Source organism: Anabrus simplex, chromosome 1 (genome assembly GCF_040414725.1).
Source record: "Anabrus simplex isolate iqAnaSimp1 chromosome 1, ASM4041472v1, whole genome shotgun sequence".
NCBI classification, from domain to species: domain Eukaryota; kingdom Metazoa; phylum Arthropoda; class Insecta; order Orthoptera; family Tettigoniidae; genus Anabrus; species Anabrus simplex.
In genome coordinates, this window is record NC_090265.1 from 546,722,209 (window position 1) to 547,853,822 (window position 1,131,614).

At 40.6% G+C, this 1,131,614-nt stretch overlaps 2 protein-coding genes across 6 annotated transcripts; both read left to right on the plus strand.

Moving 5' to 3' along the window:
* Positions 1 to 76,137: 76,137 nt before the first annotated feature.
* Chi (LIM domain-binding protein 2 Chi) lies at positions 76,138 to 767,679 on the plus strand. Of its 2 annotated transcripts, XM_067135525.2 has the most exons (10): positions 77,543 to 77,872; positions 78,639 to 79,281; positions 356,848 to 356,961; positions 663,997 to 664,072; positions 731,026 to 731,128; positions 736,233 to 736,405; positions 738,628 to 738,837; positions 745,210 to 745,333; positions 752,961 to 753,088; positions 766,082 to 767,679. In XM_067135525.2, the coding sequence occupies exons 1-10, from the start codon at positions 77,836 to 77,838 to the stop codon at positions 766,379 to 766,381; spliced, it is 1,908 nt and encodes a 635-aa protein (XP_066991626.1). In that variant the 5' UTR covers positions 77,543 to 77,835; the 3' UTR covers positions 766,382 to 767,679. The 2 variants fall into 2 exon arrangements, 1 of the variants encoding a protein (XP_066991626.1); XR_010858508.2 differs by lacking the exons at positions 77,543 to 77,872; positions 356,848 to 356,961; positions 663,997 to 664,072; ... (4 more) ...; positions 752,961 to 753,088; positions 766,082 to 767,679 and adding an exon at positions 76,138 to 77,104 and having other exon boundaries at positions 78,639 to 78,773.
* Positions 767,680 to 894,872: 127,193 nt separating this feature from the next.
* On the plus strand, positions 894,873 to 1,039,857 carry LOC136869295 (sialin). 4 transcript variants are annotated; one of them, XM_067144837.2, is made up of 7 exons: positions 894,873 to 894,997; positions 895,970 to 896,059; positions 984,304 to 984,743; positions 994,645 to 994,732; positions 1,002,272 to 1,002,492; positions 1,025,880 to 1,026,171; positions 1,039,434 to 1,039,857. In XM_067144837.2, the coding sequence occupies exons 1-7, from the start codon at positions 894,976 to 894,978 to the stop codon at positions 1,039,823 to 1,039,825; spliced, it is 1,545 nt and encodes a 514-aa protein (XP_067000938.2). In that variant the 5' UTR covers positions 894,873 to 894,975; the 3' UTR covers positions 1,039,826 to 1,039,857. The 4 variants fall into 4 exon arrangements, with proteins under 4 accessions (XP_067000938.2, XP_067000940.2, XP_067000941.2 ...); XM_067144839.2 differs by lacking the exon at positions 894,873 to 894,997 and adding an exon at positions 895,059 to 895,274; XM_067144840.2 differs by lacking the exon at positions 894,873 to 894,997 and adding an exon at positions 903,490 to 903,580 and having other exon boundaries at positions 896,045 to 896,059.
* The last annotated feature ends 91,757 nt before the right edge of the window (positions 1,039,858 to 1,131,614 follow it).

Below are 1,131,614 nucleotides of genomic sequence, written 5' to 3' on the forward strand. Positions count from 1 at the left end.
TACCGTACCGTAGGTATAAAAACTAACTAGGTTGATAACTTCATTACCTGTCTTAAAATTCCGACTAAACTCAAGTGGGTAGACAGTAGGTTAGGCTGCCAAAGGGTAAAATAAAAAGTCGAAATCAAAAATACACCAAGTATAATGACAGAAATAATGGAAACATGCTGAATGCGAAATACAGTTAAGGGGTAAGATAGATTTATTAAACTAAAAATAAAATGATCCAATGCTAAGATATCAAATCAATAAAAACCAAAACTTGGCCTCAAAACGGCCCCAAATAAATGCGTCACGCACATTGCAAAGAAAATGACATAAACAAACAAATCGATGTAAATGAATACAAATTTGGGTCACGGCCCAATACAAGACATAAAACATTAAAATATGTACATGGATATACGTCACTAAGTTTGCGAGTTCGTAAGGTATGTGTAAGTACGTCTGTTAAGTACCGATGCTGAGTGGCCTACTGACCGCGAAAAATACCGTCCAAGAATTAATTCATAATATACGAAAATACTAGTGATACACTGACTAACCTATATTTACATCCACCATACACGGGCACAATTATATAACACTCATTGGTACAGGGTTAGTCACTATTCCAAAAGGCACAGACTTTAATTGAGAGACGCGTCCTCATATTAAATGACCAGTCAAAAACTGGGAACCAAGAATCAAACAGCTGTTGAGCTATATCCCATATTAAACAACGAGACATGCATATCACAACAAACAGCAATAACACAATCCTGAAAATAAAATAAGTACATAACAAAATAATGAAGACATCGGGTAACAATCCCATATTTACACAGCTGAGTGGGATTGTGTCATAAGGCACACAAACACCTTCCACTTTCAAGCCACGTGCTTGCTTGTCGGCTGTCAACGACAAAAACGGATCGACATTCTAGATTTGGTCGGCTGTTTGGGGAAGGTCTACAGCGGGAAAAACACTTTCAATATCACAGGGCTAGCGAGACATCAGCTGACTACATTCCTCACTCGTGGAGCTATTCATTCATCAGCCTGCAGTGGGCCTCCTTTTACGCACCGGCCTGGCGCATTTCTAATGACTTAGGCCACAGTCACAATTCAATAAAATATCTTCCCCCTATCAATTCATGGCTCTCTCTGGCCTCATATATATGAGCCTGCTGTAACATAACGTGCTACGGCACGCGCCATTCAATTCACATACATTGGTTAGATTCCCTGTTTGCCTTCTCCCCAAACGAGCCTCCAATCCATTTAAATGATCCTAAAGCAACAGCGTACATGCAACACCAGACATCTCGTAAACGCTGAAAATAAGCCTAGAACATGCAGAATTGTCACCGTCACTGATTCTATTTAACCAAATAACATCAAATTTATTTAAACGCATTGGGCGTATAGCTTGTGAGTTATATGAAGAATACAAGCTCAAACTCCTGTCACTCATGACACAGAGAAATAATAATAATAATAATAATAATAATAATAATAATAATAATAATCGTATGGCCTCAGCTACCGTTTGCTGACATTTCGATTTGACGCCATCTGGCTGTCTGCTCGTCAATTTCGACGTTCCGGTTTACTCTGTCTGCCATCTAGCGGACCTAGAGTAAACCGGATCTCTCTTGGGCGTCTATGGCTGAGATTTAATTAATTTTGTCGGGTAAATACCAAATGTATCACCAGAGATCTTTTACATGCCGACATCGTACGACATGGAGTGTCGAATGGACTTTTTTCCGCCCTTCAAAAATCCGACTACCTCTGTCGGGTTTGAACCCGCTATCTTGGGATCCGGAGGCCGACACTCTACCACGGACCCACAGAGGCAGCTAGAGAAATAATATACACTTCACAATAAACCAAACAGAAAAATACACCATAACACCAATGTTCCCATCTTTCCCATCTAGCTAATTATTTGCAGAAAAGACTAAGCATGCATACAACCCTGTCCACATTTACATGTAATCAAAAATCAAATCAAGCAATTGCCGATCTGGCTGATATTTACATTGAATTAAAATATATTATCCCTCACTAGCACTTTACGTATATCAAGAATCATGCATTAATAAGACATCATGGCACTTAACATTCAGCAACTCAAACGGCACCAGCCAGCGGATTGCACATCTGGTATATCTCGAAATCTTAACCCATCATGATCACAGATATCACACGCATAGGTCCTGGTTTCAGCTCCTGGCGTAGACATCTCCTTCTTGGTCTCGTTCCTGGTGATATATGAAAGATAAGAGGTATATTGAGTTCACTCTTCACCGCTTAGCATGCTCGTTCGCACAGCATCGAACCAAATACCTACCGGCTACACTAGACTTAGCCGTCATAGGAAATATATTTCAGCAAATCGTACATACTAAGACACAAAGCATCTTAACGGTTCGACAGTAGTTTTTGACAACGGCTCGAAATCATTCGTGCCGCACTCGTACAGTTTATAGTTCAAGATCGCGTACCGACCGATAATAACAATAATAATAATAATAATAATAATAATAATAATAATAATAATAATAATAATAATAATAATAATAATAATAATAATAATAAGCGTTGGTCGCGCTTGTTACTTTCAATCAGCGAGAATTTAAATTATCAGTTGACATAGTATCTGAGCAAAATTAACGCCAACGCGCACTTGGCAAAGGAAAGTATATAGTTTAGACAAAAATCGCTGTATTAATTATTCAAAACTTCACTGTTTCGCTCATACAACTTCACACAAAGTAGAAACTCTCCTCGTGGCGACCGTACCCCGTCACGTACAACTCTGACGAAGTCTAACGGGTCGCTATAAGACATATCTGTGTCGGTGTGACGTAAAGCATATAGCAAAAAAATTCCAACGGAAAATGGGGGTGCTTTCACCTCGCAGTGAGCTTAAGAAACCAACAGCAAGTTCGTTGGCTTCGGGGGTTCCCCAACTGTTTGAAACTACAGCCAATCAGCGGTCTAGCCTAGTTCAACGGCTTTGTATTTAAATCAATATTCGTTCAAGTACTCGGGATTTCACTTAACAGTGGACAATAGCTCTGTCCCTAACTTCTGGTCCCATCAGACCTGTGGATTAGCAGCTAATAACGGAATTTACTGAATAAATATAGACGACGTCAGCAGTGTAAAATCGAAGTTGGCCCATCTGATATCCTTGTTCTGGGGTTCCCTTCATCCAAATCTGTCACGCCCCCAGCTAGTCATTGGCTATGTTTGAAATGTGGAGTGAGGCCTCCTGACTTGAATCTGTCGGCAACGGCTTTTTTTAAAAATTTGAATCGGCTTGCACCGACTTGAAAAATACCGGAGAATCTCACCCCCTCTCGGAATTCCAACAGACTATTGTCCTCGCCTTCAGCTCACTGCATTTGAAATATAAAAATACTCTTCACGTTCTACATAAATACATAATTGGCGCATCTATGGAATGTCTCGATATGTCTCTTCACCTCCTGGATGTCCGGCTTCAGTGATGTCGTGGAACTTCTCGATGATGTCCGCCATGTGCCGCGTAGGGATCACCACTACTGCAGGCGTGTCGGAGAGGTGAGATCTGTACATTAAGATTCCTCCGTCAACGCGGAAGTTCTTGTAGCACTTATTGAATTCCCTCGTGACGAGACGAATATCGGGTTCTGTCTCCTAATCCACTGCGTCGTGGTCCTACAGGACATGTCTTGTTTTTGCCATTGCTTGATTAACCCCAGATCTATTCCCTCTCGATGATCATAAGAACAGTTTCGTTGGTTTGCTCTGGTGTTTTTGTGGAAACTCTCTCTCTCTCGACAATGGTGCTCCTAGATATAGGCTCCATCGCCGGGAGCCTAGATAAACAGCCTTCTTCAATGTTCGTCGATCCCGGGACGTGTCACACATCAAAATCAAATTCTGCGATTAACAGAGCCCATCGCATCAACCATTTGAGAGCTGCGTTATGTGTGTACAGCCTCTGAATTTCCCATGGCCCACACCACGGCTAAGGCTTCCTTCTCAGCAGTGCAGTAGCGTTGTTCGGTGGGAGATAGCTTTCTGCTGGCATACTCGGTGATGTCCCCTCCGCCGTCACACCTCTCCTGGAATAACACTGCTCTTAAGCCGGAGTCGCTGACGTCGGTCTGCAGACACATCTTCGGTTGAAGTTCGGGATGGGCTAGACCGCGAGCGTTGCATATCGCAGCCTTAATGCAATGGAATGATGCCTCTTCCTTGCTGGTCTATCTGAACGGGCGGTTGTTATGTGGTAGATTAGTGAGTATTATTGCCTGATCTTCAAAATGTGGTATGAAGCTGCTATACCATCCAAACAAGCCAAGGAACTGACGTACTTGTCGCTTCGTCTGCGGCCGTTCAGCTTCTTCGATAGCCCGATTTTTCTCCGGTTGCCTTTCTAAACCTTCAAATGTTATGGCATAGCCAAAATATTCTACGCGGGGCAGGTGTAAGGCACTTCTCCAGTTGGCAGATCAGTCCATGAATTTTTAGCTGTTCCAGCACTTTCTTCAGATGTACAAGCTTTTCTTGAAAATCCTTAATGTAGATTAAGATGTCTTCGGGATACACTTCTCAGAAATCTCCAATATATCCTGACATACCCTATCCATCAGTCCCATTAAGGTTGCAGAAATATTCTTCAGTCCAAAACGCATTACTGTAAACTGGTATAATCCTCTCGGTGTCATGAATGCGGTCAGTGACCTAGAACTCTCCTCGACCTCCACTTGCCAGTATCCGGAGTTGAGATCCAGTGTGCTGAAAATCCTAGATCCACTTACTTGTACCAACGAGTCTTTTAGGGCAGGCATGGGGTAGGCGTCACTAACGGTCTTCTTGTTCAACTTTCGGAAGTTCACGCGCAGTCGATAATCACCATTCTTCTTCTTCGGCAGGACAATAGGCGAAGCCCAAGAGGATGTAGAGGGTTCGAAGAGACCTTGCCCTTCCATTTCTTGATTCTTCTGAATGAAGAAGATGCGCTTATCTGGGTTGATTGGATATGGGCGTTGCTTGATGGGTGAGGAAGTGCTGCATTCAATCGTGTGCGTTACAGTGGTAGTTCGTCCTATTTTATTGGTGATGTCTCCTGGAAAGGCTTTTAAGGCGTGTCTCAGCTCCTCTTCTTCACTTGGTTGAAGATGCTTTAGTTAAATATCTCCCATGACTACGTTGACTTCCACATTATTGCAAGTCCGAAGATTCCCATCGTGCCAGGCGACCCTCAGACGTATGTCTTTTCCCAAAAAGACTTCATGATCTGCATAGTCTAGGATCACTTTCTATTCTACCAAAGAGTCTTGACCTAATATAAGGTTCTGAATCACTTCAACGTTAACTACAATAGGCAGGTCCATGCATTTAGCGGCTAGGTTGGTCTGTCCTTCAATGGAAGAGGTTACCCCGTCCGCTGCTCCCACTACCCTTCCGATATGGTGAGACTTCATAGGCGGTAGTAATCTGGCAACAGTCTAAGTTACGACTGAGTGTCTTGCTTGGCTTTCGGGTATGGCTGAAAATTTCTCGTTGCCTATCCTCAAGATGATAGCTGGGCGAGGTTGGTCTGTTCTGCTCACAATCTTACTAATCCCTTTCCCATTTGTTCAGAGATGCTTGTCTTCAGGCGCATTTCTGTTCCCGGTCCCATCCCCCTCAATCCAGAATGGGCCGGACCTAGTTTTCCGACGCCGAAGTTGGGCATTTGTTCTTCAAGTTACCCCCATTCCTCCACACTGGTAACATTTCCAAAACGAGCTGGTCTCTTCCGTGGCTTTACTCTTGTTCTTCTTCCAACTGGGCGATGTTACTACTCAGATCATCAAAGGATCTCGGATGCGATACCTTCACTAGGGATCTATTCTTGTCGTGGAGTAGCTCTACCATAACATGAGTTCACATATTTAACTTGACTAGCAACTTCCATTAACAACTCAACTCAACTACCAAAGACTGTCCTTTTATATACCTTGCCTGGCCAGGCTTCCAGAAATGTATGATACAACATGATTTCTCGTATCTTCTCGAGTCTCCAATAATCTATATACAAATGAATAAAAGTTATTCCACCAAGTAGCGGCTTTCCCTTGCCCCCTTAACTGTGATGTGACGAGTTGAACGAAGATGTCCTCCGGTAGATTACTCCTTCCTAGTAGACTGACCGATCACTCGATAAAAATAGTCGGGTTCTCTTCCAGTCTCCCGTGGAATACTGGAAGGCTCTCCTCAGGGTCTAGGTGTCCTGTATTTCCGGTTAGGTTTGAGGGGTCTCCCTTGCTGGTCCAAATCCGGTTTTCTAAAGTTCCTTCAATGGCAGAAATGCGGATCCCAAAATTTCACTTAACGGCGGAAATACGGCTTTCAAATTTTCCCTAGACGACAGAAAGTCTCAATGTCGTTTGATGCCGGAAACATGTATCTCCACCTCTTCCTTCCAGCTGACTTACCCTACTATCGATCTGCTCAACCTGTCCCAGTTTTGACCTGATGTCCGATATCTGCTGCGTTAATAAATTGGTGACGTCGCTAATTTGGGAACCTACTATCTCGCGGAGGCGCGCGGCTGTGAGCTTGCATCCGGGAGATAGTAGGTTCGAATCCCACTATCGGCAGCCCTGAAGATGGTTTTCCGTGGTTTCCCATTTTCACACCAGGCAAATGCTGGGGCTGTACCTTAATTAAGGCCACGGCCGCTTCCTTCCAACTCCTAGGCCTTTCCTATCCCATCGTCGCCATAAGACCTATCTGTGTCGGTGCGACGTAAAGCCCCTAGCAAAAAAAAAAAATTGGGAACTGATCTGCGAAACTTTATCATCTACGATTGAAATTTTGGATTGTAGGCACTATTCTAATTTGTAAAGCTTCGTGTGCACTTGAAATATTTTTCCGGTTAAATCCGTATTATCCTTCGAAATGTGTTTGGAAATCTGTTCTTTTAAAGCAGAATTAACGTCTGAAATTTGGTCATTTACTTCCGAAATTTTGTCATAGATCTGTTCCGTTAAGGCGGAATTAACTTGTGAAATATGTTATGTTAAGGTGGAATTCGCTTCGGAGATCTTGCTCTTGAGTGTCTGTATCATGCTCATTATGTTGGAACACATTGTGGTCATATTAACCTCATCTTCCGATGACGACTCTGGTTGTTCTTCCACCTAGATGAAAAACCTTTAGGGATCTTCATCGTTGTTACTTAGGTCTTCTTGTAGCCGTGCCTTCAATGATCTCTTACTGTCCTTCGTCGGAATATTTCGTTTTGCGAGTTCGTCTTGAAGTCGTTTGCGGACATATTTTCCAGTATCACTTTCATTTTATTCTGATTCCAACTTACACCTTTATTCACTCAGTGCCAGGTCCCGTAAGTCGAATATTTATAGCGTATAAAGAAATCATCTCACACGACAAGAAATCAAACAGTAAGATACACAAACATCATTATGTTTGCGCAGAAATATACTTGCAGAACGTAATAAAATGAAATCGTGGCTAGAATATATCATCCTCCTAGACTGAACAAATAACACCCCAATATGCTGAATATCGTCATCAATAGCCACACTTTAGATGATCTGGGTACCTCATCACTACTTCTCCAGAGTATGATGAAATGACTACTCTACAATGCACTAAATTCGTACACATGTAGTAGTTCAGAAGATCTGCAGGCTCTCGAAAAACAGCAGTGGCCGTGTAAGAAAACACAACGCAGGTTACCTGGACATCCTGGGCAGAACATCAATAATAATTCTCGTAAATTCCTGTTCTATCAAAGAACCACATGGTATATATCGAAGATCGAAGATTTTACCTTATTCAAATGCAACGTATTGTTGTTATTATCTGTGCACGAAATATCTTATTTCTCAAAACATTACCTAATATGCAAAATGAAATGCAAGTATTTTGCTACTGTATTTTACTAAGAGTCTATATTATTATAATCATGTGTAACTTCATATCATTCCAAGGATATTTTAAATTATGTTCATGACCTTCATAACATGCCATATCACGAATATACATTTCTCTTCGTCACAATTGACCCAAGTTTAAAAGCATAATATCATTTACACGTAAATATCAGAATGAGAGGATGCTCTGTACACTAAGGTCGCCTTACACTGATCCCTCAACTTCAGTACATTACTCCATTTATATCATCAAGTAGTCTGATATATTCATCTTCAAAGAAATATTCAATTAGGTCATTAATGAAATAATTATCTATAATCCCAAAATAAACAATCTTCTAGAAGAAGTGGTTTCCCAAATAAGTATATATAATCTAATGTATTTATGCTGATTTATTCTCCCTTAAATTCCTGGACCATAATTCATATTCCAGAATATCCTAGGGTCTCATTCACAATCCTACATTCCATTATGTTCTGCAACTTAGTCTACATAGCAAATAAAATCAAACATCACATAATAATTATATGTGATATATCATAAGAGAAAACAAGATACGTATAGATGTAAAACATTGACCCATCATATCATATCATATCATATCATATCATATCATATCATATCATATCATATCATATCATATCATATCATATCATATCATATCATATCATATCACATCACATCACATCACATCACATCACATCACATCACATCACATCACATCACATCACATCACATCATATCATATCATATCATATCACATCATATCATATCATATCATATCATATCATATCATATCATATCATATTTTACTGTCCGCCTTGTGTACCCTTCGTAGCGTAATGGTTAGTATTATTAGCTGCCGTCCTGGGAGGCCCTGGTTCGATTCCCGGTACTGCCAAAAATTAAGAAAGGCAGAAGGGCTGGTATGAGGTTCAAATGGTACATGCAGCTCCCCTCCAATGGGGGTGTGTCTGAAAAGAGCTGCAGCACCTCGGGATGAGGACACGAGTTTATGTCCGACTCGTTTGCTGAATGGCCAGAGGGTCCCGGGATCCATTCCCGGCCGGATCGGGGATTTTAACCTTAATTGGTTAATTCCAATGGCTCGGGGGCTGGGTGTTTGTTCTATACCCAACATCCCTGCAACTCACCACCACACATAACACTATCGCCCAACACAATAACACGCAATTACCAACACATGGCAGATGCAGCCCACCCTAATCGGAGGGTCTGCTTTACAAGGGATGCACTCGGCTAGAAACATCCACACGAAATTATTATTATACCTTTACTTCCTTCTACAACACGTAGCTACGTAAAGGAAATATAAACGGAAATATGCATTCAAAAAGTTTACACCTGTCGAGTACTTGACCATTGTAAATGAGCTGAGTCAACGCGGTATTCCCACTCATGGATCGTCCTCCCCACCTCCCAACGGCTAACCTGTTGTTAGGCGAGTGGGCACTCCACCACCGATTCCCATCCTTTCCTCCGTTTCCCCTCTCCTCTCAAGGAATCCTGTAATGAGAGACGGGAACAAATTCAAGTTTCCCCGTCGGAACACTAAACGCAGGATTCTCTCATTGTAACTGCGTGTCTCCCACTCCACCATGTAAATTAAGACCCGACATACCTTAGTTGTGTTAGGCAACTGTCTCTCCAAGCATTTCGTTGACACATCTCAAAATATATTAGCTTTCGTAGCACCTTCACAACAGGTCCCTCAGTCTCTCACTAACTTCATTTTATACACTCAATCATCACAACAAGCCACCGAATGTTTACCATTACCCAACATCCAATCAAGCACCAGAACAAACGAGAACCCCTACAAAAAATAAGAAAATATTAAAAATCAGATATAAAAAGACGCCATCATTCGTTACCCCTGTTGAACACTTCACTCCTCTAAATATTCCCTACTCCTACTTTATTTGTAGGTATACAAAAGTTTCTCCCTGCACTTAAATATTTGCAAACACTACCCGCACATTTCCATTCTTTCACAAGCTACACTATAATTCTTTGTTCATTGCCAGTCTGATTCAACTTGTTTATCTAATTCTTATTCAATGACTTTTCTCCTACACCTGTTGTTTCTTTACACTCAAGTGACAGGGGTAATCCTCCATCACTTCACCACACAAAATGCATACCATTTTATCTTTATTTCTAATCCCTCTCGTTATTGTACAAACACCATAAAAAGCCACTTCTCTCCATTCTGTCTGTATTACTATTTCTTATCCTTTTAACTAGATTAATCCTATTAAATATGTCTAGTGTCGGTCTTTTTCAGCATTCCTTCCTCCAAGTTTGCAGTTGTGTATCCTTTACCCTCCTTATAAGAATCCTCAATAAGCCTCTACCACTTGTACTCCATTCTTCAAATCACATGTACCCTAATCCCAGATCTTCCATATTCCCTTTTACGTTATAAGCCCAGCATTCATTAGACCTACTTTAAGTCAGATACTGGAAAGCGGCTTGCAACAGTAAGCCACCTTAACCTCTCCTTAATCTCCAAAAATATATGAATACCCTCTTCACAATTTCTACTTCCAAATACTCCCCGGAAATTACTATCGCCCCAGAACTGGCAGTGCAAAGCGGAACACGCATCACCGTCTTAATGAATATATTAGCTACGGTATCTGATTTAGCTTATCACTACCCTTTCCCACTCCCCATACCTCAGAACCATAAAGAAATCTGCATAGGACCACCGTTTTATAAACTATCCTTTGTGTTTCAAACATTATTCCCGGGAATTTGCTTTCCAAGATTTTAATGACTGATATGGCTGGTAATCCTTTCCACTTAGCTCTTTTCATCGATCCTCCAACCCACACCTTTATTAATTAAACCCCAGATATTCAAGCTTATCCGCTTCCTCAATTATCTCGCCCTGTACTATCCACTTCCTCTTGCTCTTTTTAGTTCTATTTTTTCGGCTTCCAACACCTTAGTCTCGTTACAATGTATTTCCAACGCCCAGTTATTGGCATTTTCTGGAACAGCCTTTAAGCGTTTTTGCAACCCCTCCCTAACAATAACATTAAAATAAAAAATCGAAAAAATAGACCTGGGATTTCTAGCTTGCCTAAGACAGGGCAGGCCCATTCATCCCCTCCCGAACCGTGCAAAATATCATTCAAAATTTTAAAAATAAAATAGTGGATAATTTTCAACCCCGTTTCAGACTCATGTGACATCCAATCTGCTCACTTATCACACCTTCCTCAACCCGAATTCAGCAGTAAACAGTCCCATATATAGTCTCCATCGCACGTATCATTCAATCAATCAATCAATCAATCAGTCAATCAAACAAACAAACAAACAAACAATCAATCACTACTGATCTGAATTTAGGGCAGTCGCCCAGGTGGCAAATCCTCTACTGTTGTTTTCCTAGCCTTTTCTTAAATGATTGCAAAGAAAATGGAAATGTATTGAACATTTCCCTTGGTAAGTTATTCCAATTCCTAACTCCCCTTCCTATAAACGAATATTTGCCCCAGTTTGTCCTCTTGAATTCCAACTGTATCTTCATATTGTGATCTTTCCTACTTTTAAAGACACCAACCAAATTTATTCGTCTACTGATGTCCTCCCACGCCATCTCTCCACTGACAGCTCGGAACATACCACTTAGTCGAGCACCTCGTCTCCTTACTCCCAAGTCTTCCCAGCCCAAACTTTGCAACATTTTTGTAACGCTACTCTTTTATCCGAAATCGCCCAGAACAAATCGAGCTGCTTTTCTTTGGATTTTTTCCAGTTCTTGAATCAGGTAATCCTAGTGAGGGTCCCATACACTGGAACCATACTCTAGTTGGGGTCTTACCAGAGACTTATATGCCCTCTCCTTTACATCCTTACTACAACCCCTAAACACCCTCATGACCACGTGCAGAGATCTGTACCCTTTATTTACAATCCCATTTATGTGATTACCCCAATGAAGATCTTTCCTTATATTAACACCTAGATACTTACAGTGATCCCCAAAAGGAACTTTCACCCCATCAACGCAGTAATTAAAACTGAGAGGACTTTTCCTATTTGTGAAACTCACTACCTGACTTTTAACCCCGTTTATCAACATACCATTGCCTGCTGTCCATCTCACAACATTTTCGAGGTCACTTTGCAATTGCTCACAATCTTGTAACTTATGTATCACTCGATAGAGAATAACATCATCCGCAAAAAGCCTTACCTCCGATTCCACTTCTTTACACATATCATTTATGTATATAAGAAAACATAATGGTCCAATAATACTGCCTTGAGGAATTCCCCTCTTAATTATTACAGGGACAGGTAAAGCTTCACCTTCTCTAATTCTCAGAGTTCTATTTTTTAGAAACAGAGCCACCCATTCAGTCACTATTTTGTAAAGTCCAATTGCACTCATTTTTGCCAGTAGTCTCCCATGATCTACCCTATCAAATGCCTTAGACAGGCCAATCGCGATACAGTCAAATTGACCTCCTGAATCCAGGATATCTGCTATATCTTGCTGGAATCCTACAAGTTGGGCTTCAGTGGAATAACCTTTCCTAAACCAAAACTGCCTTCTATCAAACCAGTTATTAATTTTGCAAACATTTCTTATATAATCAGAAAGAATGCTTTCCCAAAGCTTACATACAATGCATGTCAAACCGACTGGCCTGTAATTTTCAGCTTTATGTCTATCACCCTTTCCTTTATACACAGGGGCTACTATAGCAACTCTCCATTCATTTGGTAAAGTTCCTTCATGCAAACAATAATCAAACAAGTATTTCAGATATGGTACTATATCCCAACCCATTGTCTTTAGTATATCCCCCAAAACCTTATCAATTCCATCTGCTTTTCTAGTTTTCAATGTTTGAATCTTACTGTAAATGTCATTGCTGTCATAGGTAATTTTTAATACTTCTTTAGTATTAGTCACCTCCTCTATCTGGATATTATCCTTGTAACCATCAATCTTTACATACTGCTGACTGAATACTTCTGCCTTTTGAAGATCCTCGCATACACACTCCCCTTGTTCATGAATGATTCCTGGAATGTCCTTCTTGGAACCTGTTTCTGCCTTAAAGTACCTATACATACTCTTCCATTTTTCACCAAAATTCGTACGGCCACCAATTATGCTTGCCATCATGTTATCCTTAGCTGACTTCTTTGCTAGATTCAAATTCCTAGTAAGTTTCTTCAATTTCTCCTTACTTCCACAGCCATTTCTAACTCTATTTCTTTCCAACCTGCACCTCCTTCTTAGTCTCTTTACTACCGTGTTATAATATAGTGGGTCATTACCATTCCTTACCACCTTTAAACGTACAAACCTATTTTCACGTTCCTCCACAAATGCTTTAAAGCCATCCCAGAGTCTGTTTACATTTTTATTTACCGTTTTCCATGGATCATAGCTACTTATTAAAAACTTCCTCATGCCTGTTTTATCAGCCATATGGTACTGCCTAACAGTCCTAATTTTAATCTCTTCCTTTCTTTCACATTTACTTTTAATTACCACAAAAACAGCTTCGTGATACTAATACCATCTATTACTTCGGTTTTTCTATAGAGCTTATCTGGTTTTACTAGCACCACATCCAGAATATTCTTCCCTCTAGTTGGTTCCATCACTTTCTGAATCAGGTGCCCTTCCCATATTAACTTATTTGCCATTAGTTTGTCATGCTTCCTGTCGTTCGCATTACCTTCCCAATAGACATTTGGTAAATTGAGATCATCCGCTATGATCACGTTCCTTTCCTTATCGTTTCCCATATAGTTGATTATCTTATCAAGTAATTCTGAATCAGCATCTGCGCTACCCTTTCCTGGTCTGTACACTCCAAAGACATCAAGTTGCCTATTATCTTTAGAAATGAGCCTTACCCCTAGAATTTCGTGCTTGTCATCTTTAACTTTTTCGCAGCTTACAAATTCTTCTATCACGAGAATGAATACTCCCCCTCCTACCATTCCTATCCTATCTCTACGATACACCCTCCAGTTCCGTGAGAAAATTTCTGCATCCATTATATCATTTCTCAGCCATGATTCAACTCCTGTTACAATATCTGGTGAGTATACCTACGGTATATCTATTAAATGACTTAATTCTATTCCTTTCTTTACAATACTTCTACAGTTGACACTAACATTTTTATGTCATCCCTACTTGATTTCCAGTTCCCTCTTCCCTTAACACCGCTCCTTAGGCCACCCCGTTTTCCTGAATGTACCTCCCTATAACCCTTCTCAACAAACTTCCTGACTTGTTTGTTTCATTACATCAATAAGAAACGATCAAACATTAACACATTTAGCAAATATCCTTAACCCTTTCACTCCCATGTTTTTTAAACCTTATGCATGTCCCATACCAGATTTTTCTTGATGTTACAACAATGGTTGAAATAGGCTAAAAATAACCTCTATTAGCTACTGGACAGTCATGGTACGACAACTTTAGCAATAATTTTCTCTTGGCACTTCTACCAGAACTTGAAAAATGTTTACAACTTGTTCTATTACAACGTATCTTCACTATACTCATAAAAGTCAGGCTCATCATTATTCTCTAACATTTCTAAAATATAATTTTGCTTCATGCTTTCTTTACACTTCTGCGCATTCATCTTAGAAGACAGTTGTGAAAGAAAAGCACAAGGCACATAATTATTGACAAAATACGGTAAGGCGATTTAGGAATTGTCCGTCGTCTGAGCAGAGTATGTGATAAACTACAAAATTACAGCGCCAGACTGGACTCGGAAGTGGAGAAGAGTGCAGTGCTTGAAATCCGAATAAATCGTGTTTGGGACAGCAGGAGATATGCTCACAACCGAGTTAACTCCGGCATGGGATGGGGAAGGTTAAATACCATCATTCACAACACATTCACAGAACAGGCACAAAAAAGTTAGTTACAGAGCATAAATCAATCAAAGAATACAAAATATTTAAAGAAAGAATAGAGATAATTCTGAACGCAATATCTTCCCCTCCTTTGATTTAACATCAGAACAAGTGTAAAATTAATTAAAGTTTATAAATCAAGGCAGGAGGGCAGTCGAACTATTCTTCCACTCCTAGTAACAGCACCTTTGTCGACAGGAAATGATGCCTCAGCTGGTGGATTGCTAAGGAATTTCATACCCTCACTATTCACATCTGCAGGCCTAGCATCCATGGGATATACATGTTGGGTGAGTCGGAGAAACTCGCCAATGGAAATATTCACACGCATGGCTCTGATCACGCCATCTTTGCCAGGGTATACTGCAACGACTTTTCCAAGAGGCCCATCAATTCTTCGTTTGTCGTCATTCGCAATGATGGCCAAATCACCTACCTTCGGCTCTGGATCGAACGACTTCTGACGATTAGGTCATTGCAACAGCAACACAGAACCTCTTCCATAGGTGGTATCTCAGTTATTGCTGGTACTGGGGCCTCCTAGACAGATTAGCTTTATCAATGTAGTCTATATATTCTAACTGTCCGTGGTTCGTTTCTGTTAGGGGTTCGAAGATAATGTGAATACGCCTCGGCTTGAGTCAACGGAGATACACGAGTCTCCACTCATGGCATGGACATTCAACGAGCACCGGTTAGATGTCATTTTCTACTTAGCGTTAGACTCTTATTGTCATAGCAAGAAACTGTTCAATTTATCATGTAAGGCTAAGATAATTCCTAATTTAATAAATGAAGATATCGAGAATGCTCGTTTCTTGCAAGGATTTTTCCAACTTAATTAATCGAAGTATTTAGAATTAAATAAAAATAATCTTACAACACAACATGACTGGAAAATATGAAAATAAAATCGAGATTGAATGCTTTGTTGGTTGATACTATCACATAATTAATCACATGTTGGTAAAATTTAATTTAAATTCAAAATTAACTTGTAATAAAATCAAACATGGAACTTGCTGAAGGCTTAGTGTCACAATCCATAAAATTATTCTGTTATCATTAACTGTCCGCCAATCATAGAATTAAAATGAGAAAAAGTCAATCATTTCACTCTTCTTTACCACTCACTGATCCAATATTTCATCCTTCTATATTCCATCATTATTATCGTTTCTTGCGTAAATTAACTAATTACCTATCAACTTGAGTTTCCTAATAACCTATGTCCAACGCTGCCATTCTTAAACAAGTGATCACATATCATTCAAAGACATTGCAACTGGATTTAATAATAAATTCAGTCGAACAGGAACAGCATCTCCTGGGACCACACCTAAAAAGTACAATATCTAGCTGTTAACAATCATAAATTAAAAAGATCTGGAAATTATTCAACAGCATCTGGCTTCGCAGGAATTATCCTCCTGAAAATTGTGAAGATCTACTATTACTTACGAAAAGTCCATACTATCAAGCAACTACTCAAAGTCATGCACTGCTTCAGGTGACAACAACTTTGCTTAAGTATGATGCCTCAATACATCCATATCAACGTTATTTATTGTCGAAGATCTCCTATCAGTGAATATCCGCTCAAATGTCTAATATTCGCATCGTGTCGTGCCATAAATTAATATTTTGATGACCGCATACATGTCTCAATACTTATAATCTTCGGGAAAAATTACGTGAAAACATCAATATCAAACCTTATTGCTTGTCTACCTCTGGCGTCACTTAACTTCCCATGATGAACACTTTTATCAATCATTCTCAACCTTAAATTCATTGAAAATCTCGAAGACTATATTGCACTCTCGTAATACCTATTTTCATCAAATTATATATCACAGCAAACTCATTTTACCATATAAATACTTTATCGACTATCCTATCATTTGTAGTTCAATACCTTCATGTGCACCATGCCCATTCATAATTATACATCCCAAAGAAATACACAAGCACCTTATTTGAAGAACCATTTCATCATCACAAAACATCATATAATCTGCACTACGCACGCGTATACGTAAAATTATCACATAAGAAGACCTTAAAATCGACATTAAATCACATCACCTCACAAGATCACCTACGCAGTTCTAGTATACCATTTTAATTATTAGGAAAACATTTCCCTATATTCACGACAGCTGTAAAAAATCCCTGGATAATTTACGACGAAATTTATATTCTACAAGTTGAACATTGCACGGGACAAAGAACTACAATATCTCCTTATTAAACTTAGCCGCAATTACGGATAACACTGAATGTTTGCGACGATCACATTAGGTTACTCAAGTTGTGTTATTCATGTCACCTCATGACAAATAAAAGAGAAATCTACTCTACTGCTATGCGTTCTACGTGATAGAATAAAACAATATCTTGGGTACTTATTGTGCCATGACTCTACCGGCAGGACGACCCAAAGGCGAGCGGGCCAGGGATCTGGATTAATAAACGTAAGAACCAACCCAGAGGTACAATGTCAAGACAAGTTTCAAACAGCTTGACTAGAACGTTTATTTTACACACAATTAAGATCAAACATGTTTAAAAGGGGAGTTTTGACCCGTTTCCATCATCCATCTTAAGTAAAACAGAAAAGTAATCCTCTCCTCTTACAAGAGGTCTAACATGAACATAAACTATTCGACTTGGTACCATATAAATTTCGAACATATCACTACTAGGCTGCTATGTATATACAGTTCACCAGCTACCTCGTGTTAAGAAAAATCCTCTAAAAATGAACATAAAATTAACATCCCATTCGGGTACTATTGCAAACATAAGACATCGCTTCTCGAACTAAACGCCCAGAACATTCTGGTACCTTCATCTCATTTCCGTGAGCTCATTCTCTAGCTCCCACTTTGATCAAAAACCAAAACATCGATAACGTAGGCTCCAGTGGCCACCAACAGCTTATGATACAAGAAACATAGAATTGAAGGGCTATAACACTTCCAAGTTAATTTCTCAATAATACCTCGGCACCAAGCCTTCAGTTATTAGTTTACAACCTAAAGTCGCCAGATACATGGACTTACATATCCGTATCCTAGTTCCTAGTTCCTCCCATCATCCTACCAACATTTAGAAAACTTGATGATCTTACCTCCCATGCCCCCCTCACGGTCCTTGGTTCAATGTAAGAGAAGTGCTCTGCACCAAGAGCAGCAGGCGAGTGAGTCTGTCCACCGCCCGGCGAGGCGCACAGGCTCGCTGGGAGGGGGAAGGACTCAAGACCAACGTCAGCACGCCCCTTCTCTCAGAGAATCCGGGAGGGGATAAGCGCACTCGAGGGGTATGACAGAAGATCGAGATACCAAAAGAAATGCAAGAACCGGAGAGACGCCCCAGGACGGAACGAATTCCTTGCCCATGGAGCCATAAGTGATGAACAGGGAGAGAACACATTTATTACAACATATCAGTGGCCAAGAAAGACAAAAACACGCACAATTAATTACAGTAAATTTCAATGAGCTCACTAGGAGCGCCGCACATATATCAAGTTCTTTAAGGCGGGGGGAGATAAAACTCGCTGTTCATTTATCATTGATGGCTTCATGACGTTGTTCCCTGTCACTCCATTTCGATATTCATTCCAACATCAAGCCGGGCCTGTCAGGACACTAATACTGTTTAAGCTCACATATTAGAACTGATCAGGACATCACAGAGACAATCTTCAACCAAATACAGTAGAGACAATACGCGACACTCAGCAAGATATCGAGGGACAGCTATTTGCTTCAACCATCGTGAGCATTTCGACCTGAAACTTGTATGGGCGGAATTAGTACAATGATACATGTGTCATACAATATCTCAATTTAACTTAAAACACTCGCCTTGTTTCTGATAAAGAATATTGGATCTTATTTTACTTATTTCTACTATATCTTCCTAATATTTCTTTTGAATATAACATCAAAACCACATTTCCAACTAGCTCTTTCTTAGTACGTATTAATCAGTTCTTTTTCGACCTTAAATCTCAATTTACAATAATTTTTCACGAAACAATATCTCATTAAAATTATTATATTAACAATATTGGTTCGCATTTCATAATTCCTGACAAGATCATTAGTTTATAAAATTTCCTTTCCCTATGTTTTTGACATTTGAGGAATGTTCTCTATGGTAATATCGCTTTTCTAATTAGGAAGTTATACAAAGGAACACTTCACCATTTACTCATATCTTCATGACGTATACAATCGATTATCTCATCAGCGCCTTCTTGACCACTGAACTTGCATCGTTCAAATCATAGCCTCCGCCGCATATGTTATTGCTGGACCTGAATGTCACATACTAGACCTGCTTTATCATGCCGCTGGAATGTAAACTTCATTTACTGGCTTTTGCTTATACATTAAATGATATTTTTCTGACTGTAAGTATCCGATGACCACGGGGTTCTGAGCTTATAAATCTCCGTCCTCATTCTGTACCCACCCCACTACCAGTACTTGATTTAAAGCAGATGCACAGTTACCTCGGTAGAAGTGAGTCCTTCTCCGCACATCGGGGCCAATAATAAGGAATAAAATTATATCCATTACCACACAGAACTTTACCATCACGGCCCCGATCTGACTTTAAATTCTGAAGCATTTAAATTTTAGTATACCATCTAAGGAATGCTTATAAAGTTTTAACAAATCTTTCACCAAGGAATACAAATCAAGTGTGCTTTTTTACAACAAATGATATTTTAAGATTTTATAAGCAAAACTGGTATTTTCCAAGAACATCAGCAAGAGAAATATGGACAATTTGACTGTTTTACCTGTCTTATGACTTACAATTTTAACAAAATTTGAAGATCTTATTTTAAATCGTCAAAAATTTTAATGTGTCTTTCCAATTTTAATATTTATATCTGATATATTAATGTTAATTTGTTATTAGCTGATGATGTCCCTTAGGGGACGAAACATGTCCTAGATATTAATAAATTATATATTGTATTGAATAGGTGGACCGCTCAATTATAATATTTAAGTTCATCTTGAATATTCATTGATCGTGCATGTCTTGTAAGTGGACATAATGAGGTACTACATAATCTGGAGTCTCACGGTCAAGAAAATCTGATAGCACCTGTCGGGAATTGTCATGGGAGGGGAATGCTGCGAAACTCTTGCTATCGCCCGGATAGCATTCCAGAAAGTTGTGATAGAAACTTGACGAGTAAGGGAAGAAATGAACTCTCGCCAAGCTAAACGGCGTTTTTTGTGCAAGACTTTTTCGAGTGTGTGCTATATTATATTCGAGCCTGAAATAATTGTGAGGTGTGGAGTGTTGCCTATATTGGCGGAACAAAACTTACGAGTTTGTATCAATAAATGGCATTCCTCGTCCCACCATTTGACTTTCGGAGGGCGCCTATAGGTTGGAGGGAGGGTTGCTATTATAGGATGATGCAAATTAATATATTCTTGTAAAACCTGAAGTAACGATTGGTAAGAAAAAAGGTTGTCAGGTATTCGTCGTAAACTATCCTTAAGGTATGCGGTATATAACTGAGGTTTAAATCTCCGTAACGAACGGACAACGTTTTCGGCAAGTAAGTGCGAAGGTGAAGAACTAGGTCGGCCTAAGCCATATGAAATAACAATGGGAAAATGATCACTTGAGTAAGTTTCAGCTAAGGTGTGCCATGTAGTAATAGACAACATACTTCGCTTACATAGCGTTAGATCCACTGCGCTGGGAGGAGCAGAGGGCGCAGTAAGACGTGTAGGGGAACCGTCATTTAATATTGCAAGAGAATTCTTGTTAACTGCATTGAGGAAGTATTTACCTTGAGGTGTGTCCGTACTTCCTCCCCACACCGTATGGTGAATATTATAGTCCCCAAAAATAAAAAGATATGGTTCTGCGGCAAATAGCTGAAAAAATTGATCCCATTGCCTTTCAGTGATGTAAACATCTGGTGGACAATAAATATTCACAAGCAGGATGTGTTTATAATATATTCCTATAACATACTGAACCCGAGTGACTTAGGCCCATAGTCAGTCATGATTTGATCGGTAAAATAATATATGGTACATTTATTGAAATACAGAAGTGTAGTTGAAAATATTTCGTTTATGTAATGTCGAAATCAGAGCGAAGGAAGGACGACAGACTGGAGCCTGACGGATTAGCTCGACACGACAACTTTTAGCTACTTCACAGCAGGGAATATCATTAGTTGGCGAACAAGGAAATACAGAGTCCACAAATAAGTCTTGGTCAGAAAGAGGAAGGGGGAGAGTCATACAAAGGAAACTCACCACATGAGTAATACCTTGGGATATTTTTGGCAGGACGGAAATTCCGGGAGCTCGTGGAAAATTACAGCGGCTGCGTGTACATTCGCTGGCCTAAGTTCGAGCAGGTGGAGAGTTAAATCACGTGACCGCTTGCCGGCCAATCGTAAAAATTTAATGGAAGGCTCAGGGATACCATCTTAAGGAATGATGGATGAGATATTTTCGTAACTACAAAAGTAATCAGTAATAAATTATTGTGAGTACACGGATGGATGTAATGAATTTATTAGATGTCACGCATGGAAAAATAATCAATAATTATTGGCAAATTAAATAAATTGAAGGCTGGATTTCTTGGAAACCAGACAGCTTGAATGTCATTGGCTGAAAGAAGACCACGTTGTAAGGGACGCTTACGAAGGCGCGAAATGTGAGGAGCTAAATCCACCCGTATCTCCTAAATCTGTGATCACCAGGAGTTCATATTTAATCCAGCAGATATGCTAGCGGAGTGGATTAATTTGATGTAAATTTTAACTTCCAATTCGGAGTGCAAGTACCGATATTAAAATTCCACCCCCTCCCTCAGGGGTATGACGTCAACGAATCCGCGGGAAAAGGGCTTCATCCATATATACGGGGCAAGGGATCCTCGCCAACACACTTGAAGTGAATCTCGGGAGCTGAATTGACGGTCGCGGTACACTTGAATTGAATATCGGGAGCTGAACTGTTGGTCGCAGATAACTTAGAATTCTACGGACGTACAGTCATTTAATGGCGCGAGCATCCGCCAGTGTTTGTAAAATGTGATCGCGCTCAAGCAAAATGAACTAGAAATAGTTAACGTAGGACAGTGTTTGTCATTTATGAATATCAGTGATGTAAAGTAATTACACTGCAAGAGAGTAGTATAAAGTATATCACTATAAGTACGTACATAACAGACTGTGTGACGAACAGTACTTTCAGGGAATAGTAGCCTGTACTTTGCTATATCGAACCGATATCATGAACACGTCAAGAATGCCGTATGAATCGGGCGTATCGCGACGGGCGTAAAAGTTGACACCTCGTCGTACGTGTCGAGGTCCATTGTGCGGTAGTTGGACGAAGATTAAATAGTGTAAATATTAAATTCTTGGGTCTAGGATAGTAATTTGTTGTATCCAAGTTAAAGTATTCAGTGTTAACGTTGTAAATGGTGAAGGTTTGTGGTAATCAAGATATCAGTTTAAAATGGTAATGTGCCAGGAAATCTTTTGTGGAACTACGCCATCAAAAATGGAGGAGTAAAACGCAGAGAGGGGCCGGAGGAGCCTCTCATCTGCAAAGCTGTAATGGAATACCGATAACTAAGATGAGTACTAAATTGTAAATAATATTTGGGAAATGTTATCGTGATGGGAAAATGGGAATAATTTGATTATACTTGGTTACCTTCTGTAACAAGATGGGTCGCTTAACGACCCCATCCTAAATTTGTAGCACGGACAGTAGTAAATAATAATAATAATGTAAATAATCGGGTCTTTTATGTATTCAGTTTGTTGGAGATGTAAATTTGTATATATAGTGTAGTACGTTAAGTCATGCATGCATTCATATTTCTTTGTAGTCAATAATTTTCTTTACGTTTGATTTTGGTTATGGTAGTTAAATAAGACCCGATATGTGTTTTCTGTTTTATCATTTTAACGAGCTATGTAATGACATGGAAGGAAAATCCAGCTTCGCCATACCAGTTGTGTTTTGTTGTAATTAATATGGTCATATTTTCAAAGTGAAGTTGTTAAATTTGTGAGAAGCGATTATAATAATAATTTCCAAGTAAATCATATCTGGGATTGATTAGTGCCAGAATAAATCGAGTTTGTAAAAGGGGTTATGCGTTAAACATATTACGAGTGGACTACCGTGTAACAGGCGAAAATTATTATTTTTTAATTAATAATAATAATAAATAAATAATATAACTACTTTTTTGAAGAAGATATTTTTTTATATAATTTGGATATAATAATAATTCATGTGATATTGGAATATTTAGCGAGCAGTGCGTAATAATAAATTTATGTGATCAGGTGTTGAGTTTATTGGGAATCATTTAATGATGGGAGGTCGTTTTTAATTCGGAATTAAAGTGCGTGGTAATTTAATTTGATCAATTAATAATATTGAAATGTAGATCGGTGCTAATAATCCGTACATGTTAATGAACGTGTGGTTTAAATTACGGTCCAATATTTTTTTACGTATAAATGTCGTGTCTTAAAGTTGCGATTCATTAGCCGGAACACGTAGGACTAATATTACGAAACCATGATTGTCAAATTTTGGTAAATATAATTTCAAGATGTTACGATTATTTGTGGAGAATGAACTAAGGCGTAGATCAAAATGAGATAGAAAATGTGAGAGAATCTGCAGTCAGATAATAAAAGGTCGTACGATGTCAGAAGTGAATAAATAAGTCAGTTGATAATTCTGTGAGAAATAAATGAATAAAGGAATATTGAGATAGAAAGGAAAATAAATTCCGTACGAGAGACACTTAGGATATTGAAATGAGTGTAAAATGTACGGGCAGTGTCACAGAGAAATACTGAGTTACATAGCGGGTAGAATTCGGACCCGTGACAGCATGTACGAAATAAATAGACTGCACAACTATTCGTCGAGATACTACGGATCTAAGGATAATGAGAGTTCAGAGTCCACATAAATGATCGTATGTTGTAATCATTGTAATGACGAGCGATGACAATCATGATGTCGTAGTAATAATAATAATAAATAGTGCAGATAAAGGATTGGACCGCCTTAATTAAATGAGCGTTGATAAAGATGTTAAACGGGAATCTAAATGATAATATGCAACCGATAATAATAATAATAATGTAAGGACGATGTTAAATCATCGCGGTCAGATTAATAATAATTGTCATAATAATAACAGTAATGAGGTCGTTGGTTGATCAGTGAAATATTTGTAATTGCGACCGATATCTGTATATATTTTGGCGGAAGTGACCGGTCCATTAATAATAATAACCTCTTAAGCGACGTGAATAATAAGAATAAAATCTTGAGTCACCTAGTCATTAATAATAATAATAACCACGAGAGGGATATACTAATAATAACAGTAATAACGATTTGTGTTTGCATCCCGCATAATAATGACGATATTAATCCAACGTGATAGTGCCAGGAACCGTTGATAATAATAATAATAATAATAATAATAATAATAATAATAATAATAATAATAATAATAATAATAATAATAATAATTTCAAGGATGATAATTTCATGAATATTATGACGATGGTGGGGTTAATTAGTTGGTGACAACATCCCTCTATTCGTATGTTGAATAATGAGAATGATAATATTAGAGTCATTTGGTACCTCGTTATTGTACGGTTTCCGCATGGGACGATGTTACAGTAATACTTGGCGTGTTTGTTTACTTCGCTCGCGATGCGAGGGGGGCCATTACTACGGTATTTCCCAACCGCTTCTCGTTATCTCATCTGTGTCAGTAGTCTGTTGAGGCTACTTTGCAACGTTTCAAATCACATGTAAATAAAATATAAATGCTAATTCAGTGGTATGGCATCAGCTGGATATCGTAAGATAGGAACTGTCCGTGGAATCCAGTTTTCGCATTTCACGAGAAACATTACCCAGTCCGAGCACCGGTCTCGGAAAAATGTATATAGCCGGAGTACGTCATCTTAGTTAAATCGGGAAGCCGACCGTAACATGGGTTATGCTCGGGCTCCCGATAGAAGGAAGCTATATCTTTGAACAACGGTTCGATTCAAATGGAATCGATCCGTAAATTATACCTCCAAAATGTCATTTTATTTCAGAAGCAACCCAGCAAGATATTGATACCACTTGCGGTATGGCAAGTGATTTGTGTATGTAACATGTGTGGAAATTTAAATGTCGTTGCCAAATGTATCAAAGTTTCATACGTCAGATGGCGTAATAAACCGCCCCTTCTGGCAAATTATTTCAAAGGAAACCACTCTCATAATCTTTTTATTGTAGTTAGATGATGCCCTTTTTAAAGTAACAGTCACTTCCTAGTCCTATCATGGAGTCCTTAAATTCAAGTTTACAATCGAGCCTTCCCTATTTTAATTTTAATTGCTCCGTTCATCCCCGTGTTCTATTATGCCGTTATATTTATATTTGATGACTTAAATAATGAACCGACACCCCTGAGATAAATGCTAGTCTGGGACTCGGGAGGTGGACGGGTGCAATACGTAGAGGGTATTGTCTGAATATTCGAATTAAGTCTATATGTCAGGGAAGAGTGAAACAAAAGGGCAACTCCTCCATATCCTGGTCCGTCGTGACGAACAACATTATAATTAGGATACGCTATGCGCTTAGAATGGTCACACCAGGATTCTTGTATTGCTAAAAAATGCGGTACAGTTTCCTGAATCAAATTAAAGAGCTCATGACGTTTATTCATGATACTCCTAGAGTCCCATTGTGTGATTCTGATCATAAAACTGTATAAAATTGTAAACCTTGTCACTTAACTGATAAATATTATGAGCTATTGTTGGGTTATCACCCAACAATTGCACCAATTGTTTAATGGATTGATAGATTCCACTTTGAAGGTGGTCTCTTTGCCTTTGAAGAGAAGATATCGGTTGCGTCATCGGGGCGCTACTAGTGGAGGCAGGCAAGTCTATTGAAGCCTCGATCCTCTGGCTGAAGGAATAAATTAACTGAAAATTTTGCGACTTCCTAGTCCTATCATGGAGTCCTTAAATTCAAGTTTACAATCGAGCTTTCCCTATTTTAATTTTAATTGCTCCGTTCATCCCCGTGTTCTATTATGCCGTTATATTTATATTTGATGACTTAAATAATGAACCGACACCCCTGAGATAAATGCTAGTCTGGGACTCGGGAGGTGGACGGGTGCAATACGTAGAGGGTATTGTCTGAATATTCGAATTAAGTCTATATGTCAGGGAAGAGTGAAACAAAAGGGCAACTCCTCCATATCCTGGTCCGTCGTGACGAACAACATTATAATTAGGATACGCTATGCGCTTAGAATGGTCACACCAGGATTCTTGTATTGCTAAAAAATGCGGTACAGTTTCCTGAATCAAATTAAAGAGCTCATGACGTTTATTCATGATACTCCTAGAGTCCCATTGTGTGATTCTGATCATAAAACTGTATAAAATTGTAAACCTTGTCACTTAACTGATAAATATTATGAGCTATTGTTGGGTTATCACCCAACAATTGCACCAATTGTTTAATGGATTGATAGATTCCACTTTGAAGGTGGTCTCTTTGCCTTTGAAGAGAAGATATCGGTTGCGTCATCGAGGCGCTACTAGTGGAGGCAGGCAAGTCTATTGAAGCCTCGATCCTCTGGCTGAAGGAATAAATTAACTGAAAATTTTGCGACAGATTCTCGTTCACCGAAGAGTAACCAAATCACCTCCCGGCAACTGGCGGGTACGTGATACTTAGTTTCAAAATACTTAAAACAGAGTTAGTAGTGTCTCTTCCTTTCAGAATCAACTTCTTTGTCCTGTGAACTTTTAAGCTCCACATCCACCTAGTGGAATCGAATCGAACTGAACAGTCGAAATTTCCCCTCGGCCACTCACATCTAGCAGCCAGCAGCGGAATAGAATCGAACGGGATTCTACGCGGGAAATATAAAGCACGCAATGGACGGTTTAATAGCGTTAGCACCTGTGTATGAAGAAACGGAAAATGAACAGAATGAGAGGAAAATCGATCGGAGAAGAGTCTGGGCACATGAAACTTATATAACAAGAGAGCCGAAAGGAGAGTATGCAACTTTATTTGAGTATTTATTTCACGATGAAACTAAGTGTCGGCAGTACTTCAGAATGAGTGTGTTGACATTTCAATAACTATTTCAGGTGGCAGAACCACATTTAACGAAACAGTTAACAAAATTTCGTGCACCAGTACCTCCTCTTCTGAGAATGATTCTCTGTTTGAGGTAAGTTTCAACAATCTTAAAAGCAAACCGAAAATAAATCATAGCACATGAGTAAAGTAATGACAATTATATAGGTATGTTTAAACACATCATTATCAATCCTGTTGAGTGTTTCCAGCAAGTGAGCTTGTTGTGGGCAAGTTTTATTATAAATTATTGACGACATTCTAGCGAGCTGTTACGGAGAATGTTAAGTTCTCCATAGCAGCACCGACATTAAACGTCAATTCGAACGTCGTCAGGTGACTGAGAAATTTAATAGCAATAGAAGTAAGTAAATGCAATAATTTATAATATAACTACTGCAGTAGAAATGCAAACCAGCTCCGTTACTTCACCAAGAAGTAATCATCGCAAACATCTCTACCGGTACCGTGTGGAAATTTACCGGGAAGAGCAAGTTGGCGTAATCCCGCCGTGATCTTCTTTTACTTATTTGATCCATTCCCTATCCAACAAGAGATTTGTGAAGTTAGAAAGCAACTCAGTGTGAATTTATAAGAAAAATGACCTATCCTTATTCATATATCGTTATTAATGGCTATAAATAGGCTTTTCTGGTGAATTCAAACTTCGATTTGTAGACCTACATTCTAATTAGAGCCTATATAGCAATAAAATCTTGATCATGTCATTTTATAGCATTAGGCCCTATAAAACTTTTCATTTGTTATTCTGGCTACTGACAACTTATAGATATTCCGTTTGCCTTTTGAGAGATGAATTTAAAACTTATTTTAATGCAGTAGGTTGTGTACTGTGGCAGAATGACATCATTATTCGACGTAGACTCAAAACAAATTAAAATATGTGAAGTGTTTGTTGTCCGTAGCAAAGTAACTTTGTACGCAGTAGAGTACTGTTTATTTGGAACGACTGTTACAAAAGTAGCACTTACGAAACTGTTCACTGCAAATATATACTTTATTGCACCAGAAATATATTTTACTGTAAATATTTATCATAAGTCTGTACAGAGTTCTCCTCCATTTTCACAGACACTATACATAGGTGTACATAAATGCCTGAATGAGTTTTTTTAATGAATGATTCCATGACCGAATTAAATTGTCATGCACGCATGAATAAATGAATGAACACTTCTCTCCCAGTCACGGATAGCCACCAACTGAGGAGAGAGCATTCGGTTCGCAGGATAAATGCATGGATGGGATTATGCATAACTACAGGAGCCACCTTCCCAAGGATAACACGTCCGGCCCTTTCACTTGAGGCCCAAACGGAAGACCGCACCTGATCTAATAGCTGTCAATCACTAATTTCTCACCATTCCCTAATTTCTGCGAGGCACACGTAAGCGGAAATCACGCTCCCCATGTGCCCCCACCTCCCTATTCTTCTTTGTTGCATTTAGGTCACTCTACATATTCGATCGGGATAGGCCCGTCCTACTTCGGTTATATCCTTACATAAGTGTATGAATTAATGAATGAATTAATTACCGGTAATTCATTAATTGGCTATGATTCCCTGCCTAAATTAGTGCCTCCTTGCACAGGCGGATCACCATTTCACATGCAAGGGCCACGCCTACGATTATCTACATGAATGTATGGATAAATGAATGAATTCATTAATTACTGATTCCCTAACTGTATTGAGAAAACATGTATGGATGGATTTATGAATCGGTATATGAATATTCATGCATGCATGATAGGGGAAAAAACTCATCCCTCCCAGTATGGATAATCAGTAACTGGGGAGAGAGTCCTTATTATGAATTAAATAAATGATTGAATGAATAATATATGTGGAATGAGTAGTGAATGTTATCAACCTACAGCTACGGATCGCCAGCAGCTGAGGATGAAACATTATATCCAGTGGGCCCTGTCTCATTACAAACAGTTTAACAGTTAATTACGTTATGGCTTACTAACATATCGACTTTACAGTGTTACATATACTAATATTCCTTTTACAACATATCACTATTGGCAATTTCTTAACTAACCGGTTCGTAACACAATCATCCATCCGAAATATGTCCTACCCTCCTTGTAGGCTCTTTCAACACTCTTCTACATGAATTTCTAATTACAATTAACAGTTTACTGAGATTACCAGGCTTATACCATTCTTTGCTTATCATCTTAATAATCCTATAGCCATTCTCATCCTCATTTATCATATATTGTTCCTTGTTATTCAAAAATGTCCATCTCACCGCTATGGTTTCTTTACATGATTTCAACATGTGAAATTCTTCTCTGTTTTCACCACAGAGAAGGCACCTTGTTGCATCCTTCACCCTAATCCATTCCCTGTTCTTGTAAATTCCCATTAACCACCATATCAAACCCCGGACTTCTCTTCTATTTACACTCAGAATATTTATGTTCATATCCTGCCTTATCCTATTAAACTCTGAGAGGGTCGCCTTGCTTCTACACTCGGATACCAACCACTGTCTTTGCATATCTCTGAGTCGCCTAATGATTAGTTTATTCTTTGATCTTTCCAACCTCTCCCAATAACTTCCATATCCCAACCTATCTAATATAATTCTGATTTTTGTTAACCAATACTCTCCCTGGATATTATCTCTCTGATGTTGATATGCGATCTGCAGAAGCTCGCTACCCTCTCTTCCTTTCAGTCTCAACAGATATTACAGAATTCTCTTAAGAATATCTACTTGGATATTTTCTTCACATATTAATCTTACTCCACAATTTGCTGTACAATTTGGTAACCCCATTACAATTTTACAGAACTGACCTATAACCTGATTCAGCATCTCACACTCTTTCTCTACACCCCATACCTCAGCTCCATATAGCATTCGATTTTTACTACGGCTTGCAGGACATTTCTCTGAATCTTATAGTCTATATTTGGGAATTTATTTTCAAGAATTCTAATTACTGATAATGCTGCAAGACCTTTCCATTTAGCTTGTTTTATTTGGTGGAACCACTTCCCGTTATTTGCTATATATATTCCCAGGTACTCTAATTTATTTGTGACCTCCACTTGACATCCATCTATCGTCCATTGTTCATTCTTCGCTCGTTTACAGCCTTTCTTACAGATCAGGACTTTCGTCTTGGAAATGTTAATTTTAATGACCACTTTTTAGCAAACTCTGTCACAGCATTCATGCTCTTTTGCATGCCTCCGGCCGTGAACATCATCAGCAAGACATCGCCCGCGAAAATTAGGCCTGGTATTTCTTGATTTACTAAAACTGGGCTAATCCAATTATCACCTCCATGTCCATTTAATATATCGTTTATAAATAACAAAAATAAAATAGGAGATAGCTTACATCTTCGTTTCAAACCCAATAAAGATTATATTTGACCACATGCTACCCAATCACCTACCCTTATACTGCATTGCACCCTTCGATAAACCGCCTCCGATGCTTGTGCCATCTTACTAGATACCCCTAATAGGCATAATTTCGCGAACAATGCGCCTCTGCTGACTGTGTCAAAAGCCTATTCAAAATCTATAGCCGATATATATAATTTTCCTGCTTTCGGTTTTGTATACTTATCTATTATTGTTTTAACAATCATGATGTTATCTATTGTTCTTCTGCGTTTCCTGAAACCACTTTGATATTTCGAGAGGATGGAGAATTCTTCCGCCCATTTCATCAGTCTATTTGCCAGAATTCCTGTATATAATTTACTTAGGGAGCAGTGGCGGCCGGTCAATACGTGCTACCGGGCTCCAGCACGTAGCTTGGAACTGTAAGGAATTAATTATTATCAGTACAATTATCCTGGTGCCTTTCCTTTGTTTTGAGTACGGTATGACTGTGTTTTGTGAAAATGAGGACGAGATCTGACGAACACCTAGCTCTGTTCTCCCGAGGAACTCCTCTCGTGCTCATGTGAAATGAGCTCTGGCCTGTAGCCTGGAGGAAGCAATACGCAGGCGCAGCCAAGCTTGCACACTCCCCGTAGCCGGTGGAGTATACCATCAACCGGGATCAACTTTCACTGATCCCGTCTATAGTTACTTGTCCTCCCGCAAGGAGGTAGAAGTGCTCGATGCTTCCTGCTACCCTGATGTTCAACGTGATAAGCGATCCTGCCACTAGAGAGCAGCATCGTCTAGGCTCAAATGTACAGCGAAACTGGAAGCAATCTCTCGCAAACATAACGTTGTTACTAAGGTAAGCAACCAATATCCATCTTCCTTTTGTGTCAAAAATAAGGAATTCGTACGTGAGTCATAGAATCCCGCATTAGTATGTAAATTGTAATAGAGGAGGCATCAATGATTCAGTTGGCAGCACTTTCAGTTGCTTTGTGCAGTGTTTGATCTCGCGGTTATATTGTTGGTGCGTGTTTTTCTATCACTGTGTTAGTGTTAAAGCTCATATGGAGATTTATCCACTGCAGTGTATATCAAGTGAAATTAAACTAGTGTTATTAGTGAGGATCTATATTTCCAAGATCCTATTTGCACTGCAGATTGAAAAGAGCGTATTTAGCGTTTTTTTTGTAGCACGTAGGACGATTTTTTCACGAGCCGCCGCTGTTAGGGAGTCCAATAGTGTTATACCTCTGTAGTTATTTGGATTACTTCTCTCCCCACGCTTATTGTAGATTGGACATATTATATCTGTCCGCCATGCCCTAGGAAACTCCAAAGAATCAAATATCCTATTGAACAATTTTACTAATATTTCCAGCATTTGTTGACTTTTTACTGCTTGTTTCCAAAATTCATTAGTTATACCACTGAAGCCCCCCGCTTTTCTACCTTTGACCTTTCTAATCATTTCTAAAACCTCACATTCTGATATTTCTTCATCTAAGCAGGGGATACAAATCTCTAAACTCCTCGGGATATCCATACATGTTCTATTATTTATCCAAGTATCCTGTTCTCCTAGCAGTTTATTAAAATAATCAATCCAGACTCCATTAGCAATTTTAACATTGGCATATCCTCTCTCACCTCTACTTATTTTGTTAATTCTATTCCATACCTTATCACTTTGATTATTCTTACAGTCTATGTTTATTAATTTTGCCTCCTCCTGTTGCCATATCCTCTTTTGCTCTACTAACAACACTTTATATTCTTTTCTTAGTTTACAATAATGTGCACGAACCTTAGGCTCCCACTCTTTTCTATATGCCTTTAGGGCTCTAATCACATCCATTTTCTTTGTTTTACACACATCAATGTACCATCCTTTCCTTTTATCTTTATTATTATTCTGCTTTCTTTTCACATGAGCTATAGTTTTAATGGGTTTCTCTACCAGTTCTACCGCTAAGTCCACCTTACTGCTCAATAACGCTACCTCTATTCCACTCTTAATTATCTGGAATTCTTCTCCCTTTAAATATGACTCTACTCTCTTTGGGGTATTCTCGCACCACTTGTATTTATTAATTATCCTATTATTATCTTTTTCTGTTACAGTGTTACGTTCCTCCTGTTCTTTCTCATACACTTCTAGGGTAACAGATACCGGGGAACGATGTGTTTCGGCCCATTTTAATATCTCTATTCACTTTACCATCTCTAAAATATCTCCCGTACACACAACCAAATCAATTACACTACCTCCCTGCGTTGTGTATATGTTAGCTTTCCCGTTTCATCTCCCCGCCACCATCCATTTAGAATATATAAATTCTCTGCGGCACATACTGTAGTTCTAGTAGTTTATCCCCATATGCATTACGTTCTTTATCCCGACTGTTTCTGCTACGTATTATTGGCTCTATTCCTTCTTTACTATATGCTGGAATTGACTCTCCAATTCGTGCGTTCCAATCCCCCAACATAATGATTCTTGCTTCTTCATATTTACCTCTCATTAAGTTAATCTCCTCTATTAAATCCTTAAAAAAGTTCACATTGGTATATGGTGACCCCATCGGATGGTTGTATATAAAGGCTAAGCATATGTCTCTCTGTTTACTCCCAGTTTAAGTTTGGTCCAAATTGCATCTTGCATATCGTTAGGCAATTCTTCTATCTGACTACTAAACTCTTCCTTTATCAAAAAGTGTTATTCCTCCCGGAATTCTCTTTCGAGTCCCTCGTTTTCCTTTTATTACACTTCTCGTAACATAGCCCTTCCATGTTAAAATCTTTCCTTCGGGTATCCATGTTTCTAAAAAAGCACATATCTCAACATTTTCCTCAAGCTCAGACACTCCATGATTCCTCAGTTTATTTAATAAGCCTTCTATATTAACAAAACCAATTTTCAATGCTAGTTATTTCACTTTCCTGTTATCAGAGACAGTACCTGTTTTACTACGTGTGTTTATTGTTTTATCAATTTGTACTATACTTCCATGAGGAGAACTATAAATTTCCCCTAGCTTCTTTCCTTCCCGTTTATTACCTTTTCCCTCTGAGAACACTCCCTTCTTAGCCCATGTCTTTCAAGCTCTGTCCCTGCTTCTTTTTCTTTTCGTCCTCTGTCCTGCAGCTGCTTTTTTCAGCTACCGGAGGAGTACACGAGCTATTACCCGATTTCTCATCAGGTGTTAAACATTTACTTACAGGTCGTCTCTCCGTACTAGTGGCAACGCCCTCACTTTCAGCAGGTGTCAGCAACCTTGACGACACGAGCTCTGCTCCTGTTTCCTGCACGTCATCATTCTTTCTTCCGTGTTGCGCCGGTACCGCACTTCCTCCTCGCGTCAAGGCTTCCAGCTGGGATGGCGTGTAGTTCTTTCTCCAACCATCCCCTGTGATGAATAGTCTCTTGCCTCTAATAAACGCTGTAAGGCCCTCCCTTCTTGCTCTCCCCATGTGAAATCGTAGGATTCTCATCTTCTTCCTTTCTTCAATTCCCAGGTCTCTCTGGATCCAGACTTCCGTCCCTTTTAAATTCCTCGCATTCCGAAGAATTTGTTGGGTTTTCATTCCAGATACCAATTGTACTTTAATCGGCCTGTTCCCTTGGGTCCTTCCTATTCTCTGCACGTCGTCAACATCGGATTCCGTGCAATTTACTTTCACTCCTAGCATGAGCACTAGTAATGCCAGTTTGTCCTCGCTTCTATTCTCCTTAATCCCATGTATGACCAGAGATCTGCTACGTTGGGCAAACACTGATCTCCGGACCTGCATCTCCAGCTCCCGTGTGCGCTGCTCCAACACCAGTCGGTGTTCCTTAGCAATTTTCATTTCTTCCTGGTATTTATCCAGAGATTTTTTATACCTGCCATATCACACCGAAGGCTATGTTTCATATCCTGAATGTCTTTATTCTGTGCCATAATGAGCTCCCTCCTTGTGTCTGTTTGGGTGCCCTCTTTTATCACCTCCTTGATCTTAGCTATATCTTCCCAATTCAGTGGTCCAGGGTTGCTTTCCACTCCTCCAATTACTAATAACGCAGCAATCACTAACGCTCCCAACACGATTTCAGAGTATTTTATATCACATTTTGAACCACGTACCTGATATTTTATTCGATTGTTTCATCGGCCGATGACCGCTCGGTAGAGTTCTATGCTTATTCCCATTATGCTTACGCCACAACACTCAGCACTCCACACACACGTCTGCTTCGTATGCAGGGCTCCAATCGACTGACTGTAAATATTTATTTTACTGTAAATATAACAAATATAAGTGATGTAAAACATCGTACTGGTATACTACCGGTATACGTGGACTTCAATATGATACGATTTTATAAGGTCAACAAAAATTAATGAAATAAATTGTATATAACCTATCAAAAAGCAGAATATTCTTACCTGCTTTGATTTTTCATTGCCTTGCTTATTTTTCCTCCCAGGCATTGTCTCTTTCATTCTTGTTACAGTAGTACTTATGGGACTTGTCATAGAGAAAATCATATTTCAGAACTAAACTGATCAGCTTTTCTGTGTCCATTATTATGAATAAACTAAATAAACTATCGTAAAACAACTGGAAACAACTGACTTCCAGCTGATACACATTTACCACCAAATCACCGTCCGAAAGATGCCGATCGTTTACGAAGTTACACGAATGTTGATAATTCTGTTCGATCCCACTCCACTAGTCGAAAAATATTCTTGGCGGAGAATCATGTTCCGTTCTTTTCGATTCGATTCGAGTCATGGCGATCGCCACCTGTACCTCCCGTTTAAACGCATGTTCAAAGGAAATTATGTTCGGTTCGATTCCATTCCATTCCACTAGGTGGGAGCGGGCTTTTACTCTCAAACCTTATTGTTGGATCAATAACAACGCCGATGTTTCTCTTCCTGTCAATCGCGACAATGTCTGCAGGTTTACTGGATCCATCCCTAGAGATACAGTGCACTTCTTCAAGATCTTCAAATCTGTCAGATTTTTTGAGAAGTTCTACAATACTGATCCTGACCATACGGGGCCTGTTATTTCTCAATAGTTTCCCCTTTCCATCAGAAATCAAGAACGTAAGGGAGGGTTTCTATCTAATTGCAGTGACGGCAACGGTTTCCTTGGTTTCTACCAAGAACGCTTCAGACTGCTATCACATTACAGTTCATTTTAATGGCATTAGTCCATTGGGAAGTTGAAAGACCTTTCTTCGTTTTTATCCAGCTGTTTGATTGTGTCCATTGTTAAAAATGCGAGACACTTTTTCTACGGTGTAGTAGTTTTTTCTATGTTTCGAACTGCAGATCTCTCAGTTTATCCGAGGAGTCTGTACCTTATGTTGTTCATCGGGAGCGACGTTAAGGCTTCTGTCTACCCTTTATTTCCTGTTGAGAATTTCTTGTTTGTTCCAGAAGTGGGTCAACAACAGAGTCCAGCCAGTTACAGATGGTAGTGTGTTGAAGGAATGCTTCTCACGACGCTTTCATAATTCCCAATCCACAAAATGTATTTGAGCTCTAGAGCATAAAATCTGGACAATCCGTTAGTAAACCTTCCTTCACTGCACTTCTGTAATTTAACGACATCATCTAAAATCCCGCGTCTGAGTTTCGATAAGGATGCACACTGTAAAGGATGAATCAAACTCGGCCAAATGTATTAATTTATAATATTAATTTTCTCTTCTGGTTTAAGAAAAATTGAGTTCACAAGTCTCGATAGATTATCGTTTAGTTTAGTTATAACGTTCCTTTCATCTAATATTATTTCTTGTTGTATGTAACACCCAAATATTTAAGGTTTTCCTGGTTATCAATAGATGACAACTGCAGTCTACTGATAGTCCCGATAACAACGTTCATCAATTGCTCAATCTCAATAACTATAGTTTTTATTTAGAAGTATTCAGCGTGAGCCCTACTTTGGAAAGGCATTGGCTTTCTGTGTTAATCATAAGCGCTACTGATTTTTTATATTTAGATACTAACACATTATCATCAGCAAAACCTAGCGCTGCCACGTTATCGATATCTAGCACAAGATTGTAGCCGAATTGAGAAGCATGTTCTAAGTAGTTTAACTCCCTTAATATGAAATAATTTGCCAAATTAAACAGAAGAGACGATAGAGGCGATCCGTGAGCTACTCCCCTATAAACTTGAATTTACTTAGTTCGAGTGGTCGCGTCTATTTCCACATGAATCGAATTATTCCTGAAAAGAGATATTATTAAAGACCTCAGATTCGTGGGAACAGATGTCGAATTTAGTACATATTCCTAGTGATTATGAACAATATTATCGAACGCTTTGGATTCATCTAGAAAAGTGGTGCAACAACACTTGTTTTTTAGTTTCGTGTCTTGAAGACAACTGTTGATCAAAGATGAATTTATGAACGTACCTGGTGTAGACACAAAAACCTCTTCGATGGGTTGACAAATAAATGATAAGTCTATTTTTTCTTTCCGCACTTATTTCAATGATCTTTCTTAAAATTGTTATTGGACGCCAGTAACCAATTACGTTTGGATCTCATGATTTAAATAACGGCATAGTACGACCTCTTCTAAAACTTCGCAGAACGTAGTCCCTCATTATCACTTTATTTCCTATAATACTGATGATTTTCGAAAATTTGATTTCCTTATTGACCTTAAGAAATACTTGATCAAGGCCAGGAGCAGTATCAACATTTATTCCCTTCATTGCTTTTTGAATCTCTTCATCTGTCACGGAACAGCCATATTCATTATCCTCGTCATCAGAAGAAGTATAGTTACTTAGAACAGCAGGCTTTTCTGTGCCTATGGAATTTGAAAAGTCACATACTTCCGAAGCAGGAAGTGTACATTGTTTACCTTCAATATTTGTCATAATATTGTGAACGACCTTTTTTCTTCTATGATAGTAATAATATTGAATGAGATCATATTTATACTGATTTCGTTTCTTATCCCTAAACCGTTTATCACGGCGCTGAGGATTCCTATAAGTAGAATATTTTGAAGGTTCACGTTTAATTTGCCTAGCTTTTCGAGCTCTGAACTATTGTATTGCTAGATGTTCAGGAATTTCGCATGTAGATTCTGCCCTACGCAAAATTTCTGTGAACATCTCTATTAAACTGTTAAATTTTTCTACATCTTTAACACTACCGGGCGAGTTGGCCGTGCGGTTAGAGGCACGCGGCTGTGAGCTTGCATCCAGGAGATAGTGGGTTCGAATCCCACTGTAGGCAGCCCTGAAGATGGTTTTCCGTTGTTTCCCATTTTCACACCAGGCAAATGCTGGGGCTGTACCTTAATGAAGGCCACGGCCTCTTCCTTCCTACTCCTAGGCATTTCCTATCCCATCGTCGCCATATGACCTATCTGTGTCGGTGCAACATAAAGCCAATAGCAAAAAAACAGCATCTTTAACACCATTTTAATTTCTAAGAACTGTTGTTCACAAAACATCAAATTATCATCATCGGAATTAACGTCCGAATTATAAGTTTTGACAGGACGGGATTTGAATCACATTCTCTATAATTAGGGCGATAATATCTACAGTACCCAGGTTAGAATTGTCTCCTGTGTCCAATGATGATGTCAATGATGGGTCTAACCTCAAAGATGGTAGTAATGTATCAGTGTGGCTACCATGATAAACTATATTTTCAGAGGTTAATTTGGCTCGATACGACGTTGATAAATGTATACGCAGGCCAGTAATGTTCTAAAATTTCCTTTTACACAGTGTGCAATTAGTTTGCGACAGCTCTCTTCTGTCCATCCTTGTTCCAAGGTTATGTACCAAACATTCATAATAAGCACTAACAAATAAAATCACCATAATAACTTAAAAATGCAACGAGCAGAAGACCATTCTATGAAAACATGAAAGATGTCTCTCTAGTCACAAGAAACTCAGTAGTGATGTAAAAATACCATATGAAACCACACTGTTTGTCCAACCCTTGTCCCGTTTCCCTACGGGGTCGGGTATGAGGTGAGATGAATTTGTCGTGGCGGTTTTTTATGACCGGATGCCCTTCCTGACGTCAACCTCATCAGAGGAGTTAATGAGAGATGAAATGAATGACGTGATATATGATAGTAGGGAGAGGGTGAAACCCGGTGCCGGCACATAGCCTACTCCTGTCGAATAGCACCAAGGGGTCTGCTCAAGGCTTAACGTCCCCATCCGACGGACGAATCACCATCAACAGCGTCATATGCCCTCACTCCATATGAGCACTGCGGAGAGGTTTGGAATTTAATCCAGGCTTTTGGCACGCAATCTAGTGATTAGAAATTGTATACCACCACCTCCCCTACCCTGCCGGCCAACATTCTGATGGTGAAAATTTTTTCGACCAACGGGACTCGAACCGGCTAACCTCGGTGTTAGACCGTTTTAGACTTCAGCGCCTTAACGATCATGGCCACCAGGCGGGCACCATATGAAACCACACTAATGATTATAAATAGAGCCACCATGTAAAGATATCACCAGTCAGTTCGCAGCCTTCTCAATCATAGAAAAATATTCATGTGTTCGGACACACCGCCATTTTTAATAATTAATTATATATAATAGCATAGGTTTATATGATTTCTAAATATGCAGGCATATTATTAAGGAATAATGAGTTTCGCCTTTGTAAAGTGAAAACCATCAATACGGAATGATTCTAATATCTTGTAATAATGAGTTTGTCATACTAAGTTTCCTTTTTGTATTGATTTCCGCTCCTGCGGAAAAAATTAATACACCTCATTTTTCTATGTTCAAAAGTTCAGGTCCCCCTTAAACAAGATAAAATACACGGAAACTAACGGCAGGATGTGGACAGCGGAAGGAACTCTGCGTGGTTATGGATCGAATGACTTTTATGGATGAAACTTCAACGAAGAATAATTAAATTAATACCTATTTATTATTTAAAACATCAAAGAAAAGTAAATTAGGGACACTACCGGTAGCACAAACACAAAATAGAAATACAAACCTGATGTAATTAAGTTGGAGTCTTATAATCTTGCCGGTACTAGTCTTTATGGAAAAGACCTCCAAATGCGTACACTGTGCAGAGTGGGTTAATATTCAAAGCAAATTACAAGTTGAAAACATGAAGCTACCACCATGACCACGAAATGAAATACAGGTCATAGGAAAACAATTTATAATGAACCAGGTTTTTCTGAGGTCTAGCTTAGTGAGAAGTGTAATCTAAAGGTACCAAAACTGTTAGAAAAAGCTTAACTCGTGCTAACGTGAAGATGAATGTAAAACCTCTTTACACCATCGTAAATGGCAACTCTTAATATTCGTCCCACTGTACCATATATCCCCAATCCCATAGTACTTTTATCGCCTCCGCTCCCTCATGGTGTGAGTGTATATAACGACTTCATTTTTCTAATAGTTCAGTTTTACAATAATTCTTCCAGCCTATCTTAATTTACTTAAAGAAACCCTGCCTGACACTTCAACCCTTCTCGGCTGCAAAGTTTTGCTGCCAGATTTCTAAAATATTGTCTCCTTGGGTCGAGCACACCTTCTCTGCTGTCTCCATTTTCTCTGTGATTTCCAAAGAAGCGCTCTCCATCCCGTGAAATTTTACAGCCTCATTGTCAATGGCAGACAAAGCCTCAACATTTCAATATCTGCCCTTTCTCGTCTGGCTTTCCTATGTAGCTGGGGTATCGGTATTTCAATTGCATCAAATACCCTTTGTATTTATTCCATTCAAATTACGGGCTCATCTACTGCGTAGTTTGTTTTTGTTTAAAATACCGTTACATCAAATAGAATGGTGTTTTTAAACAATGTCATCCCCTTCTTCTCCATTTCTCTCCAGTGATTATTCCTGCTTTCTCAAAAAATCCTCTGCTGACAACAGATCTCGATGTTCTTGCTTCAGCCGAGCGTTTTCCCTTAGCTCTACCACTAGTAATTCCTCCTCCTTTTCAGCAACAATCCCGTTCTTCGTAGTCTCATTGTGTGTTGGGTACCTCTTCCTTATCACGCATTTGGTGGAGCTCCTCGGTTCGTTTCTTTCCCCTAGCAATGTTCTCCTCTTCACGAACACCACACATCAGCATGTCGATCATATAGATCTCACATCCTTCATCCGTTTCACCTGCCTCCTCATTCTTTCGTCTTCCCTTCCTCCTTTTTCTGCTGGCCCTCGATCTTATGTGTAATCAACTTCAGTTTTGCGCATTTTATTTCGCTTCTGTGGTCCTGCCGATATTTCAACCTTGTATGCGTTTTTAATTTTTCAGTGATCTCATAGGGCCCCACATATAAATGACAAAACTTAGCGTATATGTTGGATGCAACGTCAGGTTTCCCTGGCCTTCTTACCAGTACCAATTCTCAAGCTCTTAAAGGACAACTAAAACTTTTATGTCGGACACGTCGTAACCTCTTATTCTAAGATGTTCCGCCAGGTGCATTAGGCACAATTCGTGCGATGGTCTGAGCTCAGTTTGACAAGGTGCTTTATTTTCCCACGTACGTAAAGGGTATCTGTTAAAATGTACGACTGAGGGGATTTGCCCTGTAGATTCGTGCACGGTATTATTTATGCACTCACGTATGGCAGGGAGAATGCTTATCGGGGTATGGTGCTTCAAACTGCATTTTATACGGCAGAATTTGCCTATTTCTGACATGAAGCGCCCACGTGTGTTGCTCTGAGGATTTCTTATGATACTGACCGTATACTTATTTTCCAGTTGCTTCATGGTTTGCCTAAATTGTGCCACCGTAAACTATGATTCGTGAACCGTGAGAATATAATCTGCTCTCCCCTCTGTAGGAAATATATGATTCTTTAAGAGGCTAATCACCTGTTTTGAATTTGCCTTTTGTTAAGAAATGAAAACTTATCGTATTCACAAAGACGCACACACGAGATCCTGTCAATTGTGTACACAATTTTATTTACAAATTATACACACCTTAATATTTGCACATCAAATGAACCACCATCTTGAACTTAATCGACTGCACATTAGCACATAAACCAACTACGGAACACTTGACAAGTCACATGTACCAACACAACATAATCACTTCAACGAATTACCACAACACGAGTTCACATATTTAACTCGTCTAGCGACGTTCACTAACAACTCAACTCTACTACCCAAGACCGTCTTTTATACACCTTGCCTGGCCGAGCTTCCAGAAAAATATGACACTACATGCTTTCTCGTAACTTCTCGAGTTTCCAATTACCTATATACAAATGAATATAACGTTCTGTAAAAATGGAGATACAAAGGTGCGTTGTTCTAGACTATTAACCTGTGTTCACGACATTACATCGGATTTATACATCATATTTACAGGTAATAGGGATGTAGGCAGAGAAAGTTCGCGCCAGATAGCGCTCGTGTACTACTGGGTAAGCGCAAGGCGATCGTCTTATGTTTCTCCCAGTCATCTGCGAGTAATGTATAGAATGTGACCGAGTTTTCTGAGCTAAAGCGGACTGTATCTTCTCTAATTTTACTCGAAGACTATATTAATTAATTGTATAGGTGTATCCCATAGTATATTACGGACGATTTTCAGCGTTTAAACGTTAAACAGCTGCAAAATGAGCTACGGACCAGAAACGCTAAAACTAGCGGGAGTAATGAAGAATTAGTACAGCGGTAATTAGAAATTTCTAACACGCTTTATTATCCAAATAATGAATAGGAGTCAATTACTTGACTGTTGTACATCGATAAATATATAAATGTACATCCACAAGAGTTAAATCATGAATAGATATTTAAACACGCACTTGCTCCCCTTGCCCATAGACTTCGATTCACGTATTTTTTTAAGGTTGATGGCTTACATGAAACTGCAGATACAGCCTTTATCCACCACCACAGGCATGTGAATATTTTTTAGTTTCCCAGTGCCGGTTCCTTTGAATATTTGACCATCAACCATAAGGTGAAGATCACTATCACAGATTTGCGTCTGATGGATGATTTCGTATTTAGAAAATCGGAAATAGATGGAGCACCTGTTTCCAACTACAAATCATTGTGTTATGCTGGATACAGACTTTTCAGAGAAAAGTTTGTTTTGTTTATAAAAGGTTAATTTCAATCGGGTGAAATTCTAAAATGCAGTGCTGTGAAATCCGAGTACACAAAACATAAGGCCTATAATGTGAAGCTTATTTTAGGAGTACCTGGTGACATAGGAAGGGAATGTGAATGTTTTGCTGGAGCAGGCCCCAAGGCATGTTGTAAGCATATTGCTGCTGTAAGCTACCCATTAGAGCACTTCCCTAAGACTGGTATTATTCAGTGTTCAGAAACATGCAGCCAAAATTTATAAACTTTTCAGTATCCCCGTACCAAACGGTTGAGGACAGTTAGCCCTATTAAAGTGGGATGTTTGCCCTTGGGACAAGTTTTGCTATTATAATCTCAGTTGCACCAGTTATAACTCTTGTCGAGGGAGATTTCTGTCTAAAAGAAAGGGGGATGTTTTCAAGGACATTTTCCCTATCAGGCCACATGTTTAACTCTTTAAATTGACAGTAGGCCTACATGAAATCAATCCAAACATTAAATATTATCCCAACAGTAGTTTCATGGATTCCGAAGTTAAGACTTAGTTCTTTGTCAGATTTGTTGGTCCTTAGATTCATAACTGTCAAGAAGAAACACAGTCTGGGTTCAAGATGGAATATCTGTAAATTGTATCTGTTTTCTCCCAGAACAGCAAACACCAAATTACAATGTTAGACGTCTACAAACCCTGTATAGCGCAATATGGCATCAGGATTACGCATTGTTTGCTCAACAACCAAATCACCTGTAGAGTTTTTTGAGTGCTGATGTCTTTGAAAATGGGAGTCACAAATGTAACATTCACTTCTTCGGGTATATTCACGATTTCTTACCGTACTTCAAAGGAGGTGATTTCTGCATATTCCGATATTGTAGGCTTATCGTGGTAATCCGGCAATTTTCTGGTGTATGGCCTCTTCCTTGCTTTTGTTGTGTTCGTGGTCCACGGAATAAGCGATGGAACAACGCCCGGTTTTAATCTTGCTCTCTCACCTTTAAATACAAACGCATAAATTCGGTGGTAGTTATCGAAATGCTTAATCAGTTTAGAGGTAGAAAATAGGAATTGTTTCCCTTCGTAAATCGTACTTACCCAACAAAGTTTTTCGCGAAGACACCGGATTGAACACACTTTAATATTTTCGGTCAGATTCTTCTCACCGAAATTTTTCTTCTAAGAGCATGTATCCATTTCTTCCTCATTTCTTTATTTTGTCTGGTGAAACGAAAATGGGCTTCCCTGATTTTTTAAAAAGAGGAACACTGTAATAGCTCGGCATAGTCACGAAAATAACAATTTAAGCAACTTAAATTCGTGGATATTTAGCGGTATGAGTACACAGGAGACAAATGAAGAGCGCATTGCGCTTACCCAGTAAAACAGCAGTGCGCTCTATCGGTGCTAGTTCTATACATCCCTATTGTTTTGCTATTTGCTTTACGTCGCACCGACATAGATACGTCTTATGGCGACGATGGGATAGGAAAGGCATAGGAATGGGAAAGAAGGGGCCGTGGCCTTAATTAAGGTACAGCCCCAGCATTTGCCTGGTGTGAAAATGGGAAAACACGGAAAACCATCTTCAGACATGCTGACAGTGGGGTTCGAACCCCATATCTCCCGATTACATTTACAGGTAATACGAAATTATATATATTACGTGTTCTTGTATTTAATAAAGTCGTATTAATAAACATACAGTAGAAGTGTAGTGACATAACTTCACATTTCTGTTAGAGAGACAGATCGTATAACACACAAATAATAAATGATAACGACCACGATTTATACCAAATAAAGTTCATACATAACTACGTAGACAATAATAATAACAATAGACGTAAACAACTTCGTAAATCGAATTACCAGCGTATATAGCCACACCTCACAAGTCATAATAATAATGAAATGTCGTATGGCTTTTAGTGCCGGGATATCCCCAAGAGGGGTTCGGCTCGCCAAGGTGCAGGTCTTTCTATTTGACTCCCGTAGGCGACCTGCGCGTCGTGATGAGGATGAAATGACGATGAAGACAGCACATACACCCAGCCCCCGTGCCGTAGGAATTAACCAGTTAAGGTTAAAATCCCCGACCCGGCCGGGAATCGAACCCGGTACCCTCTGAACCGAAGGCCAGTACGCTGACCGTTCAGCCAACGAAACACCTATTAATTGAGCACGATATTTCCACTATTTACCCATGGGTTTAGCGAGTTGTTTCCAAGTTATACTAGTCCATTGCACACTTGCATCAGTATCCTCCCTGTAACGTGAAAAGATTTCAACAGACTATCACACTCGTCGACATTGCCATGGTTGTAGATTACACCTTCTCTCCTCCCCGACGTCGATGAAAGTGTTCTCCTCCCCTTCTGACTGGATCGTGCCGTGTCGGGGGTCGGTGTTCTATCGCCACCAGCCTCCTCCTCGGTGGTTGTCGATGCGTTCTCCTCCTCACGACCAGATTGTGCCGTGTAATCAGTATCCTCTCCTACAGGTGGACCCCTGGCAGTACCGGCCTTACATTGTATTGCACCATGCCGCGTCCAGTATAGGCGCATAAAAATTTCTCCAGCAGCTCAGATGATCTCAGGGTTCGGTTGTAAAAATATCTTAGTTTAACGTGGGATCTGAAGAGAACTGGTAAGGTGCGCACGAAGGTACACTATATCGTTTCATCAGAGGGACGTATCCATCCTACGTAGCAGGTTAATCGATATATCGAGCAAGAAAATGCATCTCCCTTAGATCTACAATCTTATACTAGCATTAATGTTTACGAATAACTTCACCACCAATCTATATTATCTGTATGGTTTATTATAATCTAAATTAAAATATCGTGGGAAGAGAGAATGTAAAGAAATAATTATTTCGTTAACCTTTAAAATCAATATAACCATCATGAAAACATTCTGTTTACAATTAGGGTACCAGTCTGTTCTAAACTTAATCACAACTTCCTTGACATGAGCTAACTGGAATAAAATATTTATTTTGCTAACTGAGATTATTTATATCACAATGGTATCAACAGTCATGATAACTTCTCCTTAAAAATCTTGTTTCCAAGTGCATCTTCCAGTTCTTATGAAAATGAATTTACTTTTGACTACTAAATTTTTCACTTAATATGGTTATATATCAGGATAAACTTCGAATGATTTACTTTCTTGTTCTTTGCTAAGCTAAATCTGGCATTTATTAACCTAACTGTACTTCACTTGATATACTCCAAATATATATCATAACCTTCTAATCACATAATCTCTAACAGAACACTAGTCCTATCCATTCTTCATTGATCACAGGTCAATTATGAGAATACTATGCTTATTTATCCGTGTTGTTTAACATCCTTCAGCAATCTAAATCCTTTCAACAGCTCAACTACGACTATCCATGAAAACATTATTCATTTCATCCATATTATACCCTTTAGGGCTTCAGTAAAAGGATACGTCACAGAAAAAATGGCGGGTGTAAATAACTTACCTGCTTACCTGTCCACAGAAATAAAAATCCACCGAACTAGCAGCCGAAGAGAACTTGTGACGGGTTCTTGCGACAAGAGTGTTGATAGGACAGGTATACTACTGTATTATTATTATTATTATTATTATTATTATTATTATTATTATTATTATTATTATTATTATTATTATTATTATTATTATATATGAGGAACTGCTAAAATTCGAAATATTTAATTGACGAAAGCATAGTCAATCCTTCTTGTTGTTGTCGTTGCTTGTGCTTGTTGTTTAAAGGGGCCTAACATTGAAGGTCATCGGCCCTCAATCCTTCAATCATAATTAAAGACAATGTAATTTACAATCGGATGCGAGAAAAAGAATGCCAAAGATGGCGTACATTAGATATTTGAGTGACGCTGTCGATGTGCTGACAGATGAACCAGTGACGTGGTCCTTCAGTGTACAACACCCTTGGACCTAAAACATGAGTCATTATGCTAGGATTAGGGAAGAGCCTCAGAAATAAATTTATCACTAAATGTCCCTTTCATCCGGGGCATATTTACCACATAATCATAAAAAACACAATTAAAAACCAAACTAAAAAGACACAGAAGTTACTTGTGGCACGATTTCACTGAAATTGGATGAGCGTTAACTCACAACCCCTGCGTAATCTTCACGGTTACCAGACAATCTAACGATCAAACATAAAATCAGATAATACACAAATATATTACACGTTCTGTACAAACGAATATAGACAAGAAAAAATAAAAATCTCAATCATATAAATATGTCTCATCTGGAACGGAAAGGAACGAAATACTGCATGCGGCTTTTAAAAATGGCCGTTCACCACCTGGGGAGTGGCAATTATGTCAACGACCTAGCCGACGAGAGGGTGAGAGACTCCCAGACTCACAAAAAGTTGTAAACAAACTCCGACACTGTCCTAGTCTCAGCCGCCTTTCTGCATTGGAAACCAAACAAGGGCTTTTACTTCCGTCTTATCTTGATGAACATTTGAGCCTTCTCACAACTTAACAAGCAAGGAACCAATTCTCTTTCTAAATATGAGGCTCAGTTACCAGGCCGCTTCTTGGGTCTAATTCCTTTAATCCAAAGTACTATCACGTACTATTTTCTCGTAAAAACACAGCGCTCTATCCATATGGGGCAACCTCACGCCCTCAAGGCCCAGGTTCAAGTCTACTTTTTGGCAGTGAACAACTCGGTCAGAAACTTTGACGATATTACCTACAACGTCGTACTAGTCTCCTCAACAGACTTTAATCATAGTGAAAACATGCAGATACTTCGCTACTTTAACCTTTCCATCTTTCCCGGTGTCAGAGAATGACAAGCTTTCCTTTGATGATACCACTCACATTTACGTCTTAAACCCTACTGCTTCGTATCACTTTCGTATTTTGAAACTGATTTAGCTTTATCTAGGAATCTACTGTCATTCATTATTAGGTTATAAAACTCTTTGCAGGATATGTCAAAATTTATTACAATTTGAAGCAGAGATTTTATTAGTTCTGGTGAACACCTGTTCCTAACATCAGTTCACTTGTTCTTCATCATCGAAAACACTTGTTCCACAAAAGCATTTGAACCTGGTATGCATAGTATAAAACATATGAGCAGAGAGCTATTTGTCACTTTTTGTTGAGGCAATAGTGTGAAGAATTTCACCCACTTAGACACATCACCATCCTTAGTGATACAGTCAGTAAAGTTATCTTTCACCTCACAAAATTCTTCATATAGCGGGTCGAGGTTGACTTGATTTTGTAAACTGAGTATTTCAACTGCAAGTTCAAAGTCATAATATTGTATATCCCCATTCAAAGAAAGAGGTCCCAGACTTGCATACTTACAGTATTACTAGTTGAGAAGTCATGATGATTTTCGAGATATTTCAGCAATGTGTCATAGAAACGATCAAATTCACATGAAATATTCTTAAGGGATGTTGATGAAGTCTCTCTCATTAATTTCTAGTTTCGCTTCCATAGAATGTATCGTTCTTTCTTTGTGTGATCTTGTTATAGATCATGCACAGACTGTTATGAGATTCAATAATAGCTCCCTTTTTTCAGGTATTTTGATACTGATTGCATTTGACCTTCTATATTTGACACAAAATGCAAATATATTTCAGGAATAATTTCCTGCTCTGGGTCTTCAGCTAAAAATACTGATGCAGTTGCTTTGGACAGGCATCAATGCTCTTGAAATAGCTCTTTATAGCAAATAAAAAGACATGAAATCATTAAAAATCCTGCAAATCAGCAAAAATAAAGAATCATCTGATAAAATTCAGTCCTGCGCATGCTGTCCCAATTCCTTAACATAAAAAACTTCGACGACCAACTTGCTCGGGTGGGCTGAATTTTTGGACGACGTCCTCTGAAGGACATTCTAGAAGATCTTCTTTCTGGGGCCACTTCCACTTGTTTCCAGACTTTGCCATGGAGGAGATAATGAATCCCTTCATTGTTGTTTTTGTGATCCGTCCCGGATACAGTTCACCTTCGTACGAAAAAAGTAAATACCTCCCTTCATCCAGTTGTTCCACGTGGGGCGTGACCAAGCGGTTTAGTGAAGACTCATCAGCGCCTTCGGGACCATCTTCGTCCTCGTCGTCCAAGGTCATGCTGTCATCTGATTCTGCATATGGTACAGGTGACGAGCTCTCATCAGTGCTGCTGTAGGTGTCCTCTCTGTTCTCCGTCGTCTTCTTTCTCCGAGGAGGTGCTGGCCGTGCAGTTGTAGTTCTATCTTTTGAAGCGGATGGTTCGGCCTTCCTGGCACGAAGAACGTCGTCTACAGAAATGCTTTTACCTGCGGGAACGTTAACCTTTTTACGCCTCACCATTTGACGCTTCTGCGTTGCTTTCTCTCTCTTCTCCACGAGGTGATCCATAAAGGTGTCACCCATGACTGCACTGAATTCTGATTCGCGGGCCATTACGAATGATGGAAGCCTTTCCTGGACCATTTGGCGATTCAAGGGGTAGATGCCGGTTTTTCGGAAACCTGCTTTCAAGTTATCTCCCTTTGAGGACAGGGTTTCCAACAGTTTCTTCAGCAAGATCGGAAATCGGTCCTTGGGCACAGAGCTGCACCTGCTGCCTCTTTCTAATCCCCAAGTATCTTCCGCCACTGCACTTTTAACGGGCGAAAGTACGCGACATCGAGCGGTTGCAGAAGGTGGGTGGCGTTCGGCGGAAGAGCAATAAATTTTACATTGTTCTCTTGGCACAACCGGAGCACTTTCAGGTTGATAACTATGGCTGTAGCCTATGATGACCTTAACACCCTCTTGTCGTCGCAGGATATGCAGGAGTGATAGGATAAATCAGTCCTCAAAGCACTCGCTGTTGAACCACCCACTCTTGGTCCTGTTGTACCTGGCTCCTGGTGGTCCGTTTTCCGTTCACGTGTCCCACATTTTTTCGGCTTTGTAGTTTACGTAAAGGGGGACGAGTGTACCTACTGCATTCCCACATACCATTAGGGAAGTCCATGCTTTTGACGAGTTTCGTATTTGTTCGGGATATTTTGTACCTCTTTTAGTAATTTTCGAGGACCCAGGATCATCAACTAAATTTGTCTCATCGTAGTTCCACACGTTCTCAGGTGGAACACCCTCCAACTCTTTCTCCACATTTTCAAAGAATGCATTCACAATTTCTTCGTCATTTACCGCTCTTGCATGGGTGATGTTTTTCGCCGCCCTCTGCGTCAAAACAGCATTGTGCCTCTGCATAAAATATCTAGTCCAGTCTAATCCTGGTAAGTTGTTTTTAAATCTTGGTTCCTTCCTACCGCATCTGTCGAGGTACGCCTTCACAGTACACCGCAGATTAAATGTCCGCATAGGGAATCCAAAATGTGACAAAGCTATGGCATGGGAAACAAACCGTTCCTCTTCTGCATCTGTAAATACACACTGTCTGCCAACTGTTCCACCGTGCCTTTCCTTTTAGTAGAAGTGTTTTTTTTTTTGTTTTTTTTTCTGGGATTCCATACTTTTGATATGCCTTCCGGTACGTTAGGGTTTTCGCCTTAATCGCGTTAATAGCCTCTTCCAAACACTCCTTGGTATAATTTTTGTATGCCCTTCGACCTAGGGCTCGTTTATATTCCCGTACCATACGTTCAGGGTTTCTAAAACAAAAGAGATAATAATAATTAGTTAAAAAGATTGTATGGGGTAACTTTGGGACAGTCCCAAAGTTGCCCCACGAAAGTCTCATTATTGACAAACATAACCAAACTAATTAGTAATTTTAGATTATTTCGTTCTACATTCACAGAAATGATAGGTAAAGCATGTCAAATTTGCTGTAGTTACCTGTCTTCCGTGGTCTAAATGTACTTTCACCGTCATACATGAAAGTTTGCAGCACACTTACAACAGGACGAATAGAAGTCCTGTTTACAACTTGTCAGAACTGGCACCAAGGTAAAAATGGCTGCTGTTTAGCACAGGTTGTTCACAGAGATTCTGGATATGGCCGATAGATGGCAGCAAAGAACAGAGTTTCGAAAGACCTCAGAAGCAACACGCTGTCTCGCAAGTGGCGACCGCGGGATATTTAAAACCACATGGTAGTGTCGCTGTCCAAATTTTACCCCACCAGTCCCAAAGTAGCCCCAGTTTACGGTATAGGTCGTGTCCACGGTAACAAGAAAATACACTTTTTAATTTTCCGTAATTTCTGGCTGTCTGTCTATATGTATGTGCATATGTATACAAGCATCACGAGAAAATGGCTGAACAGAATTTATTAAAAATCGGCATTTTACGTTGGAGAATGAGCCACTGCAATCTAGGCTGTAAATAGTTTTATTCACCTTGGATGATAAGGTAGTTTAGGAGAAGGAGCCTATAACTTAATTTTTAAATATCTCTTATTTGCCCTATCAAAAAGTAGGTACTATGTACAGTAACAAAAGTTAATAGAGAATGCAATTTCCGATCATTTATGTCTTATTCAATTTTACCACACTGTGATAAGAGTGGTGGTGGTGGTGGTAATTATTGTTTTAAGAGGAAGAACAATTAGGCAACCATCCTCTACACATTAGTAATCGGAGAGAAAAAATGGAAGGGGGCCGACACTACAAGAAATTAAGGTATCGGCCTAAGAAAAAAACAGGGCCACAAATGGCATGTAAATAAGACTCCCTAGGCCTCCATATGTAATACAGTCGGGGTTAGAAAAGAACAGGAGGTGACCGAGGTAGATCGGATCAGATAGATAAAAGTGAGGAGTCTGGCACAAGTAAGTGGAAGCAATGACAGGATTCACCTAAAGGCTCCATGGTCGCCTACCCAAGCTCCCAAGTTCCGAGGCCCCCTGAGGCCCTCTTTAGTTGCCTTTTACATCAGGCAGGGGATGCCATGGGTGTTTTTCTACTGCCCCAACCCACAGGGGGACAACCATGATAAGGAAATTCATGAATTTAGACACTTGTTGCTTAGTCCATATCCACGCCAAGCATTGCCGACATGAAAATATTGTTCAATCATGTTAACTGGCCATGGTTTTTGTCATGATTGTTTTAAGGTGTAAAAACGCATGTTTATCAGTCGATATCGACAAAGAAAATGAGAAGAAATTGTAAAGGAATGATCACATGAAGAAGAAGACAAAAGGGAGTCACAAAAGTAAGGATGACTCCCTTTGATAAGGGTACAGTGATCCTGGAAGAAGTAGGGGTGACATAAAAATGTTATGATATAGATGTTGATTCCCATAGGGAACCTAAAATATTTGTCCCGAATGAGTAGATTTATAATACCAATATAAATGGTCCATTATTGGACATTATAAATTTTCCAGCTAACTTATTCCTAGCTGCCAGTGTTTCGCCCCAGTGTGCTGAGTTGGGTTTATCAGTTGGTAAATAGCACACCTACCAAGACATCAATTTTTAGTAATGAGACAAAGTCTCTCATAGTGCATTGGCACTGCCAGTGGTTCCAAGTAGCCTACGCAGTGGCCTACACGGTATGCACTAGCCATGCATCGTTGGTGCGTTCTCTTCCACAATTCCTCATTTAACACCACTTCTGGCCAGTATATGCCTAAGATGTTTCTAAGACATTTGTGAACAAATGTCTGCATCTTCCGTGTCAAAGATTTGGTCTGGTCACTTTTCAGGTTTAAACCAAAAACCAAACCAAACCCCATGGCACTACAGCCCTTGAAGGGCCTTGGCCTACCAAGCGACCGCTGCTCAGCCCGAAGGCCTGCAGATTACGAGGTGTCGTGTGGTCAGCGCGACGAATCTCTCGGTCATTATTCTTGGCTTTCTAGACCGGGGCCTCTATCTCACCATCAGATAGCTCCTCAATTCTAATCACGTAGGCTGAGTGGATCTCGAACTAGCCCTCAGGTCCAGGTAAAAATCCCTGACCTGGCCGGGAATCGAACCCGGGGCCTCCGGGTGAGAGAGCAGGCACGCTACCCCTACACCACGGGGCCGGCACTTTTCAGGTTTCACATGCATAAAGCAGCACAGACTTAACATTGCTATTGAAGATCCGCAGTTTTGTTCTCATACTGAGTTCTTTAGACCTCCATATAGGACGGAGTGTTGTGAATGCAATACTGACATGGTACTTCACTTTTTTTTTTTTTTTTTTTTTTTTTTTTTTTTTTTGTGTGAGCATTCATCTACACAAAAAGGTATTTAGAAGTTGAGCAAGGAGAACTGACAACAGAATCTATTGTTCTAGTGATGTTATGGAACCAGGAATGTTGGGATCAGGTAACTGTGTATGCAGAAAGTGTCCTACAACAGAAAAAGAGGGATCTGGATGTTCACGAACGCCAGTAAAAGAGAAATGAAGGAAGAAGAAGACTGAGAGGGTACAAGCACAATGCCGCCCTAAAGTAATGCAAGAGCGGTTCTGGGGTGGAGATGCACATTGTGGAAAAAGGGTGTGTGGTTTTTAACGAGTCAGAATCGCATATGCTTGTGGAGTTTGAACCCTTCACAAGTGTCTCATGCAAGATTTTCTATACTCCTTCATTAAAATGATGATGATGATGATGATTATTATTATTATTATTATTAATTAATTAACCACAAGTCTCTACATTTTAAGAGTCACAGCTTTTTTTTTTTTTTGTTATTAATTTTGCTTTACCCTACATGATTGCAAAACTGATCTTCAAAGAGAGCCCATTGGTGGAGTTTCTGATGAAATGTTAGTAGCTAATAACTCGATTCAACCATAGCCTACAAGGCCAGAATAATTTCTTTTATATTTTAACTTCTGTGTGTTTTTCTCCACTGTATGTTGAAGTTGTAAGCTCTTCACTATTCTGCCAACCAAACCCAATTTTAACCATCGTTCCATATTTACACTACCTTGGAAAATCACAAACACCAAAAGAAACAAGATTTAACCTCAGTTCATGATAAAAACAACTTACCACGACAAAAGGATAATGAAAACTTACATTCCAAATAATTTTCTTTAATGCTGAAAGAGAAAGTGAGGGTTTAGTGGGGAACGAAATGAAAGCATGTTTGTTTTTCGGAGAGGGATTCAGAGCATCACTGCTTTGTGCCTGTAGCTATCTGAAGGTACTTGCATATTTATGAACATTTTTGAAATACAGATATTATGATGTGTCGGCCCCGCGGTATAGGGTTAACATGCCTGCCTCTTACCTGGAGGCCCCGGGTTCAATTCCTGGCCAAGTCAGGGATTTTTACTGCATCTGAGGGATGGTTCGAGGTCAACTCAGCCTGCATGATTACAACTAAGGAGCTATCTGATGGTGAGATAGCGGCCCCGGTCTAGAAAGCCAAGAATAACGGCCGAGAGGATCCGTCGTGATGACCACACAACACCTCGTAATCTGTAAGCCTTCGGGTTGAGCAGCGGTCACTTGGTAGGTCATGGTCCTTCAGGGCTGTTGCGCCATGGGTTTTGGTTTGGTGTGGATAATATGATACCTGTAACATTCCCCCAAAGTTCTACATGCTACTTCGTTTACCTTTGTAGTCGACTTCTGCATCGCCACCATACTGAACTACGCATGCCTCTGTCTCTTTGTTCACTGCGTCATCACATCATGAATACATTATTTTCTTCCAACTTTCTCTAATATTTTCACATGTTTCCAGAAACTTCCATATGCCCTATATATACTGAGACTTTCCGTCCCTTCCTCAGTCTAATCTTATCAGAGAGAGAGAGAGAGAGAGCGTGTGTGTGTGTGCGTGTGCGTGTGCGTGTGCGTGTGCGTGTGCGTGTGGAGGGCTCAACATCTCGCCGTGCTGCATGCTGGTCATGCCTTATTATTATCCTGCACACAGGACTTTTTATTTGGAGACACTTGATGAGTAAAGACATTTTATTATTTGTTGGGACTTAGTTTCCCAGAACCTTTCTGGATCTGTCAGTTCTACTAAAATGTTTTCATTCCTCCCCTGAAGGGGGAGGTGGGCCTCTTACATGGTGACGCCGTCTCTCAGGCTGGGAGATTTGTTATGGTGAAGGAGATGCTCGAAGAAGGTGAGGGGTTCAGTGGCTGTAGCCTTTACTAGGAACTGTCCTGGCATTCGCCTTAGTGCAGAAGAATGGAAAACCACAGAAAACCATTCTCAGGACAGTCAATGGTTGAGGCCAGCTGTGAGGTCCAGCCCTGTCCCGTCTCCCGAATGCAGAGGCATATAGCCACAGTAGAGCCATGGCCAACCATTCTCTGCTCGGTTGGTCGGTCAGAGTACACAGCTGTTGGACCACGGACCAGACATGGCCACTTGAGAGGCAAGACCCAGAATTGTGTACAACCTGTTGCTAGCGGATACGTTTAGCAGTGCCGATTGTGTTCGTAGTTCAAATGGAGCAGTTTACTGCCTGACGAATATCTGGAACAGTTTTGAAGTGAATGCCATGAAGTGGTTCTTTCATCTTAGGAATCAAGTCAAAGTTACAAGTGCTTAAGTTCAGGGAGTATGTAGGATGGTACAGCAATTAACCAAACAAATCAGCCACAGCTTGTGCTGTATGCAGCCGAGCTTTGTCGTGCAAAATGATACATGGGTTCTGCAGAAAGTGTTGCCGCTTCTTTCTCAAAGCTGTTAGCAAGTTGTGTTCCAAAAATGAATAGTAATACTGTGCATTGACATTCTGCTGAGGAGGAATGTAATGCGTTAGGATAACACCATCACCACTGTACATGAGAATAACCATAACTTTCATATTGCTGGAGTTCTGACAAACGTTTGATCTTCATGGTGACCCTTAATGACACTATTCATTCAACTGGCGTTTCAGTTGTGGCTTGTATGGTTTGACGCATGTCTCATCCAGCACAATGATACAGCATAAGAAAGCCTCTCCTTTGTACTCATAGGGCTCCAAATGGTTATGAGCAGTGTCATATCATAACCATTTCTATATTTCCATCAAATCACATGGAACCCATTGTGATGCAAATTTTCTCATGCCCAGGTGTTCCTTCAGGATGTGAAGTACAGATGTATGTGCTAATCCTGTGTCTCAGGCCAGCTCACGAATCGTATGGCATCGATCAATGTCCAGTAACGCGACACTAAGACGACCTGGCCGACCCATGCCTGCCACATTTTAGGGGTCCCTTTATCCACCGTGCCACTGTTCTGTTAGACAATGCAGATTCCCCACAAGCCTCTTGAAGACCTTGATGACACTGTCATGCTGTATGACCTCTGGCACATTCAATCTTTATCCAGCTCCATTGTTCCTGTTTTAAAAACATTGTGACAGCACTACCTTTGACCGCCAGCTAACATGAGACTCTGTTCTTCTCGCCAGTTCGTATGCGCGTGGTGTGAGAAGAGAGAGTCCATGTGTTCTGAGGTAAGGTAGGTATGTAACTATATAGCTTGTTGTGTGTAGCATAGAAATACATACATATTTATTTGTAATTCTGGCTCAAGTATATCCAAATGTAGTTCAAGAACCTGATTTGAAACAGTATATTTCAATATAAATATAAAACTTTTGGATGTCTAATTTCTGTAGAATTTTAAAATTAAAATAGTGCATCAAAACTTTTATTGTTCTTTATTAGAATACAAGCCATGATTGAGAGAGAACAGTATTCTATTAATTCATTCATTAAAATATATTAATACAGTTTGAATGTGGAATGCCCCTTCTAATCATCATCACAACCATTGGAATTTTCATTATTTTTTATTTTTTTATATCTTAAATCGATATATTTTTCAGGTGTAATCTGTTATTAAATGTTTTCTTTTTTCAGGTATTTTATCATTTAATTCATCCTGAACAGTTTTGACAGACAGAGAAGCCTCACAGTTATAGATCATTCCTTATCCCAACATTTTCCTCGTTCATATTATCTCGAGAAATGCATGTCAGGTTCTGTGTTAACAACTCACGGTACTGGTGATGTGCCAATTTTTCAAGATACTGCCTAAGATTCAGCAATTCTTATTTCTTACCAGGCTGGATTCCGGGAGACATCTTGGAGAGTTTTGGCAGATCAAAGCTGCTAATGTCTCCTTGGTAAGTCTTTTTTTCCCCACAATATGGCTCTGTTGTGCGCCGCAGAACTTCTTCAGGTTGACATGTTGATTGATCATCTTTACTGAACATCATCTGTACTCGTTGCTGTCTCAAGGAAGTTTCAGATTTTTTTTTTTAGAAATAAAAATTCCACAGCAGTTGCTATGTCAAAGAAGTCCTTGTGAGCAATTTCCATTATTTGCTAACTTCACACTTTTAATAACCTTTTAACAATAACAGATACTAGCCTCATCCTCTGAATGTCACTCATCCACCGAACTGCATGTGACAAAGGTATGTCACGGTTCCCTTCAACAGAACCTTCTGGATTAAAAGAGATAGGTCCTGGAGTACTCCTCTTCTTAATGGTAAGGCACGGGACTTCTTTGTCTTTGTAGAAGCCATAAATTTTTACGGCTATATACCTCTGGACCTGTCTGCTACCTGAAGAAGCAAGAATGACCATTACATAACACTAGTTGATGAGTATGTGCAGACACACTAAATCCTTGTTAAGACGTTTCTGCAGGGAACAACAAAAAAGAATTTGTTAAGTGAGAAAACGTACTACTGAATATACAAATAAAAACTATCCAACAGGGATTTGGAAACACTAGACACTATTTCTTCTTACATGAGGAAACAGTACAGCAGATACAGTGAAAACTATATCTACAAAATTTCTAATGATGAGGGGAAAGATTTGAAAGGTGTGAAAAACACAAGAGAACAGATATGGAAACCTTTTCTACAGGGGCTTATAGAATAGCATTGCACTGAAAGGTGTGAAAAAGACCATACAACAAATATTATAACACATGCGCGGGGACCAATAAAAATATCAGAATATTATTGCAGATCACACTCTTTCTAAAAGAAATGTCAGTAGAAGCCTTTTATTTTGGAGCAGTGGGTTATTAAACATTATTTTCTGGTCACAGTCCTAGACAATGAATTGGAGGTTACACTCAACCATGTGTGAGCAAGAGGAATGTCTTTGGCCGCCATTTTGAATAAACCAACCAACTCGAGTGATCGAGTCGAAATTTGAAGGTGCGAGTTCAACATTCGCAACCTTTGCGTGCTTTAAGATGCAGACGCCAATCCACTTTCTGACAGATTTTAATTTTGTCTTCATTAGTAAGAATTTTACAACTTTTTCTATATCCACAAATAAGCTATCACAAGACAAATATGCATCACGCTAGACAATTTCACACAATTATGTTCCTAATCCAGATACAGCCTACTGTATTACACAACAAAATATTCGCTACACTTCACTGTACCACTCAGCACAAAATAAATTTCTGTCTTCTGAATGGAATGCGAAATACAAGCACAAATAGGCTCACTGTGTTATTCAGCAATCTCGCTGTTAACTGGCAAGTAAAACTGAACATTCCTGAGGCTAACGGCTTGCTTACTTAAGGTGCAACTTATCCTGTGAAGTTCAGGAAGGTAAGGCGTTTTTCCATTATCACGCAACTATGGCGACTGCTCTTACCCAAGTTGGAAATCATATTTCTTTCACAAGGGATGACAAATAACATTTTCAAGGCTAGAAAAAATGTGATCATACTAAGTGGTATATAGATTTAATACAATGAGAATCAGGACTTTGAATTTACGACGTACTAAGCAGGAAAATGTGTTAATGACGAGCGCACTAACAAGGTTTCACTGTATTAAAATAATAATTTTGGTCTTATTTGGGTTATGGAATGAACCCTTCAATTGCAGATTACATGATGTCTAACGTGTCATTTATATTTACAGTGCCCACCAAATAAAAGTTTACACAAACTCAAGTGAAACACTCTTAGCGAGCTGATGGGAAGGACAGGCTGTACTCTCCCACTCAAGGGACAAGCCAGGAGCTACATGGTGGGAGACAACAGCTTCTTTGTCCCATCATCTGTCCTGTAAGACTTGGTCATTTGTAGAGCTCTGTACATGTGCTTGTGAGGTACGTGATTTACTTGACGTGCTCAGTGATTGTGATTATAAAGTGCACAGTAACAATAATTATTATCCATCATGGTTAAGTACACCACTGAGCAATGGATGTTCACTATTGAAAAATATATTTTTTTTTTAAAAATGTATAATAAGTGTGTGTGTAGAAGTATCGTAAACAACTTCTAGGAAGTTCTACACCATCAAAACCATACGTCCATGCTTTATTTGAAAATTGTGCAACTGGATCCGTATTAAACAGAAAGAGGCATTATAAAAAAGGGAGTCTAAACTGACTAAAACCTTGAAGATACGCAAGCCAAACTTCAGGTTAGCCACGTAAAACATCTAGCCATTTAGCACAGGAGTGTGTCCCACCTCAGTGCTGAGAGGACTTATAAATACTTTTTTCCCCCTATAAGGTTTCTGTAGTGCACAAGTTAAATGTTGCAGATCCTGTCACTCGTGATAATTTCTGCTAGTGGGTGATACAATTGTGCATTGTGGAGATTTAGATCCTTCCCTTTTGATCATGTCTGATGAAGCTTGGTTTTACCTCAGTGGCAGGCCCCGATTTACAAATGGGCAGGGCGCCATTTTTTGAGGGGCGGCGGCCAGCGGATCGAGTAATTATGGCCTGCATGAGTTACGTCTTAAATTCATTACATTCAAATTATTTTTACTTTCCACAAATTATTCCCATTATTTTATTAGCCTACATAAAACACTTTAAACTATTCTAACTTTAAAACCTGAATTTAATCTATACATTTAAATTTTATGAATGAAATTAAATAACTGCAAACAACAACAAAGGTATTATTTAACTCATGCAAGTGCTGGGTGGGCAATTGTAGTTGGTGGCTTGGCAACCCTGTTAGTCTAGACAGCCACTGCCCTGTCTGTCATTGGCTCGTGATGGGTCGTGTGTCTGTTGTTGTTTACATCCACTCACCATCGACCTGATAACCTCACCTAGCCAACTCATTGTCTCGTGTAATTCTTACATGCTTTTCAGTATTTAACCATGAGTAAAAAGTTAAGTGATGCTGAATATAAAAAATGTGCCACTAAAAAGCAGAGTGACGAATTTGAACTACTTCAGAAAGTGCCTAAAATGGTAAGGTTCTTTACTTTGACTTGTTCAACTCCAACCTCGGAATCAGAATGCCTAGATGACTTAACAAAACCTTCGACTTCGTCATCAGTCCCATTTAACTTTACACAAGAAGACTTACAAGGCCTAGATATACAGACTGACCATGAACAATGATCCTGAAGTTGTCCAGCAGCCGTTTGGAACTATTTCACAATCACAACCTGAGGTAACCTTACCTAATTAATTTTATATAGATGGTCCTGCTACTTAGAATGTCAAGTTAAATCAGTAGTTGAGAATGTTATTAAACATTGTCCAAAACAAAACATAATGGTGGATTTTTCAAAATCTGTGTGAACTTACAATGATGGTAAAAGAACATTGTCTCAAAACATGTTTAAGAGTAGGGGCCTACTCTTCCTAATGGATACTTTGTTTTAAGAGATTGGTTATTGTATTCACAGTCAACTGGGAAGGTACCGTATTCTATATTCAATTCTGTTTATTTCAACCAGACAATGCAAAAACACACTTTTCTACCCGTTTTAATGACTGGAAGTACAGCTACGAACTACTGAAACATAATGAACATTATCATGACCACAGGCATAATGTTCTAACGTACATCACCAGAGAAAAACAGTTAATGCAGGTTGATAAAATTCTGTTTACACAGTATGGAGAATAGGTAAACTACTGGTGAAGTATAATCTCAAGAATAGTTTCTGTTGTACAATTTTTGGCAGTTAGGAGTTTACCTTTCCAAGGAGACAATGAGGAATTTGGATCAACTTCAAATGGCTTATATCTTTGATGCCTCGAGTTAATCAGTGAATATTATCCTTTCCTTGCCCAGCACATCGGGAAATATGGTAACAAAGATCAAGTCCACACCTTATACCTGTCTTCTCAAATATGTAATGAATTTATTGAAGTTATGGGGAGTTGTGTGCTTAAACTGTAGCTGATGAAGTAAAAGAAGCTAGATACTACTCTCTCATTGTAGATTCGATGCCTGATTGTTCTCACACTGACCAGTTGGCTGTTGTTTTACGATATGTACCTCAAACAGAGCCAAAGCCTGTAGAACGACTCATTAAGCTTCTGCCTGGAATATCACATACATCTGCCGGACTAGAAAAAGCTGTGGTTGACTGCCTTGAGAGTTTCAAAATCAACATCAAGAATTGTAGGGGCCAAAGTTATGATAAGCTTCCAATATGTCAGGAGCTTACTCAGGTCTTCAGGCCTGAATAAAGCAGCCAAGTCCCCTTGCTGAATACATACCGTGTGCAGCACATTCATTAAATCTTGTTGGTATGGCTGCCACAGAATGCTGCACTGCCACAGTAGTTTTCTTTGGCTTTGTCCAGTAGTTGTTTAATTACTTTTCTGTGACAATGTACAGGTCGAATATTTTGAAGCAATTCTTGGCAAAAAACGGTATGCTAGTGGTCAAATCTTTATCAGAAACCAGATGGTCTGCAAGAGCAGACGCTGTCAGAGCTTTGGTAAAAGGTTATGAAGAAACACGAAAATCGTTGAGGCAGCTATCTGAAGATTCCAGTGTAAAACCTGCTTGTAGACTTGAGGCACAAAACCTTGAAACTAAATTTCAGAATTTCGAGACCACTTTTCTGTTAGTTGTGTGGAATGACATTTTTGGACAAATGTTGTGAGATGGACGGTAGGCAATGGTATGTTGATAAACGGGGATAAATGTCAGGCTGTGAGTTTCACAAATATGAAAAGTCCTCTCAGTTTTAATTACTGCGTTGATGGGGTGAAAGTTCCTTTTTGGGATCATTGTAAATATCTAGGTATTAATATAAGGAAAGATCTTCATTGGGGTAATCACATAAATGGGATTGTAAATAAAGGGTACAGATCTCTGCACATGGTTGAGAGTATTTAGGGGGTGTAGTAAGGATGTAAAGGAGAGAGCTTATTTGTCTCTGGTGAGATCACAACTAGAGTAAATAAAGGGTACAGATCTCTTCACATGGTTATGAGGGTATTTAGGGGTTGTAGTAAGGATGTAAAGGAGAGAGCTTATTTTTCTCTAGTGAGACCCCAACTAGAGTATGGTTCCAGTGTATGGGACCCTTACCAGGATTACTTGATTCAGGAACTGGAAAAAATCCAAAGAAAAGCAGCTCGATTTGTTCTGGGCGATTTCCGACAAAAGAGTAGCGTTACAAAAATGTTGCAAAGTTTGGGCTGGGAAGACTTGGGAGAAAGGAGATGAGCTGCTCGACTAAGTGGTATGTGAAGTCAAATAAATATAACTTGTAAGTGGTATGTTCCGAGCTGTCAGTGGAGAGATAGCGTGGAATGACATCAGTAGACGAATAAGTTTGAATGGTGTCTTTAAAAGTAGGAAAGATCACAATATGAAGATAAAGTTGGAATTCAAGAGGACAAATTGGGACAAATATTCGTTTATAGGAAGGGGAGTTAGGGATTGGAATAACTTACCAAGGGAGATGTTCAAATTTCCAATTCCTTTGCAATCATTTAAGAAAAGGCTAGGAAAACAACAGATAGGGAGTCTGCCACCTGGGCAACTGCCCTAAATGCAGATCAGTAGTGACTGATTGAGTGATATGATGTTAAAAGGGGAAATAAGTCAGGTTGTAGATTTCACCAAGGGGAAAAGTCCACTTTTTTAATTACTGTGTTGATGGGGTGAAAGTACCTCATGGCAATAACTGTAAGTACCTAGGCGTTAATTCAAGGGGAGATCTTCACTGGGGTAATCACATTAACGAGGTTGTAAATAAAGGTTACAGATATCTTCATATGGTTATGAGGGTATTTAGGGGTTGTTTTATGATGTAAAAGAGAGGGCATATAAGTCGCTGGTAAGACCCTAATCAGAGTATGGTTTCTGTGTACCCTTACCAGAATTACTTGATTCGAGAACAGGAAAAAATCAGAAGGAAGGCCTCACATTGTGTTCCGGGTGATTCTAACAAAAGCTTTTGCCCCCCCACCCCCACCCCCCTTAGCTCTCAGTGAAAGGAAAAATTCTAATGTAGTCAGGTGTTTTTCTTTCAAGAAAATTATTAAACAGTCGGTATTACGTGTAAGTGGTAGGGTATACTGTGGGTGGTATTCTACCATGGAATACAATTCTTCACCATTCATCTTCCACCACATACCCCCCGGTCTAGCCCCCCCCCCCCCCCCCTACAAACTATCCTATGGGCACCCTTGCTTCGGAGTAAAGGGATGAGCTGCTTGACTAAGCAGTACGGTATGTGTCAAGCTGTCATCGGAGAAATGGCTTAAAAAGACATTAGTTGATGAGTTTTTAAAAGTAGGAAGGATCAAAATATGGAATTTGGAATTCAAGAGAAAATATTTGGGCAAATACTAATTTCCTTCCTGGAACTTGTTTCTGCCTTAAAGCACCTGTATATAACCATTTTTCACTAAACCATGTGACTGCCAATTACGTTTGCCATCATGTTATCTTTAGCTGATTTTTATGCTAAATTCAATTTTCAAGTATATTCTTTCATTCTCTCCTTACTTTCACAATCATTCCTATTTCTCTGTTATATTATAGTGGATCTTAACCATTCCTTACCACCTTTAAAGGTACAAACCTCCTCAACAATTCCTTTAAACCATCCCATAGGCTGTTTACATTTTTATATATCATATTCCACCGATTATAATTATTTTTCAAAAACTCCCTCATCACTCTCTTATCAACAATATGACCGGGCGAGTTGGCCGTGCGGTTAGGGGCACTGTCGGCAGCCCTGAAGATGGTTTTCCATTTTCACACCAGGAAAATGCTGGGGCTGTACCTTAATTAAGGCCACAGATGCTTCCTTCCCACTTCTAGCCCCTTCATCGCCATAAGACCTATCTGTGTCGGTGCGACGTAAAGCTAATTGTATCAACAATATGATACTGACTAATATTCTTACATTTACAACCTTATTTTCTATCACATTTATTTTTAACTACAACAGAAACAACTTTGTGATGCTCAAGTTCGTTAAATGATTTCATAGAAGTTGAAAATCTATCAAACTTTTCTATTATTCCAGTCCATTATTCCTCTTCCTATAAATTTAAGAAAAGACTAGGTAAATAATTGATAGGAAATCTGTCACTTGGGAAACAGACCTAAATGCAAATCATTGGTGATTGATTGATTGATCGATTGATTGACTGATTTATTTATTTATTTATTTATTTATTTATTTATTTATTTATTTATTTATTTATTTATTTATTTATTTAATTTATTTATTTAACTGTTCTTAAATGCATGATATATTGTTGCACGCACTGAAGGAGTGTAAGAATGCCAGTTTTCACCTACGAGTACTTCTGAGGTAAATTGAAGGAAGGTGTCGTTCACCACATAACTGATTATCTTGTCAAATAATTTTCTGTCAGTACCCCTTAGAGGTCTGTAGACCCCAAAAACATCAAGTTGCCTACTATCTTTAGAGATGAGCCTTACATCTAGAATTTTAAATTTCTCATCCTTAACTGTTTCATAGCTTACAAATTCTTCTTACACCAGTAAGAATACTCCCCATCCTTTTGATTCTGTCCTGTATCTATGATAAAAGCTAGGCTAAGTGGCTCAGACGATTGAGGCACTGTCTTTCTGATCCCAACTTGGCAGGTTCTGTCCTGACTCAGTCCAACGGTATATGACGGTGCTAAAAATGTGAGCCTCGTGTTGGTAGATTTACTGTAAGAGAACTCCAACAGGGCAAAATTCTGGCACCTCAGCATCTCCAAAAAACTGTTAAAAGTAGTTAGTGTGACATAAAAATAATAACATTATTATTATTCTATGATAAACACTCCAGTCTTGAGAAAGAAAGTCTGCATCTGTATTATCAATTTTTAGCCATGATTCAACTCCTGTTACAATATCTGATACATATAAAAGGTATTCATAAATGAACTATGGGGTTTTTAAGTTGAATAAAATTACATAAAAATGCATGGATTGAAAGGTAATTGCCCCATTTGTGACACAGCATATATTCAAACAATAATCAACCTCTTGCCACGTCCTAGCCAGCATGTCCGGGGTGATGGTTTCCACAGAAGGGTCGATCATAGCGAACATGCAACATTAGTTAACTCAGATTAGTTCATAACAATAACAATTAAATCTGCATCTCAAAAGTTTTATGCACAACGTGAGTGCTGCGGAGCGTTGACCTTGAAGTAACTGAGCAGCTGCCTGATCCTGTCAGTACGTGTAGTGCAATGGCAACACCACAACAGAAGGCTCATAGAAAATGTATCAGTTGTTACTGTACAGCGGAACTTTTGACATCACTACGGTGCTGATGCGCCAATGGACAAAACCATTTGTCACTGGCTTTGTGCTTCTAAAGAAACTGGAAGTATTTTGAAACAAAAGTCATCAGGTAGGATGGATGTATGCCATGCCACAAATGGGACATATATTGAACTGCACTAAATTGTAAACAAACTTGACAATTACCTTTCAAACCATGCATAACATATTATCCTTAATTTACAATTTCATTAAAACATTTAACATCAAAACCCCAGAGTTCTTTTATGGGTACCTTGTATGTCTGTTAAGCCAGGCTGGATATCTCGGACAGTAGAGCACTGGCCTTCTGAGCTCAAGTTGGCAGGTTTGATCCCAGCCCAGTCCAGTGGTATTTGAAGGTGCTCAAATATGTCAGCCTCATGTCGGCAGATTTACTGGTACGTTAATGAACTCCCACAGGGCAAACCTTCCACCACCTCAGTGTCTCTGAAAACCATAAAAGTAGTTAGTGGTATGTAAAACATTTCCCTATTTCCTACCCACCTATTAGGATCTACAAATCTCATTCCCAGTTCCCCACATATTCTCTGTATAGTCTCAGTTAAATCTCCAGTCACCCTCCATTTGGTATCCCTCCTACACAGTATCCCACCGATAACAATCTCTGCTCCCTTAAACTTCTCCTGTACTACCATAACCAGATCCCACACATTCAAAACTATGTTTGTACCTATTCCTGCTTGCCTTACATTGTTTGTATCAATGTCAATAACTACCATCTTCTCCTTCCCTTCTACTTTCCTCAACATCTGTGTTAAACTAATTCCTGCATAACACTCTATCCTTGTTCCATTTCTTCCATACACTCCCTCACATGCCTAACAACAGAGTCCCCCAAGATCAGAGCCCATTCCCACCTCATTACATCCCCTCCCCTCCTGGTTTCCTGTGTCTTCCCTGACAGCAGCACAACCAACCTCTCCCTCCCTTTTCTCCCTCTCATGACCCTGTTCCACCTCCCTCTTCCTATTCTCTACTATAAGTTTTCCTTTCCTCATACCTGCACCCCCTTCTCAGTAACACCTCCCTGATTGCCATCTTCCCTCTGATATCCTCCACAGTGACTCGTACCAATTCGTCACCGATATCTCTCCTGAAATCTCCCCCTCACTAGATCCCTTAGCCCTCAATTTCCTTCCTATTAAAACATCAGCTCACCTGTCTTCTTCAACTTCTTCCCTTCCTCCCCCTCCCACTTGTGCTCCTACTGTATCCTGTATATTTTTTTTAGGAAGACCTACCTTCATTCCTATTCTTTTATGGTGCTATCAAAACCAGCCATTCTTGATGATGAAGAAGAAGTAGCAGGTGTTATAATCTATATGTAAGAACCAATAATCCTCCCAGAGTGGTAATAATAGGTCTGTTCTTATTATACTACATCAACTGAATGTAGGGATTCCAAAACAAAAATATCATCATTTCCCTTATCCAGCTCCTGCCAGGTCAGGGTATTTATGGCATTTCTCCATCTTCTTCTTTCCTTCCACCATTCCTCTTCCACAATCTTGTTCCAGTCTAAATTTGTCTTCTTATGCCACTCTTCACTGATTCAATCCACCTTGTTCTAGGTCTTCCTCTTACTTTTTTGCCCTCACACTTTGCCTCCAGTATCTGTCTTAGAATTCTGTTCTCCTCCATCCTCTTTACATGTCCAAACCACCTTAGTTTATTCTTTTCAACTCTGTTGTTTAGCTTTCCTATCTCAACTTCCTTCCTAACATCTTCATTTCTCACTCGTCTTTCCTATCATACTTCTAGAAATTTCATCTCACTGGCTTGAATTCTACTTTCTTGCCTGCTAGTCAAAGTCCAAGTCTCAGCTGCATAAATCAGTATGAATACATAGTACATTTTGTATATTATCTCTTTATATTCCTTGGTACTTCTTTGCTCCAAACCAGTTTTCTTACACTTTGGTAGAATGCACTACCCTGTTGTACCTTCCTGCTAATCTCTATGTCCACCCTAACATTTTGCATTAATTCACTTCCTAGGTATTTAAAGCCGTCCACAATTTCCAAACTCCGACTTCCAATTTTCACAGTGCCCTTTCCTTGCCTTTACCCTCTCGACATCACCACAGTCTTGCTTTACTGATTTTCATGCAATATTTCTCAATTTTTTTCATTCAGTATATCTAGTTGTTGTTGCAGTTCTTTCCCCAGATCACATCATCATCTGCAAATAGCAGTATCTTCATCTTTTTATCTCCATAGGCTTCCTTTGTTTCCTTTACAATTTTGTCCATGACCATAATAAACAAAAGAGGTGACAGCACACTCCCCTTAGTCCAGTCTTATTCCTAAACCATTCTGTCTTTCCAACTGGGACTAGTGGTACTCTGTTAACACAGTTGTTGTACATTGCTTGTCCCATTTCTAACATTTCTCTACCGAGTCTCTTTTTAACCATGGTTTCCCAAACTTTCTCTCTGGGGACACTATCATATGCCTTTTCTATATCTATGAAAGTCATGACCAGATTCTTTCCATATTCCCAGTTCTTTTCCATCAGCTGTCTCATGCTAAATATTGGGTCCACTGTAGATCTTCAACACCTGAAGCCATATTGTTCCTCTTGTAACTCTCCTTCAATCTTTCTTTCTCATTCTTCTCTCTAATATCCTTTCCAGTATTTTAACTACCTGTGATATAAGTGTGATTCCTCTATAGATACCACAAACTTTCTTGACCCCTTTCTCAAACACTGGTATTATTATCCCTTTTTTTTCCAGTCTTCTGATACTGGTACACATTTGTGTTTCCATTACACTTTAGTAGTCGGTACAACCATTGCATACCAACAGATCCAGCAGACTTTATCATTTCCACACTGATTTCATCCATCCCTGTTGTTTTTCCTATCTTCATCTTTTGTACTGCTAACTCCACCTCCAGCATTGTTATATCATCCTCTGTTGTTAAGTCCTCACACTGTATTGCTTCTATCTCCCCTGTGCAGTTGTTCACATTCAATAGCTTATCAAAATACTTCTTCCATCCTTATCTCTTCTGGCTGTGTTAACAATTCCCCATCTTCCTTTTCACTAGCTTTGTGATAACTCTTTCTGTCCTCTTACTTCTTGTTAGTCCATAGAGCATCCTTTTACTGCCACTTACATCCACTTCCATTTTTTGTGTAAATTCTTCCCAAATCTTCTTCTCTTCTTCTCCTACCACCTTCTTACATTTCCATTTGCTGTTGAGATACTTCCTTTGGCTTTCTTCTGTTTGATCTCAGTTCCATTCTCGCCAGACTGTCTTCTTTTCTTTCACCACTTTCCTCACTTCCTCATTCCACCATTCCACTCATTCCACCTTTTCTTTCACTCTTGTAGATATCCTGCCACAAGCACTCTCTGCTGCACTAACAAATGTATTTTTAAAATTGGCCCACTCCTCTTCTACATTTTCCACTTCAGTAACTGGGATGGAGAGTTGCTATAGTAGCCCCTGTGTATAAAGGAAAGGGTGATAGACATAAAGCTGAAAATTACAGGCCAGTAAGTTTGACATGCATTGTATGTAAGGTTTGGGAAGGCATTGTTTCTGATTATATTAGACATGTTTGCAAAATTAATAACTGGTTCAATACAAGGCAATTCGGTTTTAGGAAAGGTTATTCCACTGAAGCTCAACTTATAGGATTCCAGCAAGATATAGCAGATATTTTGGATTCAGGAGGTCAAATGGACTGTATCGCGATTGACCTGTCTAAAGCATTTGATAGGGTGGATCATGGGAGACTACTGGCAAAAATGAGTGCAATTGGACTAGACAAAAGAGTGACTGAATGGGTTGCTATATTTCTAGAAAATAGATCTCAGAGAATTAGGGTAGGTGAAGCTTTATCTGACCCTGTAATAATTAAGAGGGGAATTCCTCAAGGCAGTATTATCGGACCTTTATGTTTTCTTATATATATAAATGATATGAGTAAAGGAGTGGAATCCGAGGTAAGGCTTTTTGCGGATGATGTTATTCTCTATAGAGTGATAAATAAGTTACAAGATTGTGAGCAACTGCAGTGTGACCTCGAAAATGTTGTGAGATGGACAGCAGGCAATGGTATGATGATAAACGGGGTTGAAAGTCAGGTTGTGAGTTTCACAAATAGGAAAAGTCCTCTCAGTTTTAATTACTGCGTTGATGGGGTGAAAGTTCCTTTTGGGGATCATTGTAAGTATCTAGGTGTTAATATAAGGAAAGATCTTCATTGGGGTAATCACATAAATGGGATTGTAAATAAAGGGTACCGATCTCTGCACATGGTTATGAGGGTGTTTAGGGGTTGTAGTAAGGATGTAAAGGAGAGGGCATATAAGTCTCTGGTAAGACCCCAACTAGAGTATGGTTCCAGTGTATGGGACCCTCACCAGAATTACCTGATTCAAGAACTGGAAAAAATCCAAAGAAAAGCAGCTCGATTTGTTCTGGGTGATTTCCGACAAAAGAGTAGCGTTACAAAAATGTTGCAATGTTTGGGTTGGGAAGAATTGAGAGAAAGAAGAAGAGCTGCTCGACTAAGTGGTATGTTACAAGTAACTATTCTCATTTTGGTTCCGTATTGAAGTTGACGTATGTCTCAAGTATTATTACAATATTATAAGTCCACCTGTTCAATACAATACAATATGATCCACTATTTCATATGGTCAAATATCTTTTATACATAATACATAAAAGTCAAAGGTACATGTTTCACCCTCCTTACGGGCATCATCAGCCTATATCAATCTTAAAAATAATACATATACTTATAAATTATAGGTTAAAATGTTGAAAAATGATTTCGTATATTTGACCATATGAAATAGTGGATCATATTGTATTGTATTGAACAGGTGGACTTATAATATTGTAATAATACTTGAGACATAAGTGGTATGTTCCGAGCTGTCAGCAGAGAGTTGGCGTGGAATGACATTAGTAGACAAATAAGTTTGAATGGCGTTTATAAAAGTAGGAAAGATCACAATATGAAGATAAAGTTGAAATTCAAGAGGACAAACTGGGGCAAATATTCATTTATAGGAAAGGGAGTTAGGGATTGGAATAACTTGCCAAGGGAGACGTTCAATAAATTTCCAATTTCTTTGAAATCATTTAGGAAAAGGCTAGGAAAGCAACAGATAGGGAATCTGCCACCTGGGCAACTGCCCTAAATGCAGATCAGTATTGATTGATCCTGAAAATTTTCCTGTACATTTCTGTCTTTCAATTTATGTACTTTTATTTTGCTTTCTATTATCTCTTTTAGCTTTTCCATTTTTCCCAACCATAATTTTGCAACCACAACTCTATAGTCCCCATCAAATGCTTCTCCTAGTAAAGCTGTTATATCCACCAACTTCTTGCGATTTGTCCTTTCCACCAAAAAGTATTCAATTACTGATTTTGCTCTTCTATCACCCCACCCATATCTCATAATTTTCGAAACCATGTATTCGCCACTATAAGTCCATTCCTTTCACAGAAGTCCACTAATTCCTCTCCTTCATGATTTTTTCCCCCATATCCATGCGGTCCAATGACGTCTTCCTTTCCTTGTCTCTTGTTTCCGACCTATGCATTCAGATCTCCCATAATAACCACTTCCACACCTGAAATTTCTCTTTCTACTTTCTCCAAGAAACCTTCAATATCTTCTTACCTGTTTCCAGTCTGTGTTGCATACACTTGTATGAAGTCCATCACTTCATTCTTCATCTTTAGTCTAATCTTCATTCTTCTGTCACTCACACATTCCACCACTTCAACATACTCTCCAATTGCTTTAAAATGATTAGTTCCACTGAGTTTATTGCCTCTTGGCCACCACTCCAGTACAATGTGTATCCTTTCCTCAATATCTTCCTTCCGTAACCTTTCCATTTCACTTCACTCAGCCCCATCATTTCCACCTTCTCTTTCTCCATGAAATCTACTACTTCCTCCACCTTTCCTGTCAGGGTAATAAGATTTACTATTCCTATCTTAATGTTGGTTACTGGTCGCCCATTTCTCACAATTCCCCCAGTACCATGAGAACTGCACATCGCCTTAAGCAGGGGACGCCCTAACCTTTTCCGATGCTGATTTGCTAGTACCATATCATGTATAGACTATTATTACGATGGGTTCGCCACTCCCAAAAGCATTTTATACCTACTGCCAGGTGTTATTCTAGGCCACTCCACTGGAGTACAGATGCCTTCTGCAGCCGCTCCTCTGGAGTACAGATGCTACAAGTTTTCCTCTTCCACCACCGATGCTGTACCAAAGTCCACCTTCTCTGCCACTGATGCTGTTGGGGTCTTCACCCATGCCCTGGGCTTGGGCCCTCCATATTTGTGACCCCTGGAGAGAGGGAGTCCCAGTATTTTATTAAAGCCCCAAGGATATGGGCTGCCTGTAGGTCCATGGGTTGTATTGGGTATTTCAACCAGCCCTACTGAATTGTAGGGTCCCCCTTTCCGCCACCTGGCGACGCTCCCTCTAGGGGTTAACAGGCTCCAAAACAAAAATAATACCGGTATATCATTTCAAATATTTAGTAATAGGGTAGTTTTCATTATAGTGCATCAGGTGAAAGTAGTGAATTTCATTTTTTACTACAAAATTATTAGGAGAGCAGGAAGTAACATACAAACATGGCTTAGTGCCTGTATTCACATTACAATGATTCCTGGATTTCTGCAGTAATTCAAACCACCCCCCATGGCGCACAAGCTTCGAAGGGCCATGGCCTACTAAGCGACCGCTGCTCATCCTGAAGGCCTGCAGATTATGAGGTGTCGTGTGGTCAGCATGACGAGTCCTCTTGGCCATTATTCCTAGCTTTCCAGACCGAAGCCACCATCTCACCGTCAGATGACTCCTCAATTGTAATCACTTACGTTGAGTGGACCTCAAACCAGCCCTCAGATCCAGGTAAAAATCCCTGATCTGGCCGGGAATCAAACTTGAGGCCTCCGGGTAAGAGGCAGGCACGCTACCCCTACACTGTGGGCTGGCTTTGCAGTAACTCAGCTTACCTCAAAACTAGAACACAAGGATGAATGAATCACAGTCCAAGCTGTATACAGGACGATAAGAACATGCAAGAGAAATACATGATAGGATAGACACAATTAACAATGTAGGTAAACCATACTTCTTTGTCGATGGTGGTTGGGGTGGTGCCTAAACTAAAAGTAAGTTAACAAAAAAACTAACATGGAAATTTTTGCCTCCTCTTCACACACTTGCACTTGTATTACAAGCCTCACTACCAATAACTTTACCATGCTTCCTTTTACTTGACTGTGGCATCATAGTCGACTCATCTCATGACAAGTGTGACTGGTTTTAAACTCTTACCACCTAGGAGAGGCCCATTCCTTTCAGATCAAAACCGTAAGAAGACACACAGTAAACATTAGATCAGGGCAATATGCAGTTGTTGCTTGGGAAAAACCCAAGTACAGCATTTATTACCTGCAAGTCTACTTAAGGACTAATTAATAACTCAGAGTGGTAGTCATTGAGTTATCACGTTTCAGACATGTCTGTCTGTCTGTCTGTCTGTCTGTCTGTCTGTCTGTCTGTCTGTCTGTCTGTCTGTCTGTTAGGTCATCAGCCCAGAGGCTGGTTGGATGCTCAAATAGCATCACCAAAGGCTATGCAGTTATAGGGAAACCACAAAAACCAATGGCAGTACCAAAATGAGGCGTACTAGGCAAGATGAGGAGTGAGGTAGTTTGCCATTGCTTTCCTCACTGGGCCAGACAGTGCTATTGTAGCACAACTAACCCTATGAGCAACACCTTTCATGACACTCAGATACACTGGTTGTGCTCTGAATGTCATTAATCAGCACGACCCATACCCCAGCAGCTTCCATATTGTCACAGCCATGGATGAGACTGGGACTTCAGTGGAAGTTACACTTTGCTCTGGCCTGTGCCAAGAGATGGATGCAAAAGTACTGTAACCATCAAGAAATGACAGCAGGCAGAAGTTATACATATAATAGTGACAAAATATGTCATAATCCAATAAACATATATACCGTTAATTAAATAGGCTACTGTATTATTATTATTATTATTATTATTATTATTATTATTATTATTATTATTATTATTATTATTAGGCTGCGTGGAAATACTTTCACATTAGTAATTTTTTGGTTATACAATTTCGGTGGGTTGGTTCCATCCCGAATATATTACCGTACGCCACTGAACACAGTGACATCAGAAGAGGAAGCAATAGAAGACGAGTCAAGGAGAAACATAGATAGGGACATGGACAATCTCCACTTCTTAATTCACAGCCGTCTTTAAAGATACCGTACCGTACTTACACCTTAAAATTAGGTTTTCTGGGAATACACTGTGATGACATTAGATGACAGAAACCAAACCAAACCAAACCCCATGGCACTACAGCCCTTGAAGGGCTTTGGCCTACCAAGCGACCGCTGCTCAGCCCGAAGGCCTGCAGATTACGAGGTGTCGTGTGGTCAGCACGACGAATCCTCTCGGCCGTTATTCTTGGCTTTCTAGACCGGAGCGACATTAGATGACAGACTAAAATCAAATCTTGACAGTTATAGTGTGCCACATCAATGGCTCTACATTCAGGTGTGTTCTACAAAAGACGGTTATGACTAAAACTAAGACTACCATTTCATCAAAAAAAGAAAAGGAAAAAAAACTGGGAGTGTCACATGACGTCTAGTCCAGTACCGGTACTGTACTACCGGTAATTAAAATGGTCTCAAAAAGTAAGGTCTCTACAACTGAACATTGATCAATAATCTTGTACCATCATACATAACTATTTCTATTCTTGGAAGTAGAGTGACACTTTTTACAACTTTATATTCATAAAAGATTTGATGATGGCTGAAAAGTTGAATTACAAGGACAAGATGCACCTAGTTCTAGGCAGCAGCATCTTTGCTGGCCAAGGCTCTTATTGGGTTTTTGTGCCATGGGTTTGCTTGTGAGATGCGATGCATTTAATCCATATTTTTATCGTTCTTTTATAAAGTTCGCGTTTTATGTCGTTGAATAACAAACCGGGGGGAAAAAAAATCAGTCATTTCCTTTAAGTACGGTACAAAGGGAGTTCAGATGACCCTATAATGAATTTTTCTACTGATGGTCATCGTCTCCCTCTTAGACCTGTGAATTAGAGCATGAAGCAGTCCATTCATTTTCTTAAATGATTTTCCTAATTTAATTTCAGGTTTTCATAACTCAGCTCCCCCTGTACACGTAACTTCGATACGCAAGTTTGCATTCGTTTCCTTTTTTTTTTTTTTTTTTTTTTTTTTAAAGATTTGAACAGTACCGGTACCAGTAGTAAAATACTGCATTTATAATCGTTGAAGAATGTATTTTGTAGGCCTACTAATTGTTCATTTTTGTTTAGCATACCGTACCGGTACCGGTAGGCTTTTAGTTCTCCGAGTGTCCAAGGATATTCATACTGCCGAACTTAATAAGGCTAAATTCATTAGCGATCATTTATACGCTAATCTTTCGGAAGAGATGCCACAGACAACAATTGGTACCAAATGAAGTTAAGTAGGCCTACTGTAGGCTATTTGGTTACCTGCTACAAAACCGTTTTCGTTGCCGTCAGTCTTGATTTTCGGCTATCGTAAGTTGCTATACAGTTCTTGAACAATATCCTGTTAACTTTGTAATGTAGTTACCGTATCATTTTATTTTACTTTTTTAAAGACGAGCTGCTGATGAGGATGAAACATATTTTATTTTCGGTACCGGTACGCATAAAATACTTTTGTGATATCTAACTTCGACGGGTAATGAAGCAGACATTCCCTTCCCCTTATTCAACTCGCCACTCAACAATAATTAAAATTCAATTATCACTAAATTCATTTATAAGTTATTCGAAAATAAGGCGAACAATGCGAAAAAACACAAGATTTCTAAATCGTTGTTCGAAAAATATTATCTCAATCGTCCCTTCATAAATTACTGACAGCTTAAAGGGGACAGATTTGTCTCCAAACTTCACTAAAACGGGAACATTTGTTACTACACGTAAAGACTTTAACCCAGTAACTTAGTAGCCTATTCTTGTTATAATAATCAGCAATAACATTAATCAGTCCGTTGCAAAATGAATCTAGTAATATGCTTGCCATAAGAACTTATATTTTTCGTTCTGTACCTTTAACAACACGGCTACACAGAAAACTGCATTGCCTTTTGCGGTTAATTTGTAAGCAATGAGTATAAAAAGGCAAAGAAAAATGCATGTGCTCATTACAGGGCCGATGCCTTTTTTCCATATGAAGTACTTTCGACCGTACCGTTCCGAGTTGACGAATCAAGCCAAGCCGTGACGATCATCGACGCCGCTACCTCCGGGCAGTCGTGATGTTTGGCAACGTCGCATGCTCGACCGGTGAGGTGACAACCTGGGAGACTGCGGTATTTACAACTCCCCCGCGGGCGAGACTAGCAGTCGAGTGCTCACCTCCAGTGAAATGAAAATAAGATGACTTCTCTAATTCTGCTTGGAGATCAGTACAAAAATATTATTTTATCAGAAAACTCTCCCAAATATTATATTAAATAATACATGTGTAACCAATTACATTATCAATATACTAATCTTGCTGCTTTCTTGAGGATGCAAACACTGAAGGTGGGCAAAAGATCTATATCGCTTCTTTACTGCAGTTTTAATGTGGATAGTCCTTTAGTGTACCGTATTTGAGAGGGGCTAATTCTGTTGTTTCAATCCTTAAGAGATCAATCATCACAAGAGTATAACAAATGTTGTATGATACTTCTTAAAGATAAATTACATTGTTTATATATTGGTTTCGGATTACCTATTGATTGAAAGCGACTACACGTTTGTCTATTGCGGAATTGCTGAGGTGATACGTCTGGCTTAGAGCGAGAGATAACTATCACTCACCAAGTCAAGTGGCAAGGTCACGTAATTATATAAAATAACTGGCTATCCCTTTAGTATGTCCTTGAACCGGTCGGTCGGTCGGCGTCGTTCAGTAGAAACTTGAACAAAACCTTTCACTTCATTCTCGGCTGGCGGGGCGCCTCTTCATCGTACTCCAAATTGTCTCCACTAGTTATACGATTACAAAGATAATGACCCCATAAGAGATCAATTTTAATCGTAGTCTGAACTATAGAAAAGACACTGGATTGTAATCAGAGAAATATTATTATATTTTATTTACCACCACGCAATTATTTCAAGACCAGAGTGAGATTCATATATTTGCGATCCATGTACAGTACCTTATATTACTGTTGTAATTATTACCAGGGATAACAGTTTTCACTCGGCCTGTACGTGTATTTCTTTTCTTGTTGTATGGACATGCACATGCGATACTCCCGTCACGCTAAGGTAGACACCGCTTGCTCTACATTAAGACGTGGCAATTGCACTCACTCGATGTCTCTGTGTGTGTGCCTCTTCAACTCGGCGAAAGTGCTCCGAGGAGAGAAAAAAAAGAGGCGGTGCTCGCTTAGGGGCCCCCGCCCAGATTTAGGGAAGCGTCGCCGTTCAATTACATTGTGCCTAGTAATGATAGTCGTGTAGTGTTGCGGAATAGGGGGAGGCGGGAAGGGCCAGGGGGGAGAACTTTATTGATTTTTAGGGTGACACTGTCAACCGCCGTTGACTGTGGAGTTCACGATGGAAGACTTGCGAACGAAAAAATTCGGCGGTCGAAACTAAAAGAGCAAAAAGTAGGGGAAAAAATAAGATATTGAGTGGGAAGTCAGGACAATTTCTCAGCTAGTTTAACTGACGGTGGTGAACGTCGTCTTCCAGCGTGGCTGACTATCGTCGAGGATGTGTGCAGCCAGGACAACATGCCTGCGACCGCCGCTGCCTCCCCCAGCCGGTCGCGACTCGCTGTAAAAATGGCAGCATTCAGTGGCTTCTCGCAGGATAATTTTTGCAGAAGGCCCAAGAAGAAAATTAGTTGACACTTCTACTATTGCAACTTCACGAACACAAACGGCCCTCGCAAGAGGCAAGAAAGGTGGGCGTTTGGTTTATGTTTGAAATGTTTCAGTATCTATTTATGTGTGAGTTCGGAAAAGAAAAATGGTGAATTATATCGGAAGTACTGCTGTGCTTTTTAGCGGAGTATTATGATCGCGGTCGCTATTTGTTAAGTTATCGACTGAAATTACTTAAATATGTTGTCGGATATAAATTGGTGTTGTATTTCTATTGATATTACGATTGGACAGTGAAGTTTGACGTGTTTATCTTGCAGTGTCTAGTTTATTAATACATACTCTAAGTTGATTTTTTAAAAGACCAAGTACGGGCACCAAGAGAACAGTTTAATGTGGAAAATATTTCTAAAAATTAAAGATATGTCAAAATAAAGTGTGGAAATATAACTTTTAAAATTTATTTTAATGAAATATGTCGTACGTAGTATATTTTGTGCGGACGAGTTTGAAGATAAACATGAGCTTGACCTTGATGGTGTTTACTTGCTGCGTTTCTTGAGAAGTTATTTAGAAAAGAGGAATATCTAACCAGTGGGACTGAAATTTTTTACAGAATGAAGGAGAAATGCTCTATAAGGACGGAAATGTTTTCTGGGAATGAATTGTTTCATTTTGTGTTGCGTTATATGTCGTATTGTGTTAAGGTGTGCGTCGGTACAGGCGAGAACTTGGTGTGCACTTGGTGTTATGCGTCTAGTAAGGCGGAACATAAAAACATTCAATTTTCGCGTATTCTGACACTGACAGAATGAGACAAGGACGTGGAGGTCAACGAAATAAGAAATGTAAATTCATATTTATTTTTTTCTCTGGGTCGTGCCCAGTATACGCATAGTTTGGTGAATGATTTAATGTAGCAAGATGTGATAAACATGGTACTGCCAACTTTCAGATATTATTGTTTAGGTCAACATAACCTATTCAGGACTGTTGTAAATATCTACGTTTTCGAGCCCAGGCGTATTTGAAGCCTTGTGTAGTTATAATACTGTGTTATTTCATGTAGTGGGTATTCTGTAAAGGTGATGAGAACTGCATTTTACATTAATTTGAAATAACTTGTATTGTGTGTGCCTCTCCCACTGCATGAGTCCATTGAAAGTGCAGCTGTCATTTTAGCTGATTACTCTTTTGCGTATTTTGGATTTATATTATCCATCTTTGATTCTTAAAATTACAAAAATCACCACCATACTCAGTTTATTGAAAGATCAGTAAATCAGTTTGTATGGTTATAAAATATTTTTAATATCAGAGAGGGTAATAGTACTAAAATTAGTCATCAGCCACTTCCTTGATATTTTATTATCAACATATTATAAACTAAATATAATTATATCTCATCAGTCTATTCAGCTCAGAAATTCAGGGTTAATCCCTAGCAAACAATCTTTCATAGGGCATTACATAAATTGAAGAACGTGTAATGGTTGGCAACTACATTTAAATAAGTTCTGTAGTATCTTTTAGTTTATATCTCTTTTTTTAGAAATAGAACAGTTTTATTATTTTTAGGTATCAAATTTTAATATTTAATTTTCATTATTTCAGGCTGTAGAGGTCGTGGTGCACCACCAATCACGCTGCCAGCAACACTGGAGGACCCTGCTGCAACCTGGAAGGGACCGCCTTCCGGTTCGGAACCCCAGAACTTTGCACCCAATTCGGGGCAGAACTTTTCGGGTCCGCCGGCGGGCTTCCAGGGGCCGTCCCCTTTCCAGGGCCCGCCGGCGGGTGCTGGGTCCCCAGCTGGAGCACCCCCGTACTCTGGACCACCTCCAGGTTCGGGCACTCCCCAATATACGGCCTCTCCTGCACCTTCAGGATCTTCAACTCCCGGTCCTGGACCACCTCAGTCGGTTGGCAATGCAGGTTTTCCACCACCCCCCAACAATGGCCCTGGACCCTACAATGGTCCTGGCCCAGGACCCTTCGGATCACCATCGGCCGGTGGTCCTCAGTTCGTCGGGCGTCCGGGATCTTCTGGCCCTCCGTTCGTTGGAGGCCCTCCAGGAGGAGGCAACCCTCATTTTGCATCCCCAGGACAGCCTTTTGGTGGGCCACAATTTGGCATTCCTCCTGGCTCACCGTTTGGTCATGGACCTGGACATCCTATTCCAGGTCCCTTACCTACTCATGGCATGATGCCTGGCCAAATACCGGGACCTAATCCAGTGGACAGGATAGACCAGGGGTAAGTGTTAACTACCAACTTCATTATGTCTCTCTTCTTTCAGTGTAATTCCTAGCAATATACAAGCACCTGTGAATGCTTATTTTAGGTTAATTTTTGTTTGGAACATTTATAGACAACAGCAAATGCTTCATGAAGTGACTATATACAATATTTTGAAGTACACGATTATACTCTGTTAATGTGTTCCTGTTCTTAAATTTGAGATGCATTTAACCTATAACTCTGATCTGGTGCGAGTTTTGGAGAATCAAGTATGTGCTACACATGTGTGTCGTATGTGTGAATTTTGTTTTTTTTGTTAAAATGATATTTGTTTGTGGCGTCGACTTCTAGAGATCTTTTGCCGCTACTTGCACCGTATGATATGAACCTGCATGTAATTGGAATTGTGGAAGTGTAGAGTGTTGAATGTGAGGAAAGGAACGTTAAGGACAACACAAACACCTAGTCCCCAGGCCAGGGATAATCATTTACAATTAAAAACCCCTGACCCGCCCGGGAATCGAACCCGAAGCTGCCAGGTGACAGGCGGACGCATTGCCTACACCGTGAGGCCAGACAATTTTATGTTTAATGCTTGTTCTATATTCTTTGCATTTTGTATTATTTAACAAAGTAATTAATGTTCAGGAAAATAATGACCTATACAGGTTAATTCAAATGTAATACAGTATTTGAAAACTTTCTCATCTCCTGTGATTTTTAAGACTTTTATTTTCACATAGTTTGTTTTCAATACCACAGTTCTTCTTCATTGCCTGTTTGTAAGCTTACTTCATTGACGACCTGCGACTATTGCTTGTCATTTTTATTAGCGTTGTGGAGTTTGCTGAATGAACATTATTTTATTTATGTCCATATTTTACACACTGTATTTTTCATTTACGGTTGTAAGCAAATATTATTCTAGAATCTTATAATTTTTGTGACTGTGATCTTACAATGAAGTTAAAAACTTAGCTGTTGAGTTGGTTTTATGTTCACGAATGTGTGTTTTGTATCCATATTTGTAGAAATATCCTTTTGTTGATTCTAGACTATTAGATGTTAGTAAATTGCGTGCATGAAAACATTGTTTAAGCTACCACAATCCTTATGAAAACTGTGTATGGCTTCAGAGTGATTTGTGTTTTACTATCTTTTTTCCTTTATTTCTTCAAAGTTGCTGTTAGTGACATTCACTTCTTTTTAGTCTTCTAGACTGAAAAACAAACATTTTTCTGTGTATAAGAGATTGATGCATGCTGATTTAATCAGGGCATCCATTATTTGAGAACTGAAAACAGAGTACAAACTAGATTTCGATTTGTTCATTTTCTGCTTCCTGGTTTTCACTTTTATTTGTTGGCCATTAGTGTATACTCTATAATCTCTAGTATTCTTTTTTTTAATACTAGGTATTAGTGGTTTTAACTTTTATCTGAAGTAGAAATAATTGGCTTGCTTAATTTAGTGTATCTGTCAGAAGGATGTGTGTGTACTGTATGATTGAACGAGATCTTGCTGTGTAGAAGAGCTTCTGGTTTTTAAATTTAAAATTCTCTAATTTTTGCTATTTTTCATGTACATAACATTCTGTCTCTCTGTACACTTTGGTGGCGCTTCTATTGATCAATCACAAGTAAAAAAAGCATAGAAAAAGAGGACTTGAAACGATACTTGACGTAGCGTAGAGGAGAGAACCTTCCTTTATGCTTGCCAGGGACCCACTGACCCACCTCTTAGAAGTATTCTTATTTATATAAGAGAATTAAAATGAAGACATATGTAAATCTGAGAAATATGATCATTTTCTGTGTTGCTATTGCCCACCTGTGATGAAGACTAAGTTTCCTATTGCCTCTGATAGAGCTCACCTCATGTTTGGCCTCAGAGCTGCCATATTCGGTAAAAATAAGAAAACTGTGTAGTCAGAATTTGTCATGGTATGTGCCTGATAACCTTACTTTTTGTCACTTTGTAATTTTTATCAAACTCCAGCTAAGGTTGCTAGAAATCTGTTGGCTGCTTAGCTGCAAAACTGGGGGGCTTCCATCTTTGCTTGCCCCCAGACCAATGGTCTTGTTCAGGCTATATCCTAACCTATCCAAACCAATATTCTACTCTCGCCTTAATTCTCCAACGTTCACAAACCTTCTTTATTACTTGTAACATCGCCTGAATCATGCCATGTTGAATCTGTAACCTATTTTTCGCGAATGGCCAACGGAAGTTTTATCTATAATTTGATTGATGTAAATTTCATTTTGTTCATATAATATTTGTACTTTCATCTTATTGTATATTTCTATTCATGAAGCAACACTTTATTTTCTTTTGTATTCTTTTGATTAAATTATTACATCTAATTATCTATTGTTGTTATTGAATGTGAGCCCTGTCAGAAATATGTTACGTCCATGAAGCATTCACAAAATAGATATGATATAGATTTCCTTTCTTTATTGAAATGTGAGGCATTCTTGAAAGGAGAATTATCAGTTCACATAATTTTAACACCATTATTTTTATTTTTGGGGATAATGTTAAGCAATATTGTGCTTTTCAAAATATGATATTCAGGAACTTTCTGTTTTTATTGATTTTTGAGAAATTTGTGTTTTTTATTCCAGTTGTGTAAACTTCCATCTGCAGTAGATTTATTTGTACAAGAATAGTAAATAACAGACCATTTTTAAAATTACAAAAAAAGAAATAACCATTAAAAAGGGTTTTAGAAACTACTTATTTCAGAAGTGTGACTTCATTTGTTTGAAAGTGTCCATAACTGCTCAACAAAAGTGTGCTTACTGTTAATCTTACACTAATGTTGGAATTGTTAATTCCATTGACATATTTATGGTGCTATTCTACATTTTCATAGATTTATAGGGAAAAGAAGGTCATTCTATTGTACTGTTGTAGCTTTGGACAGTGCATTCGTAATTGACCAAATAGAAATAGACGTGTTGTATTATTATCTCATGTAGGCTAAAGTTTATCTTGATTTATTCCTTTTATTGAAACAAGTTGTATTAGCAAAGCTACATTATATAAACACATGTAAGCCTATGAAATACAAATTTGGTATAGGCCCACCTTATCTCAGCTCACGTTTAATTTGTTGAGGAGAATATATCAAGTCATTTATTAAATAGCAAAATTATCAACAAGATTTAAATTTATACTTAATTGTTATCCTCCTGACACATTTCTGAATTGTTTGTAGAAACTCAAACCCTAGATTAATGGTTGTGCTGCCACATACTTGAACAGAATGAACATACTGAATGACCATGTCACCTCTTTGGTGTATATAGTCTACCGGTAGTTCACTAATAGGCATTAATAGTGCTTTCAAGTGAGGCACTCAGCTAAGTTTTAATTTCTTTTGATCATATTAGACCACTATTTATCATCTTTGTATGTGAAAATGTTATAGACTATGGAAATTTCTGAGAAAAGAGCTTCAACATTTCAAGTTATTCTCTCAGTCCAGGGCTTTTTTTTTCTCCTTTGGCTCTATATTCTTAAGTGGTGAAAGTTTATTGAGTAAATTTGCCAGGAGCATTGTAGGAATCTTCACTGGATGTTCTAACTCATAGTAATGATCTGAGTATTCTAAAATGATGCTCTTGATTTGGAAAATCTGTGGGTACCACTGGGTGGATTGCAGTGTTTTTGCGCCTAGCAGATAACAATAGATGTAGTATGACTAAATGTAGGTGTGTGTGTTTGGCCATGAGACATTCATGACATAAATTTTTTATTAAAGTTTTTAAAGTCTGTATTAATGTCTAACAAATATGCTGTTGAATGATAGTAGTAGTAATGATGATGATGATGATGATGATGATGATGATGATGATAATAATAATAATAATAATACCAAGTAGATTGAATATGTGGTTCGGGGTATGTAGTTGTTAACTTGCATTTGGGAGATGGTGGGCTCACAGTTCACTGTCGGTAATCCGAATGATGTTTGTGGTTTTCCATTTTCATACCATGCAAATACTGAGGCTATACCTTAATTAAGACCGTGGTCGCTTCCTTCCTAGTCGTAGCTCTGTCTTATCCCATCATATGCTTTAAGCCTGTCTTTGTTGGTGTGATGCAAAACCAATATTAAAAAAAGTGGGGTGGGGGGGGGGGGGGCGGGTGAGAGTATTGATCATCACCTCTATCTGATTCATAATATTTACTCTACTGAACGAGTTGGCTGCGCAGTTCAAGTCACATAGTTGTGAGCATGCATTCCAGAGAGGGTGACTTTGAACCTCAGTAGTCTTGAAGATGGTTTTCTATTGTATCCCATTTTCACACCAGGCAGATGTTATGGGTTGCACCTGAATTAAGTCCATGGTTGCTGCTTTCCCAAGCATTGCTCTTTCTTATCCTTGCATCGCCGAAAACTATCTTGAGTGTTGGTACAACATTAAACCAATAACAAAAAAGAAATATATATTCTGTGCTCAGTTTCATATGAATTCGTTAACAGATCATTTGAGGTCTTTAGTGTAAAATTATAGACAAATAAATTTGACATACTTTAGTATTATTGTGATTATGGCAGTGGTAATGGCAAATGTAACACTATTAGCAATTCTGAAGTGTTCCTTATTTTCAGCATCTCTTTGCAAGACTCATATTGGTAATATCACCTAACTGAATCATTGCAGCTGTGTAAGTAGCAGACCTTTCACCGAAAAGTTGTGCCCCATAAAATATGAACTTGATTATTTTCAAATGAAAATTAGATGTCTTGTCATTTTCAAATGAAAGTTGGCAATTCAACAAGGCTAAGTGACATTAATTTTACTCTTCGTGAATAAAATTCAACTAGTTATATTAGTAGATATTTCCAGTCTAAACAGTTTCTGTAAAGGTTAGAGAAGTTAGGAAATGAATGAAAATATCAGCTGGAAACCTTATTATCCAGTATTAAAATATTACAGGATTTATTATCATATCAAGTCTATGCATGTGCTGTATGTATATGTATGTTGAGTCTTCAACCCAAGGGTTGGTTGGAACCTCAACATCCACCATCAGTTATCTTTAACAGCCTAGGTGTCACTGCACAGGCATACTAGGGAAATGAGGAGTGAGGTAATTTATTACTATTGCTTCTCACAGGGCCTGAAGGTGCCGTTACATATTCTGCCAAGCCCATTGAAATGCATAACCAATCAACCTTGTGAACTGCACTTTCACACCATTCATTACAGGGACCAGTTGCATAAGAATGGCATTACTAGCATCGCTCATTACTCAGTCACTTCCATATCTCCAAAGCCAAGGATGGGACTGCAACAGAAGAGTAAAAGCATTTATGTAGTCCATACCAGCAGAGACGGTACTGTCTGCTCACTGCATCTCATCAGAGATGGATCTGGGCAGAAATAATGATTTAAGTAGGGTTTCTCTACTGATTTTTAAAAGAGAACTTGCACCTTTGGTTGTTCTGAAGTTCAGTGCTTAATCCGTTACATGGATGTTGGCATCTAGGGCTATAGTTTACTTGCAGCTGACTGTTCTGTTAACTCCACCAAACATATGGTCATCTGTTATTTAACTAATCATGCCCCATTTCATTTCAGAGAGCTCACAGGATCTTGTGTTTCAGTGGGGCTAAGACATATAACTAGACCTTGTCAGAATGCCTATGTTTTAGACTGAGTGAAATTTGTGGCGAATAGGACAGCTTTGGGAAATTTAATAGGAAGGAATGCCAGTTTCCTGCTTTCTGAACATTCCTTGAATGATCTTATTATGAGCTGAATTGTTTTATTTTCAGAGTGCTACGAACTAGAACTGTTCTTGTGGAGTCTCTTACCTGTGCTTGTAGGAATGTACGAGCTAATTTCCTAAGGATCTGAATATTATTATTAATACAAATGGAGTAGTCTATATGTGGAAGATATTTTTACATTAAATAGTGATGAGAGGAGAGTGGTACAGTTACAGTTCTTCTGCGATTGAAAAAGAAACAAGATGAACAAACAGTTTGTCAACTTGTGTTAAAGGTGTCCTACATTTCTGTCCTACATGATGCGTAAATTTTCATTATAGATTGTTGTGTCTTTCAGTGTTCAGTCAGCAAGCCTCTGTGAATTTACTAAATGTCACTACAATCCTGTATTTGTAACCAGCTCTGTGGCCTTGTTTAGTTCTATACCTTTTATCTTTAAATCTTTAGAAACTGAGTCTTGGTCTCTCTCTGCTTCTCTTACCCTCCATGGCTGACTCCATTATTCTCCTAGGTAACCTATCCACCTCCATTTGCATCACGACCCCACCACTGAAGTCAGTTAATGTGTACAGCTTCATAATGAGATATTTTAAAAAACTATGGTAGCGTTTTCATGTTTTCAAATTATTTTAAAGGGAAAAGTATAACCATATCCCCACCTTGTAACCCCTTTGTTATAATTCAAAACACATCTTTCATTCTCTTTCTAACATAGTATTTGCTCATTGTACAATATCTGGTCATGGAAATGATGGAGATACAGCCGAAAACAATGGAGATACATAGGCCTACTCCAAGCACAACATGATTTAATCTTCGTTCTCAAACAATTCTATTTTATATTGTTATTGAAATACATTGAATCGTCGCCATAAGACCTATCTGTGTCGGTGCGACGTAAAGCCCCTAGCAAAAAAAAAAAAAAAAAAAAAAAAAAAGAAATACATTGAAAGAGGTTATTTTATATTAATACATGATTAGCTCCAATGTTAATGGTAAGGAATTTATTACAAAAGGACATATAATGTAATAGTTACAGATACTGGAAGAATTTCATACTGCTGATGGATATTAAATTATGTTAAGTAGAGGTCTGCTTCCTTGACAGAATTGTCCACGTCTCAACCTTCAATTCAGTGTGTCCAGGGTTTGATTCCTGGTCGGGTTGGGGATTTTAGCTGCATCTGGTTAATTCCTCTATCTCAAGGATTGGGTGTTTGTGTTTGCGCCAATACACTCTTCTGCATTTACACCCAACACCCTACACTACCAACCACAGAAACACATCCTCCATTTGGATTGGCATCGGGAAGATCATCCAGCTGTAAAACAAAGCCAAGTCCACATGTAGGACACAAATTTGCACCAGCGACTTCACCAGAGTGTGGGAAAAGCAGCAGCAAAAGAATAACAAGTGAATGAAAGCTTAAACGAATAATGCCTAATGTGCTCACACTAATGAAATGTTGAATTTCTTATTTTTGATAGACACCCCAAATTATTATTATTATTATTATTATTATTATTATTAACAATGGCTTGTGCAATTTGTGAACATTTATTTCAAAATAAGTTACTGTGAAAACTGAAACACTGTCAGACTCTGTGGTCGAATGGCCAGTTTAGTGGCCTTCGGTTCAGAGGACTCCGGGTTCGATTCACGGCCGGGCCGGGGTTCTGACTGCGTATGGTTAGCTCCTTTGGCTTGGGGATTAGGTGTTTGCATTAGTCTTAATATACTTCTCTTAATCTACTCCATATAGTGTTGGCATCAGGAAGGGCACTCGGGCGTAACACTGGGTCGAATCCACATCAAGTGCTTACTTCAACAAATTGAGAAAAAGGCCAGGAGGATTTAACTGAAACATGGGACTGAGTCAGAATTTCAACTCTGTATCATCCGGCTTCAGTATACATTGGTGTGGCTAGTGACCAAACTGGATTTCAAAGATGTTAAAAATGTTCTTGGTTTGATTGATTATCGGGCACGTTGGCCGTGCGATTAGGGGCTTGCATCCGGGAGATAGTGGGTTCGAGCCCCATTGTTGGCAGTCCTGAAGATGGTTTTCCGTGGTTTCCTATTTTCACGCCAGGCATATGCTGGGGCTGTACCTATACTAAGGCCACGGCCGCTTCCTTCCCACTCCTAGACTTTTCCTATCCCATCGTCGCCATAAGACCTACCTATGTTGGTGCGACGTAAAACACATTCTTAGAAAAAAATAGTTTGATCGATTTGAAGTAGCCAGCGTTAAATTTCCTAGGATAGCGGCATCTCGAGTTCTCATAGTTATTGTGCGTTGGAGAGACAAGTACTGGTACTTCTTAAGATTGGAATATAAGCCAATTGAAACAAGACAATACGGGTGATGATAATAGTATGCCACTGCTGTTCCGTGAAGATATTAGTTTTACTAGTTTCGATTCGCCCGGAGAACAGGATTTCCTTATCTGGATTAAAAATCGAAATAAATGGACGACTCGGAAGTACATTTTAGGCCGAATAAAGTGAAGCAAACTCATGACCTCGTTTCGAGGCGGTGCAGCTCTTTTTAGGCTCGCGTCCTGTGGGAGTGAACTGCATGTACGATTTCAACCAAATACTAGCCGTACCGAAATGCAGACTTGGGACTGAATGATCGTTTATATTCAATCTGGAGTCAGGAAAGTTTTGCCCGACTAGTATGTTTTTGTTTTGTTTTACTTTTGTCTAGTGTATAACATTCGTTTGTTCGAATCGAACTACGTTCATCATCTATGAACGTAGTAAACACGAGTCTTGTCATCGACTTGCAGTACGTACCGGCGGAGGGGGAGTTTCATCAGTAGGGAAGGAAGGGGTGAAAGGGAGAGGGGTTGATATCGGTCAGATCAATGTAAAGCGAGCTAGCGCACCACTTGCTCAGGCTCTTCTTCTCCATCGTGATTCTGCTTAGCGCAGCGCAACTCTTTGTGTGTGGATGGATCATTGCGATTATTCTCGTTGCGTGAAATTATTTGGTCTGATGAACCTTAGGTTTAATTCAGTATGAAAGTTCGTTACTTCCCTGTCTGCTTTGCCATTTCCTAAATTTAGTTGTGCTCCTTCCACGCCGAGCGTCTGTATTATGTGGATGGGAATTATTAGTGTTAATTTTATTAATTGCTCGCATAGAGATTATTCGAATGGTGATGACACCGTCCAGTTAACGCTTTTATTTTTTACTTGGAAATGCAGACATTACTGAAGAACTAAACGTTTCTTTTGATTGTACCCTTACTATCTCTGAAGCTGTTGGTGGGAGTGTAGTGCTGTGTTGTTGTCCAGTGGCATTTGCAAAAGGGAAATTTGGGTTAATGTCCCCACAATGTTACTATCTCCCCATCTTCAGCTCCAAATTTCCCGTGGAAACTGAAGTGTATTACCTCGTAATATACCATAAATTGATAACATAATTTAGGGATAATGAGGGAACAGACCATTTTGAAGCCCTTCCCCCTTGTGCTTCTGATCTTATTTCAGAATTTCGCCGGGAGAAGGATTTTATAAACCTTTTCTGCCCTACACATTTCTTATCTATATTCCTTCAGATCGCCATATATACCTCCCCATTTAAGTTCTGTATGAGCTGGCCATTTCTACGTCGTCGAAGTTGGTATCATTTTCAAAAGGGCTTGGATTTAAAAATGAGTAAAATGTAGGCACCGTAATCCTACGACAGCGTCAATATTCTTCTTCTCCTCCTCCTGAGTGCGCATGTTACGTTTGTTTCAATATTAGTATGTCGTTGCAGAATTGGACAGTTTTAGGTTTATTGTATTGTCTCTCTTCCGGAAGGATTCGTCTCTTTTTTTATTCAGGGTCTAAAAATTTTCTTTTACCTACTTTTTAAGGGGGTAGTGGTGGTGATTATTGTTTTAATAGGAAGTACAACTAGGCAACAATCCTCTATATAACACTAATCGGATAGAAAAAATGGAGGGGTTTGACATTTCGAAAATGAAGGTACCGGCCTAAGAAACGCAAGGGCCACGAAGGGCGTGAAAATGAAAGGCTACCTAGCCCTCGGTACCTAGTGGCAGTAATGCTAGAACTTAGCTAAGGGCCCCTGGGTTACCAACCCACGCTCCCAAGTTAATAGCCCCGTGGGCCACTTTTAGTAGCTTCTTACGACAGGCATGGGATACCGTGGGTGTTATTCTACCACCTCCACCCACAGGGGATAGTTTATATAAGGCTTTGAATTTTATTTTAAGGATTAAATGAAATGTATCGTTTATTTGGTAAACACCACAGTAATAAAGCACCTGTTCAGAGTTTGATTTAATTATTCGTTTTGTTTTTTGTATTTTAGTATAGTTAGTGCTGTTCTTATTAAACATTTTCAGGCTTTGTAAATGCGGCATCTGTTTACGTTTTTATTGACTCAGTAGTATGTTCATCAATGCGGCTGCTGTATGAATTCCGATGAATGCATACGAGATTTCCATGATGGAAAACGGCCTCTCTCTGCTTCCGTTACTATCGTACGTAAAGTTTAATGTCTCATTTCCTATGCCACACGGTTTTAAAACCAAGTAAAAAGCATGCTTAATATTTATTGTTGACTCTATGTTGTATATTTTTAAAGAACATATTTTCTCCTTAAAATCTGATATTGATCTTTCATTTTCCAACCCCTAAAGGAAAGTTAAGCCATTCTCCGTGGCTCAGGCGGCAGTGCGCCGGCCTCTCACCGCTGGGTTCCGTGGTTCAAATCCTGGTCACTCCATGTGAGATTTGTGCTGAACCAAGCGGAGGCGGGTCAGGTTTTTCTCCGGGTACTTCGGTTTTCCCTGTCATCTTTCATTCCAGCGACACTCTCCACTATCATTTCATTTCATCTGTCAATCATTAATCATTGCCCCAGAGGAGTGCGTCAGGCTTCGGCAGCCGGCACAATTCCTATCTTCGCCGCTAGACGGGGGCTTCATTCATTCCATTCCTGATCCGGTCACATGACTGGAAACAGGCTGTGGATTTTCATTTTCTACTATAAGTGCACCTCACGTTAACACCGATACGTCGGCACTTATAAATGGTTATTGCTAGCGGTCACTATACAGGTTGTTTGGAAGGTAAGTACATATAACCTTACGGAAGGTAGGAATTAATGTCCGCAGTTGGTAATTATCTTTTTATTAAATTTACGGAAGGTCTTTTTCTGAGGGAGGAGCTCGAATAGCTTTGTTTGCCCCTTGGCTTATACAACCCGCCGCACTGTGTTTCTGGCAGTATGCATGCATCATGTGTAAATACAATACTGCCGTGCGGCTTCAAGTAGTATGCAGGCGCTAGTTGTATGAAAATATTCTATGTACGAGAAACGAACGTTTTCACCCTGGAAAATATTGTAATGTATATCAGCAAAGGTCTGAGTCGTTCGTTATTAAATGCTACTTAAGCTACAAACGTAAAATTTTCAGCTTCATTTTTTTACATTTGAAATATGTTATTTTGACGCCATATGTATTCAGGGTCGTACCAATAACCAGCAGAAAAAAATATTTGTACTCATCTCCCAGACATTCGGTATGTCTTCAGACACTTAGAGAGGTAAACTTGCTTTCTTCAGCTTATTCCAGTTATTTCTGGGGTCGCTAGAGCCACCCAGACTCATTTCGGTTTTGGCCGGGGGTTTGAGGCATGATGCTTTCTGACGCTATAGAATTTTTGAGATAAAAATCTCAATCGAGAGTCGACCGGGATTCGATCATTAGCCTTCCGAGTGGGAAGTTGGCAGCTAAGTCACTGAACTGATCGTGCACCCCCCCCCCCTCCGCTCTTCCAGTGGATAAGCTAGAGAGTTGGAAAATAAAGTATTGTTATCATTGAAAAGATGTCCGGCTCCATGGCTAAATGGTTAGCGTGCTGGCCGTTGGTCACGGTGGTTCCGCGTTCGATTCCCGGCAGGGTGGGGAATTTTAACCATAATTGGTTAATTCCCCTGGTGCGGGGACTGGGTGTCTTCATCATTTAATCCTCATCACGATGCACAGGTCGCCTACGGACGTCAAATCAAAAGACTTGCACCAGGCCTCTCTGGAGGCCACACGCCATTACTGTTATTATTATTATAATTATTATTATTATTATTATTATTATTATTATTATTATTATTATTGGAAAGATACAAATTAAAACCCTAAGATCGCAGAACGAATACTTGAGGACACCATCCGTATTGCACTTTACTCGCTGAATTTAAAATGATTAAAAATGATATTCAACATCCTCTAAACTATTGACTGCTATTAAGATGTTCAACAGCCTCTAAACTATTGACTGCTATTAAGAAATGATGGAAGTTGTCTTGCATTTAAACACTTTTAAATGTTATTCGTCTGATACAGGAGACGATACTCCAACCCTAAGCATTAGGCGAGTACCTGAGAAAGAGGTATCATTTTTGCCTCTCAGTGTAGTACTGTCATCATCCATTCGCCTCACAGGATCCCGCCACCAAAGGATCCGAAAACTCACTTTGAGGATCATTGAGAGACCGTCGGTGTCCAGATCCCGAGATCATGGGGATCTTAATAACCATGGTTGAAGAAAATATAGTTCACGCAACTTCTAAAAATTTTAGGTACTTGGTGACTCGCCTGACCTTTCTTTTACCGATACCTCCATTCTTCGAATTGTCGGACATCTTCCTTTTCCTCTTCTGATTAGTGTTAATAGAGGATGGATGGTTGCCCAGTTGTACTTCCTCGTGATACTACCACCGGGCCGAGTAGCTCGCGCGGTAATTGCTGGCCTTCTTAGCCTAATTTAGCAGGTTCTACCCTGGCTCAGTCCGGTGATATTTAAAACTGCTCAAATTCGTCAGCCTCGTGTCGGTAGATTTAATGACACGTAAAAAAATTGTGGGACAACATTCTGGCACCTCAGCGGCTTCGAAAAACCTTTAAAATGTACTTAGTGGGACGTGCAAACCAATAACATTATTATTACATTATGATAATTATTTGGGGATATTAGGTCGTGTAATAATAAATAAATACCAGCTGACGCGTTTCAATCCTGCGACCAGGATCGTCTTCAGAGCAACAACAAAGCAAAATGGCTACGGTCTCTCCACAGTAAACAGACTCAAGATAGAGAGACCCTGTTAGAAATGTAGTTCATTCCAGGGCCTCCAGAGTCACGGAGAAAGATGTTGACGAGTTAACTATGGAGGGTAGCCATGATCTACTTAGTATATAGCCGTCACCTTTGTTAAAATTATTCGGGCGTTTAGCAATTTCTATCGCCTCACGAATGATTCTGGGAATAAAATGTTTCTCTTTACAAATGACAGAAGTTGCATCAAAAATTATTTGATGGTCATTATGTATGGCATGTTCTGCCACAGCAGACTTCTCTGGCTGGCAAAGACGTAAGTGCCTGCGATGTTCTTTAACCCTTGTTGCTACTTTCCTACATGTTTGGCCGACATAAACCGATCCACAGGAGCAAGGAATCATATATATTCCAGCGCAGTTTAAACCAATAGGATCTTTGACAGATCGCAAACAATTGCCTATGGTGATATTAGGCTTAAAAATGGTCTTGATATTGTGCTTTCTGAGAATATTGCCAATCCTATCCGTGACAGATTGCACGTATGGCAAGAAGGCCAGACTCAAAGGACGAGAATCACGTGACAATCTGCCTTTTGGCTTAGGATGTAGCACTTCGTCAATCTGTTTCCCTGAATAGCCATTGCTCAGAAATGTTCTGGATAGGAACTCAAGTTCACCGTTTAATTTATCCTCCTCACAAACTTCCCTTGCTCGGCTGATAAGAGTGTTAAGCATAGCACGCTTTTGGCAAGGATGGTGATGAGAGGTCCCATGAAGGTATCTATTAGTATGGGTAGGTTTACGGTAAACCGCATGACCTAAAGTTCCATCTGATTTCATAGAAACCAAAACATCCAAGAACGGCAAACATCCTCCACGTTCAGTCTCCATGGTAAATTTAATGTTTGGATGTATGCTGTTCAAGTGATCCAAAAATATATATAATTCGTGATCACCGTGGGGCCAGATAACAAATGTGTCATCGACAAATCTCAACCAGATGGACGGCTTGAACGTGCAAGATTGAATTGCATATAGAAATTAGCGATGACTGGTGCCAATGGCGATCCCATGGCAACACCGTCCATTTGTTCGTATATTGTACCATGAAAACTGAAATATGTGGTAGTGAGGACAAGGCGAAACAGATTAACAATGTCACCAGGAAATATTTTATCCAACAGAGACAAGGTGTCTATGATTGGAACCCTAGTGAACAGAGACACAACATCAAAACTGACTAGAATATCACCAGGAGAAACACGCAGATTGGATACAATGCCAATAAAATGCGAGGCATCCATCAGGTTTCCAGATGATTTCAGGTTGGTGATATTCTAGTCAGTTTTGATGTTGTGTCTCTGTTCACTAGGGTTCCAATCATGACACCTTGTCTCTGTTGGATAAAATCTTTCCTGGTGACATTGTTAATCTGTTTCACCTTATCCTCACTACCACATATTTCAGTTTTCATGGTACAATATACGAACAAATGGATGGTGTTGCCATGGGATCGCCATTGGCACCAGTCATCGCTAATTTCTATATGCAAGATTTTGAAGAGCGTTGTCTTCAATCTTGCACGCTCAAGCCGTCCATCTGGTTGAGATTTGTCGATGACACATTTGTTATCTGGCCCCACGGTGATCACGAATTATATATATATTTTGGATCACTTGAACAGCATACATCCAAACATTAAATTTACCATGGAGACTGAACGTGGAGGATGTTTGCCGTTCTTGGATGTTTTGGTTTCTAAGAAATCAGATGGAACTTTAGGTCATGCGGTTTACCGTAAACCTACCCATACTAATGGATACCTTCATGGGACCTCTCATCACCATCCTTGCCAAAAGCGTGCTATGCTTAACACTCTTATCAGCCGAGCAAGGGAAGTTTGTGAGGAGGATAAATTAAACGGTGAACTTGAGTTCCTATCCAGAACATTTCTGAGCAATGGCTATTCAGGGAAACAGATTGACGAAGTGCTACATCCTAAGCCAAAAGGCAGATTGTCACGTGATTCTCGTCCTTTGAGTCTGGCCTTCTTGCCATACGTGCAATCTGTCACGGATAGGATTGGCAATATTCTCAGAAAGCACAATATCAAGACCATTTTAAAGCCTAATATCACCATAGGCAATTGTTTGCGATCTGTCAAAGATCCTATTGGTTTAAACTGCGCTGGAATATATATGATTCCTTGCTCCTGTGGATCGGTTTATGTCGGCCAAACATGTAGGAAAGTAGCAACAAGGGTTAAAGAACATCGCAGGCACTTACGTCTTTGCCAGCCAGAGAAGTCTGCTGTGGCAGAACATGCCATACATAATGACCATCAAATAATTTTTGATGCAACTTCTGTCATTTGTAAAGAGAAACATTTTATTCCCAGAATCATTCGTGAGGCGATAGAAATTGCTAAACGCCCGAATAATTTTAACAAAGGTGACGGCTATATACTGAGTAGATCATGGCTACCCTCCATAGTTAACTCGTCAACATCTTTCTCCGTGACTCTGGAGGCCCTGGAATGAACTACATTTCTAACAGGGTCTCTCTATCTTGAGTCTGTTTACTGTGGAGAGACCGTAGCCATTTTGCTTTGTTGTTGCTCTGAAGACGATCCTGGTCGCAGGATTGAAACGCGTCAGCTGGTATTTATTTATTATTACACGACCTAATATCCCCAAATAATTATCATAATGTCATTTAGTGGTCGTGAAAGTCTACGTATTAACATTATTATTGTTATTATCGCCACTATTGTATGTTTTTTCGTTAACCTTCATTGGTTCTCGTACGAATTTTATTCCGTGATAAAATGTAACTGTTCGAATACGAGTACCTTCGAGTACCGTTGGAGTGGGAGGGAGACAACGCGATTATTAGATCCGAACTACCTTATATTATTTCATTTCTACAGTGTTGTTTTTTTTTCGGTAGCTGATCGCATCCCGCTTTGGGTCAAGGCCACCCACGCTAGTCGGTCGCAGGTTCCGTCACTAGAAAGTTCTCTCATTCTTTCTCCTCGCACAACTTTGATCAATGCTATGCACTCAGTAAGATTTCATTTTCGTGGTTAGTATTAACCGTTACTATAAAACTTTTTCGAAGTGGTATCTGTCTGCAGTCGAGTTGGCTGCGTGGTTCGGGTCAGCTGTGAGTTTGCATTCAGGAGATGGTGGGTTCGAACGCGATCATCGGCTGCCTTGAAGATGGTTTCCGTGGTTTCCCATGTGCACACTTTCATTAAGGTCATTGTCGCTACCTTCCCTTTCCTATCCTTACGTCGCCGAAAACCTTTCAAGTTACAATGTGACGTTAAGCCACTAAAAAAAACAAGTCTCACATTCCTGAGATGTTTTAATAACATTTCCGTTCACTCGCAACAGCTTTGCTTCCGTAATTCTGTCAATTTCTGTAACAATAATTTTTGTTTCTTTTTTACTCTATACAGTTAATTCCTGGAGGAATATATTTTTTACGGTTTTACGGTCCCTCATAATTAAAAGTGGAAGCAGCTGAGCTTGGGGAAATGTGTATTGTCATACCATTAAAATCCTTTCTGGTTTATGTGTAAGACTAGCGCGGATTGTATGCTGCCGATTTTTTTAATATTTTTTAATTATCCTGCGAATATTGAAAAGGATGCACGAATATTTGTGAAAAATATCAAACATCATTCATCCAAACAAATAAATACACTCGTAGTGCAAACAGCAGGTTAGGGCCAAAACGACTATAGTCCAGCCAGATTGCTTGCAGATATTGGAGTACCATGTGGTTATTGTGACGACAACCTCAGCCGTATTGCACGGGCTTTCGTGCCCAGGACCGCTGCCTCTTATATCAACCAGCTCCTGAGTTGGTCTCTTGAGGATCGAGCGAGTTCGCCGTGCGTTTAGGATCGCGCAGCTATGAGCTTGCATTCGGGAGATATTGCATTCGAACCCCACTGTCGGCAGCCCTGAAGATGGATTTCTGTGGATTCCTATTTTCACAAGAGGCAAATGCTAGGGCTCTACCTTAATTACGGCCACGGCCGCTTCCTTCGCACTCGTCCTTTCCTATCCCATCGTCTCGGTAAGAACAATTAGTATTGTTGCGACGTAAAAAAAAGAGCAAATTGTAAATAAGAGTTTCAGATATCTATAAGTGGTCTCGCGAGGCTGCCGGCCCCGTGGTGTAGGGGTAGCGTGCCTGCCTCTTACCCGGAGGCTCCGGGTTCGATTCCCGTCCAGGACAGAGATTTTTACCTGGACCTGAGGGCTGGTTCGAGATCCACTCAGCCTACGTGATTGGAATTGAGGAGCTATCTGACGGTGAGATAGCGGTCCCGGTCTTTCATAGGGACTTGATCAAAGCATCGGATGACGACCTTATCCGAAGCCATGCTCGTTGAGGTGTTTCCAACGTTAAGCGTATCAAGCGGTAAGTCGGTGACACTCACTACGACGCGGGCGCTTTCATCCCAACTTTTTTTTTTTTTTTGCTAGGGGCTTTACGTGCTTTACGTCGCACCGACACAGATAGGTCTTATGGCGACGATGGGATAGGAAAGGCCTAGGAGTTGGAAGGAAGCGGCCGTGGCCTTAATTAAGGTACAGCCCCAGCATTTGCCTGGTGTGAAAATGGGAAACCACGGAAAACCATCTTCAGGGCTGCCGGTAGTGGGATTCGAACCTACTATCTCCCGGATGCAAGCTCACAGCCGCGCGCCTCTATGCGCACGGCCAACTCGCCCGGTCATCCCAACTTTTGAGACGACGACACTGACCAAACGTTTTAAGGTGTCCATGAATACTCTAACGGTGCGATGGTACCTTCCTTCTCCCATGATGTACTACAACTGCTAGCGGTTTGGCCACACCTCATCAAGTTGCAAGAGATCAGCAACATGTGGGGCATGTGGAAAAGGAGTTCATGCTGTTGTGGAATGCACACCACCACCAGCGTGTGTTAACTGCGCTTGTGAGCACGCTCGTCGCTCCAAGGAATGCCCTTCATTTAACAAGTAGAAAAAATCTAAACATCTTATCCAGAGCTACGGAGGAAGTTCTAATCAGTGGCATATCCAGAATTCTGTCTCCTTTGATGGAAAAGCAGCTACAGAACGCATATCTCCCGTAAGATTTGTACATTCCGCACCACAATATAGCCGACCAACGAAACCAACAACTATCCAGAAGGTTACCCAAAACACAACAGAACAGGTTCAACCATCAACAACCGGGCGAGTTGGCCGTGCGGTCAGGGGCGCGCCTGTGAGTTTGCACCCGGGAGATAGTGGGTTCGAATCCCACTGTCGGCAGACCTGAAGATGGTTTTCCGTGGTTTCCCATTTTCACACCATGCAAATGCTGGGGCTGTACCTTAATTAAGGCCACGGCTGCTTCCAGTTCCTAGGCCTTTCCTATCCCATCGTCGCCATAAGACCTATCTGTGTCGGTGCGACGTACAGCCACTAGCAAAAGAAATAGCAACCATCAACAAGTGAGTTATTGCCGAAATCGTCTGAGAAAGACTCTTCCCAGGCAAGTTCGGCTGGGAAGTCCTCCCCCACCAGTGTGCGGGAAAGACTTCCCCTACTAGGGCTGGAAAACTTTCTTCCAGCCCACCTTCATATGCCCCGAAAAAGGAAGAGCGTTGTTCGATCTCTTTCTGGGAACCCAGTTTCTCCAGGAAGAACTCCCACCGTTCCCGCTCAGTGAGATAACCGTCCGCGGAGTGCTCAGTTTCCTTGTCGCGCTCTTTTGAGAACATGGAGGTCGAATCATTGTCATAACGGTGATGACATTACCGACAGCGACCGTGTAAAATGGCAGGTATTCTAGTTTGAGACTTGGACACGGCTACTGGGAGCGTTTGTATCGTAGTGCGCTCCGACATCTCCAGTAGTGATGGGCAACGCTTTCGCTCGAGACTCTCGCCAGAATCTCGAGACCGATACTCCTGTAGTGCAAGCTGTGCGACGTACCAGTAACTACGAGTGTAAGCTTGATTGTGTATCGTTGGCAGTTGTTGCGCGAAATAACGTTCATAATTTGTGAATAACTGTAGATAGGATGTACACCTACTCTGGATACTAGAGGTGTGCATTATTCGAACTTGAGACGGGGAAGATGTGCTTTGCTACATATGCAACCCCCATTACACAGGAGTGGAACGTGTAATCTAAAACGCCCGACTTTGCTCCAATTCTTTCAGCAGAGATGATGGGCAACGCTCTCGAGACCGATTCTCGTGTGCTGCGAGCTGTGCGACGTCCCAGTTATTACGAGTGTAAGCTTGATAGTTATCATCAGCAGTTCTAATATAGGAACGTGTGTGACGATAAATTTTGTCAAAAGTCTAGGAAAGCACTGCATGTCCAACTATGAGCTCCTTAATAGCATTAACGAAAGTGAAGACAGAATGCCAGTATCTTAAACTGTTCACGAGTTATTTCAGGTGGACTTCTTAGCTGAATAACCCGTATAATTTGTTAATAATTGTTATTAGGATGTAAACCTACCTGGATGCCTCGCAATCATTGTCGACAGGGTAGCTTCCTGTGATGCAGGCCGGGCCGGAGGTGTTCTGTGACTATTCCTCTTCATTTATTTTATGTGTTTTTAAGTGGCAGATCATCCCAGAAGTATTTCTGCCGACGTATTTTACTTCTTTTGAACAATCAACACAGCGGGCTGTGCTATATGACATCTCTTCAAATTAACCGACATCCACGACTTACGTTCCGTTTCAGACATCGTCTTCAAGTTGTCGCGTACAACTAGACACAATTTCACGTTGCACCGTCATATAACGAAGTACCTCATTTTGACGCGAATACTATATAACATTGTAAGGAATTATTTCCTTCGTCACCAAAATATCGGTAAACACAAGCAGTGGTCATATGTTATTGAATGTGGGGTCTGATAACGATGTACACCTACCTGTCGAAAGAACTGGTGCAAACTCAAGCATTTTAGATTAAACATTTCATCCATGCGTAATGGTGGTTGCATATGCAGCAGGGCGCATCTTGCCTCGTCTCAAGTTTGAATAATGCACGCCTCTAGTATCCAGATACGTGTACCTACAGTAGCCGTCAGGTTCTGAGCTTAAACCACTCGTTCGTGTACCTACTAGTGCATACAGTGCCAGAATACTGCGTCAAAATAGACCTCGGTAGAAACGAACGCCCTAGTCGCTTCTTGACACGTATTTACGAAATGGAGAAGGTCCGTGGTTGGTTATTCACGTACTCGGCACAAACAACATTCAGCTCCGATTACCTGTAGACCTACGACACGCTGTTCGTCACAAAATGCGGGGACAACGCTCTTGAAATTTCTCGCGAGAAATAGTGCCTGCGCTAGTCTCCAGAAATCTCGAGACATCGTCTCAGACTGCCCTTAATAAGCTTTTCTCAGCCGCATTTCATTTTGGGAGAGGGTGACCTTGCGATGTTGCTATGTTTTTACACGGCTACGGTCCTTTGCCGAATTGGCAATGGTAGTGCGGCTTTTGGTTCAACATCACGAACGGAGCAATTTGGCCATGCGGTTAGTGGTGCGCAGCTGTGATATTGCATTCGGGAGATAGTTGGTTCGAACCGCACTGTTGGCAGCCCTGAAGATGGTTTTCCATGGTTTCCCATTTTCACACTAGGCAAATGCTGGGGCTATTCCTTAAGTAAGGCCACGGCCGCTTTCTTGCCACCGGGCGAGTTGGCCGTGCGGTTAGAGCCGCGCAGCTGTGAGTTTACATCCGGGAGATAGTGGGTTCGAATCCCACTATTGGCAGCCCTGAAGATGGTTTTCCGTGGTTTCCCCATTTTCACACCAGGCAAATGCTGGGACTGTACCTTAATTAAGGCCACGGCCGCTTCCTTCCCCCTCATAGCCCTTTCCTGTCCCATCGTCGCCATAAGACCTGCCTGTGTCGGTGCGACGTAAAGCCAATTGAAAAAAAATCAGGTCACGTACGCCACCAAACATCCAAGCTATCAATGAATCTTTAGTACCCGATACCACCCGAGGTATCAAACCGACCGACCGAATGCCACACGACCGGTTGTGGTTTGAATTGATAGCCTGTGTGGTGAGTCAAATGTGGCTATCGGGGATTGCCTTACGCGGACCACTAGCGAGGTAACTCAGTGGCTAATTCCGCGGCCGGATATACAGATCTACTCTGTGGATCCAAGGTGAACACGGATGCCTCCGTTCATCAGAGGTATTTCACCAGTATCCGGCCGCGGGGCATGTCTTCACGGATGGTTCCAAAATCGTAGAAAATATGGGTTGCTCTTTCGTTTCCGATAATGTTGGCACTAAGATATCGCTTCCTAGTGTTTGTAGCGAGTATGCTGCGGAGCTTTTCGCAGTTTGCACTCGGTAACGGAAAAGACTACTTTCTCGTGACGCGTTAAGTTCTGTATAGTGTATTGACACCTGTTTTCCTCCACACCCACTGGTGCAGCAGATTCATGAACTTCTGGGTAGATTGTGTTTTACTGGCACCAGAATCACATTCGTGTGACCCCCACGCCACTTTAGGATTGAGGGAAATGAACTTGCGGATGTAGCTGCAAACGAAACGGTATAGTAGGAACGGTAATTTACTAAAGGAGATTTCTGGTGTAGGAAACCTGTATACAGGCCGACGTACTTTCGCCAGGCTCAGCAAACTACAGACTACCAATATGTCAGCTATTGCCTTCATATAAATAAACGTATGCAATAGCGATGCACTTGGAACCTTGGTACCTGGTCTGGGAGTAAGCTACAAAGTTTTTTTAATTTTGCAACCAGTTTCGATTTTCAGGTCTATATTTTGAAATAAAGGTCACGTGACAGATTCATCTCAGAATGCTTGTGCGAAATTTCATGAGATTTTGCCAAGCGGTGTGCACGTGATTTTTCGGTAGACAGTGAGACGTCATTTCACCCTCATTATAGAGATAAATCCCAGCCCTCGATGAGTATGACAGGCGACTAGCATTGTCTTAGTTCAGCATAGACTTCACTTAGCTGCGGACGAAATTCAAAAGTAACTTCCCTAAAGTATTTCTTTGTTGCAGTTGTGTGTCAGTAGCAGTAAAATCCGTATCATGTCTGATATGAATTATAGTGAAACCTGAAATAAACGGTCCCCTCTGTTAAGGATAAACTTACCTTTAACAACAAATTACTCCGTCCCGTTGTTTGAACGTAAAATAAAATAAAATCCAGATCACTGTGGATTAAGAGGAAGCTGTCAAACACGGAAGCGGAAGCCAAAATATGCCCTTATACAGAAAATTATCAATCCTTTTGGTGGTTGGTTTAGCACCATTGTAACCATGCTATATGTTCTAGACGGTCTGTGATGCAAGAACGGGTACTGCATATTACGCGGTACACTCCTTCTTTCCCAGTATCTTTGTCTTATGGACTGACTGCTGGGTATTTTCTTACACCGATTGGACCTTCTGGACAAACTACTTTCCATAGGGTACTCTGCTTTACGAATAGCTACCGTCTTCGGAATTCACCGCTTGAAGTTCAGCAGAACAGGGGGGAAAAGAAGAGGAGAAACGATTGAGATCAGATTCAAAACTTATCAAGATGTCGTCAGAAGTTTAAAGGAGCTTCAGGAATTCGCCTACGGTGGAATTGTTCGGATATGTTCATTGCATTTTCTGAGGCTAAAGTATTGGTGGGAAGTCATGCAATCACGAGGAAGACTTCTTTGATTTATAAAACTCTTTTTGACTGCTGTACCAGTATGGAAAGAATGAGTACCGATCTCGATAGCTGCAGTCGCTTAAGGGCGGCCAGTATCCAGTATTCGGGAGATAGTTGGTTCGAACCCCACTGTCGGCAGCTCTGAAAATGGTTTTCCGTGGTTTCCCATTTTCACACCAGGCAAATGCTGGGGCTGTACCTTAATTAAGGCCACGGCCGCTTCCTTCCCACTCCTAGCCCTTCCCTGCCCCATCGTCGCCACAAGACCTATCTGTGTCGGTGCGACGTAAAGCAAAAAAGAAAGAGTTTTATGTATGCTGGTAATGCTTGCCATGTATTAGTGTGTCTGCTCTGCTGGTAAGAAAGGTGATCAGATCAATGACCAGTTTAATGTCTTCTGATGAAAATGTTTGAGTGTTTTAGTGTCTAGTGTGAGTAGATTGTATACTATTTTCTAATACATCTTCATTAAATGTAAACCTGGCTCAAGTGGAAAAATGCCTTGGTCCCTAGCGATTTCTTTTAAGACTGGTTCTACTGTACTGTACGTGAAGACGGGGAAAAGGAAGGAAGGAATGTATGAACCGTGCTTGAAATAAGGAGGCTCTTTATTCATATTGGTATTGGGCTGAGTGGCTCATACGATAAAGCGCTAGTTTTCAGAGCCCATGTCCGATGGTATTTGAAGGCGCCCAGATACGTCAGCCTCCTGTCGGTAGGTACACCAGTGAGTTAAAAAACTCGTGGAGGGCAGAATTCTGGCACTTCGACGTCTTCGGAAAGCATAACAGTAGTTCACCATCCTATACATTCTAGATGAAACGTAAAACCAATAAAAATATTTATATTTTAATGGCACTGAATGTGCGAATAAAATATAATCATATACGTTGTCTGCTGTAATGTTCCACCCGCGATAAGTGTGGGATTGAATTGTAACCAAAGAATTGCGTGTGTTTTCAAGAAACTCACCCGACTTTAAACCCCCGACCAAAACCTAAATGGGTTCGATTCCGGCTCGTTCTAGTGGTATTTGGGAAGGTGCTCAAAGACGCTAGTCTCGTGTGAAATGCTAAAATAATTCCTGTGGGGCAACATTTCGTCACCTCAACGTCTCCGGGAACCGTAAAGGAAAAAAAAAGATCGTTTTGGGGACGTAAACCTCATAACATAACTAGCAGATCTAAAGGTTAAGCGTCATCCATCTCAACAAAATTATAAATGTGTGAATGGCACTCTTTAATTATTTAGCAGATTTAGTGGTGACAGCTTTAGGCTTTATGGTGCACGGAACAATATTTTCCTCGGTGCTTGGGTTTAATTGGGATAAGAAAAAGTGCGACGTATATAACAAGAATGCGAATTTCCCGTACTTCATTGGAAACCGATGAGGCCAAGAATGAGAACATTTTCGTATCTGCACATTTTCACTATTTGGTAATGACTCGGCGAAGGAAAGCTACTCTTCTTGTCAGAGAAGACTTAGACATTTTGAACGACTTTATACCCTCGCGAACATCCGCAGTGACGTTTTGGACGTGCAGTCTTTCAGCAAACCACATTGTGTGTTGATCTTACACTTTACACCAGAACTGGTGTGTAGGTACAGTTTTTCTCTTTTTATTTTATAACTGTGTGTTGTTTGCTTAAATGTTGCAGTCATTGTGTCAGTTAAGAGATACATTTAATTCATTTATTTATTGTGTTTCGACAGATAGAAATCCAATAATAAAAAGTGTGGTATCTCATTCGTTACAAATACTTTTGTTAATTGGACTGTGCACCGGTCTGTTTTCAAACCAACTTTGCTTTACGGGAATGAAACCTGGGTGGACTCAGGATATCTTATTAATAATTTAGAAGTAGCGAGAATGATCGTTGGTGCAAACAGGTGGGAACAACGGGATGAAGTTACTCGGAATGAGGTGATGATGGCTAAGTCAGTAATGAACTGGATTGATGAAGCAGTACGCATAAACTGGTTTCGGTGGTGGGGTCATGTGAGGCGAATGGAGGAGGAGAGATTACCTAAGATAATAATGGACTCGATTATGGAGGGTAGGAGAAGTAGAGGGAAACCAAAACGACCATGGTTTGACTCAGTTTATAACGATTTAAAGATAAGAGGTGTAGAACTAAACGAGGCCACATAGCTAGTTACAAGTAGAGGATTGTGGCGGCGTTTAGTAAATTCACAGAGGCTTGCAGACTGAACACTGAAAGGCATATAAGTCTATATTGAAGAAGTATGTAATTGGATTAGGATTGGGAAGAAAGTAACCATGGGCCATGAAATATATACAATCCCCGTATATCCTGAAGTTATCAATAATATTTATTACTACTACTATTATTACTACTAGGAAGTGCGTTCGTTGCCCTCATACCTTGTCAGATATTTCTTCCACAGTTGTCTTTGCTGATTGTTGTCATCTCATAAGAGCAGCTAAGGTTTCGTTTTCAGTTGCTATCCGTGTTTTCCCGTAACGGTCACAAATTGAATACAGACATTTCAAGTCCTTCCTCCTCTCTTCCGCTATGCCTAAAGTCATGCACGTGCAGTTGGAACTTCTTTTGAGTTGTAGAATTGTTACATTTGTCGCGCGTTTGAACTTTACATTTCTGTGGAAAGGGGAGAAAAAGTTTGTTGCGAACTTTATCTTCTTTTAAAGCCAAGACTCAATGTCTTCCGAACTGTAAGCCCATTTATAGAGACTCTCCACTTTCAACGTTATGATTATTCTGCAAGTACTGCAATCTGTTATAGGTATTAATTATTTGCTGTTTTGTTGTGATACATTTTATTCTGAACGGGAGTTGTTTACCTACTTCTTCTTTTACCAGGAATTGGTGGCTTTAGAACAGTAAATACTTACGAAATTTTCCTCTGCCTTATTGCGGGTTTTTCTGGACCTTATGCTTTATTACGGTACAATGCTGTACGTTCCACAGATGCTTACGCGGGCTGGGGTCGTCCCTCAGTGTTCATGAAGACATGCAACCGTGTCGTCTGATTTATTTATTGCGAGCGATGCGAACATACAGCTTATTTCCTACGAATGTCACCTTTAGTGGTAGGCTGAATTTTGGTAAAGAATTGAATGTTTGAATTCTCACTTAAGTCGTATGTCGCGTACAGACTCCGAATGAGTATGAAATCCGATGAGCCTGAGGACTGAAAAAGAGTGATTCCCGAGGGGCTCCCAACTTTCCAACGGGGTTGGCGACCATGGGTCTGGAGCTGAGTCTGCTATTGCTTCCACTTTCGTGTGCTATACTTCTCACTTTCATCTTGCCTAAGTGATCTTCCTCTGTCAACTCTTCTTCTCTTCCGACTGTGTTAGGGTTGCGAGGCCTTGCGAGTCATTTTCACGCCCTTACCTTTCTTGCGCCGATATCTTTGTTCTTCGAACTGACAGATTTGAGTAAAGCCATCCACTCGATTTCCTTGGTGTTGATCCTTTCGACTATCAGTCATCATTTTATTCCTACATATACAGTATTATTTTTCAGCATTAACATTCAAAATTTCGTATAATACATGGACCAGTTGGGCTTGGAAGGTTTTCGTAATGAAGTAGAGCAGGAATTTTCAGTCCTATCATAGACTTCAATTCTTCCCCACTGTGAGTGGTATCCATCAGCCTAGGCCTACTACGTGCCACAAAGAGTTCTTAGTATAAATAATGGCGTATGGCCTCCGAAGAGCCCTGGTGCAGGTCTTTCGAATTGACGCCGTAGAGGCGACTTGCACATCTATAAGTATGGGGCCCTACCCATGATGAATTCTAATGATGAAGACCACACGCGCACACACACACACACACACACAGTCCCTGAGCCATCGGAATCAACAAGTGAAGGTTAAAATCCCAGACCCGGCTGGAAATCGAGCACAGAAACCCTGGACCAAACGCCAGCATGCTAACAATTTAGCCACGGAGTCGGGCAGTTCTTATTTATAGTGTGCCGACAGCCTGTTAGGTTAGAGCATGCGTACGGGAGAACAATTGCAGCAATGGCATTCAGTGGGGATCAATTGGAAACTTTTGATGCGGATACCCTTGCATTGAATGCGATTCGATCTTACAGATTACGCTTTTTTCAGTGGTGAGGCTTAACGGAATGTTCTGCCTCTCTCTCTCTCTCGCTCTCTCTCTGACTTCGCGAACTATCTTTAGGGTCATAATTTTATCATCTTTTTCGTCTGTGATGAGAGCTACTAATGACGGTAAACCTATCTTGAAACACACATAAACACATTCTTTTGACATTGTATTGGCAGGTTTTCTTTCGATGTGTAGCACTTGATTCTCTATATAGGTGCCATGGATTATATTTCTTCCTCGCTATCTTAATATTAAGTTTGCTTATTTTTTGCAGAGATTCGGAAGAATCTTAGTGTTAACTTGCCATTTTGTAGTATGTATTTCGCTCCTCTGTCTTGTTTATAGAAGCAACCGTGGCAAGAAATATTTATTTGCTAGTTGCTTTACGTCGCACCGACACGGATAGGTCTTATGGCGACGATGGGATCGGGAAGGCCTAGGAGTGGGAAGGAAGCGGCCGTGGCCTTAATTACGGTACAGCCCCAGCATTTGCCTGGTGTGAAAATGGGAGAGATGTTTGGAATACTTTCACTTGTCTTCAGTAGCCATTCATTTAGCTTGCATAAGATATTCTTTGTGTAACTTTAATTAATCATGTGTAAAACTATTTACTGGCGCTTTAAGATTTGTTCTGAGATAGAAGCCCGCCTGGTGGCCATGATTGTTAAGGCGTCGATTCTGCGTGGTTTAAACTATTTACTAGCGCTTTAAGATTTGTTGATTAATCAGATATCATCTGAGATAGAAGCCCGCCTGGTGGCCATTATTGTTAAGGCGTCAAGTCTGTGTGGTTTGACACCATGGTTAGCCAGTCGGAGTCCCGTTGGTCGAAAAATGTTCACCATCAGAATGTTGGCCGGCAGGGTAGGAGAGGTGGTGGTATACAATTTATATTGCGTGCGTAAAGCCTGGATTAAATTCCAAACCTGAGTGAGGGTATATGACGCTGTTGATGATGATTCGTCCGTCGCATGGGGACGTAAAGCTTTGTGCAGACCCCTTGGTGTAATTCGACAGCAGGAGGTTACGTGCCGACACCGAGTTTCACCCTCTTCCTACCTCGTTATCATAATCATACCACATCCCGACTCACACGTCGTCCATGGGAGTCAAATAGAAAGACCTGCACCGAACATGTACTCGGACACTCCCGGCACGAAATCTGGGATGGAAATCAATCTGAAGTGAATTACTGTTGAAAATTGCATTTATTAAAGATGCATTTAAACCTGTTACGAAACGTATGCATTCTAAATACCGACTTGAGGCATCCACCAGTTCGTGTTATAAGTGGAAAAGGTCCTAAATCCCATCATTTCTTTTCAGGAAGTGTTTCATGCAGTTTAGATCTCATGTACGTGAGGACGTTTCCTTTCTATCCTTGAGCTTTTAATAAATGAGCGATTATGTAATTGGTACCCATCGGGGAGCGTAGAGATTTGAAGGACGTGATCTAAAATCTGGGCTGGTGAGAGTTTCGTGCTTGAAGTTCATATTTAAAATTAAAAGATCTACTCTCTTTTCTGTCTCATTATGAAAATTATAATGCATTGAACTAGAAAGTGGTGATGGTGATTGCTGTTTTTTTAGGGGCAAAACAATGTAACTTCTAGCTCCATAACAGTTACATTTTTATTAATAATGTTTAATGTAGTGAATGCGTTGTATTGGAGTACGCCATGTAACGTACTTTCTAATTGTGGTCCAAACCTTCCATTGTGAAATACCCATGACTAAATTACGTCATATCACCAGTTGACCTCTGTATTTGCATCCAGATCATTACCAACTCAAATTTTAAGCAAGAAAACGAGATAAAGACAACTCATCGTAGTCTAGTTTCGTTTACAGTTTTGTTTTTGATGCATTTTTGTGTGGTGCAAGAGTCTTGGTTTATTGGAAACCTTCAGTTTCGTACTTTGTATGTATTCTGTATGAATATCAAGTAGGAAAACACTATGACTGTTTATGTTAGAAACAACACTTTGAGCCTAAACATTGTTAGAGGAATTAAAATAGGATAAAATCAAGTTGACGTAAAAAAACTGATCTCTTATATAAATTGCTTGGTAGAAGTGGAGCCGATATAACACCAGACTGATTTCTTTTTCTTTTTTACTTATAGTATTATTTCACGTTAGCGATGTGTGAACAATTGTTCCCTTATAGTCTATAAATATTATAATTTTATTAGCCTGGGCCTCGTATGCCAGTCGTGGCTTGGTGTATATATTGGCTTTACTTGTAGTAGACTAACATACAAATTATTTGTGTACACATACAGTTTATATTGAAGGTCAGTAAGGTGAAATAAAATGTATTTAAGTAATGGCGATAGAATACAAATAACTTGGTGAAGCAGTTCCAACGAATTCAAATTCAGTGTTTTTGGTATATTGCTTGGTTCCTCTGGGGATGTTTGTGTTCGAATCTATGGGCCTTGCACTATATGAAAATGGATCAAAATGTTGATTGATCATCTTGTGTTGCCAAGAGCTTTGCTATTCTCTCGGCAGCGCGGGTTGTCGGTTAGCGACTGACTTCAGTTATGTAGGTAGATGTTAGGAGTAATATTTGGCATTCTATGAATGAATGAACGAATGAATGAATGAATGAATGTTTGGTTTTTACTGCCAAATATTAGACCTGACTGCCCTTTAAGGATAGGTAGTATGTAAGTTTAGACTGTAAGAATGTAGAATCATCTCGGATCATTCTTAGTGCATGCATTACGAGATGATTATTTACGTTAAGTAACCTTTAAGGCATACTTGAATATTGATTGCCAGTCCAAGTTGTCTACTAGCCAAGGTGTAGGCGTTTGGCTTTGGACTTCTCGTTGACTGCTGGTTCGAGTCCAGCATAAGGCATGGGTGTCTGTATATGTTTTAAGTTTACCTATTACGGTATTTCACTTGTATAATAAGAAAATCTAAGAACAAAACTGTATCCGATCAGATTATAACTTCGAAATTAATGTGTACACATGGAAGGCCCAGTGTGATCGCGTTGGTTATATCTCACAAAGAAAGGAGGTCAGTTCATTCAATTTAGGCAACTGTTGTTCTTTGTAATTCTATTCATTTATGTTGTACTTCCTCTTAAAACGATAATCACTACCACCACTATTCATTGATGTTAAAATCAGTTACGAAGACAGGTTGAAATATTAGAATTTATACATATTTCGAACCACTATTGGTACATCTGAACGGGATAGGATGAAAGAGAGAATATTGGAAAGAATAAAAGCGTGTCACATAACTTCTCTGTTACCGGTCTTGATTATGCTTATTTGGGGAAACCATAAGCACGCCCACTCCTATCTTATCCAATGTTTAGATACAGTCTTGTTCGACATGGGACTCGACTTAAGCTGTATAAAAATACAGTCAGTATGGAAAATGAGTCGTACGTATGTAAACGTTGATATAAAGAAGTTTAAAGTGTAGGAAAACTAGCCTCCTGAGCGTTAGACTGGGCTGCCACTAATCATTCATTAACATTACGTTGAAAATAACGGAATGTGATGACTCGCTTATTCTCCGTCTTGCTTAATGTTGAAACTCTCCAGATAAACTTCGGGGCAAAACATGACGACCTCGCCTCACACCACTACGCTCCAGCGGCAGCCCGATGTCTATTAGTGTCTTACATGATTTACTACGTGTACTGTAGCCGCAGTTGTCAAATCGTCTATTGTCGCGGCCACGAAATTAGGCGGGTGAGGAAAACTGCGCTGTCGTCAGATATGGGAACGGCGAAGCGACAGATGGTCGAGAGTCGCTTACCTCTGAGCACGGATTGGCAACGCTGATCGTGCAGCGCTGTCAAACTGAAGCCCATCCGCTCCAGGCCACCTTACCCGAGTCATTCTCTGTGAAGCAGCCGTTCAGCTCGCATCGTAAGTGCAGTTAAAGATGGATAGTGTGTGTGAATTGATTTGGGCTCAAGTCAAGAGAGAAGTGGCAGAGAGGAACAAGTCAGAAGCCATCGACCGTGTGACTGCTGCAGATTGGGAAAAGTGCTTCAATCGCGCGGAAAATGTTCAAACAGACGATTGGGCCAAGGAAATAGTAAGGGACGAAAGAATGGAGCCATTCATCATCAGTATAAAAGACGAATCGACAGATAGTGAGATGAGTGATGACAGTGACTAAGGCTGCCTTGAAGCCAGAAACCGATTCTTACTTAATTATACATTAATGTAAACCTATTCTTTAAAGTAGTTCTTCTTCTATATTACTCAGTACAATATACAGTATTCAAATATTTAAAGTTATAATGTAATCAAACTGATACGGATTAATATGTAATCCGAAAGTATTTACGGGGTCCTGCAGCCTGTGTTGGTGCGCGCACCCAGAACTGCCTCACTTTGCGATATTTACATGATCGCTTTCCGGGCCATTTTCCAGGAAAGTTACAAGACACACGGAAATATGTTTCAGATAAAAAATATAAGTCAGGCGATTTTTGACATTTTTCCCGCAGACAAAATTTTATTGGCTGAAGAAATAAAAACTTGACCGCTTACTGACATTTTCAATACATGATTTTACGAATTTAAACTTACTCGTTCAAGATTTTATTTTTCATAATTATTTAAAGTAGTTTATATGGAAAATAGTTATACCACTGAAATCAGCAGTCTTTTCTGAAGCTTGTAGTATAATTTGTTTTGAAACATTGTATGAAGTAACATCAGGAGCTTGAGAGAGAACAACTTGCCTCGCGCTCCGAAATGATGTATTCAGTTAGACATTTCTTCGCCAGTTGCTACATAACCTTGGCAACAGCGTAATTTCTCTGACTCGCCTAATTTCGTGGCCGCGACAATAGTGCACTTGACACGAAGAAAGAGGTTTGGCAACCTCTCCACGCCAAACAAGGATCACTTCGAACTCGTTAACTCAGCAGGGTGTGATTGACTGCTGGCTTCCAGCTCGCTTCCAGGAAGTGAGGTCGGCATGTTTTGACCCCCAGTACACCCAGTGCATATTTATTTCGTATACTTCGGGACAAAACATGACGGCCTCAGTTTCTGGAAGCGGAGAGATTGCCAAACCGCTTTCTTGCACTCTCTTTTCAGTCTTTACCCTTTCTTCGTGTTGAGTCCAGTAGACAATTTTGGCAACTCCGGATACAGTAGACATAGTAAATCTTATAAGCCGCTAATTTAGACGCCGGGTTGCCGCTGGAGGTAGTGGTGTGAGGCGAGATCGTCATGTTATGTTCCCAAGTATGCACGGGATTGTGCGTAGTTTTCAGTAGTTTTGTCCAGTATTAGAAGTCATTTACAGAACCGAGCGAGTTGCCCGTGCGGTAAGGGTCGCATACTTGTGAGCTAGCATTCGGGAAATAGTGTGTTCTAGCATTCGGGAAATAGTGGGTTCGAATCCCTCCGTCGACAACGCTGAAGATTGTTCTCCGTGGTTCCCCATCTTCATACCAGGCAAATGCTGGCGCTATACCTTAATTAAGATCTTTCCATCCTTGCGTCTCCGAAAACCTTCGATGCGTTAGTGCGACGTTAAGCCACTAGAGAAAAAGCAGTTTAAAGATACAGTTTACTTAGGGAATATCTGTAAATTCGCAGTAAAAGTTGTTTGTTCTTATTCTTCTGATCTTGAGTTCATTACCCACCATGGACTATTTTGACGGTGGTAAGGAAATATGTTCGGACTCGATCGGAGATCATCATATTTTTATTATTATAGTCCTCACCTTGAACCCATGGTCTCAGGGCACTGGAAAGACCCCACTACGGCTAGTGACGTACGTATTCACTTTCCAGCAGTTTGAATATGTCTGTATGAATTTGCTTTTCAGGTTTTTGAATTATTAATTTAGACTGACTTAGCAAATGTCATGGGATAGTCACCTAATAGTGTGTGGGGCCTCCTCTGGCCCTGCGAACTGCAGTGAGACGCCGTGGAGGTGAGTCGACAAGTCCCTAGTAGTCCTCTTGGACGCAGCTGACACCAAATCATTTGCAGAGCGGCCGCCAATGCTAGTCTGTTCGTTGATGCAGGATCCATGGCACGGAGCCTGCGTTCCAGGACATACCAGACATGATCGATAGGGTTCATATCGGGGCTCCTGGGTGGCCATGGCAGTCGTTGGACCTCCGCTGCATGTTCCTGGAACCATTCCCGGGCGACGTGGGAGCGATGTGGCGGCGCGTTATCAGCTTGAAACACCGCAGAACCGTCTGGGCGCTGGAAGGCCAAAAATGGGTGGAGATGGTCTCCGAGCAGCTCAGCATACCGCGTACCATTCAAAGTCTCTTCCAGAACAACTAGGAGGCCCATTCCATACCAGGAAAATGCACCCCAGACCATAACAGAGACACCAGCGCCCTGGACCACACCTTCGAAGCAGGTGGGATCCATCGCTTCATGTGGTCTGCGCCATACACGGTGCCTCCCATCGGCATGGTGCAGTTGAAATCGTGATCCATCCGACCATATCACGTTACGACATTATTCCAGTGTCCATCCCTGGTGACTGGCGACAAATGCGCGTCGTTGTGCCCGATGACGTTGGGTTAACAGTGGCACCCGTGTGCGGCGCCGGCTCCCATACCCCATAGAACCCATGTTCCTACGGATTGTCCACTGGGAGATTTGTCTAGCACGGCCTGTGATGAATTGATCCATGATTTGTTGCACGGTTGCCCGTCTGTCACTACTGACAATCCGTCTCAGATGTCGCCGGTCACGGTCATCGAGGGTGGCTGGACGGTCGGTCGTTCGTCTGTTGTGGACGGTGACACCCGCATTCAACCATTCACGATACACCCTGGACACGGTTGATCGCGTGAAGCCGAATTCCCGCACCACTTCCGAAATCGCACTTTCCATCCGTCGGGCACCGACCACCATACCCCGTTCGAACGGTATCAGCTCACGGCGACGTTCCATGTTACACCTGTCACATGCACAGCGACTGCTCACAAGGTCTCCTATACAACTGCCGCTGGCACAGGGTGCGTGTAGTGCGCAGACAACACACCTGCGCATCAGTGCTCTGCTATCCCATGACGTTTGCTCAGTCAGTGTATATGGCGAATAATTGTTGGAAAATAGCTTTCAACTTTGGCTACTCTGTTTTAATCCTAGAGGAGCTAGAGTTGCTGATTTTTCTTGTTAGGACTCATTATATTTGAAATATTCTCCATTCTTGGATATTTTTTCTAATTGTTCTGTATTGTCTGGAATACCTTTTCTGGTATAAGTGACTGAATTCGCGCGAGGGCGGTTAATGACTTCGTCCTCAGTACATGTGGTTTAATGCAACTTTATAGATTCTTTCTTTCTGCTGTTCCTTTCTTCACGCATGCAAACTGGATTTGACATGTGGAGAAAATAAGACTGATTTTCTAGACTTCTCATTTCAAAATTAAGGAGCTCTTGGACACCAGGCTTTCAGAGGAGAAACTGGGGCTCTTTTTTCCCCGATTCTACTCTGATGCTTATTACGAGGAACGAACTTAATTTGTTGAAGCTCTCCCTTTACAGGTTCAGACGTTCGTAATTTTAAGAATATTAATTTTCTTATGTGCTAGAATCATACTAGTTCGTAGAAAAATACATGTGATTAAATATGTTACTCTTACCTATGATCAACCGACATTCGTTCGGCATGTTGTAGCTTTTTCTTTTGCATGATCACTGCCATTTTGTAGTAAAATATGCATGTGCACCTTTTTACAGGAAAAAGACCACAACTTGTGAATATGTCTTGGTCACAGTGTTATTCAGAATTGTTGCCTGCAATTTTTGAAGTACTATGCAATGAATTGTTTCATGAGTTATCACCCTGATGTTGAGGCATTGCATTACATTACAGCATTCTTTTGTCTGAGCTGTGAACACACGTTTTAAAAGATGGTTTTGTAATTCCTGCCATAGCTGGTTCTCTGTATTATACATATTTTACAAAATGATGAGGCTGTTGAAGATAAAACTGAACGGGAATTTATGTAGAACCGGAGACTTTAACATGCTTATTTGAAAGACATATTTCATAACGAAGAGTTGTATATGATGCTTATCCTGTCAAAACTAATACCAACGACGCTTCCATAACAAACTCGTTTTGAAGTCGCGGTACTGCGTTTGTGGTCAAATCACCTATCAACAGAAAATAAAGGAACAAGAAGAAATAACGGTCGAAAATTATTATACACAGTTCAAAAAATTAGGGGCACATGTTTTGTAACGTCTGGTATGTGAATGTTAATTTGATAGATGGGGTTCCAGTGGTCGTACAGCTTACCTTGAGACCTTAGCTACTCAGGGTATGTCAAATCGAAGTTATACTCCATCTGTAGGCGTAGCCATGCATTAATAAACTGTCAGGTGACCCCTCAAAACAAAGTGAATAGCGGTGCGTCCGTGTGTCGTTGTGAGGTACATAGATTACTGCGGTCATTTGAGCACGTTGTACGTAAACCAGTACATCCCATGAAACATCTTAACAAGGTTCAAGTCGCAAGGACCGTCACTTAGATGCAGGAATGATGGACTTTTCTTCGTGTTGCTGTGGATCTCAGTGTCTCTGTCAGTTATTCAACGCTTGTGCCACATAGGTGCCAAGCTGTGATAAATGCTCGTGGAGGACATACGCTATACTGAAGCTCTCCAACTGTGATAAAAATCCACCCTGGAGGACTGTTATCACTTTGTTTTCGCCCCTCTTTGGTCATTTCTGTTTGTGTTCTAAAATTAACGCGAATCCATCGATGTTCTTTTGTATACTTCAACGGCAAAAATAAAGGTTTAGTTGGTAATATACCTGGGTGTGAGGTATTGTTTTGTGGAGCACGGTATACGTTCAAAAACACGTTCCCCTAACTTTTTTTAACTATGTACGAATAAGGTATAAAGGAATGAAATATTAAAATTTGCATTAATGTGTTTCTTTTAAATTTATAAATCGAAACGTTTCGGCAATATACCACATGAATTGAATATTAACTTCAACCTAATGTTCGTTCACTGAAGTATCATATTTAAAATGGATAGGTTAATGCTGACCAATTTTCTTTATATTTGTATGTTGCGAAATGTATCCTCTAACTTAACCATTTTAAAACATTGAATGTCGTTTGAGTGTTTCATTCTGTCGAAAACACGAAATGTAACTCTATAACACACGTGTAAATAACGCAATTCGTATTTTCTATGAATAACACAAATCCGCCAGATTCCTGTAACACATATCAGAAAAGATACAGTAACTGCCATCTAGCGTCGAAGAAAACGTCTTCGGTGTTATTTTACAGGTATGTTACCGTGTTACATTTCGTGTTTTTGACAGACTGAGAAACTGTGTTATATTAAGTGGACACTGAAAAAGAATGACTTTCTTTTTTAACTGCTTATTTACTTAAGCCTGATAAGTAAAGTCAACTTCCTATCTAAACTAGATTTGAAAAAGTTACCATCATAGGCATCAAATTGCATGCATTAAAAAAATCTATATCTTGGAATCTCTTGGACCTAAGTACATAATTTTACTTACCAGCACTTAGTAGTACCTCGAAAATGTATGGTCCAAATTTCAGCTGTCGGACAGTTACTGAAAAACTATATCTACGTTGTCGAAAATATGGTATCGAGAAAAGATGAAAGCTCAAACTTGGTATTACAATTTAACAACGTGTAGTCCTTTTAAATACTCTTTCGTATTTTGACAACTAAATGCACATGCAACACAATAAAATACATGCCATTTTATTCAGAAAACATAGGAGAATTTATTTAAATGGAAAACAAGAATTGTATTTTTTTAAATCCTTTCACACTTCTATGTTCCCGTAAGTAACGTATAACATGGTGTAAGTAAAATTTCAACGTGTTAGGTCGTATTCAGTACATATAGTACATGTCGAAGAAAGAAATGTCCAAAAATGACCAACCGGACATCAGTAGGATCCGAACCCACATTTTGTTCACGTCGGGAGCTTTTACCCATTGAGCTATGGCGGCCTAGGTCAGATTTGTTATGTTGGAAAGGATGGAAGCTATAGTGTGGCACTGCTGCCATCACAAATGTAGATTCGTGGAAAGTAAATAATAATGTAACTTGATCTGTTTTTGGAAGGATATCCCTTGTCTTTTGTCGGCGTGAGGAGGAACTGACCATCCTAACCCGAGTAAATAATTATTTATGTTACGTATACATTGATCGCATGGCTTAGCTGTGGTGGCCTCAATTCATATTGCAGACTGAATATTGTGTTTGATGTGTCTCAGAATTGTACTACTCTTACAAAGCAGTTTTGGCCGCGAATCATTCCAAAATTACGATGTGGCTCATGATTAGGAAATAGTTGCAAATGCTCAACAATATCAATATAAAGCTTACGGCCTCTGTCGCTCGCATTATTGAATCGAGTATCCTGTGGATATTAGATGCGTGGCGCCCGTGTAGTGGATGAACGTACTTTCGGTGCGACAAACTGTGTTTCGGAGCGTATGTAGTAGTTTTTTCCACGGGGTTGGGCTAACCGTATGAGGGCATGAATCGCGTGTACTTCACATGTAATCAAAGTTCCTACTTTTACCAACTAATGCCCTTGTGTAATCTTACCTAAAATTGTAACTCACTAACTTGAACACGGTAAGGGTTACCGTACACTGTTTAGTTCGTTTATTACCAGCCGAGGTAATTTCACTCGTTCATTGGGAAAAGGCGTTTAGTAAGAAGACACGAAGTTAGTCGGTTTAGTATAATTTTTGCAACTCTAAACGTGTTAGCTTCGTGCGTCATTTTTGTTCTTTCCGTATGATGGATGATGATTGTTATCATCATCGACACAGCTTCAAATGCAATAGTTCGCCCTTCGTGTTCATTCCCGACATAGCCTGTTTATCTTCAGTACGATTACTCTTCTATCACTGTTCGCACCTTCTTGTGCCATTGCAATCGTGGGCCCCAGCTGTGTTTAACATTGCTTCCACTTTGTGGCCACTGCTGGAGCCGTGACATAGGGATAGCGATCCTGTATCGTAACCGGAGGCCGCGGGTTCGTTTCCTTGCCACTTAACTGTACACACTCACAGACGAATCGCTGCTGCGCGATGTTTTAGAAATGCGCGGCAAACGGCTAGTTACTTGGGAAAGATATCACTATACAGCGCCACATACCGGAACGCAGCATTTTCAAAATTAGCTTTTTAAATTATTTTTTTGGACAGGCCTCGCATGTGGTCACCGCAGTAGGAAATGTAAACAACTAATTGTGCACCGGTATGGCTTCTCAAGAGGCAGTTTTCAGAGTTGCTATGACAGTTTCATGTGCGCAACACGTTTCTCTAGAGTTTAGACCGTTCCAAGAATGGTTTATGGATTTCAGATCTAGCGAATTGAAGGATCATTCCATTCGTCCAATGTTCTCTCGTTCCATTACCTGAGCAATTCCGACAATTCTGTGGGGATAGGCTTTGTAGTAGCTCACGAAAAAGAACTAATTGTGGAGATGAACGTTGGTGCCCATAAAAGGACGTCAGGACCCATTGCACTGTGGAAAAGACGAACTTATCCCTGCAGAAATGTCGTGCCCGACGTTGCTGCGAAGATGTACTAGGTCACAGTTTTGTTCTCGCATTCATTATGATACCCATTTGTACAGTCATTCCGGGATCGCCGTTAATGTACATTCATGGATGTTTCATGGATAGTGCTGTGTTCCCATATCTGTCCATCCCAGCTGTTATTCAGTATCGCCTTTCACATTGTAAAAGCCTTGTTCAATATACACAAAATAAATGAAAGTACTTAATACATACAATGGCACATGTCTCAAACATTCCATGTATTCATGGAATTTCACCCCCACAGAAATAGTAATAGGGTTTCAGAATATGAGTCTAATTGTTAAGCTGAAGGTAACAGACATGGAAGTAGCGAGTGATTGCTATTTCAAGTACAAGAACAACGCCTGAGGTGGTTTTGGCATGTCGAGACAAAGGCTAGGTTTTAATGCGATTAATGCGCAGTTAGGAGGTTTCAGTGTAAAGGCCATGAAAGGCGAAAGGACGAAAGTAGGTATCTGAGGAGACCAAAGTAAATGGTTAAACTTGGTGTAGGAGATACAGAGAGATGACTACAATGCAGTCTGCAAATAGAAGAATAGAGAAACGTAGTTCATTTGCAGAAGCTTACATACTTTATACTGAAAGGCAAAACAATACGCGTATATACGAAGAGATGCCCTTATATACGTACGAATTTCTAGAACTAGCATTAGTAATATAACGAGTATACCGAGCGAGTTGGCCGTCGGGTTAGGAACGCGTAGCTGTGAGCTTGCATTCGGGAGATAGTGGGCTCGAATCCAACCGTCGGCAGCCCTGAAGATGGTTTTCCGTAGTTTCCCATTTTCCCACCAGGCAAATGCGGGCTGTACCTCAGTGAAGGCCACGGCCACTTTCTTCCCACTCTAAGTATTTTCCTATCCCATCGTCGCCATAAGACCTATCCATGTCGATGCGACGTAAATCAACTTGCAAAAAAAGAGAGAGATAGAGTATTACGGGAAACGAGGGCAGTTTGTAGGATACACATGAAAGAAGTAATGTAGCATCCAGTATTGGTTTATTCAAAATTGACTCCTTCAGCTAAACACATCTACTAGCGATTGGCAACGTATCCCAACGTATCTCCTCGGAACCAGAATGTTTTCATATTTTAATTTCCCCTTCCCTTTGTTTCCGATACCCCGTTCTTTCCTTCGCACTTGTCCAGATGCATAAACAGGTGATAATCGACGGGTGCTAGATCGAAGTCCTATAGCGAATTCAGTGTATTTAGTATCTCAGTTCATGTAAATTCTACTCTTACCATTCTTGACATGTGTCGTTTTGAGTTATGTTGAATGATCATTTTCAAGAACGACGTTACTGAACAAGAGTTAATAACAGATCATTGTTTCCTGGAACAAAAACAGTTTAAGTACATGCCCTTCAAAACCGGGTAGGTATTTTACTCAGATCAATGTCAAAGTATAATGAAATTGTCAAATCAATTAAATAGTAAGGATTACGAATTCCTGGCGTGAAACCGTTTCAGCATGGAGACGTGTGCCTTGGATTGCACACGACTGGAGAAATCCTCCAGTTTAACTGTGATGGGTCCCAAGAATTCGACGATCCTCCTGGGTTCCTACCACTTCTGACACAGTTTCCCAGTAATGTGATCCACGGCCGAGCTGACGGGGAATCTTTTTACTAGCACCAAGTCTCCGACATGGAAAGGTACAGGTATCCTCCCCTTAAAGTACCTCTTTGCCACCCTGTCTCTGGCTTTGATAAGGTGCTTGGAGGCTATCTTCCACTTTTCCAGTACATTCAGGTGACGGGAGGGCTCTGAAAGATATTCGATATTCCACCTCAAGGAGAGTGGATCGTTGAGGACTCTGCCCAGGAATAGCTCGGCAGGAGTGAACCGGCTGGATTCGTGAACTGCAGTGTTGAATCCCAGGCTGAAAAAGGAAAGGTAACAATCCCAGATGGATTGTGTGTTACAGTGAGAAGCAGACGAGCATGTTTTTAAATTACGATGGAACCTCTCAACAAGGTTCGGCTGAGAGTGATGGGGACTGTGGTGAACATGATGGACACCCCATGAAAAGCAAAGATCGCGAAAATTCGCGCTGGTGAAAGCAGAGGAGTTATAAGAGACCAATACCATAGGTGGGTCAAAGATGCCAAAAATATGTTTGGACAGCAAGTTTACAGTAACGCTGGAATTGATTTTGCGAACAGTGAACGGCCAGATAAATTTAGAGAAACCATCAATGACAGATATAATTCCAATGTTGCCATTTTGAGATTTAGTGAAAGGTCCGAAGAAGTCAATGAATAATTTCTCTCCTGGAGAATTGGCAACGTCCGCAGAAGGAAGGCCGACCTGACTATTCTGGGCATTTCTGACAGACGTCACATGATCTGACGTGTTCGAAGATATCTTTTTTCAAGTTTGGCCAGTAATAGATACGGACAATTTTGTGAAAGGTCTTTAGTTGGCCAAGATGAGCGCCTAAATAGGAATCGTGGCAATAATTTAAAATCATGGGCCTTTAATTAAGAGGGACGAAAATTTTAGAGGAATGGCTGCGAGGATTACTATGATACAGAAGCCCCTGTTTCAATTCAAAGGACTCGCAGCCCGTTTCCTTCATAGAAAGTTTGTCAATCAGACGGACACATTCATCGTCTTTCTTTTGAAACTCTGACAGATCAGTGAAACTAAAAGGGTAATTCTGAAGTTAACAGGCAGGAAGATAATTATCGGGGCTGTACCCAATCTCGCAATCAGCTGTTTCAACACCATCAAACATGCGCGACAAACAATCGGCAACAATGTTGTTCCTTCTCGTGCCGTGTATAACAGAAAAATTATATGAAGACAATCTGAGAATCCAGCGAGCCGTTCTTCCTAACTTTTTGACTTTTGCACTCATTCAAGACAACGCCTGAATGTCAGTATGGACCCAAAAATGCCGATACTCGAGGTAGGAATGGAATTTCTCGACGCCAAGGACTACGGCTAAATATTCCTTCTCATGTGGAATACCTAGTCCCAGAATCGAGTAATCTCTTGCTAAACTAGGCGGTAGGAGCCAGACTATCGTCCTGAAGCTTTTGATTCAGTAGAGCGGAGACGGCTATGTCACTAGCTTCGCACTGAAGGACAAATTCGCCATTGAAGTCGGGACTGTGTAATACGGGGGCTCGACAGAGGGCGTCTTTAAGTTGACAAAAGGCTTGTTCTGAGCATCGCTCCAGAAGAATCAAACATTTTTCTTTTTTGGAGAATTTAAAGGTGCTGAAATTTCAGAGGTGTTAGGGATGAACCTACTACAAAATCCAATTATGCCGAGAAATCTACGGACACCACGGAGATTTCTTCGCCTGGGGAAGTCACGAATACATTTCACTCTGTCGGGATTAACAGAGATGCCGGGCCCGGAAACAACATGACCCAAAAATTTAATTATTTTGGAACATAAAGATACTTGTCTTTTCAATCTGGTGAAGAATTCCCGAAGATGGCTAATATGCTCTTCAAAGGTGTTAGAATAAATCACGACGTCGTCTAAGTATGAAACCAGACAGGGAAATTTCAAATCATCGAAGACAGAATCAAGAATCCGACTCAGGCATGGCCACCTACCGAAATGCCCATAGGTACCTTATTGAATTGGTACAAGCCAAAGGGAGTGGCAAAAGCTGTAAATTCTCGGCAGCTGGGTTCAAGGGGAATTTGAAAATAGGCGGAATTAAAATCAAAAACGAATAATATTGTGCTCTTCCAAAAGATTGAAGGGCGGTTTCGATGGTCGGGAGAGGGGAAACTGTCGAATACTACATTGCGGTTCAGAGATCGATAATCGATCATGAGGCGAGGCTGGCCGTCCTTCTTGGGAACACTTACTAGAGGGGCTGATCTTTCTCCAACAATTCATTAATGCATTTCGTCATAGCAGCAAGCTTGGAAGGAGAGCAACTAAAAGGGGAGTGCCTAACGGGAGTATGATCTTTCAGTCTAATACAATACAAAAATTATTTAGTACAACCTAATTTTGCGGTAAGCACATCCGGGAAATCAATTAGGAGATAGTTAAGCACGGAGGCTTGATTGTCGGACAGATCAGACAAATCGATAAGAGGACTGTGGTTCGACACACAATATAACCGTTTATTATTTACAGGGTACTCAAATGAAAAGTTCTCGTTAGATTGGAAACGAAAGGCGAACGTTCGGCTGATGAAGTTAATGGACAACCCGGTAGCTAACATGAAATCAGCGCCCAGGATCAGGGGAACGGACAGTTCGTGGACAACGTTGAAATTCCAATCCTAAGAAAAGTTATGAATTTTGTTCTTTGGGACACATGCGACGACCGTCGGTTGACATGTAGGTTATAGAACATTCGCGATCTCGGTGATCTTTTATATTCATTCCCTCCAACACAGATTGATTTACGAATGAACTAGATGATCCAGTATCAAGCAAAGCATATACAGAACGCAAACCAGAATAAATTTTGGCCCAAGGTGACGAAAAGGAGAGTGCACAAATTTGGCGATGAGAAAAGGTTTGAGGCACCAACGGTGGGCCTTCACGTTGGTGCGGGGTTAGTTTCCCCGGTTTCCGTTCCATCGCGGGCAAATGTCGCGGAACACGTCGGCTAGACGACATTGATAGCATTTCACTGACGGTTTTGAATTACATTATTTGAAGACGTGCTCATCCTTTCCACAATTCCAACATGTAACAGAAGCTATCGTCTTGCGACGGGGAACATTATGATCAGGGAGAGCGCTGGCTACGCGACCGGACGAACGAGGGGACTCGAAACGGTCGGCAGAGCGTTCAGCAGATGACGCACGGGCGGGTGGCTTGGCAAGAGAGACTGATTTTGATGCAGAACGACAAGCGACATCAGGAAAACAGCACCTGGAGGACGGGGACGGAGGTTGATATAGGTGATTCGATTGAAAAGTGGACTCGTATTCGCGGCCTAGATTCACAACGTCGTCGACGCAGTTTACTTCCGACCTTTTGATAAACAATTTGTAATTTGGGGCTAGATTCCGATAGAATGTATCAAAAATTTCCGTCTCGTAAATTTCGACATCCAAGCGATTGAACAAGGTGAGGATACCGGTCGCATACTCACTAATAGGTTCCCCAGGACCTTGTGTCCTACGAAGAATCTCCTGTTTTAACATGCAATTCATGTCTGACAATCTAAACATAGTTTTAAGCTCTTTAGTAAAGTCGGACCAACTATAGATTTTATATTTTACCAAACGGAATCATTTGCTCGCACATCCCTCTAACATACCAGGAGCAACAAGGATAAAGAAATCTAGGGGCATCGAGGCACATGCTGCGACATCTTCGACCCTCTCCAAAAATTCATTAACTGAAAAACCCTTCTCCTCACCGGAGAACCTCAAATCCCACTTCCGGATAACATCAAGAGCAACGTTAGATAGAGGCGTACGGTTAGTAACTGGATGTGAAGTATGACATAGAGTCATGGCTGGTATCAGAGATACCCCCATGAATAAAAGAATGGATAAAAAATGGGGTTTATTATCAACACACAATACTAAAATGAAAACAAGAAAATGAGAAGCTGTTTTGAAAAATTACTTACATAACTGCAGGCAAAATGCAGATCGATTGTTTACCGTAGCATTGGCATTGTTGTTACCGTCATTTGAATGAACGGAAGTGCCATCATTTGATGTGCTCGAAACGTTTTGTTGATCAACACAAGGAGGGGTTATACTCACAGGGTCTTGTATATTCTCCATATGGTCAGGCAAAATAGGTAATATGGAGGGTAATACACAACAATGGTAAACTTAAAAACCAAAATTATACACAATATGCAAGGGGAAGTATGTCACAAAATAACATAAGATCCATCCATAGTAGTGTTGTTGTCATAAAGAAAAGGCGTCGATTTGCAAACGAATCCAGCTCTGTTTCACCGAAATTGAACTTCTCGATGAAACCTTCCAGTCACGAACAGCGTTCTGCCTACCACTTCACAACACTACCACCCGCTACAATAACATCAAGATACACGACAAAATCACAAATACCTACCTCAGTTACCTCTCTTCATAAATTGCCGTGGATGGACTGGAACGACCCGCGCGTAGACAAAAAGGGGAGAGGATAGAAAGGCAAGAACCCTTAACCCCCATGAATAAAAGAATGGATTAAAAATGGGGTTTATTATCAACACCCAATACTAAAATGAAAACAAGAAAATGAGAAGCTGTTTTGAAAAATTACTTACATAACTGCAGGCAAAATGCATGTCGAGTAGGACCATGTTCAACAACATAATAGGTTTCTGTAATTCTCGGCGAGAGTGCACATAGTCGCCCAAATTCATTCAGTACGACCACATACGAATACAGACTTGCTCCAAAAATGCATGAAAATGTGACGTGGAACACGATACCAAGGGAACCAGAAAATGGAACCGCCATGGGATAATATAATCGTATGAATACGAACCGCGCACATATCAAAAAGTATTCCCGTGCTTCAAACGAGCGTCAACTCGATGCTAGCGCGTCATAACAACAATACCAAAAGCACAGCCTTCCAAAGGAGCAAAAGCAGTATTCAAGATGATGTTGCCCCAGTTACAGAACAAAACACAAGCGCCGACAATAGAGCAGATAACGGCCCAGAAACTCAAAATAGCACATCATACAGCCCCAAACCGGCCAAGTAAAACGAAAGCAGAAAAGAAAAATTAAAACCACGAGACACGGAGAGCACCACAATCCGCACCCAGGCAGACAGCACAGGCACGCACACATACACACGGACAAGAACAGAGACCCAATACAAAAATCGACCCAGACCAGTTCGGCGTGGCAAGGCACGCGACGCATATTACGGACCCACAAGCTTGGCTCGAACACCAGACACAATGCTGGACCGCCGCAAAAATGAGCAAGGCCGATCCAAATATAATCGTAACAGCCACAACCCCCGTCGACCCGCCACCCGGGACACCCAAACCGCCTCACGTGGACAAACGTGGATCAAACCCCGCAGCGCCAAATCTTACAATACACCAATGCTCAACCATGATTCAAAACGACGAGAAAACAGAAGTGCATGTTCTCAAAACCCACAAACGCACAGGCCCAAACAAACGGACAGGCAGACACACAAAGCAAATCAACTAAGAGCCCGCAAAGACAGGTTATAAAAGACCACGGAAGTGCAGTCACGTAGAACCGTTCCTGCAACCATGGCACGTGAAACAAAATAAAATAAAATACCTGGGAGCAGCACATCCGGAATCTCAAACAATCAGAATGACTCCCAGCAGCCGAGCGCTGAAACAAGCACATCCAAGATAGAAGCAATTCATAGATCAAGGAGCACATTTTAAATCCCAGTTCGCTCATTTTCGATCCCTCCATTGTTGGTCCCGCGAGCATACCAACCCAACACTCGGGGAGCGAGAGACAGCCAGAGCGCCATCTTCAAGGAGAAACTATAAGTTTCACGTCACATTTTGGTAATGTTACGGCTAATGGCGACAACGACAGTCAAGGAGAAGTAAAAATAAAGGAAGTGCAGTAGCAGTGCAGTCCACCGCTGCGGATATATACCGGTTAGTTCACCCGCCCCTTGTGATCTAATTTTATGCAACCCGCCGCGTTAATTACAACATTCTAAAATACATCGGCCCCTCTCCCTAAACGGGGGCAGTGTAACGAAATGTGTGGTTACGGGCTAGAAAACAGTAGGAATCGTGAATGCCACTATTAATTGATTATGAATACCCGGAGTGAACCCGTAAAACTAACACAAGACACGAAGAACATGTACCTTTCAACAGAAGGTGCACACACAAGCCGTGAACAGGTATTGTATAGGTTGAGAACTGCCTGCTGTATGTCGAGCCTCGCAGTAGCTCCCTTTTTTAAAACCCTTTAAGTACACTATATAATCTCCTATCTCTTCCTCGTTATCTCCACTTACCCGAATATCATTAACTCCTAACACATCTAAATGCATCATCTTTGCTGGCTGTCAGGTCTACTTTCTTCCATAAGTCCCATTAATATTGGTAATTTACCTCGAATTCCATTTTGTTCGCCAAGTCGTTTCCAAGGAGTCCCTCGCCTGTCAAATGGGAGTGGGACTCTACTACTTAAAACGTTCAGAGCGTGCTCGGTGAAAATTCTGTGAAGCAGGATGCTGCCCTTCCACATACTTCCAGTGAGGATCTCTCCTCTAACGGGTTATGGGCCACCGGTCGATTGTATATTCCTAGCCGCCTGAGCACAAGGAGGGCCATGACTCTGAATAAGTTCGAGATGCCCACTCCCATCCCATAGCAACTGGTATCCCGACACTCAGGACCACTTACTAGGCCACTCAGCCGTTGCCCATGGTTCACAAACTAAGACGTTACTGCAGTAACCTACACCACGAACTGTCAGGGACTCATTATTCTGAAAAGTATTTCTGTGAAATGCACCACACCTTCCTTTCGTGCTCATGGTATCTACCGTATTTACTAGCAGGTAAAAATTTTACCTTATCACTTCTAATATTTAACCGGGTGTAAACTTCCTATTGTGGCTATCGGTTGGATACTGTTGTTCGACCGCTAGTTTTGAATTGTGAGGTAGTTTCTGGTTTTTTGTCTTAGATCGAGTCGGTGAATGTTACATTTATTTCATGCTCTGTCTAATCTCATATGTATATGTTATTACCAGGCAAATGCTGGGGCTGTGCCTTAATTAAGTCCACGATCGCTTCTTTCCCACTCCTCAACCTTTCCTATCCAATCGTTGTCATAAGACCTATATGTGCCAGTGTGACGTAAAACAACTCGTAAAAAAAGTTATATGTTCTTCAGAATAAGGTGGAAAATAGAACTTAACGACGCGATAGTTACTGCACTTAGCTACTACCAACACAAAAGCATACCAACAGAAACCTTTAAGTGCATGTAAATTAATTTGGTACCAGATGGCTACACTGCGCCGTTTGTGCGAGTCAATACATCTATCGACCGATTACTTCATGGATGGCGTCGACTACCGTTTGAATGTCGGTCCACCGAACGAGTTCGCCGTGCGGTTAGGGGCGCGCAGCCGTGAGCTTGAACTCGGGAGATAGCATGTTCGAACCCCATGTCGGCAGCCCTGAAGATGGCTTTTCATGGTTTCCCTTTTTCACACCAGGCAAATGCTGGGGCTGTACCTTTATTAAGGCGACGACCACTTTCCCACCCCATCGTTGTCATAAGACCTATCTGTGTCGGTGCGACATGAAGCCCATTGGAAAGTAGCCCCTGAACTGAGCATGTTCATTTTAATATTATTTAAATTAAACTCAAGGCATTTAACATAGTATGAAATCAAATATTGTACGTTACACGGGCGAAAGTGTTTTACATGTTCGTTTCGAAATTCCGTAAATATCTTAACTTACAGTATACGTAAAACTTCACTTTCGGCCATTGTTACGGAAATAACTATTACACACGAGGCTTTTATCCAAGTTATAACTATCTCTTATAGGAAGAAGTAACGTAATCTTTGAGCTCGAATTACGAGCCTGTTAGTTTCTTATCGACCTTTATTCGCAGACCAAGTTTGCTGGGTGAATGGTTATATGAAACAAGATCTCTGTTTCAAACGTTATAAATATTTTGGCGCTATAGTGTTATACCTTTTGAACAAAAGTTGTTTTGACCCTGCTACAAGTAACTATCGGGCGTTATATGAAAGGGCGTAAAGCTGCGGCTATTTCCTTGCTAACGAAGGACGGTAGATTTGGACTCCAGTATACTTAGCTGCACTTGTTTCCCTGGACATCAAACGCACGACCTGCCAATCACAGGTTTATGTTGCTGCACCGAATTAATTACGTCAACCAGGAAACTGCAAGCAGGGTAGCTAGCGAGTAAGCAGGTCGGCAGGCACAGCTACACAAGGCCGTTAGGTGATAACAGTAGATAACTGTTATATCAGTTTAACATGTACACTAAAAGAACCGCAGAAGTTTGTGGCAGTGTGACCTATTTGCGTTCCTAGTTTGAGGAATCAACTTCATCCTGCACCTCTCTTATAACATACATACATACATCATCATTATGGACCGTTATGCCTTTCAGCGTTCAGTCTGCAAGCTTCTGTGAATTTACCAAACGTCGCCACAATCCTCTATTTGCAACTAGTGCTGTGGCCTCATTTAGTTCTGTACCTCTTATATTTAAATCGTTAGAAACTGAGTCTTAACCATCGTCGTCTTGGTCTCTCTCTCCTTCTCTTACCCTCCTTAACAGAGTCCATTATTCTCCTAGGTAACCTATCTTCCTCCATTCGCCTCACATGACCCCACCACCGAAGCCGGTTTATGCGTACAGCTTCATCCATTGAGTTCATTCATAACTTCGCCTTTATCTCCTCATTCCGAATACCCTCCTGCTATTGTTCCCACCTGTTTGTACCAGCAATCATTCTCGCTACTTTCATGTCTGTTACTTCTAACTTATGATTAGGATATCCTGAATCCACCCAGCTTTCGCTCCCGTAAAGCGAAGGTGGTCTGAAAACAGACCGATGCAAAGACAGTTTCGTCCGGCAGCTGACTTCCTTCTTACAGAATACCGCTGATCGCAACAGCGAGCTCACTGCGTTAGCTTTACTACACCTTGATTCAATCACGGGAGAACACACATCCTAAATACTTGAAATGATCTACCTGTTCCAGTTTTGTATCACTAATCTGACATTCACTTATGTTGAATTTCTTTCCTACTGACATCAATTTAGTCTTCGAAGGGCTAATTTTCATACCATACTCATTGCACCTATTTTCAAGTTCCAAGATATTAGACTGCAGGCTTTCGGCACAATCTGCCATTAAGACCAAGTCGTCAGCATAGGCCAGACTGCTTACTACATTTCCACCTAACTGAATCCCTCCCTGTCACTTTATACCATTCATGTAAACTACGAACAACAAATGTGAAAGATTACAGCCTTGTCTAACCCCTGTAAGCACCCTGAACCAAGAACTCATTCTACCATCAATTCTCACTGCAGTCCAATTGTCAACGTAAATGCCTTTGATTTTAATAACCTACCCTTAATCCCATAGTCCCCCAGTATGGTGAGCATTTTTTCCCTTGGTACCCTGTCATATGCTTTCTCTAGATCTACGAAACATAAACACAACTGCCTATTCCTCTCGTAGCATTTTTCAGTTACCTGGCGCATAGTGAAAATCTGATCCTGACAGCCCCTCTGTGGTCTGAAACCACACTGGTTTTCATCCAACTTCTTCTCAACCACTGATCGCACCCTCCCTTCTAAGATGCCAGTGTATACTTTGCCTGGTATACTAATCACTGTGATACCTCGGTAGTTGTTGCAATCCTTCCTGTTCCCTTGCTTATGGATAGTTGCAATTACTGTTTTTGTCCAATCTGAAGGTACCTTACCAACATTCCATGCTAATCTTACTACTCTATGAAGCCATTTCATCCCTGCCTTTCCACTATACTTCACCATTTCAGGTCTAATTTCATCTGTTCCTGCTGCTTTATGACAATGGAGTTTATTTACCACCCTTTCCACTTCCTCGAGCGTAATTTCACCATAAATGTTCCACCTCCCCATGAGTTCAGTTGTTCGCGACACCACCATGAAGATTTCCTTTTACGTTGAGAATATGTTAAAAATATTCTCTCCACCTGTCCAGTGATTGCCTGGGATCTAATATGGGTTCACCTGAATTAGCCAAAACACTGTTCACTTCCTTTTCCCCTCCCTTCCTGATATTATTTATTACTGTCCAGAAAGGTTTTCTTGCTGCTGACCTAGCCTTTCAAGGTTATTACAAAAATCTTCCCACGACTTCTTTTTGGATTCAACAACAATGTGTTTCGCTCTGTTTCTTTCGTCTACGTCTGCATCGGCCCTCGTTTGGAGACATTTCTGATAAGCCTTCTTTTTACATTTACGCGCTGCTCTCACTTCCTCGTTCCACCAAGATGTTCGCTTTTTCCCATCTTTACACACAGTTGTTCCTAGGGATTCCATTGCTGTTTCTACTACAACATCCCTGTATGCCAGCCATTCACTTTCTATATCCTGAACCTGCTTACTGTCCACTGTTCGAAACTTCTCACTAATCATATCCATGTACTTCTGTCTAATTTCCTCGTCCTGGAGATTTTCTACCTTGATTCGTTTGAAGACAGATTTCACTTTCTCTGTCCTAGGCCTAGAGATACTTAGCTCACCACAGATTAGACAGTGGTCTGTTTCATCGAAAAATCTCCGAAAAACTCGTACATTCTTAACAGATTTCCTGAATTCGAAATCGGTTAAGATATATTCTATTATGGATCTGGAACCTCTAGCCTCCCATGTGTAGCGGTGAATAATCTTATGCTTGAAGAATGTATTCGTAACTGCTAATTCCACTAGCACAGAAGTCCAGCAAACGCTTCCCGTTCCTATTAGCTTCCATATCTTCCTCGCATTTACCAATCAGCCTGTCGTATCCTTCAGTTCTATTTCCAACTCTCGCATTGAAATCGCCCGTTAGCCCTATACTATCCGTGCTGCTGACCCTGACTACGATGCCACTTAATGCTTCATAAAACTTGGTCAACTTCATTTTCATCTGCACCCTCGTATGGGTAATACACTGAGACAATTCTCGTCCTAATTCCTCCAACTGCCAAATCTACCATCATCCGCTCATTAGTATTTCTAATGAACAGTCCTATCCCATACTCTGCCCTTCCCTTTTTAACACTCTTATTACAGAAATAAATTGTTTTAATCGACTGAGAGATGTTCATGTGAAGCTCGCTTTGTGACCATGATCGTATAGTCTGACATCGTGGTTAATTTTACCATCTGAGTAATTTTACCGTCTGGTCAGCAGGGTAGGAGAGGAGGTGGTATACCGTTTCTAATCACTAGAGTATGTGTGTCAAAAGCCTGAGTTCAGTTTCAGACCTCTCCGCAGTGCTCATGTGAAATGAAGGCATATGGTGATTTGTCCGTCGTATGGTGACGTTAAGCCTCGAGCAGACCTCTTTTGGTGTTAATCAACAGGCAGAGGCTATGCGCCGACACGCGTTTCACCCTCTCCCTACGGGAAGAAGCTCAACAGAACTAATCGGTCGCAGTGCGTGGTTACGCAGTGACCTCCCCTGCCCCCCTCCCCCCCTTGTAACCTAACCATATTCATCTAATACCGACTGCATATATAGGCAGCTTGTCCGTCCTCCATCCGAATTGTTTTCTTTCCCGGTGCTTTATCAAGTATACATGCATGTCTCTTGATGAAGAGTTGTGATCGCAGTCGATGCATAAGATCACATTTTACAATTAGATGAATAACGTTACAATTGTGATTGAGATATCCCTGGCGAGGATCAAGAGCGTCCGTTTTCCTTCTTTTTCCGTACGCATTCAGAAACAGTTCTCAAGCATGGAAGAAAAGACGTACGGATTAATACAAGAATGGAGAATAACTTCAGTCTAGTCTCTTCTATATGTACTACAGTTGTACTGTCTTTACGTCACGTGAAGTTTCTATTTCATGCTTAGCAATAACCTCCTTGCCGTAATACGGTTTAATCTGTCAGCCATTTATGATGCAACATATGAAATGTCTCAACTTATAGGCGGCTAAGCAAAGTACAGAGCTCTAATAAAAAATTTAAAAAAGCAATATCGCGAAATAAATAATTAACAAGATCTCCAGATCAATAATCGCCAGATTTTAATTCTTTCATTAAATCAGTCATTATAATGCGAATAAATTGAGTTGATGTCTACTACGCGGTTACTTAAATGCACAGAACACAAATATATTGAATGATTGCCATGTGCTAATATAATGAGAACACTGCAAAACAGGCGGCAGGACTTGCTTCAATGTGGCCGCGCACGTGCGTGTGTGCCCACTCCTTGTCCCGTTTCTCTATGTCTGTGGGGTCGAGTATGAAGTGAGGTGAATCTTCGTTGCGAGTTATTACGACCGGATGCCCTTCCTGGCGTCAACCTCATCAGAGGATTTAATGAGATGTGATATAAGATAGTAGGAAGGGAGAGGGTGAAGCTTGGTGCTGGCACGTATGCTACTTCTGTTGAATAGCACCAAAGGTTCTACTCAAGGCTTTACGTCTCCATCCGCCGGACGAATCACCACACTCCATACAAACACTTCGAAGAGGTTTGTAATTGAATCCAGGCTTTTGGCAATCAATCTAGTGATTAGAAATTGTATACAACCGTCTTTCCTACCCTGCCTGTCAATATTCTGATGGTGACTTTTTTCGACGAACGGACATCGAACCGGCTCACCACGGTGTCCGACCATGCCTTCACGCCTTAGCGATCATGGCCACCTGGCGGGCTGTTCAATCTGATGCCAGTAAATTATGTTAATGTTGCTACTTCAAACTGACAATCTTATTCACTGAATGGGGGGAATTAACGATTGTCCTTCTTCACTTACAGCTTTCAGTAAAACCAACGAAAACCTTCAAAGCAGGCAGTAGAACGTGGTTCAGCCTTATGCCAATGGAGAATTCCTTCCCACCCGAAATGTATTTCTATTATTTTAGTGTGGAATGTTGATAGACGCTGCTGTTTAAAACCATCCACTGGACGATTCTATCTCGGACTATGATCACTAGAGCCCGGAAGTTCAGGCATTTATTTGGCTAAAATAGACAGGCAAATAAGCACTTAAAATTTAGGATATAGGCGATAAAATAATTAAAATAGGCATTTTTAATGACAAATCTGGGCCCTAAAATACTACAGACGATTTAATGTAAGTCACTTAATGGACATCTGCATCCCATTTTACTACTTAATCTTACGTCCTCCGTTAGGGTGGGGGTGATTGAATAACATACTTTAAACGGTATCCCCTGCCAGTCGTAAGAGGCGACCAAGAAGAGGGTGCAGGGGCTCTCAACTTGGGGAGTGTGGGTGGGCGACCACGGTTCCCCTAGCTGAGTCTGGCGTTGCTTCCACTTATTTGTGTCAGGTTCCTCTCTCTAATCTTTCATACCCGAACTCAATTGGTCAACTCTTGTTCTTTTCCGGCCCCGACGGTAGGCCTATTAGGTTTAATAATAATAATAATGTTATTTGTTTTACGTCCCACTAACTACTTTTTAAGGTCTTCGGAGACGCCGAGGTGCCGGAATTTAGTCCCGCAGGAGTTCTTTTACGTGCCAGTAAATCTACCGACACGGGGCTGTCGTATTTGAGCACCTTCAAATACCACCGGACTGAGCCAGGATTGAACCTGCCAAGTTGGGGTTAGAAGGCCAGCGCCTTAACCGTCTGAGCCACTCAGCCCGGCCCTATTAGGTTTTCGGACCTTAGGGTGCTTATTACAAAGGGCACTAGGAAAGTTTTGCAATACGCAAAAACGGTGGGCTGGACACCGCTGTTATGGTGAGGGATGAAAGGAGGGGTGAAAACCGGTCTAGAAGACAGCAGTTGTTACCAAGCAGTGGGATTGAAAGCAAGTTAAGATGTCATTGTGGTCTAAAGGTGAATATCGCGCAATTATCCGCTATAATTTTGCTCATGGATTAACTGTTGACCAATGCCTGGAGGAAATGACTCTTGTGCTGGGGAAAGACTGTCCACATCGGACAACAATTTTCTGCTGGTACAAAGAGTTCCAGAGGAGAAAATTCGGGGTTGAAGACGATCCTCGTTCTGGGCGACCGTCTGAATCAGTGACTGAGGAAAACATTGAAGCTGTGAGGAAAATGTTGCAGCAAGAGAGGTGGTTGACATATCGGCAGGTAGAAGAGACCCTCCACATCCCTGCACCAGCTATTCATTCAATTCTATACGACCATCTCCATGTCAGAAAGGTTTGTTCCCTTTGGGTGCCCCATTCGCTTTCAGGGGAACAAAGGGCACATCGAGTGAAATGGTGCCGGAAAATGCTAAAACCGTTTGAAAATGGGACTTCGCGTAGCGTCAAAGCATCGTTACAGGTGACGAAACTTGGCTTTATTATTACGAGGTCCCAACAAAATCCCAGAACAAGGTGTGGCTGTTTGAAGATAAGGGTACTCCTGTGACTGTGCGAAAGTCAAGGTCAGTGAAGAAAAGGATGATTGCAGTATTCTTCCCTAAACGGGGAATCCTGACTCGGGTTGTGCTAGAAACACAAATGATAGTTACTGCGACGTGGTACAGTGAGACTTGTCTGCCTCAGGTCATCCAGGCTCTCAAGCAGCTCCGTCCAAGGTCACGGCTCAGCACTTGGCTCTTGCATCACGACAATGCTCCAGCACATCGTGCTAATGTAACAATGGATTTTCTTGCCAGATCAGAGTTGACTGTGCTTGATCACCCTCCATACGGTCCTGATGATCTTGCCCCGTGTGACTTCGCACTCTTCCCAGAAGTGAAGATGAAGCTGAAAGGGTGGCGTTTTGCATCCGACGAGGAGCTTCTGGCAGCATGGGATCAAGATTGTAAAAATGTAACCGAAGAAAAATGGCAGAGTTGGTTCAGTGACTGGTTCCAACATATGGAGAAGTGTATTGTGGTGGAAATTATTTTGAAAGCGTTCACTCACATTGAAAAACTTTCCTAGTGCCCTTTGTATTTTCAACGCCGTTTTTTGCCCTTTGCTTTCTTTTGCCGACACTTAATTTTTCGAAGTGCCAGACATCTTCCATTTTCCTTCTGATTAGTGTCACTAAGTTGTTCTTTCTCTTAAAACAATAATCGCCACCATCACTTAATCTTACGTAGCAGGAACGGGACCTGGCAACCCTCTCGACTGTTTGGTTTCTAGAGTGAGTTTTCAGCAGGGGTTTATATAAATGCATTTTTATCTATTAAATTAAAATGAAATTGTCTTCTTTATTATTAACATAGTGCATTGGAATCATATTTTCTTTTATTTCCTTTGTTTAATTTTAATATATAAATAACAGCAGGAAATATTCACAACAACTCAAAAGAGGCCAAAAATGCCCTAAACTATCAAATATGCATCGGAAGCTAAAATAGGCACAAAAAAGGCAAAATAAAAACTGGTCCTACCGTTCCCAAACGTACGGAAATATGTTTGCGTCTTTTTGACACTTCGGTATAAACACCCAAATAAAAAAAAAAGGCATTTTGCCCAACTTCCGGGCTCTAATGTTCACTTTCTCCTCCATTCGATGGTTTTAAACAGGTTTCTTAAACCATTATCCTGTAAAATGCAGGGCGTCTCGCAGTGCCTATCATCATTCCACACTAAAATAATTAGAGCTTTAACCAGTACAGCAAATACAACAGTACTGACTGCGAACGCGATTAGATGTTTCTCGCTTCTTAAACAAAATATGTTCAAACACATTTAACAACATCAACAACAGTAAACTTTAATGGAATACTTCACCTGTTACCACAACGGCTCGGAGAAGCATGACGATTAAAAAAAAAAAAACTGTAGTCCTATAACACTAGTTATCATTACATTCTTTAACACAGCCGGCTGAGCTGCAGCAAATGCACTGAATGGAGAAAGGCAAGTAAACAGCACTCTCCTCAGAGAGTAATGACCACCCCTTTGTGCCCTCTTATCCTCAGCTTCTCTGGAACTTGAATCACTTTCTAAACTCTTGAACCTAGGTCAGAAAAACAGAATACGCTCCAAGCACGCCAGGTTTCATCCACGAAGCACAAACTTCCTGGGTTAAGTAGATATAAACACAAATCAGGAGGAATACATCAAGCCCCGTACCGAAAAACGAATACGTCATGGTTACGCCTTCGAATCTGTAAGTGGAACACAATAGTGAAAATTCATATCTGCAGATAGTCTGTACGATGTAGTAGAGCAATAGAGAAGTCGTCAGATCGAGCGAGTTGGCTACGCGGTTTGGGTCACGTAGCTGTGGGATTTCATTCAGAAAATAGTAGGTTCGAACCCATAAATACGTTTCTTTCAGCGATATCTCATTTTCTTCATGATGATATGCACAGCTATATCTATCGGCATGAGTTCAAACTACGTACTTCCTGACTACTGTTGCCTTCCAGAGAGATATTGAGAAAACAGGAACATTTGAGAGACTGAAACTGTCACCAGATATAGGGTACCACAACAATGCGATGACACTTAGCTTTGACGTCACTCATCCGTCGTCACTGAAGTCATTCTCGAGGCCTGGAGCACAAAGACGTAAAGCAAATTGGAAACAAAAATCCCGCCGTCAGCAGCCCTGAAGACTGTTTCCTATGCGTTCCCATTTTCACTCCAGGCAAATTCTTGGGCTGTACCTTAATTAGGGCCACGGCCACTTCCTTCCCACTCTTAGCCCTTTCCTATCCTATCGTTGGCATAAAACCTATCTGTGTCGGAGCAGTAGACTTAATCTTCAGTTGCTCAATGTGGACGTTAACACAAGAAAGATCTACATCAGTACATCCTATACTGCCATAGAGGAGTTTAATGAAATAACTTTTGCAGTTTATAGACTATGTGCAAGGACCCTCCCCTCTTGTAAAATAATTAAAATAGTACTTCGACGTATTTCTCACATCAAAAGGCTAAAATGAAGAGAAATTATCCTTTGATTTAGTCAGCAGATACTTGGGAAATGAAATGAAATGTCGTATGGCTTTTAGTGCCGGGGTATTCCAGGACGGGTTCGGCTCGCCAGGTGCAGGTCTTTCTCTTTGACTCCTGTAGGCGACCTGCGCGTCGTGATGAGGATGAAATGATGATGAAGACAACACATACACCCAGCCCCCGTGCCATTGGAATTAACCAATTAAGGTTAAAATCCCCGACCCGGCCGGGAATCGAACCCGAGACCCTCTGAACCGATGGCCAGTACGCTGACCGTTCAGCCAACGAGTCGGACAGATACTTGGGGAAAACAGTAAAGATATCACAGCTATTTCCTTCAGCCGCACGACGCACAGCAAATTTACAATAAATACAGCATACAGGTAGTCGCAAAACTCCGTCCACCTGCTTGTGTGATGAACACTTTGATAAAAGGGTATCCAAGTGCCTTCACGAAGCCCCGAAGAGAGTATCTAGCAAAGTAGCATTAAGACGGAATATAATGCTATCATATATATTATGTGTACCTCAGCTTCTGTCAATAATCCATTAATGTACGAACTTTGCGTAATCAACGGTAACGCAAAAGTTTTCGTCCGCTGTGTTCTCTATGATGTGTAACATCATAACATGGGAAAATACATGAGTCAGGGTTCTTGCGAGCAGTACGTATTCTACTGATGGCGCAATACGTTACCATCACGTTCGGAGTTAGAATGGGTAAGAATGGAAAACACTCGTTGAACGGGAGCGTTGAATTCCATAAAGAACAACTTTCGCAATGACAGATTGCTCACCGGGCGAGTTGGCCGTGTGGTTATGGACGCGCGGCTGTGAGCTTGTATGCGGGAGATAGTGGGTTCGAATCCCACTGTCAGCAGCCCTGAAGATGCTTTTCCGTGATTTCCCATGTTCACACCAGGCAAATGCTGGGGCTGTACCTTAATTAAGGCCACGACCGCTTCCTTCCCACTCCTAGCCCTTTCCTATCCCTTCATCGCCATAAGACCTATCTGTGTCGGTGCGACGTAAAGCCAATTGTATCAACAATATGATACTGACTAATATTCCTACATTTACAACCTTACAGCCTTCCTATTAAAACCACTTCGACTGTGATAAATAAACACAGAACAGGACGCCCTAGAAAGCACCGCGCCTCAAAATCCGCATGTTTCTGGGCCTATACTGTGAGCATATGCAGAATCGTGAAGTGGAACGAACAATAGCACCGATACTGTAAAGCCGGGTATCGACTGCGCGCTGCTGCCGCGCGTATCTGTTCGGGCGCTGCAAACTTTCGTTTGTGTTACGCGTAACACCATGTTTGTGATGCCAGAGTCGAGCGCGGCAGGTGATCGACACTGGTTCCTCAGTTCTCGCGCGAACACTATGAGTACTGCACGTGCAGACGTATTGTAATGAAAGAGATACGTACATCACCCAAAGTATCCACAGTACCTTTGGGTGTATTTCTGTCGGCCATGAAGTAGAATTCATTGAAAGCAAACCACTTGGATATGTAAACAGTAACTGCATCTGTAAATAATGAGAGACTTCTTAATCCGGGACTTTTCTGTATGACGCCAATAACGGTGAAATTTTCTTCTTTAACTCTTGAACTGGCATTTTCTTTTCCTCACCTATGTCCTTCCATGCGTCCTCGCGCATACTTTTGTTGTGATAACTATCCCCTGTGGCTGGGGACGCAGATGAAGAATACACACACGATATCCCCTACCTGTCGCAAGAGGCGACTAAATGGGGCCCCAGGGGCTTTCAACTTGGGAGCGTGGGTTGGCGACTCGGGGCCCCCTTAGCTGAGTCCTGGCATTTCTTCCACTTAATTGTGCCAGGCTCCTCATTTTCATCTATCCTGTCCGACCTCCCTTGGTTAACTCTTGTTCTTTTCCGACCCCGACGACATTAGATCATTCGAGGCCTAGGGAGTCTTTCATTTTCACGCCCTTCGTGGCCCTTGCCTTTCTTCGTCCGTTACTTCATTTTTCGAAGTGACGGATCCCTACTTTTTTCTTTTTTCTCTCTTTGTCTCCCCCCTGTGGGTGGGGGACGCAGACGAAAAATACACCCACAGTATCCCCTGCCTGTCATAAGAGGAGACTAAAAGGGTCGACCAAGGGATGATGGCATCAGAACCATGAAACTTCTTGTGACTAGTACCATCATGCGGGGAACATCATGGGTCGCCTTTACTTGCGAGTAGTACCACTCTGTTAGGTCCTCAATAGTTTTGTGATTCGTAGCAGTAGAGCGGGGTTCACTGTGGGTTTCCAGTACCTGTGATTAGTACCCACTATGTGCGGAACACCACGGTCTTACGTTGCCCGTGATTAGTATCATTAAGTGAGAAACACCACGGGTCTGGGCGTTGCCTGTAGTTAGTAATACAATATGAGCGACACCGTGCCTATGATTAGTACCCACTATATGCGGAACACCATGGGAATGCCGGCGCCCGTGATTAGTACACCTAGGTGAGGAACACTATGGGTTTGCGTTACCTATGAGATTCGCCATTATGTGAGAAACACCTGAGGTCTGCGTTACCTGTACGACGTACAGTACTTGTGAGTAATGTTTGGAACACCTCGAGTTTACGCTACCTTTGATTAGTACCGCAACCTGAGAAATACCATGGTTCTCCTTTACTAGCGATAGGTGCCATTATGAGGCACCGTTGACTGATATTGAACTCCTTTAGACAACAAGCATCATCGATTCAGGATTGTGCTTTGGAAACAGTCCGTTGGCCCGTAATATTGTTTCTGGTCAGGTGAGGCATTGCGGGTCGGATCCACTGATTGTTTTAAATTCATATTCATTCATTCATTCATTCATTCATTAATTCATAATCACGTTTTGAATTCTGGTCAGTGGCTGAATTTTATATTTTTAAATTGTCATTGCATTTCGTACCATTAGGGGCCGATGACCTAGATGTTAGGATCCTCTAAACAACAAGCATCATCATCATCATCATCATCATCATCATCATTGTTGTGATAACCAGTACTTTTAGGATTCCACAAGATCTCTTTATATTTATACAGCTGTATCAGAGCTATACAGATTTCATTCTCCATTTCGCCGCGGTAGAACCAACCCAACACCCGTCTCAACTGAACGAACACAGCGCACGAAATCCCTTTGCCGCGGGACAAAAGACCGCTCCGATTTGGCTCGACCCGCGGCAAGTTCGAGCGCGGCAGTGTTCGTCTTGCGGCACGAGGCAACATGGTATCGACTTCGCGAGGCAAAGCAACGAACACTGCCGCGCGCGGCAGCCGCGCGCAGTCGATACCTGGCTTAAGACAAGTGTTACACAGAACTGGTAAAGTGAACTCGTGTCCACATCCCGAGGTGCTGCAGCTCTTTTCAGGCACACCCCGAATGGAGGTGAACTGCGTGTGCCATTTTAACCACATATCAGCCCTCCTGCCATTCTTAAATTTCTGGCAGTACGGAGAATCGAACCTGGGGCCCCGAGGACGGCAGCTAATAATACTGACCGTTACGCTACGGAGGCGGACCACAGAACTGGTATGAAAGGTATTGTAAGCAAAAATAAACCTTGGATAATTAAACAGACGGAAGAGGTCGGAATTTGCACAACAATGTTAGCAAGCCATTTACGTTCTGAAAACAAAATGTTATTTACGGATGAATATAAATTCAGATGTTGGATACGTCCGCAAAGCGTCTTGTGTGGAGAAGCAAGAACGAAGAAATCTACAGGAAAAGACCTTCAGCCTACAGTACGGTGTATGCATCGGAGGGTGGTGTAAGCAACTTCTACATAATACCTGCAACAATGGATAAGTGTATTTGGACATTAAAAGCAGCATGTGAATCCCAGTGTCGAAAACTTAAAACTTAGGGACTACTGGTGTCTACTACTTCCAACAAGATAATGACCTGAAACATACTGCCTGGTCGTTAAGCACACCTTATGTGCTGCAAACACCACTCCAGTCGCCAGATTTATACCCCACAGAGCATTATTTTATGAGCGGACCTAAACGAGAGACTGCCGCAAAAGAAGAACAAGTACATTTCTTGAAGAGTGGCAGAAAGGAAGCCAAGAAATCACGGCAAAACTAGTCCGGTCAATACCTAAGAGGCTTCAACCTGTCATTATTCGATTGGATACTGAAGAGATATTTGTTCTGTGATTCAAATGCGTGTGAAGTACAAGTGAACGAATACTTCTGCTACACTACTCGTCGGAACAGACAGCTACAGAAGGTAGTATTTTTAAACATATTATTATTTGATTGTTGTATATTATCACGTTCTCATTCTCAACATGAATTTCATTGCTATCTTTCCACTACTGACCGTTATTTCCGGTCACACCAGTGAATGGATGGATACTTTTGCGACTGTCTGTAGATATTGTATTTATTTACTGCAGTTAGTCTCCTATATTTTGGTACAACCAATATAGTGGCCGCCCTTGTCCGCTGGCTTCAACACTGGCAGATTATTGGTGACTATGTTATCCTTTGCTCGTTGGCTACTGGCGATGTTAAAACGTCTGGCGAAAAGCTGGGACGTATGATTTTTGGGAATGCAATGCGCACTCGTTTTCGGAATGCCGATTTCGGCTTCAAGTTGACATGGGAATTAACTCCTACAGCAGCCAGACAGTAACTTCAGCCGTTTCGTCTATGTGAGTTCCACGGCGATTGCGTGGCTGTGGGTTAAAAATGACCATTTCACAGAGGCTCATGAGACGGGAAAGCATCAATCTGAAGAGTGGGATCTAGTCAGGGTATCCATCTTTGTAGGGTTGCTCCGCCTGACTAGCATTACGCCATCTTCAACAGAATGAAAGACGAGTAAGCAAACCAAGCTATTAATAGTGGTACAAGGGGGCCCATAGGATAGTTTGTAGGGGGAGGGGGGCTAGACCTGGGGTTATGTAGTATTTTTAATATTTTGGAAGATGAATGGCGACTTGTATTCCACGGTAGAAAACCACCCACGCTATCCCCTACCACTTCTACGTAATGCAGACTTTTAAATCGTTTTCTTGGAAGAAAAACACCTGACTACGTTAGATTTTTTCCTTTCCCGCAGAGGTAGAGAGGGGGGCGTACCCCCTTTGCCCCGGCATGGGTGCCCATGTAGCGGTAATAACATAAGAGTGCGTGTGTTTCAGTAAAACTCACTTGAACGTACTACACTGTACTGTAAAATAATATGAACATATCTGCTAACTTTCATTTTCTATAGATAAGCAGCGTTTCTACGACCTCTTTGTTGGAGTACACGTCTGTTCCGACAACTCTCAACTTGCAGTGTACTGTACTGTATTTGTCTGTACACGAATGACAAAGTAGTCGTCACGTCGTAAAATTTCCCTTGTTTTCTCTAAACGCAACCTCCGTGGAATGGAGTACGCAACTCTGGGTACCTGCTATGTATCACCTCTACATCAAATGCGGAGTGTCAACGTCCTACTGTTGTACTGTACCATGCAGCGCAATCGTGCCACAAGGCATCAAATAAGGGTTGTCATGAACCATTCTGAGTCCTAATTTCTATGTCGGTTTTTAACGATCTGTTCATTAAAATGGTACATTGTGATATATTTTTGAATAGGTCTTGTCGAACTTCATTTCACTTTCTACAAGTAAATGCCTAGTGCCATTAAAACAATGTATCTCATAACAATGATATAAGGCTGACTCCCCAGGAACCGAGCGAGTTGGCCGTGCGGTTGATGTCGCGCAGCTGTGAGCTGGCATTCAGAAGATAGTGGGTTCGAATCCCACCGTCGGCAACCCTGAAGATGGTTTTCCGTGCTTTCCCATTGTCATACCAGACAAATGCTGAGGTTGTATCTGAAATAAGGCCACGGCCGCTGCCTCTCCAACTCTAGCCCTCTCCCATCGTTCCATCGCTGGAAACCTTCAGTGTGTTAGTGCAACGTTAAACAACTAGCGGAAAGTTTCCCCAGGAGTATTATTTCCTCCTTCCAGTTATACAACTTTTGTATGAAACATTTTTACATTTGGAGCTCCGATACGGAGTTATTGTGTTTGGGCAAGGTTACTGGGACATTGTATACTGTACTGTAGATTGAAATATTAAAGAGACTTTAAAAGGAAATGTCAGATGTATCCGTTAATATTAGCTGTATAGAAACTATTTTTTTTCTGGCCATTTACTTTTAACGCGCTCTCGTCTTCCGAGGAATAACGAAGACACGTGCAATTATATTTTTCACGTAGGCCTACTTCCAAACATCTCCGAAATATTTGTTCCTTCGAAACATTGTACATAACATCAGTTACAGAAACTACAATTTCTAATCGTTTATGTCTCATGTATTTTTACCTCACGGGCTATAATTACGAAGATATTCACTAATTTATATTTTTAATGCTTCCAAGCTGAACGTCGCTGACATGGAAATATTGTTCATTGTCATGGCAAGGAGTTATGTAGCGATGATAGACGTTGCTGCTTAAGGTGCAAAATCGCGTCATCATCCTGTATTGATCAGGGAGAGTATGATGATGACAATCGAAATGAGAAGGAAAACGTGAAGAACAAAATGAATCCTGCTGGATGACCTACACTGCCCTAACCCATAAAACTGATAATCAACAATGCCATTGCACTGACTGTTATTGAGTTGTGCTCTGTTTCTCCTGCTCCCACTCGTCTCTGCTAGATGGTATTACTGCAGCAATTGTATAAAAAAACTGCCATTATCCTATGGCATTACAGTATTACATTTCACTGCCCATTTTTCATGAAATTTACCTGAAAGCTTCCTTTGGCATGAAATCCCAGGCGAACAAGAAGTTGCAATGTTGGAGGAACAGGCAAGGCTCGTTGGTTTCATTTTACTGGATCTGGTTCCATTTTCGGAAGTATTATATCCAAAGCGGTGTGTTTATGAAAACGAAACCTTTTGAATTCATTTTTGTTACATAGTTCAGATGGGCTCATAATATTTCTTAAATACCTCTTCGAAGCACTAATTTCTTGCCTTTCAGTAATATCTGCCGTTTCCTTAAAATCACCATCTATTTAATAGGATTCGATGTGGTTAAAATTGGAATAAGAGTCCTCTTGTTTGAATCAAGTTCAGTAAATAGCACTAAAAATGTCTGACCTGCAATGAGGGAGATAGTGGGTTCGAACCCCACTGTCGGAAGCTCTGCAGACGGTTTGCCGTGGTGTCCCATGTTTACACCAGGCAAATGTTGGGACTGTATCTTGAGGCTACGGACGCTTCCTTCCAACTCCTAGCACCTTGTTTTCCCATTGTCGCCATAAGATCTGTGTCGGTGCGAAGTAAAGCCAATTATGAATATAAATGAACTGTAATAAGTTCAGCTTCATGAAATACATCGCTGTTAAGTACGATTTAATTGCGCCGGAATGTAAAGACGAGATTTAAGTTCAACTTTAACATAAGAATTTCATTATGCGACTGTGAATACCGGCCTCGGACGTAAGTGAAAGCCACATTTTGCTCAGGTCTGTGTCTAGAGAAAGATGCAAAACTACTGCATCCATCAAGAAATATCTACAGGTGGACCCTGACTACTGACAATATTATTTATCGTCGTCTGGAATGTGTAGGCTTCGGCAAAATCACGAGGAAACACACCTAAATAAATTTTATATTTGAACATTTATAATGAAATGGAAGTGTGATTTGAGATTGCTTACTGAAGTGTCTAGGAATCTAAAACTTGAATGGTCGGATCCCATGCCGCGGCGCCTTCTCATTGCTGATCTGTGTGGTATTATTTACGTATCTTTAACGGACTTCCTCACATACCCACACCATTGTCAAAACACTGGTAACTCATGCAATCAGATATTTTTATTGTAGGTAGACAAGATTGAAGGTTGGGATGTTTCTAGTCCTTAAGTGAAACACGAAAAATAAAACCTAATGGATCCAGTTTTGTTATTTAGACACCACTTGTAGACTGGGCGTGTTAAGTATTACCGACTAAAGAAACTAAAATCTGGGAATGTGATTGATTTATGCTCCACACAATATGAATAAAACGACTACTCGCCATTTAGGCAGTTGACTTTGCTTCTTATGAGAGCCTCCATGGCTCAGGCGGCCTCTCACTGCTGGGTTCCGTGGTTCAAATCCCGGTCATTCCATATGAGATTTGTGCTGGACAAAGCGGAGGCGGAACAGGTTTTCTCCGGGTACTCCGGGTTTCCCTGTCATCTTTAATTCCAGCAACACACTCCAGTATAATTTCATTTCAATAATCATTGACCCTGAGGAGTGCGACAGGCTTCGGCAGCCTCGCCGCTAGATGGGAGCTTCATTCATTCCATTCCTGACGCGGTCAAATGACTGGAAACAGGCTGTGGATTTTCATTTTCACTTTGCTTCTTAGGAATGTACTATATTATAACGTGCCCATCTTACGCGGTCATGTGACACTAGTTTGCCACATTAGGCTTCGTGACACATGCATAACCGTATCGGACAATTTTTGAAAGTACCATACCCATTTTAAATGCGTCTTTTCCAGGAACACATTACCATTTTCTTACCATCCGGAGTTTATAGGTCCCAAATATGTGTCTTTGTAATAAATTGGCTTTTTCTGCTTTTAATACAGTTTTCTAGGGCAGATAACGACACTAATGATTACTAGGATGTAACTGCAGGAGCACACAACCCCCTCTCTTCCGTGATTTGTAATTTATTCTGGTACTACTGCGCCATTTTAATCATCTTGATAATTGCTTTGTTTTACTATGAATATACCTTGAGACAAATTAGGAAATATTGCTCTTCACTATATGTCATTGAAGAAAAATTTGCGAAATTTTGGAATCGGAATTGGTTTACAACTGTTGATAACGCGATTGCCTCTGATATTTTCCTTTCAGCATACGTTTGCCGTTGATAATACTAATAATGAAGTGATTATGAAGATGTGATTCCTCACCTTTGCATGATGCTGTATGCGCTTGCGGCAGTTCGGAAGCCCGCTGCTGTACATGGTTCAGACCGGTTTCGTGTTCTTTGCGCGATTATTTACAACAGGATTGTGTCTTTTGTTCATGATGCTCCACAAACGCGAGAGGTCAGTACTGTTCAGTACGGTCTTCGACAACAGGAAAGGTGTTACACAAATATAAGAGTAAAGATACGGGTGGGTTGTGATAGGTGCTTCCTCGGGTGTGTGTTCAGCTACCTTTTAACTTCCCTCTAGTGAATAAGAATGGAGGAGAAATGGGCGCAGTAACCGTGAGGGTAATGGTGCGGACGTAATTCGTCATCCCATAAACTACTCGTATTTGCGCAGCACCTTCACAGTAAACATTTCGCAGAAAATTCAGCTAAGAATAATATGATGGCAAACATAATTGGCTGCCATATGAATTTTGGAGGAAACTGGGAGGATATGTATAGGTACTTTAAGGCAGAAACAACATTATTTCTAATTATATTAGACACGTTTTGAGGAATTGAGTAATTACTAACTGGTTTGATAGAAAACAGTTTGGGTTTAGGAAAGGTTATTCCAGTGAGGATCAACTTGTAGAATTTTATCAAGATACAGCAGATATTTTAGATTAGGAGGTCAGATGGACTATATCGCTATTGACCTATCTGGCAGATCATGGGAGACTGCCGACGAAAATGAGGGCTATTGGACTAGACAAAAGTGTGGTTGAGTGGGTGGCTAGATTTCTAGAAAATAGAACTCAGAGAATTGGAATACGTGAAGCATTATTTAATCCTGTAACGATTAAAAGGGCGGTCCCGCAAGGCAGACGTATTACACGTTCATTCTTTCTTATGTATATAAATGATATAAGTAAAGAACTGGAATCAGAGATACAACTTTCTGCGGATGTTATTGTATAGAGTAGTAAAATAAGTTACAGATTGGGAGGTACTACAAAAAAGACTTCGCAATGTTGAGAGATGGACAGCAGACAGCGGTATGACGTTTAATGGGATGAAAAGTCGAGTTGTAAGTTTTCATCAGGAGAAAGTCCTCTCAGTTTTATTTACTGTGTTGATGGGGTGAAAGTACCTTTGAAGGATCATTGTAAGAGCCTACGTGTTAATATAAGAAATTGTCTTGATAAGGTTATGAGGTGCCTTTGCTGGCGGGACCTAGTGTTTACAGTGCACTATGTCTTCTGGTATAGGCTAGAGCAATTTTGTTACTTTCATTGATCTGTCTCTGTCTTATACTTGGCTTTGACAATATGAAAGTGACTGAGGTATGAGCGATGCTAGTAATGCCCTTCCTCATGCAGCCAGTCCCTGCTATGCATGGTGTGAAACTATTGCTCATAGGGTCGGTTGGTGCATGCATTTCAGTGGGCTTGGCAGACTGATATGTAATAGCAACTTCTGGCTCAGTGAGGAAAGCAACGGGGAACTACCTTACTCCTCATTTCCCTAGTACGTCTCTTCAGTGATGCCTAGGCCATCTATGACAGCTGATGGCGGAGCTGTTGAGGTATGTAGCGGTTGTAGTAAGAATGTAAAGGAGAGGGCGTATAATTCTCTGGTAAGACCCCAGTGTATAGGATCTACATCAGGATTACTTGATATGAAAATTAGACAATGTTAGAAGGAAGCAGCACTATTTGCTCTGGGTGATTTCTGACAAAATAGTAGTATTACGAAAATGTTGCAAAATTTGGGCTGGGAAGACTTTGGACTAAGGAGGCGAGCTGCTCGAGTAAGCGGTATATTCCGAGCTGTCAGTGGAGAGAGCATGGAATGATGGTTGGAGATGAATAAGCTTGAGTGGAATTTTTTTAAGGGTAGGAACGATCATAATATGAAGATAAAGTTAGAATTAGTAAATACAGATTGGGCAAATATTCATTTTGGGAAGAGTTCAGGAATGGAATTATTTTGTCAAGGGAAATTTCGGTTAAATGTCCCAAATTCTTTGAAATCATTTAAGAAAAGACAGAGAATCTGCCACTTGGGCGACAGTCCTATATGTGAATTGATTGATTGATTGATTGATTGATTGATTGATTGATTGATTGATTGATTGATTGATTGATTGATTGATTGATTGATTGGTTGGTTGGTTGGTTGGTTGGTTGGTTGGTTGGTTGGTTGGTTGGTTGATACTTGTGTTTAGTGGAATCTGAAGTCGTTTTAATATTCCAGTGTGCATCAATCTTTTCCTTTGCACCCATCTGTTCAAAATACTCGAGAGATTAAATAATGAATATCATGTGTCATGTGCTTTTGAGAGTTTTACTCGCCATGGTTTGGGTTCCTCTGGTCACGAGTTCGTGAACCATGGTCACCGCCTGAGTAGCCTAGTAATTTGTCCTGAGGTTGGGTATACCAATTGCTATGAAACAGGAATAGACATCTCGGACATATTTGAGTCGTGGTTAATTTGTGCTCTGGAGATTAACCGTAGGTATGAAAATTCTCACTGGCACTATTTATGCATCACATAAATTACTGAGTACATGTTTTCAGCAACCGTAGAATCTATGGGGATGACTGAATCCCTCTTCCATTTGACAGACCAGCTCTGTGAACGAAATAGAATCAGACGGAGTGCTATCAATATCAGCGAAGTGTATGGAAGAAAGTAGAAAATAGGGTATTATAAACTGTTTTTAACAGGAGGAAGTGTAGAGTCTTGCTATTGACTTTACGTAGCCCCTGCTCAGATAGGTCGTATAGCGATGTTAGGAAGTGATCGAAGCTTTAAGTAATGTATACACTAGTGTGAAAATCGGAAACCACGGAAAACTAACTTTAGAACTGGCGACCGTGGGGTTTGAGCCTGCCATTTCTCAAATGCAAGATAATGTCTACTCTGCGTAAATCGCGCATCAAACTTACTCGGTTAGAGGGCAGTGTGTGGGATGAGATTGTTCAGTACGAAAACCATAGTACGCAACATAGTTTCTGTTGGCAACGAAAATGAACGAATTGTGGGTATAGATGTAGAGGTTGGAGGAATTATTACAAGGATCTTCTTGTGCGTTAGCCATGTAAGGGAGCAGATGAATTGAAGTAGACAAGTTTTATGAAGCTTTTAGTAACATCTTAAGTAAGGGTCAACAGAGAGGACAGAGTAGTATTACTGAGAGACTAGCTGATGTACCCGTGCTTCGCTACGGAATTCTACATTGTGTACAGAATTCTAGGTTAGGTAGTGTACACGCTGTGAGCAAGATTGTATTCAATTGCATAGCTCTTAACATTACCCTAGAAACTCGACGGTGAAGTCACCAAACGTCTCTTCACATATGAAGACTGGGTTAGGAAATTTTCATTGCAACAGTAGGCCCGCTTACCTACTATCAATCACAGTCAAGTTGGGGAGTTTTCATTATAATTTGTAGGCACTCAATCTCCACCTGCCTTTTTACATCCTCAGAAAGACTTTCTTAGTAGTTTTCCCAACTGAAATGAATATAGGTCATTACAATGACGTCAGTAGGAATGGCACGATTAAAAGCAATACTTTCATAGGAAATACTCGATCAAATGAAAAACCACACATTTTCTCACTTTTAACGAACAGTACTGCGCTGCTGATCTAACAGTCCAAAGTTCCTGAGCTGGAATGACCAAGATGCAGACAGTCGTGATCCGTGAAAACTCTTCGTCTATTTTCGGCGGCGGGGGTCGAATAGTGGGGAGTCCCAGACCAAAACGATGCTCTTTTGCTAATCGTGATTCACTACACTGGCGGCGGAAAGAACTATCTGACTTGGAGGCAAATTCTTCCTCCAAGCCAGAGGAGAATCCCCCTCTTCACTGCTAATTTGGAATAAAATGAATGTAGAATTTAATAAAAGTGAAGAGGAAGAGCTTTTCTTAAGAAACAGCTCTTTTCAGGGTTCAATTTTAAGTTATTTAGTAAATTGTGGTGCTTTAATTTGGAATAGGCCTAAATTGTAGTTCTAGACCAGGTCATACTACTACTACTACTACTACTACTACTACGTGAGCCTTTACCTCAAATGTGCACACTGCTCATTCAAAACAGCGCGTCAGAGTAGGGATCGAATAGCTCGAATACTACGATGAACCAGTTTGTTAGGTACCAGCAGTATCAGGAAATGTTTGAACCAGAGGAATGGCATGCTAAAGAAGAAAGTTTTCTAACTCCCCAGCTATTTCCTGTCAATATTCAGTCAGGCTGTTATACTCGGTACGCAGCAGTAATCCCATCTATCGGAGTTCTGTGGCAGCATAAGAGACAAAGAACATCACAACAAACAATGGTCAATATAATGTTATTGTTGATCAATTTTAAGAGCTTTCGATATTGTGGGCCTTCACATTTAGTTATTTTTCGGACTTTGAAATACCACTCTTATCATAGTCGGTACGGTAAAAGTGAATAAAACAAAATGATCGGAAATTGTATTCTCTCTAACTTTTGTTATGTAGAACTTTTCGGTAGGACCAATAACATAGGTCCTTAAAAATTAAATATTTGATGCATTCGCCTCAACTACAATTTCATCCAGGGTGAATAAAATTGTTTATAGCTTAGACTTTACTGTAGTTTCTTATTCCCCGACTCCACGTACCGATTTTCATTAAATTCTGTTCACCCATTTTCTCGTGGCTCGGCGTTGATATGGACTTAGCAACAAAAATACAAATTCACGAATATCTCTATTATCATAGCCGGTACGGTAAAAATATGACATAAATGATCGGAAATTCAATTTTATATAACTTTCAAAATAATTTATAGCCTAGATTGTAGTGGTTCATCCTCCGACCTTACATACCAGTTTTCATTAAATTCCCTTCAGCCGTTTTCTCGTGATGCGTGAACATACATACATACATACATACATACATACATACATACATACATACATACATACAGAAATTACGGAAAAGTAAAAAGTGCATTTCCTTGTTACTGGGGACGTGACCTATACAGAAATATCATTATTTTCAAATTCTGAGCAATTTACAGACAAAACTCTTATTTTATATAATATATATATATCAGTACGAGAATTGGAAATAGAATTGAAGGATTTGAGAATGTAATGGGTACGGACGCTAACAGAAACGGGAAGTGTTTACTGGGATGATAGAGGCCATGGCCTTTGTCAACATTCAGCCCCAGCATTCGCTTAATGTGACAATAGGTAACATTAGAGAGTCATCTTCCGACAGCGAAGATCGAACCCACCACTTCCCGAGTGCAAACTTACAGCTTCGTGACATACAGTCTACTGTGTAGCCAACGCTCGGAAGACAGGTGTTCATATCACCATGTCACACCGCGCTCTTCGGAAGATCAGTTCGCAATATCTCGTCGAAAGGATGGAGGTAATATCGGGAGAATATTAAAGGAGAAGGAAGTAGGTGATTAATAACATTATTTAGAAGGAACGAAGCAAAAGAAGCAATCATCTATAGAGAAAATAATCCTTCTCGCTGCTGGCAACCAGTGGATGTTCGTGATTCGCACTGTTGCATTGCTCAAAAAGTGTTCATATTCTGGTTTTGGACTTTTTATTTTTCTACGTGTTCGTACATTGTACATTACGAATGGTATTTACAAAGAAAAGCGACATGCAGTTAGGTATAGAAACCCAAGAAGACAAGAAGAGCACGAAGTTGGTCATGTGGGATTTCGAACACAACATAACCTTTCATTGTGTGGCATATCAGTGCCGTGTATAGCGACCTCGGGTCCTGTGGCATACAATAACACGGCGAGGCATACTCAACACCAAAAAATTCAACTTGTTTTGGAGTAAATTATCCCACTGTTGGATAGCAGCTTCAGTCCGTTGCCAAATGCTAACAGGAGGATTACAATGGTGGGCAATTGCTTTCTTCAGTTCACGTGTTTTTTAAGTGTAGTTCATATGCGCAGAATATGCCGACCACACCATTCACTCTATTCCATGCGTTTCAAGGAAATGATCAACTACTCTGGTTTGATGGACTTGAGCACGCTAGTGTAAACCCCTAGCCCACAGTGGCAGTACATGTAACTGCAGACTAGAGGATGTTGTCTCTCTATACTAGACCAGTCATGTTACCCTGGGTAGGAATTACAATCGACCAAACATGATCCCACCTCGAAACATGACCGAACTCCCTTGCTGCTGATGGCGCTCGAGGATGAAGGGCTCGTCTCATCTCTCACTAAATCGTCTTGAGACTCTAATGCTCTTATTGTATGGGTGCAAGCTTATGGTGCCTTCAGAAACGAGGCCACTCTTCCACTGTTCCTGATGCTATGGGCCATAAATTGTTGCCCACCTCACACGATGTGGTTTAAGGAGGGGTTTTTTGTGCATAAGCGGCCGGTTTCACCCTGTCTGATCTGACGCATTCTCTCTGGTGGCTCTCCGAAGTTCCTGGCGGAAGGAGGTGGCAGTAGCAGTGGGCCTACATCATGTTGAAAGCAACAAATACCTGTGCCTCCTGTGAGTTGTTTCGTGTAGGCGTCCGCTTCCGTTAAGGACCAGCAACCGTTTGTGTCTCCTGAACGAACACATTTGGGTGTTAGCCCGACAAAATTCATTATAACTCAGCCATGGACGCTTAAGAGAGATTCGGTTTACTCTGCCATCTAGTAGTAGGCCTAGAGTAAAACGGAACATCGAGATTGACGAGCAGACAGCCAGAAGGCGTCAAATTAATATGTCTGCACATGGTAGTTGAGGCCATATTATTATTATTATTATTATTATTATTATTATTATTATTATTATTATTATTATGGCAGAGTAAGTTGGCCGCACGGTTAGAACCCCGTAGCTGTCAGCTTGCATTCGGCAGATGGTGGGTTCGAATCCTACCGTTAGCACCCCTGAAGATTGTTTTCCGTGGTTTCCCATTTTCACGCCAGGCAAATACTGGGGCTGTACCATAATTAAGTTCACGGCCGCTGCCTTCCCAATCCTAGATCTCTCCCGTCCTTGCGTTGTCGAAAAACCTTCGATGTGTTAGTTCGACATTAAACCGCTAGCAAAAAATATATTTAAAAAATTGCGTAGGCCTATTGAAGGTTAGGCGTCATTTATTTCCCATGGCCAAAGGGACTATGGAGGTGGAAGTTGTGGATCTACTTCTTTATCATACCTCTTATTGTTGTTGAAGCAGTTGCTTCTGCTTGTAAAGGACGTTAGGCACGGCAGTGAACAGTTTAGTGTACCTAAATTTTGCGTAAAGTTTACGTAATAACCATGTTGCCGATGACCCCCAGATACTCGCTGCATGCGGTGTTCCGACCATTGGACTCCAGCTGAGGCTGATAACGCTGCGCCTAAGTGTGCCAGACTGTAGAAATAGATGGAATGATACCTTTTGTAACCATTTTAAAGAAAGTAATTTATTTCTGTCCTTCATTAACGTAACAATATTAATCCAAAACGGTGTGCTGAAGATAACTAGTCATATAATTGGAATGATCACTAGTCATATAATTGGAATGATCAGGGGATTCTGTGCCTGTTACAGGAAGGCTGGCATTCTCAAAACCGCACTAATATTAAGTTCATGAGATTCATCGCGCCGTGGTGTGCTGGATAGACTTTTACTTCATCGTGTCTTTACGGCATCCCTTGGTCAGTTTTAGCAATCTTCCGAACCCGATTGTGTTAGGTTTGCTGAGATTTGCTATTCTTTTAATTTCCCGCATTTCAAAAGTCTTTAATTTCTATGAATACGTAGTTCTTGGAAGCTACGGGCGTCTTCCTTTTTTTTCCTATTATTAGTGTGTGATAATTCATGTTTTGGAGATAACAACGACCGCAACCACTGCATTGTCTGTAACGATGTGCGTATTTCTTATCAGTTAGTAAGAAAGTGACGTTCCATTCGGAAGACATTTGCAACGCGTTGAAAAACCCTCTTCTAGTATGGCTGATAGAATTTAATCCCGATTCAGACCTTCAGATTTAGTTTTAGAAAACTGATACTTGAATCCGTGCCAGCCGACTGGGAAGCTAGATTAATCAATAGACCACAGCGCCAGATGGATCTCTTGAAAAGAGTATTAGTATGGTTATGTGAATACCAGTCTTTGTGTAAAAAAAAAAAAAAAAAAAAAAACCTGTGGGTGGGGGATGCAGATGAAGAATGCACCCGCGGAATCCCGTGTCTGTCGTAAGAGGCGACTAAAAGGGGAGACCAAGGGAGGATGGATTTTAAACCATGAAATTTCCTGTGAATAGTACCATCACGCGAGGAACACCATGGGTCGACGTTGCTTGCGATTAGTACCGCTATGTGAGGAGGAATACCATGGGTCTGTGGTTAGTATCATCGGGGGTGGATCACTATGGGTTTACAGTACCCGTGATTAGTACCACTATGCGAGGAACACCACAGATCTGGGAGAAGCCTACGATTAGTATCGCTATGTGAGGAACATCGTAGGTCTGCGTTATCTGTGAGTAGTACATTGCCTGTCATTAGTACCACTATGGTGAGGAACACCGTGAGTCCATATTACTTGTGATTAATACCGTTACATGAGGAACACCATGGTTAGTTCTATCGTACTTCACCAGCGATTAGTACCATTATGAGGGGCCGACGACCTGGATTTTGGACCCCTTTAGACAACAAGCATCATCGATTTAGGATTTTGCTTTGGAAACAGTCCCTTTTTCAGTTTATACCATTGTTTTAAGTTATTTTATGGGAAGGTGGAGCATTGGATTTTGGAATTATTTTAATTTTCAGTATTGTGAGTAGGATCCGCTGATTATTTTAAATTAATATTCATTCATTCTTCATCACGATTCTGGTCAGTGGATGAAATTTAGGCATTTTGTCAGTGCATTTCGTCTCATCTCGTACCATTAGGGGCCTAGATATTAGTACCCTTTAAAAACAAGCATCATCATCATCATCATCATCATCGTCGTCGTCGTCATAATCACTTTCTATAACAGACATCGTCCCCTGATCCTTGATGCACCTGTGCGTTGAACTAATATTTTGTCGTATGACCCTGTAGAAAAGAGTTTACAAATATAGTTTGCTCAGCCTTATGCATTCTGTCGCTAATTTAAAGGAAATTATGTATTTTAATTACACCCTATACAGGGTGTTTGGGAGAAGTACAAATAATCTTACGGAAGGTAAGGATGAATGTCCGCAGTTCATAAAATACGATTTTTTATATCGGCAAATAGTTTGTCCGAGGGAATAGCTAAGTAGAGTCCGATGTAGGTAGTTAACTTCGTTTGCCGCTCAGTTTATACCACCCGTCGTACCATGCTTCAGACTAATGCGTGCGTAATGTGTACTGTATGAAATGAATCAGTTCAGAGTTCATTACTGGACTGCAGCTGTACACGTCACGTCATGGCGGGTTCAGGATGTACCGTATGAGAGTTCGTAATGTGCAAGAAACAGTTCTAAGTACATCAGTGCACTGCAGCTTCAGGTAGAATACATTCGCAAGTGGTCAAGAAGGAACGTTTTCACACTGGAAAATATTGTAATGTATGTCAGCAAAGCCCTATGTCGTTCACCATTATATTATACAACCTGAACAAACATAAAATGTACAAGTTTGTTTCTTTTTGAAATAGGACATAATTTTGACGTCATATGTATTTAGGGCCCTATCAGTTACCATCTCCGAAACGCCCTTTATATGCCAGGTTGGAGGGTGTTAAAGCTCTATATTTTTATGAACTGAGGAGGTGAACTATGTTGCTTCTGGTATTTATACTGTATAAAGTTTAGAAACCAGTTTATGCTCTTTATGCCAGTAGACTTACCGCGGTATGATTTTTAAGACTATTTCTTCACCTTCGATATAAGAATTCAGCCCTTAAATTCTCGGTCTAATTTTTCAAACTTCTCTAATAGATATACCTGTCATATAACTATTTTTATCTACATTTTAATGAGGTTGATTTTTTGTAATAAAGCTGTAGGTTTAATTGTTTGAAACTATTCGATCCTGGCTCAGTCCGGTGTTATTTGAAGGTGCTTAAAAACGTCAGTTTCGTGTCAGTAGCTTTACTGGCGCGTAAAAACTCCTGCGGGACTAAATTCCGGCACTTCGGCGTCTCCGAAAACCGTGAAAGTAGTTAGTGGAACGCAACGCAAATAACATTATTATTATTATTATTATTATTATTATTATTATTATTATTATTATCATCATTTCAGCTACCGTATACTGTATTTCCAAATGTAAAGGGCACCTTTCATCCAGTTATTGGCTACTCAAAATCGAAATACGAAATATACTTTGTATTCGCATACAAAGTGAGCATTCTCAAATTATTTTTCTGTTGTCGGCAAATAACATATTTGTTGTTCTCAGGCACCTTTTTCAGCAAATCTAGCTTAGCAGAGACGGTTTAAAAACGTGATAGCAAACAGAAGACAAAACAGAAAACATGTTGCTGTATAGTAAAATATTTTATAGACGGAGTTGGCCACGCGGTTCGGGTCGCGTATTTTTGATCTTGCATTCTGGAGATGATGGATTCGAATTCCACCGTCGGCAGCCCTAAGGATGGTTTTGCATGGTTTCCCATTTTCACACCAGGTAAATGCTGGGGCTAAACCTTAAGACCACGTCCTCTACCTTTACTCCCGTAATTCTTTCCCGTCCCTTCATTGCCGAAAACCTTCGATGTGTTAGTGCGACCTACACACACATACACACACACATACACACCCTGTTCGTATTTTTTTTCTACATCTTTGGTTTTGGGGTGTTCCTTATAAGCGGAAGAGATTTTTTTCCACACTTACTTTCCCGTCAGAAAGTCGGAATATAAGAAATTATATTCCCACATCTGGAGCGGCACAGGTTCTCTGTCTACACCAGATTAATTTTTGATGGTTGAGGTGGCCAGGCGTACAGGTAACCACTGTATCCCAATTAGTGCGGAGGTTACGGTTACGGTTCATGGACCGATTGGAGATAGTTTTGTTTTACATCTTTGATTTTCGATCTACCTTACATTTGTATGCGCCTTATATTCGGAAAAGAAATGCCCGGTTGAGTAGTTCAGACGGTTGAGGTGCTGGCCTTCTGACTCCAACTTAGCAGGTTCGATCCTGGAGTCCGGTGGTATTTGAAGGTGCTCAAATACGTCAGCCTCGTGTCGGTAGATTCATTGGCACGTAAAATAACTCCTGTGGGACTAAATTGCGGCACCTCAGCGTCTCCGTAAACCGTAAAAGTAGTTAGTGGGACTAAAGCAAATACCATTATTATTATTATTATTATTATTATTATTATTATTATTATTATTATTATTATTATTATTATTATTATTATTATTATTATTATTATTATTATTATTATTATTTGGAAATGTGCGGTATATGAAGACGCTGTGAATCCTTTTCGTAACCCAACCTTCAGAAATATACATCCTGACTGGACAAACATGTATGTTGTACAGTTTATCCAAAATACAGTCTTACCGTTTTATTCCTGTTGCCCGCCACGTCGCCCCGTCCCACGAAAGGTTTTAATCGTAGACTGAGTGATAGAGAGAGAGGCTCTCTCAGCGTCGTGAAACTTACGAGCTGTTGATATGAATGGTAGCGGACGCGAATAAAAACTTAATCTCTGCGACCGAGGATGTCGGTACGCTGACCATATACTATAACATTCCAAAATCTGCAGACTAAATTATCAGATAACTTACTTCTAGGTCTCGTCACATAAGTGCCAGAAGTGCTATAACCTTTAGGAGTTAATTTGCCCTTTTTTTTAAACTGATACCCAACCTGAACTCTGGTACTGAAGACTTATTACTAATTCCGATAGCTCGGGGGCTGGGTGTCTCTCTCGTCTTGAACATTAGACATCACCATAAGTAGGGTCCCATCGGCACAGACGCGCAGGTTGTCTATAGGCGTCAGCTGGAAAAACCTGCACCAGGCCTCTCCGGAAGCCATGCGATAAAATAGTATTATTATTATTATTATTATTATTATTATTATTATTATTATTATTATTATTATTATTATTATTATAGGTACTTGAGGATATCGAGCGTAATCCTTGTGATGTTACTAAAGGGAGCTTGTTTTGAAATTTCGTGCAGATTTACGCCTAGCAGGATAAGAGTAAGTTCGTAACCTCATAACTTGGGGAATTTGAGGTCATTGACTGACTCGGACTAACGTCCTTCAGTTCTGGACCTTTTCCATAACCGTTTTAATTCGCCGTCCCTCGTTCTGGATAAAATGAACTTTTTTTGGTGATATTTCACGGAATGAAGTTGTAATTATGCGTGGTTAACATTGAAATAACTACCTTGCCTCTCTCCTCGCTTATAGGAATTTTAATTATATAACTCGATGCGAAGCTTACTGTTTTCTTCCTGTTTTCGCATCCCGTGTGCCTAACTGCTTCTTCCAGCCATAAATAGAGATCCTGCAAAGATCTCGAAGTCTCGCTATCATTCGAATTATAAGCCGTCACATCTGTATAAATACAGTTACTGTATTTTAAATTTTCAAACGGGTCTGCTTCTGATATACAAGATAGGGCAGTAGTTTGTCTATAAATAAATAAATAAATAAATAAACGTATCATTTTTCGTGTGTACTCTTCAAATTGTTGCATCGTGCTCCTTTTTTTTTGTCTCGGATTAAGTTTAAAAATCGAAAGTAGGTTCAATTACATTTTTGTCTTTCTGTGTATATTACGACATCGTGGGAAGATGGCTGAACAGAATTCCACGAAACTCGATAATTAAGTTCAGGGATAGGGTGTGAGACCTCGACTGACAAGCTGAGTGGCCCAGGCAGTAGACGCGCTAACCGAGTTGATGGGGTCGATACCAGTTCACTCAGATGGTACACGAGGTGCTCAAATATGCTAGCATCGTGTCGGTAGATTTACCGGCACATAAAGAACTCATGCAGGACAAAATTCCGGTACCTCGTTATCTCTGAAAAATCGTAATGGTCATTTACACCTTTGCATTTGGCATTTCTGGTGGGGGACGTATAATTCTGCAAAATAATACACCCTGCTAGTGGTTGCAGGAACAAGATATTGAGGTGGCATTGCTTCGATAATCCCTCCTAATCGTGATCCGATTGAGTAAAATGTATGAACCAAGGCAATATCCTGTGGCCGCAATGTACTGTAGTAACCTTCAGGAAGGCTTTTAAGGACTTCGGAAGCTTTACTACCCTTGTCATGAATAATTGCTGGTGGGGACCTGTAGGAACATTCTTTTTTACTTCGGTTACTCTTGTTAGGGCGAGGTTCTAAACTGCGCGATAGCACTGCTAAGATACGGTGGTGGGGGTGGGAAAAATGCGGCTTTTTTGCAAGCTCAGTTCGAGAGGGGCCACATACTGTATGCCCTGTGTGTGTATTGTAACGAATAAAACACTGCCTGTTTTATCGCTCTAATTTAATTCCAGGATGAACCAATAAGTACACACAAATTTTAATTGCTATTTACAAGTCTCTCACAGCAGAACTCTAGCTGTACAGTTTTTACCTGCACGGGCGATAATCCTTATGGACAGGATCTACCTTTCACTTTCGCTCACACGCTGTCCCTTCACACACAGCTGCTGCACGCAGATAGGGTTGAACACAAAGCTGCTGACCCTCACAACACACCATGACTGCTCCTTGGTTCGACTCCGGAGAAATTCCAGTAATTCACACAGTCAGCACAGTAGTTCACGTGGTCGTTCTACGCGGTAAACTACTTAACAATGACAACTAAACGGCGGTCACATAACAGCAGCAAATCAATAGTGCTAACCAGCACTGCAATATTCCTCACGGACGACAGTTAACACTGCTCCGAATCTACTCACGGCAGCTGTTCCACGCGCCGACTCCACGATGGTCTGAAGTCCATGGAAGTGAAAATCCACAGCCTGTTTCCAGTCATTCGACTGGGTCAGGAATGGAATGAATGAAGCCCCGATCTAGCGGCGAGGATAGGAATTGTGCCTGCTGCCGAAGCCTGTCGCCCTCCTCTGGGGCAATGATTAATGACTGACAGATGAAATGAAGTGATATTAGAGAGTGTTGCTGGAAGAAAGATGACAGGAAAAACCGGAGTACCCGGAGAAAAACCTGTCCCACCTCCGCTTTGTCCAGCACAAATCTCACATGGAGTGACCGTTATTTGAACCACGGAACCCAGCGGTGAGAGGCCGACGCGCTGCCGCCTGAGCCACGGAGGCTTCTCTGAAGTTCACGGGAGTATTCCGCTAAACACGGCGATACTCTGAAGCCGGCGGAACACAAACAACCAGCTGTACTACCGTCAAGCTCCAATCACTCGGTACATGCACAGCACTCGAGTCAGTACTCCAAGGCAGTATACACACCGTACTCCGCTCAGATACTCTGAAACCGATAGGGCACTGACGACAGCGAACACTACTGCTCGCGGCTAGCCTCTTTATTTATATCTTGTTGATGGAATACTACAAACTTCGGAGCTCGGTTAGAGACAGAACACTCCCGTTCTGTATTTTATTTTACCTTTCAGGTATTCTCGAGGATTTTAAACGGGAAATTTAAGAGTATCTTCTTACAAAACCCCTTGAACATCCACGAGGAAACTGTTCCTTAAGAAGTCCCCTTTCAACCTTCCATACTGCTTCTCATCTACAGATTTAAATCGGGTTTCCTTCACCACACATTCTGAACATCCCTTACTCCGCAAAACGATCGTATCACAATACATCTAGGTGGAAAGAGAGACTGCCAAACGAAACAGCAACACTTCACGTCAGTTGGCTGCTAACAGCTGAATGCATCTGAGAACAAGGAGAGCCTGTTTCGAAAATATGGATAACTGTCTTGAAAACTCCTGTTAGAGCATGATGTTCAGTAATCATCCCTAAAGGTAAATTGCAATTACAAATTCTAACGCTAGTATTCACCCTGAACTCGATTTAAAGACTGTATCATCGCCATGACGGAATACTTCATTCGTGAGTGATATTTCTTTCCTAGTGTCCATGTGTTAAATATGGGATAAGTGTTTATAGCAGATTTATCTGTGGATTTCAGGGTGCTCATGAACAGGCGATTCACAAGCGAATTTAATATAATAGAGTCCTAATAATGCACTCCTGGTGGTTTTGGAATGAGTACAGGGAAAGCTTAGTCAAGAATTCTGTTCGTGTCCATTACGGGTAGTGGAGGTGACTTGATATATTTTATAGTTTTATAACAATGTTATTTGCTTTACGTTCCACTGACTACTTTTATGGTTTTCGGAGACCCCGAGGTGCGGGAATTTAGTCCCGCAGGAGTTCTTTTACGTGCCAACACGAGACTAACGTACTTCCACCTCCAAATACCATCGGACTGAGCCACTCAGCCCGGCTTTTACAGTCTTACTCTGTGGCTTGTTTACTCTTTGCCTGAACCTGACTGCCTTAAACTTTTAACATACTTACATCTAACAAGCATCCCACTCCTCAAAAGGATTTGTTACAATTTTTCTGAACAGCGAATTAACAGTAGAATCCATTTCCCTGTGGAAGTAAAGGGTGTTTCTTGACTTATTCCATCTCGGCTATTTCATTTGGGGGGGGGTGGGGTAATTCTTATTCCCTAACTGCTTCTCGGGGCATGTTCGCTGGTTAAGAATACGAAAGTGAATGAATGAATGAATGAATGAATGAATGAATTTTAAGTATGTTGCGTTAGGTATATTCGAAACATACGTTGCATTCGTTACATGACAACGAAATAGATCCATCTGTAACATGGATTGTATATCGACAAGGCCTTTACAGAGACTAATTTAGAGGGACGAATTTGCAGCCCATCTTTACTCACAGTGATTCCAACAGTGAAAATGTCCGCCAAATAATCCGAGTTATACATCACATCACTTTACTCAAATCTCTGAGTAATTCATTCCCTGGTCTGTTTTTACTTTATGGTGTGATGCAGAACAATAAATTGTGTGTAGAGACAGTTAAATATTTAATTGGAACATCTGGAACTGCATAATAACTCTGTATTGGCAAAAAAAAAAAAAAATTCTGTATGAGCTTCATTTTTAGGTCCTTATTTTTCTAATAAATTTGGTACTGTATTGCGTATAGAGGTATATCATGCATTTCAGATTTTACATCCGTTCAGTTGTGTTTTGTGATTCATACTTTTTATTCCAGATTGCACGTCATTAAGGTTTTTTGGTGAAAAAGAAAATAGTTTGCGTCACAGAAAACCTATCACTGTTAGTGTGATGTTAAACGAATAGAAAAAGTCTGAGGTATTTACTGGAGAGTCCATGTGTGTGTATTGTGCTACCACTGGCAATAATATAATCGGGTCTAGGGTTTATGTCGAATAAATAATTGATTACTTGCCAAATACTCAGTATACACTTTATATATACTAGCTGTAGTATCCGGCATGCTCGGGCGCGTTCTTTGAATGTTTAAGATTTATATTAACTATTAGAAGTGGTATCTTTTGTAGATTTATTTATTGTGACGTTGACTGATAGTTTACGAACTCTTGTAAACTTAGAGTTATTGTTGTGTGTTTTAGTTTGAGACTATAATTTCGCGTTAAACTATTTCCTTGTGGCAGCCCATCCTTTCAAACAAATAAACGTAAGTTATAACTGTATCTATTTACGCCTCTTGTAATAGATATGGTGTATACGATTCCAACTGTCACTGTGACTGTCACCAGTCAGGTTAGGGACCCGGGAAACAGTGGACTCAGCACAAATATTGGTCATTTATGACATATTCTTGTTCATCCCTTCTTAACCCCCATGCCGATGGAGGCTGAACTTGGACTTAAACGGTATCCAGAGTGTCACTGTTCGTCTCAGCGACGCGTTATTCCCGGTAATGAATTCGGGTGTGTGAAATAAAAAGCGTCCTTGTGGTTCGGATTCCGCGTAAAACTGAAGATCCTGTGTAGTGATCGCGGTAGCAAGCCGTAGAAACTAGTGAACTTGTTTTTAGTAATAATATTTATTTTGATGTATTTAATTTATTTATTTATTTATTTATTTATTTATTTATTTATTTATTTTTGACTTCAGTAATGGCGAAGTTAGGGCTCGTGGCCCTCTCTTACACTTAATCATATACGCGTATAATTATGTACAATCTGCGAAATACATTCTCTTAGACGTCCATGAGATTGGAGGAGACTTACAGACTACTTGTGTTTGATACAACATATACCTTTCTTTTTTAAATGTTATATATATTTTTGTTGGTGGTTCAACGTCCCTTTAACACAGGAGATTTTCGACGATGCAAGAATGAGAAAGGGCTGGGATTGAGAAGGTAGTTGCCATGGTCTTAATTAGTGAACAGTCCCAGCATATGCCTGGTGTGAGAATGGAAAAGCACGGAAAGCCAACTTTAGGGCTTTCGACGGTGGAATTCGAACCCATCATCTCCCGAATGCAATTTCACTGCTAGTTACGCGATTCGAATCACGCAGCCAACTGGCTCGATGACATACATTTTACCTTTCGATTCAGAAGTTAGGGCTGGAAAGTAGTACGGAGTGGTCGATCAGTCTCTTATTATCATAAAATGTAAATGGAAAAGAAATAAAGAGGGTGGATTTGAATCTGACCCACCTCGGGCGTATTCCTCAGCTCTCCCCCTCAGGTAGTTGGTTGCATGGTCCGGCTCCGTCCAGCCCGAGGGTCTCTCTCCTCTACGAGAGAAGCTGAGCTCAACAAACTAGCTTGTCGGCTAAGCGAGACGCACCCAACCCAACTTAACCCATCGCAAACCTAAGGTTTTTCTAATAATTACATCCAGTTGCTATGGAAACTTGCAGTGCTGTTCTGACTCGACCGATCGGTAAGGTACACTCATCTCCTAAAGTAACTGCACGCTGCTTCCAGCACACGTGACTTTGTGTACATATTCATTTCTTAATATTTCGACATATTAGTATTCTGTATTGCGTCTAGGACGTTCTGTTGTAGTTTGTAATGCCATTGTAGATGCTGACGTATCTGCAAGAAAATGGGAATGGGAGAGAGAATAATTATCAGTATTTCAATAAGCCGAATAGTTAAATCCAGCTTTTTTGTTGCAGTTATTGATAAATGGTGTTTGGGTTCTCTGTTATACTTTTGTCGAATTTTGTTATTAATTAATGCATTTTTGTAATGGGACTGATCGAAAAAGTGGGCAGTATTATGCTTCTAATATTGATCTAAATGTATTCATATGTAATAAGCTGTTGCTCTGTGGGAAAAGGATCCATATGTCGTGTAAAAAAAAACAAAAAAAGGGTAAATTTATCGGAAAAAAGCCGCTCACGAAAGCTAAGCAGTACGGCTGAGGAATCCGTCATGCTAACCACGTTGCACTCCCAGCATCTGCTGGCTATCTGGATGGACAGCAGTTGTCTTGGCAGTTCAAAGTCGTTAGTAGTCTGTACGTGCCACAGTTTTTTAATCAGAAATACAGTCCAGTTATTTGGAGCAAGGTCAATTTGTTCAGGATATCTGCCTTTCTTGTTGAACTGTTACGGCAGTTCTGGCGCGTAATTGTGATTTGAGATAGTACTTTTCTCAGGACCACAGTCGACTTATTCCAAATTAATGACAATGAATTAACTTGTGCACTCCATAACACACATGAGAGGAACATACATTATAACATGAAGAAAAACATGCACACAGGTCATAAACGAAACATCCACTCTCGTACAAAAAATTTAGAGATTCGGAGCTAGGTGTCACTGATTTGTAGAAAGTTGATGAAAGAAATGAAGAAGGCTAAGGCAAAGCGATCTTTTAAAGGCCACGAAGGCACTTGGAGGAGTAGAATGTAAAGGCGCCTGCTGTTCGCAACACCGCCCCTCTTGCGCCCTGGGCCACATATCTCTGCAAAAGCAGTAGTCTATTATCGATGATTTTCTATACTTGTCCAGTATAAATGATCGAAAAGATGAACATTCTTGCGTAAACATTGGGCCAGGGAGGATGTTTGTTATTATTTTTAACAACCAATCAATTTAGTACGTATAAACACTTCTATGTCTGTACTTCGTTTTGCAAATGTTTTTCTTTTAATAAATCCTTCGATTGTTTACAAAGTGTGTTTAGTGGATGGTATCCAAACCAGGGTGCGTTGTTACTTCCCTTTCAGTTAGGCAAGAGAACTAATGTTGCCAACACTTGATGACAAAAAGTAGCTACAATTGATTGCAAAATGGCCAGAAATGGTTAAATACACTGCCCACAAAATTAATGGATCACCTACATGACTTTAAATTATATTCAGAAAACTTTTATATTCAGAAAACTTGAGTTGAGACTTCCGATATCAATAACTATTGCCGTTTTTAATGTTACACAGCAACTCCTAAAGGTATTCTGATAGGATGCAAAAGGAAGATCCCTAACACATTGGTTTGTTTATTGTCTCTCAGCCCCTTCCACACCCGGTGCGATTTACTCAGTTTTATGATCCATCCCCCATTAGAAACTTTTAAGGTTTATGACCCTCCATTAGAAGTTTATGACACTCGTTTTCTTTTCATTCAGTATTGGTATGATTTCTGTCGATCTTTACTCCAGTGCGTGAACCTGCAGGAGGCTGACTTGTTGTCGAGACGTCCTGCAACAGGCTCACAACACGAGCGCATCGAAGAGCGAAGACTTGTGTTTGTTTGGCAGTACTAAACCTGGACTGCCGAGCAGTGGGCCACTTTCCTGTTCAGTGATGAAAGCAGATTTTGTCTTAGATCCCCAGGTGGACGTCGACGGGTTTGGAGAAGGCTAGGAGAAAGATACGCAACTGCAACTTCGTCTTTCAGAACCCCTTACGGAGGAGGTTCCATAGTGGTATGGGCCGGCGTCAGTACAGAGGACCGTACAGATCTCATCTTCGATGGTGGAGCCCGTAATGGCGACAGGGGGTTCTGAATGTTCATGAGATGCAATTTCACGCAATTAGTCGCGGAAACTTCCGGCTCATGCTCGATTATGTTCGACCGTACCTCACAGAAAAATGGGCATACATGGCCAGCACGACACCTCAAGTAGGATACGGGAGTGAACGTGTTAAAGAACCAAAAAAAAAAAAAAAAATGATTAAAGAAAATACAGCACACATTTAATCATGCAAACTGACAGAGCTATAGTACGTTAAAACTTTCAACATCCATTCAGTGTCTTCGGCGTTAAGGCGTAGTTCTCGCTCAGTTTTCCTAAAAAGGAAACAAAAACGAATTATTAACACGCGTTTTTGGTATCTGTCGGCGTGTTATAAAGCACTGCTTAACATGAAGTTTATGGAGGTCATTATCGTACGCATCTCTTAATACTTTTATCTGCCAGCATTGCACATTACGACCTTGTGCATTCTCAGGTTGTGGAAAGAAATCTCCTTCGAAGATCACTGAGTATTTTCGTGTACTGGAAGAAACTCCTTTGCACGTCACATGACGTCACAGACTCTTCTTTAAACATAGTTCACTTCTGCTTAGTTGTGGGCCGTCTTCGTCTAAGTCAGATCCACTATCCACTAAAATGTCACTATATAATTATGCACATTGTCGCGTACCCCTCAATACCTTAACGAGTTTTATTCTTTACTGCAACGAACACGCTACCCCTTCCTTGTTCTTTGAATACCATATCATTTACTATTCCCAAACTCTTACAAAACTCTAAACCAGCAGTTTCTATGCGGGAGATTTGTTTTCGATAAATCTATAATTTAAAGTAATATATGCTAATTTTCGTGACAGATCATTGGAAAACAGTTCCTGTACAATTTTTATTGACGATGCTTCACTACCGTCAAAAGCAGAGACATTTTCTCGCACAGTTTCGTTGTCTTCATCTTCACTCCCATCGGATGAGCACTGGCTGAGGAGGAAGAGTAATCGAATGCGAATGATCGTTGAATTTTGGCGTCCTTAATGGAGCCTTCACGAATGTGTTCATAAAGTTTGATATTAACCTCAACATTAGGAAAATCCTGCCGTGTTTCCTCAGCAACCGTGTGCAACTCGTGAGCAAGAAACGTTAAATGTACCATTTTCAGGAGAGCAATGGAAGTTCCCATGCTGCTTCCATCATGTATCGGTTACTAACAACAATAATCTTGAATTCATCCCACGAATATTTTGTGGCATTGTCAAAAAGTACTGCAAATGTAGAATGGTTAGCAGCATCTACATCCTCTGAATGAAGCAAGAATACATCGCCTGGACGTCCCACGAGTAGCGTGCCAGTTACAATATTCGCAACATACCTCCCACAAACTTCCGTAATCTCGTCAACGGATACCCAGATGCAATTGTTGCGTACACTAATTCTAATTTTCCGAAGCGAGTCTTCATAACAGAACGGTGAATAACGTTTTCGTAATGTTGCCTCGTCCGGGATCGACTGCGTTGTGTATGTAGTTAAGAATTTTCGGAACTGCTCGCTGTTCACTTCATTTAGCGGAATATTGACGGATCCAAAATTTCGCACAGGTCCTTTGAGAAATGGAAAAGTTTGGTAGACGAATATTTCACTGTATCAAACAATAGAGACTGCATTCTTTGTTGAGGAAACGTTCGATGTACGCACCATTTATGCTTACTCCGTAGCGCAGTACTGTTGCACATTAAATCACTTTACCGCCGCTACCTTGACTTCACACGCTTTACAAAAATAATAGTTTCGCCAGTACAGTACTTCACCGAACTCTTTCATATAATTTCCTTTATTTACACCTTTGCAGGACTTCATTTTAGGCATGATGGGGTTCACTGCAGTACTACAAGTTTGGTGTGACCAATCGTTGAAATTCGTCGGAGAGCCCGGTACCAATCAGGGATTTTAGCCCGTTGACGTATTGAGGCCTTGAGTGCTATTTCCTTATGGTATTTCTGACTAGTACTGCATTTGTGTTGTCCCGTTAGCTAATTTCTTCTGAGCTAGAAATATCTACTAGAATGACATCCTACCGAATGAGACGTCCGTACAGCAGCTCTTTCTCGGAATCAGGTCTTCTAAACTACTTGTATGTTCCGGTGAAATAAATGAAAATGTATATAGTACAGTATGTGGAGATCTTGCGTTTGAAACTCGACGCAGATAACATGTAGGGCCTACCTTTTTAAAACGACGTATCATTTTGAGCAAAAATGCTCAAAGTACAATAAATATAACATTGTATCACGAAAATGAGCAAAACATGACCAAAACATTAAACATGGCCGAAATATGCATTAAATATCCATTTGTATGCTGTATGAAATTGCTTTAAACAGCGTCAGGGACCCATCATTCACGCTTATTTTTCAGATTGCGGGTAAAATGAGCTTAGGAAATAAATGACTTGTCCTTAACATTCGAACCTTATTAATTAGAAAAGAAGAATGAAGAAGTCCGACTCTGCGAAGAATAGAGGTACTGTATTGGCAAACGAAAGGGAAGGGAGTGAAAATGAGACACGCTATGCCTCGTCAGTCTAATACCGTCAGGGACGGAAGAGAATAACTGTTGTCCAAGGGAAGTTTAGGAAAGATAAAGGTGGGAAGAGCGGTACATGTAAGTGGGAGCAGTATCGAAGTCAGCTTGAGGTCCCGATGTCATGATCCCACGCTCCGACTTGAAGAGCCCCCGGGATCCCCTTTTAGTCGCCTCTTACGACTGGTAGTGGATATCACGGATGTATGCTGCCGCTCCCAACCACAGGGGGAGGGGGAGTTAAGCAGAAGTAGACAAAACAGTCACTGAGTGGATTATTATTATTATTATTATTATTATTATTATTATTATTATTATTATTATGTCTGACTCGTTGGCTGAATGGTCAGTGTACTGACCTTCGCTTCAGAGAGTCCCGGGTTCGATTCCCGGCCGGGTTGGGGATTTTAACCTTCATTGATTAATTCCAATGGTTCGGGGGCTGGGTGTTTGTTCTGTCCCCAACATTGCTGCAATTCACACACCACATATAACACTATCTTCCACCACAATAACACGCAGTTACCTACACATGGTAGATGCCGCATACCCTCGTCGGAGGGTCTGCCTTACAAGGGCTGCACTCGGCTAGAAATAGCCACACGAAATATTATTATTATTATTATTATTATTATTATTATTATTATTATTATTATATTCGTAAAAAAGAATATAACAAAAGTTAACGGGGTAAACAGCGCTAACTTTCTCACCCCAGGTTAGTGAGCACGATTCCAGCTCACTCCGGGGTTATACGGGACATTCGACGGCAAGACTGCAAGAAAATGAAATTGAGATTATTACAAATTTCGAAAATTTTTAAATACTGCACTGTATATGTAAAAAAGCGTCAGACCGGATACTTGGCTAAATGACCAGTGTCGAGGCCTTTGGTTCAGAGGGGCCCGAATTCTATTCCTTGTCGGGTCGGGGAATTTAATCATGTCTGTTTAATTTCTGTGACTTGGGGACTAAATGTTCGTGTTTATCCCAACACCATTCCTCGTCATATTCACACAGCACAACACATCACACCATCAACCACCACAAACACGCAGTAGTGAATACATCCCTTTACGTAGGGTTGGCATCAGATGGGGCATTTGGTCTTAAAACATGGCATTATCCAGTTCGCACCCGCGACGCCACAAGGGTGTGGGAAAAGCGGTGGAAGGAGATGTAGAAAAGCGTCAAAATCATGATAATGTAAAGAATAGTTTCGTAACTCTAATAGCACTCATCTACAGAGACATCGATAATATTGCTAGTATGTAAGCCAATCTTAGACAGCCGAATTTACTATGTCAAAAATAAAAATAAGAAATAAATATGTTTATTTTATGATGGACGTCAATCATACAGTAATTATTGCAGTACAGCATAATATGTGGCGCTCTCCAGGAAATCATACCTTAAGTCGGAAAATCTCATTTTTGGTTTTGATTTTGATAGTAGATACATTTGCGATCATTTTCGTGAAAACCAGAAGTATCTAGCTTAAAAACCGATCACTTGATGTAACATTCAAATTGTAAGACAGAATTTATTGAATTTCGAGAAAAACGATAGAAAGTGGGGTATAGTACTCCGATAATACAGAGTTTAAAGAAATAGGAGAACATGTTTTGTAACATTTGGTATGTGAACATTAATTTGGTTCCAATGGTCACACAGCATACCTTGAGACCTTAGCTACTCAGGGTATGTCAAATCGAAGTTATACTCCATCTGTAGGCGGAGCCATTAATTAAACTGTCAGGCGACCCCTCAAAACAAAGTGAATAGCGGTGCGTCCGTGTGTCGTGAGGTACACAGACTACTGCGGTCATTTGAGCACGTTGTACGTAAACCAGCACATCCCATGAGACATCTTAACGAGGTTCAAGTCACAAGGGCCGTCACGTTGATCCAGGAAGGATGGACTTTTCGTCGTGTTGCTGTGAATCTCAATGTCTCTCCGTCAGTTATTCAACGCTTGTGAAATCGCTTCATTGAGACAGGCCAGTTCACAAGGAGGGTTGGACAAGGTCATGGACGCATGCCAACCCCGCGGGATGACCGATATTTGACCATCTGTGCGTTGCGGCGTTGTTCAGCAACTGCCGGAGAACTGCAACAAAACCTCAGGAGGGTCACTGGAGTCACGGTGTCTGACCAGATAGTAAGGTACAGGTTAAGAGAAGTGTCCTTACGACCCAGGCGTCCTGTTCGAGTGCCCCGTTTAACGCAGCAACATCGCGCAGCTCGCCTTCTGTTTGCCCGTACCCACGTCAACTGGCAACTTCGCCAATGGAGACCTGTGTTGTTCACAGACGAGTCCAGATTTCCCCTAACACAGCGTGATGGACGTCAAAGTGTATGGAGACGCCGTGGAGAGCAATACATGCCAAATGTTGTCCAGGAAGGCGACCGATTCGGACAAGGTTCTGTGATGTTGTGGGGTGGCTTCAGTATTGATGGCCGTACGGATCTTGTTGTCGTCGTCTATGGTAATCTTACCGCTGCGGAGTACATCGAGCAGATACTGCTACAGCATGTTTTGGTTGCTGCATACGGCGTTGGCCTTGAATTCGTACTCATGCACGACAATGCCAGAGTTCATGTAGCGCGCATCGTCAGAGCTGTCTTGTGAGAACTGGACATTGAAGAGATGGAATGGCCAGCAGTGAGTCCCGACCTTAATTCCAACGAGCATGTGTGGGATAGGCTTGACAGAAGTGTTCGTGGGCGTCCTGTTCCACCACAGACTCTCCAAGACCTCGGACAGGCTCTCACTGAAGAATGGGACCTCATACCGCAACGTGACCTCCGCCGACTTACACGGAGCATGCCAGGTAGGTGCCAAGCTGTGATGAATGCTCGTGGAGGACATACACCATATTGAAGCTCTCCAACTGTGTTAACAGTCCACTCTGGAGGACTGTTATCACTTTGTTTTCGCCCCTATTTGGATATTTCCGTTTGTGTTCTCAAAATGAACGTGAATCCATCGATGTTCTGTTGTATACTCAACGGTAAAAAATAAAAGTTTAGTTGATAACATACCTGGGTGTAAGGTAGTGTTTTGTGGAGCATGGCATACGTTCAAAAACAGTTTCCCCTAATTTTTTTGAACTGTGTACATTAATGATGTAAGAAAATCTTATTGTTTCACTGGATAAAGGAATATCAGCTGTGCACATTAAAATAATTTTCATAATTATTCAGGAGTTTTATTCTCGGGAAATTATATACGTAAACATGTTCAAAATATGCAGAAGGTGCAAAAGGAGCTCGTATTCGCAGAACTTCTATCTTAAGATGTACAAATAATATAAGGATACAATAAGTAAAATATTAGTAGTAATGGTAATGTTAATAATAATAGTGATGATGTATATTTTAAAAGATCGTTCTGAAACTTCACACAGTCGGCGATTAATGGTTTACAATACTAATCGAACTTGTATCTTCTAATAACAAAACTGAATTGTTGCTAATTTTCTTGGAATGTTATTAATTACGTATGGTTTTTCCTTCTCGCTACCTGGCCCAGGTTCAGTGGCTTGGCCGTTGGCACATCGAATTCCCGTTTCTGCTGTGCAGTACTCGCGAATGTTGTCGAACAGATATTTGGTCCTTTCTGCAGTCGTGCCGTTTACTTCCAACGTCTTAGGTAGGTTCTGAGGAAGGTTATCTGCCTCCCAAATCTTCACAGTTCCGGTTGGAAAGTTCAGTTTTTGTTGACACGTAATGACTTCGGGTATATTATTTTTTTTACAGTAAAATGCACCTTCTGCATATTTTGAACATGTTTACGTATATAATTTCCCGAGAATAAAACTCCTGAATAATTATGAAAATTATTTTAATGTGCACAGCTGATATTCCTTTATCCAGTGAAACAATAAGATTTTCTTACATCATTAATGTACACAGTTCAAAAAAATTAGGGGAAAATTTTCATGGAACCAAAAGCCTAGTTACAAAAAGAATTCGTATGACCACTGACAGAAAATAAATAGTTATATCTTCATGTAAACCTGACATAACTCTCCACATGTTATTTTTATTTTGTGCGACGCACGTGTCAGCATGAAGAAACAAATCGCAGCATTATGACCGGGCTCCTGTGCAGGCATCCCACCTTAGTTAAAATTACCAGTTATAAAATATGCAGCCAAGTACATAAATGTCTCACCGGGCGATTTGGCCGTGCGGTTAGAGGCGCAGCTGTGAGCTTGCATCCGGGAGATAGTGGGTTCGAACCCCACTGTCGGCAGCCGTGAAGATGGTTTTCCGTGGTTTCCCATTCTCACACCAGGCTGTACATTAATTAAGCCACGGCCGCTTCCTTCCCACTCCTAGCCCATCCCTATACCATCGTCGCCAGACTTTTCCCAGTGCCTTCGTAATGTACAGGCCTTATTGCAGAAAGCGTGCCAAGCCCGTCAGCTGATCGATTAGGGCGGCTAAACGAATATTATAAGGTTTATTTGCGAATGCAGTACATAGTGATTAAGAGCATTCTTTTGATATTTGTGGCTGTTGAAAGTAATAAAAATTAAAAGGACGTAATGATTCTCGTGGAATAGAATGTATTCATTGAATTGTTACTATAGCAAGTTTTTGTGAAATATAATGTGATGTGAATTTAAATAAATTGCGACAGTGCCAAGAAGTTGTGGGCACCACGACGAAAATTCAACTATACAAGTAACTATACACCAATATTTTCATTTCCTTCCAATGAGGGCAGGAGACATTTATGGAAGAGGAAAAAAGCCAACCGAAAACGTAACTATTACGAGCTTCACTAGTTTTTCTGAGCTGATGGTGAGTTCTACTTTTGACCTTCTTCTTATAGGTATAGATTTATAGCAATGCGTCTTTGATACAGAACAAGTCTCAAAGTAACCCAGATGATCGGTAACCAAGTGAACCTACATTTGTGTTATTTCTTGGATTAGGTAATATCGAGAACGCCCGTAGTAAAAGCAAAACACAGTCTAAAATATAGAATTAAATGCAGTTTATAAAACCCAAACTTCTATTAAATGGTTTTGGCATTATTATACAGCACATACACTTTAAACAATGTAAATTAAACTATTGCTAGTGGACAATATTTAGGTGGAACAAGCAATATCATTTAATTCATTGAAGGATAGTGTCAGAAGTTCAAAGAAAAGAAACCCACGAAAGCTGCACTCCATTTATGATTATCTAGAGGTATGGTGGCAAAGCCATCTGATATGTTGAATACATGGGCGAGTAAATCAATCGTTATGCATTGACCGCTTTGATCATATTTTAAGCCTACTTTTCCTAAAATTACATAGACCTAACTTACATATGAAACGATTACAGGTGTTAATTATCTCACCTGTTATATTAATAAATTTGGGAATATGTCTTAACTATAAGACACAGTCGTATCATACGCTTGCATTGTGCGGGTCGGACGGAGGAAACTTCGCCTCGTTGCCTGACGTCATCGTAGCTGCAGTACGGCCTGTGTGTCACGAAGGCAGTGCTTTTCCGTTTGGTCACGTCACTATCACTCCTTTCATCACGGAGTTCAAGTATCGGGCTAACGGATGGCACTCGTGTCTAAAAATTGATATTTTATCGCCCTTCCCGCTTTTTCCCTTCATAGCGTAAAATTTTGTCACGCCATTTAAGGTATGGTTTCCTGGATAGTAGTGGTGGTGGTTATTGTTTTAAGAGGAAGTACAACTAGGCAACCGTCATCTATATAACACTAACCAAGAGATAAAAAATGGAAGGGATCCAACACTTCGATAAATGAAGGTATCGACCAAAGAAAGACAAGGGGCACGAAGGGCGTGAAAATGAAAGACTCCCTAGGGCTCGAATGCTCTATTACCGTTGGGATTGGAAAAGAACAAGAGTTGACCAAAGGAGGTCAGATTGGATAGATGAAAGTGAGGAACCTGGCACAAGTGAGTGGAATTAATGCCAAGACTCAACTGAGAGCCCCGTGGTCGCCAACCCACGCTCCAAAGTTCGGAGCCTCTGGGGCCTCTTCTAGTCACCTCTTACGGCAGGCAGGGAATACCGTGGGTGTTATTCTACCGCCCCACCCCACAGGGAGATTTCCTGGAGAGCGTCGCGTACGATGTTGCTACTTGTGACGATCTACCATGGAATTACGTACAATGAAACGTCCACGACCATAGTTTGTTAGATGTCGCTCCACAAACTCAGTGCCAAGATGGATGTAATGTAGTTTCATACGCTAGAATGGTGAAGATCCATTCACTAAATTCTTCACATATGGTGGTCATAACCCATAATAATTGTATAATTCGTTTAACCTGTCTGGTGCCAATTTCAGCTAAACTTTCTGGCCTTCTTAGTATTGCTGTGGAAGGCGACACGGCTCAGAACACGACTGACTTAATCACACTAGTCAGCGCAGATGTGGTTGGCCGTGCTCAGAGGTTCGTTGTTCTAACTAAACCAGTAGATAATGCTGTGTAGCGCTGTGACCGTCGACATGGCGAAGTTGATACTATCACTTCTCTGAAAGAAACTAATTTTTCTTTAAGACACCGAGCGAGTAGCTGCGTGGTTTGGGTCGAGTAGCCGTCAGCTTGCATTTGGGAGATAGTGGGTTCGAATTCCATTGACGGTAGCCCTGAAGGGGTTTTTCTGTGGTGAATTCCATTGACGGTAGCCCTGAAGGGGTTTTTCTGTGGTTTACCATTTTCACACTATGCAAATGCTGGAGGCTGTACCTTAATTAAGGCCACGTTCGTTTCCTTCCCGCTCGTGGCCCGTTCATATCCCATCGTCGCCATAAGTGCGACGTAAAGCAAAGTGTAAATAAAATAAATACATTTCTTTAAGATATTCGAAAACCGTGGCCGTGAAAGTTTCATTGTATTTTTCTTGTGAAGGGGAAATAATACTAATAATCTCTATTATGTGGCAAGTTCAGATGCTGAAAATTGTTCGATTTTGGCGCCGGGACTGGTCATCACAACGAATCCTGCAGCTTTTATTGCCTAAACATTTCCTCTATTTTTCATATCGGATAGTTTCTCAGTTATCCACGGGGAGGTGAGTGAAATCTGTTCCAGACCTCCCAGAACAGTCTTGATTTTGTGACACAACCGAAGGTCCGGCCGTGAGTCTTCTGCACAGCAAGTTGGAACGCTATACTATTCAATATTTAACACGTTATAGATGTTGAAAATGAGACGTGAAACTTGGAGGAAGCATGAGCTTTGTCCGTTTTATTTAGCACGAACTTACTTCTCGACTGATGTCTGAATCCGGAATACCATGATGAAAAGCTGATGTCTGAAAAAAATAAAAGTTCCTTAGTATTGGATTTGCAGTCTTGAACGTATTTTCCGCATTGAAATAGGGTGGCTTCGAGGCTATCGACTCTCATCCATAGTTGTACAACTAAGACACGATGCACGATAGAACTGAGAAGTCAGCATTGAATGGGGTTACCTTTTCCAATCTATATATATATATATATAAAGAATTTTGTCTGTACATTGCTCAGAATTTGAAAAGAATGGTATTTCTGTATCGGTCATGTCCACAGTAACAAGAAAATGCATTTTTTACTTTTCCGTAATTTCTGTCTGTCTGTCCGTCTGTCTGTCTGTCTGTCTGTCTGTCTGTACACGCATCACGAGAAAACGGCTGAAGAGAATTTAATGAAAATCGGAATGTAAAGACGGGTGATGAACCGCTACAATCTAGGCTATAAATTATTTTAATCACGCTGAGTGAAATGGTAGTTTAGGGGAAGGCCTGAAATTTTATTCTCAAATATTTATGTTATTAGTGACCGTGTCTTAATGAAAATCGGTAGACAAAGATGGGAAATAATTCGATACAATATAGGCTATACACGCTGAGAAAAATGGTAGTTTAGGGGAAGGCCTGAAATTTTATTATATTAGTGGTCGTATCTTTACGAAAATTGGTATGCAAAGTCGGGGAATAGGTCGCTATAATCTAGGCTATCAATAATGTTATTCGCACTGAGTGAAATGGTAGTTTAGGGGAAGGCCTGAAATGTAATCTATATATAAAATAAGTGTTTTGCCTGTGCTTTGCTCAGAATTTGAAATGAATGATATTTATCTGTCATGTCCACAGTAACAAGGAAATGCATTTTTTACTTTTCCGTAATTTCTGTCTGTCTGTCTGTCTGTCTGTCTGTCTGTCTGTCTGTCTGTCTGTCTGTATGTATGTACACGCATCAATAGAAAACGGCTGAAGAGAATTTAATGAAAATCGGTATGTAATGTCGGGTGATGAACCACTGCAATCTAGGCTACAAATTATTTTATTCACGTTGAGTGAAATGGTAGTTTAGGGGAAGGTCTGAAATGCAATTCTCAAATAAGTTATTTATGTTATTAGTGGTCGTATCGATAACTACTACATAACTAACATAACTTCAGTTATGTCGTAAGTTAGTAGTAGTTATGTAAGAAGTTATTAATTTTCCGATCACTTATGTCTTATACATTGTTACCGTACCACATATTATCAGAGGTATTCTTGAATTTGGATTTTTGTTACTAAGTCCATATCAGCGCCGAGTCACGAGAAAATGGATAAACAGAATTTAGTGAAAATCGGTATGTAAAGTCTGTGCTTAAGGACCTACGGTCTACGATATAAATAATTTTGTAAGACACCCTAATATCACAGAGTCGAAAGAAAACTAAGGTGAAGGCCTGCAATATAGAAAGCTCATAAACTTTATCAACAATAACATTGCATTGACCATTGTTTGTTATGATGTGCTTTTTGTCTTCTGTTTCCTCTCATCCCCGATAGATAGTATTACTGCAGCGTACCGAGGGTTTTTTTTTTAATTTGCTTGACGTCGCACCGACACAGGTAGGTCTTATGGCGACGATGGGATAGGAAATGAATAATGGTGTGAAGGAAGCGGCCTTGGCTTTAAGGTACAGCCTGATGTGACTGGTGTGAAAATGGGAAACCACGGAATACCATCTTCAGGGTTGCCGGCAGTGGGGTTCGAATCCACTATCTCCCGGATGCAAGCTCACAGCGGCGCGCCCTTACCACACGGCCAACACGCCTGGTCGTGCCGGCTGTAACAGCCTGCCTGTATATTGGTGGGAAGTAGATGGGGTGTAAGATAACTTTCTTCTTTAGCATGTCATTCCTCTGGTTCATACATTTTCTGATATATCTGGTACGTAACACACTGGTTCATCATAGTATTCGAGCTATTCAATCCCTACTCTGAGCCACTGATTGGAATGAGTAGTGTGCATATTTAACGGAATAATGACAGAGGAGTGTTCACGGCTGTCTGCGACCTGGTTATTCCAGCTCTGGAACTTTGGACTCTTAGATCGGCACCGTAGTACTGTTCGTTGAAAGTGAGAAAGTGTGCGGTTTTTCATTTGATCGAGTATTCTATATGATAACATTGCTTTCAATCGCTACATTCCTACTGACGTTTTTGTAATGACCTATGTGGAATTCAGTTAGGAAAACCACCAAGTCAGTCTTTCTGAGAATCCCGTAGCGAAGCACGGGTACATCAGCTAGTCTTATCATAAATTAATTACAGTACATTCGACCCGGATGTATTGTTTACACCAACAGGCATTTTCATACGTGCAAGAAGTGCAAGGGCCGGATGAGTACTACATATAGAGAATGGTTGCTTAGTTGTACTTCCTCGTAAAAGAGTAATCATCACCATCACTACCACCACCTGAGTAATATATTTTTACTACCACTTAATGAATCGACAACTAAGTACTGATACAGGGTAGTTTTTGCTTGCGTCGGCCTCTATTCAGCAGTTGTGGATATTAGAATGGTTCAGACAAACCAAAAGGGCCGAGGCGGTGAAATCATGTTCGTTTCGCCCGGAGAGATGTGGGTTCGATTCCCCGTCACAATGTCGAACAAAACGAAATTTCCTCTTTCGGAGGTGCACATTGCCCGAGATTCACTCTGCCTACACCAGAAATGAGTACGAGGTTAACTCTGGGGGCGAAGGCGGCCGGGCGTAGAGTTAACCAAGCACTCTTACCCCATCAAGTGCCGAAGTTACGGATAGTGGAAGCCTGGCCCCTATCGGGGCCTTCATGGATTGTAAGGGGATAACTTTGCTTTGCTTTAGCCAAACTAAATATGAACTAATTGATTAATTTGTATAATATAGATCGATATTTACCTTTGTTCATCAGGTTGTTTTGTGAAAACTAATGTAAGCCTACATTTAAACCGGCAAAATTTGAATTTTTTATGTGCCATGTTGAGACGTACGCATCCAAACTTCTAATGAACTGAGTGAAGCAAAAGAGCAAAGTTAGTGTAGTGTTTGTGGTTGATTTCGGTGCACATCGGTCCTTTCTCAAAGTAGTCGTGTCTCCTGTGGAAGGGTACGTTAAAATAGTTTGTTAGTTCAACCACCAGTCCGAGAAGATCTCGAATACGGTAAATAATGCTGATGCTGAACTAGTGTTAAGGACACCACGTACTCTTACACGATGAAAAAGTATATTTTTTGGCATCAATTTAATACGTATTTTCTGGGTTTTGTGGTAAAGGTATAGCTATGATTCTTGTAACATATAAAGAGCAGTATATACTGAGCTGTTGATGACCATGTAGTACTACTTTGCTTTTATAGGATGTGTGAAATAAATAAAAATTTGGACAGATACGTTTTCCAATTTTTTTTTTGTATAAGTTACTTCAGGTACACATTTCTCAGTTGTTTATGATTCAAATACTCTCAAATTTTGTTCACATACTGGGCATAGACGTTGGCAGATGAGTAACCACTTTGTTTCATTATTATTGGGACAAAATGCAAGAAACAAATTCCGAACCATTTCTTTTCAAATTTAACCAAAAACATGTATCAATTTTTCTTTTCCCAATCCAGACCTACTATTTTCCTGAAATGAAAATAGGTTAACATTCAAGTACTCCATTAGGCAAGTTAATGTACAAAAAATTAGCCCTCTATCTTCAATGGTTTCCTAGTTATTGGTACCTAAACATGAAAAATGAGTATTAACGGGAAACAGCTGGCAAAGTTAAAAGTATATTTTTCAGAGAGTTACCTGTATTTTAAAACATCCCAGGTGCACAATCATGATCTTTCTACAGTTCTGATTCTTCCCTCTTCCTATTTATATTCCTATTTCTCATCCTGGCCTCTTTGGTGATCTGTTCAGCATACTTTGCCGGCATCTCGTAATCTCCACCTTGTCAACAGTGATGACACTATTTTACATGTTAGGTCCACATTTTACCCCCCAGATTCTTCAATACATTCATTCTAGCTGTTACAACTCCATTAAAAAAGATTACTGCATCTAAAACACTCATCTTGAGAGTATTATGCCCAAAGAGAACATTTTTTGGTGCTCATTCCCAAATACAATGGTTCAAACTTGCATTAGGATTCTGAGTGCCACCATGTAAGCACTTGGCGAGGAGTTTTGTGTCACTCAGATCTCTGTGAATTGGTTTAATGGCAGCCATTACTGCTGCAGGAAAAGAATGTTTATGAGTGTAGAGCTCACCAGATACCAGTGGTCTTTGATAATCACACCAAATGTCACTACCTTTTGGATAGAGCTCGTGAATTGGGTGAACGTCTGTGGAGCACTTATGAATACATGTGGCCTACACTGCCCTTCTCATTACATGTACATCATTCGATGATGCGGTTCTCCTGATAGCTAGACCATAATAATTTTGATGACCATCTATTTCCCCATAAGTTAATCTACCTCGTCCTGACAACGTTTCGCCATCACAAAATCAAACATTTAATGATGATATCCAAGCAACACGATGTTCAACATAAACAATGTATACAAATAAATGGGGCAAGCAGAAATATTTCGAGGAGTTTAAACATAAGCCAGGATTGCCAACCAAGGAATTCGTGCATTTTTCAAGATGCTAAACAAGGGACTTTCCGTGTTATGCCTAATGATAACCAACATTACACTGATGACATTTAAAGTAGGCGTGACGGTTGGGACGCTTATTTTAAAAAACGAATTTAAGGTACTTTTAGACGTCTAAACCCAAACAAACTATATATATTTGAATTCAGAAAAGAATGAAGAATTTTATGGTGCCAAAATAAAAAATCGATTTTTTCATCATGCAAGAGTACGTGGTGTCCTTAACAAGTTGTCTAGTGTTACTACCTGCAGATTTCCATAAGAAATGCATTTCACTTCGTCCATTTGTCGCAACATTTGGTGATCATCCTTTTAACCAGCTGAACTCCTCTTATTGCAGTTTACTTGCTTCACTTGAAGCTAAAACACCTAAATATCTGCCAGAAGATCCAAAGTATGTCTACGGATAGTATAGTGATTTCTGAGTGCTCATCTCCATTCGACTCTCGGTGATGGAAGTAATTTTCTTTTCCAGAACTCCATCAGACGCGGTAGGAGGGACGGCAGTGTACAATTCCAGATCACCAGATTGGGCTACAGAGGCTTGGTTTCAGTTCGAAGTCTTTAAATTGCAAGGCTCCCGATCATCTTTCAACGGGAGTGAGAGGAAAGGATTTACACATGCCTGCATGTGGTTGCTGGTTGACTATTCTCCTTATCAAGGGTCATCTCAATCTCCGGCGGTTAATAAGGAACAATTTTCACTTAACTAATCAGCCTGAAACAAATTTACTCATGTACAGAGAAATCAATAATCGATTTGATTTTCCACGATACTGAAACGGCAGGATCGTGTCTTGAAAGAACCTACGTAAGTCTGCGACCCTTCCCTTGTTTCCATTTCATAGTTGCTGAACTTATCTTCTAGGCCTCCCGCTTATTTGTTCGATGAAAGCTATTCTTCATTTGAGTGTGATATTCATGAAGATTTCCAATGAACATCGCGAATAACCGAGCTCGATAGCTGCAGTCGCTTAAGTGCGGCCAGTAGCCAGTATTCGGGAGATAGTAGGTTCGAACCCCACTGCCGGCAGCCCTGAAAATGGTTTTCCGTGGTTTCCCATTTTCACACCAGGCAAATGCTGGGGCTGTACCTTAATTAAGGCCACGGCCGCTTCCTTCCCACTCCTAGCCCTTCCCTCTCCCATCGTCGCCATAAGACCTATCTGTGTCGGTGCGACGTAAAGCAACTAGCAAAAATAAATAAATAAATAAATAACATCGCGAATACTCAACAGACATATACTCATTAAGGCCACGGCCGCTACCTTCCCAGACCTAACCCTTCCTTTCATATCCTTGTTTCGGCGAAAACCTTCTGTGTGTTAGTGCGACGTTAAACCACTGGAAAAATGAAGACTCATGCTTTGAGTGAATATTTGTTTCACGACTGCATTGCTCTTGAAATAAACTTCCAGCTCATTAGATCGTGTTCAGTGCAAGCATTAGGCGAAGTGCACACTGGTGAGATGAAATAGACGATACAGTACAGTAAGCTATATGATGCTCGACACGAATAAGGCATGGATCGCGAGGAAGTTTATGAAGTTCCGAAAACGGGTGCACACTTGTGCGAAAGTAACTCGCTGGCGTTATCTATCGGTGGTGTATCGCGCGAAGAAACATGGACTATTGGTCTCAATTAGTGTCGCAGTCTACAGCGAGCAGTTAACATGGCAAGAACGGAAGAAGTCTTAGCATCCGTGATTTCATTAATCAAACCAACCGTTGTGTGTGGAATTACACATTAGAAAGTTACTTAAGTATTGATTCGACCGCTATCACATGTAGTAACATTGTAACCGAATCCAAAGATACAGATAGGGAAGTACAAATGTCACATGTGTGATGCATGTTTTTATAGTAATAAATATACTAAATTAAGGTATGTGTACGCAGAGTGGCGTACCTAACGATTTTTGTCCTTTCAATGTAAACTGACACATTGTTTCGAAACGTGCTCAGTTTCTGCACTTGCCGAGTATGAAACCGAGCGAGTGCATTTGACTTGGATACTATGAACATAACTATCCAGTACCTTCTTTTGTTTCACCTTCTACGATTCTTACACATATACGCCACATCATCTTCACTTGAGCTCATGATTACAACAGAGCCATAACATGATGCCTTTCTTGTACTGTGTCGCTGATCATATCGCTCCAGTGAGAACGAGACGGTTGCTCCGATAAATGTCCTGCATTGGAATAATCGTATCGCATCAGTGTATACTCTGCCTTATATGTCGAAAAGATGTTAAATACAGAACAAGACTTCACTAGAATTGGCCTACAGTGAGCGACAAGCGCGCTGACGTCAGTCCCAGCCGAACCTGTTGCTCAGATCCTTTCCAATAGAACCAATATGGCATGTGCCACCATAGCTGACACGGTAGAGCATCCGACGGAAAATCAGAAGATTGTGCGTTCGGTTCCAACTGGTTTTCGGTTGGCCATTTTTATTCTGTACTTCACATCTCTTCGGAATGTATTACATGTACTTAGCATGACGCAGTAAACTGAAGGTTTATTTCAAGACATATACATACTTTGTCATGATTGAGAAAATACAGAGCCAGGAAGAAAAGCAACGAAGTGGAAGAAACTTACTTCTGGTAAATAAATACATTTAGGCCTATTTACCCAACTCAGCTGTTCAAAATTAATTTTAGTGGTATTGGTTTCTTGAATCTTTTTTTGTCATATCTGCACATTTGAAAGTAATATTTTGTAAACACTTTGTTACGAATTGGGTGCCATGGCCGAGTTTTGTTAGTGTTTTGTCACTGTTGGGAATCATTAATAAAATAATGGCAGTTTGAAAAAGTAATGGTGAGAATTTATTTTATTGTTCATGACGTTCCCAATATATTTTTGGTGACCTCGACGTGATCTTCATGACTATACGGTAATATGAAGACATCTATAGGCAGTTATATTGAAGACCCGGACCAGTTGTCGTACCCGGTTTCGCTCGGTCTAAAGATTACAAAGGCTCCAGCTTTTCTGAAGTCCTTCGCCTTATAAAATATATTGTATATATTGTACAGACTTCAAAATATGTCACAGGGTCGTGTGGAAATAAGTAGGAATGATCTAGAAGAAGGCCAACATAGGTTGAGGCACTGAACTGCGATAACACAGAATAAAGGTCCTATTCATACATTAATGTGTATGACGAATGAAAGTTAGTTAAATGATAAAACACAAAAGCACGTCTGATCGTTTGCTGTAAATGCGACATCTGCACGCAGAAGCACGACTGATCGTATTGCTGTAAATGAGACAATTGCCGGTTTTTAAAAATTAAAGACAATGAACTGCAACAACTCACAATACAGCTCCTATGTATCCATTAATGTGTATTACTTCTACAGAAGGAATTTATAAAATCACTGAAGTTTCTTTGATTGATTGATTGATTGATTGATTGATTTGGTATTACATGAAGGCCATGACTTCGCTGTGATCAGGGGGTTTTCTTTTTGGAGGATATTCCTTCTATTTCTCGGGTTACCAAATAGCGAAAGCAGCACTTTGGTGCTATTCACAATCATTATCTTCGTCAGGTTATGGAAATGTAGTTCAAATCAGATCAAAATCTCTTTATTTGCAAATGAGGTGTCTACCTCGGTGGCAAATGGTACACTAAAATACATTATTGTCAAGCACTAAATTTTAAATTAACAAGAGACGAAGAAAATTTTCCTAGAATACAATATTATACAATTTACGCTAATAATTTTTCTATTAAACACACACATCATCCTTAATAAATTTATATTGTTTACAAAATTCTAGTTATATCTCCTGTACTTACAAACATAGTCAACTCATATACAGTATGTGAAATTACTTCTAATAATACTATACAACTGGTATAAGATTAAAATTAACATTGTATTTATTTACATATTTATATTTTATTCATTTTGGAACCTAAGTAGCATAACGACCTGCTGAGTCTTGCCTACTTCGAACACCAGGCCTGTATTTTAGAACACTTGAGCTGACGTTGCCATGATTACGGCTGGTCATTTCTTCATCAGATTCCTACAGCGGGGGTTGTGTGGTGCCAATATTTCGAAAACTTACTTTTAGGGCCATAAAACGTGGATTTGTTCTTCGCGTCTTGAGGCTTAAAATGAGCATTGTCTCGTTCTTGTACGACAAATTCTATATTTCGCCTATATTAGCCTGTGCTAAAGTGCAAAAGGGCCTACATGTAGTCCTCTTAAAACAAAACAATAATCACCACCACCACCACCTAAATCTAGGGAATGAAGAGTCTTGCTGAGAGGGTTACCCGCATGTCATAAAAGGTAAGTATACACAATTTTGTTGAGATTGTTGGAACGGTGTAGATTTGTGTAAGGAACGGACGGCCAGACTGACGGCTATTCTGCTTTATGTATAGATGTAAGATGCACTCCTCGTTGTGGAGAATTTGACGCTATATATTAGTATCGTGTGCAATTCGTATTTAGAAGAAAACAATACTAGAACTAGTGTTATTTAAATACAAATAATCTAATAAATGGAGACATTTACTAAATTTAGACTACCAGGAAAGTCAAAGAAGTAAAAGAATTGCAATAGGGGTCATGTCACTCTACAGTACCTATTGTTTGAAAGTTATCTTTAGGGAACTTGAATAAATGGGGGGGGGGGGAGGGAATGGGATGAAAAGGTCATGGACGTCCTACTAGAGCACGATAAGAATGAAGAAAAACATGAGAGTATTGAAAGATGGTGAACAGAATTTTAGAATATGAGACTTCAGGTAAATACAGCTTTTAAAAACCAGCACAGTATCCGAAGATGCCACTGTTTTTTGTTTGTTTTTATGAAGGCTTCAGAGGCTTCAGGCTGCCGATAGAAGATAAAACTATACCAAGAATCAGACTTATAACATTTAATAGGGATTTTAAAGGAGTGGCATGGTTTCTGATTTCATTTCAAGAAAATTCATGAAGATGAGACTTCACATGGAGGTAACAAGTTTCCCTATCTGCTCCAAGTAGTGGAATGTGGCACCGAGGCAAGAGAGATTGTTGTAAGCTGTTCACAAATGGCAGAGAACTAAAGCAAGACAATTGAGGCACTAACTGAACGATTTGGAATAAATGATGATGATTGTTGTTTAAAGGGGCCTGATATCTAAGTCATCGGCCCCTGGAAGAAAGGATTTACTTTTGCAAGCATATGTTAGAGAACTACTGAAGTTAACCATTTCAAATACAACGAATAAGAAAAGTCTGCCATTGTCGACTTCAATTAAGTTGGAATCTTAGCTTCGATCACTGAAGACGTTAGAGCTTGATTCTGCAGATCCAAATATGTGGTTATCCCCCACTTGTTGAATCGAGTCTTCCTGGAGAAACGTTGCTAGCTTGGCAGAGAAACTCAAGTTGCAGAATTGCAGAAACCCAAGAAAACAGTTCCCAAACTCGACGTGATTGAAGGAATTTATTAGAATGGAAGTTCGAAGTAAACAACAAGTTTATTGACCCAATCTGGATTTCAAAATTCTTCATTTAAAAAAACACAGTTTTTCAAACATCGCAAGGACAGAGGAGACAGGATCCCCTCTGTAGCTGCTCTTCATGATGACGGTTTGAAAGAGTGCACCTTCTACAAGAAAAACCGCCAGGGTAAATGTTTTACCACTTATTCTATGAAGTTGGAAGATAGAGATTGCAAGGTCAAGGTGAAAAATGTTATAACTGCCTTCGCTCGAAGTCATTTGGCGCCTAACTCCCCCCCGGAAGCATGTCACTTTGATGTGTCCCAAGCTCTCTGACGGAGGGAAGTTATCCAAAAGAGTGCTACAGAGAAGCTATTGCCGGATAAGGTTGCCAATTGTACTGTATATGTACTAGTAAGGTAGTGCTTCATATATTAATGGTCACTGTACATGGAAATATAAAATCAAGTCCATTAGAGCATTTCTGGACAATGGTTCTCAACATTCCCATTTGCTGACGAGGACAGCAGAACAACTAGAGTTAATGTCGCTGAAGAGTTATTGGCTCTTGTCGTTTTTTGGAGGCAGCCAGACCTCTTAGGTAAAACACCGGAAGTATAATCTGGAGGTACAGAAAACGAGAATCCGAGTTAGAGACACAGAAAATATTCATCAGTCCATCTTTCGGATATCAAAGAGCTCTACAGCTCTCACGGAAGACCCGAAGGAAAAGATCTGGATCGGTGACCATGGAGAGACCTGTCCTGAGATTTAGTTGCTCATTGGGACGGATATCTGTGCAGATATTCTCTCGCTATCGAATGGACTTACTGCTGTGGAGACCAAATTTCGGTGACACTGGGAGGCGAGAGACGTGACGAGGTGTCTGAAACCAATGTGGCTAACCTTTCCATAACAACGACGTGCAGCGATGGATCTATAGCACAATTATGGAGTATTTCAACTATTGATATTCAGGAACCAGTAAAAGTACGGTCGTCAACAGCTCGAGATAAAATAGCAAGAAATTATATTTTAACTACATTGAAGAGAAACGCCGATAGCCATTATGCTGTTGGACTTTCGTGGTATGATAGACATCCTGAATTTTTATAACAACCAAGGTGCCGAAAGTAGAACCAGTTTTGCCTTACAGAAGTTAGAGAAAGTAAATATTTTCTCTTCGAGTAGTCAGATCTTCAAAGATTGGGAAGAATACTTTTCAGAGGAGGCACCTTCAGAAGACAACCACCCGTTGTTCATAGAGAGTAACGTATAACCACTCATATACGCTGTGTGTTTGATGCTGTTCGGGGAAGAGCGCCAACTACATTCAAGACATTCCTGGGGGTTTGATTGGGTTTCGTGAGAAGAAAATTACAGTTATCTCGGATATCAGTAAAGCCTTTCAAATAATTAAAGCACGAGAAAGATATTTTTTGCGGTTTCTATGCTGAAGAGACTCGAGTATTGGCACACGAGTATAGTATTCGGAATCTCATGTAACCCTTTCATCCTAGGAGCTGCCGTCGACCATTATCTTTCGAATGTAAGGAAGATGATGAATCAATTGCCAGAAAAGCGAAGAGATCTTTGTATGCAGATAATTGTATTACATCAGTTCAGTCCTTTGAGGAATATCAAGAATTTTTCAACGACAGTACTATTTTGTCTGCAGCTAAAATGGATCTAAGATGTTGGGATTACACATCCGAGCACCCACCATATCGTGATGATAATTTTGGTCAATTGCCTGCTGCCATTTCTTGATGGATACAGTACTTTTGTATCCATCTCTTGGCACAGGCCAGAGTAAAGTGTAGCTTTCACCGAAGTCCCAGTCTCATCCATGGTTGTGACAATATGGAAGCTGCTGGGGTATGGGTAGTGCTGAGTAATGGCATTCAGAGCACGACTAGTGCATCTGAGTTTTATGAAAGGTGTTGCTCATAGGGTCAGTCGTGCTGCAATAGCACTTTCTGACCCAGTGAGGAAAGCAATGGCAAACTACCTCACTCCTCGTCTTGCCTAGTACGCCTCATTTTGGTGCTGCCCTTGGTTTTTGCGGTTTCCTGATAACCGCATAACCTTTGGTGGTGCTATTTGAGGATCCAACCAGCCTCTGGGCTGATGACCTAACAGACAGAATTTTGGTCAGAATTGTTAAAGTAGAAATGAACCCTAATCAAATGACTTAGGCCTCAAGTAAGTATCAGTTTGCATTCGGGTGTAAGTGGGTTCGAACCCCATTGTCGGCAGCCCTAAAGATGTGTTTCCGTGGTTTCCCGTTTTCAAACCAGGAACATGCTGGAGCTGTGCCTTGAGGCCACGGTCGCTTCCTTCCCACTCCTAGCCCTGTCTATCGTCGCTATAACACCTATCTGTGTCGGTGTGCCGTAAAGAAAATTGTAAAAAGAAAAGCTTCAAGTGGAATAAGAGACTGAATACCTCGAAAACTAAAGGACCTTCCACACGTATTGACCAAACAGTTATACTTTCATTGAATCATTTATTTGGCATTAAAGTGCAATAGCCTTTGTCATAATACATCAATATATGCCGATATTTTCCATTTAAACTAAACGAGCTTACTCCAATGATAAAACTAGATACACCTCAAAATATCTTACATGCCAATGGGTATACTTCTGTATCAATATATGCTCTGTAAAAACTACAAAATTATATTCAAGTAAATTGACAGATATACAAGTAACAACAAATTAATTATAATATTGTAAAAAAGGTCCATCGGTGGTGCAGTGATGCTGTTGTCCATCCACGCTCTCCGTCAGTCCATCTCGGCTTCGAATCCTGGTGACATTAGGCAGAGAACTTTCAATTCAAAGCTTATTGGCCATTCAAATGAAATCAGAAACACACCACCAACAACAACAAAAATGTTAAAGATATCCTCTATATCAAGATAAAGACACCTAGGAATTAGTTCCCGAAGTTAGCGTAGACCTCTCCAGTCCTCTTTAATGCACTCGGCAATGGAATACCATGGCTTTACTAACAACCATTTATAAAGACGTCGTTTGAAAATGTTTAATGTTCAGCAGTACAAAGGATTTTTTATGTGATAGGATTCCTTTGTCCTGCTGTTCTGCCATTTGAAATATTGTAGAGGTTGTGGTAAAATAATTTTGCATGTAAATGCAGTGTAGCCAAGTCACACTGGGATTTATCCATATAAGATGATCTGGTTGGAGTGTTTCGTAAAAGACACGAGGAAATCCCATTGTTGAGTAAAATAAAGATAGAGTGATTGGCTATTTGTCGAGAAATGTACTGATGACACTTGTCACTGCATACCTTCACAGATGCTGGTCAACATGCAGCTGTTATATATTTGAGAACCGAGACAGATGACGGAGTGGTGGTACAATTATTTATTGGCAAGGCACGTGTAGTTCCAGTGAATGCTGTAAACAATACTAAGGTTAGACTTGTCCGGCCCCGCGGTGTATGGGGCAACGCGTCCGCCTGTCACCCGGCGGCCCCGAGTTCGATTCCCGGCCGGGTCAGGGGTTTTTGATTGTAAATGATTAATATCCCTGACCTGGGGACTGGGTGTTTGTGTCGGCCTTAACGTTCCTTTCCTCACATTCAACAATTTACACTTCCGCCATTTACAAAATACACGCAAGTTCCTCACATACCGTGCAAGTAGGGGCAAAAGATCTTTCTAGGTCGACGCCCCGAACAAATAGCATAATTTAAAAAAGTTAAACTTTATGGATTGCCTGATAAGAGGTACACGAACAGGTTTGGTTCGGACAGCAATTCAACTAGAAGATGTAAAATAATATTGTTTGGTTCGATTCTACTAGAGCACTAACCTGGATAAGAAGAATTGAGCGACATTTTTAGGAAACCGGGTGCAAGAAATCAACAAGCTGATAAGATCTGACCGGGCGAGCTGGCCGTGTGGGTAAGGGCGCGTAGCTGTTGTGAGCTTGCATCCGGGAGATAGTGGGTTCGAACCCCACTGTCGGCAGCCCTGAAGATGGTTTTTCGTGGTTTCCCATTTTCACACCAAGCAAATGCTGGGGCTGTACCTTAATTAAGGCTACGGACGCTTCCTTCCCATTCCTAGCCCTTTCCTATCCCAACGTCGCCATAAGACCTATCTAGCAAAAATAAGATCTGAGAATTGGAGACAAGTTCCTGGTTTGTACAATCCTGCAGATATATTTTTATCCTTCTGAACCAGTATTATCAGGATGGGGGGGGGGAAGGGTGTCTGAATGGTTTGACTTGCAGAAAAAGAATGGACTCGTAATTCCGGTAGTGACGAAGTAGATGGTAATTTATTGGCAGCTAAGAAGAGAAACATTGCTGAGAAAATTTGACTATGTAGAACCCGGAAAGGTTCAAGAGCTACATATTTTCACTGATGGTGAGAATTATAGGATGGCTTAGGAGATTTGGAAATAATGCAAAAAGAAGTACCGTACTTCAAGAATCGCATGTCCTCTGGCATTTCAGGAGATAAAACAAGCTAAACTGACTTTGATTCACAGTGGACAGTTGGAATCCTTCCCTCAAAACAGCACGGCTATTGAGGGCATCAAGATGAATTGTAAAGACGAGTCATTATGCGTGAAGACTGTTTTAAGTTTCCGGTGTCTACTGTTGCTCCAAAGGAAACGTAAGGTGTTTAATGCTCTTATTAAAGAATATCATTGTCTCCATTGTCCTACAGGTACACAGTTTTTTATGGCGCAGCTCCGGATGAAGTTCTGGATAATTGAGAGTAGAAGAACGATAAGAAACATTCTATCACAATTTGTTCAGTGGAGACGATGGAACGTTAAACAAGCAGAAACTGACACAGCTCTTCTACCGGTTGACTGCATAAAAGATGCAGACCCTTTCTTAAGAATAAGATAATATTGTTATTAATATTAAGAAGTACATTGCAGTTTGGAGATATCCCGGTGGTAGTGCTTGTTTACAGTACTATGATAACGAAGTAAATTAAAACATTAATTGCATAGCCACAAAATAAAAATACAAAAAAAGATAATTACAGTAAATTGTATCGAAACAATAAATTTCAAAACGAAAAATGAATTAAAGGAAGTACATTGAAACAAGAAAGAAAAGAAACCTGACAATTAAAAATAACACACGAGTGTAATTAATACGAAATTTTGATTGATGCTTTCGCGGCCCTTGTTGTAAGACATAATCTTTTGAAATTTTGCAACGCTGAAGAAACCACAGATAAATTCTCTGTTTCGCGGAGACTTCGCACCGTGTCTTCAGAAGAGAAAACACATGTATTTCGCATCACACAGACGTATTAAATAGGAAATATCTTACTTTGAGTTCAGATGATGACGTTGCTTTCCACTCGGAAAACTAGCACTCAGTGAGCCAACTGGTGACGAACGAGAGTACCATTTGCAATATACCAGCGGTCAAGTATTTTCAAGTTCCAACCGTCGTTCTGAGAAGTCTTCCTCGTGGACATACGTATTTTCTCTCTGAAGACGCGAAGCAGAGTCTCCGCGAAACGTAAAGAATTTCTTTGTTTTCTTTGACATGGCAAAATCCCAAAATATTGTCTTATACGATATTTGCGGAAAATAACTTGAAATATCCCCTTACATGTAGCGTAACTTAATTGCAACGCAGACATTTAGAATTTCACTCAAATTGTACAAATTATTAAAAGCCACACGTATAAATTCACACAGGAATCAATCAGTCACTACTGATCTTGGAAATTTATTGAACATCACCCTTGGTAAGTTATTCCAATCCCTAACTCCCCTTCCTATAAACGAATATTTGTCCCAATTTGTCCTCTTGAATTCCAGCTTTATTTTCATATTGTGATCTTTCCTACTTTTAGACATAACTTAAGCATATTAATCTACTGAATTCATTCCACGCCATCTCTCCACTGACAGCTCGGAACATACCACTTAATCGAGCAGCTCGTCTCATTTCTCCCAAGTCTTCCCAGCTCAAACTTTGCAACATTTTTGTAACGCTACTCTTTTGTCGGAAATCACCCAGAACAAATCGAGCTGCTTTTCTTTGGAATTGTTCCAGTTCTTGAATCAAGTAATCCTAGTGAGGGTCCCATACACTGGAACCATCCTCTAGTTGGGGTCTTACCAGAGACTTATATGCTATCTCCTTTACATCCTTACTACAACCCCTAAATACCCTCATGACCATGTACAAAGATCTGTACCCTTTATTAACAGTCATATTTATATGATCACCCCAATGAAGATCTCTCCTTATATTAACATCTAGGTACTTACAATGATCACCAAAAGGAATTTTCAACCCATCAATGCAGTAATTAAAACTGAGAGGACTTTTCTTATTTGTGAAACTCACTACCTGACTTTTAACCCCGTTTATCATCATACCATTGGCTACTGTCCATCTCACAACATTATCGAGGTCATTTTGCAGTTGCTCACAATCTTGTAACTTATTTATTACTCTGTTATAGAATTACATAATGTGCAAACAGCTTTATCTCTGATTCCACTTCTTTACACGTATCGTTGTTGATATATATAAGAAAACATAAAGTTCCAATAATACTGCCCTGAGGAGTTCCCCTCTTAATTATTACCGGGTCAGATAAAGCTTCGCCTACTCTAATTCTTTGAGTTCTATTTTCTAGAAATATAGCCACCCATTCGGTCACTCTTTTGTCAAGTCCAATTGCACTTATTTTTGCCAGTAGTTTCCTATGATCTACCCTATCAGATGCCTTAGATAGGTCAATCGCGATACAGTCCATTTGCCCTCCTAAATCCAGGATATCTGCTATATCTTGCTGGAATCCTACAAGTTGAGCTTCATTGGAATAAACTTTCGTAAACCCAAACTGCCTTCTGTCAAACCACTTATTAATTTCGGAAACATGTCTAATATAACCAGAAAGAATGCTTTCCCAAAGCTTACTTACAATGCATGTTAAACTGACTGGCCTGTAATTTTCAGCTTTATGTCTTATCACCCTTTCCTTTATACACGGGGGCTACTATAGCAACTTTCCATTCATTTGGTATAACACCTTCTTGCAGACAGTAATCAAATAAGTACTTCAGATATGGTACTATATCCCAACCCATTGCCTTTAGTATATCCCCAGAAATCTTATCAATTCCAGCCGCTTTTCTAGTTTTCAGCTTTTGTGCCTTACTGTAAATATCACTGTTATCATGGGTAAATTGTAATATTTCTTTAGTATTAGTCGCCTCCTCTATCTGGACATTATCCTTGTAACCAACAATCGTTACTGTACGCTCACTTTTTAGTGATAGCTTTTTGTACTCGGTGAGGAGTAAGAAGGAAGCACTGCCGGTTCCGGTAAATACTGCCAACTGAATGGAAATGAAATCTGAATTGAATAATATGATCGATCGATATGAATTTTTTAAACCTTTATTATCTTAACGCCAACAACTGTGTCACACACACAATATATAATACTATATAATATTTCCCGATGCGAATCTTGTTCCTAGCATGGATTCTATAGTTTGGCTTTGCTGTGTAAACAACAACAGTACGAGTACTTAAAGTGTACGCCAGATGTCGCACAGCGATGATAAGTGATTCTTAGTTTGTGTTTCAAAAGTTGACAATACGAATCTCGAAGATAACCGAAGTCGATCGATTCAGCACTAGGGTGTAAATCTATCGCTAAAAAGTGCGCATATAGTACATACTGCTGACTGAATACCTCTGCCTTTTGAAAATCCTCACATACACACTCCCCTTGTTCATTAATTACCCCTTCCTGGAACCTGTTTCTGCCTTAAAGTACCTATACATACTCCACCATTTTTCACCAAAATTTCTACGACCACCAATTATGCTTGCTATCATGTTTTCTTTAGCTGACTTCTTTGCTAGATTCAGTTTCCTAGTAAGTTCCTTCAATTTCCCCGTACTTCCACAGCCATTTCTAACTCTATTACCTGCACCTCCTTCTTAGTTTCTTTACTTCTCTGTTATAATATAGCGGATCTTTACGATTCCTTTCCACCGATCATAGTTACTTTTTAAAAACTCCCTCATGCCTGTTTTATCAGCCATATGGTACTGCCTAATAGTCCTAATTTTAATACCTTCCTTTCTTTCACATTTATTTTTAACCACGACAAAAACAGCTTCGTGATCAGGCTGATCACTGATACCATCTGTTACTTCGTTTCTCTGTAGAGCTCATCTGGTTTTACCAGCACCACATCCAGAATATTCTTTCCTCTAGTTGGTTCCATCACTTTCTGAATCAGCTGACCTTCCCGTATTATCTTATTTGCCATTTTTTTGTTCATGCGTTCTGTCGTTCGCATTACCTTCCCACTTGACACATGGTAAATTGAGATCACCTGCTACTATCACATTCCTTTCCATATCGTTTCCAACATGGCTGATTATCTTATCAAATAATTCTGAATCAGCATCTGCGCTACCCTTTCCCAGTCTGTATACTCCAAAGACATCAAGTTGCCTATTATCTTTAGAGATGAGCCTTACACCTAGAATTTCATGTTTGTCATCTTTAACTTGTTCGTAGCTTATAAATTCCTCTTTCACCAGAATGAATACTTCCCCTCCTACCATTCCTATCCTATCTCCACGATACACACTCCAATTCTGTCAGAATATTGCTGCATCCATTATATCATTTCTCAGCCATGATTCAACTCCTATTACAATATCTGGTAAGTATATTAAATTACTTAATTCGATTCCTTTCTGTACAATACTTCTACAGTTGAGCACTAACATTTTTATGTCATCCCTACTTGACTTCCATATCCCTGTACCCCTATCACCGCTCCCTAGGCCACCCCGTTTCCCTGAATGTACCTGTCTATAACCCTTTTAAACAAATTTCCTAACTTATATGTACCACTGCGGCTTGAGTGAAGGCCATCTGAACGCAGATCCCTATCCCCTACCCAGTCATTAGGATCTATAAGGGGCTGTCTGGCCGAGGCGGTAAAGGCGTGCTTGGTTCGCCCGGAAGGACGTGGGTTCGAATCCCCGCCAGGAAGTCGTAAAATTTAAAAAACGAGATTTCAACTTCCGGAGGTACATATGGCCTTGAGGTTCACTCAGCCTGCACCAAAAGTGAGTACCAGGTTAATTCCTGGGGGCGGCCGGGCGTAGAGCTAACCACTCTACCCCATCACGTGCCGAGGTTACGAATGGCGAAGCCTTTACCTTCCACCCCTCCAACGGCCTATGACTTTGCTTTGCTTGGGGGACATACGTATTCATACAGCCTAATATCGACGAACGTGCTAATTGTCTTATGTACACAGTTCAGATCACTAAAACATAAACGGAGATGCTTCATCACAAAACATCGTCAACGACACAACGTAAATAAACGGAAAAAGTTTGTAAATAATAACGAAATACGTAATTAGTCTGGATTAACCCAGTGAGAAAAGTATCCATACATCTGGTTTGTACTTCAACTGCACAGGCAGTGGATACATCCTCCTCTCTATTCAGTGCCCAGCAGTTGTTAACAAGACGTCGATGGGTAGTGCACAGCACCAGTACAGAGTCAAGCTGGTATTCTTATCTGAATGATGCGCAAGACCAAGGAGACTACGGTTGCCGAGAGAGAGATTATCATAATCAAAATGAATCATATTCTGAATTCGCAGATGTAGTAATACAAGCCGTGCTACAGTCCAAAGTGTCCAACGGCGATTTGAAACAAACAGAACGCTAAAAAACAGCGAAAGATCAGGCCGACCATACAACCTGACGACTCGAGATAGTAGGATGGCAGTGAAAGCAATTATGAAGAACCTGAAGATAAGTACGACGGAAATAAAAGCACATGTAGAAGAACATTATGGTAAACAAGTTATAAGTAGGACCATCAGAAGAATCCTTCATCGCGCGGAGTATAAAGCTAGTGTCCCCAGGAAGAAAACCTACATTCGAAAGAAAATTCAAGTAGCCAGATTGCAGTTTACCAATTAGTATGTAGCAAAAGCTAATGGATTTTGGGGCTGACTTTTATTATTAACGAAAGTAATTTAATGTATTTCACAACGATGGGCGAGTATTGGTCTGGAGAAAGCCTAATACTGAGCTGGATATCAACAATATCCAGGCTACCGTGAAGCATGGAAGAGGCGTCGCAATGGTATGGGGCTCCATGACAGCTGCAGGTGTCGGAAAACTCTCGAATTATGGACAGCTTTGGTTACCTGAACATACTGTAGGAAAATTTGCAGAAGAGTGCCGACAAACTGGGAATTGGGGACAATTTCTGTTTCCGACAAGATAATGATCCCAAACATACTGCGGAAATTGTCCGTCTCTGTTCTATCATACACCACACACCCTGTAAACCCCAGCTCAGTCCCCAGGCCTCAGTTCAATCGAGCATTTGTGGAACGAGTTGGGGACAAGAGTAAGGAAGCATGAATATTACCAGCAAACAAAGGTTAAATGAACTGTTACTATAGGAATGGAACACAGTTGGTTCCGAAATAATAAGGAAATTGGAACATTCTATGCCAAAATGGCTTACGCAAGTCATCCAAAGACTGGAATGCATACCAAGTATTAAGAAACGATTTGGTGGAGGTCTTACTTATAGAAGCAACATACGTTTTTTCTTGTATGAATACTTATGTCCTACATAAATATGATATTCCAATGAGTTGTATGTTTTTATTTAGTAAGGAGTCATTTTGTGTTGATTTTCTGTATCTATTTGTTTAAATCGAGATGTAAATAAACAAATGTTAATTAATTAATTACGTTCTCTTGTATAATTAATTCTGATAAAATGTTTTTTCCATATAAACCCATCTGTATGAACACATGTCCCTCACTGTATGTACTCGTAGGAATCCGTGGAAGTTACAGTGAATCACAAAAGTAATCGAACACTAGTTTTCTGTGCTCTTTTTTGACCTTTATTAACAGAAAAATATAATATAGGAACAATCTTGGCATAAATAGAAATGGGACACACGTTATAAATAGCATAACAGCATTTTCATACTTGAAAATTTAACAAAAACAACATAACCAATAAAACAAACATGCCCATTATCGCAGCCTCAAAAAAGTTTTCGGGCGACATGTGAATCATACACATCACAGTACATTTTGCTTTATTACCTACCCCAAGCGTTTAGACATGCTTTGCGTGCGTTTTCTCGTGTAATCTGGTCTTATTTGTTTCCACCCTTTCATTATTCTCTCCTTTAAAGCTTGCCTAGATGTCATTGGCACTTGTCTTAAATTTTCTCTTCAGTTCATCCCATAGATTTTTAATAGGGTTTAAGTTCGGACTCTGAGGAAGTGTATCCAAAACTCTAGGGCAATTATATAGCGTCCATAGCCTCAAAATATCCGATTTATGTTTCGAGTCATTGTCTTGATATCATTTGAACTTGTTCGAAAGCCCTAAATTCTCAGCACTTTTCGGGAAGTTCTTCTTTAGAATATTCAGGTACTTATGCTTGTCCATTTTACATTCAATGAATACTAATTCGCCCACCCCAGTTGAAAACATGGCGCCGCAAATCATGACACCTCCACCTCCGTGTTTAACTTTGGGCTGCAGATTCTTCGTTTGAAGCTCTTCATTTGGTTTTCTCCAAACCATAGTTCTGCTTGAAGAGAACATCTGCACTTGACTTTCATCTGCAAAACGTATTTCGTCCCACCAACCGACAGATTTATTTATGTGCTGATTTCGAAGTCCAATTTACAATGGGTTTCTTCCTGCTCACTCTGCCCCTATGCCCTTCTCTTCTGATAATTCTCCGCACAGCTTCAGGGTAATCTTCCTTCCCATATTCCTGCACCACTGCGGCAGAAATTTTCGTTGCCGGTAACTTTGGATTTTTCTTAATTATTTTTATTACTCCAGTTTCCTCTCTTCTACTCAGCTTCTTTGGTCGCCCTGTCTTAGGTTTGTCTTCAATTCTATCTTCTCGGTTGAATCTTCTTATAATATCACGTACAGTAGGCCTACTTTTACTTATTTGTAACAATGCGGCAATCTCTCTTTCAGAACGCCCTTTAGCATGATGGAAATAACAAGTTATCTCTTTTCAAATGTATTTTTTTTTCCGCCCCATCGTACTGTAAAATGTTTGTGTTTACAGAACAGGAACGAAGAACATAATGAGCTTGTTCTGTCTACTACTACCCCTCACTCCTACCTGTTTCTGCCTGCGCGACAAGTGCCGAATATTTACGTGGCTGTATATTGTGGTGTCTTATAATTAAAATTGCATATAGTTAATTACATTTTATGGGTACGGGTACTTGTCTGTGCTGTATTGTACGTCAATATTCACATTACTAAATGAACTGGCAGTTGCTTCTTTTGGACTTCAAATGTTGGAAGAGTACTTCAAATTTAAAAAAACCAATACTTTTGTGATTCAGTGTAGCTCCTTCGTTGTTTGTTGTAAGACCAATTACGCACTCCACTACTTTTGAATAGGATGACGAGGCCTGGAGAATGTAGTTGGACTGATTTTTTTTTTTCTTGGAAGGCCTCATATTTCTGATGTTTTGAAACAGTACATAAATAGAACTATGCCATAGTGCCTATGGCTTCTATATTCTCCTTTCAGTTGATCTTGACGTGGCTTCTAATTATGGCGCTTGATCCAGAAGAGCAACTCTTTTCACGTTTATATAGACTTATTTGTACATTTCTGACAACAAAGAAAATGGGTTGGTTGACAAGTCTTGTTCCTGGAAGAATATTATCTTACAATGAAATAGCAACGCAGTATGAAGATGGGCGGAATGTAGAATGTAGAATGTTCTAACGAAGAAGAAGATTCATCTCCTCCCCAGAAATGCAGGTATTCACTTCCAGCATCGTGTGGACTTCTATCGTTCTCGGATCGCGCTTAGGTTTCGTACGTGTCGATATCGTTCTCGGATCGCGCTTAGGTTTCGTACGTGTCGATCCCTTAGCCTAAACTTACATTTTGACATGAACCAATCGTTTTAGCTTGCTGTTAAAGGATTTACTAGTAGTGGCTGGTGAAGTAACGTGTCTGTCCTTTGTAATTTTTTTTTTTTTTTTTTAACACCGGGCGAGTTGGCCGTGCGCGTAGAGGCGCGCGGCTGTGAGCTTGCATCCGGGAGATAGTAGGTTCGAATCCCACTATCGGCAGCCCTGAAGATGGTTTTCCGTGGTTTCCCATTTTCACACCAGGCAAATGCTGGGGCTGTACCTTAATTAAGGCCACGGCCGCTTCCTTCCAACTCCTAGGCCTTTCCTATCCTATCGTCGCCATAAGACCTATCTGTGTCGGTGCGACGTAAAGCCCCTAGCAAAAAAAAAAAAAAAAAAAAAAATTTTTAACAGAGGGCCTTGCCGTGTTTTAGAGGAAATGTTGTGGGACAATCTTACGGAGACAGTGGATATCAACAATGGATATACTTTTGATCCTACGGTTCGGTTTGAATCGCACGCTAACCAGCCCAGCGTAGTACACGAGAAGAAGAAAAAGCATTTACGAACCAGCTATGCCATTCTATACCGACGTGAGTATGGATTGGATAACATCGAGGTTATAGGCCTCATGATTGGTGCAAAGGGAACAATTCCTAAGTTCTTCGAAGAATTCCTTTCAAGATTCAAACTACCAGAGTCATTGACGAAGAATATGGCCGTCAAATCCTTGAAAGGTTCATTATTCATACTGAGAAATCATTTATATAGTCATAAATGTATTTAGTATACTTTGTCCTCATGGGCAACCTCCTTCTGGGGGAAGTGTTTATTCTCTGAATAGGCTATATAGGCAGTATATACTGTCCGCCATTTATGTTTGAAAAAACCTAATTAATAACAGGAATACTAGGAGAGAGGAAACAACCAAACATAGCCTACCGCCAAATAACTTGAACCAGCTCAGGACTTTAGTGGATTGCTGTTATGCTGAAAGCCTGCGAGTTTCACAGGTACAATTTGCGTTTTCATTTAATGGGTGGCAGTCTGCACTTGAGTCTGGAAGAGAAAATTCCTAGTTGCTGTTGGAGAACGTCCAACTTGTATTTTCTGATATAGGGAACTGATGTCCGATCAGCATTGTACTCTTCCTGACACTAAGAAGCGATTGGCTCTAATTGTCTTACATTAGTTCCACGAGTATAAGCCTGATCGAAAGGAAACAGAATATCGCAAAGTTTTCTTGGGTAGGTAATATAAGGAGGTCGCGCAGTTGTGAACATGCATTCCGGATATAGTGGATTCGAACCGAACTGTCGGTAGCCCTGAAAATGGGTTTCCGTGGCTTACTATTTTCACACCAGACTGTACCTTAATTACGGCCATGGTCGCTTCCTTCGCACTACTAGCCTTTTCATATCCCATCGTCGCCATACGACCCATCTTTGCCGGTGTGACGTAAAGCTAATAGAAAATAGGAGGTCTATCTACACATCACCAATACTTTTAGAACGAGTTTAAAGTGTATTCGTTACAACTTGCCCTAATAGCAACTTGTCATTATTAAAATATTACTCGAGTTTCTTTGCAGTGTATATTGGACAAATGCATATTAAAGAGTTGAAGTATTATTATGAATGATTATATTATAATGGAAACTATGACATGAGACGAGATTAACAAAGTTTGATATTGATTCTTCCGTACAAGTGCCCGCTCATTTTGGTGTCGGAAAGTGTATTTGCTGCGTTTTTTCACGCTAAGCTCATTCAGCGTTAGGTTTCCTGGGTCAGCGAGTTTTGATAATCCTTCGGAGATGCTTTTTCCATGGTTTCACGTTTTATACCAAGCGGATGCTTATTTAAGACCACTAGCGCTTCTTTCCCAGTCATAGTCCTTTCCTATGCTATCGTCGCCAAAAATCTGAGTTCATGCAAAGTAAACCAGTAGAAGAAAAAGACAGTTCTTCTGAGAAGAGCAAGATATATCATCGTGGACCGAGTGGGTAACAGCCTCTCTTCTTATGCCTAAGATCCCGACCCAAGGTGATGTTTGGCATGTTAGAATACGAGAAACTCAATAAATGATAATAATAATAATAATAATAATGGTGGTGGTGGTTACTGTTTTAATAGGAAGTACAACTGGGCAACCATCCTCTATTGTATATAACAATAATTGGAGAGAGAAGAATGGTACGGGTCCGGCACTTCGAAAAATAATAGGTTAGTGAAAGACAAGGTCTACGAAGGGTATGAAAATGAAAGAATCTCAAACTCTCGCGATCTAATAGCGCAGGAATCGGAAAAGAACAAGAGTTGACAAAGGGTGATCGAATAGGATAGATGAAAGTGAGGAGCGTGGCACAAGCAAGTGGAAGCAATGCCAGGACTCAGCTGAGGGCCCCGCTGTCGCCAGCCCACGATCCCAAGTTAAGAGCCCCTGGGGCCCCTTTTAGTCGCCTCTTACGACAGACAGGGGGATACCGTGGGTGTTATTCTATCGCCCACACCCACAGGGAGAAATAATATTATTATTGGTTTTTCGTCTAACTACTTTTATGGTTTTAAGGGACACTGAGGTGTCTCAACATATCCCACAGGAGTTGTTTTACGACTGTATAATTGATTACGGTAGTACGACCCAGTTGGGTAAACTGAAATGTCTTCAATTGTAAAACAAGTTGTCCACGAAATGTCAAATAAAATAATAAATGTGTAAACAGCAACCTAGATCGTACGATGTTGTTGCTGTTGTTCGATTTTAGAGGACAAATGGATCCCAACAAGATCAGATTATTTGACTAATCGTGAGTCGAAGTGCAAGAGTGCCTTCTTTGCTGTAAATGAGAATTGAATCCATGCTTACTCCTTTGCAAAAATGGGTGACGGCTTCAGGAATGCCTGTTTTGCCTTAATTGAGGATTGAATTTATTTTTACTCCTATGCGAGATTTCTGAAACTGCGTACGAAAATACTCGTGGATGTCGTTCCTTTTGGATGGTTGTTATTACATGTCTTTGTCAATAAATTAATGGGTAAAAAGATGAGCGGTGAAAACATCTACGTGTAATGAATGGATAATTCACTTATTTGATTCCCAAAGCCTCTCCGCTGATTTCAGCACAACTTAGGTCAATAACTCGTAGGATTACCGGACTTTTCTATCCTCCCTGGATACTTTCACAACAATGGATACAAATTATATTTTGAAATAAGGACGAATTTTTTGCGGATGACTATGTTAGCTTCTGTATGGTCGCCAGTAACACGCAGTATAAATTGACGCTTATAATATCTTCGAAGTTTCGAGTGATTTGTCCACTTTGGCTAAATGTTACGAGATGAAAGTGGTTTCAGTTAGCTATTTCAGCAAGTGACTGACCACCATAACCAGTTTCATTTTTTTAATGAATAGTATATTCCATACCAGAATTATTTATTGTGGAGATTCGTTATCTGATTTTATGACAATATGACTTGTTCCGTAATAGTTTTAACTGATCTATAAATTGATTTCAGTAATCGGGAGATAGTGGGTTCGAGTCCCACTGTAGGCAGCCTTGAAGATGGTTTTCCGTGGTTTCCCATTTTCACACCAGGCAAATGCCGGGGCTGTACAATAATTAAGGCCACGGTCGCTTCCTTCCATCTCCTAGGCCTTTCCTATTCCATCGTCGCCATAAGACCTATCTGTGTCAGTGCGACGTAAAGCAAAAAAAAAAAAAAAAGATTTTAAAAGGTATTTCTTAATTACACTACTACAGCGAGGGATTTAAAGTAAGTGTATCGTGTTCAATGAGAGGTATGCCTGTTCCAGATGAACAGCACAACCTGCTGTGCTTCTAGAACTCTTCTGATATTTGTCAGTAGGGCAGTTAGATTACTAAAATGACCCTCTTCCGTTTATAGAGTTTTGCAAGTTGGATCAGCATTTCAAGACTTATGGAAAACGAAAAATTGCATACCGGTAGAGTACCATTAACAGCTGGTTAGTTTGATGTGATCGAATCCAATAATGCTAGAATACGCTTATCCACAGGACCGAAAGAGGGGACCTTTGAAGGTATTAATTTATTCAATAGCTGCTCAAGAGTTGCAGTAAATTATGTTTGAAATACACTGACTGACAGAGCAAATGCAACACAAAGAAGAAGTGGTCAGAACTTTATGCCAATTGCAGGGTAGACTGACGTCACTGAGGTATGCTCATGATGTGAAATGCGCCGCTGTGCTGCGTACGTAGCGAACGATAAATGGGACACGGCGTTGGCGAATGGCCCACTTCGTACCGTGATTTCTCAGCCGACAGTCATTGTAGAACGTGTTGTCGTGTGCCACAGGACACGTGTATAGCTAAGAATGCCAGGCCGCCGTCAACGGAGGCATTTCCAGCAGACAGACGACTTTACGAGGGGTATGGTGATCGGGCTGAGAAGGGCAGGTTGGTCGCTTCGTCAAATCGCAGCCGATACCCATAGGGATGTGTCCACGGTGCAGCGCCTGTGGCGAAGATGGTTGGCGCAGGGACATGTGGCACGTGCGAGGGGTCCAGGCGCAGCCCGAGTGACGTCAGCACGCGAGGATCGGCGCATCCGCCGCCAAGCGGTAGCAGCCCCGCACACCACGTCAACCGCCATTCTTCAGCATGTGCAAGACACCCTGGCTGTTCCAATATCGACCAGAACAATTTCCCGTCGATTGGTTGAAAGAGGCCTGCACTCCCGGCGTCCGCTCAGAAGACTACCATTGACTCCACAGCATAGACGTGCACGCCTGGCATGGTGCCGGGCTACAGCGACTTGGATGAGGGAATGGCGGAACGTCGTGTTCTCCGATGAGTCACGCTTCTGTTCTGTCAGTGATAGTCACCGCAGACGAGTGTGGCGTCGGCGTGGAGAAAGGTCAAATCCGGCCGTAACTGTGGAGCGCCCTACCGCTAGACAACGCGGCATCATGGTTTGGGGCGCTATTGCGTATGATTCCACGTCACCTCTAGTGCGTATTCAAGGCACGTTAAATGCCCACCGCTACGTGCAGCGTGTGCTGCGGCCGGTGGCACTCCCGTACCTTCAGGGGCTGCCCAATGCTCTGTTTCAGCAGGATAATGCCCGCCCACACACTGCTCGCATCTCCCAACAGGCTCTACGAGGTGTACAGATGCTTCCGTGGCCAGCGTACTCTCCGGATCTCTCACCAATCGAACACGTGTGGGATCTCATTGGACGCCGTTTGCAAACTCTGCCCCAGCCTCGTACGGACGACCAACTGTGGCAAATGGTTGACAGAGAATGGAGAACCATCCCTCAGGACACCATCCGCACTCTTATTGACTCTGTACCTCGACGTGTTTCTGCGTGCATCGCCGCTCGCGGTGGTCCTACATCCTACTGAGTCGATGCCGTGCGCATTGTGTAACCTGCATATCGGTTTGAAATAAACATCAATTATTCGTCCGTGCCGTCTCTGTTTTTTCCCCAACTTTCATCCCTTTCGAACCACTCCTTCTTGGTGTTGCATTTGCTCTGTCAGTCAGTGTATGTATGATATATGGAAGTTGCAGATTGTACCGAAGAATAATATAATTTTGACATTTTTTTTTTTTTTTTTACAATCAAATAGAATGTTGATCATGTTAATTTCCATATTCTGTTCTATATTTTCTGTGAGTCTATTTCTTATTCATATTGTACTTTATCGATTCAGGTACAGCATTTGATTCTTAGGTTATCGAAGAACTACTGAAACAGTAAACGGATTTGAACTATTCGTGATTGATGTTACGTCTTTCGTGATTTTATATTTTTATAAATTATCAGCCATGCTTGTAATGGTAGAGAGCTGTATTGATTTCCGGGCTCACATGCGTAAGCTCGTTGGCCAGTCTTAGTTGCCACTATCCAAAATGCTATCTGTTGGCGGGAAGGTTCGGATTTGCATGGACTGAACCCTGTGAAAAGATCAGAATTTGGTTCAATTTATTGTAGGGTGGACAACTTTGTTTTCCAGGACGAATGTTTACACTGTAACATTGAACATTGCAGTTTATAACCTTCGCTGTTTAACTTCAAATTAAAATATCTAAACTTATAAATAAATGTTTGGTCCGTGGAAGAGTACTTCAGGAATGAAGACCTCTTCAACATGTAATGCTTTCAGATTCACAATTATTGAGAATGCCGCGTTGTAGATAGCAATGTGGGTCTGAACTGCTACAGTCGAGAGTAAACTCTCCTTAGTTTTATATTTTAAACATTTTTAAGTAAAGCTGCAGCTCACTTAACTGGAGAAGGGCAGTATCAGGTAGGAAACTGTGGGATGTTCAACTGTTTTTGAGAATCGCATCATGCGAAAAAAATGTATACTGATCATTGTATTCCAGAGGAAAATACGATCACTATCAATTCTTGCTGCTATTAAATCCTTGATTTTATTTATCATTAAACTTATAATTTAATCCAACGTCGAGGCCATAAGTTGCTACTTCTACGCTGGGCTTAGTGACTCCGTTGATCCGATATTAAAAGCGCTGGCCTTCCGAGCCCAAATTGGCGGCTTCGATCAGTCCGATGGTATTGAAGGTGTTCAAGTACGTTAGCCTTGTGTCGGCAGATTTGCTAGCACGTGAAGGAACTCCTGCAGGACAAAAATCCGACACCTTCGCATCTCCAAAGTCGTAGAAGTAGTTAATGAGACGTAAAACCAATATGTTATTACCGCTATTAGGCTAGTATTTACTTTGGGGAGATACTGAAGTAATTCTTTGTATCAAATATACGTTTATTGTTTCAAGTGAAATGACCTTGCTCAGTTCATGCTAGTTATCAGTCACGGTTTGCTAGATATTTAAAGTACATATCTGGAAGTATCATTTTCCACCCCTTATGAACGCTTTCTTACGCATATTTTAGAGGCCAGATAATTCTTTATCCTGCGATTCATGTTCAGAGGGCTGATAAAACCTTTGTTTTTGCCCCTTAAAACAGCAATAATTTGTTCAAACGTATCCTCGTTTTAAAATCTGTGTTCATTTCGTGGTTGCTGATAATAATTCTCCATCATAACAGTGCTGTCTGTTATACTGGCGTCACTCATATCACAGTCACTTTCCTGTCATGAAAGCCTAGTATAAGAATGATAGATAAAAGTAAGAAGTATATTATAATATCCCATATCAGAAGAGTTAGTTAGTTAGTTAGTTAGTTAGTTTGTTTGTTTGTTTGTTTGTTTGTTTGTTTGTTTGTTTGTTTGTTTGCGTGCAGTCCGAAGGTTGCTTTGATCCTTAACAGCTCCACCATCAACTGCCACAGCATAGGCATCACTAAATGGGGAAATGAGAGTGAGGTTGTTACCCTTTACTTTTCTCGCCCAACCAGTATATGCCATTGCGTATTAGTCCGTCAAAGCCCACTGTAATAATTCGCCAACCGACCCTATACGCGATAATTAGCCTGTACACCATTCATAACAGGGTCTGGCGCGTAAAGAATGAAGTGGGATTACTAGCATCGCTCATGTCTCGTTCACTCTGATATTTTCAAAGCTAGAGAACAGACTGATGCAGGTCATGGCCTATACTAGAAGACATGGCACACTGTAAACGTTCTGTTCCGCCAGAAATGCATCTGGGTTTATCAGAAGAAAAAACTGCAAACTCTCTCGTACCCTCACTTCTACAAACGTGGACGCCGTGTTTTTAGAACATCAGTTGCAGAAACAGATCTGGAAACATCAGTAACAGAGATGCACATGAGATAATTACGTCTGTGAAAAGTTTCCTTGTACAATTGGAAACTTAAAATAATCTTGAAACTTATGTTTATTTGTGATTTTCGTTACATATCATCAGACTGGGGAAGGAAAATCGCCGTTTCTTTGCCTTTGTGTGTGTCATTATTAAAATCAAGCAGTCTTATCAGCACACCGGTTATGAACTAAACATTTGTGTGCTGATACAACTCATTGATTTTAATAATAATAATAATAATAATAATAATAATAATACAACCATCAGCACTGTTTTATCATAATGGCCTTAATATTTCTGATGATTATAACTTTTGTGTGTCGAGGAAGAATTGTAAAACTCAGGTGGCAGTATATGATAAATTTCGGTGGGGTAACATCCCTGAGAATCGGTAAATGGGAAGACACTCATAGTGACAGGTCGATGCCGGTTTTCGAAAGTGGTAGACAGGCCGCCTGGATGGCTCTACTTCAGAAGGTGTGAGACTCTGTAGCTGAGGAATAATAATAATAAGGAAGAAAAGGAAAAGAACAAAGAAGAAGGAATTGAAATTGGCACGTGGTCCTCTGGTGGCCCATTCGAAAGAATAATAATAATAATAATAATAATAATAATAATAATAATCTTGACCTTTTGTTAAGTTACAATTTCTCATGTATTTCAAGGATATCAATTGAAGCTATTCATGGAATTAAGTTTATCCGTATTCTACTGATCAGTTATGAAATGTTTCGCTAAATTATAAACGAAGTACACTGACTGACAGAGCAAATGCAACACCAAGAAGGAGTGGTTCGAAAGGGATGAAAGTTGGGGAAAAAACAGAGACGGCACGGACGAATAATTGATGTTTATTTCAAACCGATATGCAGGTTACACAATGCGCACGGCATCGACTCAGTAGGATGTAGGACCACCGCGAGCGTCGATGCACACAGAAACACGTCGAGGTACAGAGTCAATAAGAGTGCGGATGGTGTCCTGAGGGATGGTTCTCCATTCTCTGTCAACCATTTGCCACAGTTGGTCGTCCGTACGAGGCTGGGGCAGAGTTTGCAAACGGCGTCCAATGAGATCCCACACGTGTTCGATTGGTGAGAGATCCGGAGAGTACGCTGGCCACGGAAGAATCTGTACACCTCGTAGAGCCTGTTGGGAGATGCGAGCAATGTGTGGGCGGGCATTATCCTGCTGAAACAGAGCATTGGGCAGCCCCTGAAGGTACGGGAGTGCCACCGGCCGCAGCACATGCTGCACGTAGCGGTGGGCATTTAACGTGCCTTGAATACGCACTAGAGGTGACGTGGAATCATACGCAATAGCGCCCCAAACCATGATGCCGCGTTGTCTAGCGGTAGGGCGCTCCACAGTTACTGCCGGATTTGACCTCTCTCCACGCCGACGCCACACTCGTCTGCGGTGACTATCACTGACAGAACAGAAGCGTGACTCATCGGAGAACACGACGTTCCGCCATTCCCTCATCCAAGTCGCTGTAGCCCGGCACCATGCCAGGCGTGCACGTCTATGCTGTGGAGTCAATGGTAGTCTTCTGAGCGGACGCCGGGAGTGCAGGCCTCTTTCAACCAATCGACGGGAAATTGTTCTGGTCGATATTGGAACAGCCAGGGTGTCTTGCACATGCTGAAGAATGGCGGTTGACGTGGCGTGCGGGGCTGCTACCGCTTGGCGGCGGATGCGCCGATCCTCGCGTGCTGACGTCACTCGGGCTGCGCCTGGACCCCTCGCACGTGCCACATGTCCCTGCGCCAACCATCTTCGCCACAGGCGCTGCACCGTGGACACATCCCTATGGGTATCGGCTGCGATTTGACGAAGCGACCAACCTGCCCTTCTCAGCCCGATCACCATACCCCTCGTAAAGTCGTCTGTCTGCTGGAAATGCCTCCGTTGACGGCGGCCTGGCATTCTTAGCTATACACGTGTCCTGTGGCACACGACAACACGTTCTACAATGACTGACGGCTGAGAAATCACGGTACGAAGTGGGCCATTCGCCAACGCCGTGTCCCATTTATCGTTCGCTACGTACGCAGCACAGCGGCGCATTTCACATCATGAGCATACCTCAGTGACGCCAGTCTACCCTGCAATTGGCATAAAGTTCTGACCACTCCTTCTTGGTGTTGCATTTGCTCTGTCAGTCAGTGTATATAATACCGATATCTCTCTTCGGAGACTGCCTGGGATATGATTGGGATCTCGTTGAAATACAGGATCCACCAGTTGAGAACAATAGCGTAGCAACATTTTAGAGTAGGGTTTTTAATTTTTAGAGCCAACTTTTATCTCTCAGTACCTGCTCCATGATGTCAATGTGTATCATAGTAATTACACGTGGCTTACTGCTATAAATTAAGGATTTCTTGAACTAATACCATTTTATCATTACCATATCTCTGTTCGGTTGTATATGATGCTCCAAGCCTATGCTTGATGTTCGTCATTTTTAATTAGTCAACCAAACAGATTTGATAGGTTCAGATATTAATTCCACTGATTATAAAATGTAGCCGCATTGCAACCCTATGAAATGAGAGAATATCTCAAAAGGATCCAATCTAGGAAAGAAACTGTACTGTTTCTTCGATAGATTTAGGCCAATGTTTGAAAACGTAGTAAACGTCAAATGGGTGTACCAGTATGTAGTGCCGATTACGTGATTTGCTGATTAATGCTTATAAATTAATAGTTCCTTTGAGCTTACGATAAAGCACTTGCAGCATGGATAAGTCGTTACCAAGAAAATATGAAAAACATTTCCAAGCAAAACATCAGATTCTGGTTGTATAGCGTATCCTTTACGAACATATTATTGAACTGCAGAACGCAGGTTGATAATACTGCATATTGGTCACAAGTCTCACGGCTCTTGACTTGGATTAGCAGTGAAGTTGGTAGTGGAGCGATCAAGTGGCCGTGGGTTAGGTGCGCAGCTGTGAGATTGAATTCGGGATATAGTGGGTTCGAACCCCACTGTCGGCAGCCCTGAAGATCCAGTTGAAAAGATAAAAGTGAGGAGTCTGGCACAGGTAAGTGGAAGCAGCTAGGGACCCCGTGGTCGCCATCTCACTCTCCCAAGACGAGAGCTCCCCGGGGTTCTCCTTTCATTCGCCTCTCACAACAGACGAGGTATCGTCGGATGTATTCTACCGCCCCTACCCACAGGAGGTGTAGTTGTAAGAGAAGCTCTTCGGGAACAGAGGTAAGTTTAAAAGATCGTGCTATTCATGGCACGAGGAAGAGCGAGCTTTTTAGCTAGTGTCGAGAGACTTTCTGTTGTCAGTTATTCAGTCTCTTTTAGCTAACTACTCCTCTGTTATTCTCAGGCCGTCCGAGATAGCAGCTCTCACCTTTGCGGAATCTATGGGCACCGTAATGTCAAAATACTTGGATCGTGCTACCACAGGACAACTGATAATACTATCAAAGCATTCCATGCCAAAAGGTAGATAGAATGTTTATTGGGAACAACAAGGCACCAAAGGGCGCCAGATGAAGTGTAGGCATTCCACATTAAGTAATATTGATATGGTATCCTAATCAAGTATCGTACCTTTTTAGAATCTGTTTGTTTGTAAAGATTGATAACATTGTGGTGCAACGTTAGGGCGCTTTATGAATTTGCTTTTACATTGTTCGTATATAAAGATATAGTTGTAGAATATTGTACAGGAAGGAATATAGGAGTGATTTGGACGTAGTCCAGTTTCAGCGCCGCAGACCGTAGTAGTGGTCTTATCGATCTGGTCCTCGGCCACGTCTAACACCACTTGCTAATGAATGTACAACAGATACGGACTGCAGCCCGACTAAAATACAGACATACAGGTACTCACCTCACCTTCTACTGAGTAAAGTAATGCTCGAGTGAGATGTGCGTCTAATAAAGGTTTTCTGGGACTTCGAGATTATGGAACATATGGAAACTGGGAGGATATATAAATTATTTAAAAAAATAGACTTTGCTAAAAAGCACATTATGGAATCATTTCCTTTTGCCGGCATTCGGGTCATAAAATTAGTGTGTAACCTATAGCTTTACTTAACCATCTCGTTTACAAATTAGCACAATTCATTCAAAAATTTATTAAGAATAATTACAAATTTTTATCGAATAAGTCTGTAAAAGACCATAGAACTAGTTGAGAAATTAAGTAACTTTAAAATTCAACCACACTATTCTCTACACTCTTTCGATATTGTCAATATGTACCCTAGCATTAATATCAAAAAAATATTTCCTATTATTGAGAAGAATTTAAACATACATAGTTGCTTAAGCAAACTTGAAATTAATGATTTTATGGCCATCTTAAAATTAGTAGTTAATAACAACTTCATCTTCGACAATATAATTTATCAACAAGATGGTTTGGCTATGGGTTCTCCAGCCTCAGGGATCCTAGTGGAAAGATACCTAGACTTTTTAGAACACAATTTCATTGATAACATCGACGACTTTAAACACGTATTATTTTGGGCCAGATATGTAGATGACACATTTGTGATCCTAGATGATAGAGTTATTAATGCTTAATAACCTCATAAAATTGATCCGCATATTAAATTCACTCTTGAAATAGAATCAAACAAATCAATGTATTTTCTAGATTTGACAATAAGCAGATTACCTTCCTCATTATCATATATGATTTACAGAAAACCCTAACATACTGCTAATACCATAAAACAAGGCTCTTTTCATCCACAGACACATAAACGCGCCTCGTACAACAGTATGGTTAACTGTGCCTTCAAAATTCCGCTAGGATAACTTAAATAAAGAAATAAAGAACTAAATACCATCCGCTCCATCGCCAAATTTAATGGTTATAATAGATATTTTATTGAACAAATTATTAACAAATTTAAACACCATTCTAACACAACACTCTTAAAAAATAATCCTAAACCAACTACTTACTCCACATTCACATTCAGTATGAATGCCTACAGTATTGCAGTAATTCTTCTTCTTTTTAAACTCAGCGTTATGATTTTTTCCAAATTTACACGGTTTGGGAGTTTTGCTCATCTGAAAAGTAGTCCTGTCTTCAATGCCACTTAGAGATTTCTTTGTTTATACTATACTAGCTGTTACCCGCGGCTTAGCTCGCGTGGATTTAAAGGAAACGTGCAGGAAAATGAACCGTGCGTCCTGATCTGGTGACGCTGTGATTAGTTCTATCATTGTGCAGTTCCTTTGTATGTCTGGTACGTGGGGGGTCGGTGATGATATTGATATTTCCCTCTGATAGGAAAGCTGGTTTCAACTGGTCCACTGACTTAAGCTTGGTTGATCCATCGACACTCCACATCTCCACATGGCTGTTACGGTGTTGCTTTAGAGGAAACGTTCTACAGTGTAAAGAACATTGAGGCCGCCCTTAAGAATGAGTTCAGGACGGCAGATCCATTAAGAACCAAACACCCGCCGAGTAACATCTTAGATTTTAGAAATATACGTATCAACCCATTTTTCACTCCGTTTCAACCCCATTCAGTGGATTTTCGGAAAATGGGGAACTAATTTTTCTTTATTTTTTAAAGAAATTCCAAATACCAATTTTCATGCCTCTAACATATTCGGCTTTTGTATATAAGTATTATTAAAAAAATTCAATCCCCTTTCCACTCCTTTTCACCCAATTTAAGTGCATTTTCCAAAAACAAAAGAAATAAACTTCTATATTTTAAAGGAGATTCCAAATATCGAAGTTCACGCCTGTAACATCTACAGTTTTTTTCAGATATCAGTATCCTCATAAAAAGAATCAGCGACTTTTTCCACTTTTCACCCCGTAAAGTGGATTTTCTGAACGAAACGAAAAAAAAACGTGTTTCTGTTTTAAAGCAGATTCCAAATACCAGTTTTCACGTCCGTAACCTCTTCAGTTTTTGAGATCCTTATTAAAATAAATCTTTTCACTTCCTTTCACCCATCCTCCTAAGTGGATTTTCCGAAAACAAAACAAATACGCGTTTATTTTTGAAGGAGATTTAAATTACCCATTTTCATATCTGTAACATCTTCATTTTTTAGATATAAGCATCCTCTTAAAAAGAATTCAATCTTTTTCACTTCTTTTTCACCTCCACCCACACCTTAAGTGGATTCTCCGAAAACACGTTTCTTTATTATTAAAGGAGATCCCGAATTCCAATATTCACGTCTGTAACATTTTCAGTTTTTGAGATATATCCTCATAAAAAATGATTTTTCATTTCTTTCCCCGTCTTAGTTGGATTTTCCGAAAACGAAAAAATACCGGTTCTTTATTTTTAAAGGAGATTAAGTGTCCCCATAAACGGAATTCAATCTCTTTTTCACTTCTTTTCGCCCCTCTTAAGTGGATTTTCCAGAAACAAAAATGTACGTGTTTCCTAATTTTGAAAGAAGGCTCCGAATACCAGCTTTTACACCTGTAAAACGTTAATTTTTTGAGATACAGATATACCCATTTAAACAATTCACCCCCCCCCCCCTCTTTTTACCACCTTAGCGACGGAATATCAAAAAATCCTCCTTTAGTGAACACCTACTCTGTAATACAAATGTATTCCGAAGATTCTATTTCTTTGTTTCCAGTTGTTTTGGCTCTGCGCGATGATCCGATCCGAACTCGTTTGCTACCCGCGCCAGCGGAATTGTAACCTCCGACCTGTGTGGTCCTATGTTCCTTACCTAGGGGGTGGTTTATTGCTTGGTGCAAGTTTATTGCGTTCGGCGAATCTGTCAGTCAGGACATGTTATTTTACCTCATAGATTGAGACTGGCCGAAGGCAATTTGGAGATCTTAAACTTGGGGTCATCTTCAGCAACAGTATCAAAGAAGTCTCCTTAGTTCATGACACTTACTTTAATTTGTATTATTTGTTTTATTCTAGCCGCTACTAGGGGTTACGGGCACTTGCATCGTTTTCTTGGAAACGTCCTTGGGCAGATCTACCAAGTGTCATCTAACGAACGCTTTTTGAACCACAAGTAGGAGAATGGGAGCATATATCCTTTACATCCGGTTATATCAAGGAGGGTTAAATATACTCTGACCCTGTGTTTGTTAATTTCGGGTTAATATTTTAACTCGTTCTTGCGAGTCACGCGTTTCGCGGAGCTATTTCGATAGAGGGTTAACTAACACCGCATTAACCTTCATTGGAAACGGCTACCTTACCAATCAAGTAAGATGTGGCTGTAAATTACAGGTGCGATTCTTTCGGTTCTTTTTTACTTTGCGCGGTATTTTGTTTTTCTCCACAGTTCCGTGGTAGCCAGTATTATGTTTTCGTAATAGGCCTGATAACAGTGGCAAATGAAATGGAAGAGGTTCAGAAAGAAACTGAAACACAAATAAAACATTACTCACGGAGTTAGTCTCCAAGTATCAACTCATTAGAGAATGCAAGAACATTGATAGCGTGTGATTTAAAAAATGGCACATAGAAACACATTACAAGGTAATTTAATAGCGTTGTCCACTTGACAGTGTGAACTAGCAAACAACTTAAACAGTTCTACAAAAATATTAATGCAGGCACTTTAGAAACCATTCTGCCGACGTTAGCTTTTGATTTTCCAACATTGTCTTCGACCATTACTGTGTATGAACCGACTGTAGTGGAAAATCTTAATGCAATCATTACGTGCTGTATAGAAAAGAGAGGCTTGTTTCTGTATGCTGTGTATTCTAAACGCGAATTTCATCGACGACCTTACTGACGCCGGTTTTCGACGATCTATTGCTCTTCAGAAATTGTTCATCGGATATGTTTTGAAAATACTTCCTCATAGGTCCATTTCTGTCAGGAACACAATTTAAAAATATCTAAATAAAGCAACTCTGCATCCAGCCCATGATTTGCAGCAGTCATTTTGCTGTATGCCTCGAGTTAACAGCTTAATCCATGTGAAAGGAGGGGTTAACTTCGACCTTAACCTAAAGTTAAAACTAACCCTTTTTGATGAAACAGAATGATAGTCAAATTCAGAGTTAAAACTGTATAACAAGGGGATAAGGTTTAACCCATGTTAATGAAGCCCGGCCTTACTGGAATACTGGCCACGGCACATCTACCGAACTCCATGAAAAAAAAAAAATAACAATGACAAAACAACTTTTGGCACATATATAGTTTCCCACGGACAGTTCGCACAGGTATTGTAGGCTGTAGTACGGTGTAGTAGGAATAGGAACTTACACCACTAAAGGTGGGCAGCTAATGAAACTTGTTTAGTGATAACATCTATAGTAATAGAACCATTCTGAAACATTTTTTTTTCGATCATAGTTCGGTTACTTGACATGTAAAGTTTTAAGTTCTGGCATTTTTTCAGAGACCTCTATCGTCAGTTGTTGCTTTTACAATTTTATACTACTTCGTAGGTAAACAGGTGTTATTTCTTTCTCTAATTACTGGCACTGATTATCCTAACAAACGACATGTAGTTTCGCTGCATGATATGATAAGCAAATTGCACCGTTCATAGATTTGAGTTTAGAATCCCGACACTGACAGCAAATCGTCAGTATATTATTATTAATAATAAAGCGCATCATAATGTACAGTACGTTAGTGGCATGTATTGTGTTTTAGTGCAGTATTACTTTAAACCTCCGTTCCCAGTACTGTAGTAGTATCATCGAGCGAATTGGCCGTGCGGTTAGGGTCGCGCACCTGTGAGCTTGTGTTCGGGAGATAGTGGGTTCAAATCCCTCCGTCGGAAGCTCTGAAATGGTTTTTCCGTGGTTTCTCATTTTCACACCAGGCACATGTTGGGGCTGTACCTTAAGGCAACGGACGCTACCTTCCCCATCCTAGCACTTTTCCATTCCACCGTTGCCAAAATTTTCGATGTGTTAGGGCGACGTTAAATAAGTAGCAAGTAAGATAAGTTGTAGTATTAAAATACTTATAAAACAGGGGAGTTGTGTGATTGCTCGTGGACTGTCAGCTGAATGTATTGCTACGTTACTTGCCGGAAATGATTCCGTGCATTTTTTGTAATTGAAACTAGCATATACATTGAATGTCAAGTTAGCGTGAAATGGAACGATGTATAGGTGGTGAAGTACGGTTGAATTCCCTGGTTTGTTATACATGTTTCGGAAACCACGGCTACGTTAATTAACTTGTAGACTTAGGGTTACGTTGTTTATTAATTGTCTGTGATTCTGCCGCAAATATAATTAATGTTACTGTCATAGTAGTTTCATTTCTTTGCATAATATTATTTGGATGTTCTAATTGGACTATTTTGTCTTTTAACCTATCACTTTTCATTTGATTTTAATTCGTTATATTTTTAATGTTTTAATATGAGTTTGTATGCACGGTGCTCAAAGCAACGCTTTGCATTTGCTGGTTTTGTGCACACTTTTTCTTTGTGTATGTACGTACATTATACATTGCGAAGGGTATATGCAAAGAGAAACAGCGTGCAATCATCTATTGGCCTACAGTGTATACAGTAAACATGTTCGAGGTACTGCGACATCGTTGAAAATCGTAATATGTAAAACAGTTTTGAGCACCGTGCGTATGATTTGTTTCAGTATTTCTTTGCTGGGAGTTTGTCGTCGCACACACATCGAAGGTTTTCGGCGACGTAAGGATAGGTAAGGGCTAGGATTGGGAAGGAAGCGACCGTCGCCTTAATTAAGGTACAACCCCAGCATTTGCCTGGTGTAAAAATGGGAAAGCAGGAAAAACCATCGTCAAGGCTGCCGACAGTATGGTTCGAACCAACTATCTCCCTAATGGAAGCCACGTGACCCAAAGCGGACAGCCACCTATATGTGTGTGTGTGTGGGGGGGGGGGGTTCAGGATGAAACGTCGTGGGATGCCCTACTGTTTCAGTGTCATTTGCCGTAGGTAACCCAGGGATTAGTGAAATATATTCAGGTGCGGGCTTCTTTGCATACATTTATTAAAGATAAAATTTGTCCGGTGTCGACAGACCTAGTGAAATTGAAATTGTATATGTAGATGCATTATTTTAAGGGGGCGTTATATTTTTCCATTAACTGATACTGAATTCTTTCTCTGCCACGTTTCCATTCGCTGGTGTGACCCGTGTAGATCATGTAGACTTTGGTCCAGTTTTATAGCCAGCTGCCCTTCCTGGTGCCAACTCTATGGAGATCTATGTATTCAGCTAATTCTGTGGTGATTGGTTGATATGTTGTATGTAAATAAAAAGACGTGAACTAAGACCATTACTAACTCCCAGTCCCTTAGTCAGAGGAATTAACCATATTCTCGGCCGGGTACCGAACCAGATCCTCTGAACCGAATGCCACTACGTTGATCGTTGAGCCAAAACGTCGGAAATGAATCGGTATTTAATACATACGATAATCAGATGTGTGTCTAGAATCCTTCACAGTTAATTGTCACATTTCCAACAATAGTTATATCGACAGTCGCTACGTACACTATCGAAACTGAAAATGAGAGAAATTGCATTTTATACTCAAACGGCTTCTATTCGTATATACGGTACTTTAGCCATATATGAAAGAAAATAACGTGAAAAGTACGAGTAGCCCTCGTATTAATGAACATGATGAAGCAAAGTACATAATTGAAATTATGCAGCAGCAAATCCTCTGGATATGGTACTCTCCTGCAAACCAATGAGTTCACAGTTTCAGTAGTATACTTAGGTACAAGCGATATGTTGTTGTATGGCCCTTCAAAACAGCAAACATCATCTACAGTATAATACGTGTATCTAGCCTTTAGGTAATACTGTTACAAAGTTGTTATTGAATTATAGATACATTTTTGAAGACAGAATCTTCTTCTTTTTCTTCCGCTTTTCCCACACGCCTGTGGGGTCGCGGGTGCGAACTCTGTGGCACATGTGGATTTGTCCATGTTTTACGGACGGATGCCCTTCCTGACGCCAACCCTATACGGAGGTATGTAATCACTATTGCGTGTTTCTGTGGTGGCTGGTAGTTTGGTGTGTTGTCTGAATATGAAGAGGAAAGCGTTGGGACAAACACCTAGTTCCCGAGCCAGAAGAATTAGACAAGATTAAAACCCCCGACCCTGCCGGGAATCGAACCCTGAACCGAAGGCTTCAACGCTGACCATTCAGGCAAGGAGTCGGAGATTTTTGAAGACAGAACAATATTCTTAATACACGTCTAACTTATGTCCATTTTTTTTTTTTTTTTTGCTAGTTGTTTTTACGTCGCGCCGACACAGATAGGTCTTATGGCGACGATGGGGCAGGGAAGGGCTAGGAGTGGGAAGGAAGCGGCCGTGGCCTTAATTAAGGTACAGCCCCAGCATTTGCCTGGTGTGAAAATGGGAAACCACGGAAAACCATCTTGAGGGCTGCCGACATGGGGTTCGAACCTACTATCTCCCGAATACTGGATACTGACTTATGTCCATGGCCCATATGTAGTACCTATCTTTTATCGGAATAATCGCCGTTTACCTTCACACAGTCCCTAAGCCTCTGTGGCCACTAGTTAATGACGGTACGCAGGGTCTCAACAGGAAAATTCACCACTGCCCACAATTTATAGTCCAGTTGCGTAAGGTCAGGGCGGCTGCTGCTGGGCCGATCTACTGCTATGATGATGATCGGCCCGTTGCTCTGAAGCTAGTTCTGTACCGTTCTTGCCTTGTGCGCTGGAGCTGACCGCTGCTGGAAGCTCCACTGGTGGTTTCAGAACAGATATTTTTCAGAGGCTTTACTACAGCCTCCAAACCAGTGTCCTGGTACACTTTGGCAGAGGTTTTACCTCCTTTTCACAGAAAATGGAACTGTAACACCACCATAGGTCACTCCTCACAAAACCATGACCGAAGCAGCATAATAAGCGGTCAGAACCCTAGGAGCTTTCTAGTGAGTTTCTCGTAAGTTTTAAACATGCACCCGGTCGTTCTAGAGGTTGAAGGAGACGTTTCGGTTTAAGCTTCCACTGAAGTTTCAGCTGCAGAATGAGGAAGTGACCTTTACTGCGTCAATAAGCTCTAACACCCAGGTTACCTCTGAGCACACGTGATCTCCCTCGTCTTGATTGTTTGCACGAGGACAGGATTTCTCTAAATACGAGTCGCCACTGCAATCATCAGCTTCATGATCCTTATGTGACCCAGCCTCGGGAGGTCGTGGAAGGTCCCAGTCTCACTGAATCGTTGTATGGTCCATAAAGCAAACATTCTGCTTATCTTAACCTTTTTTATGGGTTGTGAAAAGTCTGAGCTGATTTCGCAACCCTATGAAGAGCTATCACTGCCGCACGATTATTAAAATCACCCTATTTTATTGCTGATACTTCCAAAACAAACTTTATCTCCTACAGCTCAACTCAGACTGGCTCGTCTACTGTGTTGTTGCAAGGCCGGTTAAAAATCAATGTCAAAAGTTTGTAAGAGTATGTATGGTAAGACTACGTAGATTTTTGGTTGATTCCTTTAGTGGCTGGTAGCAAGAACATTGTAATCGCCGACGTTTCCTATCTGTTCATTTTTGGTGGGTTTGATTGCTAGATTTATTCTATCTCATGCTAGTATTCAGGTTGTTATAATACTGAATACCATCGGGACATTTAAAGAAAATCCGTGAGGGAAAAGTGATACGAATTAATTAATTAAGCAGTTTTTAAGAAAACGAGTTATTTTCTCCAGAACGAGTGTAATATGGATGGAATTCCGCGAAGTGTCTTCTTCAAGGTCCGTATTCTCAACGTAAAACCTACCGATTCCTTTATATGGTGGACAATGTATACCCTGACCTCTGCACCTCTCCTATCCCTTGCCACTAACAGACGAAAAGCAAGAAGGCTGGATAAGTGTTCGGAGTGACGCGCAGTTGGCTCTGCTGTGTTCTTAATTGGAATGCCTTGCGCTGCTAATGAGTGAGGTAGACGTTGCCCTCTATCTCTCTCGCGTTCTTGTGTATTACGAAGTTCAACGTACGCCGGTTAATTATGTGGTGAAACTAATTGCCCCATCCATCCAACAAACGTCCGACCGTCCGTCCGTCCGTATGGCCTTATAATAATGCTTGGCATGCTTAGCTGTGTTAATACTGGTACAGGCTGAAAGCAACGGGAAACTACAGCCGTAACTAACTCCCGAGGACATGCAGTTGTACTGATGTCAGTCCCCCATTTGGATCTCCGGGTGGGGACTACACGAGAGGGGGGCCAATCATCAGGAAGATGGATACTGACACTCTGCGAGTTGGAGCGTGGAATGTTAGAAGTTTGAATCGTTGTGGTAGGTTAGAGAATCTGAGGAGGGAAACGGATAGACTAAAATTAGATGTTGGTATAAGTGAAGTATGTTGCCAGGAAGGGCGGGATTTTTGATCAGGTGACTACAGAATTATCAACACAGAATCACACGGGAACTGCAGGAGTTCATTCACCATCCTTTCCACTTCCTCAATCGTAATTTCATAAACATCATTGTCCTGCCCCCCCCCCCCCGCATATTTTCTGTTTCTGTTGTTCGCGACGTCAGCAGAAAGATATCCTTTTACGTTAGAAGATTTTAAAAATATTCCCTCCGCCTCCCAGTGATTGCGTGGGATCTGCTATGAGTTCAGCTGTTTTATCCAAATCACTATTCATTTATTTTCCCCTCTCCTTTTACAAGAACCTTTATTACTGTCCAGAAAGGTTTCCCTGCCGCTTGACCGAACATTTCCAAGTTATTACCAAAATCTGAAAAGTTTAGAGATACAGAAAATATTACGTAGATATTTACCATTTTAAGCGTGTGTATATTTAAGTTAACTACAGGGTTTTTTTTTTTTTTTTTAGCTGGCTCCGCAGCACCACTTAGAGCAATATATCTCTCGGCAAATGAGTCACCCGGCTATCGCCTTCCGTGCATGTTTCCCTGACACACGGAGCAAGCCAGAAAAAAAGACCCTGTATTATAAGAAAAGCAAAGTTCTTGAGAAACATCAAACTTTATGCGAGGTTCGTATTGAAACAAATGAGTAACAATTTCTAATGAGCCGGTATTTGTTTTTTTTTTTTTTTTTCTTAAAGTACCACGTACACTATGTTAATGAACAGACTGTTCTTCATTTTTCAATGTAATCTTTCTTTGTATACACATTTTTTCCATCGTTCTGAAAGCTTGAAAATATCCTAGCACTAGAACTCCGCTCTAGTGGTCCGCAGACACTCACTGTTTTCTGTATGTCGTCCGTCGTCTTGTAGCGGTGGCCTTACATTTGTTGTTTCACAAAACCAAAAAGGATGGCAAAGTGGGCTATATTGGAACTTAAACAGGTTTCTGCCCCATTTTCCCAATTTCCTTCTTGGTAAACTTAGTAAGAGTGAGGGCGTACATTGTGTTGCTGGATGATCATCTTTCCAGGAATTTCATCGTGCAATGTGCGAAGGGACTTGTGAAATGTTTGGTGAATCCACAAACATTTATGTTTTCCCAGGGTTGAAAAATTCAAGCAGAACACACCCCTCTGCATCCCAGAAGATGGTTTGCCTATAACTTTCCCAGCAGAATGCCCACACTTCACTTTCATTTGTTATCGGTGAATTATGATAGTGCCGTTCCCCTTTCACCGTTTTGTTTCCGTTTCATAAATAAGGAACCATCCTTTATCACCTGCCATAATACTCAATAAAAATAAATCGTCTTTTCGAGATCTCCGAAGATCTTGAGCGATGGCTTTTGTCTGAACTTCGTAGTCTTCGTCAATAAACGGTTACAGACTTGTCGATAGCCTAAACTTGCAGTCATCCCCTCCACTGCGCTATGTCCTACTGCCACTTTTGTTGCAGTTGTTCGTACAGTTACAACTCATCTCCTTTAATATCGTCGCTTTCCACGTTGCGGTTAGTGGTGACAGTTCAACGACGACCGCTACTAGGCGGATCTTGTTTGCTCGTGTTTCCGTCTTTGAAATATTTCACCCATTTCTTACCAGTACTAGCGCCCATGCACACATCTACTTACGCACACTTAAGTCTGTAGTAGGAATTTTCTCTAACGAGGAATTCAGTGGTAGCACATTGCTGAAACGAAGCATCACTCTCAACCGTCTTATAACAGCTAATTTTGCTTATGCTATCGAAACTGAAGACGCCACAATACCTTTACGCATTGTGTAGTCTGTACATTGTGATGGTGCACTTCATTTCTTCTTCTTTTTGTTCTGCCACTTTTCCGCGCGTATGAACTGTGTCACACATGTGGACTTGATTCTGTTTTACGCCGGATGCCGTTCTTGACTGCCAGCCCTATATGGAGGGATGTATTCACTAATTATTGGGCATTCCTGTGGTGTATTTCGTATAAGTAGAGAGGTATGTATTGAGACGAATACTGAACATCTAGTCCCTAAGCCACAGAGATTAACCAGACGCAGCTAAATTCTCCGACTCGGCTGAGAATCGAACCCAGAGTCGTCTGAAACTGATCATTCAGCCAAGGAGCTGGACTTAATATGATGCACTTGATTACACGAGGATTGGGTCAAAAGTCTTGGCAACTATTTTTTTTCTTGTAGGTATGTGAACGGATCACAAACGTATATGTGTCGTGTGGAAGTTCTGCAGGCATAGTGTGTATGCAGAACAACGGATGGCTCTGTGATAGCTGGTAGTAGCGCAGCGAGGGCTGTGAAATCAGTCAGTTGGTGAGTGTCGTGCGACATGGAAGTAACCCGTGTTGAGCAGCGCGCTTACATCAAAATAGTCGTTCTCCGAAGCAGAAATGCGATGGAATGTCACAGTGAATTAGTGGAAGCCCTTGGGAATAATGCCCTACCATACCGTACAGTAGCACGGTAGGTAGGAAAGTTTCAGCAAGGACGTGTTTCAACCAGTGATGAGCAACGTTCGGAACGACCTGCCAATGTGCGGACCGACGTGGCACGTGCCGTCATCGAGCAGCTCCTGGATGAAGACAGACGATGGACGCTACTGGAGTTAGACAGGGCAAGTGGCATCGAGAAAAGCGCCGTCCACAGGATATTGCGTAATGAGCTGCAACTGCGCAAAATCGCATCGTGGTGGGTACCGCATGCACTGACGGAAGTTCAAAGGTGGGTGCGCTATGCAATATGCTCCGACCACCTTGCACGCTGGCAACAGGACGGCGATCAATTCTTGTCTCGAATAATCGCCATCGATGAATTTTGGACCAGGGCATACGAACCAGAACTGAAACGTCATTCCGCGGAGTGGCGACATGCTGGATCACCAAGGAGGCATAAGGTCCATCAGAATCCTTCCCCAGTCAAATTGATGGTGATCGTCGCGTATGACGTCAGGGGTGTCATTGTTTGCCACTTTGTACCACATGACAGAACAGTGACCGCACAGTACTACAGGGACTTCCTGGTGCGACAGGTACGACGTGGCGTTCGGGAGAAACGCCCGAACCTTGTGGACAGTGCAATAATCCTGCACGACAATGCAAAACCACATAAAGCAAAGTGTGTAGGGCAGCTACTGCGACGTGGGGATGGGAAGAATTGGAGAACCCACCGTACTCTCCCGACATTTCGCTCTGTGACTTTGATATAATTCGAAAGATTAAGGAACCACTACGTGGTAGATGGTTTGCAGCACGATAGGACATTGCTAGTGCTGTGCGCCAACAGATGACCCGATTCACACATGGTGCGGCAAATGATGAGGCAGACGGCATTCAGCGCCCCTCACATCGTTGGCAGCGTGTGGTGTCAGTAGCAGGGGACTACTTAGAGGGTCTTTTCGCCCAGGTTTGTCATGTCAACTGTATGTGTACTGTGTTGTCATTCTTTTGCACCGGGAAGGCCATATTGCTCTATATACTACCGTAATAAATTAGTGTGTTACGATATTTCAGTGCTATTCATTGTCCACACATGTAGTTAACACATTGTCCTTTCGTCTGTATGTGTCACGTTTTCCAACCGGACTGTTATCTTCAAGAAAAGAAATAGTTGCCGTGACTTTTGCCCCAATCCTCGTACTACCTATATTTATATATTTTTCTTAAAAATAACTTTTGCTCATTAATTTCATTATGCCCTTCGTAATGTTGTACAGTAATAGCCTGTTCATGGTCAGTATATTTTGAAAATATGTGTGTTATTTCACCAGTTCCATCGTCATTACCATGACTGTCCTTATGTATGATTGTACCTATTCATTCCTAGAAGTAACTGATAAGAGAAAAATTGTATTCAGTTCCGTATGTTTGCGTCCGGCTCCTTAGCTGAATGGTCAGCGTTCTGGCCTTCGATGAGGGCTCTGAGTTCGATTCCCGGCCGGGTCGAGTATTTTAACTGCGTAAGGTTAACTCCTCTTGGTTGGAGACTGGTGCTTATGTTCGTTATGTTGGCCATGATCGTTAAGGCGTTGAAGTCTAAACGGTCTGACACCGATGTTAGCCGGTTTGTGTCCCGTTGGTCGAAAAAAATTCCACCATCAGAATGTTGGCCGGTAGGGTAGGGTAGGGTAGGGCAGGTGGTGGTATACAATTTCTAATCACTGGATTGCGTGCCAAAAGTCTGGATTAAATTCCAAACGTCTCCGTAGTGCTCATATGGACTGATGGCGCATGACGCTGTTGATGGAGATTCGTCTGTCGGATGGAGACATTAAGCCTTGAGCAGACACCTTGGTGCTATTTGACAGGAGTAGGCTACGTGTCGGCACCGTCTTTCACCCTCTCCCTTCCTAGTATCATATATTACGTTATTCATGTAATCTCACTAACTCCTCTGATGAGGTTGACGTTAGAAAGGGCATCCGGTCATAAAAAACGCGCCACGACAGATACATTTCACCTCACCTCATAGGCCTATCCGACCCCGTAGAGAAACGGGACAAGAGTTGGACAGTGTTAGAAATTCTGCAGTATGCAAAACTTGTCCAAGAATTCTGCCGTCTTTTACGGACCAAAAATACTGAGACATTATAATGTTTTGGTTTCATTCCCACTAACTGCGTTTACCGTTGAGCGAGGCTTAAAGGAAAAGTTTGGCCCATATATTTTATATCACTTGGGCCGAGTTGCTCAAATGGTAGAGCGCAGGCTTTCTGAGCCTAATTTTGCGGGACCGATCACGGCCTAGTTCAGTGATATTTGAATGTGTGCGCACATACTAGCCTTATGCTGATAGATTTACCATTTACATAAATGGACACCCGCAGTACAAAGTTTCACGCACCTCGGCGGTCTTTCAGTACCGTAGGAATAGTTAGTGGTGCTTAAAACCAGTACGCTTTTTGTGTGTGCTTCACAACATGTACTGCGCAGTTTTACTCCCTTGAAGTGATGTAGTACTATACATGGAAATATGTCGCCGAGATAGTAAGTTAAGTTCAATGCTCTCTTCCAAACTCTTCTTGATGGATAATATTGTTATCGAACAAAAATATATCTTTGTGCTGTATCTGAATTCATTTTTAAGCGAGTTTCTCTCTAATGGACTTACAATTTTTGGAATGATTGTGTTCTGTTCCAGAATGTTTGTTCCTAGAATTTGAAGTGTGTGCAGTCCCGCGTGTAGATAGGACAGTCAGCGAGTGAGCCAGCCGGTTGTCCTTGGCTGGTATGAGGTCGTGGCTACTCTGATACTCTCTCTTTTATAGGCTTATGCGGGTGTTTGTCTTCAAGGAGAACTGCAGTTCGGCTACAGGCAGTGACTATTTTGTTGCTTGAATACTCTTAAAATACCACTTGCGAATACAGTACTATAACCTATGCTTCCGGCATATTTCTGTGCTATGAATACGAATTATTGAAAACAGAACTTTGGAGGAGAGTTGTATGAACCTGCCCGTCCTCCGGCAGCGTACTCTCCAACTCACAGAGCGGGTAACGTCTAGCTGCATCGGTGTGGTCAACTCTGTTTAGGATAGCATCTACATTGTCAGTTTTTCAGCCTTGTATAGGAAGATCGTTTCTATGGTTAGTCAGCTGATTTCTGTACTGAGTAATCTGACCCATAAAATTCATTTCCCTAGCATAAAATCACGTAAATTATCTTAACCGTAGATTCAATTGGTTTATTCTCAACTTTTTTCATTATTGTTATAATATACCAGCAAAGTGGAAATTGCAACGTCACGATTGTGTTTTAGATTTAGTTATATCATTGATATTTAAACATTAGGGGCCGATTACCTCGATGTTAGGCCCCTTTAAACCACAAGCGGCATCGTCATCATCGATATTTAAAGAAACCCAGCTTAGACTAATGTAGTTACTTACGAGGAAGTGTAACGTGTTCGATGGAAGATATTTTCACGCCGTTCGTCCTCCTTTGCATTTTTTTTTTTTTTTTTTTTTTTTTTTTTGCCGATACCTTTCTTGGAAGGATGAAATCTCTTCCTTTCTTCTCGTGTGATTAGTATTAACGGGCTATGGTTGCCTAGCTGTACTTCCTCTTGGTACAATAACCTCGACTGTCACTAACAACCTTCTTAATATTCAGACCGTAGTCAGGTTTAATTGGCTATGATCAAATCGAAGATGTGTGTGTAAAGGACATAATACCACTAGAACAGGATCGCAAAGATAAAACCAGTGAGGGTCGTTAGGCATTTTGGGTGGACAACATCTGATCAAATTCAAGCAAACTTAGTAACTTCCGTTTTACAGTGAATAACATTGTTGGTTATCATCATTTGAATGAATGAGTGAATCGACCTAAGACTTCTCGTAGTTTAGGGGGAAGTTTCACTTTTTTTTTTTTTTTTTGCTTTACTTCGCACCGACGGATAGGTCTTATGGCGACGATGGGACAGGAAAGGGCTAGGAGTGGAAGGGAAGCGCCCATCGCCTTAATTAAGGTACAGTCCCAACATTTGCCTGGTGTGAAAATGGGAAACCACGGAAAACCACATTCAGGGTTGTCCACAGTGGGGTTCGAACCCACTATCTCCCGAATACTGGATACTGGCCGCACTTAAGCGACTGCAGCTATTGAGTTCGGCGGAAGTCTCACTAGTAGGAAGAATGACTCAGGGCTGTCCTGTGTAACTAATCCTCAAGATTGTCTCGGCGAAATGTTCGCGAAACTTACGTCCATGGATTTACCGGGGAATGGTTGCAGTACATTCAATCTCTTTTGAAATGTTATTGGTTACAATGCTCAAAAAACGTTCTGCACATTACGATTACACACGGAGTATATCGCGGTACCTCAAACATGTTTACAGTATACCCTATAGGCCAATGTCGGAGACGCATAGCGACGCTTAACTCAGATCAGTTTTCGATATTTGTCCGATAGGAGGCACTTGTCGTGTCAGTCAGTTTTACTGTGTTAACTTACAAGGTAAGACGTATAGACAGTATGTGTAGGAATTAGGTAAACATGGCAAGAGTACCTGTTTCTGCCACTGATCGTGTTCGAATTGAGATATTGCTGCAAGAAGGATGGCGAAAAGTGGATGTTGGAGTGAATCAGAGTGGTGTCTCCAGAGTTTGGAAAAAGTACTTTTTTTTTTTTTTTTTTTTTTTTTTTTTTTTTTTTTTTTTGCTAGAGGCTATACGTCGCACCGACACAGATAGGTCTTATGGCGACGATGGGGTAGGAAAGGCCTAGGAGTTGGAAGGAAGCGGCCGTGGCCTTAATTAAGGTACAGCCCCAGCATTTGCCTGGTGTGAAAATGGGAAACCACGGAAAACCATCTTCAGGGCTGCCGATAGTTGGATTCGAACCTACTATCTCCCGGAAAAGTACTAAAAGGCACTCTTTCGAACAGCACGTCGTAGGTTCACTGCTACTGTCACCTCGATCAGCCAGAATCTTCAGAGGGCCACCTGATTGATTGTGCCAAATCAGACAGGGCGAAACTGGCTGCACGACGGAGGACTGTTATCAAGGAGACCTGAGCCAAAAGCTTCCTTTAAACCACATCATAAGACAGCTCATGGAGGTGGGCAACAACTCATAGTCCATCGCATCAGGAAAAGTGGAAGAGTACGCTCTTCTCCTTTTTGATGAGGTCACATAAGATTGCACCCATACAACAGCAGCATTAGAGTCTGGAGACGATCCAGTGAGAGATGGAACGATCTCTTCACCCTGGAATGCCGTGAGCAGCAAGGGGGCTCCGTCATGTTTAGGGGTGGAATCATGTTTGGTTGACGTACGCCTGTAATTGCTGTCCAGGGTAACATGTTGTTGTTGCTGTTGTTGTTAGTCGTTTAGTCGCTTTCGACTCTCCGTGACCCCATAGATTTGCTGCCACTGTGGGTGAAGGTTTACGCTAGTCCCCGGTAAACGAGCACTCACAAACTGATGCAAAACGTTGCTTATTTAACGTATTATATATATAACAAATTGTTTTCTGTGGCACTGACACAGATAGGTTTTATGGCAACGATGGGACAGGAAAGGCCTAGGAATGGGAAGGAAGCGGCCGTGGCCTTAATTAAGGTACATCCCAAGCATTACCTGGTGTGAAAATGGGAAACCACGGAAAACCATCTTCAGGGCTGCCGACAGTGGGGTTCGACCCCACTATCTCCCGAATACTGGATACTGGCCGCACTAAAGCGACTGCAGCTGCCGAGCTCGATAGATAATCATGCACTTCACATCATGTGATACGTATTACTCGCTACTAGACCGAGAATCAGTATCCCTTGATATAAGAACGCAATGCTATTCATGTGTTCTTTATAGTAAAAGTGTTCATATATTTATTAACAGTAGTATATAATATTCAAATTGTAGCTGAAGTAATTTTTTATAATAATAATTTTAACGTCCCACTAACGACTTTTATGGTATTCGGAGACGCCGAGGTGCTGGAATTTAGTCCCTCAAGAGTTCTTTTACGTTCCAGTAAATCTACCGACACGAGGCTGACGTATTTGAGTACCTTCAAATACCACCGGACTGAGCCAGCATCGAACCTGCCAAGTTGGGGTCAGAAGGCCAGCGCCTCAACTGTCTGAGCCACTCAGCCCGGCTGAAGTACTACGTTGTTATTATTAGACGATAGACGTGTATGACACTTTCAACTTAGGAAAGATAATTAATCGCTGCTAAAGGATTACCCTCTACTGCCTTTTTCATGGTATAATCACCATTAAAATTGGGATAAATTTGAATGGTTTTATTTTAACAATTCTTTCCTGTTTTCATAGATCAATATAGATAAAATGTTTCTTGTTTGAAACTATCTATTTATTAGCAGTAGTATATATCTATACTGATCTATTTATCTGCCCAAAATTATAAATATATAACAGAGGCTTGGCGTGAAATGAGACAAATTGGATGGTATTTGTGACCGGAAGTAAGCCTTATCTGAAAGGGTGTATAGAAGTGAAATGAGACAGTTGTGTTCTGATATTTTGTTATATTTCTGAGGCTGTGTCCAGAAACCGTTGAAACATCGAGGTTGACCAGGAATTAAACGATGTGCTCATCATGTGTACTGTAAGAAGATGAACCTATTATTGGTTGATATACACTGACTGACAGAGCAAATGCAACACCAAGAAGGAGTGGCCAGAACTTTATGCCAATTGCAGGGTAGACTGACGTCACTGAGGTATGCTCATGATGTGAAATGCGCCGCTGTGCTGCGCACGTAGCGAACGATAAATGGGACACGGCGTTGGCGAATGGCCCATTTCGTACCGTGATTTCTCAGCCGACAGTCATTGTAGAACGTGTTGTCGTGTGCCACAGGACACGTGTATAGCTAAGAATGCCAGGCCGCCGTCAACGGAGGCATTTCCAGCAGACAGATGACTTTACGAGGAGTATGGTGATCGGGCTGAGAAGGGCAGGTTGGTCGCTTCGTCAAATCGCAGCCGATACCCATAGGGATGTGTCCACGGTGCAGCGCCTGTGGCGAAGATGGTTGACGCAGGGACATGTGGCACGTGCGAGGGGTCCAGGCGCAGCCCGAGTGACGTCAGCACGCGAGGATCGGCGCATCGGCCGCCAAGCGGTGGCAGCCCCGCACGCCACGTCAACCGCCATTCTTCAGCATGTGCAAGACACCCTGGCTGTTCCAATATCGACCAGAACAATTTCCCGTCGATTGGTTGAAGGAGGCCTGCACTCCTGGCGTCCGCTCAGAAGACTACCATTGACTCCACAGCATAGACGTCCACGCCTGGCATGGTGCCGGGCTAGAGCGACTTGGATGAGGGAATGGCGGAACGTCGTGTTCTCCGATGAGTCACGCTTCTGTTCTGTCAGTGATAGTCACCGCAGACGAGTGTGGCGTCGGCGTGGAGAAAGGTCAAATCCGGCAGTAACTGTGGAGCGCCCTACCGCTAGACAGCGCGGCATCATGGTTTGGGGCGCTATTGCGTATGATTCCACGTCACCTCTAGTGCGTATTCAATGCACGTTAAATGCCCACCGCTACGTGCAGCATGTGCTGCGGCCGGTGGCACTCCCGTACCTTCAGGGGCTGCCCAATGCTCTGTTTCAGCAGGATAATGCCCGCCCACATACTGCTCGCATCTCCCAACAGGCTCTACGAGGTGTACAGATGCTTCCGTGGCCAGCGTACTCTCCGGATCTCTCACCAATCGAACACGTGTGGGATCTCATTGGACGCCGTTTGCAAACTCTGCCCCAGCCTCGTACGGACGACCAACTGTGGCAAATGGTTGACAGAGAATGGAGAACCATCCCTCAGGACACCATCCGCACTCTTATTGACTCTGTACCTCGACGTGTTTCTGCGTGCATCGCCGCTCGCGGTGGTCCTACATCCTACTGAGTCGATGCCGTGCGCATTGTGTAACCTGCATATCGGTTTGAAATAAACATCAATTATTCTTCCGTGCCGACTCTGTTTTTTCCCCAACTTTCATCCCTTTCGAACCACTCCTCCTTGGTGTTGCATTTGCTCTGTCAGTCAGTGTACATTTTCTCTAATTGATTATTAATTTTATTTATACAACTCCCGCCCCCATGAGGAGGCTGCCACAAGAACAATTATGATGTCTTCCAAGTCATTGGTGAAATGCTAGAATGTGCCAAATAGAGAAGATAGCAAAGAACACAATGCATGATAGCTCACCAAATGCTATACAAATGATTGCGGAGTACGGTTATTGAACCTCATATTGCAGCGACAGCGATGTCCTATAGTCTTGTCCGGTTGAGACCAAAAGAATCCCGTAGCTGTACAAGAAATTTAGGGATTGTGGCTCGAGCATCGATCATGAGTCCATGGACGGAGATGTTTTCTAGGTGATATTTGCTTTTATAATAGCTGACGGTTGGTTGGTAAATAGACTTCTTCTCGGTGTCCACATCTTCAGGCTGGCCAACCTGCGACTCGAACCGCTCTGTGGGATCTAAGATCAGTCCTTGCTTGCTAGCTGGTTGAAAGGCTATCATGTCAATGCGCCTGTTACTTCTATCGGTAGCCAGGCCAAAACCCTCTTCGTCCACTGTGAAACCGTTCGCTATCATGCCCGCATCGAATGATGGCGGGAATTTCTCAATACCTCTCCGTGAGGACAGGCACCCAGGACATGGGCAAGGGTTTCCCTGTGGCCGTACCGACAGAGGGTGCTATCCTGGGGCCTTCCCGGCACGGAACGAACGGCGCACACATTCGCCGTCATCTTGATGGTATCTCTCCATTCCGCACAGGATACGCCTCGGTGATCTCTTATCCATTTGTTCCCTGGTGGCGTGTATTCCTGGAAGAGCCCATCGCCCTTTCCTTTGTGCGGCAGCTTCATCCATGACAACTTATCTGTCGGACCTGCCTTAGGCCTACATTGGAAAGATGGATGCTTTTGAACATAATTCGGTCATTCTATACCTAGATCTTGCAGACAAGTTAGACGTTCTTGCTCCAAGTTCCTAGTTGAATTATCGTAGCCGTTATATGCATGTGTTAATTTATTGCATATGATGCAGTTTGGCTTCCCAAGTAGTGCGAAAAAAACCAAGGCCTTATAGTTCCTTTTGGTATAAACCATTTGATCCGGAACGTGTACTGGTAGTTGTAATGTTTCTTTAATTACATTCTTTAATATTATATCCGCGTCTGTCAGAAAAGTTTGGAGAATCTTGTTTAGGGAGTGGATAAATAAGAGTAGGTGATATTGAACTGTTTAAAATCGAACATTTCTGATCGGATTGCAGCAATGGTGAACTAACAAGAGTGTCAATCTTGTTTCGCGTCTTCTCAAGTACAGCTTGTTGATCCAGTTCAAGTTCATTAATGTAGATCACCCTAAGTAGTGAATTACACTTCCATTGCACTGTGATTTAATTTCACAGTCATCAGTTATGGTGATATTCTCTTCCGTCAGTTGACCTTTCTTGATTTTGAAGCGTTGATGTCCAGACCGATATCCTTAAGTCTTTCTAGGGCGATCCTGGCTAGTTCGGCGGTAGATTCGATATTTTACACAATTACCGTATCATCCTCGAAACACATTATAGTGGGGTTAGGTTGTTCGTCTGCAAGGGGATAACCATAACTCCCTGCTACAAAATCTTAGGTTAGTTCTTTCACATTATGATTGGTGTGTAAGTTGAGTCCTCAGCCCTAAGGCTCGCTGGATCCTCAACAGCTCCGCAATTAGCTGTCATAGATGGCCTGGTCATCACTGAAGAGGCGTATTAGGGACATGAGGAGTGAGATAGTTTCTCGTTGCTTTCCTCGCCGACCCAGAAGTTGCTATTATATATCAGTCTGCCAAGCCCACTGAAATGTATGCATCAACCAACCCTGTGAGCAATATTTTCACACCATTCATAGCAGGGACTGGCTGCATAAGGAACTGCATTACTAGCATCGCTCGTATCTCAGTCACTTTCATATTGTCAAAGCCAAGGATAAGACTGAGACAAGTCAATGCCAGTAAAAAAATTGCTCTAGTCTGTACCAGAAGACATAGTGCACTGTAAACACTAGGTCCCGCGATGTTAAGTAATGCCGGAGATAAAGGGAAGCCTTGTAGCATACCACGAATAATTTTGATAGGTTTTGTTCCCTGTTTTCGGGTCTGTATCTTTGTTACGATACCGTCTTGTAGAGCTGTTAGCAGCCTCGCCAGTTTTTCGGGCATCCAGCATGCTCCAGTGTACTCTGGAGGTGCGCATGTTCGACGTTATCAAAAGCTTTTCGAATGTCCAGAAATGTAATGCATACATCATCCTTTTCTTGCCTAGCGTGCTGTAAAACAGCTTCCAAAATCGAGGTATTTATATACTGTAAGTACCGGGTGTGTTGGTAAAACCCCTTTGATTATCATGAAACCAAACGTAGTTCCGTAGACGCAGAGCACAGTTTTCTGCGAAACGTTAAGAATTTCACCTTATTTTCTTGACACGGCACAAGCCCAAAAGCCTATACAATATCATGTCTATAAGTACGGGCCGTGAAAGCAACAGCAGTGTTTATCAAGAACTTTCTCCATGACTCGTCTAATAATTGAGTGTGTAGTAAATGGACACCAGTTACTGGGGTCATTTACATCACCACCTTTATGAACTAGAATTGTACGGGCTTTCTTAAAGGTCAGTGGTACTACCCCTGTTTTAACATTGTTGTGGCGATTATTGCGATTATCTCTGAAATCGTGCTGTTTTTAATAGTTCGGACGATTACGTGGTCAGGACCACTTACATTGGGTATCTTGATCTTCTGTGTCGCCTGAACAATGCCTTCTTTAGAAATGACCGGATTAAATAAGTCGTTGGTCTCAATGAGTTCGAAGATGTTCTATATGGATGTTGAACAGAGTTAAGCTGACCTTTCCTTCTCAGCTCATAATATTTTTGGGCGGGGTGTTTTGGCCTGGGAAGAATATGGGGCACTGATGCTAAGAAGTGGACAAAGTCATTAACAGTGTTGTCAAAGTCGTCTTTTGTTAGGTTTTCAGGAAACTTTGATTTCTACAGCTCGCGGTTCTACTAATCCATGTTCGAGACTGGAGTAGAGGTGGTGTTGGTTGTGGTACGGGCATCATTATGACATTTCTCTGGGGAATTTCGTGACATACTAATATTATTTTGCTTCTTGACCAGGTTATCTCTGTGCACTGTACGATGAGCTCTGTTGATGTGTATGCTTACACCTCTATCAGAGCTATAATACGGTATTTTCCACCGTGTGTGTATTTTACACATGTATTTTACGATTTTTTACAAAATAGTATACGCATGTAAAATTTAGATCCATTATTGAGATTCACATATAAAACGGGTATTTAGGTTGGTTAAAACATGTAAATACATTAGGAAGTTGATGAAAACGGGGTATACGTACATAAACACCATCGCTATGATCATATCAACCATGTAAACAATCCGATCAACGTACACTTCGGGGTTTATATCTATAAAAAGTTGACAAATACTAAAGAAAATGTACACTGTGGAAGTAAATATCCTAAAAATTATAATACACTACAAAATACACAATTGAATATGACAGGATCGTAAAGAAATGCAATGTTACAAAGAGCTCGGAAAATCGTGACTTCCATCGATCTCAAGAAGCTATACTGAGAATCTGCAAAGGTAAAGTAGACTGATACAAGATCGGGGGTAGGGGATGCTCTACTGACATTTTGAGGTAAGGAACGTCTGGTCCGAGTATCCAGCTTACGGAGATATGGGCTTTAAACCTGGGTCCACTGAGTTATTTCGTATAGGGTAGGTAACCCCAGAGGACACGGACATGGAATTAGTTGCCAGGATTGTTGTTTCCAAACACGCCAGGGATATTTGAAAGAATGAAGCAGAATCTCCTCGTGTTGTAGGGGTAGCGTACCTGTCTCTTACTCGGAGGCCCCGGGTTCGATTCCTGGCCAGGTCAGGGATTTTCCCTAGACCTGAGGGCAGGTTTGAGGTCTACTCAGTCTACGTGATTAGAGTGGAGGAGCTATCTGACGGTGAGATAGCGACCCCGGTTTAGAAAGCCAAGAATAACGGCCGAGAGGATTCGTCGTGCTGACCACACGACACCTCGCAATCTGCAAACCTTCGGGTGAGCAGCGGTCGCTTGGTAGGCCAAGGCCCTTCAATGGCTGTAGTGCCATGAGACGGGGGTTGAAGCAGAATCTCGTATGCAGATAACATGCTTGCATTGAGGGGCTGATGGCCGTCATTTTGAGCAACTGTTGTGAAGTACAAAATGGTACTTGAACTCAGGTTTGTCAGTGATATGCTACTATACGGTAATAACTAAAAATAATGTGAAAAGTAAATGTAAATAATTACATCTGAAAATCAACTCTAAATACTCCATAAAGCAGTAATATTGATAGACATGTTTAATAGTTGTACTTCTTAAAACAAAAATCACCACAACCGCCACCAGAGATGTTTAAGCCCATATCTCCTTAAGCTGGCTACCCAGACCCCTAGATTCTCTATCTCAAAATGTTCAGTAGAGAATCCCAAATTTCCCGTTTAATATTTTACTGAAACACCCTGTATAGATCGATCAGGTAAAATGAAGGCAACTAAAATAGTAATGGGAAAATTATCCCATGTAAATCCATCAGACTACCTGTTTTCGTAACTTGATGTTGCTGTTATCAAAGCTGCGGTGACCCACATACTGTAGTTTTGTGATAAGAAACCGAACACTGACTAGCAGAAGCAAAGTAGCAAAGCGACCGACTACAACTTGAGCCGAGCGAAGTTTGTGCCGCCGAGGGTGGGGTGAAGACCGAAGTTTACTTTCCTTGACTAAGGTCGTGCGTGATATTACTGATCCACCAACACTCCACATCGATCTTCAGGTACAACGATCGAAAATGAAGTTTCTTAAGAGCGTGTTCGTGTTCTAGTCCTAATGTAACCTCTTGACGACTTAACAGAAATGAAGACCAGATGTGTATGATTGTCGGTTTATGGCAAAGACATGGGTTCAGACCCAAACCTGTCATTAGTTCAGAGGTAGGCAACATTTTTTATATTAGTAGAGACACTTGATTAGCTTTGATGCCGGTGTTGACGGACAGGTTGCCAACGATTGATATTCAGTGAAAATTTGCAATGCAATTATGGAACGCACATTATACTACTGTATTTTTTAAATATTTCCTTCGTTAATTAGGAGATTCCTTTTTTTTCTTTTTTTTCTTTTTTTCCATTGTTTATCATGAATCTTGAAAGTTCTCACAAGTGAAATTAATTACAGACTGAACCGGGCCACTTAGTTACAGCTTCTTCTATGTATGTATGTTGGGTAATCAGCCCGAAGGCTGGTTTGATCCTCTGCAGCTTCGCCAGCAGCTGTCATAAATAGCCTAGGCGTCACTGAAGAGGCGTACTAGGGAAACGAGGAGTGAGGTAGTTTCCCGTTGCTTTCCTCACCGAGCCAGCAGTTGCTCTTACATATCAGTCTGCCAAGCCCACTAAAATGTATGCACCAACTGACCCTATGAGCGATATTTTCACACCGTAACAGGGACTGGCTGCATAAGGAATGGTATTACTAGCATCACTCATACCTCGGTCACTTTCATATTGTCAAAGCCAAGGATGAGACTGTGACAGGTCAATGAAAGTAACAAATTTGATATAGCCCATACCAGAAGACATAGTGCACTGGGCTTCTTCTATATTTTCTTGAATAAGAAATATTGTTTGATAAGCATTAAACTCTACGTCCGCCTCGTTGGCTGAATAGTCGGCATACTAGCCTTCGGTTCCGAGGACCCTGGGTTCGATTCCCGGTCGACTCGGGGTTTTAATTGTGTCTTGTAATTCCTCTGACTCCAGGACTGGGTGTTTGTGTATGTTTCAACACATTTCTCTTCGTTTTCATACCACACTGCGAACCACCCCAGAAACACAAAATAGTGAATGCATCCCTTCACATAGGATTGGAGTCAGAAAGGGCATCCACCGAGCGAGTTGGCCGTGCGGTTAGAGTCGCGAAGCTATGAGCTTGCGTTTGGTTTGAATCCCACCGTCGGCAGCCCTGAAGATGGTTTCCGTGGTTTCGAATTTTCACACCAGGCAAATACTGTACCTTAATTAGGCCACGGCCATTACCTTCCCAGACCAAGCCCTTTCCCATCCTTCCATCGCCGAATACCTTCGATGTGTTAGTGCGACGTTAAACAACTAGCAAAAAAGGAAGGGCATCCGGCCGTAAAACTGGACTAAATTAGCCGAAATTGCCAACTATAATAAATGAGGAAAAAGACGAGGAATAATAAGAATAATAATGATGATAATCGGCATTAAATTCTACGTTCTAATTTCATACTCCTCATCGCAGTCCTTCTGTATCATTTGTTGTCACAGTCCAGTGGTATCCACTTAGTTTCGTCGCAAAAATGTTTGTTTTACCACTGAGTCACATTTATCATTCCACCTAGCATGTTTCTTTGACTTCATCAGTGGGACGGTTTCCTTTGCTGTTGTAACCAAGGCATGTTGTAGCTCTTCCCTGTTCTGGGGATTCAGGGATTCTAGTTTATTAGTAAATTCACGACATGAAGAATGTTTCTGTATTGCGAGAAGGATCTTTCAGCATCACACGAAGTGATAGGACAAAACTTCAATGAAGTCATTTCATCCGCTCCACCGTCCGACTCCTTGGCTGAATGGTCAGCTAAGTCGCCTTCGGTTCAGAGGGCTCCGGGTTCTATTCCCGGCCGGGTGGGAGACTTTAACCTTAAACTATAATTTCCCCTGGCTCGGGCTCTGAGTGTTTGTACTGTCCCCACATCCCTGCAACTCGCACACCATACACAACACTATCCTCCATTACAATAACGCGCAGTTTCCATACACGGCAGACGCCGCCCTCCGTCGTCGGTGGGCTGCCTTACAAGGACTGCACCACGCTAGCTATAGCCACACGGAATTATCTGCTCCACCTACCTCATCTTGTAGCACATTGGCTACTTTAACTATATCTTTCCACCCTGGATTTCGTAGGAGGACCCTATCAGACTTTTCGCTGATAGCGGTTACCTTCTTATAACTTCTTTTACAGTTCTAATGGACTCCACAAGGGGCATGGCACTCCTCTCCAACCCTTTGATGAAGTTGCCTTGAGGAACGCCAAATCTGATCGAACAAGATTGGCAGGACAAGAAAGCCATGCCTTCTATTATACAGACAGCATTCTCGTTTTCCCTGGTCTGAAATATGTAGTAATGCAACAAAACAAGTGTAAATGCGAGTTAAAAAACGAGAAAATAATTATGTCGATCACACCAGCAAGAATACAATGCACTGAAGAAAATTGGCTTCTTTAAAAGACTATCAAAAGGGATTAAAATGGGCAATTATAGTTCAAATAGGCAGGAACCTCCGTAATAGGCAGTTATAGGCACAATAAAACCAACAAATTCTTGCTTAAATGAGCCTAAAACGGATTTATATCTTAAAAGCCTACGTTTCCGTATACAGGAATAAAATAAGTACTGTAAATGGACAAAATCTCATCTTTAGTCATCATGTTGGGAGAGCATGGGCCATCCAACATCTTAATTGGGCATTGGATGGATTGCGTAATGCCGTTTTTGCAGGTGATGATGATAATATATTTTGCAGATGAAACAGTAGTATCACTTAGGCCAGATACTTGACGACGAAGGGTGTGGAGACGGTAAAAGTCGCGGTGGAAAGTATCAGCATATTCAAGAGGTGCATGCATTTGGAAGTGGTGGTGTTAAGTTTTGAGCTGGGATTATACAGGGCCCTCGTACACCTTTGAAACCAATTCGAAGCACGTTAACTGTCCAGCGGTATACCGATGAAATTCTTCGACCATTTGTACAACCCTTTAGGAATGAATATGGTGCTGAATTCATTTTCGTCGACGACAAAGCTCGCCCTCATCGAGGTGCATCAGTGAGGAACTTCATGAATTGGCCAGCTAGTTCACCGGACATGAACTGCATTCACCATGCATAGGACAGGTTGAAAACTGCTGTTCTTTATCTCCACGCCCTCCACAGACACTCCCAGACCTCATTAGAGTTGCCGAAATGGAATGGGACATTCTTCCTCAAGATGACGTCAATTTACTGATCGCAAACATGTCACAACATATCAGAAAGCAGAACAATTGCAGAGACGGCCGTACACGGCACTAAGGCAGAGTGAAGAAGGGACAACTTTCACTGAAAGAAACCCCACACATTGTAAACTTTTTATTTGCGTTACCTATTGGAAGAAAAACAACATTTGATTGTATAAAAGTGTACTTTTTAAAACTTTTGTATTTACAATTTATGTCGCACCGACACAGATAGGTCTTATTTCGACGAGGGGAAGGAAGCGGTCGTGGCCTTAATTAAGGTAAAGCCCCAGCATTTGCCTGGTGTGAAAATGGGAAACCACGGAAAACCATCTTCAGGGCTGCCGACAGTGGGGTTCGAACCCACTATCTCGTGAATGCAAGCTCACAGCAGCGCGTCTTTAATCGCATGGCCAACTCTCTCGGTGTAAAAGTTTACATTTCCAGGTCATATGTCTGTGTGGTGCAGTAAACAACATTCTGTAACTTTTTTATTGCATTGCATCTTTGGTATTCCAAACTACTTCTTTGCGGTGTATGTATAGTGGATCAGTACTGTGTACGTAACTAAACTGGTTGTTATCTACGGAGATTTCAACCTGGAAGATGGAGAAACACAGCTGGAAGAAAATAACGACAGAAAGCTCAACTGTACCTAATGTATGCATGATGGAGAACGAGGATACTCGCAACAGTATCTGAGATACCACGAATTAAGTGAAGGGCATTCACTGTCCATACCTTCAGCAATACTTGGGACAGAGTAGTTAGCTCTGTGTCCGGCGGCCGCCTTTGCTCCCCAGCATTCGCCTGGTTGACCGATTTCTGGTGCAGGCTCCTTTTAAGGTATTCTAGGGCCATATGCCTCTCCAGAAGTGGAAATCTCGATTCTAAATATATTTTCAGACATACTAATGGGGAATCGAACCCACACCCTGCACGCTTTTACTTCGTCCTCTACTAGACATCCCCCTCCAAGCTGTACAGATTTTATTATTTGCATTGTTAAGGTGGAATGGTACCTTTTGGTAGCGACACCTAGTATTTACAGTGCATTTTGTCTTCCGGTATGAACGAACAAATATGCCACTCTCGTTGACCTGTTGACTAATCTCGTACTTGGTTTGACGACATGAGACTGACTAGGTATGAGCGATAAAGAGTGGTGTGAACATGTCTCTCATAGAGTCCATCTCGTTGGCTGAATGGTCAGCTTACTGGAGGTCAGAGGGTCCTGGGTTTGATTCCCGGCCGGGTCGGGGATTTTAACCTTCATTGGTTAATTCCATTGTCCCGGGGGCTGGGTGTTTGTGCTGTCCCCAACATCCCTGCAACTCACACACCACACATAACACTATCCTCCACCTCAGTAACACGCAGTTACCTAGACATGGCAGATGCCGCCCACCCTCATCGGAGGGTCTGTCTTACAGGGGCTGCACTCGGCTAGAAATAGCCACACGAAATTATAAATTATAGAGTCCATTGGTACGTGCATTTCAATGAGCTTGGCAGTAAAGACAGCTCGGTGAGTAAAACAGCGGTAAACTACATTACTCCTCCTTTCCCTAGGCCATCTGTGAGAGCTGATACCGGAGCTGTTGAGCATCAAACCAGCCTTCGGACTGAGTACTCAACATACAGATACATGCAAAGTGGAATGGCAAGTATAGGTGAGTGGTGCGTGACCCAACGTGGTAGGATTCATATGAAGAATTACTGTATTGTCCGCCTACAGTATAAGGAAACAAATGGATCACTTGGTTCAATTTTCGGTTGGTGAAGAAGCAAGAAACTGATCACAGTAATTGAGTAAGTAGTATTCTTGAGAATCTGTTGACAATGTGCGAGTTACTCAATTAGTAATCACGATTCTAAGGTAGCGCGTTAAAATTAGGAACAGGGAATTTGTAGTTAACACTAACCTGTGGTAATTCCGTCAGGCGGTGAAGATCCTCCTATTCTTTGCCTGCATAAAATATCCCGCACATCAATTTAAACTTGCTTTCTTAGGGATTAGGGTTCGCTAAAAATCAGTTTTAATATCTAGTGACTATTTATACCCGTCAATCAGATGTGGACAACAATCAGGAGAAGAATTCGACCCATTCGCGTGTATATTACTATTTTTACAACCAGTGAGTTATCGCCGACTAGTGCAATCGTTAGTGTAAATGAACTGCTTGTCTATTTTAAAACACACAAACGTATAAATAAATACGTAATTAATAATGCTTTAATTTATTATCAGCTACTTTGTCTCCATAGAACACTGAAATCCAGGAATTTTGCTCTAAAGTAGTGTACTTCAATGATTCACTAAACCTACTACTTTGAGTCTCTCGTAACACAACACACACAAATGCCAAGTGAGTGACCAAGATTTTGATCCTGCAACCTTGGTCACAGTTGGCTTACCGACTGTACTATGCATCCGGTATTAAAATGTGTACCATTCGTTTTGGTTAGACTTATACGATCTAATGCGATTCGTAACTGCATCACACAGCGGGTATAAAATGTGTAACATTCGTTTTGGTTTGAATTATACCATCTAATGCGATGAGTAGGACTGTACAAGCTAAATATGTCTGAAAAATATTCGTTAGTTTCACGTCTTTATCAGCAGATTTATATCTGGAATCTATTAAGAGGAGAGTTGCGACAGTACCGGGTATTTCTCCTAATGTCTTTCACTTAACCCAGTCCCGTAAAGACGTATACACCCATCAATAAAAAACGAACACATTTCTATGATGATTGTTTATTTCTTTTTATCTTCGGTTTTCTGTGATTTCCCATTTTCACACCAGGCAAATGCCGGGGGTGTACCTTAATCAAGACCATGGCCGCCCCCTTCCCATCCTAGCCCTTTCATGCCCCATTGTCGCCGCAAGATCTACCTGTGTCGGTGCGACGCAAAGCAACGCGTGTATTTTTTCAAGATTATTAATACAGCAGGTAGCATTTCTTTAATTTACGAGCTGTTATTCAGAGACATTTCTTGATTATATATGCACAGTTCAAAAAAATAACAGGGGAACATGTTTTGTAACGTCTGGCATGTGAACGTTAATTTGGTGGATGAGGTTCCAATGGTCGTACAGCATACCTTGAGACCTTTCCTACTCAGAGTATGTCAAATAGAAGTTATACTCCGTCTGTAGGCGTAGCAATGCATTAAACTTTCAGGTGACGCCTCAAAACAAACTGAATAGCGGTACGTCCGTGTGTCGTTATGAGGTACACAGACTACTGCAGTCATCTGAGCACGTTGCACGTAAACCAGCACATCCCATGAGACATCTTAACGCGGTTCAAGTCGCAAGGGCCGTCACTTTGATCCAGGAAGGATGGACATTCCGTCGTGTTGCTGTGGATCTCAATGTCTCTTCGTCAGTTATTGAACGCTTGTGGAATCGCTAAGATGAGACAGACCAGTTCACAAGGAGGGTTGGACAAGGTCGTGAACACACGACAGCCCCACAGGATGACCGGTATCTGACCATCTGTGCGTTGCGGCGTCGTTCAGCAGCTGCCAGAGAACTGCTAGAAGACGTCAGTTGAGTCACTGGAGTCACGGTGTCTGACCAAACAGTAAGCAACAGGTTAAGAGAAGTGTCCTTACGACCCAGACGCCCTGTTCGAGTGCCTCGTTTAACGCAGCAACATCCCGCAGCTCGCCTTCTGTTTACCCGTACCCACGTCAACTGGCAATTTCGCCAATGGAGACCTGTGTTGTTCACAGACGAGTCCAGATTTCCCCTGGCACAGCGTGATGGACGTCAACGTGTATGGAGACGCCGTGGAGAGCAATACATGCCAAATGTCCAGGAAGGCGACTGATATGGACAAGGTTCTGTGATGCTGTGGGGTGGTATCAGTATTTATGGCCGTACGGATCTTGTCGTCGTCCGTGGTAATCTTACCGCTGCGGTGTACATCGAGCAGATACTGCTACAGCATGTGTTGGTTGCTGCATACGGTGTTGGCCCTGATTTCGTACTCATGCACGACAGTGCCAGGGCTCATGTAGCGCACATCACTAGAGCTGTCTTGCGGGAACTGGACATTGAGGGGATGGAATGGCCAGCAGCGAGTTCCGACCATAATCCCATCGAGCATGTGACGTATAGGCTTGACAGAAGTTTTCGTGGGCGTACTGTTCCACCACAGACTCTCCAAGACCTCGAACAGGCTCTCATTGAAGAATGGGACCTGATACCGCAACATGACCTCCGTCGACTTATACGTAGCTTGCCACGCAGGTGCCAAGCTGTGATAAATGCTCCTGGAGGACATACACGATACTTAAGCTCTCCATCTGTGTTAGAAATCCACCCTGGAGGACTGTTATCACTTTGTTTTCGCCCCTATTTGGACATTTCCGTTTGTGTTCTGTAAATGAACGCGAATCCATCGATGTTATTTTGTATACTTCAACGGCAAAAAATAAAGGTTTAGTTGGTAATATACTTGGGTGTGAGGTATTGTTTTGTGGAGCATGGTATACGTTCAAAAACATGTTCCCCTAATTTTTTTAACTGTGCATATATGGTGCGTTTAATGCCGAATCATCTTTCATGGGATGAATGTTAGTAAGTTAGGCAAAATGTCATGAAAGCATCACAAGGAAATGGAAAGAGAACACCATATTATTTTTAGGATAAAAGTTGATGAGCGCCCAGGGCACCTGATTGTACTGTACAGTTGCTCTGAAAAAGAAAGAGCTCATAGTGTCGTATGTTCTTCTCATTTAATATTTCATCATAATTAAAATTAGTTTCAAAACAATTCCTTCCATGTAGTTATAAACCCTGTGAATTCCTGCAATAAACATATCTACATAGGTTCATTTGTTTCTGAGAAAAGTGTATCGGCGGGGAATTCATACAATACCATATGAGTGAACATCAGGAAGATTGTGGTGAATGCCGTACTAATAGGAAAAGGATTTGAACTCTTATCTTCAACTCCTTGCACAACCCCGTACGAAAGTCTTCGTACACCTAAATACTCCAATTAAAGTTAGGAGACTCAGATCTACTTCAAAATTTTGCTGATTTAAATTAAACAAGCTTTGAAAAATGGCTTCTAGTATTGTGAAATAATTGTATACCAGTAGGTTAATATTATGTAACGATTAGGTGCTGTTAAATTGAAGAATATTTTCAAAAACATTGTTTTATTTGGCGTCTGCATTTAGCGGAAGGAGACAGAACTCACTCGTACAGTATTTGTTCTGGGAGATGATCCAACCAGCCTGCGCGTATGTTACGGCCTAGTAGGTTGTGAATGACTGTCAGGCGGGCGGTATGAGGTGGCGTGGCGTGTAGCTCCCACCCACCTGATGTGCAACCTTGGAGAAACTGTCCTCTCCTCTCTCCCCACTCTTGTCGAGCAGCGCGGCGGGCGGACAGGCAGGTTCGCCCGCTCCCGCTCGGTCGATAGATAGTTCTGGTTCACCGACTGCACACAACTGCACGGCTCTGCTAAGCTGTGCTCCGTCCGCACGCTCATTGTAATCAGGTCATGGAGACGTTTTCCATATGGGCCTATGTCTTTTTAATTAACTTTTACATTTTCTCACCAGCTCTGTTACCCTTCAAGCTATTAAAATATTAATTAATAATGCCTTTATCCTGATGGATTAAAATAGCAATGCTATCTTTATCTACAACCTAGACAAAAATCAGTGTACAGTAAGAGGAATCGAAGACGAAAAAGAAGCAGCTATGCAGAAGAGAGTGTGCAGGGTTGCGGTTCGTCCGTACTTCTTTTCAGTGACTCTTTTTTATGGCACAGACGGTAAACAGTTCAAAAAGGAAGTTGGAAAAACATAATAAAAGGATCAGTTAAGGAGACATAATGAAAATCCTGCAGTTTATTACATGGTACAGTGTTGGAGGAGTTGTAGAGAATGAAAATAAATAAATCCAAAATAAAACTAATATAATGCAGTCAAATAACATCAGGTGGTGCAGGAAATATTAGATTAGGAAAAAGGAAGTAAATTTATATTGTTACGTGGGTAACAGATTAGCTATCGATGTCAGAAGTAAGGACATAAAATGCAGACTAGTGCAAGCGAGAGCGACTTTACTTTTTTAAAAATGCTCACATCAAATATAGATATATTAGAAATGTTTTTTGAAGATCTCTGTTGGAACGTGACTTGGCATGGAAGTGAAACAGGACAGCAATCAGTTCAGAGAGAACGAATATAGAATATTTTGAAATGTGGTATTACAGAAAAATGATAGTCATATGCGTGATACGGGTCACAAATGAATGCTGAGAGGAGAATGATTTGGCGAAATTTGACTAGAAGCATAGATATATTGATAAGACACACTTCTAGACACCCAGGATTTTTCAGTTAGTTGTTGAAGAATTGGACGGGATTAGAACAGTACGGGGTACACCAAGGCATGAAAATGGCAAACAGATTAGATTAGATTAGATTAGTAGTAGTGATATTTACATATAAATGAAAAGGTTAGAATTGGTTAAGTGACATGGTAAGACTGCATGAAACCAGTCTATGGCTGATGACCTGAACGACATCGATCTTACGTCTCACTAACTACATTCCGATTTTCGGGGATACGGAGGTCGTGGAAATTTCGTCCCACAACAGATCTTTTATCTTCTGGTAAATCCACCAACACGAGGCTGACATATTTGAGTGCCTTCAAATAACACGAGACTGAGCCGGGATCGAATCCGTCACCAAGAACTCAAAACCTGCGCTCTTATCATTCAGCGTCAGCTAGGAAGTTAAGACACAGGTGGCCTACTTTTACATCTAATCGGATTGATAGACTACATAGCGGGCGAGTTGGTCGTTTAGGGGCGCGCAGCTGTGAGCTTGCATCCGGGAGATAGTGGGTTCGTGCCTCACTGTCGGCAGCCATGAAGATGGGTCCGTGGTTTCCCATTTTCACACCAGGAAAATGCTGGGGCTGTACCTTAAGACCACGATCGCTTCGACGTAAAGCAAGTTGTAAAAAAAAATTGAGTTTAACGGTCCGTCCAGAATAGTACATTATTTGTTTCTCTTGAAAAATAACCCTTTCTATTCCAATGTAACAAAGCTTCAAGAAGTTAAACATAGGATGAAGTTATAGTCATAATACCCTGGGAGTGTGGTTTACAGCTTCCCGCTTTTAAGATTTTGTTTGAAAAGTATTATTCAAGAATATACTCTTCAAGATACTGAAAACGCGTCGGCAAATATTTTAGTTTTTTGGAATAAGTTAACTAATTTTTAATCGATTTAGTGATAAAAATTGGAATACAGGCAAATATAGATTTTTAACGTCAACTTATGCACTTTTAGGCACTAAAAGAACATCGGTTTTAACCTTATAAATACATGAAACGTGTAAATACAACTTTATAAGTTCTCTCCTCAGGAACAAGATAGGTTTCTGCCTAAAATCCGACGTCTAGTAATCGAATTGTTACAGTCCTTCTGCAGTATCGCGGAATGAACATCAACCTCCTCGTACCTCTATTTCACGGCTTCGTTCAAACTTAGTAAGTTGCTGATACCGTCTTCTTCGCCTTCTTAAATTCATGTTCGACCTTACAACGTCAACACCGGACGGTATACAGCGCGTATTTAAAGCAAACATTGTTTTGCAAGATCATACTGGCGCTGCTAGCACCACTCTTCGTCGACCAGAAAATTTGAATTGGCGCCGTCTTTCAGATGTGCAAACATGCCTACCGAATTTCGTTTATCTAGCACAGCCCCTGCTTGGTCTTCGGACTTCATATTCCGCTAGTGTATTTTATGCCTTTCAGTCAACAATCCACATAAACTTAAGAAAAGGGATATAGCAAGCAAGTTTATAGGTGTACATGATTGTCGATATCGCGGTAATAGCCACGGGACCCTCCAATTTTACATGAAATATAACCCGCGGAGACTTGACTGTTAGTTTCTAAAATCGTACATGCGATTTTGTCCGCGATTCGAACCACGACTGCCTTGGTAAGAAGACAGTGACAGTACCACTTGACTATCACGCTTCACTGGACTTAAAATTATTAATTATGTTATTGTTTTGCGTCCCACTGACCACTTTTACGGTTTTGGGGAACGCCGAGGTGCCGAAATTTTGTTCCATAGGAGATTTTTTTACCTGCTGGTAAATATAGTGACAGGAGACTGGCGTATTTGAGCACTTTCAAATACCACCGAACTAAGCTGGGATTGAACCCACCAATTTGACCCCTTAAGAACAGCGCTCTACTGTCCGAGCTACTAAGCCTAACTGGAACACTGCCTTGCTTTACTGCTTTTGTTGACCGTAATAACTTATCTTGATTCCATAATCTCTCAGCATAATCTGTTCCTGCGTTGTCGTAAGCCGCTTCTAGATTTAATTTGCTTCATTTTTTTACAATTCGCTTTACGTCAGATAGGTGTTATGGCGACAATGGGATAGGAAAGGCCTAGGAGTGGAAAGGAAGCGGCCGTGGCCTTAATTAAGGTACAGCCCCATCATTTGCCTGGTGTGAAAATGGGAAACCACGAAAAACCATCTTCAGGGCTGCTGACAGTGGGGTTCGAACCCACTATCTCTCGAATGCAAGCTCACAGCTGCGCGCCCCTAACCGCACGGCCAACTCGCCCGGTCTAGATTTAAAAATATATGGCGAGAAATTGTTATGCTTTTAAAGACACGCTGTAAATCTACTGGTCAAGAGCTTTTGTCAGAATGCTTTACGATGTCCATCGGTTCAGCCGTTCTTTCAAACTTGCAGTTACAAAAATCAGCCTAGTGTTTTTAATATACAGATATTTACGAGATTTTGTCATAGGATTTGAATCATAGCTATTAAGAGACATTGTGGATGCAAAATTTTCTCCAGGAATTGGAGTGTTTACTGTAGAGAAGAGATAGGTCCAAAAAGGCGGAAGATTCATTCTGGTTAAATAAGAATTTTATGCTGGGAAGAAGTTAACGATGAGAAACATGAGATGCTAAGTGTAAGGACCATCTCTAAGGATAACAGCGAACTTTATGTTTTAGGAGCGTATTTACCTAGAAAGGGTGACACTGACGCAGAAAGTTTTGGTAAGAGAATCAGCTATGTGGGAAACGACTCTAAAAGGAATGTCATTGTAGCGGGTGATTTAAATTGACCAAATATTAACTGGGACGGTGATGCGAACGACAGAAAGTATGACCAACAAATAAGTTGATCTGGGAAGGACAGCTGAATCAGAACGCGATAGAACGAACTAGAGGGAAGAATATTCTAGTCGTTGTGTGTACATATTGACAATCGGTATTGATATATGAGCAATGAATTTATATGGGTTCATATTTTACCAACAAGGAAATAATCAATGCTAAAACCACGTAGAAGTTCTAAGCCATCATGGTTATTAACCCTTATATCACGATTGTGAAACCTTGCCCACCGTAAGCGCAGTGCGCGTGTCAGTCAGCTTGTACTTCCGCACTTTGCTGACTCAGGGTTGTGCACGCCTACCGATGACAGGCTACAGTCGATGGTCTACAAGTAATGGTTGAGACATACCGCTACATAGACTGCGGTAGAAGGATTTGATATAGTAATTTGTTAGTATGTGTTTGTATTTGTGTACTTTTGTATAAACACGGTTGCTTGAAGAGATGCTACTTTTATCGAAGCCTATTTTTTAAAATAAAAACCTGACCTTTTTGCTACAGGCGTGATATAGTAGCAACGTAGTATTCGGCATTATTCTGCTTCATAATTGTTCATAGAAGAGTTTAGCATGTTAAGCCCCTAAAATAATAAATGGCCTTTATTTTGTAGCTCATTGCTTATGGCAACCTTCAATGTAATTATTTATTTATTTTCTTGGTGCACGGTGATTACAAAAATTGATTCGCGAATTTTATGCAGACGCCGTGCTGAATATGTTTAAATACGTGTGTCCTTATAGAAAAATATGCATGTATTGTACGGAATACCATAGTTATGAACATGTAAAGTTCTTACTAGCGCTCGCAGGAGCTGTTTCTCATGCACGCACTACTGTCAGCCAGCTCGTGACCTTTACTTGCCTGCCGTATAGTAAGCTTGTCCATTCTTCTTCCACGTTGGTATGAAAGTACTCAAGTGTCGTTTTTGTTTTCATTATGCAGACTTAATCATGTCATTTGAAAAAGCAAAAATGTTTTTCCAATAGCTGTTGTAAATTAGATTCGGTGTTCTAACTGCGATATTTGTAGTACAAAATTCTGTTATTTCTTATTCGGTGAAACGAATCTATCTCCATCCTGTTTCTCTCTAATTTAAATTTTCTATTTGTAATTAAGAATCGATTCCAAGTACCATGGCAATACGTTTCGTTTAGTTACTTTTCCGATAATGTGAAATTCTTTCGTATACTCCCCTCCTTGATCTTTCCACAGTTCCTCACCACTTGCAAAACGTGCTTGAAAAGTTTTAAACTATCTCTCTCTCTTTCTCTGTGTAAAGAAAGTTCAGTTTCTTGTGTTTTCTCAGAATGGTCATACATTTTCAGAATGCTGTATATATATAATATTTGAGTTCACGTATTAAAAATATTACATCATACTTTATCATATTCCTACCAGAAAAGTATCCGGTGGTGGTTAGCGTACTGGCTTTTGGTCCAGAGGGTCCCGGGTTCGATTCCCGGCCGAGTCGGGGATTTTAACCTTCATTGTTAATTCCTATTGTTCGGGGAATGGGTGTGTGGGCCGTCTTCATCATTAGAATTCATCAAAGGTAGGGCCCCATCGTTATAGACACGCAGGTTGCCTATACGGCGTCAACTCGAAAGACCTTCACCAGGCCTCTTCGGAGGAGATCGAACCTGCTCTTAGCAGCGCTTTACGTCGGTTTATAAACAGTAAGTTACGTATATTCTTAATACGCTTGGTGTCTTTCACCATTATTGCCGACTGACATGCAATTTGTCTGTAATCAAACCAAATAAAATCTTTAAAAATACAAATTTCCAAATTAAGAATCTTGTTTCCTTCTTCATGCAAGAGACTTCGGACACTGTCGTTACCATCCTCGTATAGGATATGTGAAGTCTGTCTGAGGCTGTCAATGCAGATAGTACACATTTGAAATTCATTGGGGCTAGAATGTGAGGATATATGTGGATATACTGAATCGTGGAAGGATGTTGCCATGTTGGGAAAATGACCAGCATAATTTATTTAATCGTATGGTGATTTTATACAATATACATACAAGGCAAAATCAAACTTTAAAGGCCATCCTTCTCAGCCATTAAGTTAAACCGGGTGTGAGAGCGAACAAATCATCAGGAGTGCCTGGGTACAAATGAAGAGGGCAGCGTTGGACCAGGTGCTCAATCGTCTTTTCTTCCAGGTTACAATCACACATTGGTGAACTGATCCAACTTCACTTGCACCTGAAATAATTGCAACAACCATGTCCAGTCCTTAACCTGTTGATACGGCACCAGAGGTTCCTCGGTAGGTTAAAACCGTTTGGTTTCTCTGTGGGATCAAGATGGTGGACACTTGTTCCCAATGACCAGGAGTGACAAAAGGATGCGTTCAGAGTGAAAATTTTAAATGGAAAATTGCTTGAACTTCGGTAGATTTTTGGAATGCGTCAATTGTGATCAAAGTACGACTTCTAAATCTTTTAAGCGCGTACATTATATGCAAGGATAGTGCTTACCCAGTGGATTATGTAAAATAATTAATATATTGCTATAGTGAATAATAGTTAATAATATAAAACATTACACAAAAGTAGAAGTTTTGCGGATGTCTCATTCGACTCCCACCTTACTATGAAAAATTCAACTACAACATAGGCCTATATCTGGTTCTTAATACTTCTTTCCATGTAAACAAGTGTTCTTTTCGGAATCTCATGTGGGAGATTGTTGCCTGTAATAGTAACCTGTAGTGCAGTAATTCCTTTTGTATTTCATTCAGTCTTGGAGATTTGGCAGCTATACTATTTTGGATTTTTTGGAACCCGTTGCTTAGTGACTGGTCACCATAAGAAGGAAACTATGAGTGTTTAGTTGACATATCATATACCGATCATCGGTTTAATACTTAATAATAATAATAATAATAATAATAATAATAATAATAATAATAATAATAATAATAATAATAATAGTTAAACGGTTTCTCTTCGATCCCAAAGTTCCTGGAGTGAAGCAGGATGAAGTGAAATAAACCCGAGAAATAAACAGTAGGGAACGAATTCGGTCATAAATAATCACCGAAAAGGCTCCAAGGTTCCTTTGTTTGTGCCTTGCTATATATAATGAATATCCTTTTTAAAGGTGCCGTGGGAACGTCGCTCGTTCAGGGTCATTTTGTTATATTTTTGCAAATATTCCGAATGCTAAAATTAAATTGTTACTAACTTCCGACGAGCCTCCGTGGCTCAGGCGGCAGCGCGCCGGCCTCTCACCGCTGGATGCCGTGGTTCAAATCCCGGTCACTTCATGTGAGATTTGTGCTGGACAAAGCGGAGGCGGGACAGGTTTTTCTCCGGGTACTCCGGTTTTTCCTGTCATCTTTCATTCCAGCAACACTCTACATTAACATTTCATTTCATCTTTCAGTCATTTATCATTGCCCCAGAGGAGTGCGACAGGCTTCGGCAACCGGCACAATTTATATCTTCGCCGCTTGATAGGGGCTTCATTCATTCCATTCCTGACCCGGTCGAATGACTGGAAACAGGCTGTGGATTTTCATTTCACTAGCGTCCCATTTTTTAAAAATTAGAGCGGTGTTCTCTTCCTATTATGACTGGAAAGTTGCCTGTAAGGAAACCCGACGATTGTTATTTCCGATGATTTTCTCAAACTCACTCCAGACAACTATCAACATTATTACGTGCCAGCCCTGTCGTAGCCTCTTCGTTATTTCCTGGGAGGAACCAATGCATCAACTGGGAGCTTTCTAGCCGAACCCCATATATTCTAGTACTCTATCAACAAGCTATCAAAAGGAGGCGTGCCGCGAACAGGCAGGCAGTGTTGGAGTTGGGTGGACTGAGGCGGAAGTTGTGTTGGCTGCCGTCAGCGTTCCACCAGTGTCAGAATATTGTCGTATTGGAGTACTGACTGTGTACGTGGAGTGAGTGAATGGAGCTTGACAGCAGTAGTGATGGTTGTCGTCAGTGTCCCGCCGGAGTCAGAATATCGTCGCGTATTGAGCTGAGTACTGTGTACTACTGTGGGGTGTAGACAGTCGTGAAACCTATGTGCGGAATGAGTAGAATGGGAGCAGTGTTAATTGTCTTTGTTGTGAGGAACGTCGTAGTGTTGGTTAGCACTGTTGCGTTATTTTTGTTTAGCTGCCATTGTTGAGTAGTTCACTGAGTTTGGACGTGACGTGGTAGACTTTCTGTGGAGTAAAACTAAGGAACAGTAGCCATGTGTTGTGGCCAGTAGCCCTGTGTTCAAACATATCTGTCTACACGCCGCTTCTGTACGGGGTGACTGGACTTGCTAGACGAAGTGAAAGCAAGGATTGCTGTCTCCCAGGTAATACCGGCGAGTCGGACCGCATATTGGGATGAAGACAGCAATTAGGAGTGTGGTCATTCATAGTTGAATAGAATATATATGTGTGTGTGTGTGTGTGTGTGTGTGTGTGTGTGTGCACTTATTGGGTCATCCTAGAATTAAACTCGATCTATAAAACAGACTTTTATTCGTAATAGTATAGTACTTTATTTCAAATGTTTTGGCACGACCCCCTAGTCCTAGGTCTCTACAAATAATTACGTGTACGTTTATAGACATTAATTCAAATCACACAGCAACATCGCTTATCAGGCAGTCTACACATACTTGCACACGGGACTGAAAACTAGAAGTTCTTGGAAGTTCTTTAAATTAAATGCCGAGCTCGATAGCTGCAGTCGCTTAAGTGCGGCCAGTATCCAGTATTCGGGAGATAGTGGGTTCGAACCCCACTGTCGTCAGCCCTGAAGATGGTTTTCCGTGGTTTCCCATTTTTACACCAGGCAAATGCTGGGCTGTACCTTAGTTAAGGCCACGACCGCTTTCTTCCCACTCCTGCCCCTTTCCTGTCCCATCGTCGCCATAGGACCTATCTGTATCGGTGCGACGCAGGGGCGGTTTCTCCATAAGGTTGCAGGTTTGCGCTACCCCCATTACATTTTTACGTTTATTTTAGGTAAAATTTTATAATTTGGATTACTCAACTACTGTATTTTCATTCAACAAGACAAACCTTTCAAGAGCTTGAAAGAGCAAATATTGACTACATGGTACTTTACCAGCCGGTACTCTTAGATGTTCACTGCAAGAGCCGAAAAGTTTGCAGCGGGAAGTCAACCTGAGGTAGGATGAAACCTGGGCTGCGCGGGGCTGCTAGAAGTGTGCTTTTGGGCTGCTATAGGGGAGCGCGGGGAGAGGAAAAGATAGGCGTGGCTTGTTACACATTGCTTAAATGGAGGTTTATCAACCTGGCTCCTCCTACCACGGCCGACTAGATCCCTCGCTGCGCTAAGGAGCTAGCTAGAGCGAAGCTTCAAATCGGCCGTGCTCCTACGTAACCAACTACTAGCAAAGTCGCTAGAGACCGTTGCTGCTCAATGTCAGATTCTGTTATAGAACAGGAGTGTCATCTAGCGACACCGGATGGAAGGTCATCTGCTGGATCACGGCCGGTTGGATCCCTCGCTGCGTAAGGTAGTAGCTAGAGCAGGATATGATCCTTGGCTAGAGCGACGCATCTAGTCGGTCGTGGCTGGATATATAACTAATGGGTCTAAATTTGAAAATAAACACCACCATTTCTTTCAGTATAGTCGTGAGCTTTGTTATGTGCGTACAAGCTAAGTAGCTTATTGATTTCATTGTGTAAACATTCGTGTCAGCATGTGTGTTTTATTATTGTGCGTTTTTATCAGTTAGTGGTATTTTGCGAGATCATGAATTCGGTGCAGTATTTAATGTCTAGGGCGTTTCCTCAACGGACCTCCGAGTAAAAATCTGAGGTGAAACGAATGGGTAGGCCCACGCGACGTTTAATTTCGAAACCGGATACGTCACAAAAGGATATTTTTTCAATACCGGAATTAGGCTACCTCAAAGTGTTTCATTTCAATATGGTAAAATAGTTTTTAAATGAAAAAATGTTAATGCGTTGTAATAATATTCCTGAAAATAGAAATGTAAAATGTTTGTTTTATTTTTAATATTAAAAAAGTATTGTTGATGTATCTAGATTTGAAAATTAGCATGTAACCATATTATATCATTGGTAAAAATTGTGCACCACTGAACTTTTAAACCACCAGCCGCCACTGGTGCGACGTAGAACAACTTAAAAAACTTTAAATTAATCGATTAACAACGTTTCACAGGACGTCCCCGTATACATCACGTTTGGGTGTAGAAGAGAACATGTTACCAGTATCCTAAACTATTCAATTCGTAAATCCGCATGACCTAAAGAGTTTTACTTGTCGGAAGAGAACTTGCAGGCTGAGAAGGGCTCGGATGTTCACATCGTAATTATGGCTGAATATTTTTTATTAAACGGTTCACCCTTTTTCTAGAATGATTGACCACAGTGAAATATTTTTTTTCAGGCGGTTTTATGAGCTTTTGCTTATTTTTCAGTGTTAATCAGTGTTTGGTCAGAAGTTCAAGTGAGTGACACTTTCCACAACGATATCACTGGTGCAGAATGCAAACCTCCCAGACTAGTTTTTGGCATTTTGAGATGAAGGCAGTAAGTATTCTGCTGCTCAAACGTACTTTGTCAATGCCTCCCAGTGCCTATTTCGTGATACAAGTGATATTTCTGACGCCTATATCATCGTAGACATATGAAAATGAATTTTTTGTCACATGTAAAGTTGGTGATTTTGATGTAGAAGGTTTGCATTCTCCACCTTCGATATAAGGTCGCAGTTGCATTAATGAAGTCCTTTGAGTCGACGGCACGTGGCTGACATTACGCTCGCTATCAATTCACGCCATTGTTGACTACAGTCAGCGAACGGGCGTTCTTCGTTGACGGATTGTAAAATTGAGGGAATTTAGCCGAATTAACATCTAATGTGTTCATTAGGGTTCTTATACATGTCAACGTGAACAGCATGGGGTGCTATGGATTTTCCCGTTTTCAGAAGCCACCGACCGCGAGCGTACTGAAAGCCGCCATGTTGGGTACAATAAGCTAGTATGGTAATCAGTGGGTTACCGACACATTAATCAGGCGCCTGTTCATTGTCGGTTCTTACTGATTCGTATGGTTGTTTTTCCAACAAATACATACATACATACATACATACATACATACATACATACATACATACATACATACATACATACATACATACATACATACATACATACATCTACATTGCCGCTTTCGTATCTATTCTGTACCGTCTCGAGATAAGCAGTGAATTGTGTCCTATCTTTAAAATTGAATTATACATATAATTGCTAGTGTGAATTCAAATATACCATGAAAATGATACAGTTGCTCTTCATCGTAATTATTTTAAATTTGGATTCTTACTGGTTGAAGTTATAACTTTCTACATATACAATGTAATATGCAAGGGTTCAGTGCAGTGGTGAATGATTGCCGAAAACATTGCTTGTTTGTCCAACCCTTGTTCCGTTTTTCTACGAGGTCGGGTATGAGGTGAGATGAAACTGTCGTGGCGGACGTTTATGACAGGATGCCCTTCCTGACGTCAACTGCATCAGAGGAGTTAATGAGATGAAATAAATGGCATGATATATGATGGTAGGAAGGGGGAGGGTGAAACCCGGTGCCGACACAGTCTACTCCTGTCGAATAGCACCAAGGGGGCTGCTCAAGGTTTAACGTCATCATCCGACGGACGAATCACCATTAACATTGTCTTATGGTCTCACGTATATGAACACTGCGGAGAGGTTTGGAACTGAATCCAGGCTTTTGGCTCGCAATGTAGTGATTATAAATTGTATGCCACCACCTCTGCTACCCTACCGGCCAACATTCTGATGTGAAAATTGTTTCGACCAACGGCACTCGGACCGGCTAACCACGGTGTCAGACCATAGAGACCCGACGCCTGAAAGATCATGGCCACCAGGCGGGCTGAGAGATTACAACTTATATATGGTGCCAATTCTAGCTGTTGAAATGGCGTCGGTTTCTCAGTATTGCTATGAATGACAGACGTTATAATACAACCTGTGACAATAAAGTTCGGTGAATAGTTCTGTACTATCAACATAGATGAACATTGCACGACAGTGACCTTACTGTCCTTCGAAATAGTCCCCTCCCATAACTATGCACTGCTGAGATCGGGGATACATGTCCTGGAAACTTTGCAAGAAGGCTTCCTTTGGGATGTGTTCGAAAGCCTCGTCACGTTTCGTTGGATGTCAGGAATATAGTCAAATCTCTTTCCTTTCAAAGCGACTTTGATACGTGAGTTTTCGGCTCTGGCCTTTTTCCGACGAGGGGATCCCGGAGAATGCCATTCCATGCTTTGCCGTTTCGTTTTAGGGTCGTACCTGAGACACCAGGCTTCATCCTCAGTGACAATACAGTTCAAGATATTTGGTGTCGCTTCCGCCGTTTCGACAAAATTCTGTGAAGCATCTAAACGTGCCTACTTCTGATCGTCAGTCAAGTGATGTGGCACAAGACGAGAACACGTTTTCCTCTTCCCTAACTTCTGGGTAACGATTTGTCGCACGGATTCACTGTTAATCTGCAGGTCATCCGCTATCTTGCGCACAGTTAAGGCCCGCTCCCACCTAGTGGAATCGAATCGAACCGAACAGCCGAAATTTCCACTCGACCGCTCACATCTAGCGGAACAGAATCGAACGGGATTCTACGGGAAACTTCACAGGCTTGCAATGGACAATCTGACAGAAGGTGTGAGAAGGTAGAAAATTGTGAGAGATCGGAGAAGTTTCTGGGTGAATGAAATTAAGAAGAGAGCCGAAAGAAGAGTACTCAAACTTATTTGAATGTTGAATGCGCGATGAAGCTAAGTTTCGACGGTAGGCCTAATTCAGAGTTACTGTATTGCAATTTCAACAACTATTTCAGATAGTAGAATTTAACAGAAAAGTTCAATTTTACAGGAGGAAATGCTACATCAGATGCAATGGGAGGCCGTGATTATTTTCAAAACCATTTCAACGCAGTAGATTGCGTCCCGTGGTAGGATGAAATCATAAATCGAGGTAGCCTCAACATTCCTTTTTATTATTATTATTATTATTATTATTATTATTATTATTATTATTATTATTATTATTGCAATTTGCTAGATCTTATGGCGACGATGGGATAGGAAAGAGCTAGGACCGTGGCCTTAATTAAGGTACAGACCCAGCATTTGCCTGGTGTGAAAATGAAACCACGGAAAACCATCTTCAGGGCTACCGACAGTCGGTTTCGAACTCACTATCTCCCGAATGAAAACTCTCACCTACGCAACCCTAACCGCACAGCACACATACGACAGTTTGAAACCTTGGGAATGCCACTTACGAAATCGTTCACTGAAAATATAATAAACACTTAAAAGATACATCCTATGTGAGATGCGATGTCAATTATCGTACTGATATACGGTATGTGGACTCCGACATAACATGATTTTGTGATGAAGTCAACAAAAATTATGAAATAAATTGTATACAGACTACAGTAACCTACCACAAAATTGAATATTCTAATAAGTTTGGTTTTCCATAGCCTTGCTTATATCCTCCCAGGCATTATTTATTACGTTGTTGCAGTAATGCTCGTGGGTCTTATAGTAGAGAAAATTATATTTTTGAACTAAACTAATACGTTTTTCCGTGTCTAGTATTAATGTTAAATAAACGATCACAAAACAGAACATTTCCGACCGTATCCAAGAAACAGCTGACTCTCCAGCTGAAGCTGATACACATTTGCCGGCTTGCCGCCAAATGGTCGTCCTAAACATCTCGACTCGACCGTCTACGAAGTTGCACGAATCTTGATAATTCTGTTCGATTCCGCTCCGCTAGTCGGAAAATATTCTTGGCAGAGAATCCTGTTCCATTCGATTCGACTCGTGGCGATCGCCATCTCTAACTCCCATTTAAACACATGTTAAAAACAAGTTCTGTTCGGTTCGATTCGATTCCGTTCCACTAGGTGGGAGCGGGCCTTTAATCGCCGATGCTTCGTGATTAACGTCCTCACCTTCTCAATGTTTTCGTCAGTGACGGCGGTCGCCGGTCTTCCGCTACGGGGTTGTCAGAAACACTTTCCCGGCCTCCTCGAAAACTGGTGAACCACTCGTACACACACTTCAAGGACAGTGCTTGATCTTCATAAACACGTACCAGCATCGCATGCGTTTCTTTCAGTGTCTTGCCAAGCTTAAAACAATACTGTACGTTGATCATTGGTCGTTCATGTTTCTATTCGCCGTTCAGAACCAACGCACTGTACACGCACTGTGTCAGACAGGTCTTACACAGCACACACACGATGTTCAACTGAGCAACGTTGGAAGCAGGTGGTCAAAACCTGCTGCTACGCAGGTGCAGCGTTGTGTGTCGCCAGTGTTGCCGGATCGACCGTTCTGACTTCATTCACCGAACTTTATTGTCGCAGGTTTATATATATATATATATATATATATTCAAAAGAATCAGTTTACAAACCGTGAATGACCACAAGGATCCTGATCTTTTACAATTTAGACGATGATAACCGAATATATAAAAAGTACTGTAAAGAAAGAAAACACCAAAACGATTATAATTTAGTAGTAAGTTATAAGTGATGATTTAAAATAGTACTGCATATTGTAGGATTTCCACTATCATGCTTTTCATTGTCATGTCCTGGATTCCAAGCTTTTTCAGGATTTCCCACATATGCTTGGGTACACTGCCTCTGCTTCCGAACAGCAAACTCATTCCTGACGAGTTTTCTTGGCTAATGTTTTGTCTCTCTTCTCTTTTTGGTCAACTTCCATGTTTTCTTATATCATTTCCAAGTGATATCAATAATAATGCACGTTGTCATATTATTTTGTTCAAGGTTTTCTGTTCTATTATTTTCATTCTCTGTAAGTAATGTAAAGGGGCTGCCTGGCCGAGGCGGTAAAGGCGTGCTCGGTTCGCCCGGAAGGACGTGGGTTCGAATTCCCGTCAGGAAGTCGTAAAATTTAAGAAATGAGATTTTCACTTCTGGAGGTGCATATGGCCCTGAGGTTCACTCAGCCTACACCAAAAATGAGTACCAGGTTAATTCCTGGGGGCAAAGGCGGCCGGGCGTAGAGCTAACCATTTTACCCCATCACGTGCCGAGGAAGGGCCTTCATGGCCTGTACGGAGGTGACTTTGCTTTGTAAGTAGTGTAATGTTAAATGTATTATTGTAATGCCAGTGTATTCTGATTTATTTTGTAATTGCCGGAAATGTGTTTGATATTCCTTCTTTATGCAAGCAAGCAAGCATAGTCATCATCGTACAGGCCGTGAAGGCCCTTGTTGGGGTGAAAGGTAAAGGCTTCCACTATCCGTAACTTCGGCACGTGATGGGCTACAGTGGTTAGTTCTACGCCCGGCCGCTTTTGCCCCCAGCTCATTTTTGATGTCGTAAACCTCAGGGCCATGTACACCTCTGGAATTGGAAATCTCGTTTCTTAAATATTTCGACTTCCTGACGAGGAATCGAACCCACGTCATTTAGGGTCAACCGACCACACCTTACCGCCTCGGCCAGGCAGTCCCCTGGAAAATATAAGTATATATATTGCATTTATTTTAATACCCTTTTAAAAAAGACATGCACCCTTGAGTGCTTGCCTAATTAAGAAAACTGTGTAACGGTTTTCATTCTTGCAGCCTGTGTATTTGCTTCTTCACCACGCCCACTTGCTTTGGTCACTTACAATATGGCTTACGCTGCGTTCAAGTGGATTCAAATATAGCGGTGCAACATCCACTCTATAGTATTCTTTCTAGCTTGTTAGTCACAGCATAATATTGATGGAATGAGATTGTTCAGAGTACACCGAATTTTTTGTAAGGCGCTCATTTCCTTCCCAATTCCCTGTTACGTTGCCATGGTTGCATTGATTGTGCTTTATCTATAAACTACCAACTGCGACCACGATCCAAGGACATTCCTGTAAATTGTGCGAGTACATATCGTTATCATTCCTGTCGTACTTGAAGATTGGTTTCTTCGTTTCTTGAACTATAGTTCCCATGGCTGTGCAAGTTATTTCATGTACAATCTGCGAATTCGAGAAGTTGAGTGTTTCGATCACATTGTAACACTGCTCCTATCTCAGTCAGTTACATTTGCACATTGGTAAAAGCGGTTTAGTAACACACAGAAGTATTAAACCCAGTTATTGTAGGAGATAATGATCACACTGTGCTTAGGCCCTGAATGAATTGGGACTTATAAACGGAAAATATCCGTGGCCTGCTGAGCCAGATGGCCTGCAGGTATTGGAGTACCACATGGTCTTTGTCATCCTCAGTCGTTTGTTGGCTATCATGAATGGGTCCGCAGGCTGTCTTATCAACAGCTCCTTAGTTGAACTCGCGAGGCTGAGTGAATCCCGTTCCAATTCTCAGTCCAGAATAAACATCTTAGGATGAAGCGGGAATCGAACGTGGGGCCTTTGGATAACAAGCAGATGCGTTACCTGTACAGATTTTTTAAACATCGTATGTTCTTTTTAAGTTTTTCATTTCTAACCGTGGGGGGTCTCGCTGACGGAACTCCTGGCAGCAAACTACAAACTACCAGCCGATGATTTTCTTTAGTCGTCTTCTCCTTCCAAGTGAGGAACTGAGTCTATGGCACATCTTTGGTATGTAAATGTAAAATGATCCGTTGATTAATATCAAAATTTCCAACAAAATTAATATTTCATAAATACTTAATGCTCAGATTACCATAAGACTCACTTTATCTCACACCGGGCTGAGTGGCTCAGACGGTTGAGGCGCTGGCCTTCTGACCCCAACTTGGCAGGTTCGACTGGCTCAGTTCGGTGGTATTTGAAGGTGCTCAAATAAGTCAGCCTCGTGTCGGTAGATTTACTGGCACGTAAAAGAACTCCTGCGGGACTAAATTCCGGCACCTCGGCGTCTCCGAAAACTGTAAAAGTAGTTAGTGGGACGTAAAGCAAATAACATTATTATTATTACTTTGTTTCACATGTAACATTTTTATCCTTTTTGCGTTTATATACTTTATATACTTTCGCAGTGAATTGTCAAGAAAATTCTTCTGTTGAGCACGCGGGATTAACTTTATTTAAATGTTTAACATACTCCCAGCCTTTTTAAGTTTACTGACACACTAGCCAGATAGCCATAATATGGCCTCGCACACTTATCACACTCTGGTCAAAATGTACTTAGCTAGGTGAGTCCTTCTGTTGATCATAGTCTCAATCCTAAACAGCACAAGCAAACCTGCGATTTCCTTGAATACTGTACATCGTCAAGGATGTGCGTTACGTCTAAGCTTGTGTGTTGCCTCTTTTGAATCCCTCCACAATAGAAGTAGGATTTATGTTCGAGTTTCGAGATCCTAACACATTCTTTTTTTTTAGAAAATTTTTCGGTTGCGTTTTCGATTGGTCCGTAGCCTTCTGATCTCAAGATAGCAGGTGACTGAGGTCGATGGTGGGATTTAAGGGTATTTAAATCAAAACCGACTCCAATCCTCGGACCTAAATGCTACTTTCGATCGTTGCAAGATGGCGAATCTAGTAACCGGGCATGTTGGAAACGTGGGCTCGTTGTTTTCTTATGGAGTCAGTGTAATTTCATTAAAGTTGACGATAATATCAGTTACTTTGTAGAATTTAATTGATTGTGTGAGTGTATTTATGTCAGTAGACGCTTAGGATCTGTAATTATATGCAGTAATGTGCGAATGTGTTTGTTTTGATCGTGTTGTGAACCAGGTTTAAGTCATCTACGACCCTGCTTCTCATACAAATATTTTGAAGTTTTCTTAGGAATAAAACATTAAGAGATAAATTGATTAGGAATATACGTCGTGACTATTTCGAAGTCGATGACAAATGAGTAGTGTGCATACATCATTTTGATCTTCTGATTCCTGCTGTGGTTAACTGCTATCAGACTACATCAAATTGAAATTCGTTCACGTAGGTTAAAGACATCGTTGCTTGGTGTTAGTATAGTTCTTTCATTCATGTACCTCAATGGGTAAAGACCTGTTTATTATATCTTCAGTGTCTGAACGTTTCATTACAAAGTGTACCATCATTGCGTGAGGTGCTGATATGCTACACGTCAACAGTTTTAAGAGTTTCCGGAAAGAAAAGATTAGCATATCCACGGTCGTTAATTGGGTTAACATCGTCATTTCGGGTGTACTTTCCTTTCATTGAGTGCTGAAAATTAGAAATTGTCCACCTCTCCGAAACTAAGGCACCGGGAGAGTTGGCCGTGCGGTTATACTCATCCCGTTTCTCTGCGGAGTCGAATGTGAAGCGAGATGAATCTTTGTCGTGAGTTTTAACGACCGGATGCCCTTACTGACGTTATCCTCATCAGAGAAGTTAATCAGAGAAATGGATATGATAGTAGGAAGGGAGAAGATGAAACCCGGTACCGGCACATAGCTTAATCCTGTCGAATAGCACCAAGGGGTCTTTAGCTCAAAGCTCAAAGTCGCCATCCTTCGGACGAATCACTATCAATAGCGTCGTATGCCCTTACTCCACTTGAACACCGCAGGGAAAGTTTGGAAGTGAATCCGAACTTTTAGCACGCAAGTTAATGATTGGAAACTGTAACGAGATTTTTTTTTTTCGGTCATGGGGACTCGAACCGGCTAACCATGGTGTCAGACCTTATAGACTTGACGCCTTAACGATTATGGCCACCAGGTGGGCTGTTACTTGACTACGTGAAATTTCTAAATAATCAGCTTGTAGTTCTCATTTACTGTGAGGCTGTCCGTCTATTCTAGTAGTATGTAGTATGTGATTCTAGTTTATTACATGTGATTGGTAGTTGATAGCGAAGCGTTTTAATACGTGAATGAAAACCTACAACCTGTTTTCCAATCAATGACCGGGTCGGGGATGGGATGAATGAAGCCCCGAATTTGCGGCGAGGATAGGAATTGTGCCGGCTTCCGAGGCCTGTCGCACTCCTCTGGGGCAATGATTAATGACTGACAGATGAAATGAAATGATAGTGGAGAGTGTTGCTGGAATGAAACCGGAGTGCCCAGAGAAAAACCTGTCCCTCCTCTGCTTTGTCCAGCACAAATCTCACATGGAGTGACCGGGATTTGAACCACGGTATCCAGCGGTGAGAGGCCGGCGCGCTGCCACCTGAGCCACGGAGGCTCCAGCGTTTTAATACGTACGACGGTGATTTTCCTTATGATGACCGGGCGAGTTGGTCGTGCGGTTAGGAGCGCGCAGCTGTGAGCTTGCATCCGAGAGATAGTGGTTCGAGCCCCACTTGTCAGCACCCCTGAAGACCGTTTTCTGTGGTTTCCTACTTTGACACCAGGCAAATGCTGGGGCTGTACTAATGCCACGGCTGCTTCCTCTTCACTACTAGGCCTTTACTATCCCAATTTCGCCATAAGACGGTGGCGGTGCGACGTAAAGCAGATTTTAAAAAATCCCTATGTTGTCACATTTGTTATTTTAAACACCGCCATTGATATAATATGTGCGTGAGATTTTCGTGTTATCCAATACCAGCAGTCCGGCTACTTCGGCCGGCATGTTTTTTTATGTTACTCTCTGAGTATTGATAGTCGGTCTTGTTTAAATGCGACAACGCTTAATCGATACTGGTGGTCAAGTTACAGCACTCCTGCGTAACAAAATTCTGACATGGCGTCTGTTAAGACCGTTAGATATTGGTTTGTCATTAACATTTTATTGTGCGTTAGTGAACGGGTAGTTAAAGAGAGAAATTATCGTTTGTATGCTATGTCGATGTGATGTTGCTGTCTACGTGTGATGTGGAAGAACAGTGCATAAAACACGGCTTGCATTTAGAAGCTATGATTTTTATTTGCAAAAACATCAATATTTCACATTTACCTTAGTCTATATCGCGGATAACTCATGATGATGGTGGTATTGATGATTGTTTTAAGAAGGTAAACAACGATATTATCGTAAACGAAGGAAGATGATCGCCGAGCATCTCGATGAATGAGGATGCGATTTTTTATTTGATATAATGGCGATAGGCCTCGGAAGACCATGCGGCCAGCATTTACAGAGTGAGCATATATTTATGGTACGTACATTTCGTGGTTGAAAAGAAAAGGTCATATCTTATTTATTAATATTACAGTCTGATAAATATTGGCAAATTACAGCGCATAATTCTGGAGGAAGGTTCAACTGAAGTTGGCAGTGGGGTATTTAACTTCACAAAAGAAGAGTACAGATGGTTCTGTTGTTGGGAGTACTTGTTACACAGTGTGATGTGGTTCAAGTCTATTTCTCCAGGGTCTTCTGGGAAGTGAGGGTTGTCGAAGACCTTGATCCTGTGTAGATGACTTGGATAGCATCCATGCCCCAGACGCATTCTAATAAAAGATGAAAGGTGTCTGCGAGTTAGTTTCAATTTCTTGAACCATATTTGCGTTAGTATGGTGGGCTGAATTTTAGCATAGTGCTTTTCTCTTGTAAGCTGTAACATTTTCCAGTACTCATACCATTCCCTGTAGACCTGTTGTTTGATTATGGGCAGGATATCAGAATATGGTAACTATTTGTAAAGACGGAGTTCGCAAATTTTGGCTTCTTTCGCTAGCTGGTCTACTATCTCGTTCATCATTATACCAGCGTGGCCTTTAATCCATAGGAGATGCTCTTCCTGAGTTGCTTTCTGTGCAGTATACTGTAGATTAAGTTCAGAATGTCTAACATATACTGATGTGTAGATAGGTCCCAACGATAATTTTGTAGCTTTTGAAGGACACCTTGTGAATCAAAAAGTATTGTAATTTTGCTGAAGTGACGAATTCCATAGCTAATGGCTGAGTGGATAGCTGAAATTTCTGCAGTAACAATAGACGTCTCTTGAGGTAAGGAGTACTTCTTTGACACCTCAGATGCAACACAGAATGCATAACCCACGCCTGTTGTGTCCTTGGATCCGTCAGTGTAAATATGAACAAAATGGGCTAGGTGGTATTGAGAAAAGCTGATAAACTTTCATTGATGGAAACACTGTTGGTAATGAAGCATGGTAAGAAGAACGTGGAAGGTGTAAATATAAGAAGTTCGTACTTTTGTTGAAATACAGGGAGGCTTCCAGACTGAAGTACGAGGGGAATTAAGTGCTGGAAATTCTTGAAGCTTTCATATAATAATGTAGTCCGGTGTTTTTGACCGATGTTATTTCTGTCGATTGCCATTTGTAGAAGTCTTAATTTGCTTATCAGTTTATTGGTTCCTGGTGTTGACCGGCGAACCAAGAAGGTATTCGCCAGATATTGTCTTCTTATCGTGAGAGGCATCTCATTTTTTCTTAGAACGTATTGTGATGCATTTCCATAAATTAAAAAAAAATGCTGCCGTAGTCTAATATGGGACGTGTTAATGCTCGATACAGTACTAATAATGTTGTTGTATCCGCACCCCACCAAATTGTAGAACCAGCTCGTAAGACATTCAAAGCTCTATCAACTTTTGTACTAGGTGCTCGAAGTGACTTCTCCAGGTAAGCTGACTATCGAGATGAAGTCCTAATAGTTTCGCTGATGATTTTAGTGGGAAGGAGAACGGACCGAGACGTATCGTGTGTGAAGTATATGTAATCCTTTTTAGACTAAAAATAACAGCAGTTGATTTCTCAGCAGATAAGGTGAGTCCTGTTTGCGCTGTCCATTGCGGTAGGTGTGAAGCTGCCGTGTCTAAGGACATACATGCCAACCGGAACCTAGTAGTGGCAATGCAAATACGTACATCATCCACATATTGAAGCACTCTTATCGTAGGACCAAATATTTTATCCAGATATGCCTTGTAGGCGGGATATAATAAAGGACTGAGAATATCACCCTGAGGAAGTTCATTCGTGACAATACGAGGGCCATAAAGGGTATTGTCAGGACTACGGAAATACACTGTTCTTGTGATCAAAAGATTATTGATCTGAGAAATGTATATATTGGGGAGGCCTAAAAGTCTGAGTTTTGATAGGCTTACTAGTACAGGGATTATCACGCTATCGTAAGCCTTAGAAATATCCAAAAATACAGCAAATAAATACTCTTTGTTCAAGAAAATCCGTTCTATATCAGTGATTAATAGGCTGAGGTTGTCAAAAGTACTTTTGGCTTTCCGGAATCCGAACTACGTCATTGAAAGAACTACATGATGTTCCATCCACCATTCAAGCCGAAGTTTCAAGATCCTTTCAAAAATATTAGCGACGCAGGATGATACTACTATAAGACGATTGGATGATGGATCGTTGGGATCCTTCCGTGGTTTCAGTATTGGAACAATTATATGAGTAGTCCAATCTGTTGAAAAGTCACTTTCCTTCCATATGTCGTTGAAGAGCTGGATAAGGATCTCTTTGGCACACCGAAGAAGGTTAGATATCATCAAGTAATGGACTTGGATCATACCCTGGAGCTAAGTTGGATGATGTCTTTAAGACCAATTCTGATTCACCGAATGTGAATAGTGATGTAATAGGGCACATATAGGACGTCCGCTGATTAGAAGATGGCGAATGTAATCTTTCGAACTATGTGGTCGGTGGAGCCATCAAATTCGCAAAGTCTTCAATCCAGTCGCGGAGAGCTGATACGTGTGGAGACTACTTCCACATTTTATTAACTGTTGACCATACCTGCGATAACGGGGTATCATCAGACAACTTTTCACATTAGGTTTTTCACGCCGATTTCTTTCAATTCTTTAGGAAATGTTTAACTTGGGCGTCTGTGTTCTTGTACATAGATAGTTGTTCCATGTTATTTCACGTTTCATTCGGCTGAAGGCTTGTTTCCTCTTAGCAATCATACGGGAGCATTCCTGCTTCACCATGGATTAGGCTGTTTCTTTGTATGATCTCTACTTTTGTCTGTGGTATCGCTGCTGAGGGTGCTTCGTTAAGAATGTTTAGACAAATCTGGTATCTCATATGAGATGTTTAGTGTTTGGGTACCGTAGGAATGAGGTAATTCTATTCTTCTTCTACACTAGTGTTCAAACGTTAAACATAAGTTACGAGTAAGCAGGGCAACAGGAAATAGACCGCAAATCGCACGACATATTCACCTACCGATCTTACGTGCTCGCTCTGTATAGGAAAGGAGTGTTCCCTCATTTGACTAGCGACGTAACCGCAAGGTTAACACGGCCACGGCCTGCGCCCCATATTCCCTCAGTCGTGTTCTCCCTGTTATAGTGTGCGGAGTGTAGCCTCGTGGTGAACGTGATAACATAATGGCACAACGACGCCATTTGAACTCCGTTTTGCAGGATAGAATACTCGGCCGCCTGGAAGCGGGCCAGACACAGACCGAAGTCGCCGTGTCTTTGAATGTGCCACAAAGTGTCGTTTCCAGGTTTTGGAGACGATTTCGAGAAACAGGAGATGTTAGTCGTAGGCCAGTACCAGGTCGACCAAGGTTAACCACCCCACAGCAGGACCGATATCTGGCCTTAACCGCCCGACGAAATCGGAGTGCACCTGCAAGACAATTGTCGGCGGAGCTTGCAGCTGTCTCAGGAGTTGTCGTTTCCCGACAAACTGTGTACCGGAGGTTCAGAACAGCAGGGCTGTTTGCCCGACGTCCAGTGGTGTGCGTCCCGCTCACTCCAGCACAAAGACGGGCCCGTTTACTGTGGAGCCGTCAACATCGAAACTGGACCATGAATGAATGGAGGCATGTGCTCTTCACAGATGAACCCAGCTTCAGTTTGCAGAACGATTCCCGTCGCACATTAATCTGGAGCGAACCGGGTAGCCGATACAACCACAGGAACATCGTGGTCCGGGACCAGTATGGTGGTGGTGGCGTCATGGTGTGGAGCGGTATCATGTTGAATGGCCGTACGTACCTGCACATCTTCATGGGTGGTCCGAGTAACACTGTTAACGCTCGGAGATACAGGATGAAGTACTAAGACCACATGTTTGAATCGTCAGAGGTGCGGTTTGTCCAGACTTCCTCTTAATGGACGATAATGCCCGATCGCAGCGCGCTGCTCTGGTGGATGAATTTCTGGCTGGGGAAGACATTCATCGCATGGACTGGCCAGCGAGGTCTGCGGATCTGAATCCTATAGAACCTGCCTGGGATGCATTGGGGAGGCGAATTGCATCCCGTCAGCCTCCAGCAAGGACCCTCCAAGACCTTCGCATTGCCCTTTCGGAGGAATGGGATCGACTGCCACAAGAACTCTTGGACCATCTGATAGAGAGCATGCCACGTCGTTGCGAAGCATGTGTGGCCGTTAGGGTAACCACACACCCTATTAACAGCATATTTTGTTGTGGAAGACATTGCCAAGTTTTGTTAATTGTTGTCAAAGGTGTACCTTAGCTATCAGAACCTTTCTGACACTGGTTTTTGGACAAGTTGTGCGAGATATGGTGTGTGAGTCAGCTTCCGTTTGTTCAGCAATCCGTCTGACTTTCCCTACCAGGCGGCATGGCCTTGTTTAGTGATTATGCTTAACTTTTGGACACTAGTGTGTATTTCAACCAGTCAGCTTTTGTAACATTCCATTTCACTGCCGTCTTGTATGTATGTTTAGTCACCAGCCCGAAGGCTAGTTGGATCCTTAACAGTACCGCCATGAGCTGTCATAGATGGCCTAGGCATCACTGAAGAGGCGTACTAGGGAAATGAGGAGTGAGGTAGTTTCCCGTTGCTTTCCTCACCGAGCCAGAAGTTGCTATTCCATATCAGTCTGCCAAGCCCACTGAAATGCATGCACCAACCGACCATATGAGCAACAGTTTCGCACCATTCATAGCGGGGACCGGCTGCGTAAGGAATTGCATTACTAGCATCGCTCATATCTCAGTCACTTTCACTTTGTCAAAGCCAAGGGTAAGACAGAGACAGATCAATGAAAGTAACAAATTTGCTCTAGGCCATACCAGAAGACTTAGTGCAGTGTAAACACTAGGTCCCGCCAGCAAAGGCATAGAGATGTGGATCATTGCAGGAAATTAGGATCCCGTAGTGGTTTGAACCTAAAGGATAAGATAACGTCTTCCATAAAAAGTCCGTAGATAGTGTCGCTGAGCAAAAAGATAAGTCGACGGTCGATGGTCTTTGTCCAGGTATAGGTAATAGTGTAGGTGAACCATCATTCAATATATACAGGTTGTATTCGTCCATAATTAGCAAAATAGCATCTCCATAAATGTCATTTATTGTACAGAGGATGGGATTTATGGAAGACGAGACTGGGACAAGTGACGATAAGCTACATTAGAGAGAACTAGAAAGACCTCACCGCGTGTTTTTTAAAAAAACTTATGACACTTTCATTTGTTTCTTGTCAGTATCGCGTTGGAGTAGTCCTTAAGAGTTGCCTAGCTCTTCCATACACGTTTTCTTTGTGGATAATTTTCATAGTGTATTCTAGTTTGCATTATCGTTGATATGAAGGCAGTATTATGGGCAAAAGTTAGCCATAACTTGCCATTACGTGAGTAACACATGTAGCTCATCTTTGCAAACGGGTGTGTTGAAGTGACGGACGGACGGACGGACGGACGGATGGATGGAACTAAGTGTCCTGGGGATTTGTTTCTTATTTTTTTGAGTCAATTGTATCGCTCCTCGTAAGCACGATAAGTAGAATAGAAATAAACGGCCTCTGCAGTGTCTTCTTATGCCTAATGCCAGAGCTTCACAAGGTTTCACTCTCACCCTATTAGTTTTAAAAACGGCTTTGTGTCCTCGTATCATTTCGGGAATAAAAAATGTTTTAATTTTTCATCTCGATATCTGGAGTATATGTCCTCGAATAAGTAACTTAAGTGCAAAAATCAACTAGACACTGGCTGTTCGTAAATTCTGAGCACTGGATTCTGTATTCACTCGGTAACACTTTATTTTTTTCCAACGAATGCTTGTATTGTTCTGATTCTTGCGTTAATGAGCAAATAATTTGCTAATAGTGGTTTTCATTCCATTATCAAAAATAAGACGAAGTGGGTCGAACTTAATCATACTTTAATGATTGTCTTTAAAGGCTATTGGCTTTACGTCGCACCGACACAGATAGGTCTTATGGCGACGATGGGACAGGAAAGGGCTAGGACTGGAAATGAATCGGCCGTGGCCTTAATTAAGGTACAACCCCAGCATTTGCCTGGTGTGAAAATGGAAAACCACGGAAAACCATCTTGAGGGCTGCCGACAGTGTGGTTCGAACCCACTATCTCCCGAATACTGGATACTGGCCGCACTTAAGCGACTACAGCTATCGAGCTCGGTGTCTTTAAACAGAAAAAATCGAGGTTAACATAGCAAGCCCGATGTGGATGAATGTATAGCTAATGTTTTTTTTTGGTGGGGTTGGGTGACGGGGCGAGTTGACTGTCCTTAAAGCAAAAGGTTATGTATCAAACTGGGATTGCCGGGTATGATCCTTTAAGCCTTCTTAGATATTGCAGCTCAAAAATATTATTTACACCGTATTTGCTAGGTTTATTTACTCATCTTTCAGCAACAGTGCGATATCCCGGTGTTACTTCTCAAGCGCGCTCTGAGCATGCCTGTTGGCTTAACTTCGTGTCACACTGATGTCTTTGAAGAATTTCAAGACTTTAGAATTGTGTTGAATTAAGGTTCATTACAAACAACGTGTATTTTAAGGACCATTTAACATTCGGAGGATGGTCATTGGAGGCCTTTAACGTTCAAATGACGAAAAATGTTTTCAAACTAGGGGGGTGGTCTTTTTGCTAGCATGTACAGTATAGATTAAGAAAAAGGAGAGTTGATTTTATTACTGTACGGAACTTCATTCATCGGTGTTAATTTAATGTAGTGTGTTCAATATTATTTGATAGGGGTGGTGACATCCATGGTTAGATTCAAACCTAACGGTACCGAGCAAATGGCTATGCGGTTTGGGTCGCGCAGCTATCAGCTTGCATTCGGGAGATAGTGTGTTCGAACCCCACGATCGGCAACCCTGAAGATGGGTTTCCCTTGTTTCCTATTTTCACACCAGACACATGCTGGGGCTGTATCTTGATTAAGGCCACGGTCGCTTCCAGACCACTCCTAGCTCTTTCCTGTACCATCGTCGCCAAATACTTATCTGTGTCCGTGCGACGTAAAAGCAAATTGTACAACAACAACAAGTACAACTAATGGTTACATTTAAGTCTGAACACCAATCATTTATAACTTTTTAGACTGCCTTAGTTTATTTAATGTGCATCAACAGTACAGGTTGTAACGTGACTTGACGATATGACGGAATTTATACATTTGTTACTTTTGTAACATGATAAAAAGACTTATAAACTTTTTTTTTTTTTTTTGTAATACATGCAATATATTTCGCAGATTGTGATTTGAATAAAACTATCCGTACCTGACACGTCATTCTAAAGGTTTACAATGTAAATGGTAATCTTCCCACCTCTGAACCAAGATTACATCGTTGCAGATCTTGAATTGCAGCTGTAGGCACTTATGAACAGTTATATATATATATATATATATATATATATATATAAGTTACATTGAAATGTAATAGTTTTCATTCTCAATCACAAGAAGTACCTCAATTATCAATATTTCTGATTTATGGTTATTTTAATGGAAATGTATGCATGCGTTGCAGTAATTAAGTTACCCAAAGAAATCAGCTTATATGGCGGTGTTCAAGAGGAAAAATACTTGTTAACAGTTATTGTATTGTACTTTTTTAAATACTTGGTAGATCCCAACCCTAATTGAGACCGTATTATTATTCTTATTATTTCTTGGTTCATTCCTCTTTTTCATTTCCAACTGTCAATTTTTGCAGTAGCAGTTTGAAGCAAGTTTTTAAAGTATAGGATGCCGTTAAACTCTCATGAAGTTCTCCCAGCTTTTTCACATCGTTTGAACATGTCACTGGAATCCTGTGTCAGATTTCGTGAAATCTGATCATATAGAATTCTAGTACATTCCACTGTTCCAGTAACGGCCAACATAGTATAGTAAAATCCTGCTTTTAACTAGAGTCGGTAAAGTTTCACTTACTCTGCGTCAACAAACATATTTTATTTATTAACCCTAGGATGGAAATCGGGATATTTTACTTTTTGACGTGATAGTGAATAAAAATATCCGCACCTGAAACGTCATTCAAAAGGTTTACAATGTGGTAATCTCTTCCCCCCCCCCCACACACACACACACCTGAACCGAGATTACATCGTTGCAGATCTTGTATTGCAGCTGTAGACCGCACTTATGAACAGTTTTTTAAAAAATAAAATGACAGTTAAATTGAAGTGTAATAGTTTTCATTCTCAATCACAAGAAGTACCTCGGTTATCAGTATTTCTGACTTATGGTCATTTTTAACATATTCGTCTTGGTCTCATCTGTCGTCCCTGGAAGTTGGAGTATTGAATTTTGTTACCCTCAGTATAATCAACTTTTCTTTGGATATCCAGGTGTAGTATCCTTGAAGACTAAAAGTTGGCTTTAATTGAACTTACTCGGTTACTCGTTCGGTATACTGTACATTGTAGCTAAGCTCGGTGGAATGATACATGGGCCAGTATAGTACGTATTCTAATTTGAGCTAATTTTGTTCGTGCGTTGATGTTGAATCACAGAATAGCATGGGCAGGATAACGTAAGTTTTTCTCCTAACAGGCCCAAAAATATGTTTCAACTTATTCATTGTGAAGGACAGAGCGCAAAAAATGCCGAGTACTGTGTCCTATTTTAGTCCAGCTGTGTAATGAAGTTGACGTACTGGGACAAGCTCGCATAATAAACATGTTCTTTTAATGCGTAGTGGATTAGTGTCAGAAGAGGAAAAGCAGGACGTTCGTGTTACTAGACCACGTTGCCGGGTAGGTTCGGTCAAATCTTATTCCACGCAACTCTGTATCACCGTACCTCTGCATCAGTGGTAATGTTCAGAGATGAGATAGGTGTCTTGCACAAATCGATGTGTGTAATGCCGGACGCGTGTAAAGCTGATCCCAAATTTATCTTTGTGATGAATGCAAGATCACTTGCCGTCATATTATGAGTAGACCGAGGGGGAAAATATTCTAACCGAGCTCGATAGCTGCAGTCGTTTAAGTGCGGCCAGTATCCAGTAATCGGGAGATAGTGGGTTTGAGTCCCACTGTCGGCAGCCCTGGAGATGGTTTCCAATTTTCACACCAGGCAAATGCCGGGGCTGTACCTTAGTTAAGGCCACGGCCGCTTCCTTCCAATTCCTAGGCCTTTCCTATCCCATCTTCGCCATAAGACCTATTTGTGTCGGTGCGACGTAAAGCAAATAGCAATATATATATTCTAAACCTTATTTATGCACCTTATATCATTGCGCTAGTGCTTATTATAAGCATGCCACAATAGTGGAATTAATTTCATATGGCTGTTGCTCCGGTGGAGGTGGGTGACATCAGCTTTGTGTAGGAAACTGCGTGTTCGTGTGGTGGAGGATAGTGTTATGTCTGGTGTGTGAATTGCAGGAATGTTAGAAACAGCACACAGACCCAGTCCCAGGGCCAAGGGAATTGGTCGTTTAAGATCAAAATCCCTCGACCCGGCTGGGAATTGAATCGAGACCCCGAGGTCTTAAAGGTCAAGACACTGACTACTCAGCCATGAACCCGGACTTCGCTACATCCCCAGCATTTGAAACCACGGAAATCATCTTAAGAGGTACCAACGGTGGGTTTAGAACTCACCACGTCCCAAATATAAGCTTACAGCTACACGGCGCGTACCACGCAGCTTTCGTGATAGATAGATCCCAGTTAGCTATATATTTTCTTTCTTTCATACAAAGGCTGTTTGTTTATGCGTTCATAAAATAGCTAACAGTTGTATTTTGTCAGTTTTGTCGGTGTTAATACACGTGGAATACAAGCGGAAAATCCGAATTGTCTTGATCGTTGCATGGAAAGTAATAATTCGTACTCTGAAATATCGTGTTTCGAGTAGCGAAAATGATGTACGTACCAAGTTATTCAATTACTTATTTCTCAGTTGACCAAAAGACGTGTTTTGGGGAAATTGGATTAGTTTCAAGGAACACGTGTTGTGCTTGCTGAGGATCTTAGCATCTCCGTATGCGCTGTGAACACCATAGTGAATAACATACACAATCCAGCGAAGTGCTTCCGAGGGCGGTACACTTGAAGATAAAATACGTCAAATATTAGGAATATGACGAGCTAGAAGAAATTGTGCATGAATAGTTTTTATCGGCACGAGCAACAAATGCCGTCAGTGGCGTAATGCTGAGAGGAAGGTTCTCAATATGGCAAACGTGCTGGAGATTGAAGACTTAACAGCCTCAAATGTCTGGATAGACTGATTTTAAAAACAGTACAATGTTATGTACAATGTTACATGTGGCGAATCGAACATAGTAAGTGAAGATGCTGTTTAGGCCCGGAAAGACTCGAGGCTTAACGAGTTGCAGGAAGCTTATAAACCACGCAACATTATCATTGTGGATGAAACGGGTCTCTTCCACAGCCTCCTGCCAAACAGCACTCTCATTTACAAAGGGAAATCCTGTCATGGTGGCATGCACAGTAAAAATGTCTCGCTATCGTACTGGGAGTGAATGCGGATAGTTCCGAGAAACTGCGCCCCTTTATGATTGAAAAAATCAAAAAAACCGCGATGCTTCTACAACATCAAGACTTTGCCAGCTATTTTTGACGCCACTCAAAAGGCATGAATGGCATCCTCACTGTTCGAGCAGCAGATATGTGCCCTCGATGCCAAATCGGGGGTACAAAATAAGAAGTTGATATTTCCACCCAGCTGCACAAACAAATCGCAGTCCCGAGATTTGGGGATCATCCATGCCGTAAAATGTCAGCCAAGAAAACTCGGAGTGCAATGGAGAGTGTAACGGAGCCAACAGTGTTAGATGCTTGGCATCTTGTTGCCAAGGCGTGGTTTGAAGTCACAAGAAAGCAGGCTTTTGCCACGAGGAAGCCTTGAAGAAGAAGAATAAGAAGATTAGCAATAGTGATGATAATAATAATAACAACAACAATAAGGAGGAGGAGAAGAATAATAAGAAGCAATGGTGCAGAATACTGAGTGGGAAAGTCTCCACCCCGAGACTTCATTTGCAGACGTCATCGGTGTTGATGAGAACTTCGTCACTGTGGGGCAGTTGCCCATTCGGGACATCGTCGAGAACCATATGTAGGAAGATCACAATAGTGATTCCGAAATGGTGACGTAAGTGACAGTATTCCCATGACAGCTGTTTCGCCATGGGATTTGGTTTGGTTTGATGTTAAAGTATACCATATGAAAGAACAAATTTTTGTTTGTGCAAAATCAGAATAATAAAAAGACACAAAATTATGTCATGTTTATGAATCAGTGACACGGTTGAAGGAAATTATAGAATTTGCTTCAACATTTTTGTTCTCTAATTCATATTCTTGTATCATCTATATAATTATATAAAATAAGAATTTTGTCTGTACATTGCTCAGAATTTGAAAATAATGGTATTTCTGTATCGGTCATGTCCACAGTAACAAGGAAATGCACTTTTTCTTTTCCGTTATTTCTGTCTGTCTGTCTGTCTGTCTGTATGTATGTATGTATGTATGTATGTATGTATGTATGTATGTATGTATGTATGTATGTACATGCATCACTAGAAAACGGCTAAAGAGAATTTAATGAAAATCGGTATGCAAAGTCGGGGAATGAGTCGCTACGATTTAAGCTATAAATAATTTTATTCACGCTGATAGAAATGGTAGTTTAGGGGAAGGCCTAAAATTTAACTTTCAAATATTTGTTATTGGTGGTTCTATCTTAATAAAAATTGGTATGCGAAGTCAGGGAATCATTCGCTACAATGTAGGCTATAAATAATTTTATTAACGCTGAGTGAAATGGTAGTTTAGAGGAAGGCCTAAAATTTAATTCTTAAATATTTACGTTATTAGTGGTCCTATCTCATTGAAAACTGGTATACGAAGTTGGTGAATGAGTCACTACAATCTAGGCTACAAATCATTTTATTCACGCTGAATTAAATGATAGTTTAGGGGAAGGCCTAAAATTTAATTCTCTAATATTTATATTATTAGTGGCCGTATCGATACATACTACATAACCAAAGTTTTATAGAATTAAATTTCCGACCATTTATGTCTTATACATTTTTACCGTACCGACTTCGATAACACAGATATTCATGAATTTGTATTTTTGTTGCTAAGTCCATATCGACGCCGAGCCACGAGAAAATGGGTTAACAGATTTTAATGAAAATCTGTATATAGAGTCGGGGAATAAGGAACTACAGTAAGATATAAACAATTTTATTCACCCTGGATGAAATTGTAGTTTAGGGGAAGGCGCCTAAAATTTAATTTTTAAATACCTGTGTATTTGGTTCTATCGAAAAGTACTACATAACAAAAGTTACAGGGAATACAATTTCCTATCTTTTGTGTCTTATTCAGTTTTATCGCACCGCCTATGGTAAGAGTGGTATTTCAGAGTCGGAAGAAAACGAAATGTGAAGGCCTACAATATCGAAAGAGCATAACATTGATCAACAATAACATTACATTGACCATTGTTTGTTGTGATGTTACTTTTCTCTTATGCTGCCTCTCAACTCCGATAGATGGGATTACTGCTGCGTACCGAGTAATATAACCTGACTGAATATTGGCGGGAAATAGCCTGGGAGTTAAAAAACTTTCTTCTTTAGCATGCCATTCCTCTGGTTCATACATTTTCTGATATAGCTGGTACGTAACACACTGGTTCTTCATAGTATTCCAGTTATTCGATCCCTATCCTGACACGCTGTTTTGATTGAGCAGTATGCATACTTAAGGCAGAGGCTGGCTTACTGTAGTAGTAGTAGTAGTGGTAGTAGTAGTAGTAGTAGTAGTATGGCCTGGTCTAGAATAACAATTTAGGCCTATTCCTAATTATAGCACCACAATTCACTAAATAACTCATAATTCAACCCTGAAAAGAGCCTTTTCTTAAGAAAAGCTTCTGCCTCTTCACTTTTATTAAATTCTACATTCATTTTATTCCATATTATCAGTGAAGAGGGGTTTTCTCATCTGGCTTGGAGGAAAAAATTGCCTCCAAGTCAGATAGATTTTTCCGACGCCAGTGTAGTAAATTGATATTTTCCGACTCGTCGGGTACTCCTAGGAAACAGATTAGTAAAAGGGCATAGTTTTTGCCCTGGGAATCCCCACTATTCGACCCTCTCCCCGCCGAAAAAAGACGAAAAGTGTTCACGAATCACGGCTGTCTGCGGCTTGGTCATTGCAGCTCTGGAACATTGGACTGTTAGATCGGCAGTGTAGTCCTGTTCCTTAAAAGTAAGAAACTATGTGGTGTGTCATTTGATCGAGTATTTCATATTAAAGCAATGCTTTTAATCGCGCCATTCCTACTGACGTCATTGTAATGTATGTTTATTTCAGTTCGGAAAACCACTATGACAGTCTTTCTGAGGATGTAAAAAAGCAAATGGAGAGTGGGTGTCTACCATTATAATGAAAACTCCCCAACCTGACTGTGACTGATGGCATGCAAGCGGGTCTACAATTACAGTGAAAATTCCCTAAGTCAGTCTTCATGAGGAAAGATGTTTGGTGACTTCCCCGTCGCGTTTCTACGGTAACGTTAAGGGCTATGCAATTTAATACAATCTTGCTCACAACGTGTACATTAGAATTTCGTATACAATGTAGGATTCCGCAGCGAAGCACGGGTACATCAGCTAGTTTACAATAAAATTGTATTTACGAAAGATCTTTCAGCACCTGCAACAATCATGGTAGGGCCCCAGATACAATACAGAGCTGCTTGAGTAGGCCTAAACTATGGGTATTTGAACATTACAGCCAACATCATTTGCAGCAGTCTAAGAGGCGGAAACTCCTCGGTTTAATTTTCCAGAAGAAGAATGTTTAAAAAGTTGTAAGTTAAGTTTTATTTGGAAAAGTCGTCGATGTCGCATTTATATAGCATTAGCGAGGATAGGAATTGTGCCGGCTGCCAAAGCCTGTCGGACTCGTCTGGGGCAATGATTAATGACTGACAGATGAAACGAAATGTTAATAGAGAGTGTTGCTGGAATTAAAGATGACAGGGAAAACATGAGTACCCGGAGAAAAACCTGTCCCGCGTCCTCTTTGTCCAGCACAAATCTCACATTGAGTGACCGGGATTTGAACTACGGTATCCAGCGGTGAGAGGCCGGTGCGTTGCCGCCTGAGCCACGGAGGCTCCCCGCCTCCCCCCCCCCCCCCCCTACCTGTTAAAACGATGTAAATAAGATGAATTTAACGTTCTGATTCTAGAACTTAGGAGTATGGATAGACAGGTATGTAGAAAATGCAAATGATCAGAGTATATAATATATACATATTGTATGTATGATATTTATGTATCGGTGGCGTCCACAGCAAGAATGAAATGCAATTTTTAATTTTCCGTCATGTGTGCGTGCATGTATGTAGGCGCATTACAAGGAAATGGCCGAACCGAATTTATTTAAAGTAGGGGAATACGCATTACGCTTTAGGTTAAAAAATAATTTTATTCGCGCTGAGTAAAATGATTTTGAGATATGCCTGCAATTTAATTCTCAAATATCTATGTTATTAGTGATCCTATCGACAAATACTACATAATAAAAAAACGAGCGAGTTGGCCGTGCGGTTAGGTGCGCGCACCTGTTTGCTTGCATCCAGGAGATAGTGGGTTCGACCCCCACTGTCGGCAGCCCTGAAAATGGATTTCCGTGGTTTCCCATTTTCACACCAGGTAAATGCTGGGGTTCTACCTAAATTAAGACCATGGCCGCTTCTTTCCCTCTCCTAGGCCTTTTCTATCCCATCATTGCCATAAGACCTATCTGTGTTGGTGCGACGTAAAGCAATTTGTAATAAATAAATACTACCTAGCAAAAGTTACAGAGAATACAATTTCCGATCATTTGTAGTTAACAGGTTTGCCGTACCGACTACGCTATGGTAACCTTCATAAATTTAGACTTTTGTTGCTTAGTCCATACCTACACCGAGCATCGATAACATGGAAATATTGTTCAGTGGTGGTCGTTTTGTCGTGATTGTCTTATGATGAAACCGGCTTGGTCATCAGACCATGACGATAAGACATTATGAAGATGATCAAAATAAGAAAAATATCGCGGAGGAGCGATCACTTGAAGAATAAGACAAGGGGGATTTAAGAAAGGAGGAGAGAAGATTCCCTTAACATAGGATGCCCTAATATCACAGAACAAAACTGAATGTTAACTCCTACAATATCGAAAGTCCATAAAATATTCAACAACGACTGTTTTTGCTTATGATGTGTTTTGTATCTTCTGCTGCCATTCATCTCCGATAGATGGGATTACTGCTGTGTCCTGAGTAGAACAGCCTACCTGAATATTAGCGGGGCTTAGCTGGTGAGTTGGATAACTTTCGTTTTTAGCATACTATTGCTCTGGTTCATGTAGGCCTATGTTCTGATAACTACTGGTACGTGAACCACTCGTTCATCATAGTAGTCCAGCCATGCGATCCCTGCTCTGAGGCGCTTATAGAAATGAATAGTGTGCGCAATTAACGGAAAACGGAAGAGCAGTTCACGGTCGGCGAATGCAGAGTGAGTCTCGACCCACACACATGCGGCCACGAATGGTCCGTTGTCCGACAGCTCTGCACTCCGACCGGCCAACCGAGCGTTGGCCATGGCTCTACCGTGGCTTTACGCCTCTGTATTCGGGAGCTGGTCCCCACCGCCGGCTGTCCTAAGAATAGTTTTCCGTGGTTTTCCATTCTCCTGCACTAAGACGAATGCCGGCACAGTTCCCAGTATAGGCCAAGGCCGCCAACCCCCTCGCCTTCTCCGCACATATCCTTCTCCGGTACAAATCTCCCAAATCTCCTGGCCTGAGAGACGGCGCCATCGTCTAGGAGGCCCGCTTTCCCGTTCAGAGGAGGAATGAAAACAATTTATTAGTACACAGTTCAAAAAATAGAGGAGCATGTTTTTGATCGTATGCCATGCTCCACAAAACAATACCTCACACCCAGGTATATTATCAACTAAACCTTTATTCTTTACCGTTCAAGTATACATACAAAAGAACATCGATGGATTCGCGTTCATTTTCAGAACACAAACGGAAATGTCCAAATAGGGTCGAAAACAAAGTGATAACAGTCCTCCAGGGTGGATTTTTATCACAGTTGGAGAGCTGCAGTATGGTGTATGTCCTCACGAGCATTTATCACAGCTTGGTACCTACGTGGCATGCTCCGTATAAGTCGACGGATGTCATGTTGCGGTATCAGGTCCCATTCTTCAATGAGAGCCTGTTCGAGGTCTTGAAGAGTCTGTGGTGGAACAGGACGCCCACGAACACTTCTGTCAAGCCTATCCCACACATGCTCGATGGAATTAAGGTCGGGACTCACTGCTGGCCATTCCATCTCTTCAATGTCCAGTTCTCGCAAGACAGCTCTGACGATGCGCGCTACATGAACTCTGGCATTGTCGTGCATGAGTACGAATTCAAGGCCAACGCCGTATGCAGCAACCAACACATGCTGTAGCAGTATCTGCTCGATGTACTCCGCAGCGGTAAGATTACCATAGACGACGACAACAAGATCCGTACGGCCATCAATACTGAAGCCACCCCACATCACAGAACCTTGTCCGAATCGGTCGCCTTCCTGGACAACATTTGGCATGTACTGCTCACCACGGCGTCTCCATACACGTTGATGTCCATCAGGCTGTGTTAGGGGAAATCTGGACTCGTCTGTGAACAACACAGGTCTCCATTGGCGAAGTTGCCAGTTGACGTGGGTACGGGCAAACTGAAGGCGAGCCACGCGATGTTGCTGCGTTAAACGGGGCACTCGAATAGAACATCTGGATCGTAAGGACACTTCTCTTAACCTGTTCCTTACTGTCTGGTCAGACACCGTGACTCCAGTGACCTTCCTGAAGTCTTGCTGCAGTTCTGTGGCAGTTGCTAAACGACGCCGCAACGCACAGATGGTCAGATATCGGTTATCCTGTGGTGTGTCATGCGTCCACGACCTTGTTCAACCCTCCTTGTGAACTGGCCTGTCTCATTTTAACGATTCCACAAGCGTTGAATAACTGACGGAGAGACATTGCGATCCACAGCAACAGGACGAAAAGTCCATCCTTCCTGGGTGTAAGTGAGGGCCCTTGTGACTTGAACCGCGTTAAGATGTCTCATGGGATGTGCTGGTTTACGTAGAACGTGCCCCAATGACCGCAGTAGTCTGTGTACCTCATAACGACACACGGACGCACCGTTATTCACTTTGTTTCGAGGGGTCACCTGACATTAATTCATGGCTGCGCCTATAGATGGAGTATAACTTTAATTTCACATACTTGGAGTAGGAAAGGTCGCAAGGTATGCTGTACGACCATTGGAACCCCTTCTGCCAAATTAACGTTCACATACCAGACGTTACAAAGCATGTTCTCCTAATATTTTTGAACTGTGTAGTCGTAGGAAAGCCAAGAATAACGGATGAGAGGATTCGTCGTGCTGACCACACGACACGTCATAATCTGCAGGCCTTCGGGCTGACCTCGGTCGCTTGGTAGGCTATGGCCCTTCGGGGCTGTTTCGCCATGGGTTTTAGTAGTAGTAGTAGTGAAATGAAATGGCGTATGGCTTTAAGTGCCGGGAGTGTCCAAGGATATGTTCGGCTCGCCACGTGCAGGCCTTTTGGTTTGACTCCCATAGGCGACCTGCACGTCATGATGAGGATGGAATGATGATGAAGAGACAACCCCCGTGCCAGCGAAATTAACTAATGACGTTTCAAATTCCCGACGCTTCCGGGACCCCTGTGACTAAAGGCCAGCACGCTAAGCACTTGGCCATGGAGCTGGACAGTAGTAGCAGTGTTCACCGCAGTCTCTGGTCGGGTCATTCTCGCTCTAGACCTGGCACTGTTAGATCGCCAGTTCAGTACTGTTCTTGAAAAAGCGTGTAGCTATGCCGTTTTTCATTTGATCGAGCATTTCATATGATGGCATTGCTTTTAACCGCAGCATTGTAGTCATTTGATATTGAATTTTGACTAGAATACTGACGTCATTGTAATGACTTCTGTTGGGTTCAGTTTAATATATGTCGTTGATCTGTTACAGTTTCACAAAAAATGGACGGGTAGATTTTAATGAAACTTGCTACGGTATTTCAGTTTAGAATAAGGTCAAGCAGGATCTTACCTTTAAATAGCCCAAATAAAATTAATCATGGGGGAGTGCTTAAGAAGGGGCCTAAAGCATAAAATTCGATATATCTCGCGGTTGGTTTTACACGAAAATAGCTCATGGAGAAATGTTGTTGTATACCTTTTGCTTATACTTTGAAAAATAAGGGGAGTACCTGTGGCTGTCATGTAAAAGTTTAACTCCCAAGACCAGGTAACTAGCGCTATAGACTGAAAAGAGAATGACTATTCAGATCGTTCCGGCAACCTTTTAAAGGTTTTGTACACCTGTCGGTATTTTTGTATACTAACCCGATACTTGGCATTCTTTTATCCCTGAAGAAAGAGATTAAATCAAGATGAGCAATAATGCAACAAATAATGAAACAGTAATAGGTCACAGAGAGCACAGAAGCGAGTACGTCACAACAAGCCGCTGACAGTGAGAAGCATGCCCACTTATGTGCCTAGAATCTGGAGAACAATATGAGGGGTGGACAGAAATGTCATCATTCACATTCTAAGTGGTTGTGCCGTACTACAGCTAGCATATTATAAATTCTTGAAGCTATAAATGAACTGACAAGAATAATTAATGCGCGTACTCTTTGTTTCCTATTATAGAGGTAACTTGAAACACGTACACAATAATAAATAGTTTTCTTTGGGGCCTTTTGTGAGAGGTTTTGTTACACGTGTTTTGACTTTGTTTATATAAAACATTGAATAGATTGCAGTGGAGATCATTAAATCTTGCGAACCGTGCCTCTTGGAGTATATGAAGTAAAGTTTTCTTCGTGTGTTGGCCAGTGGATCTATGAAGAGATTGCCTAATAGATAAGTTTTGTATATTGATTGACGTGGCTCTTGCAGCTCTTGCTCTCCCTCTGTTTTGCTGCCACTCCCACCCCATACGCAGCTCCCAGCGTTTATTTCTCTTTCCTGCTTCAACCCATCTCCTCTCTCTCTCACTCCCCCTTACAAACCCACACCCCTGCTCTCATCCCCGCCCCTACTACAGCTGTGGTGGCAGAATACAACCAGGGGTTTACAAACTGAAGCAGGTCGCTTTTGTACTAGTTCAGTGCAATCGTTGCAATCGAGACATCGAAACTGGGCAGTGAGAATCATTGAAAAATGTCTGGATGCTATGATGTGATTCAAACATCTCTCAGCACACAGAGGGCTTCCGATCGTCGTTAGACGTAGAACTAAATATGAAGTTCTGCGGTAAGGAGAGATGCTGCATACGTTACATTGGGCTTATGCATTGGAAGAGACAGGGAAAAATACGTTGTCTCATAATAATAATAATAATAATAATAATAATAATAATAATAATAATAATAATAATAATAATAATAATAATAATAAATAGTATCCAATATTTCTTCAAACCACGCCAAATTCTTGAAAACACAGAAAAACAATAGGAAAATTCCCTGCACACAAAGGGATAAAAAAAATGGACAAAGATTAGTCGATCTCTGCAGGATATTGAATCTTAAAATCATGTCAACACACCTCAAAAAGAAACCATCAAAACAAATGTCATGGAGATCACCGAACACACTCGTCGGCGAATTCCAAATTGACCATGTAACAATCTCTTATTCAAACCACAGACAAGTTATGAATGTTAAAGTCAGAAGGGGTGCAAACATAGATTCAGATCAATCGACAGTTGAAACCTCAGAGATTCACAAAGAAGAAACCATTAATCCCAAAATTTGACCCCACTAGGATCCAACCACCTCTCTCAGAAGACTTAGAGAGAAAGGGGGCAAAAAATTGGCAACAACTCGAAAGCAAACTGATAACACCAGCACAAACACTAATTCCTCTGCAGAAAAAGAAGACACATCCTTGGTGGAATGAGGAGTGTGAACAAGCAATCCAATCTCGACAGAAGGCATACAACAACTGGAGCAGCAAAAAGACGGACGATAACTAAAAGACATTCCTGACAGTGCGGAAAGAGACGGTAGACCAAAAGGAAACTTGAAAAGGACCATCTACTGGAAATCGAGAAAGTCTTTGAAAGAAACAACACACAAAATTTCTACAAGAACTTCAAAACTAAGCGTGCAGGATATCAACAACAAAATCTCTTCTTCAAGAAAGAAAATGGAAGTTGCCACTAAACAACCAAGAAAACTGTGAGGAACTCGCCAGATATTTCAAAGAATTACTGAACTGTCCAGAACCAACACGGAAGATTTTATCCACAAGAACCTGAAAATACTAACCCAAATTCATTGCCACCAGATGAAGAAGAAATCACAAGACAGATCAAAAGATTTAAAAACAACAAAGTATCGGCTGAGAATGGAATCATAGCAGAAGTCCTCAAATCAGCAAGCCCAGACAGCATAGGAGAAGTCACAAAAATTATGCAAGATATTTGGAAAACAGAACAAATCCCAGAAGACTGGAAAAATGCATTAATTCACCCGCTACACAAGAAGGAAGGCAGAACAGATGTAAACAACTACAGAGGAATCTCAGTAGTATCGGTTGCATACAAAATTCTATCCCAATGTCTTCTTGATTAAGTACAACAACAACTAGAACCACAAATCTGAGAATATCAGGCAGGATTCAGACCAGGTCGATCGTGTCCAGAGCAAATCTTGAACCTAAAGCTAATCCTAAGACATCAGAGAATTTGTAGAAAAATTTAGTCTGCACATTTGTTGATTTCAAAAGAACCTATGATTCAGTGGATCGCAAGGTTTAGACATGAAAACACTTTCAATCATAAAACAGACACTGACAGACACGAAGTCTAAAGTTATATTCATGGGGGAAACCTTAGATCTCTTTGAAATCAAAACGGGAGTAAGACAAGGAGATAGACTCTCGCCCTTACTCTTCAACTGCGTCCTGGAAAAAGTGATACAAGAGTGGCGCAAACAGAAATTGGTCCTCAAAATTCACCAACCAATCACTTTAGGCAGAGGAAAACTAGCGATAGATTGCTTAGCATTTGCGGATGGCCTAGCAATACTAACCCGAGAGATTCAACAGCCCAAAATAAGATTGAATTCCTGAAAGAAATTGCGGAAAAAGTTGGCCTTCACATGTCTTTTGAAAAGACCTGCAAAAAATATACACCAAAATTCATGGAAACAAAGTATGGCAAAATTAAACGAGTATCATAATTTAAGTACCTTGGTGAAAGAAATCAGGAAAATGGACTCAAACAAAAGCCATTGAAATTAGATGCTAAAAGATGGAAACTACACATCGACTAACCCAAATTATATATAACAAAAATGCATCTCCAAGCATACAAAACTGAGACACTACAATACAGTCATTAACCCAGAATATCTTTATGGATCAGAGACGCTAATTTTGAACAAGATAGCAGACATTGAAAACATTGAGAAAAAGGAACGCAAAATCATAAGTAAAATCTAGGTCCGAAACTCACCAGTATACAATACCAACTCACCAACTTACAATAGCAACTTAGAGGCAGACAGGAAATCAAACAATACACAAATATTCACAGTGATATTAGAAAACGCGGGCTAAGATTCTGTGGTCATAAAGGAGTGCATCCAGGCAGACTTACCAAACAAATAGTCGAATTCTATGGTAATTGGAGTAAGACTAAAACACACACAATGAAATGGATTGGTGAAATTAAAACCGATTTGAAACAGGCAGAAATTACACCAGAAGATGTCCAAAACAGGGTAATCTTCAAATCCAAAGTTCATAAATGGCAAGTTGACCAAGAGGAAAGACAAAAGAAGAAGACTGGAACAACTTGGTCTGAAGACAGAAAAGAAGCCCACAGTAAAAGAATGAAAGAAATACGGGTACAGAGGAAGACAAATGCACGCCTTTAAGAACCTTGCCTAGTCTTAATGGGTTTATTCGTATATATAAAATAATAATAATAATAATAATAATAAAATCATCTCTCACACACGTGCGTGCATTGTACCCATGTCCGATAACTCTAGAGTGTGTTTACGTTATGCCTCTTAGAAATATTATATGCTGGTGTGGTTGTTCGTTATTATAATGTTTTATACTTCGTTGTCTTTTGTCGAATTTTAATATTTTTCAACAAAAGCTACGAAGTTCCTTTTGCGGTCGTTATTTATTTCTGTATCTTGGTTACCTAGAGAATAATGGACTCGCCAGTGGAGGATAAGAGAGGCAGGCGAAGACGCTAGACTCAGTTTTTAATGATTTGAAGATAAGACGTGTAATGGCTTACAGATTGAACGCTAAAGGTATTTGATACATGTCGCAGCGACAAAGACAGATCTTTTGGTGACGATGGGATTGGGAAGGTAGCCACTGAGGTCTTAAATAAGGCACAGCCTGAGCGTTTGCCTGATATGAAAATGGGAGACGACGGAAAACCATATTCAGGGCTGTCAATAGTGGGATTGGAATCCAATATCTCCCGAATGCAAGGTCTTAGCTACATGACCCAAACTGCGTAACCAACTAGCTCGTTGAACGCTTAAAGGCTAACAGTCCAAAATTCTGTATGTACACAGTTCAAAAAAAACTAGGGGATCATGTTTTTGAACGTATGCCACGCTCCACAAAACAATACCTTACACCCAGGTATATTACCAACTAAATCTATATTCTTTACAGGTGAAGTATACAAAAGAAGATCGATTCGCGTTCATTTTCAGAACACAACCGGAAATATCCAAATAGGGGCGAAAACAAAGTTATAACAGTCCTCCAGGGTGGATTTTTATCACAGCTGGAGAGCTGCAGTATGGTGTATGTACTCCATGAGCATTTGTCACAGTTTGGCACCTACGTGGCATGCTCCGTATAAGTCGACGGAGGTCCCATTATTCATTGAGAGCCTGTTCGAGGTCTTGAAGAGTCTGTGGTGGAACAGGACGCCCACGAACACTTGTCAAGTCTATGCCACACATGCTTGATGGGATTATCATCAGGACTCACTGCTGGCCATTCCATCTCTTCAATGTCCAGTTCTCGCAAGACAGCTCTAGTGATGTGCGCTACATGAGGCCTGGCATTGTCGTGCATGAGTGCGAATTCAGGGCCAACACCGTATGCAGCAACCAACACATGCTGTAGCAGTATTTGCTCGATGTACACCGCAGCGGTAAGATTACCACAGAAGGCGACAAGATCCGTACGGCCATCAGTACTGATGCCACTCCACAGCATCACAGAACCTTGTCCGTATCGGTCGCCTTCCTGGACAACATTTGGCATGTACTGCTCACCACGGCGTCTCCATACACGTTGATGTCCATCAGGCTGTGTTAGGGGAAATCTGGACTCGTCTGTGAACAACACAGGTCTCCATTGGCGAAGTTGCCAGTTGACGTGGGTACGGGCAAACCGAAGGCGAGCTACGCGATGTTGCTGCGTTAAACGGGGCACTCGAACAGGACGTCTGGGTTGTAAGGACACTTCTATTAACCTGTTCCTTACTGTCTGGTCAGACACCGTGACTTCAGTGATCCTCCTGAGTTCTTGTTGCAGTTCTCTGGCAGTTGTTGAACGACGCCGCAACGCGCAGATGGTCAGATATCGGTCCATCCTGTGTGGTTGTCGTGTATCCACGACCTTGGCCAACCCTCCTTGTGAACTGGCCTGTCTGATTGTAGCGATTCCACAAGCATTGAATAACTGACGAAGAGACATTGAGATCCAGAGCAACAGGACGAAAAGTCCATCCTTCATGGATCAAAGTGACGGCCCTTGCGACTTGAACCTTGTTAAGATGTCTCATGGGATGTGCTGGTTTACGTACAACGTCCTCAGATGAATGCAGTAGTCTGTGAACCTCACAACGGCACACGGACGCACCGTTATTCACTTTGTTTTGAGGTGTCACCTGACAGTTTAATGCATGGCTACGCCTACATATTGAGTATAATTTCGATTTGACATACCTTGAGTAGGAAAGGTCGCAGGGTATGCTGTACGACCATTGCAACCCCTTCTGCCAAATTAACGTTCACATACCAGACGTTACAAAACATGTTCCCCTAATTTTTTTAACTGTGTATGTATGTGTGAAGTAAGATTGAAAACACCAATAATGCGGCGTTCACGTCTGTGGGAGTTATTGCAAGTGTATGATTGCTGATTTTTAGGTGGCCCTTGTTTACCGTCATTTTCATTATAGACTATTTTATGTGTCAGAACTGTATTTTAATTGAAAAATTTTTCAAATTATTTTAGAATATTTCTACAATTTAATAAACGATCTTTACCTGTCTGTGTATGGTTTAAAACCTACCATAAAGGGTGTTTAGTTCACGTATAAGTCGTGATTTGCGTAAAGAATCGTGCGACTCAGCCGTGATCGTTCGACGGAATCGATAAAATTCAGAAGTGAAGAAAAAAAAAAAACTACAGTTAGTTGTTCTAGTGGTAGCTTTTAGTCCAGGGAATTTAAGGGGGGTGTGCCTGAACTCCACTCTGTGTGCACATGTCCCACTTAACCATATATTTCAAGAAGTCTAAGAGATGAGAACAAAAACACTGGACTCGAGTTAATATAGCTTTTGCTTACGAATAGGAAAAGATTTCGACCTATGATGTGAATTCTGAAAGCTGTAGATACTTTACATAAATTGTTGAGTCACTGGGATGTGGATGAATATACAATACAATGAAAGAGTCAATTCACTGGAACACACACATGTTCCAAATTATGGAAACAATTTGCGAAAGCGCCCCCAACGGGGCGGGGAACAAAAGTGGTCCTAACCGACTGCTTAACATGGTTGATTAGACGCTCACCTCATTATGTTCCAGGAAGTCAGTTCTATGAACACATGCACAAAAATTAGTTGCTTAGGTGGTAACACTGTTATGGAAGTGTATCTGTGTGTGCCCTTCGCTGTTCCGTTCTTAAACAAAATAGCGTGTCGAATACACTGCTGGCTGGCAAGCGCCGCTATTTACGCGTTTTCTCTGTCTCATGGACTATCCGCTGGAACTCTCGCAGTCTGTTGTTGGTGGGACAGATAAGTATTGTAATAGATGTCTGTTAAAGTTCGCCATGTATATTTCCACCCTAAAACGAATTGCATAATAGTGAAATAAGCATTTAGGTCTTTGTGTGAGCCCCTAGTCTGTTCTGTGATCTTGTCGTCAAATATGTCATAAACTTGGTACATTCTCAGAGACCGATGACCTCGATGTTTGGCCCCATAATAATAATAATAATAATAATAATAATAATAATAATAGGCTGGTAGATAATATTGTTCGTTTGAAATGTGTTCGGCGTGGTTGTTTTTTTTTTTTCAGGAAGCCAAGAACAAACGCTTCGATAACTGTTATTTGTATGCATATATAGCTCGACTAATGTCTATAGCATTAATTCTTAGATATGAAACGCATTTCTTCTGAGATACATAGTTCAAAAATGAAGCAAGCAAAGCTTTTAGTTGTATGTGAGTGCTGATATCGTGATCAAAGCCATCAGATCTCCCTTTTTATTATTGTTCAGTATTGTAGTTCAGGTCTTCTTTATCTCCGATCGTATCGGTGAGTCTCCTGTTTCAGGAAGCGCTTATGGTTGTACCTAGGAAGATATACACACAGAGAGCAACCCACCCTACAATTAATTTCTGGCACTTTTATAGACGGCTCTATGGGACCGAGGATTTTGACCTGTACATACCGGCAGAAGACTTTTGCGAGAGGTGCATACTTTTGATTTGGAACAAGTATTCTGAATGACGTAAATGCCATCATTACAAGTGATGAAATTCATCTTGTTGGTACGTATTGACTGTAGTATCACAAATAAGAACAATTTCATGAGCCCTTATTTTTTAAAGCACTATACATACACTGAACCGCCTTTCTGCATGTTGATTGTGCCACAACGTATTGGATACTGTTGTTTGTATCTCCCTTAAGCGAACGGATATGTCACTTCATGGTGCGACGTTTCATTGATCAGTGACATGAAGCACTGGCACATTTCAATGATGTACCGTACTGCTATTTGGTCTGTGTTACATTATCATACATTTTTATAAAGTACAGTTTGCATTGTAAGTTACGAGGGCAGATCAGAAAATAAGTTGCGCTTCCCAGTTATGGCCATTTATTACACCACCTATACAATAGCAACACGACTATAACGACATAACTGTAACGTCACTTTTCCACATAGTTTCCAAGAGACTCCAAACATTTCTGCGAACGCACAACCAACTAGTCGATGCCGGACGCATAGAAATTTCCTCCAGCGTTCTGCAGCCACTCGGAGACAGCGGCCTTCACCTCCTCATCGGTCTGGAAACGTCGACCACCGAGCTCCTTTTTGAGCATACAGAACAGATGAAAGTCACATCGCGCTAGGTCGAGACTGTAGGGTGGATGTTGCCAGACCTCCCACTTAAAACGCTGCAGCAGTTCTCTCGTTTGGCGGGCCTTGTGAGGTGTTGCGTTATCGTGCAACAAAATCACACCGGCGCTCAATTTCCCCCGGCGCTTCTCTTTAATCGCTTTACGCAACCGGTGCAACGTTTGACAATACGACGCCGCGTTGATCGTCGTTCCTTTCGGCATGAATTCCACGTGCAGCAAACCCTCCATGTCAAAGAACACTGTCGCCATAACCTTACCGGCTGAAGGCTGAACCTTGGCCTTCTTTCGTTGTGGTGATGAGGGGTGCTGGGATTGTGCCTTATTTCAAGCCTCAGTTATCTTCCCACGCGTAGCCATCCAGGGAAAACAGTATTGATGGCGATTCATATGTTATATAAAGCGCTGACGGTATAGGTCTCTTACGGCTTCGATTTCCCCTACCTCCGATTTTCTAACATCTGTCAGTGAGCTGTTCCAGTTTAAACAGCGATTTTCTTGTAATGTCTAGATTTCTCCTCAAGACAGTACTCACCACCATCACTAATGTGCGTTATTCTTCAAGATCTCTTCCCTTTCGAAATGGCTTACTCGTACTTCTTCCAAAGTTCTGTCGTAAAAATGCGCTACACAATATAGATCTATTCATTTTTCTCTAGATGTCATTTTCTTTTCATATTTCACTCATTTATTTGCACTACTGGTGCTACAGATCAGTGGGGTCTGTCGAAAATCTTGACCCGTGCACTTACTGGGTTAAAATGGTGGCGAGGACGACGATTGTGATAGTCATGATGATGATCATGATGATATCATCTACGTCAATATAACGAGAGTGTCGAATTTGACTGACGAGAAAGAGAAGGCGCTTTAGTCTTAGTAGACTTGGAACTTTCGCAATAAGGAGAGTTGAACTGGCTTTCGGGAGATAGTGGGTCCGAATCTTACCGTCGGCATCCGTGCAGATGGTTTTCCTTGGTTTCCCATTTTCACACCAGACAAATGCTGGACCTGTGTCTTAATTAAGGCAACGTCCGCTACGTTCCCAGTCCTAGCCCTTTCCCATCTCTCTATCGCCGATAACCTTCGATGTGTTAGTGCGACATTAAACTAATAGCAAAAAAAGAAAGAGTGTGTGTTAGTCCAGGAATTTTATATAGGCGATAAAAGAAAAGAGCCTGACATAAGAAACCAAAAATGTTACCGGGTCTTGTTGGATCATCTATAATATATAAAGAAAGTTGTAGGGGGGGTCCGGTGTCTGTCACTCCGTTTATTTTCTCGCTTTTCGAGATATTTTATCTGTTTTAAGTTAATTCAACATCGTATCAGTTGTTTTTAGCTTTTGTGTCTGTCTGTCTCTCTCTTCCACCATCACGGGGAAACGGCCGGATAAATCTCGACCAAACTTCATATTTAGACATTACTCATCAAGGAGCAGGTTTTGACATGCATCGGGTTTAAAAATCACGGAATAAGTAGACCAAACGAGTTAATTGATATTTTCCCATACACTTGGTTTTCTGTAAAATCTGTAGACAACATATGAAACGACCCTTCATTTTAAATCATTGACGTTATGTGCAGAATTTCGCTTACGCTTCAAATAACGGAGAAAATTACTGATTTGGGTTTCATGCTCTGCAGCGAGTGACGGCCACCCTCGCAAATCGACAGCGAGTCTACCGGTTGCCATGGCACCATCTCATTCTGTTTGCCAGCAGGGAAGTAACATAATGCCATTTTTGTTATCATTCCTGTAAACTGGTGGTTAGTTGGGTACGAGAGTGATTCGTCAAGCTGACATTCTGAGGTATATTTGCGGAATACCGGCGGAGGTTACAGTCGTCTTCGAATAGTGCTAAGTGTGGCTGTTAATGTTTGAACAGTACCGCGGAGTGTAGCCCATTATTTCACACTGTACAGTGTTTTCTTGCATTTGCTATAATTATTACTATATTTATCCTCTACTTCCAGTTTCTTCTTTAATTTCTTACCCTTGTCTTGCCTCTATAGGCCTCAGCAGTAAAACAATAAGTCATCTACTTATCTGAATACTTAACAGGCCCTGCGCCTAAATTTTCCTTTTGTTACCGCTTTCAAAACTCCGTAACTTATATGATCAGAATTGAGTGAAGGACATTTCTTTTCTCCAATACATCCACATGGTATTTACATTCTTGTCCTTTTCGACTGTCCTCAGATACTATCCTATCTTCAGTAATTGTCAACTTTCTTAACAGTCTTAATTTATCCGTATGTATGGGGGTGCTAATCCCGGAATTTGGACTCGCCTTTCTCTGAGTGATATGCACCGTTTCTTTCGTGTAGTTTTTCCTTCGCAGTCTATGATTTCGCTGATTAAGGGCCTGTACTACGACAGTCAGATAAAAGTGCGGTATAAATTTATTTGGCAGTTTGGACATTTATCTGGAAATTCGGTTGAAAACGCGTACTACGACTTTCGTTTATGCGCAATCTGGGAAAATATTCTCGAGTATAGCTATGCCGAAGTTGGAGAGGCTGTTAACGCTCTTATCTGGGACTTCGCTCCTATCGGGGACGCTACTGTAAAGAATCAAGATGGCTACTCATCGAGATGAATCTACATCTGCATAATGCTGTGCGAAATTAAGTTGTTACAATGTAATCTATGTATATATTTATAAAGTATGTCATGCTCCCTGTCCAGCTATCACAGAATTTTTAAAGATTTTGCAAGCTAGCAAGTTGTTGTTACTGAGTATATCAGTAGCACACAAGCAATCAACCGTAAGCTTCATGGGTAGCCGTGGTCGTTAGGGCAACATAGTTTGCTGCTAAGCAGTTTTTCGTGGGTTCGAGTCCCAATAGTCTGACACATATTTTTACCTTGTAAATGGTAGTCGGTAGGGTACTAGAGGTGATAGTACACGTTTCCTAATCATTAAAATGCGTGTCAAAAGCGTGGGTTCTATTCCAAATCTATCCGCGACGCACATATGGAGTAAAGGTATACGACGTTGTTCATGACGATTCTTCCGTCGAATGAGAATGTTAAGGAGGTTATATTTCTTTTACTTCATAACAACTTGCTACAAAAGTATTTACGCTAAAGTGAGATAAATGCTTGCCAGTTAGCTAATCTCACATTGTATTGAAAAGAAAGAAACTAACTACTTATTCAATGAGCAAACAATAAATTGAATTAATAATAAAATTAATGATCCCACGCTGCATCAGTGGCATTAATTACGAATATAAACTTTACTTTAGTCGTAACGCGCAACCACGTAAATAGTACTAGACAAAAAGGATACATAACCTGAATCTTAACTTTTGCGTCCAGGTGTAAGTCTTTTTATTTTCTGTAACAGTTTCAGTATCGTTATACAGTTAATTAATTTTAACATTTCTTCGTATGTGTATATTTCAGTCCTAATTCTGTTTTTGACCTGGACTTCCACATTATAGCTTAATAAGAGTCTGATATTGGATTCTAATAATACAATTTCAAAAGGAATAGAGCTAAACAAACGAAAACACCAGGGAACACGTATACCACCGCGCTAAATTTCACTATATTTCCAGTAACCTTATTACCAACCCAGTAAAAATGTTACTGCATCTTCCGCATTACAATACCGACGTTAAAATCCGTTGGTAGTACGCAAGAAAATATTTAACTTCTAGTTTGCAAAACTGCAGCCTACGTATCTGGCTGTTTATCTGACAGTCGTAGTACAGGCCCTAAGTCGCATAACGGTACGTTAACTTGAACTTATTTAGAGAAAGTGGATAGGATGTGACACTTTTGAGAGTTTGTGCATTTTACTACAGCCACTAAAAGTGAGCTATTGAAATGAAATGGCGTATGGCTTTTAGTGCCGGGAGATCCCAGAACGGGTTCAGCTCGCCAGGTGCAGGTCTTTTGATTTGACTCCCGTAGGCGACCTGCGCGTCGTGATGAGGATGAAAATTGATGAAGAAGACAACATATACACCCAGCCCCCGTGCCGGGGAATTTAACCAATTCTGGTTAAAATTCCCGACCCTGTTGGGAATCGAAACCGGGACCCATTTAGCCATGGAGCCGGACAGAAGTGAGCTAAAAGCAAAGCAAAGCAAAGTCATCTCCGTACAGGCCATGAAGGCCCTTGGAGGGGTGGAAGGTAAAGGCTTCTACTATCCGCAACCTCGGCACTTGATGGGGTGGAGTGGTTAGCTCTACGCCCGGCCGCCTTTGCCCCCAGGAATTAACCTGGTACTCATTTTTGGTGTAGGCTGAGTGAACCTCAGGGCCATGTACACCTCCGGAAGTGGAAATCTCGTTTCTTAAATTTTACGACTTCCTGACGGGGATTCGAACCCACGTTCTTCCGGGCGAACCGAGCACGCCTTTACCGCCTCGGCCAGGCAGCTCCTACTAAAAACGAGCTACCCTTGGAAAATCATCGTTGAAAAACTAACGACACCAGCCCTCGTCTAGAGCGTCTGAGAATGCTTTTGAACGTGAGGCCGATATGAATACGGACAGATTTAGGATGACATTTGGAAAGCGATGCAGATAGCAGGCCAGATTCAACTTGCCGAGGGAACATCATTGTAAATCTAGGGCTTCTGAGGCTGCTTCTAATAATTGTTTTACGTTTCCGAAGACGTCATGGAGCCGGATATTTTGTGCCACAAGAACATTTATGTACAGGTAGATCTACCGAAACGAGCTCTGATGCTTTCCAGATTTCCACGCGCGGCACCTCTGCACATACCATCGAACTGAGGCAAGATCAGGCCCTCTACCTTGGGACTGCTAGCCAGCGCTCTACCGAGTTATCTAACGAATTTCACACAACACTGATTCAGAGCGCGAGGCCAGGCTCTCGACCGAGCGCTGCTCGACATTTAATGCGTGATGCTGATCATAAATTGGAATTCTGCTGTCAGGGAATTAGATAGTACCGTTTCTGAAATATCGTTGGATGTATCCAATAAAACTGGTAAAAATGTCATTTCATTTAGACGAGAAAACATAATCACTGAGGAATATGTTCAGGTGTTGGTAGAACGACGAATTAACTACACCTCGTCAAACGAAATACAGATAGTTCAGCAGAAATATGAAAGACGGTCAGCTTAGTAATACAGATCAGAGAACGCTGATGAAGATAAGAAACTCTTAAAACGAGATAAAGCAAGACTTGCAATTGTTAGAAAATGAAGCTAAACCTCGACTGAAACTACATATAGTATTGTTCGATGAAGTGAAAGGCAGGGAAGTGCATTAGCTTATAACCCTGTCATCGATTATATGCAACACCTCAAAGTAGATCTCAACTGGAAGCACGAATCAGAAGGAATTTCGTATTCCTATGGAAAAATTAATTGGTTCATCCATCAAAATCTTAAATTTCTGTACCAAAACGGGCACATGCCAGCTTTGAACATTTTCTTCAGTCTGCGAGATCTGACAGTTGTACTTTCCAAAACACTGGCTGCCCGCAAATGAAGTAGCTGAAGATGACTAGAAGCCATGTGGTGGATCCAAAAGATTTTCAATTGAGTTCGCTATAACCAGTCGACAACGGACAATCAAGTCTTTTTTTGCTTTACGTCGCACCGACACAGATAGGTCTTATGGCGACGATGGGATAGGAAAGGCCTAGGAAGTGGAAGGAAGCGGCCGTGACTTTAATTAAGGTACAGCCCCGGCATTTGCCTGGTATGAAAATGGGAAACCACGGAAAACCATCTTCAGCGCTGCCGACAGTGGGGCTCGAACCCACTATCTCCCGATTACTGGATACTGGCCGCACCAATCAAGTCTTGTTGCTTTCGTAGAAGAATGTGACTAGCGAGGCTTTTCATAGAGCCGAAGACTCCCGTAAAGAAAATACCTATCCCTTTCTATTCTGATCAAATTATGTTAAGGCAAGGCGCGATGTACTTCTGAAATTGATTTCGTCACCTGTGTGATCAGTTCTGGGAATACATTTTTTGCGAAGATAGAGACTCCATAAGAACCCACGAAAAAGTTTGAAAGATACCTTCGCCTTAAAGATATAAATCAGAACAAGAGAGCTTTCTTTCCCAGCAATTTCACCGGACGACCTTTATATATATAGGATTAAATGAATGAACTCTATATGATTATGTTACATGCTTAAATATTCCTGATCCGACTTTCCCATTACAAGTACAATGAACCGGAATCACAACACTATATAACGTGTATTTCACTTGAAATTGAAAGCTCTCATGAACTTACTAAACAGAGGTAAACTATTTGGACGAATTCTTCGTTTTATGTCCTATTTAATGGCAGATCGGAGGTTTGCCTGTACTATTATGGACCGAGGTTAGGATACTAATTACCGACATTGATAAGGTCATTAGCGCTGAATTGTCCGAAAAATGTAATGACACAGAGCTTTCCTGCTTTGTTAAGTCACATACTGTAGTGCATGGACTATGGGGGTCTCTGAAGTGGCGCTTGACACACATAAAGGACGAGCGATGTTCATAACGGTATTCTTGCGTTTTGATCAGCTAAACACACATGGGGTCGATGGGCAGTATTTTGATCGGGGATAGGAGTCTATCAACAGGGGGTCTTAAATGAGCCGGATGTTTCCCTACCTCAGCATATACGACATGCTTTAAATGTTACCTATTACAGCTATGTATTGTAGAAATCTGTGCTATTAATGATGGTTAGCTCGCTGCCAAATAGAGGGTAAAATGATGTGTGATTTAGCGTTTGTGCCCCAATCGGAAGTTGTCCAGTACTTTGAAAACTTTTCCCGATGTTGACCCACAGCAATTACTTCCGATTGGTGAATATTTGGAAATTACTCACATTCGAAGAACAACAACTGGCCACCAACAAGCAATCCTGCATCGATATCCAGTAGAACGATAGAATCAATTCGATTCAGTACTTAGGCGACTTTCGAGGACTAATAAACCTTTACAAACGGTAATGTAATCACCTACAAACTGTTGTGGAACGCCATCATGTAAGTCGTTATTAACTGAAGTACAAAAGGAACACGTAGACGCTGAAACAATACTAAACCAACTACAACTTCGGCAAAGAGTGAAGAAATTGCGATGCCGCCGCCAGGAAATTAAGAGATTCCCAAATTTCAACAATATAAAGTATATTTAAAGCTATTGGCCATAACATAACATTTTACTGATTTTTGGAACAAGCGTATTTGCAAATATTTTACTCGGTAATCCACATTTGTTAGGGACCAACAGTTTTAGGAACTACATGTTAGGAATAACAGATTTGGAAAAGTGTCTGTTGATCAAATATATCTTGTGCGAGAACTAAGACGACTTCCCCACCAGCCACATTAGCATTTCATCATCTAAACCTCAGGTAGAAGATCTACGTTGAATTGTAGAAGATACTGATTTTTGAAACCTACATTATTTTGCGAAAAGTGCTGAATAGGGATTTGAAGAATCCACAAAGGAAGGAAGTCGGAGGATGCATAATATTTCTCTCAGCTTGGATATTAATCCCGTCTAATATAACTGAACACCGAGAAATTGAGAATACCTTGATGATGATGATGATGATGATGATGATGTTTGTAATGATAATAATAATAATAATAATAATAATCACTTCAGATTTCAAAAAGGCAAGCGACTCCATTGAACGCGATATGTTGCTTCAAATAATTGCAGAAATGGGAGTCGACGAAAAACTGCTAGCGGCAATACGAGCAACCCGCACTAATACCATGTCCGCATTAAAATTCCGAGGATGCTACTCTGGCCCCTTTAAGATTAAAACGGGTGTTAGGCAAGGCGGTGGATTCTCACCAGTTTTGTTCAGCTGTATAGTGGAAAAAGTAATATAGGAGTGGGGTCAGATACTTCTTCCGTGAATCTGTCTTGAGACAGGTGATCAACTGGACATCCTCCATAATTCTCTGTCATAAGCATCTTGTTTCGGTTGTTCATAGCTACTCCCTTGTTTGACATCTGTTAACATTACGTGTTATGAGTCTCATTATGATAGCCGTATTGGAGTACAGAATGTAAAAGTTTCAAATTTATTAAAAAAACACCATTCCAATACTTTACAATCTTTAAGTTTAAGCTACAAATATCACATATATGTTAAAATGGGACATGTTTCGCTTAGGCTTTGTAAGCATCTTCAGCCATACTTAATCTAAAGCTAAGTCAGGGCCCTGAACTGGGTTCATCATTAAAGTATAATACATGCTTTAATACCAGATAAAACAGTCATAAAAATCTAGTCTGTGGAGAAAGCGATGCTTAAATGCAACTAAAATTCAATAATGAACTTGTCATAGTTTTATATGTACAGGGAATGAATACTAGTGTTCGTCTAAAAAAGTACAGGTTGGTTATTTGTAGAACGACCGAGCTCGATAGCTGCAGTCGCTTAAGTGCGGCCAGTATCCAGTATTCGGGAGATAGTAGGTTCGAACCCCACTGTCGGCAGCCCTGAAAATGGTTTTCCGTGGTTTCCCATTTTCACACCAGGCAAATGCTGGGGCTATACCTTAATTAAGGCCACGGCCGCTTCCTTCCCACTCCTAGCCCTTTCCTGTCCCATCGTCGCCGTAAGACCTATCTGTGTCGGTGCGACGTAAAACAACTAGCAAAAACTATTTGTAGAACGAGACATAGTCGTAATGATCTGACATACATTTGGATTGTACAGATTATTTGATATTAATGAAGCGTGGATTAATTAAAATATCGAAAAATAAATCTTCGAACGTTGTTGATTGAGAATCAGGTACGTAGAATTACAGTAGAGTTGTTAACTCTCAAACAACCAACAAGGCTAATCACCTCTCTGTCAACACTAGGGTTTTCAACACGCGCTACATTGCGAATTCTCCCACATCTAAGGCTTTATTGAACACCCCATTTGTTGAATCTACGCTAGACAGCTCACGACTACAATCTATTACAAAGATTAATCTAGAAGGAGACACAACATTTCTATACTGATGCTTCAAGCGCCTTTTGACCTTATCACGCAACCATTTGGAGTTAACTGGTGCAAAGTGGTCGGATGAACGCCGTGCTCGACACAGCGAGCTTACGAAAACCTAAGTCCGACTAGTTGGCTGAATGGTCAGCGTACTGACCTTCGGTTCAGAGGGTCCCGGGTTCGATTCCCGGCCGGGAACTGCAATGGCTCGGGGGCTGGGTGTGTGTGGCGTATTCAACATTAGAAATCATCCTAGGTAGGGCCCTCATATTCGCAGACAGGCAGGTCGTCTAATAGGCCGTCTACTAGAAAAAGATCTTCACCAGGCCTCTCCGGAGGCCATACGCCATTAAATTACGAAAACCTACTGGATCAATCGAAAATTGAGTAAACGCCAGAATGTACAATTAAACTTATTGTGGTCCCTAGTTGGCCGATTAGGGAATAATAAATAATTGAATCATCATCATCACCATAATCATCTACATATATATAATCGTATGCCTCACGTGTCAGTACATTCATTATATGAGCAACATTTCCTGATAATTATTTGTTTTGTACATGATACTGACCATCTAAAGGATTTTCCCCTTTCGTGTGAGCCTGTCTGGTTATCTATCTGTTTTTGTTCCTAAAACTGGAAACCTCTCGGACATATTTCAAACTACGTATTTGGAATCTACTCATTGTGTTGTCAGGTGCACATTACCTCGAGATCATGGAACTAGGGTTTATAGGAAGATTTTTTTTTTCTATTGGCTTTATTTCGCACCGACACAGATAGGTCTTATAGCGACGATGGGAGAGGAAAGGGCTAGGACTGGGAAGGAAGCGGCCGTGGCCTTAATTAAGGTACAACCCCAGCATTTGCCTGGTGTGAAAATGGCATACTGTGGCAAACCATTTTCAGGGCTGCCGACAGTGGGGTTCGAACCCACTATCTCCCGAATACTGGATACTGGCCGCACTTAAGCGACTGCAGCTATCGAGCTCGGTATATAGGAAGATTATTCTGAAATATCTTCGTTAATATTAGGTCTATAAAGACTGTATATAACAAACGTTTAAGAATATATTATTTCCACCCGTTTATACTATATACGTATTTATCGTTTGACAGATAATAACGGAGATACTTTTAGTCCAAATCCCGTGGTACTATGGGTAAATGTCACTTCAGAGTTGGTTAACGGGAAGAACAAACAACCATTTTACTCTTTTCGATAGGGCAGATAATGAGGGAGGTATCATCAACATAGGGATTCGTGGGTCTTCAGTCACAGGGCCACGCCAGTGGTTAGACAAACAAGAGTACGCAGTTGAGAACCAGGGAGAATTTCGCACAACTTCTGTCCCGTACAATCAATTCGAAAATCGTCCTCATTCTGTCTCGACTTTGTTCAGCTTTATCGTACTTCACGTTCCTCCACGTGCTTTTGGAGAAAAACATATCAGTTTAACATGCCATGTTAAACGTGTGGATAGAGACATGTAACTTGGGATAAATTCATGAAGGAAACGCGTAATCCATTGCAAATGCCCGTGCGAAGAACGGATAGAAATACTGGTTACGATATATTGTTTTACTGACAGATCCCTTATCCGTATCTTTCCCACCTAGAACTGAGATCGAGCACTCGAGCGCTAGCTGTAGTAGAACGTTTCTTTAGTTGATCGATCAAAATGACTATCCATGCTTTTAGAAAGGAGCCTCCGTGGCTCAGACGGCAGCGCGTCAGCCTCTCACCGCTGTATACCGTGGTTCAAATCCCGGTCACTCCATATGAGATTTGTGCTGGACAAAGCGGAGGCGGGACAGGTTTTTCTCCGGGTACTCCGGTTTTCCCTGTCATCTTTCATTCCAACAACACTCTCCATTCTCATTTCATAGCATCTATCATTCATTAATAAATCACTTTGGGAGTGGCGACAGCCTATATCTGCTTCATTCATTACATCCCTGACCCGGTCAATGACTGGAAAACAGGTTGTAGGTTTTCATTTTTCACTTTTAGAAAAAGCCCACGTCTTCTTGTGATGAATGCTATATATATTGCCGGCAGAATACGATTAAACGTATGATGCAAGGTATGTGACTCGGTTCCTTGACAAACATGTGCTAAAATTGTCTAGACGGCGTGACAGTAGTCCTTTACCTGTTGATGGTTTACTTCTCCTGAACGTATTTTATTTTCTTCCTCTTCGACTACTCCAAGGGTCCTCCCCCCCCCCCTGCCCCCCCCCCCCCCCTTGCCTTGGAGCTCAGTTCGTCTCCAATATAGTAACGATTGTAGGAAAGGAAAAGAGCAGACGAGACAAGGGAGCAGAAAATGAGGTTACGTTTGTAGAAAGTTAAGAAATGGGGAGAGACAGACGTGGGAGGTGGTATATGAGCGTCATGGCTCCAGGTCTTCTTTTATAACGTGGAACTTAAATAGGAACTACATGAACAAATTTTCCTACGCTGGCAGAGCATTGGATTCCATATATTTGAAACAATGCTTACCCATTTCTTAAGTTAATGTAAATATGGTTTTGCGTAAAATAATTCTTCGTATAGTACTTATTCATCGGCGACGGTTGGTGAATTCCGAAACGTAGAAAGGAAGTCTGTCACTATATTTGTCGCATGCCAGGCCCTATTTACTGATGTTTGGTCTTTGACAGAAATGGGATGACGTAGAAATACTATACTTATTCACAAAAGCTTCAATTCTGTGGACGTACAGTAATATATTAATAGCTAATCAGCTTTCTGAATAATGATTTTCGTCACATGGTGTTTAAAAAAAATATGTGGAATGATTCTAAAAGGGCCAGTGGCATTAGAAGAAATGAAATTGAGGCAGTAATAGACAATAAAAGCGATTTATCTTGGCCTACGACATATTAAAATGGCCAATGTCTCTGATAAAAATTGAACGAACCGTTAATGTTTAAATTTGCCAATAATGTTAGATTGCCGACAAATTTTAAAATAATACGATACAGAAAAAAATAGTATTTAATCAGTTGATTTCCAGAAAGAAAGTGTAAATTTATTTAAAGTTAGTTGTTGGGGAAAAAAGTTGGAAAATTATAAGCTAGACTTCAAATGCTTATAGCTCAAAAACACGTTTTTTTGACATTGGACCTTATAGAACCAAGCCACAGAAATCATTTCAAAAAGCAGGAGTAGGAACCCTTCTAGGCTGTAAGTTCAGTCAGAATAAATACTGACAAGTGGTCGATGCGTAAGTTCGTGCTGTTCTTATATTTTTCATTTTATTTTATTTTATTTTATTTTATTTTATTTTATTTTATTTTACTGAGTGATTGTGAGTGACAGTGAAATGTATTCACCTCCACTGTCTGTGACCTGCCAACGTTCAGGTAGCAGTTGAATGCCTCACCTGTTTCGACTGGAAGAAATCTGTTAGCCATTGGTCAAGAGAAGCTTCGCCTGGAAACACTTGCCCCTGAATATGGTTAGGATGAGAGCGGAAAAGATAGAAATCTGAGGGGGCTAGGTCAGGGTAAGACGTTATATGTAGCTATTTGTTCTTGTGGTTCGGATTCCACGTATAACTGAAGGTCCTGTAGCTATGATCACAGTATTGACAGTCACACAAAACTTCAGTTTATCGTTATCGCCATGATATTTCATCGTTTGAATAAGCGTTGTATCAAACAAAAGGTGTGTAGCCGTAAACATTCACGACGCTCGTTAAAATGCTTCGCGGATAAGAAAATTGGACTGTTGTCAGTTTTGAATTGATTCTTTTTTTTTCTTTGCATATAATTTGGTGAAAAGGGTCAGCCATATTAATGGAATCCTGGCGTGGTTTTTTTTTTTTTTCCTTTACAAGTTGCTTTTCGTCGCAACGGCACAGATAGGTCTTATGGCGACGATGGTGTGGGAAAGAGCTGGGAAACCACGGGAAACCATCTTCAGGGCTGCCGACATCGAGGTTCGAACTCTCTATCTCCCGAACGCAAGCTCACAGATGCGCGCCCCCTAACCGCACGGCCAACTCACTCGGTCCTGGCGTGTTTAATAGAGTGTGTATGTATGTATGTATGTATGTATGTATGTATGTATGTATGTATGTATGTATGTATGTATGTATGTATGTATGTTGGGTATTCAGCCCGAAGGCTGGTTTGATCCTCCACAGTTCCGCTAACAGCTGTCATAGATAGCCTAGGCGTCACTGAAGAGGTATACTAGGGAAATGAGGAGTGAGGTAGTTTCCCGTTGCTTTCCTCACCGAGCCAGAAGTTGCTATTACATATCAGTCTGCCAAGCCCACTGAAATGCATGCACCAGCTGACCCTATGAGCGATATTTTTGCACCATTCATACCAGGGACTGGCTGCATAAGGAATGGTATTACTAGCGTCGCCCATACCTCGGTCACCTTCATTTTGTCAAAGCCAAGGATGAGACTCAGACAGGTCAGTGAAAGTAACAAATTTATTCTAGCCCATACCAGAAGACATAGTGCACTGTAAACATTACATCTCGCCAGCAAAGGCATAGTAGAGTGTGTACATCGAGGATTTGCGGAGTAATACGTACACTTCACCGAGCACAGTACAGTGCAGTATAGTAGAGTAGAGTAGAGCGGCTATTTTTGCCTAGCCTTGCGGCTGTACGTTCGGGAAGCGCAGGGGCTGGTCCCAATCGTCGGCTATGCTAAGAATGGTTTTCCGTGGTTTTCCATTCCCATGCACTATGGGAATGCCTGGACAGTTCCTTTATAGGCCACGACCGCATCTACCTCACCTTCTCCGTAAATCACATCACCGATACAATCACCCTTGCCTGCGAGACGGCGTAACCGTCTAGGAGGCCCGCCGTGCCCTGTCCGTGTACGGAATTAAAACCTTTACTCAACCTCAACTAACGTACACCTCACGTCACAATATAAGTTAATCGCCCACTCCCCGCTCCCTCCCTCCTCTCCCCTAAGTGGTAGATAAGATGTTTCATAGCCTAGTATTGTCAGCGTGAATCAATAACTAGGAACATTTTCACTATTACGTTTTACATCCATGCAGTCATCCGCATAACTGCAGATTACTGCGTGGAGCTTGAGATTGGTCTGTGAAGTTGGGGAGTTCATGTTCTGCCTAATAGCTTCACTTTGATTTCTTTCTTTTGAGTTTTATTTCGTGTTTACTCATTAATTGTTAGTTACTTTGTGGCGTTAAAAAGGTCCAGTTTCTGTCAATGTATGATGTCTGAAAACTTTGAGGTAGAGATTGGATGAATTCAAAGGCATTTGTTATTTCGCCCGAGGCGTCCGGTATACACAGCGTTCTTGGTAACGGTTCACACCACTTCTTGGCATTTCCTTTTTGTCTTTGCTCAAACGTGCCCAAATCTGCTCTACAAGGCGACCAATCGAAAAGGTCCATGTGGTCGTGTCTTGTGCACCATTTTTGAACTTTTCGGTTAGTGTATGATGCTTCTACCTGGACCTCGTTTGATTCTGTAGAACAGTCCAGCAGGCATCCCGAACATACAGCGGGTAAAGATGCCATCGAAGTGACAACTCTCCTCCACATACTCTGGATTGTATCGGATACCAGAAGGCATACTATGGCAACATTTGCCGTACAAACTGTAGATTATTCGGAAATATAACATCCGACCAATCACAATAAATGCGAGTCTGTGGTCATCATTGAGTCGTTTTTCTTAACAACACACCAAAATATCAAACAAGCCTTATTTAGATGTTCAGGACAAATGTTTTAACTGCCAGGGAAAGGAGCAGCCCGCATTATCTGTACGACGTTCTTAAAAGATATCAAATGAGTTTTCGAAACCAAAAGTTCGTCTTCGAGCCGAGCCACTGCGACGCGTTTCGTCTCTCGTTTCCCTTAACTAACCCATGACGTTGCTGTACTCTTTTGAATACCATATCGTGGGCGTGCCCCTGAGGTAGATAAGCCTCCAGCCACGACGAGGCCGACAACTCTCTCCCGGGTCGCTTGTTCATGGTGAGCTATCGTAATATGAACGACTATTCCCGTAGTCAGCTGTGCGTGTACGTTGTGCGTGGAGGAAGTAAACATCTATATTCCAGCCAACCAGTAATAAAACATATCTGTATCACTTCGATTGCGAGATGTTTTCGTTGTTCATAGTGAGAACTTTGACCATATTCGTTAAGAACCTGAAGCTATGCCTCGTTTTTCTGTTTTCGAAATAAGTTGAAGTGCTTAGTTTGGATATCTAGACGGAGTAGAGCAGCTTCTAATTTGAAAAAGAGAGATTTCAAACCAAGTCGTGTTTGACTGTACGAGTTGCTCAGACGTTTAAGACTGCTGGCTTTCTGAGCCCAAGTTGACAGGTTTGATCCTCGCTCAGTTCGGTGTTATCTGAAGATGTTGAGGTACATTATCCTATTGACGGTAGATTCTGTTAAAAAAAAATCTTGCAACTCAGCAAAAGCATACATTTATTTTTCTCTCTCTTATTAACCTGTACGGAAAAACATGTTCAGACAAAATGATTAGAAATGTAATTTTCTACAGCATTTGTGGTGTCGCATTTTTTCGATAGAACAGCTACTAACGCGATTATACGAAATGTATTGTGGAACGGTGTCCTGGCAGTGTGCACATCTCCTCTTGTCCTCTTAGACAAAATTCTGACACCTTGGCGTTTCCGAAAACAGCAAAAGTTGTTAGTGGGACATGTGCCTTTAGTGCTTACATTGTTGGTATGCGTTCGGATCTAGAAAGAGTGTAGAGGTTTATACTTTGACTTGGAAATGCCGATCTCGAACCAAGTTACGTGTGTCTCTTCCCTGGATTTCAACGAAATGTTGTAATTTTGGAACTGTATCATGCAACTTGTTTTAGAAATTTTACGAAACGAGAAGAGTTTCTAACGTGTCACATATCATTTGTGAATCTACAGCAACTCCATTGCAATTATTCTGTAGTGACACTTTTCGTAAAATACTTTCAAGAACACAGTACACTTGACTACTACTCTTACTTTGCATGTAATTGGTGCAGTTTACAATGTTTTACCCTGTCAACCTAAGGGTATTGAATTACGTCAGGAAATGAGCGAGAATGTGATGAATGTCAGCAACAGATTGTGACTGTCCATGAAGATATAAGTTGTTCTCTGCTACTTAGATTCCATTTCAAGTACCGGTACCTTTAGGAGAATGCTTGATCATAGGATGAGATACCCACAGCTTTTTTTAAAAAAAAAAACTCTCTACAAACGCCAGATTTCGAGTAGAAAACTTCTGTGCTGGTTGAGCGGTCTTACATACGTTCGAAATGTGAGCGAGGACTTCCAGTATTTAGTAACGATTCTGAACATCGACGATCACTCCATAAGAGTATCTGTATTACTTTCGATCATGATCGACTGATTGGATCCTCACCAATTCCACCATGAGCTGACATAAGACGCCTGGACGTCACTCGAAGGAACACATGTTCACTCTGTTTCATGTGGCTGGTTTTTTTGGCATCACAAGTTTGGGTTGTACAGGAGGTTCTGAGTGTTTTCTTAGGTGATAATGAAACTATGTCTGTGCCTCGAATAAATTTTTCCGTCCACGTATGATACCGGAATATTAAGATTTTTTTTAGAAAAATGACATTGTAGTACTTTCAGACAGTGCTGAAATCACAAAATAATTGTTCGTTCAAACACTTTATCCGTAAATGTAAATGTTCAGTGGCTTCATCATCTCGACATTACATGCAATTTTTCATACAGTTTGGTCCAGAAAGCTGGGTGACATGTATATATAATCGATCATCACGGGCTATCCTGCTCTATGGCTAAGTGGTTAGTGTGCTGGCCTTTGGTCATAGGAGTTCCGGGTTCGATTCCCGGCATGGTCGGGAATTTTAACCATCATTGGTTAATTCCCCTGACACGAGGACTGAGTGTATGTGCCGTTTTCATCATTATTTTATCCTCATCCCGACGCGCAGATCGCCTGCGGGAGTCATATCAAAAGACCTGCACCAGGCCTCTCCGGAGGCCACACGGCATTTTCATTTATCTCGGGCTAACGTGTTGTGTGGACTCAGTAAATTGCTAGACTTGTCACTGTAGTAACATTACAATAAGTGGTCTCGAAGGGTTACATTTACCGTTGTACATGTTTATATTGATCGCACGATGGTGATTTTATGAAGAATATATTTATATCTTCGTGAAATGATAAATGTATGTATGTATGTATGTATGTATGTATGTATGTATGTATGTATGTATGTATGTATGTATGTATGTATGTAAATTGATTCATCAAACCGAAGGCTGATTGTATGCCCAACAGTTCCACCATCAGCTGACATAAAAAGCCCAAGCCTAACTGAAAAATTATACGCGCGCGCGCGCGCGTGTGTGTTTGTGTGTGATGTAGGTAGAGGGCGAAGCCGGGTGTCGGTACATAGCCTACTCCTATTGACACTAAGGGGCCTACTCAAGGCTTAACGTCACCATCTGACGGACGAATCACCATCAGCAGCGTCATATGTCCTCACACTATATGAACATTTCGCAGAGATTTGGAACTGAGCCCAGACTTTTGGCACTCTTGTGATCAGAAATTGTATACCACCACCTGTCCTACCCTTGAGGCCTTAACGATCATTGTCACGAGTTGGGCATCATGATGATGATGATTATTATTTTTTAACAATTTGCTTTACGTCGCACCGACACAGATAGGTCTTGAGGACTAGGAGTGGGAAGAAAGCGGCCGTGGCCTTAATTAAGGTACAGTCCTAGCATTTGCCTGGTTTGAAAATGGGAAACCATGGAAAGAGGGGTTTGAACCCACTATCTCCGGAATGCAAGCTCATAGCTACGCTACTCTAACCGCTCGGTCAACTCGCTCGATAGGGTTTAATTAATATAGTTTTGACACATACGTGGATAATAACTTTTGATGAAAATCAGCCTCTTGGTGTAAGATTGTTGGTTTTTTTACGGATTATTTTAAGTGAACTTTGTTTTGCACTTATTAAATGGCTGCGATTATTAGTATGTGAATTACGTAGCAGATTTAATTGAAGTGGGGGATAAAAGCAGCTGGTGTGTGCTCCAGTCCTTTTATGACTTCATGAACACTTAAAGCGTTTTATGAGCTGTTCGCGGTTTTATTCTTTTAAACCAGTGTAATAATTAACGTTTAATGCATCCAAATAATCTGTCATCGTGTTTACTCGCGCACTTCACAACTTCTAAATTCCTTACTTAAATTGAATAGATTTTAATGTGTGCTATTCCATTGTGATTTCTTTAAAAAGGAGGTGTGGAAGCGTGAGGTGGAATAACTTTCATTAATTCTATTCGAGACTTCAACAAAATTACTGCTATCCAACAGCTGTTGTGCAATAAAATAGTCATCTGGTTTTCTTAGTTTACAGAAACAAAATGTTTCGGATAACCTTGTGATTCTTGGCGTGCGGAGGCTGATGGAGATTTTGAGGTTAATTTTGATTAGGCGCTGTCTGTTCCTGTACATCGCGTATTAAAACATTCCCATGCTTTGTTGTTAAGCCACCGAGCGAGTTGGCTACGTAGTCTGGATCACATGGTTGTCAGCTTGCATTCTGGAGGTAGTGGTTTCGAATGCCACTGTCGGCAGCCCTGGAGATGGTTTTCTGTGGTTTCCCATTTTCTCACCAGGCAGGTACCTTATTTACGGTCACGGCCTAGTCCTTTCATATCCCATCGTAGCAATTAGGCATGTCTGTGTCGGTGCGACGTAAAGCAGAATTTTTAAAAAAACGTTCTTAATCTTAATGTATACTATACTGGAAAGAATACAACACCGCGAGCATGTGCTCCAGTTTATCCAAAATGGCCCTAGAAGTGGTGTGAAAATCATCCCGCGATTTACTGTTCTACGCTTTTTTGGCACCTGTTCCGTAGTTCTTGAATGTCTGACAGTATATCATGTGTGTTCAGTGAAGTTTATTGAACATTTTGTCAAGTAGAAACACCAAAGGCAGACAAAAATTATATCTTATGGCACCCATCTTTGTGATTCCAAGGTTTGGCCCTATGTTACGGTTGAACATCTTTGGACTACATCACGTTCCAGGTCTATGTAGCTCGTATAGAGCAGAATTTCTCACCCAGTTAGTACCCCCCACTCTTCGGGGAGACTTGGAGAGGACTGAAGGGGCACAGTTTTTTTTGTTGTGATATTGCTAAACATACAAGCCTATAAGACCAGCGATACATTGTCGAGAGCACACTGGAAGTCCGAAGCATGTGTCTACCTTTTGGCAACGTTGGTGTTCATTGCGCTTTTCCGTGAATGACTAAATGAAATGACATAAGTATGTTAATGATTGTATAATAGTAATTTTAATAATGGCCGTTACAGTTTAGTAGTATAAAATTGGGGGGGGGGGGGGGGTTCGGCCTCCGCCACCTCCACCTGCCCCTGAGAGAGGCCTGATACGGTGGGTGACGTCACAGCGTGGTGCGGGCTGCTAGCTAAGAGCGTGCCCTTAACCGTATTTGGCTGAGAGCATGCTCTTAACCTCACATGACATTACGCTGGCTGCTTGTGCAGATTTAATCTTACAGACCTAGGGTTCGACCCTCGGGTTAAGGGCGTTAACCTTACAAACCCAAGTTCGATGCCAAAAAGTGCAAGCTTACCCTAACAGCCGACGTGATTATGGCTAAGAGGGCAAGCTTAACCTAACAGGCATGACCTGTATAGGCTTAACCTCGCAGATCCCGGGTTCGACCCCAGGTCTGAGGGCTTACAGACCTAAGTTCGATGCCGAGGCTAACCGCATACTATGTAGGCTTAAACTTACATGATGTTAATGGCTAAGAGTGTAGGTTCAATCTTCCGCTGACAATGCGTTAACCTAACTTAACCTCCCCGGACTTAGAGCTGAACTTGGGACAAGATGGCGGCTATAAGGCTTAATACGTATGCTTTATTCATAGGGGGCGTAATGTTGAAAGGCATTCTCAGGGGCTCGAAGCTGAACCTAATCTCCCAGGCTAACCGTAAAAGAATCTAAGCTTAAATTAATTATAGTTCGATACCTGGACTAACCGCATATAAGTGCAGGCTTAACCTTATGGTGACCAGGAGTAAACCTAACCTGTTGCCCTTCCCTACTCCAGCTCGGACATAACTTTACAGCCTAGCTATCACTTTTTGACACTTTTCATGGTACCAAACATGACAAAACTGGCATTCAATTCACTTGGGCCCGGTCTTCTTCCTGACGTCATCTGCATAAAAACCTCTACAAACTCCACAGTGTTGTTAACACTTTTTCTAGGCGTGGATTTCAGTTTGGGCCCAGTGGTAGATTTCATTCCTGACGTTGATAGCCTGTTCTGGTTGGTTAGCCTGGTTAGCTGTAAGTCCCAAATCCACAGATTGCATTGTTGTAGCATAATTTACTCTTTTAATTTCTAGTTCAGACGCCATGACAAAGGGCTTGCAAATTTTAGCACTGGTAACACACTGAGGATCAGCTAAGAATTTATCACAATAATCCTTGAGCGTGCTCCATGGGTTTCCAAATGGTTTACTAGCTTTGTAAACTGTCCAGACTTCGTCCTTAACCAAACGCAACGCTTCTTTCATGTTTTCAGGCGGGTAGCAGTGAGCCGCATTACTCTTCTTGGGCTCCATCATCACATGCAAAACCTAATAAAAGCAATCGTATTGCTAAGCTCATTGACTTTTACCCTGTAGCACGATTTATTTGCAATTTTTAAATCTAAATTATTGGTATCTTACTTGTAACGCTTGTTAAAATCGAACATTCGCGTTAAAACTGCTCTTAATAATGTTTTAAAATGCACAAAACTGCTTTCTCTACAAAGAAAACGTGTGTTGACACTTCAAACTTTCACAAAGGACTCTGTAAAACCTCACACAGGCACCCACAGTGGGTGCTAGCCACCTTGTAGGAGTCCTGCATTATTTTGCCTTCTGGTGGTGGAGTTTGGAGACATTCGGATTTCAAGCTACGCCGTGTTAAAGGAAATACAAACCATCACGGCATTACTTGATATCACGTAGTGAAAATGAAATGGTGTATGGCTTTTAGTGCCGGGAGTGTCCGAGGAAAAGTTCGGCTCGCCAGATGTAGGTCTTTTGATTCGACGCCCGCAGACGACCTGCGCGTCGTGGTGACGATGAAATGATGAAAACGACACATACACCCAGCCCCTGTCAGCGAAATTAACCAATTATGGTTAAAATTCCCGACCCTACCGGGAATCGAACCCGGGACCCCTGTGACCATAGGCCAGCATGCTAACCATTTAGTCATGGAGCCGAACGATATCACGTAGTTACCTCACCCTAACGTTTAAAGCAAAATTGACTTAGGGCCTACTGCTCAGTGATACGCGGAAACTTCAGTAGAGCGCTACTGATTCGATATGAAGCAATGGGTGTCATAGGGTTTATGGTATCTGTGTGTGAATTAATAATGCACAAGTGATTTGTTTTGAGTATCACTAATCGCAGCTAATTTGATGCAATTTTTATTATCATATTGCCCATTTTTTTTGTTCTTGCGCTTAATGTTATTGCCGCTGTACAATTCCCTCCAAAGGAGGAGCCAATTAAAAAAAAACAAGTCGTATGACGTAGAAAATTGTATCATTACCTACTGAATTAGTTGGAAAGCTGTTCTTGTGAGTAGCTGCTCCGATCTGTGATAGGAGTTTGAATCCACACGCAGAGATGGCAACCGTCAAAGATGACCGTCAGTAGCGTGAATCTCAAAAGAGATGGTGGGGAACGCGATATCTCGGGCAAACTATAATATGAAATTTCAAACAATGTCAGCATATTTTCTATTCCTGCAAGATACTTTTCTTGTAGCATCTTCACAGTTGCCTCTAATGAAAGACTCGACATCTCGGGCAAATTATAATATGCAATTTCAAACAATATCAACATGCTTTTCTATTCCTACGTGTTAATACATACACTAACATATCTAAGTTACTTTTCTTGCAGTATATTCGCAGTTACTTCTTTTGTCTCACAGAGGTCCTTCTCAGAAAACTGACAGCAGATCTCACAGCATGATAACATTTTTGTTTTTTGTTTTTCTCCAGGAGAACACTAATAGTCCTTGTACTCATATTTGGTCGAAAGGCAGAGTGCTTCTTGCGAACAGTACTGAATATTCGCTCAGTTTAAGCATTGCTGTGAAGTGTCACTAAAACGGGAATTATTACTTCAGGAAGAACTGAATATTTAATGTTTCCAGAAGCATCTTTCAGCTTGGAAATTTTAATCCATGCAGCATCGATTGTTCCACCCGTTGAATTTGCCTGGTAGGAGTCAAATTTCATTTGACCAGTCTTTGCAGTTATGTTTTGAAACAATTCAGCAAAAAGAAAGCACTGATAAAAACGAAGTAGTTGCTCTCAGTGAAACACCCAGTACTTCTGCACGCTTCACCAGTCATAAATCAGGTAATTTGTCCAAAATATAGTTGCATGCTGTAGTGTAGAAATTTCGTACCAATTTAAAGAATCGTCTCATGTACGTGTGTACGTTATTTCAATTCAAGTCCCAGAGGACATCACCAGATAGTAATCTCGAATAATTACACTCTTTTCTCCCGTCCACTGTACGAAATCTAACAGATTTTTTCTTTGTACAGCGTCACGAATGATTAACGCCCTTAACCTTCACGGTTTTACAAATACGGCAAACTAAAACAGCCCGTAACATCTTACTGATGATGGTGATGTTTGTTTTAAGGGGTGTTTAACTAGCCAACCATCCCTATTAACACCAATCAGAATAGAAAAGCGTAAAGGTCCAACCGTTCGAGAATGCAAAGTATCGGCAAAAGAAAAAGAAAGACCGCGAAGGGGATGAAAATCAAAAACTCGCCTATACTTCGCGAACGTATTCCCATCGGAGTGGGAAGAGTACAAGGATGATTGGATAAGAAAGCAAATAGTCCAAACAAATGTTCTACATAAAGATCAGGCTCGTGGTTTTGGGCGGGATGCTTCAGATTGATCTGACAGTTTAAGTGATTTTCTTACTTAGTAACTTCTGTTGATTGTCTTACAAAATTAGAGTACTCAAGTAAATGTTCTAACTCAAAAAGTACATCTACTGTATATAGCACTTCTCCAAAGGACCTTATTTTAAAACCTTTTGACTCAGTTATGTGTGGAAATAACTTCTAGTTTGATGAACGCATTGAGAAAATGTTTCTCTGATTTTCCCTGTGATGAATTCTCATTTATTCCTGACATTGACTGAATTTGTGGAAATAAATGCGACTGATAAATTAAATGACTTACGCATTGTTCTGTTCCGCCAGACTGATACTAATTTCAAAATAAAATACTATGGCTTTTTTTTGCCTGGATTAGGACTTGTGCTGTCACCTTGTTCGGTTTTTATGGCGAAACATGTATTAAATTTGTCTCATTTGTAATCAACTTCTCTTCTGCTAAATTTTCTCTCTGTGTTTAGTTACATACGTAGTTGACGAAGGATCGATGAAAACTGGTGAGGATTACGAAAAAAACTGAACGTGGAAGTCTCTCTAACTATATGCGCGGCCTGCGATTCATTGATCGTCGGTGGGGAGCTCGAGAACAGGGGTGTACAGTATGTTAGCCTACCACCACATGGACAACATTGAACACGTGGAATGCACCAGTAAAATACGCAAATGCTGCACTGAAAGAAAATACAAGCTCGTGGCTGGAACTGGAATCGGTATGACTCAAAGGTGATTTATATAGGGTGTTATCACCCCTAATAGCCGCAGCAGCCATGAGTTGCGATGACATACTAGCTTGTAATCGTTCAGCGCATCTTTCGGCATGATATATTACTCTTCATGGAAAGTACTCGAGATCTGGAAAGCTATCGACTCCGTGTGCTAGACATATTTGTTACTGGAGATATTCATCCACCCCCAGCCTAGAAAGCCAAGAATAACGGCCGAGGGGATCCGTCGTGCTGACCACACGACACTTCGTAATCTGCAGGCCTTCGGGCTGAGCAGCGGTCGCTTGGTAGGCCATAGCCTTTTCGGGCTGTTGCGCCAAGGGGTTTGGTTTTATATTCATCCACCATATACGCTCACTAGGGATGTGCATTGTGCACGTTGAATGAGAGTTCAGGGTACATAGCACCTTTGAACAGTCTGAAATCACGTTCCAGGACGTTGTTTCGTACTGTGAAACATTACTTGTGCCTCAAGCGAAGATGTGCAATTCTGTACGTCGATTGAACACGATGCCTGACCACCACCACCACCACCACCACCACCACCACCACCACCAGACTTGTCCACTTGTACCACATAGTCCACGAGATCGTTCTCTCGTCAACGGCGAGAATGGATATGTAACGTGAGTCTGGATTTATATGATAATAACTCTGTTTTACTGATAACAGGATACAGTTGCAAGGATCCTGATTCCACTGCTGGGGTCTCTCCTCTTTGAAATTGTGAGTTCGATGCACACTACAGAGCATCCTGCACAGAAATCTGCTGGCGTAAATATCTGATGCTCACTTTTTTTTTTATCTGGCCCATAAGGTGGTTTCAGTCTGTGAAGACTGTTGCCTGGTTGGTATTTACCATTTTCGGCCGGTATTTATTACCCGTCTTATGCTACGGATATTGACAATAGAGGTCAATTGACCGTATCTCTGCTCATAAATCAGATATACGCAGCCACGTGTTACTTATATTTTAGGTGTATATGCTAAGATAGGATGGATGCTGTGGCACAGATTTGTCATCAAACGTGTCGAACGCATCATTGAGAATAGCTTACATGTTGTTGGACTTACAGGGCAAGCTGGTTTACATCAAGGACAGCTGCCAGCTCCTAGCCGAGTCCTTTTAGAATATGCTCAGTAGTGATCCGCTCAGTGAAGACGTTGCTTACCAGCAAACGACACCAAACCCAGGCCCATTACCTCTTTCAGTGGAAGAAGTTAGTCAACTCATCCATCTACGTAAGAACAACAAGGCAACTAGAGAGGACACTTGTGGTCGAATTCTGGAAGTGTTCTGATAGCGAGCCAGTGAGCGAGCTCACTGAGATCATTCAGAATATCTGGGAAACAGAAAAGTTACTGTCTGACTGGACCTCAGCTTCGTATATCCATATATATAGCTTAATGTTGACCGTACTGCATAACAATCGTTTTCGGCAATATCCCCAGCGTGGCGCCCTAGTAAATGTTTGGTAGCGATCGCCTCTACGAGTCCTGGCACACACTATTTGAGAACCGCTACCCTAGTGGAACATCACAACGCCATTTTCTTCTTTCGAACTGGCCTACTTGGGACCACGCTTGTTCAACTGTTGGGTTTTGATCGTTACCTAGTCTTCTCGCATCTTCTCTCGGCGTAGCTCCTTTCTATCCTCCCAGCGGAGGGGGGCATTTCTACTCTTTTCTGAAAACAGGACTTTCTTCAAGATCTGTCTCACTGCCTATCTGTTTTGTAAGCCTGTCAGCCCCTGTCCTTTTATGTCTTAACTCTTGCTTGTTCTTGATCGATGACTCTCTGTAAAGAGCTCGATCCGGGTCCAGCAAGAGAGATTTCTCGGTAATTGTTTGCGTTTTTAAGATCTCATTTCTTGTGAAGGGGATCGATCGAAGCTGTCACGAAATCTGAAGCTGAAACACTACCCTACAGTCACCCGCCCGGAAGTTCTGTATATCATGTAGTGTCTATCACTAAATAGAAAAGGCTTTATTGAAAAACGCATATTTCGTGACAGGCATCGCTTCTTGTAGATGTTTCAAGTGAGTCGATAGGTCAGTTTCAACTTGTTTATTCTCGCAGAGAAGGCTGCTTTATCTTACAAGATTGATTCAACCCAGACGCCGATGTATTTAAATTTCTCCACTCGCTTAATATTAACCTCCGTGACATCCTTCATTTAACCTCTTTCGATGTTGGTGTTCATCCAGTGACACTTGGAATCCTGCTTTGGCAGCCTGTTTTCTGAAAAAACTGACCTGGTTCTCAAAGTGTGTGCCACGACTCGTAGAGGCGATCGCTACCAAACATTTGCTAGGGCGTCATGCTGGGGATATTGCCGAAAACGATTGTTATGAAGTACAGCCAACATTAAGCTATATATCGGAACATACGTCTCTAAGGGTGTATTTATTTATCATGTCAGAAGTGCGAAGGTAAAAGAAAATAAAGAAAACGAAGGTAAAGGTAAAAAATTTGACGTTGGAAGCATTTCATTAGTTCCTTCATGGTGTTATATGGTGGATCGAGATGCAGCACACTGCAGGAAGTGATCAACGCAGCTCCGCACTCGCAGAGCACTGACTTCACAGGAAGGCACCAATTCTGCAGGTTGGTTTTGCATCTCGTGGTCTACTGAGAGCCTTCAGTGTTGTCCATGCCTCTGAATGGCCAGGAGGAGATTTTTTAAAATTTTTGATTTATTCTCTAGTAATCAGATGCAGATGCGAAACACTCTCATAGAGTAAGAAAACAAACAGTATTTAACAACAAGGGGACTTAATATTAACAGATTATTTAGAAATTAAATAACAAGTAAGGAGCAAGTGGGACACTTCAGATTATAATCATGTCCGTGTCCTGGTAACATTCTGGCCAGGTTGTCAACGGAGAATTGAGAGCTTAATTCTTTATGTACACTTCATTTTAGTTTTGAAGAGATACAGGAAATGAAGACCTCAGTTTCACGCACGGCATTTGCTGTTGTGGGAAGTTGATAGAATATGGAATGTTGCTAACGTGTTAGACGCACACGAGGAACAGGGAATAGTGGTCTGTTTCGGATCTTACGTGGATGAACATATAACGGGAAATGAGGTAAGAGATGTGTATACTGTAGGTCCAAGATGTTGAAATATGACAGAATTTGTTTGGTACTAAACTTTTTTTTAATTTGCTTTACATCGCGCCGCTACATATAGGTCGTATGGCAACGATGGGATAAGAAAGGGCTAGGGATGCGAAGGAAGCGACCGTGGCCGTAATTAAGGTACAGCCCCAGTATTTGCTTGGTGTGAAAATGGAAAACCACGGGAAACCATCTTCGGGGCTGCCGGCAATGGGATTCGAACCCACCATCTCCCGAATGCAAGTTGAAGCTACGTGACCCAATCAGCACAGCCATTTGAGAGGGAAGCATAAAGAAGGTGCAGTATTTTTGACAAAAAATGGACTAAATTCTACAGGGCCAGTGACCCTAGAAGTCGGAAGACCAAGACGAATGGTAAGAACTACTTCAAATGATGTAGAGATACTTATTAATGAGCGCGCTACTTATTCTGGAGAATTAATTTAGTAGAATCTCTAATCCAAGACGGGAAGCGTTTGACTGGGATTTTGTGAAAGGTACGTGGTCTAATTGCAGCAAGCAGGTTGTCGTAGAAAGTACTCACGGAGCAGCTGATGTCACCAGGTAATAACAAAGCGGTCCAGGTAGTGAACGAAGGTCGTCTTTAATTGCATTCCAGTTAGACTTACCCCAATGTGGAACCTGTAAGAGTGGAGGTGGATACAACCAGGGATTCATTGTCAGACGAAAATAGATGAACTCAAACCATTGCATTGGAGTGGGTTCCCTATCCTTTTCCAACGAGGAGGAAACCGAGCGGCTCATTGAAATTTGTTCTGACTCTACATTTTAAACAAAGTTCCAGTCACAGCCATGGTTTAGAGTTTCGGAGTATTGTTGAGGATAGATACACAGTGATCGTAAAGCACTCTGTGCTTTGATTCCGTTCGCTACTCTTTTGTGAATGTTGTTGGTTTCCTTGTTTGTTTTTTAATGCTTTTTTGCAGTCGCTGAAAACATCGCAGTATAGAGTTAAACTTAATTTTGAAAAGAGAAAAAGCGTATTGCAAAAACACCAAGGTCCCATGAACTAGTTTAAAAGAAACAGGCTTTTCTCATTTCGAAAGTGAAATCAAATACAAATATACCATGGGTTTGCAATAATAAAAAATGATGGATGGTATCCACTTTCTATACGATCATATCAACAATGGCGTAAAACTGTAAGCTTGTTGCTTCATTTCGAGATTGCACTATACATTAATCTGCTATCAAAGAACAGTTAACATACCACGGATGTTGGAATTAGAGAGAAACTAAAGAAAGTTTTTTTCTGTAGATGTAAAAGAAAACTTTCTTACCATACACCATTCTTACCATTAAAATGTGCTCAGCCTTTTTGCTGTTTTCTCGTCGTTGTTGCTTCTTTATATTGCCTGTCTGAGGTGCTCAGACGTCAAGAGCGTTTGGTTTTTGAGTCCAAGTTAGCGCGTTCGATCACAGCTTAGTCCGGTGGAATTGGAAGGTGCTCAAATACGCCAGCGTCGTGTCAGAAGATTTACCAGCTCGTGAAATAACTCGTGCGTAACAAACTTCCGACACATCGGCAGAAGTAAATAGTGGGACGTAAAACCAGTAACATTATTATTGCTTCTTTAGACACTCGTGAATAATTGAATTACCGATTCCTGGCAGTGTTGCGTGGCATGGACTCCACGATACACTGGAAGGGTTGGGGAGCCATACTGCTGATCCACGATCGCTGCCCAGCCTCTCATAATCCAGGAAGATTGGACGGAGCTGGGTGCAAGATCTGTACTACCTTCTCGACAGCATCTCACACATGTTCATTGGGATTGAGATCGAAACTCTTCGAGGGTTAGGAAAGCATTTTGACAACCGCGGAATGCTTATTGAACGAGTGAGCCACAATTCGAGATCGATGGGCTTCAGCATTGTCTTGCTGTAGGCACATGTCGCCTATAGGGTGTTGGAGGCGAACAAAGGGTGAAAATGATCTGCCACCAGGTTTATGTAACGTTCGCCGGTGAGGGGCGGTGTCAGATGGCCTCTTATGGGGTCTTATTTCGTGTCCCGTGAATAGTCCCTGTCCCATGCAAGGATACCACACAACCGGCCTGAACTGTATGCTGGCCTGCTGAAAAGAGGCATCCATTGCTTCATGTAGTTGACGCACTCGTACCTGACCATTGGCCTCGACTCTATCTTCCACGAGACCTTTCTCCATGCTTCGAGCGGCCAATGGCGGTGATCCTTTGCCCATGTCAGTCATCGTGCCTTGTGACGGGTGTTGGGCAGAGGAACCATCGGGGGATGCTTACACCTCTGTACTCTATGGCGAAGAGATAGTTCTGAATGGCATTGAATGCTCACACGTTGTCGTTGCCATCATTGAATTGACGAGTGATCTGCTGCACTCTGGCCCATCTATCCGCTCTTACGATCCGAGTTAGTCGACAGCGACCCATGTCATCGGCGCGTCGTGTACGACAGTTGACAGTGGCGGCGGTGGATTTGCCTGAATCCATGTACTCACGGTACAGTCTTGATACGGTGGTCCTTGGAAGACCCAGTGCCTGTATGGCTTCAGAGATGAAACGGCGCATACGTCTGGCGCCGACAATCTGACCGCGGTCAGATGCGCCGTAGTCTTACCCATCCTATAGTCAACTGTTACTCGTACAACTCGTACGAGTTCTGATGTCCTGGCTGTTAGATGCCACACCCTCCTATTATATTTGCCAGGTCTAACATAGCGCCATTTCCCCACTACGGCTTCTAATTCAATTGCTCATGAGTGTATCACCATATGTCGTACAGATAATGAAGTAGATTTGTTAGGATTATTCTGAAGTAGTATTTTTTTCTTGGTCCGGCCTGAGTAGCTCAAACGGTAGAGCACTGGCATTTGAACACATATTGGCGGGCTCGGTCCCAGCGCAGTCCGGTTGTATTTGAAGATGCTCATGTACGCCAGCCTTGTATCGGTAGATTTACCAACACGTAAAAGAACTACTGCGAGACAGAACCGTCAGTTGCGCTTAATTCAGATAATTTCTGCTGGAATGAAGTTGTACGGTGATGTTCGGATAGAGTTCGAAAATTACGTCTGTGTCTGTGCCAGAGCGCCTTCATACTTAAGGTCCCTGGTATTCATCCACAGGGTTCGAATCCTGTTCTTGATTTTCAGCTATTGGAGCACCTCGGGAGGGAGGATGCTCTTCTCTGGCTTATGAGTAGTGAGTTCCACGGAGGAAGTTTCAGCTGCATTCCTGATGGCCGTCTGGAGGTCTGTGTCCTCGGCTTCGCGAATGCTTATATTGTCAGGGATGGCTTCGCGCATGTTACTGCGATAAAATTGCTCGTCGATAGAGTAGGAGTGTAACGGGATAGTATCGGGATCCTTCTTAGGGGAGGCATCTAGAGTTAGGACAGGTCGCGGCCGCCGTCATACGTTAATATAGACCTCTTCTTCCCCCACTCCAACTCGTAGTGGCGTATTCCGCTTGTGTTGTGTCTGTCCAATCGAGAGCGATAGATTTTGCCGCGTTTATCTCCAACGTAGCCGTTCCGCTTGACACACCTTAAACTATAACTTTTGGTCAGTAGCTGCTATGATGTTTTCATTCTTTTCGCTGCTTTATTAGCAGCTTTGTAAATAGAGCTGTATTTCCCAACCACTGTATACAATAAATTGGATCCAATATGGAGACCATCCAGCTTTTATACAACTAAATTAATACACAAATAATAATATGTTGTAATAAATTCAATGCGGGGGTGTGATATGTGTACTATCACAAATTTCTGTAAAAATAGGAGAAGGAAAAGAAAATTAACTGAGTTGGGTTCCAATGAAATTATACGTAATGTAAGAAATAAACTGTGTAAAATATTATTACCAATCATACCTCAGTTCGCTGTCCGTACTGATCAGTTTAAACATAGAACGCTGCATTCTGAGTCCAAGTTGGCCGGTTCGATCTCGGCTCATTCCAGTAGTATTTTAAGATGCTGAAATATACCAACTTAGTTCCGTAAGACGAATAAACACTTCCCCCAAAAGGAGGCTGCCAGAAATGACGAAGTATACAGATTCCACCGAAGTACTTTTTGCAGGAACTTAAATAGTATAGCTCATGCGGGGCAGAACGTCCCGGGCCTGTATGACTCCGAAAACCGTAAAAGTAGTTGGTGGGTCGTATAACCAGTAACAACATTATTCTTAGGTCCCTGGGCGTGTAATTGAACATGGCATTGGAAGCATTGAGATCTTGCTTTTTCACTTCGAAAAATCTTTCTTTCATTGACCGGTGTTTAAACCACGGCCTCTTTGGTTAGAATTTAGTGACACAGTCGCTCAGCTCTCATGCTCACCATGCCATCCCATTTGTGATTTCTTCGACTGCTCCGCATTGCCGATCGTACCTCAGGCGAGACCAGAGACGCGAGAATGCCAGTTCCGGTAATAGCATTATCGAAACCACCAGTATCGATAACGGACGAAACCGATACTCGCGTTTTACAGTTTGCTTATTGCCTGGTTGAATGTCACCTTGGAAGCTCTTACTACACTGTCAAGCTTGACAATAACACCACGGTGATGTAGCAGTGGGATACGAAAAAAACAATAAATATTATACCTATCCTACTATTTCCTTTAGATTAGTGTCAGTATGGAAAAATAGCCCTGCTGATGGATATGACTTCCTTTTGCTTACTGAAACTTTACCATTTTTTTAAAATTGTTGTTTTACAATTGGCTTTACGTCGCTCCAGCACATAAAATGTCTTAGGGCGACGATGGTACAGGAAAGGGATCGGATTGGGAATGAAGTGGTCGTAGCCTTAATTAAGGTACATCCCCAGCCATTTGCCTGGAGTGAAAATGAGAAACCACGGAAAACCCTCTTCAGGGCTGCCGACATTGGTGTTCGAACCCACTATCTCCCGAATACAAGCTCACAGCTGCGCGCCTCTAACCGCACAGTGAAACCTTACAGGTCGCTGGCACAGGTGTTGTACAAGTCGCCTCACTAACACTGATAATAATAATGATATTTGTTTTACGTCCCACTAACTACTTTTACGGTCTTCGGAGACGCAGAGGTGCCGGAATTTAGTCCCGCAGGAGTTCTTTTACGTGCCAGTAAATCTGCCGATACGAGGCTGTCGTATTTGAGCACCTTCAAATACCACCGGACTGAGCCAGGATCGAACCTGCCAAGTTGGGGTTAGAAAGCCAGCGCCTTAACCGTCTGAGCCACTCAACCCGGCCACTAACACTAGAGAGATAGTTTGATAATTACTGGAGTTATTACAGAAGTAATTCAAACGTTGCATTTGTTCTAACGACCTTCTAACAGTTTGTAGTGCAAATAGAAACATGTTGCAACAAATATACCGGTACAGGAAATTAAATAATAATAACAATAATAATAATAATAATAATAATAATAATAATAATAATAATAATAATAATAATAATAATAATAATAATAATCGTATGGCCTCAGCTATCGTGTGCAGACATTTCAATTTGACGCTATCTGGCTGTCTGCTCGTCAATTTCGACGTTCCGTTTTACTCTAGGCCCACTAGATGGCAGACCGAGTAAACCGAAACTCTCTCGGGCAACTGTGGCTGAGATTGAATGAATTTTGTCGGGTAAACACCAAATGTGTCACCAGAGATCTTTTACATGCCGACATCGTACGACGTGGAGTGTCGAATGGACTTTTTCCGCCCTTCAAAAATCCGACTACCTCTGCCGGGTTTGAACCCGCTATCTTGGGATCCGAAGGCCGACATTCTACCACTGATCCACAGAGGCAGCTAATTAAATATTAATATTAGCGCAAAAAAGTTTAAATCCGTACCTGGACGTTTTCCCAAAATTTCCTTCATAATTTTGCTGACTAATTTGTTGCTTCCATCCAGTAATTTCATGTCACTGTTAGTAGGCATTGCGAATGCATGGCTTACGGTTACGTGCAACGAACTAGCGTAGTGAATGGTGTCTCACAGTTTATGAAGTGGCCACCAGTCTCAAGAATGGAGCTGTTTCGGCATTGTTGGAGTATGACCTTTTCTCGCCCGTGACGTCACTGGGCTTTGACAAGTGCGCGCGTTTCCTACGAGAATCTCTTCGGCAGACCGGCGAGAACAAGCAATAACAGGAAGCAGATTGCTCGGCTTTACTGCTCAGTGATGGTCTTCGTTCTCCGGCTCACTAATGATAGTCTTCCTTGTCGCTCAATTGAAAATTTGAATATTTACGACGACATTTAGATTTCAGACACTACTCATTACTTGTAACAGTTACCTCAAAGCCGGGAATCTAATTCTATACATCCCATATAGCGATTAATACATTCGTTTCCAAATTTCTTTGGGTCGGTATTCGGTGTGGATTTGACCCAGTTTGACGGCCGTGGGCTACAACGCTGACCATTCAACTGAGGAGCCGGGCATAGCCGTTAAGATGTTCTAAGTACTAAAGCAGGATGGTATGGTACAGCATTTGAGGGTGTTACGTTTTTTATTAAAACTCTGTACAATTAAGGGCTCATAATTAATGTACTTTAATGTTTCCATATAGCCTATTTGTGGGCACTTGCAACATCCTGAACCGTTTGGATGAGTGATCAAAGATGCCTGAAACCGTTGATACTGATCATCAGCAGCACTCAGTTGTAGAAACAATTGACAACTTGGATACTGCTGTACAAGAGTATAGCGTTTTCTACTTCTACACACACTGTATTTCATAAGGCTATGTTCTGAATATTTGTTATTCTAGATTTTAATTCTTGATAAATTATGGGCCTATGCATATCAGCTTATGAGAACTGGAAATTTGCAGTCCTATTTTTCTAAATGCAAGCTAAACAAATTCCTATTGCTTATGACAATCCTAATAAAGTCACGTAAAGTTGCAAACTTGCGTTTTCCTTAAAAGACCTACTTGATGTGGACTTGGTTTGTATTTTACTCACGCAGTTAGTATCGTCAGGAGACAACGTTTACGCTGCCTTGTATCAAGGCACGTGGGAATGGCAGGTGCAGTATTTATCACTTGATTCTGCTGTCTAATTTTGTATGCTTATATTGAAATGGTGAGGGCTGCGTAACCGAGGCGGTAAAGTTGTGCTCGGGTCACCTTAAAGTACGTGGGTTCGATTCCTCGTAGCAAGTCGAAACATTTTAAGATGCAGTGAAACATGATTTTGGGGTTCACTCACGAATAATGCGTCGAAGTGATATCCACAACTATTTCAAGATACAATTGCTCATTGTTCACATTGGACCACCCCACTTATATCGGTGGTGGTTGTGACCGACCGATTATTCCAGAATATCACGTGTTCCGTGTATGCTGTTAGTTACTTAAAGGACTATGTATTTGAGGATCTTAACCTCCTCCTACCCTCAACTTCGTACATTGGGTAATTAAAGCTGAACTTGGCGGAAGTTGAAAGTTCCACTATGGTATAAAGCGCAAACTGAGCCAAAATAATAAATTTCAGTTTTACGCTGTTTTCGAGTCTGAACTTGGCGAACAATGCCAATGGATATAAGGAGATATGTAATTGGAGAATATATATTATGTAGTAATACTAATTAAGACTCTTTAATTAATTTGTTAGGTCCAGCTGTACAGAGTGATCCACTATTATATCCCTATTTTTATTTCAATGTTATTCTGTCATTGACAATGTTACATGGTTGCTTTCAATTCTATTATGTACTATGGTCCTTGCTATTTCATATTTCAATGTAGGCACCAGCATTAGCAGCACACCGTTGCAGTCGGGGCCCAATGTTCCTGACAGACCGTTGCAAAATGCTACAAACTTTTGTTTATCCCGTTTTTTCAACATGGGACGGAGTGGGCAACGTGCACTTTATGCACGATGGGGCACCTCCCCATTTTGCATTGATTTCGCGAGAATGGCTTGACAATGTTTTTCCAGGCCGCGTTATTGGACGTCGCGGAAATGTTGAGTGGGCACCGAGAAGTCCAGACTTGACCCCATTGGATTTTTCCTGTGGGGGTATTTGAAAGAGAAGGTGTATGCCAAAAAACCGCGTGACTTGGAAACTTTGGAAGCAGTCATTAGGGAAGAGTGTGCGCGGGTACCAAACGACATGTTGCAACGGTCTGTCAGGCTGATGATGATGATGATGATGATGATGATGCTTCTTGTTTAAAGGGGCCTAACATCGAAGGTCACCAGCCCCCGGTCTGTCAGGAACATTGGGCCCCGATTACAACGGTGTGCTGCTAATACTGGTGCCTACGTTGAAATATGAAATGGCAAGGACCATAGTACGTAATAGAATTGAAAGCAGCTATGTAGCATTGTTAATGACAGAATAATAGTGAAATAAAAATGGGGATATGATAGTGGATTACCCTATAAATCAGTGGTAGTGTGTAGGCTTCCGGATCTCAGGATCGTGGGTTCAGACCAGGCAGAGGCAGTTTAATTTTTGAAGGGCGGAAAAAAACGTCAATTCATTCCATGTCGTACGATATTGGCATGTAAAAGAGTTTATCCTTCAGTATTATTTAAAACTCAGACATAGAGTGCCCAGTAGCCATCTGGTAGAGTAAACCGGCAAGCAGTATCGTCAGGAGACAACGTGTACGCTGCTTTGTATCAAGGCACGTACAGTATTTATCACCTGATCCCAATTGTGTATGCTTGTATTGAGATGGTAGAGGCTGTTTAACCGAGGCGGTAAAGATGTTGTTATTGATACGCACGCAGCCAACCTAAATAGTCCAGTTATATCTGCACACGTTAGCTGAAGCTGTACAATTATTATTATTATTATTATTATTATTATTATTATTATTATTATTATTACTATTATTATTAATATCGTTACGCCCGATTAAGGAGCGTGTTTGAACTCATTGGGTGATTTTTTGCTTTTTTCTACTTCCAGAATCTCTTCATCCTCTCACTTAAGATTTTTCCTGTTTTTTTTCTGTCCTGGTGTTAGTAGTTCTGATGTTGGTTTTGTCTGCAAATTGGTTAATGATTACTGATTAGTGTTCGGAATTTACATCTATCCCATATAATTTCCTCGGTGATGTTGATTTCCTGGAGTACTGTGTCAATTTCACTAAGCCAGTTGTTCTTGGTTCTTAATTAAAGGAGAAGGTTGAACATTATTTTAGTCATTCCTCCCTCATTCTGAGAATATGCCCATAGAATATTAGTCCCATTTTTCTGAGGGTGTGGGAGATTTTTTCGGCATGACATATTTCCTGAGATTTCCTTTTCATCCAGAACCCATCTCTTCAAACTGGGCCGAAGATTTTCCTTAAATTTTTCCTTTCACCTTTTCTATATCTTGGATTAGTGCCCATGATTAAGGTTTTCGATGCATGTAATCTTTCATGTTTGATTACTGTATTATGCCTTTGTTTTGCTTCGCTAGAAATTGTTTTTGTTACATGAATTCCAAGTGATTCGGTAGGCTTTTTGTAGTAGTATAGTATTATTATTATTATTATTATTATTATTATTATTATTATTATTATTCATTTGTTTAGAACTACTGCATGTTGATCTTACTTCTCTCTGTTGCTGTAATTCTTTAGCTGCCGGTGTGTAGTTTGCTTCCTGATGACGAGTTTATAAACCGCAGTATATGGTGATGACAGGCAGATGATTAAGGTATCCTGAATCACTAATTGGATCGACAACATCAACAACTCCTTGGTATAATTTCCATGGCGAACCGAAACGAAAACGTCGTTTGAAACATGTTTAATAAAAGCGTTATGTGCTGATTATTATACAACATAGGACGAGTACAAACTGAGGGAAGAAGAATCGTAATTTAGCACCGCATCGGCCGTTAGTGCTCTCTCTCTCTCTCTCTCTCTCTCTCTCTCTGTGTGTGTGTGTGTGTGTGTGTGTGTGTGTGTGTGTGTGTGTGTGTGTGTGTGTGTGTGTGTGTGTGTGTGTGTGTGTGTGTGTGTGTGTGTGTGTGTGTGTGTGTGTGTGTGTGTGTGTGTGTGTGTGTGTGTGTGTGTGTGTGTGTGTGTGTGTGTGTGTGTGTGTGTGTGTGTGTGTGTGTGTGTGTGTGTGTGTGTGTGTGTTGAATTACCTTCGACACCGACTGGTTTAGCCGAGTGGATAACAGTGTCAAGCTTGAGGCAAGCATGATTTATTTTTATTGGTGTATAGTTTACTCATCATGAATGATATTTGTCTGTGCGGGCCTAAAAAAAAAAAGCTGGCTTTGACTTAACGATGACGGTTCAAACAGTTATTCTCCGCCGCTGAAATCTTATGTCGGGAAGTAGTCGTGATCCGCCTAACGGGCAACAAAACTACAGTGTTAATGTAGATTGTGAAATTGTTGATTGAATCCGGACCGTTTCTGTTCCTAGCTACACCATATTTATAGCAACCGTTTCCTGTTGGGTTTCCTCTACGTTTTCATAATTGAAGTGTTCCGTGGATTTCTTTTTAAGCCTTGGGGAGCGTTTCCTAATCGCCCTGTAATTAATTGCGGTGGAATACACAATTAGTATATAGACATTATACACACCACAGTTTCTTCGATAGCTCAAACGAGGTAAGTACTCGTTTGTAGAGTTTTGACACACTTGGTATTCACTATCGGAAACGTATGTTGCTGTGTTACCTGTTCGTGTGAGCTTGGAATGAGAATAAAAAGCCTTGCAAAACTTACTATTCTTGAGTTTAAATAGAGGCACTGAGGAAAGCTACTTCTGCCAACCCATCTACCTGTCAATGTTGACGCATTCTCCCATTGGGCAGCTACTGCAACGCTTATAGCTTCCTTGGTCTTAGCTAATTAATACATTTGTAAATGAAACAACCTCTCTTTTACAAGGATTCTCTATAGGTATATTTTTATTTTCATCTCACTGGTCTTGTTTTTCTTTTTAGGTTTATTTTCTACCATAGGTAACACAGCTAAAATGTTATCTTGTTTGACTACATTTCATTTTGTGGTAGTTTTCTGAGACCATAGCTTCCTCCCGTTGCTGTTAAGACGGTTGCTACTGCAGGTTGTAGCAAATACATTGGAGATAAATATGGGACACTGCTGTTAACACATAGAAGAGGACAGGCTGCCGGTTGCGTTCCTGGTGGCAGAACCTGACAACCTGACCCCAAATTAACATTAATTCATTTCCTACGGAAAGAAAACCAAATATTCAACACCACCAGTACATTACCATATATTTATTGGAGTATATATTGACAGTGGAATATTAACAAAATCCAGCTGTTACAAATGCATTGTCTTTTAAACTTTGACTTATCTTGCTGCACGTCATTGGTCCTTCCTTTCGGTTTCATCCTTTAAACAAGACTGAATGTGCATATTTAAATATTTATTAACAGACAGCTTGGCGTATTCCTTGCAGACACAATTAATAGAATCAATATTTACATCTTGTGCTAATCTAGGTTAGACTTGGCATACAAATAATTTAAAACTTATCAAACAAAATACATTATTATACAACACATTTCCTGCTTGATACGGGCCGCTTGGCTGTAAGCTTGCATTCGAGAGATATTGCGTTCGAACCTATCCATCGACAGCCCTAAAGATGGTTTTTCGTGGTTTCCCCGTATCACACCAGGCAAGAAGTTGAAACCACGGCCGCTTCTTTCCCAGCCCTAGCTGTCTTCTATCCCATCGTCGCCGAAAACCTGAGTTAGTGCGACGGTAAACCACTAGGAAAAATGGGAGAAGAAAACCTTTTCGTGCTTTATCTGAGTGAAAACAGAAATTTGGAAATGATCGGAAAAATTTACGTCTTTCGAAAGCGCTGTGATGAGCCATCCATCTTTCAAAGCTTGTCCAGGTCACTCCTACATGTTTAACATCCACTGGCTACATCTAAAATGATTATTAGTATTCTATTAAACTCGAATATTCATAGGCTGTATGCAAAAGAAAAGTGCATTATTCAACAAACTTTGCATAACGTAGATAAATACCGAATCTTATAGCTTGGAAACATGAAGAAGGAAAGCGGCTTCTTTTTGAATTCCTTAAATATAGCAGCAGTAAATGCACACATTTTGCAAGCCGTTATTAGGCGAATTCTTCATGAAGGTGAATCTGTAAATAGTCGCCGTAAATATTTTCGCAAAACACACGAATGATTTAATTCCACAACATAAACTGAGAAGTTTGACAGGTTTCCACGCTAGATAGTGCGTATAACGTTGGGGGCCATGATGTGTCGCTAATTGTCCCATTTTTATCTCCATTGTATACGGTTGTAGTCGTGACTGCCACAGATCAAATCCCGGGCTTCTTGTGAAATAAAACTTTTCTCATCTGTCTTCCTGTGTCTTACCACTAGATAAACAGTCACGTAAAATTAAACCTTGCTTGTTTTGTCTTTCCTATTCTTTACTAATGTGGTCTTGTGTGATCCTTCCCCGCCCTTTTCCTACCCCTATCGTCGATCGTTGCCGAAAACCTATCTGAGTTAGTGCGACGTTCAAACCATTATCAAACGCTGCACATTTGGCTGTTGGTCTTAAAGTGGAGAACAAGTCAAGATGCGAAAATGAAACATGTCTCCTACTAAAAAAGCTGCATACTAGGATGTTAATATAACAGTAGTGTAAGAGAAGTCAGGTGCATCCCACCAGAGTTTTGGTATGTGTTCTGCGTTATGCATGGGTCTCTCAGATCTGTTTTTACTCGTTTGCTTCTTTTTTCTGAGACTATCTGAGAGAAAGTAATGGGAGAATGTGTTGTCATACTCTGCCCTCTTCCGACTGATGTTATGTGCGTCCTTACTTCACGTATTCCGCGTACAGATCGTAGATGGGCTTGAGAGTGACTCCATAAGGCGTTGATATGTTGTCACAGGTATCTGGGGTCAAGTTGCCTGCACTCTATCCAGCAGTTACTGGATGGTGCATAGTCGAGGATCCATACAGCGAAGACTGAGTTCCAATGTGGAGAATTATTTGTACAGGGAAGTACTTGAAAGGCTTGGTCGTATTCTTCCGACCTCTGTCTGATATTTATAACCGTACTAGCAGGTGCCCGCGGCTTCGCCCGCGTTTATTAGTTTAACCGCGTTAGATGTTTCTAAACCGTTTAATTAAATGCAAAAGAAAAACTATAATTATTAACACACATCGTTTTAATATTTATCGTTTTCTATTATTTTAATATTTGACCCCCCTTTCCAGTCCCGCCCGTAGGGTATCTTACCTTACAGTTTTCTTTCCGAGACAGTAAGTCATATGAGTATCATGTTTGGTTGAGAGCTATGCTGAAACATACACACACACATTCACCCGTAACCTCTGTCATTTTCGACACTTTCTTTCACTTCCTCCCATCCCCTGTGCCATCGGGACTGAACTTGGACTTTTCATTTTCATATACCGTTTATAGAAGCAGAAGATAAGTTTTAAGAAACACATCATAATCTTCACATACTGTTGATTAGGCAACCCACTGATCAGACTTGTCATGTGGTTTACTTTCCTTCCCCTAATTATTTTCCACCCTTCTCACCCCCTATTCGTTCAAACCACTTCCTAAACCCACCCAGGAGTAATAAGAACAAATTGTGATATTTTCAGCCAGACCGCTCCAGTGGCTTTTGAGTCCATTCGAAACATACATACAAACATTCATATATATATATATAGATGACAGATGATATGCAGCATTGCCTAGTTGGACGATTCCTTCCAACGCAGGGAAGACAGTCAGCATGCTTGAGTTTACTCCATCTGTAAGGATGGATTCATAACGAAATTAGCCGAGAATGCCCTTCACATGGGGGAGTGGTCCCAGAATTTGCCCGAAAACATTAACCAAACCATAACACTGCCACCACCAGCTTGTGTTCTTCTCCCACAATTGTTCCAATGTTTTTCTTCCCCTGTGTTCCTTTCTGGCACATCACCATTCATTCGTTCGATGAACCAGTAAACGAGTCTCATCGGAGAAAGCTGTCCCTAACAGTTTGCAAACAGTACTGCTTTAGAAATATTGCTGCCCTTGGCCGAAAAGCCAGTATTTTTTTCAACTCGTAGAAATCGTCCCTTTTATCTGTGGCAACAACGGGTTATACAGGGAGATTCGAAAATTAGCACAGAAACCGAAGTACCCATCGAGCGGTCGAAATACAACTTTCGAATAGCAACAGATAGTCTAGTTCGAATCCCTGCATCCGGGAAAGTCTGGAAACGTTAGGAACGGCATAAATGAGTATTTTATTTATTTTTCCAAAATGCTCTCCATTCCTTAAAGAAAAAGAAAAATCGGAACTGATGTCCAGTGACATGCTAGTCGTGTGTGCACACAGTGAAATTAGGCACTGGACACGAAATGTTGTTTACAAAACTTGTTCGAACGGTCGTTCCTGCTATTTCCAGGCTTGCCTTGACGCAGGCTTTCGTCCCAGACTATACGTTCCTATTCGAAAGCCCGCGATGGTCTACTTCAGTTTCTGAGCAACCTTCTAAATCACCCCATATGTGCTCCGACGGCCTATCGCACACCTGATATACTCACCACGCCAGCTCACGAGAATTCATAGGCAACGTACTGCCGATGTTAAGGAAGGATGGGAAGGAAGCGGCCGTAGCCTTAATTAGGGTACAGCCCCAGCATTTGCCTGGTGTGCAAATGGGAAACCGCGGAAAACCATCTTCAGGGCTGCCGACAGTGGTGTTCGAACCCACTATTTCCCGAATACTGGATACTGGCCGCACTTAAGCGACTGCAGCTATCGAGCTCGATACACAAATCATTAAGTCTGCTTCTCGGAGTGATCTTAAACACTGACGAACTGATGAAAGACACGAAGAACCGTGGCGTGACACACGTCTGGCGCATTACGCGCGTAGTCAACGGAACAGCAGTGCTCTAAACTATAACACATTCCTTGGTCCATAGAGAAAGAGCAAGTTAATCTTCGGTTATTCCTCACTAAGAACTTCCTTAAAGTTGCAGAGAAAATCAAAAGGAATAATTCCGAGCAAGTTGGCCATGCGGTTAGGGTCGTGCAGCTGTGAGCTTGCATTCGGAAGATGGTGGGTTCAAATCTCACCATCGGCAACCCGGAAGATGGTTTTCATGGTTTCCCTGAGGCTTTACCTTAATTAAGGCCATGGCCATTACCTTCCCTTCCCAATCCTAGCCTTTTCCCATCCTTCATTTACCAAAAATCTTTGATGTGTTGGTGCGACGTTAAACCAATGGCAAAGAATAATATGATTTCTATAAAACAATTGAGATATTGTATCTCTGCTAAATCTGATGTCTCCTTTGGTCAACTCTTGTTCTTAATGTTATTGGTTTCTACGTTCCACTAACTATTTTACGGCTTTCGGAGATGCTGAGATGCCGGAATTCTTTCACGTGGCAGTAAATCTACCGGCACGAGGCTGACATATTTGAGCACCTTCAAATACCTACCTACTACCTACTACCTACTAAGTTGGGCATAGAAGACCAGCGCTCAGTCGTCAGTAGGCGTTATTCCATTAGATAAATGTAACTTTCTAAAATAGAACACATTGTAATATTTACTAAAATTTGTGTTTGAGCTACAATTATGAGCCCTTGGTTACACTTCATTTGTGTGAAAACAACACATCAATAGCACCTTCCATTTCAGAAATAATTTGGTGTGCAAGTTTTAGTTGATTTCACTCTGTCTAGGCCTATCCTATGATCTAAGTTAATTTTTGGTTGCAGTTTAATTTTAATCTCTCTCCGGTGTTAAAACCTTCCTTCTCATTTGCAGTCATTAAAATTGCTGTTGATGTCATGTTTAGGGAAGCAGTAACCTTGTTTGCGAAAACTATTTTGTTTGTTTTTCTCCAAAGAGGTGCCAACCAGAGGAACTGGCAGCGTTACCGATAGATTTTAAGGAGATGAGTGTTCGAATAAATTATTTCAATTTTAACATAACCATATGTTTACGTAGGCATTGTCCGTGACAGTGAACTATTTCTTCATGAAATAATACGATCTCGAACTGTGCCTCCTGTTCATTAACTTACATTGCAACATCAACTTCACAATAGAACACGAAACCAACTGATCAGCTAGTTTCCTGGACCTCTGCATGACAGTAACAAATGATACACACAATTCAGCATTACAGAAAGACAACAGCAAAACAATCGTACATAATTCCTCGTGTCACCCAACCTCACAAAAAAGGCAACATCTCGAGCTATGCTTTATAGAGCATTAACTACCCTTACCTGATGACCGTAGGACTAAAGAAATTCAGTTCACGAAGCAAATGGTAATAAAACGTGGATACAATCTCACATATGTTAGATAAAATGCTTAGAAACATGAAGAAAACAGCAGAAAACCCGTCCAAGAAAGTGAATTTCACAAACAAGACATACCAGCAAATAAACAGCATACCATGCATTAGAAAAGCATAATAAGAAATGGCTGTAGCCCTCAAGAAGTTTATTAGCTTCTCGCACATAAACAAACTGGGTCAGATTCTACCACACTCGGTCAGTACACCTGATAAATTCAAACAGACTGGTGTATATAAAATCACCTTTAAAAGCTGTGAATGTTATTATGTTGGACAAAGTGGAAGAGAATTTGACATCAGATTTCAAGAACATACGACACTTCAGTTACATAAGCATAATAAATCAGCACTTGCACATCCACATGACACAGGAGGTGAAGTATCAGCTATACAGAGTTCTCTCGCAGTTTAGAAACGTTATAAATGTATAGATGTCAATTAATAGATCCACAACACATGCTAAGCGATAAAAAAATGAATATTTGAAAGCTTTAGCAGCTATTGTATATTTCTGAGGCGACGCACACCTATAGTTGACCCAATATAGATGCACTAATAAATTCATAATGCACATCGTTCCTTACTCTTGAGAGGATGGTTGCCCAGTTGTACTTCCTCTTAAAACAATAATCACCACCACCTTACTCTTGAAAGTAATACCACATTATGGTGTTCTTTGCAAACAATTGTGTATCAAGTAGAGCAACAATATTGTGACGTACCCACTTGGCCCACAGATGTATGACAAAATTATAACGTGGCGGGTCACTTTAATATTAAAATAAATAAATGATATGTCATTGTTTCTCCATAAACAGTATCCCAAGGGCGTCAGTCTTCAAGCTTATGGCTTGAAAACAAAAGTAGATAATTAATAATAATAATAATAATAATACGTAATGAGACTCAAAAACTCCCAGGGGTGAGGTGAACGGAACACAAATCATTAAGTACACTAACTTGGAATTTAAGGATCATTAATAATAATTTCAGAACATAAAAATTAAAACAGCTATTTATTAAGATGAAAAACGTGACGTAACGGCGTTTTAACGAAATCTGAACTTACGGAAGCAAAAGGAAAATTGAATGATTAATTTTAAAATGAACTGTTGCGCGAAGACTTGCAGTAACTTATGCCTTTAGCTTACCACTTGTAGACTCTGTTATCATGAAGCTGATGATGGGTGGATCTCTCGTGCCGGCTGCGTCCTCTGTTGTTGGATTCCAGTCCTACTTCCTGTCTTTAACACATCCTACTTTACTCCTTACATAAAGTCGTAATGAGTCCCAATTTTAAATGCAAAACCACCATGGGTTATGTTCACGGAGAGAATACACTCGTATTCTTCCGTATTACGGAACAGTAGCGTAGCTAAATTCATAATAAAAGCTCTCCTCCCCTAACTAGTCAAAACCGGTCTCCCGTTGACTACCTCTCGTCATTGAGATAACAAGTCCCAATGAGAGTAATTTTTGAGTAGAATATACTCAGATGCGAAGTGAACTAAGTTAAAATCTTCTCCGGCAGACGTAGAATCGTAGTAAGAGTCTCTTCCAAGAGTGAGAATCCGAATGTCCAATAAGAATGTGAATGTGAATCTGAACGTGAATAAGAATGCTAATAAGAGTGTCCTCTCCAGCTCTTGTCGGTAGTATATATCGGTTCAAAAGTCTCCTTCCATCAGCCATATCACATGGTCCAGTAAGATTCGAGGTCTCATCCCTTCTCCTATGTATTGCTGTGAATCCATCACGTTGCTTCATTACGTTCATTCGCATAGGCTGAACTTTCCCGCTGAAATAAAGCGTCCCGAAGCGGAGTTTGAAAAGTGGGTGTTAATAATGTATCAACTGTCTCTTCATGAGGTAGAGAGGGTAAGGTCTCTCGTAACCTAGATGACGTACTTTTCCTGGAATTGGGCTGAAATTAGCCTGCTGACTCTGGTCACCTCACAACGGCTATTGGAAAATTTACTGCAAGTTATAAATATGCATGATGTTGAAATACTTTACCGAATAATTTGTTCGTTCAGAATACGTTATAGCCGCGATACAAAGAAATGAAATGATGATTGAAATGGATGATAAAAACCCTATATATATATATATATATATATATATATATATATATATATATTAATTTAAACATGACCTATCAGTGATTAAATATACACATCTTATCAATTAATTACATAGTTCAATAATTAAAAACATGCAGTGATGTCCCAAACATCACAATATATGTCACCATTTCCTCACCTGACGATGGGGCAAAGTCTGAAATGCGTAAGCCTCGTGGTGTGAATAATTTATTAACACTTCTGAAGGGTACCAGTTTTTCTTATTTCATGACGTATTTCAACCTAGATAGTGTTTTTCAAGGTTGTGAGCGCTTTGTTCCTGGTGTATTATGAATACAGCATAAAAATAGAGCTTAAACAAAAAATTTAGTATCGAGTGGCAAAATGTCTACATAAATATGTAACAAAAAGCACCAAAATATGTCGTAAATGTGTAGAATGGGTAAAATATGTACTGTTCTTATGTTTTCTCTACTAATTTAGTGTATTTAATTTAGTTAAGTTTAATATTTAATATAAACTTACCATTCTGTCAATTACAACACACAAAACACGCGTTATATTAAATTTTATAACACAGTGAACAATTATGTATTTTTCAATGTACGCTGGTGTCATTAAAATATGTTTTTCACTCAGGATGTTCTTATAAACAGAGAAAGCTCTTTCACGTCACATTATGTAACAGGGGCAAATTTTAGGAGAGGAATTTTTGCAGGAGTAAAGTCCTAGGGTGGATCAGCATCATCTCCATTTTGAATTCAGCACACGCTGTGAAATGTTGAATAACCGGGATTTCTCTTCAACACTTTTTGCAATTTACTTAATACACTTGTACCAGTTTCCCCACGCACAGCACTTACTTTTTCAATAGCATCTTCGATGATGACAGTGGAATTTGCAATAGCAGTCCTGATTTTTCTAGACGTTTTATGTTTTCTGGAAGCCAGCTGAAGTTGGCGCTGATGAAGGCAATTGAGGCGACCACTTTCAAGTCACTTAAGGCAGTTTGTGATTCACAAATAGATACAGCACTTTTAGGATCAAGCGTCTCTACAACATCTAGATGTTCACTGTAGAATTAACTGCTTCTGTCCATGTTCCCCACCTCATTAACACTGGTTCCGGGGGCAGTGGTATCTCTGGCAATAAAATTGCAATTTGTAAGATAGCACTCGTTGTGGGACTGTTAGTAAAACCTTTGTTGCTGAAATTAATTTATTCATTTGTGGAAAGAGCTGTAATATCTTCGGCAACACTTTGCAGTTCATGAGCCAAGTACGTAAAATGGAGCATATTGGGATACAACACTTTCAGGCTAATTGCAGCTTTAAACATATATGCTACAGCATCGGACCACATTACTAATACGAGTACCTTTTCCTCTTGCATTTCAGTCGACCACGATCTTTTAATCCATCATTCACAAATCTCGCAATAGTTGAGTGATTTGTAAAATCCAGCTCTTTACAGTAGATCAAACACGACTTTGAAGCGCTGTCACGTTCTAGCTTCCCCACCGCAAGATTTGCAATAAATCTACCTTTAGCATCTGTTGTTTCATCCACAGCAACCCATATGGAAGCATTTCCTATGTACTGTCTTATGTTGTAGGTACATTGCTTTGTCATAACAGACTTGAAAATAATTCTTGCGTAGTATTGATTGGTGAGAAACATACTGCTTGCAGTATTTTTCCAGAAGAGATCTGAATTCAGGTACTTCACGTTAATACTAGGGAATATTGGCTCCAATCATCCCAGTACATTAAGTCTTCATAAGAAGGGGTTAAGGATGAAGGCTGCATCTATGTTCACATTCTTTGTTTATTCTGTAGACCTAATTATTATTGTTGATTTTTTCTACGCAGAGCACTTCGTGCATGATGTTCAAGCTGAAATTTCATGGAACATGTGATGTTTGTTGCAAGCTTGACAAACCACCACTTTGCCATCGGGTGTAAACAAGTCGTCACTCAACTGCAAGCCATGATTTTTAACTTTGAAGCCAGCGAGGATGCAACTTGTGCCATATTGACTCTAGAGAAAACTTATGTTCATGAACTATGTTCCTCAACTGTTTAAAGGAAACTAAAACCTAGTTGAGACGTTTCGAAAGAAGAAAACTTCAAGATAAATTTCGAAATTCCTAAGAAAGAGGTTACAAAAATGTGTTCAGAAAAAGATTTGGAAACTTCAATGTGCAAGTGGGCTAATTTAGGAACGCGGTAATTGAGTACTGAAGTATCCGGATACCCGTTGCTGGCTGATTCGTTCCTACGATGTGCTCTCGCTCAGTCAGAAGATCAGTTTGAATGTGTACTGCAGTCAGCAAAAATTCCCAAACCAGCGTACTAAAAGTGCGTTGTTCCACCTCACGCCTCAGATGTCTTCGATCAACTTGAGAACGTTCTACAATATTGCGTAAAATATCTTCTCAAAACAGCCATGTTAATCGGAAATTAGATCATAGTACCTTCACTTATTTCGGCTGGCATAAATTTCTTCGAATGGAAAATAATTGGCGACATCAGTATCAAATAGATTTTAATGAGATCTGCTCGTACCGAGCGAGTTGGCCGTGGGGTTAGGGTTGTGTAGCTTTGAACCTGAATTTGGGAGATAGTGGGTTCGAATCCCAACGTCGGCAGCCCTGAAGATGGTTTTCCGTGGTTTCCCATTTTCACACCAGGCAAATGCTTGGTCTGTACCTTAATTAAGGCCATGGTCACTTCCTTCCCAATTCTACCCTTTTCCTATCCTTGCATCACCGAAAACCTTCATTGAATTAATGCGAAATTAAACCACTACAAACAAGAGACGATCTTCACTTCCGGGCAGTCTATTTCTACCGGAACGGAATTATGAAATTTCCAGAGAGATACGCTAAAATCAATGAGAAGCGAATATACTATGGCGAGTTTTGTATCTAGAAGTCCAAAATATGTTCAATTTTCAGTAGACATATAAGGGACGGTCAAAACGTTTCCGTTCGACGGCCGTGCAGTCCTGAAGGGGGATGCCAATCAGGCAAAATCGCCGCGAGCATTGAGGCGCTCCTCCCATAGATGCACCAGGTTGAAGATAGCCGTGTGGTAAAAGACCGTGTCCTGCTGCGTGAAGAAGTCCGTAACCTCCTGCTGCACAACCCTCGTCTGACAGGAAGCGTCGACCCTTCAAGTCCTTTTTGAGGGGACCGAAAGCGTGACAATCGCACGAGTGGGTTTGCGCCGATCCGCCCTAATCGTCTCATTCACCACCCGTTTGTTGTTGTCCGTGATGGATGAGGCTGGTTCCCCCAGATCGACCGGCGTCTTGTGTCGAAGTGCGATCCGCACGGAACTAGATGCACCATTCCACAACGGTGTATTTCGCCTCCATACACGTTTTTCATTCTCCGATGGATATCCACCGGTGTTTGTCCTTCGACAGCCAAGAGCAGAATAACAGCACGCTGGTCCTGTTTGGACGCATTTGGTAATACCTTTTGCCTACATGTCCGTGCTTATATACCCGCATTAAAGTCGTGCTGCGTTGCATGTCCGCTGCAGCCACGCCCTCAAACGGAAACTCTTTGATCACGCCTTAATAATAATTATTATTAATATTCATTAATAATAGTAATAATAATGCAACAATGTTACTTGCTTTACGTTCCACTAACTACTTTTACGGTTTTCGGAGACGCTGAGGTGCCGAAATTTAGTCCCGCAGGAGTTCTTTTACTGCCAGTTAATCTACCGACATGAGGCTGACGTATTTGAGGACCTTCAAATACCACCAGACTGAGCCAGGATCGAACATGCCAAGTTGGGGCCAGAAGGCCAGCGCCTCAACCGTCTGAGCCGCTCAGCCCGGCTCATTGGGCAAAACGCCGAAAATGTGTCGTAAAACCCAATACGTAGTAAATCTGACGTAGCAACACAGGAATTGTAGGTTAACGAGAGCTATACTTATAGATTTGTGTTGATGTTTTGTTATATTTGTTTGTCGGAATTTTTAAATATTCCGTTTTTAAAGGAAATATTTTATAATCTGTCATGCGCAAGTTGTTAAATGCTCCAGGAATATGAATTTTACACGGTAAATATTGAATATGTCGTGAAACAACAGTGTATTCCGTTGAATTTCACCTCCTGTCTCTGCCAGAGAGAATGCAGATTTCATTATCGATTCTGTTCTATTTTGAACATGCTCCCCGCCCCCTCCCTTTTTTATTTTTTTGCTTCGTATGTGTGTGTATGTATGTATGTGGCGAGAGAGAGAGAGAGAGATTGTTTTATTTTAGAGCAGATATTTTAAATGTCAGAGTTCACCGTGTCCCGGCGAATGGAGGGAAAGAAGAGAATTCTCTCTCCTCGTATTCGTTGCCTAACACCGAGGCTATGCTTATGCTGTGAACGACGATACTTATAAAAGCATTTCAAATTTCTTTATCTTCCATAATTTTCCTTTAATATTTGTTTTACGCCAAAAGTGGAAATCCCGGCAATTTTTATAGATATGTTCACAAAAATGTGCAAATTCAGAACAAGGAATACCATAGTCATATTTTTATATTTCCTCCTGTATTATCCTTGGCTAACTTCCGTTCTTTTGTGACGCTGGTGTTTTCTAGAATTGAATTCCTTTCATTTTGATCGTTTTCTTTAATCCTGTCTGTTTTGGTCGTACTCCACTCTTAGTATATTCTGGTTGTTGAGGCATATATTCTAAAAATAAGCCTCTTAATCTTGAATGCCACGGCTGTTAGTGCAATATAACTGGTTATTAATCAACATTTATTGAACGAAAGGCATGCCAGTGTCACGTCCTTATTACCTCCCTATTTAGAGGGAATCAATTAATTGGGCTAAAAATGAAAAAGGAAACTTCTTCCGAATATTTAAGAGAAATGACGGAGGAAACACGCGAGGAAATTCCCAGTACTTGCACCTTACGCAACGTTGATGCTTTTTTTTTTTAAGCGGCACGGGCATGGGGTGTTAAATCAGGTATTGAGGCCACTATCCTTACAAATCAATTGATATATTCATATGTTGTAATGAGTATTTGGAAATTTTCTTCTCATATATGGCTGGAAGGCTTAGTGTTGGTTCTGTACTCAGTCCCTTCGTCCATTTATTCGTAAGGTTGCTGGAGGTTCATTGGGCTTTTGGGCAGGATATTCATGGGTGGCCATGATGGATAGAGGGGAGTTATCCTTCTGGTTTCATTTTTCTTCCAAATTTGTATATTTTTGAGTTGAAAATATCTTGGAACACACCCATGATTTACTAGACGATTTCGTCTGGAATGCTGTTAAGTATTGCGTAGTTAAAATATTATCCGATTCCATGGCTAACTGGTTATGGTACTGGCCTTTACTGGAAGTGGTCCTAGATCGATTCCCTGCCAGATCGAGGATTTTGACTTTCATTTGCTGTTTCTTCTGGCTCGTGGATCGGGGACTGGGTGTTTGTGTGGCTTCAGCATTAGATTTCATCCACGTAGGCGCCAATTCTCGCAGACGTACAAGGATGTCAGCAAGAAAGATCTTCAGCAGACCGCCTCACGCCATTATTATATTTTAAAAATTATATTTTGTATAGATTGTTAGAAGCCAAATTTGCTGAGCACTTTCTTAAAAACGTAAGTGTGGCGAAATTTTTCTGTGTTTCTGGAACTGGAAAAGCTTCGTCTGAAATGTACTAGGGAGTATAGTTTGATTAGTTTTCACTCGGGCGATTATTTGCATATTTTGAGAACGACTTGTTGTTTATTGCCAGTAGTAAACCGGTAGTATATTACATAGTTATATCCGAGTAATATTTTTCCTTCTTTACGATCGTCCTGTTCTAAACGGGAAGAATTTTTACTTACTAATCTTAGTTTGTCTCCATTCCTAATGGAAGATGCATCTTACTAAGTTACAGGACCTACGGAAGCCTGAAGTAAATTTTTTAAAGCTGTGATTTCATGGTAATTGTTCCGAGATTCTTATTGTCGAATGAAGCTTATTTTTCATTATTGAGTGGAATAATAACTTGCTGTTCATCACATTCTTGTATTTCCATTCTTGACTTTTGACGTTCATAGCAACTATGCAGTCTATTCTGCAGGCAGTAATTCACAAATATTATACCCCCTACCTCCCGTATTTATTATTAATTTTTCTTTATCAGAGTTGTTTTCCCTCATTTTACTTAGCAGTTCTTTTCTGAAAATTCAATAAAGTATAGTGTTAACGCTTATAACTGACGATTGTTAATACATTCAGATGAAAATATGTAACAAATAACTATTTTTCTCTGTAAAGAGAATCAAATACCTTTACATCAACGTTCGTTGTGACTAATGAATCTGTTCTTCAGAATACCGAGCTAGATAGCTGTAGTCTCTTAAGTGCGGCCAGTATCCAGTATTCGGGAGACAGTGGGTTCGAGCCCCACTGCCCGCAGTTCTGAACATGGTTTTCCGTGGTTTCCCATTTTCACACCAGGCAAATGTTGGGGCTGTACCATAATTAAGGCCAGGGCCTTCATACCTTCCCGATCCTAGCCCTTTCCTATCCCATCGTTGCCATAAGACCTCTTTGTGTCGGTGTGACGTAAAGCGACTTGTAAAAAAATAGTTCTTCAGAACAGTTCTTGCGCAGTATTAGAAATGGCAATTTCAATGATACTTCGACTTAATTGCTGTCAAAGCAGAGAAGCTTGTTCTTTATTAAGTAAGTTGTGGGAAAGCAATCAGTGCTTTTTGGCTCGTATTAGAATTTTTTTCCAGTGAGATCCATGAGTTTTTCTTACTGTTTACATTCAGGGATGATGGTCTGGGACCATTCACAATAGGAATTTCAATCGAATTAAATTCATGAAAATAATTTATAGTTTATATCCTGTGCGTATTTCTAATTTCATTTAGACTAGTTTTAATTTTTGTCTTTAAAAAGTATGATGCGCCCTTCTTCGGGGTCCCGACCCACTGTTTAAGAACCGCTGCTGTAGTGCATCTATAAGAAATGTGGGTGTAATTCATCAATATCATTACCATAGAATCTATCAAGGGATGGGGTTGACTAGATGGTAGACTTCGACTAGAGGATTATTTAACAACTTGTCGTTAAACACCACCGTACCAATCTATACCTATCAGATTCTTTGTTACATCCTCAAGAACTGCTTGACGCTCAGTTTTGTAACTGGGGAATGTTAAGCCAGCGAATTCAGGTAAATTTAAATAATAAATTCACGTTCCCTGGATAACCATGGGATCTTTCGAGTTATATCTATACTTGCTTTGGTAGATCTTTTGAGAACGTGTCGTCAAGAATTTATAATTATTTTTGTTATTGTGAGCCGCGCTGAGTGGCTTAGACGGTAGAGCCCTGACCTTCTGACCTAAATTGGCAGGTTCAACCCCGGTTCAGTCCAATGGTATTTGAAGGCGCTCAAATACCCGAGCATTGTAGTGGTAGATTTCTGACGGATAAAGGAACTGCAGTGGGACAAAGTTCCAGCACCCGGACGTCTTAGAAAACAGCAAGAAAATAGCTAGTGGGATGTAAAAACAATAACTTTATTTATTTATTTATTTATTTATTTATTTATTTATTTATTTATTTATTTATTTATTTATTTATTTATTGTGAAATGTATCGTATCACTGCGTGCTATGTGATGAACATTTACATTTCTAAGAGAATGGGCAAGGAAGACAATAGTTAGAAAAATTTGAGTGGAATGAAAAAAAAGGGCCAAACCGGAAGTGATTTGAAAAAGTTTGCAAGTTCAGCTTAACGCTTTATAGTTACAGTATTTTACTTTGATCCAAGTTAGACAATTGAACTTGTCAGTATCTTTTTAGTCTCCTTCACTGCAGGTCGGGCATTCGTGGTGAGCCCAGGTTGCAGATGCTGCATATACATTTGTTTATGGTATCTCGGTCGGACTATGCAAAAGAGGAAGAAAAAAAAATAGAAACTTTAGCGTGATATGCCAAGTTTATAAAAGCTCCAGCAGTGATGTAATCGTTCGATGTGGAAGGAGAGAGAGATAGAGAAGTGTGCTGGATTATACTTGAGCCAGCGTTGGTGTTGACAAGAGCTGGTGGGATTTGGCAACTCTGCATTCTGGTTACCATGACTACAGTGTGACGTAAGCAGAGCACAGCACAGCATCCATCCCGTCCCATCCCATCCCATTGCTTTGCAGTCTACCTGGCGAGCCGGCATTCTTGTGTCATTACCGTACCCTGCAACGTCTGCTTTTTAGTTCCAGTGGAAATCATGACATTTTATCCAGAGAGAAATGTTCCGCCAGGAGTTCCCCTCGAAGGAAAATTTGCTTGTATTTTTTCGGGATCTGCTCTTAATACGTACCGTGCATTGTCAATGTATTGCTTTTGGACTCCTGAAACTAAAAATATTCCTTTCATTACACCCATATATTGTTCGCGGGTGTCGTTAACATAGCAAGGTAAACAAATTAGCTCCACATGCTGGTGGTTCTTGGTTTGACTCTCGACGCTGACAGCGGTCAACCTAAACGTGTTTTTCAGTAGAGTTGCCTCTCCTGTTTCCGGCAAGTGCTAACGGTGGCACCTTATTTCAAGTCACAGGAGATCTCTAATAATAATAATAATAATAATAATAATAATAATAATAATAATAATAATAATAATAATAATAATCTTATTGACATCTTCCCCAATTTTTTGAGATCGGCACTTTGTGCCGATTTGGCCTAGTTCGACGGCCGGATGCCCTTTCAGACGCCAACCCTATGGGGAGGGTTGTACTCGCGTGTTTCTGTGGTTAGTTGATAGTGTCACATGTATGTAACTGAAGATATGTAGTAAGACCAACACAAACACACGGTCCCCGAACCAGAAGAATTAACCATACAAAGTTCAAATCCCCGGCCCGGCCAGGCCAGGAATCGATCTCAGGGCCCTTTGAACCGAAGGACATTACTCTGTCCTTTCAACACAGCAGCCGGACAAATAATAATAATAATAATAATAATAATAATAATAATAATAATAATAATAATAAAATATTGGTTGTACGTCCCACCAGCTACTTCTACGGTTGCCGGAGGCGCTGAGATGCCTGTTATCCCTCTGGAGTTCTTTCACGTGCCGGTAAATCTACCGACTCGAGGCTGGTGTATTTGAACACTTTTGAATACCACTGGGTTCAGCTGGGATTGAACCGCAGTTTGAGCTCAGAAGGCCAGCACTCTGCTGTCTGAGCCACTCAGCTCGGCGGTCCTGTCCTGATTGTAGCCTTTTGACGTTTAGTTAGAGAGATATCCCAGTAACGGAGACTGTTAGACAGTGATGTTCCTAATGTTGCAAGGCTGACTAAACTCCTACCCACTTGAAGTAAGCAATGATAGCCTTGAACGTTTTAAAATGTTACAGACAATAGAACTTTCGTATTTTTAAAGGAATGCGGAATCTTACCTGAAAAACATTGTTTGTTTTTTTGTTGTTGGAAAATTCGTCCTACGTTTGTGTATATTTCAGACAAACGGAATGTCATGTTGAGAAAAGTGAGCATTTCCGAAACATTTTACTCTTTTAGTTTAACCGAGGATCCAGTGCAGCAGGAGATGCGGGAACAATTAGTGAAGTGTACGAGAATGAAGCAGTTGCTGAGAGAACGACACACACACACACAAAAAAAAGGTGTTCCCGCTTTTGAGCAGGACGGTTTGACTTGTCTGGTGATCTACGTTCTGGAAGACCTTCAGATTTTGACGAAAATCGCTTGAATGAGTTGCTTCTTGAGAATCCTCGTCACACAACGCGGGAAATGGCGCAATTTTTAATGTGATCAGTCAACTATTGTACGCCATTTGCATTTGATGGGTAAGGTACAGAACTTGGTTATATAGGTACCACATATACTAAGTGACAGTGATAAAAATCAACGAGTAAACATCTGTTCATTATTGCTTGCCCGGCACCGGTTGGCTTGTGATAGGCACGAAGCATTCCTTTCGAACATTGTCACCTCCCCCCCATGGCACTACAGCCCTTGAAGGGCCTTGGCCTACCAAGCGACCGCTGCTCAGCCCGAAGGGCTCCAGATTACGAGGTGTCGTGTGGTCAGCACGACGAAATTCTTGGCTTTCTAGACCGGGGTCGCTATCTCACCGTCAGATAGCTCCTCAATTCTAATCACGTAGGCTGAGTGGACCTCGAACCAGCCCTCAGGTCCAGGTAAAATCCCTGACCTGGCCGGGAATGGAACCGGGGCCTCAGGGTAAGAGGCAAACACGCTGCTCCTACACCACGGGGCCGGCTCGAACATTGTCACCGGTGGCGAGAAATGGTGCCTGTATGTCAACGTGAAGAAGATGAAAGAGTGGCTCAGCCTATCAAAAAAGCAATTCCCCGTTCCAAGAATAGTGCCCATCCACAGAATGTCATGTTTTGTGTTTGATGGAACAAAGATGGCATTCTTCACCATGAACTTCTTCCGAAAAAACGTAACGATTACCTCTGCTGTGTATAGTGACCAGCTAAGACGGCTTGCCGTTGCTATTGACAACAAAAGACAAAGACAACAACCAGTCTTATTGCTCCATGATAACGCTCGTCCGCACACAGCGCAGTTGACCAAAGGTGTAATTGCTGGGAACCTCTTCCTCATCCTCCGAATTGCCCTGACTTAGCCCCCTCAGATTTCCATCTTTTCCGCTCTCTTTCTAACCACATTCAGGGGCATGTGTTTCCTGACGAAGCTTCTCTTGACCAATGGCGAACCGATTTCTTTCAGTCAAAACCAAAACAGTTCCACAGGCGAGGCATTCAACTGCCACCTGAACGTTGGCAGAAGGTCATAGAGAGTGGAGATTAATACATCACTGAGTGTGATTGTGAGTTACAGCGAGCGACAGTGACAGTAAAATAAAATAAAATTTTTAAAAAGTTGAGAACTGCTCGAACTTTCGCATCGGCACAATAAATAACTTAGGGTGCGCAATTGTAGCTTTGGTAGGTGGTTATTAGTACTGACATTTACTATTTCTTATAAAGCCCTTTGAAATAATTTTTCGACCAAGAGGACTGTCATCGTGTGATTTCCTGACATATGAGCTGAATCTAAAATTATCATTGTATATTTTTCTGACCTGAAGCGACTTCTAATACTAATTCTTTCAGATACTGTCTTTCCTCTGTTTTCCTTCCCTTTTACAGAAATTGATCAACAACATAATCATCATCATCATCATCATCAACAACAACAACAACAACAACAACAACAACAACAACAGAAAGCTGCTTAACACCTTTATTTGATTGTGAATTTCATACACCTTCTTCTAACGAACAAACCAATTAACCCTTGGTGAGAAATATGACCCACTTTCATTTCTTTAACTTTCAACACCGCCCTTTTTTCTCTTCTGTTCCCGGAATCGTCCCTTTGTCCCTAGTAACAAAAGTGGAGAATAATTTACTCTTTCATTCCCGATTTGCTTCACAAACTAATTGTTGAATATCTGAACTAAGCACACTTCTCGTTAATTTTTCAACTTCGGTATCTTGCTATTACTTCGCCAATTTTTAAGAAATATTGAAGTCTATTCTTATTCAGTACAAGTTGTAAATTCCTTATTCGTGTTCCATCGTTGTATACCAAAACTTCTTTTCCGTTTAGGCCTACGATGGACCACGTGGTTCTTAACTCTGAGCTTTTTTCTTCCTCTTAGCCCAGTATTTCTTCATTCTAGCGCTATGGATGTCTTTCCTTTCTTGAGTCATTTCACTCCTACTGCTGGACTCAGTGATTTAGCTGTTAGTGACTGGAAAGAGTCAGATGTCTTGATTAACTTTCTGAAGTTATCTCGATTGTAAATGTCAATGTGATCAATGTTTATGTATTGTCGGTCTTTCCGAACTAAATTAGTCCATTTTGGCATTTGGTGCTTTCTCTCTAGATACAGTGTTGAAGATCCTTGAAGTGAGTTTCTGGCTGTCCATCCTGACTATGTGACCATAGAACATTAGTCTTCTCTTCCTCATAGCTGTACAGTTCCTTGTTGTGCCTGATTCTGTACCCATCTCCTTCTTTAATAGGACCCATAATCCTTCTGAGGATCTTTCGCTCTTTCAGTTCCAGTTTTCTGAGTTGCCCTTTCCGGATCTTGTTTAGGCATTCTGAGGCGTACAGTATACATGGTCTTACTACGGTCTTGTAGTGTCTAAGATTAAGATTCAAGGAGAGGGATTTAGACGTGTATATGTTCTTACAAAGATGATAAGCTCTTTCTAATTTAGTGCATCTACTATTCATTGCAAGGTGTTCATTAATATTTGGGGTTATCCATTCTCCAAGATATTTGAATGAGTTGGCCTTGCGTATTATTTTGTCCCCCAAAGAAATGAAGTTGGATGCTTCTCTGACGTTGGTCAGAAATTCTGTTTTGTTGACAGCGATCTTCAGCCCTACTTTACCTGCTATGCGTTCGAGGGAGGATAGCGGGTACGTAGCTTCTTCCATACTTGAAGCTAAGAGTGTGAGATCATCTGCGAAGGCTAAGCAAGTGACGATTAACTGTCTTTTTTATAGCCGATTTTTAATCCAAAGTTGTCAGCTGTGTGTTCGTCCATTCCCGAATGACCTTCTCCGGCAGACAGTTAAACGGGATGGGGGACAAACCATCTCCTTATCTAATACCTGTTTTGATCTCGAAGCTTTTTGATAATACCCCTCTGAATTTGACTTTGGACACGGTGTTCGTTAGAGTAGCCTTCACAAGATTCAAAGTCTTCTTATCCAGTCCCATTTCAGTTAACGCCTCAAAGAGGGGCTTTCTATCTACCGAGTCGTAGGCCTTCTGGAAATCAACGAAAATTGCTACATAGGATGAGGTGCTGAGGTTTTTGTGGGTAAAGATAGTTTTGAGGTTCAGAATCTGCTCTGTGCAGACTTTCTAAATCCAGCTTGGTACTCTCCTATGCAGGAGTCTAATTGTGCCTCCACTTTTTTAAGCATTGCTTTGGAGAAGATTTTGTAAGTCACTGATAGGAGAGAAATCCCTATATAGTTGTTAGGGTCTAACCCGTCTCCTTTTTTGTGCAGCGGGTGGATGATAACTGAAGTCCAATCCCTTGGTAGTGTTTCCGTCGTCCAGATGTCAGTTATGATCCTGTGGATACTGTCAATTGACTCTTCATCTGCATGTTTCCATTATTCTGCAATGATGCCGTCTTCGCCTGCTGCTCTGTTAGATTTCAGTTCAGAGATGATGTTTGATTTCTTCTTTGGTAGGAGGGAGTCAGGGTTAATAACATCCTTGGGTTGAAATTGGAGTTTTTACTCGGGTTCTTCTGCATTGAGGTGGTCATCAAAATATTTTGCAAGGGCTGTAGTACAATCTTCATTGTTCATTTTAATTTCTCCGTCTGGTCCTCGAAGGTGAAGTGTAGGGGCTGAGTAAGCGTTTGTCGGTTACGTAACGCATACCTATCTACGAAATGTCACTGTAATATTGTCCCAAATGGAACATGATAATTGCTTTTACACAAATAAAGTCGAAAATCTGCGGTAAATTAAGAAATAGTACGAAATATTTTACTTGCAGAGAATGATATGGATACATACTTTACTACCTTACAACTTTTTTTCTGCTACGTCGCAGCGCTTCCGTATGTGTTTTGTTTGTCTAGCACTTTCGTGTGGGATGTCTTTGCTCACTGAAGTTGTTTGCATTAATTAGGTGTCGTTTTCTTCATGTTGCTGATTAGTTTTGTGCCCTAACTCATTCATTAAATTATATATTTATTGGTCCAGCGATCATGCTATTTTGCTATTTGAACTGATCGCGCTAGTCATATGGACAAAGATAATGAGAATTCACAGACATAGCACTCCCATTCGTCGATGCTAGCCCTGGACCTCAAGAAAGAAACAAAAGACGGCACGAGCAGCGGAATACAACATAAGGGAGTCCTGTCTACAGCCCGTTAGTACGTATACATATTTCTCTAGATATTTCTCTAATAACGACGGTATTTCTTAATTTACCGCAGATTTTTCACTTCATTTATGTAAAAGGAATTATCATGTTTCACTTGGGACAAATATTACAGCGACATTTCGTAGATAGTTATGCGCTACATAACCGCGTTTGTCTGAGATTTTAGAGTTTTGTGTAAGTTACTGGTGTTGTTCCTTTGAAAGTCTTTCTCTGCCTGATTTATGATGTTTTAAATTGCCTCTTAGCATTTCTGATGGTTTTGGCCGTGTTCTTTCTGATTGTTAAGAAGGCTGTATGATTTTCCGTGCTTTTGTTGCAGGTCCATTTCACCCATGCCTCTCTTCTCTCCTCTATTGCATTATCACATGTTGGGTGTCCACCATGGGTGCTTACTCCTTCTGGTTGCAAGGATGGTTTCTGTTGCTGCATCTATCAGTGCCTTCTGTAGATTAGGCCAATCCGTTTTATTCTGATTGTTGCTTAGGACCTTAGTAAAGTTGTTGTTTTCTTTCAACTGGGCTGGATTAAATTTTGGGATTCTGGACCTGGTGTAATTGTTACCTCTGCACTTCGTGAGTGGAATGTTTGCCTTGACCAAAGATAGGTAGTGGTCTGAATAGATATTGGTACCTCTCAATACCTTGACGTTCCTTGCTATTCCTTCTATTGATGGCAACGTGATCTAGCTGGTACTCTCCTAGCAAGGGATTGGGACACCTCCAGGTCCTGGCTTTTCGGGGGAGGTGTCTGAATGCTGTAGATTTAAGAACAAGGTTATGATTCTTACACAGATTGATCAGCCTCTGCCATTACAATTTGTGCTCTTGTGAGCCGGGTATTCTCCGACTATGTTCTTGAACCTGCGCTCTTTACCAATCTGGGCGTTAAAGCCTCTCAATATGATCACGTGATGTTCTGGAATCTTATCGATTGTCTCTTCCAGTTCTTCCCAAAAGTATTCAACACTTCGTCGCTGCTGGGACAAAACCTCCTATGTGAAATATTTTGGCTTAGAACTTTGGCCAGTAAGGTTCTGTCATCTAAGGTACAATTTTGTGTGAATATTGTCAAGGCATTCTCGCTCTTCATAATGTATGTGCTGCGGGTCAGTATATCTCCAAACATATTATCACATAGGAGGTTTTGTCCCGGCAACGAGGACTTTCAGTATCACTCTTATTACTATCATTGGCAGGTGCATGGAAGTTAACAGTTATGTAGGCTTTGTTGAGACTACTGAAGGCTATAGTGGACATTCTCCCATTTGGTGATGAGAAGGAGATAATGGAGTTGATCATTTTGTTGTTGGCTATGAAGCCTGTACCCAGGTGAGGCATATTCTTCATCACTCTCTGACCTGGCTGTCCCTTGGAGACCCTAAAGCATTGTGACTCAAACGGTTCTTCGTCCGTAAATCTTGTCTCCTGTAAAGCCGTTATAAGAATGTTTTGTTTTGTTAGGACGTCCAATGTATGTTTCAGCTTTCCCGTTTGTAGGAGGGAATTAATGTTTATCGTTGTCAGATAGTTGATGTGTTTCTTCCTCTTACATGAAGATGCAGGCTCCCCAGAATCCGATGGCCTGCCAGCTCCACTGTGAGTGGGGTTGGTAGATTTCCAATTAGTCGATTGCTCCATGTTTCCAGAGTTACGAAAAAGTTTAGTGGGGTTATCCGAAGGTAACGTGGTGTTTAACTATGAAGGTTGTAAGCCTTGAAGCCCCCAGTACTGATCGGTTCACTGACCCAGCTTCCCGCTGGGATTAGTTACCCAACCTTCCACTGAGTTGCTCAGCTTAACAGGGAGTTTCTCGTGTAGGTTACGCGCTGGAGTGGTAGTGAAAGAGGCTAGTTGGGTTTTCTTGCGGAACCCAATGTATTATTGCTGCAGGAGTTTGGCAACGACATATTTCACTACCATTTGCCTAGAGTCCCAAGGACTCTTCCCAGGTTGATTCCTGGGACCTGTATACCGGAACTATAATAACTATAATTCGACAAAAAATACTGAGATTGGTTTAGGGAACAACAGTTATCTTCATTGAAAGGCATACATGAGAAGAAAGGTTTTAAAAAAAGTCGTTTATCAACTTCAAATAATTCATCATGAAAGGACTTTTTTGGAAGTGATGGGAAAGTTCTGAGCAGAGAATGTGCGTCAAAACTCATCTCGATTTTTCAATCCAGCTACCGAAATTTTGAGTTACCTTGTCCTCTCATAGTGCATGTATTAAGACATACAGTTAGGTATACTATACTTTTCTGCGTACCTTAATACTTCTGTCTGTTAAAGGTAAACCTGCTTTGAATTCTGAAGGAACAGTTGGCTAATATTTAATGAGTGTTTGTTCAATTTTGTTGCACTTTGTTCCGTGCAGTTCTTTTATGAACATTTGCGGAATGTACGCTCTGTCACGCGTGTCAAAAGCATCGATTTAATAAAACAGTTTAGTTATTTGATCCAGAAATAAGAACGATACGGGTGTACTTGGAAAATATAGGCATGTGTAAAATAAAATATTATTTAATAGTTATGATCATTTTATACATATGCTGGAGAGGACGAGTGTTAACGTAGATTTTTTAAAAGTTTTCATTCCCCTCCCTAAAGGGGAGGGGCGGGCCACCTTGAAGGTTACGCCTTCACCCTGGCCAGGAGTTTCGGCTTGTTGGGAAGGAGCGAGGGAAGTTGGTAGATGGGAATTTGAAGTGAGGAAAAGTGAGGTGCGTGTGGAAGGTTTTATATATGACTTAAGAGAGACATGACGCAACTGAAGGAAGAGAAGGTTTAAGCAAGGGGGTTATGAGGGACTTGAAGAGCAAGGAGATGAAACACCGATTAGAAGGTTACAAGAGAAGTGAGTAAGAGTCGGAAAAGGTCAGCGGGGGACGGTGGTGGTGAAAGGAAGAAATTAGTTGGAGGAGGGGTGGACTAATGGGTTGAGGAGGTGGAACGGGAGGTGGGGTCGGCCGGGGGCGACGAGGGGTGGTGTAGGTTTGAGAGCGTGCTGGTGGTGAACGAAAAGGCTCCACTCTATATCGATGACCATAGATGGGGGCTCCGGTGGCAGTGAGGCGCTGGACGTCGGCGATAGTCGGAAGGAGGAGACGTACCATATATGTTGGTCCTGAACTGGTCTGAATGCGAAACGCACGGCAGGTGGGGATTCCGGCGGCTTGAAGTTATTGTAGGATATCCTGGCTGGAGATGGAAGGGTCGAGTCCACGGATCACACAGCTGGAGAGACCACGATGAGATGTGGATTGCCGCGTGGGCGATGATGACGGTGGTGCTGCTGCGACATTGTCTTGAAGCGATGATTGAGGCGACGGCGGCGTTGAGTCGGTGGATGCCAAGGGGTTGTTCGGAGGAAGGAGGGGGTTTACCGTTGTAGAAAATGTAGAAAGTGGACGGCAGGAGATCATAATGGGCGATGGGTGGCAAGTCGTGACAAATGTAGCCGGTATATGAGAAGAGGGCAAAGGCGTCGTGGTGGTGGTAGTTGTTGTAGGGGAAAGGGAAGAGGAAGTCGATGTGGATTGTTGCGATGTTATGGTCGGCGGCATATGGACGACGGGGAGGGTGGTGGAGTCGGCGGAGAGTTGGGCAAGTATGGATGGAGGAGTAGATTCCACGGGGTAGAAACGGTTATGAACGGATACGCCGGCGTCGATGAGGCGCTGCTGGTCGTCCAACGTTGGTATGTAGAGAAGAATCAGTGGAGATGGCAATGAACTGGTGCCGTCCAATAGCCGGTAGGCGTCATGTATGCGGAAGCCAGCGGAGCGGATGGCGGTGTAGATATCATCTTCGGAGATGGCTGGAGCAATGTCTAGGATGGCGCAGGTGTACATGGCGACTGCCAACGAGGCGTCAACCTTTGTTTTTGGGGAGGTGGCTGGGTAGCAACTATAAATGATGGCCGCCCGGCCGCAAAAAAAAAAAAAGACGAAGGGATGCGTGGACGTAAGTATAGTCCGATTTGGAGATGAAAAGCCTGTGCGTGTGCCCCCGCAGTGGGCTTGGAGGATCTCTCGTGAAATGCGTGCGTGTGTAGCGTAGATGTCTGTTCCATGTTGCTGTTTGTCGAGTAGTGTTGGTCGTCCTTGCAAGGTAACATGTTCGATCTCCTTTGATTCAATACCTGTTGTGGTTGAGTTGGTGCTCCTAGAGTCCTATTGGCCCTGTTTTACAAGGAGCCATGAAAATAAGTGTTACTATTTTCATAGGTTTTATTACGAATGAATACAATTGAGACGGTTCTCGTAGAGTAGATTTCTAGTATCAGAATATCAGATATAGATTTCACTAGATCTCATTGGTAGTAACGATGAAATCTGGGAAGGTGACATAGATTAATTAATTGTGATTGTCAGAACTAAATGAGTTAGTTTACATTCTTAGACTGGAGTATTTAGTTATCTGCTTGTTCTCTTGTTTTATTTCGTGTTTTTTTGGCATGTTTCTTCTTATTTGGAAAGTGATTAAATGTTAAGAAGTATTAAGGAACTCCGGATGGTTCTTCTTAGCCAAACATAAAATTCTGCATTTATTTGAAAAGTGGAAATAACGATACAAGTGCAGTGAAACAATAAAATGTAATTGTTTTACCTCAGAATAATACACTAAAATGTGAAGGTCTATACTTCGTTTCATTTTAGGTACCATTGCTTTGAGTCAACAGCTGCTTTGCAGTATGCATCTCTTTAGTCTTTAGAATAATTATATGTACTTTTACCTTGAGAAAACTGATCAAATTTTGGACAAACAATACCTGTTTTGTAATTGTAATTGTTAATGATTTGACAGCAAATAGCCGATCTAGAAAAGTCGTCCTGATTTTGCATAACCCTGTTGACCTGTCAAATCAGTATTAACGAAGTATGCTAGTGTTCACCCGTAGAACAGAACGAAATCCTTACTCTTTTACTGAAGTACTTGATAGTTTGAAGTAGTTACTTACGCAACAGCCACGGAACATACTGTTTTACGTTACGAGTGCGGCGCGGAATGAATCTCGTTACGAGTAAGATAAACTTACCACTTTAGTGGCTGTTGTGTACAATATTTTATTCCATACTTTGGCTAATTTATTTATCTTAAATGAAATGTTTTATTATGCATAACCTTGGCATGTTGCCACGCAAATCTTCCATGTTTGACTCAAGCACTGGCGTTTTTTGTTTCGTTTTGCTATGATATAAGCGATGTGTACATCGAGTTATGCGGTAATAAAACATCAAAATTAATGTTATTTGAAGCTGTGAATAGTCCGCTAAGCTACCGGAGTCGTAAACATGGTCCTCAGGTCGTGGATTAATGAAGGTAATACGAACTTTATGATGAAAATGAAAATCCACAGCCTGTTTCCAGTCATTCGTCCGGATCAGGAATGGAAGAATGAAGCCCCCATCTAGCGGCGAGGATAGGAATTGTGCCGGCTGCCGAAGCCTGTCGCACTCCTCTAGGGCAATGATTTATACATTGCAGATGAAATGAAATGATATTGGAGTGTGTTGCTGGAATGAAATATGACAGGGAAAACCGGGGTACCCGGAGAAAAACCTGTCTCGCCTCCGCTTTGTCCAGCACAAATCTCACATGGAGTGACCGGGATTTGAACCACGGAACCCAGCGGTGAGAGGCGGCGCGCTGCCGCCTGAGCCACGGAGGCTCTGAAATTTATGATATCTGCTTATATATCTGTCGGAAACGGATTAATCTTGGCAGTGAAGATGGTCATTGCGGCCACATAAGCTGGGAATACAGAGACGGCATGGGTAGGGAACCATAGTGCTGCAATCAGGCGGAGAAGCAATTCTACAAGGTTAAGTTTGGTGTTGGCCGATTCATAATCTCTCTGAATATCCGTGTTTACTTTAGTGTGAACCGGAATTCAACCAGTAACAGACTATTTCTAATAAAATTGTATGGAAAGTAGTTACAGTATCTTGAAGTGTCATTTTCCGTACATTTTTTAATGTGGAAAGAAGTCATTTTCGTCATAGTATGGAATAAAATATGTTCCTGAACATCTTTTGTTCATTTGTCTTTGAGTTGCTGGGCAACAAATTTGTGCTCGCTAAGAATAAGACTATGATAATATATTGCATGTATTCTCCAAAATATCATCGGAAATGTTCGACGACAACATCGAAATTTGTAGGTGTCTGAGTTTTTTTTTGGATGAAACATTTAATTTTCAAGTCAGCAGCCAAAGGGACATGTTGAGTAGATGGTTAGTATTCTGTCAGCATCAGATTTGTTTAAAACTCGCACAGGACTACCTTCAGTTTTAGAAAGTGAAGTTTTGTGCACTGTACTTGAAGACTAGTGGCTACTCGTCAACGGCGGCAACTCTTGCCCAACTAAGGCTTCAGATGCGATAGTTACATTCTTTATTACTGTAGGCGAGTGTGTTAGGAGATTTAAAAGAAGCTTTCGTAACGTTCTGCAGACTTTGTGGTAATGATCGAATACGATTTGACTATTGATATCGTAACTCGTCCCTAGAATTCGAAACTCCATACCTCAGGAACTAACCCCAATAAAATTTTCTTCCATTAAATTATTTCTGCAGTACGTTATGTTAGGGTAAGCAAGGTCTGTGGTTATATCCCAATATGTCATCCTTTTGTCACGATTTCCTTAGGTGTACTACACATACAATATATTGTTGGCTGCTAGTTGTATGTGATAATGAGTTGAAACCTTCCATGTGTAAATACTTGTAGACGTAGAGTGCTATATCAAGTACTTGTGTGAAAATTGCCTTTTAACGTCCTACTTGGTATCGTAATATAATGAATACTGGATCTGCCGGTCAAATATATCTTGAGTGCTGAGACACCTTTATCTCATGGGGTCTCATATTTGTTTAAGATTATGTACAGCATTGAACGTGAATTGAATATTTAATTTCCTTTCTTTTTTTTTTTCTTTCTTTTCAGTTTGTTTGTTTTCATCTTATTTCCATGTAACACCGGTGTAGGACTTCCCAACCTTCTGAACAACTGATCCGGTGTACGTACTCTTCTAAAATGTGGAAAGATGGTGTCAAAACGTCGAAAGCTTGCCTATTTTGTCAGATTTTCATCAGTCCTTTTTCATAAACAGTTTTACACTATGATCCTTTCCTTTTGTGACATTGTTGCGAACAGTATATGCATGAGCTTATCTCTCTTAGAATGGGGAATCTTGGATTATGGCTGCTTTAGCAGTATGGTGTAATTTTACATTATACTTCGTATAATTTCTGCGTGAGGAGATGTGTTGCAGAATAAGCCAGCATGTCAACGTTTCTTTCAAACATCTAGGTAACATGCTATTTCATTAGGTTTTTCTTTTTAATGAGTATTTAATGGATATTTAATTTCCACGACCGCATTGTACTCTAAACTTTTCAACGCATTAGTTCATGTTCAGTTCATATAGCGGCTTAACGCCACGCAAACGCAGATAGGTTTTCGGTGACTGTTGTATAGGAAAGGGCAAGAACTGGGAAGATGCGGCCTTAGACTTAATTAAGATACAACCCCAGGATTTGCCTGCTGTGAAAATGGGAAACCATAAAAACCATCTTCAGGGCTGCCGATGATGGAGCTTGAACCCATTATCTGCCAGATGCAAGCTATTTATTAGATGTTACAGTGTATGTAAATCGTGCGACGTAAACAGTTGAGTTTTCGAACCTTTATCTCCGTCAACATTCTGTACTAATTTTATTCACTTCGATAACGCAGTAAGATTGTTTTCCTGTAGCCAGTACCCGGTACTCCGTTTCGTACGAGCTGGTAACAAAGAAATTCCTATTTTTTTCGCACCTAAAACCAGCGCCTTTGTTAGCGGTTGGCATTTTTATTATAAAGTTGTTAATACCGCTAGTAGTGGCTACAGTCCGACATTTTGACACCAAACGCGGTACATATGAAGTATGCGAGAGTCAGGTGCTCATGAGGTTGGGAAGTCTTTGACTTACATGTCCACCGCGGCTGTTGGAACCAGCAGAGTGGTGGACTGTACAGCACCTACTCACTCTGTTTTTTGTTTTCTTTTAGTTTGGTCCCGAAGGGAGGTGTGCCCTGCCGGGACCCCCAAAACTCGTGTTCGGGTTCCCCGTGCAGTTGTACGTGGGGTCGCCAATGGATAGTTCCTTATGACTCGGCCAGCCGGTAAGCAACATTGACACACTGTAACACACTCCCCCAACTTTAATGTTGTTTTATCATTTTTCAGAAATGTTATTTTTGTTTCAAATAATTTTGTATCATTATTAATTCCACGATTTATGCCGTCTTAGTTTGTGCGTGAACTTATGCGGGTTTGCCTTATATGAAAACAGATTTATGTAGCTGGACAACTTTGTTTTAGATTTCCTTCACAATAGCACATGTTTGTATGTATGTATGTATGTATGTATGTAATACAAGTTCAAGTATGTACCCACTTTTGTGTATACGATTCGGTAACTACTACTGCAGTAGTTTAAACATCGTATTCAAAATACCCCGAGACGTTACATTATGGTTGGGTCAGTTTACAGTAGGTTAGTTTAGCGTTGACTGAAATGGTACTGGATAGTGTAAATAGAAATTAGAGGCTCTGAAATTTTCCGAATAATGTATTGAAGTAATTTTAGTTAATTCACCGTGGTATGTATATATTTGCATCTACCTCGGGTTACAGGCCAGAGCAAAATGTAGCTTCCACTGAAGTACCCGTCTTATGTATGGTTGTGACAGCATGTGAGTTGCTGAGGTATCGATGTGATGAGTAATTTCATTCAGAGCACGACTTGTGCGTCTGAGTGTTATGTTAGGTGCTATTCATAGGGTCAGTCATACTGGTCCAGTGAGGAAAGCAATGGCAAACTACCGCACTCCTCATCTTGCCTAGTACTCATCATTTTATCGCCGCCGTCGGTTTTTGCAGCTTCCCAGAACCGCAGGATCCAGCTTGCCGCTGGGCTGTTAAATAAGCAGGCAGACTATGTATTGTATGTATGTATGTATGTATGTATGTATGTATGTATGTATGTATGTAGAGACAGAAGGAAAGTTCGAATCAAAATTAATTTTGCGTAAAGTACCGTGATGGACGTTGGATTGTTAATTGGTTAGTCAGTTGTGTAATTTGGGTTTTGGCCCTAGTAGAGAGAGGAGATAAGTTCTCTTAGATTTAAAAGTAGGTACAGTGAACTATCCAATGTTCCTCAGAAGTGAATGCGGAAAAACTTTGGTCAGAACTACAAATAGCCATGAAGTTGCCGTGGCTGGAAGTGAAGACGCTTCAGCCCTGACTTTGTGTTATTGTGAACGGTGTGTTTGTTTTCGACTGTTTTTTTCACATTAATGTCTAGTTTTTCGGCTGTTGTGCCCGACGTACAAATTTACTGTATGAAGTGGAATTTGATTAGTGCTTCATGAAGTGCATCCCGTTGCCCGCGCGTGAGGAGAGAAAAGAAAGAAAGAAAGAAATGCGATAAAGACGAGGTAAAATAATTTTAAGACCTTCAAATCAATCACTCTTGGCATAGGAATTATGCATTACTGTATATGTATTTTTACACGTTCTGAAGAAAAGTGGCGTTATTGAGATTAGTATCTATTGAGAAAAGTATGTGTTCATCCCGCTATATTATCAGTTGTTTCTGGTATGTCGTGGGAATGCTGTTATCTGAAAGGGTCGCATCTACTATTGATTAACTGCCGTAACAGTGGTTGCTATCTTGTTTACCTATTATTGTAGATCACTTTAGAAAACTGTTTTATGGCCTTCTAAAGAGCTGTTTCAGTTTGAAAAATTGTTTTCATGCGATGAATTTTGATGTCACGTATTTCAATATTGCCAACGGCCGTAGCCGTGTTGAAACACCGGATCCCGTGAGATCTCCGAAGTTAAGCAACATTGGACGTGGTCAAGAAGTGGATGAGTTGCCACGCGCTGTTGGTGGGGATTAAGGGAATGGAGGAGCGGAAAGGAACTGGCCATCCTACCGTACGTAAACTCCGGCTCAGGCACACCTCTGTGGAGGTTCGGACCTACCTTCGGGCAGAATACACCCTTACCTTATTTCAATATGAATTCACTCGGAAATATTCTTCGAAAGCCACCAAAACACTGAGAATATTGAATGTACAGATGTCATTTAAGACTTTGGCAGAATTGTATTTCATATTTCTGTATTTAAGTTACTTGTAACACTTGATTTTACCAAACGTGGGAAGAGTATGTTTTAAAAAACAGCAAAAATATTACTCAGGCACTTCCCATTTTTAACACCGCGATTAATTTCACTTCAGAATGCAGTTACCATGTTCCATTTATGATACCAATGAATTATGGAAGATTGTAACGATTTTGTGTTTCGTTTATTGAAACGAACTTTGTAACCGGTGATTAATATGTCATGCCGAGCTGAATTATTTGATATAATGTGTACTAAGGTAAGTTCAGTTGAAGATGTCTTTTCCGGCGGGGAGTCATTACATTGCACCACATAAATATGGAGTTATTACATTTCAGAATCCAGTTAGCCTTTAAATTAATAAAACACGTTTAGTGTGTCTCGTAGAGACATCGTATTCGTAGTTTTCTTTCAGTATTTCACAGTTCTATGAAATCCCTCTGGTTCAACAAGCTACTGTGTCACTCTTGATAACACGTGACTAAGCCTCGTTTGCGTCATCTATATTTGAACCTTCGCCGTCGAAATGTAAGTTCATTGTCTTCATTGATTTCTCTACCATACCATACCATACCGTACCATAAGATTATAATTGTAGTTTAAAGTGATAATGAAAATGAAAATCCACAGCCTGTTTCCAGTCATTCGACCGGGTCAGGAATGGAATGAATAATAATAAGTAACTCAGCATGGAAACTGGCAAGAATTATCCAAAGAAATCAACAGTGCAGCAAAGAATGTATTTGGGACAGCAAAAACTAAAAAGAAAATTTGGTGGATTGAAACTTGTAAAGAAGCACTAACAGAAAGAGCAAAACTATGGGAAAATGGAAATGCCCTAAAAAAACCAACACTTTGAGCAATTTAAGCAGCAAGAATAATAATAAGTACTAAACGATCTTTTAAAAAATCGCAACTTGTTTACATACAGGATAACATTGCAAAAGAAACTCACGGGATTTCTATCAAACGTTTTAAAATAACCGGAAGGGATATCAAGCTCCAAGTATTTGCTTCAGAGGTGAAAATGGCAGAATGGGTCTAACTAATATTGAGAACTGCGAAATACTAGCAAAACACTTCTACCAGCTTCTGAAATGTGTAGAACCGACCCCCAAGTTAGAATTTCCAGATATTCCTGAAAACTAGAAGCAGATCCACCACTTTCTATTGAAGAATTTTAAAACATAATTAAACCCCTAAAAAAACTAGTGGAGAAGACTCCATTTCAGCTGAACATAAAATGGTCTAAACCAAAAATCGTAGATGATCTTCAAATCATATTTGAAGAAATCTGGAAAACGGAGAAGATCCCGGAAGAATGGAAAGTGGCTCTTATACATCCATCGCATGAGAAAGGTGATAAGCAAGACGTCTATAACTATAAAGGTATATTCCTTTTGCCAGTGGCTTATAAGATATTTTCAACAATGTTACTGAGCCATGTGCAACTAACTCTTGACAGTCATTTGGGTGAATATCAGAGTAGATTTATAAAGGGCAGATCTTGCTCAGAATAGATATTCAACCTGAAGTCCATAATCCATCACAGATAATGAACTCCAAAGACATAGTAGTAAAATTCATAGATTTTAAAGAGGCTTTTGACTCTGTGGATAGAGAAACTCTAGATAATATAATCGAGAATTGGAGTTAAAACCAAATTGGCAAACATAATCCGTGAAACCCTCACAGACGTCATATCAAAAGTAAACTTTATTGGTGAAATATCTGAATCATTCAGAATAAATATAGGTGTAAGGCAAGGTTATGGTTTATCTCCACTCCTATTCAACTGCATCCTAGAGAAAATAGTAAGGATTTGGAATGAAAAACTGAAAGAACACAAGTTATCACCAGTAATATTGGGAAGAAAGAAGAGAGGTGTTGAAATAAACTGTCTAGCATTTGCAGATGGTTTCGCCATACTTTCAGAAAACCTGACAAATGCGGCAATACAAGTCAATCTTTTGGAAAAAATAACCAGCAGAACAGTTTTAAGAATTTCTGTAGAAAAGCCAAATTTTTGTCAAATATAAAAAATTCTCCAGTATTTCTAATAACAGAAATTGGTCAAATAAGGAAGGTAAACAAATTTAGATATTTGAGATAAACAATTCAAGAAAATAGTTCGGAAAAATCCGCTGTAGGAGAAAAGATACACAAAATGGAAAGAGCACACGGTATAATGAGGAGTATCTACAGCATAAAGTGTTTATGAAAAAATATCAAAATACAGCACAACACCGCAGTACTCAAACAGGAATGCCTATTCGCGAGTGAATATCTAGTACTGAATTACTAGCTGAATAAGAAGTACTCGAAAGAAGAATTACACGGAAAATACTCGGCCCGGTAAGAAGTACAGAACTTTGGAAATCAAGAAGTAATGAAAAAATGTCGGAACATAGAAAATATAACAGAAACAATGAGGAAGAGGCGATTGATATTTTTGAACACTTATACAGAATGGATAACGACAGGTTAACCAAACAGATTTTCAAATATCTGTGGAACAAGAAGTGAACAACAACAACAACCTGGATTCACGATGTCAATAAAGATTTGGAAAGAAACAATATAAGAGAAGAAGAAGCAACAGACGGAGAGAGATTTTTAGAAAGAAAGTGTTAAAATTGGAAGAATTCCGAGGTCCGAAGGGAAAGAAAACAAACTCAAAATGGTCCAAGGAAAGGAAAAGGAGACATAGTGAGCAGATGAAGGAAAATTGGAGGAAGAAGAAGGAACAACAAAGGATGAACCATTCAGATTGTCACGTAGTCTGTACAAGACCCTAACGGAGAAAGGAGTAATAATATAATAATAATAATAATAATAATAATAATAATAATAATAATAATAATAATAATGTCGAAAGGAATAACAAAACCTGGTTAATGCATGCTCTAAGTTGAAAAGCGATGGCGTACACCTATCGGGGCTGCCTACCGCTTTTACTCTCTTCTCTCCTCGTCATCCCTCTCGACCAATGTATTGACATTTGGGCCAGATCGATTTTCGATATCGATTATTCCGGATGTAGAACCGTCCATGGCATTCTTACGTCATCAAACGAATGAGGTAGAAATAAAAAATTATGGGAAATTATCCCCGCTTCCGGTGGTCTAATAATGATAGCTCTTTGAAGACTAGAAAATTTAGCATATGTTTAAAAAACTTAGTGTCTAAGTTCACTATTCTGTATTTTAATCGGAAAGATAAATACCTTGATTCTAAACCCTACAGTATATTTAGAGATTTTTTTAAATTATTATGTAAAATTTGCAACTACAGTAGTTAGTATTCTGGTACTTCAGTATTGTCGATAGCTTTGAGAAAGTATTTCATCCAACTTCCCACTCTTACAAACATGAAATATAGATCGAATTTTCCTTTGTTGAATTCTTAAATCTCTTGCCTTACATGGGAAATATTTCCCTTCCGAAACACAGTTCATTTCTAAGCGTTTCCTGAAATACTTAGCCCTTTGCAACGACGTTGCTAAAGTAAAATAATCTCAATTTCATCCAAAATGAATTGTACGTGCTGAAATCAGAATTCTTCACCCCACAACGGCTGCGATGGGCACAGTACCATGTTGATCTTGAGAGACGTTTGCTATCGAATAATGATATCCCTTTTGAAGAGCTCTTCATTTCCTATCAGTATTCCAATTTTATCACACTGTTAAGAGAGAGAGTGTGATCACCATACTTGTATCAGATGATTGAGTGAAGCGGAGAAGTCTAACATGCCCAGAAGGCGAAGAATTGCTTAAAATCAACTAACGTCGCATTATGGAAGGGCTCTTATCCTCGATTTGTGTAGGACCAAAATGTGTATTTATAATATGTCTCGCTTCGTTAAAATGATTCGATTCTGTCCGCAGTTGTATGTTTTCCCTCGTCTTTTTCTAAGCCATCTTAATGCTACGCTATTTTAGTACTCTTTCAACGGTTTTCTAAATGTTGGGTTGCAATTGTTGTTGCCAACGCATCACTGTTACCAGCCTTACTACTTCTACTAACAACAGTTTCGTAACTATCTTTTCGTTGAATGCTACACTCTTATTATTTCTCTTGTCTCTCTGAATTAATATTTGGGTCGATGCATTTCAGTATTCTCAAGTTTATGCCCTTATACATTGAATAATATTTTTTCTTCGGAAATCGCAAAGATATTATTGTCCTATCAGGATGACTGTAATTCAGTAGAAGTTCGGCTACTATATTACGAATGTGTTTCTCAAAACAGTTTCATGTTTAGCGCCAAGATAGGTGTTTCAGGTGGCCAAGTTTCATTGGATGATGACAGAATGTTAGAAATGAAAGAGAATGTCTTCTTATTCTATTTTGTTTATTTCACGGGCTATTGAGATTATCGATTGAGGGATTTAGAGAAAGATGACAATGGACGAGGTATTCTATACTGGAATATTGAAATGAAGCACGTGAAGTTAATAAAACGGGCAAATTAGTTTTGCACGGTGAGAAGGCGTACTCGCACCAGTTTCGGGTTCATACCAACATTAACGTTTGTCACTTTTCAAATATGTCTTAAAATCTGTTAAGGAAACAAACGACAAGTTAATGAATGTTACTCTTGAGTCTTGTTACAGAACACCACTTAATCGTGAATTAGCGTATACATTCGGTTTTCTGCGTTCAGTTTATCAGAGTAGAGAAAGTATCGATCACTTTTAGCAGTAGTAATGTTTTCTTTGGATGGTGGGGTATAACACTATTTTTTCTTCTGTCGTCAAGGACTGTATACCTAATCGCCTGCGGTACTGTGTGTATGCTATCTGCTGAAATTGTCCATTGAGCGGGTAGTCTATTACGAAGGGGCTGTGGAAGCGGTGCCTCTGTAACGTTCGCAAGTGCTTTTATAACTTACGAGTTTCCGTACAATAAATATACCGCTAACTGAACTTCCATTGGTTATGTAAGTGAGTTTTAAAAGTATAAATGTGAAATTGCTATTATAGTTGCAATTTTATCTGAAATTAAACATTACTAGGCACATTCTCTTTTAGATCTGTCATCGGATCGTAAAATGTCCTTCCAGTTTTTGAAAACAGGACCCCATTTTGAATCGATTGCTCCATTCTGAATCATGCAATAATCCATACCAAGGCCATTATGACGCTTTTTAAAAATCACTTCGTGTTACTGTATAAACCATTGTTGCTATTTTGTTTTAGCTTTTGTGTATTCATTTGCTGTTCATAAAGCTATGGCATCTAAACATAGCAAGTAGGCTCTGTTCGATGCAGTTTGTGGCAAATTTCTTAAGAAAGTTGTATTTATGTATTTTTAGTCTATACACACCGTATTTAGGCTGGTTAAATCGGGAAAAATATTTTTATTGCTGAAGTACGTGTTCGAACAGCTCTGTATGTAATAGATGATGATGATGATGATGATGATGATGATTATTATTATTATTATTATTATTATTATTATTATTATTATTATTATTATTATTTACAAGTTGATTTACGTCGCACCGACGCAGATAGGTCTTATGGTGACGATGGAACAGGAGAAGGATAGGAATGGGAAGGAAGCGGCCGTGGCCTTTGCCCTTGATTAAGGTATAGCCCCAGCATTTGCCTGGTGTGAACAATGAAAACCACAGGAAACAATCTTCAGGGTTGTCGACAGTGGGTTTCGAACCCACTATCTCCCGAATACTAGACACTGGCCGCACTTAAGAGACTGCAGCTATCGAGCTCGGTATTATTATTATTATTATTATTATTATTATTATTATTATTATTATTATTATTATTATTTACAGCTGATCTGCGTTTAGGGCTGTCATCCAGATGGCAGATTCCCTTATATATTGTTTACCTAATCTACAGTGATTTCAAAGAAGTTGGAAATATATCGAACGTCTCCCTTGGTATATTATTCTAGTCCCTAATTCCTCTTCCTATGAACGAATACCTGCCCGAATTAGTCCTGTTGAACTCCAACTTCTTCATATTATGATCTTCCCTACTTTTAAAAACTCCACTCAAGCTTATTCGTCTACTAATGTTATTCACGCCATCTCTCCACGGACATCTTGGAACATACCGCTTACAGGTGATAAATATCATTGTTATCCGTATTGAAGATACTGAATGTAGGATGCTAACGGGTTTATTGTGTCAGCTATTCAATACATTATAAATTTTTAAACACTTGGGAATTTATTATTAAATCCATTTGAGACATGTTTCGCCCTTCATTGAGGGCATTATCAGTCATAGTACCTCCTCAAGGCATAAATCAGGTACCTGATTAGTAAATAAATTGTGAAGTTACAGTTAAACAATATCAGTTTACAGACACAGTAGTCGGCACCAATGCGTAAAATCGCTGGATATTTTAGCAGAGTCCAGCAGTGGTGGTCCAACTAAGGTTGGACCACTCTGCATATTACTGATGTGTTAATGCTGCAATCGTCAACCAACGACTAAAACAACGGGACGCTCTTGATGCCAGACATTTTATATCCTTTCTCACCAAGCTGCTCTCTTGTAAATATGTATATAAGCTTGTAATCTCTCAACTGTTCAATTGGATATTGTAAATTTACTGTATAGTTACCCTGTCAACCTGTGTCATGAACAGTGACGCAAGATACTTATACCCTTTCTCCCCTAACTGTTTAAATGTAAATATATGTATAAACTGTATAATTTTCTAATGAGTGGCGTCAATTATTCTTCGGCCCACCACTGCTGGACTCTGCTAAAATACCCAGCGATTTTACGCATTGGTGCCGACTACTGTGTCTGTAAACTGATATTGTTTAACTGTAACTTCACAATTTATTTACTAATCAGGTACCTGATTTATGCCTTGAGGAGGTACTATGACTGATGATGCCCTCAATGAAGGGCGAAACATGTCTCAAATGGATTTAATAATAAATTCGTAAGTGTTTAAAAATTTAAAATGTATTGAATAGGTAACACAATAAACCCTTTAGCATCCTACATACCGCTTAGTCGAGCAGCTCGTGTGCTTCCTCCAAAATCTTCCCATCCCATAGATTGTAATATTTACGTAATGTTATTCGTTTGTATGAAATCGCCCAGAATAGATCCCTCTTGCTTTCCTTTGGATATTTCGGACTTCTCGAATCAGATAATCCTAATTAGGGTCCCACTCACTGAACTGTACTTCAGTTGGGATCTTATCAGTGACTTAATCGCCCTCTCTTTACATCCGTACTACAACCCCTAAATACCCTCGTAATCATATGGAGAGATCTGTAACTCTTACTTACAACGTCGTTAATACGAATACCTCGATGAAGATTATTGTGTAATTCATTTTGTTAACACCTAGGTATTTACAACACTCCCCATGAGGTATAACCAGTCCATTTACAGTAATTAAATCTGAAGGGTCTTCTGCTCTTGATGAAATTTACAACGTGACTTTTCAGTCCGTTTACCATTACACCAACTTCGAGGTTTTGTTGTTGTTGTTGTTGTTGTTGCTGTTCACAATCATGTAACTTATTTATTACTCTACACGGTATAGCATCATCTGCAGAAAATCTTTACTGTGAATCCAGTTCTTAACAGAGGCCCAGTAATGTTGCCTTACGGAAATGTATACTTGCATATTACACCACATGCGATATCCAAGGATGATGACATCCTCACAACCCCGAAATATTTGAAAACATATTTTTACATTTTCTGTAACATTTGCTTTTATGACTCATGTTCCTTTTGGACTGTACGTTTGAAATAATATTGGTATATCGTAAATGAAGCAACAACAGTAGGTGGAGGCTTCATTTTACTCTGTATTCTCAAGTGCCCAACATCTTCCCTTTTCTCAAACAAGTGAGCGCAATTTGTAATGGAAATGTTGTAAATTGTCCTTCCTGAATGTTCCGACGTTCTCTGGCATTAGGGTCTATTAGTAGGCATGTGTCACATGCTTGCTCTCCAGCGTATTTTCTGTATACGTATACAGTTAACCCGTTTTGGTTAACTTTGTTTTTCTGCTCTGTTTTTTTTGTTTTGTTTGTTTTTTGCTTACAATTTGCTTTACGTTGCACCGACACAGCTAGCTTTTACTGCGACGATGGGATAGGAAAGCCCTAGGAGTGGGAAGGAAGCTGCCGTGGCCTTAATTAAGGTACAGCCCCAGCATTTGCCTGGTGTGAAAATAGGGAACCATGGAACACCATCTTCAGGGCTGCCGACAGTGTGGTTGGTAGGCCTACCCACTATCTCCCGGATGCAAGCTCACAGCTACGCGCCCCTTACCGCACGGCCAACTTGCCCGGTGTTTTGTTCTGGTAATGAGCAATGTAAATTAGCTTTTTGGTATGTTGATAGTCTGCTCATTATAGTCATGATTGTGCATATAAACTTTTCGTATGTTCTGTAACGTTAATCGCTATAGGCTATATGTGCCGGCGTCTGTGGGGTAATTGTAAGTTTTGATTTCTCAATAGCAGTTTTGTAAGGGCCTTATTTGAACAGAAAACGTGTGTATAGTGAAGGACCGCTCAGTCCCCATTGCTTTGAAATAAAAGCTTGAAGCAGACTCTCCATCTCTCAACACTTTCATACTCTGTGAGGTACGGAGAGAGTTGGCCGTGCGGTTAGGGGCGCACAGCTGTGAGCTTGCATCGGCAGATAGTGGGTTCGAGCCCCATTGTCGTCAGCTGTGAAGATGGTGTTCCGTGGTTTTCCACTTTTACACCAGGTAAATGCTAAGGCTGTACCTTAGTTAAGGCCACGACTGCTTCCTTTTCACTTCTAGCCCTTTCCTACCCTATCGTCGCCATAAGACCTATCTGTGTCGGTGCGACGTAAAGCAACTTGAAAAAGAAAACGTTCTGATGTTAGTATTAGCTAAATTGAAGGAAGTCGGGGAGCCTGAAATTGTTGGCATCGTATGTCAGAAGTTAACGTACGTCTAATAAAAAGCGTGGGAACTCGCGACAGGAAGAGGGTAGCAAGTGAGGCGGTTAATGGTCTGTTCCGTTGCACCTTATTGCCAGGTGTGTTTGAAGAACTCAAGTGAAACCTTGTCTCGACACCAGGTATCTAGTTCGGCGACTGCTTATTGCACGTTGCAGAAATAGCTAAGCCGTACACTGTACAAATATTTTGCAATATGTCTACTTCAAAGGATTTCGTATACTGGTAGTGAAAGATAATGGCAAAGTGTCTTCAGGCACCACTCACGTACCATAAATGTTGTGAGGGCTTTAATATTAAATTATAGGTGGCTATCTAAACGACTGAATCGTGATTTTCACAGTTATAGTTATTACACGGAAAACAACAGTCGTACTTTAATCGAATGAGTTGGCCGCGCGTTTAGGGCTGCGTAGGCTTGAGCTTGCATTCGGGAGATGGAGGGTTCGAATACCACCGTCGGCAGCCCTGAAGATTGTTTTCCGTGGTTTCCATTTTCACGCCAGTTAAATGCTGGTGCCGTACCATAATTAAGGCCACGGCCATTACCTTCCCGATCCTAGCCCTTCCCCCTCCTTCCTTCGTTGAAACCTTCGATGTGTTAGTGCGACGTTAAACCACCAGCAAAAAGAAAAGGTCATTATTTACGTACTCGTTTGATTATTTTTCATTGCTGATGTTTCATTTTAGGGTTGGTCACATCATGGGCATTAGTGTTGTTTGCTTACTATATGTAAATACAGTGGGGATGGTGGTGGGTCAGAGACTGTCATTGATTGAAGGGGAAAAATAAGGAATATAAGCCCTACAATATGCGATTAGTTCCAATTATCTCTGTGTGTTTTGTTTTTGCTTTACTCATATCACTCTCTGTTGTTATTCAGAACTAGTAAATGAACTCGGGATCTAATAACGAAAACTGTGATTGAAAATTACTCTCCGGATGGGCGTTGTACCTCCCCATTCTCTAGACGGATTACCTGCCCTCACCATCAGAAATAGTCCACCTCCGTAGTGTAACGGTTGGCGCCATTAGCTGTCGTCATCGGGGCCTGTGTTCGATTGCCGATACTGCCAAATATTTAAGATTGTTAGGAGTGCTGGTATGTGGAGACCTTCCTTGGAGACGTGCCTGTTAAGAGCTGCGCCACCTCGAGAATACAAGAACAAGAATTTACTTTTACTTTACCATTATATACAGCAGGGGTCCTCAACCTTTCCAAGTCGGGGAGTTCCTGTGCGACTTCGGTTTAGTTGGCGAGCGCCACGAGAACTTCGCCTCTACCCCGCCCCCTTATTCGTATTATTTTCCTTACCCAGTCCATGTCGATTTACTGGGTCGGAGGTGAGGAGTGTATCGTTTTAGCCGTAACGGCTCTCGTTGAAAGCGTACCTGAAAAATACCGAACTGTTTTAATAAATGCAGCAAAACAAGTTCACGTAAGCCAGGCGCGTTGACCTCATAGCAGCACAAATAAAACATAAAATCCTCCAAAAATTGTCCGAGTGTAGTTATTTCTCTCTCGTAAGCGATGAATCGACCTATATTTCTTCTGTAGCACAGTTAATGTGTTTTTGCGTTGCACAGATAATCAAGGAACAGTACCATATTTATTTTTGACAGTGCTAACTTCGTCAGGCACAACTACGGGAAAAGACAACTACTGCTCCGTCACAGATTTCTTATTATCAACTCGTTTGTTTCGTTACTGATGGCACACCTTCGATGGTGGACAAACACAAAGAATGCATCACTCTTTTGAAAAATGATTCCAGCGTAACTGCCAACTTTACAAAACCGAAAATCAGGAGATTTTGATATGAAAATCAGGATAAATCAGGAGATATCATTGGTCAGAACTGCTTATTCTACATGTCTTGCGAAATACATGAGTACTATAGTATACATGGTGAAGCGAAATTCGCGCACTCGGGCGTCGCAGTGCGACTCCTCACATGCCAGCAATAAAACGAAGTCTCACACAAAAGTTCGTCCTGCGAGTATATCAGGCAGAAAAAGGACGTTGAAGAGTGCCAATATGGCAACACTGTAACCACATGTACGGTAAGTACCACTGTCAGCAAATATTACCCATGCAGTACAGTTGGTGAAGTGGATAGAGTTTTGGGTTGGTATGCAGGAGGTCGATGGTTCGATCCTGGGTTGAGGCGCATTTTTTTTGCTAATTTCCATCGGAAATTACCTCCACCCTTTCTTCAATGACTGCCATGTTGTCTTGATAAAAGGACTTTTTCGTGTAATCGTTCATGTCTTCTCAGCATTTGTAAGAGAATGTTTGGACAAATAGAGGTTTTCTTCATAAATTATATGTTACTAAATGAGTTGTTACGAGCGCTCTATTGCTTGTAACCCCGGCAGCAGTTTACCTCTCCAACCTCGTCCCTAACCGCACCCTCTCATCTGCTTGTATCTAGAGTTGTTGAAGTTGTGCAACCCTCCAAGCATAAGCTAGCTTCTGTGTTCTTATTACGAAACTCACGGAGACGCTACCTACAGCAAAGAGACTGCGCTACCTTCATGGAGCGTAGTATTTCCCTGTTCACCAACTGTTCTCTTTAGATTTTGAAAACTGGGTGAAATTTGTAGATAATTCTTCTTTTGTTTGAAGAGAGGAGATATTCTCGAACGCTTTAGTATTCCAAGAAATTTGTTAGGCACCTCCGGGACTCGACTTTGAGCCTTTTGAATTATAGTAGGGCATGCTGACTACTGCATTGGGTTGCGAATCGTCCCATTTGCTGTTTAAAATGCTGTTGCCAGTTCACAGAGCAATCTGGAAATGAAAGGGTTTTCCTTGACGTACCTAGGTGGTCGGCATACCACCGTAAGCGTATACATATCCTTAGGTAAGAAGGAAGTAAATGCCGAGCACCACTCGCGCGCGAACACAGTGATTGGTGGTGGTGATTGTTTTTAGGGTCATTACTACATTTTCTAAACATTGGAAGGAAAGAAATAATAATGAAGTTCGGAGTTTTATCAAACACGAAATTTAGAGAAGACCCAAAAGATTGGATTGTTGTTGGTTATGGTTATTATACCGGTTCGGAGTATTACAGTAGGTGCTAACATGTTGAGCGTTAATGGTCTGGCTGAGCCATAAGCCCCACTACTACAATCGATAAGGGAAATAATGATTGCGCGATAAGAATATTGCTGCACCACGTGATCTATCCCCTCGTAAGTGTGGCAGAGAAATGTAATCATATCGGGTTTTTTTTCTTCAGATGACTTCAACTTGGTATATACTTTCACATTAGTATAAAATCTGTGCATGTCAACCTCCGGGTCTTATAATACATTTAATAACTTCCTGAACCTGTCAGTTGGCAAGTGCCATTCTTCGAGACCTCAGATGAAGAGCAAAACGCGTTAGAATATCTAAGGTCTCAGGAGTGGCAACCTTACCGATAATGACAATTGCGAGCATTTTCGTTCTTTCGATTAAAATTCTTCCCGAGTTCTGTTGAATAGGGGCAGATGAATACGGCCACCTTTAGAATAACCTACGAGATGATCACTACTATCTGCTCGGAACTACAGTGAATATAATATAGTACTCACCAGTCTGACTCACACATTCCTTTCAGGAGATTCCGAAGGGACTTCCAGAGGGCTGGCAGGCGCATGCGCTCGTAACACTGTATAGTAGGATTATCTACGAGTGATGCGATCTGTAAACATTGGACGCTATAATAATGAAAATTAAATTGTCCTACTGACCATACGTGTCAACATGGCATAACTTCTCGTTCTGGCTGATGAAACTGATGTGTCCTTCATCGTTGGTAGGATAGGTTTTGATGTAAGAAGCGTGTTGCTGTTCTATAAACACTTGAGATTCGATGGGAAGTTTCACTGCCGCCGTATGTCTCCCGTTTGAATGTAACTAATGACCATAATAGGATTTTGCCATATATAATAATAATTTCTTAAAAGTGATGTTAAAATTCATGCTATGGTTACCCTACCGTAGGCATGAGCGCTTATACTAATATTATAAAGATGGAAAGTTTGTAAGTTTGAAAGTGGAGGCTAATTTCGGGTACCACTCGGCCGATTTTAGATATTTTTTTCTCACCTGTAGAAAGCTTATTTCTCCCAAATTATTTATTATGGATTATATATAATTATGCTACTGCAGTTTATCATGGGAGCAGGTAGTATTAAAAGAAGTAGAGTAAGTAAAACAGTTGTGCGTCCCGGGCCCTTAAACGTGAATATACAGTATTACCTGAGCTGTTGAAATAACTGAAATGAAATGGCGTATGGTTTTTATTGCCGGGAATGTCCGGGGACAAGTTCGGCTCACCAGATGATTTAACTCCCGTAGGCGACCTGCACGTCGTGATGAGGATGCAATGATGATGATGAAGTCGACACATACAGCCAGCCTCCGTGCCAGCGAAATTAACCAATTATGGTTAAAATTCCTGGCCCTGCCGGGAATCGTACCCGGGACCCCTACGACCAAAGGCCAGCACGCTAAGGTAAACTGGTAATCATTAAAAATGTATAAATTTATGCTTGTTTCACAATGTGAGAGAAACTGTGCTAAGTTGCAAGACAATGAAAGATAACGGTGGAGCATACGAAAGGAAATGTAGTCTGGAACACTTAATCTGTTGGAACTACAAGTGATGTTCCCTGATTACGGGAATTAACAGTCTAATTGATGTAGAGACTGAGGAGGGAGATGCAACTCAACTGAAAGTTTGATCAGAGGTATGTGATGAGACTCTTTAACTATTGTTACCAACAGTGTTCAAATCCAATTTCTAATTCCAGTGCGAGGAGAGCTAGTATCAGTAAAAAATGAATTGTCACTTGAATAGAACTGTCCCGATACAAGGTTCATTCCGGTTATTTTTGTCCAGGATTGTCCAGAATGCCATTTATTCCATCAAATTCGTCACCAACAGTTGGCAATTGCAACAATAAAACTCTGTGAGGTGGTGGTGGTGGTGATTATTGTTTTAGTCGGATTATCTTAGAAATAGTGCTATGCTTCTGAGCATTATGTTTTCCTTCAGTTATGAGTAATTCAGATTTACCGGTACTTCCGTTTCATTGTGATCATTCCAGTAAAGTAACTGAATACGGTATTAGATGTGAAAGTTTGTGTGAAACATGAACGTGAAGTTCATGCTATATCAGGCGCTCTCGAAAACACGCTGGATAATGCTTCGTGTTCGAGAATGTGTATGTGTATCACAGGATAGCCACAGATATCGCTTCGTATGGAACTGTGGTAAACTTGACTCCCAACCGGTCGGGAATCAGGTGAATCAGGAAAGTTTCAAGTCTTCGGAGTAGCTATACGATTTCCACGTCCATACAAAAATTGAACAATTGAACTATTATTTGTCATTTCTTCTATATTGGACAAATTATAATTAAATATTGTACAAAAGAAACATTGTATCGAAGTGAGGTATCTGTTAAACAACATGTTCTTCAGATTGAAAGTATAGGAATTGGGTTTTCTGCTGTACGTTCAGCCGCGCTTGTAAATTATTCTTAATTTGTTGTTCTACTTTTCCAAGTCCTGATAGGTAATGGCTTTTAGTGCCGGGAGTGTTAGAGGACAAGTTCGGATCTCCAGATGTAGGTCTTTCGATTTGATGCCCGTAGGCGACCTGCGCGTCGTGATGAGGATGGAATGATGATGATGATGATGATGACGACACATACACCTAGCCCCTGTGTCAGCGAAATAAACCAATGATGGTTAAAATTCCATACCCTGCCGGGAATCGAACGCGGGACCCCTGTGACGAAAGGCCAGCACGCTGACCATTTAGTCATGGAGCCGGACAGGTAGCCTGCCTGATAGGTAGCAGTATGTTACAAAAGTACACGCGTAAGACACCCATAAACACGAACGAGCCTCTAAAAAATGTTGTAAACTGTGCTGAAATATGTATAAGTTTAAAATGGGCATAGGAGTAGAGAAACGTCGTATTCATTTTCTTAGAAATAGTACTACGGCCATCTGAGAATTCCCGAGAAATCCGTCATTATGCTTACCCGGAATAATTGTGTTGTTGGTATTCGAAAATTAATATTACGAGGTATTATTCAAACTTCATATTTCTGACTGGAATTTGAACTGCGTGCGAGTTTTGGCTTGAATGCATGATGGGTGTCTGTACACCAGGTAGACAAACTGGCATACTGGGGTCATGGTATGAACAAGTGGCTTGCTTGTCCAGCAGCAGCCAGTGTGGAAAAGGAAGATGTGAAATTCTTGCGTGCGACCTTGAACCCTCGCCTCTCCTCGTTCTCCTCGCGCATGCAATCGGCCCGCGGCCAGCCGATGCCCGCCAGGTGGACGCTACGCTTCCACCAGCATCTTTGTTCTCGTTGAGCTCATACACGTACTCGCATGTAGTGCGATGTCCACTTCATTGCTACTTCACCAATCAGAATTTTATTGTTGTTCATCAACCAAAATGATATTGTTAGCCATAGATTTCCTCCGTTTTGGCCGGGCCGAGTAGCTCGGACGGTAAAGTGCTGGTCTTCTGAGTCCAACTTAGCAGGTTCGAGCCTGACTCAGTTCGGTGGTATTTGAAGGTGCTCAGATACGTCAGTCTAGTGTCGGTAGATTTTCCGGCACGTCAAAGAACTCTTGCGGGACAAAATTCTGGCACCTCCGCTTCTCCCAAAACCGTAACAAGTAGTTAGTAGGACGTAAAATCAATAACATTATTATTACTCTCCATTTTGATTTCAGTGTCTGACTTTTGTAGTACGGTATGATTGATGATGAGACCTCTCGCACGTATTAATTTTTATTTTTTAGTTCAGTCGAGTTTCTACTCCATCGGTGTTTGTTGCATAATCTTTGGTTTACATCTACTGTAGATGTTTGAGTATGGCTAAATATTATGCGTAAAAAATTCCTAAAATATACAGAAATTCAAATAAACAAAAAACATAGCTGACTTACGTACACAAAGTTATTTTGTACAGCACCAGTGTTTATCGACGAATAATCCTGGACTGTGTAACTAAAAGGTAGAAACGATCGGTTATCCTGTTGGCGCGATAAAACTTGGTCTATGCTCTTGAAACTCAATGTATATTTCTGATACAGGGTGTGATCGAATCCAGAATAGCAAGTTACGGGGTACTGGTCTGTACTTTCTAAGTACATAATGCGTACGTTTTTAGAGTGTTTCTCCATTGGATAGATTAAAATCCATTGGGGGATAGGTTATACCCACTGTCTAGTTCAATAAAATATTTACTTGGTGATCAAAAGCTACAGCTGATCTCTCTCTCTTGAGGTAATATGCCTGCTCCTTCATTGAGATCGCAGTGAACCGCCTGGAAGTTGTGGATTCTGAAGTTACACTGGTACGGTACGTATATCAGTCACTAAATGTTCTGCACCCCTCAGCCTTGCGTAACTTACTCTCTTCGGTAATTGAATGTAGTTTATTCTACATATTTAAATTCTAATATTTTGTCTTATATCTTCCTTATCTTCCTCTTTATGACAATTTCTCCAATTTGAGAGGTCGTCACGGCCGTAGATTTGGCACAGTTTTACGGTCAACGCCCCTTCTGATGCCAACAGGATGTATTCGTTATTGTGTGTTTCTGTGCTTGTTAGTAATATGGTATTGTATGTGATGTGCAAATGAAGAGGTGTGTGTTATAACAAACACAAATGTCCAGTCCCCGAACCAGAAGAATTAAAAACTCGCGAGTAAAATTTCTGGCCCGACTGGGAATCGAACCCGGGGCTCTCTGAACCGAAAGCGGCTGCGCTGACCATTTAGCCTAGGAGTCGGATCGTGTTTATCTTAAATATTTGACAGATTTCTTCACGTTGTCTAATTTCTCACAAAGTTTGTTCATGAAACCTTCGTGGGCTACGAATAGTACAACCACGTATGGATTCTGACATCGCGTCTGCCGAATGCTCCTCTTTCGTGTTTCCTTTATTTTTACTTGTCTTTCGAGGCTCTTTTATCTAATCCTACACTGTCATCTTTGCCAGGCTCACCTCTCCTCCTTGATCTTGAATTAGTCATTTGTAGGCGCAGCGCCTTCTATTCACAATGCAATATTTGTTTCTTTTGAAGATTATATTGTTTTCATTCGACTGAATAATAACGAATGTCGCTGTTGCCCCTCTCTTATAGTGTTCTGCATGTTATAGAGCGTGTCGAGGACAGTATATTACACCAGCATAGAACGCTATACAGAGTGTAGCAAAACTCGTCGGCAAAAATTTAGGAATGGATTCCTCACATAGTGAGAAATAAAAAGTTTATGACAACATAGGTCCGGAGACGTATACTTACAGGTTTATTCAAACTTTTGTACATTTACACCGTACATCTGTAACGGCAGCTGAAACACTTTGAGCATGTATAAGAGGAAATGTTCAAAGTGACGACCTTCAGCTTAATATAAGCCTCCGCTCGTCGTCCCATGGAGTTACGCACGCGATCAAAAATGCCTGGTGTAGTGCGTACTGCCTGAGAGGATGTCACAATGCGCTCATATAAAGTTGCTTCATCAGGAACAGGAGTCGCATACACGAGAGACTTAACGTGTCCCCACAGGTAAAAGTCCAGGGGGTTCAAATCAGGAGAGCGTGGTGATGGCCAAGCATTCGGTCCTCCTCTACCTCTCCAGCGCTCAGGAAAATGGGTATTCAGGTACCTGCGGGCAGCGGACTGAAATGTGCGGGAGCACTATCTTGCATGAAAAACATTTGTCGACGGGATGCAAGTGGCATGACTTCCAAGTAATCAGGCAATGTAGTACGCAAGAAATTCTTGTAGTTCTGTCCAGTAAACCTATTCGGAAGAACGTAGGGTCCCAACAAGGAATCACCAACAATGCCTCCCAGATGTTAATGGCAAACCTCTATTGATGAGACGATTGGATTATTGCATGGGGACATGTAAAGTATTACTAAAATTAATTTGTATCACAAAGTTTGAATAAATCTGTAAGTATACGTTTCCGGACCCATGTTGTCATAACCTCTTTTTCTTCTCTCTATGTGAGGAATCCATTCCTAAATTTTTGCCGTCGAGTTTTGGTACACCCTGTACAGCATAAATCTAGTGGAGTGTAATTTATCTGCACTTTCATGAACCCTCCAGTTGTTCTCTCTTTAGTAGCTCGTAATGACTAATTAAACGATAATTATGCATTACTTGCAATGATGTGCTATTATGCTACTTGATTATACTTCATGCTGACGGAAGACTTTTACCTTCTTTTTGGATGCCGGTTCTACCGGTGCTTCGTTGTTAGTTAACGGCACTTAAAGGTAGTGATCACTGTTTTTTTTTTTTTTTCAGTGTGAAGTTTACACGAGCAGATTGCATCAGTTTGTAATGCTTTTATGTTCGTGGATCGGCGTTGGATCAGTGATAAAACAGAAAAGGTTGGCATACAGTAGTATGGATGCCGTGGAAGAATGTATGAAGAATATTTGCCAAAATGTGTTATGGGGAAACAGACAGAAATGTCATTCCTTTCTTGTGTTGTGTTTGTTTTTCTTGTTAATCATTAGATGATGATGCTTTTTTATTACAATTGGCTGTACGTTGCACCAATAGATAGGTCTTCTGGCGACGATGGGATAGGAAAGGGCTAGGGGTGAGAAGAAAGCAGCTGTGGCCTTAATTAAGGTAGGAAAATGGAAAACCATCTTAAGGCCTGCCGACAGTGGGGTTCGAAGCCGCTGTCTCTCGAATACAAGGTCACGACTGTGCTCGCCTAACTGCACGGCCAACTCGCTCGGTGATTATTATTATTATTATTATTATTATTATTATTATTATTATTATTATTATTATTATTATTATTATTATTATTTTACATATCGTTAAAGCTACTTAGAACCACGGTAACCGTCGTCAGTCTTTCTGGATTTCCAGTACTCCTTCATCTTGTTGAAGATACAGTTCTTCGCAATTCGGACCAGTTTGTGCCAGGACTTCTCACTCTTTCCGGAAGGTCCATTACCCCGTGTATCCAGGTCCTGATCTTACTCATTTCTTGAATGAGTATTATTATTATTATTATTATTATTATTATTATTATTATTATTATTATTATTATTATTATTATTTCTACTAAAGGACCCGTGCTGCTCCGCACCATTCTTTATAAATAGGTCAAGTAACATATCTTGAACTGAAATTGCTCCATGCATCGCCCGGCTATTTTCTTTTAAATGTTTAATTTCAGGATTTATATTACCCGTTGATTATTTGTCAAGTGAATATTTGTAGATTTCTTTATTGTGACGTTGATTTTTACGAACTATTTTATAGTTTTATAGTTATTGTTGTGTGTTTAATTTGAAGGTTTAGTTAATTTTGTTTCGGGAGGAAGTTTGTCCTTGTTGCAGCACATATTGTCTGAGAAATATACGATTCCCTCAGACAAATAATTTTAAAAATTGATAATTGTATGTATGTACGCGTCGCGCTGTACCTATGATGTACACGATCCCAACTGTCATTGGGACTGTCACCAGTTAGCTTAGCGAACACGAGAACTGTTGATTCAAGGCGAATATCGGTCATTTTGGGCATTTTTTCCCCACCCCTTTTCACGTCCAATGCCGATGGAGACTTAAACGGCATCCGGAATGTCACTATTCATTTCGACGACTCCTAAAACTGTGGATTTGATACTGATATTGGTCTTTTTCGATTATATTCTTCATGCCACGTTGTCCCAACTCCCAACCGTAGCGGTGTCTTGCCCACACAGTATTTCTCTCCAGATAGTACTAAGCAATGTATGTACCAAGTGTGGTTGTAATTGCAGGTTTGCCTGCAGACACTAGTCAAATGTTTTAATCGTTTTAGCTTCGCAACTGTATGCAACCCGCTAAGTACAGTCATTTAATGCTTTTGAATTAGGATTACTCCGAGTTGACTGACGTTAGAGAGACCTATCATTGTGTGATGATTCACCGACAGGTAATTCCGGAGAGAGAAAAAATTAAGCAAATCGGTGCAGTGGAACGGCCGGACGAACTGGACAAAACTATTTTAGTAAACTTTTAATATATAGATTATTATTATTATTATTATTATTATTATTATTATTATTATTATTATTATTATTATTATTATTATTATTATTATTATTATTGGTGCGGACATATTGTGGTTTACAGAGGTGAAAGAAGGTGTGGGCATGAATGGGTGGATATAGAAGAGTCAGAAGATTATTTTCAAAATTTAAAATTTGAGCTATAATTCTTCCTTATCTCCTTTCTTTTCAAATTTTGATCTTTACACTTTGCTAAGCAAGTAGTATATCAGGTACAGAATAATGTTAGGACAATCAGAATAATCAGTTAATATCCAATTAACAACCTGAGCCTGAAGCTCCTTAATTACTCAGCTTACATGAGCACTCTTGCTCCTTTTAACCAACAGCCAAGGAGACGGATCTCCGAAATTTTACATCAGTAGAGGAGCGTTTTCGCTCTATAAGTTTACACTTCAGAAGGTTATTTTCGAAATTTAGAAGTTCCAGGCCTATCAAAGGCACAACACATTTAACAAAAAAAAAACAGTATTCACTGTCTTAACTGCTCAACAGTCTAATTGCCTAAGAATGAAATAAATGATGTTAAATGTAACAGGGGTAACGAGTACCCATTCTACTTGGCCTTGGTAAAAACAAAAGGTTAAAGTTACTGGCTGAAAATCAAAATGGTGAGGAGGCGAACACTTGCGCTCCTTGAAATTTACATGAAATGCTTAAAACCCTATTTGGGCTTATGGCCCGAGGTTGCACATGCTAAGCCTATACTACGGAGGTGACTAGATGGAGAGAAATATTTAAGTTACAGAAATTACAAGACAGATTTTAATGGTTACAAAATCATAGTCACCTCAAGATCAAGTTGAGAGGGAATGCAATAGGGTACCTCACTCTCTATTCCCTGATTTCGGTTTAGTTCTTTCGAGTAGTTCGAAATTTACATTTAAAGATTGAAATTTACTTTAGAGAAAATAAAAGTTACATTACTAAGGATTTGAAACCTTCCCCTTGAGCTAGCTTTCAAAGACTATCACATAGTTAAGCCAAAACTGCCATTACCTTGAGCTGGTGGACCTCCCGAAGATGGACGAGGGAGCCTTTCCCCCTACTTCCGTTACGTACACGCTCTAGACTGGAGCGATCACTAAGACAACATGACTCACTAGCCCTCGGCTTTTACAGCGGAGAGGAAAGTTCCAGAAAACTCTGGGCCAAGGCCCTGACACATCTACTATTCTTATTGGTTACTTTAATAAATATAACAAAATTTTGATTGGTAGATAAATAAATGTACAAAATTCCCTATTGGCCAACGCCTAAAGTTGGCGGGAAAATATGTGTTGATAACTTTTGAACATAAAAAACAAACACTAAACATTCCAATTTAGGAAACCTTAACACACTAAATTTATCTTGCATTTTACTTTAATAGTTCACCTTCACCCCAGAGGGCGCGACAAAAATTGATAGTAGCGGCATCTGTTGAGAAATGTTCGCATTATTTCCAAAATGAGTTTCAGATTCCTGATCTAGATGGCTTTCCACAAGGCGCTAGTTTTAAATGCACGGGGCGGGTTTACCTCCGGTACTGTTATTATATTCATTACTAGCAAATGTACCCGTGCTTCGCTACGGTATTCTACACTGTTTACGGATATCGACGTAAATACTGTGCGTGCAGTAAATGACATTGTTTTAAAATTGCATGTCTCTTAACCTTATCCGAGAAATAGCATGGGGAGGTCCCCATACGTTGTTTCCAATGTAAAGTGAGGGTTGCGGAGTTGTGATGATAACGGCAGGCTCACTTGCCTACTGCCATTCACAATCGAGTTGGCAAGTTTACATTATAATTGCAGGCCCCATTGCCTACTGCGCGGTCACAATCGATTTGGGGAGTTTTAGTTACAATGGCAGACCCATTTCCTACTTTCAGACAGATTACAGTTGAGGAGTTTTTATTATAATAGCAGGCAACATCCCTACCACCAGTCAAAATTGAGTTGTGCAGTTATCATAAGAATGACAGGCCCTTTTTACTGCTGCCAGCCAGCTTACTGCCAGTCACACAGAATTAGTGAGTTTCCATGAAAATAGCAGGCCACTATGCTTAATGCTAGTCAAATTTTAGATTGGAACATTTGTTTATAATAGCGGGCACCCTGGCCTAGAGCCAAACACAATTGGGTAGGGGACTTTCGAACAAAACTGCATGATCCCTTGCCTTCTGCGAGACAAATCGAGGAGTGAATTATTCATTAAAATGGTAGGCCCTCCTTACTAATTCCATTTACACAGGAGTTGAAGAAGGACCCCATCCCTACTGCCAGCAGTCAAAGTCAGTGTAGGGAGTACTGTTTACAATAGCAGACACACCCTTTCTCCATCGCTACAAATCGACATCAATGAATATATGTAGATGGACATACGAAAGTATATGCATGTTTACAATATTGCAGACCTTCATTTACAGATTAACTGCCGCTAAACGGTACGTCATATTGACAAAGGATTGTACCGTAAGGCGCAGAATTTAGCGATCTAAATGGCTGGTCCTATGATATTTTCTCGTATCCTATCTATTCATGGGTCAGATTGAGTCAGAAACGTTGAATAGGTTGAAATTTGTGTAAGATTATCTTACATTGCATTACTTTTCGGATAATTATGTGACGTAGCATTTGGCTCACATATGGGTACTGGGTGGGCCAATGTTCGTGTAGAGTTTGATCATACTATCTTTCCTGTAAGTGATTGAAAGTATGAATTATACAGATAAAGAGTCCAAGTTTACTTAAAATCGAGAAATAGAGACGAATCTAACGTATCGATACAGATACGACAAAAAGTCATAAGACCAAGGTTGAAGATCACTCCTAATTCAATGAAGATTGTGCCATCCGTTATGTGATAGGACTTCCCGTTTATCCCACGAAATACCTCGAAACGAAGGTCTGCACCATCATTAAAATTGCTTCCATATTTCGATATTCTTCGGGGATAATAAATGAAAAAATTAAAGATCTGTGAAGTTTTTCGTTCGTTACAGGCTGAAACGTATAATTTTGCCAAATTTCAATTTTCTTGCTTGTCTGGCAGATTATGCTGCAATCTGAAGATTTTGGGTGAGGGGGTAAAAATTATGACTTTCAGGAAATTAAACCAAAAAATATGCGGACGATCATTATTACCCCTCAAACGGGTATCTGTACGAAAATTTCACCGAAATAGTCAATGTACAGGCACACACAGTCATTACGATTCTATTTATATAGATAGATAAGGAATCTGCTCCACGTACAACACAATTTGGCTACGTCCGCTGGACTTAACCTGCAAAACCAACCGTTCATGATATCTCACTTATTAATCCTCCTGTCGAAAAATTCACATGAGAACAAAAGTTTTAGAAATGGATTTCCATTAAGGATTGTAGATTTCGATTAATTTCGGATGTGCATATTTTGAGGAAGTGCAAAATCATGGTTCCGGTTTCGGATAAATCCCCAGTAAATTTAGGTATTCAGAAATAATATTGGCCCTAAAACCTACACAAGGACAGGTGGATTCTAAATATCAAGTTTGGTATAAATATATTCAGTAGTTTTCAAGTTATAAAAACTTATACAATCAAACCGACAAACAGACGCCAAAATTAAGAAATATGCAGATGGTCATTAATACAACTGAAACGGATAACTGTACGGAAATTCCGCCAAAATAGCCAATGTATAGACAGACGGCCGTTGCGATTATATTTATATAGATGACAGATAAGCATGGGCACGTTTGAAAGTGCAAACCTTCATTTCGAGATTTACTGCTCCTAAACGGCACATCATACCAACAAACGGTTTAAACCCTCAGACGTCCCTTTCATCGCTCTACATGTTTGGTGTTAAAACATTTTCTCGTATCTCACATATTTATGGGTTCAATTGAGTTACGGTATGTGAATGGGGTGAAATTTGGGTACATTTTTAATATTTTACACTATATTAAACATAATTATGTGGAAGCTAGAATCGTGAAATTGGGTTCGCGTATAGCCATTGGTCGTGTCAATGTGCGTGCCAAATTCTATGACTCTACCTTTCCTGTAAGTGTGTCAAACTAAGTAATACACGTGTAAAAAGCACTAAATTTACGAACCATCGAAATATACAGCCAAATCCATCCTACAAGGGAGAGAGAGAGAGATACGACAAAATATCACAGGACCAAAGTTGTAGATCACTCGAAACTGAACGGAGATCGTGCCATCCGTTTTGTCATAGGACTTACCGTTTAGCAGCGAAATACCTCGAAACGAAGGTCTGCACCGTCATTAAATTGCCTATATTTCGAAATTATTCGGCATAAAAAGTGAAATATTTAAAGATCTTGGAAGTTTTCCGGAGGTTACCGGTTAAAACGTATAAATTTGCTTAATTTCAATTTTTCAGGTCGTGTGGCAGATTGTGAGGCAATCTTGATTTTGGGCGAGGGGGGGGGGTAAAAATTTAGGACTTCCAGGAAATTATAGCTAAAAATATGTAGGTGGTCATTATTACCCCTTAAACGGGAAGCTGTACGAAAATTTGGCCAAAATAGTCAATGCACAGACACACGATCGTTACGATATGATTTATCTAGATAGATAAGGTATCTGCTCCACGTATAACACCTTTTGGGTTATGTCCGCTAGACAGCCTGAAAACCGACCTTTCATGTTATCTCCCTTATTAATCCTCCCGTTGAAAAATGCATATGAGAAAAATAAATTAGAATTGGATTTCCAAACAGTTCGATCGATTTCCAGTCAGGTTGGTCTTGTACTTTATACATTGTGGGAGAGTAAAAGTCACCATTTCGGTCCCCTATAAAACCCCAGTCCATTCCGGGAATTTGAAATGGTATAAGCCTTAAAACCTACCCTTGGAGGGGTGGATGCTAAATATAAAGTTTGGTTCAAATATCTCAGTAGTTTTCAAGTTGTAAGAAATACGCTTTACGCGCACCCGCTCTTGCGTTAAGTCCGGTGGGACTTGTATCGAAAGACGGTCCGTTAATGATATCTCCGTTATTAATCCTGGTATCGAAATGATGAACATGAATAAAAAAGGTTTAGAAATTAATTTCCATTAAGGCAGGCAGATTTCCATTAAGTTTGGATGTGTATATTTTGAGGGAGTGCAAAATCACGGTTTCGGTTTCGTATAAACCCCCAATTAGTTCAGGGATTTAGAAACAATATTTGCCCTAAAACCTACCCAAGGACAGGTGGATTCTAAATATGAAGTTTGGTGGAAATATATCCAGTAAGTTTTCAAGTTATAGAAAGGCAAACAGACCAACAGACAAACAAACAAAGAAACGAACAAACAACAAACTAACTAACTGACACCAAGGAAACCTACCCTTGGACAGATGGATGCTATATATAAAGTTTGGTTCAAATATCTTCAGTAGTTATCAAGTTGTAAGAAATACGCTTTACACGCACCCGCTCTTGCGTTAAGTCCGCTGGGATTTGTACCGAAAAACGGTCCGTTAATGATATCTCCCTTATTAAATCCTGTTATCGAAACGATGCACATGAGAAAAAAAATGTTTAGAAATTAATTTTCATTAAGGCAGGTAGATTTCCATTAAGTTCGGTTGTGTATACTTGAGGGAGTGCAAACTCACGGTTTCGGTTTCGTAAAAATCCCCACTCAGTTCAGGGATTTAGAAACGATATTTAGGCTAAAACCTACCGAAGGACAGGTGGATTCTAAATATGAAGTTTGGTGGAAATATATCCAGTAGTTTTCAAGTTATAGAAGGACAGACAAACAGACAAACAGAGAAACAAACAGACAAACAGACACCAAAGCTAAAAATGATACAGATGGTCATTATTACACCTGAAACGGATAACTGTACGAAAATTTCGCCAAAATAATCAATGTGCAGACACACGGTCGTTACGATTTTATTTATATAGATTATTATTATTATTATGTTATGGACTCGAAAAATAAAAGGTATTGAGTCTTTTTTTATCCCGCTACGTTGTGGATGAAATATAATAATACACTTTATCCCTGGAATCCTTCAGAGATTTGGGACATCCTGATCATCAGCCCCATGTACTTGGTATCTGCAAACGGATGTCTGATCATTTTCGTCGATGTGTATTTTGAAATTAACTTGAGCCAGAATTTAGAAGGAAGTGGCCGCGTCCATTTTATTAAGTACCGTTCCGCTATATGCCTGGGTTTAAAATCTGAAACTACGGAAGATCACTTCTAAGACTGCCGAAATGGGATTTTAACCCATTTTTCCACTTGATTACCAGTCGTCTACAACGGTCTTGAATTCGTCGAAAAGCCAGGAATCGTACCCAGATTTTTACGTCTTCTTTTTTTTCCCCGCCACTTTTTCACTCGCCTTGGTGGAGTCGCGGGTGCAAACTGTGTCGCACGTATAGATTTCGCCCTTTTTACGGCTAGATTCCCTTCCTGATACCAATCTTTTGGATAGTAATGTCTTCACTAATGCGTATTTCTGTGGCGGTCTATAGGTTGATGTGTTTTACGTAGGCCTAGAGGGGTACTGAGACAAACACAGAAACACCCCGTCCTCGAACCAGAGGAATTAACCAGGCTCGTCCAAAATATGGGGTTTATTAGGCCACTGAGCTAGTTGGAAATATAGGATCGTGAAATCACGTACCTAATTCAGAGAGGCTTACAGATGGCGCTGAAAGGCATACGAATCTATAATGAAGATGCGTGTATCTCAGCGATCCGGCAGGGAATCGAGCCGAGTTTCCTTCTGAACCGAAGACTGCGACGCTGACCATTTAGCCAAGGAGCCGGACAATTAATCCGGGCTTGAGAGTGGAAAGCTACCATGGTGGTAGTCCCTCTCCTATACTGCATCGTCTCAATTTTCAGGCACTAATAATCTTTTCTGATATTGTAGGCCTGTTACGTTAATATGAGCCAGCTATTTGCGTGTTTCAAAGGAAGTTCACTGTGAACATTATGAAGTCTCTCTCTGTTGACTTCATTTATAGCATTGTGTTAGGGGATCATTTGTCACCCCCGTTCTGTTGTGCGCATTGACACGCTAACCGTGATGTCCGGCTGGTATGCGACTGGGGAATGCTTGTCATGCCACGCTCCCTACTGTAGTGGCCCCTCTTAGGTCACGTGCCTTTGGCATTGAAAAGAACTAACCTCATTTGGGATCTTGTTCAGCCTAGCTATTTGTAAGAATGAATTGGTAAATTGACAGTCTTCTTCCGCAGCTTATCCCGCGCATTGCAGGATCGTGTTTCTAATGAATACCATCGTAGTCTCTCCTGGGCTACTTCAGTATTTAGGTTCTTCTCGCACCATGTCTATCCACATTTTCTTTGGTCGCCCACGCTTCCTCTTGCCCTCAACCTGCTTGCATGTAATCTTTTTTTTGTCGATGGAGTCATTGTCTCTTCTCATAAGGTGGCCAGACCACCTTAATCTTGTTTTTTGAATCTTTGTCTCAATGCTGGTAGTTTTCACTGAGACTAATACGGTAATATTCCATTGCACACCGTTGACAGTCTCTTGGTCCCTGTTGGATAATACTTGTCTGTTTTCAAGATTACCTTTTTGTATGTTAAGTTTAAGTCTTGATTAGTGTAGTGCGAATGATTATTATTATTATTATTATTATTATTATTATTATTATTATTATTATTATTATTATTATTATTATTATTATTATTATTATTATTTACCGTGCTCACACGGTAAAAGCTCGGGCTTTCTGAACCCAAGTTAACGGGTTCGAACCCAGCTTATTTCAGTGGTTTATGGAGGTGCGTAATCAGCCCCCAGGCTCACTGCCGTGATTGGTACAAATTATGTTGTACCATAGATGCTGGAGGCACTTTCGTGGGGCTATGCCCTTTCTCCATTCACCATCCCTAAATTGCACCTGCAATTAGTGGAAAATAATAATAATAATAATAATAATAATAATAATAATAATAATAGATGAATAACGATGCTCAATATTTTATATTGTATTTATTTAGTAGTTATCAGATACAGGTACGAAGAACTACGTTTTACACTGACTGTATAACATTATAACATATTAACAGTAAGAAAAACAATGTAAGGGAATAATGAGAGAACTTAATATTGTTTCGTATAAAACACTTCAATTTTATTGATCTAATGTAATCTGGGATGACCTAGTCAGAACATTACTTCAAATCGAATTACTACAGTTCACTAATTATTGGTTGTTTACAAAGTCTCTAGTCCTCACAGGAGGTCTCTAGCTTGCTGGTCTTTACCTGGAATGGGCAACCCTTGTGTAATCTTGATTGACAGCTCTCACCTTTCATTTGACACGCACCAACGCCACTGTACATAGCGGTCTATTGACTGTCATTTAGCACGACGACTGTACACTGGCTCGACTCCAGAGAAGGCTGATAACTCAAGCAATCAATTCACGTGACTGATCCACACATTGAACTACTCGACAACAACACAGCACCAATTCAGCTACTCTCCAACTCTCCTCACGACGACATTCTCTCAGCACTACTCCCCAACAGTACTACGACAGACTCAACGGCGACAACTACATCAAATGCTCCAACAATTCACCACGATGACACACACTCAACACTCACTGCTCTGTTCCAACAACACTGCTCCCGTTCGCGGAGTGTCTGCTTTTACATCCCTGGTGTGATGAAACACTAGAATGTTCGGGGTGCGGCCGGAATACGAACATTCTAGTTTCGCTTTCCAAAAAATCCACGAAGACATCAGAGGAAAAGCACAATAGAGGATAAGGCCGCCGCATGTCCTCAGACCGGCTGGGAGATTTCCGGCTTGACTCACTCATCCATTCCACGAAATACCGAAGGGCGCTTCCTGAGGTCTGAGTTCTTTGGTAATTAAATAACAAGATAGAAACAAGGAAGGAACAGATATAATTATGTCCGTGTCACTAGTAACATTCTGGTCAGTTGGTCAACAAAGAATCGAAAGCTTACTCCTTTAGTATACATTTCAGTTTGTTTTTGAAGAGGTGAAGTACGGCCTAACTTTTTGGGAACTAAACATTACCAGGGACGTACGATGTGCGAATGTATGTTGGGTATTCAGCCCGAAGGCTGGTTTGATCCTCTGCAGCTCTGCCAACAGCTGTCATAAATAGCTTAGGCGTCACTGAAGAGGCGTACTAGGGAAATGAGGAGTGAGGTAGTTTCCCGTTGCTTTCCTCACTGAGTCAGCCGTTGCTATTACATATCAGTCTGCCAAGCCCACTGAAATGCGTGCACCAACCGACCCTATGAGCGATATTTTCACACCATTCATAACAGGGACTGGCTGCACATGTGCGAATATATGTTCTGAAATAATGATGTAACACCCATCATCACCTCACATAAGTTATGAAGGAGCGAAAGACAAATAAATAAATAAATAAATAAATAAATAAATAAATAAATAAATAAATAAATAAATAAATAAATACATAAATATCAGAACAGTGAGCGAGTTGATTGCACGGTTCGTGCTGTGTAGCTATTAGCTTGCATTCGGGATGTGGTGGGTTCGAGCCCCACTGTCGGCAGCCCTGAAGACTGAAGTTGTTTGTAATTCTGTCACCACTGCCGCCTTTATTATTATTATTATTATTATTATTACTATTATTATTCAAATCCCATCCGACGGAGAACATTTTCGTACGTGGAGTATTGTGCTGGATAAGTGATAAGTGATTGTCTACCTTTGACAGGACTGAGTGCTTTAAATTCGCAGAATTAAATGAAAATATCTGAGAACTTTAAGTCTCAAACCATGTCAAATATGCTTAGAATATAAAAGACTGTGTTTGAACGTTGAATTTATGTCTAAACTTTAATGAACATTTGGTACGTAAAGTGCTTGATCTTTAAAGAACTTAACAATGGTTTAGAATTTGCTAAAATGTTTTTCAAGTTAATCAGTCAATATACAAAAATTCTTCATATGTTTACAAAAATCTATGCCTTATTTAAACACGGTATGTTATCATGACACTTCGAGATTTTTATTACTCTTATACCTACAATTTGCTGAACTGCATTGCCCTTTGCATATGCACATCGATCGCATCGATGCAATGAAAGAACCCTTTCTAGCGTTGGTTTTAATAATATGTTGAAAAATAAACTTACATTGGCTAGAAAATAACGTATAGTTGAGTTATATGTCACACCCTAACTTCCTGTCACAACCGTAATCATTGATCACTACATTATATATATATATATATATATATCAGATTTACTTATTCCTGACTGCTGTTGATATCAAAACCGGTAAGAACATACATTTATAAAAATAAAGATTTCTTTCAAAAGGAAAGAATCACAGAAATTAGGCTTTGAACTTGACAGAAACAAAAGTATTGTCCTTTTTCCTGTCACAGCCGTAACCGTATGTAATTCATTTTTTACTGTTATTAAATCTGCAGCAAGAAGCAATTTCATCAGTTAGGTTACTCAACAAGTATAGTTATGTTGTTTCCAGGTTAGTTAAAATTAAAATTTGTGATTTCTTAATAGTTATCACAAACTTTACTGATACAACGGTCACATTCATAACCATGGATTTGTCCATTATTTTTACCACCAAGAGATGACGATTATTCTTATATTCCGTAAATATGATCAAACATGATACATTTTAATAAAATTATCATATTGACTAATTTCATTTGTAATTATGAATAATATACGGCTATTGTGTATAATGCCAAGATGTATCAAATTTACCGTAACAGATGTACTATTGATTCAGTAGTGTCAAATGCTGTTTTGTAATCGTCGACAGTTGAATGCCTCTTCAACTCAAACACGTGTTAAGTTCTCTCGCTGCACTTGAGGTAGTATTGGGCATTTTTTTCTCACATTGAAAATATTACATTGGAATCCTAGCGAGATATTTTTTTCTTCGCCTAGTTCTGCCTCTGAATTCAGCCAGCCACTCCAATGTACTCGTTCTTTGCTTTGTACGCTGGTTATGAATCCAGAGGATAAAGTACTGAAATAGAGAAACTAACTATCTCTCTCTCTCTCTCTCTCTCTCTCTGAGTGGTTGGGTAGACAGGGAGTGGGTGGGTCGGGAGGGTGGGGGATCACTGCATGGGGGTTAGAGGAGAGGGAGGAGAGATGCTACACTGGTTGCCATGGCAACTGGAGAGAGATAGAACGAACTCAGCTCATGTACAGTCATAGGTCAGAAAATACAGACCTGAACAATGGTGGGATGAATGTACTTTCGTGATCCATTCTTCCCACTAACCGTGTCCGGCTCCATGGTTAAATGGTTAGCGTGCTGACCTTTGGTCACAGGGGTCCCGGGTTCGATTCCCGGCAGGGTCGGGAATGTTAACCTTAATTGGTTAATTTCGCTGGCACGGGGTCTGGGTGTATGTGCCGTCATCATCATAATCATTTCATCCACATCACGACGCGCAGGTCGCCTGCGGGTGTCAAATCAAAAGAACTGCAACTGGCGAGCCGAACTTGTCCTCGGACACTCCCGGCACTAAAAGCCATACGCCATTTTTCCACTAACAGTGTACCGACCATGTTCGGTTTGAATGTTTTAGTTGAACAAAAATTTCTTTGTTTACATCGTAATAAATCATTTCCGAGAGAAGGATTATGTTGTGATCTAGTGTTCCGTTATTTGCGTTTGATTTAGAATCAGCCGCATTCTTAACAACAAGAATATCGAATTTAAATAATAAGATATGAAAAATTGTTCACCAGTTGGAGAAATAATAATGTTTTTTCGGCACTAACTACTTTTGATCGGGCTTTTGTCCCGCAGAAGTTCTTGCACGTGCCAGTAAAAGTACCGACACGAGGCTGACGTATTTGAGCACCTTCAAATACCACCGGACTGAGCCAGGATAGAACCTGCCAAGTTGGGGTTAGAAGGCCAGCGCTTTAACCATCTGAGCCACTCAGCCTGGTCAATTGGAGAAAGTGTGTTGTTGTAGATGTATCCAGACTATTACTTAATTCTTATTGCTTGTCGACCTAATGAATTACTTCGAGCTAGGAAATCTTGAATTTTATCCGACTCGAATTCCATCTGAATTCAGATTATTGGGCTGATCAATGATCGACATTTTGCAGGTATCGTATCGTGTTCTTACGTGATGGGGAACTCGACGAATGACCTTGGAAAATGTGGCGTATTCTCTGAAGTACGTATGGGTATATTCTATACGCTACTTGCTTATTTTGTGAAATATAATTTTATGTTGCAATTTTTTAACGTTACAGGGAATTGCGTTCGTGATTGTGGCATTAATTGGGTAGAATCCAGAATGTTCAGCGAATTTTAGTCAGGTTCCCAGCAAATAGTGAATTTCGCGTACGAACAAATTTTAGGGGGGACATTAGCTCTCTCCCAAACTAGAAGTAATTTTGAGTGTTGATTTTATAATTCATTTCGCTCCAAAAGCCAACTAATGCCCAACATTTAGATTATGTCCTTCCTTCCTTCCTTCCTTCCTTCCTTCCTTCCTTCCTTCCTTCCTTCCTTCCTTCCTTCCATTAAGAGTACGAGCACGAGTCAGTTGCCCGCAACTTTTATGTATAGCTGCAACAACAGCGCCTTTATCATTGACGCCGATGACGACGACTGTTCGTGGGGTTCATTCATATCCTAAAGACCTTGTCGAAGCAACCACTCTCTTATCATTTGTTGTCCTTTTCAGTTTCATGTAATTGTCACATCCAAGTTTCTTCTTGATGTCTTCGAAGTACTTCTTCCTAGGCCTGGGATGGTGAACCTATGACGCGTACCACTAGGTGACATGCGAACACGAATTCTGTGGCACGCAGACAACGTACCACATATTTTAATGTTTTAACGCGTAATAAGTAGGTCGAAAATCTAGCAACATAGCCTTTTCTAACATTACGCTTTAATAAAGAAATATGTCTTAATTTTATGGCCATATTGTATACACATTTATTAGCTTAATACAAAAATATACCTTATCTTAAAATGTACCTGTTTTAAAAATGTAATTTTCAATTAATTTTGCAAAATAAAAACATTGAACATTCACTAGAATGGATTTGTATGTTATGCAATCTAATTCTTCCTCTCTTCCCTGTGGATGATCCCGCTTCCATATTTTTGCATGAATACAGTGATAAGTTTGACCATGCGAGTTAGTTGCTCATTACGGGTCATGTCGCTGTGAAGCTGGCATTCGAGATATGGTAGGATCGAACAGTCAGCAGCCCTGAGAAAGGTTTCCTATGGTTTCTCATTTTCATGCCGGACAAATGCTTCATTCAGGCCGTTGCCCGTAGCCCTAGCACTTGGTGCACTCTTTTTCTCGACTCATATCCAAATCTTAGTCCGCAATAATTACAGTTACGTATACTAGTAAATACTTATCTCAGCCAACGTTAAGACCGCAGTAGAAGCTGAGCATATTGTGCGTCAGCTGGACCAGACGACAAACGGGGGACATGTTAGACAAAGACACCATGAGACCGTACATACCATCAATGTGAAATCGGAAGGAGGATCCCCGAAGTGCCAAAATCAGGATACAAGTACCGAAGAGAGTAGGGGAACTTACACTGAGGATCAACGACGGAAATCCTTCGAGATGGAATGAACCAAGGGAGAGACACCGTGAAGGAGTTATGAGTATCGAAGGCGGCCTGAACGAAGGAATAGATTTACCCTTCGCCCGGCTCCTTGGCTGAATGGTCATCGTAGTAGCCTTTGGCTCATAAGGTCCCGGGGTGATTCCCGGCCGCGCAGGGAATTTTAACCTCGTTTTGTCAGTTCTCCTAGCTCGGGGACTGGATATGATAGTCTGAATACATATCTTCATGTATATTACATATCACACTACCATCCACCACCGAAACACGCATTAGTGAATATATTCCTGCACATAGGATGGCTCACATTCATCTATCCTATCCGACCTCTCTTGGTCAACTCTTGTTCATTTCCGACCCCGACGCTATTAGGTTTGCGTGGCCCTTGTCTTCCTTTGGCCGATATCTTCATTTTTCGAAGTGTCGGACCCCTTCCATTTTTCTCTCTGATTAGTGTTATATAGAGGATGGTTGCCTAGTTGTACTTCCTCTTAAAACAATAATCACCACCACCACCACCACATAGGATGGCGTCAAGAAGAGCATCCAGTCGTAAAACTGAGTCTAATCCTCGTTAGTCCCGACGCCAGATAATTAGGAGGGTGGCCAAGAAGAAGACACTATATTCCGTTCAGTAATAGTGATTATCTACACGCAAGTCCGTGGGAGGCCTTTAAAACAAATTGGCACATTCAGTCGTTCCTCATTGAGTACCAAGTTTATCTGAATATATACGGTACTGTATAATTTAGAATACGAACATTCTAGTACGACTTTATACTATTCGTACCTTATATTTGTAGCCATTACCGAATGGTGAGCGTTGAGGCCTTCGGTTCAGAGGATCCTGGGTTCGATCCCCGGCCTGGTCGGGGATTTTAATCGCCTCTGATTAATTCTTCTGGCCCAGGGACTGCGTGTTTGTGTTTGTCTCAACACTTTCCTTGTCATATTCACACAACACACGACACTACCAACCACCACATAAACACGCAACGGTGATTACATCCCCCATATAGGTTTGGCGTCAGGAAGGTTATCTGGCCGTAAAACAGGGCCAAATCCACATGTGCGACACAGTTCGCACCCGTGACCCCACAGGTGTGGGAAAAGCGGTAGAAAAGCTTGTACTTCTACATGAATGTTGATAAACTGATCATAGGCACGACCTCTAGTTTTACATTGAGTTCGAACCACAGGGACGTGACTTTTCATTTTTTTAAACCACATCTGTATTGGCTGAGATTCGAACCATGCTCGCCTTGTTACGAAGCCAGTGACGATGCCGCTCGGCCATCACGCCCCTTTTAAAGAAGGGTGCTTTACAAGTAAGTTATTTAATCAAAACTACTTGATATGGAAATATTACGTTGATTTTGAAAAACTTGCCTATTGCCCCATTTTCCTTCTGTGGGTTCTGTTACGGGCTGTTCATTAGAACTTATTTGTCTGTTAAGGGGTCGACAGCGCTAGTTTGTCATATTAAGCCGAAAGAAACGTCAAAGTGACGAAGGATCCGTAAGAAGTTCAGTGTTCTGTTTCTTCGTGACACCGCGAAGATGATGAGGATAAGTGTAGTACCGGGCGAGTTGGCCGTGCGGTTTGGGACGCGCAGCTGTGAGCTTGCATGCGGAAGATAGTGGGTTCGGACCCCACTGTAGGCAGCCCTGAAGATGGTTTTCCGTGGTTTCCCATTTTCACACCAGGCAGATGCTGGTACTGTACCTCAATTAAGGCCGTGGCCTACTCCAGGGCCTTTCCGATCCCATCGTCGCCATAAGACCTATTTGTGTCGGTGCGACGTAAAATAAACTTTAAAAAAGGTGTGTAGTTGAATCAACCATATTATTTCCAACTTCTGAATGAAACTTTCAGATGTGGGGTGAATGGGCGGTTTCTGCAGCTGATAAGCCCCTGTTGAGATAGTCTGAATGCTGCAGATCTATAATTCGCCACGAATTCTTCAGATCATTGTCGTAAGATTGAGTTGTTCGTTGAAGAAATATAAATTAATGCCAAATTGTGGGAAGATGCTAATTTCCGTAGATAACTTTAGGATTCTTGGTTTTTGGTTGCTGCTCCTCAGTTTTTTTATATTTTTATATTTACAGTATTGCTGTACGTCGTGCCTACACAGTTAGGTGTTGTGGTACGATGGGATAGGAAAGGGCTAGGAGTGAGAAGGAAGGAAGGAAAGAAGGAAGCGAAGCTTGGTGAGACGTAAAACCATCGTCTAGGCTACCGAAAATGTGGTTTGAATCCACTATCTCCCGAATTCAATTTGACAGCTACACGACTCAAAGCCCGCAGCCACTTTCTCGCTCAGAAATTAATGACTGTCCCAAGGAATATATGCAGTTTGAGATTCAGTTAATTTTTATGTAGAATTTAGTTATATTTTATTCATAGTGAAGCTTTTTTTTTTTTTTTTTTTTTTTTTTTTTTTCGCTGCGTGTCATATAATTATATACGTAACGGTGGCGCACTGCAGTGTAGTTGAGTGAAACTGTTCGCTTCTAGTGTATGAAATAATCCGTACTGCTCGACGTCTTGAGTTTACGGTGAAGTGTGTCACTCTGGTTTGGATGAAGTAACATATTGGTCTTCTTGCCCAATGGCCTGACCAAGAATGTCTCCAGCAGTGGACGACAGGACTGTATCGCCGTCCCATCTACTGATTACGTACCTCTTCTGAAGGAAACGTTGTTAACATTTTGGAACGAAGAATGGAATGTCTCATCACAAATGCGAGAGTGGTACTACTCACTAGTGTACTCCGTAATCCCCTCTGTGCACTGCTACCAGATGCATCCGTGTTCCAGGAAGTTTATTACCGTAATTGTGCGGCTTAATTTTAATCACGAAGGATTCTCACAGCATTTGCATCGAATACGGGTTGTTCAATCACCAACGTGCCCCTAATGCAAAAACGCTGAAAGGTACATGAAGCACATTTCCTTCAGTTGTAGACACTCGTTTCCCTGGATCATACGCTGCCGGCAACCATACCATCTCTACTAACCGCTCATCCTCTGTGGGTGGGGGCGGTAGAATAACACCCACGGTATCTCCTTCCTGTCGTAAGAGGCGACTAAAAGGGGCTCTAAGCGTTGGAGCGTTGGTTGCGATCACGGGACCCTTAGCTGAGTCCTGGCATTGCTTCCACTTGTGTCATGTTCCTCTCTTTCATCTATCCTATCCGATCTCCCTGGGTCAACTCTTGTTCTTTTCCGACCCCGACGGTGTTAGAGCAATCGTGGCCTAGGGAGTCTTTCATTTTCACGCTCTTCGTGGCCCTTGTCTTTCTTTGGCCGATATCTTCATTTTTCAAAGTGTCTGATCCCTTCAATTTTTTATCTCTGATTAGTGTTATATAGAGGATGGTTGCCCAGTTGTACGTCCTCTTAAAACAATCACCACTACCACCACCACTCAGCTACGCTACCTATGAAGTCTTCTGTAATAATAATAATAATAATAATAATAATAATAATTTTGTATTGTATTGCTAACCTGGTGGAACTCTTGTAAGGCAGACCCTTGGACGAGAGTGGGCGGATTCTGCCGTGTATGGGAAACTGTGTGGTTTTTTTTTTTGCTAGGGCTTTACGTCGCGCCGACACAGATAGGTCTTATGGCGACGATGGGATAGGAAAGGCCTAGGAGTTGGAAGGAAGCGGCCGTGGCCTTAATTAAGGTACAGTCCCAGCATTTTCCTGGTGTGAAAATGGGAAACCACGGAAAACCATTTTCAGGGCTGCCGATAGTGGGATTCGAACCTACTATCTCCCGGATGCAAGCTCACAGCCGCTCGCCTCTACACGCACGGCCAACTCGCCCGGTCTGTGTGTTATTGTGTGATGTGTGAGTTGTAGGGATTTTAGAGACAGCACAAACACACAGTCTCCGATCCAAGGGAAATGATCATTTAAGATTAAAATTCCCTACCCGGCCACTACGCTGACCATTCGGGCAAGGAGAGAATTTGAATGAAAGTGTGAGTGGTTTATCATATTTTGCTTCTATGTGTTTTTTCTTTCTTCTAGACCTACACAGAACTACTAAGCGTCTGTTTAGTTTGGTTATTTTACAGTAAATAATCAGTGTTCAGAGGCGTTCTTGGCTGAATGGCCCCGGGTAGCCAGTGTTTTAAAAGAGCTGTTCACACTGTAGGAGCACAAATTGCTTATTGATTTAAGCACTGCTTTCACATTAAAATACGGATGGTGCATCAACTTAACAGTACTATATTCTGGTTGAATATGTAGGTTACTCTTGTTTTAAAAATTTTGATAAAGGAAGTTAAATGAGTGTGTTTATTGATCTCTTTGGCATCATTTTATAAAGGTAAAAACAAAAGCAAAATCCAGACCGTAAAGGCTCTTCGAGGGGTGGAAGGTAACGGCTTCCACTATCCTTGACCTCGGTACTTGATTGGTTAGAGTGGATAACTCTATACGCCCGGTCCCCTTTGCTACGCAGGAATTAACCTGATACTCATTTTTTGGTGCAGGCTGAGTGAACCTCAAGGCCATGTGCACCTCCAGAACTGGAAATCTCGTTCCTTAAATTGTTCGATTTCTTGATAGGGAATCGAACCCGCGTCCTTCCGGGTGAATCGAGCACGCCTTTACCGCCTCGGACGGGCAGCTCCTACTTTATAAAGGTACATGGTATAAATTCTGACAGTGTGAGAAAACTTTTGAATTATATTTCGTATTTGCAATTTTAAAAAGAATTCATAAGATTCTGATTCCGGCTCTTTACTTATATAATATATATACGTACGTTGTCCGAAAATTAAGTTTCCCTATTTCTTTTCTTGTAAAGTAAATGTATTTAGCTGTGAAGTCGTAGTATGCGCGACAGATCTATGACGTAGTAATCATATACCGGCCGGACAAGTCCCGCCTGGTTTCAGTAGCGCAGCAGCTCTGGCTCAGTGGTTCGGAATGGCGAATTATCTTCTTTCTCCCGGCGCCTGCAAGATTCGGTCTGTGACAAAGTTTCTACTGAAATTACAATGGGCCATTCAAAACAGGAGGCGGGGAATCTCAGTGCAGGTGTTCTGCTGATCCATGGCAATGCTCGCTCACATACTGCTCGGCGCTCAGCAACTGTTCTCCAGGAGTTCGGCTGGGAGGTGTTTGGTCATCCACCGTATGGTCCTGATCTCGATCCCAGTGATTTTCATCTTTTCTTGCACCTCGAGATGTCTCTGTCATCCTGCCAGCATTTTCACACGGACGAAAATCTGAACAATATTACAGACTTCCTCTGGGTACAGCTGCATGCGCGAGGAAAGGGATCGATTGTATGTTATTTACACGTTTTTTGTGTATACTAATATCTCGATAGTCATATCATTGCTATGAATCTACTAAATTTCATTCAGTTACTCAGCTACTAAGCGTTTCGACGAAGCTAAGAGTAGAGGTAGAAAAGAGAATAACTGTTACTGCAGAATTGCTCACTTCTGTAGCGTTAATAGTTAACGATTCGTGTTCGGTTCCCGATCCAGTCAGAAGTTCAACATCACCAGAGGGTCTGGTACGGTACGTGTTTGAAAGGTACATACACCTTATGTCCTGAAAATAATAAGGTTTATTCTTTATTGTAATTATCTTGACCTTTCCTATTCCCGACACGGGACAAGGACTCAAGAGCCACAGTGTCAAAGGATTCAGGAGAACGAAAGCGCGGGGTAGAAACACATGGAAGGACGGGGGTGCAAATAGGTTAATGCACAACCACCCGTCCAATCCTCAGAATCACTGCCCTTGTTGCAACCTTCTGTACAGTACTTCTGCACTAAAAATGATGCATTAAACGAAATAATAGACAAACAATAAATAAACAATAGATAAGAATAAGGTGCCTGAAAAGAATAACAACGGCGTCACCACAGATGAGAATACGAAGCGAACTTAGGTAGATCCATTTTAAGTGAGTTGAACGAAGCTGAGCCTATGAACGTGCTTCAGTGGCGCACCATCTGCGGCGAGTCATGGAAGGTGAAAGATACAAGATGCAGAGCTAGGTCTGGAAATAATAGTTTGAATAGATACAGTAGGCTACTTTAAGGAAGAAGCATACACGCAGACGAGACTTTAGTGCTAGTTCTGAATGGAGGATTATGTAGATAATTCATTTGCATAGACATGCAGACCGATCACTAAATGACTCTACAGCTTGTAATGAAAATGTATGGTTGTACGTATGTACAGATAGCTAAGAAGTAAGCAAGCTTACAGTTTTATGTGACTGTTGATATCGTGATCATTGCTGCCGGATCTCCAGTTTTATTCAGTCCTATCCCATCCACTGGGACGAGGCTTTTCATTTCAGAAATTCCGAGTGCTTTGGCCGGGATTTGGAGCTGCGGTCGCCTTGACGAGAAGCCAGTGACAATCCCACTCGGCTATAACTTGCCCTATGAACAGATAGTTATCGCATTAACGCGATGTCTCAAAATGCAGAATTTTTATCGGATTTGTTTCTTTTTCAGTCATTTGAGAGCCTTGGAACTTTTCATAATTATGTTCCGTACAATATATGCCGGACTTTTTTGTCGTGTATTTCGTCAGACGCTCATCATGTATGAATGTGATTTCGTTAGTCGTTTGGCTGTTAAGAGTCTTTACGAGGTGGAATCAAAACATAAGTTACACTTCCAAGTTATGGCCATTTATGAAACCACCTACACATAGGCAACACGGCTATGACAACATACAATGTAAGTTCACTTTTCCACATAGTCTTCAATAGATTGTAAACATTTCTCGGAACGGTCAACCAACCTTTCTAGTTCGGATGCCTAGAAATCACCTCCAGCGCTATGTAACCACCTGGAGACAGCTGCTTTCACCTTCTCATCGTTTTGGAATCGTCGTCCATCGAGATCCTTTTCAGCTTACCGAACACTTGATGATCGCATGGCGCCAAGTCAGGACTGTATGGAGGATGTTGCCATACCTCCCACTTGAATCGCTACAGCAGTTCGGACGTTTGGCGGGCCGTGTGAGATGTTGTGTTATCGTGGAACAAAATCACACCGGCGCTCAATTTTCCCCGCCGCTTTTCTTTAATTACCTTACTCAACCGGTTCAACGTTTGACAGCACGAAGCCGAGTTGATTGTCGCACCTTTCGGCATAAATTCCATATGCACCACACCCTCCATGTCAAAGAAAACTGTCGCCATTACCTTTCCTGCTGAAGTTTGGCATTCTTTCATGGTGGTGATGTGGTGTGCACCCATTCCATCGATGTTCTCTTTGTTTCGGGGATGAACTGGTAGACCCACGTTTCATCCCCTGTGATTACCGCCGCAGAAACTCGTTACCCTCCGCAGAATACCGTTGTAAAAATGCCAGTGACGATTGGAAAAGTTGTCCGTTGTGAACATTGGTGAGCAGACGTGGGGCCCATCTTTGACACAGTCTACGAAATCCAAGGTGCTGGTGAACGATGAAGAATACACTGTCATACGAAATGTTCAGCATGCTGGCAATTTCCTGCAGTGTTATGCACCGATTCTCTCTAATGATCCCATCCCACCACAGCCAACATTTGCAACGGTACTGGACGTTGCGGGCCTGCCTTCGCGATATTCGCCCGCGAGATCCGTGCGTCTGGCGTCGAATTTCTTACACCAATTTACAATACCTGGGCGAGCAATAGCACGCTCACCAGTAATTTCAAGATGAATGTCCCTGCAATTGAGCCCTTTACCTCATAGAAATCTGATCGTTGCACGCACCTTCAGTTTGGAGTGAACTTCCAGTTGGCGCGCTATTGGGCTTAGCTCACTCTGCACACACAATACGACGGAATACCACACCAACCTTCCTATCGGACATGTCAGCAATTACCGTAGCTAGCTCCGCATTGGCCACGGCTACGACATACAGCGTGCTCTCACAGCGAGCTACTGTAACGTTTTGATTCGCCGCGGTATATGACACATTCGTGAAAGTAGATTTACTGATATCGTAATGAACCCTCTTACAGGACAATATTCCAGCACCCCGATGTCTCTTTAAAAATATGTAGCAATTAAAAAAGAAGAAACTTGCAGTTTAACATGATTTCTAATCTAGTGATCATTAGATTCGGGACTTACAATTTGACGTGAAAACAGAACCACAATGAGGTAGCTTTTCATTTCGAAACCCACGTTCATTGCCCGAAATTTGGATCATGAGCACATCGGTAAGAAACCAGTGACAATGTTCCTCAACTATCACGACCCTGCAAAATACACGTTTGATTTATGACAAAAGTGTGTGTGTGGTCTTTTTATTATTATGAAAGGGTCTTTCGGCTACATTAGCGATAAACTTTACCAGCCTTACCCTGAAGTGATTAATGGGGAACGAGAGAAAACCTTCAGGCATAACGGACGTCTTCGGTTATATATCTGAGCTTATATAGTAACATTCTCAGCTTTGTTACTCAAAGATAGTGGGACTAGAGATGAAAATGTGGAGCTTTCTTCCTTTCCATTGAAATATTGTTTCACCGAGCTCGATAGCTGCAGTCGCTTAAGTGCGGCCAGTATCCAGTATTCGGGAGATAGTAGGTTCGAACCCCACTATCGGCAGCCCTGAAAATGGTTTTCCGTGGTTTCCCATTTTCACACCAGGCAAATGCTGGGGCTGTACCTTAATTAAGGCCACGGCCGCTTCCTTCCCACTCCTAGCCCTTCCATGTACCATCGTCGCCATAAGACCTATCTGTGTCGGTGCGACGTAAAGCAACTAGAAAAAAAAATGTTCCCAGTGTTGATTCTTTCTGGGAATTCGGTTTAGGTACATGTATGTGAATAAGGCGTATTGTCTATAATACCGTCTGCTACTGTGATATGTGCCGATCCAAATTCATCGGGACTGAAATTCTAAACGTCCAGGAGCTTGAGGAAAAGCTTTATGACGCAATTTTTTTTATTGAAGTGATTAGGAAATAGTACCTGAGCAATAACATTCTGAGTTTTCTTATTGTCTGCTTTTACAGTAAATGCGAGAGATCCGTGTCAGTTGGCAGTTGGCCCTTTAAATAAACCTTTTCTAAGAAAGAAACCCATTATTGTAGCATTTTTAAGACCGTTAATAGTCGAAGGGACAGATTATTATTATTATTATTATTATTATTATTATTATTATTATTATTATTATTATTATTATTATTATTATTATTATTATTCACTGCATTTGAATTTGCACGCCCATCTCATACTGTGTTTTCTTCGTTGTGCAAAGAATACAAAGCCACCTACTTTGCATTGTAACTCTCTTAGATTTTGGTCGACTGACGGTTACTGTTCTGAGGTTTGGTCAGTCCTATTCGAAACGACCTTACTAAAGGAAAGTCCGTTGCAAGACCAAAAAATTAAAGGAAATCAAACTGCGCAGTAATCTGAACTACTAGTAATAGACAAGGGTGTCGATCAAAATTATATACTTACATATTTAAGCTTTCTCTCATCTTCCTTGAAGTGGAAGAGGGCTTGCAAAAGGTTTTTACAAGTAGCGTTCAATATAAATTATTCAGATGGAATAAATACGGATGTTTTCTTCTGGTGCCGTCTCCTCACGTCAGGTTGGCGACCGCCATGGAGTAAGTCGTACCAGAGTTGCCGTATCATGGATGTAGAACCACTTGTCTGAGATTTCGCGTCCAGAGCTCCCAACGAGCAAAAGCGAGTATAGGCGTATATATGTCATTGTATGTATGTATGTATGTATGTATGTATGTATGTATGTATGTATGTGAGTTAGTTCTACATCTCCTAAATTACTAGAGCGATTTCAACCAAACTTTGTACACTTATAACTTAGTATCAGGAGACAAACCGCGTGGGGGTAAGACATCCCAAGCACCCTTAGGGGCGGGGACGACGGGAGTGAATTATAAAAATAATCGAAAATAATGTCGAATCTATAGTTTTCGGTGACGCTGAGACAAAAAGTGACAATCCGGATTTTTAAAACCGGATTTATTTAGTCCAAGTTCAGTTCCCTGTTGGGGGGGCGAGGGGGGAGTGAAATATAAAAAATAATCGAAAGTCGTGTCGAATCCATAGTGAAATGAGAACGTCAGCGTGAGACAGACATGTTTCGCACGACTGAATTCACTGCTACAGGAACTAAACAAAAAAATCCTGTCTATTACAATAACGTTTCGAAAAGTTTGGTTCTCATATTGTTTCCCTGCTATCTTGCCTTCTATGATGAGTTGTATCAGTCTGTATTTGTCATTTCGGAAGACATGACCGAAATAGGATGCTTTCCTTGAACGTTTCCTGTAAAATTACTTGTATTGAACCATTGAATCACGGAATCTGAAAACTGTTCGATATTTTCTGGAAGATCAGTATTTGAGATTGAACACATGGTTCACAATCACAGCGTCCGTACCATTAGAATATTAGATGAACGCGTTGGGGATGATGAATAGGTCCGTGTTATGTATTGGCTATTAGTTCACTTTATTTTATTTTCGTTGCTCTTGTTTCGGTACGCAATATTATGGGATATTTTTGTTTCCACTTTTTGTTATGCATGTGTATGTAAATTATGTTTTATACGAAACTATAAAAAAAACATCTATTACAAGCATAATACATACAAGTGTGAGGGAGATGGGGAGTGAAATGAGAACGTCAGCATGAGAGGAGGAGGAGGATGGGGTGGGGGTGGGGGGTGATATTTGTTTGCTGCAAATAACCAGTTGAAGCTTCGACATGGTAAAATAAACAGACATGTTTCGCACGACTGAATTCACTGCCACAGGAACTAAAAAAATCCTGTCTATATTACAATAACGTTTCGAAAAGTTTAGTTCTCATATTGACTCAGCCCTGTGGTTCCCACTCGAAAATGATATATATTGAGCTTGAAATGCAATTTATGTATATGCAAAATCATGCATGTTAACTCACATCCTCGAGTATACTCTCAAGGAAATGCATTCGACATTTGTTTATTAGAATAAACATTAACGGTAAAGTAGATTTTTACAAGTTGTACCAAATCGATAAACTAATATCCAGGATCTCGGACGTACAATTCCTTCATTACCTTCATTACCTTGCACCTTAACAAAGTTCCTCTTACTAAGAGAAAAGGGATAACATAACGATAGTTGGAACTTGCACCACTAATGGATCCAATAACGACTTTCATTCTTAGCTACCTATGTATACTATACTCGACATGTAAGCCCTCCGAATCAGATTTAGGAAGAAAATGCAGCGAACGTTTTCCTGTAGAACAGAATTTTAAGTAGACTTGGAAGACTCCCTTTTTAATTGGACTAACAGTTCAAGCAGCGAATTCATATTTAAAAGTTCCGGACTCACCATTTTTGCTATTTGCTCTGTTTTTCTTCAAATGCCTGTTCCTCTGATAATTTACAGTGGAATAATTATATATAGCCTATAACTATTTAGAAGAAATGACCTTGCTAATGGTGAAATAGAATTTCTGAAATGATTAGCAGAAACTAAATAAACCGACACTAGGCTATGTGTTTTCCGTCTGTCGACTTCTGCAAGCTGATAATGCTGCGCCAGTGTGTTGGTAGGGTGAGGTCACCTGCTATGTTGGGGTCTTGTAAACATTTACCGCTGCTTCTGTATTGGTCGGAATGGAATTTTAAGTGTGACCTTATCAGTATGCAAGCTCCCCGGTCTGCCTGTCAAATAATGCAATTCCCTGATTTTCGTTAGTTGGTTCAGAATCGTGAAACCGACCTGTGGGAATACATAGTTGTCAATCCGAACACAGTATATGTTGGCGTGTTATTAAATTTTGTGTAAATAGGGTAATAGGATTCATACGTTAAAAAAACATGTAACAAGAATCCGGGGAAAATTTTCAGAAATAGATTACTCATATGTGCGGGAAAAAAGAGATCATAACAATATGGGTCCGAAAATACCTCATGGCTGTTCTTGATATTTGTTGTACGTAGATTTTATGGAATTAAATCCGAGACACTGATAAAATGTGTATGTCGTGGTTGAAGTTAACGACTCTACATCAGCCGTGAGCGAAGCGTTGAGTATATCAGACAATACGAACTACTGGACGTGAGGTATGTCTGAGCTTGTTCATAAGTCGATGAGGGGACGCGAACTGGGACATGTATTCAGCCAGATTGTGGACACTGTGTACGTTATATTCGGAAATGCCAATAACCTGCATTATAATTCCAGCAAATAACCATACTGGAACACATATTTTAAAGTCAGAAACTCCGGACACATATGATGTAACCTGTTTCTTTTCTTCTACATGTAAATAATCCATTGTTGATTTTTTTCCTGGTATGTTCGTTACAATCAATCAATCAATCAATCAATCAATCAATCAATCAATCAATCAATCAATCAATCAGTCAGTCAGTCACTACTGGTCTGAATTTAGGACAGTCGCCCAGGTGGCAGATTCCCTATCTGTTGATTTCCTAGCCTTTTCTTGAATTATTTTTAAAAAAATTGGAAATTTATTGAACATCTCCCTTGATAAGTTATTTCAATCCCTAACTCTCCTTCCTATAAACGAATATTTGCCCCAATGTGTCACCTTGAATTCCAACCTTATCTTCATATTGTGAACTTTCGTACTTTTAAAGACGCCACTCAGACTTATTCGTCTACTTACGTCATTCCACTACATCTCTCCATTGACAGCTAGGAATATACCACTTAGTCGAGCAGCTCGTCTTCTTTCTCCCAAGTCTTCCCAGCTCAAACTTCGCAGAAATTTTTGTAACACTGCTCTTCTGTCGAAAATCACCCAACAGTGATCCCCATAAGGAACTTTCACCCCATCAACGCAGTAATTAAAACTGAGAGGGCTTTTCCTATTTGTGAAACTCAAAACCCGACTTTTTAACCCCGTTTATCATCATACCATTGCCTGCTGTCCATCTCACAACATTATCGAGGTTACTCTATTCAGAATAACATCATCCGAAAAAAGCCTTATCTCTGATTCCACTTCTTTACTCTTATCATTTATATATATATAAGAAAAAATAAAGGGTTAATAATACTGCCTTGAAAAATTCTTCTCTTAATTATTACAGGGTCAGATAAAGCTTCGCCTACTTTAATTCTTTGAGATCTACTTTCTAGTGTGTTGTCTAGTCCAATTGCACTCATTTTTGCCAGTAGTCTCCCATGATCCACCCTATCAAATGCCTTAGACAGGTCAAATGCGATACAGTCCATTGGACCTTTTGAATCCAAAATATCTGCTGTAACTTGCTGGAATCCTACAACTTAAGCTTCAGTGGAAAAACTTATCCTAAACCCGAACTGCCTTCTATCGAACCAGTTATTAAGTTCGCAAACATGTCTATTGTATTTAGAAAGAATGCTTTCCCAAAGCTTACATGCAATACATGTCAAACTGACTGGCCTGTAATTTTCAACTTTATGTCTATCACCCCTTCCTTTGTACACAGGGGCTACTATAGCAACTCTCCATTCATTTGGTATAGCTCTTTCAAGCAAATAATAATCAAATAAGTACTTCAGATACAGTACTTTATCCCAACTCATTGTCTTTAGTATATCCCTAGAAATCGTATCAATTCCAGCCGCTTTTCTAGTTTTCAGTTTTTGTATCTTATTGTTGATGTCATTGTTATCATAGGTAAATTTTCATGGTTCTTTAGCATTAGTCACCTCCTCTCTCTGGACATTGTCCTTGTAACCAACAATCTGTACATACTGCTGACTGAATACTTCTGCCTTTTGAAGATCCTCCACACATACTCCCCTTGTTCATTGATGATTCCTGGAATGTCCTTCGTGGAACCTGCTTCTGCCTTGAAGTACCTATACATACCCTTCCACCAATTATGCTTGCCATCGTGTTACCTTAGCTGTGCGTTAGAGAGAGAAAGAGAGACTCGACAAGTTTACAAGTCAAATGCAAATCTCACTTATTTAACAGTTTTGTGTTCACTGGTCAAAACCCGGTACCCTAAGAGTAGCAGGACTTTCTACGTACAGTATTTTATTAGACGATCAACTGGTATGTTCATGATTAGGTTAGATTTCTGGCTCAGTCGTTTTGCGTTTAGGAAAGTTTTAAATACAAGAAAAGAGACGTTAAAAATTCCTTTTAGAGCTATATTCGTCATGCTGTCGTCAAAGGGGCGTTGTTATTATTATTACTCCGGCGGAATTTTGGAAGATTGAAACAGTTACCTAAAAGTCCAGAAAACTTCCATTATAGTTGTGAAATCGTCTTTAAAAGTCTAAGCGGTTATGTTACCTATGACCACTTACGTATAGATCTGTGTATGGAAGAACTTAACCCCATCAACAATGCTGATAACTGTAGTTAGAGATCCAATTCGGTATTCGTAGGTGATGGACTAGTGAACTGTTGAGTACTTTGACCTCAGCAACAGTCATTACCGTCTGTTTCCTTTCGCAGTCTCGGTTTAATTTTGGTTAGCAGATTATAACTACTCATAACGGTGCACCGTGATTGCTTTTGTGGAGCCGTACAGATGTGGGAACACGGAAACTATATAATGCCATTTTTTTGTGATACTACATTCGTTACCCTCTGCCTGTCTTCACCGTTGGTTAACAGCTAATGCGTGTCATCTCCCTTTCGTTTCACTTTACGTACGTGTGGTTATGTTGTTACTCGACTGTTCTTGTAGGGTAGCCACATCCGCGTATTTATTAAAATCAGTTAAGTTACCTAGCAAGCACGAAAAAAATAGATTTTCGAGCTTATGCTGCTCACTGAAGTTGAAATTGTTAATTATGCCGTTGTAATGGGGCAAATATATAATGCAAAAGCAGAATATATAAAATTATTCTAGCTCGTTGGGCTTTTCCAGTTGTGAAATTACCAACGTTTCGCCCCAGTGTGGCAGCAAAATCGTCATTTGGATTGCCGCACCTTTCCAAGACCTGGTGGCTAGTGATTGACTGAAGAGGAACGCTGTTCAAATTTTTAATGAATTTCGAATACAGTCGAGTCTCGCTAATCCGAACGTTCGGTTAATCCAAGCTGGATTTTGAAATCGTTATTTTATTTTTGAAAGAGAAATGAACAGATAAATTTCTGAACGAAGATTGATATTAGTCACACAGTATCTTAAAACGACCGATCGTTATGCGTCACCAATATCAGGCACCTGATTGTTTTTTCTTTAAAAAAGTCTGTGATCGGGTCCTGCTGGATGATGCAGTACTAAGCTAGCGTCTCGGGAATTGTCATCACTATTTTGTTCTTGAACAGTTCTGAGAGCAAATCCTTAAGATAATAGTGGCATATGGCCTGGTGCAGGTCTTTTTCACGGTGTATGTTAGGATGGGACCCTACCTAAAATGATTTATAATGATGATGACGGCACACATACGCAGTCCCCAAGCCAGAGAACTAATACATTTCGGTTAAAAACCCCGACTCGTTTGTGGATCGAACACGGTACCCTCTGGACCAATCGCTGACTCTTTAGCCAGTGAACCGGACGTCCTTAATATGAACTACTTTCTTGAAGTAATTGGTAATGTCGTGTAGGTAATCAATTATTTTTCCTTCATTCAGTAACGACTCATGAAACATTCCTCTGTGAAGCAAAAGAAGCTCAGAGTCTTCGTCATCTTCATGGAGTTGTAAAATTTTGTGTTTGTTTGCATCACCCCCAAGTAAAAACTGCTTGATTTCAAGTAAGAATTTGTGAGAGAATATGTCAACACAGGGAGGCAAACAATTAACATTGGTATCTACCACTGTCGGCAACCCTGAAAATGGTTTGTATGGCTTCCCATTTTCATACCAAGCAAATGCTGGCGTTGTACCTTGATTAAGGCCACGGCGGCTTCCTGCCGATCCCATCGTCGCCAAAAGACCTATACACCCGTCAACTCATCGCTGAACACAACGTTTCAAGGGACCCAACTCTCTTCCCAAACCCATTGGCGAGTATGGGTATGTGTCGGTGCGACGTAAAGCAAATTGTAAAAAACGATTGGTATCTATGATTGCAGTCCGCTAACCGCCTCTGACATGACATTTGAAAAGTGGTGCAAGGTTGAAACAGGGTTCACTCAGCCTCGGGAGGTCAACTGAGTAGAGGCGTTTCCATTCCCAGCTCAGTCATCCTCGAAGTGGTTTTCCGTGGTTTCGCACTTCTTCTCCAGACATATCCAGGTAAATGCCCGGATGGTACCTAACTAAAGGCCACGGCCGCTTCCTTCCCTCTTTCTTGCCTATCCCTTCCAATCTTCCCATCCCTCAAAAGACCCCTGTTCAGCAGATAAGGCCACCTGGGAGAGGTAATGGTCCTCCTTCCCAGTTGTATTCCAAAGCAAATGTCTCACGCTCCAGGACACTGCCCTTGAGGTGGTAGAGGTGGGATACCTCGTCGAGTCGGGGGGGGGGGGGTAAACGGATTATAAAATGAAATAAATAAATAATATATGGTTGTAAAGAATGGACACCTGTACCTTTGTTCAGCTGAATCAAACGGCTTTGCTGGTTTATCTTCAGAATCGTCATTCTATTTGGGAATCTTTGTCCTTCTAGGCAGAGTGGGCGAATGAACTTCTGCAACTTCAGTGACCGTTCACGTATCTCGTCACGCACCCTTCCTTTTTACACTGTTCGCCAATGAATTCTCGATTGATCGTACTACATAGTTTGTGATTGTGTGACCCACGTAACAGAAAGAAACTGCCATTGAGCATGCCTATGCATCCCCTTCTGACAGCATTGTGTTGACTCACAGTAACGAAACTTGTATTTTCCTATAACTCGCACTTCTTTTGATTATATATGGGTAACATGTTAATTGCACCGTTTACTTCTACGGAATCTCCAGGGAGTCCAAGTAGCTGTCGAAGCTGTCAGTCAGCTCGAGTCACTCGTCAACTCATCGCCGAACCCAACATTTCAAGGGACCCAACTCTCTTCCCAAACCCATTGGCGAGAGCTCACCGGACTCTCTGGGTATAACCCCAACAGCGCAGCTCAACCTATCATTCGGGAGACCTGAAAGAACAAGACTTGGGACTTTCTTTTTAAATATTATTGCATTGTAATCGAAACCCAGTTTCAACCTATTAGGTCGTGTTCCATACGTTTAGTACGTGCTGAAAAGATGTTAGGTTGTGGGTTCGGATCCCACTGGTGTCCGATTGGCCATTTTTGTTCTGTACTTAACATCTCTTCAGCACGTACTAAACGTACGGAACACGACCTAATAGGTTGAAAGTCGGTTTCGATTACAGTACAGTCGTGAAAATTCTATATTAATTTATTGCATTGTGATTCTCGACTCGGGACTACCGAACTCCACGTTTTTTTTTTTCGTGAGGAAGGTGGGGGGGGGGGGGAGCAAAATGGCACTTTACCCCCGTAAGATTCATAAGATTAATTTTACCGAGCTCGATAGGTGCACTCGCTTAAGTGCGGCCAGTATCCAGTATTCGGGAGATAGTGGGTTCGAACCCCACTGTCGGCAGCCTTGAAGATGGTTTTCCGTGGTTTCCCATTTTCACACCAGACAAATGCTGGGGCTGTACCTTAATTAAGGCCACGGCCGCTTCCTTCCCACTCCTAGCCTTTTCCTGTCCCATCGTCGCCATAAGACCTATCTGTGTCGGTGCGACGTAAAGCAACTAGCAAACAAAAAGAAATTAATTTTGGAGGGTAGAAAACGCGTTTGATCCCCCCCCCCCCCGAAGTCAGTGCTGCTGGTATTCTAGGAATAGTTTGGAAACCAAATCCGAACAGTTCGATCCCAATTAGTTCGGGTTAACAGGACTCTTATTGTAACATCTGTTGTGATGTTCTATTCTGCAAGTCAAACTCTTCCGAAATTTGTGAAGAAGGTCGGTACTTCACCACTGCTCCTAGCAACAGTCCGATTATTCCTATTTCTTCATATTGGTCTTATTTATTTATTTATTTATTTATTTATTTATTTATTTATTTATTTATTTATTTATTTATTTATTTATTTATTTATTTATTTATTTATTTATTTATTTATTTATTTATTTATTTATTTATTTATTTATTTATTTATTTATTTATTTATTTATTTATTTATTTATTTATTTATTTATTTATTTATTTATTTATTTATTTATTTATTTATTTATTTATTTATTTGTTCGAGAGGAACTATAACTTCGAGTTCTGGTTGAATATAGATTCACTTTCGAGATCGACTGATTCGTCGTTTCCTTTAACGTAATATTTGTAGAACATTCGTTGGATTTTGTAAGATGACTCTTTTATAATGTTGGAAATATTGGTAAAAATACAGCATTAATTCATCGAGCGTCAGTAGGTCAGTGCCAAGACATAATTAGTGTTCATCTCGTATGCTGACGTAAATATGGAACTCTTAGTAACGAGCGCATTAATCCACCCTTGTCATAACCAAGACATAAACTTGGTTAAGTTCCTCTTTAGCTGTAGTAAATATGCTGTCTTGTTTTATGGGCTAACTTCTAGTGTTTGGCGACTGTCTAATGTGCTACACAACATGTGCATTGCCCCGCTGCGTTTGCTTTTTTTAAATTTTCTTGTAATACCGTATATATTTGTATTTCCAAACATGATAGCTCAGAATTTGCAACGCTGGCCCCTATCTGTTGATTTGCGAACGAGTGAAGCCTTTAACTATGGATTGTAGAGGCAGTGGATTCGAGTCCTTCTATCATCAACCTTGCAAATGTAAGAGTTCCTTATCGGACTAGCAAGAGGAGCTTACAGTGTGGCGGGCATCGATTTTGTCGAGATTTTGGATGGTTAATCTACATTATTACAAAATCACCTCTGTGCGGAAACTATTTCGAATGGCCTTTAATTTTCTATATTTTAGGGTTTCGGTTTTCAAATACAAGTTATAAGCAGACATTCAAGATAAGTGTTCTCGTAGAATCGTAACCAAGATTCTGGCTGGCTTTGTAACGTAAGGTGCACAGCTTCGAGTCTCCATGAAGACATTCTTAATTAAATTTTAATATTAATTTTACTCCCCCCTTTTCTTTTAACTGTGTGCTTTTCATACGTCCTTGTATTTCATTCTAATATTTCATCTTAACATACCGAGCGAGTTGACCATGCGGTAAGGGTCACGCAGCTGTGAGCTTGTATTCGGAGATAGTGCGTTCGAGCCCCACTGTCGGCATCTATAAAGATGGTTTTTGGTAGTTTCCCATTATGACATCAGGCTGTTCCTTAATTAAGGCGACAGCCGCTTCCTTCGTACTCCTAGCCGTTTCCTATCTCCTCGTCGTCATAAGACTTATCTGTGTTGAAAATTTCGCGATTTTAGCATGTCCTTTCAAGAAATAACTGTAGTGGTCGTGCCGAAGTTATCGTCTAAAGGAAAGGTCATGCAGGGTATGAAAATGAAAAGCACCCTAGGGTTCATAAACCCAATACCCTTGATATTGGAATGGAAGAGAATAAGAGTTGGCGAAGGAAGGTCGGGTAGCGAGGAAAGCGAGGAGCCTCGTACGAGGAAGTGGAAGCAATGCCAGACAAAGTTAGGGCACCCCGTGGTCGCTAACCCACGCTCCCAAGTCGAGAGCCCCTGGAGTTTCCCTTTTAGTTACATTTTACGGTAGACAGGGGGTATCGAAGTACAAATAGGCACACAAGAATATCACGAATTAGAAGATGAATATTATCACAGGCATTTGTGATTTTAGTAAGCCTCCGTGGCTCAGGCGGCAGCGCTGTGGTCTCACTGCTGGATACCATGGTTCAAATCTCGGTTACTCCATGTGAGATTTGTGCTGGGCAAAGCGGAGGCAGAACAGGGTGCTCCGGTTTTCCCTGTCATATTTCATTCCAGCAACACACTCCAATATTATTTCATTTAATCTGTCATTCATTAATCATTGCCCCAGAGGAGTGCGACGGGCTTCGGCAGCCGGCGCATTTCTTGTCCTCGCCGCTAGATGGGGGCATCATTCATTCCATTCCTGACCCGGTCAGATGACTGGAAACAGTCTGTGGATTTTCATTTCATTTGCGATTTTAGTCAACACCTTCAGGAAGCCTCCGTGGCTCAGGCGGCCTCTCACCGCTGGGTTCCGTGGTTCAAATCCCGGTCAGTCCATGTGGGATTTGTGCTGGACCAAGTGGAGGCGGGGCAGACTTTTCTCCGGGTACTCCTGTTTTCCCTGTCATCTTCCATTCCAGCAACACTCCCCAATATCATTTCATTTCATCTGTCAGTCATTCATCAATCATTGCCCCCGAGGACTGCGACAAGCTGCGGCAGCCGACACAATTCCTATCCTCGCCGCTAGACGGGGCTTCATTCATTCCATTCCTGACCCGGTCGAATGACTGGAAACAGGTTGTGAAATGTTTAAGTTACTATCGTTAATCAGAAGCAAGTTTTCATTCTTCACACTTAAAATTGTCATTTCCCGCAAAGCTCTGAGAACGTCGTTTAACGTTTTCGGTAATGGCGGCCTAATTGACCTAGCGCGATAAATACATTTACTAATGCATGCCACGTCTTTATTAGAAATGTTAATCCTTTCACAGACAACTTCTTTCCGAATCAGTTTTAACTGTCATTCAGACAATTCAGTGACTGCGCTTAACACTGTTTGAGATGACTTTGACCTTGACGTCGGTGTGGGGGCTTGCGCACTCGTTGATTCCGAGGGCTGTGCCATCTCAGGGTTACCCATGCTGGATTGGCCTCGAAGTAGGGTCAGACTAACCAGGTGTCCCCCGAGTTGCCAGCGAGGTTTCTATGCTCTTTTTTTCTTCTTTTCTACCTCTTTCTTTCCTGCTCTAACCTCCTAAAATTTCACTTCTCTGACTGTCCATCCGGCCTCTCTGCCTCGGGTAGAATGTTCGTTTCATGAATGTGTGCATGCGTGTAGAGGTTTCGTCTCCCCCCAATCACAAGTTTCGGGTCGTGGCGAGGTGATGCGTGATTACTACGAGAGTAGTCTCTAGTGGCCTAACTCCAGATACCGGGTGACCTCTGGAGTACGCAGCCTTACCTCGGCATGCGTGGCTGTGTCGAAGGTTGACTATCTATTTCCCTAGCTACTCGTGGGACCAAAAACGGCACCTTCTTTACTTTCTTCTTCTAGGGGTGGCACAAAAAAAAAAAAAAAAAAAAAAACACCACAGCGTCGTCAAAAGCAAAAACTAGAAAGCGATATATTCCAGTACCTGTGGATTATGAAAGCGACGAACGTTTACCTCGTTTCCTCGTTGCTTCCACGGTCGATGGAAAGAGTTTTGTAGACTAAAGTCCTTTCTTAATTAGCAACTCAGTCGAAGAAATTATTTGTGGTGAAGGCGGCGAGATGAATAAGCTTCGTTGATGGATCCGTACTGATAAAGAGATCGACGGCTGGAACAGTCCAGACGGCTACTAAAAGCCAAATCGTTTGGGAAGATTGAACTTAACATCGAAAAGCATGAATTCCTGAACTCCTGCAAAGGAGTTATCTTACAGAGGGATTTGATTAAGGCTTCGGATGATGACATGATTAGAGGTTAAAGAGGCGTGTCGGTGATAAGCTGTCCGATACGGGCGCTTTCATCCTGACCTTCGAAGCCCAGACTCTGCCCAAACGTATAAAGTTTCAATTTACCGTCTGACTGTGCGTTCGTATATTCCAGCCCAATAAGGTGTACAACTGCCAGAAATTTGTCCACACGTCGTTGCTATGTCAGGGTCCAACGACCTGTAAGATGTGTGGTAAAGGTGAACATGCTGGTGTCGACTGCACACCACCACCTGTGTGCGTTAACTGCACAGGTATACATACTCCAATCTCCTAGGAGTGTACCACATTCAGGGAGGAGAAGAAGATCCAGGAGATCAAAACTGTGGATCTTATCCATCTATCTTATCCAGATGCCCGGAGAAAGTTCTAGTCTATGGCTGTTCCGGAGTTCTCCGTCTCCTTCGCTGAAAAGGTCACAAAATTGTGGATCACACCAGAGTGTTTTGTGTTAACACTATACCTCTAATATCTAAAGATGAATTCTGACAGGTAGGGCTGGAGGGAGGAACATTGCACGTGCCATTTCACGATGTTGCCACATTCCAGCATTCCTTTCTCTTACCCCTAGCTTCCGGCTCACTTGTTTCCTCGTTCATTCGGACCGCTGTGTTCTGTTGTAGACTACCTGGCCAGACTGTGACTGACTTGTTCCCATGTTCCGTTATCTTTAACAGGGACCGGGCTGATAAGCTCAGACAGTAGAGCCCTGGCCTTCTGATCCCAATTTAGCAGGTTCGAACCTGGCTCAGTCCGGTGGTATTTGAAAGTGCTACAGGACGTAAAAATCAATAACATTATTATTCTTTGACAGGGGTGGTACCAATAGCCTGACACATCCTTCAACATGCCCTTTGTCTCTGTACACCTTATTGGCATAAATACAGGACGTAAAACAATTTCTATCCTTGGTGATGAATTTGTCACAACATGGCCGGCGGTATTTTTTTTTTCCTGAAGCGGACGAGTTCTGGGTCTCCCTCTCCCTCGAGGGGTATTCATGGTACTCGAAATATATATTGAAATACAATGATTGTACGTAATTAGTATTTAACCCTGGACAGGTGGCGCTCGTTGTTGCAACGTGAGAGGTGGCGTGGGGTACTTTCTGACCACTATGATTGAACTTGCTCAAAAAACAAAATTACTGATTTTTATGCATCATATATTGATATATTTGGTTTATTAACTAAATAGGATTATACTTTATCGAAAATATATGTAGCCTATATATCCTATACTGATCAGCTTCACAGCATATGAAAATAACTTGTCATGGATAGGATTAATCTTTATTAATCGCCTTAAGTTGCATAATTCTACTAACTACCAGTACGTAATGCTATTCCTGCAGTATATCGGGTGGCGGGGAGCGGTTGTTCCAAAATAATTACGCTGCTGGAAATAATTATCCTCTTCATGACAATCCAAATCGTAATAAGTTATTCGTTTACGACTATAATTTTCTCTGACCCTTTCGAGTACGTGAATTTTTAGGAGGAGGAATTTTTGTCCAGTTTGTAACACCATCCTTTCCTGTTGTGTTTCAAAACCGTTGAGAAAGAAGTAAATCATTATCACTAACATTTAATATTTCGCCATTAGTGCTCTGTCACATATCACATTAGAATCTACTGCTATACTTCTAATTCATCCTCACTCTCACTAAAACTTCTTCCTCTTCCACAGACTCTAAAAGGAATAACGCCCTTGCCTAATGCTGTTCATAACTAATTTCTGTGATAAGGGATTGGCCGAATGAATTCCTAACATGATTACACAAGTAACTCCCTGGGTACACTGAACACTGCTGGCGGTACTTCCGACGAACGTGACTGATGGCGCGGGGTCTACCACGACACTTCATTGCACCGCTAGACAATAAGCCCTGTTTCTAGGAATGAACACCCTTCACGACAATGCCACTGTCCTCAAACAAATGGTAAGGAATGTGGGGAGAGGTATGTCGCTGCCAAGATCTCTAAATTTAAAAACAAGCGCACTTGAACAAAATGTATTTGCGCCAGGTCAAAAAAGACTCCGCGCCACCACTACCGGGTTAAAATACCGTTACATACTTACTAATGGCCACAAAACAGAAACAGAAATAGAATGTCACTCGCACTGAACTGTTTGCGACAAGATCTAGCTCAGAAGTGAGAAGTTTGGCAACTCCTAGCAACACGAGCTGACCAGAAGATTTATCTCCATGGCAACCGCAATCGCGCCACCCTCGTTTCATAGGCAACCATACTCCCCACTCCCTTTATCCCGCCCCGGCAGGCAGTAAACGGACATCCTTCTAAGAACTGTCAGAGTGCAACTTTATATATTAGAGGTATGGTACACAGCAAGCATCGAAAAGTCTCAGCCACAAACAAGATGAATTAACCAACGAAGTTGGAGAACCCAGGAAGGTACCCGAGCCTCATGAGAAACTAACAAGTACGTCATTGCTGATGTTGCCTGGAGAAAGCCCTTCCCAGCAACGCTCGGTTGGGAAGTCTTCCTCCACCTGAGCGGTAAGTCCAGCCTTCCTCCCAACGCCTATAAACAAACATTAGAGAAGCCATTTCCAACCCGCTCGGGGGTCATCGCATCCCCAAAGATAATTGGCAAACCATATGCAGGCTCTCCTCCAAACAATACAGAAACGGCGGCAAGAGCGAGAGGCCCCGACGCCCCTCTGACCTATCTTCTTAGAAACGTAGTTCTCCCAGGATGAAGGCCCACCGGTGCCGATCAGACGGCTGTCCATCCGTGGAGTGTTCAGTCGCCGTGTCTCACCTGAGGAGAAAATGGAGGCTGAACCACTCATCATCGTGGATAGCGACGATGGCAGTGATAGTGGAAAATATCAGATATGAGGTCGAAAGAATGAAGTTAATTGCACTGCTCATCCGCACAGTGGCACTGTTGCAATGGAACTGCAATAGTTATACATGTCACCTAGCTGAGTTACCTGACTTGATATCCGTCAATGAGGCCACCGTAGTCTGTCGACAGGAATCTCGTCTGAGGTCTGCACACGACACAACTATGAGAGTATTTCGTATCTATTCCAAGGACTGAGTAGCTGTGGATAGCTTGGCGACTGCCGGCGTCTGTGCCCTAGTCCGTTCCGATATCTTCAGTGAATATGTGCCGCTACTAACTCATATGTACGCAGTTGCAGTTGCCTGTAATGACAACGGTGTGCAGCGTGTACTTTCCACCGGACTACAATCTTAACATGCATGAACTCCAAGACTTGATCGCTCAATTACCTCCTCCCTTCCTCTTGCTTGAAGACATGAGCGCCCTTAACACCCTCTTTTCCCTGTCTTGCGCTAGGAAAAGGCTTGTTGAGCAAATGATCAACCAGTTCGATCTTTGCTTGCTCAACACAGGGGAACTACTCACTTCAGTAGTGCACATGGCATATTTTCCCATCTGGATATCACCTTGTGCAGCCGTGCGCTAGTTCCTCTGTTACGGTGGCTAGTACACGATGTAATCTGTAATAGCGAACATTTCCCTAGATTTGTCACACTCTTGAGTCAATGTGAAGTACCGAAGTGCAGGTTACTTCAACGGGCAAATTGGTCAGAGTTTACTGATCTCGCAGTGATGGTCGAAAAAGTGCTAGGGTCTGTTGACGACCACCTTTCTTCCATTTCAAATGGTATTCTGGCTGCTGCAGAGGCAATACCTTCCTCGTCTGGCATTCCTCGCCAGAAACAAATCCCGTGGTAGAATGACAAAATTGCAGCAGCCACGCGTGATCGCCGACGGGCTTTTAAGCATTGTGATCGGAATCCTACTATGACCAACCATATTACGTTCGAGCGCCTCCGCGCTAAAGCCCGTTCTTGATTCGGGAGAGTAAGAAAGCTACTTGGGAAAGGTATGTGTCGTCCATGGCATTATCGGAGTCCACAACACCCCCTCAGTCCCCGGATACGAGTCCTTCAGTCATTGCTGATCACATCGTCACATTTCGCCGATACGCCCAGCTCTGGGAGATACGACTCTGCATTTCTCCCTATCAAGTGCAAGGCAGAGGCTCATCACCTGTTTTTTGCCCCTATTGCTTCGCATTTCTAGAACGTGCCGTTTACGGAATGGGAATTGTGGAGCGCAGTCGCGATATGCAGGAACACAGTCCGTGGACCGGGCAAACTCCACAATCAAATGTTCAAGCATTAGAGTGACCGATCGCTCAAGAATATCCTCACCCTATTTAACAGAATATGAAGTGTGGGAGTTTTTCCAACTCAGTGGCGTGTGGGAATTCTAATACCAATTCCCAAGCCAAGCAAGATCCAAAGCTTTTGCTTAGTTATAGAACAATAGACTATGCCTTACGAATGGTCTTTGTAAGCTATTTGAGAGGATATTGAACCGGCGACTTATGTGGACCATGGGAGGAAAAAGTCTCTTAACTAATACCAGTGTGGTTTTCGCTCTCATCGGTCTGCCACCGATCATCTGGTCAGACTGGAGAGCGCCGTTCATGACACCTTTCTCCGGAAGGAACACCTTGTCGCCGTGCTTTTTGACCTGGAAAAAGCTTACGACACCACTAGGCGATATGGGATAATCTGTATACCACAACAGTGGGGATTTCGAGGTAATTTACGTACGTTTATTGAAAACATCATGGCCCTCCGGCTCTTTCAAATCCCAGTAGGGCCTGCCTTTTCTCAATTTTCTATTCAAGAAAATGGAGTACCACAGGATTTGTACTGAGTGTCAGACTGTTCTCAATCGCCATCACTGGCATAGTTGGCGCTGCTAGCTCTCAGTCGTTCCATCGCTGCATGTAAACGATTTAGCTCCACATTACAGCTCCAGAAGGATGGCTGTTGCTGAGACAGCTACAGCAAGCTATTAACCGAGTCGACAGATGGGCCCTACAGCATACCTCTCGATTCTCAGCGGTGAAAATTTCAGTTGTATGCTTCTGTGGACGTCACATTGTGCATCCTTAACCAGAGCTTCGCTCGCGTAACACTGTCTTACCAGTGGTTGACACGTGCAGGGTCCTGGGTCTCAATTTTGATAAGCGGCTAACGTTGCTACCCTACATTCGTCAGTTGAAGATTGCCTGCAGGAAGAAACTTAATGGACTTCAGTTTTTCAGCGCCATCTCCTGGGGAGCTGACCCTGCGGTGCAGTTACATTTTACACGGCTACGATTCTATCCCGAGTGGGCTATGGTAGTGCGGTTTAGTATCAAGATCTACGTTGAAACGTTTAGATAGTATTCCCTATAGTGGAGTTAGGCTGGCTACCACAGCTCCTTGACGAAGAAGACGGCAGCAGATACTCCTTACGTACGCTGCCAAAATTCGTGAAATGCCGCAACATCCAGGCTATCAATGCATCATTAATACACGATACCACCAGGGATACCAAAACCGACCAAATCCATACAGCTGGTTGGACTTGGAGTTGATAGCTTGCGTCATGAGTTAGATGTGGCTATCGGTGGTTGTCTTCAGAAGACCCATAGCGAAATACCTCTGTGACTAGTTCCACGACCGGATATATGTCTAGATCTACTCCGTAGATCCCAGGTGAACACGGATGCCTCTTTTTATCGGAGGTATTTCCATGTCTTTGTTGACCAGTATCCGACCGCGACATGTCTTTACGGATGGTTGTAAGATCGGGGAAAATTTAGGTTGCTCTTTCGACTCCAATGATATTAGCACGAAGATCTCTCTTCCAATGTGTATAGCGTGTACTCTATATTGCGGAGCTTTTTGCTATCTTAGAACTTTTTAAATTTGCACTGGGTGATGAAAGTGACCGCTTTCTCGTATGTACCGACTCATTAAGTTCTCTGCAGTCTATTGACATCTGTTTCCTACAACACCCACTGGTGCGGCGGCCTACAACATCCACTGATGTGGCGGATTCTTGATCTTCTAGCCAGGTAGTGTGTTGCTGGCACCAGAATCACTTTCAGGTAGCTCCCAATCCACATTGGGATTGCGGGAAATGAACTTGAGGGTGAAGCTGCAAATGAAGTGGAATTTTTACTACCTGCATCTATGAATGTGCCTGCCACGGATATTTTTCAGCTACGTCGAACCATCTTGGCGTCCTGAGAATCGGAGTGGCTAGCTATCCGAACTCCAAACAAGCTGAGAGCTGTAAAGAAGACAATTACCGTGTGGCGTTCCTCTTTCCGGCCTTCACGGAGAGAGGCCGTAGTTTTATGATGGCTGAGGATAGTCAATGGAAAATCCACGCATTCTCACCTCCTGAAGAGGGAAGCCCACCCCCACCCCCAGTGTGTTCTTGTTGTGCCGAATTCACCGTGGTCCGCATTCTCACAGTGTGTGCCAATCTCTGTGGCCAAAGACGGAACCTCTGTTTGCAAGGGACTCTCGAACTCATGCTAGCCGATGGCGAGAATACTGCCGATCTAGTCATTCATTTTATGTGTGAGAGCAGATTAATCGATGGGTTCTAAATTTCAAGTTGTCAGTATCCTTTTTGGCTTAATAAAAATATTATTATGTTAAAAGTACATTTTCAAAGTCCTCTGTTTAATACATATTTTTAAATTTATTACATTTTTGTTTGCACTTAATTTGTTCAGAGAAGATTACTTAGTTTATTTCCTCCTGAAACAACAATCACCACCAACACATGTTACTAAGTAAAATCGTAGTATCATCATTTAAATAAATATGTGAGCTAGGCTACTCGTTTTAACAGTGCGCCTCGCTGTGTCCCTTAATCTCTGCGAAATTTATATCCATCTATGATAATCAAATATTGCCCTCTTCGATTTTTCATAACTTGCAGAGAAGCATTGGGATCCATTGCTTTATAAGGACTACATCTTTGTGTACACAGCACGCCACCAGTTGCAGTTGCCAGTCGATAACAGTGCTACCATCCCTATAGTCACAACTATCCTCGAAACAAATTACTTAACATTATTTACTACTAGAGCTGACTCGCTTCCGGTATGTGAGAAGGACTCGGAAGCATCTGGCGTTTTTGTGGAACACCCTCTCGGGCGTAGTAGGACTGTTTACAGTTAGGTCGCTCGCTTGCTCGCTGTTAGGCATAAATTGACCCTTTTGCGGTCACTAGTATGCAATTTTCACACCTGACAAATGCCTGGGCTGTTGCCTTGGTTGCTACTTTTCTAATCCTACCCTTTCTTATAACAGCGTCGCCGAAAAATTGTGTGTTAATGTGACATCCAATCAACACAAAATAAAAATATCGCAGTATTTTGAAGTATAGACTGAATGTTAAATCTTTTTAGAGTGGATAAATTAATGTGTGGAAATGAATGATGTAACTTCAGTTTGTGGTATGCGTTGTATCAACAGTAGCACTTTTGGATGTGATACTGAATTACGGCATTTTTGTGAAGCATCTTGTTTTTGTACATGTATGTTGAAAAAGTGCTTGTATCGATCCTCAAAGAAGAAACTTCTCCCTGCTCAACATCGCGTTTCGCCTTTGCGAACAAATGCATAAGATTTCAGACGTTGTTATGGGCCTTGCTAGGATGGTGGTGGTGATTGTTGATTTAAGGAGCGAAACAACATTATCATCCTCCTCGGCAGTCTGAACAATAGTCAGCATTAACGAAGGTTGCTCTTATGCTGACCGGTAAGAGAGTAATTGCTCGTATTCGCTGTTGGCCCAGGGAGTATCTTGAAGCAGCCAGGTTGATTACCATTCGGATGACGAGAAGACAGTTTAGAGTCACATTTTATATTACACGAGCTAGAAACTTGAAGGGGCAACCATTGAACCCGCTCCCAGTACAGCGCTGGAGGCCAACCAGTTTGAGCTGTCGCATGTCTACCTTCACTTCGCGTCTCTGCGTTCTACTATCTAGTACGTTTTAAGTGATAGCAAGTATCTACTTCAGTGGAGGTCCGATTACCTTTCTCAACAACCTTTTGTATCTTACTCGAGTATTGATGTAGAAGGATCCATTTTCACAGTTTCTGTTCACCCCTTGTCCCGTTTCCCTGCGGGATCGGGTATGAGGTGAGATGGATCTGTCGTGGCGGGTTTTTATGACCGGATGCCCTTTCTGACGTCAACCTCATGAGATGAGTTAACGAGATGAAATGAATGACGTGATATCTGATAGTGGGAAAGGGGGTGGGGGGAGGTGAAACTCCGTGCCGGCACATAGTCTACTTCTGTCGAATAGCACCTATGGGTCTGCTCAAGGCTTGATGTCACCATCCGACGGACGAATCACCAGTAACAGCGCCATATGCCTTCATTCCATGTGAGCACTGCGGATAGGTTTGGAATTTAATCCAGGCTTTTGGCACGCAATCTAATGATTAGAGATTGTATACCTCCACCTCCCCCTACCCTGCCGGCCAACTTTCTGATGGTGAAATATTTTTCGACCAACGGGACTCAAACCGGCTAACCACGGTGTCAGAACGTTTAGACTTCAACGCCTTAAACGATCATGACCTCCAGGTGGACTAAGGATCCATTTTCTCAGTACTTGGCTTTAAATAGTTCTGAGTTTTCCAACAATATGTTTAGAAGACCGTTTTGGATGGAAATATAACATTTGGTCTCACTAACCACAATTATTATATATTTTTAGTTTTTTTTTACGTCGTAGCAATCCATTGTATTCGTGGGAAACATAGCATAATTATTGGAATTCCAATTGCCTGTTGTTTCTTCATCCTTTTTTTATATCTTGCCAGTGAATTTCCAAAACTAAGTAATATCGTCTTGTCCTGTCTGTCAGTTGTAAATGAGAACCGGAGTGTTCCCATCAACAAATGGCTCTTTAAGTTTGTTTGTTTGTTTGTTCGTTGAGTGCTACGTTTGTGTTGATAACTAGATGTTCAGTTTATCACTTTTTTGTTAGGAACTGTGAATATTATGGTGTTATACCCAGCTTACAGCACCATTTACAATTTAATTATCGAGCGAGTTGGCCGTGCGGTTAGGGATGCGCTGCTGTGAGCTTGTATTCGGGAGATAGTGGAGCGGAGTGAGTAATGCAAGGAGGTGCGGCTATGAACTGATTCTGAATTCACATTTAAGTACCAGTGAATGCAATTTACATTGTACTTGTTATTTCGTCTTTTGGCAATATTATTAACATTCATAAGTTATAAGCTTTCAAATGTGAGAAATATTCTAATCGAACTAATCAAATTAGTGAAGAACTAGTTAGTGACAACATTTCTGAAGTGAAGTGAACCAATTTGTTCATCCTTAGATTACTGTACATGCAATCATTAAAATTTCGGAGTTAGTTGTAATATTAAATCTTGATACCTTTGAGTAATACAAATACAAAATTATTTTACATAGAACTGTTGAAATTTCGTGTAATTTAAGGATATTACTTAGTTTTAGTGTAATGAAGTTCTGAATGTGCTCTGTTGATTTGACGAATGCATAACTCTTTTTCATGGTCATGCAGAAAATAAACACTCGGGTGCCCTTTCTCAACCCCGTGTCATAGGTACTTAAAAGTTCGGCCGTGCGGATGGGAAGCTAGCAACAAGGCTACTGTGTTACCATGCCTCCCATGTTATTATTCTTCTTCTCCTTCTTCTTCTTCTTCATCTTCTCCTCCTCCTTCTTCTTCTTCTTCATCATCATCATCTTCTTCTTCTTCTTCTTCTCCTCCTCCTCCCAGAACCTCTTCATCCTTTCACCTCTGATCTTCCTTTCTCAGATATGACCAGTTTGGGTCTACATTTTGGTGGTTTCTCCTGGAATGTTTTAATGCTGTCCACTCGGCTTCTAAATTCTTTTCTGTTGTGAACCATATCCATTGTAAGTCCACTTTCTACTGCATCTCTTTTTACCTCTTCTACCCATTTCGCCTTCAGTCCAGTGATGTACTTGTTGTTGTTATTATTATTATTATTATTATTATTATTATTATTATTTTGCTAGTTGTTTTACGTCGCACCGACACAGATAGGTCTTACGGCGACAATGGGAGAGGAAAGGGCTAGGAGTGGGAAGGAAGCGGCCGTGGCCTTAATTAAGGTACAGCCCCAGCATTTGCCTGGTGTGAAAATGGGAAACCACGGAAAACCATTTTCAGGGCTGCCGACAGTGGGGTTCGAACCTACTATCTCCCGAATACTGGATACTGGCCGCGCTTAAGCGACTGCAGCTATCGAGCTCGGTATTATTATTATTATTATTATTATTATTATTATTATTATTATTATTATTATTATTATTATTATTATTATGCTGACAGGCCCAAACAGAAGATTTCAAGCGCTGGATTTTTGTGCAAAATAGAGTAATGTGAAACGAGGAAGAATAAAGGGGGGGCTCAAGCTATTTTATGTTCCAAAGGGGAAGTTACATATAAAGTTTGCGGACCATTGCCTCTCTCCTTCAGCTTTTAGTGCTGTTATGATACCTTGGTACACACGGACATCGAGATGGCTGTGCAATTTTGCAGCATAACTGAGATCTTAGTCATTATTATTAAACACATGTGTATTGTATCCTGGCTTACATATTCCCCCGCCCTTTTTCCCTTTTGGATATTGGGAGATCCTGTTGTTTCCTCATGTTAAGATGAGAGTTTATGAATACATATATTCCTAAACTTCTTGTTCCATGCGTATGTTCCCTTATCCTTCTTTATTCAGATACTTGTATTTGTATATCAGTATTGTTATATAGCTTAAAGAGGTGTTTGATTCGCATGTACACATAGTGCACTGTGTAGCACTATATGGCATATGATAGATAATTTCTTTGCATTTCAGTGAACAATTCCTCTTTAATAACTCGCAACAATTGCTCTTTTGGAATTCACCGAATTGGATCTCGTGGCCGAGGAGTTGACAGTCTGCAGGTGAACACGTATGATTTAGTATACACCCGGTGTGGGTGAATCATGGTTGACCAAATCTCATAACCTCGATTATACAGAGTGAGTGAAGGCAATAACAAGTGTATCGTGTCTACTGTGTATTATTCATAACAGTAAAGGAAATGAAAATATCAGTTGAATTTTCAGTTGTGTGTGTCTCCCAGGGCTTGTAACAGTGCCGTTCCAAGTGTGGAATTAATGTGGGAGATTCATTTGTGTGTGTGTGAGAGAGAGAGACCCTTTTGAACGACCCTATCATTCGAGTTCTACTTTGTCCTTATAGTTAATGTTTCACACTACATGAGTGAACGTCGTTATGTGCCTAACTTAGGTACGAGATTGAAGTATTCTACGTTACAATAGACGTTTGATTTATATATTTATTTACTTATTTATTCAATGATTGAATTCTTAAAAAACCTCAGGTGAAATTCATACGGCAAAAGTAAATCTGTTCATAAAGTTTACAGGGTACGCAGGTGGCCCGGCCCGTTACTACCCTAAGAAAGAGTCAGCGATTCTCTGCTTATGTTTGCCAGGTGAATAGTTCTTTGTTCGTGAATTGGGACATTCTAATAAAATATAATACTGTATTGTGGATTTCACACACTGTGTACAGTACAGTAGATAGCATCTTAAAAGATGAAATATCGTAGGTCCTGTCGAAAAGATTAATTGAACCGAATGCGGGAGAGAATTGGGCACATTTAATGCGAGTAGTAAAGCAGTTCCCATATGACACAGCATAAAGCTCCAGCGCCCACTAATCTTGCCTGCTATTAAAGTCACATTAATTTGCCGAGTCTTCAGGTGCTAACAGCCTCTTTATTAACTCCACTGTACTCCAGGGTCAAACATTATAGCCTCACCACTTATCATTTCACGGTCACTCACGTAATACACACATGGGTATGTACCGTGATAAATTATACGGGGCTCTCAAGAAACCAATGCCATCCTCCCTTCAGGCCAAATCTCTGATTAATGAAACACTTGTGTAAAGAAAATAAACGAAATCTAAAGTGTAGAGGAACAATTATGATAAATATTGATGTCTTTATTCAGTATTAAGACGAATAGATGATTGATTGATTCATTCTTGAATCTATAGAGGTCAAACGCAAGGTCAAGAACACCATGAAAAGAAAAAATAGTTATATCTATGAAGAATGGAAGTTACTGCGAAAGAAAGCTACGAGGAGGATTTGTGAAGAAAGAAGCCAGTATTTTTCAGTGTTGACTTCGTTAATATAACTTGTAAGTTTTCAGTCTGTCGAAACAGGAAATTTAACACTTAGTACACGATAACGTAAATGTAATTTTTTACAGGTATGCTATAGGTTATAGTGTAGTAAGTGTTGCATGATATATTATGAGGATGAGTAACGCCTTTCGTTCTTCACGTCTCATTTCATGCAATTTACACCGAATAGTTTACTGATTGACGATATTTCGGAATTATAACCAATGACGACTTGTTTTGTAATACGTAGTTTTGTTCTAATTCAGTTCAGGATATAAATTACTGCGATTTGTGATGTATAAAGCCACTTTTATTTGCTTGACAGTTTTCTAGATGGATTATTTGACGTTATACAGTAACTAAATGTTTAGTGAATGTTGTTTTCACTCTTCACGACGAATTGTGTTTACCTTAAGTTGATACATGTTACGGAATACTGCTGATTTTCTTCGCTAATACGTTAGTATTTTGAAAACCCAATAAAAAAATACTTTGTTCTTGTGATGGAGGTCTATTACTTTATAAACTGTTGGAAGTAATGATTACTGCTTTAATAAGGTAGTCACTGGCTAGCAATTTACAGAGATACTGACCATTCGGCTAGACACCTGCAAGTATCATAATCGAAGCCTGGAACTTGATCATTGGTGATAAAATGATCGGTTCTTCCGACCATAAGGATCGATATTGACAAGTTTTGAGGTATACCCACCTTCGGAAATCTTTCAGCATGCCGATCGTTACGAAATAAGTGAGCTCTAAGTGAAAATGATCGAAGAGCTTGTTGTTGGTACAAGTAAATCTGCAATTTATATATTATTTCATTGGTCGCCATTTGAAATTTTCCTATAATACTTGCCTCATGATTGGGCATTACTTTGGATTTTACTGATTCTACTTGAACTAATAAAATAATAATATTAAAATGATCAAAATGTTCCTAAATGGGCACTAGAGTTCACCAGAGTGGAGCACTTACATTTAAATAAGTAATATGAAGCAGGATGAATTTGTCTTCTCTCAGGGCGTGTTCATGATGCTGTATTTTGGTACATGTGCTTTGGGCCTTACCCAACCCACTGGATACAGCTAGAACGGTAGAAACTGCAGGTGGATTTACTACATGAAATATCCACACTGGCTATAAAATAACTAACTTCACATAAATTGAACCCTAATATAAAACAAACTGGGGAGTTCTCCTTAATATCAACTCAATAAATATAGCCTGAAATAAAGTGTATGGGAATATCATTGGAACAACAGGGAACTTAGAAATGACTATACCGGGCGAGTTGGCCGTGCGCGTAGAGGCGCGCGGCTGTGAGCTTGCATCCGGGAGATAGTAGGTTCGAATCCCACTATCGGCAGCCCTGAAGATGGTTTTCCGTGGTTTCCCATTTTCACACCAGGCAAATGCTGGGGCTGTACCTTAATTAAGGCCACGGCCGCTTCCTTCCAAATCCTAGGACTTTCCTATCCCATCGTCGCCATAAGACCTATCTGTGTCGGTGCGACGTAAAGCCCCTAGCAAAAAAAATGACTACACCCTTCCCTCTGGTTTTGTAGATATACGCAAGTTGCACCATTGATACATGATTTTCTTCTTACGGTACATTTACCTTAATTAAGTATCATTGATTTGAAAATGTACTACTTACTTTTTCCAAACACCGCCGTGGTATGATGAGTTTCGTATAGACCTTGAACCCGTGTCATGAACGATGTTGTTAACTGGTGACAACAGTACCACAACCAGATAGAACAGACTGGCGTTCCAATAACTATGGTGCAAATATGATCTCGACAGATATACTCGTACCAATATACCGCCAATTGTCGTAATAACAACAGAGAGTTACCGTTAGAGTACTTCAAATATTTTTTTAAGAACTTCGGGGAGGCTCGCTCTCCCCGCGTGACGATGAAGACATGCTACATCGCCTCCGACATGCTATTATTTCTAAGAAAAGAAAGAGACAGGAGAGGGGTTAGGGAGTAGCGATACTGAAGGAAGTATCGTGCCTGTTCCCATGCTAGGACGGCGTATAGTACTGGAGGTTGGTGATAAGGGTCATGGAAAAACACCATGTGCAGAAATAGAAAGATGCCTACCGGTAAAACTTGGCAGTTTCTGCATAGCACATGCAAGGATATGGGCTGGAGAGTCCAGAGGTAGCGTTATTTAGGGATATGTATCATCCGCAAACAGATTTCCTAGCCAGTCCAATTATTCAGGGGATTAGTCCGTCCAGGCACTGCTGTGGTTAGTGGGGACATTGTCAGCTGCCAAATTATTTCGCGAGAGATCTTACGACCTACGACATATCTTGCCCTCCTTGGTGTCACTGGTGCCTAGTCTCCGATTCCAGAGAATGTGGCCACGCCGCCACGGCAGGGCCATATAAGAAGATGCGGGCACATAGCCACGGACCGCCTCCTTTTCTTCTCGCGCCATGGCTCGGTGAACGGGGTACCTGCGGTGGGAGGCCGGTTGGACTTTCGCACAGTTAGCGCACACCGGCGCCTCCTTGGGTACCAAGCAAGCTCTGTGCTGAACAGCGGTTGCATCGTACCGGGAGCCTGCACTTAGCCTGTCGGTGGCCCCACTTCATACAGCGGAAACACTGCAAGTGCTGTCGAGGGGGGACTCAGAATTATAAGCCGAAAAAGAGCATTATACGTCGACCGAAGAAACGGGACAATATTTTGCATTTGGAGTGAGACTAACTGGTAATTCACTGCCTCCTTCGTACCTGTTTCCCATTAAACTGTTAGCGGCGGCGATTAATGTCCCCAGGCCATTGTTTTCTTGCAGCACCATGTCCAGTCTATTTTTCAGTTTGTCATTCTTTTCGGCGTTTCGCAGTTCAAGTTACGCATGCAGCCGATTGTGAACACTTGAAAGTCAAAAGGATGGACTGAATGAATGAATGAATGAATGAATGAATGAATAAATGAATGCTCTTCTCTCAGAGTCCTGGATGACCACCAACTGAAGAGAGAGATGTCTTCTTCTTTTTCTTCTTTTACTGCCGCTTTTCTCACACCAGTGGGGTCGCAGTGCGAACTGTGTCGCACACGTGGCCCTGTTTTACGGCCGGATGCCCTTCCCGACGCCAACCTAATATGGAAGGATGTAATCACTATTGCGTGTTTCTGTGGTGGTTGGTAATGTAGTGTGTTGTCTGAATATGAAGAGCGAAGTGTTGGAACGAACACAAACACCCAGTCCCCGAGCTAAAAGAGTTAAACAAACACGATTAAAAACCCCGACCCGGCCGGGAATCGAACCCGGGACGTCTGAACCGATGGCCTCAACGCTGACCATTCAGCCAGTGAATCGGACCAACTGAAGAGAGAGTATTCGTTTTTTGTAATCGTAACTTTTACATGGAGTTAGTTTTTGATAGTACTACAGAATTCCAAATATAATCCAATTGGCTAAATATTACAAGTTTAAAATATATGATACGTACCCAGTAAATATTACCTAGACTTATCTTTAAAGTCTTCTGAGGTATTTTCTCCGTAAAACTTCATGATTTGTTGTAATTAATGAACAACCAAAAAAACCTCGATTTACAGAAGAACAACTTCGAAAACAACCTATTGAGGCCTATAAATTTATAAAATGATTATCACGACGAACAGAATATATGAATTAACAGGCGATCAGAAGGCAGTGTGGTCACGCTCCATTTTCAACTGGTTTGGAATACACAGTTCACCGCAAAGTTGATATAAACAATGCTAATATGTTCAAATTAAACCAATAAATGTCTGAATTATTAAAGCACAGTTAATGAACACTGCCGTAATATAAATTGATGTAACAACCAGATGTGACCAACCCAACCAAAGCACAACGTACTATCCCTACATTAAGATATTTCAACATGAGTAGTGATAACAAGAAAGCAGAATTTAGGTAAAAACCTTTGTCATGGACAATTAGGTCTAAATAAAGGGGTTTTATAATGCATATTTGTCGTTAGACACCATTTCAAATTTTGTATTATTTTTCATTTTTCGCTTTATATTTTCGCATATCTCTTTCTCACGAGCCTGTACTGTAGTTTTTTGTTGACCTCCAAGGCCAGCCCAGTTGTTGGAGAGCACAGAAAACTGACTTACCTCAGGAAAAAGTCTTGGCTCCAGTACTCTTCAACATCTGTACTAACGACCAGCCGTTGACTCAAAATACAAAAACTTCTTATATGCAGATGATTTAGCCCTTAATATGGAAGGCTCCTGCTTTGATTCCGTGGAGAGAAATCTGACAGCTTCCCTTAGCTACCTGTCAAGGTACCACAGTCAGAACCAACTCATGCCCAATCCTTCTAAGACACAAGTATGTGTCTTCCATCTAAGGAGCAGGGAAACGCATCGTGAGTTACGTATAATATGGTCAGGTATCCAATTTCAGCACTATCACACTCCAAAATATCTGGGAGTGATCCTCTTACGTTCAAAATCCATTGTAAGAGTAATAAGATGATAATCTCCATGTGAAATAAATATTTTTAGCAAAATTGCATGGTCACAATGGAGCTCTCATCCTCAAACCACATCCACTTCAGCAATGGCACTGCGTTTTTCTGCTGCTGAATATGCTTTCCCAGTCTGGTATAGTTCATCTCATGCCAAACAAGTCCTCAATGAAACCTGCAGGTGTAGTACAGGTTGCTTAAAGGCTACTCCGACAGATAAGCTCTAGTACCTGGCTGGAATAGCGCCACCCTGTGTACGTAGGCCGGCCCCGCGGTGTAGGGGTAGCGTGCCTGCCTCTTACCCGGAGGCCCCGGGTTTGATTCCCGGCCAGGTCAGGGATTTTTATCTGCATCTGAGGGCTGGTTCGAGGTCCACTCAGCCTACGTGATTACAATTGAGGAGCTATCGGACGGTGATATAGCGGCCCCGGTCTAGAAAGCCAAGAATAACGGCCGAGGGCCGGTCTAGAAAGCCAAGAATAACGGCCGAGGGGATCCGTCGTGCTGACCACACGATACCTCGTAATCTGTAGGCCTTTTGGTCTGAGCAGCGGTCGCTTGGTACGCCATGGCCCTTCGGGGCTGTTGCGCCATGAGGGGGTTGTGTACGTAGAGAAGTAGCTACCAACAGAAAGAGCCTTTAAGTGGAACAGAAGAGCGCCCACCCGCTGCTTGTACATAGTCCTCCTCAGCTCCCGGAAGAGCTTCATGAGGACATCTGGGGTTCTTACTCTCTCGCCAGAAAAGGCAAGGCTGGAGCTATGGAAGAATGAATACGTCTCACCTCCGCGGATGGATACCAGCAGCTGGGAAGTTCCTGAACAAGGTATGATGAGGAGTGGGGAAGATCCAGGGATAACTTGGAGAACTGGAGGTTCAGTACAAGTGATACAAGGTGTGAATGTGGACAGGAAGAAACCACGAGCCACAAATTTTAGTGTCCTCTGTGCCCAGCATCTTGCAAAGGGGATGATCTCCTACAAGCCACTCCGAGTGCATTGGGCGTTGCAAAATACTGGACATGTGTATGTTTTATTTACTTCAAACTGAATAGTACATACTGTAAATTTGTATATTTTCGACTCGAGAATATACATATAATTTCTACCAATCTATTATTACAACATATCTCATTGACATAACAAAGTCAATTAAGTACAGTACATAATAACACCTCTCCTTTTATAATAAAGTTGTCATTATGTGACTTCAGTCTAATTGCCATGTAGAATAAATAAAATCTGTAGGTATATTACGAAGTTTCAAACATTATTCCAAAATACTAATGTGGTTTCGTAAAAGTAAATTAAATAAGAATATAGATTGTGATGTAACGGAAAGTAAGTGAAAACTTGCTCACTCCGTGGACTTCGTCAATTTTCACCAGAGATTTGAATTCTGTAAACATGTGTAAGAAATAAATTTGAAATACAGATATCAGACAGTGGAGATTTTCCGTATATTTATTGCATTTCCCGAAAATTCACAAAAATCAACTGAGCAATTTCACATTATGTCATGCTACCTCAAACATGTTCGCAGTATGCATTGTAGGCCGTTGCCTGAGACGCATAGTGACGCTAAACCCCGATGGGATGTTCGTCCGATAAGATGCGTTATTCGTGTCGGTCGCTTTAACCTCATCGCTTGTAAGGTCGGTGGTGTATAGACATTACGTGTAGGACTGAGGTTAACTTGGCAAAAGTACCCGTTTCTGCTATTGACCGCATTCTAATTGAGACATTGCTGCAGGATGGATGACAACAAGTGGAATGTGACGGATCCGACAGGGCGAAATCGGCAGCACAATGGAGGACTGATGTAAGGGAGGCCTGTGTCAAAAGCTCCTGTGAAACCGCACCATAGGACAGCTCGTGTGAGGTGGGCAAGAACTCATAGACCATGGTAGAAGAAAGAGTGGAAGCGTCGCTCTTTTCTGGTGAGGTCACCATAAGCTTGCACCCATACAACAGGAGCATTTGAGTCTGAAGACGATTCGGTGAGAGGTGGAACGATCCCTTCATCCTGAAGCAGGATGAACAGCAAAGGGGTTCCGTCATGTTCTGAGTGGGATTATGTTTGGCCGACGTACGCCTGTAATTTCTATCCTGGGAAACATGACTGGTTTGGTATACAGAAACAACATTCTCCAGTCTGTATTTACAGAATTTGCTGCCACTGTGGGCGAGAGGTTTACTCTAGTAGATGTAGTAGTGTTGAATCAGTTCCTTGAGACGCGTGGCATTTAGCGAATGATGTGGCCAGCATATTCTGCAGACATGAATTGTGTTGACCATGCGTGGCGTGAACTGAAGAGAGCAATTGCTTATCGTCCTAATCCTTCTGCTAACATTCGATAACTGACTGAAGGATCTATCCAAGAGTGGGATGATCTGCCCGAAACAAGTGGGACTTTTTAGTGCTCGTCGTGTTAAAGCATGCGTCAGGGTTCGAGGTGGCTATACCCGGTATTGATCGGTCACAGAATGAATCATAATATTGTTTCCAAAATCCCATGTTACCAACTTCGTGCTTCTGTTGCATGCTTTGTGTGTGTGTGTGTGTGTGTGTGTGTGTGTGTTTTTTGTAACTGACTGCATGTTGGTTTTCCTTTACCCTTCGTATTGTATAATGTACGCACAAACATATCAAAAAATAAAAAAGTGCACTAAACCAGAATATTCTAGGTATGTAATCTACTCCATCGCCTAAACAATCTTTCTTTCAAATTTATACGGGCAATTACAGTGACTAGTTATAGCCTTAATGTGTCTTACATTCCTAGTGAATTAAGAAGGAAGGAAGGAAGGAAGAAAGAAAGAAAGAAAGAAAGAAAGAAGTATAAGACTGTTAACTATTGATGACAGTAGTTATAATTGCTCTAAGGTTTTATTCGTACAAACGTGGTTGATACGACGTTACGAGAATTGTGGTTCGCCTCATACAGGATACTGTATTTCACGTGCTAGTTTTGCTTGCTCCCTCTTCGTTGTTCCTCCAGCGTGAGACGCGAACGCCGTGTCCTTTCTCGAGTAGGCAACCAATCAAACACATTTGTTGGACGGGACAAGAGTTGCTTGCTTTTCATCGGTAGTGAAAATACGACAGTATTGGTTTCTCGCAGTACTGCCCACGCGACTTTAGTAGTTTTACAAACCAGCTTGTCACCACAAACAAGTAGATGTTCTGCCACCACAGTACTAGAGACATTTCACGATAACCTCTACCGCTTCTCTTTTCTCGTATCCGTAATATTACCTACGTTCACAAACTCTGCTTGTTCATTATTGACTGAACATTAACATTTTGTCAGCGTTGTTTGATGAATGCTGTTTTCATTAACGGAATTAAAATCGTAATACCATATAGTGTTGCAACTAAATATCATTTTTCGTTGTTAATTATTGATGTTACTTATTCTGATTTACGTGCACGTTTTGTTCATCCAACTTAATTACCATAGTTTATATTTTGTTTGGCATTTTCATCATATAAATAGGTTCCTGAAGGGCACATATTCACCAGACTAACTTGTAAGTATTGACTGATGACAGATAGTTTGTCAAGATGCTATCTATAATTAGACTGGCTCCTTCTATTGTTAGAAGTGTCAGAACACTAATTTTTCAGTTTCTTCCTGCTGGACTCCTCTTTCTTCCTCCTCACCCAGTGAAAGTAAATATAGGCTACTAAAAGGAACTTAAAGAGGTTTCCTCTTTACGCTTCTAAACTATCCCTCCGACGAGTACTCTTTCAAACCAACAAAGAGACACACCCTCCCCCCACTCAAACGTTTGTTCACCGATTTTATTGATACTTCGAATATTAAAAGCAGATACTAGGTACCTCTCAACTATTCGCAAGAATATATATATATATATATATATATATATATATATATATATATATTTTACAACTTGCTTTACGTTGCACCAACACAGATAGGTCTTATAGCGACGATGGGATAGGAAAGACCTAGGAGTGGGAAGGAATTGACCGTGGCCTTAATTAAGGTACAGCCCTAGCATTTACCTGGTGTGAAAATGGGAAACCATGGAAAACCATCTTTAGGGCTGCCGACAGTGGGGCTCGAACCCACTATCTCCCAGATGCAGGCTCACAGCTGCGCGCCCCAAACCGCACGGCCAACTCGCCCGGTACAATTAAATTTGACCACGCGCACTATGAATAAATCATAAAATTGGTACAGTATCATGTATTATTTGAATTTGAATCTCTTTTCACACGAATGATTGAGAGGCACACTTTATTTATGTAAAACAATATTGGAGTATACAGTGTTCTCAGAAATTTTCGTCAGCCGGGTGGCAGGAATGAGTAATCGGGTGGGGAATACTACGTAAAAAATGAATATAGTAAAATTTCAATGTGTCCCCTCAGTTCATTAACAATAATATTAGGCAGGTAAATATTAACTGCAAAATTGAACTATTTTATTGTTATTATCACGAACAAGACATAACTTTTAGTATTCTACTGCTCGTTCATAATCATATAACGCTGAGACTTACTACTGGGTTACTGTGGAGTGCCATACAGGTTTGTGACGATTTGCGAAATCGAGTGCTCGCATACGATTCTAGGCTAATCCAGACACCGCTCGCGCACGACACTACGCGATAGTCAAGCTAAACTTTTAAACTCTGGTGTAATCAATGCAATTATGCTAATAATAATAATAATAATAATAATAATAATAATACAGATTTATCGTTTAAATAAACAGTTTTACAGTATATACACACATTAATTTGGAGCACCGAGTGACTAAAATATGTGTTAATATTACGTAAAGAGCACATATCTAGGTTATGTTAGCCGGGCGGTTTGTTAAAACAGCAGGGCGGTGCGCCCATTAAAAAAGGTCCTGGAGAGAACACTGTAATACCGCAAGTACTTTGTACGTTGTTGAATCCTCAGAGCGAAACCTAGTTGTATTCTCAACCTATCAAGTAGACTTTGCACAAACTATTCCTTCTTCATTCTTATAATTTTACCCTGAATGACTGATTGTTCGAAACACATTATTTCTTGAATATTAGATAGGGACTTGCTCTGTTAAACTTACCTAGGCGTCATTAAAGAGACGTGCTACAGAAATGCAAAGTGAGGTAACTTCCCGTAACTTTGCTTAGCGAAGTAGAAGGTACTATCACATACCAGTCTGCCAGGTTAGAAATGCAGTCACTAGCAAACCCTAGTAAGCATTACTTTGACACCATTCAGTACGGAGACCACCTACCTAAAGATGTGTACTATTATCCTCGCTCATTGCTCACTCACTTCTATGTTGTCAAATCCAAAGATCAGACTGAGGCAGGTCGATGAAAGTAATGAACTTGTTCTCGTCTGTACTAGAAGATATTCTGCAGTATATCGCAACAGATAGAGATCGAGGGTGACTAAATATTTTTAAACCGATATTACACATCGTTGCAAGCCTTCTTAAAAATTATACTGAGAACTGGTCCCTGCAATACTTTCATAAAACAGTACCAGCTCATAAATGCCTTTTACTGACAATTGATGATCATTTCAGAATGATTTTACAATTTGCGAATTGAATAAATATCTAAGAATTCGGTGTACTTTCAAAAATTATGTTTGTTGATAGTAAAATATGTTTAAGTGTTTACTACTAAGACCTAGTTGAATCTCCGTACCAGCGTGAGAAGATCATAGTTCTACCATCATAAACAACCTACAAGGGCCATAATGAATTATACAGACTTTATAAATGAGCGAATTCAAATGTTTTGGGAAGTCCGTCCTCTGCTGCAACCGACTCCCGAGATTAGATTCTTCGAGTTTAACAGAACAAGTCCCTGTCTAATATACAAAGAACAGTGTGTTTCGAACAATCAGTCATTCATGGTAAAATTATAAGGGTTGAAGGAGGAAGTTATTATTATGTCTGCTTGCATTAACAACTATGTATACACGTATTTTAACTATTCTTTAGGGCTACTTCGAATTTTTATGAACTCCGCTCAGAAATGAGTATGAAGTACCTCATGCACTCTTTACCCCGATCATTAACCCCGTAGCGAAACTTAATGTTGGACCTAGTGAGATTTTGATTGTCGTTTAAAATAGACATCATTCTTTATGAGGGCTCCTGGTCTTATTGTTTTGTTATCGAATGAACACGCGTTCTCGCATCGTGTATTTCAACTGTCAATTGTTCGAGGAGTTCGTTCTCTCTGTTTGAATTTGAGAGCTTGCTTATTCCACTGTCACATACTGTCTTAAAATCCCTCAATCCATCATGCCGAGTATTGTAACAGCTGGGGTAGAATATACTGCCAAAACAAAGATACTGTGCTTTTCAGGATTATAGTTAACAGCCAGACACGCGATAAGGTTGTGTGGTGTAGCAAAATAATTATTGTTTTGCGTCATTAGATAAGCCCATTCTTGGAGATGCTATTATTGTTCATGTTAATGTTGGGTTTACCACATTAGTGTGCGATGAACTGTGTACTCAAGCCAAGCCGGAACCTTTCCCCGAAGCTAATACAACGTTACAAGAACTGAAGTATCGAACGATAGTGAATGATTATTCCTGTTGTGAAACATTTATCGATGGAATGACTGATTAATTGATTGATCGATTGATTGATTTTGTTTGTTTGCTTCTCTGTGGTTTGGTCGGTAGATCCGATCCCTTTTATGTTTCTACTCCGTATTAAACTAAATAGTATTATACTACTTTATTATTTATATGATTTTTTTTTATCTGACGAGGTCTCGCTTTAAAACTCGCAGTTACGTGCCACTTCCGTGCTAACAGATCGAATCCCTGGACATGCAAGAATGCTCTGTTTGATAATTGTGTTTTTCATCACTGGCTTGTGAGATGTGAGCTAATCCACCTAGCTGAACCAACAGTTTACTTTCTAAGAAGGTAGTTTGAATTTAAAGATTGCTCTCTACTCCATAAATTTACGCTTCTTCCTTTCTTGTTGAAATGCTCGAAAAAAATAAATATGGAAGATACCCTGGAAATAAATCATTTTGACTCTTGTATTTACCGAATTAACTGATCTTTTAAAGGTTCGTCTGGAACTATACTCGTATCCATATAACGTGATTAAAGGAGCCGAATACGGAAATAAGGGAAAAGTTAGGTCAATGAGAATGAACCATGAGATATCTTAAAATTCAAGACATCAAATCTGTTTATATTTTAAGAGAAATGCTAGTGTTTCGAAATTTAGTTCTAAAACCTATCATAAATATTATGCATAAGTAACAATATTTGGAGTTCCCACAATAGTAAATGCCCTGCATGAATCTGACATCTTCATTCCGTGTTATCTCTTCAAAACCAAACTGTAATGTATTCTAAAGAAGTAATCTCTCGATACTTTGTTGACAACCTAGCCAGAACATTACTAGTGATAGGGACATGATTGTATCTGTGTGTTCATTCTTTCTTCTTATTAATTTTCCCAATAATGTTTTAATACTAAGTTCCCTCTTTATTAAATGTTATTGTTTGTTTTATTACTGTTAATATTTTATATTGTTACTGTATACATTCAGGGTATAGTGGATCACATGGTACCTGTATCTGATTACTACTAAATAAATACAAATATATTGTTACGAATAAAACGCTGACTGTTTTATTGAGTGAATTTAATCAAGGATGACCCAGTTAGTACATAGACAACTCTAGTCTACAGTCAATAACCACACTTCACCAATTACTGGTTACTTACGAAAGTCTCTTGTCCTCACAGCGAGGTTCGGTCTGGCAGTCTTTACTTGGAACAGCAATACCTTCTAATCTAATATTGATTTACAGGTCTCGCTATTCATTTCGCTTCGCATTCACACAGCAGTTTCATGTAGGCAGGTTGGAATCCACGTCCGTTGGCTATCACATCACACGACTCCGGACAAGACTGATAACTTGCAAAAGTATCTCATGTGACCGCTCCACACACCGAACGTTTGCTCACTACTCGTAACTGACTACTTAACACTCATCACAACACAACACAACACCAACTCAGCTACGAATAATTCAACACTGTTCGCGGCTAGCATGTTTTCATATACCTCTGGACGAAGTCCTAATAACGTACGGGTGCGGTCAGAATACGAGCGTTCTAGTTTCGCCTTCCAGAAAACAACGGACACACCAGATGGAAAGTACAATAGAAGCAGAAGCCGTCACGTGCTCTCAAACCGGCCGAGTGCTTCCCAGCCTGGCACACACATCTTTCAGGGAATATCGAACGGGAATTCAAGGGATCTGACAGTCTCATGACCACATAATAATAGTATAATGCCATAATTAAGACGACTTCAGATTTATTTTGATTTTTTCCAAATATAAAAATCAACTATTTTTTCTAGATTTTCTTTTGCAGCTAAATGCTTTCCTAAAATATAAATTAGCGAAGAAAGTTACTCATGATAAAATATCCGTCATAAAAGATTTTCTAAAAAAATATCTGTGTCCCAGTTATTCTGTAGCCGTGTTAATATTGGAACATAATTAATGTATTTATCCCGTATGTGTTTCACCTTTTAGAACCTTGACGGTAAACGTAACTCTAATTGGAAGTTTCCTGTGAAAAATGTAATGTAAGGTCAAGGTGATGCACGTATATTTGATTGTCGACCCATCAGTCGTAAAAGCAACACGCAGTTCTTGCAGCCGCGGTCTGCATTTCTGACTCACCTACTCGTCGCGGATTAAATTTAGCAACCCATGATCCTTCAGGGACTCAAAAGGTCGAAGTTCCAGAGCACAAGATTCCACTCCACCAAAGCCTTTTTCATCGACTTTCTTGCATCGTCTTTTGGGACAGTCAGTCTGCATAAGGAATAAGGAATGGCATCAGTCCAAACCCTGAACAGTGAATTCTTAGTAACTAGAAAATTAATTTGTTGCATATTACTAAATATAAAACAAGCGTACAGTAGAGACAAATAGCTATCAGAAACGTACGTTATTTTATGATTGTTGCTAATACTTCTATAACGATGTTTCATGAAACATTTGATACCGTTTGTAGGAACTTGCGTATACATTTTATACGTATTTTACGTCGAACATAGCCAGTATATAATCCAGTATCCTTATGTCACACAGGTTACCTCTTGCTCTATTCTTTTTCTGGTATTTGCGGCCAGAATGTAGGTACCACTCTAAACTTTTCGGTTACAGCCTGCTTGTCCCCTTTTCTCTCCGCATACATCATGAAGAGGCTACATGAACGTGAAGCGTTAAAAATGAATTTCGGACGTGTTCCTCCCGGGACGAATAGTGACTGGACGAACAGGATGAATAGTACTGCCACTACTGTCCTAATCACTTAATTAGTTATAAGCCCGGCTGGCCGAGCAAACACTGCGGAGACACTATTTATTTCTGACCGACCGACCTGCGCAGACATAGTTTGCTCTGCTGTGAGGGTAGCATAGCTCGTGCTGTGCTCTACTAGCAATTCGTAGGAAAACTGCTAGCGAGAGGCGTCTGAGGCGGCACAATTCTGCTCTCATCGAGAGAAACCGAAACAGATATAAACAAACATAATGTATCCATTCGCGGTCTTCACGTTGATTGGAGAACGACCGAGCTACTTCCGAGCACATCGCAAGAGCCACGTGTGATTGTATAGGAACTGTAATTACCTTGCTTGATTGCCGCGATTACATCAGACTTGCCGGATACCATTTTGTCAACATGTAGATGAAATGCAATGATCATATGGATATTACGGAAGCAAATTATATTCACTGTCAACGAGGAATAAACAACAAGCGAATGGCATATCACACCTGAATATTTAACCTCAGAAAATAAATATTTTACGGAAGGTTGATGGGTTTGAGGTTATGCCCTAAATATAAATACGTAATAAATAATTCACAGCAGCACATATAAGGAAAACTTCATACTTAATATTTCAATAAAATGAAATTCCATAAAGGAAATATAATTTTGAAAAGGCAATATTAAAGAAAATTGAAAGAAAGTACTTTACCTAATCAGAACCTGATGAAGGACGAACTCTTAAGTCCGATTCCTCTCTCTCCTCTTTCTTGCTGCAGCTCATATCATTCGGATTAATGACAAAACGGTCGACAGTCATATCGCACAGACTGTGCGATTCCCAGAAACTGAGCTATTCCGTTACCACTTGATAAAAGACACGCCACATTTCAGCTGTTATACTCACCAGTAGTGGTGGGGACGGAGCGGTTCGGTTCGGAGCAAGTACTGTGACGTCATTACTCAGTTAAACCGAGTACAACTTTATAGCGGTAAATTTAAACTTTATATTGACCTTCTAAGCTACAGTTTACATTTATAAAGAAGATTATCAATTAGTGTCAGTGGTACAATGCTCCGTACTTTCTGTTATTGGTTATTTGCACAATTTTTATATTGTAATATAAATTTAACACATAACGTAACAAACAGTGTAGTTACAAATCTGTGCTTAATATGAGGCATATCAAGTAGACATAAATAAAGAAATAAACATGAATAAATAAATGCAATGAATATTAATGCATATGGATACACGTACTGTATTCCATAATGTGATAATTGACGAAACGAAATCTAGCGCTTTGAAATGTGCCTAAACTCATATGTCAAACATTTCATTTGTAACTACCGGTATGTGCTAAGGAGTTAAATGAAAAATCTGTTAAGATAACATCAGTAACGGAAATAAGTAAAGTATACAAATGAACTCAATTCTTCATCTTGTGACAAGCATTAAAATGAAGACACAACACGTTGTGCACAGACAGTATGGGAAGTACCGTTAGTGTTCTGTATTGCATGGAACAGGTGTTATATAGGAGGAATTTCCATTCAGAAATATCAGAGTTTCAGTTCGTTTTGCAGAAAGCGACGACCTTCGGTCTGAAATAATTTGTCCAGCACATGAAAACACCTCCTATGCGGGCACAGACGTAGCAGATACGCTAAGGTAAGCAAGAGCAAGTTCACTTAAGGGTCAATGAATATTGGATTTTCAAGACCGCATTGTAATCGAAATCGACTTTCAACCTATTAGGTCATGTTACGTACATTTAGTACATGCCGAAGAGATGTTAAGTACAGAAAAAAATTGCCAACTGGACACCAGTGTGATCCAACCCACAACCTCCCGAGTTCGCGTTGGTAGCTCTACCAATTAAGCTATGATGGCCTAGCTCTGTTTTGTTCTGTTGGAAAGGATATAAGCTACAGGTCTGGCTCTATTATCTTCAGCCCTCAGTGAATGCATGCCTTCGCATACAAAAGTAACCAAACTCCCATGCAACTTTTTTTTTCCTACACTGTCTCATCCATACGTAGGAATGGAATTACTTTCACGATGTGCAACTGTATTTGTACCATGTCCTTACGATGCGCCCGTTTTATGTGATTCCATAAATTTTACGTTCGTCCACCTACACAATAGATTTGATCGCAAATTTTGCAAGTAGCGGATTTTCTACCTGGACTACTAGTAAAAAATACTGCCATGCTTTGGAGGACTTTCATGGCATTATTGCTTCTTTCTTATTACAAATATCGGTAGAAAATATAGCGCAACAACTTTAAACAAAGATATATGTAGTGTAAGGAAACACAAATAGAACAGTCGTCTCAGTCTGGAGTCTAAACAACAGCACGGTGGTGTTGCGAGTGTAGCCTGGCTTGAAGGTTTACTGAAGCACTCGCAGCGCTATACGGAGTATTCGAGTTGAATCGGTGCTCCGCTGTGACGTCACGTAGAACAGAGTTACTCTACAGTTCTACTCGCTCCGTCCCCACCACTACTCACAAGAGCCTGTCCTGACTTCTGCGAGTTTTGTTATTACGCGCAACATATCCGTTTACTACGTTCCACACCAACTCTATGGAGGTAAGGCTACCGTCGAGCCTTCGCGAACGGACGATGTCATTGCATTTGAAGGAGCAATACGGTGCGAAGCGAACGGACGATGTCATAGAGGCTAGGGATTCAACAGGGCGGGTCAAGCCTGAAGGCATGCGACCCTGGCATTCTTCAGTTTGATTCCTTGCTTATGTTAATGACAATTTATCAGATCTTGCATATTATTCTGTATTGTATTCTGGACGTTGTGTACGTACGATCGCATTATGCTATGACCTACTACTTTGATGTCTCCGCGCAGGCGTTCTGCAGTAGCATCAACCAATACGTTTACAGCATGACTGGTTTTCTCGCTGACGGCGGTATAGACGGGTTGACTCATTGTCACGTGATACACTCCCTGCTCCAGGCGCGGTATATGTACCCGGGTTGGGCTGGTCATAATGCAATGACCCATTGGTGTATTGGAAGGTGCTTAAATGCAGGAGTCTTTACGGACTGGAATCTCGAGAAATGTTTGTAACCGTCAGCAACGAACAAGGATTGCCCGTTTTCACTGAGGATAGACTCTACATTTTCCACTAATCTCTTGCAGCAGTATAAAACAATGTATTAAGTAAAGAAGGTCAAGCATTTAAGCCACGCTATGGGCAACTGCACATGATGGCATCGTGCCCAGAAAAACTACTTTTAACTAATGTAATTCATGGCACAAACGCATTAAATTTTATCAGTAGTATTAATTATAATTAGGCCTATATTAATAATATCTATAATGATGGGTTGGAAATATTCTGCTGTTAGGCTGGTATGAAGCAACTTTGTGTGTATGAAGGACGAATTCAAAATAGTTTATATTCGGTTAGCTTGTTAAAAAATAGAAGTTAGTATAAACCTTTCGGGACGCAACTTACTTGATCCCACCACAATTTTCATCACAGGCAATGACCTTTATTTTATAGCACACTAGCTGATGTACCCGTGCTTTGCTACGGAATTCCACATTGTATACAGAATTCTAGGTTAGGTAGTGTACACGTTGTAGGTAAGGTTATATTAAATTGCATAGCTCTTACTGTTACCCCAGAAACGCGATGGGGAAGTCACCAAACGTCTTTTTTTCATGTGAAGACTGGGTTAGGGAATTTTCATTAGAATAGTAGCCCTTCTTGCCTACCATCAGTCACAATCAAGTTGGGGGAGTTTTGATTACAATGGCAGACACTCATTCTCCCCCTGCCTTTCTGCATCCTCAGAAAGACTGTCTTTAGTGGTTTTCCCAACTGAAATCAACATAGATCATTACAATGACGTCAGTAGGAATGTCGCGCTTAAGAACAATGCTATCATATGAAATACTCGTTGAAAAAAACACATTTCCTCATTTTAATGAACAGTACTACGCTACTACAGTCCAAAGTTCCAGAAGTGAAATAACCAGGCCGCTGACAGCCGTAAGCCGTGAACACTCCTCAACCATTATTCAGTTAAGTGTACACCCTACTCATTCAAATCAGCAGGTCAGAGTAGGGATCGAATTGCTGGAGTACTATGATGAACCAGTGTGTTACGTACCAGCAGTATCAGAAAATGTATGAACCAGAGGAATGGCATACTAATGAAGAAAGTTATTTAACTCCCCGGCTATTTCCCGCCAATATTCAGCTAGGCTGTTATATTCGATACGCAGCAGTAATTCCATCTGTCGGAGATGAGTGGCAGTATAAGAGACAAAGAACATCACAACAAACAATAGTCAATGTAGTGTTACTGTTGAACAGCTTTATTAGCTTTCGACTTTATAGGCCTTCACATTAATTTTCTTCCGACTCCGAAATACCACGCTTACCATAGTCGGTACTGTAAAACTGAGTAAAACATAAATAATCGGAAATTGTATTCTGTATAACTGTTGTTATGTAGTACCTTTCGATGGGACCAACAACATAGGTATTTAAAAATTACATTTTAGGCGCCTTCCCCTAAACGACAATATCATCCAAGGTGAATAAAATTATTTATAGCCTGGACTATAGTTTCTTATTAATTTTCATTACATTTTGTTTACCCATTTGCTTGTGGCTCGGCGTTGATATGGACTTTGCAACAAAAATACAAATTCGTGAATATCTCTGTTGTTATAGCCGGTACGGTAAAAATGTGTAAGACATAAATGATCGGAAATTTAATTCTATATAACTTTAGTTATGCAGTATTTATCGATAGAACCACTTGTAACATTTGTATTTAAAAATTACATTTTATGCCTTCCCCTAAACTACCATTTCACTCAGCGTGTATAAAATGATTTATAGTTTAGATTGTAGTGGCTCATTCCCCGACTTTATATACTAATTTTCATTAAATTCTCTTCGGCCTTTTTCTCGTGATTCGCGTACATATATATACAGACATGACGGAAAATTAAAAAGTGCATTTCCTTGTAACTGTGGACACATCCGATACACAAATACTATTCTTTTTAAATTCTGAGCAGTGTTCAGACAAAACTCATATTCTATTTATATAGATGTAGATATGGTGACATTTATGTCTTTTATGTCAATCGGCATGATATTGTATATTGGTTGTTGTTATACTACTATTATTGTATCGGATGTTTTGAAATCGTAGTGCACGTATAAGTATAGTTATGCCAGATACCATGGTCGTTAACGATAATGCATGTTATCACTTCCTACACCCACAGTTAGGAGTACATTCTGCTGATGACTGTTCTTGATGTCGCGCTCTGCTGCAATTGAATTGTCATTTTTCTTCAGAGATGTTTCATTGCCAGGTTCTGACAATGATTGACTCGTGCTTTGCACGTGCTAGGCAAGTCACTACAACTGCTTCATTCATAAAAGAAAACCGGAACAATTACCATCGCTCACATCGTCAGTCTCTCCGTCCTCCCTCTTAATTGCCACTCCGAATGTTTATAGCGTTTTAATATCGTTTATATTTTAAGATTCGGTGGTCGGCATTTATTCTTGGAGTAATCCTTCCTGCCTCGCTGTTGCGTTAGGTAGCTTGTATTTTTATTACGACATTTGTATTCAGTGTATGCGACCTATTGTGCGCCTCGGAAAAGGAACAAGGTTTTTTATATAATGAGCGTGCTCGCTTCAAAATTAATTGCACACGTAGACATATTTACAAGAAGTGGTCATGCTGATTGTCAATGAAGGAGACTTATTCCTGGTGAATGAAATGACGTGTTCGGAATATACGGACCAGTGGCAGTGCTAATTGATATTACTACATTCCACTCCGGCAGTTCATTACGGCCAGAGGGCCCTCTCCTCGTTCTACTGATTCACTGCCTGCATTCCTATTAAACACCAGCTGGCTGTAGGCTATTATACTTGAAAAGAGAAAAGTGGACATTATAGTGTAGTCTTCGTTGTCTTATTTTTCAATAACGCACCCGTAGGAGATCGAGATTGGTGTCAGTGATAGAAACTGGATTAATTTGCCCTCCCCGTACTAACAATAATTGTTTTCAGCGGAAGTACAAAGGGACAACCATCGTCTCTTAACACTAATCAAAATGACAATGGGTGGTGTCCTATCTTTCGGAGAATGAAGGTATCGGCAAAAGAAAGAGACAGCCAATGAAGGGCGTGTAAATTAAATATTTCCAATACCTCGCAAACGTAATACCGTCAGGGTCAGAAGAGAACAACAGTTGACCAACAAAGGTCGGATAGGATAACCGAATGTGCGGAACCTGGCACAAGTAAGTGGAAACAGTTAGGGACCCCTTGGTTACCATTCGAAGCTCCCAAGTTGAGAGCATCTGAGGTTTGCTCCTTGCAGTTGCCTCTTTCAAGCAGGAGATACCATGCCATCCACAAGGAGTACGTGGGCTCCAAGGGTTCGCATCTAACGAGTTTGTAGATGAACTAAGTCTGATGTAGAAAATATTATAAGAGTTAGAAGCTAGGAATACAGGGTTGTCAATGACTTAAATATTCTAAAATCATAGGTAAAAATTGATGATCTCGGGCCTTGCCCTGTGATTCGGTAATCCAGTTGCGCTGGTAGCTTGTCGTCAACACACTTGTAAATGAGCTATTTAATTGAGGAAATGATAAAATAGTCTCATATACAATATGTACAATTAATATATTCTTTACCGAGCTCGATAGCTGCAGTCGCTTAACTGCGGCCAGTATCCAGTATTCGGGAGATAGTAGGTTCTAACCCCACTGTCGGCAGCCCTGAAAATGGTTTTCCGTGGTTTCCCATTTTCACACCAGGCAAATGCTGGGCTGTACCTTAATTAAGGCCACGGCCGCTTCCTTCCCACTCCTAGCCCTTTCCTGTCCCATCGTCGCCACAAGACCTACCTGTGTCGGTGCGACGTAAAGCAACTAGCAAAATATATATATTCTTTACGATTTATAGAAGAAACAGTGAACAAGAATTACACAGTTTTAGTAGTCGGGAAGTTACTGGATATAAATGTCATTTTCTTCCTTTCCTGTGTCAAGTAATTGGTTCACTGAACTATACTTTTTTCCTTGGATGTTATGGCATGTAAATTACAGGGTTCTCGTGGAATTTCATAGATTGAATGATAATTAATACAGACATAATAATAATAATAATAATAATAATTTGTATTGCCACCAAATAGCCATACAAAGGGTGTAACATCTAATAAACTGTTTTAACTTATGGAGACGCGCACGAAGGAACTTAAAATCAAGGTACACTACTATTCTTCACTGTATTCATTCTGAGACTTTGTACGATGTTTGCACTTGTCAAGATGATATCTTCCGCATTTTCTTTGGCATAGTTTGCACATACAGTTTTCATTCGGTTGGTGGAAATAAGGATTTTCACAGAACTTCTGGTTGAAATCCATGGACTGCTGGACGTGTGATGGCGCTTCGTAATTCCTAGCTGGGACCCACCCAACTTCTATCATGGCATCCGATGGGTAGAACTCTTCAAAAATCTCTGATCTTTTTTCCTCCTTCTATCGGATGTGTTCTGTCGTCTGCGGCGTAGATGGTAGTGGGATTGTGTGTCCTTAATAAAGAAGGTTTCCTTTGTTAGCTCGTAGGCCAATCGTGATTATGCTGATTTTGAAATGCCCTATCGAGTAAGTTGGCCATGCGGTTTGGGGCGCGCAGCTGTGAGCTTGCATTCGGGAGATAGCGGGTTCGAATCCCACTGTCAGCAGCCCTGAAGATGGTTTTCCGTGGTCTCGCACATTCAAACCAGGGAAATGCTGGGGCTGTACTTTAATTAAGGCCACGGTCACTTCCTTCCCACACCTAGGCCTTTCCTATCCCATCGACGCCATAAGACCTATCTGTATCGGGGCAACGTAAAGAAAATTGAAAAAAAAAGAATGTAATAATTACAAGGGTTTTAATTCCGTACCCTGAAGCGTAACGCCCTCTCGCAGGCCAGGGGGATCTGGAGCGGTGAAGGTGATGTGCGGCGGTGTGAGGGTTGGCGACCGTGGCTTATAATAAGAACTGTAACGGCATTCATTCGCGTTGGTGCAGGAGAATGGAAAACCATTCTCAGGACAGCCGATGGTGGGGACCAGTCCCTCACCGTCTCCCGAACACAGAGGCGTAGAGCCACGGTAGAGCCATGGCCACCGCTCCTCTGCTCGGTTGATCGGTTGGAATCGCAGAACTGTCAGACAACCGACCAGCCGTCCAGCCGTGACCACTTGTCAATAAACCAGTTGATACTATGCAGCCAGTGGAGATGATAAAGGAATGACGAGTTTCGAAGCATGGTCTTGAAAGACAAAAAGCAGTTGTTCTGGGAATAAAATAGGAAGAACTGGCGCATATGAATTTGGGGATTGCCGAATTGAAGTTTTAATACCCGCGATCGATATCAGTTAATTCTCTGATTACGTGAAGACTACTTTTTCTAGTGCTGTATTCGTCATTGGATGTTGGTGATCATTATGGCTATCATAGTTTTGTTGCTTCGCTGTGTGGAATAGCGAAATAGTTGTTTGTCCGAACCACCGTCGCATGTTCACCATCCAAGACGTCCGGTGTCTCCCAGGATCTCTCTTGCCCTCAATCTTCCTTTGTATAATTACTTGCAGGAGAGTATAAGTTTCCGCGTGTCTCATGGTACGACCGAAGTAGGTGAGCTTCTTGATCTGAAGGGCCCTACACTGTTTATTTTCCTTATAACCTACATCCTGTTCAGTACCTCCTCACTTCGTTTCCTGTCTACCTAGCTGATACCAAGCATTCGACGGTACACACCCACCCCTAGCGCAGGATACGACTCCGTACACCACGATAGAGAACGCATAGCACTGTGCGATCCTAACCTGAATCTGTAATGGTAGTTCTCTGCTGCGGAACACTTGCCGGAGGTTTGTAAATGCTGCCCTAGCCTTCTCAGTGCGGCGCTTTATTACTTGGGAATGGTCCCGTTGCTGGTTGACGACGCTGCCTAGGCACGTGATTTTGTCGACCCTCTCTATCGGAATTCCGTTGACCCACAGACAGAAACCCCAGCTCACCATTATACATTTGAACGTAACAAGTGACAAATACATGCCGTAAAGTGCAGAAATCCCTTTTTCTCTCAAACGCCACTCAAATATGTTTCTAAAACATCTTAAAATAACAACTGGTAAAATCCCTAATCTTACCAATTCTGGACTACTGCGACACTGTACTTACGAACATATCTCAAGACAGTAACAATATGCTCGAACGGAGTTTAAACACCTGTATTCAATTTATATTTAAGCTGCTATATGATTCTCACATATCACCTTATTATAGGGAATTGTCACAGCTTCCTGTCCATGAGCGTCGCAGTCTCCACATGTTGTCCCTTCATCATGGAGTTCTAAACTCAGGTGTACTGAATTATCTCTCATCAAACTTTAATTACCTATCCTCCTATCATAACCACGATACACGATCTGGCTCCTGTTTAACGATATCTCTGTCACTCCAGGACTTAACAACCGCTCCTTTGTAATCACTGCCGCTAGGCTTTGGAATACCCTCCCTGCTACCATTAGGCATTTGCGTTCTCGTAGGAGACTTAAGATGGATTGCCGAAATCACTTGCTGAATACTTCTAGCTGACTTGTTCGATGTGTGGAGTGTGTATGGGTGCGTAAATAAGCTTTTTTTTAAAAAAATAAAAAATTAGAAATGTATGTGCTAGTTAGAGGTTTTTACCGTGTTTCCTCCTTTTATTATTACTAGTCTTTGTTTTATAATTATTATCATGTTCATTTATATTGTCATGTTGTACATTATATAACTATTTCTTTTATTACTGCCTCCATATTTGTTATTAGTACTATCTATATAAAGTTGTAGGGGGTCCGCTGTCTGTAAGTTTCTTTGTTTTGCAAATTTTTCAGATATTTATCCGTTTTAGGTCAATTCAAGACCGAATCGGTGGTTTTTATTTTTCGTGTCTGTTTGTATGTTCCACCATCACGGCGAAACGGCTGGATAGATCTCAACCAAACTTCATATTTAGATTATACTCATCCCGAGGAAGGTTTCGATATGAATATCATTTTAAAATCTTTGAATAGACGGGGGGGGGGGGGGGGTTCCTCCATTTTCTCTTATTCTATTGATTTTCTGTAAACTCCGTGGATCGTATGTGAAACGCTTCTTCATTATAAACAACTTTCGTTATGTTCATAATTTACCATACTCTTCAAATGACGGAGAAATTTACTATTTTCTGCAGGTATCATGCTGTGCATTGAGTGACCGACAGACTGACAACGAACCTACAGGTTACCATGGCAACGTCTCTGAATGCCAGCAGGGAAGTAACGTATTGCCATTTTCCTCATAATGCCTTTTTAATTCGTGGTTGTTACTTGGGTAGAAGGCAAGAGAGGCGTCAATCGGCCATTCTGCGGGATATTGGCGGAATATCGTTGGAGGATATAAACGTCCTCCCATAGCTTAAGCTATAACACCATCTTCTTATCTGTTTACCTAAGAATCCGTGCGCCTAAATTTCTCCTCTGTTATCGCTTTCTTATATCCACAACTCAGACCAGCATAATTTATTGAGGGGCGTTTGATTTTCCAATACATTCACTTGGTATTGACATATTTTTCGTCGTCCGGCTATCCTCAGTTATAATCCATTTTCTATTAATGTCAGCTTTCTTAACTGTTTTCTTCCTTAATTACTCCGTATGTATGCGAGTGCTAATCCCGAAAGCTGGACACTCTTTTCTTTGAGGAAATATTCTAAGCTATGCAAATGTATAAACTTTTGGCCCCGGAAAATATCTAATTATGGATGCAATTTTAACGACGGTGCAGACCTTCGTTTCGGGATAATTGGTGGCTAATCGGTAAATCGTATCACAAATCAGAAATCACAATCGCCTTTCATTTTGGAGAGATCTACAACTTTGGTCCTATGAATTTTTGTCGAATTTCTATCCCTTATACGTTAAATAGAGCTGTATTTCTTGATTTCAAGTTAATTTTATACTTTTACACGTATATGTTATCATTTGGCACACTTATAGGAAAGATAGAATCATGACATTCGGCACGCACATTGACATCACGAATGGCCCTGTGATAGCCAAATTTTATAAGTAGTATGTGAAAACTGTACAAAATTTCACCCCATTCAATGACTCCAACTCAATCTAACCCATAAATATAGGAGATACGAGAAGATGTCATGGGACCAGCCATGTAGAACACTGAACGAGACGTCTGAGGGTGAAGTCCGTTTGTAGATATGTCGTACAGGTTCAAAGCAGTAACTCTCGAAATGAAGGTCTGCACTTCTAGAGTGTGTTTGTACATTGACTATTTTGGTGAAATTTCCGTACAGTTATCCGTTTCAGGGGTTATAATGACCATCTGCATATTTTTAGCTTTGGTGTCTGTGTGTCTGTTTTGTTCGTCTGTCCACCAAACTTCATATTTAGAATCCACCTGTCCTTGGGTAGGTTTTGGGGCAAATATTGTCCGGCTCCGTGGCTAAATGCTTAGCGTGCAGGGCTTCGGTCGCAGGGGTCCCAGGTTCGATTCCCGACATGGTCGCGAAATTTAACGATCATTGGTTAATTTCTCTGGCACGGGGGCTGGATGTATGTTTCGTCTTCATCATCATTTCATCCTCATCATGATGCGCAGGTCGCCTAAGGGTGTCAAATCGAAGGACGTGCATCTGGCGAGCCGAACATGTCCTCGGACACTCCCGGCACTAAAAGCCATACCCCATTTCATTTCATTTCATTTCATTTCATTTCAGGGCAGATATTGTTTCTAAATCACTGAATTGACTGGGAATTTATACGAAACCGAAACCGTGATTTTGCACTCCCACAAAATATATACAACCAAATTTAATGGAAATCTACCTGCCTTAATGGAAATTAATTTCTAAACCTTTTTTTCTCATTTGCATCATTTCGATGCGAGGATTAATAAGGGAGATATCATTAACGGATCTTTTTCGGTACAAGTTCCACCGGACTTAACTCAAGAGCGGGTGCGTGTTAAGCGTATTTCTTACAACTTGAAAACTACTGAAGATATTTGAATCAAACTTCATATTTAGCAGCCACCTGTCCAAAGGTAGGTTTTAAAGGTCAATAACATTTCATGTTTCCGGAATGGACCGACGGTTTATAGGGAACCGAAATGGTGATTTTACTCTTCCACAATATATACAGTACAAGACCAAGCTGATTGGAAATCGACCCAACTTGATGGAAATCCATTTCTAAAACTTTATTTTCATGTGCATTTTTTCGACAGGAGGATTAATAAGGGAGATATCATGAATGGTCGGTTTTGCAGGTTAAATGCATCGGACATACCCCAAAGTGTGTTGTACATGGAGCAGATTCCTTACCTATCTATATAAACAAAATCGTAACGACTATGTGCCTGTAGACTGACTATTTTGGCGAAATTTTCGTACAACTACCCGTTTAAGGGGTAATAATGACCATCATTTTTTTGGTTTAGCTTCCTGAAAGTCCTAATTTTTACCCTCCTCGCCCAAAATCCAGATTGCGGCATAATCTGCCAGACGAACAAGAGCACTGAAATTTGGCAAAATTATACATTTTAACCTGTAACGGTTGGAAAACTTCCAAGATATTTAAATTTTTCACTTTTTATCCCCGAAGAATATCGAAATATGGAGGCAGTTTTAATGATGGTGCAGACCTTCGGGAAGTCCTATCACATAACGGATGGCACAGTCTCCGTTCAATTTGGAGTGAGTGGTCTTATGACTTTTTGTCGTATCTGTATCCCTTTATCGTTTGATTTTTCTCTATTTCTCGACACTAAGTAAATTTGGACTTTTCACATGCATAATTCATACTTTCAATCACTTATAAGAAAGACAGAATCATCAAACTCTACACGAAAATTGGCCAACCCAGTAGCCATACATGTATGTGAGCCAAACGTTATGTATGTAGCTGTCACATTATTATCCGAAATATAATGCAATGTGAGATAATCTTACAAACATTTTACCCTATTCAACGTTTCTAACTCAATCTGACCCATGAATAGATGATATATCATAGGACCAGCCATTTAGGCCCCTAAATCCGACGTCTTATAGTACAATCCTTTTGTCGATATGACGTACCGTTTAGCAGCAGTTAATCTGTAAATGAAGGTCTGCAATAACGTAAACTTGCATGTACTTTCGTATGTCGATCTATATATATTCACTTATGTCGATTTGTAGCGATCGAGGAAGGGTGTGTCTGCTATTGTAATCAGTACTCCCCACGCCAACTTTGACTGGCAGTAGGAATGGGGTCCTTCTCCAACTCCTGTGTAACTGACATTAGTAAGGAAGGCCTACCTTTGTAATGAATAATTCACTTCTCGATTTGACTTGCAGAAGGCAACGGAGCATGCAGTTTTGTTTAAAACTCCCCTACCCGATTGTGTTCCGCTTTAGACAAGGGTTCCCGACATTATAAACAAATGTACTCAAATAAAATCTGACTGGCTTCAGGCATAGTGGCCTGCTATTTTGATGGAAACTCACCCACTTGGTGTGACTGGCAGTAAGCTGGCTGGCAGTAAGAAGGGGGTCCTGTCATTGTAATGATAGCTGCACAACTCAATTTAGACTGGTAGTAGGGAAGTTGCCTGCCATTATAATAAAAAATCCTTAACAGTAATTTGTCTGGAAGTCGATTGTGACCGCGCCGTAGGCAGTGATCCTGCAATTATAATGTAAACTTCCCAACTTGATTGTGAATGGCAGTAGGCAAGTGCGTCTGCCGTTATCATCACAAATAAACACTTTACATTGGAAACAATGTATGGGGACCTCCCTATGCTGTTTCTCGGATAACGCTAAGAGACAAGCAATTTTAAAACAATCCTATTTACTGCATGTACAGTATTTACTTCCGTATTCGAATACAACGTAGAATACCGTAGCGAAGCTAGTATTATTTAAAAATGATTTGTTGTATTTAAAAAATTGTATGTCTGTTAATTATTTCAAATGTTGTGGTTAAGTGTAAGAGAGGGCCTCGAGCCCTAACTTCGCCACGAATAAAGAGGAATTACTTACTTACTTTTTTAAAATGCTATTTGATCGGGGCGTCGACCCATGTGGATATTGTGCCCCTACTGGCACCATATTGTATGAAACTGCGTGTAATAGGGATGGCGGTAGTGTTGTTGTGTGAGGAAAGAAAGATTAAGGACGTCACAAACACCAGGGATATTAATCATTACAATTAAAAAACCCTGACTTACTACTTACTTACTTACTTACTTCAAATTTAGACCAAGGTTTTCGTATGAATACTATAAAAAATGAAATAAAGTGTAACCATGGACAATCCAATACCGCCACATGATGCGTGTGTGTAATGAAGAATGACGTACCAACATCTAACCGAGAGAGGTTGGATCTACATCATTGTTTCATTAAATGTTTTTGTACTATTTATCTTTCATTACGTTTTATTACGGAAGGATCATTGCAGTCTGATGCTGTTGTTCTTCTGGTTTTTCTTTTTCTATAGTGCATACACAGAAGTTAAGAGAATATCGTAACTAACCGAGTTATGATAATTCCAGTACTTTCGTGGGTGACATCCAATGAGGACTATCGCGCACACCTGATACTGATATATCAGAGCTCTGTACATAACATATTCCAGGGAAAAAAAAAATTAAGTTAAGCCTTTTTATTATTGCCTACTAAAGACTAAAGAAATTGACAGATTAATAGCAAAATAAGATTTTGAAGTTCAGGGGAACATGCGACTAACAATAGTTACTGAAATTGTATTTTTTGGACATCGATATTGAATTCGGTAAGCATTTCTCCATAAAAATATATTTTTGGAATCTTGAAATTGTTTATTAAAACTTACATTTCTGATATTTTTCTGCATAAATTATATCGACTGATTTTCGTACTTCGCTTAAAATTGAATATTTTATCGTACACGCTAAATACGAAAAAATATGCCTAAGTAAAATTCCTAATGTTACGAGAAGAATTTCGAAGGCTTGCTTGGACTGGAAGTGATACTGCTTGCCGAATAATTTTCTCTCTCTCTCTCTCGTTTCGAAAGTTATATTGAAGTGATTAAGTTAAACTGAGGAACAGATATCAACTGATAGTACTTTTAATTCTCTATGGATTGAAATAAACAAATGCAAATATTCTTGGAAGTAAATTTTGTGGCCTAAGTTGTTGGATTCTGACGGTTGTTTCATGAGGTAACATAAAAGAATTATTCCTATGGAATGTCGGTTTGATAAAATTAAACATGGAAAAACATAAAGATATTGGGTACAACGTGTGAGACGTCGGCAGCAGCAGCAAGAGACTTAAAGTGGGAAGATCACCGATCTCTCTCTCTCTGTGGGCGGCAGTTAAATTGCTCCTGCTTGGCACAATATCTTCACTCATCCGTAAAAGCTTGTTTTTGATAAACGCAACCACTGGAATTTCGAGAGTCATGAGACAATTTCGGTAATTTCAGCCCTAGAAAGTAACGGCTATTCCGAGTATGGTTTTCTACTAAACATTTTCACAATCATTCCAAGAAAATTGTAGGATATCTGATTTTTACGTCTTGGAGCACCTAAAACCACTTTCAGTTACTTACCCTGCTATATATACGGGGCATTCCATGTGAAATCGAACAGCAAGAAAACGGTATTTTAAAACGTTAAAAATACGAAGTTTGGACATTTTTATTTCGTGAAATACACAGTTCAAAAAATTAGGGGAACATGTTTTGTAACGTCTGGTATGTGAACGTTAATTTGGTAGATGGGGTTCCAATGGTCACACAGCATACCTTGAGACCTTACCTACTCAGGGTGTGTCAAATTGAAGTTATAATCCATCTGTAGGCGTAGCCTTGCATTAAACTGTCAGGTGACCCCTCAAAACAAAGTGAATAGCGGTGCATCGTGTGTCGTTGTGAGGCACACAGACTGCTGTGGTCATTTGAGCGCGTTGTATGTAAACCAGCACATCCTATGAGACATCTTAACGAGGTTCAAGTCACAAGGGCCGTCACTTTGATCCATGAAGGATGGACTCTTCATCGTGTTGCTGTGGATCTCAATGGCTCTCCGTTAGTTATTCAACGCTTGTGGAATCGCTACATTGAGACAGGCCAGTTCACAAGGAGGGTTGCGGCGTCGTTCAGCAACTGCCACAGAACTGCAACAAGACCTCAGGAGGGTCACTGGAGTCACGGTGTCTGACCAGATAGCAAGGAACAGGTTAAGAGAAGTGTCCTTACCACTCAGTCGTCCTGTTCGAGTGCCCCGTTTAACGCAGCAACATCGCGCAGCTCGCCTTCTGTTTAACCGTACCCACGTCAACTGGCAACTTCGCCAATGGAGACCTGTGTTGTTCACAGACGAGTCCAGATTTCCCCTGACACAACGTGATGGACGTCAACGTATATGGAGACGCCGTGGTGAGCAGTACATGCCAAATGTTGTCCAGGAAGGCGACCGATTCGGACAAGGTTCTGTGCTGATGTGGGTTGGCATCAGTATTGATGGCCGTACGGATCTTGTTGTCCGTGGTAATTTTACCGCTACGGGGTACATCGAGGAGATACTGCTACAGCATGTGTTGGTTGCTGCATACGGTGTTGGCCCTGAATTCGTACTTACCGGGCGAGTTGGCCGTGCGCGTAGAGGCGCGCGGCTGTGAGCTTGCATCCGGGAGATAGTAGGTTCGAATCCCACTATCGGCAGCCCTGAAGATGGTTTTCCGTGGTTTCCCATTTTCACACCGTGCAAATGCTGGGGCTGTACCTTAATTAAGGCCACGGCCGCTTCCTTCCAACTCCTAGGCCTTTCTTATCCCATCGTCGCCATAAGACCTATCTGTGTCGGTGCGACGTAAAGCTCCTAGCAAAAAAAAAAGAATTCGTACTCATGCACGACAGTGCCAGGGCTCATGTAGCGCGCATCACCAGAGCTGTCTTGCGAAAACTGGACATTGAAGAGATGGGATGGCTAGCAGTGAGTCGCGACCTTAATCCCATCGAGCATGTGTGGGATAGGCTTGACGGAAGTGTTCGTGGACGTCCTGTTCCACCACAGACTCTCCAAGACCTCGAACAGGCTCTCATTGAAGAATGGGACCTGATACCGCAACGTGACCTCCGTCAACTTATACGGAGAATGCCACGTAGGTACCAAGCTGTGATAAATGCTCGTGGAGGACATACACCATACTGAAGCTCTCCAACTGTGATAAACATTCACCCTCGAGGATTGTTATCACTTTGTTTTCGCCCCTGTTTGGATATTTCCGTTTGTGTTCTGAAAATGAACACGAATCCATCGATGTTGTATTGTATATTTAAACGGTAAAGAATAAAGGTTTAGTTGGTAATATACCGGGGTGTGAGTTATGGTTTTTTGGAGTATGGCATACGTTCAAAAACACGTTCCCCTAATTTTTTAACTGTGTAGTTAGGAATATATTATTTACATATTCTTGATTTTAAAGCTGTTGTACAACTGCTTTAACATTTTCGTTATATTTGAAAACCCAAGTTGATTTTTTGCAGATTTTTGTCCGATTTTTTTTCAATTTCTTCATCATAGCACTTCCTCTTAAAATAGTAATCGCCACCAATCACTTTCTCCTTCTCTCAAGTGCATGGAGTTCATGACTAAAAGTGTCTCCAGCCTATAAAATAAATTCCTATGAACTATATCAGCTACGACCGGGAAAGGAGAGTTTAGCTTCACCTGACTTATTTTTCTGTTCTTCTTCTTATACTTATTATTATTATTATTATTATTATTATTATTATTATTATTATTATTATTATTATTATTATTATTATTATTATTATTATTATTATTATTGTACCGGGCGGTACACCTCCACGCCGCTAATTTAAAATTTGCGCCAGTTGAAACTCCTCTGCTGGAGGAAGTCTGAACTTTATATACGCTATTAATTCGCTACCTTCTCAGAAGATGCCACCACGTGGAAAATTTTGAGTTTTTGAACTGTGTCATTTTTGATGTGTTTTTGTTTTGCTTGAAGTAAGAAGTGTGAACTTTCTCTTCTAGAGGACACTACTGAAGATCAACAATAGTGCACCCTAGTGCGAAGTCAAAGAACTATTTTGTTGGAGAAATTTTTATTTCAAATGTTTGTCTTTGCTAATTTTTTTTCAGTTATTGTTTAAGTTGGCTGTATACCCCTCTCTTTCCCCTTGTTTTGCATTTATCCAATCCCGAATTTCTGTTATTAATTTCTGACCAATCGTAGGTATCTTCCCCCAACTTGAATATGTTGCTGTATCCTACCCAATAAAAAGTTTGTGGGAGGGCGTTTTCATTCCCCTGACACCTAGAACCTTCCGCGAGAGGATATAAACTGCTGATTTTAGGGTCTCCGGGCCACTTCTGTTCCATCTTTCAGTGTATTAAGTACATAGCAGGAGGCGGGAAGCGCCTCTTTCCTCGGCAGCGGTCAACAACAAGGTAATGGCCGATTAATAACTTCTTTCTTTGCTTGCTCAGCAGTTTAACTCTCGGGGCGGGTTCTAAGCGTTCCACCATGTAACCTTTTCCTAAATGTAACTACTCTTTTCATATATTCTCTTTTAAAGCTACATACTGGGATAGAGAGTGCTAACCCTCTCGAGCTCCCACTCATATTGTTTTGAGGTGAACTTATTTTTCTCAACCTATTCTCGTTAACGTTAAACAAATTGTTCTTTTCTTAAGTCACCTCTTTAGTATGGGATTAGCCCTGGTATTATCGGCCTAGTGCCAAGTAGGTCTTAATCAAAGTGTATTAGGAGTGCAAGTTCGCCTCCTCTCAAATTGTTCCCTTAGAGGTCATTTAATTAACCTTCTTTTCATTTTATAGACCTCAGTAGATTGGGTATTTTACCCCTGTGTTTATGTCCGTTGAGGACAACTTGAAGGTGGAGTTTGGTGTGGCCTGGGAGAGGCTTAAATTTGAGAGCGAGTGGCTCTTTTGAAAATTGAGTGTTGTATGCCTCGTGGAGGCTTTTCAGTGTAATTTGGAGCTAGGGCTCCTAGGCATGAATGGGGTTTTCTGCCCCTCTGTTGAAACTTGTGTTTGGAGGTAAAACTGAGCTGATTGCCCAGGCATTGTGTTTTCAGGGCTCGAAGCCCAAATCCTGTAAATATTGTAACTACCCTTTGACTTGCTACTTTGTACCTGCCATGCTTGTTATTTCTTTGTTTTTGAAAAGAAAATATAACCTGGTTAAATTTTAATTAATTTTACTTTAGTAGCTTGAGACCCGTTCACCACCCCGCACCTTCTTTCACGCATAACTACCACAAAAACACGGTAACAATTATTATCGTTTATCCTCAGCTACCGTGGCAGACGCCATTTATGCTGCCTGCTTATCAATTTCGACGTTCTATTTTACTCTACCAGATGGCAGAGAAATAGGTCTCTGTAGGGCGTTCTATGGTTGAATTTTAATTATTTTAACAAGTACACAAGGTATGTGTCACTAAAGTTCTCTTGCCTGCCGACATCATATGACGTATTATGCCGAATTGATTTTTTCCGCCCTGTACTGTGTTTGAGCCCGCAATTTTGGAATACGAAGACTGACACTTTTATACTAATCCACAGAGGAAGCTTATTATTATTATTATTATTATTATTATTATTATTATTATTATTATTATGATTATTATTATTATTATTATTATTATTGTGTTCCACCGAGATAATGTAGGTCCTTGCATTTATTTGGCCAGCCAAATACAGGCTACCGACATTGTAGCTTCCTGCTTCTGCTTGTTTCGGTGGATGAAATAATTTTATTACTTGAGTAAGAGGTACTTGAAAGAGTACATTTCTAGTAGGCCTGCATGTAATTTAGTTCCATTTCTAGCCAAAAACTAGCCCAGAATCTCTCGGAAGACCGTACAGGCTACATTCCCTAACATCACATGGGAGCCATGCGAGGGGTGCTGACATACCTGATGACATTTTATTTATTTTTAGCTGGCCATCTAAAAAGACGTTATATTCGGTAGTTGCTGCATGTTAATGGAGTCGATGACCGTAGATGTTAGGCTCCTTTAAACAACAAGCATCACCATCATCATCGTCATCGCATTTTTAAATAATTTAGGATTGATTTCATGGTGTTTTGTTTCTTCTCCAGAAGAGATTTAGCCTGTCAGTGGTCGCTAGAGGAAAAATAACGCGGTTGGTCTCGCGTAAGGGATTTCTTCGCCATATTTCCTTGTTTTCTCAGTGTATACTATGCATTGTTGTAGGTAGTAAGTATTGTTTTATGCGATGAATGTTTTTATTTGTTATATGTTTCAGTACTTACGAACACGTACACATTCAAGGATACAACAGAAAATTAGTAAAAGAGCTGTAATGAATGAAGGATAGTTACAAGACTGAGAATTGTAATTCCCATTTCCACTCCAGACAAATGTACCAGGCTGTACCGTAATTAAGGGCACGGCCGCTTCCTTTTAAATCGTAGCCCTTTCCCAACCGTAAGTTACCGAAAACCTTCAGTATATTAGTGCAACGTTGAACCACTAGAAAAAAAAAAGTAATAAATCCATATTATTTAAAATAGCAGTAATCAAATTTATCATTATTCTGGATAAGCAAAGAACGAAAATAACATATTTTTAGTACAAGTTTTCATCTAGATTGAGAATGTAGTGTATATACTGTACTTCTATTTGTACCACGTCGAGGACATGGATACTTGCAGTGTTCCTTGCATATACACTTAAGAAAATTGAAATTGCAACACCATGAAAGCATTGGTCGTTTGTGTTGATTTTCAAGGTATGGAACGATGCCATGTAGGTATGAAAACGATCGAAGTTTCAGACCCATTGAATTGTTGCCCCAGGTCTCCCCTCGTGATTGGTCGCAGAGGAATCAACTCCAGTATACGGGCTCTGGTGTAGCGTAGTTGACTTGCAGTCTGTGCAGTGAAGTGTTCGCCGTCAAACATGCCTCGACGACAGAGAAGAGCACGCTATCAACAATTGCCGTTCGAGAGGGCTCGGATAATTGGGCTGTGTGAGGCTGGATTATTGCTAAGGACTGTCGCTGCACGTGTTGGCCGACAGGCATCTACGGTACAACGTGTATGGCAGCAGTGGTCAAATGAAGGTACCCACACTCGTAGACCTGGCACAGGCCCAGCGCGACGGACAACTATGAGAGAGGATTGCTGCATCATTTGGATGGCCCGGATGGAACCCCATGCAACAGCAGCGCAAATTCGAGTAGCTGTGGCACCTCACGTTACACAACAAACAGTTGGTAATCGCCTGCGTGCAGTTGGCTTACGAGCCCGTGTCCCTGCAGAAGGTGTTCCATTGACCCCACAACAGCGACGTGTAAGGCTGGCCTGGTGTCGAGAAAGATCGACGTGGGTCGACGAATCGCTTTAGTGATGAATCGCGCTTCTGTCTTGCCCGCAGTGATCGCCGGAATCGTGTGCGCCGACAAACCGGGTAGAGGGGCCGCCCAGATCTTATTGTTGAGAGGCACACTGGGCCAACACCAAGCATTATGGTCTGGGGAGCTATTGGCTTTAATATATCACAATTAGTGCTTGTTCAGGGCACTATGACTGCTCGACAGTACGTTAATAAGATACTCAATCCAGTGGTTGTCCCTATGATGGCGAACATTGCTAATGGAATGTTTCAGCAGGACATTGCCCGGGTTCACACTGCACGCATCTCCAGAAAAGCTCTCCACGACATCACTACCTTAGAATGGCCCGCCAGATCCCCGGACCTCAGTCCTATTGAGCATGTGTGGGACATGATGTATCGATAACTGGCCAACCGTCCTCAGCCACCCACAACTCTGGAACAACTGACCCGTGCAGTGCAGCAAGCATGGGCCACAATTCCTCAGGAAGCGATCCAGGGCCTTATTGACTCCATGCCTCGACGAATTCATCGATGTATTTCAGCTCGTGGTGGGCATATCCTGTATTGATTGTTGTCCAAACTTGCGGTCAGAGGGACCTGAAAGTGTAATCATCGAATCACAACCGCACATTCGTCCTGCATGTTCAATTGCAGCAATGTACCACCACTCCTTCTGGGTGTTGCAATTTCCATTTTCTTCAGTGTATCTTTCACACAGTTTTCGCTGAACTTCTATTCTTCTTGGACGGAAAGCACAAACACCTTCCGTTGGTTGAATGCGTCGTTGTTGCATTTCGGCTGCGCGACCCTCACCGCATGGCCACTTGCTCGGTACCTCTATTAGTAGTAATGTGTTTTGAAATACGAAAAATCTTGATTTTATGTTGGATGGAGCTTTAATTCAAGTCTTTTCCCTTGACTCATCCTCACTCATTTATAATGAAAAACTGTACTATAGACCTACTCACAGGATAAGTTCACAGTGAAAAGGACAGTTATATACCATACTGTCGTTGAATATGTTTCGCCTTAACAACTGTGTCTATAGTAATGGCAGTTTAAAAATAATGCCGCTCGTAACGGACATTCCAAGAATAGGCGGAAAAATCCAAGCGCCGTTGGTCGCGGGATGAAAAATTACCTCAAAAATAGCGCAGGGGCATAAGAGAACCCCGTTAACGGGATAAGTAAACACTTTATAATTCCGAAAATAATACCAGCTTGCAACTAATGGTCATGAACTCAGCTGGAGTTCCAAGTTAAGATAGTATTAAATAAACCCATTTTTATAATGGTTTAAGGGAAATGCTCATATAGCAATGGTTTATGGATAATGGAAGTCATTAAGAACTTTTTGAGCTGTGAGCTCGCATCCGGGAGATAGTGGGTTCGAACCCCACTGTGGCAGCCGTGAAGATGGTTTTCCGTGGTTTCCCATTTCCACACCAGGCAAATGGTACCTTAATTAAGGCCGCGGCCGCTTCCTTCCCATTCCTAGGCCTTTCCTGTCCCATCGTCGCCATAAAACCTATCTGTGTCGGTGCGACGTAAAGCAATAGCAAACGAAAAAAAAAAGAACTTTTTGCCACCGACTAGTTTAGAGATAAGAGAACAATATCAGCATGCAATATTCAGCGTACGAGACCCTGGACATTTTCCTCCATATATTTAATTTATAAAAGAAAGGTACGTGAAATTACTTTCGAGAATAATTTTTCTTTAATTGAATTATTGTATGTGAAAATGATCTTAATATGTTCAATTACGCTGGAACTGTTCTCGCTTTTTATGTAAGTGATACCTGTTTTACTTCATACCATGTCTATAAATTCAACTCAAATTATGAACGCATCGCTCATTGGTTGTCTCAGAACGTTAAAAATGTTTAGTAAATCATATGAAAAAATGTGGAGAAAAATATAAGTAAAATTGAAACGGAAGAGGACACACTCTATTAACGAAATCCCAGTTTCCAGACGGCTTTAATACCCATTTCGCTAAACAACCACTGTGCGGTATCACGAACGCACGTCGTACAGTTCTGAACGAAGCGCTTGCTTCATTAAGTAAGCACGCCGTACTATTGGAGCAAAACTGTTCATAAAAGAAAAAAAACAAATTGGAATTCATGTTTGTCAGGGTTATCTTACCATGTATCTAGGCGTGGGACTAGTAGATAAAATAAAAGGTATTGTATGTTAGATATGCAGTATTCCAGCATAAAAGGGGCTGTTTCGCTTCGTCTGCTTAATGAGCACGTCCGCGTGTCGAAGCCGGTCTGTCGTGTTCGTTTCGTATTCTTCATCACACCCGCCGCGGTCCGGATTCCAGGGCAAGGTCTGCCGCTTGAGTGGGTTATCTATCCTACAGACAGTCTGTTCGAGAGACCATCAGTCCTAGATCTGTGTCTCTGTTCCTTTCATTAATGTCCTGTGGGTTGTAGGCCTAATTATCGTTGTCATGGGCATAAAGTAAAGTGTATTATGCGCTATTCGAGGAGCATGCCAATTATGTACATACTCCATTTTACTCACGGTGTTTGATATCTCTGACGAACCAATTTAGACCATGTGCTAACTAGTCAAACATACCCTCATGTAGATACGGACTTTTGTAAAAAAAGAGGGGCATTATGTATCTGTGTGGCATCATTATCCGGATTTCAGTCCAACCCTTTTTTCCCCACTCGGACGTACTCTAGCAGCATATAGATTGTAAGGAAAATATGGAGTTTTCAGTAGTGTTTTTTCTTCAAGTGGGAATTCCGAAAGATGAAGACTCCTATATGAACTGGATTGTGCGGTGATGGTGGTAGTCGTGGTTGATTTAAGGAATAAAATTATATTATCAGCCTCTGTTGGTCTTTTTACATTAGCTTCTTTTCCCTAACTCTTTCACAAATGTTACGAAATTAAATAAAGCGAACATTGGATTTTAGTATTAATTATCCGTCTTCGCTGCTCAAATGTCTCTCCATTGCTTTTATTTATTTAATTTATTTATTTATTTATTTATTTATTTATTTATTTATTTATTTATTTATTGAGCTTACTGTTACAAACTCATGGGATTTCAGAGATAAATTCGGCCTCGCGATTTCCAGTAGCAGGTGTAAGGGAATTCTTATTCGTAATCCGTACCTTTGAACTTGACTGTGAAGGAACTACCTGTGTTGGTGAGAACTGTGGTGCGCTTTACTGCCTGGACCGACGCTGACGTTTGGTCCAATCACCCCTATCGGCGACGTTTGTCTGTTAAGAAAGTGAAGGGCAACCATACGAGGAATTCATGTCCTACTCCAGTGTAGGATTAATGACGATTTTTGGGAGCGGTTGTCCGTCAGCAGGTGCATGCTGGGTAGAGCAGGTGAAGGTCGCCGCACCGGTGCGGTGTCTGGTCGGAGTCTAGTGCGCGCCGTCCTGCTGGGAGCCTCACTACTCAATCCTTTTATTCCGTCATAAATAATGCGCTCTCTTATAACATGTCCATCCTGCCATCCGCTATTTTAGACTTGTATTCAGCTAGGTAGCGCTCACACCGTCTTAATTCGCATGTCTCCTTCTCTGTGGCATACTCTTGATTTAATTTGAACCATCCTAGGTATTGTCCAGTTTTTTTTTTTTTTTCCGTTTCCTCGCGGTCTTTCTCTCTCTCTCTCTCTCTCTCTCTCTCTCTCTCTCTCTCTCTCGTTTGCACAGTAAGTGGTACGTTAAATATTTTGTGTTGCCTCCGTAGTTCAGGCGGCAGCGCGCCGGCCTCTCACCGCTGGGTTCCTTGGTTCAAATTCCGGGTACTCCGGTTTTCCCTGTCATATTTCATTCCAGCAACACTCTCCAGTATCATTTCATTTCATCTGGCATTCATTAATCATCGCCACAGAGGAATGCGACAGGCTTCGGCAGTCGGCACTTTTCCTATCCTCGCCACTAGATGGGGGCTTCATTCCATTCCTGACCCGGTCGGATGACTGGAAACAGGGTGTGGATTTTCATTGTTGTTCCACCCATTGGCGTACATCAGACGGCAGAGTATTCGTTAAGTTGAAGAACTCAACTAGTGCATGAGGTTTATGTTTCGTTTGGAGATTCCGGTTCAGCGGGGTTTGTGTTTCGTTCGGAGGTTCAGGTTAAGCGGGCATTGTGCGCGAGGTTCGTGTTTTGTTTGGAGGTTCAGATTTAACAGGGTATCATAACAGTATCAACCTGTTGGTGAAAGAGAATGAATGGTGATGCAATTTAAGCAGTAATATGTAGTTCATCTTCTCTATGACTGTGGAAGGAAGAGTTCTGACCCTTACGGAGTGAGTGCATGGGGCAAAGAAAGAAAGAAAGAAAGAAAGAAAGAAAGAAAGAAAGAGAAAGAAAGAACGAAAACATACGTAGATAGCACGAACCTGATCGGCTAGTTCTGAGTTTGGTGGTAGGGGAAGAGGATTTGAAAAAGGGAAGTTAAACGTAAGAGGTTAATAAAAGGAGCGTGACTAAAGTTAGTGGGAGTAATACTTGTCACTTGTTCCAAGTCAAGACCTCGTGCTCACACTGTTTTTAATTGTGAGCTTATGTGAGAGATTCAAAATCTCTACCTTTACCACTGTTTACAGTTATCCTGAGGCGAGACCAACCGTCGTGACATCCTCGTTACTCGCAGGTTGATGCCAGCATATGCCGATCTGTAATCTCGAGTTATCTTTAGTAACCAATTATGTTCAATTGTAAATTGTATGTTTAAAGGCCCTTTAATTGCAGTGGGTTTTAATAGGTGCTACGTGGTAGGAGAGTGCTCGGTTCATCCGGAAGGGCCTGGATTCGATTCCCTTTCAGGAAGCCGAAAATATTAGAAACTATATCTCCGCTTCGGAGAAGCACATGGCTCTCAGTTTCACTCAGCATAGTCCGAAAATGAGTACTAGTTCAATTCGTAGGGTGCAGAGGGGGCCCGGTATGTGCGCGTTTTTAAATCTTTTTTTTTTATATATGCCTGTATCTCTCTCGGTGCCGAGGTTATGGATAGTAGAAACCTCTGCCTTCCACTCCTTCAAGAACCTTCATGGCCGGTATGGAGATATCTTTGCTTTGGAGTTGGCCTACCAGAACTTTGTCGTGAAATGAGATGCTGTAACGGAGAAGGTGAGTACCCTACCAGCTACGCTTCACAGCCGGTCCTCAACTGTGTTTCACATAGGGACTAGATATTACGACCATCACATCCACATTCTTAATGTGTGTCTTGCCGGGCTGAGTGGCTCAGACGGTTGAGGCGTTGGCCTTCTGACCCCAACTTGACAGGTTCGATCCTGGCTCAGTCCGGTGGTATTTGAAAGTGCTCAAATACGTCAGCCTCGTGTCGGTAGATTTACTGGCACGTAAAAGAACTCCTGCGGGACTAAATTCCGACACCTCAGCGTCTCCGAAAACCGTAGGAGAGTAGTTAGTGGGACTTAGAGCAAATAACATTATTAAAAAAATATGTGCCTTAGTGAATTTTGTCGGATAACCCCAGTTATTGCCTGTGTCTGTGAGCGTGTTTGCTTACTTGTGTGCCTTGTGGTGGGGAGGTACATCTAAGTTTAAAATACAATATTTCTACATTTCCTCAGAGTTGGAAGTAACTTGTCGAGCTAATCGCTGAAAATTGACGTCACCTGTGCTCGAACTACTCCACATTAGTTGCTGATATTTCTTCGAGGGCCTGGGACATCGTGATTCATTAATTCATTTTCGAGTTCTAATCAGATAACATTTCGCCAATCAGTAGCCACAGTTAAGGCTTTATTATTTGCAGTCTTAATGTCTTCTTTTTAATATTTGTTCTTCATCAAGAGGCAGACCAGTAAATGATCTGGCTCTTGTGAGATACCGCTCTCGCAGAGTTAATTGTTGTTGTTGCTGTCAAAAAATCTTCCATTGTAAAAGGATTCGTAAAGAAAATACTCTTCAATGAAACGTTCAATTACTTTTTCATTTGACTTAGATTTTGAAGTCTTTCCATTTAAGATCAGTTGGTTTGCTATCTGATTAGCAGTTACTCGAGTTAAGTTGAGAGTGGAGCAGTTGAATCTCCACTGATGTTCATAAGAAGACTCCATTCTTGTCTATTATTCTGTTTCATATTGGTATTAGTAACTGTGCGCGTTTGACTGAGAGATGTCATCAGTTCTTGTCCAGCTTCCACCATTTCTTTCGAGCAGGGGTCCGTCTAATGGGACATCTTGAACATCAAGTCAGTGTACTTAGTTCGTGTGAAGTTGTATCGATATATAATCCGTATTTTTGAGTGGATTTGTGATTAATCATTTGTGAAGCGGTCACAGCCTGTGGACGTTACGTAATCGTCCCGGCATTCACATAGAGTGAACGTGGGAAAAAATACTGTACTTTTAGGATAGCCGAGCGTGAAATGTTAACTACTTTTAAAATCTAATTTTGTAACCTGTGGCTGAGTATATCCATTTCCAGTCCCTCAAGCCGCCTTAAACTCGTGACTCGTGATAAGAGCCAGGCCAGGCCTTCCGCTCGGAAAGCAGGTCGACGTTAGTTTCGAAGTCTTGTCTTCATGTCTGCCTAGCATGTACGATTAGACGTACGTGTTTTAAGGGTAAAACAGCGGCAATATTAGCTCCAGCATGCATGCTTAGTAAGACAAGTAGATTACATGGTAAGTGCAATTTTCGTTGCTTGAGATGTAGTCGCCCTGAAGATGGTTTTCCGTGGTTTCCCATTTTCACACCAGGCACATGCTGGAGCTGTACCTTAATTAAGGCCACGGCCGCTTCCTTCCAACTCCTAGCCCTTCCCTATCCCATCGTCGCCATAAGACCTGTCTGTGTCGGTGCGACGTAAAACCACTAGCAGAAAAAAAAAAAAGAGATGTAGTCATTTTGGTCATTATCATTAAAGACAGGACAGAATATTAAGAAAGTAATGACCGTAGCCTTGGAAAGGACTTCATACCAGCTTCTTACCTTAGTTAAAATTGTATGCACCGAGCGAATTGGTCGTGCGGTTAGGAGCGCGCAGATGTGAGCTTGCATTCTGGAGATAGTGAGTTCGAACCCCACTGTCGGCAGCCCTGAAGGTGGTTTTCAGTGGTTTCCCATTTTCACACCAGGAAAATTCTGGGGCCGTACCTTAAATTAAGTCCACGGCCGCTTCTTTCCCACTCCTACCCCATAGTTGCCATAAGACCTGCGTGTGTCGGTGCGATGTAAAGCCAATTGTTAAAAAATAAATTTAAAAATGTTTGGTCACCATTGAGTCATTAGCTCTCTCAGTGGGTAGGTTTCTACCTCCGTAGTCAAATGACTTGAGCTCTCGGTTCGGAGGTTCCGGGTTCGATTTCCGGTCGGGTCGGGGATTTCAACTTTTTCTGGTTAAATTCTCCCGATCAGGGACTGGGTGTTTGTGTTCGTCTCAAATGTGTAATTTTAATTCATCAAGTAAATTCATAATTAGTAGTAAGAAAAATACAGAATTGTAGCTGGCTGCATGGTCGATAAGACCGAAAGCCAAAATTACAATAAAAATTACTGAGCTAACCTGGACGATTGCTATTGGACAATAGATAAATAATATTTCGTAGTGAGTTCAATTCCTGAGATCGGTGCCATTTGATGACACCCTTCGGCCTCTTAAAATCCATACCAATTGAGAGAACGTTAAACTAATACTGTGTTACATTTGAGAAGATTATAATAAACTAAAGACCGTTTGCGATCACTTTCATTAGTCTTCCAATGTAACATGCCCGGCTGTACTTTCACTTCTTTATAGGAGCCATACGGTCTTTCACACAGGTCTTAAGAAGAGTAATAAATATCGCTAAAATGTAAATTCGTTATACTGCATTCTTCAGGTTTGTTGGTGACCCAGCCACGTGATTGCGATACTTGAGGTGTCCTGCTGTAATCGAAGCCGTACTCTTCGAGCGCATGTATGTCATGGATTTTGATGATATTTTCAGTGCATTTCAATATCGCTCAAACATATACAGGTTTTGGGTGACGGGGGTTTGGGAAGGTGGAATCCATGGTCTTAATTAAGGTATAGCCGTAGCCTTTGCTTGGCTATAGGATACAGTGGAAAAAATCTCCTAGGCTGCCGACGGTGAGGTTCGAGTCCACCATCTTTTGAGTGGAGGTTTCCAGCTACGCGGCCCGTACCGAATAGCCAACTTGCTCGATAATGTGATGTCACTAAGCCCGTTAAAATCCCATGCTCCTACATTTTAGACACTCTGAACGTGTAATATTTCAATGTATGGTCCCCATGCGTTTCTGTTCTTCATACCAAAAATGTATACAGAGCGCTGTGAAAAATTAAAATACTAGTTTAAAAAATGATTGTTGAAAGCTCCCCGAGCCGTGCTTGATCACATGCGCCCCGTACCAAGCTTCAACTTATTTCAGCTCCGACGCTGTTAGGTTCCTTAAGGACTTTTGTGTTGCGCCAGATGACCTATTATAGCCTCCTTGAGCATTAAAGACGCTGGCTTAAAATTCACTGAAATGGACGACATGCATAGTTTTAACACTTGGTAGAGGTGCAGTTAATGTTTTTTTGTGTGTAATAGTATTGCTTCCACAATATTTATTATTTTGCTTCTTAAAACAGCCATCAGCTTCACTAGAACCGCATAGGAGTTTGCCTAACTATGAAAGAGGTATTGATTGCCCTTGAAATTTTCTCGCTCCATACCCTATGGTGTTAAAGACACGCTGCGTGATCTCGTGTTATTGGCATTGTACTCTCCGACAAGGTCACTATGCAGTCAGTGCCTTATTATGCCTCCGGCTGAAGGTGTGCTTGGCCTCCGTCTTAGGCTTAGTCCCTGATAAAAGGGACACTCAACCGGACAAAGACTGGCCGACAAAGAAATATTTAATTTGGTACATCCTCGAAAGGCGAGGATATTCGTAAACTGTGGATCGCCGGTGACCGAAGAGATGATACGTGGAATCCTACCTACCACCTGCACACTATGTTCAACCTATTTCAATCCAGAGGATTTTGAGAGAGTCATCTTCTGCGATGGCCAGTGCATATAAGGTTAACAATTTTTGTGAAGCGCTGAGTGTCATTGTGTCAACAGCGGATAGTATTATTGGGTGATTTCAATGGGAGAGTTGGAAATAAACCTAAAGGATATGGAAAGGTGATGAGCCATTGTAGGGAAGATATGGAAGCTAGTTGGAATGGGAAGTGCTCACTGAATTTCTGTGCTAGTATAGAATTAGCATTTACGAATACATTCTACAAGCATAAGGCTATTCGCTGCTGCATACGGGAGAGTAGGGGCACCAGAACCATAATGGACCATATAGTATAAAATCCGAATTTGAATTCAGGAAGTATATTAGGAATGAGCGGGTTTTCCGGGGATGTTTCGATGACGCAGGGCACTGTCTGATCTGTAGTAAACCAAGTATCCCTAGGCCTAGGATAGAGAAAGTGAAATCTGTCTGCCGGCGAATAAGGGTAGAAAATCTCCAGAACGAGGAAATTAGACAGAAGTACATGTATATGCTGAGTGAAAAGTTCCAAACAGTAGACAGGTTCAACTATAGAAAAAAAAGCATGGGTGGCATACAGGGTTCTGTAGTAGAAACAATAATGGAGTGTCTAGGAGAAACTGTGTGAACATATGGAGAAAAAGCGAACATCTTGGTGGAATAATGAAGTGACGGCAGCTTGTAAAAGTAAGAGGAAGGCGTATAAGAAATGGCTCCGATCAAGGATTGATGCAGAATGGGAATTGTTCGTAGATGAAAGAAATAGAGAAAAATCAAACACTATAATATTGTTGAAACCAATAAAAGCTCATGGGGAAATTTCGGTACTAACCTGGAATGGATGGATCAAGCGGCAGAAATAGACTGTTACGTTTCTTTCGTAGTGTAGAAAAGACATACGACAGAGTAGGAGGGAAAAGATGTTAACCGTACTGGGTGATTATGGGATTAAGAATAGATTATTGAAAACAATCAAAGGCATTTATGTTGACAATTGAGCTGCAATGAGAATTGATGGTAGAATCTTACAGGGGTTAGACAAGGCTCTAACCTTCATAGTTTACATGGATCATCTACTGAAATGTATATAAAGTAGCAGGGAGGGATTCAGTTAGGTGGTAAGGTTGTAAGTAGTTTGGTCTATGCCGACAACTTGGTCTTAATGGCAGAATATGCTGAGGGCCTGCATCTAATATCTTGGAATTTGAAAATGGGTGCAGTGCGTATGATATGAAAATTAGCATTTCCAAGACTAAATTGATGTCGGTTGTAAGAGAATTGGATGTCAAGTTTGGAATATAAAACTGGAACAGGTAGATCATTTCAAGTATTTAGGATGTGTATTCTCCCAGGATGGTATAAAGCAAGTGAGATTTAAGCAAGGTGCATGAACTGTAATGCAGTGAGCTCGCAACTGCGATCAACCGTATTATGTAAGAAAGAAGTCAGCTCCCGGACAAAATTAACTTTCCAGCGGTCTTTGATGTACAGGAGTGAAAGCTGGGTGGGCTCTGGATATATTTTTAATGTTAGAAGTGACAGACAAGAAAGTAGTGAGAATGGTCGCTGGTAAAAACATAGGTGAACAATGGCAGGAGGGTCCTCGGAATGAAGAGAGAAATGTCAAGTTACTGGAGAATAATGGACTCGGTCATGGAGGGTAAGAGAAGTAGAGGGAGATAAAGACGACGATAGTTAAACGGTTTCTAACGTTCTGAAGATAGGAGGCATGTAACTAAACGAGATCAAAGAGCTAGTTACTAATAGAGATTGTGGAGGCGTTCAGTAAATTCAGGAAGGCTTGCAGACTGAACGCTGAAAGGCATAACAGTCTGTATTGAAGATGTGTGTGTGTGTGTGTGTGTGTGTATTTATTTATTTATTTGTGTACATTTAAAAGAAATAGATACATATTACGCCTTTAAGCACAGAGAGCTAGCGGTTTATGACTCAACATTATCTTAACAGGATCATTGATTTATACTAAAATAATAATAATAATAATAATAATAATAATAATAATAATAATCATCATCATCATCATCATCTCAGCTGTAGTTGGGCTGCTGTAATTCCAGAAAAGCCGGCCTATAAAGTATAGATGTCTGTTCTCACGGGTCTTTTGTACTATGTATGCACTCTTTGGTGACTGCCAGCTGTGTTGGGATTCAGCCCAGGAACCTTCGTAGCAGGAGTGTGCCTAAACAACTACTTTTTACAACCTATTTATTATCTTTCTAGCAACATTGTCTCTTAATGGTCAATCACCGGGCGAGTTGGCCGTGCGGTCAGAGGCACGCGGCTGTGAGCTTGCATCCGGGAGATAGTGGGTTCGAATCGCACTGTCGGCAGCCCTGAAGATGGTTTTCCGTGGTTTCCCATTTTCACACCAGGCAAATGCCGGGGCTGTACCTTAATTAACCTTCCAATTCCTAGGCCTTTCCTATCCCATCGTCGCCATAAGCCGTATCTTTGTCGGTGCGACCTAAAGCAAATAGCAAAAAAATAGCTTCCTTCCAACTCCTAGGCCTCTCCTATCCCATCATCGCCATAAGACCTACAGTATCTGTGTCGGTGCGACGTAAAGCAACTAGCAAAAAATAAAAAATAATAAGTCAATCAGAACGAGGTTTGGCTTCTTTTTTTCATAGAAGTTTTCAGATCCAAACTTTTCACCATTCCAATCCTTTTAATCATAACCGACAGTATCCAGTAATCGGGAGATAGTGGGTTCGAGCCCCACTGTCGGCAGCCCTGAAAATGGTTTTCCGTGGTTTCCCATTTTCACACCAGGCAAATGCCGGGACTGTACCTTAATTAAGGCCACGGCCGCTTCCTTCCACTTCCTAGGCCTTCCCTATCCCATCGTCGGCATAAGACCTATCTGTGTCGGTGCGACGTAAAGCAAGAAGAAAAAAAAGTCATAACCGAGGCTTCAAAACATGGTTTTCCAGGAGTAAGACGCTTGCGTGGATTTTCGAATTGTTAGAGTCTCGCATTTGCTGAACTGAGTGTGCAAGACTGTTTTTGTGTCCAGTTAAGATGAGAACGGAAGATGTTGGCGTGTGCATATCTGCTTCAGGATATATTAAATGTTAAACATTCGATGCTGTGAGATATCGAACCGTACCTGTAACGATTCTTTGCAGGAACCATTTCGCTTTGTGATCTGAGTTTCTCAAGAAGTGTGATAGAGTGTTTCAAAGTCCCGCTATTTTCGACACGGTGTTTGTAAATGTAAATACTCTTCATTAGTAATTTCTTAGTAACTAGATAGCTTGCCTGTTGGCCATGATTGTTCAGGCGTTAAGTTTATACGGTCTGATACCGCGGTTAGCCTGTTCGAGTCCCGTTGATGAAAAATGTTCACCGTCAGAATGTTGGCCGGCAGGATGACAGAGGTGGTGATATACAATTTATGGTCACTAGATTGCGTGGCAGTTTCAGACCTCTCCGCAATGTTCATATGGAGTGAGGGCATATTACGTTGTTAATGTGGTTTCGTTCGTCGGATGCAGACGTTAAGCCTTGAGGAGACCACTTGGTGTTACTCTACAGGACGAGGCTATGTGCCGACACTGGGTTTCACCCTCATCCTACCTCATTAATTATCATACACTCAGATGCGCAGGTCGCCAATGGATGTAGAATAGAAAGACCTGGATGGCGAGCCGAAGACGCCTTCGGACACTCGCGGTACTAAAAGGCCGCTAAATTAATTCATTAATTAATAAGTGATTAGGTTGGCTTCATTGTTGTAATAACGCAAGAGAAATGGATTGTTGTACCTTACAGTTGAACCATTGTTGTTCTAGATTTATCTGTCATTAAGAGAACAACACACCTGAGGCTCATTCATGAAGACTGTTGTGCGACTACAAGGTAAGACCAGTATTAGCACTGTTGCGAAACGGTCGCGCCTGATACCCCTCGTTCCGCCTCCCATTTCTCTGGCGTGTGTCGTGGTTTCTGGTCAACGTCTCCAATTACCTTTGAGTTTGTCTGTTCCCAGACAGGAGTGTAGGCGAAGAAAATGCAGTTTTGACTCTTTTACTGGATGTGGGAAGTACGAAATTGAATATAATTATATGTCTCTGGCTTAACATTCTCATGGAGTAGGTAATGTTTAAGGCTTTTCATCTGGAATCGGACATAATGATTGAATAAAAGCACCACGTATCTTGGCATATTTCTTAAACAACCTAGAATATAATATTACAAAAGACTCGTCTTCATCCGCTGCTTTTGTTACACCCTGGTGGGGTGGCGGACGCGATCTGTGTCACACACATGACTGTAGACTTTGCCTTATTTTACGGCTGGGTCTTCTTGACGCCTATCTTATGTGAAGGGATATATTCACCCTTGCGTGTTGTTGTGGTTGGTAGTGTTGTGTGTAGATGAAAAGAGGATAATAAGACAGTCTCCTATACCTAATCTTCAAGCCAGAGGAATTAACCAAACGTAGTTGAAGTCCCCGATCCGCCGGAAATCGAACTGTTGATCCTTTAAACTGAAGTCCTGTATGGTGACCATTCAACCGCAGAGTCGGTTAAATATTACAAGAGACTGTTATGTAATAAAATCGTGAATACGTGATAGCTGATCATTTGTGAGTTATCACCATCATAGTTTCCGTGGTCGCTGAGTTATATTGGGGCACTATGGATGCCGTCTAAGTACCAGTTTAGCTGCGCAGGCATGGCGAAAAGTGGTGATGAAGAAAATGCCCAAACTTACCGAGATTAGTTTGATTAACGAAAAAGAAAATTAAAACTTGAAATTAAGCACAACAAAGACTTCTAAACTACAAAATGGTTATTAATCAGTCAACGTCATAATAACGAAATCTACAAAAATTCTCTTCACACATAATTAACAGGCAATGAAATACTTAAAGGAAACAATAAAATGCCCGGGCAGCGCCGGGTAACGTAGCTAGTATTCATATACAGTATATATGAAAGCAACAGTTATTCACTAGGTTGTTTACACTTCAGCTCACGACTGATGTATACGGAGATAGGTCATTTCGATCGGATTTTAATTTAGAAATGTACATACTGTGGTTTAAATATTGGCTTTCCCTGCTTGGCACATTCGGCTCAGTAGGTCCTTGGCCTGTCAAGAGGACTGCAACCCCGCCTAGTGGCTTGCAGATACAGGTGGTGACCGTTACGACTTCCCTGTCTGTATCTCATTTGAACTCGCGAGACTGAGTCAGTCCTGTTCCAGCCCTTAGTCCAGGCACGCTGTCCCTACTCCACGGGGCTGACAATCGTTGCTTTAGACCTCCTGCAAATGTATAATTTACAATGAATGTTACAAGTACATTCGAAGCTGTTAGATATAACACCCCTCTTTATATTTAATGCCATCGCAACGAATACATAACCAGTGTCAGCTGCCACCTGTCTCTTATTAGTTTCCAAGATTTTCAAGGGTTGTTTTTATGCACGGTCTCGTTAAGTGATCCCATGGGAAGAAAATGGGTGAGGTGAGATATGATCCGAGATAAAGTGAGTCTTCTTTTATTATGTAAGATGCGGATAGTACAGTAGAAGGGGATGTTTTTAAGACATATGTGGCATCTCATTCAGTTTTTCTTGGAGTAAACATACGTTCAATCTGGTCCTCTAATGCTAATAAGACAAATTTTGAGATGGTATTTACAAATACTCGGTTACTTATCTACACGGTGCACAAAATGCTAACTTTATTTGTAGTTTGTAAACAGCTTTCATACAATATGTACTGATTTTTATCGTGTCTTAAATGTGAATATTCTGATTGTATTTATTCTTTCGGAGAAACCATTATCTCACCCATGTATGCTTCGTTTAGCATCGCATTGTTTTCTTGCATTTTCCCTTCAAATTTTAAACACGTGCCGAAGCACGATCTAATACTAGTACACACACTCTCGCTCTCTCCCACCTCGGAGTATTGGCTTGCCGTACTTGAACACTTAAGAGCCCATGAAAGGTGCTTGCACTCAGATTGGGGTTTAGCGCCATTGGGATAGGAAAGGACTAGCAGCCATGGCGTTGATTAGGGGGCAACCCCAGCATTCGCATGGTGTGAAAATGGAAAAACCACGAAAAGCCTTCTTCAGGGCTGCCAGTAGTGGGGTTCGAACCAACAATCTCCCGAATGCAAACATACAGCTACGCGGCCTGTATCTTGTAGCCAACTCGTTCGGTAGACTGGTGAATGGCGAGGTACGACTACGTATATCAGGTTGAATAATTTTTTTAGCGGAATCCGTTTTATTTTTATTCTTTTTTCTGAAACGGACTTTTAAATTTGGCTCTTTTCTCTCTCTCTCTCTCTCTCTCTCTCTCTCTCTCTCTCTCTCTCTCTCTCCTCTTTTTCATATTTCCAGAGTGCTTCGAGGTTAAAGACATCTCATTCTACTTTGCTCTGGCTATTAAAGGTCGGTACTCACTTCATCCTAAAATGTTGGTTAGGCTTTTATTTCGCTGATAACCTTAATTATGTCATATTCAGATTAACTATATAGTCTGGCTTTTAAAAACGCAATCGTCATTGTCGCTTGTTCGTATCATATTTATTAAAAAAATGAGTATATTAAAAACAAATTTCAGAATAATACATCTGCCTTAATAGCCTATCCCCGTCCCCTTGTCAGTTCTTCCACTGTCCATTCCTACACTAGTATGGCGATCCTATGGCATGTCTAGCTGAATTGCGGCAGTTGTCTCCGAGGCCTTTTATATAAGCCTGCATTGTCAGGATTAGTAACGCTGAAACTTCCCTCTCACTGACTACTGTTGTTGTCCTATATATTTCCACCAGTCGTACTCGAACCGACGAACGTCAGCTCAGAAGCGGCTATCACTCCATTCACTGCGCGCACTTCCGTCATAGGCTATCGAACAAGCTTTAGGAAAAATGCGGTATTCGTGAGCAACAGTTACCTCTCCGCGTGCATCGGACTAATACTTTGCAGCTGATAGTGTAATGATAGTTGCAGGTATCTAGTTTTGAACCCAGTGTTGTTGGCGCGAGAGAGTTGAGCGAGCCTGGGTCAGCCGGCCGCTAGCGCTAGCCTCTCGCTGGGTGCCTCTCATATCGCCGTATTGTGATCAATATCTGTGGCTCGCTTGGCTTGGGCTCTCTGCTGGTGATCGGGACCTGAACTGGCTCGCCTCGTAGCCATCTCCTACTGTCCAGCATTATTAATTACTGACCAGCATTACGTGCATTTCGCTTTCCATGTGTGACGAGCCTGTCGGAAGTGGGATAGGCGATTTCGTTTCAAGAATTGCACTTTTTCGAAATTCGAACGATTTTTCTTTTTCTAACAATAAAAAGTCCCAACAGTATTATACTTTTTTAAAAATATTGTACCCTTTTAATATCAAAATTTCGTTAGCACAGAAAAAATATGTTGTCCAAAGATTTCCTAGAACTATTTTGTACCGGGCGAGTTGGCCGTGCGGTTAGGGGTGCGCGGCTGTGAGCTTGCATCCTGGAGATAGTGGGTTCGAATCCCATTTTCACACCAGGTTAATGCTGGGGCTGTACCTTAATTAAGACCATGCCCGCATCCTTCCAACTCCTATCCCTTTCCTATCCCTGCATCCGGGAGATAGTGGGTTCGAATCCCATTTTCACACCAGGCCAATGCTGGGGCTCTACCTTAATTAAGGTCACACCCCCTTCCTTCTAACTCCTAGTGCTTTCCTATCCCATCGTCGCCACAAGACCTATCTGTGTCGGTGCGTCGTAAAGCCAATAGCAAAAAAAAAAAGAAAAAAAAACCTATTTTGTGGCGGCTAAAAAATGTTAAAATGAAGCAATTGGTAATATTTTCAAGCTTGGGTCCGGAAGTTAATTTTTATATTTCACCCTTTTCCTATTTCCAAACATTTCTTAACGTTTTCAAAAAATTATTGTGTTCCTGATGATCTATTGTAGTCACGGGATTTCAGTTTTTAAATGATGGGCAGAAGTTGCTTTCTTTTAACTTTATGGTCGGTAGTATACCTCATATTTCATTTTATGATATTTTCGTACCCCATTGATATCTTGAAAACCTTCAATATCTGATAATGCCTGTCGCAGTACCTTTACAATGTTAAGGAAGATTCCGATTAACTAAAATTACAGGTTTTGCTATCAGCATGAAAATAACTTGTGCTGAATAAAACTGAGCGCCTCAGTATCCCGAATTCTTTTCGCAGCGTTTGTGACCTGAAACCTGGCGGATTCTTTTATTCTTGTTGATTCTGGGGATAATATGTATTTTACAAAAGCTGAATAATGTGCTGAAATGTTACTCTAGGCTTTTCCCTAAATTGAGTAAGATTCAGAGACTTTTTCGTAGAAGCGTGTAGTGAAATGTTAACAAATTATTATAATTTTAAAAATCTACGTTTAAAAAATCGCAGTGTGTATATGATTGATTGTATATTGGCATAGACATCATCATTTTCTCAATCAACTTGCGAGGAATGTAGTTAATGTAGTGTGCCTAAGGTTTTCTCAGTTCAAAACAATTCCTCTTTGCGGACGGGTAAATAATAATCAGCAACAACATTCTCCCTTTCTTTAATGGTTTCTGTACTGTTGAAGAGTAAACATTATAAACTACAGCACCACCTTTTTATGTTCTGATAGATGTTTCATTGATGATACCCGAATTCAAGTGGGCTAATTTTCAGTCAGTAATGTAACTACGATGCACCACATCCACACAAGCTTGCGAAAGGTTGCTCTGTAGGGCCTTCGGATGACAAATACGTGTTGGAAGTAAAATTACTCTAGAGACCCGAGATTATTGTTATTATTATTATTATTATTATTATTATTATTATTATTATTATTATTATTATTATGCCCGACTCCATGGCTAAATGGTTAGCGTGCTCCCCTTTGGTCACAGGGGTCCCGGGTTCGATTCCCGGCAGGGTCGGGAATTTTAACCATCATTGGTTATTTTCGCTGACATGGGGACTGGGTGTATGTGTCGTCTTCATTATCATTTCACGACCACCACCACCACCACCACCACCACCACCACCACGACGCGCAGGTTGCCTACGGGAGTCAAATTAAAAGACCTGCACCTGGCGAGCCGAACTTGTCCTCGGACACTCCCGGCACTAAAAGCCATACGTCATTTCATGTTTTCATTATTATTATTATTATTATTATTATTATTATTATTATTATTATTATGTTTGGGTCGTCAGTCCTTAGACTGGTTTCATGCAGCTGTCCATTTCACCCTATTCTGCGCTAACCTTTTCATTTCTACATCTACTCTGATCTGTTTGTCATATTCATACCTTGATCTACCCCTGTCCTTTTTACCGCCTAACTTCCTCAAAGCTAACGGAACAAGACCTGGGTGTTTTAAGCTGTGTCCTATCATTGTATCTCTTCTTCGGTGCAAATTTCGCCAAATCGTTCTCCTCTCATCAGTTTGATTTAGTATCTCTTATTTTGTGGTTCGATCTACCCATCTCACCTTCAGCATTCTTCTGTAACACCACATTTCAAAAGCTTCTATTTTCTTTCTTAGCTAATTATTGTCCATGTTTCACTTGCATACAATTCCACGCTCCAGACGAAAGTTTTCAAAAACTTGTTTCTAATTCCTATATCAATATTCGAAACGAGCCAATTTCTTTTCTTAAGGCCTATTCGTTTGTGCTAGTGCACATTTTGTGTCCTCCTTACTTCTGTCATCCTTAGTTATTTTACTACCCAAGTAACAGTGTTCATCTACTTTCTTTAAAACTTCATTTCCTAATTTAATATTTTCTGCATCACCAGATTTCATTCGACTGCACTGTAGCCAACTAAAGTAAATTCGTTAAAGAATTCGGTGGTGATATATTTACGACTGGCGGGTTAACCCCATGCTGTGTGAATGGTCAGTAAACCGTGCGAAAAGGTGTCATATCTCACAGCATATCGAAGCCACGAAACATAAATGTGCTTTCCGAATGGAAGAAAAGCAGAAGAGCCAGAAGCAACTCTTAATCTTTTCGTTCATAATATTCGAACGCCAGTCAGTGACCGCTAAATTTCTGCAAGTCGTTTATTAACGCAAGTTATAGGTACCTATTAATATTAGAACGAAACACGAAAGACATATAATGGGTTAGTGCCGTATTAATTTTGAACGTACGTATTTAAATTAAAGTGTACGTAGCCTATAAGCATAGTACATAATTTTGTTGTCCGGCTCCATGGCTAAATGGTTAGCGTGCTGGCTTTTGGTCACAGGGGTCCCGGGTTCGATTCCCGACAGGGTCGGGAATTTTAACCATAATTGGTTAATTCCCCTGGCACGGGGACTGGGTGTATGTGTCCTCTTCATCATCATTTCATCCTCATCACGACACGCAGGTCGCCTACGGGAGTCAAACGAAAATACCTGCACCTGGCGAGCCATACACCATGTTTTAAATAATTTTATTGCCCATTTTGATTATTAGTGCCTATTTTCAATATTTTAGCGCCATTTTCTCTTCATATTCTGCAACTGTTCAGTGCCTAACATCCTGCCTTTAGTTATCAGAGTCAGACTGAACGAATAGTAGATTGAAATTATTCATCCTAATTTAAGTTGCCGCCTATGGTACCGATCAAACGGAAGCTGATCACTCACGTCGTCATCAGATATGCAGTATTTTTATTTTCTACCGCGTAGAAACGCGTAAGTAGAAACCGACGTTTCGGTATGGCAAGGAAATTGCTGTTTGCTTGCTGGCTTTCTTTGCAATAAGTTGATGTACATAATTCCGTGTCGACAATGTTGAGTATTACGGTCGGCACTTATACCTTGAATACAGTCTAGTTTGATTTATACTGTAACTAAATTCGCCGTAAGAGTTATAGATGGCTCAAACGGTTGAGGCGCTGGCCTTCTGACCCCAACTTGGCAGGTTCGGTCCTGGCTCAGTCCGGTAGTATTTGAAGGTGCTCAAATACGTCAACCTCGTGTCGGTAGATTTACTGGCACGTAAAAGAATTCCTGCGGGACTAAATTCCGGCACCTCGGTGTCTCCGAAAACCGTAAAAAATTAGTTAGTGGGACGTAAAGCAAATGACATTAGCATGTAGAGTTATCGAATGTAGTAAAGTACAGTAAGTGTAAACCAGTCCCGTAATTTCATTTTGTTATTTTTTGCGTATAATTGTCAGACACCGAGCTCGATAGCTGCAGTCGCTTAAGTGCGGCCAGTATCCAGTATTCGGGAGATAGTAGGTTCGAACGCCACTGTCGGCAGCCCTGAAAATGGTTTTCCGTGGTTTCCCATTTTCACACCAGGTAAATGCTGGGGCTGTACCTTAATTAAGGCCACGGTCGCTTCCTTCCCACTCCTAGCCCTTTCCTGTCCCATCGTCGCCATAAGACCTGTCTGTGTCAGTGCGACGTAAAGCAACTAGCAAGTTAAAATAATTGTCAGACAGGAGGGTACTCGAAATTAGAGATAAAGGCTGAGTTGCGAGTAAATCTCCATAGATGAATCTGTTCGTATAAACCGGCGTTGGTGGCGAGGATATGCTAGGCGGATAGAGTAGGATAGGTTACCTAGGAGAATTAACTCGACCATGAACGGTAAGAGAAGTAGAGGGAGACCAAGGCGACGATGGTGAAACAGTTCTTAATGATTTTAATGGTAAGGGATGTGGAATTAAAGAGGCCACAGATCGAGTTGCAGAAAAAATATTGTGGAGGTGCTTACTTGAATCACAGAGCCTTACAGACGGATCCATGAAAAGCATGACAGTCTGTAATGAACATGCACGTATATAATCGTCCGAAAGTTACGCGACCCAGGTTTAATTCGTATACTGTTTTTAGGACAAAATTTCCAATATAGCTTTTCTCTTCTGGTAATGTAGATCCTAATTTCTTTTTCTAAAGACAGACCTGGTGAGTTTTTTATTTGCTTTACGTCCCACCGGCATAGATAGGTCTTACGGCGACGATGGGATAGTAAAGGGCTAGGAGTGGGAAGCAAGTGACTGTGGCTTTGATTAAGGTACAACCCCCAGAATTTGCCGAGTGTGAAAATGTGAAACCACCAGGGCTACCGATAGTGGGGGTTTGAACCCTTTGTCTCCCGAATGTAAGCTGACAGCTACGTGACCCAAACAGCTCAGCCACTCGCTCGATATGAGGATATTCAAGGAGCTCTTGTGTTCATTCGTCTTTATACTGAGGTATGTGCAAGGTACGTAGAATACAAGGTAGGGATCACGAGAGAGCTGCGCAGTGGCAGAGCAGAGCTGTGACGTCACGCAGGACCCTCGCGTTGAATCTGCCTGAATGAGGTAGAGGTAGTTCGAATAAGAATCGCTGTGCACGCAAAGCTAGGTGCTAATAATACACGATAGTAACATATCTGTGGTGTATAAGAAACCGTGTGTGTTTATTTTATGAGATAAAACGTAAAAAGCAGTAATAGTGTACACTTTTCAGTGTGCTTTGTCATGCCATAGCAGGCTGCACAAATCATAGCAGGCACCCGAAGGAACGAAACACACTTTCATGTATTCCCTAAAACCACTGACGTAAATAAATGGTGACAGAAGTAATCAAGACATTATCGAAAGATATCTTTCTCAGGTTCGAGGGTTCGGAAGGCTTTATGACGATCCTCTTCCGACAGCTGTGACGCGAAAGGTGAAATCATTGCTTCTAGCCTCATTGCTTCCAAGGCGATAAGAAATTCCAACTGTTCTCCGGAAGATTACGAAATATTACGCCCAAATATGTACTGATGAACTCGATCAAAACTCGGATATCGTGTGCCAGTCTAAGGCCAGCGTTGAGCCCACATCATCCTATTTTTTATCGGAGGATGAGTAAGGGTTCGTTAAAGCCCTTGAAGATCTAGTAAAACAGGTCGAGGGCAGTCGTGAAACCAAGGAGCTGCTTGAAGACTTCACTGGCTATATAGCTTTTAGGATAAAGAAGAAGAGCCTCGATATAGAAAGTAATTACGGAGAGAAAACTACAAGGGGTGGAAATTAAATTTAAAAAAGAGTCCTTTTTTTTTTTTTTTTTTTTTTTTTGCAAGTTGCTTTACGTCGCACCAACACAGATAGGTCTTACGGCGACGATGGGTCAGGAAAGGGCTAGGAGTGGGAAGGAAGCGCCCGTGGCCTTAATTAAGGTACAGCCCCAGCATTTGCTTGGTGTGAAAATGGGAAAGCACGGAAAACCATCTTCAGGGCTGCCGACAGTGGGGTTCGAACCCAATCTCCCGAATACGGGATACTGGCCGCACTTAAGCGACTACAGCTATCGAGCTCGGTAGTTTCAATTTTACCACGGGAAAGAACTGAAGGAGGGTTCTAACATCATCACAAACCTTACGGATATCCTGAAAAAGAAATTCTCCAAAATTTATGAGCTTGCAAGTTGCTTCGTGAGAAGCCGTTCTTTTATTCGAATGGACGCTTTAAACAAAAGTAAGACATTGAAGAGACCGGGTTTCTGTTAATACAACACCGATAAAGAAAGAAGAAAAGCAAAGAAATTCCACTGATGCTATGGATAAGTGTGTTTGATATTCTTTTTTTTAAATATCAGCATTATTCTTTGTGTATAATATACCCGTTATTTTTTTTTATGAAAGACAATTTATTATGTTATATATGAAACCAGTGCCAAGAATGGTAATATACAGGCTCATTAATATGGCCTATCCAATATTAACGTGAAATTTGTCATTTCTTGGCACTTGCAGGAAAACATTTACTGTACTGTTTGTATTGTGGACAGTTTCCTAACATTTGCTGTTTGTGTTGTTGACAGTGTATATAGTTTCCCAATACTGCTTGTAACAACGGACATATTTCTTGCAGTCATCAAGCTTTAATGTTCGAGTCTGTAACAATTAGAGCCTCTTGTTATTGTTATCATAGGTGTTGATAACACGAACATATGGAATGGCCATTCCACTGCTATCACAGTCTTAGCATTGTTACATCCTTTTATACAGATCGAAATACTTCAGAAACGCTGCTAGATTCACACTGTATTTGATTTCCTATTATTACTCTACTGTAATAGTGAAGTGGAATGCATTTTCTTAGGTGATGTTAAAATATCAATGAAGTTATCTCTAACTTGTGGCTAAAACAGAATAGCTTACAGCTGTGTATTAGCCTACCTCATATAGAGGACAAGGCGCTGAGGGTTCACGTGACGTCAGCGACGGCCAAGCGTGGTGGGGAGACCTGCGCGTGATCCCTACCTCTTACTCTAACTACCTTGAGGTATGTGTAGCTGGTCGATTTTTAGCAACAACATAAAATGTTATTGATGGCTTCTCGGCTTAAAATAATGAATATATAATTGTCTAGTTTCATGCAATAGTATGAGAAAATACAACATGTGTGTGTGTGTTTTTTTTTTTTTTTTTTTTTTTTTTTGCAAGTTGCTTTACGTTGCACCAACACAGATAGGTCTTACGGCGACGATGGACAGGAAACGGCCGTGGCCTTAATTAAGGTACACATCGTCGCCATAAGACCTATCTGTGTCGGTGCGACGTAAAGCCACTAGCAAAAAAAAAATAAGGTACAGCCCCAGCATTTGCCTTGTGCGAAAATGGGAAACCACGGAAAACCATCTTCAGGTCTGCCAACAGTGGGATTCGAATCCACTATCTCCCGAATACTGGATACTGGCCGCATTTAAGCGACTGCAGCTATCGAGCTCGGTACAACAGTTATTGGATGTATCGCGTAGAATGTTCCCCTTCATTATGATAGACCTGTACAGTCTACAATCTAACAATGTTTCAGTACACTTTTTTGTTACATTTTCATTTAAACATCAGTTTTGTCATTTCAGAAACTGATCCTAACTACTTCTTGTAACTGTAGTGTGGGCTAACTGAATATTTGTCATCTTCTTTGCCAGCGGAATTGGATGTCATGTGGTCAGAATAACGAATCTCACCTATGTTGCCGGATTTGTTTTACGTTACGTTTCTTGGGAGTTGTTCCTGACGTTACTGAACATTCTGTGTCTGGGTAGAATCATCAATTGCCTTTTATACCAGTAGGTTCGCCAGAGGTCATGTAAACTGGTGTCGACCATTGATGACCTGTCTTGTTCATAGGAAATGTGACGAATGCCTGTGCCTGTCTCTGTGGGATGTACATATGTCTGAGGAGAAAATTCGGCGTATTAAATCAATTTCGCACTGGGTCTCTCTCCAGACAAATATCGTAAATTCTTAGCAGTTTTTTCACTCATTGAAGGGCATGTATTGCTTGACAGTACCAAAGTTGAGCATAACGTTGTTGGAAAGGAAAAAGCTCAAACGCGTTTATTACAAGGATTATTTCAACAGCTCCACTGTTATAGTTCCTTAAAGTCTTTCCTATTTGGAAAACGACTCCATATGTTAACATAAACGGCACATTTCTAAAATGACAGGTATGACGGGCCGTGTGTGGTAGAACTTTCGTCTCTGAACTGTCTTGGACTTGGCTCGAAGTAAGTCTGTCGACGGCTGATTTTTCGGTCCGTGTACAGGTCCTGTAAGTCGGCGTGCATGTTGGAGCGTGTGTGGTGTCCTAAGTCGTAGGCCAATTTTAACCAGTTGCTTCGCCTGTAGAACATAATGTCGGACTTCAGAATCATACCTCGAGCGTTTTAATCCAATTCATCCACTCATACCGTTCTAATCCGTGCTTGTGGAAAATATAATGTAAAGAGTACGGGGGAAAATGAAAACAAAAATGTTGCTTATAAACAGTTGCTGTACGTGTGAAGTTTTCGGAAATTGATCATGAAGATACAAACGAAGAAGTTTTGTTATTTTATATTGTGCTGTAAGCTTACGTTATATATACATTAGTTTTATATTTTAAAAGAACATGAAATTCATTTCTTTTACGTTGCTCTAATAATCTGTGAATAAATTCTACTTACTTTGAGATACTGTTTCTTGAGCACCTTACACAGTATACTACAGCGCAGATCTCAGAATAATTACTCCCAAAAGCTAGGCTGAAATTCCAGCGGAATATTTCATATCTTCGTAATTTCTTCCATTTGCTAGGAAACAAAGTGTGACGCTGAATCGTTCATGTGACGCTATTTCTTGTTTCATTGCACTGTCGCTCTTTTTAATACGGGGCGGTACCACGTGAAGGTGTAAATTTGTACGTTTCGATACAGATTCTCAAATAAGTGAACCAGTCACGTGGTTCAAGAATGAAATCTTTCATTACATTTATATGCGCATTACATTACATTTATATGCGACACTTTATTTCGTTTAAGTAACGAAGGTTTTACCCGTTTTGGTCTAGTCCTTTTCGTTTTAGCTTTTGATCTCAAGGCTAATGCTGCGGCGGTGTAAATTAAAAGTTCCTCTTACATGTTACCTCGTGCACTAGTTGCGAAAACTGACCGCGCAAGTCTGACAGCGAAACGGAACGTCTGTGTCTTCTGTGTACCTCGTCTTGGCTGACAGTACTGGTCTTGAGGGTCTGTTAGAATCGTAGAAGAGTATAAAAAATTGGACTCAACATTAACACCGACAAGACAAAGGTAATGCGCGTTACTAGAGCTCGTAACACGCACATCTTTACGAACATCTATGAGAAACAAGTTGAACAAGTACTGAACCTTGGCAGCTCGATTACTGAGGACTTCGACACGGATGTAGAGAGCCGTATACGAATAGAAATGGCTCGTGTTAGCTTTCTGAAAATGAGGAATCTACTTTGTGGCAGAAGCCTCAGCTTGGAGACACGTCACAACTTCGTCAGATGCTATTACAGTATATTAAGTGATTCTGTACGAAGCTGAAACATGGACTCTGATATGCAACACCATTAGGGTAATAACACTACTCAACAACAAATTTGAACCTTTTTCCCATAACATTAATAAAATTGGCTGATTTTAACTAATTTGCATGCGCTGGACACGAAAATGACAATGAAAAGTTCGTAACACGTTACGTTTTTGTGTTATAGAGTTTACTTGATACATTGATAAATGAGGATTTTTGATCTATTTAAAATTACTTTGTTCTCATTTTTGTGTGAAAAATTTCAAGGGTAGCTTAGATATGATAGAACTGGTATATTAATAACTGACCAGCTATTAAGACATATAAAAATTACTCTTCATGTAATAAAATAGAGAAGTATACCTTTTTTCCCCTCTTATGTGAACTGGAATCTTCCCTTTGTAAAAACCAGCAATAATCGCCCATTATTGGAGGATCCCATCTTCCTTGATACCGTTGCTCCATTGTATCAATGTCTTGGTGAAATCGCTCTCCCTGCTCATCACTTACAGCCCCCAAGTTCTCAGGAAAGGAGTCCAAATGTAAATGTAAGAAGTGGATCTTCAGTAACATACGGCTGCCCATTTCTTTGTACTTAGTAACGTCTCTATTATTGGGCGAAGTTTTTTTCTCAAAAATGCTGTCCTTCAAAAGTTTTCTAATTTTGAGGACCGATATGCGTTCTTTTAATTTAGCATCTAATTTTAGGGAACAGAGTCTTCAAGTATTGAAAGGCTTCTACACTCGTATCTAGAGCTTTTACAAAAATTTTAATTACCCCTAGTTTTATATGCAGAGGCGGAAGAAGTACTTTTTCATGTTGCACTAGTGGAGGATATTTTAAATTATGTTCACCAAGAACATAATATTTTCTGTTAGGCCAGTCCTTCACCACATAATGCTGTCGTGTTGCTCGACTGTCCCACAGACATTTAAAAAAAAACCTGAGTAAACCCACCTTGTAATCAACGCAACACAGCCGTTACTTTCAAATTGCCACATATTGCCCAGCGATGTTCATTATAATTTACTGCATTCAACATTAGTGACATATTTTCATAACTTTCTTTCATAGCGACTGAATGAGCCACTGGAATGGAAAGTTGTGTATTGCCATTGTGTAATAAAACTGCTTTTAAGCTTAGTTTTGATGATTCGATGAACAGTCTCCATTCTTCTGGATTGTATTCAACATCTAATTCATCCATCAGCCCGATCACCTTTTTGCACGCACAAACAGAATTTTCCATTGCAGAATAAGTAGTCAGCTTATCATTTCGTTTTCTGAACACTGAAATCTTGGTATCTCTTGATAACAAGTTCCATTCTTGTAATCTAGAACCTAATAGTTCAGCATGTTGCTTGGACAGACCAAATTCCTAACTAGATCATTAAGGTCTACCTGTCGTATCAGATGAGGTGTTTTCTAACTCGCCGCCATATCACATCAATTACCAGAATGAGACTTGGACATGCATCTTACCCCAGTCATCTGTTCAGACTGAAAGTTATAGGCAGCATGGTCTTGCGGACCAAATGCCAAAATGTTAATTAAAAAAAAAAGATAAGGTGTTTTATGATGTTCGGGAATATATGTAGGATGAGGGGAAGTTGAAGAATAGTCTGAGAATTCTGATTGTTCGTGTTCCTCTGGAATGACATAAACTTCCCCACCGGGGTGGTGGGGGGGTAGGGAAGGGAAGCTCTGGGCAATGCGGCACGGGTCTTGTGGCTGATGGCAGATTAGGATGCACAATATTAACTTTAATTTTCCTTGAAAATCCCTCTGTTTTGGTAGTACAGAAGTAACAATTTCCCAGATGACTGGTAGGCTGTCGCCAAATCATTGGAACAACAAAAGACACATTTTTATTTTTCCTTAGCAACCACTCAGTTAACTTCACGTAACACGTTACGCAACACACGTGTGGTGCCCAATTTTAATCTTGATCATCTACTTTACAGCCAAAATACCAGTAATATACTTCTTTTACATTGTAACTGTTCGACGTTGTGATTTCAACGTTAATTCCCCGCAAAAATAACGGAAACTATTTGGAGAATTTTACATGAACGACGATTGCGATCCATTTAACACTATTGCAGAATAACTACCACCGCTCACAACACTTCCACAATAAGAACTAAACGTTTCTTGTCTCACAATACAACAGCAAGCAACCGTAATTTTCACAATTCAACGACAAGCAACCATTTTTTCTTTCCATTAGTTATAGCCGGGTGTGCCTACCCTCTGTGCAGACGGGTAATAAGGGTAATAAAACAATAAACCACCGCGAAGGGTAACACTCATTCAAACCACAAAAAATAAATTTAAAAAAATTCAAATGGTACTTTAACAGAACGGAAATTATACTTATTTGTGTAAAAGATCTATGTTAAAGGACATAACCTCTTTCAAAGTGGGTAGGTTGTAACACATTTTTATACGGTTTGCTAACTAAAAAATACGAGTTTATAAAAATGTGACGTGTATGCAGGACATAAAAATTACCTGAAAATACTTATTCTTGTCCAGGTTATGAAAACCTTGTTGAGTAGTGTAATTGCCTTAGATATGTGGGTTTTCCGATGGATGTGATGTTACGGATCACATGGACTGATGATTATGTTTCCAATTTTGTCGTACTCGGGTGCATGAGCAGGGAATGATTGTTGGAAAGAAAGCCAGCCTAACTTGGGCACATTATGAGGAATGGTAGTGCAACCTACTACATTTGATCGTACACGATAAAATTGATGAACGTCGAGGTCGTGGTCGAAGAAAATTCTCTTGGCTAAGAAACTTACGGGATTGTACAGGACTGGATTTGAGTATACGTGCGGACTTCGCTGTGATTTTGACCACCCTCCGGTAATGGGCAAGGGACTGCCGTCAACTATCATGATGGCCTAGGCATTACTGAAGATACGTACTAGGGAAAATGAATGGTGAGGTAGTTTCCTGTTGTTTTCCTCCCCGAGTCAGATGTTGCCATTGCATGTCAGTCTGCCAAGTCCACTGAAATGCACACACCAACCGAACCATGGGTGACATTTCACAGGGACTGGCTACATACAGAATGGCATTTCTAGAACATTTGTGTATGTGACGTCATATTATGTAAGGGCAAGTCAAGTGAAAGCCGGCCTTCCCCGTGATGAGACGGTTTTGTCTAGAGTCGTGGCAGTCGTGTGATACATGACTTAAATCCGTGAAGGTGTAAAGTCTCCAGGAAGGATATGTCAGCTGCAGAGATGACCCAGGACTGGACAAAACTATCGCATCATGCCACAAACTTCAGTTGTAGTGTTGTTAAAAATAATGTTCTTTGCTTTACGTCCCACCAACTACTTTTACGGTTTTCGGAGACGCCGAGGTGCTGGAATTTAGTCCCGCAGAAGTTCTTTTACTTGCCAGTAAATCTATCGACACAAGGCTGACGTACTTGAGCACTTTTAAATACCACCGGACTGAGCCAGGATCGAACTTGCCAAGTGGGGTGAGAAGGCCAGCGCCTCAGCCGTCTGAGCCACTCAGCTCGGCTGTAGTATTGTTGACGGGACGTTAGAAGTAGACATATCATTAATTAGTGCATACGATTACTCAGAAAGATCTGAACCATCGCCGTTTTTATACAGTACACACAAAGAGCCTTTCACCTGTTTGAGAGCACTAAAAAGAAACCGAGCGTCGCAAAATTGTTTCAGAACTCATGGTATGGGAACTGAAAGATTGGTTCGATCGTGTGTCATTTCCTTTATGAACAGTTTGAAATGTTAGGCGCTTTTAGTCAGAATCTAAGATAACATCACGTTCCAGATTTCTATCACTTTTGCCGTAGAAATGACAATTACACTAGTTTTGTCTGCGATACTTGATTTTGGTCGTTATTGTCAACTGTGTTCAGATATTAAGTGGTCTTTTTTGCCGAAGATTTGGTTACATTCAGTTTGTATTTCGATTGTAAGCATTGGTGATCGGAATTGACTGAGCAAACCCACCAAGGTGTGAAAGCTTGCATCGAAATAAGAAAACATAAGAATCAATACTCTACTGCCCCCATTTGTCACCTCGGTTAAATTGAGCTCGTGAATGTTTTCGCGTTTGTCATATGAAACGTACGTACTTACTTGCTAATGCAATGTACGCTTTGATTGCTCACCACCACTCATTTGTGATCATGTTGTTAGTTTACATCCCGTAATCGAATCCTAGAACTGTGTTTCTCACACGTGCTTATCTGGTCCCTGTCTCCAGTTTACTTCGTACGACATTCCTTTTCACATCCTGCTATTTTTGCTCGGTCCATTCCGACCGCACTGTATACCTATTTTGTTATTTGTTCTTGGTAGACTCTCTCTACAGTGTTTGTTTGGAATAATTTGCCGTATAGTACTTATTTACTTTGTTTTAAAAATTGTCATTTACGTTATAAGACAGTGAATTTAAAATGGTTCGTAGATATTGTCGGTATGTTCGATGCTCACAATCTCGTGGAACGTTTTAAGGTTGGTTATAGATAGTCTTCTATGCTGGTTTTATTTGTTAGATAATATTACACTAAAATATTTATCTCCAAACGGCTCTAGTAATCTTCTGTATTGAACGTCGCATTGTATAGGTGTAGAATACGTTTTAAATAGCTCCCTCAGCGGATCGGTGGTAGAGTGTCTGCGTCCGGATCCGAGGATCGCGGGTTCAAACCCGGCAGAGGTAGTCGGATAATCTTAAAATTTGATAGTCAGAAAATCTGAACAAACAACAACAAATAACACTCAAATGGAATAACAATGAGCTCGTCAGCTCTGATGACAACAACGGACTATCAGTCCAAAAATCAGGTACAATAGCGAAAATTTTATTGACACATTAAGTTATAAGGGTTGAGCAATAAAGCACTAAGCAGGTACTCTTCTACAAGAGCATGTTTGTTCCATTCATTTGCATTCCGGGAGACTGAGCTCCAACAGTTACTACAGTCCAGCCTCTCAGAGGCACAGGCTTCTTACAAACGCCTGATAAACTTCGTGTTGTGTGTTAAGGGAGTTGTTTTCACACACAGGGACCAAAATGTTAAAGGAGAACTGCAATGATACAGTATTGCGAAATACCGGGTGAATCCACTGTGCCTGACGTTTCTGCTTTTAGACATCCCAACGAACATCAGTAAGGTGATGGCCGAGTTTCCTTTGCCGTAGACCAAGCTACAGGCGCCTTTGAAGCACTTACTGCGTCATCACTGCACGACTTTTGCAAAAACATGTATGCGACAGGTAGTTACACAATACATCAAACTGTCGTACGGTTATGTAAAATGTACGTGCCAATTGTAAGCGTTCGATTGGTTATGAAATTATCGCTAAAGGCAGTGGCATACTGATAGAAAACGTGTGCGAGTTTGTGAAGCGGGACGTAGTTTTACACCAAGTAAGCTTTCTGATAAACTGGAGGCAACAGTTACCGTGGTGTAGTGGACTAACCACAGACGTGTTGACGCATGTTGGGTGGGTAGTTGGGTTCGATTCCCACAAGCGATAAATAGTTTTATTCACATTTTAAACTTTGGGGATCAAATAAGAGGCCGTTCGTGCCACATCCGGCCAATAGCATGAATGTTGAATATGTAGTGGCCTGACACTTGGTGTAGCCTATCAGTCCTGGTCATTTCTTCGCTATGTATTCAACAAATGAGTATGTTGACATGCTCCTCATCTTCGGAGAAGCAAGACAGAACGCACAGGAAGCACAGCGCCTGTACCAGGAAAGATTTTCACACAGACAACAACCAAACGCAAAATCGTTTACGAAGGTGGAGCAACGTTAGCGTACAACTTCGTCGCTTTCCTGAACAGGTCCTGTGAGCGAGGCACCAGTTAAATCCGGTGAAACTACTGAGATGGTTTTGTACACTTTCCGGGAGAAACCTCACACGAGTACCCGGGCAGTAGCACAACAGGCCAACATCAGCCAGTCGTCTGTTGTAAGGATATTGCGTTGCAGTTTTTTTCGTCCGTATCACCTGCAACAACATCAAGAACTCCACCGATGTGATTACGAAACTCGTGTTGATTTCTGTGCGTGGATACTGGCGCAAGTGGAAAATGATCCAGCGTTTGTATCTCACATTTTATTTTCGGACGAGGCACGATTTCATAATAATGGCTCTGTGAATCGTCATAACATGCACTACTGAAGTGTTGAAAATCCCCACTGGGTAAGGCAGGCAGCATTTCAGGCACGATGGGGAGTAAATGTCTGGTGTAGTATACCGGGTGGTCACCTAATTGGACCATATTTCTTTGAGGATCATTTGACAGGAGCCCGGTACCTACAGTTTCTTCAAGACCAACTACCATTGCTGATAGCTGGGTGAGCGTGTAACCATGTGGTATCAACACGACGGAGTTCCCCCTCACATGCCAACAGATGCTCGCAACTACCTCAATGTTACACAGCCCGATTTGACGCCACGGGACGTCTTCCTATGGGGATATTTGAAGGATGTAGTGTAAGTTTTTGTTTTTGTTTTTGTTTTTTTGCGTCGCACCGACACAGATAGATCTTATGGCGACGATGGGACAGGAAGGATTAGGAGTGGGAAGGAAGCGGTCATGGCCTTAATTAAGGTACAGCCCCAGCATTTGCCTGGTGTGAAAATGGGAAACCACGGAAAACCATTTTCAGAGCTTCCGACAGTGGGGTTCGAACCTACTATCTCCCGAATACTGGATACTGGCCGCACTTAAACGACTGCAGCTATCGAGCTCGGTAGTAGTGTACGTTCAGCAGCCGGAAAATCCTGAAAACCTTCGAAACCTTATTACGTAAGCCTGTGAATCCGTAACACCGACAATGCTACAAAAAGAGCGAATTGCAGTTCAACGGCGTGCTGAAACGTGCATTACTGTAGAAGGCCATCTATTCGAACACTTACTGCGCTAACAGGCTGTTGCTCAGTCAGGCGGATTCAGACCCCACCCCCACCCCAACCATTCTATCCTCGTCCAGCCCTGCTTATAAAACATCCACATAAGCATCCCCAATAGCCTAGAACAGTGCCAAGGTAAATAAATAAATAAATTAAATAATCCACGATGTGAGGGCATTCGGACACATTGGCTCTGTGGATGATTCTCGAAGTACAAAATGCGAATAAAATTTACAGGCTCAAGTGCGATTCGAACCCGCCTACCAAACGCAGCTGTATTAACAGCACCGCGTTTAATCTATGACACCACTGCGACTCCAGCGAGTAGGTTTCCAGAAAGTCTATTAGATGCACTACTACTTTCGCTTCACAAATGCACACACGTTTTCTATCAGCATGCCATTGCTTTTAGCGTTCATTTCATATACTGAAAGCTCATAATTGGTACGCACTCTTTACATGACCGTATGACAGTTTGATGCATTGTGTAAATGTCTTGTCGCATACGGTACATGTGTTTTTTGCAAGTGGCTTTACGTCGCACCGACACAGGTAGGTCTTATTGCGACGATGGAACAGGAAAGGGCTAGGAGTGAGAAGGAAGCGGCCGTGGCCTTAATTAAGGTACAGCCCCAGCATTTGCCTGGTGTGAAAATGGGAAACCACGGATAACTATTTTCAGGGCTGCCGACAGTGGGGTTCGAACCTACTATCTCCCGAATACTGGGTACTGGCCGCACTTAAGCTACTGCAACTATCGAGCTCGGTGGTACATGTTTTTGCAAAGTTAATGTGCAGTGAGTGATTAAAGACGATTGTTGCTTGCTATATGGCAAAGGAGAATAGACCATAACGACACCAGTGACGTTCAGTGGGATGCCTAGCAGCATAAAAAGTCAGGCACGGCTGACTCACCCGATAGGCCTATGTGCTACTTGTACATTAAACTCAGAAAGTCCAGCTTCTTCTGAAGAAAAAGTATTTTCGTACAACGGACGGTTTTGTCACATAAACAAATTACTACAACACTTGTGACATATACAGTATTTACACGTTGCCAGTACACAGACTAAATGAAGACTCGCTGAGTGAAAAAGTTGCATAGCAACTGACTTGCTAAGTCGAAGTGCTCATTAAAGAACTGAAGATTTGAGAATACAAAGTTTGGAGAGATGTCAGTAGGTCTAGAGGTAGAAACCTCACGAGCTAGCTTCAATCCACCTGTTCAGTAAGCTGCTTATGCAGAGCATCCTATGCGCTTCTGAAGTAAGGAGTAGCTAGCCGTTGGACGACTGACTGCATTCTCACCACCACCACCACCACCACCTTGATTGCGATTTACTTAAGTGATTTAAATTAGAATTTTTCGACCTGATGGGTCCCTGAATCCTGTTTTAAGGGCACTTAGAGCTTGCGATAGTGATAGGTAGCGGATATTTGTGGTAATACACAACCTACAGCCTCAAATAACTCGCATTCTCTCCTGGCCCATTCGCTTATATAGGACCTCGAGCGGTGACGTGGAGTGTTAGCTGGTTGCCTGGCCAGCTCTGCCGGCGAGAACTGGATACAAGCCGCGCTGCTCGCGGGATTCGAATACCGGCACTACATCACTTCAACCACTGTGTTTACAGTCACTTCTGCTCAATAGTCATTTACACATTTGTCTATCACTAATTACACTTTCAACGGGGGCCGTGAGTGCAATTATTAAATGGCCTTAATGCAAAAATAAAAGGTTTAACACGAACGGTCATGAACAAAATGCTGGGTGGCGAAACTCTTGCACTCCTTTTAGAAAAAAACACTTATAATCCTAAATGGGCTTATGGCCTGAAGTTGCAGAGGCTAAGCCCATACTGCGGAGGGGTGACTAGAGGCGAAATTTTAAGTACCAAAGCAGTGCGAACAAATTGGAGGTTTATAAAATCTTAAGTCACCCCATACCAAGTTGAATGGGAATTAACAGAGGGTGAACACTCTTTATTCTCTCAATTTACATATTTCCCAGCAGGGATTAGGACAGAATCCTCAGACTGGCCGAAAATTTACATTTAAACAGTGACTTTAGAATATGACATTAATAAAAGAAGTTTGAAACCTTCCCCTCAAGTTATCTGCCTGGAGCTAACATATGTTAAAATTTTTCTGCCATTACCTTGAGTAGTTGGGCCTTCCGAACGACTGCAGGCTGCCCCTGCCCCCTAATAACGCCGCACTCACACTAGACCAGAGCAATGAAGATGGCAATACGGCCCTAAAGCGCTCAGCTTATATAGCATCTCAGAAGGGAAGATTCCAGAACTCTCTTGAGATATAATGCCTGTGCACCCCCCAGTTTTAATTGGCTTAGAGAAATATACACAAAAGTCTTGATTGGTTAATGACTAAGGAAGAAGGAACCCGTAGGAGTGTTGACAACTTTAGCACATGAAGAAAAAACAATCTACATAAACTAAGGTTAACAAACTTTGAAAATAGAAATTTCTTCGAGAATTATCCTAAATCCCGTCAGGTGGTGGAGACATCTCAAGGTTAAAGGTCCAAGTATCTTGAGGTACATTAGTTCCGGATTCGCCACACAGATGGCCTTCTAGAAGGTGCGCAGATCAACGGGACGGAGAAGGTGTACCCCCGGTAGAATTATTATTATTATTATTATTATTATTATTATTATTATTATTATTATCTTTGATATCCCACCAAGCACAGAGAATAACAGTATTTGCATAAATACATATTATTGGAATAGAACCTTTTCTTAATGTACGGTGGCCGTTTTCTTCAAAAGTAGTAAAATCTCATTGCCTTTGTGACGTGCCGGGTCACCTTAATTTTAATAAAAATAAATACTCGCTCATTTCGCTCAATATCCCATTGGCGCTAGCCTTCAAACTTATGGCTTGAAGACGATAGTTGATAATTAAAAGTAATAAATAATGAGACTCTAAATACTCCCAGAGGTAGGGCACTAACCATTAAGTAGACACTAACTAGGAAACTAAGGATCATTAATAAGAATGTATGAAAGTACCAATTAAAATAACGATTTATTCGGATGATAAATGTGACGGCGTATTTACGAAAACTGAACTTAGGAAAACAAAAGTAAAAATTGAATGGAATAAAATTTAATGAAATGAACTGTTACGCGGAGACTTGCAGCAATTTATGCCATTAGCTCACCATTTGTATATTCTGGTATCTGGACACGTTCGATGATGTAGGAGCTGTTGTTTGATGTTCCTCTCGTACTGTTGTCATCTCTCATAGTAAGTACCAGTCCTATTTCCGATTTGTGCATTGCCCACTAATTGGACAACGACTTTCCTGGCCTTAACACTTCCTATAATACTCATTACATAATACAACAATAACCTGATAAAATGCAGAGAAGATAACCTGGACAAAGAAAGAGAATACTTCTGGACTATACACAAATAGTGACTGGACTCCTTTATGAACAACGTGGCAACGAAGTAGGCCTAATTGGCGATGGTGGTTATGGCTGCTGCTATTCATCCCCACTAGATAGCATTACTGCGGCAATTACAAAACTAACCAGTCGATGGCGAGTACACAACAGCTGGTTGATTTATAAATGTCTGGTACGGTTCTGAAGGAATTTTCACAAAGTTTAGGTCAGCATATATACAGTATAAATTACATTATGTTAGCCAATAACGGTGCACGGAAAATTTCAATCAGCCAAGCTAGAGGTGAACGTTCAAGGTTTTCTTCGAAATAAACACAACATTTTTAGTTCGTAAGCAAACATCAAGCATTTTAGCTCATACTTTTTAAGTTGAGAGAGTTATTCTAGTAATTTGACTGTGCTCAAAATTCTGAGTGATTTATTTTAACAGCATGGTGTCCATACGCCTCGAAATCGACTGCCGAAATTGAATCCAAAAGTGTAAGGAATCAGAATGATTACATCCGTATTAAAAGAAGATTTAAAAACGGTGTCAAATCAGTAAAGACACCCTGGAGCTGATGTTTCACCTGATCATAATACATTGGACGCCGCAATCAAATTGAAATTAAAGACGATCGTTAAAAGTTCTAAAATACAGTAACTCCAGAATGAAGGTGTTAGGTGCATAGTACTGAAAGACTGAAAGGAGAAGCCATTGATGCAAAATGAGAACTGTACTGAATGCAGGGAGAAATAATCCGATTCCAGGCAAACAAGTAACGGACAACACCTAGAGAATGACATTTGATGGAAGAAAGGAGACTGGTAAATAATAATAACCTGGTACATGTATGGTATTCGAGACTTCGGTTTTTAATGTTTTCTTCTCATTTCGATAGTCATGATTACACGGTTACGCAGCTTATAAAAAGAACTACGACAACAGCCATAACCACCATCGCCAATTACTTCGTTCCCACGGCGATTTAACAATAGTTCCACGTCGGTGATGCTTATGTGATGGACGTACAAAGAAAGTGAGGACCCTGGCACAAGTAAGTTGAAGCAATGCCAGGACTCAGCTGAGGGCCCCGGGGTCGCCAACCCACGCTCCAAAGTTGAGATCCCCTGGGGCCTCTGTTAGTCTCCCCTTACGACAGGCAGTGATACCATGGGTGTTATTCTGCCGCTCCCACCCCCAGGGGGACAAGCTTCGTGTGGTGGTAGTGTACCCTCAAGTTGTTGTCATATTAAAATCTCAGGGTGCACTGGCCAGCCAGTCTCGAAAGCAGCGTATTCATAGCATTTTACATATTAGAAAGTTTTTCCACTCATAAACTCGTCGGATGGCCGAGGCGGTAGCGTCCCGGCTTCACGAGCACGGCGTTGCGGGTTCGATTCTCCATCCATGCATTTTTCCTTTACTCGAATAATTATTTCATTAATTCTATTCAGTCTCTCCTTTTTTAGACATTTTAAATGCTCCTTTCTGAACTTTCATCAGTATTTTTCGAATAAATTTCTCAAAACTTTTTACATACCTATCTAACAATATTTTCCACAATTTTACGTGGTATTTTATATGGCACATTGTGTATCGTCTTCGAGGCCCCTGTTTTTCGCAAAGCGCGAAATCGCGAAAGTTCACACATTTGGCTGAAAACGCGAAACTATTTCCGTTAAACAAAATTACGAAAGATTTGACGAAAATGTGTGGAGTCACGTCATTTAAAGTTAACGGTAGAGATTCGAGGCGAGTTGTGGCAGTACAATCCGATAATCGAAGACACAATCGATTTTACACCCCTTCGATATATCTCAAAACTAAGATATCGAATATTGCTAATTTAGCTTTCTGTGAAGCGAGATGTTCATCAATGCGTGATGGCGTGACGTTGAATCGTCTGTTGGAAATCACTGCTAATTGGTGCATTAAATTTCATATTATATTATTTATTCTGGTGTTGCATTTACTAAATAGTAGTGGCAGGTTTTGATCGAGAAGAAGGATTTTACGTGTTTGACAGATTTATGTGCAAATACTGCAATGTGCGATTTGATTGTCAGAGAAATGACACATGTCAGAAACATATTAATAACAGAGCATCACACAAGAACAATGAGAAGGCGCTAACAGCGATAGCCGTCAGAAGACACGCTACTGTCAGACTCTATTGCATTGGTAAAACGGTCGAAAAGTAAAAACGAAGCGTTCATTTTATCAACAACTTTGAGCTTTCATTGAGGCCAATATTCCATCGGGAAAAGTTGATCATTCGAAGCTGAGAGAGTGAATGAACAGATATATACACGTTTTTGGTGGGGAAGAGAGGCGAGGTTACGTTTTCCTAATAACCTTATGGGGTTGCTCGTTTTCTCGTTTAATGACGTTCAGGATCCCTCATTTATTTCGAAATATAAATTTAATAATTTAATCCATTCAAACACTTCTTTAATACACGAAAGGGAAAGTATGCATTCATTCAATTCTTGAATCAGAAAAATGTAGATGAACCTACTAAAGCTTCACTCCCTATTCCTGTCATTACTAGGTGGAACTCGTGGTTTTATGGTTTAAAAGTGTTGAGTACCTTGGAGAGTATCTCCACGATATAGTAGACTTGATAGAAATTGCCGAAGGCTATTTTAAAGCCTTGACCCTAAATGAAGTGCGAGAGAAAATTATTGAAGAATATTTTTCTTGTTGAGCATTGCTCAGTGCTGTAACTTACTGCCCACTTTAGAGAGCTTCAAGATGCCATTCATTCATGTACTTAAATATGAGATTAGTGATCTTTCAGAGAGCCTTAAATTACTGAAGAATGGATTTTTTTTTTTTTTGGGACAACCTCGAATAAACTTTCCGAACTACGAAGAAAACGCAGTCAAATTTATCAGCTTAGTTCCAATCATAGGTAGAGAAAATCTGAACAAAACTGAACCACTTAATGGAATCTTACACACGAAAAAATGTAATTTCTTCTCTTGGTAAACTCGTTGATCCAGTTAGCATAATGAACGGTGATTTAGAAAATGAGGAAATCTCTCATCTGATAAAGCAAATTCCCATCTTACGAGAACTTTCAACATCAGTATATCTTGAATCATACACAGTGTTTAGGGATCTTCTTGCAAGTTTATGTTGAGCGGATAAGGACATGGTTTTGATCGCCATTCTTGTTTCTCTGAAATGAGAATATGGGCATTTTGTGGAAGCAGCAGTGAAAGCTGTATGGATCCCAGTCAAAAATGCTGATAGAGATAGCTTTCAACGTATTGTAACATAATGTCTGACAGGAGAACAGCTCTGACTCTCAGTAATGTCGAACTCATGATATCTCTGTCTTTTTCAGACTGATGTGTAAATTATGTACGTAGGCTAGGCCCTACTTGTTAAAGTGGCAGGATAACATTTTGACATAAATATGTCTTAGAACTGGGGGTAATGCGAAGCTGTGTGTAACGAAATAGTGTCATATAACAAAATGTGTGACGGAGGTGTAACCTAACAACCGCGCAGTCTGTGATGTAAAATATGGATAGGTGAATGGCCATATAATGTTACCTAGAAACCGTGCAGACTATTTTTTACGGTTGGTGGTCATCTAAATAGTAACCGTTGATCGATGGCGATGACCGAGATACATTAAAAGACATACTTACGATAATTTGATTTTCCTATAGGGAAATTTGACACCATTCTTTTTCAAACATCCATGCTCTGATATATGTAGCCTAATATGTGTTTCCGGCAGAAGCGTAACTCTCTTGTTTCTTGTAATACAGTATGTAAAAATAAAATTGTTTTTCTGCAAATATGCTATCAACTTTCTTTTGGTTTAACTTTTATTGCTGAAAAGTGGAAATACATTTTAACGAAATTGTTGACGAAATAAAGTAAAAATATACCGTTTTTCTTAATGACAAAAGTAGGAAAAAAAAATTCAACACACACGGTTGCTCCTGTACGCTAAGGAGAAAGGTACAATTCTTCTCATGTGGTTCGCCAAGAAACTCCAGAATAATATTCACGATGAATATATCTGAAGATTCCGAAGCAATCAAATTATTTTCAGCGAGCAGTCTTTTATAATACATCACTGGATCATTTAATCGTAATTTCGATGTTTCACTGTGCACATATACTTCAGGAATTTGCTCTTCAGACCCTGAAGGGCTGTGAATTTCTTCACTTCTCGACATATTCTTCGAAGAATATTTTTTCAAACTGCTTTATTTCATAAGACAACACGAAATACTTCTAAAACTTCAGTGAATTAAGGTGGAAGTTATTTTTTCAATCTCTTGGTGAACCATGTGTTTCCACTTCTCTAGATTGGAGAAACCTCGGACATGGCATGTCTAGACACCCCAGACCTTCCGTTTTCAGATATAGCTACACATTTATAGTGTGATAAAATCGTAGCCTCATAACGAATATTTCTTGGATGTGTCACTGCAGTTAATTTCAAAATTCTGGTTCCATACACAATATTTTGTATAAAACACCACGTAAATACAGTTATAAATATATAGGGAAAACCGTGTTTGATATTAAATGTTTTTAAAATATTAAAAGAAAGGGTATGTTGAATAAAATTCATGAAATATTTATTCGGGTAAAGAAAAAAAATGCATTACACGAAGGCTGATTCCAAAGCCAGTTTCCCAGGTAATGCCTTTCCCTTGTTAGTAATAAAAATCTAAACTTCCCCTTGTCAATAATACAAATCCGAATTCCTGAATATCTCCATCGTTATAACTCGTACGGTAAATGTGTATGAGATATAAATGATTGTAAATTGCTTTTACTGTAATTGTTGTACATTGCGGAAGATATTAGAAAGATCGTGAAAAATGTAACAATCTCCGTAATTATTTTTCGATCGGTAAACAGGCGAGAAACTTAAAATAAATGGGTTTATATTTTACACAACTTTTATTATGTACTACGTACAGTTTTTCGGCCATATGCGCTTCCGGGCATCAGTCCTATGTCGAGGGATATATTTACTATTACATGTTTGTTTAGTGGTTGGTAATGCGGTGTGTTGCATGTACATGAAGACAAGTGCAATAAAACGAACATAAAATCCCAGTCCCCGAGCTGGAGGAATTAATCATATGCAGTTACAATCCCCGACCCGGGCAGGAATCGAACTTGGGACCGTATGAACTGAAGCCATTCAGTCAAGGAACCAGGCAGAGATGGAGAAATAATAATAATAATAATAATAATAATAATAATAATAATAATAATGGTCCGCCTCTGTGGTGTAGTGGTTAGCGTGATTAGCTGCCACCCCCGGAGGTCTGGGTTCGATTCCCGGCTCTGCCACGAAATTTGAAAAGTGGTACGAGGGCTGGAACGGGGTCCACTCAGCCTCGGGAGGTCAACTGAGTAGAGGTGGGTTCGATTCCTACCTCAGCCATCCTGGAAGTGGTTTTCCGTGGTTTCCCACTTCTCCTCCAGGCAAATGCCGGGATGGTACCTAACTTAAGGCCACGGCCGCTTCCTTCCCTGTTCCTTGTCTATACCTTCCAATATTCCCCATCCCCCGCAAGGCCCCTGTTCAGCATAGCAGGTGAGGCCGCCTGGGTGAGGTACTGGTCATTCTCCCCAGTTGTATTCCACGACCAAGAGTCTGAAGCTCCAGGACACTGCCCTTAAGGCGGTAGAGGTGGGATCCCTCGCTGAGTCCGAGGGAAAAGCCGACCCTGGAGGGTAAACAGATGATGATGATAATAATAATAATAATAATAATAATAATAATAATAATAATAATAATAATAATAATAATAATAATAATGTTTACATTTTGTGTGGCTATTGTTAGCCTGGTGCAGCCCTGATAAGACAGATCCTCCGACGCGGAGGGGGAGGGGATCTGCTCTGTGTAGCAGCCTGCGTGTAATTGTGATGGAGGATAGTGTATACTACTACTACTACTACTACTACTACTACTAATAATAATAATAATAATAATAATAATTAATATTATTATTATTATTATTATTGTCGCTTTACGTCCCACTTACTACTTTCACGGCTTTCGACGCTAGAATTTTTTTCCCTGCGGGAGTTCTACGTGTTAGTAAATTGACGACCGGGCGAGTTGGCCGTGCGCGTAGAGGCGCGCGGCTGTGAGCTTGCATCGGGAGATAGTAGGTTCGAATCCCACTGTCGGCAGCCCTGAAGATGGTTTTCCGTGGTTTCCCATTTTCACACCAGGCAAATGCTGGGGCTGTACTTTAATTAAGGCCACGGCCGATTCCTTCCAACGCCATAAGGCCATAAGGCCTATCTGTGTCGGTGCCACGTAAAGCTCCTAGCAAAAAAAAAAAAAGTAAATTTACGAATTTACGAACATTAGGCTGGCGTATTTGAGCACTTTCAAATAACACGGAACTCAGCCGGAATCGAACCCACCAACTTGGACTTACGAAGCAAGCGCTGTCCCGTCTGAACCATTCAGCCGGGCAAAAAATAGACTCCTGAGTCTTACCATCGGAATTGGACTGAGGGATATTGGTAAGTAAGGAACCTTTCAGGAGTAACTGGAAACAAAACCAAACTCATCTGGAACCCTGCTTGAGATTGCCATATAGGTTACATCGTACGATTTGCGAGTCCTTCCAAAGGTGACAAATCGATGTCAAACTTTTGTGTATTGCACTATGATAAAGTCATGTGCTGTGTAGCTTACTTGATTAGAATCGACTAATACCTAGCGACATGGCTATGCCAGGCCATTTGAACTCAACATTTGAGGGCTAGGGAGCCCTGACACTGCCCATTGTCTGCCGAGGGCTGAACTCCCTCTAAACTGTGGCGCTACACGTATGCTGATGTAAGTACGCTCGCACTGGGTTGCTGACATTGCCTTTCTGGCGCACATTACAATCCATTTGAGTGATTTAAATATTTAAATTTCATAAAGATATTCTTTTCTGCGCTTTAAAATTATTCCAGTAATATGTATTTGGACCCATGTGGTCATCTGTATTTACTACAGTCAGATGTGTATATTTATCTCTCCGTGCACGGCAAAACTGTATTGATTGGTGCTGTGTTCTTTTAAGAGGAAACTTCCATTGTTAGAAAAACACTTACAGGAGATTTTTTTGAAGAATTCCTATTTTTAAAACAGTGTGCCTTGTCCGATTTTAACACTGATCAATCAGTCAATCAATCAGTTAGTCATCAATTAGGCCTATCTGCATTTAGGCTGTTGCCCAGGTGGCAAATTCCCTATCAGTTGTTTACCTAGCCTTTTCAAGGAACTTGAAAATTATTCGAACATTTCTTGTAATAAAGTATTCCAATCCCTCGCTTCTTGTCCTATTAATGAATATTTCCCCAGTTTGTCTTCTTGAATTCCATCTTTACATTATGATCTTTCCTACTTGCAATAGTTCCGCTCAAGCGTATTTGTACCGGGCGAGGGGCGCGCAGCTGTGAGCTTGCATGCGGGAGATAGTGAGTTCGAATTCCAATGTTGGCAGTCCTGAAGATGGCTTTCCATGGTTTCCCATTCTCACATCAGAAAAATTCTGGGGCTGTGCCTTAATTAAGCCACGGCCACTTCCTTCCCACTTCTAGGTCTTTCCAACCACATCGTCGCTCTAAGACCTATCTGTGTCGGTGCGACGTAAAGCAAGTTGTAAAAAGCTTATTCGTCTTCTAACGTCATTCTACGCCATTTCTCCACTGACAGCTCGGGATATACCACTTAATTAGTCGAGCAACTTGTTTCCTTACTCCCAAGCCTTTCCAGCCCAAAGTTTGCAACATTGTTACAACACTACTCTTTTGTCGGAAATCACCAAAACAAATCGTGCTGCTTATCTTCGTATCTTTTCCAGTTCTCGTATCAGGACTCCTGGTGTGGGTCCCATACGCTGGAACCATACGAGATACGCCCTCTCCTTTACATCGTTACTGCAACCCATAAATAACCTCATAGCGTTGTGAGGAGATTTGTATCCTTTCTTTACAACACCGAGCGAGCTGGCCATGCGGTTAGGGTGCTGCAGCTGGGGGATGGTGGGGATGGTGCGTTCGAATCTCATCGTCGGCAGCCGCGAAGATGGTGTTCCGTGGTTTCCTGTTTTCAAACCAGGCAAATACTGGGGCTGTACCTTAATTAAGACTACGACAGCTACCTTCCCAGTACTAACCCTTTCTCATCCCCACGTGACCGAAAATCTTCTATGTGTTAGTGCGACGTGCAATAAAATAATAAATTTCTTTACAACCATGTGAGTGTGATTACCCCAATGAAGTTTATTTCTTATACTAACACGTAGGTAGTTACAGTGATTCCTGCCACTCCTCTCTCTTCTTCGGTGCTCTCAGAGCACGAAATGAAATCGGAGAGAAAGCAGGACTGAGCGAGCTCGGGCCTGTCTACTTGGAATGGCCTGGGCTACGCGGTTTGGGCTCTCGTAGCTGTGAACTTGCATTCGGGAGATGGTGAGTTCGAACCTTACCGTTGGCAGCCTTGAGGATGTTTTTTGTGGTTTCCCATTGTTTCCCATTTTCAAACCAGGCAAATGTTGGTGCTGTACCTTAATTAATGCAAGCCCATGGCCGGTACTTCCCCATCCTTGCATCGCCGAAAACCTTCGATGTGTTAGTGCGACGTTAAAACAATCATGGCATTAGTGCAGGTTGCGCTCAAATAGAGCTCACATCACCTCTGTCGAGTGAAGGAATGAGAAATGCATATTATTTAAGCGACTTTCCTCCTTTCTTTTGTCTCGTCTCACTTAAGATATCTGGTGAATGTTTGCATTATTCCGTGCATTGTATAAAGTGATGTAACTGATCAGTCGGTCACGATGGTTCAGTTTAAGGGCCACTGACGTCAAGTCAACGAATAAACAGTGACACTAGAGAAGCCAGATCATTAAATGTTATTTGAACTTTTCAATATTAATAATATCAGCGATCGTTTTTCGCAGATTACTCATGCTGTCAGATTTGTATTAAGATATTCACAATAGTTTTCTAACTAATCTTTTTACATCACTTTCTTCGGAAAACTAATCGTTCTCGAAGAATGCGCAAAAATCCGAAGGAGCTACCCCTGAACCCTTCTTCAGCCCAAGAATATTGTAGCAGTTTGTAGACTAGTCTTATTTCCCATATAATTATATTCTACTCAAATACAGACTTAAACCACCATAAAGTCACCATTTGAGCTGCTTTGAAAGGGTATATCGGAATACATAAAGCGATTAAATCCATATCAAGTGAACACTGACGGGAAGATGATCACTCCTCGTCATGTCCAAAGGTACGGCTTGCTTTGAGGGTAAATGAAGAAAGAAAGAAAGAAAGAAAGAAAGAAAGAAAGAAAGAAAGAAAGAAAGAAAGAAAGAACATTATATTCATGCAGATGATGTTATTTGTTTTTGATGATGATGATGATGATGATGCTTGTTGTTTAAAGGGGCCTAACATCGAAGGTCATCGGCCCTTATTTGTTTTTACGTCCCACTAACTACGCCTACGGTTTTTCGGAACACCGAGGTGCCGAAATTGTGTCCTGTAGGAGTTGTTTTACGTGCCAGTAAATCTACTGACACGAGGCTGACGTATTTGAGCACCTTCAAATACCACCGAACTGAGCCAGGATCTAACTTGTCAAGTTGGCGTTAGAATGCCAGCGCCTCATCCGTCTGAGCCACTCAGCCCGGATTAATTAAGAAAAAATACTTTCATAAAATGCATTTTAAATCAGCAGAACACACCAATTATCTGCGCGAAGAAAAGTGGATGAGATCACGTGACTCGAGCGCGGAGAGAATTGAATGGGAGAAGGCTCCGGTAACTTTCTGGGTTTTGGTTTGGTTCGTGTGCGTTTTGATTTTTTTTCTTATTTTGATGAAAGTGTGCACTCACGGTTAAAGGAGTATTCAGTAACTGTAGTGTGTATTGATAAAAATGAGTTGATCTTAAGAAAAAAAATGTTTGTTGAGTTATTCTGAAGTGATTATGAAAAGGCAGTTGATAAAGTACAACACAGTAGACTGCTGGAAGCGTCCCGGGAGATCAGTCTCGATAGCAGAGACACCCGTATCATCGCAAATCTGTACTGGAGCCAGAAAGCCACCATCCGTGTGGAAGATAGCCTGTCTCAAAGAGTCAGTAAGGGTTGTGTTTTATCTTCCCTGCTTTTTAACATCTACTCACAGGCAGTACTGGAGGAAGCACTGGAGACATCCACTACATAATGCATCTGCATCAATGGAGAGCGCATCAACATCATTCGCTATGCAGATGTTGGCGTGCTGCTTGCAGACAGCGCAAAATATCTTCAAGCATTGTTGGAGAGAGTCAACACTGCTTTTAACAACTGGGAGCTCAAGATGAACGTGGAAGGGACCAATTTCATGATCGTGAGCAAGCGGTCCATCCAGGCTAGACTCGTGTTAGGCACCAAGGAGATCAAGGGCGTTCGACAGTACAAGTACCTTGATTGTAATTTGAATAAACAATCCGTGCTCAACCCACAGATCAAAGCAAGTATTGAGCCTGTGTGAAACACATTTATTAAAATAAAGAAGCTCCTCAGCAATCGCAATCTCAATCTAGATCTGAGGCTGCAAGTGGTCAGAAGCTATGTACTTCCCACACTATTGTTTGGAAGGGAAGGACCAGACTCCAACCCAGTCCTTGTGCAAGAAGCTGGAAGCCTTCGAAATGTGGGTCTATCGGCGGATGTTACGTTCGTCGTGTACTGAAAGTGCAAGGAATACTGAGGTGATGGAAAGACTAAACAAGAAGACTGAAGTACTCCTTTCCGTTTAAAAAAGCGGAAACGTTAATATTTCGGGCACGTGATGCGGAATGTAGTTGGTGACGCAGGAGAAGATCTCAGGACAACGGAGACCTGGCTGAAGAAGAATCTCCTGCCTGAAGGACTTGAGGACTGGTTCGTGATGAACACGATGTTTCTTTTCCGTGTGGGAGAATCAAATACTACAATAGTCAGGATGATCGCCAACCTTCTGTAGAAGGCGGCACGGCAAGAAGAAAGAGAAGATTCTGAAGTTGGATTCGAATTTCTGTGAATGGGAATTACGACTCGGTGTTTTGTTCTGTTTCGTAGGATTCCTGGAAAACTATTACATACATCAAAATTAAAATAACCTGAAATGTGAATCCAGGATCAATTTTCAGTTCAGTTCGTCCAATCTGTTGCAAAGGAACGTCATAGATGGACAGAGACAGTACTCCTCTGGTCATAGCATTTTTTTTTTTTCATTTTCTACGATTTGCTTTACGTTGCACCGACACAAATAGGTCTTATGGTGACGATGGGATAGGAAAGGACTATGAGTGGGAAGGTAGCGGCCGTGGCCTTAATGAAGGTACTGCCCCAGCATTTGCCTGGTGTGAGAATGGGAAACCATGGAGAGCCATCTGCAGGGCTGCCGACAGTGGGACTCGAAATCGCTAACTGCCGAATGCAAGCTCACTGCTGCGAGACCCTAACCGCTAGGCCGACTGGCTCGGTAAGAATAATATTAATCTCTACTTCCATGAGATGAGATATTAGTATTTATATTAGCCCTTGTATTGCCCTTTTGACACCTTTTTTCCTCACTTCATTATCTTCTTCCAGAATATGTACAAAATCACGTAGTTCATTGTATTGTAAAGGACTCCCTAAGATGCGGGGGAATCATGCTAGAGAAAAACCGTAACGAGCGGAAATGTGACAGGAAACAAATACAGATGACAGCCCTGTGGGGTAGGAGTAGCGTACCTCTTCTTACTCGGAGGGTCAGGTTCCGATTCCTGGCCAGGGTTCACTCAGCCCTGTGAGATCAACTGAGGAGGTGGCTGATACGAAAGGCAAAGGCCCGATCACGAAAGTTAAACAATATGGCTTAGAGTGTTGTCACGCTGACCATGTGAACTACAGTATCTGCAGGCCATTGGCTGGACAGATTTATGGACGAGTTTGTCGAGTTCTTGTGGTTATAAAGCTACTTTCTCGTTCGACACCTTCTGTAGCTGGTATACATCTCGCGCCTGCTGTTGGACACGTCGCTGGGCGTCTTCCCGAAGTGTTCCACGCCTATTCCATGGAATCCATGCGGGAAAGGACCATCTGATTGTTTCACCCACTTATTAATGTAATTCCATATGGTATGTGAAGCGCATTATGTCCATCCAGCATATTGTCTCCCCAGACAAGAACACCTTGACTGCCATATTGGTCCCGTACGGTGATGTTCGCAAAACCGCATTCTACCTCTGACGTCCAGAATCACTGCCTTAATGAAATATTCTCTTGTCGTTTGATTAGCTAATCTATCTCTCTTCTGCCCAGTCCTTGTATTCTCTAAAACTCTCCGATGATATATATTAATGGGGGGATATCGTACTCGTCGTGTCCGGCTCTAAGACTGAATGATCAGCATCGAAGCCTTAGCAGCTTCAGATGATCCCGATGGAGTGGGGAATTTTAATCCCATTTGTTTAATTCCTCTGACGTGGGAATTGGGTGTTTGTCTAAGTACACTCTTCACGCACGCACGCACGCACGCACGCACGCACGCACGCACAACCGACGTCCACAGAAACACTCAATAGTGAATACATCCCTCAACACAACGTTGGCGTCAGGTAGCCGGGCATAAGACAGGGTGACCCGCGACTAATCAACGCTTGGGAAAAGTGGTAGTTGGAGAAGATCTCGTACTGGTTGTCGGGCCAGCAGTGGATCGTGAAGCCAGCGACCTGGTGTCAGCAAATCGTGATCTCGTGGGTGGAAGCAAAGTCAAATAGACGAGCCCTCTCCTAACCATCCGTTTGTCGGAAAACGTATCATCATTACCGAGCTCATTAGCTGCAGTCGCTTAAGTGCGGCCAGTATCCAGTAATCGGGAGGTAGTGGGTTCGAGCTCCACTGTCGGCAGCCCTGAAGATGGTTTCCGTGGTTTCCCATTTTCATACCAGGCAAATGCTGGGGGTGTACCTTAATTAAGGCCACGGCCGCTTCCTTCCACTTCCTAGGCCTTTTCTATCCCATCGTCGCCATAAGACATATCTGTGTCGGTGCGACGTAAAGCAAATAGAGAAAAAAAAACGTATCATCAGTCAGCTGCCCATCAGTCACCGTAATTGGCGGGTTGTTTGTAAAGGGGTGGGGGAGTCTTCTGTGAATCATACGGGACGTGCTCGATTTTCGTGCAAGACCAGCATCTTTTGATCTATCGTGGAGAAATAGTCCTTGCCATCGATTTTTGTTTCAAATGAGTCTATTAGATCCATATTCCATAAGCCCCTTCAGACCATCACTTTGCTGTCAGTAAAGTAGTTAGGACTTTCTACAAACTTATAACTTTTTGTCCAATCAGTATATCATTAACATGATAATTTGCTTCATCTAAGAATAGTAGTTCTTGCAAGAATGTCGTGTTAGTATTAAGGCTCTCCAGAAACCCTTGGCATATTTACACACGATTGTCTCTCTGTCTCTTCAACAGACGGCAGCCCTCATCGAGGCTTTTTATTAATATTTCACCGGGCGAGTTGGCCGTGCGGTTAGAGGCGCGCGGCTGTGAGCTTGCATCCGGGAAATAATGGGTTCGAATCCCACTGTTGGCAGCACTGAAGATGGTTTTCCGTGGTTTCCCATTTTCACACCAGGCAAATGCTGGGACTGTACCTTAACTAAGGCCACGGCCGCTTCCTTCCAACTCCTAGGCCTTTCCTATCCCATTGTCGCCATAAGACCTATTTGTGTCGGTGCGACGTAAAGCCACTAGTAAAAAAAAGTATTAATATTCCCCGTTTTCTGAAAGTTATTTTACCCCAGGAGTGTGTGTTATTGGTCTCTTATTTTGATGATTTGCGTTGATTCGGTTACTACATCCCTTTTCACCCATCCTTAATGACCGTGGATAATTATATCGTCGTTAGATTAGAGGCCTTTGAAAAGTGGTTACGTAGGAGGATGCTCAAAATACCCTGGACAGATTTCATAACAAATAATGAAATTTAAGGAAAACTAGCGCTGTGGGTGAGCTGGCAAACATCATCAAAGCCAGAACAACAGCTTATTCATCCCATGTTCTACGAGGTAGAAAGTACGGGCTTCTACACGTGGTATCACAAGGCAAGCTAGAAGGCAAGCGAGGAGCTTGATCACCGATGTCATGGCTCCAGAACATCAAAGGTTATGCTAGCATCAACAACACGGGGCTGAGGGGGTGGGGGAGGAGTAAGGAATGTAGTCATACATTTCCCATTATAGACCTATTCACCCTATAACTTAGTAGTCATGGGTTGACGTTGTTTATGGAAGTCATTCACAGGTGTTAGATATGGTGGCTTTCACTTTTACATTACGACGCTATTATCGATACCGGACTCTTGTGCCACACTTGTTACATTTTCCCCTTCCTCAAGCATTCCAATTATTCCACAATTGAAAAATCATCCGTAGGCCTATTTTCTTCGCAGGTAAATACATAAAAGGTATTTTATAGCCCCAAAAAATAATTGTAATGTTATTGGTGTTTACGTCCCACCAACTATTATCTGCCGGAATTTTAGCCCGCATGAGTTCTTTTACGTGGCAGTTAATCTGTCTACGCGAGGCTGACGTATTTTAATACATAGTTTGGTTAGGTAAAGCTTATTTTGGCGATGGTCCACCTATTCCACGAACCTAGTACGCTGGCGCAGCAGGGGGAGAGGTGATACTCCCACGTGGCGCATCCCAGGTGCCGGATAGTGGGGTCCTAACCGGCTTGCCAGCGGACTTGAGGGACCACTATATGAGCGACACAATGGTTCTGGCTTGCCTATGATTAGTACCCACTATATGAGGAACACCATGGAACACCTTCAGAAACTGGCAGCTAAACTGAAAAGTCGTAACAACCTTCTGGGTAGACTAGCTAGAATATCATGGGGTGCAGATGCGAATTCACTGCGAACAACTGCTTTAGCACTAGTATATTCTTCAGCTGAATACTGTTCTGCTGTATGGCTGAATAGTTCCCATACTCATCTGGTCGATGTCCAGCTGCGCCATACAATGAGAATCATATCTGTCACCCTGCACTCCACTCCTGTACAGTGGTTACCCGTACTGAGCCACATTCAACCTCCTCACATCAGACGACAAAATGCTCTTGTCAGATTATGGACTAAGGTGATGATGAACAGCTCACTTCCCATCCACCAGGATGCAGAAGAAAACGTCGTTGCGAGACTGAAATCCCGGAAACCTGCCTGGAAGACGGCCAGGGAACTGACATACCTTTTAGACCTGACGAAGCATGGAAGCAAGAATGGGCCAGATTACACCCACATGTTCTAATCAGCATTGATGACCCAACAGCAAAACCTCCTGGGTTCAACCTCCCCCGCACCATCTGGACTAGATTAAACAGGATACGCTGCGGTGTTGGAAGAACTGCTTCTGCACTACACCAATGGGGGTGATTGGAGTCTCCTTCCTGCAACTGTGGTGCTGAAGTGCAAACCATCAGCCACATCGTGAAAGAATGTCCTCTCCGAGCATTCAGTGGACCTATGGAGGAGCTACATCAAGTAACCCCGGCACTCACTTGGCTGGAAGAACTTGACATCAGCTTGTGATGGAATCTCAGAACCTGCAGTTGTGTGTGTATGTGTGTGTATATATATATATATATATATATGTGTGTGTGTGTGTGTGTGTGTGTGTTTACCTTTTACTCTGTATCCATGTATTTAAATATGTTTATATTTTTCTAATGACACTTATTCGTAAAATACATTTCAAGCGATTGTCAAATGAAGCATCATACGCTAAATAAATAAATAATAAATAATGGGATAGCGCGAGTCCCTGTGATTTGTACACTTATGTGATGAACACCATAGGTTTGCGTTGCCTGTAAATGGCGCCGCAATGTGCGAATTTCATTACCTGTGAGTAGTACCATACTGTGTGGAATACCGCCAGTCTACGCTACTTTTGATTAGTACCGCACCATGACAGATATTATGGTTCTACTTTCCTAGCGGTAACTACCATTATGAGGGGCCGATGACTAGGATTTTGGACCCTTTTAGACTAAAAGCAACATCGAGTCAGTATTATGCTATAGATGCAGTCCCTTGGTCAGTAATACTATTATTTCACGTCAGTTTCTGTGAATGCGAGACTGCTGGTCGGATCCATTGATTGTTTTAAATTCATCTCCATCCATTCATTCTTCGTCCTCATGTTTTGAATTCTGGTCATTGGAGGATTTTGGACTTTTAATTTGTCATTCCATTTTGTCTCATTTCGTAGAGGCCGATGACGTAGATGTTAGGCACCTTTAAACAACAAGCATCATCATCGGTCCACCTATTTTTTGTCGTGTTATAATTACAAGATTTATATTGATTGAAATTAGTATATTTTCTAGCAATATGTTTTACAAACGTAAGGGATTGGAGAGGAAAGGGTTTCAATAATTTTATAAATATCGACATAATGTGTAGATAAAGAATGATGTCCTTCTTAAGGCAATACATTTCACTCAATGAAAAAATGAAATCGCGTATGGCTTTTAGTGCCGGGATGTGTCCGAGGACTTCGGCTCACCAGGTGCAGGTCGTTTGATTTGACGTCTATAGGCGACTGCGCGTCGTGATGAGGATGAAATAATGATGAAGAGGACACATACACCCAGCCCCCGGGCCAGCGGAATTAACTAATTATGGTTAAAATTCCCGGCCCTGCCAGGAATCTAACCCGGGACCCCTTTGACCAAAGGCCAGCACGCTAACCATTTAGCCATGGAGCCGGGCATTTAACTCAATTATCTTGCAGTTAGATGAATTAGAAAGTGTTATTCTAGATCACCTCATTGGTATCGCCTTGATTTTTAATGCTACTAAAAAGATATTTTACAGTATGATAAATGAACAAACTATTTTCTAACTGTTTGTGGTTTCACCATGTCTTTTTCCACCACGAAGTCAATGGAAAACGTGACATGCTTATGAATGAAATGTTTTCGTTACGATGATGTGAATATGTCACTTACTCTTAATACTGTATGTGCTGGTGAAACTTGTGTATAAATAAAATCGTATTACTGTAGTTTAATAGTTCGATAGATTTCTATCAAATGTTTTCCAAATGCGACCGTTATTCATTAATTAGACTTTTTTTCAGTACGTTCTCTCTTTCACAATCTTGGAATGCCAAGTGATTGTATCGATATTCAGTCTCACAGTCGTATACACAGAAAGAGAATGCTTAAAACGGATGCACCACTTGAGCTTAATTTGTACGTTTGTCAGACGTAGGAAAAAACTTTATAAGAAACTTAACGTAGACTGGCTGAGTGATATGAAGTTCCTAAAAATAAATCCACACTTCAGAAAACTGACAGTCCCGTCACTTTACATAAACCTTCCGGGTTTTTTGAGAAAAATATATTGCATTTTGTGTTTTCAAATAGTATCCTAAGTTTGTAAACAATTCAGAAAAATACAGTATCACCGACATAAATCTGTTGGAAAATATATCCCGCCTCGTGGCTGTGATCTAAGTTAGGACGTCAAGTGTATCTTAATTAGTGTAGGAGAAAATAAATCACAAAACTTCAGTCAATGTTTCTGAGAAGTCAATAGGCATGTGATACTCCTATCTGCTAACAGAACGTCAACACAGCTGTGATTTCTCTAAGTCATCCTTTCCCTCCTAGGCTATGAAATGTAGGTCAGAGTCTCTCGAGATTGGTGCACTGCGACCTGCAGAGGAGCTCTGAGTACAGGCGAAATGGCTTTATCAAATCATGAAATATGTGATATGATTTTAATTTATGATGTAATAGACCAAGGTGGACAAACGTATCGGGAACGCTTTCCCTACGGAGACACCCAAGTGATCGGCCTCTTGTCGCTGGTCTTCAGAGGCTTCTGCCCCGGGTCTGATTATCGAAATGTTGTCCTTTAAAACATCAGCCAACCATTCAATCAATCAATCAATGACTTCCACACTTACAAGGCTGGCTACACAGTCCTACCGGTCCAAATATCCCAAATCTCATTGTGAGGTTGCAACAACAACAACAACAGCGATTTGTTTACGTAGGAATATTATAAGACGAGCACCGCTCTTCTCTTATTATCAGCTAACTCCTCCCTTCCTCAATCCTGCCAACAGACTTAGCCACTGCTGTCTGAAGATTTACTGAAAACCGGAAGACATTAACGTTTTAATATTTAATATTAGACGGACGTATCTTACTTCAGTTACACCCGGTATCGTGTGATACCGTGGTTAGCCGGTTCGGGTCCCATTTATGGAAAGAAATTTCACTATCAGAATGGTTTTTTGTTTGTGTTTTTTGCTTTACGTCGCACCGACACAGATATGTCTTATGGCGACGATGGGACAGAAAAGGGCTGGGAGGGGGAAGGAAGCGGCCGTGGCCATAATTAAGGTACAGCCCTAGCATTTGCCTGGTGCGAAAATGGGAAACGACGGAAAACCATTTTCAGGGCTGCCGACACTGGAGTTCGAACCTACTATCTCCCGAATACTGGATACTGGCCGCACTTAAGCGACTGCAGCTATCAAGCTCGGTCTGTCAGAATGTTGGCCGGCAGGGTACGAGAGGTTGTATACTGAGAGTCAACTCAAGACCTTAGCGGTCCCTTTGATGTTAGTCAGACTTCTGGTCGGTGAAAAGGCTTCCGCAGCGCCAAATAGTTCTCTAGGTTTGTTACTTGTTCCTGAAGTCAGGAGCTTTCTTCAGTTTGGTTAGATATTCTGGTGAACTGACTTGACGAATTAAATTTTTTTGCCCTTTATAAATATGGAAAATATATAACAGGTTGTATGTTATTCGGGTTCGTTACCAACTCTTATATTTCATACGTAGATGGCTATGAATATTTATTGTTCTCGGTGGTGTATGTAGCAAAATAATAATTATTTAATAATATTGATATCTTATTGCACTGTGTACTTAATAAGCTTTGTTCGAGTTCATTCCATTGCTGATAAGTTCGCATAATATGTGCGACGTTGAAGATGGATCCAATAAAACTGTTGGCAATACTGGCTGCCAGCTGTGAGCGAGACGTCTGTGATGCTGTGACGCTTGAGTCCCCTGTGAAATACTTTAAAGCTAACAAAAGTGGAGAAAAATTAAGTAGGAAATCTAAACCAAATTGTTTTAAACGTTTACAGTAGCCTACGACATTGGAATCCGCTATGGACTGTGGAAGACGTGAAAAAGACCGCGCAGCTGACCGGCGTTTCTGTGTACAGTATTTACGCCGCTCGCTTGGAATTTAAACTCCACGGAAAATCTAAGTCTCCAGCGAAAGGTCGATGTGTCAGCTCAGTTCAAACTATGCACTCGCGGTAAATAAAACAGGAAGGGCCTTAACACCGTGTGGGAATAGGATCGTTGGCGTATTCGATGATGATGATGATGATGATGATGATGATAATAATAATAATAATAATAATAATAATAATAATAATAATTTTTTGTACCGCCCTCTACCTGCAGAAATGTTGTCATTAGGGGATCATGAGTTCGTTTTTACCTTCCGAATGACGAGACTACAATATTTACATGCCTGGAAACATTGTATTTTGCAATCCCACTCACGGGTGGGTTTTTCAGCTTTTTGAACTGTGAGAAACTGCCACTGACAGTCGTTGCACGAGAGCGGAACCATAAGTTGATAGATATGAACTTGTTTGTATTAGTGCCATTAGCTGCAGTCCTTGGAGACCGGTTCGTTCACCGGCACTACCAGAAATATGAGATTGGCAGGAGTGCTGGTAATAATAATTTCGTGTGGCTATTTCTAGCCGGGTGCAGCCCTTGTAAGGCAGACCCTCGGATGAGGGTGGGCGGCATCTGCCATGTGTAGGTAACTGCGTGTTATTGTGGTGGAGGATAGTGTTATGTGTGGTGTGTGAGTTGCAGGGATGTTGGGGACAGCACAAACACCCAGCCCCCGAGCCATTGGAATTAACCAATGAAGGTTAAAATCCCCGACCCGGCCGGGAATCGAACCCGGGACCCTCTGAACCGAAGGCCAGTACACTGACCATTCAGCCAACGAGTCGGACAGGAGTGCTGGTATGTGGACAGAAAGGTACATGCACACCAGGCAAATGCTGGGGCTATGTATAGTGACCAGCGAAGACGGCTTGCCGTTGCTATTGACAACAAACGACAAAGACAACAAACATTGCTCCATGATAACGCTCGTCCGCATACAGCGCATTGACCAAAGATGTGATTGCTGGGAACCTCTTCCTTAACCTCCGTAGTGCCCTGATCTTGCCCCCTCAGATTTCCATCTTTTCCGCTCTCTTTCTAACCTTATTCAGGGGCAAGTGTTTCCTGACGAAGCTTCTCTCGACCAATGGCTAACAGATTTCTTCCAGTCGAAACCAAAACAGTTCTACAGGCGAGGCATTCAACCGCTACATGTGAACGTTGGCAGGTCAGAGAGAGTGGAGGTGAATACATCACTGAGTGATTGAGAGTTACAGTGCGTGACAGTAACAGTAAAATAAAATAAAAGCCCACGAACTTATGCATCGACCCAATATATTAAACGAAAAGAACAACAATTATACATCACTGTTCTAGATTCAGAAAAAAATCTTCGTCACGGTCAGCAGAGGGACGTTGGTTAGGAAATTACGCCTAGGGACATCTAAAACGATGATACAAGGTATTCAAGCCATTTATGGAGGGGTGCAGTGTGCTATTAGGGTTGGTGACCGGGTAGCGTGTGACCAAATAGAATCTAAATTGGGTGTGAAACAAGGATGTAAGTTATCTCTTATTTTTGTTATTTGTCAATTATATATGACTTGGTCATGGAGATGAGACGTGGGAGAGTCCAGTTCCAGCAAATCATACCAGGCGTAATTTTGCTGGCATTGTCATTCTGATAACGTTGACGGCTGGAGGCACGCAAAATAGTATTAATGCTGTGACAGAATTTTGTTTATAAAAAAGAAGTTTACAAATTAACATTTCTAAGACGAAAGTTTCGATTTGTAAAAAAAGGGGAGTAAACGAGAGAAGAATTAACAACGGCTGATAGATGGTTGTAAAGTAGTGGTTACAAATAGATTAGAGTATGTGTATGTACAGTCTTCAGCCCTAAGGCTGGTTGCATCCTCAACAGCTCTGCCATCAGCTGTTATAGATGGCCTAGACACCACTGAAGAGGCATACTAGGGAAATGAGGAGTGAGGTAGTTTCCCGTTGCTTTCCTCACCGAGCCAGAAGTTGCTATTACTCATATCAGTCTGCCAAGCCACCTGAAATGCATGCACCAACCGACCCTTAGTAACATTTTCACACCATTCATAGCAGGGACTGGCTGCAGAAGGAATGGCATTACTGTCATCGCTCATACTGGAGAGAAAGATTGGAAATAGTTTAACCAGATGAAGTAAGGAAAATGGAAGAGTCTAGCAGCATTATCAGTAAATAAAATCCATGTAAATAAATTTCCAACTATAGAATATAAGATTCAAAAATATTTTCTATAAGCTGTAGTGAAAAGTGGAATGTTATATTGAGCAGAACTATTGGGTTAGGGGCTGTAGTTCAGAAAGAGTGTGAGATGCTGAATTAGGTAGTTAGTTCTGCAAAATTATAGTGGGTTTACCAAATTGAACGGCAAATTGTGGGGTAAGACTAATATGTTACACCCAAATTGCCTTAGGCGTTTCCAAGGGTACAATGTGAAGAAAATATTCAAGTTGACAGTCTTAAAATAACTTTGAAATATTGGTTTAGATTGTAAAGATGGATGGGTGGCAGAAGTGTACCAGCATCGGACAGACAATATCCAGGAAGGGTACTGGTTAACCAAAGTAAAAAGTATACTAGCGAGTTTGGGATTAGGAAATTATTGGCAGACGGACTTCGAAATGGTTGAGGCATCGCTAAACATACAAATTATTATACGATTTAGGGATATTCAAAGACGCTGGTTGGTATCCGAATATAGGAGCAGAGCGGCCCTCTCAGAATTCAGTAGCGTAGGTCAGGTTATGTACATAACTATTATAAATGTAGCTAGACGAGAAGCACTAACTCCATTTTGGTGGATGATGAGAATTTATAAAAATAAGAGATCAGGGAAAAGGATCAGGAAGAGCCATGTCTCTAGAGAAAATAGGGAAGAATTTCACTTGCTGAGTTCTAGTAAAGAAACCTTAGCGGTCAGATGGAAATTTATTAACAGCAATGGACGACATGTGTGGAGTCAGGATGAGAATGGTTATAGAATCATCAGATTGATAAACAAAGAATGGGCTAAGCCTAGTAATCTCAGTAAGTTGTTTTTTATAACTCTGTTACAGATTAGAAATATGTATACAAGAAAATTGATAATATAATTTCTTGTGGCTACTGCTATCCTGGTGCAAGGCAGATCCTCCGGCGTGGGTGGGCGGCAACTGCCGTATGTAGGAAACTGCGTGTTATTGTACTGGAGGATAGTGTTGTGAATGGTGTGCGAATTGAAGGGAAATAGCTTGAGGAAATAACAATATAAGATTAAAATCTCCGAACCGGCCGGGAATCGAACCCGAGGCCCTCTGAACCGAAGGCGACTACGCTGACTATCCAGCCAAGGAGCCGGACAAAAGTACAAACTCGTGTCCTCATCCTGGGGTAGTGCAGACCTTTTCAGGCACACCCCCAATAGAGATGAGCTGCATCTGCCACTTTAACCACATACCATAAAATCTTTTTTAAATAGGACAAGATAAGACTGATAATTAGAATATTGATTGTTGTTATTAATTGTAATGTTATTCGTTGTTAACTGTATTTCGTATTTTTGTAAAGTTCGAGTAGATGGAATGTCCTCTCTTCAGCTGCTGGAGTTAGGTGGCAGGGCTGAGAGCATTCATTCAATATCGAATACTCTCCCCCCAGTTGGTGATTATCTGATACTGGGAGAAAAGAGTTTTCTAACCATTCATTCATTCATTCATTCATTCATTCATTCATTCATTCATTCATTCATTCATTCATTCATAATGTCAGTAAATAATTAGTGAAATTATTAGAAGAGTTCGTTTCAAAAGTCCTCTAAACCTAGTGCAAGTGTCGTGAAATAAAACGGAGATACGGAACTTTAATGGAAAGCATTATGATAATATTGTCGAAACTATCTTTTGAAACAAGTTAACAACAAATGAGCATCTGTTCGTCGTGAAAATCGTTGAACAGTTAGAAGTTATTCATTTACTTCGTATGATCTGGCGTGCACGCCTACAATCGGAAGACCCGAGGTAGTAATTTTTACCGCGCTTCATCCTTGCGGTTGATCTGTTAGTTGGAGCAAATATGGCTGGTTCCTTTCCTCCTCCCACGTGATTAAAAGTGCAAAATAAATGATCCCAAGTGTACTCCTCGTGCGTGCGCGGGCGTATCGTTAAAATAATGTAAGCTTTGAGAAAGCATTCTTTCTGGTTATATTAGACATATTCGTGAAATTAATAACGGTTGCGATATAAGCAGTTCGGGTTTAGGAAAGGTTATTCCACTGAAGCTGAATTTGTAGAATTCTAGCAAGATACACCAGATATCGTAAATTCAGGAGGTCAAATGGACTGTATAGCGATTGACCTACCTAAGGCATTTGGTAAGGTAGATTATGGGAGACTACTTAAGAAAAATTAGTGCAATTGGACTAGACAAAAGAATGAATTAGAGTAGGGGAAGCATTATTTCATCCTGTAATAATTAAGATGGGAATTCCTCAAGGCAGTATTATGACCCCCCCCCCCCGTCCCAACCATGGCACTACAGCCCTTGAAGGGCCTTGGCCTATCAAGCGGTCGTTATTCTTGGCCTTCTAGACCGTGGCTGCTATTTCACCGTCAGATAGCTCCTCAATTCTAATCACGTAGGCTGAGTTAACCTCGAACCAGCCCTCAGGTCCGGGTAAAAATCCCTGACCTGGCCGGGAATGGAACCCGGGGCCTCCATGTAGGAGGCAGGCACGATACCCCTACACCACGAGGCCGGCAGTATTATTGGACCTTTGTTTTCTTATGTCCGCCTGTGTGGTGTAGTGGTTAGTGTGATTAGCGGCCACCTCCGGACGTTCGGGTTCGGTTTCCGGCTCTGCCACGGAATTTGAAAAGTGGTACGAGGACTGAAACGGAGTTCACTCAGCCTCGGAAGGTCAGCTCAGTAGTTTGGAGTTCGATTCCCACCTTAGCCATCCTCGAAATAGTTTTCCGTGGTTTCCCACTTCATGTCCAGATAAATGCCAGGATTTTACCTAACTTACGGCCACGGTCGCTTCCTTTCCTCTTCCTCGCCTATCCTTCCAATTTTCTCCATCCCCCACAGGGCCCTTGTTCAGCATAGCAGGTGAGGTACTGGTCCTCCTCTCCCGTTTTATCCACGACCGAATGCCTCACGCTCCATCGCACTGCCGTTGGGGCGGTAGAGGTGGGATCCCTCGCTGAGTCCGGAGGAAAAACCAACCCTGGAGGGTAAATGAATTAAATAATAGCACTAATAATGTTTTCTTAAATAATATGAGTAAAGAACTGGTATCAGAGATAAGACATTTTACGGATTATGTTATACTGTATAGAGTAATGAAAAAAATGAAATGGAATGTCGTATGGCTTTTAGTGCCGGGAGTGTCCAAACGGCTCGCCAGGTGCGGGTCTTTTGATTTGACTCCCGTAGGTGACCTGCGCGTCGTGATGGGGATGAAATGATGAAGACGACACATACACCCAGCCCCTATGCCAGCGAAATTAACCAATGATGGTTAAAATTCCCGATCCTGCCGGGAATCGAACCCAGGGCCCCTGTGACCAAAGGCCAGCACGCTAACCAGTTAGCCATGGAACCGGACTGTACACAGTAATAAATAAGTTAAAAGATTGTGAGCAGCTGTAAAAAGAACTCGACAATGTTATGAGATGGACGTCGTGCAATTGCATGATGATAAACGGGGTTAAAAGTCAGGTTGTTAGTTTCAGGAGAAGTCCTCTCAGTTTTAACTACTGCGTTGATGGGGTGAAAGTTATGTGATGATGATGATGATTATTATTATGATTATGATGATGATGCTTGTTGTTTAAATGGACCTAACATCTAGGTCATCGGCCCCTAATGGTACGAAGTGAGACGAAATATAATGCCAATTTAAAAGTCCAAAACTAATCTATTGTCCAGAATTCAAAACGTGATGATGATGATGATGAATGAATGGATGAATATAAATTTATAATAATCAGCGGATCCAACTCACAATACTGAATGTTATAAGTAATTCCATAATCAATCCACTGACTAGAATTCGAAAATACGACTATGAACAATGATTACCGGTATGTACTTAAAACAATCGCCGGGCTGAGTAGCTCAGACTGTTGAGGCGCTGGCATTCTGGGTTCGATCCTGGCTCAGTCCGGTGGTATTTGAACGTGCTCAAATACGTCAGCCTCGTGTCGGTAGATTTATTGGCACGTAAAAGAACTCCTGTGGGACTAAATTCAGGCACCTCGGCGTCTCCGAAAACTATAAAAATAGTTAGTGTGACGTAAAGCAAATAACATTATTATTATGATTATTATTACTTAAAACATTCGACCCGCAATGCCCACCTTCCCAGAAACTATCTTAAAACAATAGTATATACTGACCAAGGGGATGCTTCCAAAGCACAATCCTGAATCGATGATGCTTCTTGCCGAAGGGGTCCAAAATCCAGGTTAACGGCCCCTCATAATGGCACGTATCGCTAGAAAAATAAGAACCATGGTATTTCTCATGTAGCGGTACCAATCGTGAGTAACGGAGACTTACAGTGCTCCACACATTGTGGTACTACTTACAGGTAACGCAGACCTATGGTTTTTCCTACATTACGGCGCCGCTCCTAGGTAACGCAAACCCATGGTGCTTTTCACATAGGTGTACTTATCACAGGCAATGTCCAGGCCCGTGGTGTTTCTCGTAATGGTACTAATCACAGGCAACGTAAGCCCGTGGTATTCCGCATATGGTGGTACTAATCACGGATACTGTAAAACCCGTACTGATTTGCCCTCTGTTACTACTAATCACAAACCTATTGTGTACCTAACATACTGGTACTACTCGCAAGTAAAGCCGACCCATGATGTTCCTCGCGTGATGGTACTAATTGCAAGTAGTCTCATGGTTCTAATTCAGTCATCCCTTGGTTGCCCCTTTTAGTCACCTATTACGACAGGCAGGATACCGTGGGTGTATTCTTCGTCTGCGGCTCCCATCCACGGGGGATTGTGTGTTTGTTCCGCGAGAGCTATTCTATTTCGCCAAGTCCGCCGGCAAGCCTGTTAGGACCCGCCCCCCAATCCGCCACCTAGGACGCTCCACGTGGGAGTATCACCTCTCCACCTGCTACGCCAGCGTAGTAGGTTCATGGGAAAGTTCCTCATGGGGATCAGTGTAAGTACCTAGGTGTTAATATAAGGAAAGATCGTCATTGGGGTTACCGCATAAAGGAGATTTTAAATAAAGGGTGCAAATCTCTCCACATGGTTATGAGGGTATTTAGGGGTTGTGGTAAAGATGTAAAGGAGAGGGTATAAAGTGTCTGGTAAGACCCCATCTAGAGTATGGTTCGATTGTATGCGACCCTCACCAGTATTACTTCGAGAACTGGAAAAAATCCAAAGAAAAGCGGCTCGATTTGTTCTGGGTGATTACCGACAAAAGAATAGCGTTACGAAAATGTTGCAAAGTTTGGGCTGGGAAGTTATGAGAAAAAGGAAACTACGTGCTCGACTAAGTAGTATGTTCCGACCTGTCAGTGGAGAGATGGCGTGGAATGACAGACGAATAAGTTTGAGTGGTGTTTCTAAAAGTAGGAAAGATCACAATATGACTATGAAGTTGGAATTCAAGAGGACAAATTGGGACATTTGTTCCGCTTATAAAGAGCTTAGTGAATGAGAAGAAAAGGAACAGAAGTCAATGATTATTTAAAAAAAATGTTTTTCGTATCGTAGCAAAGGGGAGTTAGGGATTGGAATTATTTACAAAGGGAGATGTTCAATAAATTTCTAAATTTAAGAAGGAATTTAAGAAAAGACTACGTAAACAACGGATAGAGAATCTGTCAGCAGGGTGACTGTCCTAAATATAGATATTGATTGATTGATTGATTGATTGATTGATTGATTGATTGATTGATTGATCGATTGATTGATATAACGTATACTGCTTTCGCAGCCTCTGCATGACCTTATGTGCAATGCTCTATAAGAAACACTTCGAGAAAGAGTACATTTTGGTGTTTTTTCGTTACGGGATGACCTGATAAAATTTCGCCAATATCGCTGTACTATTTTGTGATATTATGACACCAGGCTCTGATATATTCAGTCATAAGAAATATTTAAACATAAAAGCATATTTACAATTTTTGAAGCCTATTTCCTGAAAACTACGGTACATTAAGTTTAAAAAAAAAAACAGAAAACCATTGACGTAAAACTCCTATTAATTCAGTACCACTAGCCACATGGAATATAATGTTGAATTGTTGTTCACGATCTGACAAAGCATATTTACAATTTTTGAAGTCTATTTCCTGAGAACTACGGTACATTAAGTTAAAAAAAAAAAACAGAAAACCATTGACGTAAAACTCCTATTAATTCAGTACCACTAGCCACATGGAATATAATGTTGAATTGTTGTTCACGATCTTGACCTATATATGCTCATTTCTTCTTAAAGAAAGTAAAACGTAGATACAGATGCAGTGCAGGTGTGTAACGTTTAGGCTGCGTAGTAAGAGTAGGTAGTAGAGTTTACTCGCGTACTATTGATCAAATAATCGAATGTGTGAAAGTATTTTTCCGGTAAGCAGCTTGTCCAATAAGCATTGTAAAACCTATTTCTGTGATCGATGAAACCTAGGAATGGATTTCGTAGAGGTATTTTCCCTATGGGGAGTACAGTGGCATACCCATTCATCTCCCTGCCTGTGTGTTCTTGGTCTGAATCCCGGTGACTTCTGGTGAGAATTTTGATAGGGCCAGTGCGTGGGATCGGCAGATGGCAACAGAATGGGCTTCCGGCTTCAAACGAACGGCCAAGTCTTAGTTTTACCAACCCAACATAAAAGTGATAAGGGGTTGTTGAAAATAAAGAAACTTTCCATTATATTTACATGATTATAATATGAAGAGAAATGAAATCAAACTTAATAATAATAATAATAAATAATAATAATAATAATAATAATAATAATAATAATAATAATAATAATAATAATAATAATAATAATACATAGACAAAGAAGAAGAATTTTTTGACAAAGAATCAGTGTAGAGGTACTTGTGCCTAATTTCCTTTAATTCGTTTCAAGCATTGTAAAATATGAGTTAAGCACTTTTTGAATTTCAAAATGCTATTTGTTCGGGGCGTCCACCTAGAAAGATATTTTGTCCCTACTTGCAGTGTTTTGTAAATGGCGGAAATGCAAAGTGTTGAATGTGAGGAAGGGAACGTTAAAGACGACACAAACATCCAGTCCCCAGGCCAGGGATATTAATCATTTAAATTTAAAAAACCCGACCCGGCCGGGAATCGAACCCTTGGCCGCCGGGTGACAGGCGGACGCGTTGCCCCCAACACCGCGGGGCCGGACAAGTTAAGCACTATTTAGAGCTTAGTACATGAGACGAAGAGCTGCAGAATTCATAATTTTTTAAGGAATATTTTTCGTGTCGTAGCCAAAAGGACCGTGAATAGATCCGACAGAACTGAAAGTTCAGTGCAAAAGGAATCATTGTAAGTGATAGAATTAAGGGTATGATGGGGTAGGGAACGGGATAGAGTTAATGTCTGTACTGATAAGCAACTGCTCAACTCTTTTAAGTTGGAAATTAAATTATTATTTTATCCTTCCTGACCTTTTTCCCAATTTATTGGAGTTGGCACATAATGGTTATTTCGCCAAGTTTTACGGCCGGATGCCCTTCCTGACGCAGCCTTATTTTGCAGTTGTGTTTGGTGATTGGCAATGTGGGGTGTTTTATGCAGATGACGAGATGTGCATTAAGATGAACACAAAGATCTAGTTTCCGAGTCAGACGCATATACACCATACACAGTTAAAATCCCCGATCTGACCTGAAATCGAGCCCGGGGCCTTTCTGAACCGGTAATTCAGTCAAGCAGCCGGAAAAATATAAATAGTTATTACTTATTGTATATCTCTACGTACGTTATACAGTAGGTACGTCATATTTTTCTCTAATTAATTTACCAGTTGTCTACTTTCCTTGAAAGTTTAATCAAGATCGGTTGCCACAGAACAGCATTGAGTGATTTGCAAAGGAATTCTTATTATTCAAACACTCACTGTTCTAAATGTAATTCTTAAATGGATCGAAATCTTAAAAAGATATTGTTACGTAAATATTACATGAGTTCGCCTGTGTGGTGTAGTGGATGGTGTGATTAGCTGCCACCCCCGGAGGCCCGGGTTTGATTCCCGGTTCTGCCGCGAAATTTGAAAAGTGGTACGAGGGCTGGAACGGGGTCCACTCAGCCTCGGGAGGTCAGCTGAGTAGAGGTGGGATCGATTCCCACCTCAGCCATCCTGGAAAAGTTTTTCCGTGGTTTCCCACTTCTCCAGGCAAATGCCGGGATGGTACCTAACTTAAGGCCACGGCCGCTTCCTTCCATCTTCCTTGTCTATCCCTTCCTATCTTTCCATCCCCCCCCGCAAGGCCCCTGTTCAGCATAGCAGGTGAGGCCGCCTGGGCGAGGTACTGGTCATCCTCCCCAGTTGTATCCTCCGACCCAATGTCTCACGCTCCAGGACACTGCCCTTGAGGTGGTAGAGGTGGGATCCCTCACTGAGTCCGAGGGAAAAGCCAACCCTGGAGGGTAAGCAGATTAAGAAAGAAATATTGCATGAAATTATTATTATCCATACTTGAATATTAAGGTTCATATTCAATTATTGTGAAGTAGTCGGTTAGTCGTTGTCTTTCCGTTCTCAAGATAGCGACTTCGATCTTAGTTCAGATTGGTGCTGTATGCATGTTTGAATGCGACAATGCCTTGTCGTTTGCTTCGGACGGGTTATAAGAACTTTTGCGGGATAAAATGCCGGCACTGATTTCTCTTCGAAATCCATAGCAGTTGATGGGCGTTAAAGAACAGATATTGTATCCTTCGCAGAGAGGTTGACCTTGAACCTTAAAATCGAAATGTCCGTTGTCCCTGTCCAGCTATCAGTATACAGCCGTAGTAGGTGTTCCATTTTTATTTTATACTAGCTTAAGAGTTACCGAATAATATTAATAATAAGGCTCGTGAATATCTCCGTTCTTATAACACGTATGATAAAAATGCATATCTTATTACTATTTTATTTATTTTATGTTTTATAATATATAAAAATGAATATTTGTTTGTTCGTCTCGAATGGACTACTGGACCGATTTCGCTGAAAATTTCATAATTTGTTCTTATTGCTCCTGAGAGGATTTAGGAAGTGGTTTGAACGAAATCCGATAGGCAGTTTTTTATGATGAGTAATTTTATGTAATTAATTGAAGTACAAAGCCGCACCAGCATTTGGATCAGCTTTGATGGACAGATTGTCGCGAGGCGACAATGACTTAGTCTGTATCATACTTACTTACTTACTTACTTACTTACTTACTTACTTACTTACTTACTTACTTACTTACTTACTTACTTACTTACTTACTTACTTACTTACTTACTTACTTACTTACTTACTTACTTACTTACTTACTTACTTACTTACTTACTTACTTACTTACTTACTTACTTACTTACTTACTTACTTACTTACTTACTTACTTACTTACTTACTTACTTACTTACTTACTTACTTACTTACTTACTTACTTACTTACTTACTTACTTACTTACTTACTTACTTACTTACTTACTTACTTACTTACTTACTTACTTACTTACTTACTTACTTACTTACTTACTTACTTACTTACTTACTTACTTACTTACTTACTTACTTACTTACTTACTTACTTACTTACTTACTTACTTACTTACTTACTTACTTACTTACTTACTTACTTACTTACTTACTTACTTACTTACTTACTTACTTACTTACTTACTTACTTACTTACTTACTTACTTACTTACTTACTTACTTACTTACTTACTTACTTACTTACTTACTTACTTACTTACTTACTTACTTACTTACTTACTTACTTACTTACTTACTTACTTACTTACTTACTTACTTACTTACTTACTTACTTACTTACTTACTTACTTACTTACTTACTTACTTACTTACTTACTTACTTACTTACTTACTTACTTACTTACTTACTTACTTACTTACTTACTTACTTACTTACTTACTTACTTACTTACTTACTTACTTACTTACTTACTTACTTACTTACTTACTTACTTACTTACTTACTTACTTACTTACTTACTTACTTACTTACTTACTTACTTACTTACTTACTTACTTACTTACTTACTTACTTACTTACTTACTTACTTACTTACTTACTTACTTACTTACTTACTTACTTACTTACTTACTTACTTACTTACTTACTTACTTACTTACTTACTTACTTACTTACTTACTTACTTACTTACTTACTTACTTACTTACTTACTTACTTACTTACTTACTTACTTACTTACTTACTTACTTACTTACTTACTTACTTACTTACTTACTTACTTACTTACTTACTTACTTACTTACTTACTTACTTACTTACTTACTTACTTACTTACTTACTTACTTACTTACTTACTTACTTACTTACTTACTTACTTACTTACTTACTTACTTACTTACTTACTTACTTACTTACTTACTTACTTACTTACTTACTTACTTACTTACTTACTTACTTACTTACTTACTTACTTACTTACTTACTTACTTACTTACTTACTTACTTACTTACTTACTTACTTACTTACTTACTTACTTACTTACTTACTTACTTACTTACTTACTTACTTACTTACTTACTTACTTACTTACTTACTTACTTACTTACTTACTTACTTACTTACTTACTTACTTACTTACTTACTTACTTACTTACTTACTTACTTACTTACTTACTTACTTACTTACTTACTTACTTACTTACTTACTTACTTACTTACTTACTTACTTACTTACTTACTTACTTACTTACTTACTTACTTACTTACTTACTTACTTACTTACTTACTTACTTACTTACTTACTTACTTACTTACTTACTTACTTACTTACTTACTTACTTACTTACTTACTTACTTACTTACTTACTTACTTACTTACTTACTTACTTACTTACTTACTTACTTACTTACTTACTTACTTACTTACTTACTTACTTACTTACTTACTTACTTACTTACTTACTTACTTACTTACTTACTTACTTACTTACTTACTTACTTACTTACTTACTTACTTACTTACTTACTTACTTACTTACTTACTTACTTACTTACTTACTTACTTACTTACTTACTTACTTACTTACTTACTTACTTACTTACTTACTTACTTACTTACTTACTTACTTACTTACTTACTTACTTACTTACTTACTTACTTACTTACTTACTTACTTACTTACTTACTTACTTACTTACTTACTTACTTACTTACTTACTTACTTACTTACTTACTTACTTCGATGACATTTTCGGCTCGCCTTATGCAGGTATTTCTATTTGACACCCATAGGTGACCTGCGCGTCTTAGGCCCGGTTTCACAGTATACGCTTAGGCCCGATCCAAGGCCTTAAGCAAGGAGCTTAAACTCTGGACGAGTTTCACAGTGGGGAGTGCAAGTGTTAAGCCGAGCTTATCTGTGACTGGCTTAAGCTGTATGAAACTGAGGTTTAAGCTAAGGATTCAGTTCAGATGGCAGATAGCTGGCCTTCTTATAGCCCAACTTGGCAGGTTCGATCCTGTCTCAGTCCTGTGGTGAAGGTGCTCAAATTCATAGTTAGTGGGACGTAAAACCAATAACATTAAATAACTTATGTTTCTGAATATATTTCGAGGCTCGTGAAATAATACAGTTTCCATGTTCCGATATACAGTAAAAGAGACAAAAATGTCGGTCGGTCACTTGCTTTCTTGGCTTACGCTGCGTGCTCTACAAAAAAGTCCGCGATGGTATATACCTATTTCCAACCGTTTGCCCTCTAGAAGCGATTTTATGTTGTAATCAGCGGTAAAAAATATAACTCCTTAACATTAAATAAATATTTCGATATTATCCTCGAATTCCTCATCGAAATAAATTGTTTGACCTCCTCCAGTATTTTATAAGGATTACAATAACCTTGTCAGGACATTATTTGCATGAATGGTTCAGAAGTTATGGCTATTTTACACTGTAGTGGTAATACGTGTCAGCAGGACGGGCGAGTGACCTTTTTTAAACTTTATTTTTGTTACTATTATTGGAATCACATTTTCCGTTCATTTTTCTAAATTATCTTGCCTGATAAACGATGTATAACCTACAAGTCCATCAATCATACGCTATGGATGTAAATAAAGATGAGAATTGAATCATTGCGCATGCGCAAGCATTACCAACTTCGGAGATGTTCAGCTTAGTAAAGCTGCACATGGTCCCCCTACTGTGAAACTCGTAGTGTTTAAGCCAAAGAGTAAGCCTTGCTTAAGCGGCGTGCGTGGCTTACTAAAGCTTCGGGTTAAACTCAAACTGTAAAACCGGGCCTTAATGTGTGATGATGAAGATGATGAGGTAGGGAGAGGGTTAAACTCGGTGTCGGTAGGTAGCCACTCCTATCAAATAGCGCCAAGGGGTCTGTCCAAAGCTTTATGTCCCCATCCGACGGACGAATGACCATGAACAGCGTCTTATGCCCTCACGCCATATTAACACTGTGGAGAGGTTTGGAATTAAGTCCAGGCTTTTGGCACGCGATCTATTGATTAGAAATTCTGTACCACCACCTCTCCTATCATGCCGGCCTACATTCTAATGGTGAAATGTTTTCGACCAACAGGACTCAAACCGGCCAACCATGGTGTCAGACCATTATAGACTTGACGCCTTAACAATCATGGCTACCAGGTGGGCTTCTCTGTATCATGATAATCCGGTAAGAAATGCTGTATATAGGAGGATGGGAAAACGCCGCCATGTTTTATGAAAGGTGAACAATCTGGCGACGACGTCACCATACTAACAGTATAGAGGAGGCTACCCACTACCTACAGAGCCTTCACATTGTAGCGGCTAGGGCTGGCTTGAAGATCAACATAAGGAAGACTGAATTCATGACCAATATGAAGGAAACCCCTTCCACAACACAAGTAGAAGACGCTGCCATCAAAAAGGTCCCGACGGTTATCATAGTGCCTCTCCAAGAACCTCAAACTCAGGCGCTGCTATACAGTATTAGTTGATCCATCTGTCCTCTACGCCTCTGAGTGTGTCGTGATGATGACACTAGGAAACTAGAACTGAAGGAAAGTAAGATCCTGAGGAGAATATTGGGACTCGTAAGAGTAGAGGGAGGCATCTGCAGATATCGGCACAACGATGAGCTATACGAACATCAGGAAGACATAATCACGTGTATAAGAAAAAGGAGCCTGGTTTTCTATGGGCACCTAACCCGTATGAACCCCTGCAGACTTACCAGCAGGATCTTCGCTGTGGCAGGTGAAGAGAAGGCATCCAGGAACAAGTGGATCTCTTCAGTCAAGTCGGATCTGGTATAACTGGGGATCCCGCATGAGGCCATACTTGACCACCACAGTTTCGTCCTGCGGGGAATGTTTCCAACGTCACTTACTAATAGTAGGAAGAACACTGGGACCAGTAGACCAGTGGATGGAGGAAAGAAAGCTGGTTCACAACCAGAAAATGAAGGAGTACTGGAAGAGGAGAAAAGAGAATGCCCGTGTGACGAGAAAATACGAGCCCTGTGGTCCTTACTAGGTCCAAACGACAAAGAAGAAGAAGAAGAAGATATGTTGATAGGTACAAGTTGAACATGGTGCCGACTACGGAGTTCGTTGATGCGAATACGTACCAAGACCTTTTCTAATCATCTAGAATATGGTTTTCTTCCCATTTTTCCTCCCTCATTTACTTGTTATAAATGCTGTTCTTGTAGCATTTTTGGAATGAAAACCTAGTTATAGTTCTTTGGAACATTTTTAACACGAGTTCTAAATAATTACATCCACTAGTACAAGTACGATATCAGCCAGCTTACATACTAGTGAACAAATATGGCTGTATCTACTAAAACAGGAAGAATACAAATAACACTATGTAGAAAATATAACACTACGTGATTTCTAAGATGCAACGCCTGTATTTTCCATTGTCCCTGTATCTCCCTCTCTGCGCATACTGATGCTAACTTGGAGTTACCGCGCGGTTAGGGACGCCCAACTGTGAACTTGAATCCGGGAGATAGTGGGCTCGAACTCCCCTGTCCGCAGCCCTGAAGATTGTTCTCCGTGGTTTCCTATTTTCACACCAGGCAAATGCTGGGGCTGTACCTTAATTAAGGCCACGGCCACGTCCTTCCCACTCCCAGGCCCTTTGAATCCCATCGTCGCCTGTCTGTGTCCGTGTGACGTAAAGCAAAGTTGAAAACACACACACACACACACACACACACACACACACACACACACACACACCTTGGAGTTGCTACTTCTTTATTGGCTTCTTATTGCTTAAAATTGATAATTGAATTATGCCAGTATCTTTCGTCAGTACAGTGACAATTTCGCCTTAAAAACGTACACTGTTACATGTACGAATGTGTTTCAAAAGTCCACGCACAATGTATGCACCCTCTGGATCATGAGCAAAGTAAAGACGAAAATGGTGGTGCTGAAATTCCATCCAATATAATTTTTATAACACAATATGGCAGAAGAGAATACGAAATATGTAATTGTTAATTTTCGGTATCATTTCATTACTTCAAATACATCATGTTATATTTAAAAAAAATACTTTCATTTTCTTTGTGATTTTTTTTTAAAAAAAACTGTAACAGCACGAGATAATTATCTTATTCACTTCGCAATACAGTGTAACAAGAGGTTCTATCACTAAGATTTTGATGTATAATTTTATTCACATTCATTAAGCGTACCGAGCGAGTTGGCTACACGATTCGGGACCTGTAGCTGTTAGCTTGCATTCGGGAGACGGTGGGTTCGACCCCCAATGTCGGCAGCCCTGAAGATAGTTTTCTGTGTTTTTTCATGGTACATCAGGCAAATGCTGAGGCTGTACTTTAATTAAGACCACGGTCGATTCCTTCACAGTTTTACCGCTATCTTATCCCATCGTTGCCACAAGACCTGTCTGGATCGGCGCGAAGTAAAACATAAAAAAAGAAATACATTGTGCCATATGTGCAAATTGTAGGACGTCGTGTGTGTATAAAAGCGCTTTCTGAAAGACAGTCTGTGGTGGAAATCTGTGCCTACAGTTAACTATTCTCCGCATGCAGTGGCTATTGGGAAACGAACTGTAAATTAGTACTGGCAAGTCTTCAGCAATGGAACGTATTCGCAAAAGAACGTATCTACCGGAGAACAGCGTGATATCAGGTGGATCGAGATTTCAATGGAATTAAATGGAAATGTTTACGTCTTAAGGTTGTCTAATACAGTAGTAACCTGTACGATTTAACCTTGAATGTACGTTTTGAACTCTACGACCCTTTCATTTCATTTACCACTTAAGCACCCTGATTCGAACCAAACTATTCAAACAGTGAACAAAAGAAATCGAACCTCTTCCCACAAAGTATTTGTCTACTGTTTGTACCCTAAGCAACATCACTTCATATTGTCCGGCTCCATGGCTAAATGGTTAGCGTGCTGGCCTTTGGTCACAGGGGTCCCGGGTTCGATTCCCGGCAGAGTCGGGAATAACCATCATTGGTTAATTTCGCAGGCACTGGGCTGGGTGTATGTGTAATCTTCATCATCATTTCATCCTCATCACGACGCGCAGGTCACCTACGGCGTCAAATCAAAAGACCTGCACTTGGCGAGCCGAACATGTCCTCGGACACTCCCGGCACTAAAAGTCATACGCCATTTCATTTCATTTCACTTCATATTCAGTGTTGCCCGGTTTCGCGACTGATTGGTCAGCGGCTTGGCCTTCGGGTCTCGGCATTCCGGGTTCGATTCTCGACTGGATGGTGAGATTTTGTGAACGGCTATTTCCCTTGACTCTGAAACAGTATGATAGTGGTGTCCCCAACATTTCTGCAACTCGCACACCACACAGAACATTACCCCTCTCTCCACTCCACTTGTACATGGCAAACGCCCTCTACCGTCGTGGGAGGGTCTGCATTAAGCTAGTAGTAGTCACACAAATTAAATGAGTTAAAATTATGTTCAATGATAGATTCGTTGCTGTTAATCCCTTTTGAAAAACACCAGTTGCTTCGAACATTATATTCTGTCAGAATTACTGCCCGTAGGTGATTGCTCGTAGATTTATGTGGACAGCATTTGATATCTTGTGATTTTTATATTGGAAACTGTTTCAAAGTCACAATCTACAAATCAGTTTCTCACACATAATATTTTGTGACATTTCGGTTCTACTGTTATATTCATACTCCCTACGTTTGGAAGCCATTTGTAATATTAATGAAATGACTGAAATACTTGCCCTGTGCAAATAAAATAATTCGTTGAAATGTCCGTAATTTGGGCGCCAGAATTGAGAGTTCACGAAAATGGATCCCTTAAATTTAGTTAGAGCACGATCATTTTAGCTTCTCTCCCGTGGCGTGTGCATGGAACGGAGTATTGGTGCATCCACTACGGGCCTTAACATAACCTTCTGAAAACGATCAGACGTGTGGGAACTGGGGTCTAGGTACTCCAATAACTTCTCAACTAATTTAAAATAAGGAACTATATTCTGACATGACCAGTATCAGTGCATGAGCGTAAGGTTTCCCGGGATATTACCAGCTTCGCAAATAGCTCTGTATTTCCCAACTACTGTACAAAATAAATATACCAGGATCCAATAATATGGGAACCTTTCAGCTTCCAATATAATAATAATAATAATAATAATAATAATAATAATAATAATAATAATAATAATAATAATAAAATGCGTGGGCCGATGACCTTCGATGTTAGGCCCCTTAAAACAACAAGCAACACCAAAATACGTTGTAATAAGTACTCTGCGGGAGTGTTATATATTCGTATGTACTGTCATAGTTTAAGGGAAGATATTGCAAATAAATCCATCCGGACACGCAAATGGTATTCCAGCGAATTGTTAAGGAAGGTATGTCCCTGTTATGAGGCATCTGATTCCGAAAATTGACCGTGGGAAATGAGAAGGGGTACTGTGTACCATATGTGGTACCCCTCACCTTGACTGAGTATTTCAAGGTGGGAGTATTTATTTTCTCTGTGTTGAGTTATGAGATTCAAAGACCGGTGCTGACAGCCGCTATCATAAGTACAGTTTTCCTCTCATATTGTTTCCAGGAAATTGATGGTATATTATTTAATTTCAATTCTTGAGGCCCACATGCCAATCATAGACCTAAAAAAGTTCCACGCGGTAACGGGATTACCAGACAGCTTCTTCAGCGGTAAGTACGCGAAATGATAACCAAAGATGGCTCATCATCATATAATCATATAATTGACAGACTTAGTGGGTCATGAACCTATCATTAAGTGAGCAAAAATATTCAAGACGTCGAAGTTATAAACGTCGACAAATTTCGACGTAACTTGTCGAGGAACAATGTATCTGCTTCCTACTGATGGGAAAGGTACGTTGAACAGTAGAATGAAAGTGAAAATCCACAGCCTGTTTGTAGTCATTCGACCGGGCCAGGAATGGAATGAATATAGCTCCCATCTAGCGGCGAGGATAGGAATTGTGCCGGCTGCCGAAGTCTCTCGCACTCCTCTGGGCATTGTTAATGAATGACGGAGAAAATGAAGTGAAATGATATTGCAGAGTGTTGCTGGAATGAAAGATGGCGGGGAAAACTGGAGTACCCGGAGTAAAACTTCCCGCCTCCGCTTTGTTCAGCACAAATCTTACATGGAGTGACCGGAATTTGAACCACGGAACCCAGCTGTGAGTGGCCGGCACGCTGCCATCTGAGCCACGGAGGTTCTTAAATAGTAGAATCTCGGAAGAAAATTATTCCCTAAAAATGTTTTATTATAATTTTAGAATTTTAGAGGTCCACTCAGCCTTCCTGATTAGAATTGAGGAGCTATCTGATGGTGAGATGGCGGCCCCGGTCTCGAAGCCCAGAATGACAGCCGAGAGGATGCGTCGTGCTGACCACACGGCCCCTCGTAATCTGCAGGCCTTCGGGCTGAGCAGCGGTCGCTAGGCAGGCCAGAGCCTTTTCAAGGGTGTTAAGTGCCGTGGGGTTTGGTTTGTTTGTTTGTTTGTTTGTTTGTTTGTTTGTTTGTTTGTTTGTTTGTTCCATTGATGACCAGTTGCCATACTATTCTAAACGCATGTTTTGTAACTTATAGTAGGTGGGTGTCACTCCCCTGATTGATCCAAAATGCTACTTATATCTATTTTCCTTACCCATGTAATATATATATTTAAATTTTGAAGTTTATTTTGCGACTGATTTCTTATTTCTTTTCGAAGTTTTCCCATGGATTTCTTTTAGTTTCTGCTGCAATTATTTGGTTCTGCTCGTTTGCTCCCAGCAGACAAGATTCCTCATTTGAAGTATTTTTGTTATGTTCTTTCTGTATGTTTACGTCTTACCTTCTTGTTACCGGGCGAGTTGGCCCTGCGCGTAGAGGCGCGCGGCTGTGAGCTTGCATCCGGGAGATAGTAGGTTCGAATCCCACTATCGGCAGCCCTAAAAATGGTTTTCCGTGGTTTCCCATTTTCACACCAGGCAAATGCTGGGGCTGTACCTTAATTAAGGCCACGGCCGCTTCCTTCCAACTCCTAGGCCTTTCCTATCCCATCGTCGCCATAAGACCTATCTGTGTCGGTGCGACGTAAAGCCCATAGCAAAAAAAAAAAAAAAAAAACCTTCTTGTTATTTCATCATGGTGTACAACGTTTTACCATCTCCCTTGTCCCTAGACACTCTTACTGCTTGTCGTACTGAATTCGTTAATCCTATTCAAAGCGTTTTATTGGCTTGGGCATAATATTCCCCACTTGTTGAATCACGGCAGCTACGTGCTACTACTTCTTAAAGAAAAGCTGTAGCACTTCCTTATCGAAGCCGTAGCCCGGATCCGCTATCTCTCATATCAGGCAGCTCATCACTTCGTTTCACGAAGCTGAAGGAACCTCATCCCAATCTCTGAAAACCATACTGTCTTTTTATCATTGCAAATTTTGTAATTATCTGATATTAGGCCTGTCAGGCAGAGTATACATAGAAAATCATTATGCGTCAATACTTCTAATAAAGGAAGGGTGGTGTTGAGCATTGTAAGAGTCAAATTATTGTATATCTGCCATCTCGAATACGCCAAAAAAAAAAATTTGAAAATTGGATAATAGAAGTCGTTTCTTATGCTTTTTGTGATATTTCATGGCGAAGTTTCATGACTGATTCTTCCATAGCCCTCCTGGTGACTATGATCGTTAAGGCGTTAAATCTATGGTTACCCGGTTCGAGTCCCATTGGTGGTAAAAATCATCGGAATATTGGCTGTTAGGGTAGGATAGGTGTTGGTATACAATTTCTAACCACTAGATTGTGGCCCAAAAGCCTGGATTCAGTTCCAGTCGTCTACGCGGTGTTCATGTAGAGTGAGAGCATATGACGCTGTTGAAGGTGATTCTTCCTTTGGATAGAAACGTTAAGCCTGGAGCAGACCCCTTTGGTGTTACTTGACAGGAGTAGGCTGTGTGCCGACATAGGGTTTCATCATCATCGCCATCATCATCTCACACTCAGATGCGCAGATCGCCCGTGGTTGTCAAGTAGAATGAGCTGCACCACGCGAGGCGAACATGTCCTCAGATGCTTCTCGCCCTAAAAGCCATACGCTAAATAAATAAATAAATAAATAAATAAAATCATCCGTTGGTTTTCTTTCCAACATTACATTATCATGATACGCCAATGATTAATGTTATACATCAACATGTGGTCACAATCTTTATTTATGTAGCTATTAGCCTACTTTCGGAACTTGAGATATGCCAAGTTCAGGGAATCACTTATTCAAATCTCTGTAAAATTAAAATATTGTGCTAAGCCACTTTCCCGGAATTATGCATTAAATCCAGCACTATCTAAAACATCTGAGTGTCCTCCTTAAACATGCTCCACTTGTGACCGATGGTTTTAAAGTATCTAGTTAATTTTGAATTTGAAGATGATCTGGTTAATAGCTTAGCTGGTAATTAGTTTGAGCAAGTTTTTATTTGTTTACCTGGACGACGAGTCTCGTAATATCCGAATTTCCAACGCTGATACTGTTTCAAAACACCCTGCATGTATATACTGTAGTATTGACATAATAAGCATAAAGTAATACAAAAAGGCGCGAAAAGGTTCATTGTTAGCACTAGCTGGGCCTGCGTGCCTTCTAAAAATGTTATCTGAATCTTGAGGTGTGCCTGCCGTATTGTCTCGCACAAACTCATACGATAGGAGTCAGTAGACCCACGGACGCCATGAACCCGAGTAAAGTTAGGCCTAGTCCCATGTTTTTAAAATGCAGCTATTGCTTTGTTGTATATGCAAAATCTTGCGGCGTACAAAGTTAGGACTACTTACTTACTTACTTACTTACTTACTTACTTACTTACTTACTTACTTACTTACTTACTTACTTACTTACTTACTTACTTACTTACTTACTTACTTACTTACTGGTCGGCGCTACAGTCCTTGTAAGTCCTTGGCCTCCTTTATCACCTGCCGTCATTCATCTCGGTCGTCAGCTTTTCTTCAAAGTTAGGACTAGTCACTACTGATCGATAGCTACTTGACAAGGTCTAGGTCTGTCTAGGTAACGTCTGTATACACTGTGAAGGTTTGCAACATGATTTGTATAGTTGTGGCTCAGGCGGCAGCGCGCAGGCCTCTGACCGCTGGGTTCCTTGGTTCAAATCCCGGTCACTCCATGTGAGATTTTTGCTGGACAAAGCGGAAGCGGGACAGGTTTATCTCCGGGTACTCCGGTTTTCCCTGTCATCTTCCATCCAGCAACACTCTCCAATATCATTTCATTTCATTTCATCTCTCATTCATTAATCATTGTCCCAGAGGAGTGCGACAGGCTTCGTCAGCCGGCACAATTCCTATCCTCGCTGTTATTTGGGGCTTCATTCATTCCATTCCTGACCCGGTCGAATGACTGAAAACAGGCTGTGGATTTTCATTTTCACATAACATGCAGATGTTGCTTTGTCAGATAGGCCTAGAAACAACCTTGATCATTTACAGATTTTATTATGTATTTACGATAGTTTTGTCGGAATGTTGCCACAGGTTTCAGTCAATTTTGATGATGTAAGAGATTATTAAAAAAAAACTCCAGTTTCCTCGTATTCTTTCGTCTAAAGTGTAATATTTCTTTCCTCTCTTCGATCCTTCGAGATTCATATCCAACCTGACTATTTGAAAATCAGATGTTCCAGCTTCTTTTCTCAAACAGGATACCAAACGCTTTGAAGCGCGGATGAAGTCTTTTTATCAGATGATTGAACTTAGAATACCTCCTTCAACGACATTGTTTGTTCCGTGTCGGTTTCTATGACAATTCCACAGCTCAGTTGGCATTTGTAGATTGTCCAGCTAATGGTCGTCGTAGTCGAAAAATCTTTCAAATAAAATGAATATTAATTTTTAAAAATCACCCTCAATGTAGCGAAGTACGGTCACGCAGCTAGTAAACTTAAAAATTGTTTGTTTTCGAAGTCCCTGTCACCTGTGCAGCTACTTACACTTCTCGGATATTTTGAGACTCAATAGCTTATTAATTTCGGCTACATATTTCTTGCGGATATTTTTATACTGTTTTCTATCAATTTCATGTTCTGATATTTACAGACTGCACCGAATAATTGGAAAATGACAAACAAATTACTTCTGTATAAAATGTCGGGAAATATTAAGGGATCATAAAATTATCAGGACCTAGAATAATAGGTCTGCTACTGATCGATAGCTACTTGACAAGGTCTAGGTCTGTCTAGGTAACGTGTTACAACCAGCAGTCTCTATACACTGTGAAGGTTTGCAACATGAGTTATATAGTTGTAGAGTTATGATCTTTCTGGAGTACTATGGTGATATAACTCCCAAATTTATGTATGTGTAGCTTATCCTCAGGCCTACCCGTACAAAATTTAACTCGTGGTCAACTTTAGGCGATAGACCTATGCTACGCCTTCCGTTATACCCCAAATTATAAATGACCAAACCACCAGCGCGCTGATTGTTAAAGGATGGTTGCAAAAATAATACCTCGCTCAGTTCGAGGACGAAGTCGGCTTACAGTTGGAACCAATAAAATACAGAGTAAAGGAATTTCTCTTCCGTGTAAACCAGTGACAGTGCTTTTTTTAAAATACTGTGTTATTTCATAACAATATTTTTTTATTAATTTCATCATGAAAACTACCGCCTGTGGTAGCTGCAATTTGCACCAGCCCTTCTCCTGAGCGAGGTAAACCTGTTCTTTGTGCAGGGGATCTGGGTTCTCTTCTCTCTTCGGAACATATATGGCGTGTGGGCTAAACATTTTTAATGAGCTAGCAATGACGTCACATTTATCATTGTTACAGTCGTTATAGCTTACTGCGATGCATGCATACATACATTTCTTTGTTGTGATAATGTTATTGGTTTTACGACCCAGTAAATACTTTAAAACAGTTTTCGGAGACGCCAATGTGCCAGAATTTCCTTCTGCAGGCGTTCCTTTTACGTCCTGGCAAATCTATAACATGAGGCTAGCGGATTGGAGCACTTTAAAATATCACTGAACTGAGTGAGCCGGAATCGAACTCGTCACCTTGAGGGCGCTACTCTATTTGAACTGGACATTTCTTTGTAATTTTACCCTTGTAGGTTGTCACTCTAGCAGAGATCCCATCAGTGTTCATGTACACTCATAACCTGTTGTGATTGGCTTGGCCATGAAATATCCAGTGTGTATGCACCGAGATGTGTAATCCATTCTTGAGAGAACAACTAAGGGGAAGGAGGTATTTTTGTTTGTTACGTTCCACTCTGGCGGAAATGTAGAGTCCTGCTAATCTCACTGTTTGTAGGGACATTTTGTTTTTGTTACACAGACTTTACATTACTATTGTGTTTAATACAACTGTGAATAAATTCTTTTCATGTGACTTGGTTCATTCATCTGCCAAATTCTTTTATGTCCTTTTATTAACGCGCCAACCACGCACGCGAGGCGGCGGACCAATTGAGCGATGTTGAAGAAGAAACAGTATAAAAAAAGCGTTTCGCGATTTTGATGACAGCGCCTTGTCCGAAGTGGAACAGTTTTAAATAGCTGTAAAGTTTAGTTGACAAGTGTAAACAGCGCGTGGAATCCTTTTTCCACGGCTCTTTAGGCTTCACAACATTTTTTGTTGAGGCCGCTCGTTTTGTAGTCACGTGACTCAAACTGGGGCAGCCAATGGAATATAAGCTTGTAGCCCTGTTGTGAGGGTAGAGGAAAAGTTGCCCTGTTCCAGGCTTGTTGTGCTACCAACTGTTGTGTACGCATACAGTAAACAAGCAAGTGTGTAAGTAGTTCGTAGCGGTACAGTGCAGCGTATATTGAGAGTGGCCTTGGGTCGTTGTGGTTATGCAGTGCCAGGACATGTCATTGCTGCCGTGGAGGCGGGTGCATCTATGTTGGGAGTAGTGTACGCCGACCAATGTTGGCAGTCCTGGCCCGTGGTAGGAGCCGCCTGCCAGTCCGCTCTCCCCTCTCTCTGTTCTCCCCCACACTCCTCCGCGCTGCTTGCCGTAGTGTTCGTGTGGTATGTGTGATGTTGGCGAATACAACTCCGGCCGACTGACGTTCCGAGACCCGCTTGCTGCTTGCTTTTCACGTGGAGTTGTTTTAGCGAGTGTCATGACATCTCTTTCGTGTTTGTGTTTCCAAGGTTCGGTGGTGCTCTAAAAAGTGTTGTGTTGTGGCATTGTGTTTGTGATGATCTAGTGTGGTGTAAGTAAAGCTGGAGCCCATTCACCACACACCACCATTTCTTGTGGGTGGTGGTGCCGCTGGAAGTGGTGGTGTTGGTGGTGGTGCGGTGGTGTGCAAGACGTTGCCTGGCAGTTGTTCCATGCCGGTACGGAGTCGTTCGGGCAGTACCGGGAACAGTGGCCCGTCAGAACAGCTTCAGCCGCACCCGCACATGAACCCGGGGCCTCCGCTGGGCGGTGGGCCCCCGCCCCCGCATCCCGCCATGTGCCCCATGATGCCAGGCATGCCCCACGTGCACGGAGACCCCTTCTATTGCTCACCCTTCGGCAGCCCGTACTACAGGTGAGCATCTTCTAACCTCACTTCTCTTTCGACCGCCACGCGGGAAAGTACGATAAATAACATCGCGTCAAAAGGATGCGACTCGAGGTAGCATGTTTCATTCTTTTATTACCATGAGCAGAGACGTGCTGAAATCTAGAAATGAGTAAAATGTTGTACATTTACTTACTGTATTCCTGAACGAAAGAGACCGATTTTATAGGATTTATGACATTTGTTTGTGTTTCAGTGACGAGTGAACTATTTTCTTATGAAGAACCACCCCTTTGAAGATAAATAGACGGCAAAACTAACTGACATATATACGGATGTTTATTATACACCATGTTGATATTCACATATATCCTGCTCTTCTCCACGTGCCTTAGTTTCTGTTTACTTAGTCTTTCTCAATTTTAAACATCGGCAAAAAGATATTATTATTATTATTATTATTATTATTATTATTATTATTATTATTATTATTATCATCATCATCATCATCATCATCACCACCACCACCACCACCGAGCAAGTGGCTACGCGGTTTGGGTCATGTAGCTGTCAGCTTGAATTCGGGAGATAATAGGTTCGAACCCCACTGTCGGTAGCCCTGAAGATGGTTTTCCGTGGTTTCCCCATGTCCACACTATGCAAATACTGGGGTTGTATCTTAATTAAGGCCACGGTCGCTTTCTTCCCACTCATAGCCTTTCCTGTCCCATCGTCGCAATAATATATTTTTCGGTGCAACGCAAAGCGTGTCATAAAAAAATAAATAAAAAAATAGCAGCGTGCTGAACAGATTGTTCGTGAGTGATTTGAATAGTGAAAAAACCACTTCTTGAATATTGATGCCAACGTTGTACGTTTAAGAATTAAAATCTTACACTTGAATGGAAACAGATGTATATTATGTATTTACATAAGCGCATAAGCTGGCAGTGAAGATGTTTTATCGAAATTTCTGTGCATTTCTAGGACATTTATAGTTATATTGTCCGAAGCTGTGGTTTGTCATTCTGCGAAATGGTGGTACTTTCATATTTGTTCAAAACTTAAGAAAAGAAAACCCTTTTAATGATAATTGTTTCACTGAATAAGTTCTTGAAGTGTGGGAACGTGATAAACCCGGTCCTATGAACAGTTTTTCAAACTTCAAAGTAGGTAAATCGAGTTGTCACAGGAATTTCTTATTGTTATAACAGTAAACACGTAATCGGTTGTGTCAACTTAACGTGTGGAGAGTTTTCTTGGTTCATTTTAAGCAGTTTCTTCGTTTACAATAAAGAGATTTGGCAGTGATTATGTAAAACAAAGTTTATCATCCTGTTGGTTCGCTTAAATCTGTACGGTTGTTCAAGATAAAGAATTTGCGCGTAGTCCTCTACGGTATGTTCCTTGTATTTTATATTTTATCAGACTTTATTTTACTGTGCAAACGACTGTGCGGTTTGGGTCACGTAGCTATCAGCTTACATTCAGGAGATTGTGGGTTCGAACCCCACTGTCGGCAGCACCGAAGGTGGTTTTCCGTGGTTTCCTATTTTTTCACCAGGCAAATTCTGGTGCTGTACTTTAAATAAGGCCACGGTCGCGTCCTTTTCACTCCTTGTCCTATCCTATCCTATCCTATCCTATCCTATCCTATCCTATCGTCGCCGTAAGACCCATCTGTGTCGATGCGACGTAGAGCAAGAAAAAGAACCAACTTAATTTTAATTATTATCCAGATATAATTCACCTCTCATGTAGATACAAACCCTGTGGATACGCACAACTGACATTATATCTATATGTTCTATTGTTTCTGAGAAGTGTACCTGCGAGAAATTTAGACCGTACCGTATTCTTATTTTGAGCGACTGTACATCATTGGAAAGTTGGATAATATTTGATTATACCACAACTACAGTTTATTTATAGTATTCATGTTAGATTAACGGGCCTGTTTCATTAAAATTGGAGGACAGTCTAAGTTAGCGAAATGTGAAGTTAAATTCCTCTCTATCTGCTTCGTTGTACGATCGTTCCAAGTTGGCCAGTGTTCTCAGTTAATTGTCCTTGCAGTGCGTGACTTATGACGTACTGTCACTCGTTCATCTATTGGCCGAGATTACATAAGGCTTAGTGCTATCGCACACACAAATTATGTATTGGATTGACTGGTACTAAGAGGGAAGTGCACCATTTTAAGGAGTGAAGTAAGATGTTACAACTTGAACACTGAATTCTTTGTGATGTTGGTACAGTACTGTAACATGTCTTTAAAGAACACTCAATAATTTTAGCAGAATTTTCTTAGACATTGTACGTGTACTCATATGCACACAGTGTTATACACCACAACAGTTAATGAGTGTTAGCGTTACTCTTGCTTATAGTTGAACATTTATTTGACCCACTTGTATAGACGACTTTATTAACAGATTTGATTTAATTCAAACCTCAATACGACTTTCTTTGAATGATTACTTTGTTGTTACTATGCGTCTTTGTGAAATTCTTGTAAATGAAAGTTTCTGAAAGAAGACTGTTCTTCATCGAATGCTTGTTCCATTAAAACTCATTCTCCGCGACATTAAGGTAAATTAAATTCCTTTGCAGGGAAGAAGACATGTATTATTCGTAAAAAGCCACTGGAAACTTTTGGGTGTAAACAGAATACGAAACACCAAATTCCCAGGTTGTTTGTTATCTTTGTAATCAGTGTGAAAAATTGAGCGAAGACGTTAATATCAACAAGAAAAAGTTGATAATTACTTTTATCGCAGACAGGAAAGTGAATTTTCTTACTTGCTGACTGGATATGTGTGATAGGCTTAATAGTGATTTAATGTATTTTGAGTATTAAAAAAGTTAATCGCTCATAAAATAAATTGCTATTATTTTTTGTAATCGACAATAATAATAATACTTTGGGTTGATGTTCTTATTGAGTCTAAGTTTGGGTTGGAATGATAGTACATCGATTGAAAGTTGTAAGATATCGATAAAATAAAATAGATGATGTCATTGGCAGATGCAGCTGTGCACCATACAGTATTTAGTCTCGATGCTAGAGATAAACCACCACAACTTGATTTAGTCTACTGGATGTTACGGTGGTGAAGGGAAGTTGGGATGTCGTGTGTCAAACAGTCCTTGACCCTTCGAATTTTGAAAAAGCACGCCTTTCAGCCGTGTTTTTTTCTTTCCATGCTTCGCCTTTCGTTAGAATCGAAACGTCTTTGGTTATAGTCTGCTCCTTACATTAAAGTAGCCACGTGCCTGTATTGTAACGGATAATTAATTTTTAATTGCTTTTTGTGTACTTCATCGTATTTTGTTGTGCTTGATCATCATTGGTGATAGCAGGGATATTCGACAGTGAACTATGTTCTGTCATGTCATCGAAACCGCTAAATCGTTTAAAGGACACCGTGCTAAATTTGTTATGCTAAGATAAGGATTGACTGGGATCATTAAAGTGCAGTATTGCTACTTGGTGATAAGACATTTTATCGCTTGATCCGTACACATGCTTCTGTTTCATACAAAACCGCAGCAAACTGATTTGATGGCGTGGCATGACGTGGTAAAAGAGTACCTTGGTATGGGAAGGATAGAACCTAGTCTCTGTAACTTTTGGAATGTGTTTTTAGATGTCCATATAGAAATATCGTAGCATCTAACGTGATCTTATGTTGAAACCATCAAACCGTCAAATTGAAATTAGTATGTTAAGATGATCCTAAATTTATCTGAAGCAGAATAATTAACCGAAAATAACGCTTGCCAATAACAAAGATGTTTTGCTCACTTGTTTGTTTGATATTTTCGTTATCACTGGAGGTAAAGCTTAGCGCTCAAACAGTATAAACATTTTCATCTAAATACAACCTAAAGAACTTAAAATGTATCTATTCTTTCTAAGTTAAATATCTGTTAGTGTGCTTAAAAGTGTTTACCTAGGTCGAAATAATGACATGACGCTTGGTTCCTAAATTAAGTTTTTGGGAAATTGTAAAATAAGAAATTCACTATAAAATGTAGATACATAGATAATGTTAAAATTGTGAAGGGCATACCGACTTTGATCATCAAATTAGCTGCCGAGCTGAGTGGCTCAGACGGTTGAGGCGCTGGCCTTCTCACCCCAATTTGGCTGGTTCGATCCTGGCTCAGTCCGGTGGTATTTGAAGGTGCTCAAATACGTCAGCCTCGTGTCGGTAGATTTACTGGCACGTAAAAAGAACGCCTGCGGGACCAAATTCCGGCACCTCGGCGTCTCCGAAGACCGAAAAAGTAGTTAGTGGGCCGTAAAGCAAATAGTATTATTATTATTATTATTATTATTATTATTATTATTATTATTATTATTATTATTATCAATTAGCTTAACCAACCAAATGTTGTAATGGACCTATTCGAGGTTTTTCTGCGGCATATGTAAACATTTCCTGCCGTGTGATTGGTTTTAAATTTTCCATTGTTTATAATAATTTAACAAATTAACATTTAATGTTAATGAACAGTTTTAGGATTGTTAGAGTCAATATTCATAGGCAAAAGGAGAAAAGAAAATGTGGTGAAATAAGGCAAAGGAGAAGACAAAATGGGATAAGAAAGTTGCTATTTTTCCTATTTTATGTAATTTAAATCAACTCGCTTGAAACTGTACATCTCAGTCGGTTACCTAAATTATTTATCAGAGGGAGGGAAGAAACATGAAGCTGTTGAACCTTAAACTATTAAGCATATCTGAGTTTTTAACGGTGAGTTTAAGTGCGTCCAGTATCCAGTTATTCGGGCGATAGTGGGTTCGAACCCCACTGTCGACAGCCCTGAAGATGATTTTGCTTGGTTTCCCATTTTCACACTGGGCAAATCCTGGGGCTGTACCTTAAGGCCATGTCCGCTTCCTTCCCACTCCTAGCCCTTTCCTGTCCCATCGTCGCCATAAGACCTGTCTGTGTCGGTGCGACGTAAAGCAACTTAAACAAACAAACTGAGTTTCTATTTAGATATAAGACGTCTTTGTAGATATTAAAACTTCTTTCCATATCCACTATGTAGACGTGGCAAATTTCACATCATCCGAATTCTTCCGATGACTATTTTCAAACTTTTCTTTAGCAAACCCGCGTGACTGTTCCCTCATGGAAGTGAATATATTCCTTTTTTTTTTTTCCCCCGAGGCCTTATTGTTCAAAGCTTTTAATGGTTACCATCAGGTACTTGTAAGCATGGACACAGAATAGTTCTGTCTACAAATCGTGTATCTTCTCTAGTAATAGAAGTTGATCCATGTTGGAAATTGCATCCGCGTTGGTTGGATCCAGAGAAAACACTAACTCGTTAATTTTGCCAAAATTCTTACACAAGAAAGCAGCACACCGAATCCATGTTCTCCAGTGAGTAATGACTGGAAATTTTGGAACAGGCAGGCTGGTTCCTCTGTAGTGGACAGCACAACTTTAGGCTTTCAGCAGAATTTTATTCAGGCAGGAGATGAACTGATTTGCAATGTCGTATTCATTGCAAATGGATTCACAAACCCTGTGAAGTGCATGACCAAATCAGGCTACATTATTTAACTTAGAGAACAAAAGTTCATTAATTGACTGCGTTACTGTACTGGCATTGGCTTTCTGTAACTCATCTTCAATAACATGGGCTTAAGTTCCTCATCTGCTAGGGGAAAAACAAAAACGCTCAAAATATATCGATCCATTGAGTTCGTATGATTAAGTTCAGTATTATTTCCAAATCGTAATCCGACTCTTCGTCCTTAAATCTTTGTATAGGTTCTTCATAAACGGGTTCAATATAGCTTTTTCTTTTTTTAAGTACTTTCACTGGCACTGACATCCATGTATATTTTTCAAGAAATCCTCCAAGCCCGGATTGTTCACCTTGAGTGGAATTTTCACCTGTGTTAAAGATATACACCAATCAATGTTAAAGTCCTTTAAATTTTGGATCTTTGTAGAACACTGCTCCAAGGTATTTCGTTATAGAGGCTGTCAGCTTTCTTGCCTTGAAGAGTCTTCGTTATTTTGATGCTTCGAGCTCGAAATGTTTTGTTGGGTGCGGTCTTGTTGGTGTTTATCATGCAGCGTGATTCTTGAATCAGAAACAGTACATCCACGTCCATCAGTTTCAGTGAAATCCTGCCGAAATTCCTGTGACGGGACATTTTTGGCATGGCTAACTTTGCCTGAACTTACCAATCTAAACTAGCAAGGAAACATATTATTTTAATAACAGTCAATTGTTTGGCTTTATTCCCTATTATTATCATCACGGATTTGTATTACCACAGTTAAATTTCAATTTCAAGCTGACTAAAATTCGACTGTCATCAGACCATTGACTTTGGGTATTCTATAAATAGCCTACACTGATAGTAAGAAAGAGTTGCATTATTTCCCATTGTTGCAGGTATGCTGTATTTTTTTCAGGCTGAAAACAGGCAGTTTCACTGTTTCCATGTTCAGTGCAAGCTGAGGAGAAATACTATGATAATTGATAATTGAAAAAGCATGTTTCTTGGGTACCTATTGGAAAGTCAATTTACCGAGCTCGATAGCTGCAGTCGCTTAAGTGCGGCCAGTATCCAGTATTCGGGAGATAGTAGGTTCGAACCCCACTGTCGGCAGCCCTGAAGATGGTTTTCCGTGGTTTCCCATTTTCACACCAGGCAAATGCTGGGGCTGTATCTTAATTAAGGCCACGGCCGCTTAATTCCCACTCATAGCCCTTCCCTGTCCCATCGTCGCCATAAGACCTATCTGTGTCGGTGCGACGTAAAGCAACTAGCAAAAAAAAGGTCAATTTAGCATGCGCTGTTGTCTTATAGCGACGATGGGATAAGAAAGGGCTAGGAGTGGGAAAGAAGCGCCTGCGTCCTTAATTAAGGTATAGCCCCAGCATATGCCTGGTGTGAAAATGGGAAACCACGGAGAGCTATATTCAGGGCTGTCGACAGTGGGGTTCGAACTCACTATCTCACCGAATTCAAGCTCACAGCTGCGCGCTCCTAACCGCACGGCTAACTCGCTTGGTGTTAAATATTCTGTTAACGTGAAGATATTAATGGCATTTTTAATAAAATGTTGCTTTTGAATTGGACGAAAAGTGCTTGTAGGGCTTATGTAACTAATTTTGGACCCATTCTAAATACTTCTTACAGTTCGAATGTTTTGCTTTACGTCTCTTCGCCAGTCCCAGCATTTTCCTGGTGTAAAAGTGGGAAACTACTAAAAACCATCTTCAGGGCTGCCGACGGCGAGATTCGAACCCATTGTCTCCCGAATGCAAGCTGATAACTACGTGACCCAAACCACGTAGCCACTTGCTCGGTTCAAAATATTCATCCTAGAATATGTATCAGGCACTTTTCCCTCACAAATGATTAACTGCTGTATTTTCATTGTCGGTTAAACTATTACGTATCTGCTTTCCCACTTCCTGTTACGACGTCTATTCTTATCTTTATCTCATTGCACATACGACTGTATGCGCAGTTTATTCAGATTCGTGTGATTGTAAAATGCTCGACGTAATGTTTACTATTGATCATGGGTCGACAGTGGGGCAAGCGGTTAAGTTTCTTGGGCTGGGTTCGAATACCATCTCCGACAGGGCTTCAAGCCATTTGTGATGTTCCGAACTCTAACAAGTGGGTTTTACCGGTGTATATCGTTGGCAAAATGCAGATTGCAGTACATTTAACTTTCACCTGGAGAGTTGACTGAGCGGCTCGGGCCGCGAAGCTGTGAGCTTACATTCGGGAGATGGTGATTTCGAATCCCGCCATCGGCAGCCCTGAAAACGTTTGTCCGTGGTTTCCCACTTTCACACCAGGTGAATGATTGGCCTGTGCCTTAATTACGGTTGCTTCCTTCCCAGTCCTCGCTCTTTCTTACTCCATCGTTGCCGAACACCTATCGGAGTTAGTGCGATTTTCAACCACTTGTCGAAACAAAACAAGAAAACCACCATCGGTTTCCTAGATTGCGTGTGTGGCAGTCCTTGCGGTTATTTTAGTGTAACAGAATTCCAGATATTTTCGTAAGAGTAGTAGAGCGATCAATTTCCTTAATTTTATAGTATGTTAAAGAACATATTTCAGGTAATTTTCTAGCTCCCATTAGCAGCGAGAAGAATATACAGTCCATGCCAATTATTATTGCTCTCAAAGTCATCTATCTCCACATAAACCATGAAGGCCCATCGAGCAGATAGCTGTATGCTCGGCATCCTTTGTAAATTAATCAGGGACTCATTTCCGTTGTATGCTGAGTAAACCCCTCCATAATTCGTGGTTTCATTTAAAAATTTCAAGACTTCTAACTAAATTATTCATGCTTAACCGAGTACACTACGCACCTCTGTGGACTATTGTAGTGGTTGGCCAGGGAAAAAAACTTCGCGCAAACTTACCAGTTTCGCGAATACTTATGGACCGTAGGAAAACAAGAGATTTCACATTTCGGTGTTGGTTTCCCTCGAAGTGGCCTTATGTGGGGTTTGCTTATAACACAGATAAATGTTCTGATGGAACCTTTTCCTTAGGCCACGACCAATCCTTCCCAAACCACATCATAAGTTTATACAAATACACTCCTATAGATAGTTTGCACGGATTCTGAGATACAGCGCATTTATGTGTAAATTATATAGGCTGATGACTTCAGTGTTTCAAGGTTGTAATCTAATCAAAACGACAGATCAGATGTTAAATGGAGCGTTTTGAACGTTAATGAAAACTCGTCATTTTAGCAATTTCGATCGAAAACGATCGCAACACCCCTATACATTACGTAGCGTTTCGGATTTCAGCTGGGCCTGTACCTTAATTAAGGTCACGGCCGCTCCTTCCCACTCCTAGCACTGCCCTATCCCATCGTCGCCGTAAGTCTTATCTGTGCCGGTGCGACGTAAAGCCAATAGAAAAAAAAAATTTAAAAAATCGCCGTGATTATGGTAGTGACATGGCGTGACATGGACTCTGCAAGGTATCGAAGGCTTAGGGAGCCATACTTATCCATGACCTCCCATACTGCATGGAGATTGGTTGGAGTGTGCAGATCCCTCTTGATAGCATATTAGAGGTTTTCGATAGGATTGGGGTCGGATGACTTTCGGGACTAGGCAAGCAGCCTCATGTTTCTGGAGTGTTCATTGCATCGTCCGGCTCCATGGTTAAATGGTTAGCATGCTGGCCTTTGGTCACAGGGGTCCCGGGTTCGATTCCCGGCAGGGTCGGGGATTTTGACCACAATTGGTTAATTTCGCTGACACGGGCCTGGGTGTATGTATCGTCTTCATCATCATTTCATCATCACGACGCGCAGGTCGCCTACGGCCCTTAAATAAAAAGACCTACATCTGGCAAGCCGAGCTTGTCCTCGGACACTCCCGGCACTAAAAGCCATACGCCATTTCATTTTTTTTTCATTGCATCAATCGGCCACATTTCGGGAACGATGGCCCGATACATTGTCTTCCTACAGGAAACAGTTTCCTGCAGGGTGGTGGAGGTGAACAAATGGGTGGATATGATCAGACAGCAGGTTCCTGTAAGGTTCGCCGGTTGCGTTCGCAGATATACCAGTAGTTCTATTTCATCCCGCTTGAACAGGCTGTATACCGCAAACACATACTGAGCTGTAACTTACTGGCAACGGGGGCTCTTGTGCTGGGTGATGCACTCGTCCCAAGTGGTACCTCGACTCATCCATCCAGGCGACCTTTTTCCATAGGCCTACTTCGAAAGCCCAAAGGCGGTGTTCCTTTTCCCATATCATATTAGTAGAGGTTCCCCTGTGGGATGGTGACTCCTGTACGCTATTGCGAGTAGATGGTGCAGGATGGCGTAGCTGCTCACACTTCGTTGTTGTCCAGCATTGAATTGGCTTACCTCTTACCATCCGAGCTAGCCGACAGTACTTTCGCCAACACGTTTCACTCATGGCAGTTGACCGTGGTGGTGGTGGTGGTGGTGGTGGTGGTGGTGGTGGTGGTGGTGGTGGTGGTGGTGGTGGTGGTGGTTGCGGTGGTATTCCGCGAATCCACGTACTCGCGGAAACTCTTGACACGATTGCTCATGGAATGAAACCCGATGCCTGCACGGCTTTAAAGATCGATTGGCCCATACGCCTGGCACCGATAATCTAGCCGCAATCAAATGCGCAGAGATCTCGTGTTGCCGAGCTGAGTAGCTCAGACGGTTGAGGCGCTGGCCTTCTGACCCCAACTTGGCAGATTCGATCCTGGCTCAGTCCGGTGGTATTTGTTCCGACACCTCGGCGACCCTGTTGTCAATTTTTACTCACGCAGCCATTACGATGTCTCATGACATCACAGTCACATGCTACGCCGTACTATTGCATTTACCGAGCTGACTACAGTGCCAGTTTGCCGAAACGGTAGCTATCTCTAATTCAGTTGCACATCAGTCTATAACAACTGTTTGCACGAGACGTTCTGTTTTGTAAAACGGAGAGCTGAACCTAGTGGTGTGTACCACTGCCAGGTTAGAAGTATTCGTTGTGAATATAGAAACAATGGACTGACTAGTTCCCTACCACACTCAGTTGCTCTTAGAACGGGAAACGAGCTGTACGGTGCGACTATTTGGCTGGAGAATGTTGAAATGGGTGACGAAGGAAAAGAAGCTGCTGTGAAAATGAGGTAGATCATTATATCGTAAAAATAAATAATTTTCTGACATTGCAAACATCGTTGGAAGAAGTCGTTCGACTGTGCAAAGTGTAATCCAGTGATTTGAAGAAACTAAAACGTATTTTTTAAATTTCGTTTGGCTATTTCTTGCCGAGTGCAGCCCTTGTAAGGCAGACCCTCCGATGAGGGTGGGCGGCATCTGCCATGTGTAGGTAACTGCGTGTTATTGTGGTGGAGGATAGTGTTATGTGTGGTGTGTGAGTTGCAGGGATGTTTGGTTATTTGAATATATTGAAATGTAATGTCGTATGACTTTTAGTGCCGGGATATCCCAGGACGGGTTCGGCTCGCCAGGTGCAGGTCTTTCTATTTGACACCCGTAGGCGACCTGCGCGTCGTGATGAGGATGAAATGATGATGAAGACAACACATACACCCAGCCCCCGTGCCATTGGAATTAACCAGTTAAGGTTAAAATCCCCGACCCGGCCGGGAATCGAACCCGGGACCCTCTGAACCGAAGGCCAGTACGCTGACCGTTCAGCCAATGAGTCGGACATTTGAATGTATTGAAAAGTCATTTAAAGAAGAGCGCTGAGACTCTGGATTTGGGATTGATTACTACTTCGTGCAGGACAACGATCCCAAAAAAATGACAGTGGTTTTCCGACTCTGGTTGCTGTATAATACGCCAAACACTATTGTTTTTATAAAATCTCTAGTTCACTCTCCATAGCTCAATCCGATTGCGCATCTCTGGGGTGAACCAGCAAGCGTGTGAGAAAGCATCATATGTCAAGTAAATGACAGCTGAGAAACATGCTTCTGCAAGACTGGCGTAATAATTTAGCAGGCATAACCAGAAAGCACGTGCATTCCATGCCCAAACAGTTGAGGGGAAATCATTCACAGACTAGGCAGACTTGTGAAATAATGTGAAGAGGTAATCACCATTATTTTTACGTTGGAAGACTAATTTTCTGTTAGTGTACGAGTACTTACCTTCAGCATAAAATGTCAGTTGTGAGGAAGGCTATTTATTTTACACCTGTGGGGAGGATTTTTATTTTTATTCTTAAAACACGGGAAATAAATTGCATTTATAGTACGCGAACTTTTTCTTGACCCCAAGTTCCCATTCAGCACTATGGAGCTCAGGGACCAAGAAAAGGTTCGCGTACTATACTTGTGACTGTACGAATACTTACATGCATAACTGTAAGTAAAGTATATGAGAGGAACTGTTTGGATGTTCCATCGCTCACGAGCAGAATATGTAAGGCACTGTTTAGCATGGAGGTGGTGCTGTTATGTATGTTCTGCGGGTGTAGGCTGCTTCTGGTATAGGGGAAGTAGTTTTCATTAGTGGAAATATATATAGATAGGGTTATCTGGACGTACTAAAAATTAATTTACCCATTAGTTCTTGGCATATTATCACTTTACATAAGGACTTTCGGGACATCGTCGACAGCTCTTCTACTGGAGGCAGTATTTGAAGTAGGCTATGTGCGATAAACCATGTGGCTGTGGGATCAGATTCAGGACTCGGTGATTCCACGGTTCAGTCATAATACCTTGAAAACCCCATATTCTTTTTGTTCGAAGTGGAGAGTCTATCAGTATAGTTTGGCACTACAGAAAAGGTTCTGTAGGGTGATTACGAAATGTTTTTCATAGTTTTTCTACGGATTCTATGTAATTTACCCTGTCATTGCATAGATTAATGATATCACTTTGCCCATAGATGTTTGACCCTTTGGAACAAGGATCATCACCACCATCGTCGTGATATTTCAGCTGAAAAGCTGTAATATAATAATAATAATAATAATAATAATAATAATAATAATAATAATAATAATAATAATAATGTTTGAGTAGTTTTAGATTATAAGAAAACCAGAGTAGCAGTAACATGACTGTTAATCCACGAGTCGCTCGCATTTCGGCGTACATAAATGGCTACCGATTTGCCTGGGTTCGATCCTGCAACCGAGTGCTTGGATAGACTACGCTACATTGCCGATCCATTCCTTGGAGTAGCATCACTTCAGTCCAATTGCCACATTGAGTTTAAATGTTCATAATACGCTTTTTACAGTTCTGAGTAATATTTATACGACATCCTAAGTAGTAGCAGAAACCACTTTATGCAGTCACATCATTACGATAAAAATGTAACCATATTTATTGTAACACTACTTTATTCAAATAATAGTAATTGCATCCATATTTCTCGCTAATGTGTCGAAAATATAAAGTACAGTAGATCATGTTTGTGCTATAATGTATTTGCAGTACCCAGGAGTTCTTGGCATAACATATTATCACTTCACATTAGCAGTTTCGATATATCGTCGGCACTCTCAGCTCATGTAGTGGAGGTAGTATATTTAAAGTCTGTGCGACAAACCTTGTAACCGTCCAGGCTTCTCCAGCCCTACTAATTTAATATAATATCATTTTACGCGATATCATTTGATATCAAGTTTATCCGCCATCGGCAATTATTTGTAATAACATATTTATTCAACGTCAATCATTTGTAATCAAGGCTTTTTGGAATCATATTGTATATATGATAACATCGTTTTATTATTTAAATTATTATATTATGTAGGATAAGAATTCATTATGTTGGAAATACGGTCAATATGTTGAGACATAGTTGTTTTCATTTCATCTCATATTTGTGTATACGGAGGGTTATTCTTGAAGCTTGGGATTTTGCGTGAGTCATGGGTTTATTTTATGACCAAGGCTAGTAAACAGCGACCCGTGCTCGAGGCTTGCAAGCTGGTCAGCTATATCATCGCCACGCCTTCTGGACTTGTCGAGGAAGAAGAGAAAGGGAGTTGATGCTTCGATCTATCGAATCAGATACTTCGTTGTATATGAGTTTTGAGATTGAACTGTTACCAAGAGTGGGGGTGAGCCCGGATATATACTGATTCTCAACACGAGAACAGGACCTTACAACCTTACAACCTAACTACGTGAATTCCATCACTACTACTTCTACTGTGAACATCTACTTTGAACGACGTGATTTGATTTTTGAAACAGTGTGTGGTCGCTCCGCGACAGAGTTACTTTTGTACAATGTTTTGTCGTTTCGATACAGTACTTAGTTGCGGTAATGTTATCGGATCTGCGTGAAACGATACAAGCTTACAGCTTGTGTTATATTCAGTAAATATGGTGGACGAAGAACTATGTTTAAGTTCAAGTCCATGGACTTTTGGTACAAGTCGGTACCGTATAAATAGTATAGCTCAGTTGGATTGAGATTTCTACTAATATGGAAAAATTTATATCTCAGAATTTTCTCCTCTCACGATCAACGCTGATCAGTTTTTACAAGTATAGGGCCAATGTCTAATTTAAAGACAAGGCAAATAGGGAGTGCTAGTCCAGATAGACCGTACCACATCAGAGAAGGAAGGAAGGATGCCCATGGAACAAATTCTATATCGAGAAGGAGAGAACGAGTAACCACGGAAACCAGATGGCTTCAACGGAAGCTGCAATTGGTGAGCTTCAATTAGATAAAGCAAGCAATAGTAAATTCAGTAAATTCTAAATCCCTCCACGCTTTAAGGAACGTTTCCGATTCATCTCTTTTTTTTGTATAATAAATTCATTGGTATTTTATATTGCGTTAATTTTCTTTCTTAAGCGATACTTAATGGTTAATTATTTAAAATCCTACCCCTGTGATGTAAGTGTAAGTCTCTATGCTAGTAAATATAAATTTTGGTTTACAGTTTCATTTAAAACTGTAACCATGGCGCCCAAACATTACATAGAGAAATGGGGAACCATGGAATGTTAATTGTTTCTTTTTGCGTGGCAATTTGCGGGCAAGCCACAAATAGTTTATTTAATATTCATGTGTCCCAAGATAATAACTTTCATCTCCCCAAGTGTTTTGATGAGATGGAACAGTTACAACCTCAAGGCTGTGATGTCTGTACTGGTGGGTTTATTTGTAATAATATTGATCTAGGATTGATAAAGAAGCGGACATGGTTGATAGGTCAAGTTCAAACCTGATTTTCGTCGGGTAAACATGACCAAAAGTGGCATTAGCAATTCACAGTTTCTTTCCTTTTGTCAGCTGAGTGGCGCATTCAATAGATTCGATCCGGGCTTAGTTTGGTTGTATTTAAGGTGTTCAGATACGCCGACCTTGTGTCGTTAGATTTACCGGCACGTAAAACGAATAACTAATAATAATAATAATAATAATAATAATAATAATAAAATAATAATAATAATAATAATCGTATGGCCTCAGCTACTGTGTGCAAGCATCTTAATCTGACAGCATCTGGCTGCTTGCTCATCAATTTGACGTTCCGTTTTACTCTAGGCGTACTAAATGGCAGAGTAAACCCAATCTCTCTTCGGCGTCTACGGCTGAGTTTTAATTCATTTAGTCGGGTGAACTCCAAATGTGTCACCATTGACCTTTTTCATGCCGACATCGTACGGCATGGAGTGTCGAATGGACTTTTTTCCGTCCTTCAAAAATCCGACTACCTCGGCCGGGTTTGAACTCGCCATTTTGGGATCCGAAGACAGACACACTACCACTGACCCACAGAGGGAACTAGCAGGATGATATCAATGTGGTATTGTTTGAGAACCTTTTTAGGTGTTTAAAGTTTGCTCTGCTTATTCCCTCTATGTCAACCTGTCGGATTTTAATTGAAGTGCCAATGTTACGAATTGATGCTTCTGCAGTCTGTATTGCTTGTGCTTATCGTTCACTCCTGCCCAAAACTGAGGTGGAATTCAAGAAAACCAATTGGGATAAATTCTCTTAAATCGACTGCAACATACGATGGATACGACATATCCATAGTATCTACGGCCGTTTCACCGGCGTAGTTAAAAGTGCAGCGAAGCGATGTATTGCAAGGGGATATCGTAAACAGTGCATTCCAGGCTGGAATGAGGAAAATGAAAGGCTCTTCAAATAATTTGAAGCCAATGGTGATTCAGATATAGAGTCTGATCTTTTACAATCCTTAGATGAAAACAGAAACAGAATTTGGCAATAGTGGTTAGGGACGTGCAGCTGTGAGCTTGCATTCGCGAGATAGTAGGTTCGAACCCCACTGTCGGCAGCCCTGAAGGTGGTTTTCCGTGATTTCCCATTTTGACACCAGGCAAATGCTGGGGCTGCACCTTAATTGAGGTCGTGGCCGCTTCCTTCCCATTCCTAGGCCTTTCCTGTCCCATCGTCGCCATAAGACCTATCTGTGTTGGTGCGATGCAAAGCAACTAGCAAGAAAAAAATTAGGCCACGGCTGCTTCCTTTCAACTCCTATCCCTTTCCTATCCCACCGTCGCCGTACGACCTATCTGTGTCGGTGCGACGTAAAGCCAATCGTAAACAAAGAAAAGGCAAGGAACTGAGAGTCCCTAGTCTTTACTCGCTCCAGCACGGACGCCTTGAGCCTGATCAAGAAATTAGACTCATCAAACAGCAAAATCAGACCAAAAACAAGCATCAGTTCAGATGGCATGGCCAAGCATATGATTTCTACCTCAAAGGTTTCAGTTGAAAAGCACAATGGAAGGCATGTACGCATCTCTTTGAGGAAAAGAAACATTCCGCTCACCGATCTTTCGATTTCTCTTTCCCATTTTAACCACAAGTGACTAAGTAGGCCATAGAGCGACTAAAACCTGGGAAAACCGGGTGAGTTAGCCGTGCGGTTAGGGGCGCCCAGCTCTGAGCTCGCATCCGGGAGATAGTGGGTTCGAACTCCACTGTCGGCAGCCCTGAAGATGGTTTTCCGTGGTTTCCCATTTTCACACCAGGCAAATGCTGGGGAGCTGTACCTTAATTAAGGCCACGGCCGCTTCCTTCCCATTCCTAGGCCTTTCCTGTCCCATCGTCGCCATAAGACCTATCTGTGTCGGTGCGACGTAAAGCAAAAGAAAGAAAAACGACCTGGGAAAGCAACAGGTGCTGATGGTATATATCCAGAGTTCCTTCTTCATCTTTGTACTAGCTGCTGTTAAATGGCTTTCAAACCTCTTCACAAACATCCTAGAGACAGGTAACATAACTTCTCAAGGAAACAAAGATAATATTCGTAGCCTACTAAAACATCCAAGGACCCAACAAAAGTGGAAAGTTACTGGTCTATAGCACTCCTGGGTGTTACAATGAAGCTCCTTGAAAGACTGGTAGGCCTACATAGTAGGATCTCTTCGGCAATAAACAAGCACATTCCAGTCCAGCAAGCTGGATTTAGACCTGGACGAGGAATGTGATGAACAGGTTTTAGCATTTGTTAGCCATACTGAAAATGGCTGTGAGAACGAAACGGCAAGCACCGGTGTTTTCTTAGATTTAACAGCTGCAATATGACACGGTATGGTAAATTTTTCAGAAGACTCCAAAAATAGAGTACCGTACGCAAGAAAATGGTGGACTCCCGCAGGGCTCTGTATTGGCCCCTTTACTATTTAAACTGTACACGCATGACCTCCCAGTGACCAAATTAAGGAAATTCATCTATGCAGGTGGTATCACACTGGTTTCCCAACACCAAGGCTTTGATGAGTCTTGAGTTGCTCTCATCAGACTTAAAGATACTTCAGTTACTTCCATCAGAACAACCTTAGACTAAATCCTCAGAAAACTTTCGTGTCTAATTTTTCCACTTTCGGAACAGAAGTGCTGGATACATACCAACCATACCAATCAGAGGAGATAATCTACATTACTGTAATAATAAAAAATACCTTGGTGTCACCCTGGTTCCTGACCTACAAGAATCACCTTTCGAATGTGTCAGCCAAGATCAAGACAGGAATAATATCCTTCAGAAGCTAGAAGGCACCTCTTGGTGTGCTAACGCCAAGTCCTGAGATCTACCGCCCTTGAACATTTTTTTCCATTGCTGAGTACCGCTGTTCAACCTGGCTTAACAGTGCTCACATTGGTCTAATGGACACCTAGCTGAACCAAGCAACGCAGGGTGCATCCGACCAACGAACACACGCTGGCTTTCAACCCTAAGTCACATACCACCTCCATCCCCAAGAAGATAATAGTCATTGATTAACTTATGGAAGATAATAGAAAACAGTCCTCACCTCCCTATCCATTCTGACACAGCATCTTTTCCGGCTAAACGACTGACCAGACACCCTTTTTGGTGTACTGCAGTTAATCTGGACAGCTCTTTCAATGTATCTGACGCCTGGAAAGAACAATGGCGACAGCAATCCTCTTTACCCCATCATCACACCATTAAGAATCTCTGCGAGCGCCCAGATGGATTTTTTCGTCCCAGACGACAGTGGAGAACGCTAAACAGAGTTAGGACTAGCCAGGGTAGATGTGGAGCTACCCTGTTCAGATGGCGATGGAATACTTCACCACAGTGTGATTGCGGAGAAGAGGAACAGGCAATCTACCATATTGCATTCGAGTGTGTCCATTATATTGTTACAGGGGCGCTATAGAGGACTTACACTGTGTCTCAAGCGAAGCTCTACTCTAGCTCTCCAACACTGATATGGAACTTTGGTTTTGAACTTTAGATGGTTGCTATACATACTGTATATAGCACTGTATTCATTATATGCTAAATAACTAAATAAATAAATAATCTGGGAAACAACAGATGGTAACTAACCAACCTGGAACTTTATTACAAATAACATATACTGAAAGTTCACCCTAAAGTAATTATTGCACAGGGTGATATTCTGAAAGCCGGCCCCGTGGTGTAGGGGTAGAGTGCCTGCCTCTTACCCGGAGGGCCCTAGTTCGATTCCCGGCCAGGTCAGGGATTTTTACCTGGATCTGAGGGCTGGTTCGAGGTCCACTCAGCCTACGTGCTTAGAAATCTTATTTTTTTTGCCATTTGCTTTACGTCGCACCGACACAGATATGTCTTACGGCGACGATGGGATAGGAAAAGCCTAGGAATTGGAAGGAAGCGGGCGTGGCCTTAATTAAGGTACAGCCCCGGCATTCGCCTGGTGTGAAAATGGGAAACCACGGAAAACCATCTTCAGGGCTGCCGACAGTGGGGCTCGAGCCCACTATCTCCCGATTACTGGATACTGGCCGCACTTAAGCGACTGCAGCTATCGAGTTCGGTGTGCTTAGAATTGAGGAGCTATCTGTCGGTGAGATAGCGGCCCTGGTCTAGAAAGCCAAGAATAACGGCCGAGATGATTCATCGTGCTGACCACACGGCACCTCGTAATCTGCAGGCCTTCGGGCTGAGCAGTGGTCGCTTGGTAGGCCAAGGCTCTTCAAGGGCTGTAGTGCCATGGGGTTTGTTTGTTTGATATTCTGAAATCCTAGTTCTTTAGTTACGCTAACATTTTCTTCTTGTTTAAATAGTCCCTTGAAATAAACTTGCACGTCCTAACGTAACCAGGGGAGCGTCTTACGTGATTGTTTATGTCGTGATCATAGCCTCAATATCTCCAGCTTCACTTGGAATACGAACCACACGGACGTAATTTTTCATTTCATAAATTGTGCGTGCACTCACTCGAATTCGAACTACAGTCACGTTGGTAAGAAGCTAGTGACGATGCCACTGGACTATCACACCCAGCCGAGTGAGAAACAATGCAGATATTGTGAACAATGGCAGCTATCGTTACATTCCAGATAGATGCCGTAAAATCACATTGGAGAATTTACATTCATTGTGTCAATATTTTACTTTCCATCACTCCAAATAGTTTTGTATTAGCTGCCTCTGTAGATCAGTGGTAGAGTGCCGGCTTCCAGATCCCAAGATAGCGGGTTCAAACCCGGCAGAGGTAGTCGGATTTTTGAAGGACGGAAAAAGGTCCATTCGATACTCCATGTCGTACGATGTCGGCATGTAAAAGATCTCTGGTGGCACATTTGGTATTTATCCGACAAAATTCATTAAATCTCAGCCATAGTCCTCCAAGAGAGTTTCGGTTTACTCGATCTGCCATCTAGTGGGCCTAGAGTAAAACGGAACGTCGAAATTGACGAGCAGACAGCCAGAAATTAAAATGTCTGCACACGGTAGCTGAGGCCATACGATTATTATTATTATTATTATTATTATTATTATTATTAGTTTTGTATTCTGCTCGATCAAACATCACGTCTGATAAAATTGGCTACTCTTCCTCCATCAAACTCGGTTCAGAGCTGCTTAATCCATATCTGTCAGAGTATTATGTCGGATCAAAGAAGTGAAAATCTGGGGAATAAATGAATGAATGAAAGAAAGAAAGAAAGAAAGAAAGAAAGAAAGAAAGAAAGAAAGAAAGAAAGAAAGAAAGAGGACAGCAATGGTGATTTTACTTATTATTATTATTATTATTATTAACAATAATGGTGTGAGGTTCATTAACTTCGCCACTCCAGCAGGTCTGTTCATCTTCAGCATAAACTTCCAGCATATAGGACATACATACGGATACATGGGTATTACCAGATGGGAGGGCATTACATGAGATTGATCACATCGCCATAGATGTAGAGGCTAAGAGCTGTATGTCCGACATTAAAACGTCACGGGAACAGAGTCTGATGATGCAATCGTGACTAACGATAGTGACATCGCCGAGAGTTGGAAGGAATACTTCTATGAGCTCTTCAATTGTGATTGTTCGAGTTGCAGTCCCCAATCATAGCTGACTTAGATCCCCCACCCCCCGCCAACGTGGACGAGATAAAAAAACAAAAACAAAACACAAATGAAACTGCTTAAGAAGAATAAGAGCCCAGATGAAGACGGAATACAGGCAGATATGATCCAGGTGGGAGGAGAGTAACTTTAAGAACAAATATACCGTCTGACACGAACAATCTGGACCAATGAAAATCTACAAACAGAATGGAAAACGGCTCTGATCTGTCCAATCCACAAAAAGAGTGACAAATTGAAATGTGATAACTGTTAAGGAATTGCCCTACTTAATGTCTGTTACAAGATCCTGTCCAGCTGCCTCACAGTTAGAATTCAACCCTTGACAGAATCAGTAATAAGTGAATACCAAGGTGGTTTCCGACCAGGACGGTCGACAGTAGACACATCTTCGTTCTCGAACAACTCACTGAACTACTGAGAGAATAGGATAAAGAACTGCACGTACTATTTGTAGATCTCAAGAAGGCTTACGATTGCATACACCGTGGAAGCCTGTTCAGCTGCCTAAGAGAGTTCAGGATAGCTAAATATCTCATCAACTTGGTAAGGCTCTGTCTGAGCGAAACACACCGCAAGGTGAAGATGGGAAACACTGTACAGAGGGCTTCGGAATTGGGACGGGTCTCAGAAAATGAGATGGGTTATCTCCTACCCTGTTCAGTTGTGCCATTATACGTAAGATTTACCGAGAGAATTTAGAAGGGAAGAACCTGATGCACTTAGCCTACCTAGATGAACTGTTCACTCACAAGTTCTGGGGAGGAGTTGATACAAATGACCAGCAGGTTCGTGCTCATAAACGAAGCTAAGACGGATTACCTCGTTGTGACTCGAGGGCAAGGTCAGGTTGCTCGACAGCTACATTCACCGCGGGTGGGAGATCGGTCCTACAGGCGAGTCCGCAAATTCAAATACCTGGGAGCAACGTTTTCACGCAGGACTCCGTCATGCGAGGCCCAAATCAACGCCTGGATCCAGGCAGGGAACAGATATTTCTGCAGCTCAACAGAACTGCCCCGCTCCAAAAGTCTCTCTAAACAGTTCAAGATTCGGTTGTACGAAACCCTGATCCAGCCCGTTGAACTATATGCTAGGATAAGATAATACCCGTCTCCCGTAATCTCGGAAACCGCAGATCCGGGAGTGGGTCTGTTTATTATAATCTTTCCTTATTTTTTGATACATGCAGTTTACAAAAGTTGATATCCTATAGCAGAGATGGCGAACCTGTGGCACGTGAGGCACGATGTTAACATATTTGCATGTTTTTAACATGTAATCAATTGGTCGGAATTCTAGCAATGTCGGATATTTTAATATTACTCTTTAATAAAGAAGTATGGCCCTATTTTTTTACAAATTTTATTAGGTTAAAGCAAAAACATAATTATTCTTAAAATTTACTTTTAAAAATGTAATTTTCAGTGATGTTTGCAAAATAAAATCATGAAATATTCAGTCGAATGGATTTATGTGTTTTGCAAACTAGTACTAAATGAAGTCAGATGATGGGTTCCATGGTGATTTTAAAGGAAAATAACCGATGGCACACTAGACAGTAACCATTAATAAACAAAACCTTAATTGACACGCTAGACCAAAACTTAAAGGAATGGGACTTCATGGTATAGGGGTCCATCGAATACCCCAGAAACACGACCCCCCCCCCCCACCACCACCACCACCACCACCAAAGTGAGGGTCATCACATCCTCCGTTCCTCCATACCACGTCTGACATCTCAAATGAATATTAGTATTACACTGACTGACAGAGCAAATGCAACACCAAGAAGGAGTGGTCAGAACTTTATGCCAATTGCAGGGTAGACTGACGTCACTGAGGTATGCTCATGATATGAAATGCGCCGCTGTGCTGCGCACGTAGCGAACGATAAATGGGACACGGCGTTGGCGAATGGCCCACTTCGTACCGTGATTTCTCAGCCGACAGTCATTGTAGAACGTGTTGTCGTGTGCCACAGGACACGTGTATAGCTAAGAATGCCAGGCCACCGTCAACGGAGGCATTTCCAGCAGACAGACGACTTTACGAGGGCTATGGTGATCGGGCTGAGAAGGGCAGGTTGGTCGCTTCGTCAAATCGCAGCCGATACCCATAGGGATGTGTCCACGGTGCAGCGCCTGTGGCGAAGATGGTTGGCGCAGGGACATGTGGCACGTGCGAGGGGTCCAGGCGCAGCCCGAGTGACGTCAGCACGCGAGGATCGGCGCATCCGCCGCCAAGCGGTGGCAGCCCCGCACGCCACGTCAACCGCCATTCTTCAGCATGTGCAAGACACCCTGGCTGTTCCAATATCGACCAGAACAATTTCCCTGCACTCCCGGCGTCCGCTCAGAAGACTACCATTGACTCCACAGCATAGACGTGCACGCCTGGCATGGTGCCGGGCTAGAGCGACTTGGATGAGGGAATGGCGGAACGTCGTGTTCTCCGATGAGTCACGCTTCTGTTCTGTCAGTGATAGTCACCGCAGACGAGTGTGGCGTCGGCGTGGAGAAAGGTCAAATCCGGCCGTAACTGTGGAGCGCCCTACCGCTAGACAACGCGGCATCATGGTTTGGGGCGCTATTGCGTATGATTCCACGTCACCTCTAGTGCGTATTCAAGGCACGTTAAATGCCCACCGCTACGTGCAGCATGTGCTGCGGCCGGTGGCACTTCCGTACCTTCAGGGGCTGCCCAATGCTCTGTTTCAGCAGGTTAATGCCCGCCCACACACCGCTCGCATCTCCCAACAATCTCTACGAGGTGTACAGATGCTTCCGTGGTCAGCGTACTCTCCGGATCTCTCACCAATCGAACACGTGTGGGATCTCATTGGACGCCGTTTGCAAACTCTGTCCCAGCCTCGTACGGACGACCAACTGTGGCAAATGGTTGACAGAGAATGGAGAACCATCCCTCAGGACACCATCCGCACTCTTATTGACTCTGTACCTCGACGTGTTTCTGCGTGCATCGCCGCTCGCGGTGGTCCTACATCCTACTGAGTCGATGCCGTGCGCATTGTGTAACCTGCATATCGGTTTGAAATAAACATCAATTATTCGTCCGTGCCGTTTCTGTTTTTTCCCCAACTTTCATCCCTTTCGAACCACTCCTTCTTGGTGTTGCATTTGCTCTGTCAGTCAGTGTATATTGTCAAAACATGCAATTTAATTAGAATATGACGGTAAATTAATTATATGCTAAAACTATAATCTACGTACCTAATTGCTCTAAACTTCAACAAAGTTGTATTGTCTAGGTTTGCCTTAAGCACAATTCTGTCACTAAATAGCATGAATCCGAAAACCGTAAAAGTAGTTAGTGGGACGTAAAGCAACTAACATGTTTCCTCCATCGATTTATTTATCCACATTCCCTTAATGTTGAATAATTTTGCAGTTCCTCCCCTGGTGCATCCACTCTGTTCAATAACTTTACAAACGTATACAACTGAGTTTTATTATCATTTTTTCTCATATCCTCGTCATCCATTCTCTCTTATTTCTTTTCTCAAACAGTCTTTTATTAGATGTGCCCATCACATTTCTTTAAAACACAGTAAACATTTATCATCATTCCTGTTCTGTCTGTATGCTATGTTTTTGTGTACGCCCATTAACCACCATATCATTCCCCTCATTCCCCTTTTTATTATGTACGTTAGTCCTCATTCTTACAGTTACATTTCAAAATTCTCCCAGTGGCCACTTAATTTTGCGTTGTGTAGCAATTTGTTGATTTTCAATGTTCTTAACTCTTAGACCATATTTTTAACGCTATATGGCTATGAGACGTGAACTACCCGAAAGCAGAAGTTTCATAAACTCCTTTCTTTTGAGATAAGAGTTTAGCGAAAGATCTTCGGTGCATTGTTGGACGCAAACACGGGTGAATGGAGGATCAGGCACAGTCGTGAGGTAGAGAATTGTACCAAGACGCCAAAATAGCAGGAACCATGAGAAGCAAGCGACTTCAGTGGGCTGGATATGCGACTAGGATGAAAGACCACAGAAATGGCCACGGAAGCTCCTGGATTCCATCCCCACACGAAGGAGACCCCTGGTTAGACCAAGAAAAACGTGGAGGGATGGCCTTCATGCGTATCTGCAACATGAGGATCTACAAGATGATAGAACATAAGCATCACAAACAAAGTGTTACTTAATCGGGTTGGTGAGAGAAGAATGCTTTGGTTAAAATTAACCAGCAAAAGAGAGTGATTAATAGGACAGGTCCGTAAACACACAGGACTTGTCCCGTTGGTTTTGGAAAAAATAGAGGAAGAAAAGGTAAATTGCATGCTTGTATTAATACAAGTTTGTCGATATCGTGATCATACTCACGAGACCTCTAATTTTACGGGGAATACGAACCATAGTGATGCGACTTATAATTTCAAAATTCACACATACATTGGTCAGGTTTAGAACTGCAACGCAGCCGCCTTTGAAAAAAGCCTGCCGCAAATGCTCGGCCATCGTTTCGCCCGTGGTTTTGGAGGGTGGTGTAGGGGTAAGAATGGTAAAGTAAACCTAGGACAGATTAGATTAGATGTAGAATGAATGAGCTACGTAGAGAACTGTATCTAACAAGCCTTATGGCTTGGTGACCCTAACAAGAACAGCTACGTAACACATTTAGCTGGCGACCTCATGGTCTTCACCTCGATGCAATGTTGTTTTTTTTTTTAATACTGAGGGATGGTTAACTCGTTAGTTCAAACGCTTCTCTTAAGTTTTGGTTTTAGAAGTGTTAGCTATTGTAAATAGCGTATTTAGTTTTATAAGGTTGTAATTAGGCCTGGTTTGGATATGATTTACTCGAGGTTGAGCGGGCTAATGTTGCGGGAACTTAAGAATTGTTGGAAAGTTTTTAACTCCTTGAAGAAAGAAAGAAAGAAAGAAAGAAAGAAAGAAAGAAAAAGGCGAAGATCCTTTATAGACTGACCCCCAAGGTTTCTGTTTCTCATGCACGTAGAGTCTCATAGTGTACACTAAAGTTAGGGAGTGGTGAGGGTTTGCATCGTTGAAAGCCGATGGTCCTCGAAAACCCTAAATTAAAATCGTATTAAAATGTCTGTATTAATATTGTTCATAATTTGTGAGAAATCGTGTACATCTAATGGATATCCGTTGGAAAGTGGACATGCATATCTAGCTTATTTCATAAATAATAGTACTAATAATACTGGCCTTGCGTTTCATTAGCTGATTATTTTATGTTCAGGATCGCGCAGCTGTGAGCTTTCATTCGGGAGATAGTGGGTTCGAACCACACTGTCGGCAGCCCATCCACGCGAACCAACCACCGTTTATTTTACGTGGGGCCTCCCCATCACATTACCACAGGCTTCAGGAGTACCTCTGGCTCATCCTCAAAGACATTACCGACCTACGGTTCTGCAAGTTGTACTCGCCTTGCAGTACGTACCCATGGCCAGTAGGTAGTAATGTTCGGTCTTTGAATGTTAAAAGCTTAGCGTAAAATCGTGAAAAATCGTATATATATTCAACTATGGCAATCCACATCACATATGAGTGTTAAGCTATTAGCCCCAGTTAAGAATTGCTGGTACATCTAATACACTGAACGTATGTTGAACATTAAGGCTTGAAATTTTCTTCACCAAACGAAAACGAAAAATAATTCATGCAGTAGAGGGTTAAAGTTACGGTCGCTTTCTTTCCTGTCCAAGCCCAGTCATATATATTCGCCGTAAGACTCGTCTGAGACTGTGTGCCGTAAACAGCTATAGGTATAATAATAATAATAATAATAATAATAATAATAATAATAATAATAATAATAATGAAAATGAAAACCTACAACCTGTTTTCCAGTCATTGACCGGGTCAGGGATGTAATGAATGAAACATATATAGGCTGTTATTACAATGGGGTCGCCACTCCCAAGGTGATTTTTATTAAAGAGTGATAAATGCGATGAAATGATATTGGAGAGTGTTGCTGGAATGAAATATGACAGGGAAAACCGGAGTACCCGGAGAAAAACCTGTCCCACCTCCGCTTTGTCCAGCACAAATCTCACATGGTGTCACCGGGATTTGAACCACGGTCTCCAGCGGTGAGAGGCCGACGCGCTGCCGTCTGAGCCACGGCGGCTTCCTAATAATAATAATAATAATAATAATAATAATAATAAAAATAAAGGTAAATACGTGTCCTCGCATTCCTCGAGGTGATGCAGCTCTTTCCAGGCACAACCCCAATGGATGTGGGCTGTGACATGTACCAGCCCCACTGGTAATCTTTAATGCCGGGAGTGGAACTCAGGGCTTCGAGGACAGCAGCTCGTAGTGCCAACCGTTACGCTACGGACGGGGTTCACAATCTCCCCATGAAACAGAAGTTGGGTGACAATATGAACAGTTGTATACTTTTAAGTATTTTTAAATGTTGGAATTTTTTTTTTTTTTTTTTTTTTTTTTTTTGTTAATATGGCACGCCTAGCGATTTGCTCTTGAGCTCATCCTTTCCCGATTCAGTCAGACTTCTGGTAATAGGCTATAAACATAGGCTATACAAGTTTTGTCATTTAAAAAAGAACAATATTAGTGCATCTTTAGTGACTACACCAGGGTAAAACAGCCACAAAATAATAATAATAATAATAATAATAATAATATGAATAACATCAGACCGCCCGGTCGTAAATCGTACCCGGATTCCATCGGACTAAAGGCTAGGGATTTAACACTCAGGAGAGGAGGCGGACTTCATATGGTTCATAGCTGCCGTTTAAACTTGGAAAGAAATCGATTGTCGTACGGAAAGACAATTATCTCAATATGTCTTAACTGATAACGAAATAAGAATGCTTTCTATCCATGATTCTCATTGTCAGCATGTTCAACGAACAGGCCAAGTTCTGTTAAATGGACCTAAAGATTATTTATTTGGAATATCTGTTCGTTGGAAATTAAACTTAATTGAAACTGAACACTAATAACAATTTAGTGGCAACAGTATCACACAAGAAAACGTCAAAAGATTTACTGTATCATTCTTTCAAATACAACTGCAATGAATAAATAAATAAATAAATAAATAAATAAATAAATAAATAAATAAATAAATAAATAAATAAATAAATAAATAACTCTAGTACAAAGACATCTTGCTCTCTAACGAGATAACTACTGTAGATTAATTTACCAGGTAATTTAGTCCCGTAGAGTTCCGACATCAAGCTCCTATTTTCCTTGTATAAGGTCTTGACTTCCAACGTAAGACATATTGAACGTATCCATGTGCTATTACTTTTTATTCGCGTGTGTTGTTATCCATTTTATATGTTCGAGATACTTGCCCTAGTGCCGGAGTGAAGCGGTCGACATGGGGCATGAATCCTGTTTGACTTTCCTTCACTGCGCTACATTATCTGTCTCTGGGCATGCATAAAGTGCGCGTTGCAACACTGGCCAAGAAGTTTGAGACCTGAGTCTTGTTTACCTGGAGTTCCGGTGCAGTTTGGCAACACAGGTGGGTTTAGGGCTGGGAAGGTCAGTCAGGTGCTTGGCGGTATGTGAGCCCCAGCTTATGGCTTACTGTTTCACGGAGACCGGACCGGCCCGGACACCAGAAATACACGACGAAACTCCGCCTCTAAGCTTCCATGGTCGTTACGATAATAGTCACTTTGAGTCGGTAAAATTTCAGAAAATGTACATTATTGCTAAGAATTATTTTAGGATAATATCAACGTAAAAAATAGTTTTCGTAAAAACAACATACGAATACATTTTTTTAAAACTATAAGAGATAGAATGATAGGACATATCTTAAGACACCCAGGACTTCTTCAGTTCAAAATTTTCACCCCAAGCAAATTCTGGGGCTATACCTTAATTAAGGCCATTGTCGCTTCCTTCCCCTTCCTGTCGCATCGTCACCGCAAGACCTATCTGTGTGCCGGGGTGAGTGGCTCAGACGTTTGAGGGTCTGGCCTTCTGACCCCTATTTGGCAGGTTCGATCCTGGCTCTGTCGGGTGGTATTTGAAGGTACTCAAATACGTCAGCCTCGTGTCGGTAGATTTACTGACCGAGCTCGATAGCTCGATAGCTGCAGTCGCTTAATTGCGGCCAGCGGCCAGTGTGCAGTATTTGGGAGATAGTGGGTTCGAAACCCCACTGTCAGCAGCTCTGAAGAAGGTTTTTCGTGGTTTCCCCATTTTCACACCAGGCAAATGCTGGAGCTGTACCTTCCTTCCCACTCCTAGTCCCTTCCTGTCCCACCGTCGCCATAAGACCTATCTGTGTCGGTGCGACGTAAAGCAACTTGTATATTTACTGGCACGTAGAAGAACTCCTTGGGGAGTAAATTGCGGCATATCGTAGTCTCCGAAAACCGTAGAAGTAGTTCGTGGGACGTGAAGCCAATAACATTAACCTATCTATGTCGGTGTGACATAAAAACCAAGTGAATTTCGTTTTGAGGAAAGTTTATGTGGTAAGAACGGAAGGGGCAGACCAAGGTATGAATATGACAGTGAGATTAGAGTAGATGTAGTTACGTATAAACGAATAGCTGCATCAAACCAATCTATGGACTAATGCTCCAAACAACAACAACAACAACAACAACAGCAAACAATGAAACGACACAAGCATGTAAATGAAAAAGAAATCTGACTTTGCTCACCCCTTTTTACACGGGCTTTAACTTATCCCAAGCATTAATTTCCTAGAGATTAAGCTCGAACGTATTTCTTTTATTGTTATAACTATTTACCATGTGTGTGTATTTTTTCTGCTATACCGGAAACTGTTTTACGCTAATAGATACTTATTTTCTGCGCTAACAGTGTTTAAAATGCAAAAATAGGTTAACGAAGCGTGGCTTATTTTTCGCACTTGAAATTATACATCACTTTATTTTGGTAAGCCGGGCTGAGTAGCTCAGACGGTAGAGCGCTGGTCATCTGAGCTCAGATTGGCGGGTTCGATCCCGCCTTCGTGTAGTGGTCTTTGGCGGTGCTCAGGTACGCCAGCCTCGTACTGGTTTATTTACTGCCACGTAAAAGAAAAACTGCGCTCCAAGAGGACACCTCGGCGTCTCCGAAAACCATAACAGTAGTTAGTGGGACTTAAAAGCCTATGACGCACTATTAAATACAAATTTGTGGTAACTATGAGCACGGTAGATTGCGCGCATATGCTATACGTCAGTTGGTAACTCGGTCCGTTTATCTCTTTTGACTAAGTTGGTCCTGGAAAAAAATCTACAGTACGTTAAAAGTCCTAAAAACAAGAGGTGCTTTATGATATACCGTAGGCTGTCTCGATACTAACTAACACACTAACACACTTGCTTATATGAAAGTAATTTTCTTGGTTGGATTGCCCGTTGTAGGCTTCTTCTCTTGGTTAGCAGGATATGTTCGAAATTTCCTATGTTGAATGTACTCTTGGGTAGTACTATTTTATTATACAGTTTAATAGACATGACAACTAACTGTAGTGAAACTTTGGGAAGTGCAACTTTTTTACTAAGAAGTTCGTGAATGGCAGTTTGTTAACGTTTGTGAATAACTGTGACATTCAGTTTGAGTTGTAGATCTCATCCATTTCCGTCTAAGTTAAAATATACAGATCTCGTTGTATCAAGTGAACTTTCTACGTATACACTGGTTTTGTAACTCAATATCAGATCTTTTGAAAATGCGTACTGTTCATGGCGAGAGCGAAAATATACAGTCATTGAAAAAAGTATTCATACTGTACGTGTTGCAAAACAAAGTGCGTATTTTCAGTAGTCAATTAAAAATTGCGTACATCCGAGCTGATAGGTATCATCATGTAGCGTAATATAACTAAACCATTGGTTATACAGCTTTTCATATGCCACGGAAATGTTTTCTGAAAATAAATGATGATGTAATTCGCACACCATTCAACCGAGAATCAAGTATTCATACATACAAACTAGTTGTAACCAAGAAACTGGTGACCCAACCCCGAAATGCAAGGAACACTTGTGTAGGCGTGTCGTGTACTGTGTAGTATCAGCTGGCAAGACGTGCGTACTGTCGAACAGCAGAATGGGCCACAAAGGGAAGAACACGACTGTGGAGGAAAGAAACATTGTTGTGTCCCAGTATATTTTTCTTCTTCTTCTTCTTTTCCTACCGCTTTTCCCACACCTTTGGGATCGCGGGTGAGAACATATGGATTTGGCTCTGTTTTGCGGCTGGATGCCCTTCCTGACTCCAACCCTATATGGAGGCATGAAATCACTATTGCGTGTTTCTGTGGTGATTGGTAGTGTAATGTGTTGTGTGAATATGAAGAGGTGGGTGTTGGGACGGACACAAACACCCAGTCCCCGAGCCAGAAGAATTAATCAGAAGCGATTAAAATCCCCGATCCGGCCGGGAATCGAACCCGGCACCCTCTGAACCGAAGGGCAGTACGCTGACCATTCAGCCAACGAGTCGGACTGTTGTCTTCCAATATCTTCAATACAAATCATATTATGCAACTGCAAGAATAATCATTAAGCGATATGAGGACAGAAAAACAGTTATCAACGGTGAAAGAAGAGCTTGCGACAAGGGATACTAGATTTCTGCTAAAACTGATGCAGAAATTTCCTAAATTTGCAGTTTCTGCACCATGTGCACATGTGCGTGACCCTTTCGGAAAGGATATCACTCCAGAGGCAATCCGTACCATTTTCAACCTTCGGGCTACAGAGCCAGGGTACCTAGACTAAAATCCTACAGTAGTTAGTAAACAAAACAAGAAATGGAGATTGGAATTCGCGCAACACTCTATATCCCAGACAGCAGATTTCTGGGATACGATATTATTTACGGATGAAAGTAAATTTAATATCTTGCACACCGGTGGTAGGATATTTGCCTGGAGGAGACCGAATACAGTACTAGACCCTCAAAACTTTCAAAGCACCGTGAAGCATGGAGGTGGGGCAGTCATCGTTTGGGGATATATGACAGCCTCCGGTGTTGGTGAACTATGGTTATTGAAGGTAATATGGACAGATTTCAGTATTTGAATATTCTCTAAGAGAACTTACAACGGAATGTTGCCTGCGATCTTGAGAGAAATTATTACTTTCCACAAGACAAAAGTAATCGGGCATTGTACTTCCATGGTTGCTATTCCACAGAGTACACACTCTCAGTATGCCAGCTCAGAGTCCGGACCTAAACCCAATCGGCACCTGTGAAGAGAGACCTTGAAGCAATTGTGCAAAAACATGGAATTCATACTAAGACGGCTGTGAAAGAATGTCTGGTATGGGAATGGCAAACTTTTACGTCAGAGATTAAAAGAAAATTGGCCCATTCCATGTTAAAGGGGTTGAGAGAGGTGATACATAGGAGGGATTTGCATACGAAGTATTAAACCAGTTCCTTGGTTATAAGTGTTATACTTGCCTGAAAAGGTTTCACATAATATGTAGTATCTGCTGGAAAGTGGGTATTCACACTTATTTAATTTATTTCTGCTGTGAAGTAGAAGTGTGTGCTTTTTGTTAGTTTGCCGCAAGGTGAGCAGTTATATTGTTCGATAATGATCATTTTTTCGTTAATTTAAGTGTATAAATAAACTAAGGTAAGATACATGTTGTCCTAGACAATATAGCAATGCTAACGTCTAGGACAAAACAAATTTTATTTAGTATAGTTAAACAAATGTAAGAGGAAAATGTAAAATGTTAAGCATGTATCAAAATTGAACAAATTGCAATAAAAGAGTGCTCTCTCCCATAATTCCGGAATCCGGAACTAGGGGATGGGCGTACTCCATTCTATAAGTTTTATTTTCAGTCCGTGTATGGTTACTTAGCCTATTTCGCAGTGTAAAAGAAAACTTGGCAGTATGTTTCGCTATTATGTTTTGTAAATACCTGTTTTTATATCCGCATAACTAAACTTGTGAATGAAAATGTATGTTATAAATAATAATAATAATAATAATAATAATAATAATAATAATAATAATAATAATAATAATAATAATAATAATCGTATGGCCTCAGCTATCGTGTGCAGACATTTCAATTTGACGTCATCTGGCTGTCTGCTCGTCAATGTATGTTTGTCTTCATAGTGGCAAAAATTAAGTTTACTTTTGTACACTGTAGTGTATGAATACTTATTTCCATGACTGTAGGTGGATTAACTTCATCGCACTCTTGATCAAAGCTTGTAGAATGAATATTGTACTTCACTCGTATTAATCCTACAAATTCGTTATTTTGTGTAAACTTATGTTATATTCCCATAACTAGAAACTATCCTATTAAATGTTAAAACATGAGGTCAGATGAGAAACATTGCTGATTAGGCTCAAGGTCGCATGGTCAAATTCTCAGTCGATTAGCCCATGATTGCAAACGCCAGAATATTTATTAGCACGTTAAGGAACTGCGATGTTTATGAAGATCGCAAGTATTTGAAGGGATGGCTGTAAATGATCCATAGACATAAGAAATGAGTACACAATTGAACTTGTAATGTTATATTATCAAGAATGTATCTTTTATTTATAATTATCATCTTTTAGCTATTATTTCGGTTAGTTTAATTTACTTAATTAGATATAGAATTACCATAAGAACGTTTAAGACTCTGTAGTTGTACATTGTAGTGTGTATAGTATGGTTTGGCATGACAGCAGGCTTCATAACCCGAGCCACGCCATTTGAAAGAAGTCGGTAATAACAACACAGCCCTAGCTGTTGCCCGCCTGGTGGCCATGATTGTTAAGGCATCATGTCTTAAGGTCTGACACCGTGGTTTGCTGGTTCGGGCTCCGTGGAAGAAATGTTCACCATCAGAAAGGTGACAAGCAGGGTAGGAGAGGAGCGAGCAAGTGGCTGTGCGGTTTGGGTCACATAGCTATCAGCTTGCATCCTGGAGATAATGGGTTCGAACCCTACCGTCGGCAGCCCAGAATATGGTTTTCCGTGGTTTCCCATTTTCACAATGGGCAAATGTCGAGCCATGTTCGCTTCTTCCCCATTCCTAGTCCTTTGCTATCCCATCGTCGCCATAAGATCCATCTGTGTCGGTGCGACGTAAAACAGACTGTAAAAAAAAAGAGGGTGGGAGAAGTGGTGCTATACTATTTCTAATTACTAGATTATATGCCTAACTTCTCCCAGTATTCATATGGAATGAGGGTATATGGCGCTGTTGATGGTGATTCATCCATCGGATGGGGACGTTAAATCTTGAGCAGACCCCTTGCTATTATTCGACAGGAGTAGGATATGCGCCGACACCGGTTTTCACCCTTTCTCTACCTCATCAGCTTGATCAGACACACCCAGATGCACAAACCATAGCTCCTTAACGTCGCGGCTGTAGTCTTAATAAGGTATAACTCCACCGGGCGAGTTGGCCGTGCGATTAGAGACACGCAGCTGTGAGCTTGCATCCTGGAGATAGTGGGTTCGAATCCCACTGTCGGCAGCCCTGAAGATGGTTTTGCGTGGTTTCCCATTTTCACACCAGGCAAATGCTAGGGCTGTACCTTAATTGAGGCCACGGCCTCTTCCTTCCTTATCCCATCGTCGCCATAAGACCTATCTGTGTCGGTGCATCGTAAAGGCAATAGCAAAATAAATAAAAAAGTGTGGCCCCGGTATTTATCGGGTGTGAAAATGGGAAACTGCGGGAATCAGTGTCAGGGATGGCGGTGGGGTTCGCCCCACCATCTCACGAATGCATGTTTACTGCTACACGACTCGAACCACGAAGCCAACTCGTTCAGCGTAATAATAATAAATACATATTCAATCTTCTGTAAAGAGTAACTTAACTACCAGCGTTATTATTAGACATGATACTCTTTTGAGTTTCTGCCGTGTCAAAGGAAAACAAAGAGAAATTCTTTACGTTTCGCGGAGGCTTTGCTTCGAGTCTTCATAAGTTCCTCGTGCACGGCCGTATTTTCTGAAGCATTATTGGCTCCTGTAGGTTCCTGAAGGCTCCGCGAAACGTGAAGACTGTCTCTTTGTTTTTCTTTGACACACCAAGAACCGAAAAGATTATCATGTCCATTGATACGTGTCATGAATGCATTCATTCACAGAATTATTATTATTATTATTATTATTATTATTATTATTATTATTATTATTATTATTATTATTATTATTATTATTTTGTTCAGTCCTCAACCCAAAGACAGGTTGGATCTTCAACAGCTTTACCATTAGCTGTCGTAGATGGCCTAGGCATCAATGAAGGGGCGTATTAGGGAAATGAGGAGTGAGAAGTGGGCTTTCCTCACTGAGCCAGAAGTTGCTATTACATATCAGTCTGCCAAGCCCACTGAAATGCATGCATCAACCGACTCTATGAGCAACATTTTCACATCATTCATAGCATTACTAGCATCGGTCATATTTCAGTCACTTTCATATTGTCAAAGCCAAGGATAAGCCTGAGATAAATCAGTGAAAGTAACAACATTGTTCTATCCCATGCCAGGAGACGTAGAGCACTGCAAAACACTAGGCATTGTCAGCAAAAGCACATTATTATTATTATTATTATTATTATTATTATTATTATTATTATTATTATTATTATTATTATTATTATTATTATTATTATTATTATAGTAAAATATACACAAAGAATTTAAACAAACTGTAGCCATAAGACCTGTCTGTGTCGGTGCAATATAAAACCAATAGCAAATGTATATACAGTGTGGTCGGAAACAACGTGAACCGGGTGTATGAGTTTTGGAGGGTTGGTCATACTGATAAAATAATTTGAAAGAAATTCGATATCCCACCCCATTTTCATTTCATCAGCTACTGAAGTTAGCCAAACAGATCGCTTCGCGAGCGAATTCAAATGGGCTTTAGGAGGTGGTGTTGCTAAATCTGCACGTGTTTCGAGACAGTGTGAGAGCACCAATCGAAGAACAACATTGTCAGGGAAGTGATTTGAACAAAGACCTCTGAGTTGATAGGATCGTGCCATAGCAAGTACGCTACGGTGACACCGACTAAAACCCACGATGTGTTCGCGTTCGATGTTGATTTCTCAGCAAGCCGGTCTTTTAAGCCACATGCAGGTGAAGGATTTCTTTTATGCTTTCGAGAGTGACGCTGATGCTTGTAAATTTTGTATACTGAAACTCCTTTTGTGTTATCTTTTCTCCACCTGATAGCCTTTGACAAATTCTCTCATTTTTCCACCTACACTTTATTCCGATCTCTAGCATAGATTATCGTACATTTAGCGGCATTATTGGTTCCTCTGGGAGCCTCCATAGCTCAGGCGGCAGCGCGCCGGCCTCTAACCGCTGGATTTCGTGGTTCAAATCCTGTCACTCATGTGAGATTTGTGCTGGACAAAGCGGTGGCGGGACAGATTTTTCTCCGGGTACTCCGGTTTTCCCTGTCATCTTTCATTCCAGCAACACTCTCCAATATTATTAATTTCATCTGTCAGCCATTAAACATTTCTCCAGAGGAGTGCGACAGGCTTCGGCATCCGGCACAATTCCTTTCCTCGTCCCTAGATGGGGCTTCATTCATTCTATTCCTGAGCCGGTCAAATGACTGAGGATTTTCACTTTCATTGGTTCCTGTAGACCAGTGGTTTCTAAACATTTTCGACTCGCGAATCTTTTTTACAAATACCTAAGCTGAGCGAATATACGTCGGCAGAGTAGCATCAGTACTTAATCTAAAAGGGTTGATTAGAAACTTACTAACCTCTTCATCTCACACACAATGAGAATGATACTCTTGCTTTGAATAGTACATCCGAAGTTCTGTCTTTATAACAGAGTGTGAAAGATACTCGCTGTCTCTGAATATAAAAAGAAAACCACTCCATTTCAGTGAACTGAAAACAGAACGTCTGATTTCTACAGTTGGATGTTCCAGGTGTAACTTGCAATAACATCATAACAATAAACGCAATAACATGAAAATCGGCAATTAGGAATTTTTTGCCAACCTCGTGCAAAACCAGTTTGGGAAACAATGTTGTAGACAGTGCGAGTGAGTAATTGAGAAAGTTTTAATGATTCTCGCTTTCGATGCTCTGGTGAGTATTACCTGGTGGATTGACTTTTGGTTGACGCAGCCTATTGACAGGTGTGAAGCTAGTAGACATGTTAAATTGCGCTGTTAGTCATACCATGGTCAGGATTAGCGGCTGAAGATTCCGTTGTCTCATAATGTGATAGACAACTGGCATTATCACTGGCTAGTCACCCATGCAACCGCGGTTCGAGTCCCAGCCAGGAACATCGTGGAACGGGACCAGTATGGTGGTGGTGGCGTCATGATGTGGGACGGCATCATGTTGAATGGCCGTTTGGACCTGCACATCTTCATGGTTGGTCCGAGGAACACCGTTAACGCTCGGAAATACAGGGTTGAGGTACTGAGACCACATGTTCGACTCTTCAGAGTCCGCTCCAGTTTGCAGAACGATTCCCGACGGTGGGATATAGGGCAGTGCTTGGAATAGGAAAGATGTTACCGTGGTCTTGATTAAAAGTACTGCCCCATCATTTCCCTAGTGTAAAATGAGAAACCACGGACAATCATATTTAGGGCCGCTGACAGTGGGGTTTTCGAACCCATAATCTCCCGAATACAAGCTTACAGCGTCGCGACCCTAACCGCACGGGCAATTCGCTCGGTCACATTGAAACAATTCAGGTATATTTCAAAAATCAACTTATTTACCCACATCACCTTCCAATCTGTGTTGCTGCCGTTTTGATGAAACGTTGCCCCATTTGAAGCAATAAATTCCAAAACTCTTCGCCCGTTTACGTTATTTCCCTGACCAAAACATTTCTCATGCTTAACACAGCTATAACACGGCTGTCTGTAGGCCTAGTCATGCGTGGCCCATACTGTGTAACAACGTCGCACAGGGATATAACTTTCGTCTTTGGGCCGATGACCTCGATGTTAGGCCCCTCTAACAACAGGCAAGCAACTTTCGTCTTTTCATCTTTTAACTGGACACAGCTGGAGGTAAAATCACGTTCAGCTACTTGTAATTCAAAACAGCGATGAGTGATTGTTGACCTATGTCACCGGGAACATTGTCTTGTAAGCTTAAATGTAATAGTTAACAAGTCAATCAAGGAAAATACATACAATGTCATTAATTACTTCTTTATTTATACCATACCGTATCAGTTTGTTTGACCTTATGACGATGACACTATCTGTAATTTCAGTTTGTTTTTACACTTGTCTAAACATTAATTCCTAGCGATTTATTTGAAGTTCGTGCACACTGTCGTAGAATACAGAAGTTTTCATGGTACAAGTTTTAATTTGAAAAGAGTAACTACTTCCTAAATCTTTAGTAGGCCTAAGTTCACGAAGCATTACGCCATTTACTCTATTATTGCCAGTTATGTTTTCAGTCCACAAAAGTGTATTTCTCGTAAGACATCTTTACACGTTATTACTAACTCTGACCCATTAAGTTGTTTAACCGAAATAAGGCTTATTACCTAACAAAACTATTACTTAAATATTAAGACGTCATAGCACTTCGCACCCTGCATATAAATTAAATATGAACTTTTAATGATAGACAAACCACACTGCTTTTTTTTTCTTCATAAATATGGGATCAAACTGATTACGTAAAATATCTAACATTTTTAGGCAAGAAGTATCAATTTGGGACACAAGACAGCTTCTGTTATTGACATCATCCGGGAAAACTATCACAAAAATCTACGTATGACGAAAGCTGACTCCCTTCTGTAATTAAAACATTTCTATAGATTATCAACTTAGAATGTCTATCTAGTAAAAATTTCATTCGGTACGCAGACACAATTTTTAATGCACTTGTTGTTTGAGTCATCAGCCCCTAGACTGGTTTGATGCAGCCCTCCATGCTGCCCTATCCTATGCTAACCTTTTCATTTCTACATAACTACTGCATCCTACATCTGCTTTAATCTGCTTGTCATATTGATACCGTGATCTACCCCTACCGTCCTTACCGCCTACACTTCCCTAAAAAACCAGCTGAACAAGTCCTGGGTTTTTTAAAGATATGTCCTACCATTTTTCTCGTCAAATTTCGCCAAATCGTTCTCCCCTCAGCAATTCGATTCAGTATCTCTTCATTCGTGATTCGATCTACCCATCTCACCTTCAACATTCTTCTATAACACCACATTTCAAAAGTTTCTATTATCTTTCTGAGCTAGTTATCGTCCGTGTTTCACTTCCATAAAATGCCACGCTCCACACGAAAGTCTTCAAAAACGCATTTCTAAATCCTATGTCATTGTTCGAAGTAGGCATATTTCTTTTCTTAAGAAGGGCTTTCCTTACTTGTGCCAGTCTTCATGTTATGTCCTCTTTACTTCTGCCATCGTTCGTTATTTTACTACCCAAGTAACAATATTGACCGACTGTCTTTAAGACTTCAATTTCCTAATCGAATATTTCCGCTTGCACTTATACGCTAAAATCACTGCTCGCTCTAATTCGTGCAAAACTGGGTGACTGTGGTATGGGAATACGTCTTTCCTTCCTTATGGATATATTTTACAATAAAGCTCAAGCTTGAAAATGTTTCATTGAAATCAGTATGTGCGTGGTGTCGAATGAATCAATTTATTTAGAAAACAACTTGTGTATCCTTGGAATTTTACTGACATATCGTAGTTACTTACGCACTTAGACATGATTATAAACTTTGCACGTCACCACAGACACAATAATAATGGAAATATCGGTACAAACGTACAAGTGTGGGAAGTGTCTTACATACAGTCGTAGGGCACTCTGGTCAGATGAATGGACGAGCTGTGGCGTTGCTGCATTTCGCACAAGCCGGCCATGGCTAGAGACAGGTATGTCTATAGTGGAAAAAATCACTACTCGATTGCCTCATTCATTCGAATGAATAATTGAAAAATAATCGGATGGAAATATATTCACTATTCGATTGCCTCATTCATTTGAATGGAGTTTCGAATGAATAATCGAAAAAATAATCAGATGAAAAAAAAATTCACTATTCGATTGCAGCATTCATTCGAATAAATAATCGAAAAATAATCGAATAAAATGAAATTATCGAATAAGCGATTATTTTGTATTCGATTATCCCATCACTACAGAGAAGTCATACAAATGGTTTGACACTCCCTTCCTTCCTTCCTTCCTTCCTTCCTTCCTTCCTTCCTTCCTTCCTTCCTTCCTTCCTTCCTTCCTTCTGACATTAATAGCCCTTCATCCAACTTACATTGGAATGATGTTTCGTTTTTGGAAAGGTGTTGGATTTTCGGTACTCGTAGGCCACATTTGTGTTGTATAACGATTTGCAGACCGCATTACAAATTCTGGAAGATCTGCACATTGTCGCACGTACTGTGACCGACGATAACAGGCTCATTTAACTTAAATTGTTCGTCATGATAAGTAAGGCATTTATTTGGTGGTGTATCGAGTAGATTCTTTGCATCCATCATTGTAAAAAAGAAGTGTCAAACCATTTTTATGACTTCTCTGTAGTGATGGGATAATCGAATACAAAATAATCGCTTATTTTATTATTTCATTTTATTCGATTATATTTCCCATTCGATTATTCATTCGAATGAATGAGGCAATCGAATAGTGAATATTTTAAACCATCCGATTAATGAATAAGACAATTGAATGGTGAATATTTTTTCCATCCGATTATTTTTCAGTTACTCATTCGAATGAATGAGACATTCCAATAGTGAATTTTTCCATTCGATTATCTTTTCGATTATTCGTTCGGAACTGCATCGGAAATAATCGAATGAAACATGATGTTATTAAGACAGCTACTTCATTCATTTAGTTTTAACATTTGGAGATACGTTTGGAAAAAAGTCGTACTTCTATTTTTCATAAGAGTTCATATATTCGCTTATTTCGATCGATTATCCATCCGTCACACTTAAACCGAAAAATTGATTCATGACGCATCCGAATATTCTATGCGATGATATTTGATATCTAAATAATCAGATAGAGGTTATTCAAATATTAAAGGTATTCGATTATGCTATCACTACAACGGAATGGTATTTGTAATTCATTCAGTTGTTTTATTTTGTTATTTATTCGATTATTTAAATAATCGGATGGAGGTTATTCGATTATTAAAAGTATTCTATTATCCCACCACTACTTCTCTGCTGTATATGATTGATTAAATTGTTTCGTAACATCAGCCTGTATTTTGAGCTTTAAAGCTTTATGGAATGATATTGGTTGGCATAACTCTCTGCTAGTTGTTTCGGGTTTCTGGACAATTTTACTAAAAGTTACTCAGTTCGTAAATTCTTTCTTGTAGTTCAAGATGTCTGCAAGCTATCAAGTAGTGGTGAACTATTGTTGATTGAGGACGAAAAAAGCCTATGATAACAAGGCAGTGTTATGGAGGTCCATCGGGAAGTGCCCGGGGTTGCGATACAACATTATAAGAAGAGATATGTACAACAGGAGTCTCCAATCTGTGGAAAGTTGTTGGAGATTCTTCACCTCCCTGGTTTACACGAGTTTCTTAATCGCCATTGCGATCACGAATCGTCTTGAACTTAGAAAGGGCTTGTGAAAGGACACACACGGAGTGGAGAAAACCAATGTGTTTCCAAGAAAATTAGAATAGAAGTATTGTGCCTATTCGTATGGTTACATCCGAAGAGATCAGAACAGTGGAATTAAAGTATTTATGTTAAATTTTCAGTAGGTATACATGGTTAATCCCCCACACCGAAGGGGTGGGCGTCCGTAAATACTGGTACCGGTGGGCAAATTGCGCTCCTTTGTCAGTCTATTAAGGATCAGTACGTTGCTTAAGAGTAAAATATTTTTTATAATTGAGGTAAGATTGATATGTTTTATTCATAATTTTGTTTATTTAGTTTTAGGGATAATTGGGTTGAAATTATTTGTAGGGTTTAAAGGTTTGTGTGTGTATAAATATGATTGCAGAGTTGGAATGCTATATGTAGGTTAGTTGAATTGCACATGATTTAAGACGCTGGAGTGTATTTATTGATAAGAAAATAAAGTAAAATAATTATGATGGTGCAAAGAACCGTGTGAGGGCAACACACATGCGGTTAAGATGAATGACACGGTTTATTATGTATCAGCCAACGGTACCTGGGCTATGTGCCATTTTCTCTTCCCCGAATTTATTTATTTATTTTTTATTTTTTAGGGTGGGAATGGGGCGTGTGCATGGCTTAGTTGTCTTGTGTAGATGCAACAGTCTTCAGGCTCATTGTCAGCCTCGCCGTTGCAACTTTGTGTTCAAAGTGAATATACCAGCATATAGTGTTGTTATTTTATGTTATCAGGAGTATTTCGTATTCGCCAGCTTACATGAATACGTGAAATGACACGTTGTTTTAATCCTTGAAAGCTTAACATAGGACTTCCCCCCCATTACGAATACTCTTCTGCTTTTGTTTTCAGCGTTTCGTAGCAATTGTTGTTCGTGCAATGTTCATATCGTTCACCTTTAATATGTGCATATGATTTCACACTCATCCCAATTTTTACTGTTGTTCAACTGATTCGGCCCGAAAACTGAGCAGTGTTCGATAACTTTGGTCTCCATACTCCTTCACTGTACAAAATACAGTACAATCGAACACAGCAATAGCTTACCCGCATATTGAATCGATTTCTTTGAACATACTGCCTATGAAATGATCCTCCTTTTCAATTTCATATTGGAAATGCTGATATTCGTGATCTTTTCGGTGCAGTTCTAAATTTCCCTATATTGGTTTGCCATTGAGTTACATAACATATTATCGAAGTAGAAGTATAATTAGGATATTCGGAATGGAAGGAGGAACTGGAGCTCGCGAGCTCTTCCTATTTCTAGACCTTTTTATTTCGAGGTCTCGTTCTTAATTTGTTCAACAAAGCGCAAAGCATTCTGAAATAATGAAACATTTTTTGTTACTTTTGAAATGAATACTGTATACAGTAATGTTATTACAGTAGTGTAATTAAAGCTACTTTTGCTAGTGGCTTTACGTCGCACCGACACAGATAGATCTTATGGCGACGATGAGAGAAGAAAGGGCTAGGAGTTGGAAGGAAGCGGCCGTGGTCTTAATTAAGGTACAGCCCCAGCATTTGCCTGGTGTGAAAATGGGAAACCACGGAAAACCATCTTCAGGGCTGCCGACAGTGCAATTCGAACCCACTATCTCCCGGATGCAAGCTCACAGCTGCGCGCCCCTAATCGCACGGCTAACTCGCCCGGTGTGTAATTAAAGCGTGTGGTACCGTATTTTAATAAAAATTCGAAATCAATCTTACCTCCAATGCATTAAATCCATCATCTCCTGCAACTCGAGTCTCAGAACTGCTATTGTCAAAGTTGGAGTCGTCTGCATAATATTCATGACTAATAATACAATAATAATAATAATAATAATAATAATAATAATAATAATAATAATAATAATAATAATAATTCCTGCTTGTTCAAGAAAAATGTATCATGGAACGAACTAGAGGGTAACAAACTGTTTTGTTTTATGCTACACGTGCATTCTGGCATAAGTCATAATATAAAAATAGGGTTTGCCTAGTAGCTCTCAGCACGTATAGCAAGAGAATTACTAATATCGATAGCTAAGAACGAGAGGGTAAAAACAAAATTTGAAAATACAATTTGCCAGAGCATTGTTCTGTTAAGCGGGGTTCTACTGTATGTGCACTTGAATGATCAGTTAATGTGGAGCTGTGTCCACTCTATTTGCGGGAGTTGCAGTGAAACAGTGAGAAAAAGATTTATGGAGTATTTGGTAGATGGCTTGACGAATCCTCTATCGTGGTACGAACTATTGTCTGAAATGTCAACATGGCTGTCACATGGTGCACAAATGAACCAGTCAGCTTCTGTTTCAAGTGTACACAGTTCCCATATGAAGTATTGCGTTTAAAATTTTAACCGAAACTTTAATATTTTAAATGCATGTATTTTTAAGAGAAATGTTGATACGTATACCTGTGATGAAATTGTTGAATTTGACTGCAGCCGTTTCTCTGAACGTGGACTGTGATAATCCTTCAAGTCAGTATACTTTTAAGAAGCTAGTTACATTTTCTCTAGAATTTTGAGGGGCAATTTCTGTGATACAGGACACCATATATGGAGAAGGTTGGTCTAGCGACACACATCATCCTTGTTGCAACGTATCTGTTACATTGACCTAAAACTAATTCAATCATTGCTTAGAATAGACTATTTTGTATTCATACAAGCAATCAGTACTTCATCATTGCACGTAGAAGGGGTTGAATCATCACCAGAATTTGGTATTGTTCTGAACGGAAGGTTTGTAAATTTATACTGGTGATCCAGAAAGTATTTCAGCCACTTGTGTCAGTTCAACTAGTGTTATTATATCACATAAAACTGTTTCTTGAGAATTCATTTTCGGATTATGTGAATTGATTTGCATTGTGTTGATTTTGTCTTCTTGTTGCATGTTACTGAGCAAAATAATAATAGGAAGTGGTTATTTGTACCTCTGTACCTCTTGGTGTGTTTGAAAAATGTATGCTTATGATTCTGAAATTATAAACGAATTTAGCTAAGCTTTATTGTAAAAAAATCTATTATCCGAAGATCAAAGTCTAAAAGTGGTTATTCACCTCATAAAAACACATTATTCTAAATGTAGAGGGGATGATACGTACTTCAGGATGGTCTTGATGCTACCTGAGCGGAATGTGCCCACTTTTATGTCCGAAGAAGGAAACGCAATTGGGTCTGTGTTTTACTGTTCAAACACGGGAAAGAACGCGTAGTTGACTGTAGGCCCTATGAAATGAAAACTACAGTGAGGACGGTAGACTAAAATGTTACAGTCCGTATATTAAGTTACTGTTGTATTATATCAGTCTTACCCTTTCTAAATATTTTTTACTGGTCGGTAACTTTTGCATTTGTAACTCTTATTACTGTGTTGGAGAAAGAGTTTATAATGTTAGTGATCTTTAAAATTACAGACTCTGACTGGAAAATGTCGTGAATGTTGTATACACGGAGGTTCCTTTTATTCTGCAGGGATTGCTCCCGAAAGATATACTATGATTCTGAGATGCACATTATATTTAACCATCATGGACGTCATCAACCCTTCGTGTTTGCGATTATCCACTCTTTGAGATCTTGAAACCTTATTTCACGTTATCACTGTAATTTCCAACTTGTCTAGAAAATATCAAGATGACTTACGGAATCCATGTTCGAAGTCCTTGTGTATAAATTTCCCAAAGCATGTTCACAGCCTTTTGGACGTTCGCCGGCAGGCGTGGCTCATTGCCAATGCGAGAAATTCTGGTACTGAACGTTGTGTTTACTGTCACTATGTTAATTTTATTACGTCTCGTGAGGTTATTAAACTACATTGATTTAGTCCAGTGTACCTACGCCCGCAGTCGAAGGGCTGAGGACATATTGAGGCAGTTGTTATATAGAGAAAGACGACTGCTACCCACAGTTGCATCCCGAATTCAAAACTCGATTCCTGCATTTGAAATTTACTTTGGACGAAGCGATTGTGGGACAGGTTTTCTGCAATATTTCCGGCTTGCCTTGTCAATTTGATTCCCGTAATAGTTCATATCACCAGGCGAGTTGGCCGTGCGGTTAGAGGCGCGCGGCTGTGAGCTTACTTCCGGGAGATAGTGGGTTCGAATCCCACTGTCGGCAGCCCTGGTTTTCCGTGGTTTCCCATTTTCACACTAGGCAAATGCTGGGGCTGTACCTTAATTAAGGCCACGGCCGCTTCCTTCCAACTCCTAGGCCTTTCGTATCCTATCGTCGCCATAATACATATCTGTGTCGGTGCAACGTAAAGCCAATAGGAAAAAAAGAGTTCATATCATTCATTTCTCATCCCTGCCAACCGACTCGTTCCTTTACTTTCGTACTTCGTAGAGCATCCTCCCTCTGGCTCGTCACGATGTATTCAAGTTAAATCTCTGATCTTCGGTATCCATTAGAAAATTTTAATAATAATAATAATAATAATAATAATAATAATAATAATAATAATAATAAAATTAAACGTCGTGTAGCTTTTAGTGACGGGAGGACAAGTTTGGCTCGCTAGTTGCAGGTCTTTTGATTTGACTCCCTGAGGCGACCTGCGCGTCGTGATGAGGATGGAATGATGATGAAGATGACACATATACCCAGCACCCGTGCCAGGGGAACTAACCAATTAAGGTTAAAATTTCCGACCCTGCCGGTAATCGAACTCGGGACCCCTGTTCCCGAAGGCCAGTACGCTAACCATTTAGCCATGGAGCAGGAAATAATAATTATAATAATAATAATAATAATAATAATAATAATAATAATTTGACACACCATAGTAAGCATTAAGTGGGGAGAGTTAATGCAAACGTCTTCTTCCACTTCTCCTGATTTCATTCTGTTGTGTTGGATTAAATGCATGTAGTACTCGTTTTTTTCTCAGAAATTAGGCGTTATTTGGTAAGTCAGCCGTTTCTTTTACTAAACACTTACGAATTTTCAAGATTGACGTTCAGAGATATCAGAAGTCCGCAAAATGATCTATGAACAACAGCATCAGGAATGACGTGCCTTCCTTATGTTTCTGGGATATTTTGCACTTTATCAGAGTCCATGTGGAGTGCCACAATACTTTTCTTTGCTAAGAACATGATGTTTTAATATCCCTCCAACTGCTTGGCTCGGGCCAAGTTCATCAGGGAACACTTCTAGCTACGCTATTCTTCTGACTATTCGATCAGTGGTGAATCTTTCTACTGGGGCTCTTAGTGCCCATTACTGTGGAATGTAGTCCAGTCAGTAGAGGCCTGAAGCGGGGCGCAGTACTGCCCGGGGCTGGATGCTCAGTACTGTATTGTGTAGTATACTTTGTGTGTACCCTGTGCCGCACACGCAGGCTACAACCCTTCCCCTCCCCCGCGCTCCCTCCCCTCCCCGCCCCTCCCCTTGACTGGTGCCCGGTTCGGTTCGCGCGCGTACAGTCTGTTCCCCTGGAGATATGCTCCACTGACGAAGAAATAAGGTCGCTGAACCTGTCATACATCTCAGGTGGGTGGATGGAATGTTATACAAGCCTGTCCTTGGCGATTGTAGTATTCTCTCGCTATAAGCTGTTTACCCAACAAAATATTCCGCGTTGAAACTTTGGAATTATCGGAAACTTTTATATGAAACATTCTTGTACCGCATTGAGAAAGCGTTCATAATTTAGTGATTTTCACCTTGCCATTCAAATACGTCGTCTTCTCTTCGATTTGAACAAAACATTTTGAAAGACCGTGCTGTCCACCTGAATGAAATTTGGAAATTGTTGTCGACCGTCTGAGTATCTGTAGGCTAATTGGTTAGGGTCTCGTCTTCTGTACTTAGAGTTGCGAGATCGAAGTAAATCTCTAATTAATAAATTGTGAGAGACCTGTGTGAGTAGATTTACTGGTGTGTTCAACTCCTTTCTAAAACAGAAAAAATCAGATGAAGTGTTAGTAAACATTAATTTATTTACTTGGGCCTGTTTATTTTTATTGATTGGATAACCTCATGAAGTTCTGGTCATAAGTGTGTTCTTTCCTTCCTGTGAAATTTTTAACGCATTCTCATGTGTGTTCAGTTTAACATCTACCACTCGTCACCAAATTTGGAAATATTCATTTCTGCTCTTTGGCTGTAATCATGTTGGTTTTTTTCCCTCTCTGAACGGTTTTTATTTAAATTTGCTTTACGTCGCACCGACACAGATAGGTCATACGGGAACGATGGAATAGGAAAAGCCTTGGAGTTGGAAGCGGCTGTGGCCTTAGTAGTAGTGGTGGTGGTGGTGGTGGTAGTGGTAGTAGTAGTAGTAGTAGTAGTAGTAGTAGTAGTAGTAGTAGTAGTAGTAGTAGGAAAGAACTGTTCAACGGGCGAGTTGGCAGTGCGGTTAGGGTGCGCAGCTGTGAGTTTGCGTCCGGAGATAGTGGGTTCCAGTACCACTGTCGGCAGCCCTGAAGATGGTTTTCCATGGTTTCCCATTTTCACACCAGGTAAATGCTGGGGCTGTTCCTTAATTAAGGCCACGGCCGCTTCCTTCCCACTCCTAAGCCTTTTCCATCCCATCGTCGCCAAAAGACCTATCTGACCGAGCTCGATAGCTGCAGTCGCTTAAGTGCGGCCAGTATCCAGTATTCGGGAGATAGTGGGTTCGAAACCCACTGTCGGCAGTCCTGAAGATGGTTTACTGTGGTTTCCCATTTTCACAATAGGCAAATGCTGGGGCTGTACCTTAATTAAGGCCACGGCCGCTTCCTTTCCTCTCCTAACCCTTTCCTGTCCCATCGTCGCTATAAGACCTATCTGTGTCGGTGCGACGTAAAGCAAAATTGCATATTAGCAACGTTACTGATGCCCGTTGCCTATCTACTCGAAACCCTGTGCACACTGTGTAATTAGCACTCGCATTCGTCGACTTTTGCTTCATCTGATCTTTCTTCTTGTTCTTCTTCGTAGCCCAATGTCAGTTACTTAAGAGCCAGCATTATTTGTGGATTAATCCCAGTTTTATGGCTGGAAGCCTGTCCCGACTCTAACCCTATGTGGAGGAAAGTATTCACTATTGCATTTCTCTGTAGTAGTCAGCAATGTGATGTGTTGTGTGTAACACAGGGTGTGAGCTTGTATTTGGGAGATAGTAGGTTCGAACCCCTTGTCGGCAGCACTGAAGATGGTTTTTCGTGGGTTTCCATGTTCACACCAGGGAAATACTGGGGATGTACCTTAATTAAGGCGATGGCTGTTTCTTTCCCATTCCTAGCCCTTTCCTATCGTATCGTCGCCATAAGACCTACCGGTGTCGGTGCAACGTAAAGCGAATTATATAAAAGAAAAAAATGTGTATTAAGACGAACACAGACACTCAGTCCCCGTGCTAGAGGAATTAACCGTACACAATTAAAATCCCAGCCCGGCTAGGAATCGAACCCGAGACCCTCTGAACCGAAGGCCTCTACACTGACCATTCAGCCAAGGAGCACGGACATTTATCTGCTATATCTAACCACGTGTGCCTGACTTCTTAGAATTTTTCATTTTCACAATTCGCTGACTACGTACTACGTATTCTGCTTTATTTGATATGCTAACAAGAATCCTGAAGAACATGTACAGGTGCAACTTGAGGTGTACGATGTTTTAGAACATAAAGCCTGTCCCACATCAGCGAGCATTGTTCATTATGCAGCGATTAACAGTCTCATGTACAGCATATTATTCCGAAGTCAGGTCATGTCATATTTAACGTTCCTCGATTACTGTAATGTATTTCATCAAAGAAAAATCTACTGTTGAACTGTTGATTTTGTAAAGAGTAGTCCAAAGAAAGGAACTTCACATTTTCACCCTACGCACAGATGCTTTTTTCCTTCAGATTTTTATTTCTACTGGAAGATGTTGCCCAAATACCTCGAAATTTGTATTGTATATGAAGTCTCCAAATAATTCAAAATTCAAAAAGTTGTCAGTTTATGGATTTCACTAACGACGATATGATGAGGAGGAAAGCAAGAGAGTGGTTATAGAAAAATGGATATTTCCATCCCAATACATGTATACCAGGAGACGTAGTTTATTAGATTCTGTGCTGTTGAAATGCGATATTCAAAGTCTGTCTAGATAATAAGAGGTGTCTGTGTTATAGACGTTCAGATTGAAACAAGGTGAAGTGTATTTTTTTAGCCTGGTGTTAATTATAAGCATCGAACTTTGTGTGTGATTTATGGAGCTGATGTAAGAATGGATGTTCCGCGACTAGTATTTTAAGTGCTGTACCAGTTCTAATACTAGTAATACGAGAAAAACTAGGTTTGTGCGGAATTGGGGGGGGGGGGGGGGAGGAGAGTAGAGAGTAGAACGATCGAGACTAAGGTTAAGGTGGTATGGGCACGTTAAAAGATTTTTTTACGAGCTGCTTTAGGTCGCACCGACACAGGTCTTATGGCGACAATGGGATATTTAAGGGCTAGGAGTTGGAATGAAGCGGCCGTGGCCTTAAGGCACAGCCCCAGCATTTGCCTAGTGTGAAAATGGGAAACCACGGAAAACCATCTTCAGGACTGCCGACAGTGGGGTTCGAACCCACTATCTCCCGGATGCAAGTTCTCAGGTGCGCGCCCCTAACCGCACGGCCAACTCGCCTGGTGTCAAAGAAAAATTGAAGGAACGAGGATTTCGAAGTGGATGCTTGAACTAGAGGTTGGAGGGAAAAGATCTAGAGGGCAGACACAGAAAAGATGGAGAGGACAAATCGAAGAAAGACCTGAGGAAGAGAGTGGCAAACTTTCAAGACATCTATAATGAAGAATGGTGGAAAGACAGGCAGAGATCAATGGTCTACAACCCAATCCAAGATCACATTGGACAAGGGGAACGATGATGATGATAACTAGCATTTAAAAAAATAAAATGTGCTTTAGAAATCTCGCGGAAAGAACACACTGTCGATAGCTTCAGGAAGTCATCGTGGTTACGGATAGAACTTTTTTTAAAAAAATCTTCTCAACACTGCTACGCACCACCTCTTTCTGCCCTCTGTTAGAAAGTGGTTGACCCATTTTCGTAACTTCCGTAGTCCACTTCGCGATTGGACTGTAAAGCTCAGTCGTTCAGAGGTTCAAGGTTTGAATCCCGGTGGGCCATGGTGCCACCTTCCAACTAGTTTCATGTAACCGTCCGGACATTAATGAAAGCAAGGAGCTTGCAGCTTTACGCACCTATTTAATCTTCTTTAGATTTACGTGACTGTTAGTGTTGTTCAGTTTTACGCGAATTTCTAAACACACAGACGTGACTTTTCAAGTGTATACCGTTAATCGAACTACGACCGCCTCGGTGGGAAACTAGTAGCTAATGTCATTTAGCTCCCACTTTAATTGATGCAATAGTAGTACTACATTAGGCCAATTCTAGGTCTAAATAATTATAGCTAACCAACAGAGCTTATGGTCAAAGTTATCCGAAACACTTTGATGTAAACCGGCAACAACGTGGTCGTGTGATATATTGTCATTGCCATCCGTTCAGCGAACATACACATACGATTATCTCGTCGTATTCGGTCCTTTTTGAGACATCGCATTGAGTAAGGATAACTTCACCATGAGCGTCTTCTGGAGACAGACTGCAAATTGTGGTTGGGATTTTCCCTCCTAAATTCATTGTAAATTTTACTGTTCTGTCTAATTCTTTTTAATATATGTCTGCTAGAAACGAAATATTTTTAAAATCTGTCATTATGTAAGTCAGTGCGTAGGAACGCTCCGATGTTGACATTGTACCGACTCCGTATCTTTATTCTCCTTGTTGGAAAGCGTTGCGTAAATTTGGGAAGATAACAAAACAGTTGTTGATTTTCTAGGAAGTTAAACTGTGACGAGCACAGGAGCTAATGGGTATTAGCTGTCTTGGTGGAACAAGATAAAATGTCCAACTCATGATTCCAAGTTCACTGGTTCGATCCCAAAAGGACGTAGCACCTCACACCGTAGTCATATGGTTGGCATGTAAAATGTGTCGTCTAATTTGGTGCTTAGAAATGGACTGCTGTAATTTCAGAAGGCTTGCGGAAAGGTAGGTGAGGAAATATAAGTGGCTTACGTCTGGTATGGCAGGATATATCAGTGGAAGATGACTTTGGAAGGAGCATCAGATATTTAAAGCCAGGCCGAGTGGATCTAGTGGTGGAAACGCCGTGCTTCTGAGCCCAAGTTGGCAATTTCGATCCCACTCAGTGCGGTCGATAGATTTACCAGCACGTAAAATAACTTCAGCGAGAAAAATTTTGGCATCTTGGCGTTCCAAAACCCATAAAAGTAGTAGCTCGGGCCTAAAATATTATTATTATTACTATTATTATTATTATTATTATTATTATTATTATTATTATTATTATTATTATTATTATTATATGTAATGATTAAGCCTGGATCAGTACTACCTCCGTAGTAGTTTCCTCGCATATAGACTGAGCGGTCTGACAGGAGAAACTGCAAGATGTTCTTAATTATGGTACTAATAGTTACTATCCTAAATATGATATCGCCGGGTTAACTGGCTCAGACGGTAGGAACGCTGGCGTTTTGAGTCCAGGTTGGAGGGTTCGATCCTAGGTCAGGCCGGTGGTATTTGAAGGTACTCAAATACGTTGGTTTCATGTCGGTAAATCTAACTACACATACAAGAACTTCTGCGGAACACAGGATTCTGGACATCTTCGGAAACCGTTTAAAAGTAGTTAGCGGGACGCAAATTCAACAATATTGTTGTTTATTAAATATGGTATCCACTCCAACATCTACTACCTCTCATTCCTTCTAGATAGCGGTGGTCGTGACGGTAACACGAAATTGTTGGCTCCTGTTAATAATTTATAGAAAGAGATTCAGCTCAAGAGTTGAGATGTCGACTAAATAGAGGTAATACTGAGTGAGCTGGTTACGCGTTTTGGGCCACGAAACTATGAGATTAGATTTGGGTGGTCGTGTTCGAACCCCACCGTTGGCAGTCTTAAAGATGGTGTTCCGTGGTTTCCTCATTTTCACCACGGACAAATGGAGGGGCTGTACTGTAGTTAAGGCTTGGCGCAACTGGAGGAAATACTAGAATTGGGGTGTTCCCAGGACTGGAGAGAGAGAGAGAGAGGGGGGGGGGGAGTTTTATTGTTTCAGAATGTAGCTAAGATAATACTGTATTCACCGAGCGAGTTGGCCGTGCGCGTAGAGGCGCGCGGCTGTGAGCTTGCATCCGGGAGATAGTAGGTTCGAATCCCACTATCGGCAGCCCTGAAAATGGTTTTCCGTGGTTTCCCATTTTCACACCAGGCAAATGCTGGGGCTGTACCTTAATTAAGGCCACGGCCGCTTCCTTCCAACTCCTAGGCCTTTCCTATCCCATCGTCGCCATAAGACCTATCTGTGTCGGTGCGACGTAAAGCCCCTAGCAAAAAAAAAAAAATAAAATACTGTATTAAATTCCGGGGATATCTGTTCCAATTCCTTAACATAGATAAGTTTCTTCACACATCACTACAGATACACAATGGCATAGATTACAATGAAATGCACGTAGTGACCAAGTTGTCGTGTGTAACTGAAGCTACAACAGAAATCCTTTTTACAGGATGAATTGACTGAAGCTGTTCAAAACATTGGGAGAATAATGGGAGATCCTCACCGCTAAAGGTTATTATCTCGTATGCGAAGAAGATCACTAGTGTTGCACATTTTTTTTTTTTTTTTTTTTTTTTTATGAATATGAAAAGTTACACGTAAATTCGTCCTTGCCTATTAGAGCCGTCCTTGACGAGACACACAGATCAAGTATTCTCCCGTGTGTTTCTTCGGGCACCTTTTTTTATACATGTCGTTTCGGCCTCGTAGGAGGACGGTTAACTCTTGTCAGCCTTTCTGGATTTCCAATACTCCATCTATATGGAGAATGTAATTCTTCGCTCTTCGGACCACTTCGCACCCAGTAGTTTCTCACTCTTACTGGAAGATTCTTTAAGACGTTTACCCAGATTGTGAACTTGCTTCTTCCTTGAACCAGGGTCTCGGAGACACCGGCCAGATCCTCCATTGCAGTTGCCCACGGAGTGGTACATTTCTAAGTCATGCGAAGATCTATAATTCTTCGAATTATTCTGGTGGTAGGCATTGGATACTCGGACGGCGACTCTCGGTTGTCCCCGTCAGCGTGAGCATTAGCTTGACCGCAACTCTGCCGTCTACGTCAGCACGCGCAACAGCTTCGAGAACTCTCAAGAAAGTTTCGCTTCTCAAGGACTTGTTCACGCCCGTCTCTTTGAGGATATCAAGAAGACTGAATGGGCCGATTGAGCCTAGGCCTTCTTGAAATCAGCAAAAGTCAGTACAAGCGCGAAGTGATCTGATTTCGATAATACCTTTTAGTGAAAATTGTTCGCTGCAAGAGCAGGTCTTTCGGAAACTGGCTTGATATTCACCAAGTCTGTAGATCAACAATAGGTTCACTGCGACGTTGAAGTGTTTCTGACATAATTTTGTAGGCAACTGAATGAAGAGATGTGTCTCTGTAGTTGTTCACGTACCGGGCGAGTTGGCCGTGCGGTTAGGAGCGCGCAGCTGTGAGCTAGCATCCGGGAGATAGCGGGTTCGAACCCCACTGTCGGCAGCCCTGAAGATGGTTTTCCGTGATTTCCCATTTTCACACCAGGCAAATGCTGGGGCTGTACCTTAATTAAGGCCACGGCCGCTTCCTTCCCATTCCTAGGCCTTTCCTGTCCCATCGTCGCCATAAAACCTGTCTGTGTTCGTGGTGCGACGTTGTTCACGTCTTCTTTATTGCCTTTTTATGGAGAAGTTGTATACGAACTGATTGCCACTCCTTACGAATAGTTTCTGATTCTAATATACCATGAAAGAGTTCTTCTATTTCGACAACAAAATTGGGACCAGCAGTTCGGCAACTATGGAATGTTTGCCTGATGTCTTGTTGAGGAGAGGTGCATGATTTGGGTGATTTCTTCTTGATCAGGAGGAAGAGGATCACGTGAAATGAAGGACGAACCAGAAGTTATCTTTGATGCTGGAGGAGGGCAGTTGGGCAAGGACTCAAAATTGAACTTATAATTCATAGTTGTCACGATTATTGAGAATAAGATTGCCGTTCTCATCCTCAGCGCCTCATTATAGAACGATTGCCACCCCTTGTAGGTGAGGAACACCTCCGGTATCCCCTGCCTGTCGTAAGAGGCGCCTAAAAGCGGCGACCAAGGGATGATGACCTTAGAACCATCAGACTACTTGTGATTAGTACCATTATCTGAGAAACACCATCGGTCGACGTTACTTGCGATTAGTACCACCATGCGACGAACATTATGGGGTTACGTAACCTAGGAGCAGTACCATTATGTGAGGAACACCACGGGTCTGGGCGTTGCTTGTGATTAGTACCATTCTGTGCATCTCACCGTGGCGGGGAGCGGGCGCTCGGCTGCACAGACAAGTGTGTAGCGAGGGAAGGTGCCGAGCGCTACGCTCGGAATATGTTGGTTCTGCTGTGTTCAGAATGGGCCTGCGTTACCTATGAGTAGTACCACTATATTTGGAACACCATTGATTTGTGTTGCCTGTAGGTGGTACCACAGTGTGTGATATACCGAGGACCTATATTGCCTAATATTAGTACCACTATTTGAGCAGCACCATGAGTATACGTGGCCTGTGATTAGTATCACTACGTGGGGAACATCACGGATCTGGCCGGCGACCGAGATTAGTCCCACTATGTGGGGAAACACCTTGGGTCTGCGTTGCTTGTGAGTAGTACTCTTATGTGAGGAACAACATGGGGCTGTGGTACCTGTCAGTGGTTCCATTATGTGTGACATACCATGGGTCTACATTTTCTGTGATTAGTACAACTATGCGAGGAACACCATGAGTATACGTTACTTGTGATTAGTACCACTATAGGAGGAACACCGTGGTTCTGCTTTACCAGTGATTAGTACTATCATGAGGGGCCGGTGACCTGGATTTTGGACCCCTTTGGATAAGCATCATCTCAAAAAATAAAGCATTGTGAATTGGATTCACTAATTGTTTTGGATTCATGGTCGTTTTTTCATAATTGGTTTTATATTCTACTTTATGGATACATTTTGAAGTTATCGTTTCATTTCGTTGCACCTCGTACCATTAGGGACCGATGACCTAGCTGCTAGGGCCCTTTAAATAACAAACATAATCATCAACAGAACGATTGTCAGGTACAATTATTTTATTTGCGTTATGAGGAACATTAGCATCGTCTCGGTATTATTTTATGCAACACATTCTTTATCGCACTGACAGAACGGAGAGACCGCGCTTGTTAAGCCGCTACGGGTATGGAGCAAAGCTCTGAATTCGGGAGGCCTGTGAGTTCGAATCGCACCGTCGGCTGTCCTGAGAATGGCTTTTTGTTGTTCCCAGTTTTCACTTTCAGGCAAATGCCGGGGAAGTTCTTATTCGTAGCCCACAACCGTATCGTTTCACCTCCTTTCCCAGTTTCATTCAGGATCATTCATATAATCTTCATTAGCTTCTGAGGTTGGCATGAGGAAGGGCATCCGGCCGTAAAACGTCATATAATTTCATCTCACCTCATCCCCGATCCCAGATCAGGAAACTGGTCCAAGGACTAGCATACATGTTCTTTACCGCAGCGATGAAGGCAGATATATTCTCTGAACGTATAAAAAATGGCGTATGACTTTTAGGGCCGGGAGTGTTCGAGGACAAGTTTGGAACGCCAGTTGCAGGTCTTTCTATTTGACCCCGGAGGCGACCTGCGCGTCTCGATGAGAATGGAATGAAGAAGAAGACGACATATATATCCAGCCCCTGTGCCAGTGGAATTGACCAATTATGGTTAAAATTCCCGACCCTGCCGCGAATCGAACACGGGACCCTTGTGACCAAAGGCCAGCACACTAACCATTTAGCCATGGAGCCGGACAGTGAACTTATGGAATGCTCGTACTGGTGTGAGAATAGTGATTGAGACTTGCGGGGTCCCCGGTCTTGCACACGCCAGCTCCAGGCCGTTCTCTCCCTTCCTCCCATCCCCTGCTCTTTTCTCTGTCTCTCTCGTACTGGTTCCCGGTTCGGCTCTAGGCGCCTAGGGGTGGAGAGAGAGTATATTGTATTGTCCGCTAGATCCCATTGTCAGCTTCTGTCTGTACTCTAGTCGGAGACTGAATTAAACGCGAAATAGGCCCCATCTGTCGGCGTTAACTGAATCACAGTCTCTTTTCATTTTTCTTTTTCCCGTAACGAGAGAGAAAATCGACGTGTGTGAGAAAAACACGTTTTAAAATGTTTCGAATTGAAGCGCAAAGAAAATAAGTGTTGAATTTTGTCATTAAGTAGGCTGTATATGATAATGAGGTGCATGTACGGAATAGGTTGGAACATGTCACTGAAAACATTTGTGAAGTTAGTACACACGTGGATGTCAGTCACTTAACGGCGACAGGTGTTTGAATGGGCTTCAAGCAGTTTCCTTTTTGGATAATAATGCAAAATCGAGGTGTCCGAAATTCTATCTTTGCTCATTTAAAATATTCGAGATAATGGATAATAATAATAATAATAATAATAATAATAATAATAATAATAATAATAATAATAATAAAAACTAGGGGACTCGTGCGAGAAATCTCGCGTGTTCATAAAGTATATGGTGGAGTGGCCCCCTGATGAACTAAGGAATACACAGATCAGTACAATAATAGACAGTCTTACTTACCACTTAATGTAATCTTTGATCTTTTTTTATCATTTATGGTATCCGCTTGAACGGAAACAAATGCAAGTGCATTATTATACTGACGAATGTTCCGGAAATAATTTTTGGTTTTACTATCATTCTTTTCATAACTGATAGTTACAGCATATTATAATGACATAAAACAGGCGTTCCAGCGGCCAAAATGTGAAGTGGACAGCAATGATGGCGCGTATTTTCCCACAGCAACAGTATTTGCAAATCGCACACTTCGTACAATTTTAACTCATTTTGTAAAGAAATTATCGATATTTATGAAATGAGAGTGCAATTCGTCACTGCTAATGTATATTCTCTTTCTTTTGAATGCTTATTAGTTATGATCGGTTACTTGTGAGCGCCACAAAAGGGATCTATACTACTTAAATAACACGTATGATGATAATGCTGTTTATTGTATGGCAGTATTATGTGCAAATATTTACAACTGTTTACACTGGCACATGACAAAATGGGCTTATAGACTCAGATATAATGTTTTGACCCGCTCTACGTCTGGAGGTGTTGCCAACTGAATATCAGAACTAATCTCCTTGGTATGCCCTTGTCTTGCTTTCGGATACAATGTGGTGAATAGACTATATGAGAGCACCTCAGTCACACCGAGGAGTTAAAATTTCCTCCCCCATCAACCCATCCATCCATCCATCCATCCATCCATCCATCCATCCATCCATCCATCCATCCATCCGTCCGTCCGTCCGTCCACACTTACACAGTGATTCAGCGCAGATTCAATGACTGGTCCGAATCCTGTTAAGAGCAGCGGTCATGTCCAGAACTCCAGAATAAGAAGACAGTGCAATTTTTTTAAATTTCCTTCATTTCTGTATGTATGTACCCTTATCACGAGAAAACGGCTGAATTTGGAATTGAATGAAAATCAGTATCTAAGATCAGGGATGAAGGCACTACAGTATAGACTGTAAGTAATTTTTTTTGCGATGGGTGAAATAATAGTTTTATGGAAGTCTAGAAATGAATTCTCACACATCTCCGTTAATATTTGTCCTATCGAGAAATGCTTCGTAATTAAAGTTGTTGAAAATAAGTAACGTTCTCGATCTGAGAAGCAGTGCAAATTGATCATACGAATAATACCGGAAATATTTACGATTTTAAGTGTCATGGGAAAATGTATACGTACACCTTAAACGTTAAGCAGTGTTGTCGTTTGTAGTTGACGCATTGTCCACAGGCTGCTGGAAATTTCACTACTTTTCTATATTTCGGTATTTTGCGAAACATGAGTATGAATACGTACCGGAAATAACTTTAGAAATGTTTGTTTATGCCATCCAATAAGTTCGAAATATAGGTACGTAAAAAGTATTCGTACAGGTGGTTTATCTTCACATCGAAGTCCTTGATGACATCCCTTGCAACGCAGGTAAGCAATGAAGGTCACGTCTTGCACCAAGTCAGTCGTTCTGTACAAGTGGTACAGTCAGTAAGATGGGCTGCAAAATGAAAGAAACAACGGAAGAAGAGAGAACAATTATAATCCAGGCTCATAATTCCTGTAAATCGTTCTCGCAAATATCGAAACTTGTGAAGAGACCAAGATCTACAATTCAGGAAATTATTGACAGGTATGGTGAGAGAAAATCTTTCAAAAATGCACGTAGATGTGGACGTTCATGCAAACTAGACGACCGAACTAAAATACTAGTCTTCAGGAAAGTTAAGAAAAATTCTAGAATCAGTGCTGCAAAACTGAGGTTTGAACTAGGAAATGATTTAAAACTTAATATTTGTGCTTCTACAATTCAAAAGTTTTTATATACGAATGAGTATCGTTGTAGAAATGCCAGGCGAAAACATTTAATTACCCCAGCAAATAGGAAGAAAAGACTACAATATGCTACAGACTATAAACGTGCTTCTCTAGAATTCTGGGATCGAGTTATATTTACGGATGAAAGTAAATTCACTGTGTTTCAAGAACATGGCAAAAAGGTGTGGAGGAAAACGAACACCGAACTAGAAGGAAAAAATCTGCTTCTTTCAGTGAAGCATGGTGGAGGTTGTTTAATGGTTTGGGGATGCATGAGCTCAGCTGGAGTAGGTTTCTTAGAATACCTACATGGAAATATGGACCGTAAATACTATATTGAACATTTTAAGAAACATCTAGCATCTAGTACCGAAAAATGGGACTTCTGGGTAATTATGTATTCATGCAGGATAATGATCCACAGCATGCGGCCCTTGATACACGATTGAGGATTTTATACAACACCCAAATGTATGGTAACACCCACCAATGCCCGGATCAGAATCCGATTGAACATGCGTGAGCTTATCTTAAAGAGACACGGAGCACAAGAAATATTTCATCAAAGCCAGCATTGAAAATGGCTCTTTTGGAAGTATGGGGTTAAGATTGAGCACACCTTCACCTCCAAGCTAGTTAATTCAATGCCTAGGTGGCTTGAGGCCAATGTAAAATCTCCACTGCTGTGCTGCCGTCCGCCATCCGGGGCGCCTTCCTGGATTGCGCCCGGATGATAGGCCCTTCCTGGTAGGCCTTGGTTTGTGTCCACTTCGACCATATCACCGCTGGCGGGCTCGGGGCCTCGGTCTGCGTCCACCTGGCATAGCCGAGCCACTCTGTCTGGGTCGCACAGTCGCGGTTCCGCGGGGCGGCGCGCACCACCTGGGTGGTTGCATCGTTGGTCTCCGGCTGGGTGGCTTGGACTAGGTCGGTGTTAACCACCTATGCCTTAGTCTCCTCGGCGTCTGGGTGATGGCCTCCCTGGTTTCCGTCTCGGCCCTCGTCCTGAGGGCGCCGGCGTTCATCCCTGGCACGCCGTCCCTCCCTGGTAGACGGATGACCTGGAACAGAGTAGAGAGCTCCTCCGCGTCGCGCATCCGCTCCTGGTCGTGATGCCTGATGATGAGACCTCCTGGTAGGAAGGTCTCCACGGATATGGTCGTCGAGATGATCCTGCCTCCATGGCGAGGGCGCCGCATTCTGACCAGGACTAGGCCCCGTTCATAAAATACACGGCGCCCCGGCCTGGTAGTAGACTACTAGCGCCTCGCACTGCGAGTCCGTGTAGTCCTCGGAGAAGAAAAAACGTTAGGGAGTCACATCCGTCCCTGTACGACTCCGTCTCCACCTCGATCTCCGGCGCCTCCTGCTCTAGCTCCGGCTCTGGTGCCAGCGTCTCCGGCTCCGTGTTGTTCTCCAGCGCTGGTGGCACTCGGCTGAAGAGGTTTCGGACCCTGCAATCCGAACTCCATCGCACGTTCTTCGGGCGTCTTCGTCTCCATCTGGCTGCCCTCTCTGTTGTCCGCCATAGTCCTCCTGAAATAAATCTCCTGAAAAGGAAGGTGAGCACTGAGAAGTGCTTCAGCTCAGACAAAGCTCTTTCGAAAGTGTGCCATCAAGTACAGATCGCCTGGCCGAGGAGAGATGAGTCGGCGGGAAGCACGCACGTCCTTTCGCTGTGACTGCCAAGCTCGTCCTCTTGATTCCTCGAAGTATGCGAGTGTTATTTTCATCCCATTTCCTCCAGCGCGAGTTTAATTCAAGAACTGTGAGAAATCTTATTTTAATTCCACTAAGGTAAGGATGTATTATGCCTGAAGGCATATCCGAACCTTCGCAGAGGTGTGCCTGAGCCGGAGTTTACGTACGGTAGGGTGGCCAGTTCCTTTCCGCTCCTCCGTTCCCTTACCCCCCACCAACAGCGCGTGGCAACCCATCCAAATCTTGACCACCCCCAATGTTTCTTAACTTCGGAGATCCCACGGGATCCGGTGTTTCAACACGGCTACGGTCGTTGGCTTAATTTCACTAATGATCGATATTTATAACTATCTTTTTGAAGGTAATAGGTTACCTTTGCTTGATTTAAGAGCATGGAACATCGTGGTCAACAACCGGGTGTGCTTGATTCGTCCAGTAAATCTCTGTATTTATGGTGTTTGTAATCAGAAGTAGGGTTGAGAGGGAAACGGTCTTAACCTGTGTGTGAGCATTCACCTGGCGATGAGTTGGGAAATATGTTCGAGAGCACGCTACGAACTCGCTCTTCTTCTCAGTTGTCATCACAAGGGTCTTGCATCACTCATACCAGGATTTCAATTCGATATGATGGAGCTAAGAATTGTACTCTTGCCAGTCGATTGGGAAAATAACTTCTGAACACGATGGCAGTTTGAAATTTTATTTGCAGTTTTTGTACCTAAATCTTCCTGCAAGTTAAATGAATGTTTGCTATTTCTAGATATACTTCGCGTTCAAGGTATATTATGAATTTCTATCTTAAATCTTGGATGAACTTCGTGTGCACCTTTCTGTATTCTTTTGTACACTTATAAAAAGAGTTAATTGTGTCATTCATAATATTTTATTTTACTGCCATCGGTTTAACGCCGCACTAACTCAAATACGTTTCCAGCGGCGATGATATGGGAAAGAGCTAAGACTGAATAGGAAATGGCCGTGGAAATAGCCCCAGCATATGCCTGGTGTGAAAATGAGAAAACACGGAAAAGCATATTCAGAGCTGCCAGTGGTGGGATTCCACTTCATCTCCCGAATGCAAGATTACAGCTTCCTGGCTTGACCCGTGCAGTTAACTTGCTCAGTACTTGTAATCTCCAACCAGATTATTTTCTTCAGTGGAATGTTCAGAATGTCTTAGCATCAGGATCTTCGTTGGCGCTTAGTTTTTTTTTTTTTCTTTCTGAAATGTGTTAATCCAGATATTGAGAATTCTATTGTTTTTCCGAAAGCCGAAGACGAATTACCTTTTTCCCTGAAGAACTGAATACTTTTGACTTCGAAAGTACGTATTAGGAATACCCACGAAAGGTATTCTCAAGTTAGTGATTAAAATGTGTTCACTTCATTTATCTCGCCATACCAGCCATTCCAATAGTGGTCTCTGATAGACATCCAAGCTCACGAATCACATGCCCTTCAGCTGGCACAAAGAGGTCTTTGAAATCTGATTTCTATATCTTACTAGTCGGACTGAGGACCTTGTGGAACTGTGTTACGATGCTCGAAGCATACAGCTGCAAGACTAACGAAATTGGCATTTCACATTTTGTAGAATTATTTTGTTGCGCTGCATAAGTCGCTCTATGTTAAGTCAGTCGATTTTACATCCGTTCCTGAAGGTAGTTAAACGTCCGTAGCAACTCATTTTAAACAACAAAAGATGCATTGTATCTTCATTCAAATGTGTCCAGAAATCGAAGTCGCTGCCATGTCTAAACAAACTGTTCGTTTCTCCCGAGGCTCTATAGAATTGATCCCAGAATCTGTTGGGTGAGATATATGGCTCTGACCTACAGAAGAATCTTACCTGGAAAATAAAGGAAGAAAGAGAGAGAGAGAGAGAGAGAGGAGGAAAGATAGAAAGAAGAGAAAACATTCCTTGCAGTTGTTATTAATGTGATTGATAGCTGGTTTTCTTGATTAAGGCAGCAGTACGTTGTGTTAAACTTGCCTTTACTGTACTGGTCTCGCTTGAATACTGCGGATGTGATGAACGTTTACAGGCGGAAGTGTGCTACCTCCTTGAGTTTAAAATGCAACCCTCACTAACTGTTCTGTGAACATGGCTACTGTCCGTCATACTTCTTGCCATTACTGTAGTTTGAGGATGTACTTGCAAATTCGCTATTGTCCAGAGCTTCTACATCCACTTTAAGTTGGCATGGTATCTGTCATTAAAGTAATCATCATAGAGTTGATTTGCTCAAGGTAATAATGTTCCAGACTTTTCCTCGTAAATTCTTAATCTCCATAGAGAGCTGTATATACCAGGTGATTCAAACGATAGTGCAGACACTGAAGTAGCTCATACGATTGTCGGCGTAAAACTTTCGATTACGAAAGTACAGCCAGGACGAAACCCTGCGTCATGGCAAGCCTGGAAATGCCAGGAACGGTGACAGTTCAAACAGCTTTTGTAAACAACATCCATTGTCTGATTTCACTGTGTGCACAAACAACTTTCAGTTCATGATCAGTTCTGAATTGTTTATGAATGTATTATTTAAAAAAATTGTCGTAACATTCGCAGGCTTGCCCTGATGTAGCATTTCGCCTTTGATTACATGTTCATATCCGTAAGTTGTTAAATTCCGATCCCTTTATGGGATAGAATTAATTCCGTGGAAAGTGAAGTAGGCGTGCCAATGCAACAGCACACGGAGTACAAAATTCATTTATTCATACTTGTCTTCAAAGAAGTGACGATGACCGCAGTGTTAGGTTCTTTAAGATAGAAGTCATATTTAGTGTTGGAATGCATAGTTGTATGACATTCAAGTGTAGTTTTATTTTGTAATTTTAGATTTAATTTTTTTAGTGCATTTCGATATGTGATCACTCTATAGCTACTTGAAATTAAACACGGACCGTATTAATTAAAAGGGAAAAGATAAAACTTCCTTCGGTGTATCTCAAGTTAATGGGGTCCTGTGGAGTCGGAAGTTTAAAGTCATATTCTGTTATTCATGCCATGTGATTTTTCCCCCCCTCCAGGATCCACCGGCATGCAAACGTCGCCCAGTCACGCTGAATGGAAAAGGGATATTAAAGAAAAGTTTTGAGTAGTATATTTTTCATTTATGTAAATAGGTATTGAAATGGAACCAAGGATGAAGTTGACAACTCATGACGCACTGAGTGACATCGTAGACAGGGTCAGCAACAAGGATTGGATAGTGCTAATGGGGGATTTCAATGTGAGAATTGAGAATAACTGAAGGATATGAAAAGTCTGTGGGAAATATGGGAAGATATGCAATAGAAATAGGAATGGGAAGCGTTTACTGGACGTCAGTACTTGTATTGGATTAGCACTTACGAATAAATTCTTCAAGCCAAAGGCTGTTCACCGCTACACATGAGAGGGTAGAGGCACCAGATCCACTATATAATGTTTCATAACCAACTTCGTATTCAGGAGATTTGTCGGGAATATGCGGGTATTCCGTTTATTATTATTATTATTATTATTATTATTATTATTATTATTATTATTATTATTATTATTATTATTATTATTATTATTGTTACGGGTATATCGTGGACCACAGAGGAGTGAAAAAGCTGCCGGGATGAATGGGCGGACAAGGAATTAACTAGAGCATAAGTTAATACAATGAAATTCGAAATTTTATTTCTTTCCTTTTTTTTTAGCTTAAAATTTGATAGAAGACCTGAATAAACAATAACAATATAATAATGAGCTCCTCAGCTCCAACAACAATGACTTGAAAGTCCAAAAATCAACTACAAACTATAATAATAATAATAATAATAATAATAATAATAATAATAATAATAATGATCGTATGGCCTCAGCTACCCCGTGCAGACATTTTAATTCTACGCCATCTGGCTGTCTGCTCGTCAAATTTCGACGTTCCGTTTTACTCTAGGCACACTAGATGGGCGTCTATGGCTGAGATTTAATGAATTTTGTCAGGTAAACATCAAATGTGTCACCAGAGATCTTTTACATGCCGACATCGTACGACGTGGAGTGTCTAATGGACGTTTTTTTTTTTTTTTTGCCCTTCAAAAATCCGACTACCGACGGTACAAACTAGAGAGAATTATCAACATAAAAATATACGAAGGGATGAGCATTATAGCTCTGAAACAGGCACACTATTTTATAAGATCATGTTTGCTCCATTCACTTACATAGCCCAGGAGTCTGAGCTCCAAAGTTAATTCAGTCCAGCCTCTCAGAGGCATAATATTCTTACAGTGCACAAGGTTATACCTGACAGTCTTCAACTGCGGTATTCACAGTCACTTAGCCCTGTTTTGGGCTTATCTTCTGCTCAGCAGTTTTTCACTTTCTGTTCGCGAAACGAACATGGGCAGGGAATCCTTTCTGGACAGTAATAAAACATCTTAAAAAGGAAACGAGCACTGTCTTAGGTAAATCTGTGGAACTTACAGTAGATCTGAGGGAATGACTGGAAAGATGTGCTGTGTATCTTAGCTCCCGGTCTCAACCCTCGTTATTATGAAGAAATTAAACAACACCCTCTTCATGTTACCAGTGACCGTATCATCGGGCCGTATTCCTTCGAAGGGTCTGTGAGAGGGGAATCGTACCACCAGATATTATCTCACTGCTTGTTACCTGTACTCGCAAGGTTGGCCTGTTGAAGGACATAGTTACGCAACAGGCTGATGCCCCTGGACACTGCTGGACTCCTGTTCGAGTCGGGTTGAACAGTTTCCGTCATGGATTGCACGTGGTGGAGGGGGGCGGGGGCGTCCAGACGCCCGGACTTAACAACGTGCGATAATGGGTTGTGGCCCTTCTTAAAGGAAAAGATTTCCGCAACTCGTATGACTTCCGTTGAAGAGCTGAAAGAAGATATTACCCATACCCTAAGAATGATCACTCCTGAAATGTTGCGCCGGGCTAGCAGACGCACATGGCAGCCGAGAATGGTGGTCAGCATACCGAGAGAGTTTGAAATACAAGACTAAAGTGATGTCAGAAGGGAAGAAACCTAAAACTATTGTATACCATTTCGGGAATACTAAAGTGGAACAGGTAGATCACATCAAGTATTTAGGATGTGTATTCTCCCAGGACAGCATTGCCAACCGTACGGTTCTGCGAAATCTTTAAATGAACACTTTTTAATGATTGGAAATGTTCAGATTTTATTTGCAAAATTATTTTTTCTCGTGGTTGAACATGCCTTACTTCCTGGACATTTATGACGTGGCTTCAATTTTCCAGGGGACTCCCAAGCTTTGAATGTTGTGTTTCACCTTTGAGCTTGTTTCAGATCAACTAATGAAGCGCCTGAATAGTCTCACACGTGGTAGTTTCCTATCTCACTCTGCGTCCGGGATCACCCTATGTCAAACATTACCAACTGTGGATCTCGTAGTCGTATATTTGTTCAGTCACACACGTGAATCAGCCCACACCGAACTCCGTTACTAGTTTCTTAACAAGTGTGAAGTGTGGTGTAACATCAAACATATAACAATGCAGCGTCTACTTGTAAATCTTATGGATAACGTTATTTCGTCAAACTTATGAATAATACTGTGATGTACCGTACTTACAAATTCTTTTGCGTAACAGTGCAGTGCTTCAATTTCTTTTTGTTTAGTTTACTATGTATTAATTAAGTATATATTATTTTCTTTGGCGTTTATTTTGAATGTTCAATAAGTAAAGATGTGGTTAACTGATTCCAAAAATAAACCAGGTCCTTCGACACCCAAAACAATAAAAACTTTGTTAAAACACCTAGAAGGAAACAGTTGTTTGATAATTTAGACAGTACAGGAAGTGGCTGCGTCCTGATCCAACATGTGAAGAAAGGGCAAAATGTATATGTTGCATTTTCTTACTTCTAGTAATACGCGTTTCAGTTAAGTATTCGTGTTTGATATTATTTCTGCTTGCTATTATTGCACGCAGTCTATTGAATTTCATTGTATTTTGGTAGATATTAGTACTGTCCGGTTTTACGATAAAGAATACGGTTTATTTTGAATTTCTCTACGGTTCTTCAATTTTGGGAGGTTGGCAACGCTGTCCCAGGATGATAGAATAGTAAGTGAAATTAAATCAGTGTGAAGTAGAACTAGTGCAATGAGCTCGCAGCTGCGATCAAAAGTATCCTGTAAGAAGGTTGTCAGTTCCCGGACGAAGCTATCTTTACACCTGTCTGTTTTCGCACCGACTTTGCTGTACAGGAGTGAAAGCTGGATGGACTCAGAATATGTATTTTTTGTACAACTTGCTTTACGTCGCAGGGACACAGCCAGGTCTTATGGTGACGATAGGACGGGAAAGGATTGGGAGTGGGAAGGAAGCCTTAATTAAGGTACAGTCCCAGCATTTGCCTGGTGTGAAAATTGGAAACCACGGAAAACCATCTTCAGGGCTACCGACAGTGGGGTTCGAACCCACTATCTCCCAAATACTGGATACTGGCCGCACTTAAGCGAGTCAGGACAAGGTGTGAACCAGATCCTGAAGAAAGTCCGTGGCTTTCAGAGAACACCACTGAAGAAAAGAAGTACATTCTGGTCGAGGAAGGAAGGACCTACACCGGGAGAATATGTGACATTACTGGTCAAAAATCAAAGCGTGGTCCAAAGAGCTCTATTTATAATAATAGTAAATATGCCCCAATTCCTACTTGTACAGTTTACTAGAGACGCCGAAATGGCTGAAAATTTGTTCCCTAGGAGTTCTTTTACATACAGGTATATCGACAGGAGGCTGACTTATTTGAATACGTGAGCCGAGTCCGAACCCGCCAGCTTGGTCTCAGAAAGCCAGTGCTCTACCTTCTCTGCCACTTCAACTCGGCGGCATTAATAGTAGTCTAGCGTTTGTAACTTGCTCTGCGGTGATGGGTGGAAGTGCGCAAAATTAAAATGGGAACAAAAAGAGACACGGCTTCTCACCAAAAATAAATTATACTGCTGCACTTTACTGTCGAAGAGGTCCAAGAAAGGGACATTAAAATAGAGCTTAATTTTCCTCGCACGTGTTTCTGAAATAGTAGTGTATGTATGCTGGCGTCTAGCGCTCTGGCGTTGCTTGGAGCTGTTGCAATTAGTAGATGGCGAGCACGAATATAATGGATACATTAGCTTCTTCAGTATTAGAAGTCTAAGCAAATGTCGTTACTAACAAACATCTTCAAAATACGTATTATTGTACTTGTACTAGCATTAGAAGAGGAAAATCGATGCAATACGTCGAAAATGTTCTATGTGATAGTCTGAAACGGAGACAACAAACAGAAAGTTCGGTGTGAGCAGCGAAAAGTATATATAATTTCACACAATGCATACAGAGTGGTCCAAAAGTAACTTTTTACACTTGGTGAATTCACTTCTTTATTTTTATTGCTGTTTGACCCTATGTTGATGATATGCCACACTGTCAACAAGTATAGAAGGAAACCGGAAAAGTCCCATCCGTAACATTTTTACATTTGTTTTATTGAATTTCAGTAACAAGGGACACCCATGACTCGAACCCTCTGAGCCCTACGAAAATATGCTTAGAATATAGATGGTTCATCACATTAATGGTGCTCTTAGAAATTCCCTCAAAATTGTGAATTCTGCCTCAGGAGACAACTGAATAATCATGTATTCAAGTGGTAAGAGAGGAACTTGGTTAACGCTCAACCCACTGCAATGAGTACTACGAAACATTGTCCTCAGGGTGAAGTACTTCGAATCAAGCGTCGTAATTCAATCAGAACCACGATTGCTAAATTACTTTGTATTAAAAACCTAGACGTATACGAAGAATAATGCACTGTGTTGCCGACGGAGGTGGCAATCCAAGAATCGATATAATTGCTATAATCAGGCAGAAGAAAGAAGCCGAAATTATTGATCCTATCATCAAATTCGAATCTACGGTATCTCAGCCTGAAGACGTTGACCTGGAGAAGAGGGTATACCAGCTAAACGTCCCTTTTTTTCCTGCAATGATATAATCTCAAACAGATTGTTGTGACAAGTCTCTTCCTGGGCGCGAGGGGACCAATTCCGAGAACGTTTGTAACATGGAAGACGAAAAGCAAACTGGAAAAGAAATTGCAAGGCAGAATCGTAATCTGCATTATAAAGCAGCCTGTGACCATAGACACCATCTCTATAGCATGCGCAGTGCGTGATTTATCTAGTCTTACTACCGACCAGATTTAAACCTTTTTTGGACTTCAGTATTGTTACGTGTCAGGCCTGCGGTAGCTCCTCTCGGTACTTCCAGGAACGGACTAGTGAATCAGCCGACCGGGAAGCTCCCAGCCGGCCTGGATGGCATGGCTGGCTTACCTGAGAGTTTCTTGGGAATTCAGCGGGAATGTTTTGCCTCCAGCCACCTCGTGAATATTCTGGTTCACATCACCGAGCTATAAAAAGGGAGGCTAGCCGCGGCCAGTCAGTCAGAGTTGGGCTCCTTGGTGGAATCAGTGTGAAACTGAGTGTGTTGGGATTCGGTGGCTGGGCTGAGGGCGACAGAGGTGTTGGCTGTCGCTAGTGTTTCACCGAGGTCTGAACGAGGAGCTGTTGTTGGGATGTCGGAGTGTCAAGCGAGTAGCTAGACTGCAGACGACGTGCGGAACAGAAGTCTGTGTACTACCTGAGAGTACTGTGTGTTTGTGTATTTCTGTGGACTGAGGATCGCCGTTCAGTCAGCGAGGGAAGCCGCTGTCGTGAGTGTAATGTGTGTTAATATTCGCTCTTGTGAGTATCGTCCAGCTGCTGAATGCTGTTGAGCTGTTGCTGTTTAGTTGTTCACTGCATGTGACTCTGTGAATTAGTGGACTCCCTCTGGACTCGAACCAAGGAATAGTCATCGTATGCTGCGTAGCCCTTAGCCCCGTGTTCAAATCCCGCGGTCTACACACAGCTGCTGTAAGAGGAGACTAGACTTGGGGAAGTGAAAGTAAGGATTATAGCCGTCCCCAGGTAATTTCAACCGGCCGGGACTCCCTGGTGTGTGTAAATAGACAGTAATTAGTAACTGTGGCCATTCATGGTTGATTAGAATTGTGTTTGTAGGTGTATATGTATGTGTATATTTACTGGGTCATCCTGAAATCAATTAGAGTATTAAAACAGACGGAGTTTTGTTCGTAAGGATATATATTCTTTTTTAAAAATTTAGATGTAGGTATAGGAAAAGTTTCGTCCCTGTGGTTCGATATGTACGTAAAACTCGAGATCCCGTGGCTATGAATGTGAGCATTCACGTATAACAGTTTAAAAAAATGCTGTTTGTTCGGGGCGTCGACCTAGAAAGATCTTTTGTCCCTACTTGCACCATATGTTATGAACCTGCGTGTATTTGGAAATTGCGGAAGTGTAAAGTGCTGAATGTGAGGAAAGGAACGTTAAGGACGACACAAACACCCGCTCCCCAGGCCAGGGATATTAAAAATTTACAAGTAAAACCCCCTGACCCGGCCGGGAATCGAACCCGGGGCAGCCGGCTGAGAGGCGGACGTCTTGCTCCCTACACCGCGGGGCCGGACACGTATAACAGTTAGTTTGAATAGAAACATCTGAAATGGAAGTAATTTCTAATTGTGAAATGGAAACGGTTTGGTACCCTGTAAACAGCTAATCTGTTTGATTATAAGAATGCATGGACCCCAATACTTTTTGAGATTCGAAATTTGGAGACTATTGAAATGTATCCTGCCATTTTTGTGTGAACTTATGCCACACAGACACCGAAACTAAACTGCCGTCCTCGGGGGCCCGGGTTCGATTCCCGGTACTGCCAGAAATTTAAGAATGGCAGGAGAGCTGGTATATGGTTCAAATGGTACACGCAGCTCACCTCCAGTGGGGGTGTGCCTGAAAAGAGCTGCACCACCTCGGGATGGGGACACGAGTTTACTTTACCGAAACTAAAAGCCTTATAGATCATGATTATCACACCTGAAATACAGCACAACATTCAGAGCTGTTTTCCGTTAAATGTATAATGGTTGCTCATATACGCAATATCTATTGCTGATTCATTCACGAATACTGTGGGACAACACGGCAGGCTGACGTTGGCAGCTGATTACACGTTCTCGCAGTGACAGGTTGTTGAAACTTCCGACTCCACTTGATGCAAATATGATTACAATAGGTGCATATAGGTAGCTTCGAAATCAAGATTTTGATTGATGATGACACACTGTTTACTATCAACCTAAGTAAATTTATGAACAATTATTATACTTTCGGTGAGCTTCATTCCGTTTGGATCACCTCGATCCAAAGAATTCTCCAAAACAACGAGAGACCATTTCAGCGTTATTTATTGCCCAACAAGACAATACCGCTTTGCTTTCTCAATTTGAGTTACCCAATACAGGACACACCAGTATCGTGCACAACGCGTAACACGTTCCTTGCATGCATTGATGCATGGCTGAATTCGTCTTGACATAAAGTTCGCTAGTTCATCTAGGTTCTGTTGATTCAGACTGTCCCTCTCCTCAGTGGGTGATTCGGTTTGGATCTCGTAGACTGGTTAGTGGGTCGTGAGTCCATACACAGCCTTCTAAAATTTATTCCAGGCATGTTCGGTATGGTTCAGGAGCGGATAACACGGCGGCCACTCCAGTCGAGCGATATCGTGATTACGAAGTCATTATCGAGAACTGCACAATGGATGTGCGCATTATCGTCCATTACGACGAATTCTCCTCCAAAACGCTGGCGATACGGTCAGAGAAAGTCGCTGCTGTATCGTAAAGCCGTGACATTGCCTTGCATGCCGGTGCCACTCTAAAACATCAGGGAACTACCACTTTGCTGCCCGTGCTGGACAGTGTGTTCGAGATGTGAAGCCTGACCATACTGACTCCAAACACGTTGCCGACGAACAAGGACCAAGCCTTATGCGACATTCATCGGTGAGACGGATTTTATGCCAATTCTGAAGAGACCATCCAGCATAATGCTGGGCTCATCTGTATCGCACTCTATGATGTCTAGATTTGAGAGCTGCATCTTGCCATGGGCATCGAGGTTGAGCCTCGTTCAGTGTAGTGTTCACAGTTTGAGTCGAAACGCGGCGACCTGTATCTATTCGAAGATCATCATTCAGCACGGTGGCATTGAGTTCAGGATTCCTCCAGGCTGAAATTCGAAAGTAACGCAGTCGTAGCCCTCAGACAACTTGTGCGAGGCAAGTCATCAGCAGTTCCTGTCTCTCTGCATTGCTTCCATGTTCGTACCACATCACTTCGATTACGACTCACACGTCGAACAACTGCCCTTGTTGACCATCCTTCTTGACATAATATGATTATGCTTACACGCTCACATGTCGACATTTCGCGTCGTGTTGTATTAGGCGCTCACTGTACTGCTGCCGCACTAGCGCTACATCATCAGCTGAGATACTGCCTTCCATTTGAGCGTGGCGTTCTTCCTGTGGGTTGTATGTTTACAAACTTCCTAAGGGTTATCTTCCGGTCTGCACAGGACAGGTTAAGATAGCAGTACAGGGGTGATGAAAACTTGTTTGATGTGTATATTTCAGTCTAATGTATAATCATAACACCACTTTCTATAAATCGGTAGCACATATGTAAATATTTTACCTGATAGATATAAGACCATTAAAATGTCGCATGGAGAAAAGCAAAATAAGTACAACGGCCAATTTTAAAACAAAATATAATGACTTGGCGGAGACTTCAAGCTGTGTGCCATATGTTACGAAAAACCTGCACCGAGCAAGTGACCGTGCGGTTAAGGTCGCGCGACTGTGGGCTTGCAGTCGGGAAATAGTGCGTTCGAACCCCACTGTCGGCAGCCCTGAAGATGGTTTACCGTAGTTTCCCATTTCCATACCAGGCAATGCTGGGGCTGTACCTTCATTAAAGTCACGGCTGCTTCCTTCCCACGTCTAGCCCTTTCTTATCCCATCGTCACCATAAGAACTATTGGTGTCAGTGCGACGTAAAGAAAAAAAAAAAAGCCCTGCAATACAAAATACAATACTGATCACTGTTAATACATCACTGAGCGAATTTAAGTTTGAATGTCGCGTAAAATACAGCTGGTAATATTAGGTTGTGAAAACTTGCTAGGCATGTAAAGTTTTATCTGACCCTCGGAGTGGTTATCCGGTTACGCTGCCAGTAGCGCTAACCGGGAGGGGTCGAACGGAAATAACGTTTTACACGGAGGATAAGTTAACCGTTATTTTGCCAGCAGATGGTGGAATCGGCACTTAGTCCTGTGCTGTGAGACGAATGGGAAGTCAAAGTTCTGCTTCTGCCTCCCAGTCACGGATATTTTTTCTTATTTTCCCCAGGTTTTCCCATATTAATTCGGGGCTGAGTTCGTATTGTGCATGGAGGATGTTTGCCTTTGCCTATTTATACATCCCCTGAAAACAATCACCCTTGTCATCCACATTGGATTCTAGTTTTTTCCAATCTTAACTAAATTATTATAAGTTATAAACCCGATATCACACACGCTGTAAGTACGAAGAGCTGGTCATCAATCTCATCATTGACCGTAGTTCCGTATTAACGGACAGGTGTCAGTCAGCCGGAGGTTACAATGCTTTCTAGACGAAATTTCGTTCTTCATTTTATAACCGATAACAATGGAATGTTCAGAAATATTTCGGTTAAAGCTTATTTTCACGATGAGGATTATTATTGTTATTATTCTACGGTCTTAACTACCGTATGCAAGCATTTTTGTTTGTCGTCATCGAGACAGTGTGTCAATTTCGACGTTCCATTTTAGTTTATCAGATAGAGTAAACCGGGTCTCTGTTGAGAGATATATGGTTGAGTTTTAATTAATTTTGTCTGGTAAGCACCAAATGTTATTTTACATGTCGTTGTCGTAATGGCATGGAGTGTCTAATGGAGTTTTTCCCGCCCTTTAAAATCAGGCTCCCCCTGCCAGGTTAGAACCCACGATCTTGGGATTCAGAATCTGACACACTACAACTGATCCACAGAACAGGGCAATGTCTGTAAAATAATATTTTGCGGAGACACTGGCTGCTATGAAACATGATCATTTACTGAGATTGTATCGTCTTTTTTTTAGAATACCTATGCAAACCTGCCTTTTCTGTGACGGTTTTCATAGGGCAAGTGGATTCTGATAGAACACGAAGGTATCTGAGAGAACGGCTCATGTATTTCAAAAATAGAGAATAGAGCTCGATAGCTGCAGTCGCTTAAGTGCGGCCAATATCCAGTATTCGGGAAATAGTGGGTTCGAACCCCACTGTCGGCAGTCCTGAAGATGGTTTCCGTGGTTTCCCATTTTCACACCAGACAAATCCTGGGACTGTACCTCGGTTAAGGCCACGGCCGCTTCCTTCCCACTCCTAGCAATTTCCTATACCATCGTCGCCATAAGACCTATCTGTGTCGGTGCGGCGTAAAGCCAATTGTAAAAAAGGAAAAAGAAACGCTGAAGTTAATGTGATGTAGGGAAACAACTTTTACGACTTCGGACGATCAACCGATGGTGCAGGTGGAAAATGAATTCGAACGCACTGTTGTACGTTCTAAGGGCTAATGGAGCACCCTTTGACTGGAGTTACCTGGCAGTGAATTGCTGTGGCTGGTCGGTCAGTATTGACTAAGCTGTGCCGAGCGCGATTGATCACGTTCTCCCTTCCCTTCCTTCCCCTTCTGTGCCCCTTCCCGTGTTCTATTATTACCTTAACATCCATATTAATGAAGCAAGTATAGTAAAATTCCATGCTACATATATTCTTCTATTCTGTTCTTATGCTTCTGTGTTGCTCTATCTCGTTTATATAGAGTCGTGATGACAGAGCAGGCTGCTTTATCTGTACTAATAAGGCTAAGTGTGTATTATCCAAATTACACTCACCTTTTCTGTCGCATTTTCTAGCACGCCATGTTAGTGTGTTATAGACTAAGAAGTAGTATTCGTTTTCTCTTCGCGTCAAAAGCAAACAAAAGACAAAGCGGAGAAAATTGTACTTTATAGAAATACAAACCCCTCAAAGTGTGAATTTCGAGCGGAATGTCGCATTGGTGTGCCTGCTGCCAGATCACTTTGTCCAAGGAAGACGCGGCCTCCTTAATGCCCTCCTCTGGGGAAAGCGTATATCTGAATTGAAAAAAATTGGGAACCTCTTTCCTTTCAATGCTTTCTTGGTTTATGTTACGGAGAACTTTGGAGTTAGCAGCTATACGACTGGTAACAGAAATAATGTTTTCTTATCATTGAGACACGTGTTAGCTGAAGTGATCTGAGTTTAGATGTCCACAGGGTTGTAATCGCACCATCGTGTGTTATATAAGATCCGTTCAATGGATTTTGGTGCTTTTCCCTTTTTCAACCATAAAAATGCTGGGATGTACCTTTCTCAAAGTGACAATGTTTACTTTCCAATCATTTAATTACAGATGTATACACTAAACGATGATAGTTAATTTACTATTTTAAGGGCCTAGAACATTGTGCTCGTCGGTCTGTGGCAAACACACTAAAATAGACAGAAATACTGTATATCACGGTTTACTTCGCATAATTCGCATACGTAATAAACTAAATACGTAAATAAATACATCGATCAATAAATAATAATAAAACATATGGCACATAAAACCCGGTAAGTACCTGCTGAGAAAAGTACGGTTCAGCCAGATGGTGTGCGGATACTGAAGTAGGCCTACATGTAGTCAGCGTTACAATATCCTTAGACCATGTCGCTGACCGGATTTACTATCCCTCATCTCTGAAAGTTTGTTAGTTGGACTTGCGAGTCTAATTGAATCCCATTCTAGTCCTCAGTCAAGAATTCAGATTTTGGACTGAGACTCGGACCTAGAGAATCTGTATAAAAGGCAGGTACACTACACCTATACCACGGAAGTGGTGATATTATTATTATTAGTATTATTATTATTATTGTTATTATTATTATTATTATTATTATTTGCTTACCAAGCGATCGAGTTAGCCATGCGGTTAGGTTTGCGCAGCTGTAAGCTTGCATTCGGGAAATAGTGAGTTCGAACCCCACTGTCGATAGCCCTGAAGATGGTTTTTCGTGGTTTCCCATATTCACATCAGGCAAATGCTGGGACTGTCGCTACGGTCGCTTCCTTCCCACTCTTGGCCCTTTCCTGTCCCATCGTTACCATAATACCTATCTGTGTCGATGCGACGTAAAGCAAATTGTAAAATTTGTTTACCATCCTTTGAGTAGTTTTTATGAGACGTTGAAATGTCTGAATTTTGTCCTATAGGAGTTTTATTAATGTACCAGATACCAACGGTACGGGATTGTCGCATTTAAATATCCCGAAATGTCAGTGACCTGACCCATTATCGAACTTGCAGCCTTGGGAACAGAACGAGAACACTTCTTAAAATACTTGTTCTCTTATTATTATTATTATTATTATTATTATTATTATTATTATTATTATTATTATTATTATTATTCAGTTGTGTAATAAAATTGTAAAATATGTTTGTTTCTTCAGTAGTGTGATATGTTTGCCATTTTGGCATTAATCATGATCTGTGAATAGAAATCACTGACCGCCTTGAGGCCGTGAGTGGAAAAGGAATTCTTCGTCAGAATATTGGCTGGCAGGATAGGAGAGTATGCAATTCCTATAGACTGGGTGCTAAAAGCCTGGATTCGATTCCAAAACTCTCCGCGTGGTTTATATGAAGTGAGAGTATATGACGCTGTTGATGTGGTGATTCTTCCGTCGGATGGTGACGTTAAGCCTTGAGCAGACCCCTTGCTGTTATTCGACAGGAGTAGGCAATGTGCCGACACCAGGTTTCATCCTCTCCCTACCTTATTATCAATATCATCCCACAGCCAGACCCGCAGGTCACCCACCGGCCTAAACTAGAATGACCTGCACCAGGCGGGCCGAGCATGTTTTTCGACATTCCGGACATTAAAAGCCACAGGAATTAAAACTCAATAACTCAAAACTTTTCTTCTAACACAGCATTATTTTTTTTCAACTTGCTTTACGTTGGACCGACACAGATATGTCTTATGGCGACGATGGGAAAAGAAGGGGCTAGGAGTGGGAAGGAAGCGTCCGTGGCCTTAAGGTACAGCCCCGGCATTTGCTTGGTGTGAAAATGGGAAACCGCGCAAAACCATCTTCAGGACTGCCGACAGTGGGGTTCGAACCCACTATCTCCCGAATACTGGACACTGGACGCACTTGAGCGACTGCAGCTATCGAGCTCGGTAACACAACATTTGTACCATATTTATATCATACTGTAGTAACAGCCTTGTGGTAAGCGCCATACTGTGTTTTGATATTCTGCTGTCCGCGAAGCACGTCGATGTGACTCGTGGTCAGCGCGACGAATCCCTTCGGTCGTCGTGCTTGGCTTTCTAAATCGAGGCCGCTATCTCACCGTCAGATAGGTCCGTAGACCGCGGCGCCAGTAATGCTTTGGGAGCAGATATTATTTCTATTCAGATATGTTTGGAGGCAGGGAGAGTTGTAGTGAAAGAACGATTTTGGATTTCAGTAATCATTTGCGACATAAGATGTTGTAACACCTGGACTTCCAACATAAGCAACTGTAGTCGTCACCAAGTGTTATCTCAAAAGCTTCCCATCTGGTTGCCCCAAGCCCGATCATCAGTCCTTGGACTTGTTTGAAGGACTGGAAAGGAATGCAGTCAGCCTTCGTAGAGAAATAATATAAAATCCTACTCCCGGTGAGTCTAGAAATGTTTTCCCATCGATTTCAGGGCTAAAATGGTCAGAGCTGCTTCCTTAGCAATCGTAGCTCCAATTGATTCATTCGCCTGTAACACAACCGGCGAACAACAGACAAACCGTTTAGGCATAATTATATAGATGATTGCGGTCGTAACATCGTCGCTAGCCAAGACGACCTCAGTTCGAATCACTGTGGAAAGTGGAAAGGCATATACCTGTTGTTAAGATACAACGTAGACCTATTGTTCCCATGACTGATGATCAGATCAGATAAACCAGCTTGCTTGCTTAAATGAACGATGTCTCTTGTACTTTGAATAAAATTCGTTAAGAGCAGATATTATGTCGACATGCTTCTCTTTTAGGATAAAATTTTGACAGTGCACTTTATCTTTTGGTATGTGTTAGACCAAGTACGCCGCTTTCATTAATATGTCTCAGTCTCACTCTTCCTTGGCTTTAACAATATTTTAAGTCAGGTATGATTGACGCTAGTAATACCATTCCCTACACAGCCAGTCTGTTGTGATGAATGGTGTGAAGTAGTAGCTTTAATGGTCGGTCGGTGTGTGCTTTTCAGTGGGATAGCATCTTCTGGTTTTGTGAGAAAAACAACAGGAGACTACCTCGCGCCTCATTTCTTGCGTATGCCCCTCCATTTATGCCTGGGCTTTCTGAAACAGCCAATGATGTCGTTAAGGATCCAATCAGCCTTCGGGCCGAAAACTAGGCATACATACACAAAAGCAGATCTACTGTTATCGACTTTCTGCATTCCATCCGTCATTAAATTGATTGCACTTGGGCGGCTCTTTTATTTCATATTTTCAAAAAGTTATTTGGTTCTTTGATATCAAAGTATCCAAAACTACTTCAGGTACTTCTAAATTATATTCTCTCTCTCTCTCCCTTTTTTTTTTTTTTGCTATTTGCTTTACGTCGCACCCACACAGATAGGTCTTATGGCGACGATGTGATAGGAAAGGCCTAGGAATGGGAAGGAAGTGGCCGTGGCCTTAATTAAGGCCTAGTGTGAAAATGGGAAACGACGGAAAACCATCTTCAGGGCTGCCGACAGTGGGGTTCAAACCCACTATCTCCCGATTACTGGATACTGGCCGCACTTAAGTGACTGCAGCTATCGAGCTCGGTAAATTATATTCTCTTTCATGCAAGGATTGTTCTGTGTATTCTACGTCTAGGAAATGTCATCATTTGTATATTATAGCCTAGTTTAAGCCTTTAATAATGAAAAATCCATGTCAGTAAATATATTTTTAATTATTAAAGCGTAATTGCTCCTGTTCTTTTACATCTGCATTTTCATGTTTCTTGACATTCCTTTATCATTATACAACTGAGTGAGGATACTACCACTTTGTATTTTAAGGAATTCCATTTTTTCGGTACCTTGTCTTTGGTCATTAAGGTATTCTGTGGGACAACCGAATGGTGACGAATATAGGCATGAAGAAAAATGATAACTGTTCCAGTCCGCCACTAGGACTATGTTCTTCTTCCCATTGTGTTCCAGTCCTCACATGTGATCACGAGGCAAGGGGAGTGGCTGCAATCTGAGCGAATCGCGCAGTGTGAAGGTACCGTTGACTCGGTTCATATGATGGAACACTTGGCTGCCATAACGGTCCTAGTGAAAGTAAGCGTTACAGTTAGACGCCGGAGTGCTCTTGTAGCCTCTTGTCCCCAATCTCAGGTTCCAGATTTTGTTGTTTTTGAATGTTAGGGACTCGGGCATCTTTGCTTATTCATCCAGTATACAATTGTGTAGAAACTGCTTGATAACATACTTCGTTATGGAATCGGTTGTGGTAGGCCTGAAATGTGACATAGTTGTTCTGGAAGTTGAAATTATTGCTATAAACGCTTTTAACTGGTGTTTGAAAATTTCGAGGCGGCAACGGCACTCATACAGTCGCTGTCTGCACGAGGATTCGAGTGACGAATCTCAAAACAATGAGACCTTGCTACTGAGAAACGCAGTAACTGCTCGGTTACTATGGTCCCGGTTTGAACCTCGATCGCCGGGCTTAGTGGCTCAGACGATTCAGGCGCTGGTCTTCTGACCCCTACTTGGCAGGTTCGATCCTGGCTCAGTCCGGTGGTATTTGAGGGTGCTCAAAAAATACGTCAGCCTCGTGTCAGTAAATTTACTGGAACGTAAAAGAACTCCTGCGGGACAAAATTCTGACACCTCGGCGTCTTCGAAAACCGTAAAAGTAGTTAGTGGTACGTAAAGCCTGGTGGCCATGATCGTTAAGGCGATGAAGTCTAAACGGTCTGACACCGCGGTGAGCCGGTTCGATTCCCGTTGGTCGAAAACATTTTCACTATCAGAATATTGGCCGGCAGGATAGGAGAGGTGGGGGTATTCAATTTCTAATCACTAGATTGCGTGGCAGAAACTTGGATTAAATTCCAAACCTCTCCTCAGTGCTCATATGGAGTGAGGGCATATGACGCTGTTGATGATAATTCGTCCGTCGGACGTCAGTTGGGGACGTTAAGCCTGAGCAGACCCCTTGGTTCTATTCGACAGGAGTAGGCTATGTGTCGGCACTGGGTTTCACCATCTCCCTTCCTACTATCATAACACGTCATTCATTTCATCTCATTAACTCCTCTGATGAGGTTGAAAACAGGAAGGGCATCCAGTCAAAAAACCCGTCACGACATATTCACCTCATCTCGTACCCGACACCCTAGGGAAACGGGACAAGGGTTGGACAAACAACAACATCAACAATTATTATTATTATTATTATTACACCTCGATCTTACACTTGTATATGATCAAGTAAGCCAATCTGTATGTTGGATTTTAAGGCAAAGTTCTTCTGCAGTAGCGCTTTACCTATGTCTGGTACGCGGTTAATTTTATGATTTATGATCTCATGGTATTAATTTCCACGCTACAATCTGCAGTGAGTCTGCGGTTCGAGCCGATTTGACCTAGTTGATCGTCCTGCCTTGTAGCGCCATATTGTTTGCTGACCTGCCAGGCGGGCCACTTTTAGCTCCTGTGTCTCATTGTTTAAAAAAGGAAAACCTTGCGCTGAGCGCATTCTGTAGCACCTCACATTCGATGCAAGATGATGTCGGACTAGCGCCAGGCGCCAGTCAACCACATTTGCTTCGTTCTCTCGAACACCGTCGGGTTACTAAAGCTCTTCTTATTCGTGCGATGGCGTTGTCATTGTAATCAGCCGCAGACATTATTGACATTGCTGTTTGGTTTACCCTCCTGAATGTTTGTATCCCGTATAATTATTTATTCAATGCGTGGTAGGCCTTGTGCGAGCATTAGGACTAGAACGATTTCAGGATTCACATTTCTTGGTGTTTAAGTCGTCCTAGCTAAGTGAACAACAAAATATGATTTATATTATGCAGTTCAGAATTCAGAAATAATACTGTAATAATGAATGATGTTGAGAGGGATTTATGGAAGATGGTGGTTTTATACTATTCCTCAGTAAATGATGTTGACCTGAAAATTTGCTTATTACGGCATCGCACCGGTTTAGGAAACTGAGATTTAGGTTTCGAAATATGAATGACTCATGAGCTGTCAGCGCCCTCCTCTTTTGCAAAACTCGTAGGCTACAATGAGTATAGCAGTCTTGTGAACGAAGTCATAATATCGCTTCCTGTGTAAATCTTGACAAATTTGACTCTTAAGTAGAGCCCCTTAAATCGATGTTCAAATTCAGACATTAGTTTTAATGGCTTAGAATACGTCGAAGAAATCGGCCGTACATGGGCTATTAACACTCGGATCATTTTGTATTTAGAATAGCCACATGAAACTATTATCTACTTGGACGAGAGGGAGTCATTTCAGTGAGTTTTCAGCGGGAAAGAAAAATGTGGTGATGATGGTTATGATATTTGTCAAACATCCCGTCAGTTGCTGTATCTTTCAAGAGACGTCTGGGATTCGGAGCCGGGCTGAGCGGCTCAGACGGTTGAGGCGCTCGCCTTCTGACCCCAACTTGGCAGGTTCGATCCTGGCTCAGCCCGGTGGTATTTGAAGGTGCTCACACACGGCACTCTCGTATCGGTAGATTTAGTGGCACGTAAAAGAACTCCTGCGGGGCAATATTATGGCACCTCGGCGTCTCCGAAACCGTCCAAGTAGATAGTGGGACGTAAAAGCAATAGCATTATTATTATTGGGAGTTGGAAGTTTGTCGCACCGGATTTCTTTAACACGCCGGAAACGAAAGATATGAGTAGTTCCAATCCGTTTTGTCGTGTACTGAAGAACACATACACTGTGGACGTAGGTCGTTGAAGAATGACATAAAAAAATTATTATTATTATTATTATTATTATTATTACTATTATGTTAACCTCGCTCTAACTCAAGTTTTCGGCGATGAAGGGGTATGAAAGGGCTAGGACTGGGAGGGAAGAAGTTCCGGTCTTAATTCAGGTACAGCCCCAACATTTACGTGGTATGAAAATGGGATATCATGAAGAGAGAGAGAGAGAGAGAGAGAGAGAAGAGTAAAATCAGGGTTGCTGATGGTGGAATCCAAACCCACTATCCCCCGAATGCAAGTTTAATTTACGTGACCCGAACCACATAGCCAACAAGACGAAGAAACGTTAGGCGACGATGATAATATTTGTTAACGGGGCCCAAGTTTAAAGTCATCATGCACGATTTAACAATAGAAACTAGAAAATTGGTCAGGAATGTATCGAGTCTACTATAAAATAGTATTTGTATTATTAATCCCGAAATCTAGGAATAATAATAATAATAATAATAATATATATATATAATAATAATAATAATAATTACTGGTGGTCCACATTGAGTGGGAAAGGAAACGGCAGCACCATCGGTTTGGACAATTAAATGACCACATAAAGTAATACTACTACTACAGTTTCTTATTCTCTTGTATTGTTTATTCTTTCATTTCTCCGAAGTATTGTAATGCTGTGAAATGACTGAAGCGTTTTCTCCTCTCGCGAGGGCTCTTTTGGTATGTTAAACCGTATTTTGCCTCGAATTCTGCACATCCTTGATACTGGTGGCGCCCAGAAAGCAGTCTTACAACTCTGGCTCTCACCACATAAGTGGCCAAGGTTGATAATAAGGCTTGAATGCCCCACTAACTCTTTTTACGGTTTTCGGAGACGCCGAGGTGCCGGAATTTCGTCCCGCAGGAGTTATTTTACGTGTCAGTAAATCTACCGACACTAAGCTGACGTATTTGAGCACCTTCAAATAACACCGGACTGAATCAGGATCGAACCTGCCAATTTGGGGTCAAGAGGCCAGACCCTCAAGTCTGAACCACTCAGCCCGGTGTGTGAACAACGAAATTAATCTAAATAATAGTTAAAGGAACAACAAAATATGATTTATATTATTCAGTCCAACATCTGGGAATAATAATAATAATAATAATAATAATAATAATAATAATAATAATAATAATAATAATAATAATAATAATAATTACTACTTGTGGTCTACATGGTGTGGGAAAAGGAACGGCAGGGCCATCGGTCTACACAAATAAATGGCCGCATAAAGGAAAAACTCCAATATTTTTTTTTCTATTTGTCTTTTTCTTTTTTGTTTCTTTTCTCTTTCACAGGATACCGTAACAAATAGTTAACTGCGATCCATTGCACTTAACAACAGTCGGTAAACATTTAAATAATGTTTTTTTTTTTTTGCTACTGGTTTTACGTCGCACCGAAAATATTTTAACAAAACGACAGCTCTCAGAGCTTCTTTATTAACAGGGAAGAATTAAGCTCCTAAATCCTAAAACCCATGGGCCTTGACATACCCTAATAAATCTAACACTCATCGCCCTTTAATTTTTTAGAGAGGTAAATGCTGGGGGCTGTACTTTAATTAAGGCCGTGGCCGCTTTCTTCCCACTCCTAACCCTTTCCTGTCCCATCGTCGCCATAAGACCTATCCGTATCGGTGCGATGTAAAGCAAGATTTTAAAAAAACCTAGTGTCGGAGAAGCTAACGAAAATGCACACATGGATGGGAAAATGTCCCCAACTTATCAGGAGAAAAGCTCATGCTACAAGTAATGTAGGGCATGAATAAGTTACATTCCAAAAGATGAGAAAATTTGGAAAATATTCATACACACACACATAGAGAGAGAGAGAAGGTGTGCTGAAAAGCACCAAACGATCCCATAGCATAGCCTAAGAATAAAGCCTAATGGGGTACGAGGCCCAGTGAAACAGAGGGTAATCCCATACTAGCCTGTCACTAGAAGAAAGAAAAAAAAAATAACGACCAAAATATGAAAAATGCAATTAAATTTAGGAAATCCTAGTCACAAGAAACAACATTGAGAAACAGGAAACGTGGGTCCACACTCGTGCTTTCTTTTATGCCCCTTTGGGCAATTACATTCTCTGCTTGAAAATCTTAGAAAATTAAGGTAAGTTAATAAAATCTTTACATTAAAGCTGAAGTTGGTACGGCACGATCCTAAAGTTTGCATTCTAGAATACTGGAGAAACGTATCTCAGCCACTTGATGTTTTGTAGAGTCGCATGGTCTAGGATGAAGAAGCGTAACGTACTTGTTGCTCCAGCACGCTAGGTGCCTTAAGCGAGGCGAGAACCTGGTCCGTTGATCAGAGGCAAGATTAGCAGGCAACTGACCCTTTTATGCTAGCAGACTGGACTATGGTTGGTTGAATAAAGTTCTGTAGGAGCAACTTCATGAAGTGACCAAAGAGAAAGGGTTGCCAATCCCTAACTAATACATTTACTACTAAAAGAACCTAAATGAAAGATCAAACATAGGTTCCTAGGTGGCACCCTTAAATAGAAAAATGCAGTCTATGGGTAGGCTTCAGAAGTTCTTATTAACATAGAGTTCAGCGTATCTCCACAAGATGTCACGATAAGTAGATAATGTTAAACGCGGTGCCTAACTCTAGGGAGAGGCCCTCATCATGTTATAATTATAATAATAATATTAATAATAATAATAATAATAATAATAATAATAATAATAATAATATGATGTGCTAAAGGGATTTGCGGAAGAGGAGACATGAATTTCGTGACTAGTCCTCGATGCCTCTACATCCATCCTGTGTTTCCCTCTCGCAGCTGTCCAAAAAGGTACGTAATTTCAGAAAATTGAGTAATGTTCAGGACTAATCAGGGGCCAATGCGGATTATATACAATATTATTTGCACATAATATTAGATAATCGGAGATTTATCCTTGATATATTTTTATTGTTTTTCACCGCTTCTCCCAACATTAATAATTTAAATGACAACATTTTCGTGCAAGTTGCATCGCTGTTTGTCGTATCCGCGTCTGACATGAACTCGAATCATCTCTCAGGTGCACGAAAAGGATTGTTTTGTTATCTTTGTAGATTATTCAGTTATTTCTTTCAATAGAAGTATATATTTTAATTCTTCCGGGTTTTGGAGTAGTCTCGCATATTATTAGTCAAGAAAGAGGAAAAAGGAAGCCTTTGGTACCTTAGGTATAATTTATGCAATAATAGCAATTGGTCTTTTAGGATTTGTTGTGTGGGCACACCATATATTTACCGTAGAAATAGAAGATCATTCGTTTTTGAATTGTTTGGTATGTATTTTATTACTTTTTGTCGTACCGTTTTGAAGAATTTTGAGTAGATTGATTTAATGGTCCTCTTCTAAAATATGTTTTATCTTCCATTTTTCTTGGTTACGTAACTGTTGATTTTATGATCATAGCCTCGGGACCTGTAATATACGTGTAGCTCGAACTATAGCGATGTGATTTTCTTGAAAAGTCCCACATGCATTGGCCGGAATTCTAATTGCGACTGCCACGGCGAGAAACCAGTGACTTACCGGGCGAGTTGGCCGTGCGCGTAGAGGCGCGTGGCTGTGAGCTTGCATCCGGGAGATAGTAGGTTCGAATCCCACTATCGGCAGCCCTGAAAATGGTTTTCCGTGGTTTCCCATTTTCACACCAGGCAAATGCTGGGGCTGTACCTTAATTAAGGCCACGGCCGCTTCCTTCCCACTCCTAGCCCTTTCCGGTCCCAATCGTCGCCATAAGACCTATCTGTGTCGGTGCGACGTAAAGCCAATAGCAACAAAAAAAAAAAAAAAAAAAAAAAAACAGTGACTTAGTGACTTTTCTATCGCACCCTGAAAGTTTCACATTTGTGAAATACATTATCCAGTAGGTTGTGTTTCCTCTTTAGAAATATTTGATTAAATGAGTACAAAATCACACTCCGATGTAAAATTTAATAGAATAATCTTTTATATGAGAGCCTCCGTGGCTCAGACGGCAGCGCGTCGGCCTCTCACCGTTGGATACCGTGGTTCAAATCCCGGTCACTCCATGTGACATTTGTGCTGGATAAAGCGGAGGCGGGACAGGTTTTTCTCCGGGTACTCCGGTTTTCCCTGTCATCTTTCATTCCAGCAACACTCTGCATTATCATTTCATTGCATCTATCAGTCATTAATAATCACCTTGGGAGTGGCGACCCCATTGTAATACTAGCCTATATATGTTTAATTCATTACATTCCTGACCCGGTCTAAGACTGGAAAACAGATTGTAGGTTTTCATTTCTCAATCTTTTATATGCCGGGCTGAAAGGCTCGGATGGTAAAAGAGCTTGATAACCGAGCCCTAGTTGGCGGGTTTGATTTTGGTTCGGTCCGGTGATATGTAAAGGTATTCAGATACGCCATCTTCGTGTTGGTGGTAGATTTACTGACACCTAAAAGAACTCCTAGTCAGTAGGGCGTAACACCAATGACATGAATTATGAATTAATCTTTTATGTCGATGACAGTTGGAGAAATTTCTATTTTACGACGTAAATCTGAATTCGTCAGTAACCTTAGTAATAAACGAATACGTGTCATGTCAGGTCTTACTGATTTTAATTTTTCGATCTCGGACTACGACGACTTTCGGGGACTATTTCGTGTATAATTTAATCGAATTTTTCCTTAATCGAGGGAGACATCGGAGGTGATGGCGGTATCATTCCAGCAGGCCTGGAATTTCTGCGTTAATACATACGAGGCCTATTTTTTTCAACCTCCCATCGGTCGCGAAATTAAAACCACAGTGAGAATCCGATGAAGCGTTGTGCAGATGTATTGCGCAGTGTCTCTAGTATGCCTGTTGATCGTATCACGACACACACTTGTTAGTTCTGAGCGCGTAGTGAGCTCGAAACATGCCTAGGACAATAATCTCCCGCCAAATGTGAAGTGCGTGCTGTCATTCGATTTCTTCATGTTGAGGGGTGCAATGTAGCCAAAATTCATCGATGAATGAGTAATGTATTCGATAAAACTTTTATGAGTGACAGCAAAGTGCGGCAATGGTGCAGGAACTTTGAAGCAGGATGTACAGACGTTCATAATGCAGGCGGTCAGGGAAGGAAGCTAGTGTCAGACGATGAATTTGTTCAACGAGTGGATCGGGTGATTCGAGAAAATTGCATTGCACCCCTCAGCATGAAGAAATAGAATTACTCGTCGCCATAAGACCTATCTGTGTTGGTGCGACGTAAAGCCCCTGGCAAAAAAATAAATAAAAATAAAATAAAAAAATAAAATAGAATTACAGTACGCACTTCCACTTTTGGCCGGAGACTATATTGTCCTAGGCATGTTTACGTGCTCACTGCGTGGTTCAGAACTGACAAGTGCGACGTGATGCGCTCGACAGGCATACTAGAGACACTGCGCAACACGTCAGCACAACGCTTCATCGGATTCTCACTGTGGTTTTAATTTCGCAACCGATCGGAGGTTGAAAAAAATAGCCCTCGTACTTAGTTTTTCCCTTAGCTGTAGTTGAACTTTCGTCGTATGTTTACGATTGAAGATATTTGTAGTGTTTAAAAACACATTTTATTTCCCACATTTGTCAATTTTCTAGGTATAGTTCATATTTGAGGAAAACTTGCATTTTTTTTTTTTACAAAATTTGACATTTTATTTTAAATATTTTATGTTTTCTATGTTATTTTTTCATAAATTAATTTAAAAGTAATTTTACCAGCATCAGTGTTTCAGAGCTGGATATCTGTACTATACTTGCATGAAAAGTGGAAAATAAGTTTACTCTATGCACATTATTTTGTTTGTTTCTTTCTTTCTCTTTCTTTCTTTCTTTCTTTCTTTCTTTCTTTCTTTGGCCGCGTAACTCAACCTGCTATGACCTGCATTAAAAAAGGTAATCTCTTGTTTTGTAGCTTTCACTTAAATTATTATTCTGTGGCTTTCATTTTTAAACAAGAAATCTTTAACTTTACTCTTTTTAGAAATATGATAATTCGATAATGTTGCAACTGGTTCTTCTTATTTTTCTTTCCTATGCCTAGCCCTAGCTAACCCCGTTGAGGCCGGTAGATGCGAAGGCAGTACTCTATTGTTTGGTGTAACTTATCGAAAGGTTTGTTTATGTTTTTCAAAAATCTTGCGTAGGATCTCTTCCCGTTTCTGACATCACGCCTGTCACTGATCGCCAGTTTAGACAACCGACATTGATTTGATGTCTAACATCAGCATCCACCGTTGCCTTGCTGTTGATGACTGATCCAAGGTACCTGAATTAATCTACTAACATAAAGGGCTCATCATCCAAGAAACCAGCACGTTGTGTGCCAAAGTATTGTGGACTGAAAAACTTATACTCTGTTTTCACCCTGTTCACTCTCAGTCCGTGGTTCTCATATGCTAGCCTCGATCTCCCAGGAACCTCTTCAGTCCGCTCTCATGTTTCACCAATGAAGACTAGGTCGTCGGCATACAAAATGCTACGTGGTAGTTCGTGCATGAGACGTTCGGTCAGATTGTTTATGTCCAAATTAAATAACGAGCTAAGCACTCAACCCGGGTAATCGCCAACTTTCACAAAGAAATTATCTTTTTTTTTCTGCTAATCGCTTTACGTCACACTGACACAGATAGGTCTTATGGCGACGATGGGACAGGAAAGACCTAGAAATGGGAAGGAAGCGACCGTGGCCTTATTTAAGGTACAGTCCCAGCATTTGCATGGTGTGAAAATGGGAAACCACGGAAAGTCATCTTCAGGGCTGCCGACAGTGGGGTTCGAACCCTCTACCTCCCGAATGCGAGCTCACAGCTGCGCGTCCCTAACCGCACGGCCAACTCGCCCGGTAAAGAAACTATCAGCCTTCCTAGCTCCGCTCTTGACTTTAATGAGTGGCATTTCGTAGGTCTTTTTCACGGAACTTGTCAGCCACTCCGGTACATTTTATCTTCGTAATGTGTTCCAAACCAGTTATCTGGGAACTCGATCATATGTTTTTTGTACTGTATGTAGATCAATCAACAAACACTGCATAAAAATCTTCAAGTTCACACTTCTTTTCCATCATGATTCCAACTGTTTGGATAGCATCGGTGATTGACCTTTCTCGAACAAATCCACACTGCTCACATGAATTTGTGCTAGTTAAAAAAATCCAGTTTACCAGTGTGCGTTCCGAGATATTGCACCATTTATATAATAAAAAATACGTTCATATTTTACTCCATATTCCGATGTTTGTAGCTCATAAATACAAGTTTAGCCTTTAAACAGAATCCTTGCCCTGCTCGTGAGATTTCAAATTCTGAAGCCTTGCCGACCCCTGGCTGATCTCCATATAGCAGTTCCCCTGCGGTATATACCGTCCCGTCGTATAGCTGTGTAGTGTGTGTGGACATTGTTCCGATCCTGCGACGCATCCTCCACTGTTTTTTTCGTAGGTTGTCACGGGCTACCTTTTCCTTTTGACGAAAACGTCGAGTAATCAAATGACAATGACATTCTGTGTGATTTATTGAAGGGAAATTGAAACCTGTAGGAGCAACGAAGGTCTAAGTCGGTATTGAGAAAACATTGACCAATTGTGTGTGGAAGTACGTTGATTTTCGGTGTTATCATGATCGTATGTATGTTTATGTTTCCTGTACATTTGCTGCTGATATATCTTTCTTTTGTATTTTGAGGCATTTTAACCTACTACTAATTGGTTTTACGCACCCCCCCTCTTAACAATATCACTTTTATGGGTTTTGGAGACGCAGAGGTGCTGGAATGTTGCCCCGCAGGAGATTATTTTACATGCCAGTATATCTTGCTGGCTTATTTGAGTACCTTCAAATACCACTGGACTGAGTCGGGACCGAACCTGCCAACTGTGAGTCTGAAGAAGTGACCTTCCGTCTCAGCCACTCAAGCTGGATAATACTTACTCCTCGGAGGCCACAGAGTTGTATTTACTCAAGATCATTAAGGCTGCCTGTTGGCAGAGATTTTTTTAAAGGAATAAGTTGTGGACTTCGTTCAAGGGGCAGGTCTATCTTCGAATTCCAAATATAATCGTACATTTTAAAAGTACTACGAAACATGCTTCTGTTACCTTTCTCATTAATGTCTTAATTTTATAACTTTCTCTTTAAAAATATGATAATCGTATTTTCTTACGTTTTATCTTGTGTGCTTTTGGGATATAGCAATGCATCATGTCGTGCCTTTCAGTGAGCATCATTAGTGATGTCATAGGTAATCACTGTGCCCGCGACGCAGCAAGAACTAGAAAAGTACGAGTGAAATTGAAATGAGATGACGAGTCGTTTGAATGATGACATTCTTTCTTCTATTGGGAGGTGAAGCTAAATGGTGGACGCAGAGGAGTGAGAAGAATGGTACTTTGAATGGTACTAGACGTTTTGCCAGTGCTCTTCTTTACGCTCTTCGGGTCGACTGCCTTTTAATCAATAACACTGTACGCAAGCTGTTCAGCTTTCTCCCTCGCCAACAAGTCATCCATGGTACCTTCTGGTTGAACACTAGAACTATCTGATGGCAAGTTTAAATTTGTTACGTTTTCTCCTTGATACATATATTTATTATCGATCAGGAGCAGGTAGTGGTGATTATTGTTTTAACATTAATCAGAAAAAAGAGGAGATAAGAAGGTCCGGTACTTCAAAGAATGAAGATATCAGCAGTAGAAAGAGAAGGGACAAGAAGGGCGTGAAAACGGAAGTACTTCCTTGGGCCTCGCAACATAATACCTTCGGGGTTGGAAGTGAACAATATTTGTCGGACTGAGTGGCTCAGACGGTTGAGGCGCCGGCCTTTCTGACCCCAACTTGGCAGGTTCTATCCTGGATCAGTCCGGTGATATTTGACGGTGCTCAGATATGTCAGCCTCGTGTGGGTAGATTTTCTGGCATGTAAAAGAACTGCGTGACTAAATTCCGGCACCTCGGCGTTTCCGAAAACCGTGAAAATAGTTTTTTTTTGCTAGTGGCTTTACGTCGCACCGACACAGATAGGTCTAATGGCGACGATAGGAGTGGAAATGCCTAGGAGTTGGAAGGAAGCGGCCGTGGCCTTAATTAAGGTACAGCCCCAGCATTTGCCTGGTGTGAAAATGGGAAACCACGGAAAACCATATTCAGGGCTGCCGACAGTGGGATTCGAACCCATTATCTCCCGGATGCAAGCTCACTGTGAAAATAGTGGAACATAAAGTCAATAACATTAGAACAGTAGTTGATCAACGGAAGTCGAACAGGAAATATGAAGGTGAGGAGCCTGGCACAAGTAAAAACATTGCCACGGTGGTTACAATGGATAACTGTAACGTATAATGTGAAACATTTTATTCAGTTTTGCGTGGAAGAACTCCCATCCACAGACCGCTCGCATTTAAGGTAACGTTAAATGCAGCTAATATTTATAAAGAAAAGCACTCTTCTAACACAGGGCTCGAACTCTATAATTCTTATTTCTTTAACAGATACCGGTTGTGTAATGAGCAGGAGTGTTAGGTTATCGGGACTGCTTTGCAGACTATTGGCTAAGGTTGCAAAACTTATACTGTATTTTATATTCTAATTGAGGATTTACGAATATGTATGTGTGCAGAGAACAGTTCACAGTTACAGCGTCATTGTATATTAGCCAGGAAACATCGACTTCTTCACACAGCAGACGAGTAGCATGTATATATTTAAGTGCAGTGGATGGCAAATCTTTCCTCGCTTCATTTTAATTCTATTCTGAGTGCTCGATATTAAACGAGTATCAATTCTATTGTCATACTACTTTACCTTGTACGTAATTTACACATTTCTAAATCCCTTCGATCTTTTACTTGTTAATTAGCACATTTTCCGTTGGCTTTTTTCTTCATTTATAAATAAGGCTCCTTGTTCCTTAGCTTGGTGAAATATAAAGATTTTCTCATGACCAATAACCACCGTGAAATAATTAGAGGAGTTATCTTTTGTTAGCGGTTTAATGTCACACTAACACATCAAAAGGTTTTGGCTCCGTAAGGATGGGAAAGGGTAAAGTAGCTGCCAGAGCCTTTCTTAAGGAGGACCGTCAGCTGCCTGGTGTGAACATAGGGGATGGGGGTGGGGGCACGGAAAACTAATACTAAGGTTGCCGACTGTGGGATTCGAACCTACCATCTCCCGGAAGTAAGCTCACAGGTACGTGACTACCCGAACCGCGTAGCCTGCTTGCCTGGTAATTATATGAATTGCCCTTAATGTACAGTTCATTCTCCTTTTCCACTACCTTGATATTTTCTTTCTTGCGATAGTCATCTTTGTTAATAGTAGTCTTGAAATTCTTTGTCCCTGTTTAAGAAAATTTACAAGAATACCTGCGAACTCTGATTTATGAATGCGGATCAAATATTTCATTTGACATTTGATTAATAACTATCATGTAGCAGCCGTCTACTGAAAAAAATAATTAAAAGCAAGACAATATGATCTAGTGGCACTTTTGTTTTCACTCTTATGATTTCTTTTGGGAAACTTCTAGATCTGCAACGTGAACTGAGATCTTACGAATTAGAGTGCTACTAACAATCTGGAAATTGGTTCAGTGTCACGCCTACGTAAATTACTGTCAGGTCATCACCCTCCACAACGCATTTCTTGGAGTTCATAAACATTGCTGCGTCTCTGCTACGATTAAAGCAACTCATCTTCTCGTGTGGACGTAATAGCCGAGTGACTTTTTCACAGTGATTCGAAGCCTGAATAACGTGTGAGATTTTTGAAATGGTCTCTTTATCTTCCTGGGGTTCGAATTACATGTAAAACAACAGATATCGTGGCTTTGATCACGATATCGACAGTTAGATGGACTACAAGCTAGTTTTGCATCTTTTGTTCGCACGGAATCTAGTTTGTGTTTCTTGCAGCAGTAGGAAGGATCATTCTAAACGGCGCATACCTCGAGAATGCTGTGATTAAGTTACTGCTGATTTATGTTCATTGATCACAAGATAGTAATCGAATAAAATTGTGATGTAGTGATTGCTATATTAAGGGGCTAACACTTTCTAGATCTTGACATGACTTGGTCGCGATGCAATTCACTTTATAATTAAAAGTACCATTCGAAGTAACAAACTCTGTTTCTTCAGTTCCGTAACACACATGAAATGAGCCCTACAGTATGTACTAGCTGTAGTTGACGGGACAATGATACAGCGTGTGCGAAGTTATCTAACTCCCCAGCTACTCTCCGCCGATATTCAGTCAGGCTGTTTAACTCGGGACGAAGCAGTAATCCCATCTATGGGAGATGAGTGGCAGCAGAAGAGACATCACATCACAACAGTGGCCAACGTAATGTTAGTTTTGATCAATTTTATGGGCTTTCGATAATGTAGACCTTCGAATTTAGTTTCCTTCCTACTCTGTGATATTAGGTCATCTAATGTAAAGTCCGACTCGTTGGCTGAACGCTCAGCGTACTGGCCTTCGGTTCAGAGGGTCCCGGTTTCGATTCCCGGCCGGGTCGGGGATTTTAACCTTAATTGGTTAATTCGAATGGCACGGGGGATGGGTGTATGTGTTGTCTTCATCATCATTTCATCCTCATCATGACGCGCAGGTCGCTTACGGGAGTCAAATGGAAAGACCTGAACCTGGCGAGCCGAACCCGTTCTGGGATATCCCGGTACTAAAAGCCATACGACATTTCATCTAATGTAAAGGGAGTCCTGCCTTCTTTCATGCCTTCCTCTTGTCCCATTCTTCAAACGATCATTCCTTTACAACCTTTCCTCATTTTTACAATAATCTTCACAATTTTGCTTGTCGATATAGACCGATGACCACGCGGTTTTACACCTTAAGACAATCTTGACAAAAACCGTCGCAAGTTAACACAATTGAACAATATTTCCATGTTAGCATAGCTCGGCGTTGATGTGGACTTAGTGGCAAAAATCGAAATTCATGACTACATTATAGCCGGTACGGTAACATTGTATAAGGCATAAATGACAGGAAATTTAATTCTATATAACTTTAGTTATGTAGCATTTATCGATAGGACAATTCTTATATATATAAGAGTTTTGTCTCTGCATTGATCAGAATTTAAAAAGAACGCTATTTCTGTATCGGTCGTGTCCACAATAACAAGGAAATGACCGAGCTCGATAGCTGCAGTCGCTTAAGTGCGGCCAGTATCCAGTATTCCGTAGATAGTAGGTTCGAACCCCACTGTCGGCAGCCCTGAAAATGGTTTTTCGTGGTTTCCCATTTTCATACCAGGCAAATGCTGGGGCTGTACCTTAATTAAGGCCACGGCCACTTCCTTCCCACTCCTGGCCCTTCCCTGTCCCATCGTCGCCATAAGACCTATCTGTGTCGGTGCGACGTAAAGCAACTAACACAAAAAAAAAACAAGGAAATGTACTTTTTAATTTTCCGTCATGTATGCATGTATGTATGTATGTATGTATGTATGTATGTATGTATGTGTGCGTGTATGTATGTACGCGCATCACGAGAAAATGGCTCAACAGAATTTAATGAAAATCGGTATCTAAAGTCGAGGAATGAGGCATTACGATCTAGGCTATAAATAACTTTATTCATGCTGAATGAAATTGTAGTTTAGGGGAAAACCTAATTCTCAAATATCTTTTATTAGTGGCCCTGCATAATTTATGTCTTATACATTTTTACCGTACCGGCTATCATAACGGAGATATTCATGAATTTCGATTTTTGTTGCTAAGTCCATTTTACGCCGAACCACGAGAAAATGGTTGATAGATATCCGAGAGATAGTGGGTTCGAACCCCACTGTCGGCAGCCCTGAAGATGATCTTCCATTTTCACACCAGGCAAATGCTGGGGCTGTACCTTAATTAAGGCCACGGCCGCTTCCTTCCCACTCCTACGCCTTTCCTGTCCCATCGTCGCCATAAGACCTATCTGTATCGGTGCAACTTATAGCAAAAAAAGAAAAAGAATACTTTTATTCTCGCTGAATGAAATGATAGTTTAGAGGAAGGCGCCAACATTTAATTTTTTAATAGCTATGTTACCAGGTGTATGCATAAGTCTCTTCTGGTTTCACTAAGATGGCGCCAGCAAACAGTACGCAACGTATGGATTTGACACATACGCCAGTTTGTTCGTCTGACATTAACCTACCAACACACACAAGTTCAGTACGCCAAACACTAGCGCCTGCGTTGTGTCGTTCAGTGATCATGTCGACGTTTGTGCCCAAAAAAGAACATTTGCGGCACGCATTGCTTTTCTTACTTAATCAAAAGTAAAAGGCTGTGGAAAGTCATCGTTTGCTGGTAGAAACATATGGTGAACACGCTCCATCGATTAGAATGTGAGACAATTAATAAACGTGGTGATTTCAGTGTGAAAAACAGCGCGCGGTCTGGTAGACCACAAAAGTGCGATGGCGAGCAGTTGCAGGCGAAGCCCGGCACAACGCTATCGCAAACAAATGATTAATTTAAATCACGCATTGGTCGAAAGACGAACGGAATGCTCCAGAAGACATGGCAAAGTCATTTTTTTTCACACGACAATGCGCTGTCTCACACAGCAAAACCAGTGAAAGACACCTTGAAATCGTTTGCATGGCGCATCCTTCCGCACCCGCCGTACTACCTCGAACTAGCGCCATCTGACCATCACCTCTTCGCATCAGTGGGGAACACGCTCGCAGAGCAGCACTTCAGCAATTTCGAGGAAGTTAGAGAAAGGCTTGACGTATGGTTTTCCGCAAGAGACAAGCAGTTTTTATGACATGTTATTCGTAACTTACGTGAAAGATGGGCGAAGTGTGAAGCCAATGGCCAATATTTTGCATAAACAAAAAATTAATTTCCCTTGAAAATTACGTGTTTCTTTACCACAAAACCCAGCAAAATCTTATGCATACACCTGGTATTACTGATCCTATCGAAAAGTATACATAACGAAAGTTTAAAATTTCCCATCATTTATGTCTTATACATTGTTACCGTACCGGCTATAATAGAGATAGTCATGAATTTCGATTTTTGTCACTTAGCCTTGCTAACATGGAAATATTGTTCAATCGTATTAACTGGCGATGGGTTTGTCATGATTGTCTTAAGGTGTGAAACCGCGTGGTCATCGGTCCATATCGACAAGGAAAATTGTGAAGGTAATTATAAAAAGTAAGAAAAGAATCGTAAAGGAACGATCGTTTGAAGAATGAGACAAGAGACAGTCATGAAAGAAGGCCATACTCCCTTTACATTAGATGACCTACTATCACAGAGTCGGAAGAAAACTAAACGTGAATGCTTATAATATCGAAAGCTCATAAAACCGATCAACAATAACATTACATTGACCATTGCAGATGTCATTTGTCTCTTCTGCTCACACTCATCTCCCAGAGGTGGCATTTCTGCTTGTCCCGAGTAAAAACAGCACGTCTGAATATTGGCGGAAAGTGGCTGGGGAGGTAGATAACTTTGTACACAGGGGCGCCGGGTTTTGAAAATTAGTGGGGGTGGGGTGCTCTAATTCACAGCTCAACCAAGCAACTGGCTGCGCGGTTTGGGTCACGTAGTTATCAACTTGCATTCGGGAGATAGTGGTTTCGAACACCACTGTCGGCAGCCCTGAAGATGGCTTTCCGTGATTCCCTATTTTCATACCAGGCAAATCCTGGGGCTGTACGTTAAGTAAGGCCATGGGCGCTTCCTTCCCACACCTAGACCTTTCCTATACAACCGTCGCCGTAAGACGTATCTACGTCGATACGACGCTAAAAATTGTAAATACCAACAGTCGAAAAAGGGGGAATTTCTGAAAATTTCGAAATTTAATCCTCATGAAAATTAAGTTTTTAGAATGACCAATATTGATGGAAAAACAAACTTGTTTTATTAGGCGCGTTTTTCAACAATAATGAATGAGAACAAACGAAAGTCCACATAAATCCACATACAATCGACATAAAATCCACGTAGCCTAAAAAGTAATGGTGTGTTTTAATCAAGAAAAAGTAATTGATTTTACTTTCTAAATATAAGTTATGTGAATTAAAAGGATGGAAGGTAAAGAAATACAAATTATGTCTCTAAAATCTTACAGTAAAAAGAGCAATAATCTAGTTTTCTTGTAGAATGATACCAAACTGAGTTTAAAAAGAAAGCAGATTGCCTCAAATTTGGCATTTAAAGGAGGAACTAAAAGTCTTAAATACAAAGTTTAAAATCTTTGCGGAATTTCTAATTCTCAGTCATAAAGTGTGTTCCTATGAACAGTCGATCGTTTGATGAAAATGTTCACCACGCCTTCGAAGATAATTTGTTTTCTTGGTTATGGACGTACATGATTGCATTGTCGTTCAATTTTCATTGCGTCATGGTACTGCGCAGGTAAGTTCGAAATATTCTCAAAGCGGAAAAAGAATGTTCCGATGAACACATATGTAAAAATAGGTATAGTTAAAGTGATCTTTAGCAAACTTAGACTACCTTTGGAATCAATTATTACCCTTTCTGAAGTTTTCGATGAAATTTATTAATTCCACAGAGCTCACTTGTGATAGACTAAAGTAAACAAATGTATCTTAGTTGGTTTCCTCGGCTGCCGTTGCTCCCGAACGCCGTCCCTCGCCGCTGCCCTAGTCCCCCCCCCCCGCCTATTGGTAATACAGGACAAAAATACCTTCGTATTGCTAGGGTTAAGAACTATGGCAAATATTCCCCCTTATTTCCTTTCTTTTCTTATGTTATTATCTCTTTTAATATTTCTTCTCCCTATTTGTGGGGGTGCTGGCCACTCCTACAAAATATTTCGGTGGTGGGGATGCTCGAGCACCACCTTAGTATACCCGGAGTCGGCGCCTCAGTTTGTTCATGCTATATGATTGTCCCGTCAACGACAGTTACTACAGCTAGTCACCACATCAAATTCATTTCTTTGTACTCCGCTTCACTTTAATTTACCTGTGTTATTGCGATATGGTGTGTTTTGATGACAACAGTTTGTCCCCGGAGCTTGAGTCTGTGAACGTGGCTAGGGGCTGAACTTCAGAAATACGTACTAGCTAGTTTGTGACGAATCGTCCGGATGACGGGTTGTCGTCAGCGCATTGATAGCGCTCATGAAGCTTAATCGCTACGTTGACAAGTGACGAGTGAAAACCCCACAATATTTACACCCACCACTTGAAGTCAGTGTTCATTAATATGAAAAAATAAACTGTTTAATGATATTTTCGATAGCATAGTATTTTAAAGCTGCACTGTAAAATATGTGGAAAATAAGGAACGGGGATGTAAAGGATTGCAGTGTGTGCTTCCTCGTTGATACGAAGTTTATCGCATTTATATATTTCTTTTCGATGAAAGGAATAAGCTGTGTAATAGCAGTGCAATAAAAGCAACTTGGCGAACCGAACGGTCGCATAGCCGTGAGCTTGCATTAGGGAGATGGTGGGTTCGAATCCCATCGTGGACAGCCCTGAATATGATTTTCCGTGGTTTTCCAGCTGGGGCTGTACCTTAATGAAGGCCACGGTCTATACCTTCCCAATCCTTGCGTTGCTGGAAACCTTCGATGTGTTATTGCGATGTTAAACAACTAGGGTTTACCGAGCTCGATAGCTGCAGTCGCTTAATTGCGGCCAGTATCCAGTATTCGGGAGATCGTGGGTTCGAACCCCACTGTCGGCAGCCCTGAAGATGGTTTTCCGTGGTTTCCCATTTTCACACCAGGCAAATGCTGGGGCTGTACCTTAATTAAGGCCACGGCCGCTTCCTCCCCGCTCCTAGCCCTTCCCTGTCCCATCGTCGCCATAAGACCTATCTGTGTCGGTGCGACGTAAAGCAAATAACAAATAACAACTAGGGTTAAAAAAAAAAAAAAAGGCGACAACGAGATGAGACCATGAATTAGAACTTTACCAACTGACCACTCAGATAAAATACCTACTGCATGGAACCCGAAACTAAGAATTGCTCCGTGGTTTTTGTGGGGCATTTGTAGAATTCAACTGCAATGAATGTATGTATGGTCGTGCGCTGTTCACCGAGGCGTTTTAATGCAACGCACTTTGGCCTCAGAACAATTAGAAAGCATTACCTTTACATTCACTGGTGCATCAGCTTCATTATATATGGCAAGTACAACACTGTATAATACTTGGGAAGGTAATAAGCTCTGTAAGCCAACATTCGGTAACAGGCACTGCTCGACTTCAGCGGGATCTGTCCAAACGTCATGTTCGCCATCCTTTCTCTCAATCCAAGGTTCAGAACATACTACTGTATTTACACCCTTCTCAATGTATTTACCACATAATTCTTTTAAACATTTGGTATATCCAGAGAACTGCAAAATTAATAATTCACGTTGTTAGCTAGAAATCTTTATAGGCCTAATACCCTGAGAAAAAATCTAAGACCGAGCTCGATAGCTACAGTCGCTTAAATGCTGTTAGTATCCAGTATTCGGGAGATAGTGGGTTCGAATCCCACTGTCGGAGCCCTGAAGATGGTGTTCCGTGGTTTTCCATGTTCACACCAGGAAAATGCTGGGGTTGTACCTTAATTAAGGCCCAATTCTAATATATAATTCAGTACGCTACATGTATCTATAGTACAGGCATCAAGGTGCAAGTAATCGGTCAGGATTTACTCACATTGAATGTGCATGAACTCTTCGCACAATCTTCGAAGTAAACTGAATGTATTTGTAAAGAAGCTTTTAAAACATTTTTTATGGTAGTACAGAAACAATACGTCTGCTGCGATTGGTTGGATGATTAATATACGCTTTAAGACAGCCCTCTTTCCACCAGCTTTATACTGGCGGCAATGCCCTTCGGTTGGAATATCTATGTGAAGTTTTAGAACTAAAATACTTTGTCTCACGTACACAGTTTTAAAGGATTTGTGCCCCATGTCTATGCACGACGGTGTATTTGTTGTATATTATGTTTTATTGAATCATCTGTAATTAGGCAAATACCCTGTTTATGATAAATAAATCCTATCCATGAGAGGGGAAGAAAGGGTAGATTTTATGATAGAGCGAAAGACGTTTATTTAACCTGTTCGCATAACACTATTCATGGACGGTAGTTGTTATCGCAATACTAACATTTTAGCGGTTTTCTCTCACCACGAATCTTCAACAGGACATGGTCAGCAATATGTCGTATATAGTTTCCTCTTTAAGTAACACTCATATCTAACAAATTTTAAATTTGCGGTTCGTTCACTGTTAGAGTCAACAAACAATGAAATGAATATTATAGATCTTCAGAGTTAATGGATTTAGACTTATCATTCATTTTTACTTCAAAAGATCCTTCTGTGGATCAGTAGTAGAGTGTCTACCTCCCGACCCTTCGATCATGGGTTCAAACCCTACGGATATAGTCGGTTTTTCGAAGGATGGAGCTCCTTTTCATATGATGTCGGCATGTAAAAGACCTCTGGTGACACATTTGATGTTTATCAGACAAAATTAATTAAAACTCAGCCATAGATACTGCTTCTCTGCCATCTGGCAGCTTAAAATGAAGTCACTATTGACACATGGGCAGTCTTAATGCCGGCAAATTAACATGCTCGCACACGATTATTGATACCATGTGAAGATGATTATAAGTTACAACTGCAAAGATCGAAGAAGTATGCTAATATCAAAGTAGTCCAAAAGACAGAAAAATCCTACACAACAACTGTTTCGTCGTTTTCGAAAGAAAAAAATGGATGCTGCGAAAGATCAAAACGTTTTTGACAAGGAATGCGAACATTCTCTATATGACCGTACTGCGGATATTGCGAGGATTGTGGACAGTGGAATAGTGGTGATGGTTGGGGTGGTGATAATTGTTTTAAGAGGAAGTACAACTAGGCAACCATCCTCTATGGAATAGGGGTACATCGTAGTTACAGTTCGTGCTGAAGGAGCAATACAGCAATACCATTTGGAAAATGGCGTTGAAAAGCTTGACACATACGGATTTTCCCTGTAGTTTTATTCACACTATAAATGTGTCAATGACCTCGATGTTTGGCTTCTTAAAACAACATGAATTATTATTATTATTATTATTATTATTATTATTATTATTATTATTATTATTATTAAGGTTCGTAAACATTTCAGGGATTTGTCTCTGTTATCAACAGTGCACACAAAGGACAATGGTAGGATTTCATTAAAACAAGTTTATGATGATTTAATGGTAAAAGGTCGTCGTTCTCGGAGTAGAGTAACGAATCCTGGTTTGAAATGTGATAATTAGTGTAAAAGTGCTATGGCATTTTAATATAGACTATATTTTGTTCCATTCCTGTTACATTAATTGTGTTCCATTCCTTCTACGTTATCGCTACAGTGATGTCTCATTACATTCTTTAAATTTTGAAATCAACATACATACCTCTCGACAGACATCAAATTTCGCAATGGAAGTCTATACCATTTTAAATCAAACCTGCATCTAGTAGGCCTAAGCATCTTTGTTCTAAGTGCTTGGTGTACAATGTATCGCCAGAATTCTTTTAATCAATGTTAACTTGATTCAGAATACATTTTAATTAAACATAAGGATGTTCTTAATTGGTTGATAATTTAATTAACGTATTCCCGCGTCATGTTTTCGAACAGCTACGTTTTAAATTCAGGACAGTGAAGATTTACTTATTTCTGTCCCGTTATTATACTGTCTTCATAAGACGTTCCGTAGGATCAGTTGATAGTTTGCCCATCCAAAATTGAAGTAAAAAATCGCGAGACCACATATATTTTCTATTATAAGGAAGTGTGTAGTGTGCTCTTCGTAGACTGAGACGAGGATGCTGCGAGGTGAAACACGTGCTGGTCTGTGTAAACAGTGCGAGCGTTCCACTTCTATCTGGTCACGCTGTTGTTTAATCTGTCTCAGCTAGCCCGCCATAGCTACCTTAATCATTCCTTACTTAGTAATAAACTACGAAGACAGTTTAGAGTACGTTAAGGGGAATTGGATTGTAGAAATATGAAATGTTTGGCGGTAACGCTGAAATTTTTTATAATGTAGCGTGTGTAAAGTGGTAGAATAACGCTGAGAGCACAGGAGATTATACCGCATCAAATCACATCAAATTAACACGCAAGTATGGGATTTTGTTGTATGAATAGTGTAAATTGTCGAACATCTGTACGATGTTGAATCCTCTTGTAGAAAATGCTTCTTCAAACTTTCATAACTGCGTACAGACTGCACGTTTGTTAATGATTTTAACTCATTGAATTGAGGATACCTCTAAAGCAGGGCAACTCTGCTTCTTTTACCGCTTTTGCTACACGCTGGTGGAATCGGGGGTTCGAACCGAGTCGCACACATGGACTTGGCCCTGTTTTCCGGTCGGATGCCCGCAACTCTACATGTAGGAATATATTCACCGTTACGTGTTTTTGTGGAGGTTGGTAGGCTAATGTGTTATGTAATTGTGAAAAAGGAGTGTATTGAGATAAACACAGGTACCAACTTTCTGACTCGGTACGAGGTCAGAATCGCTTATCTTGACTTGAATAGTACGACCAATATCCGTCGATCCCATTGGGAATCGAACCTAGGGTTCCGAGGACGGAAGGTCAAGGCACTAGCCACTCAGCCAAGGAGCCGGGCTCAAATCAGGGCGATTATAAAGTCTCAAAATGCTTTTGATCGTTGGTACTTAAATTTGTCTTTAGAGCATGGTTAATAGACTTGTAAGAATCTGGGAAGTGGAGCATAATCAGTAGCGTTTCTGATCGCAGCGATCCTACTTCGATCTTTCCACATGTCATGTTACACAACTGTGGCTCGTAGAATACCTCGTAGGTTTATAACTCGTTAGTTCGTACTGTACCTCTCGACTTGAGACATACATTCCTTCCATAGCTTTACCATTCTTTCTTGCATCTGTTCAAGTCTTGAAAACATCAGATCTTAGCTGTCTCTTGCTTTCAGATTGAAGATTTCCGGATTCAAACTCCGTATTACAATCTTATAGAAGTGTTGAGTCTGGCTTATATGTAAAATATTTTATTATAATTATAATATTACTAGAGAACCCCTGCTGCTCCGCAACATTCGTTATAAATAGGTCAGATAACTCGTCTTGATATGCCTGTGGTAGTCATATTGTTTTGCCTGCCATTTTCAATAGTTTTGTGAACATTTAATAAGAAGCGCGTCATGGTTCGCCGTATTTCGTAGTCAGAATTCATCCATTTTGACATCATGTTTGTTTGGTAAAAAAAAACCTATCCATATATTCGCTTTTTATCCTGCAGTTCTTGATGTAATGCTTGGTATTGTATCGTAGAAGGCAATGGTATTTTAATCGCAGTTCTTCTATATAAACCGGTTGTCTTGTGAGCTCATAGGCTGGTCTCGAAGGGGCTTTTTTTGCCAGTCAGATAACTCTTTTAAGATACGCAGCCTTCACTCTTTCTAGTGTAGGTAGGTTATCCTTCGATAGATGTTCTCAGATAATATCTAAGGCGTATGTCATGATGGGGTTTATTTGTACGTAGACTTCTTTCTCTTAGCAGCATGTAAGTTATTAGGAACGCCCTGCCTTCTGTTGAATATATTTGGAAGATGGGGAAGGTTAAAGAATCAATCGGTATTTTTTTTTTTGCAAGTTGCTTTACGTCGCACCGACACAGATACGTCTTATGGCGACGATGGGACAGGAGAGGGCTAGGAGTGGGAAGGAAGCGGCCGTGGCCTTATTTAAGGCACAGCCCCAGCATTTGCCTGGTGTGAAAATGGGAAACCACGGAAAACCATTTTCAGGGCTGCCGACAGTGGGGTTCGAACTCACTATCTCCCGGATGCAAGCTCACAGCTGCGCGACCCCAACCACACGGCCAACTCGCCCGGTGATATAAAAGTAGGCTATGTATAGCCTAGGCTGTAGTGTCTCATTCCTGACTTTACATACCGATTTTCATTAACTTCTGTTCAACCATTTTCTCGTGGTTCGGCGTAAAATGGACTTAGCAACTGGATACTGGCCGCACTTAAGCGACTGCAGCTATCGAGCTCAGTGCAAACAATATCTAGCAGGGAGTAGTATTCTTCCGTGATCAGAGAAAGTGTATACTCTCTGGTTTGACAGGTAATAATCAAACATGGCTGCATGCAATGACGTTACTAAGGATAAAAATCACATATATTAGAATATTAATGAAAGTGTTAGTCGCTTAGCAACTTGCTAACTACAGACTGCCTTCGCCTGCAATTATTGGAGTGATCATTTAATGTTTTGATTATATGATTACTCAAAGTTGGTTGAACTTGGAGACCTATCAAGGTTTCATGATTGTCCGGCAGGTAATTCCGGAGAGAATAAAACAAAAATGACGCAGTAGAACGGACGGACGGATTTGTCAAAACTGTTTTTAGTAAACTCTTTTCATATATAGATTGGTTGTACGTGCTACCGATTATTTTTACGGTTCGAGACGCGATATTTGAGAAACACTGGGCTGGGTGATTGTGGATTATAATTATAGTGGACAAACACAATTCAGTTGTAATTGTATTGGCAGTTAATCATTTTGTTAATTACTGTACTGCGGTGTACAACTTATTTTTGATGTACAACTCTTCGTTGGGCTGTCAAGTCTTGTAAATACGTGAGGAATACCAAACATTTGCTACAGAAATGTCATCAAAGAATACAAGGTATTCTAAAAGAAGATCGCTAATATATGAGAGGTGATGTAAAGACTTTTGAAATGAACTCGTGAAAACTAATGTACTTGAAAATCGCCTGTTCTTGTCATTTGTCTCCTTGTTCTTCAACTGCTCCGTGTGTTTCTTCTACCTTGTTCTTGACCTACAAGAACCCTAAAGAGTTTATGAGAGTATATTTAATACTTGATGCAGTTACAACGTCTATAATATTCCATTCCTTGCCTCTTCATTGTGAAGCTCTAATCAAAACTTGTTTCCTAACTTCATATCGATTCTGCTGAGGAACCTAGCATGGGAGGAAGCGCAACAGAGCCCTAAAACAAATCGAAATGGAACTGATTTTCGTTCTCATTCGTTATTATCCCTCAGGAAGTAAACGAGACTGTTGACCACAATGCCCTTGAGACTCCAAAGTGAAACCAGTCGATTTCCATCGTACCTATATACCTGCTGTAAGTTTTGAAATAGATCTAAGTTCTCGAACAGTACGCTGGACAAACAGCCTTAAAATAATTCAGCCGATACAAAGCACAAACATTAAAAATCCATTTCATTCAGAGGTATTTGAGGCCCTGTTTCTTTCAACCCAGGAAGTGTACCAGTCTGTTTGTGACCGTGTGGTTAATGATATATGTTGAGAAATCAGCCGTATTGAAGCTGTATACTGTAATGGGAGTTGTGAGTGTGCAGTTTGGGTGAAATCTAGGATTTCTATCGAGCCTTACTGCCTTACTTGTATGCTAGCCTACTTTCTAGTGTGCTGGATACCTGCGGGCCTGGCTCTCCGTAACACTACTGTATGATTCTCCAAGAATAGCCGAGAAACAAGGTCAGGTGATTGGGTTAATATTTTAGTGTTTGGCTTTCAAGTTGAAATATTATTTATCCTCCTTGATTGACTCCATAAAGCAGATTTTTATGGTTATTATTAAAAACCAAGCAAGTGTGTAGTTTTACGTGGCGGTCGATATCGCAATCATAGCAACAAGGCATCCAGTTTCACGTGGAATTCAAGCCACAGGGATGTGACTGTTATTTCAAAAGTCCAGTATGGCCTGACCTGGATTCGAACCGCGACAGCATTGGTGCCAGTAACGATGCTGCTCAGCTATCACGCCCTTACGATGATTATTATTATTATTATTATTATTATTATTATTACTGTATTTCTTCCAGGTCTCTTTTCTATTTATTCGGTACTTGAAGTGTATTTAGCCCAGCTATACGACCGATTCCCCTTTCTGACGCCAAGGTTATGTGGGGGGATGAATAATTCACTGTTGCGTGGTTCTGTGGTTAGTAATGTGGTATGTTTTATGTAAATGAGGGTAAGTATGTTAAGACGAATACAAATACCCAATCCTCGAGGTACAGGAATTAACCGTACGCAGTGTAAGTGCCCGACCGGGCCGGGAATCGTGCCCGGGGTCATGTGATCCGAATGCCAGTTCGCTGACTATTCAGCTGAGTAGCTGGGCATTTATTATTATTATTATTATTATTATTATTATTATTATTATTATTATTTCCAGATCTTTTTCTTATAGTCATGGATTGATATCCAGCTGATGAACCCATGGCGCACTGGTATTTTTTTACGATTGAGTTTCCTGAATTTTATTTAGCTATCTCAATCGGAAGTCATACTTTTGGTCAAGCCTATATCATGTCTATGATTATGATGATGATGATTATTATTATGACTGTTATTATTGGATCTTTAATGATATATAGTGCATACATTCTACGTTAGGCCCAAGATTCAGCAGCCTTAGTGACCTTGTCTTTGCTGCAAATGATTCATTATGCAATAAGCACTAAATATTCGTGAGGTCAGCAGACGGGGTTCTTACTGCTAACGACTATCTTGTTATTGTTTAGAAAAGTGATGCGTTTATTTGTGTGGAACATGAAATTAGTGAGATTAGCCGTCACCAAATTGTATAATTTGTTTGTTTAGTAGATGTTAACGGCGGTTACATTATCACGCTAATAGGAACTGGGTTTACGTTTTATCGAATCCAAAATATACAATCGCGTATTTACTCGTAAAACAAATAGTGTTTTTTAAAGAATAATCTTAATCTAAACAGAGCATTAGCGTGTGTTTTCCTATGCTCGTAATGTCATCACCTTCTTTAGTGTTTGCAGGACTCCTGTATAGCTATGACTGTTGATTTAAAATGACTGATCAATAATTATAATTTGTCGGCCGCTGAAGGAATAGGACTGTAATATGATTTCGCATGGAATTGAATTATTTTAAGAAAACATTGCTCGACTGTGGGACTATAGATTTCAGTTTTCTATTCAATCCTGTTGGCAGAATGTTTTATGTAGGCGAATTCGTCAGGAGATAATAGACCAATCCCATTTTGGAACAGTGTACTGTTAAGAACATTATCCTGAGTTCAGTTCTCCAAAACACTTCTTTGCTTTTATTTTCAGGTTCTCGTATTCTCAGCGTTGTGTTTTAATGGCAAGAGGGTCGGATTTCAGGACCGCAGGTTGAAACTGGACAAAGATATACGGATTTTTACAAAGAAGACCCCCGCTGTCGACAGCCCTGAAGATGGCTTTCGTGGTTTCCCATTTTCACCCCAGGCAAATGATGGGGCTGTACCTTAATTAAGGACACGGTCACTTCCTTCTCACTCCTACATCTTTCCTATCCCATCGTCACTATAAGACCTACCTGTGTCGGTGCGACATAAAGAAAATAAAAGACACGCAGTCAGCCTAAATAACGTTAAATCAAAATGTCTGCTTACCGTACCGAAAACCATTGCGATTTTTCTTTTTATTATTGTTATTTTTATTTTCTAAACTAAAACATTCTAAACTGTGGGTTTTACGATTAAGGGACAGCATTTAAAATTAGTATGGTCAACATAAATACCCATAAAACTTATTAAATAAACCTCAGTGCTATTGTTCTGTCACTCCTTAATTACCGTAGGAAACTGATTGCTTATAAATCATTTGTCCTTCTCAGTCCTCTCTTAACCCTGATCGGAAGACCGACATCTTAATAGGAACGGTGTTATAGATTTGGCAATTTTTATTAAGAAAGTATTTTAAAACGACACGAGGAAAACTTATGAACATTTCCGTTGCTGTTAATATGTTTCCTTAAGCCTTTACTATAAAATCTTACTGGCGTATCCAAAGACACCATTGTTTCCTTTCTAAAACTTCACGTATTTAAAGAAATATGCCTTTGCTGGCAAGACCTAGTGTTTACAGTGCACTATGTCTTATGGTACAGGCTAGAGCAATTTTGTTACTTTCATCGACCTGTCTCAGTCTTATCCTTGGCTTTGACAAATTGAAAGTGACTGAGGTATGAGTGATGCTAGTAAGGCCATTCCTTATGCAGCCATCCCCTGTTATGAATGGTGTGAAAATGTTGCTCATAGGGTCGGTTGATGCATGCATTTCAGTGGGCTTGGCAGACTGATATGTAATAGCATCTTCTGGCTCGGTGAGGAAAGCAACGGGAAACTACGTCACTCCTCATTTCCCTAGTACGCCTCTTCAGTGATGCCTAGGCAATCTATGACAGCTGATGGCGGAGCTGTTGAGGATCCAACCAGCCTTAGGACTGACGACTGTACATACATACATACATACATACATACATACATACATACATACATACATACATACACACACATGTAAAGAAATAAGCATTTTTTCTTAAAACCTTTGCGGCTCTAAACATTCCTTTTAAGAATAACTCTCGTTGTCTTCCGGTGAGTGTTACATACCAGCGAATTCCGCTGTTGTATCGGAATTAGGATGATTTGGGGGGGGGGGGACAAAGGTTTACGGAAATTATGATAATCATGATAATCATGAAGTGGCCGTCAAGGTATAGATGCCAATAGGTAGTGTAGAGATTAAGGTTCCACACTTTATTGACATTCTGTGCGGGTATTGGGGTGATGTGGTCAGTAGTAAAACATTCAGTCAATGTTTACTCTGATAACCCTCCCATGAAAAAGGATTTCCTCCTATATTCATCTCACAACTGGCTGAGTGGACCAGAAGACTCTGGACACGTATCCTATCAGATAACGCGTGTCCAACCTCAGTCCTTGTAGTAGTTTGGTTACCTAGGCTTTAATAGGTCGACTCCACGAAAAGGAACGAACATGTCCCTTGGTGCTATTCTCATTGAGCTATCGTGAAGGTATACTTTCACTGTACTGAAGATCTCACGTATTTGTGTGTACCTTGACATGATCAAATGGGTTTATAGCTAGGAAAAAAAAGCCATATCAGAAGACTTATAATATAAACCTATGAAATGTTTTTAGAAACGTATTAGTAGGAAAATGCGAAGTTTACTTGATCACACAAGACCATAACAGTGTGCAACGAAAGTGATTTGGAGGACAGTTTTAAAATGTTATGTCTATAGTACATTTGAGCGCTGTTATACTGAGGTCTGGATCGACCTTAGTAAAGTTTGATATGGGCGGAAAAGGTAATTGACATAATAATATAATGTTATTTGCTTTACGTCCCACTAACGTTTACGGTTTTGGGAGACGCCGAGGTGCCGGAATTTAGTCCCGCATGAGTTCTTTTACGTGCCAGTAAATCTACCGACACGAGGCTGACGTATTTGAGCACCTTCAAATACCACCGGACTGAGCCAGGATCGAAGCTGCCAAGTTGGGGTCAGAAGGCCAGCGCTTCAACCGTATCAGCCACTCAGCCCGGCGAAAGGTAATTGAGAGTGAGTTACTATTTGACAAATGCTACCCGTCATCTGGTCTTCTGTTTGTTGCCTTCTACGAGTTTTTCCTTTGGATGTTCATAACACAGAAAGTTACAACTTTCTATCGAACAGTCGAATGCACTATAGGCTACGCAGGCGGTCTCTCAAAGGCAGACCAGACATTGCCGTCCATATGTTTGGATGATAGTAAAACGCTCTGTTATTGGCTTGCAATTGAAATTTAATTTCTGTGCTCAAGTGTAATTATAGGAAGCTTGCTAAAAACGCGCATGACTTGCTATGTTTCAGGAGTACTGTTGCTGTGACAAAAAAAAAAAAAACTATTATTCAATCTCTGCTGTTCATCCACGTTGGCTGAAGAACTCAACAATGTTTTCTCTCGATATTTTCTAATTAGAAGTATTTTCCACTCGTCTTCACGCGTTTAATTTCAGCATGGGTTCGTCTCAGTAGATTTACTCGTAAAACAATTCTTGCGGGACTAAAACCGTAAAAGTAATAGGTGGGACGTAAAAACCTCCGCATAGATACAAATTATTTGTATACCCACAACAAACATTAGGCCCTATATCTGTACGTTCAGTTATTTCTGAGAAAAATGTATCTGCGAGGAGCTTATACAATACCATTCGCTCATTCTCTTTTTGAGCGATTCTACATCCACTCGCATCTCTGCAACTTCGACGTTGTCTGCAGAAATGCGTTTAACGTAGCAAACTATTTAGTTACTTCTCACCCATTTAGCACCAATCGTTGTGGAGAGATCGAAGGAAACTGGACGTTAGGAGTTCGTTGGAACAGTTAACTACGAAGTCACTATTATCGGAATCACCTACGCTGTTCGGACAGTACTGCATGAGATTAATTTCTTGCAGTTGTAAGTCTGCTGTGGATTATTACCGAAAATTATGTATGTATGTATGTATGTATGTATGTATGTATGTATGTATTTATTTATTTATTTATTTATTTATTTATTTATCTATTTTTTATTTATTTATTTATTTATTTATTTATTTATTTATTTATTTATTTATTTATTTATTTATTTATTTATTTATTTATTTGGAAGTAATCATCATTGGTTAAGCGTGTTGTGTTCAATTTCAGCAGCGTGTGCAGAAAATCCTTTTGCTTATAGAATACTTTGTACACGTCGGTGTTGCGGTATGCATAAGCAGGTATGTTGCAGGGGCTCATGCGAAGATGCTTATAAGTAGGGAGTGCGTGCCGTACTGCGGCACAAGTTCACTGTGCTTCAGCATCACAGCTCAAGTGAACGTGATGTGGGAGGATTTGAACCTACAAATCGAACTTACGTCGTGTGAAAAGCCAAGTACAGTAGCTTACCGTTTAGTATGTGCATTTTAGCTAGTTCATTGTGGAGATAAGGTATTTGATTGTTATTCAAATTGTGCGAAGGATGCTTTCATGATTTTATTCTTTTCATGTTATTCGAATTGTTGCGAATTGTTCTAACAATTTTTAGACATATTTGTGTAACAAGGCTCGTGGTCTCCTACATAATATGACTAACGATGGAATTTCAGCTGTAATTTAAATTTTTGGAGTGGTAACATTCCCCTTGGGAGGCATCTGGGCTGATGCTGTTCCGTCCATATTAATGCTTTATCTGGAAGAATGAAATTCTAAGATGTTTATTACGTTTTATCACATCTTACAGGTTTGTCCTCTTTATCTTCACTTTCTTGTTGGCTGATGAACTCAACAATGTTTTCTATCGATATTTTCTAATTAGAAGTATTTTCCGCTCGTCTTCACGAGTTTAATTTCAACATGGGTTCGATTCTCGGCCGGGTTGAATGATTGTAATCTTAAAACGGTTAGTTCTCTTGGCTCAGGAACTGGGTATTTGTGCTGTCCCCAACATTCCTATAACTCATACACTAACGTCACCATACTAACGCGCAGTTTCCCTTACGTGGTCGATGCTACCCACCCTGGTCGGCTTGCAACGGCTGCACCTGGCCAGCAATAGCTACACAAAATTGTTTGTTCGAACGATATTATCATATCTGGATGGTACACTCTTGTCGGTGGTGTGCAGTACTATTTTCCGACGAGTGAGAACTTTTCTGGGTTGGGGTTTCGGTACCGTTGCCTGTCACATGGAGTGATTGGAGCAGCAGGATACCATAGGCTACCTCTGCAGTGCTTACTGAGTGAGTTACATTAATTTCCTTCTCCTTGCTAGCCCGTATATTTGACAAGTGATGACCCGAAATATTCCTATGTCCGTTTTCAGTTTAAAAAAAAACTAAGTACCTATTCCCTAGTCTCCCACTTTACCATCTGCCTCGTATGGCCCCCTTCGATTCCAAATTCTCTGTTCGTCAAGCTCTGAAGTTGAAAGACGTTTATTGTCCTTGGATCTTTTTATTGCAGTGATCAGCGTCGTCGCCGTCGTCGTCATCATCTTCAAAGACCGATAACCGCTATTTTAGTTTTCTTAAATTACATACATCGTAAGGAGGATCATCGCCACAATAATAATAATAATAATAATAATAATAATAATAATAATAATAATAATAATAATAATAATGTAGATATGTTGAATATTCAGCCCGAAGGCTGGTTTCATCCTCAACAGCTCCACCATCAGCTGTCATGGACGGCCTCGGCGTCACTGAAGGGGCGTGCTAAGGAAATGAGTGAGGCAGTTTCCCGTTGCTTTCCTCACTGAGCCAGAAATTGCTGTTACATATCAGTTTTCCAAGCCCACTGAAATGAATGCACCAACTGACCCTATGAGCGATATTTTCACACCATTTATAACAGGTACTGGCTGCCTAAGGAATGGCATTACTAGCATTAGTCATGCCTCAGTCACTTTCATATCGTCAAAGCCAAGGATGAGAATGGGACAGTTCAATGAAATTTACAAATTTGTTCTAGCCCACACGAAAATACATAGTGCACTGTAAACACTAAGTCTCACTAGCAAAAGAATAATAATAATAATAATAATAATAATAATAATAATAATAATAATAATAATAATAATAATAATATGATGTTCAAGCCATATCCGAACATACTATGTAGGCCCTGGAGTTCAGGCCTCCACTATATGTAACCTAGTCGCTAAATGGCCGGCCGCCATATGCCTCCAGGAATTAACCTGGTACTCATTTCTTGGTGTAGGATGGATGAAAATCGGGGCAGTAGTATTTCTTCAGCAGCGGATATCACGTTTCGAAATTTTCGATTTCCTGGCGAAGTATAGAACCCACGTTCTTCTGGGAGAATCGAAAACGCCTTGCCATGTCTGCTAGACAGCCCTTCTTAATAATAATAATAATAATAATAATAATAATAATAATAATAATAATAATAATAATATTAATAATAATAATAATAATAATAATAATAATAATAATAATAATAATAATAATAATGTAAGTTTTATCCCTACACTGCATGAATTTATTTACACCCACAACTCTGACGTGAAAATATTTTTTTTTGCTAGGGGCTTTACGTCGCACCGACACAGATAGGTCTTATGGCGACGATGGTATAGGAAAGGCCTAGGAGTTGGAAGGAAGCGGCCGTGGCCTTAATTAAGGTACAGCCCCAGCATTTGCCTGGTGTGAAAATGAGAAACCACGGAAAACCATCTTCAGGGCTGCCGATAGTGGGATTCGAATCTACTATCTCCCGGATGCAAGCTCACAGCCGCGCGCCTCTACGCGCACGGCCAACTCGCCCCGTGAAAATATTATTAGAGGGAGATTAGATATGTAACATCACATTGACAACATATTTTTGATGTATTTGATCATACTGGTGAGCAAAAAGGGAAACATTCAGGAATGTGCAAAAATGCTACATCATGCGTTGAAGGCTACTTATGTATAAATGTTACCCAGTACAGTATATACGCAGAATTATTGTTTATTACTTATTATAACATAGAAAATTAATAAAATTATTTTTAAACAATTAAACGAGATTTATTACATTGAAGGAATTGGAAAACAATAGCTTGCTCAAATGGGTAGGTCATGTCCGCAGTTCAACTGATGTGATAGCCTTTGAAACAATCTGCATTCTTTTTCAAACACAGTGCTGCTCGGTCATGGCCATCCACCAACGGCTGCTAATTTCAGATGACCACCAGCCATTGCACGGTTGCTGTGTAACATTGCTTGGCCATCCATCCATTCATACTTCACATCACAGCTTGCACGGTTCCTAGGTAACATTGTCTGGCCAGCCATCCATACTTCACATCACAGCCTGCACGGTTGGTAGGTAACAATGTCTGGCCATCCATCCACACCTTACATCACAGCCTGCAGAGTTGCTAGTGTTACCCTTTTGTCAAGCTAACTTCCGTAACGCATATTTTCAGATGATTCCCAGATATAAGACATTTATGTCAAAAGGAATTACGAATATATTTGATAAAGGTAAACAAATCCATGTTGAGAGAACGCAATATAAATTACAATACTTATTATTATTATTATTATTATTATTATTATTATTATTATTATTATTATTATTATTATTATTATTTGGACTTAATTCTTGCAGCATTAATGAAATACTCATTAAATAGAACACTATCAATAAGTACTTCAAGTCATTGCTGCCCATAACCTTCAAACATGCATCTGAAAATAAATGCCTTAGCTGCATGATGTAGTAAATACGCTACACTCATATTCCATGACTTTAGTAACAAATATTGTAAATTAAACATTATTAGACATTTATGCTAAAAGTTAAGTATATTGTGGATAGTGCAGTATTTTTGTTAAACTTCAATCGTCAGCGAATCACCTAGAATTATATTTCAATGCTACTCATGCATTTACAGTCACCATGACACATGTCCAACTGCCTCAGGCTAGGATAACATAGCACATAGATGGAGAAAAGCATTGCCCTTAGCCCCCTGTAGCATAATTTCTGGAAGTACAGATTTCAAAGATATTATGTACATAGCTAAGTTTGCCATCATTTAGCATAATACTGAACTACAAGAAGAAGAATATTATGTGGCGAAAACGCTACACTATGCAGTGTAGGGTTATCATCTTTATCGTATGTCTTGTGACATTAGTGGCAATGTAAATAATTTGTAGCAGAAGATCAAGAAGCTCTAAAAAGAATTGTAAGCACTGTTTTTGGTCGAATGAAAATGCTAAATACGTTTGAGCTGAAAATAGTGAACTTAGGAGACTGAATTATTATTCAGCGTAAGGCAAGACAATGTAATACATTTATACTTCATGGGACTGGAATTATTTGAATGTAGAAGCTTGACATTTGTGCTGTTCTGTGGGCACTGGAGAGTGCAAGAACTGTATGGCGGCCAGTGTTGTTGTGGACTCTCGTAGTGTAATTGTAATCAGCTTGAGCTAAGGTTAGGATAGGTCTCATCATACTATTCCGGCATTTACCTGCGGAAACAGGGAACCATAGAAACCCCTCCCAGGTCAAACATCGGTATTAGGATTCAAACCGTGGGCCTTCGAACACTGCAGTCTGTGTCCTTCCAATTTAACCTGATATCACTTGCCTTGTATTAAGACTTCGTGAGTGGATATAAAATCATCATGGGGGTTTGGAATAGAAGTTTCGGTGTTGTGTTACGATCACGCATATAATTCTGTAGAGATTTGTGAAACAGATTTTTAAATGAGATCCCTACTTCTTTGAGTACTTCGACATTCAGGAAGTTCAGTAATGGTTATGATTCAAGAAAAAAAACATAACTGAACGCACGTAGCATATGATGGAATACAACGTGCGAAGTGAGCGACGTTCGTTCACTTCATGAAAATCAGGCCCAGCGACACCCGTCGTCGCCGTCTTCGAGATTCAAGAAATATACTTCAATATACATATCTTCGTTAGTTTGGAATCAAAACAAATTGTGATGGGAAATGACGTTGCCAATTTCTCCTTGCACGCTAATCTACTTTCGTTAGGTGAAAATTCCTTTTTCGGTTTGTTCAAGAATTTAATTTCGAACGAATCAAGTTGTTTACAATAAAAATATTGTGTATTAATTATGAAACCCAGTGTATTTTTTAAATTTATTAATCAGAAGATACCCTTCAAATGTTGCGTAAACATGTTTTACTCGTGCTGGCGAATCTTTCAAAACTCTGAGGGAGAATTTGTTGAGTTGAATCCTGAACCGCTCGATTTTCAGTCGTTTTCCTGACAGTTTTCACCAGGTTTATATCTACCTATTTCTTAAACATGCTGCGATACGTTCTTATACAATAAAGTATTTTGTGATTTTACACCCATTCAGCTGCTGTAAGCTTTAAAGAGTGGCCAGAAGCCCGGATATTGTCCTGAAAGGGGTTCTTTAACTCGTCATTAACCCTTTTGAAAAGAATGTTTCGTATTGGAGCACTTTTGAATGCCATTCGAACACGTTAGTACTTGATTCTGCCACCTGAAGCATTGAAGTTGTGTGCCCAACCAATACTCTGGACAGTCAATCTGTACTTATTAGGAAGTCCAATAGCTATACAATATTTAAAAAAAAACTGCTAGTTGCTTTACGTCGCACCGGCACAGACAGGTCTTTTGGCGACGATGGGACAGGAAAGGGCTAGGAGTGGGAAAGAAGCGGCCGTGGCCTTAATTAAGGTACAGCCCCAGCATTTGCCTTGTGTGAAAATGGGAAACCACGGAAAACCATTTTCAGGGCTGCCGACAATGGGGTTCGAACCTACTATCTCCCGAACACTGGATACTGGCCGCACTTAAGCGACTGCAGCTATCGAGCTCGGTATATACAATATTCATAACCGATGTATTGTACATTGATATAATAAAAATATGGTGTACTCTGCTGTACAGTAGAATGTTTATCAGAAAAGGAAACTTCTACAAACAAACGACAGCACAATACAGTTGAACTCCCGCCGCTCTGCTACTTGTGTTTTTATGGCTGTATTAATGGGAAGATCTGGCCGCCACGTGTGTGTAGTCTCAGATCACGTTTTTCATTAAAGTAATTATCACAGTTTTTATCAGTGTGATTTCGTCAGTAGTTCATTATACTAGTATAAACGTTTTCTGTTTATCACAGAATTTTCTTATAGGGGCTGGAGTAAACGCTAACGCTTGTATACTGATACATTTTCCGTATAACAATATCAACTTCACTATGTCTCAAAAATGCCACTGTCGCTTAAGTGCGGCCAGTATCTGGTATTCGGGAGACAGTGGGTTCGAACCCCACTGTCAGCAGCCCTGAAGATGGTTTCCGTGGTTTCTCATTTTCACACAAGGCAAATGCTGGGGCTGTACCTCAATTAAGGTCACGGTCGCTTCCTTCCCACTCCTAGCCCTTTCCGGTTCCATTGTCTCCATAAGACATATCTGTGTTGTTGCGATGTAAAGCAACTTGAAAAAAAAATGTTTCTCTGTCATTCCCCTCATTCCTTGCTTATAGTCGGTAGGTATCGCAGAGTAACAACAGGAGAGAGATACTATTTGGGAAAGTATTAATAACATCTATGAAGACTTCTGCCATAGTTTAATTTCCAAATTAAGTGCCCAAAAATGAGTTATCAGTCCCCATTTTTTTTAACTCAAATGATTATATTTTCTTCTTTATAAATTTCGTTGATATTGCTTTTACCACATCGACTTGTATTTCATTATTTTTCCTTTCAAATAAGTTATTGGCTTCTCGATAAGGTTACATCACTTCGAGGATGGTTAGCTAGTTTATCTTTCTCTTAAAACGACAATCACCACCACCACCACCACCACCACCACCACCCCAACCACCACCACCACCACCACCACAGAACTTCCATAGCTCGTGAGTTTTCCTAAAACGTCTGTCGGTATATTCAGGTGAAGCAGGGTGCGGACCTTACGTAGAATTAAGTTCCAGAGAGCATTTTCACTCCCAAAACTTTAGGGAACATGTATGGATTGCGTAGTCCTAGTTATGGGAACACTTGGACGGTAATAAATCAGAATATGTCGTACACCATAGTAATAGTATCTGATACGCATGGCCACTCGTGGGGTGCTCAGCTGTTCATACAAACTAGCAGGCGACTGCTATAATCCATGTTATTATTATTATTATTATTATTATTATTATTATTATTATTATTATTATTATTATTATCATTATCATTATTATTATTATTAGGCTAGTTGCCTTACGTCGCACCGACACACGTCATATAGGTCTTATGGCGACGATGGGATGGGAAAGGCCTAGGAGTTGGAAGGAAGCGGCCGTGGCCTTAATTAAGGCACTGCCCCAGCATTTGCCTGGTGTGAAGATGGGAAACCACGGAAAACCATCTTCAGGGCTGCCGACAGTGAGGCTCGAGCCTCATGTTATTTTATATTATTACTACTAGCTGTATTACCGTACTTTATTTGAATGTTTACTTGTAGGATTTGTATTACACCGAGCTCGATAGCTCCAGTCGCTTAAGTGCGGCTAGTATCCAGTATTCGGGAGATAGTAGGTTTGAGATAGTAGGTTCATGTCAGCGATGCTGAAATCTGTAGATTCGACAAAAATATAGGTCGCTTTCCATTATGCATACGCATCGACACCCGAGGGGTGTTACGGGCGTCTACACCCACGGTAATTTTTCCAGATAGTAATTGATATGTCTGCTAAGTTCGGTTACGTACTGTACTGGAACATACACACATCCATAGACTGGATCATTTGGGTCATATAGTTTTTCATCCCTTCTCACCCCTTTTCCGATGGAGGTTGAACTTCGACAGAAATTATATCGGGAGTGTCACCGTTAATCTGAGCGTCCCCGAAAACTATGGATTCGACATTAATATGTTGTTTTCCATTATTTTTACCCCTACAGTATATTCTCCTGATAATAAGTCATATGTGTACCAAGTTTGGTCGAGAGCTGTTCTAAAACATGCACACACATCAATAATTTCAGCCCTTTTGCTCATTTTTTTTTCACGCTTCATCCCCATGCCAATGGTAGCTGAACTTTGACATTAACGGCATCCAGAGTATCACTATTCGTCTGAGTGACCCCAGAAATTATGGATTTGACACTGATATTGGTCGTTTTGCATTATTTTGAAACGTCACCCCTATCCTACGGGCGCTGCCTTACCTCTACAGTAGACTATCTTTTCCAAATAGTAAGTTATATGTGTATCAAGTTTGGTTGAGAGCTATTGTGGAATATAAATACATACATCCATTATCTTGGTCATGTAATGTTCAGTTTTCATCCCTTCTCAGCCCCCACGTCAATGGGGTAACTCTTATTTAAACGGCATTCAGATTGTCACTTTTCATCTGAGGGACCCTAAAAACTCTTGACTGGAATCGACACTAAAATTGGTCGATTTCGATTATTTTTGTAATCCATCCCCTCCCATTGGGGGCTGAGGTGTGTTACCTCTGGTGTTCTCCCCATATTGTAAGTCGTATGTGTGGCAAGTTTGATTGATAGATGTTCTAGAACTTACATCCATAATCTCGATTATTTTTTTGGATGTTTTCTTTTTTACTCCTTCTCACCCCCCTCCCACCCCTCGCCGATGAGTGAAGAACTTCGATTTAAACAGCAACCGGAGTGTCACTATTCATCTGAGTGACACTGAAAACTATAGATTCGACATTAATATTGTTCATTTTCGATAATTTTGTATGTCACCCCTTACCCTGTGGGTGCTGGGGGTGTGCCTACTCCACAGTATTATTATTTTTCAGATATTGAGTAATATGTGTAGCAAGTTTGGTTGAGAGCTGTTCTGGAATATACACAGAGCAAATCCATAATCTCGGTAAATTTGCACATTATTTTCCATCTCTTGTCTCCCCGTGCCTCTCCCTCCAGTACCGATGGTGGGTGAACCTGGGCTTAAACGATATCTGGAATGTAACTGTTCACCTCAGCAACGCAAAAACGATTAATTCGACACTGATATCGGTCGTTTTTAGTTATTTTTATATTTCACTCCCTCCCCTAGGGGTTCTCGGAATATCTTGCCCCACAGTATTTTTTCCAGATGTGTATGTATGTATGTATGTATGTATGTATGTATGTATGTATGTATGTATGTATGTATGTATGTATGTATGTATGTATGTATGTTGGGTATTCAGCCCGAAGGCTGGTTTGATCCTCCACAGTTCCACCAACAGCTGTCATAGATAGTCTAGGCGTCACTGAAGAGGCATGCTAGGGAAATGAGGAATGAGGTAAATTCCCGTTGCTTTTCTCTTTTTTCCATATAATAAGTAATATTTGTACCAAGTTTAATTGTGAGCTGTGCTGGAAGATACACACATACATAGTACCTCCATAATCTCAGTCATTTTGGACATTTTAATTTTTACCCTTTCTCGCCCTCTGTGCCAAAGGGGCTGAACTTTGACTTTTAAAAAATCGGAGTGTCACTGTTCATCTCAGCGACCCCGAAAACTATGGATTCGATATTATGGTATTTTAGATTATTTTTATATCTCACCCCAACCCCCAAGTGTGCTAGGGGTGTCTTACCCCCACGCGGCTTGTCTCCTGATAGTAAGTCGTAAGTGTACCAAGTTTGGTTGAAATCACTCCAGTGGTTTGGGAGATGTGATACATACAACATAATACATACATACATACATACATACATACATACATACATACATACATACATACATATATAGAATGACTTATTTGTTATATTATTATTATTATTATTATTATTATTATTATTATTATTATTATTATTATTATTATTATATTGCTGCTGTTATTTTTGTTACACCAGAACGCGTATATGTTATGTAGGCTGAGAATTGGGAAGAAACGGTCATGGTGAATACGGAAGTCAACATTCTAAGATTATGTCCGATTTAACACGCCAAACTTCGGAATTCCCTTCCAGTAATGGTCTAAAAACTACTTAAATTTTCCTGTCTCCAGAATCCATGGCTAGCTCTCTAACGTATCTTTGTGTTGCTCGCCGTTGATCATTTCTTGTGACTAAGCCGCTTAGTTTCTTTAACTCCCTAACAGCTAGTTTTGGCATTAAAGCAATACTTTCCCCTCAACAATACATAACCCTCTGTCAGCACAGTTGCATGATAGTCCGTCCTCTTCAGTTATACATATAATAGGAAAGTTTGAGCAAATGTTTAATATTGGCCCTGTTAATGAATACATGCAAATAGATATGATGGTTTGTTGTGCCCGCGGCCAGTTATGTAAACCGCAATTCCATTAGCGGTCAGTCCGTCTGTCTGATATGTTCACAAATCATCGTAACTCTGGCCCTATCGCTCGCCCTTGGGTGCCATTTCACTGATTGCTGCATTTTGTAATTTACTTATACTTATATTTTGTTTAATAGGTCGTAGGGATCATCTCGAAAAAAAGAAAATTCGAACATCTTCCACTGCATTCATGAATGTTTTGTGTTCAGGAATAAATTAAGTAGGATTATCCCAAGTATTCTGTTGAAATTGTTACGCAAGAACATTTCTACGCGCCCTTTCTTCTGCGTATATGCAGTCGTCTTTATTAAAGTAAGACGCACTTATAGTTAAGCATTATTTTATTGAATACACCTTTATGACTGTACCATAGAGCATTTCCTTCTTAGTGGTACTTGTTTAAAGTAACATATTTTGATGATTGTGATGTGTAGTTTCGACTTATTTGGTAGATCTCTTCCTGTTCCCAGGCGCCATACGCCGTACTTCGGGCAGCCTGACTATCGTATTTACGAGCTCAACAAGCGATTGCAGCAGAGGACCGAGGTGAGTTTACATTTCATGCAATTACCTTCTTTAATGTTTTCGTGGTGTTTCTAGTAAGGTAGAATTTAATGTGACCCTCCCTCTTCCCATTCAAAAATGTTATATTGCTTCTGAATAACTTTGACAAGTGTTTGAATTCGAATTATAAAAATAAGTCAAACCTGTACGTATTAAGGAATCTAGTAAATTAAGAGAATGGTTTAGTGTGCGTTATTATGCTTGAATGAATGTCTCATTCATCGCAGTGTCATCTTCCAAGATTTGAAACACGCAATTAGACCTCCTTGATACTACTACTACTACTACTACTACTAATAATAATAATAATAATAATAATAATAATAATAATGCTATTTGCTTTACGTCCCACTAACTACTTTACGGTCTTCGGAGACGCCGAGGTGCCGGAATTTAGTCCCGTAGGAGTTCTTTTACGTGCCAGTAAATCTACCGACACGGGGCTGTCGTATTTGAGCACCTTCAAATACCACCGGACTGAGCCAGGATCGAACCTGCCAAGTTGGGGTTAGAAGGCCAGCGCCTTAACCGTCTGAGCCACTCAGCCCGGCCTTGATACTAGCATACCTACTTTATTTATTTATCGTCACAGTAGTGCATCAGATTAACATACCAATAATCAACCAAGTAAATCTGCTTCAGTGGTGGCGAGGTCATGTTTGCAGTCACGGGTCTTATTTCCACTTACTCGTGACATATTTGTGTTCTTTTCCAGCTCTAAATATGTAAGAATTGTAAGGCATAGGAAGTCGTCCATTTTTCACCGTTCATGGATCTTCCCTTTCTTTAACCGATGTTTAATTTCCCTCTTTCAGTTTATGTTATGAAGGGATGAAGATTTCGTTGTTTTCCGCCTCTGCATAACTTAATTGTGTAGATGTGATATTTGGCCTGGTATCGAATAATAGCACGAATTCTGAAGGAAGGAAAATCGAGAGTGTAGAGGGCGTAGAGCTACATTAGTGATGTAACCCTGGCAATTTATACGCAAAGAAACTAAGTAAGTGCTGACTTATCGAAAAGGAATACTATCCTTACCAATTTTCAAATAAAATGTACTGGTTGGAGAACGGAAGAATAAAGAAGGCGACAAGATATTCCTTTAACATTAATGAAGTTCATTATACAGCAGAGGGTACAGAACTGGCGCATTGATTAAGCCACTCGTCTATCTACCCAAGGGTCCTGGGTTCCAGTGCAAAGACTTCGGGGGAGTATTTCTAGAATCTTCAAATTTTGGAATCCTATGGTCAGTTGAAGGATAATGCTGGTCTCACAGACATTAAACACATCAAAGGTGTGATAGCCAAATGACATCGTCACTGATGTCTCATCAAGGCGGTCATGTGTCGAATTGTGGTGGATGCATGTGGTTCAAATTGTATGTAAAGGACGAGATTTCCGTGACTATGATTACGATTTTAGCTCTGGAAAATCGCAAGCTTACTTGCTGTATTATAGACGTTACTGCCCCATCACATAGGGGTTAGATGTCTGTCTCTTACCAGGAGACCCCAGGTTTGATTCGCGGCTTGCCCAAGGATTTGAGCCCTGAATTGAAGACTAGAACGGAGTTCACTCAGCCTGGAGAAATGAGCTGAGCTGTCTAATTTGAGAGCTAGCGGACCTAGTCTAGAAACCCGTTACGACTAAGGATGTTGTCGCGCTCTCCACCTGCAAACCATTCAGCTGGGCAGCAGACGTCTTGATAGGCCGTGCTCGTAACATATTGTTCGTGCCACTGGATTCGTTTTGTATATGCATGTACATGCATTAACAGGCTTATATATATATATATATAACTTGCCACGGCCAAAGAAATAATACCGTATTTTGTGTAAAACTATAATCGAAATGGAAAACAAGAATGGTATTACGTAGGTGGTTGAAGATTTTTTAAAAAAATTGTCGCATCAAGCAATATTTAGAAGTAATTGATATCACGGAATATTTGACGTTGTCGAGATATCCATGTCGTTATAACATACAACTACAGTTTACTTGCTAAGAAAGATGAAGTCGTTAGGTTCTTAAATTTCATGTCTGGGTATGTTGACCTACTATGGAAGTTCGAGACTCAACATTGTCTGACCCTCATAACCCATTACTGACTGATGGGCAATATAATGCAGACGTTTGACTTAGACAATAGAATAATTAGCACAGGTTATATTGAGATGAATTTCTTTAAAGGCTAAGGTTACCTGTCTCGGAAGTGCAACTATTACGGATTATCCGTAAGTATTACTTCGCGAGTACGGCATTACGGTCAAAGGGGAAATTATTACGTAAAAGTGACATTATCACGAATCATTTTCCACGGGAAAGAAAAGGAAAGAAGAAAAATTTGCAATGCTTGTGAGTTGGCAATTAATTCGATCGTCCCTTACTTTTGCTACCCGTGAGCGTTGTGAAATCATTGTGAGTAAAGGAGCTTTACTCTGCTCTTCTCCACTATAGAAATATAGTAATGTTGTATTTGCAGTATTAAGTGTACCGAAAAGTAACTCTCACACAAAAGGTTTTCAGTGTTGATAGGAACAATCAGAGGGAATTCACGCGTTATTAAATGCATCTATACTGAAATCGGTTATGGTTCAGAAGGCGAAAATGTCGTCGCACTGGGAAGGTTGCGTCAAGAAAACCCACACTGAAAAGCAGCTGCTGGGTGCGAAACAAGCTACAAAGAATTTATCACAGAATGTGCAAATTTTATTCTGTAATATGATATACTTTAGGACAGATCGCTGTGGGGAAGGGCAAAGGGGGTGTCATTATCCGGAAGGGAGGAGCTTGCTTTGGATTTGACTCGAATATTTTCTGAGAGTGGTAGGGAGGAGGGATTACTGAAAACCCACTACAAAGGTTGGCATCTCTCCTGTCTGAATCCATGCCTTGACAACTTCGGGTTGCCATTCTAACAGCAATATTTCACCTTGTAAGCCATTCCAAACAGGCTACTCGGGTATATGCACATACATTACTATGTACTGTACTGCACACTTGTATAGACAGCACACTGACAGACTACTAATTCTTCTTCTGTCTGATATTTTCCCAATTCTTGAGATTGGCACGTCATGGGGGATTTGGTCCAGTTTACGGTCGGATACCCTATCTGTGGTGGTTAATATTGTACTGCGTTGTGTGTAGATGAAGAGATGTGTATTGACGAACGGAAGCACCCGGTCTCAGAGCCAGAGGAATTAACCATAATACGTAGTAGAAATGCCTGTCCCAGTCGGACATCCAACCCGGGATCATCTAAACTGAAGGTTCTAATTACTTTCTATACATCGGCTACGTGAAATGTCCCAAGCTCATAAAATCAAGGACACAAAATGGAGAGTAGGTTTTCTCGTTATTCCTAACAATTCAACAATTATAGATCGTTCCATTAGAGAGGTTTAGTACAGATAAAGTAGTTCAATTTAATATCAGTGTAAAGTGCGTGTATACATGTGTAGCTAGAAAGAGACAATTTGTAGGAAATGTGAAATATCATGTTATAATTTCTTTATAAGGAAATAGCACTAAGTAGGAAATAATTTTGTCTCATACACCACATTAGTCATTTAAAATATCTTTACAACTCTTAATCTAAAATCAGCTTTACATCGCACTGACGCAGATAGGTCTTATGGTAACAATGGTATAGGAAACGGCTAGGATTGGAAAGGAAGCGACCGTGGCCTTAGGTTTAATTAAGGTACAGCCCAGCCAGCATTTGCTTGGTCTAAAAATGGAAAACCGCGGAAAACCATCTTCAGGGCTGCCGATAGTAGGGTTCTAACCCACTATCTCCTGAATGCCATCTGACAACTACGAGAATCAGATCGCGCAGCGACTTGCTCGGTAATTTAAAACGTGAAGAATGTTGACGTATCTAGAAGCATTTTAAAATATTTTTGCTAGCATTTAAACGATTTACTTCACGTGGGACTCCTCGATATTGTTCCTCTGTTTCGTTTTCGAATGTAGGGTTATGTATGTGTCCCTACAAAGAGTGGGGCCATGGTATTTTTTAAGTTCCTTGCAGGCACATCTGCGGGTGTGAGAGTCCATCTAATACGGTTCACACCCTCAAGGAAACAGTTTGGCTGTATGGCTAACGTTATTTGATTATTTTTGGCAATGAAGTGACGGAATATAAAGAATTCAATTTCACATTAGCTTTCATTAATGTGGAAAATTAAGAAATTCACTGCACGCCGCGTTCTACCTATACCAGGTGGCGTAGGGTATCCTTGCATGTCGGTATATGGCTCCCACACTGTCCTATAATGGCTGAGCTTGAGGACCATAGGTCAGCCGTAGTGGTGCTGTTGAAGGCTTATTTTTCGACATCGGAAGCCGGTCGTAGGGAAGGTGTTTCCGCTTCTACTGCTAGGCGATGTGCCAAGCTTTACCGGGAATATGCTTAAAAACAAAGATACGTTCTACAGGCCGTCCACGCATCTCTGCTAGAGAGCAAGATGAGGTCCTTCTGGTAGCACTAGAAAACCCCTTCCTCCCAGCTGTTTCACTGACGGCTTTATCTTCATTTCCTGGTATGATGCAGACTGTACTTAACTGAATAAGGGATGCGGGCCTCCGAAATTACGTCACCACTAGGAAGGTCCATTTGACCGAGGACTAAATAATTGATCGCCACGCATATGCCACGGGAATGCTGAACTTCGCATGGGAAGATAGAATAGAACGGAATAGATTTATTTTTTCTAGCAACATTCAGTTCATTAGGTCCTCTTATCTAACCAGAAAATACAATACAGTATGTACACGTGCACAATTAAAAATGACTACAGATGAAACATGTAACATCCACTAAACAATGGAGTATTATAATAAAAATGATTAGATGATGAGGATGTTGTACACTATTGTAACATGTCTGTCTCCGTAGCGTAACGGTTAGTGTTATTAGCTGCCGTCCTTGGGCAGAATGGCAGGAGGGCTGGTATGTGGTTGAAATGGTACATGCAGCTCACTTCCAATGGGGGTGTACCTGAAAAGAGCTGCACCACCTCGGGATGAGGACACGAGTTTATTTGTCCGACTCGTTGGCTGAATGGTCAACGTACTGGCCTTCGGTTCAGAGGGTCCCGGATTCGATTCCCGGCCGGGTCGGGGATTTTAACCTTCATTGGTTAATTCCAATGGCCCAGGGGCTGGGTGTTTGTGCTGTCCCCAACATCCCTGCAACTCGCACACCACACATAACACTATCCTCCACCACAATAACACGCAGTTACCTACACAAGGCAGATGCCGCCCACCCTCATCGGAGGGTCTGCCTTACAAGGGCTGCACTCGGCTAGAAATAGCCACACGAAATTAATTAAATTAACTATTGTAACATGTCTATAGTCCTGTATTTCCGAAGCATTAGGGGCGCGCAGCTGTGAGCTTGCATCCGGGAGATAGTGGGTTCGAACCCTACTGTCGCCACCCCTGAATGTGGTTTTCCGTGGTTTCCCATTTTCACACCAGGCAAATGCTTAATCAAGGCCACGGCCGCTTCCTCTCCATTCCTAGGCCTTTCCTATCCCATCGTCACCATACGACCTATCTCTGTCGGCGCGACGTAAAGCAAATTAAAAAAACATTAACTTTGCTCATTTCTGTGGTCGTTAAAGATAAGTTTGTTATATACAGTACATAAGTTGAAGAAAGGCTGATATGCAATTAACTTATGAACAACCAGCTAGAACTTCAATTATTACATAATAGATATTGGTGACAGCGTTGCCTGACACTGTAAAGTAATAGGTTCTTGTAATAATATAACTAACTTCATTTAAGGTTTTCGGAGACGTCGAGCTGCCGGACTTTTGTCCTGTATAAGTTGTTTAACGTGCTAGTAAATCTACCGACACGATATTGACGTATTTGAGCACCTACAAATACCACCGAACTGAGCCAGGATCGAACCTGCCAAGTTGAGCTCAGAAGACCAACCCGGCTTGCCTGAAAATAGCACCTGATGTCCGTCTGACAGAGACGGCTTGTGTATTCCACTGCCGTGCTGAAGAGATGACAAATGGGCTTGTGTACCTTGTGGTGCGGTTGGTGGTTTCGATAAGAGAGTATCAGTTTTGGACTGTGTTCTCAAATTGTGATTGGTCGCGAAGTGGTGAAATTGACAATACAATTCGGGAGGTGTGCACGAAGAGAATATTCGAAGAAGGTAAAAGGCTTGAAGATTGCGACGCTGTTTCTAAGTTTTAGCCTACCAAGTTCATTGTAGACAGGTGTAACACGTATATAGCGAAGGCAGGCGTTTTGCGCATGTTAAATAGTTCGTAATGAAAAGTAGCAGTCAGGTCGTCGTGTACATGCACATGGCCTGGCATCATAGTAGTTTAAATGAGTTAATACCAACGTACGAAAAAAGACATTCCTTTAATATCCGAGAAAATATGTTGCGGAATCTTCTAAGCGAGCATCGCAAATACCTCTGTGGAAATGCTGATAATATGATGATTTCATGAAAGATGTTTATATAGAATGATACCAAGATATTTGATTGATATTTTGAAAGCAGTTGATGCATTTGTTGGTAGTGAAATTGCTTACGATTCTTGAACGAAGCCGTGGGTGAGAAATTATTATAGCTGAGGTTTTACATTCTTTAGTCTTCGTCCATGCATGTCAGTGTAGTCACAAATTTCTTATAAGTCTGGTGACATTTTTAATTTGATCAGGTAGTCTTTCCGGTTCACAGTGTTAATATAATTGTATATCGTCAGCGTACATGTGGTGTCTACAGCTCCTAACCGATGATGTAATATCGTTGTTATAAACGGAAACTAGAAGTGGTCCTAAAACAAACTCCTGAGGGACACAAACCTGTACGGATTGCCACGAAGAATATTCGGTATTGTTATTTCTTACACATTGCTGACGATCGCTGAGGTACGAGTTCATCCACTGGATACTGTTCGTCGGATAATGGAGCTTAAATAGTTTGAAAAGTAGTATGTGTGTGTCAGCTGACACGAATCTTACAGAAGTCAAGATGATGTAGTCTTCAGCGATGAAGTCACGTGTACCTGCGAAGATGTGGGACAGGCCTGCGTGTACCGCGAACCCAACGCCAGGTATGATGCCAAATACATTGCCACTTCTCACAGAAGTGGTCCTTTTAGCCTTCGTTGCCGGGATGCTGTTGAGAATTTACGAACAGCTTTTAAGCCTGTGTTTGATCCCATAATAATTTATCCCGAAGGATAGCGTGCTGGATTTCAGCCGGATAATCACCCTCTTCATACCTCAGAGGCAGTTCAGCCATGGTTACTTCGCAGGCAAGGATCGAAGCGCTATCTCGGCCTCCGAATAATCCTGACCTGGACCCGCATTGAGTATGTGTGGGGTCTAACGAAGTGCACTCTGCAGGATCGCGTCGTCGCCCGAGTTCAAGGGAAGAGTTGTGGATAATGATGCTCAACTTTTGGCAATAACTGGCCCTTAAGATGTTCGATAAATTTGCGAGTTCTTTGGAATCATTTAAGAAAAGATTAGGTAAACAATCGCCACAGAATCTGCTACCTGGGTGACAGCCCGAAATGCATATCAATGATGCTTCCTTCCTTCCTTCCTTCCTTCCTTCCTTCCTTTCCTTTCCTTTCCTTTCCTTTCCTTTCCTTTCCTTCCTTCCTTCCGTCCTTCCTTCAACCAGACCCTCGCTGCTTCTGTGCCGAATCGCCTTCGAGCGGTCATGGAACACGAGGGTCGACAGATTCGGTACTGATTTGTGTTTATTTGTTAATTTTTTATTTGTAGAGACCGAATATAAGTCTCATGATACAGTTATCCCTTCTTTCTTGTTTAGTCGCCGAGCGCAAGGACAAAACTCCAGGAAATGTGTAAAAAATACTCGCAATAAATTAGATACTCTCCGTGTGTAGACGTCCACATGTCTCTTATTAACGAGGAATCGGTAAAATGAAATTGCAAAAGATGATGATGATGATAATAATAATAATAATAATAATAATAATAATAATAATAATAATAATAATAATAATAATAATAATAATAATAATGTTATTTGCTTTACGTCCCACTAACTACTTTTACGGTTTTCGGAGGCGCCGAGGTGCCGGAATTTTTTCCCGCAAGAGTTCTTTTACGTGCCAGTAAATTTACTGACACGAGGCTGACGTATTTTAGCACCTTCAAGTACCACCGGACTGAGTCAGGATTGAACCTGCCATGTTGGGGTCAGAACGCCAGCACCTCAACCGTCTGAGCCACTCAGCCCGGCAGTTGCAAAAGAACCCTTGTCGCTTGGAGGATATGAACCTACTCCAGGTTCAAATTGCCACACTGCCATTTCAACCCAGTGCCTCCACCCACACGGCTAACACGCGACTCATTGACTCATTTCGCGTGAGTCATTCATGACGTATTGCCATTTGTTTATATTTGTAGAGACTGAAGGTAAATCTCAGGGTACATGTCGAGTCCAGATCCAAAACTGAGTGGAATAGGTAGAACAATAACCTCGTAACAGATGTTTATGCACTGGCGGAAAAAATATATCCAAACACCATGAAATAAAGAACGTGGAATACGGAAATTTTGACGATATATTTGTCGAGGTAACATATTTAATTGATTAAAGGTACAAGACTACTGGTTAATATCCGCGCGAGAAAAGCCATCGCAAATGTGCCATGCTGGTCCATTAATAACCGGTGTAATTGCCTGACTGTTGAATGCAGCATGCAAACGTGCGTGCACTGTGTCGTACAGGTCCCCGATGTCAGCTTGTGGGATGGAGTTCCATGCCTGTTGCACTTGGTCGGTCAATACAGGGACGGTTAATGCCGGTTGTGGATGATGTTGGAGTTGCTCGATTGGGGACAGATAGGGGGATCGAAGAGGCCAAGGCAACATGTCGACACTCTGTAGAGCACGTTGGGTTACAATGGCGACATGGGGGCGTGCATTATCCTATTGGAAAACATCCCCCCCCGCCGCCGGGAATGCTGTTTATGAATGACAGCACAACAGGTCGAATCACCAGACGGACATCTGCAGTCAGGGTGCGTAGGAAAACCACGAGAGCGCTCCTGCTGTCATAGGAAATTGCTCCCCAGACCAGAACTCCCGGTGTAGGACCAGTGTGTCGACGCCGCAGACAGGTGAAATGCAGGCGCTCACCTGGCCTCCTTCTAACCAACACGCGGCCATCACTGGCACCAAGGCAGAACCGGATATCATCGGAGAACACAATGGACCTCCACTCCACACTTGGATGAGCTCTCGCTTGACACCACTGTAGTCGCCGACGGCGATTGTTGGGAGTAAGGGGAATGCACGCCGCAAAGCTTCTGTCTCGGAGCTGTCCTTCAGGTAACCGATTTCGAACAATTAGTTGTGTCGTTGTGATGCTACCTGTCGCTCGAATTGCTGCTGTAGACGCAGTCCGCTGTGACACAGCCATACGCCGAATACGGCGGTCCTCCCTCTTGGTCGTGCCACGGGGACGTCCGAAGCTCGGTCTTCTTGCGAGCATACCTTCTCGTGACCACTGCTGCCAGCACGCATGTACAGTGGAGACATACCTGCCAAGTCGTTCTGCAGTAGCGCGGAAGGAAAATCCACCTTCACGTAGCCCTATTATACGCCCTCGTTCGACCGCAGTGAGCTATTGGTACTGGCCCGTATTTAGAGCAAACCTGATGTGCAAAGTCATGGGGCCGCTACTAGCGCCACACTAATGCGATTTGCGGGAAATTTGAATCAAAGTCATCTTTCAAATGTATAAACACGTCTACTAACGTTCATTAGTCTAGCACGGCCCCTTCATAGTGTTTGGATTTTTTCCGCCAGTGTATTTTAAGGTTAATGATCGTAAATGCTCAGTGAGCGAAAATAACGACCAGAAGGCCTTGTGGCTTTTGAGAAATAGCCACAGCACAAAATTTCGGAATCTGGTTGCTTCAAAACAGCCACGACGCGTTGTGGTTTGAAAAGTCCACGATTCGAATTTCGTGTCGTGGTAGTTAATGATAGTGATTACTATGCGTCCTGACATTGTCCGAATACCATAGTGCGTCGAGGTCATTTTCGTTTCTTGACATAGACAAATTTGAACTTGTCGGATGGTTCCTTGTTTTCCATCTGTTGAGTTAACAAATCTTCGAACCAGCAGTTGGTTGTAGTCATGTCTCTCGATGATGCGAAGACTTTTAATGGGAAGGCGAATGAAGTTAGTGACGAAAGCAGTGATAAGAACTTGTTTCTCGATAATGAACGTCACTGTAAGATTTTACCGAAAGTTAAGGAATCTCAGAAAATGAGGATGTATGACCTTTCATGACTTCTAAACAAGAGGCGTCCCTCTTATGTATAGTTTTGAGAACATCATTTTTTGTTTAAGAGGGTCTTTCTAACAAATATTTTTGAAGACCCAAGTTTAATTTTGACCGTAAACGTTTTCCTTGGTTCAGCTAATTAGTATTACGTAGGTAAGTTATAGTCTTTTATTAATATTTATCCCAGTGATTGATTTCGCCTTAGATGGAAAATGTTATTGAAGAAGACGAGAGATGTTTATCATGTTCCCGATAAAAATAATCCGAACAGGACTGTGTTGCGGTAACGGCCGCAAGTTTAAAAAAACTAAAATACGTACCACGTGATAGGTATTGGCAAAATAAAATCTAGTCATAAGTTTAAAATGTTATTGATACTCAATTTTTAAATTCAGAACTAATTTACACATCTTCAATACAAAGTCGACCAGAGCAGGGTGATCAGTATCCACATCTATGAGTTCCAAATCATTTTCCACCACTGGGGCAGTTGATGTGCTTGGCTGAGACTCCAGTAGTACAGAATGCGGCTCACGACACTCGGCTGCTTAAAATTTGAAGCGCTCCTGAGAAGCCTTCTGACGCTTGGCATTGGTGATTTCGGACTTACTGGTAACCGACAACCCGCTCTATCTCGAATGCTGTTTTTTATAAATCTGAATCTGTTTTTGTTGTCCGTATATCGCATAATTTGCGAAATAATTTTTTTCGCGTTTCTTCACGTCAACATCTCAAAATATTGACAATTTGATTGTTTTGTTTTGCCTTATACTTGTAGGAATCGCTGAGACGAATCAAACGACACATCATACAGCGTACTGCCACGCAGGAGTCCTGAGCTACGCTAATTGTTAGGTGCGCGGCTCGGCGATTTTAGTACCTCAAGATGATGGGAGCTATTGATTCGATGACGTCATTCCGAGGTTTGAAACTTGTTCCTAGGTGCTTACTAGTCCTCCTCCTGTAGCCGGGTTGACACGGTGCGAGTGTATTCATTTGGCACGACGTGACCGTATCCGTATCCGCACCTTTGCATTCGCGTCTAGCCTAGATGACGGATCTCGTGTAGGAAGGGACATTTAACTGTTGTTATATGTATGTCGTCGAGTTATAATGTTTAGGAAAGGAAAAGAAGAACATAGGCACGGGAGTGAATAGAAGTCGTATTACTCCTACATTGGTTGCTTCGGTAAATTTTCTAAGTGAAGTTAAGGACAAGGATGAAGGCACATTTAAAAATTACTGGAGATTCCCTGCTATGTAGCTCGATCAATATTCCACTCAGGAATATCTCATCTATATTATATTCTTCATCCTGGCCTTTATCCCAATGTATTGGGGTCCGCACTTGTAGTGGATTTAGTTTTTACTTCTGGATGCCCTTCCTGACGACAGCCCTATGCGGAGGGATGTATTCACTATTGCGTGTTCCAGTGGTGGTGGGAGTGCGGTGTGTAGTATGCATTGTAGAAGAGGAGTGTAAGGTGAAACACAAAGACTCAGTTCCCGAAACAGGGAAATTAACCATACACATTAAACATCGTTGGCCCGGCTGAAAATCGAACCCGGGGCCCTCTGAACTGAAGGCTAGTACGCTGACCATTCAACCAAGGAGCCCGGGCGATCCATCTGAAATATCAAACCACTGAATTGACGATGAATAAATGTCTTCAGATTATGTGCCTGACTTCTTAGAATTTTTGATTTTCACAATTCGTGGACTTCACGTACTACGAATGTTCTTAAATGTCTTGTTGATTTAATGAACATCCATGCTAGAAATATGATTTTTTCTACAATCTCCCCTAGTGTTGAATCGGTGACATCTTTATTCTTGTAAGCAGAAAGCACAACGGTCCACAATGTTTCTGCTTCTTACAGCAGGACCGAACGAGTTGGCCGTGCCGTTGCCGTTAGGGTCGCGTAGCTATGAGCTTGCATTCGGGAGATAGTGCGTGCGAGCCCCACTGTTGACAGCCCTGAAGATGATTTTCCGTGGTTTCCCATTTTCACACCAGAAAAATGCTGGGACTGTACCTTAATTAAGGCCACGATCGCTTCCTTCCCACTCCTAGTCTTTTCCTATCCCATCCTCGCCATAACATCTATCTGTGTCGGTGCGACGTAAAGCCAATTGAAAAAAAAAGAAAGAAATCTTACATTTGGACTGCACTTCACTCCATTTGCCTTTCTGCACCATCTACAAGCTTTCAGATACCTCTAATCTGTACTCGTACAACACTCGCAGATTAAATGTCGGACAGGGTCTGAGCGTACTCGCACTGGACTCGCATAACTTTTTCACACGAAAGGAGTGGCGAGCAAGACACGCTCGCACCATGTCAGGCCGGTTTTCTCTTTTCTTTTTATCTAGAAATTATTTTATTTTAAAAACTTCCATGTTTTGTTACGCGCATCGGCCCAAGTACAGCTCCAAAACGATATTCTACGTCAAAAAATGTTAAAGCCGTTTTTACTCTTCCATGATATTGTGGACTCAAGACTATTTGACTAAGTTCACAATTCTTTGTTCGCTCAAATCGCAAACTACCGTAGAGGTGGTTAATGAGCTAATGCACGTTTCGTATGTGTTCGGTGCTACATTCATACTGCAGAGTGACAACGGCCAGGAATTTGCGAAGAATAGAATAATAATTCTTAGCTGAAATGATGAAAGGAATGAAGCTTGTGGAAAGCAAATACAAAAAAGTCAAGGATTGGTTAAAAGATCCTACCAAGATGTTCGAGACATGCTGGTATCTTGGATGTCCGACAACACGGAAAGTTTGTATGGGGACCGAGCGCTGCATGTTGATATCAAAATAAACCCTTAAGAGGCAATATTTGGAACTGCGCAGGGGATCGGACTTGCGTATCCCTCTTCACTGAAGATGTGTATTCTTAGATAGAAACTGAACAAGAACTAAAATTTCCTATCAATGTAGGAATGAACAGAGATCAAGAAAAAGAAGCCGGTGAACAATCCAGAAGAGATGAATATGGAAATCAGAATAACGAGACGGCAGAAGAATGGACTAGGAAGACAATAAGAGAGTTCGTGTAATTTGTGGAAAGGAGTCGTCAGGTGCTCACAGATGTACGGTATGTGACCGGTTTGCTCGTATTGTTCGTAGTCAGTATGACAAGGTCTGTAAAGTTTTTGGACAGCAACATTATTTCAACCTCCAAGACCAAAGTTTTTGCGGTAAATATTGCGACAGTCGTTGAATGAATGGATGAATACACTTTTCTCCCAGCTGTGGAGAGCGTATTCGTTTATTGTAATCCAAAACATTGCATGTAGTTAGATTTGAACGTATTACAACCAGAAAACAAGAAACCCATAGATATTCCAATTCGTTAAAAGTTAAATAATGTTAGCATATGTTACATCCTTATCATACTACATACGAATGGACGAGAACAACGAACGGGACTCCCACCCCCACCCCAGTCATGAATGACCGTAAATCGGAGGAGAGAGCACCCGTTCGTTGCATATTGCGACAATCGTTGTGTCAAGAGTGCCTAATATCTAACGTCTTAACTCCCAGAAATATCCTGGCGGTCGTCGGGGATGTAAATTATTCTGGGCTTTATCAGTTGAGCCAAGGAAGGCGTTCTTAAGCGACAAAGCGCAAAATGTTGTTGGAGGAATGTCAGGTGTCAGTTTAAATGTCTTTGTAATAGCTCCGACGGAAATAAATGATCACTGCTGTTGTGCTGTTGCTTTAATTAGTCCTGTTATACATGTGTTTGTGGTCCGTAAATTAGTAAGCTTAAAAGAGTTGTATTTGTACAGTCGCCTTTCCTGAAAATTAGCTGGAAGTGGTCTCACATGACGCCATTTTCGTAAACGGGACGGCCACGATGCATTGTGATATTCTGACAATGCTAGGCCCCGTTGGGTCACTTCCCTTAACAACTACCATATCATGAAGTTCGCATTACGGAATCTTATCAACTTACCACAACGCGTTGTGGTTGTTTTAGAGCAGCCAGGACCTGGTACACAATTCAAAAAAAAAAAATATATATATATATATATATAGGGAAACATGTTTTGTAACGTCTGGTATGTGAACGTTAATTCGGTAAATGGTGTTCCGATGGTCGTACAGCATACCTTGAGACCTTGGCTACTCAGGGTATGTCAAGTCGAAGTTATACTCCATCTATAGGCGTAGCCATGCATTAGACTGTCAGGTGACCCCTCAAAACAAAGTACATAGCGGTGCGTCCGTGTGTCATTGTAAGGTACACAGACTACTGCGGACATGTGAGCACGTTGTACGTAAACCAGCACATCCCATTAGACATCTTCACGAGGTTCAAGTCGCAAGGGCCGTCACTTTGATCCAAGAAGGATGGACTTTTAGTCGTGTTGCTGTGGATCCCAATGTCTCTCAGTCAGTTATTCAGCGCTCGTGGAATTACTACAGTGAAACTGGCTAGTTCACAAGGAGGGTTGAACAAGGTTGTGTACGCATGACAATCCCACAGGATGACCGATATCTGACCATCTGTGCGTTGTGGCGTCGTTCAACAACCGCCAGAGAACTGCAACAAGACCTTAAGAGGGTCACTGGAGTCACGGTGTCTGACCAGACAGTAAGGAACTGGTTAAGAGAAGTGTCCTTACGACTTAGACGTCCTGTTCGAGTGCCCTGTTCAACGCAGCAACACCTCGCAGCTCGCCTTCTGTTTGCCCGTACCCACGTCAACTATCAACTTCGCCAATGGAGACTTGTGTTATTCACAGGCGAGTCCAGATTTCCCCTGACACAGCGTGATGGACGTCAACGTGTATGGAGACGCCGTGGTGAGCAGTACATGCCAAATGTTGTCCAGGAAGGCGACCTATGCGGACAAGGTTCTGTGATGCTGTGGGGCGGCATCAGTATTGATGGCCGTACGGATCTTGTCGTCGTCCATGGTAATCTTACCGCTGCGGGGTACATCTAGCTGATACTGTTACAGCATGTGTTGGTTGCTGCATACGGTGTTTGCCCTGAATTCGTACTCATGGACGACAATGCCAGGGCTCATGTAGCGCGTATCACCAGAGCTGTCTTGCGAGAACTGGACATTCAAGAGATGGAATGGCCACCGGTGAGTCCCGACCTTAATCCCATCGAGCGTGTGTGGGATAGGCTTGGCAGAAGTGTTCGTGGGCGTCCTGTTCCACCACAGACTCTCCAAGACCTCGAACGGGCTCTCATTGAAGAATGGGACCTGATACCGCAACGTGACCTCCGTCGACTTATACGGAGCATGCCACGTAGGTGCCAAGCTGTGATAAATGCTGGTGGAGGACATACACCATACTGAAGTTCTCCAACTGTGATAAAAATCCACCCTGGAGGACTGTTATCACTTTGTTTTCGCCTCTATTTGGACATTTGCGTTTGTGTTCCGAAAATGAACACGAAGCCATTGATGTTCGTTTGTATACTTCAACGGTAAAGGTTTAGTTGGTAATATACCTGGGTGTGAGTTATTGTTTTTTGGAGCATGGCATACGTTCAAAAACATGTTCCCCTAATTTTTTTTGAACTGTGAATTTCATGTTGTGGCTATGTCGGAAGAGGCACAACGCTTCTAGTCGGTTCTTTTTCTCGCTCATTGAGCGTTTTCGTTCTTAGAGTCCAACATATCGTCGCTGCCGGGACACTGCTGTAAAGATTCTCGTGGAAACCCGGCGTGAGACTTAGCCAAGACAGTTATCAAGAATGGGCTCATTCCTTTTTTTGAGCTACTGTACATCGGACTCGGAGGAGTATGCCACTGTGCGTAGTTCTTCTTCTTGACATTTCTGAACGTTCTACTCGCAGAAAACACATCACCATGATCATCATCATCATCGGTTCTCTGCCTATCAGCAGGTTTCTGCATGCATTTCCCAAACCGATCTGTCTTGTGCCATCCTGTTAGCCTTTTAATATCTTCCATTAATTTTCACACTGCCCATCATCTGATATCTTTTTCTTCCACTCACCCTTCTCGCTGCAACTTTTCCTTCCAATGCATGTGTTAATAAACATTTCACTCGTAAACAGTGACCTAACTAATTCTTCTTTCTCTTTTGAATGGGTTCCTATTGTCGTCCTCTCTTCTCCCACTATTTTCCAAAACTACTTCATGCCTTGATTTGTCTTACCAGTTGATCTCTTTTTTCTCCGTACCCACATTTCAAAAGTGAACATAAGGTAATATAGGAAATATTTACATCAGTTAGTGTAGTTTCCAACATTGTTTTCGTTGTGAAAAGTAATCTTAAATATAGAAATAATTCAGTGCATCCCATAGATAGCAGGCCGAGTAGTATTTAGGCGCCTCCTTTGAACGCAATTTCCCCCCCCCCCCTGTACTCTTTTATCATTCAGCCTAGATTCTTCCATAAAGATAGTTTCCAGTACTTACTCGGTTGGAATCTGTGCATGATGCAGCATTGTTTATTATTATTATTATTATTATTATTATTATTATTATTATTATTATTATTATTATTATTATTATCATCATCATTTCTTTATTTCTTGGTGTCTTCTTGGACTCTTCGGGGCTGATAATCCCGTTGATTCGCTCTGTCGTAGTAGTAGTAGTAGTAGTAGTAGTAGTAGTAGTAGTAACATCAGTATGACCTTGGCTACATTTTGCAAGCATTTCAGTTTTACGCCATTTGAGGCTGCCTGTTCATCAATTTCGTCGTTCCATTTTCTCTGCCAGGTGACAGAGTAGACTGGACCTCTGTTGTGCGATCTAAGGCAGTGGTCCAACTATTTTTTTCCGAGTAAACACCGAATCGATTATCGAATGGTCTTTTCCGCCCTTAAAAATATCTGACTGCATGTGACGGGTTTAAACCCGCGATCGTGGGTTCTAGATGTCGAAACTCTATCACGGATTCACGGAGGAACTAATTTTCCTCGTGAAATACGACAATGGTTACCATCATAATCATTATCCTGAGCTCATCTTGAGAACCTGGAAGTTCTGCTCGTGATTTCAAACTTCTGAGGGATGCCTTTGGACGAGCATTTGCTTTGCAAGGAGCGCAAACATTATCTGAAGGAATCTCATTCGGTCAGAACTGGATGCGTCCTTTCATACACACGATTAGTTTGCAGTTATAAAGTTATTTTACTAAATTTTCATATGAACGCAGTCATTGGAATATTACTCTATATGGATAAACCTGTAGGGGGTCCGCTGTCTGAAATTTCGTTTATTTTGTCAATTTTTCATATATTTATCCGTTTTAGGTCAACTGAAGCCCGTATCATTGGTTTTTAGCTTTCGTGTCTGTCCGTCTGTTCCACCATTACGGCGAAACGGCTGGATAGATCTCGACCTAACTTCATATTTAGAGTATACTCATCCGGGGGAAGGTTTAGATATCCATATGATTTAAAAATCACTGACTAGACTGGCGGCTTATAGGTAAGCCACAACAGGTTTTTTCTTTTCAATTTTCTCTTATACTATTGCTTTTTCTGTAAAATTCGTGTACTATTTGTATGTGAAACGTCCCTTCATTTTAAACAACTTTTGTTATGTACATAATTTCGCTTACTTTTCAAATGACTGAGAATATTACAATTTTCTGGGGCTTTCATGCTCTGCACTGAGTGACCGACAGACCGACAACGAACCTATCGGATACCATGGCAACGTCTCTGGCTGCCTGCCTGACAGCACGGAAGAAGCGTAATGCCATTTCGCCATCGTTCCTGTAAACTCGTGGTTGTTCCTTGGGTAGAAGGCGAGGGAGACGTCAAGCTTCTATTCTGCGGGATATTTGCGAAATACCGTCGGAGGTTACAATCGTCTTCGTATAGCTCTAAGGGGGCTTGTTAATATTTGAACAGAACCGCGGAGTGTAGCCTTTTATTTCACAGCGTAAGGTTTTTTCCTGCCATTCGCTATAATTTTTACTGTATTTCTTTTCTACTTCTGTTTTCTGCTTTATTTTCTTGTCACTGCCTTGCCACTTCAGGCTTAAGTAATAAAACCATAAGCCATCTTCTTATCTGTGGACTTAATCCTTGCGCCTAAATTTCTCCTTCGTTACCGCTTTCTTAAATCCGTAACTCATATCATCACAATTTAGTTGGGTACATTTCAGTTTCCAATACATCCATTTGGTATTTATATATTTGTCCTACTCGGCTGTCCAGAGTTATTATCATATTTTCAATTAATGTCAAGTTTTCTGTAATTGTATTATTTTCTTCCTTAATTTCTTCATATGTATGCTACTGCAGGTAAAGGAACACGAGATTCAATCCTGAATAATCAAGCGAAGTCGCGAGTTTTGTGTCCTTGCCTTTTCTTTTCTTTTCTTCCTTCACTACAAAAAGACCTTTGATTGTGTTATGTGGGACAAGTTGTGGTAGGTGCTAAAGGAATTTAGCGTTCCACTGCATTTAAAATCGTCATTGAATGCTCTCTATAAAAACTATGCAGCAACCATAAAGGTGGATGGTGATCTCTCGGATATTTTAAATGTGTCAAATGGAGTAAGGCAAGGTTGCATATTATCACCTCAACTCTACAATATATATGCAGAGTGGTCTTCAAGAGAGCTCTGGATGGCTGGAATGGTGGGATCTCGATTGGCGGCAGGAAAATTAGCAACCTGCGATATGCAGATGACACTTATAGCTGGAAGTGAAGAGGAACTCACTGACCTGTTTACAAGAGTGAATAATATTAGCCTCACCATGGGCTAGAGATAAACATGAAAAAGACTAAATTAATGGTGGTTGATCTGCAACGTCAAATCCAACGTACAGGACGTCTAACGGACCTGGAGATACTAAAGGAATTTGTATATCTTGGGTCAGTCATCAGTGACACGGGAGGCTGTGAAATAGAGATCAAAAGATGTATTGTTCTAAGTCATGCTGCAACGGTTAAACTCATTAAGATCTGGCAGAACCGGACAATATCAAAAGCTACGAAATGCGCTTGGTGGAATCACTAGTGTTTCTCATTCTTTTTATACGGCTATTAGACCTGGACCGTGAATGCTGGAGACAAAAATCGAATTGATGCCTTTGAGATGTGGTGTTGGTGGAGAATACTGCCTGTACCTTGGACGGAAAGAATAACCAATGTTTCCATTTTGGATGAACTGAGCATCAAGAAACTTTTATCTTCCTGTGTGAGTGAGTGTTACTTCCGGTTCCTTGGTCACACTTTCAGAAGAGAACTTAGAAAAGACGATTTTGCAAGGCAAAGTTGAAGGCAGTAGACCACGGGGAAAAACGGCAAGTAGATTGTTAGATCAGGCGAAGAAGATCACTGGCCTGCCTCTTCAGATCATGTTAAGGAAAGCTGAAAACCGCTCTGAGTAGAGGCATCTCATCAAGGCTGCAACGCAAAAATGATAAAAGAGTTTTGAGGTCTCGACGCTCAGCATTGAGCAAAACTACTAATGAATGATGAGAGTGCTAATCCCGAAACCTGGACACATTTTCCTTTGAGGAAAAATTCCAAGATGTTCAAATGTATAACTTATTAGCTTCGAAAAATATACAAATATGGAGCCAATTTGAATGACGGTGCATACCGTTTCGGGGTAATTGGTGGCTAAACAGTAAGTCGTATCACAAAACAGATAGACAATCGCCGTTCAATTTGGTGAGATTTACAACTTTGATCCTATGACTTTTTGTCGTATCTCGGTCCCTTATACTGTACGTTACTAGCTGTATTTCTTTATTTTAATTAATTTTGTACTTTTTACACGTATATGTTACCGTTCGACAAACGTATGGGAAAAGTAGAATCATCAAATTCCGCACGCGCGTTGACACGACAAGTGGCCATATATTAGCCAAATTTTGTGGCCAGCTCCCACGTAAGTATCCGGAAAATAAAGTAATATGTGCAAACTGTACCCAAATTTCACCGTATTCAATGTTTCTAACAAAATTTAACCCTTCACTATAAAAGATGTCGTAGGACCAACCCTGTAGAACACTAAAGAGGCGTCTGATGGTGGAATCAGTTTATCGATATGTCGTATCGTTTAAAAGCAGTAAATCTCGAAATGAAGGTCTGCACTTATAAACGTGTCCGTCCTTATCTATATAAATAAAGTTGTAGGAGGTCCGATGTCTGTAATTTCGTTTATTTTGCCAATTTATCACATATTTATGCGTTTTAGGTCAACTCAATACCGTATCCGTGGTTTTTAGGTTTCTTGCTGTTTTCCTGTTTCACCATCACGGTTTCCGTGGCAACGTCTCTGGCTACTTGCCAGCAGTGAAGGAACGTAATGCCATTTTCGTCACCATTCCTATAATCTTATGGTTGTTCCTTCAGTCGAAGGCAATAGAGACGTCAAGCTGCCATTCTGCGGGATATTTGCGGAATACCGTTGGAGGTTACGATCTTCTTCGAGTTGTACTAAAGGGGGCTTTTAATATTTGAACAGTACCGCGGATTGCAGCCCATTATTTCACACCGTAAGTTGTTTCTGGTATTTGCTATAATGTTTAATATATTTCTCTTTTAGTTCCGTTTTCTGCTTCATTTCCTTGCCTCTGCCCCCCCTCTTTAGGCCTAAGTAATAACACCACATGTCATTTCCTTATATATTTACATAAGGTTCCCTGCGCCTAAATATCTCTTCTGTTACCGCGTTCTTAAATCCATAGCAAATATCATCACAATCTAGTGAGGGGCATTTCATGTTTCAATACATCCACTTGGTATTTACATATTTGTGCTATCCGGCTGTCCGCAGTTACAATCCTATGACAACTTTCTTAACTGTATTACTTCCTTCTTTAGTTTCCCCGTATGTATGCGAGTGCTATTCCCGAAACCTGAACACGCTTTCCTTTGGTGAAAAATTCCAAGATGTTCGATTTTATAACGATTTGGCCCTGGAAAATATCGAAATATGGAGGCAAATTTAATGACGATGCAGACCTTCGTTTCGGGGCAACTGCTGGCTAAAACCATAGAGTTAGTAAATAATACACTAGAGGTAGCATTGGCGCTGCAGTCGCGTGCGAAGTTGAACGAGCGCGCTGTTTGGCAAAAGCTGGATTGTTTGGCACTGTCAGTACTGGAGCTTCCCGCTAAATTTTAGTATATACTTCTCTGAAGGAAAATGCCAGTCTCCTGTGCAGCTTATGGCTGCATAGAGAGGTTCATAAAGGGCAGTGGCGTATCATTTCACAGGTACGTTTCCTTGAAATTCATTTCCGTGCGTATAAAATAATACTTTACGTGACACGTATAGTCATATGAATTGGCCTACGTGGGCTGACTTAATGACTGATTCCCCTGTCGGCGTGAATGAGATTCTTTGGATCTTTCCTTGAAGACTGAAATTAATGTTTTAGGAAATATAAGGGATGGCATTCTCCTTTCAACGAAAGCGAATATCCAGAAAAATCTTGTGCATGATACCGAGCGAGTGGCTGTAGGCTTTAGGTCATATAGCTGTCAGCTTGCATTCAGGAGATAGTGGGTTTGAACCCCACTGTCGGGAGCCCTGAAGATGGTTTCCAATTTTTACACGAGGCAAATGCTGGGGCTGTACCCTAATTAAGGTCACAGTCGTTTCCTAGCCCTTTCCTGTCCCATAGTCGCCGTGTGTCGGTGCGACATAAAGCAAATTGGTACAAATAAGAAAAGATGGACATGATAGCTTGGAATTGTGCTTATTTTTTCACTTTCTGTGTGTATTTATAGCATTCAAAGCTATTGAATATATTTTCTGTATATACAGTTTGTTGCTTTCCCTTCGTACAATACGTGTAGCAGTCCCCATTTATACCTTACCAGATTTTAAAATGTAGAGACTATTATAGATGTCCTGCACCGTATGAACATCTGAGTCCTTTACTTTCGTCAATATTATTCCCTGAAATGTCATATAGAGATATAAGCATAATAAAATATTGACCAAGCGAGTTTACCGCGCGGTTAGGGCCACGCAGCTGTAAGCTTGCTTTCCGGAAATATTGGGTTCAAACCCCACTGTCGGCAGCCCCGAGGATGGTTTTCCGTGGTTTCCCATTTTCACACCAGGTAAATGCTGGGGATGTACCTTAATTAAGCGCACGGGCGCTTCCTTCCCATGCCTAGTCTTTTCCTATCCCATCGTCGCCATAAGGCCTATCTGTGTCGGTGCGATGTAAAACAAATTGTAAAAATTATTATAAGTATATTTTCAGTTCTCTTCAATCATATAATTTACCACTCTCAAGCGAGTGTCGTATTTCCGCTTGTAATCGCGTTTAGAAAACATCGACAATAATAATAATAATAATAATAATAATAATAATAATAATAATAATAATAATAATGGCTTTACGTCACATTACCTACTTACACGGTTTTCGGAGACGCTGAGGTGTCAGATTTTTTCCCGCGGGAGTTCTTTCATATGCCAGTAAATTTATCTACAAGAGGCTGACATATTTGAGCATCTTCAAGTATCATCGGGCTGAGCCAGGCTCGAACCTGCCAACTTGTGTTTAGAAATTCAGCGTCTAAACCAGCGATAACAATATTTTGTCTACTTTACCCCAAAATCTCACCAATGCTTTTAGGCCTAAAAACTCGCTCATCCGCTTCGTACAAGAGAGGACATTTTCGGTCGTTGGGCAGAACTATGCCAAAGTCCTGGTCATTTACACAAAAGATGGCGAAATATACGCGCCCTCCTTCTAAACCTATGTTGGTAGAAGACTTAATATGAACAGTAGGGGCCTATATTGATTTAGTGTTTCTTAACTGCACCTGAACACCGTGCTCTTTTATCACGCATTTCTCCTGTATTTATGCTTTTAGGGCTTTCTTTTTTACTGGAGAGAAGCATCGCAAGTATACTGTAATATCTGAGAATGTTTACATGTACGAATTTTAAACCATATCTGTATCCACACAGTTTTAAAAGTCCCCTATTTACATTGATGAGTATAGCGGAGTGAGCTTTTTGCCAAACAGCTGCGATTTCAACATGCTCCGCTGGCTACAGCTATTCTCTCGTAGACGGTGGCGCCAATGCTACCTCCAGTGTATAATTTACTAACTCTATGGCTAAAACGGTAGGTCGTATCACAAAACAGATTACACAATCACCGCTCAATTTGGAGAGATCTTCAACTTTGGTCGTATGACCTTTTGTCGTATCTCGATTCCTTATACGTTAGATAGAGCTACATTGCTGGATTATAATCAAATCTCGAATTCGATGTTGACTGGCATTAGAAATGGGGGCCTATCTTTATAACAAAAACTCCCCATTTCTATTGTGAATGGCAGTTTGCAGTTTTGCCAGGTCTACTAAAAATCGGTGGATTGTACGTAAACATATCGGGAGTTCTAATAACAATTTTGGTAGTTTCTCGAGCACTGAAATTTTATGATATAAATAAATTAAAGAATGGAATAGCCATGTGAAGTTGTTATGAGAAAAGTTTACAATTTCACTCACCCGTACGCTCTGGCCAATCTGTGCTGCTTCTTCTTTCTCCCCACTCTTCCTGTAGATGCCGTTATTCATCAGGCGTAGAAATTATGTCAGTTTTTAAGTCGTAGCAGGGTGCAGATTTTTTAGGTATTACTTTTTGAACGCAGAAGTCCGGAGATCGTTTTAATGCAAGACTGGCTATAGATATAATTCTCTTGCTTCTAACACAGTTCGGATCAAGCAGTTCTAAATCATTTATTTCATTATCTGTAAAAGGAAACCTTGTGATTATCTACAAGGTACTCTCAATAAAAATCTCGATAAACATCTCAGTTTAAAGTTTTTGACTTGTTGAAGAGAAAGATCCTTACGTATTTCAATTTACAAAATAATAAATTTTGCGCCTAAGTAGACTACATTTCTTCAATAGGCTTGAAATGAGAGTTATCTGGCTAATCAACATTTTTCAAGGGCGTTTTCTGTAGATAGTCCTTTTTCATATAACCCTCTAGAATTGTTCTCAAGGTTCCCTCAACCTCACGATACTGAGTATGGATTTGAGGTCTTTCTGATGGTATGTTGGGATTTAAAGTGTAGAATTTCGACAGAACAAAGTCCAGAAAACGTTTTTTCACCGTCCTTTAATTTCTGCAATATAGTGTCGCATGCCAGAAGCCTGTCATTACCACAGCATTGATAAAATACAGTTTCAGTGCATCATATTGCTCTAGAAGCCTGGATACAACAATATGTAGAGAAAGCCAGTGTGTCTGACTGCGGTGAAGTAATTTATGGAGCTTTACTTTCACAAAATTTTGGAATTATCTTAGTTCACCTGTGCGTTTAGGACTACAATGAAAGTAGCTGTACACATCCCCTGCAAGATCTCCTATGCCCCTTGGTAATGTTAGGCTTGCACTAGTTGATGTACCCGTGCTTCGCTACGGAATTCTACATTGTATACAGTATTCTAGGGTAGGTAGTGTACACGCTGTGAGTAAGATTGTAATGAATTGCACATCTCTTTACGTTACCCTAGAAACGCGACGGGGAAGTCACCAAGCGTCTTTCTTTATGTGAAGACTGGGTTAGGGAATTTTCATTGTAATGGTAGGTCCTCTTGCCTACCATCAGTCACAATCAAGTTGGGGTAATTTTCATTATATTGGCAGACTCTCACTCTCCACCTGCCTTTTTATATCCTCAGAAAGACTGCCTTAGTGGTTTTTCCAACTGAAATCAATATAGGTCATTACAATGACTCCAGTAGGAATGTCGCGATTAAAAGCAATGCATCATATGCAATACTCGAACAGTGAATTGTGGTGCTATAATGTGGAATAGGCCGAAATTGTAATTGTAGACTAGGTCATAAGCGAATCTCTGCCATTATTCCGTTAAATGTGCACACTGATCAATCCAATCAGCGCGTCAGAGTAGGAATCGACTAGCTGGAATACTAGTATGGTGAACCAGCGTGTTACATACCGGCATTGTCAGAAAATGTATGAACCAGAGGAATGGCATGCTAAAGAAGAAAGCAATCTAACTCTCCTGCTAATTCCCGCCAATATTCAGGCAGGCTGTTATTCTAGGTACGCAGCGGTAATCCCATCTATCGGAGATGAGTGGCAGCATAAGAGTGAAAGAACATCACAACAAACAATAATCAACATAATGTTATTGTTGATCAATTTTTTTGAGCTTTCGATATTGTAGGCCTTCACATTTAGTTTTCTTCCGACTCTCAAATACCACTCTTATCATAGTCGGTACGGTAAAACTGTATAAAACAGAAATGATCGGAAGTCGTATTCTCTATAAATTTTGTTATGTAGTACTTCTCGATAAGACCAATAACATAGGTATTTAAGAATTACATTTTAGGCGCGTTCCCCTAAACTACCATTTCATCCAGGGTGAATAAAATTGTTTATAGCTTAGACTGTAGTTTCTTATTCCCCGACTCCATATACCGATTTTCCTTAAATTCTGTTTACCCATGTTCTCGTGGCTTGGTGTTGATATGGACTTAACAACAAAAATACAAATTCGCCGGAGTGAGTGGCTCAGACAGTTGAGGCGCTGGCCTTCTGACCCCAACTTGGCAGGTTCGATCCTGGCTCCGTCCGGTGGTATTTGGAGGTGTTCAAATACGTCACCCTCGTGTCGGTAAATTTACTGGCACGTAAAATAACTCCTGCGGGTCTAAATTCCGGCACCTCGGCGTCTCCGAAAACCGTAAACAGTAATTAGTGGGACGTAAAATCAATAACATTACCGGTATTGTTATCATTCAAAGTGGCGTGTGTTATTGCATGGTGTTGTCCCTGGTCCTCCTCATTCTCACTCGTCCTTGTATGTTAACCACATTGCTGAGCGTACCGGGCGAGTTGGCCGTGCGGTTAGGGTCGCGCAGCTGTGGGCTTGCATCCGGGAGATAGTGGGTTCGAACCTCACTGTTGGCAGCCCTGAAGATGGTTTTCCGTGGTTTTCCATTTTCACGCTAGGCAAATGCTGGGGCTGTACCTTAATTAAGGCCACGGCCGCTTCCTTCCCACTCCCTAGGCCTTTCCTGTCCCATTGTCGCTATAAGACCTATCTGTGTTGGTGCGACGTAAAGAACAAAAAAACATTGCTGAGCGGTCAGTATCTTGGACTTCGGTTCTCATAACCCCGGATTCGGTTTCCGACTAGGCCAATGGATTTTGATCCTATTCCCATTGGCTGGAGGACTAGGTATTTATGTTGCCCGTCGTGTAGCTCACCCACTTCACTAATACGCAGTTTTCCATATGCTGCCGACGCCGTCCACTTTAATCGGAGTGTGCTTTACAAGAGCTAGACCAGGTGAACAATAGCCGCATATATTCCCTGTCCGCGTGCCATTAGTTTTTCTTACGTATCACTTAGAACAGTTCCACATATGAAGCAATCTGAAAAGGACTTCACTGGGGAAGAACTGGATACAACTAACACATGGACTAACAATTTACTCTTCCGTGATAACAGCGGCTGCGTTATTAAAGAGGTAATCTACTCTTCCGTGTCAATATTCGTTTTACTAAAGGCATATACATGTTAGACTATAACTTTCATGGTGTGACTTCTCTCTTTTTGACTGACTAAAGATCTCTTGCTTTCCAACCTTGTGTGGGATTTTCAGATGTCTGTAAACCACATCGATTCGTAAACTTAACTCTATAATTCTCTTTTCACTTATAAGCTTCTAGCTAAGTATTCTCGAAAAGACGAACTTTCGGTGAAGGCCACTGCAATGACATGCGAAATACTAGTTAAACAGTTCGCAACGCGTTTTACTCTAAAGGCTTAGAAGTTAGATCCAGATAGGAAATTTTACGATTGAAAGTATATATATTTTACCTACGGAATCGGGGCGTGTGAGGCGCAAACCATAAAAATGTACGGAGTTAGTTGAGTGTTTCGATCTTCGGTCTGCACAGCTGCACAGGTCTTAGTGGTGTTCGATACTACTTCTAGTTTTGAATCTATCTTTCCGCTCCAGCGATGACATTTCAGATGAGTTGCGTTAGTTTCCTGATAGAGACATCTCAGGCCTCTGCAGAAAAACTGCGAAACACTTTCTCTATAGACCGCGTGGATTAATATAATTATCGAGTTTCGTATTGTATCTCGAATTATTACCTAATTTGTTGAAAACACTTCCTCTACCGTTTATCTAATGAACAGTACATCTTTTCTTACTCGCCTATATTCTTTTGGATTGATAGACAATTCTTGACAGCCTGTAACCATTATTGTGTGTTGTGGTATCATTACGAAGTCTGTCTTAAATATGGGGCGAATTGATATCTTCTTCCTGCCCTTTGTCGAATTACCTGTAGTTAGCAATTTGTGAATTTAGCTCAGTTTTACGGCAGGATGCCCTTCCTACGTCAACACAATTGCGAGGAGGCCAGACATGAGGCGAATCTCGCAGTAGGCCTTTATACGTAGACTAAATGTTCGAGGGTACCCAAATCATGGACTTTAGTTTAAATTCGGGCGCACATGTTAGTAGGCCTTGTACCGGGAGGTACACCTCTACGCTGCACATTTAAATCTGGCGCCAATAAGAACTCCCCTACTGGAGAAACACTGAACTTGAAACGTCCTATTTAAACTTTTCCTTAGAAGATGTCACTAACGTAATTTTGTGATTATGAAGTTGCCAATACCGTGTATATTTCTATTTTTTTGTTCTTCATTGATTAAGAAGTGTGGACATTCTGCAACAGATGTCACTACAAAAACTATGATCGTGCACCCTGGTGCGAAGAGAAGGAAATTTATTTGAAGAAATTTTGTACTCATAAGTTTTTGTTTACTAAATTTCGTTCATTCTTTTGTGGGTTGGCAATATTTTGCTTTTCCTTCCGCCAGTTTTGAATTTAGCTAATCCAGAATTTCTGTAATTAATTTCCTACCAATCACAGGCTGCTTCTTCGATTTGGTGTGTAGCTTTAAGCTAGCCAATAAAATCGAGAGGGTGTGGCTGTTTTATTCATGAAAGGTCTCGAACATTCCCTGAGGGTTTATAAACGGCTGATTTTCACGTCTCTTGGCCACTTGATCACATCTAACTAAGTGTGTATACGTGAAGCAGGAGGCGAGAGGCGCCTCTTTCATCAGGCAGCTACTCCTCAGCAAGGTAATGGCCGTTTAACATCTTATTTCTTGCTAGCTCAGCAGTTTAACCCGCGGGAAAGGTCCGAAACTTTAACATGTAACCAAATGTAAAATATAAAATGTAAGTTCGAAAGGCTTATGTAAAAACTTTATAAAATCTGCAACTGTAATTCGGGGATAGAGAGTGATTTACCCTCTCGAGCTCCCCTTCATTTTGGTTTGACGTGACTACGTTTTGATAACTGATTTTCTTCTCTTCCTTAATGTTTTAAATTTCTTTCTTATACGGGTCACCTCCATAGTTTGGGAATAGTCCCTTTTTCATCGGCCTAGTGCCTGTTTGGTTTTAAGAAGCTAAACAGAGGAGTGCAAGTATTCGCCTCCTTTCATTTTGTATTCGGGCCATTTATTTAAATGTCATTTCTTTTACACGAAAGCCCTGTAGGTTGGGTACTAGATACCCCTGTTTCATTTTTCGTAAGTTGTGTCTTGTGGGCAAGTAATTGTAAGTTCAGGTATTGCCTGGAATAGGCTCGAAAAACCTGAGAGTGTGTCAGCTCTTTCCTTGTGTTGGAAAAGTGCCTCTAGGAGGCTTGATATTGTAAATTAGGGAGCAAGTGCTCCAGGTATTAGGGGATTTCTGCCTTTTGTAAATTTATGCTCCTCTGTAAAGTTTGACCTGGAAGCTCAAAGATGGTAAAACTAGGGGCTTGTAGCCCAAGTGTGTTAAGGATTTGAATTCTTGGATTTTTTCAAAGTTTTGTTTTTTAATTTGCTAAGTCATTGTTATCTCACTGAGAATTTGTTAACTTGTTGCTTTTCGAAAATATAACCTTCCATTTCAGTTTAAATTCTTTCTTGACAAGTAGTTAGACCTATTCACCCCGGCACCTTCTTTCACCTCTGCTGATCCACCAAACCACGGTAACAGGCCTAATAGATGTTTTCTTGTTATGCGGAAGTTGAATTATCCCTACAGAACTAGGCCTAACTCGGTTACTTGAATCGCTTCTTCTCAGCATGTAGGCCTATAACAGTATTCATTTCCCATTTCCCTTTGGAGCTGCATTGTTCCGTACTGAAATACAGAAAGTGAAAAAAGAAACCTTCTGTTTGGGGAATGGTACGGTGGGCAGGATCTTATAAATCCCAGGTATTGGTGTAACGAACGGGATTCTGTGATATTGGCAACTATATGTGCACTTGCAAGTTGATACCTGCCCATAGGTAGAGACTGGGAAGATATTTCGAACTAAAGCAGACTATACAGTACTGCAGACATTCTTTTCCTGATTCTGATTAGACCTATCGTTAATTTGCAGCGAGTGATCTCATGGTTCAAAGGACTGCAAAAGGCAGTCAACGAGCTGGGGAAATGGGCAGACAAAAACGAACTAAAGGTTAACGCAGACGAGACTGAACACACATGATATTCAGGAAGGGTGTACGAGTATCCCTGGAAGACAGAATGTTTTCTTAAGTACGACCCGCTACATATTGTTGATAGTTGAAATACCTTTGTTTTGCCTTACAGACAACAATGAAATCATTCAGGATACACACAAGACTAAGAGCGAAAGCAGCTACGATGGCCAAATATGACATCATTTAAGTTCACTCTGCCCTGTACGGTCAACTGAAAGAAGATACTGGAAGACAGGACTACGAAAAAGGAAATTTGACCAGAGGCCATGATGATTAAACCGTATACCGACACGAACCAGGACCTTCGACATTTTGTGAACTCACTAGCTCACTGTGCATGGCTACCACTATGAAATTTGCAAGAAGAAATTCTACCATGAACCCAACTCGAACTGTGTCTGAGAACCTCGTGACCTAAACTCTAACCGCTTCCATATTGTTAAGTATACAAAACGTGAAAATTTATTATAGATTACTGTACACTTTGAAGTCTAGCGCATTCCTTTGCACAAATTGTGCGCCTTATTGAATGTGATCAGTATATACCTAAAACAAAAACAAACTTCATGGGACTACAGCCTTGATGAGCCTTAGCGTACGAAGCGACCGCTGCTCAGCCCAGACGCCCTACGAAGTGGCGTGTGGTCAGCATGACGAATCCTCTCGGCCGTTATTCTTGTCTTTCTAAACCGGAGCCACTATCTCACCGTCGGATAGTTTCTCAGTTGTAATCACGTAGGCTGAGTGGACCTTGAACCATCCTTCGGATCCAGGTGAGAATCCTTGTCCTGACCAAGAATCGAACCCGTGGCCTCCGAGTCAGACGCAGGAGTGCTGCCCCTAGGTTGCGGGACGGCATTATTTACCTAACTTAATAAATCATTAGTTGGGAATAGGCTACGCTTTCTTCAGCTTATTCCAATTCTGCGATCGCTAAGGCCACCGAGGTTCATTTTGGTTTGGCTGAACTTTGAGGCAAGCTGCACTTCTTGATGCATGTCACGTGATTTTTGAGATGAAAATATCGACTCAGATTCGAACCTAAGCGTTCCGAATAGCAAGCCACTGAGCTAATTACGCCCCACAAATCAAAAGTCAAGAATATTTTCCCGTATAAAATTAAGAAATTGGGCTGTGTGATCAAAAGTTACAAATGCCCACAATTAATTATTCAATAAACATAGAAACTTCTGGCTTTCGCTGAAAAAAAAACGTAATGTTGTGAGTAGGGCCCGGATCGTTAGGCACTTTAAATTGTTAAAATAGGCAGGTAAAAATGCTAACAAGACTTGAAAATAGGCTCTAAATTTTTAAAAAAGGTAATATAAATAGGGAATTTATTAGATATCGTCGTTGCGCCTGTGAACGTCCGTATGTGAAATATTTTAGCTTAGAACTTTGGCCGGTAAAGTTCTGTCATCTAAGGTTCGGTACTGTGCCGACAGTTGTCGAGCAATTCTCGCTCTTCATAATATAATACGTATGTGCCGCGGTTTTCTCAGGTGCAACGACGGTATACTGATAATGATAACATAAACTACATTTTCATATTTCATACATCACTGAAAGGTGATTCTTTAAAGTCTAGTATTCAGTCGCCGCGTCCTTTCAAATAAAATAGATTAATTTGTGTTATTGCACATCACCACAAGATGTTTCCTCACATTCTCGGGACCTAAGCTCTGTCTCTCACCGGACAGAATACATTTACTGTCAATGCAGAAAATTATCGCTCTACGTCAACTGATGTGATGGCAGCGTATTTAAAGCAACGTAATATAGATGGACTTACATCTACATCTACTGAGGATCACCTTTAAAAACTTGGAAAATTAGCCTCAGCTTCTGGAAACCTACCTTTGCAGATAAAATACACTTGCACTTTTCATTGACAGCACTTCCTACTTTACCGGAAACAGCTTCAGTAAGGTCCAGTTTATTCAGCAATGTTCGTTGGAGCCACAAGAGGTTTCCCTCTCTTTTCAAGCTTCTGATGACTTCCGGCAATTCGAGGGTTTAATGTCAAACGACGTTATCTCCAAAAATAGAACTTTACAGGAGAGAGGAAAAATGATATTAAACACGCACCATTTCATTCATTTTGTTATTGCTACTTTATTTTGAGAGATATTTTCGCACACTTTAAAGTACACGTTGAAGATACTGTAATATAATCCAAAGTAATATTAATATTACATTCGTCTCAAGGCTTATTAATTGAAAATGAATTGAACACATCTGTCGTTATCATTATTTGACTCCATGTATAATTTACTTTATAATGAGTTAAAGCTCTGTTACAGGCAAACAGAAGCCTAATCCGTCATAATTTTCGTGATAAGTAATTGGGAGGAAAACATATTTTCTTTATTGAATGTTCCTGTATTGATATTCCAAATCTTAAATATTTTCCTGTTGTATTTTTGTAGGTCCGTTATATTTCTCGTTCTTGGGAGATGATATTCTATGCACTTTGAACCTCAAAAACACTTTTTCACAAGATTTATACTTGAAATAGTTGTAATCTTGGTATTTTGATCGGTATTGAAACCAATATGTGTCAAGCCACTTTGCTGCATTTCCATCTCAGTCAACTTTCCTATTTTGTATAACTGATTTCTGAAATTTCTTTAAATCAGGAATGTCACTTTGATCTGTTTCAGTGACGCGTTATTTGCCTTTTTTAGACGCTATTCTTACAACTGTGTACCTTACAGATGGACCGTGTATATATCCTTCCATGTTCTTGCTACTTGATTCAATATGAGCATGGACCGAATCACACTCCATTTGCGAGTGGCCAGATTCGAAAAATATGTGATCAATTTTTGGAATATTTAATAGTTGGACTGCATAAAGAAGCATACTTGAAATTATAACATTACGGGTTTAATCTCCACATGTGTCAGACATCCCCCTGTGGGTGGGGGCGGTAGAATAACACCCACGGTATCCCATTCCTATCGTAAGAGGCGCCTTAAAGGGCCCTTAGGGACACTGAACTTCGGAGCGTGGGATGTGACCACGGGGCCCTTAGCTGAGTCCTGGCGTTGTTTCCACATACTTGTACCAGGCTCCTCTCTTTCATATATCCTATCCTACCTCTTGGTGAACACTTGTTCTTTTTCGACGCGACGGTATTAGGTTTCCGAGAGCTAGGGAGTCTCTCATTTTCACGCCCTTCTTGACCCTTGTCCTTCTTTGGCCGATACCTTCATTTTCGAAGTGTCGGATCCCTTACATTTTTTCTCTCTAATTAGTGTTATATAGAGGATAGTTGCTCAGTTGTACTTCCTCTTAAAATAATAATCACCGCCACCACGTTAGACATTACGGATGTAATTTTCCCATCTTTCTGTTTCTTCATCAGTGCAAACAAACATGACGCTACCTCTGCTTCTCCTCTACCTACACTTCCTTCTCTAAATTTGTTGTTACATTATAAACAGTCAGATTGTAGACTGTCAGTCTGTGTTTACCAGGTGTATGGACGACTTTTTGCCGGTTTTGTGGTGAAGAAAACACGTAATTTTCAAGGGAAATTCATGTTTTGTTTATTCAAAATATTGGCCATCAGCTTCTACACATTTCGCCCATCTTTCAGGTAAGTTATGAATATCATGCCAGAAAAACTGCTTGTCTTTTTTCGGCAAACCATTTGTCGAGTCATTTTCAACTTCTTCCAAATATCTGAAGTGCTGCTTTGCAAGCGCGTGCCCCATTGATGCGATAGGTGATAGACAGGCGATGGCGCAAGGTTGGGGTAGTACGGCGGGTGCGGAAGGATGTCCCATCCAAACGATTTCAAGGTGTCTTTCACTAGTTTTGCTCTGTGAGACGGCGCATTGTCGTATAATAGTCACTTTGCCATGTCTTCTGGCCCATTCCGGTCGTTTTTCGATCAATGCGTGATTTTAATTAATCATTTGATGAAGAAAGCGTTGTGCATTAACGGTTTCGCCGGTCTTCAGGTGTTCATAATAAACCAGAGCGCGCATTGTTTTTCACATTGAAATCACCATGTTTAAATTGTCGAAACCATGTCTCACATGTTCTAATCGATGGAGCGTGTTCACCATATGTTTCTATCAGCAAACAATAATTTTCCATAGCCTTTCTCTTTTGATTAATTAAGAAAAACAATGCGTGTCGCAAATGTTCTTTTTTTTAGGCACACACGTCGACATAATCACTGAACGATACGACACAGGCTCTAGTGTTTGGCGGACTGAACTTGTGTGTGTTGGTAGGAGACGAACAAACTGACGTATGTGTCAAATTCATACGCTGCGTACTGTTCGCTAGCGCCATCTCTTAGTGAAACCAGAAAAGGCTTAGGCCCTATGCATACACCTGGTATAAAATATGGTTTTTGCCTTAATTTTAGGACAGTACCTCACGGCTACAAAATCGAACTCATAAACATTTAGTTCTTCACCAGATGCTCTTTTTAAACATTAACCTTTCAGTTTGCGTGCTACTTCCTTTTTAAAAAAATATGAGTCTGATGACTTTCCTGTATCTCAGTTCGCTGTTCTTTCCTGGAACATGAAAGCCAATACTGAAATATGGTGGTAGAAAGACATTTTCTCAGCCTACCCCCCATCCAGTTGACATTTGTCTAAGTACACTAGTGTCCAAAAGTTAAGCATAAGTTACGAGTAAGCAGGGCAACAGGAAATAGACGGCAAATCGCACGACATATGCACCTACCAACATTACGTGTTCGTTCTGTATAGGAAAGGAGTGTTCCCTGCTTTGACTAGCGGCGTAACCGCAAGGTAAACACAGCCAGTGCTTGCGCCCCATATTCATTCAGTCGTGTTTGCCCTGTTATAGTGTGCGGAGTGTAGCCTCGTGGTGAACGTGACAACATAATGGCACAACGACGCCATTTGGACCCCGATTTGCAGGGTAGAATACTCTGCCGCCTGGAAGCAGACCAGACACAGACCGAAGTCGCCGTATCCTTGAATGTGCTACAAAGTGTCATTTCCAGGCTTTGGAAATGATTTTGAGACACAGGAGATGCTAGTCGTAGGCCAGTACCAGGTTGACCAAGGGTAACCACCCCACAGCAGGACCGATATCTGGCCTTGACCGCCCGACGAAATCGGAGTGCACCTGCAAGACAATTGTCGGCGGAGCTTGCAGCCGTCTCAGGGGTTGCCATTTCCCGGCAAACTGTGTACCGGAGGCTCAGAACAGCAGGGCTGTTTGCCCGACGTCCAGCGGTGTGCGTCCCGCTCACTCCTGAACAGAGACGGGCCCGTTAACTGTGGAGCCGTCACCATCGACACTGGACCATGAATGAGGCATGTGCTCTTCACAGATGAATTCCGCTTCAGTTTTCAGATCGATTCCCGTCGCACATTGATTAGGAGAGAACCGGGTAGCCGGTACAACCACAGGAACATCGTGGAACGGGACCAGTATGGTGGTGGTGGTGTCATGGTGTGGAGTGGCATCATGTTGAATGGCCGTACGGACCTGCACATCTTCATGGGTGGTCCGAAGAACACTGTTAACGCTCGGAGATGCAGGGATAAGGTACTGAGACCACATGTTTGACTCTTCAGAGGTGCGGTTGGTCGAGACTTCCTGTTAATGGACGATAATGCCCGACTGCACCGCGCTGCTCTGGTGGATGTATTTCTGGCTGGGAAAGATATTCATCGCATGGACTGGCTAGTGAGGTCTGCGGATCTGAATCCTATAGAACATGCCTGGGATGCATTGGGGAGGCGAATTGCATCCCGTCACCAATGCATCCCGTCAGCCTCCACCAAGGACCCTCAAAGATCTTCGCATTGCCCTTTCGGAGGAATGGGATCGACTGCCACAAGAGCTCTTGGACCATCTGATAGAGAGCACGCTATATCGCTATATCGTTAGGGGTAACCATACACCCTATTAACGGCATATTTTGTTTTGGAAGACATTGCCAAGTTTTGTTAGTTGTTGTCAAAGGTGTACCTTAGCTATCAGAACCTTTCTGACACTGTTTTATTGGACAAGTTGTGTGACATATGCTGTGTGAGTCAGCTTCCGTTTGTTCAGCAATCCGTCTGACATTCCTGTCAGGCGGTATGGCCTCTTTTAGTGATTATGGTTAACTTTTGGGACACTAGTGTACATATTATATTGTTGTCACATTTAAATCACCCGGACGATACTTTCGTCATGTCTTTTGAGTTGATATGGTGTTCTTAGAGAAATGAAGGAATGTGTTGGACTATATACTCCCTGGTGTTGTTGCAGTTTTTTAACCCCATGTTGTCCGGCTCCATGTCTAAATGGTTAGCGTGTTGGCCTTTGGTCACAGGGGTCCCGGGTTCGATTCCCGGCGGGGTCGGGACTTTCAACCATAATTGGTTAATTCCTCTGGCACGGGGACTGGATTTATGTGCCGTCTTCATCATTTCATCCTCACCACGACGCGCGTCTACGCCTACGGGCTTCCGTCAAATCAAAAGACCTGCACTAGGCTTCTCCGGAGGCCACAGGACATTTCATTTAATTTACTTCATGTTCACGCTTTCCTCTCTTGTCTGGCTCTACAAAGTTATGCCCTTGCATCCGGAAGATAGTGGGTTCGAATCTGACTGTCGGCAGCCCTGAAGATGGTTAGCCGTGATTTCCCATTTTCACACCAGGCAAATGCTGGGCTGTACCTTTATTAAGGCCATACCTTAATTAAAGCCACGGATGCTTCCTTCCAACTCCTAGGCCTTTCCTATCCCATCGTCGCCATAAGACATATCTGTGTCGGTGCGACGTAAAGCAACTAGCAAAAAAAGTTATGCCCGTCACTTTTTGTCAATAGGTTCGCTGTTACAGTATTACATATGTTAAATGTGGCCAAGAAAAATCCTTGACATACTTGTTTCTTGCCACTGTCTTTCATTAGAAAAAAATGTCTGGTAAGTTCCCTTATTGAATGTTCTTCTTTTGATTTTGTGCTGGAATTTTCTGTTACATCTATGAGTCCTTTCAGAAACTGCCATTTTTATCATTCCGTTTCCCAGTACTTTTCATTGATCTTGCCCCTATCTTCCTCACTAGATAAACTGTTACATTTTCTGGGACTTTCGAAATAATCTTTGGATTGACCATTCTTATAGGCTGTAATCCTTACCACTACATATGTAGCCGAAGATAAAGTTGATAAATTTTGCAAAAATGTTGCTTGATGCTGCAGAGGATACATCGTCATTGTCATCAGTTCTTCGAAGATGCTTGGTAAGATTGAATTACGTAAAGATGAGCATCAGTCTATCAGCGAACGGCCAAAGTGAATGCTTCAGTTCGGTAAGCTGTGTTAGTAAAACTTCGTGTTTTATGAACATGTTTAAAGTCAAAGAACGATATCTACATATAACGCCATTTGATGAACCTCTTAGATTAGTGTTAGAAAATTGTTAGTATAGATGCGTTGTTTCGACAACAAAACAATGGAATTGTTTTGCAGTTAACGTTCTGCTACTTTTATTGAACCCAGGATCATGTCAGTTTTACAACTGAATAGGATTATTTTTGTCCGTAAGATCCTTGTTTATGGCTGAAAATGGCGATTTTTGGAGTTAACGTTGTGTTTGACTCTAAACCCTCGAATTTGCGGTAATATTTTGCTATGAAAGGCAAACCGTTCATGAGATTCGCATAGTGAGAAGTTTCTTCACGTGACGAATTGATGCAACGTCATTTTCAGAGAGCACAGCAATCGCTTCAGATATCTAGTCATAGTTGTCTGAATTGTCAAAGGCAGCAGAAATCCATGTCCCTCATCTAGTTAACACTGGCTATGGAGGAAACGCGAGTTCGGAAGCAACCTCCTTGAAGATGTGGATTCGAGATGGAGCTTTGACAGATATCTTCTTTGCACTAGAAATTAATTTGTCTACTTCGGTAAACAAACTGCGCACGTCCTCTGCAATTCTACGAAATCCATGTGTTAAACATTTCACGTGGATCATTTCCGGAAATATCATTTTTAAAGCCTTCGCACTCGTCTTCACATATTGTGCTGCATCCGTTGTAAAAAGAAGGATGTTACTGTGAAGAGTGCCCTCGGGCCAAATATAGCTTAGAAAACTGGTGAATAACTGAGCAATAGTTGAACTATGAACTTTTTCTAACTGCTCAGATGTTAACAGAAATATTTTGGGCATTGCATCTTCTATTGTTCTGTTCCTACGATAACGTTCGCGATGTACCTTCCCACTATGTCACTTGTTTCATCAGTTGAAATCCATATTTTCTTTCCTCAAACCTCACTGCGGATATATCGGATTACTTTCTTGTAAATACGGGGATATAAATTTTTCCCAACGTTGTTTCACTTGGTACACTTATCTCCAGTTTATTTTTGCAAAACATTTCTCAGCATTTGGTTTTCGACCTTCCAGAAAGGAATTACGGAATTGATATGAGCTTTATACAAATCTAATCATAACTGAGCCTGTTTGCTAGGTGATGCAACAACTGTAGGCTAAGTCATCAAATCAGACAAAGGAAGAAACATATATGTAACTGGGAATAATGGTATATGCAGATATCTCTCATTTTCACAACAGTAATATATTGTTAAGAAGTTTATAGTGAAGTTTGTATAATAGTTGTTTCTATCTATCGCAAAAGGTTAATTTGACATTAAGTTCCTTTATGAAAAGGCTACTCTATCGAACAAGAAGAAATATGTGCGTATACTTATTTACTATTATTGGTACTGGAGTCAGTTAACTTTATTTCCAGTTTCTGAAAAGGGGGATATTCGTATTTGAAAATTGGTGGTAAGCATCTTCACAACAGAATAATACTCCTAAAATGAATAAACGAAACATGGACTGGAAGCTGTAAAAGGTTTGTTGAGCTTCATTGTACCGAAATGAAATGTCGTATGGCTTTTAGTGCCGGGAGTGTCCGAGAACAAGTTTGACTCCCGCAGGCGGCCTGCGCGTCGTAATAAGTAATAAGCCCGCGTGCCAGCGAAATTAACCAATTATGGTTAAAATTCCCGACCCTGCCGGGAATCGAACCCGGGACCCCTGTGACCAAAGGCCAGCACGCTAACCATTTAGCCATGGGGCCGGACACAATGTACGGAGACTTACGGGTAGGGTAACCCGCAGTAACAGTCAAGTAATACAGTTAAGGAAGGCTCTGAAAAGTAAGCGTAGAGCCGCGCGGCTGTGAGCTTGCATCCGGGAGATAGTAGGTTCGAATCCCACTATCGGCAGCCCTAAAGATGGTTTTCCGTGGTTTCCTATTTTCACACCAGGCAAATGCTGGGGCTGTACCTTAATTAAGGCCACGGCCGCTTCCTTCCAACTCCTAGGCCTTTCCTATCCCATCGTCGCCATAAGACCTACCTGTGTCGGTGCGACGTAAAGCCACTAGCAAAAAAAAAAAAAAAAAGTAAATGAGTAAAGAGCTGAAATAATCGTGCTGATGATTGAAACTAGAGATGTTTTACGGCTTTACCGCCTGTATAACTCTGTTGGGTTGTCGCTCGACTGCTCTGCTTGCGGTACCTACAGTAGATCAACTGCTGATATTGCCGGTTGGCATTCAGGGCTGCTATAATACCAGGTAACCCTGCCAGTATTTTAGGGTCATTTTCCAGCACTCGGTCGTCTCTTTCAGCAATTATGGGCCGATTGTTTTTGTTTTGACTAGGATCTGCTTTTATATGTAGACGCTGAATTGATTTACTAACTAAAACATATTTTTTGCGGTCCAAATTTTTCTCCGAAATCTGATTGAACTGAGAATTAGGAACCCGTGATTCGTCCTATTGAACTTTCTGACTCAGACGATCTTTCTGTAGCACATGGGTTCAATCACAAAGTCACTGACATTTGTAATACAGTGTTGTAATTATAAATTGAGCCCTGCGCGGATTTACAAAATAATATCCGCATCCGCACTTCCTTCATCTCCACCCGCGTCCGCATCCGCAAATGGTTATCCGCATCCTCAAAGTGGTTGTCCGCGGATAATTTAAATATTTAACTACAGTATATTTCACCCAAGGCATTGAAACGGATAGATCTGTTAACATAATACAATAGTACTGACACCTGCACCAGAACCCCTATAATCGCAGGTTTATGAGAGATTTCCTCTTGCGACAACTACCGACGTATTGAGCTTTGTTCCTTCCTTCCATTAATTCCTGGCAGGAGCCAGTTAGACTTAGGTCACATTTACGGATTTATGGTCTGAAGGCTATTTATATGTCACTGTTCTCCCATACCAATGTCAAGGGTCGCCTAACCACAAGCAAAAACAAGAGTATACCTGAGTGAAAATCAATGAACGTCATTATTTAGAAATTATCAGCAAAATTATCCGCACTACCATACAGTTTGTATCCGCCAAGACACTAACTTCGCGGATATCCGTATTTCGGTCTTGCTGCAGGTGGAAAAGCTGCAGCTCTAATTATAAATACCGTAAAGCTGGAGCTAAGTAATTTGGGATGCAATCTTTTGAACTTACAATATTTGTCATTCTGATACATAGTTTTCGAAAAAGAAGTAAAATATATCCTTGCTTACCTCTCTGTTGCGAAAATGACCGTTGTCTTAAACGAAGTTCTTTTTGTGCTAGTAGTATCTAAGTAGCTAATAGAATGGTCTTACATGGACTTCTCGATCAAGTCTGAACTACATGTATTAGCCGCGATTCGGACCGCAGTCGCCTTGGTGAGAAGCCAGTGGCGACGCTTCTCGGCTGTCATATCCTTGATATTGAATGTCAGTTTATTCGCACGGTTTAAATATAACCTGAATCTCGCCGGTAATAACTGGGGACTGAACAGTACAACAAAAACAAAATATGACCTCGGCCTCAAGATACGCCAAAGTATGGTTAGGAGGCCATTAGTGTTATAGGGCATCGAGGCATGGATTTTAAAGGCTTCTTCAATGAAAGGACTTGAACCTTTCGAAATGTGGGTCCACAGACGAATAATCCTTATCTCCTGGACGCAGAAAATATCAAATACTGAAGTTGATTTACACTTAACGAAGGGCAAGTAGTGGAAGAGGATTATTAAAAAACAAATGTCGGAAATTGGAATATTTTGATCACATTATGCGAGGAAATGTACACAATTTTTAACAGCAAATATTACAAGGGAAAGTCAAGTGTCGTCGTGGACTTGAACGCAGAAGGAAATCGTTGTTAAATGGCTTCGAGGAATGGACAGACATCCACTATGCCTAAAAGCTTTTCCACCTGCAGCAAGACCGAAATGCGTATTTTGTAGTGATCGCCAAGGTCTGGGGACCAAACATGGTACATAAAGAAGAAAAAGAAGTGGAAGAAAAAAGTACGAGTGAAAGAGAGACCCATTGAAATTGCAGTTGAACAGAAGCTCTAATCGCGTAAGTATTGGGCATTCAGGAAGTTCAGAAAGGTAGGCTATATCAAAACATAAAGTAACGGGACTTAATTGCGTTAGTTTACGCAACTCCTGTATACACGTATAATACTTGCTATGGACTTCGTGGACGCAATACTGGTATGTTATTTTTTCACATAGTCCGTATACTTACCTGGTTTTTTAAAAACTGTATACCAAGACTTCCATTTCAGCTTGAGTAAGATCGCGGTCAAGCTCTTTGTGCTGAAACAGATCACCAGACTTCGTCAGTTCCTAACCCTCTTCCACTTACATTCTAGTTGCATCTTCAGTAGCTATATTTGTTTATTTTACTTATTCGTATACTGTTGTGAGAGAAATATATGTGAAAACGTACGAAACCGTGGTAAAACTTTTACCATGGTATTGTAAGTGGTGGTGGTGGTGGTGATTATTGTTTTAAGAGGAAGTACAACTAGGCAACCATCCTCTATATAACACTAATCAGAGGGGAAAATGGAAGGGATCCGACACTTCGAAAAATGAAGATATCGGTCAAAGGAAGACAAGGGCCACGAAGGGTGTGAAAATGAAAGACTCCCTAGCCCTCGCAAACCTAATAGCGTCGGGGTCAGAAAAGAACAAGAGTTGACCAAGGGAGGTTGGGTAGGATAGATGAAAGTGAGGAGCCTGGCACAAGTGGAAGCAAAGCCAGGACTCAGCTAAGGGCCCCGTGGTCGCCAACCCACGCTATAAAGTTCAGAGCCCCTGGGGCCCCTTTTAGTCGCCTCTTACGACAGGCAGGGGATACCGTGGGTGTTATTCTACCGCCCCCACCCACAGGGGGATATTTTCGTAAAAGCAGGGCACCATTACTATCGCTCGCAGTTTCTTGACGCTTGTTATTCTCGCTAGTATTCCCCTCGGAAGAAATTCGAAGTAATATTCAATGGGCAGTGATAATTTCGATAGTCGCTCGTCTTTAGTTTATCCAGAAGGCAGTGATCATTTTGACAGTCGATTTTCTCTCGTTTACGTTTCTTTTGGCAATATGAGCTCTGTTACAACATTGTTTTGCTGGGGAGGTGGGATTTTGCATAGATGTAAGGAGGAAGGATTATATTCTCACATGAGTGTAGTCCAGCGCACCCAATACACCAGGGAACCCAGCTATTTTGTGAAAGCATTCATTAACCTCTCTTTGTTCCCGGTGCGTAAGTGGAAGTTTAATGAACTTTGGCGATAAGGAGCCAACTACATCAGAATCCTTATGTATTATGCGGCATGATGTTGTTCTGTCAACACCACAGACGTTACCGATCACTCTTTGAAATGTTCCGGTGGCATAGAACCTCAGTGCTATTGGAAGGCGATTTCTAGGCGATGTTGAATAGTTTCTGCCAGTAGGGAATTCCAGTTGTTCATCGATTATATCTAAAATATAACTCACCGTTTCTTTTCGTAATCGAAATTTTCTCTGGAACGAAGCATCGCTTAGTTCTTCAAATAAATCCCGCCTCTTCTATCACTCTCCCGTCATTCCTTTCAAATTGATTAAGATACTGGAAATATAACCTGTAGTTGTCAAGCTCCATTTTGGAATCTTTACCACATAACACAAATAAACAAATAAATAAAACTTTACCACGATTTTCTTAGATAAACTCTCCTTTACGGGCGGTAAACATTATAACACACTAAAACGTCGGTAAACTCGAAACCGAGCTTAGTGGAATAGACATACGAATTTACCCTGGTAAATTATGAAGTTTACCGCGGTATTCTCTTTACCGCAATTGATGCACTCGGGCATAATATTGTTAAAACTGCTGTTTCTGCTGGATCTCATTATGACAGCATTTTTGTCGTTTGTGAAGACGTCGACATTTTAGTTCTTCTAGCACCAATAGCTCCAGTGAAAGGCAATGTACTTCAGAAAATGTGGAAAAGGAAGAACATCTCATGTGCTGTACTCCAAAAAAGTCATTTAAATACAAGAGTAGCGGAATAATTTTGTTCATCCACGCCTTTAGTGAATGTGACAACATGACAAATGCACTCTTCGGTCACGGGAAGATCAAATTTTGCACTGTTATAGAAAAACCTACACGTGGAACAAAAATTCCAAGTATTCTTCGACTCTGAAGCAACCATTGACCAAGTAAGTGGCTAAGGCAGATGTATGGGGAAGGGGGGGGGGGGGTAACCTCAGAATCTCTGTATCCGATCTCAGTGAATTGCGCTACCATCTATTTACCCATTCAGCGACATGAACACCATCCTGTCTAGTACATTAACCTCTAACTGTGGGTGCGGCACGATTTCATGCTTTGAGATGTTACCATCAGATACAGAAGTGGTTTGGACACGAGAAAAATCCTCTTTAGTGGTGCTGGGTACCTACCCGATTTGGCTTCTCCCGCCGAAAAATGAAAAGAAAAGTGGCTCCTGTATCCCTCCTTAAAATAATATCTTGCAACTGCGAAAAAGGATGCAAGGACGCTTGTGGTGGCTGGAAAGCAGGTCGCATATATTCATCCCTGTGCACCTGTTCCCTGGGAGAAGCTTGCTAAAATGTGCCTGACATATCTCTATTTGAAGACAGCAATGAAAATGAAGACGACCCTCCAACGTCCATAAATGAATGTATGAAGAATGATATGGTAAATGTTGATACTGAGAGAGATGTTGATAAGGACGAGGAGTAGCAGACAGAGCTAGTAGAGATCCGACCTGGCCTCTCAAAACAGCAAAAACTGTAAACAGCGTGTTCTAATCTAAACTTGTGGTATACATACTTAGTACACATTCTAAGAACTCTGTGTATCCTTATTGCTTCATGATGTCCAAAATTTAAGTTATAAGGACGGTGAATGTTGATTGAAAAATAAATTACAAGTACGAAAATTGTGTTTACCAGGAAATGTTTTATAGCCTGTATTCAAACAACTTCATATCGTGAAATATTGGTCGTACAAACGTCCTTTACTGCTCTATGTACAACAAATTTACTCAACTTTAAAATTGATCCATATAATGTTTGCTCTAAACACCCTAGTTTCGGAGATATTTAAACAAGCTTGGCGACGAAAAATTACGTTTAAACAACTTTATAAAAACATGATTGTTCGAAAGCCTGTTTCTCAGTCTCTACGTAAGCTACAGAGCTGAATTTGGCCTCAAACTGTAGCAAAGTTACTCTACATTAAATTTGGAATGAATGATTTTTTTGTTAGGCCAGCCGTTTAGGAGATATTTTGACACAGCAGAGAAAAGGTATTTAAAAAAAATGTTTTTCCAATACCAAGTGGGGCGCGGTGGTATGCGAAGGTCGAAAAATTTGAGTTTACGTTATAGGCCCAACACTAACGATATATTTAAAAATAAATCAAAACTACCAGAACTTTTGCGTACCAAACGTACAATTTTACTGGACTATAGGATGTCACTAACCAAATAACTATTCTTTCAGGGTGTAATTCACGTCTAATTCTGCTCGAGATCTAAGATTTGACCACTTGAAAGTAGAGGTGCAGTCGGAATTAACTTCATTAGAACTGGCTACCTACAGTCGTTTGTTAGATATTCACCTCCTGTGCTCTCTAGTTCGTACGATTGGCCCCTGTTCAGTCTGTTAGCTAATAAGAATACTTAAATATGAATGACCTTTGTCGATACCGGTTTACAGCTTCTTTTATGGACGATATTCCGGCATATCGGCATCTCGTCAAGACTTAACAGCGAAAGGGATGATGAACAGGTGTCTTTATTTTACCATGAATCTGATGGAACAAGAATCGTTCCCGAACCTTAGTTTTGACTGTTTTGTTTATGAAAACACAAATAATATACTGTGTGTCAATATTGTGTTGAAATGTAAATGCATTTTTGTTGAAAGTGGTATTGTTTGTTGAATATAGTCCATGCTAAATTTCAGAACAAAATAGACCATAAATATTTCAGAATATCTGCTGAAATGCATGGTGTGTCTTATCATAGCGCCCGATGAATAAGTAAATGTTCAATAGGGTCAAAACAATGACGAAATGCTGTGCCAAATGCACATATCAGAAAGGTTTATTATCACACCTGTGTATCATTTAACTGTTTCTATCTTAGCCTCTCCTATGCAGCCGGAATGATGCCCGTTAGGATGTTGTAAACTTACAACTGCACGAACATCAACCCACAGACAGAACGCCACCCTCAAATGGAAGGTAGTATTTCAGTTGAAGTTGTTCAACTGGTCTGGAAGCATTACAGGTGTGTTCTAAGCAGTATAAGTGAACGTCTAAGATAGCACGACGTACACTGTCGACATGTGAACGTGTACGCATAATCACATTATGTCAAGAAGGATGGTCAACAGTAGTGATGGGTAGTGTTCTCGTTCGAGACTCTCGAGACTGGCGTCGCAGCTTTCGAAACTCTCACCAGATTCTCGAGACTTAAGGTCAGTCTAGGGAGGTCTGGTCAAGCTACCACAATCCTTTGCGGTTGCGGCCATATTGAGTCTTAAGCATCGTTATAATGTGGGTTAGCCCGATGTGATAATGTGAAGTATATTTGCATTTTTAAGGAAAATGGGGTACTGCACCACACCAGATTGTCAGAATAAGTCAACTAGCGGATTAGAGTGTTTCGCTTTCCAGTGATAAGCAAGGGCGACCTCAGTAGATACGGTACAAAATTACAGGCGTGATAAATGGCAACCCATATATAATTCCGTCTTGTTGTTCGAGGTTAGTAAGTTATTACAATGAAATTATTTCTAGAGAATCATGTGTTTATATGAATGATATTTATATTTGAAGGTTCCATTTAAGTTTTTCTTCTATCAGTTTGATGAATCGCAGTTTGAACAGAAGAGGGTAGATGGACGGAAACACTCAAGTGGAATACCATCCCAAAAATGTTCCTAATTAACCCAAGTCTTTAAACTGTTCTAGGAAAGCTTCCAAACTGAGATATTTTTAAAGAGGCAGCTGTATAATCATATTATTCTTGTTTTCATTTTCGAGTTAAATAAGCAAGGGAAGGCGTTTAAGAAAAATTACAGTAAGGAGCCTGGCACATGTAGACTAAGTGAAAATATAAACCCAGGACTCAGATAAGGGCCCCGTTGTCACGAACACACATTTCCAAGTTAAGAGACCCTGGTCCCTTTTCAGTCGCCGCTTACGACAAGCAAGGGATGGCATGGGTGTTACTATACCACCCCACCCACAGGGGGTAAAGATTATGAAAGTCAATACCAACAGTTTCGCAGTTATTTACCTAGTGTTGTATCACTCCTATAAAAGTGAGATATGTGATTCGAATGATAAGTACAGCCCAATATTCATATAATTAACTACTCTTCTACTTTTTCTTTACAATCTGTTGTACGTCGCACCGACACAGATAGATCTTACGGCGACGCAAGGGAGAGGAAAGGGCTAGACATGCGAATGAAGCGACCGTGGCCTTAATAATGAACATCACCAGCATTTGCCTGGTGTGAGCAATGGGGAAACCACGGAAAACCATCTTCAGGGCTGCCAACAGTGGGGTTAGAACCCACTATCTCCCGAATACAAGTTGATAGCTGCGTGACCCAAACCACACAGCCTCTTGCTCGTTGTTCGTCTTCTTCTACTACTTATTCTGATGATTATGATGATGAAAATATAATGCATATATCGACTTTGTATCATTTTGTGAAGGCGGTAGAATGCATCCACAGTATCCCCTGCGTGTCGTAAGATTTGACTAAAAGGGGGCCCAGGGACTCTTAACTTGGGAGCGTGGTTTTGTGACCACGGGTCCCTCAGCTGAGTCTTTGCACTGTTTCCAATTACTTGCCTAGCTCCTCAATTTTCTATTCTATCCGACCTCCCTTGATCAATTCTTGATCTTTTTCGACCCCGACAGTATTAGAGCAGTCGAAGCTTAGGGAGTCTTTCATTTTCACGAACTTCGTGGCCTTTGCCTTTCTTTAGCCGATACCTTCATTTTTCGAAGTGTTGGATCCCTTCCATTTGTTTTCTTCTGATTAGTGTTAATAGAGGATGGTTACCCAGTTGTACTTCCTCTTGAAACAATAATCACCACTACCACTTTGTAGTATATAGCTGCATGGGTTATCAATAAACTAGTTAAGAGTAGCTAAGTACATCACTCTTGTTGTATATGTGCAGATAATTTTTGCCTTAGAACCCAAATAAATTACCACATGCATGGATAACAACAGTTACCATACATAATTTAATGCACTAAATTCCAGAGGCATTCAGTGTTTGTCAACATACTGGGGTAACCTTTCAGAAACACAGTGTCGGTAATTACTTTCTTAATAAGGAAAACATTGAGGGCAATGCACTACAACTGTCTTCTAGTACTTTTAAGTACTTCAAGTTCAGTATTTCATGTACCGGTAATCACAATATGACAGAGGTACTCTATAGATTTCTGTGTTTCTGTCAATGATTACGTATTGACAGATGATGTTAATAAGAAACACAGTAAGACCAAATTGTAAGGTAGTAAAAGAGTAGGCTATAAATGAGCATTTCTGTTAATTCTTGTTTCTCAAAACAAAACAAAACAAAACAAAACAAAAGAAAAGAAAGGGAATTCAGGCTCTTAATTATCTTCCTATGCAAATAGCTGTGAATGCATTCATGTCATTTACGAGTTATACAGTTTTATATATATATACAGTGGCGGTCAAAATAATAGAGCACCGAGCTCGATAGCTGCAGTCGCTTAAGTGCGGCCAGTATCCAGTATTCGGGAGATAGTAGGTTCGAACCCCACTGTCGGCAGCCCTGAAAATGGTTTTCCGTGGTTTCCCATTTTCACACCAGGCAAATGCTGGGGCTGTACCTTAATTAAGGCCACGGCCGCTTCCTTCCCACTCCTAGCCCTTCCTTGTCCCATCGTCGCCATAAGACCTATCTGTGTCGGTGCGACGTAAAGCAACTAGCCAAAATAATAGAGCCACCTCTATTGACGGGATTAAGAACTAGGATATATATTAGCTCACAAAATCTCCACGAGTGCCGTGTTGTCAGTCCGTTTTAGACAACATCAGGGAAGACGTCGCTGCTATCTGTAGTCGTGCGAAAAGAAGCGTTTGAGCTAAACGTGCGAAAAGATGTATAAAGGTAAGAATCTTGTGGGTCAAAATAATAGAGCCGATTTACAGAAGTCCCGTTCAAATTGATTGTTTGCAGTTGTTTTGGGGGCTAGCGATATTATTTGTCAACAAACCTCCACTCAATATTATTTTGTATGTAAATTAACGTTTGGTTTTGTTTACATTCTTCTAGATGGGCATAGCAAAGCATACAAGTGATGATGAGCATATAGTAATGTTCCGGATGTTCAAAAGTGGGATGTCCATGAATCAAATATCCAAAGATTTACACGTTTCGCGGAAACAAGTCCAGAACGCCATTACACTGGCAAAACAAACAAAGCCACCGGTGGAGAACAGGGGGCAACATCGTGTAACTACTCCTCCCGTAGACAGACTCATCACTAGGGAAGTAAAGAAAAACCCATTTTTGTCAACACCACGACTGGAAGCCATTTTGTTTAGCGACAAAAATGATGTTCAACCATGAAACTCAACGATTCAAAGACGACTGAGATCCACAAAATTGAATTGGCGCATTGCGAGACAGAAGCCACATGTTTCAAAAGCTAATGCTCAGAAAAGGTTGGCCTTCGCCCGGAGAAATGAACAAAAACCTAATATTTGGTGGAAGAACATCCTTTGGTCCGATGAATCCAAGTATAATAGGTTTGCCTCAGATGGAAAAGTCTATGTGCGCCGCCCACCAAACCAGGAATTTAATCCCAAGTACACTTTAAAAACTGTGAAATACGGTGGCGGAAGTGTTACGGTATGGGGATGTTTTTCATGGTACGGCGTTGGTCCAATACACCGTATCAACCGCATAATGAACGCAGAAATGTACAACGACATCTTAGCAAATGTGATGCTGCCTTATGCTGAAGAGGAAATGCCGCTGAAATGGAAATTTCAGCACGATAACGATCCAAACCATACTGCAAGGATCATAAGGCAGTTTTTTCAAGATCACCATATCGAAGTATTAGAGTAGTCACCTCAACCCCCTGACGCATCACCCATTGAGATCTTATGGGAGATCGTAGACAAGAGAATTGACCACTCAAAAGCTACATCTTTAGATAAATTTTGGGAAGAAATCCAGAGAGCCTGGTATATTATCAGCAGCGACGAATGCAGGCATTTAGTCGACTCTATGGGTAAGAGGTGCAGGGAAATCCTCAAAAATAAGTGTTATCCCACGAAGTACTAATGCACACCTATGCAAAAATGACTGTTCCTGTAAATTTCATAAGACTGAGATCAAGTACAAAATATTTGTGTCAATTGGCTCTATTTTTTTGACCCTGTGGTCTGGTATTCTTTTGAATATTATTGATTAGTTTGAGTTGTGTTATCTATATAACTGACTGTGGTACAATGTGACTCTGTTGTAATGGTTCCTGTACAACGTAAAATTTTGTTTCCATCATAGTACAAACATGTCTAGTAATAAATTTGCACTCTCTTCCAAACCTTTGCCAGGTGGCTCTATTATTTTGACCACCACTGTATATGCACAGTACATGCCCAATTAAATTCTATATGAAAAATAGTTGGTAGTTTGCTTTCATTTCAGTGTTCGGTACAGAAATCCTCTACATTGCAATACACTTGCCTTTGGTTACGGTCGCTTAAAGACCCAATATGGCGGATCCATATGTAGCATTCGTGACTTGACCTTCCTAGACAGAGACTGATTCTCCTGTGCTGCGATCTGTGTGACGTCTCAGTAACTACGAGCGTAAGTTTGATAGTATATCATCGGCGGTTATTGTGTAAACGTTCTCATATGGAAATGTGTAAGCCGACAAATTCTGTTAAAAGCCTGCTGCCTGAGTTCTAAATCGTTATTCATATTATAGAACCATGAACAGTGTTTAGAACTGATGACTAAATATTACAAAATGTGTAATATACAGTGTCAATACCTCGGTATAGAAGCCTCCGTGGCTCAGGCGGCAGCGCGTCGGCCTCTCACCCACTGGGTTCCGTGGTTCAAATCCCGGTCACTCCATGTGAGATTTGTACTGGGCAAAGCGGAGGCGGGACAGGTTTTTCTCCTGGTACTCTGCTTTTCCCCGTCATCATTCATTCCAGTAACACTCTTTAATATCATTTCATTTCATCTGTCAGTCATTAATCATTGCGCAGAGGAATGCTACAGGCTTCCGCAGCCGGCACAGTTCCTATCCTCGCCGCTAGATAGGGGCTTCATTCATTTCATTCTTGACACGGTCGAATGACTGGAAACAGGCTGTGTATTTTCATTCATTCATTCATTCATTCATTCATTCATTCATTCATTCATTCATTCATTCATTCATTCATTCATTCATTCAGTACCTCGGTATATATCATAAAACAAAGCGTCAAAACCAAATGTTTCAGTAAAAAGAAACCAACGAACATTCGAGATCGGACTTCTTTTCGCTATTACAACGCTGTTGTTTATGCTCGATTTGATTATGATGATTTTATCTCGTGGCATCAAAGCACCCAAAACTTACGTACCGTATGAAAAGAACCAAGTGCCTACCGTACCACGCTCGGTATATAACACAAACAAATCGCGAAGTTCATTAATATTGTGCCATCATAACCGGCCTCTAGTCATGACGTAATTTGTTATTAGTACGACGTAAACACTCCAAGAGTTTTAAGTCGTAAATCACTGCTTTACTGGGTAAACTTGAATAAGAGTATTACGACCAACTTAGTCTTATCTTGGTGAATGTTGTGCACGAAAGCATTATTTATTAGTTTACTCGGCTGGGTTCTTGGACCATATTACAAACAGTAGATTTGACTGCAAACAAGACCCAAACATATGTCACGAACTGCACGGTGAAAGCCAGACAATGAAGGAATCAGTTACATTAATACCGGTAATGATGTGATAAAAGCCCACATACTATATCCTTTATGTTAGATTACAACAATAACACACATGTACTGTACAATTCACCTTGTAATAGAAATAACTCATTAAACTTATAACCTGTTATGAAACTATACCATGTATTTTTCAAATTTCATTACTTCACAAACAGCAATGACCACAAGGATTCTGAATTTTTACAATTTAGGCAATGATAACTGAAAATATTAGAATTATTGTACAGAAAGGAAACACTAAAATAATGATTTATCATTTAGGAGTAGTATAAGTGATGATTTAAAATTGTCACCGAATCTTTTAAAATGTCCACTATAATTTTTTCCAAAGTCGTGTGCTGGATTCCGAGCTTTTTCGAGATTTCCCACGTATGTATAGCTACGCTGCCTCTTCCAAATAGCAGACTCATCACGGACTAGTTTTCTGGGCGAATGTTATGTCTCTCACTCAGATATGGGACGCATGTTTATTCAATGCTCTTCTTTTCCTGGACAACTTCCTTGTCCTGGGATAAGTCTCTTTCGAAGCGAATGGTATGTTCATATTACAGTCTAATATCCCAGCTTTCGAGGCTTCTTAGAAAATAGATTCAAGAGGTCTGTTGGATGCACAATTGGTCTCTGTGAATGTTCAAATGAGTCAACCCACTGAATCGACTTCCACTTGTATATTGTCAGTTTCTGCTTATTTTATTTTGTAAAATTCCATGGGAGGGGGTGGGGTCTCACCCCAAGTCAGCCCCCCGTTGGCTACGCCCCTGGTAACAATATCTGCTCTTCTGTTAGACCCCGTGGAAGAGATGCAGTTTACTTCTTACTCTCCTCTTCAAATCTCTCGGGTGATCGTCTCTAACACGAAGAAGACGGCTGCAGATATTGAAGTTTTGTATAGGAGCTTCCCACTTCGCTCGCATGAGACCCAAGCCTCGAAAATGCTCTGGACAGTCATGAGGGAGACCAATAATTTCTTTGATTGTGCCTTATTAATAGCTTATCAACATCTTCCAGAAAGATATTTTTGTAGTTTAGTTAATAGAGCACATTGAAGAGCGAGCGAGTCCTATGTACTGATTGATGGTGGATAACTTTTGATCCGGTTTCAGCAAAAGAGGGGTGCATAATTTCGTTATGTTTGTCTTTAAGTCAGCAATTGCAGTTGCCTCGTCAAATACAATCTCATCATTGAAATTAACTCCAAGGTATTTAATACGTTCTTAATCAGATGTCAGTGAATGTATACTGGACCCGTCTACACAAGATCGGGAAAAATGGGGCAAAAAGGAATCCAAATGTTGGTTTAAAGAATCCTTCTTCCCATTCGTGAATGAGAAGTGTTTGGTACTGTTAGATTTCTGGACTACATATAATGATAGCTGTCTTGAAGACATTCCTCCAGGCAACAGTATAGAAATTCTCCAGATTTCTCCCGGCACCCCAGGGAGAATACAGCCCTTAAACAAGGCTTTGTATTGCCATTTACCAGACATTGTGCCGGCTTGTGAAGACTTTCAGTTTGATGTTTGTCAGAGAAACAGCATACTGAAAATGCAATCGTTCATTTATTTTCAGTTTTCTTTCCCACGGTTCAAGGACATGATTAATGGTTCGCAACCAATTACACAACGGCGAGATCTTCCGAGTTCGAAGTGCCTCAAATAAGTAAGGAAAACTTTGGAGAACAACGTGGCCTTAAAGTGCATATTCGTTATGCATGGTGAAAAACATATTTGTGTTTTTACATGCGATTAATGCACCTGATTTATGCTTCACATTCATTCCCTAACATTAAAATGACATTGGCTCGTGGTAGCCTGCCTGTTCGTTCTCTCCCTCTTTCCAGTACAACTGCAACTCCACTCCGCTGTGCCAGCAAGATGCAAGGGTTGTCCAGTAGCTACGTTGTCACAGGGATTTTGTATCAAGATTTGGACACCTTGCAGTTAGAAATGACTGCTAATTTTTTGTACATCGCTATTTTATGGTCTCCTCATTCGCTCAGTTAATTTGCATTGTTGATTTCGATATGATCGTATGGATAGTTCCCTTGTAAAGTGGCCACTTCAGATAACTCGTAGATTGTTTAAGAATATTGATATTCTGTTTTCACGTTCATTTGAGGGGTCTGGAAGCAAAACTGTCAATCTCCACTTTTAGGTGCAATTGAGTTAAAGTATGGCTAGCATTCTGCGAGGTAAATGCCATCTTTGACGAAATTGTTGAGTTGCATAACCGACAAATCCTCCTTAAATAATTATGATGTTAAACATTGCGGTTAGTTGCAAAGTCGGCAGTCGCCATATAGCTATGAGTTGCAGGAATGACGAATCTCCATGTTGGCCAGTCACAAGTGAGAAAGTTGTCATGTGACTGCTTGTTTACGACACCATTTCAAATTTAACATAACCAAGCGTTTTGTTCTAACAAGAGCTAAAACAAACTAAAACAAATCCGATGAATAGTGTGCTAGTGCGAGGAGAGCCTCATTATCGAAGTATGGCTAAAAGTGTAAACGTGGCAAAAATATAATTCCACTGTAATTGAAAGAGGTGATAAAATGGATGTTTTGAAATTGCGAGACGTCGACAAATCGTTGACTGAGCATTACCGCAATCAGTAGAAAACGTTTCACAGCCTTCAGTTTTACACAAATTTGCTGGAAACAATGGGGGAATGGTGTAACAGAGAATGAGGAAGAAGTGATTGAGGAAGAGGAAGTCTTAGTAGAAATAGATGTTTTGATGGTTTAGATGCTCTCTTTATGTGACTAAACACAGTTAATATACACTGAACTATTATGTGATCAAGTTTTTCCATTATTTCACTTTCAATCATGGTAATCTGCTAAGTAATTTGAATGCAGATGTGGAAATCTCCACCCGTTAGTTGCAAACCTGTCAATCTCCAATGTTAATAACATCAGTGCTCGAAGTTTGTCGTAGATAATAGGTTATGCTGCATTTTAAAATGTTTAACGGTAGAAGGGTTTTATTCTGTAAAAATAACCACGCATGTATCCTCTAGTTACAGAGTTCTAATAAATCAGTCTCTCTTATAAAATTAGGTTGATTGGACATTGCCAGTTTCGCTTCTACACCCCTCATTTATGATATTAAGGGGCTTATATTTGAACCTGCAGTATTTTAAAGGTTTTCAGAATCTACTGAGATAACGGTAATAACTTTGTTTTTTTAAAAAAATAGAACTACTCTATTTTCTATACCGAAGCTTAAACTTTTAAAAAAATGCTATTTGTTCGGGGCGTCGGCCCATGTGGATCTTTTGTCCCTACTGGCACCATATTGTATGAACTTGCGTGTAATTGGAATGGCGGTAGTGTGGAATGTTGTTTGTGAGGAAAGGAAGATTAAGGACGTCACAAATACCCAGACCCCAGGCCAGGGATATTAATCATTACAATTATAAACCCCCTGACCCGGCCGGGAATCGAACCCGGGGTCGCCGGGTGACAGGCGGACGCGTTGCCCCCTACACCGCGGGCCTGGACAAGCTTAAACTTACGGTCATTGCAAATTCAGCGTTGTAATTATCTGGAAAATCGGACAAGTATTTCTCGAGAAAGTAGCAAGTTTTCTACTTGCTTCATTTGCCGGCCGTAGGCGGTCGTGTTCGATTGGATCACGAACTATTGTAGTCGTCCAGAAGACGCGCTACGTATGACATATGAGCTGTTGATGTGAAGTTTTCCTTCACCTTCTGATCTAGGCATTCGCTCCACTGTGACCGTAAATGCTCTATGATAAATTGTATGGTTCAACACATTTCGTCTTGTCGTAGGTAACAGGTAAAGAAGAAAACGAATATGCCTTCTGAGAAGCAACCTTATTATGCTGATGTGACATTAAAACCATACAGGATTGATCGACCTGGCTGGGCGGCACGACCGCGGAATGTGCTATGTAGCATCTCTTCAAAATAATCCCACGTCCACGACTTACGTTGCATAAAATTACACACAGTTACACATTGCACAGTTATATGCCGAAATACCCAATTATGACGTGGATTCTCTATAACATTGTAAGGAATTATTTCCTTCGTCACCATAATGTCGGTAAACACAAGCACTGGTCAATTGGATATTGAATGTGGGGTCTGATAAATTAGGAGTGATAACGATGTTTAGTACAATAGCCGTCAGTTTCTGTACTTAGCCTACTCGTTCGTGTATTTACCGCTCTATACAATGCCAGAATGCGGATCTTTTATAATTATGTTATACCTACTGCGTCAATAATAGACCTCGGTTGAAATGAACGGCCTAGTCGCTTGCTGACACGTGTTTACGGAAGGAAAGTAGCTCATGGTTGGCTACTCGCATACTCGGCACAGAGTGCATTTAGCTGCGCCTACCTGTAGGCCTACGACACGCACAATGTGGGGAGAGCGCAATCGAGATCACTCGACATATCTCGCGAAAAACAGCTGCTTGCGCTAGTCTCGAGAAATCTCGAGACCCCGTCTCAGACTGCCCATCATTAGTCAACAAGAGTTCCTCAACGCGTGGACCGTAATCAAAGTGATGTGGTTCGAACATAGAAATTGCACAGCGTGACAGGAACTGTTGACAGGTCGTCCAAGGGCTATGGCTATAGTCTGTTACCTTCGAATTTTAGCTTGGAGGAATCCTGAACGCAATGCCACCATACTGAATGATGATCTTCGGACAGACACAGGTCGCCGCGTTTCGACTCTAACTGTGAGAAACAGGTTGCACGAGCCTCATCTTCACTCTCGATGTCCATGATGAGGCCCAGCTCTCAGGTCTAGAAATTAGGGGGCGCTGTACGGTAGGGCCCATCATTATATTAGATGGTCTCTCCAGAATTGTAATAAAGTCCTTTTCACCTATTAGTGTCACATAAACCTTGTTCCTGATGATCGTCGGCAAAGTGTTTGGAGGCAATCTGGTCAGGCCTCACGTCTCCGACACACTGTCCAGCACTTGCAGCAAGGCGGTGCTACCCGACGTTTTGGGGTGGCACCGTACGCCATTCCTCGTCATGGAAGGCAATGCCATGGCTGTACTATACAGGGACGACATCCTCTGACGCAAAGACAATACCATGGTTGTACGATACAGGGACGACATCCTCTGACGCATAGTGACACCGTAGCGCCAGCATTTTGTGGGTGAATTTGTTGTAATGGACGGTAATGCGCGCATCCATCGTGCAGTTCTCGTTGATGACTTCGTGATCACGTTATCGCTCGACTTGAGTAGCCGCCATTTTGCCCGCATGTGAACCCTATCGAACTTGCCTGAGATTAACTATAGAAGGCTGTTTTTGGACGTCGCGTCCCACCAACTATCTGAAAGATGTACACTGAATCATCATTTAGGAGTGGGGCAGTTTGGATCAACATCACTTTGATGATCTAGTGGACAGTATGCTAAGACGAATTCAGGCATGCATCGGTGTCAGGGAACGTGTTGCCCGTCATTAAAGGATGGGTGCTGTATTCAGTAGCTCAAATTGCGAAAGCAAAGCTGCATTATTGTAGAGGCTCTCATTTGTTTTGTTGGGCAATAAATAACGCTGATATGGTGCCTCTGTATGTTCCTCTGTCGTTTTTTAAGAGTCAGTCTTTGGTCTGAGACGATGCAAAACTTTTTTTTATGTACTGTATGTATTACAGTTGCTGAAAAGTTACTGCTCATTCACCCCTTTAATAGATCTCTTCGTATAGAGCAAGCCTGAACAACTTGTGTTATGACGTGATTATCTTTTGCTGTTCAGACCAGTCGCGAACTACTACATCTATTTAACCTTTTCTCAGTAATAATAATAATAATAATAATAATAATAATAATAATAATAATAATAATAATAATGTTAATTGCTTTACGTCCTACTTACTACTTTTACGGTTTTCGGAGATACCGAGGTACCGGAATTTAGTCCCGCAGGAGTTCTTGTACGTGTCAGTAAATCTACCGACACGAGGCTGACGTATTTGAGTACCTTCAAATACCACCGGACTGATCCAGGATCGAACCTGCCAAGTTGGGGTCCAGAAGGCCAGCGCCTCAACCGTCAGAGCCACTCAGCCCGGCCTTTTCTCAGTACAACAAATACACATATATAATTTTCATGTAAACTAATACGAAACACTGATTGCGGTCTAAATATACTTATTACATTTAAAGATAGGCACTGTGTCAGTGAGAAGATAGTGGTGTCAAGTCATCAATCTAGTTCCCAAAATCAGTCGTGTTTTGATATAGCCAGTCTTGATGATGATGGTGGTGGTGATGATGATGATGCTTGTTGTGTAAAGGGGCCTAACATCTAGGTCATCGGCCCATAGCCAGTCTTAAGGTATATTCCAAACGAAGATCCGTTGAACTCGAGCGATGTTTTGTCTTCGTTAGTTTGAAGTACCGAACTGCAGACTCACACTGAGAGGTTGATCCAAAGCAAGAATGCAGCATTTCACTGCAATTTATAATATCGTTATACATGGTGTTCCCAAACATGTAGAAGGTAACTATTCATGAGTTCTATTTTTGGGCTTATGCCGTGTAAATAATTATAAACACACTCAACGTTTCAAAAGGAACCTTGCCTTTCTTCATCAGGAGACAAAAGAGAAGGGAAACGACGTATTGATGGTTGCTAGGAGAAAGCAACAAGGAAGCTTCAAATGGTGCCCAAGATGTAAAGGGGACGCCATTTTAGCCCAATGCTAGAGACAATGAATAGTAGCAGCAAAGCATTACTCTCTAATGGTTCTGATTATAGGTAGCCATGATTCACTGAGGTTGTAACCTGTATCGCGGTTGAAATTATCTGGATGTTTACGTATTTCAACCGCCTCCCTGATAATTCTTGGGCGATATTGCTTTATACGGGCAAGAACATCCACTTCTTGGAACAAGACATCATGACCAGGTGTTAGGGCATGGTCAGCAACAGCTGATTTATCAGGTTGGTTGAGTCTGATACATCTGGTATGTTCTTTGATGCGAGTACACACCGTTCTCGAAGTCTGTGTTTATAATTATTTACACGGCATAAGCCCAAAAATAGAACTCTTGAATAGTTACACGGGCCGTGAAAGTCTAAATGATAATATGTAGAAGGTAATCGGGAAGGGTTGAACAGTCCACCCCAAAAGAACACAAAAAGTCTCACTGAACATATGCCCTTTGATCGATCATTTACGAGTTACAGACTTTCCAACTTTCTACGGGAAGTATTGGTTAATAGGCCGTACCTGGCACATTCCATGTCGAGTAGCTGTAAAGAATCCTTGGAGTCGTCTGTGGTTGTAGCCAACTCCACGCGAAGCGACCGTCGGCCATAACCGATCATTCCCGAAATTTACGATGCGAGAGGGAAGGAAAGCGGAGAGAACATATGGTACGTTAACAGTCGAGTCGAAGTTGCCTCCAGTAAATTTTCGTCTGAATTCCCTGCATGTTGTTGCTCCTCCGATTGCTTTGGTCCCTCATCGCAAGAAATTCTCACAGATGCAGCTTTCTGGATAAGCGATTGTTTCGCCTTATTGCTCTGCATGAAGTAGAAAAACTTGCTTTTGAATTCGGGATCGAGCAAGGTGGCTTCAGGTAAAATGCTTCGGCCTTGAATGTCTTTGAACCATTTATCAAGTTCTGCGTTGATTTTTGCAACCTCATGTTGTATTTCTTTTGGCTTATTTACTTATTCTAATTTCTCAAAATATTTATTCAAGCACCAAGCAAATGAAATCAGCCTGCAAACAGTCACTTGTTTCTCAGAGCGTACATCCTCGGTGATTTGCCAAAAGAACAGTTGGAGAATTTAGGTCCCGGGATTCATTAGCCCCAGAGTTGACACAACGGCTTCTCTGCTTTACACCACACTTTGATACGTGGTACAGGTGGAATTCGAATTATTCGGCAATTCTTGTTTAATAATCTGTTGTGGAAGTCCGCTTTTTTCTGGACCCTTTTTAATTTAAAAGGAGCACGTGGACTCCACTTAAAATATTCCACTACACCTTTCACTTTTGTTTTGAGCTCTCCAGTTTCCCCTATAGCGTTCTGCACTGTGAGGCCTAAAGTGTGCGCAAAACATGGAATGTGTTGCCTCCCTAGGTTTCTTGCTGATGCAGTCATATTTCGTGCCACTGTCAGACACAACGGCAACTATTTGACTGCCGATTTCCCATTCCTGGCATACCCGATTTATTCCACTGCAAATGTTTACTGCACTGTGGGTTTGTTTGCACGTTAAGTCTAGTAAGGCACTACACAATTTAGAGTTTCAAGTCAACGCACACTTAACGGCAACGTAACTTTCAGATGCTGCTCAGATCCAGCTGTCCGTAGTCACGCCGAGGCAAAGAGGCTTTTTTTTTAAAAACATTATTATAATTCGAATCGAGTAGTGCATTCGATACAGTTTTTCTTGGAGGTAATACATCATTTGAATTTAAATTGTGCAGTAGATCCCCAAACTCTGCCTGTTCAACTATTCTGAACGAATGATGTTCTTTCAGAACGAGTTTTAATACAACATTGCCCACCACTTTGCTGTTTGACACTGGAAGAGCTGGTGGCTGGGATGTTTCTTCGGTAGATGTTGAAGGTATATGCGTAATTGCAGATGTTGAGGGCACCACAGCATGTGTTTTAAGGCACAGCTACCCTCCTCATCAGTGTCGGTTTGTGGTATTTCCGGCTCAATAGCAGCAGTAGGATGTTTTATTTTTGAATGACTAGTAGTTAAATTTGAAGTTGTTACAGCGTTGAAAGAATAAACTCCGGAATATACTTCACATCAATTTTAGCATGACCACGACTTATCTCTAGAAAATATTTCCAGATAAAACTTTCTTCCTAGTCCTCCAATCCATTTAATTCACATGCATAACAGCGCCCACTAAAGCCAAACAAATGCTGAGTTGCTCAAGATATCACATGGCTCGTTGGCAAAATGTAGAGTGAGGTTTAACAGGAGGAATGGGCATTCCCCTCGTTTCCAGCCGGAAGTTCCGCTATACCTACCTTAAAAGTTCGTTTGTTCACAATTCATTTTGAATCGTTCAAAAGAGTAGTTGGTATTTGGAATCGTCCGGCTGGAATGTGTCGCGAAATAATTGGAAACGAATCGTGAACAAATGGTAATAATCGATTCGTAATGTATGATTGAATCGTTAGAATCGATTCTTGAATAATAATCGTATTGCCCAACTCTTAACTCCAGGCATTGCACGTACAGCAAGTTATTCGATGGCGGCCTTGTTCCACTCACTGACGAAGTACTGCAATGTCCGAAACGGCATGCCTCTCATGCCTCACTCCAAACGAAATCCGAAATACGAACTCTCCCTCACCATTCTGGCTAATAACTTAAACAGGCTTAGCGCGTTAATGACCGACCGTTGGGCATATGTTCATAGGGACTTTTTGTTTTGTTTTGTAGTGTCCTAAAATCCATCCCCCGATTACTTCCCAGTATGTTTGAGAGCACCATATATTTCTCGCTGGAAACATATTACCAAAATTCTTCTTGCGTAGACCTGGCATTTAAGAACACATCACACTCAAGAATTATCTTATTCTCATAGTCCAGGGAGAAGTTTATGCTGATTTTCCCTGTGATGTTCTTTCTGTCTTAAGTCTACTGAATGGAAAGGAAAGATTACCGGACGAAACGTTTCGTGATCGGTATGGATCAAGGAATAATATGTTTCGATAGCAGTAAATATCCGATTTGTTTAAGTTGAGTGTGGTTATATTATAAGAGACGAAACATGGAGAATCTCAACCCTTCTCAACTTGCTGGACAGGAAAGCTTTCGGAAAAAAAAAGTAGTTTTTCAGCACAAGGTGTAGTTGGTTATGCAATGCAACGTCGACTGAAGAAAACTAAATATTTCTATATACGGCACTTTGTTTAGTATACAGCTTTGTCGTAATGTACGCTGTTAGTGTGTATATGGAAATAGTAATGGCGTACTATTTGGAAATGCACGGAATTTTGATGACTTCAGAAACCCCTTGACATTTAATTGTGGTCGATACCAGAAGCCAGTAGTATTGTTAAGAATTGAAGGTCATTCAGAAAGTTCACGAGGTGCTGAAAATAGTTGAGGAATATAATGTGTTTAAACTGAACGTTTAAACTGAACAGAATTATATCAGTGTTGTACCAACCGTGTCTACAACGTTGCGTTGTGCTCAGGTTGTACTCATGCATGAAAGACAAAGGCGTTCGACTCTCCAATAATCTGAGTTCAATATCAATACAAATCAAATTATAATTTTGTCTATACTCTTCAAATGTATCTCCTTTTTTTAAAAAAACTCGTGTTAGGTATACAAAAGTGTCAAGTAGGTTCAGTTCAATTTTTGTCTCTGTTTGTTTGTTTGTTTGTTTGTTTGTTTGTTTGTATCTACATTACGGAGAAATAGCTTAACACAATTTCTCGAAACTCAGTATTGAAGTTCAGCTAGAGCCGGGTTCTGCACTAGGCTATATAGGTTGATTTGTATGTGCAGTGGCATACTGATATTAAGTGGGGTCAAAGCAGGAAGTGTCAAATTACTCTATGAATATTGGATACGGTATATCGAAAGATTGTACATGATAAAAGTTGTACAAAATATATTTTCCAAAATTCCATGCCTTTTTTATCGTATCAGGAATAATAACGGAGATATTCGCGATTATTACATTTTTACAAGCTTTCTACGGAAATATTAGTTTTATCTAAAAAGTGTACGTTATAAAAACGATAACGAAAATTATTTACATATAGTAAAACAGACCTTCATGAATTTAGATTTTTATTGCCAAACCAGTCAACGACGAGCATCGCTGATGTGGGGTTGTTGTTTAATCGTGTTGGTTATGAACTTATTGTTTGTTGTAGTGATTATTTTTGTAAGCTGCAGACCCGCGTGGTCATTGGCTCCTCGTGATTAGGAAAATAATGAAGATATTCATCGAAATGATAAGAAAATCGTGAAGAAACGATCAATCGAAGAATAAAGGGAAAATAGGAGTAGGGGGAGGCAGTGTTTGGGAAGCCCAGACCTCGAATGCCCTACTATCGCAGAACTGGAAGAAAAGAAAATGTGCCATAAGCCCCTAAAACTTACCAACAATAATTGTCGTGTGATGAGGCAGCTCCGTCTGTTCCGCCGCCACTTTGCCCTACTAGATAGAATTACTACTGCAATTACAAAATCTCACCCGTTCATACTCACCACCTAGTGTGTTACGTTGTGTGGAGCACATTGGTCATGAGGTGTTGAGGAGCTGGTAGACCACCAATGTCATAGCTCCAAAACATCAAAGACTGGACTTGCAGCAATAACACCGAACAACTCTTCAAGTTGGCTAAAGAAATGGGTGCTTCCTCCAGGGTGATCGCCAACGTCTGGGGGACTGAATATGGCACTTGAAGAAGTAGTAGAAGAAGAAGAAGAATTGACATCTGTTCTTACCGTGTTATACCGTATAGGAGGAATAAAAATAACCGGTCTACATGTGTTTTCATGCATGTGTGATGCAAGTTAATGCCTGAATTCCATACTACGATCTCCTCGACGAGCTTCCCAGCCATACGCTACTACGGAGCTAGCGGTGTGACTCCTTGGTTATACGGATGATGATGATGATGATGATGATTTGTCCTGTATAAATCCGAGATTTCTGCCATCAGTTTAAGCTTTTCGGACTCGAATGGTTGCTTCATCTGTATCCGAAAAGTGACTACTATCTCAGATTGACCCAAGGGATCTTAACTTGGAAGCGTGGGTTGGCGAGCATGGATCCCGTAGCTGAGTTGCTACAGCTTACTTGTGCCAGGTTCCTAACTTTCATCTTTCCTGTCCGACCTCCTTTGGTCAACACGTGTTCTTTTCCGACCCCGACGGTATTAGGTGTCGAGGCCTAGGGAGTCTTTCATTTTCACGCCCTTCGTGGCCCTTGTCTTTCTTTAGACGATACCTTCATTTTTCGAAATATCGGATCCCTTCCACTTTTCCCCTTCGATTAGTATTAATAGAATAATATTTAAGTCCGCTAGCGGTTGCGTTACTAAATAGTTGACACGTATACTTTCCTCTCATTTTCCCTCCAGGATAATAAGGATCAATATGCGAAGAAGTTAGTTTCTGACACACCCGGAGAAGACGAGGATGTTGTGTATCGGACGCAAACATATTCTCATAATCTGTCCATTTTACATGAAGATGGCTGTCATTTATGTCCTGTTAGAAATACTAAGGTAATACATAATTCAAAGTACTCACAAAACGAGATCTGTGTTGCAGGACACGCGAACGGAACGATCAAACACAACATGTCAACACACATTACGTATCCGCTGGCTACGAGCGGCCCCCATTTTGAACTGGCATCTAGCGGAAGAGTTCATCAAAGTAGGAAATAATGTATCGCAGGAAGAGAAAGTTTGGAAGGGAATTGCACAGGGTAGTATAATCGGTCCGTTACTTTTCTTAATATACGCAAATGATTTAGGGAATAATATAACATCAAAAATAAGATTGTATGCAGATGACATAATTGTTTATAGGGAAATAAATAACCTTGAGGATTGTTCAGAATTACAAAGGGACCTTCAGAGTATCCAACAGTGGGTTGATGAAAATAATATGAAGGAGTTTTAAAACTGAACTTGAATATACTTTGGATGAGGTAGTTATCCCAAAAGACGGCAAGTGCAAATACTTAGGTGTGAGATTTGAAAGTAATTTGCACTGGAAGGGTCATGTGAATGACATTGTTGGGAAAGCATACAGATCGTTACATGTCATGAGGCTACTTAAAGAATGCAACAAAGAATTAAAAGAGAAAAGTTACGTAAGTATGGTTCGTCCATTATTGGAATATGCAAACAGTGTTTGGGATCCTCACCAAGAATACCTAATAAAAGAAATAGATAGTGTGCAGAGGAAAGCAGCAAGGTTTGTAACAGGGGATTTCAGGAGAAAGAGTAGTGTATCAGAAAGGAATTTGGGTGGGAAACTTTAAGTAAGAGAAGAGAGAAAACTAGACTTACAGGATTATATACAGCCTATACAGGAGAAGAAGCATGGGGAGATATCCGTGAGAGGCTTCAGTTGGAAAATAATTATATCGGCAGGACTGGCCACAAGTACAAAATTAGAAGGAATTTTAGCAGAAGCGATTGGGGGTAAATTTTCCTTCATTGGGAAGGGCGTGAAGGAGTGGAACAGTTTACCAAGGGTAGTGTTTGGATCCTTTTCCAAAATCTGTACAGATATTCAAGAAGAGAATAAACAGCAACAGAGAAAATAAATGAAATGTTAGAGGGCATTCGACCGGTGCAGGTTATTGTAAATAAAAATGTGTGTGAATAACTAATTCCATCCCCTGGCCTAAGGAGTTTGGACAGCCAAAGTAGGGGACTGCCTGTAGGGGTGAAGTACAGTGGGTACTTCGAGGACCCTGGGACCGCTACGGTAGCTGTGAAGGCCCTTCAGGAACTCTGAAAAGTGGTGGCAAAAGGGGCTCTGGTTAAGACGCAGCAGATCGTTGTGCTACTTAGGTTCCAAAATGGGTAAAAAATAAATAAGTAAATAAATGCTATGTAAATTTTAATCTTATACCAGTTGTATAGTATTATTTGAAGTTATTCCACATAGACTACTATATATGAGTTGACTATGTTTGTAAGTCTATGTTTTGTAAACAATATAAATTTATTAAGGATGAACTGTGTGTTTAATAGAAAAAATAATGTTAGCGTAAATTGTATAATATTGTATTCTAGAAAAACTTCCTTCTCTTGTTAATTTAAAATTTAGTACTTGACAATAATGTATTTTAGTGTACCATTTGCCACCGAGGTAGACACCTCATTTGCAAATAAAGAGATTTTGATTTGATTTTTGAACCATCTTCAGGAAGCCGACAGTGGGGTTCGAAACCACTATCTCCCGAATGCAAGCTCACAGCTGCGCGATCCTAACCGCACGGCCACTTGCTCGGTATAGTTCACAGTTATGATGCATGATGTCCTATCTTGTTAGGCATTAGAATCATGGGCCAGTATTGCCTTCGGACGTGTCATGTTCGCCTACATAGCGATTCATTATTGTGAGAATTAAGAGAAAACTCAGTTTTCCTGTAACCTGTGGAAGAGAATTCCTTCTCGGCCGTATTCCCTCTAGAATTTTGCTGCAGTATAGTAGATTCGTTGTAAAAAACGACGACGAACACTTTTCTGTCTGCACTTTCATGGACGTCATTCTGAACATGCTTTTGAGTAAACGTAGTTTTTGTAGAATTTGTGGACCCATTGCTTAGTTGGACTCTGGGAGGAATTATTTTCATTTTGTTTGTGTTGCACTGGGTGGAATTGCTCTCGAGGTCAAATGCATTTACACTTCGTGTACTTTAGTTGAATTTGTGATCCTTAAACTAATATACTCTGGGTGGAATGCGTTTTGTGTTTTATAACTTTGAAATAAAGCAATTTAAGAAAAAAGTCGTACATAACATTTTAGTTTTATGTTTTACTTCTACGTTACACCCAGAAAGTGTGTACAGTTACTTACGAAGCATCCTGCAGAATCCTGTAAACAACAGAGTGTCGGAATTTCGTCCAGCTGGAGTCCTTTAAAGTGTCGGAAGTTAACGCAGGGAATAGTATCTCCAATTACTTTCTAAATAATAAATGATCCACATAAATAATCCAAACGTATTTCATGTTCATTTTGTATGTGACATGGTCACATCTTATGGAACTGAGTTGGCTGAAACGTCTCTTGAGTAGTTGCAACATCTTGGATGTATTCTGGATGAGATAGAAATGTTATTCCATGTAATTCCTGGATTTTTCTTGGTGGTGGTGGTGGTGGCGGTGAGGTGTGGGGGTATATTGCTCGATATTCTGGCTAATTGTATTGCTGCAGTGAAGTTTGCTCTGTTGATTAAAGCTTTAATACTTTGTAAACTTGATCCAAATGTTTACAGTAGAATTATTCTGCGTTAACTGCGCGGCCATTTGTAATCAGTGACTACCTTCGTGATATTTGCCTAAAACACGCTAACAATCTGATTTAAGATCTTTCGCACGGCGTTCGGTACCTATTTTGAGAAAATTGTTTGCGGATATCAACTCGTCGCTAGCCATGTGGCGTGGTAGGTTCATATACTCGTGGATTTCTATGGACTGTGTTGAGCTGGTGGAGATTCGTAGCAACTGACTGTGGCTTTCAAACACAAACACTTGTCGGCTGTTGGCAAGTGACTGTTCTGTGAGCACGTTGCCTCATTCCTGGTTTTCTCTAACTTAAGGTCGTCGTAGTGAAAGAGAGTCAGGTGTCTCCATCAATGAATCTCCTGAACCACTTTGAAGTCGATTCTAAACTTAAAACTGTGTTAGCTTGTACCTCGCACATTTCTTCGACTGGTGACGACGTAGTCGAACCATTATTCTAAAAAGTGAATTGCAATTTTGTCATGGCGCATTTCCGATGAAGATTCGGATAATATATGTGTAGTTTATTTTGTCTTGATCTATTATTCACAATAGTACTAACTAAAAATACAAACAAATTAGGCTTATTTGTTGCCAATAAACTCAAAGAAAATTGAATATTATATAGTTGCCATAAAATCCATTTAGACAACGGAGTACTGTATTTTAGTTTTGTTTGTTATGATCACTGATGAGTGTTGTTTCTTTTCAGGAGAGCGATAATCTCTGGTGGGATGCCTTTGCTACCGAATTTTTTGAAGATGACGCGACGCTTACTCTCACATTCTGTTTAGAAGACGGGCCCAAAAGATATAGTAAGTATATTCATCAAGATCTTTGATGAGCATTGTTTGTTTGTTGGCCAATTAAATGCATGCATCAAGGGTAATTATTATTTTCACATTGCTTTATTTTGACCCACTAGAAATGGCCAAGTGCTGCTTTTAGGCTATTGTCCTTTCAATGAGCTGTTTATTTTTATTGATTCATTGTTTGAATGAAACTAAGAATTATTTTCATTACTTCCTTAGAGTGTACAAGGTTAAACCTAGTTATGTTACAGAAGGATTCTCTTTTGTGGAAGCGACGCAGACAAGTCTTCCGGCGACGATGGGATAGGAAGGGGGCTAGCACTGGGAACGAAGCAACCGTGGCCTTAAGGTGTAGCCCCGACATTTGCCTGGTATGAAAATGGGAAATCGCAGAAAACCATCTTCAAGGGTGCCGGCATTGGGGTTCGAACCCACTATCTCCAGATTGCAAGGTGACAGTTACATGACCGAAACCGAGTAGCCAACTCGTACAGATTCCGTGTTTACCCTCGGAGGATGTACAGTTTGATAATTAATTACAAGAGTTAAGAAAACCTTCTCGGAATCTTTTTTTTTTTTAAAGAAGAAATAATTATCTCCGCTGCAGTTCTTGCACTACGGCCAATGCAACACTAGAGTGCGCGCTAGCCGCCCGGTATGGGCCACTTGAATTAGATTTTTAGCTTTTACGACCGTATTGTAGCCTACTTGAAACAGATCACTCCCAACAGAGACCACTGTAAGCTCAATCTGGAGAGCATCGGACGTGTGAAATCGGAAGGATGTGGGTTCGATTTTCACCGGTGTCCGGTTGGCTATCTTTGTTCTGTACTTAACAACTCTTCGGCATAATTAAACTGCATGCATTTGACGGGACCTAATAAGCTGCAGGTATATTTCAAGCAGAATGCGGTCGTGAAATTCAAACATCTAATTTATATGTCATTTTTCTTATTCTTCTTGACCTTTCTCCAATTAGTTGGGGTCAGTACTTGCTATGGGTGTGGTGTAATTTTACGACCGGATGCCCTTCCTGATGCCAATCTTATGTGGATGGATGTATTCACTACTGCGTGGATGGTAGGGTGGTGTGCTGTATGTAGATCAAGTGAAGTGTTTTGTGACAAACACAAACGTCCTGTCCCTGACCTAGAGGAATTAACCAAATGCAGTTAAAAATCTGCGGCTCGGTCGAGAATCGAACCCAAAAGCCTCGGAACCTAGGACAGTTAGCTGACCATTCAGCCAAGGAGCCTGACTATATCTAAATCGGTATTAATAATTTAAAAAAATGGTCTAAGCGATTGCCACTGCTATTTTATGGAATTATGTACGTTCTACATGTTCTACAAGAACATCACGCGGGAGTGAATTGGAGCTTCCCAAATCTTTTCCACCGAAGCAAAAACACTTCATAGCTACTTTAACACATTACTTAAAACTGGCAAATTAAAACAACTAACAGACATATTGGACAAATTTCACATTTAAATTCTTGCAATACAAGGAACTCGATATGCAGACAAAACACATGGAATCGGGGAACTACAGAATTTAAGGGAAGCCAGCAATGTCCTTTCCCAAAACTCCATTGCAGCTCAGCAAAACCTTTGCAGTCAAGAAAAGCCTTACCAATTGCATATTTGATTTCACGTCTCTTTCTGAAAGAATCCCACACCTTTCGATCAAATAGGGAAACAAAGCATACACATTAATCAATGCCCATGCTCCCACAAATAATCACAATTGGAAAGATCCATGTAAAGTAGATGAATTCTGGGAACTGCTGGAGGAAGTTTCAAATAAGATACCAAAACACCATGTCAAGATACTGTTAGGAGATTTCAACGCACAAATTGGTAGAGAAAATAAATTTAGGAGCATAGTAGGATTATATCCAGAACATAACAGAACAAACAGAAATAGAGAAAGGTTAATAGACTTTTGCAAAATCTTCAAGCTAAAACTAATGTCAACACACTTTTTTGGCTTACCCAGAAAGAAAATGATCTGGAGATCCCCCAGTCAATACCTACGTGAATTTCAAATTGATCATGTAGCCATCACCAGGCAAAACCAAAAAGAAGTCATGCATGTTAAAGTCAAAAAAGGAATTATAGATTCAGTCATTACTTGTCCATAGTAAAAGTGAAGTTTCAGCCTAAAAGGTCCAAAATGATAACATTAAAAACACCAAAAATTGACCCAGAATTTTTCAAATTAAATTCTGATAGTTTCCTTGCAAATTTACCATCAAATATGCCCTCAGACTGGAATAATCTAAAAAATATAGTATGCTAGGCATCCCAGAAAATTGGCACTCTGCCTAAAAAATGGAAACAGATGGTGGAATGACACATGAGACAAAGCAATAGAACTAAGAATTAGAGCATGGGAAATATGGAACTCTCATTAATCTGAAATCAAATGGCAAGAATTCCTTAAAGTACAGAAGGAATCATAGAAAATTATTAGAGCAGGAAAACAAAATTGAGACCAAAACCATCTGAAGGAAATAGACCAAGACTTCCAGAAAAACGACTCCAGAAACTACTACAAGAATTTTAAAGAAGAATTCAAAAATTATCAAGCGCCTAGTCTTTGCATCAAACGTCCAGACGCATCATTAGAAACAAATAAAACAAAGAAAACTGCAAACTTTTTGTAAACTACTTTAAAAGTCTATAAAATTGCAAAAGTCCACAAAACCAATTAACCTTTGAGAAACCTATACCAAATCCAGACTCAGAACCTCCCCTGTAGAAGAAATCAAATAAATAATTCAAGAATTGAAAGATAATACAGCACCAGGAGAAGATGGGATAATTGCTGAAATGTTGAAAACAGGTGGTGATAAAATGGCGTATGCAATTTAAGAAATCATACAGAACATTTGGCATACTGAGAAAATTGCAGAAGACTGGAAATGTGCACTAATTCACCCACTCTACAAGAAAGGGGATAAATCAGATATAAACAGTTACAGAGGGATTTCCTTGATATCAGTCGTTAACAACATATTTCTCTAAAGCCCTATTGAATAGATTAAAAAAACAAACTGACCACCTCATTGGAGAATATCAGGGAGGGTTTTAAAAAGGAAGATAATGCCCAGAACAAATCTTAAACCTAAAAAGTATTTTACAAATTCGTAAAACAAAACAAACAATAATTAACATTGTTGACTTCAAAGAAGCTTACAATTCAATAGACTGACAGACTCTATTCAACATACTTGAGATATTTCAAGTTGACAGAAAAACAAGGAAATTGATCAAGCCAACTCTAACGGGCACAACAGCGAAAGTTAAATTTTTAGGATAAATTTCAGAGCCATTTGAAATTACAACAGGTATCAGATAAGGCGATGGATTATCACCACTACTATTCAGTGTAGTTCTGAAAAAAAGGGGTTCGAGAATGGAAAAGTGAAACGAAAGGGATCAATATTGGTAGACTTTTCAAAAACAAAATCACCTTGATTGTCTCGCCTTTGCAGATGATGTGGCAATCCTCTCCAACAACAAACAAGAAGCACTCCAGTCCATAGAAAAACTTAATGAAATAGGGGCAAGAACCAGTCTGCAAATTTCATACGAAAATACAAAGTATATGGAAGGTACAAACTCAGGATTTAAACAACTTTCCTCTAATCACTTGATGTGGGAAAATCTCCCAAGTAGATAAATTCAAATACCTAGGGAAAATTATGCAACCAAAAGGGATAAATCAGCAAGCAAACAAAGAGAGAATTACAAAATTACAAAAAGCATACAAGTCTGGAGCAAATGCAACAACAAATCTATATCCCAAAACTCAAAATTATGACACTACAACACAGTTGTCAAACCAGAAGCCCTTTATGCATCAAAAACTCTGATCATTGATGGCGGATCACAAATAAAAAACATAAAAAAACAAGAAAGGAAAACTCTCAGGAAAATTCTAGGACCTAAATGCAAAAATGGTATTTGGATGAATAGGAAATCTATCAAGTAACAGGAAAAATCATAGATGCTATTAGAAAAAGAAGATTAAAATTCTATGGTCACATGGTCAGGATGGGTAACAATAGGCTAACAAAGAAAATACTATATCTTGCAGTATCTCTGAAAAATCACAATAACTGGCTTACAGAAATAAACGGAGATCTGGAAATTGGTATAAATGAAGAAATCTTGCAAGACAGAAAAAAATTCAGAAATATCATAAACAAACACAAATTTGCTGATCAATGGAAGAACGCAAAAAGAAGCACAATGAAAGGATGAAGAGATTTTGGGAATGAGAAGAAATGTTGTGCTAAATAAGTGCTTCTTAGTTGGGCATAATGAATCAAAAGAAAAAAGAAACTACAAATACACTTCCACGAATGGTATTGATGGCACCAGAAAATGACTTAATAGAAAATTACTGGTAAACTGGCCAGCCCATTAAAAACTCATTAAAGAATTCCTTATAATTTCCAAAACAATTAAAATATGACAACAACAATAATAATAATAACAGTAATAATGTATAATTGAAAGTAGCTGTTGACATCAACCGAAGCATGGCGTAATTGAAAGTTACCGACAAACTAGCCAGCTGGGCTCATGCCAATGACAGAGCATTACTCCACCTCACACTCTTTGTTGGAGTAGCAAGGAGAGAGGACATGCTATTGGAGCACTTCATTAAGAAAAGTTCTAACTTTCAAGTGTAATAAACAGAATTGAAACATAAATGTTTCTACATTTCTAAACATTTTTCATTTGTTTTTCAACAGTGTGATTTGATAGAAGCTGATGATGTTCTTTCAAGAATGAAACATGTCATTTTTTGTTTAATAGTGTGTTTCTTTTACAGGTATGTTGTAGATGTTATATTTAGTGTTTGATGAACTGACAAGTTTGAAAGTTACATTAGCTGCCATTGAAAACAATCTGGGTAGTGAGATTGAAATGCATCAGCTGATATAGCGTTATACATGACCTAATATTCTCATCATACAAGTTTGTCAATTGGAAACATGTTTAGAATAGTACTTGGTGTAAACAAATATAATTAGTGTGTCAAAATGTTTATAATTCTTGTAATCATAAGATTTTCTCTTCGTTTTTTACAGCGATAGGTAGGACGTTGATCCCTCGTTATTTCCGAAGTATCTTTGAAGGAGGTGTCACGGAACTCTATTACAACCTGAAACACCCGAAGGAATCCTTCCACAATACGAGTATTACTCTGGACTGTGATCAGTGCACAATGGTGACTCACCATGGAAAACCCATGTTCACCAAGGTATGCAGATTAATCAGTGTATTATTTTGTTTTCAATAGTATGAATAGACCTTTCTTTAAATCTTCTTGTGGCCTTCACACTCATTATCGTGGTGGTGGTGGTTGTGATTGTCTTGTTACCATGATTTGGGATGAATGTTGGTAACTGGTGGTTTCGATATTTTTGTAATTTTGAACCTGGACGTTAAAGTACACGTGATAAATGCAATCCAGTTTTGACGATGTGATTTAGTAATGTTTCAAATTTATTGTTGTTAATATTATTATGGTTTGTTTTAAATTTGTAACGGTTGTCTGATAACTCAGTAGGAAATTGAGCTCACAAGTGTTTTCTTTAATCAGGTCCATTCCTTTTCTCCCGTTTCTATCTCGTCTGTCAGGAGCTGGTCATGGATCCTTCTTCGGTATTCTTTCTTTTTTTTAGGTTCAGCCAAGTTCCACACCCTTATTTTGGGTTTTCGCCTGGTCTTCACATTTTCCACTGGGATGTTTCTAAGGTTGCCATCAGTAATCTGTGGTCACTGTCCCAGCTTTCTCCTGGCAATACTTTCACATTGGTGTAAACAAACCGGCTCCCTTATCAGAGATAATATAATCTATTAAAGATTTCTGCTGTCCATTTCAGCTGTATCTTGTTACTTTATGGCTGGCCCTTTTCTGGAAAAAGGTGTTCTTAATTATGAGGTTATTTCTTAAACAGAAGTCCAGCAGATCTTGGTTACTGTTTCCAAAGCCATTTGGACCAATCACATTTTCATACCGCGTTCTATCAACACCAACGTGGGCATTCAAATCTTCCGTCACGTTTATATTATTCTCTTCAATGTGCTCTTCCAGTTCATCCAGAAATGTCTCTTTCTCCTCTTGAGTACACCCAGATTGACGGGTATATACTTGGATTATGGTTAGGACCTCTACATCTGACACTATGTCAGTGTTCTTACTGATGACAAATGGTACGCCATTACGGGGTTCTTTTTCATGTCCATGTCAATAGATCTTATAACCCTTCCTCAATGATTTTACACCTTTCCCTTTCCAATTTGTCTCACTCAGTTCTAGCATATCAAACTTTCTCCTTTCCATGAGGTCCACTAGTTCTTCACATTTTCCTGTCAGAGTTATAATTATCAATGTTCCAATTTTTCTTTTATTCTTTCTCATGTAGATTTTCCTCTTAGCATATCTTCACTGATTATCATCGAGCTGCCAGCCATTATATCTAGCAGAAGTATGTGAGGATGTTGTCATATTCGGGATTTGAATTCCATTACATCCGAGGCTCTTTTTAGGTTTGAAAGCAGTCTCCTGTTGACTTGCTGAGTCCAACACAAAAGAGGACTTTTTTTCTGTCAGGGAAATCTCCCTTAGCCTTTAGCAGTTCCCTGCCACATCTGCAAGGCAGCAGCTTTTTAGTGAATTTATGTGGCATTTCCTCCACAAAGGTTTCACTCAACCTCCTAAGGAGAACTCCTCTGCTCGTAGTCATTGATTCATCCATATTATATTGTTTAATTTATTATATTGTCAGTATTCTAATTATTTTTAAGAACTCAAAATAGTGATCAGATTCACACATTAGTAGTCTGATTTCTTTTTATATATGCAAAATAAATTAGCAATAGGATTCATCGTACTTTGTGAGGTGGAACCAATCATCAATGAAATTGAAATAACTGATGAAGTTATGAATGAAATATAAATTTATTAATTCACAAATTTACCATCATCAAAGTTAAATGGCAATCATTTCAAGTTTAATTAGCAATCTAATCTCAGTGAATGGAATGTTTTAAAAATATTCCCATCTTTTGATCGGATTCACCCCAGTTTATGGTGTTATTAGAAGTTCTTTAAAATATATTGGTTTCTGATTTAATGATGAGTTAATTTCTGGAATTGCAGTCAATTTAACTCGTATGTGACTCCTCTTCAATTTAAGCCTGTGAGTGATTCTACTGTGTTCTGAAGATTCTTTCTTTTATTTTCTGGTACCGGTACTTATAATATTAGTATCTCTTTGAACATGTTTATTAGTTGTCAAAGAGATTAACAAATTTTTTTCATGACATTTTGTTTTTATGGTTGTGTACATTATTGTTGAACTTATTTCTGTGATTTTCCTTCAAAATATTATAAATTTCTCTGTAATAGTATAGTTTAACTGAAGCTGATTGTGTGAACTAGTGTTTGACGTTGAGTAGGCATTATTCACTGTGCAGGTGTGTACGGAGGGCCGTCTCATCCTCGAGTTTACGTTTGACGATCTGATGAGGATCAAGTCGTGGCACTTTGCAGTACGGACACACAGAGAGTTGGTACCACGGTCGGTAGTCGGAATGCATTCGCAGCAGGATCCTGGCATGCTCGATCAACTAGCCAAAAACATCACACGTCAAGGCATCACCAACTCCACACTCAACTACCTCAGGGTACTATTTTCTTTCCTCTCTTAATATTTGTAAACAAGTATTAGTGTGATGACAATGCTTCAGGTAAGGCAAGAAAAAACAAATGTGTTTATCAGTATTTCTTATACAGAAAATATTGGTTTTGTACAATATTTTACCCACTACTGTATTGTTAATATTTAATATGAAGAATATATACTTTGCCAAACTGGCTATTTCGTACAAATTGTACAGATCGTGTTAATTATCCTCCTAGTCAATACTTAATATTACATCCAATTAAAATGAAATTTCATGTAGACATGTTTTGACTCAACATAGGGTCATCGTCAGTAAAATATATATAATAAGCTAAAAATCATTAGACACACAATATGAAGTGCTTGTTAAAAATGTTTCCTTAAAAAACATAATGAAAATTAAAAATATGGGATGAAGGTCGTTTAAAACAGTTTTTGAGCTGGAGGTCTTTTTGTTGTAATATTCCCATTGTCCCCCAATGAATTTTAGATGTATCTGTATACTGTTGACAATTATTGTGTTCAGTCCTAGGCTGACATATTGTAAGTTGTTATTGAAGTTGTACCATCTGTTTTCTAGTCTGTAAATTGGATAATAAAGATCAAATTTAGAATAAAGAAGAATGTGACCGACAGGAAACATTTAAGGTAAGTTTTGATGAATGAAATTAACTTACGTTACTTGGCCTGCTTGTACTTCTCATACTTACTGACTGCGAAGTCCAGCTCTCAACTGATGTGCTCCCGCAGTCGAAATGTGCAGCATTTTGTTGGGAGGAGGTGAAGTGGAGAAATGGGGTGGAACTTGTGGACGGTCTTGACTTCTTTTTTCAAATTTTTCTTTGAGAGCAGGATTTTTAAAGCTTTCTCTAACATGCTGTTGTAAGCAGCTATTTTTGTTTTAACGACCTTCACCTCGTATTTTTAATTTTCATCATGGTTTTTAAGGAAAAACTTTTTTAACATTGTTTCACTGAGGTCCTTTGAGAACCATTCCCCAAGGTACTTTACACTTTTGACTCTCTTGATGTAGATATTATCACTGACTCTCATCATTCTAGGGGCATCTTTGATGTTAGTAACGAACTCGGTCTTTTCTATGCTGATCAAAAGACCCATTTTAGCTGCTATTGAGTGCAGTGTTTGGAGCTGAGTAGTAGCCTCCTGTATGTCATTTGCCAATAAAGTCAGATCGTCTGCAAAGGCTAGGCATGGTATCCTTAGGTTGTCGGCTTTAATCCCCATCCGTAATCCAGTGTTCTCTGGAAGGAATCTCATCCACTCTCTAATGATCTTTTCCAGAACGCAATTAAATAATATGCATGAGATGCCATCTCCTTATCTCACCCCTGTTTTAATGGCGAAACTCTTCGAGAGTTGTCCTCTAAACTTTACTCTGGCTGTGGTATTGTGCAAGGTGGCTTGCACCAGCCTATTCATTCATTCATTCATTCATTCATTCATTCAGGATCAGCAACAGCATAAGGCTTAATTACAAAAATGTGAGCTATGTACAATAGATATTAATCTAAAATGGAAGATACATAAATATTTGCAAAGAACACAAATGTACGGTACACAATAAAAACTGTACAATCCTATATAATACATATTTACATAAACAGTGACATTAACAAAGGAAAATACATTTACAGTAAATACAGAAGTAGAAACAGGAAAGAACAAGAAGGAAAATTAAGTTATATGAGAAATATCGTGACAGAAGGAAAGAAACGATACAAAGATGTCTAGGTTCTTGTTGATGGATAAGATATTAAACATTGCTGGAATATGTACAGAAAAGGACCTTTTGGTGAGAGAAAGCCGGGAGTAAGGAATATGGAATAGGGTCTACATTCTGTTACTACGGGATGGGATGTGGAGGGGGGAATAAGGAAACAAAATCAGGAGACCTAAATAGACCATTAGCTGCTTTGCATAGCAACTTTAAGTCAGCTACTTTCCTCCGAACAGAAAAAGTTTTGAGTTTCAGTTTCCCAAGCATTTGTCTAGTGCTTAAGTTGCAACAGGCAGGGACCCAGGCTCTGACGATGGCACAGAAGAAAGATTGTACACAGTCAAGGTGGCTGAGATTTGAAGAAGCAGAAATGGACCAGAATGGAGAGGCATATTCAACATTCGGTAAGATACAGGAAATGTAGAATGCTCTGAGGGCATTTATATCTGTGATGTCAGAAAACCTGTAGAGTAAACCAAGGAGTGACATAGCACGTGAGGTGACCCTGTTTACGTGCGAGACAAACAACAATTTCCTGTCAAAATGCACTTCTAAGGGCTGGTTCTACCACCTACTGGTAAAGCAGCGCGTAACTTGCCCTCCGCATAAAAGGATATTTCCGTTCGACCACTCCCAGGTAGCGCTATCGGCAGCATAAATCGTAGTTACCCAGTGCGTAATTTATCGGCCACTTCGAGGACCCGATAAGACTTTACCTGCCGGGCAAGTTTTGAGAGCTGACCATTATTAGCTGTATTTCTGGTGACATGCAACTTAAATTAGCTTAGTATAATGATAAAAGCATGATACTCTAACAGTGATCAATATTGTATTTGCGGATTTTGAACATTAATGCTTCCCTTAAGTTGCAACAATCACACCAGCCTCTCGCTTTGACAGCGTCGGGAACACATTTTATACGTCAGGCTTTCACAAAGAAACTCTACAAGGATATAAAATCAAAACCCATTTGAAAACCATCTTAAATGGGCTTTAATTTTCCAATTTTAATTTTTCAGTTTTCAGGCACCAGGTATAAGTTAGTATATGTATATCAATTGCCCCAAGTGTTCTCATAGCGTAATGGCGAATGTGCTTGCTTCATAATATGAGGTGTGCAGCTTCGAGTCTTCATTATGCTGAATTTTTTAATTTTATTTTTAATTAGTGTTGTGTTCATCTGTATGCCTCTTTTCATACATTCTTTTGTTAATAATATATTTCATTGAAATGTTTAATCACAATATTATGTCTACTAGGAAAATGCTTTATATGTGTGCTATTTATAGAAAGTGATAATTAATTCCAATCATCATTATAGTAGTAAAGCATATAGCATATAGGACTGTCACCCAGGCAGCAGATTCCCTATTTGTTTACCTAGTCTTCTCATAAATGATTTCAAAGTAATTGGAAACTATTCCATTCCCAAATGGATATTTACCCTGATCAGTTCTTTATATTTACAGTATCTTCCAACTTCTGTTTCTTCATAAAGTTAAACATTAGAATGAAATGCATTATGAATAAATGGAAGCATATCCATAAGGAAGATGTGTATGTATATATGTATATGGAAGCGCGTAAAAGAGAGTTAAGAACAACGGCAGGGAGCGAAAATCAATTTTTAAATGTAAATTAGAAAGACGAAGAGAACCTGCATACCTCTGTCAAGGAGCGAGCGACTTGACCAATCTGCTACGAGAATACTTTCCAAAACGTTGCCTTACATGACAGGTTATAACTGGCATAAGAAAATATAATCTTGAGATTTTAATCCCAATTAAGTATTGATTTTGAAGCTCATGGATTAAAATCACAAAAGCTTGACATAAATCGTTGTCCATAACTCGTAAAACTCCTCTTATTAGGCTTTTTGGTGATAATCAGCAGATGCAAGCACAGGAAAATAAGACAATTGAAATGAGCTTCATACATCTAACGATAGATAGCACCTCACTCGAACACTAAATATCAAAAGCGAGAAGTCACTGAAAATCAGTCTAGCCAACCTTGCATACCGCTGTCTCGCTCCGGGTAGCTACCTAGCGCTTGCGTGGAGGTGGTTGCATGCAAGCCAAAGTACCAGCTGGTTTACATCCCCAGGTAGTTTACCTCCCGTGCAGCTGCCAGCCACTTTACCAGCAGATGGTCGAACCGGCCCTCAGTCTTTTTGATTGACAACAATTGCAGTCGGTTAGTTCAGTAGGTGATATTCTTGTAGAACGGGGAATTTACGAAGTGTGAACAAAATTGTGTAACACTTGCAGGGATGTGGTTTAAGACACCATGTAGTACTCCAACCTGACAGTGAATCAAGTGCACTTTGCAATTGGATTGTATCTGTGGGAGAATCAATCTGCAAAGAAAAGGATTTTACATGAATGGTGGGAAACAGTATCGATAAGGTCATCAATAAACAGAGCAAAGAGAATGGGACCTAGGACAAAGCCCTGTGGGACACCAGAGAGTGGTGGTGGTAGAAGAAGTGCATCCATCAAGGACCATGCGCTGTAGTCTTTCACTCAGAAAGCTGGTAATGAGACTTAGGAGTCTCCCATGCACGTTAAACCGTTCAGAAAGTTTGTGTGCAAGAAGCGTGTGGTCCACTGTATTAAAGGCCTTTGTGATGTCGATATAGCATACATCAAGTTGAGAGCCCGCGTGGAAGGCAGACGTGGCATGATGGACGAGGATAGCCAAATTAATTACGCAGGAGCTTCCAGTTACATGAAGCAGTTCTGTAACCGTTGAGACCTTCACAACCTCACCAAAGACATGTGAGAAGGTGCCATTCAACAAGGGGATCTCTATGTATGTCTTCAGCAACATTACTGGCATTAAGAGTTGTATATTTTTATATTTCCCAGGAGTAATGTAGCATTCAGTTTCTGAATGTTTCCAAGTAACAGTCGGCATGCAGAGAACAAGCAGTGCTAGGTTATAGACAGATGATATTTGCTTATGGCTTTCCATGGTTTTTCTGGTTTCATACTAGACAAACGCTGGGGCTGTACCTTAATTAAGAGTTTAGCTGCTACCTTCTGAATCTCAGTTTTTCCCCATCTTTTCAATGCCGAAAACCTTCAGTACGTTAGTGTGCACAAAAAAATAAATAAATAAATAAATAAATAAAGAGGCCACTTTCTTCCCTGTAATTGACCATCCTGCAACCATTTCACTCGAAGAGGTGAAAGAGTAGGTCACTGCTGACTGGTACACCTCAGTCTGCCTTCCTAGTGTGCTTTTAATACAGACAGATGATAGAAGTCTGGGTTTCAAGGATTTATTTTCTACAAGTGTGCTATGGGATTCTCTGCATTGATAGCTATGGAATTTCTGCAGATGGTGAACCAGCCACTAGTCCAGTTCTGGCTTTGAGGGAGATACTTTGGTTTCTAACAGATAAGATAAAGCCATCCATTTTTAGAGCCTTGAAGAAACTGGGGCATCCTGCCTTTAGAAGATTTATGTCATTTGTAAAGAAGTGTGGTGTGGCATTTTCTATGGTTTGTTGTGGAGGATGCAGTTTTATATTGTATGTGGTGGAGAATATTTCTAAAAAGGAAAGAAAAATTGAAATAATGAATGAACTAGGGCTTTTTATTCAGAATCTCGAAACAGTCCCTTCATATTTATTGTTATTACATGTAATATAATTTTCTAATCAAATTAATACAATTGAAATTCAACAAAATAAGTACATTTCTTGATACAAAAACTGGTCAGACTCTTGTATGGAAGAATTATTATTAAAATTAGTTACCTCATCCTGTGCTGTGGTATTTCTTAAAATATATTTTGTCTTACTATTTACATGCACTTGTCCAATGCACACTTTGCCAATAAACTTACAGTATTTGGTTTTATTGTAATAAGATGGTGGGTTCGAACCTCACTGTCGACAACCCTCGAGATGTGATTTCCCATTTTCATACCAGGCAAATGCTGGGGCTGTACCTTAATTAAGGCCACGGCCACTTCCATCCCACTCCTAGGCCCTTGCTCCCTCATCGTCGCCAAAAGACCTATCCGTGTCGGTGCGACGTTAAAAAAAAAAAATTCCCATTTTCACACAGAGTAAATGCTGGGGCTGAAACTTAATGAAGGCCATGATTGAATCTTTCCTAGTTCTAGCCTGTGCTATCTGGTCACCATGAGAACTCTTATCAGTCAGTGTGACATAAAACTAGTAGCAAAAACTAAATGACAAGCAACATTTATGGCAGTTTGTAGAGGATGTTATTATTTAACTTTTGTTCCAAAAGCACAGAAATGCACCCTGTATTTGGCAAAGTATTTATAAACCTCTGTGTATTAATTAAAAAAGAAATCTGTGTGATATGTGGTCCTTCCTTTCAGCCTTGCCTGTACTTGGGTACTTCGAATATTTTCAGCTGATCACATTTTATGTTGGTAATTGTACAGTGCAGATCTGCCTAGATCCAATATTCTAAATTCAGCTAAAATTATAAAGAAAACTGTAAATTGTCATGTAATGTAAAAGGGCTCATAGCAGATTCTCCCAAATAGAACAGTACTCTTGTTGAATCACCCTGTAGAGCAAATAACATCTTTCACTACATTTATTGTTTGCCTGCCAATAGTGAAATCATATGTGTTCATGTGTTGCAGCTGTGCGTGATCCTTGAACCCATGCAGGAGCTGATGTCGCGACACAAAGCTTACGCACTCAGTCCCCGTGACTGTCTCAAGACCACGCTATTCCAGAAGTGGCAGAGGATGGTTGCCCCGCCGGGTAAGAGAGGTAGATCCTTCTTGGCTGGTTCTTCTGGGAGTGCATGGGGGTTTGCATGCCAAACCATACTTTCTTCCAAATGTCCGACATGCACATCTTCTCATTTCATAATGGTCATAATGTACATACTTGTCGCTGTGGATAAATTATTCTGGAAGTAGGTTGAATCTGGGAAAGCATTCACTTTGTGCAGACTTCTGTCTTCATTCTATGTAAATATTTTTGTGCTGTGCAGATTTGCTACCATAGCTCAGTAATACAGCATTTCTTAAATCATCTCTCCTATTTAGATCATAATGTTTAATATTTGGAACTCTTTTAAGTTCACCTCTCTTGTAATTCTACGTAAAGAGGTTCTTAGAAGAAAAATTGCTGAAGGATGATGAACATGGCCTGGATTTTGATGACGTCATCTTTTAATTGGTGTATCGTAGACATTGCTAACTTATATACAAATGCTGTTCATTGCCCCCCAGATTACATCAACACATGTTTATTGATATTCATTTTTAATTGTTTGTTTTTTTCTTATGGGTGATTTTTAAGCATGTCATCATACAACCAGTTTATCTATGTATTGAAAGTTAACGTCAATGTTTTGGGTGTCTTTATAGGGAAGTTCTTTTCCTTTACAAATCATTTCTTTTTTTAGTCTACATGGTGTAAGGAAAATCAAGATTTCATAACAAAGACTAGAAATATTGTAATGTGAAAGCTACAAAAAGAATAAGTTATGAATATTGTGCATACCTAATATTGTATAAAATTTAGTCTTCAACAATAAACAGTTGGTGCTTAAGGGTCATGTTTGGTTAGTTTTTAAAGCATTATTTGAGAATTTTGAGGTCATTTTATAGGTAATGTTTTTAGCATTTTTAGGTCAACAAAATCCAGGCCCTGATGATGAATCAGTATTCAAATGCTGTGGCCAAAAAATATAATCAAGATTGTTCTTTCAATTCATCTTAATGGCAATCTTATTTAGGATAGTAGTTATCTTTCATCATTAAGTTCCTTTGAAGTTAAAAGTGACATTTATCTTTAATCGATAGGAGCATGAATTTGAGCACATCATAGGAAAAACCAGCGACAGGTCAGCAGCCGAACTGAGAGCAATAAAAAAAGGGGAGACAAACATGAAAACATAAAAGTATGAGGACAATCTTCATATTCTGCTTTCTTGAATTTGATAGGCCCTTTCCACATCAGTCCCACTGCTTCAATATCTATTTCTTCTCAAACCCGACAAGCTCATTTTGCCTTCCCAGTTTCATCAGGATGGTGGATTTTAACGCTTGACAGATCTTGTCTTGATGTGGAAGTATGGGATAATAAAAAAAGTAAGAAAAATATAGGAAAAGGGAAGCGGTAAAAAGATAAAGATTAATATGGGGGGGGGGGGGGGTAAAAGATAAGAAACAGAGGACAAACAGATAAGGGGAAAACAGATTGCAGATATTATACCAGTCTGGGTTGTAAAACGAGAGTATGAAGGGCAGGAAGTTTGATAGGGTAGACAGTGTAGGAATATGTACAAAGGATAAACATGACACTCCATTATGGGTAGCGGGAATAACTGAAAGAAGAGTCAAGGCGAAATATGAAAGCACAAAGAAACTTAAGGCAAACCCACATCTTTCTTTCCTGCCGGCTATTGTTTGCTGGTAGTTTTAGCATTGCTCTAACTCGGATAGGTTTTTGGCAATGATAGTAGAAGAAAGGGCTAGAGCAGGAAAGGAAGTGACTGTGGTCTTAATTAAGGTATAGCCTTTGCCTGGTGTGTAAACAAAAAAAAATAAAAATAAAAAAAATAGGGAACCATCTTCATAGTTTCCAGTGGTGGGCTTGAACACATCTAGATGGATCTTCTACCAGAACTTTAAGGATAGTCACCTCTATATGTCTAAGAAACTTGCAATTTAATGTGACAAAGCAGTGTCTTACTGAATTGTAAATGCACTTCGGTTCTACCAGAGCTATTCCTTCTAGGTTGTCAACAAGCCCTTTTTAAGAGGGACATTCTTGAGAGCTTACTGATTAATGTAGAAATGAAATGAAATATGGCTTTTAGTGCCGGGAGTGTCCGAGGACATGTTCGGCTCGCCAGGTGCAGGTCTTTTGATTTGACACCCGTAGGCGACCTGCGTGTCGTGATGAGGATGAAATGATGATGAAGAGGACACACATATCCAGTCGCCGTGCCAGCAAAATTAACCAATGATGGTTAAAATATCCGACCCTGCCGGGAATCGAACCCGGGACCCCTGTGACCAAAGGCCAGCACGATAACCATTTAGCTATGGAGCCGGAGATTAATGTAGAAAATGTAGGATAACAAGAAAGCTGGATAAATAAAATAAAGGAGAGGGACAGAAGAGATAGGGTTTATACAGGTAATAGAAGCCAAGGAACAGATAGGAAAACACAAGGAGAAATCCAATGAGCTTAATTTATACCAAATACTGATTAGGGAATATACAGGTCTACAAATATTAATCAAGAACAGGAAGTTGAAGGATACAGTAATAGGAACATGCACAAAGGGTCAAGAGAGGGAGGTGTTAAAAAATAAAGAAAAATTCTACATCACAAGTCTAAAAGAAGAAGTTGCCAGTTTAAGATGATACTAGAGTATACAGGTGAAGGCAGAATTGGTTAATGACAGAATAAACTGGTGCAAGATCTCCAAACAGCAAGAAAGGATCTAGATGCATAATAATCTATTGAAGACTTCTAAGTTTCTTCCACTTGCCAGTCTAGCACTACCTGCACTAGACTCTTCTCCTTGTATGATTGATGAGGATATGTTAAAATATTTTATTATATCTTTGCTATATTTTTTTGTACACTGCCTAGGTAAAGTATGTTTCCTTTTGCTACAGTGCTGAGTATTTTGTTTTTGTTTACATTTAACAGATTCCATACTGTAGAAGTATTGCTCTTCAAAATTACCTTGGATCTTCTCTCTCATAACCTCAGACTGTTCATTGATTTGTGATCTGTCTTTCATTGTGCATTTACACTTCAGTAAGACACTGCATTGTCACATTAAATTGCAAGTTTCTTAGACATATAGGGGTGACTATCCTTAACGTTCAACCTTGGCTCAGAAAGATAATATTTATGTAGCGTGGAAGACACATTGATTTTCTCTCTCTCATTGTTACCTTGGTGGATCAATGTAGAGCAGTCCACCTGATGATATTGTCATACTGAAATGAAATGGCGTGTGGCTTCTGGTGCCGGGAGTTTCCGAGGACAAGTTTCGCTTGCCAGATGCAGGTCTTTCTTGACTTGACTTCCGCAGGTGACCTGCACGTCGTGATAAGGATGAAATGATGATGAAGTCGACACATACACCCAGTCCCCGTGCCAGCAGAATTAACCAATAGTGGTTAATATGCCCGACCCTGCCGGGAATTGAGCCCAGGACCCTTGTGACCAAAGGCCAGCACGCTAACAATTTAGCCATGGAGCTGACCACATGGGACTCCAAAAATGTGAAGGGCTAAGCAATTTCAGAAAAATTGAGAAAATAATGGTCAGAACAAATGAAAAAGTACTGGCCAGATCCAAAAACCAAACAGTACAACCTTCAAAGATAAAGTGAATGTGAAATGACTGAAGTAGTCCAATGTGGCCAATAAAGTTAATAATAATAATAATAATAATAATAATAATAATAATAATAATAATAATACATTTTTTTCCAGCTGCTAGGACTATGGTATATCAATATTGCCTGCCCAAAAATTGAAGCATTTTATGTGGTGAATCGATAGGCGTTGTTACATTGTAGATATAATTATATTTCTTTGTTTCTGGTACACTTTCATTTGAAGCTCATGTCGTTTTGATGATAGGTTTTAAACTGGACACTGAATCTTGGAATTAACTTTTCAAGCAGTTTCCTTAACAATTGATGACAGTACTGTACCCACACAGTGCTTCTTAGCATTTGTCCCGCATAACAGTCTTCTATACTGCACACCACTTTGCCACTTCAGACAATCCTCAACAACATCAACTGTCACTCTGACTTTGACCATTCGTTGAGCACATTTTTAACAGCAGAAATGTTGGCACTCCGGACTATGTGGCCGTGTCATTATAGGTGATTTTCTGCATTTTATCCAGTATAGGGGTACACCAAACTTTTCTCTAAACTTTCGTATGTGGTCAAGTCTGGTACAACCTAATGACCAGCGTAGCATCCTCATTTCTGTTACATCGACCTTCGTTCATGTTTTCTAAAAATTGGCCAATGTTCTGTCCCATACAACAACACAAGTCTCACCACAGTCCTGTAAGTTTGAGACTTGAGGTAAACAGGCATTTTATGGCCACAGAGAATCTCTACTACATAGTGCTATTTTACCATAGTAGATGACTTACAAAATTTTTAATGTCTTTTATAGTTTTAAATGTCTTTTGCCCCAAGTACTAACTGATGTACAATTTTTCATGTATATTTACTTTCTTAACCCTTGAGAGGGCACGTTAAAATAATCCCATGAGGAGGCGCACACAGTGTTTTAGACCGTGTCATGAAAAATAGCACAAATTAAGCAAAAACTATTTTTAATGTTACAGAACCAGTAAATAATTTTGCACGAACTTGTAATTAATGTTCAAAGGTATTTTAAAAATACAAAAAATGGATGAAAAACAATTGATGTTCATTCTTACTTCATCACTAGAATCCTAGTTGCTTTATGTCGCACAGACACAGATAGGTCTTATGGCGACAATGGGATAGGGAAGTGCTAGGAGTGTGAAGGAAGCGTCCGTGGCCTTAATTAAGGTACAGCCCCAGCATTTGCCTGGTGTGAAAATAGGAAACCACAGAAAACCATCTTCAGGGCTGCCAACAATGGGGTTCGAACCCACTATCTCCCGGATGCAAGCTCACAGCGGCGCGCCCTTAACCGCACGGACAACTCGCCCGGACACTAGATTCTTGACTTTCCATACTGCAGTGAACACATGTCACTGTCGAGTTTTCTTTGTAGATATGTCACTGGCATACATGGCATCTAGTCTTGGTTTTTCTGTTGGTTATTTTTTTCTATTGCGTTAGGTGCATCTTCCAGGCCCTTCTAATTCTTGTGGAGCTGCAGAGGGCTGTGGGTGGGGGACACAGGCGAAGAATACACCCACAGTATCCCCTGCCTGTCGTAAGAGGCGACTAAAAGGGGTGACCAGGTGATGATTGTATTAGAACCATAAAACTATTTGTGATTAGTACCACCACATGGGAAACACCATGGGTCGCTTTTACTTGCGCGTAGTACCATTATGTTAGGTACAAAATAGGTTTGTGATTAGTAGCTACAGAGTGCATTGCCGGCTTTTACAGTACCTGTGATTAATACCACTTTAGGAGTGACACCACAGTTCTGGCTTGCCTATGATTAGTACCCACTATATGAGGAACACCACAGGATAGTGTGGGTCCCTGTGGTTAGTACACATATGTGATGAACATCGTAGGTTTTGCATTGCATGTAAATGACGCTGCAATGTGCGAAACACCATAGGTCTGTATTACATGTGCGAATTTCATTACCTGTGAGTAGTACCATAATGTGTGGAATACCGCGAGTCTATGCTACTCTTGATTAGTACCGCAACATGACAGATACCATGGTTCTACTTTCTTAGTGATATGTACCATTATGAGGGACCGATGATTTGGATTTTGTACTCCTTTCGACTACAAGTATCATCGATTCAGTATTATGCCATAGAAGCATTCCCTTAGTCAGTAATACTATTGATTTACGTCAGTCTCTGTGAATGTGAGGGCATTGCGGATCCACTGATTGTTTTAAATTCATATTCATCCATTCATTCTTCTTGCTCACGTTTTAAATTCTGGTCAGCAGAGGATTTTGGACTTTTAATTTGTCATTCCTTTTCATCTCATTTCATACCATTAGGGGCCGATGACCTAGATGTTAGCCCCCTTTAAACAAGCATTATCATCACCATCAACCTTTTTTAGCTCTGTTGGGAGAGTTTGAATACCGGTCTTGCAAATATCTCACGCATAGTTGTTGGTTACATCTTTCAAATAATGACACCTTTGAATGTTAACCTTTCACATGCTTGTAAATAATATATGAATTAATTCTAGTTATGTTCAAGATAGTAAAAAAGAAAGTCATTAGCCAATGGTTACTTGTGCGTGAAACTGAGTAATGCTCTTTATAAGTCTTTCGATTTCTCTTTCCCTGTTTCTATCCATGATGCGTTGGACTTCACTATATACGAAGGCACTATTTTACACAATAATCAAACAAAACTGACATATTATTGGTATATTAAAAAAAAAAAAGTAAAACTAAAGTCATAAACACACATACGTAATGGGGCGCGCAAGGAGTTTTAGACCAGGTCCATCAAGCAATACACTCAGGCTGAAACTGAGGAGCATGAGGGTTGAATTCTTTACGCACACTGATAGTGGACGGGTCCAATGTAAGGTACTGAGGGGATGGAAGCTAGTGCCCCACTACGTTAAGTACTATAAACATTTATCTCTGAACCCGGTTGAAAAGACCTTGACGCAACCTCTCCAGGGTTAAACACTTTGTTACTCTTTTGTGTCGCATTCGATTAATTAAATGTTCTGGAGTCATTTTTGTTGTTGTTGTTGTTGTAAATCAAATCGGAAGACATGTATGCTCATATGTTCAGTTGCTTTCAGTTTTGACTTGCCACAAGAGTGAAATACCATATTGTTTTGTGCAGTTGGAATCCTTTGTAAATTAATTATTGTTATTAGTCGTTGGTTGAGAATTGATGGCAATTACAGGAATTTGGATGGGTATTTTAAAATTTGAAGTGGAAAACTATTGAATCCTTATACTTGAGAAAATGTGTGGGAATTTTGGAATCATCAACATTGGGAAAGTCGGTAAAAGCCACTGGTCTCTGATCACTCCTCTTCAGTTTTCCAATCTGTTATGGAGCAAGTCCTTTTATGCTTAGCTTGGAAAGCTGGTACTGTTATACACATAAACTCTTACTTGGGACCTTTAAGAAGCTACATAACATGTCAGATGAGTTACTTCCTAGAGAGGTAGATTCTTGCTTCTCATTTTCTTTCTATCAATCTTACTCTAACTGTATTGTAATATATTGTTTTGTGCCTGTCATAAAATCCTGACAAGTAGATTTATGGCTATTAAATGAGGATTTGTTTAATGTAGAGCACTTTATTTTGAGTACCTTTACAAATGAATACTGTAGAAGAGAATCTAAGAAAAGAGTATAATGCAGTGTGAGGAGATAAACACGTATGGAAAATAACATCTTTCCAGCAAAAAATAAAATATGAGAAATAGAGATTTCTAGTTAAAAACTTATTTTCTTTTCCATCATAAAAGAAACAACCAAACATTCTCGATCATATGATTTTCTTTCTTTAGTATGTGGTGTCAGTGTTTTGTTTTATTAGTGAGTTGTTGTTTTTCCATCTGTGTTTTTTCTCTGTTGTAGTACTCTCTAAGATAGTAAGGTTTAGGGCCTACTTTCTTCTGTTTGATTTTGATTGTTTGGCAAAAATGAAAGTGCGTTTGCATTAAATCTTCGATTGTCGCCTATGATTGTATGTGTACAGAGTCGCAGCGGCCAGCTAACAAGCGGCGGAAAAGGAAAGGATCGCAGTCAGGTGGAGCAGCTAACAACACTCCTCCTGCACCAAACAAGAAGCGCTCACCGGGACCCAACTTCTCGTTAGCATCACAAGTAAGTTCAGTTCAATGTATTACAGTATGCCTCTTATGAGTAGTAGCATTGCTTCAGTCTTGAAGGAAACCACGGTGTAAGATAGACTGGCGAGGAAACAAGTCGCCTCTTCTGTCGAACAAGTGTGTTCTGATATTGTACCTAGTTTCACAAAAATCCGCGAGATATCAGCTCCAGCTGTGGGCCGCTTATAGCCAGCGGATGTGTAATGTAGTGTGATGACATGATGATTGTTTGATTGTTTCGTGTACCATCCTGCTACGCATACCTCTTTTTTATGAGTACTCTGAATTATTTGTTATCTTAGCTGTCATTTATGTCTTATTATAAATACTATCTTCATATAAAATAGACAGATTATGAGAATATGTTTGCAGCCAATATACAACGTCCTCTTCATCCGTGGGTGTGTCCCAAGCTAACTTCTTTGCATATTTATCCTTATTTGCCTGAAAAAAAGAAAAAAAGAAAAGTGCATGTTTCAACTATTTAGTAATGCATCTTAAATATTATTCCAGAAGAAATGTTAGGGAGTTCGAACAAAACAAAGGAACTACTGAATTTACTTTAATGAGAAATAGTTTATTTGATGCAATAAATAGGAAATTTCCAGCAGAATAGATAAAGATATACAGCCAGGATTTTTATACTTTAGAGAAAGTAATGAGTGTTATTGGTTTTTACGTCCCACTAACAATGTTTTCAGTTTTCGGAGACGCCATGGTGCGAGAAATTTCTCCCACAAAAATGTTTTAACATGCCAAAATTAGGGACACGGCGCTGAATAATTTGAGCAGCGTCAAATACCACCGGACTGAGCCGGGATCGAACCTGCCAACTTGAGTTGTACCGCCTGAGCTACTCAGCTCGGCAATTAGAGAGAGGACTAGCGAGGTTTAATTCTTGGGAAAATGAGCTCTCTACAGGAAGAATATATGAACATAATTTTTTTTTGACACAAAGCAGGGCATAGGGGTTAACAGTAACACTAACGTCAACAACGTCAATGTCAACATTTGCTTCATTCCTGTGATTTTGGTTATGTACTCTCAGCAAAATTTAACCAAGATCCATTAGAGCTGTCAGTGGACAAAATGATTATCCAACAATGCTAACATTTTTGCAATGATATACAATGCTTTTTGTGTAAATTCTACAAAGCCACCTAAATTTGGAAACCGTGAAACACGATTTTCTCTATATACAGATGGTGCCAATAAAATGTATACACGCTTTAGACCGAAGAAACAACATTAATGTGTAGCATGATGTTCTGTAAACAGATGTACTGTATTTTTACATAGGTATACGTATAAAATTAGGCATTTACTTCATGTCAAGTGAATTAATGTGAAATTCAACTCGCACGTGGGTATTTTCTCTGCTGCGTGCCATATACCGTGCCAGTTCATGCTACTGTATTGCATTGCATTGCTATTGCATTCAGACAAAAGATTGTGTTGAATTGTTGTGTAGAATCTACAATATTAGCCGCGAGGAGCGTCACTGGTAGAAGATTGAGTAAAAGGCGCGGGTACATTATGCTAGTTTTGCTCCGCGACAGGCAACAATGAACAAATGAAGCAAAGATTATCGTATGATGTTCTGTAAACAGATGTGACTCGCATGACATTATGCTAGCAACAAAATGGAGCCAAGATTATGGTTTGAAGAGTGGAAAGTAATTTTGAAGTGGTACTGGAAAATTGAGAACTTTTTGAAGTTCATTGGCAATGAAGACGTGTATAGAACGGAAACGCCAACGTGAGTGACAATTGCATACATTGGAGAGAAATTTGAGACTCATGGTATCGTATGCGATGTTCACAAGGGCACATCTGGGAGACCTTGCACAGCAACAAGCCCTGCGTCTTCAGCTATGGTTTTGGAATGCTTTGAGCACTCATCGCAGAAATCGACAGAGCAATATGCGTGTGAGACTGGGATTAGCAGAACCAGCGTACGCCATATTATTAAAACAGCAATGTTGAAAGAATTTTGCTTGCATTAAATGAAGATGACAGTGATCGGAGAATGAGTGATTTTGGAATATGGTGCAAGAGGATGGGGCCTTCATAGGGAAAGTCGTTTGGTCCGATGAGGCACAATTTAAGTTAAATGGAACTGTTAACTGGCATAACTGCATCTACTGGTGTTGAACAATCCACATGTTTCTGTGGAAAAGTCTGTTAATTTAACTGGAATTAATGTTTGGTGTGGGTTGTCATCTAGGGGTCTAATTGGACCATTCTTTTTTGAAGGAACTGTAACTGACCAAGTGTATCTGCACATCAGTCTTACCCACCATTTGCATACTCCATGGAAATGAGGAATTTTACTTCCAACAGGATGGTGCACCACCACATTACTACCGAGATGTCCATGCGTACTTTGATGACAATCTTCCAGGGCACTGGATAGGACGAAGAGATCCAGTTGAGTTTCCACTGCATTCTCCGAATCTAACTCTGTTGGATTTCTATCTAAGGGGAACTCTTAAGGATGTTGTATACCATAAAAAACCAGTCTCACTGGCAGTACTTCAGGAAGAATTTGAAACAGCATGTGCTGTATTCGCTGAGGAAACTTTAGCAAATGCTGCTCGATTGGTAGTTAACCATAGTTAAGTGATCAATGCCGATGGTGGGCATTTTGAGCAACTGTTGTAACTGGAAAACTGGAAAAGTCGAAGTGTACCTGATTAGTTGCTCATCATTTTCTGTTTGTATGAATTCAGCTTCATTAATGTTAACACAGTTTTTTCTTTGCTTGAAATGTGTATACATTTTATTGGCAGCCTCTGTATAATATTGGAAGATTTGAGAAAAAAAAACTTCCATATACAAAGACAATACTGGTGTTGCTGATCTTAAAAAGAAACTCTAAAATTTAATCAGTGAAGAATCATGGGAATGCAATGACCCAATTGAAAATGCTTATGGCATGGTTGAAGTTGTAGAGTGCATTATTTATTATATCTCAGGATTTGTAGCCAGACACTATTCAAAATTCTTAACATGCTTAGTATGTAAAGTTGCTTTAATTGCTTCAGAAGTAAACACAAACTTTCCTATAGCATATTTGGTTAATTGTAAAACAAGAGGAAAATTAGCACAGCCAAATATTCATAAAAATTATTATCAACTGTTGAATATTATTTGGCACAAAGCATAACTTCAACATCAGTTTTGAAAAACATCTTATTCGATCTTATTGAAATGAAATTTTATTGCAGCCGAATGGCCAATTGGTACATTTACATTTAATACATTAATACATGGAAATTCCTTATACAGCAGTTGGTGATATTAAGATATTATAATTAGGTCTCTTTACTGTACTCAGTCACTGTTTTGGTTCTTTTCCTGCATACCTCTATGTGATACCGCTCACATCTTTTACCACATAGCGTGCACTCGCAGTCTTCTTTTACTTCGTGGTAGTGCGCCGTCGCACAGAGTTTGGGGTGGAACCCATGTATAGCCAACCTTGTTACTACATGTCGTAGCTCCTGGTATGTGCCGGCCCATTTCCTCTCCATCATGGCGTCAGTTGTGTAGAGTTCTGGCCATATTTCTTCGCATTTCCTTCTCCTTTCTTCAAGAATTTGCGTGTATTGGCGTGTGGTTGGTAGTGAGTGTTTATATCTCAGGTTCTCGATGTAAGATGTTTCCTTTGCTAGTACATATACGAGTCTTGATTGTGTGTTCATTGGGAGACATAAAGTTCTCTTCAGGTATCTTGCTTTGACTTTCTCCATGGTGATAGATTTTCCCAGATTATTTCAATCCCATATGTTATGATCGGACTTATTGTTGCATGGAATATTGTCATTGCTGATTCTAGAGAGAGTTTGTGCAGTTCCGTTATTCTGTAGTTGGCTCTAATAGCTGCTGTCGCTTTTTCTTTGATATGGATTCTAAATTTATCTCCCTGTCATCTGAAGTGTAATTCCCAGGTATTTATGTGTGTGCAACTTCTAGGTGTCTGCCTTTGAATTTTATTCTTTCACTTTCTGCCACTCTTCTGCCTTTTCTGAAGGTCACTTGGATAGTCTTGCTCTCATTTATTTGCAGGGAGTTTTCTTCTGCCCACATCTCAAGGTTGTTGACAGTTTGTTGTAGACTCTCTAGGCTGGTTGAGCCAAAAGCCATGTCGTCTGCATGCAGTGTGTGCAGTGAGGTTCCTTTGTTGTTTTCTATTATTCTTATTATGTCCGATGTCAGTATGTTGAAAAGAATGGGGCTGATTGCGTCCCCTTGCATGACCCCGTTGGTCTGAGATTGTTATACCGTCGCTTATGTTTACTACGTTGTAGACCAGTATGTTCCTCAACAGGACAGTAATGCTGTGCTCTTCTTCAGTTATATGAGCCAGTTTCTTTAGTAACTTTTCTCTGTTCAGGAGATCAAAAGCCTTTCTATAGTCGATGAAGACTGCGAAGTACTTCCCTTTCGGGTGTCTCAGTGCCTGTTCTATTTCTTCTAGCATATTTTTGATCACCTGGATGGTGTTACGTTGTCGTCGGAAACCATATTGTTGTTCAGGGATCAGGTGGTCTATCTCTTCAATCAGTCTGCCCGTTATTATTTTTGAGAATATTTTGAAGTCAGTATTTTCCAGGGCGATGCCTCTGTAGGAGTTGGGGTCTGCTGTGTCCCCTTTTCCCTTGTATAAGACTTTTATGGTGGAGCTTCTCCATGCTTCTGGTATTTGTCCCCTTTCTACGCATTTGTTAAACAGGTCTGCCTATGTTTCTGCGAGCCAGTTCTCCATAGCCTTGATTTGCTCATTGTAGATCCCATCGGGGCCTGCTGCTTTTCTATCCTTCGTCTTGATAATTGCGTTTTTAACTTCGTCTTTGTTTAATTTGATGTTGTTAGCTCTGGTTTCTGCTCTTGTGTGTGGGATATCTTTTGGTATTGTCCGCTTTACGTTGAGGATATCGGAGAAGTGGCTTTCCCAAGTGTCCATGTGTATTGTGGTTACTTCTCTTGGCGGACAGAGCAATTAATGGGCTTTTACTTGCTTCTTCTGCTGTGCGCTCGGCTTCTCTTTCTTTGTGTTGTTTTTTCTTTTATATCAGCATTTTCTTGTATATTGTCCTTTCTGTTGAATATTCTTCTAGAGCTTCTCTTTGATTACTTTCTCTGGCTCTGTGTAGTGCCTGTAGTGTTGTTCTACGTTGTATATAGCATTCTGCGTTGAACCACGGTTTAACCTTTCTTTCCTTATGAGATATGGCTGCAGATTTAATTATTTCCTTGATTGCAGTAGCAGCTTCATCCAGGTTGTTTTCGCTTATTAACTCTCTGGTTTTGGTTATTTCAGTGCTCAGGTTAGGCAGCGCATCCGGGTTGATTTTCCTTGTGAATTTTTGTTCTGGATTGCTTATTTGAGTTTGCGTTCCTGTTTATCTTAGAGTTAGGTGTGTTCTTATTGGTATGTGTTTTCTGAGCGGAGTGTCCGCCGACGTCCATAGTGCTTCTTGTGTTTTTGGGGTTAGATCTCTTCCTTTTGTGAAGATTAGGTCAATTGCACTTTTGCCATTATGTGTGAAATATGTAATGAGATCTCGCTTATTTACCAGCTTATAACCCTCCTCTTCCATTAGTTTGAGTATTGCTTTACTTTTTTTAGCCTGGTTTATCCAGTCTGCAGTTTAAGTCTCCTGCAATTACTATGTTTTGCTCTTTCTCAACGTAAGCAATGATTTTAGTGAGTATTTCAGTCACGTCTTCCACTGTTGCTTGAGGTTGTATGTATAACCCTGCCATTGTGATGTGTGCTGTTGTATTGATGACAATGTAAATGTTCTCTACTTTGCCGATGCGGTTGTTGTAGAGACATGTCACTCCTCCAAAGGGTCTTCCTTTTTCCTTCTGTTGTGCTAGGACGTGTATGTTATTATATCCGGGTATGTCCTGCGGTTTTGTGAGAAATGTTTCTGTTAGGATGATTATATCTTCGTTAAACATTGCTTGTTGTGTTGAAAGCCGTGTGGCGTTTGTCAGTCCTTCTACAATCCACAGTAGAATGGTTAGCTTGGTCTCATCACTGTTGTCGAGTCTTTCCTTGGTGCAGCATACGTTTTGTTCGTCTTTGAAATTATTGCCTCCGAAATCGAAAAGTTCGGTAGATTACCCTGTCTGGCCAGAGATCTTATTCGATCTTATTGAAATCATCAGTTCTCTTTTCCTTGTGCTGAGCACAAAGAAGATATGGTTGCAGAAATGGTGCATTATTAAATTCTTTTGGAACTTCAGACAGAGGAGAAGAAGAAACAATGAAAGCTGTATGTGGATTGATTCATAAGAGTTATGTTGGCTTATTCGCCTAATTCATATTTTATATATTTTAATTTTCAAGTAGTGTAGATTATGATTTGTTTGGGAGACGTTAAAAGTTATTGTTTAGAATGTTTCCTTCCTGATCAAACATTACAATCCGCATTTTAGTGGTTTTAAAAGCAATGTAGTTCTATGCTTTTCCTGACGGCCTGTTCTCTCGGCCCGCAATTTGCACCACACGTAGTGGCGAATTGTTGAACTAAGGTGACACAAATATCAAGCCCATTTCCACACCAGTCTATCCTACACCGTGAAGAGACAAATACCTATTTTTATGAGCAGCTTTTGAAGATTTCTGAATCATTTGGCATTTGGAAATATTGATTCCCTTGGTTATTGAAAAACATTGTCTCTGTCCTTCTTCTTTTAAATACACCACAATACTCGTACAAAATATTTGTAATATTATTCACAATGATGGTTTTCTGACATAATTTTCAAGCTTTTCAACAAAAAACATTAAAGCAGCACATTTTTATGTTGGATGAGGAAGTTGAATATACAAGTAATAAATATATCTCAGCTTTGTGTATTACTGAATTTTCATTATCAAGTAAGCATATTTAACAGAGTCAGTGTGATAATTAAGATGAAATTGTTTACAAATATGTTCGTAAGAAAATATGATTTATTACTAAACGTGTAAAGGTGTTTTAAATGTTCCCGTTTTAATATGTCACAATTCCATACATTAAGTAAAAGCAAAATAATGTTAATTTTTTTGGATTGCGCTATGGCCTTATTTTCACTTGTATATAGTGAAATAAAAATGACTTCCTTATGGAGTAATGTCTTTTGCCATACCATGCGTATACAGTATTACATTATCACAGATTAGTTTGCTAAAAGTCGAAGTATATCAAAGAACAAAAGTACCTTGTAATGATGTAAAGAAATAAATGAATACTGGATTAAAGCCACTATATACAGGGTGAAGCGTAATTCGCGCACTCGGACGTCGCAGCGTGACTCCTCATATGCCAGCAATAAAAAAATGTCTGTTACAAAATTTCATCTTGCGAGTATATCCTGCAGAAAAACGACGTTGAAGATTAGCAATCTGGCAACACTGTAACCACATATAGGGTAACTACCTTTGTCAGCAGACATTACTCGTATTGTACAGTTGGTGCAATGGATAGAGTTTTGGGTTAGCATGCAGGAGGTAGAGTGGTCGATCCTGGGTTGAGGCGTATGTTTTTTATTTCGTAAATGTAGTCCAGGTGGTATGGTATCTGGCATCTTAATCGTCAACAGCGATTGCAGTGGGTCCTCTAGAAACCATTTGCACATACATACTACGATCCTAGAAATGGACGAACAATCGTTTTCATTGGTCAGCTTTGAAAGGCGCCCTTTCCACGTCGTGAGCGTGAATTTATTCGCACCACTTCATCTACTAGATGTGAAACCTGTTTTCTTTGTACCCTCCTCCAATGGTCCCATAGATTAGTACCAACTATTATTCTTGCCTCGTTCAGGTCCATTACATTTCGTTAGGGCCTTACGTTACCAGTAGGCCTAGCAACGTGCTCTGCGAATAATGTCCAAACTCGGTTACAATTTGTATGTGTTATCACCATGGTCCCAATAATTCTGCCTTTCAACATTGCGTGTTGCGTCTGGTAACCGTATGCTGTTTAGTACGTATCTCAATGTATTATTATTATTATTATTATTATTATTATTATTATTATTATTATTATTATTATTATTATTATTATTATTATTATTATTATGTTGTAAATGTAGGATACATGTGACCTCAGAAACGGTGTCTTACTGTATCACAGTAGGTAATGTCAGATGGAAATTAGCAAATAAAAAATGCGCCTCAACCCAGGATCGAACCATCGACCTCCTGCATGCCAACCAAAAACTCTACCCGCTGCACCAACTGTACAGCACAACGTGGACGTGCTGACAGCGGTAGTTACCCTACATATGGTTACAGTGTTGCCAGATTGCTACTCTTTAATGTCCGTTTTCTACCGGATATACTCGCAAGACAAAATTTTGTAAGATACATTTTTTTATTGCTGGCATGTGAGGAGTTGCGCTGCGACGCCCGAGTGCGCGAAACGCTTCACCCTGTATATTTATTTAATGAAGCCGAGCTTTCAGCCAAATTGCATTGGCCTTCATCAGAGCATGTTAAGTTCTGCCTCCGACAGTGAGCAAAGAAATTCAAAGGAATGTGGAAGTCATGACCGTACTATCCACGACCTACCCCACTAATTGGACTCGACGATTGTCGTGCTGTGATTCACCTCCCTCTGTCGACAGTTTTGTGAGTGCGCCCTGCTGTTCCATGGTGGTGTTATACATGTATTTCTGCAGTACAGGTCTCCATGTATTTGATAACTTGAAGCCGTCTTCCCTGTTGATGTTATTTGAGCGCAGCTCTATCTCTATGGCTTCCCTTATCATTTGAGCATAGAAGTCTTTTACAGGCGTGATGACCTTTGCCTGGTCAAAGAGGATTTCATGGTCTGTACTGTAGAAATGTTCTGCTATGGCAGACTGGCTTATGGCATTCTCCTTGGAGGATGAAAGAGAGACATTCTTTACTGACCTGATGTGTTCTTTCACCCTGGTGATGATAAGCCTTTTCGTCATTGCCAGTATATGAGCAACCACAACCACATGGAACTTTATACACGCCCGGTGTTTCAAGATGTGATTTTTCTTTGAATGGCCGAAGCAGGGATTTGAGCTTCTGGTCTGTGGTGAAAACTGGAATTATATTGTACTTCCTAAGAATGCGCCCTATTCTGTCTGTTACACCTGGCACATAAAGAAGGAAGGAATACTTTCTTCTTTTTACTGTAGTCCTGATTGGTACTATCCCTGTTAAGCTCCTTGATCTTCACAGTTCGTGCTATGTCTCCTGACGTACGGCCATTTTTCTTCATGGATGTTGTCAGTTCTCTTAATGCACTTGAGCGGTTATCAGCGTCTGCAACATTATTCACCATAGTAAATAACATTCGAAGGAGAGCTGCTTTTTGACAGAGGTGGTGATGTGAGGACTTATGAAGGTATCTTTCAGAATGTGTAGGTTTCTTGTATATTGCGTGGCTTAGTGTACCATCATTCTTCTTTATACTAGCACATCAAGAAAAGGTAATTTACCTTCATTTTCTACTTCCATTGTGAACTTGACCTTACTGCTAATCAGATTTAGGTGCTCCAAAAATTCATATAATGTTTCCCTTCCATGTAGCCAGACCGAAAATGTGTCATCCACATAATGATAGAAGCACTTAGGTTTCATTGGCGCTGTAGTTAATGCAGCAGACTCAAAACGTTCCATAAAAATATTAGTAGCCACCAGTGTGACTGTCTTTGCTCCCTGTCGAAGGCCGAACTTAACATGCCCTGATGAAGGCCAATGCAATTTGGCTGAAAGCTCGGCTTCATTAAATAAATATATAATAGTGGCTTTAATCCAGTATTCATTTATTTCTTTACGTTAATACAATGAGCCACGAAAACCTACGTTCATTACCTTGTAATAATATTTGCTTGGCTGTAAAGTGCTGAGTTTTTTATTGGTACCATATATATGTAGAGGTGTGTACATTCCTTAGGGTCCACCTAGTCGAGGCAGTAAAGGCGTGCTTAGTTCTCCTGGAAGGACTTTGGTTCGATCCCTGCCAGGGAGTCAAAAATTTAGAAACTAGATTTACACTTCTGGAAGTTCACTCAGTCTACACTAAAAATGAGTACTGGGTTAATTCCCGGGTACAAAGATGGCCAGGCCTAGAGCTAAACCACTCTATCCATTTAGTGCCAACGTTGTAGATAGTGGAAGCCTGTACCTTCCACACCTGGCAAAGGTTGTAGATGGGGTAAGCCTGTACCTTCCACACCTGGCCTGTATGGAGATGGCTTAAATTCAGTCACGTTTTTCCATATTGGCTTGGAAAAAAAAAAAAGGAAGAGGGACCTTGTATAGAAATTTATCTGTACAACCTTCCAATACTCTGTGCTCAGTGAGAGTGTAAAATGTCTTATGTCAAATTAGAACGTGCCTAATACATAAAAATGTGATACATTCCATATTTATATTTGGAACATCTGCCTTTTAAATTGTACAGAAAAAATTGTTTTTGTGACCAAAACCTTGCAACAAAAGCTAAAATCTGATGAACTGAATGCAGTGGTGACTTGTACAGTGAGCTAAGTCCAGTTTATATTGTGGTGACTTAACTGCAGGGGAACGTGCTTGAAGAATGTTATGTCAGAATGTGGTGATGCTGTTTGCTTTCTGTTTTGTGTATGCTAGTGTTATTAAAATGATCAATTATGTTGTGAAATACAAAATAATATTCTGTTACCTATTGTGGAAATGAAGCAATGCTACACATTATTTGAACCCATCTTCTTATCCTTCAACCTTGTACATTTTGCTTTTCTCCATGTTTCCATACTTCTCCCTATTTTCCTTACTAAATCTTAAAAACTGGGAGAGATGTGATTTTTCAGAATTAATTCTTTGAAAGCATATCAAATAAAGTTTTCTGCAATGCTGGAGGTGTTCTTGGCTCATCTTGGTGCCTGGTTAATGACAGTGTGCATTCTTCAGAACTAAGGACGTTAGTCGTCAGAAAATGGGTTGCAAGACAGTCACAGCCGGTGATCAATCTGATGATGGTTACAGCTTCTTGTCTTCACTTTATTTTACCCTTATCACACATTTGGCTACATCTTTCCACATTTTGGTTTCTGAAATCCTCTTAGCTTCTTCTTATGCCACTTTTTAATTGTACCTGCAAAGATTTGTTTTACTGACATAAGGTCATTCTGATTTTCAGTTTGTTGTGGCATGGTACCTTTTCTTGGCTTGTTTGCCCCTTAATTCCATGCATTTTTCGACATGCCTAGAGATCCACTGAAATGAAATTTATGTACAGTTTCTTTGGAGAACTTAAGTTGTGCAGATAATTTCTTTCAGTTTCCTTATTCCTGAATGTTTCGATTGACAAGGTGGCTTGAATAACTATTTTAAAATCTGTAGGGATAACATTTTTCTGATGGATTATTGTTTGATAAATATTAAAAACTTTTCTGGTAGAGAAGTGCATTAGATTTCGAATTTTGAAAAGTTTCAAGTTCACAACTCTTCACCAACTTCTGTAGTGATAAGAGATTTCTTTTACTTCTGTGTCAACATTTGTTTTATTATAACCTATTGGTTAATAGTGAGAGAAGAAATATAAGAATACTCTTATCCCGTGAGCCATCTGTGGGTATATTCAGTCAATGGACCTCCCTCCTGTATTCTTCAACAACCTGATTTTCCCTAGTTTGGTTCAGTTTTTGTCTTCAGCACACCCAGCACACAGACATGTATAACTGTATGGTGTTTTCAAACTGAAATATAGTTAATGCTCCTAATTTTAGTTCACTGGGGAAACCAGTTGGCATTTCAATATGGGGTACACAGAACACTGGTTTATACATAATTCTAAAGGTACGATTGACTACCACTAAAAGCTTAGAATGATATATAATTAAGTTTGTGTTTTTTAAAATACATGGAATGAAGGAGCAGACAAGCCAAGAGAAGGTACCACGCTCTAACAAGGTTGTTTTTCGACATGCAAAGGGATCTACTGAAATGTAGCTGTTGGGTTTGTTTCTGTCAGAATTCTGAATTTTGGTGTGGGTATTGGTCTTCACAGATACAAATATTTCAGTTGCAATTTAACTTGGTTTTTATGGCAAAGTTTTGTTTTCCTGGAAATGAACTGTTTTCTCTGCATTCATTCGTTCATGTTGAAAGCCCGTTCAGAACTATCCAGGTGACTCAAGAGGTATCATAGCATGAATCGTAAGAATTCAATTTCTAAGTGACTCAGACATTTACAAACGCTAGTATCTTATTTATTTAACCTTGTTGTATATCTTTACGACTTTCATATGTCCTTTTTTGTCTTTGTGACTGTAGGTCATGCAGTGCAGTCTTGCTTCTTCTTGCCTCTTGTCATCATTATTTTAATTTTGAAAGACATGTAGAGAGCAGCTACTGCCTAACTGCATGCCGAATTTACAAATTCCTATTTATAGAACACTTTGTATTTAGTTTTAATTTTTCTAATGCTTTTTTCTGCTGCCCTTTTTTTTCCATATTGATTGTTGTAGGAGTAGTTTTATGTGTTGTGTTAAGTTGCTATTATCTATTTTCCTCTTTTGATGATTTAACTTTCTTTTAAATTTTAATAATTTATTTTAAGAACTACAAGTTTCATTGTCTTTTCTCTTTTGTTCAGAATTTCAGTGAACAAGATGTTCCTGAACTGAAGTTAGTTTGGATAAAGGGAAACTTAATGTCTTCATGCTCTTTAATATCCACTTAAAGATTAGTACCTTACCTCATCATTCGTAATACTTAGAAATCAATTTCCTTTTTAATCTCTATCTCCCCCTCTTCTACACTTTAAGTAATTTATAATTCCCATACATTCTATATCATAGTGTTGCTTACAACATCTCTCTCCCAGTTTGCTCCCTGTGTCCCCTAAGTGTGGACGCTACCCTGTTAGCAGCTTAACACCTTGTTGCCTGTTCTCTGGTGTGTGTCCAGGAACGTGGACCAGGGAGACCTTTGAAATATGCTCTGTGTGTCCCCTGGCAGGATGTGATGGTGGTAGGTGAACCGTCGCTTATGGGTGGAGAGTTCGGAGATGAAGACGAGCGGCTCATCACGAGGCTTGAGAACACGCAATACGATGCTGCCAACTCGTTGGACCACGACAACCACGGCTTCTCGGATTCCCCCATGACGGGCGGGCCCAATTCTTGGGGGGGCGGTGGACCGGTGGGTGGGCCTGGCCCAGTGGGGGATAGGGGCCCTGGTGGGGTTGGGGGTCCACCTCAGGGCAATACTCCCTCCAGTCAAGACTCCGACAAGAAGTCGCCCGCAGTGAGCCAGTGATAGAGGCTGCTGATGCAATACGTCACGTCAGTATTCAGTGTCAGCCAGTGAGAGATGGACTCTGAACGTGGACGCTTCTGTGAGTGCTACAAAGGGAGCCATCAAAACATTGTGCTGTTATGATATTCAAGCAGGTGGCCATCACAATTTTGCATCTTTGAAAGGTTTCTTTTAATAAAAGTAAGGAGGATGAAAACGATGTTGGGGAACTACACGAATTAAAAGTACATAAGTTAATGCAAAAGTCCCTCTAAAGAAGGTGGAAAAGAAAAAGGAAATGGTCATTTTGTGCTAGACAAGCAAAGACAGTGTCCAGTTCTTAGTGTGAGGTCCAAAGACAGGCCAGTAAAATTACTGTCTAAAAATTTCAAAAAATTTGAATGTACTGTATTTCATTTGCCAAAATGAGCTCCAGTTATCTTGTTTAATAAATGAAATAGACTCCCACCTGCACTTTAATTGTAAGTTGATTGTGTTTCCTTTTTATACACAATTTTAATACTCAAGAGAGTCTATCTCATTGTTGTGATATAATTGGCATTATTATAATTCTTTTTGTTTTGTGTGTACCAATGTTCTGCAGTATTTCTGAAGTGCAAGAGTGAAATTAGTGCTGTGTACTTGTTTATATTTTATCATATGAGGTTAGTCCATAATCTGTCAGCTCTTGGGCTGAATAAGCGAGTCCCATAACTACACCCAGAAACAAACTAGAAAATTAATTTGCATTTTTGTTCAAGAGAGCCTTTAGTTTATTTACATGCAGCATAACAGTGCAGTTCATGATTTCGAGTTAATATGATCTATTTGAGGTCAGATTAAGATAGGAGTATTGTTGAATATGAGCACTTGGGTAACTGCTGCTGATGATGATGATGATTATTATTAATTAATTAAATAACATTAAAATAAACTGCTGATTTTGGGAAATATGTTAACTTCATTGGAAATCTTAAAGCTGAGAGTTCAACAACAGATTCAAGAATTTTTGGAAATTTGAAAAATCGTTTGAATGATTTTTCATTCCCCTTCCATATTGATGTAGAGACAGTGCCTGCAATTTTACAAATTGAATTACAGCAAACTCTCGATCATCCAGGCTAATCACCAGATAAATTTGCACAGACAACAGAAAATGCAAATAATATGATTTTGCGTATTTTAATGCACAACAAATTTTTTTTCTAGTTGTTTTGCTAGTTGTTTTTACGTCGCACCGACACAGATATGTCTTATGGCGATGATGGGACAAGAAAGGGCTAGGAGTGGGAAGGAAGTGGCTGTGGCCTTAATTAAGGTACAGCCCCAGCATTTGCCTGGTGTGAAAATGGGAAACCACGGAAAACAATTTTCAGGGCTGCCGACAGTGGGGTTCGAGCCTACTATCTCCCGAATACTGGATACTGGCTGCACTTAAGCGACTGCAGCTATCGAGCTCGGTAATAAAACTTTTAATAATACAAAACATACAATATGGTTTGTAAAATGCAATAATGGTCAAACAGTTAACACATTCATTAACCACTTTCATCAATGAAGTAAGCCAATATAAAACTTACTTACGTCTGTTGTTGATAAAACACTTGAGGTACAAGAAGTTTACAAACCGTCAGTTTTTGTCATGTGACGAAAAATAATCAGTAATATTCTTTCGCTTTCGAGATTCATTTAAGTTATTTCGTATACGACTACGAATGTTCTGAAGTGCAACAACAGCATGATAATTAGAATCTTTCTGTTCAACATAATCTAAAGAGAGTTTCAGCACTTTCCAATGCTGAAGCATGTCACACAAGTGCATTTTCCGTTTCTTCTAGCTCCTCCTTTACCCACCCCCTCCCTTCGTCTCCCACGGTGGCACCCACTTTTGGGGCGATTTCTTCGTCTGTCATTAGCTGGGAACCTGGTTCGCACACATCCACACGCAATCACTCTTCAATATTTTCAGTGCTTATATTTTCAAATTCTTTAATACCAGAAATCAAAGCGATTATGTTAGATGACTCATTTTCTTGTGTAAAAAATACTGCAAATTCCTTCTATGCCTGGTAGTAATCAAGCCTTTGAAACCATATGTACAACATCCAGCAGTGGAAACCTCTTCCAGAATGTTAATATGTTGTAATATTCTTTAGCCAAAACTCTTACGAGTTGTGAATGGTAGATTTGCTTCATTGATGCAATAACACTGTAATACATGGATTGGAGAATCAGTGTCACGTTTGGCAATAAAAATTTCACTTTTAGTTTTCCGTCATGGGAAACAACCTCATCTTCAGAAGGATGTGAAGGAGTGTTAACTAAGAATAGAACTGCCTTTACTGGTAACCCTTTTTGTTTTAGGTAATTGTAACTTCAGGGACAAATTTGAAGTGAAACTAATCTTTTATCATTTCTTGGTTCATCCATGCACCTTTTTATTTATAATAAACCACCTGGATATTCTGAATTGTATTACCTTTAAAACACTGAGGTTGCCTTCCTTGTTACCAACAATTTCATTTTATGGCCTCCAGAAACATTAGCGCAGCACATTACTCTTATTCATTTTTTTGAGGATTTATGGCCTGTTGCACGCTGTTCTGCTTCATGAACAAGTGTATGGGATTGTAAACAAGTACATGCAAGACTCATGTGCATTATAAATCTGGTCAAGAGATAAATTCCCCTCTTAAACGTAATTTTCAAATTCATATTTAGATATATCCACCATAACGGTATCTACACTTTGGCACTCGCCTTGCACAACAGTTTCCCTTTATTCCATATCGCTCTTTAAATCTTGTAAGCCAACTTGACATTGCACAAAATAAACATTCCAAGCCCAACACCCATGAAAACATTTTGATTTTCTAGAACACATAGCATCCAAAATTAGTATCCCTACCGATCTCTTCTGATGAAACTGTTGTAACAGTACTGCATCCGGGTTATCGTAAGTCGACTTCTTCATACATTTTCGTTTTGAGGGGCCTGCTTCACTGCTACAATTTCTACTGAATTCTAAGAGTTTCTGTTTGCTATTTTTAATTTTTGTAACCATCTGAACACCAATCCCACAATCATTTGCTAATTTCTTTACTGATTCTCCTTTCTCAAACTTTTCAGTTCATTCAAGCACTTTCCTCCGCTCCATAGGCATGACTGCTATCACACACCACCAACAAAAAACTGCTATACAGTACATTATTTAGTGTTTAGTTCTTGAACGAAGCCAGCACACTGAAGTCGAGAACATGCTCAAATTTCAAGTGTGTACTTCACACGTATTCAAAATACTTTGACAAAAATAAAGGAAATAAAATAAAAATACAATAAACCCCGGGGGTGTACATATAATCCACACTCGGATAATCGGGAGTTTGCTGTAATTGCTATTGAAAGTAATCCAGAGTTAAAAGCAAAATTTGGTGGTGTCTCCTTCATTTCTACAGTGTCTACTTAAAGAATTGGAACAACTCTGTGACCATGCAGTAAAAATGTCAACTTTATTTGGCAGCACCTACATGTTTGAACAGTCATTTTCATAGATGAAACCTTTGAAATCCATAGGAAAATCCCGACCAACTGACAGACATTTGGAAGAAAGTATGTGAATTGCAATATCGAAGCTCATGCATGACATCTACAGTATACAATACTGGTACAAGTACAACTAGATGTTGCTTCAGCAACTTTATAATGTGACCTTGGATGATGCCTGTTTCAACTACAAAAAACCTGTGGAATTATATTCTGAAACAGCTCATGACTAAAGGGACTGCAATTCTTGTGATATCATTTTAGACTCGGTCCATTATGAGTAGAACATCAAATGTTTGTAAGTGACAATGTAATTGACAATAGTACTTAAGTTTTATGTATTTGTCATCTACACACCATGCATGTTCACATGAGCCACAATATCTCTGCAGTTGTGATTGCAGCTTATGCAGACTTCCTTGTGAGTGAGCAAGGTGTTTCAGAATTCCTTACAAACTCAGTCTTTGAATGGAAAAAGGGCATAAGTAGCGGTTAGCTTTCCACTAGGATGGCGCAGGTACACATCCCGCACGATCTCGCGTTGGAATTCTCACCTGAAAAATCATGAGGCATCAGGAAAGGCAGGACACTGTACCCGCAGTGAAAGTCAAACTGAGCCAGGGTGACTCCAGTGACACCAGGGATAAGCCAAAGAAAGTTCTTTTGCTTGGACTTGAAGGGGAATTTGAGCAGATAACATTTTGGAAAGAAGCCCCATACAATACTAAAAGAAAAATACAACCAAATAAATTGTTTATTAAAGATATAAAATGTTGCTTTAGCTAGGACTAAGAGTGATCACACATAAGGTAAATATTTCAAGCTAGTAGATATAAACTTTTAAAAATATTTTTTTAAAGTTTATATTTCTGGGCACGAGTTCTTATTTCAGTTTTCATCTCCTCTGCTAGACCTAGAGGTTTATGATCAGCATTTCAAAGTATTCCTTATATCTAGACTGCTATTTTTTTACAATTGACTGTAATTTTGCTTTCCTGTTTTTGAGAATGAAAGTATACAATTCTTGAATGATTCAAAATTTTTAGCAACGTCTTTTTCGTAACTTGAAAACCATGAGAAGCAGCAAAAAAATTATTCTTGAATCTTGTATGGTGTAGTTGACAGCAAAGATTTTGATTTTCAATCTCGTCAGGATATGTTGATACTTTCCTGCCAGTGACAAACATTTTGTCACACGTGAGACTTATTGCTGTTATTGAAGGCACTGTTATGCTGCCCAGAGTGCAATCTTTCTTTTCTTTTCTTTTTTTTTTTTTCCCATGGAAAACAGAGATTTAAGTTTCTTGAATGTAATGTTATATCCATTTTCTCCTTGTTTGTGGGTGTTATTTTTTAAAGCTAATTCTTGCCACCAGTTCTATGTGCCCAATTCATTTATTTGGGCTACTTTGCTTCTTTCCTTAGAATCTGTAATATTATAGTGAATTTTTACTCTCCTGTGGTGCAGGAAATGTTCAGTGGTTCACTAGAGCTGAAAATATAATGCATATTTTTATTGGATTTGATGAAACACATTCAGGTATGACATGGATAGTATTTCATCAGGATTTTTAAATGAAACATCTCCAAAATACATAATAATTTGGGGATATTAGGTCGCTTAATGTTAATAATCTGTTGGTCGCAGGATGAAACGTGTCAACAGATTATTAATATTACGTGATCTAATATCCCCAAATTATTATTTTGTCATTTAGTGGTCGTGAAAGTCTATGTATTAAGATCTCTAAAGTAGTATTCTGCTTGTCTTAATATAACTAGGAGGTAAGAGCTGTGATTTCAGTTCTTTTTTCTGACAAAGATGGCACATTCCATTTTGACAACAGCAGTCCTTTGAGTGAGTGTGGACTTGCTGAAAATGACATCTCAAGCCAGTTTGGTTTTACCCTATTACCCAAACTATTATGTAAATAGAATGGAACCCTGGTGCCTCTGTTCTGGAATTATATCTTGCGTATATTGAACAGAGTTAGTAGTATGTTTTGGTATCATCATACTACTTTTCTAAGGAATACAAGTGTTGATGATAATTTATATACACACCCTTGGTGATTCAGCTCAGATCAAGAATTTATACAATTTCACCTTTCTGTGTTCAGTAGCAAAGTTCGGGTATGCTCGTGTATATTGCCAGATGTGAACAGGAATTAATGTTTTGCTGTAGAATGGTGTAAAGTGTGTAACAAGAAGGTACAACCAAACATTCAAGACACATTTCTCACATATAGAAGAAAATATGTTACATGGAGATGGTCCTGAAATGTTTTATTTCCATGTTAGAACTAATTTCCTGCAACTCTACGTAATCCATAAATCATGCGAAATGCACAGGAACAGAACACATGAAACTCTTTCTTACATGAAATGTTAAAAATACTCTCCAGTAGCATTAATACATGCATCTTCACTTCCGGGATTCAGTGTTATGGTGGGCTGATGCATCGTGTGAACACCACCACCAGTTGTGTTACCATGTTTCTTCTGTAAATTCTTGTTGTGTGATGATTAAGACACTGCTGTTTTCTACCAAGAATGTGGGGCTCAAATTCCATTGTCGGTAATGTTCATAAATTTGGCCACCCTTCTGCTATGCAATGGGAATTGTGAACATTTAATGAACAGCCATGTTTTTTGATGCTGCATAATGAAGACAAATTCAGGTATTGATTGTGCTGTCTTACTCTTATTACTGAGCAAGTTTGTTCCATAATATGGTTTTTGTAGCTGTCACCTTGCATTCATGAGATACTGGGCTCGAACCTAACCATCGGCAGCCCTAATGATTGTTTTCTTTGGTCTGTCATTAAAAATGACAGATGAATACATGGGCTGCTTCTTTCCCACTTGTACAGTAGCTCTTTCTTATCCCTGTGTCAAAGTATTTGTGTTAGTGCAACATTAAACGACTAATAAATAAATTACATTCTGTTCTCATTTTCATATGAATACAAAAAATGAAGAGGTTATTAATGACAATGTTCTTGAAAAAAGAATAGAAATTGATTTCATTTAATTGTATTTTATTTAAGTTGGTGTGCTGGCCAATTCCAGGACCTCATAAACTAACAATCAGTTAAAAATATCATTGTGCCCATGATCGTTCAGGTGTCTGGTCTAATAATAATAATAATAATAATAATAATAATAATAATAATAATGTTATTGGCCTTACATCCCACTAACTACTTTTTCAGTTTTTGGAGGCATTGAGGTGCCAGAATTTAGACCTAGAGGAGTTCGTTTACGTACCAGTAAATGTACCAATATGAGGCTGATGTATTTGAGCACCTTCAAACACCACCGGACTGAGCCAGGATCGAACCTGCCAAGTTGGTTTAGAAGGCCAGCTCCTCAACCGCCTGAGCCACTCAGCCTGGCGTTAAGTCTATACGGTCTGGCATTATGATTTGCCAATTTGAGTCCCATTGGTAGAAAAAAATATCACCATCAGAATGTTGGCTGGTAGGGTAGGAGAGGTAGGAGAGAGACTGGTATACAATTTCTAATCACTAGATTGTGTGCCAAAAATGTAGGTTCAACTCCAAACTTCCCCATAGAAATTAATAAGGAATGAGGGCATAAAACACTGCTGAATGGTGATTCTTCCATCAGATGGGAACATTAAGCCTTGAGTAGACCCCTTGGTGTTATTCGACAGGCATAGGCTATGTGCCGGCACCAGGTTTTACCCTCTCCTTTCCTGGCATCATACACTACGTCATTCTTTCAATCTTATTATCTCCTCTGATGAGGTTGATGTTAGGAAGGGCATCCCATTATAAAATCTCGCTACGAAGATTCATCTCCCCTCATACCCAACCCAGTAGAGAAATGGGATAAGGGCTGTTTATACACATAATTAAATTCTAAAGCATTCTAACCTGAAGAGGTGAACAAAATATAATTCTTCAATTCAGGCATTCTGGACAGGAAGGGCGAACTCAGCATCAGGTCACTTTTGTTTTCATTATAAGACAGATCTGCAGCAGCCACCACTTGTTTCCACTGGTACATTTTTTGTTGTTCAGCCATCTTTCCCATATAAACTTAGTAGACTGATCTCAAGCACTCGTAGTGCATGTACTAAGGGCGAACTCCACACCCCCATTCAATCACCTGCCACTACTAGTTCCTATGAAGGATCTAATGTGTATATTTAAACCAGGGGTTCTCAAACTTTTTTCGTTCGTGGCACACTGTTTTGCCATGCTGAAAATAGTGGCACACCCCCAAACTACAAATAACTATGCCTGCTTTAGAGGAATTTTGAATGCTACAAAGCAGTCCTGAAAGAATGAGAACCCTCGTGGAGGGTACACGAACCACTGGAACGTTAGTAGAGAAATGTGTCGATCACACCCGAACAATAGTGGAGCATGTATAAAGCAATCAACGGTCACCTGCAGTTAATTCAGTACTTCAGTTGGAAATGGAGAGATGTTTAAATGTAGTACACAACTTAGTGCAATTGATTTTTTAATAAGTCGCAATGTTTGGTGTTGTTATAAAACTGAAGCAAATGTACAGATATTATGTTGTAATATGGAGAAGTTTTTAATTAAACACCAACGAGTAAACCGCACTAAAGGACATCAGAGTGAAAACAGAACAAGTGAATCACCCGGATCAAATATCAATGAGAAGCTACTTCCGCAGCAGAGCAGTTCATCGTCCGGTGCTGTGCACAGGTATCAGGATTCTTATTTAAGCTTCGGATTTACATTTCCTGAATCTGGAAATCGTGAATTTCTTGAGTGTGTTGTATGTGGCGAAAAATTAAGCGATGGATGTATGGTTCCAAGCAAACTAAAGAGACACTTGAAAACGAAACACAGTCACTTGGAAAATAAAGATAAAGCTTATTTCAGTCGTTTACTCCGTTCTCAAATTAAAGAAGGCAAGGCAATGAATAAAATAATTACAACTACAGAAAAAGCGCTAGTAGGTAGCTATAAAGTAGCAGTGATTGCCTGGAATATACAGTCACTTACAGCAGCAGAAATTTTTATTTTAGCTGCTTGTAAAGAAATAGTTAAATCCATGTTAGGAGAGTCTGCCGTGAGGGAGATATCCAAAGTACCTTTGTTAAACGATACTGTATGAATTAACAGACATTAACAAAAATCATTTAATGAACTACATAAGATTTTTAAACGAAGAATCACTTACTGAACAGTTCCTATCCTGCTAAGAATTACCTCTGACGTCAGCAGGATCAGACGCACATAATTCTACAATAGCGACATTGGAAGAAAATGGACTGAGCTGAAACAATTGAATTTCAGTGTGCACTGATGGAGCCCCAGCAATGACTGGTCAAATGAGAGGTTTTGTTTCAAGGTTGAAGCATGATTTTCTGCACATTGGATCCAGGCATTGGTTTTACATCGGAAAGGTTTTGTGTCAAAAACTATTCCTTCAGGTCTAAGGAAAGTAATGAGCTCAGTTGTTGAAATGGTTAGTAGAGTTCTAAAATAAAGACTTTTCAAAGTCATGTGTCAGGAAGCTGGAGCTGTTCATGAATCTCTGGTCCTTCACACCAAAATTTTCAGGTTGTCCAAAGGAAGTGTAGGCCTACTTTCCAGATTTTATGAACTTAGAAATGAGTTATTACAAATATTTGTCACAGAAAACTTGAGTTTGCTAGCCTCATTAGCGACGAAACTTGGTGTCGAAAGTTGCATACCTAGCTGATATTTTTGGACATTTTGAATAATCCCATTACCAGTATGCAGGGAAAGAAGGAGAATATTCTTAAATCAACAGACAAGCTGAATGGGTTCTTAAGAAGAATTCAACTGTTGAAGTCAAAAGTTGAATAAAGTGATCTTGAAATGTTTCCTCTCACAGCTGATACTGACATCTGTTCCAGTCTTATTTTAGAACATCTTTCTCTTTTGGGGAATAAACTGTAAGAATATTTTCCTTCCGCCAACGTGAACGAAACTGTGAATGAGTTCGCAATTCCTTTGCCGTTACTACTGAGGACACAAAACATATACCATTAGAAGAGGAAGAAGAATTGGCTGAACTTCAAGCCGATCAAACTTTGAAGCTGAAATTTAAAGAAGAAACACTACTCCAGTTCGTATTTCAGTGAACAGAGAGTTCTCAGTGTTATCACAGCATGCCATATCTATATTAATACAGTTTTCAACAACATGTCTGTGTGAACAAGGATTTTTGACACTGACCTGCATTAAAGGTAAGAAACGCGAGCGACTTCATTCTGTAGACCAAGAATTACGGGTGTGTTTTTCTGCGATTCCTCCTACAACAAACAGTTGTGCAGAAGTAAACAAGCCCACATTTCCCACAAAACTGCAACAGTAGTGTAATATTATTGACAAAGCATCTTATTTTCTGAGTTCTTACTATATGTAGGCTTACGCCATTCTGTAATATTAGTAAATAATATTACTAAAATATTGAATACACAAGCAATTATTTCGCGGCACAGTCTGACCATTTTATGGCACACTAGTGTGCCACGGCCCTTTGAGAACCCCTGATTTAAAGCATCTCCCAAACTACCTTTGTATAATTTTTTGATTTGTGCTTATATTTGATTTGCTAAAGTTTATACTGAAATCTAGTTTAATGGTGTTCTCAGCATCCTTAATTCCCAACCCATCCCATTTATCCTTGAATAAATCTTCAAGAAATAATAGTAATAATGGTTATAATTATAATAGAGGAAGCTTTTAAATTGTGTGTCCTCGAAACAAGTCTTCGTGGAGTTTGCCCTTACTACCCAGAACACTTCAATTGCCACTAAAAGGATTTCTGTTTATACTTTGCAAGTAGTTATGAATTGATACCTTGATTGTTTCTCTCTTGTTGGTGTGACAGTTTGAGAGATTTCTTAATTTAACTATGACAAAATTTAAATGAATGTTTAAAAATATCAGTTTTAACAAACAAATTCTTTTGTGAAATTAGAAATTATAAATTTAGAGATTTTTTCTTTTGCTTTCACTATATTTCTAAAAATATGATCTCAGAATCTGTCAGATTTATTCTGTGACTTATACTGCAACTCTCTTAAAGCTGATAGTATTTCAAGAATAATTACATAGCGTTGTTATCAAACTGGAACATTCGGGCAGTGCTCGTATTATAGAAACGGGCCAGCCCTTACTATATGGTCCTGCTCTGTTTATGCCATGCACTAGTAATTCAATAAATGATGTTCATTTGTTGCATCTCATTCTCTGATAAGCCATCCATTCCGGTTCACACCTGAACAGCCCCTTTGCTACATACCTTACATAACAATACCTGAATGTAGATGTTTTATACAGATGGATATGATTGCATGATTTCTTGATCGATAGTATGAGTTGAATCTTGTGCATGTAAATGTAAGAAGTTATTTTGCAGATATCTCTTCAATAGTTATTGCCTTTGAACCACTGTGCATGTTATTTTATTCATTGTACCTTTGAACAAATTGTTTTAGTTTTATAACTGACTGTAATATTTAAAATGGAAGCTGTTTAGAGGTATCAAGTGCGAGAAGGTCATTTACATTGATATACTTTGTTGAACTATATTTTTCATTACATAAAATATTCAGAAATCTGTTTGGTTCCTTTGTGGTAATGTGTGCAACTCTGTGTGATTAATTTAAGTTGCCACACCTTGCTACTTTTAACTCATGAATTTAATGGGCCTTAGAAGTGAAAAATAAAGCACTGGCTTAATTCAGTATCATTGTTAGAAATTCAAGCATCATGTATGATGGCATAGAATGCCACTGCTCATGCCTTGGTAACTTTTTGTGAACTGAGTTCATAACTTCTTATCACTTAACTAGGATGTGTACTTCCTCTCACACATGATATATTTTTGTGTCTTCTCTACTTTGAGCTTGTATCTTGAGAAGAGTTTTTTAGTGGGGGTAATGAACTTGATTTCTTCAAATTGTCCTTTTCTCTGTTTGTCTGCTCTCAACTTTTCTGCACTATCAACCATGATTACTCTGCCCTTCTGTTTTCACCATTGCCAGTAAATATTATGCACACACTAAAAATACTGCACACTGTCATACCCTTTTACACAGTGCTATGGAAATTTTTCTATCCTTCACAGAAAATACATTATGTGGTCAACCCAACCAAGTCTGCAGCCTTTGATTTTCATTTACTAGTTTTATTGCATACTGTAATCCATCCAGTTTTAAGATTTTAAATATTACTAAGACAATTTTTGTTGAAAATCCATTATGTTTTGTTATAGTGGAAGCCATTTCCTTTCAGTTTCGACTCAGCCAATTTATAACTGTTAGGTTCTTCAGTCTGTCAAAACTATAAATAAAATTTAGGAAATACCTGAAATAGAAAACATATAATAACAGATTACACCTGAAAAATCAAGTTTTATTATATGTTGTTTTTCTCAAGTATTTTCTGAAAAACCTAACAGTTATAAAAAAATAATTAAAAACTGCACCCAATTAAGCAGGATCATTTTTTTCCAAAGTTTTAAGGGGAAAATTTGGGCGCGTCCATTACTCAAATAAATATGGTAAATACTAGTGTTGAAAAGCTCGGCAAATAATGTTACATTTTCCAGCTGCTTCATAATTATTAGATATATTTTATGGAAAAAGGTATAGAGTTCAAAATGAGAATTCACTCATTGAGATACTAAGCCACACCAATATTTTAAGTTATGTTAAAAATTAAAGTTACTTGCTGTGATTAGTAACTGTTTTTGTAAGCACAAATGTAAATATTTGCAAGCAAAAGTGTTTAAGACCATACATATGCAACTTTTCCCTAATATGTATTAAATGCTGCCGAGTTCTGCAAACTTCTGGGTGATCCAGTTGATGATTGACCACCTCACTATGTATACTCATACGGACCTTTGGCTTCCATCTGCCATTCCTACACTGCACAGTTCTCTCGTAAGAGAATTTGCTATGTATTAGATATATTATCAACATATTGATCTGTTCTTCAAATTTTATTATATCCTTCTCCTTGCCAATTCAGTACAATCTCTCTTCATTTGCGTTCCAAACCAAATCTCGTGTTCAGGACTCTTATGTAGGTAGCATCATACTTTAAAGTCTGTGGTTCTCTTTCTTTCGTTCTTCAGCCAGTGCAACTTGCAAAACTTGAACTGTGATTATAAGCAATGAATGTTAGTGGCCTTATTGCCGACAGGTGTAGCATGGAATTGAGCAGGAGCTTACTGCACGTTTACATTGTCTTTGTTGAAGTACTGAATTACTAAAATTGTCAAGATCTGTTGGTTCCTTCAGTCTCTCTCACTTGGGCTGTGATAGTTAATCTGATAAATTCCATTATCTGACAGTTTTTTAATAATGAAAGAGTTTTGGAATTTATAACTCCAGGCTAACACTTAACAGTACTCAGCACGAAGTAACAAAACTAGTAACACAAGGCATTTATGCATTTGGCACAAATGATTTCTTTTTAAACTGTAAATTTTAAGAAGGAATTCATAAAAATATTTTTGCTCTCTTGTGATGCCTCTATTCACTTACATTGGGTTATCTTCCATCAGAATGTGTTAAGGAATGATAACAAGTTAATACGGAATATGTAGGCAAAATATTTTCTGAAGTTTGTGTCTCCATTTGGACCATTTTTACTATTAGCTTCAGTTTAACTCTTCATTTCACAGTGACGTGGATATTTTGGTGAATTAAATTTCTATGAGATCAAATTTTTCCTATATGATGTTAGTGTGTTGAAGGGAAACTAGTCAAGCTTCTAATTTTTCCACCATTAAAATCTGTACCCTTGCATTCTTCCCTCATTCAGCAGAATCTGTAAAGCATAATAAAGAAATTTTGATGGTGACTCTCTCTTTAAGGAACCTAACTTTATGATCGTTGACTTCTAGAAATAAATTATAAAATAATGTAGGCATAGTTATGTGACTCTGTTATGCATAAAATGTTGCTCACTTTACAAAATATTTACTAGTGTTATGTGTTGTGATGTCACAAATGTGATTTTGTAACTGTATTTGCTCGATTGTGAACAACTCAAGTGGCAGCACTAATTCAGCTAGAAAATTACCCACTCTACCATCACATTAGTGGTTGTCATATGTTTAAGTCTTCAAATGATCTTTTAAATTATATTTTAATATCACCATTCAATATTAAATTATTTTATTTGTTTGGATATATTTTTCATAGATATATCTATATATACATGTATTTGTCATGGTTCTATCCAAATATTTCCTTCTAGGGAAGTATAATTCTAGAGTTTGTTCTAAAAGTTACATCACTTATCTGATTTTATGGATTTACATAATGTCTGTGTGCTGATACTGTGGCAATATATATTTACGTTTGTGTTGAATATCTTATGATAACTAGGCAAAAGACTCTCGTTATACCTCACCATCTTGTAGCCCTGCTAATATGAGGATATGGTTGTTTTATCATACTTGCCAGGTGTGAGATCAAAGAAGTTCCTATGTTTTTATGTTTTCTTATGAAGAATTTTTTATTGATTTTATCATAAAAGCAATATATTCAGAAGATATATATTAGAGCAAAATTAAGAACTTATTTATACAACTAGTTCCTGACATATTTTATCTACTTAAAAAGGCCTTAATGTTTATATTTGTTCTGTTTTGTCACAAGATACAAACAGTATTTTTTTAAAATACTCTTTCAAATAACTACTTATTCCAGACTTGTGTCATCTAATTTTAAAACTATTATTGTATTTTCATTTTGTATTCTGCTAACTGTGCTTTCTAAATTAAGTCTACGCAAGGACAGTGTTATCTCATGTCAGTTGGATGTTGGGTGATATCTGATCTTCAAGTTTTCTGGTAGAGTGGAAGTTTTGAAATAAGCATGTGTAAACAAATGCAACAGAGGACAGGATGGTAGAAAAACTACTGAAAATTTATGGTTTTCTTGTACATATTCACCTTTTTCCTACCATCCTCGAGGCCACAAAAAGTACTTTCTCATAATGAATATAGACTTCCCTATTTACACTACCGGTATTGAAAATGAAATTGTATTTTTAGTAGAAATGTCTTCTGTTTGCATATACTTTACCCGTATGTGAAAATAAAATAACATAAATATCTGCTTTTATCCAACAAAAAAAAAAAAAAAAAAGAAAAAAAAGAAAAAAATAAACAGTCAAAAACAATTGTAATGGCTTACTTTTCAGCACTCTCACGTTTTGTTACCAAGATACCGGAAAACAAATGCAGCTGTGAATGAATAAAAAGCAGCCATATTGGCAGACATATAATGCAGCAGACACTGAATTTCAAGTTTAAATCCATTTTCCTTCAGAGTAAATAAAACATTTTACAGTATTCATAATGCAAGTAACTATAATTAGCAGTCCGGCCCCACGGTGTAGGGGGCAACGCATCCGCCTGTTCGATTCCTGGCCGGGTCAGGGGTTTTTAATTGTAAATGATTAATATCCCTGACCTCGGAACTGGATGTTTGTGTCATCCTTAACGTTTCTTTCCTCATATTCAACACTCTACACTTCCGCAATTCCACTTACACGCAGGTTCCTCTCAAATGGTAAAAGTAGTGGCAAAAGATCTACAGAGATCGATGCCATGAGCAAATATCATTTTTTTAAAAAAACCACTATAATTAGCATGATGAAGCAATGTAAAGTATCGATAGTAGGCCTATACAGCATCACGTGATCAAGGGAAGAAGCTTTATGCCACTCTCCTGTAAAGAAACAAGTTTGCAGTTTCAGTAATATATGTAGGCACAGTGTATCTGAACTAATGAAAGTGTTATGTTTTGTAGTCAACATTATGTCATGAGGTTTTATTAATTTATTGAGCATGTGCTCTAACAATATTGTCTGCTCGACAACAAGTTATCTTGAGTGTAACACTCCAAACATAGCTGTATACAGCAAGTGTTTCACAATGGCATGTAATAGTGGTGATGTGTACAGTAGGGAAAGATGGCAAATAGTATGATATTGTAATAAATCATGCTAGGTATGATTTATATCTGGAGCACTAGGCATAAATGCAAGCACTGCACCTGAAAAGATAGACTTACATTTGGTAGGAGTTGTTGTTTTTGGATAGACTTGATTTTAAATGTAGCATTTTCAATTTTATAGAAACAGATTTAAAGGTAGCATTTGTAATTTCATAGAAACAGTCAGATCATCTGAGCTTAAATAGTTTTATCGTAAGTTTCTAATATTAGTTTACAGTATATAGAAGTAATGATGGGAAAAGTACAAAAAAAAAGTAATTGGGATGAATGACAGTTACCTGAAAAATATTTTACTCAGTTAAAATTAGTTACATCACAGAATGCCAGTCTTAAGAAGGAAATCGTTAACATTTTTTCACATGTGAAGCTGGAATGATACAAATATGTGCAAGAAAAAATTTTTTTTTTTTTTTTTTATGTTAGGTGGCTGACCTCACTAGGTGAGATTGAATATGATATTTGGAACTTTTGAAATTATCTTTACCTATAATTTTTACTGTAGTTAGTGACTTTTAGAGTTTCAAATATTTGCCATTTACTTTACAAAATAATTGGTTCCTAAAATTCTCATCACAAAGTTATATTGTGGGATAAGTTTGATGTCTTTGGAAGTACTGGAGAGGTAAGATTTGCCTCATCCAGCACTGGTGAAGCTGCTGATACTGCTATAGTTGAAGTGAAAGAGTTATCTTCATCATCACTTATTTTTCCCCATTTATGCTTCCATGTGATGTATATTGATTACTAGAATGTAACATTAAAAACAGCTATAGAAACTAGGGTGCACAAAATGGAATGGATGTTTCACATAACAAAAAATGTATATAACAAGAACACAAAATTGAGACACTACCAAACAGTAGTCAGACCGTAAACTTTATATGTGGCAGAAACACTTAAACTAACAAGAACTGAGATCTCAAAAAACTAGAGAAGGTTGAAAGAAGAATTTTGAGAAAAGTACTGCGAGCTAAACGAAATAATAATGCAGAATACTGGTTAAGGCCAAACAGAGAGCTATATTTGAAAATTGAAAAAATTATGTAATGAGGAAAAGAAGACTACATTTTTTTGGACACGTTTACAGAATGGATGACAACAGACTAGCCAAGTGCATCTTCAACCTTCTGAATAGGTACAAATCTAAACCCACATGGTTCATTAAAATAGAGAAAGACATGAAAAATGCTGGAATGAAAACAGATACAGTCAAAAACAGAACACTTTTTTAGAGAAGCAGTTCAAAATGCAGCATTTCAGGAGCAGAAGAAACCAACAACTAGAAGAAAGTGGACTCAAGAAGAGAAGGAACAACACTCTTGAAGGATGAAGGAAATTTATAAGCAAAAGAAATGGAACACAATGAAAAGTAACCAAAGTTGATTCATCGTGCCTTCCAAATGGGTTGTTCGAAAGAAGAAGAATGTAACAGTTAGTAGAATGTTATGATTACGATTTTATTTCAAGAAGTTAATTACGAGTAAAAATTATATTTTGTACAAAGTAATGATTACAAGCAGAAATTACTGAGAAAATGCCCATTTAATCCAAGTGTTCTGTAGTGCTTCTCTTTAACTGGTAATTCAAAATCAAAAATATTACATTTTGATTTCTTGAAGATAGGCTAATAGGAGAAAATATGATGGGATGTTCAAAAGAGAAAGAAGTACTTGAATTATATTTATAATTAGGGTACTTTTCCAAAGGAACTATATTTTGTTACGTTGCACTGAAATGGCCCTGAATGAACCTTCCCTTGGTCTTTTGCGCTGTTTGTTAATCAGTATGCTCATTCCAATTTCCAGGCTGTCTGTCAGAATTTGAAGCAAATTTAAATTTAATTCTTTTTTCTTTTATTTTTTATTTTTACAAGTTGCTTTACATCACACCGACACAGATAGGTCTTATGGCGATGATGGGACAAGAAAGTGCTAGGATTGGGAAGGAAGCAGCCGTGGCCTTAATTGAAGTACAGCACCAGCATTTGCCTGGTGTGAAAATGGGAAATCACGGAAAACCATCTTCAGGGCTGCCGACAGTGGGGTTCTAACCCACTAACTCCCGAATACTGGATACTGACCACACTAAAGCGACTCCAGCTGTCGAGCTTGGTAAATTTACTTCTTTCAGCTTGCTAATTGGTTGTCTTAGTATACCTGTTCAAAACAGTCAAAGGCTATGCAGTTTATTAATGAACATTAAAAACAATTGGCATTCCAGAAAACACGTATATTTGTGTTATTGAGCATGTCCTCAGCAACAAATAGTTAATGGTTAACATCTGATCTTTAGTCTTGCATACATTGATTTGATTTTTGGCCAAGTCATAAACATGTTATTGGGGCTTATATGTAACAACCCTGTGCGAAATGAAGTCATGTTAAACAAATTTGCAACCTTTTGACAGTCCATTAAGAATGGATGTTAAAAAGCCAAGTACTGGTACTGTTATTATTGAGACAGATTGTTGGTCAAAATGCTCATTGATTAATTGGTAGGATTTCTCTGCTGAAAGGTGAAGATCGCATTCGAGAGACGAAGGATTGCCATTATTATGTATTTACCAATCTTTCTCTTTTAGGATCAAAAGACAAATTTTAATCTCAAACTCATTTTCACTTTTTCACTGTAGTTGCTAGTTGTCAGTCTTAAGTCAGTATGAAATATTATTTAATAATATTGCATACTTCATCTTCAGCTTATCTGTGATTTAAATTTAGGTCTGCAAGTATTCAGTCATATTGAAATGGGGTGATTGTGGTGGCATGAAATCTAATGTCAATCTTGATTGTATAGTACAGTATAAAGTAGTAGTTGTGATTTTAAAACAAATGTATAGAGATTTGCATATGGTTATGAAGGATTGTTAAAAACAATTCTTTTCAACTATTAAAAAAAAATATTCCTATTGGGCAATACGCTTCACTTAAAATTGTTGTAGAAGTGAGGCAGACTTGCCAACCTTAGAAGTGCTGTCACTTAGTCATTGGTCTTTTTTTCCCAAGGAAGAAGATTGGATTTTGGTTTAAGTCAGTGCCATTTGTGGGTATTTAAATGCAATATCTCCATAGAGTTGGCTTTTGCCACGTTACAAAAGTCCTGCAGAACAAAATTCTTGACACTGATATCTGTTAAGACAGCATTTAGAATGGACATTAAAAAACCAAGTACTGGTACTGTTATTATTGAGACAGATTGTTGGTCAAAATGCTCATGGATTAAGTGGTAGGATTTCTCTGCTGAAAGGTGAAAATTACATTTGAGAGACAAACGATGCTGGACTCTTCGTAGATTGTGTAGGATCAAGAGAAGTTTTATTCCCTTCTGTTTGAAATTGATACAGATCTTAAAATGATGAAACTAGTCTGCAAGCAAGTAGCTATTTAACTTCATGTTCTCTCAGCTATGAATCTCAGACTTTTGTCAGGGAAGACAAAGATTTAAGTATATTATTTTTTTAAATTAATTATTCTCTTCTTACTTTGTATGTCTACTCTTCTAATTTACTAATATTATTTGTGTGTGTGTGTGTGTTTGTGTGTGTTGTGAGTTATGATTGGATGTAAAGTATAGATATATAAAAGATTCAGTAATATTTGAAGCTCTTAGCAGGCCTACAAGATCTTCCTGTTGTTAGAATAAGTCTCGCAGATCAGTGATAACATCTTATTATCATTGTCACTGCGAGAAACTATTTATTGTTTTATCCTAGTCATTTTCCAGCGCAAATACTGTTACTCAGCAACACAATTTTAAAAATAGAAAATATGCCCTTGTGCAAATAACAAATGACTTGCCAGATATAATTCCTGTCTTTTGCCAGTTAATTGGAGATGCTGTGGTTGTGTGCTGTTATTTTATACTTTTATGCTATGAATGAATGGCTGAAAGATTTCTCACTACTGAAAGCTGTGTGAAAATTTGGAGATAATGCTTACGACTGGGGAAAGAGGGCTGGTTTGTCATGAAATGCATCTTTGTTTAAATTTGTCTCATTCCATTCCAGTTACTCATTCACATGTTCTTCCTCCCTTCCCTATCCCTATTCATGTCATGGATTTGTATTTTTTTATTATCATAATTATTGTCAACAATATAGTTAAATGTTGTGGTATGAATAATCCCAAGATCAGGTATATCAAAGATTCACTGAGATTTGTGCAACATAAAACCATAATATTTGCCATGAAAGTCATTTTATATACAACGTAAGTGTGTCTTATTAAAATTACTATTTTAATAGTTTTATGTGAAAATTCCTACCAGCAAATAAGAAAACTCACTACTATAGCTTAGGTGCCAGAAGCAGGAGACTGTAGAGTTATACTGTTCGTATATCTGAAGTCTGAATCTAAATGCATATAATGTCCAAGCTGTCACTTATTGGAAGACTTGATTTGCACTTGTTCATTCCTTTCCATTACTTATAATGTCCAAACTGAGTGTAGTTTTACCCTGGTTTTTTTTTTTTTCATTTAAAAAAAAATGTACAGTATATAATAATTACACATAATTACACATCCAACTATAAATTTAATAATGCAGGCCATAAAAGTTTCATTCATATTGTTATATGTTGGCAGGGTAAATAAGACAGAACCTGGTAGTTTCCTATTCTAAGATTTATTAGCTAAGCACTAAAACTACATATTTAGACACACACACAATTACCAAGCTCACGACTTACACAAGTACACAGGACACACACTTATTACACGGTTCGTGCTCTCTCTCTTAGTTCTCATGTTTTATCTACAATGACACACACACACACACACACACACACACACACACTCTCTCTCTCTCTCTCTCTCTCTCGCTCTCGCTCTCTCTCTCTCTCTCTCTCTCTCTCTCTCTCTCTCTCTCTCTCTCTCTCTCGTGTTGTCATGGTCTGCAACAGGCCACGTCCTCTTCCAGCTGCTGATCTATAAAGAGTCCTTGGCTCCTACAGACTGACACCTCAGCCTGGGCTGTCACTAACACACTGACTGCACACATTGGACTCACTACACCAGCTGAACTACACTAACGAACCCAACCCTTTTGGTCACGCCTGACTTAAATACCTGGGCCTACACCATCTGGATGCTTACAGAAGGCATGCAATTCCCAGAGTCTTCCATAATGCCAGAGGTCTCCAATGAGGGAGCAGGACAATCCAGATAGCAGCAGCGGAAGGGCACTGACCAGTCCGCAAGCGGCTGTCCTCCGCCTGGTGACGGGAGTAGGGAGAGGGTAGGCCTTCCTTGGTGATGAGTGATGAGCGTGCTACTTCCGGTGGTTGTACATTGGCATGGGGGACGCAGTGTCTCACCATGCCACAGTATGTTTACACAGGGCTGGTTATTGAATGGTCCTTTAGTGGAAAGAAACTACAAAGAGACAAATTGTTTCTCTGCCAGTTTTAGTTAAAAAAGGGCTAAGATCTTATGAGCTGTGTAACAAAATTTCATCGGCTACCTGTAACATATTTGGTCCATTCACTTCGAGTCATTCATGCAAATCTATAGGCATATATGCCTGGAACTGTGGTTTAGTCTGGTTTGTCAGTGTTGCCCTATGTTTTTTAGATGATTTTTTTTTTTTTGGTAAGGGATGTTCTGCATTGCAAAGTTTCACTAGTCTTTTTGAGATAACTTCCTATTTCAACTTTGTGTTAAAATATGCTAATTAGTAGAAATTCTGCATCATGTTACAATTTTTTTTTTTAAAGGGAAATTTGTAGCATTTACACATAGCATACTACTCCATCCTGAAATGTATTGTCACAAATCTTATACACTGGAAAACATAACAGTTTAAATGGTAAAGAAATTGTGATTTTCTAACGTATTCATGGCAAAATTATCATCAATTTTAAAAAAAAATGTAATGCTTATCTAGTCAAGTAGGTAAATCCATCATATGCCTGGAACTGTCGTTTACTCTGGTCTAAACTGGTCTGCTATCTACTTCAGAACTCTAGAAAACTTCGTGTATGAGTCAAAATGTACAGAAGATTAAATGAATCAATCATTTTTTTACCAGAACCCAGTTTTAAAATAAAACCTTCATACATGTATTGAAAATGACATTAACTACAAATAAAATGGACTATGCATTGAGAAGCTATAGAAAAGAAACTTCTAAAATATGTTGTATATTATTAAGTACACTCATCTCTCGATTTACCGTAATCGGATCAACCGTGTTGTGGATTAACTGCCGTATCAAAAACACTAAAAATGCACGAGTGTTAGGAGTTATAGTAATACAGAATCACAAAGGGTCGGGATAATATTGCCGAATCGTAATAGTAGCAGGGGTGGCGCGACCGCAAGCACCTGCTCTACTTCACACCACCCCACTCTCAGTCATTGTCTTGTTTTTGTTCAGGGCAGTTCAGTTCACAAACAATGGCAACCAAATGGAAGAGTGTCATTTTGATGATTCAACAGAAGTTGGATATTATTGTACAAAATATAGAACGAGGTTCTACCATTAAACAGGTGTGTGTCCAATATAACGTTGGTGACTCTACCGCGTGGGATATTTTACACAACTAAGACAAAGTTCTATCATTTGCTTGTTCGTCCGATACAATCAGTGATATGGCAAACCGAAAAACTATGAAAAAATCTATGTTCAAGGAGCTTGACCAACGCATGTTGGAGTGATATTCCCAGCAGTGAGCCCAAGGGACTCCAGTATCGGGACCGATCTGTATGACTAAAGCAAAGTTTTTCTTCGAAACTCGTGGGATGGAGGGTGATTTTGATGCATCACCCGGATGGTCTACACACTTTAAACATCAATATGGCATCTGTGATGTCCGTACCTTATTAGTTTCAATGAAAGTGCCGTTTATTTTTCCATTTATTAATTGTGCTAAATGCTACTTTTAGTGCAACGTATTGGGTAAGTTAATAAAAAACTATACAGTAATATTGTTTATTATCATTTTAACTGTACTTTCAACGTCTGTTCTGTTCTTAACTTTTTGCGGGTTAACTGTGATTTTACTTATCCAGGAAGCCTTAACCCTACAATATCCCAGTTAATTGAGAGTTGAGTGTATTAGTATTGAACAGAAATGAATGCAGGAGACGGATCCACATTAGCAACCCTGCGTGTCAGCGGGACTAATCATGCTGGAGGAGAAGATTATTAAGTATCATTATACACCTTATTAGTTAAAGAAAGATACTATTAAATAAAGTAAACTATATTGTTATGGCAGAAATGGTAGTGGTGATTGTTGTTTTGAGGGAAAATAAGATATAATCATCCCCTTGTAACTCCAGTTGTAACAGTAATAGGTCCAACCCTTCAAAAAGTGAAGGTTTCAGCAAAAAAGGAAGGGGAAGCTCCTTTGGCCTAGGAAACCTAATTAATACTAGCAGATTCTGAAAAATTATCCAAGGGAGGTCAGATGAGAAATACAATGAGAGGAACCTAATAATAAGGAAGAAAAGGTAGACTCACCTTTTTTGAAGTCTCCACTCATAGCCCTAAAGTTGAGAATTCCTGAAGGGTGTAGCATTCAAAATTTACTTTCAGTGTTATTAAAAGTACATCGTGTTTTTAAAATCACAGTCATATACTGAATACTAAGCAAACACTGAAATTAATGTGAACTCCATATTAGGAAGCACTTCAGCTGAACCAATATTTTTTGCTACTTTGCAGGTATTAACAATCAAGCAATGTCTGTTGAGTATCTGGATTTCATGAATCAAGTGGTGACGAATGATTTACGAGTACTTAACTTGCTCAGACATTACTTTAATTGTATAGTATGTCCATCTTAGTGGCTAAATGGTCAGCATCTTGACTTCCGGCCCTCTGGATCCCTTGTTCGATTTCCAACTGGGTCGATAGATTTTAATATTAAATGATTAATTCCCTTGTTTCAGGGACTGGGTGTTTGTGCTGTCCTCAACACTTCTGTAACTGTAACACTATACACAAAGCTATCCACCACACACACACACACACACACACACACACACACACACACACACACACACACACACACACACACACACACACACACACACACACACACACACACACACACACACACACACACACACACACACACACACACACACACACACACACACACACACACACACACACACACACACACACACACACACACACACACACACACACACACACACACACACACACACACACACACACACACACACACACACACACACACACACACACACACACACACACACACACACACACACACACACACACACACACACACACACACACACACACTCTCTCTCTGTTTCCTATACACTGCGGACACTGCCCACCCCTGTCAAGGGCTGCACCAGGCTAGCAATAACCGTACAAAATTATTATTATTATTATTATTATTATTATTATATTGTTGTTGTTGTATAGTATGGTCCAATTATTTGATGAACTTCAAACAGCTGAATGAATTAAGAAGTTTTAAAATTTGATGCTGAAAAAAAAAACATATGACCTCTGGAGAGGTCTAATGCATGTCATTCATGAGTGGACCTGCACGTCTGATGTATTAGGTGAGATTACATAAAGATGTATCACTTTCTCTAAGACCCTGAAGAAATTATGGAGGAAAAGTGATAATCCTCTTTTACCCTTGCCTGCAATCTAATTGCAATCCTTTTGCTTCCTTTATAAAGCATATAAAAGTAAATATATATTTGAGTTACATTCCTTCATTTTCCCAAAACTGACTTTCCTTTAACATGGAAGAGAACTGATAAATGGAGCATTACTGTGTACAGTTGGAAGTTTTCATTATTTATTACAATGTATGCATTTTCTTTAAACATGCTGCTCTCACTTTATATATTTTTTCGTATAGTGCATTTCATTTGATTATTGAACTTGATTTACAACCAATATTTTGTCATCTCTCTTTCATTGTTTTACTTTACTTTACTTTTGCTCCTGTGGAGTGCAGAGGAGTCTAATTGGCAGATGTACTTAAATTTTGAAGGAAGAGAGGCTGATATCCCAATGAATGTACATTCCAGTTTGTATTGCCATATACAAGCTGGACTGTGTGGTATGGTGTTGAAAGGGGCCAACTCAATTTTATTTGTACTTAGGTAGACATAGTGTGAAATCTTTCAGTTATATTCATTGCATCTGTAATATATTGCCACAGAACTGAGACATAATTATAATTTTGTTGTTAATAAACTATAAGCTAAGAGAACTGACCAGGTGATTTAAAAAAAAAAAAAAAAAGAAAAGAAATGTGTATGAAAGTTTTGCAAAATGTGGTGGCCAACTGCTAGTTGGAACTCATATCATGCTGTAGGTACTTAAGTACTTTTTAGTACAAAAAGTACAAAGGACAAAATGGTTCGTTGTTTTTGGTACAGTATGAAGAAGACATTTGAGGTGAATAAACTAATAGTATTTAAAAAAGTGGTATTTCTGAGAGAAAGCAGTGCAAAGAATTCCGTGGACCTCCACCAGTGAACGTTTTGGGGGTGGGCTTTAGGTTATGATGACAAATGAACTATTTCCTTGTTCTACTAGAATGTGAGTGTTTTTGAAACAAATCTTTTAGACTGTCCCTATAGCGATAAGGACACAGACCTGTTCCCTTAAACCCTTTTATCAAATGTTGTGGACTGACCAAAAGGATCACAAAACACTTTTTTTTATTATTAAATATATATATGTTCTTGACTTTTTGGAAAATTGCATACCAGTCTGCATTTATGCAGAACCTATTCCAAGTTTGAATTCCAAAAAGATGCAAAAGTGGACCCAATTGTTCTCTAGTAAAAAGTTTTTAGATCAATTCTTGAGTGATGTCCAGTCTAAAATATATTACTGTTCCGTATATAATTTGTACATCGAGCGAGATGTATGTGTAAATTGAGTGAGAGCTGGAGTGATTGCAATATTTTCTTTGCAAATTGTTTTAAATGCACATATTGTGTGACAGCAAAAAAGAACTTTTGTGTTGGTGTTGGAATGAAAGCTAAATAATATACATCTTGTACTGTATTGGGACTTCAGCATTTTTCACAAAGGTCTCATTTCCAACCGTGTACGTGTATTTTTACGGATCTTTTTTGTCAGTAGTCATGTGTGTTGTCTCTGCTCTTGTTAATTTGATTTCTCCATTGTAACCTCGTGCTGTAGGTGCAGACATATCTGCCTGCTCTCCCATTGCAGTATGACAATACAACAACAAGAAAAAGTGATGTTTCATTCTTTAATTCTTGAACCCTGTTCCACTCTAACCCTTCCAAGTAGTTCTGCAGTGAATCTCTCTCACTTGTCAAGGCAGATTTGCTGTGACAGAAGTCTATCAAGATTGGATCACTACTCTTCTACTACTACCATGTTGAAGATGAACCAGTGAACCATTTCTGCTTTACTCTGACTTGGAGTGATTTTAAAATTGGTTTCATGTATATTTTCAGGGAGATATTATGAGTGATGTTACATTGTAATTACTTCTTCTTCTTCTTCCACCACCGCTTTTGCCACACCTATGGGGTCATGAGTGCGAACTATGTAGCCCATGTGGATTTGGCCCCGTTTTACAATTGGATGTCCATATTGTAATTTCAAACTTATTAAAATAGGAAACTGTGAAAGTTTGGCTTGTTACTCAGTTTTCTGTGAAGCAATATTAACTACAAGCCTTCAAAAACTGGTTGCCCAAGAACAATTTACTTAAAACCTTCAGAGAAATAAATGCATATAGACTCATCCGACACCAGTTGTTGTGTGACTGACGTTTGTGTTTAAGGTACTGAACTTCATAGTCACAGATTCCATGAATGAAGCCTTTCAGGGAAGATGACTGTATGAAGCAGCCATCAAAGACAAAAACACACTTAGTCAATATACCAGATAAATTCAAACAGACTGGTGTATATAAACTGTGAATATTTTTTACATTGAACACGCTAGAAGAGGATTTGACATCACCTGGCAGCACTTTGGCTACATAAGCATGAAAAATCAGCAGTTGCTGCACATCAGCACGACACAGGACATGAAGTATCAAATATACAAAATTCTCTCATCATTTTATACATACTTCCAAAAGGGATAAAATTGAGTATTTTAGAAACTCTAGAAATTTATAGACATCAATTAATAGATCCTCAACACATGCTCAATGATAAAATTGAAAATGTAGGTATATTAAAAAACAATATTAAACTCCAGCAGCAACTGTACTTTTCTGACCCCCCCCCCCCCACACACACACACATGCATGATTGACCCAACATAGATGTTATAAATTCATTATGCACTTGGCTCCTGTTCTTAAATGAAATAGTTTATTCTTTGAAAATAATTGTATATACAGTATAGCAACAATTAAATGTCATTTCACCACCTGATGAAACCTAGACTCTGAAATGTGTTGTGGAGTGAAGCATTTAATAATAATTGAGACTGGTAACAGTTTTAATCATTCATAGTCATGGACAAGGTCTATATAAAGCATAGTTATGTTAAACAAAAAATGTGACAACCAGATGAAGTGGAAGTGACAGCTTCATTTCAGATATCATATACTCTCTCATAAACTGGCAGAAGATGTATTACTAGGTATTCCAGGCCTTTTAGTCTCCTCTTAGGACAGATTGTCAATAGCCTGATGAATTCTACATATGCTTCAAACATAAGGAATAGTTTTGAAAGGGTTTGGAGATTTCTAGGAAGGAAGTACAGACTAGTCCTTTTCACCTCTAGGAAGCAGATGGCCTTACTTCATAAAGTATCGATTTTTTTTTAATGCTTGATTTAACTACCATTTCCTGAAGGATGATATTATTGATAGCTGTGGATGGGTTGTTAAATCACTGGTTATAAAAGCACATGAAAGATTTATGATCAGAAAATAAAGAAACGCTTGAATAATCTGAATAAAACAATGTTACTGATGAGTACCAATAAGAAAATCACAATTTTTACTCCTTAGAATGTATGTTTCAAGTTTTGAATTACTTAGATTGACCAATTATAGTTTTGTTCAGTGCACAAACATCATCATACCCAGGTAATGTATATTAAATACAATATCTATGTAAATAAAATAAAGAATTTAAAAAATTGTTATTGTTGTGTCCATCATGTCTACATTAAGAAAGAAATGTTAAGTTTTAAATTTCCATCATGTCATACGTATATTGTCACGGACTGGCTGCCATATGGATTCCAAAGCAAGAACGAGCCAGTCTGGTTCTGCCAACGAGCAATCAGCACCATAGCTGGGCTATTGGCCACTGCCATAGGAAGAAGGAGCTTGTAGTGGGATATGCCGATCTCTAACGTCCCTGAAGGTCGAAGATCATTAGCCGTAAAGATCAGCCATCCAGAGAACTCTGGAAACCACCTTGTTATGGGAAGTATCTGGAGAAACCAGCTTCTTTGTATATGGGGACAGTGTGCGGCAGTTAATACACGTATGTGAGTGTACTGCAATGGAGTGCTGATTACTGCGTGTGTTCTGCCATGGAGTACGGGGTACAGTGTGTGCACTGCCATGGAGTGCTGAGAACTGTGTATTGATGTGGAGTTCAGTTGAGTGTGTGTTCACTCTGTCATGGAGCTGAGTCTGTCGTTCTGCCATGTAGTGCCGTGGAGTTGGATCTGTCATGTCTGGCTGCAGCAAAGTGAGGTATTGGCAAGTGACATCAAACGAGGGCTCTTAGAGTATACGACTGACGAAGAGTGCTGGTGGTTGTTGAGATGGATAGTTTTTGTCATGTATAATTGTGGGACTGTGTAGCTGGTGCAAGTTTTTAAGTGGTAGAATAAGCGAACTGTAAAACCAGTGTGACTGAGTTAGTGTGAGTAGAGAGAGTGCAAACTGTGAATTCGTGTGTCTGATAGTATGTAAAAACTAGTAGCTAAGTCACAGAATTAAACGCTACCAGTTTGTATCTTCCTCTTTTTACACCTGTCACATTACAAGCCCACCTGATGGCCAGACGATCAGTAAGGTATGAAGTCTTTATGGTCTGACACTGGTTAGCCGGTTCGAGTCATGTTGGTGAAAGGAAAAAAGAGAAAAAAAGAAAAACGCCATCTGAATGTTGGCTGGCATTAGATGTGTGCCTGGATTCACTTCCAAACCTCTCAGCAGTGCTTGTGTGGAGTGAGGGCATATGATGCTGTTGATGGTGTTTCAACTGTTGGATGTCTGGCTCCATGGCTAAATGGTTAGCGTGCTGGCCTTTGGTCAGAGGGGTCCCGGATTCAATTCTCGACAGGATCGGGAATTTTTAACCATCCTTGGTTAATTCCACTGCCATGGGGACTGGGGTGTGTGTGTGTGTGTGTGTGTGTGCGCGCGCACGCGCGCGCGCCATCTTCATCACGACACGGAGGTCACCTACGGGTATCAAATCAAAAGACCTGAAGAGGCATCGATTCAGCGAGGTGGCAGGAGGTATCCTGGGGTACTGTATCTGGTTACCACAAGCACAATAGCAGATCCTTCAGTTGCCATGCCGTGCTGAGCGTTGGTGATGTAGTACGAATCCGCTTCTCCAAGTCAAACCACAAATGTTCAGTGGGGTTCATATCAGTGCTATTTGGGGGCACAGTATTATAGCAAATTAACTACAGTATCTTTCTCGAACCAGTCTTTTACAATCTTGGCAGTGTGGCATGATGCATTGTCCTGTTGGAAGTGGCCAGTATACTAGTACACTGTTGACATGAATGGATGGACTTGGTTCACAATAACGTCCAGATACCGGGCTGGTGTTAGACACTGGTGTACGGGAATAAGGGCCCCAGTGTGTCCTGCCCAAAACATCACTCAGATTATCACACCTCATCCACCAGCCTGTTTCCCTTCAGCAGTACAACTACGTGCCATAGGCTCTGATGGAAATAGACATACACCACTCGGCCATTGACGTGATGATTACAAGAAATAAATTTCATTTTTTCTCTGTATTGACCATAAAATTGATGTTAATTAAAAGAGGAGTCCATCTTTTCAATACAACCAATATTCAGAAAAGAATATGTTTATAAAATCATGTACATTTATAGTATATTTCGTCTCTATGTGAAGGACATCCTCAGCTGTTGAAGATAAATTAACAAGAAATCCATGTTTAAAGACTCACAGTAAAATTGACAAAAAAAAAAAAGTAAAATAAGCATCCGCTTAATGGGAAAACACCGATGAACTCTGTAAGTCTGTTGTTCGGATCCAATTATATGGAATACAGACGGTCGTTCGGGATCTCTGGGGACAATGTTTGAAGGGTAACCAGCTTATGGAAAGCTACGTCCCCACCAATGATCATGCTCAATTGGAAAGCCAGCATTTCTAGCTGTAACCTGACAATACCTGACAATGTAATTTCCATTGCAGCAGACTTTTTCGCAGCATGTATGTCTTATAGCACTCCTGCCAGGCTTTCCGGAAGCCATTGATAGTGCATGGGTGCCTATTTTCTAAGACCCTTTTCAGGAGTCCATAAGCACAGAAGTCCATGGGCGACCCATCGGGTGCCTTCACCGGAGTGTCAGTAAAAGGAATTGCATGGGTTCCAGATTCAGTCTCCATTCTTTCTAAGAACAGACAAATCTAACTAGAGGTGTGGCTGGATGCTTTATTGTGATGTACCCATAGCTGATTTTTCACCCTCCCATAGTCCCATAGAGTGCTGGGATATCTGTGTTGTAAATGGGTGTTAAAACCTTTTGCTGAGAGTGTGTAGGGTTCACCTTCACATTATTAGCAGCACGATGAATGGTTAACTTGCCATTGTAGCAGTATTCAGCGATGATCATGAAACCCCTTGGAAAACTTTCCTGGCATTCCTTATACAATGTTTGATAATTTCTTTTGCCTCTAGGGCGGTAGTAAATCGAGCGGGATTTGTTACAATCACTAAGGTACGCATATGCTTTTTCTAATATCACCACATTTTTTTCCATCTGTCCCCTGCCAGATAGCCGTCATACAGCTTTCTTGCATTAGTGCAATGTTCCACTGACAAGGCAACAGCTTGTGAACTCGGTGCTTATGCTGTTTTTCTAATTGCAGGTACTTGTTGATTATGGTGTTAACTGTTGAAACAGATATCCCCAACTTATGTGCGATAGTCCTTTGGGGGGCAGGGTTACCACCTTCACTTTTCTCACCACCTCTGGTGTACGGCAGGTCATGGATTGGCCTGTTTTTTCCCCTCCGTAATTAAGCCCAGTCAGCCTTTGCTTTCTTTATTCAATACAGCACTGATCCCATTTTTTTATATCAAGAAATTACCCTTTTTGTTCATTCCTTGGCTTGCAGATAGCTATATTTAGTATTGGAAAGGACTGTTATGTAGCCCTCCCAGTAAGGGTCAGTCCGCTTCGGCATCATTGCAGCTAATGTCTTGGAACTCTATACACATGTTCTCAGTACTGACATGAATCATCACTCCGCGTTTTGACGTGCTCAATTTGATAATGGTGCCACCGGCAGCCTTCAAATTCGTCTCCAGAGTTCCCGAATGACCTTCTGTATTTGGTTTTAAAATAGTTGACATAAATCAATAAAACAGGCCAATGTAGAGTAAAATTGAAAAGCACTTTAAAAATAATCCAAATGTCACTAAAAACAAGTGTCCTGTGAATAAATAAATCTAGGTGAGGTGTCATGTAAAATAATTTCTTTAACAATCAGGTATTGCATCATTTTTAAAAGTTACTGGATGAAACAGTGATGTACGAAAACATGTACTGTAAATGTTTTTATAAATATATTTTCTGAATATTGATTGTATTGAAGAGGCGGACTCCTTCTCTTTTAATTAACATCAGCATTGATGTGATGAAGCAGGAATCTGGATTCATCAGACCCAGGCGACCTTTTACCTAGCATCCTCAGTCCATGGCGAAGATTTTGTGCCCACCTCATGCACTGCTTTTGGTAGAGTGCAGTCAGCATTGGAGTACAATTTCGTCATTGACTGTGCAGTTCCGTGCACAGCGGTGTTTGATGAATCATTTGCTGGGAAACATTGGCCTGTTATACCTGTTGGCGATTTCCTGAACTGCGGCCCTCACAATGCGTGGCAGCCTTCGCTGGCCTCTGCTTCAACGAGCTGCTGTCAACACGTGGCTGGACGATGAGTCGGCCTTTGCCGATGGTTGTACCACTTTCAGTACATGCTCACAACAGCAGCATAAGAAGAGCCCACAAGCCTCGCCATTTCAGAGATGCTGATATCAAGGTGGCATGCCATCACAATTTTCCGCCTATCAAACGCCGAGCGATCGGCCACTTTCCTCATTCTGACGCATGATAACAGCATATGTTACTCTCCTTATTCCAGGCGTGCTACATGTTTGCAGGTCAGTTTGGTCGTAATATAGTGGCTCATTGGTATACTCTCATAATGATATTTGTCTCTGAGACAAAGAGTAACTAACTCCATGACCAATAAGGTGTGCACAAATAAGTGACGATCACAATCTGCCCATTAACATGGCCAGTGGATCATATCCAAGTACCTGCGTATTAGAACACACTCACTTCTTCTTTTCTTATTCTTTTTGGGTTTTCCCCAGTTTTCTTGGGGTTGGTTCTTGTGCGGATTTGGCTCGGTTTTAAGGCTGGTTGCCCTTCCTGATGCCAACCCATATGCATGTTTCTGTGGTTGTAGGGTGGTGTGTTGTAAGTACATGAAGACGTGTACTGAGAGGAACACAAATACCCAGTCCCTGAACCAAAGGAATTAACCATACACAGTTAAATTCCATGACCCAGCCAAGAATCGAATCTGGGGCCCTTGAACCAAATAACAGTACACTGACCATTTAGCCAAGAAGGGGGACCATTAGAAAACACACACATATTTTCCGTATTTCATATGACAAATGATGATTGTGATCATTCCAATTTCTTAGGGACTGTTAATAATCCTCTGCCACTCTGCTCTTTTCTTGTATGACTTGCTCTGCATTTCATCACCCTGTGTCCCTCCTCATGCTGCAATGATCTTGACCATATCCATCTAGCAGGTTCTCCAGGTCTCCTACTAATAACTAGTGGTCACTGTCACTTTGCCAAGCTATTCCTCACCCAGAAGTCAAGACCATATTCATGTGGTCCCACTCTTTCACATACCAAGTTCTTTCCATCCTGATCTGTGCATTAAGGTCTGCTATAATAGTGGCTTTGTCTTCATTGATGTTTAAAAATATATATTATTGATCTTTCAGGAATGGTTATCTTGACCGCACTTAGTTAGGAGTGCATACACCTGTACGAGTGTCATTTTCTTTTCCCCAGATGCAAAGTTGCACACTTAATTATATGTAATGGTATGAAAACACATTGTTTAGTTAATTTTGTATCCTTGATTCCATATGGAAGTTGATGCCACAATGAATACAATAATAAGGCTCTTTCCTCCTCGGTCCTAGTTCTTCTACACCTATTTCTGAAAGTTGCACAGAGATATCTTTCTCCACCTCAACACTGCCTGATTCAAGATGAACCTACGTGATGGAATGAAACTCTTGATATGCTACAAAGATTTCGCAAACAAAAAGTGATTTGCATCTTCCAATCTCGCCCTTCCAGGAAATCTTACAGTATCCAATGGGAGTATACTGATGTATTGGTTGGTACATTAAACTTTTTTGATCAAGCGACACTTGCTGTAAGTTCTTATGCTGTGACAGTGTCCAAGACAATTTCCATAGTGAACAGGATCATAGCTTATTTTAAGAAGCCATCACATTAGTTCAGCGATTGTGACAGTAAGACAGTCGTTACTGGATGCAATTAATATGCAGTACAAAAAATCAAAACTGAAGAGAACAAAATATGTTACATTACACTGCTGATGAATCCTCATCTAAAAGGACATTTTGTAGTTTGAGTGTTCTTGGTGCTCCTACAGACAAATTGCTGGAGTGTGCTAATCAACTGGAGGATACTGAAGCTATAATATTCAGGTAAGAATTTTATTCTGCTTTTAGCATGTTATATAAAATCGTAATGACCGTGAGTCTATACCTTGATAATTTTGCGAAATGTTCTTCTAGTTATCCATTTCAGGAGTAATAATGACCATCTAGAGATTTAGCTTTGATGTTTGTTTGTTTGTTTGTTTTTTATTTGTTTGAGATCCTATCACTGAAAAACTATTACACATATTTCAGCCTAACTTCGTATTTAGGATCCAAACCATTTCAGAATCTCTGAATGGATGGTAGGTTTATGGGAAGATTGAAACTGTTAAATTACGCTCCCACAAAATATCTATGACCAACCTTAATGGAAATCTACCAACATAAATGTAATTCTGTTTCTAAAACATTTTTCTCATGTTCAGTTTTATGATAGGGGAACTAATAAGGGAGCTTTTATTAATAGAATGTTTTACAGTCCAAGTGCTAGTGGACATAGCCCATCTATCCAAGACCAAACTTAACAGAAATCTATTTGTAAAACTTTTTCTCATATATACTTTTGGATAGGAAGATGGGAAGGTTTTATAGTCTTAAGTTCAATCGGACATATCCCCAAAGCGGTTTCGCGTAGAGCTGATGTCTTATAACTGGAAAACTAGTGGATATATTTGAACTAAACTTCATATTTATAGTCCACCTGTCTAAAAAGAGGTTTTAGGGTCCTTACCATTTTTAAGATCAAAAAAGTGATTTTACTCTCCCACAAAATATCCTAGACCAACCTTAATTGAAATATACGAACATACTACGTAAATGGAAATCTATTACTAAAACTTTTCTTCATGTACACTTTTTCATTAGGGCGACTAATAAAGGAGATATTAGCAGAATATTTTAAAGTCGTAAGTCATAGCAGACATAGCCCATCTATCCAAGACCAACTCGAATGGAAATTTATTTTTAAAACTTTTTCTCATGTAGACTTTTTCAATAGGAGGAATAATAAGGGAGATATTATTAATGGAATGTTTTACAGTTATGTCCTAGTGAACAAAGCCCAAAAGCAGGCACGTGTATAGCTGATTTCTTATAACTGAAAAACTACTGGACATATTTTAACGTATATTCAAATTTAGAATCCACTTATCCAAAAAAATTAGCCAGCACAGACATCTTCAAGGAATTGGAGAACATCTAAGAAATTCTATACCTTGGTTCAGTCATTTCCAGTTCAGGTGGCTGTGCTCCTGAGATTAAGAGAAAAGCTATGGCCAAAAATGTAATTATGAATTTGTCTGATTTATGAAAGGATTGCTCCGTCTCGTTACTACTGAAAATGAGAATAGTATCCAGTCTGGTATTTGCAGTTTTCCTCAACGGAGTGGAGATGTGGACTCTTTGTGCAAAAGACCTGAAGAAAATTGATTCTTTTAAAATGTGGTGCTGGCAAAGAATGTTATGTATACCTTGGACAGCATTTCACACCAATGATTCCATTATAGACCAGCTCAACCTCAGAATCAGATTAACATCAATAGGTAAACAAAAACGGTTTTACTTACAGTTCTTTGGACACACTATGCAACGTGGGAATGACAGCATAGAAAAACTGATCGTTATTAGAAATGTCCCGGCAAGAGAGATCATGGATGAGTTCTCACTGGATGGTTGAACATTATCAGGAATATAACTTGGTTGAACATTTTTGGTGTAGTACATCTGGCCGAGGACACCAAAAGAATGAGACAGCTGACCAGTAGCATCCTCGGAGATCATGATCCTCAGATTTGAGGGAACAATAAGAGAGAGAGAGATCCAAAGGTAGGCTATAAAGTCCATATCATTTCAAAATGCCTGAAAGGACTGGGATTTATAGGAAGAACAAAACAATGAATTTACTCTCCCACAAAATATTTGAGAAATACCGGCACTCTATCAGAAGAAAAAATGACTCGTGGAGAGGCAACAATGCAGCTGGACAAACTGGTCCTATTTAGAATCCCAGCCTGAAACCACATTGGCAGAACTGATGTTAGTAAAATGTCTTCGTGATTGTGCTGTGCGTAAATGGTATACAATGTAAAACAGGACAAACTCGCATATAATTTTAGTGCATAAAACAGAGTTGTAAATGTAAGAAAAGTGTTCTTATTTTTTTGTACAATTGAAAAAAGGTATTACTGTACAACTTATGTTAATAGATTATATAACATGTACGGTATTTGTCTTTTTTAGTTTTCCAGATTTTTTATAATCCGGATCAGTTCCAGCCCCACTTAATCTGGATAAACGAGGTTCTTGTGTAGCTCATTTTGAATACCAAACCACCTATTCTTCCCCTACACTCAAATAATAGTGGCAGCACTCATTTCCACACATCCAGCAATAACATAGGTTGCGTACCAGTTTCTGTCTGCAGTTTCCAGGCAGTCCCTGCTTCACATTGACACTCTGCGTCACAGGATCAGCCTCTGAGAGTTTGCAGACCATGACCTCAGGTCAAGCTGCTTCTCAACCTGCTAACTGCATGTCGGATACTCCCATGTAAATAGCAATAAATCACTCCTATTTTGTGTTAACAGTAACAGAAGACCGAATGTGAGGCTTCAGGTAGCTCTGATACAGAATTGGCCTCATCTGTCATCATCATCATCATCATCATTTTCCAACTCCAGTTTCCCGGGTGTGGTGTACAAGCGCTCACCATTTCTTCCTGTCTGCAGGTCTCTTGCTCTTCATTCTCATAATGTGCACATACCTATGAAGTCTACGCTTCTTTAATACACTGGTAATAGGGACCTCAATGTCAGCTACCTTCTTGTTTACTTCATTCCTGATTTTGTCCTTTCGAGTTGTTTGATTCATACTTCTACTGAATCTAATTTCTGTTGCCTGTAGTCACTGTTTAGTAGAGTGCATGCCTGTAAACCATATGTGAGAATTGGTATGAAGTAGGTGTGGTACAGAGTTGTTTTTGCTCTTTGTGGTATTTTGCAGTCCCAGAGTAGACTTCTGTCTTGACTGTAAAAGTTTGATGCTTCTGTGTCATGCTTGACAGTGTTGTCTTTGGAGATTGTGCTTCCAACATACTCAAAGTGAGAAACTGATTCTAACTTTGTTCCTTCCAGAAAGAGGTTTGAGTTTGTTCCTTTGCTGTTGATGGTCATTTCTACAGTCTTCATTCAGTTCACCTAGAGCCACCGGCGAGTGCAGACGTACGGAGTGGAGGGTCCCTGGAGTGGGAGAAGGTAGTGTAAGTGAGGAGTGTTGGAAGTCAGTGAGGTGCTTACAGGCAATGATTGGTACAGAGCAGTACAGGGCGAGCATAGGTGGTTGGGAGGGAAGGAAGAAGAAAGAAGAAGTGAAGACAAGAAGATGCAGAATAGAACTGGATAAAATAGGATACTTTATACTTTCTGCAGCGGTGATTTTGATATTGCTTTGGATTGGGGGAGTAGAACTGAACCCAGGTCCGACTTACAGAGGAAATATGAGCTGGGAAGACATGGAAACAATCAGAAAAATCGTAACAGAGGTGGTAGCAGAGACATGTCCCCTCGAACAAATCAAGAACATGATCAAGGAACAAACGAGGGAGTTTGAAAAAATGAAGGGGTGGTTTCAGGAAAAGATAGAAGACACAGCTTCACAGGTGAGAAGAAATGGTGAAGAAGTTTCAGCATTAAGAGAGAAGATAGGGAGATTGCAAGAGGAGGTATCGAAACTGAAAGCCGACGTAGTTGTTAACACCCGAAGTCGCAGAAATAAATGCTTGTTTATATATGGAGTGCAAGAGGGTAAGAAGGAAGATAAGACGAGTATAGTTTATAAAGTAGTGGACTTAATTCAGGGTAAAATGAAAATAAATTTTAGTGAAGTGGACATTGATGATGTGACAAGAGTGGGAAGATTTAGAGGTAATAGGCCTATCAAAGTGCAATTATTTTCTACACTGATGGCTGATACAGTGGTGCGTAATGCAGGTAACGTGCAAGGAGAAAAAATATGGATAAGGAGGGACATAGGAGCTGAAGAGTGGAGGAATGAAAAAACTCTTAAAAAACACATGATACGAGCTAGGCAGCAAGGGTTGAATGCAGTCATCAGAGGACAGGAATTAGTGGTGACAGGCAACAGATGGAGGAGAGTATGGTCGGTGAATAGACTGATGGACCTAGAACGAAGGATGAAACAAGATGAGGAGGCTAAGAGAAGTGTAGTGAATAACGGGGATGACAAACGAGTGGAAGATAATAGGCAAGTGAAAGATAACGAGGGTAGAAGTGTAATTATAGGAAGTAGTACTGAAAAGTGTCAAGAGAGACAGAACGAGGTGCTAAGTGGAAGTATGAACAACGGTAAGGAAAGAGCAGTGGACGGGCAATGCAGGAGAGAGGCTGAAGATCAAAGGGGTGATGGGGGAAAGGAGAGTGAGCAACAAGAAGCGGAGAGAGCTGAGTGTAGTGGTGTAGTTAGACAAGATCAGGGTATAAAAGTAAGGCCAGTGTTAACCTATGAGTACCTCGATCAGAAGTTGGGTTGGAGCGCAGGGAGAGATAGAAGATATATTTGTAGAAGAAGTAGAGATGGAGGTACTGAGATTGCATTGGTGTAGGGTATAAATGCTGAGTGATGGCAGATGAGTGTGTGTTAGGGCTGAATTGAGGTGTTGGAAGTAGAGGTGGTATATGTTGAAATGTGGTGTTGGAAAGGTATGGAGATGTAGTTATGATATGTTATAGGGTTGAAATGTGGTGTTGGAGAAGTGGTGGTATAAGATGGTGGATGACAGTTTGTTGATATTTGGAGCTGGAGGAGTGATGGTAAATGTGGTGTTGGATAAGTGTTGTAATTTGGCTATTTGTAAATTTTGGTTTGGGGGAAGATGGAGTTTTTGGTAGGAAATTATGATGGATATTAGGATGAGTATGAGTGTATGGCAAATTGAGCAAATTATGATGTGTTATAGGGTTGAAATGTGGTGTTGGAGAAGTGGTGGTATAATATGGTGGATGGCAGAAGGTGAGTGTATTTGTAGAAGAAGTAGAGATGGTGGTACTGAGATTGTATTGGTGTCTGGTATAAATGCTGAGTGATGGCAGATGAGTGTGTGTTAGGGCTGGATTGTGGTGTTGGAAGTAGAAGTGGTATATGTTGAAATGTGGTGTTGGAAAGGTATGGAGATGTAGTTATGATATGTTATAGGGTTGAAATGTGGTGTTGGAGAAGTGGTGGTATAAGATGGTGGAAGGCAGAAGGTAAGTGCATTTGTGGAAGGAGTAGAGCTGGTATGCTGAAGTGTGGTGTTGGAAGTATTGGAGGCTTAGTATGATATGTTATAGGGTTGAGATGTGGTGTTGATAGCTATTTAATTTTTGGGGCTGGAAACAGGTGAGTTTATTATCATTTTGTATTGTATTGGTGACTGGTATAAATGCTGAGTGATGGCAGACGAGTGCGTGTTAGGGCTGAAATGTGGTGTTGGAAGTAGAGGTGGTATATGTTGAAATGTGGTGTTGGAAAGGTATGGAGATGTAGTAATGTAACTCGGCTATTTGTAAATTTTGGTTTGGTAGAAGATGGAGTCTTCAGTAGGTAATTATGACGGGTAGGATGAGTATGAGTGTATGGTAAATGTAAGTTATGATATGTTATAGGGTGGAAATGTGGTGTGAGAGAAGTGGTGGTATAAGATGGTGGATGGCAGAAGGTGAGTGTATTTGTGGAAGGAGTAGAGCTGGTATGAAGTATTAAATTATGATATGTTATAGGGTTGAAATGTGGTGTTGGAGAAGTGGTGGTACAAGATGGTGGATGGCAGAAGGTGAAGAAGAAGTAGAGGTGGTATATGAGGTAGGGTTGGTGTGGTATTGCTAAAATGGGTGTTGGAGTATTGCTGGCCAAAATTTTTGGAGGCGTGATTGGTATTTGTTATTCATTGTCGAAATTTCTGGAGATGAGAGGTAATTTTATTATGGGTGTTATGACGGAATGAAATGAAATGAAGCAATGTTAACGCAGATTGGTAAAAGTTGCGGTATGGTTGATTGGAACGCAATGACGGAATAGGATGGCCGGGTTGGTATGCAATCATGTAATGGCGGGTTTGGAATGCAACCTGGTAATGCTGCGCTTGCAGCTTATGCTGGAGTAGGTCAGGGAACAATAGAGGTGAAGAAAATGCTGAAGTAAGAAGGCTGAGTACGTGAGAGTGATAACAAGCATGGAGTTGTAACACCAGCAGTAGAATGTAAACATTGACCAGGCTGTTGTGAATTGATGTAGATGGAGTTGGTTCTGGTATAAAACCGGGACGGTATTGTTTATTTCATTTGATGTTATTTAGTATATAGGGGAGAGGGGTGGCTCAGGTTGGACTATTCTTATTAATTTTATTTGTTATTTATTACTATTATTGTGAACATGTATTCGGGGCTGAATGCCTGTTTTGTTCACTAATAAATACAATACAATACAATACAATACAATACAATACAGTCTTCATTTTACTTATCTTCATCTCAAATTTATTGAGCATATTGTTCCACTCAGTTTTTTCTGTACTTCAGCTTCTGTAAGTGCCTAAAATTCAGTATGTCAGCAATGAAGAAGTTATGTATAGTTCTTGTGTTCAGTATCCTGCATTACATTGTTTTGGGCAATTGAAGTGTAAAGAATAATGGGTAGACCATGTTGCCTTTAGCCTCTACAGTAAGGAACACAAAACTTAAATTCTTGTTTTGATTATTCTGCTTAGTATATATATATATATATATATATTTTGCTAGTTGTTTTACGTCGCACCGACACAGATAGGTCTTACGGCGACGATCTCTGCTTAGTATAACTGTACCTTCATTCTGATGAACCTGTCAATACAAGTGGGTACAGCTAGTAGATTTATATAATTTTGAAGGTGTAAATTTCTCAAAATAAAAAAAAATACACTTGGTGAGTGAGGGAATAGAGATTTGTTTGATATATTGATACTCTCAAAATGATAAAATGGAACATTTGTATGTTATTTGACAAAAAATATGATTTGTACATGGAGTCAGCCAACAGTAAGAAGAAAGTCGCCCAGCTAGTAAAATCGAGGGACAAAACGATGGAAGTGATGGCTGAGTTGTACAGGGACACCATAGCAGGCTATCTTGGAGTTGAAAAGAACTTCTTGAATTGGGTCCAACAACGCTGTTACTAGGTATACTAGAGGACAGATGTTGAAAGATTGTGCAGCGAACCAAGGCCCTCCTACATGGAATAAGGGGCAGATGCAGCAGTCTAATATCAGAGTGTTCTTTGAGAGGATAGACATTGACATCGAAGAACCATTTCCCAAATCGAATGGTGGAACTCTTTACCTGCTTCAAACTATGGACTATTTCACCCAGTGGCATGAGGTCCTCAGTCAGGAAGCGTGAACAGTGGCCGATCCTGTCGTGAAAAACCTATTTTGTTGCGTTGGTGTCCCGAGGGAGTTGCACAGCGACTAGGAAAGTACGAGTATTTCTGAATTGATACTGATGAAGGAAGTTCTGCAACATCTCAATGTTTGCAAGACCTGGAGAACACTTCTCCACCCCACATTCAGACGGCATGGTAGATTGCTTCAACGAGAAGCATCTGAGAAAGGTGGTCTCAATGCACTAAAATGACTTGAAAGACTACAGGCATGACACTTGCCAACTAGGTCGCCGGGAGAGATTTTCAACTGCCATGATACTTAATGTTCAGGGTGGCCCTGGAACAAGAACAACTAGTGACAGACTACGCGTTGGAACTGGTGGAATGGCTCAACGTCATCCATTAGTATGCCCAATGAAACCTGAAAGTACAGTAGTACACTGGTTGGAGGTCTGGTACAATGTACAGGCGTACTCGTCAGGATTCCAGGAAGATTACCGAGTGTGGCTATACCGACCCCTACGGATGAAGAGTAAGTCGTCATAGCTGCGCTTGCTGTGGGAATGTCCCAACACCATAACCGCCAGGATTAACGATGTAGGCTAAAAGATCCAGTGGCCTCCCTGAGGGAAAATGATGGTCCACCTAGATCAACTCATGCCTGATCATGGAACTTCTCGGGATGAGCAACTTCAAGAAGGGAGATGTTGAAAGATTTTGCAGTGAATCAAGACCTTCCTACATGGAGTAAAGAGTAGATGCAGCAGTGTAACATCAGAGTGTCCTCCGAGAGGGTAGATATTGACATTGCAGAACCATTTCCCAAATCGGACACTGGAACTCTACCTGCTTCCAACCATTAAAGGCTGAGAGGTTGCCCAGATAACAACACCCAGGAACCCACCCAGGGTGGGCTGGCAAGGCTACAATCCCGGCAGGAAGCGATAATACCATTATAGTGACGACAATGTGGGAGGGTCCGGTAGCGAGCATAACAGTACCAGCAGCAAATATTCCTCAGACGTAGAAAAAAATATGTTATAGGGACATGGGTCCAAAAATGCTTTATTTTCATGTTAGACCTCATTTTAATTCCCCACTCTTTGCCCTACTTAGTCAATTTTCTGTAGAACATTCCATATTTATTGTATTTATGATCAACGAATTCCACAGGAGGCCACTCTGGCTTAAATGTCCGGAATGTGGATTAGGATATTCTTATCTGTAGTAAATTCTGTGAATTTATGCAGCGTCTTCACCAATCGAGATGTTTAATATGTTATTATTTAACACTAAAAATAATGTCTTACAAGATGCTCTTTAATTCAATTCCATACTTTTATTTCATCAACTTCATTAACTTACATTTACTCCCTAATACACAAAAATACATTGTAAGATGAAGATGCAGCACTTCTCCCCTCTCCAATCAACAGAGTCAATACTCACAATGTTCCCCCTTACCCCTACTTCCCCTCCCCTCTCTGTGGAAGAGAGTGATTGCGTACAGAACAACATTTCACACTTTTTGCATTAGCGCTTAATGAATCCCACGGGAGGCTACTCTGACCTAAACATCTGGAATGTGGGTTAGAATATTCTTATCTGTAGCAAATTCTGTAAATTTACGTGGCATCTTCGCTGCTCAAGACGTTTTAGTAGGTTATTATTTATCATTAAAAAAAATGTCTTACAAGATATTTTAATTCAATTCCATAGTTTTATTTCATCAAAATTATTAACTTATATTTAACTTGCCCCCTAATACACAAAAATTATGTCATAAAATGAAGAAGCAGCACTTCCCACCTCCCCCCTTCAATGAACGGAGTCAATGCCCGCAGCATTCCCCCTCACCCCTCCCTGCTTCCCGCCCCTCTTAACTGGACAGAGTTACTGCCTGTCCTACTCTTAGCTACTAGGACCGAAACCGGGAAACTGTCTTCAGTCCAAATGCGGTTGCTGAGGGTGGCGGTTGATTAGCAGCTTGGATAAGTACAGAATCGTTTCTAAGCATTATTAAAGTGGCAGTGGAGGAGTACTACAATCATTATTTTCTCCTTCTTGTTCATAACATCACCAATTCACAATCATTGGCAAGTATATGCAATGTAAACAATATTGTACATATGTGCACATGACTGATGGTGATTTGATAGAATCTGAGGATATCCTTGCAAATGAAATATGTAATTTCTTGTTTAATAGTATTAGTATGTGTTTTTTAATAGATATATTATTGCATTATGATTAGTGTTTTTGACAGACTAAAAGGCTTTAAATATATGTTACAATCCTTATCTTTACAGGTGAGGTCTTGCTGTGAAGAGCCATTACTTAGTAATACCCGCATGACGTAAAGCCTTCGCTATTTCTAGAATCTCTGCTTCATGTTTCGTGTTACCAGTATCTTGAGAGGCTTTTAGAAGTTGCAGACATTCTACGAGTAGGTTGGGATTGTTCCTGCGCGTCACGCCTACGTACGGTAACAGAGGTTTTTATATGGCATTGAGAATGTGTGCAGACAGCTGATGTATAAGAAACAGCTTAGAAATGAAATTTTGATATTTACGTCTTTATTTACATTCACAACTTCTGAGCTCTTTTAATTACATCTAGTAGCATTAGTAGCAAAAAGAATCAATTTATATTTCTTATGATCATCTTGCAAAATTATTATCTTGTCAGGTATCTGTGAGAACATGAGTTATAAGAGATCTTTGGTAGGTTTATAGGTACACTCAATTTTAACGTCAGCATTACCTATATAATCATCTTCATAACGAGTGTCGTAGGTTGTGTCTGTTTGTCTTGCAAAGAGTTTCTGTATGTACGAAGTGATCAGTGGACCTTACGTTTGTTATTTGTTGAATAAATCACTATACTCTGGTGTGATCATGACCTCAGACAAGGAAGGTAGATCTTGTTTTGACATAATAGGTATTTCTGTAATGACTAGGACCCGGATACTTATGTAATCACACGTTCCGCTCCTTTATTTGTAGACAACCAAAAATAAAAAATGTCGGTGAAGTGCAGTTCTGATATGGTTATACTTAGGTTTCATTTGACATGTTTTTACATATTCTTTGTAAGATTACATATTTTACATATTTGTGAGGAATGTAACATTTTTATACATGTCTAAGTAATAATTCCTTTTTTTTTTTTTTTAAGTTTCAGTTCGTTTTATTTTTCAGGCTCTAGTAAAATAATATGTGCTGATGGCTTCCTCCCGGGTAAAATATTTCGGAGGTAAAATAGTCTCCCATTCAGATCTCAGGGTGGGGACTACACGAGAGGGGGCAATCATCAGGAAGATGGGTACCAACATTCTGCGAGTTGGAGCGTGGAATGTTAGAACTTTGCGTCGTTGTGACGGGTTAGAGAATCTGAAAAGGGAGATGGATAGACTAAAGTTCGATGTAGTTGGTATAAGTTAAGTACGTTGGCAGGAAGGGCAAGATATTTAGTCAGGTGACTACAGAATTATCAGCACCAAATCACACAGGCAAAATGCAGGATTTGTTTTAATAACGAATAAGAAAATAGGGCAGCGTGTAAGCTACTATGACCGGCATAGTGAAAGAATTATTGTTCAATAAGTCGCGGTCGGTAACGAAATGTCCTTGTACGAGGAGATAATATTAAATAAATGCTGTATTTTATTTCAACGGAAGAGGAACAAATATCGATAGATGGCATGAAACCTCAATGGCGAAAATATATATTGGAGGCCATGGAATGGATTAAATCGTACAGGTCAAGTTTAATTCACATATGATGGTCATGCATTGCCTATTTATTACGATATAATTCGAGAGTCGAGAGACCAACTATAAAATAATTGATTGGTACGTAAAGCTAAGAAGGCGACGGATTGTTAAATATGTTCCTTTACCAAGATCAGCGATTACAAGACCCCCTGTGGGTGGGGGACGACCGGTGCCAGCAGATAGCCTACTCCTGTCGAATAGCATCAAGGAGTCTGCGCAAGACTTCACGTCGCCATCCGACAGTTGAATCACCACCAACAGCATCATATGCCCTCACTCCATATGACCTCTGTGGAGAGGTTTGGAATTTAATCCAGGGTTTTGGTACACAATGTAGTGATTAGAAATTGTATACCATCACCTCCCGTACCCTGCCGGCCATCATTATGATGGTAACATTTTTTCAACCAATGGGACTCGAACTGGCTAACTACGGTGTGAGACCATATAGAGTTAACACCTTAACAACCATAGCTACAGAGAGGTTATTTACTCTCACGCTTTCCAATGGACATAATGTATTTTTATACCCCAGAATGGAAAAAATGATTCTTTTATTGTACTGAAAGATAGCATTTTTCACTAAACAGTATGATGATCAGCATTGCATTGTTCTTGTAACCCGTATCAGGTACCGGCTGGAAGGCAACAGAAGCCAGGATGTACATACAGTAGTTTGAACTCATGCTCATAGTTATAGCTTTGTATCATGGCGATTATATAATAACTTCACTGATAAAAATGTAGTTTTCTTTAAGAAAATACAAAAGTCATGGTTATGAGAGGTTCATTGTACTTTTCGTGTAAAGAAGACACATAACGGTCTATAACTGGTACTAATTTCAGCTGGTGAAACATTCTCATTTTCTCAATATCATTGTGAATGACAGACAGAATAGGGATTTTATATCTATAGGTTATTGTTCAAAAACCTAGAATATCTGTGAAGTTGTATTTTATATTTTACAGTAGTAATGCCTGCTTGTTCATTTCTGAACAGTGTGCATGTATTATTTTAACAAAATATTTTAAAGTGTATGTAAATGTGTGTGATAGCAAAACTTTAAATATGTTTTTCTCAAAATTAGCTTTTGATGCATACACCTCTGCTATTCTAATGGCCTCATATCTCAATCAGTTCTACTTTTGTCAACGAAAATATGTAGAGCTATCATTATAACCGAAGGATCTTTTTTTTGGATCCTGCTACAGGTATTATTTCATGATATGTCTACTTGTGTCGAGAATGCCGTAAGTATAACAAGAACAACCACTGAAAACACAATCTTCTTAAAGAAACATTAGCTCAGGTACATCTCTTTCAGAAGACAAGTAGCCTGGTGCGAACAGGCCTGGTCTGTGGAACTAGATATGAGTACACATATGTGGATGATCTGGACAGTCCTCGTCTTTGGACCAAGGAATGAGTTCAGGTGTGTGGATGGACTGGAGAGTCCTCCTCTGTGGATCTGTAGACGAGTCCATATATGTGGGCAGTCCTCGTCTGCCGACGTGTGGATGAATCCATGTACATGGATGGACTGGACAGTCCTAATTTGTGGACCTACAGATGAAGAAGTAAGTATAAATAACCACCTAATCGATACATGTCCTGTAAGTTTTAATTTTATTCAATTTTGCCTGAGGCAATAATAAAGTATCGATTAGGTGGTTATTTATGCTTACTTCTGGATTAAACATCGATACGGTCATGAAATGGACAACTTGTAATAAGACCTACAGATGAGTCCAAATATGTGGATGGACGGAACAGTCCTCATGTGTGGACCTAGGGATGAGTCCACATATGTGGATGGACGGAACATTCCTCATGTGTGGACCTAGGAATGAGTCCACATATGTGGTTGGATGGAACAGTCCTCATGTGTGGACCTAGGGATGAGTCCACATATGTGGATGGACGGAACAGTCCTCATGTGTGGACCTAGGGATGAGTCCACATATGTGGTTGGATGGAACGGTCCTCGCCTGTAGACCTATGGATGAGCCCACATATGTGGACGGATGACGAGTCCTCCCTATCCGTCATCTTGTCTCATAGCTGTCTCAGTTTAACAACTTACTTGGGTTTAACAAGTCTCAACCTGTCAAAAACATGTCACTCTCTCTCTAGCACGTGCTCTGTGTTTATTTGTCAAATTCAAAACGTTTGCTCTCACTCCAAAACATGCAACCATCGTATACTCCATCAGTCATTTAAAGAACTCTTTTTGTGCATGTACAAGTGGTTTTGATAGCTGTCAACATTCAAAACGCACGCTCTCTGTTTTAAAACGTATGTTCATACGCCATCTTTGGACCAAACTGTGCTCTATCATCTAACTAAGGAACTCACTCGGCTGATAACATTCAAAACATGCACTCTTACTCAAAAACGTATGTTTATGCCATTGCGTATGCTATATTACAAGGCCTTGAAATACACTCATGAAAACGGGCGGCATCCTAGTTTATCATTCAGCTACTAGGATTGCGTTCTTGCCTCCATGTGTTTGCATGGCTGTATATGTCAATAAGTAAATTATATCCTAAATATGTTTTTGTCAGTATTTACAGTACCATATTTATAGAGCAGTGCTCTATTGGGCTTGGATAGGTCACTAAAGTTTTAAAACTTTCTTATTGAGGTGCTCTTATCAAGTTTCAAAACTCTTTCTTTTACATGAGTGGCTCACCGCAGTATTGTCTAATAGATGTTTCAGAAATTTTCGGAGTACAAAAAGAGGTACTTTGTCGTCTTTACACTTTCTAACACTTAATTTCACTGATGAGCGTGTCTTTCAGAACAAATGTACACATTTTTAATAACTGTCTTCGGACCAAGTACTCAACAGCAGAGGTGACAAATTCTATTGTGCACGGCAGAAGTGCCACAAATGATGATTTGTGGTAATTGAGGGCTCCTCGAATTTAAAACAAATAAGACACAATGTTGGACTTTGAGTAGCTGGAGAAGAGATATGTTCTAAACAGCCTTTACAGCCTGTTCTTCTGCGACACGCACTAAGTATTCTGCTACCATAAATTGAGAAATACCAGGCATTGTAGCTGTAGATCCCTAAACAAATTAATCATAATTATAAACTAGCCAACACTTTACAATAAAGTATTGTTCAAACAGATCTGATGTAATTTACCTTGCAAGGGTTTTGTAAATGATTATGTGCCCAGAAAGCTGCAGAATTTGCACATCCTCGCAACTTTCATGCGTTCTGTCCTTTCATCCTTCTGGGAATCTCTTGATTGAAGCAAACTGGTTTGTACAGTGCGGGTCTTCTCTTTGTCCCTCAGCTTTGCTTTGTAGGTGGCTGAAGAAGAGTTCGATGTCATCGCTTGTTAGGTTCCTCGGCAAGGCATAATGCAAATGTATACTTATGAGGTATTTTACGCAGGCCACAGTGGATTGGGTAGTCAAGACCAATGCCTGATATGTTTCCCTCGTGAATCTTATCACTTTCTCAGGATGCATTTGAATTTTTTTAATATATGACAGTAAATAATGAATTAATCAATTGAAGCATTCATCTTCAATGCTGAATAATGCCACTTTGTTCTCATTCCTGGAATATGTCCCATGTGAGGTGTTGTAGACATCATGCGCATAGAACCATTTCATAAAATGCTCCATAAAAGAAATGGCTTCTTTTAAACTGTCTCTTGGGACAAACCACCTTCATACTTTTCAAACCAGAAGAAAGTACAATTTTACCTCTTTCTACATTCATTTTCTCCAAATTTGTCAGGCAAATTACTTTTCTGATTAGTATCCTTGCTTCATAATTGAAGATTTCTGAAGTTGCCAGTCATGGTAGCATTGTCTACAAATAATTCCCGTGACAAATGCTGGGATCGCACAATTTGTATGACGTGCCTGGGATCAAAACCTACGAACAGAGGCCTAGTTTCATCAGCTGGATGTCGTATCTCATGCGTATCTAATGCTTCCTCTGCATAACGTTTCAAACATTGAACATTCACTGGAAACTTGTCAAATGAAATTCCACTACCTTTATAAATTCTCGTGACTTTTAACGTTGGCAACGATTTATGCCACTATCTTTGGCTTGAACTGCACTCTTTCAGCTAATTAAGGAACTCTCTTGACTATGTGACAGATGTCAAAATTTGAAATATGCACCCTTGTTTGAAAATATACCACCATCTTAAAACCTGTAACCACTGAGCTATGAGGGTGGTCATTTTATCTCCCACCCCCTTCCCATACATACTGCCATTTATAGTGCCATCTATATTGCCCCACCACCTTCCTATACTGCCACCTTGTACTAGTGGCACCATCTATATCTCCCACCTCCTTACCATACTGCTATCTTGGACTAGCAATAGATTTTTGCAGTCGCTTAAGTGCGGCCAGTATCCAGTATTCGGGAGATAGTAGGTTCGAACCCCACTGTCGGCAGCCCTGAAGATGGTTTTCCTTGGTTTTCCATTTTCACACCAGGAAAATGCTGGGGCTGTACCTTAATTAAGGCCACGGCCGCTTCCTTCCCACTCCCAGCCCTTCCCTGGCCCATCGTCGCCATAAGACCTATCTGTGTCGGTGCGACATAAAGCAACTAGCAAAAAAAACCCAAAACCAAATGGACTAGCAATAATCTCAACACTGAAAAACAGGTGATGTTATGTGCCCACCTTATCAGTACTAATAAAAATTATTTAATACATATAATTTAATCTGTCATACAGGTTGCGAGAACACCATTCATTCTCTCCATCACAGACAAAATGTTCACAAAAATATTCTAAATGACAATATTATATTGGTTCATGACTCATGGTGAGCTGTATATATTGATTTATGACTTATAAACAATTTTAAGTCTGTACTTTTAAGATTTTCTTTAAATTTAATCTTGCAAATCTGCTTTTTTTTTTTTTTAATAGTTGCTGGAGATATTTCATAACAACCTGGCTTACAAGTTGTTTAGCATTTTAAGAAGTTATTTATCACATGAGCTGTACTATGAATCTGAGTCTTAAGTTTATGACACACATAGGTGCTTTATTTCAAAGACATTACGGCGAAGAATGAGTCATTTTATATAATTTTAATGTTTTTATTTACAGTTGAGGTTTCTTAAAGTTGTAATTCTGTTAATGGAATTATTTAACATGTTATAATGGTTTAGTATTTTAATTTCTAAGATATTTGTTATTATGTGGTAGTATGTAATTTGATAAAGTCCGCAGGCCCGGCCTACTAGTGCCTGGTTCACGATGTAGATATCAATGTGTGCCCCACAGGAGAGGGCAAACACAAAGGTGCCAGCAAACTCCAACGCAGATGCCACCACCAACCAGGGAGGAGAAGCTGGCACTGCAGCAGAGTCACCTGCCTTGACCTGCACTTCCAGGTCCCCAGGCTGGGAGGAAGGCCGCTGTCAGGATGAGGCCACAACCCCAGACTGCTCTCAGGAAGGCAGTTGAAAGAGGAACCAATCAGGAGAGGACCTTGATAGGAAGCAGCAGGCGGGTGAGACCCAAACGTCCCCCTCTACAGTGTTTCCGCTGTAAGAGGTGGGTCCACCGATAGGGTGGCTGTGGGCTCCAGGTACGCTGCAATCACTGTTCTGGTGATCACCACTACACAGCCTGCACGGCACCTAGGGAGGCGCCGGTGTGCGCCAACTGTGCGATGGGAGGGGGCAGGCATCCAGCTTCCTATCTCCAGGTCAGAGACTAGGTACCAGGGACCCCCAGAGGATCAAGCTGTGCAGCAGGTCTTAGGATTTCTCGCGGCATGGCTTGATACCAGCAAGGCCTGCACTAACCACAGTTGTGCATAGAAGGACTGATCCTCCAAATAACTGGACTGGCATGGAATAGGATACTACTTTGTGTGTGATACCTATTCTAAACTAACAACATTAGATGGACTTTTCTAGCCCACATCCTTGCACTTGTTATTTACAATTTGTTAGGTTTTACATCGAGGTATCTTTCTATTTTGGTCTGTTCTTTTGTCCTCACCCTTACTATCCATTTACACCAGTGTGATACTTTATCACCTCCTCTGCCCTGGTAGCATACTGAGCATGGGGACAGGTAGATACTTCCTTTAGTATCACTTACTCCCAATCCTCCAATCCTCCCTCCTGTCTCTTTCTCTTCTTAGAATTAACAGCATGTCAGAGGTGATGTAGATTGCGCTGATTGCCACGGGGGGGGTTGAGCTCTGAGGCCCCTCCCCCCCATCAAAAGAAAAGAAAACGCCTCATCAGTTCATCTTTGGATGAAGGCCAACTGCTGCCCTCTCAGGCATCAAGCCTGAGATGAACAGGCGTCTGCTGAGGAGGGCGAAATTTTTTGGAGGGCCGCATTGGTCCAGCGGGAGGGGAGGTTAACCCCTCCTCTCCCCCAAAACCGATTACTAACATGACCGATAGTCTCCTTCTTCAAGGAGCCTGTGAGGTTAGCTTAGAACTGTTGGATTAGGTTAGGTTGTGACGATGTCTTTGTTAAGGTATTTAGGTTATGACGTCATGACCTTGATGACGTTGGCACCAACCAAAAATGCTGACTCCTCAAAATACAAATCACATGTTTTGGCCGTGAATCGCCTTACTCGTACTACTCATATGCATAGAAAACATAGAAAATTAAAGTGATTGTAAAATGAAAAGAAAAAAAAAGAAAAAAATTAGCTTGCTACCTCGTCATACAGTATAAGTCCCTATATGTAAAAGGTCGGGAACGTTTTTTTATTAAAAACAAATATTACATCTAATCCTTCAACAATAGATGCGAGCAGGAAACTTGAGAGATCAAAATCAAGAATGTTGGTACTCCTAGTGCTCTCAATGTCCGCAGAGCGAATAATGAGAGTGACCAATTCAGTCATTTTATAACCGCCTTAAATTTTGAGGTCATTCCAATTAGATATGGAATATTTGCGGATGTCTTCTTTGAACACACTCCACAAATTTTCAAGGACATTGATGTCTGGAGGAAGAATGGGATAAGATTGAACCCTCTTACTGTAAAAGGTTGGTTCAATTTATGCCAATCTATTCCCCTTGATAAATTATTCCATTTCCTAATTTCCTCATCTTATAAATGAATATTCCTGACCCTTTATCATCTTGAAGGGGCTGCCTGGCCGAGGTGGTAAAGGCGTGCTCGGTTCGCCCGGAAGGACATGGGTTCGAATCTCCGTCAGGAAGTCATAAAATTTAAGAAACGAGATTTCCACTTCCGGAGGTGCATATGGCCCTGAGGTTCACTCAGCCTACATCAAAAATGAGTACCAGGTTATTTCCTGGGGGCAAAGGCGGCCGGATGTAGAGCTAACCACTCTACCCCATCATGTGCCGAGGTTAACAATGGTGGAAGCCTTTACCTTCCACTCCTCCAAGGGCCTTCATGGCCTGTACGGAGGTGACTTTGCCTTGCTTTGCTTTGCTATTTTTCCTCTTGAATTCTAATTTTCACTCAAGCTTATTCGTGTACTAATGTCATTCCACAATCTTTCTCCACTGACAGCTCACTGATGAGCCCAACTTAGCACACTGGGGTGAAATGCTGGCAACCAGGAATGAGTTAGCTGGGAAATTTATAATGTCCAATAACAGATCATTTATATTGGTATTGCATCATGTATAGTCGAGCAGCTCCTTATTCCCAATAGCGCTGCTTTTTCGCCTTTTGTCGGAAATCACCCAGAACAAATCATGTTGCTTCCCTTTGGATCTTTTCCTGTTCTTGTATCAAGTAATGCTGGTGTGTGTCCCATACACTGGAACCATGCCCCTACTAGCTAGTTGCTTTACGTCGCACTGACATTCATACGTTTCATGGTGATGATGGGGCAGGAAAGGGCTAGGAGTGGGAAGGAAGCGGCCGTGGCCTTAATTAAGGTACAGCCACAGCATTTGCCTGGTGTGAAAATGGGAAACCACAGAAAACCATCTTCAGGGCTGCCGACAGAGGGGTTCGAACCTACTATCTCCCGAATACTGGATACTGGCCGCACTTAAGCGACCCTACTGGGGTCTTACCAGAGACTTACATGCCCTCTCCTTTTTGTCTTTAGTACAACACCTAAATACTCTCATAATCATGTGAAGAGATCTGTAACCTTTATTTATGAGTGTATGTGTGTGCTTGTTCCAATATGAATGAAGTTAGTGAACAAATTGGAAGGCGATTAGATTTTGAAAGTAGAGTTCACGCCAAGAGCTTAGGCCCACCCTGAACTGATATGGCAATTATACAGGAGTTGTTGTTTGAGTCATCAGTCCATAGACTGGTTTTATACAGCTCTCCATGCCACCCTATATGGTGCTAACCTTTTCATTTCTACATAACTACTACATCCTACATCTGCTCTAATCTGTTTGTCATATTCATATCTTGGTCTACCCCTATCGTTCTTACTACCTACACTTCCCTCAAAAACCAACTGTACAAGTCCTGCGTGTCGTAAGATGTGTCCTATCATTCTGTCACTTCTTCAGGTCAAATTTAGCCAAATTGTTCTCCTCTCATCAATTTGATTCAGTATCCCTTCATTCGTGGTTCTATCTACCCATCTTAGCCTCAGCATTCTTCTGTAACACCACATTTCAAAAGCTTCTATTCTCTTTCTTTGTGAGCTAGTTATCGTCCATGTTTCACTTCTATACAATACTGTGCTCCAGACGAAAGTCTTCAAAAACATATTTCCAATTCCTATATCAATGTTCGAGGTGAACAAATTTCATTTCTTAATAAAGGCCTTCCTTGCTTGTGCTAGTCTGCAGTTTATGTCCTCCTTACTTCTACCATCATTAGTTATTTTACCACCCAAGTAACAATATTCATCTACTTCCTTTAAGACTTCATTTCCTAATCTAATATTTCATGCATCACCTGACTTTGTTCGACCGCACTCCATTACTTTTGTTTTGGACTAATTTATTTTCATTTTGATTATTTTCATCTTATTTTCATCTTGTCTTGATTTTGTCTACAACCCTCCTGAAGGTTCCCCATTTGCAATTAAGATTTATTCCTTTAGCTGGAATAAATAGATTAAGGAATATGCACGAAGGGGTTACAGTTAAACACTGGGCAGAATCTCACCACTGTCCACTAATTATTAATCTGATAAGTATGGAAGATAACAGTGTGACTTGTTCTCATGGAAATATTATAAAGATCCAAATATAGATGGAAAGAAGTCCTCAGAAAAACTTCAAGCATTATTTAAAAAAAGAAGTTTTGACATTATTGTTAAGTGCCAATCCCATGGCAGCACCTTTTAGTACTTCCAGGAAGGGCCCAGCGACTCACACGACCTGGGATTTCCCAGCCAGCTTGTGGGGTGGGGCCGACCTTTCTGTGTATTGTTCTCGTCTGCTGGCTTTCCTGTGAGTTTCTTGGAGATTCAACGGGAATGTTCTGCCTCTAGCCACCTTGCGAAAATTCTGGCTCGAAACACCCGAGCTATAAGAAGGGAGGCTAGCTGCAGACAGTCAGTCACAGTTGTGCTCCGTAGTGGAGCTGGAGTCACAGTTGGACTCTGTGGTGGAGCCATTGTTAGTGCTGGACTTGGGGTCAGAGTTGGGCTCAATGGTGGAGTCAGTGTGAGACTCAGAGTGTTGGCGTTTGGTGGCTGGGCTGAGGGTGACAGAGGTGTTGGCTGTCGCTAGTGTCCCACTGAGGTCTGAATCAGGAGCTGTTGTTGTGATGTCGGAGAGACCAGGGAGTGGGTGGATTGGGGACGACTAAATGGAAGACTGTACTGTGTGTTTGTGTATTACTGTGGACTAAGGCTCGGTATGAGTCAGCGAGGGAAGCCGCTATTGTGAGTGTGAGGATAAATGGAGCTGAGTTAATGTATACTGTTGCGAGTATCATCCTGCTGTTGAATACTGTTGAACTGTTTAGTTGTTCAATGAATGTGACTGTGTGATTTCCTGAACTGTCTGTGGAGTTGAACCAATGAACCGTCGTGTGTCGAGTGTTCAGATCCAGCAGTCTACACACAGCTGCTGCATGAGGTGACTGGACTTGGGGAAATGAAAGTAAGGATTAACCGTTTGCAGGTATAGCAACAGGCTGGACCGCGCCTGCTGTGCCGTGAGGAAGAGAGACTTGTAAATATACAGTAATTAGTAAGTGTGGCCATTCATAGCTGATTAGAATTGTGTGTGTGTGTGGTAATGAGACAGATGGAGTTTTATTCGTTACAAATTGGTGTCAGAAGTTGGAATAGACCCCATGTGTGATACATTACTGTAATCAGCATGAATCAGCAGACCAGATACTACAGGTTTCGATCACCATCGGGAGCATTCCAGACCATTGGTGTATGTTTTCATCTTGTGTTAATTACCCCTTGCCAGTTGAGACCAGAGGTCACATGAAAATGGACTCTAACTTGAATGCACTCTTTGACGTGATGAAGAAGATGGAGGAGAAGATGGAAGAGTATCGAAAGAAGATGAAAGACCGGCAAAAGAAGATAGAAGAAGGCCAGAAAATGATGATGGAGAAGTTGGAAAAAGACTGTAAGAAGATGGAAGAAAGACATGAGATGATAGTTGAAAACCAGAAGAGGATGATAAAGGAAATCAATGTCAGAAGAAGTTGGAAGATGGCGACCAAGAGAAGACAGAAGATGGTCAGAACTAGATGGAAGAAGGCTGGAAGGAGACGGAAGACATCCATAAGATAATGAAAGATGGCCAAAAGAAGACTGAAGACGACCAGAAAAGGAGGAGGATGGCCAGAAGAAGTCGGAAAACCACCAGGAGAGGACAGAAGATGGTCAGAAGAAGATGGAGAATGGCCAGAAAAAAAAGGAAGACTGCCATAAGGTGCTAGAGATGGCCGAGAGAAGACTGAAGACGACCATAATAAGATGGAGGACGGCCAGAAGAAGTCGGGAAACCACCAGGCGAAGATGGAAGATGGTCAGAAGAAGATGGAAGATGACCAGAGAAGTGCAGAAGACAGCCAGGAGGCGTAAGATGGCTAGAAGTTGCTGGATGATGACTAAAAGAAGACTGAAGACGACCATAATAAGATGGAGGATGGCTAGAAGACATCGAAAGACCACGAGGTGATGACGGAAAGCGGCCAGGGTAAGATCAAGGATGACCAGAAGAAGACAGAGGACGGCCAGAAGAGGATGGGTGACGGACAGAGAAAGGTCGACGACGGTCTTTGCGAAACAAAGCATGCTCTGCACGTTGATGCTCTATTCTGAAGACCTTGTCTAGAAGACTGCAAGTTCTGTTCCAGGAGGGAGGCCGAGCACGAAGTTCCCTGCCGAATAACGAGAGCAACCGGGTGAAGGTGTGGCGCGACCAATGAGTGGACACTACGGGAAATTACGAGGATGACCTAGGATGGCTGCATAACCCCATAGGGAAGAAATACTTGTCTTTCAAGCTCCAGAGGGCATGGAAAAGCCCTTATCATGTTCTAGGAGGAATAAATTACGTCAGCTACTGAGTACGACGGAGGCCAACGTGAAAGATGAGAGTGGTACATCTAGACTGACGGGTACCATACCGAAGAGCAGCTGAAGAGGTAACTGATCGGGATGATCAGCTCTCGAAGGGAGGCAATGTTATGTGCCTGCCTCATGTTAGCCCCTATCAGTACTTCCAGGAAGGGGCCAGTGACCCACATGACCTGGGATCTCCCAGCTGGCTTGTGGGGTGGGGCCAGCCTTTACGTGTATTGTTCTTGTCGGCCGGCTTACCTGCGAGTTTCTTGGAGATTCAACGGGAATGTTCTGCCTCTAGCCACCTTACGAAAATTCTGGCTCAAATCACCCGAGCTATAAAAAGGGAGGCTAGCTGCAGACAGTCAGTCACAGTTGGGCTCCGTGGTGGAGCTAGAGTTACCGTTGGCTCCATGGTGGAGCTAGAGTTACCATTGGCTCCGTGGTGGAGCCATTGTTGTTGCTGGACTTGGGGTCAGAGTTGGGCTCAATGGTGGAGCCAGTGTGAGACTCAGTGTGTTGGGGTACAGTGGCTTGGCTGAGGGCGACAGAGGTGTTAGCTAATTCCCTATGGAAATCAACATCTATATCAAGAGGTGTTAGCTGTCGCTAGTGTCCCATCGAGGTCTTAACCAGGAACTGTTGTTGTGATGTTGGAGAGACCAGTGAATGGGTGGGCTGGAGACCATGGAATGGAAGACTATTTCTGTGGAGTGAGGCTTGGCATGAGTCAGCAAGGGAAGCCGGAATCGTGAGTGTGAGGATAAATGGACCTGTGTTAATGTATGCTGTTGTGAGTATTGTCCTGCTGTTAAATACTGTTGAGCTGTTTAGTTGTTCACTGCTTCGACTCTGTGCATTACTGGACTGTCTGTGGAGTCGAACCAACGAACTGTCATTGTGTGTTGAGTGTCCCATAGCCCTGCGTTCAGATGCAGTGATCTACACACAGCTGCTGCATGAGGTGACAGGACTTGGGGAAGTAAACGTAAGGATTAACTGCTCGCAGGTATAGCAACAGGCTGGACCGCCTGCTGTGCCGTAAGGAAGGGAGACTTGTAAATATACAGTAATTAGTAAGTGTGGCCATTCATAGCTTGTGGGGTGTATATGTATGTGTGTATGCATTTATTGGGTCTTGTGTATGTGTATTGTGTATGTGTGTATGCATTTATTGGGTCTTTCTGAAATAAATTAGAGTAATGAAACAGATGGAGTTTTATTCATAACATTATGAATGTGAAAGCCTTTTTTGATATTGTATCTCCAATGGGGGAGCATTTTTTAAACGGAGAACTTGTTTCTCCTTTAGCAGGTTAGCAAACTAGATTTGCTAACACGGCGGGGCCACACAGTTTGGTCTGCCACTGTTAAGCAGAGTCCTGGAGGGGCGTGCCATTCCAGCTGATGAGTCCAAATGGCACGTCTGGACGAAACTCTGCTAAATGCACACGGCCTAACCACCCAAAAGCTGGTTCTATTCCCGTGATTATGAATGTGACTTAAAATATAAAATAGATGCAACAATGGAGTTTATAGAAATTACTATATTGATAGGAGGACAGGAGATGCATGTGCAGGGGATAGAGCTCCCAAGAAATAGTGGGTGGTGAACGCTTGCACAGAAATGGTGTCCCGATATAAACAAAGCATGGTGTACCCCACCTCCTTGCTTAACCAATTGCTGCAGGTAGACAGCCCGCTACAGGATTATTGTGATTGAAATGGGCACAGTGGTGGATGTATAGCAGTACACAGTGTGTCTTCAGCACTACCCGTTCACTCCCTTCCCCTCCTTTTCGGTACTGGAGCGACCTTCAACACTACCCCTCGATTCCCTCTCATCCTTTTCAGTACTAGAGTTGTGCAGTGTTGATTGTTTATGTTGGGGCACCATTTCTGTGCACGCATGTATTTGCTTTACGTCATACAGACACAGATAGGTCTTATGGCGACAATGGGATAGGAAAGGCCTAGGAATGGGAAACTATGGAAAACCATCTTCTGGGCTGCCGACAGTGGGATTCGAACCCAATATCTCCCGGATACAAGCTTACAGCTGCGCACCCCTAACCGCATGGCCAACTCACCCGGTATTGGTAACCACAAAGAGCTTCTGGCAGAAGAAACAAGCTGACAAACTAAACAGAGATTCTAAAAGTAAAGACAGTAAGAAAATGTGGAATAGAATGAACCATATCTGTAGAGAAAGGGAAAAAAGCACAACACAAGTGAATATAAGTCACGGTGAATGGATCCAACATTTCAGACAGCTGTTAATTGGGAAGGATAATTGTAAACCTAACATGGAAAGGACTGGGATTTTGAGGAGATTGGAAGATCTACAATCTCTGTTTTGTACATTTAAATGAGTGTATTTTGTTTTTTGATTAGAAACATGCCTTGATGTTACATGGAAAATTAAATTTTCCTCTCAGAATTGTAAAAGACATAAAATAGCACCCCCTTGATCAACAGAGTAACCCACATTTTTATAATGGTATTCAGTTATTTCAAGTATTGCCTGGACTCACTGAATGTTCAACACCTAGTATTGAAAATGAAAATCCACAGCCTGTTTCCAGTCATTTGACCAGGTCAGGAATTGAATTAATGAAGCCCCCATCTAGCAGCTAGGATAGGAATTGTGTCGGCTGCCGAAGCCTGTCGCACTCCTCTCAGGCAATGATTAATGAATGACAGATGAAATGATATTGGAGTGTGTTGTTGGAATGAAATATGACAGGGAAAAATGGAGTACCCGGAGAAAAACCTATCCCATTCCGCTTTGTCGAGCACAAATCTCACATGGAGTGACCGGGATTTGAACAACGGAACCCAGCGATGAGAGGCCGGCGCGCTGCTGCCTGAGCCACGGAGGCTCTTAACATCCAGTATTGTTTGTCGCAAAGTTGGCAAATATGAGAATGATTGATCTATCAACAATAGAGAGTTAATACACATGCATGTCTTGTGTCTATCTCTAGGCTTCCATACAAGATGAGTGACTAGTTTCACCAGGCTGTATTGTTGTATACAGAATTCATTCATTGTTGAATACATTCATTCTTAGGTTTACGTGCTTCAAAATACATTATATAGCAGAAAAGCAAGTTTAAATGTTAAATATTTTTTGATTTCCCCCCCCCCAGTATACAGTGTTACAGATTTTGGCTTGGTCCTGCCGGTATTAACAGAGAAAGGGTGAAAAGGGAAAGGGGTAATTTCAGGCATCAATAATGAGTTTTGGATGGAAATATGAAAAAATAACTTGATCCTCAGAAGCATAGTGAAAATATTCAATAAGATATTTGAAGGAGTGAGAGTACCAAAATCGTGGCATGAGAGAGTCATTTGTCCTATACATAAGGAATAGTGTGAGAGACCAGATCCAGGCAACTATATTAGGACATGTTGCTAGATTCACTAATAATTTCGTGTGGCTATTTCTAGCCGAGTACAGCCCTTGTAAGGCAGACCCTCCGACGAGGGTGGGCGGCATCTGCCATGTGTAGGTAACTGCGTGTTATTGTGGTGGAGGATAGTGTTATGTGTGGTGTATGAGTTGCAGGGATGTTGGGAACAGCACAAACACCCAGCCCCCGGGCCATTGGAATTAACCAATGAAGTTTAAAATCCCCGACCCGGCCGGGAATCAAACCCGGGACCCTCTGAACCGAAGGCCAGTACGCTGACCATTCAACCAACGAGTCGGACGCTAGATTCACTTACTAAGGTATATACTGGGATATTGGCAAAAAGTCAAATGAACTGGATAGAGGAGTGCTTGATCCTCTCAAAACTCCAGTCAGGATTGAGAAAGTGAATGATAACTATTGATAATATAACGGTTAAGGGATAAATACTGGAAGAAGAAAAGAAGCAAATAGTACATCACAGCAGTTGGTTTAGATTCAGTGAGTAGACTGTCGTATGTAAATTGTGTAATATCAGAATATCAAGGAAGATGATAAGAGCAATTGAAAACACATATTTGGACTTTAAATGTTGGATCAAAGTGAAGGATGGAGTAGTGGGTGAGACATTTTCAAAACTAGGTCTCAAACAAGGTTGCAAATTAGACTTCTGCACTTGCACTGTGTGTGTCAGCCGCTGAGTATGCCGCTCCTGTGTGGAACGCTCCAATACATGCTAAGCAGGTTGATACTGCAGTCAACGATACTGCAAGGATTATCTTGGGATGCCTAAAACCAACTCCAATGCAGAAACAGAACGCGATTGTTGGAATACCCTCGCCCAACATCCGGAGGGTCACTGCTGCAGACACCGAGAGAATAAAGCAGGAGAATGACCATCAACATCCACTCCATGGTCATGAAGCTGCAAGGTCTGGCCTCAGATCCCGCAAGAGCTTCCTTGCTAGGACTCTGCTGCTGTAGGGAACACCAGAGACAACTTGTCTTAACAGATGGAGGAGCTCACTGCCCTCAGATATGTCACCAAAAGAAGAACTAGCTCCTGGCACCGACCTACCTTACCCTGTATGAAGGTCCCTCAACTGCTTAAGAGTGGGCGTCCCTCGAGACCAACCTGAAGAAATGGGGGATCCTTCCAGCAAACGCAGACACCTCATGTAAGTGTGGTGCTGAACAAGACCCAAGCCACCTACTTATCTGTCCCCTCCTGGACAACCCATGCACATCACAAGATGTTTTTAGAGGAAACGAGGCCATTGCAGCTGCAGTTTTTTGGAAATGCTGACCAGACACAGAAATGAATGAATGACCAATATTGTTTTTATTATTTATTAATAATATCTTCCAACTGGAATGTTTTGAGGAAGGGACCTCTCCATGTCTTGAGAACCAAGATATTCCAGGTCTAATCTTTGTGGACAATATCTTTCTACTCACATTAACACCTGTCAAGATACAAAATAATATTAATGAGATAGTAAATTATTGTAAATGAAATTTAAAAACTGATCAACAGAAAAACAGAGTTATGATGTGTTAGTGGGGTGACATGATGACACAACGGGTAAGACAAAATTAGAAGTTGTTTAAAGAAAATTGAATACCCAGTGATGGTTATAAGCAGCAATGGCAGATGAACAGAACAGTTAAGAGAACAAAACTGAAGGGAGCAAATGCTCCAGCTAGTGTGAAACTTTTGGGTAGAAAGATGGTGGACATCAAATACAAAATTCAGAAAAATACATTTAACTTAACTCAGTAGCTAAAACAAAATCATTGTATGGAGCAGAAATTTAGAGAATAGATGATTGAATTGCAGCATTAGATGTAGTTGTAAGTAACTTTGGTAAACTTTGGAGAGAAAGATGTGCTGGTGATAATGGGGGGAACAAATGATGTAGGGCTAAATGAAATGTAATTACTGAGAAATTGGACCATGCCATAAGTCATTTGCTAAAATTAACACACAAAGCCAATGTAATTTTGCATGTTATACCATACAGACATGATATGCCTAAGTTAAATCATGTTACTGAGAGAGTAAACAAACATATGATAGGATTAGTTAATGCATCCAAAATTGTAAACAGGGAAAGAATAGCAATTAATTTTGAAAGTGAGGGGTTACCTAGGGATCATTTTTCAAGGCATGGTCTTCACATGAACAGGCATGGGAAATATCAAGTGTGTAACAGGTTAGGAAAGTTGATTGAGAATTTGAATATGCCGCTGAGAATTAGAGAGAATAATAATCAGAAAGCGGGCAAACCAACATTGCTAGATTGATGGATGATCAAATTTAATGATAACCCCTCAAGTAACACTTTTTAGGAGAAAGGTAAAAACATTCAAGGATGTAGATACTAGTAATTATTTATCAATTAGCAACTCAACTCAAGGAAATGCATCAAGGAACCAAGCCCATAAGTAGAAGGATAGTAAAGGAACATAGTTTAAATTACCTTGATGATCATTTGGATAATAAAGAAAATTCTAGTACAGCAGAGGGACAACAGGATTTTGATCATAGTAAATTATTGTAAACTGATGTGGACAGCCTTATTCAAGAAAAGAAATCATTTTCAAGTTTTCATAATAATGTACAATCTCTAAGAAATGTTATATGAGGTAAAAAAAAAATGTCGTGATACATTTCCTTGTAATGTTCTGTGTGTTAATGAACATTGGCTTAGAGAAGAGGAAGTCAATTTATATTATAAATAATAATTATCTGAGTTCTGTTTTCTAGAAATATAGCCACCCATTCAGTCACTCTTTTTTCTAGTCCAATTGCACTCTTTTTTGCCAGTGGTCTCCCATGATCTACACTATTAAATCGCAATACAGTCCATTTGACCTCCTGAATCCAGGATATCTGCTATATCTTTCTGGAATCCTACAAGTTGAGCTTCAGTGGAATAACCTTCCCTAAACCCAAACTGCCTTCTGCCTTCTATCAAACCGGATGACTGGCGTGTAATTTTCAGCTTTATGTCTATTGCCCTTTCCTTTATACACAGGGGCTACTATAGCAACTTTCCATTCATTTGGTATAGCTCCTTTATGCAAACAATAATCATATAAGTACTTCAGATATGGTACTATATCCCAACCCATTGTCTTAAGTATATCCCCAGAAATCTTATCAATTCCAGCTGCTTTTCTAGTTTTCAACTTTTGTATCTAATTGTAAATGTCATTGTTATCATAGGTAAATTGTAATACTTCTTTACTATTAGTCACCTCCTCTATCTGGAGATTATCTTTGTAACCAGCAATCTTTATATACTGCTGACTGAATACTTCTGCCTTTTGAAGATCCTCGCATACACACTCCCCTTGTTCATTAATGATTCTTGGAATGTCCTTCTTGGAACCTGTTTCTGCTTTAAAGTACCTATATATATTTTTCCATTTTTCACTAAAATTTGTATGACTGCCCATTATGCTTGCTATCATGTTATCCTTAGCTGACTTCTTTGCTAGATTCAATTTCCTAGTTAGTTCCTTCAATTTCTCCTTACTTCCACAGCCATTTCTTTCCAACCTGCACCTCCTCCTTAGTGTCTTTACTTCTCTGTTATAATATAGTGGATCTTTACCATTCCTTACCACCTTTAAATGTACAAACCTATTTTCACATCCCTCAACTATTTCTTTAAATCCATCCCTGAGTCTGTTTACATTTTTATTTACTGTTTTCTACCGATCATAGTTAATTTTTAAAAACTCCCTCATGACTGTTTTATCAACCATATGGTACTACCTAATAGTTCTTTAATTCCTTCCTTTCTTTCATATTTATTTTTAACTACAACAAAAACAGCTTCATGATCACTAATACCATCTGTTACTTCGGTTTCTCTATAGAGCTCATCTGGTTTTACCAGCACCACATCCAGAATATTCTTCCCTCTAGTTGGTTCCATCACTTTCTGAATCAGCTGCACTTCCCGTATTAACTTATTTGCCATTTGTTGGTCATGCTTCCTATCGTTCGCATTACCTTCCCAATTGACATTTGGTAAATTGAGATCACCCGCTACTATTGCGTTCCTTTCCATATCATTTCCCACATAGCTCATTAATAATTCTAAATCAGCATCAGTGCTACCCTTTCCCGGTCTGTACACTCCAAAGACATCAAGTTGCCTATTATCTTTAGAGATGAGCCTTACACCTAGAATTTCATGTTTGTCATCTTTAACTTTTTCGTAGCTTATAAATTCTTCTTTCACCAGAATGAATACTCCCCCTCCTACCATTCCTATCCTATATCTACGATACATACTCCAATTCCATGAGAATATTTCGGCATCCATTATATCATTTCTCAGCTATGATTCAACTTCTATTACAATATCTGGTAAGTACTGTATATATATCTATTAAATTACTTAATTCTATTCCTTTCTTTACAATACTTCTACAGTTGAGCACTAACATTATTATGTCATCCCTATTTGACTTCCAGTTCCATGTACTCTTTATCACCGCTCCCTAGGCCACCCCGATTCCCTGAATGTACATCCCTATAACCCTTCTAAACAAGTTTCCCAACTTATATGTACCACTGCAGTTTAAGTGAAGGCCATCGGAGCGCAGATCCCTATCTCCTAGCCACCCATTACGATCTAGAAATCTCGCTCCCAATTTCCCAAATACGCACTCCATAACCTCATTAAAATCCCCATTCACCTTCCAATCACCTTACACAGTATTCCACTGATAACAATCTCTGCTTCCTTAAGCTTCATCCATGCTGCATTTACCAGATCTCACACATCCCCAACTATGTTGGTATTTATTTATTTATTTATTTATTTATTTATTTATTTATTTATTTATTTATCTATCTATCTATCTATCTATCTATCTATCTATCTATCTATCTATCTATCTATCTATCTATCTATCTATCTATCTATCTATCTATCTATCTATCTATCTATCTATCTATCTATCTATCTATCTATCTATCTATCTATCTATCTATCTATCTATCTATCTATTTCTTTCTTTCTTTCTTTCTTTCTTTCTTTCTTTCTTTCTTTCTTTCTTTCTTTCTTTCTTTCTTTCTCACTACAGGATTTCTAATCCCAATTACAGTGGCAAATGTTTACATGTGTTTTTTTTAATGTTTTGAATCAGTCTAATAACCTGATATCTGAACTATTCTAATATTATATTTATGTTGAGAAAGAAATAATATTACATATCTAATCCTTACAAGAAACAAGTAGATAAAAATAATTCCATATCTACACTAGTCTAATAACCTAATATCTGAACTATTCTAATATTATATTCACAATGAGAGTATTTCACATCTAATCTAATTTAATCTTTAAAAGAAAGAGTAAAATAAAAAATAAATCTCATAATTTCATATCTAAACTAAATTTTCCTCTAGTTCTAACACTTATAATTACATTTATGGGGTAGGGCTTAATGTGGAATGTTTATAATACATTTTGTGGTTCAAATCAACATTACAAGTTTTCACAGAGCTGGTGAATTGTTGTAACAGGTCTAGAGGTATACAGAAGTTTGAAGAATTATTTTTCTGAACTGCACTGTTGTAGACATTGCATCCTGTAGAGTGAGGAATTTTTATGAGCGGTTGTTCTGACTATTTTATTATGAAAAGTTACATTTGTCCTCGCAATAAAGCAGGGCACGTGGAAGCTCAAGAGGCATAAAAAGTCATGGTTGTCCATAATAGAATTTACAGTTTTGTACAGAAACTTCATGTCATCCTTTTGCCTCCTCAGTTCTAAGCTTTCTGTTTCAAAATTTAGGAGAATTTTGTTGTATGCTATGTGTGGATAATTACAATTTTTTTTTTTAATGTAAGTATTTCAAATATCTCTTTTGGATATTTTTGATCTGTGCAATATATATTTTGTTTGCTGAATTCCATACAATGCTTGTGTATTCTACTTTGGGCCTGACGAGAGAGCTGTAGAGGTGTAAACAGGTTTTTAGGAGTTTAAAGGGTTTGACATTCCTCATCACAAATCCTGATGTCCTGTATGACTCAGCAACTACCTTCTGTATATGTGGGGTGAAGGTGAGTTCTCGGTCTATTAATATCCTGAGGTCTTTAACCTCATTTACTGGTTTCAAGTCATCGTAACCGAGTTTATAGTTAAAGGAAATACACGTTTTATTTCAGGTGAACGACCTCGATACACATTTCTCTACGTTTAGATATAGTTGATTTTCAGTCGTCCATTGTAGTAGATTACTTACGTCAGCCTGGAGAAGTTTGCAGTCGTTAATGGTGACAATGGATTTGAATACCTTACAGTCATCAGTGTATAAGAGAAAGTCCGAGAATTATATTTGTTCAGGTAAGTCATTGATTAGTGCCAGGAACATCCACGGCCCTAGATTAGAGCCCTGGACTATTCCTGAATTTACAGGGTATTCCCTAGATGAGTTTCTTTGATAAATTACATACTGCTTTCTATCTCTTAGGTAGGAGCTAAAAAGGCATAGTAGTGGGTAAGATAATCCGAGCATATTTAATTTTTTTAGGAGTATGTCATGGTCAATTTGTCAAAGACCTGTACAAAGTCAGTAAATATTGCATCTATCTGGCACCTCTATCAAGTTCTGTGGATATTGATTGCATAAAATTGATGAGATTTCGTTACTGTAGATCGTCCTGAAATAAATCCATGCTTCTGTTCTGATATTAAAGGTCTTGTATAGACTGAGAGTCTATGACATAATATAAATTCGAAAACCTTGGCTATAGCTGAAATAATTAATATTGATTGGTAGTTTTTTATTAACATTGGATTACCCGATTTAAACACAGGACATATTTGGGACAGTTTCCATCCTGTGAGAAATACGGATGTTTTGAGAATTAAGTTATAAATGAAGAGGAGAGGATATTTCAGTACATCTTTGCAACCTTTTATAACATACAGCGGTATCTGATCTGGTCCCACGGAAGACTTGGGCTTGAGCTTTTTTAATGCTAGTTCAACATCCTCTACAGTAATGCTGTCAATGTGGATGTTGCCAGTGGTTCCTGATGGAACCTTTGGAATGTTATATTGAGCTCTATCTTGGGAATATACAGACTGAAAGTAAGTTGCAAACCCTTCCGTAATGTTCCTACCATTCTCTAATATTGTAGATTTGTATTCATAGGTATTGCGATTATTGTTGTTTTTATTCTTCACCCACGTCCAAAAGGTTTTGGTGTTATCAGTGATATCTTGCTCTACAGTTTTTACATAATCGTTATATGAGGATTCAATTGCAGACTTAGTTTCGGACCTTATGTTTTAAATTGCCTATTGTTTTCAGTAGTATTCTTTCTCTTTCAGTTTTTGTTTTTTGCTCTCTGTGAACCAAATTGAGTATGTCCTGACTTTTCACAAGCCGCTTTTAGGAACAGTCTCATTTAACACAGCGTAAATTTTAGAATAAAGACAGGCTACTGCTTTGTCTACATCAGTGCATTCGTATAGGTCTTCCCAAGTAAGATCTCTTATACCTGCTTGTCTTACATTGTTAGTACTTTCCTCAACATCTGCCTCAACCTTTCCTGGATAACACTCTATCCAGGTTCCCTTACCTCTGCACACTTCCCCCACATGTCTAACAATGGAATCCACCATGACCAGAGCCTCAACTCTACCAACCTCATTTGATCCCCTCCCCTCCTGGTCAACCCTATCTTTCCTGACAGCTGCAGAAGCTACTTCCTGCCCCATTTTCTCTCTCCCATGATCCTGTTCCACCTGTCTTTTTCTATCCACTACTCCACATTTCTGTTTCCAACTTTTTCTCTTCCTCCTACTTCCACACTTCTTAACAACAGTTACCTTTCCTCATCTTCCCTCGGTTGTTCTACCTGCAGTGACTTGTACCGATTTCTCACAGACACCTGTCCTGAATTGTGATCCTGAATAGAGCACTTAGCCTGCAATCTTCTTCCCATTAAAACATTAGACCACCTGTCTTGTACAATTCCCCCCTTTCCTTCCCATCCCTCTTTTACACCTACTGTATCCTGTACATTTTTTGAGGGAGGCCTACTTTCCTTCCTGTTTGAGAGAATTCTAATCTCCCTCAAACTCTCCAACTCCTCCCTCATACTCCTTAATGCCTAGCCACACCCACAGTTCCTACACTTGCACTCCTTAGTCATTCTTTACACAATAATGAAAAGGAAAGGAAAAATAAAATCACTTTATTTTGTGCTAAATAAAAATGAAAGGAAAGAAATATTGTCTAGGATAGTTCACAAAGATCAGATGACAATAAGGTAAATAATATAGGCTACTACTGCACTACAATACTACTTAGTTGTACAAAAAGAAAATTCCTACAACACTGTAACAGAATGAAAATTGCTGTTAATTACTGAAAATTGAAAGTAATACACAAGAATTACACAATTCTAAACTGCAGTTAAGTCTTCCTTAATTACTACAACACGGCAGAATTCTAGTAAAAGAGTTACTACAGATACTACACAAATATTTCACAGTAATAGAATAAATACACTAATTTCTAATAAGATACTATAATACACTACAATAGTTTTAAACTATATTCAGATTAAGGATTAAGGAAGAGGAGTAATAGAATAACAAAAAGTAAGAAACACAGTTATTTGAGGGATTATGTGACTTCAGTTGCTCAGGCAGAAAATTACCAACAGTTTTTAAGTGGAGAAGATGAGGAAAGAAAGATGCATGCATTCTTCATGACCCTTTGAACTGAGGGTAGAAATGATAGTGAAAATAATATTTGAAGTATTTGGGAAAAAGGAAGTCTGTATCTTGCGCTGAATGCTATTTCTTATTGTAAAGGAATACCTCAATCATATGAAGAGGTACAGTGCAGGAATGACCAGTTACACTGGTATGAAGCAGTAAATGAGGAACTGCAGTCACATGGGATCTGGTAAAATTACTGAAAGGTCAAGAGGCAATTAAGATTAAATGGGTGTTCTCACTGATGGTAATGTGGATCGCTATAAAGCTAGGTTAGTTATAATAGGTTGTTCACAGAGAGAAGGGCTTGATTATTCTGAGATATAGGCACCAGTTGCAAAGCTGGCTACAGTCAGAATATTATTGTGTGTGATAAATGCTAAGTAGTACTTTGCTCATCAACTTGATGTAAAGAATGCCTTTTTAAATGGAGTCTTAAAAGAAACCATTTATATGTATCCACCAGAAGGAATGAAGGTCAAGGAAGGTTTCTATTGTGAACTTAACAAGACATTGTATGGGCTAAAGTAAGCACCCAAAGGGTGGAATGCTAGGTTCAATATTTGTGAAACGTGGTTTTGTGCAATGTCAGACTGATAGATGTCTGTATGTCAGAGTGGATGGAGATGTAGTTGTATGTTTGCTCTTGTATGTGGATGATTTTATAATTACAAGCAACATGCTTGAGGTGTTTAATGGATGTGAAGCAAAATTTGATGAGAGAATTTGAAGTGAGAGATCTAGGAGAGCTAAGTTACTTTCTGGGAATTAAAATAGAGCACAAGAGAAATATAATGTTTATATCTCAAAAACAGTATTTGCAAAAGGTAATCAGTAAATTTGGGATGCAATCAGCAAACCCCAAACAAACCCCCTTAGAAGTTCAGCCTATCAGAGAGATAGATACATCACAACCTAATGCAATAGGAATTAAACCCTATCGTGAACTTATTGGAGCATTAATGTATGCTTGCCTGACCACAAGGCCTGACGTGTGTGCAGCAGTAAATTTTTACAGTCAGTAACTTACCAACAACTAAAGTTCAATGGAATTTATTGAAAAGGATTGTGAGGTATATTCAGGGTACATTAAATTGGGTCTATGGTATAAAAGAAATTCTGATGTAGAAATTGTTGGGTATGCAGATGCTGACTTTGCTAACAATCTGGATAGAAAGTCTGTGTCAGGATTTATGTTTGAAGTGTATGGCGTTACTGTAGTGTGGGCCTCAAAGAAACAGAAAATTGTGTCTTTGTCTTCAACTGAAGCTGAATTTATCGCACTGGCTTCGGCTGTAGCAGAACTACTCTGGTTAACACAACTACTCGAGCAGATGGCAATTGCAGTAAAATTTCCAGTTAGAATATACGAGGACAACCAATCGTGTATCAGTTCTTTAAACATGTAGATATAATGTATAACTTTGTGAGGGATCTATGCAACATGAAATCTATTGAGGTTATATATATTCCATCTGAAAATCAGAAGGTAGATATTTTCATGGAGGGACTACCTTTTTTAAGTTGTTCAGGAAGCACAGGGAGAACTTGGGTATGTGTGAAGTAACAAGTAAATAAGAGAAATTGAGAAATTGAGGAGGAGTGTTAGCAAGCAGTAATATCTCATGAGTTGAGAATGTGAAAGGGAAATTTCTCATAGGTGTTCTTGTGTTTATTCCTTGTACCTTTTGTAAGACTGGCATTATGGTGTGTAGTTTGTTTTATGTGCGTTGTTATTTAATAGTGGTGTAAACCAAGTAAGATGTGGACTCTCTGGGAAGCTTTGTATAAAGTGTAATGTTATATAGTAAAACAGCTTACTAACATCAATGTGAGAATTGTTTTATTACCGGTATTGATGAAAAGTATCCTCTGAGGACAGTTAATTCACCCAACTAACAAAATATTGCAGTTGAGAAAGATTTATGGTAAAAAAAAAAATTCCTGAATGTAAGCTGTCCCAAAAGAAGTAAGATAGTAAATAAGACAAAAGATACAAGTAAACACAGGTTTAAGTGGTATACTCCCTATCTTTCAGTCATTAGGAAACTAATGATACCAGTACCCCTTTATAAGAAATCTAAGAAATGACAGTTCAGAAGATAAGTATAGGTACAATAACGTAAAGCGAATATGCAGGAGGGAAATTAAATCAGCAAAAGTTAGGGCCAATGAAAACTATATTAGAAACTCTAAATATAATTATAAAGCTGCCTGGGAAGTTATAAATAAGGAAATAGACAGGAAAATAAAGGACAGTACCCATTGAACCTGATGTGTTGAATCATTTTTTTCATAAACTCAACACAGGATATTGCCAATCCTGGTAATCAGTCTATAGAGAGGGACAAGACTCAACCTACAACTATGCCTACAGTCATGGATATATTAGGTAACCAGCAACACCAACGAGGTAATTTAACTGACAGATCGAAGTTCACATGAGAAGAAGTTACACTGGGTGATATTAAAAAAATAGCCTTCAACCTTGCCTTGCAAAATAGTCTTTTCGAAGTTCTCTTCCAAAAATGTGGTCAAGGAACTGAAGGTAGCACTCACTCACATGGGAAGATAGAAGTTTCTCGATGCTCAGTTCGTCCATAATAAAAACATTAGTTCTTTAAATTCAGGGCTGTTGTTGTTTGAGTAATCAGTCCATAGACTGGTTTCATGCAGCTCCCCATGTCACCCTATCCTGTCTTTTTCATTTTTACTTAACTGCTTCATGCTACATCTGCTCTAATCTGTTTGTCATATTTATACCTTGGTCTACCCCTACTGTTCTTACCATATACACTTCCTTCAAAAACCAACTGCACAAGTCCTGGGTGTCGTAAGATGTGTCCTATCATTCTCTCTCTTCTTTTGGTCAAATTTAGCCAAATCGATCTCCTCTCACCAATTCCATTCAGTATCTCTTCATTCGTGATTCGATCCATCCATCTCGCCTTCAACATTCTTCCGTAACACCACATTTCAAAAGCTTCTATTCTCTTCCTGAGCTAGTTATTGTCAGTATTTCACTTCCATACAATGCCACACTCCAGACATTAGTCTCCAGAAACATCTTTCTAATTTCTATATCAATGTTTGAAGTGAGCAAATTTTTTATCTTAAGAAAAGCCTTCTTTACTTGTGCTAGTCTGCATTTTATGTCCTCTTTACTTCTGCCATCGTTAGTTATTTTACTACTCAACTAACAATATTCATCTACTTCCTTTAAGACTTTGTTTCCAAATCTAATATTTCCTGCATCACCTGACTTGGTTTGACTGCACTCCCTTATTTTGTTTTGAACTTACTTATTTTCATCGTGTACTCCTTAACCAAGACTCTATCCATACCATTCAGAAATTTCTCCAGATCTTCTGCAATCTCAGATAAAAGAACAATATCATCAGCAAATCTCAGGGTATTTATTTCCTCTTCTTGGATTGTGATTCCCTTCCCAAATTCCTCTTTGATTTTCTTTACTGCCTGTTCTGTCTAGGCATTGAAAAGGAAAGGGGACAAACTGCAACCTTGCCTCACTCCTTTCTGGATTGCTGCTTCTTTTTCAAAGCTCTCGATTCTTATCACTGCAAACTGATTTTTATACAGATTGTAGATTTCTTTGTTCTCAGTATCCGATCCCGATCACCTTCAGAATCTCAAATAGCTTCATCCAGTCAACATTATCAAATGCCTTTTCAAGATCTATGGATGCCACATATGTGGGCTTGTCCTGCTTAATTCAATCCTCTAAGATCAGGTGTAAAGTCAGGATTGCTTCACGTGTTCCTACATTTCTTCTGAAGCCAAATTAATCTCCCAACCTGGTTTCAACTTATCTTTCCATTCTTCTGTAAATAATACGTGTTAAAATGTTGCAGGCACAAGATCCTAACTAATGGTGCGGTAGTTTTAACACTTGTCAGCACTGGCTTTCTTGGGAATAGGTATAACAACATTCTGCTGAAAATCGAATGGCACTTCTCCTGTATCATACATCTTACACATTAAATAGAATAACCTCGCCATGCTGGTTTTCCTTAAGGCCAATCATTCTGAGTGTACTGGTATGTCATCAGTTCCAGGTGCCTTGTTCCTGTTTAGGTCTATCAAAGCTTTGTTAAATTCTGATTTCAAAATTGGGTCTCCCATTTCATCAGCATCAACACCTCTTCTTGTTCCAGAACCATATCATCTACATCTTTATCTTGATACAACTGTTGCATGTGTTCCTGCCATCTTTCTGCCTTTTCTTCTTTCCCTAGAAGTGGTTTTCCATCTGAGCTCTTAATATTCATACACCTAATTTTCCTTTCTCCAGAGGGTTCCTTGATTTTCCTGTATGCAGCATTTACCTTTCCTAGGACCATACAACCTTCGACATCCTTGCTATTCTCCTTCAGCCATTCTTCCTTGGCTGTCCTGCACTTTCTGTCCACTTCATTCTTTAATTGCCTGAATTCTTTTCTGCCCTCTTCATTTTATGCATTCTTGTACTTTCGTCGTTCATCAATCAGGTCTAGTATCTCCTGTGTTATTCATTGATTCTTAGTTGATCTGTCCTTTCTTCCTAACACTTCTTCAGCAGCCCTAGAGACCTCATTCTCCACGATTGTCCATTTTTCCTCTATTGTGTTTCCTTCAGCCTTTTCATGTAGTCCTTGTGCAATACATTCCTTGAAACAGTCCCCGACACTCTTTTCTTTTAACTTTTCTAGATACCAGCCCCTTGCATTCCTCCCTTTCTTCAATTTCTTCAGCTTCAGATGGCATTTCATGTCCAACAAGTTGTGATCAGAGTCCACACCTGTTCTTGGGAAAGTTTTGCAATCCAACACCTGGTTTCTGAATCTCTGCCTAATCATAATGATGTCTCTTTGACACCTTCCAGTGTCTCCAGGTCTCTTCCACGTATACAGCCATCGTTTGTGGTGTTAGAACCAAGTATTAGCAAGGACTAAGTTATGATCGGTGCAGAAATCAACCAGTCAACTTCCTCTTTCATTCCTTTGTCTCAGTCTGAATTCTCCTACTGTATTACCTTCTCTTCCTTCACCTTTCACTGCATTCCAGTCTCCCATCACAATTAGATTCTCATCACCTTTTACATATTGTATTAAATCTTCTATCTCTTCATGTATTCTTTCAATTTCTTCATCATCTGTTGAACTAGTAGGCATACAGATCTGCACTATTGTGGTGGGCATTGGTTTGATGTCTATCTTGACAACAATAATCCTTTCACTATGCTGGTCGTAGAAGTTTACCCGCTGCCCTATTTTCTTATTCATTATTAAACCAACTCCTGCATTTCCTCTGTTTGATTTTGTGTTGATAATTCGGTAGTCGCCTGACCAGAAATCCTGTTCTTCCTGCCAACGTACTTCACTTATACCAACTACATCTAGCTTTAGTCTATCCATCTCCATTTTCAGATTCTCTAATCTACCACAACGATTCAAACTTCTAACATTCCATGCTTCGACTCGCAGAATGTCAGTATCCATCTTCCTGATGATTGCCTCCTCTCATGTAGTCTCCACCTGGAGATCCAAATGGGGGACTATTTTACCTCCAGAATATTTTACCCGGGAGGAAGCTGTCATCAGTACATCATTCATACAGAGGGAGCTGCATGTCCTCGGGAGTTAGTTATTGCTGTAGTTTCCTGTTGCTTTCAGCCATGTAGCAGTATCAACACAGTTAAGCCATGTTGAGTATTATTACGAGGCCATATCAGCCAATCATCCAGACTGCCGCCCTTGCAACTTCCCTAAGGCTGCTACCTCCCCCCCCCCCCTCCCTTTCGATGAACCCTTTATTAGTCTGGTCTCTTGACAGATACCCATCCGGTATGGTTGCACCTGCCGCTCAGCTATCTGCCTCATTGAGACACACAAGCCTCACCACCAAGGTCACATGGTTCGCAGGGGAGGCCGTCCAGGGTACATGTAGCATTCTCTGTTGGCACCACATCTCAAAGGCATCAATTCGATTTTTGCCTCTAGCATTCACGGTCCAGGTCTCACAGCCATACAAAAAGACTGGGAACACTAGTGATTCCACCAAGAGTATCTTCGCCACTCTTGTTATTGCCCGATTCTTGGTTTTTATAGAGACAATTCAATAATGATGTTAAATGCAGTGGAAATCCAAATTCCTTCAGCACCTGCCACAACTTGTTCCACACAACACAATCAAAGGCCTTTTTATAGTCAAGGAAGTAAAGAAATGGCAGGGACACCAAACTCACGACTTTTCTTAATTGTCTGCCTCATGTTCAGGATTGACTCTCCTCTTCATTTACCTTGTTCCACGGATATCTGAGGTTGCAGGGATGGTTTTAGGCGTTGATTTTTTATGTAGGGCAGGACTTTGCTTGCATGCGATATTAATGCAATAGTACGATAATTGGGACAATCCTTTACGGACCCCTTTTTGTGAAGAGGGATTGGTGCAGATGTTGTCCAATCCTTGGTCCATTCACCAGTTTTCCACACTATATTGCATACTGGATGTAAAACACGCATGTCATCCTCCCCGATCACTTTCAGCATTTCTCCGGAAATACCATCAGTACCTGGGGCTTTGTTGTTCTTCAGATGATTGTCGGCATTCTCGATTTCACTGAGAACAATATCAGATTCCTTGTCATACCTCATAGAAATTTCCTGTTCGGCAGAATTTTTCCTTTGCAATACAGCATTTCACAGTATTGTTACCATCGCTGTATTGCTTTGTTCTTATCAGCAATAATCACCCATGTACGTGGTTTGAACTCACGGGTAATGCTGTTAACCTTTTAAAAATATCACGTGTTTGATTCAACTTTTATGGTGGTATACTTTATCACAATTACTAGTGAGGAACCGTGTCTTGTCAGTTCTGCAAGTGCGCTGTATTTCGCGGCAAAGTGCGCTGTATGCTTCTTCGTATTGCTTGGTTTAATGCCACGTTTCTCTTCAGCATGCTCCTCTCTTCTATCAGCAATAGAGTGGTGTTTGATATCCAGGGGTGCGTAGCATGGGGAGACTTAGTAATTGGTTCTGGGAGGGAAGGGTTAATGATTGTCTTGCGGTTGTCCTTTGTTTGGGAAGCTGATCCTTCCTCCTGTACTTGCTGAAGTTTTGGTCTTAATCTTTCCCCAAAATCTTGGAGGACATTTTTATCAGTAATACGAACCTGTCTCATTCTCTCCTTCTTGACCAATTTCAGTTTGATCCGCATTTTCATGGACAACATAATATGGTCACTACCACAATCTGCTCCAGGGTAGGTCTTGCAGTCCAGTACGTCCACCAACGTTGCCTCACCAAAATTAAATCACTCTTGTTTCGAACCCTGTCGCCGGGAGAAATCCATTTGTATCGACGCCGTAGGTGATGCTGGAAGAGGGTATTGCAGATAGACAGGTTATTGCTAGAGCCCCGCGCGGATATACAAAATATTATCTTCATCCGTATCCGCGAATTGTTATCCGCAACCGCATCCGCGAATGGTTATCTGCGGATAAATATTTAACTACAGTATATTACACCCAAGGTATTGAAACGGATAGATCTGTTAACATAATACAACAGGCCTGATACCTGGCAACAGAACCCCTAAAGTCACATGCTCATGAGGGATTTTTCTTACGACAACTACGTTCCTCCCTTCGGTTAATTGCGGGCAAGGGCCAGTTAGGCTTAGATCAGATTTTCGGCTTTATTGTCTCTAGGCTCTTTATGTATCACCATTCTCCCATCGCCTGACCACAAGCAAAGGTAAGAGTATGCCTGAATGAAAATCAATCAACTTTATTATACAGAAATTATCAGCAAAATTAACCGCACTGAAATACAATTTGCATCCGCCAAGACAATAACTTCGCGGATATCCGGATATCTATTCGGATAGATCCGCGGATATCCGCATCCGTGCAGGGCTCTAGATTGCCAGCAGACGCTCACCACGTGCGTTTCTCACACCTAAACCGTGCCCTCCAACTATATGTCTCAAGTGACTGTCTTTAGTAGTCTCACCTATCTTCGCATTAAAATCACTCTGAGTGACTAATATTTCCTTGTGTGTGATGGTGTGTTCCAGCTACTCGTAGTATTCACCGATGTCTTTATCCAGTGCGACAGCAGTCGAAGCATGAACCTCAATGATGTTGATGCTACACGGAGAAGCATTCATCTTATTAGAGATGCTTGTGTCTGAGACCAGCTCATATCCCAAGGAGCACTGGCTAGAATTTTAGAAATTACTACAGCGACACCATTCCGAGTCATATCCTCATTTCCAGAAAATATACGGTTTTATCTGAGTGAGTGATAAAGTACTTTATTCTATAAATCCCGGAGTTTTTCTCCTAGCAAAGTGAATTATCTCTTCAATATTTCTTCCCTAGGGCCGAGAACTGATAAATCAAGTTGACACTAAAAAAGAACATTTGTTTTGTAACACATTGCAGGAATTTCAGGAATTATGTTTGCAGTGGTACTAGCATTTCTGTTCATAATTCCATTCTAAAACATAAGACATGCCGGTATTTAATTAATTTTTGCTAGTGGCTTTACGTCGCACCGACACAGACAGGTCTTATGGCGACGGTGGGATAGGAAAGGGCTAGGACTGGGAAGAAAGTGGCCGTGGTCATAATTAAGATAGAGCCCCAGCATTTGCCTGGTGTGAAAACGGGAAACCACGGAAAACCATCTTCAGCGCTGCCGACAGTGGGATTCGAACCCACTATCTCCCGGATGCAAGCTCACAGCTACGCGCCCCTAACCGCACGGCCACCTCGCCCGGTTTAAATGAATTTACAATATACTGTATGCTTTACTATCTACTTTCTACATAAGACATAGACTACCCACTGAAATGAGTTTGCATTTAAGTTAGGTTGGCATAAATTGTTTTAATGAAGCTCGGGGGATATTTTAGTATTAAATACGATAATAATAATAATAATAATAATAATAATAATAATAATAATAATAATAATAATAATAATAATAATAATAATAATAATAATCTATTTCATAAGCGCAATGAGCTCAATGTTGACTGTCTGGCGTTTGCCGATGACCTGGCCATTATATCTAATTCAATAGAAACTTCAGTGAAACAACTAAATGTTCTCAGACAACAAGCAGCAGAGGTTGGGCTACATGTGTCTCTTGGAAAAACACAATTTATCACGGACATCGGTGAATCTCCTTGTACTTTGCATCTGGAACAGGGAGTGATCAGGAAAACCAACAGGTTTAAGTACTTGGGAGAATGGTTGGAATCTAATCTCACTGAAGGAACAGCTTTGTCAACTCGAGTTAACAGCCTTGAAATGGCCTATCAACTGACGAAGAATACCTATAATAAAAGTGTCTCTCTTGTAATACTAAGATGAAGCACTACCGAACAGTCATCCGCCCTGAAGCCTTATATGCTTCAGAATGTTTAACACTCAACAGGAAGGGACTTATGGAAAAACTTGAAATCCGGGAAAGAAAGATAATGAGGAAGATTCTGGGGCCAGTCAAGACAGTTATAGAAGACGGCCTAACCAAGAGCTCTACAAGTACTGTGAAAGAATAACGAATGTAGCAAGGAAGAGACGCCTCGCATTCTATGGGCACATCTATAGGATGCATCCGACCAGGTTGACCAACCGGATTCTCAGCTACTGGCAAAATAGGAAGACCAAGTCACCATGGTTGATGGAAGTGGATAAAGATCTACAGGAACTGGGAATAACATAAGGAAACTTAAAGGATCGGACAACACTCAGGAAGACACTTAAATATAAGGAATTCCAGGACAGACTACCAACGAAGATGGCGCCCTTTGGACAAAGGAGAGGAAGGAGCAACACAGCCTGAGGATGCGCAACTACTGGGCAAACATCAAAGCCCATTCCAAAATGTAATAGTTGAATGTCGTGGTCCTTAGTTGGCCTATACGAAACAACAACAACAATAATAATAATAATAATCTGTTCATCAATTTTAACCATTTTTCCACTTGTTTCACTGTGCCTCTCTATGAACGCTTTTCTTTAAAAAAAATGTTTTAGTGGATATGGTGTGCTGAATAATGTTGGAACAGCATTTCGTTTCAATTGGTATCTTAAATATAAAAATATAAAACAAAACGTATTATAATGCCCATTAACCAGCTATTGTGCAGCTTTTATTTAAATATCGGTATATGGCATCCATCTTAAACAAATACTCTCTTTTGCAGTATATAGTCTGTTTCTTTGCTCTGGAAAAAAGGAAGCATTCACAATTTTATAATTTGGCCTATAGCTAATTACAGACGTGCCGAGTCTCCTGATTTGAGGGGGTGACTCCCAATTTTTCATCGTTCCTCCCGATCTCCCGATTTTCAGAGCAATATCCGTAATTTTCGTATTATTTTAAACTCCCGCGGATTTCCTCGTTCTATCGATATATGGCTGGTCGATAGTAGTTCTAATTATGAGTCCAGATGGCAGTACGGGGCACGGTCGCCAGTCATGTGCTCCGCTTTGGTCTATAATACAGTCATTCTCTTTGCAAGCGAGTCAAGCGAGTAACATTCTCTTTGGAGTAACCTAACCTCAGAAGTAGCACACCATAGTCGTTCTACCCGGGGCAAGACCTGCAGAAGTGCTTGTGTTGTGCCTTAATATTTGTTTTGGCCAAAATGTCAAAAAAGAAATATGATGCAGTGTTTAAAAGTGCTTATAGGGAAGAGTTTCCGTGTTTGAGAGAATCCAGAAAGGGACCAACGTTCACATTCTGTACTATAGGTAGGTGTGATTTTTCAGTTGCACATGGTGGAAAATGCGATATACTCAAGCATATGCAAACGAAAAAACACAAGGAGAGTGTCCAGTGTGTAGAAAGAAAGCAGAAACTGAACTTTTCATGTAAAAACCAAGATGTAAATCCTGTGACGAATGCCGTGGCGTTATTTACGTCATGTAGAGTAGAAGATAACCTGCCTGTAAATTGTGCCGATCAGGCGGGACCTTTGTTTCGCAAAATGCTTCCTGATTCGGAAATCGTTAAGCGATATGGGTGTGCTAGAACGAAAACAGCGGTTATCATTACAGAAATGTGCATGGAGGTAAGGGCGAAAATTGTATCACATTTGTAGGTGAACGCATTTTCTGTTGCTACTGATGGTAGCAATAAAAGCGACTTGAAAATATATCCCATTGTTGTAACATTTTTTAGACCTGAACTCTATGAAATTCAGAGTTGTATACTCTCTGTGCCTAATTTAGAAGGGGATGCTATTGGAGCTAACATTGCCAATCTTTTGCGCTCAACTTTTAATTCTGCATTCCATTAAAAAACTGCCTTGCTCTCGGTGCTGATAATACTCTAGTAATGGTAGGATTAAAGAATGGTGTGGCAGGATGTTTGAAGCGGGAAAATAGTAACATAATCATCGTAGGCTGCTCTTGTCACCTAATTAATCTTGCTGCCGAGAAGGCTGCGGCGTGCTTGCCCGTAAATGTAGAAGAAAGTATAATTTGTATATTTTTCTGGAAAGGAGTGCAAAGACGAAAGAAAAGTTCAGAGAATTTCAGACTTTACACAACACAGAGATCAGGAAAATTCTGAAGCATGTGCCTACTCGATGGTTATCACTAAGAAGATGTTTAGATAAGATTTTGCTTCAGTGGGACCCTTTGGTTACATTATTCAGGAGCGAAATTGTGAGTAAGGATTCTCAGATGGGAACTTTGAAGACTTACAAAATTCCTAAGTACAGTTTAAGTGCAGACGTGTCTTGTTTGTCTGAAAAGGTGAAGGATTGTCATAACATTTCACCTCACTCCTCAGTTAAAAGGAAAACCCAAGCATCAGTTTCACTATTTAAAAAAATGAAACTACTGATGACACTAATAACCATGCATTGTCACGTGAAGAACGACTTTTCATGTTCTTTTTATCAAATTTACATAAATCTTTTTGCCTTTTTCTCTCAAGTTTTATGGATATCTTTGAGAATCCAAACGTAGCTCTTCAGTCAAGTATGCCGCACATCCACTTATTGAGGCCAGTTTTGGAGGAACTATTTAAGAATGTGATGGCAAAGTTTGTGAAACCACACGTTATTAAAAGATCCTCCTCTCTCCTTAATGTAGATTATCATACTCCAGCTAATAAAAAGGATGATTTGATCTGATGACAGGGAACTCTGCGTTTGTTTTAGTGAACACCTTGAAGTCTGAGGAAAAGTTCATATTCTTTAAGTCTGTTACAAAGTGTTTCTCTTCATCGTGTGAGTACATGGTACACAAATTTCCATTCAAAGATGAAGTTTTAATTAATGCAGAAGTTGCAAATATTTTTGCTATAAGTAAGGCATCATTTTCTAGCCTTAGATTTTTCATTAACAAGTGTCCGAACATTTTGACTAGTGAAACGTAACATTTGGATAAAGAAACTGATATTCTGCACTCCCAATTCTGTAACTTTCAGCTCGAAGAAACAGACCTGGCAAAAGGAAGAATTGATGTTCTGTGGGCATTGGTAGGTCAGAAGAAATCAGCTGATGGTGTACTTAAATATGAGACTCTCTAAGGTAATGCTTGCTATTTTATCAATTCCACATAGCAATGCAGAATGTGAAAGGATTTTTAGCAGAGTCACAAAGACAAAGCACAGTTTAGATCCTTGCTTTGGAGAAACTTTTAACCTTGAAATCAGTTCAGCAAGGCAAGTGCTTTGAGCAAAAATTTAGTTCCGAGTTTCTGAAGAGGGCTAAGTCAGCTACTGGTGTGTTGAACAACAATTAGTCGTAATGTGATCACCATGTTGAAGGATGAGAAGTCACATGTTCCTACAGTTCAGGTATGTCCAGTATTTAGTATTCACATGTAAATGATGAAATATATATATATAGGCCAAACAGAATTGTTAATGTATTGAATTATAATGAATTTGTACATGTTCTGCCATCAGTGATGTGCCGTAATACGTCGCGATTCGCTGCGAAATTTATCCCGATTTTTCACTTTTGAAAGTTGGCATGTCCGTAATTTGAATTGTACAGAATTGTTTCTGATTCTGAATATTCTGTTGCTGATAATTTATTAAAAAGTATACTCCACTTGCTGTTGCTTGCCTTTTTGAAAGCTGAGGAAGCTTGTCTTTACTTGTGCTGGAATCGTTCTTTGAAATTGAATGCTGAGCACAATCAACTACTTCTTTCTCTTACAACTAATCATTGCCAAGCGTGCACAATAATAAAATTTTGCAAATGTAACATTCAAAATGTATAAAACTTGTGTTCACTTGAAGGTACATAGGACCTACTACAATTGTTCACTATTTTCAAATTAAAGCTCACGAGGTATAAAGCACTCGAAACTAGGTAAAATGGCAGTTTACTCATTTGCAATATGATGGACTTGAATTTGGTGCCATGGATTGAAGCGAAGTTTCCTTTCTGTATGCTTCCTATTGTGTGCTTGAACAGCGCACGGCAGGCAACAGGACTTAACTGTTTTGGTTCTTCTATATCAAAGGTGTATGGGATAGGCCTACATCATATGACGGATGTTTATAAACAAACGCAAAGGATGTTGTTTTGCATGCCATGCTTTTGAAAATCACACGTTCTTATGTTATCGTATTCAACGTTAAGGTATTATATAAAGAACTCTTGAAGGCCAAGTTTTATAATCAAACATGCTCTCTCGTATCCTTGGACCCAGATATGCACTAATTGCTGTATTTGTTCACCTGTCTGAAGAGAATGAGTCTTATTAGATATGCCGCTGTAATTAGTGAATTATTTCTTTGCGAATACAGTAAGAACAATTTCCAATACGATAAGAACAGTTATTTTTAAAATGCATATAGCTTTGTTGCTAATTCTCTCGCTGTCGTTTCGGATACGGGCTAGACCACCTCCTGTGTGTTCTTACGAATCTAAAAATTATCCGCTAGTCTGTTTGACTGTGATATAAACGTAGTTTACGCTGCCGGACACAAAGAGTGATTGGCTGAAAATTTCTGTCTCCGCGTACTGAAAGGAAGGAACTGATTATCTCGGGCAATCCTTGGCTAGTTAATATACAAAGATGTTCTTCTTAGCCTTTTCCCATTACTAGAGGTCGGCACTACATGTAGATTAAGCGCAGTTTCACGGCCGGATTCCTTCACTGATGCCAAATCTATGTGGAGGAAGGTATTCACGATTGCATGTTTCTGTGGTGGTTGGTAGTGTGGTATGTTGTGTGTAAATTAAGATATATATAAAAATAAAGACTAATAGAAACACTGAGTCGCCGAGCTAGAGGAATTAACCAGATATAACTACAATCCCCACCCGTCCAGGAATCGAACCCAGGGCCCTCTGAACGGAAAGCCAGTACTCTGAAAAGGGAGCTGGACGTGGAGGTTTATCTACACATACCTCATAAAATATACACTTGTATGCTTTAAAAACGTATTTAAATATTATAATTTTCACTACAAATTACCCTAAACACAGTAGAACTCCGCAAATTTGTTGGCAAAATGTCTATTGGACAAAGAGTAAGACAAGAAATTACGGAAGATAATTGCACTGGGCGAAGTACACTAAGTTTGACGTTAATTCTGACAAGAGCCCGCCCAGTTTTTGTCAGAAAGTAAATGTAGAATACCACAGGATTGTAAATAAATCACCATCCCAGCATTTGTATGAGGAAAGATAATACTCTGAATGGTTGCTCTTACCGAACTGGGCAACCACTATCGTGGGAAGCAAGAAAATAAGAGGTCACTTCAAGCCTGGGAAGCCTACTAACGTTGGAATATGAAGAAAACAAAGAGTTGCCAGTGGAAGTCCGGTAGGTACAGTAAGTTGAAAAGAGGAGGCTGGCGCAGACCACACCACTGACGCCAGAGGTAAATCTGTACGTCGAACTACAAGATCGTCCATCAAATACTGGATTCAGTTTAATAATAACATACAGCTGAGGTGTAATAAAATGGAGGTATACGAACATCGAAGCGCTTGAACGACTGATTCATGTCCGTATGACAAGATTACAATACCATCATCCATGGAACGCAATCGAAAGAATTATTATCTCCAGGAAACTGGGATTGTTGATATCGCACAACTCTGGGCAAGGTAGATAGTATTTGGCACTACTTTATCAAGAAATCTGAATCGTCTCAAATTGCGTCAAGTGATACGCTTGGCTGATGAGAACTATAAACCACTGAATCTCAGTCAAGATGACGTTCACCTTAAAGTAACCAAATTGGGTGAATAAGCTTGCATGGGATATTTGCAGCTGAACAGGCCTGTGTTAATGTTGACAGAATGGTCGAACAAGTGGCTTACAGGGGACAAAATGTTCTCTGAAACAAAGGATACATGTTTGCTATCCATGATCGTGTAGTTGCTACAAGAAATTACATGAAGTACGTGGTGAATGATCCCAACCTAACCAATGCCGCGCATGCAATATAGAGCAAGAAACAGTGTCAGGGATATTCAATGGTGGTATCCTGTGCGCCTCACAGCACACACACCTACATACATACATACATACATACATACATACATACATACATACATACATACATACATACATACATACATATCTTTATTACCCACCCTAGAATACACCATCGGCTTTACAGGTAATAAAGACAGACAGAGCGAAACCCAAAAACAAAAAGAACAAACAAACAAACACTAGGCACTACATCTCTCCTAAAACTACTTAGCAAAATTATTTACCTCTAAATCTACTCAGTGTCCTCCCACACGCACGCGGATAGCCCGCAAACGTGCAGGAAGCACCGCACTACAAATTACCCTATTTCCCTATTCCCCTATTCCTACCAACCACCTAGAAAAAAATATATATATAGTAGACCGGTCTCTGCGTCAGCCCTGGTATGGAATACATGCCCACCAACCCGTTGATCGCAGGGACCAGCCTCGCCACGTGAGAACTGATCTTATTTCTCACCTACACCTGCTGACAATGTATTCCTTACCTACCATGTGTGCCAAGCCAGCTTGGCGGAAACCAGACCCATCACATGGCTTGTCACACACTTCCGCTATATACGTCACACCTTCTCTGTTCATTGTCAGCTCACTACCTTCCCTCTTCTTTTTCTTTTCTTGCCGTGCAGACATGTTAAAGCCTAGCTTCTTTGGGTTGGGTCAAGCCCCAACCCGTCCCTCTTCCCTTGATACGCCACCTTCTCCTCTCTCGCACTATTCCCGCCCACTACATCTCACCTTCTTGAACTTAAGACTTAAACATTAACAATTTTTTTTTCACTTACACACAAACAGACAGTTTCCATTCCAAGTCCATCAGTTCACTCAGTCTTCACAATCTACAACACCACACTTGCCTCAAACCGTTGGACTTAATTTTTATACTTCCAACATTTTCTCCTTAACTACAGTCCCCCTTAATCTATCTAAATTACTATTACACATTAAACTTAATACATAAACATCAAGAATCCCTCAATTTTACACCCTTCATCAAGGCATCTACACCATTTAATTTTTTTAAATTTTTTTTTTACCTACTTTCATAATTTCCATACTGCCAACATTTTCTCCTTAACTACATTCCCACTTAATCTATCTCAATTCTATCACATATACCTTCTTTATACTTCTTCCTCACAAACAATCCCTTTTTTTTCACTCCTCATTTACACACCAACAGACAGTACTCCATTCCAAGTCCATTAGTTCACTCAGTCAACTCGCTTTTTTTTTTTTTTTTTTTTTTTTTTACTAAGCTTTACACTACCCTCAAACCTACTCAACCTCCCCTTTTCTCAACGCTTACCTAATTTTCTCAGGCTTTCCCTTTGCCCCAGGCGGATCACCTTTCCACAGGGCAAGGTGCCCTCCCCCTTTCCCCTAACACTAAAGCCCCCTCTTCTGATATCATGATTACCATGATACCCTTCCCGCATTTGCTCAGGGCGGATATCCATTCCTCTGAGCAGAATGCCTTCCCCCTTTCTCCCTCAGCACAAACCACATTATCTGCACAACCCCTGTTACTCCCTCAATTTCTTTATAAATATAGCTCTGGCCACATTTAAGAATTTCGTTATATTCGTTCCTTTCTCCCACTCTCTACATAACCAAGATGTTATCTTATAGCTTTCCCCTACCATATGCAGCTCCTTCTTACTTAGTAGTTTGATCTTTATCTCCGCCAAAGGTCGGCATTGATTAAAAATATGCAGGTCCTCCCACTTCTCTCCACATAACACACATCTATCCCTATTCTCACTACCTACCCATCCCCTATTCCTCGGAACACCCAATAACCACCAATACAAACCTCTCTTATCCCTTCTACCCTCAAACTCCGTTTTTTGGGTTTATTACTTCCACCAATTTATTTAAAACTGATAAAGAGACTCTCTCTCTACATTCCCCTATTAAGCTCTGTCTTTCAATATCTAGTAGTCTTCCCTTTATCCTTTCCCATACCCATTTATTCCTACCATCCCCCCAGACCTCTCCATATACCCCCAATCCAATCTTTTGTAACCATTTTTTTACTTATTCACCCAGTAACCTTCATTCGTCATACCTTTCTGAAAATTAAACGTTTCTTGTACTAACGCCCCACCCTTCCCTTCCTCCAATCTAATCCAGTACTTGAACACCCTCTTAGCTATTTCAACCTCTATCGATTCTTTACAGACTAATCTGGCCCCGGCATTGGCTGTACAATTCGGTAGGTCCATCATGATCTTGCTAAATTTCGCCACCACCTGGTTTAGTTCACTCCTGTCTTCCTCCATTCCCCATACTTCAACCCCAAATAGCATTTTGCCCATTACCAGTGATTTAAACACCGTTTTCTGAATTTTGTATTTAACGTCTGGAAATTTCTTTTCTAATACCCCTACTACCGCAAGCGCTCCTCTTCCTTTAAGTTTTGCCTTCTTACACTGATTTTTCCAAGAAGCATTCTTACTAATTATTACACCTAGGTACTCAATTTTTCCCCCTGGTTTAATTTCTTCCTGCTCCAGCCTCCAGACTTCCTTATTCTTTCTCCCACCCCTTTTCCTACACACCAATATCTGAGTCTTTCTTACATTTACTCTGAGAGACCATTTCCTAGTATATTCAACTACCTTGTCCAACCCTTTTTGCAAACCATTTGCCGTCAAAACCAAAATCAATAGGTCATCCGCGAATAGCAACCCTGGAACCTCCATTTTCCCTACCCAAGGGCAATGCCATGCGTCTCCACCATGACCCTCTAAAATATTATTTATAAATAATATAAATAATATCGGGGATAGCTTACATCCCTGTCTCACCCCACTTTTCGATTCAAAACACTTACTCAACCTTCCATCCTGCAATTTAATCATCACAAGCACTTCCTCATAAATAGTTTCAATTGCCACCCTCATTTTTTTCGACATTCCAACCTCCCCTAATCTCAAAAATAGCGCCTCCCTACTGACCGTATCAAAGGCTTTTTCTAAGTCAATCGCTGCTATAAATAATTTACGCCCTGCTATCCTCACATACTTTGTAATCAAAGTGTCCAGAATCCAAACATTATCAACTGTATTACATCCTTTCCTAAATCCATTTTGGAACTCAGATATCCTACCGTACTGTTCCGCCCAATTTGTTATCCTATTCGCCAAAACCCCTGTGTACACCTTTGACAGCGAGTCTAGGAGTGTAATTCCTCTATAGTTGTTTGGATCACTACTAGCTCCTTTATTTTTATAAATAGGGCATAATACCCCCATCCTCCATTCTCTAGGAAATTTCCCCGTTTCCAGCAACCTATTAAAGAATTTCACAATCCCTCTCAACATCGGTTCATTTGCCCCTACCTCTTTCCATACACTATTGGAAATACCATTCACACCTCCTGCAGCCTTGGGTCTAGCATTTTTTAATACTGTAATTACCTCCTGCCTTGTTATCTCCCCATCCAATATTGTAATGCCTACTTCCAGTTCCCTTCCAATTTGTGACTTGTCTATTTCTCTACCCAATTTCCTCTCCCCTTCTAAAAGCCTTTTAAAATGCCTAACCCACTCGTTTTCTCCTATTTTATCCCCCTTCCCCTCCGGTTTCGTTCTTCTGATCTTGTTTATTGACTCCCAAATCCTCTCAAATTTCTTCTCTCTACAATATATATTTATTTTTTCAGCTTCCGCCTCCTTCCATCCTCTTTTTCTTCTCATTCAATACCTCTTTATATTCCCTTCTCAATTTACAATATTCCTTCCTTTTTTCTTGCATACCCTCCTTCCTAAACTCCGCTAGGGCTCTCATTACAACCTCACGTTTTTTTTCCTACAGTCTTCATCAAACCATCCATTCATTTTATTCTTTTTTCCCTCTACCCTTCTCCTCACTTTCTTCCCCACCCTCCATACAGGGAGTTCAATTAATTTTAACACGTTATCCATATCATTCCCTTCTACCGCCCTTTCAATTCCTACCCTTAATATATCTCCCTCCTCTTTCAAATGCCGTCTTAATTTCTCTTTGGTATTATCATCCCATACATACTTCCATCCTCCATTCCTATACCTCTCCTTACTTTCCTCCATCTTTCCCTTCTCATCATCAACCAAAGTTCTCAATTTTATTTTGATAGGCATATGTTCTGTCAACCCATATTCTAACACCTCAAAACTTATTATTCTCCTTAACGCTATCTCTGAGCTTATTCCTATGTCCACCACACTCCCTCCATTTGTTGTAATATACGTCAAATCACCCACACTATCCCCCTTCATCCACCCATTTAAAATAAATAAATGTTCTAGAGCACATAACTCTAATAACCTTTCTCCATAACTATTTACAACATTATCCTTGCTCTTCCTTTGCAGTACCCCGTCTACTTTTACTTCTTTCCCGTATACCGGTACTCTATTGCTCACTCTCGCATTCCAATCCCCCAATAAAATAATCCCATCTTCTACATACATTCCTTTAATTGTGTTTATTTCTTCAATCAGTTCGTCAAAAAAATGTTTATTTGCATACACTGAATCGCTCGGATGGTTATAAAGCAGTGCCAGACAAATTGCTTCCGCTGCCCCCTTCCCCATTTTTACTCTCAATCACACTACCCCTTCTACCCTAGTCTGTAACGTCTCCACCCATTCAGCTATCTCATTCCTTATTAAAACTACTATGCCCCCTGGGTTTCGGCCCCTCTTCCCTATTTTTTCCCTTAACACGTTAACTACTCTATAACCGTCCCATGTAATTTCAACCCCCTTCCCTAACCACGTCTCTACTAGAGCAATAATCTCAAAATCTTTCACTAAATCCACAATTTCCTTATTCCCTAACTTCCCCATCAACCCCTCAATATTCAGCATCCCTATCACCATATCTAGTTATTTATTTCCTCCCCCTCCCTCCCTATACTTCTGCATTTCACCACTTCCCCCCTTACTTCTCGTGATTCTTCCTTTTGGCTCCACCCCATCCCTCTCTTTCTTCTCACCCCCATCCTTCCCCTTTTCCGTGCCAGAGCCTTTTTTCCCACCCCATAGATCTTTTAAACTTAAGGATCTCGCCTTATTTAACGCCTGCTTTCTCTCCAGGTTTATTTCTGCATTATTCCTATTTGGGGAGGTTAAGTCACTACCCTGACTCCTTTCCCTTCCCGTCACCTCTTCACTACCTGTATCCACTTCACTTCGGTCTAGTGTCCTACTTGTTGATTCACTCCTTCCTGGGCTGTTCTGAATCACCAAGGACTCTGCTGTCTTCGCTACCTGCCCGCTGACACCGCAGTCCCCTCTTCTCTCTTCCTTCTCCGTACTGATGTCGCCCTGCTCTCGATTTCTGCAACTCATTTCCTCCTCACATTTTTCCATCCTCAGCAGTTCCTCCTGTGTCCACGATCGCGACCAATTTCTGCCTGAAGTAACCAGACACCTCCCCACTATCTTGACTCGCAATCCCTCCGCTCTAGCACGCCACATATGCCGCTTATAGACCTCCAACCGCATCCTATCTTCTTTCTCTATCTCAGGCTTCAAATAAATGTTCGATCCTTTCAAATTTCCAGCATTCCTCAGAAGTATATCAGCCATCAGGGTTGATATTAATCTTAACTTCACCGGCCTATGTCCCTTGTTCCTTCCCACTCTATATATATCATCTATATCAACTTCAGAAAAGTTTATCTTCATTTTGTTCGAAACTATGTCCACCACTTTCAATACTAATTCCACTTTTGATTCTGTTCCTTCCTCAGGTACACCATACACAAACACATTTTTTCTTGCCGATTCGTTCCTCGCTAACCTCACTTCTCTCTTCATTGCTGTTAATTCCTCTTCCAGTACCACCACCTTCTTTTTCAAGCTCTCTACCTCATTCTCTATCTCCGCTAACTTGTCATTTACACCTCCAATTTCTTCTTTTATAAAACTTTTTAAGTCCTTCATCTCCTTCATTTGGGTTGCCTGGTGTTCCTGCATCATTTCCTTAATTTCTTCTCCTTTGCTTGCTTCCTTCACCACTCTCTTGATCTCTTCAAGCTCCTCCCAGCCGAACGGTCCCTGGTTTGGACCCGGATTCTTTTCTATACCTCCTACCACCAGCAGCGTCGCAATAACCGTCGCACACAACATAATCTCCAACAGTCCTTTATAACCACTAATTTCTCTTCCTCTCTCAACTCCACCTTCCTTCCAACACTGCCTTGCACCATGCCATCTTCCAATTCTTAGCCTGTATTGCTGTATCGTTATTCCCATATTGCGCACCTCAGCTCATTCACACGTCTGCACTTCCCGATGTCTCGCTCGTAACTGACACACACCTACTAACACAAATACTTACCTCGTGGACTGGTCGGAACAGGCTAAAAGCAGCCCGGAGCTGGACTCGTACCTTATCAATCAACGATAGGTAGCAGAAAGGCGATAACACGCACCCCCAAATAAAAGAATGGGATCAAAAACATTAAATTTATTAACACAAGTAGGAATTCAAATAAAAACGTAAAGTGAACAAAAATAAGAGGGGACACAGAAAAGAGATCACTTATGTGCCATAGACGTAAGGGCTTTAAAACGCGCAGTTGTGTTTCCCACAGTACGTGCCATTTGGTACTGTAGATATTAACAAAATTGTAAGGAAACGTTGTGAATTGCAATTACAACTAGAATTAGAACATACCTCTTTCTTGGCGAAGTAATTCATTATTTGGAACGAAGCATCTCTTTCACCAAAGCGAGAAGTTGGATACGTACATTGAAAGCAAATATTTACTTTCTTAAATCACACAAACGAGCAATCGGTAGTACCAGACACGAGTTCAAATCGTATCTTATTTTAAAAGGCGCGGTTCACAACAATCACCTCTAAGGATCCGCGTCCCCAGATAAACAAAAGAACACCGGGAAGATGGCCCGGCAAGAAACAAAAAGATACAATATATGAAAGATGAGAGGTTGCCATAGTTACGAGATCGTTAAATGTATCCAACAGTGAAAAAGGGAAAATGGAGAGCAAATCTTTAATGCATTTGGAGCCATATTCACAACACCGCGTAGCTTAGGTTAGCTTAGCTTAGCTTAGCTTAGCTTAGCTTAGCCTAGCTTTCTGTGTGTGGTGGCCTTAACACCAGGAAAGGTGAAAAGATCACACTCGCTTGCTGCGCTCTACACAATGGGAATGTATCAGATATCCATCAAGAGCTGCTTGAACTCCAGGAAAATGACAGTGATGAAGGCAATGGGAGCCTACAGGGGAGGTCTTGATACAGGATACATTGTTCATAGTAATATATGCTGATTTTCAAAATTCAAATATTGGCAGTGTTCCCTGGCAAAATAGATCTGAGCATTTGAATAACGAAAAAAAAAAAAAAAAAAAAAAAACCCTCAAATTTCGAAAAATATAAATTTTGTGGATTTTTCTTGTTTTAAGCCTATGTATTGTACATACTGCATTACTATCTTTACAATTAACACTTTAAACTTGTATTTTATTTGTTGAACATATTAGCAGTTTAAAGTATGATGATGATGGTAATAACAGTCTAAAATAATAATAATAATAATAATAATAATAATAATAATAATAATAATAATAATAATAATAATAATAATAATTCTAATAATAATAATAATATTATATTATTATAATATTATAATATATAATATATTATATTATATTATATATTATATTATATTATTATAATATAATAATATATTATATTATTATTATTATTATTATTATTATTATTATTATTATTATTATTATTATGTTTTCTACATGCCTGAAGAATTCATTTCCTGAGCCACTTCATCCCATAGGAGATCAATGACATTCTCTTCACAATGATCGCTCAGCTGGTAATTACATAATGCAGGTCTTGCATGAACCAAAACAACAAGTTCGTCTGCATCCATTTACATACTAAAATGTCGCCGTTTAGACGCCGTGCGCAACAACGATGTTGACATGAAGTCTCACTCGACTATACTGATGATTTTCTTTTTTTGCTTATAGATAAAGACTGTAACTACGACACAAATTTCGAACTCGAACACTGTATTCTGTATATGACATTTTATTTCACATTTTTGATTTTTTGTAAATAAACACTTTGAATAAAACTACAAATTGTCATTTTTCTTTGTTCTAACACACAAATTGTGAATTTTTCTTTGTTCTAATTTTTAAATGTAATAAAACCTCATTTTTCGTATTAATGAAAATGCATTGCGAATTAATTTCGTAAACTTTTTGCGAAGTGTGTGACTAACCTTGAGCGCACGTGCTGGCTTTCTTTGTCAAAGGGAAACCGCCATGAGGTCTGATGCAGTATTTTACAGTTCAGTCAGTTACTACCCTTGGCAAGTTTGAACTGCACCGCTCATGTAGTACCGGTATATTAAGTGAAGTGTAAAGTGATTGTGATTGGTGATATAATGTCGAAAGGAAAGTCAAGTTTATGATTTCGTTTGCAGCAATGTGTTGCTGATTTTTGTGGAATTGTGGAGTTTTTGCAAGTAACGGCAAAATTCTATTCTGTCAAAAATATGGGAAACCTATAAGTGCGGAACGGCGATCACAAGTCTTGCAGCGTTTAGCAGGAAATAAACATAAAATATCCGCTTCACGTACTTCCTCAAGACAAGTTCTTTTAATAATATTTATTTATGTCTCTCTAACTACTTTTACGGTTTTTGGAGATGCCGAGGTGCCGGAATTTTGTCCCGCGGGAGTTCTTTTACATGCGAGTAAATCTACCGACACGAGGCTGACGCATGTGAGCACCTTCAAATACCACCGGACTGAGCCAGGATCAAACCTGCCAAGTTGGGGTCATTAGGCCAGTGCCTCAACCGTCCGAGCCACTCATTCTGCCTACAAGTTCTGTTAGGTGAAGCAGCTTCCTCTTCACATACCCCAGTTTCAAAAAGTTCCGAATATTATGCAGATTAATGCAAAACTTTTCTTTCTTTCTTTCTTTCTTTCTTTCTTTCTTTCTTTCTTTCCTGTGATATCTCTTTATGTAAAGTAACAAGTCCACGGCTTAGAAATGTTCTTGCAAAGTACACAGATTGGAAATGAAATGGCGTATGGATTTTAGTGCCGGTAATGTCCGAAGACATGTTCGGCTCGCCAGGTGCAGGTGTTTTTTGACTCCCGTAGGCGACCTGCGCGTCGTGATGAGAATGAAATGATGATGAGGACAACACATACACCCAGCCCCCGTGCCAGCGAAATTAACCAATGATGGTTAAAATTCCCGACCCTGCCGGGAATAGGCCCCTGTGACCAAAGGCCAGCACGCTAACCATTTAGCCATGGAGCCGGACGCCTATTGAATCAATGTTAAGAAGTTTGAACGTACCTGCGTGTTACGAAGAAATGCCAGGGAAGATTAGAGCAGAATGTATTTTTTTTTAAAAATATGGGTAAGCATAGACGAATCACTAGTTTCTATTGGGTAGGTGTGCTAGAAAATAATGAAATAATTTCCAAGAGGTGTTTTCTATTAATATGTAGAGAAATATCAGCATCGAATCATATAACAATGGCTCGCTTATTTAGTGAATCTCTGCAGTTATTACGGCCGAATGGGGTGAAATTTGATCATGTTAGGCCTACTCTTAATTACGGATGCTGCTCCGTATATGAAGGCAGTAGATGGCATCTCTGTGAGCTTCCCCAACATGATAAACGTAACTTGTGCAGTGCATGGTTTACACAGAGTATGTGAGCAGATATGTATAGTGTATCCTAAAGATAAGAAATTGATTTCAAACGTATTTTTTTTTTTTTCTGAAAGCGCCAGCACGAATTCATTTGTTCAAAGGAAAGAATCTAGATACTGCATTTGAACATACATTGTTACTCGTTGGAGGGTGTGGTTAGAAGTAGTAGTGTATTGAAAATCCACAGCCTGTTTCCAGCATTTGACCGGGTCAGGAATGGAACGAATGAAGCCCCTTTCTAGCGGCGAGGGTAGGAATTGTGCCGGCTGCCGAAGCCTGTCGCACTCCTCTGGGGCAATGATTAATTAATGACAAATGAAATGAAATGATGTTGGAAAGTGTTGCTGGAATTAAAGATGACAGGGAAAACCGGAGTACCCGGAGAAAAACCTGCCCCGCCTGCGCTTTGTCCAGCACAAATCTCACATGGAGTGACCGGAATTTGAACCACGGAACCCAGCGGTGAGAGGCCGGCGCGCTGCCGCCTGAGCCACGGATGACCTAGTAGTGTATTATGCAAAAAATTTTGAAAATTTTAAATCAGTGATGAACTAAATAAGGATGACGCTTCATCAATCGAAAGTCTTCAGAAAATTTGAATACCGTATTTATCATCCTGCATTTAAAAAATTAGAAAAATCAACCAACTTGTTAGCTGACACAATTAATGAGATGCATGGTACTGGAAAAAAAAAAAAAAAAAAAAAACCAATTCTCTCAATGGTCGTAATGTAGAAGTTGTTGAACAGAAATGTAAAATTGTGTTGAAAAAATTATTGATTCCATACTATCTGTAAGATTGCCAGACCGGGCGAGTTGGCCGTGCGGTCAGGGGCACGCGGCTGTAAGCTTGCATCCGGGAGATAGTGGGTTCGAATTAGTGATGGGTATATCAAATGTTTTAAACTGTCGGTAGACTACCGATTGTGAAGGGTGACTATCGAATGTTCATTCGATAGTTTTCATTCGGTTTGAAATCGGTAGTAACATATTAATAGTAATATACGTTTTGTACTGCGGTAGTACTAGTAACCACGGTAGCTAAAAAGAGACGGTAGGTGTCACGCGCAGCCGGCCAGGAGCGTGTGACGTCAGCGGACCATGGACCGTCTGCCAGGCACTGTAACTTACTGCAAATCAGCGTGCCGAGCACCCCGCTTATGTTCCTTATTACAATTATTATTGTAATTAAAAAAATCACATGAAAACCACTAAAATATTGCATAGAACTATTATTTTTATTATTTTGTCGTGAGCTTTCGTAAATATTGCAGATATACTTTGAAATCCAGAATAGAGATACGTTTTGCTAATATGTTTAAAAATCATTTTTAAATGTTCCAATATGCCGTAAATGTTAGTATTTACAGTTTCCAATCCTACACACGTACAAATCAAATAAATCATAGCTTAACAATCAAGAAATAATGTTAACCGAAACAGGCTGTGGATTTTTAAAGTCTAAATAAAATACACCAGATTATTATTATTATTATTATTATTATTATTATTATTATTATTATTATTATTATTATTTTGCTACTTGCTTTACATCGCACCGACACGGACAGGTCTTATGGCGACGATGGGATGGGGAAGGGCTAGGAGTGGGAAGGAAGCGGCCGTGGCCTTAATTAAGGTACAGCCCCAGCATTTGCCTGGTGTGAAAATGGGAAACTACACACCAGATTAAACACTGCAAGTTGTTATATTCCTGAAAATAGTAAGTACTGTACAAACATTATTGCTTTTTATTGCTAACTAAATATAATATAATATAATATAATATAATATAATATAATATAATATAATATAATATAATATAATATAATATAATATAATATAATATAATATAATATAATATAATATAATATAATATAATATAATATAATATAATATAATATAATATAATATAATACTAAACAGCATAATAATAATATTAAATATCCAGTCGAGCATGAAGCCCTATTTGCCAAATCATATTAGGGCTGGGATGGTTTGTACAGCCTACCACCGCACGAAACAGCATTTTAACAGCAAAAACACGACGTATACACTGGAATTCATTTCATTCACGAACGATACGCACAAGTTCATGACTTTCAAAACATTCGCAAGACTCGAAAGTAATTAAATAAACAATGTGCAGGCCACAGATGAACAGCAATGCACCGAAATTCACTGCTTAGAATGAAATCACCGACACCAAAGAGTATATAGACTGATATTAACGCGCCAAACAATGCGTAGTGTAATGGGAGCGACGGTCCAGTGACGTCACGACCACGGCAGTCTATTGCGCATCCGTCTCGTGACACCTACCGTCTTTCTTCTAGTTACCGTGCTAGTAACTACACTAGTAATAAGTGATTTGCTAGTAACTACCGAAATGTGGATTCTTGTATTATACTACCGATTTGTATAGCGTGTTTCTTTTGTTGGTAGTGATGTAAGTGAAAATATTGAGACTGGTAACAAATGTTTCACAATGTTCGAATGAAGTGATTGGAAACTGAAATACGTTGGTCTATAAAGTAAGATAAAATTAATTTCCTGTTCAAAGTAATTGTGGTCCTTATGAACATTTTAAATAAAATACATTTTTGTGTCCCTAACCACAAGTTAATGAATGTAAGATCGTCTGTTCATAAAATTACAAATGTTAGGTAATATCAGACGAAGGTTAGGTTTACACATTATTGTAATGACACCACATATTAATGTGAATACAGCAAACTAAACTAAATGAAAAGACAACATATTTTCCTAGGACCAAATAATAGTGCATATACTAATTTTAAAATAATACAATTCATTTAAGGTTAATGTTCAATCATTGGAGGTTCATGGTTGGTTTATGGAAAGTATTTATAAAAATTACAACATGATTATTGATTAAGTGCACAATAATAAAATTTCATTGATCATAATACAATTTTGATTCAGATATCTATTCATTTATAGCAAATGACTGACTTCACTCCGTTACGAAAGAGGAGTCCGATTTCAGCGCTGACTAGTGGAAACAATTGGAATTGCGATCCGAATGAAAAACCGAATGCAAACGAAAACAATCGGTTGTAGCGGTAGTTGACGACTATCGAATAATTCGGTAGTTTTCCTTCGATAGTCCCGTCACTGGTTCGAATCCCACTGTCGGCAGCCCTGAAGATGGTTTTCCGTGGTTTCCCATTTTCACACCAGGCAAATGCTGGGGCTGTACCTTAATTAAGGCCATGGCCACTTCCTTCCAACTTCTAGGCCTTTCTTAGCCCATCGTCGCCATAACACCTACCTGTGTCGGTGCGACTTAAAGCAATAAAAAAAAAAGAAAAGAAAGGATTGTCAGAGTTTGAGAAGGGCAAGGAGACGGTGGCATTAAAAGTGACATTCCTTTGATGAAATGTACAAGACATTTGATGTTGTGATGTTGAACGGTCCTTTTCCCGATGTCGTGCATTGTTCCGAGACAACCGACATCGGTTTGTGATGGAAAGCTTGGAAAAAGTGTTCATACTTCATTGCAGTAGCGAGTTCGACAGTGGGGTTCGAACCCATTATCTCCCGAATGCAAGCTGATAGCTACGTGACCCAAACCGCACAGCCACTTGCTCGTTAAGTTAGCGGGTGAAAATCAACGACAGCGGCTAGCTGGTTTTCTGGTGGGTAATAACTTACGAATAGCTGGAATCATTGGTATCAAATACTATTTTATTTATCAGTATAGTACTAGTCCACCTCTGTGGTGTAGTGGTTAGTGTGATTAGCTGCCACCCTCCTCCCCGAGATCCGGTTTCGATTCTCGGCTCTGTCACGAAGTTTGAAAAGTGGTACGAGGTCAACTGAGTAGAGGTGTTCGATTCCCAGCTCAGTCATCCCCGAAGTGGTTTTCCGTGGTTTCTCACTTCTCCAGACAAATGCCGGGATGGTACCTAACTTAAGGCCACGGTCTCTTCCTTGTCTATCTTTTCCCATCCTCCTCCCCCTCCCCACAAGGCCCCTGTTCTTCATAGCAGTTGAAGATGCCTGGGCGATGTACTGGTCCTCCTTTCCAGTTGTATCCCCCGACCCAAAGTCTCACGCTCTAGGACAATGCCCTTGAGGCGGTAGAGGTGGGATCCTTCGCTGAGTCCGAGGGTTCCCTGAAGGGTAAACGGATTAAGAAAGAAATTACAGTACTAACAACTCTAAATATATTTTGGTAAGCGAAACGTTGTGTTTTAATACTAATGAAAAGAAGTAGTCTGTATAATGATGCACATGGATTTATTTCTTATTTTGATTAAAATAAGAAATTCTTTTACAATGTAGCGGTACCTCCCAAGCATTGTTTCGGAATGTTGTCTACTTCAGATGAAAGTGGAGCCGGTGCATCTCGGTAACCTGTCGACATGTGACGACAGCACTTCCCGTCTCTTAGGTTTTCTTTAAATCTGTGTACTTTCTATAGGCTTATGAACCTATTCCGTCGTAACAAAAATGGGTGCTGTTTAATATATATATATATTAATACGCAAAAACAGTAGTTTTCTGCCCTCTGTATAAGCATGCATTAACAATCAGATCAGTTTTAAATGTTAAAAGGCGTTTGTGCTGGCATGAAACGAGGCTGAGGAGTTAATATTTTGCTTGAATGACATATTGGTGTCGGCCCTGTGGTGTAGGGGCAGCGTGCTTGTCTCTTACCAGAAGGCTTCGGGTTCGATTCCCGAGCAGGTCAGGGATTCTTACCTGGATCTGAGGGCTGGTTCGAGGTCCACTTGGAGCTCTCCCGGTATAGAAAGCCAATAATAACGGTCGAGAGGATTCGTTGTGCTGATCGCGCCTCACCTCGTAATCTGCAGGCCTTCGGAGCTGTTACGCCATGGGGTTGGGGTTGGGTTTGGTTTGGTCATATTGGTAAGTTTCACATGCCTATAACGTTTTCTCTTTTTGTTGTATAATTTGGAAATGAATGTAAACTGTTATTATTATATTGGTAGTCACCTCATTCAATACGTGATCGTTTATGTTCAACCACGCCCTCTTTCCTATAATTATAGTACTTGGGAATTTTAGCGGAATTTGGAGAACATTAGCGGATTTTTGAGTCATCTGGCGGGACTGTGCCAAACGTCTCGGCCTGTGTACGGCTGATCGGTAACAAACCACGTTAACTTAATCCTCGCGTCAGTCTTTGACAAAAATGATCCGTCTCAAGATGTCTTGTCTCTTTCGGTGTGCGGCTAACCTTAGAAAACAACAGATATGTCGTCCATTTGCAGAAGAGAACAAGTCCAAAAATTCCACTTTTTTAGGTCTTTGTCCCATCTTGTTTGTCTTTCCAAGACATACTGAAGGATATATCGAAATTCTGCAAAACATAATATGTCTAGCTTTAAATTCACTTAGAAACTTACAAAAATTTGCAGAATGGGACAAGTCCAATGCCATTTCTGATGCAGAAGGGGGCAAGTGCACACACCAAACACTTAGGCTGCAAATAGGGACAAGTCCTAGGATTAGTTTATATTTTCTTAGAAGTGAAGATGCAAATTGGGACAAGGCTACGTTTGCTTGGCTAAGACTAAATTTTTCTCCTTTTGGGGCAGGTAAAATTTTAATTCTCATCTTGGATATGCTGATTTAATGATCACTCTTTATTCATTCTGCAGTTCTGTGCGCTAAAACTCAGGCATGACTATTATTGGTTGGTGACAATGCAAGCATAAGACTGTGTCTCAATATTTGTTGGAGTTTAGCTGCAAGTTGTTAATTAGGGTGTTTCACTATGTCAGATTTACCCGATGTGATGATTGATGGTAATATTACACCATCACTGAGAGGAAAAGGTAGAAAGGAACTTCGTTTGCCATCAGCATGGAAACGAAATATAGCAAGAAGAAACAGTTTAACACATTGCAATATCTTTAATACTGTACTGAATCATTCAATTTGTTATTTTCTTTTATGTAACTGTAACAGCGTACAAATGGGACTGATTTCCTCGAAATCATTTTCAATGCGTCCTGAATGCAGTCATCCTGAAAACTCAAGATTTCACTGTTCAGAGTTAACAATGCAAGATGTTCGCAGAGTTCACCAGATGTTTTATGCCACTTCTAACGAGATAAACCAAGATGAAATCATCCTCCTCCATACACACGTTTCATGCAAGAGCAGGGCCAGATCGTGTAAGAACTGCTACAGTAAGGAGCTAATCACTAAATACTATTTACCGAAGAGAATTGATGATAATGTGCATGAAGAAATTCAGGTGTGTAAGGATACATTTCTATCCGTGCTACAAGTTGGTAAAAGAAGAGTGGAAGGCGTTTGCAAGAGATATTTTCACACTGGAGGCTCCCCAAAAGAAAATCGAGTTGGAGATGTGAGAACCAGGCATTATGTAGATAAAAACGAAGCTGTCAAATCCTTCATACAGTCATTGCAGCCAGTACAGTCTCACTACAGTCGGGCTAGAAACACATCAAAGTACTATTTACGTAGTGAATTAACCGTAAAGAGCTTGTGGAACATGTATAATCTTCAGAGCTAGAAGTTGAGAATGACTACTTCAGGAACATTTTTAATACAGAGAGTTTAGGTACACCAGCAACAGATTGTTGTTTGACGTGTTTTCATATGGAGGAAAGGATCCGCTGTGAAAAGTTGGAGTAGCTGTTCGGCTAAAGGTTCATAAATTGAAGGCCCAACAGTTTTACAAGTGGTTACAATCGAAAGTTGAAGGTGTTTTAGTTATTTCGTACGATTGTCAGAAAAATCAAGTTTTGCCCAAACTTCCAGATTAAAATGCTTATTATGCATATCAGTTATACATTTATAACTTTACTACCTGCCTGGGCTCTTCAAATGATGCACAAACTGCTGAAAACACCTTTATTTACACTTGGCTTGAAAGTGAGCAGAGTAAGGGCTCAAATGAAATTGCTTCATGTTTATTTCATTGCTTGAACAAGATCGACTTGTCCAATGTCCATAAACTTGACTTTTCTGTGATGGATGTGGTGGCCAAAACAAAAACCAAATTGTTTTGGGAATGTTAAGTAAATGGCTCACCTCCACCACTGCTTTAAATATAAAAGAAATTGATTGTTTGTACCCAATTGTTGGCCAATCATTTTTGCCACCAGATTGGGTGTTTGGCCGACTGGAAAAGAAAATTATGAGCAAGTCCACTATAGTGAATCCAGATGACTACTTGGAAATGTACAGAACACAAGGAACTGTCATAAAAGTCTCATCTGAAGGAGAATATCCTGTGTATGATTGGAAAACAGTTGTCAAATCAGTTATGAAATCTCCAGCTTCATATCATTTTCAGTTCGCTCCCTGCAAAAGGTTTAAATTGACTAAATGTAAAGGATTAGGTACTGTCCTCGTGCAAGGTGAAGTAAATTATTGCCTTGATGTTGGCGTCCCCAAATCTTTATTGAAGCGTAGCATTTTACTCAATTCTCTCCAGCCAACGAAAGTTATCACCGGAGTGGTGACCAAAGCAGCTAAGAAAAAATATATTACAGACTTACTTGCTGCACGTTTTGGAGAAAATTGGGCCTCACTACCAGAACTTTATTATTATAAGAGAGTTGTGCAAAAACCACAAGAACCACAGAACGATGTAGTAGATAATCCACTTTCTGACTTTGAGGAAGTTATTGAGGATGAGCCAAGTGGTATCATTTAAATCTCTGGTCACCTTACTGTGAATTGGAGTTTTACTAGTGTCCATGCATAAGTGTTTAATTTTAAAGATTTTATGTGTGGCAATGGAACAATTATTAGCAATTACATAATATGTTAGAACAGTGGTAATATGAAGTAGTGCCATACTATATATTTGATTTTAATTTGTATATTAACATAATAATTGGGATTATCGTATCCATTTTTGTATGAAAATGTTATATTTTATGTTCTAATAAAACTAGGAAAAATGGAAATTATAATTTGCATTTATTTTAAGTGCTTCCTTCCTTACTGCTGCAATAAGGGGCAAGTCCATCAAAAAGTTGCATAAGGGGATAAGTCCAATATTATTTTTGATTTTTCGAGAAAAGTACTAATACACTATTTACGAAATTGCATTCCCTGGATGTACGTATCTTAAAGATTTATTTAGAAAGATAAGATTATAATGATTCCACATTCATCAGTCAGAGGTAGTTTTTGTTTGCGTTTTGCCAACATTATGTTTTGGATGACTTGTCCCTGTTTGCTAATGGGCGACAGAGATACAAACTGCATTAGGACAGAAGCATCTTCACTGGCAGTAACATGGCACTTAATAGACCAGATGTCACTCCATGGGACCGCACTGCCAAACATGTTTGGATGGTCGATTTTGCAGTGCCCTATACTTCAGATATTCAGTCAGTTTATCAAACGAAGCTTCAGAAATATCAGTCACAATCAGTTAAAGATCAGTGGTGAATGGACCGAGTAACGATAGTACTAGTGACTGGAGCAACAGGTCTGGTGTATAATAACCTGAAACAGTCCCTGAAGAAACTTCACCTGCCCATCTATCTGATCAGGGACATCCAAAAATCTATAGTTCTCAGTACCTGCAGTACGTAAGTTCTTCAATGATAGTTCAGTGAAAATTTAGGAAGAAATCAGGAAATCCAGAGTATGATTGTGCTTGGTAGTTATTTATCTGTGGAATTATACTGTAGTACCAGGTGGCACATCTGTGAGCAAAGTAGACAATAATAATAGTAATGTTATTCGTTTTACGTCCAACCAACTAGGTACGTTAACAGTTTTCGGAGATTTCGAAGTGGCGGGGTTGTGCTCCACTCGAGTTGTTTTACGTGTCATTGAATCTATCGGCACGAGGTTGGCGTATCTGATCACCTTCAAATACAGCCGGACTAAGTGGGAATCGAATCCGCCAACTTGAGCTCAGAAGGCCTACGTGGTCCGTATACTTCATTTGAATTAAATCCTAAATTTTTATTTCGTTTTGCCTCTGCCTCGGAAGGCTAAACAGCTAAATGTGAGTAGCCTTAATATCATGATGAACTCAGAGTGAGGTTGAGAAGGTCATTAGCTTTCTCATAGTCTGTGACTTGGACATTTACCCTGGCTTCCATCATCGCCTTGTGGCATTAATTAAAATTATACCCACGCGCTCAGAGAACTTGGGGGCTAATATTAGGTTAATTGACGCTCTACTTATTTTGTTACGAGCGTTCAAACATGACAAGATATTTCTTCCCTGCGGAGTTTGTATTATAACTGAAACCAAATTATACAATTTTTCATACCATAATTTTCATATTCATTTTCCATATTTAAACCTATGTTAATAATATTTTATGTTTAATAGTTCTGAACGTCGCGTTCTTCCGAATAACCTGTGATGTAGACCTGATCACAGTTTTCTTGACTGTTGACCGACCACACGGTTGAGTAACATTATTTCTGCTCTCCAGGTGAACGTGTATTTCCTGCTGATTCCACGGAAAAGGTCACCAAAAAGTAAGAACGTGAGACTTTTCACACCTAACCGTACACCATCGCGTTAAGTATGATAACTTCTTTCCTTAGAATCATACCATAGTCTGGTGTGGGGCTGTTCAAAATGGCGATAAATTTATGGAAAGTATGTATAAACATCTGTTGCATGCAGCGATATATCCTTCATCTAATAGCCACATTTACATTCTGCCTTACTTCTTACATTCCGACAAAATATAAACTGAAAGAACGTATTCGTCTTTCCGTGATGTAAAGAACATTTTATTCTTTATCTCATCTTACTCCCAAGTCTTTCCAGCACAAAGTTTGCAACATTTTCGTAACACTACTAATTTATCGGAAATCACCCTGAACATTCTGTGCTACATTCCTTTGTTTTTTCCAGTTCGGGTATCAAGAAATTCTGGCGTGGGTTCCATACACTGGAACCATATTGGGATATTACCAGAGATTTAAACGTCCCCTCTTTTACATCCTTACTACAACCCCTAAATCGTATGATGATAAACGAGGTTAAAAGTCAGGTTGCGAGTTTCACAAATAGGAAAAGTCTTCTCAGTTTTGATTACGGCGTTGATGGGGAGAAAGTTTCTTATGGGGATCATTGTAAGTACCTAGGTGTTAATATAAGGAAAGATCTTAATTGGGGTAATTACATAAATGGGATCTCTGTACATGGTTATGAGGGTATTTAGGGGCTGTAGTAAGGATGTAAAGGAGAGGTCATATACAAGTATGGTTCCACTTTATCGGACCCTCACCAAGATTACTTGATTTAAGAACTGGGGGGCGGGGGGGGGGCCAAAGAAAAGCAGCTCGATTTGTTCTGGCTGATTTCCGACAAAAGATTAGCGTTACAAAAATGCTGCAAACCTTGGGCTGGGAAGACGTGGGAGAAAGGAGACGAGCTTTTCGACTAAGTGGTATGTTCCGACCTGTTAGTGGAGAGATGGCGTGGAAAGACATTAACAGACGAAGAAATTGCAGTACATACATACATACATACATACATACATACATACATACATACATACATACATACATCATTACAGATCATTATGCCTTTCAGCGTTCAGTCTGCAAGCCTCTGTGAATTTACTAAATGTCGCCACAATCCTCTATTTGCAACTAGTGATGTGGCCTCATTTAGTTCTATACCTCTCATCGTTAGAAACCGAGTCTAATCATCGTCGTCTTGGTCTCCTTCTACTTCTCTTACCCTCTATAATACAGTCCATTATTCTCCTAGGTAACCTATCCTCCTCCATTCACCTCACATGATCCCACCACCGAAGCAGGTTTTTTCGTACAGTCACCCATCGAGTTCATCCCTAACTTAGCCTTTATCTCCACATTCCGAGTACCCTCCTGCCATTGTTCCCACCTGTTTGTACCAGCAATCATTCTCGTTACTTCCATGTCTGTTACTTCTAACTTATGAATAAGATATCCTGAGTCCACCCAGCTTTCGCTCCCGTACAGCAATGTTGGTCTGAAAACAGACCGATGTAAATATAGTTTCATCCGGGAACTGACTTCCTTCTTACAGAATATTGTTGATCGCAACTGCGAGCTCACTGCATTGGCTTTACTGCACCTCGATTCAATTTCACTTACTGTATTACCATCCTGGGAGAACACACAACCTAGATACTTGAAATAACCTACCTTTCCTCCCCTGCGAACCATGTGACCTTGTCGCGGTGGGGAGGCTTGCGTGTCCCAATGAAGCAGATAGCCGAGCCGCAGGTGCAACCATATCGGATGGGTATCTGTTGAGAGACCAGACTAAGGAATGGTTCATCGAAAGGGGGGTAGCAGCCTTTCGGAAGTTACAAGGGCGGCAGTCTAGATGATTGACTGATATGGCCTTGTAATAATACTCAACATGGCTTAGCTGTGTAGATACTGCTACACGGCTGAAAGCAACGGGAAACTACAGCCGTAACTAACTCCCGAGGACATGTAGCTCTCTCTGTATGAATGATGTTCTGATGCTGGGTTCCTCTCGGGTAAAATATTCCGGAGGTAAACTAGTCCCCCATTCGTATCTCCGGGTGGGGACTACACGAGAGGGGGCGATCATCAGGAAGATGAATACTGACATTCTGCGAGTCGGAGCGTGGAATGTTAGAAGTTTGAATCGTTGTGGTAGATTAGAGAATCTGAAAAGGGAGATGGATAGACTAAAGTTAGATGTAGTTGGTGTAAGTGAAGTACGTTGGCAGGAAGTACAGGATTTTTGGTCAGGTGACTACCGAATTATCAACACAAAATCAAACAGAGGAAATACAGGAGTTGGTTTAATAATGCATAAGAAAATAGGGCAGCGGGTAAGCTACTACGACCGGCATAGTGAAAGAATTATTGTCGTCAAGATAGACACCAAACCAATGCCCACCACAATAGCGCAGGTCTATATGCCTACTAGCTCAGCGGATGATGAGGAAATCGAAAGAACATATGAAGAGAGAAGATTTAATACAATATGTAAAAGGTGACGAGAATCTAATTGTGATGGGAGACTGGAATGCAGTGGTAGGCCATGGAAGAGAAGGTAATACAGTAGGAGAATTCGGATTGGGACAAAGGAATGAAAGAGGAAGTCGGCTGGTTGAATTCTGCACTGATCATAATTTAGTCCTTGCCAATACTTGGTTCAAACACCACAAACGACGGCTGTATACGTGGACGAGACTTGGAGACACTGGAAGGTATCAAATAGACTTCATTATGATTAGGCAGAGATTCACAAACCAGGTGTTGGACTGCAGAACTTTCCCAGGAGCAGACGTGGACTCTGACCACAACTTGTTGGTCATGAAATGCCATCTGAAGCTGAAGAAATTGAGGAAAGGAGAGAATGCAAAAAGATGGGATCTAGACAAGTTGAAAGAAAAGAGCGTGAGGGATTGTTCAAGGAACATGTTGCAAAAGGACTAAATGAAAATGCTGAAGGAAACACAATAGAGGAAGAGTGGATAGTCATGAAAAATGAAGTCAGCAGGGCTGCTGAAGAAATGTTAGGAAGGAAGAAAAGATCAACTAAGAATCAGTGAATAACTCAGGAGATACTAGACCTGATAGATGAACGCCGAAAATACAAGAATGCTAGAAATGAAGAGGGCAGAAAAGAATACAGGCGATTAAAGAATGAAGTGGATAGAAAGTGCAAGGTAGCTAAGGAAGACTGACTGAAGGAGAAGTGCAAGGATGTCGAAGGTTGTATGGTCCTAGGAAAGGTAGATGCTGCATACAGGAAAAATCAAGGAAACCTTTGCAGAAAGGAAATCTAGGTGTATGAATATTAGGAGCTCAGATGGAAAGCCACTTCTAGGGAAAGAAGACAAAGCAGAAAGATGGCAGGAACATATCCAACAGTTATATCAAGGTGAGGATCTAGATAATTTGGTTCTGGAACAAGAAGAGGCTGTTGATGCTGATGAAATGGGAGACCCAATTTTGAGGTCAGAGTTTGACAGAGCTGTGAGCGACCTAAATAGGAACAAGGCACCTGGAATTGATGACATTCCCTCTGAATTACTGACTGCCTTAGGAGAAACCAGCATGGCAAGGCTATTCCAATTAGTGTGCAAGATGTACGAGACAGGAGAAGTCCCATCCGAGTTTCGGCAGAATGTTGTTATACTTATCCCCAAGAAAGCCGGTGCTGACAGGTGTGAAAAATATCGCACCATTAGTGTGTATCTCATGCCTGCAAAATTTTAACACGTATTATTTACAGAAGAATGGAAAAACAAGTTGAAGCTGAGTCTGGAGAAGATCAATTTGGCTTCAGAAGAAATGTAGGAACACATGAAGCAATCCTGACTTTACGTCTGATCTTAGAGGATCGAATCAAGAAGGACAAGCCCACATACATGGCATTCGATAATGTTGATTGGACTAAGCTATTTAAGATTCTGAAGGTGATTGGGATCAGATACCGAGAACGAAGAATTATCTACAATCTATATAAAAATCAGTCTGCAGTGATAAGAATCGAGGGCTTTGAAAAAGAAGCAGCAATCCAGAAAGGAGTGAGGCAAGGCTGCAGTTTGTCCCCCTCCTTTTCAGAGTTTACATAGAACAGGCAGTAAAGGAAATCAAAGAGGAATTTGGAAAGGGAATCACAATCCAAGGAGAGGAAATCAAAACCTTGAGATTTGCCGATGATATTGTTATTTTATCTGAGACTGCAGAAGATCTTGAGAAGCTGCTGAATGGTATGGACGAAGTCTTGGGTAAGGACTACAAGATGAAAATAAATAAGTCCAAAACAAAAGTAATGGAGTGCAGTCGGACGAAGGCAGGTGATGCAGGAAATATTAAATTAGGAAATGAAGTCTTAAAGGAAGTAGATGAATATTGTTACTTGGGTAGTAAATTAACTAACGATGGCAGAAGTAAGGAAGACATAAAATCACAAGCTAGGAAGAGCTTTCTAAAGAAAATAAATTTGCTCACTTAAAACATTGATATAGGAATTAGAAAGATGTTTTTGAAGACTTTCGTGTGGAGCGTGGCATTGTATGGAAGTGAAACATGGACGATAACTAGCTCAGAAAGAAAGAGAATAGAAGCTTTTGAAATGTGGTGTTACAGAAGAATGCTGAAGGTGAGATGGATAGATCGAATCACAAGTGAAGAGTTACTGAATCGAATTGGCGAAAGGAGGTCGATTTGGTTAAATTTGACGAGAAGAAGAGATAGAATGATAGGACACATCTTAAGACACCCAGGACTTGTTCAGTTGGTTTTTGAAGGAAAGGTAGGTGGTAAGAACGGTAGGGGTAGACCAAGGTATGAATATGACAAGCAAATTAGAGCAGATGTAGGATGCAGTAGTTACGTAGAAATGAAAAGGTTAGCACAGGATAGGGCGACATGGAGAGCTGCATCAAACCAGTCTATGTACTGATGACTTAAACAACAACACAACCTACCTGTTCCTGCTTTGTAACACCAATCTGATATTCAGTTCTCTTAGTCTTCTTTAGTTAGTCAATTTAGACTTCGAAAGGCTATTTTTCATACCATACTCTTTGCACCTATTTTAAAGCTCCAAGATATTAGACTGCAGGCTTTCGGCTCAATCTGCCATTAAGGCCTAGTCGTTAGCGTAGGCAAGAGTGCTTACTACATTTCCACCTAACTGAATCCCTCCCTGCCATTTTATACCTTTCAGCAGATGATCCGTGTAAACTTCGAACAAAAAACGTGAAAGATTACAGCCTTGTCTAACCCCTGTAAGTACCCTGAACCAAGAACTCATTCTCCCACCACTTCTCACTGCAGCCCAATTGTCAACATAAATGCCTTTGATTGATTTTAATAATCTAACTATAATCCCATAGTACCCCAGTACGGTGAGCATCTTTTCCCTCGATACCCTGTCATATGCTTTCTCTAGATCTACGAAACATAAACACAACTATTACTCTTGTAGAATTTTTCTGTTACCTGGCGCATACTGAAAATCTGATCCTGACAGCCCCTCTGTGGTCTGAAACCACACTGATTTTCATCCAACTTCCCCTCAACCACTGATTGCACCCTCCCATCCAAGATGCCAGTGAATACTTTGACTGGTATACTAATCAGTGAGGTACCTCAGTAGTTGTTGCAATCCTTCCTGTTCCCTTGCTTATAGATAGGTGCAATTACTGCTTTTGTTCAGTCTGAAGGTACCTTACCAACACTGCATGCTAATTTTATTACTCTATGAAGCCATTTTATCCCTGCCCTCCCACTACACTTCACCATTTCAGGTTTAATTTAATCTATTCCTGCTGCTTTATAACAATGGAGTTTATTTACCATCCTTTCCACTTCCTCAAGCGTAATTTCACCAACACCATTTTCCTCGTCCCCATGAGCTCCGTGGTTCGCGACACCACCATGAAGATTTCCTTTTACGCTAAGAAGATTTTCAAAATATTCTCTTCAACTGTCCGATTTCCTGGGATCTATTATGAGTTCACCTGAATTACCCAAAATATTGTTCATTTCCTTTTTCCTTCCCTTCCTAACATTCTTCATTACTGTCCAGAAAGGTTTGCCGGCTGTGTTGACCTGGCCTTTCCAGGTTGTTAACAAAATCTTCCTACGACTTCTCCTTCGATTCAACAACTATTTGTTACGCGCTGTTTCCTTCCTCTACACATAATTCCCTGGCTGCATCAATCCTTGTTTGGAGCTATTTCTGTTACGCCTTATTTTTACGTTTACAAACTGCTCTCACTTTATCGTTCCACCAAGGTGTTCGCTTTTTCCGATCTTTACACACAGTTGCTCTTATACATTCCCTTGCTGTTTCTAATACAGCATCTCTGTATGCCACCCATTCTCTTTCTATATCCTGAACTTGCTTACTGTCCATTGTTTGGAACTTTTCACATGTCATATCCACGTACTTCTGTCTAATTTGCTCGTTCTGAAGATTTTCTACCCTTATCCGTCTACAGACAGATTTCACTTTCTATACTAGGCCTAGAGATACTTAGTTCACTACAGATCAGATAGTGGTCTGTATCATCAAAAATCCCCAGAATACCCTCACATTACCGACAGATTTCCTTAATTCAAATTCGGTAATGATATATTATATTATGGATCTGGTGCCCCTCCCCTCCTATGTGCAGCGGTGAATAGCCTTATGCTTGAAGAATGTATTCGTAACTGCTACACGCATACTAGCACAGAAATCCAGCAAACACTTCCCATTCCTATTATCTTCCATATCTTCCCCCACATTTACCAATCACCCTTTCGTATCCTTCAGTTCGATTTCCAACTCTCGCATTGAAGTCATCCATTAGCACTATTCTATCCTTGCTGTTGACCCTGACTACGATGTCACTCAATGCTTCATAAAACTTGTCAACTTCATCCTCAACTGCACCCTCGCATGGTGAATACACTGAGACATTTCTTGTTGTAATTCCTCCAACCGCCAAATCTACCCACATCGTACGCTCGTTTACGTGTCTAACATAAACTGTGTTGCGTGCAACAGTATTCCTGATGAACAGCCCTACCCCACACTCTGCCCTTCTCGTTTCAACACCCGTCAAGTATAATTTATAATCCCCTATATTTTCTTCGTTATCCCCCCTTACCCGATCATTAACTCCTAACACATCTAGACGCATCCTCTTTGCTGACTCAGCCAATTCTACTTTCTTTCTACCATAAGCCCCATTAATACTGAAAGCTCTCCATCGAATTCCATTTGTTCGCAAAGTTGTTGCCAAGGAGTTCCTCGCCTGTCAGACGAGAATGGGGCTCCGTTATTCCCATAGGTCCGAGACTTGCTTAAAACGTACTCAGCGTGCCCGTTAAAAGTTGTGTGAAGAAGGAATCTACCCTTACTTACACATAGTCCAAGTGAGGATCTCTCCTCTAACGGGTTAGGGACCACCGGTTTATTGCACAGTCCTAGCCGCCTGAACATAAGGAGGGCCATGATTCAGAATATGTCCGAGATGCCCACTCCCATTCCATAGCAACTGGTATCCCGACTCTCAGGACCACTACTAGGCCTCTCAGCCGTTGCTCGTGGTTCACGAACTTGGACGTGACTACAGTAACCCACATCATGAACCATATAAGTTTAAGTGGTGTCTTTAAAAGTAGGAAAGATCACAGTATGAAGATACATTTGGAATTCAAGGGGACCGAATGTAGCAGCGGCAGGGCGACCCTTTCAGAATTCAATAGGATTGGTCGGGGTATGAACAAGGGCGTCCATGCCCGGGGGCAAGGGGCTGGGGGCGGCCCTCCTCTAGCTCTCAGGGAAAGGAAAATTGTAATGTAGTCAGGAGTTTTTCTTTCAAGAAAATGATTTATATGTCTGTATTACGTAAGAAGTGGTATTACCACCCTTCACCAACACGCAGGGGATACCGTGGGTGTTATTCTACTGCGGAATACAAGTCGCTATTGATCTTCCAAATATTAAAAAGACTAGGTACCGCGAGATCTAGGCCCCCTCCCTGCAAACTGTCATGTGGGCGTCCATGGGTATGAACATAGCTATTCTGAATGTAAATAGAACACGAGATCTAATCCGGTGGATGACGGGAATTTATAAAAATAAAGGAAGATTAGGTAAAAGGATACATACGATGTCTTCTGTGTGGTAAAGTAAACTTGTGTTCACATCCCGAGGTGGTAAAGCTCTTTTTAGGACACACGCCCAATGGAGGTGAGCTGCATGTATAACATTTTAACCACATATCAGCCCTTCTACCATTCTGAAACTTCTGGCAGTATCGGCAATCAAACCCGGGTCTCTGAGGACGGCAGCTAACAGTGCTAACCTTTATGCTATGGAGGCGGACCCTGTGGTGAAAACATGGAAGAATTGCACTTGATGAGATCGTGTAAAGAAACCCTAGTGGTTGCAAGGAAATTAATGAATTGTAATGAACGACGTATGTTAAGTCATGGTGAGAATGGTTGTACAATAATCAGAATGACTATAATTATAACAAAGAATGGATTAAGCCTAGTAATCTTAGTAAGCTACTATTAGTAATTAAAAACATATACACAAGAAAAGTGCAAGATCATAAAATACATGCAGGGCAGACCAAAGCTACATAGGTAGCTAAGGTTGGTCCATAAATCTGTTATTGCAAAAAATAACGGATTAATAGTGGTAATTAGAATACTGATCATTAGTATTATTTTTGTATTGACATTGTTGTTGTTATTCCGTTTTATAATTAATGCTTAAATTGCATGTAATTGTTTTTTGGGTTTCAATACGTAACTACTACATCCTATATCTGCTCTAATCTGCTTGTCATACTCATACCTTGGTCTATCCCTACCATTCTTACCACCTACACTGCTCTCAAAAACCACCTGACCGGGCGAGTTGGCCGTGCGGTTAGGGAGATAGTGGGTTCGAACCCCACTGTCAGCAGCCCTGAAGATGGTTTTCCGTGGTTTCCCCTTTTCACACCAGGCAAATGCTGGGGTTGTACCTTAATTAAGGCCACGGCCGCTTCCTTCCCATTCCTATCCCATCGTCGCCAAAAGACCTATCTGTGTCGGTGCGACGTAAAGCAACTAACAACAAAAAACAAAAACAAAAACCACCTCTACAAGTCCTCCGTGTCTTCAGATGTGTCCTATCATTATATCTCTTCTTCTCTTCAAATTTTGCCAAATCGATCTCCTCGCACTAATTCGATTCAGTATCTCTTCAGTTCGTTATTCGATCTACGCAGTTCACCTTCAGCGTTCTTCTGTAACACCACATTTCAAAAGCTTCTATTCTATTTCTTTCTGAACTACAGTACTCATCGACTTTCATACAATGCCACGCTCCTGACGAAAGTCTTCAAGAACCTTTCTCATTCCTATATTCATATTCGAAGTAAGCAAATTTATTTTCGTAATAAAGTCCTTCCTTGCTTGTGCTAGTCTTCTCTTTATATTGTCATTACTTCTAACACCGTTATTTATTTTACCACCCAAGAAACAACACCCGTCTACTTCCTTTAAGAGTTTATTTCCTAGTCTACGAGGGCGAATCAAAAAAGTTACACTACTTCGCCGCGAGACCACGCTGTGTGAGTGACCATGGCCCAAGGTTATGGCGGGTTTACACATAGGAAGTGTTTAGTACAGTAGTAAGTGGTTAGTTACTACTTAACTCTTGTAGGCTGGTTTAAACGTAAGACAGCGTTTAATACAGTCGTAAATGGCAATTTGTCACTCAGGTCAGTTGATTCAGTCGTACCTGCGTCCTCAACTAGATCAGAAACCATCAACAACGAGTAAAACTTGTTAATGGCGTTATTTGTTGCGTGTTAAATTACATTTTAGGGCAATTGATGATTAAGTGACCAAAGTTAGGAGAAAAAGAGAATGGGAGTGAAAATGGATAACCAGAAGGAATAATCTCAGAAGAAGTACACTTCTCTTTAAATAATTAGCCGAGGAGGATCGACAGGAATATTTGTTAACCGCCGGGATGAGTGGCTCAGACGGTAGAGGGCTGGCCTTCTGAGCCCAACTTGGCAGGTTTGATCCTGGCTCCGTCCGATGGTATTTGATGGTTCTCAAATACGTCAGCCTCGTGTCGGTAGATTTACTGGCACGGAAAAGAATTCATGTGGGACCAAATTCTGGCACCTCGACGTCTCCGAAAACCATAAAAGCAGTTGAGGGGTGGGGGGTGGGGGGGAATTGCGTAAAGTGAATAACATTATTTATTTGGTAACCCTGGGAATGTCAGAAGTAACATTTAGTGAGTTACTGAATAAAGTTGAACCTTTGATTAAAAAACAAAGATACTACAGTATCGTGCGTAATGCATTTTATTATTCCAAAGTCACTCATGTTGAACGTATTCTCGAAGGAATTTTAGAATGATATCTTCTGTCCATGTAGCCAATGTTCTCAGCAATTAGAACGAATAATCGAAAGAAAAACGAACTCACAACGATGATCAACTCCGTATCTTCTCCCACAATTTATGAACTTGACTAAATTGCGGCTCTTCGCACGTGGTAAGTATAGCAAGTATAGCGCTTCCCCCACTACTCTGATGGGTGAGCGGGCGGCTTGTGAGAGGTCTACTTGAAAGGAAACATAGACGGGATTCTATTTCACTTGCTTAAATTGTTATTTATTCGTTTACTTACCACTTAAGTCGCAGTTCACACGCTGCAAGTCACTTAAACTTAAGTTAAAAATTTAGTTACTACTAAATTACTCTCCGCGTGTAAACAGGCCTTTAGTACACAACAGGTTACCCACAACGGCTGGCTTGCGGTCATTGGCTATTCGAGCGTGACGTCACACAGATACTTACTCTCTGATCGCGGGAGTGCTTTCCAAAGGAATTTAGTGACTGCAATATATTTTAACCCAGAGGTGCTCACGCTGGGCATTCCGTACCGCGGGCGGGCAGGCAGGTGATGAACGTATGCTATTCAACCACAGTGACGTTGTGACTACGTCACAGGCCGTGAAGGTTGGGCGAAGTTCTCCCAGTCACTCTCGATCACTGCGGCGATACCCGAGTTTGAAATGGAGGCAGAAAATAATTAAAGAAAGAAGGTAGAGATGCACGTCATTTTCAATTTACGATGTTCATTGCAGTTTATGTATTTTGACCGGATACAATAAAGAGTTAGTCCTACAGCCTCAAATATGTACGTAATGAATTGCAATTTTCACTACCGGTATTTAATTTTAAGAGGTGCTTTCGGAAACAGTTCTAATATAATATGGAATTAAAGTGGATAAGCTTTGGCTTGTGGTTGTTTGGGTTTAAATTATCTGATAAACTCACCAACAATCCAGTCATGCTTACCGCAAAAAAAAAAAAAAAAAAAAATGTCAGGTTATTTATTTGAAAGCACACTGTATATCGATCTGGTAGATATATTTACATTGTTGGTTTACTTTAATCTTGGATAGTAAATATCTATGTCCTCACTCGTGATGAAACTCCCTCTCGCCATTTATAGGCTAGCTGTTTTCACCGGACGCCTGTACAAATTTTAAATACCATTTTTAGAAATTCAGTGAAAAGGGAAAGTCACACAACAATACAACACCGTGCAAAATCATTGTTGCATTATGAAATTATATTACTTTTTGCTTAATGAACAGCAGGAATTCCCATCCAAAATGAAATGGCGTATGGCTTTTTTTAGTGCCTGGAGTGTCCGAGGACAACCCATCCAAGAAATTGTACTGTAAATCGTAGCTTGTACGTTTAAACCTTGTACCTTTGTAGATCGTAGCACAACAATGATAACGTGTCAGTTTTCTTTGAATGAAGAAATGTAAGAAAATAAAACAGGCTGTTTATATCGAGCGCAGTATAAATCATACCGGAATATCTTGAAAAAGTTAGTTTATGTTGTTGCGGTTATAAAGTTTGGTTTTAAATAATCTATCCTGACCAACACTTCACTGAATAGTAGAAGAGAGCTTCGTAATTACGGTCGAACGTCAATGCTCCCTCACTTCCCTGCAAAGTATGTTCTCTCTCTCTCGCTTCACTGTGACGTATGCTTGCTACGTAAGCTGCCCGCATTTACGTCACGTCAGCCAGGCCGCACTGGGATAGCCTCAACGGGCGCCCAGCTGAGCATCTCTGTTTTAACCAAACAATTATTATTATCTTGTGTGTCCCCTACACTTTCTCAATCTTACTTTGTAAATAGTGGATAAGGAACACAATAATGCACAATACAAGAGCTAATCGTGTCACAAGACCGTGGTTATTGCTAATAGGATTTTAGTGGCCGCACTACGCTACTGAAATCCAATAAAGTGTTCTGAGTTAAACAAAACTGAGCATTAAATATGACCAATGAACAAGGAAGCGAACAAAAGAACGAACAAACAGTTCTATTATGATAATGTGAATCTTACCTTAACTGGTAAGTTTCTTCATTTTCTTCATCTTCTTGACTTTCAACTCCATAACGTTGACACATTCGATTCCACTTTTCCCTTATTCCTCACGTTTGTTTAAAATATTTGTACGAGCATATGTCCTCATTTTCACAAATGTGGCTACCAGATCACAAATTAGGATCACTTGTACATATTAAAGAAAGTAGGTTTTGTATTACTCCCAACCATCTTCGTACTGTAAGTCCGTAATAAGAACAGAAACGTTTCTCCATATCTCGTACAGTTTGTGACCACTGGCTCTGTAAGACCATCGTATGACAGACTTCGAACCCAGGACCCCGAACAACACGTACTGTCGTATCATGACGAATATAAGAACCAAGTGTGATGACTCATCAAGTTCAGGCGCGCCCCGCTAGGCAGCGCTAGAGTTTGGTAGCTCCACAATATCTATCAGCTGGTCTTCGGAATGGTGACACAGGAAACGTATTACTCCATAACTGATATAAGTATATACACTGTCTTTTATAAAAAGAATGAGAGATTACAATTAAAATACCATGGCAGAGAACAATGGAAAAATATCGTACACGAAAATAAGAGCTACGACTTTCAACAGATGTTGCGAAAAGCACAAGTTACTCGAGTGTATATATACATAAATAACACAACTCCCAGCATATTAAAAACACCCATGAAGTATTTAAAGGTAATATTCTACTTACCATCTCAGTTTGTCGGTTACTAGACTTTCGAAAGCTTGCGTGAAGATTTGGCGGATGTTCGAGATTGTAAATCTCGCCGGATTTCTTTCACTCTGAAGAAAAATCGGCACTTCAGATAATGATAAACAAGGCTGGGGATTATATCCATAACATGTTGAAGACAACAGCCAGCACCTGAAGGATCAACTGAAATTTTGTCTATAGAATGGATACAATCAAAAAATATTTCGCTCCACATCGATTTTGAGTTCAGTTTTTCACTAAATACTTTCTCGGCCTGGAAAAGAATGTCACATATACTTTTCGAAGGGCGTGTTAAACACACTTCATTATTGCTTGCACCGTAGTCTTTTATTTCGGAGAGAACTGAAAATGTACTATGATTATTTTCACGTAGAGAATGGGCACAGGGCGAACACTTAATAAATTAAGAAGAATGCTTAACAACGTACCCAGCCAAATGGTACACTAAACACTTCTCAATCGAAAAGCTTCGAACTGTGTATTTCTAACCTGCTTCTCCAATAAATTAATTCTCGATTTTGCTGAGTTTAGACTGGATCTAGCTCGATTTAAATTTCGATTAGCATTTTGAGGTGCCTTGTGAGCGATAATATTGTCTTTTCGGCATCAGAAAGCACACTAGAATAACCCAAATTTTGATCAATATTAGACTGACCTTTTAATTCTCCACTTGCTGCTACACTCCCGTCTTCAATCATCTTTCTTCTTCTTCTAGTGGTGTCTAGATTCTTTTTTCCTTTTGGGAGTTTCACGGGACTTAATCTCACTTGAAAGGTATTTCGGCAAATTAGGGAAAATGTGAGGCACTGCTCCGGGACGTAATTTCCATCTCTCACGAGGCATAACCACTTTTTCAGCATTCACTATAAAGTTATCTGATTTTACTATCAAATCATCAGAGAAATGAACTTGATAAATTCTATTATTCCTTTCGTGGAATAGCTCTGGCCCATTTTTGAAATTTATTTCTATCCTTCGGTGGTGAAAAGAATTTTAAACCATTAACTAATCTACCATAGCCTGACTTACAGAGAGGCACAAAACAGTACGGCGTGTTGAACTATTAATTTAATCAGGCCACATAACACACGTGCTTTAAGTGCTCAACACACAATGAACTGAGTTTAGGAACTGAAAGCAAAGGAAATTCAACTTGTTGACCTGAAATATCTCGCACAATAACATCTCCCGCACTTTCCATCACATGGTTTGCCGGTTTATTGATGCACGTGTTGGACACCGACGTTTGCAGTGCTCCCAGTGGCGGGTCCACAAACTACCACGCTATAAGAGTTGAGTCATCACACTTTGTTCTTATATTCGTCATGGTCGTATGTTCCTCCTACGTCTGTTTGAGAACCTAAGTGTGGATGAGTGCTTTCGTGTATTTTAGCCATCCAACTAGCAATGTAATTCAAACCTTCGACCTCCACTTCAGCGTCAGTTTCACCGGCAAATGTTGGAACAGTACCATATTTGCCTTCTTCAAAATAGCTTTCAGCAAGAGAATATTCTAACTCACGACACATTATTTCGCACTTCCTCAGCATTTGTGATGAGAGATATTCATCAGAGGTTTCTGTTCGCGTGTTCTTATGTTTCTCTATTTTACCGGCATTATTTCCGAGAATAATCATCCGAAGACGATAAAGAGCATTCAGCGGTGTAGGGTTGTCGTATAATCCTCCTCGAGAACGGAATGGGGGAAAAAAAATTCTCGAGTGAATCTTGGTTCAGTCGGTGGGTTAAAATGTTCTTCATCCCTAGATTCTGAAGTTATGAGATCATATATTTGAAGGAGGAGATAATCACAAGGATAGCTTTCTGGCACACTCTTTTAACTTTTCCCCCTTGCTGGTCATACTGTTAATAAGGCCACACATTTTATCTAAAATATATCTAAAACATACGCATTTTTGCTACGGACTTTAGAAATTGCCGAACTGTAGGAATTCATGAGATCGTACCAATTATTAACAGTTTCAATGAATTTACTCGTGCTTTCAGCAACAGTTTCATCATCGTCTAATTTGAAATTACGTAACTCTGTAGCTACACTGTGTGACATTAATTCTACAACTTTTCTGACGTTCATCCTTTCGTGTGCCCCTACAGTTTAGATGACTGACATCGATTTTTCTTTCGTCATCCAACTGTTTTTTCAATCTTTCAATTTTTTCAATCGGAACCGACGACCTTCGATGTTAGGCCCCTTAAAACAACAAGCATCATCATCATCATCATCATAATCATCATCATCATCATTTCCTCAATCAGGACCGTGGTATTATCACAGACCTGGGTAGGTGGAGTGGCTGGAGGAAATGGGGAACCTGCAATAGTCGTGTTATGTTCTGAATCTTTTAACAGTTCGTCAGCCATTTTCCTATTGCCCCCTCCTTTCCTTCCTTCTTAATCTATCATGCGACACTTGTTCTATACTATGCAAAAAACCCAAATTTCTAGTGGGAACAGCGTCTTTATTAGAGGAAGCCGGAACAATTCGCCCTTTAGGTCCCTTTCAAAATCGCTATCAGAAAAATGTTCGGAACACACCTGGGACGAAACTGCGTTCCATTTTCCATCACGCCTATATCTTCGGATCCACTTCTTCCTTAGTTCCCAATTTTTTTGGGAAGCTGAAGTATTTGATATGACTTTTGGAGGAATATGTCCTGGTGTTCACCCAGCTGTTATTGCACACAGCAATCGTACACTTCGTACTAGGCATGTTTATATGCAACCCGAGATAAATCAATTCAAGTCAAACACAAAATAACACTGGCATAAGAAAACAGCTATTCACCACAAGGACTAGTCATAGAAAGCACCATGAAACTATAAATCAAAACTGCAACTCACTTGCACATATTAAAGAAAACGCACACACTACTCACATACAGTATTACTGCACAGACTTTTAGCGAGATTCGCGGTCAAGGTTACTAACCTTGGCGGTGGGTAACTGGCTGACGTCATAACCGAGCGTAGCCGAAGCCCTCCTCTGCTCTGGGCACCCTGTTACATACTAACCTCGACCGTGGCTAATGCGGAGCATGCTACAGTAACTGCTGACACTAGTGCTGGGCAAAACAGTTGTCGCCGCAACCAACCGTTGTGTAAAACGGTTGCAAAATAACCGATGTGCATACAAATGAGGTAGTTCTTCAACCACGGCAACGTCTCACGTCTTTCCTTGTATCGGCCAGCTAGTGATGCATACAATATAAATACGAACTGATATAAAGGAATTGATTTACGTATTTCATAGCCATATAGCATAACCTTTTGATTTATAAAGATTACAAAGCCACCAAGAACGCAATTTTCCTTCCACCCTGAGCCGCGAAAAAGTTGTCTTACAAAATTAATAGCAACTTTTTTCTTAGGGAATATAAAATTCTGAAATTTATGAACAACATATAAAACATTCCATTGTATATTGTGTTAACATTTGTATTCGATCAGATAATGTGCTTTTAAGAAATACTTTCTTCAACTTGACGTATTGTTGAAATACGTTTAAAAACGGACACTTCCTGCATTCCACCTGCCATAAAAATATTAAAGTATGCATTTACAACTCCACACCAACATGACTAACGTGAAATAAAACGAAGAAAATAATGGTGTTATTGGATTTTCTATATGCTTATTAGTTATTTCATAAACAACCTCCAAACTCGAATGAACATAATAGTTTGGTCGACAGTACTAATATAACTTTATTCACGTAGGCAGCAGCTTGCATTCGGGAGATAGTGAGAACGAACCCCACTATCGGCAGCCCTGAAGATGTTTCTCCGTGGTTTTCCACTTTCACACTCGGGAAATGCTGGGGTTGTACACTGCCTTAATTAAGGCCAGGCTTGCTCCCTTCCCACTCCTAACACTTTCCTATCCCATCGTCGCCATAAGACCTATGTGTGTCGGTGTGACGTAAAGCAGATTGTAAAATAATAAATTGCAGGTTTCATAGCGTACCGGTAACTTCACTGACAGTTTATCCAGTGAATGAGAGAACTGTACATTTGTTTACATTTAAACGATGCAACATGTGTTAATTTCTAACCCATCCCCAATGGAAAGTCTTAAAAATTCTACTATATAGCATATACATTACAATCTGAATATCAACATAATTTACAAATTCATAACGAAATAATTCTAACTTACTGTACTTTCTGCGATCTACAAGTGGAATAATGCTCGTATTTCTCTTCCTTCTTTAAACTGTGGCAGTATTAAGCAATGATTTATTCCTATATTCTTAGTTGTTCGCAAAAGGTTGTTTCTCAACATGATCGCCTTTGTGAGTGTGTCTGTCATTACAGAGTCGGATTTGAAGTCATATTATGTTTTCGTATTAGTTTTAAATAATAAATGTTACGGCATCTAAAGATCCATTAGTTCTGTATTTCATGATTGAGTGGAGTGTAATTAGAATAACGAACAAGATTAACTCAAAAATACTCGACTAACTGTACCTTACAACACTCAAGCCATTAAATTTGGGGTAGCACTTTCTATTATCGCTCTCGCCTCTCGGTGACGTCAGGCGCTTTAGCTTCAGGGAAGCTCTCCTGAACGGCCTACCTGACCTGTTACATTGGAAAACCCCAGTGTCAAGAAATGCAACGACTGCGGACGGCAGTTTTACGTACCGGTTGTGAAATTTGAAACTCCACTAGAACGGTCCTGGTGAAGAACGCAACAGCAGAATCCCACTACAACTATAATTCTTGCAACGGTTTCATTCGACAACGGTTGTGTTCCGGAAACTGTTGTGTTGTATCTGTCCCTGCTCTAGCTGACACGTCCGATAGGAAGGTTGGAGTGGTATCCCGTCGTATTGTGTGTACAAAGCGGGCTAGGCTCAATGGCGCGTCAACTGGATGTTCACTCCAAATTGGATATCCGTGCAACGATCAGATTTCTATGAGCTAAACGACTCAATTGCACGGATATTCATCGTGAAATCACTGCTGTATATGGTGAGCGTGCAATTTCTCGTTCACCGAGGTACTGTAAAGTGGTGTAAGCAATTTGACGCCGGACGCATGGATCTCACGGACGAATATCGCGAAGGCAGGCCCGCAACGTCCAGTACCGTTGCAAATGTTGACCGTGTGGATGGGATCATTAGAGAGAATCGGCGCATAATACTGCAGGAAATCTACAGCGTTCTGAACATTTCGTATGGCAGCACCTTGGATTTCGTAAACTGTGTCAAGGATGGGTCCCACGTCTGCGCACCGATGTTCACAAGGGGCAATGTTACCAATCGTCACCGGCATTTTTGCAACGGTATTCTGTGTAGGGCAAAGAGTATCTGCGGCGAATCATCACAAGGGATGTAAAATGCGTCCATCACTTCACTCCCGAAACAAATAGAACATCGATGAAATGGGTGCACACCACATCACTACCACGAAAGAAGGCCAAGCTCCAACCTTCAGCAGGAAAGGTAATGACGACAGTGTTCTTTGACATCATGAAGTGTGTGGTGCACTTGGAATTTATGCCGAAAGGCACGACAATTAACTCGGCTTCGTATTGTCAAACGTTGAACCGGTTGCGTAAGGCAATTAAAGAAAAGCGGCGGGAAAATTGAACACCGGTGTGATTTTGTTGCACGATAACGCAACACCTCACATGGCCCGCCAAACGTCCGAACTGTTGCAGCGATTCAAGTGGGAGGTATGGCAACATCCTCCATACAATCCAGAGTTAGCGCCATGCAATCAATCAATCAATCAATCAATCAATACAGATCTGCATTTAGGACAGTCGCCCAGGTGGCAGATTCCCTATCTGTTGTTTTCCTAGCCTTTTCTTAAATGATTGCAAAGAAATTGGGAATTTATTGAACATCTCCCTTGGTAAGTTATTCCAATCCCTAACTCCCCTTCCTATAAACGAATATTTGCCCCAATTTGTCCTCTTGAATTCCAACTTTATCTTCATATTGTGATCTTTCCTACTTTTAAAGACACCACTCAAACTTATTTATCTACTAATGTCATTCCACGCCATCTCTCCACTGACAGCTCGGAGCATACCTCTTAGTCGAGCAACTCGTCTCCTTTCTCCCAATTCTTCCCAGCCCAAACTTTGCAACATTTTTGTAACGCTATTCTTTTGTCGGAAATCACCCAGAACAAATCGAGCTGCTTTTCTTTGAATTTTTTCCAGTTCTTGAATCGAGTAATCCTGGTGAGGGTCCCATACACTCGAACCATACTCTACTTGGGGTCTTACGAGAGACTTATATGCACTCTCCTTTACACCCTTACTACTACCCCTATATACCCTCATAACCATGTGCAGAGATCTGTATCCTTTATTTACAATTATATTTATCTGATTGCCCCAATTAAGATCTTTCCTTATATTAAGACCTAGGTACTTGCAAATGATCCCCAAACGGAACCTTCACCCCATCAACGCAGTAATTAAAACTGAGAGGACTTTTTTATTTGTGAAACTCACAACCTGACTTTTAACCCTGTTTATCATCATACCATTACCTACTGTCCATCTCACAACATTATCGAGGTCATTTTGCAGTTGCTCACAATCTTGTAACTTATTTATTACTCTGTACAAAATAACATCATCTGCAAACAGCCTTATCTCTGATTCCACTCCTTTACTCATATCATTGACATATGTAAGAAAACATAAAAATGTGTGTGAATAAATTAATTCCATCCCCTGGTCTAAGGAGTTTGGACAGCCAAAGTAGGGGACTGCGTGTAGGGGTGAAGTACAGTGGGGACTTCGAGCGCCCTGGGACCGCTACGGTAGCTGTGGAGGTCCTTCAGGAACTCTGAAAAGTGGTGGCAAAAGGGGGCTCTGGTTAAGACTCAGCAGGTCGTTATGCTACTTCGGTTTCAAAATGGTTAAAACATAAATAAATAAATGCAATGTAAATTTTCTTATACCAGTTGTATAGTATTATTTGAAGTAATTCCACATACTGTATATGAGTTGACTATGTTTGTGAGTACAGGAGACATTATAAGTAGAATTTTGTAAACAATATAAATTTATTAAGGATGAGCTGTGTGTTTAATAGAAAAAATTGTTAGTGTAAATTGTATAATATTGTATTCTAGGAAAATGTTCTTCTCTTGTTAATCTAAAATTTAGTGCTTGACAATAATGTATTTTAGTGTACCATTTGCCACCGAGGTAGACACCCCATTTGCAATTAAAAAGATTTTGATTTGATTTGATGTGTTCGGTAAGCTGAAAACAGGATCGCGGTGGACGACGGTTCCGAAACGACGAGGTGAAAGCAGCTGTCTCCAGGTGGTTACACAGCGCTGGAGGTGATTTCTAGGCATCCGAAATAGAAAGGTTGGTTGACCATTCCGAGAAATGTTTACAGTCTATTGAAGACTATGTGGAAAAGTGAACTTACATTGTATGTTGTCATAGCCGTGTTGCCTATGTGTAGGTGGTTGCATAAATGGCCATAACTTGGAAGTGTAACTTACTTTTTGATTCGCCCTCGTAATATTTCCTGCATTGCCTGACTTTGTTCGACTGCACTCCATTACTTTTGTTTTGGACTTATTTATTTTCGTCTTGTACTCCATACCCAAGACTCCGTCCACATCATTCAGCAATTTCTTCAGAACTTCTGCAGACTCAGATAAATTAACAATATAATCTGCAAACATCAGGGTTTTGATTTCCTTTTCTTGTATTGTGATTCCCTTTACAAATTCCTCTGATTTTCTTTATCGCCTGTTCTATGTAAATATGTAAACATTGAAAAGGAGGGGGAGGGGGTGGGGGGTGGGAGAGGGGACAAAATGCAGCTGCGCCTTACTTCTTTCTGGATTGCTGCCTTTTATTCAAATCCCTCGATTCTTATCACTGCTGGCGGATTTTTGTACAGATTATAGATAATTCTCCTTTCTCGGTATCTGACCCGATTACCTTCAGAATGTGAAATAGTTTGGTCCAATCAACATTATCGAATGCCTTTTCTAGATCTACGAACGCCATGTATGTGGGCTTGCTCTTCTTAATTCGGTCCTCTAAGGTCAGACGTAAAGTGTTAAAATGTTGCAGGCGTGAGATACTAAAATAATGGTGCCTTACTTTTCACATTTCTGCCGAAAATTGGATGTCACTTCTCCTGTATCATACATCTTACACACTAAATGGAATGATCTCGCCATGCTGGTTTCTCCTAAGGCCAGCAATTCTGAGGGTATGTCATCAGTTCCCCGTGCTTTGTTCCTAGATAGGACTCTCTAAGCTCTGTCGAATTCTGATCTAAAAATTGGGTCTCCCGTGACATCAGCATCAACAACCTCTTCTTGTTCCAGAATCCTATCATCTACTTGGTCAGTAGATGCAGTGTGGGTGTAGGCCGACAAGTGACCACGGCTGGTCCGTGGTCCAACAGCTCTGCACTCTGACCAGCCAACCGAGCAGAGGGGTGTTGGCACGGCGGGGTGTTGGCTACGGCTCTGCCGTGGCTCTACGCCTCTGCGTTCGGGATACGGGACAGGGCTAGACCTCACGGCTGGCCCCAACCGTCGGCTGTCCTGAGAATGGTTTTCCATGGTTTTCCATTCTCCTCCACTAAGGCGAATGCCGGGACAGTTCCTAGAATGGGCTACGGCCGCCAACCCCTTCACCTTTTCCGTGCATCTCCTTCACCGTAACAAATCTCCCGGCCTGAGAGACGGCGTTACCGTTTAAGAGGCCCGCCTCCCCCTTCACGATGCTTATTGTTTAAATGGGCCTAACATCTAGGTCATTGGCCCCCACCTTCTACAGGGGAGAAATGAAAACATTTTAGCAGTAGTAGTCTTCATCTACTTCTTTACTACCACTGCTGGATATGTTCCTACCATCTTTCTGCCTCGTCTTCTTTCGCTAGAAATGGTTTTCCATCTAAGCTCTTAATATTCATACACCTAGTTTTATTTTCTCCGAAGGTTTCCTTGATTTTCCTGTATGCAACAGCTACTTTTCCCAGAACCGTACAACCGTCAATATCTTTGCACTTTGAGACATTCTTTATTAGCTGTCTTGCAGGTTCTATCTACTTCATTCTTTATTCGCCTGTATTCATTTCTGCCCTCCTCATTTTTTGCATTCTTGTACTTTCGTCGTTCGTCAATGGGGTCTCGTATCTCCTGAGTTATCCATTAATTCTTAGTTGATCTTACCTTTTGTCCTGAAATACTATGATGGACCAATGTGTCACGTTCCAGAAGTTATCAGAACATGTACGAACCAGAGCAATGGCATGCTAAAAGGTCACTGTGTACATAGGTGCACATTTTCTAAGTGGAGTCTAGAAAATGAATACCAAGGACGAATAGACCCACATTTCATATTCTTCTCGGACGAGACTTGGTTCCATCTCCATGTTTGTGTACGTCAGGGGCGGATCCACAAGGGGAAAACTAGGGGAAAACCCCCCTAAAATGGTCAGATGAAAAAACCGAAAAATAATAATTTTTAAAAAAAGGAGAGCACCAGTGTCTATGGTGATATGATAATATACACTGACTGACAGAGCAAATGCAACACCAAGAAGGAGTGGTCAGAACTTTATGCCAATTGCAGGGTAGACTGACGTCACTGAGGTATGCTCATGATGTGAAATGCGCCGCTGTGCTGCGCACGTAGCGAACGATAAATGGGACACGGCGTTGGCGAATGGCCCACTTCGTACCGTGATTTCTCAGCCGACAGTCATTGTAGAACGTGTTGTCGTGTGCCACAGGTCACGTGTATAGCGAAGAATGCCAGGCCGCCGTCAACGGAGGCATTTCCAGCAGACAGACGACTTTACGAGGGGTATGGTGATCGGGCTGAGAAGGGCAGGTTGGTCGCTTCGTCAAATCGCAGCCGATACCCATAGGGCTGTGTCCACGGTGCAGCGCCTGTGGCGAAGATGGTTGGCGCAGGGACATGTGGCACGTGCGAGGGGTCCAGGCGCAGCCCGAGTGACGTCAGCACGCGAGGATCGGCGCATCCGCCGCCAAGCGGTGGCAGCCCCGCACGCCACGTCAACCGCCATTCTTCAGCATGTGCAAGACACCCTGGCTGTTCCAATATCGACCAGAACAATTTCCCGTCGATTGGTTGAAGGAGGCCTGCACTCCCGGCGTCCGCTCAGAAGACTACCATTGACTTCACAGCATAGACGTGCACGCCTGGCATGGTGCCGGGCTAGAGCGACTTGGATGAGGGAATGGCGGAACGTCGTGTTCTCCGATGAGTCACGCTTCTGTTCTGTCAGTGATAGTCACCGCAGACGAGTGTGGCGTCGGCGTGGAGAAAGGTCAAATCCGGCAGTAACTATGGAGCGCCCTACCGCTAGACAACGCGGCATCATGGTTTGGGGCGCTATTGCGTATGATTCCACGTCACCTCTAGTGCGTATTCAAGGCACGTTAAATGCCCACCGCTACGTGCAGCATGTGCTGCGGCCGGTGGCATTCCCGTACCTTCAGGGGCTGCCCAATGCTCTGTTTCAGCAGGATAATGCCCGCCCACACACTGCTCGCATCTCCCAACAGGCTCTACGAGGTGTACAGATGCTTCCGTGGCCAGCGTACTCTCCGGATCTCTCACCAATCGAACACGTGTGGGATCTCATTGGACGCCGTTTGCAAACTCTGCCCCAGCCTCGTACGGACGACCAACTGTGGCAAATGGTTGACAGAGAATGGATAACCATCCCACAGGACACCATCCGCACTCTTATTGACTCTGTACCTCGACGTGTTTCTGCGTGCATCGCCGCTCGCGGTGGTCCTACATCCTACTGAGTCGATGCCGTGCGCATTGTGTAACCAGCATATCGGTTTGAAATAAACATCAATTATTCGTCCGTGCCGTCTCTGTTTTTTCCCCAACTTTCATCCCTTTCGAACCACTCCTCCTTGGTGTTGCATTGTCACTGTCAGTCAGTGTACAAGGAACCGCTGTGACTGTAATGAATTAGACCACAGTTTACACATTGTGGCGTTGCAGAATGAAATGACAATGGGTAGGCCTTTTCCCGGTTCAGCACAAATGGCAAGCAGGAGTTACCCTCTCCTGTTAACAGCACCGCCAGCTTGACCTTGAGAGAGACCTGGCATCATAATGAGCTGTGCTACACGATTCTTTTTCCGCCGTTCGGGAGGAAATTCACAAACGAAGTGTCCGTTTCTGTTTGTGAGTTTTAGTGATTCCATTAGCTGTTACTACCATTCGAACAAACGTTGATTCCACTTAATCCTAAGTGACCCATTCACGCAGAATAATAATAATAATAATAATAATAATAATAATAATAATAATAATAATAATAATAATAATAATAATGATAAAGCAGAAATTCAAGAACGTGCAAGAAAGATGGAAACTGCGTTTAGATTATGTCAGAACACCTACAAATCTATGTCACTCTCCTACCAGGCCAAATTCAAGCACTACAGCACGATAGTCAAATCTGAATGTTTATACGCAGCTGAGACAATAGCCACCAAGGGACTCTCAGATTTGGAAAAGAAAGAAAGGAGAGAGAGTTACGGAGGTGAAGGACCTAGCTGATGAGAAAACGAGGAAGAATAGAGTATTCTCGGCAGAAGAACGAGCACGAGCAAGCCAACGGATGAAGGAATACTGGCGAAAGAGGAAGGAGAAAGAACTTGAGAAAGCAATGGAAGTTGCGTAATCGCAGCCCATAGATGACTGAAACGATAATAATAATAATAATAATAATAATAATAATAATAATAATAATAATAATAATAATAATAATAATAATATGGTTAAACGTTCTACTAATTTTAGGGTTTTCGGAGATGCTGCGATGCCGAAATTTTGACCCACAGTATTATTTTACGTGCCGGTAAATCTACGGACTCGAGGCTTCCGTACATGAACACCTTCAAATACCGTCGCACTGAGCCGGGATCGAACCCGCGAACTTGAGCTGGGGTTGGTGCTCAACCGTCTAAGCTACTCAGACAGTTACTTACTCGCTCACTTCTGAAGGATCAGGTACTGTGTTTGACTCCTCAGGAAGATATTTTCTGTAGGGAGTTATAAACAGAAAGGAAAAGAGAAGAAACAGGCTAGGGATAAGTCATAAAATGTGTTATGTTCTTAGATGTAAACTGGATGTTATTTAGAGTCTCATATCCGGGATGTACGAATATAATGAGATGTATCAAACAGTTATCTATTGATGCACGGCCACTTGAGATAACAATAGATATTAGACAGTTGGATATCCTGGAGTCGGCTGACCACGTGATCTTTAAGTACTCTCTACGTCTGTCCGCTCATGAAATTTTGTAGTGACGCCTCTTATCAGCCAGCTGGTTGACAGCCACTAGCTCTCGACCTTGTCAGTCAGATGCGCTTATTCTCGCTGCCAATCAGCCATGGATCTCTCGGCTGTCAAGTGTAAGTATTCACTAATAACCTCGTCCGTGCGTACAGAGGACGTCTCTTGGAGACCAGTATTTGATTGCTGCTGGGTCATTTGAAAGACTAGGGCAGGGCAGTCTGTATTGAGGTGATGTTTTTGCTGTAGAGTATGTTACCCGATACGAGAATAATATACCATCCCAGTTAGAGGACTGACACGAGTGTGGAAAAGACCGGGGAAAAGATGCACTCAAGATAGCAAGCGAGATCTGCTGTCGAATTTGAATTTATAAATACTCGAATTTTAGTGCAGGTAAGAAATAATAAAAAGAAACAGGTGAACCCGTCCCAAACTAATCACACCAAATTATAGCTGTATTCTTTCTACGTTTAAGGGTAGTGTTCACTTTTTTTACATGCTCAGTGCTTTTCAGCTATTTCAATCAGAATGTATACAGGACGCGTTCTTCAACCATCTATGAAGAAAAAAAAACCTCGATTTCAAAACTCCCCAGAATAAAAACGCCTCTTCCGAACATAACAAAAAACTCTTACTACGTCTTAACCCTGAGTGTTCTTAAAAAGTTTTCAAAATTACAGAAGTTTGTCATTGCTTAAAATCTCATTTTTGATTTAATGAGGAATGTGTTTTTCAGTACTGTGAAGTCAGACGAGTCTGTGCTTAACATCCTTATGAAAGCCGTAGTTAGATCAAATCGCTCAACTTTGGCTTCTCGGGTTGCTTATATGGTGGACCCAACAATCGACTTTGTTATCAATAATCGAAAAAATATATCTTCAAAAAGTAGAAATGTTTTAATCGCGAGTATCTAAATATATTATATTCGTGTGTGTTTATTACTTTAATGAATTGTAATTGTTTTATATTAACAAAGAATTCGATTATTTGTTGCTCACTTTCACGTCGAAACTACATGCCAATATGTGTTGTGACTATGTTGCTATATTCCATATCGCCAAATATAATTTCATAAACTTTTCCAACAGGTGAAAAAGTGGATGGAATGGGCGATTCTTTAGAAAGAGCGACAGTGATTTGTGAAGACTCAAAAAAGAAGAACCTACAGCAGAACACAAGTAAGACTGGTGCTTTTAAATAATGTTGCATGAATTATTATTTTAAAGCAGTTGGTGATAAAATATTTGTAGTCTAAATGCGTTCCCTTTTGCTTGTTATATCCCCCTTCGTATTTCACTCCTCAGTCCTACTAGAAATACAGTGCCATTTTTTGTTGCATTTTGCTAGGCTGAGTAGCTCATACGATTGTGGGCTGGCTTTCTGAACTCAAGGTTTTGGGTTAGATTCTAGTTCAGTCCAGTGCAAGAACTCCTGTAAAACATAATTTGCGGCCCCTCGACGTCTCCGGTAACTGTAGGTAGTAGTTGGTGGGATGTAAAAACAGTAGCATTCTTATCTAGTTTTTCTCTAGATTCCCCGGTTTTTTGATTGTCTTCATTTATGGATTCTTCACATGCCTATTCAGCACTTTTCTCATGTTCACCTCCGTAGCGTAACGATTAGTGTTATTAGCTGCCGTCGTCGCAGGGCCGGGTTCGATTCTCGGTACCGTTGGTTAAAATGGTACATGCAGCTCATCTTCATTTAGGGCGTGCCTGAAAAGAGCTGCATCACCTTAGGACGAGGACAAGAGTTTATCATTCTTCTTCTTCTTCTTCTTCTTCTTCTTCTTCTTCTTATACTTTTCTCATAATGCTACAGGTTTCTAAAACCACTATCTTCTGCAGCTCTTCGTGAATATTTTTGTTAAGGTTTAGCTGGTGAAGTGCATCCTATAGCTGGTGGGAAATCTGTGGTGGCAGCCCGGCCCTGCACTAGTGGTCCCACCACTAATGGAACTTTTTTTTTGTTATTTGCTTTACGTCGCACCGACACAGATAGGTCTTATGGCGACGACTCTTATTTCATTTGGTAGAAATTTGTTGACTTTTCCCTGAACACAGGAGCTGGAATTGCTATGTCAATCAGTTAAGAGATATTATTATTATTATTATTATTATTATTATTATTATTATTATTATTATTATTATTATTATTATTTGCGTTTGGGCTCTGTTGAATCACGCAGTGCTTTTATGATTCGCCTTTCTGGTCTTCCATACGGCTTTCATGTTTTCTCCGTGGGCTCTCTCTTCCTTTCTTCAGTTCACTTGGTTTCTGGTCTCCTTGGAACTTCATTCTCTGGCTGTACTACCCATCTGTTTACTTGTTCCACGGAACAGATTTCTGTTTAATATTTCTAATATATCTGTCTGGGATTTCTGCAGGTCCTATTTCATATTACACATCCAATTTAATATTAAATGGTATGACCTGTTCAGTGCATGAACATGTGAACATTTTTGTTTTATATTATAATATGCGAGAACTAATTTGGGCACACTAGGTTGAGCCCAGATCAGTACATTAACTCGCGTTTTAAATTGCTCCTTTCAGGGAAAGTTGTGTCCTCTCGTAACCATCAGTAGTAGATGAGTGGATAGGTCACATTTCACCCTTCTTCGCAAAAGTATAATATTATCAGCTACTATCACCGATAGGCTTCTTATTGTTACACACTATGGTACTACAGTAATGAAATTGGAGAAGGAGATTCGAATTTTTAAAGACAGGAAGAAGTCCAGTCGGCACTCCATGCCGCGCGACGTCCACATATAAGTGATTTTTTGGTGACATGTTCGGTGTTTACCGTTTACTTGACAAAGTTAATTCTTATTAAGTAGCAATAAGTGCCGGACTGTGTAGCTCAGACGGTTGGCCTTCAGAGATCAAGTTGGCGAGTTCGATTGCGGCTCAGTCCAGTGGTATTTGAAGGTACTCAAATACGCCATTCTCTTGTTGGTACAATTACAGGTGCGGAAAAGAACTCGTGCGGAACAAAATTCCCACACCTCGGCGTCTCCAAAAATTCGTAAAAGTAGTTAGTGAGAAGTAATGCCCGATAACTGTATATTATTATTATTATTATTATTATTATTATTATTATTATTATTATTATTATTATTATAGTAAAATTAATGGCTAATCTTCCCGTGGTATCGGAAGGATTGTCATTAAATCAAACGCCTGCTTGAATTGAATACCATCAATGAGCGTCGTTCTTAAGTCTGTCAGTTAAGATGTGTCCGAATTAATTAGTATTTAGTTCTTTGAATGGTTCATGTTTGTGAGTTACTGTAGTCACGTCCTAGTTCGTGAACCATGGGCAACGGCTGAGTGGCCTTGTAAGTGGTCCTGAGAGTCAGGATACCAGTTGCTATGGAATGGGAGTGGGCATCTCGGACATATTCTGAGTCGTGGCCCTCCTTTGTGCTCAGGCGGCTAGGACTATACAATTCACCGGTGGTCCATAACCCGTTAGAGGAGAGATCCTCACTTGGGCTATGTGTAAGTAGGGTAGCATCCTGCTTCATGAATTTACCGAGCTCAGAACACTTTAAGCAAGCCTCGGACCTATGGGAGTAATGGAGTCCCACTCCCATTTGACAGGCGAGGGACTCCTTGGAAACAACTTGGCGAACGAAATGGAATTCGATGGGGAGCTATCAATATTAATGGGGCTTATGGAAGAAAGAAAGTAGAACTGGCTGAGTCAGCAAAGAGGATGCATCTGAATGTGCTAGGAGTAAGTGATATTCGGGTAAGGGGAGATAATGAGGAAGAGATAGCAGATTATAAAGTGTACTTGACGGGTGTTAGAAAGGGAAGGGCAGAGTCTGGGGTAGGGCTCTTTATCAGGAATACCATTGCACGCAACATAGTTTCTGTTAGGCACGTAAATGAGCGAATGATGTGGGTAGATTTGTCAGTAGGAGGAATTAGGACAAGAATTGCGTCCGTGTATTCATCATGTGAGGGTGCAGATGAGGATGAAGTTGACAAGTTTTATGAAGCATTGAGTGACATCGTGGTCAGGGTCAACAGCAAGGATAGAATAGTGCTAATGGGCGATTTCAATGCGAGAGTTGGGAATAGAACTGAAGGATACGAAAGGGTGATTGGTAAATGTGGGGAAGATATGGAAGCTAATGGGAATGGGAAGTGTTTGCTGGACTTCTGTGCTAGTGTGGGTTTAGCTGTTACGAATACATTCTTCAAGCATAAGGCTATTCACCGCTACACGTGGGAGGCTAGGGGTACCAGATCCATAATAGACTATATCTTAACAGACTTTGAATTCAGGAAATCTGTTAGGAATGTACGAGTTTTTCGCGGATTTTTTCGATGATACAGACCACTATCTGATCTGTAGTGAACTAAGTATCTCTAGGCCTAGGGTAGAGAAAGTGAAATCTGTCTGCAAACGAATAAGGGTAGAAAATCTCCAGGACGAGGAAATTAGACAGAAGTACATGGATATGATTAGTGAGAAGTTTCGAACAGTAGACAGTAAGCAGGTTCAGGATATAGAAAGTGAATGGGTGGCATACAGGGATGCTGTAGTAGAAACAGCAAGGGAATGCCTAGGAACAACTGTGTGTAAAGATGGGAAAAGGCGAACATCTTGGTGGAATGAGGAAGTGAGAGCAGCCTGTAAACGTAAAAAGAAGGCTTATCAGAAATGGCTCCAAACAAGGGCCGAGGCAGACAGGGATTGGTACGTAGATGAAACAGAGCGAAACAAATAGTTGTTGAATCCAAAAAGAAGTCATGGGAAGATTTTGGTAATAACCTGGAAAAGCTAGGTCAAGCAGCAGGGAAACCTTTCTGGACAGTAATAAAGAATCTTAGGAAGGGATGGAAAAAGTAAATGAACAGTGTTTTGAGTAACTCAGGTGAACTCATAATAGATCCCAGGGAATAACTGGAGAGGTGGAGGGAATATTTTGAACATCTTCTCAATGTAAAAGGAAATCATCATGGTGGTGTTGCAAACAGCCAAGCTCATGAGGAGGAGGAAAATGATGTTGGTGAAATTATGCTTGAGGAAGTGGAAAGGATAGTAAATAAACTCCATTGTCATAAGGCAGCAGGAATAGATGAAATTAGACCTGAAATTGTGAAGTATAGTGGGAAGGCAGGGATGAAATGGCTTCATAGAGTAGTAAAATTAGCATGGAGTGTTGGTAATGTGCCTTCAGATTGGACAAAAGCAGTAATTGCACCTATCTATAAGCAAGGGAACAGGAAGGATTGCAACAACTATCGAGGTATCTCATTGATTAGTATACCAGGCAAAGTATTCACTGGCATCTTGGAAGGGAGGGTGCGATCAGTCGTTGAGAGGAAGTTGGATGAAAACCAGTGTGGTTTCAGACCACAGAGAGGCTGTCAGGATCAGATTTTCAGTATGCGCCAGGTAACTGAAAAATGCTACGAGAGGAATAGGCAGTTGTGTTTATGTTTCGTAGATCTAGAGAAAGCATATGACAGGGTACCGAGGGAAAAGATGTTCCCATACTGGGGGACTATGGAATTAAAGGTAGATTATTAAAATTAATCAATGGCATTTATGTTGACAATTGGGCTTCAGTGAGAATTGATGGTAGAATGAGTTCTTGGTTCAGGGTTCTTACAGGAGTTAGACAAGGCTGTAATCTTTCACCTTTGCTGTTCGTAGTTTACATGGATCATCTGTTGAAGGGTATAAAATGGCAGGGAGGGATTCAGTTAGGTGGAGATGTAGTAAGCAGTTTGGCCTATGCTGACGACTTGGTCTTAATGGCAGACTGTGGCGAAAGCCTGCAGTCTAATATCTTGGAACTTGAAAATAGGTGCAATGAGTATGGTATGAAAATTAGCCTCTCGAAGATTAAATTGATGTCAGTAGGTAAGAAATTCAACAGAATTGAATGTCAGATTGGTGATACAAAGCTAGAACAGGTCGATAATTTCAAGTATTTAGGTTGTGTGTTCTCCCAGGATGGTAATATAGTAAGTGAGATTGAATCAAGGTGTCGTAAAGCCAATGCAGTGAGCTCGCAGTTGCGATCAACAGTATTCTGTAAGAAGGAAGTCAGCTCCCAGACGAAACTATCTTTACATCGGTCTGTTTTCAGACCAACTTTGCTTTACGGAAGCGAAAGCTGGGTGGACTCAGAATATCTTATTCATAAGTTAGAAGTAACAGACATGAAAGCAGCAAGAATGATTGTTGGTACAAACAGGTGGGAACAATGGCAGGATGGTACTCGGAATGAGGAGATAAAGGCTAATTTTTGGAATGAACTCGATGGATGAAGCTGTACGCATAAACCGGCTTCGGTGGTGGGGTCATGCGAGGCGAATGGAGGAGGATAGGTTACCTAGAATAATAATGGACTCTGCTATGGAGGGTAAGAGAAGTAGAGGGAGATGGTTAGACTCGGTTTCTAACGATTTAAGGATAAGAGGTATAGAACTAAATGAGGCCACAACACTAGTTGCAAATCGAGGATTGTGGCGACGTTTAGTGAATTCTCAGAGGCTTGCAGACTGAACGCTGAAAGGCATAACAGTCTATAATGATAATGTATGTATGTATGTATGTATGTATGTATGTATGTATGTATGTATTTTAGTTCTTCGAGAAATTTAAATCAAATTTGTTCCGATTTCGAAATACTCCTTATAATCTTATGATAACCATTAACATTATCACCCAAAATATCCCGGTTGCATTAATGCGACAATGGTTTGGAATTAGTTTCATCAGTCATCACATTTCCTTTGCACTCCCTGGCATATGCAGGATTATTGATCTTTATACAAGAATTAAATGTCCCGTTCCTTTCCGAGAGGTAATATTTCAAAAGAGCCATTAATTTGTTAATGAACTTGTCCATGTACTTTCACCAACTCATTGTTATTCCGTCATCTGTCTAGAAGGAAACAGCCAATTTTGATGCCGATATCATTGCAGCAATCAGTTAGTAGTTGTCCATGAGTTGAAAGGCAGCGAGTTCGATCCTAGCTGATTTATTTTCTTTTACAAGTTGCTTTTCGTCACAACGACACAGATAGGTCTTTTGGCAACGATATTATCCTAGCTGAGGTCGGTGACTTTTGAGATTGTTTAAATGTGCTGGCACGTTAAGGAATTCCTTTGGGATAATTCCGAAACTCTGGCCTCTCTGAACATCTACAGCAATTGAATGGACGTTAAACAATTCTTCTTGTCCTTTCCCCAATTTCTGGCGCGGCGCGAAGTGTGGATTTGGCCCAGTTTTACGGCCGGATGTCCATTCTCACGCCAACTCTACTGCACTGTATTAGATCGTGTACTGTGCATCGAGTACACCCAGCAGCTCTTGGTACTCATTTTTGGTGTATACTGAGCGAACTTCAGGGCCATTTGCCTCTCCAGAAGTGGAAATCTCGTTTCTATTTTTTCTCACCTCCTCACGGTGGATCGAAACCACGTCCTTCCGGATGGCCGAGCATATCTTTGCCGCCTTGATTAGGCAGCTCCTATATGGTATTAATAAAGAGCTAAAATAACTATGGCTTAAAAAGTTGGACCCATCCAGAACTTAATAGTTAGCTTCACTTGCTAATATGTTATGGTAAAAGGTCTCTCGTACTTTCAAATAACGAAATCAAGTGCGTAGCAAATTATCAGTGACATCACAATTTTAAAACTGTATAATTCACATATATAATATATAAAAACAAGTCGGTCTGGAGCTATATATACATATATTTCATTTATTAAACACATTGTGTACAAGGTATTAATTAATTAAACGAAATTAGCATCATTTGCATAGTGTGACAAAGTCAATGTGCTGTCTTTACACTCAATGATATGATACGTGTTGCATGGTCCTCCACATATGGTGCACTGACATCTGTCGGTGGGGCTGTGGTATCCCTTGGTTGAACATATTCGGTGATGTAGTCCGTGGGCTGCCACTCTCGTATATAAATGGCGCAGTTGGTAGTTGGCCTTTTTCCATTCGTTGCTTGTCATGGCTGGGGTGGTGAGGAGTCCGGGATTGATGTCCCTCGCTTTCTGTCGCCTGTCTTCTAGGAATCTGGTGCTTTGTGGCGTTGGTATCAGATTATGAGCTTTCATCAGGTCTTCTATAAAGAAGGTTGTGTCTGCCAGGATATACGTTATTCTGTTTTGCGTGTATTTTGAGACACAAAGCTTTCTTTTCAGGTAGGCTGTTTTAATTCCCTCTAATCGCTTCAGATTCGAATATGTGAGGTGGTTCCATATAAGCTGTATGCTGTATGAGGCAATGGGAGCGATCTTTATGTCGAATAGTCTCAGGGCTGTTGTGACGGATAGTAGATTCAGTTTCTTTATCTCGAAAGTCGCCTTTATTGCTCTTACAGCTCTGTCTTCAATGTGCTTGGAAAAGGCATGTCCTGTCACTTGCAGTGTGAGTCCTAGGTACTTGTAGCTTTTGACTATTTCTAGTACTTCTTCCCCGCAAGTGAATCTATCAGTGTTCGCCAGATTTCCTCCTTTTCTGAATTTCATTATTTTTGTCTTTTCCCTATTTATAACTAGGTCATTTTCTTAGGACCACTCTTCCAATTTGTTTATGGCTTCTTGCAGGGGATCTCTTCTTTCTGAGAGCATGATCATGTCATCAGCGTACAAACACATCCTCACTTCTTCTGTTTGTATCCTTTGTATCACATCATGGGTAAGTACGTTAAACATAATGGGGCTTATAGGATCTCCCTGGAGTACTCCGTTTGTTTGCTGGATTCCTTTGGATTGGATTAGGCCATCGTGGATTCTGATTGTATTTTCTCGGAGGATGCTTGCTATGAACTTAAAGATCTGACTTTCTTCGTCTAACGCAGGCTTTAGTTTTTCCAGTATTCTATCCCTGTTTACCCCGTCAAAAGCTTGTTTGTAATCAACGAATGCTGCATATGCATGGCCTTTGGGTTTAGCCAGGGCTTCGTATCCTCGGGTCTTTTGAGACCTTTAAATAATTTAGCTATATATATATAAAGGTATATAAATGTAAAAAGACGTGAATCAATGAGGCACTTCCAGGCAACTCAGAAACTTACAACTTGGTAGCAGAGAAGCTGATGACCTCAGGATTCCTAGAAGAATCGGGAATTCTCAACATTCCCTGAGGGAGCACGCTAGGTGGCTTCAAATTTTGGGCTCAGCATAAGAATGCAGTCGTATATATTTATCCAAAGCGATAACCTATACTTTTTGTGAGCTTAAAAACTTTCAGGAATTTTGCAATTTTTACCCCCTCCCTCCCAATCAAGATGGCGGCACAATCTGCCAGACGAGCTAGAAAATTGAAATTTGGCTATTATGGCTTTTAGCCTGTAACCGGAAGAAAAATTCCAAGATGTTTAAATTTTTCACTTTTTATCCCGAAAAAATATCGAAATATGGAGGAAATTTTAATGACGGTGCGGACTTTCCTTTCGAGGTATTTGATGGCTAAACGGTAAATCGTATTACAAAACTGATGGCACAATCTGGGTTCCATTTGGAGTGATCTACAACTTTGGTCCTATGACTTTTTGTCGTTTCTCGATTGTACGTAAATTTTGTGCTTTTTACACGTATGTTTCTTAGTTTGACACACTTATAGGAAATATAGAGTTATCAAATTTGCACGCACATTGACACGACCAATGGTCATATGCGAACCATAATTCATAAAGTAAAGTGTTAAAAATGTACCGAAATTTCACCCTATTCAAACTTTCTAACTCGATTTAATCCATAAATAGAGTAGATACGAGAAAATAAACCATTTAGATCGCTAAAGGAGGCGTTTTATGGTACAATCCATTTGTCGATATAACATACCGTTTAGCAGCAGTTAATATGTACATGAAGGTCTGCAATATTGAAAACATGCATATACTTTCGTATGTCGATCTATATATATTCATGGAAATCGTTTTTTATCTATCTTGAAAGGGTGTGTCTGCCATTATCACTAAAACTTTACAAATCGATAGTGACTGTCAGCAGGAGGGCGTCTTTTATTGTAATCAATACTCCCCACATCAACTTTGGCTGGCAGTAGGAATGGGATCCTTCTCCAACTCCTGTGTAACTGGCGTTAGTAAAGAGCGTCGATCATTGTAATGGATAATTCCCTTCTCGATTTGACTGGCAGAAGGCAAGGGAGCATGCAGTTTTCTTTAAAACTCTCCTACCCGATTGTGCCTGTCATTGTAATGAAAACTCTCCAAATCGATTGTTTTCTATGTTTTGTATCATAATGAAAACTTCCCATCTATCTTGTGAATGGCAGTAGGCAAGTGCGCCTGTCGTTACCATCACAACTGTGCAGCTCGCACGTTACATTAGATACAACGTATAGGGACCTCCCCATACTGTTTCTCGGATAACGCTAAGAGATATGCAATTTAAAAAAAATCATTGCGTGTAGTGTAATAATTTACTTCGATAACCATATACAATGTAGAATACCGTAGCGAAGCACGGGTACAGAATAATTGTCTGTCTGTGTATACGCGATGCCCAGACAAATCTACGGCACGCCGAGATCTGAAATTTTGAACATAGGTAGATGGAATGGGGTCCGAATGTACCTCGAAGCCTGCTTTCTTATTTTCGCTTTCGTTGGTGAGTTGGAGCTTTTTTTTTTTTAAGTCCATGGTGTAGGAAGCCATTTTCGGTCCAAGACACGAAGAGCCACATCCAGTCCGTAATATCTGCAAGTGTTTGCCTGTGTGTATGTGTGCGATGCCCAGCCAAATCTACGGCACGCAGAGATCTGAGATTTTTAACATAGGCGTATTGTCCGACGAATGTTTATATCTGTTGTCGTTAATTGTTTAGATTACTTTTACTTTTTTCTTATTTACCCGACCGAGCTCGATAGCTGCAGTCGCTTAAGTGCGGCCAGTATCCAGTATTCGGGAGATAGTAGGTTCGAGCCCCACTATCGGCAGCCCTGAAGATGGTTTTCCGTGGTTTTATGGCGATGGGTTAGGACAGGGGTAGGAGTGGCCTTAATTGAGGTATAGCTCTAACATTTCCGTGGTGTGGAAACGGGAAACTACGGAAAACCATCTTCAGGGCTGCCGACAGTGGGGTTCGAACCCACTATCTCCCGAATGCGAGCTCACTGCTGCGCGCCCCTAACCGCAACGTCAACTCGCTCGGGATGGTAATAATAATAATAATAATAATAATAATAATAATAATAATAATAATAATAATAGCCCAGATAAAGCCACGGTTGAATGGCTCCGATGATGGAACGCTGGCCTTCTTGACGCCTACTTCGGCTTTTATGAAGACCATAGAAGTAGTGAGACGTAAAAACCAATGGCATTTAAATTATATATTTTAAAAATGCATGTGGGGTATTTTGAAATGACAAGTCACGTCTTTGTGTTCGGATTCCACGTAAAACTGGAGGTTTCGTGGCTATGATCAATCAATCAATCAATCAATCAATCAATCAATCAATCAATCAATCAATCAATCAACCAACCAATCAATCAATCAATCAATCAATCAATCAATCAATCAATCAATCAATCAATCAATCAATCAATCAATCAATCAATCAATCAATCAACTGCATTTAGGGCTGTCTCCTACATGGTAGACTCCCTACCAGTTATTTACGTAGTCTTTTCTAAAATAATTTCAAAGAAATTGGGTTTGTAAATTGACACAGCTCCTACGTGAGATGAAATCGAACTTGAGCTTTTGTTCCTGTACTGCAGCGAGTTTCTTGTTGAATTTAACAACCGAGTGTGAAGTGGAAGATCAACTTGGGAACAGGCTGCCTTACATCACACATCAACGTGGTCAGGGGCTCCGGGGCTTTAAGCCATTCAAAATCTGCGTCCATAATGATGTACACGGAATATCGTGTTTTCATCCAATGTGCCCTATAAAATTACAACTTTTGAAATGGCTTGTACATGTAGAATTTTCTGCGTCTACCTTTAATAAAACAATAATTTGTAAGGACGTTGTAAAAGTAGAAGAAAGAAACGAGAACTGCTTGTAAGCATTGCTGAGCATGGACCACATCAGGTAATTCCAATCTTCTCAATGTAGGAGGAGATGCATATTATTTAATGTTATAAAACAAATATTTATCTTGGGTGTTGTTTCCTTTTTGGACAAGTTGTGGTTTTTATGAGATAATGGTAGCTTTCAGTGCATCTTGCGCATAAACATGAAAATGTTCACAAAAAATTTAAAAAGTTGAAAATTTGTCAGCAATATCAATCCTATATGGAAGTTACTTTATTACATATTATTCTTTCCTCCTAAGAGAAAAGTCAAGTCTGAAAGGCATCTGATCTTCTGCCTCAAATTTAAGATGATAAAATAAAGTTCGTAAAGGGCGCAAAGAGGGCGGAATTATCCGTACATGGGAATAGAGACATCCATTGAAACATAAATTTCTCTTAATTACAGAATATAATTGTGGAAGACTGGATTATAACATTTTGTAAAGCTTAATACTCTATTGACATAATTGTCATTTGAAGACTCTGTTTCGCAGCCTGAGGAGGTCGAAGGAGAAAACTATATATGAGCCAGTAATTTTCTTCTTTAAAAGATCAAATAACGTCGAAAGAATCACCGTAAAATGCCTATTCTTTTGATCCAGAGGCACGATTCCCATAGGATTTATAAAGTGGAGGAAAAGATATAAATTGAGAAAACAATTTCAAGATCAGATTGTCACAACCAATGTAAAATTTTCAGTAGCAATCGTCAGAAACCATCTGTACGGATGTCACAGCACTTGAAATTTCGTCAAAATCTCTAAATTTATTACAAATGCATGTAAATCACTTGTGTATTATTCTGTGTCTCATGGCAAGCACATTTTAGTGTCAGATTAGATTATTGTCATTGTGAAAATCCAGACAAAATCTGTTTGAATGACCCAGGATAATTCAAAACAGATGAATGAAATCATGTTTCATAGATACACTGATAATATTGTACAGTGTTAAAGTGAGACATAGAGACAATTTGCTCTGTCTTCAATAACACTTTTGGGTATAAAAGTTAATCTGTGAGAAATCCCGACCAATAAACTTCCCAGTGACAGTTTTAGATAATATTAAGCTTTAAAATATATAGGCGTGTTGTTGTTGGTGATTAGAAGGGTTCGGATGTCCAGAAAATGGCATATTTTCCCCCCCGTCTTCCGTTTTGGCTATTTGCTGGAATTAAGCAAAAATTGTATGGGCATATAAATGCACATTTTACCGCTTTTTATTGTCCGTCGTATTTCGGTCATTTTAGTTGCTTAAGGTCATATCTGGTTATATTTTGCACGGAAAAAGTGCCCTGTTCTGATGTCCGATATTGTTTGTTTAAATGTGTTTGTGGCATTGTGACGAAACTTGAAGTTCGGGAATAGCTGAATACTTGACGTTTATTTGATCTCTTCTGAGCTTACATCACTAGTTTTGGAACAACTTCCTTTAGAGTAAGACTTGCAGTACCGAGCGAGTTTGTCGTGCAGTTAGGGCTGCGCAGCTGTGAGCTTGTATTCGGGAGATAGAAGGTTCGAACCCTATTGTCGACAGCCCTGAAGATGGTTTTCCGCAGTTTCCCGATGTTCACACCAGGCAAATGCTGGGACTGTACCTTAATTAAGGCCACGGCCGCTTCCGTACCACTCCCAGCCCTTTCCTATTCCCTCGTCGCCATAAGACATATCTGTGTCGGTGCGACGTAAAACAAATTGTAATAAATAGGAATTGCAGTGCTGATATTTATCTCCACCTTTTAAAAATGGCAGCAGAGTGAAACCACGCATAGGTAGAGCTCTTAAAAACTGTGTATTTTAAGTGTGTGCAGCAGAAAAGTACACGTTAACTCCTAACTATATCAAAACCAAGTGGGTTTTGGCGCTTGAACGGGGTGTGAATATTAAAAAGTGATAAGTTATTAACGCGATATCTGTAAAAAGAAGGAGCTACCTCCTAGTCGTCATGGGCTTGTGCGCGGGATGTAAGAAGGAGGTAGGGAAAGGAGCCAAAGTACAGTGCGAAACGTGTAAAAACTGGTATTAACGAGGGAACACATACATGTGTTTCACTCGGATTCGGTTGAAATTTGGTAGGAATATTCGTGGGAGGTAGTAGAATGTTAAGGTGAAAACTGCATGTGCCCAGCGCAAGTTTAAACGCCAAAATAGAACAAATAAATAGTCGTAAAGTTAGAAGAGTATTGGGGTGTGGCGGAGAGGTAGGGAGGAGCGAAGCAGCGGACGTGAGCCAACCGGGCTATGTCGAGCCGCGCCAGCAGCCAGGCAGCGTACAGTTAGCGCGTTCCCCGTAACTTCCCGATCAGATGTGCAAAACGTAAATATGAAAACAGCATATGAAACAAGTGTACAAAGGACGATGTTTGAACAACGATGCTAATAAGGTTTGAAAAATTCACGCCCCAGTTCTTGTTACTCTTTGTAATTAGTGCAATAGTGATTGTTTACAAAAAAGTGGACAAGGCACAGATACTGTGTGCACTATGCACATCTTACAGCGCTGTCTCTTTCATAAGTATTACATTGATTATAGGAAGGCTCTTCTTTGAAACAATAATCGACTGGATTAACAAACTGTGAAGGTTTCCTGTTAACATAGCCACATTTGTATCAACTGTACTGCCACATGCTGCGAAAACGCGGAGAGAGAACTGGTTGCGCGTCAAAGATTGCACTTTTAAAAGGTTGTTCCTTAAATGTACCTTCATGTCTAACGAGTTGAACAAAATTAAATCGTACAAAATACGTATAAATTGCTTCCAAATGCGGAAGCCCCAAACACCTAATGGCTGGATAAGTCCAGTGGCTCCTTTCGGAATTGTTTGAACATTAATGATTTTCCTACTCCCAATTTTAGCATTTAAAACATTTTCTTCTTTCTGTCCGGTCCAGGAATCGAGAACTAAAACACTGTACTCTGGTACTAGCTCACAATATTAGGACCTAATTTACCATTTTGTTCTTTCAACACCACTGGCAACTTCGGCAAGAGTTGTCTATCTGCCGAAATTATTGGCTGTATTGTGTACCTATGAGTTAGTGAATTCATAGATTGTGCTTCCGCTAATACGACTCTTTCTCCTCGTTCATTATGGGTCCTTCCAGAATGGAACTCTTCATGAAAACCAGACTGATCAGTATTAAACACGCACTCTGGGCCGTGACTTTCTATTAATTGCGACACTTCTTCCACAAACAGTGTCGCGTTACAATTAGTATCTTCTTGTTCAAATTGACACTTTTTAGATACGAATTTGCAAATATTTCTTGATCCAATTTTGAATTTCTTTTTAAAACTCATTACCCAGGAATGAGACGCTCGAAACGTGTCGTAGCTAACTAGACGAGCGTACTTTAAGGCCCATTTTTAAATATTTATATCGTAACAATTTTGTTTCGTTGTCTACTTTCTTTGAACTTTTGATAAGTCTTCTTCGTAACAAATTTATTTTTTTCTCCCATTGTGCCACCGTTTTCCAATTTTTGCTCCCACCTGTAAAGCTCTTCCCGGAACTTTAATTTACGAAACCTGTGTTTCACTGATGCGAAGCTCCTCTGTTTCCCACCTTTGTTTCGCCAATATTCGACGACCTTCTTCTCATAAGTTATTGGGATTAGGCATCGTTCAGCCGTTGTTGTGGGTGCAGGGTTAGGAGCAACATTTTTGGAGACGAGGTCAAATAACGGTGTTTCAATATTGTCGTCCTCGAAATCAAAGTCATCATCTGACATATCCAATGTGCCATCCAGTTCGACTGTCACATCGGTATCCAAAACCCTGTCGGCAATTAGACCTGTAAAGCGGAGACAAGATCACAATTCCTGTGAACGCTTGTTTTTCTCGTAAAAGTAAATATATATAAATAGATTGATCTACTTACGATATAATTCCAATCCCAAATTCCTTTCATCTTCAGAAAATGGGGTGTCTTTTTATCACACTCTGCAAAACAATTCTGAAGCCACACTACTACATTCCACGGATTGAACGACTTCTGTAGTGGGCGTTTTGTTGTATCTAGGTATAAAAAATCAATTATTACCATACATGGTTAAAGTAAATATACAGTCACCATTCATAAAAATGACTATAAGAACGTCAGATTTTACCTGTCATTGTAAGAACGTTGTCTCATCGGGCGACTATTAAGTGTGCACCTCTTGATCTGCTTTGACGTTTCTAATCGGGAAGATATGAGGTATGTGCGAACTGCGGTGTAGTAAAGAAGAGTGGCCGGGAGGGGCGTGGGTGGTCATTCAGTCGACTCGAGCGAGCAGCCCGACTATACGCTGCTCACGTCAGCTGCTTCGCTCCTCCCTACCTCTCCGCCACACACCGATATTCCCGCGGCTCTTCTCATTTTACGACTATTTATTTGTTCTATTTTGGCGTTTAAACTTGCGCTGGGCACATGCAGTTTTCACCTTAGTATTCTACTGCCTCCCACGAATATTTCTACCAAATTTCAACCGAATCCGAGTGAAACACATGTATGTGTTCCCTCGTAAGTGAAGTGCTTCAGTGTTGATGGAGGGAGTGATGAATTGCGCAGATATTGTAACGAAGAAACATCTCCATCAATTGCTCATGTGATTGCACTTATTAACAAGATTCTGGAAGAAATGAAAGAGATGAAAAAGGTACAGGATCAGAGGGAGACCTAGGCAATTCATTAGAAGAGTGTCACACTAAACTTGATGATATCGCCAGCCTTCTGAAGAAACAGCAGTATGATATAGCTCAGTGTTTGGCCAAGATCGAACTTTTAATGCAAGAGAATATCAATCTGCGTGCCAAAGTGAAGACTCTGGAGAACTGTGTTGTAGAGGGAGAACAATATTCCAGAAGGAACACTCTTGAAATACAGGGTGCTCCTGAGTGCCCGAATGAAAACGTACTGGAAACAGTAAAGCAGATTGGAAGAACTCTGGATGTGGAAGTTAAGGACGAGATGGTTGACGCGTGCCACCGACTTCTTAAACAACCCAGCCAAGAAGGTGGTGAAATTCGTGCGGCGCTTCGAAAAGGAGAAACTCATCGAACGTCGCCGGCTAAAGAGGAACCTCTCTACGAATCATACTGGACTCTCTGGAGACTCCATTGTGTACGTGAACGAAAGCCTGGTTCCGGAGAAGAGAAAGCTTCTAGCTACTGCCCGTCAGAATAGGAGGGAGAAACAGTACGCTTTCTTATGGATAAGAAATGGAACTATTAAAATGCGGAAAAGTCAGGGTTCACCAGTAGTGATTATTAATTGCACCGAAGACCTTGAAAAACTATAGAGGGTGAGTAGGTTGTTGAAATTAGGACTACAGGGAAACATTTAGTTTGTTTGTGCTGTCTACACCCCCCCCCCTTCCTCTAATCTTGAGTCGTACCAGGAAGTGCTAGAGTGGCTAGAAGCCCATTATGAAATTTACAGTAATTTATTATATTCGATCCGGATAAACCGGAGATCCGGATTAATGGGGCCTGGGTAAAAAGGTTCTTGTGTACCTGCATAAATTACTAAACAATAAAATAGATAATTTGAATTTTCGCGTACCTCGCTTGCACTCAAGAGAACGCAGCATTTAGGACTGAAAGAGCTCTGACGACAGAGACAGGAATGCCAGAAAGCACCGAGTATTCAGGAAAAACCCTTGAAGAAACCATTGAGCTCATCAGTAGGAGTCACTTGGATGAACGAGGAGAGGAGTTCCTGGAGAAGCTGAATGTTGGAGCAGCATCAGGACGAACTGAAGGAGGGCAAGCTAAACAACCAGAAATAAGAACGTCAAGTAGGATAAGGACACGACCAGTATTACTAGACCAGAATTGTTTTAAGGTAAAAGGTAACAATAGTAATAATCTAAAGAGAGAGCTAAATTTGATTCACCAGAATGTTCAATCTTTAAGAAATTAAATTCTAAGTATGGAGGTTCTGTTGACAGATAATCTACAAGGGTATGATGTTTTATGTTTATGTGAGCATTGGTTGGTAGAGGATGAGATATCAAACTTTGTATTAGAAGGTTATGCTCTTGCAAGGAAGTTTTGTAGAAGACAAAGGAAGTGTGGAGGTTTATATGCATATGTGAATAATAATATCAAATGCAAGTAGTTGGATAAATTTGAGTATCAGAATGTAGAGGAGCATATCGAGGCTAGCTTTGTTGAACTAGTGGATTATAAGTTAATACTTATATGCACTTATAGAAATACTTCTGGTAATATTGAAACTTTTTATAATAATAATGAAATTATTTTAGATGACCTACGGAATAAGAACAAGAATGTAATAATCATGGGCGACTTTAATGTAGATTTTTTTAACGCTGGGCAAGATAAGAAAAGACTAGAAATGTTGCTTTCCTTGTATGGTCTAAAGACAGTTGTAAATCAACCAACTAGAATATCTAGGGATACCAAGTCAGCAGTAGATCAAATTGTATTGAATGAGGAAAATTGGAATTATGAAACAGAAGTTCATGATACTGGTTTTTCAGATCATTTTGCTCAAATTGTGCATCTAAATTTTAGGGTATTAGGAAACCGTAATTTAAAAATAACAATTCCATTTACAGGGAAACTAGAACGAGTAACAAGGAAAATATTTCATATTTGAACAAGTTATTGGTCAAGGAAACTTGGGAAAGTTTATATAGAAATAACTAATGAGGCCTTAGTGAGTGTGCCATTTCACTATTCTCAGTGAAGTTTATTTGGAATGAATAAGGAGTCTAGGCCGTGAGAACGTCAGTAATAAAGCATCAAAGTATTCCTAAATGTCAAAAGAATAATGTTCTCATCAGGTACGTGAGGAGAAAGAAGTATAGAAGGCCGTGACAAAGTAAGACGCGAGAAGATTGTTAAAATTTATTATTGAAAATGACATTCGATTTTCACTGAATATACATAAGCAGAACGCCATTCGAGACAGCTAGAGAGGAAGGCTAATCTGAAAGGAAGAGACACGAAAGACATAAATAAAATAATAATTGTCTACGGGTTATCGCAAGGTACCGACGTTGAAGGATATATTCAGCTCCGTAAAATTAAAAATTATTCCGGCGGACTGGAAGATTTCCGTATCACTACGTCACAACATCCTAGCAAGACGACGTATTAAACGACAGAGTTGATTTTAAGAGGCTACATAGTAATAACAACAGTAGCGCAAGACAGGGAAAACGTTATATCGTAATCAGATTGAAATATTCATAGACACACTGAAAGATTCTAAAGCATTATAAAAGATCATTTTTAAGAAGCGGTACTCGTAAATTATCAATAGATTATAGCAGGCTGTGTCCGTAAGATGACGAAAATAACCATTCTGACGTATTATTTTGTTCTAACTGCGCAAGAAGTCGAAGACGTCATGAGCTAAAGAAGTGGAGGCAGAGCTACCTAGGTTATGGCGACACGATATGACAAATCCAGCCCATGACGACCGGCAATGACCCGAGACTGTCCCAGATGTTCCCGCATGGATGAGAGGAAAGCCGTGAACTAAGCCCCGCATGTCTAACTACCAAGACATGTGACGACAACGATGGAGCCGGAGGAAAGATAAGTCATTATAGTCATTAATGTAAGATGATATTTGTTTTCTTTTGGAAAGTGCTATTTTATACTTTTATTTTCATTTATCGAAAGAGGAACAAAGTGCTATCTTAAATATTTCCAAAGGAGTGATGTTACATGAGAAGACAACTCCCGTAAATAACTAGGTAGGTTATTAAGTAATCATCTAACATGAATGTCAAATCCATTAATGTAGGAGATGGTTAACCAGTGATAATTTAATGTTCCGTTCGCAATACTTTCAATACTCAGTAAGAGGAGGTTAAGTTGGTTCCAATGTGAATACAATACGACATTGTGCTAGACACCAGGCTTACGTTAGAACATGTGACATGAATTTAAGATGAAATGAGATCGTATATAGGATTTGATAATTTGCTAGTAAGATATGGTGATATTTTAGAAAGATTGAGAACATAATAGAATAATCAAACGGATGGTCAATGATGACAGTATAGTATACGTCAAGTTGAAATGAATTGATATGTTTATTGTAATGTAGAGTGTAATACGAGATGTGCAATGTGAAATGAATGATTTATATGCGAATAATGGTAAGAGGTTATGATGAATAATGTTGGTAATGATTATTGTTTCGCCGTAAATGAAGTTATGGATTATTTTAGCGAAGATATTATTTCAATTTACATATTTTGAGATGGTTATGATTTGTTCTCAATTGCCCGTTAATCCTTGGATAAGCCATATTTAGCACTAATTACGATTTAAATAATGCTCTTAGGTTGACACTTACCTAGTGGATCATCAAAGAATTCCTAATAAGAGTAGTAGCACAGAATTAACCTATATTTATATGATTCTTCTAACCACAAGTATTCTCACTCATATTAGGAAAACTAGGAAGCTCATTTTTACTGCATTAATTGATATCACTGGTAACTTTTCTTCATAATTGGAGGCTATTAGTAATGGATAGAGTCTTCTTACAAGTTAGATCACCTGATATCCAACATAATCTAGTTGAATGATTGTCAAATAAGGATGATAGCACAGTAATACAACATACATAATCACCATATAAGCACTTAAATTAAATTTTAAAGATTAATAGTTACCTCAAGTGAACAATTTGTGTAAATATTCGTCATGATGTTTCGATCATGTTATTATTAAGGGAACAATGACTTAATGAATTACCTTCTTCTCCATACGAACGTGATACTAAGAGTTTTGAAATGTGGGAAAAGTGTGATACATGTGAACCGCGTTGAATATTTAAATTATTTATTGTAATTGAGAAAATATTTCCTCACAACAAAGTTATTGTCGATAATTGAGTATGAACGATTACATACATGTGAATCTATCGCACCGTGATATGATTAATGAATGTTTTGAACGAAAGCAAGTAAAATTTTCAGGAACAATTTCATGCGATGCTTGATATAAGATGAAAGATGTGATTTTAATTTTGTATTTTCAACACATTTAGCTCAGAGAATCTGCGTCAGACACATTTATAGCTCCTAATCGATATTGTAAATATTGTAACTATATTTATTTTCCTTTTATTCAGTTGGAGGCCTCTGATTTTAAGACATTTTAAAGATTAATTGATAAGACAGAGTCAATTGCCTATTATTTATCTTTTCAACGAATAATTCGTAATTTACAAACCATTTTTCTCAGATTCTACTTTATTTTCAAATAAATAGCATCTTGTAAAAATTATTCGTTTAATGATTTCTTCGAATAAGCATTTAGTTGTAAGTGATGATTATTTATGTATTAACGTGAGTTATGCAGAAGCTAACCGGATTACGTGTAGGAGACGTCCACTACGTAGGTTAGGCTTATCTGTTAGTATAGCCTGGTGATCTTTTCTCGATGCGGAGCCCATAGCCCATAAATCTGATGTACTGAGAAATTGATATCATTTTCCTGCTAGTCTGAATCTCATGCGACTCGACCTGGACGCGGGAACGGCGCATGAGTTTTTAGGTTTGTTCAGTTATTATCATGAAGTAGCAATACCAGTCAAAAGAGGAATCGTAAAGAATGATGGGAATGGGTGGATTACAACAGGAATTAGAAATTCAAGTGGATGATTAAGATTTTTAAGCAAATGTGTGAAAGGGACTAATACCTCATCTGAATTGAAGGACTATTATAAGAAATATAAGAACATATATCGAGACGTTTTGAAGGCTGCCACACGATTGCATAATGATAATGAGCTAAAAAAAATTTAAAGCAGGTCTAAATATATGTGGAACATTATAAAAAGGGAGAAAGGTACTCACGTTCCAACAAAGAAGAATATTACTCTTAGAAATACGGGGAAGGAAGTCAGTGATCCAGAATAATTTGCAGAAATCTTTAGTAACTATTTCCTAAAAGCAGTTTTGAGTTTAACGGAAAATTTTCAAACATCAATGATAAGAACAAACTTGAATGCAGTTCATAGGAATGTATCGTCCGTCTTACTCCTGCGACTGAGCAAGATATAGAGAAAATAATAAAACAAATGGGTAATAAAAAATCTTTTGGTTTAGATGGTTATTCAACCTACCTTATTAAATGCTGTTACCAATACACAATCATGCCTCTCTGTTATTTGATAAATTTGTCACTAACCGCTGGTAAATTTCCAGAAAAATTCAAGGTGACTAAAGTTGTTCCGATACATAAAAAGACTAGTGAAGAAGATGCTGGTAACTATAGACCTGTCTGCCTCCCATCTGTATTCTCCAAAATACTGGAAAGAATTATGTACGATAGACTACTATCATTCTCAGAGAAGCACAATACAGGATGTTAGGAGTATACGTGCAGATATTAAGCTAGTCGGCAAAGAAAAATACATCTCACAATATATGCTATGTACTTTTTACCTTGTCCTATTAGTTTTCCCAAAACTGAGCCAAATATTTCAGGACCTAATGTGTTTTGAACGGCCGTAGCATGATACGTCGGTTACGTCATTCTGTCCACGCGTAGTGGAAGTACAGTAGCAGAGTATAGGGCTTGTTGAACCTGTTTCTTATCGCAGGCCAACACATGTTGTTGTGCACTTCCCTAAAGGCTTGGCAAGTAGGAGAGGTTGACTCACGTGCCTGGCCACTTGCTGTATTCGAAAACCGGTCTAGGGTAGTCTGTGTGAAAAGTACACAGAATCCTTACAGTGACGTCGAAGATCCGTACCAGCACATGCATGTGAATCAAGTGTTGTGTAGTTGTGTGTGATTTATAAGACGTCAATGGCATTACTCAGTGATCCAAGCTGACAAAATGAAAGGAAATAGTTAATAAGTAAATGAAAAATGAGCGCAATATTTCTGTGCTGTTATTGCGACAGTCTATGATGAATTTCTGACAATGGACAATACGAGTTGTCTGTGCTTATTCATAAACTTTTCAGGTCAATGAAAGGACGGTGGACACTGAAAGAAAAGGCTATAAGTATTCAGCGAAATTGTTATTAATGAGACAAATTTCAAAAAACCGTAGTTGCATCCATCGTGAACATTGCTCGAGGGAAAAAGAGCTACTGTGGAATTGCCGCCGGGCATTTGTAATAGAAGGCTTATTCTTCCTTTTCCTAATCTGTTTACCCTCCAGGGTTGGTTTTCGCTGGGACTCAGCAAGTGATCCCACCTCTACTGCATCAAGGGCAGTGTCCTGGAGCGTGTGACATTGAGTCGGGGATAAAACTGGGGAGAATGACCAGTACCTCGCCCAGGCGGCCTCACCTGCTATGCTGAACAGGGGCCTTGCGAGGGATGGGGAAGATTGGAAGGGATAGACAAGGAAGAGGGAAGGAAGAGGCCGTAGTCTTAAGATAGGTACCATCGCGGCATTTGCCTGGAGAAGTGGAAAACTACGGGAAACCACTCTCAGGATGGTTGAGGTGCGAATCGAACCACCTCTACTCATTTGACCTCCCGAGGCTTAGTGGAGCCCGTTCCAGCCCTCGTACCACTTTTCAAATTTCGTGTCAGAGCTGGAAAACGAACCCGGGCCTTCGGGGGTGGCAGCTAATCACACCAACCACTATACCATAGAGGCGGACGGAAGGCTTATTACTGGACAGTAAGTGCCGATAGGTAAAATGATGACTGTAATGGACCCGCTTAATTAGAACTTCCGTAATAATAATAATAATAATAATAATAATAATAATAATAATAATAATAACGTCTTTACGTTCCACTAACTAATTTTCACGGTTTTCGGAGACGCTGAAATGCCAGAATTTTTTACCGCAGTGTTTTTTATTTACAAGTGCATCTACAGACACGAGACTGGCTTATTTGAACACCTTCAAATAGCACCGAACTGAGCCGCCATCGAACCTGCCAAGATGGGATCAGAAGACCAGCGCTCTATCGTCCGAGCTACTCAGACCGGCATTAGAGCTTACAATAAGTTGGTCGTGCGGTTAGGGGCGCGCAGCTGTGAGCTTGCATTTTGGTGATAGTGGATTCGAACTCCACTGTCGGCAGCCGGGAAGATGGTTTTCCGTAATTTCCCATTTTCATATCAGGGAAATACTGGGACTGTACCTTTATTAAAGCCTCGAACGCTTCCTTCCCACTTGTATCCCTTTTCTCTCCCATCGTCGCCGTAAGACCTACTTGTGTCGGTGCGACGTAAAACAATTTGTAAGTACATGTTTCAGTAATTTCGGAGACATGTCCGCAATTATAAGATTAATAATAATTCGGACTTGTTAAAAGTTCACTACTTTCTTTAGTGTTTTCTGACTGATTACCAGCTACGAAGTTTGAGTGGGGCGTTTAACTTTTATTTTCATAAGAGTTAGTAATAATGGACTAACACAGTTTTTATTATAATATTGGTGAGTGACTTTACGACGAATGCAAGCTGACAGCCGCGCGCTCCTAATCACACGGCCAACTCGCTCAGTAATAATAATAATAATAATAATAATAATAATAATAATAATAATAATAATTTGATTAATTTTGTGTGGCTATTGCTAGTCGATTGCAGCCCTTGTAATGCAGACCCTCCGATGAGGGTGGGCGGCATCGGCCATGTATAGGTAACTGTGTGGTGTGTGAGTTGCAGGGATGTTGGGGACTTCACAAACACCCAGCCCCCGGGCCATGGGAATTAACCAATTAAGGTTAAAATCCCCGACCCGGCCGGGAATTGAACCCGGAACCCTCTGAACCGAAGGCCAGTACGCTGACCATTCAGCCAACGAGTGGGACAATAATAATAGTAATAATAATAATAATAATAATAATAATAATAATAATAGTAAATGTTTACGAGCCAATGGAGACGCGCTGTTTCGGAATTTCGCCCACAGGTATTCTTTAACGTGCCTGTAATTCTACCGATCAGAAGCGGACGTATTTGAGCACCTTCAAATACCAGCGGACTGAGCCAGGATCGAGCCTGCTAAGTTCATGGAACCGGAGCTTGAACCGTCTGAGCCACTCAGCCTGGCAACGTTTATTTTGATACGTTTAATAGGCACTGCAAAAGCAGAATGCTTTAATTTACCATTAAACATGTTCTTTTCGTTTGGAAGCACGAAAGGAAGGTACGTTTAATTTATTTATTTTCATAACATGTCCCTTATTGGTATGAAGCAAAACGTTCGATGTGCTTTGACCATTCAATTCTGATACTACTCACTTGGAAATCCTATCCCATGCATTCTTTCGTTGACGTAAGAAACTTTATTTACATGCACGTCAACACGGGGTGTTTCTTGCATACGGCGAGTTGGTCTCCCAAGAATCCATGGTATTGAAATCACACTGTGGGAGAATATTCCACGTAAGCAGTTTGACAAATGCACTAGACCTGTTGTTCGGTTGTCTGCTGTTCCTAGCGACGGGGTTGTGGTAGGACGGGTTCCCGCCCCTACATGAAATCACGGGACTAGAGGTATGAGCTGTCTGTCTGTCTGTCTGACCTTGACCTGAATAACAGCTGTCAGAGAGGCGAATTATCGTCCGTACTAGCACGCGAATTACTTCGTAGTAGTAATAGTAGTAGTATATGAATAATGCCAGTGTATGAATACCACGAATACCATGAAATGCTGCTAATGTATCGTGTGGCAGAACAAAACACGTGTCGCCTTCCATGAATCTGTGGGAAAAGGCTTCCCAATAGACGAGTGCCGAATCCAGCAACGATACTTGCTGTACTGCAGCGTAATCGCGATACACTTTCAGAAGCGATGGCCTAAATGGCCACGTGTAATTCTAGACGCTGAAGAAGACATCCTGACAATGGAAATGAAATGGCGTATGGCCGGTTTTTTGGTTCTTTATGTGTGTTCGAGAAACTTATATTTTGTTTCCTATTCACTACGAGTTACAACAGAAGACACTTTGCGTTTTTAAGGGCCGATGACCTTAAAACAGCAATCTGCATCATCATCATCATCATTAACACGTATAAAAATTCAAAAAATGCTTGTTTTATATTCATCACTTCGAAATAGGAAAAAATTCAATCAAATTAGTTATTTCATTAGTTATTTCATTCCCACACCACAGCTATATGTGTAGCTCTTGGGCCATGGAGTAAGGAAGTAGAGTTGTGAGGATGAAATAATTCAAGTTGGACGTATGTCTTGTACATACAATAAATTGAATTGAACATGTTAGTAAATACCTGACCGCGCAGAGAGATAACCACAGCAACAACACGGACCCCAGAGGAGGCCCGCAGAACACACCACCCAGGACAGAGACCCCCCAAACACCCCGTTTATTGAGTAAATTTTCATGGTACCATGTTGACATAGTACAATGTTGACATACATACCTGGGTAAATAAACAAACAAACAGAGAGAAGTGGTTGGCCTTGAACTTGCTGTGCCGAGTGAGACGAGTTCTTAGTCCAGATATGTGAACAAAACAAGCACTGAGGTCATTGACCATGCTACACTCTTAAAGGCTACAGAGCAGATTAAAGGCGATGCATCACAAGGCCAAACTTAAACATGTAACAGAACGTAAGATGTAACTGTGACACATGAGAAACGAAACGCAACCCGGGCTGGGGAAACAAACACAGATCTTGCAGCACTGTCTTGAAGCACAGGAGAGAAACATAGATGTACACCGGCACACGACACAAAAGTTGAATTAAAGACGGATAAAGTATTGTGTCACATGAAGCTAAAGAGAAGTTATAAATAAACGAAATAAACTAAATCTAAATCTAAATCTAAATAATAATAATAATAATAATAATAATAATAATATTAATAACAAAACATAAAATATGAATAACAAGTATAAGACTTAAAAGGAGAGTAAAAAGAGGAATAAGACGAAAGTATGAACAGGTGAATAATAATAATAATAATAATAATAATAATAATAATAATAATAATAATAATAATAATAATAATAATAATAATAATAATAATCAGACGAGGAAAAAGAGTAAGAAGAAGAAGTTCAATATGAGTGGTAGCAATAATAATAAGACTGAAAAATAATAATAATACCGGTAATGTTATTTGCTTTACGTCCCACTAACTACTCGTACTGTTTTTGGAGGCGCTGTAATTTAGTACCGCAGGAGTTCTTTTTACGTGCCAGTAAATCTACTGACACGAGCTGACGTATTTGAGCACCTTCGAATGCCACCGGACTGACCCAAGATCGAGCCTGCTAAGTTGGAACCAAGAAAGCAGTGCTTTAAACATCTGAGCAACTCAGACTGGCCACTTTTATTTTGATAAATTTATTGAGCACTGCAATGGCAGCAGTAAGTTATGCTTTATTTCACCATTACACATATGCTTTTCGTTTGCAAGCACGAAATAATAATGTAACTTTTTCCGTCCCAATAACTACTTTGACGGGTTTTGGAGACGCCAAGGTGCCGGAATGTTGTACCGGAGGACTTTTTTTAATGCAAGTAAATCTACAGACACGAAACTGGAGTATTTCAGCACCTTCAAATACCCCCGAATTGAGCCTCAATCGAACCTGCCAAGATGGGATCAGAATACCAGCGCTCTATCGTCCGAGGTATTCAGCCCGGCATTAGAGCTTGGAATACGTTGGTCGTGCGGTTAGGGGCGCGAAATTGTGAACTTTCATTGGGGAGATACTGGGTTTGAACTCCACTGTCGACAGCCCTGAAGATGGTTCTCCGTGGTTTCCCATTTTCACATCAGAAAAATGCTGGAGCTGAACCTTTATTAAGGCCACGAACGCTTCCTTCTCATTTCTACCCCTTTTCTGTTCCATCGTCGCCATAAGACCTATCTGTGTCGGTGCGACGTAAAGTCAATTTTGAAAATCATAATTAGGACATTATACAACTATCGAGATCCATAGTTATAAACTATGAGAAGTATTTTCTGGGCAGACATTATTGGCGAGTAGTCAATAATAATAATAATAATAATAATAATAATAATAATAATAATAATAATAATAATAATAATAATAATAATAATAATAATAATAATAATGGTATTTGCGTTACGTTTACGGTTTTCGGAGACGATAAGGTGCCGGAATTTAGTCGCGCAGGGGTTCTATTTACGTGCCACTAAATCTACCGGCACGAGTGTGACGTATTTGAGCACATTCAAATATCACCGGACTGGGCCAGGTTCGAACCTGCGAGGTTGGAGTCAAAAGGCCAGCACCTCAACCGTCTGAGCCACACAGCCCGGCAGGAAACACGAAATGTAGGTACGTTTAATTTATTTATTTGTATAACATGTCCATTATTCGTTTGGAGTAAAACGTTGGCTGTGCTTGCCTAATTCAATTCAATCCCATGCTTGCTTTCGTTGGAGTAAAGACACAGGTTTTCAGGTCATTTCCATACTCAGTAGACCACGGGGCTGACGACCACAGATATCCCAATCCCCTAAATGACGTAACAGCAAATGAACCAGTATTAACGCTGACAAATTGATACAGCTCCAGGGTCCGAAACCGATAACTAGGGTTGTCTGACGCCCCTAAGACGGAAACTAAATACTAACAACAACAAAACCAGTCTGGCGAGAATGTAACGTAACATGGTGTACACCGGTAGCAGCCTTCAGCTGTTATCGTAGTTCAGTTGCTCGTAAACATAAAACCAGTTTGGCAAATATATTACGTAACATGTCATGGCATTGCAAAGGTAGCGTTCAGCTGTTACGTAGTACATTTGCTCTGAAACGTAAACAGAAACCAGTTTGGCACGGATGGCGCGTGACTCGCCTGTTATCAACGGAAAGCTATTCATTCAGCGAACAAGGCATACTACCTATTCTAAAAACATCGTATCCCTTTGCTCTCGAAAATAACTTCTGCGGATTACTAAAAGTTTGATATATAGTGCTTCGTCACATCGTTCTCTATTGCTACAAGAAATATCTGCACGTATACACCTAACATTCTGTATATTAGCTGGTTGCCAAAATGGCTTTCGTTCAAATATATCTACTACCACAGCATTCATTAACTTCATTGAACGGATATACATATACACACTAGATGGGAATTGTGTATGTTTAGGTATTTTCTTAGACTTAACAAAAGCTTTTGATGTAATTGACCACAGCTTGCTTTTAGAAAAGTTATACATGTATGGAGTTCCGGGAATGGCATATAACTGGTTCAATTCATTTTTAGGGGATAGAAAACAGATTGTTGAAATATATATCGGTACTGGTTTGAACAAAAATGAAATTAAGAATGTGTATTCCTGTGCCAGAAACATAGATCACGGTGTTCCACAGGGGTCAGTTTTAGGACCACTATTATTTTTAGTATTTATCAATGATACATTCCAAATTGTCGATAATATGCAAGGAGTGTATTTTTTGCGGATGATATTACTGTTTTTGTAGCTGATGAAAGTTCTGAAGGGTTAGAATAAAAGGCATGCAATAAGTGAGTAATATCGTAAGCTGTCTTGAAGATTATAAATTAATCTTAAGTAAACAGAAAACTTCTGTGATTAGATTTCACCATAATATTAATCTAAATATAGAAATTTGTCCAATATCATTTGGAGAGACCATAGTTGAGTACTCATCATCAACAAAGTTTCTTGGCTTGTGGATGGATGAATAATTAACCTGGGAAAACATACTGGGAAAACATACAGAGTTTATAGAAAAAACTTACCGTAGTAGAATTTATTTCATGATAATGAAAATGAAAATCCACAGCCTGTTTCCAGTCATTCTACCGGGTCAGGAATGGAAAGAATGAATGAACCGGCGAGGATAGTAATTGTGCCGGCTGCCGAAGCCTGTCGCACTCCTCTGGGGCAATGATTAATGAATGACAGATGAAATTAAATGATATTGGGGACTGTTGCTTGAATGAAATATGACAGGGAAAACCGGAGTACCCGGGGAAAATTCTGTCCCGCCTCCACTTTGTCCAGCACAAGTCTCACATGGAGTGAACGGGATTTGAACCACGGGACCCAGCGGTGAGAGGCCGGCGCGCTGCAGCCTGAGCCACGGCGGCTCGCCTTATTTCATGATATTATCTTTGAAAAATAGTTTTAATTTAGAGGCTTGTCGAGCAATGTATTTTGCAAATGTCCACCCCATACTAACCTATGGAATCATTTTGTGGGGGAATTCACGATAAAGAGAAGTCATCTTTAAGTTACAAAATAAAATAATTGGATGAATGACCGGTGTCGGCAGGAGGACAAGCTGCAAGAAATATTGTTAATTTTATTCTGTTTTACCACTGTCTAGCCTTTATATCTTCCAAACATCTGTAAACAGTGTGTGAAAGAGAATGCAATCATTTTCACCATAAACTCAGATGCAACTACATAGGTATACTACTAGAAATAGACGCAGTCTGCACATAGAACCACACAAAATTAAGCTTTATGAATCAAGTTTGAGTTATGCAGCAGTGGAATTGCCAGACTTCATTAAGCATATAAAACCATGTTCAAAATTTAAGGAAGAATTATTCAAATTCGTTTCTAACCGTTGATTTTATTCAACTGAAGAATACTTAGCTGTTGAAAATTAACTTATGTATCGTTTTTGTTTACGAGATTGTATTTCTCTTGGAATGTATATTAGTTTTATCCTTTGTTACTGTAAATGTTATTATTATTATTATTTAGCGTATGATGAATACAATATTAGGTATATACAATATGTACAACTACCATCTCAGGTTCATAACTAAAGTTCCATGTCAAAAGTTGAGAGCCAGAAAAGAGCTTCGCTTGAGACACAGTGTAAGTCCTCTATACAGCCTCTATAAGCACGCAAAGGACAATCAAATGCAATGTGAGTCCTCTATACAGCCTCTATAAGCACGCAAAGGACAATCAAATGCAATGTGATCCACTGTCTGCTCCTCTTTTCCGCAGTCACATAGCGGTGATGTCTTCTATCCCCATTTGAAAAGTTGCTCCACATCTACCTTGGCCGGTCCTAATTTGGTTTAGCGTCCTCCACTGCCGTCTGGGAAGGGAAAAACCATCTGGGCACTTGCAGGGGCGCTAATGCTCAAATCCTGAGATCCACTGCTCTTGCACTTTCTTATTCCGTCGCTGAATATTGCTGCTCTACTTGCCTTAACAGTGCTCACACTGGACTAGTAGACACCCAGCTGAACCAAGCAATGCGTATCATTACAGGGTGCATCCGAGCAACTAGCACACACTGGCTTCCCATCCTAAGCCACATACTACCTCCATCCCTAAGAAGATTACAGTCACTGCTTAACTTATGGAAGAAAATAGAAAAGAATCCTCACCTCCCTATTCATTCTGACATAGCAGCTTCTCCAGCTAAACGACTGAAATCCGGACACTCTTCTTGGCGTACTGCAATGAATCTACAGCAGACCTCCTTTAATGTATCGACGCCTGGAAAGAACAATGGCAACAGCAATCCTCGTTACCACATCATCACATCATTGAGAATATGATTATTGACGTGTCCCGTATCACTGCATGATCAGTTGGATGAAATAAAATGCAATACAATACTAATGACAAAAATCATTCGTTGGAAGTAGTTACATATGCTTGGTCATATTTTATATTTTTGGTAATATTTAACCATTTTAAGAGTGCATTTGCTTGGATATTTAGCCGATTTTTAAGTCCTAACCATTCGAACCCTAGGGTGATTACATTGAATTTTGCTATGTAAGTTAAGTGCTGTTCATCGTTAGGAACTTAGGAATTTCTTAGATGCTAATTTGGGACTAGAATATATGGAGATCAATATTTACAGGTGTTATTATTTATTATAACGATGCTAAATATTATGTCAGGCACGTAAATAGGTCTTACAAAATTAAGCAACAACTGCTTGGTACACAGCTTGAATCGCATGTTACAGAAGGTTTTTACAAAAAATATAATACTAGCATGACTCCTCTTTTCTTCTTTCCGTCACCATACGAAACGAATATATCCTCAACATGAAGTATACCAACTGTAAATAAAAATACCGACTGATCCACTTATTTTGATTACTGAATTTTTGGAAGAATAGGTTTTCCGAAGCACTACGAAATTGCCACAAATATTTCGTACATGTTCTGTGGACAGTAACTTATTTTTTGTCTTTGTTACGAAGAACAATGTAAACGACAAGAGCGTAAAATCTTCATGCACGGCTTCCCTTCATTCTTACCAAGATTCCCCCAAGATTCACTCAGAGCTATATCATCGATATAAATATATTGCCAAAGTTGGTTTATTCTTTGATTTGTGTTAAGATGAGGCAAATACTGATCGGTGGCGACAGGACGAAAGTAAGTATACGAATATTAGTGCAATTTACATCATTTGTGATTGTGTAGTTTTGTATTAAATTTATGTAGGCTACCGTACTCTAAATTCCATCCTAATCTATAAACTTAAATATTATTTCATAAATAATGTATTAAATCATTTAAACTTTTTCCATACAGACTACGAAGACCTCTATAGTAGTGGAAGGTAAAGGCTTCCACTATCCGCAATTTCAGCGGTAAGTGTGATAAAGTGGTTAGCTCTATGCTCGACCTCCTTCGCTATCAGGAATTAACCTGTAATCCGTTCACGTGTCGGTTGAGTTAATTCCAAGACCACTTGCATTTTCGGAAGTGACAGTCCCGTTATTTTTTGATCGGGAATCGAACCCAAATCCTTCCAGATGAACTAAAACTTTACTGTTTCGACTAGACAGTTTTCCTTTATTTAAAGGCACTTTTAATTTCCTCTCCAATTTGCAAAACTTTTCAACTTCTGTGGGTCTTATGCACTATCTCAGTGTCACAGCATTTGAACTTTTTTTTTTGCTAGGGGCTTTACGTCGCACCGACACAGATAGGTCTTATGGCGACGATGGGATAGGAAAGGCCTAGGAGTTGGAAGGAAGCGGCCGTGGCCTTAAATGAGGTACAGCCCCAGCATTTGCCTGGTGTGAAAATGGGAAACCACGGAAAACCATTTTCAGGGCTGCCGATAGTGGGATTCGAACCTACTATCTCCCGGATGCAAGCTCACAGCCGCGCGCCTCTACGCGCACGGCCAACTCGCCCGGTAGCATTTGAACTTCATTTGTAAAACAGAACATAACAGTTGTGGTTATTAGGCTCATCATTCGAGAATTCTCGTGTTTGCCATTTGGTATGAAAATTGGTTTAATATTAAGAATTTCATTTAATATTAAGAATTTCATGAAAATTTGTGGTAAAACTGGTAGGTCCTAACGGTTATTGCCGCTATTGTACTATCCGTGTGCACGTCACAGCTCTCCATACCTGGGACCAGCATTCCTTGCCAGCATCGGTCATGCAGCTACCAATTATCATCCATTAACAAGTGAGGGAAGGACTTACAGTCGTGTGAGCGCTTAAACTGTTCGTCGCCACCCGCCCCACCTCTCTAGTGGCTCACTCCTTATCAAGAGTTATTATGGTGTCGCTTTTGGGTCTGGCACTGCTTTCACTCTTACATGTGCATTCTTTTCTTTTATCACCCTGCACGACCCTCCTCGGTAAACTCTTCCTTTTCTCTCTCTCTTTTTTTTTTTTTTGACCACGAGAGTATTAGGTTTGCCATACCGAGTCTTTCATATTAAGCTTTTCGTGGTTTCGCGGCTATTCCCTTTCTTTGGCATATACCTTCATTCTTCAAATCGTTAATTCTATTCACGTTTTCTTCCTTGAAGATAGTCACAGCTATCACCAAATATTAATCGGTGAAATTGGTCGAAGTTCAGCGTACAATTCGAAATACGAAATCAATCAATCAATCAATCAATCAATCAATCAATCAATCAATCAATCAATCAATCAATCAATCAATCAATCAATCAATCAATCAATCAATCAATCAATCAATCAATCAATCAATCAATCAATCAATCAATCAATCAATACTGATCTGCATTTAGGGCAGTCGCCCAGGTGGCAGATTCCCTATCTGTTGTTTTCCTAGCCTGTTCTTAAATGATTGCAAAGAAATTGGAAATTTATTGAGCATCTCCCTTGGTAAGTTATTCCAATCCCTAATTCCCGTTCCTATGAACGAATATTTGTCCCAATTTGTCCTCTTGAATTCCAACTTTATCTTCATATTGTGATCTTTTCTACTTTAAAAGAGACCACTCAAACTTATTCGTCTACTGATGTCATTCCACGCCATTTCTCCGCTGACAGCTCGGAACATACCACTTAATCGAGCAGCTCGTCTCCTTTCTCCCAAGTCTTCCCAGCCCAAACTTTGCAACATTTTTGTAACGCTACTTTTTTGTCGGAAATCACCCAGAACAAATCGAGCTGCTTTTCTTTGGATTTTTTCCAGTTCTTGAATCAAGTAATCCTTGTGAGGGTCCCATACACTGGAACCATACTCTAGTTGGGGTCTTACCAGAGACTTATAATGTCCTCTCCTTTACATCCTTACTACAACCCCTAAATACTCTCACAACCATGTGCAGTCGCCCATATCATATTTATGTGATTACCCCAATGAAGGTCTTTCCTTATATTAACACCTAGGTACTTACAATGATCCCCAAAAGGAACTTTCACCCCATCAACGCAGAAATAAAAGGACTTTTCCTATTTGTGAAACTCACAACCTGATTTTTAACCTCATTTATCATCATACCATTGCCTACCGTCTATGTCACAACATTATTGAGGTCATTTTGCAGTTGCTCACAATCTTGTAACTTATTTATTACTCTGTACAGAATAACAGCATCTGCAAAAAGCCTTATCTCTGATTCCACTTCTCTACGCATATCATTGAGGAATTCCCCTCTTAACGATTACAGGGAGAGATAAAGCTTCGCCTACTCTAATTCTCTGAGTTCTATTTTCTAGATGCATAGCCACCCATTCAGTCACTCTTTTGTCAAGTCCAATTGCACTAATTTTTGCCAGTACTCTCCCATGATGTACCCTATCAAATGCCTTAGATAGGTCAATCGCGATACAGTCCAATTGTCCTCCTGAATCCAGGCTATCTGCTATATCTTGCTCGAATCCTACAAGCTGAGCTTCAGTGGAATAACCTTTCCTAAACCCAAACTGCCTTCTATCAAACCAGTTATTAATTTTGCAAAAATGTCTAATATAATCAGAAAGAATGCTTTTCCAAAGCGTACATGCAATGCATGCCAAACTGACTGGCCTGTAATTTTCAGGTTTATGTCTATCACCCTTTCTTTTATACACAGGGGCTACTATACAACTCTCCATTCATTTGGTATAGCTCCCTCATGCAAACAATAATCAAATACTTCAGATATCGTACTATATCCCAACCCATTGTCTTTAGTATATCCCACGAAACCTTACCAATTCCAGCTGTTTTTCTAGTTTTCAAGTTTTGTATCTCACTGTAAATGGAATTGTTGTCATAGGTAAATTTTAATACTTCTTTAGTATTAGTCACCTCCTCTATCTGGACATTATCCTTGTAACTAACAATCTTTACATAGACATGATATTGTATAGGCTTTTGTGCTTATGCTTACTACGTTTCTGTCTTTGTAATTATTTCGTCTTGCGTCTCCATCTGTAACTGGATGGAGAAATGCCGATTGCATCACCAATTAATCCCAACATACGCCATCTTAACTGCGGGAGTTTGCTGTCAATACACATTCCTAAGTTTAAACCACATGCATTATCTGGGCGTGGCCGCGCTGTCTACATGCAGTGGGTAGAAACATACTGTACATGTTGTCAGCTTTGATTTTTAAGTAGTCTAACACTACAATATACAAAAAGGTACATGCGAAATTATGCTTTCTTACATAAATGCACAGCCGCAAATAGCAAGAAAATGTAATTTTGACCAAGCTGTCAATCAGATGTTCTTTATCCAAAAGCAGGCCGCTTCCAGGGCGTTCTTTACTGACAAGCATCAAATTCTGCTCAGAACACGATCACTGACACATATAATACACACTCTGCTGTTTACCACAGTCACAACTGCTATCCTCAGTGAAATTCCATTGCCTTAGACTTGCCTACTCCGGTTCGTTGGTGGTTGAGTGATCTCCACACATCCCAGTCTCAGTTGTGGCCAGCCGGAAGTTGTTCGCTCGGTTCCATCCAGTTTTCATCCTTAAATTTCCAAGGGGAAAGCCAAGTTATCTGGAGATTTTTCCAAAGGCTTTGAAGAAACTCTTCCTAGATTTTATCCTGGACTGAGGCAGCTGGTGGCCGTACGGAAGTTGAACTTGGATTTTCTCAGCCTGAAGTTCGCCATCATGTTCTACTTCACGAAGAACATTTGGAGGTACGATTCCAACAAGACACTTGTGGTGATTGTTATCCACAGGAATTGATTTTAGGCATTCTATAATCAGCCGACAAGCTTCATTCGGAGCTGTGTCCACAGTTCGGGCATGGGATTTATGCCACACGAGGCAGGTTTTGATGATCCCCTTGTGATATTTTTATAGAATTTACAAAATCCTAGTATTTTCACATCTGTTTACAGTACTAATATTTCCCCCTAAAATTGATTTCTAGACGAATAACTGGAAGTGATATTATCGATCTATAAAAATAGGCATGAATTAATGAGGAACTTCCAGATATTGTAGAAACTTACGTCATGATATACGAGAAATTGATACGGCAAGATCTCTACAAAAATAGAAAATTCCTAGAACTCCCCGGTGAGTCCGAGTTCGGGAGGTTCAAAACTGAGACTTAGAAACAAAATAGCGTTAGTAGGCCTACGGTACGCAAGTGTAAGCAATTTTTCATCCAATGGGAAACTTTTCTCCGAAGGTGTATGGTACATGTGCTTAGGAACAAAAGACGTGTATTGACACTTCAGTACAAAATGTAAAATAAATCTACAAGAAAAAATAATTATAAGTATGCATTTCGTACTCTATGCATCTTGACCCTTTAATTTGAAGAACTCTGTGGACCTGGCTCTCCAGTTAATTAGTATTAATATGTAGCACGAACCATTCCAGTAATAACAACAACAATAATAATAATAATAATAATAATAATAATAATAATAATAATAATAATATGACCTCAGATGCCATGTAGGCTGCCTGCGTGTCAGTTTTGGTGTGTCGTCCTACTCTACGAGACGACAAATAAACGGATGTCTGTTCGGTGATATATGGCTGAGTTTTAATTAGGGGAGAGTCATACAAGACCGGCCGGCTTGCAGTACCCGCCATTGCTGGTTCTCGTTTTAGGTTGCATATGGCAGTAGCTTACAGGTGGCATATGAAGGATGCTACATTTTCGCGTGTCATACTTTGGGGGTTTCGTTTAACGTTAAGTCTTGTGTGAGATGTGAGTATTGTACATTGGCCGGCTTAAGATCGCGCGCGAAAAGTTACTTTCAAGCCTCAGGTACTCCATTTCCAGATAAGCTGTTGATTTTGTTTTTACTTATGCATTATATACATTCTTTGAGGATGCTATAGCTGGTAAGAGTTTCACAACGTCCATTAACCAATATCCAGTTGGGGAAGTTCCTTCACGTGAGTTTCGTACAGTACCGGCCAACCATATGTCTTCCAGTACTGGCCAATAGGACTTTTAAAGAAATAAAATTATATCCACTTCTTATCACTTTCCAGAGTGAAATGACAGAGAAAAGGGAGTAAAATAAAATGAAAGTAGACCGAGGAAGAGATGAAGATAGCACTAAACTAAAATATTTCTAACAAAATGACTGCAAGGCAGGCTGTTGAGGCCTTTTGTGCGCCAAGAAGTACGTTAGGAGATCGTCCGAGAGCACTTAGAGTTGGTGTGGCTGTGGATCTAACTCCTCAGATGGGAAGAATCCTTTGATTACGATATATAAAATCAGTTGGTTACTTATATGAAGGATCTAGATAATGTTCATGTCCCTGAGCAGGAAAAAAAGTTTACAATTAGCATTCGCTTTGGCCGAGCATTCAAAAGTACCTCACCAGTTCAACAAGGAAAATAAAATTGCCGGAAAGCAGTTTTACTATGATTATTATGTAAATACTAAGGAAATGGAAGAAAACACATTATGCATTATTTGTTGTGAGTCATTGGATGAAGAATGGGTGCAGTGTACCAAATGCAAACACTAGGCGCATGTTGGATGTGTAGACTAAGGGAATATTTTGTATTTAATTTGCAGTTATTGTAACAGTTAAACAAAACTTGAAGTTAGTGGATGTCAGTTCCAATAATTATGTGTTGTCGAGTTCATTCTGTATTTGTTTGATGTTAGTAATTTATTATATATATATATCTTAGAAAATAGTAACTGGCCGGTACTGGAAGAAAATTTGTGTAGTCCTAGGAAGTTAAGCTTTGTTTTATTTTTAAATATTATAAACTTTTGGTAAGATTTTATGGAAATCACACCCTGACATTGCAAAAGCATTTAATGAAGCACAAGATTATTGTATGATAATTTCATACCGTACAGCATTTTATGTTTTATAAGGAAAAAAGTTAATGTGGCCGGTACTGTAGGACTCTCCCCTAACTATTCCGATCTCGAATGACATGGAGTTCTTTCCGCCCTTCAAAAATTCGACAGCCTCTGCCGTTTGAAATGTCGAGATCTGAAAGGCCAGCACTGTACCACAGACCCAGAGAGGGAGCTACCGGGCGAGTTGGCCTTGCGGTTCGGGGCGCGCCGCTGTGTACTTGCATCCGGGAGATAGTGGGTTCGAACCCCATTGTCGGCAGCCCTGAAGATGTTTTCCGTAGTTTCCCATTTTCACACCAGAAAAATGCTGGGGATGTACCTTAATTAAGGCCACGTCCGCTTCCGTCACACTCCTAGGCCTGTCACATCACACCGCCACCATAAGACATATCTGTGTCGGGATGGCGTACAACATATTGTAAAGAAACAAAGAACAGAGTGAGCTATTCTGATAGTAATAGATTTCTCTCTCTTAAAACTTATTGTACGGTACGTACAGCGAAGCGCTAGTTCCAACCATATCCTTGCTTCATCCAAACTAACATAGTGGCATAACACTGAAGCATAAACATTTTGTTACACACGAGGTACAGTGGCTAGCCTGTCTGCTTATTTATTTACTCTTCCTTCTTTCTTAAACAGTTTACCCTCCAGGGTTGGTTTTTCCCTCGGACACAACGAGGGATCCCATCTCTACCACCTCAAGGGCAGTGTCCTTGAGCGTGAGACTTTGGGTCAGGCATACAACGGCGGAGGAGGACCAGTACGTCGCCCAGTTGGCATCAGCTGCTATGCTGAAGGAGGTGAGAGGATGCGAAGATTGGAAGGGATAGACAAGGAAGGGGGAAGGATGGGTCCGTGGCCTTAAGTTAGGTACCATCTCGGCATTTGATTGGAGGGGAAGTGGGAAACCACGGAAAACCACTTCGAGGGTGGCTGAGGTGGGAATCGAACCCGCCTCTACTCAGTTGACCTTCCGAGGATGAGTGGAACCCGTTCCAACCCTCGTTCCATTTTCAAATTTCGTGGCAGAGCCGGGAATCGAACCCGGGCCTCCGGAGGTGGCAGCTAATCACACTAACCACTACACGTCAGAGGCGGACTTTTTATTTATTTAGGATCAGCAACAGCATAACGCCGAATTATAAAGATCCGAAATATGTACGACGGTTATCAATCTACACTCATGTTCATAAAAAGAAAAAAAAACAGAACACCTTGAAAGACTAGATATACGTTCATATTCACTGAACATGTTCATTGAATTGTTCTGCAGAAACGATTAACATTTCAGTCACCTAGGATCAGCGTGTGTCCTGTTGTCTAGTAGGTACTGGGTCATCCATGGGCACAGATAACTTGTTCCATGCGTGATGGCATCAACGCGTATAAGGCGCGAATGGCGTCCTGGGGTATAGCCATTCATGCTGCATTCACCTGGTTCCACAGTTCATCTTTGGTGGTTGGTATTGCGGCAGAGCGCCACACCCGTCGTTTCACCATATCCCACACATTTTCGATTGGCGACAAGTCCGGTGATCGGGCGGGCCAGGGCAACAGTCTGGCATCCTGTGACAACAAGAAGGCACGTGTTCGCGCAGCAACATGTGGTCGCGCATTGTAGAGCCCTGGACACGCACCAACTGTGATTTGTGGTTGTACCCAATAGCACCCCACACCATAAGGCCTTGTGTTGGCGCTGTATGTCTAGTGCGAATGCAGTCAGTGTGATGCCTCTCCCCTTGTCTGCGGCGAACCAAAATGCGGCCATTATTTTCAAACCAACAGAACCTGGATTCGTCCGAAAACACTATCTGTTGCCATCCCTGTCCCCAGTGAGGTCGTTCCACACACCATTGCAGTCTAGCATGTTTATACACATTAGTCAAAGGTAGGTGGAGAAGTGGACGACACGCCGGTAACCCAGACCGTAATAAACGACGACGGACTGTCACTCGTGATAGTGTTGGTACGATGTGTTACAGTGTTGCTCTGTTGCGCTAGAGCCGAGGAGGACGCAGATCTGTCCCGCAATGCCATTCGGATGACGTGTCGATCTCCTCGAGGGGTGGTTTGGCTGGTGCGACCAGAGCCATCTCGTCGTGTTCTACGGCCTTCTGTGAACCATTTTGTACACATCCGTTGCATTGCCGACGCACTTCGTCTCACACGAGCAGCGACTTCCCGGATGAATGCATCCGTTCTCTCATGTCAATAATGCGCTCTCTTTCAAACATTTGATGATACGGTTCCCGCATACGTCTGCGAGGCATCGTGGACGTAAGCTATAGTCAAACTGATCCATTACCTTCGGTTTACAGAGACAATGAGAGCCGCTGGCACATTTTTATCGGTCGGTGGTGCTGCGCCGAGATATCGATGTGGACCTTTAACCTGAGGGCAGACATGGTTCAAGTGGTAATCATTTCTTCAGAACATACTAGTGCACATGTCGTGTGAATATGAACTTCCTATCTCTAGTCTTTCAAGTTGCGCTGGTTTTTATGTACGTGAGTGTAGTTTCTTAGGAGAACGCACAGTTTTTGGTGACTGGCAGAGTCATGCTGCTTGCTGCAAGCATAATTAGCAGTCAGCGAAAAATGGAAGGGTATGTATAGGTACTTTAAGGCAGAAATAGGTTCCAAAAAGGACATTCGAGGAATCATTAATGAACAAGGGGAGTGTATATTTGAGGATCTCCAAAAGGCAGAAGTATTCAGTCAGCGGTATGTAACGATTGTTGATTACAAGGATAATGTCCAGATGAAGGAGGTGATTAACGCTATAGAAGTATTCAAATTTACCTATGATAACAATGACATTTACAATAAGACACGAAATTTGACAACTAGAAAAGCGGCTGGAATTGATAAGATTTCTGGGGAAATACCAAAGACAATGGGTTGGGATATAGTACCATATCTAAAGTACTTATTTGATTATTGTTTGGTTGAAGGAGCTATACCAAATGAATGGAGAGTTGCTATACAGTAGTAGCCCCTGTGTATAAAGGAAGGGGTGATAGACGTAAAGCTGAAAATTACAGGCCAATAAGTTTGACATGCATTGCATGTAAGCTTTGGGAAGGCATTCTTTCTGATTATATTAGACATGTTTGCGAAATTAATAACTGGTTCGATAGAAGGCAGTTCGGGTTTAGGAAAAGTTTTCCCACTGAAGCTTAAGTTGTAGGATTCCAGCAAGTTATAGCAGATATCTTGGATTCAAGAGGTCCAATGCACTGTATCGCATTTGACCTGTCTAAGGCAATTGATAGGGTGGATCATGGGAGACTACTGGCAAAAATGAGTGCAATTGGACTAGACAACACACTAGAAAGTAGATCTCAGAGAATTAAAGTAGGCGAAGCTTTATCTGACCCTGTAATAATTAAGAGAAGAATTTCTCAAGGCAGTATTATTAACCCTTTATGTTTTCTAATATATATAAGAGTAAAGAAGTGGAATCATAGATAATGCTTTTTGCGGATGATGCTTTCTGTATAGAGTAATAAATAAGTTACAAGATTGTGAACAACTGCAAAAATACCTCGATAATGTTGTGAGATGGACAGTAAGCAATGGTATGATGATAAACGGGGTTAAAAGTCAGATTGTGAGTTTCACAAAAAGGAAAAGTCCTCTCAGTTTTAATTACTGCGTTGATGGAGTGAAAGTTCCTTATGGGGATCACTGTAAGTACCTAGGGGTTAATATAAGGAAAGATCTTAATTGCGGTAATCACATAAGTGAGATTGTAAATAAAGGGTACCGATCTCTGCACATGGTTATGGGGTGTTTAGGGGTTGTAGTAAGGATGTAAAAGAGAGGACATACAAGTCTCTTGTAAGACCCAAATAGAGTATGGTTCCAGTGTATGGGACCCTCACCAGGATTACTTGATTCAAGAACTGGAAAAAAATGCAAATGAAATCAGCTCGATTTTTTCTGGGTGATTTCTGACAAAAGAGTAGTATTTAAAAATGTTGCAAAGTTTTGACTGGGAAGAATTGGGAGAAAGAAGACGAGCTGTTCGACTAAGTGGTATGTTCCGAGCTGTGTGGAGAGATGGCGTGGAATGACATTAGTAGACGAATAAGTTTGAGTGGTGTCTTTAAAAATAGGAAAGATCACAATAAGGTTGGAATTCAACAGGACACATTGGGGCAAATATTCGTCTATAGGAAGGGGAGTTAGGGATTGGAATAACTTACCAAGGGCAATGTTCAATAAATGTCCAATTTCTTTGAAATCATTCAAGAAAAGGCTAGGAAAACAACAGATATGGAATCTGCCACCTGGATGGCTGCTCTAAATGCAGATCAGAGTGATTGATTGACTTCATTTCCTTGTGTTTGTAACGCAATCTAGCATGCGTCCGGTAGTCTACGTTTCTTTTCTTGTATATTCCCTTTTAAAAATAAAGAACTCAATGCAAGTTGATCCAAACCGCACAGCCGTTTGCTCGGTATTTGAATGTTATCAGTTTTAAAGTGAAATATTATGCAAACCCCCGTCACCAAACTTCACGACTCACCACTGTTTCTGTCTCTTGGAAGCGTCTATATCTTTTGCTGTGACTTTCTTTGTGTTGTGACAATCAGAACATATTTTGAAATGGAACACTTATCAATTCTGCCACTTGTTTTATTGTGTTGGTTGAAAGTGGAGGATTCTACGCGTCTGTTGTTGAAAAATGTAATAATCAGGGATGCAGTGGTGCCGGAACGCACCGGAACTGAGTCTGAAATCTATTTGAAAAGGCGGAACGCATTCTGAAACCTATTCCCCTTTAAAATGACTGTCGTTTCTTTGTTTTATAACATTTTAATTTTTTAAATCTCCCACAGTATTTCAAAGAACTTTAGTATAAAATCACTACTGCCAACTGTATTTCTGCTTACACTGCTTCATGAAATCTCTGTAATGTGTGATATTGAATATTACCTCCTTCAAATTTCTAAACGTGGCAGAACTTTTAATTGTTAAATTAAAAATATACTAGTATTTTTCAGTAGTATCGTTTCTTTCTTTCTTTCTTTCTTTCTTTCTTTCTTTCTTTCTTTCTTTGGTTTTTGTTTGTTTTATTCCTTGATCGCGCTTGTGTCGGTTTTTGCTTCTGGATGTATTGAGTCTTGATCAAGTTTATAAGGTACGGTATATAAAATACTAACTTTAATAAACAGGAGATGTCTATTTCACGAAGATGAAGAAGACCTTGTTCATTTATTTTAACAAACGGACGGACTGTAAGAATATGGAGCATCTACTCACAAAAAAACGTTAGAGATGGTGGCCACGTTGTTATTCTATGTGATTTAAGTTCAGATGCCAGTAGTAGTTTTACTCGTGCAGCATCTGTAAGCGAAAGGTTGCCATCATATCCATAATACTGCACTGCTTGACAATCAGAAAACTTCTTGAATACATATCCCTGGCTAGTTATTGAAGATCAGAATATGTGTTGTATGGTTGTCCAAAGGGAATGGAACTTGGTTTGGGTGTTGAAAGAGAATAAAAACCCTATATTTCAAAAGAATGTGAAAACACTGACGTTACATATTATGGAAGCAAGAAAGGGGAAGAAAATATTTTAATCATAAAATGCCAAGGCAAACAGAGCAATCTCAGGTAAATTTAACCTTGCAGAGAAGCAACAATTACAACATCTTATTTGTCAACAACTCAGTACACAGCATGCAGATACCAATAAGGTTTATCGTACAGCATACAGTGTAGCAAAACGTTCAATTCATTTGATACAAAAATACTCTGATTTAATAGATCTACAGGTAGCAAGTGAACTAGAAAAGTGTATAGGCCTCCAGAGTCCTACATCAGCCTCCAGTATAATTAAGTGTATTAATATTATGCGAGGAAATAGCTGAAGCTGATTCTAAATTGTCGGTTATTATAGACGGACCGACAACATCATCAAAATACTTTATTATTAAAAGTATCCATGCATATTTCACTGGTAACGAAACAATAATATTTTTCTTTAAATTGCTATAGATTAATTGGAGTCTGCTTGTTCTAAGAGTATAGTGAATTCCCTTTTTAACTGATTATATTCTATTGGTCTTTCACATGCATTTTAGCAAAAAAAAAAAAAATGATTGGTGTATGTAAAGATGGTGCGAGTACTATGAAGGGGAAAAATCTGGTGCGATAAAATGACTTGAGTCTGAAGTATCCTACTATTAACAAGTAGTTTATTCTGTGTTATAGAATAGAACTGAGTGTGGGCAAAACCGTAAACTCCGCATATGGAGTAAATGAATTTTAGATTTTCATAGGTAATGTATATTCATTGTACCACAGATACCCAGAAAAATCAGTATCAACTGCAGACAAACGACGCAGGACTGCAAATAGCAAAAGTAGGGAGAATTCTGTTTGTGCGCTGGGTAGTTTTATCTCATAGAGCTGGTGAGTCAACCATAAAGAGTTACAAATCTCTATATGAACATCTCCTAATGGCATCAGGTGATTTGATTCACAGTTCTAAAGAGCGTTCAATGTATAAAGGTCGCTGTCCTTTTATTTGTTCACACGATGTTTTAAAATTTAGCACTACTGTAATTCCCAAAGTGATGCTGCCAATACATCACAGTTCAAAGCACTGATTGAACAAGTCAAGTAATGGAACCTTCTACGTGGCCAGTAGATGTAGATGGCTTGAAGGATGGAACGAATTTGCACTACTATGTGTAATGTTCTGTATACCATTCGACATGGTTCGTGAAGACTTCAGGGATTTCATAAATAGTAATGGTAAATGTGTAAAAGACAATTTGAATAAAATGAGGCTGGCTACTTCAACATTGCCAATAACCTAGCACTGTCTGTGAAAGGGAATTTAGCACTTTGAATGCCATTATGTCGCCATCCAAGAATCGCCTTTTGATTGAAAATATGCCTAGTTTGTTCATCAACTTGTTCGAGTCACGAGTTTCGTGGGATCCAACAACTTGTGTACAAGAATGAAACATACAACGGCTGCTGACACAAGAATCACACAGCATCACCTTCATGTACAGTAATATTATCATGAAAAATATAGTGCAGTTTTTATGCTATTCTATGTTATGTAGAACTATATTATAAGTCAGTTAAGTTGGTATTGAAATTTTATGTAAATTTTGAAAAACAGTACCTTCATTAATGTTTTGCTATTATTGTTATCGTTATATTTATTATTATTATTATTATTATTATTATTATTATTATTATTATTATTATTATTTACCAGATAATCTAGAAAATTAGTAAGATGTACGTATAAAAACTAATAGACAATGCTTGTGGCAAATATGTCTTAACTAGCAAATGTACCCGTGCTTTGCTACGGTATTCTAGATTGTATACATATTTCTACGTAAATTGCTGTACATGCAGAGAGTAAGATTTTATTATACTGTGCATCGCATAGCGTTATCCGAGAAACAACACGATGGGGAGCTCCTCATACTTTCTTTCCGATATAAGGTGCGCGTTGGTGAGTTTTGGTGATCAGTCACCTTTTTTCAGTGGTCTACATGGTTGGTCCTATGATATTTTCACGTATCCCCTCTATGCCTTTGACTGAGTTGGAAATCATGAACGGGGTGAAATTTGGGTAGAGTTTTCACACATAACTTTATTTTTCGCACACTCATGTGGCAACTAAAATCATAAACTTTGGCTCGCCTATGGCTACTGTTTGTGTGAACGGGCTACACTCCACGGTACTGTTGAAATATTGACAGCCAACCTTAGTGCTATTCGAAGACGATTGTAACCTCCAACGGTATTCCGAAAATATCCCGCAGAATGGCAGTTTGACGTCTCTCTTGCCTTCTACCTAACGAACAACCACGAGTTTACAGGAATAATGATGAAAAGGTCATTAAGGTACTTCCCTGCTGGCTAGCAGCCAGAGACGTTGCCATGGCAACCGGTAGGTTCGTTGTCCGTTACTCAATTACTAATTTTCTCCGTCATTTGAAGAGTAAGCGAAACAAAAAGTATTTAAAATGAAAGGACGTTTCACATGTAGTCTACAGATTTTACAGAAATCAATTGTGTACGAGAAAATATAAAACAACTCGGTGATCTCCCTATAAACCCCCAGCCTATTCCGTGATTTTTAAATCATATGCATATAAAAACAGCTCCTGGATGAGTATACTCTAAATATGAAGTTTAGTCGAAATCTATCCAGCCGTTTTGCCGTGATGGTGGAGCAGACAAACAGATAGACAGACAGACACGAAAGCTAAAAACCACTGATATGGTCTTGAGTTGACCTAAAATGGATAAATATATGAAAAATTGATAAAGTAAAAGAAACGTGCTCGGTTCACCCGGAAGGACGTGGGTTCGAAAAATTTAAGAAACAATATTTCCACTTCCAGAGGTGCACATAGCCCTGAGATTCACTCAGCCTACACCAAAAATGAGTACCAGATTAATTCCTGGTGGCAAAGGCGGCCGGGGTTGGAGCTAACCACTCTACCCCACCAAGTGCCGAGGTTGCGGATAGTGGAAGCCTTTACCTTCTGCCCCTCCAAGGGCCTTCATGGCCTGTACGGGGATGAAAAAAACAAACAAAAGAAATTACAGACATCGGACCCCCTAGAACTTTATTTACAGTATATAGATGAATTATATTTTTCAATCGAAAGGCTTCTAGTCAGGTGTTTAGTCAAGTCATGAGAATCCGGATATTCCAGGTCTCATTTTTTGCGGATAACCTCCTTCTGTTCACATTGACGCTCGCTAGCATGCAGAGAAGCATAAATGAAGTACCGTAGTAAATTACTGTAAAGAGTGAAATTAAAAATTAATGTACAGAAAACCAAAAAAGGATAAAAATTGTCAACGAATGAAAATCAGTGGATGGGTGAGACGAGATTAGAACTTGTCAAGAAAGTAGAGTATTAGGGTATGGTATTAAGTGGAAATGGAAAATGGTCACAACAAATACGAAAATATAAACTAAAGGGTACGAGTTCCCTGACAGCAATTAACATTTCGGATAAAAAGATCCCAACGCTGATTACAGTGTGTATAAAAAGTTTTTAATGCATTCGTTAAACTAGGGTGTTGTACGGAGCAGAGATCTGGTGAGTTGAAGGGAAAGTTTGTACACTTGATGCAGTTATGAGTAGATTTGCTGAAATAATTACGGGACTACCAAGTTGTACAGCTAACTGTGGAGTGAGAATGATGTGCAATGACGTAAGTCTGCAGGAATATATTGTTAAAAAGATAATCAAATATTGGCTGAGACTGAAGTTGCGATCAGGTGGCGAAGTGTTACAAATAGCCTACCAACACCAAATGAAATATCAGAACCAAGGACAGTGGGTGGATGGGGTACGGAACCTTTTGGAAACGGTAGGAATGGGATACTACTGGGAAAGGAAACGCATAGAGCAGCTAAGAACGTGTAATATATATATTATATATATAGTTCTAAGAGTTAATGATATTGAAAAGCAATAAATTGCTTCGCAGTGTAGAAAAAGAGGTCACTAAAGGAATTTTGTAATTGGGAGAATGAGGATAAATATAGATAATATAACAAACAAGGAAATTATGGGCATAATATGTTGGTTAATGGGGGTACACAAAATAAAGCATACAGATAAAATAGAGATGAAAATAAATGTTGCTATGTTCTGAATAAATGGGATGGGCACATCTTATAAAAGATTGTTTAGAGATAAGGAAAATAAGAGAGAAATTTATAGATATGGAGGGTATGAGAAAAATTGGTAACGAAAATCAGCTGTATACGGTTGTAAAGTTATTGAACAGAGAGTAGGATGCATGCGGGAATAACTGAAAAAAAATTATTAGTCATTATTAGGGGAATATGAGCCTCCGTGGCTCAGGCGGCAGCACGCCGGCCTCTCACCGCTGGGTTCCGTGGTTCAAATCTCGGTCACTCCATGTGAAATTTGTGCTGGACCAAGCGGAGGCGAGACAGGTTTTTCTCCGGGTACTCCAGTTTTCCCTGTCATATTTCATTCCAGCAACAAACTCCAATATCATTTCATTTCATCTGTCAGTCATTAATCCTTGACCCAGAGGAGTGCGACAGGCTTCGGCAGCCGGCACAATTCCTATCCTCGCCGATAGATGGGTGTTTCATTCATTCTATTCATGACCCGGTCGAATGACTGGAAACAGGCTGTGGGTTAGGGGAATGTGAAGTAGTAAATTGGTGGAAGAAATATAAGTGATACAAGTAAGTTAGTAACAGAATTGTGCCTAAGGCTATCTAGAAAATATAACTCCTTTTAAGTCTAGAGCAGTTAGGTACGTAGATTATAGTTATATCATATAAGTAACTTATCGTCGTAGTTCTGTCGGTCTGTATAGTTTTTGTTTTTCAACCAGTCACTACTGATCTGCATTTAAGGCAGTAGCCCAGGTGGCAGATTCCCTATCTGTTGTTTTCCTAGTCTTTTCTTAAATGATTGCAAAAAATTGGAAATTTATTGAACATCTCTCTCTTGGTAAGTTATTCCAATCCCCAACTCCCCTTCTTATAAACGATTATTTGTCCCAATTTGTCCTCTTGAATTCCAGCTTTATCTTCTTGTTTATTTCGATAGTCAATATTAATATGCATTTCAGGTGTCGGACATGACATGGAGGGACTGAGGATGACTACCCTCGTGACCTCTTTGGGGGTCATGTCTCCGGGGTATCTGATGAACCTCCATGGCACGTTCGAGAAGTTTCATTTCTTACAATAATGTTTGTAACAAACTTCTTAGGCCATTCTTTCTCTGTTCAACTTATAAATCACTTACAAATGTTACATTTTTGATTCAAGAAATTTTCCGGACACCTTATTCTTTATTTGTGTTTTTACTGCATGTTTTCCTAGTCTTTTCTTAAATGATTGCAAAAAATTGGAAATTTATTGAACATCTCTCTTGGTAAGTTATTCCAATCCCCAACTCCCCTTCTTATAAACGATTATTTGTCCCAATTTGTCCTCTTGAATTCCAGCTTTATCTTCTTAGATTAAAATAAAAATATTATGGGTATTATATTAAATCTTCTGCTAACCCTATGGTTGTGAGTTTTTCTATAACCCATCAGCTACGGGTAGTACAGATACTGTAGCCTTCTATATTTGATTGGACATTAAAGAATACTGCAGTTAAGAACAGTGATGTTGAATGTTATTTAGCGAATATCATAGGGATAGACAAAATTATCCATACATAGATTTTATGACCATCCATTGATACCAAAATTTACAATTGAAGCTCTTCACAGCAACTAAACATGCGTCATGTTGTCGATTCACCACAAGTTTCTTCTCTCTTGTCAGGTAGTGGGTAGAACTTCTCCTAAGTCCATCTGTTGCATCTGTAGTATGTGATAAATGCACGAAGAGCTGCAACGACTAGAGCAGGGAAAAACATTGAAGAAACATTTTACACAACACCTTTCAGCAGATCTACCCGGAAGATATGACAGAAAGTTACTCTGATATCTTTCTTTATTGTGAAGGTGGTCCACGACCATATCCATGGAGATGATTTAGAGATTCAGAGGTTTTTTTCTTCCCAGAATGTTTTCGATCGCCAATTTGGAAGTTAGGAGACACCAGCGGTCTCGCAGCGAAAGGAAGTAGGTAAAAATGCAACCTCGTGTCCTCATACCGAGGTGCTGCAGCTCTTTTCAGGCACACCCCCATTTCAACTACAGTACATACCAGCCCTCCTGCCATTCTTAAATTTCTGGCTGTACCGGAAATCGAACCTGGGCCCCCGAGGATGGCAGCTAATAACATTAACCGTTACGCTGCGGAGGAGGACAAGGAAGTAGGTTTTGAGGACATAACCAATCAACCAAAGAGAATTCGATTAGTCTTGACTGAACTGACTATTGCAGCAAGTTGCAATGGTGGCTACCATTCTAAGAGTGGGGGGGTGTTGCGCTTTGTCTCCCTGCGGACCTGCACCGTACCCAACACTTATTTGCTGATGCCTCCGAGGCTTCAGTCGTCCCCGCGACTCGGTTGCAGACTGATCCTCAAAACAGATCAACAGTCCTTGACCTCGTCTTGAATTCGGCTGAGGGTGCCATGCTTCCTTGACCTAACGCAGGAAGTTTTCGTAGAGGTGATGGCCCCTCCCCGCCATCACCCGTGGCGGCCATCCAGTAAGTCGATGCGCTTTGTCGCCCCCGGAATCCTTTCGGACGCGCACCTCATCCTGCGTATTTGCTAATATCTCCGAAGTTTCAGTCGTTCCCCACACTCGGGACTGAATCCCCAAACAGAGAAAAACCCTGTTCTGAGGAACAGTGACCTTGTGTCGAGTTCGGCTGTCACCCCGACGATATTAACAAGTACAGCGGGTTGGTACCAGCCACGATCGCAGCAGGCTTCCCCGTAGTGATGGCCCCTCCCCGCCATCATCCGTGGCAACCATCCAGAGAGTCATCACGCTTGATTGCCCCCGGAATCCTTACGGACGCGTGCTGGGTGAACGGGGAATAGCAAAAACATTTCTTACCCTTCTTATATTAACTGAATGCGGACTGCACAGTAAGCGACCTGTTCAACAATGGTATGTTTCTGTCGTGTTTTGGTGTTGACTGTGCACCGAATGTGTTGTGACTATAGAGCAGAATGAAGGCGTCTCTCAATCCCATTATTTCCTACCAGATCTTAAAATTATGTTACACTAAGAAATAAGGTCGTAAGACAAAAGAACTCAGTTTCTCTCATATATTATTTTGTTTCCTACTGGAGGTTTATTGAATTGAGCTGTGAACCTCCTGTTGTGGAATTCTATTCTGGACACACATTCCTTTAAGGATATCAGATACTGTAGTAGTGTTCTACCTCAGTCGTGTAGATGGTGCATCACGCTCAGTGATGTGATTACTATGCATCGCATGTATTACAAGCTGCCATTACCTGATACTGTATGTGTTTGTGTGGCAATAATAAGTTTGTACGTTTCCTTAGAAACAAGTCCGACATCTCAAGCTTCAAAACTGAACTGCGATGTTATTTCTAGTTATTCAGGGCAGTTCCTTCGTGATATACAGGCCGTATCGAGGCTTTCATCGACCCGAGAATCCACATGCATGTCGCATAAAATCTAAATACTCCCTTCAATAACTACATAAAATGTTCCCCTCTCACCTTATATCAGAAGCAATCATAAATAACATGTTCAGTTTTAACATAATATGTACAGGCTTGAGTTCTCGCTTATTACGTTTAATTTCAATAATCATTCAGTAGCCGTACATTATTCCATTACTTTCGGTAAGATGTGGTGGTGGTGGTGGTGATTATTGTTTTAAGAGGAAGTACAACTAGGCAACCATCCTCTATATAACACTAATCAGAGAGAAAAAATGGAAGGGGCCACGAAGGGCGTGAAAATGAAAGACTCCCTAGCCCTCGCAAACCTAATAGCGTCGGGGTCGGAAAAGAACAAGAGTTGACCAAGTGAGGTCGGATAGGATAGATGAAAGTAAGGAGCCTGGCACAAGTAAGTGGAAGCAATGACAGGACTCAGCTGAGGACCCCGTGGTCGCCAACCCAGCTCCAAAGTTCAGAGCCCCTGAGGCCCCTTTTAGTCGCCTCTTACGACAGGCAGGGGATACTGTGGGTGTTTTTCGGTAAGAACCTGTGAATTTTATTGTTATACAAGAACATGAAAGCCCCAGGGACTCTTAACATTGGAGCATGGGTTGGCGACCACGGGATCCTTTTGTGTCCTGGCATTGCTTCCACTTACTTGTGCCAGGCTCCTCACTTTCGTCTACCCTATTCGACCTCCATTGGTCAAATCTTGCTCACTTCCGACCCTGACGGTATTAGGTTCCCAAGGCCTATGGAGTCTTTCATTTCCACACCCTTCGTGGCCCTTGTATTTCTTTGGCCGATACCTTCATTTTTCGACGTGTCGGATCCCTTCCATTTTTTCTCTCTGGTTAATGGTAAATTGAGGATGGCTCCCTAGTTGTACTTCCTCTTAAAACAATAGTCACCATCACAATAACATGAAAGTAATTAACATCGTCCCGTTTTTGTTCCATTCTTTGGCTGGTAGACCTACAACTATTCAAGATTTGCAGGAAAGATGATATGTAGGGTTGGTAATATATTTGCGTTTTGAAGGCTTAAATTTAGCATTTTTTAGCGTTTATACATTTTTGTATGAGCTTTTTATAGTGTTCTGAAGAAAGATAGAAAATATTTCATTCATCAAAAGGTATAATATTAACGTGAAACTAAAAATCGCATTTGCATAGAGCTAACAGTAAAATAAGAATGGATACAGTGCAGTAGAATTGTACATTAATTTTAAATTGATATAGACTAAAGCATACAACAGAAAATAACAAATTTATAATTGACTAGCAAATGTACCCGTGCTTCGCTACAGTATTGTATATTGTGTAAGGATTGCTTCGTAAATTACTGTACACGCAGTGAGAAAGATTGTATTAAATTGCATGTCTCTTAGCGTTATGCGAGAAAAACCACGGGGACGACCGCATACGTTGTTGCTTCCGAGGTACGGTGCGCGTTGGGAAGTTTTGATGATAATGGCAGGCCACGTTTCCTACTGCTGTTCACAATCGAGTTCGGGAATTTCTACTATAACGGCAGGCTCACTTGTCTGATGCCATTCACAATGGGGATGGGGAGTTTTCATTATAAAGCGAGATATACACCGCAGAATGGCAGCCTGGCGTCTCTCTTCACTTCTACCCAACGAACAACCACGAGTTTACAGGAATTATGACGAAAATGGCATTGCATTACATTCCTACTGGCAAGCAGCCAGAGACGTTGCCATGGTAACCGGTAGGTTCATTGTCGGTCACTCAATGCAGAAGAGTAAGCGAAATGATGGACATAACAAAAGTTGTTTAAAATGAAGGCACGTTTCACATAGTCTACGGATTTTACAGAAAATCAATAGTATAAAAGAAAATTTAAAAATCCTGTTCTGGTCTTTCTATAAACCCCCAGTCTGTTGTGTGAGTTAGCCGTGCGGTTAGGGGCACGCAGCTGTGAACTTGCATCCGGGAGATAGAGAGTTCGAACCCCACTGTCGGCAGCCCTGAAGATGATTTTCCGTTGTTTCCCATTTTCACACCAGGCAAATGCTGGGGCTGTACCTTAATTAAGGCCACGGCCGCTTCCTTCCCATTCCTATATATATATATATATATATATATATATATATATATATATATATATCATATGCATATTTATACCTGCTCCTGGACGAGTATATTCTAAATATGAAGTTTGATCGAGATCTATCGAGCCGTTTCGCCGTGATAGTGGAACAGACGAACAGACACGAAAGCTAAAACCACTGATACGGTCTTGAGTTGACCTAAAACGGGTAAATATCTGAAAAATTGGCAAAATAAACGAAATTACGGACAGCGGACCCACTATAACTATATGTATATAGATACGGAAAACAACAGCAATTGACAAAGCTATTTTAAATAACTGATCAACCCTTGAGTTACGGTAACACAGCAAATTAATTTTCATGTTTTATTATAGCTGTGATGTACAGCGTTCTTGCCCTTCTGATTTTCTTCTTCTTCTTCTTCTTCTTCTTAATCTTTTCACCCTCCAGGGTCGGTTTTTCCCTCGGACTCAGCGAGGGATCCCACCTCTACCGCCTCAAGGGCAGTGTCCTGGAGCTTCAGACTGAACAGGGGCCTTGGTGGGGCATGGGAAGAGTGGAAAGTATAGACAAGGAAGTGGGAAGGAAGCGGCCCTGGCCTTAAGTTAGGTACCATCCCGGCATTTGCCTGGAGGAGAAGTGGGAAACCACGGAAAACCATTTCCAGGATGGCTGAGGTGGGAATCGAATCCACCTCTACTCAGTTGACCTCCCGAGGCTTTGTGAACCCCGTTCCAGCCCTCGTACCACTTTTCAATTTTCGTGCAGAGCCGGGAATCGAACCCGGTCCTCCGGGGGTGGCAGCTAATCACACTAACCACTACACCACAGAGGCGGACCCTTCTGATTTTGCATTTTCTTAATATATACAGTGGTATATTGAGACATTTAAATGCTTACAACTAATTTAATACAATTATTTTCCTGTCTTAATTGGTGAAATGCCCTTCTAAGTAACCCGTTGCACGCTCGCTCATCTTTAATTTGTCATTTTACGGGTTGGTCTGAAACGTATACTTCTGTTACCACTGCAACCCTGGCAATAATCCATTACATCCATAAGTATTATTTAAATGTGCCTATAGAATCAGTGGGAGCGGGGTGCGAGTAGTCAGTCCCTCTCCCCCCCGCTCGTACTTTTTGGAGAAAAAAAAAATCCATTTTAGCAACCTAAAACTAGGATCTATGGCCGAGTTTAATTTTGTCGGGTAAACACCAACTGGGTCACCATATTTCTTTTACGTTTTCAAGCCGACATCGTACGACATAGTGTTGAACGGATTTTTTTGTTCCCGTCTTTCAAAATAAAGACTACCACTCTCAGGCTTGGATCCATAATCTTGGGATCCAGAAACCGACACAACCATTGATCTTCAGAGGGAGTTAGAACAGTCGTTGTCATCTATGCAATGTTTCTCTAGATATGACCATACGATCAGTTGTTGTTAAACTAACAACCGAGTATTTAAAGAAATTAATAGTGAGGTTAGGAGGTGAAATACTGGCGATAACATATCAGCAGACAAGAAGGATACTGGATGGGCAGAGTACAAAACGTCGTAGACAACGTAATAAGAGCATATTATCAAGAGAGAGGGTTACAAATAGAAGATAAAGTTTGTATAAGGAGGAAGTCTAAAGAGCAAAGGATACAAGAAGTTAAACAGAATAAAATGACTAGAAATCGTTAGTAAAAATATGTAGAATATAAGAACTAAGAGATAAGTTGAAAAGAAAGAATGCTATTCAAGACCAAGAATACCGAATGGAATGAAAAGACGGGAGTGATCGACGTAGTTACTTTTTTAGCGTATGACACATCGCAATTATCAAAATGAAAGTAATGACACAAATAGGAATGAATACAAGTTACTTTTACAAGTAATCACAAACAAATGTCCGGCTCCTTCGTGAAAGCGTCAGCGTATTGACCTTCGGTTCAAAAGCCCCCGGGATCGACTCTTGGGTGGGTCAGGGATGTTAATCTTAAATGGTTAATTCCTTGGGCTTGGGGACCTAGGTTTATGCTGTCCCCAACTTATAAACCACACACAACACTATCCTCCACCACAATAACGTGACATTTCCCATACACGGCAGATGCCGCCCACTTTCGTCGGAGGGTCTTCCTTAAAAGGGCTACACCAGGCTAGCAATAGTCACACGAAATTAATTTAAAAATCAGAAACAAATATACAATGATACATTGTCTGTTACAGCGTTCGTTGAATTCAGGAGTTCCGGAAAGCACCTTTCAGAAGATCTCAGGGAGCATTCTTGGCCGATATGGCGGATGGTGTGTCTGCCATTCCCGCGAACCCGTAAGACACCTTACCCCTGTTGCCATGCCAGCGAATCTACCATGGTTTGTGCAGATCCATTTTATGGTAATCTCAAGCTTGCAAAATAAGTCATAACCATGTGGTTTCTCCTCAATACATAGATCGTTCCGCAATAATCAGATCCATTGTTCTTCCACCGACGAAGTGAACACCGCGAAATGATAAATAAAAATAAACCAAGTACAGATTTTAAGTGAAAGTAATTGGAGTAAAATTACATGTGAGCTCTCGTCCATTAATTTAATACAGCAGAGAACGAAATCATGCAGGAATAATAACAAACTGTGTAATATTCAGGCATGGAAGAGTAATTCTAAATACATTTAAATTATAAAAATAAACGTTATACACTTTAAACATTGCCAAAATAAAAATAAAAAGATTATACCGCACCAAAATAAAGTGCCCCAGTTTCTCAATTACATGTACAAGTCTTGATTACATTTAATCACAGCATGATGCAACACGTGCTCAAACACAAACGTGCGGCTATTTTCACTTAACCTGTTGAAGAGTGCACCTAAATACAGTCAATAGAGTGCGCACGGCATTTGTCGTTTTAGGCTAGTACTACGAACTTAATTGCTTAGTGACGTAATATGACATCCGGCAGCATTTTTGGGAACTTTTTCAGTTATTCGAATAGTGTCGCTGTACAAATCCTAGTTCTGTATCGTGGTGGTCTCTGATGGAAATGCGTATACTCCCTACAGTGTAAGAGTTTGGCGCACCGTTATCCTACAGGTTTCAGCAGTGTTACGATTGCTGCCGATGTGGAGAGATGTTTTTGCTCTTCGTAGCTATAAATATGTTTGGTTTTCGTAAATATGAATGTGAATGTTTCTTCTTTTGTAAATTAAAGTGATACTATGGAGTTTCTGGACACAGGTGATTATATTATAGATGAACTAAATAGAGATTAGTGGGGGTGATATATTAAAAAAAGTTCCGAAATAACATAGTTTTCTCGATGCAGAATGTCTTTTCATGTGTCTCAAAGTCTCTCAAAGCTGTAATAAACAAGTTTATAATAATTATTTTCTAAAAATTTCTTACTCCCCAGAGGTCAAATACGTACTCGGATGCGGCCGGCATCATTGCACGGCATACGCCGTGCGCACCCGTCGAAAGGTTAAAATGATTTTGTACTCAGAAAACACTATTTCTACATCACATAACACAGTTGGAGCATACTCCAACTTTACGAAACAGGGGCCAATGACCTTCGATGTTAGGCCTCTTTAAACAACAAGCAGCAACATTAACTTTACGAAATCAGAGACTTCCAGTAATAATAATTTCGTGTGGCTATTTCTAGCCGGATGCAGCCCTTGTAAGGCAGACCCTCCGATGAAGGTGGGCGGCATCTGCCATGTGTAAGTAACTGCGTGTTATTGTGGTGGAGGATGGTTTTATGTGTGGTGTGTGAGTTGCAGGGATGTTGGGGACACCACAAACACCCAGTCCCCGAGCCAAGGGAATTAACCATTTAAGGTTAAAATCTCCGACCCGGCCGGGAATCGAACCCGGGACCCTCTGAACCAAAGGCCAGCACGCTAACCATTTAGCCATGAAGCAGGACAGAGACTTCCAGTATCAATGCACCATCAATTTCTTCTTTGCCTTGGAGAACACCAGAACTGTTTTTCGTTTGCGGAGACCGGAGTTTTTAAACACTACACTCTACATTTTTTAGGAGAGATTTTTTTGTTATGCTTGTTACGGATCGTTCAATTTTTTCAACAATTCCAGTACTCGATGAAAGGACAGTCCTTTGTATTGCTATTTCTTGATGGCTAAAGGTATCCACATAAAATTAAAACGAATGAATGTAAGTTGTCCGCCTCTGTGGTGTAGTGGTTAGCATGATTAGCTGCCACCCCCGGAGGCCCGGGTTCGATTCCCGGCTCTGCCACGAAATTTGAAAAGTGGTATGAGGGCTGGAACGGGGTCCACTCAGCCTCGGGAGGTCAACTGAGTAGAGGTGGGTTCGATTCCCACTTCAGCCATCCTGGAAGTGGTTTTCCGTGGTTTCCCACTTCTCCTCCAGGCGAATGCCGGGATGGTACCTAACATAAGGCCACGGCCGCTTCCTTCCCTCTTCCTTGCCTATCCCTTCCAATCTCCCCATCCCTCCACAAGGCCCCTGTTCAGCATAGCAGGTGAGGCCGCCTAGGCGAGGTACTTGTCATTCTCCCCAGTTGTATCCCCCGACCAAGAGTCTGAAGCTCCAGGACACTGCCCTTGAGGCTGTAGAGGTGGGATCCCTCGCTGTGTCCGAGGGAAAAGCCGACCCTGGAGGGTAAACAGATGATGATGATGATGATGAATATAAGTTGCTCACGAACATCATCGTTGCTGAAGACTTCTTGTGCTTCTTTAATAGAAGCAGCTTATTCAGAATTTGGGTCTCTTTTTTTTCCTTCAAAATAATCGGCATAATAAGCAGCAGCTTCGAGCCACATTCTCCATCGTGTATGAACTGGTGAAGGCGGGAGCGGCACATTACCAACTGCATTCAAAAATATGTTATTGCGAAGTGGAGCCTTCAGAAATACTCTTTTCACTGCAGATGAAAAAGTTTACTTCGGGAAAGGAAGTCGAGAATGCTTCAGCGACTCGATGAAGTCCATGTGCTGGACACGTGACGTGTATCATCTTGGGATATCATATCCCATGACTTTCCACGGCTTTGCACATGTAAGGTGCAGCATCAATGCAGGCCACCAAAACATCGTAAAGAATGCGTGATGACCACAAAAACTAAGTGCATCATTGAAAAATGCAGCAACTGTTAAGTGATTCGCCTTATTGTTAGGTAACACAGCCATAGTTAGTAGATATGATTTGTCTATCTCTTCTTCCCTTCCTAAAATTCCAAACACGAAGTTAGTTACAGATCTTTGATCCACATCCGTTGTTTCATCTAGCGAGAGGATTTTCCATCAGCCTTTTCTCTTTGTTTTTTCTAACGCCACTTTATAAAGTTCCGGAAAGTGATTCACCTAGGACTGGTTGTTTCATATACTCCTCCAGAAACTGAACTGAGTTCTTATTGTTTAACTTAGCCAATGTTATGCTTGCCGAGACAAACGCTTTACACAGGACGCTGATGTTTTTGTTTCAAGTTTACCATTTTTAATTTGTTGTGTTTCGTCGTTTGAAGATGTTGAACTTGACAGTTTTTAGTTTCCATTACGTCTGTGCTACAATATTTACAAAACAAATTACTTCCGCCAGTTGAAGAGTCTTTACACTCGCGTACATTCTTTCTTTCTTAATCTTTTTACCCTCCAGGGTTGGCTTCTCCCTCGGACTCAGCGAGGGATCCCACCTCTACCGCCTCAAGGGCAGTGTCCTGGAGCTTCAGACTCTGGGTCGGGGATACAATTGGGGAGGATGACCAGTGCCTCGCCCAGGCGGCCTCACGTGCTATGCTGAACAAGGGCCTTGCGGGGGGGATGGGAAGCCTGGAAGGGATAGACAAGGAAGAGGGAAGGAAGCGGCCCTGGCCTTAAGTTAGGTACCATCCCGGCATTTTCCTGGAGGAGAAGTGGGAAATCACGGAAAACCACTTCCAGGATGGCTGAGGAGGGAATCGAACCTGGGCCTCCGGGGGGTGGCAGCTAATCACACTAACCACTACACCACAGAGGCGGACTACACTCGCGTACATACGTTTTCAATACATCACCAACAGTCCTCTTCTCCTTAGGCACTATAAATTAAGTAGCAGCAGCACAGTCCTCTAATGTACATATGAATCACAACCTGTTTCAACACAACCAAAGCAAGACGGGTAAGACCTCCGTACTCGTAACTGTGCATGAAAGGACATTGTATTTAACTGTTTACGATGTAGGAAAAAGACAGCCCTGCCGTAAGTGAAATTCCAGGAATCAGTAGCCTACTTGCCTAATTGGGTTACAGGTTACAAGATGTAGAGCTGGTGTTGCTAAACGCGCTACCCTGGCTATCTGGCTATAACCAGCACAGCTCTACGTCTGGAATATGGCACGAGTCATTCACAGGTTTCCAGCACTTAAGTTATCCCAAATACTGTACATGCCAAATGTTCAAATATTGTCATGCAGAAGCAGATGTCTACACTTAAGATGCAGAATAATTTAAAAATATTCCCAACAGGAGGAAAGCACAATATTGGCATTATTAAGATGAAACTACTTCAAATATGCAATATTCATACTAAACTGAAGCATGGTCACGACTGTTCCTTTTACGAAGTGTTATGTCGAAAATCAAAGAGGGTGATCAACCATGCACGTAGTCTCTACGTGGTAAGCTTCTGTGTACCAACTTGCTTACATGCAGTTAGTCAAAATGAGGTACCTTACGGAGGCGGAATGTGTTCGTGCAGTCACATTGTACCAGGAAGGTAGGATTATTCGTGCAGTGGCTGCAATGCTTTATTTGGCTAATTCTGTTGTACGCAGGACCCTGAATCAGAGAAACAGGATTGTACTCTAGGAGACCAGATCAGGGTAGAAAACGAAAACCTACGATCAGAGAGAACCGGTGTGTGGTCGATTGTGCACTTCGATGGCTTACTGGTACGGCTCGGGAGCACCAAAATGACTGCTTCAGAAAATAGTTAGTGGGACGAAAAAGCAATAACAATGATCTGTTGACTGGTGCAACTGTCAGTGACCAGACCTTTCGCAACAGACTGCGAGAGGCAGGCTTAATGTCATGAAGGCCTTCTAAAGGTGTGCGATAAGCGTCTCGTCGCAGGAGAGATCGACTGATATTTGCGCATGCACATAGGAACTGACAGATGCTACATAAGCGCAATATAATGTTCATTGAAGGATCGCGCTTTCACCTAACGCGGTGTGGTGGACGTCTGCGAGTATATCGTCACCGTGGAGAGTGATATACAGGGGAAGAGGACAACTTCGGTGCCGGGTCCGTCATGGTTTGGTGTGGCATCACTCTCGACGGCTGAATGGACTTTGCGGTGATCAGACACACCTTACGGCTACCAGGTACATAGTGGGCATTTTGCTGGATCATATTATACCCATGGCAGCTGTTATGGGTGCCTAGCTTGTGCCGTAACGAGACAATGTAAGGGCGCATATAGCGGCAGCCATCAGGGTTGTCCTTGAAGAACTCCGTATTCAAACCATTGTGAGACCCGATCTTAGTCCCATCGAGCACTAACGGGATAAGCTAGATCGACAAGTTCGACAGCGTCCAAGAGCCCCTCAGACACTTCAAGAACTTGCAGATGATCGAAGAACGGAAGAATATCTCTCAGGGGGAGGAGCGTCGACCGTCGACTGCTCAGACGCATGCCTCGTAGATGTGCGGCAGTCATACAGGTATCTCTCTTATTTTATGTGACAGTGAAAAAATTAAATGGCGTATGGCTTTTAGTGCCGGGAGTGTCCGAGGACATGTTCGGCTCCCTATGTGCAGGTCTTTTGATTTGACACCCGTAGGCGACATGCGCGTCGTGATGATGAAGACGACACATTCACCCAGCCCCCGTGCTGGCGATATTAAGCAATGATGGTTAAAATTCCCCGACCCTGCCGGGAATCGAACCCGGGACCCCTGTGACCAAAGGCCAGCACGTTAACCATTCAACCATGGAGCCGGACTGTGTGACAGTAATGAAGGGTGATTTTACTTTGGTTTCTGGCATAGTGTTCAATATCCGCCTGTCGCATCCAAATGTATAATAAGCTGTGTATTCATGTTAGACGAAGGTTTGTACTGTCTAGTAACACAAAACACATCACTTTACACCTAACTTGTACAACAATATAAGTGTTCAAAATCTCCTCTTTCTCTCTCTATTCTTTATCAGTATGTGTACAAAACATACGCATTGTCATTAAAAAATATAGGAAGCGTCACAGTACCGGGAGACTGAGAACATTTTTTTAAACGCCCAAGAAAATGAATATCATAAGAAAACAGGCTGGAAGTTTAAAAACTGTAGTCAGTGACTGTGCTGAGTATAACACCAAACTGAGACATGCGGCATGAAGCGTATTGAAAGCAAACAACTTAAGTCATTTGAAGCATATTTCATATTTTTGTCCGTGGGCAAACTGTGATAAAGAATTAGTCAAATGCTTTGCAGAGGCTGTTGTGTAAAGCTGGAGTCTAAAGTGTTGTGTAACAGTGAAAGCTGTGGTTTAAATTGCGACGCATTTGAAATGAATTGTGCAACACGTAGCGTTGTCCAACGGATGGCAGCATGAGGTGTATACAGAGGCCTACAAAGTATTAGACTCCCCATCATTTGAGCACCTTCAAATACCACCGGACTGAGCCAGGATCGAACCTGCCAAGTTGGGGTCAGAAGGCCAGCAACTCAACCGTCTGAGCCACTCAGCCCGGCCTAGTAGAACGGACAGACGGACTGGACAAAGCTGTTTTTAGTAAACGTCTTTAATATATAGATTGTTACCGATTTTAAATACATTTTAAATTGATAATTTGTTTTTAAAATGTTATTATCCTTTTTGTCGATTGTGTTAATCTCTTTTCTGAAGGTAGAGTGGGGTCTGGTGAGGAAGGGAGGCACTGGCGATGAGTCGTCGGGACGGTGGCTGGAATATATGTCAGAACCTCATACTTCATACACGTCGCTTATGTCCGTCTAGTTTCAGAAGAGTTATTAACTTATAATATTAAATTACGCCAAAAGGTTAATTTTAATTGCGTAAAATTACATTACGATATTAATATCAATTTACATGTCAGGAACATTATTAAACATTCTTTGAATTTAGGTCAGATTACATATTCATCCAATATCAAAATTCCAGTTTCTCTGTTGCAGTACATATTATTTAAACTCGGTATCGAGTTCTCCTAGCTCAGTTATATTTCATGATGTCTTATCACATTTTAATACTAGCAAGATACCCGTGCTTCTCTACGGTATTATAGTGAAATTAATAATTGAATGCTTAACGTTTTATATATAATCCACAGAAATTCGCCGTCTAACACTTTTACTGAGAGAACCAGCTAAAATTCGCGATTTGACTCGTTTTCTTAGAGATTACGGCAAAGTTCCTCCCATTTTTCAATCTTTCTTTCCAGCAATCGATTTCGTACTTCCCGGGCTAGGTCCAGGTATTCCGCCCGGTCAGTTGGGTCCCTAAATCTTTGCCATCTTTTCCTATAAGCATTTTTAATATGGATCATATGTTTCAGGAGATTCGGCGTGGTGTCGTCTTGGGTGCCTTGGTGGTACTGAGCCCGCGGCCGGACTGCATTCGTAGTCATGACCCGGCCAGCCCCCTTTCCAGGGCGGTTGGCACATTCTGACGACGGTTCATAACATTATTATTATTATTATTGTTATTATTATTATTATTATTATTATTATTATTATTATTATTATTATTATTGATATTCTGGACGCTGCAGCAATATGCAAGACCGCTATTTGGCGTTAAATTACATCTGCTGCCATTGTCATTGCTGACAATGTGACCAGCACCATTTCCGCCCGTAGGCAAGTGCGCGGGATTTCTGGCGATACGAATGTAATACTTCCGTGCATTATTGACCTTACTATAGAGGTGAACAATTGCACGGTCAATATCATTCCTATCGTTTATTTGGAATGTGTTTAAATTTTTATTTATGTGCCAGGAGAATCTACTGTAATCTAACTTTAAGTTCTTCAACCGGGCGAGTTGGCCGTGCGGTTAGAGGCGCGCGGCTGTGACCTTGCATTCGGGAGATAGTGGGTTCGAATTCCACCGTTGGCAGCCCTGAAAATGGTTTTCCGTGGTTTCCCATTTTCACACCAGGCAAATGCTGGGGCTGTACCTTAATTAAGGCCACGGACGCTTCCTTCCAACTCCTAGGCCTTTCCGATCCCATCGTCGCCATAAGACCTGTGTCAATGCGACGTAAAGCTACTAGCTAAGTTCTTCAAAGGAAAAGATGGCTCATGAAAACGAACCCAGGAAAGATTAAGAATGATCGGTTTATGATCAGAAGCATGTACATTATGAACAGTAAAATCAATTGGTCTCAACTCCTTTTCACCCCACCGCCGTTAAGTTGATTTAACCCCCCGCCCACCGATAAAGAAGGCGTATTTCTTTATGTTTAAAGGAGATTCCAAATACCAACGTTCACATCTGTTACCTTCAGTTTTGAGATATAAGGATCCCCATAAAATGAGTTCACTTTTTTCACTTCCTTTCACCCCTCCCCCCCCCATCCCGTGAAGTGAATTTTCTGGAAAGAAATACTTGTTCCTTTTTTAGTAAAGGGTCTTCTAAATACCAATTATCACGACTGGAACATCTTCAGTTTTTGAGATATGTGTCCTCACAAAAGGAATTCAACTCCTTTTAACCCCCGACCCCAAGATGATTTTCTCCCAAAAATGCGTTTTTCTTTGTTTTTAAAGGAGATCCAAATACCAATTTTCACTGTAACAACTTTAGTTTTTATTAGATGCAAGTATCCCCGTACAATTAATTCAATAATTTTTCAATTCTTTTACCCCCCTCCCTCATTGGATTTTCCGAAATCAAAGAAATACGTGTTTCTTTACTTTTAAAGCAGAGTTCAAATACCAATTTTCACGTCTGCAACATCTTTCGTTTTTGAGATATCAGTATCCTAATAAAAGTTTTTGAGATATACTGTAGACATGCTCATTTTAATATTTCACCCCTTTTTTAGTTCCCCTTAAGTGGAGTTTCCGAAAACAAATCACCTATGTTTCTTTACTTTTACAGGAGATTCCAAATACCAATTTTTATGTCTGTAACATTTTACGTTTGTGAGATATACTGTAGATATAGTCTTTCTAAAATTCACCCCATTTGTCACTCTTGTTTAACCCCCCATTAATTGGATTTTCGAAAAACAAAAAAATGCGTGTTTCTTTATTTTTAAAGGAGATTCTAAATACCAATTTTTACATCTGTAAACTTTTAAAGTTTTGAGATATAGATACACTCATTTTAAAAATTCACCCCCTCTTCACCCCCTTAGCGATGGAATATCCAAAAATCCTCCCTTAGCGAGCACCTACATTGTAATATAAATGTATCCTCAAAATTTCATTTCTTCATGTCCAGTAGTTTTGACTCGGCGATGATGAATGTATCAGTCAGTCAGTCAGTCAGTCAGTCAGTCAGTCAGTCAGTCAGTCAGTCAGTCAGTCAGTCAGTCAGTCAGTCAGTCAGTCAGTCAGTCAGGACGGACATGTTCTTTTTTATACAATAGATTTTAAGCAAGCCTCGGACTTATGGATTAACATTTGACAGGTGAGGGACTCCTTGGAAACAACTTGGCAAACGAAATGGAACCCGGTTGAGAACTATCAGTATTAATGGGGCTTATCGAAGAGAGTAAAACTGACTGAGTCAGGAAAGAGGATGCTCCTGGAAGTGCTAGGAATTTATGATATTCGGGTAAGGGGAGATAACGAAGAGATAGGAGATTATAAAGTGTCCTTAACAAGTGTTAAAAAGGGAAGGGCAGAGTGTGGGGTAGGACTGTGAATCAGGAGTATTATTGTACACAACATAGGTTCTGTTAGACAGTAATTGAAGGAATGATGTGGGTAGTTCTAGCAGTTGGAAGAATTAGGACGAGAATTATAACAGTGTATTCAGCATGTGAGAGTACAGGTGAGGATAAAGTTGACTAGTTTTATGAAGCACTGCGTGGTGTCGTTGTCATGGTCAACAGTAGGACTAGGATAGTGCTAATGGGCGATTTCAGTGCGAGAGTTGGAAATAGAACTGAAGGATACGAAAAGGTGGTTGGGTAAATGTGGTGAGCATATGGAAACAAATATGAATGGGAAGCGTTTATTAGACTTCTTTGCTAGAAACGCTGCCTCCCTTACCCAGTGGGGATTGTTACTCCAGTAGTGCATGTTATGACGACTCACAGTGTCATTGTTATGAAATTGTGACTCGACCGGAAACACGATTTTCGTCACGAACGCGCGACCATTTGCCACTTGCCTCAGAATCCATGCAGTGTCCTCGAAGGTACAGAAGCGTATAAAAATATTTGGCTCTGGTGGAATTGGAACCACCCCATAAATGGTGAAGTTGCAAGCATTTCCGCACTTGTTCCATGGCTTCACGCTGCCAACTTTTCTGCTCTTCCAGATAACATACACAATGGACATCTGCTTCCGTTTCACCAACTCATACCCGTTTCCTATCTCTGTATCATCGTTTTCAGCGTTACATTTATATCCTACTCAACCTGATCGCTTGGCACCTTGCCGTATGACAGAGCGATGGAGTACGTAACCACCTAATGCAAACATGTTTTTAGAACAGATTTACTGTGACGCAACGGCCTGTCGTTGCCTGTCGCTAGGGACTTTTTTATTGATTTTACTGCTGCTTGTTTAAAGTCGCACTAACACATTGAAGGTTTTCGATGTGAAAATGGGGAAACCACAGAAAACCATCTTCAGGTCTGTCGACGGTGGAATTCGAACCCACTATCTCCCGAATGCAAGCTCACAGCTGTACGAACCTGATTGCACAGCCAACTCCCTCGGAGCTAGAAACTATTTTGCTCTGCAAAGTACATCCACAGTGCCTTCGTACAATAGCGGACTTTACGCAAATGGCTATCGACCTTCGTGTTCTTGGCGTTAGAAGGGTGGCCTAACATCGAGAAAAGTAAGGGGCAGAAGACTCGTCCGGTATACGCAAGGGAATAAGAAAGATTGCAATAACAGTGTCGAAGTATTTCATTCATCAATATACCAGGCAAGGTGTTCACTGGCATTTTGGAAAAGAAGGTGCGATCAATGGTGGAGAGTAAGCTGGTTGGAAACCACTGTTGTTTCAGACCATAGTAGGCTATGCGCCGGGGAACTGAAAGATGCTACAGGTGGAATAAACATTATGCTTAGTTTCGTACATCTAGAGAAGGCATGTGATGAGTACCGAGGGAAAATATGTTAGCTGTACTGAGGGATTATGGGATTTGCGACAGATTATCGAAGGCAATCAATGGGGCATATATGTTGACAATTGGGCCGCATTGAGAATTGGTGGTTAGTTCCTGGTTGAACGAGTTAGGCAAGCCTGTAATATTTAACCTTCGCTGTTTGTAGTTTACATGGATCATTTACTGAAACGTAATGTCAGGGAGCGGTTCAGTTACATGGAAATGTTGTAAGCAGTTTGACCTATGCCGAGGATTTAGTATTAATGGCGGTCTGTGCTGAAAGTCTAAAATCTGATATCTTCTAACTTGAAAAGAGGTACATTGAGAATGACATGAAAATTGGCATTTCAAGGTGTAAAGTGATGTCGGTAGAAAAGAAATCTAATGGGATTGAATGTCAGGTCGCGAATAAGAACTGGAAAATGAAAATAACTTCAGGTATTTAGGATGTGTATTGTACCATGGTTGTATAATAAGTGAATTTGAATCTAGGTGCAGCAAAGCTAATGCATTGACCTCACAGTTGCGATCAGTACTATTCTGTACGAAGGAGGTAAGATTCCGGACGAAAGTATCTTTACAGCGAACTGTTCTATACCGACTTTGCTGTACGGGAGTGAAGGCTGGATGGGTTCGGGATATTCGTATTTCTGTTAATCGTATGGTACACATTTACATTGTAAGGTAATTCCGGTAGAGTTGCCGCACTTTTTATGTTTTTTATTATATCTTGGTATATTTAATTTAAACATTGTTGCAAATTCATCGAGCATAATTTGAAAACATCTACATTTGATCAGAGATGAACAAAATATTGGTAATTGAAAGTAAATGGGAAAAAACAGGGAACAAAGATATTATTGCATCAGCGGCGTCTCTCCCTGGATCCCGGTATAGATGCCGGCTTTGCTCGGGAGAGATGCCGCAAGTAAAATAATGAATGACAAAATCATATTTAAGCCAATTTCTTTAACTTTAATATAACCGAACACTATAACGTACTACAAGACAATTATATCCATATAATATAATCATTCAATGGTAAAAGAATCTATCTGATAATTTACAACATTAAATTAATCATATTTTAATTTCGATTTATTATGAATGTGCATGTGCAATGGATTCTTCACTGTGTTATATAAAACCCCACGGCACTTAACGCCCTTGAAAGGGCTCTGGCCTGCCCAGCGACCGCTGCTCAGCCCGAAGGCCTGCAGATTACGAGGGGGCTGTGGTCAGCACGACGCATCCTCTCGGCCGTTATTATGGGCTTCCGAGACCGGGGCCGCCATCTCACCGTCAGATACCTCCTCAATTCTAATCACGTAGGCTTAGTGGACCTCGAACCAGCCCTCAGGTCGAGAGAAAAATCTCTGATCTGGCCGGAAATCGAACCCGGGGCCTCCGGGCGAGAGGCAGGCACGCTATCCCTAAACCACGGGGCCGTCGTGTTACATAAAGGAAACATCAAAATCATAATGAATATAATCCTGTCCTGACACAGTAATTTGAAAACATGTCTAAGTCAGGATTCTTGAATCAAAAACTGATGTTTATCCTCTTACAAGTTTTTACAGGTTGTTTCTTAAAACTTTGTTCTCTAGCAATCATGCTGCAACAGTCGTTATATGTGGAGCAAGATTCCTGCAGCCACTGTTTTTAACTCAAACACTAGATACAGTCATCCTTTTTTGAATATCATTTTGACTTCGGTGATTATTGAAGTAGCTGTACCTGCTGGACCCAGAGAGCCTTTTTCCAGATTTCCTGACTGCATTCTAAGTTTCAGTGTTCGTTCCGTCATTATTCTGTAGTACGTTTTTGCCTCCCTGATCAGTATTTCCTTGGCTTTCAGTCTTTTAACACTCTCTTTTGAATTTTCCTCTATCCATTGAGGTCTTTTAACAGTGCCTTTACTTGTATACTGAGCAGGCATGTCGCAAATTTTTATTTCTGAAAATAATATAATTTTATATAATAAAATAATGTTACCAATGAAATCAGTAAAAATAGATTATGTATATTAAAAATCGTGAGACGATAAAATATTCGAATAAAATACCGGTACACTCTGAATAGTATTGAATGTTTCCAGATCGCTTATAGAATCTGATAGCAATGAGGCATCTCAGCCGGATTGTTGTGCGGCAACTCTCCCAACTATCATGGAGAGACGCCGCACCCTCCTGTTTTCATACCTCAAGGCTATCATGGTCCAAAATTAGCTTACTCTCAACTACAGTTATGCATCTGACGTCTACTGTACTAAAGACGTCTGATTTAAGCATTTGAAGCCAACTTAATATACAATAAATAAACACACGGAAAAACTTTGTCAGGAGGAAACGTGTACTCGCTATAATTAGCGTAATATACGAGCAAATTTCGTCACACTCGCAGAGAGCAGTTCTTCCTTAGAAACTGAAAAACCACACATATTGCCATCTAGCTGTAACGATGGGAACCTCTAGCTACAGTGTATGCGGCATCTCTACCGGAGCGGCATCTGTCCCGGATTTACCCTATAGAAAACGAAGCGAAAAAGAAAACAATGTTGATCACAATTTAAAATCTTAGTTCAAAATGTAGTCTACTGGTGCAGAAATTATAGAGGCAAAATCCTTGATGTCTCTTCAATATGCTCTCATGGAACAATCTTGAATGATGTGCTTCACCGTTTGTCTATCGGCTCCACCGTTGCACTTCGGAGAAGGTAACTTGTTCCACTTCAACAGAGAGTCCGCACAAACTCAAGAGTTGCTCCGGATCTGGTTTAGTTTTGATCATATCCTGTGAGGTTGGTCAAATTCAGGAACTTCAGAGGTGACTGATGGGATGTCTGGAAACTCCTGAGGAGTGAAATTCTTCCGATCTTGGTAGCACTGTCGCACTATGTCAAAGTTCTCACTGATTAGTCTGGCCTGTCTTGAACGAAGTCTGGTTAGACAAGCATCAGATATGTCAGCATGAATAGGAAGATGCTGATATTGCGGTACTCTTTGACCAGGCAATTACACCTGTGGAGATGAGGTGGAGGGATGTAGCTCAGAACTATTGAGTAGGAGTGCACTTAATAGTACCGGAGAACAATCGCATTGTTTTATTGATTTCAGTATCAGTCTTCCTGATGTGAGAGCTGTTTAACCACACATGGGTGCAATACTCAGCTTCAAGTAGAACAAGACCAATAGGCGAAGAGCGATGAATTGAAGCATTAGAGCACCATGTTGTTTCGCACAGTTTCTGGATGATGTTGTTATGTGATATCAGCTTTGCAGCAGTCTTCAGCAAATGTTGTTTGAAGGATAACTTTCTATCCAAAGTAACGCCCAAGTACTTGGGATATTGATTGTGTGGTAAAACGACGTTATCAAAATACACTCTAAGATCCATGTTAGCCATGCTGTTGTTCACATGGAAGGAACAAACTTGTCTTGGTCATACTTCGTTGGAGTCTCCATTTGTGGAAATAGGCGCGTAGAACACTGAGATCTGCTGAGAGTGGGGACTCAGTGGTTATTATATTTGAGTTCCTTGTGGCTATTGCCCAATAACCTGCATATCCAATCTTCCTTGATTTCTTCCTAGGCATATTAGCTATCCTGAAAGCTGAAAAGGTGTGGAGTTAGGACAGAATCTTGTGGCAGTTCGTCATTTAGTTAATGCAAAAACTTTACTAACCGTGACAACTCTAAACAGTCTGTTACTCAGCATGTTATTGACTAGACTGGCAACAGTCTTGCAGAAAATTGCTCTGCGTAACTTGTAAATCAGACCTCTTAGGCGGCCTCTTAGGTCTTCAAGCACTGTTGGAATCCCACCTCAATACACGTCATTAGTGACAACACCTGGTCTGCACAGCTGTGGTGAAGCCTAAATCCTGCTTTCTGTGTGGATATTTCCACTAGTAATTTTTGGAGCAGTTCTCTTCAGGAGTAGTCATTCTATTGATTTATACGTAAGTTATAAGTACTATACGCGCACTTTATCTTGAGCCCGGATCTCCATAGTAACGAATGGGAAATAGGGCTCAAGAAAAAGTGCGCGTACTATAACAGATATGAAAGTGCCGGGCTGAGTAGTTCAGGCAGTAGCACGCTGGCCTCCGATGCCCAACTTGGTAGGTACGATACTGGATCCTTCCGCTGGTATTTCAAGCTGTTTAAATACGACAGCCTCGTGTCGGTAGATTTACCCGTAAAAAAGCCTGCAGGACAAAATTCTGGCACCTCAGCGTCTCTGAACGCCATAAAAATATAGTTAGTGGGACGTAAAACCAATACCATTATTACAGACATGAAAGTAGCGAGAAAGACACAGGTGGGAACAATGGTTGGAGAGTACTCGAAATCAAGAAATAAAGACTAAATTAGGAATGAACTCTATGGATGAACCTATGGCTATAACCAGGTTAAATGGTGGGGTCATATAAGGCGAATGGAAGAGAATTTGTTAGGAGAATAACGCACTCGGCTATAGAGGATAAGAAAAAGGGAGGGAGACCGAGTTGACGATGCTTAGACCAGGTTAATACTGTAATTATTTAAAGATAGAAGGAGTGGGACTAAACGAGGCCAAAGACATACTTGCAAGTATAGGATTGTCAAGGCACATAGTTAATCCACGGAGGCTTGCAGACTGAACGCTGAAAGGTATAACCATCTATAAACATGTGTTTGTGTTTTTTAAAGTCCGTTCTACTGCCGATGCTCTTAATAGATGGCAGGGTAACGGAATTTTGCTGGTGTTTTTTTAGCATGTGAGAAGTACAGAAGGCCAATGACTAAGCGACGGTGAAATTTCAGCCGAGACACTCGCATGCGCAAAGGTACGGTGTGCTTGGAGCTACAGGTGTATCATATTCCGGAAGAAGTGATGATTTGTTGCCTAAAAACAAATACCCAACGAACGGTGGTGATAAGATAGGAGGAGCTTAAACTTCACACAGTGAAGATGCCACAGGTCGCGGCTTGCCGGCATGAAGGACATCATCGCAGAAACGCTTCTTCCAGTACACACAAGTGCTCCTGCGAGAAATTGACTGGCCATTCTCAAGGTAGAAACCACTTTTATTTAGTGAAAATAACAAATTTCAATTACCATTTTGACACTGTATTATTTCACCACGTTTCTTAAGCATTAATTTTGTAAACTTCACAGAGAGTAGTTAAGATTCAAACCCTTGTCTGCTTCGTGTGTATGTGACATGCAGCTCCATTTCCCACTTTCTGCTGTTTATTATAGATCGGCTATCTCAAGCGTGTTTTTAAAAATCTGTTTTTGTTTCTGTTATAATGCTATTTATACGCTACGCAAAGAATCATAGAATTAAAATAGGATGATGCAAGACACTTCGGGGTTCTTTCTCAGTATGCATGTGAGCAACAGCCGCCACATGCTCTACGTGTATTAGCTTCTGGACCGGTCAGCACGGGTTTGATTGCAGGTTTAAGTTCAGCTTCAAGATGTAGACGATTAAGAGTCATACGCTTGTTTGAAATACAGTATGTATCGTGTGTGTTACGTGTTAACGACTGAGTTGAGTTTGGGTGCGGAGTACGGGTGGTGTAGCTGTAGGATTGCAATCGGGAAATGGTTGGTTCAAACTCCACCTTCGACAGTCTTGATGATGGTTTTCTGTGGTTTCTATTCCATACCGGGCAAATTCCAGGGCTGTACCCATAATTTATCACCCTATGGGTGGGGGGCAGTAGAATACATCCCCTGCCTGTCGTAAGAGGCAACTAAAAGGGAGATCCCCAGGGGCTCTCAACTTCGGAGGGTTGGTTAGCGACAACGGGCCCCTACCTGAGCCTGGCATTGTCCCACTTTCCTCATCCCTTGGTCAACTCTTGTTCTCTTCCGACCCCGACAGTATTAGGTTTGCGAGGTCTAGGGCGTCTTTCATCTTCACGCCTTTCGTGGCCCTTCCTTTTCCCCGAAGGATCGGACTTCCATTTCCCCTCTTAAAAGAATAATCATCACTACCACCTTAAATTAAGACCACAGTCGCTTCCTAAAGGAACCCTGCTTCGTCAAAAACCTACCTGAGTTAGGATGTCGTTAACTAGCAGAAAGGAAAAGCAATTCAGTGACATTATTGTACAGGAGAACAAATACAAAGCACCTATCCAAGAGCAATAAGTAAGGTATTTTTTTCTTGTGTTGGAATAGCTGCTGATATAACGATTTATCTAGGAGTTAAGTTTCTTACAGCCATCAAATGATTGCCTCCATCTTACTTGAGACATGTGAACACATTGTAAAATTACATAACTGTAGCAGTTTTCAAATGGAAGCCTTTTGTTATGTCATGCATCTAAGCGTTAACTAATTCTGAGCTACGAGCTATGCGAAACTTAAACAACTATGCGCAATTATTATTATTATTATTATTATTATTATTATTATTATTATTACTAATAATAACTGGAAAAGATGTTCGCCATACTGAGGGAGTATGGAATTAAAGGTAGATTATTAAAAGCAATCAAAGACATTTATGTTGACAATTGGGCTTCTGTGAGAATTGATGGTAGAATGAGTTCTTGGTTCAGGGTACTTACAGGAATTAGACAAGGCTGTAATCTTTCACCTTTGCTGTTCGTAGTTTACATGGATCATCTGCTGAGAGGTATAAAATGGCAGGGAGGGATTCAGTTAGGTGGAAATGTAGTAAGCAGTTTGGCCTATGCTGACGACTTGGTATTAATGGCAGACTGTGCCGAAAGCCTGCAGTCTAATATCTTTGAACTTGAAAATAGGTGCAATGAGTATGGTATGAAAATTAGCCTCTCGAAGACTAAATTGATGTCAGTACGTAAGAAATTCAACAGAACTGAATGTTAGATTGGTGATACAAAGCTAGAACAGGTCGATAATTTCAAGTATTCAGGTTGTGTGTTCTCCCAGGATGACAATATGGTAAGTGAGATGGAATCAAAGTGTCGTAAAGCGAACGCAGTGAGCTCGCAGTTGCGATCAACAGTATTCTGTAAGAAGGAAGTGAGCTCCCAGACGAAACTATCTTTACATAGGTCTGTTTTCAGACCAACTTTGCTTTACGGGAGCGAAAGCTGGGTGGATTCAGGATATCTAATTCATAAGTTAGAAGTAAAAGACATGAAGTGGCAAGAATGATTGCTGGTACAAACAAGTGGGAACAATGGCAGGAGGTTACTCGGAATGAGGAGATAAAGGCTAATTTAGGAATGAACTCGATGGATGAAGCTGTACGCATAAACCGGCTTCGGTGGTGGAGTCATGTGAGGCGAATGGAGGAGGATAGGTTACCTAGGAGAATAATGGACTCTGCTATGGAGGGTAAGAGAAGTAGAGGTATATCAAGGCGACGATGGTTAGACTCGGTTTCTAACGATTTAAAGATAAGAGGTATAGAACTAAATGAGGCCACAACACTAGTTGCAAATCGAGGATTGTGGCGACGTTTAGTAAATTTACAGAGGCTTGCAGACTGAACGCTGAAAGGTATAACAGTCTATAATGATAATGAATGATGAAATAATAATAATAATAATAATAATAATAATAATAATAATAATAATAATAATAATAATAATAATACCGGGCGAGTTGGCCGTGCGCGTAGAGGCGCGCGGCTGTGAGCTTGCATCCGGGAGATAGTAGGTTCGAATCCCACTATCGGCAGCCCTGAAAATGGTTTTCCGTGGTTTCCCATTTTCACACCAGGCAAATGCTGGGGCTGTACCTTACTTAAGGCCACGGCCGCTTCCTTTCAATTCCTAGGCCTTTCCTATCCCATCGTCGCCATAAGACCTATCTGTGTCGGTGCGACGTAAAGCCCCTAGCAAAATAATAATAATAATAATAATAATAATAATAATAATAATAATAATAATAATAATAATAATAATAATAATTGTACGTTCTACTCACTACTTTTACAGGTTTCGGAGACGCTGAGGTGCCACAATTTCTTTCCGCAGGATCTACCGACACGAGGTTGAGGTATTTCAGCACCTTCAAATACTGTCGGACTGAGCCGGGATCGAACCCGCCAACTTGAGCTCAGAAGACCAGCGCTCTACCGCTTGAGCTACTCAGCTCGGCCTCTGCGGAATCAGACTTGGATAATTATTTTTGCTGTTTCTACGCTTTTTAAAATACATTACCCAAAGGAAGCGAGAAAATACTAGGGGTGCGTGATTACCATACTGGGTTGGCTGCTGGCTTTCTGGCCAGATGGCTGAGATTCCAATCCCGGCCGAATGTGGCTTGAAATTTTCACCTGAAAACTCATGTGGCGTCAGGAAGGGCATCCGGCCTCAAACCCCCGACCGAAAACAAACTGCGTCTGGGTGGCCAGCACTACCCCAGAAATGCCTAGGATAAGGTGAAGAACATTTTACGCGATGCAAGTACTTGACTTTGGATATTATCAAAACCTCACATCAGAGCAAGTGTGTTGTATATATGCAATAATTCGAAAAGGTCAAATTCAGTGTTTCGCATAATTAGACTAACAAATTAATAATAATAATAATAATAATAATAATAATAATAATAATAATAATAATATGATGATGATGATGATGATGATGTTGACTAGTCAGCTCGCCGGTCTGAGTGGCTCAGACCGTTCAGGTGCTGGCTTTTCGACCCCAACTTGGCAGGTTTCGATCCTAGCTCAGTCCGGTGGTATTTGAAGGTGCTCAAATACGTCACCCTCTTGTCGATAGATTTACTGGCACGTAAAAGAACTTCTGCGGGACTACATTCCGGCACCCGGCACCTTCGAAAACCGTAAAAGTAGTTAGTGGTACGAAAAAACAAATAACATTATTAGTACTCAGCTCAAAGGCTGGTTAGAACCTCAACAGATTCACCACCAGCTGTCACAAGGAGCTTAGGTGACACTGAAGAGGTGTAAAAGGAAACTGAGGAGTGGGGTATGTTCCCGTTGCTTTCTTTACCCCGAGCGAGAAGGTGCTATTACATATCATTCTGCCAACCCAACTGAAATGTACGCACGAACCGACTCTTTAAGCAACGGACTTTCACCATTCAAAAAGATACCGGCTACATGAGAAATCGCCCATACCACAGACACGTTCATATTGTCAAAGCGAAGGGTGAGACAGAGACAGGTCAGTGAAAGTAACAAAAACGTTCTAGCCCATTCCAGAAGACATGGCGCAATGTAAACACTAGACCTCATCATAAAAGGGTTTAATAATAATAATAATAATAATAATAATAATAATAATAATAATAATAATAATAATAATAATAATTGTTGTATGTCCGGCGCTCCTTTCTCGCCCCGCCAGCCAGCTGCACGCGCGCCTGTGTATCATTCTGCTAGCTTCGACGCGCAGCCCTCAGTGCGCGTGCCTGACCATCGAGTGTACTATAAATAGGAGCTCCCTGCCTGCTCACTTGCCCACTTGCCCGGTGTCCAGCTCCAGAATACACCCTACGTCGAGCACGGAGGCTACTCCTCTTGAAAATGTGCTTCGACCAGGTGGACTGAATTTCTGGCAGTACGAGGTTTCACCTCTGGTCACCGCTCCCTTTCCTGTTTCCGCTGCCTATGTTCCGTAATTCTTTTACAAGCCATTTTCATTCCCTAATTTACGCAAGCTCCCTTAGTTTCGCTAGGTGGAATTTCTTCAATCAATTGAACTTGCTTTTTAGGAATTCAGGCACTTCAACAAACAAAGACTCTCATGAACATTTATGTTAGTGTGCCAGATAGTTCTCGACTATCAACGTGTCAATTCACAAAGACTATCTTTTCAAGATAGAAGTGTATATAAAGACTGCAAACCTGTACATATTGTATAAAGACAGACTTTTCTCAAGATTCAATATTCCTTTTTGCTTCAAAATAAATTTCAGTTATTTGTGTAAATATCATAAAGTGAAGCAATAAAAGTTGTGTTCTGTAAACTTCAACCTTGGTTACAACAATAATAATAATAATAATAATAATAATAATAATAATAATAATAATAATAATACTTGCTTAACATCCTTTCTAATTGCCAACAGTCACAACAGGTCCAATATTTTTATCCTCTGGGAAACACATCAGGGGCTGCCTGGCCGAGGCGGTAAAGTCGTATTCGGTTCACCCGGAAGGACGTGGGGTCGATTCCCCGTCAGGAAGTCGAAAAATTTAAGAAACGAGATTTCCACTTCTGGAGGTGCACATGGCCCTGAAATTCACTCAGCCTACATCAAAAGAGGACTAGGAGGCGAAGGCGGCCGGGCATAGAGCTGACCACTATACCCCACCAAGTGCCTAGGTTACGGATAGTGGAAGCCTTTACATTCTACCCGTCTCAGGGCCTTCATGGCCTGCACGGAGATGAATTTGCTTTGCTTTACTTTTTGGGAAGAAAGGTGCATTGTAGTCCCTCATCATTGGGCACTTTGGAAAAAAATTAGATATCATTATCGAAAGGGTTCAAATGAGGAAAGGGCATTCGATTTCCGTCAACTGAAACCGGAATTAAATCGTTACAAAGCGAATTACCCCTCAGAAGTTATCCAATAATTTACGAAGTTCTGCCAAATTGCACGACCTCATTGAGCTACAAGAAAATAACCTAGTCAAGAAGTGGGACGTGACTAAATAACACAACCTCTTATTCCATCTGTTAGATCATCAGTCCACAGGCTGGTTGGATCCTCAAATAGCAGCACCAAAGGCAAGGAGCAAAAACCAATGGCAGCTCAAATGAGGTGTACTAGGCAAGGTGAGGAGTAAGATAATTTGCCATTGCTTTCCCCACTGGGCTAGAAAATTCTATTCCAGCACGACTGACCCTATATGCAATACTTTTCATTACACTCAGACACGCTAGTCGTGTTCTGAATGCCATTACTCAGCACCATCCATACCCCAGCAGCTTCCATATTGTCATAGCCATGGATGAGACTGGGACTTAGGTGGAAGCTGTATTTTGCTTCGGCCAGTGCTAACAGACGGATGCAAAAGTACTGCATCTATCAAAAAATGGCAACAGGCGGAACCTGTTATTACAGATCTGCAATACTCGGACGACAAGGACAATGGAGAATTCTGAACATGATATAGCGATAGCGACAACATGGAAACTGACAAGAACCTTTCGGTAGTTCAGCTAGAATTCATTGAAAGAAAATAATAATGTTATTGGTTTTACGTTCCACGAACTACTTTTACGGCTTTCGGAGACACCGAGGTACCGGAATTTAGTCCCGCAGGAGTTCTTTTACGTGCCAGTAAATGTACCGACAGGATGTTGACGTATTTGAGCATCTTCAAATACCACCGGACTGAGCTAGGATCGAACCTGCCAAGTTGGAGTCAGAAGGTCAGCGCCTCAACCGTCTGAGCCACTCATCCCGGCTTTATAAAAATATTTCATACTGTTTACTCGTGAAGAGCCCAATGGGTTGATGACCTTTTATGACTTGTATAATATTATTATTGGCTTTTAGGCCACACTAACTACTTTTCCATTTACAGAGACGCTAAGGTACCAGAATTTTCTCCCTTAGGAGTCCTTTTACCTGTCAGTAAATCTACCGACTAGGGCTGCCGGATTTCAGCAACTTTAAGTACTACCAGTGCGTCGGATTCGTTCATCATCATCATGTCCGGCTCCACAGCTAAATGGTTAGCGTGCTGGTCTTTGGTCACAGGATCCAGAGTTCGATTCCCGGCAGGGTTGGGAATTTTAACCATAATTGGATAATTCCTCTGGCACGGGGACTGGGTGTAAGTGTCGTCTTCATCCTCATCACGGCGCGCAGGTCGCCTATGGGGGTCAAATCAAAAAACCTGCACTTGGCGAACCGAAGTCCTCGGACACATCCCAGCACTAAAAGCCATATCCATTTCATTATTATTATTATTATTATTATTATTATTATTATTATTATTATTATTATTATTACAGTCAGCAGTAGACAGTGTTTATTGCACTAACTTAAGCTGCCCGAAGTGTAAGCGTTGCTGTGCCACAAGCAGAGGCGCACATCGTGCAGCGCACCACGTGTTTGCTGCATCGTCTGTTATCTGACAGTACCAGCCCGGTTCAGTAGTGGCACGATACAGTTACAGAAGAATGCTGAAGGCAAGATGGGTAGATCGAGTTACGAATGAAGAGCTACTGAATTGAATTGGTGAGAGGAGAACGATCTGGCGAAATTAGACCAGATTAAGAGATACAATGCCGGGCTGAGTGGCTCAGACGGTTGAGGCGCTGGCCTTCTGACCCCAACTTGGCAGGTTCGATCCTGGCTCAGTCCGGTGATATTTGAAGGTGCTCAAATATGTCAGCCTCGTGTCGGTAGATTTACTGGCACGTAAAAGAACTTCTGCGGGACAAAATTCCGGCACCTCGGCGTCTCCGAAAACCGTAAGAGTAGTTAATGGGACGTAAAGCAATTAGCATTATTATTATTAAGAGATTGATAGGGCACATCTTAAGACACCCAGGACGTGTTCAGTTAGGTATTTTTAGGGAAGTGTAGGGGGTAAAAATGGTAGTGGTAGACCATCATCATGAAAAGTTTTCATTCCCCTCCCTGAGGGGGAGGAGCGGGTCACCTAGAAGGTAACGCCTTCTCTCTGGCCAGGAGATTCGGCGGGGTTGTTGGTGGTAGACCAAACAGATTAGAGTAGATGTAGGATGTAGTAGATTTTACTGGTCCGTTATTGCGGCGGGGTTTTAGCCGTGCTGTAGATAGGTAAATGATTTATTTAATCTGGCAAAGTTAGGGACATTTGTCCCTGTCCAAAGAAAAGTAGCTCGATTTGTTCTGGTGATTTCCGATAAAAGAGTAGCGTTACGAAAATGTTACAAAGTTTGAGATGCTCGAGTAAGTGGAATGCTCCGGGCTGTCAGTGGAGAGATGACGTGCAATGACATTAGTAGGCGAATAAGTTTGAGCGGTGTTTTTGAAAGTAGGAAAGATCACAATGAAAGATAAAGTTGGAATTCAAGAGGACAGATTGGGGGAAATGAAGGGGAGTTACGGACTGGAATAGGTAATTTACCAAGGGATGTGTTCAATAATTGTCCAAATTCTTTGCAATTATTTAAGAAAAGGCTAGGTAAATAACAGAAAAGGAATCTGCCACCTGGGTGACCCGTGACTGCCCTAAATGCAGATCAGTGGTGATTGATTGATTGACATTCCTTACACTTAACCAGCGTTTACACATATTTAGTAATTTATAGAAATATACACAGTAGAAAATATGCATGGGGTTAATGCTTTTTCTGGCTTCGAATACGGGACACCTGACAACCTAGATAATGAGATGTCGTTGAATGCCAACATTTTACCAATACATGTAGCCAATAATTCTGCCGTAATCGATTTCAACAGGTCACGGCTACTGAGCAGTGAAAAATGTAGAACAGTTAGCCCTCTTATTGTGCATAGCCTACTAGCACAGCGTTTATTTTGTAAATATATTCCACATTACTTTTGTACTAATATGTGCTTTGGGTTGTGAATGTGTTTTTCTGTGCCCTTACGTTATATAGCTTTATATATCAGTTACTTTTGCGAAAATATGGGACCAGTAAGTGACCAATAACTATTTTTTTCTATTTGATTTACTTCGCACTGACACAGATAGGTCTTATGGCGACGATGGGATAGGAAAGGCCTAGGAGAGGGAAGGAAGTAGCCATGGCTTTAATTACCAATAACTTTCAACACATCCCAGTTTTTTGTATTATGCTATACCAAGATTACATATTTATGTGGAATATACTTACTTATAGGAAAATACGCACATATACTAAGTATTCAAGAATAAGTAAATGTTTGCTCAATATCATCACCTTTCAGAGAGTTCCTCAATAAGATTTACATCTAAGTTTGGAACTGAATGTATATTACACCAAGTATTAGCACCTAGTCATATAGACATATACGGTTCAGATTGTAGCTTATACATCACTTGTTCCGGCTCCGCGGTGTAGGGGGAAACGCCCCGGGTTCTATTCCCGGCGTGTCAGGGGTTTTTAATTGTAAATGATTAATATCCCTGGCCTGGGGACAGGGTGTTTGTGTTGTCCTTAACGTTCCTTTCCTCACATTCAACACTTAACACTTCCGCAATTACAATTTCACGCAGGTTCATAACATACGGTGCAAGTAGTGGCAAGATATCTTTAGAGGTCGACGCCACGAACAAATAGCATTATATATGTAATTATATATACATCACCTGACTGAGGCTAGTCAAAGCCAGCGCGCTAGCTCGCCGCTCTACTCCAGCTCGGTGATCTATGCTCCGGACGGCGTGCCCAGCGATCTGACAGTACGCCTGCTCATCGGCAACGAGCTGCTACGAGCTGCAAGAGAGCGATGCATGTCCCTGACCACAAGACGACGTAAGTACCTACAGAAGAAAATCATTATGACATTGCACACAGCATATAAAATTCCCCTGAAATCACTTTAGCCGCCTTTCTCAGCAAGTGAGAAATTCTTATTCTTATGACCCTACGAAGTATTTCGGTTAAAGCTTTATAAAATTACTGTGGTGTACGAACTTAAACTGAGTGATCCTGTTTATAGGATTATATTTATGAATGGATTTTAAATCAAGAGTATGGCGGAGAAATTGATTCTTATCTCATTCTGTTTTTGGACGAGCTGTGACTCAACTTAAATCGATATTTTAATTCGCAAAACTGCCGCCACAGGACCTAAAAACATACTCATTATGAGGAGCCCCTTCATGATCAGAAATTAGGAGTGTAGTAGGAAGTTCCTTCCCTTCCCCATGGCATAAACAAGCGACCGCTGCTCAACCCGAAGACCTGCAGATTACGAGGTGTCGTGTGGTCAACACGACGCATCCTCTCAACCGTTCTTCTTGGCTTTTTAGACCGAGACGCTATCTAACCGTCAGATTGCTCCTTAGTTGTAATCATGTAGGCTGAGCGGACCTCGAACCAGCCCTCATATCCAGGTCAAAATCCGTTACCAGGCGGTGAATCGAAACCGGTGCCTCCGGGTGAGAGTTAGGCACGCAGCCCCTACTCCGCGGGGCGTAGCACACAGTTTGTATTAATAATAATAATAATAATAATAATAATAATAATAATAATAATAATAATAATAATAATCGCATGGCCTCAGCTACCGTGTGCAAGCGTTTTAATTTGACGGCACCCGGCTGCTTGCTCGTCGGTTTCGACGTTCCGTTTTGCTCTAGGCCAACTAGATGGCAGAGTAAACTGAAACTCTCTTGCGCGTCTATGGCTGAGTTTTAATTAATTTTGTGTCCGGCTCCATGGCTAAATGGTTAGCGTGCTGGCCTTTGGTCACAGGGGTCCCGGGTTCGATTTCCGGCAGGGTCGGGAATTTTAACCATAATCGGTTAATTTCGCTGGCACGGGGGCTGGGTGTATGTGCCATTATCATTTCATCCTCATCACGGCGAGCAGGTCCCCTACGGGCGTCAAATAAAATAAAAGACCTGCATCTGGCGAGCCGAACTTGTCGGACACTCCCGGCACTAAAAGCCATACGCCATTTCATTTCAATTAATTTTGTCGGGTAAACACCAAATGTGTCACCAGAGATCTTTTACATGCCGACATCGTACGACATGGAGTGTCGAATGGACTTTTTACCACTCTTCAAAATTTCGACTACCTCTGCCGGGTTGGTATCTAGAGACCGACACTCTACCATTGATCCAGTTAGTAATGAAAGAATAATAGGCATCATTTCTTTGTGAAAATTAATAGTGGAAGATACATAAAGAAATATTTTGTAACCCAAATATGGTTTAAGGATAGAGCTATCAGAAATAATTTATGACCCGCACGGTTCTTCCATTAAATCCCTTGTGTTTATTTTCTCTGATGAACATTAAATGATAAAGCACCGAGCAAGTGGCTGCACGGTCAGGTCACGTATCTATCAGCCTGCATTTGAGTGATAGTGGGTTCGAACCACACTGTCGGCAGCCTTGAAGATGGTTTTCCGTGGTTTCCCATTTTCACACCAGGCAAATGCTGGGGCATATCTTAATTGAGACCACTGTCGCTCACTTCCCACTCCTAGTCCTTTCCTATTCCAACGTAGCCGTAAGACCTATTTGTGTCGGTGCGACGTAAAACAAATTGTAAATAATAATAATAATAATAATAATAATAATAATAATAATAATAATAATAATAATCCGCCTCTGAGGTGTAGTGGTTAGCATGATTAGCTGCCATCCCCGGAGGCTTGGGTTCGATTTCCGGCTCTGCCACGAAATTTGAAAAGTAGTAGGAGGGCTGGGGGCTGGAACTGGATCCACTCAGCCTCGGGAGGTCAACTGAGTAGAGGAGGGTTCGATTCCCACCCCATCCATCCTCGAAGTGGTTTTCCGAGCTTTCCCACTTCTCCTCCAGGCAAATGCCGGGATGGTACCTAACTTAAGGCCACGACCGCTTTCTTCCCTCTTCCTTGTCTATCCTTTCCAATCTTCCCATCCTCCTACGAGACCAGCATATCAGGTGAGGCCGCCCGGGTAAGGTACTGGTCCTCCTCCCCAGCTTTAACCCCACACCCGAAGTCTCAAGCTACAGGACACTGCCGTTGAGGCGGTAGAGGTGGGATCCCTCGCTGAGTCCGAGGGAATAAACAATCCTGGAGGGTAAACAGACTAAGAAAATGAAAATAATAATAATAATAATAATAATAATAATAATAATAATAATCTATTTACTGTCCTTGGAAGTATTGTCCAAGAAAAGGGTTCTTCGACGTGCGTTATACAACGAGCCATTATCTTCCTTTACTTGTTCTTCTTCTTCAGTCATGGCCCGTCTTAGTGTTAATGCCCCTTAGATCGAGTAAATGAGCGTTAGGCACAAGTTAAGTGATGCATTGTTCGTATTCAAATGTTAGAATTGCTCAGTAGTTATCTGAAAAATGGCCTTCACGATAAGCTCAGTACAAAGGTTCAGAAACACAGTCTTCCCATCTACTGTATACGTCATTATTATTACGTGTTTCTAGTAAAGGAAGATGTAAAGTTCGAGTTGATACTACATGCCGTTATGTTTCTTCTCTGCGACCTCTATAATTTACAGGAAGGTTAAGGCGCCTCTTTTGAGAAGAACAGTCAGTCGGTTTGATAACAGGAAGATAATGCGGGATTAAACAGTATAAGTTCGGAACATTTAATAGAGTTTTGCGTGTGGGAGGCCAGATGCCATTTTGAACGCACCAGCTACCTTACATCAGCTATTATAACTCTTCCAAGAAAATAATTTTGTCATTTCATTAATGGCATTGTAGTCATCATGCGACCCATTGTTGTCTAATAGCCACCGACAGCGTCCGAGAAGAGATCCTCAATGTATAGGAAAGGACTTCGAGAATCTTCAATTTTCATTCGTCTTTCATCATCTGTTATCATTTCAGTTTCCCCTTCATGATATTTTCTTAGTAGCACTTCTCTCCTTACTCGCTGTTAATAGGCTACATGAACCACTACCTGGGTTGCCGGCTACGACAAAATGTCAGTTAAGTTATCGAAATAAGCTGGACAAAGATCATCTGATAGGGCTCCATACAGGGTTATCTTCTTCCAAGAGTGGTCGGTGTTTAATGTAGCTTTGGCCCTGTTTTACGGCAGGATGCCTTTAGTGACACCAACCCTGTGTGGAGGAATGTAATCAGTCTAGAGTCCGGATATTTATGCAGTGATAGGTTAGACTCTAATAACGAGTATACTCCTATCTGCACAACGGTTATGGTATGAGCTTTGCATAAGCATTAGCGGTTCGGCCTATCAGAGCCCGTAAAAGTGATGTTACTCTCACAACATTACGGAAGAACGGCGTAAACTCTTCCTAATAACCAAATTAGTTTGCATTCTGACCTAATTACCTGCATACAAGAGCACTATTGCGTGTTTCTGTGGTGGTTGGTAGAGTGGTGTGTTGTCTGAATATGACGAAGAGAGTGTTGGGACAAACACAAACACCCAGTCCCCGAGCCAGAAGAATTACTCGCACGCGATTAAAATCCACGAGCCGGCCTTGAATCTAACCCGGGAACCTCTGAACGGAAGGCCTCAACGCTGACCATTCAGCCAAGGTGTTGGACTCAGAGAAATTAACCATAGGTTACGCAATTAAAATCCCCAGTCCGACCGGGAATCAAACCGGGGATCTCGGTAGGCGTCTATACTATACAACATTTAGGAACCACGCGCTGCTACCACGAACTTCATTCAGTCCTATCTGCTCTCTGTTGGGTTCCTGATGGTGTCGTTGAGGTCGATGGCTGTCAAATCCTTTTCGGGGCATCCATCCAGCGTAGCCGTGGCCGTCCTACGGAGCGCTTCGAATTAATATTTCCCCCAGTGCCTTATTCACCAGTTTCTCTTCCGGCATGCGTGCTAGATAAGCCTGCCCACTGGATGCGCCTGTTTCTTCAGAATGTCGGTTGCCGCATTAGGAGATATATTCTTAATTTTTCCTTCCTCTCAATGTTCTGTTTACCAGTACAGCACCCTGAATCTTTTACTTCAAACATTAATGGGTAGATTTTCTTTCTTTCTTCGTCAAGCCGCAGGTTTCCGAGCTATATATGACTGCTAGGCACATCTTCGTGTTGACAACTTTCATCTTAATGTTCACTGATACTGACAGGCAATCTAGTGAGCATTAATGTTGATGTAATCCCAAGTGTTAGCCTTCTTTAATATATAAACTGAATTCTAATTAAATCCTTTGGTTTGTTATGCGCTCTAATCAGTGATGGAAAGAGTACAAGAAAAAAGCAATTGGGCTGAATTACAATTGTAAACTACTTTTACAAGTAATAAGTGATATCACAATCACACTGACTTTATGCACTTGTAATCCAGCATATCGATAAAATCACCAGACTTTATAGAGAGCTAGTCTGAAGGAAATCGTACGGGGTTGAAATAATACAAAGTTTGCAAGAAAAATATATTACTTCAGTTTCTTATTCTTTTAGCACAGAGATAAAAGTGGATATCATCACTCGGTGAAACAGCATGATAACATGGAACTTGCGCAATTGTTTCCCATCGTTCTTTTATTTTAGTTAATGACTACTATATTAGCGTTTCAAACAGGGGCTTAGCTAGGGGTTGGGGGTTACTGGAGGTTCGAATCCCCTATGGATTCTTATACAAAAAGAAAATAAACAGAAACTGTCAATAAACAATAAACTAAACAAACATTCAGAGACATAATATTGTAAAACTAATAAAGTGTTGAATTTATTTTCTAAGAAGCCTCGAAAATTGGATTTTAGATTGTAAACATTCGCTGGAAAACTATTGACCTTCATCGTATTGTTCTTGTTCTGTATTTTGATGTGAGATTTTTTAGTGTACTGCAATCTAAATATCAGCATCAGTAACATTTATATCAATGTCCTTATAACGACAAGTCTTGGATGCGCGCACCACACACGCACATTCATTATGTTCTATCAGCATTTTATAACCTCCCCCCCCCCCCCTTTGGCCGATCCTGCCTACGCTACTGGTTTCAAATAATATATCATTTACTTTGCAAATAAATTAATTCTTTTCTCATCGTTAAGCCTCGACGTCTTTGGGGGAAAGTATATCTTTGCCTTTACTGAAGAGACGTCCTACAGGGGCACTTGGAGGTATATCTGTGTTTAATTTTAAAAACACCGTTTGTGTCAAGTACGATGCCTTTGGAAGTATTAGAGAGGTAAGGACGTACCTCATCCAGTACTGGTTAAGTTACTGGTTCTGCTGTAGTAGGACTGAAAAATGTATCTTTGTTGTTGCTTGGGTCATCAGTCCATAGACGGGTTTGATGCAGCTCTCCATGTCACCCTACCCTGTGCTAACCGTTTCATTTCCACGTAACTACTGCATTCTACATCTACTGTAACCAGGGTCTACCCCTGCCATTTATACCACCTACACTTCTCTCAAAAACTAACTGAACAAGTCCTGTGCCATTTCATTCTCCCTCTCCCATTCTCATTTCGACAAATTGTTCTCCCCTCACCAATTCAATTCAGTATCTCTTGATTTATTTCATTTATTTCATTTCATTAATTACATTTGATAAAATATAACGGTTGCAAGTAAAACTTATTAAGAATGCAACCGTTACAAGTAATTCCATTACTTTTATTCACATACCGGGCGAGTTGGCCGTGTGCTTACAGGCGCGCGGCTGTGAGCTTGCATCCGGGAGATAGTGGGTTCGAATCCTACTGTCGGCGGCCCTGAAGACGGTTTTCCGTGGTTTCCCATTTTCACACGAGGCAAATGCTGGGGCTGTACATTACGTAAGGCCACGGCCACTTCCTTCCAACTCCTAGACCCTTCCTATCCCACCGTCACCATAAGACCTATCTGTGTCGGTGCGACGTAAAGCCACTAGCAAAAAATATATTCACATATTTCCCAATAATGTCTTTGCTGGCAGGATGTAGTGTTTTCAGTGCACTATGTCTTCTGGTAAGGGCTAGAATAAATATCTTACTTTCATTGATCTGTCTCAGTCTCATCCTTGGCTTTGACAATATGAAATTGACCGAGGTATGAGGGATAAGCAGCCAGTCCCTGTTACGAATGCTGTGAAAATATCACTCATAGGATCGGTTGGTGCATGAATTTCAGTGAGCTTGGCAGACTGATGTGTAATAGCAACTTCTGGCTCGGTGAGGAAAGCAACGGGAAACGACCTCACTCCTCATTCCCCAGTATGCTTCTTCAGTGACACCTAGGCTATCTATGACAGCTGGTGGTGGAGCTGTAGAGGATCAAACCAGCCTTCGGGCTGAATACCCAACATACAAATTCCCAATATGGCTCTAATGAATGGGTATACACTGACTGAGCAAATGTCATGGGATAGCGGAGCACTGATGCGCAGGTGTGTTGTCTGCGCCCCACACGCCCCCTATGCCATCGGCAATTGTATAGGAGACCTTGTGAGCAGTGGCTGTGCATGTGACTGGTGTAACATGGAACGTCGTCGTGAGCTGACACCGTTCGAACGGGGTATGGTGGTCGGTGCCCGACGGACGGGAAGTGCGATTTCGGAAGTGGTGCGGGAATTCGGCTTCACATGATCAACCGTGTCCAGGGTGTATCGTGAATGGTTAAATGCGGGTGTCACAGTGCACAACAGACGAACGACCGGCCGTCCAGCCACCTTCGATGACCGTGACCGGCGACATCTGAGACGGATTGTCAATAGTGACAGACGGGCAACCGTGCAACAAATCACGGCTCAATTCAACACAGGCAGTGCTATACACGTCTCACAGTGGACACTCCGTAGGAACATGGGTTCTATGGGGTATGGGAGCCGGCGCCGCACACGGGTGCCACTGTTAACCCAACGTCATCGGGCATAACGACGCCCATTTGTCGCCAGTCACCAGGGATGGACACTGGAACAATGGCGTAACGTGATATGGTCGGACGAATCACGATTTCAACTGCACCATGCCGATGGGAGGCACCGTGTATGGCGCAGACCACATGAAGCGATGGATCCCGCCTGCCTCGAAGGTGTGGTCCAGGGCGCTGGTGTCTCTGTTATGGTCTGGGGTGCATTTTCCTGGTATGGAATGGGCCCCGTAGTTGTTCTGGAAGAGACTTTGAATGGTACGCGCTATGTTGATCTCCTCGGAGACCATCTCCACCCATTTTTGGCCTTCCAGCGCCCAGACGGTTCTGCGGTGTTCAAGATGATAACGCGCCGCCACATCGAGCATATCTGGGATGTCCTGGAATGCAGCTCCGCGGCATGGATCCTGCACCCACGAACAGACCAGCATTGGCGGCCGCTTTGCAAATGATTTGGTGTCCGCTGCGTCCAGAGGACTACCAGGGGCTTGTCGACTCACTTCCACGGCGTCTCACTGCAGTTCGCAGGGCCAGAGGAGTCCCCACACGCTATTAGGTGACTGTCCCATGACATTTGCTAAGTCAGTGTATACTTCGTACTAACTGTAATATTAATTATTAATGTTATACGTACTATGTCAACTACTGCGCTTAAAGTAAATCTGTTATAATTTTCTACTGGCACATTTTGTTTAGTATTGTTTAGTCTAGTGAAATCATTATTTTATTTTTACATTTTTAGGATTTTACAAAATAAAATAAATTTAATACATCAGCTTGTGCTTCAGAAAATGTCATCGCAACGCCTGAACGTATTGAGGGAATTTAAGTTACAGTCTTCCCTTGAGTTTTTAATACTAATGCTATCAACTTAATACTGTTTAATGTTTAGCTGAGAATCTGCTTCTCTGAGCCCAAATCGCAGATTATGTGCTGTATGAAAATGCAGGCTGCAGTGATTAATGATTGTTGATAAGAGGGAAGCTCATTTAGAGATTTTGATAAGCAAGGAAGATATTCTTATCATGTTCCAGATGGCAGATGGGAAGTTCCAGCACGCTATGTCCTAGCACTGCTCGGATTCTTGGGCATCACCCTCCAGTATGTTCTTAAAGTCAACCTGTCGGTGGCTATCGTGGCTATGGTACATTCTGTGAACCATTCCACGTCGGAGCAGCAGGAGGATGTATGCCCCATTGAGGATAGTTCAAGTTCCGAGAGTGATGGTGGTGGTGATGATAAGGGAGAGTTCTCTTGGGACGAAGGGCTCCAAGGACATCTTCTCTCTTCTTACTACTACGGTTATATCGCCACTCAGCTGATAGGTGGTCGACTGGCTGAACACTATGGCGGCAGGTACGTGTTCGGGCCCGGAGTGGCTCTTACCGGAGTACTGGGTCTCTTCAGTGTGCTGGCAGCAAGAAGTAACGTCTACGTCTTCATAGCTCTCCGAGTACTACAGGGCATGTGTTCGGTAAAACAATTTCTTATCTCTTTCTTTCTTTCTTTCTTTCTTTTTTCTTTCTTTCTTTCTTTCTTTCTTTCTTGTGTTAAGAGGAGTGGCGGGTCGTGCAAGAAATCTGATGTGAAATGTACTATTTTTAAATAACCAACCTAAGGGGTAAAAATCAAGCAAACAATAATAATAATAATAATTATTATTATTTATTTATTTATTTCGTGTCAGAGTGTTGAGAAACTTAAAAATACATATAAGGTATTATATACAAATAAAACAGAATACATTTTATGTCACAAAACATGTTTCACACAATGTCTGCCCAGAAATGGGCAACAGAAATTCCCTCTTCCGTGGCTTGAATCAAGTCTTGAAGTGTACAACGAACAGGGCAGGACTGACAGTCATACAGGTGTTGGGTAGTTTGTTGCTCCCCACAATCGCAGAAGTCTGAGTGATCTTTCAGATAATAATAATAATAATAATAATAATAATAATAATAATAATAATAATAATAATAATAATAATAATGGCGTAGGGACGTGGCGCCCCCATCGCCCAGTGGGAAACCACTGCAATCAGCCACCTGAGTACCGGCGGGAGAACCGAGGCATAGGGTATGGAGGAAATGCCATCCCGAGTCGAACATCAGGCTCTCTCCAACCTTGGAAGTAACTTGGTCGATGTAAAACTACACCGACCCCAAACTACAAGTTTTCAACTGCAAAGCATGGAGGAAAATTCAACAAGAAATTGTACCCCATGTGGTAACCAATCCCCCGTCGCCTTGAGGGACGCAAGCAGGCCTTCGGATTCTGGGGAGCCTGCACCTACATGCAAGGAGGTATCGGAGACTCCTAGGAACAAAATCAGCCACAAACAACAAAAATTTTTTGCTACCTTCAATGCCAACTCCCTCTTGAAAGTTGGTAAACTCAAACATCTTACGGATGTCCTCTCCCATCATGAAATCCTAATTACAGCAATTCAAGAGTCAAGGTTTACTGATGAACATGCGTTTGAATCACAAGGTTATAGAATCTTCAACGGGAAAACTGGCAAACGTGTGATGAAAACTGTACCACACCTCGGCACAGGATTTATTGTCAGCAGGAAAATTATTGATTCAGTCACCGATTTCAGCTCTCCTAACAGCAGGGTCTCGATGCTTAGCTTTCGGAGTATGAACAACGTACACACGCTTGTGAACGTACATGCACCAATTAACCAGGCAAACAAGAAAGACCCAGAAGGAACAGACAAATTCTGAGAGGACCTGGAAGATGTTATATCAAAAATTCCTGACAAACACACAATCATTTTGCTTGGAGACTTCAATGCCCAGATTGGCAAAGAAAGGAAATTCCAAAATATCGTTGGAAACTATCCAGCCCACAGACGAACCAACCGAAATGGGGAAAGGCTTATAGAGCTTTGTAAGGCATTCAATCTTGTTCTTAAGTCAACAGCCTTCAAACATCTACCAAGAAAACAAAAGACATGGATATCACCAAATCCTCACTTGGGAGAATTTCAAATAGATCATGTTGCCATTGCACGAAAAGCAACACAAGAGATCCAAAATGTTAAAGTCCTGAGAAGTGCTAACCTTGACTCAGACCACTATCTATCCAAGATCAAAATTAAGCTTCATCCAAGAAACACCAAAAGAGTTAAGATAAAGAAAACTAGCAAATTTGATACAGAAAAGCTGAAAACCAGCGAAAAGTTCACTCAGAAACTTCAGTCTTTGGACACAGAAAATTGGGAACAACTGAAAAATGCCATTGTTGAAACGGCTGAGGAGACAGTATTGCTAAAGAAACCAAAGAAGCATCCGTGGTGGACTCAAGAATGTGATGAAGCCATAACACAAAGACAAATCGCTTGGCAAAGATGGAATTCCCTGAAGAATCCAGAAAGATATGAAGACTTTCTGGAGGCTAGGAAACATGCAGCGAAAGTGATCCGCCAAGTAAAGCGCGCATTTGACAAAAACCAACTGACACAGATCGAGCAGGACTTCAATAAGAATAATACTAGGGATTTCTATAGAACCTTCAAACACAACCTCACCAAGTACACCCCACCAAGTCTACACTTCCGAGATCAAAATGGAGAAGTTGCCTACAACGACAAGGATAACTGCCAAATCTTGGCTAAATATTTTGAATCTCTTCTTAACTGCGAAGAACCAGAATCAGAATTCACCTTTGAAGAATCCAGACATCCCAACCCAGACTCTTCTCCCCCCACAAAAGAGGAAATCAAACAGATAATTACATCATTAAAGAACAACAAAGCACCTGGAGAAGATGCGATAATTGCTGAACTCTGGAAAGCTGCAGGTGAAAAGGCGATCGATAAACTAACTGAGATCATTCGCGAGATCTGGGAAACAGAGAAGATCCCAAATGATTGGACAGCAGCCCTGATTCATCCCCTACATAAGAAAGGTGACAAAACAGATGTAAACAACTATCGCGGCATCTCCCTTCTCGCAGTAACATACAAAATTCTCTCCAAAGCCCTTCAAACTCGGGCAGAAGAGCAACTTGATTCACAGTTGGGTGAATACCAAGGAGGCTTTAGAAAAGGACGATCTTGTGCAGAGCAGATCATGAACCTTAAGTCTGTCCTGTCGTACCAAAAATCCAGGAATAAGAATTTTGTACTTACTTTTGTTGACTTCCAAAAAGCCTACGACTCCATAGACCGACACACACTCCTCCGCATTCTGAAGGAAATGGGCTTAGACAACAAAACGAGAGCTATCATTCAACAGACCTTAACCAGCACTACGTCCAGGGTGAAATTCAGGGAAGAAATTTCGAACGTCTTTGAAATCATGACTGGTGTTAGGCAAGGGGATGGACTACCACCGCTTCTCTTCAACTGCGCTCTAGAGAAAATCATTCGGGAATGGCGCAAGGAGATGTGCAAGGAAGAGGTTGAGAATGGCCTTAGAATAGGATATAAGAAAGATGATCTTATCATAGACTGCCTAGCTTTTGCAGATGACCTAGCGATCTTTTCTGATTCCCTGGATACTGCTGAAAAACAAATTAACCTACTGAGAATCCAAGCAGCAAAAGCTGCCCTCAAATCTCTTTCCAAAAAACAGAGTTTATAACCAACATCAAGCCAGCCCCCAGAGAGCTCATTGTGGAACAGGGAAAAATCAAGCAGGTGGAAAAGTTTAAGTACTTAGGCGAGTGGATAGTACCTAACAACTCTGAGAAAGAAGCAATCATGTGCAGAATCAACAAGACGGAGGTGGCATATCAGCTGTCCAGGAATGTCTACAACAAAAGATCAGTGTCCATCAACGCCAAGCTTAGGTATTATTGTTCGGTTGTACGCCCGGAAGCACTGTACGCAGCAGAATGCCTTGCAATGAACAGAAAAGGTCTGATGGAGAAGCTAGAAGCTAAAGAAAGAAAAATCCTGAGAAAGATTCTTGGACCAATCAAAGAAAATGGTGAGTACAGGCGACGACACAACAGCGATCTGTACCAGCATATGGAGAGGATAACGGACACGATTCGGAAAAGGAGGATTAATTTTTATGGCCATATAGCACGCATGAGCACACAGAGACAAACCAATAGGATCTTTTCCTACTTTCTTAACAAGAAAACCAAGGGACCCTGGTTTATCGAAGTTGAAAAAGACCTTCAAGAAATAGGAATCACACTCGAAGACATCCAGAAACGTGCTCCTCTGCAGAAAAAGCTCCAGGGATACAAGAGGTTCCAAGAAAGGCCAAAGTTGAAAACAGGCAAGAAGTGGACTGATGAAAGGAAGGAGGCTCACAGAACGAGAATGCGTGAGTACTGGGGAAGAATTAAAGCTCAAGGATGCAAACGGTTGAAATAACGTGGTCCACAGCAGGCCGAAACGAAGAAAGAATAATAATAATAATAATAATAATAATAATAATAATAATAATAATAATAATAATAATAATGAAAAACCCCAGCCTGTTTCCAGTCATTCGAGCGGGTCAGGAATGGAATGAACGAAACCCCCATCCAGCGGCGAGGATAGGAATTGTGCCGGCTGCCGAAGCCTGTCGCACTCCTCTGGGGGCAATAATTAATGAATGACAAATGAAGTGAAATGATACCGGAGAGTGTTTTGGGAATTAAATATGACAGGGAAACCGGAGTACCCGGAGAAAAATCTGCACCGGCTCCGCTTTGACCAGCACACATCTCGCATGGAGTGACCGTGATTTGAACCATGGAACCCAGCGGTGGGAGGTCGGCGCGCTGCCGCCTGAGCCACGGAGGCTTACATTAATAATAATAATAATAATAATAATAATAATAATAATAATAATAATAATAATAATAATAATAATAATAATAATAATAATAATAATAATAATAATAATCTTTCTTCTTTATCTGTTTATCCTCCAGGGTCGGTTTTTCCCTCAGACTCAGCGAGGGATCCACCTCTACCGCCTCAAGGGCAGTGTCCTGGAGCGTCAGACTCTGGGTCGGGAGATACAACTGGGGAGGATGACCAGTACCTCGCCCAGGCGTCCTCACCTGCTATGCTGAACAGGAGCCTTGCGGGGGAATGGGAAAATTGGAAGGGATAGACAAGGAAGAGGGAAGGAAGCGGTCGTGGCCTTAAGTTAGGTGCCATCCCGGCATTTGCCTGAAGGAGAAGTGGGAAACCACGGAAAGCCACTGCTAGGATGGTTGAGGTGGGAATCGAACCCACCTCTACTCAGTTGATCTCCCGAGCCTGAGTGGACCCCGTTCCAGCCCTCGTACCACTTTTCAAATTTCTTGGCAGAGCCGAGAATCGAACCCGGGCCTCTGGGAGTGGCAGCTAATCACACTAACCACTACACCACAGAGGAGGACAATAATAATAATACGAAATAAAATTCTGTCGTTTTATCGATCTAATTTAATTCAAGATGACCAAGTTAGTACATACACACACACACAATTAAATTCGACCATGAATAACCACACTTAACCAATTGCTGTCTATTTCCAAAGTCTCTGTGTTCCTCATAGCTGGTAGTGTGGCTCGCTGGTATTACCTGGATGGGCAATAATCCTCATTAACAAAATTGACACTTTCGCTTGGCTCCGTATGCTCAATCGCTTCACACAACAGCTGCACGCAGACAAGTTTAAACACACAGTCCGCCAGCAATCACGACGAACGACGAATGTTCTTTGACTCGACTCCAAATGAGTCTAGTCACTCACACAATCAACACAGTCAACGTGGCCGTTCTACACAGTTAATTACTCAGCACGTATTACTCGGCTGGAATAACACAGCACCACTAAACAACAGCTACCACACTTTAACATTACTCTTTGTCGTATTCACTCCAAGAACAAAACTGACAACAGCCACACTATTACCGAGCAAGTGGCTGTGCGGTTTGGGTCACGTAGCTATCACCTTGCATTTGGAAGATAGTAAGTTCGAACCCCACTGTCGCAGGCCTGAAGATGCTTTTCCGTGGTTTCCCATTTTCACACGAAGCCCTTTCCTGTCTGCGACGTAAAGCAGATTGTAAAACAATTTAAAAATATGTTATCCAAGTCTCAACTGACAGTGACTCTGTTGGTACACCCACCACACACTCGACACTACAACAACGACTATCAGCTCTACTGCTGTCCAACTCCATTATCCCCTAGCTCGCGGCTAGCCTCCTTTGTATCCCCGATGATGGAATTCCAGACTTTTCGGACTGTGGCCGAAATGAGACCATTCTAGTTACGTCTTCCAGAAGGTTCAAGAGGAACAAGTCGAAGAGAATAGAGAGGAGAAGCCGTCAATATGATATCTGGCTGGGAGCTCTCAGCTGACTCACTACTGTTGGGAGATCAGAAGAATGCACAGTGATGCAATGGTTACCATAGCAACTCCGCTACTATCCAGGCGACTTTATATTATCTTCTACTGGCAGCTCTTCGCTCTTGTCAGTTGTAATCCAGCGAACTGCAAAATGTGAGTCAATGTTTTCATATAGCAGATACGAGCAGATAGGAGCCGATCTGTCTGGGCAGAACAGGAAGTTCGTGCTTGCAGGCCACATTTCTCGTTCTTGCATTCTTCTCGTCTCTACACAGTACCTGTAGTTCCTTCCAGGAAATACCAAAGGGGGCTACAGACTGAGGGGTGGAACGTATCAAAAACAACAATATCATAAATATAATATTCACTCACTGTAGACTAGGCCTACCCAGCTGTTTTATTTTCACCTTTTATCTCCACAGTTCTAAAAGAAAGGGGCCTCTTCGGCAGGCTTTCTACTGTGTTCACCAGGTTGAGACAAGCACAACGTAAACTTCTCACCTCTTATTTCACAACTCAATCTCTGAAGAGCGACGAGCATCGTCGCTGCCCATTGGAGTCGCGACGACATGGTTTCATCGCGCATGCGTACAAGTATTTTCTCGACGCGGCTTCCACAAGCCCGCATCATTTCAGCTCTTACACGACGTACGCAAGCGCACTTCACACCACTAGTTAAAAAGAGAATGCTTCAGATATTTGCTTTTCGTTAGGCCGACAGTTCGAAAGAACAGTGTTAATTAAATGATGATAATAATAAAAGAATAATAATCGTATGGCCTCAGCTATAATAACTATATAACAATAATTAGTGAGTTACAGTTCATTAGCTTACAAGGAGTGGCCGCCACTGGTTAGGAGTAGTAAATCGAAAAACCAGTGCATCAGACACAAGGACATGTAGCTCCTCTATTCTCCGAAATAAAAGTGGCTACTGACCCCTGCAAATATTCTTCGAGATTTTCGACTCTTAGGGTTGATATTCTGGCACGTTCGTTGTTTGTCTGAAAAGCAACATGCTTGTTGTGTGTGGCTCCTATGCGTATAGTGACGTATATTAAGGTTACTCGTACTTATTTCTCTGGAAAAGTGTGCATTGCTATATGTTATTAAGGCTAAAATGTTTTATACTAATCTCGAACCGAAATATAAAAATGGCGCTTATACTTTGAAATCGTGGACTACAATACTCGAAGGCTAGTCAAGCTATTATAACGCAAACCAGCCAAGACTGAACCTTGCTAAGAGAAAAGTGTATACCTTTCTTCTAATGTACAAGGAAGCACATCATTGGGTGAAAGTAATGTGATCAGTCATCAGATTTTAAACGGCAACACTGTGACACTCCAAAAATACCTAGGAGTTACTCGTGGCAGAGTCCTGACATTCACGAAACACTGTATGAACTGAAAATTGAAAGTTTCCACCAAGAATAATCTACTGAAATAATTGTTCGGATCACAGTGGAGTAGTTAAGCACAAATTCTTCGAACTTCAGCATTGGCACTCTGTCATTTCGCCACGGAGTGTTCCTGTCCAGTTTGGTAAAATTAGCTCATGTCAAACAGGTGGACGTGGCTCACAATGAGACCTGCAGGTTAATAAGAGCTTGATTGAAGTCGAGGGCTTTACCATTTCTCAAGAATAGCACCATCCTTCGAGAAGTCCAAAATTGACCATGAAAGTACTCATTCCCTATATGGACATGGACCCTCTGTGCAAAGACTTGGGTCTAGGTAAAGTTTCCTTCAAAAATTAACAGAACTAAAAATTTCAACTGATAGGGCTAAGTTACAACTGTGGAAGGCAAAGGTTCCCCGAATTCTGAGGGTGGAAGATAAAATGCGAAACTTTACCACCTGGTCTTGATGAAAGTTGGATTGTTAATGACTAAACAGGCTGAGACCAGGAGTGGATTTGTCTGAGGTCAGTTTGGCGAGGTGAGGCTACATCAACGCCGACATGATGTAGTGTGATTACAGAGAAAACCAAACCGTCGAGCACATGCTTTGGTGTCCACTGGGTTTATTTTCTTGCACAGTAGATGACCTACATTAAGCCGACAAGGATGCATTCGATTTGGCAAAGTTTCGGTAAAAACAGCGGAGTGTTAAGATTGTTTAAATTCTGTGTTATGGGATGCAGTAAGCTAACTGGATGGGTATCTATATTAGAGAAAGTTAATGGGGGTTTCGTCGAAAAGCAGAACAGTAGACTGCACAAACTGATGTGCACATTGAGAAAGGGGGGATGAGGGCGTCCTGCCAGTAACAATGAATCAAGCACAATGAAATGAAGAGCAAACAGTGATTAGAAGAAAATATATACAGGATACAAGGATTCGTCGTTTTGTTTTCATTTTGCTTTGCGTCGCACCGATACAGATAGGTCTTAAGGCGACGATGGGACAGGAAATGGCTAGGAGCGGGAAGAAAGTGTCCGTGGCCTTGATTAAGGTGCAGCCCCAGCACTTGCCTGGTGTGAAAATAGGAAACCACGGAAAATCGATGCAAGGGTTTGAACCCACTATCTCCCGAAGGTAAGCTGGCAGCCTCGTGATTCAAACAGTGCAGCCACTCGCTCAGTGGTTGGTGTTTTAACAGTGGCAACACCTTTGTATATACGCCAGGAAACGTCTCTAGTGTATCTGGCCTAAGTCGTTAGGTGGTTACCTAACGTATATGACAGTACATTGACTTTTTTTATCCAATTCTTCGGACCTGTGTTGTGCTGCAAAGAAGACCGCGAGGAGGCGGTCCAAAGGTACGTTCTCGAAAGAGGAACAACCCAGTTAAATAAAGACTGAATGTGTCCATGACCGTGCAGGTACACTTTCTGCAGACTCTTCTCATAATTTAACAGGGCAATGCCCGACCGAACATGGCGCAACCGGTGGCTGAGGTATACGCTCAGTGAGGCTCGGAAGTGCTCTACCATCCCCCAGACTTTAGCTCCTGTGATTTTTATTCGATTCCGAAGATGAAGGAACCACTTTGTGGTATCCACTTCCCAACTGTTCTAGACATTATTCAGGCGATAGACCTCTCCATCCACACAATCCAGAGTGCAGGCGCTGCGATGGGTGTAACACGTCTTTTGCAGCTCTGGGGACGGGTTCTATGCAATGCTAGTGGCTACATCGAGGGACTGTAGGGGTTCACGAAGGTTACTCTTTTGTATCGTTTGTAACAAAATGGTTGCTGATATTTAAGTACCAATCCTCATATAGTGCTAAATAATGATACCTAAGGGGGAGGGGGGAAACTAGAAGAACAAGGAACATATGGCTCAGCATCACCCGCTTCATCGTTCGCTGGCAGACTCGGAGTCGACTGAGCACATGTCGCAGATATCTTTCTTGAGGTTATTTGGAATCTCGGGTTTTGGACGATGTAGCTGGAATTACCGAATGCCACTCAGTCCAAACCAATTCTTCGGGTTATATCTGGCCCTGCTTTTCCCGTTCAAATACGATGTACTCCAGATACACACATACATTAGTACATTACCTTTTTTTTTTAGTATGTGATTATCAATGTTCCCCTACATATTGCTCAACCTCATAATTTTAATTTCCTGCAGTTTCATTTACAGCACTACAGCTTAAGAGGCCTTCTTGAGCTCTTACAGAATTTATTTCAAATTTACCAGCTTCACTGATAAGGACAAAATCGTCAGAGAATCACAGGTGGTTGAGTTATTTGTTATCGATGTTGACGACCTAACTCTTGAATACATTTTCTAGCTTCAAGGTGAAAAGTTTGAATGAATGGTATCACCCTGTTCCTGGTTGGAATCATCTTCAATCTGTCTCAGGGTAGCGCGCTAGAAGATGTAGTTGATCAACCATGAGTATCTGGAGACGATGCAGGGAGTTCTCAATTTATACCAGTTCCTGAAGTGTTGAACTAGCTCATGAACTTTGGATCCATTCAGCACATTCTTCTTGATAATTTGAATACAGCATTTAACAGAATAGTACGAACATCTTGAACATGTATCCTTATGTGTGAACACCACGAGCGATATACTTATTTACTCTACATTAACGCTGATTTAATCCTTGTTGCAGGGCGTCGTCATCCCATCCCTCCAGTGCATGTTCTCTCGGTGGTTCCACCCTAAGGAGCGAGCTCGCTTCTCCGCCATTGTCTTCTCTTGTGAGTATAAACAGCTAGTATTTTTAGTTTAAAAAGTATCGCTCTCCCTGCAGTTAGTCCCTCACTCTATCCACTATCATTGGTGTGGTGTACTACACTCAAACCCTGGAATTGATTTTCACACTTTCAACATTGTTATCTTATAAATAAAGTTGTAGGGGGTCCGCTGTCTGTAATTCCTTTTGTTTTGCCAAATTTTCAAATATCTATCCGTTTTAGGTCAGCTCAAGACTGAATCGGTGGTTTTTACTTTTCGTGTCTGTCTATTTGTTTGTCTGTTTGTCTGTTCCATCATCACGTCGAAACGGCTGGATAGATCTCAACCAAACTTCATATTTAGAGTATACTCATCCCGGGGAAGGTTTCGATATGCATATCATTTTAAAATCTTTGAAAAGACGGGGGTTTTATAGGAAAACCACAACGGTTTTCCTCCATTTTCTCTTATACTATTGATTTTCTGTAAACTCTGTGGATCGTATGTGAAAGGTCTCTTCATTATAAACAACTTTTGTTATGTTCATAATTTACCTTACTCTTCAAATGACGGAGACATTTACTATTTTCTGCCGATACCATGCTCTGCATTGAGTGACCGACAGACCGACAACGAATATATGTGTTACCTTGGCAACGTCTCTGACTGCTTGCCAGCAAGGAAGTAATGTATTGCCATTTTCCTCATCATTCCTTTAAATTCGTGGTTGTTTCTTGGGTAGAAAGCAAGAGAATCGTCAATCGGCCATTCTGCGGGATATTGGCGGAATATCATTGGAGGTTATAACCGTCCTCGAATAGCTTAAGTAATAACACAAATATTCATCTTCTTATCTGATTACCTAAGAATCCCTGCGCCTAAATTTCTCTCCGATTACCGCTTTCTTATATCCATAACTCACACCGGCATATTTTATTGAGGAGCATTTGATTTTCCAATACATTCACTTGGTATTTACATATTTGCCGTCATCCGGATGTCCTCAGTTGTAATCCATTTTCTATTAATTTCAACTTACTAAACTGTATTATTTTCTTCCTTAATTACCAAGTATGTATGCGAGTGCTAATCCCGAATGCTGGACACTCTTTTCTTTGAGGAAATATTCTAAGCTATGCAAATGTATAACTTTTGGCCCAGGAAAATTCCGAAATATGGATGCAATTTTAACGACGGTGCAGACCTTCGTTTCGGGGTAATTGGTGGCTAATCAGTAAGTCGTATCACGAGTCAGAAAGCAAATGGCGTTTCATTTTGGAGACATCTACAACTTTTGTCCTATGACGTTTCGTCGTATTTCTATCCCTAATACGTTAAATACAGCTGTATTTCACGATTTCAAGTTGGTTTTGTACTTTTACACGTATATGTTATCATTTGGCACACTTATAGGAAAGGTAGAATCATGATATTCGGCACGCACATTGACATGACCATTGGCCATGTTATAGCCAAATTGTATGATTCTAGCTGTTACATGAATATCAAAAATATAAAGTAGTATGTGAAAACTGTACAAAATTTCACCCCATTCAATGACTCTAACTCAATCTAACCCATAAATATAGGAGATACGAGAAGATGTCATAGGACCAACCATGCAGAGCACTGAAAGGGGCGTCTGATGGTGAAGTCCGTTTGTAGATACGTCGTACAGTTTCAAAGCAGTAACTGTCGAAATAAAGGTCTGCACTTCTAGAGTGTGTCTGTACATTGACAATTTTGACGAAATTTCCGTACAGTTATCCGTTTCAGGTGTAATAATGACCATCTGCATATATTCAGTTTTGGTGTCTGTCTGTTTGTTTGTTTGCTTGTTTGTCTATAACTTGGAAACTACCTGATATATTTCCACCAAACTTGATATTTAGAATCCACCTGTCCTTTGGTAGGTTTTAGGGCAAATATTGTTTCTAAATCCCTGAATTGACTGGGGGATTATACGAAACCAAAACCATGATTTTGCATTCCCACAAAATATACACAACCAAATTTAATGTAAATTTACCTGCCTTAATGGAAATTAATTTCTAAGCTTTTTTCCTCATGTGCATCATTTCAATACGAGGATTAATAAGGGAGATATCATTAACGGACCGTTTTCCGGTACAAGTCCCACCGGACTTAACTCAAGAGCGGGTGCGTGTAAAGTGTATTTTTTACAACTTGAAAACTACTGAAGATATTTGTGTCAAACTTTACATTAACATCCACCTGTCCAACGGTAGGTGTTAATCGTCAATAACATTTCATGTTACCGGAATGGACTGGCGGTTTATAAGGAACTGAAATGGTGATTTTACTCTTACACATTATGTACAGTACAAGACCAATCTGACTGGAAATCGACCAAGCGTGATGGAATTCCATCTCTAAAACTTTTTTTCATGTGAATTTTTTCGACAGGAGGATTAATAAGGAAGATATCATAAACGGTCCGTTTTTCAGGTTAAGTCCAGCGGATATAGCCCAAAAGGTGTTGTACGTGGAGCAGGTTCCTTATCTATCTATGTAAATAAAATCGTAACGACCGTGTGCCTGTACATTGACTATTTTGGTGAAATTTTCGTACAGCTATACGTTTAAGGGGTAATAATGTCCATCTGCATATTTTTGGTTTAGTTTCTTGAAAGTACTAATTTTTACACTCCTCACCGAAAACCCAGATTGCGGCATAATCTGCCAGTCGAAGAAGGATATTGAAATTTGGCAAAATTATACGTTTTAGCCTGTAACGGACGGAAAACTTCCAAGATCTTTAAATTTTTCCCTTTGTATCCCGAAGAATATCGACATATGGAGGCAATTTTAATGATGGTGCAGACCTTCGGGAAGTATTATCACATAACGGATAGCACAATCCCCGTTCAATTTGGAGTGATCTACAGCCTTGGTCTTACGACATTTTGTCGTATTTCTATCCCTTTTACGTTTGATTTTTCTCTATTTCTCGATGTTAAGTAAATTCGGACTTTTCACGTACATAATTCATAGCTTCCATCACTTATAAGAAAGATAGAATCATCAAACTCTACACGAAAATTGGTCCACCCAGTAGCCATATATGAGCCAAATGCTATGTATATGTAGCTGTCACTTAATTATCCGAAAAGCAATACAATGTGAGATAATCTTACACAAATTTTACCCTATTCCACGTTTCTAACTCAGTCTGACCCATGAATAGATGAGATATCATAAGACGAGCAATTTAGGCCGCTAAATCGGCGTCTTATGGTACAATCCTTTCTCGATATGATGTACCGTTTAGCAGCAGTTAATCTGTAAATGAAGGTCTGCAATAATGTAAACAAGCACATACTTTCGTATGTCGAACTATATATATACAATGATGTCGATTTTGTAGCGATCGAGAAAGGGAGTGTCTGCTATTGTAATCAGTACTCCCCACACCGACTTTGACTGGCAGTAGGAATGGGGTCCTTCTCCAATTCCTGTGTAACTGGTATTAATAAGGCAGGCCCACCATTGTAATGAATAATTCATTTCTCGATTTGACTTGCAGAAGGCAAGGGAGCATGCAGTTTTGTTCAAAACTCCCCTTACCCGATTGTGTTTGGCTGTAGGCAAGCGTTACCGCACTTATAAACAGATGTACCCATCTAAAATGTGACTGGCAGTAAGCTGGCTGGCAGTTGGAAAAAGGGCCTGTCATTATAATTGTTACGGAGTTATCCATGGAAGGCAGAGGTGAAAGAAGGTGCGGGCTGGAATGGGTCTAACTACAAGTCCGAAAGATGAATTAAAATGTTCATAAAGGTTATATTTTCAGAACTTAACAAATTTTCATGTAGACTTTCAAAATTCAACAAGTAACAAATCAACGAGAAGCCAAAATCAGGTACAACGAAATCACAAGTTTTAGGGGATCATTACAAGATCTTGGCTTCGAGCTCCAAGTTTTATAATTCCTGAGCTCTCAGCTCACAACCACAAAGTACCAAAGGGCAGAAAACCCCTAATTACATGGAGCACTTGCTCCCACCTAGTCATTACAGAAAACTTCTCTTATCACATTAGGTGGTTTCAGAAACATTCCTACAACAAATTATTGATCTGCTGCCACTAGCTGAAAGAGTAAAACTTACAGAAGTAACATCTTACTACAGTAATAATTGCTATTACACTGCCTGACAAAAAAATTAAGCATCCAGAAGGGGAGGAGGAAACGAAATGACTCTTCCCGCTTTGAGAGGGTATGTGACGTTATTTCAATGATTACAAAATCGACCCAAATTTACAAAGAACGTGGCAGTACGAAACCACTTATCAGTATGACGTTGCACACACTCTGGTCTGGATGTATGTACTGATTAGGTGGGGAAAGGTGTCAAAAGCCGTTGTATCTTCTCCTGAGGCAAGCTGGTCCACAACTGTTGTAAATGGCACTGAGACGGAGTAGGTGTCCGAGCTGGTTCCACATGTGCTCTATCGGAGACAGATCTGTGGATCTTGCTGGCCACTGAAGTACCTCAGCATCACGCAGGCAGTTCATAGAGACACGTGCCGTGTGTGGACGAGCATTGTCCTGTTGAAAAATGACACCAAGATACTGTCGCACGAGAGGTGACACATGAGGATGCATGATGTCCGTGACGTAGTCTTGTGCCGTCAGAGTTCCTGAAGTCATCTGAAGTCATACCCGATGGCTCCCCACACCATGACGCCAAAAGTAACACCGCTCCCGCTGTTCCTTTCCAAAACATTGGAAGAATGGGACCTTCATACTCGCAGACGATGGTCATCCGGGTTGGTGCAGAACCGTGATTCATCGCTGAACACAATACGACACAATTCACCAGAAGCCCATGCTTCCCGATCACGGCACCACTCCAAACGCAGCCATTAGTTGTGTTGTTAGCGGCAGCCTAGGCATGGGGCGGTAATTCCCTAGTCCGGCTGCTGCTAGCCTCCGACCGATTGTGCGGGATGACACAGAATGGTGCAGGGAGCCAATTACTTGTTCTCAGATGACAGGCGCAGATGTGAAGGGGTTACAATGTGGTTGGTGCACAGTGGTGGTGAGACGTGGTCGACAGGAACCTTGACGACGAGTGTGTCCGCCCTCACATTCCCGTGCAGTCAAACATCGGGCTACTGTCACATCCGAATGCCTCACAAATCTGGATATTGAACGATTCGACCAGCCGGCTAAATGGAGACCCACAATCAGGTCCCTATCAAACTCTGTCAGGTGCTGATACGTGGCATCTCCATGTACTTCACAGTGATCACTCAACATCTGACGCTGTTCACGCTCCTACTGCACTCTGGTGGTCGTTCTACCTGTCGCAGAGAATTGCAACTCTAATAATTTACATACCCGCCGATGGTGTGTACGTATGCGAAGTTACATTGACATCCGACCACTTCGTCTGGGTGCTTCAGTATTTTTGTCAGGCATTGTATTAACATTTAAACCATCGTGCTTATGTTCTGTATTATCCTTGTCATTACGACTAACTGGAATATTTAACGCACTTTACTGCCTTCTCACTGTTTCTACACATCTTAAATACTGACACAGACTATCACAATTTACACTAAAAGTAATGAAAAAAGCGAGGAAATTTATCTACATAGCAAAAATGCAAGGACAAATCACAGGCAGTTGTGCATCACTGTATTCCACGTGGACTGTATACCTGACTAAAATTTACACATAGGGAGAATTATATTGGTCAAAAGCAGCCTGCTATTAGTCAAGAGCCGAAACGACTCGAGACAACCTCATTGACTCTCGTGTCGGCAGGTGGCCTATTCCTTAATGTTTGAGTCGGCGGTTGTCAACCAAGAAACGTGACGAAAGCATTCGTCTGTTTCTTAGACATGCTGTCTGTCACTCCTAAGTGTTCCTATTCTGTTTGATATCTCTGTTCTATCACAAAGTTATACAAGGAGTAATTTTAATACCACCTATTCAATACAAAATTTATTCCACTATAGTGTGGTTAAATGCACATGGAAATTATCAGAAATTTTAAGGGTACATGTTTCGCCCACTATTTATTGGCCATCATCAGCCACAAACAATCTTAAAACACATATGATCTAAGGAGTCATAAAAACTTACTTATTAAAAAGTATTGATGAATATTTACAAGTGTTAATACTGTGGATGCTAAATGTTTACAGTACAAATATCATCATCATCATCATCATCATCTGTTTACCCTCCAGGTTCGGTTTTTCCCTCGGACTCAGCGAGGGATCCCACCTCTACCGCCTCAAGGGCAGTGTCCTGGAGCTTCAGACTCTTGGTCGGGGGATACAACTGGGGAGTATGACCAGTACTTCGCCCAGGCGGCCTCACCTGCTATGGTGAACAGGGGCCTTGTAGGGGGATGGGAAGATTGGAAGGGATAGGCAAGGATGAGGGAAGGAAGCGGCCGTGGCCTTAAGTTAGGTACCATCCCGGCATTCGCCTGGAGGTGAAGTGGGAAACCACGGAAAACCACTTCGAGGATGGCTGAGGTGGGAATCGAACCCACCTCTACTCAGTTGACCTCCCGAGGCTGAGTGGACCCCGTTCCAGCCCTCGTACCACTTTTCAAATTTCGTGGCAGAGCCGGGAATCGAACCCGGACCTCCGGGGGTGGCAGCTAATCACGCTAACCACTACACCACAGAGGCGGCTACAGTACAAATATATTGATTAAAACAAAACTTATACTAAATTACTAGTACTAGTAACTAGACTAAAGTTGCAGATACATTCGGACATACATTACATCTTGAGAATAAGTTGAAAACATTGTTTACTACGGACATCCACGTCTACAGAAGACATTTTATGTTACACGAAATTGTCGCCCAGCCTACCTTCTTCTATTTGATATTTTAGCAACGTTTTTACGTCAAATTCTTCGATGTTTTACACCACTTCACGACATACCACTATTTTTATTCAACTTTCCAAGACGTCATAAACTATACCGCCTTCAATTCAACTACTTATTTCCATCCTTATTTTATATATTGGCCTCAAATATGAGCTTATACTGTATCTTTTAACCGTCTTGTTCTTATCCTTTTGACGCCTTATTTTTGACGTCTATTTTCCTAATGTAATATGTTGCTCAAGTTTCTCATCAAGAGGATCCATTTCAGTGCCAAACATGATTATTTTTTAAAAACTATGTATGACTAGTACTTTTAGACAAACATACCAATTTTTCAAAGTAATTTAGTATAAGTTTTGTTTTAATCAATATATTTGTACTGTAAACATTTTGCATCCACTTGTAAATATTCATCAATACTTTTTAAGTAAGTTTTTATGACTCCTTAGACCATATGTGTTTTAAGATTGTTTGTGGCTGATGATGCCCAATAAATAGTGGGCGAAACATGTACCCTTAAAATTTCTGATAATTTCCATGTGCATTTAACCACACTATAGTGGAATAAATTTTGTATTGAATAGGTGGTATTAAAATTACTCCTTGTATAACTTTGTGATCAGCTATTTTTCAATACGGAATAATGACGAGAATAATGGTTTGTAATCTCTGTTCTAGCCATAAATTTTGGCAGCCTGGCCGGTTTGAGTGTCTCGGGAGTACTGGCGTCCTACGGCGGTTGGCCGCTCGTTTTCTACGCTACGAACGGCGCTGCAATACTCTGGTTCATTCCGTGGATCCTGTGCGCCTACGACTCACCAGCGTATCATCCACGAATAAGTGCTCGGGAGAAGGAGTACATTCTCGAGGGATTGGGCCAGGACTCGGGGCCCAGCAAGGTGAGACATGAGATGTTTTTTATTGTCTTCTTCTTGTACCAACCATATGCTTATTGGATGTCAGCTGTCATCAGTCCGCCTCCGTAGCGTAACGGTTAGTGTAATTAGCTGCCGTCCTCGGGGGCCCGGGTTCGATTCCTGGTACTGCCAGAAATTTAAGAATGGCAGGAGGGCTGGTATGTGGTTGAAATGGTACATGCAGCTCACCTCCAATGGGGGTGTGCCTGAAAAGAGCTGCACCACCTCGGGATGAGGACACGAGTTTACGTTTTAGCTGTCATCAGAACGATGTGGTTCTTGTTCTCAGCATCTCGGAAAAGAGTGGGGTTACTGATCCCATACAGTACCATTCTCGTAGATTCCGTAGCCAAGATATTTTCTTTCTTCCCCAACTTCTCCTTCCTTCAGTTTACCTTGTAAGATACACGAAGTAGTCTATATTTATCACTTCGAATGGAATGGCCAACGTTCTTACGTTTCTACTTTTTGATGTTGTACATGACCTCTAGCTTATTATTCGGGCATTAGAGTACTTCAGTGTTACGTATTCCGTCAACCCATATTATTCGTAATAGGCGTCGGTAGCACGATATCTCAAAGGATCGAAGTTTGTGGGCGGTATTCTCGGTTAGGATCCAACTCTTGCCACCAGTGGCGTAACCAAGGGGGCGTGGTGTCAACCCCCTCCCCCGCCAAAAAAGGATCAGCCGTTGTTTTACGTAAGGTATGAACAAATTAAGAACTTACACTGAAATGTTAAAATTAATGTAGTGACAAAGAATCTACTAGCAAGGCTCGGCAGGGCCATACATAATTCTCCATGTCTGTACTACTTGAAGGGGCTTGAATGAAAGGAAAACACTTAGGATTATGATGCACGGAGATATTCCCCTGTAGAGGCTTCAGTATTGGGAATATAAGAGTGTGTTGACAAATGTCAAGAGATAAGATGAAGGGCAATTAGCAAGGGATTACTCTGTAGGGGGTCTGAACCTGACCACCGAGATAAGGGGGCCACGGCCAGAAGCAGTTGCAAGCTTACAACATCGTGTCAGCTTTTGTACCTCGGTTCCTAGAAACGACAATGTCCAAGTGCCCTGGCACAGCGTGGTCGCGATTGTCGGGTTGTATTGTAGTTGAGAGGCGTGCTGTATTTAAATTGCAGTGTTGGGAAGACTGTGCCAGGATTGTGAGTTCCTCATTTTGTGCCATATTAGTGACTTTTTGAAGATGGACCCTTTTGTCATAAAGAAGCCAAAATTATGTACATCCTCGGTAAGTTATGAGAATGTGTTTTATTCTAACAGTAGTACTGGCAGGTAGTAGCAGAACATGATCGCGGATGCGTGTGTAAGTTTTATAGGTAGGCCTGTCTGTTTGTCAATTGCCCAGGGACTGATTGGAACCTCAAATAGCACCATCAAAAGTGCGGGTAACTATTTTTTAATTGGCAGGCGTGATAGCTCAGTTCCAATGGTTCTATCTTCTCGTCGAGACGGCCGAGGCTTGAATCGCAGTCGATACATGCAAAATTTTTGAAATGAGGAGTCACGTTCTATTGAATTGGATTCTGCTCAAAACCGTAGATTCCATCGCTAAAGCTTATAAGATTTAAAATCCCTCGAGTCCTAAGCTTGCTTACTTTTCTTTAGTACAGTACTTTTGAACCATAACTGTATCATTTATGGCAGTTTATTTTCAGTATCCAACAATTCTTCGGGCTTACATTGTATCTTATACGTTGAGTGGATGCAGTGGCGTATCCAGAAAATAATTATAGTGGGTGGGGAATAAATCCAGGCCAGTAGCATGGATACGGCTTTTCCTTGGGAGGGGATACGAAAAGAAAGCCGCTCCTACCGAGTGCGCGAACGGATATTCAATAGATATTGACGGTTTTGATTGTTACGATGTAATTATATCCAATAAATGAAATCATAGCCCCTGCACTGGTAACATAAACCGGCTGCATTATTGAAACTGATCGTAAAATTAATATCATTCTTCTTTGTAAGGAAGTAGAATCTTAATTTAAATTGTCTTCTTAAAAAAGGAACGACTTTGGTACTACGCCCCGTGAAGGTGACTGACTACCTTCCAAGTCATAGACATTTCGATTATGGGAGGCTCAAGGCCAACTCTATTGCACCCACAAAGAAGGCTGTATCTTCCACGTCCCATGCCTTCCTTAATACTGTCAGTGCCGGGAATGGAATGCAGGATGCCTTAAGTCAAATTCTAAAATGAGGAGACCTAAAAGTAAGCAGAAGGAAGCGCCATCCGAGCAGGGCTCATTAGCTTCCAGCTATATGTCTTTTCACGAGAGTTTAATCCTGATGTAAACATGGTACAGTAGAAGTCCGATAGTGCGGTACGTTCGGGACCGGCCCGGTGCCGGATTACCGAAAATGCCGGACTATCGGGCGGTACCTCTTACTACGATATAGGTCAAGGCGTACAGCGAAAACAGCTGTAACACGGCGTTTTGCAGTAAAATGTTGATCAGCAGAATCATTAGTTTAATAACACACTCCTATTATCAAACCTGTTGTTTCTTATTGCCATTTCATAATAATGTCAGAGTTCATCGATGTTTTTACCTGTAACTCTTCCTTTAACATTTAGAGTCTTTCCATCTACAAATTCTCTTTTCCTTCGGTCCGCTTCAAGTTTTGAAGGCATGTTCTCACCCGATTTTGAACGTGGCCCATACATTCATTCTTGAAATCTGTTTTTTTAAATCATATGGTAGGCTTTCCAGTACTCAGTGTAGCACACAGCCTTCTAGGTTGAATATTTCCAGAGATACTGTAGAGATATTTAAGTAAGTCAATGCATAATAAATGGATCGTATCAGATACATTTGCACTATTAACTTTGAAATAATAAAAAATACACTTCGATTGGTTTCGACAAATAACGCATCAAATTGTTCACGAGAGATCATTATTAAGAGAAAATAACATTTAAAAAATCCTGGAATGGTGCCGGACCATCGGGCGTTCCGGACGGTTGGATGCCGGACTATTGGAATTCTACTGTATGTCGACGCCTCCGCCAAAGAAAGAGTTGTGATTCGCTGAGCGTGTAGTACGGACCTCCACCCCGTCATCGTCTCGTGTTCGGACGTACAGAGCTGCGCATCACATACGACAACAGTGCGAAGATCTGAACTTCTGAATAAACGGCTAAACCTGAATTCAGGATTCTTAGTTCATTGAACACATTCACAATGCACTGCCTATGGTCACTTCTGAGCGGTTTTCCTCTTTTGTGCTTCACTACACGCGATGGTCCTACCTCTTGCTCCATTTCTCTCACTGTGAATACTGACATTGACTGCTGCTGCAAGATGCAACACCTTATCTCCACAATGTACAGCTTGGGACTTTCCCTCACTACGAGAAGACTTCCTGTATTGCAAGCCTTGTGCCTTCATTTCTCGTTATTTAATCACTATTTTATTAAAACAAAACCATATATACCAGAATATATGATAACCATATTTTAATTTGCTTACGTACTCTTCCAAACTCTTTTAATGTAATAAACTAAAATAAAATAAAATTAATGCGACGTACTACTTTTCTTCGAGTTCACATACAGTCGAGTGAGTGCGACGGTTGCTTCTCCAATCAACTACGTTCATGTCCATGTACATAGGCAAGGTGCTCCGCCTACTTGTTTACATCAGGATTAAACTCTCGTGAAAAGCGGTATAGTTCTTCCGTCCGGTCTCGTGCATTTAGGTCAGATGAAAAATGTACCTCTTAATAAATGCTCCTCATAAAACCCTTGTAAAATAATAACTGTATCTACTTACCAGTATATCAATAAGTACAAACGCCTCCTTTTCATGTGGCTCAGTTGGTTGAGTCGCTGTCGTGAGTCCGAGTTCGCAGGTTCAAATCCGAGCTTGGGACGGTAGCCCTATAAACGGGTATTGTAATGCCAACAGCTCCGTGTCGTTGGCTTCTGGCACGTTAAAAAAATTCCTGCTGGACAAAATTCCGATGCTCCGGCGTCTGTTAAGAACTAGTATTGGAGAAGGGAATAATATACGAAGACAAAGACATATCCAGAGGTGGGGGTGGGGGTGGGGAGATGTGTCTAAGGAGACCCGACATGCAAGGAGTTTGAACGAAAGTACTTTTATTGAACATTTTATTTGTGATGTATTTCACTATTAGCTTCCGGGATGCACAGGAATCCACCATTCTAGGAGCCATGGACACTCATTTCCTTATCAGGTATTCTATACCACCTAAACAAGGGGTGCGAAATCAGAAATAAATGGTTGGGGGGAAGGGACATAGGGCTTAACTAGTAGTGTTTATTTCAGGCAGTATTTCGCGAGGGGGGGGGGTTAAATTTCTCCTGTAATTTAATTACCCCCTCCCCCCCAGACAAATGTAAATTGTAGATCTTTTTGTTTGAATTTTGTTGTTATAACGAAAATGATAAACATTAAACATTATTCCAATCAGCTGAGAAGTTTTGAGAGACTGTTGCTTCCTTAAGAAAGGCCAGACGAGGCGCGATTTGTCCTGATTTATTGCCTTCTTAGTGGAAACTTCCTCTATCAGGGCTAAGTTTTGACTGAAAATATTTGTCGGTTTGTACACTGCTTAAGTGAATATTGTCCTATTGGCTACTTATCTGAAACACACCCTCTCCAAGAAGTACACGAGTGGTGTGACAAAGGAGGAGAGCTTCAAGTAATTTATATTTTCCCCGGGTTTCAGATGGACTTGTCAGAGTGAAACATGAATAATAGGCTGCAGGTTCGGATTGCCACTGCTGCGTTGTTTTCTTGCTGAAGATCTGGCAGTCACTTGTATTGTTGCTGATGTTTTCATAAAAACATGTACAGTAAAAATCATTAATTTCAGTCATAAATTATATGTGTTCTACATTTTCCTCATTATTTTATAATGAAAGAATCTCCCCCGGGCAATTGTAGTAGGGGGGGGGGACCTTTGAGATAAAATCGTCGGTGGGGGATCCCTCCCTCCCCCCCCCCCGCGATTTCGCACCATGACCTAAACTCTCTGCAAGTTTGGACATCCACCAAAATAAGATTCTGAAAGAAGAGCTGCCATACTGCCTCCCCACACCCTCCTCCCCACACCCTCCTCCTTATCAAACTGTAATACTCGTTACGCTACTGTTTGGCACCATAAAGTAAGACAGAAAATACATAACACCGAAGTAAACGGAGACGGAGATTGATCTCGTAGAGAAGTTTGCTGATTCTCTTGAATGCTCCTTGCCTTTTCAATTCGGGACCTAATTTCAGCAGCAAGTACGCTGCCGAGATACTTAAAAGCGTTGGACTTGTTTTACTGTCGCAGACATTAAAAACTCACCTTAGGCGACGGTTGTCTTACACCACAGGATCTCAGAAGCAAAAGAGCAGTTGCCCACTTTCTATTGAAATTTTATCATCATTAATGAATTCCTTAAAGCAGTCTTCATAAGTGGCAGAAAGGCGGTTGTCTAGTCCCCTTTTATTAAGATTTTAGAAAATTTCGAAACAGCTGATGTTCACTGTCCGCCTGGAAGCAAACATCTGCTTTCCCTGTACTTATTTCTAAAAATATTTTGACTATGGTACTCTTAAACTGACATAGAAGCAGACGGGCGATATTCCACGTAACTTTTCACACGCTGGTGGTGTCTGGATTGTGAACTATGTCGGGCATATGGTTTTGCCCCTGTTTTAAGACTCGACGCCCTTCTTGGCGCCAACTCTATGTGGAGATATGTATTCACTATTGCATGTTTCTGTCGTGCTTGGTAGAGTGGCACGTTGTCTACATGAAGAGATGCGTATTGAGATCAACACAAGCAGCTAAGATCAAACCCGGGACCCTCTGAATCGAGGGCCGTGACGTTGACCAGTGAGCGAAGAAGCCGGATGCAGAAATCCCATTATATTATTATTATTATTATTATTATTATTATTATTATTATTATTATTATTATTATTATTTATTTGTTTATTTATTTATTTCTCCGTTAGGGTCTTCTGGAGACCACGTGACAATTTCAATTCTTCATCCTTTCTCGTTCCTTCTTCCTCTAATACTCCTTCATCTGCTCACTATGTCTCCCTTTCCTCTCCTCGGACCATTTTGAGCCTGTTTTCTTTCCCTCCCGACTTTAGAATCCTTCCTACCGGGCAAGTTAGCCCTGCGGTCAGAGGCGCACGGCTGTGTGCCTGCATCCGGCAGATAGTGGGTTCGAATCCGACTTTCGGCGACACTGAAGATGATTTTCCGTGGTTTCCCATTTTCACACCAGGAAAATCAAGGCCACGGTCGCTTCCTTCCAACTCCTAGACCTTTCGTATCCCATCGTCGACATAGGACCTATCTGTGTCGGTAAGACGTAAAGCCACTAGCAAAAAAAAAAAAAGAATCCTTCCATTTTTTATACTTTCTTTCTAAAAATCTCTCTCTCTCTCTATTGCTACTTCTTCTCTTACATCGTTTCTTTCGAAATCTTTCTTGACTTCATAAATCCAGGTTGTAGTTGACTTCTTGTTCCAAAGATATTTGAAGATCTGTTTGGTCAACCGGTTGTCATCCATTCTGTATACTCTAAACATCCAAAAACTATCAGTCGCCTCTTCCGCAATGTTTCTGTTATGTTTTCTATGTTCCGGTATATTTCATCATTACTTCTTGATCTCCAAAGTTCTATAGTTCTTGGCGGCCCGAGTGTTTTCCGTATATTTTTTCTTTCCAGTACTTCTACTAATTTATTCAGCTTATAATTCAGTAACCGGCCCCGTGGTGTAGGGGTAGCGTGCCTGCCTCTTACCCGGAGGCCCCGAGTTCGATTCCCGGCCAGGTCAGGGACTTTTACCTGGAACTGAGGGCTGGTTCGAGGTCCACTCAGCCTACGTGATTAGAATTGAGGAGCTATCTGACGGTGAGATAGCGGCCCCGGTCTAGAAACCCAAGAATAACGGCCGAGAGGATTCGTCGTGCTGACCACACGACTCCTCGTAATCTGCAGGCCTTCGGGCTGAGCAGCGGTCGCTTGGTAGGCCAAGGCCCTTCAAGGGCTGTAGTGCCATGGGGTTTGGTTTGGTTTGGTTTGGTTTTATAATTCAGTACTAGACATTCACTCCCGTATAGACATCCCGGTTGGACTACTCTGTTGTTGTGTTGTATGTTGAGGTTTTTAGATAAACACTTTTTGTGGTAGATATTCCTAGTTATACCGTATGCTCTTTCCATCTTGTGTATCCTTTCTTCTACAGTGGACTTTTCCAAACCAATTTCTTCAATTGTTTCTCCCAAATATCTGAATTTATTTACCGTCCTTATTCGACCAATTTCTGTTATTAGAAATTCTGGAGCATTTTTTATATTTGTCATAAATTTGGTTTTTCTACAGAAATTATTCCAAGAGATTGACTTGTATTGCTGCATTTTTTTAGGTTTTCTGAAAGTATTGCAATAATATTATTATTAATTCTGGAGAATTAATTTACAATTTTAATTTCGCTCTCCATTGTTTTAGTAAGGAGCTATCAGTCACCTATATACTGTAGACGACAAAATTCACGTTCAATTTCAGCTTTTGTGCTCTCCTGTAAAATATAAAATAAGAGAACATACACACTTTTGCTTCTGAATTTGCTGTTAATATATAGGTCTCAGTGCATACTCAGTCGGTAAGAATGTTGGTTGATAAGCGGAAAAGGTTATGAAATGCTAGACTTTCGAAGCCAGGGTGAAAAATACTCTATAACTTGTCAGTATTCCTCATTAAACTAATATTTATCTCTGTAAGGGATGCATTACGTTCCAATCTTGATTTTTTTTATCCTGGGTCTGAGTTCTAGGATTAACAGTGCGTTGTGTCTTCTGATCTGAGCTAGAACAAATTTGTTACCTTCATTGACCTGTCTCATTATCATCCTTGGCTTTGACGATACGAAAATGACTGAGATATGAGTGAAGCTAGTAATACCATTCCTTGTTTTTGAAAATGTCGCTCATTTCAGTGGACTTGGCAGACAGATATGGAATATCTTCTGGCTGATCAAGGAAAAGTTTAGAATTTGCTTTACGTTGCACCGACGCAGATAGGTCTTATAGCGACGATGGGATGGGATAGGAAAGGCCTAGGAGTGGAAAGGAACGGGCCGTGGCCTTAACGTACAACCCCAGCATTTGCCTGGTGTGAAAATAGAAAACCACGGGAAACCACCTTCATGGCTGCCGACAGTGGGGTTCGAACCCACTATCTGCCGGATGCAAGCTCACAGCTGCGCGCCCCAAACTTCACGGCCAAGTCGCCCGGTACTGAGGAAATCAACGAGAAACTTCCTCACTCCTCATTTCTCTAGCATGCCTCTTCAGTGATGCCTAGGTTATCTGCAGCTGATGCCTTCTGACCCCAATTTGGCAGGTTCGATCTTGGTTCAGCCCGGTGGTATTTGATGGTGCTCAAATACGTCAGCCTTGTGTTGATAGATTTACTAGCACGCGAAAGAACTCCTGTGGTACAAAATTCCGGCACTTCGGCGTTTCCGAAAACCGTTGAAAGAGTAGTTAGCGGTACGTAAAACATTATTATTATTATTGTACCGAAGGTACACCCACTCCGTGTATTTAAATTATGCGCCTTGTATAAGGCCATCTGTAACGTAAACCTTGAAACTACTAGTACAAGAAGTGCGGACAGTTTTCGTCAGATGTCTCTACTATCATATTATGTTGTGCCCTCTGGCGTGAAGATGAACTATTAAAATTCAAGATAAATTTTGTATGTGAAGCATTCCTAAACTGAATTGTTTATTGATTGTTTTTAGTGTTCAAAAGTTATCGACACTTCTATCTCTTCCCGTCAACCTTATTTTTCTACCAATAAGAAATTGTGTATATTTATTTATCTCTACCAATCAAATTTTTCTTATATTTATTAAATTAACCAATAAGAATAGTGGGTGTGTCAGGGCCTTGGCCCAGAGTTTTCTGGAACTTGCTTCTCCGCTATAAAAGCCGAGGGCTGGTAAGCCATGTTGTCTTTGTGATCGCTCCAGTCTAGAGCGTGTACGTAACGGAGGCGGGGGCTGCCTCGTCCATCTTCGGGAGGTCCACCAGCTCAAGATAATGGCAGATCCTGCTCAACATGTGATAGTATTTCAAAGCTAGCTCGAGGGGAAGGTCGACAATCTTTAGTAATGTAACTTTTATTTTCTGAAATGTAAATTTCAAACTAGTCGAAAGAACTTAACCGAAGTTAGGAAATAAAGAGTGAGGTACTCTCTTGTATTCCCTCTCAACTTGATATTGAGGTGACTGTGATTTTGTAACCTTTAAATTTATCTCTTAATTTTGTAGACTTTCTCTCCATCTAGTCACCTCCGTAGTATAGGCTTAGCCTCTGTAACGTCGGGCCATAAGCCCAAGTAGGGTTTTAAGTATTTCATGTAAATTTCAAGGAAGACAAGAGTTCGCCTCCTAACCTGTTGGATTTTCAGCCAGCAACTTTTACCTTTTGTTTTTACCAAAGGCCAGGTAGAATGGGTACTTGTTACCCCTGTTACAGTTAACCTTATTAATTTTATTTTAAGGCAAATCAGATTGTTGACCAGTTAAGACTTTGAAAACTGTTTGTTTTGTTAAATGTAGGTTGTGCCTTTGATATGCCTGGAACTTGTACATTTCTAGAATAGTCTCCTAAAGTGTAAACTTGTAGAGTTTTTTTTGCTAGTGGCTTTACGTCGCACCGACACAGATAGGTCTTATGGTGACGATGGGATAGGAAAGGTCTAGGAGTTGGAAGGAAGTGGCCGTGGCCTTAATTAAGGTACAGCCCCCCCCCCAGCATTTGCCTGGTGTGAAAATGAGAAACCACGGAAAACCATCTTCAGGGCTGCCGACAGTGGGATTCGAACCCACTATCTCCCGGATGCAAGCTCACAGTCGCGCGCCTCTAACCGCACGACCAATTCACCCAGTAACTTGTAGAGCATAGACGCTCCTCTACTGATGTAAAATTTGGGAGATCTGTCTCGAGTGTTGGTTGAAAGGAGCAAGAGTGCTCATGTTAAATTTGTAATTAGGGAGCTTCAAGCTCAGGTTGTTAATTGGATATTTGTTGATCATTCTGATTTTTCTAACATTGTTACCCAAGCTAACGAGCTGGTTCTGTACCTGATTTTTTATTTGCTTAGCAAAGTGTAAAGTTTAAGATAAAAAAGAAAAAAAGAAGAGAAAAATATAGCTATAATTTTAAAGTTTTCTGTATCCACCCATTCATGCCCGCACCTTCTATCACCTCTCTGCTCCACAAAAAACCGGTAACTATTATTATTATTATTATTATTATTATTATTATTATTATTATTATTATTATTAGTAGTAGTAGTAGTAGTAGTAGTAGTAGTAGTAGTAGTATTCTACAGCTTATGCCAGAACTGTTGAGCATTCAACCAACCTTCGGGCTGAATTCTCGACATACATACATACATACATACATACATACATACATACATACATACATACATACATACATACATACGTAAAGTTGCTAAAAAAACGGGTATACGGTATTGTATAAGTTCCTCGCAGGTGCATTGTTCTCTGACACAACTGGACATATTGATATAATATTTGTTGTGGGTATCGACAAGGTTCGTATCTACATAGGAGGTGAATTATATTTCGATAATAATTAATATCAAGCCTGATTTAAATGGAAGGAACATACAATACTTCATTCTTTTTTGAGCTACTACACATAACCCGTACGTACTATGGAGGGCTAAGTGGCTCAGACAGTAGAAGTTCTGAGCTTCAGATCCCAGGTTGGTGGGTTTGAACCACCTCCCTCCAGTCCATTATTTGAATTTGCTCAGTGGGCCAACATCGTGTCGGCAGATTTACTTGCACGTAAATAAACTCATACGGGACAATATTCCGGCACCTCGGCGTCTCTCAAAACCGTGAAAGTAGTTAGGGGGACGTGAAACAAATAACATTTTATTAGGCCGTACTTAGACATCCATCACCACTGGGACTGACTACGTAAGAATGGTGTTACAAGCATAATTGCATATTGTCATAGACGTAGATGAGACTAAAATACACAGATGAATGCAACAATTTTGCATAAAGATACGCCTGCGGGGTCGCGAAAGGTCGGTTAGCGATCCAACATGGCGTTAGAAACAACTTTTTAAATTAATCAATTAATCCTTATCTACTAATGTAGATAAAATTTAAATTACAGTATGTAATTTTCATCTATATATATTGTAGGACATATCATCATTTTTATTTTTCTGCGGAATCTCCGTTCTGAAATATGGAAATGTAACGATTTCAGTGAAGCAAGTCGTAGAAAAACCAGTCGTCCATGCGTCTTTTTAGCTTACGCTGACCAAACCGACGTCTATACTATGAGGGTGAGAATTGTTCAGCACTAAAAGGTTGTACAAAAAATCCGCGACAGCATAAATCTATCTTTAACATATACCCCATTATAAGGGTTTTTATGTTACAGTTTGCAGTAAAAAAGGAGATACATTTTGAAATAACTTTTAAGTTAATCAGTTAATCCTTTTCCAAATAAACTGCTAATTCATCTCAAGTAACTAACGTAGATTAAAATGTAATTTACAGTACGTAATTTTCATCTATACTTTCGGAACGATCAACGGCTTCGGCCAGCAGCTATCGGTCGTTTTACGACTTCAGAGAACGGTGCATGTGTTGCGAGTTTTCGCTATTAATTCGATTCACCTAGCCTTTTCTCTATTCCGTCAGTTCCAAAGTCTGTTTGGAGTTTCCGTAGTAATTTGATGCATCTCGGCATTTCTTCATTCAGTCTGTGAACATTTCCTCGCACAGGCTACACAGTCGAGTTGAGACTGGTGGAGGGAGAGATGTGTTTGGAGTTTTACTGTTAATTTCATGCACCTCGGCTTTTTTAAAGTCCGTCCGTGAACATTTCATTGTACTTGCTACGATACAATAATTAAGTTTTCCAGTGACTTTTCGTTATCTATATAAAATCTATAACAAGGCATGTAGCCTCCGGAGAGGCCTGGTTCAGTTCTTTCTAGTTGACGCCCTATAGGCGACCTGTGCGTTTGTGAGAATGGAGACCTATCTAGGATGAATTCTAATCATGAAGACGCCACAAGCACCAGTCCCCGAGGCAGAGGAATTAACCAATGAAAGTTAAAATCCCCGACCCTTAAGGGAGTCGAATCAGGAACCCTTCGACTATAGGCCAGCGTGCTAACCATTTAGCCATGGAGCCAGACTATAAAATTTATGACAGCCCATCATGCCCAGACGGAAAGCGAATATAGGTCGTAGTACTTTGCATTCTAGAAAAGTCCGTTTATCTGGTAACAATGAAACTGACCAACAGAGATATTCTCGGTTGTCACAGGACAGAGAAGGAATGACTTCACAAAGACAAAGGGAGTAATCTTTCTCCAAATTCACTGCCCAGGATCAAGTAAGTTGGCACAGTAGTCGATAGTGAAGAAGCTTTTCATCACTCTACAGAATTTCTGAATTTTTTACATCCTTCTGACTTGCCACCACACATGCTGATATTAAGTGTGGGTGTCTAATATGGTTATGTAATATACACTCGCCTAAGTTATGAAATGGGATGCGATTGGTAGTGAAAACTTTGCAAAACTGTTTGATTGAAGCTAATATTTTAACTGGCTGTGGCACATGAGAAACTGTCTTAATACCGAGGATCTCTATGATTGATTCCTTCTCAAATTTTCCTCTTGATTTCAAACGAGTCCAATTCCCGGTAAGAGTTTGCTTTGGCATGACAATAAACAAAGCACAGGGTTGGGCACTTCGCGTGGCTGGAGTTGATCTCAGGGGAGAATGTTTTTCTCCTGGGCTGCTTTGCGTGTCCTCGCGTGTTACATAAGAACGAAATCCTTTCGTGTTCACTACCGGAGAAAAACTAATGTCGTATACAAGGAAATATTAGAAGTCCTCGATTAAAAGTAGCCTATCGCCTTAAATTCATAACTGTTCCCTATCTTCGGACAGGCTATCCAGGTGAAAACTTATGGAGTTGCTGCTTCTAGATCATCTAAGATCCAGAAAATGCATACAGGGGGCATTCATGTACAATATGCTTTATGGTCTGCATTGCAGCATCGCAGTCACAAGTGGAGTGTACCCAATCCCACTGACGTAGAACTGAACCAGTCCTACCGATGTCACGTGTGATTTAGTTCTTTATAACCTATTTATTTTTAAAATAAAGATTCACTGTATTATTATTCTTTGTCTTCGTGTAGCCTCTAGGTGGAGGAATAATTTGTAATAAAATAATGCAGTCCATGGTATACAGCATGAAGATCTGTGAAATAAAACTGACTTCGTTAACCAAACAAACTCCTACAAGATCATTAACGTATGTCACGCTCACTACCCATCCACTTAACTCCCATAAAAGGAGACTATATTATTAGAAACTATTTCAATTTCAGTTCTTAGTGCCAGTAACCTTGACAATATTTTCCCACAGCTCAGCCGACATATTTCAGAAGGTAGGAACAACGCGGAATGATGAGCGCCAACTTTAGGGCAGATAGCTGCTAATAATCTGAAGAATTTCGCGGACGATTTAGTCGTATTTAAACTGCATCTGATAAGGCGACGTAACTCAAGTGATACACTTTTACCACCTAATATTTTAGGCGAATTATGCAATGAATTGTCTTCTTATCATGGTTTTAATATTCTTGTGTCAACACCAGAATACGGGCCAGCCATTGCTCCCTCGTCTGCGCATAAACCGACAGAGTACTTCCATTCTAAACATTCAGAATTAAATTAGGTATTAGATCAATGAAAATTCTCTCTGGAGTAGCATCGAGAAGTTCAAGATAACACAGCATTTCTTCCAGGATAGATGTAATTCTGTGGTTGATAAAAAAACACGACTAGCAGTATCGGTGGATTCATCTGTCAGTCTAGCAAACCACGGAGATAACCTAACCCTTTCAGATCCCACCGTAATGTTATACAAAGAAAATAGTTCTAACTTTTTTCATGATGCACTACATTAAGAATTAAGAAATACACGATAATTTGAAAATTCTATTTTTTACATACACCTACACATTTGTGTGATCTGCTTCATAACCGTTTGTTTTTCTCAACTTCTTTGTCTTTATTATACTGTAATGACAAAGCATTTTAACAATTAGATGACACATATTGCTTAAGAATTTTTAGGCGTGACACACAACTTTACTTCACGTAATGACATCTCCTACGCCAGTTTGCATCTTTTTAAATATTAAGATGCACTCTAATGATACAGTTCTTTCAACTTTTAAAGGCCCATATTTCCACTTCTCATACGCCATGATGGGGTCGTGGGTGCGAATTGTGACGTATATGTGGAGTAGGCCCTGTTTTACGGCCGGATGCCCTTCTTGATGCCACCCCTATATGGAGAGATGTATTCACTGTTACGTTTTTCTGTGATTGTTGTTGTATAAATATGAAGAGGAGTGTATTGGGACAAACATGAACACCCGTTCCCGAGTCAGAGGAATCAACCAGACGTAGCTAAAATCCCCGAGTCGGTCAAGAATCTGAAGGGAAGGTCTCGGCACTGATCTTTCAGCCAAGGAACCCGACTATGTTACGCTACATGTAGGCTAAGGGGATATTTTAATGTATTTTCTGTAAATTTCGTATGAATTCTTGTGCATTTTATTGTAATTATTATGTTGCACTACTCGTGAATAATTTTTAATTGTCACGTTATTTTCTTTTTGTTCTTATGTATTTATTTTTATTCTTCTTCTATCGTTAACATGAAAGTTCTTGTTATTTTTATAATTTCTTCTAATATCTAGTAATTGGTTCTAGTTATATAATTCATGTTTTAATTTAATGTATTTGCTGTACCACTATAAACAGACATTGCCGCCGAGATATTTCCCCATTGCAATGAATTTGTCAATAATAATATTTTTATAACTTTTTAAAATGAAAATATGCGTAGAATAGCCAAGGTTTTGTTATCACAATGAAACAACACGAACATGTAAATAAAAATCTGCATCTTTTTCTACAGCTTTCCTCACACCTGTGCGATACTAGCGTGAACTGCGTCTTATATGTGGATTTTGCCCAGTTTTACGGCCGGATGCCCTTCCTGACGCTAAATCTATTTGGAGGAATGTCATCAAGATTGCGTGCTTCTGTGGTGGTTTCTAGTGAGGGTGTTGTCTGAATATGAAGAGCAGAATGTTGGGAGATACACAAACACCCTGTCCCCCAGCTAGAAGAATGAATCAGAAGCGATTAAATCCCAGACCCGGTTGGGAATCGAATCGGGGACCCTCTGAACCGAAGGCCTCAACGCTGATCATTCAGCCAACGAGTCGGACAAACATGTAAATAAAAATATTTGTAATATTTTATTATCCGACCTTAATTCTTTTTACAGGACTTTTCAGTTAACCCAAGTACCAACTAACAAGAGATTAAGATTGCACGTTATAATTTTATAAATATTGCAAAACTATTTAAAATGGTTATTTTTATAATTATTACTGTTTAATTCTAATACACCATTATTGTTTGCCCTTCAAAATACACAGTTAGATTAACGGAACATGTAATATATAAATAAGCTTAAGTTTTTCCACTCTCGAGTTAAACTTAGCAGTCTGGCTCCTTGGCTGAATGGTCAGCGTACTGACCTTCGGTTCAGATGGCTCCGAGATCGATTCTCGGTTGGGTCAGGATCTTAAGTTTGTCTAGTTAATTCCTCTAACTCGTTCGTTTAAAAAAATGAAATGGCGTATGGCTTTTAGTGCCGGGAGTGTCCGAGGACAAGTTCGACTCGCCAGGTGCAGGTCTTTCGATTTGACGCACGTACGTGACCTGCGCGTCGTGATGAGGATGAAATTATGATGAAGACGATACACCCAGCCCCCGTGCCAGAGAAATTAACCAATTATTGTTAAAATTCCCGACCATGCCGGGAATTGAACCCGGGAATCCTGTGACCAAAGGCCAGCACGCTAACCATTTAGTCATGGTTCATCTACCTTCATATACTCACAACGCATCACACTACAAACCACCACACATACACGCAGTGTTTAGTATTTTAGTATTTATATTGAACATAACAGGCGTTCAGCCCAAATACGTGTTCACAATGCAAACAACTTACAACAAAAGAAAAAAAGAAAAGAAAAACACGAGACTCCTTGGGCATGCCATGAGGTCCATCACATACTCCGGAAACGTGACACTCCCTAGGGAGGGAACCACAGCAGTCATCCTCAGTCCCTACATGCTACGTCCATCGACCCCACTTAATATTAAGAGAAAAAATAAAAGGTAAAAAATAAAAATAAAATAAAAATAAACTAACAACCTACTACTACTGCTGTCCGGCCGTGTCATCACCCCTGGTGAGAAAAAGGCCGCCCTCCCAGTGATGACACGACCGGCCCTATCCGTGGGACCCAAAAGAAGACCCCAACAAACCCTACCAGATGGCATTGCAGATTTCTCACCCTTCCTTTTGCAGCCAGCCATGTGAGGCTGAAACCGCTTTCTTCCTGTACCCCGCCCCTCTCACTCCTCGTTCCGCATATATCTCTCTTATATATATATGGGTAGGCCCGTCCTACCCCATCCTCTTACGAGTATGTCCTGCTCTTCCTTCCCGCTCACTCCTTACTATCTCTTACTGTACATACATAGTGAAAAAACTGCAGATGCCCAAATATAAAAATATAAAGTAATACTACTACTACTACTACTACTACTACTAATAATAATAATAATATAATAATAAACTAAAATCAATATACTCATTGGATACCTTAAATAAATACTAATTGAATACCTTAAATAAGACTAATTTAGCCCTCATCAGTCCTTGGATTCTACATACATCAGTTACAACAGATCGTTCTGCAAGAACCGCCGACTTCGCGTTTCAACATACTCAGCACATGTCCTTGTTTACTCCGCTGCTTGCTCCGCATTCCTTTTCACTGACCTGCTCCCACTGGATTCCAGTACACTGTTAGTCAACAGTTACATACTATCTTGCCATATCACAACCAATAAAGCCTCTACAGTTGAAAATTACCACATCATTCACCTACTCTACTAACTCACCAACTCAATACTCTTCGTTCTGACTTGGTCATACTTAACCTCCAGGCTAAAATTCTACCTTCTCAACTATGTACACATCTCCAGTACTCCAGTTTCCATTAAATTTACCATACAAACTCCATCCACTAAATACCACCAAACTATTAAACAAGCCTCCCATAAACACACATCACCATTCCAAACACATACTCCCGTAACCCCTCTAAGCTATACTTCATCATCTTTGAATTCACTTCACATACCTCCATTACATTTATCACCAATCATTTCATCATACAAACACAAACCGCAATGCATCTCCGAACTCATAACCACCTTCATTCTTACCAAAAAGGCTCCAACTCCACTCCAATTTCGCCTCCTTATACACTCTTATCACTTACATCCTTTACACACACACACATACTCACCCTATTACCCTCCCTTTTTCATCTATCTCTCACAGGATTTTTTTTATCGTATATAGATACCTGTTGAACTCTCCTCTGTCTTCCCATTGCTTGATAACCCACCTTATAATAATCTGCTCATCCCCTTTTCCTAACAGTTTCCGATGTTTGGCACTCAATAAACTAATTCTTATCTTACTTGTTTTTTCACAATTACTTATTAAGTAAAATCGTCGTTCACTGCCCCCACATAATATACATACTGTCTTATCTCTACCTTTTAACCAACCCTTATTCTTATACAGTCCCATCAGCCACCATACCAACCCACCCAAACACCAAGATAACTTCTTAGTCTACTTTCTTCCAATAATTTCTGCCTATGCATATCTCTAATCCTCCTCGCAAGCACCTTCAGCCCTCTGGCTTCTGTCTTCGTTCACACCTCTCCCCACATGTAGCCTAAGCCTATCATCTCCAAGTATCTTTTAATTTTTTCTAGCCAGCATCCTTTATACATGCTCTTCAGTTGTTGTTCGTACGCGGCTTGTAGCAATCTCCTGTCTTCTTGTCTTTTCAAAATCATCCACACAAAAATTCCAAATCTTCCCCACATATTAATTCCACCCCTGCATTAGCTGTGCACTGCAGGAGCCGCATCACCGCCTTACCGAAATTACTAATGATTCGTCTTAATTCCACTCTTTCCTCATCCAACTCCCATACTTCAGCCCGATACATTACCCTACCAGAAACGACCGAACTTAAAACTAACGTCAATGTTTTATAACTGATACCCGGTAATTTAGCCAGCAAGGTTTTGACTGAGGCTAGTGCGGCATGCCTCTGCTTCTCGCTCTTCTAATGAGATCGTTCCAAGTCCCTTTTCAGTTAATAATGGCTCCTAAATATTCCAACTTACTTACTTGTTCCAACCTTTCTCCCTGCACGACCCACTTCTCATCCACCTTTCTTCCTTTGTGTACCTGGGCGACTAGCATTTTAGATTTATTCCCGTTAATTTTCAAGGGCCATTTCTTTGCGAAATCCGACACTGCATTTAAGCTCCTCTGCATCACCCCTGAAATTAGAGTCCTCAATATCAGATCATCAGCAAAATTCAATCCCGGTATCTCCAACCCATTAATCTCCGGCACAGCCCAGTTGTTTCCCTCGTGTCCATCCAAGATATCGTTAATAAATAAAATAAACAATATTGGCGATAATTTACACCCTTGCTTTAAACCCACCTTATACTCTAAGTGTCTGCTAAACCTATCGTCTCCCAGTTTTACACAGCACCTGACCACCTTATATATCGCCTCCACTGCCCTTATCATCTCTTCCAAAAACCCCAACCTACCCAATTTCTCTAATAGAGCCCCTCTATTCACCTTATCGAACGCCTTTTCAAAGCCAATTGCCGCTACATACACCTTGCCTCTTGACTTCTCCAAAACCGTCCTCACTATCATTATATTGTCCACTGTCCTTTCCTTTCTTCTAAATCCCCCTTGGTAATCTGATAATACTTCGTTTCTTTCGGCCCAATCACTTAACCTATTCGCTAACACCGCTGTATAAATTTTGCTTAAGGAATCCAACAGAGATATTCCCCTATAATTATTCATACTGTTTTTGCTACCCTTTCTCATATATATTGGACATACAATTCCCGTTTCCCACTCCTTAGGGTACTTCCTCTCATCAAAAATCTTATTGAATAGTTTAACTATGCCCTCTATCATTGTCCCATTTTTGCTAATTTCTTTCCAAAATTTATTACTGATACCATTGCAACCCCCCGCCGACCTGCCCCTGATTCTTCTTATCACTCCCGAAATTTCTTCTCTTGTAATTTTCTTGTCTAATTCGTGAATTGCCACTCTTGTATTCCTCCAGATTGCTTCTTCCCCGTCTCACTCAACCATACCTCCCCCTTCCCCCCCGATTAATTCACTAAAGTAGCTCACCCACTGTACATCCTCAATACTCGTTTTCTGTAGACTCCTTCCACACTTAATTATTCTGTTTATCCTTCCCCAAACTTTTCCAGTGTTGTTCAACTTACATTCTTTATTTATGGCTTCCGTTTGTTCTTCTAACCACGCCTTTTTTACCTCACAAATTTTCTTTTTGTAATCTTTTCTTAACTTACAGAAGGCCTCTCTTTCTGCGCTCCCACCTTTTTCTCATACTCCCCTAACGCTCCCAACACCCTCTTTCGCATTCCTTCACACTCTTTATTAAACCATTCTTCTCCCTCTTTCCTTTTTCTTCTCCCACTTTTCCCGTCTTCCCTATCATTTTTATTGGATGTAGCAACAATTCCAAAGCTTTATCAATGTTTTTTCCTCTAACGTTCCTTCTCATCCATATTTCAGTAAGTGTAATTCTTCTTTTGGTAAGCTATCCAAATCCCGTTCCACTTTCTCTGTCCTACCGGACGAGTTGGCCGTGCGGTTAGGGGCGCGCAGCTGTGAACTCGCATCCGGGAGATAGTGGGTTTGAATCCCGCTGTCGGCTGCCCTGAAGATGGTTTTCCGTGGTTTCCCATTTTCACACCAGGCAAATGCTGCGGTTGTACCTTAATTAAGGCCACGGCCGCTTCCTTCCCATTCCTAGGCCTTTCCTGTCCCATCGTCGCCATATCTGCATCGGTGCGACGTAAAGCAAATAGCAAAAAACTTTCTCTGTCCATTTGTACTTATTATACCCACTCTCTAGTTCATCCTTCATCATAACTTCTTTCCTTATATGCTTCTCCTCCCCCCCTTTTTAACAGAACCCACACTGAGAAATGGTGTGATTCAATCCAGTCTCCTACTTCCATCCTTGAAATATCCTCTAACACTCCTTCCGACCTTAAAACTATATCTATCACACTACCTCCCTGCTCTGAAACATAGGTCGATTTGCCTGTCACCCTCCTTCCATCCATTCAGAATATATAAATTCCCCGCTGCGCACAACTCTAAGAGCTTCTCTCCATAGCTTTTGATAATTTTATCCTCACTTCTACTTTTCAACATACACCTCCCTTCTTCCCTACTATATACTGGGCTCTGTTCCCCTATTCTCGCGTTCCAGTCTCCAAATAGCAACATGTCCTTTTCTTCTGCAAACTTCACTTATCATACTAATATCCAGCAATAGCTCTTCAGAAAGATGCCTATTTGTGTATACGGAACTACTAGGATGGCAATATATGAACGTTAGATTTATTTTCTTCATCCTTCCCTCTACCCATCCCATATTAAATCTCATCCAGACAGCTTCTTGCATATCTGTCTCGATATCCTCTACTAGTTCACTAATTTCTTCCTTAATTAGTACTACCATTCCTCCTGGAGCGCGTCCCTTATTCCTCTCCTTTCTTCTATATTTATATTTAATCACAAACCCCTTCCATGAAACCTCTTTCCCTGTTTCCAGCCACATCTCCAAAAGTGCCACAACATCGAAACTTTCTACTACTTCTCTAACCTTTTTATTTCCTAGTTTGCTTATTAGCCCCTCAATATTCACGCATCCTGTTTTCCAGTATAGTTATATCTTATCCTCCCTCCCTTCTACATTTCCTCCCTTATTCTTACTCCTTGTAGCTCTCGCCCCCCTCATTCCTTGTTTCCATTCTTCCTTTTTTCAACATTCTTTGCCGTTCCATGCCCTCCGTATCCTCCATTCCCTTGCACACTTTACCCCACAAGTCTTTTAGGCTCCTACTTCTTCCTCTCTTTATAACAGATTTACCTTTTCGTCGATCAGCCTTCTCATTTCCTTTCTTGCTCTCTAAACCACTATAATCTGCTCTCACCGGTTCTTGCGGCTCACCCACACTCACTCCTTCACTGCTCTGATCTGTATCCACACTGCATTGTCCACTTCAACATGGGTTGATCTCCACTCCTTCCTCCACTTCACCCCTAGCTGTTTCTGCTTCCTTCCTTCCATATTGCACTGCCATCACTCCTCCCCTCGGAACTGACGTGTTCGTCCATCTCTTTCAGCTTCGACACTGAGTGCTCTCTAACCCATCTTCCATTCGTCACCACTAGTCTCTGACCTCTTCTGCGGGCTTTTAGCCCTTGCTGCCTCGCTCTCCAAAGATGCCTGTTCACCACCTTCTTTTCCCATGTCTCTTTTCACCCATACTTTCTGACTCTGTAAATTGTTGCCGTTTCTTAACACAATTTCTGCCACTAGGGTAGAGAAAACTGTACCCTAATTGGTCTCCGTCCTTTAGCTTTGCCCACTCTCTCTACATCGTCTATGTCCACTTCACTGACATTTTTCTTCACCCTATCCCGTATGACCTCTACCACCTTATAGATTATATCACTCTTTTCCTCTCACCTTCTTCCACACCATATATAAATATGGCTCTCCTCATTCTCTCCTGCCTGTACCTCTCTGCTTCCTTCTTTATCATCATCATCATCATCATCACCTCCTCTTCTAGATGTTTCACCTTCCCTCTTAATAACTCTTTCTTTCTCATTGTTGCACACTCTATTGTTCGATTCCCCAGTCTTCGTTTCTAACCATTCCTTCATGTTCGTTATCTCCTTTCTCTGTTCTTCCATCATGTCCTTTATTTCTTGCACCTTATCCCATTGACAATTTTCTTGTATTACTTCCCTCACTAACACCTTAAGTGCTGCCAAATCTTCCACGCTGAATTTGCCACTGTTATTTGGGCCTGGGTTTAATTCCCCCCCCCCCCCCCCCCAAGAACCAGAAGCACAGCTAACACTGCTGCTACCAGCACCGCTTCACCCATTTTTACCTCCTCTTTTCTTATTACCAGTCCTTCCTCTGCTTCAACTGCCACCTCCCAATCGCGGCCCAGTACTGTTCAATACCAGCTATGTTTACGGCACGCACTGCACAACGCGACCTCTTTCCTCGCTTGCTCAAACTAGACTGACATACACGCAGTGGTGAATATATCCCTCCACATTGCGTTAACGTCAGGAAAGGCGTCTGGTCGTAAAACTAGGCTAAATCTATACAAAGTGCTGACCCCAGGAAATTGGGAGAAGGCCAGGCAAAGTTATACTTTATTACGACCACAGCAGAGTACACGTACAGAGCGAGTTGGGTACGCAGTTCCGTCACGTAACTGTGAGATTGATTTTGGGGGATAGTGGGTGCGAATCCCGCTGTCGGCAGCCTGGAGATGGTTTTCAGTGGTTTCCTGTTCTCACACTTACCTTAATTAAGGCCAGTGTAGCTTCATTTGCAGTTCTAGGCCTTCTATTCCAGCGTCGTCCGGGTCCATGGCTAAATGGTTAGCGTGCTGGCCTTTGGTCACAGTGGTCCCGGGTTCGATTCCAGGCAGGGTCGGGAATTTTAACCTTAATTGGTTAATTTCGCTGGCACGGGGGCTGGGTGTATGTGTCGTCTTCATCATCATTCCATCATCATCATCATCATCATCACCACCACGACGCGCAGATCGCCCACAGATGTCAAATCTAAAGGCCTGCATCTGGCGAGCCGAACTTGTCCTCGGACACTCCCGACACTAAACGCCATACGCTATTTCATTATTCCAGCGTCGCCATTAGGCCTGTCTGAGTCGGTGCAAAGCAAAACGAATAAACGCATGCGCAAAACGGCTGTAGATAACACTGCCCACGTGTCTGTTTTGACTAACTAGGCCCTCCGAAAAAAGCACGTTATACCTTAAAGCAATGTCTCGATTCGCCCGGTTCTTTACCCCTGTAATTATCTCCTTTTCCCACCACTTTCATTCCTGTTACTGGTGTTATATTTGTCACAGTGGATGATAACATTGTTTTTCCAACAGAAAACAAAACAAGCTGCTGTACCATGGAGAAAAATCCTGACCTCTCCTCCGGTATGGGCTGGTATCTTGATGCAAACCGGCAGCGCCTGGGTTCTCTACACCCTGCTCTCCGATCTTCCTACTTACCTCAAGAACGTCCTGCACTATGACATTCAGAAGAGCGGCGTTGTCTCTTCCTTGCCGCATCTCTTCGCCTGGCTCTGCGCTAATGTGTGCGGCACGCTCTCACAGTGGCTCCGAGCTCGAGGATACGTGTCTCATCTCACCGCTTATCGTCTCTTCAACGGTCTCGGTGAGTGAACGCTATTATTATTATTATTATTATTATTATTATTATTATTATTATTATTATTATTATTATTATTAGATTATCCGTGCTTCTCCACAGCGTTTGTTATAAATAGGTCAAATAATGTGCCTTGAAATAAAATGGCTCCATGCGTTGCCCAGGTACTTTTAGGATTAACTATTTTTCAAGTGAATTTTTGGAGATTTCTTTATCGAGACGTTGATTGATATTTTATGAACAGTTTTTTTTAGTTTCATTGTTATTGTTGTGTGTGTTAATTTAAAGTTGTAAATCATACTGTTTCGCGTGAAAGTTTGTCCTTGTTGCAGCCCATATTGTCTGAGAAGTAGATGATCCTTTGAGACAAATAATAAAAAAGTAATAATTGTATTTATTTACACTTCGCGCTATAGATATGATATACGCGATTCCAACTGTCATTTGGAACTGTCACAAGTTAACATAGCCAACTCGAGAACTGTGGAGCCAGCGGGAAACTGCTAACAACATTATTATTATTATTATTATTATTATTATTATTATTATTATTATTATTATTATTATTATTATTGAGTAGTTTAGCTTCTCCGATACCTTTACGTGCTGTATGCAACCCGCTTAGCACAGTCATGTAGTGACTTGACTTTATGATTACTACTCAAACTTGACTGAACTTAGAGACCTATCAATGCCCTACGATTCACCGGCAGGTAATTCCAGAGGGAATATTAAAAAAAGAATGAAGGAAATCGGTTCAGTACAACGGCCGGACGGACTAGACAAAGCTGTTTTAACTTTTTAATATATTATTATTATTATTATTATTATTATTATTCGTTCCATGGGCGAGTGGTCAGTGTCTTGATCTTCAGTCCTTGGGGTTCGAGGTTCGATTCCCGGTCGTGTCGAGAGATTTCAATCCTGAAAAATTAAATCTCTTGGCTTGGAGACTGGGCCTTTTTGCTGTCCCTAATATGCCTACAAGTTACAAACCACTCACAAACACTACCCTCCACCATAATAACAAGCAGTATTCCATGTACGACAGACACCGCCTATTGTCGTCGGAGGGTCTGCCTTACAAGGGCCGTCCGCGTCGTAATCGAAAGTTGCTCGATGACAGGTCCTTGTAAGATTTGCAGAGATTCTTGGAAAACATGTTTACAGGAGCACCCAAATTGCCTTATGGTATGGTGGAATATATGAATTCATCAGATTCCTTGTATAAATCTAACATTCGACAATTTTAGCGAGGACTGCAAAATGGTCACAGCCCACCAACAGAGAAGATTGGAGAGGTAAGGCACGTTCTGTTGGGGGTTGTTAAACAATTATGTCGTAAAAGCATTTAGCCAGATATCGCCTGGGAACGTCCGTTCGCCGCACCAAGGGAACAGATAGACACCACACCACATTTTTTGAAAACTTTCCACGAGGCCGTGTAAGACAGAGAAACTTCAGATGTGCGTAAAGGATAGAGGATAGCTAAAACCTTTGGAAGTGGACTAGTAGACTCCCAGAGCCGGATTATTGCGGGGGAGGGGCTAAAGGGGCTGCAGCCCCGGGCCCAAGTGCCAAGAGGCCCCGGCACTTGGTCGAACCTAAAATTGTATAAAAAGGCCTGCTGTTCCACATCCGTGCATGTATATGAATATTTACGCTCGCAAAATATAGAACACGCACTCTTCCTTCCTTCCTTCCTTCCTTCCTTCCTTCCTTCCTTCCTTCCTTCCTTCCTTCCTTCCTTCTTATCAGCTGTCCGCGTTAGTATTTCATCACTGCTAGAATCAATTACCGTCCGGAGACACGAATCCTCGCTACTTACGCACTGTCATTATTGTAAAGGTTATTGTTGACGAAAATTTTAATCTGGCAGCTTGCGAGTACGGGCTGTGGGAGAAGGGGGGAAGAGGCCTAGGAAGTGAGCGGGAGGGGACAGGGGAAGCACGGTGGAATGTGCATGCTATACTATATCTTTGCATCAGGAATAGAACTTCCAGTTCACCTCCGATTATTGAACCATTCGTTACAACTGTAATGTTCTTGTAAAATGGATATAAAATATCCTAGTGGTGCCAAAAAACGTGAATTAAAAGAACAACTTTTGAAAGAAATTGAAAAGTTGCCGAAAATATCAACATTTTTTGACAGGAATTCTACAAGTGCATCGACGACTGAAGAGACTGTTACTGATGAATTGGTATCTTCTACAGGTAAGCGAATAGTGTAATATCTAAGTCTGCTGTTTTAAGAGAGATTAGGTCTTTATGGAACTGGAAAGCATGAGCATTAGGAAGATGGTTTAGGAAAAATGAAAGGGAATCCTAATGTGTATTTTAAACTTCAGTCACATTGTATGGAATACTCGGAGTCGTAAATAATAAATTGCCGATCTCGTGGGTGTTGTAGAAGCAATAATGACTGCCACCCCCGAAGATCCACGTACCTTCCCCGGCGCTGCCTTGGCGGGGGCTTGGTTACGAAGAAGGGGCCCCACATGTTCAAATAGCCCAGGGCCCCCAAACACCTTAATCCGGCACTGTAGACTCCAAAGAAAAATGGCGCAACCAATCACATTGCTCCATTCTAAAGTGCTGAGATTCCCGCTAGGAATATTTTAGTCTATCTCGTGAATTTGTGACAGATAGCACGTAAATTGGGTTTCTATTCACAGTATTAAAATGAAGATAATTTTTTTGCTAGTTGCTTTACGTCGCACAGACACAGATAGGTCTTATGGCGACGATGGGACAGGAAAGGCCTAGGAATGGGAAGGAAGCGGACGTGGCCTTAATTAAGGTACAGCCCCAGCATTTGCCTGGTGTGAAAAAGGGAAACCACGGAAAACTATTTTCAGGGCTGCCGACAGTGGGGTTCGAACTCACTATCTCCCGGATGCGAGCTCACAGCTGTGCGCTCCTAACCGCATGGCCAACTCACCCGGTAAGATAATTTTTAGTGGGCCTAGTGGAATTAAGCATAACTTGAGTGAAACAATAAGCATTATGCGCAATAGATCACGTGTGTATAGCGTGGCTGCATCCGGAAGTAACAACTTTCGAGCCACTCAGCACATGGCCGACGTTAGTTTAATTCAACCGACGCCAAGTGAATTAGGCAAAACGGTACGATCGTACTCAGACTTTCTGCTCCGTACCGTGATACAGTAAAAATAAGCCACCACGGACACTGATTCATAACTTAGTGAAGCCATTGGGTAAAATTGTGACGCTCCGTAATATCACCGGAAGGTGGGTGAGAATCACGTAGTTGGACCGTAGGCATATAACATAAGTGCATCGAACCAGAAGAACAGTCGGTATTCTGCAGTCATCAGTTCAACACTCGGTATTCCAGCATTCGGCAGTGAGCACTCAGTACTTTGTTGTGAGTACACTTCAGCATTTCAGTTTACAAGTGAAGTCCATCGTGTGAGTATTCAACCGAATACGAGACGAAGCGCACCCCGGATTTCGTGTGTTTCACAACGTTGCTCCAGTCCTCCGCACTTATACGGCCTACGGCTTCGAAAATAATTCTTTCAAATTCCGAAACTATGAAGAATCGGTTATTCTCAGCTACATAATCCTTCACTTGGGCCAAAATCAGTTCTACAGCATTAAAATGATAATGGTATGGTGGAAGGCGCATTACTTTATGCCCATGGATGCTGGCTATTTCATCCAGCACATAAACTGGGCACTGGGGCTTGTTTTGTTTCACAAGATGCATGAGATCCCCCTTCCTCATGTCATCGCGAACCAAACTATTGTGCTCCTTCAACCACATTCTTTCTAGCCGCCATTGTTGCTGCTTTGACAAGAATGACGGAGTGGAGGGACATTGTCCATGATTTAATGGTCTTTTCAAGCAAGTTGCTCAGCAGGCTTTCCTCAAACCATTTCTGGAATGTGCCACTATTCATTTCCTCGTTGTAATCTCAGGTTTTCTTAGATCGGAACATATACAAGCAATTTGGCACAAAACCTTGAGAAATACCGGCGTGTATCACAAAGACTCTGCCCCCCTTCCAAACAGGTACTGGCATAGTGCCTTCTACTGAATTATCTGTCCAGCCTTTGCTCTGGGAACGAGAAACATTAACCCAAGTTTCGTCCAACCATACAATAGAATCAAAATTTTCGTCAATAATCTCCCTCAGAAATCTGCACCGCTACGTAACGATATCGCTTCTCTCCATCAGCACTCTTCGCCCGTTAAACTTCTTGTACGGTACCTAAAACCCAGATTTTTAACTACGTTGAAGAAAAGATTTGCTCCCACTGAAAAGTCCACTGTTTTCAAGAGAACGACGCAATTTTTCAAGAGTAGGATATTCTTTCCTGCGGTAATAGGCGTAAATATGCCTGCGAATCGCATCTTGTTGAAAAGAGTCTAATTCCGTTACTGATTTAGGCTTATTCCTCTTCTTCCCTGGAGTTTCAAGTGTGGACGGCCCCACTGTCTGGTCCTCGGCAAAGTACTTCTCCTTCCCTATGCTTATAACTGTGCTCCTGTTAAGTTTGGTCGCATCAGCTGTTCTCTGAACTGCTTTCGCACCAGGCAAGAAAGGCGCGCCGTTATGCTTCTCCTTCTAGAAATACTCCCAAATATTGCAAAAGAATTTCCGGGCCTGGCTCTTTAGTAGAGTACAGCGTCCGAAGGCTTTCTTCTCTTGGGAGCTTCATCCTTAGACGTAGGCGTCGATATGACAAAATATTAAATTCACACACGGGCCTAAAATTAACCTACTATATAACTACCAAACGAAATTCTAACTAAGCTACTATATAAAATAGATCACTATTGTACCTTGTTACACACTATTCGCCACAATATTACGCGCTATACTATTAAAAACTACTAAACAATAAATTTATAAACTCTACACTACGAAATATACACGAACAGCCTAGCACAAAGACACACAAAGACCGCGAAAAGAATTGAGCACAACACAGCACACAGCTGATAGCACGTGGTTCTAAACAATAAATGTATAAACTCTACACTACGAAATATAAACGAACAACCTAGCACAAAGACACACAAAGACCGCCAAAAGAATTGAGCACAATAGAACACACAACTGATAGCACGTGGTTACAGTAAACAACAGACCGACAACACTGGAAACCGGGATTGGAGTCTAACGCGCTCTATCGGAGCGATCGGCTGCCTGCGATTGGCTGTTCATTAATTCACTTACTCTCCGCCAAAAGGCAGCGCTCAAACGTCAAGTCGAAACTCATAATGACTGAACTATAGAACGCTTCCACTAACAGAAGCTCAGTTCCATTATGAACATCAAATGGGATGACTACATATCGAACACAACAGTTTTTGAGAAAGGGAAAGGTGAACAATATAGAGGCTACCCTCATTGGTCACCAATTCAGATGAACTGGGCATGTCCAGTGTATATGGGATGGCAGACTTCCTCAACAAACCAAGTATAGTGAACTTAACTAAAGTTGGCGTTTGATAGGTAAGATTGGAGGGAGGAGCATTGCACGTGCCATTTCACGATGTTGCCACATTCCAGCATTCCTTTCTACATTCTCTTACCCCTCGCTTCCTGCGCACTTGTTCCCTCCTTCAGTCTGACCGCTGTGACATGAACTGGTCTTTCTTCACATTCTTGTTTTCCACTGTAATGGGAGTGATCGCAAATGGGACAAATTTTACTGTGACTGTGACTGACTTGGTCTCATGTTGCGTTATTTTTAACAGGGACCAGCCTGGTAAGTTCAGACAGTAGAGCGCTGGCCTTCTGATCCCAACTTAGCAGGTTCGATCCTGGCTCAGTCCGGTGGTATTTGAAAGTGCTACAGAACGTAAAATCAGTAACATTATTATTCTTTGACAGGGGTGGTACCTATAGCGTGACAAATCCTTCAACATGCCCTTTGTCCTATACTTCGTCTCTGTACACCTTATTGGCATAAGTACAGGACGTAATACAAATAAGAAAAAGGGAGTTCAAGGGGAAAAGGGTGCGCGGGCAGGACGGGGAGTCATAAATCATGTGTACTCTTTTCCACACCATCCAGCGGTAGAGTACCAGGCGCGTTTCATCGTACTCGAAATATAAATTAAAATACAATGATTGTACGCTCGTACGTATGTAAATACACTGACTGACAGAGCAAATGCAACACCAAGAAGGAGTGGTCAGAACTTTATGCCAATTGCAGGGTAGACTGACGTCACTGGGGTATGCTCATGATGTGAAATGCGCCGCTGTGCTGCGCACGTAGCGAACTATAAATGGGACACGGCGTTGGCGAATGGCCCACTTCGTACCGTGATTTCTCAGCCGACAGTCATTGTAGAACGTGTTGTCGTGTGCCACAGGACACGTGTATAGCTAAGAATGCCAGGCCGCCGTCAACGGAGGCATTTCCAGCAGACAGACGACTTTACGAGGGGTATGGTGATCGGGCTGAGAAGGGCAGGTTGGTCGCTTCGTCAAATCGCAGCCGATACGCATAGGGATGTGTCCACGGTGCAGCGCCTGTGGCGAAGATGGTTGGCACAGGGACATGTGGCACGTGCGAGGGGTCCAGGCGCAGCCCGAGTGACGTCAGCACGCGAGGATCGGCGCATCCGCCGCCAAGCGGTGGCAGCCCCGACGCCACGTCAACCGCCATTTTTCAGCATGTGCAAGATACCCTAGCTGTTCCAATATCGATCAGAACAATTTCCCGTCGATTGGTTGAAGGAGGCCTGCACTCTCGGCGTCCGCTCAGAAGACTACCATTGACTCCACAGCATAGACGTGCACGCCTGGCATGGTGCCGGGCTACAGCGACTTGGATGAGGGAATGGCGGAACGTCGTGTTCTCCGATGAGTCACGCTTCTGTTCTGTCAGTGATAGTCACCGCAGACGAGTGTGGCGTCGGCGTGGAGAAAGGTCAAATCCGGCAGTAACTGTGGAGCGCCCTACCGCTAGACAACGCGGCATCATGGTTTGGGGCGCTATTGCGTATGATTCCACGTCACCTCTAGTGCGTATTCAAGGCACGTTAAATGCCCACCGCTACGTGCAGCATGTGCTGCGGCCGGTGGCACTCCCGTACCTTCAGGGGCTGCCCAATGCTCTGTTTCAGCAGGATAATGCCCGCCCACACACTGCTCGCATCTCCCAACAGGCTCTACGAGGTGTACAGAAGCTTCCGTGGCCAGCGTACTCTCCGGATCTCTCACCAATCGAACACGTGTGGGATCTCATTGGACGCCGTTTGCAAACTCTGCCCCAGCCTCGTACGGACGACCAACTGTGGCAAATGGTTGACAGAGAATGGAGAACCATCCCTCAGGACACCATCCGCACTCTTATTGACTCTGTACCTCGACGTGTTTCTGCGTGCATCGCCGCTCGCGGTGGTCCTACATCCTACTGAGTCGATGCCGTGCGCATTGTGTAACCTGCATATCGGTTTGAAATATACATCAATTATTCGTCCGTGCCGTCTCTGTTTTTTCCCCAACTTTCATCCCTTTCGAACCACTCCTTCTTGGTGTTGCATTTGCTCTGTCAGTCAGTGTAGTATTTAAAATACAAATAGAAACTTACTACCGGCCACAAAACAGAAATAGAATGTCACTCACACTGAACTGCTTGCGACAATATCTAACTCACAAGTGAAGTGAGAGGTTTGGCAACTCCCAGCAAGACGAGCTGCCCAGAAGTTTTATCTCCATGGCAACCGCAGTCGCCCCAACCTCGTTTCCATGACAACCATACCGCCACTCCCTTTATCCCGCCCCGGCAGGCAGTAAACCTCGACCTCCCTCTAAGAAATGCCAAACACCAGCTTTCGTTATTACTAGTATAGTGCAGGTAAGAGACCTTGTGGCACCCCTGTGAAGCACTATTAAGGATCAACTCAAGAAGACCTTGAGGAGCACAGACATTAATCCATATACAGGGTCTCTCATATAAACTAAGACCGCCAGAGCAGCGTTTTTACTCTGCGATGTGTAAGCTGCAGTATGGAAGGTACGCGCAAAGTTCTTGGCCTTGCAAGCAGCCTGCACGTGTTTGACCTGGCAAGAATCAGTCGCCAGTCTGAATCTCAGCGGTTAACATGGTGAGACAGTTATCATTGCAACATCGTAGTTTCGTATGTAAAAGTACTGATTCCATCTTAATGGTCGTGTGAACAGTCATAACTCTCGCTATTGGTATGCAGAAAATCCTAATGGTGTTTATGAAGTCCCTCATTGTGATAGGAAGATTGATGTTTGATGTGCTGGTGTGTTAGTGCAAGATGAATAATTGGGCCTACTTTTTTCGAGACGACAGTAAATGCAGAAAAGGTGCCATGATGACAATTTGACGCCATTCTTCCATCAGTTAACGGACGAAGAAAAATCACGTGGGTGGTTTAATTTTCATCCCCTGCTCTTACAGCAGAAGATTCCCTTCTTACAATCTCGGAAGTGTTTGCAGATAGTGATCAGTGCTGGTCTTTTTCCCCCCTCGTTCTCCAGATCTAACAGTGTGTGATTTTTACTTGTGGGGCAAACTGAAAGAGAAAGTGTATCAAAGAAATCCTCACACATTGGAGGAACTGAAAGAAAACATTACGAATGAGATCAGGAACATTACAGAGTAAGAACTCACTCACATCAGCCAGAATGTGGTTACCAGATACGATGCCTGTACAACCCAGGAAGGATAACACTTCCAGGTATTTTAAATGGTAAGATCTATATATATAAAGTAGCTTGTCCTGACTGACTGACTGACTGACTGATTCATCATCGCCGAGCCAAAACTACTGGACATAAAGAAATGAAATTTTGGAGATATATTCATATTAAGATGTAGGTGCTCGCTAAGAGAGGATTTTTGGATATTCCGTCGCTAAGGGGGTGAAAAAGGGGGTGAAATTTTAAAATTAGTGTGTCTATATCTCAAAACTTTAAAAGTTTACAGATGTGAAAATTTGTATTTAAAATCTCCTTTAAAAATAAGGAAACACGTATTTTTTGTTTTGAGACAATCCCAATAGGAGGGGTTAAAAAGGGTGAAAAAGGGGTTGAATGCCTTTAATCAGGATACCGGTACTTATATCTCAGAAACTGAAGATATTACAGACCTCAAAATTGGTACTTTTGATCGCTTTCAAAAAATAAAGAAACACGTATTTTTTTGTTTTTGGAAAATCCAATTAATGCGAGGGTGAAAAGGGGGGTGAATTTTTAAAATGAGTGCATCTATATCTCAAAAGTTTTTAAGTTTAGAGATGTAAAAATAGGTATTTAGAATCTTCATTAAAAATAAAGGAACACGTATTTTTTTGTTTTCGGAAAATCCCAACAGGAGGGGTGAAAAGGGGTGAAAAAGGGGTTGAATGCCTTTAAAGAGAATACTTATATCTTAGAAACTGAAGATATTACAGACCTGAAAATTGGTGTTTGGGATCTCCTTTAAAAATAAAGAAACGCGTATTTTTTTGTTTTTAGAAAATCCAATTAATTGGGGGGTAAAAGGGGGGTGATTTTTTAATATGAGTGTATCTATACATCAAAACTTTTAAAGTTTATAGATGTAAAAATTGGTATTTAGAATGTCTTTTAAAAATAAAGAAACACGTACTTTTGTTTTCGGAAAATCCTAATACGAAGTGTGGAAAAGGGTGAAAAACAGGTTGAATGCCTCTAATGTTATATTTCAGAACCTGAAGATATCACAGACCTGAAAATTGGTATTTGGGATCTACTTTAAAAATAAAGAAACAGGTATTTTTTCGTTTTGGGAAAATCCAAATAATGGGGGGTGAAAAGGGGGGATGAAATTTTTAAAATGAGTGTATCTATTTCTCAAAACTTTTAAAGTTTATAGATGTAAAATTTGGTATTTAGAATCTCCTTTAAAAATAAAGAAACACGTATTTTTTTGTTTTCGGAAAATCCTAATAGGAAGGGCGAAAAAGGGTGAAAAAGAGGTTGAATGCCTTTAATGAGGCTACTTATATTTCAGAACCTGAAGATATTACAGACCTGAAAATTGGTATTTGGGATCTACTTTAAAAATAAAGAAACAGGTATTTTTTCGTTTTTGGAGAATCGAAATAATGGGGGGTGAAAACGGGGGATGAATTTTTAAAATGGATGTGTCTACATCTTAAAACTTTAAACGTTTACAGATGTAAAAATTGGTGTTTAGAATCTCCCTTAACAATAAAGGAACACGTATGTCTTTGTTTTCTCTAAATCCCAATAGGAGGGGTGTAAAAGGGTGAATAATGGGTTGAATGCCTTTAATGAGGATACATATATCTCAGAAACTGGAGATATTACAGAACTGAAAATTTGTAAATGGGATCTCCTTTAAAAATAAAGAAACACGTATATTTTTGCTTTTGGAATATTCAATTAATGGCGGTTAAACAGGAGTGTCAAATTGTGGTGAATTTTTTGAAAGACTATATCTACAGAATATCTGAGAAGCGTAAAATGTTACAGACGTAAAAAGTGGGTATTTGGAATCTCCTGTAAGTGTAAAGAAACATAGGTGATTTGTCTTTCCACTTAAGGGGAACTAAAAAGGGGTGAAATTTTAGAATGAGAATTTCTACAGTATATCTCAAAAAAATTAACATGTTACAGAAGTGAAAAATGGTAATTTTTTATTCTATTAAAATAAAGAAACGTGTATTTTTAGTTTTCGGAAATACCACTTGGATAGTGGGGGAGGGGTAAAAGTGACTGAAAATGGTGTCGAATTATTTTAATTAGGTTACTGATATCTCAAAAATGAAGTTGTTACACTCGTGAAATTTTATGTTTGGAACCTGCTTTAAAAGTAAACAAACACGTATTCTCGGAAAATCCAATGAAGGGGGTTTGGGGGTTTAAAGGATTGAAAAAATTGACTTAATTGTATGAGAATACATACATCTAATAAAAACTAAAGTTGTTACAGGCGTGAAAATTGGTAATTTGATCTCCTTTACAAACAAAGAAAAGCGCGTTTTGGGGGGGAAACAAGCTTGGGGGGGGGGGCGGGAGTGAAAAGGAGTTGAAATCCTTTCATGAGGACACATAAAACAAAAACTGAAGAGGTTAGAGTGGTGATAATTGGTATTTAGAAATCCTATACTATTAAAGGAACAAGTATTTTTGGCCTTAATATCACTTTGTGAGGCGGGGGGGGGGGGAGGGAGTGTGAAAGGAAGTTAAAAAAAGTGAATTATTTTTAAGGGGATACTTATATCTCAAAACTGAAGGTAATAAACGTGAAATTTGGTATTTGGAATCTCCTTTAAACATAAAGAAACACGCCTTCTTTTAATTTTTTGGGGGGTGGGGGTAAATAAACTTAACGGCGGTGGGGTGTAAAAGGAGGTGAGACCAATTGATGTTACTGTTCATAATGTACTTATAAGGAGCCTCCGTTGCTCAGTCGGCAGCGCGCCGGGCTCTCACAGCTGGGTTCCGTGTTTCAATTCCCGGTCACTCCATGTGACATTCGTGCTGGACAAAATGGAGGAGGGACAGGTTTTTCTCCGGATACTCCGGCTTTCCCTGTCATCATTCATTCCAGCAACACTGCCCAATATTTCATTTCATTTGTCACTCATCGATCATTGATCCAGAGGGGAGCTTCGGCAGGCGGCACAATTCCTATTGTCGCCGCTAGATTGGGCTTTATTCATTCCATCCCTGATCCTGTCGAATGATAGGAAACAGGCTGTAGACTTTCGATGTACTTATTCTGATCATAAACCGATCATTTTTAATCTTTCCTGGGTTCTTTTTCAACAGCCATCTTTTCCTTCGGAGAACGTTCTTAGATTACAGTAGATTCTCCTGGCATATAAATAAAACTTTAAACACATTTGAAATAAACGATAGGAATGAGATTGGCCGTCCAATTGTTCACCTCTATAATAAGGTCAATAATGCACGGAAGTATGTCATTCGTATCGCCAGAAATCCCGCACACTTGCCTACGCGCGACAATGGTGCTGGTCACATTGTCAACAATGACAATGGCAGCAGATGTAATTTACCGCCAAGTAGCGGTCTTGCATATTGCTGTGGGGTCCAGAACATTAATAATAATAATAATAATAATAATAATAATAATAATAATAATAATAATAATAATAATAATAATAATAATAATAATAATAACAACAACAATAATCTGGACCGTCGTCACATGTGCCGCCCACGCTGGAAACGGGTCCTGGACGGCTAATGACTAAGAATGCAGTCCGGCCGCGGGTTCAGTAGGCTACCGCCAAGGCACTCAAGACGACGCCACGACAGATCCCCTGAAGGATTTGATCCATATTAAAAATGCTTATAGGAGAAGATGGCAAAGATTTAGGGACCCAACTAACTGGGTGGAATACCTGGACCTAGCCCGGGAAGTACGAAATCGATTGCTGGAAATAAAGATTGAAAAATGGGAGGAAACTTGCCGTAACCTATTAGAAAATGAGACAGATCGCGAATTTTGGCGGATTCTTGCAGAAAAGGAGTCAGATCGCGAATTTCGGCGGATTATACAGGGTGAAGCGTAATTCGCGCACTCGGGCGTCGCAGCATAAGCAATAAACAATAAGCATTCAATTACAAATTTCAGTATAATACCGTAGCGAAGCACGGGTATCTTGCTAGTTTCATATAAGATTGTAAACATGTTTAAACGCAGGGCAGGCGCACGCGACATAAGTTCGGCTGAGGCAGCTGCCGTAGCGCAGAGAACAAACATTGTGCGTTCGATCTTAGTTTATAAGAGATGCCCTGTACTTGGTGTGCCTTTGGTACATAACCACTTCATCTGCCGTTGCACTATTTGAAAGTGAACGTCGAAGACAGGAAGAAAGGAAACATCAGAGACATAAACTATGCCAGGTACAGCCACGTCTTCTACCTTCCATTAATTGCAATCAATGCGGCCGCATGTTTCATGCCAGGTTTGGTTTGCTAAGCCATCAAAGACATCTGCATAGAGCATGCAGATAATAAAAGAATTTCAGGAGAGAAATGAGTGCTTGGATGCAAGTATCAGTCGATGATTGTCACTTTTGTAAAAAATATTCTTCTTCTCATACTCTTTTATTGCAAAGAATAGGCTTTTTTGGCCCCATTGCGCATCACTGAAAATGTTAGTGTGTTGTTAAACCACTAGCAAAGAAATAACCCTACCTGATTTCCTGGACCCCTCTAATTTTATAAATGAACTACTTTCTGCATAACACCGTTTATTTTTACTTGATTGTTCTTTTTGTTGTAGTGGCTGCAGGCACTGTTGCGACTATGCTGACGATCACGTTGGCCGGTTGTAACGCGACACTGATCGTTGCCATGTTTGTCCTCACCATGGTATTCAACAGCTGTCTCTACGGGGGCAGCTACTTGAACCACATGGATTTAGCTGTCAACTATGCTGGTTCCATCTCTGGTGTGGTGCACACCGTCATCAACATGCCAGGCATCATTGCACCGGTCGTGGTGGGAGCTCTTATTAACGGCCAACAGACCCTCACTCAGTGGCGCATTGTTTTCTACCTGGCTATGGCTATCCCCACTGCAACCTTCATCTTCTATCTGATATTTGGCTCTGTACAGGAGCAGAAGTGGAACCGTTCGGACAAGGAAGACAAAGAGCCACCTCAACAACTGTAATATGTTGTACCACAATAAATTAGTTAAAATTACTGTAAGTCATACTGCCTTTCATCCTCTCCTCTACCCTGTATCCTTGATGAGGTATACGAAAAAGGTCATGTGGCATTTGTAACTCAAATTCTACCTCTTGCTCCTCGCTTAGGCGTTGTTTGTAACTTTTATATTAAATAAAAAATTCTCATTAATGATAAAATAAAATAATTTTACCAAAAATAATTAGGGCTCCGCTGTTTACCAAAACAAATTCCTCAGAATTTAGTTTACCCCTCTTCATGCCACGCCTGTTTACCTACAAAATCCAATGGGCCCAAACAGCTAGAGTGATCAGAACTGAATGCCTTCCACTTTATGATCGAACTAGCAAATGTACCCGTACTTCGCTACGGTATTCTACATTGTACACGGATTTCTCCGTAAATTACTGTAAAGGCAGTGAGTAAGACTATATTAAAATGCACCTACAAACGGACTTCACCATCAGACGACTCGTTCAGTGTTCTACATGGTTGGTTCTGTGACGTTTTCCCGTATCTCCTATATTTATGGGTTAGATTCAGTAATTCATTGAATGAGGTGAAATTTGGTACCGTTTTCACATACTACTTTATTTTTTGATACTCATGTGACCCTGGATTCATAAAATTTTGCAAACATACGGCCACTTGTCATGTCAATGTGCCTGCCCAATGTCATGATTGCATCCTTCCTATAAATGTGCCAAATGATAACATAAGTTACACGTGTAAAAAGTACAACATTAACTTGAACTCAAAAAATGCAGTATTATTTAACGAATAAGGGATAGAGATACATAGGCCCAAAGTTGTAGATCTCTCCTAATTTTTTTTTTTTGCTAGGGCCTTTACGTCGCACCGACACAGATAGGTCTTATGGCGACGATGGGATAGGAAAGGCCTATGAGTTGGAAGGAAGCGGCCGTGGCCTTAATTAAGGTACAGCCCCAGCATTTTCCTGGTGTGAAAATGGGAAACAACGGAAAACCATTTTCAGGGCTGCTGATAGTGGGATTCGAACCTACTATCTCCCGGATGCAAGCTCACAGCCGCGCGCCTCTACGCGCACGGCCAACTCGGCCGGTCTCCTAATTTAGACGCGATCTTTTGTGATACGACTTACGGTTTAGCCACCAATTATTCCAAAAGAAGGTCTGCACCGTCGTTAAAATTGCATCCATATGTCGATATTTTCCGGGGGCCAAAAGTTATACATTTGCATAGCTTAGAATATTTCCTCAAAGAAAGGAGTCTTAAGCTTTCGGGATTAGCACTCGCATACATATGGAGTAATTAAGGAAGCAAAATAATACATCTAAGAAAGCTGACATTAATAGAAAATGGATTATAAATGATGATAGCCGAATGACGACAAATATGTGAATACCAAGTGAATGTATTAGAAAATCAAATGCCCCTCAATAAATTATGCTGGTGTGAGTTATGGATATAAGAAAGCGGTAACAGAGGAGAAATTTAGGCGCAGGGATTCTTCGGTAAACAGATAAGAAGGTGAGTAATGGTGTTATTAATTGAGCTATTCGAGGACGGTTATAACCTCCAACGATATTCCGCCAATTTCCCGCAGAGTGGCCGATTGACGCCCCTCTTTCCTTCTACCCAAGGAACAACCACGAATTTAAAGGCATAATGAGGAAAATGGCAATACGTTACTTCCCTGCTGGCATGCAGTCAGAGACGTTGCCATGGTAACCTGTAGGTTCGTTGTCGGTCTGTCGGTCACTCAATGCAGAGTATAATACCCGCAGAAAATAGTAAATTTCTCCGTCATTTGAAGAGTAAGGTAAATTATGAGCATAACGAAAGTTGTTTATAATGAAGATGCGTTTCACAAACGGTCCACGTAGTTTATAGAAAATCAATAGTATAAGAGAAAATGGAGGAAAACCGTTCTGGTTTCCTATTCAAAGATTTTAATATGATATGCATATCGAAACTTTCCTCGGAATGAGTATAATCTAAATATGAAGTTTGGTTGAGATCTATCCAGCCGTTTCGCCGTGAAGATGGAACAAACAGACAAACAGACACGAAAAATAAAAACCACCGATTCGGTCTTGAGTTGACCTAAAACGGATAAATATCACAAAAATTGGCAAAACAGACGAAATTACAGACAGCGAATCCCCTACAACTTTATTTATATAGAATGCAAGGCTGAATAAAGAAGAGCGCAATTGCGCTCCTGGCAATTTTAGCGAGTTGGGAGGAGCATGATCACACTCCTTGGCTCTCTAAGGGTTGAACTATAGTAAGATGACTTTCTTCCATCCAATGGTGCGTGCATGTAGCTGGGTATTTGTATATATTATTTGGGCCTTACTTCACCCTCTGAAAATGTATAATATTGCTTGTGGGAATCACACTTTCTAAGATATCTGTGGCCTGTGTTCAAGATACGGTTTAATAGCGAGTGATAATTCAAGATTGCATTTGAGAGATAGGCATTCATAATTGTTGTGGGAGAGTTGGTTTGACATTCATATTGTTCCTGTAGGAGGCAGAGGTGTCATTCATTATGGAAGTGTTGGAAGCAGAGAGACATTCGTAACCCAAATTCGCTGTTCAAGATTTGGTTCTTGTTTCACAATTGTTCACGCTGGGAGTAGAAGTTTCATTGTTCAAGTGTTTCTAAAAGGAGATAGACATTCATATTATTTATTGTATAATTATTGGATGAAGATTAATTTTTGGTTGTAAAGCTGATAGACATTTAACATTGCTGGTTAGTAAGGAGTGTTGTTGGAACACTGAGGTTGAGTTGTGGAAAAGTGCTAATTATCTATGGCCTGTTTCCAAGGTGTAGATCAATAGAAATTTATAATTCAAGAAAATAATGCAATAGGTACAGTATATAGTGAATGAAGTCGTCTCAGGATACTATATGCTTACGATGAAATCCTAACACAAGTGAAGTGAATGGTTTAAAACATTTTGTTTCATGTCACCTGGTGTGCTACAAACAGTAGCTCGTATCTCAAAGTCTCTAAACTGTTTTCTTGTTACAAGGTTGTTGTATGTCCTCCGCTCTCTTCGCTCAGCGCCAGCCAGCCGCACGCACGCAAGCGTGGACCATTCGAGACTCGACGCGCAGTCTTCAGTGCGCGTGTCTGTTACGTCGTGTGCAGTATATAAGGAGCTTCCTGTCTGTCACTCATGAGCCTCAAGGACGAGTTCGACAGCCGTAGTGGAAGGACGTGTTCCTCCCGCTCGCTCTCTCTCTCCTTGCCAGGCGCTCTGTACTTTCCCAATACTAGTCAGGCAGCTGTACTTGTTAGTACATCTTCGAAAGAGCATTGTCTGAGCTGAGCACTTCTCAGTGCTCGCTCTTTCTCTTTCAGAGTTTGTTACAGGAGGACCAGGATGGACAACCAGGCGGATACGATGACGACCCAGGAACGGGCGGTGGTGATCGGGCACTTGCTCCGAGATCTCTTCACCGGCATGACACCGACACCGGAGAGCAACACGGAGCCGCAGACGCTGGAACCTGTGCCGGAGACCCCGGCACCCGAGCCGGAGCTGCCACAGGAGGACCCGGAGGTCGAGGTGGAGACGGAGCCTTACAGGGACGGGTGTGACCCCCCTAACGGCTTCTTCTTCTCCGAAGGCTACACCGACCCGGCGCACGAAGCGCTGCTCGTGTACTACAGGCCGGGGCGCCCTGTAACTTCTGAACGGGGCCTCGTCCTGGACAGAATGCGGCGCCCTCGCCGAGGAGGCAGGATCATCTCGACAACCATGGCCGTCGAGAGCTTCCTACCAGGAGGCCTCATCATCAGGCATCACGACCAGGAGCGGATGCGCGACACAGAGAGGGAGCTTTCTTCTCTGTTCCAGGTCATCCGTCTACCAGGGAGGGACGGAGTGCCAGGGATGAACACCGGCGCAGTCAGGACCGCGACGGAGACCAGGGAGACGCCGAGGAGGCTAAGGAATAGGGCGGTTAATACCGACCTAGTCCTGGCCACCCAGCCGGCGACCAGCGACGCCACCACGGAGGTGGGGCATAACGCCCTCTGGCGTCGCGACTGTGCGACTTCTGTGGAGGAGGACGCCCCCTGGCGTTCTGAGGTTGCTGTCCAGGCCCAGCCTGACAGCACGTCTGTCGAGCTGCAGACCTCGATGTGCGCCCCACAGGACAGGGAACGCAGTCAAGCGTTAGCAGCGACCGACGCCGCCGCCGCCAGCCAGGAGAAGGAAGAAGACGGCGACGCAGCGGAACCACCAGCTACCCTGGGGTCACCAGGCCGGGAGGAGGGCCACCAGGACGAGGCCTCTTCCCCCGCCGAGAAGCAACCCCCGGGAAGAAGAAGAAGACGACGCCCCACCAGGAAGCAGAAGGCGTCGCTGGCTCACCAGGAGAGGACCGCCAAGCCGCAACCCAGGACTGCTCCCAGGACAGCAGTCAACCGAGGAGCCAATCAGAAGAGGACCTCAGCGGGTAGCGGCAGTCAGGTGAGAGTCAAACGTCCCCCTCAGCAGCTCTTGCAGTGTTTCCGCTGTCTGAGGTGGGGCCACCGTCAAGTTAGCTGTAGACTCCAAGTGAAGTGCAACCGCTGTGGTGGTGATCACCACTACACGGCCTGCGCAACACTTAAGGAGGCGCCGGTGTGCGCCAATTGCGCGGGGGGCCACCCGGCCTCCCACCGCAGTTGCCCAGTGTACAGGGCCATGGCGCGGGCAGAGAGGAGGGAGGCCCGGCGCCATGACCCACCCCATTCCAGGAGGCCCCCGCCTCGGCGGGCTTGGCCTCATTCTCCGGGATCGGAGACTGGGTACGAGGTACCCCAAGGAGGTGGAGTCGTGCGACAGGCCCTAGTGGTACTTGACGCATGGCTCCGCAGCCGGCAAGGACCGCGCTAGTCCCAGCAGTGCCCAGACGGACTGATCCCCAGGCGATGGAATGGCGAGGAATTGGTTTATGTTTTGTGCATGTTACCTGTTCCTAACTAACACAACCTCTGGTCTTTTTCCAGCCCACATCCTTGCATGTGCTATCACAAGATGTCAGGTGTTACATGTAGGCTCTTTCTTCTTTCTGCCTATGTGGTTTTTCCCTGACCCTTCAAAACCATACCTTAACACTATCCAACCAACACAAACTTTGCCGTGGTAGCGAGTCTGACTCGGAAACCGGCAGATACTCCTTGTATCACTTCCCACTCTTCCCTGCTATCTCTTTCTTCTTCTTAGAAATAATAGCATGTCGGAGGCCATGTAGATTGAGTCGTTGGTCACGCGGGGGGAGCGGGCTTCGGGCCCCCCCCCCCCGAAGAAAAAAAGAAAAAAAAGTCACTCATGAGGATTCTCCCCAGTGTCCTGCTCCAGAATACACTGAACGTCGAACACGGAGGCTACTCCTCTTAAAAATGTGTCTCGACCAGGTGGACGGAATTCTGGTAGTATGAGGTTTCACCTCAGGTCACTACTCCACTTTCCCGTTCCTTCATCCATGTCGAGCCCCGATGTTGTATGCCACACATCCCCAAGCTCACTCAAGCTACGACACACACATTAGATTCTCTAATTGTGAACATAGCTTTCATTTAGTACAAGCTTATGAACTCAGACACTTCAAGTTAGAAGGAACTCTCTTAGCTAATCTATGCTAGTGCAAATGATAGTTTTCAACTATCACGAACTATATCTTTCCCAAGAACTATCTTTTCAAGATAGCAGTGAGTGTAAATACATTCAAGAGTGTACATAGTGTATAGAAACAGAAACTCTCTCAAGATTAATCATCTACTTTGCTTCAAGACAATTTTATGTTTTATTCCTGTACATACTGTAGAATTCTGTGTGAAGCAAATAAATAAGTTGTGTTCTTGTAAACCTTATCTTGTTTACAACACAACTCATTGGCGACGAGGTAAAAAAACTACGTGCCATCTGCCACCAACTCATTGGCGACGAAGTCAAACAGTGGTCAGTGTGTCGCCCACTCATTCGAAACGAGGTACAAAACTGATTACATTCTGTCGTCCACTCATTCGCGACAGGGCATCCAACTCTTACAGGATATCGTCCACTCATTGGCACAGTGACACTATACTCCGTAACTATCACCACTCCACATTGGAACCTGTACGGCCTCTACCAGCAGTTAGCCTTTTCTACAGTGCAACTATTAGCCTCCTTCGAACTACGGACAGTCAGCCGACATTCCAAGGCTCTTTCTCGCTCGCAGCACCTGTTCGGCACGCTTCAGCTTGCTTGCTCTCTCACACACTCCCAGCTGTTCCGGTGAAGGTCTCGCCTACAGCCAGCTTAGTACACGCTGCTAGCCAAGTTCTTTTCTCTCAAGCATCTCAACATGGCTACAGCCGAGCAGCTAGCTGCCGTATTGCAAGCTCTACAGCAGCAACAACAGCAATTCATGCAGCAACAACAAGCGGCATTGCTCACAGCTATGCAAACTCTTTCTGTTTCTACACAGCCCTCAGCAATTCCTCTGTTCTATGCTTTTGATCTGGCTAAGGAAGAATGGTCCGTCTATTTCGCCCGCCTACAGCAACATTTCATATGCCATTCCGTCACGGATGACAAGCGCCAACGTGCACTATTTCTCAGTTCGGTTGGCAATGCTACGTGCGAATTACTACAAAAATTAAGTCCAGAGGAGCAACTCTCTGAAGTGCCGTTCGCACAGCTCTTGGCCCGTATCACTGAACACTATGCTAAAGCCCCGCACATAGAGGCCGCTCGCTACAAATTTTTTCAGAGCAGGAAGCAACTGCATCAGACTCATGCTGAATGGATAGCGGAATTGCGAGGTCTAGCTAAACCCTGCCAGTTTATATGTTCCAAGGACGGTTGTGGTACGCCCTATACCGATTCCCTCATTCGGGATATGGTCATTCTGCATACTCCTGAGGACAAAGTTCGTTTTGACGCTGTCAAGAAGAGTAACCCTTCTTTAGAAGACGTCCAGCGTATTGCTACGCTATACGAACTTACTACCAAGACTGCGGCAGAAATAGCTTCTAAACACGAAGTCGCTCAAGTCTCTACTCCAGCCCGCCAGTCCTCTGCTACCTTGAACCGCGCAGCCAAGTCGCTCTCTGCCAAGCATTCTCGCCCGGTTCCCTCTCGTTCTTCTCCAAGGAAGCCCACTTCTAAGAGCAAGTCGCAACTCCTGCCTTCCTGCAGAGGATGTTTCAAACATCATGAACGTCGTGCCTGTCGTTTTTTCAAAGCCATTTGTGAACGATGTAATAAAGTAGGACACATCAAGACTGTATGTCAGAGTTCGCTCCACCCTGCTAAGACTCCTGCAGCGCGCCCGAATCATATACAGCCCCGACAGGACATGGAAGTTGATCAGATAAATCTTATTCTTCCCACCAAGAATTCTCACAAGATCATCGTTCCTCTATCATTCTCTGATCGCTCTGTCGATTTTCAGTTAGACATTGGATCACCTGTCTCTATCATTAACCTGGCTACATATCACGACTTAGGTTCACCTTCATGCTCTCCAGCTGACATCCAGCTTGTTACATTTAACAAACGGAAGATTGACATTAAAGGCCAAATCACGCTTCCCGCCAGTTATAAAGGAATTCGGAAGGTCATTCCACTACTCGTAGTCAACAACTACACCGCATCGAACATTGTGGGCATGGATTTCTTTAATTTATTCGGCTTCCAGATTCATGACAACATCAACGTAGTATCTACGTTGCAGCCTACTTCTGATATTACGGCTCTCCTCGAGCAGTTTCCTGAAGTCTTCTACTCTACGCTCGGAACCGCCAAAAGCTATACAGCTCACATACAGCTGAAATCGGGAGCTAAGCCGCGCTTTTTCAAAGCACGTCCAGTACCCCTGGCACTTCAAGATCAGGTCACTAAGGAGTTAGAAAGATGGGTAGAAGCTGGAATAGTGGTACCAGTCAATTCCAGTCAATGGACCACTCCACTAGTTGTAATCAAGAAACCTGACGGCAATATACGACTTTGTGGTGATTTCCGATCTACGATCAACGCACAAATCGACACAGATATATTTCCAATTCCCCGTCCAGAGGACTTATTCCGTCGTCTAGCTGGTGGACAATTCTTCTCTAGAGTGGATCTTAAAGAAGCCTATCCACAGCTACTTTTAGACGAAGAATCCAAGCAATTTCTCACACTCAACACTCCTATCGGACTGCTCCAGCTCCAGCGTCTCCCGTTCGGCGTCTCTTCCTCAGCTGCTATTTTTCAGCGCTATTTAGCTCAACTCACCGCCTCCATTCCCGGTTGTGCTAACTACCCTGATGATATTATTGTGACCGGCGCAGATCATCAAGAACATCTCCATAATCTGCGCCTTCTTCTCACGAAGTTGAAAGACAATGGCCTACGAGCGAATCTCGTTAAATGCACTTTCTTTCAGCCGCAAGTTCACTACCTGGGACACATCCTCGATAAAAACGTCATTCAACCTAGTGAACGGAATGTCTCGGCGATTGTAAACATGCCTGTACCACAGAACACCAAGCAGCTCCACTCCTTCCTAGGCAAAGCGAACTACTATAACAAGTTCATTCCCCGCTTCGCTTCAGTTGCAGCTCCATTAAACGCCTTACGCAAAAAATGTGTTAAATTTCAGTGGTCTCCGCAATGCCAACAGGCCTGGCAAACGATCAACAAAGCCCTTGTTCAAGCTGTTAAACTCACTCATTTTCAGCCTGGCAAGCTCATCACGCTAGCTACTGACGCATCAGATTACGGCGTCGGCGCCGTTCTCTCCCAGAAGGATCGTCACTGACAAGAACGCCCCACCGCCTTTGCTTCGAAGACACTTAATGAGCATCAACGTCGGTACTCCCAGATAGAAAAAGAAGCTTTAGCAATCATCTTTGGTATTCGCCGTTTCAATGAATATCTCTATGGCAACCATTTCCTGATCATTACTGATCACAAGCCTCTAGCACACTTATTCCATCCTGGTAATAAGATCCCTGAGCATTCCCTCAGAAAGCTTCAAAGATGGTCCATGTTCCTTTCTGATTATTCCTATCAGATCGCCTATCGTGCCACATCCCAGCATTGTAATGCTGATGCCCTCTCTCGCTTACCAATCGGTCCTGATACCGCCTTCGATTCTCAAGAATCCGAATGTTTTCAGTTAGACATAGAACTCGAAGACACCGTATCCACCTTTCCTATTGACGCTACCTGCATTGCTAAAGCTACGGATAAGGACAGTACACTGGCTACGGTACGTACTTACATCCGCAATGGTTGGCCCCTTCAGAACAAACTTCTTGCCCACCTTGCGCCTTATCATCGTATTCAGCATCGTCTTACGACTCGTGCCGGAGTTATACTCCTCGAAACCGACACCACCTTCCGAGTGGTTATCCCACCTAGTCTACAGACACAAGTTCTCGACTTGTTACACCAAAGTCATTGGGGTATATCCCGCACTAAGCAACTGGCACGTCAACACTGCTACTGGCCTAGTATTGATGCCGCTATCGAAAAGCTCATCCGCCATTGTGAACAATGTCAAATTAATCAGAACGCCCCGTCTTCTGATCTAGCTTCATGGCCTCCTGCTACTTCTCCATGGGAACGAGTTCACATCGATTTCGCAGGTCCTTTCCTCAATTCCATGTGGCTCATCGTCATAGATTCTCTATCGAACTTTCCCTATGTAGTGGATATGCATTCGACTACTACTACAGAAGCTACCATTCGTGCTCTTCAGAAAATATTTACAACTGAAGGCTTACCTCAAGTCCTAATTTCTGACAATGGAACGCAATTTACAGCTACTGCTTTTAAGAACTTCTGTACATAGATAGATAGATAGATAGATAGATAGATAGATAAATGTCTTTATTGGCGTAGTTAAGGCCATTAGGCCTTCTCTTACACTAAACCAATTAGTATACATTAAAGTCATAAGTAATACTACCGTAATTAATACTAGAAGACACAATTAAAACACAATAAAAATACAACTGAAATAAAATTCCACCACAGTAGGACATACATACAACAGCAATAATGATAATAATAATAATAATAATAATAATAATAATAGCTAGTAATGATAATGTAGTAGCACGATCACTGAAAGGCCAGAAATTCACAGGTCACTCGCATCCTGTTGCACCTCTTAATGCTCTCTTAAATGACACTGTAGTTGTTATTCCCCTGACGTCGTCCGGTAAACGATTCCATTCTCGTGCGGCAAACACCGAGAATGAGCTGTTATATGCGGCAGTTCGATGGTGAGGGATGATGAGCAGGTTGGATGTTTGAGCCCTTGTATGTCTGTCATGAACATTTGAGAAGTAATGGAAACGTGAAGAAAGGTAGGATGGGGAAGATGTAGTAAGAACTCGGTGGAGAAGAGACAAAGTATGATGGTTACGACGAACATGGAGTCGCGACCACTCTAATTTTAGGAAAGATGGTGACACGTGGTCATATTTTCTTAAGCTGCATATATATCTCACGCACGCATTTTGAGCGCGCTGTAGCCTTAGGGAAAATTGTGGCCTGACGTCATTGAAGACAACATCACAATAGTCAAAATGTGGCATTACAAGGGCTTCAATTAATCTCTTTTTAAGCTTTATTGGAAATATATGTTTGTATTTATATAAAGAATGTAAAGATGAGTAAACTTTTTGACAGATATGTAAGACATGTGCAGACCAAGTCATGCGTTCGTCCATGATAACACCGAGATTCTTCACTTGTGATACAAAAGGAATTGGAACATCCTGCAGAATTACTCCTGGCAACGGACGTTTAGTTATACTTGTTATTTGACTTTGATGGCCAAGAAGGATTACTTGCGACTTTGTAGGGTTCAATTTCAGGCCGTGCGCAGCAGACCAATCACTAACAGACCGTAAGTCAATATTTAGTAAGTCGATATTTTCCTGGAGGTCACGTGATGTAGAGTCGGTGTAGAGTTGCAGATCGTCAGCGTACATATGGTATTTGCAGTGTCTTAAATTGGATGATATGTCATTCACAAAGAGTGCGAAAAGAAGAGGACCAAGTACAGAGCCTTGAGGGACTCCTCTCTTCACGTGGCGCCACGAGGAAACGATTCCATTATTACCTTTCACACATTGTTGACGTCCGTGAAGATAAGAATGCATCCAAGCAATCGTACTCTGAGAAAAATGTAGAGCCTTTAGTTTTACAAGTAAAATGTCAATGTCTACGCTGTCGAAAGCTTTACTGTAATCTAGTAGTACCAGAACTGTGAATCGTCCTCTGTCTATTGCTTGTCTAACATCCTCAGTCACTTTAAGTAAGGCTGTAGTTGTACTATGTCCTTGTCGGAAACCGGACTGGAGAGGATTAAGGAGATTGTGCGTTCGAAGGTACTCAGACATTTGTGTATGAACTACATATTCTAAGATTTTTGATAAAGCTGATAAAATACAGATTGGACGATAGTCTCCCTCGTTCGAGGGCGTTTTACTTTTCGGAAGAGGTAGCACAATAGCCTTCTTCCAGAGAGTTGGATATGTGGAGTATAGAAGAGAGAAATTGATTATATGAGTTAAGGTTGGTAATATACAATCAAGAATTAGTTTGACCATGTCAGTCCCTATGTCATCAATTCCTTTTGCTTTCGTGCTTATTCTGAGGACTGCTTTTCTGACTTGGAGGGGCGTCACGTGACTGAAATAGAGTTTCTCTCTGTCAGGAGTAGGGCGTGTACCATAATAATTCATAAGTCTCTGTTTGTCGTCATGTCGTACTGCGGAGCAGTTAGCAGTAAAGTACTTGTTAAGAGTCTCGAGAGGTACTGTAATTTCTTCTCTGGTCTTGTTCTTCGTAAGTCCAAGCTTATTAATAGATTTCCAAAATGTCGTCGTTGTTCTACCGTCAGGCGTAATTAAACTGTAAGCGTGTCGCAATTTAGCATTTCGTATTTGTTGTGTTGTCTTATTTCGTAACTTCCTATATTCGTCAAAGTTTTGTACGGTAGGGTCATTTTTGTACTGTCTGTGAGCGCAGTCTCTTTGTTTCATAAGTTGTCTAATTTTGTCATTTAACCACGGGGAGGGTCCTTTCGATATTCTCGCTCGCCGCTTTGGGGCATGCTTGTCAAATAGTTCCGTTACTTTGCTATTAAAGAAGTCAACTTTGTCATCTAGATTGTTATAGTTCGTTATGTCATGCCAGGGTATTTTGCCTGCGTCCTCTAAGAGTCTATCTTTATTTATATTTGTCAATGGTCGATAGGTGATAAATTTCTGGGAGGGTTTCGGTGGCCGGAGGTTATACGAGATGTATATTGCGTCATGTGCAGATATACCAGGTACGGAGGATTGACCAACATTGAGGACTCTGTCTGAGTTGCTGGTAACTATAAGATCCAATAGTGTGTGCGAATGAGATGTATGGTGAGTCGGAGAGAGAGGTAAGATTTCCATATTATAGGCTTAAAATAATGTTTTGAGTCGTGTGGATTCGGAGGAAGTTGCGTCAGTTAGATCCGTATTGAAATCCCCCATAATTATTGTGTGAGGGTAGTCTGGCAGTAATTTAGTCAAGTCAGCTTCAAAATCCTCTAAGTGACCTGTATTCGGAGGTTTGTAAACTACTCCTACAAGCGCTTTAATCCCGTTCGTTGTTGTTTCTACGAGCATGTATTCCGGTTTTCTCTCATACCTGCCTGGTGAATGACCGACCAGCTTAGGTTTGAGGCTAGTTAGGAAATAGCCACATACCCCTCCACCCCGTTTGTGAGTGCGGTCATTTCTCAGAAGCGAGTAGCCTTCAAGATGACACAAAGAAGACTGGCTATTGTCTGTTAACCATGACTCAGACACTAGCAGGGCATGGAAAACAGGTGGAGTGAATATTTCAGCAATCTCGTCCATTCGGTTGGCTGCTAATACACTTTGCGCGTTTATATGACAGACGTGCAGGGCTCTGGGATGTTGCGAGACGAAAGTCTTGAGGATACTAGCGGTACTTTGATCAAGGTTTGCGCTAGAGGGTGAGGGGAGTGGGGACAGCGGAAGGACGGGAGAGGGTTGCTGGTCTGAGGCGACATACGATGGCTGTTGAAATCGACTGGTGACGTCAGAGGAATTTGTTTTGTCACTTGTAACTCTTGCCAACTTGGAACGATGAAAGTTAACAAAATGTACAGATAAACACAAAGAGCTAGGAGGAATTTAAAGTTAATTGAAGTAGTGAGGTGCAGGAATATAGTCAACTGTGCCTAGAATTACCTATTATTTTAAAGCGCGACTAAATTAAGGGCGTTGTGTCTAAATTAATAAAATAAAAATTACAAGTATTTAAAATTGAAAGTTATTAAATTAATCATAAGGAAATAAGAAAGTAAATGCAATTATTTAGTAAAATATATAGATAAATAGTTGCAAAAAAGAAATTTTAACTAAGCTAAACGAAAATAAATGATAATTCACTAAACTATTCTAAGATAGAATTTAACGATCTTGAGATAAATAAATATGGACTAATCTAGGAATATAAACACTCTGTTCGGTGCACTCAGTTCAGTGAATTGTTACATTTAACTGTTGTCACTGTCCTTAGGAATGTCACTCAGCCGGTTAATTCTAATTTTACTGCCATCTGGTTTCTTAATAATGATGTCTCCACTCGAGGTCCAACAATTGCTCTGATTAAAGCGGAGAATAGCTGCTTTAAGAATTGACAACCTGGTGGAGGTTAGATCCTCGCGAAAGTTACTGGGGTACCTTTCAATTTTCGCTTATTGCGAAACACTTCCTGCCTTGTTCGATATGATGTGAATTTGACAATGATTGGCCGAGGTTTCCCTGGAGATTTAGGTCCGACTCGGTGACTCCTATCAATGTCTTGCAAATTCACATTCACACCTATCTCCCTAAAAACATTTATCGCAAGTTCGTCCGTATTTTCACTTACACTTTCCTGTACCCCAAAAATTCTAACATTAGCTCTTCTACTGTATTGTTCCAGTGAGTCACATCTTGCAGCAAAATCTTCCCTCATCTCACGGATTTCTTTATCCCTGCTTTCGAGTTTTGCGTTCAATTCTGCCACAATTTCAGAATTGAACTGGAGAGATTTTTCTAATTCCTTTATGACGAGTTCTGTCACACGCTCCGATATGGCGGCTACTATCTTTTCAAGGAACTTACCAGAGCTGATGGTTTCGTTTAGTATCCTGGTGACTGCCTCTTCAACAGGGTTGGCACTGCTGCGGTTGGCACTACTGCTTTGGTCACTGGTGTTGCGCTTGCTACGGCCCATATTGCCTGAGAAATCACTACTTAATACTGGTGAACTGATTGTTACAATGACTGATACTCGCTGGTTTGATTCAACACTGTATCACACACTCGTGTACCACTTATTATATAGCTCCCTTTAGAATAACACCTTCTAATTCACTGAAACTGTGGAGCCGATCTTACGCACGTCCGTCACCCATGAGAGAGTCGATATAATGGCATTCGTCATATCCTGCACCACCTTTTCACCCTCAATCTAATGGTGAAGCTGAACGCTTTGTACAAACTTTTAAGAAAAGTATGAAAAAAGCTGTCTCTTCAGGCTTAACTAAAGACCAAGCATTGTTACAACTCTTAAGCAACTATAGAACTCTGCCCGGCGCTGATAATGTCACTCCCGCACAAAAGCTCCATGGACGACTTCACAGCCTAAGACCTCACCAACAAAGTTCACCGTCAACGACAGGGTCTACATAAGGACATTCAAGTCAAACCCGCTCTGGTTACCTGGTGTCATCCGCAGATCTTTGGGCCATCGTCTCTACGAGATTCAGACTGCTGAGAAACGCATTTGCCGCCACCAGGACCAGATACGCCTGCGCTACCGTACATATCCGGCTATTGATTCTCTTGTTAAGCCAGATAAATCTATTGCTGAACGAGCTTTAGACCATTTAATAACCATGGGTTCCTTTCAGGACGATGCAGCGCCACTCCGCCCAGTCACAGCTCCGGACAATACAACAGAGACGTCAGAAGCTCCTGCCCAGCATCGTAGCCGCCGCCAGCGCCGCCGCCGTTTCACGCCGTATCGGCGTATTTAGGAGGGGAGGGTGTTGTATGTCCTCCGCTCTCTTCGCTCAGCGCCAGCCAGCCGCACGCACGCAAGCGTGGATCATTCGAGACTCGACGCGCAGTCTTCAGTGCGCGTGTCTGTTACGTCGTGTGCAGTATATAAGGAGCTCCCTGTCTGTCACTCATGAGGATTCTCCCCAGTGTCCTGCTCCAGAATACACTGAACGTCGAACATGGAGGCTACTCCTCTTAAAAATGTGTCTCGACCAGGTGGACGGAATTCTGGTAGTATGAGGTTTCACCTCAGGTCACTACTCAACTTTCCCGTTCCTTCATCCATGTCGAGCCCCGATGTTGTATGCCACACATCCCCAAGCTCACTCAAGCTACGACACACACATTAGATTCTCTAATTGTGAACATAGCTTTCATTTAGTACAAGCTTATGAACTCAGACACTTCAAGTTAGAAGGAACTCTCTTAGCTAATCTATGCTAGTGCAAATGATAGTTTTCAACTATCACGAACTATATCTTTCCCAAGAACTATCTTTTCAAGATAGCAGTGAGTGTAAATACATTCAGAGTGTACATAGTGTATAGAAACAGAAACTCTCTCAAGATTAATCATCTACTTTGCTTCAAGACAATTTTATGTTTTATTCCTGTACATACTGTAGAATTCTGTGTGAAGCAAATAAATAAGTTGTGTTCCTTTAAACCTTATCTTGTTTACAACAAAGGTCATTGTAATAGTGTATAGGAGGTATCCTCTAGCATTTATTTGAATATGTATATTTGTATGTTATTGTGAATATTGATATGTTAAGTTATGAAAATATAGATAGTTATTTAAAATTCATTGTAAAAATGATCACTTTTTCACTACCTAACTCAGTGCTCCAAGAACACTTCTTACCAATCAACAATCTTGAATCTCTATTGTGCTTTTCAGCTAACGATTAATCGGGGAGAGATCTCCAAAGCAAACTGCTCGCTAACTCCAAGCAACATCTCTCTCTTTTTTTTTGCTCGACCGGGTGACTCAGCACCTGTATTTTAACACCTCGCTGAGCTCCAAAAAAGCACATCGGCCTGACACCCAGTGGGAAGTCGGTCTTCCTTACAGTGCCCAACTGCATCCTACTCGGCGTTGATCTCGCCCTCACTGATCAAGATGTACTCAACCACCTTCGCATGCAAGGTTACCCAGCTGAGAATGCATCCCGGGTCCAGGATGATCTTCTTCCAACAAGGCGGGTCCTGCTTCAACTCTCCACAACAGCTGCCGTCCAGACATTTCTTTCCAACGGGGTGACCTTCGCCGGCTACTATTACACAGCGACGCCTTGTCCTCACTGCTTTGCAGACGCCTTTGAGCCGCCCATCACAACATCTTCACTTCACGGCACGTCACAACTGCTGCCATCGTCTTCGTTCCACACCACCCTTGTCGCCACCACAACCCTTACTACCCTCACCACTTTTGCTCACACCTCCCTTCATCCTCCCATCACCACCACTGCTATGTCCCATCCTTACCCCATTCTGTCATCCCGTATCTCCACTCCTCCCACCTCTGATCAACCCAGCCAACAACCCGCCTTCATTCCGCCACCCGCAGATGATTTCCTTCAGCCACCGGCAGATGACTCTACCACCGACCAACATGCAGCTGCAACACGTACACCACTGTCTCCATCAACGCCTGACCGTTCTATCATGTATAGTTGCGTCGTTTGCGGCGTGGATCCCACTATACCTGTAGCAGCAATAGCCCATGAACTTCACCTGGCGGGACTACCAGTGAGAAGAGCATCTAGGATTTACAACGAACATGGACCTACATTTCTAGTGCGCCTACAGCTCCCGACTCAAGACGCCGCTCAACGCCTTATCGCCCACGGTACTCATCTCTATGGCCGCTTCCACCGGGTCGAACCGTCTCGATCACCTCCCCAAACCCTGCCCCGATCTAACACACCTCGTTACCGTCCCCGGCCAGCCCCTTCTTTCCCCTCACCTCATCAACACCTACGTGCTTATCCTTCCCCAACTTCGACTACATCTGATCTACTTCGCCTACTCCTCACATCTTTAGTTAACATCTCGTCTGTGTTTCCCACCCTAGCCTCTCACCTTACCCTTAGCACCTTAGTATAAACCTTCGCTACGCTGGTATATATATGTCTTAATAATCATGTAATCTCTTTGTAATATGTCTACATCTCTGTATTGTTATTACAATAAATACTCTCCATAACACTAAACCCCCATTAGTCAAGAGGCTTTTCATTTTCCATTGATCACATCGCCTTTTCCCATCTCCCACTTTTCACAAATCTTCCCAACCCCGCCCAAGCTCCCGGCCAGAGGGAGGGCGTAACCCTTCAGGTGGCCCGCCCCACCCCTTCAGGGTGGGGAATGAAAACGTTCTCGAACGAACGAACGAACGAGCGAACGAACGATTGATCTCCATCAAACAGTTATACAATTATGAATGTCTATCTCCTTCCAATACCTACTTCCACAATGGATAATACTTCTGCCTCATGCAGAAACAGTATACATGTCCAACTAACTCTCCAAACACAATTATGAATTCTATCTCTTTCCAGCAACACTTCAACAATTATCGAAGGAATTTAAATTGTTGCCGCAGCATCTTTGGCGATTCATTCTGGTGAAAGAAGTATTTGTGAGGTAGGAAAAAGTTAAAGATAACAAACATGAAATTCTAGGTGCAAGGCTCGTCTCTAAAGACAATAGGCAACGTGATGTCTTTGGAGTGTACACACCGGGAAAGGGTAGCGCTGATGGTGATTCAGAATTATTTGATAAGATAATCAGCTATGTGTCCGGTTCAATGCTAAATGGTTAGCGTGCCGGCCTTTGGTCCAGAGGGATCCGGGTTCGATTCCCGGCTGGGTCGGGGATTTTAACCTTAAATGGTTAATTCTGATGGCTCGGGGGCTGGGTGTGTGTGCCATCTTTAGCATTCGAATTCATCAAAGGTAGGGCCCCATCCTCACAGATGCACAGGTCGCCAACTCTTCTTAAAATGTATTTTTGTTAGAAAAATAGTCCCGACATATCCTTGCACATTCTACACGTACTAGTTTCTCTAGCGTGAGAATGAGAGTCAGCCCTGTTCCTCCACGTGCCGTCTCTGGTCAAAGATAAGAAATGTAGCTAGAGCTCATGACCTGTAATTGATATGATGTAATGACTTTAGGATTCTGGCTCCTTATAACTCAAAGGCCATAGGTTCACTATGGGACAAGAAAGAGTTGTCTTATTCTGATTTTAGTCAGTATTGCTTACTAGCTGCTTTGGTGGATCATTGGTAGCGCGTCCGACTCATGATCCCAAGTTCGCGGGTTCGATACCAACCGCGATACTGGATTATAAGGTTGAAAATATTCCTAGCAGACAAAGTAGGGAGGGGTCCTCATACTACAGAAAAACGTAAAATTAAGCGATTTCTTATATTGTGCCGATCGTCGCCATAAGACCTATCTGTGTTGGTGCGTTGTAAAGCAACTAGCAATTGTGCCCAAAATTTAAGGGCTAAAGGGCCGGGAAAGGTTTCAAATTGTGAGTCTTGGATAACTCTATCAAACTAAAAAAGAAAACAACTTTCGACCTAAATACAAATACTGGCTAAAATCGCTCGTTCCTTTATTCGTTTTCGTTTTGATTCAAATGCTAGCCAAATTGACTTACTTACATAATTCATTCTGTAATGTGTTCCTTGGTTCAATACCCTTAGACGTTTTTTGATTTTTTGAAAAATGTCCGCACCGAATGTAATGTAGTTAGAAGAGCTTAGGTGAAACTCTGCATTGAACGACATTAGCGCTCGTAGTGGTGAAAAAGGCAAACTGCTAATCGAATCGACCGGATAACGATAATTAAGAAAAGGATTGTAATTTTTAGGAAAAATAAAGAATATATTCTCATACTTTATTATATGTTATTAACTAAAATTCGTAGCTCGTATCCCTAGGATGTCTTCAACACTGAGTTGCTTGCAACGGACGGTAATAAATCTTGGCACTCCATGTCATTGTTGCTGGCATGTCCAAGATTTCTGGTGGCGCTCTCAGTATCATCCGACACGATTATATTAACTCACCCACGGCAGATTGGATCCCTCTCTGCGCTCCTTATAACGGCCTTGACAATCGCTTGTGAAGCCCAGCATAAAGCTGTACTTGGAAAGTTTCACCATAATGCCACTGGAGCACTGGCCTCCTAGTCACAAACGTAGCTAGAGCTCATGACCTGTATACCGCCAATTGCTGCATTTCCAGTTGTATTTATATTGTTTTGCTGTCGTAAATTTTGGCAATCTGTTCGCAATGAGGTGCTTGTTGGCTTGATATTTAGTGCTGATAGTTATTCGCTAGTGAGATTATTTTTTTATTGTGTAGTGTGGTGATTATATTTTTTAAATTGTGTTTACAAATCTTGGAATTTGTGACATTATTGTGCGCCTTTTTGTACTTCGAGCAGAAATTTTCTGCAAACAAGAAAAAATGTAACGAGTGGCTCAAACTGATTTCTCCCTGTAAAGTCGTCCTAAACATTAATTTTAATTTATGCGCTAATTCGGTTTTTTATTGGTGTAGTGATTTGCTTTTATTTAACTGTTTTTGGAAATACTCGAATATGTATTGCTGTGTGCCTTTTTGTATTTCAAACAGGAAAAAAAAGAGGAAAGGGACACTATCGTTTCACGAATTCTCTGTAGACCAGGAGAAAGCTACGGAGTGTCTCAAAGCAGTTAGCACTTTCATCTTATTTTCCGTTTCTATTTCGGGTATTTATCTTCTTTCTTTCTTTCTTAATCTATTTACCCCTCCAGGGTTGGTTTTCCCCTCGGACTCAGCGAGAGATGCCACCTCTACCAGCTCAAGGGTAGTGTCCTGGAACGTGAGACTTCGGGTCGGGGGATACAACTGGGGAAGATGACCAGTACCTCGCCCAGGTAGCCGCAACTGCTATGCTGAACAGGGGCCTTGTGTTGGGAATGAGAAGATTGGAAGGGATAGACAAGGAAGAGGGAAGGAAGCGGCCGTGGCGTTAAGTTAGGTACCATCCCCGCATTAGCCTGGAGGAGAAGTGGGAAACTATGGAAAACCACTTAGAGGATGGCTGAGGTGGGAATCGGTCCCCCCTCTACTCAGTTGACCTCCCGAGGCTGAGTAGACCCCGTTCCAGCCTTCGTACCACTTTTGAAATTTCTTGGCATGGCCAGGAATCGAACCCGGGCCTCCGGGGGAGGCAGCTAATCACGCTAATCAGGTATGTTTTTACCCCTAAATTTTCGTTCATTGAATAATCCTTTAGGCGGAGTCGTATTTGCCATATGACAGCAACACAACACATTTTTTTCCAAGATAACCTGAACTTTAACATTTAAACACTGACAAATAAGAACCATTACTGTTATGACGGCAAGGCCAACGTATGAAGTGTTGTTACCTGAGCAATGAACAGTTTACAATGTATTGACTCAAAATACTTTTCTCTCAGTGAATTTTTATTTTAAATTCTCCTTATTCTTCTGCTCCTTCTTTTTTGCTATTTTTTTACGTCGCATCGACACAGAGAGGTCTTATGACGACGGTGGGATAGGAAAGGGCTAGGAGTGGGAAGGAATCGGCCGTGGCCTTAATTGAGGTACAGCCTGATGTAAAATTGGGAAACCACGGAAAACTATCTTCAGGGCTGCCGACAGTGGGGTTCGAATCCACTATCTCCTGGATGCAAGCTCACAGCTGCGTGCCCCTAACCGCACGGCTAACTCCCCCGGTATTACAATTCTAGTGCAAGGTATGAATGAAATGAAATCTGAAACTATATATATTGAAATTAAAATGTAAACATGTTTGAGTCGAAATATTTATGTTATCCATATAACGAATATAGGAAAAAGGTAAGAATTTTATGTTTTTTCCAGCCCCCTTCCTGGGAGCAGCACTTGAAGAATTTTAAAACTCTAATTGAACAATGACTCTTAATCTCAAGATTAACATCAGAAGACAAAAGTATTGTGGTAAGTTCTGCTATGTATCTAAATGCCATGATAATAAAAGCGATTACTATTATTCCTCACAGTTATGGAACGTCAGCTGGACTAGTCCACCTCTCCGCAGTTTCATTTCACGACGTTATTTTGGCACATATCAATGGAAGTAGCCTTTATAATTAATCATTTTAACAGTATTATTCAATATAACATACTTCTTTATTCCCTAAATTAAGATAAATCAGCAATCAGAGTCAATATCAAAACGTCAGCTGGACTACTCCATCTCTCCGCAGTTTCATTTCACGACATTATTTTGGCAAATATCAACGAAAGTAACCTTTAGGATTAATCGTTTTAACAGTATTAACCCATATTAACTCCATAACTCTAAATTACGATAAATCGGTAATCACAGTCAATATCTCTCCCGTAAAGAAGTATGCATTTCTACCGCAAATAGTTAGGCCGGCAGCACCACGTGTCGAGCTGTGTAACTACTCCGATTATAGTGCGTGTACCCAATTGTCAAGGCCGGTAAGGAGCCAGCTAGAGCGACGCATCAAGTCGGCCGTGACTCACCCATAATATCCGTTCCAGAAGAATCCCTTTTTCTTTTCTATATAGCAGTACAATCGGATCATCGAAACTGGTAGACCTAAAGAACACATCATGAGTTCTGCACCACGGCAGCTGAGGCCATGCGATATTTGTTTTAATACTTCGTGTTTGACCCGCGAATCTGTAGAACTGAAAGACTTCAATAGCAGTTCCATTTTTCCATCACATTTAATTCTGTGCCCACAGTAGATGAGCTATGTATGTTCTAAAACAATGGGTGCTGAGTCAGCATGTTCCCACGAGGTCATTGACTCCTAGTTGAGTAGTAAGGCAGTGTATATTCTGACGCGAGGTCATTGACACCTAGTTGAGTAGTAAGGCAATGTAGGTTCTAAACAATTGAACGTTGAATAACGACATAACCTTGCGTACGAGAGCAAGCCTTACCTCACAGAGTCCATTGGAAGAGCGTAATTGTTCAGGGGAATGATCTGCAGTGTTTTAGAACCTCTTGGGTGAGGTTATGACGTCACACACATACGTACGAGGGCAATGCTAACTTCACTGGCCAACCTGGAGTGTTTTGACCACTATGTGAGATTATGACGTCATACCCTTACGTACGAGGGCAATGCTAACCTCACGGGCCACTTTGGAGGAGCCGAATCGGACGGGACCCCTTGGAGGAGCCGAGTCGGAAAGGTCACGGACCTCTTTGGAGGTGCCGAATCAATCGGGCGCCCATGGAGGAGCCACACATCGGTTAGGTGACCTGCAGATGAGGTTAAGACGTCATTATGACGTGTTAACCTAACCTTGCGCACGAACTCTAACCTAACCTCACACACAGGCTCCCCTTGGAGGAGTCCAATCGGTTAGGTGACTGGTAGTTGAGGTTATGATGTTTTAACCTAACCTCGCTAGGAACGCCAACCTAACCTCAGACGGGTTCCCCTTGGAGGAGCCGAACTAGTGAGGTGACTTGTAGGTGTGGTTAACACGTGTGTTAACCTAACCTTGGCCACGAACGGTAACCTAACCTCACACACCCTCTTTGTCGTCTCCCCGTTGGAGTAGTGATGGGGCTGTGACGTAATAAGCGCAGAAGATTTAAAAATGCATGCTTATCTTTACATAACCGAACGCGCAGGCCTTCTCCTGACAGAGCTGTGACGTCACAGCATGGGTGATTTGAAATGCGGGCTGCTGGCTAAGGGTGCATGACGTTTTAACCTAACGTGTGTCCATAGCTTGTCCCATTTCTTTACGGTGTTGGGTTTGTGGTGAGGTGAATTTGTTAAGATGGATTTTTTAATAACCGCATGCCCTTCCTGACGTCAACCTCATCAGGGAAGATAATAAGATAAAATGAATGATATGATATATGGTAGTAGGAAGGGAGAGGGTAAAACCTGGTAGTGGCACATAGCCTTCTTCTGTCGAATAGCATCGAGAGGTCTGCTCAAGGCTTCACGTCTCCATCCGACGGACAAATAACTATCAACACTCCTCCTCCTCCTCCTAAAACGCATCTCTACTTAGTTGAGCAAAATATTTGATATGTATGAAGAGGCAAAGGGAATGTAATAAGAAGAATATTTCAATGTTAATGAAATATTTATTGTGCAATTATTTACAAAATTAAACAAACTACTGCCGGTTATACTTCAGTCTATGTTATACTGCCCACAAGGTTGCTGTCCTCCTTAACATCTAACTGTGAAGAGGGAGCAAGCTTCCAAAACTGTAATGCCCCCTGCAACATTCAGTTTACTCAAAATATTTATTGTTTATGAAATTAAGTTTTCAAAATATATTATACTATGCGTGCTATGCCTCACGAAGAAGTTGGTGCAGTTCGTACCTTGATGTCATCCATGTGTTTAGTTCCTTTCTGAATCGTTATCAGGTACTGTAAAGAAGGGGAAAAAGTTCATCCATACACTGTCTACAGTTTACAATCTTCGGATTAGGTTCATCGCAATCGCATTCGATGTGGTTTTCACTTTGATGCTTGTAATGTCGTCGACAGCGTCTGCATGAGGCTACATCGATTGGCATCTACGTAAGGAGCAGCGTACGTAGATAAAAATCCTGGTGGTAAACACCGAATCAGATGTTTAGGCATCTGATATAAGGTTCTATGTTTATAGAACATCTTAATAGCCTTACTTATTTGAGTGAGGTAAATAAGATGTTGCGTATTAGTTTCACTGGTAAGCGAACAGAATGCACATTCACAGTTTTGTTTGTTATCAAGACGATTGTCCGTAACCGTGTAGTATTTTTCTTCTTTCCGTTCCGTAGTATACGGTGTAGAAGCACACACTAATGATCATGATGAAGGCCTATCCTTATTTATAGTCTTGTAACAATATTCGTTAGTGTATAGTAAGTGACATCACTCATGGCGGCCATTATCCAGTATTCGGGAGATAGTGGGTTCGAACCCCAGTGTCGGCAGCCCTGAAGATGTTTTTCCGTGGTTTTCAATTTTCACACCAGGCAAATACTGGGGCTGTACCATAATTAAGGCCACGGCCTCTTCTGTCCCACTCCTAGCTCCTTCCTGTCGCATCGTTGCTATAAGACCTATCTGTGTCAGTGCGACGTAAAGCAACTTGCTTATTAAGGTTTTCGGAGACGTCATTAGGTGTTCAGCAGGCGAAGTATAGTCGAGGGATATAACACCGCATGCACATGATGTCCCGATTTAAACTTCGAGATAGGATTACGAGTCATGGACTGCATCAGTTGCTCGAAATGCATCGAGAGCTCTCGATACGTTTCCCAGCACTGCCTCGAGACAAAGAGCTCATGCGCCTGACGTCACTATACGACATCGAGATAGCATTATGAGGCACGTACTGCATCGCTTGCTCAGAATGCATCGAGAGCTTTGCATCACGCGACCCATCACTAACATTTCACTGTCAATTTCGTCGTTGACAGCTGCTCTTCGTGTGTTCTATTCTGGTGTGATCGTGGCGGCACAGCAGACTTGTATAATCTTCACGAACTTCACTCATACCGTATCTTCATTTAGCCAGGCAATTTCTCATCACTCTTATGCTTCAACAAATTAATATCCTATTGATAGCTTTCGGTTTTGAGTGGTTTTATTTTGTTAGGCTTTAAGGTTTCTAGATAGCGTACTATGTACTTGGAATTGCAGCTGCAGTGAGTAGAATTCCTAACTTCATTAAATTTATGGACGTCGCCACTTCGTCCTCGTCAAATGTGCCTCTAGAGCGACGTGAAGCACTCCTTAAAACGTGTGGAATCTTTTAAGCTGTATATACTGCAGGTAGATTCTCCCAGATCCGAATGTAATGAAACTTCAATCAAATGGGAATTGGAATTTTAAGCGCAGTAAGTTCCCGTAATATCTGAAGTTAAGGTCGCGGAGTCCTAAGCTCTAATTTCCAGCTATTTCCATGAAACTTGCATTTTGGACATATCAATTCTGTTCTTTTGTTTGTTTTTTGTTGATCTTCACAAATGCTTTATACCCAGCCACTAATAATCATAAATTCTTCTAAGTCATCCCGAAATTTTCAACTATTGACATTTGTACTGGTTTAATACTGAAGTCTGAAGGTATCTAATAAAATGGAACTGATACCACAACAGTACTAAAAGCATTTTTATAGGTATCACAGGAATGAGTATGCAGTATAAATTCAAACTCGATTGATTTCCCGCGTCTCCAATACTCAAAAATGGACTAAATTTTTTCCGAGCAAAACTTTCAGTGACCAAACAATAAATGGCAGCATAAATTGTATGTATATACAAGATCGTCTCGCTAGATTTACTAGCAAGTTAAGGAACTCCTTCAGCGGGAAAAATGTCCACAATAGTTACGTCGATAGGGTCAGGTGCAGTGGTTGCAGTGGGCTAGTATAGGTAGGTAAATATACGAAATTGAAAGAACTACGTGTTAAAATAAAACTTGCTTGATCTTATTACACAGGACTTCTATTTAAACATCAAATGGCCCCTGCAATCCAGAAATTCCATATGTGTATAAATGTAAACTAAATTGGGTTAGAACCATGTGAAAGTACAGGAATGCTGTTGGTAACTTAAGAATAACTGCAAAAAAGTAAACTAGTCCTCAAATTTTCTTGATTTTTAATTGCTCAGACTTTCTTAAATACAAATGCATAGGCCTACAAATGAAATTCGCGTAGAATACTGGGAAAAATGGCATGCGGAAGTGCGAAAATTAAACTTTCGCTCAATCAAAAAAAAGACCTGTTGGTAAGGAAATTTGACATACAAATGGTATAATAAATTTAAGGTATCCCAAGTACCGATACCTCAATGTTAAGAATGGATTGGTAAGTGAACGTTCAAATTACTTCGCAATGGCGGACGCAGACAATTTAGTAAATGGGAACAAATGAAAGTCCAATTTTTTGTGAAGAAAAATAGCGCATTTTGTAAAAAATATAAAAATTGCTATTACCATCGTTTCGAAGCTTGTTCTTTCTACCTGCACATTTTGGAGAATGCTGGTGATGGCAGTTGACGATACTTCAATTCAATCTCATTCGGCTTTAATATGTAAATTAGTAATTCTGAAGCTCTCACATCTTGCGCGTGTCCTTCAGAAAATTACCATACGTTGGACTTATATACCACTTTAATTGGTTTCATTTTTCATTAAAAAGTAACTATACTCTGTAGCCGATACGGAAATGTTATAATACACATAAAATTAAATTAAAAACTGTTCAAATAAAGTTTGAAAAATATCAAACCGCACAACTGATAACTTCGCACAGAGAGAGAGCTCGTTTGAAAATGAGTTTACTGATTGTTACTACACCCACTTCTTATCGGAATTATAGACTGTTGTCGAAAAATGCGACACAGTTTAAATGATCAACAAAATGTGTACATAATACGATCTCTGGTGCACTGTACACCAAGAAAGTATCATTTTCTAACTAAAATATTATATATTGGCATCAATTTTCATTGCTATAATTATTTTAAAATAATTTGGTGCTCGTCTTCCGTGAGCAGCGTGTCGTGGTGTTGTAAGAGATGGCAAACTGCGATGTTTTATGCTCAACACAATTAAGGCTGTTACTAGATGCAACCAAATGGCAGTTCCTCTACGTACTAATTGTACAAACTAATTATTTCGACTGATTTTACGAAACTGCCCTGCCCATTTCCGTGCAGAGTGACATTGGCCGAGACATGTATTGTTTTGCAAAGCGTCTGCTGAGTATTTTAATAGCCAACCACGGGCCTTCTCCATTCCGTAAAAACGTATCAACAAGCGACGAGGGCGTTCATTTCTTTCATTTCTACAGAGATCTATTTTGACAGAGTATGACATAAGTATAAAGGATACGCATTCTTGCACTGTATGCAGCGGTATGTACACGAATGACTAGGCTAAGTACAGAAACCGACGGCTACTGTAGGGACACCCACCTGGATACTAGAGGCGTGCATTAATTCGAACTCGAGACTGGGAAGATGCGCCTTGCTGTATATGCAACCACCAAAACGCATGAGTGGAACGTGTAATCTAAAATGCCTGAGTTCGCTCCAATTCTTTCCGACAGGTAGGTGTACATAGTTATCAGATCCCACATTTAATACCCTGACCACTGCTTGTGTTTACCGGTATTTTGTTGACGAAGGAAACTTCCTTACAATGTTATTGAGTATGACGGTGCAACGTGTAATTGTCTTAACTGTACGCGACAACTTTAAGACGACGTCCGGAACGCAACGTAAGTCGTGGATGTCGATTATTTTGAAGAGATGTCACATAGCACAGCCCGCTGTGTTTGTTCAAAAGTAAAATATGTCGGCAGAAATACTTCTTGGATGATCCGCCACTTAAAAACACATACTATCAATTAAGGAGAATAGTCACGGAACACCTCCGACCCGGTCTACATCACAAGAAGCTACCCTGTCGACTGCAACTGCGAGGTATCCAGGTAGGTGTACATCCTATCTACACTTTATTTCAGCTAAGATATCCACCTGAAATAACTCGTGAACCATCTAAGGTACTGACAGTCTGTTTTAAATTTCGTTAATGGTATTAAGGAGCTCATAGTTCAACATGCAGTGCTTTCCTAGGCTTTTGCCAAAATGTATCGGCACACAAGTATCCATATGAGAACTGCTGATACACTATCAAGTTTACACTCATAATAAAATTAATGATAGAAGCCTTTAGAATCCTTTTTCGAGGACAGTCGAGATTTTTTTCTGATGGCGCACAGCAAAGTTCTCTGCAAAACGTAAAGAATTTCACCTTTTCTTGACGCGGCATAAGCCCAAAAGGCTATAACATGTCTATTACAAAAAAATTGTGATTCGTCAAATCGGTTTTGAAAAGTAGTTTGTAAATTGCTTTTGCACAGCTCTTCAGATATTTTCCTATTAACACTGTTATCAGAAATTATGCATACTACCTTATAACCTACAGCTGTTAATAATTTCAGGACCTGAATTTCTTCTAAGAAATGTGACGTTAGGTTCTTACATGGAAACAAACCAACGCGTCTTTATTTTTTTTAAAGAAGTTTGTATTGTAGTTAAGGTAGTATTATTTTCTCCACTTTTACTACTAAAAGAATCCCTCAACCTTTCCTTCTTCCTCTACCTTTTACATAGACTTCATCAAAAAAGGAGTTACAAAATTTTTCATGTTAATTTAACAATTTGTTTCTTTTTCAAGTAATTCCAATGTGAATCGTCTATACCCGAATTTCCCGTGCCTAGTTTTGCAGTAAGAAATTTAAACACTAAAATATTAGCCTGTTTTGAACTATAATTGCTTTTACAACCACGCACACAACACGACGTGGGCATAATTCACAATGTTCGCAGACATTTAAACCATTCAACACCATTGATAGCCTCACTGCTATGAGATTGAGATCATCCTAAAAGTCACTGGCGGGAAGTGAAATGGCCAGCGACTTATGTGAAGTGGAGGGGGATCCTTATGGCCTGTATCTAGTTGGCCTTCAGTCAGGTCGACTATAATATAATAATTTCGTGTGGCTATTTCTAGCCGAGTGCAGCCCTTGTAAGGCAGACCCTCCGATGAGGGTGGGCGGCATCTGCCACGTGTAGGTAACTGCGTGTTATTGTGGTAGAGGATAGTGTTATGTGTGGTGTGTGAGTTGCAGGGATGTTGGGGACAGCACGAACACCCAGCCCCTGAGCCATTGGAATTAATCAATTAAGGTTAAAGTCCCCGTTCCGGCCGGGAATCGAACCCGGGACCTCTGAACCGAAGGCCAGTACGCTGACCCTTCAGCCAACGAGTCGGACGTCAGATCGACTAAACAGCATCAATTTAAAGGCCCCTTTGAAATCCTTCCTTATACTGAATAAGGTTCAGACTTGGTCTGTGCATAATCATCCTGGTCTGAAATCTCCTCTTGATTAATCAGATTAGTCTAAAATATGTCGCTCTGTTAAGTACAGTGTATAGTGTTAGTTTGAAAACGTGACTCAGTGGACAGGCTTGAACTTCCTGGTAGTTTTTGCCTTCAAGAATGCCATAATTGTTTGCCTTATGCCAGTTCTGGAGGATTATCTTGGAACAAATATACCAATTAAATTAGTTTACCACCCCAACGTCTCTGCACCAAAATTCTTCATATGTTCATTCCTCATACCATTTATACCTGCTAGTGATGGGATATTCGATTCATTTTACTGAATCGATACAGTGATCCGATTCATGGCACATTAGTCATCGGTCATATTACACCTGTGTAGTGTGTACTGCTCAGACAGCAGAAACATTCAATGCTTACTGCTGCCATCTGGTCTTCTTTCTATGAACTACTTTCCTATGCGTCATCTAGCTTTCAGATTCAGGTTTCTACTGCAGCCTCCTCTTCACGTCTAGTTTTGATGTTACAAAGCCTTTTGCCACAGTGACAATTCCATTAAATAAGTATAGAGAATTAGATGAAAAAATATCTGTACACACAATCAATGATCTGCATTTAGAGCTGTCGTCCAGGTGGGAGATTTGCAATCAATTGTTTGCCTAGTCTTTTCTTAAATGATTTCAAAGAACTTGGAAATTTCACTGTTCATGTTAAGTACATAACACGAAACAAGTTAAAAATAGTGTATGAAAAAATAGGTACTTGTGCAGTACTATACATGCTTATTATATTAGTCAAAACTTGCGTAGTTAAATAATAATAATAATAATAATAATAATAATAATAATAATAATAATAATAGACATAACTCAAATTTTATACACTAACTTCTGGTTTTCCACTCTGAAAGTCACAGCTCTTATATATAAAATTAGATGTAAAAAAATACCTGTGTTCACAATATGTAGTCTACATATTAAATATAAATCAAGTTGCTTTACGTCGCACCGACACAGGCAGGCCTTATGGCGACGATGGAATAGAGGGAAGGAAGAGGGTGTGGCCTCAATTAAGGTACAGTACCAGCATTTGCCTGGTCTGAAAATGGGAAACCACAGGAAACCATCTTAATGGCTGCTGACGGTAAGATTTGAACCCACCATCCCCCGAATTCAAACTCATAGTTACGTGACCCCAACCACATTGCCAACTTGCTTGGTCATCTTTGAAGATATATCTTTTTCTATCAGTCGAGGATTTTTAAATCGTCATATTTTGTATAGGATACAGAGATATACAGTAGCCCTCTGGTTTTCTGATTCAACATCTTTTTATTAAAGCTATTGCGCCAGTCGGCTCACTGTCCACGTACACTGGTGACCTCGTGATTCAATTATTGAAGTCTTGTGTAATGGTGCGACATACGAACTGAGAAAATACTGAGCGGTTCTTCTCAGTATAAAACAGACAATTCTGAGTGCTCATGAACATAATTCATAGTCACAGTGCAGGGTAGAGAGTTCAGTTGAATTAATTGTCGAATGTCAACTAAGTTATAATACTAATTCATTAAAATAATAAGTAGAATAGCCTTAGCCTACCTATATACTAGCTAGGTACTTTGGAATTATGATTCAACTACCTTTCCAACATTGCAAATCACTCAGCACTGACTGCTGCGAATCAGCTGAATCATGTGGCGTGAGCTCGCCGTTCCTCTGAATCGATTCACACACTTGAATGAATCGAAACACTGCTTCGAATCATACACACAGTAGACACCAGGCGAGTTGGCTGTGCGGTTAGGGGCACGCAGCTATGAGCTTGCAAGCGGGAGATAGTGGGTTCGAACCCTACTGTCGGCAGTCCTGGAGATGGTTCTCCGTGGTTTCCAATTTTCACACCAGGCAAACGCTGCGGCTGTACCTTAGTGAAGGTCACGGACGCTTCCTTCCCATTCCTAAGCCTTTCCTATCCCATAGTTGTCATAAGACCTATCTGTGTAGGTGCGACGTAAAGCATATAGCAAAAAAGAAAACCACTTGGTAGCCAACACTAAAACCTGCAGAATTTCCTACATTGAGCTTTTGGATGGGAGTGAGAATTTCTAGATTCTAATGGGTGGGTACGAGATAGGGATCTGCACTCAGATAGCCTTCATTTAAACTGCAGTGGTAATTATAAGTTAGGCAATTTGTTTAGAAGGGTTATAGAGAGGTACATTCAGGGAAACAGGGTGGTCTAAGGAGCGGTGATAAGGGTGCAGGGATCTGGAAGTCAAGTAGGGATGATATAAAAATGTTAGTGTTGAACTGCAGAAGTATTGTAAAAAAAGGAATAGAATTAGTAATTTAATAGATACATACTTACCATATATTCTAATAAGAGTTGAATCATGGCTGAGATGGCTGAGAAATGATATAGGTAATGGATGCAGAATTTTTTTCACAGAACTGGAGTGTATATCGTAGAGATAGGATAGGAATTGTAGGAAGGGGAGTATTCATTCTGGAGAAAGAAGGAATTTGTAATCCATGAAAAAGTTAAAGATGACGAACTTAAAATTCTAGGTGTTAAGGCTCATTTCTCAAGATAATAGGCAACTTGACATCTTTGGAGTGTACAGACCGGGAAAGAGTAGGCTGACACTGATTCAGAATTACTTGATACCGGTAAGATAATCAGCTATGTGAGAAATGATGTGGAAAGTACTTTTGAAAAGGGCTATCAGTAAAACTCACATATGACACTGTCAACTTTTGACATAAGCTTGACAAAAATAATAATAATATCTGGGCTACAAAATAAAATAATTCATGCTTCAAACAAGATACTTTACTGAAATATCTACTTACATCATAGGCCAATGATTTGTAAATGAACATAACAGTCAAGAAGAAATCCATATTAAACAGCAGCAGGTGTGGTGAATATTGGTTTGGAGCATACATAACGGGACTCCTTGATAAACCTTAAATATGTAACTAACTTCTCTAAAATGTAATCTCCTGTCGGCTCATGTAAAATTTCATAAATCTTTAACTGTAAACCGGGGTTAGAGAGTGATATACCCTCTCAAGTTCACCTTCATCTTGGTTTGAGGTATCGCATTTGTTTCTGCAATGTATTGAAGTTATCTCCATTCGCGCTACCTTAGTAGTTTGGGATTAGTCCCTGTTTGGTTGGCCAAGTGCCCTGTAGGTTTTTAATTTTTTTGAGGGGAGCTCAATCTTTGACTCCATTCCAGTTATACTCGGGCCGTTTATTGAACCTGTTCTTTTTCACTAAGGCCCCGTAGTTTGGGTACTAGATACCTCTGTGTAATAAGATGGCTATTGGTAAATAGTGCCTTGTAAGGCCAGTGATTATTAGATTTTCATAATATAATACACTGCAAATCACATGCTAGTTTGACTTTGAAGTCATAGTTGTGGCCTTTTTAGCTTCCTGCAAAAAGTCTTGAGAAAATGTTTTGTCATAACAGGGACCAGAACTCCTGGTCTTCAAATTAGAAATAGACTCCAGAGATTCATTGCATATGGATGATGTGAACTGTTCTATTTTTCTTCACAAGGCTGTAAACAAGTTCACATTCTGCATTGCTATGAGGTATGGTGAGAATAGAGAGCATTACTCTAAAAATTCAGTTATACTTAAGAAGTCCATTGGCTTCACGAATTCTTGATGTTTGTGCCCAACTGGAATCACTTGCAGCATCTTGATTTGCAGCCAAAGTGTCATCTACCTGAAGAGCTGTGAACTGGCTCTGAAGCTCATTCACCACCTCATCTGTAGTTTCATTCTCTTCCCTGCATAACATGATAAGAAACTTTTCCAAGAAAAACGAATGGAAGGAAACTGCATCTTCAATTTTGTCCAACCTAGCAACTTAGGATGCTTGAGTGGAAACTTGTTGATGATGTAGTCACAGGCAGAACGAAAGTAACCTCTCACTGATGAAAAAAATTATTCATCTGTGTACTGGGAGGTACATCTCTACGCTGCACATTTAAATCTTGCGCCTCAAAGAACTCCTCTACAGGAGAAACAGTGAACTTGAAACTGGACTAACTTATAAATTATCTCTGAAGATGGCACCACTAAAATTTTGTTATCGTGAAGTTTCCAGTACTGTGTGAATTTCAACTCGTTTTTGTTTTCCATTCATCAAGAGGTTGGGACATTCTCTCATAGATGTCACTGCTAGAAAACTATGATCATGCACCCTGGTGCGAAGTGAAAGAACCTTTTTGAAGAAATTTTGTAATCATAAGTTTTTTTTTCTTACTAAATTTTATTCATTCATCTTTGGGTTGGCAATATTTATTTTTTCTTTCCACTAGTTTTGAATTTAGCCAATCAAGAATTTCTCTAATTTATTTTTAACCAATCCCATATTTCTTCTTCGATATGAAGTGTAAACTGTGGCTGTTTTATTCGTGAAAGGTCTCGAACTTTCCCCAAAGGTTTATAAACTGCAGATTTTCCCGTCTCTTGGCCACTTTTCATCGTCATCTAACTAACTGTGTGTGTGTCAAGCAGGGGGCAGGAGGCGCCTCTTTCATCAGTCAGCAGTTCTTCAGTAAGGTAATGGACATTTAACATCTTTATTTCTCTGCCCCGCAGTTTAACCTGAGGGAAAGGTCCGAAACCTTAAATATGTAACTAACTTCTCTAAAATGTAAATCTCCTGTCGGCTCATGTAAAATTTCATAAATCTTTAACTGTAAACCGGGGATAGAGAGTGATATACCCTCTCAAGTTCACCTTCATCTTGGTTTGAGGTATCGCATTTGTTTCTGCAATGTATTGAAGTTATCTCCATTCGCGCTACCTTAGTAGTTTGGGATTAGTCCCTGTTTGGTTGGCCAAGTGCCCTGTAGGTTTTTAATTTTTTGGGGGGGAGCTCAATCTTTGACTCCATTCCAGTTATACTCGGGCCGTTTATTGAACCTGTTCTTTTTCACTAAGGCCCCGTAGGTTGGGTACTAGATACCTCTGTGTAATAAGATGGCTATTTGTAAATAGTGCCTTGTAAGGCCAGTGATTATTAGATTTTCATATTGTGTTGCCTGGAATAGGCTTGAAAACTGAGAGCGCGTGAGCTCTTTTTCAAGTGTTGTAAAATTGCCTCTGAGAGGCCTGATATTGCAATTTTGGGAGCAAGTGCTCCAGGTATTAGGGGATTTCTGCCCTTTGGGTAAATGTATATTCTTTGTAAAATCGAGCTGGGAACCCAAAAATTGTAAAACTAGGTGCTTGTAGCCGAAGAATGTTCAAGTTCGGAAATCTTGGATCTTTCTAAGTCTTGTTTCTAATTTGCTATGTCATTGTTATTTCACTAAGTGAAAAGTTGTTGAAGTTTTGTTACTTCAGAACTGCTGAAACCCCATTTTTGTGTCCTACCATAACAGAAACCCACAAAGTTTTCAGTTGGTATGTTATGAGAACTCAGTTGCAATAACCTCAGGTTACCTATGTTTAGCCCTGTTGAGTCCCCATCTAATGCTAGTATGGATAGCACAGTACTCACTACTTTTTCCCGTGGAATATCCTAGAATGTAACAATAGGATATGGTACAACTTAGCATTCATATCATTGCTTCCATCCATTGCCAAAGAAAATGGTCCATTCTAAAGGCACTTAACAACTTCAGATGATGCCTTTTTTGCCATTTTATTTACAATGCATGTCGTTTTCATGCGACCACAGCTATATTTCTTTGCAACTTCTGATGTGGGAAAAATCTTAAATAAAGCACCAGTATGATCATCCGTACTTAAAGGCACATTGTATTCCACGAGAAAGGAAGTAAACAGGCACTAGGCCCTAATTACGTCACTGCCAACGTTTCCAGACTTGGCGGAAAATCAACAGAATATGATTCTTTAAATGTCTGGAAGTATCAATCAATCAATCAATCAATCAATCAATCAATCAATCAATCAATCAATCAATCAATCAATCAATCAATCAATCAATCAGTACTGATCTGCATTTAGGGCAGTTGCCCAGGTGGCAGATTCCCTATCTGTTGCTTTCCTAGCCTTTTCCTAAATGATTTCAAAGAAATTGGAAATTTATTGAACATCTCCCTTGGTAAGTTATTCCAATCCCTAACTCCCCTTCCTATAAATGAATATTTGCCCCAGTTTGTCCTCTTGAATTCCAACTTTATCTTCATATTGTGATCTTTCCTACTTTTATAAACGCCATTCAAACTTATTCGTCTACTAATGTCATTCCACGCCATCTCTCCGCTGACAGCTCAGAACATACCACATGATGTTTGTTGTTGGATTTATCATGAATCCTACAATAGGAATATAGCGTATGAAAATATTGAACAAATATCTCGATATCTACTAAAACATCGAAAGGAACCTGGATCACTGAACATCACATAAAATTATAACAAACACTCAAAGCAGTCAATCACTTCATTAAAACATGTCAAAGCACAAATGTCTTAAACCATTAAATGAACATATCATATCCATCCATTCATTCTTCGTCCTCACGTTTTCGAATTCTGGTCAGTGGAGGATTATGGATTTTTAAATTGTCATACCATTTTGTCTCATTTCGTACCATTAGGGGCCGATGACCTAGATGTTAGGCCCCTTTAAACAAAAGCATCATCAAAGAATATGGGGTAAATCACAAGCGAACAGAGTGGAGCAAAGAATTTGCAGAGACCTAAGATTCATGTGGAAGATCTGTTATACCGGCTTAAAATTGAATTTCAATGATGACACAGACATCACACGGTTAAAAGTACCAATCATGTCAAAGCTATTTGAGATTCTGAAGGTGATTGAGATCAGGTACTGAGAAAGAATTATCTATTATCTATATAAAAATCGGTCTGCAGTGATAAGAATTGAGGGCTATGAAAAAGGAGCAGCAATCCAGAAAGGGGTGAGGCAAGGCTGCAGTTTATGTCCCCCCTCCTTTTCAATCTTTATATACTGTAGAACAGACAGTGAAGGAAGTCAAAGAAGACTTTTGAAAGGGAATCACATCCAAGGAGAGGAAATCAAAACCCTGAGAATTGCCAATGATATTTTATGTGAGACTGCAGAAGATCTGGAGAAGTTGCTGAATGGTATGGACGGAGTTTTGGGTGAGAAGTACAAGTTGAAAATAAAACCAAACCCCATGGCACTACAGCCCAGAAGTCCAAAACAAAAGTAATGGAGTGCAGTCGTACGAAGTTAGATGATGCAGGGAATATTAGATTAGGAAATGAAGTCTTAAAGGAAATGGATGAATATAGTTACTTGGGTAGTAAAATAACTAACGAAGGCAGAAATAAGGAAGACAGTAAATGCAGGCTAGCACAAGCATGGAAATCCTTTCTTAAGAAAAGAAATTTACTCACTGCAAACATTGATATAGGAATTAGAAAAATGTTTTTGAAGACTTTTGTTTGTAGCTTGGCATTGCATGGAAGTGAAACATGGATGAGAACTCTAAGAAAGAAAGAAAGAAAGAAAGAAAGAAAGAAAGAAAGAAAGAAAGAGAGAAAGAAAAAAAAGAAAGAACAGAAGCTTTTGAAATGTGGTGTTTCAGAAGAATGCTGAAGGTGAGATGGATAGTTTGAATCACGAATAAAGAGTACTGAATCAAATTAGTGAGAGGAGATTGTTGTGGCTAAATTTGATAAGAGGTAGAATGATAGGACACATCTTAAGACACGTAGGACTTACGCAGTTGGTCTATGAGGGAAGTGTAGGGGGTAAGAACAGTAGGGGTAGACAAATGTATGGATATGACAAGCACGTTAGAACAGATGTAGGATGCAGCAGTTATGTATAAATGAAAAGGTTAGCACAGGATAGGGTGGTATGGAGGGCTGCATCAAACACAACATATCAAAGAATGAGTTATCAACTATTGTGGACTTGCCTTCGACCCACACAATCAATTGCACAGAAGTGGGGTGATTATAGAACGTTAACATTTCAAATTTTGTCTGCAAAGTCTTAAAATGAATCCGTCCGTCTGTAACACAGCAAAATGCTGCAATTTCTGTAAATTTTATGGATAAACCGTAAAAGTTGGCAAGTATGAACTGATTGTAGCGGGAAATCTCTATTTACCAAATGTCATTTGGGAAGATAATGTGAATGACAGGAAGCATGACCAACAAATGGCAAATAAATATAGGAAGGACAGCTGATACACAAAGTGATGGAACCAACTAGAGGGAAGAATATTCTGGATGTGGTGCTGGTAAAACCAGATGAACTCTATAGAGAAACCAAAGTAATAGATGGCATTATTGATCAGGAAGCTGTCTTTGTTGTAGTTAAAGATAAATGTGATAGAAACGAAGGTCTTAAAAGGACTATTAGGCAGTACCATATGGCTGATAAAACAGGCAACCTGTAGGATTCCAGCAAGATATAGCAGATATCTTGGATTCAGGAGGTCAAATGGACTGTATTGCAATTGACCTACCTAAGGCATTTGATAGGATGGATCATGGGAGACTACTGACAAAAATTAGTGCAATAGGATTAGACAAGTTTGACTGAATGGGTGGCTCTATTTCTAGAAAATAGATTCAAAGTCAAAACTGTCATTTTTGATCCATACTGAAACGAAATTTACAATCAAAGATAAAGGTAGGGTTTTCCACCTGTTCAATACTACAAAATAGTGAAATTATTAAAACACATTTTTGTTGTCATTTTTGGTACTGGTTTTGGCAACTTTATTTGCCATCAGCCTAGGATATTAATGCAGGACATTTTAATAACTACATTAAAATATTTATAACATATGTATGTACATAAACAGAACATTCTAAAATACGTTTTTGTTATTTACAATTGAGCATATACCGTAAAACTTACTTAGTTGAAAAACAGACTAAATCAATCCTTATGAGGTTCTAGAAAAGTCATAAGATTTTTTCTATATACATCTTTTAAATGTACATCTCCTTGCATTGTCAACTGTTTGTAACTAGACATAAAATTAATTTTAACACCAAGTTTCAGATAAAATTTATTTTTAAGTGAATATTATTCAGCCGTTAAAGACATACAACTGACCTTGAAGAGGTATAAAAACATTTTAAAACATTTTGTCATGAGCAATCTTTAAAATAATATACTAACAGCTAGTTTAAATTCTAGAGTATTGTTGGAAAATATAAGTAGGTAGAAGACCATAGTCAGTGACCAATTTTTATAAAAAAACAGTTCCTCATAGAATGTAATCAATGTAATCAATGGACCATCTATATTGTTTATGTACATACATATGTTATAAATATTATAATGTAGTTATTAAAATGTCCTGCATTAATATCTTAGGCTGATGATAGCAAATGAAGTTGCTGAAACCGGTACCAAAAATGACAACAAAAATGTGTTTTAATAATTTCACTATTTTGTAGTATTGAACAGGTGGAAAACCCTACATTTATCTTTGATTGTACATAAATATGAGTGAAGTGGGATCAGAGATAAGGCTTTTTGCAGATGTTATTCTGTATAGAGTAATAAATAAGTTACAAGATTGTGAGCAACTCCAAAATGACCTCTTATGTTAAGAGATGAACAGTAGGCAATGGTATAATGATAAACAGGGTTAAGTCAGGTTGTGAGTTTCAAAAATAGGAAAAGTCCTCTCAGTTTTAATTACTGTGTTGATGGGTTATTGTGAGTTTCAAAAATAGGAAAAGTCCTCTCAGTTTTAATTACTGTGTTGATGGGTTAAAGTCCCTTATGGGGATCTCTGTAAGTACCTGTAAGTGGACAGCTTGCAGTACCTAGGTGTTAATATAAGAAAAGTTCTTCATTGGGGTAATCGCATAAATAGGATTGTAAATAAAGGGTGCAGATCTCTGCATATGGTTTTTTGAGTATGTAAAGGAGATGGCACGTAAGTCTCTGGTAAGACCACAACTAGAGTATGGTTCCACTGTATGGGACCCTCACCAGGATTATTTAATTCGAGAACTGGAAAAAAAAAAAATGCAGCTTGATTTATGGGCGATTTCCAACAAAAGAGTAGTTACAAAAATGTTGCAAAGTTTGGGCTGGGAAGACTTGGGAGAAAGGAGACGAGCTACTCAACTAGGCAGTATGTTCCGAGCTGTCAGTGAACTGATGGCATGGAACGACATTAGTAGACTAGACGAATAAGTTTGAGTGGTATCTTTAAAAGTATGAAAGATCATGATATGAAGATAAAGTTGGAATTCGAAAGGACAAAGTGGGGAAATATTCATTTATAGGAAGGGGAGTTATGGATTGGAGTAAGTTAACAAGGGAGATGTTCAATAAATTTCTTTGAAATCATTTCAGAAAAGTCTAGGTAAACAACAGATAGGGAATCTGCCATCTGGGTGAGTGCCCTAAATGCAGATCAGTAGTGATTGATAGTTCTTCAGGATTATAAATTATATCCAGATAAGGTTGAGCAAGGCTACAAGATATCTGAATCTTTTCTGCATGGATTTATCAAGCTTCCTATCATGATTACCTGATGAGCCACTTGATCTGGAATAACAGTTATGACTACACATTCGTCGTACCTTATTCATAAACCTTGTTTTAGGGATTGTGGATGACTGTGAAATGCTGCACATCACACCAGTTTGGTCTCTTGCTAATTCACCCTACACGATTTCCAGACTATAGTCGTTGAGAGGTCCGGTAGCTTCTCTTGTCAAACTGTCCAGAAAGGGATGGTGGTGAAGTATGTTTTTTAGTTAGTATCAGTTGTCATAATTATCTTGTTCTATGCTTTACTCTGAAAACGTCTGACAAGGGAACTATCGATAAGTTTGTATCAAAACAGACTTTTTGCAGAGGGGGTGAGGGGATCATAAAACAATGTACAAAAATTTAGCTGTTATTTTGAATTGGAAGGTATTTGAAAACTGGTATTTGCTTTTCTTTAATTGACTCTATTACTCTATTGTGTAACTGCGCCACTGCGCCAGTTCCACTCTGAATGCTGTGAATGAGTACATAGTTCATGATTAATCCCTTGAAGGACTGTTACATAGGTGTAGGCTACATATAATACATGGCATGCACAGCGGAGAATAGCCCTACAATATTAAGTTTATTCATGTGAGTGTCATTTAGCTCAGAGGAAGCATACCTGCCTAAAGAGGTGAAAAGCATGGTTCAAGTACTACTTTATGCATTCATTTTTTTAACTTTCAATGTATTGTGTTAATCCATTCATTGCAAATATTGCATTGTGCTTTTAACCCCTTGATGCTGACCTCCATACATCGTATTCACCTTCATTCCTTCATATGCTGCCAATGTTCATGTGTGGTATTGATCCCTGTAGACCTAACTTCATTTTGTTCTGGCTTGTGAAGAGTGTATAAGTTGTAGAGATCTTGAAATACTCTGATCTCTTTCTGCTTGAGAGCAAATGGCCTTACATCTGCTAGAATGCAGCAAAATTTGTTTCACTACAGGATGTTTCTGTATGTAAATTGATAGTATCACAGTCTCCCATTGATATGAACGTTGACATGATCTGGTGAGGATTCCTATAATTTGTTAAATGTCTTCAAACAAGACTTGTAATTACTTGGGATATGATACTGCATGGTGTTGAAGCATGACACAGTGAAGGAAAGTGAAGTAATTAAGTTTAAAAAAATTGGACTATACCAGCACTACACTAGACAACCGAGCGAAGTGAGAACAGACGCATAACATAAGGAATGTAAGCACATGGTGCACGCAACGGACGAGGAAACACACCAAAGTCCACGCACTTCCCTTTAACCAGGGATTTGTGCTATATGAATCTTTGAACTGTAGTTTCCAGTTCTTCTGCTCAACATTTCAAAGACAGTGATTGCCCCAGTTTTCATTGTTGTGAAATCACCCATGCAAATACAAGGTCATTTTCATTTTGTATAGAATATGAAAGGACTCTTATCCATTAACACACTGAGGTTAATACCACACACACACACACACACACACACACACACACACACACACACACACACACACACACACACACACACACACACACGCACGCACGCATGCACGCACACACACACACAGAGGATGAGATTCTCTTTCCCCTTACTAATTTTGTTATATGTAGCCCATTTAACTGGCAGTTTTGTGTGTCATGAAAACATATCTTTGTGTATCTTATTATGCTGTAACATTATTGAACAATGGCAATGATGAGTGCACTCTCTAAATTAAATGAAAAACACGAAGTGGGCATTGTGACCACATTAAAACTATTATGCGAGCTATAATCTGGACACATTGTATTGCAGTGTACTATACTATATTATAGTTAAGGGCGAGGAGAGCAGGCAGGTCTTGCATGTGACTTGGGAGGTTCGAATCTGGGCAGAGGATACTTTCTAAATTTCTTTTTGTAATTTTTTACCTCAATGTACGTGAAATATCCTCTCATGCATATTTTCAGTGAATGACAATGTATGCGGACCCACGAAGGACCGATCTGATATCAGGGGCAGATAAATATGAAGTAGGAAGTAGGGGGAACCAAACTCCATCCTGTTGAAACCACACTATTAAATGATCCTCCAGCAGAAGTGGAAGTTCATGGTAGAGAAAGTGCAGGTAGTGTGTGCCTGATACTCAAAGAAATGCGGTGATCGCCCAAGATTTCACACGATACATTCATATGTATTTGATAGGCTGTCTGTCTCACCCAGTGAGGATTGTCAGCACCCAATAGTGCATGTTGTGGTGGTTGATGGTTTCATTGTTGTGGAATCACAATTTGTCAGAGAACAAGATTTTTGTCAGCAATGCTGCATAATTTTCCACATTCCCTAATAGCCACTGACAAATTAATTTGAGCTTCGAAATTTCACCTGTGGAGCTCTTGGTGTAGCTATAGATGGATGCAGTATTTGCCATATGCTATAGATGGTAGGGGTGATATTTATGTGCATGACCGGGCGAGTTGGCCGTGCGCGTAGAGGCGCGCGGCTGTGAGCTTGCATCCGGGAGATAGTAGGTTCGAATCCCACTATCGGCAGCCCTGAAGATGGTTTTCCGTGGTTTCCCATTTTCACACCAGGCAAATGCTGGGGCTGTACCTTAATTAAGGCCACGGCCGCTTCCTTCCAACTTCTAAACCTTTCCCATCCCATCGTCGCCATAAGACCTATCTGTGTCGGTGCGACGTAAAGCCCCTAGCAAAAAAAAATTTTATGTGCATGTGGTACTTGCCATACGCTATAAATGGTAGGGGTGATATTTATGTGCATGCAGTATTCACCGTATGGACGGCTGGCTGGCTGATGTTAAACTGTTGTGCAATTGCCCGTGTTCTTGTGAGTGGATTATTGCGAGCTGTGTCCAGAATGGCTTCCTCATTCTCACCAGATGTTAATTTTCTCTCAGACAGGTGGTACTCTTTGAATCATTCCTGTTATCCGTGCAAGTCTTTCAACACTGTCTGTACCTTTTCTGGTACAGACGTAGTGCCTGGTATGCATTTTTCCATGCATCTCTATAGCTGTCTGCCTCTGTAGTAGCTAGTGAGATTAGCTGCTACCCACAGAGGCCCGGGTTAGATTCCCGGCTCTGTCACAGAATTTGAAAAGTGGTACAAGGGCTGGAACGGGGTCCACTCAGCCTCCGGAGGTCAACTGAGTAGAGGGGTGTTCGATTCCCTCCTCAGCCATTCATGAAGTGGTTTTTCCACTTCTCTTCCAGGCAAATGTGGGAGGGTGTGGCCAGCATCTCTGTGTGGTATTTTCATCTTGCCCACACATGGTTAATGGGGTTAGTCTGGAGCTCGAGGGACCCAACTGATAATTTCAATGGAATCCTGGTCAGAAAAGAAAAACAGCCATGAACATGTGACTACTCATGTGGATTAAGGAGTGGTCTTGAATGGACTGTATTGCATGAACTGGACGGTATTCTCACTTGGAACCATAATATTCAGCAGAATGTCCAAATATTGGTCTGATGCAAGACTTCTCTATCCAATGAAGCACTTAAGCCCCACCCGACAATATTTGGCTCCAGACAGATATGCAGCAACTACGTGAACATTAAGACAGCAGTGGGAATTGATGATTGAAATTTTTTCATTTATTGTTTAAAATTTTTTTAATATCCTCTCATGCATTATTATTTACATATTTTATGCCCACATTGGAGCACTGAAATCAATACATTTGAGTTAATTTCTTCTTTTTCTTCTCCCAGAACTTTCTCATCCTCTCCGACCTGGAAGCCCTTCGTGTGTCCGATATAGTATATTGTTTCCGTTCAACTGTTTTTTGTTTGAGACTTATGCTTTTGTTCTTCAAAATCCTCTTATTTATTATAAAAACATCAAAAAAGAAATAAGGAACACTGCCTGTAACATAAACACAAAATAGAAAAAAAACATGATGTAATTAAGTTGCAGTCTTACAATTTTGGCAGTACTAATCTTCATGGAAAGTACTTTTAATGTGAAGTGACCACCTTGACAAAAGAAATAAAATACAGGTCATAGGAAAATGTGTTAAAATAAATCAGAATTACTGAGGTCAAACTGCTTAAAAAATTAATTTGTTACAAAACTGTTAGGAAAAGCTTGCCTCGTGGCAACATCAAGATGGATGAAAGACCTCTTTACATCATCGTAAATTACAATTTATTTCTGATAGAAAAATCGGTGGGTAAACTTCTGTGACAAATTAAAACATGAAATAAAATAAAGTTACATTAGGAAATTTAAGATTTTCTTACCCTAAGAGAAGTTAGATCTCCCATGGAGCACAGAGCTCCTGGACAACACATCCGATCTACATGATGCCCACACTGGATGGTGTAACTGGAAATGCCACAGCAAAATTAATGACCAATGACTGCACAGGAGTTACCTTTAGATTTATTTAAACCAATAAAATTTAAATGTTTAATTGGACGCTCATTAGAAAACCCGTCAAAGCTTGTATCTTGTGCAAGTCCCAGAAAATTCGGCACATGCAGTACAAGATGTCCGACAAATTTAAATGATAAAATTTAATAAAGTTGTAAATGATCCAGAATTTACTTGAACTAGGTAAAATATATAAACTCTCACAGCATATGTTACATCCTCATATGGTGTGATGCCCAATTTGAAGCCTTTTATGATTTGAAATCTGCTTTATGTAATGCTCCTGTTCTGGCAATGCCAGATATTTCTAAACATTTCATTCTTTAAACAGATGCCTCTTCAATATGTATGTCTGGTGTTCTTCAGGAATTATGAAGGTGGACGTTGTCCCATTTCTTACGCTTCACGTAGTCTATTTCCTGCTGAGCAGAAATATTCCATTTATGAATTAGAAGCTTTAGCTGTTTTTTCTTTAGAACAGTTCAGAATGCATTTTGAACATCTTCCTTTTGATCTTGTAACTGATAATCAGGCATTGAGTTGGGTATTGGCCAAACCAAGATGTACCAGTCATCTTGTGCATTGGGCAGTACACATCTCAGCATTTCAGCTTCAAGCTTATCAATCAATCAATACTGATCAGAATTTAGGACATTCGCCCAGATGGCAGATTCCCTATCTGTTTTTTTCCTAGCCTTTTCTTAAATGATTTCAATGACACTGGAAATTTATTGACTATCTCCCTTGGTAAGTTATTCCAATCCCTAACTCCCCTAACCATAAATGAATATTTGCCCCAATTTGTCCTCATGTATTCCAGTTTTATCTTCATATTGAGATCTTTCCTACTTTTAAAGACACCACTTAAACTTATTCGTCTACTAATGTCATTCCACGCCAATTCTCCGCTGACAGCTCGGAACATACCACTCAGTTGAGCAGCTCGTCTCCTTTCTCCCAGTTCTTCCCAGGCCAAAGTTTGCAACATTTTTGTAACGCTAGTCTTTTGTCGGAAATCGCCCAGAACAAATCGAGCTGCTTTTCTTTGGATTTTTCCAGTTCTTGAATCAAGTAATCCTGGTGAGGGTCCCATACACTGGAACCATACTCTAGTTGGGGTCTTATCAGAGACTTATACACCTTCTCCGTTACATCCTTGCTACAATCTTTAAACACCCTCATAACAATGTGCAGAGATATGTATCATTTATTTACAATCCCATTTATGTGATTACCCCAATGAAGATCTTTCAGTATATTAACACCTGGATACTTACAATGATCCCCAAAAGGAACTTTCACCCCATCAACGCAGTAATTAAAACTGAGAGGACTTTTCCTATTTGTGAACCTCACAACCTGACTTTTAACCCCGTTTATCATCATACCATTGCCTACTGTCCATCTCACAACATTATTGAGGTCATTTTGCAGTTGCTCACAATCTTGTAACTTATTTATTACTCTATAGAGAATAACATCATCCGCAAAAAGCCTTACCTCTGATTCCACTCCTTTACTCAAATCATTTATATATATAAGAAAACATAAAGGTCCAGTAATACTGCCTTGAATTCCCCTCTTAATTATTACAGGGTCAGATAAAGCTTCGCCTACTTTAATTCACTGAGATCTATTTTCCAGAAATATAGCAACCCATTCAGTCACTCTTTTGTCTAGTCCAATTGCACTCATTTTTGCCAGTAGTCTCCCACGATCCACTCTATCAAATGCTTTAGACAGGTCAATCACAATACAGTCCATTTGACCTCCAGAATCCAAAGTATCTGCTATATCTTGCTGGAATCCTACAAGTTGAGCTTCAGTGGAATAACCTTTCCTAAAACCGAATTGCCTTCTATTGAACCAGTTATTAATTTTGCAAACATGTCTAATGTAATCAGAAAGAATGCCTTCCCAAAACTTACATGCAATGCATGTCAAACTTATTGGCCTGTAATTTTCAGCTTTATGTCTATCACCCCTTCCTTCATACACAGGGGCTACTACTGTATAGCAACTCTCCATTCCTTCAACCAAACCATAATCAAATAAGTACTTTAGATATGGTACTATATCCCAACCCATTGTCTTTGGTATATCGCCAGAAATCTTATCAATTCCAGCCGCTTTTCTAGTTTTCAACTTTTGTATCTTATTGTAAATATCATTGTTATCATGTGTAAATTGTCCGACTCGTTGGCTGAATGGTCAGCGTACTGGCCTTCGGTTCAGAGGGTTCCAGGTTCAATTCCCGGCCGGGTCGGGATTTTAACCTTCATTGGTTAATTCCAATGGCCCGGGGGCTGGGTGTTTGTGCTGTCCCCAACATCCCTGCAACTCACACACCACACATAACACTATCCTCCACCACAATAACACGCAGTTACCTACACATGGCAGATGCTGCCCACCCTCACACGAAATTATTATTATGTGTAAATTTTAATACTTCTTTAGCATTAGTCATCTCCTCTATCTGGACATTTTCCTTGTAACCAAAAATCTTTACATGCTGCTGACTGAATACTTCTGCCTTTTGAAGATCCTCTCATACACACTCTCCTTGTTCATTATTTATTCCTCGAATGTCCTTCTTGGAACCGATTTCTTCAAAGTACCTATACATACCCTTCCATTTTTCACTAAAATTTGTATGACCGCCAATATTGCTTGCCATCATGTTATCCTTAGCTGCCTTCTTTGCTAGATTCAATTTCCTACTAAATTCCTTCAATTTCTCCTTACTTCCACAGCCATTTCTTTTTGTTTCTTTCTGTTTCTTTCCAATCTGCACCTCCTTCATAGTCTCTTTATTTCTCTATTATAATAAGGTGGGTCTTTATCATTATCACATTTGTGGCACTGAAAATGTTGTCGCTGAAAGTCTCTGTAGAATGTTCTATCCAGGTAGTTCTGATCCTGAGTCTTCGGATCTCTCTCCTAACCAAGTTTCGGCATTTATAAATATAGTTTTAACTAACTTACCGTTTCTTTTCAAAGATATTTCCAAACATCAGAAAGATGATCCTGAATTGAAGGCTATTATTGACAGGATTAAATCTAGTGAACATGTATACCGTATGTTCTTAAGAATGGTGTCCTATGTTGTCCTGCTCACAGTAGAAGAGACCCCAAAATTGTTGTACCATCTAACCTAGTTCCTGCTCTTTTCAACTATTTTCATGAATCCCCAGTTGGTGGTCACCTTGGTGTTTTCAAAACTAGAGAGAAAATCTGTAAACATTTCATTTGAAAATTTATGGACGGTGAAATCTGTACTCTTGTCAAATCTTGTAACATTAGTAAGCCTGCACCTATAGTCCTCTCCGTGTAAGGACGTACCCTAAGGGTGCAACCTTACCCTTTCTCCCCTGTAATATTAAGGTATCGATTTATAGTTACTTTTCTTGCTGCTGGGTCTTTTTCAGTGTCGGTAACCATACAGTTTAGGGACCCTACTTGCCGATACGACGTCTTACATTTACCGTTAATCTGGCACGTTGGCAACGTTCAATCACTGTTCTAGCGTGAATTGCGTGTTGCCACCGCATTGCCGTTAAAGTCACTAGTGATACATTTGCGAGAATATTTAAAGCATATTTTCTTTTTCTGTGTGATTGTAAATCTATTTGGCTAATACCAGGTAAGTAAAATTGTGGCATGTTCGGATGCATTTAATAACATAGTTTGTGTGAAATGATGAAAGTGTTCAAATACGCCAGTCTCATGTTTAGATCTACCGGTACATGAAATACGAGTAACTCTTGCGGGACGAAATTTTGGCAGTAGAACTTATAACATTATTATTTTCAAATCCGCAGTGAACTTGAAAGCTGACCTAATTTCCGTTTACGGAGCTTGGCACGTTAGGATTCCTATATGTTTCCTGATAACCTTGAAGATATAACCAGCCTGCAGGCTGAAAATATGCCCAATAATCTCTCTCTCCTTACTGGTTACCGGTACCGTATTGAAGAGAGAAGGAAATGTTCGCGCAAAAAAAAGGTAAGTTATTGGATGTCTGGTACTTTCGAAAATCACACTGCAAAGACTTATTAAATAAATTACATCGTTTAACACGCCCCTCTTTTCAAGAATATGGTTAAAGTTCGCCTACTGTATATCAAAATAAAGACAGATATATGTAACATTTATTTGAGTGAGAAAGTGTGTTTATTTCCTTATTTCCTCATTGAGCGTGGAAATCGACTTAATTATGAATATCTTGATTTATTTTATCTTAACTTTTATCATTTCCTAGGGTAGGGAAACATTCATTATCGGTGTTTACATTGAGGTTAGTTTGTTATGGTTATGCCTGGTGATTTTAATATGTAACCAGGCAGGTTGGCAGCAGTGATCAGCCATTACAAAAAAAGAGAAAAGAAGAGCATCGGGCGGCGATATTTACTTTCTGGGGTATTGCCTTACGAATGTCGTACAATCTGTCGGTGGGTGACCAGCTTTTTGTTAAAACTCATGTTAGTAGTGCTGCGGACCAAGTTATTAGTATGTTAGCCCCTAGATTTGGATATCCCTGCACAATTTTGAAATTTCTTACCCTGGTATCTTTATTGGCGAGTGATCCTGAAAGGAAGAGGATTAGTAGAGTGCATTTATCACAGACAAAGGTACTCTGGTTATTGGTACTGGTGGTGTCCATTCCTTTATCTGTGACCATTTGCCTTAGTTGTAAGAAATGTCTGTATTAGTTTAATGGCTGGCCAGCCCACATATAGATGTTATCCCTGTGTATATAAACCTTTGTGCATGATTATCTTATCAGTAAGTTAAGGAATATGAATTGTAATTGTGATTTGTGATTATATTAGGTATCCTTGTTAGGTTTTTTTATGTAATGGATATTGCGGTAAAGATTAGGTTAGGTAAGATTTTGTTTTTATGGTAATGACTTATAATTTCCTAAACGTACGTAAAGGTTCTAGGGCAAACTCCTGTAGATTTTCATAATTTATATTTGGTCCTTTTTCTAAATTAATAAGATAGTGCTTGCACTGGGTTTACCGGTATCCAAAGTGTGGGAGAGAGTATCTCAATGGAGCACTTACTGAGCCATCAGTTGGGTGATGCTCGCTACATTATTGTAACAATGTTTTTAAAAAAACCTTGGATATCGTTTGTCTTCGTCAAAACCATTCAAAATTGTTCGATGCAGGCCTTGCCTGTTCTATTCCCCTTTTCTGCTGCATATGTATTTCAGTTGCTGCAAATTTAATCTCCATCTGGTGGACATACTTTTGTGCTCATCTGGATGTTGCACTATACTGTTTGGTCACAATGGTCTAATACTGGACTGAATGTGTATGGGGAGTCTGTCGTCATATGGCTGGTGTCGACTGCTACCTAAATCAGCGATACCTGAAAGAAAAGGAACTGGATGCATATTGACATTCCTACAGTAAATGGCATCAAAGTTTGTGTCGCATGGCAAACCCTCCAATTAATGTGAAATTTTGTGTCAGTTTTTGAGCATAGCTCAAGTTTGTGAGGTGGAGGATGTGGCAGTATTAAAACAGCAGTGGGAATTGATTGAAATTTCTTGATTTACTCTTAAGGTTTTCTTGTTGTATTAGAATTTTTTTTTTGTGGACCTTTGAACTTGGAAGAATTTTGTTTTAGAAACTCTTATTTATAGGTTGTATCTAAATTATCATTTATCTGTTAATTTTAATATTTTGTTTTCTTTTTGTTAAAATTAAACGGCGTGTAGCTACACGTGCAGTTCTGGAAGCGTGTTTCCTGTTGCTTAAACAGTTTTTTCTCGAATATTTATCAGCAAGAATGAAGAGACTTTTCATTGGAGAGAATAAGAGTTAATGTAGGCTACTAGTACTTGGTGAATGTGAAAGTTGAGAGTAAATCCTGTTTTCTGATTAGTTCTCTTTGGGGGTTGCACCATTTACTGTTTACATAAGTACCGGTATTGAATATCTATGCACATTACCTGAAGTGTGATAAGTTTTTTGTACCTCTGTGTTTGGTCTTATTCCTACTTTGTGTAGATTGGGATTAGCCCTCATTTTATCATGTATTGTAGGATAACTTTCTTTCAATTCAAATTCTGTTATTCAATTCCTTTTAATGAACTGCACATGTCTGCAGGTGCAGCTAAATCCTAAATTTCCTTGTAAAGATCTTTCTATTTTGAGTTTTTAATTTGTTCTGATTTGTTTCCTTTTTCTTAAAATAAATGTGCATAATCAAAGGTCAATTACCCTCTACGTATTCTTTCGTTGCAAAAGGCTACATTCCATTACATCTCAGGGTTCCATGCTGCTTTCCATATCCATTCTGTAATTGTCATGTTTTCTAACCTCTTGTTTAACTTTTGTGCTTCAACACTTTTTTTGAACCGTAAATTCTTTTACTGTTTAAATTTCATAACATTATTTTGTGTAATCAAGCAGTCTGTTACACTATATATACATCTTGTCATATTGAGTTCCCTGTAGCCTGTAAGCATGACCTCTGCTGAATTGAAAGGAGCCTTGTCAGAGATCACATGAACCTAATTATTGCCATCTTTGCAAAAGTGCATAAATTGACCTGTTCATCTTAAGAGACTCTTTGTTGGCAGCTTTTTTGCAATGGAGTCTGGTTTCTCATAGTTAAGACAGTGTGTGGATATCCAGTAAAATTGGTGGCCTGCATGAGCTCTGCTGAGTTTAAGAACAGGTTCCCCTGTCAAGTTCAAGTAACCTGGTAGAAAACCACTTTAAAACAGTGCTGGAAAGACTTTCAATGTCCCCTGACACCTGCAACTGCTGTGTATCTCTGAGCAGCCCTGGGTGAAACTCCATACACAATCTCTGCCTCACGAATGTTAAAACTGTTGCTCTTTTGATGTGTGAATGTGCCAAGTCAGAATGGAGTGGCCAACTTGTTTGTTGTCTAACTTCATTGTAGAGTACCAGTATTCATATGGGAACAAATAGCAATAGTGCATGCTGGGATTTTGACTTTAGCTGTTATGGTAGTCATGAATTTTGTATCCTGCAGCTGAACAATTGCTATATGAGAGTGTGCTGTGTTCTTATTTCATAAGTGCTGTATGAAAGTGACTGTCACAAGGAGAGGGACAGACTGATGTAATGAGTGTGAAATATGGGCTGTGTTGCAAAACTCATCAAGTTGACTGGAGCATAGCAGAAAGGATTTCCTTACATTTCATGTCTCAAGAGATGACAAATTTATTTTTATTCTGCACAAAGCTGCCTGCTTGGTGGCCATGATTGTGTGAAGTCTGTATGGTCTGGCACTGGGTTAAAAAATATTTAATCATAGGAATGTTCTGGCAGGACAGGTTAGAGGAGATTGTAGTACACAATTTTTAATCACTAGATTGTGTGCCAAAAGCTTGGATTAAATTCCAAACCTCCGCAGTGCTCATGGAGTGAGGACATACGATGCTGTTGGCAATTTGTCCATTGGATGGGGACTTAAAGTCTTGAGCAGACCTCTTGGTGCTATTTGATGGTAGTTGGCTATATGCTGGCGCTGTATAAAGCTGGGACAGTTGTTTAACATGAAACTTGATCAGATTCTATCAAATCATCTAAATATTCAGAAATGTATAAATATTTTCTCTTTCAAGAATGAAACATATAATTCTATACCCGGTACTAAGTTCTTTTTTCAGTATGATACTGTACTGTTTCCTTTTACAGGTGCCGGTAGTTTATAAATTGAGTTTTGGGAGACTGAAGAACCTAAGTTATAAATTATTCATCTGATTGTCAATTATGGAGTACTGCAATATAAAATCATGCTAAGAATGAGTTTGTTGTAAATTGATTGATAATTTTTATAATTTGTAATTTTTAGGTTGTGAAAGGTTGTTTACTAGGTATCTATTGTATATTAATTACTTAATGTATGAATATATCACTTCCATGTAGGATAACCATAAGATTTAAAGTTGTATTAGAATAAAAAAAACTCTAAAAATTCCTTAGGTCTTGATTAATAACATTCAGAAACAAAGGACTTCCTTGAAACTCATAAAACTGATTTTCAGGTCATAATACAGATATTGTTACAAAATAATAGGTTGACTTATATATTAAATTTTATAATGAAACAAGTTTGGTAGGATAATACTTTTAACTTGTACATTAATTACATGTTCTTCTGTTACAGCAATGTCCAATGATGTAGAACATCTGTACAGAAAGCTTTTGACATAAAGGGCCCAATGATTGTGAAGATCAACATGGTGGCAAAGTGCTGAAAATGTACTGAGAAAAACAGACAACTTAGTTGTCCAGATATAGAATTGGAGGGAATACTCTTCGGATCAAGAAAGCTGTTCCATGCTGCATACACATGGTCAGGGAAGTTTGAAAGGATACTGATGAGCAGTGGCGGTTCATGACATTTTACTCTTGCAGGGCTGTCGCGCCATCTCTTTCCCCTCCCCGCCATGATACTTTTAGATGAATAATAATAATAATAATAATAATAATAATAATAATAATAATAATAAGACTCAATGCGTGGAAACAGTACTACTCTACGAAATCAGAAAATGATTGGGAAACCTACAAAACCCAACGTGCCCAAGCAGCTAGGGTGTTCAGAACTGAGAAACGTAAATACGAAAATTCTCTCATTGAAAAGATAGAACGAAACTTTAGGAAGAATGAAAGCAGAGTACTACAGAACCTTCAAACGCAAACTCACTGGCTATAAACCACCATCTCTATGCTTTGAGCGAAAGGACGGCACTCTGGCGACGTCAAATGAAGAAAATTGCAGCATTCTGGCAGATTACTTCAAGAATTTACTTAATTGCTCTAAACCGCAAAGTGCCATTGAGACCAAGGAACCCTTACTCAGGTACCCAGATTCCAGACCACCCGACAGAGATGAAATCAAGCGCCACATTGCCCGTCTCAAAAATAACAAAGCGCCGGGGGAAGACTCAGTAGTAGCAGAACTATGGAAATATGCCCCAGAGGAATCACTTGATATCTTGCAAAAGCAAATAGAAGAAATTTGGAACAAGGAGACCCTACCCGAAGATTGGAAAATAGCTTTGATCTATCCATTACACAAAAAAGGCAGCATGAAAAACATCAACAACTACAGAGGAATATCTTTGCTACCCGTGACTTACAAAATTCTATCACTTGCCATCCTGGAGCGTTTGGAAGCACAAGTCGAACATCAAATAGGTGAATACCAAGTAGGGTTCAGAAAAGGTCGCTCAACAGCTGAACAGATCCAAAATCTCAAAACGATCATCAGATATTGTACACTAAGGTCCAAGCAGTAGGCCTATGTGTCTGTCTTTGTGGACTTTAAGAAAGCGTACGACTCCATTGACCGGGAGGTCCTGCTAAACGTCTTAAATGAATTTGGAGTTGATTTGAAACTGCTGGCATTAATTAGAGCCACCCTGACCGATACAAAGTTCAAGGTGAAGTTCCACGGATGTCTCTCGCATTCCTTTGACATCAAAACAGGAGTCCGACAAGGTGATGGGCTATCCCCGACACTCTTCAACTGTGTTCTTGAAAAGATCATCAGAACCTGGCGCGGGAGATTACAGGAAACCAACTACAGTCCATTGAGAATAGGAACCAAATCCAAGGGGATCGCAACAGACTGCTTAGCATTTGCCGATGATATTGCTGTTCTCTCAAACGACATAGAAACCGCTAGAGCTCAAGTTGAAATTTTAAAGAAAATTGCCGAACAAACTGGTTTGCAGATATCGTTTGAGAAAACAGAAGTAATGACTAACATCAAAGAGGCTCCACCAAAACTCCATACAAAATACGGGGACATCACCCGAGTACACAAAGTCAATTAATTTTTCAATTCTTTCACCCCCCCCCCTTCATTGGATTTTCCGAGATTTAAAGTAGATCCAAAATACCAATTTTCAGGTTCTGAAATATAAGTACCCTCATTAAAGGCATTCAACCCATTTTTCACCCTTTGCCACCCTTCCTATTGGGATTTTCCGAAAACAAAAGAATAGATGTTTCTTTATTTTTAGAGGAGATTCTAACTACCAATTTTTACATCTGTAAATTTTAAAGTTTTAAGATGTAGACACACTCATTTTAAAACTTCACCACCCCTTTTCACCCCCCCCCCAGTGTTTGGATTTTCCAAATAAGGAAAAAATACGTGTTTCTTTACTTTTAAAGTAGATCCAAAATACCAATTTTCAGGTCTGTAATATCTTCAGGTTCTGAAATATAAGTAGCCTCATTAAAGGCATTCAACCCATTTTTCACCCTTTTACACCCTTCCTATTGGGATTTTCCGAAAACAAAAGAATATATGTTTCTTTGTTTTTAAAGGAGATTCTAAATACCAATTTTTACATCTGTAAACTTTAAAAGTTTTGAGATATAGATACACTCATTTTAAAAAATCACCCCATTTCCCCCACCCCCACCACCCCATTAATTGGATTTTCCACGAACAAACAAAATACGTGTTTCTTTATTTTTAAAGGAGATCCCAAACACCAATTTTCAGGTCTGTAATATCTTCACGTTCTGAAATATAAGTAGACTCATGAAATGCATTCGACCCCTTTTTCAACCTTTTCCACCCTTCCTATTAGGATTTTCCGAAAACAAAACATACGACTTTCTTTATTTTTAAAGGAGATTCTAAGTACCAATTTTTATATCTATAACCTTTAAAAGTTTTGAGATATAGATACACTCATTTTAAAATATTACCCACTTTTCACCCCCCCTTAATTGGGTTTTCCAGAAACAAAAAAATACGTGTTTCTTTATTTTTAAAGGAGATCCCAAACACCAATTTTCAGGTCTGTAATATTTTCAGTTTCTGAGATATAAGTAGCCTCATTAAAGGCATTCAACCAATTTTTCACCCCTTTTCACTCCTCCTATTGCGATTTTCCGAAAACAAAAAATACATGTTTCTTTATTTTTAATGAAGATTCTAAATACTAATTTTTACATCTGCAAACTTTAAAAGTTTGGAGATATAGATTCACTCATTTTAAAAATTCACCCCTTTTTCACCCTCCCATTAATTGGATTTTCCAAAAACAAAAAATACGTGTTTCTTTATTTTTAAAAGAGATCAAAAGTACCAATTTTCAGATCTGTAATATCTTTAGTTTCTGAGGTATAAGTACCGGTAACCTGATTAAAGGCATTCAACCCATTTCCCCCCATTTTCACCCTTTTTCACCCCTCCTATTGGGATTTTCTGAAAACAAAAAATACGTGTTTCCTTATTTTTAAAGAAGATTCTAAATACCAATTTTTACATCTGTAAACTTTGAAAGTTTTTAGATATAGATACACTCATTTTAAAATTTCAACCCGCTTTTTCACCCCCTTAGCGACGGAATATCCAAAAATCCTCTCTTAGCGAGCACCTACATCTTAATATGAATATATCCCCAAAATTTCATTTCTTTATGTCCAGTAGTTTTGGCTCGGCGATGATGAATCAGTCAGTCAGTCAGTCAGTCAGGACAAGTTATTTTATATATATATATATATATATATATAGATAATAATAATAATAATAATAATAATAATAATAATAATAATAATAAAATAATCCGACGGCACCAGCTGAATAGAAATCTGTTTGCATTACGATATTAATTAATGAATTAACTACACTACAATGGCATTTATGCACTCATTAATAGACTAACAGCTAATGCAATCCCGACTATTATAGAACTGCACTGTGTCACTGATCACAATCACAAGTGATAATACCAACATTCATGAAAACAAATAAACAGTGCACTCCTGAATTTATCTTCCCTTGCTCAAATTTCAAAGCATGACAACGTATTTAAAAATTTGATCACACTACAAATAGTGCCGTCACGTTATGGTTACATTTTGAATCTTTAATTTTGCTTCTTTATAGAACTGAATTGTTTAAATAGTCACTATAGTGGAATTCATTGTTTTGTAAAATGTTTTGGAATTAACCTCTAACAACAGTTAATATAAGACGTTGGGGGAAAAGCCTCGGTACATCGCAAAGTGTTGGCGATGTGCTGAGGGCTTCGCCGTTCAGCACTTACACCCGCCTGCGCTCTTCCTTCCCCTGACAAGCCGATATCATTCTTCCAAGCTCCTTCCGCTCCCGCACCCTTGCTAAACTTTAGAAAACTACTGAGGGCTCTGCCGGACAGACCTTATTAACCTTGAAGACCATACACCCGCCTGCACTCTTCCTTCCCCTGAAAAGCCGATATCATTCTTCCAAGCTCCTTCCGCTCCCGCACCCTTGCTAAACTTTAGAAAACTACTGAGGGCTCTGCCGGACAGACCTTACTAACCTTGAAGACCATACACCCGCCTGCACTCTTCCTTCCCCTGAAAAGCTAACATCATTCTTCCAGGCTCCTCCCGCATCCCGCACCAGCACCTTTGCTAAACTCAAGGAACCTACTGAGCCAGGGCTCTGCCGGACAGACCATACTAACCTTGTAGACCATACTTCGGCCTGCACTCTTCCTTCCCCTGAGAAGCCGACACCGTTCTTCCAGGCTCCTCTCGCACCCCGCAAACTTGCAAAGTGTGGGACCTGCTCAGGGCTCTGCTGCCACAGTCCGAACGCCTCACGACTAAAGTGAAAACATCGAGCGTGCTGGACAGCGGCCACGGTCTGGAAGCCATTGCCATTTTTTGAAAACAGAAAAGCAAAATGTTTACAGCCGAAATAATAAAGACAACATTGTATAAATGAACAGCATACCACTATAAGTTCGACTTCACTACATTTGCCCATCTCTTTATGTAATCAATTAGAGTGTAATAACGTTAAATGTTTTTTGAAAAGGCGGTGGGGAGGCGCCCAAAAGCCCTTCATGCACGAACCACCACGGCTGATGAGTGGTGCAAAGAAAACCTGGTGAACTGTTTTGTAAAGATCATTGTTTTTTAACACCTTACTGCTTGTGAAATGAAAATTATTTGTAGTTTGCTTGTATATACTTTACTTAAAATGAACAATATAAACCAATAAAATGATGTATAAATATTTAACACTGATGAATAAACAAATTTGTATAAAATATTCTATTTATTTTATCACAGTTCTATTCCCTGCTTATTTAAAAATGCCTTTCTAACATGTTTTGTCCTTTTCCCAATGTGCTATCAAATAGAACTTACGAATATATGTATACTTACTACCTGTCCAAATTTTGACTTTTTCAATTTCTGTAGACTTATAAGAAATTTCTATAAAAACACGATAAAGTTTCAGAATGAGGAATGGAAACAGAATTCAAAGTTCTGTAATGACAAAAGATGAATTTTCTTTATTTCAACCAAAAAAATATGCCATGTTCAGAAATTTAATAAAAATTAAGCAATTTCAGCACAAAAAGTCTAGAATTATCCCATAATTCCAACACCTCATTCTAAGTGTCCAGCCCCAGTGTTGGAATTTTCATGAATAACAGAGTGTCCTGTTAAAAAATATAAGGAAGAAATTAAGCTGGTAAAGGGACAGCAACATTGCACTAATCTAGCAGTCTAAGTATGATCATATTCTGTACATCACTTTGCCTACAGGAAACACTAATTCAACAACACACTCCTTTCCAAGAACATAACCTCATAGTATGTTGCATAGCAAATGTAATGATGAATAAGTTTGAGAATGACTTCAAATATAACTGGCCTGAACCTCTTAACTTGGGGATGGAATGGCAGCACATTACTACAATCTAATACTGAAATCCATTCCTTTCAGACTGCTTTATTGTCTTGAGAAATGCTCAAGTTCTGGCAGTTATTAGACAACAGTAAATAAAACAACTCATACCTAGCACCCTAATAAAAGTATGTTTAACTCTCATTCTCAGAGTAATTTGGAGAAAGCAAGCTAGCTTAGTTATTTATGGAATCCAAACCACAGAGAAGTGACTAAATCTTATATTCATTAGCTAGGATAGTGATGGGCAACGCTCTCGCTCGAGACTCTCGAGACTCTCGCGAGAATCTCGAGACCGATCCTCCTGTAGCGCAAGCTGTGCGACGTACCAGTAACTACGACTGTAAACTTGATAGTATATCATTGGCAGTTATTGCGTGAAATAACGTTCTCATATGAAAACGTGTGAGCCAATACATTTTGTCAAAAGCCTGGAAAAGTACTGCATATTCAACTATGAACCCCTTAATACCATTAACTAAAGTCGAAACAGAATGTCAGTATCTTAAACTGTTCACGACTTATTTGGGGTGGACATCTTAGATGAATAACAATGCATAATTTGTGAATAACTGTAGATAGGATGTACACCTACTTGGATACTAGGGGCGTGCATTATTCGAATCTGAGACGGGGGAGATGTGCTTTGCTACATACGCAACCCCTATTACACATGAGTGTAACGTGTAATCTAAAATGCCCGACTTTGCTCCAATTCTTTCAGAAGGGGAGACCGATTCTCGTGTGCTGCGATCTGTGCGACGTCCTAGTAACTACGAGTGTAAGCTTGATAGTTATCATCAGCAGTTCTCACATGGAAACGTGTGTGACTATAAATTCTGTCAAAATTCTAGGAAAGCACTGCATGTTGAACTATGAGCTCCTTACCATTAACGAAAGTGAATACAGAATGCCAGTATCTTAAACTGTTTACGAGTTATGTCAGGTGGATTTCTTAGCTGAATAACCCATATAATTTGTTAATATTTTTTTTTAGGATGTAAACCTACCTGGATGCCTCACAATCGTTGTCGCCAGGGTAGTTTCTTGTGATTCAGATCGGGCCGGAGGTGTTCTGTGACGATTCTTCTTCACTGATATTACGCGTTTGTAAGTGCCGGATCATCCCAGACGTATTTCTGCCGATGTATTTTACTTCTTTTGAATAAGCAACACAGTGGGCTGTGCTATGTGACATCTCTTAAAAATAACCGACATCCACGACTTACGTCGCGTTTCGGAAATCGTCTTCAAGTTGTCGCGTACAATTAGACACAGTTCACATTGCACCGTCATGTATCGAAGTACCTACCGAATTATGACGCGAATACTCTATAGCATTGTAAGTAATTATTTCCTTCGTCCCCAAAATATCGGTAAACACAAGCAGTGGTCATATGTTATTGAATGCGGAGTTTGATAACGATGTACACCTGCCTGTCGGAAGAATTGGAGCAAATTGAAGCAATTTAGATTGCACATTCCACTAACGCGTAATGGTGGTGGCATATGCAGCAAGGCGCATCTTGCCTCGTCTCGAGTTCGAATAATGCACGCCTCTAGTATCCCGTTACGTGTACCTACGGTAGCCGTCAGGTTCTGTACTTAAACCACTCATTCATGTACCTACCAGAGCATGCATTGCCCGAATGCGTATCCTTTATAATTATGTTATACTGCGTCAAAATATACCTCTGTAGAAATGAACGCCCTAGTCGCTTGTTGACACGTATTTACGAAAATGTCAAGACCCGTGGTTGGCTGTTCGCATATTCGGAACAAACAACGTTCAGCTCCGCTACCTGTAGGCCTACGACACGCTGCCCGCCGCACAATATGGGGACAACGCTCTCGAGATTTCTCGAAATTTCTCGCGAGAAATAATGCCTGCGCTAGTCTCGAGAAATCCCGAGAAATCTCGAGACCTCGTCTCAGACTGTCCATCACTAAGCTAGGATTCAATCTGCAGCTGCCTTGGTGACAAGCCAGTGAGAATGTTGCCCACTTGTTGAATATTCAATACCTTCAGAGAATTATGCCCTCAAATTGTCCACCTTCTTGATCTTTAAGATCATCTTAGGAATATGATATAACAATGATGTCCAGCCTCTGCCACAAACAGTTGGGCTTTAACTTAACAGAATATGCTACTTCTGCCTGGCTGTCACATAATTGCCATTATGTTATTGAAGATCAAGCCCAGTAATTTTACACCCTTTCTAACAGGAAATTCTCCATACCTTGCAATCTGGTTAACATCAATATAGACAAGATGTTATATTTTAAGAATCATTGCTAACCCATCTGTGATACCAGTTAGGTACTGAGCACATTTAGAGAAGTCTACAATGCTAGTCTAATCTGTCATAGTGAATTACTCTTCAGTTAGTGCAAATGAACAAGCCCTTGACAGGGAGTATCTATTAGTTACTCGTCAATGAGTAATGAAACTATTCTGAGACATTAAGACTTCAATGGAGTTCTCATCATTTGATGATTAGCAAATGCTTGTATGGTGCAAGATGCTTACTCCCAATTCGATAAAATGATTTGAACCTTATATTAGGTCTAAATTCACACCAACAATTTTGTGCATTGACAATAATTAGTGAAATGAAAATATATCTTCGAAATTTGCTTGGGATGAACAGAAACCTCTTATACCGTAATATTAATTTTAAACTAGAAACTCTCTACAATTTTAAGATTCATGTATTTTCCACAGAATCACAAAATTAAGTCCATGTTAAAAATAGAATGTTTCGTGAGATAATTCTTAAACATATCTCTGTAATTCATCTCCATGAATCAATTCATGGACTGCAAGGCATACCAATGTGATTTTGAAAGACAGAAAGTATTTGCCAAGAACAAGTTGTCTTGATACAAATTTCAATGGGAAACAACTACTCTCATACAGTCAGTACAACTTCTGCTAGTTAATGAAGAATGGACGGAATCACTCAAAGAACTTTCAAGAGATTTGGATCCCATTGTAGTCACGGGTTTAATAACAATTATTAAGAAGCTTAGATAATATACCTGTAGTGCGATGTACAGAATACACTGCTTCTGCTAGGCCAAATAATAATGATTATACTTTAGGTGATATCCATACAGTTGTTCGACTATATCTCCGTTGCATTCAGCCAGTTCTACTTGTACACAGGAAAGCATTAATCAGCTTCACACAGGGTGGTTAAGGACTAAGATGGTCTCATTAAGTTCATTATCAACAAACAATGCATTTGATGAGTGTCTCTAAACTTTTCTCTTAATCATAATTTTGTCTAACACCCAGTTTTTCATATTTCTTGCATCAAGTAAACATTCATGGCATTTCTGTTGTGTCAGTGCAAGAAACACTGATATATCATAATGTGATAGAATGGGAACAACTAAGTGTACACATATTTAACAAAAGTAAGGAAGCTAAGGAGAAAGATATTTTATTTTGTACTTCTTTCTTTTCAATTGGTTTTTCTCCTTGCAAGGATATGTAATAAACTGTGTTTATCCTAAGTTTATGTTTCTATCCTATTCCTAGATTCCTGTGTTCAGATGAATGGTTCTTGTGAATTAAGACACTGAGCTCTAATATATACTGGAGGTAGCACTGCATGATGGAAAATCGTGACGACAGAGTTAGCGGTCCGCCATGACAGTGAACGTATGTCTGTCTCTCTCTTACTCGTGTCCTGTATATAGTCATGCAAACATTACTGGAATCATAGAAAAATATTGGCCTTTTTTAAACCACTATTAGGAACGAATATTTTCAAATTTAAACGACTTGATGTTTTTAATGTAAGTTGTGATGAAAATAATATAATACCAAAGCGGTTTGTTTAAATTATTCGTTCAATCTGAATCTGGCGTGAATGTACCTTGAAGGTAAACGATACTACATAGTCGCATTTAAAAAAGCGGAAAATAGCTTTTCATTACGAACTTTGTGATATTACACTTTTCTTGGGCACTAATAATTTAATTATCTTGAGGCTGTTTTAAGATTTTTTAGGCCTGTACCTGTGTTAACTACTTGCAATTAACCTTTGTGATCGCCCAACTAGGCAGGTTCGATCCTGGCTGTCCGGTGATATTTGAAGGTGTCGAAATACGTCAGCCTAATGTCAGCAGATTTACTGGCACGTTAAGGAACTCCTGCGGGACTTCATTCCGACACCTCGACGTCTCCGAAAACCGTAAAAGTAGTTAGTGGGATGGGCACACTTTTGGTAATGACTACAAAATTTTGTTGTTTGTTCTATTATTATTTAAATTTAAAACTTCCAGTAAAAAACGGAACATTTTAATCTTCATATGTTTTATTAATAATACATTTATTGGCTTTACGTCCCATTAATTACTTTTACGGTTTTCGGAGACGTCGAGGTGCCGGAATTTAGTCCTTCAGGAGTTCTTTTACATGTCAATAAATCTATCGACACGAGGCTGATTTATTTATGCACCTTCAAATACCACCATACTGAGCAAGGATTGAACCTGCGAAGGAGGGGTCAGAAGGCCAACGCTTCAACCGCGTGAGTCACTCAGTCTGGCAATCTTAATATGTAATGTTGCTTCACATTACATTACACTCCCAATGTTCGTGGCCCTTGATATTTCACAAACCCTACCTCCCTACGGTTAAATGCCCTTGTCCAACTTAAGCATGTCGTATCTGAAAGAAATATATGAGAAAAGTATTTTCTATACAGCATGGGCCAGGGATTAAAAACATAGATAGACATACCTACATAGTTGTGTATATGTAGGATCTGGCTATGACAGCAGAGAAGGTGGTACAGATTCTGATTCCCTGAAATATATGTCCTAAATGAGTTAATTCATAATTCCAATATAAATGGAAATGATAAGTTTTCCAGAAAAGTCATTCTTGGTTGCCAGCATTTCACCTCAGTGTGCCAATTTGGGCTCATCAGTTGGTAACTAGCACACCTACCAAGATGCATGGCTAATGCATGTAGTGGAGGTTATCTATTCAAGCTTTAATTCCTCCCCTACAGGGTGAAACAGGCCACCTAGTACGGGGGGTTTAAGGTGATGTGTTAGATATGGGAGAGGGTAAATAGAGATGATAGGAGTGGGAGAATGGATTGTTTGCATCTTGGCTCCAGCAATAAGGTTTCTTCACAGACTAAGATATAAATTCAACCATAAGTTTTTAAAACCTATTTATCATGCACTTTTTGGAAGACGCCTGACTTATATGATACATGTTTGGGGATGTTTCTATAAGGACCTCTTTCAAAGTTGCCATTTTATATAAAAAAACAATAAAATACTTTATAATTTACCGACCTTAACACCTACGGATTATTTGTATAAGGAATGCAGGCATCTACCACTCGACATTTTACGTGATAGAGCTTCAGCTATGGTGGTACGGTATATAAAATCAAGCATAATTTGGTTCATACAAACACTATCGGTATCATAAACTCTGACATACACTAATATAACACTCGAGGAGCAGAGAGAGTCTATACTGAGTTTGTAAAACGTATTAAGTATGGTTGTAACTCCTTATGGCACTACCCTGTGAAGGGTACAATGCTCTGCCTAAACATATACAACAGGCAACAACAATTTCAAAATTTAAACAAGAAATAAATAATCAATGGGAAAAAGAAACTGAGCAGTAAATCTTACAAACCAAGTATTGTACAGTGGTTCGTATATATTTGTAAGGGTTTACTCTTCTTTAGGACTGTAACGTATTTAGAAATAAGGTATTATTGTATTGTAAATATTTTGTGAACTCTGCCAATATTTAATCCTCGTACTGCACCGTTGAGAGCATCCCATAAAGTGCCCTTTCTTGAGCAAAGAAATAAAAAAGAGAAGATCGGTACATTCCATCAAGCGAAAAATATGGCATCAGTCATCACTGAACGAAGCAGGTAATTCGGACCAAGGAAGAAATAGTGGAAATGGGCACAAGATGCGGAGGAATAACATGGGTCAGAGCGGCTGTGGAAGAAAGTAACGTTAGTGCACACCGCCGCCGAACGTAAGAGGGAATATCGAGCAAGGAAGAAGGAGCAGAAACGGGCACAAGAAGCGGATAAACAACTTGTGTCAGCGCCACCGTGAAGGAAGATAATATAAGCGCACACAGTCGCAGACAAAGTGTTCAACACACGATTCTTGGACAACAAATTTGGATTTGGATGTAGAGTCAGCGAGAAAATCGTACGCAACTTGCCAAAGAGTGGCAAGGAACTGTTGGGGAAACAAGCCTGACGATAATGTGCCACAGTTATGTGTACGTGACGTGTTGCAAATCTCTACGTGAAGATAAAATATCACGTCTCTATCGATCAAACGGGCTCAAATATCCTAAGTATCCCAATCATCTGCCACCCCTTGATATCATTACAGTGCGTCTCGTGTGTCTTCCCATTGCCTTCGTGCTAATTCGCAGGCTTTGGTCCGTTCATGCGTCGAAAGAAATAATCGGCCAAGTGATTAACGTACACGTTGATTTCAACGAGATGGTGCAGCAGCTACCGCACCACCTAGAAGATGGTTGCGCCATGAATGTTCACATTAAGTGGTGTCAGATCCATGAATCATCGTACTTCACCGAGTTGGTAAAGAAAGCAGACGTGAACATTTGTTGGGCCAGGTTTTGGAGAAGTCATTGTATAGATTGTATGTTATAAAATTAAACAATTCCTTCTTTGAGCCTTCTACTAGTCCTCCGATGCCTCTTGATCACGATGTAGACACCGACGAGTCTAAAATCGAGTCAATTTCAGAAAGCGCAGGAAACGTAAACGAGATGCTACTCGCGAAACAGCACACTGATGTTGTCGTGGGAGACCTATCTTGATATGGACGCTGGGATGAAGCAATGACCGTTGAGATTGCGTTTAGATGAGTACTTAGAGGAGTTGTCCTTTCCTAGCATCTTTCTGGAAGAGTCTCGTCAGTTTAGCATAGAAAATATAACCCTATTCATGATGGCAACAAGCGAGATTCGAAGGCAAGATCGACACGAAGTCAAACTGAAGAACATTCTCTTTATGGCGATGAAAATTCTGCGCTTAGGAATGTTCCAGGGGCTGTACACCACTTTCAAGAAAACGGACGACACTGCAAATATCACTCGCGCAGATGTAGGAAATTCTAGCATTCTGATAATATCGAACACAGACTCATGTATGAAGACGATCCCTAATTCCGTTCAGCACTGGATGCGATGCAAGAAGGACATGTTTACTGTGATTCGCCAACTCGGGATACCTACACTGTTACTTATAATAAGCGCATTCGAACACAGATGATCGGATGAGATTCAGGGACTCTGCAACTCAACTTATGTCTGATTAAAGAACAACGCTTGTGAGTGAGGACCCCGTTACGTGTCATCTGTAGTTACACAATCTTGTAGATACGATAATGTTTCCAATGCAGTCCTCGCAATACAGCCCTTTTGGCCAGTTTAAAGTTTCATATTTCGTCAAGAAAATAGAATTTCAGCAGCGAGGTAGTCCTCATACACATACAATATACACCTTTTGATGGAGAATGGCCCTAACGAGACGATATGCGAGAATATGCCTGTCACGGTCCATTTGTTTGACCAGTTGGTCGCTCAATTCCCTGAGAAGCTAGACCGCGTTCTGAACTGATTCACAGACACACGTTCACGTGCTGTAACCGAGCAAAGTATTCAGTGCCAATTCGTAGCTCCGTTTTGCCTTATGAAAAACACTATGGTGTTTTTTCGGTGTTCGAGGAAGATGGACGTTCTGAACACTTGAGACATAAGTACGCCGATATGCATCGGTAGCTTGAATTTCTCTTATTTGAATAGTTATCTATGGCATTATCGAGCAAACTCGTACGCTCATTACCTGAATAAGCTTTGTGCTCGTTCGCACGTCCACGACAGATTACAAAATGGCGCCGACCTAAGGTATGGGCCTAGTAATCTAAAGCAAGCATGGAATAGTCGCCTGCTATGATGTCTCAGAGGGCCATATATTTCACGGAATGGTAATGTTTTCGAGTAAGATGGACAGTGGACGGTGCACAGTATTGTTTTCAAAAAAATAGAAAAAGTTTATTATTGAAAATCTTCATCTTGAAATTTGCACGGCATCGAGAGCGGACGCAATCACCGTAATCGTAATATTTGATTTGGAGAAGCAAAGGACTGCGCATATAAAAGAAAGGAAAGAATACGACGATTAAATAAGAATAAAGTATCAGTCTTCACCAAAATTCAAACGGTTAAGACGAAAATAAAAGTACTGAAGTCGATACGTAAGAAATTGCGAAGACGACGAGGAGCTACGAAATAAATTAAAATTTAAGGATAAACGACGTCAATAGTAAAATGGCAACATATCGTAATATTACTAGCTTCGATTTTGAGATTGTCAAGAAGATGATCAAGATGATGCACTGAATTCACATGATGGACCGACCTGGGAACAATTCATCTTACCATACGACCAGGAAATGACGAGGAAGGCGACGGGTAACCATCCGACCGAGCCATGACGAAAAGAAGGCGACGGGTAACCAGATAATACTACCAGAGCGGAGGAGCGGATGACGTTCCAGATGTCTTACCCGTGACCGAACCGAAGACCCATCTACATCCAATGGGAATGGAACAGCTGGACCAGGGACAACTATGAGCGAGCTAAGTCATTCATAACATTTTATTGCATAATTTTTGGTTTGCTTACACATGTACCTTAGGTATGTGCTGATGGCTAATTGTAGGCCGATAAGAAGGCAATGCAAGTGATGATTATCATCTAAGTGTGAGATAATTAAGTCATAATTACGAGTTAATAACATAGCAGAAGTTATGCTATATCGACTAGAATACTTGTAGGAAGCGTGAGTTTTGAAGAGAAATATGAAACAGCTGATTGAATTGACATAATGAGAGATTATAGAGATTTCATTGATGTAATGCATTAAGTTGACGTCACGAATGGATGTGCGCGGTGTAGAAAGAAACATGGAATTACGCATTTGTTGGTTCATAGAAAGGGGCATTGAACTCGTCGATAGGTTATGAGGATCTGCGACTTGTGAATTTTATTAAGAAACAGTGTGGTAGTTTTACGTAGTCGTCAAGTTTGGAACGCGATATATTATTATGGAGGCTACGGTGCTGATATTAGATTGATGTTATAATGAGAATATGAAAATGATAATTGAGGAAAGTTACGAGTTATGGATAGTGAATTGAGATGTTTGTTACGCGATGCAGGACCATCGTATACCTGCAAGTTAAGTTGTGCCACACTACTAGTGAAGTATATGTTTTATTTGCGTAAGAGTGCCCACACCGCAGGAGCTACTTAAGCCAAGGTACGAACTGCATGTATTACTATAGATGTATGCTCGTGACGTAATTGCATTTCAGTGTAGATGTTTTATAATGAATACTAGAATACTTCGACTTTGAATAGCTGTAGATAACCAAAAGCATTACGACACCGATATATATATAAGATGATGTTTGCCAAACCTCGCAGTTAAGCGCTTCCATGTTATTTGCAAGAGAGTAGTGTAGCTTGCATTGTGGTTGAATGTTATTGAAATATAACTATTTAATGGGACATAGAACCGACAAGGGCATGTGTGGGACAGCCAAAGATTATGCTGAAGTTAGATAGATAGCTAGATCAGTTAATATTCTCCGTTTGAACGTACATTTTTATTTACGAACTTCAACTAGGGAAAGGCAAGAGTAGGAGTCGAATTTAACAGGCACTAGGAAGGAATGCCTTAGTTCATATGTAGTTTCAACGCACAACGAGAGCAGTGCAACAAAATCATGACTTCGGATTTTATTAAAATTTAATTTAAAATATTCAGATTTATTTTCGATTTCCTATAATTCCATTAAAGCTACTTAAACGAATTCCAATTTATTTACACTTGACTTATCAGTGTATTAGAGATTCATTGCGGCTGGATATTGTATCCAGGTGAGAGTGCTTAAATAAGACTAAAGAAAGTGAACTTTCGGAACGAGTTTATTGTGTCGATGTTTTACTTATATTTAAAATGCGAAGTGGAACTCGGATAAGGTCCAGTGATCTGTTGTAAATGTGTAATTTTTGAATTTCAACTTCACAAAGGAACTGATCATTTCATTAATTTAAATACTGAATATTATTTTTTATTTATCACACGAGCCAGCGCTGACTCATACATATTTTCATACATATTATCAGTCAATTTGAATACTGCGTTACATAATATGGAAATTAGTAATTTAGTATTTTATTAATAAATATTTGGTTGTTTTTCTACAATTGCTGGTGTCATGAGTTCTTTAATTAAGGTCTAGATTGTAAATTAATGTATAGTGAAGTAAGGAATCGTATAATTAAGTATTCATTTTACCATGGCAAGTTTCTCGAGGTCAAAACTCTAATAAGGTAGTTGGCGGTGATTATTATAATGTCGCAAATAACGATGGGTGACATCCGTGGGTCGGATTTCTCATGGATCCACGTTAAGCGAATTCTACAGTAGGATTACATGTCCTACTAGCCATAATTAAACCCTGAGGTATCCGCTGAGCGACTCCATTTCGTCAAACTAGGCTGCCTAACGACGAGTTAGAGAATGGAGGTATCGGGCAAAGAATGTTTAACCCGTTGGTTGCATTAATCGGTCGCCTATCGTGGCGCAGCAACATAGATTGAGGCATCGGGAAAGGTTGCACTGACCAATGGGTTACAGCTTCAAGCATTGATCGGGTATCTTTCTGGAGCAAAGTGTAAAATAGCGTTGAATGAACATCTTAAATCCTTAAACCGCAAAGTTTCTGAAGTCGAACATTGATGTACAGTTCATCATTAAACCGTACTCTTGAGCAACATAATCGTAAATTACGCGATCAATATCAACAGGGACATCAGATCTCTGCATTGGAATCTGATCTCCCCTGGGACAAAGACTCCGACAAAAATTATACAGATTTGTTGCAAGTAATGAGGGTATACGTGCTGAAATCCTTGGATATTAGCAGTCAAGAGGTAGCGTGGCATATTCTGAATCTCTACCTGTCTGAATCGACTCGCTAAATTTATATCATTCTCACGACATGGCCCCACGAGTGACAGTGGGTGTAGAAAACACACAAGCAGATGGAGGAGGAATTTGCCGGTAATTCGGTCCACATCTGGAAGGGAAGTGATAAAACTATGCGGGAAACGACCTTTACGCGGAGGATTGTGTCGTTGGCTAAAATCATCGCATGGTGTTACAAGACCAAGACTGGGTATTGTAGACATCGAGCGCAAGCAAAGTTAATCAGGTACTACAACTACGATATGAAACTGCTTCATCAGTGTAAGCGAGAACAAATATACTCACCAAAGACAATAATTTATTGTGGAAGGATGAAGCCCACTCCAATACTGGATTATTTAAAGGCCTGGAACTAGTATTAAGGTTTCAGATCTCTTGCCTATGTCTCATGAAATGAGCAACACCAGTTAAAATAAATAATTTTAATAAATCTATTTGAATTTAATAAGTATCACACATATAGTTAGATGAACAGCTTTAAATGCTAAGTTTTGTTGATAATTATAAAAGTGAGCTTAATGACCAACTAGGGATATGAAGTTTGCTGATAATCAAAATTAACACCTAAGTGTGATACCTCAATCAAAAACATTATTTTAATTATCTCTAGAAGAAATAGATTATTCTTAAATGGAACATAATATCCGGAACCCCAAAATTATTTCTGTTCAGTGAGACCAGTAATGTATGCACAGAATAACGAAACAGTTCCACAACATTTAAGGTCTAAGGTTACAGGTGAAAATAATTTAAGTATGAAGCAAATAATTGGATGATCAGTTACGATTTTACACGGAGTCAAGCTTAAGGTTCACAAGAAAAAGTTATCCGGAAAACATCTTCATTTTTAATCAATGACATCAATAATCAATAACAACCAGAACAATAGCCAAGACCGAATGTAACAATTTTGAGGTTATAGTTACATAAGAAGAAATAAATGTGAGGCTGTACAATATAATCCATTTTAGGCCTAACCTCACTTATAGAAGGACGTTAATAGGCCTTAAAAACCTTACTAAGATTAAAAAGGAAACAGGATTTAAACTTTACTAACAATGATGTTAGCAGAAGGAAACATAGATTTTAGCGAATATCACTGAATTTCGAATTGAGTCAACTGAATATCAGATACATTTCACAGTGGGATAAAATTGTCACCAAATTTAGCCCTACATATCAGTACATTTAGTTAGAGGTTCCGGAATAAATACAGCAGAATAATGTAAATTAAAACACTGAAAATGAAAACCTACAACCTGTTTTCCAGTCATTGACCGGGTTAGGGATGGAATGAATGAAGCAGATATAGGCTATTAGTACGATGGGGTCGCTACTCCCAAAGTGATTTATTAATAACTGATAGATGCTATGAAATGAGAATGGAGAGTGATGCTGGAATGAAAGATGACAGGGAAAACCGGAATACCAGGAGAAAAAACTGTCCCGCCTCCGCTTTGTCAAGCACAAATCGCACATGGAGTGACCGGGATTTGAACCACGGTATCCAGCGGTGAGAGGCCGACGCACTGCCGTCTGAGCCACGGAGGCCTACTAGGCCTAAATTGTCGTAGAAGGAAAAACTTATCCCACATTGAATACTGAAGAAAACAATTTCGGCGGCTAGCGCCGATGCCAGAAATGGTGTTCAACACATAATCCAAAGGTGATCCTTAACCAGGATCATATTTCTTTCTTCTTGCCATCCTTTTTAGCGAGAAACACAACATTCCATCTGATGCTGACTCCATCAAAGTGTCGAATAAACACAGAACTTTTCACTTGTCCGTCTCGATAATTTACTTCATTGTCGCAGTTTATTCTGGCAGCCGCTAGGAGCGCTACCAACTGGGCGATCCTTTATTAACAAGGCATGCCAACAGATTGCGCAGGAATGCACACTCGTTTCAATTCATGTTGCACGAATCTCAAATTATTTGCCAAAGAAGTCCAAGTTCTTTAATAACGTCTCTTTCTCCTCCCGCAAAGCTCGAAGGAGGATGAGAATAGAGAACTGACATGGTATATCACAATGTAGAGATGAGAAAATTCAGTTTTCGATAACGTTCCAAACACTGTCCCGAAATAAGGAGATTATTTCACGTAAGTGATGCGAGGGATAAAATTTTCAAAAGAAATATCCACGAGGTGTTACAATAATAAGTGGTGAACAGTTACAAACCAGAAAATAATACTGAAGCATGCATCTTACTTTACGTCATCACCAGATCCAAATGGTGTATCAATCTGGTAGGAGGCACAGTTTCGCGGTGAAGATATGAAGTACCGCCATCACAATGCCAATGTTGTTGTTAATACCTTTAGTATACCGCAGGAGTACATGATGAGTTCAAGCAATAGCACCACCAATCTTCGATTGCTTCTTCAGCTGAGATGATGTTAATTGGACGTCCATATAGCTGCAACATAACCAGAAAGCAACAGCGAAGAGTTGGAGGAGGTTGCAGCACCATTAACCTGATTAGGAAGTTCTAGGTTAATCTGAGAATATCCCAAAATTGTTCGTTGTACTAAGTCCTTTAGTACCAATGTCAACTGGCGTACACAATTCCAGATGAATAAGTAAATTCTTTTAACTGACTGCTCTTTGAATATAAAATTGCACATTGACAATTAGTGTGATAACATAACACAATTAAAGGTTTCTATTACTTTGTGGATCCACAACATATTCATTACTTCAGGCCTGATTACCTTTAACATACATTTCATATATAACCTGAAGAAATGGTATATCTACTCCTTGTAATAATATTAACAAGCACCAAATTTTTCAAAATTACATGACTGCCATACTACACAGTAAAAGGAGTTTGAAGCCATAACATTAACTTCTTATTCAACATGTGGGGCCAATTTCTTTATGCGCCATCCCGGCTCCCTGAGAGGACGCATAAGATCCAGGCTAGCTTAATTACGATCCTCTTGACTAACATAATCTACCATTTGGGCTATGAGTTCCGAATATGAGGAAGACATACAATACGGAGCCAAGAAAACCTTAAATTACACATAGACACAACTCTCATACGTTACTTATTGAATTTCTTACGCTACCAAGATGTTGTAGCATCCATCCACTTAAATCTAAGTCTCTACGCTACGATACACATTGAAAGAATGGTTTAAGTTTTACATATCTTATTTATTACATACTTGTTTCAATCCAATGGTCGAACACTATGCTATCCTCCCTAAAGAATTTCTAATAGAGGAAAATGCATGATCATCTGATTATTCCATCCATCTCTAGCGAACATGGCCTTAATTTGTTAAATCTGTCTACTTCTTCTACCCGAATGCATAATCAATCATTTTACTTCCTCTCTTAGCCTCTTTCCATATCAATATTTCAATTAACACATCCACATTTCTGGCGTAAGGAGAAATCGAAGAAATGTCAGTATCGGGTAAAGATACATACAAGCGACGTTCATCTTGAATCTGCCGGTAATTGACACGTCCGGTACCCCCTATGCATTATATAAGAAATGCTATTTGAGTTAGCCTCTTTTTAAAAAAATGAATCTATTGAAACTTATTGCACTAGGTGCTTAAATCTTGACTGACCCCAAAAATCAAGGACAGAATGGAATATACGACAAATTATTGAACCAGTTATTTAACTGAACATTACTCTAACTCAGCTCGTAATTAACAAATTAAAAATTATAAGTTTAATGTGCCATTTCACTGTTATAAGAAGTTCCGTCCGTAAGAAGGACAAAGATGGAGTCCAGGTCTCCGAGAATAATTAACGTCAAAATGTCTGATGATACCGCGAGCGAAAGCAAAAGTATTCACCTCAGGCGCTAGAGAAAAGAATTTAGATCCAGAAGGCAGTGAAAAAGAACGAATGTGAAGATTGTTACTAACAATTATTGAAAAAAAAATAAGAAAACGAGATTGAATTGCTACTTCTAAATCAGAGTCGAAGACGGAAAGCAACTACATTAGAATTAAAGAAGGTATCGGCAAGAGTTAATTTCCGCAGAAGCAAGGAGCAGATTTATTGGAAGCTGCGTCGCAGATCAAGCAGAAGGTTTTTAATTTCGTTCCGCGAACTTTAAAATACGTGGAAATTCAAGCATAAACTACGACAAGCTTACGTCACGGCAGTCTCTGCTGACGTATTACTCGATATCACCCAAGTTAAAGAACTACAGAAGTGGGAATCCTATAATAATTCCTGGAAAGATAAAGGAGAAAAATCTGTTCATTTCAAGTCATAGAATTATACTACCCCAAGATTATTATTTGTCAAGTAGATCAACTCTTTCAAAGGAAGCAATCTTTTGCGTTAAGCAGATTATCACAGCTGTTCATGATGGCAATGCTAATTGATTCTGTTTATTGTTCTATTCCAACTAGTCCAGAAATGAGCAAGATGTTCTAAGAAGATGATAGGCCAGACTGCCCAAATGGGTGCCGTCGGATGACGTTGCCTGCCGAGAGATGACTAAGCCCAGAGGAGAATTATGCCAGTATTTCCCATTCACCTAGGGAAGTAAAAGGAGGCGTGTCCCTATGTCCTGTCAGCTGGACATATGCCGACGACTGGAGCTGCTGAATTCAGATAAGTCTTGTTTTTAAATTAATGTAGTAATGTTTATATGTTCATATGTGAATATAATATAATTTGTTAAGTTATTCCGTGCGAAATAATGAAGCGACGAAAGTGGTGTGTTGAATTAGATCAAAGGTGGTTAGGTAATCTTCGTATATGAATGACAAATCCATAGATAGGTAGTCAATCAGTGATGAAAGCCTACGTTCGAGATGTGATCCATGTAGGGTGAAATACTGAGTTCGTTAAGGTGACAGTGAATTGTATAGTATGTCAAAGAAAGACTTAGGTACGTGTGTACGTTGGTTATGAGCAAAGAATGTCAAGTTAGGAACCAACAGTAGGATATGCTTGCCAAATAGATAGATGTGTTTACAATAATTTAAGGTTATGATGGAGTTAAGGTCATAATGTCGTGAGATATGTCCATGAACCGTGATTAAAATAATAAATGCCACGATTGAATGGAGTGGGTACGTATTTAGTAAAGGAGACGGGATATACGTTTGGAAGTATAATAATCATTATTTTAAGAGAAGTTGATATGAGATTGATAATTTAGAATGGTGGTAGTTATTGATTCTTCGCGAATATGAGCACGGTGATGTAGTAGTGGACTTAATGGTTTCAAGTTGAGTTTGTACTAAGTGGAAATGAATATGTAGCATTTATATTTACTATTTTTCTTACGAGCAAGCATGATAAAGTTCAAGTATTATTGAAGTGACACCTGTTGGTTAGCGTGCATACTTGGTAGTACCAATGAAGTCTCAGTTAGGAGGATGAACCAAACACATGCACTATGTCACAGATGTTTTCTAATTATAATCTATTCTCAAGCGAAAGGACGTGTAGTAATATCTTAGGCAACATCCTATCACTGATGACTGACTGAAGATGTATAAATTGTATCTTATGGTCGAGTCTTCGCACAATGCAGACCACATTAGCTACTATACTTCAGATGAAACTAGTAGAGTAGTCGTTAGAATATATAAAGTCGCACGTATGTTCAAGTAAAAATGATGAGAAGATTCAGATTTTAGAATAGTATATGGAACTTACTGGTACTTGTTGAACCATTTATTAAAATGCATTAATTTAGAAGAAGACTTATCAATATTCACGCAGAAGAGGAAAAAAAGCATGAATATTCAGAATTGTAAATCAGTTGTTTATAGAAATATTAGGGAACTATCCTCCCAGGTTGATATTTATAGGTATCTATTGATATGTTGTGAGAGATAGGAATAACTATATGTTAGCAGATTAATATGAGCTCCAAGTAAGAGCCATTAATTAACTCAAAACTTCATAGGCGACAGAGGAGAATTCCAATTCATGAGATATGGTTTTAGGCCTAAAATGCGTCCTGAATATCTTAAAACCACCCTCAATCTACACTTTAGCTTGTAAGGTATCATATTGTAAATATTTCTCTTTGCTAGGGTGCACTCAAATATGTTTTAACTACCCACACAAGTATTAATTATCCAAACATGTTTTAATTACCCAAACATATTTTAATTTAGTTGCTTAAGTCTATTAATCTTTTAACTTTATTCCGATTTAATCATTTCTTTACAAACCTAAGATGGTGAGTTTGACATCTTTGAACTTATAATTTTTAATTTGTTAATTACGAGCTGAGTTATAGCAATGATCAGTTAAATAATTGGTTATACGGACTTCAATAATTTGCCGTATTTTACATTCTGTCCTTGATTTTGCATGGTATTCCAGAGGAGCCGCAGAGAACGTTTACGACAAAGTTATCAACACGATGAAGGGCAAGTTAAATGTAGATATAACTATGTCTGATATAGATCGTTGCCATCGTTTAGGAGTGCTAAAACGAACCACAGCTCAGGTTGTTGCTACGGGTAAGCGCCCTATAATTATAAAGTTCGTGCGTTACCATGACCGGGACAGAGTTTGGAGGGCCAAGCGGCTGTTAAAAGGAACTGGCCTTCTACTGACTGAATCCCTGACAGGTATCAGAAAACCTATTCTAAACAGGGCACGTGATCACTTCGGACTCCGACGGGTGTGGACACAGGACGGCCGCATTGTTGTTTTGAAAGACAATGGACAGAAAATGTTTGTTAGCAGCATGGCACAATTAATAAGCCTTATGTGAGCGACGAGATTGACTAGGAAAAACAATGAGTGGTATAATAGCGTATAATGTTTGTGTATGTGAATGTGATAGTGTGTGTGAGAGTGATTGTGTAAATATTTCTGGAGGTGCTTATGAAACAACTAGGGTGAGTAGTTTGAATTTTTCTGTTGACAATGGCTAACGTAAATGAGTCAATTATTTATACCGAACAGCATGTCCGTGATGTCATTGACCCTATCCCTCTTCATTGTCGTCCGCCTTCACTCTTACCTTCCCCTTCACCAGCTGTGGCAGGAGACATGCTTAAGGAAATGTTAGCTCCCCACCAACGATATTTTCAGTATTGCCATATCAATGCACAATCGCTTCTTTGTCACTTTGACGAAATGCAGGCTCTATTTAGTAACAGTAACTTGCATTGTATTTGTGTAACAGAGACATGGTTACAGCAGTCACTCAAATCTGATCTCGTAAAGCTGAATAACATGACGTTACATCGCCTAGATCGTTTAAATTGTGTAGGGGGCGGTTGCGCTATATATTGCCGTAGCGACTTAAAAAGTAAAATAATTATGACCTCAGATCCTAAGACTCCATTTCGACCTGAATTCATGTTTGTTGAACTCTTCGTTAATAATCAAAAACTACTGAACGGAGTGGTATACAAGGCGCCGGACATACAACATATATCTGACCTAGAAGTGGCATTATCGAAGTTAACTCCGCTGTACGAAAACATAATCATTCTTGGTGACTTCAATACTAATCTCCTAATTACAAGTAACGAATCAACATACTTACAAAACCTATTCCATGGCATGGATTACAATATACTAACACTAGACGCGACTAACCATGTCCACAGAATAAACCACACGTCTCACACACTGATTGACCTTATTATAACAAACAATCCGCAGAAAGTGGTAAAACATGGACAGCTTGCTGTACCAGGTATTTCGACCCACGATCTCATATACTTATGTTACTCTCTCAAGGCACCAAAGTACAAAACCAGGTACATAATGCGAAGAGACTTCAAGCATTTTAATAATGAGATAATACGAAATGAAGCATATCAATTGCCGTGGAATGACATTCTACTGACTAATGACATTGATGATAAGGTTGACAGACTGAACTCTTTAATATTAGGACTGTATGACAAACACGCTCCGAAGAAGCAAATTCGAGTTTCTCACCCTTCGCCTCCTTGGCTAACAAATGAAATTAAGTCGGTCATGGCAAATCGTGATGCTTGGTATAGGCGATTTAGGCGAACTGAAAGCACTAGTGATTTCGAAAATTACCGTATTCTCCGAAATCAAGTTAAGAAATTAATTCGTAACAGCAAGTATAAATATATTCAAGAGATAGCAAACAGACGAAATTCAGCACTAATATGGAAACATTTGCATCAGATGGGTATAGGTCGCAGCCTGACCATGCAGACACCCAGTATACCACTTGATGATCTAAATTCTCATTTTACGAAAGCAGCATACACTAATAATGATATTACTGACAATAATGACTATGATGCTAACTATCCTAATAATGATAATAATAATAATAATAATAATAATAATCATCATCAACCAGTTGATGACCTAACTGATGATGATATTAACGCCATAAATGCTCATTCCCGAGTAAATCAAGTAATATTCACTTTCAAAAAAGTTGGGGCGAACGATGTGAAGCGTGTAATTTACTCCCTCAAGTCTGATGTTCCGGGTAATGACGACATACCATTATCTTTCATAAAAAATATTATTGGTGCCATATTACCTATTCTGACGCATATATTTAATCATTGCCTTGTACAGGGAGTATTCCCAACTGTGTGGAAGCACGGTATAGCCATTCCTATTCCTAAGAAGAATTCTCCTAGTTTACCATCAGATTATCGCCCTACATCCATTCTCCCACCCCTTTCCAAAGTACTAGAACGCTTGGTACACGAACAAGTCCTCACTTACTTGACTAACTTCTCACTGCTTGACCCTTACCAATCCGGTTTCAAGAAAGGACACAGCACAACGACTGCCCTACTGAAAGTAACTGATGATATCCGACAGGCAATGGACACTCGACAAGTGACTGTACTGGTTCTACTTGATTTTTCTAGTGCTTTTGATACTGTTGTTCCTCAACTGCTACTTTCAAAATTGGATTCATTAAATTTCAGCAAGACGGCAATAAACTTTTTCAGTTCGTACCTCAAAAATCGCCGCCAGTGTGTCAAAGTAAATAATAGCAGATCTGAGTGGCTTAACAAACCCCTCGGTGTCCCCCAAGGGTCTGTACTTGGACCATTGCTGTTTGCAATTTACTTACACGATGTTGCCAAATCTATTACACATTGCAAGTATCATCTTTATGCTGATGATCTGCAGATCTACTACCACTCAAGAACTGATAAAATTCAGAGTGCTGTAGAAAAAGTTAATGCTGATTTAAGTCTCATATGTAATTTTGCATTGAGTAACAATCTCAAAATTAATCCTCTTAAAACGCAAGCAATAATCATTGGTACTTCAAAAAACTTACACGTCTTAAAACAATACGAAATTCCTCCTGTAGCACTAAACAATACCATTATTCCATTTTGTGAAACAGTTATGAATCTTGGTGTGGCTATAAGCGAAACATTGAACTGGTCGCAACATGTGATGAAAGTGTGCCAAGAGGTATATCAAAGCCTGCATCCTTTGAAGCGGTTTAAAAATATATTTCCTCGGTCCTTGAAAATAAAGCTCATTCAATCACTCTTGTTTCCAATTCTCGAATACAGTGATACAGTTTTTATTGATATCAATAACGAGCAAAGCATGAGACTGCAACGTGCCCAAAATGCATGCATCAGGTATGCATTCGACATACAACCATACGCCCATGTATCCCCATTCTATACACAATTATCTTGGTTACGACTGAATGACAGACGTAGACTCCACGCAACTACTTTGGTGTATCAAGTGCTTTCTGAAAACACTCCTCCTTACCTATCCACCAGATTTCGCTACCTTAGTTCCCTGCACCTGTTCAATACCCGGTCAGGCTGTACGCTAGAAATTCCTGTGCATCGAACTGCAACCTACAACAGATCGTTCACAATCTCCGCCACGAGCTGGTGGAATGAACTCCCCAATGACATCAGGGAAGCTAAATCTAAGACAAAATTTAAAATCCTTTGCCAGCGTCATCTTTTAAGCACTTCCAGTCTTTCGTGAGTGTGAATGGGATGCATGAATGAGAGTGAATATGGTTGTTTATTGCAATGTGTTCCTGTATATAATTTAGTTATACTTTACTCACCTTAGTTTAGTTAGTGATACTTTAGTTGCTTTAATTATACTTTAGGTTGTAAAGATTTCATATGTTTAAATTTTATGTAAAATATACATTGTATATACATGAAGTGGTTAAGTGTAAGAAAGGGCCGGGAGCCCTAACTTCGCCACAATAAAGACGCTTTAATAATAATAATAATAATAATAATAATAATAATAATAATAATAATAATAATAATAATAATAATAATAATAATAATCATAATAATAATAATAATAATAATAATAATAATAATAATAATAATAATAATAATTTTTGGGTCAGTCAAGATTTAAGCACTTAGTGCAATAGATTTCAATAGATTCATTTTTAAAATGACTAACTCAAATAACATTTCTTATATAATGCATAGTGGGTGCCGGACGTATCAATTACCGGCAGATTCAAGATGAACGTCGCTTGCATGTATTTTTGCCCGATACTGACATTTCTTCGATTTCTCCTTACGCCAGAAATGTGGATGTGTTAATTGAAATATTGATATGGAGAGAGGTTAAGAGAGGAAGTAAAATGATTGATTATGCATTCGGGTAGAAGAAGTGGACAGATTTAACAAATTAAGGCCATGTTCACTAGAGATGGATGAAATAATCAGATGATCATGCAGTTTCCTCTATTAGAAATTCTTTAGGGAGGATAGCATAACGTTCGACCTTTGGATTGAAACAAGTATGTAATAAATAAGATACGTAAAACTTAAACCGTTCTTTCAATGTGTATCGTAGCGTAGAGACTTAGATTTAAGTGGATGAATGTTGCAACATCTTGGTAGCGTAAGGAATTCAATAAGTAACGTATGAGAGTTGTTTCTATGTGTAATTTAAGATTTCTTGGCTCCGTATGGTATGTCTTTCTCATATTCGGAACTCATAGCCCAAATGGTAGATTATGTTAGTCAAAAGGATCGTAATTAAGCTAGCCTGGATCTTATGCGTCCTCTCAGGGAGCCGGAACGGCGCAATATTTTCAGGCAGTTTTGATTTGGCTAAGGTGAACTCGTCTAATACGCTTGGTATTAGTGTCACTAACTAACGGAGTAACAGGGGTAAAAATTCTAGGACCGGGCGAGTTGGCCGTGCGCGTAGAGGCGCGCGGCTGTGAGCTTGCATCCGGGAGATAGTAGGTTCGAATCCCACTATCGGCAGCCCTGAAAATGGTTTTCCGTGGTTTCCCATTTTCACACCAGGCAAATGCTGGGGCTGTACCTTAATTAAGGCCACGGCCGCTTCCTTCCAACTCCTAGGCCTTTCCTATCCCATCGTCGCCATAAGACCTATCTGTGTCGGCGCGACGTAAAGCCCCTAGCAAAAAAAAAAATTCTAGGATGGTGCAAGGACCGGAGAAACGGGGCGGCTAACTTAGCAGCAAATTTATTTACGGCCTTGCTATGCGAATAAGTTTTTACAAAAACTTCATCACCGATGGCGAGCTTGGTAGGTCGGCGGCCTTTATTGTATCTTTCAGCAACTGTTTGGTAGGAAACAACTAATCTCTGCTTAGCCTTACGCCACATTTCCCGAATTTCATCAGGATTCCTGCAATCAGGGAGAAGCTGGTCAATATTCATTAGATTAGGCAGAGGAGAATTGGGTGTAAAATTAAACATGAGAGCCATGGGAGTTTGCATATGTGATTCATGAACCACAGAGTTAAATGCATACTACAACCAGTTGATGGACGTATCCCACTTTCATGATTATCACTATGAAATGCAATAAGAGCAGACTTCAGGTTTCCATTTATCCTCTCACGAAATGAAGGCTTAAGGTAATATGACGTGGTGTAACATGAGATATAGAGAGATCAAAACAGAACTATCTAAACAAATGAGAAGTAAAAGACTTCGCATTATCAGACACAATGAAATTGGGCGGTCCAAAAATGAAAATATTGAGTTCAAGCAGCCAGTGGTAGTGTGAGCGTTAGTAGAACGAGTCGGGAAGAGCCAGGAAAAACGGCTAAAACCCTCAACGCAGACAAGTATAAACCGGTACCACGGGCCGTTCTAGTTAACGGACCCACATGGTCTATAAAAAGCCACTGCATGGGGCGAGTAGCATGAGATAAAGCTAACAAACCAATGCGAGTGTTGACCGCAGGTTTACTAATGGCACACTGCTTACATGTTTTCACCAATTCTCTAATTTCAGTATCCATATTTTTTTCAAGTAAAGAAATGCCTGATCATTTGTCTAGTTTTAAACACACCCAAGTGTCCTCCCAAAGGAGTATCATGGTAATATTTGAAGACAACGGGGATGAGAATCTGAGGACAAACGATCTTCGTCTTATGGTCATTTCGCGACTTGCAACACAGGACCTTATTTTTGAGGAAATGAAGTTTAACATGTTTACCAGCCTTAATACTGTCAATGATGGGTTTCAGCTCAGCATCCACATATTGAAGCTTAGTAATATCTTGATACAACTGGGGAAAATCAGTCAATAGGGTATTGACACACCCAGATGAGCACAAACATGAATCAGGGAATTTAGGGGTAGGAAGTTCGTTGGTATTTTCCGAGACTTCACCAAACATACGACTCAAGCCATCCGCAATCACATTATCTGTGCCACGGATGTGTCGAACATAAAAATTGAAGGATCCAATCCGAATGGCCCATCTTGTCGGACGACCTGAACGACGGGGTCTATTGAGTACCCAAGACAAAAAAAGAGAATGCTCAATATATGAGCGGAATTTTCCAATGAAAAGGTCACAGCTAAACATTCCAGTTCATATACTGAATACTTAGACTCAAGAGAACTTACGGCTCTGGAAGCGTATGCGATGGGTCTCCTGCCTAGTTCGGTATCCTGAAGGAGGACACCAGCAATGGCGGGGCAGGATGCATCAGTTTGTACAATGAAGGGTTTGTTAAAGTCCGGGATAGCAAGGACGGGAGCGTTAGTAAGAGCGAGTTTGTGAGTTTCAAAAGCCTTTTCCTGAGGTTGTTCCCAGACGAATTTAGTATTCTTACGTCTTAGGGAATTGAGGGGAGCAGCAATCTCGGCAAAATTTGGCACAAACATCCGAAAGAAGTTTGCCATGCCCACAACTCGAGCGATACCCTTTTGATCCTTGGGAAGGCGGAAGTCGTGAATAGCTTGAGTTCGACTTTTATCGATGGTTATCCCACTAGGAGACACAATGTGCCCAAGAAGGGAAATATGCGTCTTAGGGAATGCTACATTAGACAATTTTACGGTTAGCCCAGCACGTTGCAATCTATTGAGGACTTCCTCGAGATGCTGAGCATGTTCCTCAAACGTCTTCGAGTACACGATCAAATCATCTAAGTAGTTGTAGACATAATTTGATGTCTGATAGTATGGAATCTAAAAGCCTAGTCAGGACAGCCGCCCCTGTTGTGATCCCAAAGGGGAAGCGAACGAATTCATAGAGGTTCCAATCTGTACAAAATGCAATCAGGTGCTTTGACTCTTCAGCAAGCGGAATCTGGTAATATGATTGGTTCAAATCAAATGAGGTATAAAATCTAGCATCATGGAGCCAGGAGAAGCAAGTATGGATGTCAGGAAGTGGGACAGATTGAGGAATAATCTTTTTGTTCAAGGCTCTGTAATCCAAAAAGCTCGATATCTACCTTGAGCCTTGGGAACTAGAAAAATAGGGGATGAATAGGCTGAGGTAGGTGGACGGGTGACTCCTTCCTTTAACAAAACATCAATCATTCCCTTCGACATTTTCATACGTGGGGGAGCCAGACGATAAAGTGGTGACATTACTGGAATGTTGTCCGAAACATCAATTTTATACTCTAAAATATTTGTTAACCCAAGACGATCAGTCAAGACATCAGGAAACTTGGCACATTTGATCCGCCTGGACCTTGGGTAGATAAACTAAACTGATTTTAGGAGGGGTAACCTCTTCCTCAAATTCAGAAAATGAAGTATGATTGGCTGCAACAATGTCTCTGCCAATTAATGGAACCACAGCATTATTAGCAAATTTGAAAAATAGCAGTCCTTCCTGAAGATTAATTATCAGCCCAACATGGGACAAAAATGAGCCCTCAAAATCCTATCATAACACAAGTCCTTTACAACAACTTTAAACTTCCAGGTAAAATTCTCAATACGGATCTTGACTCTAATACAGCCTAACACAGAAACCGTTGATCCATTAGCAGTGAAGCAATTAATTGACATAGGTTGAATTGAAGGTAGTTTGCAGGGTGATTTAAAGCGGTTACACCATGACACATTAAGTAAGGAAAGAGCAATGCCGGAGTCAACCAATGCTGACACAGGTTCATTGTTAACCTCAGCTGAAATAAAAGGAAAATTATGGCACACATTAGCTGAAATTCTTTGTCAATCAGCATGACAAATAGTATCATTACTACCAGAGAAACTATTTGGCTCCTTACTCTTTGACAGAGTATCGGTTACTGGTTCTTCAACTTGTTTATTTTTTAGTCAGATTTGTGGTCTAGAGGAAGGATTATCAGGACAATTTTGGGAGACCAATGGACAGAACTCTTAACATGCTGTTTAGATCCGAATAAATAGCATGCAAAGTTAGGATTTAACTTACTGGTGGTGTTCCTATTTATTAAGGGACAAGTATTCCTAAGATGAAACTTAGATCCATAGGCATAACATTTCCTTTCAGTAGTAGGCACAAAAGGTTTCCTGGGAACTGAATTATTACTGTGAGGAACAAGTGGTGGAATGTCAGTGGGACGACATATGTCATCATACCTGATACTCTCTGAATCAACACATGCAACTTCAAGTTGAACAAAGTTTTGTGGCTTAGAAATAAAAAATAGGTAAGACCTATATGATGGAGAGTTACCAAGCACAATATTATCTACAATCTCGTCCTCTGGCATGGACACCTTAAAGACCTTGGAAAAAATGTAATATCTCACATAAGATGACAACTTCTCATTTAAAGATTATGGTCTATCACAACAATGTTGAATTAATGCCCTTCTGGCACGATTAGGGATATACTTCTTAAGGATCACTTCATGAAAATCATTAATGGGACAACATTGTGATATAGCATTTTATATCTCATCTTTTAATACACCTATTGTATGTGGAAATAAGACCCTAAAAATGTTGGAAGAGTTCAAATTAAAAACTTTAGCAGACTCTAATAGTTCAACAAAAAATCTTAGGGAGCGGACAGTTTCTTCTACAGATTCTACAGTAAAATCAGAATTCTTTATGAATAAGTCAGTAACTGAAGTTGGGATAGCGTTTAGTTTCATTAGGGCATGCTCATCTAAATAAATAACACAGTCCTTGGCTTCAGTTTTACAAGCACAATGGTCTGGAGACCATGAAACGAAATTATCTTCCTCATCACACTTAATATTCTGGTCAAGCAAGGGTTCTGAACAAGAGATAGATACATTTTGCAACTTCACATTCATGGTTATCATATCGATATCACATGCTGGTGTAGTAACCTTACATAAAAGTATAGAACACTTTTCTAGGTAATTGGGGTTAAGTTTTAATTTCAAGACATCCTTCACTCTATTCAGGTAATGTGACGTACGAGCTTTTAATCTTTTCAATTGATTAACAGATGGGTTACTATCCTCTAAGCCACAAATGCAGCACTTAATTTCGTTTACAGCATCCGCAATAAAGGAAGTCGACCTATTCACCTCTTCCTCAGAGAGATCGGTGATGATAACAGGTACATGCATTGAGTCCCTTAGTAAGACAATATCTCCCTGGTTAGTGCCAGCATATTGTATATTACGAATGGATAATTCATAATAGAGCTCGGTTTTCCTCAGCAGGTAAGGTTCAGGGATCAAGCGTGAATTCATAGCCATATCTACCGGTACATGCAACAGAAGAAAAAATACCAGTATGAGACAAGTTATCTTAGCTTTACAATAATAATTTAACCCTACCTAATGGTCTCACTTCACAATTCATAGGCAAGGAGCAGATAACATGAACAATTAAGTTAATAACGGTGGCATCAACATAGTAGCACAAGTCAAGAAAAAACAGAACCACGCATATCTGATACCAAAAATTAATATCATAGAAGAAATATACTCAGCAAAGACAATAATTTATTGTGGAAGGATGAAGCCCACTCCAATAGTGGATTATTTAAAGGCCTGGAACTAGTATTAAGGTTTTAGCTCTCTTACCTGTCTCATGAAATGAGCAACACCAGTTAAAATAAGTAATTTTAGTAAATCTATTTGAATTTAATAAGTATCACACATATAGTTAGATGAACAGCTTTAAATGCTAAGGTTTTGTTGATAATTAAAAAAGTGAGCTTAATGACCAACTAGGGATATGAAGTTAGCTGATAATCAAAAATTAACACCTAAGTGAGGTACCTCAATCAAAAACATTATTTTAATTATCTCTAGAAGAAATAGATTATTCTTAAATGGAACATAACTTCCGGAACTCCAAAATTATTTCTGTTCAGTGAGACCAGTAATATATTCACAGAATAAGGAAACAGTTCCACAACATTTAAGGTTATAGGTGAAAATAATTTAAGTATGAAGCAAATAATCGTATGATCAGTTACGATTCTATACGGAGTCAAGCTTAAGGTTCACAAGAAAAAGTTATCCGGAAAACATCTTCATTTTTAATCAATAACATCTGAACTGAAGCCACACATTGTTTTTTAACAAATCAAGGGAAGGTGTAAAACACAATTCATGATTAAATATACGTAGGAAGCTGGCAACAACCAGAACAATTGCCAAGACCAAATGTAACAATTTTGAGGTTACAGTTACATAAGAAGAAATAAATGTGAGGCTGTACAATATCATCCACTTTAGGCCTAACCTCACTTATACAAGGATTTTACCAAAATTAAAAAGGAAACAAGATTTAAACTTACCGGTAGCTAACAATGATGTTAGCAGAAGGAAACATAGATTTTAGCGAACATCACAGATTTCGAATTGAGTCAACTGAATATCAGATTGTCACCAAATTTAGCCCTACATATCAGTACATTTAGTTAGAGGTTCCGGAATATACACAGCAGAATAATGTAAATTAAAACACTACTAGGCCTTAATTGTCGTAGAAAAAACTTATCCCACATTGAATACTAAAGAAAACAATTTCGGCGGCTAGCGCTAATGCCAGAAAGGGTGTTCAACACATAATCCAAAGGTGATCTTTAACCAGGATCATATTTCTTTCTTCTTGCCTTCCTTTTTAGCGAGAAACACAACATTCCATCTGATGCTGACTCCATCAAAGCGTCGAATAATCACAGCACTTGCCGCCTCAATAATTTACTTCATTGTCGTAGTTTTTTTCTGGCAGCCGCTAGGAGCGCCACCAACTGCGTGATCCTTTATTAACGAGGCACGCCAACAGATTGCGCAGGGATGCTCACTCGTTTCAGTTCATGTTGCACGAACCTCAAATTATTTGCCAAAGAAATACAAGTTCTTTAATAACGTCTCAGTTTTGTTACATGTGCCTGTCATGTGGGAGGTGGAAAATTTTCTGGATAAAAATAACTTCGTGGCGCTATATGACGAGAAAGAGGAAGAGATTTTTGAGCTGTGCAAATTACTTGAGTCCGACACTGATGTTGAAAATTTCCTCAAGTATTGCAAATAGATGTGCGTTGCAGAAGACGAGAGAGCATTGACGCGGACGAAAAGAATCAAGAAGTCGTGAAACACAAGACAACGAAAGACGACTTTGTTCACTCTTTGTGTGGCAATAATAATGTCCATATACGAATGGTTGCGAAGGTAAATATGTTAGCCATTGTGCGCAAGGGTGAGAACGTGATGTCTGCCGAGGAGTACTGCGTGGCGATGCGAATGACAATCATAGAGCAACGATATTTGATCCTTGAAGCGATTCATCACATGTTTGACAGCGGTGGATATAAACCATCCAGTTCTAGAAAGTAGAACTCAGAGAATTAGAGTAGGCGAAGCTTTATATGACCCTGTAATAATTAAGAGGGGAATTCCTCAAGGCAGTATTATTGGACCCTTTTCTTATATATATGAATGGTATGTGTAAAGAAGTGGAATCAGAGATAAGGCTGTTTGCAGATTATGTTATTCTGTACAGAGCAATAAATAAGTTACAAGATTGTGAACGGCTGCAGGGTGACCTCGATAGTGTTGTGAAATGGACGGTGTGTAATTGTATGATGATAAACGAGATTAAAAGTCAGGTTGTGAATTTCACAAATAGGAAAAGTCCCCTCAGTTTTAATTATTGCGTTGATGGGTTGAAAGTTCCTTTTGGAGATTATTGTAATTACCTAGGTGTTAATATAAGGAAAGACCTTCATTGGGGTAATCACATAAATATGATTGTTAATAAAGGGTACAGATCTCTGCACATGGTTATGAGGGTTTTTAGGGGTTGTAGTAAGGATGTAAAGGAGAGGGCATGTAAGTCTCTGGTAAGACCCCAACTAGAGTATGGTTCTAGTGTATGGGACCCTCACCAGGATTACTTGATTCAAGAACTGGAAAAATCCAAAGAAAAGCAGCTCGATTTGTTCTGGATGATTTCTGACAAAAGAGTAGCGTTACAAAAATGTTGCAAAGTTTGGGCTGGGAAGACTTGGGAGAAAGGAAACGAGCTGCTCGATTAAGTGGTATGTTCCGAGATGTCAGTGGATACACGGCGTGGGAGGACATAAGTAGACGAATAAGTTTGAGTGGTGTCTGTAAAAGTAGGAAAGATCACAATATGAAGATGAAGTTGGAATTCAAGAGGACAAATTAGGTCAAATATTCTTTTATAGTAAGGGGTGTTAGGGATTGCAATAACTTACCAAGGGAAATGTTGAATAATTTTCCAATTTCTTTGCAATCATTTAAGAAAAGGCTAGGAGAACAACAGATAGGGAATCTGCCACCTTTGCGACTGCCCTAAATGCAGATCAGTAGTGATTGATTGATTGATTGATTGATTGATTGATTGATTGATTGATTGATTGATTGATTGAACCATCTTCATAAGACAGGCCGGATGTGGAAAAACATTCACGATGTAGTTTCTGATTGAGACTTTCAATTTCTTTAGTCAGCAACCCAAATCTGAATTCAATACGTATTTCGCTTGCGCGTTTACACAAATGGCAGCAGCCGCAAGCAATCGCGCAACAGTGCATTGTATGTTTCGAATCTCTAATTCGCGAAAGGAAACTGGCCTCTCGATCGAAGTGCTCAATTCCTTCCGATTAGCATTTAACAATTTTCGCATCGAGGTGGTCTACGAGGGCTGCTTCAGCAAATATAATCGCGTCTTCACGACTTTAACTGAACATTTGCCGGAATGAATATTTTGCGGCGGTCTTCTCCAATTACCATCCGCGTGACAAGCGCCGATATTTAAGTGCAGTAAAACAAGTTTTGCGGTGAGATTTTATGGCAATCGGTCGAATACTCCTCTCTTGATGGGGGCTTCTAGGAAAAGTCTACAATAGAACCTCGAGTTGTTACAAAAATACTGAGACGATCAATTTCCTGAGGCCATCTACCTCTTATTTCGCACAGTGGATGTGATGAAATTCAATAGCGACTCGATCTGTGACGACTATGTCGTTGATTGTATCGCTCATGTCACTTACTCATGACACCGCACCAAGTAAAATTGGCTAGCGCACGAACCAATGGGCACAAAATTAAGCAAGATGGAACTGTGTGTCTGCCGAACTTGCTGAAACATCTTATTTTTTTTCAAATAATTATTTTATTTTCTAGAGCAAATTAAAGGATACGTAATTAATTACAGTGCTGCGTAAGTTAGACATACTGTTACATATAAACATTAAATACAAAATCAACAAAAAAACAAACAAATCTTGAGAGATACACGACCATTAAGATATCTCGTTGTTTTTTTTATAATTAACACACGTGATCCATCACTTTAATGAGGAACGGAAAGGCGATCCACTTTCGTCGGTGACCGGTACACTATACAATTACATCGTTAATTTAGATTTTTAAATAGAGAAACAAATAAATGCAAACAGAAACAAAGTAGTATTTACACAAGCTGTATCATCACAAGTTAAGGACATAAAGTTCATTGAATTTCTCCTGCCCTCCAGAAGCACTATACACTTTCAGTTTTTGTCTCGCTGTCTTGAGAAACTGCCTAAAAACTTGTACAGTGCATTTCTCGTTGGTCTGCGCATAATGAAGAAAGCCCATTGCTAGCCATACTAGGGCAAACTGGTCCTTCCTGTTGGGTATGTCCAAAGCTAACAAGATACGATATATATCGTTAGGGTTATTGGAAGATGTTAACTGCTGCACCAGAGTCAGTGTCCATCGCCAAACGTCCATAATATCATCACATCCTGTTAGTCTGTGGAATCTCACATTTTTGGCAAAAGGGTGACTGGACCAAGCTGTGGCGAAATTTTTTCTCCTCGGTTGGTATGGCATCTTGGATGGCTATGTATGTTGAACTTTTCCAGTCTGTTGAGATCTCTTGTGTTGTGAACTGCTTCCAGATATTTTTCCAATTTCTGTTGGGGAATTTTTCCATGATCTGTGGAGTAACAAGTTGACGGTTTAAAAGACGACGGTAGATGATTTGCGTGGGTGGAATGCACTGTTGATTCACATGAGGATAGAAAGATTCAATAGTATACAGTACTCGTATAAAGCTTCTAGTTCGAGGTGATGTCCAAAAATGCATATTATTAATATCTCCAAGTCCGTTCTTTGCCATTAGAATTGACCTCAGAAGCAGAGCCTGGCATTTAGCGGAGACGGCGATGAGGCCTATGCCCCCTTGATCAACTGGCCTTCTGAGCTGATTTCTTGATATGCGATAGATATATCCTCTCCATAGATAGTAACTCATGCCAATTTCCACTCCTTGTGCATGTTTCTCTGAAATGGGGTGGACCTCAGCCGCGTACCACATCTTGGACAGAGCGAATGAGTTAATGTGCCATACTTTCTGTATTAGATTAAGATTTCTGCTGAGATCCTTCGTCATTGTGTTCCGGACAGTGTTGATGACTGCAGTCCAATTCTTTTCGACTGTCTCCTGAAATTTGCCTGTGAATTTCAAACCGAGAATTGTTATTTCTTCTTTGACAGGGATTCCAGCAATTGTGATGTGGTTTGGCCAGGTACCGAGAGGTAACAAGACAGATTTCTGATAATTCACTTTCGCGTTGGCAGCTCTTTCGTACACCGATATTATTCCAATCAGCTGATCCACTTGGGCTCGGTTCCGTAATAAAAGTGTTACTTCGTCAGCATACGCTCGGACGGTAAACATCTTGTGCGGATTTGGTACATCCTTTAGGAGGTGATGGACAGCTCGAATGAAGGGTTCTATACTTAAGGCGAAGAGGATCATAGATAGAGGACATCCTTGTCGCACTGAATTTCGTATTGGAATAGGTTTGGAGAAATGACGATTGAGGAGAATTCGGGAGTGAGCATGTGTGTATAGAGTTCTAATGATACTACATGTTGACTGTGGAATACCAAACTTATAGAGGATCGTAAACAAATAACCATGGCAAACTCGATCATAAGCCTTTTCAAAGTAAAGATTAAGTATTGCTGCGTCATTGTGGGGGTAGTGTTCACATAATAATATAGCATCTCTAATTACTTGGAGATTAAAAGTGATTTTCTCGTTCGGAATGCCACACGTCTGCCCTAGCTGAATGATGGTTTCCAGAAACGGTCGTAACCTGTTGGCCAGAATTTTCATAAATAATTTGTAGTTTGCATTTAGTAAGGTTATAGGACGATAGTCTGATAAAGTTCGGGGCATTGACACTTTTGGAATAAGAATGATTATGCCTTCGCTGAATCCAGTTGATTCTTCGGAGTTGTTTAATAGAGTGTTCATCAATTCTACGAGCGTATATTTAATGGCTGGCCAGTACTTTTTGTAGAAGGTGAAGCTGAGACCGTCTGGGCCAGGAGCTGATCTGTCACTTGCAGTGCGCAGGGCCTTTAGAACTTCCTCCTCGGTGATCTCACGGGTCAGCTGCTGTTTTCCTTCCTCAGGCAAACGTTGATCTAAGTAGGATAGTATTTTGTTTTGGTCGGGTATCGATATCTCACTTTCACTACATGTTCTCTGGAAGAATTTTTCGGCTTCAGTAATGCAGTCTCTTGTAGTTGTAAGACTCCTATTGTCATCTGTAATTAACGAGTGAATGTATTTATTTTTCGCTTTATTCTTTTCGGAGGCATGGTGGTACAACTGTGCTTTCTCTTCGTGTATGACGGATGTTGCTCGGGAGCGAATGAGTGCTCCTCGGAGAATTGTTTCTTGTATTGAGTTTATTCGGCGTCTTACAGTGGTCAAATGATTGGATACGTCATTTCCGGCTTTCTGACGGGTGACAAGATCGTGAAGAATCACGTAATAAGAATGCAGCGTACGGCGTCTGTTAATGGCCTTTTCTACTCCCTTTCGTTTGAAAAAGCTCTGAATAGCTGGCTTAAACTTGTATAGCCAAGATTTGATCGAAAGTTGTCCACCTCTTCGCACTCGAGTTTCCAGATCATTCCACAGGTGTGAAAATTCGTTTTGTATATCGTCGTCAGACAGTAAGGAGCTGTTTATTTTCCAGTAATCCCTTCCCATCTGTGCCGCCGGTCTATGCCCCGCAGTCTTCATCATTACTGCATGATGATCGCTGAATGGTGCAACATTAACAGTTACTGATCGGATATTATTCTCTGATTCTTTATTTACATAAAATCGGTCGATACTTGAAGCAGCCGTACCTCGGAAGAAAATATATTCGACTCTGTTACCATGAAGAACTTCCCACACATCACAAAGCCTAAGTTCGCGATATACTCTCCCTAATGCCAGGGAGGGATGGAATTCACATGTCTGATCTTTTGCATTTAATACACAGTTGAAATCACCTTCGAGAATAATGTTATCATAATTGTGACGCAGAAAATAAGGCAGTTCCTTCCGA

Excerpts from the sequence above, each read along its gene's own strand:
- Chi (XM_067135525.2), top strand. The coding sequence starts at position 77,836 with ATGAGACAAGGACGTGGAGGTCAACGAAATAAGAAAT. Across the intron at positions 77,873-78,638 it reads AGGTCAACGAAATAAGAAAT|GCTGTAGAGGTCGTGGTGCA; the intron begins GTAAATTCATAT and ends TCATTATTTCAG. Across the intron at positions 753,089-766,081 it reads ACTTCTCGTTAGCATCACAA|GATGTGATGGTGGTAGGTGA; the intron begins GTAAGTTCAGTT and ends GTCCCCTGGCAG.
- LOC136869295 (XM_067144837.2), top strand. The coding sequence starts at position 894,976 with ATGGATCTCTCGGCTGTCAAGT. Across the intron at positions 896,060-984,303 it reads GAACCTACAGCAGAACACAA|ATGGCAGATGGGAAGTTCCA; the intron begins GTAAGACTGGTG and ends ATCATGTTCCAG. Across the intron at positions 1,026,172-1,039,433 it reads TCGTCTCTTCAACGGTCTCG|TGGCTGCAGGCACTGTTGCG; the intron begins GTGAGTGAACGC and ends TTTTTGTTGTAG.